At 40.9% G+C, this 1,060,525-nt stretch overlaps 4 protein-coding genes, 1 long non-coding RNA gene, 2 other non-coding genes and 3 pseudogenes across 12 annotated transcripts; 6 read left to right on the forward strand and 4 right to left on the reverse strand.

The window, feature by feature from the left end:
- The first annotated feature begins 98,617 nt into the window (after nt 1-98,617).
- TRNAC-ACA lies at nt 98,618-98,689 on the forward strand. The gene has a single exon. It is a non-coding gene; the product is annotated as a tRNA-Cys (tRNA).
- A 62,913-nt stretch (nt 98,690-161,602) lies between these two features.
- CPNE4 (copine 4) lies at nt 161,603-843,547 on the forward strand. Of its 3 annotated transcripts, none has more exons than XM_027546045.1 (16): nt 161,603-161,755; nt 316,624-316,804; nt 593,128-593,307; nt 649,426-649,497; nt 652,134-652,208; nt 677,562-677,645; nt 680,531-680,620; nt 788,726-788,824; nt 801,061-801,147; nt 805,052-805,111; nt 817,288-817,421; nt 825,111-825,165; nt 828,150-828,201; nt 830,509-830,642; nt 837,886-838,122; nt 842,939-843,547. In XM_027546045.1, exons 1-16 carry the CDS (start codon nt 161,703-161,705, stop codon nt 843,071-843,073), a joined length of 1,728 nt encoding a protein of 575 aa, XP_027401846.1. In that variant the 5' UTR covers nt 161,603-161,702; the 3' UTR covers nt 843,074-843,547. The 3 variants fall into 3 exon arrangements, with proteins under 3 accessions (XP_027401846.1, XP_027401866.1, XP_027401855.1); XM_027546065.1 differs by lacking the exon at nt 161,603-161,755 and adding an exon at nt 164,218-164,569; XM_027546054.1 differs by lacking the exon at nt 161,603-161,755 and adding an exon at nt 182,332-182,581.
- TRNAS-GCU lies at nt 186,022-186,093 on the reverse strand. Its single transcript has one exon. It is a non-coding gene; the product is annotated as a tRNA-Ser (tRNA).
- Nucleotides 361,494-365,533, forward strand: LOC113895209 (annotated as a pseudogene).
- On the reverse strand, nt 764,465-765,033 carry LOC113895203 (annotated as a pseudogene).
- A 38,073-nt stretch (nt 843,548-881,620) lies between the features above and the next one.
- MRPL3 (mitochondrial ribosomal protein L3) lies at nt 881,621-941,347 on the forward strand. The gene is made up of 10 exons (XM_027546102.1): nt 881,621-881,865; nt 883,446-883,630; nt 884,640-884,731; nt 886,626-886,724; nt 905,861-905,960; nt 907,533-907,593; nt 923,964-924,072; nt 926,068-926,145; nt 928,331-928,408; nt 940,809-941,347. The coding sequence occupies exons 1-10, from the start codon at nt 881,774-881,776 to the stop codon at nt 940,959-940,961; spliced, it is 1,047 nt and encodes a 348-aa protein (XP_027401903.1). The 5' UTR covers nt 881,621-881,773; the 3' UTR covers nt 940,962-941,347.
- Nucleotides 900,514-902,474, forward strand: LOC113895220 (S-adenosylmethionine decarboxylase proenzyme-like). 2 transcript variants are annotated; one of them, XM_027546140.1, is made up of 2 exons: nt 900,514-900,731; nt 900,877-902,474. In XM_027546140.1, the coding sequence occupies exons 1-2, from the start codon at nt 900,621-900,623 to the stop codon at nt 901,777-901,779; spliced, it is 1,014 nt and encodes a 337-aa protein (XP_027401941.1). In that variant the 5' UTR covers nt 900,514-900,620; the 3' UTR covers nt 901,780-902,474. The 2 variants fall into 2 exon arrangements, with proteins under 2 accessions (XP_027401941.1, XP_027401931.1); XM_027546130.1 differs by lacking the exon at nt 900,514-900,731 and having other exon boundaries at nt 900,869-902,474.
- LOC113895218 lies at nt 913,076-913,550 on the reverse strand (annotated as a pseudogene).
- Nucleotides 941,348-980,636: 39,289 nt separating the features above from the next.
- Nucleotides 980,637-998,003, forward strand: LOC113895231. Of its 2 annotated transcripts, XR_003511799.1 has the most exons (3): nt 980,637-980,929; nt 997,038-997,256; nt 997,749-998,003. It is a non-coding gene; the product is annotated as an uncharacterized LOC113895231 (long non-coding RNA). The 2 variants fall into 2 exon arrangements; XR_003511798.1 differs by lacking the exon at nt 980,637-980,929 and having other exon boundaries at nt 996,346-997,256.
- A 47,611-nt stretch (nt 998,004-1,045,614) lies between these two features.
- Nucleotides 1,045,615-1,047,202, reverse strand: NUDT16 (nudix hydrolase 16). Of its 2 annotated transcripts, XM_027546176.1 has the most exons (3): nt 1,047,017-1,047,202; nt 1,046,653-1,046,922; nt 1,045,615-1,045,940 (listed from the first exon to the last, which is right to left on the reverse strand). In XM_027546176.1, the coding sequence occupies exons 1-3, from the start codon at nt 1,047,152-1,047,154 to the stop codon at nt 1,045,761-1,045,763; spliced, it is 588 nt and encodes a 195-aa protein (XP_027401977.1). In that variant the 5' UTR covers nt 1,047,155-1,047,202; the 3' UTR covers nt 1,045,615-1,045,760. The 2 variants fall into 2 exon arrangements, with proteins under 2 accessions (XP_027401977.1, XP_027401965.1); XM_027546164.1 differs by having other exon boundaries at nt 1,045,616-1,046,922.
- Nucleotides 1,047,203-1,060,525: the final 13,323 nt, after the last annotated feature.

Genomic DNA, 1,060,525 nt, shown 5'->3' on the forward strand with positions numbered 1-1,060,525 from the left:
TGAGCCAAATTGTAACTTTGGGTGCTTCTGCCTAATATCAGAGGTGGACTGGCTAAGTGGAATACTGTCATGAACAAGAAGAGCTCAGTTTCAAGCAGGGTGGGCTAGGTTTCCCCCTTGAGAGACAGGAGAGCTTGGGAGTAAATCATCCAAAATGTCAAGAGAGTTGTCTGGTTCTCCAGGTTTTAAATTATGAGAGCCATATAGGGAAGGATTTTGGTAAAGGTCTATGAAAGCCTGAACGTAGGGAATCTCACTCCACTTTCCAATCCTGTGATAAGGATCCAGTTGCAGAATGGTGTTATAATTCAGAAATGCATTTCTCCATTCCCCAACTTATAAAAAGGTTAGGAACTGCTACAGTAGAACTGAAGATTTGATAGGGCCCACATGGGGTGTCATTTTATGTGTTTTTATAGGGCTTCCGTTAACCTGGCTAGAAATTGTGCCAGGTTTTCGACTAGTCTTTGAGTTACTTCCCGGAGCTTATCAAAGATGGCTTTATGTCCTGCCTTTTGAAGGCCCACAATGAGGCAAGCAACCATGTGATTACCGGCTGCTTGCCCAGGTCTCCCTGCCTGATAATCCCAGTTGGGATCATCTCCGGGGACAGCCATTGCCCCTATGGGCTTAGTGTCGTCTGTCCTGTGTATCTCATCAGCATGCTCCTGAGAGGCTTGCCATACTCATTCCTTCTCTTCTAGAAGAAGAGTGGAGGAAAGTATAATGTAAAGATCATGCCAGTTTAAATTATAAGACTGGGTAAGATATTTGAATTCTTTTAGATAATTATCAGAATCTGAGGAGAAGGAGCCAAGACGATTTTCAATCTGAGATAGATCGGTGGGGGAGAATAGGATATGAACCCGAACAATGCCTTCTGCTCCAGCTACTTCCCCTAAAGGGAGGAGTAGAGCCGGGAAAGGAGCAAGGTCCTGCAATGAAGTGTTCAGTTTTAAAGTTGTTTGGACCGGTAAGGGGAGGGAATCTAGGGAGGTCGGGGTAAAGTCTTGGGACCCTCGGGGTGGGGTAGAGGGTAGGGCTGAGGTCTCAGAGCTTGCCTCAGGCACAGGCAGGGCAGGGGTGTTGGGAGCTGAGAAGGGGTGGTGGCCTGCACTTGAGAAGGAGGGAGGGAGGAGGGGGCATAAGGTGGAGGTTGTGCACAAAGCCAAAGATCCGAGGGCCGTGGGGATCCTCCTGCCTAGTGGTAGGACTTGGAAACATGACAAGAGAGAGAAAGGATCTGAGGGAATGGGATTTCACTCACCCTTGTAACCCATGGATGAAATGTGGGCCAGTGTGTGGATGTCAGTCCAGCAAGGCAAGTGGAGAATCCTGTCCTGGAGCTCATCTCAGTTTCTCAGCAAGGTGCAAGGGAGGTGACCACTGGAGGTGGGTTAGTGAGAGGAGCCCAACCAGTTGTGATGAATCTTCCCTTCCGGGTTTTGGCACCAGAATGTAAGGGGAGTGCAGAGAAAAATAGAGCAAGCTGGGCAGTCAGGCAAGAAAAGTAAAATTTATTAGAGGGAAATGAGAGGGTGACAGGCCCTTAAAGAGAACCAGCGTCCTCCCATTCTGACGGAGTCCTTCTTATACCCCATCAACAAAAAATTCTCTGAAGGGGATTGTCACGTAGCTGGAGGTCTGGAATCTGGTGGGCTTTCAGCTTTGGTGCCAGTGAGAAAACAGCATGCCATTTGGGCAATTTGGTCAGTCTTACGGATCACTGTGATTTTATTCTTTGTTTCAAAGTCTACATAATGAGCCATCTTATCAATGAGACCCCTGTGGGCCCTATCAAGAGTCTCCTTTTTTAACTCCTCAGTTTAAAAAAAATTCCAGTTCTTAAGGATATACTCCAGAAGTGTTTCTTCTGACTAGGAGAGGGATCCTCCCATGTTGAGTAAACTGCAACTGAGAATAAGACAGCCCTCCTAGAGTGGAATGCAGTGTCCTGGAAACACTTACCGGGAGACTTTAACCTGAAGGTGTTCAGAGTGTCCCCCAAATTCCCTTTGAACCTGATGGGGTTTTAAGCATCCTCTACTCTCCCATTGATTTCTGACCAGACATCTCTGGCCCTCGTGATAGCCTGTGCAGGGCACCCAACCCAGCAAGGCTGGAGGAGGACTTTCCAGAATAGACCTGGTTGCCAGGATTTTCCTGAGGAAAGATTCCTTATCCATAGCGTTTCATCCACAAAATTTTAAATTCAGGCTTCTGGGTAGCAGCCAGCTTGATAGGCTGTCCGTAGCATTGTGGAGGCTACCAAGGCCTAGAGTGAAGGGGTTCCAATAGATATAAAGAGGAATCCTTGGAGAAATTGGGGTTGGGCACCAAGAAAGATGGCATGGTGCTCAAAGTCTGAGGGCTGGGAGGTGGAGAAATTATCATAGAGATTTCTGGGCCTAAAGTGAGGTGAGAGAGTAGATGTCAGAAGAACCCCAAATCCTTTGCCCTATCTTCCTGTCAGCTAAGATAGAATTGGGCACTGAGTTTGACAGTGTCAGGGATGCAGTTTAGGAATGATGACTAAGAAATCATTCTGTAACCAAGAGGGGTTAATTTTAAATTTACACTAAACCTGCTTCAGATATTTCAACTCTTTTTGTTATTATAAACAAACATAGTGGCTTGCCTCAGGGAGATAACCTGAGCCACCCACCTGTGAAGGACTAACACATTCCCCTGTAAGGAAGTGAGACTAACACATTCCTCTGCCTGAGGCTTGCCATTCTAGGGGACGTTTTCAAGGATTGAGTAGTCTTTTTACTTTGTTTTCTCACCTTCCCCCATCTCTGATCCATAAAAGAACTTGACAGCCAGGCCCCGACAAGATGGTTATTTTGAGGTGCTAGACTGCCATCTTCTTGGTCAGCAGACTGCCAAATAAAGCCTCAACCCCTCATCTCTCAGATTCATTGGCCTATCATGTGGCAAGCAGAGCGAGCTTGGACTTGGTAACAATTCCCTAGAAGGGCACAGAGATAAGAAGTGAGAAAGAAACCTTTGAGTTGCATGAGCGAGTGAGAGCAAGAAAAAGACCCCTTGGGCTCCTGCACGGTCAGGAGGATAACATCAGCTGCCATTCAAGCATTATTTGAATCTGCAAGGCCTGGGGAATTCCCCTGCCACCCCCAATGTTGGGGGAAGCTATAATGCTGTGAGCAGACAGAGATTATGCCTTGCGGGCCTTGAAAAGAAAGTGAAAGGGAGAGTGAGAGAAGGCTGGAGCCAAAGTTAGGGCCTCAAGCCACAGCTGGATGAGGCCCACAGTTTACCTTGACTTTCAGAATTCCCAGTTTCAGTACCAGATATGATCAACAGGTGACCTCGGCCTACAATGGCTTGGAGCAGGGCCTGCATTCCCAGAGATTGGGCTGGGTAGTGGTGGTAAAAGCACCAGATCCTAGCCACTAAACTTGTGGTCAGTGACCCTGGCCATTGGCTTTGCAGAAAAGAATTTCCACAAAGACAGAAAGTAGTGAAGCAAGTGAAGTATTTATTAAGAGGGAAAAAGGTACAGTACATGTGGATAGATACACAAGGGAACTCAGGGAGAGAGACAGTCAGGGAGTTGCACCCTTGTGGCAGTTGGAATTACTTTTATGGGATATTTATTCAGAGTTTCCTTTGGCCAATCATCTTCATTTACCAAGTTCAGAGTCCATTGATAGGGCCTCTATGGGGGCTCATGGTAGAAATGGCTCAATATGTTGACCATGCAAGCAAAGAATAAAATCACAGTGATCCATGAGACTGACCAAATTTCCCAAATGACATTGGTTTTCTCACTGGCACCTGCCTTCTCAAGGCTATGAGACCACCAGATACCAGACCTCCAGCTACGTGACCACAGGACTCAACTACAGTCTAAAAATTAACCATCCCTTCAGATAATTTTTCATTGGTGGAGTATAAGAGAGACCCTGTCAGAAAGGGAGGACACTAGTTCTCCTTAAGGGCCAGTCACCCTCTCATTTCCCTCTAATAAATTTCCTTTTTTGCCTGACTGCCCAACTCACTCTCTTTTTCTCTGCACTCGCCTTACATCCATATTTGGCAATCTCAAGACCCCCCATGTGTACGCACACATATCAGCCAAGGTGGATTTCACTGAAATGGTATCTGGGTAGAACATCCCTTAACATAACTCCCCTTCAGCCTTCAAGGAGTCTTTCTGTGCAGGTGTGGTCAGGAGGTCTCCTGACTTTGAGAAGGAGAAATACATGGTATGGGCAGGGCCCAGCCTCCTTTCTTAATTGTCTTTCTATTCTCTTCATGAAGTTTTGGTCAATAGGGAATGAATCTCCAATTGCTTTACCAGTTGGGGAGAGCAGAAGGCATCTGCTGCCTGTCTCAGGCTGTCCTTAGCATGCTCTACCCTGATGACTTCATGCAGTGATGGTGAGACATGAGAACTAGGACCAAGCTTGGGTTAGATGTCTTGGAAAATGAAAGGAAACACTAGAGCTGGGAGAAAGGAAGTTTCACCGGAAACACTGGGACACTGCTTCGTGAATTCCACTTAATCTCCTCTGTTTTCTAACTTTTCTACAAGTATGATGTACCACAGTTAACCTTGAGCAACACAAGGTTTGGGGTGCAAATCCCCAAACAGTTGAAAGTCTGCATATAACTTTATAGTCAGCCCTCAGTAATTGAGGTTTCACACCCACAAATTCAACCATCAGAGGATTGAAGTACTGAATTTATTGAAAGGAATCCTTGTATAAGTGAATCCATGCAGTTCAAACCTATGTTGATCAAGGTTCAACTGTGGTTGTATCATTTGTGATATTGTGATTTATAATAAATATGCATTTGGGTTCTGTCCCAAGCACAGAGCTCCTAAAACCCTTGTAATTTCCTGTAAGGAGGGCAATAAAGGTACCTTTTGTTATGTTAATGAAGTTATATTTGGAACGCCTGTAAAGCAGGCGACTGTTGCCTTGGGAACCAACTCTTTATTAGAGGGTTGGAACTTTTAGTCCCTGTCCTTCCCAACCTTTGGAAAGAGAGAAAGGGTGGAGATTGAGTTCAATCGCCAACAACCAATGATTTGAACATTCATGCCTATGGAATGAAGCATCTGTAAAAACCCAAAAGGAAGGGGTTTGGACAGCTTCCAGTTCAGTGAACCTAAACTCATCCATGTGCTGCTATGCTGGGCCTTAAATTCCTTGGACACAGAGGCCCCTTTGTTCAGGATCTTACAATGTGTATCTGGCTGTTTCGTGTCCTTTAATATCCTGTGTAATAAACTGGTAATCTAATGAGTAAACTAATTTCTTGAGTCCTGTGAACCACTCTAGCAATTAGTCAAACACAAAGAGTGGGTCATGGGGACCTCTGATTTGTAACCAGTTGGTCAGAAACACAGATAACCACCTGGATTTGAGATTGGCATCTGAAGGGGGGGGGCAGTCTTGTGGGACTGAGCCCTTATCTGTGACACCTGATGCTATCTCTGGGTATTTGGTGCCAGAATTGAGTTGAATTATAGGACACCACACTGGTGTTAGAATTGGTTTGTGTGAGGAAAAATAAAAATCCACATATCCTCAGTGTGTATGCCCAGCAGTGGGATTGCTGGATCATAAGGCAGTTCTATTTCCAGTTTTTTAAGGAATCTCCACACTGTTCTCCATAGTGGCTGTACTAGTTTGCATTCCCACCACCAGAGGAAACCAGAAGGGAAAGAGACACGTGTACCCCAATGTTCATCGCAGCACTGTTTATAATAGCCAGGACATGGAAGCAACCTAGATGCCCATCAGCAGATGAATGGATAAGAAAGCTGTGGTACATATACACAATGGAGTATTACTCAGTCATTAAAAAGAATACATTTGAATCAGTTCTAATGAGGTGGATGAAACTGGAGCCTATTATACAGAGTGAAGTAAGCCAGAATGAAAAACACCAATACAGTATACTAATGCATATATATGGAATTTAGAAAGATGGTAACAATAACCCTGTGTACGAGACAGCAAAAGAGACAGTGATGTATAGAACAGTCTTATGGACTCTGTGGGAGAGGTAGAGGGTGGGAAGATTTGGAAGAATGGCATTGAAACATGTAAAATATCATGTATGAAACAAGATGCCAGTCCAGGTTTGATGCACGATACTGGATACTTGGGGCTAGTGCACTGGGACGACCCAGAGGGATGGTATGGGGAGGGAGGAGGGAGGAGGGTTCAGGATGGGGAACACATGTATACCTGTGGTGGATTCATTTTGATATTTGGCAAAACTAATACAATTATGTAAAGTTTAAAAATTAAATAAAATTTAAAAAAAATCCACATATCAGGACTGGTGTTAGAATCATATTATTAAAAATTACCTTACCTTCCCCAACCCCATGTAGGCATTAAATGTATTGAATTTAAGCAAACTGTTTATCATGCATTTATTTCAAATCAGTGAGGTCAAAAGGGTGAAACTGTGTTTCCAGCTTGGCTTATGCTCGAGACTTGGGCACCTACAGAACTTCTCTATCTAAACAACATAAGTGTCACCAAGTCCAAGCTCACTCTGCTTGCTGCACGACAGGCCAATGAATCTGAGAGAGTGAGGTGTTGAGGCAAGGAAGAGACTTTAATCCGGGAGCTGGCAGACTGAGAAGACGGCAGGCTAGCACCTCAAAATAACCACCTTATTTGGGTCTGGGTGCCAGGTTCTTTTATATACCAAAGAGAAAGAAGCAATGAGGAACTAAAATCAAAGACAGAATAGAGTGTGAGAGGCAGTGGGGAAGTAAAGTGAAAGGGTCTTCAGTTTTGTAAAACATCTCCAAGGGAATGACCAATCTTCTGATGGCGTGTGTTAATCTCTTCACAGGTGGGCAGGGACAAACTACCTTTCCATGAGCTGAACAAAGGCACTTCAGTCAAGCAGAGGGGCCGGGTACTTCAGGCAAGTCATTGGAGAAAGAAAGTGTCAGTTGCTCAGTTGTGTCTGACTCTTTGCAAACACACGGACTATAGCCCATCAGACTCCTCTGTCCATGGGATTTCCCAGAAAAGAATACTGAAGTGGGTTGCCATTCACTTCTCCAGGTGATCTTCCCAACCCAGGGATCGAACCTATGTTCCCTGCATTGCAGGCAGATTCTTTACCATCTGAGCTACCACAGCAGCCATTAAGTTTGCTTATAATTAACAAAAACAATGAAAAGCAAGACAAAGAAACAGTTTTCAACATGGAGTCAGTATTGGCTTCCTCCCTGCAACATCAGCACTTACTCAAAGCCAGTGCATCTGAGTTAACTCAAACTTAATTTTTTTCAGTTGATTGAAGTGGAGTTGATTTACAATGTTGTGTAAATTTCTGCTGTATAGCAATGTGGCTCAGTTATACATACATATATATATATATATATATATATATATATATATTCTTTTTCATATTTTTTCCATAATGGTTTACCAAAGGATACTGAATATAGATCCCTGTACTATATAGTATTATCTTGTTATCTATCCATCCTGTATAACAGTTTACATTTGCTAGTCCCAATCTCCCAATCCTTCTCTCCCTCACCAGCTGTCCCCAGTGGCAACCAAAGGTTTAACTCAAACTTTAAAATGTATATGATTCATCTTGAGATCTTGTTACAATGAAGTTCTGGTTCAGTTTATATGGAGTGGGGTCTCAGATTTCTCATTTTTAACAGTTCCCAGGATCCTGATGTTGCTGCTTCAGGGATTGCATTTGAAGAGCCAGGATCTAGGTTTCTTCAAGGTTGAAAATGCTATGATTTTATGGTAGGGGATAGAGAAGGTGTGTCTTTGGCACCATTCATTCATTCAAAACATATTTATTTGCTGCTCATCATGCATCAAGACTTGTGCCAGACATTGGCATTGCAGAGGTGAATGTGGCCCAATTCCATTTATCAAATCACATTCTAGTCAAGGAGACAGATGTGCAAACAAACATTTTTCAGAATCAGTCCGACCCAGATTCCTGAACAGCTATTTCCTTCATTTCTTTAAAATCCCTATCCAGTCTCTGGCTAAGTCTCTTTTATTCATCCATTCTGAGGCCATCTTGAAAGATATAATGTAGGGCAGATTCTGATAGTCATGTTTCTAATGAAAGGATGAACTCACAGAGTTCTTTGTGAGTCTCAGCTCTTTTACAGCTACAAGATCTTGGGCAAAATTCTCAAGGCCTCAATTCTCCTATTGCAAAATGAGAAGTGCTATACCTCATTTCTTTATCATGTGGAATTTTCATGTAGCTTAGAATGAGATAATGGATGTGAATTGTATTTGAAACTGTAAAATGAAATCTAAATGGAAAGAAAATTTCAGCTTATCACATGCACATGAAAAATAATGTTATCTAGCCATAATGATAAAAATATAGATACAAATATTTCAAAAGTGGAACTGCAGTAAGGTTAAGGCCTTAGAACTAGGCTAATGAAATTAGGTGTCATATGTAGGCCATGGCAGTTAAGAACCCATGTACTTTCTGGTCCCTCCCTTCCCCAGTGCAGACACCCCAAAGGCCACACATACAAGATTATCTAACTACACGATAGAAGTAGCCCTGATTTTCAAGTCACCATTTGGAGGAAAACCTCATAGAAGGACCACCTTGATCTTGGGAGTTATTTATTATTATAGAATAGCCTATTTTATCTTAATAGCACAGCTAACTCCTTCAGACTTTCAATGCATTTAGATATACAATTACAAATATATACTGTTTACATTGTGAATTTTTGCCATAAATGTTCTATTACTGTATATACTATAGTACAACTTATTATTGTCACTCAGTAATATACTGGAGACATGTTTTAAGTTGTTTAATACAGCTCTACCTTATTCTTTCGATATAAAATATTCATATTAGATGTGTAGCCTTTCCTACACTGATGGATATTCCATTTTTCACTCTTTTATTTCAATACTGAAATAACCATATTTGTTCCTTGGTGTACATGTGGATGATTCTTTAGAATAGATCCTGAGTTATAGTGCCTGTGTTAATAAATATTAATAGAAAGAAAGAAAGTGAAGACACTCAGTCGTGCCCAGCTTTTTGCGACCCCGTGGACTATAGCCTACCAGGCTCCTCTGTCCATGGGGTTTTCCAGGCAAGAGTACTGGAGTGGGTTGGGTTGCCATTTCCTTCTCCAGAGTATCTTTCCTACCCAGGGATCAAACCCAGGTCTCCCGCATTGTAAGCAAGATGCTTTAAATACTGCCAAATTGCTCTTCAAATTAACTGCTTTTGTATAAAGTATTTGTATACTTTTTTTTTTTGCTTTTGCATTTCGTATATACTGAATTTTAGACCCATCAGCAGTATGTGAGAGTGTTCAAATTCCCCACACCTTCCTCTTACTTCTTAAGTAAGAATATCTAAAAATCATTGTTTATCTGTTACTGCATAACAAACCACCCTCAAACTTAGTAGAAACAATAGTCATTTTTATTATTTCTCATGACTCTAGCTTTACTGGGTTCCATTGGGCAGTTCTCCTGCTGAGTATGTCGTAGGCAGAGGCTGCAGTTTTCTGAGGGCTCAGCTGCCCTGGAATGTCTGAGAAGATTCATTCTTGTGGTCGCCATTGTGTATTCTCCATGTAGCTTAGACATCTGATATTAATAGAAAAGCAGCTGGATTTCTGGAAAGGAAGCAGAAGCTGCCAGTTCTCTTAAGGTCTGGGTTCTGAAGTTCCAAGCATCATTTCCCTCACATTGGTCAAAGCACCCATGGGCCAGCCTAGGTTCAAGAGCAAAAGAACTCAGAAATCATTGGTAGCTCTCTTTAATGACTATTTACACAGGAATTGTACTATCAAAACTATATTTGTATCTTTGAGTTTGAACCAAGGTGAAGAAAGCCTATCTTCAAAACTTCCAATAAGCTAGTGGAGTTTAAAGGGTTGGTTTCTTGATTAAGAAGTAAATATGCTTTGTGCTATCAAGTTAGAGAACTATGAATTTTGCTAGGAATTCTCTCAGCTTGAAGGTCAGTCAGTCATTTGACCAGTGACTGTAATTCAAGGTGTGAACAAGCTGTAATTTTTTTACCCTTTCACACTAAGTGTACCAGTAGAAAATAAAATGAAGGTACAGGTTCAGGTTCATTTCCAGGTATGTATAATGTGCTTGGGAGCTTTAAGGTTAGATATGATGGGAAGCATTCAAAATAAGTGATTCAAACATGTGCAAGATCTGCATCATTCAGAGTGACAGCTCATTAATTAATCTCCTACTCTAGAGATGGGGTAGGAGGTGAGATAGATGAAGGGGTTGTGTTGGGAGGGGTGAGAAGCACCACTCAGAGCCTCCTTTAACAGAGAACTCACTCACTGCCCAGCAGGAAGGATAATGTTTGACTAACAGCTTCCAGCTGTAAGCACTTTCACAGACTGCCTACACTTTCAAGCCAAGGGCATACCATTTTGGGAACAGTCCCCAGTCAATGACTGACTGAAGACTTGGTAGTGGGAGTCTTGCTATCCTGAGAGCAGTCCCTAGCTAATAACTAAGCAAGACATGTGGTATAAGAACTAGCCATTGTCAACCAGTGTAGGACTCCTCCAGCGGACAATTTCTACCACACCCCAAACTCCTCATTGGGCTAGCAGACATTTTGCCAATTCAGGATCACAGTGTTAGCTCTCTCAGGGCCTGCTGGGATTGTGTGTCCAATTATGGATCAACTAGTGATGCCAAAGAGACAAGATAGAAAGCTGGCAACTCCAATTTATTTACTTATTTAATATGGTGAATTTTATTATTTAATTAATTAGTTTGGTTGTGTTGGATCTTAGTTGTGGCATGTAGGATCTCTCTGCAGCATGTGGGGTCTTAGTTCCTTAACCAGAGACTGAACCCATGTCCCTTGCATTACCTGCCAGAATCCTCTGTCCATGGAATTCTCCAGACAAGAATACTGGAATGGGGTGCCAATTCCTTCTCTAGAGTATCTTCACAATCCAGGAATTAAACCCAGGTCTTCTGCACTGTAGAGAGATTCTTTACTGTCTGGACCACTAGGGAAGGCCCTGGAAAGAACATAAAGAACATCAAAATCTCATTCTTCCAACGAGCAAAGATGCAGACACTCCTACCTCATCCACTGCTTCAAGAAACTCCACAGCTAAGATTTCTTCAGTTTTATTTATCTATCATTTTTTGTATCAGGGATATCAAAATAGGGGTATCAGTTTGTAGCAAAACAAACACTAAAATTCAGTCACTTCAAGCAACAGCATGTTTTTTTGCTCACAAATCTATGGGCTGGCTGGTGTTTCAGCAGGGCTTAGGGATGCATCTGTCCTCAGCTATCGGGCGGGTGCTCACGTGTCTGGCTATTAGCTGATTTGGGGCTGATCTAGGATGTCCTTATCTGGGAGAGCTGAGCTCTGCTCCTCTGGATGGGCTCTTGTCCTCTAGCAGGCTGCTGCTGCTACTGCTCTAAGTCACTTCAGTCGTGTCTGACTCTGTGTGACCCCATGGACGGCAGCCCACCAGGCTCCCCCGTCCCTGGGATTCTCCAGGCAAGAACACTGGAGTGGGTTGCCATTTCCTTCTCCAATGCAGGAAAGTGAAAAGTCAAAGTGAAATCGCTCAGTCGTGTCCGACTCTTAGCGACCCCATGGACTGCAGCCTACCAGGCTCCTCCGTCCATGGGATTTTCCAGGCAAGAGTACTGGAGTGGGGTGCCATTGCCTTCTCCACTTTAGCAGGCTAGCCCAGCTCATTCATATGATGGTGACAGCATTCTAAGAAAATGAAAAGAAGTGTGGAAAGCTTCTTGACCTGGACTTGGAACTTGAAAAACATTAAAACAGACCAGATCCAAGGGGTGAGAAAATAAACTCCTTTTTTTTTTTTTTTTCAGTTGAAGGATAATTGCTTTACAGAATTTTGTTGTTTTCTGTCAAACCTCAACATGAATTAGCCATAAGTATACATATATTCCCTCCCTTTAGAACCTCCCTCCCACCCCCCACCCCACCCCACCCCACCCCTCTAGATTGATACAGAGCCCCTGTTTGAGTTTGCTGAGCCATACAGAAAATTCCCATTGGCTATCTATTTTACATATGGTAATGAAAGTTTCCATGTTACTCTTTCCATACATCTCATCCTCTCCTCCTCTCTCCCCATGTCCATAAGTCTATTTTATATGTCTGTTTCTCCATTGCTGCCCTGAAAATAAATTCTTCAGTACCATTTTTCTAGATCCTATATATAGGCATTAGAATACAATATTTATCTTTCTTTCTGACTCATTTCACTCTGTATAATAGGTTCTAGGTTCATCCACCTCATCAGAACTGACTCAAATTCATTCCTTTTTATGGCTGAGTAATAATCCATTGTGTATATGTACCACAACTTCTTTATCCATTCATCTGTCAATGGACATCTAGGTTGATTCCATGTTCTATCTATTGTAAATAGTGCTGCAATGAACATTGGGATACATGTGTCTCTTTCAATTTTGGTTTCCTCAAGGTATATCCCTAGGAGTGGTATTGCTGGGTCATATGGTGGTTTTATTCCTAGTTTTTAAAGGAATCTCCATACCATCTTCCATAGTGGCTGTATCAATTTACACTCCTACCAACAGTGCAAGAGTATTCCCTTTTCTCCACACCCTCTCCACCTTGCTTATAGTTTCCTTTGCTGTGCAAAAGCTTTTAAGTTTAATCAGGTCCCACTTGTTGACTTTTGTTTTTGTTACTCTAGGAGGTGGATCATAGAGGATCTTGCTTTGATTTATGTCATTGAGTGTTCTATGTTTTCCTCTAATAGTTTTATAGTTTCTGGTCTTATATTTATGTCTTTTATCCATTTTGAGTTTGTCTTTGTGTATGGTGTTAGGAAGTGTTCTAATTTCATTCTTTTACATGTAACAGTCCAGTTTTCTCAGCACCATTTATTGAAGAGACTGTCTTTTCCACATTGTGTATTCTTGCCTCCTTTGTCAAAAATAAGGTACCCATAGGTTCACGGGCTTATTTCTGGGCTTTCTATCTTGTTCCATTGGTCTATATTTCTGTTTTTTTTTTTTTTTTTCCCCCACTACCATACTGTCTTGATGACTGTAGCTTTGTAGTATAATCAAAGTCAGGAAGGTTGATTTCCCCAGCTCCATTCTTCTTTCTCAAGATTGCTTTGGCTATTCAGGGTCTTTTGTATTTCCATATGAATTGTGAAATTTTTTGCTCTAGTTCTGTAAAAAATGCCATTGGTAATTTGATAGGGGTTGCATTGAATCTGTAGATTGCATTTGGTTGTATAATCATTTTCACAATATTGATTCTTCCTACCCAGGAACATGGAATATCTCTCCATCTGTTTATGTCACCTTTGATTTCTTTCATTAGTGTCTTATAATTTTCTGTGTACAGTTCTTTTTCCTCCTTAGGTAAGTTTATTCCTAGGTATTTACTTCTTTGTGTTGCAATGGTGAATGGGATTGATTCCTTAATTTCTCTTTCTGATTTTTCATTGTTAGTACATAGAATGCAGGTGATTTCTGTGTATTGATTTTGTATCCTGCAACTTTGCTAAATTCACTGATTAGCTCTAGTAATTTTCTGATAAAATGGACAACAGTGGATGAGATTGTTGGATGGCATCAGTGACTCTATGGACATGAGTTTGAGTAATTTCTAGGAGTTTATGATGGACAGGGAAGCCTGATGTACTGCAGTCCATGGGGTCACAAAGAGTCGGACACCACTGAGTGACTGAAATGAACTGAACTGAACTGACCTTTAGGGTTTTCTATGTACAGTATCATGTCATCTGCAAACAGTGAGAGCTTTACTTCTTCTTTTCCCATATATATTCCTTTTATTTCTTTTTCTTCTCTGATTGCTGTAGAAAAGACTTCCAGAATGATATTGAATAATAGTGGTGAAAGTGGACACCCTTGTCTTATTCCTGATCTCAGGGGGGGAATGCTTTCACTTTTTCATCATTGAGAATAATGTTTGCTGCAGGCTTATCATATATGGCCTTTACTATGTTGAGGTAGGTTCCTTCTGTGCCCATTTCCTGAAAAGTTTTAATCACAAATGGGTGCTCAATTTTGTCAAAGGCTTTTTCTGCATCTATTGAGATTATCATATGGTTTTTATCTTTCAATTTGTTAATATAGTGTATCACATTGATTGATTTGCATATATTGAAGAATCCTTTCATTCCTGGAATAAACTTAACTTGATCATGGTGTATGAGCTTTTTGATATGCTGCTGAATTCTGTTGCTAAAATTTTGCTGAGGATTTTTGTATCAGTGATGTTGGCCTGTAGCTTTCTTTCCTTGTGTTGTCTTTGTCTGATTTTGGTATCAGGGTGATGGTGGCCTTGTAGAATGAGTTTAAAAGTGTTCTGAACTTTTTAAAAAGAGTTTTAGGATAGGCATTAGCTCTTTTCTAAATGTTTGACAGAATTCTCCTGTGAAGCCATCTGGTCCTGGCCTTTTGTTTTTCAGGAGATTTTTTTTTTTTAATCACAGTTTCATTTTCAGTGCTTGTAATTGGGTTGTTCATGATTTCTATTTCTTCCTGGTTCAGTCTTGGAAGATTGAACTTTTCTAAGAATCTGTCCATTTCTTCCAGTTTATCCGTTTTATTGCCATATAGTTGTTCATAATAGTCTCTGTAATACTTTATATTCTTCATCATCTATTGTAACCTTTCCTTTTTCTGATTTTGTTGATTTGATTCTTCTCTCTTTTTTCTTGATGAGTCTGGCTAAAGGCTTGTCAATTTTGTTTATTTTCTCATAGAACCAGCTTTTAGTTTTATTAATCTTTACTATTGTTTTTTTCATTTCTTTTTCATTTATTTCTGCTTGGATATTTATGATTTCTTTCCTTCTACTAATTTTGGGGTGTTTTCGTTCTTCTTTTTCCATTTGTTTTAGGTGTAAAGTTAGATTGTCTATTCGGTGTTTTTCTTGTTTCTTGAGGTAGGATTGTATTGCTATAAACTCCCCTCTTAGAACTGCTTTTGCTGCATCCCATAGGTTTTGAGTTGTCATGTTTTCATTGTCATTTGTTTCTAGAAATTTTTTGATTTCCCTTTTGATTTCTTCAGTAACCTGTTGGTTATTAATAAATGTGTTGTTTAGTCACCATGTGTCTTTTTGCTAGCAGTTTTTTTTCTTGTAATTGATATCTAGTCTCATAGTGTTGTAGTCAGAGAAGATGCTTGATAGAGTTTCAATTTTCTTAAATTTACTGAGGCTTGATTTGTTGCCCAAGATGTGGTTTATCCTGGAGAATGTTCCATGTGCACTTGAGAAGGTGTATGCTGCATTTGGATGAAGTGTCCTGAAGATATCAATGAGATCCATCTCATCTAATGTATCATTTAAGACTTGTGTTTCCTTACTAATTTTTTGTTTTGACTATCTGTCTATTGGTGTGAATGGGGTGTTAAATTCTCCTACTATTATTGTGTTATTGTCAATTTCTCCTTTTATGTCTATTAGTGTTTGTCTTATGTATTGAGGTGCTCCTATATTGGGTGCATAGATATTTACAATTGTTATATCTTCCTCTTGGATTGATCCCTTGATCATTATATAGTGTCCTTCCTTATCTCTTGTAATCTTTATTTTAAGGTCTATTTTGTCTGATATGAAGATTGCTACTCTAGCTTTATTTTGCTTCCCATTTCCATCTCTCACTTTCAGTCTATATGTGTGTTTACATCTGAAGTGGGTTTCTTGTAGACAGCATATATGTGGGTCTTGTTTTTGTATCCGTTCAGCCAGTCTGTGTCTTTTGGTTGGAGCATTTAATCCATTTACATTTAAAGTAATTATTGATATATATGTTCCTATTGCCATTTTCTTAATTGTTTCAGGTTGATTTTGTAGATCTTTTTTTCTTCTCTTGTATTTCTTGACTTTATAAGTACATTTAACATTTTTGTAAAGCTGATTTGGTGGTAATGAATTCTCTTAACTTTTGTTTGTCTGAAAAGCTTTTTATTTCTCCATCAATTTTGAATTGGTGGGTACTGTAATCTTGGTTGTAGATTTTTCTCTTTTAATACTTTAAATATATCTTGCATCTCCTTCTGGACTGCAGAGTTTCTGCCAAAAAAGCAGCTGTTAAGCAATGGAGTTTCCCTTGTATGTTACGTATTGCTTCTTCCTTGCTGCTTTTAATAGTCTTTCTTTGTGTTTAGTCTTTGTTAGTTTGATTAGTATATGTCTTGGCGTGTTTCTCCTTGGGTTTATCCTGTATTGGACTCTTTGTGCCTCTTGGACTTGATTGACTATTTCGTTTTCCATGTTGGGGAAATTTTCAACTATAATCTCTTAAAAAATTTTCTCATACCCTTTCTTTTCCTCTTCTTCTTCTGGGACCCCAATAATTCTAATGTTGTTGCATTTGATATTGTCCCAGAAGTCTCTGAGACTATCATCAGTACTTTTCATTCTTTTTACTTTATTCTGCTTTTCAGAAGTTATTTCCACCATTTAATCTTCCAGCTCACTGATCCATTCTTCTGCTTCAGATATTCTGCTATTGATTCCTTGTAGAGTATTTTTCAGTTCAGTAATTGTGTTGTTTTTCTTTGTATGTTTATTTTTTTTTAAGTTTAATTTTTTTTTATTCAATTTTAATTTAAAAAAAATTATACATGTGTTCCCCATCCTGAACCCTTAATTCGACTAGGTCTTTGTTAAATGATTCTTACATTTCTCCATTTTGTTTTCAAGGTTTTTGATCATCTTTACTATCATTATTCTGAATTTTTTTTTCAGGTAGTTTGCCTATTTCATCTTCATTTATTTGGACTTCTGTGTTTCTACTTTGTTCCTTCATTTATGTAGTATTTCTCTGCCTTTTCATTATTTTTTTTTTTAACTTATTGTGTTTGAGGTCTCCTTTTCCCAGGGTTCAGGGTTGAATTATTTCTTTCTTTTGGTTTTTTCCCTCCTAAGGTTGGTCCAGTGGTTTGTGTAAGCTTAGTATAGGGTGAGATTTGTGCTGAGTTTTTGTTTGTCTGTTTTTCCTCTCATGGGCAAGACTGAGTGAAGTGGTAATCCTGTCTGCTGATGATTAGGTTTGTATTTTTTTTGTTGTTGTTGTTTTTTGTTTAGAAGGCATCCTGCGCAAGGTGCTGCTGGTGGTTGGGTGATGCTGGGTCTTGTGTTCAAATGGTTTCCTTTGTTTGAATTATCACTATTTGATACTCCCTAGGGTTAGTTCTCTAGTTGTCTAGGTTATGGAGTCAGTGCTCCCACTCCGAGGTTCACAGCTTCATCTTTTTCCAAAGACTATGAAGAGGAATTTCACCTGAAATGAAAGGGCCTTTACTTGAGTTCCAAAAGCCAGTGCACAAGAACACAATGGAGATTTTTGATTCAGTGGAAACTCAGTATTCCCTGACACATGGACAGGCCTCCTTGGATTGCCTAAACTCCACTTCTTGATGAAAAGAGCTGCAAAGCCATGATGCAAAAGATGCAGGCAGATACAGAGAAATGTGAAGAATTATGGACAATTCTGAACAAAGAAAGTGTACGACAGGAATTAAAATACACCTTACATTTTCCCCCAAATATGGTCTTTTATTATAAAATAATAATTACACTTTACCTGCATCCTCCCTTTATTTATAACTGTTTCAGCTTCTACTACCTTCTTTCCCTTGATACATCATTTACCGGTACATCACAGGTGAGAAAGTCTCAGAAGTTGAAGAGAATTCAGAGGAGATAAATTCTTTACTTAATAAACAAAAAAAGACACAGAAGCTGGATTTACTGTGTGTGGGAGGAGCTGTTAGATAAATCAATGAAAGGGAAAAAGACATGAAATTACCTCTGCAAAATGAGAAGGTATGGCTGGATCATTCTTTACATGCTGTCAGAATGGTCTATGTTGATTCACTCTACTATTTCCTTTTTTTCCACAGAAATTTCCCCCAAATAAGAGAAAAGGGTAGTCAGAGGAGTGGGGTCTAAAAGCCACTCATGTTATAAAACAAAATAGATGTGAGAAATAGCAACCTAGAGTTAGAGAGAGCAAAAGAGAAAAACAGCATTTATTGAGTTCCTTAGATCTGCTAGACTTAGAACTCTGCATCTGCTGGTGTATTTTACCTTTCCCACAATCTATGTAACCAGGTAGTAGCAACCCTATTGTACAGGTGAAGAAATGGAGACTCAGGAATATTAAGAAATATGTTCCAAATCTCAGCTAGTTAGTGGTAACTCTGCTGCTATTTATTTATTGGAGGGTGAGGAATTGCATGGAACTCTACAACAGAGTTTTGCAGGTGCTGATGGGGGAGAAGTTGCCAAGTTCTGTGGTAATGATTGTGAGCTTCTTGAAGACTTGACCTGTATCACCTTCACCTTCATATCCCAGTGCTCAGCACAGTTCCTGGAGGCATTCAAATGAAGTGAAAGTCATTCAGTCATGTCTGTGTCTTTGCGACCCCATGGACTATACAGGCCATGGAATTCTCCAGGACAGAATACTGGAGTGGGTAGCCTTTCCCATGTAAGGGGATCTTCCCAACCCAGAGACTAAACCCAGGTCTCCCACATTGCAGGCGGATTCTTTACCAGCTGAGCCACAAGGGAAGCCCTCCTGGAGGCATAACCGTGTATTATTCTGCAGATAATAATGAGGGCTCCATTGATGTGTAATGGTTAGAGCACAATTGAAGTGCTGAGGAATAGACATGAATTTGAGGCATAGTGGAGATCATAGGAAGATAGAGGTGAAATCCAGAGCCAGGAGTCCACAGCTGCAAGATGGAGACCAAGCATAGGTGAGGAGGGAAGCTATTAGAGCCTAGCTTTCTCCACCCAACAGAATCAGATATCAGAACCACCTGGATTTGCTAGAGCCAGTACCAAAGCTTCTCTCATGGCACAAGTAAAGGAAACACTTGGATCTTTAGCTTTGAAACAGTTGGGGGAAATAGTAATAATGGAAAAGAGAAGATTCTAAGACTGGAATGAAGTATAGAGAATTGAGAAAAACTTCAGGCTGCTTCTGTGGGTCATGAGGGAATCCTGCCTTATCATATACTGACAGGCACTGTGCACTAACCAGTTACTGCAGCAGGGATGGAACAAGTGTCCACAGACTTCAGACATGGGTTTAATCTATATGTCTTATTTTTAAATTGAGCAACCAGTAGGTACACAATTGAAGACTTTCTTCTAAAAATAATGGAAAGCATAAAAATACCCTGGAAAAACTGTAAGATCCAAAGTTTTTCTAGTGGATGATTTACCAGTGTGATTCCAGTTACTGTGATAACAAACAAGCCCAAGACTCAATGGCATAAAGTAACTGTCTTCTCATATTCACAGATTTTGTGCGTCAGGAATCCAGACAGAGCACAGCATTCTCTGATGCTCCTTCAGGTCTGGGTCCTCAGATTCAAACACTAAGGTCTCTCGATAGCTTGGGGGGCTGGAATTACCTGGTAGTGGAGGGGTCTTCACTCACATGATTGACAGTCAGTTCTGAATGTTGGCTGGGACCTCAACTGGGCTCTCAGCTTAACAATTACAGATGGCCCATCTGTATGTGGTTTATCTTGAGCTTCTTTAAACATGGCACCTAGATTCCAAGAGAAGTGTCCCAAGAGAGTATGGTAGATGCGAATGGCATTTTCATGGTGTAGCCTCAGAAGATGCATCATTCATCCTGCCCTATTTTTAAAGAAATCAGTAAGATCTTCCAAAGTTTAAGAGAGGGGACACAGACTTCATCACTCCCTGGAGAAGTTTTGAGGCACATTGTAGGAAGGGCATGAAGCATAAGGGAGAGTGTTGTGGTCATTTTTGGAAAACACAGTCTTTCATAAATGCATATTCCCTTTTGATGATTTAATGGCAGTACTTGTCATAACTGGTACCATTGCTGGTACTAGACTCTTAATACATCAATACCACCCTGTACATGAGGAAAGCTTCTGGCAGAACTCATCCTAAAAGAACATCCTGGGTTGGAAATCAAGTGGCCAGAATTCCAGATCCAACTCTGCCACAACTAGTTGGACCTCAGCCCCTCATCTGTAAAGTTCAAGAGATCTAAGGAATTAAGAACTCTGTTCTTATTAGGGAAAGAAACTTGTTCCCTGGGCATTAAGTTGGATTCTCAGACCTCCCCTTACTCTAGCCCTAGAGATATGGCCCACCTCCCTGCCCCTCACCTGTTTGGCTGTCTGTACCCTGGAACCACGACTGTAAGCTGGCTCCTCTGGGGTTACCCTCTTGGAAATCTGGAATTCTCGGTTGGAATTCCTAAGACAAGATAGGTGGTGCTGGACACTGAGATAAGAAGTCATGTGGAACCATTAGACATTTCCCACCATAGGCCACTGAAACACAGAATATTGCTTTGCAGAAAGGCAGGAGTAAGGCCTTTGCGGAGGCAGAGTAAGAGGAGGGAGTTGGAGAGGGACAAGCTGGGTGAGTAACACTGTGGTTTTATGGTCCCTGGTTTCAGTCTCTCATTAGATCTAATTGCTTTATCTACTTTAGTTGAAAGAAATCCCTGTAGTTTCTAGGAAATTACCCATTTTCTTGAGAAGTACATTAAATCATTCTATTCTTTTGAACAAACCCTGCCTGAACAAGATGCATATTCAAACTTCAGTGTAATGAATTTGATAGTATAACCCAGATGAGACCTGTCCATTTCAGACACTCCTCCTGCCCAGCTCTCAACATTCATAGCTTGGTGCCCATATTGTAAAATCTTGAGTGAGTATCACCCTGCAGTTTACTATTGAGTGAGGATATAGAACAGAGAAGAACATTTGTAGGTATCAGTCCTGGAACAGACCTTGGAGACAGTAGAGACCAAGTCTCTTATACTGGAGGGAACCAAGTGCACAGAGGTGAAGGGACTTGCCCAGGGTTGTGGATTATTATCAGTGGAGCTCGCATGAAAAGCATATCTGATTGTTATTTCAGCACATGTCTGACTTTAAATCAGCCAGAACTACCTAGAAGAGAGATAGCAAATGATTGAACAATCAAACAATTCTGCATCATTTTTCTCTGCTCCTCTATTCTCCCGGGAGTCAGGCTATATAGGAAAATCTTTACTGCTCACAATGACAGATTTTGGTTATTGCCGTGATGCAGGGCAGTGAGGGTAGAGGGGAATAAATGAGGCTTATAAAGGGGTCAAATTAAATTTGTGCAAGTCCGGCATGTCTTTTGAAAACTCTAGTGACACAATTGAGGCTATAATAAGTCTAAACATTAAAAACTTGTTTACCTCCCGGTGGGGGAGGGAAATAGATACGTCATCATCTCAAGCCACTTCTTGTTCCATGACTCTCATTATGTTGTATCAAAAAGACAAAGGTACTTCTTTAAAAATTTTTTTTCTGGGATTGCTGGATCATAAGGCAGTTCTATTTCCAGTTTTTTTTAAGGAATCTCCACACTGTTCTCCATAGTGGCTGTACTAGTTTGCATTCCCACCAACAGTGTAAGAGAGTTCCCTTTTCTCCACACCCTCTCCAGCATTTATTGCTTGTAGACTTTTGGATTGCTGGTGCACTGGGACGACCCAGAGGGAGGGTAGGGGAGGGAGGAGGGAGGTGGGTTCAGGATGGGGAACGCGGGTATACCTGTGGCGGATTCATTTGATATTTGGCAAAACTAATACAATATTGTAAAGTTTAAAAATAAAATAAAATTAAAAAATTTTTTTTTCTGGATTATTTTCAGTTCAGCTCAGTTCAGTCGCTCAGGCATGTCCGACTCTTTGCGACCCCATGAATCGCAGCACGCCAGGCTTCCCAGTCCATCACCAACTCCCGGAGTTCACTCAGACTCACGTCCATTGAGTCAGTGATGCCATCCAGCCATCTCATCCTCTGTCGTCCCCTTCTCTTCCTGCCCCCAATCCCTCCCAGCATCAGAGTCTTTTCCAATGAGTCAACTCTTCGCCTGAGGTGGCCAAAGTACTGGACTTTCAGCTTTAGCATCATTCTTTCCTAAGAAATTCCACAGCTGGTCTCCTTCAGAATGGACTGGTTGGATCTCCTTGCAGTCCAAGGGACTCTCAAGAGTCTTCTCCAACACCACAGTTCAAAAGCATCAATTCTTCGGCGCTCAGCTTTCTTCACAGTCCAACTCTCACATCCATACATGACCACAGGAAAAACAATAACCTTGACTAGATGGACCTTTGTTGGCAAAGTGATGTCTCTGCTTTTGAATATGCTATCTAGGTTGGTCATAACTTTTCTTCCAAGGAGTAAGCATCTTTTAATTTCATGGCTTCAATCACCATCTTCAGTGATTTTGGAGCCCAGAAAAATAAAGTCAGGCACTGTTTCCACTGTTTCCCCATCTATTTCCCATGAAGTGATGGGACCAGATGTCATGATCTCAGTTTTCTAAACATTGAACTTTAAGCCAACTTTTTCACTCTCCTTTTTCAATTTCATCAAGAGGCTTTTTAGTTCCTCTTCACTTTCTGCCATAAGGGTAGTGTCATCTGCATATCTGAGGTTATAGATATTTCTCCCAGCAATCTTGATTCTAGCTTGTGCTTCATCCAGTCCAGCATTTCTCATGATGTACTCTGCACAGAAGTTAAATAAGCATGGTGACAATATACAGCCTTGAGGTACTCCTTTCCCTATTTGGAACTAGTCTGTTGTTTGTTCCATGTCCAGTTATAACTGTTGCTTCCTGACCTGCATATAGATTTCTCAGGAGGCAGGTCAGATGGTCTGGTATTTCCATCGCTTGAAGAATTTCCCACAGTTTTTGGTGATCCACACAGTCAAAGGCTTTGCCATAGTCAATAAAGCAGAAGTAGGTGTTTTTCTGGAACTCTCTTGCTTTTTCGATAATCCAATGGACGTTGGAAATTCGATCTCTGGTTCCTCTGCCTTTTCTAAAACCAGCTTGAACATCTGAAGTTCATGGTTCATGTATTGTTGAAGTGTGGCTTGGAAAATTTTGGGCATTACTTTACTAGTGTATGAGATAAGTGCAGGTGTGGTAGTTTGAGCATTCTTTGGCATTGCCTTTCTTAGGGATTGGAACGAAAACTGATTTTTTCCAGTCCTGTGGCCACTGCTGAGTTTTCCAAATTGGCTGGCATATTGAGTGCAGCACTTTCACAGCATCATCTTTCAGGATTTGAAATAGCTCAACTGGAATTCAATCCCTTCCACGAGCTTTGTTTGTAGTGATGCTTCCTAATGCCCTCTTGACTTTGCACTCCAGGATGTCTGGTTCTAGGTGAGTGATCATACCATTGTGATTATCTGGGTCATGAAGATCTTTTTTGTATAGTTCTTCTGTGTATTCCTGCCACCTCTTCTTAATATTTTCTGTTAAGTCCATACCATTTCTGTCCTTTATTGGGCTGATCTTTGCATGAAATGTTCCCTTGGTATCTCTAATTTTCTTGAAGAGATCTCCAGTCTTTCCCATTCTATTGTTTTCCTCTATTTCTTTTGCAGTGATCGCTGAGGAAGGCTTTCTTATTTCTCCTTGCTATTCTCTGGAACTCTGCATTCAAATGAGTATATCGTTCCTTTTCTTTTTGTTTGTCTTTTCATAGATATTTGTAAGGCCTCCTCAGACAACCATTTTTCTTTTTTGCATTTTTTTTGGTTGGAGATGGCCTTGATCCCTGGCTCTTGTACAGTATCACAAACCTCCATCCATAGTTCATCAGGCACTCTGTCTATCAGATCTAATCCTTTGAATCTATTTCTCACTCCCCCTGTATAATCATTAGGGATTTGATTTAGGGAGTGGCATCTGCACGCTGGAGTGACTCTGAGGAGATACTCCACATCCAAGGTCAGAGAAACCCAGCAAGACGGTAAGAGGGGCAAATTTGCATTTAGAATCAAACTCCATTCCCACCATGGACGCTCAAGAGGGCTCAAACAAACCTTGTTTGCACCAGGACCCAGAGACCCCACAGAGACTGAGACAGAACTGTGTTTGAGTGTCTCCTATGGAGGTAGGGGTCAGCAGTGGACTGCCACAGGCGCATGGGCTCTGGGTGCAGCAGACTTGGGTATGGCATAAGCCCTCTTGGGGGAGATCACCATAAACCCATCATAGAGCTGCCAGAACTTCCACAGGACTAGGATATAGACACCTGGAGGGCACAAACATAACCTTGTATGCATCAGGACCCAGGAGAAAGGAGCAGTGACCCCACAGGAGATTGACCCAGACCTGCCCGGGAGTGTTCAGGAGTCTCCAGCAGAGGTGTAGGTTGGTGGTGGCCTGCTGCAGGGTTGCAGGGCAGTGAGTGTAGCAGTACTTGCATGGGATCTTTTGAAAGAGTCACAGTTGTCTTCATTATCTCCACCATAGTTTCAGTTCAGTTCAGTCACTCAGTCGTGTCTGACTCTTTGTGACCCCATGAATTGCAGCACGCCAGGCCTCCCTGTCCATCACCAACTCCCGGAGTTCACTCAGACTCACGTCCATTGAGTCAGTGATGCCATCCAGCCATCTCATCCTCTGTCATCCCCTTCTCCTCCTGCCCCCAATCCCTCCCAGCATCAGAGTCTTTTCCAATGAGTCAACTCTTCGCATGAGGTCGCCTAAGTACTGGAGTTTCAGCTTTAGCGTTATTCTTTCCTAAGAAAACCTAGGGCTGATCTCCTTCAGAAAGGACTGGTTGGATTCCTTGCAGTCCAAGGGACTCTCAAGAGTCTGCTCCAACACCACAGGTCAAAGGAATCAATTCTTTGGTGCTCAGCTTTCTTCACAGTCCAACTCTCACATCCATACATGACCACTGGAAAAACCATAGCTTTGACTAGATGGACCATTGTTGGCAAAGTAGTGTCTCTGCTTTTGAATATGCTATCTAGGTCGGTCGTAATTTTTCTTCCAAGGAGTAAGCGTCTTTTAATTTCATGGCTGCAGTCACCATCTGCAGTGATTTTGGAGCCCCCCAAAGTAAAATCTGACACTGTTTCCACTGTTTCCCCATCTATTTCCCTTGAAGTGATGGAACCAGATGCCATGATCTTAGTTTTCTGAATGTTGAGCTTTAAGCCAACTTTTTCACTCTCCTCTTTGACTTTTATCAAGAGGCTTTTTAGTTCTTCTTCACTTTCTGCCATAAGGCTGGTGTCATCTGCATATCTGAGATTATTGATATTGGCAATCTTGATTCCAACTTGTGCTTCTTCCAGCCCAGAGTTTCTCATAGTTTGGCCCCAGGTAAATAGCAGGGAGGGAACATAGCTCCACCCATCAACAGAAAATTGGATTAAAGATTTACTGTGCATGGCCCTGCCCACAGAACAAGACCCATTTACCCCTTCAGTCAGTCTCTCCCATCAGGAAGCTTGGAGTTGGTGGTGGCTTATTAATTCTGTGTTTCTTACCAGCACCTCTTGTCATAAAATAACTGACACAGATGGTTGCTATGGTGGTTAGCCAGGGTGGGCGAATTCAATCAGTGTGCTTCCCCTAACAGTTTTAGAAGAGCAATTATTTTTAATTTTAGTAAAGGCTAATTTAAAGAGATGGCAAGAGTGAATGTCGACATTCTAGGAATCAGCAAACTGAAATGGACTGGAATGGGTGAATTTAACTCAGATGACCATTATATCTACTACTGTGGGCAGGAATCCCTCAGAAGAAATGGAGTGGCCATCGTGGTCAACAAAAGAGTCTGAAATGCAGTACTTGGATGCAATCTGAAAAACGACAGAATGATCTCTGTTCGTTTCCAAGGCAAACCATTCAATATCACAGTAATCCAAGTCTATGCCCCAACCAGTAACGCTGAAGAAGCTGAAGTTGAACGGTTCTATGAAGACCTACAAGATCTTTTAGAACTAACATCCAAAAAAAGATGTCCTTTTCATTATAGGGGACTGGAATGCAAAAGTAGGAAGTCAAGAAACACCTGGAGTAACAGGCAAATTTGGCCTTGGAATATGGAATGAAGCAGGGCAAAGACTAATAGAGTTTTGCCAAGAAAATGCACTGGTCATAACAAACACCCTCTTCCAACAACACAAGAGAAGATTCTACACATGGACATCATCAGATGGTCAACACCGAAATCAGATTGATTATATTCTTTGCAGCCAAAGATGGAGAAACTCTGTACAGTCAACAAAAACAAGACTGGGAGCTGACTATGGCTCAGACCATGAACTCCTTATTGCCAAATTCAGACTTCAGTGGAAGAAAGTAGGGAAAACCACTAGACCATTCAGGTATGTCCTAAATCAAATCCCTTATGATTATACAGTGGAAGTGAGAAATAGATTTAAGGGCCTAGGTCTGATAGATAGAGTGCCTGATGAACTATGGAATGAGGTTCATGACATTGTACAGGAGACAGGGATCAAGACCATCCCATAGAAAAGAAATGCAAAAAAGCAAAATGGCTGTCTGGGGAGGCCTTACAAATAGCTGTGAAAAGAAGAGAAGTGAAAAGCAAAGGAGAAAAGGAAAGATATAAACATCTGAATGCAGAGTTCCAAAGAATAGCAAGAAGAGATAAAAAGCCTTCTTCAGTGATCAATGCAAAGAAATAGAGGAAAACAACAGAATGGGAAAGACTAAGGATCTCTTCAAGAAAATCAGAGATACTAAAGGAACATTTCATGCAAAGATGAGCTCGATAAAGGACAGAAATAGTATGGACCTAACAGAAGCAGAAGACATTAAGAAGAGATGACAAGAATACACAGAAGAACTGTACAAAAAAGATCTTCACGACCCAGATAATCACGATGGTGTGATCACTCACCTAGAGCCAGACATCCTGGAATGTGAAGTCAAGTGGGCCTTAGAAAGCATCACTACAAACAAAGCTAGTGGAGGAGATGTAATTCCAGTGGAGCTATTTCAAGTCCTAAAAGATGATGCTGTGAAAGTGGTGCACTCAATATGCCAGCAAATTTGGAAAACTCAGCAGTGGCCACAGGACTGGAAAATGTCAGTTTTCATTCCAGTCCCAAAGAAAGACAATGCCAAAGAATGCTCAAACTACTGCACAATTGCACTCATCTCACATGCTAGTAAAGTAATGCTCAAAATTCTCCAAGCCAGGCTTCAGCAATATGTGAACCGTGAACTTCCTGATGTTCAAGCTGGTTTTAGAAAAGGCAGAGGAACCAGAGATCAAATTGCCAACATCCGCTGGATCATGGAAAAAGCAAGAGAGTTCCAGAAAAATATCTGCTTCTGCTTTATTGACTATGCCAAAGCCTTTGACTGTGTGGATCACAATAAACTGTGGAAAATTCTGAAAGAGATGGGAATACCAGACCACCTGACCTGCCTCTTGAGAAATTTGTATGCAGGTCAGGAAGCAACAGTTAGAACGGGACGTGGGACAACAGACTGGTTCCAAATAGAAAAAGCAGTATGTCAAGGCTGTATATTATCACCCTGTTTATTTAACTTCTATGCAGAGTACATCATGAGAAAGGCTGGACTGGAAGAAACACAAGCTGGAATCGAGATTGCCAGGAGAAATATCAATAACCTCAGATATGCAGATGACACTACCCTTATGGCAGAAGGTGAAGAGGAACTCAAAAGCTTCTTGATGAAAGTGAAAGTGGAGAGTGAAAAAGTTGGCTTAAAGCTCAACATTCAGAAAACGAAGATCATGGCATCCAGTCCCCCACTTCATGGGAAATAGATGGGGAAACAATGGAAACAGTGTCAGACTTTATTTTTCTGGGCTCCAAAATCACTGCAGATGGTGACTGCAGCCATGAAATTAAAAGACACTTATTCCTTGGAAGGAAAGTTATGACCAACCTAGATAGCATATTCAAAAGCAGAGACATTACTTTGCCAACAAAGGTTCGTCTAGTCAAGGCTATGGTTTTTCCTGTGGTCATGTATGGATGTGAGAGTTGGACTGTGAAGAAGGCTGAGCGCCGAAGAATTGATGTTTTTGAACTGTGGTGTTGGAGAAGACTCTTGAGAGTCCCTTGGACTGCAAGGAGATCCAACCAGTCCATTCTGAAGGAGATCAACCCTGGGATTTCTTTGGAAGCAATGATGCTAAAGCTGAAACCCAGTACTTTGGCCACCTCATGCGAAAGAGTCTGATGTAAAAGACTCTGATGTTGGGAGGGATTGGGGGCAGGAGGAGAAGGGGACGACAGAGGATGAGATGGCTGGATGGCATCACTGACTCGATGGACATGAGTCTCAGTGAACTCCGGGATTTGGTGATGGACAGGGAGGCCTGGGGTGCTGTGATTCATGGGGTAGCAAATAGTCAGACAGGACTGAGCAACTGATCTGATCTGAATGTATCAATTATTTCTTTTATGGATCACACTTTTGATATATTATTTAAGACCTCTTTGCCTAATTCACGATAACAAAGTTTTTTTCCTACTTCTTCTTTTAGAATTTTTAGTTATAAGTTTTGTATTTATGAGCAGTGGTTGAGAGGGTGCAGGAGGGTCGAGAGGAGCCACTCCACATTCAAGGTCAGGAGGGGCAGCGGTGAGGAGATAGCCCTCGTCCAAGGTAAGGAGCAGCAGCTGCACTTTGCTTGAGCAGCTGTGAAGAGATAGCCCACGCCCAAGGTAAGAGAAACCCAAGTAAAACGGTAATTGTTGTGAGAGGGCATCAGAAGGCAAACACACTGAAACCATAATCACAGAAAACTAGCCAATCTAATCACATGGACCACAGCCTGGTCTAACTCAGTGAAACTAAGCCATGCCCTGTGGGGCCGGCCAAGGTGGGCAGGTCATGGTGGACAGGTCTGACAGAATGTGGTCCACTGGAGAAGGGAACAGAAAACCACTTCAGTATTCTTGCCTTGAGAACCCCATGAGTAGTATGAAAAGGCAAAATGATAGGATATTGAAAGAGGAACTCCCCAGGTCGGGAGGTAACCAATATGCTACTGGAGATCAGTGGAGAAATAACTCCAGAAAGAATGAAGGGATGGAGCCATAGCAAAAACAATATCCAGTTGTGGATGTGACTGGTGATAGAAGCAAGGTCCGATGCTATAAAAATAAATATTGCATAGGAACCTGAAATGTTAGGTCCATGAATCAAGGCAAATTGGAAGTGGTCAAACAGGAGATGGCAAGAATGAACATCAACATTCTAGGAATCAGCAAACTAAAATGGACTGGAATGGGTGACTTTAACTCAGATGACCATTATATCTACTACTGTGGGCAGGAATCCCTTAGAAGAAATGGAGTAGCCATCATTGTCAACAAAAAAGTCCAAAATGCAGTACTTGGATACAATCTCAAAAACGACAGAATGATCTCTGTTTGTTTCCAAGGCAAATCATTCAATATCACAGTAATTCAAGTCTATGCCTCATCAGTAATGCTGAAGAAGCTGAAGTTGAACGGTTCAATGAAGACCTACAAGACCTTTTAGAACTAACACCCAAAAAAGATGTCTTTTTCATTATAGGGGACTGGAATGCAAAAGTAAGAAGTCAAGAAACACCTGGAATAATAGGCAAATTTGGCCTTGGAGTATGGAATGAAGCAGGGCAAAGGCTAATAGAGTTTTGCCAAAGAATGCACTGGTAATAGCAAACACCCTCTTCCAACAACACAAGAGAAGATTCTACACATGGACATCACCAGATGGTCAACACCGAAATCAGATTGATTATATTCTTTGCAGCCAAAGATGGAGAAGCTCTATACAGTCAGCAAAAACAAGACTGGGAGCTGACTGTGGCTCAGATCATGAACTCCTTATTGCCAAATTCAGACTTAAATTGAAGAAAGTAGGGAAAACCACTAGATCATTCAGGTATGTCTTAAATCAAATCCCTTATGATTATACAGTGGAAGTGAGGAATAGACTTAAGGGACTAGATCTGATAGATAGAGTGCCTGATGAACTATGGAATGAGATTCATGACATTGTACAGGAGACAGGGATCAAGACCATCCCCATAGGAAAGAAATGCAAAAAAGCAAAATGGCTGTCTGGGGAGGCCTTACAAATAGCTGTGAAAAGAAGAGAAGTGAAAAGCAAAGGGGAAAAGGAAAGATATAAACATCTGAATGCAGAGTTCCAAAGAATAGCAAGAAGAGATAAAAAAGCCTTCCTCAGTGATCAAGGCAAAGAAATAGAGGAAAACAACAGAATGGGAAAGATTAGAGGTCTCTTCAAGAAAATTAGAGATACCAAGGGAATATTTCATGCCAAGATGGGCTCGATAAAGGACAGAAATGGTATGGACCTAACTGAAGCAGAAGATATTAAGAAGAGGTGGCAAGAATACACAGAAGAACTGTACAAAAAAGATCTTCACGACCCAGATAATCACGATGGTGTGATCACTCACCTAGAGCCAGACATCCTGGAATGTGAAGTCAAGTGGGCCTTAGAAAGCATCACTACAAACAAAGCTAGTGGAGGAGATGTAATTCCAGTGGAGCTATTTCAAATCCTGAAAAATGATGCTGTGAAAGTGGTGCACTCAATATGCCAGCAAATTTGGAAAACTCAGCAGTGGCCACAGGACTGGAAAAGGTCAGTTTTCATTCCAATCCCAAAGAAAGGCAATGCCAAAGAATGCTCAAACTACCGCACAATTGCACTCATCTCACATGCTAGTAAAGTAATGCTCAAAATTCTTCAAGCCAGGCTTCAGCAATATGTGAACCGTGAACTTCCTGATGTTCAAGCTGGTTTTAGCAAAGTCAGAGGAACCAGAGATCAAATTGCCAGCATCTGCTGGATTATGGAAAAAGCAAGAGAGCTCCAGAAAACATCTACTTCTGCTTAGTGACTATACCAAAGCCTTTGACTGTGTGGATCACAATAAACTGTGGAAAAATCGTCAAGAGATGGGAGTACCAGGCTACCAGACTGGCCTCCTGAGAAACCTATATGCAGGTGAGGAAGCAATAGTTAGAAATGGACATGGATCAATATACTGGATCCAAATAGTAAAAGGAGTAGGTCAAGGCTGTAGATTGTCACCTTGCTTTTTTACCTCATATGCAGAGTACATCATCAGAAACTCTGGGCTGGAAGAAGCACAAGCTGGAATCAAGATTTCTGGGAGAAATATCAGTAACTTCAGATATGCAGATGACACCACCCTTATGGCACAAAGTGAAGAGGAACTAAAAAGCCTCTTGATGAAAGTGAAGGAGGAGAGTGAAAAAGTTGGCTTAAAGCTCATTCAGAAAACTAAGATCATGGCATCTGGTTCCATCACTTCAAGGGAAATAGATGGGGAAAGAGTGGAAACAGTGTCAGAATTTATTTTTCTGGGCTCCAAAATCACTGCAGATGGTGACTGCAGCCATGAAATTAAAAGATGCTTACTCCTTGGAAGAAAAGTTATGACCAACCTAGATAGCACATTCAAAAGCAGAGACATCACTTTGCCAACTAAGGTCCATCTAGTCAAAGTTATGGTTTTCCCAGTGTTCATGTATGGATGTGAGAATTGGACTATAAAGAAAGCTGGGTGGTGAAGAATTGATGCTTTTGAACTGTGGTGTTGGAGAAGACTCTTGAGAATCCCTTGAACTGCAAGGAGATTCAACCAATCCATCCTAAAGGAGATCAGTGCTGGGTGTTCATTGGAAGGACTGACGTTGAAGCTGAAACTCCAGTTCTTTGGTCACCTGATGTGAAGTGCTGACTCATTTGAAAAGACTCTGATGCTGGGAAAGATTGAGGGCAGGAGGAGAAGGGGATGACAGAGGATGAGATGGTTGGATGGTATCACAGATTTGATGGACATGGGTTTTGGTAGACTCCAGGAGTTGGTGATGGACAGGAAGGCCTGGCTTGCTGCTGTTGATGGGGTTGCAAAGAGTTGGACACGACTGAAGAACTGAAACGAACTGAGGTTAGTCATATCCTTCCTTCCAAGGAGTAAGAGTCTTTTAATTTCATGACTGCAGTCACCATCCGCAGTGACTTTGGAGCCCAGAAAAATAAAGTCAGCCATTGTTTCCACTGTTTCCCCATCTGTTTGCCATGAAGTGATGGGTCCAGATGCCATGATCTTAGTTTTCTGAATGTTGAGCTTTAAGCCAACTTTTTCACTCTCCTCTTTCACTTTCAAGAGGCTCTTTAGTTCTTCTTCACTTTCTGTCATAAGGGTGGTGTCATCTGTATATCTGAGTTTATTGATATTTCTCCCGGTAATCTTGATTCCAGCTTGTGCTTCCTCCAGCCCAGCGCTTCTCATGATGTACTCTTCATGTAAGTTAAGTAAGCAGGGTGACAATATACAGCCTTGACGTACTCCTTTTCCTATTTGGAACCAGTCTGTTGTTTCATGTTCAGTTCTAACTGTTGCTTCCTAGCCTGCATATAGGTTTCTCAAGAGGCAGGTCAGGTGGTCTGGTATTCCCATCTCTTGAAGAATTTTCCACACTTTATTGTGATCTGCACAGTCAATGGGTTTGGCATAGTCAATAAAGCAGAACTAGTTTTTTTTCTGGAACTCTCTTGTTTTTTCGATGATCCAAAGATGTTGGCAATTTGACCTCTGGTTCCTCTGCCTTTTCTAAAACCAGCTTGAACATCTGGATGTTCCTGGTTCACGTATTGATGAAGCCTCGCTTGGAGAATGTTGAGCATCACTTTACTAGTGTGTGAGATGAGTGCAATTGTGCAGTAGTTTGAGCATTCTTTGCCATTGCCTTTCTTTGGGATTGGAATGAAAACTGACCTTTTCCAGTCCTGTGGCTACTGCTGGGTTTTCCAAATTTACTGGCATATTGAGCACTTTCACAGCATCATCTTTCAGGATTTGAAATAGCTCAACTGGAATTCCATCACCTCCACTAGCTTTGTTCATAGTGATGCTTTCTAAAGCCCACTTGACTTCACTTTTCAGGATGTCTAACTCTAGGTGAGTGATCACCCCATCGTGATTATCTGGGTCGTGAAGATCTTTTTTGTACAGTTCTTCTGTGTATTCTTGCCATCCCTTCTTAATATCTTCTGCTTCAGTTAGGTCCATATTATTTCTGTCCTTTATCAAGCCCATCTTGGCATGAAATGTTCCCTTGGTATCTCTAATTTTCTTGAAGAGATCTCTAGTCTTTCCCATTCTGTTGGATTCCTCTATTTCTTTACATTGATTGTTGAGGAAGGCTTTCTTATCTCTCCTTGCTATTCTTTGGAACTCTGCATTCAAATGCATATGTCTTTTGTTTTCTCCTTTGCTTTTCACTTCTCTTCTTTTCACAGCTATTTGTAAGCCTCTTCAGACAGCCATTTTGCTTTTTTTGCATTTCTTTTTCTTGGTGATGGTCTTGATTCCTGTCTCCTATACAACGTCAGGAACCTCCGTCCATAGTTCATCAGACACTCTATCTATCACATCTAGTCCCTTAAATGTATTTCTCACTTCCACTGTATAGTGATAAGGGATTTGATTTAGGTCATACCTGAATGGTCTAGTGGTTTTCTCCACTTTGTTCAATATCAGTCTGAATTTGACAATAAGAAGTTCATGATCTGAACCACAGTCAGCTCCCAGTATTTTTTTGCTGACTGTATAGAGCTTCTCCATCTTTGGCTGCAAAGAATATAATCAATCTGATTTCGGTGTTGACCATCTGATGATGTCCATTTGTAGAGTCTTCTCTTGTGTTGTTGGAAGAGGGTGTTTGCTATGACCAGTGCCTTCTCTTGGCAGAACTCTGTTAGCCTTTGCCCTGCTTCTTTCTGTACTCCATGGCCAAATTTGCCTGTTACTCCAGGTGTTTCTTGACTTCCTGCTTTTGCATTCCAGTCCCCTAAAATGAAAAGGACATCTTTTTTGGGTGTTAGTTCTAGAAGGTCTTGTAGGTCTCCATTGAACCGTTCAACTTCAGCTTCTTCAGCGTTATTAGTCAGGGCATAGACTTGTACTACCGTGATATTGAATGGTTTTCCTTGGAAATGAACAGAGATCATTCTGTCTTTTTTGAGATTGCATCAAAGTACTGCATTTCTGACTCTTGTTGACTATGATGGCTACTCCAGCTTTAGCAGTTGTGGTGTATGGGCTTAGTTTATCTTAAGATGGGCATGTGGGATCTTAATTCCTGGCAGGTAATTGAACCCAACTTGCCTATATTGTTAGGTGGATTCTTAAGCACTGGACAGCCAGGGAAATAAGTCTTTTGACACCAAAGGGGGATTTGGCTGCCACATGACAGCATCTATTGTGCTTAATCTCCTTTTCCTATTGCCTTCACCGCCGCCCCCCGCTCCACCCCCATGCTTCTCACCCCACTCTCAAAGATAGTCTTCGAGAGTCAAGATCTCCTTTATTTCTTCTGTATTTTCTATACAGAACCCATTGTCTGGCACATAGCAGGGTTTCAGCAAACCCTTATTAAATGAATCAACAAAAATCTTGAGCCAAAAATAATTTTCTGTAACAAAAAGTACATAGATAGGAGAGAATGACTGAATGTTTATACTGCTTTTTCCAATTTCCACAGGTCTTTCACATTTATCACACCTAAACTTCACCACAACTTGGTGAAGTAGGAAATGATTGTTCTCATTTTCTAGATGAATACAAAGCTCAGAGAAACAGAATGATTTGCCCAGGATCGTGTAGTTAATTAGTGGATTTTGCAAGATATTTTTTGCTTCAGCTTGAAGGGATTGTATTATGTGAACTAAATGTGTCCCAATCTTCTTAACTCCTGAGACCCAGCTCTCATAGTCGTGCTCCAAGAACTAAGTGAACAATCAATGCCTTTCCTTCCTTTAGCTACTCAAAAGGTGCTACAGATGTGTGTTTCCAGTAGCAGCAGGAGTTAAGGGAGATCCACCTTTCTGGACTCTATTGCAACTACTGATGTCAACAGTGGTTTAGGAGGCCTCCTTGGGGATAGAACTAGTCCCTTGTCCTCTTTATGTCACCACACTCTAACTACCAAGGCTAGTAATAAGACAAGATCAGGCTTGAGGCTATTATGAGGAGAGAGATTTGTGAGAGCTCTTCTGAGTTTCTCTTTTTACTTCCATGGTGCTGACCTTTAAAAATCCTGCAGACCATCAGATGGACCTAAAAATAGCCTTTTTTGGCATTGAATAATCTGATTTCCCTTGACAAAGAGGTCATATTCTCCTCTCTTTGATAGCTTCTTTTTGATTAACTAGCCAAATCTGTTGAGGAAAAAGCATTCACTTCTTTGGAGGAATAAAAATGGAGATATTTAGGTAAAGGACATCTTTTTTTTTTTTTTTAATGTTCATAAAAGGTGACTTCCATTTGATCATATAGAACACATAAAGTACAGATCTGTGGGTTAGAATCATAGCAACAGAACTAAACTCTATTTTTTGAGAGCAAATAAGATGTACCGAATATGTCTTTGGTGCTTGCTAAAGAAATTAAAACCTAAAGAGCCCATTAATCAGTACTCTTAAAGCCATCTGTGATGTAATGGGAAACAATAGATTCAGATACAAGTAGATGTTGGTCCATTTACCAGCTCTGCGGTTCTAACCCTTAGTTCCTCAGCTGTAAAGAAGAATAAAAACATATGCCTTATTGAACTATTTCTCAGATAAAATGTAAGTGAAAATTCTCTTCAAAGAGTAAAGAGATTTTTACTATAAAGTACTTTATTTTTTAATATTTATTTAATTTTTGGTTGTGCCATGTGACATGTTTGATTTTGGTTCTCTGATCAGGGATTGAACCCATGACCTCAACAGTGGAAATTTGGAGTCTTAACCATCAGAAAAGTCCCACCAAAGTACTCTATTATTTATAGTATAAGTAATGATGAAAACAGATTTCTAAAGGCTGTATCAATTAGAATTACTGGGTATTAGGTCTCATGGTTAATTGTACACCATGTTTAATCTAATCATGAATTACATAACAAGCCTCTTGGAATAATATATCAATCACTTGGATTCCAGAAAGTCTTTTGATATTATCTGAATCTAAAGAGTCTGAGTAACAAAGTGTGGTTTTCAAAGGATCACTACCCAATAATGGAGCCAAAATTAACTCATTCACTTAAAATATATAATACCATGCTTTTTTTTTTACAAATGTAGACATCCATTTAACCATCACCATAATGAAGATATAGAATATTTCCATTATCTCCTGAAATTCCCTTGTGCCCCTTGATGGTCAGTCTTCTCTTAGATCCCAGGAACCACTGGTATTTTTTGTCAGTAAGAGCAGATTTATATAGAATTTTATATAAACAGAATCACATAATATGTACTATGTCTTTCTTTTATTATAGAGTCTGTGAGTTTCATCCACATTTTGTGTATCAATAGTTTCTCTTTGTTGCAGAGTAATAGTCTTTTGTCAGGATATATCACAATTTGTTTACTCATTCATTTGTTGTTGGTGAAGGTTGTTACCTTTAAAAAAAATTTATTTTAGTAGAAGGATAATTACTTTACAATATTGTGAAGGTTTTTGCCATACATCAACATGAATTGGTCATAGGTATACATGTGTCCCCCCTCATCCTGAACAACCCTCCCATCTCCCTCCCCACCTATCCCTCTAGGTTGTCCCAGAGCTCTGGCTTTGGGTGCTCTGGTTCATGCTTCAAACTCACACTGGTCGTCTGTTTTATATATGGTAATGTATATGTTTCAATGGTGTTCTCTCAAATCATCCCACCCTCTCCTTCTTCCACTGAGTCCAAAAGTCTGTTCTTTATATCTTTGTCTCCTTTGCTGCCTGTATGTAGGACTGTCGGAACCATCATTCTAGATTCCACATGTATGTGTTAATATACAGCATTTATCTTTCTCTTTCTGACTTCAGTCTGTGTAGTAGGCTTTAGGTTCCTCCACCTCATTAGAACTGACTCAAATGCATTCCTTTTTATAGCTAATATTCCATTGTGTGTATGTACCACAATTTCCTTATCAATTCATCTATCAATGGGCATTTAGGTTACTTCCATGTCCTAGCTATTGTAAATTATGCTGCAGTGAACATTGGGGTACATGTGTCTCTTTTGGTTCTGGTTTCCTCAGGGTATATGCCCAGCAGTGGGATTGCTGGGTCATATGGGAGTTCTATTCTCAGTTATTTAAGGAATCTCCACACTGTTCTCCATAGTGGTTGCACCAGTTTGCATTCCCACCAACAGTGTAAGAGGGTTCCCTTTTCTTCACACCCTCTCCGGCATTTATTGTCTGTAGACTTTTCGATGATGGGCATTCTGACCAGTGTGAGATGATACCTAATTGTGATTTTGATTTGCTTTTCTTTAATAATGAGTGATATTGAGCATCTTTTCATGTATTTATTAGCCGTTTTTATGTCTTCTTTGGAGAAATGTCTATTTAGTTATTTTGCCCAGTTTTTGACCGGTTTGTTCATTTTTCTGGTATTGAGCTACAAGAGCTGCTTGTATATTTTAGAGATTAATTCTTTCTTAGTTATTTCATTTGCTATTATTTTCTCCCTTTCTGAGGGCTGTATTTTCATCTTGTTTATAGTTTCTTTCATAGTGCCAAAGCTTTTAAGTTTAACTAGGCCCCATTTGTTGATTTTTGTTTTTATTCCATTACTCTGGGAGGTGGGTCATAGAGGATCTTGCTGTGATTAATCTTATAGAGTGTTCTGCCTATGTTTTCCTCTAAGAGTTTGATAGTTTCTGGCCTTACATTTAGATCCTAAATCCATTTTGAGTTTATTTTTGTGTATTGTGTTAGAAAATGTTCTAATTTCATTCTTTTACAAGTAGTTGACCAGTTTTCCCAATGCCACTTGTTGGAATGACTATCTTTTCTCCATTGTATATTTTTGCCTCCTTTGTCAAGGATAAAGTGTCCATAGGTGCGTGGATTTATCTCTGGACTTTGTTTTGTTCCATTGATCTATATTTCTGTTTTTGTGCCAGTACCATAACGTCTTGATGACTGTAGCTTTGTAGTATAGTCTGAAGTCAGGGAGGTTGATTATTCCAGTTCTATTCTTCTTTCTCAAGATTGCTTTGGCTCTTTGGGGTCTTTTGTGTTTCCATACAAATTGTGAAATAATTTGTTCTAGTTCTGTGAAAAATCCCATTGGTAGTTTGATAGAGATTGCATTGAATCCATAGACTGTTTTGGGTAGTATATTCATTTTCACTATATTGATTCTTCTACCCAAGATCGTGGTATATTTCTCCATCTATTGTGTCATCTTTTGTTTCTTTCATCAGCGTTTTATACCTTTCTGAATACAAGTCTTTTGTCTCTTTAGGTAAATTTATCCCAAGTATCTTATCCTTTTCATTGTGATGGTGAATGGGATTGTTTCCTTAATTTCTCTTTCTGATATTTCATCATTAACATATAGGATTTCAAGGGATTTCTGTGTATTAACTTTATATCCTGTGACTTTACTATATTTATTGATTAGCTCTAGTAATTTTCTGATGGCATCTTTAGGGTTTTCTATGTAGACCATCATGTTATCTGCAAACAGTGAGTTTTGCTTCTTTTTTCCAACCTGGATCATTTTTATTTCTTTTTCTTCTCTGATTGCTATGGCTAGGTCTTCCAGAACTATTTTGAATAGTAGTGGTAAGAATGGGCACCCTTGTCTGGTTCCTGATTTTAGAGGAAATCCTTTCATTTTTTTGCTAATGAGGATAATGTTTGCTGTGGGTTTGTCATATTTGGCTTGTATTATGCTGAAGTAGGTTCCTTCTATGTCTACATTCTTGAGAGGTTTTTTTTTTTTTTAATCATAAATGGGTGTTGAATTTTGTCAATGGTTTCTCTGCCTCTGTTGAAATAATCATATGGTTTTTATCTTTCAATCACATTGATTGTTTTGTGAATATTAAAGGAGAGGTGCTGCTAAACATCCTCCAAGGCACAGGATTATTCCCCAAAGAATGTAACAATTATAAATGTCAATGGTGTCAATACTGGGAAACCCCGATCTACCAATTATCACTACTTATAAATATAGTTTATTTGCATTTTTATTTAATATCTATCTCCTTCACTATACTGAAAAGGATGCTAGCTGATTTATCAATGAACTCTCAGATTATAAAATATGGCATGCCATGTAGAAAGTGCTCACAAAATTTTGTTCAGTGAATAAAATAATTCCAAATGTAATTCACTCACATTTACTCATTTAAAATATTTTTTAGATATCTACTAAGTGTCAAGCACTGGAAAACCAAGATGAATAAACATTAGACCTAGCCTCTATACATCTTTCTTGCTGTATTCATTGTATTTTCTATGCACAGCTAGTAAACTGTGAACTGTCTCTTCCATAATTCTCTCATTTATGCTTCACAAGGACCCTCTGAAATGGGTATACTATTATACCCATCATTTTCCCATAGTTAACACCCAGATAGTTTAGTCGATTTGCCAAATATCACACAGGAAGCACATAGAAAAACCAGAATGCTGCTTTAGTTGCATTGAATTATCAGTAACTCTTTCCAAACTACATCACAGTATTCATTGCTTTTGAATTTACTTCCAACCAAGACTTTGCATTTTTGTTTTATAAGTTTCTTTATTAGCACTAAAATGCAAAAGCCCTGAGAGATAAGAGGTATAGGGTTTATTGAAACTATTTTGTTTTTATTGTTTAAGATTTTTTTTTTTTTTTGATGTGGACCATTTTTTAAAGCCCTTTTTGAATTTCTTACAATATTGCTTAGGTTTTGGTATTTTTGGCCACAAGGCATATGGGATCTTAACTCCATGACCAGGGATCAAACCCACAACCTCTGCACTGGAAGATGAAGTCTTAACAATTGGACTGCCAAGGAAGCCCTGTAACTGTTTTAAACATGAAGGAAAAGGTGTGCAGTAAAGCCAATTGATCTGTTGCAGGACATATGTCCAGTAAGTGGCAGAACCAAAGAGGAAGCGCAATGTTGATGTTTACCAGCCAAAAACCAGAAGGAAAAAACCTGTGATGGAACAAGTTGGCTTTACTGATACTTGTTTCAACAAGGGAGGGCATACACAATAGGGAAAAAGGGACCTTTCTGTATGAGAAGCTTGCTATGGGATTGAGCTTGGATTAGGAGCATTGGAGTAGGCTTCAAGGAAGCATGGCTTTGTTCTGGATTGAGGGCTGTTAGGAGGAAATTTTAGATAGCTGCAGTTGAGTATCCCAAAAACTTAAATTCAGGAGGTGGGAGAAGTGGTGTAGGGATAGAAAGACAGCAGACACTCATTTTAGCCACTATAGTAGGATATCTTTGTGGTTTGCATAGTTCTAGAGAGGTTTTGTTTTGTCTTTGACAAAAATCATTTTGTTGGATGTTAATGTCCTGTGAAATAGTTAACTAGAAAATACCAGGCTTTTCCTGTGAGTGCTGACCAGTTAGCTTGTGGCAGCTGTCAGTAGCTGCTCTTTTTCTTTCTGAAAGTCTTGGTACTTCTAATTCAGTGATTTCACTATGCCACACTACCTGCTTATAAGCAATTTTCTCAATATTGTGTCTAGGTTTACAGGTGTCTGAGAAAGGGCAATGTGAATGGGGCTGGGAGTGGTGTGTTATGATCCCACCACCTCACCGCAGGCCAACAGTATGCCTTTTCCTTTTCTCCCTTTGCTCAACACTCAGCGATGTAAGTCTTGCCTCCTCTCAGTCCAAACTTGATCCCCGGGACTTCCCTGGTGGTCCAGTGGTTAACATTTCGCCTTCCAATGCAAGGGGTGCAGATTGGATCTCTGATCAGGGAGCTAAGATTCCATATGACTTGGGGCCAAAAAACCAAATGTAAGACAGAAGCAATATTGTCACAAATTAAATAAAGACTTTAAACATGGTCCACATCAAAAAACCTTAAACAAACAAACAAACAAACAAAAACAACCTTGCTTCTCTAGAAGATATGAAACTGAAAACTCCTTGGATTGTAAGTAATTGATGACATTCCCAGAGACCCTAGGTGAAAACAAGATACCAAAGTCCTATCTTCTCTAGAGGATTGTGAAATTTTCACCAGTTTATTTTAAGAAGTCTTATTTTCATCAGAAAAGTACCATATGCTCACTAAATGAGGAATAAAAAGAACTGGAAATTCAAAGAGTCACTGAGAATCTCACCACCTGAAGAAAAACACTGTCAATATTTTTGAGCCTTTTGTATCAGAATTTTCTCTATGCATAATATTGTGTGACATATTTGTGATGTGTATTGTTTTGATCCGAATCACTCTAATTTTTGTCTTTTTCTTTTTATTAACTTAGAAAATAAGTTGTAATCAAGATTTTCAATGTTGACTTGATACTCCATCATATGGCCATGCCAAATTTGTCTCACACTTTAATTTGGGGGCATTTGTATCAGTTTCATTTTTTAAAATGCATGGTTGATCTTCAGTATCCATGGAGGATTGACTCTAGGACAAGCCCCCCAAAATCTGCAGATGTTTAAGTCCCTTATATAAAACAATATAGCATTTGCACATACATCCTAACATTACTTTAAATCATCTCTAGATAACTTATACTACCTAATACAATGTGAATGCTGTGTAAATTGTTGCATGCCTGCCAGAATTCAAATTTCACTTTTTGGAACTTTCTGGATTTTTTCCACAAATTTTTGATCAGCTGTTGGTTGAATCCTGAATTCAGATACAGAGGGTTGACTGCGATAAGCAATTCTGTGATAAACACCTCCTGCAAAAATCTTGCTGCATGTCTCTGTTTTGTTAGAATAAATGTTTTTACTGGGGTTGGTAAATTGGAGGATATAAACATTTGGAATACTATTAACATGTATTTTTGAATTTGGACACTTGTATTTTGAGAATGAAAGCCTTGACTACAGAAACGACAATTTTTAGTAGAATTCCAGGTGTTGGGCAGCTTGTGGGTGGGGGGAAAAGTAATGTGAGACATGAGTTTTCCTGAAAAGCACATCATTCGTTCTCTTCCACGTGAGGTTGGTTCAGGTGTTCAGAAGGTCTCTGGAGGAAGTCTAGCAGACCAAGAGGGCAAAGGGGCTGCAGAATTAGAAGGTCAAAGAGAAGAAATCCAAGATTTATCCTGAAAGTAGTGATCTTGCTTTAATTTAGTCCCTCCATTCCCACCCAGGTAGCTCAGCTGGTAAAGAATTGGCCTGCAATCCAGGAGACCCTGGTTTGATTTCTGAGTTGGGAAGATCCCCTGGAGAAGGGACAGGCCATCCATCCCAGTATTCTTGGGTTTCCCTAGTGGCTAAGCTGGTAAAGAATCCTCCTGCAATGAAGGAGACCTGGGTTTGATCCGTGGGTTGGGAAGATCCTGTAGAGAAGGGAATGCTACCCACTCCAGTGTTCTGGCCTGGAGAATTCCATGGACTGTATAGTCTATGCGGTTGCAATGAGTCAGACACAACTGAGTGACTTTCACACATTCACCTCCACCCTGAAGAAGCATTGCTTTGAGCTGCTCACAGAGTTGAGGGCTGCAGCAAGGATCCCAGGCCCTCACCCAAGGCTGTTGAGATGGGAAGAGTGATTGGTATTCATTAGCATTTGCAAAAATGAATCATGGGAGAAGGGAAATACACATTGGCAGTCAGGTCTTAAGCTGCAATTGGTGTTAAGGCCAAAGCTTCCGATTTTCAGCTGCTTCTCATTCAAGATATCTTAATTCCCCCTTATCCTCTGGTGAGGCATTAACTACACAGCCAAGGGAAGCCTGTGAACTCTGGGTGCCAGCAGAAGAGAGCATTAGCTAATTCTTTTCTGGTTGGCAATTCTCATTCTCTCTCTCTCTCTCTTTCTCTATTGACCTTACTATTAAGAATCCTGGAAGCTCTTTGAAAGTCTGATGCTGCTTGGTATAATCTATAGTATCTTAAATGAAAGGTAGAAACCAAGATGATATCGCTTTCAGAAGGACACCTGCAAGGCGGGAAGCTAGCAGGACTTAGCACTTCCCTGGAGCTGTAAGCCAAAGTGCAGGCAGGTTATGTTATCAAACCCAGGTTTGATTACTCATCACTCAAAGCCTTTCAAGAGGACAGGTTGGCTGAAAGTTTGCTTTATTTTGGATTCCAGCAACCACAGTGTTGGGGGCAGGGGACAGACACTTGTCCAAAGGCTGACTCCTTTCTGTCTGGACAATCAGTGGAAAAGAGCTCTTATAGGCTGAGGGAGGGGGCTACATGTAAAAGCAGAATAGTCAGCTCTGACAGTCATCTTGAAATTGGTCACTTGTAGTCTGATAAGTGTCATCTTGATTGTTCTAAGTATAGTTAATCTTCAGTTCCATGGTCAGTTGTTTCCATTTCTTTAAGGCCAATTCTCAGAATTGTGGCAGCTTATGTCATGACTTCCCTCGTGGCTCAGACAGTAAATAATCCATCTGCAATGTGAGAGACCTGGGTTCGATTCCTGGGTTTGGAAGATCCCCCGGAGGTCATGGCAACCCACTCCAGTATTCTTGCCTGGAGAATCTGCATGGACAGAGAAGCCTGGCAGGTTACAGTCCATGGGTTGCAAAAAGTAGGACACAACTGAGCGACTAAGCACAGCATGTCATGGCTGGACTTCCATGGTGGCACACTGGTAAAGAATTTGCCTGCCAATGCAGGAGATGCAAATGATGCAGGTCTGATCCCTGTGTTGGGAAGATACCTTGGAGGAGGAAATGGCCATCCACTCCAATATTCTTGCCTGGAAAATTCCATGGGCAGAGGAGACTGGAGGGTTACAGTCCATGGAGTTGCAAAGAGTCAGACATGACTGGGGGACTGACCACACATATTTGAATATCATGCCTACAGTCTGGTCATCATGCAGTTTACTTCTTCCACCTGGTGGGGGTTTCAATGTCTATAAGACAGCTCACAGAATATGGCTCAGAATGTTATCTATAGCCCTTGAGAAGGAACTGGAAGTCCTTGATTATGCTTAAAGACTAAACTATTATTCTTTGGTGTCCTTTGACTGTTTTCCCTAGCTTCTGCATTTTCTCACTTCTCTGATTAAACTTATTCTTTGTCTAAAATTTCTCCATAGACAAAAGGCAGGCAGAGGACATGAGGGTCAAGGACCATAGAGTCTTGCTCCATTTCAGTTATAGACAAGGGAGGTGGAGGCATGCATTCCCAAGAAAGCAGGGGAAAAATCACTGCTGTGGAATACTGTCACCTGGTAGAAGTGTTAGAGTTGCAATGTGCAAATTAGTTACCAAATGTTATACTTCAAGAAAGAGAAGGAAGGAAGAAAATGAATATTTATCAAGCTTCTATTAATTAATAGGACCCTGATTGGCACTGATCTTGTATTTTCTCATTCATGTCCCAACTTGTTCTATGAAACAGGTGTGTAAATAATATTAAAATTCATCTTTAATGTAAAAAAATAGAGTTTCAGAGACATTTGCTGAATGCTGAGTTCACAGAGCTGATGTGGGTGGGAACAAGGATGCAGAAGTAAGGCTGATGCCATTATAACACATATAGTGTATATAGAAATGCATAAAAATGCATTGAAAGAAATAATATGTAAGTCTTAAAAGTAAAACATTCAGGTGTGCTTTATTTAGTTATAATTTACACACCTTGAAAATCACCCATGGTGGGGGATCACCATTTATAAATCACCATTTATGGTTTAAAATAACCATTCAGAATGGTTTTAGTAAATTTATGAAATTGTGTAACTACCATCACAAGCCTGTTTTTACAATTTCTATCCAGGTGTACTTCTTTTATGCAATAAGGTTATGACTGAAGATATGGGTAGAGAAAAATACTATAATTTCTATTGATTGCCTATATTATCTTTTCTAGATTCTAGAAAATAGGATGTTCACCCAGGGTATAGAGAACCATGACAGCTTCTTAGAGCATACCAAAGCTGGGTGAGATTTCCAGAAAGATAACTCTAAAAATCAATGATGCCCTGTATGACATCATTACAAAATAAACTCTGTAGTGCAAACTAATACTCTCCTAGTATTAGTTAAATAGACATGCAACATTAGCACTTTAAATTACTGGCCTGTTGTTACAAAGTTCTATTTATATTTCACATTAATCTTAAACATTCTAGGATATTAAAGTATGTGGATGTAAAAAGCCTAAATGATCATGACTCAGTCTGTACTGTTTTTTCCTTTCCCCTATGATCTGCTTTGCTGGGTTTTGCTTGGTCATTACTTCCTCTGTGCATCTAGTTCTGACCTTATTTCTCTTCTTCCTAAGTATGGTTTGTATTTCCCTATAAAATCCTGTGATTATTGCTACCATATTATCATATTGCATGCTTTTATCCCTCTACATTTATTCCTTCCCCATTAGACACTAAGATACTTTAAGGCATAGGAACGATTTTTTTTTCCACTTTCAGGAGTAAAAAATTCACTTAGATTTCATTTGATTCTAGCTCACCTCGAGAATTGAAAAGCTACAAGGATCACATATTCCTTTAAATTTTTCTAGAAGGGGTGTCAACGTTAAAAAATAGTCACAACCTAAAAGTTGAGAGTTGTGCTTTACCCAACAGGAATTTTTAAGACTTCAACCTCAGGAGACAGCATCTCAAGTAACTGCCTTGAGGATGTTGGGGGCGGAGTCAGGTTATACCGAAATTGGCAACAAAGGGTAGGTAGTCTGAACATCAAAAGTATTGGGGGGAATTAAAGAAAATCAGATATCCCAAGTTAAAGAATTTAGCACTTTTCTATATACAGGAATATGCAAGAGTCTGGGCTCACTGAAATTATTCCTTTTATATTCATTGCAGCTACTCTGGAGTCAGTATTCTCTGTTTTTCACATCCTGAGTTCCTCAGGGCTCACCATAGGGAGTGGTTACAGCCTGATGGCTGCCAGATTGCAGGTATTCTTCTTCTTTCTAAGTGCACTTAGGACTCAGGAATTCACGTTTGAAGGGCTGGAATTTCTGATAACTGTGATATCCTTATTTACTGATATGGCAGGAAATACTCTTTTTCTCAAGGGCTAGAAAAGACTGAAAAGTATTAGGGCGAAATTCTCTGGTGGTCCAGTGGTTAAGACTTGACACAGAAATGGAGTACTTCCCGCCATATCAGTAAACAAAGGATGTCACAGTCATCAACAATTGCAGCCGCACCCTGTGGGAACTCAGGAAGGAAAGATACCTGCCAGTTAGCAGCCATCAGACTGCAGTCTCTCCCCACAGTGAGCCCTGAGGAAACTCACTGTAGGGAGTGGCTCTTGCCAATCTTTTCATACATAGAAAAGTGCTAAATTCCTTATCTTGAGATATCTGTTTTTCTTTAAAAACAATAACCTTTTGATGTTCAGACTACTCACCATTTGTTGCAAAACTTCTGTATAAACTGGTTCCTCCTCTCACTTTCTCAGAACAGTTTTCTCAGGGTTACTTGAAATGCTGTCTTCTGGGTGTGAAGTCCTAAAAATTCCCACTGAATAAAACATAACTTTCAATTTTTAGGTTTTGAATATTTTTAAAATCCATAGTGCTTTCACTGCCAAGGGTGTGGGTTCAGTCCCTGGTTGGGAAATAAGATCTGGCAAGCCTTGCAGTGAAACAAACAAACAAACAAAACAGCGTCAGGGCCATTGTCATCTAAAGGATGAAAGCCTATTGGAAAAGAATATGAAGTATTCCTAAATTTTCAATGTCATTAAGTGGGACTATATAACAGTTTGGGAATAGGAGTTGTTTAAGAAGATTCCCAGGCCTTCGCATGCAGTTCAGTGGAAAGAATCCACCTGCCAGTGCAGGAGAAGAAAGAGATTGGAGTTTGATCCCTGGGTCAGGAACATCCCCTGGAGGAGGAAATGGCAACCCATTCCAGTGTTCTGGCCTGGAAAATTCCATGCACAGGGAAGCCTGGTGGACCATGGGATCATAAAGAGTTGGACATGACTGAGAGACTGAGGTACAAGAAAATTTCTGGTTATAAAAAAAAAATGTATTTCATAAATTCACATATGGAAAGTAGAATCCCCAAAATTTCCAAATGATTTAGAAATTATTTATCTCACCATCTCCTTAATACTAGAAATCTTGAAACTTTCCTAGAATTAACATTTGACAGAAACTTTAAGCACAGTTCTTGAATTTTCATTTGATTCAATTTTGTGCAACTACAGTCCTCACTTTTAAAAAACATTTAATAGTGTATAATATATTGCCTGAAAAATGACTTTTCAAGTGATATTTGCAAATGTTCTACCACAGAAACATGATTTTCTTTTGGCTATCATATGACTGCATGCTAAATGAATGTCTGGGACTTTATCTTAAACATGAGGTTGAAAGTGAAAGTGAAAGTGAAGTCGCTTAGTCCTGTCCGACTCTTTGGGCCCCCTTGGACTGTAGCCTACCAGGCTCCTCCCTCCATGGATTTCTCCAGGCAAGAATACTGGAGTGGGTTGCCATTTCCTTCTCCAGGGGATCTTCCCAACCCAGGGATCGAGCCCGGGTCACCAGCATTGCAGGCAGACGCTTTAACCTCTGATCCACGAGGGAAGACCTAAACATGAGATTGGATACCAGTAACAGTCGGACATGACCGAGTGACTGAACTGAACTGAACTGAACACTGCAACAAGAACTTCACAAATTGAATAAAACATGAGATTGGATACCAGTAATTATTCAATTTGTGAAGTTCTTGTTGCAGTGTTCAGTTTAGTTCAGTTCAGTCACTCAGTCATCTCCGACTTTTCACTACCACATGGACTACAGCACACCAGGCCTCCCTGTTATCACCAACTCCAGGAGTCTGCTCTAACTCATCTCCATTGAGTCGGTGATGCCATCCAACCATCTCATCCTCTGTTGTCACTTTCTCCTCCTGCCTTTTCCCAGCATCAGGGTCTTTTCCAATGAGTCAGCTCTTCGCATGAGGTGGCCAAAGTATTGGAGTTTCAGCTTCAAAATCTTCTTTAGGATGGACAGGTTGGATCTCCTTGCAATCCAAGGGACTCTCAAGAGTCTTCTCCAACACCACAGTTCAAAAGCATCAATTCTTCCTCACTCAGATTTATTTATGGTCCAATTCTTACATCCGTACATGACTACTGGAAAAACCATAGCCTTCACTAGACAGACCTTTGTTGGCGAAGTAATGTCTCTGCTTTTTAATATGCTGTCTAGGTTGGTTGTATTTTTTACTACCTTGTACGCTCTATACTCTATATGACTGACTCTTCTGCAGATTCATATTTAAACAATTGTTTGCACACCTCAGGGGCTTCCCTGGTGGCTCAGAGGTTAAAGCATCTGCCTGCAATGCAGGAGACCTGGGTTCGATCCCTGGGTCGGGAAGATCCCCTGGAGAAGGAAATGGCAACCCACTCCAGTATTCTTGCCTGGAGAATCCCATGGATGGAGGAGCCTGGTGAGCTACAGTCCATGGGGTTGCAAAGAGTCGGACACGACTGAGTGACCACACTTTCACACACACACACTTGCACACCTCAACAAAATCACTCCCAGTTTTCTTGTGCCTTTTGTTTTGCTCTAGAAAATATTTCTTACTCGTTGAAGCTATTTTTTCTTATTGCTTATTGGCAGCAAGTGTAACTGCTTCTGATTTCTTTATTTGCTTTCTTATTTGCTTGTTTATTAAGAACTAGGGAGTCTTCAGTCTGGATGGTAATTTAGGAGGTTAACTGTCTCCAATTATCTTTCTTAGAACAACCAATTATCTTTTCCTGATTTGGCTATTTCCTGGAATTTTTTCACCTAATTGAGGGATAACTGGGAAGCCACAGCAGAGTCATTGCTAAAAAGGTTTCAACTTTGGTAGGAAAGGTAGAAGGGTGGATTAGCATTGTGTTTTCCTCCCAAGTTACTATCTACCTTTCTCCTCTCTATCTGTGGCAGTCATTTATTTTTATACTAAGCTGGTTCAGATGTAATCACAACCATTATTTGTATTGATCTTTCCTCCTGAAAGCTAAAGATGGAACTGGGTTCTTACTGAACACCTCATGTGGCTTAGAGCTCTTCAGAATCACAGAGGAAGAATTGGAACTGAATGATAGAAACTGTCAACCTTCCCTGGAATCCGGGAGGGTTCATCCAATGATAATGGCAGAATCTTGACAGAAAGAGCCTGAAGATCATTATCAAGCTCAGTGTTTTGCCATTACGCTGTTTGCTATGCAGTATATACTTTATTTGTTTGGACCTCAGATGCATGGAGTTAAGATCAGCATTCTTTTCAGTTCATGGTGCACTATCACTAGAGTTCCCACTTTTTTTTTTTTAACTTAAAGTTTTTTTTGTCTCTGAGTATAAGGCTGAGTGGTAAAGAATTCACCTGCTAATGAAGGAGACTCAGTTTCAATCCCTAGGTTGGAAAGATAGCATAGAGGAGGAAATGCAGCCCATTCCAGTATTCTTGCCTGTAAAATCCCATTGACAGAGAAGACTAGTGGGCTACAGTCCATGGGGTCACAAAAGAGTTGGACATGACTTAGTGAATAAACAACAATAGCAACAATAGTTGATTTACAATGTTGTTAATTCCTGTTATACAGCAAAGTGATTTGATTTTAAAACATACATACAGTCTGTTTTAAATATTCATTTCCATTATGGTTTATCATAGTATATTTTTTTAGTTGGAGGATAATTGCTTTACAATATTGTGTTAGTTTCTGCTGTACAACAATGTGAGTCAGCTATACATATGTATGTATATATATATACCCCCTCCCTCTTGAACGTCCCTCCTATCCCCCCATCCCACCCATCTAGGTCATCACAGAGTACCATGCTGAGCTCCCTATGTTATGCAGCAGCTTCCCACTGGCTATCTTTCCTGCTCTTGTTATATTTTTATTTTCTCTTTTATGCCTTAGCTTCTCTCCCACTCTTTATCTATAGTGTGTTTCTCACTAGGCAGCCTGTTTAATGTGTCAGATGCATATCCTTAAGTTTGTGTGGATTCTTAGTGTCTAAAATGGTAATCACAACCTGAAAGTCAGGAATTCTGAGGACTTAAAGCCCAGGAGACAACATCTCAGGTGACCTTGTTTTCAAGGAGGTGGGTGGAGAGGAACCAGGCTATATGGAAGGGGCCTGGTAATCTGAATTTTTAAAGATTATTATTAATTAAAGAAACCAGATATCTTTTGTTAAGGGATTTAGCACTCTTCTATTTATGGAAAATGCAAACATCTGGGCTCATTGAATTCATTCCTTTCATGGGATTGCAAACATTGGACAGGACTTACTGACTAAACCACCACCACCAAATGCATTTAGCTATTTGGGGCCAAATTCTGCTTCTTGCTTGTTCACACCCTTAATTTCTCATTCACGTTTTATCGTATGGCGGATGGCTGCTTCTTGCACTTTCTCACATCACTCCCCCTACCCCTAACTTCTCAGCACTAAACTGGGAAGTGGCTGATGGCTGCCTGATAGCGCAATATTGTTTTCCTGGGCTCAGAAATTTACATTAGAAAGTCTGGAATCCCTGATGGCTGTGACATTCTTGTTTACAGGTATAGCAGTAAATATTTCATATCATATTAGAAAACATGATGTATGTGTTCTTTGGGGTGGTTTTAAATTGTAACGTTTATTATTTTTTAAAAAATTTGTATTTATTTATTTTTGACTGCACAGGGTCTTAGTCATGGCACATGGGAGCGTCAATCTCTGTTGTGGCATGCTGGATATTTAGTTGCAGCATGTGAGATCTTTTTAGATGTGGCATGCAGACTCTTAGTTTCAGCATGTGGGATCCAGTTCCCTGACCAGGGATCAAATCCAAACCCCCTGCACTAGGAGAGCAGATTCTTAGCCACTGGACCACCTGTAGCCTTCATTTTGATTTTTACTTTGATCACTTGACACTAACTTTCTGAGATTTAGCTATTTTTTAAAATTAATTTATTTATTTTAATTGGAGGTTAATTACTTTATAATACTGTAGTGGTAGATATATTGTTTTATCATGTTGAACATCTAGTTCATTGCTTCTAATTCCAATGGAGTACTCTCCAGTCTACATTTGATTTCTTCATTCCCCTAATGAATAAACCAGGCTGCCTCCAATTTCCTACTTCCACAAAAAGGATTCAAATGAACATCCTTGACTCCTTTTGGACAGAGACAAGGATTTCTTTAGGGAATATGCCTTGGATTGGTGATGCTGTGATTTCAAGGATGCACACACTAATCTTTACTATCTACACCAGATTTATTTCCAAAGTGGCTATACCGAGTCATAATTCCAGTAGCAATGTATCAAGTTTCCCATTTCTGCATGTTCTTGCCAGTGCTTGGTATCACATAATTTTTTTTTTTTTTTTACTTTTACTAATATGATGAACAAAAAGTAGCATCTTATTTTGATTTGCATTTCTCTGATTATTAGTAATATTAGCTTGGGGGTTTCTCTCTCTGTGAACTACCTATTCATATTTTTCTGCTCATTTGTTTTTATTAGTATTTTCATCTTTTATTGCAAACTGTATTTTGTTGGGTATAAATGAGTAATAATGAATCATTTTCCTATTTTACTGTACCTAAAGCTCTGCCTATCTTCATCTACTGACCATGGCTTCCTATCAGTCTTTCTAATCAATGAATTGATATAATTCCAGCTAAAATAAGACATTTATCCATTGATTCATAAGGTTATATGTTAATATAAACAGAGAATTTCCACTAGCCTTTTCAAATGCTTGTGGATAGAACATTGATGACACACCTCTAAGAACTCCTAGAAACCCATCTGGTAATCATGGACCTAACTCCCTAAAAGAATTAAAATTGTCCTAAAACCTAGAGTACTTTTTTCTGAATTTAGCATCTTTAAGGCTGACCACTTGGCTAATCAATGAAATGTTATTGCTCCATAAAGGAAGGTCATTATAAAGCCACAGTGGGTGCTGATAAAGTAAGTGATGCTGTTAAAATTAGATATGTAAGTCCTGGTTTGGGTTTCCTTCAAGAAGCATTTGTTTAATAATATTTATTAAGAAGAATCAGATGTGACGTCTTCCCTCATGTACAATCTAGTTATCATTCAAATTTCCACCTTTGGAGATAACATCTTTTATCCAATGATGCTATATTGTTCAAAATATTGTATTCTTCAGTTCAGTTCAGTCGCTCAGCTGTATCCAACTCTTTGCAACCCCCATGGACTGCAGCACACCAAGCTTCTCTGTCCGTTACCAACTCTGGGAGCTTGCTCAAACTCATGTCCATTGAGTCAGTGATGCCATCCAACCATCACATCTTCTGTCATCCCGTTCTTCTCCTGCCTTCAATCTTTCCCAGCATCAGGGTCCTTTCCAATGAGTCAGTTCTTCACATCAGGTAGCCAAAATATTGGAGATTCAGCTTTCAGCATTAGTCCTTCCAATGGACTGATTTCCTTTAGGATTAACTGGTTTGATCTCCTTGTAGTCCAAGAGATTCTCAAGAGTCTTCTCCAACTCCACAGTTCAAAAGTATCAATTCTTTGATGCTCAGCTTTCTTTAGGGTCCAACTCTCACTTGGTCCAACAGCTTTCTTTATGGTCCAACTCTCACTATTTCCCAGTAGTGGTATTATTCAGTTCAGTTCAGTTCAGTCACTCAGTCGTTTCCGAATCTTTGTGACCCCATGAATCTCAGCACACCAGGCCTCTGTGTCCATCACCAACTCCCGGAGTCTACTCAAACTCACGTCCATTGAGTCAATGATGCCATCCAGCCATCTCATCCTCTGTCATCCTCTTCTCCTCCTGCCCCCAATCCCTCCCAGTAACAGGGTCTTTTCCAGTGAGTCAACTTTTGGCATGAGGTGGCCAAAGTATTGGAGTTTCAGCTTTAGCATCAGTGGTATTCTTACTATTTATAATTATTGAAAAATCCAAGTGATTACCTGCAGCCACCACTGTTTGTAACTGGAAATTCTGAGCTACTCTTCAAGATAGCTGAGTTAACATGCAGCTTTATCATTCTTAGTTGTGAGATGCTGTGCATGGTGTATATGTAACTTGTATGGATTTCACTTTTCTCAGGCAACAGAGATCCCTCACTTACAGGGCTGGTGAGGAAGATAAACAAGATAACTTATAGAGAAAGTCCTAGCACAGTGATGGGTACAAAATTAATGTTTACAAATATTTCTTATATTGGAATCCAAATTTGTGTCAAAATCATAGTGAGCTTCCTAGAGTAGCCTTTATCTAAGTTATGAAATGTACTGAGGCAGAATGTAGGTGAATATCTCAAAGTTTTGTTTTGATGTTCACTTGTATGTTGGTGAAACACCACATTTGCCATCATTTTTTTTGAAGCAGGTCTGTCTGGTTTACTTCCTGACAGTGCCACCTGCTATGGAGTAGCAATAATTCTAAGCTTGGGTTGTTAAATGGAGTGATCTGAGAGTATCCAGAAACCTATCAGGGAGAGGGCTCTCTGCTTCTACCTGAAGTGGGGTCACCTAATACAATATTCTCTAACAATGGCTGATGGAAACTAAAAGCCCAGCTTGGATTTTAGGGGCAGATTTCTGATGAGGCAACTGTAGACTTTTGGAAAATATTTGCCATTGGTAGTTGTCTTATTGAAGTTCTCCTGTTGTCACATTTATCATTTGGATTCTAAGAACACAGTGGAATAGATGCATCTTCCAACTTGTATTCTCATTTTATCCAGCCACATGACCTTGAATGAGTCTAATCTATTTGAGCCCCATTTTTTTTCATTTACAAAAGTTAAAAAGAGATCTCACAGGGCCACTATAAGGATTAAATAAGATAACGCTCGAAAATCCTAAGCACTTTGGCAGGCCTACTGTAGGTCTTTGGAAATTTTACTTGCTTCCTGATTCATTTAGCCACAGAAAAAGTAGGCTGCTCTGTAAGTGGAAAGCCAGTGTGCCCTGGCACCTCGTGTCTTATTCCAAATTGGGCCTCTTTCGCAGATGCCTGCCAGGTGCTCTAAACTCCATTCTTGTTTTGACAGAGGCTGGATTCTGGATTTACAAAGACCATTCTGAGACCTGCTGAGTATAGAAATGAAGCCTCTCCAAGAGCTGCTGAATGTCAGGAAGTAGCACTTCTGCCAAAGACTATCAGTGTGCTCTCTTTTGCCATCACTGCTCTGAGCTCTCGGAGCACCTTTTAAAATTTTAAAACCAATGAACTTCAAGGGCTTGCCAAGACAGGACTCAAGCTTTCTCATTGTAGCTTGAGAGGCATGGTTAGACATAAGGATAAGGTGAGAGGCTCAGGGACGTACTCATGACCTGAGTTGGGGTTCTAATACCATGGGATCAGAGCACATAGTTTTGAGGGAGGAGAGGAAGGTGCTAACTCTCATTAGGTGTGATGGGGAACAGTGGCCTCCTTTACTGATAAAGAGGGCTCTTTCTGCTCAATGTGTCAGGGATCCATTTTCCAAGCTCTAGGATCCACAACAAGGGTGTGACTCCATGGTGAAGAGGAGGAGAGTGAGGCCCATTTCAAGGAATATGGCCCATAAGGCTTCACCAAGTAGTAGAGGTCTTTACTCAGGACTGCAGAAGGCAGGCATTTGTAAACAGACCACAAAACTAGAAGCAAAGAAAGTCAGGAACTCTATACTATTTATAAGTTGTTCTTGCATCTCTTACCTGGCATCCAATGCTTTTCTCTAGCTTTGACCTGGGCTTGCCCTTGGCTCCTCTCATGCACAAGTGTCAGAAGCTAGACATCATCATCATCATTATTATCATTGCAACAACAGTAGCAATAGTGATGATATTTTAAGACCTGGTACAGGTTACATTGTGTATGAGTAGGTCTTACAGCTTGAAGGGATCAGGCAGAATTTTATAACTGGCTTCAATGACATATTTCTGGCTTTTGGCTAGTGTAGTGGTTAGCTATTGCTGTATAACAAACAGCTACAAAAAAATCTCAGTTGTTAATGATAAGTGTTAACTTAGCTTACATGTCTTCTGGTTGGTCAAGGTGTCCTTGCTTTAAGTTGAGGTTCCAGCTGCTGCATGTGCTTTGTTCTAAGGTTCAGGATCAGGAACAGCTACTTCTTAAGGCAGTGGTAGAGGCACAAAACAGAAAATAAGAATACATGTGGCCTCTGAAGGTTGAGCCTTGAAACTGGTGCTCCTGCCTGTGTATAATTGGCTAAAGAAAATAACAAAATCAAGTCCAAAGGCAAAGGTTAGGGAACTGTATGCCATCAATGGAGGCAGGAGGAAATTTGTTTTTTTGAAAGCTCATAGCATAGTCCTTGGATATATGGAAGAATGAAAAATTGGGGCCAGCAATCTCTACCAGGAATTAACAGGAAGACTTTCTATTTTATTAAGTGTAATTCCTATTTATTTACTTAGCAGATTACTTTGTGATTTGTGGTACATTGTGCATTGAGGGCTAATGTTTCCTTCAAGCACATACATGCCAGCCAGAGTAGGATATGAGATATATGTGCTATTTCTCCATTCCAACTAACATTCATGAAGATAAACCAGTAACTGAAAATAAGTGAAGTTCCTAGAGTTTTCTTTTAAAAATGTTTTGTTGCTCATGATTAATATATGTTTCAAAATTCCAAAAAGTGTACACATCATGAGGGCAGTTGTTGTTGTTCAGTTGCTAAGTCATGCAACCCCATGGACTGCAGCATGCAAGTTTTCCCTGTCCTTCACTGTCTCCTGGAGTTTACTCAGATTCGTGTTCATTGAGTCTATAATGTCATCCAACCATCTCATCTTCTGTTGTCCCCTTCTCTTTTTGCCCTAAATCTTTCCTAGCATCAGGGTTTTTCAAATGAGTCAGTTCTTCACATCAGGTGGCCAAAGTATTGGAGCTTCCGCTTCAGCATCAGTGCTTCCAATGAATATTCCAGGTTGATTTCTTTTATGATTGACTGGTTTGATCTTGCAGTCCAAGGGACTCTCAAAAGTCTTCTCCAAGACCACAGTTCAAAAGTATCAATTTCTTGGCACTCAGACTTATTTATGGTCCAACTCTCACATTTATATATGACTTAATAGCTTAAAGAGTTCTTATTAATACAGATTGAGCACAGCAGTGTAACCAGCATGTAGACAAATTAACAAAATCTAATCAGTATCCTGGAAGTCTGCTTTATACCATCTTCCAGTTGATATATCCAAAGAGTAGTCACTATCTAGACTTCTAGCATTATTGGTGAAATTTAGGACTTTATATTCTGAAGGAGATCAGCTCTGGGATTTCTTTGGAAGCAATGATGCTAAAGCTGAAACTCCAGTACTTTGGCCACCTCATGTGAAGAGTTGACTCATTGGAAAAGACTCTGATGCTGGGAGGGATTGGGGGCAGGAGGAGAAGAGGACGACAGAGGATGAGATGGCTGGATGGCATCACCGACTCAATGGACATGAGTCTGAGTGAACTCCGGGAGCTAGTGATGGACAGGGAGGCCTGGCATGCTGCGATTCATGGGGTCGCAAGGAGTCAGACACGACTGAGTGACTGAACTGAACTGAACTGATGAATGGATCATATCATAGCCAGATTCCATCTTTTGAGCCTCCAGCTTCTCCTTTACGTGGCTTTTCATAAGTTCTCCCTTTTCAAGTTTCAAGAGTCCTTAGCTTTCACATCCTTCTTGTTAAAGGATTCTATAGTTCATTGGCACTTAGCTTGGTATACAGTATCAGCAGTGTGGTAGTATTTAAAATTATTTTATTTCTAAATACCTATAGAAGATGTGTCCCCCTGATACAGACATGGTTGGTAATGGTATGAAGACAGGGTCAATTGTTCAGAATATTTATTGATGTTATCTAGTTATTCTAATATTTTTGAGAGAGTTGTGTTAAAGTTTTTGGCTAGAGTGGTTTTTTTGTCTCTTTCTTTAGTTTCATCAATTTTTGTTTAACCCATTTTGAATTTTTATTAGGTGTGTAACATTTATAATTGTTGTATCTTCCTGACTTTGACACCTTTATTATCTTAAAAAATCCCTTTTAGTCTATTAACCTATTTTGAAGATCTGAGATGATCCTAAGGATTCAGAGCCAAGTGTCACACTAGTGTGTCCCTTCCTGAGACCACCCTTACCAGAGAGGGGAACCTTTGTATGTAGGTCAGGTCATGGTCATGGAAGAAAATGGATGACACGATTGAGAGTTTTAGGTGAAGAGAGATTATTGACTGTGTCTTGAGATAAAGCAGACCCTGAAGGATGGGGAAACACCCAGAGACTGGCAACATAGAAGGGCTGTGAACTGCCCAGGCCTAGAAAGGGGAGGGAGGAGACATGGTGACCACAGTCTGTGGAGAGTTGTTGCCCAGCAGGAGCAGATGAGGAAGTAAACATGGCTGGCACTGTGAGGAGGACAAAGGAGTGAGGGAAGGGAATTGGGAATAAATATCCTGTTCTCTCCTTCTCATCTCATGTCAGCCCTTTGCAATGTCCAACCAGCAGCCTGAGGTCAAGGGAGCCTGCGTGATTCAGGCAGCGTTCAGTCTGTGGGACACAAAGGAAGGCAGAGAAGGGTGCAAACTGGTAAGTTGAGGGGAGATAGAGGATAACCAGTGAATGCCTCAACCTGAGGTCCATCAGGGTTCCTACAGTATCCTGGGAGAGATAATGGAGAGCAATGCACTTAGGAGCCCAGATTCTAGAGCCAGACTTCCAACATTCAAACCATGCCTCTATCACTCATCTTGTACTAAAACATACTTGTTCTATCACATCCTTATTCTGTAATACAATGTATAGGATATACATCCTATGCTATAACATACTTGTCCTATACTATAATGTCCTTGTCCTGTCCTATAATGTACTATATCCTATACTGTGATGTCCTTATCCTATACTATCACATACTGTATCCTATTCTATAATGTCTTTATACTGTAATGTATACTATGACATCCTTGTCCTATACTATAATGTACTATATTCTATACTATAATGTCCTTATCCTATACTATAAAATCCTTACCCTATGTTGTAATGTTCTTATCATATACTATCATGTACTATATCCTAATGTCCTTAACTTCTCTTCCCCTCACTTCCACCTCTCCCCTTAAAGGTAACTGTAATAATAGCATGGTGTTTTTACATTTATTGTAAAAACATACAATATATAAAAAACAACTGCCTCACAGGGTTGTTTTGTGGAAATTAAATGAGCAAATGTATGTAAAACACTTAGAAGAGTTCTGGACACATAACACTACAGAGATGATGCTTCCATATTTACAGTCCAATGGCTGGGAAATCTTGCTTGTTTAGAGTCCTTGCCTTGTCCTTGCCTCTGGGTCATAGTATTTTGGTGTGTCAGTAACTTTGAAGCAAGGATAGAGGGGAGCATGGGTTGATAGGATTAAGTGAAGAAGATGCTGGGTGCAGAACAGGGCTCAGTAAATATTCATAGATTAATAAATTGAGTAACCCTGCAAGTCATGTCCACAGTTTGCCTTTTCTACTTATGTCAAAATTATGATATATCAGTCAACACCAGTCACTGTGCATCACCTCTCCAGAATTTCCTTATCATTCTTACTTGCCTTCACTACCTTCCCAGTAAATGGCTCAAATGAAGATGGGCTACATAGCTTCAATATTCCTTAGAAAGTTCCTCTTGTTAATTAGGAATATGTTCATCTGAAAATAAAATATCAGCTGAGAGAAGTTGAAACAAGGGATTTTTCTCAATAAAAAGCAACAAGGAAGTGTTGCAGCTACCAGTCCCAGAGGTGGCCCTGGGGACTCAGGCTCTGTCCCCATCCTGGCTGGGTCAGGCTTCCCTCCCCTTGCTGGTCACCTACTGGTTAAAGATGGTGAAGCGGCTATGTATCTAAGCCTCACAATTACAGGAAGTAAAGTGAATGGTGGTGGGGTATCTTTTTAGCAAGGCTTAGCCCTTTTATCCATGGATGTTAGCCTATATTCAATCAGTTCATTTCAGGTCAGTTGCTCAGTCATGTCTGACTCTTTGTGACCCCATGAATCGCAGCACGCCAGGCCTCCCTGTCCATCACCAACTCCCGGAGTTCACTCAGACTCACGTCCATCGAGTCAGTGATGCCATCCAGCCATTTCATCCTCTGTCGTTCCCTTCTCCCCCTGCCCCCAATCCCTCCCAGCATCAGAGTCTTTTCCAATGAGTCAACTCTTCACATGAGGTGGCCAAAGTACTGGAGTTTCAGCTTTAGCATCATTGCTTCCAAAGAAATCCCAGGGCTGATCTCCTTCAGAATGGACTGGTTGGATCTCCTTGCAGTCCAATGGACTCTCAAGAGTCTTCTCCAACACCACAGTTCAAAAGCATCAATTCTTTGGTGCTCAGCTTTCTTCACAGTCCAACTCTCACATCCATACATGACCACTGGAAAAACAATAGCCTTGACTAGACAGACCAATTAGGCATGTGCAATAGGACTACCACTATCTACAAGGGAGCAAATTGTAGATGGCTACATTACTGCCCTGAACAAATCAGGTTAGCAAGGAAGAAGCAAGTGTGAGCTAAGGGGGAAGATGGTAGGAGTGGGTGATGTGAGGTGGGTATAGCCATTGAATAGATAATTAGTGATGTCTGTGAAGAAAGCTGAGTGCCAAATAATTGAACTGTGGTGTTGGAGAAAACTCTTGAGAGTCCCTTGGACTGCAAGGAGATCCAACCAGTCCATTCTGAAGGAGATCAGCCCTGGGATTTCTTTGGAAGGAAGGATGCTAAAGCTGAAATTCCAGTACTTTGGCCACCTCGTGCGAAGAGTTGACTCATTGGAAAAGACTCTGATGCTGGGACGGATTGGGGGCAAGGGGAGAAGGGGGTGACAGAGGATGAGATGGCTGGATGGCATCACTGACTCGATGGACATGAGTCTGAGTGAACTCCGGGAGTTGGTGATGGACAGGGAGGCCTGGCGTGCTGCGATTCATGGGGTCGCAAAGAGGCGGACACGACTGAGCAACTGAACTGACTGATGCTAAGAATTCACCAATCACATGGTTTTAGCAATGGGTTCTCTGTTCCGCTCACACAAACCCAGAAGACTGCCCTGTTTTATGCTCATACAGACATGAGTAAGGCTGAGTTTGTAACCCAGTAGACAGCTTCAGCAGAAGGTCCTGGAGGAAAGCTAGACTTTCTGTTTCACTTTTATCCATCTTAAAGAATAACTTAAGCGTGAGATAGTCACTCATTTTGCAGTAAATTTCAGAGATAGTAATTGGGGTGTATGCTACATGTGGAAAGTGAAAAAATCAACCCCTCTGTTGTTTCAGTGGAAATCAATAAAGAGAATCACTAGTCTAACAGTTGGAGGGCTTTGATATTTTTAGTAGAAAGCCCCATCAGATAAAGGGACTTCTACTGTATTATTTGCTTGGACTTAGCTTCTGTCTCAAGCATATCATTCTTGAGTTTTTCTCCCTTGCAACAAACCAGCTCACAAACAGACCAATCCTCTCACTGAACCAAGAAGCCAGTGTCACATTAGAGAGATGACGACACCATAATATCATCACCTTGCATTTAAAGTCCCTTGTATTTCATAGCCTTTTCTACGTGAATCACTTTTTTTTTTTTTTTTTAAACAATTACATGGTGAGAGTTCGGGTACAGCCCAAGGAAAAAAATCTCAATTCATTCTCTTTGTAGATAGGCAGACTGAGGCTGTAAGAGAGGAACTTTGTTAAATTCACTGAACTGGCACTTGCCCAACTTCTGACCCTCACCCCACTGAACCAGGAACTTATTTTTGGAACCATTTATGGCACTTATTTATGGAACTTAATTTAAAAAGCCACAAATGCTAGCTGACATTTTGGATGATTTGATGCTCACCTCCTGTGTTATTTTTCTTTTCTCCCTAAATCTCTATTTTTGACTCTGTACATCTTTCTAACTTGAATATATTTGGGATTATTTTCAATTCTCTTCTTGATCTTGAACCTGGGTTCCTACACAGTTTGATATGCCCTTACTCCTTGTGAGCCCAGGCCTCCTTGGGCTCTTACTAGGGGGCAAACCATGCAGGGACCTTTGTACCAACTTGCCTCCTCACCTTTATACTATCTTACAAATCACAGGGCAGTTGTTTGGAATAAAACCATAACCAGAATAATACCACCCTTCAATCTTTAATGATCAATAACAAACACAAGCTTTTCAGATTGGCATTGCATTTTACATTCAGCTTATCTGGAAGTCTGATTCATTCTCTTGCCTTTGCTTGGCAGTGGCCCAAAAAGTTTTCTCCCTTTTCATATTCACCCAATAATTCTCAGGATTTGCATGGATTCTGTTCCCTGTTCTCCATCTCTTTCTTATGTGGAAAACCTGTGTAGCGATTTGAATTCTGCTCACCCATCCTCCTCTGCTAGGAGCCTACCCAACCATGGTTTTAGCAAATTCTTTCTTGCCACCTTGTACCTATTTCCTGTCCTCTATTTTCTTGTCACTGGCAACAATGTTCCTGGTGCTTGGTATCTAATTTTCAATTTCTCCAACATGCATCTTTCAACAGAGAGGTCTTACAGTGTGGTGGGAGACCTAGGAAGGAAAATATTCCCAAATGACAACAGGCATTTGTTGTCTTCATTCTTGATTATATTTCTGCCTGCCAGCTGTACACAATTTCCCTGCTGACTGCAGCTTCCTTAGCCAGGGGCCCTATGCCGTATTTTTGGAGGAGGTTACTCTCAGCATCTCTCTCTCAGTTTTTTTCCACCTGATAAAAATGGATTAACTGGTTGCCAGGGACTCCTCTGGTGGTCCAGTGGTTAAGGAGCTGCCTGCTAATGTAGGGAATGCAGGTTCAATCCCTGGTCCAGGAAGATTCCACATGCGAAAGAGCAACTGAACTGTGTACCACAACTGCCAAGCCTGTGCTCTAGAGCCCATGAGCCACAACTACTGAGCCCATAGACTGCAACTACTGAAGTCCATGTGCCCTAGAATCCATGCTCTGGATTAAGAGAAGCCACCACAATGAGAAGCCAACACACCACAACTAGAGAAAGACCACATACAACAGTGAAGACTTAATACAGCCAAAAAAATAAAAAAAGAACTGGTGGCTGGCTTCCTTGGTCCAGAGCCAGGAAATAGAAAGGCTGAGTTAAAAATTAAAAGATAGGGAACATGTGTATGCCCGTGGCAGATTCATGTTGAAGTGTGGCAGAACCAACACAATATTGTAAAGTAATTAGCCTCCAATTAAAATAAATAAATTTAAATTAATAAAAAAATTAAAATTCACTCAGTTGTGTCTGACTCTTTGCAACCCCATGGACTGTAGCCTGCCAGGCTCTTCTCTCCATGGGGATTCTCCAAGCAAGAATATTTGAGTGGGTTGCCATGCCTTCCTCCAGGGGATCTTCCCAACTCAGGGATCAAACCCAGGTTTCTTGCCTTGCAGGCAGCTTCTTTACCATCTGAGTCACCAGAGAAGCCCAAGAATACTGGAGTGGGTAGCCTATCCCTTCTCCATGGGATCTTCCTGACCTAGGAATTGAACTGGAGTCTCCTGAATTGCAGGCAGATTCTTTACCAGCTGAGCTACCAGGGAAGCCCAGGAAGTAGAAAGGCTGAATTAAAAATTAAAATTCTCTTCAGAACTTGGAAATTAAAATCATCTCATTTGTTTCTTGATGAGTCTGGCTAATGGTTTGTCAATTTTATTTATCCTTTCAAAGAAACAGCTTTTGGCTTTGTTGATTTTTGCTATGATCTCTTTTGTTTCTTTTGCATTTATTTCTGCCCTAATTTTTAAGATTTCTTTCTTTCTACTAACCCTGGGGTTCTTCATTTCTTTCTTTTCTAGTTGCTTTAGGTGTAGAGTTAGGTTATTTATTTGACTTTTTCTTGTTTCTTGAGGTATGCCTGTATTGCTATGAACTTTCCCCTTAGCACTGCTTTTACAGTGTCCCACAGATTTTGGGTTGTTGTGTTTTCATTTTCATTTGTTTCTATGCAAATTTTGATTTCTTTTTTAATTTCTTCTGTGATTTGTTGGTTATTCAGCAGTGTGTTGTTCAGCCTCCATATGTTGGAATTTTTAATAGTTTTTCTCCTGAAATTGATATCTAATCTTACTGCATTCTGGTCAGAAAAGATGCTTGGAATGATTTCTATTTTTTTGAATTTACCAAGGCTAGATTTATGGCCCAGGATGTGATCTATCCTGGAGAAGGTTTCATGTGCGCTTGAGAAAAAGGTGAAACCATTAGCCAGACTCATCAAGAAACAAAGGGAGAAAAATCAAATCAATAAAATTAGAAGTGAAAATGGAGAGACCACAACAGACAACACAGAAATACAAAGGATCATAAGAGACTACTATCAGAAATTATATGCCAATAAAATGGACAACATGGAAGAAATGGACAAATTCTTAGAAAAGTACAACTTTCCAAAACTGGGCCAGGAAGAAATAGAAAATCTTAACAGACCCATCACAAGCACGGAAATTGAAACTGTAATCAGAAATCTTCCAGCAAACAAAAGCCCAGGTCCAGACGGCTTCACAGCTGAATTCTACCAAAAGTTTAGAGAAGAGCTAACACCTATCCTGCTCAAACTCTTCCAGAAAATTGCAGAGGAAGGTAAACTTCCAAACTCATTCTATGAGGTCACCATCACCCTAATACCAAAACCTGACAAAGATGCCACAAAAAAAGAAAACTACAGGCCAATATCACTGATGAACATAGATGCAAAAATCCTTAACAAAATTCTAGCAATCAGAATCCAACAATACATTAAAAAGATCATACACCATGACCAAGTGGGCTTTATCCCAGGGATGCAAGGATTCTTTAATATCCGCAAATCAATCAATGTAATACATCACATTAACAAATTGAAAAATAAAAACCATATGATTATCTCAATAGATGCAGAGAAAGCCTTTGACAAAATTCAACATCCATTTATGATAAAAACTCTCCAGAAAGCAGGAATAGAAGGAACATACCTCAACATAATAAAAGCTATATATGACAAACCCACAGCAAACATTATCCTCAATGGTGAAAAATTGAAAGCATTTCCCCTAAAGTCAGGAACAAGACAAGGGTGCCCACTTTCACCATTACTATTCAACATAGTTTTGGAAGTTTTGGCCACAGCAATCAGAGAAGAAAAAGAAATAAAAGGAATCCAAATTGGAAAAGAAGAAGTAAAACTCTCACTGTTTGCGGATGACGTAATCCTCTACATAGAAAACCCTAAAGACTCCACCAGCAAATTACTAGAACTAGTCAATGAATGGAGAAAGCAATGGCACCCCACTCCAGTACTCTTGCCTGGAAAATCCCATGGATGGAGGAGCCTAGTAGGCTGCAGTCCATGGGGTCACTAAGAGTCAGACACGACTGAGCAACTTCACTTTCACTTTTGACTTTCATGCATTGCAGAAGGAAATGGCAACCCACTCCAGTGTTCTTGCCTGGAGAATCCCAGGGATGGGGGAGCCTGGTGGGCTGCCGTCTATGGGGTCACACAGAGTTGGACACGACTGAAGTGACTTAGCAGTAGCAGCAATCAATGAATATAGTAAAGTTTCAGGATATAAAATCAACACACAGAAATCCCTTGCATTCCTATACACTAATAATGAGAAAATAGAAAGAGAAATTAAGGAAACAATTCCATTCACCATTGCAATGAAAAGAATAAAATACTCAGGAATATATCTACCTAAAGAAACTAAAGACCTATATATAGAAAACTATAAAACACTGATGAAAGAAATCAAAGAGGACACTAATAGATGGAGAAATATACCATGTTCATGGATTGGAAGAATCAATATAGTGAAAATGAGTATACTACCCAAAGCAATTTATAGATTCAATGCAATCCCTATCAAGCTACCAATGGTATTCTTCACAGAGCTAGAACAAATAATTTCACAATTTGTATGGAAATACAAAAAACCTCGAATAGCCAAAGCAATCGAGGAAGAATAATGGAACTGGAGGAATCAACCTGCCTGACTTCAGGCTCTACTACAAAGCCACAGTCATCAAGACAGTATGGTACTGGCACAAAGACAGAAATATAGATCAATGGAACAAAATAGAAAGCCCAGAGATAAATCCACACACCTATGGACACCTTATCTTTGACAAAGGAGGCAAGAATATACAATAGATTAAAGACAATCTCTTTAACAAGTGGTGCTGGGAAAACTGGTCAACCACTAGTAAAAGAATGAAACTAGAACACTTTCTAACACCATACACAAAAATAAACTCAAAATGGATTAAAGATCTAAATGCAAGACCAGAAACTATAAAACTCCTAGAGGAGAACATAGGCAAAACACTCTCCGACATACATCACAGCAGGATCCTCTATGACTCACCTCCCAGAATATTGGAAATAAAAGCAAAAATAAACAAATTGGACTTAATTAAACTTAAAAGCTTCTGCACAACAAAGGAAACTATTAGCAAGGTGAAAAGACAGCTTTCAGAATGGGAGAAAATAATAGCAAATGAAGCAACGGACAAACAACTAATCTCAAAAATATACAAGCAACTCCTACAGCTCAACTCCAGAAAAATAAATGACCCAATCAAAAAAATGGGACAAAGAACTAAACATATATTTCTCCAAAAAAGACATACAGATGGCTAACAACCACATGAAAAGATGCTCAACATCACTCATTATCAGAGAAATGCAAATCAAAACCACCATGAGGTACCATTTCATGCCAGGCAGAATGGCTGCGATCCAAAAGTCTACAAGCTGGAGAGGGTGTGGAGAAAAGGGAACCCTCTTACACTGTTGGTGGGAATGCAAACTAGTACAGCCACTATGGAAAACAGTGTGGATATTCCTTAAAAAACTGGAAATAGAACTGCCATACGACCCAGCAGTCCCACTGCTGGGCATACACACTGAGGAAACCAGAAGGGAAAGAGACACGTGTAGCCCAATGTTCATCACAGCACTGTTTATAATAGCCAAGACATGGAAGCAACCTAGATGTCCATCAGCAGATGAATGGATAAGAAAGCTGTGGTACATATACACAATGGAGTATTACTCAGCCATTAAAAAGAATACATTTGAATCAGTTCTAATGAGGTGGATGAAACTGGAGCCTATTATACAGAGTGAAGTAAGCCAGAAAGAAAAACACCAATACAGTATACTAATGCATATATATGGAATTTAGAAAGATGGTATCAATAACCCTGTATACGAGACAGCAAAAGAGACACTGATGTATAGAACAGCCTTTTGGACTCTCTGGGAGAGGGAGAGGGTGGGATGATTTGGGAGAATGGCATTGAAAACATGTATAATACCATATATGAAATGAGTCACCAGTCCAGGTTCGATGCACAATACTGGATGCTTGGGGCTGGTGCACTGGGAAGACCCAGAGGGATGGTATGGGGAGGGGGGAGGGAGGAGGGAGGAGGGTTCAGGATGGGGAACACGTGTATACCTTTGGCGGATTCATGTTGATATATGCAAAACCAATACAATATTGTAAAGTTAAAAAATAAAATAAAATATAAAAAAAAATCTCAAACTTATAGTGTTTCAAAAGATGAAAAGGCAGCAGTTCTATATCTGATGGTTTATGTGAAGTGCAGCAAAGGAATAGGGGGTCAAAACAATAAGCACGACTAGATATTGGGGAACCTGTTCTATTGCAGCCTTTGTGCTAACTAACTAGTTTTGTGACTTGGAGCAAATCAGTAAACCTTTCTGAGTCTTACAACTGGACTAGTCTGTTTCCAGCTTTAAAATGCTGAAAAAGGAAGGACTCAATGTTTTCATTTCCCTTCAGTGTTAGTCGCTCAGTCATGTCCAACTGTTTGCAACCCCACGGACTTTGGCCCACCAGACTCCTCTGTCCATGGAATTCTTCAGGCAAGAACACTGAAGTAGGTTGCCATTTCCTACTCCATGGGATCTTCCCAACCCAGGGATTGAACCCAAGTCTCCTGCATTGCAGGCAGTTTCTTTACCATCTAAGCCACCAGGGAAATCTCCCTTTAGAGCATCAGCTATTCCTGCTTGTTATCCTCTAAGTTTCATGCTCAAAATGTATTTAGAAGTAGGAGCCAGGGTCTGTGCTTTTTTAATGAAGAGTCTGCTACCATCAGCACCTTTTTCATTTTACACAATAGGCCTATGTCCTCTCTTATTGTGAATCAGTCTGGGACAAGGCAGGAGCTCTCAAATTTGAGTGTGCATCAGAGTTGCTCAGAAACCTAATAAAATATAAATTATGTGTCCCCCTCCCAGAGGTATTTTTTAGAAGGTCTGGGGGCAAGACCTCCAAATTTTCATTTGTGACATATTTCCAGATAATGCTGATACTGATGGAGTGGGGGTCACACTTTCAGAACTTGACACTGAAGTGAGCAGAGGTTTTCCAAACAGATAGGAGTTCAAACCTTGACTCTGTCATTTACTGTTTGTGTAAATTTGGGCAAATTATTTCATTCATCTAAACCTTGGTTTCCTCACAACAGGAGAAAAAATATTTTCTAGGTTGCTGTAATACTATACAGTTGCCATATACTAGGGTCTGGTATTTTCACAAAATTCATTTCCTATTCCCTTGTTCTTTTTCTCCTCCATTTTAAATCTTCCAGGAAAATAATCAAATCACGGATCATTTTTGTAGATAGTGACCATAATTTCACAAGCAGAATGAAAGGAAACAAGCCTCTATTCTAAGAGTCTTCCTAAAGGACATAATTTTAGTGTGTTTGATAAAAACCTTCTTGCACACTCAAGAATATCTTTAATAGGAATCTTCGCATCTGAAACTCTTAAATATTCTTCAGTTATAGCGTTCAGTTCCGTTGCTCGGTCATGTCTGACTCTTTGCGACCCCATGAACCACAGCACGTCAGGCCTTCCTGTCCATCACCAACTCCCGGAGTTTACCCAAACTCATGTCCATTGAGTCAGTGATGCCATCCAACCATTTCAGCCTGTGTCATCCCCTTCTCCTTCTGCCCTCAATCTTTCCCAGCATCAGGGTCTTTTCAAATGAGTCAGCTCTTCCCATCAGGTGGCCAAAGTATTGGAGTTTCAGATTCAACATCAGTCTTTCCAAAGAATATCCAGGACTTATCTCCTTTAAGATGGACTGGTTGGATCTACTTGCATCCAAGGGACTCTCAAGAGTCTTCCCCAACACCACAGTTCAAAAGCATCAATTCTTTGGTGCTCAGCTTTCTTTATAGTCCAACTCTCACATCCATACATCCATACATGACTCATGATGTACTCTGCATATAAGTTAAATAAGCAGGGTGACAATATACAGCTTTGATGTACTCCTTCCTCTATTTGGAACCAGTGTGTTGTTCCATGTCCAGCAGTACTTGTATGCAAGCTCAAAAATGACAGAACAAAATGATCTTGATTGGTTTAAAAGGCAAATCATTCAACAACACAGCAATCCAAGTCTATGCCCAAACACTAATGCTGAAGAAGCTGAAGTTGACCAATTCTATGAAGAACTTCTGGAACTAACATCAGTAAAAGATATCCTTTTCATCCTAGGGAATTGGAAAGCAGAAGTCAAGAGATATCTGGAATAATCAGCTAGTTTGGCCTTGGAGTTTAAAATGAAGCAGGGCAAAAGATAAAAGAATTTTGCTAAGAGAATACACTAGTCATATTAAACACCCTTTTGCAACCACACAAGAGAAGACCTACACATGGACATTATCCAATGGTCAATACACATGGACATTATCCAATGGTCAATACTGAAATCAGATTGATTATATTCTTTGCAGCCGAAGATGGAGAGGCTCTATACAGTTAACAGCAACAACAAAAAACCTGGATCCCACTTTGGCTCAGATCATCAGTTGCTTCCTGCAAAATTCAGGCTTAAATGGAAGAATTTAGGGAAAACCATGAGCCCATTGAATTCAGTTCCTTTCAGTCACTCAGTCGTTTCTGACTCTTTGCGACCCCATGGACTGCAGCACGCCAGGCTTCCCTATACATCATCAACTCCCAGAGTTTGCTCAAACTTATGTTCATTGAATCAGTAATGCCATCCAGCTGTCTGTCCTCTGTTATCCCCTTCTTCTCCCACCTTCAAGCTTTCCCAGGAGCAGGGTCTTTTCCAACAAGTTAGTTCATCGCATCAGGCTAAAGTATTGGAATTTCAGCTTCAGCACCAGACTTTCCAATGAATATTCAGGCTAAAGTATTGGAGTTCCAGCTTCAGCACCAGACCTTCTAATGAATATTCAGGACTGGTTTCCTTTAGGATTGAGTTATTGGATTTCTTTGCAGTCCAAAACATTCTCAAGAATCTTCTCCAACACCACAGTGCAAAAGCATCAATTCTTCAGAGCTCAGCCTGCCTATGGTCTAACTCTCACATCCATACATAACTACTGGAAAAACCATAGCTTTGACTAGATGGACTTTTGTAGGCAAAGTAATGTCTCTGCTTTTTAATATGCTGTCTAGGTTTGTCATAGCTTTTCTTCCAAGGAGCAGATGTCTTTTAATTTCATGGCTCCAGTCACCATGTGCAGTGATGTTGGAGCCCAAGAAAATAAAGTTTGTCACTGTTTCCATGGTTTCTCCACCTATTTGTCATGAAGTGATGGGACCAGATGCCATGATCTTAGTTTCTGAATGTTGAATTTTAAGTCAACTTGTTCACTCTCCTCTTTCACTTTCGTCAAGTGGCTCTTTAGTTCTTCTTCGCTTTCTGCCATAAGGGTGGTGTCATCTGCATATCTAAGGTTGTTGATATTTCTTCCAGCATCTTGGTTCCAGCTTGTGTTTCATCCAGCCTGGCATTTTGCATGATGTACTCTTAATATAAGTTAAGTAAGCAGGGTGACTATGTACATTGTTGACATGCTCCTATCCAAATTTGGAACCAGTCTGTTGTTCCATGTCCAGTTCTAACTGTTACTTCTTCATATGCATACAGATTTCTCAGGAGGCAGATAAAGTGGCCTGGTTCCCATACCTTTAAGAATTTACACAGTATATATAGTCAAAGACTTTGGCATAGTAAATATATCAGAAGTAGTTGTTTTTCTGGGAACTCTTGCTTTTTCTATGATCCAATAGATGTTGGCAATTTTATCTCTGATTCTTCTGCCTTTTCTAAATCCAGCTTGAACATTTGGAAGTTCTCAGTTCACATACTGTTGAAGCCTGGTTGGAGAATTTTGAGCATTACTTTGCTAGTGTGTGAGATGAGTGCAATTGTGCAGTAGTTTGAGCATTCTTTGGCATTGCCTTTCTTTGGGATTGGAATGAATACTGACCTGTTTCAGTCCTGTGGCCATTGCTGAGTTTTCCAAATTTGCTGACATGTTGAGTGCAGCACTTTCACAGCCTCATTGTTAGGATTTGAAATAGCTCAACTGGAATTCCATCACCTTCACTAGCTTTGTTTGTAGTGATGCTTCTTAAGACCCACTTGAATTTGCATTCCAGGATGTCTGGTTATAGGTGAGTGATCACACCATCGTGGTTATCTGGGTCATGAATATCTTTTTTGTTTAGTTCTTCTGTGTATTCTTGCCACCTCTTCTTAATATCTTTTGCTTCTGTTAGGTCCATACCTTTTATGTCCTTTATTGTGCCCATCTTTGCATGAAATATTCTCTTGGTATCTCTAATTTTCTTGAAGAGATCTCTAATCTTTCCCATTCTATTGTTTCCTTCTATTTCTTTGCATTTATCCCTGAGGAAGGCTTTGTTATCTCTCCTTGTTATTCTCTGTAACTCTGCCTTCATTTTTCCTTTTCTCCTTTGCTTTCAGCTTCTCTTCTTTTCTCAGCTATTTGTAAGGCCTCCTCAGACTACCGTTTTGCCTTTTTGCATTACTTTTTCTTGGGGATGGTCTTGCTCATCACCTCCAGTACAATGTCATTAACCTCCCTCCATAGTTCCTAAGGCACTCTGTCTATCAGATCTGATCCTTTGAATCTATTTGTCAGTTCCACTGATTAATTGTAAGGGGATTTAATTTAGATCATACCTGAATGGTCCAGTGGTTTTCCCTGCTTTTTTTTTTTTTTTTTTTAATTTTAAGTCTGATTTTTGCAATAAGGAGTTCATGATCTGAGCCACAGTTAGCTGCTGGTCTTGTTTTTTTCTGACTGTATAGAGCTCTCCATCTTCAGCTACAAAGAATATAATCAATCTAATTTTGGTATTGATCATCTGGTGATGTCCATGTGTAGAGTCATCTCATGTGTTTTGGAAGAGGGTGCTTTCTATGACCAGTATGTTCTCTTGGCAAACTCAGTTAGTCTTTGCCATGCTCCATTTTGTACTCCAAGACCAAACTTGCCTGTTACTGCAGGTATCTCTTGATTCCCTACTTTTTCATTCCAGTACCCTATGATGAAGAGGATATATATATATATGTGTGTGTGTGTGTGTGTGTGTGTGTGTGTGTTAATTCTAGAAGGTCTTTTAAGTTATCATAGAACTGTTCAACTTCAGCTTCTTCGGCATTAATAGTTGGGACATAGAACTGGATTACTTTGATAATGAATGGTTTGCTTTGGAAATGAACAGAGATCATTCTGACATTTTTGAGATTGTACCCACGTACTGCATTTTGGACTCTTTTGTTGACTATGAAGGCTACTCCATTTCTTCTAACAGATTCTTGCCCACAGTATTAGATATAATGGTCATCTGAATTAAATTCACCCATTCTGGTTCATTTTAGTTCACTGATTCCTAAAATGCTAATGTTTGCTCTTGCCATGTCCTGTTTGACCATTTCCAATTTTCCTTGATTCATGGACCTAACATTCCAGGTTCCTATGCAATATATTATTCTTTACAGCATTAGACTTCATTTCCATCACTAGTCACATTCACAACTGGTGGAGAGTTCTGACAAAACGTAGTCCACTGGAGAAGGGAATGGCAAACCTGTTCAGTAATATTGCCTTGAGAACCCCATGAACAGTATGAAAAAGCAAAGAGATATGACACTAAAAGATGAACTCCCCAGGTCAGTAGGCCATTTAAGTATGACCTAAATCAAATGTCTTAAGATTATACAATGCAAGTGATGAATAGATTCAAGGGATTAGATCTGGTAGAGAGAGATGGCCTGAAGAACTATAGACAGGGGCTTATAACATTGTACAGGAGGCAGTGACCAAAACTATCGCAAAGAAAAAGAAACACAAGAAAACAAATTGGTTGTCTGAGGAGGTTTTACAAATACCTGAGGACAAAAGGGAAGTGAAAGGAAAAGGAAAAAGGGAAAGATATGCCCAATTGAATTCAGAGTTCCAGAGAACAACAAGGAGAGATAAGGTCTTTTTCAACTATCAATGCAAAGTAATAGAGGAAAACTATATGATGGGAGAGACTAGAGATTGCTTCAAGAAAATTGGAGCTATCCAGGGAACATTTCATGCAAGGATGGGCACAATAAAGAACAGAAATGGTATGGACCTAACAGAGGCAAAAGAGATTAAAAAGAGGTGGCAAGAATATCCAAAAAAGGTCTTAATGACCCAGATAATCTTAATGGAGTGGTCACTCACCTAGAACCAGACATCCTGGAGTGCAAAGTCAAGTGGGCCTTAGGAAGCATTACTATGAACAAAGCTAGAGGAGGTGATGGAATTCCAGTGGAGCTATTTCAAATCTTAAAAGATGATGCTATAAAAGTACCACACTCAATATGCCAGCAAATTTGGAAAACTCATCAGTGGCCATAGAACTGGAACAGGTCAGTTTTCATTCCAATCCCAAAGAAGGGCAGTGCCAAAGAACATACAGACTACTGGAAAATTGTGCTCATTTCCCATGCTAGTAAGGTTATGCTCAAAATCCTTCAAGCTAGGCTTCTGCTGTTCATGTACTCAGAACTTTCAAATGTTCAAACTGAATTTAGAAAAGGCAGAAGAACAAGAGATAGAATTGCCAACATTTGTTGGATCATAGATAAAAGAAAGGAATTCAAGAATGCTACCTCTGCTTCATTGACTATGAGAAAGTCTTTGTGTGGATCATAACAAACTGTGGGAAATTCTTAAAGAGATGGGAATATCAGACCCCCTTTCCTGTCCCCTGAGAAACCTATGCAGATCAAGAAGCAACAGTTAGAACCTTACATGGAACAACTGACTGGTTCAAAATTGGGAAAGGAGTATGATAAGGCTGTATATTGTCACTCTGCTTATTTAACTTAAATGCAGAATACATCATGTGAAATGCCAGGCTGGATGAAGCACAAGCTGAAATCAAGATTTCTGGGAGATATATCAATAACCTCAGATATGCAGATGATACCATTCTAATGGCAGAAAGCAAGAGGAACTAAACCTTTTGATGAGGGAAAAAAAGAGAGTGAAAAAGTTGGCTTAAAACTCAACATTCAGAAACCTAAGATCATGGCATCTGGTCCCATCACTTCATATAAGTGGAAAAAGTGGAAGTAGTGACAGACTTTATTTTCTTGGAATCCAAGATCACTGCAGATAGTGACTGCAGCCGTGAAATAAAAGACACTTGCTTCTTGGAAGAAAAGCTATGACAAACCTAGACAGCATATTATAAAGCAAAGACTTCGTTTAGATGACAAAGGCTCATGTAGTCAAAGCTATGGTTTTTCCAGTAGTCATGTAAGGATGTGAGAGTTGGACCATAAAGAAGGCTGAACACCAAGGAATTGTTGCATTCAAACTGTGGTCTGGAGAAGACTCCTGAGAGTCCCTTGGACTGCAAAGAGATCAAACTAGTCAATCCTAAAGGAAATCAACCCTGACTATTCATTGGAAGGACTGTTGCTACCTGAAGCTTCAATACTTTGGCCACCTGATGCAAAGAACTGACTCACTGGAAAAGACCCTGATACTGGGAAAGATTGAAGACAAAAAGTGAAGAGGGTGCCAGAGGATGGGATAGTTACATAACATCCCAAACTCAATGGACTTGAGTTTGAGCTCACTCCAGGAGATTGTGGAGGACAGGGAAGCTTGGCCTGCTGTAGTCCATAGGGCCACAAAGAGTCAGACATGGCTGAGACTGAACAGCAAGAAATTTCTGTTCTTTTATTTCACTCTTACAATGAATCATAGTAGGAATCAGCAGGGTTTTCTGAAGTAGGGAAATACAGAAATCCTTAATAAAGAGAATTGAAAAGTGTTCAGATATTACTGGAGGCTTCCCAGGTGGCACTAGTGTTAAAAGAACCCACTTGCCAATGCAGGAGATGTAAGAGACATGGGTTCCATCCCTAGGTCAGAAAGATCCCCTGGAGGAGGGCATGGAAACCTACTCCAATATTCTTGCCTGGAGAATCCCATGGACAGATGAGCCTGGCAGGCTACAGTCCATAGGATCCCACAGAGTTGGACACTACTGAAGTGACTTAGCATGCACACACAGATATTATTACTAGGAGGAAGTTTTCAAATATTTCTTTAATCCAGAGTCACCAAATTAATTATCTGACTTGTTCAGATATGCATCCTTGTTATCATTTGATTCATTAGACAACTTTAACTTACATTTATTTAACTCATATTCACTTTTATTATTTTAAAATCTTGAACCTAGAAAGAGAGAATTGACTCTAACATGGAGATACGTTTTCTCTCATTCGCTTAAAATGCATGTCTTTCTTTCTTTCTTTCTTTTTTTTTCTGTTTTCTTTTCTTCCAGCTTATTTTATTTTACCTTTTAAGATTTTTTTATGTGGACCATTTTTAAAGTCTTTATAGAATTTGTTACAGTATCACTTCTGTGTGTGTTTTTTTTTTTTTTTTGCCTCAAGGCATGTGTGAGCTTAGCTCCTTGACCAGGGATTGAACCCACACCCCCTGCACTGGAAGGCAAAGTCTTAACCACTGGACTGGCAGGTAAGTCCCTCTTTCAACTCATTTTAGAGATATGAAAAAGAACTTAATATTATATTTAATAAAAGTGAAAGTGAAAGTCGCTCAGTAGTGTCTGACTCTTTGCTACCCCATGGACTATACAGTCCATGGAATTCTTTAGGCCAGAATACTGGAGCAGGTAGCCATTCCCTTCTCCAGGGGATCATTCCACTCTAGGGATCAAACCCAGGTCTCCCATATTGCAGATGGATTCTTTACCAGCTGAGCCAGAAGGGAAGCCCAAGAATACTGGAGTGGGTAGTGACAGGTTGCTGCTGGAAGCCACGTGTTATGCTGGGATTCGTGACCTCCAAAGGAGAGGATTTCCATCTGGGGTCAGAAATGAGGTTTGACTACTTGGAGCTTTTTGTGTAGCAAAGTTTTATTAAAAGTAGAATAGAGATAGTGAAAGCTTCTAACATAGACATCAGAAGGGGACAGAAAGAGTGCTCCCTTGATAGTTTTCAGCAAGGTGTTTTATGTCTATTTAGGCTTCCCTGGTGGCTCACAAGGTAAAGCATCTGCCTGCAATGTGGGAGACCTGGGTTCGATCTCTGGGCCAGGAAGATCCCCAGGAGAAGGAAATGGCAACCCACTCTAGTACTCTTGCTGGAAAATTCCATGGACAGAGGAGTCTGGTGGGCTACAGTTCATGGGGTCACAAAGAGTCAGACACGACTGAATGACTTCACTTTATGTCTGTTAGAAAGCTATTAATCAAACAAAAAAGACCTCAAGGCTGAGGGAGTTTCACCAGGCCCCTCTACCATAATATGCATTTTTGAGATAGGATGGCATAAAACAACTGACAGGAATACTGGTTTGTTGAGCCATTATCAGCCCTAGGTTTGAGAAAATAAAAAAAGTTAGTCTTAGGTGGAACCATTTTGAAGAAAGGTAAATTCCAAAGCAAATACATAGTTTTGTTAACATAGTTTAAGAAAAACATTTCCATAAGAAAAACGTATTGGTTAGCTCAAGGCAGAACCAGGTGTTGTTAAAACAAAAGTAAAAGAAGCCTTTTTAAAATTTTGTGTAGAGAAGGAAAAAAACATCCGCCACTTTCAGTTTATTTCCTCCTGCCTCTTGGGGGCCTCTGGCCTTCCTACCTGTTACCCTCTCAGTAGTCTATCCCTTCTCCAGGGGATCTTCTAGACCCATGAATTGAACCAGAGTCTCCTGCATTACAGGCAGATTCTTTACCAGCTGAGCTAAAAATGGCAATACAAGTGTGGTGATGAATGGAAACTGTTGCTCAGTCTTAGGATAAAGAAGATGAAAAGGCAGGGGACAGATGGTGAGTAACTGAAACCTCAGGCCCTGCCTTTAGACACAGCTGCTACACACCTAGAGCAGATCTCTGCCATGTGGAAAGGAATGAACCCATGACCTCCTTACTACCCAATTAATAATAAAATTTAGTTGAGGAATTCGATAAGGGGAGCCGGGTTGGGGTCAGGAGTAACACCACAATCAGCAAATGACATATCTTCCATCTCCTTGTCCCTACTGTGTTTGGTATGCTGGGCACTGGGACCCTGGAACTGCATGTATGTATAAATGGTATACATGGCCCTACCTCATGGAAGATTTCTCTTGAGCATTTTACATGGGATGGTGGGTGGGGGAGAAGCTTCACCTTTGATTTCTTTGGTATAAATGAGGAGGAGCAGAGAATAAATATCTTCATTTAGCCTAGGAGTGGAAGAAGGGGATGGTGCACCAAGGTGGAGGGAAGGGTGGAGGATGCTACTTCACAGAATTAGAATTCACTAGTGGTAACAACCTATGTGAAGACCTCTCCCTTAATACCTGAGATAGCAGAGTGCAACCTTCAGACCCAGTTCAGTTCAGTTCACTTGCTCAATTGTGTCTGAATCTGCAACCCCATGGACTACAGCACACCAGGCTTCCCTGCCCAACTCCCCCCGCCCCCCACACCCAACACCCAGAACTTGCCCAAATGCATGTCCATCAACTCAGTGATGCCATCCAACCATCTTATCCTCTGTCATCCCCTTCTCCTCTGCCTTCAATCTTACCCAGCATCGGGGTCTTTTCCAATGCATCAATTCTTCACATCAGGTGGCCAAAGTATTGGAGTTTCAGCTTCAGCATTGGTCCTTCCAATGAATATTCAGCCCTGGTTTCCATTAGGATTAACTGGTTTGATCTCCTTTCAGTCCAAGGGACTCTCAAGAGTCTTCTCCAACACCACAGTTCAAAAGCATCAAATCTTCAGCACTCAGCTTTCTTTATAGTCCAACTCTCACATTCATACATGACTACTGGAAAAACCATAGCTGTGAGTAGATGGACTTTTTTTGGCAAAGTAATGTCTCTGTTTTTTAGTATGCTGTCTAGGTTTGTCATAGCTTTTCTTCCAAGGAGCAAGTGACTTTTAATTTCACGGCTGCAGTCACCATCTGCAGTGATTTTGGAGCCCAAGAAAATAAAGTCTGTCACTGCTTCCATTGTTTCCCCACCTATTTGCCATGAAGTGATGGGACCGGATGCCATGATCTTCATTTTCTGAACGTTGAGTTTTAAGCCAGCTTTTTCACTCTCCTCCTTCACTTTCATCAAGAAAGTGAAATCTTTGCTTTCTGCCATAAGGGTGGTGTCATCTGCATATCTGAGGGTATTGATATTTCTCCTGGAAATCTTGATTCTGGCTTGTGCTTCATCCAGCCTGGCATTTTGCATGATGTACTCTGCATATAATTTAAGTAAGTAGGGTGACAATATACAGCCTTGATGCACTCCTATCCCAATTTGGAAATAGGCCATTGTTCTGTGTCCGGTTCTAACTGTTGCTTCTTGATATGCATACAGATTTCTCAGGAGGCAGGTAAGGTGGTCTGATATTCCCATCTCTTGAAGAATTTTCCACAGTTTATTGTGATCCGTATAGTCAAAGGCTTTGGCATAGTCAATAAATCGGAAGTAGATGTTTTTCTGGGAACTCTTTTGCATTTTTTTATGATCCAACAGATGTTGGCAATTTGATTTCTGGTTCCTCTGCCATTTGTAAATCAGCTCGAACATCTGGAAGTTTTTGGTTTATGCAATATTGAAACATTGCTTGGAGAATTTTGAACATTAATTTTCTAGCATGTAGATGAATGGAATTGTGTGGTAGCTTGAACATTTTTTGGCATTGCCTTTCTTTGGGATTGGAATGAAAACTGACCTGTTCTGGTTCTGTGGCCACTGCTGAGTTTTCCAAATTTGCTGGCATATTGAGTGCACCACTTTCACAGCATCATCTTTTAGGATTTGAAATAGCTCAACTGGAATTCCATCCCCTCCACTAGCTTTGTTTGTAGTGATGCTTCCTACATCACGTCAAGGCCCACTTACTTTGCATTCGGTGATCACACCATCATGGTTATATGAGTCATGAAGATCTTTTTTGTATAGTTCTTCTGTGTATTCTTGTCACCTCTTCTTAGTATCTTATGCTTCTGTTAGGCCCATACTATTTCTGTCCTTTATTGTGCCGATCTTTGCAAGAAATGGTCCCTTGGTATCTCTAATTTTCTTGAAGAGATCTCTCTCTTTCCCATTCTATTATTTTCCTCTATTTCTTTGCATTGATCTGCGAGGAAGGCTTTCTTAACTCTCCTTGCTGTTCTTTGGAACTCTGCATTCAAATGGGTATATCTTTCCTTTTCTCCTTTGCTTTTCGCTTCTCTTCTTTTCTCAGCTATTTGTAAGGTCTCCTGAAACAACCATTTTGCCTTTTTGCATTACTTTTTCTTGGGGATGGTCTTGCTCATCACCTCTGGTACAATGTCATGAACCTCCATAGTTCTTCACGTACTCTGTCTATCATATCTGATCCCTTGAATCTATTTGTCACTACTGTTGGTTAATTGTAAGGGATTTGATTTAGGTCATACCTGCATGATCTAGTGGTTTTCCCTGTTTTCTTTAGTTTAAGTCTGAACTTTACAATAAGGAGTTCATGATCTGAGCCACAGCCAGTTCCCAGTATTCTTTTTGCTGACTGTGTAGAGTTTCTCTATCTTTGGATACAAAGAATATAATCAATCTGATTTTGGTCTTGACCATCTGATGATGTCCATGTGTAGAGTCTTCTCTTGCGTTGTTGGAAGAGGGTGTTTGCTATGATCAGTGCATTTTCTTGGCAAAACTCTGTTAGCCTTTGCCCTGCTTCATTTTTGACTCCAAGGCCAAACTTGCCTGTTACTCCAGGCATCTCTTGACTTCCTACTTTTGCATTCTAGTTCTCTATGATGAAAATGATATCTTTTTTTAGTGTTAGTTCTAGAAGGTCTCTTAAGTCATCATAGAACTGTTCAACCTCAGCTTCTTCAGCATTAGTCATTGGGGCATAGACTTGGAATACTGTGATATTGAATGGTTTGCCTTGGAAGTGAACAGAGATCATTTTGTCATTTTTGAGATTGTACCCAAGTACGCATTTCAGAAGAAAAGTTATGACAAACCTAGACACCATATTAAAAAGAGGAGACATTACTTTGCTAACAAAGGTCTGTCTAGTCAAAGCTATGATTTTTCCAGTAGTCATGTATGGATGTGAGAGTTTGACCATAAAGAAAACTGAGCACTGGAGAATTGATGCTTTTGAACTGTGGTGTTGGAGAAGACTCTTGAGAGTCCCTTGGACTACTGCAAGGAGATCCAACGAGTCCATCCTAAAGGAAATCAGTCCTGAATATTCATTGGAAGGACTGATGTTGAGTCTGAAATGCCAATACTTTGGCCACCTGATGTGAAGAACTAACTCATTTGAAAAGAAACGATGCTGGGAGATATTGAAGGCAGGAGGAGAAGGGGACGACAGTGGTGATATGGTTGGATGGCATCACCAACTTGACAGACATGAAATTGAGAATCTCTGGGATTTGGTGATGGACAGGGATGCCTGGCGTGCTGGAATCCATAGGTTCACAAAGATTCGGTCACAAATGAGTGATGAACTGACTGACTGACTGCATTTTGGACTCCTTTGTTGATTATGAGGGCTATTCCATTTCTTCTAAGGTATTCTTGCCCACAGTAGTAGATATAATGGTCATCTGAGTTAAGTTCACCTGTTCCTGTCCATTGTAGTCCACTGATTCCTAAAATGTCAATGTTCACTTTTGCCATCTCCTATTTGCCATTTCCAACTTACCTTGATTCATGGACCTAACCTTCCAAGTTCCTATGCAATATTGTTCTTACAGCATTGGACTTTACTTCCACCACCAGTCACATCCTCACTGGGCATTGTTTTCACATTGGCTCTGTCTCCTCATTCTTTCTGGAGTTATTTCTCCACTCATCTCCAGTAGCATATTGGGCACCTGCCACCATGGGGAGTTCATCTTCCAGTGTCATATCTTTTTGCCTTATCACACTGTTCATGGGTTTCTTGAGGAAAGAACACTGAAGTCGTTTGACATTCCCTTCTCCAGTGGACCATGTTTTGTCAGAACTCTCCACCATGACCTGTCTGTCTTGGGTTGCCTTATGCAGCATGGCTCATAGTTTCGTTTAGTTAGACCAGGCTGTGATCCACATGATCAGTTTGGTTAGTTTTTTGTGATTGTGTTTTTCATTCTGTCTTCCCTCTGATGAATAAGGATAAGAGGCTTGTGGAAACTTCCTGATGGGAAAGACTGACGGTGGGGGAATCTGGGTCTTGTTCTGATGGGCAGGGCCATGCTCAGTAAATCTTTAATCCAGTTTTCTGTTGATGGGCAAGGCTGTGTTTCCTCCCTGTTGTTTGGCCTGAGGCCAAACTACGGTAGGTGTAATGGTGGTAATAATGACCTCCTTCAAAATGACTTATGCCCACACTCTTTCATTCAGTGCCTCTGACCCCCCAGCAGGCAACTGTTGGCCCATGCCTCCACTGGAGACTCCTGGACACACCCAGGCAAGTCTGGCTCAGTCTCTTGTGGGGACACTGCTCTTTTCTCAGACTCAATGCTCCCCCACTAATGTGCTAAGAGCCTTTACCAGTAGCTCCTGCCAGCTCACCTGGTGCCACCTTCACCTCACACACATGAGCCAGCAGTGCCCACATGCTTTTGCTCTGCACTTTATGCTCAGCTTGCAGTGCTGTCGTGAAAAGCAGTCCCCGGAATCATTGCTAATCAACTGATTTTGTAAACTTAAAAATAAATTTAGATATCCTAAGCAATAATATCCATGAAATTGTTGCTGAGTCTAATCTCATTCTGCTCACCACATGACAGCCTAATGAATCTGAGAGACGAGGTGTTGAGGCAAAGAATATGACTTTATTTGGAAAGCCAGCTGACCGAGGAGATGGCAGACTAATGTCTCAGAGTAACCATCTTGTTGAGATTTGGAAGCCAGGTTAGCCAGGGAGCCCAGTTAGTGTTCTTTGTTCAGACAAACAGATGATGAGATATTCTGGGTATTCTGGGTATAGTTTTCAGGCAAAGCCATGTTGTTGGATTGAAGTGTAGTGAGGGAAAGAAAGAGTCATGATTAACTCTGGAGTTTATAACTGAATGATGAGAAAAATGCACTTGCCATCAATTGAAATGAAGCAAGTTTGAGAGGTAAAATCAAGAGTATTGGACACATTGAATTTCAGATGCCTATTGAAATCCAAGTGGCTAGACATTAAAATCTAGGAGAAAGCTCTCAACTCAAGATGCACATTTAGAAGTAGCTATTGTATATGTGTTATTAAACCCATGAAACTAGATTAAACTGTCTGATAGAGTGCATAGATAGAGAAGAAGAGATGACCAAGGACTCAGCCCCAAGGAACCTCAACATTAAGAGGTCAGATATAAGAGAAATCAGGAGACTAAGAAGGTGCTGCTGGGGAGATAGAAGTAGGAGCATGTTGTGTCCTTAGACCCAAATAAACAAAATGTAATCAAGAAGGAGGGAGCAAGGAACCATTAAATGCTGTTGATGGATTAAGAAAGATGAGGACTGGACACTGACCATAGGACTCGACCACAGAGGACACCTTCATATGAGCAGTCTTGGTGGAGCAGCCACAGAAAAAGTGAAGTTGGAGGAGTGCATTTAGGTGAAAAAAGAATTTTAGATAGTTTCTATGACCAACACTTTCAAAGGGTTTTGCTGTAAGGAAAGTTAGCTGGAGGGAAAGTGGGAACTAGTGGACAAGATGGTTTTTCATTGAAGTATATAGCTAATTTATAATGTTTTGTTAATTTCTGCTATATAGCAAAGTGATTCAGTTATATTTATATCAAATATATATATATATATTATATTATTTTCCATCATGGTTTATCACAAGATATTGAATATAGTTCCCTGTGCTGTACAGTAGGACCTTGTTTTTTATTCATTCTATATGTAATAGTTTACATCTGCTAATCCCAAACTTCCAATCCATCCCTCTCCCCATCCCCCAACCTTGGCAACCACAAGTTTGTTCTCTATGTGTGAGTCTGTTTCTGTTTTATAGATAAGTTCATTTGTGTCCTATTTTAGATTCCACATATAAATGTCATCATATGGTATTTGTCTTTCTCTTTTGGACTTACTTCACTTATGATAATCTCTAGGCCCATCCAGAGAGCATTTTGTAAGATGGAAGATATAAAGTGTTTGTAAACTGATGTAGGTAATTTCAAAGAGGGTGAAAATTTGCTGATGTAGAGAGAGAATGGGGCTTCCCAGGTGGCACTAATGATAAAGAACGTGCCTGCCAATGCAGGAGACATGTAAGATGTGGGTTTGATCTCTGGGTCAGGAAGATCCCCTGAAGAAGGGCATGGCAACCCACTCCAGTATTCTTGCCTGGAGAATTCCATGGACAGAGAAACCTTGCAGGCTACAGTCCATAGGGTCGCAGAGTCAGGCACGACTGAAGCGACTTAGCACACAAGCATGCAGGAGAAAGCAACTAATTGCTAGGAAAATATCCTTCAATACCAGAGGGATGTCACCAAGTACAGAGAGGAGGGGTTTTAGACGGGAGTGTGGTTAATTCACATGTGAGCAGATGAACAGATAGGAAATGTGGCCTTGGAGATGGTAGATGGGTTGAACCGGTGGTGGGGTTTGCCTAATTTCTATTCTTCCAAACTTCTCCAGGAAGAAGCAAGTGAGAATTGGCTAAAAATAAGAATGTGGGAGGTTTCTTGGGAGTTTGAGGAGAGAAGGTGTGAGAAAGCACTTTGAAAGAGTAGGAAGTGAATGGACTGAAAAAGTAAAGTAAGATCTCTCTCTCCTCCTCCCCACTTCTCTTCCTACTTTCCTCCCTCAATCCCTCCCTTCTTTCCTTCCTTTAATCCAACTTCCTCTTGTGTGTCTATAACACACCAAGCACTGGATATATGTAAATGGAGGCACAAACATTTTTCTCAGTGAATTCTAGAGGAAGACGCAGCCTGTTCCAAGTTGGTATCATAAATGAAATAATCAGGTGTCAGACCCATCCCAAAGTCTTCAAAGCTGTTCCTAGCAAGCAACAAAGGATAGTTAGAAATGGGAGTAAAAATAACAGCTGAGTTTTACAAGAGAGTAGAAATCCAAACTCCAGCAGTGATACTGAGTTTGCCTCCCTCCCACACATAGGTTTCAAATTTCATTTTCAAGGGAGGCTGTTCTCATTAGTCTAGTTGACTAGAAATTTAATTTGGATTATTTCTCAGAGCTAGATGAAAAATATTTTTTATAATATAGCATTTTCAGAATTTATCCAAGCCAAGGAAATCCATCATATGAATCAGCTAAAGATTGTTGGTCAATATATCTTCCTCAAATACCATCAGGATTCTCAACACCTGCTGAGTGCTTGGAGCCTGTAATAGGGATTGGTTCTTGTTGTTCGGTCGCTCAGTCATATCGTACTCTTTGCAACCCCATGGACTCCAGCACGCCAAGCTTCCCTGTCCTTTACCATATCCCAGAGCTTTCTCAAACTCATGTCCACTGAATTGGTGATGCCATCCAACCATCTTGTTCTCTGTCATCCCTTTCTTCTCCTGCCTTTAACCTTTCCCAGCATCAGGGTCCAATAGTGATTGGACATTGTCTTTATTCATAGGGACCCAAGACAGAACAATATAGCATTTGTAGATTGAATCTCAAGTGGGAAGTTAAAACCTTCATGGGAAAACAGAATGGCTAGGCATTTTATTCTAAATAGCTTTTCTCCTTTCTTAAAATTCTAAGGATTAAACAACAATATGAGGTAGGTTGCTTTTAATCTTTCCAGGCACACCATTTTGGCTCACATTTTCATTATGTTGGCCTCTCTGTTGCCTCTTGCATTAAGGTGTTAACGTACATCCAATAATTGAGTGCCCTGAAGGTGGTCAAGATAGTTGAGTGAATCTGGATCCATGGTTCTAACTAGAAATGCATTTTAGAGGTTTGATTAGAAAGTGATTGCATTAATTTTTTTCCACATTTCAATTACAATGTATTTTTCAGTTAAAGTATAGTTGATTTACAATGCTGTGTTAGTTTTAGGTGTACAGAAAAGTGATATATATATATATATTTTTTTTCAGATTCTTTTCCCCTGTGTATTATTACAAGACATTGAGTTTAGTTCCCTGTGTTATACAATAGGTCGTTGTTGGTTATCTATCTTATATATAGTGGTGTGCATATATTAATCCCAAACTCCTAATTTATTTCTCCCTCCCTTTCCCCTGTGGCAACCACAAGTTTGTTTTCTATGTCTGAAGATCTATTCCTGTTTTGTATATAAGTTCACTTGTATCAGTTCAGTTCATCTACATGTAAGTTATATATATATATATAACTATATATATGTACGTTATAGTACATATAACGTACATATATAAAGTACATATATATAATGTATACACACACACACACATATATATAGTTATATATATATAGTTATATATGTGTGTGTGTGTGTGTCTTTCTTTGTATGGCTCACTACACTTAGTATTGTCATCTCTTTTCAATTCAGTTCAGTTCAGTTGCTCAGTTGTGTCCAACTCTGCAACCCCATGGACTGCAGCATGCCAGGCCTCCCTGTCCATAAGCAACTCCTGGAGTTTAGTCAAACTCATGTTCACTGAGTCGGTGATGCCATCCAACCATCTCATCCTCTGTCGTCTCCTTCTCCTCCCACCTTCAATCTTTCCCAGCATCAGGGTATCATCTCTTTAGATCCATCCATTTTGCTGCAAGTGGCATTATTTCATTATTTTTTTAAGACTGAGTAATATTCAGTTGTATATATTTACCATATCTTCTTTATCCATTCATCTGTTAGGGAATATTTAGGTTGCTTTCATGTCTTGTCTATTGTGAATAGTGCTCCTATGAACATTAGGGTTCATGTATCTTCTTTAATTAGAGTTTTCTCTGCATGTATGCCCAGGAGCGGTATTGCAGCATCATCTGGTAGCTCTATTTTTAGTTTTTATATGAACCTCCATACTTGTTTCAATGTTGTCTAGGAAGTGCTTGTGTTTCCAGGGGATTTAATTTTTTATTGTAATGAACTAAGATCATATCTACAACACAGATGGTACCATGGCATCATTGTCCCATTTGCCAGTAAATCATGGAGTGACTTGTGATTGTGTTCACTGTTGAATCTGTACTGAGTTCAACTCTGTGTTCCCCCACATATTTACCACCCTCTGACATGATGTCTTGATTAATTGATATGGGTCCTCTCTAGCTTTGCTATTGGTCACTTGTGGAACTCCCTGGGACAGCCCCCTTGGAGGGACATGTCTCCTTCATTGTGGGTTCATCCAAAGGCTGGATCTGGAACAGATAACATTCCTTCCTGCCCACCCCCAATTACACTGTCCTCAACATATACCTCTCCAAGTAGTATGGGGATGCTGATCTTTATTGAAGAGTTCAGAGAGATAGTATTTAAAACTGTATTTTATTGAAGTTGAGTTGATTTACAATGTTGTGTTAATTTCTGCTGTACAGCAAAGTGATTCAGTTTTATATATGTATTTTTCATATTTTTTTCCATTATGTCTTATCATAGGATATTGAATGTAGTTCCCTGTGCTATACAATAGGGCCCATTCTATATACAATAGTTTGCATATACTAATCCCAAACTCCCAATCATTCCTTCCCCTACTCCCCACCCCATTGGCAAACACAAATCTCTATGTCTGTGAGTCTGTTTATGTTTTGTAGATATGTTCATTTGTGTCATATTTTAAATTCCACATATAAGTGATATCATATGGTATTTGTCTGGTTTGTTTCATTTAGTATGATCAGCTCTAGGTCCACCCATGTTGCTGCAAATGGCATCATTGCATTCTTTTTTTATGGCTGAGTTATATTCCACTGTACCACATCTTCTTCATTCATCTGTTGATGGGTATTTACCTTGTTTCTGTTTTGGTTATTGTTAATAGTCCTGCTACAAACACTAAACACTGGGGGTACATAGATATTTTTAAATTAGAGTTTTCTTAGATATATGCCTGGGAGTGGGATTGCAAGATCATATGGTAGCTCTATTTTTATTAAGGAACTTTCATATTATTTTCCATAGTGGCTGCACCAGTTTACATTCCTACCAACAGTGTAGGAAGCTTCTCTTTTCGGAGAGGAAATGTTAAACTGTAGATTAAATTCAACTTTTGGCAATTTTCAAGGGAGAAACAGGAGAATCAGACCTTTCTAGAGGTTGTCTCACAAAGACCCCTCTGGTTACTAGTCCTGCACTGCCAGGTGCTTGCCTCGCCCTGGCACAATTGATCCCCCCCTTTTTTTTCAACCTCAGGTCTGTGACTTTCTGTCCAACTTGTTGGAAACCTCATTTCTTATATGGTTAGATTTCAGATTCTTGACCTATTCAGTGAACCACTAGGTCTATCATGGAACCATCTTTCTTCAGGACCTTCCTCAAATAGTCCTAGAGTCCCACATTTTGAGGTCTTGACAAGCTCCATCCCCTTCTCTGTAGAGCAACCCCTTTCTTTCAGGGCCTTCAGGGGAATTCTCTCTCTTCTTTCTTCATTCCCCACTGAGACATAGAACATAACTTAAAGGAGTTTGGGCTTTCACCGTGACAGAACTATGTTTCATCATATGCATCATTAGGAACTTCAGCTTTTTGCTCAGTAATCACTCTCTGCGAATTACAGGGAATTAAAAAGAGCTTGTCTACTTTTTTGAAATGGAAATGGGAGAGGAGCTAAAAATTCAGATACAAAAATAAAATAATATTCCGTGAAACAAACAAAATACAAATGGTATAGTTAATAACATTGGTGGAATTAAAAGTAAATACTTTAGCCACGAGCCTCCACACCAAACCAGTTTTTTTTATTTTTAAGATCATCAAGACTAGGACTGGGTCAGTTAAAGCAGAAATCTGATTTTTCATGTGGTTCATCAAATGTGTTACATTAAAGGATTTATCAGGTATGAAAATATAGCATTTACTTTGAATTATAGTACAGATATCTCCCTGAGATGCTGTAAGGTGTCAAGGGCCTTGCAGTTGTGTACCACTGCCTTTCTCATCATAGAGATCTCAGAATTCAATAAACTAATAGCCCAGTTACTATCATTTAAAGCTTATGAAAGTTGTTAAGGCTTCGATATGGCCAATTACATCCTCTAACCCCAACAAAGGCATACACACACCAAAAAAAAAAAAAAAAAACCTGTTAAATGGTCATGTCAGTAGAATACATATCTTTGACCCATTGGGATCATACCAATGGTAGACTGGTTGGGGGTACCTCTAATTTGTTAACATGTATGACCTTAAATTCATAGGAATCCCAGGCTATACCTTCGTATCCATCCCTGTAGATGTGAAAGCCATAAATTAGTACCACAAATCCACTGAGTCCCACACCAATCACTCTCTCTAAGGGTAATATTAGGCATATTTCATAAAGCACCCAGCCTTGTCTCATAATTACCAGCTTGATCATTTTTATGATGATTTAACCCTTTCCAACACAGAGGAGTTTTTAAACTTAAATGACCATAGCCTGGTGTTAATCATGTAGATCCACACCATAATTGTGGGAGTTTTTCTTTTAATAGATGAGAGGCTATTTTTTTTTTTTTTTTAATTGAGACTTAGCTCCTCACTCTGATTGTTTGAATGACCCTAAGAGAAAACTTAACTCTATGGCCAGCATCAGAGCAGGTATTATTAATTGGCCAGGTGAGAGGATCCCATCTAGTAATATCATGAAGATAGAACAGAACTGAACACTCATCTAAAATAAATTCCCTAGAGGGTATCCAATCAGAGCCCTAGAGAACAGAAAGCCACCAAGGTAACCCAGAATACTAGACACAGGTAATTGGCCACAACCAAACAATTGGATTGAGTTTTAAACTAGCATAGAATCATGTCCATGATAGAAAACATTTGATTGATAGGCATTGGTCCAAGGAGTCAACAACACTGTAAATGATCATATGAGTCAGACCAGCATCTTGGGCACTCTGTTTACTTCTGATGTCATCTTCTTCCCATCCTCGTGTAGTGTAATTTCCTCTGTTTGAGCATTGTTTTAAGGTGAGTTTGAGGTCAGTATATGCTGTCTAGGGTTGATCACAGCTTATATTTCAAAGAGCAAGTGTCTTTTAATTTTGTGGATACAGTCACCATCTGCAGTGATTTTGGAGCCAAGAAAATTAAGTCTCTCACTGTTTCCATTGTTTCCCCATCTATTTACCATGAAGTGATGGGACTGGCTGACTTTATTTTGGGGGGCTCGAAAATCACTGCAGATGGTGGTTGCAGCCATGAAATTAAAAGATGAATACTCCATGGAAGGAAACTTATGACCAACATAGACAGCATATTAAAAAGTAGAGACATTACTTTGTCAACAAAGATCCATCTAGTCAAGGCTATAGTTTTTCCAGTAGTCACGTATGGATGTGAGAGTTGGACTATAAAGAAAGCTGAGCACAGAAGAATTGATGCTTTTGAACTGTGGTATTGGAGAAGACTCTTGAGAGTCCCTTGGACTGCAAGGAGATCCAACCAGTCCATCCTAAAGAAGATCAGTCCTGGGTATTCATTGGAAAGACTGATGCTGAAGCTACAACTTCAATATTTTGGCCACCTGATGTGAAGATCTGACTCATCTGAAAAGACCCTGATGTTGGAAAAGATTGAAGGCAGGAGGAGAAGGGGATGACAGAGGATGAGATGATTGGATGGCATCACCGACTCAATGGACATGAGTTTGGGTAAACTCCGGGAGTTGGTGATGGACACGGAAGCCTGGTGTTTTGCGGTTCACGGGGTCTCAAAAAGTCGGACATGACTGACCGACTGAACTGAACTGAACTGAACTGATGGGACCAGATGCATGATCTTAGCTTTTTGAATGTTGATTTAAGCCAGGTTTTCCCCTCTCCTCTTTCACGTTCATCAAGAGACTCCTCAGTTCCTCGTCACTTTCTGCCATAAGGGTGGTGTCATCTGCATATCTGAGGTTATTGATATTTCTCCTGGCAATCTTGATTCCAGATGGTGCTTCATCCATCCTGGCATTTTGCATGATGCACTCTGCATATAAGTTAAATAAGCAGGGTGACAATATATAGCCTTGATGTACTCCTTTCCCTATTTGGAACCAGTCTGTTGTTCCATGTCCAGTTCAGTTGCTTCTTGATGCATATACAGATTTCTCAGGAGGCAGGTAGGGTGGTCTGGTATTTCCATTGCTTGAAGAATTTTCCACAGTTTGTTGTGATCTATATAGTCAAAGGCTCTGGCATAATCAATAAAGCAGAAATAGATGTTTTACTGGAATTCTTTTGCTTTTTTTAATGATACAATGGATGTTAGCATTTGATCTCTGGTTCCTCTGCCTTTCCTAAACCCAGCTTGAACATCTGGAAGTTCTCAGTTCACGTACTGTTGAAGCCTGGTTGGAGAACTTTGAGCATTACTTTGCTAGCGTGTGAGATGAATGCAACTGTGTGGTAGTTTGAACATTCTTTGCGATTGCCTTTCTTTGGGATTGGAGTGAAAACTCACCTTTTCCAGTCCTGTGGCCACTGCTGAGTTTTCCAAATGTGCTGGCATATTGAGTGCACCACTTTCACAACATCATCTTTTAGGATTTGGAATAGCTCAACTGGGATTCCATCCACTAGCTTTGTTCATAGTGATTATATTTGTTCATAAGGCCCACTTGACTTCACATTCCAGGGTGTCTGGTTCTAGGTGAGTGATCACACCGTGGTGATTATCTGGGCCATGAAGATTTTTTTGTATAGTTCTTCTGTGTATTCTTGCCACCTATTCTTAATATCTTCTGCTTCTGTTAGGTCCATATCATCTCTGGCCTTTATTGTGCTAATCTTTGCATGAAAAGTTCCTTTGGTATTTCTAATTTTCTTGAAGAGATCTCTAGTCTTTCCCATTCTATTGTTTTCCTCTATTTCTTTGCATTGATCACTGAGGAAGGTTTTCTTATCTTTTCTTGCTATTCTTTGGAACTCTGCATTCAAGTGGGTATATCTTTCCCTTTATTCTTTGACTTTAAATTCTCTTCTTTTCACAGCTGTTTGTAAGGCCTCCTGATACAACCATTTTGCCTTTTTTGCACTTCTTTTCTTGGGGATGGTCTTGATCACTGCTTCCTGTACAACTTCATGAACCCCCACCCATAGTTCTTCAGGTGCTCTGTGTATCAGATCTAATCCCTTGAATCTATTTGTTACTTCTGCTGGTTAATTGTAAGGGATTTTATTAGGTCATACCTGAATGGTCTAATGGTTTTCCTTACTTTCTTCAATTTAAATCTGAATTTGGCAATAAGAAGTTCATGATCTGAGCGACAGACAGCTCCTGGTATTGTTTTTGCTGACTGTATAGAGCTCCATCTTCGGCTGCAAAGAATATAATCAACCTGATTTCGTTATTGACCATCTTGTGATGTCCATATGTACAGTCTTCTCTTGTGTTTTGGGAAGAGGGTGTTTGCTATGATCAGTGCATTCTCTTGGCAAATTCTGTTAGCCTTTGATCTGCTTCATTGTGCACTCCATGGCCAAACTTGCCTATTACTCCAGGTATCTCTTGACTTCCTACTTTTGCATTCCAATCACCTATGATGAAATGGACATCGTTTAGGTGTTAGTTCTAAAAGATCTTGTAGATCTTCACAGAACCATTCAACTTCAGCTTCTTCAGCATTACTGGTTGGTGCATAGCTTTGGATTACTGTGATATTGAATAGTTTGCCTTGGAAATGAACAGAGATCATTCTGTCATTTTTGAGATTGCACCCAAGTACTGCATTTCAGATTCTTTTGTTGAATATGAAGGCTATTCCATTTCTTCTAAGGGATTCTTGCTCACAGTATAGACATAATGGTCGTCAGAATTAAATTTGCCCGATCCAGACCATTTTAATTCACTGATTCCTAAAATACTGATGTTCATTTTTGCCATCTCCTGGTTGACCATTTCTTATTTACCTTGATTCATGGACCTAACATTCCAGATTCCTATGCAATATTGTTCTTTACAGCATCGGACTTTACTTCCATCACCAGTCACATTCACAGCTGGGTGTTGCTTTCACTTTGACTCCTTCTCTTCATTCTTTTGAAGTTTTTTCTCCACTCTTCTCCAGTAGCATGTTGGGCACCTACTGACTGGGGAGTTCATCTTTCAGTGTCCTTTCTTTTTGCCTTGTCATACTGTTCATGGGTTCTCAAGGCAAGAATGCTGAAGTGGTCTGCCATTCCCTTCTCCAGTGGACCATGTTTTGTCAGAACTCTCCACTATGACCCATCCATATTGGGTGGCTTTACATGGCATGGCTCATAGTTACATTGAGTTAGACTAGGCTGTGGTCCATTTTGACTGTGTGGGTCACAATAAACTGTGGAAAATTCTGAAAGAGATGGGAATACCAGAGCACCTGACCTGCCTCTTGAGAAACCTATATGTAGGTCAGGAAGCAACAGTTAGAACTGGACATGGAACAACAGACTGGTTCCAAATAGGAAAAGGAGTATGTCAAGGCTGTATATTGTCACCCTGCTTATTTAACTTATATGAAGAGTACATCATGAGAAACACTGGGCTGGAAGAAGCACAAGATGGAATCAAGATTGCCAGGAGAAATACCAATAACCTCAGATATGCAGATGATACCACCCTTATGGCAGAAGGTGAAGAGGAACTAAAAAGCCTCTTGATGAAAGTGAAAGAGGAGAGTGAAAAAGTTGGCTTAAAGCTGAACATCCAGAAAACTAAGATCATGGCATCTGGTCCCATCACTTCATGGGAAATAGATGGGGAAACAGTGGAAAGAGTGTCAGACTTTATTTTTTGGGGGGCTCCAAAACCACTGCAGATGGTGACTGCAGCCATGAAATTAAAAGACGCTTACTCCTTGGAAGAAAAGTTATGATCAACCTAGATAGCATATTCAAAAGCAGAGACATTGCTTTGCCAACAAAGGTCCGTCTAATCAAGGCTATGGTTTTTCCAGTGGTCATGTATGGATGTGAGAGTTGGACTGTGAAGAAGGCTGAGTGCCAAAGAATTGATGCTTTTGAACTGTGGTGTTGGAGAAGACTCTTGAGAGTCCCTTGGACTGCAAGGAGATCCAACCAGTCCATTCTGAAGGAGATTAGCCTTGGGATTTCTTTGGAAGGAATGATGCTAAAGCTGAAACTCTAGTACTTTGGCCACCTCATGCAAAGAGTTGACTCATTGGAAAAGACTCTGATGCTGGGAAGGATTGGAGGCAGGAGGAGAAGGGGACGACAGAGGATGAGATGGCTGGATGGCATCACTGACTCGATGGACATGAGTCTGGGTGAACTCTTGGAGTTGGTGATGGACAGGGAGGCCTGGCATGCTGTGATTCATGAGGTCGAAAAGAATTGGACACGACTGAGCGACTGAACTGAACTGTGGTCCATTTTATCAGTTTGATTAGTTTTCTAATCAAGGAGGGAACAGAGCCCCACCCATCATCAAAAATTGGATTAAAGATTTACTGAGAATGGCCCTTCCCATCAGAACAAGACCCAATTTTCCCCACAGTCAGTCTCTACCATCAGGTAGCTTCCAGAAGCCTCTTATCCTTATCCTTCAGAGGGGAAACAGAATGAAAATGCTCGTGTAGGTCATGAAGAACCTCCACCAGAGTTGAGTCTCAACATTAGAGACCATAGCTTATCTGTTTTTGAATGTTTTGCATGGAGAACTGTGTTGGATTCATAGTAGCTGCTCAATAAATGTTTATTGTAAAGAAGAACGGAGTCATTTAGCTTCCACCTGACCCAACCCTCAAGGACAGTTCCAAGTTCATGAAGAGAAGGGACTAAGAAAACTAAGAAGCCTGTGACTTTACAATAAACTTTATAAAGCTGCTGGTGACTGTGGCTACAGCCCCTCATCCCAGCTGGCAGAAATGGCATATATGACACTAGTGGCCTCAGCAAGGTCAGAGTCCATGAAGAAGAAGCCAAAGGAAGCAACAGCTGTTGTGCAAAGCCACTGTGCATTGGATTGGATATAACTCCATTGGTAACAGCAACAACAACAATAATAGTTATTATTGATATAATTATTAATATAACAGTCACAAAATTATACATTAGCTAAATTTACTAGAGAACCACGTGCTGGTGTATGTGCTAAGGAGTTTAGAAAAATAAATCTCTATGATCTCGAAAACCATCAAGCAAGATAGGCACTATTATCATTATATTTTAGATGTCAAAGCTTTGATCAAGAAAGATTAAGTAATTTCACCAATAACACATGTCTACCTCATGCGAAGAGTTGACTCATTGGAAAAGACTCTGATGCTGGGAGGGATTGGGGGCAGGAGGAGAAGGGGTCAACAGAGGATGAGACGGCTGGATGGCACCACTGACTCAATGGACATGAGTCTGAGTGAACTCTGGGAGTTGGTGATGGACAGGGAGGCCTGGCATGCTGCGATTCATGGGGTTGCAAAGAATTGGACACGACTGAGCGACTGGACTGAACTGAACTGATTAAGAGCAGAACTGGTATTTGAACCAAAGTAGATCTGATCCAAAAGTCTGTGCTCATTCCTCTGTATCTTGTGTCCTTCCTAGGAAACTTTCAGTGGCTACTGGGGAATGTCAGATGCCTCCTTGAATAAACTAAGGATTTCCAGCTTTGGAGTGTCAGGGATTCTCAGGGTTGAGATAAGTGAAATAGTTACCAAGTTCTTGACTGATCTGACCTAGAAAACAAAGGTTATATTAAAATACAGAAGATGAGTGAATATCTCACTAAGAAGGAAAACTTTCTTTCTGAGTACTTCAATTTCCTGTACTTCAGTGCTCTGCATCTTGAAGACACATCCCTTTAAAATCTTTACTTGAATGGGATAGCATGCATTGGTTGCTATTTCATTTCATCCCTGGAGCATCTCAAACCATTTCATTACTTATTTGCAAATGGTCATTCAGGAAAGGTTGTATTCACTCTGGGTTTATGAACATGGACCTATTTCCTATTCATTTTTGTTCAAGCACTACTTACGGATTTAATTCCATCATAAGTAACTCATTTTAAGTCAGTTTTTAAAGTATTCATTTTCATCAAAGATTTACATGCAGATGATTTAACAAGTCAAACTGTGATATAAAGTTTGATACAAAAAACAGTAGCACTGCTCCTCTATCCAGATTTCTCTTTTAAGAGGGAGTTTCATGTCATTAGTGAATTCTTTTGATATTTACTGCCATATTTTAAAATAACATTTTCCCATTAGGCATTATCTATTGACTTCTGAACAAGAGGATTTAACTTTCTCTCAATCCCTGTAACCCTAATACTCACACTTCCCATTCTCCTGTCATACTATATTTATAAGTTAGAGCAATACTCAGAGTTTACACTATGCGAATGTAAAGAGTTTACAACTGAGCCATTGAGTTTATGACTCAGTTTACAACTGAGTTATTCTAGTGCTCTAGAATAACTATTTTGCACTGCTTTTTGTTTTCAGTGGTGAAATTGTCTCTTATTTGCTTGCTTTCTATGTACCGTTCCCTAAATTCAGTCCAAATTTCCATAGGCTATCCGATTCACCTCTCAATATATATTCATATATATCAGCATTAATACAATTTCATTTTCTTGAAGAAAATTATCCTCAAGCTGTCTTATTTGCTCCAGTATGGATGGATTGCTTTCTATCCTGGGTAGCAACTGCTTGGGGATTCTGGTGTTGTTTTTCCCTGTTTCCTGAACCCAAATCTTTTTCTTTCTGGTTTATTTTTCTTTCAAATAGCACATATCCCTCAGAAAATACCAAGAAATGTTGCATTAAAAAGTCAACTATAATTTTAGAGATACATATTTGGGTAGTAAATCTATAAAGTAAAACAAAAAAATTTAGGATAATGGTTACCTAGAGGGGAAAGCAGTGGTAGAGATTGGGGAGGTCCAATGAAAGTTTCTAAATATGGTAATGTTCTTCTTTTTTCCAAACCCAGATGGTGGATGTTTCCCACTAAGTTCTTGAACTATGCATTTTTATTTTGTGTGCCACTCTGTATGGATAATATATTTGACCATGTGTGTGTATTGTGTGTGCTCAGTCACTAGGTCGTGTCTGACTCTTTGCGACCCCATGGACTATAGCCCACTAGGATCCTCTGTCCATGGAATTTTTCAGGCAAGAATATTGGAGTGGGTTGCCATTTCCTCTTCCAGGGGATCTTTCAAACCCAGGGATCAAACCTGGGTCTATTGCATCTCCTGAATTGGTCAGCAGATTCTTTACCACTGTGACACCTGGGAAGCCACATATTTGACCATAAAGGGTATTTTAAAAAGGAGTTTAAACCATTGGTTAATCTGTAGTACACCTTCAGGAAATGTTTGCTATTAGTGTACTGTTAAAGCAGCAGTTTTCAACTCGTGGAAATTTCACCACTCTGGGGACATTTAGCAATGTCTAGAGATATTTTGGAGAAGGAAATAGCAACCCACTCCAGTGTTCTTGCCTGGAGAATCCCAGGGACGGAGGAGCCTGTTGGGTGCTGTCTATGGGGTCGCACAGAGTCGGACACGACTGACGCGACTTAGCAGCAGCAGCAGCAGAGATATTTTTGGTTGTTTCAGCTGAGAAGAAGAATGGTGTTACTGAATCTATTGGGTTGAGGCCAGAGATCCTGTTAACATGGTACAGTGTACAGGACAGTTCCCAATAGCAAAGAATTATTTGAACCAAAATGTCCATAAATTATGTTGAGGTTGAGAAACTCTGTTGTAAAGCCTCTCATATCATATGTAACGCCCAGAAGACCTTAATTAATGGTGATCAGCCCCCATCACAAATTATATTCTTTTCTTATATCTGTCTATAGCCTTCTTATGAATTATATCACTGCTTCAATATGATAACAATTCAGGGCTTCTGATTCCTTCAAGATCAAATACTGGATAAACTCTAAATAGATGAGAATAATGAAATGGACATGATTTCCTCTTAAATCACTTAGGTAGGATAATGTTTTATTTGCTAAGAATAAACTCTGCTCTCTAGGGAGTTATCAGATTTACTAGGCACATGCTGCATCTGTCTTTTCTTCTGAATAAACAAGGGTCATCCTCTGTTTTGTTGAAGGCTTTTTCCTGTAAATTCAGTATGCATCATTGCAGGCCTGGCTCCTCAGCCAGTAGTGGCAGAGGGTTCATAGATGTCACTTGCATAATCTTTACTTAAGCACCAGAGATTTAGACCAATGGGTACAAGTCAAGGGACATTGGCACACCTAATGTTTCTTCTCTGGACACAACTAAAGATCTGCAAGGTTACAGTAGCTGACTTTTCCAAGCCATAATGGTCAGATTATTAGATCAAGATAATCACAAATTATAATAATTTTTAAAAACTCACTTAAAAAAGATTACAGATAATCCAAAATTAGTGTGGTAGTGGTATAGGAAAAACCTCAAAAATGGAAGCAAGAGAGGCTTCTGGTTCAAGATGGCAGAGTAGAAGGATGTGCACAAATCTCCTCCTGAGAGAGCACCAAAATTGCAACTAGCTGTTGAACAATCATAGACAGGAGAACAGCAGAACCCACCAAAAATATACTCCAGTCCAAAGACAAATAAAACACTGCAATGATATGGTAGGAGGGGTGCAATCACGATATAATCAAATCCCATACTCCCCAGGTGGATGACCTACAAGCTGGAGAACAATAATACCAAAGAAGTTCCCCCACTGTTGTGAAGGTTCTGAACCCCATGTCAGGCTCCCCAGCCTGGGGATCTGAAAAAGAGACTGGGAATACCCAGGGAATCTGACCTTGAAGGCCAGTGGGATTTAATTATAGGATTTCCACAGTACTGGGGAAAATAGAGACTCCAGTCTTGGAGGGCACAAACAAAACGTTGCATGCACCAAGAGCCAGAGGAAAGGAGCAGTGACCCCCCAGGAGACTGAACCAAAACTAGCTGCTAGTGATGGGAGGGGGTCTCCTGTGGAAGCATGGGTTGGCAGGAGTTTACCATATGGATGGGGGCACTGGCAGTAGCACTCCTGGAAAGTCCTCCTTGGCATAAGCCCTCTTGGAATTCACCATAAATCCTACCATAGAGTCCATAGACCCCAGGGCTGGGTTGCCTTAGGCCAAACAACTAACAGGGAGGGAGTGCAACCCCATCCACCCATTTTAATCCAGATAATTGGATTAAAGCTTTACTGAGCAAGGCTCTGCCCATCAGAGTAAGACCCAGCTTTTCCCATGCTAGTCCCTCCCATCAGGAAGCTTACACAAGCCTTTTAGCTTCCTCCATCAGAGGGCAGATAGAAGAAGCAAGAACCACAATCTCACAACTGTAACAAAAATCACATTACAGAAAGTTAATCAGGATGAAAAAGCAGAAAGTTAGGTCCCAGATAAAGAGACAAGATAAAACCCCAGAAAAACAACTAAATGAAATGGATATAGGCAATCTTCCAGAAAAAGAATAAAAAATAATGATAGAGAAGATGATCCAGGATCTTGGGGAAAGAATGGAGGCAAATATTGAGAAGATGCAAAAAGTGTTTACCAAAAACCTAGAAGAACTAAAGAACAAACAAATAGAGATATATAAAACACTAGAAGGAATCAGTAGCAGAATAATTGAGGCAGAAGAACGAATAAATGACCTGGAGGACACAATGGTGAAAATCACTGCCACAGAACAGAATATAGAAAAAAGAATAAAAGAAATGAAGACAACCTAAGAGACCCCTGGGACAACATTAAAACAAACATTCACATTATAGGGGTCCCAGAAGGAGAAGAAAGAGAAAGTTCCTGAGAAAGCATTTGAAGAGATGATAGTTGAAAACTTCTGTAACATGGGAGAGAAAATAGTCAACCAAGTCCAGGAAGCACAGAGAGTCTCAGGCAGGATAACCCAAGGAGGAACACACTGAGACACATAGTAATCAAACTGACAAAAATTAAAGACAAAGATAAAATATTAAAAGCAGCAAGGGAAAAACAACAAATAACACAGAAGGGAACTCCCATCTGGTTATCAGCTGATTTCTCAACGGAAATTCTACAAACCAGAAGGGAAAGCCACAATATATTTAAAATGATGAAAGTGAAGAACCTACAATCAAGAATACTCTACCCAGTAAGTCTCTCCTTTGGATTTGATGGGGAAATCGAAAGCTTTCCAAACAAGCAAAGTTAAGAGAATTCAGCACCACCAAACCAGCTTTACAGCAAATGCTAAAGGAATTTCTCTAGGCAGGAAACACAAGAGAAGGAAAAGAATTACAGAAAATAAACCCAAAATAATTAAGAATTTGGTAATAGGATCGTATAAAGAAGAACTTGTAACACTCTGGCTTCCTTGGTGGCTCAGAGGGTAAAGCGTCTGCCTACAATGCAGGAGACCCAGGTTCGATCCCTGGGTTGGGAAGATCCCCTGGAGAAGGAAATGGCACCCCACTCCAGTACTCTTGCCTGGAAAATCCCATAGACTGAGAAGCCTGGGTAGGCTACAGTCCATGGGGTCGCAAAGAGTCGGACACGACTGAGTGGCTTCACTTCACTTCACTTCATATAAATCAATAATTACCTTAAATGTAAATGGATTAAATGCACCAACCAAAAGACATAAACTAGCTGGGCAGATTAAAACATGTGCATGTATGCATTTCCACTTATCACATCACTCTGCTTGAACCCCTCAATTGTATGTAATTATTTTATATTGTTAGGTTAATCATGTTCCCATTATGCTTTTCAATCTTAATTATCTTTTCTTTTTTTGTCTGGCTATTGATTGTGAAAACTGATAAACATCTTTTACTATTGTGATTACATGAGAAGACAATGGCAACCTACTCCAGTACTCTTGCCTGGAAAATCCCATGGGTGGAGGAGCCTGGTAGGCTGCAGTCCATGGTGTTGCTAAGAGTCGGACACGACTGAGAGACTTCATTTTCACTTTTCACTTTCATGCATTGGAGAAGGAAATGGCAACCCACTCCAATGTTCTTGCCTGGAGAATCCCAGGGATGGGGGAGCCTGGTGGGCTGCTGTCTATGGGGTCGCACAGAGTTGGACACGACTGAAGTGACTTAGCAGCTGCAGCAGCAGCAACTATTACTCACTTAATACCATTGTATCATGATTGGTCAACAGAAAATTAATGGAATTCTATATCATCAAACTACCACTTCATAGAAACACCTGTAAATCACTTTTTAAAATCCAGATGCATATCAGAATTATCTTGGAGTTTTTTGAAAAATACAAATGCCCAGGTATTTCTCTTTTTCTTTTCTTTTTTTTGTTGAAAAGCTGGCTTGGTGGTGCTGAATTCTATTAGCTTTTGCTTGTCTGTAAAGCTTTTGATTTCTCAAAAAAATCTGAATGAGAGCCTTGCTGGGTAAAGTATTCTTGGTTGTAGGTTCTTTCCCTTTATCGCTTTAAACATATCATGCCACTCTGTTCTGGCCTGCAGAGTTTCCACTGAGAAATCAGTTGATAACCTTATGGAAGTCTCCTTGAATGTTCTTTGTCATTTTCCCCTTGTTGCTTTTAGTTTTTGTCAGTTTGATTACTACATGTCTCAGTGTGCTCTTCCTTGGGTTTATCCTACCTGGGACTCTCCGTGCTTCCTGGACTTGGGTGACCATTTCCTTTTCTACGATAGAGAAACTTTCAGCTATTATCTCTTCAAATAACTGCTCAGGTTATTGCCCAGGTATTTGTCTTTTTCTCCAAAGCTCCAGATACGTTCCTAATGAACAGCCATGTTTAAAAAAACTGTACTATATGATGATCTTTTATTTAGTTTGTCTCACTTTTTCTGTTTCACATTCAGTGCTTCTATTTCAATTAGTTTATGTTTTCCAATTTCTCCATCTATTCTTTTTTTTTTTTTTGCTGTTTTTCTCAAGCCTTTATCAAGTGTAGTAGAAAAGTTTTTGTATGCATATATATAGTATGTATAATATATACATATTTTAGAAAGCATGAATTTTTGCCTAACTAAAAAAATTATGACATTTTGATTCCACTTGTTTGACTTAATATAAATAGAAGGCTACATTTCTAATTTTTAAAAATAGATAAGCAACAAGCTACAAAGGTTTACCGTATAGCACAGGAAACTATAGTCAATATCTTGTAATGACCTATAATGGAAAATAATCTCAAAAACAATGTATGTGTATATGTATAACTGAATCACTTTGCTGTGCACCTGAAACGCTGTAAGTCAACTATACTTCAATAAAATATATATTAAGATAAAAAAGGGAAGAAAGAAGCTGAATCAATATTTATCTATATTTATTTGGTGGAACAATTGTGAGGCAGTGATTAACTTGGGTGTTCTGTATAGTTTTTTTATATGCCTTCATAATAAGTAAAATAGTACATTTGAACCTTGTTAAGTTAAATCCTTTTCTTATGTTATTTCATCCCTTCTCTAAACCACTCTGCCTGAAAAACATAATGCTTTATAAGCTTAGGGATTCCACAAGCTGAACTAGGTATGATTCAACAAGCCACACCCTCAGTTTGGACCAGATTCTGATATCACACCTGTGGTTTTGTGGTTTTCCTTGTGTGCTTAAGACAACAACTTCCGCATGGAGGCTGCCCCTAGATCTGCATCCTTCCTGTTAGAAGCTATCCCTGGATACAAAGTTTAGATAAACATCTACCAACAAGGGATTCTGAATATTTTGATTTGACTCTTTGGTGCCAGGATAGAGGAATGTTCTCTTTCTCTAATATTAGCATTTCACCACAGTTTGAGGCAATTTTTCATGGTACAATTAAAATAACAAAGATCTTGGCTTTGTTGGATCCCAGTTCTGCCATTTACTGACTGCATGGGAACATTCACTTAAACTCTCTATGTCTAAATTTCCTCATCAGTAAAAGGAACAGATATTTTGAACAGCTATGAGAATAGGGAAGGAGGTGTCATGGGCTTTTAGATGGACAATTTTAAGAAGTGATGTGGGAGAGCCAGGGAATTAAAAACATCTCTTAGTAACTAGGGACTAGGAATTATGTTCTGAAGAAAAGCTAAAGACTTAAGATTTAATTTGGGTGACTATAGAGAGAGGAAAAGAGAATATAAAGCATCTTCGTGAATGTCTATATGCCCATCATATATGCTAGGTACATTTACTCATTTTCACCTTGTTTAAATCCTTACAATAGTCCTACAAAGTGAATATTAGCTTGTTCCTTTTCCAGTTGAACCATAGGCTTGCCAGAGACCTGTATATAATATGGCCTTGACTTCAGTGATGAACTGGACCCATCAGGTCCTGTTTCTTGGAAATCAGGAAGCAGAGAGAGAGAAAGGGAGAGAAGGGGAGAAAATGAGAGGGGAAGCAGGAGGGAGAGAAGAGAAGGGAGAGAGGTGGAGAACAAGGAGGGGAAGAATACAGCTCAAGAACTGGAGGACATGTACCCAGTCTACATAGCTGCCAAGGTGCTATCAAATCCTGCAGTTTCAAGTCAAATGTATCCTCACCTAATCCCAAACCTCCTGTATGTATGCAAAGATAAAATCATTTGGGCTGTTCTCTGAGATCCTAGTTAACATTGTAATGTCATAAACACATACACAATCCCCAGCAAGCCTCTCCTGAGTGTTGCTTGTGAGCAAGGCAGCGTGCACAACTGACAAAGGTAGCTATCATGGCCACAGAGATATCCTTGGGTCTCTCCTCAGGGTTTCTCTCTGCATATTTTCTCACTTCTTCACAGCTGGCTCCTAATTTCTGGCTTTGACTGACCAATGAGAATGAATGAATGAATGGGTTTTTCTTTTGAATGGGGGTCTTAATCTCATGGAGCTACACACTGTATCCAGCACCACAGTAGGGAGTTATTAGGACCTGATCAACTCCTCTTCTCATATTGTGTATGGTCTTCTCTGCCTCTTGCCCTTTCTACCAGGTCAGTTTTCCCAAATACTTTAAAAAGCCAAATAAAACAACTGTGTGTGCTTGTAGCCACCACCTGGAGCTTATTCCCACCTCTGCTCCTGACCATTTGATTGTTCCTGGTTTTCTCTAGCCTCTGATATTCATCCTCTGATTTCCCAGTTCATCTCCAACCATGAACTTGTCCTCACTTCTGGTCTTCAGATTGATAGCTCTGTTGTGTTGTTCAGTTGCTAAGTTGTGTCCAACTCTGGGACCCCATGAACAGCAGCATGGCAGACTCCCTTGTCCTTAACCATCTCCCAGAGTTTGCTCAAACTCATGTCCATTGAGTCAGTGATGCCTTCCAACCATCTCATCCTCTGTCATCCCCTTCTCCTCTTGACCTCAATCTTTCCCAGCATCAGGGTCTTTTCCAATGAGTTGGCCCTTCACATCATGTGGCCAAAGTATTGGATCTTCAGCATCTGTCTTTTCAATGAATATTCAGGGTTGATTTCCTTTAGGATTGACAGGTTTGATCTCCTTGCTGTCCAAGGGACTCTCAAGAGTCTTCTTCAGAACCAATTGAAAGCATCAATTTTTAGGTCCTTGGCCTTCTTTATGGTCCAGTTCTCATATCTAAGGTTCTGTAGCAGGATTATCTAGTGTTTAAACCTCGGTAGGCTTTCCCATTCAGAATTTGTTGTAATATAACTACTGTTCATCATCCTGGCTAAAGTACCCTGACTAGCAGTTGTACCATCCCTTGTAAGATGGAGTCCCTTGTAAGATGAAGAGGGGCATGCAGGCATTCTCACAAAGTAAATTTTTCAACATCTGCACTGGTGGGATTTAGTAACCTAGTAGAGTAGCCCGTATGTCTGAAAGGGCTGGGATGGAAGGCAGGGAACAGAATTGAAATGAAATCAGAAACTTGAGGTGAATAGCTAGTGAATTTTTATTGGTCACTGGAGACTTTAACAGGAATCTGTTAAATCTGTTAAAGAGAGAAATCTGGCAAGTTAGAAGTTTATCCTGGTGCCCTGAATAATTCAAGTGTATGACAAGAATCCAGCACTGTTGATAAGCTGATTGATGGCTTCTTTTGGCTATTTATTCTCTTGTTCATCACACATTTATTAAGTATCTGCCATGTTCCTGGAACCCAGTCTAGCAATACATCTTTTCTGCTTCCATGCAATGCTTCAACTACTGGATTTCCAAAAATAAGCATTGTAATCTTGGCCATGTGTTAGACTAAGGTGAGAACAGGAGATCTCCATTTTCACACTGTGCTGTGACTAAGAATTTACTGGGACATTTATGTTTGCTCTCTTTTCCCAACAGCCAGCTGCATGGTGCAATCTGAGCTCTAGTGAAGGAAGCAAAAAGGGCTTTGCTATAGAGTCTGTTTGGAAGGATTGTGTTGCTTGAATGGGACAGTTAGAGCAGGGACTCTAATCTGGGCTTAGTTAGTGAGTGAGCCATTCTCTGCATGTAGAAAACACACAAAAGTCTAGAGAAGAATTTTATATTTTCTATGACCTTAACCTTCTGACACAATTTTGTGTACAAATAAGATTATATGTATAATAGCAAGATATATGCTATTTGTATCAAGTGTTTCCCATTAACATTATGTCTTGAAAACTTTCCCACTTCATTTAATATTTTTAGGATATATATTTTTAAAAATTTATTTCATTGAAGTATTGCATTGGGAGGCAGATTCTTTACCACTAGTGCTACCTGGGGCTTCCCAGGCGTTAAAAAATTTGTCTGTTAATGCAGGAGACACAAGCGAAGTGGATTCAATCCCTGGATTGGGAGAAACCCTGGAGTAGGATATGGCAACCTCTTCCAGTATTCTTGCCTGGAAAATTCCATGGACAGAGGAACCTGACAGCTACAGTCATGGGACTGCAGAGAGTCCAACATGACTGAGCAACTGAGCACGAACTTATTGTTGATTTACAGCACTGTGTTAACGTCTACTCTACAGCAAAGTGATTCGGCTGTATATATTTATATATACACACTTTTTCATATTATTTTTCATTATGGTTTATTGGTATTGAATATAGTTCCCTGTCCTGTAAAGTAGCGCCTCATTGTTTATCCATTCTCTATATGATAGTTTGTATCTGCTAATCTCAGATTCTCAATCCATCCCTCCTCAGGACCCTCCCCCTTAGAAACCACAAGTCTGTTTCTGTTTTGTAGGTAGCTTGATTTGTGTCCTATTTTAGTTTTTGGTCTGTTTTCTTTTACTTATGTGAATTTCTGTCTTATACATTTTGGTTTTTAAAAATTATTTATTTTATTTTTGGCTCCACTTTATTTTGGCTAAAGGTCTTCACTGCTGTGAAAGGAGTCTCTCTAGTTGCAGTGAGCAAAAGTTACTCTCCAGTTGTGCTGCACAGGCTTCTCTCCTTGCAGAGCACAGGCTCTATGGCACACTGGCTTCAGCAGTTACAGCATGCCAGGCTTGGTAGTTGTAGCCCCTGGGCTTTAGTTGTCCTATGGCATGTGGAATCCTCTCATACCAAGGATCTCACCCATGTTTCCTGCACCAGTAGGCAGACTCTTCATCACTGGCCCACTGGGAAGTCCTGTGTCCTATTTTAGATCCTACGTACAAGTGATATCATATGGTATTGGTCTTTCTCTGCCTGACTTACTTCACTTGATATGATCATTTCTAAGTCCATTCATGTTGCTGCAAATGGCATTATTTCATTCTTTTTGTGTCTGAGTCATAGTCCATTGTATATATGTACCACATCTTTATCCATTCCTCTGTCAATGGGCACTTAGGTTGCTTTCATGTCTTGGCTAACACTGGGATGCACATATCTTTTCAAATTATGGTTTTCTCCAGATTTATAACCAGGAGTTGGCTTACAGGACCATATGATAATTTTAGTTTTAGTTTTTTAAGGAACTTCCATACCATTTTCTATAAATGCTGCTACTGTGTAGCTGTGATGGTAAAGAATTTGCTTGCAATGCAGGAGACCCAGGTTCAATCCCTGCATTGAAGGGTCTCCAGGAAGATCCCTTGGAGAAGGAAATGGCAATCCTCTCTTGCCTGGAGAATTTCATGGCAGAGGAGCCTGGTGGGCTACAGTCAGACACAACTAAATGACTAACACCCACATGCACACATAATTTTAATGGCTACATGCATTTCATTATTTGAATGTGTCTTAATTTATTTAACAATATTATTTATTTTTTTTTATCATAAATGGTGCTTTTATGAATGTTCTTTGCCTGCATCTCTAACTACTTTTTTAGGTAGATTCTTAGAAGTGCTGAGTTTAGGAATTTAACTTCTAATGCTTTTGAGGCATACTACAAAAAGTAAGTTTTTTTCAGACCAAAAGTCCCCATATGCATCCCAACAGCAAAGTATAAAAGTGATTGAAAAACCACACTGTCTCCAATATTGTGTATCATTTAAAAAATTCTTCTATGATTGAATTAGTTGTTGAATTATTAATTGGAAGCCAAAAAGAGTAACTTGTTGCATTTGAGGGTTTATTACCCTTTTCTGACTCTTTCCCTGGGAAAGATGAAGCGACTGAGCAGGTATCCGCAGTGTCATCATAACTTTTGTGTTCTGTGATGTGTCTTCATCTTGCTGTCAAGAAATGTTGTAAATGATTCCTGTCCCTCTTCACCTCTCCCCACTCAGAACACTTGTCTCAGTGATATGATGATTTCTCTCTTCTCATTCTGGCTGATAAAGAAGTCAGAATGTTCTTGGAGTATGATATAATTTGAAGCTGCTGATTGGGACCTGGGAAAGAAAAGGTTATCAAGACCTTAGCATTTTGACCCTGCCTTAAAATTTTACTTCAATAACACAGTACTATTTTGGTTTTGTAATACCTAGGGATATTTTAATTTTTACCCACAATTGCCATAAAATCTTTCTTTCCCAAAAGTAATTTAATATATTTAACTTGAAAATTAACTTAAAAAAACCTTTTTAGGAAGAAAAGAAAGTATGATAAAACCAAACAAATAAAGTGGGGTTTCTCAGCTCCCTGAAGATTCGCAAACAGTTCCCTGTTTTGTTCCCTGTTCCCTGACTGTTGGTCAGGAATTTTTCTCTGTGTGGGATATTTTTACACAGCTAAGGATGTGGTGTCTTGTTTGTTTGCATGTTTGCTTTTTCTGAGAACAGTGAGGTAAAGTTGACTAGGATGAGACCAGAGCTAGGATTATCTGCTTAATGGGGTTAGATGGCAGTTTAGGGGACAGAGCTAACTGTGGAAGTTGGAAAAAAATGTAGCCTATGTGTATAAAATAGTACCTAAATAATATGGTAACAAATATTAGATAATATGGCAATTAGTGATACACAAAGTGGGTTTCAACAGGAAATAATGGGAACATCCCAAGTGGTGGGTGCAACACAGTATGAAAGTAGATGGCTGTTGTGATCCAGCCAATGTGGTCAGCATTTCCAGCAAGGCTTTCAGAAGTTTGTATGTGTCCAGACATTATGAATATAGGACTAAACCCTAGTTCCTATCTTCCTGGGAGAGTAACATGGCTGAAAGACCTGCAAAGACTTGGATCCTAGGCAGAAGGCCAGGTAACCAGACTACTGCATAAGATTTTCAACTTATTTAGGAAAGAGGACTTCAAGTTTAAGTACAGAACTGCTTCACAACCCAGATGCAAAGCTGGATGGTGGTGTTGGGCAAGAGCTTATGATAATATGCCTGCCTAGAATTGACTTGGTCCTAGTATAGGCTGGCAATGGATGGCTCTGGGGACCCTGTTTCCAGGGTGAAGCAATTGTGCTGGGATTAAGAGCCAAGCAGGCTTGACTCTAGACTAGGAAGATGGCATGGATAATGCATTTCACGCTAAATGTCCCTGTTTGGCCTCAGCACAATATCTTCTCTTTTGAATGTATAGATGGATTATGAAGGCAGTTTTACATCCGTCCCACTTATCTTCCCTTTTCTCATTTATCTGCTAGAAGTCAATCATCAGCACCCTGTTGAAGAGGAAAAAAGAGAGGCCTGAGAAGAAAGTGCCTTAAATACACCTCACAAATGTCACACTTGTCAGAAGGTAGATGAGGGCTGCAGGGATAGCACATCCATCTTCTCCCACTCGAGTGTTCTTAAAAAAGTGATTCATGGGGCCAGAGCAGTCATCCAGCATAGGACACTTAGCCCTTACCACAACTGTGCAAAGTTAGAAAAGTTTTGTGCAAGCAGAATTTGGGGGAAAATGCTCTGAATTTAAGAGGAACATAGATGCTGTTATTTTTCTCCTCACCTTGGTCAAATCTTCTGTCTATGCTTTAAAGCACCTGCAGTGTCATGCAGGGGATAGAGCATGAACTTGAGGGTCAAATAGACCTTAAATCACCTCTTTTTACTTGAAACTGATCCTCAGTTTCATCAATTATAAACCTTTCTCTTCTTTGCTGTCTTCTAGGATTGTTTTGCATGTCAGTTGGAATAATGCAGGTTGAAATGCTCTGCATAGTCAAAAGTGCTACATAAAAATGACAGCTACTAAGTGAAAAGAACAAATAAAATAATGAGTCATCTGTCCTTCAAGTTGACTTTCCACCTTCCACTTTAACCCTGGTCAGAACTTGGACATAAGTAGGGTAGTGCTCTCAGATCCCAAATCAACAGAGCTCATGTCAGCCTGGAGGACCACACAGGGCCATCTCACACACAGTCCTGTGCCAGGAAGGGAAGAACCAGCTGGAGACCTTCTATCTACTCTCTTTTTATTGGGGGTGATACTCCTGGAAAAGAAAGAAAGCAAGAGATACAATCAAATTTCCTAGTAAAGAAGCTAATGATAGTTTTCCTAGAAAATATGTTCAGTCCTTGTCTATATGATGCTTTTGGAGGGTTTCAAGGATTTTATCCTAAATTTAAATCTTAAGAAAAGATATAGGATCTTATTCTAAACCTATACCTAGGGATTAATAAATTAATAGGTCACAGATCCTTAGGAAATGGGAGGTAAGCTGAGTTCTTCACTGTTCTGTGTAAGTGATATGAACTGTGCACATTGCTCAGAGACTCGTAGGTTAGTCTGGGCCTAAAGTGAGATGGATCAGAAGTTAGTGTCTGAAGTCCCCAGGCCTCTCTTTGCTTTGTCTGAGTCTTGTAGTTACCTATATCTTTGAAATTATTAGAAAAGTTTGATAACTGGGTAAGATTTTGGTTACATGTTGGTATGTTTTGACAATCTGACTTTCATGTAATCTCAAATACCTTCCTTAAAAATGAGCTGAAGCCCTGTAACAGGAATTACCTGTTATTCTCTTCAGAGTGTTTGTATTAATGGGCATTAAGATACGCCATTCAGGTATGACCTAAATCAAAACACATACAATTATATAGTAGAAGTGACAAATAGATTCAAAGGATTAGATCTGATAGACAGAGTCCCTGAAGAACTATGGATGGAGGTTCCTAGCACTGGACATGAGGCAGTGATCAAAACAATTGCTGAGATAAAGAAATTTAAAAAGATTAAAATGGCTGTCTGAAGAGACCTTACAAATAGCTGAGAAACGAAGAGAAGTGAAAGGCAAAGGAGAAAAGAAAAATAAACCCAACTAAATGGAGAGTTACAAGGAATAGAAAGTAGAGAAAAGAAAGCCTTCTGAAGTGAACAATGCAAAGAAACAGAACACAACAGAATGGGAGAGACTAGATATCTCTTCAAGAAAATTAGAATACCAAGGGAACATTTCATGCAAAGGTGGGCACAATAAAGGGCTGAAACAGTATGGACCTAATAGAAGCAGAAGATATTAAGAAGAGGTGGCAAGAATACACAGAGGAATTATACAAAAAAGATCTTCATGGCCCAGATAACCATGATGGTTTTATCACTTACCTAGAGCCAGACACTGTGGAGTGCAAACTCAAGTGGGCCTTAGGAAACATCACTACGAACAAACCTAGTGGAGGGAATGGAATTCCAGTTGAGCTATTGCAAATTCTAAAAGATAATGCTGTGAATGTGCTGCACTCAACATGACAGCAAATTTGGAAAACTCAGCAGTGGCCAGAGGGCTGGAATAGGTCAGTTTTCATCAAGGTAATGCTCAAAATTCTCCAAGATACACTTCAGCAGTACATGAACCAAGAAGTTCCAGATGTATAAGTTGCATTTAGAAAAGGCAGAGGAACCAGAAATCAAATTGCAATCATCTGTTGGATCATTAAAAACGCAAGCAAATTCCAGAAAAACCTCTGCCTCAGCTTCAGTGACTATGCTAAAGCCTTTGACTATGCAGAACACAATAAATTGTGGAAAATTCTAAAAGAGATCGGAATACCAGACCACCTGACCTGCCTCCTGAGAAACCTGTAAGCAGATCAAGAAGCAACAGTTAGAACCAGACATGGAACAATGGACTGGTTCCAAATAGGAAAAGGAGTATGTCAAGGCTGTATATTGTCACCCTGTGTATTTAACTTATATGCAGAATACATCATGTGAAATGCTGGGCTGGATGGAGCACAAGCTGGAATCAAGATTTCCAGGAGAAATATCAATAACCTCAGATATGCACATGACACCACCCTTATGGCAGAAAGCAAAGAGGAACTAAAGAACCTCTTGACAAAAGTGAAAAAGGAGAGGGAAAAAGCTGGCTTAAAACTAAACAATAAAAAAACTGAGATGATGGCATCTGGTCCCATCACTTCATGGCAAATACATGGGGAAACAATGGAAACAATGACAGACTTTATTTTTTGGGCTCCAAAATCACCACAGATGGTGACTGCAGCCACAAAATTAAAAAACACTTGCTCCTTGGAAGAAAAGCTATGACCAACCTAGACAGCATATTAAAAAGGCAGAGATGCACTGGGACGACCCAGATGGATGGTACAAGGAGGGAGGAGGGAGGAGGGTTCAGAATGGGGAACACGTGTATACCTTTGGCGGATGCATGTTGATATATGGCAAAACCAATACAATATTGTAAAGTTAAAAAATAAAATTAAATTAAAAAAATAAATAAAAAGTAGAGATATTACCTTGCCAACAAAGGTTCATATAGTCAAAGCTATGGTTTTTCCAGTAGTCAAGTATGGATATGAGAATTGGACCATAAAGAAGTCTGAACATGGAAGAACTGATGTTTTTGAACTATGGTGCTGGAGAAGACTCTTGAGAATCCCGTGGATTGGCAAGGGGTCAATCATTTGGGGATTGACTCTTTCCCAGTCAATCCTAAAGGAAATAAACCCTGAATATTCTTTGGAAGGAATGATGATGAAGCTAAAGCTCCAATATTTTGGCCACCTAATACAAACAGCAGACTCACTGGAAAAGACCCTGATGCTGGGAAAGATTGAAGGCAGGAGGAAAAGGGGATGACAGAGGACGAGATGGTTGGATGTCATCACCAACTCAATGGACATGAGTTTGAGCAATCTCTGGGAGATGGTGAAGGACAGGGAAGCCTGGCATGCTGTAGTCCACAGGGTCACAAAGAGTCAGACATGATTGAACAACTGAACAACAAAGAGAGGTGCAGCATGTTCATGACTCAGTGACCCAGTAGAAAACTTTGTGTTGAACAAAATCAATACTGATCTGTTTGGTCATCAGTTCATTCAGTTCAGTTCCAATCATCTCATCCTCTGTTGTCCCCTTCTCCTCCCACCTTCGATCTTTCTCACCATCAGGATTTTTTCAAATGAGTCAGTTCTTCGCATGAGGTGGCCAAAGTATTGGAGATTCAGCTTCAGCATCAGTCCTTCCAATGAATATTCAGGACTGGTTTCCTTCAGGATGGACTGGATGGATCTCTTTGCTGTCCAAGGGACTCTCAAGAGTCTTCTCCAACACCATAATTCAAAAGCATCAATTCTTCAGCACCCAGCTTTCTTTATAGTCCAGCTTTAACATTCATACATGATTCATTTCAGTTCAGTTCAGTCGCTCAGTCGTGTCCGACTCTTTGTGACCCTATGAATCGCAGCATGCCAGGCCTCCCTGTCCATCACCAACTCCCAGAGTTCACTCAGACTCACGTCCATCGAGTCAGTGATGCCATCCAGCCATCTCATCCTCTGTCGTCCCCTTTTCCTCCTGCCCCCAATCCCTCCCAGCATCAGAGCCTTTTCCAATGAGTCAACTCTTTGCATGAGGTGGCCAAAGTACTGGAGTTTCAGCTTTAGCATCATTTCTTCCAAAGACACCCAGGGTTGATCTCCTTTAGAATGGACTGGTTGGATCTCCTTGCAGTCCAAGGGACTCTCTAGAATCTTCTCCAACACCACAGTTCAAAAACATCAATTCTTCGGCGCTCAGCCTTCTTCACAGTCCAACTCTCACTTCCATACATGATCACAGGAAAAACCATAGCCTTGACTAGACGAACCTTTGTTAGCAAAGTAATGTCTCTGCTTTTCAATATGCTATCTAGGTTGGTCAGAACTTTCCTTCCAAGGAATAAGTGTCTTTTAATTTCATGGCTGCAATTACCATCTGCAGTGATTTTGGAGCCCCCCAAAAATAAAGTCTGACACTGTTTCCATTGTTTCCCCATCTATTTCCCATGAAGTGATGGGACCAGATGCCATGATCTTCGTTTTCTGAATGTTGAGCTTTAAGCCAACTTTTTCACTCTCCACTTTCACTTTCATCAAGAGGCTTTTGAGTTCCTCTTCACTTTCTGCCATAAGGGTGGTGTCATCTGCGTATCTGAGGTTATTGATATTTCTCCTGGCAATCTCGATTCCAGCTTGTGCTTTTTCCAGCCCAGCATTTCTCATGATGTTCTCTGAATAGGAGTTAAATAAGCAGGGTGACAGTATACTGCCTTGACATACTCCTTTTCCTATTTGGAACCAGTCTGAAGTTCCATGTCCAGTTCTAACTGTTGCTTCCTGACCTGCATATAGGTTTCTCAAGAGGCAGGTCAGGTTGTCTGGTATTCCCATTTTTTTCAGAATTTTCCACAGTTTATCGTGATTCACACAGTCAAAGGTTTTGGCATAGTCAATAAAGCAGATATATATGTTTTTATGGAACTCTCTTGCTTTTTTGATGATCCAGTGGGTGTGGGCAATTTGATCTCTGGTTCCTCTGCCTTTTCTAAAACAAGCTTGAACATCTGGAAGTTCACGGTTCACATATTATTGAAGGCTGCCTTGTAGAATTTTGAGCATTCCTTTCCAGCGTGTGAAATGAGTGCATTTGTGCGGTAGTTTGAGCATTCTTTGGCATTGCCTTTCTTTGGGATTGGAATGAAAACTGACCTTTCCAGTCCTGTGGCCACTGCTGAGTTTTCCAAATGTGCTGGCATATTGAGTGCAACACTTTCACAACATCATCTTTCAGGATTTGAAATAGCTCAACTGGAATTCCATCACCTCCATCATACATGACTACTGGTAAACCAGAGCTTTGACTAGACGGACCTATGTTGGCAAAGTAATGTCTCAGCTTTTTAATAAGCTGTCTAGGTTGGTTATAGTTTTTCTTCCAAGGAGCAAGCATCTTTTTATTTCATGGCCACAGTCACCATCTGCAGTGATTTTGGAGACCCCCCAAAATAAAGTCTGTCACTGTTTACATTGTTTCACCATCTATTTCCCATGAAGTGATGGGGATGGATGCAATCATCTTAGTTTTCTGAATGTTGAGTTTTAAGCCAACTTTTTCACTCTCCTCTTTCACTTTCATCAAGGGACTCTTTAGTTCTTCTTCACTTTCTGCCATAAGGGTGGTGTCATCTGCATATCTGAGGTTATTGATATTTCTCCCGGCAATCTTGATACCAGCTTGTGCTTCATCTAGCCCAGCATTTCTCATGATGTACTCTGCATAGAAGTTAAATAAACAGGGTGACAATATACAGCCTTGACATATTCCTTTCCTGATTTGGAACCAGTCTGTTGTTCCATGTCCAGCTCTAACATGTTGCTTCTTAACCTGCATACAGATTTCTCAGGAGGCAAGTCAGATGGTCTGGTATTCCCATCTCTAAGAATTTCCCACAATTTGTTTTGATCCACACAGTCAAAGACTTTGGCATAGTCAATAAAACAGAATTCAATGTTTTTCTGGGAACTCTCTTGTTTTTTTGATGATCCAACAGATGTTGGCAATTTGATCTCTGGTTCCTCTGCCTTTTCTAAATCCATCTTGAACACCTGGAAGTTCATGGTTCATGTACTTTGCTAGCGTGTGAGATGAGTGCAACTGCATGGTAGTTTGAGCATTGTTTGGCATTGCCTTTCTTTGGGGTTGAAATGAAATTTGGTCATACTGATTTTTTTTCCCCCCTCAGTCTTTCTCTACCTTTGCCTCCTCCCTGACATCTCCCTCCCAGAACCATATTCATCAGGTCCTGATCTGCCTCAGTTTACTATTTTTTCATTGGGCCTCCCCTTCCCAGGTAGTGCTAGTGGTAAAGAACCCACCTACCAGTGTAGGAGACATAAGAGACACAGTTCAATCCCTGGGTTGGGAAGATCCTCTGGAGGAGGACATGGCAGTCCTCCTATGACAACCAACTCTAGTATTCTTGCCTGGAGAATCCCATGGAGAGAGGAACCTCACAGGCCACAGTTCATAGTGTCTCAGAGTCAGACATGACTGAAGCTATTTAGCACTCATTGGGCCTCGTTAGCATTAAAATTAGTAGAGTTCTGCAGCTGTCTTGAGAGAGACTTGAGATGTTTTCTAATCAGTCATCTTCAAATTTCCATCTGTGTCTTTGAAAAGATGTCTTTGAAAAGATGTCTTCCATCTGTGCATTGAATATGCCAGGGGTCCCCAGTCCCCAGGCCATAACCATCATTGCCTGTTAGGAACCAAGCCACACAGCAGAAACTGAGCAATGGACAAGTGAGAGAAGCTTCATCTGTATCTACAACTCCTCCCCATTACTTGCATTGTGCTGTGTGTGGTGTCACTTCAGTTGTGTCCAACTCTTTGAGACACTATGGACTGTAGCCTGCAAGGTTCCTTTGTCCATGAGATTCTCCAGGCAAGCATACTGAGTGGGTTGCCATGCCCTCCTCCAGGGGACCTTCCCAACCTAGGGATCAAAACCACGGGTCCTATGTCTCCTGCACTGGCAAGCAGGTTCTTTACCTCTATGGCCACCTATTGTCTAAAACTGCAAATGACAGTGGCCCTAAAAGTATGTTTGAGACAACTTCAAATCTCCCTAAGTTCTGGGTTAAAGTCAAGGCAGAATATCCTGAGATTGCCACAAATGCACTGAAAAGTCTGCTTCCACTTCCAACATCCTATCTTTGTGAAGCAGGGTTTTCTGCAGTGACAACAAGAAAAATGATATTGAGTGTTACTGCTTTGAGTGCTACTGTCTCCCATCACCCTCAGATGGTAAGATCTAATTGCAGGAAAACAAGCTCAGTGCTCCCATTTATTCTGTGTTATGGTGAGCTGAATACTTTTTTCATTCTCTCTCACAATGTAATTATAATAGAAATAAAGTCTACAATAAACGTAATGTGCTTGAATCATCTTGAAACCACCCCCCATCCCTGGCCCATGGAAAATTTCTTCCATGAAACCAGTCCCTAATGCTAAAAAGGTTGGGGATGGCTGGAATACATGACCCTTGTGTAGATTCTTCATTCTTTTCTTGGAATGGCCACTCAGTGGTCACAGGAACGCAGAGGTTCCTGTCTCCCCCAACTTTCATTACATGGGTTGAGAACTATACAGCTGAAGCTCACACAGAGACAGTTATGGACCCAATAATACACTCTGCACATCCACACTGTTTCCTAATCTTCACAGCTCACATGCAAGCATCAGAATAAAGTTTCACATATTGGTAAAGAATTGCTTTACAGCTTCTCACAGACAAATAGTTAATTTCCTGCTGTACAGGGAGACATGGCCTTCCTAAAATCTTTGACAAATGAACCTGTTCTTCTGTACTGTTCTGCCCCTATGGGTTTGTTCTATTAGAGGTGCCCTTGGTATTTAAAAATCAGTTTGAGAGGTGTTTGAAAGATGTTGCTACATGGGAAGAACAACATCTAATTCTAATTTTTTAAAGTGTGTATTGAAAGCTTTGGAGTCCTTTCTGGGATGACTCTGTGTCCTTTTCATCATTCTTCTTGTGCCTCTTGGAGGGAGGAGCTAGGTAGTTTTGTGAGATAGTAAAAGGATAGAAGGACAGGAAACTTTAAGCCATCAGGTTGTGAAATGAAAAGAACCTCTCTTCCATTTAGTCACTCTGTGGCCTTGGACCCATCCTTTTTCCTCTCTGAGTCACACTTGCCTTATCTATAAAACTGAAATACACATGTACATTGATGGATGGTTGGGAAGGTCAAATGTGATAGTGAATATGAAAGCATTTTGTAAACTACAAAGTGCTACAAAGAACTGTCCTGATTTGGTATTTTGAATAAAAGTTCTTGATTGTTTCTGGGGCTTTCTAAGTTATCTTTATTACCCCTGCTCCCACTCTGATCAGAAGTTCCATAAACATCTAACATGGAAGTGTAGTATGCTCTATCAGGCCCTTGGCAGACCATCTGCTAAATGAATCCTGAGATCTGTCCAAAAGAGGGCAGAAATTCAGTGAACCAAAGTACACATAGATGACTGAGTGTGTACATGCACACACTCACACAGATACACACACACATACACACCCTTCCCCTCAAATCTCATGGGTGTGTACTAAGTTGCTCAGTCATGTCAGATTCTTTGCAAACCAATGGACTATAGCCTGCCAGGATCCTCTGTCCATGGGATTCTCAAGCAAAAATACTGGAGAGGGTTGCCATGCCCTCCTCTAGGGCATTTTCCCAACCCATGGATGGAACTACCTCTCTTGAGCCTCCTACATTGGTAGGTGGGTTCTTTACCACTAGTGCCACCTAGAAAGCACCCCTCCACCCCCTCTGCCCCCACACACAAAAAATCAGAGCTACCATTTCTTCAAGTTATGTAATGAAAATAAAATCAGATTGTTTCTCCCACAGCTATTTATAATGTCAGCTGGAAAGCAGCATTCATGCCTTTTAAGGTGGTGCCTCCATGCCAGATTGGTAATCCACCATGACTGTGAGGTCTGAAGTGGGGGAGAAACAGGATCCTCCCACAGAAAGGGTCACCTTGGGATCAGAAACCAGGGTTAGAACTCAGATTGCAAAGCTCAATTTTCATCCTGGCATTGACTTTCTGGGGACTTATTCCTTACCTCCATTCCCATCTCTGGGGCCTCCTGCTGTTATCTCATGTAGATGGTCTGGAAGAGAGTGAGGAGCTCCAGTGAGCTTCTGGGGTGGAGCCAGAGAGCAGGACAGGCTTGGCATGTCATCTAGGGATAGAGGACATTGGAATCGGGTTACTCATGAGTACAAAGTCATGTCCAGGATATTTTTCATTATCCTAGATCTTTGTGGTTCAAACCAGGTTTGTGCATCTCCGAGTAGCTATATAATCCTTTCACTTTTCACTGGGCAAATCTTCATTCTTTGTCAAAAATAGGACTTAGAAAAACTAGCTGTTGAATTATGGTTTCCCTTCAATGCCGTTCTAGATATTTGGTACAATGGACCTAAACAGATTTGAGTTCAAATCCCACTAACTAGTTCTAAGGCTATGGGCAAGATGGCTATGCTCTCTGCAGGCAGTTTCTTTACTTGTAAAATGTGGATAATAATATTGATAAAATCACATAACTATTGCCTGTTTTGGAGTAGATACTCTCTAAATATAGGTTCTTTTCCAGCCTCCCCTTCCTTCTTCAGGTCTCTTTGTTGGGTCTCTCCAGGAAAACTCCCTCCACCCATAACTGCTCTTTAGATTCAGATTATTTCACACTCATTTGGTTATTTGTCCAATTGTTTTCAAGCTAATGGAGATAAAAAAGAACCTAAGAGGACCTATCACATGGGTCCATTGTAAAGGATAAATAATGTATATTTATGTTATATATAGAACAGTACTGAGCTTGGCAAGTAGTAGGTGGATACAGGCTAGCAAAATGTATTATCTTTCTGATAAGGGAAGAAAAGACAGTCCTTGAGTCCCCTGTCAACCCCATCTTTAATTGTTCCCTTGGTGCCATCTCCATAAGCCAGTAATCCTATTTAAATCAGAAAGTCCTCAAAATATTGTACCTATTCTGAGTGACCTAATACTACAGAAAAATTTCAGGTCAACTAGAGCCTTGTCTCTGTTCTGTGTATCCTGCATACCTTCAATGTTTGGCTTATTGCAATTTGAATTGCTGAGAAGACAAGACACTTCTACCATTCCCAAAGAGTAGACAATGAAATGTTTCAGAAAATTCTGTGCTGGGCTTTTTGTGTTTTACAGGGCTCATATTGTGAGGGTGAGATGGCAGGGTCTGGAAATCCTCCAATTTACAAAGGAAGAAACACTTTAATTTTATCATTTTCTGGTTCTAGCTTCAGATCACAATGCAAAGTCAGATCCACCACCCTCAACACACCTTCAGCAATCTAGGGATGGCACCCGATTCCAAATGATAACTTCTGGATTCCAATTCCGCAGAAGCTCTGCTTTCTTTTGATACTGATATTATTGGGACTCATTTTTTCTAATTTCAAGAGAATAGAATATGTAATAACACTGATCAAGAAAGGTAAAAGATTTCTACCTGGAAATGAATATTTGTGGCATCAGAAACAAGCAGCTATTTTTAGGTATGCATAGAACTGGTCCATTGGAAAACAGAATAAAAAAATGCTTCCCTAAATCTCAGTGTGCAGAGAATGGAAGATGTCATATTAATCAGGAAACAAAAAGAAAAATTGCCATTTTAAACAGCAGAAAAATGAAAGCAGCCAGCTTTTCAGGCTGGGGAGAGTTTTATTTTACATCAAAAGAGGTGGAGAATTAAGATGGAGAATTAAGAATAAATCTTGATTGTTTCTTTGTAGGTGGAATCTGAAGGCTCTTCATCATAGGACATCAACTTAAGGGAGAGGCAGTAAGATGGATGGGTAGCAAGATTGCTCTGAACAATAAACCTAATAAATCTGGAGTGGGGGATTTTGGATTTCTAAGGACCACCCAGGAAGGGATACGATATGCAAAGATGCAAGGAAACTAGAAGAGGTGTGTGTATGTGTGCATGCTCAGTTGTATCTGACTCCTTGCGATCCCATGAACTATCCCATGAGAAATCCCAGGCTCCTCTGTCCATGAAATTTTCCAGACAGGAGAGGGGAGATAGCCAAATGAGGGTTCAGGCAGTCCTAAGTTGGCAGGAAGCCTAAAGGAAGAAACACAGCCAGCAAGAGATTATGAAAGGAAAGGGTGTATTTTGGAGCAAAATGCATGATTTTGCTGATGTACAAGAAGACAGAGCAGTTGCAGGAGGAGGGATGCAGAAGCAGGGCACTGGCTGTAGGATAAGATGACCAAAGGACAGATTAAGCCCTTTGTGAATCCTCGGAAATATCGCAGAGGTGGGGGCAGTGAGAAGGGAAGAGTGTAAGTGTTGGATTTTCTAAAGAAAGTAGGAGAAGCACTTTAGTTTCTGCTGGAAAATTAAAGGACAAAGGAGTCCCTGAAAGCTTGAAGATGCAGGTCCCCCAGAGGCAGCTGATTTGTGTGTATGTAGTGGTGGTGGGGAAATCCTTAGGTAACGCAGTCAACAAATGCTGATACCTTTTATAGACATCATTTGTACTTGAGAGAGCTATTTTGTATAAATCATAAGGCTAAAAACAGAGCCTAAAAGCCTTGTTATGTGGTTCTGGTTCTTGACAGTAAACTATTCCACACTGGCATATTGGAGGTAATCCAGCTGATAGACACAAATAGATCAGATCAGAGGTAAACTCGTTTTGTAGACAAACTTAAGATCCTTTTATAAAAAAGGATCAATTAGATTATGCTTCAATTAAATTATGATAGTCAATTAAGATTGTGTTGTTTTATCCTACAACTGTGCTATAGCTTCTTTGGCAGGTGGTGCTACAGGGTTCAGTTCAGCTCAGTTCAGTTCAGTCACTCAGTCGTGTCCAACTCTTTGCAACCCCATGAATCCCAGCATGCCAGGCCTCCCTGTCCATCACCAACTCCCAGAGTTCACTCAAACTCACATCCATTGAGTTGGTGATGCCATCCAGCCATCTCATCTTCTGTCGTCCCCTTTTCCTCCTGCCCCCAATCCCTCCCAGCATCAGAGTCTTTTCCAATGAGTCAATTCTTCGCATGAGGTGGCCAAAGTACTGGAGTTTCAGCTTTAGCATCATTCCTTCCAAAGAACATCCGGGGCTGATCTCCTTTAGGATGGACTGGTTGGATCTCTTTGCAGTCCAAGGGACTCTCAAGAGTCTTCTCCAACACCACAGTTCAAAAGCATCAATTCTTCGGCGCTCAGCTTTCTTCACAGTCCAACTCTCACATCCATACATGACCACAGGAAAAACCATAGCCTTGACTAGATGGACCTTTGTTGGCAAAGTGATGTCTCTGCTTTTCAATATGCTATCTAGGTTGGTCATAACTTTCCTTCCAAAGAGTAAGTGTCTTTTAATTTCATGGCTGTAGTCACCATCTGCAGTGATTTTGGAGCCCAGAAAAATAAAGTCTGACACTGTTTCCACTGTTTCCCCATCTATTTTCCATGAAGTGATTGGGATGGATGCTATCGTCTTAGTTTTCTGAATGTTGAGCTTTAAGCCAACTTTTTCACTCTCCTCTTTCACTTTCGTCAAGAGGCTTTTTAGTTCCTCTTCACTTTCTGCCATAAGGGTGGTGCCATCTGCATATCTGAGGTTATTGACAGGTGCTTTTTGTGTACCTGGCCTAGGTGGGAGTGGAGAGTTAACACCAGCCTTCACTCATCTTGAGAAGCTGTGCCTCTGTTAGCTAGTGGGCTCCAGAGCCTCGAAGGTAAAAGGCATGATCTCATTGTCATCACTCTTTTTATTTTACTTCCTTTGTGTCTTTTTGTAATTCCTAGAACAATGGTTCTTTGTGCAGTGTACCTTCAGAATATTCTTATTGATGGGCCAAACTTTTAAACTCAACCATTTTGTCCTCTCTGAGGTGACATGCTTCAATTTCCTCAACTTTAAAAAAAAAAGAGAGAGAGACCATAGAATACTATACAAAGTATCTACTTGGCAAGTTCTTGTGCTTTTCTTAAGGAAAATAAAGCAGTCATTTCACAGGAGACTTGGAAAATGAAAGTTTTCAATAAGACCTCATCATATCTATGGTTTGCATGGCCTATCATATTCAGACTTTAGAATTTCATATATTGCAACTTGACCATACCATCTGGAGTACACATCTAAATGGAAAGGGGCCATGCTTATACTCTAAGGCTAGGATAACAAGATTGTATTTTGGTATAATTGTTAGTAAGTGCCCTGACTGAGCAGTGTGTTGTAAAGATGATAGGGCCATATTCAAGCTGACTCAGGACTGGATGGCCACAATGGCACATGGTGGTGCCTACTGTAGATATGAAAGAGTGGGGTATATGCTGTGTGGTATTATGTGGTCCTGCTCTAGGTTCTTTTTATAGTATTGAACACAGTAGGTACTCAATAAAACTTTGCTTTGTTTTGTAAATTAAGACAAAATATATTACTACCAAAGGAATGCTGGAATTCTCACATTACTCAGCTTCTGTCTGTATAGAACAATAAAGTGTACACCTATAACCACATGGTTTATTGTTCAAATGGGTACGTTTTTAAAACAATTTTTAAGCACACTTATTGGGACTGCTGCTGATAAACAAGACATCGGATCACCCTACCTATCTCCTTGAAGTGACTCTGTAGGGTAAATTAATATATTTCTTCTAATCCAAGGGCTAGCAAACTATGACCCATAGGCCAAAAACAACCAACCATCTGGTTTTGTAAATAAAGTTTTATTGGAACTTTGCAATGCCTATGTATTTATGTTTTGTGTCTCTAGCTTCTTTTGCTACAACCGTGTGAGTAGTAATGACGTAGACTGTATGGCCTGCAAAACCAAAAATATTTACTATGTATCTGGCTCTTTATAATAAAAGTGCTGACCCCTCCTAGTCAATGGTGTGCTTGTTGTCAGAAGGATCTATGAGCTGGCTTCTTGGAGAAGAAAATGAATGTACTAGGACTTACTATGTGCTGAGCTTCATGTTACTCACTTCACATATGTGATCTCATTTAATCTCAGATGACATCGAGACATATGCATAATCACCAATGAACTTGAAATTTTCCTGGCTGCCAAGGACAGAAGAAATGAGACTTCCTAGCCAGCAGTGCTCAGAATTTTCTCCTGTAAACCCTCTGACCACCTATGAGGCATTCATAACATTCCATTCAGCAATATGTGAACCGTGAATTTCCTGATGTTCAAGCTGGTTTTAGAAAAGGCAGAGGAACCAGAGATCAAATTGCCAACATCTGCTGGATCATGGAAAAAGCAAGAGAGTTCCAGAAAAACATCTATTTCTGCTTTATTGACTATGCCAAAGCCTTTGACTGTGTGGATCACAAGAAACTGTGGAAAATTCTGAAAGAGATGGGAATACCAGGCCACCTGACCTGCCTCTTGAGAAATCAGTATGCAGGTCAGGAAGCAACAGTTAGAACTGGACATGGAGCAACAGACTGGTTCCAAATAGGAAAAGGAGTACATCAAGGCTGTATATTGTCACCCTGTTTATTTAACTTCTATGCAGAGTACATCATGAGAAACGCTTGACTGGAAGAAACACAAGCTGGAATCAAGATTGCCGGGAGAAATATCAATAACCTCAGATATGCAGATGACACCACCCTTATGGAAGAAAGTAAAGAGGAACTAAAAAGCCTCTTGATGAAGTGAAAGTGGAGAGTGAGAAAGTTGGCTTAAAGCTCAACATTCAGAAAACGAAGATCATGGCATCCGGTCCCATCACTTCACGGGAAATAGATGGGGAAACAGTGGAAACAGTGTCATAATTTTTTGGGGGGGGGCTTGAAAATCACTGCAGATGATGACTACAGCCATGAAATTAAAAGACGCTTACTCCTTGGAAGGAAAGTTATATCCAACCTAGATAGCATATTCAAAAGCAGAGACATCACTTTGCCAACAAAGGTCCATCTAGTCAAGGCTATGGTTTTTCCTGTGGTCATGTATGGATGTGAGAGTTGGACTGTGAAGAAAGCTGAGTGCCGAAGAATTGGTGATTTTGAACTGTGGTGTTGGAGAAGACTCTTGAGGGTCCTTGGACTGCAAGGAGATCCAACCAGTCCATTCTGAAGGAGATCAGCCCTGGGATTTCTTTGGAAGGAATGATGCTAAAGCTGAAACTCCAGTACTTTGGCCACCTCATGTGAAGAGTTGACTCATTGGAAAAGACTCTGATGCTGGGAGGGATTGGGGGCAGGAAGAGAAGGGGACGACAGAGGATGATATGGCTGGATGGCATCACTGACTCGATGGACGTGAGTTTGAGTGAACTCCGGGTGTTGGTGATGGACAGGGAGGCCTGGCATGCTGCGATTCATGGGGTCACAAAGAGTCAGACACGATTGAGCGACTGAACTGAACTGATAGCCAACCCAGCAGCAAATCCTATGGACTCCGCTTTCAAATTTTGTATCTAGAATTTGACCACTTCTCATCTTCACACCCCTGATGCCACAACCCCTATCTGAAGTTTCATGCAGAATCCACTGTCACCTCTCACTTGGATTATGTCAGCTTTCTCCAAGCCTATTCTTAAGCCTACATCTGTTGTTACTGTATTATCTACAGTGATCATTTAACCCAAGTCACTCATATGCTTTGATCCAGTTTCAGATCAGATCAGTCACTCAGTTGTGTCCGACTCTTTGTGACCCCATGAATCGCAGCACGCCAGGCCTCCCTGTCCATCACCAACTCCCAGAGTTCACTCAGATTCACGTCCATCGAGTCAGTGATGCCATCCAGCCATCTCATCCTCTGTCGTCCCCTTCTCTTCCTGCCCCCAATCCCTCCCAGCATCAGAGTCTTTTCCAATGAGTCAACTCTTCACATGAGGTGGCCAAAGTACTGGAGTTCCAGCTTTAGCATCATTCCTTCCAAAGAAATCCCAGGGCTGATCTCCTTTAGAATGGACTGGTTGGATCTCCTTGCAGTCCAAGGGACTCTCAAGAATCTTCTCCAACACCACAGTTCAAAAACATCAATTCTTCGGTGCTCAGCCTTATTCACAGTCCAACTCTCACATCCATACATGACCACAGGAAAAACCATAGCCTTGACTAGACGAACCTTTGTTGGCAAAGTAATGTCTCTGCTTTTCAATATGCTATCTAGGTTGGTCAGAACTTTCCTTCCAAGGAATAAGTGTCTTTTAATTTCATGGCTGCAATTACCATCTGCAGTGATTTTCAAGCCCCCCCCAAAAAATTCTGACACTGTTTCCACTATTTCCCCATCTATTTCCCATGAAGTGATGGGACCGGATGCCATGATCTTCATTTTCTGAATGTTGAGCTTTAAGCCAACTTTTTCACTCTCCACTTTCACTTTCATCAAGAGGCTTTTGAGTTCCTCTTCACCTTCTGCCATAAGGGTGGTGTCATCTGCATATCTGAGGTTATTGGTATTTCTCCCAGCAATCTTGATTCCAGCTTGGGTTTCTTCCAGCCCAGCGTTTCTCATGATGTACTCTGCATAGAAGTTAAATAAACAGGGTGACAATATACAGCCTTGACGTACTCCTTTTCCTATTTGGAACCAGTCTGTTGTCCCGTGTCCAGTTCTAACTGTTGCTTCCTGACCTGCATACAAATTTCTCAAGAGGTAGATCAGGTGGTCTGGTATTCCCATCTCTTTCAGAATTTTCCACAATTTCTTGTGATCCACACAGTCAAAGGCTTTGGCATAGTCAATAAAGCAGAAACAGATGTTTTTCTGGAACTCTCTTGCTTTTTCTATGATCCAGCGTATGTTGGCAATTTGATCTCTGGTTCCTCTGCCTTTTCTAAAACCAGCTTGAACATCAGGAAGCTCACGGTTCATATATTGCTGAAGCGTGGCTTGGAGAATTTTGAGCATTACTTTACTAGCGTGTGAGATGAGTGCAATTGTGCAGTAGTTTGAGCATTCTTTGGCATTGTCTTTCTTTGGGACTGGAATGAAAACTGACCTTTTCCAGTCCTGTGGCCACTGATCCAGTTTACTCCCCTCTTATTCAGAGTAAGAACAAAAATCTTTATAAGGGCTCACCTTCACTGCCCAATATGGTGGACCCATGGAGTTCTTTAAACATATGAAACTTAAATAAAATTAATAATTGAGTTTTTCAGTCATACTAGCCCCATCTCAAATGCTCAGCAGCCACACATGGCTGATGGCTATATTGGACAACACAGGCATGGAACACTTTTATCATCACTGAAAGTTCTTCAGAATGGCACTGGGTCCAGTTCCCTTCTTGTCTCTCATTGCTCTTCCTGCTCCATCTCAGTAACATGCTCTCCTGGCTGTTTCTTTAACATCCATGCCTCAGGGCCTTCAAACACATTTTATAAATCTGTTGTGAATGCTCTACCCCTAAACTATGATATGTCTGGATCACATACAAACTTCAGGTCCTTGTTCAAATAGCACCTTCTCTGACACTCTGTTTAATCTCCAACTCCTTCCCCTCCCCTCTCTTGCATGTCATTCACCACCATCTAATATGTGTGTGTGTGTATATACATCCCCTCCATTTCCAGTCACTTTAATGTGACTTCTAATGAGACAGCTTTAAGAATTTTTGGTTTTGATTGTCTTTTCCTCATGACTTTTCCCAGCTCACAGCAATGAACTCAAAGTGTCTGATGAAAGAAAGAAAGAAAGAATGAATATCCAGCTTAGAAGCCTACCTAACTTTCTCCACATTGTACCACACTGTTTTGTTTTGTTTTTTTCACCCACTAGTCTTGCTTTGTTCTGTAATTGACTGTGGTCCTGTCTTCCGTCCCAGGTGCTTGTCTTCAAGAGTACACAGTCCCTGTCTAATTCTTCTGCCTCCTCCTCCAGTGCTCAGAGTGCCTTCAACCCTGTGTTTGCTGACTCACTGGTGCCCATCAAACTGGGAACCCTTAAGTTATTCTCCAAACTCAAAGCAGTAAGAATATATTAGGGGTTGTCAATATTTCTTCTTCATTGCTGCTTCTAAGAGCTATTTTCCCATTGCCTTGATAAAACTGATCTGCACTAGTGGCATTAGGCAAACGGTGAAGTGTTTCTATTATTTTAATTAATCAAAGTTCCGTATGTACACAAAAGAAAAGATCTAATGAAAGATCATTTTCATGGCAACATGTAATTGTAGTATGCCAGTGGAGGAATATTTGTCCATCAGAAGTTATGCCTTCCTGTCCTTTGACAGGAATTTGGGTCAGATGAAGCTGGATCTTGATTACTGTTACTGTGCAAAGTGGTGACAAATTTTTTACCTGGTTTTATGACACACATGTTCTAGAGAATGAAGTGTGACTGTGTGCTTAGTTGCTCAGTTATGTCCGATCCTTTGTGACCCCATGGACTGTAGCGTGCCAGGCTCCTCTGTCCATGGGGATTCTCCAGGCAAGAATACTGGAGTGAGTTGCCATGCCCTCCTTCAGGGGATCTTCCTGACCTAGGAATCGAACCAAGGTCTCCTATGTTGCAGGTGGATTCTTTACCATCTGAGCCACTTCAATTCAGTTTAGTTCAGTTGCTCAGTCATGTCTGACTCTTTGCGACCCCATGAATCGCAGCACACCAGGCCTCCCTGTCCATCACCAACTCCCGGAGTTCACTCAGACTCACGTCCATCGAGTCAGTGATGCCATCCAGCCATCTCATCCTCTGTTGTCCCCTTCTCCTCCTGCCCCCAATCCCTCCCAGCATCAGAGTCTTTTCCAGTGAGTCAACTCTTTGCATGAGTTGGCCAAAGTACTGGAGTTTCAGCTTTAGCATCATTCTTTCCAAAGAACCCTAAGTGTTAGTAAGTGTTAGTCGCTCAGTCGTGCCTGACTCCTTGAGACCCCATGGACTGCAGCCTACCAGGCTCTTCTGTCCATGAGATTTTCCAGGCAAGGATACTGGAGTGGTTTGTCATTTCCTTCTCCAGGGGATCTTCTCAACCCAGGAATTGAACCCGTGTCTCTAGCACTGCAGGCAGATTCCTTACCGACTGAGCTACTAACACTAGGGAAGCCCAAAGTGTGACTGAGACTAGGATAAATAATGAGCTATTGAGCATACATGCACAAGTAAATTCAGACTCTGGAAAAGTGCTAGCTGTGATTCAAATCCTCAGTTGGACACTTTGGGGCCCTGTGAACTTTTGCATCTTCTAACCTTCGGAGAGACATAAAAATGGCAAAAAGGAGCAAAATAAATGCAGATAGTTTGGGGAAGCCAGACCACCACTGAAATACTTGACTACTGGTTCTGTGAGCAAATTAATTTCTCTGAGCTTCAGATTCTCAGTTAAGATGAGATGCCTTGTGGGGATCAGAGATGAGTGGTCTGGCACAGCCCAGGCACTCAATAAAAATGTTAGTTTTATTTATTGGTAGTTCCAACTCTGTGTGTGTGCTTAGTTGCTCAGTCATGTCTGACTCTTTGTGACTCCATGGACTGTAGCCTGCCAGGCTCTTCTGTTCATGGGGATTCTCCAGGCAAGAATACTGCAGTGGGCTGCCAAGCCCTCTCCAGGGGATCTTCCCATCCAGGAATTGAAATGGAGTCTCCTGCATTGCAGGCAGATTCTTTACCATCTGAGCTACCGGGGAAGTCCGGTTCCAACTCTACTAGTAACTAAGTGTGAGAGTCTGGACAGGCCATGTATTTATTTTTTAAAATGTATTTTATTGAAGTATAGTTGATTGACAATGCTGTGTTAGTTTCTGCTGTACAGCAAAGGGATTCAGTTATATATAAATATACATTTTTTACATTCCATCCCATTATGGTTTATCGTAGGATATTGAATATAATTCCTTGTGTTATATAGTAGGACCTTGTTTTTTTACCCATTCTGTATATAATAGCTTACATTTACTAACCCCAACTTTCCATTCCACCCCAACTTGCCATGCCCCCAACTCCTCTTGGCAACCACAGTCTTTTCTTTATTGGGTAGGTCACTTCAAATGTTCAGTTCAGTTCAGTTCAATTGCTCAGTTCTGTCCAACTCTTTGAAACTCCATGGATTGCAGCATGCCGGGTCTTCATGTCCATCACCAACTCCTGGAGTTTACCCAAACTCATGTCCATTGAGACGATGATGCCATCTAACCATCTCATCCCCCATCATCCACTTTTCCTCCTGCCTTCAATATTTCCCAGCATCAGGGTCTTTCAAAAGAGTCAATTCTTTGTATCAGGTGGCCAAAGTATTGGAGTTTCAGCTTCAACATTAGTCCTTCCAGTGAACACTCAGGACTGATCTCCTTTACAATGGACTGGTTAGATCTCCTTGCAGTCCATGGGACTCTCAAGAGTCTTCTCCAACACCGCAGTTGAAAAGAATCAATCCTTCAGAACTCAACTTTCTTTATAGTCCAACTCTCACATCCATACATGACTACTGGAAAAACCATAACCTTGACTAGATGGACCTTTGTTGGCAAAGTAATGTCTCTGATTTTTAACATGCTATCTAGGTTGGTCATACCTTTCCTTCCAAGGGGTAAGCGTCTTTTAATTTCTTGGTTGCTGTCACCATCGGCAGTGATTTTGGAGCCCCCCAAAACTAAAGTCTCTCACTGTTTCCACTGTTCCCCCATCTCTTTGCCATGAAGTGATGGGATCCGATGCCATGATCTTCGTTTTCTGAATGTTGAGCTTTAAGCCAGCTTTTTCACTCTCCTCTTTCACTTTCATCAAGAGGTTCTTAGTTCACTTTCTTCCATAAGGGTGGTGTCATCTGAGATTATTGATATTTTCCCCAGCAACCTTGATTCCGGTTTTTGCTTCATCCAGTCCAGCATTTCTCATGATGTATTCTGCATAGAAGTTAAATAAGCAGGGTGACAATATACAGCCTTGATGTACTCCTTTTCCTATTTGGAACCAGTCTGTTGTTCCATGTCCAGTTCTAACTATTGCTTCCTGACTTGCATACAGATTTCTCAAGAGGCAGGTCAGGTCATCTGGTCTCCCATCTCTTTCAGAATTTTCCACAGTTTATTGTGATCCACACAGTCAAAGGCTTTGGCATAGTCAATAAAGCAGAAATAGATGCTTTTCTGGAACTCTTTTGCTTTTTTGATGATCCAGCAGATGTTGGTAATTTGATCTCTGGTTCCTCTGCACTTTCTAAATCCAGCTTGAACATCTGGAAGTTCACAGTTCACATATTGCTGAAGCCTGGCTTGGCGAATTTTGAGCATTACTTTGCTAGCAGGTGAGATAAGTGCAGTTGTGCAGTAGTTTAAGCATTCTTTGGCATTGCCTTTCTTTGGGATTGGAATGAAAACTGACTTTTCCAGTCCTGTGGTCACTGCTGAGTTTTCCAAATTTGCTGGCACATTGAATGCACCACTTTCAGAGCATCATCTTTTAGGACTTGAAATAGCTCAACTGGGATTCCACCCCCTCCACTAGCTTTGTTTGTAGTGATGCTTCCTAAGGCCCACTTGACTTCACATTTGACGATATCTGGCTCTAGGTGAGTGATCACACCATCGTGATTATCTGGGTCATGAAGATATTTTTTGCATGGTTCTTCTGTGTATTCTTGCCACCTCTTCTTAATATCTTCTGCTTCTGTTAGGTCCATACCATTTCTGTCTTTTATTGAAGCCATCTTTGCATGGAATGTTCCCTTGGTATCTCTAATTTTCTTTAAGAGATCTTTAGTCTTTCCCATTCTATTGTTTCCCTCTATTTCTTTGCACTGATCACTGAGGATGGCTTTCTTATCTGTATGTGCTGTTCTTTGGAACTCTGCAGTCAAATGGGTGTATCTTTCCTTTTCTCCTTTGCTTTTCACTTCTTTTCTTTTCACAGCTATTTGTAAGGCCTCCTCAGACAGCTGTTTTGCTTTTTTTAATTTCTTTTTCTTGGGTATGGTCTTGATTCCTGTTTCCTGTACAATATCATGAACCTCCATCCATAGTTCATCAGGCACTCTATCAGATCTAGTCCCTTAAATCTATTTCTCACTTCCACTGTATAATCGTAAGGGATTTGATTTAGGTCATATCTGAATGGTCTAGTGGTTTTCCCTACTTTCTTCAATTTAAGCCTGAATTTACCCCACATTCAAGGTAAGAGAAACCCCAATAAGACGGTAGGCACTGAGAGAGGGCATCAGAGGCCAGACAGACTGAAACCACAATCACAGAAAACTAACCAATCTAATCACATGAACCACAGCCTTGTCTACATCAATGAAACTAAGCCATGCCATGTAGGGCCACCTGTGATGGGCCAGTTATGGTGGAGAGTTCTGACAAAATGTGGTCCACTGGAGAAGGGAATGGCAAATCACTTCAGTATTCTTGCCTTGAGAACCCCATGAACAGTATGAAAAGGCAAAAAATAAGACATTGAAAGACTCCTCAGGTCAGTAGGTGCCCAATATGCTACTGGAGATCAGTGGAGAAATAACTCCAGAAAGAATGAAAAGATGGAGCCAAAGCAAAAACAACACCCAGTTGTGGATGTGACTGGTGATAGAAGCAAGGTCCGATGTTGTAAAGAGCAATATTGTATATGAACCTGGAATTCATGGACCTGTTAGGTCCATGAATCAAGGGAAATTGGAACTGGTCAAACAGGAGATGGCAAGAGTGAACATTGACATTTTAGGAATCAGCGAACTGAAATGGACCGGAATGGGTGAACTTAATTCAGATGACCATTATATCTACTACTGTGGCAAGAATCCATTAGAAGAAATGGAGTTTCCCTCATATCAACAAAAGAGTCCCAAATGCAGTTCTTGAATGCTGTCTCAAAAGTGGCAGAATGATCTCTGTTCATTTCCAAGGCAAACCATTCAATATCTTGGTAATCCAAGTCTGTCTTGACCAGTAACACTGAAGAAGCTGAAATTGAACAGTTCTGTGAAGACCTACAAGACCTTTTAGAACTAACACCCCCAAAAGATGTCCTTTTCATTACAGGAGACTAGAATGCAAAAGTAGGAAGTCAAGAAACACATGAAGTAACAGGCAATTTGGCCTTGGAGTACAGAATGAAGCAGGGCAAAGGCTAAAAATTTTGCCAAGAGAATGCACTGGTCATAGCAAACACCCTTTTTTAACAACACAAAAGAAGACTCTACATATGAACATCACCAGATGGCCAACACCGAAATCAGATTGATTATATTCTTTGCAGCCAAAGATGGAGAAGCTCTATACAGTCAGCAAACACAAGACCGGGAGCTGACTGTGGCTCAGATCGTGAGCTTCTTATTGCCAAATTCAGACTTAAATTCAAGAAAGGAGGGAAAACCACTTCAAATGTAGATTTTGCTTTTTCATGCAGAGTTGGACAGTATAGATGCATTTTTTACATCTCTTCTATCCTTAACATTTGAGAATTCAACTGTATTTGCACTCATAACACTGTGTTTTTAACTTAGAGTCCTGTGGGTTTTGCTCATCTTCTGAGTGTTCACGTTATCATTCATGCGATAACTCTTTGCTTTTAATTCCCCAGGATGTGATTCTTGACACCCCAAGCATAGCCCTGAGCTATATGGAGTCAGCCTAAGAGTGAAGTCTCATTCTTGCTTCTCCCCCTCCATGTCACTCCTTAGGTAAGCTAACACCCTTTAGAACTTTGTAGGCTTTCCATCTTATGCGATTGGAGTTTATGTAGGAGTTCCTGGGCTGCCTACATTTTAGATGACTCATCAGATGCTCATTTGGATGGCCACTGAGCATTGTTGTTAGCGTACCCATTTGGATGATGTCTTGCCAACCTAGATTTAAGACAGAAAGCCTAGTGCTCAGCTCAGGATATAGCCAGGCTGTACCTATATACCTAAGGTTATATAACTAGTTAGAGATGGAAAACAGTTCTGGTATCCAGGTCTTCCAATTCCAAACCCAGTGTGTACCTTGATGCGTTGACTGGAAACATCTGGGTATACCATACAGAAACACTATACATCCTTTGATTCATCAAGGTTGGCAGACTTAATAGAAAATGAACTTAGAAGGGAAAAGCTATGAAATGGTGACATTCTCAAGATTTCAAAGACGTGGATTGGGGATTACAGGTTGCATTTACCCAGGCTTCCATTTGTAATTTGTCTGAGGGTAGCAGACCAGAACTTGACCCAGGTGTTAGAAAAGCAGATTAGTAGGAAAAGTCATGGTGAAACTTTTACAATCAAACAAGAATAGGAGGAAGGGTCAACAGGTGAGGCTGGACACACTGCACTGGGTGCTTTGCATTATACTCTCACTTCAGTGGTGGTTATATCATCTGTGTTTCATTCACTGATGGGAAGTTATCCTGAAGTTGAGATATAATTTGGCAACTCATAGAGTTTGAGCAAGCTCCGGGAGTTGGTGATGGACAGGGAAGCCTGGTGTGCTGAAGTTCATGGGGTCGGAAAGAGTCGGACACGACTGAGCAACTGATTTGAACTGAATTGGAAATAGTATATTTTTGCTTCTTTCTCATTTTCAGCTCTGAAACTATGCATAAAAATGTACTCATCAGCCAAGTGGGAGAAGGATTTTCTTTATTTAACAGCTAAATGTATCCAACATTATGTTAGGCATTTGCAAAACATACCTAGAGAGTGGGAATTAAAGTGGGTCAGGGGGAATTTGGGGTCTCAGAACAAGAAGTGAGAAAAACAATGAAGAGTCTTTTGTGACATTGGATCAGGATGAAATTGGAGGTTGTAAAATCTCAAAGGTTATGAGAAGTCTTAATATGAGTTTGTTCAACAAAAACCCTAAGAAATTGGGAGAACCAGTTCTGGAATCCCTAAAGAGAGAAATGATTCCATGCAGGAGACAGCAAACTTATAAGATTTGTAACAAAAGGTAGCAGAGTTGAAAATGCTATTTCTCTGCAAGGGTATAGATATATCCATGGGTGAAAACTTCATTCCAAGTTATTAGTAGAAATGAGGGTTGTTTGAACTAAATTGTTGACTTCATATGGCTGATGTCATTGGATACCATAATGACCTTCAAAACACATTTCTTGGGTTTCCTCTGAGAAATAGAATTCTAAATCAAATAAATTGTGTTTCTGAACTTGAAGTTTATTGTTGTTAATGACCTCACTATTTTGTAAAAATGTTTCATAGATTCAACCTAAGAGATTCAAAGAATATAAAAAGTACAAGTAACTATCATCAACATCAAGTGAACATTATTCTAAAACATCTCTCTCTCTTCTCTTCCCTCTTTATCTCTCCATATATGTTCAAAAAAGAAAAGTGGGTGGTTTAGATGGAAATGACGATTACATTAAGAGATCATACTATATATATGTCATTTTACATAAAATTATTAAATCCCCTTAAATGTAAACTAAAATAATGACTTCCCAAGAGCATCTAGTACCTAAAGGCTCCTACTAAGACAGTGGTCTCTGGACCAGCAGCATCAACTATTGCTGAGAACTTGCTAGAAAGGTAGGTTCTTAGGCATCAACTCAAACCTGCTGAAGTGGAAAATCATGTGGGCCCAGCAAGTTGTATTGTAACAAATCTTCCAGATAACTCTGTGCATAGTAAGATTTCAGACCTGGGCTTCCCTGGTGGTGCAGTGGTAAAGAACTTGCCTGTCAGTGTAGGAGATGTAAGAGACATGGGTTGGATTCCTGGGTTGGGAAGATCCCCTGGAGTAGGAAATGGCAATGCACTCTAGTGTTCTTGCCTGGAAAATTCCGTGGGCCAAGGAACCTGGTGGGTTACAATCCATGGGATTGCAAAGAGTCAGATACAACTGAGCGACTAAACACACACAGAAGATTTGAGACCCACTGTTCTACTAATAAGAAAATAGTTGGTAGAAATGTTGACAGATACAAGTCCTACATGGGTTTTAACTGTGTTCCATGTTTGTGCAACGCTGATTGCTTCTCTATTATGAAAAATGAAAAAAACTTGCACATTTACATCTTCCCCATTTTCCTTTCCCTTATGTCTTAATTTCCTTTAGCTATATGTTGTGTTTAAGTTGTCAAGATCTATAATATTTACTTCTATTTTGTACAGTTCCCATAATTGTTTAAACCTAAATTATGGAAAGAAATTAGTCCCTTTTACTTCAGTTTCTATATTTTTGTATTTCACTTTAACTCTCTGTTGGTTTGTTCTGACCATCTGTGGTTTGTTTTTTGTTGTTTTTTTCCCCCCCTCAAGCTTTCTCAGGCATTATAATCCCTTAACTCCTTCATGGTGAAAGCAATTTTTTGTTTCTTCTATATTTGAAAGACATCTTGACTTTGCAAGATAGTCAGGTTAACATTTCTTGAACTCAGAAACTTGTAGCCATTGATAATTGGCTTCTGTCATTAAATTTTGCTGTGGAGATTTTGATGCCATACTCTATTTTTTCTCCTAATGACTTGCTTTTTTGTCTACTAAATACCTGAAGAATTTTCTTTTAGTCTTAGAGTTCAATAACTTAATGATGATTTCATTAATTCTCTCACAATCATTAATTTTTCCTGGAACATTTTATGTCCTTTCAATCTGTAGATTATTTTCCTAATTTCAAGAAAAATCTCTTCAATAACTTTTAAATGCATTTTTGTCCCACTTACCTGAATTTTCTATTTCTGGAACAATAATATGCCTTTTGGGGGCAATTGGGTTTTTTTCTCCCCTCTTTCTGTTTTCTGCATTTATTACCTTTTTTTCTTATTTATTTAGGTTCTTGGGCTTTGTTTTGTTTTATTTTTGGTGCTGTTTTATTTTTGGAGTTTTGTTTTTTTTCACCCCTCTCTGCATTCCTTGTGATTTCTTCTTTACATGTTAGTAAATGTTTTTAGCTGTGTCTATTATATTCCTTGTTCCATAATGGGTTGTTTTGGTCCTTGTCTTTTTTGCCTGTCTTAACAATCTCAATTTTCATCTCATCCTTTTGTTTTATTATCTTTGGTTTGTGGTCTTATTTTACAGATTTCATTTTCCATAGAAGCCCATAGAAAAATTATAGCATGAAACATTTCCAGAGAACTTCTTCCACCTTAGCTTTAGGAAGAGTTTTGGCATATTCTGTCCTTCTTCTTTCACTTTCACTCCTGCTCCCCTCACTTTCACTCCTGCTGTGCCTTCTCTTAAGGTCACACTTTTCTTTGCATCTTCAGTGCCTGATGTGGACAACCCTACCTAGAGTTTTTATTGGTTCTAACAGTGTGGACATATTTTCCTTGACCCTTTTCTTGCTGTATCTGTGACTTGTTTGTCTTTCTTTTCTGAGCTACTTTGAAGTGTAGCAGCTTGTGAAATCTCCCCATTTTCAAAAATAGCCGGGAGCGGTGGGTGGGATCTTGGAGAGAAAAGCTTGGGTCATGTGCCACTTTCAGAGGATTTGAGTCTTCTCTTCCATCCAAAGCTTTGTAATTGTCCTGTATCAAGCCTCATTGCACTTGGTTGGCTGACTTCTATTCAGTTGCAGGTGAGCAAGGACAAGGATAGTGTCTTTCTTTGGTCTTTTCTCCAAGTCAGTGTTGACCTTACTTAATCAGAGTGATTGTCATATTTCCATTCCCACTCACCATCTTTTCTCAATAGCTTTTTCTTTCCCATAGTTAAAACAAGAAAAAGGACAATGATTAAACTACCCAGATCTAACCATTTCCAACAATAACAGAGACAGCAGAACAAGACAAAAAGTGTGCTCCTAGGGTACAGATAGGGTGCTCTGAGAGGCCTGGATGAAGACTCTCTTCTTTGCTCAAAACTGTGAAGAAGGATCAAATCTCAAACAGACCTTTTTAAATTTAAATTTATTTTATATTAATATATATTATATTATTAGGTTCTTTATTAAACTTAGAGGTGCCCCAAACTGGCTGATTGGATCAACAGTGATTGTTTATTGATATGTTGTATAAATTTGAGGTTGGAGAACATCGGGGTGGGGGTAGGGGGGTAGTGAGGTGGTTAACACTAGTATCCTTGAAATAGCCCCATGTGACATTGTCCATATGCTAGGAAATGCTCTTACTGAAAGTTCCACCAGGAAAAGCTTTCTCCGCCTTTGGGGAATATTCACGTGAAACAGTAAAAATGGCTTGAAATCAAATGGTGTAGTGAAGAAATATGAACTTTGAAGCCAAATAGGCCTAAGTTAAGTCCAAGCTTTATCATACACACTTATGTGACATTTAATCACCATAACTTCAGATTCTTCACCTGTGAATGTGAATAGTGTCCCTTGTCATGTAGACTAATGGAGAGGATTCAATGGGATGGCACAGTCAAAGCACTGGGTCTACATCTGACATGACTCTGTTGCTGAGAAATGTGGTTCATTTTCCCCCTCCCCCACCAATGCCCTCCTCTATCCTTTCTGAGCTGCAGACCCAGCCATCAGGAGATGAGGAGGAATGACTAGTATCCTGACACACATCTTATGTGTCACCGATGCTTTTCTTGCCTTGTATTATCTCACCTAACATAAGGAGTATGAGGTGAAATCAAATCGTGGGCAGGTGGGAAAGTGTTTTGCTTTTTGGCACAAGTGGTTTATTTGGGAGGTGACCCCAGGAAGCAGAAGTAGGGGATAAGCAGTGACTTAGAGGGTCAGAAAGCTGATGAAGATGCATTTATGAAGGGGTCACCAATGTGGCTCACTGGGGCTCGGTTTCAATAAGGGACGCTAAAAGACTATGCAGAAGACACCAAGAGTCATCACACACAAAGACAAAGAAACTATGGTGTTTATTTACAAACTTCCATTCCTCTTTGGTAGAGGGTCACTCTTGAAGTACTGATTTACAGCCAATAGTAAGAATACCCCTAGGCACAAATGCAGAGAGCTCTGTGTATATGAACTGTCTGGAGGTAATCTCAGATGTGGGCAGAGGTATTGTGGATCCACATTAAATGGCTCCAAGCCAGTTTTTGTCTTATGAACATCTCTGGAATTACTCAGCAGTCCCATCTTCACTCTCATCAACATTATCTTTTCCCCCCATCACTGCCACCATCCTAAATAAGCAGTCTCTTGATCTTCAATCAGTTCTCCACCCACCTGGTAGAAGGAGCTTTCTAAGATAGAAATAAAATCATGCTCAGTTCAGTTATGTCGCTCAGTCGTGTCCAGCTGTTTGTGACCCCATGGACTGCAGCACACCAGGCTCCCCTGTCCATCACCAACTCCCAGAGTTTACTCAAACTCACATCCATTGAGTCGATGATGCCATCCAGCCATCTCATCCTCTGTCATCCCCTTTTCCTCCTGCATTCAATCTTTCCCAGCGTTAGGGTCTTTTCAAATAAGTCAGTTCTTCACATCAGGTAGCCAAAGTATTGGAGCTTCAGCATCAGTCCTTCCAATGAACACTCAGGACTGATTTCCTTTAGGATGGACTGGGTGGATCTCCTTGCTGCCCAAGGGACTCTCAAGCGTCTTCTCCAACACCACAATTCAAAAGCATCAATTCTTTGACGCTCAGCTTTCTTTATAGTCCAACTCTCACATCCATACATGACTAATGGAAAAACTATAGCTTTGACTAGATGGACCTTTGTTGGCAAAGAAATATCTCTGTTTTTTAATAAGCTGTCTAGGTTGGTCATAACTTTTCTTCCAAGGAGCAAGCGTTTTTTAATGTCATGGCTGCAGTCACCATCTGCAGTGATTTTGGAGCCCCCAGAAATAAAGTCTCTCACTGTTTCCACTGTTTCCTCATCTATTTGCCATGAAGTGATGGGATCAGATGCCATGATCTTAGTTATCTGAACGTTAAGTTTTAAGCCAACTTTTTCACTCTCCTCTTTCACTTTCATCAAGAGGCTCCTTAGTTCTTCTTTGCTTTCTCCCATAAAGGTTGTGTTATCTGCATATCTGAGGTTATTGCTACTTTTCCCAGCAATCTTGATTCTAGATTGTGCTTCATCCAGCCCAGCATTTCTCATGATGTACTCTGCATCTACGTTAAATAAGCGGGTGACAATATACAACCTTGATGTACTCATTTCCCTATTTGGAATCAGTCTGTTGTTCCATGTTAAGTTCTAACTGTTGCTTTTTAACTTGCATACAGATTCCTCAAGAGGCAGGTCAGATGGTCTGGTATTCCCATCTCTTGAAGAATTTTCCACAGTTTGTTGTGATCCACACAGTCAAAAGCTTTGGCATAGTCAATAAGGCAGAAGCAGATGTTTTTCTGGAACTCTCTTGCTTTTTTGATGATCCAACAGATGTTGGCAATTCGATCTCTGGTTCCTCTGCCTTTTCTAAATCCAGCTTGAACATCTGGAAGTTCACAGTTCATGTACTGTTGAAGCCTGGTTGGAGAATTTTGAGCATTACTTTGCTAGCATGTGAGATAAGTGCAATAGTGCAGTAGTTTGAGCAATCTTTGGCATTGCCTTTCTTTGGGATTGGAATGAAAACACTTTTTCCAGTCCTGTGGCCACTGCTGAATTTTCCAAATTTGCTTGCATACTGAGTGCAGCACTTTCACAGCATCATCTTTTAGGACTTGAAATAGCTCAACTGGGATTCCATCGCCTCCACTAGCTTTGTTCGTAGTGATGCTTCCTAAGGCCCATTTGACTTCACATTCAAGGATATCTGGCTCTAGGTGAGTGATCACAGCATCGTGATTATCTGGGTCATGAAGATCTTTTCTGTGTAGTTCTTCTGTGTATTCTTGCCACCTCTTCTTAATATCTTCTGCTTCTGTCAGGTCCATACCATTTCTGTCCTTTATCGAGCTCATCTTTGCATGAAATGTTCCTTTGGTATCTCTGATTTTCTTGAAGAGATCTCTAGTCTTTCCCATTCTATTGTTTTCTTCTATTTCTTTGCATTGATCACTGAGGAAAGCTTTCTTATCTCTCCTTGCTATCCGTTGGAACTCTGCATTCAAATGGGTGTATCTTTTCTTTCCTCCTTTGCCTTTCGCTTTTCTTCTTTTCATAGCTGTTTGTAAGGCCTCCTCAGACAACCATTTTGCCTTTTTGCATTTCCTTTTCTTGGGGATGGTCTTGATCCCTGCTTCCTGTACAATGTCACAAACTTCCATCCACAGTTCTTCAGGCACTCTATCTATCAGATCTAATCCCTTGAATCTGTTTGTTATTTCCACTGTATAGTTGTAAGGGATTTGATTTAGGTCAAACCTGAATGGTCTAGTGGTTTTCCCTACTTTCTTCAATTTAAGTCTGAATTTGGCAACAAGGCGTTCATGATCTGAGCCACAGTCAGCTCCTGGTCTTGTTTTTGCTCATATAGAGCTTCTCCATCTTTGGCTGCAAAGAATATAATCAATCTGATTTCATTATTGACCATCTGGTGATGTCCATGTGTAGAGTCTTCTTTTATGTTGTTGGAAGAGGGTGTTTGCCATGACCAGTGCATTCTATTGGCAAAACTCTTTTAGCCTTTGCCCTGATTCATTCTGTACTCCAAGGCCAAATTTGTCTGTTACTCCAGGTGTTTCTTGACTTCTTACTTTTGCATTCCAGCCCCCTATAATGAAAAGGACATCTTTTGGGGGTGTTAGTTCTAAAAGGTCTTGTAGGTCTGCATGCTGCTGCTGCTAAGTCGCTTCAGTCGTGTCTGACTCTGTGCGACCCCATAGACGGCAGCCCACCAGGCTTCCCCGTCCCTGGGATTCTCCAGGCAAGAACACTGGAGTGGGTTGCCATTTCCTTCTCCAAGGCATGAAAGTGAAAAGTGAAAGTGAAGTCGTTCAGTCATGTCTGACTGTTTAGCGACCCCATGGACTACAGCCCACCAGGCTCCTCCGTCCATGGGATTCTCCAGGCAAGAGTACTGGAGTGGGGTGCCATTGCCTTCTCCAGTAGGTCTGCATAGAACCATTCAATTTCTGTTTCTTCAGCATTATTGGTTGGGGCATAGACTTGGATTACTGTAATATTGAATGGTTTGCATTGGAAACAAACAGAGATCATTCTGTCGCTTTTGAGATTGCATCCAAGTACTACATTTGGGACTCTTTTGTTGATTATGATGGCTACTCCATTTCTTTTAAGGGATTCTTGCCCACAGTGGTAGATATAATGGTCATCTGAGTTAAATTCACCCATTCCAGTGCATTTTAGTTTGGTGATTCCTAAAATGTCAATGTTCACTTTTCTCATCTCCTGTTTGACCACTTCCAATTTTCCTTGATTCAGGGACCTATCAGTCCAGGTTCCTGTGCAATATTGCTCTTTACAGCATCAGACTTTACTTCCATCACCAGTCACATCCACAACTGGGTGTTGTTTTTGCATTGGCTCCACCTCTTCATTCTTTCTGGAGTTATTTTTTCACTTATTTCCAGTAGCACATTGGGCACCTACCCTTCTGGGGAGTTCATCTTTCAATGTCTTGTTATTTTGCCTTTTCATACTGTTCATAGGGTTCTTGAGGTAAGAATACTGAAGTGGTTTGCCATTCCCTTCTCCAGTGGACCATGTTTTGTCAGAGCTCTACATCATGGCCCATCCATCTTGGGTGGCCCTAACATGCAATGGTTCGTAGTTTCATTGACTTAGACAAGGCTGTGGTCCATGTGAGTAGATTTATTAGTTTTCTGTGATTCTGGTTTTCATCTGTCTGCCCTCTGATGGAAAAGGATAAGTGGCTTATGGAAGCTTCCTGATGGGAGAGTCATGCTAGTCCCCCTTTAAAATTTTTCAATGATCCCTTAAAGTCTGCTCTTGAGTGGCCTTGTAAGATCTTCCATTATCTGACCCTTCCCCCTCTTGATTCTCATTGAACACTTCACCATCTCTTTTTCCAATCTGCAACCCCTCGCTTAAGTTGCCAACATGCCTCTTTCTTTCAACTCTCTCCCCAGCCACTTTTATCTCCAGGTACCCCTTTCTCTGCCTTTTCCTCCTCCCTCATTACCATTTTCCTGACCAACTTGTGCTAATCCTTCAAGTCTAAGTCTCAATCTTACCTCTTAAGAAAATCTTTCCATTTCTTTTTCTTTAGATCATGTTAACTCCTCCTAAACCTGATGCTTCCTTGTAGCCCTGAAGATTCTCTATCATAATCTCACCATGCTTTATTAGATCAATCTGACCATGACCATCACCCCGTACAAGTCTATTTTATTTTCCCCATCTCTCCAGTGACAGGAAAAGGACCTGGTGTATAGAAAGTGCTTATCAAACTATCGCACAATTGCACTCATCTCACACCCTAGTAAAGTAATGCTCAAAGTTCTCCAAGCCAGGCTTCAGCAATATGTGAACCGTGAACTTCCTGATGTTCAAGCTGGTTTTAGAAAAGGCAGAGGAACCAGAGATCAAATTGCCAACATCGGCTGGATCATAGAAAAAGCAAGAGAGTTCCAGAAAAACATGTATTTCTGCTTTGTTGACTATGCCAAAGCCTTTGACTGTGTGGATCACAAGAAACTGTGGAAAATTCTGAAAGAGATGGGAATACCAGACCACCTGATCTGCCTCTTGAGAAATTTGTATGCAGGTCAGGAAGCAACAGTTAGAACTGGACATGGAACAACAGACTGGTTCCAAATACGAAAAGGAGTTCGTCAAGGCTGTATATTGTCACCCTGCTTATTTAACTTCTATGCAGAGTACATCATGAGAAACGCTGGACTGGAAGAAACACAAGCTGGAATCAAGATTGCCAGGAGAAATACCAATAACCTCAGATATGCAGATGACACCACCCTTATGGCAGAAAGTGAAGAGGAACTCAAAAGCCTCTTGATGAAAGTGAAAGTGGAGAGTGAAAAAGTTGGCTTAAAACTCAACATTCAGAAAACGAAGATCATGGCATCTGGTCCCATCACTTCATGGGAAATAGATGGGGAAATAGTGGAAACAGTGTCAGACTTTATTTTTTTGAGCTTGAAAATCACTGCAGATGGTGACTGCAGCCATGAAATTAAAAGACACTTACTCCTTGGAAGGAAAGTTCTGACCAACCTAGATAGCGTATTCAAAAGCAGAGACATTACTTTGCCAACAAAGGTTCGTCTAGTCAAGGCTATGGTTTTTTCCTGTGGTCATGTATGGATGTGAGAGTTGGACTGTGAAGAAGGCTGAGCGCTGAAGAATTGATGCTTTTGAACTGCAGTGTTGGAGAAGACTCTTGAGAGTCCCTTGGACTGCAAGGAGATCCAACCAGTCCATTCTGAAGGAGATCAGCTCTGGGATTTCTTTGGAAGGAATGATGCTAAAGCTGAAACTCCAGTATTTTGGCCACCTCATGCGAAGAGTTGACTCATTGGAAAAGACTCTGATGCTGGGAGGGATTGGGGGCAGGAAGAGAAGGGGACAACAGAGGATGAGATGGCTGGATGGCATCACTGACTCGATGGACGTGAGTCTCAGTGAACTCCGGGAGTTGGTGATGGACAGGGAGGCCTGGCGTGCTGCGATTCATGGGGTTGCAAAGAGTCGGACACGACTGAGTGACTGATCTGATCTGATCTGATCAATACTAAATGAATGAATGATGATTAACACTTGCCTTTGATTCTGTGCTTCTCTATTCTCTGAATTCAAGAAGAAATGAATCATGAATAAATTGCTGTGGTCTTGTGGCAACTCTAAGTAGAGGCTGTGAAAAAGTAGTGTCTGTGCCATCTTTGTTCTCATTTCTGAAAGATGGAAAAATACAAAATAAAGGTCATTTTGAAGACTATAAAAAGTAGAGATATTTTGAGGTGTTGAATCACTTTCTACAAATCTGATGGCCTGAATCACACCATTAAATGACCTGACCAACATCTTTCTTTATCCTGAGTGTGTGCTAGTTGCTCAGTCATATCCAACTCCTTGTGATTCTATGGACTGTAGCCAGGCTACTCTGTCCAAGGGATGGTCCAGGCAAGAATACTGGAGTAGCTTACCATTTCTGCCTCCAGGGGATCTTCCTGACCTAGGAATCATACCTACGTCTCCTGTGTCTCCTGCATTGGCAGATGGATTCTTTACCACTGAGCCACCTGAGAAGCTCCTTTCTTTATCTTACTTGTGCTAATTTTCATTGTAAAACTTAATATTGGCCGGAAGGAGCTGAACAGTAAAAATCTCTGACGTGCGAAATCCAGAAAGGATGTTTTATTTCACTATAGAAAGCATGATGTTTCTGCTTGAGGCAGGGACTTGATTTTAGTTCGAGCCTCATCTGAAAGCTACTCTTTCTGTTCCCAAAGAGCAGAATGTCAAATACTTTTCCACTATTGCAGATAAAGTGAAATACAGAGACTTCCTATAAGAATAACACAGAAATGAGGAGGCAGAAGAAAATGGCGGAGGAGTAAGATGGGGAGATCATCAACCTCCCCACAAATACATCAAAACTTCATCAAGATACAGAGTAACTACTACAGAGAAACCTTTATGAGACAGCAGAAGACCCCAGGTCTCCAGAGGGACAGTCTAAGCTCCCTGGAATGAGGTAGGAGAGAAGATGGAGACATAAAAATGGAAAAGAGGAAGAAATTCTGGATGGAAGCTTGTGCCCTGAGGGAAGCAGGGAGTCACGAAGCAGGAAGAGTTCTGGTGCACTGGGAAGCTCCTTCACAGGGGTCCCCAAAGGGAAGCTGTGAGATCTCAGAAAGCTGGGCAAGGCAGGGACTAAGAGGGCAGAAAACAGAGAAAATTGCACTTCTCAGCCCGTCAACAGCTCTCGGACTGTGGCTCCGACCAGACGGCAGGCTCCGGGAACCAAGAGAAGACCACAGAAGCCCCATGCAGAGGTCGGGCCTGGGGAGGAGTGGGGATGAGAGAGGCGTGGTATTCAAAGCTCTCAAGTGCACATGACCCTTGAGGAGCAGAGGGCAGGCCCAGGTAGCTTAAAGAAGAACACTCAAGATCCAAGAGACAGTGGGCAGGCCACTGAAGATGCAAGGAAAGATTAACACAAGCCCTGTGACAATGGAGGGAAGGCCCAGGGAACTGAGACAAGTACACACAAGCCCTGTGACATAGAAGGTGGGCCCAGCGAGTTGAAACAAGAGCACACAAGCCCTGCAATATAGTGGGTGAGCTCAGGGGCCTGAGGGAAGCCCACACAAGTCTCCACAACACAGAGAACGGGGCTGGGGGGGCTGCCACACAAGCTCCTGCCTAGCAAGTTTGGCTTGCAGTGCACAGCAAGAACAGTTAACAGAAGCACCAGCAAAGATTCCAGAGACTGTATGAGGCTGGTGGCAGTGAAGTTACGCTGAAAGGGCCACTTTGATGAGGCTGCAGATATAGATGTATCTAACATAGCCAAAGCCAAAAGGACTCCCCAGAGATGTACTGAACCCATAGACAGCCCCAAACCTACTACTGGCCACTGCACTGTTCTTCAGAGAGATGAGATCCAGCTCCATCAACTTACAGGCACAAGCTCCCCCAACAAGGAAAACATCACAGGACACTAATCCAACCCCATCCACAAGGGCAGACTCCACAATCAAAAAGAACTATGACCTTAAGATTTTTTTTCTTTCTTGTAAATCACACTGTTTACTCCCCTTACATATTTCGGTGTTCACTTTAGCCTTTTGCAGTGCTGTGGAGTTTTCCTCTTTGCTTTTCTTATTAAAAAACTCTTTTCAAGATTTTTTTTTCATGCCACCCCGTTTGTTGTGTGTGTTTCTGATTTTGTTTTTGATACATTTGACTGCCTTTCTTATAGCTCTTTACTGGCTATGGTTATTCCTGAATATACATAAATCTCTTTCACATATGTCTATCTTTGCTTTTCTAATTTTCCTTTTCTTTCTCTCTCTCTCTCTCTTTTTTTTTTTTTACCCTCTTCCACCCCTTCCTTTTCTCTTTTCTCTCCCTCCTCCTCTTTTTTCTTCACTCTTTCTTTTTTCACCATGTAAGTTATGTTGTTGTGCTCTCTTTGCTATATTCCCCAGTTGGCAATCTGCTCAGGCTCAGATTTCCAGATTGAGTATTAGTTGGTGTCAGGAAGCATTTAACAGGAGGCTTCCTGTGTGCTGTTTTGGATCTGTCAGGAATTCTCTGTTCCTTATTAATTCCTGAATATTCAGGAATTAAGAGGAGAGGCAAGCCTCTCCTGGGGGGCTGAGGAATCCAGGCATTTCATTTGTTAGTTTTTCTATACAGTGATAAGCACCCTCTTCCTTTTTATGAACCATATGGTAAAAGTGATTATTTACAACCCTCTCTCTTTCATATGGATGACCCCATGTTTCCTTGTAAGTTTTGATTTTATCTCTGCTGAAAATAGCTATCTTGTAAGACAGTATAAATACCTACACAATGTTGAATAAAACACCTTTGCTCCATCAGAGCTTTGGTCCCTGTGTCTTGCTTTCTTTTTCTCTCTTTCTCTCTCTCTCAGGCTATTTCTTTGGAGCACAGAGGTCCTCTGTGTTCACTTTCCTGCCTGGGCTTCTAAGACCCTCTCGAGAAGGCGCTCTGCGCCTTCACCCCATCAAGAGGGCACCTGAGGCCTTCGTGAACAGAGCAAGCCCCATGTAGGGGCTTTATTGGCTTTCTGCATAAACCAAGGAATATCAACCTCTTTCTCTCTCTTTACTTTCTTATCAGTCAACTCCGGACCACCAGGTTCCGGTCCTCAACAAGGACCTCAACAAGTTGGCTCTGCTTTTAATTGGTCAATATCACTTTTGGTTTCCCTTGTTCACCAAGTCAATCTCCTGTACTCTTTTCTTTAGAATACTTTGGTTATAACTGTATGTGTGGAAGTGTGTGTATATGTCCCATTATTTCTGCAACTGCCTGCTTGATCTGCTTGATCTCCTCCCACTAGAATACAGGCACAAGTCACCCTTAACAAGAAGTTAATACAAACCACTCAACTAACCTTTCTGTCCAAGGGGGAAAAAAAAAAAAGAAAGAAGGAATACAACCCTAAAGCTTGGGAAAAGGAGACCTCAAGCAGAACAAATTAGAGAAAAGAAGATGAAAAAAAAACAGAAAAACAGCACAAATGAAAAAACAAGTGAGAAAATCACAACACCAAATAAACGAAGAGGAAATAAACAATCTACCTGAAAGAGAATTCAGAATAATGATAGTAAAGCTGCCCTGAAGACTTGAAAATAGAATGGAGAAGATGCAAGAAAAGATTAACACAGTTACTATAATCACCAAGGACATAGAAGAAACAAAGAATAAGCAAACAGAGATGAGTAACACAATTACTTAAATTAAAAATACTCTAGAAGAAACCAAGCCAGGCTTCAACAGTATGTGAACAGTGATTTTCCAGATGTTCAAGCTAGATTTAGAAAAGGAAGAGGAACCAGAGATCAAATTGCCAACATCTGTTGGATCATCAAAAAAGCAAGAGAGTTCCAGAAAAACATCTACTTCTGTCTTATTGACTACACCAAAGCCTTTAACTATGTGGACCACAACAAACTGGAAAATTCTGAAAGAGATGGGAGACCAGACCACCTGACCTGCCTCCTGAGAAATGTGTATGCAAGTCAGGAAGCAACAGAACTGGACATGGAACAACAGACTGATTCCAAATAGGGAAAGGAGTATGTCAAGGCTGTGTATTGTCACCCTGCTTATTTAACTTTTATGCAGAATACATCATGAGAAATGCTGGACTAGATGAAGCACAAACTGGAATCAAGATTGCCAGGGAAAATATCAATAACCTCAGATATGCAAATGACACGACCCTTATGGCAGAAAGTGAAGAACTAAAGAGCCTCTTGATGAAAGTGAAAGAGGAGAGCAAAAAAGTTGGCTTAAAACTTAACATTCAGAAAACTAAAATCATGGCATCTGATCCCATCACTTCATGGCAAATAGATGAGGAAACAGTGGAAACAGTGAGAGACTTTATTTTTAGAGGCTCCAAAATCACTGCAGATGGTGACTGCAGCCATGAAATTTAAAAAGATGCTTACTCCTTGGAAGAAAAGTTATGACCAACCTAGACAGCATATAAAAAGCAGAGACATTTCTTTGCCAACAAAGGTCTATCTAGTCAAGGCTATGGTTTTTCCAGTAGTCATGTATGGATGTGAGAGTTGGACTATAAAGAAAGCTGAGTGCTGAAGAATTGATGTTTTTGGACTGTGGTGTTGGAGAAGACTCTTGAGAGTCCCTTGGACTGCCAGGAGATCCAACCAGTCCATCCTAAAGGAATTCAGTCCTGAATATTCATTGGAAGGACTGATGTTGAAGTTGAAGCTCCAATACTTTAGCCACCTGATGCGAAGAACTGACTCATTTGAAAAAACCCTGATGCTGGGAAAGATTGAAGGCAGGTGGAGAAGGGGACACCAGAGGATGAGATGGCTGGATGGCATCACTGACTCAATGGACACGAGTTTGAATAAACTCCAGGAGTTGACGATGGACAGGGAAGCCTGGCATGCTGCAGTCCATGGGGTCACAAAGAGAAGGACACAAATGAGCAGCTGAACTGAACTGAACTGATAGGGAACCAATAACAGAAATCACTGAGGCAAGAATGGATAAATGAGCTGGAAGGGAGAATGGTGGAAATAACTCCTGAAGAGTAGAATAAGGGAAAAAGAATGAAAAGAATTGAGGATAGCCTCAGAGACCTTTGGGTCAATTTGGACAATATTAAATGCATGAAGATTCAAGTTATAGTGATTCCAGAAGAAGAAAAAAAGAAAGGCGCTGAGAAAATTTTTGAAGAAATTGTAGTTGAAAATTTCCCCAACATGGGAAAGGAAATAGTCAAGTCTAAGAAGCACAGAGTCCCTTACAGGATAAACCCAAGGAGAAACACATCGAGACACATGGTTATCAAGCTGACAGAGATTAAACAGAAACAAAAATATTACAAGCAGCAAAGGAAAGGCAATAAATCACATTTAAGGGAAAACCCATACGATTAACAGACGATCTTTCAGCAGAAACGCTGCAGAGCAGAATTCTGCAGGTCAGAAGGGAATGGCAGGATATGTTTAAAGTGCTGCTGCTAAGTCGCTTCAGTCATGTCCGACTCTGTGCGACCCCATAAACGGAAGCCCACCAGGCTCCCCCATCCCTGGGATTCTCCAGGCAAGAACACTGGAGTGGGTTGCCATTTCCTTCTCCAATTCGTGAAAGTGAAAAGTGAAAGCGAAGTCGCTCAGTCGTGTCCGACTCTTAGCAACCCCATGAACTTCAGCCTACCAGGCTCCTCCATCCATGGGATTTTCCAGGCAAGAGTACTGGAGTGGGGTGCCATTGCCTTCTCCCATACAGCATGATCAAGTCGTTTATTTCAGGGATGCAAGTGTTCTTCAGTATACACAAATCTATCAATATGATACACCATATTAACAAATTTAAAGGTAAAAACCATATGATCCTTTCAATAGATGCAGAAAAAGCCTTCGATGAAATTCAGCATCCATTTATGATAAAAATGCTTCAAAAAGAATGGGCATAGAAGGAACCTACCTCAACATAGTAAAGGCAATTTATGATAAGCCCACAGCAAACATTATTCTCAGTGGCGAAAAACTGAAATCATTCCCTCTAAGATCAGGAACAATAAAAGGGTGTCCTCTCTCACCACTATTATTCAACATAGTTTTGGAAGTCTTAGCTATGGCAATTAGAGAAGAAAAAGAAAGAAGAGGAATCCAGATCACAAAAGAAGAAGTAAAACTCTCACTATTTGCAGATGATATGGTACTATACATAGAAAACCCAAAAGAAACCATCAGAAAATTACTAGAGCTAATCAGTGAATTTAGCAAAGTTGCACAGTACAAGGTCAATACGCAGAAAACACTTACATTCCTAAAATATGCTAAATGAAAAATCAGAAAGAGCAATTAAGGAATCAATCCCATTCACCATTGCAAAAAAAGAATAGAACATCTAGGAATGAGACAAAAAAAAAAAAAAAAAAAAAAAACCCATCTAGGAATGAGACAAAAAACAAAAAACAAAAAAACAAACCCTGTATATAGAAAATTATAAGACACTGATGAAAGAAATCAAAGATGACAAAATAGATGGAGAGACATTCCATGTTCCTGGTAGGAAGAATCAATATTGTGAAAATGACTATACTATCAAATGCAATATATAGATTCAATGCAAGTAAAAGTCACTCAGTCATGTCCAACTCTTTGTGACTCCATGGACTATGGAATACTCCAGGCAAGAATACTGGAGTGGGTAGCCATTTCCTTCTCCAGAGGATCTTCCCAACCCAGGGATTGACCCAGGTCTCCTGCATTGCAGGCAGATTATTTTCCAGCTAAGCCATAAGAGAAGCCCAAGAATACTTGAGTGGGTAGCCTATCCCTTCTCCAGCAGATCTTCCAGCCCAGGAACCAAACCAGGGTCTCTTGCATTGCAGGCAGATTCTTTACCAGCTGAGCTACCATGGAAGTCCCTAGATTCAATGTGATTCCTATCAAATTACCAATGGCATTTTTCACAGAACTAGAACCAAAAAATTCACAATTCATATGGAAACACAAGATACCCTGAATAGCCAAAGCAGTCTTGAGAAAGAAGAGTGGAACTGGAGGAATCAACTTTCCTGACTTCAGACTATGTTACAAAGCTATAGTCATCAAGACAGTATGGTACTGGGACAAAACCAGAAATATAGACCAATGGAAAAGGATAGAAAGCCCAGAGATAAACTCACACACCTATGGGTACCTTATTTTTGACAAAGGAGGCAAGAATATACAATTGGGCAAATATAGCCTCTTCAATCAGTGGTGCTGGGTAAACTGAACAGCTATGTGTAAAAGAATGAAATTAGAACACTTCCTAATGCCATACACAAAGATAAACTTTAAATGGATTAAAGACCTAAATGTAAGACCAGAAACTATAAAGCTCTTAGAGGAAAACATAGGCAGAACATTCGATGACATAAATCAAAGTAAGATCCTGTATGACCCACCTCCTAGAGTAATGGAAATAAAAACAGAAATAAACAAGTGTAACCTAATTAAACTTGAAAGCTTTTACACAGCAAAGGAAACTACAAACAAGGTGAAAAGACAACCCTCAGAATGGGAGAAAAAAATAGCAAAGGAAACAACTGACAAAGGATTGATTTCCAAAATATACAAGCAGCCGTACAACTCAATACCAGAAAAACAACCCAATAAATATGTGGAAAAAAGACCTAAACAGACATTTGTCCAAAGAAGACATACAGATGGCTAACAAATAAATGAAAAGATGGTCAACATCACTAATTATCAGAGATCAGATCAGATCAGATCAGTTGCTGAGTCGTGTCCAACTCTTTGCTACCCCATGAATCGCAGCACGCCAGGCCTCCCTGTCCATCACCAACTCCCGGAGTTCACTCAGACTCACGTCTATCGAGTCAGTGATGCCATCCAGCCATCTCATCCTCTGTCATCCCCTTCTCCCCCTGCCCCCAATCCCTCCCAGCATCAGAGTCTTTTCCAATGAGTCAACTCTTCGCATGAGGTGGCCAAAATACTGGAGTTTCAGCTTTAGCATCATTCCTTCCAAAGAAATCCCAGGGCTGATCTTCTTCAGAATGGACTGGTTGGATCTCCTTGCAGTCCAAGGGACTCTCAAGAGTCTTCTCCAACACCACAGTTCAAAAGCATCAATTCTTCGGTGCTCAGCCTTCTTCACAGTCCAACTCTCACTTCCATACATGACCACAGGAAAAAACCATAGCCTTGACTAGACGAACCTTTGTTGGCAAAGTAATGTCTCTGCTTTTGAATATGCTATCTAGGTTGGTCATAACTTTTCTTCCAAGGAATAAGTGTCTTTTAATTTCATGGCTGAAATCACCATCTTCAGTGATTTTGGAGCCCCCAAAAATAAAGTCTGACACTGTTTCCACTGTTTCCCCATCTATTTCCCATGAAGTGGTGGGACTGGATGCCATGATCTTCGTTTTCTGAATGTTGAGCTTTAAGCCAACTTTTTCACTCTCCACTTTCACTTTCATCAAGAGGCTTTTGAGTTCCTCTTCACTTTCTGCCATAAGGGTGGTGTCATCTGCATATCTGAGGTTATTGATATTTCTCCCGGCAATTTGATTCCAGCTTGTGTTTCTTCCAGTCCAGCGTTTCTCATGATGTACTCTGCATAGAAGTTAAATAAGCAGGGTGACAATATACAGCCTTGACGAACTCCTTTTCGTATTTGGAACCAGTCTGTTGTTCCATGTCCAGTTCTAACTGTTGCTTCCTGACCTGCATGCAAATTTCTCAAGAGGCAGATCAGGTGGTCTGGTATTCCCATCTCTTTCAGAATTTTCCACAGTTTCTTGTGATCCACACAGTCAAAGGCTTTGGCATAGTCAATAAAGCAGAAATAGATGTTTTTCTGGAACTCTCTTGCTTTTTCCATGATCCAGTGGATGTTGGCAATTTGATCTCTGGTTCCTCTGCCTTTTCTAAAACCAGCTTGAACATCAGGAAGTTCACGGTTCACATATTGCTGAAGCCTGGCTTGGAGAATTTTGAGCATTACTTTACTAGCGTGTGAGATGAGCGCAATTGTGCAGTAATTTGAGCATTCTTTGGCATTGTCTTTCTTTGGGACTGGAATGAAAACTGACCTTTTCCAGTCCTGTGGCCACTGCTGAGTTTTCCAAATTTGCTGGCATTTTGAGTGCAGCACTTTCACAGCATCATCTTTCAGGATTTGGAATAGCTCAACTGGAATTCCATCACCTCCACTAGCTTTGTTCATAGTGATGCTTTCTAAGGCCCACTTGACTTCACATTCCAGGATGTCTGGCTCTAGGTCAGTGATCACAGCATCATGATTATCTGGATCGTGAAGATCTTTTTTGTACAGTTCTTCTGTGTATTCTTGCCATCTCTTCTTAATATCTTCTGCTTCTGTTAGGTCCATATCATTTCTGTCCTTTATCAGGCTCATCTTTGCATGAAATGTTCCTTTGGTATCTCTGATTTTCTTGAAGAGATCCCTAGTCTTTCCCATTGTATTGTTTTCCTCTATTTCTTTGCATTGATCGCTGAAGAAGGCTTTCTTATCTCTTCTTGCTATTCTTTGGAACTCTGCATTCAGATGTTTATATCTTTCCTTTTCTCCTTTGCTTTTCGCTTCTCTTCTTTTCACAGCTATTTGTAAGGCCTCCCCAGACAGCCATTTTGCTTTTTTGCATTTCTTTTCTATGGGGATGGTCTTGATCCCTGTCTCCTGTACAATGTCACGAACCTCATTCCATAGTTCATTAGGCACTCTATCTATCAGATCTAGGCCCTTAAATCTATTTCTCACTTCCACTGTATAATCATAAGGGATTTGATTTAGGTCATACCTGAATGGTCTAGTGGTTTTCCCTACTTTCTTCAATTTCAGTCTGAATTTGAAATGCAAATCAAAACTACAATGAGATATCACCTCACACCAGTCAGAATGGCCACCATCAAAAAATCTACAAACAATAAATGCTGAAGAGGGTATGGAGAAAAGGGAACCCTCTTGTATTACTGGTGTATGTAATGTAAGTTGATATAGCCACTATGGAAGATGGTATGGAGTTTCCTTAAAAAAAAAAAAAAAAACTAGGAATAAAACCACCATATGACCCAGCAAACCCACTCCTAGGCATATGCACCTAGGAAACCAAAATTGAAAAAGACACATGTACCCCAGTATAGCACTATTTAAAATAGCTACATCATGGAAGCAACCTAGATGTACATCAACAGATGAATAGATAAAGAAGCTGTGGTACATGTGTACATAAAAGAACACATTTGAGTCAATTCTAATGAAGTGGAAGAAAATAGAGCCTGTTATAAAGAGTGAGTGAAGTCACTTAGTTGTGTCCGACTCTCCGACCCCATGGACTATACAGTCCATGGAATTCTCCAGGCCAGAATACTGAGCCTTTCCCTTCTCCAGAGGATCCTTCCAACCCAGGGATCGAACCCAGGTTTCCTGCACTGCAGGTGGATTCTTTATCAGCTGAGCCACAAGGGAAGCCCAATAATGTACTAACCCCCATTAAATTTTAATAAAGTAGAATTAACCCCCTTAAACAATGTTCTAATGTCATAGTAAGTTGGGAATTGTTGAGGCAAGCCACAAACATCAGGAAGCAAACTAAAGACAGGTGGGCATGAAAGAATTCTGATGGTCATAAGCCAATCAAGTATGTTAAGTAAGTCTATGCAGATACTGAATATAAAAGTTAATATTTGGGAACTCTGGATTTTTCATGTTGTTTAGTCGCTAAGTCATGTCTGACTCTTGTGACTCCTTGGACTGTAGTCCGCCAGGCTCCTCTGTCCATGGGATTTCCCAGGCAAGCCTACTGTAGTGGGTTGCCATTTCCTACTCCAATACAGAGTGAAGTAAGTCAGAAAGAGAAAGATAAATATTGTACACTAATGCATATATATGGAATCTAGAAAAATGGTACTGATGAATTTATTTGCAGGGTAGCAATGGAGAAACAGACATAGAGAACAGATTTATGGACATGGTGGGGAGGGCAGGAGGAAGAGGGTGAGATGTATGGAAAGAGTACCATGGAAACTTACAATACCATATGTAAAATAGACAGCTGATGGGAATTTGCCATATGACTCAGGGAACTCAAACAGGGGCTCTGTAACAACCTAGAAGGGTGGGATGGGGAGGTATGGGAGGGAGATTTGGGGGGGGAGGGGACATGGGTGTACCTATGGATGATTATTGTTGATGTCTGACAGAAAATAGCAAAATTCTGTCAAGCAATTATCCTTGAATTAAAAAATTAATTAATTAAAAAAATGATACAGAAATGAAAAATAAGACCCAAAAGACAGAAGTCATTCCCAAAGCCAGGAACAACCAGCAGCTGGAGCTGGTAGAGCACATTTGAAGAACTGCTTTTTAGAGTTGATGAAGCCTCTGCATTTATTTTTTTTAATTTTTTTAATTTAAATTTATTTATTTTAATTAGAGGTTAATTATTTACAATATTGTATTGGTTTTGCCACACATCAACATGAGCCTCTGCATATAAAATGTTAACTTTGGGTGATTATTCATCAAGAGGCTGTAGAGTTTCTGCCAATCGTGATAAAGGAGCCCTACTTTGAGCACCGTTCAATCACAGAATGATGTTGCGATGGAGCTCACCAGAATTTGTATAATGTGAGACATATTGAGAGCAGATTACACAAAGAATGTATGTCCTGTGAATCATCATGAATTCATTCATGGAAAACAATGTGGTGACCAATGCAGAGTCATTTTTAGTTACAGCCTTTACACATGACTCTTCTTCTTCTTCTTTTTTCTTTTTAGACTTGTTATGAGGATAGATTTTCTTTTTCAAATATGTTTTATTGAAGTATAGTTGATTTACAATGTGGCTTTATTTCTGCTATATAGAAAATTATTCAGTTGTAGGAATTCAGTTCAGTTTAGTTCAGTTGCCCAGTCATGTCCGACTCTGTGGCTCCATGAACCGCAGCACACCAGGCCTCCCTGTCCATCACCGACTCCTGGAGTTTACCCAAACTCGTGTCCATTGAGTTGGTGATGCCATCCAACCACCTCATCCTCTATTGTCCCCTTCTCCTCCTGCCCTCAATCTTTCACAGCATCAGGGTCTTTCCAAATTAGTCAGCTCTTATCAGGTCGCCAAAGGATTGGAGTTTCAGCTTTAGCATCAGTCTTTCCAATGAACACCCAGGACTGATCTCCCTTAGGATGGACTGGTTGGATCTCCTTGCAGTCCAAGGGACTCTCAAGAGTCTTCTCCAACACCGCAGTTCAAAAGCATCAATTCTTTGGCGCTCAGCCTTCTTTATAGTCCAACTCTCACATCCACACATGACCACAGGAAAAACCATAGCCTTGACTAGACGGACCTTTGTTGACAAAGTAATGTCTCTGCTTTTTAACATGTGGTCTAGGTTGGTCATAACTTTCCTTCCAAGGAGTAAGCGTCTTTTAATTTCATGACTGCAATCACCATCTGCAGTGATTTTGGATCTCCCAAAAATAAAGTCAGCCACTATTTCCACTGTTTGCCCATCTATTTGCCATGAAGTGATGGGATCAGATGCCATGATCTTAGTTTTCTGAATGTTGAACTTTATGCCAACTTTTTCACTCTCCTCTCTCACTTTCATCAAGAGCCTCTTTAGTTCTTCACTTTCTGCCATAAGGTGGTGTCATTTGCATATCTGAGGTTATTGATATTTCTCCTGGCAATCTCGATTCCAGCTTGTGTTTCATCCAGCCCAGCGTTTCTCATGATGTACTCTGCATAGAAGTTAAATAAGCAGGGTGACAATATACAGTCTTGACGTACTCCTTTTCTTATTTGGAACCAGTCTGTGGTTCCATGTCCAGTTCTAACTGTTGCTTCCTGACCTGCATGGAGGTTTCTCAAGAGGCAGGGCAGGTGGTCTGCTATTCCCATGTCTTGAAGAATTGTCCACAGTTTCTTGTGATCCACACAGTCAAAGGCTTTGGCATAGTCAAGAAAGCAGAAATAGATGTTTTTCTGGAACTCTCTTGCTTTTTCGATGACCCAGAGGATGTAGGCAATTTGATCTCTGGTTCCTCTGCCTTTTCTAAACCCAGCTTGTACAACTGGAAGTTCTCAGTTCATGTACTGTTGAAGCCTGGCTTGGAGAAGTTTGAGCATTACTTTACTAGAGTGTGAAGTGAGTGAAGTCACTCAGTCGTGTCCAACTCTTTGCAACCCCATGGACTGTACCCCACCAGGCTCCTCTGTCCATGGTATTCTCCAGGCAAGAATACTGGAGTGGGTTGCCATTTCCTTATCCATACTAGAGTGTGAGATGAGTGCAATTGTGTGGTAGTTTGAGCATTCTTTGGCATTGCCTTTCTTTGGGATTGGAATGAAAACTGACATTTTCCAGTCCTGTGGCCACTGCTGCGTTTTCCAAATTTGCTGACATATTGAGTGCCACATTTTCACAGCATCATCTTTCAGGATTTGAAATAGCTCCACTGGAATTCCATCCCCTCCACTAGCTTTGTTCGTAATGATGCTTTCTAAGGCCCACTTGACTTCACATTCCAGGATGTCTGGCTCTAGGTCAGTGATCACACCATAATGATTATCTGGGTCGTGAAGATCTTTTTTGTACATTGTATATACATTCTTTTGTATGTGTATACATATTCTTTTGAATATTCTTTTCCATTATGGTTTATCACAGGATATTGAATATAGTTCTCTGTGCTCTAAAGTAGGACCTTGTTGCTTATCCATTCTCTATATAATAATTTGCATCTGCAAATCCCAAATTCTCAACCCATCTATCCCTTATTGTAACCACCCCCTGCCCTTGGTAACCAGAAGTCTGTACTCTATGTCTGTGAGCACATGAACTCTTTTCTCAGTGTTGGCCACCACTTCCCCACACAACCCACTTATTTTTGGAGTGGAAAGCTTAAGCCATCAGCATTTCACATTATCCTGCTCCCAGCATTGACCCTTTGATGGTTATATGGTCTAAGTGATCCAGCAGAATAGACCTTGAAACTTTTGCTTAGTGTTTCTGGACAAAAGTGGTCCCTTACATCCTTTGAATCTGTAAATGTGTAACCTGAGCAGTTACATAATAGATTGGTTGGTAAAGAATATGCCTGCAATGCAGGAGTCCCTGGTTCAATTCCTGGGTTGGGAAGATCCCCTGGAGAAGGGAATGGCTATATGCTCCAGTATTCTTGGGCTTCCCTTCAGCTGGTAAAGAATCTGCCTGCAATGAGGGAGACCTGGGTTTGATCTCTGGGTTGGGAAGATCTCCTGGAGAAGGGAATGGCTACCCACTCCAGTATTCTAGCCTGGAGAATTCCATGGACTGTGTAGTCCATGGGGTAGCAAAGGATCGGATATGACTGAGTGACTTTCACTTTCACTTCATTTTCTGTCAGAGCAGTAAGACAGCCAGAGTTTCTGGCTAAGAATCATCTGATTATTATCTTGCCTATTCTGTCTTCCAACTACATGAGCCAATCAATTCCTGGCTTTTTATGCTAGCTTGTGTTCCTTTTTCTAATACTTATTGCCAAAAAATATTTCAACTTTGCTTTCTTGTATATTGAGTCTGAAAAACCATGAAAACTCTTTTGAAGCTATATCATACATAAGGAAGAATAACGACATAATTCATATATTCAATGAATATTTACTGAGAGTTTACTACATGCAAAACTCTGTGACAGCTCTAGGCATACAATGGCAAATAAAACAGCATTTTAAGGGATATGAGTAGTTAAACCAGCAAATACAGTACTGAGTGGTAAATGCTGCTGCTGCTGCTGCTGCTGCTAAGTCGCTTCAGTCATGTCCGACTCTGTGTGACCCCATAGACGGCAGCCCACCAGGCTCCTCCGTCCATGGGATTTCCCAGGCAAGAATACTGGAGTGGGTTGTCATTGCCTTCTCTGGTGGTAAATGCTATCATAGGGTAATACAGGCTACTTGTGGGAACATAATGAGACTGTGTTATCTCATTTAAGACATTCAGGGCAAAATTCTCAGCAGAAGGGAAATTTCTTCTAAGACTTAAAAAAAAAAAATGTGTGTGTGTGAGTCTCTGTGTGCGTGTGTGCTCACATTCTTCAAAGGAATTCCCACTCGAGACAATAGCATATGGGAAGAGGGAAGGCTCAGAAATAGGAGCTAAAGGACCTGAAATAAATCCAGTCTAGCTAAAGTGTGTATATCAGGAGCTGGATGAGATCACAGTATGAGACAAGTCAGAAAAGCAGGAAAAACTGGGTCATGTAGGAACTACTTTGCTGTGTTAAGGAGTTCAGACCCTCCTGAGAACAATAGAAAAGGGCTGAAGGGTTTTAAACAGAGGAACATCATGATCTAATTCATTGTCTTGTGGAGCCAAAGAAAGAAGTAATGAACTAGAGGAATGACAAAAATCAAGGCCGGACAATGAAGTTATCAAATTTTGTCACTGACCAGCAGCTGCTTGATATGCGGCTCAGGTATAGCTGCTTCCCCCTCTCAATCTCAGTCTTGCGGGGACCCTGGACCTGCACCACCAGGTAGGGCACTTGCACCTCGGGCACATAGGCCTGCAGCAGTAAGTAGGCTTGTGAGCAGCCTGGCAGTGGACCCAATGAGCTTATGCTCCAGGCTCTCTTTGAGGTCTACAGAAACATCAGAAGTTCTTACTTTTGTGTTGAACTTGTCAAGGTTGGCCTGCCACAGGAGGTTCAGACTCCTGAACAGTGTGGCAGGAGCCACACTTCCCCAAGTTTATCCAAGTTTATTCAAACTTCCAGGGCTGAAGGTGTTAGAGTAGAACCCACACTGCTTCATCAGGGTATATTTATTATCATTGCCTGTCAGGGGCAATTTCCTGGGCTGCTCCAAGTCTGAGGGCATGCGTGGGGCCATAGGCGGGGTAAAGGTGGAGTCTTGGGGCCAGGGCTTGGAGGAAACTTCTCCAATCAAGAATCTGGTTCCTGAAGAATGCTTCCCAGGTTATGCTCCATGTTTCTCAGAATACACTCTTGGCCCAAAAGAGTTAGGGGAATGGGGCTATTAGGCATTAATTAAACTACTTTTATTTATGTTGTGGCAGATGGAAAGTTAGAGGACATGCACAGGAGACAAAAGGAGAAAGGTTTGGAAAGAGACAAGGCACAAAGGAGGGATGAATGGCAGAGCCCCACAGGGAGAGAGAAAAGGAGTGCTGAGTAGTTATTGGCCTTGCTTTTAAGGGAGAAATAAGCCAGTTTGTCAGAAGCAAATCATTTCTCATTGTGAGGTGATTACATTTTTACATCAAGGTTAATGAATTTGTTTCAGACTATGTTCTTGAAGTTAAAAAATAGCTGTCTCTCGCCCTTCTCTCCATTGAATACATCATTCTTTACAAAGGTACATATATGCACCCATGCTGTTCACTAATGGGAGAAAGCTAGGGAAGGAACTCTAGTTTTATCACATTCAAGTAACTGTGACACTTGGTTGTGCTGGTTTTTATTCTTGTTTTCATTCCATGGGCAGGGGTTCAGTAGAGGCCTTGGATTTATTTAGTCCTTGGGTTGACTCCTGACTTTCCCCACTTATTAACTGTGTGGCCTTGGAGACCTTATTCAATCTTTCTATGCCTCAGTTTTCTTTTAACTTAAAAAGAAATTTAACTTAAATTAATTTAACTTAATTTAACTTAAAAAAAAAATCCTCTTATACTTTTGATATATAACGAACTACTTTCAAAACTCAGTGGCTTAAACTATGAAGCATTTATCAGCTCAATCTTTTGCCCAGGCTCAGTTGTTGATGGCATGACTGATTCCTGTGTCTACAGCCAATCAAGGACTGTCTGAGAGCCAGTTTGCTGATCTTGCCCAGGTCGTCTCACATGTCTGGGCTTCAATTGCAGTAGCTCATCTCCACTGATCTGTTAATCACCCTCCAATAGGATGGACCAGACTTTTCCTGGTAACTGAGTGGAAATATGCCAGTCTTTTTAGAAGTCTAGGCTCAGAGCTGGCACCAAACTTCTGCAGCTTTCTCTTGAACACAAGGTCAACTTAGATTTAAAACATTTAAACCTCCCTACTCAATTGGAGGAGTTGTAAAGCCACCTGGCAAGGGATAGATCCATATATATCCACATATTTATTTGCATATATATATATATATATATATATATATATATATGAAGGGGAAGAATAGTGATCATTTTTTGGAATCTCTCACTCTGTTACCCTGCACTGTTGGGAACAATCAATGAGAACACATCTGAAGAGGCCTAGTACAGTGCCTGGTTTTCAGATGCTCTGCTGCTGCTGCTACTGCTGCTAAGTCACTTCAGTCGTGTCTGACTCTGTGCGACCCCATAGACGGCAGCCCACCAGGCTTCCCCGTCCCTGGGATTCTCCAGGCAAGAACACTGGAGTGGGTTGCCATTTCCTTCTCCAAGGCATGAAAGTGAAAAGTGAAAGTGAAGTCGCTCAGTTGTGTCCGACTCTAGCGACCCCATGGACTGCAGCCTACCAGGCTCCTCCGTCCATGGGATTTTCCAGGCAAAAGTACTGGAGTGGGGTGCCATTGCCTTCTCCGTTCAGATGCTCAGGACCTGCTAATATCTCTCTTTCCATAAATACCAACAGCAAGATCAGACACAACGGAGATCACCCTGCTGCATGCTGCTGCCAGAAGAGGTGATAGAAACAAAACAGATAAACTTTTTAGTATAGGCCTCAGCATTACTTATGCCTCTCCCAATAGGCAAGTGTTTTTAAAAAAGATTTTCAAAAGAACAAAATTACAGGCCTCACTTTTAGAAGAAAGAGGCAGTGTGGTCTTTCTCTGGCTCATCTTCCCTTTTCCTCCAAGAACACCCGCAGAATGATAGGATTTCACCTTCTCTTCTCTGGAGGAACAATGTGTTATTTTGGTCTGCCTTTGATCACCAGTGATTCACTTTAAAGGCAGTGCTGCTGGGAAAATGCAGAAAGCAGAGTTGCAATCAGGAAAATGACTATGTACAAATGACATCCTCTGACTTTCTGTCCTTGTTTCACAGGCGTTTTTTTGTTTTTTTTTTTTTTCTGGTCACTTCTTAATTCCTTTGTCCTATGAGAACCAATCAGGCTAGGAGAGTTGGGCTGGTTCCTAATTCTTTGGCCATTCTCATCAATATTCTCTCTGAGTTCTGTGGAGAAACCTGGGAAATGTCTTCCTGTGGAATCTGCCAAGGAGACATTTGACTTGAAGATGCCAAGTAGATAAAGTAAGGTTTTTGCTGACAAAGTAGGCAAAAATGATGCCTTAAGTTAAATAACCATTATTTTCACAAAATTTATCCAGAGCATGAAAATTTTGCAAAGGCTTAACTTCAACTAGTCTAACTTTATCTTAAGGAGACAAGTGGAAAAGTTGTGTATTTTTTTAAAAATAGACTTTTAATTGGGGATAATTTTAGATTTATGGAAAAGTTATAAAGAACAGTACAGAGAATTTCCATACAGTTATCACCCATTTTCCCCTAGTGCTAACAGATCATGTATATTACCATAGGACATTTGTCAAAACTAAGAAATCAACACTGGTGCATTACTATTAGGTAGACTCTAGGCTGTATTTCACCAGTTTTCCCATTACATTCTAGGCAAGTAGCTGTCTCTACAACATAGTGATAGTTGCATACTGACACTCCTTAAACCCAAAGGAATGGAGTCTTCATGTACTTATCACTCTGGAGTGGTGTAGCAGAGCAGACATGATGTTGCTGAAAAGCAGAATCCCAGAACTGAAGATCAATTCAAATATCTTCCTTTTACAACGAGGAAACTGAGAGCCTGACCAAGAGGCCTAATTAAATGCAAACTCAAACTATTTTATATATAGGATGAATAAATAACAAGGTCCTACTATAGCACACAGGAAACTGCAGTCAATATCCTATGATAAACCATAATGGAAAAGTATATGAAAAAAACATAGATGAATCACTTTGCTGTACAGCAGAAACTAACACAACACTGTAAATCAACTAAACTTCAATAAAGTACATTTTAAAAAAGAGAGAAATGGGATAATCTGCTCTGAAACAATAGAAAGATAATTTAGTGTTTTTAAAGTGTCACCCATGGTAAAATATAAAATCCCAGAAAGAAAATGCTCTCTGCCAATGATTTTTAAAAAGCAATGAAGAGCTAAAGGGATTCTGATGCCACCTATTGGTAGACAAAAGAATAGGGCACTCCTTCATGCCTGGGAGATTGTGACTGGTGGATAGGTGCCTGAGGTCTTCATCTTGATACAAGGTTGGAATGTGCGTATCAGTTCTCTATTGACTCTCAGCATCTTAGAAGGACTTTCTTAGAGCATTCCTCTCTGCTTTCCAGTAACACAACCCATTTCAGGCATATATAGAAACACCAGAGGAAGACATATCAGTCAATTCTCAAAATCACCTAAATAGAAAAAAGAACACATTTTATATATATAAATAACCCTAGGGGGAGGAATGCAAGATTCTTTTCTGATCCAAAGTCTCCAAAATAAGTCCTGTTATTTATAGCAGTCTCTTTGACTGGTTGAGGATGTAAAAAAGAAAAGATAAGAAAGAAAGAAAAAATGAAAATAGGAATTCAATTTCAAAACAAAATGCTCACCCTGACTCATTCAGGGAAGAATCCAAGGTTTTCAATACAGGGCACTGATTCTCTGTCTGTTTTTCCCCTTCATCATCTGTCACCCTTAAAAAAATGGGATCAATTGCATTGGTAAGAATCCCCATTTTTTTCATTTCCTGGCTTCATTCCAGTATTGCACTTGTCACACTGATGGGAGGGGTGCCTTTCATACCGGCATAGGACAGTAAGCAAATGCCTCCCCTTCTGTTATCAAACAGACCCAGTGAGAGGATCTGCACAGAACTGGAGGCTCCTTTTGCGGCTTGGGAATGCCAGTGGTGCTGTGACCTTGTGGCTTTCTTTAGATCGTTTTAACTATGTCTGTAGAGCCCAGCAGCTCAGAATCCATGAAGAGGAGAGTTGGAAGGCGGTGAGTGATACAGATCGGGGGTTTTGATGTAACAGTTGTTGAAGGGACTCCAGCGAACTTGTAGTGACTGTGACCTGAGTTCATGAGCTGGTTATAGATCTTCATTTGTAGAGATGGGCTGGACTGTTAGTTTCATGGGTAAGGTGGAAGAGAATTTTGCTTTCTGTGTCTGGCAGAGAGCCTCTTTGAATTTACCTTCAGTGTAATTTTTTTCCTTGAGAAAAATAAAATCCAAATTTCTGGCATAGAGTTGCACGTGTGTTCTGCACACTGGTTTGCAGGCAACAGTTTCTAATTAGGGAGCTGAAGCCTGCTGGCAGAGGAAACCATATTTGTCACAAGTAGTGGCGCTGTGTTCAGTTTGTGTGTTTGTGCCTTTAGCACAGGGACTAACAATGGTTATACTGGACTCTCTCTGTGGTTCTGTCTGTAATTTGCCCTGTGGTTCCTGGGTATGTCATTTTTAGTTGTGCTTTCAGAGCCTGCTTCCATCAACACTATGTTCTCTGGTTTGTGCATTCTGAACACCCAAACCCTGGGCTTTTTGTAAAGATAATAAAATCTATGTGGGCAATTGGTGATGGTCAATAGAGTAGCTTACAGATTGCCTGGAAATAGTACATGATCAACATACCTTAATGCCTTTTCTCTCATCTTAATTCCTTTTCCTATAAGATGCTTGTGCTTAATAAACTCCAAGGCATTTTTGTAAATTTAACAAATGTTTATTGACTATCTGCTAAGTGACAGATATTGTAATGGCATCAGGGTTGTGATCACAAGACAACAAAACAGACTATCACTTGCTTTCATGGGACTTAGATTTCAGAGGACACAACCAACATGCAAGGAAATACATAATCACTTTCCTTTTTCATTCCCTCATTTTTGCAAATTCAATCCAGCTCAACTTCATCTCCAAGGCTACTTCTTTATTAAACTGGAAAGGAATATTTTCTTACTTAGTATTTCCACATTCAGTAAACATATGCTGACTTTGCCTGCACAGCATCTATTCCTCATTTTCTTGTAGTATGACAATGAATTTCCTTTAGGGAACCATCCTGTGTCTCATGCTCAGTTGCTGTGGATCAGGCGGAGCTCCACTTCGGCTCTAGAAGTGCAGCAGAGCGCAGTGAATGCTCCCCAGCTCTGTGGAAGGCCGTAGCATCAAGGGAATCCTGTGAAGCCACAATGATTGACTTGTGCTTAACCACCTGATCCAAGTTTCTCCAATCAAAGTGAATCAAAGGCAATTACTATACAGACAAGCTCCCTAAGTTGTGGCTGAAGGTCTCCAGACCTTAAAAATGGCATACTTGAGAGGTAACCTGGGGGAAGAGAAATATTATATTTTTCTTTCTGAAGTCTCTTCCTCTGCCTCTCAAAGATCTTTCTAATTGGCTCTACAGAACCATGAGTGAGGTACCTGTTCCTCATCCAATTATTTCTTTTCTGGCCTTTGAAATTTAGAACACTGTGGTTGGTAAAAGTCTTTGGCTGATAACCTCTTTAAATGAAGAGAGGTCTTGTTAGACGTGCCTTCAGAAGATGCGGAGGAAGACGCAGCTATGTCCCTGTCTCCCTGTCCACATTGTGTGTAATATCCTCCATGTCATCCCAAATCGGACAGAAACAAATTTTTCTAAACCTTATGGATTCTGAAGTCCAATGTGTAGTTCTGACAATACCTTCTATGCTGAGAGAACGTAACTGTCTAGTTTATCTACAATTGTGGAAACAATCAAGAGCAGCTCACAGTATACACCTGAAGCACTCACTCACTTGCCTGAATTTGACCTTCGTTTGGAGCAGAAAAGTCAATAGTTACACTTTCTTTCTAAAGTGCTTCATAACATGTGGTCATGGTTGACCTCTTAACATAAGATGGCATGTTTATACTTATTTTTAAGCAGTGGTATTCCCCAAGCATTTCTTTATCTTATATTATTTGTAAAGTGGATGTATTCCCGAAGATATTATGAGATGAAAAAGAGCCTCAATGTCCATTCATTTATTCATGCATTTATTTACTAAAAAATAACTACCAGGCTCCTACCATATGCCAAGCAGTCTTGTAGACATAGAGGATTCAGAGATGAGCGATCTCGTCACCGCTTTGGGTGGCAGTTGAGCATCCATCCAAGAAGTTTCCAGGAATGTGTGCAAAGAGTAGCATCACTGCTACCTCTTTCCAGATATTTCCGATTTCCTCTGAAATGAAGAGGAGGTCTCTAGGGTAACTTGACCCCAGGATTCCGAGGTGAGCGACTGGGCCTCTCGTGGAGCTAGGGCTGCAGCTGCCACCAGTGTGACCGCTATCCAGGACTCAACAGCTGTTCAGGATCCGCTCCCGGAGGGCGGGGCAGCGCCCTCGGCTCCCGGCCGCGCCCTCCTCCGAGGCCCCCAGGGGGCGCTCGCTCCCAGGCCTCAGAGCCGGCAGCGCGCGGGCGGTGGGGCCCGCGGGTTTCGTCAGAAGGTGGAAGCTCTCTGCCGAGCCGTAGTTCCCCGCCGCGGGGTCGCGCCCTGCTTCCTCCCTCCCGCTCCGCCCCCCTCCCCAGCGCCCCACCCCTCTCCCGAGGTGAGCGAGGGCCGAGCGGCTCCGCCCCCGCCCCCGGCATGGAGCCCGGGTCCCCGCGCAGCCCGAACTCCCAGCTCGGCGCCTCTTCGATCAGCGGTTGCTGAGCTGCCTAAGAGCCCGAGGGGAGGGCGGCACGACCCCCGGAGCCCGACCGCGTCCCCGCCCCCGGCCGCACCGCAGCTGCGTTCAGGTCGCCCGCCGAAGCCCAGTCCGCCTTCGGGGGCCCGCGCCAGGTAAGTTGGTCGGGACCCTGCACCGCGTACCGGGCTGCGGCCGGAGACCAACTTTTGAGGTGCGGGGCTTCACTCCGAGCCGGCGCTGCTGTCTAGGAAGAGCTGCGCGCAGCGTCTTGGTCCAGGGGAACTTCGGTCCCTCCCCTCGCCCCTCTCCTCCGCCCGGCAGGCTCGGCTGGTGGAGGTTGGGGAGGGGGTACATCTGCTAGTCCAGAGGGAATCGGGACCTGGCGGCGCAGAATCTATCCTCCTGACGGCGGGAAAGCGAGGAGGATGGGGTTGGGGGTTGTGCGGGGTCCCGGGGCTGGATCGCCGCGGTGAGACTCAGCTTCTCAGCCTCCTAACCTCCCCTCCTCCTCCCTACCCGCCTTACGAAAGGGTGCGATAATACTTAATTGTATTTTGGGTTCTCTGGCTTAAAACTCATCCTTGGTCCTCAGCTTCCTTGATTCAGCCACGTCCCTCTGCACTCCCTCCTCTATTAAATAAAGTACCACGGGGAGGGAACTGGGTTGGGACTGAGGGACCTCAGAAGCGCTGGCCGCAGCCCACTAAAGAGGTCGGGACCAAAGCGGTCACAGAAGCCCAAGGACCCTTAGGGTGAAATTGAAGGGTACAGTTAGGAGTTGGTACCTGCGGGGTCAAGTGTGTAATGATCACCGTCGTTTGGGGAGGAGGCTGACGTCTGAAAAGTGCTGTTAGGAAGATCCATTCCTCCCTCGCCTTGAAGGACGAGGGTGGGCTTTAAAGGTTTCAGTTCCCCCACGCTTCCTCCAGGTCCCACTGCTCCTCTAGCGGCCTTGGAAGCCTGACTTCCAGCCTCCGAACTTGCCAGGCTCCCGGAAGAATCCAGGTTGAAGAGATGGTTCCTAGGGGCTCGAGCTTAAAAAGTGTTGCTCCCGGGGTACCGGAGGTGGAGGGAGGAAGGGCGAATGGTAGAGCGGTGGTGTACTGAGGGATAAGTGTCCCGGGAGACTTTAAGAGAGAAATACCCTCCACCCACGCCCCCCTGCAACTGACCCATTGATACCAGAGGATTTTAATGCCTTTTGGAGCTGATGCTTCTGCTTCTTTCCTCCTGTATTCAAAACTATGCAGAACCAGCTCCTCATCCTCTTGCTGCTTTGCCAGGATTTTTAAAGCACTGCTGTGGCTCACTTGGTTTTTGGTTCCCTAACCAGGAGTTTTGAGCTGTCCAAGGTATTTTAAAGTGTTCTCCTGAAACTGATACTAAACCCTATTCTTTTGGAAAAGCTACCTTCACTTCAGAGGAGATGTGCTTTTCTCCCCATTCTTTCTCTTTATTGCCCTCTTAACAATCTCTGTTCTCAAAAAAAAAAAAAAAAAAAAAAACCAAAAAAACCAATCTCTGTTCTCAAGGACCGGTTTTGTGTTTTACTTTTTTGCTTTATGTTAAAACAACCTTCCCCCCTGCGCTTTCCCACTCCCCCCACCCCTGGAAGAAAAAAAAAAAAAAAAAACTTTCCTACAACACAGGTGTTTCAAATCCATGCCATTGTTTTGTACTTCTTGTACACTGGTTGAAAAGACCCTGATGCTGGGAAAGATTGAAGGCGGGAGGAGAAGGAGATGACAGAGGATGAGATGGTTGGATGGCATCACCAACTCAATGGACATGAGTTTGAGTAGGCTCTGGGAGTTGGTATGGACAGGGAAGCCTGGTATGCTGCAGTCCGTGGGGTCACAAAGAGTCGGACATGACTGAGCGACTGAACTGACTGACTGGTTATGCTTCATAACGATCCCCTCAAAAGCCAGAGGCAAACAACTTTGCTTACTTCATTTGATGTTCTTCAAGCTTAGGAAGGTTCTGTTTTTATTACCCAGTAGATAAGACAGAGCTCTGGATGGCTGTGGTTGTGATTGGATAACTTCTGATGTTTTCATTTCCCTTACTAAACTTCTGCTTCTAGGTTAAATTCATTTTATTATCAGTCCATTTTTAAAGAAAGACTGACAAAGTTACTCTAATAGATAGGTCTGAGTTCAGAGCAGATGAAAGGTACCTACATGTAGAGAGGTGGATAAAAATAGGTTTGGCAAGTCCAGCCAGGACACTTGTGTTCATTGTGCATATTAATAAAGGCCAGGATCTCCTCATTTATCTCTGGAGGGAACTTCTGAGGATTTTATAGGACCAAACTCAAACCACATGAAAACTAGGTGATTTCCCTTAAGCATTACATAAAAGGAAGTATCCGTCCATAGTGGGAGTGGCTGTTGAATCCTGGGCTGGTTTTAACTGGTTCAATGAGAAGTTGTTTAGTCACTAAGTTGTGTCTGACTCTTTTGCAATCCCATGGACTTAGCCTACCAGGCTCCTCTGTCCATGGGATTTCCCAGGCAAAAATACTGGAGTGGGTTACCATTTCCTTCTTCAGGGGATCTTCCCAACGCAGGGATTGAAACCTCATCCCTTAAGTCGCCTGCATTGGTAGGTGGCTTCTTTATTACCAAGCCACCAGGAAAACCATCAATCAGAAGAGCTTTCCTATAATGGAACCAAAGGTCTGCTAATGTGTTACCCTGTGAAAAGGTTCACGGACGTCAAACCTATACCATTCCTGTGAGTGCTCATCCTGGCATAATTTATTGGGAGCAGTGAGCTTCCCAGCATAAGACAAGCAGTTTCCTACAGTTTCTGAATATCTCTTTAAAAATAGTTCTCTGAGATTTGTGTGTTTCTTTTTATTGGTTTATTTATTTTTAAATTGAAGGATAATTACTTTACAGAATTTTGTTGGTTTCTGCCAAACATCAACATGAATCAGCCATATGTCCCCACTCTCTTGAACCTCCCTCCCATCACCCTCCCCATCCCACCCCTCTAGGTTGTTACAGACTTCCTGTTTATCTTCAGGTCTCTGGTAGTAGCATGGCATTTTGCTTGAATCACTGATTTGTCTTAAGGAGACCCTGCTTCTGGAAGTTCTGATTTAAAAATGCCTTATCCGACAGGTTTCTTGATCTGCATGTGGGCATCTGATTTTAAAATATTGTACTTTAGTTAGTGGGAAGCAAAGTTGTTATCTGTTTCCAGAGTAGTTTTATGTAGTATTGCAGGAAATAGAGGCTGTATCCTTCTCATTATCCAATGATTGAGTCCACTATCATGACTGAAAACCTTTAGATTCTACTAGCTAGAAGGAATCACAGAGGGGGAAAAATAGGTCAATGGTGAAATCTTTATTCTCATCTATATTGGAATCTTTTGAAACTCAGCTGAAGATATTTATAGAGTTTGCACCATGCATCTTCTCTTTGCAAGTTTTCTGAAATATAATACACTGGACCTTTAACCACCTTTATTCACATAAAGAAAAGATTTTTCCATTTGGAGGTAAACACATTGGTGGTTAGTAGTTAATATTGTGTATAATCAGTGTCCCATACTTTCACAGGGGCCTCAATCCAGAACAAAAATATAAGAGAACTCTGGTGGTACCAGCCTCACTGGTTGAGAGAAAGTCTCTAAACCAGTTTGGAAAGTCACTTCACAAATCTTTGTATTTTTAAATCAGAGATGTGACCAGAGGATCTGTATTTCATGCATTTTGAAAAGGGGCTGAATTTATTCTCTGTATTTACTTTTTCCATTTTTGTCATGTTAATATTTAATAAAAAGCAACAACAACAACAAAACAAAACAAAAAACAAAAGCTTCTTTGGATCCCTGCAGTAACCCAAAGTCATATTTCCTTGGCAACAGTAGCCAGTATATTGGAGTCACAAAATATCTATCAATAAAGAAAAGTTTCAATGCACTTAAAATGTCACATAGTTCAAGACCATCCTGCTGCTGCTGCTAAGTCACTTCAGTCGTGTCCGACTCTGTGTGACCCCATAGATGGCAGCCACCAGGCTCCCCCGTCCCTGGGATTCTCCAGGCAAGAACACTGGAGTGGGTTGCCATTTCCTTCTCCAATGCAAAACCATCCTATAGTGCATTAAAACTGACCTGCCAGTATATGATAATAGAGTTGCCTTTAACTTTGCCTTTCTTCTGATTGAATGTAGATAGTAAAGACAGATTATAGAACTTTTAATTCTTTTTAGCATGTTCTAAAAATTCTAGAATGGTCTTTCTTTTGAGGAAGCATGTTATCAAAATTAAGGGGGCTGGAGTAACATACCCTTTCTTTGAGTGAGAAGTTCTTATGGAGGTTGGTAAAATCAAGCCCAATCAATGGGTCAGGCAAAATGTTATATTTTCTGTGTTATTTGAAATAGACAATATATAGTAGAACCTCAGTTAGCATTAAATTCAACCAATCTGCTAAAACTTGTGACTGCAGAGTAAAAACATAGTAATGCCTACATATACTTTTAGTCTTTTCTGTACTAGAAATCACATTTATGTGGGAGCTTTCTGCTATGAACTACTAAATATATATGACATATAGTATATGTTTTCCCTAAGTTAACAAATGCTGGGAAGTCTTTTCTTTGGAGTTGTAGTCTTGGGAAAGCGAAAGCGTCTTGAGAACCACTAGCTTTTGAACTGAGTAAACAGAGAAGGACTGAAGGCAAGTCGTGAAGAGTGGAAGGTGATAAGGATGACTTATTTGGGAAGGTTTATCCTTGTTCTGTGATTTTGGTGCCCTTGTATGGGTGGAGGAGCCCCTCTAAGCTGGGCTGTGGTGGGCTTATCTCTGAACTGTGAACAACAATTATATCACTTTGACTCTTTGACTGTCAGAACCAGAAGAGAGCTTGGGGATCATCTATTGACTCCAGCTGTTTAATTTGACAGATGTGGGAACTGAGCCTCAGAGAGATGACATGCTCAAGATCAGGGAATTCACTAAGCAACCCTCTTGATTACTAAGCAAGTCTCTTGATTCTGAGAAGAGACTCACATTCCCTGGAGATAATTGCTGTGGTTGTGGCCATGGGTACTGATGATCTTGACCAAGTCCAAGTCGGGGATGATGGTGGGGGAAGGGCTCTCCTACCTTCATTGGCTGTCTTGAGTCTTAATATTTTGCTCTGTCTTGGAGCCAGTGCAATATTTACCCAATAGATGTGATTCAATTTGAACAAAGTCATTGTCTGCAGCCATCCCTGTTAATGTGCATGTTTTGTGAAGAATTGCTCATGCTCAGTCCTAACTGTCTATTTTAAATGTCACAATTGAGTCAATAAAGTAAATAGAGATTTTATGTGTATCCAGTTTAAGAAAATCCACAGGGGAATCCTTTATTCTGTCTTAAATGGAAGATCCATTCAAAAAGAACAAACTTTCTAAAATGTTGCTTTTCCATCTCTGGCTCAGAACATCATATTGCTGACTTTCTTCTGACTTAGAAAACTAGAGCTGCTGCTTCAAACATTAGGAGGAAAATGTAGTACTTAAGGTTAATTCTAGAAGCAACCTTCTCAGGTTTAAGGTGTATTGACTAAAAAAGCTTCCTTCTTCAAGAGATGCTAACCTCTGTAGGGCACTTCCTTGTAGAAGAGGACCAAAATCAGGAGGGCTAGTGCCCAAGGCGAGTGCATCCCCAGACCTGAAGAGGGAGGAAGGAGGAAGGGCTGAGAGATGGCATTAGAGCGGACCGCCGCTAGAGGGCGCCGGAGCACCAGCGGAGCCCTCCTGCAGCTCCCAGGCCGGACCTCCTGGCTGGGAGCTGGGGTTGGAGATGGGGGTGACAGAACCCCAAGGAAATGCCCAGAGGAGAGGGGTTGGTTACGAGCCACCTCTGACTCTCTGGCTCAAACCGCCTTGCTTCACAGAGGAGACAGAGATCTGCTTTCAGTATAGCCTGGTTGGGTCCTAGTGCCTGAATACCTGACACGCTGTCTACAGCCTCACAGCCCTTTGTTTCTCTGGAGGCAGGACTCCAGACCCAGAAATGCCTGACTCGAATCTCGGGCTTGCAGGTTTGCAAGCTGCAGGTCTGCTTGTGGTGGTGAATGTGGAGTGTGTAGAAGTGGTCTTTCAGTGCGCAGGCTGTGCTCATCCCTGAACTTTCTCTTGAAAGTTCTCCCTAAACTTCCTTCTTCCCTTTCCATTTGAGCCTTTTCCTCCTGTCCCCATACCCCTCTCTTCAGCAGAAGGGTCTCACGCATCCATCTGTCGAACAATCGCTGAACACAGCCTTTATGCTCTAGGCTGAGTTAGGTACTGGAATCAGTCAATATGGAGTTCCCCTGGTTTGGAGTTGTGGCTTGAGGGGCAGATGGTGATTATGAGAGAGAGATGAACAACCATGTGGGTTGAAAGAGACTGAGTCATTTGCTTTGTCTCAGAGACCCTGGGAAATGGTCTCTCAAGTTCTTTACACTCATGTTTTTTCACCTCCCTACATTTTAAGGAAACTGTTGTATAGAGGGTAGTTCTGAGGGAGGGAAAAGGGGATGAAATCTCTCTCAGCATGTGCTTTGGTTTATATGTATATTTAACTGTGCTAATAGAAGTTCTTAAGTCCAACCAACTTGTACTACCGCCCTCTATGTGTTGTTTTCATGAATATCATTAAGATAAATGCCTATATAATTGACTTAATTTCACTTAAGCAGAAAAATGATTTTTAAAGGAAAGAGAAATATAACAGCAAAATCCTTACTTCTAAAGGTTGGGTCTGAAACAACCTAAATCAGGGTTCTGTTTTTCAAGTATTACAGATGTGGTCAATACAAATAACAAAAATGAAAAATAACGAGGGCAGGAGAATGGTTGAAAGAAATACTTTATCATTAAAGTGAGAGAACACTGTTTATTAGTAAGCACTGGGGAAAACTGTTTATTAGTAGGCACTGGGGACAGAGGATGCCTGATTTGATGTCTTTGTTTTATTTGTGCAGTTATTTCAATGAGTCACTTGAAGACAATATGGGGAAACAAGGTTTGTGCCGGAGGTGGTGGGGTTTTTTAAATTTAACTTTTATTTTATTTATTTTTGGCTGTGCTTGGCCTTCCGTGCTGCACGAGGGCTTTCTCTAGCTGTGGCAGGTGAGGGCCACTCTAGCTGGGGTGTGCAGTCTTCTCCTGTGGTGGCTCCTCTTGCTGTGGAGCACCGGCTTTCGGTGCACAGGCTTCCGTGGTTGGAGGTCTCGGGCTCTACAGAGTGCAGGCTCAGTAGCTGTGGCGCATGGGCCTAACTGTTCTGCAGCACGTGGAATCGAATCCAGTGTATGGGCAGGTGTGTTCTTAACTATTGACCCCCCAGCGAAGTCTGAGATGGTGTCCATATGAAACCAGGGATGGCCAGCTGGGCCAGGTGAGTTAAGTTTACTTGGCCAGGTAGATAGCAGCGCTCCGGGAAAACCAGGGTTGTCATTCTTCTGCTGGTGCCCTGTAGGTTCTGTGACTTGATTGATTGTGAATTATGTTGGTGGGAAGGCCTGACCAGAGAAAAAGGGTGGAAACAGTTGATTTGGGGAGCAGCTAACAACATTCATCACATTTCATAGCGTGGCTGAGTTTTAAAGAGACAGGAAAACAAACACTTCATACGGAATCAGAGAATGTGAGGGCTGATTATAATCTCATAAAATTAGGAACACCTCTTCCCATTTTCCAGTTGAGGAAACAGAGGCCCAGCAAGATGAAATTCATTATTCAACCTGCACCCATTTCTCCTCCCAACTACGTGCTTCCCAGGAGGCAGAATTCCTCTTGTCTTGCTCACTGCTGAACCCCAAGCAGGGCCAGGCATCTGGCCGCTGCTCCAGAAAGTTTGATCAGTTGCATTAATAATGCTATTTCTTTTTCTCTCACTCTTATTCTGGATCACTAGGCTGTAACATAATTGATAAAGATAAATATTTATTGAGTTTTTTTAAGATAAGGGCTTAGGCTTAGAAGGTAAACAGACTTGGTTCAGATCCTGGTTCTGCCACTCAACAGCTGTTTGGTTTTGGGAAGATTACTAAATCTCTCAAGTTGTATTTCTTCATTTGTAAAAATGAGTATAAAACTGTGTAAGGCAGCAGAGGACCTGGACTGGTCTTTCTCAGTCTTCCATTCCTGCTCTGTTCTTCCTAGAGAAGATTAAAGGGGGATATAATGCTTTTTGAAAAGGAGTTTTAATTTCTTTCAGATAAAACACATTTGCAGAAAAGATTATTCCACTATAGAAATATAAATACCTGCTGCTGCTGCTAAGTTGGTTCAGTTGTGTCCAACTCTGTGCCACCCCGTAGATGGCAGCCCACCAGGCTCCCCCGTCCCTGAGATTCTCCAGGCAAGAACACTGGAGTAGGTTGCCATTTCCTTCTCCAATGCATGCACGTGAAAAGTGAAAGTGAAGTCGCTCAGTCATGTTCAACTCTTAGCGACCCCATGGACTGCAGCCCACCAGGCTCCTCCATCCATTGGATTCTCCAGGTAAGAGTACTGGAGTAGGGTGTCATTGCCTTCTCCATAAATACCTGAAATCACTACAAATACATATTCCATGGGTTAGATATTAGCTCTATTTTATAAATAATTGGACTAATGCCAAAGCACTGGAAATGGGGGAGGAAGAAGACTCAAACCTAGGGTGCCCCCATCCCATTTTCAGGACCAGAGAATTGTTTTTGTTTTTTTGTATCTCCATTTCCATAGGATATTGACTATAGTTCCCTCTTGTATACAGCAGGGCCTTGTTTTTTATCCATTCTATATAATAGTTTGCTTCTGCTAATCCCAAACCCCCAATCCATCTCCCTGACCCCCTCTCCTGTGGCAACCACAAGTCTGTTGTATATGTCTGTGAGTCTGTTTCTATTTGATAGATAAGTTCATTTGTATCATATTTTAGACTCCACATATAAGTGACATCATATAATATTTGCCTTTCTTTGTCTGACTTATTTCACTTGGCCTGATAATCTCCAGATCTGTCCATGTTGCTGCAGATGGCATTCTTTCAGTCTTTTTTATGGCTGAGTAATATTTCATCGTGTATGTATGTAGCACATCTTCTTTATCCGTTCATCTGTTGCTGGACACTTAGGTTACTTCTGCATCCTGGCTATTGTAAACAGTGCTGCAGTAAACATTAGGATGCCTGTATTTTTTTCAAATTATGGTGTTGTTTTTTCCCAGATGAATACCCAGGAGTGGAACTGCTGGATCATATAGCAACTCTATTTTTAGTTTTTTAAGGAAGCTCTGTACTGTTCTCCGTAGTGGCTGCACCAATTTACATTTCTGCAAACAGTGTAGGAGAGTTCAACCAGGGTGTTTTTTTAAGATCCATGTTTCGTGTGGTCTTTGTATCTCATCTGTCCTTCTGTGTCTGAGTCAAGAAGGCCCAAATCCTCCCTTTTCACATCCTCCTGAATGGCTGCTCTCTAGCCCGTTGTGTGGCACTGGTATGCACGAGTGTGCCTGCCACCCCAGGGTACCATGGGCTTCGTCGGGTAGTGGTCGTGGTGTGTGCTGCTTGCTGTGGCCAGAGCGCTTAGAACCTTCTGGTACGTAGGGTGTTCCTTCTATGTGTGCCTGTTTCCTTATCTTACATCCTTGCATCTGAGTCAGGTTCATTAGTAACTGCATTTAATTTCCTCAAAGTAAACTCCACACCCTCGATTACTTGTTAAAAATACTCATATTGCATTTTGATTGCTCGCTTTTTATTATATAATCTAATGTGTGACATTGTACAGATATATTACTGTATGATGTTATAATGTCATGTATTATACTTGGTGAACAATTTATGGGAATTTTTTCAAAAATCATTCTGACTTTGAATCATAGCCCTTACCTAAAATGTGGTCTATTATATTGTGTTCTGAGTGGGTAGGTAGAATCATTAGTGTTTCTGAGTTTGAATTCCAGCTCTGCTTAATCTCTTGAAGGTCAATTTCTACAGATGTAAAATGAGAATAATGTGAGAGCCTATGCCTTGGGGTTGCTGTGAGCCTTAGAAGATATGTGCATCCCAAGATCTGCTCATATTGTGGGCTCATGGAGATTCCTCAGATTGTCAGTTGTTGGCTGATGGCATCCCTCAAAGGTTAGTGTTTAGGAGCAATTACCCTAAAGGCAGTGGTTTGCTGTGTTGTGAGGGAGTTGTGAAAACTAGAAGTGTGTGACGGGACAGTAGAAACTAGCAGTAAAATGTGTGCTCTCACAGCTTCTAACACAATCATTCACCGTCCTTCCGTCCCCCTCACCTCTGTTTCCACACACAAATTTTGTGCCTAGCCACAGAGATGACTCAAGGACTGTGCTAGGGTTTCTCCAAGGTAAAACCGCCTGCTGATTCCAGATTTACTTCAAATGCAAAGTATGTTTAGCACTGGCCCCCAGATACACAGCCAGAATACACAATGAATCACTTTGCCGAACAAGACCTCACATCAGACATTTATTGTATTTATACATCTCCTGTGTGTGTGTGTGGTGGGGGGCGGGGCATGCTCAGTCATGTCTGATTCTTTATGACCCCATGGACTTTAGCCCGCTAGGCTCATCTGTCCATATTTTCCAGGCAAGAATACTGGACATGGGTTGCCATTTTCTTCTCCAGGGATATATCTCCTATTTTCACTCAAAAGATTCTGGGCAGCCAGCAACAGATAGCATATTGGGTACACTGTACTGTCAAATCCACAATGCTACTAGCACAAGCCTTCTTTTTTTAGGGAGACCCCATTCATATTGTAAAACCATGGTTCTCATGCTGGAGAAGGAATCAGGAAATCTCCTGCAGGCCTCTTGTTACAGCACAGGTCTGTGGGCCCCACCATCAGGGTTTCTGATTTGGTGGGTATAGTGTTGCTGCTGCTGCTGCTGCTGCTGCTGCTAAGTCGCTTCAGTCGTGTCCGACTCTGTGCGGCCCCACAGACAGCAGCCCACCAGGCTCCCCTGTCCCTGGGATTCTCCAGGCAAGAACACTGGAGTGGGTTGCCATTTCCTTCTCCACTGCATGAAAGTGAAAAGTGAAAGTGAAGTCGCTCAGTTGTGCCCCACTCCTAGCGACCCCATGGACTGCAGTCTACCAGGCTCCTCCATCCATGGGATTTTCCAGGCAAGAGTTGTGGAGTAGGGTGCCATTGCCTGCTCCAGGGTATCGTGTTAGAGTCAAATAATTTGTGTCTCTGACAATATCCCAGGTGATGCTGATGCTGCTGGTTTGGGAACCACACTTTGAGATCCAGTGCCTTAGATACGCACTTTATTTGGACAATCTGTGAGTTTTCTCTCCTGTGGGGTGTGACTGAGAATAGTGTTGATGATGAGAAAAGGGATCTGACATTTACTGAGCACCTGTGACATTTGCCATATTCCAGGTACCTCAGCAGCACTTTACACATATTATCGTAGTTAAGCCTCACAACTGCCCCACCAATCAATTCATAATTATTTATTGAGACCCTGTCATGTATGTGCAGTGCTAGGTGCTAGGGATATGGAATCAACACCACAGACATAATCAGGGAAACATGCTTGAGCAGATAATTATGAGGGTGATTAGTCTGATCCATAGAAAATGGAAGATCAGACAGTTAAGTAACTGGACTAAGGTTACACAGCTAGTGGGAAACAAAGGAGACAAACTTAAAAATCATTTTACTCAAAAATGTACAATCCCTCCACTAAAGCAGAGGTTCTTAGATTTTTGGTTTCAGGTCACCTTTATACTCTCATAAATTATTAAAGACCTCAAAGATTTTTTTGCTTACTTAGGTTATATCTATCAACATTTACAGTATTAGAATATAAAACAATGTGGTTCATACTTTGAGCACTGCTACACTAAACCAGGCTGCAAATAGTACCATTTTCTTATGCTCTAAACCCTGACTTGTTTTAATGACTTCTGTAAGCCATCAAAGATAAGAAACTTCTCCTAAACTATTTTTTTAAAGCACAAGTCTTTTCTTCTAGTGCTGATGGCTTCCTAAAGACAGGGCTGACCTGCTTTGGAATCACAAATGTGTGTTTGTGAGACTTCCCTGGTGCTCTAGGGGCTAAGACTGCACTCCCCATGCAGGAGGTCAAGGTTCTATCCCTGGTCAGGGAACTAGATCTCACATGCCCCCAACTAAAGATTCTGAGTGCCAAAACTATGACCTGGCACAGCCAAATAAATATTAAATTAAGTAAATAAATGTGTGTGTGTTTATGATAAGGAAAAGCAACAGTTAAATGACCAATTGCAGAACAAAACAAGATGTGGTGGCTTTATTGTTCACCGAAGTGTCCCTATCCCAGCCGGTGGTATTTAAAAAGTTACAGTTCACACAAGTTACTGACATGCATTGCCTTCAGTGTTCCTTGGGGCAAATGCCATGGCCAGAGAAGCACTGTGGGATCACTCTTGCTGTCTCGTTACAGTGAGAGAAATAGATGGAGGACTGGACTCAAGTCTAGCAGTTTGTATGTAATGTTGGCAGCTGAATCATGTTTAATTGTGGGTTAATGACTAAAATACTGCCTTTCTCATCATTTGTATTCATTGTCTAATGAGCATGAGATGGCCTAGTAGATACATTCCCCCTGTGTGTAACGGTCTGTGGTTGTTCAGATACGAATGCTCTGCCTGACTCTGAATGTTTTATGGGCTTCTTAAGTTTTACTGAGTAAAATCACCAAATCAGAGCTGCCATAACTCAATGCAATTCTTGGTGGATGATCAATGAGATCAGATCTCCTTTTATTTTTATAGAAACCAATGAACCGGTGTCAGGGGAGGGGAGCTTCTCCAGCAAGACCTGTGCAGTTATTTAAATGTAGCAGACCCTAGGATCGGAGAAGGCAATGGCACCCCACTCCAGTACTCTTGCCTGGAAAGTCTCATGGACAGAGGAGCCTGGTGGGCTCAGTCCATTGGGTCGCTAAGAGTCGGATACAACTCAGCGACTTCCCTTTCACTTTTCACTTTCCTGCATTGGAGAAGGAAATGGCAACCCACTCCAGTGTTCTTGCCTGGAGAATCCCAGGGACGAGCAAGCCTGGTGGGCTGCCGTCTATGGGGTCACACAGAGTCGGACACGACTCAAGTGACTTAGCAGCAGCAGACCCTAGGATGAGAAGCAGGAAAGAGAAACCTCCAGTCATCTGACTGTGTGGTCTTCTTGACACCAAACATATGGATCAGTGGTTCATGGGGAAACTTTTAAAATGTTTATCCAGGTATTTTGTGTGACACATGCACGTTCCACAGATAAATCGAAGTAAATGAAAAAAATGAGTGATGCTGGATGATCATTCATCATCTTCCTTAAAGGCTGAATTTTGACACCAAGCATCTCTGTTGGTCGACCTGAGGTAACATGGAGTCCTTCACATGGCATTTCTGCAGAGGGCATGTTTTGCCTGGTGACTGTAACATTTTAGAGGAAATATTTTCCTGGAAAGAGGCAATTGTAGGAATATCCAAGGCATGAGGCAAGTTGAATCTCCTTTTCACCATCACATCAAACGGGAGACTGTGTTACATCCCCTGAGGGGCCATCTCCTGTGAATCCTTTTAGCTGAGTTTCTTTTGCTGTTTGTAAATCGTGAGCTTCTTGCCCAGAATTCTGTTTCTGAGTCCAAGGGCTCATGTGAGCAGCTCTCAGTAATGAACCCTGTTGGTTTTGCAGGTTGTTAGGTCCATTTTCTAGAACCCCTATTTTCTTTTTTTTTTTAAATTTTATTTTATTTTTAAACTTTACATAATTGTATTAGTTCTGCCAAATATCAAAATGAATCCGCCACAGGTATACATGTGTTCCCCATCCTGAACCCTCCTCCCTCCTCCCTCCCCATACCATCCCTCTGGGTCTTCCCAGTGCTCTAGCCCCAAGCATCCAGTATCGTGCATCGATCCTGGACTGGCATCTTGTTTCATACATGATATTTTACATGTTTCAATGCCATTCTCCCAAATCTTCCCACCCTCTCCCTCTCCCACAGAGTCTATAAGACTGTTCTATATATCAGTGTCTCTTTTGCTGTCTCGTATACAGGGTTATTGTTACCATCTTTCTAAATTCCATATATATGCGTTAGTATACTGTATTGGTGTTTTTCCTTCTGGCTTACTTCACTCTGTATAATAGGCTCCAGTTTCATCCACCTCATTAGAACTGATTCAAATGGATAAGAAAGCTATGGTCCCTGCTTGGGGAACTAAGATCCTGAAAGCCATATGGCCAAAAAATAAGAAGATAAAAATAAAACAGGCACAACCATGAAAGGTAGCTGGGCCTCTGCTCCTTACCAGCCCTCCCTGTCCAGGGATGGGGCTCAGGGAAAACCAGACCTGCCCACTGACCCTCCATGTCTGCTCTGTGTCTACCTTGCCAACAGTCAGCCTCAGTTTCTGCCCGGCGAACACATGGAATCATGGAAATCCACCTGACATCATGGGAACATTGTCTTCCCTAAGTTGGGGAGAAGACACAGCATTTATTTAGGGAGATGCAGTGTGGTTACTTGGGTTTCCTAGGTGACACTAGTGGTAAAGAACCTGCCTACCAATGCAGGAGACTTAAGAGACTTGGGTTTGATCGCTGGGTCAAGAAGATCCCCTGGAGTAGGAAATGGCACCCCACTCCAGTATTCTTGTTGGGAGAATACCATGGACAGAGGAGCCCTGGTGGGCTACAGTCCATAGGGTTGTAAAGAGTCAGACATGACTGAAGTGACTGAGCACATAGCGTGCAATGTGGTTACTTAGGTGGAAACTTAAAATATTAGAGGAGGTGAACATTTATGCTTTGCACCCTAGTCTGCAAAGTGACAGCTACAGCCTCTTGAATCCTCATCAGTCATGTCCATTCAGCATGAGCCAGAGTTATTAGGCAATGTCAAAAAGCATGACCATCTGATGCTACTGTGTATCGAGTGTCTTATATAGAGAGAAACAAGGAGGGTTAAGAGTTGAGAGCATCCAAATTATGCTTAATGGCTGTTGCGAGTTGCTTTGTGGAGCATTGTTTGTGTTCTGCAGCTCATGGTGTGACCTTGGGTACGTGCCAGATGTCCCAAATCACAGTCCAAAGGGTGGTGAGTGGTAGATGGATGATGTGGTGGGGGATGGAGGGAGGGAGAGGTGATGGCATTAGTCTTCCACTCAGGGGGAAACGTGAGCTGTGCTATGGGGGAGAAAGGCTCATGCTCCATCATGTGATCTGGCAGCAGACTAATGATTCAAAGCTTATGCTGTTCCTTCCTTTAGGACCTGGAGTTCTTATGGTCTCCTTTCCCAAGGAGATAGCCAGAGTTTCCATCTGCTTAGCTCCACAGAGTTGACTGTGGGGTCATCATTTATTCATTCATTCGTTTGGGAGGGTGACAGGCTGCCTCTGCTGATATGTAAGCAGAGCCTCAGCCTTTGCATGTGCATCCAGGCTGCACCTTGGTTTTCCTTTCAGGAATTGCAGCCCTCAGAGCACTGGGTTTCAGCTGAATGGCCCTGCCTCCTCCCATCCCACACTTAATCACGGTGGCAGGTCTGAAGGCTAAGGTCAAGCAGGATGTGAGCAGCCCAGGGCTGAGAAAGGGGAGGCCTGCTCACTTGCTCTTGACTTTCATGTGTAGGAACCTTTGGGAAAAGAAGGGTAGAAAGGACAGGACCAGCATGGAGCACTATGCAGTTTGTGCTGTGTTCTGACTCTGATACCTTTAAGCTCCATGGCTAGGAGGCATATTGCAGCGACAGATTGCCTAGTCCTGCTGGAAAAGCAGAATTTGTTCATTCTAGATTTTTAATTTTTAAGAGCTTGTAGTTCTTAGAACTTCTGAAATTTTTTTAATCTTAGGACTGGAGGTAGAGGGATTGATCTGCTGAAGAGTGGCTAAAGTTGCAGTTCAGGAAATTGCATGATTAGGTCAAGTGAGAAAATTAAAGCACATTCTCTGGGGTCATTAGTTTTATATTGGTTGCTTCTGTTGTTCTGTTTTAAAAAGTAAGTATCTAATTGCAAACTTTCCTTCTTCCTTATATGTGTATCTTCATGTTTCCCGTGAATGTATATTTACCTTTATTTATCAAATTTATTTTTCAGATATATTGTATTACATACTGATGCAATACCATGCCCATTACTTTGAATCAGTTATTTAAGTCCTTCATCTGAAATAAGAGCTATCTGAGTATTTCTGCTACTTAATACTTAGGGCTTAGAAGATTTCATGTGCATTTGAGGCAAAGTCCTACAGTAGAAGAGATGGCATGCTTTCTAAAGCTTGGAAATGAAGGTGCTAATACTCAGCTTCACAAAATTGTACATAATTTAAAACTGTAACACACTTTCTTGCTTGCTTTATTTTTAAATGTTGATCCTGGCACTCAGAATCCCAGAGCTTCTCCTATTTTCTGATTTTACAACTCCTAAGGAACGTGCAAAAGGAAAGGTAATAAAGGACAATCGTTTCAAGATAAAAACATGATTCATAAAGGTGACAGCCATGCCATATGTGAGGAGTGACTAATAGCTGTCGTGTCTGCTAATGGCTTTTTAAAAATAAAATGATAAAGCAGATTTTCCTATTATTTTGTGTTTCAGTGCTTGCTCAAGTACATTGCCCTGATTCTTCTTCATACCCCAGCAGTGCTGTGTTAGAGCTTACTTAACTATTTCACATAGCTCCATGGTTATTCTTCTAGTATATTTTATGTTTCAAGACAATGATGTGGTATGTTAAAACCGTAACCGCCACTTTTTATTTCTGGAGAGTGCAGTTGAATGGATGGAAGGCAAAGCATTTTCAAGGTTTGCTCATTTGGAATTTCATCCAGAGCAGTGATGAACCAGTAGTCATGCGCTTAATGAAGCACAAGCACACATTTCGATGGCCTTCCCTTGCCATCCTCAGCAGATCTGCTGCAGGCCTCATGGGGACAGACAAACAGGCCCAAAGACAGCTGCACTGAGTGAGGGATGGAAGGGGAGGAAAGCTCTTATTTTAAAATCCAGTTGTCTTGCATTTCTCTAATAATGAGTGAGGTTGAGCATCTTTTCATGTGTTTATTAGCCATCAGTATGTCTTCAGCCACTATAGAAGACAGTATGGAGACTCCTTAAAAAACTAGGATTAAATTCAATTGTCATCTTAGCAAAATTGGTTAGTTCTAGGAAATGCGTCTCTGTGAAATTCTGTTGTTTTTGGCAAATAACCGAACCCTTTCCCCTTCACTGATAAGCTCCTTGTATATGTCGGTAGTTTTCCTCTTGTTTGGGTCACAGGTCCCTTGGAGAATCTACTGAAAGCTATAGATTCTCTCACCTAAAAACTGAACACACTTACTTGTACACAAAAGTCTGCATCCAGTTTCAGGAGTTTATAGACCTCCCTGAGGCTGAGACCTTTTTCTTTTCCCATCAAGAACCCCTTCGTTATTTCTGCAGTGGATGTGTTCTTCATGGTAAATGTCTTTGAAAAACTACCTACATTAAACTTGTGACATGGTAGCGTTTCTTTTAGAGGAAAAGGGAGCAGTGGAACTGGGGACATTTAATTACCATAAATAGCTATGCATTGTGTTGTCTGGGGCACAGTCTGCATTGAGCATCTGGCTCCTCAGCTCCTGGGGATGCTTGGAGGAAGCAGGTGCAGGAGGGGTGAGGGCAGTGCCTTGGGGGTTGGCAGCCAGGGAGGCATGGCTGCGTGCCAGTCGTTGTCCTCAGGGCACTCCCTGCCCCCGCTCTGTGAAGTCCAGGGGCCCTGATTCCCTGACGGGCTGCCCAGGAAGCTAGAGAGTTGAATGCGTCATGTGATGCCCTGCCACAAATAAGAGGAGAAGGCCTCCTGCCGCATTTCTGGTGGAGGGCCAGCAGTGCCCAGGCTTTTGCCCAGATATCCTCCAGAGCTCCAAGCCCTGGGTCATGAGACACAGCATTTCTGGGACCTGCTTCCCTAGACCAGGGGTGCTGTGCTCACAGGAGATAGTGGTTGCTTACCAGTGAAGCAAATTGGCCTTGGAAGTGGTTCCCACACATCTTTATGCACGTGCATCAGGCAGCTTGGAACTAGGTGCTGGGTGCCTTATAAGGTCCCAAGAGATATTTTGGAAATAGAGAGGGAAGAAGAATGAACATGGAGGACCTGGAAGCTCAAGGGTAAGATGTGTCCTCCATCCCTCCTGCTTCTTCCTCTATCGTTCTGTCCATCTTTCTTTCCTTCCATTCTTTCATTCTTCTCTCCTCCTTCCCTCTCTTTCTCCCTCTATTTTTCTTTCCCCTCCTCACTTTCTTCCCAGTACTCTTTCTTTCAATCCTTTCTTCCTTTCCGTCCCTGCTTTCAAAAGATGTGTTCAGGCGTCTGCCTGGTGCTGTTGGTTCTCAGCTGGAGTGGAATTTTGGTGCCCTTTCTGAGTCCAGCTCTTCCTACCAGGGAGCATTTTTGTACTGTGTTGCCTTCCCCTGCTCCTTCCTTCATCAATATATTGAACAGCTGCCTTTAGAGAAAAAAAGCTAAAATGATTATGGACTTCACTTTCAGGAAGGAAGATTAAAATCAAATTTAGGAATTGAGGTACAAATATGTGAAAAGCTAAATAATAGTGGAATGATAACATGATGTCTTCAAACAAGAAGGTGAGATGCCAGAAGACAGAATAAGCATTATTGTTAGATGAATGAAACGAGACATGTTTGAGTTAGGAGAATTGAGCAGTTTTTGTGGAATAGGTGGGTTTGGGAAAGGTTTAGAGAGAAGGAGTGTAAACTGGGGTTCCAAATAGGGTTTTCATATTTGGAAAGAAAGAGAATTTTAGTCCAGGAAAGGGGAATGACGTGGGTAAAATCTCAGTGGTGTTGGTCTTTTTCTTTGGTCTCCTACATTTTCAAGGGAAAGTTCCAGTCCAGGGAACCTGTCTTTCTCTCCTGGTCATGGCTATCTTGTCTCCAGTTCTGTATCTTTTCCCACATTTTAAATTTAGCTGTTGACGTGCTCAGGGGAAGCACCTGGTGTGTCTCAGCCCCTGCTCTGATCAGCAGACTGGTCACTTTCTGCTACATGTAAGGAGCTACTTGGAGGGGATATTTAAACTGAAGAGAAGGCATTGAACCATCTTTCCCAGCGTAGTGGTTGAAATTCCAGCAGTAATTTTTTATCAGCTCTCTGGAACCAGAGCACTGCTTTCAGGACTCATGATTTAACATGCGGGAGGTCTCAGAGCACCTGAAGTCAAGGCTTTGGATTGTCATTCTTTATGTGACTTGTCCAGTGTGATTGAGTCCTGTCCAGGAAACACTCCCATTTTTCTTGCACATTTTATGTACATTTAGCCATTGTTCTTGTAAATTTTCATAGTAGATAGGTATTATAAGTTGAAGCCAATCTGTATTATTTTGTTCCAGCATCTTGAGTCCTTGAAGAAATAGTTGATTTTTAAGATGCCTGCTGAGCTTTGTACCTACCCTGGTGTCTGGGTCTTTCCTGGCAGTGACTTGAGTCAAATCTGACTAATATACTGTGGTGACACCTGGACTGTGGAAGTTGAAGATTCTAAGTTTAATCCCTCTGAGTCTCGAATTTCTCTTTGATTGTTCCATTGGATCCTTTCCAAAGCTTAGCCTCTTTGGCAACATTGCCAGGGAGATACAGGGTTGCTGGGATCCTCCTAGGCATGTGGGCTTTTGATATTTGCCCCTAAGTAAAAGAAATAATTCCTTCACCAAATACTTGCTAGTTGTCCAGAATTAAAATTTTCTCATTGGTCCATTACATTTGATTATTGAAAAGTTCACATTCAGGCATCGTATATGTCACATGTTGTGTGTGTGTGTGTTTGTGTGTGTGTGTGAAGAAAGAATTCTTTTTTAAGAATAGTGTGGTGATTCTCAGGATCTAGTTGATCTTCTCTTTCATAATCTGGTTTAAAAGGTTACTTTGGAGCAGAAGGGAAGGGAGATGATGACCCTGGTGGTAAATGTAAGCCTAACTGAAAGCTGTCCTAGAATGCTCTCGTCAGAGGACAATTTTGAAAGTTTTAATTCCGCTCCCCATGTTATGCAAAAGGGAAAACCTAGGTCCAGAAATGTGAAGTGATTTCTACCAATGTGATGCAACAGATTTTAAAGACAAACCGGGATCTGAGTACAGGTTCTCTGACTCTTAGAAATAATTACATGTACAGAATCTGTGCAGCCTGTTATCAAAATATGTAGGAAAAAGAAAGCAATGATAAATAGTTTTCAGCAGAATAAAGGAAACAGTTTTTTTGCCACATTTAATTAGGAGTGATTTAACAAAATGTTTCAGAAAAAATTTTAAATTGGAGGATAAATATTTCTCACGAATACAGAGATCTTTTGCTAGAATATTTAGGGTCTGTTTGAAAAATATTATCGGTTAAAAAAAGCAGTCAGACTTATTGCCCATGACATTCACATAACACCATATAATGACTTTGGAGAGGTGTAGGGTGCTAAGCTAATCAAAAGCTATTCAGTTGCTTGAAAACTATTAAATAACTGTTTTTGTGAAAGAAGCCAAGTACATAGTATATTAAAAGATACTAGAAGTGCAGTCTTCTCATATACCATGGGATGCAGTCAAAACTGTAATTAGACTATATTTCCTGCTCCCGAAGCCAGTGTTAGACAAAAGAAGAGATTAAAATAGTTTATGAATCAAAAATATTTTAAGTAAAAAAGAAAGAAAAAGGAAAGAAAAATCACTTGGGTATTGAGGAAGGGAAAACCAAATGGTCTAATGAACAAAGCTACCATTTGTAGCCCAGCTTGATGGTGCCTCCTCCCACCTCTCCTTCTCAGCTGCCCCTCATTCTCACCCCAGTCTCTGAGAAATGCCTGGCCCCTGTACTCCCCTAGGATCTTGGGAAGGTGTGGAGAGGAGGCAGGGACTGCCCCGGCCATTTTCTCTACTCTGTTGCCTTAGGGAAAGCTCTCGTAGGGTCAGAGAGAGCGCTGTTCCCAGCTGTAGGCACATATCCAGGGCCTGGGAGGTGGTTGAAGAAAGGTCTTCTTTATGAGCTGCAGATAGGCCTTCTTTCAGCTCCTCCAGTAGCAGCTACCCTCTTAGAGCTGAGTTTGGGTGCAGAGCCCTTAAGATAGTCCTGGGTTCCCCACCCAGGAGAGTGTGCAGAGTGAGCTCATGGCAGTCATGAACAGTTTGGCTTAGCTTCAATCCAGATCTCTTCCTTGGCTCTCCTTCTCTCAGAGTCACTACTGTCATCTACCCCAAACATGTGCTGATCACCTGTGTTGTTGCATTGTTAGAAAGCTATGGTATAAATAGAGCAGAAGAGCTCTGGAGCTGGAATACCTGGGTCCATGTCTGGACTCCACACTTAGTAGCGCATGATTTTGGGCAAGTTATGCAATTTCTTTGGGCCTCAGTGCCATTATCTATGAACATGGAATAATAATGATGTGTGAGTGCCTAGTTGCTCAGTTGTATCTGGAGTGCCTAGTTGCTCAGTTGTATCTGACTCTTTGCAACCCTATGGACTTAGCCCGCCAAGCTCCTCTGTCCATGGGATTTGCCAGGCAAGAATACTGGAATAGGTTGCCATTTCCTACCCCAGAAGATCTTCCCTACCCAGGGATCGAACCTGGGTCTCCTGCATCAGCAGGCAGGTTCTTTACCACTGAGTCACCAGGGAAGCCCTGGAATAATAATGATGATAAGTCCCAAGACATGGGTTGTGAGGTTCTTAAATGAGAAGGGAAAAGCACTGTGATAGCACCTGACATGGAAGAGTGGCTCTGTAGATGTTAGTGATGATTATTACTCTAACCTGTATGGATGCTGGGAAAGGGTATGAATACCATCCCTGCCCTGAACAGATTATGCTGTAATCTGGGAAACTGAACATTTTTCGGTCATGAAGAAGGAAGTTGGTCTTGTAAAACTGGTCTAGTGGTGCTGAATTCTCTTAGTTTTCACTTGTCTGTAAAGCTTTTGATTTCTCTGTCAAATTTGAATGAGAGCCTTGATGGGTAGAGTGATCTTGGTTATAGGTTTTTCCCTTTCATCACTTTAAATATATCTTGCCACTCCCTTCTGACCTACAGTTTCTGCTAAAAAATCAGCAGATAATCTTATGGGGTTTCCCTTGTATGTTATTTGTTGCTTCTCCCTTGTTGCTTTTGATATTTTTTCTTTGTATTTAATTTTTGTTAGTTTGATTACTGTGTGTCTTGCTGTGTTCCTCCTTGCATCTATCCTGCCTGGGGCTCCCTGTGCTTCCGTGACTTGGGTGACAGTTTCCTTTTCCATGGTTGGGAAGTTTTTGACTATAATCTCTTCATATATTTTCTCAGACCCTTTCTCTTTTCCTTCTTCTTCTGAGACCTCTAAAATCCAAATGTTGATGTGTTGGAAGTTGCTCTTATGACCTTGTGTGTCTAGCAAAGGATCACTTTTATGTCTGAGGATGGATTGCTGGCCATGCCTGTGTGATCTAGCATGGATGGAGCAGAGGGTCCTTATTTTCCAAAAAGAGCTAAGCCCTCTAATCATGTTACTTTTTCCAGACCTTAGCCTTCTGAGAAATTCTGTCTGGGTTTCATTCACTCTTTAGGAAAAAAAATAAAAAGCACGTGGTTACATAGGAATAACTATGTGTAACTGGCCAAAGAAGTAGGATACACATGAATTCTTAAATATGCTACTATTTTCAAGGCCATCTTTTTGATTGTGCCCCTTTGGTATCCAGGGAAAATGCAGAGGGAAGACCAGTCTGTTTTGTGGAATCTTGTATGAATTTATCAATCTCATAATGCCTAGAAGATGCATCTCTTAGAGCGAAGCCTCCATACTCTAGTAAGTCCCTCCTCTTATTGTGTGATATCAGTCTTTTCAGGGAAGGATTTCACACCATTGCCACTTTGGATACTAACTTCTGTTTGGCTGGTAGTGTCAATTCTTGGTGGCTTTCATGGCTCCTGTCAGTGAACCGGGCTCAGGTTCTGCCCTCTTTATGCCCAGCACCGCCTCAAGCAGAAGTCAGCAAACTAACCAAGGAGCCCAATCTAGTCTACCACCAGTCTTTATACATAAAGCTTTATTGAGATGCAGCCACAGCCATGAATTGACATATTACCTATGACTGCTTTTGTGCTACAAATGCAGCATTAAGTAGTACTTGTGAGATGCCATATGGTCCACAAAACCTAGTAAAAGTCCTGTGCAGCCTTCTGATCCTCGACCTAAAGATTAGATGTAGAGAGAGGGGGAGTCCTCCAAGGCCACCACATAGGGAGGCAGAGATCACAACTGCTCAACTGTAGGGAAATTCAGGACAAGAAAGTATAAGATGAGAGTAAGAAAGTTGCCTGTAGAACCAAGGAGATGAAGTAGAAGCTGAACTGTTTGGATACAGGCTTCTGCTGTGGTATGTAGCAACTTATCAGATTCCACTGGAAGTTGCCCCTGATCATATGTTTTTCTCATCACAGGGGTCACATGAAATCCTCCAGTGAAGGGAAAGGTATTGGGTCTGGGACACAATTCCCTCTCTCCCTACAGCTTTGCTGTGATGGCTCGTTACAGTCTCCAAACAAAACTGCCCTTGGAGATTTGACCTTACATTTCTGTGCTGATTCAGAACTGGGTAATGAGATTCCTGTATTTTCAGCTACCAGAACCCCTCACTCCTTTGAAGGTGCTGTGATACTTCACAAGTATCCCCAAGGAAGCCACACCACTCCAAGTGTCTGCCTTTCCCGTTTCTGTCATTGAAAGGGCCACAAAGAAGACAGAGTATGAAATGCAGTCTTATTGACCCACCAATCTTGCTTTGTAAGGAGAGCAGTGGCTTAGGAGCCACTCATTTTCTGTATATTACTGGCTCCATCTCTACTAAGAGCTTGTCAGTCTGATCTCAGCTCTGTGACAACCCCTTCCCAGAGCTTCTTCACAGGACTGCCAGCCTGGGATCTCTGCTACTTGCTGGCTGTTCACTGTGGCCCAGGACTGCCTCCATCCAGATGGGCACCATTTCCAACTTACACAAGGCACCCTGTGGACTGGCAGCAGTCCTGGGTCCTGTTCCTTCCCCTCTCTGGGCTTCAGTGTTGCCTGCTTGGGGAAACTGAGCTATATGACTTCCAAGGCATCTCTTAACTCTTTGATTCGTAGTCCTTTTGAGGAGTCTGTATGGCTGGCGAAGTTCCCTTCATGCTCTGTGCTGCTTCCCTGCCTGGAGTGCCTTTGAAACCAGCAGGGAAAGCTGTGTGCCAGGAAATCCAAGGGCTTGAGAAGAGAGGGCTCTTGGGTTGCTCTGGAGACTGGATGTGACAGTGTCAAGGCAAATACTGGCTGTGAGTGTCAGACCAAAGGCAGATATGGCTGAGCCTAGACTGATCTTCTCAACGTCAGAGCAGGAGAAAAGCCGGAGCCCCTCTGGCTCCATGTGCAGGGAGAACAGCAACATGTGCGCAAGTATCTTCTCTCCCTGACCAGACCATGGCTGAGTCTGACAGTAGAGATCTGGACACCAGAGTGACCAGATGCCTGGGCTGAGCAAAGGGACAGTCATAGGGAGGAGAACAAGGCACCCTGTGGGTGTGAATACACAGAGGTGAGGCTCACTGAGGCCACAGACCCTCTAGGGAAGAGGCACCTCTGAGCTTCCTTGAGAGCTTGTCAAACACACACTCCAGTTCCCTTAGGTTACTAAAGGTTTGGTATATTTTTCTTAAAAACCTTGTTTTCTTCTGTGTTGTCCCTACTTCGTTGGGTGTTGATAATGATGGGTGTGGACCTGGTGTGAAATGATTTCCTATTATCTCATGTAATTTAAACCTCACATGGCTAGCTGTGGCCAGTTCTTTCTACATTTGGCAGAAGAGACAACCATGGCTCACTGCAGTTAGATAATCTACACCAAGGCCACAGAGCTAGAAAGTTCTGCAGCTGAAATTCTAACCCAGACCTTCCACCCGGATGATATTGCTTTTAAATGCTGTGTCCTTATGCCTGTCCACATTGGCTTGAATGTGGCTAATGGAATTGCTAGTGCAATGAGGTTGCAGGAGCAGGGGGCGCTTTCTTACCTGTGCAGAGTTAACAGAACTCAGGGTTCCTTAACAGCACTGCTGACACTGGGGCAGAGAATTCTTTGGGTGGGGGTACTTCGCTGTGCGTTGTAGGAAGTTTAACAGCATCCCTACTCTCTACCCACTAGGTGCCAGTAGCATCTTCATCTCCACCCACTTGTGGCAACCCAGAATGTCTCTAGATTTTGTAAAATATTCCCTGGGAGACAAAATTGATCTTGCTCCAGTGAGATCACTGACATGTTAATTTAAAAAAAAAAGAAAAAAAATCTCTCGTATGTAATTCTTTTATTGTCTACCGTTTTTCCCCCTTATACACCAAAATTCTCCTCTTCAAGGGCTTGAGCCCTTCTTCCTACTTGGCTGACATCCTGAACTGTGTCACTGGGAACACTTTACCTTGCTGGCATCTTGTCCAGACACTCTCTCTTTGAGCCTAGAGCCTCCTGGGGGAAGTATTAAGAGACAACGAGCTATGAAAACAGTGTGTTCTTCCTTGTGCTAAGCACCTCTGCTCCAGCAGTAAAACGCTTCAGTGGTGCGAACATATGGCATCAACTCAGCCTCTGAAAACCATGCTGGGCATCTAACATGCATGGAGGAAAGGGGACAGGCTGTGTGAGCTCTGGAGGCTTTTGGAAGGGACTCCCCTCTCCCCAGGAGCAGCTGGGTTGGGGTTCCTCAGAGATCTTGATTCCACGCAGGCCAAGGCTTTGCAGGCCTTGAAGCCATTGCATTTTGCTCCTTTAATTAAACTCCCTGCAGCCCTTGACATCTGCCACAGAGAAAGGCCTAGAGCAGAGCAGCCTCGTGGCGCAGTGCCAGCCCTCGCCTTGGCTCCAGGCAGGCGTCTGATAAGTGAGGGGTCAGGGCACACGAGTAGGGACCCACTACTGTGTGCCTTCTGCCCACACAGCCTTCTGAGGGTGGGGTGTCACTTGGAGACTTCTAGGCCAATAAACAGCCTGGGGTATTGGTCTCAGAGCAGGGTGTCTGAGCTGCTTAGCCACCCAGTTTAATAGTCCCAGCTGTAAAAGGTTAGTGAGGTCAGGGGTTTAATGTGCCAGAAAGTGATGCCTGTGAATTTTCATCAACGTGCTTCATCGGGGATGTCATCATGGGATCTGACAATGAGTTTTAAAATAGTCTTTTTTTCAGAACATAAATGTTTGGAGCTAAATAGAATTATCAGGAAAAATCTTTGAAAGCTTAGTCCACAGGGATTATATACATATCCTGAACCTAGGGTGTACATGTGCCCAAACCTTTATGCCCATGTGAACACATGCACTTGTCTCCATGTGAAGGATGAGGGGCTTAAATCCAGATGAGCCTGTTTCACATTCCAAGTCAAGTCAGTTTCTTCATATATCCATGGATGAGTTACTTATGATCTCTGAGCCTGTTTCCTTATCCTTAAAGTAGGAATAATTGTACTGACATCATTGGCACTGTTGTGAAGGTTACCGATAATGTGTTTGAAGTTAACAAAGTGTAGAAGACACTCAATAAATGATGATGTTGTTTCTATCAAAATATCCTGTTGTGAATTGTTAGGGAAAAGATACCAAGTCTAAGGTAGAACTGAATTTCTTAGATTACTCTTCAATACTTAGGTTACTATATCTCATACTTCCTTCATTTCACTCTTGGGACTGAATGTGAGTATATTCAATTTCAAAATGCTCTTTCATTCAATAATAATAAGATGATCTTTCAGGAATTTGAATTACTATCATTTAATACCTCCAAAGGCTCCTGTTTTGTGTTCATTGCTGTGAACCTTTATGAAGCATGTACTGTGTGCCAGACATAGATCCAAAGGCTGGGTATCCAGCAGTTAAAATAAAGCTCCTGCTTGCTGATGGTTTATGTGCTGAGTCTGCTTCAGCCATGCCTCCGGGAAATATGTGCCATCCTATGGCAGAGATAACCACTGTGAACAGACTTCATGTCATGCTCTGTGTTGGATGCTTAGGGGAGAAACATGTAGTGATGAAAAGAAACACTGAAATATGGCAATGTGGTTGGTTTGTTGGGGAACTGACACATGAGCAAGTGATTGAGACAGAAAATGCAAAACCATGACAGGTGTCATGGAAATCTAAGAATTGATTTAGAATAAATTTATGGATGAATAATTCATTAAAGCTGATTAAGGGAAGTTGAGGGCATAGTTCCTGAAACATAGTATGCGAATGTTTGAATGGATGAATTGTTGAATGGAGGGGAGGTCTGCCATGTACAGTTGTGTAGGTTTCATATTGCACTCCACTGTAGGCCATTCAAACTGTGATGATGGTGTTCAGCCTCTGTGCTCATGTGCCAAGAATTTCTCATGTGATCTCAGTCAATCTTCCTAACACTCCACCGTTTAAGTGGTGTTTTCTCCATTCTGCAGGCATGGACTTGGGCACTCAGTGAAGTTGCTACCTGCCCAGGTTCATAAAGGAAGTCAGTAGAAGAGGGGACCCACAATTGGAATCAGACCCCTTTTAACTCCAGAGTTCCTGCTTGGAGAATAGGAGAAAAGAGTAGCTTAAAAGGAAACTTAATGGTTTGGATCTTGTCTTTTAGAACAAAATGTTTGGGTCTCTGAGGTCAAAAAGGAGAAGTAGAGACACTAAAATGATTGCTTTTCCAGGTTTCAGGCTTCACGTCACAAGCTTAGTGAGACCCTTGCTCTGTTTTCTCCACCGTGATCACATCACACTCTAAGTGCTCCATCCTTCTCTCCTTAAGGGAAGCATGGATCCCAGACCCCAGAAAAACCCATGTAGTAGAGGTGGTAAATACACCATTTGTATTATTCACAAAATTAATAATAAAAAAAGATAACAGCACTGGACCAGATGAGTATTATCATGTCCACTGTTATTGTAGTGGACACTCAGCCTCTTGGCCAGGAGATGACATGCAGCTCAGATGTGCTATTTCTTTTATGAGTAAGTTTATCCTCTCTCCATTCCTGAGTCAGCAATAAGCTGGATAATGCACTGCCATGTTGGTGTCCGTCAGGACTGTGAGCTAACAGGACCTTCCCAACACTGGCCCCTGAAGTCTCAGCACTTCATGCTCCTGTGTGATCCTGGAAATTGGCAGGAGCCGGGGGTCGACTGACTGCACCTGATTTCTAGTTGCTCTTAAAAGGCAGTTTATTTCTCATCAGATTCATAATGTATCTGTTCAGTCTAGAGAATTGTAGTTCTTAGGTGAAAGAAAACATTATGGCAGGTTAAGTAGAATTGTAGATAACGGTGAATACAATTTTAAAATTTCAGGAAATGGAGGGTTAGAAGTTGCATGGATTTTGAAGGGGAATGTAGTCTGCCTGCTTTGGAAACATCCTGCTTCGTATACTGTTCTTCTCTTCGAATTCCAGAACCTGTAGGATTCTTAGAGATAATGTACTTACAGTTGTAGACAGGCTGTACCTCTTTTGTTTGGTTATCTTAGAGAAAGAAGGGGAGGGGTGAGGAAGAGAATTATATTTCTGAGTTATGTGCTTATTTCCTTAATTTCTTCCAAGGGTCCTGACAATGAGATATTATTGTCTCAATTTTACTGTTGATGAAACTGAGGTCCTCAGAAGTCCCAAGGCCCAGGGTGTGTGTTCAAGATTTTCGTCTCTGGACTGCTCATGCCCTTTCTGTAGTAATGTTTATTTTTACACTCAGGGAGGGAGTTTTCTTAAATAGGAGGAGGAGCATTTCTGTTTTAACTAATATCTATTCTAGGTAAATAAAAACAACAATAATGGGTATTTAATGAGTAATTGCTATGTTAGACGCTATGCTAGGTGTTGTATTTTTCTGCTGAGGAAGGCACTGTTCTTCTGTATTTGACAAGTGATGGAGCTGATGCTCAGAGGCAAATGATTCCCTAGATTGGGACAGGTGTTAGAAGCGCTCTGTTTTTGTACTCGTTTACTCTTTGTACTTTGCTTCCTTCTCTGAAGCATAGTGGCTTACAGCTCATATGTATGCATAACAGGAATGGAATATTCTTTTTGTGTGTGTGTGTGACTGTATTAGTCAGGATAATACAGGTTGTGCTAACTTGACAAATACCCACAGTGAATTGGTATCTTGTAGCAGCTTTCTAGGGCCCCTATCCCCCATCATCAGTGGTGTAAGATGTGCCTTGACCTTTGGCTCTGCATTTCCACACAAAGCCCTTTCATAGTCACCCCAGTGGGACAGCTGGGTGCTGGGACTGTCCTGCCCTGGTCATTGAAGAGAAATACATCATACTGATCACATCCTATCAAGCTGAAATTAGTTGTATGCCCCTAGACAGCAAAGAAAGTGGAGAGGAGGAATTCTGCCCTCTGCACAGAAGAGGAAAGTTAGATGTAATTGATCTTGAAGATTCTAGTCCCCTGGTACTGATCCTTTGTTTTATTTCTTCTATTGAGTATAGAAAAAGTTAAAGGTAGCAGTTATAATACTATGATATCTCTTCAGAATACTTTCATGGATTTGCAGTTCCATTTGGCAAAGGGTACTAATTTCCATTCCATATGTTTAACCACAGTGACTCATGTCCAACTCTGGCTATTTTAAGTTTTTGTATGTTGGCTATACCAGTAACTGCAATTTTTTTAAAGGATAAGATACTTCTTCTAAACTGTCAAAAATGTTTTAGCTCAGGAAATTGTTCTATTTTCTTGATAATATCTCAAATTATCCCTTAACTGGAGTTCTCAACTTTTTTAAACATCAGTGTAAAAATATTTTCCAACAGATTGTTCAAATCCTTCACAAAATGATGCTAAGTGAACCTAACAAAATATAAAATTGTATATATTATGATTCCAAATTTCTCTGTCTCTCTGATAATTGTTGTCTGTGTCACTGTCTTCTACACACACACACACGTGCACACATACACACATCCACATTGTAAATCAGTACATCAAAATATTGACAGCTGTAGTATCTGAGCCTAATGATTATTTTTATTATCTTTTCCAATCTTTTTGGAATTAAAAAAAAACTTTATACCAAAATATCTCTAAAAATTAACATACTTTTTCTCAGATATGTTATAATCAGAAAAATGCATTTTATATGTAGATATAAACATAGAATGATTATGTATTTCTTGTTATTTTGTCTCACAGAACAGAATTCAATGGTTGCTTATTATAGATTATTCCTTGTTTCCTTTTTCAAGTCATTTAGAACTTGGAGGCAGTGTTGAGAACAGGAAAGGAGAGAGATGCCATTCAGAGATGAAGGGAGTATCATTTGCATCATGAAATCCAGTTTAATTAGGGTCAGCTAGTCCCCACATCCCTCTCCTCTTTTCTTCTTCCTGGATAGTTACTGGTATCTTCTGATGAATGTCATCTTGCAGTTAACATGCTGGTGCCAGTGACTTTCAGCATCTCACCTGCTATGGCTCCTAGGTGTCAGCAGCCTTGTCTTTTCAATTAGGACATATATGGCTCTGTTTATTCAAGTAACTTTGTACTTTCCCAGATTCTAGTGAATTTGGATGGAGAAGAGGGACATTGGTTGAATTTTAGTTTAATCACTTGCCTATTGGGAAACATGGAAAAAAGATGGCATTAGGATGGTTTGTACGAGGCCAGGATAATGCATCTGCTGGGGCCTGATTCCTACTGCCTTGTCACCCTGCTACAGAGCACTGAAGGTGAGCAGCAGGCCTGCCACCCAGGAGCAGAAAGTGAGGATGGCTTCCCTTGAAAGAAGGAGAGAAAGTCAGCCCATGGCTGTCAAGGTCATCCTAATCCTTGCTGTCTGAGTTGTGAGTGGAAGGGGATATGGCCTCCACATGCTTGCTCCCTGGGAACAAATGACTGAGGCAAGGTGCTTGCTGGGATCAGCAGAGGATGAGCTGATTGATGAGGGCTTTCTGAAGAGGCTGATCAGAGTGACAGCTCAGAGTCATCACAAATAGACTGAGAAGTTTTTCTCTGTGACAGATGTGTCCTCTCCTTCATCTTCCCTGACTTATCACCTTAACTGCATGAGTCCCTCAGGCAGCACCTGTGTTGTCATCTGCATGACCTGTGTGGCTGTGTGGCCTTACAGTGTAGTGTGTATACAGCTGCCAGCACTGGGCTGACCAGCAGGGTGTGCTGGCGGTGATGAATTCCATTCAAAACCTAAGAGCTCACTCATGGAACTCAAGGCTCTTGAGCCCCAAAGAGCAGACAGATCATCTGGGGATCTTGAAAAAATGCAGATTCTGTCTCAGTAGGCCTAAAGTGGGGCCTGAGAGTCTGCATTGCAGCAGTTTTTCAGGTGATACTGAGACTGCAGATTGCAGGACCTCACTTTTGAGTTGTCTTCACTGGGGCCATCAGCCTGTTAGGATACTGGCAAAGCTTGGCTTCTTGATACATTCTTCTGTTTGAATTTTATCTGGGACTTTCCTGGTGGTCCAGTAGCTAAGAATCTGCTTTGAAATGCAGGGCATGTGGGTTTGATCCCTGATCAGGGAAATAAGATCCCACATGCCAAAGAGCAGCTAAGCCTGCATGCCCATGTTACACAGGGAGCCTGTGTTACACAGCGAAGACCCTGCATGCCACAACCAAGAGCCAACATAGTCAGATAAATAAATCACATAAATAAATACTTATATAAATAAATTTTTATCGATTGCAAAGGATGACTTTTTTAATGTAGCCTTTGATAGGGAATGGCAACTCAGTCCTGTATTCTTGCCCAGGAAATCCCATGGACAGAGGAATCTGGTGGGATACAGTCCTTGGAGTTGCAAAGAGTCAGACATGACTGAGCGACCAGTACACTCTGATATAAAAATAGATCTTAAAGGGATTGATTCATGATTGAGTTTCTTTTTGGTTGTTTGTTTAGTTGGAAATGGAAGTGCCTAGGTGGGCACTGTGGTCTCATTTTCTGCAAGAGGAGGAGCACATCACCTCATCTAAATGCTGCAACCCTAATTCCCTAAGTTGTAAGCTTCTGGAGAACAAGGGCCAATACTTGTGCAAACTGGTGCTTAATAAAAACTTTCTTATCATATTCTGTGTACACTTTTTGATGTGATCTATCTGGGCAAAAAATAAAAAAGAATAAAAATGATGTAGGCATTTGAGTTACATATGATGAGAAAAATTGAAGCAGTATCTCTGGAATGTCATGCCTTATCTTCCTGCTTAAATCACAGTTCAGCTCCTTACAAAACTCTCATGAAAGTGACAAGTTGGCTACACATTAATGAGAACTTTGGTCCCTGTCACTCACCTTTTCTTTCTGGCTCCCTCTGAGGCTTTCTGATGAGGCATAGGTTTAATTTAATATCCCCCCATCTCTACAGCACTTGGATTTTGGCCATCTCAGACTCTGTTCTAAATGCCATGGTATACTGGTAAGATGACAAATGGGGCAGATAAAGGAAGTTAAGCAAGTAGTTCTGGGAGGCTGTAGCCATAGGGTATGGGCGCCAGAACTGATGATGAGATTGGCAGCCTAATGGGTTTTATTAGCTAGTATCAGTTGTGTCTGCAGTGATCTCATCCCTTCAGAAAGGAGCTCAAGACTCGCTGGGAACAACATAACCTGGTTAAGAAAAATAAAAATGTTTGGAAAGAATCACACATGGGAAAACATTCCATTCAGCAGCAGCTGACTTAGGGAAGTTAGAAAAATGAACTCAGTTGCACATGGGTCGCCATAGTTGACATCCAATGATTTCTTGCACTGAGCAAGAGTTAAATAACCTCCGTGACTTGGGGGACTCAGTGATGTGATCCAAGGATGTGGGTTTTAGCCTTGATGTAGCCCCCACGTCTCTAGATGTCCTCATTTGTGGAGCACACAGAAGGAAGGAGGGTTGAGCCTGTTTTCCATCTACTTTCAGTTCAGTTCAGTTCATTTGTTCAGTCATGTCCGACTCTGCGACCCCATGAATCGCAGCACGTCAGGCCTCCCTGTCCATCACCAACTCCTGGAGTTCACTCAAACTCACGTCCATCGAGTCGGTGATGCCATCCAGCCATCTCATCCTCTGTCGTCCCCTTCTCCTCCTGCCCCAAATCCCTCCCAGCATCAGAGTCTTTTCCAATGAGTCAACTCTTCTCATGAGGTGGCCAAAGTATTGGAGTTTCAGCTTCAGCATCATTCCTTCCAGTGAACACACAGGACTGATCTCCTTTAGAATGGACTGGTTGGATCTCCTTGCAGTCCAAGGGACTCTCAAGAGTCTTCCCAACACGACAGTTCAAAAGCATCAATTCTTTGGCCCTCAGCTTTCTTCACAGTCCAACTCTCACATCCATACATGACTGGAAAAACCATAGCCTTGACTAGATGGACCTTTGTTGGCAAAGTAATGTCTCTGCTTTTGAATATGCTATCTAGGTTGGTCTTAACTTTCCTTCATCCAGGCATAAAGTCTTTTTGGAATTGTTATTTTGCATACAAGTTTTTCAGAATTGTTGCTTTGTATCCATATTCAAAGCATGGATGGAATTTTTTCTAAATGCTGAGAACTACAGGGTGTTCATTGGAAGGACTGATGCTAAAGCTGAAACTCCAGTACTTTGGCCACCTCATGCGAAGAGTTGATTCATTGGAAAAAACTCTGATGCTGGGAGGGATTGGGGGCAGGAGGAGAAGGGGACGACAGAGGATGAGATGGCTGGATGGCATCACCGACTCGATGGACGTGAGTTTGGGTAAACTCTAGGAGTTGGTGATGGACAGGGAGGCCTGGCGTGCTGTGATTCCTGAGGTTGCAAAGAGTTGGACACGACTGAGCGACTGAACTAACTAACTAACAGGGCAGTAGGTATTTCTTATGGTCTAGGCCAGCGGGCTTGGAGTTTCTGATTTTGTCGTATTTGTTGTCTGTGGTCTGTTGAATAAAACAACCACATTGCTGACAGTATCTACTCACCATACTTTGATAAAACTCCCCTCTCTGCCCCTTCATGAAAGTGTCTTATTCTGGTTCTTGTGAATCAAGACTAATCAACATCTTCATCTATTCAAGTTGAGTAATCTTTCGGTTGACTTAGTTAACTGTCTTGCTCTCAAGCCAGCAAAATAAATCATTTGGTATCAGAATTTCATTGAATTTGCTTTGCTTTCTTGATCCGGTTATAATATTTGGAACTTTAGACTTTTTCTCCATGCAACACTTGCATCTACAAAGCGAAGAACAGAGACTTTAATTGTACATTAGAGCATGGTACATGGTCATGATTAGAGCATGCTACATGGTCACCACGAATTCTACTGAGGGTTTGTTTTGAGTGGATTGAGTGTATCTTAACATTTCTGTGCTTTCGTTTTCTCACCTGTCAAATGTAGATTATTGTAGAATATAGCTCATATAGTTTATGACTGTGGGATTAAGTGAGATTATAATGTCTTCCCCACTTTTCCAACATTTGTTCTGTCTACCTAGAATGTTCTTCCTTCCCAAACTCTAATCATCAGCTAACTGTTTTATGTTTTTACTCAAGAATTCCCTTCTTGGACTTCCTTGATAGTCCAATAGTTAAGAATCTGCCTTTCATTGCAGGAGATGTGGGTTCAGTCCCTGGTTGGGAAATTAGGATCCCACATGCCGTGTGGCAACTAAGCCTGTGCTGTAACTACTGAACCCACGAGCCGCAACTAGAGAGAAGCCCAAGCGTGAAAACAAAAGATTCAGCATGCTGCAACTAAGACCGAAGAAGACAAATAAATAAATAAAATCTTAAAGAAAGAATTCCCTTCTCAATGAGTTTGCCTTATCTAAAATGTCACCTGCCCAATAATTCACATCCTCTTTCTCTAAGATAGCATTGTCTTAGATCTTATCACTGCTATTAAACTGGGCATTTTATTTATTTATCTTATTTATTGACTGTCACTCCCTCTCTCTAAACCACCCTGTTTTACTTGTAGCACTTGAGGATAAAGTAAATATGTATAGTGTGTGTGCTAAGTTGATACAGTTGTGTCTGACTCTGCGACCCAATGAACCAATGCCTTGGATCCAATGCCTTGGACTTTCCAGGTGATACTAGCGTCAAAGAACTTGCCTGCCAATGCAGGAGACATAAGATACGCATGTTTGATTCCTAGATTTGGAAGAGTCCCTGGAGGAGGGCATGGCACCCACTTCAGTATTCTTGCCTGGAGAATCCCCATGGACAGAGGAGCCTGGTGGGCTGCAGTCCATGGGGTCGCTAGGAGTCGGACATGACTGAGCAACTTCACTTTCACTTTTCACTTTCATGCATTGGAGAAGGAAATGGCCACCCACTCCAGTGTTCTTGCCTGGAGAATCCCAGGGACGGGGGAGCCTGGTGGGCTGCCATCTGTGGGGTCGCAGAGTTGGACACGACTGAAGTGACTTAGCAGCAGCAGCAGCACAGCATGCATACTATGCTTCAAGCACAGTGTCTACTTAATAAACATCACATTGTGACTGCCTTATTTCTACTGATTGTCTGTGCTCTACAGCTGAATCCAATTTCATCATCTTTCTTTCTGGGTCCACTCAGATGCCCTCCTCTTGCCAGCTGCTTTCTTTAAATCCCATCTTTTATTTTTAAAAAAGAGTTTTTAAAGATTTTTTTTTTTTAATGTGAACCATCTTAAAAGTCTCTATTGAATTTGTTACAATATTATTTCTATTTTATGTTTTGGTTCTTTTTTTTTTTTTTGGCCACCAGGCACTGGGATCTTAGTTCCCTCTGAAGGGATCAAACCCACACCCACACTGGAAAGCAGGAAGTCCCTAAATCCCATTTTTTATGATAGCATTATCTTTTTATCTTCCCTAATTGTGTCAACTATATCTACAGGTTTCTTGTGGGGAATAAATAGCTCATATCTGCCCTATTTGCTTCAGCATAGTTCCTGAGGCATAGTGAGTATTCACTGAATATTGTTGCTGTATCAGTCTGCATTGAGGAAAAGATGTGTGACTACAGAATTTACTGTTTACTAACTAGAAACCATGACACCAGTTGAATGATGGGAAAGAAGTATCATTCAACCAAAAATCACATTGCTGAAATGTTTACTTGTGTGAATGATTTGATTGATACTTGTCTTCATCACATTAGGGTACACCCCACTCCAGTACTCTAGCCTGGAGAATCCCAGGGATGGAGGAGCCTGGTAGGCTGCAGTCCATGGGGTCGCTGAGGGTCGGACATGACTGAGCAACTTCCCTTTCACTTTTCATTTTCATGCATTGGAGAAGGAAATGGCAACCCACTCCAGTGTTCTTGCCTGGAGAATCCCAGGGACGGGCGAGCCTGGTGGGTTGCTGTCTATGGGGTCACACAGAGTCGGACACGACTGAAGCGACTTAGCAGCAGCAGCAGCAGCAGCAGCTGCACTGGCCATCTTCTTGTCTTTCCCAAGCTTTTATTGTAAAAAATTTTAAATATCAGAAAAGTTGAAAGAATTTTACAGTAAATACCTAAGTACCCACCAATTAGATTCTACTGTTAAAAATTTTTGTTTATGTCATGTGTAAAATAGATAGTGGGAAGTTGCTATAAAACACAGGGAGTCTTTAGGGAACATTCTAATAGCAAATGTTACTATGCAGGGAAAAGAAGCCTATCATAAATAAACTACTTTGTCACTCAAAAACAAAACAAAACACAGGGAGCCCAGCCTGGCATTCTGTGATGACCTAGAGGGATGGGAATGGGAGAAGGGAAGGAGGTTTGGGAGGGAAGGGACATATATATAATTATGACTGATGGTCACGTTGTTGTACAGTAGAAACCAATGCAAAATTGCAAAGCAATTTTCCACCAGTTAAAAACAATAAAAAAAATTAGTCTAATTGCATTATCACATTCTTCTGCCTATTAATCAAACATATATTTTGGTGCATTTCAAAGTAAAACGAAGGAACTTCCTGGCAGTCCAGTGGTCATGACTCCACTGTGCGTCCACTTCAGTAGGCACAGGTTTGATCCCTGGTAGGGGAACTAAGATCTGGCATACATGCCTAAATAGCATGGCTAAATAGATAAGTAGATAAGTAAATAAATGAGTAAATAAATAAAATTATTGATAGGAAATTCCCTGGTGGTCCAGTTGTTAGAACTTGTGATTTCACTGCTGAGGGCTCAGGGAACTAAGATCCCACAAGCAGCTAGGGGGAAGAGGGTGGAGGCGGTGGGGAAGTAAACTGACGACATTAGGACATTTCTGCCTAATTGCTCAGCATATATTGAAATGGAGTTGACCATATAAATGGAAATTCATCATGTACTATCTGGTTGCATGAGGCTTGCTCACTAAACACAGTGTTCCTGAGATTTATCCACGTTCTTATAAGCTCATTCCTTTTCACTGCTGAGTTCCATACTTCGTCTTGCCCTAGCTGCTGGATGTTGTGACCTATTTGGGTGCTATCCATGTATGTTTATGTGCAAAGCTATCTTTTACACCTTGGATTTCAAACACCTCAGATGAGATTTCTGGGTCATAGAGCACATTCTTCCTTGTTTGTCCTCAGACATACCAAGCTTTTCCCTACCTTACACCTTGGGCATTCACTGTTTCCTGTGTTTGAAATGCTGTTCTGTGTAGGAAATACTTTTACTCCTTATTCTCATGTAACTGCCTCTGTTGTATCACTTAGATCATAGGCTTCCGTGACAGACATTCTAAAGTAATCATGTAGTCTCTCTTTAGCACATGATGCTTTTATAATTATCTGCATAGTGTTTCTCATCCTCTTTTAATTTTGCTTTCCCCTAATGTAAGGTATGAGATGTTAAAGATGGGATGGTTAGATAGCAACACCAATTCAATGGACATAAATCTGAGCAAACTCTGATGGAGATGGTGAAGGATAGAGGAGCCTGGAGTGCTGTAGTCTATTGGGTTGCAAACAGCATGACTAAGCATGCACACGCTACGTACTATGCCAGTTTGACCACAGAGTAGTCTAAACTATTAAAGCCTAAACTGTCGTTGAGCACTTCAGGTTATAGAATGAGAAAAGTAAAGCTGACAGGCCCTTTCCCTAGCTTACAGTGTTCTTGGTTCAGTTACCCACTTGCATCTGACTCTTTGGGACCCAGTGGACTTTGTGACCCAGGGACCCCATGGTACCATGTACCCCCCAGGTTCCTCTGTCCCTGGAATTCTCCAGGCCAGAATACTGGAGTGAGTTGCCATTTCCTTCTCCAGGGGATCTTCCCAACCCAGGGATGGAAACTCCATCTCTTGTATCTCCTACATTTGCAGGTATATTCTTTACCACTGCACCACCTAAGAAGCTGTAATAGGCACTCAAAAAACATTTCATGAAGAAGTGAATACAGGGATGAAAACACAGTTTTGAGTTGCTGGATCCCATCCACCTTGTTCATTGTTTAATCCTCAGTACCCAGCATGTAGTAAGTGTACCCCATCTATTTGAGGGTAGTTCTATCCTTGGAGGATCATAAACTCCTAAAATGCCACTCTGGAAAAAATATCTTCTTTCATGCCTTGTCATATGAAGGGAGTTAACTCAATTCCTTAAACATGTTCAAAACCTGGGTAAAAATATGTCACAGCTGCAGATTCGAGGTACCTGTCGTCTGCCTCGATATCCGGCGGGATGTTGCTGATGGCAAAGTGGAAAACACATTTATAAGCTGCCTTTAACATATTGGCTCATTAACCTGGTTTTTAATGGTGTTAAAATAGGTTTCTCCAAATTTAGTTACTAATAGTTACCTGATTCAGGGAGTAGGGGTGAAGGAGGAAGGACTTAGGTGCCTAAAGGGCAGTTAGTACAAACGGTGGGGTTGGCAACTGGACTTGGGTTTCTTGTCTTGCTCAGGCATTGTCATCCAGGTTGCCCACAGCCATAGCAATAGGAGATCTTTGAAGTTCGAAGGAAGGAAAAGCCAGCATTTTATGCTCATAGAGTCCTGGGGTGGTGGAGAGGGACAAGAAAGAAAGACTTCCTGGTGACATCTACCTCTAGGTTCTTCCTTTTTCAATTTGGCTGACCTTGTACTATCTGGGAGCAAAGAGCTGGACATGTCTGTCCTGTGAATTGAGGAAGAGTCCTTATATCTTCCAATACTCCACCAAAGAAGTGGAGAACCAGTGGGGACACAGGAGGAAAATCTTCCCAGAATCAGCTTCCTTCTACCTTGGCCACTGTTGTGCATGTGTCCTGAGCATTACTATAGGCAGAGGTATGATTGGAGTTGTGAATAGCCCCCAAAACAGTGCTACCCCCTTATCCCTGGCCCTACCACAGTGCCCAGCAAATAATCTGCTTATGTGGAGATCAGACTCAAGCAACCACCTTCTACTGTGTCTTTCACTATTTACCCTTCTCTCAAGAAGAACTTGGAGAAGGCAATGGCACCCAACTCCAGTACTCTTGCCTGGAAAATCCCATGGATGGAGGAGCCTGGTAGGCTGCAGTCTATGGGGTCGCTAAGAGTCGGACACGACTGAGCAACTTCACTTTCACTTTTCACTTTCCTGCATTGGAGAAGGAAATGGCAACCCACTCCAGTGTTCTTGCCTGGAGAATCCCAGGGGCGGGGGAGCCTGGTGGGCTGCCATCTATGGGGTCGCACAGAGTCGGACACGACTGAAGCGACTTAGCAGCAGCAGCAGCAGGAAGAACTGGATCCAGATATTAAGGCCTTGCTTAGTGTCCAAGTTGAACCAAACCATATCTGTTAAATTCCTCCATTTGAGGGAAAGGAAAATGATAGCATCAACACAGTCTAGGGAAGCTTGATGAGGGATGAGGGGAATCTTCTGTGGACTTCTCTTTCTGTACTAGGCATAACCATGAAATAGCCAAGCACTCATAAAGTTCTTTTTGTTTGTTTGTTTTTTAAATATCAGGCTATGGTAATTCTAAGGAGGTGCCAGATACTCTTAATGTAACATTTTGCAAAGCAGAGTTTTTCTGTAATATGAGTAACCATCCTACATTATATCCTTTAGAACCTTGGACTTTGATCTTTTTAGCTGTACTTGAATAATGTTTGAGTTCAGGGGACAATTTGTGGTAAGGGATTCTGGGAAGATGCAGCCTGAAGGTGTATCCTTCATGTCAGTCCCTCTTGATTCCAAATTATCTGCTTCTCATGGGCCAAGTAGCAGATGGGATTGACACTGGAGGTATTATTGAGGCCATTTTTCCTGGAATTTCTGGATAAGGGAGCAAGCTTAGGACTTTATTACCTTTGGGCCAGATGTTGTTGTTTAGTTGCTAAGTTATGTCTGACTCTTTACAGTGCCATGGACTTTAGCACACCAGGCTCCTCTGTCCTCCACCATGTCCTGGAGTTTGCTCAGATTCATGTCCATTGAGTTGGTGATGCCATCTAACCATCTCATCTTCTGCCATCCCCTTATCCTTTTGTCTTCAGTCTTCCCAGTATCAGAGTCTTTTCCAGTGAGTCTGCTTTTCACATCAGGTGGCCAAAGTATTGGAACTTCAGTTTCAGTATCTGTCGTTCCAATGAGTATTCAGGGTTGATTTCCTTTAAGATTGACTGGTTTGATAGTCTTCTCCAGCATCACAATTCACAAGCATCAATTCTTTGGCACTCAGCCTTCTTTATGGTTCAACTCTCACATCTGTAGATGACTACTGGGGAAACTGACTTTGATTGTCCAGACCTTTGTCAGCAAAGTGATGTGTCTGCTTCTTAATATGCTGTCTAGGTTTGTCATAGCTTTCCTAAAAAGAACATGACTGCAGTCACCATCTGCAGTGATTTGGGAGCCCAAGAAAAAAGGTTCTAGGAAATACAGAGACTGAGAGGCCAGGGGCAAAGAGTGGTTAGAGATGGGCACAGGAGAGATGAAAGGACCTCCATAACGAGGGAGTCCAAGTATAGTCTTTGATGGCAGGCCTGATGGATCTTCCTGGACCCTGAGTAGCTGCCTGGGAGTTAATTGGATGGGATGAAATCCTCAAGTCTAGGAGACAACCAACTCTTGTAGTTCCAGGTGGTCTGGATGTGGAGGCTTCCTGAGGAAGAAGGAATAGAAAATGGAGGGTTACTGACCAGTGCTTCACCAGCCCCCGGGAACTGCTGTAAGTTGCCTGCTATCTTGGGTAACACTGACTTGATTGCTGGAAGGTGGGAGAAGTGTGGGAAGATTCTAAGTCATGATTAGTCAGAGGAAACAGTAGTGCAGCTGGAGGGAGGAGGGCAACAAATGTTGCCTAATGAAATTGAACCACTGGAGATACAAGCTGACCAATGACAATGAGACTAGTAAGAATATTTAGGAAAATTTTTACCAGGTAAAAAAGTCATTGGGATTTAAAAATTATTCTTAAATAAAAAATGCAGTAGTTCAACTGAAAGAGAATAAGTGCTATTAACAAAAAAAAAGTGGCTTGGAAGGTGAATTAGAAAAAATATTTCAAAGCAGAGACCAAGGAGATAAAAATATGAAAGTAAGGAGGGATGCCAAAAGACCCAGAGGACAGTCTGAGATCCTCACTAGGCATTTCAGAAGGTCTGCAAAAGAACAAATGGTAGAGAGACAGTTATTTTTTAAAATGATGAAAAAAAATTCCTTACTTTGAAGAAAAACTTGAGTCTATAAACTGAAGGTCCTCACTGAGTTCTGGACAGGATTAATTATAAAGATATACATCTGGATTTTAAAAATATGGATGTAACTATCAAAAGCTTCCAAACATCAAGAAATTACTGACAAGCTCAGACCAGCGTCAGACTTGTCTTCTCCAACTCTAGAATCTAGAGCATGGTAGAAATAACATCTATGGAAAATCTGTTTTTTTTTTATATCTGATGTTGAACTCTCTGGGAAGAGATGATTACTGGCTTGAGACCACATGATATAGAAACGTTAACTGTTTTATTGAGTCAGAACTTGGAAGACTAGTGGGCACTCCTACTGATACTGTCACTACAGAAAAAGTCTTTTGATTGCATTTTCTGGCAAGACTTACCATTCCTTCCTGGGAAATTTCTTTCCAGTATCACTGAAGACAGTTCTTAAAAATAGAATTATTTGAGAATTCCAGACTGAAAATGGCTCTTCTGTATTATCTGGTACTACTACTACCTTACAGAGACTAGGAAACTAAAAATATCAAATAAGTTAACCAGGGTTTCATAAGGAATGAGTATACAAACAGGATAAGAACATGGATCTGGTTTCCAGTCTAATCAGACTTCCAATTTAGTTGAGGAGAGGAAGTCCTTTACTTCTGTGATCTATTTTACATCCTTTGATGTATTTCTTTCTCAATAAAAGTCTAGCTGTTCTCTCAGTTTCAATAATAGCATATAATCATATGATTACTAACTTGATATTTCTAGGCACGACCTTTTCCTCTGCTTTCAATATCTCAGATTTCCTAAAAGAAGTCTCTCTCTGCGGGACTTACTCATTTTTTCAGATTCAGCAAGCATCAAGTCAGATTCACAATGTCATTTCCAAAATCAGTGTTTTCTTCGTGTTCGTGCTTATGTCATTTATATCACTTACTCTAGGAATTCAGATCACTTTTCATGAAACATTTTCATTGTCATTCTCTTCCTCAGAAATCTCTGCCTTTCTTTGCTGCTTGCAAGATCATGTATAACACCTTGGCTTAGCAGTCAAGTTCCTATCAAATCTCATCATTTTATTGTCACTAATCTATGACCATATCTGTGACCATACTGGACATTCCAACCTAAAGTGAATTTCCCTACCTGAGAAATTTTTTTGCATATTGCATGTAATAAAAGAAGACCTAGCTAGTATTGTACAGCAACTATCAGTTCAGCTCAGTTACGTCTGACTCTTTGCAACCCCATGGACTGCAGCGTGCCAGGCTTCCCTCACCAGCTCCTGGGGCTTGCTCAGACTCATGTCCATTGAGTTGGTGATGCCATCCATCTCATCCTCTGTCATCCCCTTCTCCTCCTGCCTTCAATCTTTCCCAGCCTCAGGGTCTTTTCTCATGAATCAGTTCTTCACATCAGGTGGCCAAAGTATTGGAGCTTCAGCTTCAGCATCAGTCCTTCCAGTGAATATTCAGGCCTGATTTCCTTTAGGATTGACTGGTTGGATCTCCTTGCAGTCCAAGGGACTCTCAAGAGTCTTCTCCAACACCACAGTTCAAAAGCATCAATTTCCTTATGGTCCAACTCTCACATCCTTACATGACTACTGGAAAAACCATAGCGTTGACAAGATGGATCTTTGTCGGCAAAGTAATGTCTCTGCTTTTTTTTAATTGACGTATAGTTGCTGTCAATTAAAAAAAAAAAAGCTCTGGCTCTGTGCTTAAAATCAAAGATTTAGTTCCACTAATCCTGGCTATGGGTCCTTGAAGCTTCAGTTATTTTTATCTATAAAATATGCACATTTTCTGTTCTAGGCCAAATCTTTCATTTTTATAAGACAGAGAATTTTAAGGACTCGATCAAGGTCATGTTGCTTCCAAATAGAGGAAAGCTAAATGAATGTGAGATGCTACATTCTCAGGAGGACTGTTTCTCAGGAGTCCCCTGCCTGCTGCTGCTTGTAGCCTTAAGCATATTCAGCTGTGCACTGGGGATAGCGTGGGCGAGGGGAACAATTTGGGCAGAGTCTGATCTATAAAGTTTGTTTCAGTCTTTAGTATAACAGCAGCTGTTGGAAATGTCTGAAACTTTTATTTCTGAGTGACCTGCCCTTTCCACTGATGGTTAAAAACAGACTTTTAATATGTTGGGAAATATTTTTTCAGGGAGGCAAATTGGAAAATTGGAAAGCATGCTAGAATCCAGAGACCTTGATGTGAAAATGGGTTCCACTGAAACCACAGTGGAGGGAGGGACCCTTAACCATACTGAGTTGAAAGCATTTCTGGTCATAATGCCAGTGACTACACTGATTATGTGCCCCCCTCATCCCATAGGTCTCCCTGTATTATTATTTATGTGTACGAGTTTTTGGTATTACCCAGTCATTCTCATCACCAACATGTAGGTCTCCATCCTTCCTGAGGCAGGTGTTTTGCACATTTAGAATTTCTTGAAATTCTCAAATTTCAAGAATGCTAGTGCAAACCTTCCAGGTTTCCTGAAATTCAGGCTATTCCATTTCTGGACAGAAGCACTTTTCAAAGAGGTGTGGCCATTGCTTCATTATCCCACCTCCTGACAGAAACCAGATTGTGCCTTGTATAGCTGTGACATTGCACTCCCAGGAGGTTGGGGATGCCACAGTCAGTATCAGCTGATGAGGTCTGCTCTCATACATAACCCACCTGACAGATCTGATCAGTTCATGCCTGGGCTCTGCAGACAGGTGCAAGCTGAGCTGAAATGTAATGATTGAAGTGCAAGGGGTGTTAAACAGTCTCCCTGACCGTATGAGGTTTGCTTGTATACTTGTTGTCTTGGGGCTTACTCCCCTCCTCTCCTTATTACCCTCCCCATTTCACTCTGATGTCATTGGGCTTCTCCTTCTAGGTCATCTCTTTCTGCCTTCGCCAGGTGCGCTGATTCCTTTCCCTCCTACTTGTTGACTTTCTCATCTCAAGTCCTCCTGCCTTCCAGCCTGAGTTCATTTTATTTTTAATGGAATTTCTCCTCTGGTTCTCTTCTCTCTCCTCCTACTCTCTGTGTTCTTCCACAGTCCCTAAGCTATAAATAACCCAAGGCATCCAACCTTTTGCTCTCATGGAGAAATGAATAATTAAAACTCCAAAGGAAGACACGTGGATTAAATCAGGCACTTAATTCCTGCAAAACATTTTGTGGTGTCCTGTGCAAATAGATGAGTCATAGTCAATTACTTCCAGAGTGAGAGAAAGCTGAGGTTTGATTTGGTCAACAGCATAATTAAAAAAAATGGAGCATGCTCATGAATGTCAGATGCTGGATGGGAACAATGCTCCTCCCACATTCAACAGCATGAGCCCTGGAGTCCCAACTGTAACACATGTGAAAGTGATAGACTTTACTGACCAGTGATTCATACAATGTTTCTCTGCAATATTTCATTTACATTATCAAATATCACAGATTTGAGTTCTTTCTTATTAAATGTACTTCAGCAACAATTCATTCATTAGCAATACTCTGTTTGGTGAGGTGGAGAATTGAGATTCTCTTAGAGACATTGTTGAGATGATGGCTTATGGGACTATTTAATAGTCAGTGCTCAGAAAGCTCAGGGATGTCTCAGGAATGGGTCCACAAAGGAGGCTGGCAGTTGCCAGGCTGAATGGTTCTCACTGGCTCCCCTCATGGTATAAGTTCTTCTTTAGCTTTCCAGAGACTGCCTGTATTCCTTCCAGAATGGTCTCATTTTATGGTGTCTTCTTTTACCCTGAGACATCTTGCTGATGTTGTCAAAAAAGCACAGGCATCAGGATCCATTATGCCAGGCTCCTGTTCTGCTGCTTTGTAAAGAGACTTTCTGAAGGAAAGTCAACAAGCATTTTCAACCTGGATGAAGTCTACAGAGCCTTTTATGGGCGGCCAGAACCTTGAAAGGGAGCCATCTATCATTCAGAGACCCATGAAGAGAAAAGGCCTGGGTACTGGATTCAGAAGTAAAATACACACACAACTTTAAAGAAAATATTGGTAATTTTACAGAAATATCTCAGACCTGGCTCAACCCAGGAAATAGCCATGTGTTGGAACTCTCAAAAGAACAGGGTGTGTGTGTGTGAATTCTGCTTTGAGAACAAATAAAATAAAAACTGCCTTAGAGGAAATTACTCGGTGAGGTAGGAGGGAAGGAAGAGTGACATCTTAAAAACTGAACAGCAAGGAGGGCAGTAGACTTATATTTTTATTAAATCATTTGGCAGCATGTGCTTTTGTTAAATCCCTTCTTCTCTTTGAACAGTGATTAGCTGCTTTTCTCTACAAATGAGTTTCATTATAGAAAAACATGTTTTCATTTGTTTATCTCCCCTTGCTCATATGCTACTCTTTCAGAGTTTAGGTCCTTTGGAGGAGTAGGTGTTAATCAAGCTAATTACTTCCTTTAGTTTATTCAGACCTTAGAGATGGCTTTAGGGCCCAGTGCACAGGGCTCTCCCAAAGAAACAAACACATCTTTGAAATAATTTGTTTCTTTTATATACACTTTGCTGCTAAATAAGGAGAAAGACTTTGGATGAGGATAAGTTGTTTGGGGAAGGCCTGAAGGTGCAAGTCACGAACACAGTGCTTCTTAAGCTTTAGTGTGTATATGGATTGAACTGCCAGGGCATCTTGTTAACAATGCAGGTTCGAGTTGGGCAGGGCTACTAGATGGTGCCACCGCTGCTGGTCCTGAACCACACTCTGAGAACAAGGAGCTGGCATTTCAAACTGTGATTCCATTACGATTGCAGCTCACAATTATCTTTACTTTTTCTTAGGTAAGTTTATTTTTTATAATACATAACCACAAAACTCACCTTCCTGATACTTTGATGAGTGTTGAATTGAATGTCTCTCTCTCTCTCTCTTTAGTTCCCAAGTCGTGTCTGACTCTTGCGACCCCATGGACTGTAGCCTGCCAGGCTCCTCTGTCCGTGGGATTCTCCAGGCAAGAATACTGGAGTGGGTTGCCATTTCCTTCTCCAGGGGATCTTCCTGACCCAGGAATATAAACCGGGTCCCCTGCAGTGCAGGAAGATTCTTTACCAACTGAGCTATGAATTGAGTGTGTACAGCAATATTAAGCGGAGAAGGCAATGGCAACCCACTCCAGTACTCTTGCCTGGAAAATCCCATGGACAGAGGAGCCTGGTAGGCTGCAGTCCATGGGGTCGCACAGAGTCGAGACATGACTGACATGACTTAGCAGCAGCAGCAGCAACAATATTAAGTCTTCTGATATATTTCCATTTATTTAGGTCTTCTTTGATTTTTCTTGTTAATGTTTTGTGCTATTCAGCATATAATCTGGGGAGGATCTTGCTAGATTTAGATCTTTATCTCAATTTAAAATTCATCTAGATTTAATTTTGTGGTTTTGGTGCCACTGTTAATAGTACTTTTTAAAAATTGTTACTTTTTTAAAGTAACATTTCATTTTACATTTCATGGCTATTATATGGACATGCTGTTGTTTCTTATATGTTGTCTTCGTATCAGCAATTTGCTAATAAGCTCACTGTTAGTACTGATAGATTTTTTGTAGACTTTTGGGATTTCTTACATAGATAGTCATTTTGTCCAAGGACAGAGACAACACTATTTCTTTCTTGCTAAAGCGACTTAGTACTTAGCACATAGCATGCAATCTGTATGCCTTGTTATTTCTCATTTCTGTCATTTTTGCACCAGCAAAGATCGCTAATATGATGTTGAATAGGAGTGTCTTACTGGTTCTTTTAAAGCTAGGAATATTATTTTAAGCAATAATTAAAGCAGAGGCGAAGGGGATGACAGAGGATGAGATGGTTGGATGGCATCACTGACTCAATGGACATGAATTTGAGTAAGCTCTGAGAGTTGGTGATGGACAAGGGAAGCCTGGCGTACTGCAGTCCATGGGGTCGCAAAGAGGCAGACACTTAACTGAACTGAAAGCGGATCTAAGAGTGGTATCTTAAATTGAGGGTTGTTGCCTATTAACATATCTTCAGGCAATTTTTTTCAGTTACTGGAGAAAGAGACTCTTCTCTGTGGGTTAGAAACCTTCCAGGGCTCATCCTCTTCCCGAGTTTTGTTTTTGCTTCTGCTAAACTTGAGATGTCAGTGTTTGCTCAGACACCCTCACTTCACAGACAAAGTTGTGCTAGTGACGGCTGGACCTCTGGCTCACAGTCTCTGAGCTGTGCTGTCTCTTATCATTCCTGCCACAAAAGAGGGGTGTCTTCTGCCAAGGCAATCCACAATTGAATAGCTCTAACTAACAGCACTTCTGACTGTCTTTTGCCTTCTCAAAAGATTGCTGAATGTGAAATAAAAATCACAAGTTTCCTGTGCTCTACTTTTAAAAAGAGCCTGAACCCAGCTAGCCTGTGTCAGTCTACTTAGCTTCCATAGCAAAGGAGACAGCAAATATGTACTCACTTCAGAACTGGAAAATCATCTGTGATGCCTTCACATCAGGGACGTAGAAGAGAGCAGACAGTTTTGTGTGGACCCACCACCTCCTAAATCACAGCTATGCAGTCCTTTATAGTTCTGCAGAGCCATCCCTGGGAACTTCTTCTGGCCCTGCCCTGTGCTTTACCCTTCATCAGCTTTTCAGGCTCTCTGTACTCCTTTTCTATTAATGTCTTTATCAATGAATATCCTGGACAAATAAATTATACTGGGAGCAAAAGGGACACTAGTGATTTTTTGAATCTATTTTTGAACTATAAATTTCCAAATCGATATTTATTATAAGAGATCAAAGAAAATAAAGTCAACTTTTTTCATATTTTCACTTTGTACTGGCATCATGTTGTACAGTCAGGTAACATTTCTGTTACATTTTTTCATTGAATATGTCCTCGAAAAGCTTCCTACAATTGTTATTATATTTGTTGGAGGATTTTAAAGGGGAAAAGAACTTAAGACAACACTTATTCCACATGTATAACATTTTAGTCAGTTCAATCACTCAGTCATGTCTGACTCTTTGCAGTCCCATGGACTGCCCGCACACCAGGCTTCCCTGTCCATCACCAACTCCCAGAGCTTGCTCAAACTCATGTCCATGGAGTTGGTGATGCAAGATGGTGGAGTAGAAGGACATGGGCTCATCATCTCCTGTGAGAACCCCAAAATTAAAACTCACTGCTGAACAGCCATCCGCAGGAGAATGTTGGATCCCACCAAAATAAGATACCCCACATCCAAAGGCAAAGGAGAAGCCCCAGCAAGATGGTAGGAGGGGCAAAATCACATTTAGAATCAAACCCCATACCCACCAGAGATGCCCGGAGGGCTCAAACAAAACCTGGTGTGCACCAGGACCCAGAGACCCCACAGAGACTGAGCCAGACCTGCCTTTGAGTGTTTGAGTGTCTCCTGTGGAGGTACAGGTCAGCAGTAGCCTGCTGCATGGGAAGGGACTCTGGGCGCAGCAGACCTGGGTCACACAGCGTGTGGCCTAAGCCCTCTTGGAGGAGGTCGCCATTGACTCCACTGTAGAGCCACTGAGCAGACGACCCACAAACTGCAGAACAATTATACCAAATAAATTTTCACACTGTTAAGATAAGTTCTAGGACCCACAACAGATTTTCCAACCTGGGGATCTGGCAAAGGGTCTGAGAACCCCCAGGGAATTTGACTTTGGAGGCCAGTGGGACTTGATTACAGAACTTACACAGAACTGGGGAGACAGACTCTTGGAGGGCACAAGTAAAACATTGTGTGCACCAGGACCCAGGAGAAAGGAGCAGTGACCTCAGAAAACACTGACTCAGACTTGCCTGTGGGTGTCCAGGAGTCTCTGATGGTGGGTCAGTGGTGGCCTGCTGCAGGGTTGGGGGCACTAAGTGCGGCAGTGCGTGCATGGGACCTTTTGAAGGAGGTCGCCATTATCTTCATTATTTCCACCATAGTTTGGTCTCAGGTCAAACAAGAGGGAGGGAACACAGCCCTGCCCATCAACAGAAAATTGGATTAAAGATTTACTGAGCATGGCCCCCGCACATTGGAACAAGACCCAGTTTCCCCCACATCCAGTCTTTCCCATCAGGAAGCTTCCATCAGCTTCTTATCCTTATTGTCAGAGGTCAGACAGAATGAAAACCACAATCATAGTAAACTAATCAAACTGATAACATGGACCACAGCCTTGTCTAACTCAGTGGAACTATGAGCCATGTCATGTAGGTCCACCTATGACAGGCGGGTCTTGCTGGAGAGTTCTGACAAAATGTGGTCCCCCAGAGAAGGGAATGGCAAACTACTTCAGCATTCTTGCCTTGAGAACCCCATGAACAGTATAACATTTATTCTCTCTCTATTCAATAATGGCCATTTGGACTTCGTTGCTACAAAATTGGGTAAAACCCCAAACTCACTTCAGCCCTCAAACCAAGAAGTGTTTAGGGAAAAAAAAGAACCTTTCTATGGCATGTACAATCACAATTTAGATACTGAAATTCTTTTTACAAAATAAAACCTATGGACTCTCTTTTCTTTAAGAAACCTGAAATTAGATTTTTTTTTTTCCCCTCTTGGAGATATAGTCATGTAAGTTTCTGGAGGCTTGTATGATAAGCAGAACATGATAAATGATGTGCAGTTTTAAATCTTTGGTATTGTTGTTCAGTCGCTAAGTCATGTCTGACTCCTTATGACCTCATGAACTGCAGCTCTCCAGGCTTCCCTGTTCTTTACTGTCTCCCTGAGTTTACTCAAACTCCTATCCATTGAGTCATGAGTCAGTAATGCCATCCAACCATTTCATCCTCTGTCGCCCCTTCTCCTCTCGCCCTCAATCTTTCCCAGCATCAGGGTCTTTTCCAGTGTGTCAGTTCTTTGCATCAGATGGCCAAAGTATAGGATCTTTAGTATGTGAAGTTGTTATTGAGACCATGAGCATCACAGTTCAACTGGAGAGACTTTGGCTCTGACTTTGACTAAAAATTCTCAAGAATCCAATGTTTGTATTGTTCCCTTTATCCAACAGTCCTTCTCCAGAACCTTCAGTGTCTTCCTACAGCCCCATGCATCACATGTCAGCCTACCTTGCCCAGGATTCTGCACCTTCCTTGCTTAGTCAGATCCTACCTACTGCAGGGCAACAAAATTTCACAACAGACTGCTCCCTGTTTCCCAAACTCTGATTGCAGTTTTGATTCTCAATGCTTTTGACATTGTATTGTCTTAATCTGGACAGGCTTTCTCTGCCTGTTGAAATTTTATTTGTCAACCACCGCTCAGATTTCATTGTCTTTATTATGTCTTTCCTGTTTCCCCAGTAAGAGAAAATGTATAATTCCTCTCCCTTTCACCAAAATTCCTTCTCTCTCTTTGTATCACTAATTTCATTCTGTTTAGGTTATCAACCTAGATAGCATATTCAAAAGCAGAGACATTACTTTGCCAACAAAGGTCCATCTAGTCAAGGCTATGGTTTTTCCTGTGGTCATGTATGGATGTGAGAGTTGCACTGTGAAGAAGGCTGAACACCGAAGAATTGATGCTTTTGAACTGTGGTGTTGGAGAAGACTCTTGAGAGTCCCTTGGACTGCAAGGAGATCCAACCAGTCCATTCTGAAGGAGATCAGCCCTGGGATTTCTTTGGAAGGAATGATGCTAAAGCTGAAACTCCAGTACTTTGGCCACCTCATGTGAAGAGTTGACTCATTGGAAAAGACCCTGATGCTGGGAGGGATTTGGGGCAGGAGGGGAAGGGGACAACAGAGGATGAGATGGCTGGATGGCATCACTGACTCGATGGACATGAGTCTGAGTGAACTCCGGGAGTTGGTGATGGACAGGGAGGCCTGGCGTGCTGCGGTTCATGGGGTCGCAAAGAGTCGGACACGACTGAGCGACTAAACTGAACTGAACTGAGGTTATCTTTTCTTCTTACCGTGTCTGTCTCCTGGAAAATTACATTTCCATGAGATTAGGACTCTTGGTTTATGTGTTCCCAAATTTGCACTGGGTTTTGGTCATTGTTGATGTTCAAGAAGTATTATTAAAACAAGTGTATTTTATTTAAAAAAATTATCTGGGGCACACATTATCTGGGGTACATACATTGATGTATGTATATAACAAAACTATTGCCACAAAGAGTTATTAATGCCTGAGACTCTCTCCAAATGAATTAAACCGGAATATATGGAACAGTAGTTCTCAGTCTTCACTGTAGTCTGGATCCACCTGGGGAACTTTAAAAACCATGGATTCCTGGGTCTCACTCCAGAGATTCTTATGAAAACCCTCAAGGTGATGCTGAAGTACAGCCGTGGTTGAGAACCACTGGTCTAATTGGCATGGGTATTTTTATAGCTCTGTGTGATTCAGATGTACATGTAGGGTTGAGAACCACTGCTAGAAATGAATGTGCCTAAGAATCACTGGTGAAATGTAGTTTTAAAAAAAATATGTGTATTTGTAGCCAAAGCCTCTTGTGATACACTCAAAATGGTTGATGGAAATTCAGTGTTTATGTTCCAGAGGAGCATTTTGTGCCTGAAACAAGCCTGTGTGCTTTTAGGGGCATTTAGTTGACTTACCTTTAGACACCCCAGGAAGCTCTAAACTCCCGTATTTTTATGTTGCATCTGATCTCAATAGCCACCAAAAGTGGATGCACTATAATGAACCCAGGACTGTGGCTTGTCTCCTAGAGGTCATGTTCATCATCGTCTTTGCAAGGTACTTGCTGTCATCCAGGAAGTGGGCTCTGAATGCACATTAAAAATGCATGCTGTATACTTTAAAAATGTACAGCTTTTATTTGTCAAGTATACCTTAATAAAGCTGGAGAAAAAACTGCACAGTTTTACATGTTAAAAAATACATTACTCTGGGAAGTAAATTCAGCACATTGCAAGTCAGAAGAGCACACAATTATGAGCAGTTTCCTAAATGTGTGTCTTCATATACAGTAGTCAACTATTGATTTATGAGAGCTAAAGGGAAGAAGGAAGGGATGCACAAAGAGAAGGATTATTTGGATCCAGTTTTTGAGTTTTGGGGGCTTTATATTCACAGTGAAGTGTAAGTGGACTTGGCATTACAGTGATCCATGGTTATGTGGAAAGAGCTATATTTACATAGGGAAAGAGCTATTGTGACCGTTGGAAAAGAGATGCCGTTGTTGTCAAGCTGTTTTTTAAATTTTGTGGGTTTATTTCTAGGAAAAGTCTTATACTGATAAACTATGTTTACTGGAAAATAATAAATTTGTATGAAATTGGGAGTACTCTGGAAAGCCTTAAAAATATGTAAATAATAAGCATAGTGTTCTCCACCTTTGCAAATGACACCCCCAGTTTTATTAGAGTTGTGCAAATGAAAAGACTCAGACTCATCTTTGACAGCCTCATAGTCATCTTTCATGAAGACCTCCTCGTGTCCTAGATAAGTATCCTTAAACCATCTCTGTCTCTACAGCTGTCACCTTGTCCAAGGTAAAGTTACCTCTCCTCTGGTCTACTAGATTAGGCTTCTCTCCTGCCCCCCTCTAAGGGTCCTCCACACTGGAGTTAGAGTGATCTTTTTAAAAATGCAAATCTGATTATGCCACCCCTCAGCTTAAAACCTTTCAAAGGCTTCCCATTGCTCCTCAGATAAAGACTAGAATCCTTACTGTGGCTCTCAAGCTCTGGCCGCTGCTTGCATCGGTGAACCCATAGCTTAACTGCTGACCATCACTCCTGACTTTCAGCCACACTGGACTTATTTCTGCAAACTCAGTTTTACATTGGTCTTATAGTACTTCTGCCAATTTGGATGAGTGAATATTTAGGATGAGCATTTTCTGGTCTAGTAACTCTGGGGAGGGGAAACAGGCACCTGCTCATAGGAAATGGCAGAGACTCACTATTTTTTTTTTTTTTTTCAGTTAGTGAGTTTTTTTTTTTTAACTTTTTATTTATAATGGAGTATAGCTGATTAATAATGTTGTGATAGTTTCAGGTGGACAGCAAAGGGACTCAGCCATACATCCATATACATGTATCCATTCTCTCCCAAACTGTCCTCCCATCCAGGCTGCCACATAACAGTGAACAAAGTTGCCTGGCTATATAGTAGGACCTTGTTTGTTACCATTTTAAATATAGCAGTGTGTACATGTCAATCCCAAACTCCCTATCACTTCCTCCCATCCTTTTCCCTGGCAATATACATTTGTTCTCTAAGTCTGTGTGTCTTTCCATTTTGTAAATAAGTTCATTTGTATTATGTCTTTTTAGATTACTCACATAAGGGATGTCTATGATATTTCTCCTTCTCTGTCTGACTTTCTTCAGTGAGTGAATTTCTTGTATGCAAAGTGTTGGACTGTGACTTCTTCAAGGATAGTACATGCTGGAAACATGTCCAGGGCCTGTTGTTCATACCAGCTGGGCCCAGCCCTGCATCTGGCACAGATGGGCACTGGGTAAGCATTTGTAGCACATTTACTTTAAGTCACAATGACTCCAGCTGAAAGCCTTAAGACTCAGACAAGCAGCATCAGCATTGCTTGGGAGCTTATTAGATCCAGACTCTCTTAGACTCACCCAGCCTTACTAAAGCAGGTTCTGATTCCCTCCCTAGACTCACTGTTTAATTGTTGAAGTTTAGCATATATACAGTAAAGTATGTAAATTGTACTAAACTTCAGTGCATGACTTAATGTGTTACTTGTGTTACCACTTCTCAGATCAGAGGTAGAACATTCCCAGCACCCAAGAGTATTTCTTTCTTCCTGTTGTTTTGCCAAAAGTTTTCACTTTCATCTCAGGCTCAAAGGATTTGTTAACAAAATAAGCCATTCGTTGTATACAACTAAATAATGCCAGTATTTATCAGAGAATTATCTAGCTTACTTTAAGTATACTAACATTAAAAGAAAATAAAAATAGAGCAGAAGATACATCACCAAATTGGGTTTTGACCAACATCCGACCTTAATCAGCCAAGGGAAATACCATGTCACAGCACATCTATAGTCGAGTCCTAATTGGGAATGGGTCCCAGGCAGCATCTCTGCTCTGTGGGTGAGACTTCAAAGATTGCAATCTGGGGTTCCACTTATAATCCCAAAGATGGGCTCAATAAAGGACAGAAATGGTAGGGACCTAACAAAAGCAGAAGATATTAAGAAGAGGTGGCAAGAATACACAGAAGAACTGTACAAAAAAGATCTTCACAACCCAGATAATCACGATGGGGTGATCACTCATCTAGAGCCAGAAACCTGGAATGTGAAGTCAACTGGGCCTTAGGAAACATCACTACAAACAAAGCTAGTGGAGATGATGGAATTCCAGTAGAGCTATTTCAAGTCCTAAAAGATGATGCTGTGAAAGTTCTGCACTCAATATGCCAGCAATTTTGGAAAACTCAGCAATGGCCACAGGACTGGAAAAGGTCAGTTTTCATTCCAATCCCTAAGAAAGGCAATGCCAAAGAATGTTCAAACTACTGCACAATTGCACGCAACTCACATGCCAGCAAAGTAATGCTCAAAATTCTCCAAGCTGGGCTTCAACAGTATGTGAACCCTGAACTTCCAGATGTTCAAGCTGGTTTTAGAAAAGGCAGAGGAACCAGAGATCAAGTTGCCAACATCCTCTGGATCATCAAAAAAGCAAGCGAGTTCCAGAAAAACATCTGTTCTATTGACTATGCCAAAGCCTTTGATCATGTGGATCACAATAAACTGTGGAAAATTCTGAAAGAGATGGGAATACCAGACCACCTGACCTGCCTCCTGAGAAATTGCTATGCAGGTCAGGAAGCAACAGAACTGGACATGGAACAACAGCCTGGTTCCAAATAGGAAAAGGAGTCAGTCAAGGCTACATATTGTCACTCTGCTTATTTAACTTATATGTAGAGTACATCCCATGAGAAATGCTGGGCTGGAGGAAGCACAAGCTGGAATCGAGATTGCTGGGAGAAATATCAATAACCTCAGATATGCAGATGACACTACCCTTATGGCAGAAAGTGAAGAACTAAAGAGCCTCTTGATAAATGTGAAAGAGGAGACTGAAAAAGTTGGCTTAAAGCTCAACATTCAGAAAACTAAGATCGTGGCATCCAGTCCCATCACTTCATGGCAAATAGATGGGGAAACAGCATAAACAGTGACAGACTTTAGTTTTGGGGCCTCCAAAATCACTGCAGATGGTGACTGCAGCCATGAAATTAAAAGATGCTTACTCTTTGGAAGGAAAGTTATGACCAACCAAGACAGCATATTAAAAAGCAGAGACATTACTTTACCAACAAAGGTCCGTGTAGTCAAGGCTATGGTTTTTCCAGTAGTCATGTATGGATGTGAGTGTTGGACTATAAAGAAAGCTGAGTGCTAAAGAACTGATGCTGAGGCTGAAACTCCAGTACTTTGGTCACCTCATGCACAGAGTTGACTCATTGGAAAAGACCCTGATGCTGGGAGGGATTGGGGGCAGGAGGAGAAGGGGAGGACAGAGGATGAGATGGCTGGATGGCATCGCCGACTCGATGCACATGAGTTTGGGTGAACTCCAGGAGTTGGTGATGGACAGGGAGGCCTGGCGTGCTGCGATTCCTGGGGTCGCAAAGAGTCAGACATGACTGTGCGACTGAACTGAACTGAAAGAATTGATGCTTTTGAACTGTGGTGTTGGAGAAGATTCTTGATAGTCCCTTGGACTGCAAGGAGATCCAACTAGTCTATCCTAAAGGATATTAGTCCTGAGTGTTCATTGGAAGGCCTGATGTTGAAGCTGAAACTCCAATATTTTGGCCACCTGATGAGAAGAACTCACTTATTTGAAAAGCCCCTGATGCTGGGAAAGATTGAAGGTGGGAGGAGAAGTGGATGACAGAAGATGAGATGGTTGGATGGCATCACCGACTCAGTGGACATGAGTTTGAGTAAACTCTGGGAGTTGGTGATGGACAAGGAAGCCTGGCATGCTGCAGTCAGTGGGGTAGCAAAGAGTTGGACATGACTGAGGGACAGAATTGAATTTATAATCCCAGGATGCAAACTGGTATCTATCTGTGAGTGAATTGCAGTTCCAGTTTCCTGTTAATGTTGTTTGTTTTGTTATGTAGAACTTGGAATGTTGTTAAGCCCAGGGCTTGGTTGGCCAGGCCCTCTCCAGAGGCTTAGCAAATTCCAAGATCCACTCCCTATCTCTCTGTTGTGTTTCTTTTCTGACACTCACTGCAGATGTGGCTGACACCCACAGCAGTAGTCAGGGCAGTGTCCAGGTAGGTCAGAAACAAGGTCAGAGGGCTGCTCTGCTCTTTTGTCTCTGAAGCCTGAGCAAAGCCACTTCTATTTAATTTCCCTAACACTAATTTTCAGTCAGTGCTCTCTCAGAAGTAACCACTAGTCTTAACTTCTCTCTTTATTAATTAGCTTATTAGCTTTTCATGTTCTTGAATTTACAGGGTGAACTTTTTCACTTAACATTTTCAGAATCTGCATTTTCACAAAAAACCTAGGTGAGTTGCATTCAGGTTCAAGTTTGAGAAGTATTTCTAGAGAGTTTTAGTTCTTACCCTGGCGGCATATTGATGTCGATAGGTGCCCAGGTACTGCCTTCACTGATGCTGATTTAATTGGCCTTGGGTGATCCCTAGGCAACAATTTTTTATTTTTTTTAAATCCTGAAGGGATTCTAATTTGCAGCAAAATTGAAGACTGCTCGTGTGTGTCCTGTGTCAGCCAGTGCTCCCTGCCTCTCTAGTCCATGCTGGGAAAGAACAGTCATTACCTCTCTGAATGAAACAGATATCACCCAGAGCAGATTTTGTCAGCTTTCTCAGTTTACTGTTTTTCTCATCTCCCATCTTCCCTAGAACCTAAAGAAGTTACACTTAAGCCTTTGACTTGTGTTTTCATCACTCCATGGGAGCAGTGACATGCCAGAGCTGGCTCATACAGGCTTGTGAAAGCAGACTTTGTGCTTCTCTTTCCAAGTGTGCATTGAAAGACATGTTGGCAGCTCAAAATTGGCCATGGTGGGGGTTTATTTACACCACAGAAATGGGCAAACACAACCATTCAGGTTCTGTTTCTTCCCCTGTCTCTTCCTGGAGGGTTGGTTTGCATCACATATTCCCTTAATATAGGCAAAGTACTTTTCAAGTGGTTCCCAGTGTCCACGCATTCTTTCACTTCTGCCAACCCCTAACAAACCACTTGGCGTTTAATTGTATGTTTCAGTAATATTGGCAGTGCATCCACTGCTTTGGGAGTATAAGAAGATGGGCATGATTATCATGTTTCTTCCATCCAGCTCATTTGGAAATCCCTAGATGTATGCTTCCAGGGTCACTACTGTCTGGCCTTATTTAGGCCATCAGTATGTGAATAATGAAGCATAAGTCAGTGAGAACATTCATTACTGTACCTCACTTAAGATTTTTCATTGCATCTAGTGTTCTCTTGGAGTTGTTCAGCATTTGACTTATCTGATTTCTATTGATCATTGAATACCACTGATTACAAAGTGATTCAGGACATGTTGCAGACGTTTTGTAAGTATATCTGTTGGTCAACACCGATAAAAGATTTATGGTTCCTAGTACTTTAAAACAGGTCTTTTAAGTCAGATTTGTGTATTAATTGTGACTTATGCACTCCTAACTAGACGATGGTGGGCCTGTTATAACATTTCTAAGTTTCTCATTCCTTATCTGTAAAATGAATGTAAAAATCCATTGTGGAATTGTTACGAAGATTAATTAAGGTAAAATAGGCAGTGCACTAGGCTTCAAATCTGACACATAGTCAAACTTTATTCATTGTCTTAGGTTGGGTGCCAAGGAATAGACCCCAAGACAAGGATTTGGGTGGAAGTAGTTTGAGATGTGATCTTAGGAAATACAGGTGGGTAAAGGGTGGGAAAGCGAAACAAGCAAGAGCTGGAAACAATAAAGGCTAACATTGTTAAAACACTTTACACTGTTAGCAATTAGAACTTAATCCTACTGGAAAACTCTGAGAAACAATGTAAAACAGTGGTCCCCAACCTTTTTGTCACCAGAGATCTGTTTTGTGGAAGACAACTTTGCCATGGACTAGAGTGGGGGAGATGGTTTCAGGATTATTCAAGCACATTGCATTTATTTTGTACTTTATCTCTATTATTATTATATCAGCTCCATCTCAGATCATTAGGCATTAGATTCTGGAGGATGGTAACCCCTGATGTAGAAGACAGAACTCAGGTTTGTTCCATTAGAAGGTAGAGGAAGCTGTGGTATTAATCCATCAAGTTTGTTTTTCTGATCCATAACTCTGAGAAAGGCAGGATAGTGTAGCCAGAGGAACATTAGTTCATCTCCTAAGGTTTGTTCTAGCTCTGTTATTCACAAATAGTCTCATGGCTTAATTTCATTTTGTATGCACAAACATTACTGCTGGTATTGAATTAAAATCACATTCACACATACACTCACACATGCAGAAAACCCTTGTACAGTTTTACTTTTCTTACTGTAGTGATAGGAAACAGTAGCTATTCAGCTTAATATACTGAAGCATAGATTTGTCTAGAGGCAGTGTGGCTCCATTGTAGTATCACAGGATGAGGAGTTAGGAGGCTTTTGTGGAATCTTGACTCAGTCACTTACTATTTTTGTAGTCTTTAAAAGGAGCAAAATTTCCATGAAACTCTGCTGAAGGGGAAGAATTTACCTGCCAAGTTAATTCTTTGTGGTGAGAAGAACAAGGATAGTGGTTTAAAAAGGGGTTGTCTCATATGCTGTGGTCTATATTGGAGGAGCCAAGTCTCCATCAGTCATCAGAGCAAGGTGCTTCTGGTTGCTTTTGGCAGGATTCTTGAATTCCCTGTAGGGCTTGGGAGTTACCTTGTTATTCTCCCGTATCCACAGCATTGTAGTAATTTGTAGCCTAAAGACATGGTGACTCTCGGGAGACCCTAAGACACCCTGATGTAAATCTGCTGGTTCTGAGGATTCTTTGAGTCTCTTGGCTTCAGTGGAGAGTGTGGCTGCAACAACTTTCTTTAGTTTCTCCTAGAAAACAGTGTTGATATCAGTCTGACATCCTGGAATATTTCCTTGGCTCCTTGGACATGAAGGAGAAGGACAAATACTTACATAACTTTATTCTTCCTTGTTCTAAAATCCCAGGAATGATCATGTTGGACTTGGACAAAAGCTTCTTTGCCCTTAACATGTCCATCAGTTTATGAATTAAGTTCTGTATGCATACAAGGTCTTCGATTACTGAACCGATTGTTACTGTGTAAATATTTAGAGGGTTCCCCCATTGTTCAGTGGTAAAGAATATACCAACTGTTGCAGAAAACACTAGAATGGGAAAGACTAGTGGTCTCTTCAAGAAACTTAGAGATACCAAGGTACCAAGGGAACATTTCATGCACGCATGGGCACAATAAAGGACAGAAACGATATGAACCTAAAAGAACTGGAAGATATTAAGAAAAACATGGTAAGAATATATAGAACTGTACAAAAAAGGTCTTAATGACTCAGATAACCATGATGGTGTGATCACTCACCTATATCCAGACATCCTGGAGTGTGAAGTCAGGTGGAGCTTAGGAAGCATTACTGTGAACAAAGCTAGTGGAGATGAAGGGACTCCAGCTGAGGTATTTCAAATCCTAAAAGGTGATGTTGTTAAAGTGCTGCACTCAATATGCCGGCAAATTTGGAAAACTCAGCAATGGCTACAGGACTGGAAAGGGTCAGTTTTCATTCCAATTCCAAAGAAGGACAGGGCCAAAGAATGTTCAAACTACCTCATAATTGTGCTCATTTCACATGCTAGCAAGATTATGCTCAAAATCCTTCAAGCTAGGCTTCAGTAGTATGTGAACTGAGAATTTCCTCCAGATGTCCAAGCTGGATTTTGAAATGGCAGAGGAACCAGAGATCAAATTGCCAACACCTGCTGGATCATAGAAAAAGCAAGGGAATTCCAGAAAAACATCTATTTCTGTTTCATTAACTGTACTAAAGGCTTTGACTGTGTGGATCATAACAAACTGTGGAAAATTCTTAAAGAGTTGGGAATACCAGACCACCTTACCTGTCTCCTGAGAAAACCCGTATGCAGGTCAAGAAGCAACAGGTAGAATTGGACTTGGAACAACTGACTAGTTCCAGATTGGGAAAGGAGTATGTCAAGGCTGTATATTGTCACCCTGTTTACTTAACTTCTATGTAGAGTACCTCATGTGACATGCCAGGCTGGATGAAGCTCAAGCTGGAATCAAAATTGCAGGGAGAAATATCAGTAACCCCAGGTATGCAGATGATACAACTCTAGTGGCAGAAAGTGAAGAATTAAGAGCCTCTTGATGAAGGTAAAAGAGGATAGCAAAAAAACTGGCTTAAAACTCAACATGCAGAAAACGAAGATCATGACATCTGGTCCTATCACTTCATGGCAAATAGATGGGGAAGAAATGGAAACAGTGACAGACTTTATTTTCTTGGGCTCCAAAATTGCTGTGCATGTTGACTGCAGCCATGAAATTAAAAAACGCTTGCTCCTTGGGAGAAAAGCTATGACAAATCTTAAAGCTTCCCTAATGGCTCAGTGAGTAAAGAATCTGCCTGCAATGGAGGAGACACAAGAGATGCTGGTTTGTTCCCTGGGTCAGGAAGATCTCCTGGAGAAGGAAATGGCAAGCCACGTCAGTATTCTTGCCTGGAAAACCCCATGGACAGAGGAGCCTGGTGGGCTACAGTCCACAGGGTTGCAAAGAGTCAGACATGACTGAGTTACTAAGCACAACACTTACATAAAACGTCTAGAAATGACAAATCTAGACAGTGTATTAAAAAGCAGAGACATTACTTTGCCAACAAAGGTCCAAATAGTCAAAGCTGTGGTTTTTCCAGTTGTCATGTATAGATGTGAGAGTTGGACCGTAAAGAAGGCTGAGTGCCAAAGAACTGATGCTTTCAAACTGTGGTGCTGGAGAAGAATCTTGGGAATCCCTTGGACTGCAAGGAGATCAAACCAGTCAATCCTAAAGGAAATCAACCCTGAATATTCATTGGAAGAACTGATGCTAAAATTGAATCTCCAAGACTTTGGCCACTTGATGTGAAGAATTGCCTCATTGGAAACGACGCTGATGCTGGGAAAGACTGAAGGCAGGAGGAAAAGGGAGCGGCAGAGGATGAAATGTTTGGATGACATCACTGACTCAATGGACATGAGTTTGAGCAAACTCTGGGAGATAGTGAAGGCCAGGGAAGCCTGGCATGCTGTAGTCCATGGAGTCGCAAAGAGTCAGACATGGATGAGCAACTGAACAACAAAATATTTAGATGGAAAACTTTGGAATTGCAAGACTTTACTCCATGTTTTGAACATTAAAAAGGTCCTTTTCTATAAATTAGGTTGTCCAACATAAGTTTTTCTTGCAGCTCCATGTGGGAGCAAGAAACTTGTATTATGTATTTACTTTAAAGATGCAATGTGGCATTCTAGCAATTAAAGAATCTCAATATGATGTAAATGTAAATTAATCTCATCAGATTCTATGTTTTAAACTGCTGTGAAAAACTATATACATTTTAATGATGGACCTACTATTAGGGAAAAAAAACACTTTATTTCAAAAAAATAAATGTAGACAAATATAGAATAAGCTAGAATTAACTAGAGTTGATTCTCAAGTCCCTAAACTTAAGTACTTGAAAATTTAGATATTTATAAATTAGTAGTTTTTAATTGGAAATTCTAATGCTTACCATTATTCAGTATTAATGTGGTTACAGTATTTTTAGTTTCAATTTCTAAAAAATAAATTAGGTTCTTTAGAAAGTAAAAATAATGACACAGATTAAAGATCATAGGAAATAATTATATCATCCTTTTCAAAGGTGGTTTTACTTGTTTAAATCAGCATTATCTATAACTTCAGCATAAGCATACATTTCAGAGTATCAAAAGATAATGTGTGCAGAATATTTCTAGATAGTTTCTTGTATAGTACATGTACAATAGCTTTATTATGAGCCAGTTAGAAGTTTTGTTCAGTATTGCACATCTAAATTAAAATAAATATGGGTCTTTTTTCTATCAATAGAATTTTTTATACATGAGCAAAAGAACAGCTTTTATGAGCAAATACTAATAATAGGCCACCAATGATCCCAACAATGAAGTATACAAATAAAGTGGAAGTTATGATTTTCCTTATGGTTATAAACTCTAATAATGGCAAAGGGGATAAAACAACATTGTTTATAATAATTCAGTATTTAATAATTATATTTGATAAACTGATTATTCCTTTTATGTAACCTCATTTTCTAAATCTATCACTTCAATTCTGTGAGTGGAAGGACCTGCATATTTTACCCAGTATATAGAAATTGTACACTGAATAACTGCAAATTGATTGGACTCTTTTGACTTTTTTAGTAATTTTAAAAATTGAAGTGTAGTTGATTTACAGTGTTATGTTAGTGTCTGGTGTATAGCAAAGTGACTTGGATATATATATATATGTTCTTTTTCAGATTCTTTTCCACTATAAGTTATTATATGATATTAAATGTAGTTCCCTTTGCTATATAGCAGGACTCTGTTGTTTATCTGTTTTATATATAGTAGCTTATATTTGCTAATCCCCAACTCCTCATTTATCCCTTTCTCTGCTTCCATCTTTGGTAATTTTAAATTTGTTTTCTGTGTCTTTCAATCCATTTCTGTTTTGTAAATAAGTCCATTTGTATCATTTGTAAGTCCATTTGTAACCGGAATCTAATGATTCCAGTTTTACATTCCAGTAATACATTTGTCTTTCCCTGACTTCACTTAGTACGATAATCTTTGGGTCCATCTCTGTGGCTGCAAATGGCATTATTTCATTCTTTTTTATGGCTGAGTAATATTCCATTGTGGGCTTCCCAGGTGGCTCAGTGGTAAAGAATCTGCCTGCCTGTGCAAGAGATGCAGGAGACGTGGATTCATTCCCTGGGCTGGGAAGATCCTCTGGAAAAGGGAATGGCAACACAGTAAGTATTCTTGCCTGGAAAATTACATGGACAGAGGAGCTTGGCAGGCTACAGGTCGTAAAGAGTCGACCATGACAGAGCACACACGCTGTGTTCCATTGTACATATGTATATCTTCTTCATCCATTCATCTGTTGTTGGACATTTAGGTTGCATCCATATAGTGCTGCTACACTATTGGGTGTATACATTGGAGTGCATGTATCGTTTCAAATTGAGGTTTTCTCCAGTTCTATGCCCAGAAGCACGATTGTTGGATCATACGGCAACTCTAATTTTTAGTTTTTTAAGGAACCTCCATACTGTTTTCCAGTGGGTGCACCAATTTACATTTCCACCAACAGTGTAGGAAGTTCCCTTTTCTGATTGGACCCTTTTGAATTCTTTTATGTTCACTAACTTATCTCTATGACACTTTATTTGTATCTTTGTGTTTTTTAAATTAATTTATTTTATTTTGACGATAATTACTTTATAATATTATGATGATTTTTGCCATACAACCACATAAACCAGTCATAGGTGTATACACGTGTCCCCTCCGTCCTCAACCCCACTCCTACATCACTCCCCACTCTATCCCTCTGGCTTTGGGTGCCCTTCCTAATGCATCAGATTTTTGGAGTGTTTTTAGTAAATCATGTTATTTATGTAAGACTTCCTAGTTGTTTAAAATAACTAATCTGTTAAAAGAGATCTGAACAGATAAGTCTTAGTGAAAAGAGAATTTACCCCATAGGTTCCATTGGTACATGATGCTTAGGGATATATAGTTAGAAATTTTTAGAGCTTTCAGTGATCAAACAGTGGACATTTTAAAGACCCATTTACAGGAGATGCCTGAAGCTAAATAGCATTGCAGTGGTTTCTACATGGTGGATCAGTGAGGAAGTATTTTCCTCCTTGGGTGATTTATTGTCAAATATGGGTTAACTGGATATTCAGCACAGGATGTCACCTTAATCACAAGTCCTTACTGAGGTGTGAGCTTCTATTCTTATGCTACTCTTCATAGCCCTGAAAGGAGAAGGTGTCCTAGTGGCTAATTATTACTGTATCTTGTTATTACTGCACAACAAAATGGTGTCTTGCTTGAATTAATCATCAGTCCATGTGGTGAAGATTCCTTCCTGGGACTTAGCAACTTATTAAACAGTTGAACTGCAGTTTTGCGGAGAGGGTGGTTATCATCCAGTGTCTGCTGCCATCATGCTCTTGTAAGTAACAGGAGACTGTGGTCTCTATATTCCCCTCTCATAGTGGTTCCTTTGCTTCAAGTCCAGCATCCTTGAATACTGGATAGAATTAGTTCATATTTGATTTTCATCTTTACAAAGACTGTTGAGGAAAGGAACAAAATAAGTTTCAGATGGACAGGGAGGCCTGGCGTGATGCGATTCATGGGGTCGCAAACAGTCGGACATGACTGAGCGACAGATCTGATCTGAAAATATAGTGTTTTTTTTCTTTATTACCTATTAATTTTTAAGTATTGGATGTTTATTCCTTTCAGATATTTAGAAGCCAGTTGCCAAATCTTTCACCAGTCATTACACAACCAGGTCATTTCCTTTGGCACCAACTTGGAAATAATTTCCTCGATCATTTATGCAATTTTCCCTCCTGAACTTCCCTTATTTACTCTTCCTTTTAGATTTTATGCAGCCTGGGACGCTAGATAAAATTCTGACAATCATTTCAGAAGACTACTTAGGGGGACAGATTTCTTATTCCTTTTTGTGCCCTCCGCCTGCACTCTCAAATAAATAAAACCAAAGCCAGAAAACAAAGAACCAAAAAACTTTTTCTTAGTGTCTCAGGCTGCAACTGCCACAAATAGGCTGATATCTTAAAGAAAAAATAGCTTAGGTAAACTCTGAAAGTTTTTGTTGTCAGTGTTGGGTTTTTATTGTTTGCTTGTTTTTATATGAACGATTTTTTTAATTGGAAAAGTAAACCATAATCATAGTATTAAAAAAATAAACCCCATAGCAGTGTATTTCTGTCCCTACTCAGACACCTGACCCCAGACGCTTCTGTTGAAGTGATAGATATGCTAATTTCAACAAATAAGGCCTTCTTACAGGAGAGAAAGATGAGGCAGCTATTTTGTAGCATCTTTAACTACCTGATTGGTTTTATCTTCCCCCAAATCAGTGAATTTCCAAATTCAGTGATTTGTGCCTAAAGACAGGGTGGTGACTCTCCAGAGACAGGAAAACACACTTAATGTAAATCCACTGGTTCTAAGGATTCTTTGAGTCTCTTGGCTTCAGTGGAAAGTGTGACTGCAGTGGCTTTGTTCAGTTTCCTCCTGGAAGACAGTATTGATATCAGTCTGTCTGACATCCTGGAATATTTCCTTGGCTTCTCAGACATAAAGGAGAAAAATCAAGGACAAATGCTTATGTAACTTTATTCTTCCTTGTTCTCAAATCCCAGGAATGATCATGTTGGATTTGGACAGAAGCTTCTTTGCCATCAACATATCCATCACTTCATGAATTAAGTTATATATGCATACAAGATATTGGCTTTCAGTTACTGAACAGCTTGTCACTAGGTAAATACTTAGGTAGAAGACTTTGGAATTGCAAGACTTTACTACATATTTTGAACTTTAAAGAGTCTTCCCCCTGCTCCAAGTTAGGATTACTCGTGATCCTAGAAATACGCCAAGGATTGAATGGTACATGGGAAAGGGGATAGGAGAGAATGAAAGGAAGAGAGAGCATTCCCTTTTTTAAAAAGATTAATAGTGACAGCCTAAGTTTTGTTTTGTTTTAAACTCAACTATATATTTTAGAGGTCTTTCTATATCAACAAGTCTACTTTATCCTTCATCACAACTGCATAGTATGGATAAGTTATAATCTCTTTTGGCTATTCTTTATCAGTTGGCATTTCAGTTATTTCACTCATTCATTCATTTTTGACTGTTAAAGTCATGGTGTAGTGATTGCCCTTATTTGTATACCTCATACCTTGTATAGTCTTGTCAAATAAAATTCTGTGCATGCTACACACAAATGTCGTCATATGCAAATATGGTATAACTGCTTGTATACTCAAGCAGAAGCATTAAGAATGCAGTTCTGCATCACCCTAATTTCTTCACTTTACAAAATATCTTAGGATGGCAGCAGGTACAGAGCCATCTCATTTTTCAGGTTTTCTTGCCTTTCCCTCCATAGATGTAGATGTCAAGGTGTTGTTTCTACAGTGAAGACATTCAGTCCTGCAGAAGTAGCATGAGTAGATGCCCCCTGGATATGAAACGAATGGGCTGAAGAGGTTGGAGCCAGTGGCAGGCATGCTTGTTGTAGTTCAGAAGACTGGGCTCTTGGCCATGGGAGAGACAAAGGGGTAGTGGAGCCCAAGCCCTCGTTCTCTGAGTGGAGGAACTGGACATCCAGGCAGGGTCAATCTCGTGCCAAAGTCACTTATCCAGTGAGGGGCAGAGCCTCCCAGTTCTCCACTCAGGGCTTTTTCTACTACTCATGGAAAACTCCATGTTTGTCTGTTTCTTGTTTGCTGACTCTTCTGTTGTTTATTATTTCTCCTTGTGACCTTGACTGGGTTCTTTTGACTCACTTGAAGGGATATTTAAACACCATCCCACTCAACTTCTAGAACATAGTTAAAATTTGACAGGCAGTTTTGTCTTGTAGAGAGAGTTTTGCCAACTTCTCTAAGGCCCCCATCTCAGTATAATAATAATTATTTCAAAATCATTGCTAAAAAAAAAGTGATATAACTTTGGGAAAGAGGAGGGGAAGGGGAGAGTGAGACAAATTGGGAGATTAAGATTGAGATATACACTACTGTGTGTAAAACAGATTGCTAGTGGGAACCTGCTATAAAGCACAGGGAGCTCAACTTTGTGCTCTGTGATGATCTAGAAGGGTGGGAGGGAGGTCTGAGTGGGAGGGGATATATGTATACATATAGCTAATTTACTTCATTGTACAGCATAAATGAATACAGCATTGTAAAGCAGTTAGATCCCATACAATATGTATCTCTATATGTAATCTTAAAAAATAACTTTGGGGCAAAAATGATGGTTCTCTGTCTTTCTCTCTCTTGCATCCCATTTGAAGATGCTTAGGTGATGGAGAAATAATGGGCAGCCGGGCCTGGTCCTATTGATATAGTATGGGGGAGGGAAAGAAGCAGTGGTGACCTTAATGAACCAGATCGCATCTGCGTGGGCCCTTCTCTCATGGAGATCAGAGAAGAGAAGATGCTGCTTGGTATCCTTTCTCAGCTGAACTCAGCCTCCAGGTGGACAGGCATCTTTCAGAATCATGAGCTGAGAGTACCGTGGAGAAAGGAAGATGGGAAGTCAGGAAATATCCATCGTCATTTGAATGTGCATGTTATAAATATATACACACATGCATTTGCTATATTTATATGTATGCATGCCATGTACATGTATGTATATGTGTGTACAAATGGGGCATATACACATGGCCTGTATATGCACACACATTGATTTTACAGTGTATGGCTGTGAAGGGAAGAAGAAGATAAGGACTCACTCAACCCTCTTCCATGTAGAAAAAAAACAAAAACAACTGTATTAATAAGATTTGAGAACAGAAAGTTCTGACAAAAGCAAGGATGTTTGTCTTTCTAAAGTGAAAGAGCTCCCATAGGACAGATTATCTCCAAATACCCACTTTCTATCACAAGCAGGATTTTAATGACAGCCCTTCTTCTATTTGTTTACATGGGGGCATCTCCACTGACACTGGTTGCCATGGTAACTTGAAGCAACTGATCTGGGCCTGTAGTTTAGGATAATATATTTTGAATAGGCAGGGTAACTAAGGAGCCCAGAGAATGCACATTTGTGGCCTGGCATCTTGCTAATCTGTGCTGAATTCTTAGGGTTAAAAAAAAAAAAAAATCAATGGTATGCTGTGTGAACCAATTTCTTTTGGCAAGATAGGTGCTTGAGACATGTCTGCTTTTCCCAGGTAATTGTTAAATAGATCTGCAGATTAAATTGACCTTAGAAATAAACAGTCACACTCATTCTTCCATGGTGATGATAACTATTTAAAACCTTCCTTCCGAGTTTCTTTGAACAAGATTCCCATGTGGGAGGATGTTGTGGAAGCACTGACTCATGTCCAATTACCTGGGTTTGAATCCCAGCTCTGCCGCTTACTGGCTGGGAGACCTTGAGAAAAGTATTTAAACTTTTGGGTCCTCAGCTTTCTTACCTACTATTGGGAATGATAATAGTCTCTACCATTTGGGGTTGTATTGAAGAAAAATTAATTGATATACAGAAAGCAGTTAGAATTGTGTCTGATCCATACTACATGCTACATAAATGTCAGATATCACTATCACCATCATATTTCTGTTATTATTATCATATTTAATTTTTATTGGGAAGACTTGACTTTTTTTCTCCATCCTACACTTTGATGAACTCAGAGAGAAGAAGAAAGACAATAAGGTTCCTAGAGTGGAGTCTGAGTGGAAGCTTGAAATCTCAGAAATTCTTTTGAGATAACTGAAAATATTCTTGAACACATCTGAGAACCTCCAGCCTTTCTTTCTTCTCTTTTTTTTTTTTTTTTTTGGTTTTAATTTTATTTTATTTTTAAACTTTACATAATTGTATTAGTTTTGCCAAACATCAAAATGAATCCACCACAGGTATACATGTGTTCCCCATCCTGAACCCTCCTCCCTCCTCCCTCCCCATACCATCCCTCTGGGTTGTCCCAGTGCACCAGCCCCAAGCATCCAGTATCGTGCATCGAACCTGGACTGGCAACTCGTTTCTTACATGATATTTTACATGTTACAATGTCATTCTCCCAAATCTTCCCACCCTCTCCCTCTCCCACAGAGTCCATAAGACTGTTCTATACATCAGTGTCTCTTTTGCTGTCTCATACACAGGGTTATTGTTACCATCTTTCTAAATTCCATATATATGCGTTAGAATACTGTATTTATGTTTTTCCTTCTGGCTTACTTCACTCTGTATAATAGGCTCCAGTTTCATCCACCTCATTAGAACTGATTCAAATGTATTCTTTTTAATGGCTGAGTAATACTCCATTGTGTATATGTACCACAGCTTTCTTATCCATTCATCTGCTGATGGACATCTAGGTTGCTTCCATGTCTTGGCTATTATAAACAGTGCTGCGATGAACATTGGGGTACACGTGTCTCTTTCCCTTCTGGTTTCCTCAGTGTGTATGCCCAGCAGTGGGGTTGCTGGATCATAAGGCAGTTCTATTTCCAGTTTTTTAAGGAATCTCCACACTGTTCTCCATAGTGGCTGGACTAGTTTGCATTCCCACCAACAGTGTAAGAGGGTTCCCTTTTCTCCACACCCTCTCCAGCATTTATTATTTGTAGACTTTTGGATCGCAGCCATTCTGACTGGTGTGAAATGGTACCTCATAGTGGTTTTGATTTGCATTTCTCTGATAATGAGTGATGTTGAGCATCTTTTCATGTGTTTGTTAGCCATCTGTATGTCTTTTTTGGAGAAATGTCTATTTAGTTCTTTGGCCCATTTTTTGATTGGGTCGTTTATTTTTCTGGAGTTGAGCTGTAGGAGTTGCTTGTATATTTTTGAGATTAGTTGTTTGTCGGTTGCTTCATTTGCTATTATTTTCTCCCATTCTGAAGGCTGTCTTTTCACCTTGCTAATAGTTTCCTTTGATGTGCAGAAGCTTTTAAGGTTAATTAGGTCCCATTTGTTTATTTTTGCTTTTATTTCCAATATTCTGGGAGGTGGGTCATAGAGGATCCTGCTGTGATGTATGTCGGAGAGTGTTTTGCCTATGTTCTCCTCTAGGAGTTTTATAGTTTCTGGTCTTACGTTTAGATCTTTAATCCATTTTGAGTTTATTTTTGTGTATGGTGTTAGAAAGTGGTCCAGTTTCATTCTTTTACAAGTGGTTGACCAGATTTCCCAGCACCACTTGTTAAAGAGATTGTCTTTAATCCATTGTATATTCTTGCCTCCTTTGTCGAAGATAAGGTGTCCATATGTGCGTGGATTTATCTCTGGGCTTTCTATTTTATTCCATTGATCAATATTTCTGTCTTTGTGCCAGTACCATACTGTCTTGATAACTGTGGCTTTGTAGTAGAGCCTGAAGTCAGGTAGGTTGATTCCTCCAGTTCCATTCTTCTTTCTCAAGATCGCTTTGGCTATTCGAGGTTTTTTGTATTTCCATACAAATTGTGAAATTATTTTTTCTAGCTCTGTGAAGAATACTGTTGGTAGCTTGATAGGGATTGCATTGAATCTATAAATTGCTTTGGGTAGTATACTCATTTTCACTATATTGATTCTTCCAATCCATGAACATGGTATATTTCTCCATCTATTAGTGTCCTCTTTGATTTCTTTCACCAGTGTTTTATAGTTTTCTATATATAGGTCTTTAGTTTCTTTAGGTAGATATATTCCTAAGTATTTTATTCTTTCTGTTGCAATGCCTTTGACAAAATTCAACATCCATTTATGATAAAAACTCTCCAGAAAGCAGGAATAGAAGGAACATACCTCAACATAATAAAAGCTATATATGACAAACCCACTGCAAACATTATCCTCAATGGTGAAAAATTGAAAGCATTTCCTCTAAAGTCAGGAACAAGACAAGGGTGCCCACTTTCACCATTACTATTCAACATAGTTTTGGAAGTTTTGGCCACAGCAATCAGAGCAGAAAAAGAAATAAAAGGAATCCAAATTGGAAAAGAAGAAGTAAAACTCTCACTATTTGCAGATGACATGATCCTCTACATAGAAAACCCTAAAGAGTCCACCAGAAAATTACTAGAAATAATCAATGACTACAGTAAAGTTGCAGGATATAAAATCAACACACAGAAATCCCTTGCATTCCTATACACTAATAATGAGAAAACAGAGAGAGAAATTAAGGAAACAATTCCATTCTTTCTTCTCTTAAACTCAGGTTTTGGTAGCTTTTGAAGTTTTAAAGTAGCCATCATTCCACTAATCAGTTATTAAAGTGTTTTTTCTCCAAGCCACTGAATGCACTGAGATTCTGTACTTGGTCACACTCTGCTACTACAACCAGTTGGAGTTTTTTGAGCCAGGAGATGAGTTAGGGAGTGTTGGTACATGTGAGGGGGAGAAGATGGGACCAAGTTGAGTTATGGACCTTTGTTACTTTCTAATTCCTTTTTTTTTTTTTTTTTTTTACTGTATATGAGAAAGCTGAGTTCAGGGAAAGAAGAGTAAAACTCATTGTGCAATCATTTCTTAGGAATTGTGATCTCATAATGGCAGAGCTGGGATGAGTCCATTGGGAATATTTGCTTTTACACTCTGCAGGTAAAAAATGGAGATGGACCTGCAGGGACAAGCACAACTCTAGCATAGTGGACTTTGGTAAATGAATCCAGATGACCCTCTGGGGCCAAAAGGAAAGCATTTAAACTCATAGGGAATTACTATTTGCTCATTAAAGCTTAATGTTATTACTGGGGTTTTTTGAATCTAATGATATTGTAGGGAATCAGATAAGCAGTCAAGAGGGTGCTTTTTCATGATATAATACATATAATTACAGATGCTTTGTTTGCCCTGGCACTGAGTTGCAGAATTTAATTCCCCTTGCTATCAACTAGACATAGCGTTTTTTTTTTTTACCAGTAAGTCTCAGCAGAAGTAAAGTTCTGGGACTTTTAAAGCTAGATCCTAAGAAGCCTTGCAGATTCTACCTTGGAACACTCTAAGAAATCCAGTTTCCTGAGATGACCATGTTGGACTAGGTCCTGGATTAACATAATCAGATGGATCCCTGTCTTCCAGCCATCCCTACTATAGTTCCAGACATGCAAAGGAAGACATCTTAGACTCACTAGACCAGCCTCTTCACCACATAAGCACTGGTAGATGGCCTCATCTATGCCACTGAGCAGCTGCTGCTGCTGCTGCTAAGTCGCTTCAGTCGTGTCTGACTCTGTGCGGCCCAATAGACGGCAGCCCACCAGGCTCCACTGTCCCTGGGATTCTCCAGGCAAGAACACTGGAGTGGGTTGCCATTTCCTTCTCCAATGCGGGATAGTGAAAAGTGAAAGTGAAGTCGCTCAGTTGTGTCCGATTCTTCTCGGCCCCATGGACTGCAGCCTACCAGGCTCCTCTGTCCATGGGATTTTCCAGGCAAGAGTGCTGGAGTGGGGTGCCATTGCCTTCTCCACCACTGAGCAGAGCCCTTCCCAAATTTCCCACTCATAGAACCAGTGGTATACAATGAAATGGTTGTTGTTTTAACACTAAGTTTTGAGGCAATTTATTAAGCAGTAATAGATATTTAGGAAATGCCCTTACCATTTATGTCCACATTGTTAAAAGGGGCTGGCAATGACCCTCCACCAACCGCTATATACAGAGATACTAACACATACCACTTTAATTTTACAATTCTGTTCTAAGCAATCTACGCAGGTAATTCAGTCTAATGTGAAACTGTTGATTCTGGATGAATTTTGAATTTGGAGAATGGAGAAATCAGTAAAGAGCAGCACCACCAGTTAACCTGTGCAGCCTGGGGACAGTGCTGAGTTGTGTCTGACTCTTTGCAACTCCATGGACTATCAGTCCATGAAATTCTCCAGGCCAGAATACTGGAGTGCATAGCTGTTCCCTTCTCCAGCCCAGGGATCGAACCCAGGTCTCCCACATTGCAGGCAGATTCTTTACCAGCTGAGCCACCATGGAACCCTGGGGACAGTGCAGCTTGGTGAAAGATGCCTGGGGATAGAGCAGCCTGGGGAAGGTGCAACGTGGGGAAAAATGATCATCTGTATTACCTCAAATTGTTTTTAAATAAAAGTCAAAGAAACTATAATATATGCTCCTTCCCCTGATGTTTCATAGAAAATCAAACAAATCTTTTACTCATATCAGAGTGATTACACCAATTTCTAAGGAAAAATGCAGCAAAGAAGTGGCAGGTAATGAGACCTACTCAGAAAAGGAATGAATATTAGTAAACAATGTACTGGTCAGAATATACGGGACTATGCCACTGTAGCAAACTCCAGATCTCAGTAACTGTATACAGGTAAAGCTTTTCTCCTGCTTTTCCATAGGTCCAACTCAGGTTGGTGTGTGGGGTTGTCTCCATTTATTGAAGTTACTCAGAGACACAGAATAACTGGGCTTCACACAGTTTATGCTTCCATCATGTCCTGAGCTTCAGGAAAGGGAAGTGGCAACTCACATATGGTTCTTTAAGCTTAATTTGGACTAAAAGAGAGACCTTCCATTCACACTTCACTGGCCAAAGCAAGTTATGGTGTGTGTGTGTGGGGGGGGGGGTGCATGCTAAATCACTTTAGTCATGTCTGACTCTTTGTGACCCTATGGACTGTAGCCCCCCAGGCTCTTGTTCTTCATGGGATTCTCCAGGCAAGAATACTGGAGTGGGTTGCCATTTCCTCTTGCAGGGGATTTTCCTGACCCAGGGATCTAACCCACATCTCTTGTATCTCTTTCATTGGCAGAAGGGTTCTTTACCACTAGTGCCACCCAGCTTAAAAAGGGCAGAGAGTTCTCCTGGGAGAAAGTAGAATGGGTAACCCTTGGTGAGGAGCACTGGTTATGACAACAAGTGTGTCTTATGGGACCGGTACTCTACCAGGCATGTCTCACTGAATTCTAACAAAACTCCATTTTATAGGTAGAAAACAGGCCTATGGAGTGAAGTAAGCTGTCCCAGGTCACAGCTGATACTTATAAGGAGGGCCTGAGACCCGAGTCCTTGGATCAGATTCCAAAGGGCAGACTCTTTTTGACATGATACTTAACCAAGATTATTCATATTACTGAGGAACAAGAACAGACAAAAGAAAGTGAGGAGAATTTGATAATTATTTGTATTTTGCAGCAACTTTCATCTTAATAAGGCACTTTGCTTCTCCTTTGACCTATGCTGTGAGATACATTGAGATGCTTGGTAAGTTACTGTGTTCAGGGCAGTGTTCTTGGTCTGTGGGCAAAAGAAAGAAATCAGAACACAGTATCCTTGTAGAGTTTATTATACTCTAGTAAAAGGAGACATACTTTAAAAGAATAAGGATTCCTTTTATATACAAATATGTGTGGAACTTACTCAGATATAAATATATATTGTTCCAAGCAGATTTTAGAACAGTGGTTCTTAAGTTTTTTAATGTGCTGAAAGCTATTCTTTTTCCTATAAAAGTATATTTGCATACTTGAACATTTTTCGCAGTTTCTAGGTCTCCACAAATGCATTTTCCTCTAGAAGCTCATCCATTTGCTCAAGACTCCATGATTTAGTCAATTATTCATTGGAAGGACTGATGTTGAAGCTGAAACTCCAATACTTTGGCCACCTGATGCGAAGAGCTGACTCATTTGAAAAGACCCTGATGCTGGGAAAGATTGAAGGCGGGAGGAGAAGGGGATGATAGAGGATGAGATGGTTGGATGACATCACTGACTCAGTAGACATGAGTTTGAGTAAACTCTGGGAGTTGGTGATGGACAGGAAGGCCTGGTGTGCTGCAGTCCATGGAGTCACAAAGAGTCAGAGGTGACTGAGCGACTGAACTGAACTGATACAGTTTTAAGTTTCTACAGCTGTACCTATCCCGTATCAGGTGCTTTCTATCTCTGTGTGTGTATGTGTGTGTGTGTGTATATATATATATATATATTTCTATATCTCTATAAATATATATTTTGAATCAACTGTACAGTTGATGTACAATGATTCAGGTATACAGCAAAGTGAATGAATGGGAAGAGAAGGAAGGAATATTTAGATGTAGTTCTAATATATACTCATCCTTATATGGCTGTCACTCAGAAGTATGGTCTGTATTTTCTCTGGGGCATCTTAGCACATTTTTATTGTTGTTGTTCATGTTCATAGCATGAGAATTGGGTCCCATGAAACTGAGAGAAGATCAATGACTGAATGGAGAATAAAACGATGGATTGATTTTAACTGTCAGAGTAGTTGCTGTTAGGGTTGTTGCTGAAACATGTAACAAATTCTGTGGGAAGAAGATATTTCATCATCTACCCTTGACTGAGCATCCACTAAGCACCAAGCACTTGTTGGGTGGGCACTTAGGAAATAGAAATTAAAGGGAAAATTATGATCTTGAGAGGCCCTTAGTCTAATGGATGAAACAGAAGGAAACAACTACCTACAATGCATTGTGAAAACAGCAGCAGGGACTTGAGTGACTTGGAGTAAATGGTGTTCCTGGATCCGGTTCCCGTGTGTGTGAGTGTGTGAGTGTGTGTGTGTGTGCTTGGCAGGGTCCTTCCTCATACCAACAAGGACATCCTGGTGGTGTCTGATAATTCAATTCAGTTCTGACACTCTCTTCCTGGAGATAGATATGAGAAGATACAAGAATTTGGGCTCATAAAATCTTTGGAAAATAACTATTTTAATGCCTTATTCTGCAAGGTTTTCTCAGAGCACAGAGTATCTCATTCCTGATCTCCACCCTAAATTCCCTCACAAGGTATTGAGGTTCGGTGGCTGCAGTGGCCATTGACTTAGTTCCTGCAGAGGCAGATGGCAGGTGCCAATTTTCAGTTAGCAGGGCCCCTTCAGGGTCATAGACTCAACCATGAAACTATGGGTGGTATTTCATTACCATTTTGTCCCATAGTGCTCAGAATGCTTATTCCCAGGTATGGCAAAGATTTCACTGATAGCCCACCCAATGTGCTATTATTGGACTAGGCCTTATTATCAGTGCCAAAAGACTCTGGACCACCTGTTTTACTAGTCTCTTACGGTCCAGGAAAATATTCCCTCTTGTTACCTCTTCCCATACTTATGGTTATACGAATACAACCATTGATCTCATATGAAGCTATATATCACCATTTTATCAGAGGTACACATTGGTAATGGAAGAAATAATTTTGTAAAATTGGCAAAATAAAAATTAATATAGCTAGCAGTATTCATAAGGTCATAAGTAAGAATTTAAGAACTTCCATTAGGTGCAGCCCAGTATATCCTAGATCATCTGGCTTTGTCTGCTCACTATCAACCCTATGTTTAAGGAAAATTATACATTTATATTGTCCAAAGTTTCCCAGTGCAATTTCTTGTGTTACTAGGCTGATTATTCCTAGTATGGTTTAATTGTCTCCAACATAAGGCAGCCTTCAAATTTAAATAACCATAGTCTGGTATTAACCTCCTGGTTGTAGATCATGGAGCATCTGATCTTCATCCAAAGATAGATTACTGAGTTAAACTTCAGAAACAAACTTAAAGTGTCCTTTTAATAATTCAATTAAACCTGCAGTTCAGTTCAGTCGCTTAGTCATGTCCGACTCTTTGTGACCCCATGGACTGCAGCACACCAGGCCTCCCCGTCCATCACCAACTCCTGGAGTTTACTCAGATTCACGTCCATCAAGTCAGTAATGCCATCTAACCATCTCATCCTCTCTCGTCCCCTTCTCCTCCCACCCTCAGTCTTTCCCAGCATCAGGGTCTTTTCCAGTGAGTCAGCTCTTCGCATCAGGTAGCCAAAGTATTAGAGTTTCAGCTTCAACATCAGTCCTTCCAATGAATATTCGGGATTGATTTCCTTTAGGATGGACTGGTTGGATCTCCTTGCAGTCCAAGGGACTCTCAAGAGTCTTATCCAATACCACAGTTCAAAAGCATCAATTCTTTGATGCTCAGCTTTTTCTATAGTCCCAATTAAACCTTACAACAATGTAACATAACAGCAAGGAACTATCTGAAAAGTGAGTCTTAGTGAATACAGACGTCAGTAAACAGAATTATACTTTGGTGTCCATTGAAACATCTCTTTCTCTCTAAAATTGCTCTCATTTTTATCAAATACAGTCAAATCAAGATTAATTTTTCCATAAATTAACTTTGATTAATTGATAAAGGGCCTACCTGGGCCAGGAAAGCCTCACCAAGGGCTTGTCACAGATTTAGGTAAAGTCCTCCCTTTTTGATGTCTACAGAATACCCTCAGCTTCCTGCGCCTGTTAGGAGGTAGGATTCCTGACTTATCTTAATTGCTAGAAACCTAAGAATTTAGGAAGGATTAGGTAAAGAGAAAACAGAACTGTTTCAACTCTGCTTACAAAGGTATAATTTACCAAGTTGCTATAAGTAATAATTAGTTTGAGAGGAGTTATATTAGTTATATTTGAAAAACAGATTGCTGTTTTTCACTTGCTAGGTTGTGTCCGACATTTTGCAACCACATGCACTGAAGCATGCCAGGCTTCCCTGTCCTTCACTGTCTCCTGGAGTTTGCTCAGACCCATGTCCATTGAGTCAGTGATGCTGTCCAACCGTTTCATTCTCTGTCATCCTCTTCTCTTGCCCTCAGTCTTTCCCAGCATCAGGGTCTTTTTCAATAAGTTGGCTCTTCACATCAGGTGGCCAAACTCTTAGAGCTGCAGCTTCAGTCCTTCCCGTGAATATTTAAGGTTGATTTCCTTTAAGATTGACTGGTTTGATCTCTTTGCTGTCCAAGGGAATCCCAAGAGTCTTTTCCACAGCACACTTCAAAAGCATCAATTCTTCGGCACTCAGCTTTCTTTATGGTTGAACTCTCACATCCATCCATGACTACTGGAAAAACTGACACATGGACCTTTGTTGGCCAAATGATGTCTCCAGTTTTTAAAATGCTGTCTAGATTTGTCGTAGTTTGTCTGACAAGGAGCAAGCATCTTTTAATTTCATGGTTGCAGTCACCATCCAGAGTGATTTTGGAGCCCAGGAGAATAAAGTCTGTCACTGTTTCCATTGTTTCCTGATCTACTTGCCATAAAGTTATGGGACTGGATGCCATGATCTTAGGTTTTTGAATGTTGAGTTTTAAGCCAGCTTTTTCACTTTCCTCTTTCACTTTCATCAAGAAGATCTTTAGTTCCTCTTTGCTTTCTGTCATTACAGTGGTATCACCTGCATATCGCAGGTTGATATTTCTCCCAGCAATCTTGATTCCAGCTTGTGAGACATCCAGCCTGGCATTTCACATGATGTGCTCAGTATAGAAGTTAAATAAGAATGGGACAATATACAGCCTTGACATACTCTTTTCCCAATTTTGAACCAGTCCATTATTCCATGTCCGGATCTAGCTGTTTCTTCTTGATCTGCAGACAAGTTTCTCAGGAGACAGGTAAGGTGGTCTGGTATTCCCATCTCTTTAAGACCTTTCTACAGTTTGTTGTGGTCCACACAGTAAAAGGCTTTAGAGTAGTCAATGAGCAGAGGTAGATTTTTTCATGAATTCCCTAGCTTTTTCTATGATCCAGTTGTATGTTGACAATTTGATCTTTGGTTCTTGTGCCTTTTCAAAATCCAGCTTGTACATCTGGAAGTTTTTGGTTCATGTACTGTTGAAGTCTACCTTGAAGGATTTTGAACATAATCTTGCTAGCAGGTGAAATGACTGCAGTTGTATGGTAATTTGAACATTCTTTGGCATTGCCTGTCTTTGAGATTGGAGTGAACACTGACATTTTCCAGTTCTGTGGCCACTGCCACAGTTTACCAAATTTGCTGGTGTATTGAGTGCAGCACTTTAATAGCATCATCTTTTAGGATTTGAACTAGCTCTTCTGGAATTCCATCACCTCTGCCAGCTTTGTTTGTAGTAATGCTTCCTAAGGCCCACTTGACTTTACACTACACGATGTCTGGCTCTAGCTGAGTGACCAAACCATCGTGGTTATCTGGGTCATTAAGACCTTTTTTGTATAGTTCTTCTGTTTATTTTTGCCCTTGCCTTTATTTCTGTCCTTTATTGTACCCAACTTTGCGTGAAATGTTCCCTTTGTATCTCCAACTTTCTTGAAGAGATCTCTAGTCTTTCCATTCAGTTGTTTTCCTGTTTCTTTACATTGTTCACTTAAGAAGGCTTTCTTATCTCTCCTTGCTATTCTCTGGGACTCTGCATTGAGTTGGATATATCTTTCCCTTTCTCCTTTGCCTTTTGCTTCTTTTCTATTCTCAGCTATTTGTAAGGCCTTTTGAGACAATTACTTTGCCTTCTTAGATTTCCTATTCTTGGGGATGGCTTTGCTCACCACCTCCTATACTATGTTAAGAGCCTCTGTCCTAGTTCTTCATGAACTCTGCCTACCAGATCTAATCCCATGAATCTATTTGTCACCTCTACTGTATAATCATAATGGATTTGATTTCAGTCATACCTGAATGGCTTAGTGGTTTTCCCTACTTTGTTCAATTTAAGCTTGAATCTTGCAATAAGAAGCTTGTCATCTGAGCCATAGTCAGCTCCTGGTCTTGTTTTTGCTAACTGTATAGAGCCTATCCATCTTCAGCTGCAAAGAATATAATGAATCTGATTTTGATATTGACTTTCTGTTGATTTCTCTATGTAGCGTCTTCTCTTGTGTTACTGGAAAAGGGTGTTTGCTATGACCAGTGTATTCTCTTGGCAAAACTCTGTTAACCATTTCCCTGCCTATTTTGTACTCCTAGGCCAAACTTGCCTGTTCCTCCAGGTATCTCTTGACTTCCTACTTTTTTCTTCCAATCCCCTATTATGAAAAGAATATCTTTTTTTGTTGTTAGTTCTAGAAGGTCTTATAGGTCTTCATAGAACCATTCAATGTCAGCTTGCTTGGCATTTGTGATTGGAGTATAGATTTGGGTAAGTGTGATATTGAATGGTTTGCCTTGGAAATGAACTGAGATCATTCTGTTGTTTTTGAGATCTCATCCAAGTACTGCATTTTGGAGTCTTTCGTTAACTATGAGGGCTACTGCATTTCTGTTAGAGGATTCTTGCCTGCAGTAATAGATATAATGCTTATCTGAATTAAATTTGCCCATTTCCATCCATTTTAGTTCACTGATTCCTAAAATGTCGATGTTTAGTCTTGCCATCTCCTGCTTGACCACGTCCAATTCAATTCACTTTGATTCATGCATCTAACATTCTAGGTTCCCATACAAAATTGTTCTTTACAATATTGGACTTTTTTAACCACCAGACACATCTACAACTGAGTGATGTTTCTGCTTTATCCCAGACTCTTCATTCTTAGTGAAGCTGTTTCTTTGCTCTTCCCCAGTACCATTTTGGGATGCCTACTGACCTGGGGGGCTCATCTACTGGTGTCACATCCTTTTGCCTTTTCACTGTATTCGTGGGGTCCACAAGGCAAGAATACTGACGTGGTTTGCATTCCCTTCTCGAGTGGACCACATTTTGTCAGGCCCTGACTAGCAGAGACATGTCCTTCAGCTGCTCCATGTAGCTGGATGACATGCCTGGCACCCTGGTTGTCCTACTGCTGGTCCTCATTGACTGTGTAAACCTTCACTGACCACTGGGTGTCAGTCAACATGCTGCCCAGGGGCCAAGGCAAAGCCCCTGCTGGAGTCAGTGGGAAGGGGATGGGGGAAAGGCTGGACACAAGGTTGGAGGACACCCAGGAGTGGATGGTCCCTGGCTTCACTGCTGCTGCTGGCTGCCCTGGGGCCGATCTACCACCCAAGAGTAGATAAAACTCATAAAAATTATAAACATATTCACTAGTTCACTCCATAACTAATACTTTAGTCACTTTTTATGAAGCCACCAGGTTTTTCTTTCAGTTCAGTCACTCAGTCATGTCCGACTCTTTGCGACCCCATGAATCACAGCACGCCAGGCCTCCCTGTCCATCACCAACTCCTGGAGTTCACTCAAACTCATGTCCATCAAGTCGGTGATGCCATCCAGCCATCTAATCCTCTGTAATCCCCTTCTCCTCCTGCCCCCAATCCCTCCCAGCATAGGGTCTTTTCCAATGAGTCAACTCTTCTCATGAGGTGGCCAAAGTATTGGAGTTTCAGCTTCAGCATCAGTCCTTCCAATGAACACCCAGGACTGATCTCCTTTAGAATGGACTGGTTGGATCTCCTTGCAGTCCAAGGGACTCTCAAGAGTCTTCTCCAGCACTACAGTTCAAAATCACCAATTCTTTGGTGCTCAGCCTTCTTCACAGTCCAACTCTCACATCCATAGATGACCACTGGAGAAACCGTAGTCTTGACTAGATGGACCTTTGTTGGCAAAGTAATGTCTCTGCTTTTGAATATGCTATCTAGGTTGGTCAGAACTTTCCTTCAAAGGAGAAAGCGTCTTTTAATTTCATGGCTGCAATCACTGTCTGAAGTGATTTTAGAGCCCAGAAAAATAAAGTCTGACACTGTTTCAACTGTTTCCCCATCTATTTGCCATGAAGTGATGGGACCAGATGCCATGATCTTCGTTTTCTAAATGTTGAGCTTTAAGCCAACTTTTTCACTCTCCCCTTTTACTTTCATTGAGAAGCTTTTTAGTTGCTCTTCACTTTCTGCCATAAAGGTGGTGTCATCTGCATATCTGAGGTTATTGGTATTTCTCCTGGCAATCTTGATTCCAGCTTGTGCTTCTTCCAGCCCAGCATTTCTCATGATGTACTCTGCCTATAAGTTAAATAAGCAGGGTGACAATATACAGCCTTGATGTACTCCTTTTCCTATTTGGAACCAGTCTGTTGTTCCATGTCCAGTTCTAACTGTTGCTTCCTGACCTGCATATAGGTTTCTCAAGAGGCAGATCAGGTGCTCTGGTATTCCCATCTTTTCAGAATTTTCTTTAAGATTCATTAATTTCTTATCCAGTTTAGCATTATGGTCTGAAAGTCAGAATTTCGTATTTATGCAAAAGTCAAGGGAATTCAGAAAAATGTCTCTGTTTCATTGACTAAAGTCTTTGACTGTATGGATCATGAAAAACTGTGGAAAGCTCTTAAAGAGATGGGAATACTGGACCATCTTACCTTTCTGCTGAGAAACCTGAATGCAGGTCAAGAAGCAACTGTTAGAACCCTGTATGGAACAACTGATTGTTTCAAGATCAAGAAAGGAGTACGACTGAGCTTTCTACTCTCATCCTGTTTGTTTAACCTATACCTTTGAGTACATCATGAGAAATGCCGGTTTGGATGAGTTACAAGATGGAATCAAGATAGTTGGGAGAAACATCAACAACCTCAGATATTTGGATGATACCATTCTGATGGCAGAAAGCAAAGAGGAACCAAAGAGCCTCTTGATGAGGTTGGAGGAGGATAGTGAAAAAGCCAACTTAAGACTAAATATTAAAAAAACTAAGATCATGGCATCCGGCCCCATTCAGTTCAGTTCAGTTCAGTCGCTCAGTCATGTCCGACTCTTTGCAACCACATGAATTGCAGCACGCCAGGCCTCCCTGTCCATCACCAACTCCCAGAATTCACTCAAACTCATGTCCATCGAGTCGGTGATGCCATCCAGCCATCTAATCCTCTGTCGTCCCCTCCTCCTCCTGCCCCCAATCCCTACCTGCATCAGGTCCTTTTCCAGTGAGTCAGCTCTTCGCATGAGGTGGCCAAAGTATTGGAGTTTCAGCTTTAGCATCAGTCCTTCCAAAGAACACCCAGGACTGATCTCCTTTAGGATGGACTGGTTGGATCTCCTTGCAGTCCAAGGGACTCTCAAGAGTCCTTTCCAAAAAAAAAAAAAGAGTCCTTTCCAAAAAAAAAAAAAAAAAAAAAGTCCTTTCCAACACCACAGTTCAAAAGCATCAATTCTTCGGTGCTCAGCTTTCTTCACAGTCCAACTCTCACATCCATACATGACTACTGGAAAAACCATAGCCTTGACTAGACGGACCTTTGTTGGCAAAGTAATATCTCTGCTTTTGAATATGCTATCTAGGTTGGTCATAACTTTCCTTCCAAGGAGTAAGCGTCTTTTAATTTCATGGCTGCAGTCACCATCTGCCCCATTACTGCATGTCAAACAGAAGGGAAAAAGGTAGAAGTAGTGATGGAATTCCACTTCTTAGGCTCCAAAATCACTGGATTTTGGTGACTGTAGCCATGAAATTAAAAGACATTTGCTTCTTGGCAGGAAAGTGATGAAAAACCTAGGTGGTGTGTTGGAAAGCAGAGACATTACTCTGCCGACACAGGTCCATATCATCAAGGCTTTGGTCTTCCCATTGGTCATGCATGGTTGTGAGAGCTGGACCATAAAGAAGGCAGAGTGCCAAAGAATTGATGCCTTTGAATTGTGGTGCTGGAGAAGACTCCTGAAAGTCCCTTGGACAGCAAGGAGCTCAAACCAGTCAATCTTAAGGGAAATCAACCCTGAATATTCACTGGATGGACTGAAGCTGAAGCTCTAGTATTTTGGTCATCTGATGCACATAGATGACTCATTGGAAAAGTCATTGATGCTGGGAAAGATTGATGGCATAAGGAGAAGAGGGCATCAGAGAATGAGATGGCTGGACAACATCACCCATGCAGTGAACATGAACTTGAGCAAAAGCTGGAAGATGGTGAGGGACAGGGAGGCCTGGTGTGCTGCAGTCCATGGGGTCTCAAAGAGTGGGACATGACTGGGCAACTGAACAACAACAATAACCTTTCTATAAATCTTCTTGAAGAGGAAGCATTTTTGCAGAGACATCAGAGTGAAACCATAACTGTCTCTAATGCAGAACACTTAAGAGTACACATTTAAATCTGATTACAATGCAGTTGACAAAGTAACTTGGTTACTGCTATGACATACAACTTTCAGATAAAAAATAGAATTATGACTGACATTTTACCAGGACATATGAGATTTTTAGGAACACCATATAATTTCTAGAATACCTATATTAGTAACATTTATCATACAGTATAACTTAAGATTTATTACTCATTTGACAATATTTCCCATATAATTTAACATACCTAATAAACCTAATTAGCTTAGTATCTCTCTTTGGGATGTTTTAGGGGCCCTTTGAAGTTAGCTAAAGGTCAAAAAGGTTTCATTAGAATTTGATGTAGGAAATTTTTTTGTCAAAAAATATCAAAAGGATTTAGAACGCTGAGTCAGATAGATAGGTCACTGTGAGACAATAGTTATTCACTTAGCCAAAGTGACAATAAAAGATTTCAAAGGCAAATATAGAACAGATCACTTAAAAAGTGAGAAGCTTAAAATCTCTTGTCAAAGGCAGTTTAACATTTTAAGAAAATTTTTAACAGAGAGAAAGCCCACATTCAGTTTTTGTACCAGCTTACTTTTTTTTTTTTTTTCAGAAAAAATAATTTTTACATTAATATTTAAAATTTGTTTTAAATTATGAACATATAATAACACATTTACAGAAGACTTGGAAAATACAGAAGACTTGGAAAAGAGTTGCATATAGTTCCACTATATATTACAATTATTTTTTAAGTAGGTAAATTAAGTTTTCTAGTTGGAATTTCTGGAGAAGACAATGGCACCCCACTCCGGTACTCTTGCCTGGAAAATCCCATGGACGGAGGAGCCTGGTGGGCTGCAGTCCGTGGGGTCGCTAAGAGTTGGATACAACTGAGTGACTTCACTTTCACTTTCATGCATTGGATAAGGGAATGGCAACCCACTCCACTGTTCTTGCCTGGAGAATCCCAGGGACAGGGGAGCCTGGTGGGCTGCCATCTATGGGGTTGCACAGAGTCGGACACAACTGAAGCAACTTAGCAGCAGCAGCAGTTGAAATTTCAGTATCCAACTCTCAAAAATTAATATAATGAATAGAAAAGTAGAAGAATATAGTAGACCTGAAAAGCAGTATGAACCAGTTCAACATGATTAAGATTTAATGCAATTTTCACACAACAGCAGGTTTCAAATTCTATTCAAGTTCCCAGGGACATAAAACATGGTGCAGGAATTTCATGGTCTAAAGGTATTGAAATCATTCAGAATTTGTTCTCTTATCACTGTGGAATTGTGTATTAGAAATCAATATGAAAAGATATTTGAAAATAACCCACATATTTTTAAGTGCAATGTGACATTTACCAAGTGAGATCTTTTACTTAGCCATTGAAAGCCTCAATAAAATTAAAAGACTGAAGAAACACAGAGGGTGATTGCAAAGAAGAAAGCATCTAAATGAGAAATTAGTATCAAAGGTACTTTTAAAATACCTTGTATTTAGATATTTAATGTCCACTTTTAAATGATGCGTGTATCTAAGAGGTCATAACAAGGAAAATTAGAAAATATTTGTAATGGAATAAAAATGAAAAAAGTATTTATCAGAATTTGTTGCATGCTGCTGAAGCTGCTCAATGCAAACAAATACAATGTGAAATCTTAAATAAGGTGTGGAAACAAATAATGGACACTAACAAAAATTTGTGAGATTTGAATAAAATCTGTACTTAATAGTACTGTATCACATGTTAATTTCCAGTTTTTTGGTTTTTTTTTTTACAACATAGTATTTCTTTATAGTCTTAGAATTGGATTAGACGTTTCAAGCCTCATTCAATTTTTTGAAAAAAAAAATCACTAAAATAATAAGCTTACTAGACTTTTAGCAGTAATACTAGATGACAGAATAAATGGAACTATATCAAAGTTTTGAGTGAATGTAAATTAAAAGTCTAGCATTCTATTTATACTTAGTCAAACAGGTGGAACCAAAGTGTCATAAATTTTTTAGCTAAGCAAAGTTTTATAAGTTTTCTAAAGCATATGTATTGTATATTATATATAGGTATACACATACACACACATATGTATCAAAAGTTTGTTTACTACATTTGATAAAGGCTTGGAAAGACTCTTGAGAGTCCCTTGGACTGCAGGGAGATCCAAGCAGTCAATCCTAAAGGAAATCAGTCCTGAATATTCATTGGAAGGACTGATGCTGAAGCTGAAGCTCCAATACTTTGGCCACCTAATGCCAAGAACTGACTTGTGTTTCCTGCCTAGAGAAGTTCCGTCAGAATTTGTTCTAAAGCTGTCACCAACTTACTTTTATAATTCATTTACTCAGTTAACTTCAATCTAAATGTGGCCAGCACTGATCATCCATAAACATTCCATCACTTTCTCTATCCAATTAGTCTGTCCCCCATTCTCTTCTCCATCTAGAAAAAAAAATAGTTACTTACTTTCCTTTCCCTTAATAAAGTATGATTCCATTCCTCGTACCTTCTTTATTTAAAACACATATCCTACTTTCCTACTGTATACTGAAATGTGTCCTTTATTATTTCTGGTAGCTTTAATTACATATTTAAGTTAGACTCCTCAGCTCTTAAAAACTTAATTTCTTGAGAAAATTAAGAAGGAAGCAATTATGAACTGTCTTTTACATTAGTGCTCTATAGATTGGTAAACATAAATACCAATGATAATTTCTAAAAACATTTTTTAAAATAGAGAACTTCTCAGGGTGGCACAGATCATATTTACTAATAGTCCCAAATACTTTTGGTTTCTCTGTTTGGTAATTGATACCTTTAATTTCTGTTGAATATTTCCTAGATCTCATTTAACTTGAAATTTATTCTGGCCAGTTTTATATTTCTGATTATACAAGTGCATTGTTTTAAGCCAATTAAGAAGAGCCTAATTTGGTTATGTTTTTGGTTATACCATACATCTATGACATACACAGATACATACATACATGCACATAGAGTGCATGTCCTCATGCACTCTCATTTCGAAATTTCAGCCCTGAGTCAGGTACAACAACATAAAATCCATCAGTTATAATGGTTTGGATTCACATTGGGCTTCTGGCAGATGGAACAAATCAAGGTCGTTTGTCTAGATGGCTAAACCCTTTTTTACTAATATTTACAGAAAAGACATTTAGGATTTCTACTACTCCTTGACAAGTCAAGTTGTAATACTTTACCCCCTTTTGCAAAATTTGCATTTTAAAAAGATGGCAGAGATAAGGGTCCCTGAGAAGACCAGGTAAGACATTTATATCTCAAAGGTACAGGCAACTATATATGCAAAAAGAAATAGTTTTGGAATTTTCAAGACTTTTTCCTACACCAGTTTTTTCCAAAGTCTAAATAATATTATGGCCACACACTGTCATAATAAAATAATACCTCTTTCTTAGACGTGGGGTCATACCTAGAATCTTCCCAGTCACACAGAATTTGTTCAAGAAGGCTCCACAGTGGAACAGAACCAGAATTTCCCATTTGACAGTGCAGAATGACCATCACAAGTCGCCACACAGAACCCAAAGTGTAAAACACACAGGCATGGCTGTCCTAATTGAAAATTCCCTTCGGTACAAGATTGCAGTCTTTAAAAAAAAAAAAAAATCTCATACAGAAACATAGCTAAGAACTGACAAAGAGGAAATGGAAATATCTTGAACTTCAAAGATTTCATAGGGAGGAAAGGAGGCCAGATTGAAAGAAGGGAAGGGGAGGGAACAAAAGTGGCCTTATGGCTATCTCCTGCCACCTGCAGATGCCCAGGCATTATCGGACTTTTCCTTGGGCTTCCAAGGAGGATTGGAACTTGGTCCTACCAGAAATCAGATTGTCATTTAGTTGTTAAGTCATGTCCAACTCTTTTGCAACCCAATGGACTGTATCTGGGTAGGCTCCTCTGTCCATGGGATTTCCCAGGCAAGAATACTGGAGTGGGTTGCCATTTCCTTCTCCAGGGGATCTTCCTGACCTGGGCACTGAATCCATGTCTCCTGCATTGGCAGCTCAATTCTTTACCATTGAGCCACCAGAGAAGCCCTCAGAAACCAGATACAAGGCCAGACCAGAATTTGAGTTCTCTGCCCACTGAGGGTGATCAGGCTCTAACCCTCAGATCATGCTGAAGCCCTTCAATTGGACTGTTGAATCTAGGACCTGGCAAGAGAAAAAAGGGTAGGATAGGAGAGATTGAAAAGAGGAAAGGAAGAGGAAGGGGGAAAGAGGTCAGTAAAGCCTGTTATTTCTTACCCCATCAGGGTACTCTGCATCAGGAGGAGACCAGGGACAAAAGGTTTCAGTTTTGGCTGCTAGGTCTGGTCCATTGGTGGGTCAGCTGGTCCCCAAGAGTGGTCAGGATGTTAGTTGTGGTGAAAGAGGGGTCCTGCCAGAGTCACCATTTGTTGTAGGAAGGGGACCCCTTCTAGGGCCTGAGAGTGGGCTCTTGTCTCACACTCAGAAATGAATTGTCTGAGGAGACACTTGTGCTAACAAAGCAAAAGACTTTATTGGGAAGGGTGCCCTGGCAGAGAGCAACAGGGTAAGGGAACCCAGGAGAACTGTTCCGCCACGTAGCTTGCAGTCTTGGGTTTTATGGTGATGGGGTTAGTTTCTGGGTTGTCTCTGCCCAATCGTTCTGACTCAGGGTCCTTCCTGGTGGTGCAGATGGCTACACCAAGATGAATTCCAGGGAGGAGGATTCTGGGAGGTTGGTAGGACATATGGACTGGCATCTCCTCTCTCCTTTTGACCTTTCCCACATTCTTCCCGGAGAAGGCAATGGCACCCCACTCCAGTACTCTTGCCTGGAAAATCCCATGGACAGAGGAGCCTGGTAGGCTGCAGTCCATGGTGTTGCTAAGAGTCGGACACAACTGAACGACTTCACTTTCACTTTTCACTTTCGTGCATTGGAGAAGGAAATGGCAACCCACTCCAGTGTTCTTGCCTGGAGAATCCCAGGGGTAGGGAGCCTGGTGGGCTGCCATCTCTGGGGTTGCACAGAGTCGGACACGACTGAAGCGACTTAGCAGCAGCAGCAGTAGCAGCACATTCTTCCAGTTGGTGGTAGCTTTACAATTCCAAACTCCTTACCAGGACCTCCTATTGTAAGATAATTCATACAAGTGGCTACTGTCTTGCCTGCCCACAGCGGGCAGGTTCAGTCAGTGTTTCCTCCAACAACAGGGCTCACTCGCTCTCTTCCCTCACACAGAATATTGCCAGACTCACAATTCTTTTCTTTTCAAGGCTGAGTCATTTAAATGACCTGACTCTTTAGAAGCATCGCATAGTATGACATATTACTTGATTTGTTATGGATTTTGGTATTGAGAAGATATATTTCTTAAAATAAGGGATTAGTCAGTCAAAGATAGTTCTTTTAGATATTTATATCCATAGCTCACTGTCATTGTAATTCAGGGCACTGTATGACATTTAATTTAGGTGGCTTTATATGAGAGTGGGAGGGAAAGGGTAGTAAAGGGGAGCAAAAGGATTTTGCCTTAATTGCATCTGAGAGTGGAAAACATTCTTTATACCTTCCACTGTTATTCAGAGGTTCCATCATGCTTTGGTGTTACAGGCAGTTACACAGGCAAGTTAGACTGAGTGGAGGAGAGACTTTTTAATTGAGAATTTCACTTTTTCCCTTACAGTCCCATGGACAGAAGTCTGCCAGGCTTCTCTGTCCATGGAATTTTTCAGACAAGAATGCTGAAGTGGGTTGCCATTTCCTACGCCAGGGGATCTTTCCGACTCAGGGATCAAACTCATGTCTCTTGTGTCTCCTGTACTGCAGGTTGATTCTTTACTGCTGAGCCATCAAGGAAACATCCCCCTTTCATAGTGGTCCTCTAATGAGAATGTTGTCAACTGAGAAAAAAAAAAAAAAAGGCACAACGTGAGAGTTTGAGTTAGGTTTTATCTGGGGCAAAATGATATACAGCCTGGAAGACAGCATTTCAGATAGTTCTGATAAACTGATAAACTGTTCCAAAGAGATGGAGAGGAAGGTCAGTCTTATATATGATTTTACTGAGGGGGGATACATGTAGTCACACATTTTGGCAAAGACTTGCTGCTAGTCACAAGGAGCAGATGTCTCTGTTAATGATTTTAGTGCTTTTCTCGATATGAGGAGGTGAAGGAATTGTCTGAAGGCCTGTTCTGCCAGTTTTCCTGGAGGACAGAGTGCCTCAGCACATCCTGCAGCCACTCATGATGTGCTCCTTGTAGAGGGAGATGGCAAGTGCCAGTTTGTAGTTAGCAATGTTTAGGAAGCTGGTGGCTGCGCCTTGGTGATTGGTCATCTGTCGTAAAAGGGCAGTGTTTGAGTTTGTGATTTTTCTCTTCTATGGGTTTTGATTAGAAGCAGCCTGCCTTTTCTCTCTTACCCTTCTTGTACCCCTGCTGCCTAGATTTTGAAATATTATACTCATTTCTCTACTGTTTGATGTTTTTGATCTTTGGTGCCCAGGGATGACTGGCTCCTGTGGACCTCTGCACGTGTTAATCCAAATCCCTCCAACCTTTTTTTTTTTTTTTTTGCTATCTTGTTTGTTTTGGTCAGAGAATTGTTACTTGATTCACAGCCTATGACCAGTTTACATCCAGATATCATTTATGGAGCCTTCACTGCTCTAGGTTCTTGCATTTTATCTCATTATATTCATTATAAAACCCACTAGGATTGGGGAATACAGGGTTGCTTATTATTAACTCCATTTTTTTAATACAGAAGAATTGAAGCTTAGGAAGGTACATAGATTGTCAAAGGTCACACAGCTGGTACATAGGAGAGCTAGAATTTCATTCCCGATGACTGACTTCAGAGTCTGGGATAGAGCAGTGGTTCTCAGGCATCATGTGTGTCAGAACCCTGAAGGGCTTGCTAAAAGTAGCGTCCTGGACCCTAGCCTCAGTTTCTTAATCAGCTTGTTAGGGACAGGACCTGGAAATTTGCATTTCTAGTATGACCCTGTGTGATGACCATGCAGCCAGTTTGACACTGGAAACAAAAATGTACAGAGAAAGGATTTCTAGAGTCGGTCTACCTGGATTTAAATACAGACTCCATTACTAATTAAGGGAAAGCACAGTGGAACATCACTTGGTCTCTGAAATACTCATGGCTCATCTAGACCTGCTTCAGAGAGTTATAGTAAGAATGACATGAAATAAAGCACTCCAAATGGTTCACAGAGTGCCTGAGCTATGTGAAGTTTCATATTGTTACCACTCTTAGTGAATTTCTCTGCCAGAACTCTGCAAGTCTTTCTCATGCCTTGAGATACCACGTTTTCTATTCTTGAAGTCCTGTGATTTGCTTAATGCACCCATGTTGTTTTCTGTCAGACTCTGAGGTGTTCTTTATCCCCTTCTTAACAACTACTTCTCCAGGCTCACTTCCGATCCAAAGTACAATGTTGAGAAGCTTCTGCATCCACATGGGTAGCATAAAACTCCCAATCTCAACTTTATCTCCAACTGTTTTCTGCTACCTTCTGACACAGAAGATGCAGTAGAATCATTTGACTTCTGAACTTTTCTTCTAGAATAAGCTTCTGGAAGACAGGTGTGGTGTGCAACAAATCTTTGATCCTCTGCAATGCCTCTCAGTGTTAGCAGGACCCTAACACGTATCTGGTGAGTGAAAAACTAAGTGAGGGAATTGGAAGGCATGAGGTCAGAAAGAGCCTTGCTACCTAGGGTGGATTATTTTCCCATTGTGGGTTTTGGTTTCCTCAATGAAAATCTTGAATTAGAATTTTTAAAAAATATAAATGCATGCCTTTTCTATTACATCTGTACACACCTCAGGTCTAATTATTTCCTATTCAGTAGTTTGATAGTAATGCTGGTAACCAAAGGCTCTATGCATGCTCCTCTTATCTTATTTTACTATAAGTCTCCTTCTTGTATACCTGGTGCTGAACAAAAGGCAGGACTTGTTAGTGACCATTTTGGTGACTTTTCTTTTTCAAAATCCCCGTGATTCAGTTCAAGAAGCTATTATATTTGTCCCAGGATCAGGCGGACAAGCATGGGGACAAAGTTCTCCTTCAGTAAGGTTTGCTTCGTTTCAGTTTAGAAGTTGCCCTAGATGTATTCTGACAGGCCTAAAGTTCTAGTTGGGACGTGTTCTGATGCCAGTTTTAGGTGTCAGCAGTTTCTCCTCAAGTTGCAGTGTTGGGTTATTTTGTATCTTTACTCAGTAAGTAGGACATAGCATTGAATTAGTAGAGAATGCCTTTCTGCAGGAGGAGCTAACACCCCATCCTGGATTAGTGTGGCTTTAAAAAACAGGAATGACTTTTTAAAATCTGTTATAACATGTTTTCTTCCTGATGGCAGAAGTATCATTCATGTTCATGATAAAATATATATGTAACAATTTAATGAAAAATATAGCAAGGTTAAAACTTTGGGATATGTACTATGAGTCTTCTATTCTCTCTCTTCTTTTCCTTTCCCTCTGTCTCTCTCTCCCTTTCTCTTTCTGTCTCTCCCCTTCCCTCCTCCCTCCCTCTCTCTTATTTGCAAATGAAAGTAAAAGAATATATAATTTTTTTTCACCTTTCAACCCATAATATGCTCTCACACTCTCTAAATATTCTTCAAGAATATAGCTTTTGTTGGCTGTATGGTATTCAATTGAGTAGATATGATTCTTTGCTGAAAACAATCTCAATTTTTAATATTTATATTGTTTCCAAAATTATTGGTGTTATAAGAAGTACTGCATTGAACTTCCATCCCTATGTATAAATTTTGTGTATCTTTTTGATAATTTCAGTCAGTAAACTAAAGTGGAATTTTACTGGATCACAGGGCATAAACGTGCTGTGCTGTTCCATAGATTTCAAACTACATTTTTATGCAAGCTATTTTAATACTTAAGATTTTATTGACTGAAGGTGACATAGAAAACCACAGTGAGCCAATATCCGTTAAAGAAATAGTCTTTGTAGTTAAAAATATGCCTCTATTAATTCTATACCTCTCAAGAATAAGAACTACATCAGGCCACTAAAATTTGAACACAAGTTTCATCAAACATCAACTGGTAGTCCCTGTCTTATACATATTTTAGAGAACACAAAAAGAAAGAAAATTGTAGACTTTTTTTAGCTATATTATCTTGATTTAAAGAAAATTTAAAGAAAAGGCTACTATAGATTAATCTCACTTAGGATCATAAATAAATAATTCCTAAATGAAATGCTAGTGCATGAAATCCAGTATTTTTGAAATATATCCTGTCCAAGAAGAATTTATCCTGAGGGTGAAGGATCGGTTGACATCCATCTTTGTATCAGTATATATCAGCATATCAATGTCAGAGATTAAAAGAGAAAAATGTTACCACTGTCTTAGTAGATGTGCTAGATTTTAGTCTGATTATCCTAGGCTGGATCTGCTAGAAAGCAGAGCCTGGGGGGCAGATTACAAAGTTGACACTTTGAGGGGTACAGATCTCAGCAGGGAGAATGAGAAAATAGGTGATGTCTGGCAAGGAAAGTTGTGAAGTAGTTGTACTGTTGCCATATTAGCCACAACTTCCAAAGAGATTACAGACATTCAGGCTTGTGACTTCAGCTTATGGGAATTTACACAAAAAGATTGCAAGAAGGAAGTGCACCCATTGAGCAGATCCATAGAGGAGCAAAGGGAGGGTAAATTTATCTGTCTGACTTCCTCTTGACTTTGTTTTCCATTAGTCATGGTCTATTCCACAGAGACCTGATGCTTTTTTATACCTGTCAAGATGGTGACAACTAAATAAGCCCCATTGTGTGACATTTCATCCAAGTCCAGAAGCAGAGGGCAGATTCAGCTGGTTGGAGGACCAAGAAAGGGAAACAGGTGATACACAAAAACTTTAGATGCAGTGCAGCTTGAAACACTGGATGTAATGTAACACTTATGATAAAAATAAGTAAAACCAAAGGAAAATTTCATCATCAACATGATCAATATATCTATCCAAAAGCTCTTGAAATTTCAGATTTTAAAAGCTTAGAGATAGTTCCATTAAGTCAGATATAAGACAAGGATGCCCACTTTTCTGCTACTATTCTATCTTTAACTGAAGATTCTAGCCTTACCCTTGTGGCTCAGCTGGTAAAGAATCTGCCTGCAATATGGGAGACCTGGGTTCAACCCCTGGGTTGGGACGATCCCCTGGAGAAGGGAAAGGCTACCCGCTCCAGTATCCTGGCATGGAGAATTCTGTGGACTGTATAGTCCATGGGGTTGCAGAGTCAGACACCACTGAGCAACTTTCCCTTTCTAGTCTTACCACTTAAAAAACTGAAGTGAAAACAAAAACAGAGGGCTTCCCTGGTGGTCCAGGGGCTAGGACTCTACCCTCCCAATTCAGGGGGTCTGGGTTTGATTCCTGGTCAGGGTAATAGATCCCACATGTAACTAAGAGTTTGTATGCCACAGCTAGATATCTTGCATACTGCAACTAAGACCCAGCACAGCCAAATAAATAAATATTTTTAAAAACAAACACAGAAAACCCATAACTTAATCACATGATTACAAGGGAGCCTAAAATATGTTATGTTTAGCTGGTGGCCATGTACTTAGCTAAAACAGGTGTGTGTATTGGGGAGAAGGCCTTTTAGCAAAATAAAAATATGGTGAATGGGTGCTGGGACCATAATTAGCACTTTCTGCCCCATCTATGTGGGAAAAATACCAATAGTATCTACAAACAATAATAAAAAATAATAGAGCTCAGTGGTTCCAGATAAAACATTAACAAAAACTTTGGTGGTATGAGAATGTAAATTAGTGCGGTCCTTATGAAAAACAGTGTGAAGATTCCTCAATAAATTACAGTTAAAGCTACCATTTGTTGTTGTCCAGTTACTCAGTCGTGTCTCTTTGCGACCCCATGGACTGCAACACAACAGGCTTTCCTGTCCTTCGCCATCTACTGGAGCTTGCTCAAACTCATGTCCATTAAGTCAGTGATGCCATCCAACCATCCCATCCTTTGTCCCCCCCTTCTCCTCCTGCCTTCAATCTTTCCCAGCATCAGGGTCTTTTCCAATGAGTCAGCTGTTCACATCAGGTGGCCAAAGTACTAGAACTTCAGCTTCAGCATCAATCCTTCCAGTGAATATTCAGGATCGATTTCCTTATCTCCTTGCAGTCCAAGAGACTTTCAAGAATATTCTCTAGCACCACAGTTTGAAGGCATCAATTTTTTGGCACTCAGCATTTTCAATTGTCTAGCTCTCTTATTGGTGCATGACTATTGGAAAAACCATAGCTTTGACTATATGGACCTTTGTCAGCAAAGTAGTGTCTCTGCTTTTTAGTATGTTGTCTGTTTTAATTTCATGGCTGCAGTCACCATCCACAGTGATTTTAGAGTCTAGAAGAATCCAGAAATTCTAATTCTGGATACATTACATATCCAAAGAAAACAAAAATACTGTCTTGAGATATATCTGCTACCCCCATGTTTATTGTATAATTATTTACAGTAACAAAGACATGGAAACACACCATGGTCTGTGTCCATCAGCAGATGAATGGATAAAGAAAATGTAATTGATGACATCCATTGGATAATATAAAAAGCAAGGGAATTCCAGATAAACTTCTATTTCTGCTTCATTGACTATGCTGAAGTCTTTGACTGTGTGGATCACAACAAACTGTAGAAAATTCTTTAAGAGGTGGGAATACCAGACCACTTTACCTGCCTCCTAAGAAACCTGTATGCAGGTCAAGAGGCAACAGTTAGAACCAGACAGAAAACAATGGACTGGTGCAAAATTGGGAAAGGAGTATATTGTCACAAGGCTGTATATTGTCACCCTGCTTATTTAACTTCTATGCAGAGTACATCGGGCGAAATGCCAGGCTGGATAACTCACAGGTTGGAATCAAGGTTGCTGGGAGAAATATCAGCAACCTCACATATGCAGATGATAACACTAATGGTAGAAAGCAAAGAGGAAATAAAAAGGGTCTTAATGAAGGTGGAAGATGAGAGTGAAAAAAACTAAAATGATGGCATTCAATCCCATTACTGCATAGCAAATAAAAGGGTAAAGTGACAGATTTTATTGTCTTGGGTTCCAAAATCACTGCAGATGGTGACCACAGTCATGAAATTAAAACACTGGTTCCTTGGGGAAAAAGCAATGACAAACCTAGATAGTGTATTAAAAAGCAGAGACATCACTTTACCAACAAAAGTTTGGATAGTCAAAGCTATGGTTTTTCCAGTAGTCATGTATGGATATGAGAGTTGGACCATGAAGAACTGAGTGCCAAAGATCTGATATTTTCGAACTGTGGTGCTGGAGAAGATTCTTAAGAGTCCCTTGAACAGCAAGGAGATCAAACCAGTCAATCCTAAAGAAAATCAATCCTGAATATTCATTGGAAAGACTGATGCTGAAGCTCCAATACTTTAGCTACATGATACAAAGAGCTGACTCTGGAAAAGATTGAAGGCAGGAGGGGAAGAGGGCAGCCAGAGGATGAGATGGTTAGATGGCATCATAGACTCAATGAACATGAGTTTGAGCAAACTCCCAAAGAGAGTGAAGGACTGGGAAGCCTAGCCTGTTGCAGTCCATGGGGTCACAAAGAGTCAGACACGACTTACTGACTGAACAATAGCAACTACACACACACACACACACACACACACACACACACACACACACACACACGGACTTCCCTGATAGCTCAGGTGGTAAAGAATCCACCTGCAGTGCAGGAGATCCTGGTTCAATTCCTGTGTTGGAAGATCTGCTGGAGAAGGTGTAGGCTACCCACTCTAGAATTTTGGGGCTTCACTTGTGTCTCAGCTGGTAAAGAAACCACCTGCAATGCAGGAGACCTGGGTTCGATCCCTGGGTTGGGAAGATCCCTTGGAGAAGGGAAAGGCTACCCACTCCAGTATTCTGGCCTGGAGAATTCCATGGACAGTCCATGGGGTCACAAAGAGTCAGACACAACTCATTGACTGAACAACAGCAACAGAATACACACACACACATACATATATATACACACATATATGTATATATAAATAGTGGACTATTATTCAGCCATAAAAAGAAGGAAATCCTGCCATATAAAATAATACAGATGTACCTTGAATTCATTATGCCAAGTGAACAAATAAAGACAAATAACGTAAATCTAAATTAATCTCAGTTATATGTGAAATCTTAAAAAAACAAACTCTTAGAAACAGAGAGCACACTGGTCATTACCAGAGGTTGGGTGTCAGAATCTGGTACTAAGCTGCTAAGAGAGCAGATCTTAAAAGTTCTCATCACAAGAAAAAAAATAACTATGTGAGGTGATGAATATTAACTAAACTTATTGACATGATCATTTGGCAATATATATGTATATCAAATCAGTGTGTTATATGCTTTAAATGAATGCAATGTTTATGTCAATTATATCTCAGTAACACTGGGAGGATTTTCAGTAATAAACCCTACAGCAACAGTAATCAATTAGAAAATGTTATGGGGATATATAAATTATAACAAAAACTACACAGTGACTAGAAATAAATTTAATTCCCAAATGTACAATATTTTTCCAGAGAAAAATCACAAAACATCTCTGAAATACATAAAAAAGATAGTAATAGATATTTTAACAATGTTGTTTCTCCTCAAACTGACCTATAAAATCAATGCAATTCTAATAAATTTTCCAACAATTTTTTTTTAAGTTGGCAAACTTGTTCTAAAATTTCTATGTTGAGATACATATCCAAGGATAACCAATTCAAACCAATCAGCAAACAATAGGAAAATGGGAAATGAGCATCTGGGCAATTCAAAGGGGTTCTCAATCTTATTAGTAATCTGATAAATCTACCTTTAAGCAACCAACCACACATTGCCATTTTATGTGCCCTGGATTGACAGAAGTTAAAAATAGTAACAATACTAAGGGTTGGAAATGATGTGGGGACATTAGATGGGGTGAAACTTATGATGGAAGTGAAAGAGGTACAACCGTTTTGAGCAACAATGTGCTAACACCTAATAAATCTGAAGATGGCTATTGGTTAATATCTAGCCAGATTTGCAAATTTGCGCACTTGCTAAAATGCATTTGTAATCCTCAAATCAGTACCTACAGTGCTTTCACAGTCACTTGTAGATGAAGAGTGGCAGAAGTTTGCATCCCTTCATGTGCACAGTCCCAACTGAGGCCAAACCAGGTGACACTCTGCCTTGAGAAATGGAATATTTTCTTCTATATCAGTAAACAATGGATGTCATAGTCATCAGCAATTACAGCTACTTTGGATAGTGAGCTGGTGAGCCCTGAGGGAACTCAAGATGCTGTGAAAACACAGGATAATGGCCCCAGTTAGCTGAGGTACATATCAAAGGAATGATTTCAGTGAGCACAGACTCTTGCATCTTTCCATACAGAGAAAAGCACTGAATTCCTTAACTTGGGATATCTGATTTTCTTTAATTAACAATAATATTTTGATGTTCAGACTACCTGACCTTTGTTGTAAAACTCCTGTTTAACCTGGCTCCTTCTCCTTGCCTCCTCAGAGCAGTTCTCTCAGGGTCACTTGAGTTGCTGTCTCCTGGGCTTGAAGTCCTAAAAGTCTCCACTGAGTAAAACATAACTCAGCTTTTAGGTTGTGAATATTTTTGAAGTCCACAGCCTTCTTGTTTTGTTTGCAAATGAGTGTCCTTCTAGTCATGGTCATTTTAGTGCCCCACCCCCCCGCCCCGCCCCCACCCCCCCCTTTTTTTTTTGCATTTTGTGGATTTTGTTGGTGATTTCATTTTTAAAATGCCTCCCCCCACTCCTCCCTGCCCCATATATGCTGAAGTGCTGTCTTGTGTTCCTAAATTCAGGAATGCTGCTTGTGTTAAATATACTTTGTTTAGCCATGAGTCACAGTGCTTTGGATTGTTGAGTTCAATGTTAGTGAATCAGTAGCACATATATAAGGTGTCTTGAAACAGAAATACACATAAAACAAGAATTGGTTGACAAAAATATTGTGACCAGAGGTTTGCAGGGATCTAACCCTATGTTTCCTCTAGGAGCACACAATATCTGCTAATTCAGTGTTTGCAGTACTTTATAAAGCACAACTACTGCAAATAACAAGAATCAACTATAAATCACAGAGAAACTCTCATATGTGAATAAAAAGACATAAAGAATGTTCATTATTTTTAATGGTGAAAATGTAGATATGACGCTGGTGTGTTTCATGCAGGGAATGGATGAATGCATTACGATATATCCTTGCAATGAAACACTCTCATGGTGCTAGCATTTTGGCAGAGAGACATACAATAAACAAAATTACTATGTAAAGTATATAATTTGTTAAAAGGTAGTGCATGCTGTGGAGGAAAATTAAGTAGAGAAAAATTTCAAGTCCTGCTTTGAAATTTTAAATAAGGTGGCCAAGGAATGCCTCCCTGCAAAAATGTAAAATAATTAATATTTTATATTCTCTTATTTCATAAGATAGAACTTCTAGAATTTATTAAATAATGATTAGTAATAGCACATATTTTACTCCTGGCTCAGAATCTAGCAAATAATAGGGGATGCATAAATGTACATAATAAATGTCTCTGATGTTTCACCTAAATATGGTTTTGGTTAATGTCCAATACATCCGCATTTCAGCGCTCTAGGAATTTTGCATGTTTTTTGCGTGTTTTATTATTTCAGTTGGAAGAAATGTTGTAGGTTTTCCTGGCTTTCCTCCATTCTGAGCTGGAGTTCCTTGACTGACATTTTAATGTAAGTGAAGCATTGGGCCTGACATAAATTAACACTCAATAAATGTTTTTAAATTGAATTAATGAAGAAACTGAGAGGGGGGAAAGGAATACAATGTTTACCTTGATTTGTAATTTTTAAACAATCACATATTTATTATTATTATATTTTTCAATCATATATTTATTAACTAAGCCTCTTTTTCTCCTTTTGCCACGAGCCCTGCAGATGGTAGGGGTGGGCTTAGCCAAGAGAACTAGTATTTGTTTAGCTGCAAGTATGTTCTAAGTACAGAGTATAGAGTGCAGTCCTTCACATGTAATCATAACAAAACCCTGCAAGGCTGCTATTATTTCTACAGAAACGGAAATAGTTTCAAAGAGATTATACAAATTTCTCAATGTGACACAACCTGAATCATAGCAAACCTGGATATTCCAGCCTAGTTGGTCTAACACCAAAACCTGCTGTTTCCTTCACATAATGGTGCTGGCTCCTAGAAACACATCAGAGTGTTCAGAACTGTCTATATATTTTTGTTTGCTTTTTCCTCCATTGGCATTTTATACTCAGCATTGCCACGCCAAAGCATATCAGCATATAGGGAAACATCACTTCCTGTTTTCAATTTAATAAATACTTAGAGTTCCTACATTGATTATTTTCAATACTTTATAAAAAATATGACCTTCTCAACATGATAAAAGGCATTTATAAAAAACCCACAGCTAACATCATGCTCAATGGTGACAGATTGAAAGTTTTCCCTTTAAGGTGGGGAACAGACTAGGATGCCCGCTTTTACTACTGATATCCAACATTGTACTGGAAGTTGTAGCCAGAGAAATTTTTTAAGAAAATAAAAGGCAATGAAATTGAAATGGAAAAAGTAAAATTATCTCAATTTGCATATGACATGATCCTATATATCTCAAAGAATCTTACAAAAAAAACTTTCAGAGCTAATAAACAAATTTAGCAAAGTTGCAGCATACAAGATCAACATACAAAAACCAGTTGTGTTTTTAAACTCCAGCAATTAACAATCTGAAAAGGAAAATTCAGGAATCAATTTCATGTAATATCCCCCCAAAGAGTGAAATACCCAGGAATGAACTTAGCCAAAGATGCTAAAGACCTGGGTGGTATAAAACATTGCTGAAAGAAATTAAAGAAAACTTATATAAATGGAAAGATATCTGTGTTTATGAATTAGAAGACTTATTCAGATATCAGTACAATTCACAGTAATCTATAGATTCAGTGTGTAATCCCTATCGAAATTTCATTTTTGGCAGAAATGTAAAAGCTGATTTTCAAATTCACTTGGAATTATAATATCCCTCAAATAGCCCAAAAAATCTTGAAAAAGACGAACAGCTTCTTGATTTCAAAATTTACTACAAAGCTTCAGTAGTTAAAAGTATGGCACTGGCACAAAGATAAACTTATGAGCCAGTGGAATAGAATTGAGAGTTCAGATATGATTTCATACCAAATTATGGTATAGTCATGCAATGAAATATTATTTAGTCATAAAAAGGGAGTAAGTACTGATATATGCTGCAAAACAGATGAACCTCCAAAACCTCAAGCTAAGTATAAGAAGCCAGACACAAAATGACAAATATTGTATGATTCCACTAATATGAAATATTTAGAATTGAGAATTTCATAGAGAGATTACAGATTGGTAGTTGCCAGGGGCTGGGGCAAGTTGGGAGTAGGGAGAAACCGTTGAATGAATAAGAGGTTTTGTGAGTGATGGAAATGTCTTGGAACTATATAGAGAAGATGATTTCAAGAAAACTTTAAAGATACTAAATGACACTGAATTATTCTCTTTAAAATGGTTGATTTCATTGAATGTGATTTTCACCCCAGTAAATTACTTTTTTTAAGTCATGACCAATCTCAGAGATTCTAGTAGGTCTGAGATGGGTATCAACTCTGTCTGTTTTGTAAACATAGCACTAGTGATTCAGATGTATACCAAAGGTTGTGAACTTTTGGCCTCCATGCCACCAGTGTCCTGGGATCTTTCACAACATTATCCCCTTATCTCATTCCTGTTCTCATTTAACTCTCCTAGGACCTGACTCTGTGGGTTATATTTGCTATATGTATGCCAGTTTTGGTCCTCCAATAAGAAGTTACCAAGATGGAATTAGACATTGGAGAGATTTATTTGTGGGAAATAACTGCAAAGAATAAAGGAGGAAGAAAACAGATTTGGTGGAAAAGGCTTTCAGAGTGTGATGCAAGTCTGATGCCTGTTCAAGGGGAACCAGAAGGAAGGAGTCTTGAGGAGGAAAAGCCTCAGACTTCAATGCAGCCCTGAGAAATGCTCATCTAGGCAATAAGATCCCCAGAGTAGATTGTCTGTGCTATCAGAGGAGTTCTTCTCAGGATGGAATGGCCCATCTCTTGTACCTGAATTATTGCCTGTCATTGGCCAGGAGCAGCCCTGGGAGATAATGGTCTCAGGGATGGATGCTGCTGAAGATTTGAGTATAAGGCACCTGGAGAATGTCCACCAACCAGCCTTCTTGCAGCAGGTTTTCTTGAAAGATCTGAGTACAACACATCCACCACCACCAATAGCATGATACTGGACAAGTCTCATAATCTCTCTGAACCTTATTTGCAAAATGGAGTTCATGTCATCTCCATCACATGTTTATGTGAAGACAAAATTAGATAAGTAAAAGTACTGGTGAGGTATTTGGAGTGAATATAAGTGATTGACAATTCTTCCTTTTGCCATAATACATGTGAGCCAACTGTGGCTAAGAGAAAAATGACCTTCCTGAAGGTTGCAAAGCTAGTAAGTAGCAGAAGCAACATTAAAACCCAGCTTGACTTCATGTCCTACACATGTTCTATTTAGTAATATAGTTGACCGAGATTTTTACCCCAGTACCTGGAACTGGGATCTACATGAACTTTCTGTAAAGCTGTGGAGATACATCTGCCAGCTCTGGGCGTGCAGTACATACTTTTACTTTATTTCCTCATGTCTTCCTTCCTGTTGGCGCATCACAGAAAAGAGCCAAGCATCTTATGTCATCTTTAAAGAGAGTTTGTCTGTTCCTTTCTTGTTTAGATGCCCTTCATTTGTGTTTATGGACTAATTGTGCTGGCTAGGAATTCTTCTACACATGGAATAGAAGTTCTGAGAATGGACACCTTTGTCTTATTCGTGGTCCGAGAGGAAAAGCTTCCAGCTTTTCATTGTATGGTGATAGCTGTGGGCTTCTTATATGTGGCCTTTATTATGTTGAGGTATGTTTCTTCTGTTTATATTGTTGAGGATTTTTTTATAAAAGGATGTCCGATTTCATCAAATGTGACATGACCATATGATTCTTTGTTTTATGTTGTGGGTGATTGATGAATTCTGAGGCCTGTAGCTCCCAGAGCTGGGTAGTTTGTGATCCAGTCCCTCAGAGACAGCCATAACAGTTGGGGTGCTAGGTATGGACAGGCTCCTTCCAGGCAGAAGCTCGAAACCTGATTTGAGTTGTAGTGAACCAGGAGAGGTAGTGGAAGATGTGCCCATGAGCTGTTTCAGGCTCATGGGAGGATCCCAGTCTCTTCCCGCATTCAGGCTGATTAGAAGCCAGAGCCTCTGGCAGCAGCTGGGAAAGCATGCAGTAAATCCAATCCATGGAGAGACTGGGAGATGAGTATTTTTGCCTTCTCCCTCTGCAGTAAATCTGGAGAGGGTAGCTTCAGGAAGTGCTTATGCAGCTGTTGGAAAACTGGGTGGGTTTTTTCCCCTTTGTTTATAATGTTTCTGTGGGACTCATGAACACTGAGCTCATTGGCTGTCAGAACCAGATGATTTGAGGGTCCATGTCTTGTTTGGAAGCTTCAAAAGTATGGACAATCTCCTTGGACCCTTAGTTTTGCTGTTGAAACTAGGTGGAGAAAGTGTGGTTTCAGGCTCCCAGGAGAATCCAAGTTGGCCCTAAAATTCAGGCTGACTAGAAGCTGAACCTTCAGACAGCAGCTAGGAAAGTATTGTAATCAAATCTCTTTCAAGAAAAAACTGGGACATGGGCATTTTTGTTTGTTCCATGTACACTGAAGCTGGAGGGGATGTCCAAAAGGAGTGCTTGTGTTCTTTGTTTGCTACAGTCCTGTGGGACTTTGAAATTCAAACCTCACTTGCTGTCAGAGCTGGATGATTTTGTCCATCACTCAAGTGACAGCTTTAAAAGTTGGTACACTCCATATGTGGCCCAAACCCTTTGCTTCTCATGGAGAAGCTGTCAGCTTCCTTCTCAACTGTGTGGTATTGTGCTTAGGGCAGAGATCATGGTAAGAACGTGTTTCAGTCTTTCCTACTCATTTCAATGTGGGGATTTTCTCGGTTGCCTGATGCACAGGAGTCACTCAACTTCTTTTTGGATTTTCCTCAGAGGGAAGTGATCCATGTATAGCTGTATATTTAATGCATAGGTAGGAGGAGGCTAAGTCAGGAGCCTTCTAAATCATCATCTTGGTCAGTCCTTAATTTCCATCACCAGAAGCAATTAATAGTGACCAGTAAATATACTGACTCTTTCCCTTCTTTCTGACTTTTCTCTTTTTTTTTTTAAAATTTTATTTTATTTTTAAATTTTACAATATTGTATTAGTTTTGCCAAATAGCGAAATGAATCCGCCACAGGTATACCCGCGTTCCCCATCCTGAACCCTCCTCCCTCCTCCCTCCCCTCCCCTCCCTCTGGGTCGTCCCAGTGCACCAGCCCCAAGCATCCAGTACCGTGCATGGAACCTGGACTGGTGACTCGTTTCATACATGATATTATACATGTTTCAATGCTATTCTCCCAAATCTCCCCACCCTCTCCCTCTCCCATAGAGTCCATAAGACTGATATATACTTCGTTGTCTCTTTTGCTGTCTCGTACACAGGGTTATTGTTACCATCTTTCTAAATTCCATATATATGCGTTAGTATACTGTATTGGTGTTTTTCTTTCTGGCTATATATGACAAACCCACAGCAAACATTATCCTCAATGGTGAAAAATTGAAAGCATTTCCTCTAAAGTCAGGAACAAGACAAGGGTGCCCACTTTCACCATTACTATTCAACATAGTTTTGGAAGTTTTGGCCACAGCAATCAGAGCAGAAAAAGAAATAAAAGGAATCCAAATTGAAAAGAAGAAGTAACACTCTCACTGTTTGCAGATGACATGATCCTTCACATAGAAAACCCTAAAGACTCCACCAGAAAATTACTAGAACTAATCAATGATTATAGTAAAGTTGCAGGATATAAAATCAACACACAGAAATCCCTTGCATTCCTATACACTAATAGTGAGAAAACTGAAAGAGAAATTAAGGAAACAATTCCATTCCATTGCAACGGAAAGAATAAAATACTTAGGAATATATCTACCTAAAGAAACTAAAGACCTATATATAGAAAACTATAAAACACTGGTGAAAGAAATCAAAGAGGACACTAATAGATGGAGAAATATACCATGTTCATGGATTGGAAGAATCAATATAGTGAAAATGAGTATACTACCCAAAGCAATTTATAGATTCAAGGCAATCCCTATCAAGCTACCAACGGTATTCTTCACAGAGCTAGAACAAATAATTTCACAATTCGTATGGAAATACAAAAAACCTCGAATAGCCAAAGCGATCTTGAGAAAGAAGAATGGAACTGGAGGAATCAACCTACCTGACTTCAGGCTCTATTACAAAGCCACAGTTATCAAGACAGTATGGTACTGGCACAGAGACAGAAATATTGATCAATGGAACAAAATAGAAAGCCCAGAGATAAATCCACGCACATATGGACACCTTATCTTTGACAAAGGAGGTAAGAATATACAATGGATTAAAGACAATCTCTTTAACAAGTGGTGCTGGGAAAACTGGTCAACCACTTGTAAAAGAATGAAAGTAGACCACTTTCTAACACCTTACACAAAAATAAACTCAAAATGGATTAAAGATCTAAACATAAGACCAGAAACTATAAAACTCCTAGAGGAGAACATAGGCAAAACACTCTCTGGCATACATCACAGCAGGATCCTCTATGACCCACCTCCCAGAATATTGGAAATAAAAGCAAAAGTAAACAAATGGGACCTAATTAAACTTAAAAGCTTCTGCACAACAAAGGAAGCTATTATCAAGGTGAAAGAACAGCCTTCAGAATGGGAGAAAATAATAGCAAATGAAGCAACTGACAAACAACTAATCTCAAAACTATACAAGCAACTCCTACACCTCAATTCCAGAAAAATAAACCACCCAATCAAAAAATGGGCCAAAGAACTAAATAGACATTTCTCCAAAGAAGACATACAGATGGCTAACACACACATGAAAAGATGCTCAGCATCACTCATTATCAGAGAAATGCATATCGAAACCACTATGAGGTACCATTTCACACCAGTCAGAATGGCTGTGATCCAAAAGTCTACAAGCAGTAAATGCTGGAGAGGGTGTGGAGAAAAGGGAACTCTCGTACACTGTTGGTGGGAATGTAAACTAGTACAGCCACTATGGAGAACAGTGTGGAGATTTCCTTAAAAAACTGGAAATACAACTGCCTAATGATCCAGCAATCCCACTGCTGGGCATACACACTGAGGAAACCAGAAGGGAAAGAGATACGTGTACCCCGATGTTCATCGCAGCACTGTTTATAATAGCCAGGACATGGAAGCAACCTAGATGCCCATCAGCAGATGAATGGATAAGAAAGCTGTGGTACATATACACAACGGAGTATTACTCAGCCATTAAAAAGAATACATTTGAATCAGTTCTAATGAGATGGATAACTGGAACCTATTATACAGACTGACTTTTCTCTTTTATCACTTTATTTTAATCGATAATATTATCTTTCTTATTAACTTTGTACTATTAAATATACCTTCATTTTTCTTAATTGATATATCAGTTTTAAATGATATGTGGCATGCTTTTTTCTGTCAGATGCTCGATAGAGCACACAACACTTTTTTTAAAATTTATTTTTAAAGGCAGCTAACTTTTACTGGCTGGAAGAAGCACAAGCTGGAATCAAGATTGCCGGGGGAAATATCAATAACTTCAGATATGCAGATGACACCACCCTTATGGCAGAAAGTGAAGAGGAACTAAAAAGCCTCTTGATGAAAGTGAAAGTGGACAGTGAAAAAGTTGGCTTAAAGCTCAACATTCAGAAGACGAAGATCATGGCATCTGGTCCCATCACTTCATGGGAAATAGATGGGCAAACAGTGGAAACAGTGTCAGACTAATTTTTTGGGCTCCAAAATCACTGCAGATGGTGACTGAAGCCATGAAATTAAAAGACGCTTACTCCTTGGAAGGAAAGTTATGAGCAACCTAGATAGCATATTCAAAAGCAGAGACATTACTTTGCCAACAAAGGTTCGTCTAGTGAAGGCTGTGGTTTTTCCTGTGGTCATGTATGGATGTGAGAGTTGCACTGTGAAGAAGGCTGAGCGCTGAAGAATGGATGCTTTTGAACTGTGGTGTTGGAGAAGACTCTTGAGAGTCCCTTGGACTGCAAGGAAATCCAACCAGTCCATTCTGAAGGAGATCAGCCCTGGGATTTCTTTGGAAGGAATGATGCTAAAGCTGAAACTCCAGTACTTTGGGCACCTTATACGAAGAGTTGACTCATTGGAAAAGACTCTGATGCTGGGAGGGATTGGGGGCAGGAGGAGAAGGGGATGACAGAAGATGAGATGGCTGGATGGCATCACTGACTCGATGGATGTGAGTCTGAGTGAATTCTGGGAGTTGGTGATGGACAGGGAGGCCTGGCGTACTGCAATTCATGGGGTCACAAAGAGTCGGACACAATTGAGTGACTGAACTGAACTGAACTGAACTTTTACTTATTTATTTAGTTAAGTTTGGCTGAACTAGGTCTGGGCCTTCATTGCAGCTTGCAGACTTTCTCTAGTTGTGGATGGGGGTGGAGGCTTCTCTCTACTTGCAGCATGTAGACTCTGTTGTGCCACAGCATGTGGAATCTTCCCAGACCAAGGATCAAACCTGTGTCCCCTGGTGGATTCTTAACCACGGGACCACCAGGATAGTCCTAGATACCACATTTTCTTTATCTCCTAATTTCTTTCCTCTTTGCTCCCTCATATTTCGGTTATTCACCTAATTTATGTGATCAGGATGTTGATAGACACATTTTGTTTTGGCATCTTAATGCTCACATTTGTTTTTGTCTTAGTTGGAGACTTAAATACCTTCAATGTTCCTTTGCCGTAGTTTCTTCAGTTATTTTGTAATTGGTTTGTCTTCTAGTATTTCCTCAAGAAAATCTCAGAAGTACTACATACCTATAAGTTGCAAAATGTTAGTCAGTGATCTTTATACCTAAAGTATAAGTTCAGTTCAGTTCAGTCACTCAGTCGTGTCCGACTCTTTGCGATCCCATAAATCACAGCACACCAGGCCTCCCCGTCCATCACCAACTCCCGGAGTTCACCCAAACTCATGTGCATTGAGTCGATGATGCCATCCAACCATCTCATCCTCTGTCGTCCCCTTCTCCTGCCCTCAATCTTTCCCAGCATCAGGGTATTTTCAAATGAGTCAGCTCTCCACATCTGGTGGCCAAAGTACTGGAGTTTCAGCTTCAATATCAGTCCTTCCAATGAACACCAGGACTGATCTCCTTTAGGATGGACTGGTTGGATCTCCTTGCAGTCCAAGGACCCTCAAGAGTCTTCTCCAACACCACAGTTCAAAAGCATCAATTCTTTGGCACTCAGGTTTCTTTGTAGTCCAACTCTCACATCCATACATGACTACTGGAAAAACCATAGCCTTGACTAGATGGACCATTGTTGGCAAAGTAATGTCTCTGCTTTTTAATATGCTATCTAGGTTGGTCATAACTTTCCTTCCAAGGAGCAAGTGTCTTTTAATTTCATGGCTGCAATCACCATCCACAGTGATTTTGGAGCCCAGAAAAATAAAGTCAGCCACTGTTTCCCCATCTATTTGCCATGAAGTGATAGGACTGGATGCCATGATCTTAGTTTTCTGAATGTAGAGCTTTAAGCCAACTTTTTCACTTTCTTCTTTCACTTTCATCAAGAGGCTCCTTAATTCTTCTTCACTTTCTGCCATAAGGGTGGTATCATCTGCATATCTGAGATTATTGATATTTCTCCCAGCAATCTTGATTCCAGCTTGTGCTTCCTCCAGCCCAGCATTTCTCATGATGTACTCTGCATATAAGTTAGATAAGCAGGGTGAAAATACACAGCCTTGACGTACTCCTTTCCCTATTTGGAACCAGTCTGTTGTTCCATGTCCAGTTCTAACTGTTGCTTCCTGACCTGCATACAAGTTTCTCAAGAGGCAAGTCAGGTGGTCTGGTATTCCCATCTCTTTCAGAATTTTCCACAGTGTATTGTGATCCACACAAAGGCTTTGGCATAGTCAATAAAGCAGAAATAGATATTTTTCTGGAGCTCTCTTGCTTTTTTGATGAACCAGCAGATGTTGGCAATTTGATGTCTGGTTCCTCTGCCTTTTCTAAAACCAGCTTGAACATCTGGAAGTTCACGGTTCATGTATTGCTGAAGCCTGGCTTGGAGAATTTTGACCATTACTTTACTAGTGTGTGAGATGAGTGCAATTGTGTGGTAGTTTGAGCATTCTTTGGCATTACCTTTCTTTGGGATTGGAATGAAAACTGACCTTTTCCAGTCCTGTGGCGACTGCTGAGTTTTCCAAATTTGCTGGCATATTGTGTGCAGCACTTTCACAGCATCATCTTTTAGAATTTAAAATAGCTCAACTGGAATTCCATCACCTCCACTAGCTTTGTTCGTAGTGATGCTTCCTAAGGCCCACCTGACTTCACATTCCAGAATGCCCAGCTCTAGGTGAGCGGGAGTGATCACACCTTCATGAAACCTAACATGTAGTTTGGCTATATTTGAAATCCTTGGATTATCATTTCATTCTTTCAAAACTGTGCAAGTGCTACTACATTGTATTCAGTGTAGAATTTCTCTGTAGACAAATCTAATGACAGTCTGATCTTCCTCCATGGTTTTATATAGTTGTCCAAATAATTACTTAAAGTGTGATAACTTCACTGGGATATGTCTTTGTTGTTCTTCATTCACTCAGTTGTGTCTGACTCTTTGCACCCCTGTGATCTGCAGCACGCCAGGTCTCCCTGTCCTTCACCATGTCTCGGAGCTTACTCAAAGTCATGTCCATTGAGTCAGTGATGCCATCCAACCATCTCATCCTGTATTGTCCCCTTCTCCTCCTGTCTTCAATCTTTCCCAGCACCAAGGTCTTTTCCAATGAGTTGGCTCTTCATATCAGGTGGCCAATGCACTGCAGCTTCAGCTTCAGCATCAGTCCTTCCAGTGAATATTCAGGGTTGATTTCCTTTAGGATTGACTTGTTTGATCTCCTATGTCCAAGGGACTCACAAAAGTCTTCTCCAGCACCACAGTTCAAAAACATCAATTCTTTGGCTCTCAGCCTTTTTTATTGTCTATGACAATAGACAAATGGATAAAGATTGTATTAATATACAATGGATATTACTCAACTATAAAAATAATGAAATTTTTCATGGCTTTGACTATACAGATTTTTGTAGGCAAAGTAATGTCTCCACTTTTTAATATGTTGTCTAGGTTTGTCACAGCTTAATTTGTGTCATAATCTTTTGTGTACAGTTCTTTTGTCTCCATAGGTAAGTTTATTCCTAGACACTTAATTCTTTTTGTTGCAGTGGTGAATGGGATTGATTCCTTAATTTCTTTTTCTGATTTTCCATTGTTAGTATATAGAATTGCAAGTGATTTCTGAGTATTGATTTTGTTTCCTGCAACTTTGCTAAATTCACAGATTAGCTGTGGTAATTTTCTGATAGTATCTTTAGGGTTTTCTATGTACAGTATCATGTCATCTGCAAACAGTGAGAGCTTTATTTCTTTTCTGATCTGGATTCCTTTTCTTTTCTTTTTAAATTCTCTGATTGTTGTAGCTAGGACTTCCAAAACTATGTTGAATAATAATGGTGAAAGTGGACACCCTTGTCTTGTTCTTGATCTTAGTGGGAATGCATTCAGGTTTTCATCGAGAGTAATGTTTGCTGTGGGCTTATCATATATGACCTGTACTATGTCGAGATAAGTTCCTTCTCTGCCCATTTTTTGAAGAGTTTTCATCATAAATGGGTGCTGAATTTCTTCAAAGGCTTTTTCTGCGTCTATTGAGATTATCATATGGTTTTTATCCTTCAGTTTGTTAATATGCTATATGACATTGTTTCATTTGCGTATATTGAAGAATCCTTGCATCCCTGGAATAAACCCAACTTGAGCATGATGTATGAGCTTTTAAATGTCTTATTGAATTCTGTTTGGTAAAATTGTGTTGAGGATATCTGCATCTATATTCATCAGTGATATTGGCCTGTAGTTTTCTTTTTTTGTGTTGTCTTTGTCTGGTTTGGGTATCAGGGTGATGGTGGCCATGTAGAATGAGTTTGGAACTGTTCCTTCCTCTGCAGTTTTTTGAAAGAGTTTTCAAAGGATAGGCATTAGCTCCTGTCTAAATGTTTGATAGAATTCTTCTGTGAAGCCATCTGGTCCTGGACTTTTGTTTTTTGGGAGAACTTTGATCATAGCTTCAATTTCAGTGCTTGTAATTGGGTTATTTATAATTTCTATTTCTTATGGGTTGAGTCTTGGAGATTGAACCTTTCTAAAATCTGTCTGTTTCTTCCAGGTTATCCATTGTATTGCTATATAGTTGTTCACAATAGTCTCTTATAATCCTTTGTATTTCTTCACTGTCTGTTGTAATCTTTCCTTTCTCATTTCTAATTTTGTTGATTTGATTCTTCTCTCTTTTTTTCTTGATGAGACTAGCTAAAGGGTTGTCAATTTTGTTTATTTTCTCAATGAACCACCTAGTTTTATTAATTTTTACTGCTGTTTCTTTCATTTATTTTTCATTTATTTCTGCTCTGAACTTTTTGATTTCTATCCTTCTGCTAATTTTGGCATTTTTTTGTTTTTCTTTTTCCAGTTGTTTTAGGTGTAAATTTAGGTTATCTATTCGATGTCTCTCTTGTTTCTTGAGGTAAGATTGTATTGCTATAAACTTCCCTCTTAGAACTGCTTTTGCTGCATCCCATAGGTTTTGAGTTGTTGTGTTTTCATTGTCATTTTTTTCTAGGAATTTGTTTATTTCCCTTTTGGTTTCTTTCTTTGGTTTTCCCTTGTGTCTCAGCCTGTAAAGGATTGCCTGTAATGTGGGAGACGTGGGTTCGATCCCTGGGTTGGGAGGATCACCTGGAGAAGAAAAAGGCTACCCACTCCTGTATTCTGGCCTGAAGAATTCTATGGACTGTATAGTCCATGGGGTCACAAAGAGTTGGACACAACTGAGCGACTTTCACTTTCACTTTTGATTTCTTCAGTAACCCGTTCATTATTTAGAAACCTGTTGTTTGATCTTCATGTGTTTGTGTGTTTTTTACAGTTTTTTTTTTTTTCCTCATAATTGATATCTAGTGTCATAACGTTGCAGTCAGAAAAGATACTTGATACGATTTCAATTTCCTTAAATTTACTGAGGTTTGATTTTTGACTCAAGATGTGGTCTATCCTAGAGAATGTTCCATGTGAACTTGAGAAGAGGGTGTATTCTTCTGTATTTGGATGGAGTGTCCTGAAGAGATAAAGGAGAACCATCTCATCTAATGTATCATTTAAGACTTGTGTTTCCTTATTGATTTTCTGTTTTGATGATCTGTCGGTTGGTGTGTGTGGGTGTTAAAGTCTTCTACTATTATTGTGTTATTGTCAGTTTCTCCTTTTATGTCTGTTAGTGTTTGTCTTATGTATTGAGGTGATCCTGTGTTGGGTGCATAGATATTTACAGTTGTTATGTCTTCCTCTTGAATTGATCCCTTGATCATTATGTAGTGTCCTTCCTTATCTCTTGTAATCTTCTTTATTTTAAGGTCTGTTTTGTCTGACATGAGAATTGCTATTCCAGCTTTCTTTTGCTTTCCATTTGCATGGAATATATTTTTCCATCCTCTCACTTTCAGTCTATATGTGTCTTTAGGTCTGAACTGTGTTTCTTGTAGATAGTATATATATGGGTCTTTTTAGCAATTCAGCCAGTCTGTGTATTTTGATTAGAGCATTTAATCCATTTACATTTAAATTAATTATTGATATATATGTTCCTTTTGCCATTTTCTTAATTGCTTGGGGTTTGATTTAGCAGTTTTTTCTTTTCTTGTATTTCCTGACTATATTAAGTCCCTTTAGCATTTATTGTAAAGCTGATTTGGTGGTACTGAATTCTCTTAACTTTTGCTTGTCTGAAAAACTTTTTATTTCTCCATCAATTTTGAATGAGATCCTTGCTGGGTACAGTAGTCTTGGTTGCAGGTTGTTCCCTTTCAGTGCTCTAAGTATATCCTGCCATTCCCTTCTGGCCTGTAGAGTTTCTGCTGAAAGATCAGCTGTTAATCATACTGGGTTTTCCTTGTATGTTACTTATTGCTTCTCCCTTGCTGCTTTTAATATTGTTTCTTTGTGTTTAGTCTTCATTAGTTTGATTACTATGTGTCTTGGTGTGTTTCTCCTTGGGTTTATCATGTGTGGAACTCTTTGTATCTGTTGGACTTGATTGACTATTTCCTTTTCCATGTTGGGGAAATTTTCAACTATGATCTCTTCAAAAATTTTCTCATACCCTTTTTTTTTTTCTCTTCTACTTCTGGGACTGTATAAATCAAATGTTGGTGCATTTGGTATTGTCCCAGATGTCTCTGAAACTGTCCCCAGTTCTTTTCATTCTTTTTACTTTATTCTGTTCTTCAGGAGTTTTTTCCACTATTTTATCTTCCAGCTCACTGATTCGTTCTTCTGCTTCAGATATTCTAGTATTGATTCCTTCTAGTATATTTTTCATTTCAACAATTGTGTTGTTTGTCTCTGTATGTTTTGTCTTTAATTCCTGTAGGTTTTGTTAATTGATTCTTGCATTTTCTCCATTCTCTTTTCAAGCTTTTTGATAATCTTAACTATCATTATTCTGAATTCTTTTCATGTAGTTTGCCTCTTTACTCTTCATTTATTTGGACTTCTGTGTTTCTAGTTTGTTTCTTCTTTTGTGTATTATTTCTCTGTCTTTTCATTAGTTTCTCTTTTTAAGCTTATTGTGTTTGAGGTCTCCTTTTCTGGGCTTCGAGGTTTAATTATTTCTTCCTTTTGGTTTCTGCCCTCCTAAGGTTGGTCCAGTGATTTGTATAAGCTTCCTATAGAGTGAGATTTGTGCTGAGTTTTTTTTCCCCTCTAATGGGCAAGGCTAAGTGAGGTGATAATCCTGTCTGCTGATTATTGGGTTTGTATTTTTATTTTGTTTATTGTTTGGATGATGTGTCCTTCTCAGGGTTCTACTGGTGGTTGGGTAATACGAGGTCTTGTATTCAAGTGGTTTCCTTTGTGGGAGTTCTCACTATTTGATACTCCCTAGGGTTAGTTCTCTGGTAGTCTAGATTCTTGGAGTCAGTGCTTCAGCTCCAACAGCTCAGGGCTGATCTCTGGTCAGGAACGAAGATTCCACAAGTGGTTTGTTATGGCATTAAGTGCGATTAAACCAATACCCAAAAGTGAGAAACCAAAGATGAACCCCAGACAAATGCCAGTTACAAAATCAGGCACATAATAATTTAAAGAATAGAATACAAGTACACACACACACACACACACGCCCATACACACACACCCATAAGCAAAATCAAAACAGTCCAACACAAATAAAGTGGAATAGATTGACCTGGTGAACAAAGGAATCCAAAAATGATATCTACAAGTTAAGAACAAAACTAGCTAAAGTCCAAACTGGAAAGCACAACTAAAGCAAGGTACTAAGTTGTTTATTGGCATGGGATAAAGATTTATAAAGATTTATGTCCATTAAATATTAACTTCAAGGGGAAAAGAACAGTTGGAAAAGCCAACAAACTAATAAATGTGGAAGAATGACATGTTTAAAAAATTAAAAATTCATATTAAAAAAAGGAGACAAGAGAAAAAAAAAGGAAAAAGAAGAAAGGAAAACGCCATAGAACTGCCAAAGCCCAACATAGAGGCAGAGGTTTATAACAACAATAAAATATTTGATTGAAAAAAAGAAAACGGCTCAAAGTTTAATTAGATTTCATAGTACCAACAAAATCAACAACTATGACAGAGGGGAAATAAAAGGGAAAAGAAAAAAAAAGGGGGGGATAAAAACTCTAAAACATACCACATCACAATCCAAACATAACAATATTAAATGTTTTTCCTGAGTCATTGCTGTCAGGGTCCTTTCCCTCGCTGGGAGTCACAGTTACCTCATCTCTCTAAGTTACCCTCCAAAACTGTACTGGTCTCTGGACCTGCTGTGGGGGGCAGCTCAGATTTTAATCTGGTCCTACTCCTGTGTGTTCTTGCCTACAGTGTCTACAGCTATCAGAACTAGTGTATTTTCTTTTGTGGGAGCTCTCAATGTCCTGTTATATATTCTATAGTCACAGAGTCTGCCTATTTGATCGTGTGGATTTAATCTGTAGATTGTACAGCTGGTGGGAAGGTTTTGGGTCTTCTTAGCCACATTGCCCCTAGGTTTCAATTGTGGTTTTATTTCCACCTCTGCATGAGGATCATCCACTGGGATTTGCTCCTGAGGCTGCCCTGGAGGGCTTGGGTATGCCCCAGTGAGGGCCAGGTGTGGAGATGGTACAGCTGCTTGGGTCACAGGGTTTCTGGCAGCAGATATTCAGGGGAGTTGGTGACTAGGGCAGCAGGAAATACAGTGCTCCAGAAGGGTATGGCAACCAGTATTGGCCAATACACTCCAGTATTCTTACCTGGAGAACCCCACTGACAGAGAAGCCTGGCAGGCCATAGTCCTCAGATTCGCAAAGAATTGGACATAACCAAAGCGATCCTATGTGCATAGACGCAAGACTTTTTGCCTGTTGCAGCTCTGCCCCAGTGAGGGTGAGTGTGAAGGTCGTGCAATTGCTTGGGTTATGGGGTTCCTGGCTGTGCCAAGTGTGCAGGGACACGGACTGCCTCAGCCGCAGGAGTTATGGGCCTACCAGAGTGTTTTTTCAAGCCTCTGGTAGCTGGCAATCAGAAGGCCTCTTTGGCCAGTCTTTCTCCATAGCTCCGCCTATTCAGGCACTTAGAGGGCTCCCTTCTCTGCTGCTCAGTGTGTCAGGCACTTTTTAAAGGGGCACCTTGGGTGGGGTCCTACTCTGTAGTTCAGCACATCAGTCACTTAAACAAGCACCCTGGATAGGGTCCTACTCTGTAGTTCAGTGCATCAGGCATTTGATGAGCCAGCCTCTCTATTGTTCAGCTGTGGATCCTGGCATGTGGGGAGTGAGGCTATGGGGTGATGGCTCCACCCACTATGCATGACCTAGCAGTATCTCCTTGCTTCTGTGGCTGCCTGGGTTTCCTTCACAGGCATTTCCCATGACAATCTCCTCCTTCACATCCCCTTGATCCATCTCTCCACAGTCAACAGCAGTCTCACCTTAGGATAGTGCCACACTTCCTTAAACTCCAGCTCCTAGCCACTGCGCCTTCTAGGGGACCTGTGTCCCTGTCTGGGGTACATATGGCTGTGGCATGGACTATCTGATTCTCATTCCATTTAGGTTGCCACAGATCAGCTGTTTCACTCTTAGCCTTAGATGTTTCTCCTCTGACTCAAGACAGTTGCCCTCATGTGGGGCTTGGACCCTTGCTTCAGTTCCCCCACCCACCAAGGGCAGGTCCAACCCTCCTGTTTTTTTCCCCTAGTTCCTTCATCCTACCGAGTTTTGCATGGTTCTATATATTCTTTTCTGCTGGTCAGGTACTCCTGTCCACTCTCAGCTGGTGTTCTGCATGCATTTCTGTGTCTGAGGGTGTAATTCTGATTGTATCCATGAAGAGAGATGTACTTCACGTTCACCTACTCCTCTGCCATCTTGTTCCCTGCCACCTGGCCTTCATTTTAATGTCTCTTTTGCAAATACTCTCATGTTCTTTGACCTTTTCTCTATCATTATGGCTGCTTGATCTCAGCTCAGCTAAACCACTTATGTGTCCACAGAAGAGTTAGGTCAGGTTCTCTTGAGAATATCACACATTGGGAAAAGGTGGTGATTTGTAAATCCATGACCACCATCCCTCAACTGGGCCCTCAATAATGCCAAAATAGCTTGTTTACGTTTTCTTATTGAGGTTTTTCTTCATCATTAAACTAATATTGCATCTCCTCCATGCTCCTATATATCTAAATGCCTTTCCCACAATGTGCATTAAATGACATGTTTCTTTTTTAAATTATTTTTATTGGAGTATAGTTGATTTACAAGTGTTATGTTAATTTCTGCTGTACATCAAAGTGAGTCAGTCATACATAAACACAAACATATGCATAAATCTACTCATTTTTAGATTCTATTCCCATATGTCATTACAGAGTTTTGAGTAGCATCCCCATGTCATACAGTAAATTCTTTTTTTTTTTGGGGGGGGGGCAAGCGTTTTTTAAAGTTAGAGGATAATTGCTTTGCAATGCTGTGTTATTTACAACAATCTGAATCAGTCATTTGAAGGCCAGAGAAGTGATTTCACCAAGGTCACATGGTTATGAGACCCCTTTGTCCACACCATTCACTTTATGTGCGTGCCTGCTTTAGATCAGTTTTCTTTGGAATGTTTTTTTGAGTTGTAAAAAAGTAGAGCAGAAGGAAGATCGGGATGAGATGGGTATGGGAACTTAAACATCTTTGTGGTTAGAGGGAAAGGTTTGAGCTTTGCATCTCTCAGTGTTGAAGGAGACCTCACAAGTCATTAAGCCAAAGTAGTGTGGCGGATCCTATAAACCCAGTGGTATGAAGCTCAGTCAGTCAGTTCAGTCACTTGGTCATGTCCGACTCTTGCAACCGCATGGACTGCAGCATGCCCAGCTTTGCTGTCCATTACCAACTCCTGGATTTTGCTCAAACTCATGTCCATTGAATCAGTGATGCCATCTAACCATCTTATCCTCTGTCATCCCCTTCTCCTCCTGCCCTTAATCATTCCCAGCATCAGGGTCTTTTCTAATGAGGCAGTTCTTCCCATCAGGTGGCAGAAGTATTGGAGCTCCAGTTTTAGCATCAGTCCTTCCAATGAGTATTCAGAACTGATTTCCTTTAGCATGGACTGGTTTGATCTTGCAGTCCAAGGGACTCTCAACAGTCTTCTCCAACACCACAGTTCAAAAGCATCAATTCTTCAGTGCTCAGCTCTCTTTATGGTGCAACTCGCACATCCATACATGACTACTGGAAAAACCATAACTTTGACTATTTGGACCTTTGTCAGCAAAGTAATGTCTCTGCTTTTTAATATGCTGTCTTGGTTTGTCATAGCTTTTCTTCCAAAGAGCAAGCATCTTTTAATTTCATGGCTTCAGTCACCATCCACAGTGATTTTGGAGTCCAGGAAAATAAAGTCTGTCACTGTTTCCATTATTTCCCCATCTATTTGCCATGAAGTGATAGGACTAGATGCCATAATCTTCATTTTTTTAATGTTTAGTTTTAAGCCTGCTTTTTCACTCTTCTCTTTCACTTTCATCAAGAGGCTTTTTAGTTCCTCTTTGCTTTCTGCATAAGGGTGTTGTCATCTGCATATCTGAGGCTATTGCATTTTTCTTATATAACTTTCTTTCCCTGCATTCTAGCTCCTCCGGTTGTCTGTTTATTTTATTATCTCTTGAATTTTCCCTGTATCACACTTACCCTAATTTGAGTGTGACATTTTTTTCCTTGTTAAGGACCCTAACTTATACAAGCTAAATATTAAGATGAAGTCTGTCTCACTAGAAAGTTAATGTCCTTACCTTAGATAAAACAGGAACTGTGTTCTTATTCATTGAGCTGAAGAATGAACTTCATGAACATGCAAACACTCACAGTAGCAAGCAGGCAGAATTTATTCTAAAGAAAAGCACAAAGTTCTCAGCATAGACACTGAGAGCGGGTGAAGTGCCCTGAAAAGGCAGAACTTACAGCAGTTTATATCCTTACTTGTATTGATCTGTACATTTTTGGTGGATGCTTAGCCTTAACATATGTCATTTCTAACCAATGCTTAACTTGACAGTGCTTAACTTGACACCTTTATGGCTTTTTTGACCCTCAGTTTCTAAGTCTCCTCAAACACTGAGTCTCCATCCTGTGACCCTATCTTATGACCTTTGGCCATTTCACAAAGGACCAGATATTGGCTAAAAGTTGATGGTCTGCCTATTGTTTTTCTTTTAATAAGAGGACCAAGAGTTAATGGTTGTCCTGTCCTGGATCTGGTGGTTTTGTGATCTAACAGGCCAAAGAAGCATTCCTCTGAAAGTCAGGAAACTAAAACAAAGGGTATGGCTTTAGGTTAATGAAGTGATAGGTTTATTGAAAAAAAAAGACTGAGGTCTCAGAGTCTTACACTGACTGCCTAGCAATTTCTACCTTACTTCTATCTCTTAATAATACCCATGAAAAAGGGCCAGTACTTTCACGTGACTGTTAAGTGGAGTCCCTGGCAAGGACCTCCATGGTGGTACATGTTAGTTGCTTACTTGCAAATCTTCACAGCTCATTTATAGTAGCACTTGTAGCCAAAAAGACATGCTGTCTATGTGCATGTCATATATGGTTCTCAAGTGATTTCCTAATAAGACACATTGCAATAGTCCTTCCTGTGGAAAGGCTCCCCTGCTCCCAGCATCTTGTCAGGCAGCCAGTGCTGTTAATGCAGATCCATTCCACAGCACTAAGATTTGCATCTAGAAGTGTTCAGTTAAAGATTTAAAAAGCCCTGTCAGGGGAGAGAGTACACACTTGTGACAGAATGGCTAATTTCTTGATGTGCTTTCCAATAAAATAGCTAGGTGGAGAGCATGGAATAAAGAAAGGGTTGACTGTGATAAGTGGGGAGAGAATATGCAGAACAACTCTGTGTAGATAGCAGGTCTGTGCAGGTGTACGGGATGGTGAGGGGGGCTGGGTGGCCAAGGGAACACCTGATGGAGTGGGCAGGAAGACATAGGAGGACTAGAAAACAGATGTGGAACAAAGTGGAATCTCCACCTCCCTTAGAGGTTCTTTTTTTTGCCAGCCCTGAATGATGTCATTATAGATCTCTGGCCAGTCATCTTCCTGGCTTAGAGTTTAATCCTTTCACCTGATCATGAAAGTCACTCTGATTTCCTACTTAATTTCCAGCAGAAGTGGAGTTCGAGGCAGATAGATTATCATAATGAGTCAAAAGGCTAGAGGGCATCTCCATGAAAGAGATCCCAAGAGCAGGAGAGGTTGGCACACTTTCTGAGGGGATGCATCCTTTCTTTAGTTGTTTATCCTTTGAATTAGGTCCAGGGTTATGGGTAGGGACTACCAAGAAACTATGAAGCCTATATAAATGCCATCTCTGTCTCATCCTCTGTAGCCATAGGGAGAAAATGGATGGAATGGAAAGATAGAGGTGATATACAGCAGGTGGAAGGACCATGGAAGGAAAGCAGTGGCTAAACTCAAGCTCTGATAGCAGATTCTGACATCACTACTACTATTACTGCAACTGCTGCTACTAGTACTGCTACTAGTACTCCTACCGCTACTCCTACTGCTACTGCTGATGCTCTTATTACTGTATACCTCCCAGGTTTGCTATGAGAGTTAAAGAAATTAAGTACTTAGCACAATTCCTGGCCCACACTAAGAGCTCACGCTATGTTCAGATCAGTTCAGTTGTCGGTCAGTCATGTCCGACTCTTTGCAACCCCCATGAATTGCAGAATGCCAGGCCTCCTGTCCATCACCAACTCCCGGAGTTCACTCAGACTCACGTCCATCGAGTCAGTGATGCCATCCAGCCATCTCATCCTCTGTCATCCCCTTCTCCTCCTGCCCCCAATCCCTCCCAGCATCAGAGTCTTTTCCAATGAGTCAACTCTTTGCATGAGGTAGCCAAAGTACTGGAGTTTCAGCTTTAGCATCATTCCTTCCAAAGAAATCCCAGGGCTGATCTCCTTCAGAATGGACTGGTTGAATCTCCTTGTAGTCCAAAGGACTCTCAAGAGTCTTCTCTTGAGAAAGCATCAATTCTTCGGTGCTCAGCCTTCTTTACAGTCCAACTCTCACATCCATACATGACCACAGGAAAAACCATAGCCTTGACTAGATGGACCTTTGTTGCAAAGTAATATCTCTGCTTTTCAATATGCTATCTAGGTTGGTCATAACTTTCCTTCCAAGGAGTAAGCGTCTTTTAATTTCATGGCTTCAGTCACCATGTGCAGTGATTTTGGAGCCCAGAAAAATAAAGTCTGACACTGTTTCCACTGTTTCCCCATCTATTTCCCATGAAGTGATGGGACCAGATGCCATGATCTTCGTTTTCTGAATGTTGAGCTTTAAGCCAACCTTTTCACTCTCCACGTTCACTTTCATCAAGAGGCCTTTTAGTTCCTCTTCACTTTCTGCCATAAGGGTGGTGTCATCTGCATATCTAAGGTTATTGATATTTCTCCTGTCAATCTTGATTCCATCTTGTGTTTCTTCCAGTCCAGCATTTCTCATGATGTCCTCTGCATAGAAGTTAAATAAGCAGGATGATAATATACAGCCTTGATGTACTCCTTTTCCTATTTGGAACCAGTCTGTTGTTCCATGTCCAGTTCTAACTGTTGCTTTCTGACCTGCATATAGATTTCTCAAGAGGCAGGTCAGGTGCTCTGGTATTCCCATCTCTTGAATAATTTTCCACAGTTTATTGTGATCCACACAGTCAAAGGCTTTGGAATAGTCAATAAAGCAGAAATAGATGTTTTTTCTGGAACTCTCTTGCTTTTTCCATGATCCAGCGGATGTTGGCAATTTGATCTCTGGTTCCTCTGCCTTTTCTAAAACCAGCTTGGACATCTGGAAGTTCACGGTTCACGTATTGCTGAAGCCTGGCTTGGAGAATTTTGAGCATTACTTTACTAACATGTGAGATGAGTGCAATTGTGCAGTAGTTTGAGCATTCTTTGGCATTGCTTTTCTTTGGGAATTGAATGAAAACTGACCTTTTCCAGTCCTGTGGCCACTGCTGAGTTTTCCAAATGTGCTGCCATATTGAGTGCAGCACTTTCACAGCATCATCTTCCAGGATTTGAAATAGCTCAACTGGAATTCCATCACCTCCACTAGCTTTGTTCATAGTTATACTTTCTAAGGCCCACTTGACTTCACATTCCAGGATGTCTGGCTCTAGATGAGTGATCACACCATCGTGATTATCTTGGTTGTGAGGATCTTTTTTGTAAAGTTCTCCTGTGTATTCTTGCCACCTCTTCTTAATATCTTTTGCTTCTGTTAGGTCCATACCATTTCTGTCCTTTATCAAGCCCATCTTTGCATGAAATGTCCCCTTGGTATCTCTAATTTTCTTAAAGTGATCTCTAGTCTTTCCCATTCTGTTGTTTTCCTCTATTTCTTTGCATTGATCGCTGAGGAAGGCTTTCTTATCTCTTCTTGCTATTCTTTGGAACTCTGCATTCAGATGCTTATATCTTTCCTTTTCTCCTTTGCTTTGTTAGCTATGTTAGCCATCATAATTATTGTTGCTGTTATGCAGAAAGGGAAGGAAGGAGGACTATTAATAATTGATGAGAGGTTGCCAGAAAAACTTTCCCAACTTGAGTTTGGCTGGAACTGGTCCTAGTTGTGTAACTCAGAACCACCTTTTGGATCCCTTTTATTATTTATTCACCCATTCAACAAATATTTCTTGAATGTCTGCAACATGCTAAACATATGAGGGGTTGGCTTTGTGATGTGAAATGTTTATAGTGTCTCATGTAACTCAAGAGTGAAGGAGAACTTGGAGAACAGATTATTACATACAGGAGGGCATGTACTATATTAGGGGTGGAGGATGTTAAGTGTATATGGAAAAGGAAGACAGGAGAAGGGGGTGGGAATTTAAACTGGCTTGGAATAATGTCCAGGTTGGCTTCCCACTGATGCTGACTAACCCCTTAGCTGAAGAAGACTGATACAGGTAGACCTTGTTTTATTAGCCTTTACTTTATTACACCTTGCAGATGGTGTTTTGTTTTTTTTTTTTAACAAATTGAAATTTTATGGCAACCCCATGGCAAGCAAGTCTGTTGGCACCATTTTTCCAACAGCATTTGCTTACTTGAAAGCAAATGTAGCCATAGGGAGAAAATGGATGGAATGGAAAGATAGAGGTGATATACAGTGGGTGGAAAGACCATGGAAGAAAGGCAGTGGCTAAGCTCAAGCTCTGGTAACAGATTCTGTGCCATAGTTTGATAATTCTTGCAATATCTATAACTTTTTTATTATCATTGTACTTGTTATGGTGATCTGCCATCAGGGATATTTTTCATGTTACTATTGTAATTATTTGGGGGCATCACAAACTGTGCCCATATAGAATGATGAAATTAGTAAATGTTCTGTGTGTTCTGAATGTTCTTTCTTCCTGTCCCCGGGTCTCCTTCTTCCCTGAGATGCAACAATACTGAAATTAGACCAATTAACAATTCTAAAATGATGTCTAAGTGTTTAGGTGAAAGGAAGAGTTCATGTCTTTAAATCAAAACCTAGAAATGATTAAGCTTAGTGAGCAATGTTGAAAGCCCAGACAGGCTGAAAGCTAGGACTCTTGCTCTAAACAGTTAGCCAAGCTGTAAATGAATGCAAAGGAAAAGTTCTTGAAGGAAATTAAAAGTACTGCCGCTGTGAACACACCAATGATATAGTGAAAGAACCTTACTGTGGATATGGAAAAAGTCTGAGTGGTCTGAATAGGGGATAAAAACCAGCCATCACATTCCCTTAAACCAAAGCCTGATCTGGAGAAAGGCCCTAACTGTCTTTAAGTCTGTGAAGCCTGAGAAAAGTGAGAAAGCTGCAGAAAACAAGTTTGAAGCTAGCAGAGGTTACTTCATGAGGTTTAAGGAAAGAAGCCATCTCTATGACATCAAAGGGCAAGGCAGAGCAGTGAGTGCTGATGAAGAAGCTGTAGCAGTTATCCAGATGAGCTAAGATCATTATTAAAGGTGGCCACATTAAACAACAGCTTTTCAATGTAGATGAAACAGGCTTCTACTGAAAGTAGATGCCATCTAGGACTTCCATAACTAGAGAGGAGAAATCAATGCCTGACTTCCAAGCTTCAAAGGACAGGCTCACTGTTGTTAGAGGCTGATGCAGCTGGTAAGTAAGATAAAGTCAGTGCTCATTTACCATTCCTAAAATCCTAGGGCCCCTAAGAATTATGCTAAATCTCTTCTGCCTGTGTTCTCTAAATAGAACAACAAAGCCTGGGTGACAGCATATCTGCTTACAATATGGTTTTCTGAATATTTTAAGCCAATTGCTGAGACCTATTGCTAGAAAACAAAAATTCATTTTGAAATATGACTGCTCATTGACAAGGCACCCGTTTAATCAAGAGCTCTGGTGGAGATGTACAGTAAGATTATTGTTGTTTTCTTGCCTATTAACACATCTATTCTCAGGCAATGGATCCAGGAATTGTTTTCACTTTCAAGTCTTCTTATTTAAGATATACATTTCATAAAGCCATAACTGACATAGATAATGATTCTTCTGATGAATATTGGAAAAATAAATTGAAAACCTTCTGAGAAGTGTTCACAAATGTGATTCATGAGAAGAGGTCAAACTATCAACATTATCAGAAATTTGGAAGAAATTTATTCCATCCTCCTGGCTGACTTTGAGGGGTTCAAGACTTCAGTGGAGGAAGTAACTGCAGATGTGGTAGAAATAGCAAGAGAACTAGAATTAAAAGTGGAGCCTGAAGATGGGACTTAGTTACTGTACTTTCAGGATAAAACTTCAATGGATGAAGAGTTGCTACTTATCAATAAAACAGAGAAGGTGGTTTCTTTCTTCTGGTGAAGATGCTGTGAAGATTATTGGAATGACAAAGGGTTTAGAATATTAAACTTAATTGATAAAACAGTGACAAGATTTGAGAGGATTGATTATACTTTTGAAGGAAGTTATGCTGTGGGTAAAATGCTACCAAACAGCATTTCATGCTACAGAGAAATCAGTCCTAAAATTGATGTGGCAACCTTCATTGTCTTAGCTTTAAAAATTGCCACAACCACCTCAACCACCACCCTGATCCGTCAGGAGCCATCAAATCCAAGTTCAGACTCTCCACCAGCAAAGATATTATCATTTGCTGAAGACTCAGATGATGGTTAGCCTTCTTTAACAATAAAGTATTCTTAAGTTAAAATAGGCCCATTGATTTTTATGCATAATGCTATTGCACACTTAATAAACTACAGTATAGTATAAACATAACTTTTATGTGTGCAGGAAACCAAAAACTTCCTGTGACTCACTGTATTATGATATTCACTTTTTTGCAGTGTCTGGAACCAAACCTGCAGTATCTCTGAGGTCTTCCTGTATCTGTGCATTAAGCAATATTGCCATGGTCAAAGTTATTTTACTGATTAATTCAATAAGTGTTTACTGAACACACTTCCCTGAAAGCCATCAAATGAGATGCTTTAAAACTCCATGAGGTCAGAGAATTTATCTCTGTTACTGTCTTCTCAGTCAGTAGTCTGAGAAACTCAGAGATCCAGATAACACCAAAGGTCATTTGAATCTCAGTCCTTCCTAGGAGTCTCTGGTCCCTATGAGCTTGGTGTTTGTAATAAGGTGATATGTGAGTTTCTTTTCTGGCACAAATGAATGTGCAGGGAGTAAATGCAGCTCTTCAACTCAATGGTATCATCCAAACACAGCATGTCTTTCTTTGTGGACACAAGTTGGGGACTGGTGATTGTTGAAGAAAGATGAGTGTCAGAATGTATGACATATTAATCAGGCTGAGCTGAAAAATCTTAATGATTCATAGGCAAAGGGAGTTTCCTTTCTCCTCTGGCTTGATGAGGTTAGAAATCTGAGTGAGTTTCATTGCAGTCATTGTTTGGAAAGTGCTCAGCTCTGCTTCCCCTCAGCTGGTCCTGGGACTAGCCTTCTCCTCTGGACACAGTCCAGAGACTCCTTACACACTGTTAATACCAGAAGCTGGGCTTTGATGCTGAATCAGCCAACTGCTGCTTTTTACTTTAGTTTTCTGTATCTTGATGGCTATGTCAAGAAACATGACTTCTCACGTGACAGCTTTCCCTGGTTTAGGCCTGAGAGGCTCAATATTCTTCCACCTATGCTAATCAGGCCTAGACCAAATGTGGACAGCAGGTAGTCCCTCAAGGATGTTGTCTTAACAAGCATGGTCAGCTACAGTTGTGGAAGGAAATAGGCCCTGTTTCCTTGTGGTGGTCACACTTCAGGCACTCCCAGTTGGACACAGCTCCAAGTCTCGAGGTTGGCTTTGGGACACATGCTGTAAGCAGTCACTGCCAGGGTTCTATTGTCCTCTTGTGCCGGGGTCCAGCCCCGGCTGATCCAGGGTATTCGAAGGAGAGACAGCATCGGCGACCTATTTATTTAAATATTCATCAAAGATATAAAGAGTAATAGAATGAGGATAGCTCAGTGAGAAAATTTAGTGTAGAAAAGAGGCTGAATAATTCAGCCGGAAGGTGAGAGAAAGAACGACATGGGGAGACCAAGCTTCAGTGAACAAGGCCTGCACTTTATTTTCCAAAGTAGTTTTTATACCTTAAGTTATGCATAGAGGATAATGGGGGAAGGGGTAGAGTCATGCAGTAAGCCAGGCTTTCTTCCTGCAAACTTATCATATGCAAAAGTTTAGGTGATTTGCATCATCTTCTGGCCTGGAGGCCTGTTAACATTTTAAGACCCTTTCTTCAGAAAACTTATTTTTCTCTAAAGGTGATTTAGTCAGGCGCCACCCTCCAAAGGCATTAAAGTTGCATTCCTATAGGGCAAAGGTGTGGTGGGCTATAACAAGAAAAAGAATTAACTCAAGGGTCCAAGGTTACAAACATTAAAGCTACTACTTACACCAATTATATTCACTGCCAGAGACACAGCAGGTAAGGGATATGGAGACTTAGCAGCAAACATTGGCCCAACAAGTGAAAAACCCTTCACCAATACAATTTCTAATCAATCTTTTAACTGCTCAAAGGAATCTGTATTTAGACAGTTTGGAACATCTCATGCCTCTCACAGTTGGGAGGCTCTGAGCAATCACATGTGGCCAGAAAAACCTATTCAGGCAGGCTAGAGGACTTCCAAAGGAGTTTGTAGGTTGAAACACTGTCACACCCAGGAACTTTATTAACTGGAGCTATAAGTCAACTCTTTTTTCAGAGAGAGGTAGTGGGGGACAGCCCCCTCTGTAAAGTCAGAGGTGTAGGTGAGAGCACAAAGCAGAAGGTAGGCAGACTCTGGTTTTGGGGATAGATGCTTGAGAATTTCCAGGGGGACTCCTGAGGCTCGATCCCACCTTTGTGTATGCCGAGCCTCCTTCCTCATGACCTTTGCCATGGGCGGAGTTCCTCGCGCTGGCTCCTGGCAGTGATAGAATTCCAGTTGAGCTATTCCAGATTCTGAAAGATGATGCTGTGGAAAATGCTGCACTCAATATGCAATATGCACTCAATATGCAATATGCCGGGAGATGGCTCCCGGCACTCTTGTACCTCTATCTATAACAGATAGGTACCTCTTGTTGCTGAATGGCAGAGGACAATAGTGGGGGCCACCAGCTTGAAAGGCTTTTTCCTTTCAGCTGCTTTAATTATAAAATTCCCTTAGGATTTCATAGTCGAGTAGATTTAAAGCATGAGTTACAAAGGTTTTGTGTTAAATACAATCCCAATTTTATGTGCAAACTATTTTTTTTTGAAAAGCAGACTGTTAAAATTTTGAATTATCTCTGCTTTAATTCACTGATGTGGTATGTATAATTACTACATGCTTATTCTAGATTTTGAACATTGATATAAGAACTCATCTATAGAGTTTGTTTAATGCTTAAAATGTAATACTTATTGTATTTTTGTTATAAAAGTAATATATGCATGTATATTATCTACAATTTAGAAATATCAAAATGTGAAACACTGAAAATTAAAATCATCTGTAATCCTATTACTCTGAAATAAATTAAGATTAGCATTGTAGTGTATTTTCTTCTGTGATTTTACCCAATGCATACATCTAGCATGTTTTTGAATGATTTTTATATATAAAACTTGTATCAGGAATGTAGGCAAAAGAAAATGGAATTGCTTTTCTTACCTCTTGGCAAGATTATCTTTGAATGAATGGTCTTTCAGACATAACCCAGCCACCTGTACTTCCTGCTACAAAGACAAAAGCAGAAAACTATGGTGGGGAGGTGGAATGTGGCGACAGGCAGAGAAAATTGAAACTCTGGTTACTGTCCAAAACAGAGGGTCAACTATCATGCAGAATGTATTTGGAGGACTGTTTTATATAGTAACCAAAGATGATGTGATTGATTGACTCATTCATCCATTCAGCAAACATTGATTGAGCCCTCATTTTGAACCATGTATTGTACTTGGCAATAGGATGAAAATACAAATAGGACCCAGCCTTGACCTCTAACAGCACCCAGCATGAGGTAGGGCAAGATGAATAATTCAGCAGTGACAATGAGATGTCTTTGAGTTGCGAATGTGTAGAAATAAAAGCCATTTGCAGTGGATGGGGAAAGGTACTTGAGGAGTTGGGGCAGGAGAAGGGCTCTGTGTTAACATGATACTAGGTAGTTTGTTCTTAATCTTTAAAGCACCTGGAGCCCACAGAATGATTGTAAAGAGGAGAATTAAATGATCACTTTTGTATTTTGGCTAGACTGTTGGGATCTCTGGGTAGCTCAGTGGTAAATAATCTGCCTGCCAGTGCAGGAGACATGGGTTCAATCCCTGGGTCAGGAAGATCCCCTAGAAGAAGAAATGGCAACCCACTCCAGTATTATTGTCAGGAAAATCCCATGGACAGAGGAACCTGGTGGGCTAAAGTCCATGGGGTTACCAAGAGTCAGACACAACTGAGCATGTGCACATGATGCCTATTGGTAACAAACAAGATTTTGATATTACAAAGATCTATGATCCTCTGAAAAGCAAACAAAACTACTGAAACCCAAGCAAATCAATAAACATGATTCTTCAAACCTCAGTCTGGTCTTCTGTAAAATGGGAATAGTAACTGCCTGTAAGGTGGTTGTGAGAGAAGAGACAATATGGTGGAGAAGAATATAAGCTCACCTCTTCTTATGGAAGTACCAAAATCACAGCTAACTGTTAAACAACCAATGGCAAAAACAAACAAACAAACAAACAAAACTACCCTGGAACCTCCCAAAAGAGATAGCCTACATTCAAAGACAAAGAAGCTGCAACCAAACAGTAAAGAGATGCAATCATGATTAAAATGAATTCCATACACTCCAAGTGTGAGACCCACAACCTGGAAAATAATTATGCCACAGATGTCATCTCACTGGTGTGAAAGTCTTGAGGCCCACCATAGGGTCCCCAGCCTGGGAACCTTGGGTTGGAAGGAGACCCCAGAGAATCAGGCTTGGAAGGCGAGTGAGGTTTAATTGCAAGAATTCCACGGGGCTGGGAGAAGCAGAAACTCTACTCTTGTAGGGTACACACAGGAACTCATGTACACCAGGACACAGGGTAAAAAGTGGTAACCTTGTAAGACTTCAGTTCAGTTCAGCCACTCAGTCATGTCTGACTCTTTGCAACCCCAGAGATTTCAGCATGCCAGGCTTCTCTGTCCATCAACAGTTCCGGGAGCTTGTTTAAACTCATGTCCGTCAAGTTGGTGATGCCATCCAACCATCTCATCCTCTGTTGTTGCCTTCTCCTCCTGCCTTCAATCTTTCCCAGCATCAGGGTCTTATTCAAGGAATCAGTTCTTCACATCAGGTGGCCAAAGTATTGGAGTTTCAGCTTCAGTGTCAGTCCTTCCAATGAATATTCAGGACTGGTTTCCTTTAGAATTGACTTGTTTGATCTCCTTACTGTCCAAGGGACTCTCAAGAGTCTTCTTCAACACCAAAGTTCAAAAGCATCAATTCTTCGGTACTCAGCTTTCTTTATAGGCCAACTCTCACATACATACATGACTACTGGAAAAACCATAGCTTTGACTAGACAGGCCTTTGTCGGCAAAGTAATGCCTCTGCTTTTTAATACACTGTCTAGGTTTGACACAGCTTTTCTTCCAAGGAGCAAGCGTCTTTTAATTTCATGGCTGCAATCACCATCTGCAGTGATTTGGAGCCCCCCAAAATAAAGTCAGCCACTATTTCCCCATCTATTTGCCATGAAGTATGGGGCCTGATGCCATGATCTTAGTTTTCTGAATGTTGAGTTTTAAGCCAACTTTTCACACTCTTCTTTCACTTTCATCAAGAGGCTCTTTAGTCCTTCTTCACTTTCTGCCATAAGGGTGGTGTCATCTGCGTATCTGAGGTTGCTGATATTTCTCCCGACAATCTTGGTTCCAGCTTGTGCTTCATCTGGGCTGGCATTTCTCATGATGTACTCTGCATGTAAGTTAGATAAGCAGGGTGACAATATACAGCCTTGACATACTCCTTTCCCGATTTGGAACCAGTCTGTTGTTCCAAGTCCAGTCCTAACTGTTGCCTTTTGACCTGCATACAGATTTCTCAGGAGGCAGGTAAGTGGTCTGGTATTCCTGTCTCTTTAAGAATTTTCCAGTTTGTTGTGATCCACACAGTCGAAGTCTTTGGCATAGGCAATAAAGCAGAAGTACATGTTTTTCTGGAACTCTCTTGCTTTTTCAGTGATCCAGTGGATGTTGGCAATTTGATCTCTGTTTCCTCTGCCTTTTTAAAATATTGCTTGAACATTTGGAATTTCATAGTTCACATACTGTTGAATCCTGGCCTGGAGAATTTTGAGCATTGTAAGACTTACTTGCTGGTAGTGGAGGGTCTCTGTGGAGGCAGGGGACAGCCGTGGCTCACTGTGGGGACAAGGACAGTAGTGGTGGCCTCAGCATGAGCCCTCCTGGAGACCACTATTTTCTCATCAAGACCTGCCCTCCCCCGCAACAACCTAAAGGCTCCAGTGCTTGAACACTTCAGACAAAAAAACAACAGAGTAGGAACACAGCCTCACCCATCAGAAGACAGGCTCCTTAAAGTCTTCCTCAGCACACAATTGGTTGACAAACACACTCTGACATGGTTCTTCCCATTAGGTGGACAAGACACACCTCCACTCCCCACAGGCAGGTACCAATCCCTCCCACTGGGAAGCCTCTAAAGCCTTTTAGACAGCCTCTTTTACCAGAGGGCAGAGACCAGAAGCAAGAACTGTAACTCAGCTACCTATGGAACAGAAACAGCTACCTATGGAACAGAAACAGTGTTTTTCTAACACAGAAAGTTAAAAAAAATGAGAGAGCAGAGGAATGTGTCCCAGATGAAGAACAAGATAAAGGCAAAGAAAAACAACTAAAAGAAATCGATACTCAGGAGATGTACATTCTACCTGAAAAGAATTCAGAGTAATGATAGTAACGATGACCCAAGATCTTGGTAAAAGAACAGAGGCACAGATTAAGAAGTACAAGAAATGATTAACAAAAACCTAGAAGAACTAAAGAACAAAGAAATAACATTGAACTATGCAATAACTGAAATGAAAAATACACTAGAAGGGATCAACAGCAGGAAAACTGAGGCTGAAGAATGGAGAAGTCACCTGGAAGAGAGAATGGTGGAAATTGCTGCCACAGAGCAGAATAAAGAAAACAATTGAAAGAAACAAAAAAGAATTGAATAAATAATTGAAACAAAGAAAAAATTGAAAATAAATGAAAACAGTCTGAGAGACCTGTGGGACAGCCTTAAACACACCAACATTCATGTTGTAGGGGTCCTAGAAAGAGAACAGAGAAAGGATCTGGGAAAATAATTGAAGAGATAATAACTGAAAATTATACTAACATGGGAAAGGAAATAGTCACCAAACTCCAGGAAGTATAGAGTCCTAGGTAGGATAACTCAAGGAGGAACACACTGAGATAATTAGTAATCAAATTGACAAAAATTAAAGGTGAGGAAAAAATATTAAAACTACAAAGGAAAAACAATATCCATCTAATGTGCAAGAGAACTCCCTTAAGGATTTTAGCTGTTTTCTCAGCAGAAACTCTGCAGACCAGAAAAAAGTGGCATGATACATTTAAAGTGATGGAAAGGAAGAACCTACAACCAAGAATACTGTATCCAGCGAGTCTCTCATTCAAATTCAATGGAGAAGTAAAAAGCTTTACAGACAAGCAAAATCTAAGAGAATTCAGTGCCACCAGACCAGCTTCACAGCAAATGCTAAAGGAACTTCTCTAGGTGGAAAAGAAAAGGCTCAGTCACTCAGTCATGTCTGACTCTTTGCAACCTTATGGATTGTAGCCCACCAGAATCCTCTGTCCATGGGATTCTCCAGGCAAGAATACTGGAATGGGTTGCCCTGCCCTCCCCCAGGGGATCTTCCTGGTCCAGAGATTGAACCAGTATCTTTTGCATTGGCAGGCGGATTCTTTACCACTGAGCCACCTGGGCCCATAATTATATGTATGTTTTAATTGCCATTTTGTTAAATGTGCTCATTTTGTTTTTGTAGGTCTTTTTCCTTCCCTTCCTCTTTTGTTCTCTTTTCATGTCAATTGATGAATAACTTTAATATTGTGTGTGTGTGTGTGTGTGTGTGACTGAGCATGTATGATTGATAATTACTTTAAATGTAAACAGTGTAAATGCTGCAATCAAAGGACACAGACTGGCTGAATAGATACAAAAACAAGACCATCATATATGCTGGCTACAGGAGACCCATTTCAGATCTAGGGATACATATAGACTGAACATGAGGGGATGGAAAAAGTTACTCCATGCAAATAATCAAAAAGAAGCTGGAGTAGCACTACTCATATCAGACAAAACAGACTTTAAAATAGACTGTTGCAGGAGACAAAGAACACTACATAATGATCAAGGGATCAATCCAAGAAGATATAACAATTGTAAATATATATCCTCCAATACTTGCAATACTTTGAAGCTCCAATACGTTGGCCACCTGATGAAGAGCCAACTCAGTGGAAAATACTCTGATGCTGGGAAATATTGAAGGCAGGAGGAGAAGGGGATGATAGAGGAGGAGGTGGTTGGAATTGCATCACCGACTCAAACATGAGTTTGAGCAGACTCCAGGAAGAAGTGAAGGACAGGGAAGCTTGCCATACTGTATGTAGTCCATGGGGTTTCAAAGAGTTGGACACAACTTAGCTACTGAGCAACAATAACAAGTATATATGCACTCAACATAGGAGCGCTTTAATATATAAGCAAACACTAACAGTCATAAAAGAAGAAATCAATAGTAAAACATTTGGGGGACTTTTAACACTCTATTTTCATCAGTGGAGATATCATTCAGGCAGAAAATAAGGAAACACAGGCCTTAAATGACACATTAGACCAGATGGAATTAATTGGTATTTATGAAGCATACCATTCAAAAGCCACAGGATGAACATTCTTGTCAAGTGCACATGGAACATTCTCCAGAATTGACCACATTCTGGGCCACTAAGCAACCCTCAGTAAACTTAAGAAAATTGAAATTATATCAAGCATCATATCAATCATATCCAGCACCACAATACTATTAGAAATAGCATAAGATTAGAAATCAACTACAAGATTAGATTAGAAATCAGCTACAAGGGAAAGCTATAAACAAACACAAACACGTGGAGGCTAAACAATATGCTACTAAACAGCAAATGGATTACTATAGAAGTTGAATAAGAAATGAAAAAATACCTAGTGACAATGAAAACAAAGGCACAATGATCCAAAACTTATGAGATTCAAAGAAAGCAGTTCTAAGAGGAAAGTTTATAGCAGTACAGTCTTACCTCAGGAAACAAGAAAAATCTCAAATAAACAACCTAACCTTACATCTAAAGCAACTAGAGAAAGAAGAACAAACAAAACCCAAAGTTAGTAGAAGGAAAGAAGTAATAAAGATCAGAGCAGAAATAAATGAAACGGAGATGTAGAAAACAAGAGATAAGACCAATGAAATTAAAAACTGGTTTTTTTAAAAGATAAACAAAATTGCCAAGCCTTTAGTGAGATTCATCAAGAAAAAAGAGGGAGAGGACTCAATCAAAATTAGAAATAAAAAAGTTACAACTGACACTGCAAAAATACAAAGAATCATAAGAGACTACTACAAGCAACTTTTTGTCAATAAAATGGGCAAACTAGAAGAAATGGACAAATTAGAAAAGTACAGTTTTTCAAGACTGAATCAGGAAGAGTTAAGAAGCATGAACAGACCAATCACAAGTAGTGAAATTGAAACTGATTTAAAAAAATCTTCTAGTAAAAGAAGTCCAGGATCAGATGACGTCACAGGTGAATTCTGTCAAACATTTAGAAAAGAGCTAACACCTAACCTTCTCAAAGTCTTCCAAAAAGTTGCAGAGGGAGGAACTCTCCCAAGCTCATGCTATGAGGACACTATCACCCTGATACAAAACCAGACAGAGATTTCACACAAAAAAAGAAAATTGAAATCCAATATCTTGATGACCATAGAAGCAAAACCCCTCAAGATTCTAACAAACCAGTTTGACAACACATTAAAAGGATTATGCACCATGATCAGGGGCTTCCCAGGTAGTGCTACTGGTGGAGGAAAAAAAAAAAAAAAAAAACCCACATGCCAATGCAGGAAATGTAAGAGATATGACTTCCATCCCTGGGGAGGATAACCCTCTGGAGGAGGGCATGGCAACCCACTCCAGTATTCTTACCTGGAGAATCCCATAGACAGAGGAGCCTGGTGGGCTACAGTCCATAGTGTTGCGAAGAGTCAGACACGACTGAGTGACTAAGCATGCATGCATGCATGCACACAGTGATCAAGTGGAATTTATCCCAGGGATGCAAGGATTCTTCAGTATACATAAATCAATCGCTGGGATACACTACATTAACAAATGAAGAATAAAAACCATAGTATCATCTCAATAGATGCAGAAAAAGGTTTTGACAAAATTCAGCACACATTTATGAAAAAAAAAAAGACTTTCCAGAAAGTGGGCCTAGAGGGAACATACTTCAACATAATAAAGGCCATAGATGACAAACCTGCACTAAACATTATTCTCAGTGGTGAAAAATGGAAAGCTTTTCCTTTGAGATCAGGAACAAGACATGGATGTCCACTCTCACTAACTTTACTTAACATAGTTTTGGAAGTCCTAGCCATGGCAATTAGAAAAGAAAAAGAAAAGGAATCCAAATTGGAAAAGAAGAAAACTGTCACTCTTTCCAGATGACATGATACTATACATTGAAATCCTAAAGATGCCACCAGAAAGCTCCTAAATCTCATCCGTAAATTTGGTAATGTTCAGTTCAGTTCAGTTGCTCAGTCTTATCCAACTCTTTGTGACTCCATGGACTGCAGCATGCCAAAATTAGCAACAGCAAAAAAAATAAATAAAATAAAAATGAAAAAAATAAAAAGAACAGGTGTGACTACAAAATATTAAAGTACAACTAAACCAAATCCAAACTCTAAAATTTTAGGAAAGGCATTTTGTTGATTTATTAAGTACATTTCACAAAAAAAAAAAAAAAAAAAAAAAAAAACCAAAAATCTCTTACATTCTCATGAGTGATCAGAAAGAGAAATTCAAGAAACAGTCTTGTTTACCATCACATCAAAAAGAATAAAATACCTAGAAATAAACCTATCTAAAGAGACAAGAGCGATCTACTCAGAAAACTATAAGATACTGATGAAAGAAATTAAAGATGACACAAACAGATGGAGAGACATACTATGTTCTTGGATTGGAAGAATCAATATTGTAAAAATGACTATACTACCCAAAGCAATCTACAGAGTCAATGCAATTTCTGTAAAATTACCAATAGTATTTTTCACAGAATTAGAACAAAAGCATTCTACAATTTATATAGAAATACAAAAGAACCTAAATAGCCAAAATAATTTTGAGAAAGAAAAATGGAGCTGGAGGAATCAGGCTCACTGATTTTAGACTACACTACAAAGCTACAGTAATCAAGACAATATGGTACTGGCACAAAAACAAAAATATAGATCAATGGAACAAGATAGCAAACCCAGAGATAAAACCACGCATCTATGGGCACTTTAAGAAGTGGATGGCCACTTTCAGTTTTCCCCATCAACTGTTACAAAGTTAGTGCTCAATGTACCATGGCATCACTGATTCAATGGACATGAACTTGGCAAACTCTGGTTGATGGTGAGAGGCAGGGAGGCCTGGCATGCTGCAGTCCGTGGGGCCACAAGTAGTTGGACACAGATTAGTGACAGAACAACAAATGGGCACTTTGTCTTTGACAAAAGAGGCAAGACTATAAATGGAGAAAAGATAGCCTCTTTAATAGCTAAATATCGAAAAACCAAACAACTCAATTGAAAAATGGGTGGATGATCTAAATAGGCATTTCTCAAAGAAGACAGAGAAGACCAAAAAGTACATGGAAAAAAATGCTCAGCTTTACTAATTATTTTTTGAAAGTTGCTTAGTCGTATCCCGTTTTTTGCGACCCCATGAACTATACATGGTCATGGAATGACCATGGAATTACCCAGACCAGAATACTGGAGTGGACAGCCGTTCCCTTCTCTAGGGCATCTTCCCAACCCAGGGATCAAACCCAAGTCTCCTGCATTGCAGGCAGATTCTTTACCAGCTGAGCCACGAGGGAAGCCCAAGAATACTGGAGTGGGTAGCCTTTCCCTTCTTCAGGGGATCTTCCTGACCCCAGAATCAAACTGGGGTTTTCTGCATTGCAGGCAGATTCTTTACTAGCTGAACTACCAGGGAAGCCCTGGTACTTACTAATTATTAGAGAAATACAAATCTTACTAATTATTAGAGAAATGCAAATCAAAACTACAGTGAGGTAAATCACCTCAACACCAGTCAGAATGGCCATCATCAAAAAAATCACCAATAAATGCTGGAGAGGGATGGAGAAAAAGGAACCCTCCTACAGTGCTTATGGGAAAGTAACTTGGTATAGGCACTGTGTAAAACAGTGTGGAGGTTCCATTAAAAACTAAAAGTAGAGCTACCATATGATGTAGCAGTCTCACTCCTGGGCATATATCCAGAGAAATCTTTAATTTAAAAAGATATATGCACTCTTAATGTTCATGGCAGCACTGTTTGCAATAGCCAGGACATGGAATCAGTCTAAGTGTCCATGACAGAGGAATAGATAAAGTTGATGTGGTATATATCTATAATGGAATATTACTCAGCCATAAAAAATAAAATAATGCCATTTGCAGCAACATGGATGGACCTAGAGATTGTTATATGGAGTTAAATAAGTCAGTTCAGTTCAGTTCAGTCACTCAGTTGTGTCGGACTCTTTGTGACCCCAGGGACTGCAGTACACCAGGCTTCCCTGTCCATCACTAACTCCCGGAGTTTACTCAAACTCATTCCCATTGAGTCGGTGATGCCATCCAACCATCTTATCCTCTGTTGTCCCCTTCTCCTCCTGCCTTCAATCTTGCCCAACATCAGGGTCTTTTCAAAAGAGTCAGCTCTTTGCATAAGGTGGCCAAAGTATTGGAGTATTAGCTTTAGTATCAGTCCTTCCAATGAATATTCAGGACTGATTTCCTTTAGGATGGACTGGTTGGATCTCCTTGCAGTCCAAGGGACTCTCAAGAGAAAGATAAATATTATATAATATCACTGATATGTGAAATCTAGAAAACTTTTAAAAATGAACTTATTTACAAAACAGAAATAGAGTCACAGATTTAGAAAAGAAATAATGGTTACCAACAGGGAACAGGGGGAAGGGATAAATTGGGAGTTTGATATTGACATATACATACTGCTGTATATAAAATAGATAACTAATAAGGACCCCCGTATAGCATGGGGGAACTCTGCTTGATACTCTAATAATATATATGAGAAAATAAAAAAGAATGGATATATATATATATATATATGTATAGCTGATTCACATCGCTGTAAAGCAAAAACCAAATAACATTGTAAATCAACTATACTGCAATCAAATTAAAAAAAAAAACTTATCTGATATTTCCCATTTGCCTGCACATTCCTTGGATTAGTGACCCTGTCCTTTCCTCTTTGTATGTGTCAGTACCCAGCATGGTTCCCAGAACATATTTGAAATGTTAAATAAATATTTTATGGATGAATGAATGAGATATAACTCTCTGGGACTGTCAGGCTTAAGGGACTCGTGTATAATTAGAAACTGCACTGGGATGTTAAGGTTTACAGGGGAGGCCAAATAACATTACAGGCTGAATCCTGTAACTTCAGAGGTAAAAGAATCTGATTGAATCCTGTGATCTAGGACTTTACTTAGATTTTCTGAATCTCAGTTTTCTCATCTATAGAACTGAAATAATACTGAGTTACCCTTCATAACTGTTGAAAGGATTGAATGTGCTGGTGTAACTAGCAGCACTGAGGACAGTGCTGGTCACGCAAATATCCAAGAACAGTTGTGGTTGGTTTCATTGGTACTATTATGGTCGTTCTTGTGGCACTTGTTTGTTTCTATGCTGTGTCTCTGCCTACACGGGAACCTGTAGGTCTTCCTGTGTTCCTAATTCTCCTTAAAGTCAGTGAGGATGGATGTCTTTGGAACTTCCAGCCCCTACACACATGGCCTCTGTCAGGTTTCTTTGTCATCTAATCATGTCTTGCACATGCCTTGTCCAGGTGCTTAAACTTGATCTATTCAGTCAGTATCTCTTCCTGCTGCCAGCAGATGCCTGAAGTTTCTCAGTGCTCATGAGGAAACTGTATTTTTCCTTTTCAGACTCCTCCACTAAATGTAAATTTTTCACATTGTTACACAAAAGCAGCCCCACTTTGTACTTTGGAAATTCATTGGAGAGAGAGGGAGAGAATTAATGTGTGCATGTGTCCACATGTGAATACTGACATGCAGATACCATACCTTCCATATCTGCTCTTGGCTTTCGAAGCATCATGATTTGTACTTACAACAGATATCTGAGACAGATAATGATACTAACCTGCAGAACAGCTTGCCTTTCCAGCAGTCCTCTCTCCATTCCCAGATCACACCCACTTTACATAGTACTTCTACCTCAGGTCTCGTCTCTCATTTATTTTCATCCATTGCTACTCTAGCAAGGCCATAAGCTTATGTTTTGCCATTTTGAAACTTTCTATAGAAAGGTCATTACACATCAAGCATAAAGGTAATGCCACATTAAAAAAAAAAAAAAGTTCTAATTTCTTAAGGAAATTCCATAGTGTTTTTCATAGTGGCTGCATCAGTTTACATTCCTACCAACAGTATAGGAGGATTCCCTTCTCTCCACACCCTCTCAAGCATTTATTGTTTGTGGAGTTTTTGATGATGGCCATTCTGACCAATGTGAGGTGATACCTCATTGTAGTTTTTAGTTGCATTTCTCTAGTAACTAGTTATGTCTAGCATCTTTTCATATGTCTCTTGACCACATATATGTCTTCTTTGGAGAAATGTCTATTCAGGTCTTCTATTCATTTTTTAATTGGGTTGTTTGTTTTGATGATATTAAGCTACGTGTACTGTTTATAAATTTTGGAAATTAATCCATATGATCCTGAAGTCCCACTCATGAGCATATACCTAGAGAAAAAAACATTGTCCTAAAGGATACATGTGCCCCTATGTTCATAGCAGGACTATTTACAATAGCCAAGACATGGAAGCAACCTAAATGTCTATCAAGAGAGGAATGGATAAAGAAGATGTGATACATAAATACAATGGAATATTACACAGCCATTAAAAAGAATTAAATAATGCCATTTACAGAAATACAAAGAGACCTAGGGATTGTCATACTGAATAAAGTAAGTCAGACAGAAAGAGAAATATCATATGATATCACTTTTAGGCAGAATATTAAAAAAAATGAAACGAATGTATTACAAAACAGAAACAGACTGACAGAGAATGAACTTGTGGTTAATGGGGAAGGTTGGGAGAAAGGGATAACTAGGGAGTTTTGGATCAACAGGTACATACTTCTGTGTTCAAAATAGATAACCAACAAGGACCTACTGTATAGCACAGGTATAGCTCAGTATTCTGAAACAACCTAAATGGGAAAAGAATTAAAAAAAATAAATAAATACATGTATATGTATAAGTGAATCACTCTGCTGTATACTTGAAAGTAACACAACATTGTTCATCAACTCCAATATAATATAAAAAGTTTAAAAAAGAAGTTCTAAGGAGAAGCACACTCCAGTATCTCCCATAAGCTGCTACATCCCCAAACTGTGTGGACGGCAGCCACTGTTAATCAACCACACTCTTTCTCCTGCAGTCTGTCTCTGTGCAGCACTGTAAGCATTCACCACTGATCGACTTGCCCTGGAAAATGAGGAAAAACCTATGGACCAAACCAGGACCCATCAAATCCTTATAGTACCTCTGTGTCCAGTCTCACTAAAGAGTGGGAAGTCAATTTCTTTATAAAAGAATCCTGTTTCCATGACTTACTTTGAGGTGAGGTCCTTGACATCACATTCATGTTGGAAGGTTCTTTTGAGCAGCAGCATTCAGGTTTAGTCTTCAGTAGAAACAAAGGAGAAAAAAGAAAGCTGTGAACAGTAGTTTAATACAGTATGTCAAGGACATGTCAGTTATGGTAGCCACCAGCCACAGGTAGCTATTTAATTTTAAAATGAAATAAAATTAAATATTCATTTCCTCAGATGCACTAACCCCAGTTCAGGTACTCATGGCTGCTGTATTGGACAGTGTAGATAAAGAAAATATCCATCATCACATATTTCTGTGGGGCAGTGCAGAACTAGAGGTTGTGTTTTATACCCTACGAGGTAGTATTTTTTATACTTTGTAATCTACTAACCCCCTTCTTCTTTCCCAAAACACACGATACTGCCCTGTGCTAACTAAGCAAAAGCCTATTAATGCTAGGATGTCATTCAAAGAAGAAGCAAGTCTTAAACGAGGTGCAGGAGCAGAACAAGACCCATCAGTAGATCTATTATGATGCTTTTTCAAGGAAATTTGATTCTGGCTTCTTATACTATCTATAGTGTCTTCTGGTGAACATAAAAATAATGTTGTTCCTCTTTGCTTTTAAACTTAGTGACATATATGAGACTAGAAACACACAATCCATTTTGTGAGTCTCCAGCTTCCTGTTAATATGACATTAGTAGAAGAATCCACCCTGTGATTATATTAGAAAGGAAAATAACTGAACAAAAGAAGAGTGAGATTTGATTTTTCTATTGGCTAAATTTAGTTGCCTGAGAAACAGGAGGAAATTATTTCAGTACCAAAATAATAAAACATCATCTAAATTTGCTTTTTCTCTTTTTTTTCAGGAAGCTATAATTGCCTTTGGTGTGGTGGGAAAAGGAAGGGCTGTTAAAAGGAAGAGACAACCATTCATACAATTTCCTTTAACATTTTGTTCATGTTTCCCTTTTAAAACTTTCTGTCAGCCTTTATAATCATCCAGTTAAATTTGTCTATCTAGTTCTCCTAAAACTGGGTGACATTTGAGTGCTATAAAATTAATATGAATGTGATGCAATGGACATAATTGCTTTCTAGAAAAATCTCGTCTTTATGACTCATTGTCAGAGACACAACTGTGAGCCCAGAAGTTCCTAGAACATTGATATATCTGATTCCTCATGTACATTTAACCAAGAAAGCTCTTTTTCAGGAAATAGAATCTCTGCTGGATTTTTTTCTTTTGGTTTCTTGGTTGTCTCAAATTAGAAAGTCAGGAAATTTCTGAAATAATAATTTACTGCACTAGTGTGACTTGACATGGTACATTTCAAGAAAAACATTCAAATCCACATGTTGTCAATTTTGAATCTTATTCGTTAGCACCATGGCCTTTTGAGGTTCATGTGGTTTTATTTCCAGGTTTGCTGGTGTTGTAGCCCCACCATCTCTAACCCATTGATGAAATCAGGAGGTCACTGAGTTCCCAGACCCCTCAACCTCTTGATGATGCTGTTGTTAAAGAGTTCCAAAATGACTTGGGCTGCCTTGAGAGTAAAGGGAGAAAGTAAAGTGAATTTTTCAAGGCTGTTGGAGCAAAAGGTCATTAATGTACACAGTACAACTTAGAGATTTATTAAAATTGGAACAAGTTTGAAGTTTGCCTTTGCATAATCTAGAAGGAAAAGAATTGTTAAGCTAATTAAGAGTATAAATCATTTTATAAGCAATTATCAGAAACGCAGATTGTGGAGTCCATTAGACCCAGGCTTAATTCCTAACTCTGTCACTTAGCAGCTGTGACTTCACCACCATGAGCCTTATTTTTACGTCTACAAAGTGAGGCTGACAATACTTAAGAGATTTTTTCAAGAACCATGTGAAACACTGTGTGGTTTGTTATTAGTGTTAGTGGTTAGGAAAAAAAGCTATTTTTAAAAGAGATTTATAGAACATTATAGGCTTCATGAAAACAAAAAGTATAAATGTTTCCAGCTTTTCTCTCTTTTCAGCTCTCATGGGAAGATTCAGTGTTTATGCAGTGAAAGCAGGAACCAAGGGGGCCTGAGCATGGTTAAAGTTGTGAAAGGAAAGGAACCTAGAGGAAAGATTAGTTTGTAAAGTAAAGAGCTCTCTATGAAGGAAAAATAATAAGGAATCTAAAAGTTTTGAGGACTGAGAGAGAATGGTCCTGGAAGTTGAGGGGATAGCCAGAAAGAGGGAGGAGCATAGCAGTGTGACACTTAGGAAAACCAGATAAGTCAGGAATATTTGAGGAAGTGTTGTGCAGTGTAATTCCCCAGTTGCCACTTTTATTGAGAGTCTTCTTTAAAACATTTATTTTTAATTGAAGTATAGTTGATTTATAATGTTGTCTTAATTTGTACTATATAGTAGATTGATTCCGTTATACATATGTACATTCTTTTTCATATTTTTTCCATTTTGGTTTATCACAGAATATTGAATAGAGTTCCTTGTGCTATGCAGTAGAACCATGTTGTTTATCCATTCTATATGTAATACTTTGCATCTGCTAATTCCAAACTCGCAATCCATCCCTCCCCCAGTGCCCCCTTGGCAACTACAAGTCTGTTCTCTATCTCTGAGTCTGTTTCTCTTTTGCATATAAGTTAATTTGTGTTGTACTTTAGAGTTCACATACAATTGATACATGTGGTATTTTTCTTTCTCTGTCAGACTAATTTAGTATGATAATCTCTAGGTCCACCATGTTGCTGAAAATGGCATTTACTCATTCTTTTTTATGGTTGAGTATTATTCCATTATTGTGTGTGTGTGTGTGTGTGTGTGTGTGTGTGTGTGTGTATCACATCTTCTTCATCCATTTGTCTGCTGCTGGATTTCCACATCTTGACTATTGTTAATGGTGCTGCTATGAACATAAGGATGTATGTATTCTTTGAATTATTGTTTTGTCCAGAAACATGCCAGGAGTGGGATTGCTGGATCATATGGCAGATCTAATTTTTAGTTTTGTGGAGAACCTTCATACTGTTCTGCATAGTGGCTATACCAATTTACATTCCCACCAACAATGTAGTAGTTGTTGTTCATTCACTCAGTCGTGTCCAACTCTTTGCAACCCCATGGATTGCAGCACACCAGGCTTCCCTGTCCTTCACCATCTCCTGGAGCTTGCTCAAACTCATGTCCATTGAGTTGGTGATGGCCATCTAACCATCTCATCCTCTGTCATCCCTTCCTCTTCCTGCCTTCAGTCTTACCCAGGATCAGGATCTTTTCCAGTGAGTCAGCTGTTCACATCAGGTGGCCAGAGTATTGGAGCCTCAGCCTCAGTCCCTCCAATTAATATTCAGGATTTATTTCCTTTAGGATTGACTGGTTTGATCTCCTTGCTATCCAAGGGACTCTCAAGAGTCTTCTCCAACACCACAGTTCAAAAGCATCAATTCTTTGAAACACAGCTTTTTTTATGGTCCAACTCTTACATTCATACCTGACTACTGAAAAAATCATAGCTTTCACACACGGACCTTTGTTGGCCAAATGGTGTCTCTGCTTTTTAATATGCTGTCTAGGTTCGTCATAGCTTTTCTTCCAAGCAGCAAATGTCTTTTAATTTCATGGCTGCAGTTCCCATCTGCAGTGACTTTGGAGCCCAAGAAAATAAAGTCTGTCACTGTTCCCACTGCTTACCCATCTATTTGCCATGAAGTGATGGGACTGGATACCATGATCTTAGTTTTTTGAGTACTGAGTTTTAAGCCGACCTTTTCACTCTCCTCTTTCACTTTCATCAAGAGGCTCCTTAATTCCTCTTTACTTTCTATCATAAAGGTGCTGTCATCTGCATATTTGAGGTTATTGATATTTCTCCCAGCTTGACTCCAGTTTGTCTGCATGCAGCCCAGCATTTCTCATGATGTACTCTGCATATAAGTTAAATAAGCAGGGTGAGAGTATGCAGCCTTGACGTACTGCTTTCCCAATTTGGAACCAGTCCATTGTTCTATATCTGGTTCTGAAGACATTATGAGGATTAATTCATTTAATTTAGTACAGCTCTACAAGTCAGGAGCTATCATTATTTTCATTCCACAGATGTTAAAACTGAGGTACAGAGGAGTCAATTAACTTAGCCAAAGTCATACACAAGGAGTAGCAGAGCTTGTTTTAGCATCAAGTATTCTAATGCTGGACCCATACTCTCGTCCTCTATACCAGAGTTACCCAATTCCCAGGCCATGGACCAGTACCCAGTAACAGTCTGTGGTCTGTTAGGAATCACACCATAAAGCAAGAGGTGAGTAGCACTTTAGAGAGTGAAGCTTCATCTGTATTTACAGCTGCTCCCCATCACTCACATTACTGCCTGAGTTCTGCCTCCTGTCGGATCAGTGGTGCCATTAGATTCTCATAGGAACATAAATTCAAGTGTACTTGAATTATCCTGAAACCATCCCCATCAGGAAAAATTGTCTTTCATGAAACCAGTGCCTGGTACCAAAAAGGTTGGGGACTATTGGCATCTCATACATAAGTGTCTGGTCTTCAGATGAACAACCTCAATGGCAGTTTGCCTTGTTTTATAAATGGTTGGTTTGTACTCAGCAATCTTGCCACTCAAGTGTGGTCCATAGGCAGTGGGATCAGTGACATCTGGGAACAGTCTCAGGCCCCCTACTCCAGACTCTTGAAACAGGAACTATGTCTTAACAAGCTTTCCACGTGACCCATGATCATGCATAGCCTGAGAAGCTGCTCTAGGATATGAATATGTAGTAGATGGGCTGTCTTATTAGTATGCATCATCACGCTTGCTGCCTATGAGTAGAGTTACTGTTAATCTACAAGTAGGTTAAATATGAAATTCAGAAGTTGAGGGAATAATACCTGCTTTCTCCTCAGCTGAGTGAATGATGCCTGGGGCCTTGGATCCACTGCAGCACAGGCACATAGTAGATTCCCCATCATATTTCTTGCACTGCAATGAAAATGTTGTGTGATAGAGACATCCAGCATAGTAGCATTCTGCTGCAACGTTGAAAAAGGCTAGATAATGCCAGGGCAGGCAGAACAGAGATTATGCACTTAATCTTAACACAGCTTTAAGACAAGCTCTGCTCAGCTTGTTCCCCTGTGAACTGGAGCTGATTCTCTTCTCTCTTGGGCTCTTTATTGTCTTGGTGCTGTTTGCAACTCATTCAGAAACTAATTAAGTTTCAGTATCAGTTTGTCCTGTTAAAAGAGTGTATATATGCTGAAGAGGTGTTTTTTTTTTTTTTTTTAAATAAGTTTTCTAAGTGAAAGGACAATTATAATTTGCTTCTAAAATTAGCCAAAAGTCAGCTTTCATCAAAATAATTCTCAGCACACATTAGTCTCTGTAAAACCAGAGTATTGTAAAGAAGGCAACAAATGGATTTACATAGGCCATGGAAAATATATTGATAATCTGGCCGTATTAATCCTGTCCTCTAACAGAGTGTGAAATTACTTGTTTACTCCACTTATCTGGGGCTGGAAGTAGCTGATCACTGGTTGACAGAGCTGTATTTTGTGATCACCTTTCAACCATGAGCTTCAGCTGGGCCAAGGCCAAACAGTCTGACTTCACTGGCCTGCATACCACCTCCAAAATCAAGGTCAGGACTCCTGCTACCTCTGGGCAGCCAGAGGAACTCATGATCTCCAATATGTCCATCTAGGTATGGCTTTCACTTGTGCATGGGTATGTTCTATATCCCATCCCCCGAAAGTGAGGGTCTATAGTGGTTTCATCATCAGTGTAGAAATATTATCAAGGTGAACACTATTAGGGATATAATAAAGTATAAGAAGTAGTCCCTGACCTAAAGTAGACTAACCACTGTGGTCAAATGGACCCTGCTGATACTCTTCCCAGTTTCCTTTTATCAAGGTAGTGCATGTATCCTCCAGTGCCCAGTAGATGTGAGTGTTGGCTGCTAATGGCTCACAGCTGCCCTTCTTCTAGAGACTTGACCCATTGCTCTCACCTCATGGGTGGCTGGAACCAAATCTGAGGGGTTATGGTTCCCCAACTCTAGCATAACTGTAAGCCTGAAGGAGCCAAAGAAAGAACCTGTATTCCCAAAGCACTGTGAGAGCCTTGGAAATGGAGTTGCCCTACAAGACTGGGTCATGTCGGGATTTGGCTCACATTTCTGGTGGCTAGACATCCCACAATCAGAGTGCCATCATGGTTAGATGACAGCTCTTTTCCCACTGTGTTTTCATGTGGCAGAAGGGCCTGGGGAGTTCTGTGGGTCTTTTTTATAAGAGTACTAATGTCATTCATGAGGGTTCCACCCTCTTGAGGCTCCACCTTCTAATCTCATCACCTTCAGGGATTAGGATTTCAACCTTGGAATTTGGGGGTGGGGCACATTCAGTCCATAGCAACAGGAAGCTAGCCAACAGTGGTCTGTTATTCAGTGGAGATCAGTCTCTTAGGTCCCTGAACAAAAGAAGAAGGGGGAAATCAATGAGAAAAGCAGAAATAAATAATGACCTTATACAGCCTTAGACAGTCATAAGTTTTCTTTTCTCCTCCAGTTCAACCATTGTATTGGCACTAGATTGATTTTTCTTGAATGATTATTTCATCATCTATTTTCCAAGCTCTAAATCCTCCAAATCTTTGCCATTGTCTAAAAGAATGATTCATTAAAAAAGTTTTGGATCATATACCCAATTGGTTAAAAGAAAGTCTCTAAACATGTGCCTCCTGTTCATTTTTTATTCACTTATCAACAATTTAAATTTACTACCAACTAAAGGCTATGGTTTTCCCAGTGGTCATGTATGGATGTGAGAGTTGGACTGTGAAGAAAGCTGAGCACCAAAGAATTGATGCTTTTGAACTGTGGTGTTGGAGAAGACTCTTGAGAGTCCCTTGGACTGCAAGGAGATCCAACCAGTCCATCCTAAAGGAGATCAGCCCTGGATATTCTTTGGAAGGAATGATGCTAAAGCTGAAACTCCAGTACTTTGGCTACCTCATGCGAAGAATTGACTCATTGGAAAAGACTCTGATGCTGGGAGGGATTGGGGGCAGGAGGAGAAGGGGACGACAGAGGATGAGATGGCTAGATGGCATCATCGACTCGATGAACGTGAGTCTGAGTGAACTCCGGGAGTTGGTGATGGACAGGGAGGCCTGACGTGCTGCGATTCATGGGGTTGCAAAGAGTTGGACACGACTGAGTGACTGAACTGAACTGAACTGAATGGCTCAGAATACTATAGAATACTACATACACTTAAGGCTTAGGATGTCATTCATGGTTATGGCATGAAAGAAGCTTTCCTAATAGTTTTAAATTATTTTAGACAGCTTTTGGCCTATGTGATCAAATTGTCACATGTTTTACTATCTGCCTTCAAAACATGTGAGAGTTATCAGCTAATCAATGTATATGAATCTCCCAACTACTGATTTGAGAGGCAGCTCTGTGCTCTTAGGTGGAAAGTGTAATACCCAGACTGTGGGCTGAAAAGACAGAATGAATTTAAGGGGTCAAGTAGAAGCTTGAGCCTAGAGTAATAGCAGAAAATCTGAGAAAGTTCCAGTTGGCAGTGGGAGAATGAGTGATTTAATCTTGAGAGCAGTCAAATTACAATAATAATAGCTCTACTTTTGGAGCATCTACTGTATACTTGGGCTTCCCTGATAGCTGACTTGGTAAAGAATCTGCCTGTGATGCAGGAGACCCTTGTTTGATTCCTGGGTTGGAAAGATCTGCTGGAGAAGGGATAGGCTATCCACCCCAGTATTCTTGGGCTTCCCTCATGGCTCAGCTGGCAAAGAATCTGTCTGCAATGGGGGAGACTTGGGTTCGACCCATGGGGTTGGGAAGATCCCCTGGAGAAGGGAAAGACTACCCACTCCAGTGTTCTGGCCTAAAGAATTCCATGAACTACATTCCATGGGGTCACAAAGAGTTGGACACGACTGAGCGACTTTCACTGTATACTTGGCATTGTGCTAATCACTTTACATGTATTATTTAATCTGCCCTTCATATCAGCTTCAAGGTAGGTATCACCACAAGAGAGGTTAAGATCCTGTTCAAGTTTACATAGTGAGTGAAGGAGCCAGGATTTGACCCTGGAAGGAACTATGTGTCTTGACAGTCTTTTTTCCATCACATCCCATAATTGAGATGCAGCCTTAGAGTAGGTGTCCCATTCTATAACCACACTTGTTTTATATAGAAAGGAGTCCTGGATGAAAGGAGCCAGACTGAAAAGGTTCCCATCTTTGTGACATTTTGGAAAAGGCAAAACTGTGGAGACAGTAAAAAGAATCAGTGGTTTCCAGGAGTTAGGAGGTATGAATAAGTAGAGCACAGAGGATTGTTAGGGTGGCGAAACTACTCGGTGTGGTACTATAATGGGTGTACACATTATTATACATTTGTCCAAACTCATGGAACATGCAACCCCAAGAATTAACCCTGATGTGAACTGTGGACTTTGGGTGACTATGGTGTGTCAATGGAGGTTCACTGATTGTAACAAACATCAGTCCGGTTCAGTCGCTCAGTTGTGTCCGACTCTGTGACCCCATGAACCACAGCATGCCAGGCTTCCCTGTCCATCACCAACACCAACATAATGGAGATGAAAAGGTGGCATACAGGATATCCGTGAACCTTCCTCTCAATTTTGCTATAAACCTAAAACAGCTCTAAAAAAAGCAGTGTTTAAGAAAAAGCAGTGGTGGGGGGAGGTATGGAGGGGATGGACATGGCTATAAGTCTATACGGATAGGGCCAGTTAGAAAGAGGTAGCAGTGCCTCCCAGAGATAGAAGAGGCCACTCAGAACTCAGCAGAGCAGTGTGGATCCAAGGAGCCAATTAATGCTTTGTGAAAGCAGAATTCATGAAGGATAAGCTGTTCTTATCAAAAGGTTGATAGTTAAAATTTTTTTTCCAATATTGTCTGATACAAAGCCATCCTCATACTTGTCTATTTTTCCTCTCTGTCCCTTTTTATAAATCAAAGTTCATATATTCTCTGCCTTCTATGTTGCTCTAATAATTGGTCTGCTCACTGTCTGTAAAAATAGAGGAACCATCATTTACTAAGCTGTGCATTTATGATTTATGCATTTTCTACATATGAATAAAATGTATTTAAAAATAGAATGATTCTGTATGGAAGTTGAAATAAGTCAAGGATATTGTCATATTCACTGTTGCTTGGTAGATTCAAACAATTCTTCAGTCAACCATTTTACATATGATAAATAATAGTGTGGGCGAAGAGATAGAAAACTGGCATTCCAGTCTTAGCTCTGCTGTTAGAATAACTGTGTGACATAGTCAAGGTACCCAGTCCCTTCTGAGCTTGGATTTCTTCGTATGTAAAAAGCGAATGTCCCAAATTCCCTATTGATTTTCTTTGGATAGAGGATAGAGCAACTCTCACCCTCAAACTAATCCCATAGCACATATTGAAACAGAATCCCAACTCTTCCCAACTGCAAACTCCCCTTACCTGATATTTTAGAGCAGAAATTGGGAAACATTTCTGATTGGGAGGGCCAGGGAGTAGGTATTTCAGGCTTTGCAGGCCATGCAGCCTCTGTTGAAAGTACTCTGAGCTGCCATCTATTAAGGTATCCGCATATACTATGTAAATGCATGACAAGGCCTGTGTTCCAACAAAACTTAATGTATCAAAGCAGGTGGCAAGACAGATTGGGCACAGAGGCCATAGTTTGCCCATTTCAGTTCTAGGACATAACTTTTTGGGATTCAGTTCAACTTCCCTTCAGCATATATGGGAAAAACCATCTGTTCACAATAATTAAATAAAATAGGGGACTCGAGACTTGGAGGGCTTCCCTGGTAGCTCAGCTGTTAAAGAGTCTGCCTACAATGCAGGAGACCCCAGTTTGATTCCTGGGTCAGGAGCATCTGGAAAAGGGATAGGCTACCTACTCTAGCATTCTTTAGCTTCCCTAATGGCTTAGATGGTAAATAATCTGTCTGCAATGCAGGAGACCTGGGTTTGATCCCTGGATTGGAAAGATCCCCTGGAGGAGGGCATGGCTATCCACTCCAGTATTGTTGCCTGGAGAATCCCCATGGGTAGAGGAGCCTGGCAGGTACAGTTCACGGGGTCACAAGGACTTGGACACGACTGAGCAACTAAGCTCAGCACAGCAAAAAGACTTGGAATGTACAAGGGAGGGAGAGTAGAGAGCCTTATGATGCAGGATTGGGAGAGAAAATTCCAGTGATATCTGCTATGAACGAGAGGCATTGTCACATTGGAAAAATTGGCTTTGGCATGGAGCTAGCTGCTAAGTTTGGAGAGACCACCTGGTGTATGTGTGTATGTGTACAGGTGTGTGTGTGTACAGGTATGTGTGTGCAGGTGTGTGGGTACATGTATGTGTAAGAGGTTACAGTGTACTCAAGACTATTGTAGTACCAGATACCAAGGGGATTCACTGAACATTTGTGAAAAAGGGAAGGAAGAAGGATGGATTATCCTTATTTATAGATGAAGAAATTCCACTGTGGGACTCCAGCGTAGTTTCTCATAAGGAATCTACAGGGAAGCAGAATTTCATAGGAAGGATATTGATTTCACCCTGGAGAGAATCTGTCAACGTCTGTACAGGCCCAGCCCTTCTCAGAAGAGGAGAGTATTGCTGGGCTCAGAGTTGCCTGTAATCCTGAGCTGCGGTCATGCAAAGTGTCAGTGAAAGGTGACCATATGAAGACAGGAAGGGGGGCTGCAGTTATTACTTGTGGCAGCTGTTTCCATGGGTTAGGCTTTATGCTGTCCCTAAATGGTCACAGTCACATTTCTGACATGGCAGCAGGAGCAAGGAAGGGAAATGGACTTATGAAAATGGACTTGTGCATTTGAATCAGGAGATCAGATGCTGAGTCTCTCTTGGACTTGGTTTGCTGAAAACATCTTGGAAAGGAGGCCAGAGTTTGGAGAAGGGAAAATTGTCCTTCTCTGTGCCATCACACAGAAGCTGGATTTGGGGGAAATCTTAACATCTTGGAATGTGGTTAAATTGATGAACTAGCGACTATGTAAAATTTCACACAAGCCATGCTCTTACTAGAGAGCTGATTAAGGTTTTCAGTCTGCTGCACTAATTCATTAATATAATTTCATAGACTAAAATTTTTACTATGCAAATCTATGCAAATCATATAAGAAAATAGTGTTCTTAGCCAAGTGCATTAGCACCTATTTCTTTGGTTTTGTTTGTTTGTTTCACTGGAACTCTGGCCCTGCTAGATAAGTAATATATTCAGTACTCAAAAGTGTGTGTTTAACATTTTCCTGAAGGGTGATTGAGAGATTTTCTCTTTTGACAAATACTGTAGTGATTGGCATGTCTTTTTTCCTCTTTTTCTTGCCTAAAACAGAATGAAGAAGATGAGCAACATTTATGAGTCAGCTGCCAATACACTGGGAATCTTTAACAGCCCCTGCCTGACCAAAGTTGAACTACGTGTGGCATGCAAAGGCATTTCCGACAGAGATGCCCTTTCCAAACCAGACCCCTGTGTCATCCTCAAGATGCAGTCCCACGGGCAGTGGTTCGAGGTAGGCATGTCCAGTGAAATGGAGAGAAGCATGGCAGGAGGAGAGATTCGAAAATGTTTTGGCATTTCCTGTCTTTAGGTGGTTTATATCGGTGAGGCAGAAAATTCTAGAAGTGGATATGATCACATTTCTGCTTGTATCATGATTTTTTAAATTTATTTATATATTTAAATTAAAAATTTTATATTATAGTTGATTAACAATGTTGTGTTAGTTTCAGGTGTAGAGCAAAGTGATTCAGTTATACGTATCTATTCTTTTTCAAATTAGTTTCCCATTTATATTATTACAAAATATTGAGCGGAGGTCCTTGTGCTGTGCAGTAGGTCCTTGGTGATTATCTGTTTTATATATAGCAGTGTGTATATGTTAATCCCTAAATCCCAGTCTATCCCTCCCCTCCATTCTTCCCCCTCTGCTAACCAAAAATTCATTCTCTAAGTCTGTGAGTCTGTTTCTGTTCTATAAATAAGTTCATTTATATAATTTTTTTAGATTCCACATATAAGCACTATCATATGATATTTGTCATTTGGTATCTGAATTTCTTCACTTAGTATATAATCTCTAGGTCCATCCATGTTGCTAAAAATGGCAATATTCCTTTCTTCTTATGGCTGAGTAGTGTTCCACTGTGTATATGTACCGTATCTTCTTTAGCCATTCATCTGTCAATGGACATTTAGGTTGCTTCCATGTCATGATGTTTTAATACTGTGGATATTTTGACATTTACCATTAATTTGTGTGCTGATTGTGGATATAGTATCTCCTGGGGATGGGCAGCAGGGACTGCTTTACTGAGGCCACATCACACACTTATTTTGGGGCAATAAACTTAATATTAGCTAAACTTTATTGGGTGCTTATTAAGTATCAGGCACTGTTCTAAGTGCTTTATGTAAAGCAACTAATTTCATCTGTACAATAATCCTATGAGGAAACAGAAAGATTAAGGATTTGCCCAGGATCATCCAGTTTATAAGTGGAATAGCTAATATTTCCCAGTCAAGCTCCAGGGCCTGAGCTCTTTATTGCTATTTTATACTTAGAGTGCCCATTGGTGTGGCCTTTGGTATTTTGTGTGGCAATACAGCATGTTGAATTCTGCAGTTGGGTTTTGTTGGTTTATTTAAAATTGAAACAAATTGGACAAGGACTGGTTTTTAAGTTTGTGGGGGGCGGGTGCGGTTGATATTTTTTTCTTTGTTCTAGGTACCTGGTTCAGTTCAGTTTAGTCGCTCAGTCATGTCCAACTCTTTGTGACCCCATGGACTGCAGCACGCCAGGCTTCCCTGTCCAGTCCAAGGACTCTCAAGAGTCATCTCCAACACCACAGTTCAAAAGCATCAATTCTTCAGTGCTCAGCTTTCTTTATGGTCTAACTGTCACTTCTATACCTGGCTACTCTTAACAATGTTTTAAAAAGATCTGATCTCAGGTGAAATGTGAGATAGGGAGGAATAGGGGATGCAGCTGTGGAAGAAATTATTATTGTCTCTAAGGGAATGAGATGCCCAGCAGAATTTGGAGGAGGGTTTTGGATCCATGCTGAGTAGAGCAAGTGTACACAAATACCTTGCTTGGATCCCTCAGGACAGACTTCAGTCCTCTTTCTATATGTTTGCATGGAGCTGACCGGTGCTTCTTTTGGGGCCATTGTCTTCACTGAACAGTAAGAAAAAGGTTCAGAAGATCTCATAGGTAGTATGTTTCCTTACTTGTACATATGTGAAAAAAGGTACTTCTGTGAAAGGATAGTTTGATAGAAGTTGGTGATAAAAGTTGGTGAGCTGATGAAATGTAGGTGAGAAGGCAACAACACACAAGGAAATCAATGACAGATGGCAGATTGGGGATCTTCCTTTAACCTCCATCTTATCCAGGGCTTATATTTTAAATATAAAATAGCATTCACAGGAATCTTAATGTGTAATGTCTCTTTTTCCCTTCTAAATATTCTCCCTGACTTTGTTGGTGGACTTCCCTGTCTTTTATTTTTTGTTTAACAAAACTAAGTGGAAAACCTACACTAGGAAAAAGAGACTTGTGGAAAAATAGAGGAAAAGACTTCATCTCCTAAAACTCCCTTTACATCATTTGTTTATTTGTGTATATTTCTTTTCAGTCTTTTCCTTCTGGCATTCATATTCTTACACGATATTTATGATGCACATAAATTTTCTTTTGTGATTTTATTACATAGCAGAATGTTTTTTGCATATTGCTATAATATTCATAATTTTAATTTTAAGCCTGCATTATATCCCATCAAGTAGATTTATTTAATCATTTTCCTATTTTTTTCACTTTTAATTGTTTTCAAAATTACCCTACTTTAAATAATGCTGCAGGATCCGTCTTTGATATAAGGCCTTCCCCTTCCTTTTGGATTAGTTCCTATGAGAGATTCTGTCAGAGTGGAACTAGTGGAACAGGATAGGACACTTTTGGGGCTTTTGATGCATTTGCCAAATTGCTTTTGCAAAGCGTTTTTCTACAGAGTTACTTGAAGTGTGTTTGCACACAGCTACCAGCTTGCAAACATTTTGTTACCAGTGCACAGTGAAATCAGAAAGTTGTGCCACACTGTAAGGTAATTCACTGCTTCTTTCATCTCTAAAGTCTTTTTAAAAATAGTGTCAGCTGAGCTTCCAGCATCCTTAGTGACATGACTGAGTTATATTTTGGAACTTTTGAGAAGCACTTCTCTAATAAATTTTAGTCTTAAGAGTGTACATTTAGGGTATAGTTGGGAAAACAGAGCCCACACAAAGTAACTAATAGAAGAGATTTAATACAAATAACTAGTAAGAAAAACATTGGAAATGTTGAGAAACTAAGTAAGCACTGTGTGAAAACCCAGAGATTAACAATAGGGAGGTGCTGGTTGATTTAGAGTAGAGCAGTGATGTGCTGAAGCTAGCTTATAGAGGTTTGTGAGTCAATTGTTAAATCCAGGAATTTTGCAAGCCTGAGTGTAAGTATTTACACCATGCTGCTGCTGCTGCTGCTGCGTCACTTCAGTCGTGTCCGACTCTGTGCAACCCCACAGACGGCAGCCCACTAGGCTCCTCTGTCCCTGGGATTCTCCAGGCAAGAATACTGGAGTGGGTTGCCATTTCCTTCTCCAATGCATAAAAGTGAAAAGTGAAAGTGAAGTTGTTCAGTCGTGCCCGACTCTTAGCGACCCCATGGACTGCAGCCTACCAGGCTCCTCCATCCATGGGATTTTCCAGGCAAGAGTACTGGAATGGGGTGCCATTGCCTTCTCCGACTTACACCACAGATACTGGCAAACATTTCAAATCAGAACTTTACTTCCTATCAAGAGAACCAGTTGTTGAGCATTTACTGGGGCATACCACTGGGATAGAGGGACAGATGTTAGTACCAGCTGGACCACCCAGCAGAAGCTGGATTTGTGGAAGGAGGGCCTATCTAATGGGAGCCAGAAAGGTAGAGGAGATGCAGGTAGTGCTGGAAACATTGCCAGAAAAGGATATGAGGAAGGAGTGGCATCCCAGGTCTCGCATCTATGTCTTCCAGTGACCACACCCCTGGTGGAAGCTGGTTGCCAAGGTTGCAGGAAGAGTCTGGAACACAGTTGAAAATACCGAGGTAACTGACCAGCCAGGAGAAATATCAATAACCTCAGATATGCAGATGACACCACCCTTATGGCAGAAAGTGAAGAAGAATCTAAAGAGCCTCTTGATGAAAGTGAAAGAGGAGAGTGAAAAAGTTGGCTTAAAGCTCAACATTCAGAAAGCTAAGATCATGGCATCCAGTCCCATCACTTCATGGCAAATAGATGGGAAAACAGTGGAAACAGTGGCAGACTGTTTTTTGGAGCTCCAAAATCACTGCAGATGGTGATTGCAGCCATGAAACAAAAAGACGCTTACTCTTTGGAAGAAAAGTTATGACCAACCTAGACAGCGTATTGAAAAGCAGAGATATTACTTTGCCAACAATGGTCCATCTAGTCAAGGCTATGGTTTTTCCAATGGTCATGTATGGATGTGAGAATTGGACTGTGAAGAAAGCTGAACGCCAAAGAATTGATGCTTTTGAACTGTGGTGTTGGAGAAGACTCTTGAGAGTCCTTTGGACTGCAAGGAGATCCAGCCAGTCCATCCTAAAGGAGATCAGTCCTGGGTGTTCATTGGAAGGACTGATGTTGAAGCTGAAACTCCAATATTTTAACCACCTGATGCGGAGAGCTGACTCATTTGAAAAGACTCTGATGCTGGGAAAGATTGAGGGCAGGAGGAGAAGGGGACAACAGAGGATGAGATGGTTGGATGGCATCACCAACTCAATGGACATCGGTTTGGGTGAACTCCAGGAGTTGGTGATGGACAGGGAGGCCTGGCGTGCTGCAGTTCATGGGATCGCAAAGAGTTAGACACAACTGAGCTGAACTGAACTGACTAGCACATAGACCTTCTGACAACTCTCAGTAAGTGAGAGAATCACACACTCAGTCATGAAGTAGTACATATTTATTTAGTGCTAACACATGCCTTTTAGTGCCAGTTCAGTGCGTGGTCCTGTGCTCAAAGTGAGAAGCACCTGACAATCTATTTAAACCACACACCTACTACCTTCTATGTTTAGTGAAAGCTGGCAAATGTGGACATTGCCCTGGGACATAACTGATGCACATTCTTCTGTATCTGTCCCTTGGAACAAGACTGGATTTACATCTCTGTTCTTCGTGCAGAACTACAGAATTCAGAGAAAGCCTTGTAGAATACAATTCATGCTAGCTGTGCCAGTTCCTGGGTGTCTTTGTTATGTGGAATCTGGTAACTAAGTGAAGAAAAAAAGAAAAAACCTGGGAGGCTGAACTTCTTTGCATAATAAAGAGATTGTTGTGGGTGTCAGGGTGAGAGAGAGAAAAACAAGGTGAACTTCTGTTTTAGAAAATTTTGAAGTTTGGCAAAAGAGACTCCATGGAGATAAGCACTGTCCACCAGAACTTCCTACAGTGATGGGAATGTTCTGCATGTGTACTGGCCAGTACTGGCCAGTTGCTTGTCCCAGGTGGCTCCTGAGCAGTTGAAAGGTGGACTGTATAACTGAGGAATGGAAAAGTTTAATTACTTAAATTTAATTAATTTGAGGGTAAATAAGTAGCTGGTGTGATTTCAGAGTCTCTTTGGGTGATAAAGAATTAGGGTATGTGGGGAGATGAGGAAAGGGAGTTAGTTGACATGTTATATTCATAGGATGTTGTTTTTATAGCTAAAATTCTTTTGGGGAAGATATACCTAGAGATTGACATCTCTTTGTTATTACTTGTGATTGCTGGCCTGTGCTTTTTGTAATAGTATTCCATCCGGAAAAGGCTGTTATTCCCTCATTAACAGCTCAGGTACTACTGCTGTAATTATAACTACCTTCAGATGCCCTGCTCATATATGGTGAGGGGGAGTGCTCTTGCTCTTTAATAGTATGTAGCCTGTTTGCACAGAGTCGGACACGACTGAAGTGACTTAGCAGCAGCAGCAGCAGCCTGTTTGCACGGAGAAGGCAATGGCACCCCACTCCAGTACTCTTGCCTGGAGAATCCCATGGATGGAGGAGCCTGGTAGGCTGCAGTCCATGGGGTCACTGGGAGTCGGACACGACTGAGCAACTTCACTTTCACGCATTGGAGAAGGAAATGGCAACCTACTCCAGTGTTCTTGCCTGGAGAATCCCAGGGACGGGGGAGCCTGTTGGGCTACCATCTCTGGGGTCGCACAGGTGACTTAGCAGCAGCAGCAGCAGCGGCAGCAGTGGCAGCAGCCTGTTTGCAATGGAAGAGAACATTTGATCTCTGAAGTGTATCATAAAAATGTAAGCCTGATTGTCAGACTCAAAAGGACCTACAATCCGATCTTCTGTGTTATTAACCATTGTTGTTGCTGTTCAGTTGCTAAGTTGTGTTGACACTTTGTGACCCCATGTACTGCAGCATGCCAGACTTCTCTGTCCTCCACTGTCTTCCGGAGTTTGCTCAAATTTTTGTCCATTGAGTCAGTGATGCTATCTAATCATCCTATCCTCTGTTAATGGTATTGAGTCAATAAGATTACATAGTAGTTTGCGTCTCTTAAACTCCCTCCCCTATATTACCCTTCCCCACTTCCATCTCCCTGCATGTAACCACTAGTTTATTCTCTGTATCTGTGAGTCTGTTTCTGTTTCGCTATATACATTCCTTTGTTTTATTTTTTAGATTCCACCTGTAAGTGATAACATACAGTATTTGTCTTCCTCTGACTTACTTTGCTAAGCATAATACTCTCTAGGTCCATCCATGTTATTGTAAATGGCAAGATTTCAATTTTGGGGGGAGAGGAGTAATATTTCATTGTATATATATACACCACATCATTTTATCCATGAAGGATATATTGTACAGTACAAGGAGTTATAGCCATTATTTTGTAGTAACTTTAAATAGAATATAATCTATGAAACTACTGAATCACTTTTCTGTAAACCTAAAACTAATATAATATTGTACATCAATTATGCTTCAAAAAATAGTTGAGGATAAATTGTGTCTTTGAAATATTGGGAATCAGTTTTTCTGAAATGTAGAACAGATTGTCACTCTTTGCAGACCAGCAGGGTTTGGAGTGTATGTCTGAGGGCTGAGGAGCTGGAAAGGATGCTTTTTGTTTCTTCTCAGAGTATAAACACGAGATGGTAAAACTTCTGGTAAATCTTTAATGAACATGACTGTAACTCTCAAAAAGGAAGGAAAGGAAAACTTGTAGCTTGGAAATATATTCCCAATGGAGAATTTCAGATCTGTCATTTAATTTCCCTAATTGAATTAATATCCATTTAAAAAATCACCTCTGCTTCTCGACATGTAATTGTGACAGTAAATGGTACAGTTCAGTGTGATGAGGATAATTTAGAACACATTTCGTCTTCCAATGAAGAATGGAAATATTTCCCTCTGTCTTCTAGTGAGTGCTGATATTCACTGACTCCCTGAAATGAAGCTTCTTATGTAAATAGAATAAATTGACACTTCTCAGGGATTTGAAAGGCAAGAGCCCTTGTGAACTGGAGACTTTTATTCAGTTTCCAGGAGCATATCCTCTGTTCCCTGGATGTGCTGGATGTTCTCCATGAAGCAGAGCTATACTCCTGCTACCTTGGCCCTTGGCAGAGATCTTGTAAATAGCATAGTACTTGTCCTCATTGGAAAAAGCCGAATGATTCCCCACACTACTAGAATGTTGTTCCATCACCTCTAATTCCATTTTCCATTTAATTTCTTCATAGGAAGCTCTAAATAATTCTGAAGATGAATTACCCTTGGATAAATTCCATATGAAAACATGTTATGATGAATCACATGCTTTGGTAGATTGTTGGTAATAATTGTTAATAATCAATGTGGTTATATTCAATACATTATCAGTGGATATTAATGCAAGATTACTATTGTTTGTAATAATAAAGTATCCATATAATACTTTACGTTCAGAAAACCCATCTAATTATATTACTTCATTTATTTCTCATAATATCCCTGTAAAAAGGTGACACAGACATTGAAATTAACCCTAGCATGAACTGAGTACTATGAAAAAGACATGGTTTGTGTCCTCGATGACTTCAGGCTCCAGTAGAACGAAGCCCATCTCAGAGACAGAGGCCTTGGAGACTTAGATGGTCATGTGAACTTGACAAAGGGGGCTTAAAACAAGGTCCTAACTTAAACCCCTTCCTTTCCTTGAATGTGTGGAGGATAGTCTATTTCAAGGGTCCCTAGACTACCTTTGTTTGAGGTAGAACTAAAAATCAATCATTCCTCCATCCCTCCACTATTTCCCATCTTCTCTCACCACTCCCCACCTACCCAGATGTAGGGTCTATATGCCACATGACCCAGCATCCCTACTGGCAGCACCAGGAGAAATATGGGTTCGTGGTGGTGGGCTTGCCCACTCCCAGATATGTAGGCTGTGAACTGTTTTCAGAGGTTCTTTCTTGACTGGAGGGCTCATGGAGGAGTGGAACTTGTGGAACACATTTCTTTCATGCTTGGGTAAAGGGTGAGGCAGCATCCTTTTGTGTGTTGAACCAGGAGATAGTCCAAGATAGTAGTTTCACCTATATTGGAGATTTTCAATTTTCTATTGCTCCAAAGTGCTAGAATTTTATGAAAATGTGTCAGGCAATGTGAACATTTAGGTGTAACAAAATAAAGTAATCGTCTCTAATTGTTAATACCAGCCATGTATTCATCATTTTACGTGTTTTCCTTCTAATCCTCACAAGTACTCTGCAATGTAGACTTTATTAACCAGGTGAGAAAACTGAGGCTTGGGCCGAATTAATAAATCACCAGGTTCCAAAGCTAGTCAGTGGTAAAGCTGGAATCTGGTTGACTCTAAAACCCACGTTCTCTCTGTTTTCCCAGAGGTCGAGAATTTAAAGCTAAATACCTCTATTTAATCTCCAGACATGTTTTACCTTCATGGTGTTTTAACAAGTTTTGCACTGGTTGACAAAATTTAAAGATCGGGAGATTTTTCATAAAATTCCAGATCTTTTGTTCCTTTTGTCAGGAAGACTGGCAACATTAATTCTTGTGAAGTTATGGTCAGCAGCTGCCCCCTATCCAGAGTCCGAGTGTGTCCTTGTGCTCACTTGGAGGATGCCTTCTTCTCTCACTGGGATGGCTTGAATGGCCCCCTGGAGGTGTTTGAGTTCAGACCTTACTCCTGCAACTGCTGGGCTGGGCCTCTGAAACATGGCTAACCTCTTAGTTGTGGACTCAGACAAGAGCTGAAAAATGAAAATTAAGTCAAAGCATTCCCTCTGGATATCACAAACAAGCTCCTTTCTTGTAAGATTTTCTGTTCACACTTCACTGACTCTCAGCATTTGAGTAGGTAACACCTAGCATGATGATGATGATGATGATAAAAAACAACAGTTTTCTGCGCTTGTTCACAAAGTTTCCACCGTGGTTTCACATCAAACTGCTATTTGGGAAAACTTTGATGTTGCTTTTCATTTCCCCCTTAACATGTCCTTAAATGAGAATAATTTCTTTTCTTAAAAAAAAAGAAATTAATTTTGGTGATATTAGAAACCTTACCCTGAGCACTGAATAGGAAAGGAAACAAAATGAAATATTAGAAGCAAAAAATATTTCCTTTCTGCCGCTGGTGGTTACATCCCTGTGACCCGGGACTGCATTGCCATGATGCTCACTGCAATTATGATGCTTCTTGGATGAAAGGGAAGATTACTGGATTGTGTAATATGTGACTAAGTAGTTTTTTTAATCATTGAAATCAAGTTGTCAATGTTATGATATCTGAGAGCAGAATGACACAATATGGGAAATTTGAGGCTGCAAATGAGAAAAAAAACCAATTTGAATTGAAACTTTTTTTTACTACTAATTCTCTTGGGGACCTGGAAGGCAGTTTGTCAGCTGGAAGGATAATATCAGGCCTCCTGCAAAGAGGAAAGCACCATGATATGGGTTTCACTGCCTCCTTAGCTCAAACAACTGGCAAGGTAAACTCAGCATTGCTTGCCATGGGTTTTGTAATGTGTCTTGATTTCCTATGTTGAGTGTTTGAAAATGTGATTCTGGGCAGGGAAAGAAGATATCTGTGATTTAGAGCTCTCTGACTCTAGCTCAAACCACCTGCAACATTTCAAAGGAGATATTTTCAACACCTTTTCTGGGTATTCATTTTAATATTTATCTAGTTACTATGATAATCATCTTAAAATTACCTTGCCTTTAAAATTACCTTGCCTTTGTAATTTCAATCAATCTTATCTTTTTATTAACTGTAATGGTGCTTTACTGATGATACCTTAAATATATTGAAAGTTATCGTGCAATGTATAAGGCACTCTTTTTAAGCACTTTACATGTGTCATCCTATGTACATATCAAAACAGCCCTACAAATTGTCCTATGAAGTGTAGTTATTTTATAGAGAGGCATAGAAGAATTAAGCAACTTGCTCAATGGTCACACAAGTTATAAGTGGAGGAGCTGTGACAAATTGAATCCAGACTGTCTGACTGCAGACCCTGCTGCGAGGACCCTTCACTGCCCATCTCTGAGAATAATGCATCTCAGTCATTGGGTGTCTGCTGTGTGCCATGTGCTGGATTTTTACATGCATATTCACAGAGTTCTCACAACAATGTTAGCAGACAGGAACTGATTACCCATTTTACAGGTGAAAAAATGCCACTCACGTCAAGTCTAGTTAGAAGTGGTATTAGGACTTGAACTCAAACCTTCATATCTCCAGTGCCCACGAAGCTTGAGTGACCTTGGAATGCCTCCTAACTCTTCTGAACCTCTCATACCGCCTCATGTCTAAATGGTTGTCATTAGGATTGAAATATTGGCTGACAGGATACTGATAGTGCTGATACTGTAGTCTCTGCAATTAGACCATTTTGGTCATATGTAAACTTACATAGAAGCCTTACCTTCCCTGGCCCTGCATTCTCTCCATCTACAACATGGAGGTAACAATAAAACCTGCTCCATGAATTTACTGTTAATGTAAGGACAGAATGAAATGATGCTTAACAGAGTCCCTGTGGCATAAACGTTAAATGTTACTTTGCTTAAAGAATATAATGTGTGCAAAACTAACATGATGAGTATATTACATAGGATTCCATAAGTAGAAGATGTTATCAGGTAATACCTTACATGAGGTGTGTTTAACATCACCAATAAGTTTTTGTTGGCTGCCTCGTCCAAGTGTTCTTGGTTCCATTCTTTGTGTTAAAATAAGAGAACTTTCAATCAAAAAGTCTGACAGGTCTCTAAGTTTCTCCCAAACCTCTGACTAACCACTTTGATTGATCTGTTTTGGCTCTCCTGGTAAGGAATTATCTAAGCCTCTTCCTCCCCTGCAATCCCTGCATCTTGAAAGAAGATGAATAGTCTTGAAGCAACTTCCTTTTACTTGTCTGTGTTCTCTAATCTGTGGATGCGAATCAGAGAGGCCATTCTGATAACCTTGCCTTTCCATCTTTGCTTCTGTACCAATGTCAGCTAGCACTGTTCAGCAGTCTTAGAAGAGAAGTGACAAGAAAATCCTTCCTTCAGGAAGCTCCAGATGTTCTCAGGGTCAGTTTATAGGCTAATTAAATATTTTATCTCTACTCAAGCTCAGAAATGTTCAACTGCCTGCCTTGGCTAGTCTGTTTTCAAATACTTGATATTTCAAAACCTTCTTCCAATTTGAGAATTCAGTCTTAGATAGTTTCTTCTTGAGTGTGAAGACTACTTCTTATTAAAAGATTACAATTTGAGAACTGTGTATGTAAATAAGAAATTTTTTAACTTTTAATTTTATTTTTAGAAATTTATCTATGTATTTAAATTGGAAGATATTTACTTTACAATACTGTGATGGGTTTTGCTATACATTAGTATGAATCAGCCATAGATATACATGTGTCCCCTACATCCTGAACCTCGCTCCCACCTCCCTCTTCACCCTATCCCTCTAGGTTGTCACAGCGCACTGGCTTTGGGTGCCCTGCTTCATGCATCAAACTTGCACTGGTTATCTGTTTTACATATGGTAATGTATATGTTTCAATGCTATTCTCTCAAATCATCCCACCCTCTTCTCCCACTGAGTCCAAAGTCCGTTCTTCATGTCTGTGTCTCCTTTGCTGCCCTGTATAACTGATTAACAATGTTGTGGTAGTTTCAGGTGGACAACAAAGGGACTCAAGCTTCCTTGGTGGCTCAGACTGTGAAGAATCTGCCTACAATGCAGGAGACCTGGGTTCAATCCCTAGATTAGGAAGATCCCCTGGAGAAGGAAATGGCAACCCACTCCAGTATTCTTGACTGGAGAATTCCATGGACAGAGGAGCCTGGTGGCTGCAGACCATGGGGTCACAAAGAGTCAGACACAACTGAGCCACTAACACTTCCGTACATATACATGTATCCATTTGCCCTCAAAGTCCCCTCCCATCCAGGCTGCAGAGTTCCCTGTGCTATACAGAAGGCCCTTGTTGGTTATCCATTTTAAATACAGCAGTGTATATGTCAATTCCAAACTCCCTTCCCCCCCCATCCTTCCGCCTGGCAACTGTAAGTTCATTCTCTAAGTCTGTGAATCTGTTTCTGTTTTGTACAAAGTTCATTTGTATCATTTTTTTCTAGATTCCAAGTATAAATGAAATCATATGATATCTGTCTTTATCTGACTTACTTAGTATGATAATCTCTGCATCCATCCATGTTGCTGAAAATGGCATCATTTTTTATGGCTGAGTAATATTCCATTATATATATGAATGTATATATATATATATATATATACATACACATATATATACACACACACACACACAAATATCTTCTTTTTTAAAAATTTATTTATTTTAATTGGAGGCTAATTATTTTACAATATTGTGGTAGTTTTTGTCATACATCAACATGAATCAGCTGTGGGTGTACATGTGTCCCCCTAATACTCCATACATAATATTCTGTAATGTCATATTCCATTGTATATACATACCATGTCTTCTTTACCCATTCATTTGTCAATGGGCATTTAGGTTGGAAGCAAGAAAATTTGGTACCTTTTAAACACTCACTTTGAATTCTAGCCTTTTCAGATAACTTCTGAGGAACTGGGATTTGTGGTAGGAGAACCAATATAAGTCTGCCTGTCTTGAAGCTTTTGTTTTCCAGTTTGTTCCAATTACTTCTGTTGTATAACAATCACCCTAAAGTTTAACAGCTTGAAACTACAATTTTTTTAATCTGATGGATTCTGTGACCTTAAACAGGGCCCAGTGGTGCAGGCTTATCTCTGATCCCAAGGGTCCAGGGCCTCAGCTGGGAAAACTAGAGAGGATGGCAGGACTTGGGGCTAGGGTTCAAATCACCTGAAGGCCCTTCAGTCTAGGACTTCCAACTGGAGCGTCTGCATGTGGCCCTCTATGTTTGGTGATCTCAGGACAATAAGTAAAGTGTTTCATGTTTGCTATCCAGTTAAACCATGGACAATGAAGGCTGAGGTCCCTCTTCTGGTTCTTGACACCAGTTTTAAGAATAATGTATAAGAAATAGAGATGCTGACATAGAGAACAAACATATGGTCACCAAAGGAGGAAAAAGGGTGGGATGAGTTGGGAGATTTGGATTGACATGTATACATTGCTATGCATGGGATAGGTAACTAGTGAGATCCTGTTGTATACCACAGGGAACTCTATGGTGACCTAGATGGGTGAGAATCCCAGAGAGGAGGGAATATGTATAAACATATGGCTGTACAGCAGAAACTATCAGAGCACTGTGACAATAAACTGGAAAAAAGAATAATGCATAAATATTACTGCACTAAATATAAAGAAGAAGAAATAAAGGCATAACCCTTCCACGATTTTTTAATAGATTCCCCATATCAATCTATGAAAGTCAGTACTGTTATTTTTACAGCCAGTTTAGAGATGAGAACCCGAGATTCAGAGATCCCATAATTACATTTCCAAGATCATATAGTCTATTTATATGGTACCTGCTCTCCAAAATCTTCTGACTCAAAGTTTGAGATCCTTTAGTTGCATAATAAATCCTCTCCCACTGGTATTCATCATTCAAATCCTGGCCCTTTCTGAGAACCCAGTACATCCATGGCTGTGGGAGCCACTTGAGCCCAAACACAACTCCCTACATCTATTTGCTACTTCATTGTTTTCTTGCCCACTCCCTGCCTGCTGCCTTGAAATTTGCTCAACTACATTTTCCAATCCCAGTAAATATTTTCCACACTGATTTACTGGCAAGAGAACAGTTTATCCCATGGGTCAGCCATGATTCACCTACCATGGTGCACATGAAAGTGGTTCATTTTGTATTCATTTAGCAAACACTTATTGAATTCCTACTATGTGTCAGACACTGTGCTATCCATGGGCTAGAAGAACAGCAGGGAGTAACACACAGCCCCAGTGTTTTGTGCAGGTGAAGAGAATAGAAAGTAAACAATGAATGTATAACCTGTTGTCAGGTAGTGGCCGTAGTGGGAAGCAAAATGAAGCAAGGAAGAGGGTGAAGAATGCTGAGAGCATCAGTTTAAAAATTATGGTTAGGGAAGACTTCCTCTGACTATTAAATTGTGCATGGGTAAAGAGTATTCTAACAGAAGGATGAGCAGAGGCCATGATACAGTGACACATGTTTGCTACACTTTCTAAGACATAGCAGGGAGGCAGGATGGATAAAGAATAGTGGTGTTGGAAGGCAGGGGTGAGAGGAATGTTGTAGGGAGGAAGTGAGGGGCTGGGTCGTATAGAGACTTACAGGCCACAGTAAGGATCCTGGGGGTTCCTGACTTTTATTCCAACATGGAGGGCATGGAAGGCTTGGGGCCTGGGAGTTCAGTTCAGTTCAGTCGATCAATCATCTCCGACTCTTTCCAACCCCATGGACTGTAGTATGCCAGGCTTCTCTGTTCATCACCAACACCTGGAGCTTGCTCAAACTCATGTCCATTGAGTTGGTGAAGCCATCCAACCATCTCATCCTCTGTTGTCCCCTTCTCCTCCTGCCTGCAATATTTCCCAGCATCAGGGGCTTTACCAGTGAGTTGACTCTCTGCATCAGGTGGTCAAAGTATTGGAGCTTCAGCTTAAGCATCAGTCCTTCCAATGGGTATTCAGGACTAATGACCTTTAGGATTGACTGGCTTGATCTGTTTGCTGTCCAAGGGATGCTCAAGAGTCTTCTCCAACACCACAGTTCAAAAACATCAATTCTTCAGCGCTCAGCTTTCTTTACGGTCCAACTCTCATATCCATACATGACTAGTGGAAAAACCATAGCTTTGACTAGATGGACCTTTGTTAGCAAAGTAATGTCTCAGCTTTTTAATATGCTGTCTAGGTTTGTCATAGCTTTTGTTGCAAGGAGCAAATGTCTTTTAAATTTCATGGCTGTAGTCACTATCCACAGTGATTTTGGAGCCCAAGAAAATAAAGTCTGTCACTGTTTCCATTGTTTCCCCATATATTTGCCATGAAATGATGGGACTGGATGCCACGATCTTCGTTTTTAGAATGTTGAGTTTTAAGCCAGGTTTTTAACTCTTCTCTTTCTCTTTCATCAACAGGCTCTTTAGTACCTCTTTGCTTTCTGCCATAAGGGTGGTGTCATCTTCATATTTGAGGTTATTGATATTTCTCCCAGCTATCTTGATTCCAGCTTGTGCTTCATCCAGCCTGGCATTTGCCATGATGTCCTCTGCATATAAGTTAAATAAGCAGGATGACCATATGCAGCTTTACCATACTCTTTTTTCCCAATTTGGAACCAGTCCATTGTTCCATGCCTGGTTCTAACTGTTACTTTTTGACCTGCATACAGATTTCTCAGGAGGCAGGTAAGGTGGTTTGGTATTCCCATTTCTTTTTGAATTTTCCACAGTGTGTAGTGGTCCACACAGTCAAAGGCTTTGGCATAGTCAATGAAAGAAGTAGATGTTTTTCTGAAACTCTCTTGCTTTTTCCATGATCCAAGGATGTTTGGTAGTTTGATCTCTGGTTCCTCTGCCTTTTCTAAATTCAACTTGAACATCTGGAAGTTCTTGGTACACATACTGTTGAAACATAGCTTGGAGAATTTTGAGAATTACTTTGCTAGCATGTGAGATGAGTGCAGTTGTGCAGTAGTTTAAACATTCCTTGCCATTGCCTTTCTTTGGGATTGGAGTGAAAATTGACCTTTTCCAGTCCTATGGCCACTGCTGAGTTTTTCAAATTTGCTGGCATTTGAGTACAGCAGTTTCACAGCATCATCTTTTAGGATTTGAAATAGATCAGCTGGAATTTCATCACATCCACTAGCTTTGTTTGCAGTGATGTTACTTGACTTTGTATTCCAGAATGTCTGTAGATGAGTGATCACACTATCATGGTTATCCAGGTCATTAAGGTCTTTTTCGTACAGTTCTTCTGTGTATTCTTGCCACTTCTTCTTAATATCTTCTGCTTCTGTTAGGTCCATAACATTTCTGTCCTTTATTGAGTACATCTTTGCATGAAATGTTCCCTTGGTATCTCTAATATTCGTGAAGAGAGCTCTAGGTCTTTCCATTATATTGTTTTCCTCTATTTCTTTGCATTGATCACTTAGGAAGACTTTCTTATCTCCACTTGCTATTCTTTTTAACCCTGCATTCAGATGGATATATCTTTCTTTTTCTACTTTGCCTTTCACTTCTCTTCTTTTCTCAGCTATTTGTAATGCATCCTAAGACAACCATTTTTCCTTTTGGCATTTCTTTTTCTTGGGGATGGCTTTGATCACCTACTCCTGTTCAATGTCACTAACCTCTGTCCATAGTTCTTCAGGCACTCTGTCTATCAGATCTAATCCCTTGAATCTATTTGTCACTTCTACTGTATAATCATAAGGGATTTGATTTAGGTCATACCTGAATGGTCTAGTGGTTTTCCCTACTTTCTTCAATTTAAGTTCTGAATTTTGCAATAAGGAGTTCATGATCTGAGACACAGTCAGATCCCCGTCTTGTTTTTGCAGACTGTATAGACATTCTCCATCTTTGGCTGCAAATAATATAATTAATCTGATTTTGTTATTCATCATTTGGTGATGTCCCTGTGTAGAGTCATCTCTTGTGTTGTTGGAAGAGGGTGTTTGCTATCACCAGTGTGTTCTCTGGGCAAAACCTTGTCAGCCTTTGCCCTGCTTCATTTTACACTCCAAGGCCAAACTTGGGCAGGGAAGTGATTGGGATTTTAAGAGATAACACTGTTGTACCAGTGTACAGAGACTACATTTGTCTAAGGGAGAGAGATTATAGTTTGGTAACCGTGGAGATGAGAAGTGGTTGGAAATGATATCTATTTAAAAAATAGAATATACAGTTTGCTGATGGATTGGATGTAGAGTGTGAGAAGAAGAGAGGAATCAAGCATGATTCCAGAGGCCGAAGCACCTAGGTCACTGATGGCAATACTGGGGGAAGGAGGAGTACGAAGATAATCCTATGATGAACATGTTTCTAGTAGTGAGAGGCAGAGTGGTGCATTTACAGTGTGAGTCATGAACATCTACATTCGAATCCCAGCTCTGTTATTTATCTACAGTAAAATCTTACCCAGGGATCTTTCTGACCCAGGGATTCAACCCAGGTCTCTGGCATTTCAGGCAGTTTCTTTACCCTCTGAGCCCATACCCAAATCAGTTAGACCCATTTTCTTATCTAGATAGTGGAGACCCTGATGCTGGGAAATATTGAAGGCAGGAGGAGAAGGGGACGACAGAGGATTGAGATGGCAGAATGGCATCACCAACTCAATGGACATGAGTTTGAGCAAGCTCCAGGAGTTGGTGATGGACAGGGAAGCCTGGCATGCTGCAGCCCATGGGGTCGCAAAGAGTCAGACACGACTGAGCGACTGAACTGGACTGATAGTGGAGACGATAAAAGTACCTACATTGTCAGGTTTTTGGGGGACTAATACATAGCAGTACCTAGCACTTAACTGCCAGCCATCAGTGTCATTATAAACATAAATCTGTTAATACTTAGATTGTTTTCTTAGGGGAAGTGCTGGATCAAAGGACATATACACATATTAAGCCTTTAAAATTATCCAATTCCCTATCTAGAATGATCATATCCATATGTTCCTTACAGCAAACTATGAAATGAAAAGGAGGCAATTCTTTGTTTAAAATATGTTTTAAATATTTAGCATTTAATATATAGGCTCCCCAGACCTGTTGCCCCCTCCTGCCCCAGTCACAGAGGGAGGCTTTCTTTGGTTTGGCATGACTTGAGCTCACATAAGGGATTCTAGTCACACTTCTACCCTTCTCCTTCTGAAAGTATCATTATATTAATACATATTAATTATTAAAATAATATACTATGCCTAATATAATAAAACACTAATATAATTAAACATAACTAATTGATACTACTTTTTATTACCATACAGTGTGGGTTTGCGAGACTGAGAGCCTGAATGAGAGAGATGTGGGTTTTGTGTGCATGTTAGGGCTGGAGACTGAATCCAGTATCTCTAGGTTGTCATCTCTAATTCTGAAAGATCACTGTACTTGATGCTGTGCTTTATTTAAAGAGAGAGAGAGAAATTGATTTAATAACCTGTCACATTATACAACACAAGAAGAAGTTGGGAAGAAAAAGTGCTCTGGTATTCTCAGTGGGAAGAAAAATATTATGACAGTTCCATGGAGAAATCTTTGTACAAAGAAAGCTGGTAGAAATTATGGTGGTGAGCTGAGGATCTTAGTAAAATGTACTGCTTCTGTAGAAAAAGTGTGATGACTATACCAGCGAGCTTTCTTTTATAGAAAACTATTTCCCTCTCTCATTTAAGGGAGTAAGAAAATAGAAACTCTGATTGTTCCTTCTCTTATTCTAATTCCTTAAAATAATTTATCCCAGCATCATTTCCTCTATGGCTTCCTAAAATATTTTATTTACCTGAGGTGGGACAGAATATCAACAAATTATGATAACAATAGGATAGTATTGTAAAATTTAATCAAGAGACTTTAATATCTTAGTGCAATGTTCCACAGCCTTTTTGGCACCAGGGATTGGTTTCACAGAATACATTTTTTTACCATGGACTGGGGAGTAGGGGATGGTTTTAGGGTTCGTGCTTCTATGAGGATCTACTGCCACAGGTGACCTGGCAGAAGGCAAAGTTCGGGTGGTATTGTGAGTGATGGGGAGTGACTGTAAATACAGGTAAAACTTCACTCACAAATGCCCCCTGCTCACAAATGCCTCCTGCTATACGGCCTGGTTCCTAACAGGCCACTAGTCCATGGCCTGGTGGTTGGGGGACCTTTGTCTTGGTGTAAATGCTGGCAGTTGGGAGAACTTAGTTTGTACTTTAGTGAACTGATAAATGTATGGGAATAATACTCTCCAGCCACCAGAAAGACATCTATAGTTGAACAAGCTGGACTTGTTGCTTTTTGCCTCACAAGAACACTGTCCTTGGGGAACTCTGAGGCAGGACTTATAGAACTTGGGCTATTATTCAGTGATTTGTGGAGAATAGACCAAGGCTGAAGCTAAAACTGATAAAGAAGCAGCAGTTAGTCATTTTTAACCAGGATGGGAGATGTTTGGTCATTTTTGTGCTTTGGACAAGGTTTGTGTTTTTGTATGGCTCCAGCATGATAATGAAGTAGTCTAGTTTTTGCCTTGCTCCATCATGGCCTTGTGATATATTGGTGTTCTGTGAAAGAGTTTTGTTTCACAGGACACTGAAACCTAGCTGTAAGTGCCAGGCCAGCTGCTAGCAATACTAAAGTTGATAGCACTGAGATGTCAGGGGATGCTTTCCTCTGGCTCAGAGTGAAACTCAAATGTTAAGCTGTTCTACTTAAAAATCATATTCTTAACAATAGACCAACTTGTTGACTAAGCAAAATGTAAACCATAACAAGTCTTAAAACCAAATAAAATGACCTTTACTTCTCAGCTGTCCTTATTATCCAAAAAATGATAGTTATGATATTCAATGTATATAGATTCTGTAAGTTAATATGACTTCAATTTAACTCCAAATCTCCCATAAATATATTAAAATAACATATAAACACATATATATTTAATATATAAAATATATACATATAAATATATATTTAAATCTCATATATATATGAGATTTTAAAATCCCATAAATATATATATATATATATTTAAATCTCCCTTATATACTTAGAAATGTCTCTTAATAATAGGCTTCCCTGGTGACTCAGATGGTAAAGAATCCGCCTGCAATGTAGGAGACCTGTGTTCAAACCTGGGTCAGGAAGATCTCCTGGAGAAGGAAATGGCAACCCACTCAAGTATTCTTGCCTGGAGAATTCCATGGACAGAGGAGCCTGACAGGCTACAGATCATAGGGTTGCAAAGAGTTAGACATGACTGAGCAATTATCACTCACTCCCTTTTTTTCTCTATCTCTCTGTTTAGAGGGAAAATTCCCAGGAGCTCTTGTGAAAACATTCAAGTTTCTGCTCATCTTTTCTGTAGAAATCTCTTTAAGTAGTATCCTCAGTCCATCGTATAGGACATGCATTTTCATTAGATATCTGGGCAGGATACTTTTTTTTGAAGATGAGATAGAGGGCTTAATTTCTATCACATTTATTAAGCCAGCTCTAGTTAGTTATGTTTGGGGGGAAATTATTTTCCAGAAGGTCCATTTTATAAGCACCATATGGTCACTGACATTCATTCAACAAATGGCTAATGAATACCTGCCATGCGCCATGCACCCTCCTTGCCACTGGATATGAAAATTGGCAATTATGGGTCTGTCTTCATAAAATTCATAGTTCTCAAAGGACAAGAAAATGTGTGACCCAAAATATTCTTTCAAAGCTTGGAGGAGTCACAGGCAAGTATATTCAAATCTAGATTGAGAAGAGGAATGAGGGAGGGTTTTATTAAGAAGATGTGACTTAATTAAATCTTAGGTGATGAGTCTACCAGGTAAATAAAATAAGGAATAACATTGCTTAAAAAGGGAAAAAATTATGCTATGTGCAAAAGATTCACTTCAACAGGAGCATCAAATAACCTCTACAATCACCAAGCCTGGATAATTCTGATAAATGTCTCTTGACAGGACTTTGTGAAAGGACCATCTTCTTGGCTAGAGCTCTTCATAAGCTATACTCCAATAAGAGAATATCTCTCCTATTTTTAAAGACTTTTTAAGGAGTCCACAGTCATCTTGGCAGGTCCACAGCTTTGAGTCATGGAACCTTATTAACACAGATGGTGTTTAACAGCTCTCAGTGTAGGAAGGAAGGGATTTTCCAAGAGGGATCCAAGACCAGTTTTGAGGGTTTAATACTTTGAATAGAGAATAACCTTGATGCAGCCATGAGCTAGGATTTTCCCATGAATATACCACAGGAGACAGGATATGGTAATGTCAGATGAAACAGCTAACTTTTTTTAAATCTTGGGGAACAATGGGTAAGTTTCAGGAAAGACTCATTAATGGAAGTAGATTCCTATTAGTCACAAGATTTCAGCCTTGGTTACATGTACCCTTACTCATGGATTCCCTAGAGTGTTCCATGCTCCCTTCCTTCACTTTACTTAATCATATTTTAAGTTGTCTCTTGGACAATCTCACATGCTCTGTGTAGTTTATGCTCACTGACAAACTCAAACCCTCTGAGTCTGTCTGTGCTTTTTACAAAGACACACACACCCTTATACACATTTAGATCCAATTCATAGTTAACCCTAGTTAAGTGACCTTATTAGCAAATGAAACTGAGTCAAGAAGGAGGCAAGAATATACAATGGATTAAAGACAATCTCTTTAACAAGGAGTGCTGGGAAAACTGGTCAACCACTTGTAAAATAATTAAACTAGAGCACTTACTAACACCATACACAAAAATAAACTCAAAATGGATTAAAGATCTCAACGTAAGACCAGAAACTATAAAACTCCTAGAGGAGAACATAGGCAAAACACTCTCTGACATACATCACAGCAGGATCCTCTATGACCCACCTCCCAGAATACTGGAAATAAAAGTAAAAATAAACAAATGGGACCTAATTAAACTTAAAAGCTTCTGCACAACAAAGGAAACTATTATCAAGGTGAAAAGACAACCTTCAGAATGGGAGAAAATAATAGCAAATGAAGCAACTGACAAACAAGTAATCTCAAAAATATACAAGCAACTCCTACAGCTCAATTCCAGAAAAATAAATGACCCAATCAAAAAATGGGCCAAAGAACTAAATAGACATTTCTCCAAAGAAGACATACAGATGGCTAACAAACACATGAAAAGATGCTCAACATCACTCCTTATCAGAGAAATGCAAATCAAAACCACTATGAGGTACCATTTCACGCCAGTCAGAATGGCTGTGATACAAAAGTCTACAAGCAATAAATGCTGGAGAGGGTGTGGAGAAAAGGGAACTCTCTTACACTGCTGGTGGGAATGCAAACTAGTACAGCCATTATGGAGAACAGTGTGGAGATTCCTTCAAAAACTGGAAATAGAACTGCCTTATGACCCAGCAATCCCACTGCTGGGCATACACACTGAGGAAACCAGAAGGGAAAGAGACACATATACCCCAATGTTCATCGCAGCACTGTTTATAATAGCCAGGACATGGAAGCAACCTAGATGTCAATCAGCAGATGAATGGGTAAGAAAGCCGTGGTACACATACACAATGGAGTATTACTCAGCCATTAAAAAGAATACATTTGAATCAGTTCTAATGATGTGGATGAAACTGGAGCCTATTATACAGAGTGAAGTAAGCCAGAAAGAAAAACACCAACACAGTATACTAACTCATATATATGGAATTTAGAAAGATGGTAACAATACCCCTGTATACAAGACAGCAAAAGAGACACTGATGTATAAAACAGTCTTTTGGACTCTTTGGGAGAGGGAGAGGGTGGGATGATTTGGGAGAATGGCATTGAAATACGTATAATATCATATACGGAATGAGTCACCAGTCCAGGTTCGATGCATGATGCTGGATGCTTGGGGCTGGTGCACTGGGAAGACCCAGAGGGATGGTATGGGGAGGGAGGAGGGAGGAGGGTTCAGGATGGGGAACACAGGTATACCTGTGGCGGATTCATTTCGATATTTGGCAAAACCAATACAATATTGTAAAGTTTAAAAATAAAATTAAAAAAATAATAAATTAAAAAAAAAAAGAAGCAAAAGTTAAAAAAAAAAAAAAAGAAGTGAACAGTAGGAGGCAATCTCAGCTATACTTTTAATGGAATTATCTAGGATAAACAAACAATTTTTTTAGATGTTTTTTCTTCTGGAACTTAGTGAAATGCAACATAAGATCCATAAGGGTGAGATTTTCATCTATCTTACTCATCACTGAATCTCCAGCTCTTAAAATAGTGTCTGATACCTAGCAGGCACTAAACAGATGTTTGAATGTATAATTGAGTGAGGTTTTTTCTTCCTTGTAGAAATTGTTGGTGTTTCATCACTGCTGAACTTGATCATTTAGAAATTCTTCTATAGAGATCATTGAACCTCTTCTAGTTTTAGCATGTTTGTTCTTTTAAAAAAAAATACATATATATGTATATTTTATTGAAGTATAGTTGACTATGTTTCAGGTGCACAGCAAGGTGATTCAGTTGTACAAATACACATATATTATTTTTGAAATTATTTTTCCATCATAGGTTATTATAAGATATTGACTATAGTTCCCTACACTATACAGTAAACCTTTGTTGTTGTTTTTGTATATCTATTTTTTAATTAGTAATCTAGCATTCTATTCATACTAAGTCAAACAAGTTGAATCAAAATGTAATAATATTTTTAGTTAGGCAAAAATCAATGTTTTCTGAAAGATATATATTATATATATATATATAATATATATATATACACAAAAGCTTTTTTTTACTACACTTGATAAAGGCTTGAGAAAAACAAAAAAAAAAGAGAGAGAGAGAGAGATGGATAAATTGGAAAACATAAACTAATGAAATGGGAGCACTGAATATGAAATAGAAAAAGTGAAAACAAACTAGATGAAAGAAAAAGATCAACATATGGTCCAGTAGTTTTTAAACATGAGTGCTTATTAGAAACATATATGGAGCTCTGGAGAAAAAAAGCAATACCTGAGCATTTGTATTTTTCAAAAATAAATTGAGATAATTCTGATATGCATCTGGATTTTAAAAACTGATTACAGGTCTTTCTATTAGATTCTAGTTTTGGTGATATAGAGTTCTGTTATTTTTCTGTTGACTGATCATGATACAATGGTATTAAGTGAGTAACAGTTACATGATCACAATAGTAAAAGATGTTTATCAGTTGTCACAATCAATAGCCAGACAAAAAATAAAAGATAATTATAATTGCAAACCATAATGGGAACATGATTAACTTAACAATATAAAATAATTACAATTTAGGGAGGTCAAGCAGAGTAATGTGGTAAGTGGAAGTGCATACATGCATATGTTTTCATCCACTCAGTCTATGTCTTTTGGTTGTTGCATTTATTCTTTTTACATTTAAGGCAGTTATCAATATGTATGATCCTATTACCATCTTCTTAATTGTTTGGGGTTTATTTTCTGTAGGGCTTTCCCTTCTCTTGTGTTTCCTGCCTAGAGGAGTTCCTTTAGCATTTGTTTTAAAGCTGCTTTGGTGTTGCTGAATTCTCTTAACTTTTGTTGGAAAGCTTTTGATTTCTCTATCAAAGCTGAAGGAGAGTCTTGCAGGGTAGAGTATTCTTGGTTGTAGGTTCTTCTCTTTCATCACTTTAAATACATCATGTCATTCCCTTCTGGCTTGTAGAGTTTCTATAGAGAAATCAGCTGATAGACTGATGGGAGTTCCGTTGTATGTTATTTGTCACTTTTCCCTGGTTGCTTTTAATATTTTATCTCTGTCTTTAATTTTTGTCAGTGTGATTACTATGTGTCTTTGTGTGTTCTTCCTTGGGTTTATCCTTCCTGGGGCTCTCTCTTTCTTGGACCTGGTTGATTATTTCCTTTCCCATGTTAGGGAAGTTTTCAGCTATCATCTCTTTAGATATTTTCTCAGGTCCTTTTTCTCTGTCTTCTCCTTCTGGAACCCCTATAATGTGAATGTTTGTGTGTTTAATGTTGGTCCAGAGGTCTCTTAGGCTGTCTTCATTTCTTTTTTTTTTCTTTTTTCTATATTCTGTACTGTGGCAGTGATTTCCACCATTCTGTCCTCCAGGTTGTTTATTCATTCTGCCTCAGTTATTCTGCTACTGATTCCTTCTAGTGTATTACTCTGGAGAAGGCAATGGCAACCCACTCCAGTACTCTTGCCTGGAAAATCCCATGGACAGAGGAGCCTGGTAGGCTGCAGTCCATGGGGTCGCTAAGAGTCGGACACGATTGAGCGACTTCACTTTCACTTTCCACTTTCATGCATTGGAAGAGGAAATGGCAACCCACTCCAGTGTTCTTGCCTGGAGAATCCCAGGGATGGCGGGACCTGGTGGGCTGCCATCTATGGGGTCGCACAGAGTCGGACACGACTGAAGCGACTTAGCAGCAGCAGTGTATTACTCATCTCTGTTTGTTTGTTCTTTAGTTATTCTAGGTCTTTGGTAAATGGTAAACTTTTCTTGCATGTTCTCAGTCTTTGCCTCCATTCTTTCCCTGAGATCCTGGATCATCTTCACTATCATTATTCTGAGTTCTTTTTCTGGAAGATTGCCTATCTCTACTTCTTTTAGTTGTTTTTCTGGGGTTTTATCTTGTCCCTTCTTCTGGGACATAAATTTCTGCTTTTTCATCATGATTAGGTTTCTGTAATATGGTTTTTGTTTTACCTGCTGTGAGATTGTGATTCTTCTTGGGTCTTCTGTGTAGCTTCTGATGGATGAGGCTAAGAGGCTTGTGTAAGCTTCTTGATGGGAGGGACTGGCAATGGGAAAAACTAGGTCTGGTTGGCAGATCCTTGCTAGTAAAACTTAATCCAATTATCAGCTGATGGGTGGTGTTGCACTCCCCTGAGGCAACTCAACCCTGAAGTCTATGGTGTGGATAATGGTGGACTCCAAGATAACTCCATGGGCCCCCCCATCCCTGTGGTGAGCCGTGCCCTCCCACACCTTCACAGGAAGCCTTCCAACACTAGCAGGTAGTTTTGGTTCAGTCTCCTGTGATGTCACTGTCCTCTCCTCTGGGTCTCTGTGTGCACAAAATTTTGTTTGTGCCCTCTAAGACTGAAGTCTCTGTTTCCCTCAGTCCTCTGGAAGGCCATTAAACAAATCTGCTGACTCTCAAGGCCAGATTCCCTGGGTATTTCCAGTCCCTTTGTCAGATCCCCAGGCTGGGAAGCCTGACTTGGGATTCAGAACCTTCATAAGCAAGAACTTGTTTGGTATTATTGTTCTTGAGTCTGTGGGTCACCCACCTGGTGGTTATGGGATTTAATTTGATCGTGATTATGCCCCACCTACCATCTCACTGTGGCTTCTTTGTCTTTGGACGTGGGGTATCTTTTTTTGGTGGATTCCAGTGTCCTCCTGTCAATGGTTGTTCAGTAGCTAGTTGCAATTTTGGTGCTCTCACAAGAGGATATAAGCAGATGTCCTTCTACTCCATCATCTTGAACTGGAAGCCCAGCATGCTTGTTCTTAATAGAAATATCTTATTTCTTGATAGCATATGAGTTGAGTTTATGCCTTTTTGTTATTTTAATCACATAACTGATGTGAAATTTTGTCAGTTTGCCTTTGTGGAAACATACTCCAATAATTATTTTAGGTAAACTTTTAATTTTACAAGTTTTTGGTGTTCAACTCAAGGTATTTTCAGGAAATTAATCCAATTGTACAACCTAGATTAATAAACAGAACATCAGCACAACCACAGAGCCCCTCTTGTGTCTTCTTCTATTTACTACTTCTTCACCTGTGTCAGGAATAAACATTGTGCTGACATCTAACAGCATTGATAGCTTTTGCCGATCTTTGACTTTTATACAAATTGAGCATGCACTTTGTACTTTTTAATGTTGACCTTCTTTCATTGAGATTATTTATGAGATGTTGTATACCATTCTGTTGTATGGATATGTCCTACTTGATGTATCCATTCAGCTGTTAATAGACATTTGAGTTGTTTCCAGTTTAGGGCTCTTAGGAGTAATTCTGTTATGAACATTCTTTGGGATGATTTTTAATGAGTATATTGATGTGTTGGTTTTGGATAAATACCTAGGAGCATGATTGCTGGATCTTAATGTGAGCAAAAGATGAGCTTTAGTAGATATTTCCAAACAGTCTTTCAGAATGGTTATATAAAAGTCATCCCCATGAGTAGTGTTGGGAGTTCTAATTGCTTCACATCTTCAACCTTTGATATTATTGCCTGTCTTTTTAAGCTTAGCTATTTAGGTAATGTGTAGTCCTAGCCCATTGGGATTTTAATCTGCATGCTCCTGGTGAATAAGAAGATAATCTCTTTCATTTATTTGTTAGGCATAAATATTTTATTTAAAGTTTTTTTTTTTAATTGTATCTCTATTGGGCATATATGTTTCCAACTCCAACAGTCACTCTCTTTTCAACCTATTTTAATTCACTCCCACAGTAGTTATTATTATAGTTATTGTTATAAAACAGTGTATTTCTTAGCTATCACAGTCATTTTTGCCATAACTCTTATTGTGGAACTTCACACTTAAAATTGTTTATATTATTGATTACTATTTATAATATTGATATATCCTTCTATTTACAATGCTATTCCTAAAAAAAAAAATAAGATGCTATTTGTGACTCATAATTGTTATCATCATCCATATTACATCATTAGGCTTTATAGTAAACCACATTACATCTCTGTACCAGCTAAAAATACTTTCTGTTTTGATAAAAAGGAGGCTAGAGGGTTTTGAAGAAATAGGGGTTCATTTTTCTCATAAAAGAAGAAGTTATTTGTGTTGGGTCAGTTACTGTCAGAAGTTGAGATTTTTCTGCATTTTCTTTGTGCTACTCTTAGTTAAATTATTGCATTTTCTTCCCTATAGCTGTTGCCTCTTAGACACAAGTCAGTTGTTGAATTGCCAAATATGATGCCAACATTCCTTACCATTCAGGAAAAATGGTGGTAGGCAGAAGGCTATGCCATCCAGTTTAAAACCCTTTTCTGGTAGGCATAGTTTTGTCCCTAGAACTCTGATCTGCTTGCATATTAGGGATCACTTGATGGTAACGATGTCACTGGTTACTACTAGAAGCAAGGCAAGCTGGGAGATTAGTGGTTTACTTTGTAGCCCTAAAAGCAGAAGGCAAGAGAGAGAGGTGTGGGTTTGGTGTCAAGGAAACAAAATACACGATCTACTGTCAATTATAAGAAAAAAGAAGGCACAAACAGTATGATACAATCAACTCCTCTTTAGCCTTGAAAAATATAGCTCTAGAATGGCTTTTAAAAAGATAGATAATGTCCTTTGCTGATGCTTGTGTACTTTATACCTCGTACTCAGATTTTGATTTAGCGAGTACTTGCCAGGTTGTCCCAAGCTGTTCCTTCTGATTAGTGATGTGCCACACGTGGTTCATTAGACTCTGTCACCTTCTGTCACCTACCACACAGATTAACCTTTAGTAAAATTGATGATAAAACACACACAGACACAATCTCTGTGAAAAGGGGGAAAGACATCTCAAAGCAATAAACAGCTCTCACAAAAAAAAATGAAAGGCTTGCCTTCCATTTGGTTGTAGTTGGGGTTTTGTGTACACTAGATAAATACTATTTGCTTTTGTCTTTTATAGGTAAATATGGGACCTTGTTTGTCTGTGGAAAGTGGATTATTTATTTTTTAAACTGCACTAGTGAGAAAATAAAATGAAAATACCAACCAGAAAAATCCAACAGCCTGTTTTAAAGTTTTTAAAAACTCAGTGAAATTTTTTATGGTAAGAGGCAAAGTGGTTTCAATTTATAAAATTCTTTTCTAGCCTTATTGAGGTATGGTTGACAAATAAAAGTTATCTATATTTATGTTTTACAAGGTAATTTTAAGCTGTGCAATATGAGGATTTAATACATATATATTGTGAAATGATCACCACAATCAAGTTAACTTACACATCCATTACCTCATGTAGACCTTAATGTGTGTGTTTGATGAGAACACTTAAAATATGTTTTAAAATATGCTCTTTTAGCAAATTTCAAGTATACAGTGAAGTATTATTAACTGTGATCACCATGCTGTACATTAGATCCCCGGACATTATTCACCTTATAACTGAAAGTTTGCACCCATTGACCAACATGACCATATTTCCTTATCCTCCACTATTCTATTGGTTCTATGAGTTTGACTTTTTTAGATTCTACATATAAGTGAGATCATACAGCATTTATTTTTCTGTATCTGACTTATTTCACTTAGCATAATATCTCCCAGGCTTATCCATATTGCCATAATAACAGGATTTCCTTCTTTTCTATGACTTTATAAATCCATTGTGTGTGTGAATCCACATATATATGTGTAATGTTAGTTGCTCACTCATGTCTGACTCTTTGTGACCCCATGGACTGTAGCCCACCACCTCCTCTGTCTGTGGAATTCTCAAGGCAAGAATACTGGAGTGCATGGCCATTCCCTTCTCCAGGGGATTTTCCCGACCCAGGTGTCGAACCAAAGTCTCCTGAAGGCAGATTCTTTATGATCTGAGCCACCGCAGAAGCCCATTATGTGTGTGTTTGTGTGTGTGTGTGTGTGTGTGTGTATTCATACGTGTGTATTATCACTTACACACGACTTCCCTGGTGGCTCAGATGGTAAAGCGTCTGTCTACAATGCAGGAGACCTGGGTTCGATCCCTGGGTCGGGAAGATCCTCTGGAGAAGGAAATGGCAACCCACTCCAGTATTCTTGCCTGGAAAATCCCATGGATGGAAGAGCCTGATAGGCTACAGTCTGTGGGGTCGCAAAGAGTCAGACACAACTGAGCGACTTCACCACCTTCACCACCAATCTTCTTTATCCATTCATTCATTTATAGATACTTAAGTTGCTTCCATGTCTTGTATAGTGTAAATAATGCTGGACATGAGTTTGAGTGAACTCTGGGAGTTGGTGATGGACAGCGAGGCCTGGCGTGCTGCAATTCATGGGGTCGCAAAGAGTTGGACACAATTGAATGACTGAACTGAACTGAACTGAAGTAGCTTCCATGTCTTGTATAGTGTAAATAATGCTACAGTGAAAATAGGAGTGCAGATATTTCTTCAAGATACTGACTTCATTTCTTCTGGATGTATACCAGAAGTGGGCTTGCATGACTGTATATAGTAGTTCTATTTTTAATTTTTTGAGAAACCGCCATACTGTTTTCCATAGTGGCTGTACCAATTTACATTCCCACCAATAGTGCATGAGGGTTCTTTTTTCTCCACATCCTTGCCAACACTTAATATTTTCTGTGTTTTTGATAGTAGTCATTCTAACAGGTGTGAGGTGATGTCTCATTGTGGATTTGAATCTGCATTTTCCTGATGATTATATTGAGAACTTTTTTATAAACCTGTTGGCAAATATGTCTTTGGAAAAATATCTGTTCAGGTTCTTTGCTCATTTTTAAAAATCAGGTTATTTGTTTTGTTTGCTATTGAGTTGTATGAATTCCTTAATATAAACATTTTGGATATTAACCTCTTATCCCATATATGGGCTTCCCTGGTGGCTCAGATGGTAAAGCATCTGCCTACAATGTGGGATACCTGGGTTCAAACCCGGGGTTGGGAAGATCTCCTGGAGAAGGAAAGGGCAACCCACTCCAGTACTCTTGTCTGGAAAATCCCATGGATGGAGGAGCCTGGTAGGCTACAGTCCATGGGGTTGCAAAGAGTTGGACACAACTGAGTGACTTCACTTTCACTTTCATCCAATATATGGTTTGCAAATATTTTATCCGATTCCATAGGTTGACTTTTCATTTTGTGGGATAATTCCTTTGTTTTGCATAGCTTTTTAGTTTTATATAGTCTCACTTGTTTATTTTATTTTATTATTTTTTTTTGCCTGCACTTTTCATGTCAAATCTAAAAAAATCATTATCAAGACCAAAGTAAAGATGCTTGCCCCCTATGTTTCTTCCAGAAGCTTTATGACTTCAAGTGTTATATTTAAGTCTTTAACCAATCCAATCCAAGTTAATTTTTGTGTATGGTGGGAGATAAGAGTACAGTATCATTTTCCTCCATCTGGAAATACAGTTTTGTCATCTTATTGAAGAGACTATCCTTTTTCCCTTGTGTATTCTTGACATCCTTGTTAAAAAAATAGTTAACCTTATATATGTGTTTTTGTTTTGTTTTTACATTTGTGCTCTCTATTCTGTTCTTTGGGCTATGAATCTCTTTTTATGACAGTACCAGGATGTTTTCACTATTATAGTTTTGTATCAGAGTTTGAAGTCAGGAAGTGTAATGTCTCCAGCTTTGTTGTTCTTCCTCAAGATTACTTTAGCTATTTAGTCTCTTCTGTGTTTCCACACAAGATTTAGGATTTGTGTGTGTGTGTGAAAAATGCCATTGGGATTTTGATAGGCATTACATTGAATATGTAGATTGTTTTGGATACTTTGGGCATTTTAATGATATTAATTCTTCCAATACATGAACATGAGATTTTTTTCTATTTATTTATATCTTCCTCAATTTCTTTCTTAAATGTCTTACAGTGTTTTTGTTTGTTTGTTTTTAATTTATTTACTTTTTAATTGAAGGATAATTGCTTTACAGAATTTTGTTGTTTCTGTCAAAACTCAACATGAATCAGCCATAGGTATACATATATCCCCTCCCTCTTGAACCTCCCTCCCATTTCCCTCCCCATCCCACCCCTCTAGGTTGATACAGAGCCCCTGTTTGAATTTCCTGAGACATAAAGCAAATTCCCATTGGCTATCTATTTAACGTATGGTTATGTAAGTTTCTGTGTTACTCTTTCCATATATCTCACCCTCTTCCCTCTCTTCATGTCCATAAGTCTGTTGTACGTGCTGATACTCCATTGCTGCCCTGCAAATAAATTCTTCAGTACCATCTTTCTAGATTCTGGATATATGCATTAGTATACAATATTTATCTTTCTTTTTGTGACTTATTTCACTCTGTATAATAGGCTCTAGGTTCATCCACTTCATTAGAACTGACTCAATTGTGTTCCTTTTTATGGCTTAGTAATATTCCATGTGTATATGTACCACAACTTCTTTACCATTCATCTGTTAATGAGCATCTAGGTTGCTTCCATGTTCCAGCTATTGTAAATAGTGCTTCAATGAACAGTAGGATACATGTGTCTTTTTCAATTTTGGTTTTCTCAGGGTATGTGCTGAGGAGTGAGATTGCTGGGTCATATGGTGGATTTATTACTAGTTTTTTTTTTTTTTTTTTTTAAAGAATCTCTATAGTGTCTTTGATAGCAGCTGTATCAATTCGATCCCTGGTGAGTGAAAAAGTTGGCTTAAAGCTCAACATTCAGAAAACGAAGATCATGGCATCTGGTCCCATCACTTCATGGGAAGTGGATGGGGAAACAGTGGAAACAGTGTCCGACTTTATTTTTCTGGGCTCCAAAATCACTGCAGATGGTGATTGCAGCCATGAAATTAAAAGACACTTACTCGCTGGAAGGAAAGTTATGACCAACCTAGATAATATATTGAAAAGCTGAGATATTAGTTTGCCAACAAAGGTCCGTCTAGTCAAGGCTATGTTTTTTCCAGTGGTCATGTATGGATGTGAGAGTTGGACTGTGAAGGAAGCTGAGCGCCGAAGAATTGATGCTTTTGAAGTGTGGTGTTGGAGAAGACTCTTAAGAGTCCCTTGGACTGCAAGGCGATCCAACCAGTCCATCCTAAAGGAGATCAGTCCTGGGTATTCATTGGAGGGACTGACACTGAAGCTGAAACTCCAACATTTTGGCCACCTCATGCAAAGAGTTGACTCATTGGAAAAGACCCTGATACTGGGAGGGATTGGGGGCAGGAGGAGAAGGGGACGACAGAGGATGAGATGGCTGGATGGCATCACTGACTCTATGCACATGAATTTCAGTGAACTCCGGGTGTTAGTGATGGACAGGGAGGCCTGGTGTGCTGTGATTCATGGGGTCGCAAAGAGTCGGACACGACTGATTGACTGAACTGAACTGAAGAACAAAACTAAACTGGAAAACAAAACTAAAGCAAGGTGTCAAGTGGGGAATAAAGCAATGAAAATAAAACTAACAAATACAGTGAGAGGAAAGGAAAGAAAGAATAGATATGCCAGGTTAAATAATGGTAGATAAAGAAGATTTGTATACATTAAAGATTAACTGCAGTGGGAAAAGAACTGTAGGAAAAGCAAAGGAATAAATGTAGAAAAATAATTTTTAGTTTAAAAAATTTTAAACTGAAATTTAAAAAGAGAAAAAGAAGAAGAGGAAGAAAGAGGAAAACGTAACAGAACTGCAGAAGACCAATGTAGAGGCAGAGGTTTATAATAGCAAAAAGTGTGATTGGAAAAAAAAAAAACAACAACAACTCAAAATCTTATTTAGATTTCATAGTGCCAATAAAATCAACAATTACAACAGCAGTGGGAGGGGGAGACAAAGGGAAAAAAAAGAAAAGAAATAAAAAAAATCCCAAAGAATCTACAGAACAAGTCAAAACATAAGAATAATAAATGTTTTTGAGTCACTGCTGTCAGAATCCTTACCCTCACTGGGAGTCATAGTCGACCTCACCCCTCCAGTGTGCCTTCCAACTCTGTGCTGGTCTCTGGACCTGCTGTGGGGGCAACTGAGTCTCTAATCTGTCTCCAGTCCTGTGTGTTCTTGCCTCCAATGTCCACAGCTATCAGAACTAGTGCAGTTTCTTTTGTGGGAGCTCTCAATGTCATTTTATATAGTCCATAGACACAGAGTCTGCCTAGTTGACTGTGTGGATTTAATCTGCAGCTTGTAGAGCTTGTGGGAGGGTTTTTGGTCTTCTTCCTTAGCCACACTGACCCTGCATTTCAATTGTGGTTTTAGCTGCTCTGGAGGACTTGGGTCTGTCCCAGTAAGGGCCACGTGTGGAGGTAGTGCAGCTTCTTGGTTCTCAGGGGTTCTGGAAGCACCAGGTACTCAGGAGAGTTGGCGGCCAAAGCAGCAGGAGATACAGTGCTCCAGAAGGGTATGGCAATCAGTATTGGCAAATACACTCTAGTATTCTTGCCTAGAGAACCCCACTAACAGAGAAGCCTGGAAGGCCATGGTCCACAGGGTTGCAAAGAGTTGGACATGACAGAAGCGATTCCACATGCATAGATGCAAGACATTTTTTTGCCTGTGGCAGCTCTGCCCCAGTGAGGGTTGAGCATGAAAGTGGCGTAGCTGCTTGGGTCAGGCGGACCCTGGTGGTGCCAAGTGTGCAGGGACACGGACTGCCTCAGCTGCAAGAGTTGTGGCCCTACCAAATTCTTTTTATGAGCCTCTGATAGCTGGTCAGGAGGCCTCTTTGGCTAGTCTTTTCCTGTACCTCCACCCATTCAGGCACTTAGAGGGCTCCCTTGCCTGGGGTTCTTCTCTGTTGTTCGGTGCATCAGGCACATAAGGGGCCCCTGGCTGGAGTACCACTCTGTAGATCAGTGTGTCAGGCACTTAAAGGAGCACTCTGGATGAGGTCCTATTCTGTAGTTGGTGCATCACCCACTTAAAGGAGCACACTGGATGGGGTCCTACTGGAGTTCAGTGCTTGATGGGCCAGCCTCTCTGTTGTTCAGCTGCCAATGCTGGTGTGTGGGCAGAGAGAGGCTATGGTGATGCCTCCACCCCCCATGCATGACTTGGCATTATTGCCTTGCTTCTATGGCTTCCTGACTTTTCTCCACAGGCATTTCCCACCATGGTCTCCTCCTTCATATCTCCTTGGTCTGTCTCTCCAAAGTCAACAGCAGCCCTTACCCAGGGATTGCTCCACAATCCCTAGCTCCAGCTCCCAGCCACTACACCTTCTAGGGGACCTGTGCCCCTGTCTGGGGTATATATGGCTGTGGCAAGGACTGTCTGATTCTCATGCCATTTAGGTTGCCACAGATCAGCTGTTTCACTCTCAGCCTTAACTGTTTCTCCTTTGACCCAGACAATTGCCCCGATGTGGGGATTGACCCCTGCTTCAGTTACCCCACCTGCCGGGGGCAAGTCCAGTCCTACTGATACTCTTGTATTTCCCCCTAGTTCCTTCATCCTACCAACTTTTGTGTGGTTCTGTATGTATATTATTTTCTGCTGGTCAGGTACTCCTGTCCACTCTCAGCTGGTGTTCTGCAAGCAATTCTGTGTCTAAAGGTGTATTCCTCATGTATCCATAGAGAGAGATGTAACCCAAATTCACTTACCCCTCTGACATCTGTTCTGTTTTATGTATTTAATTTATAGATCTTTCACCTCCCTGGTTAAATTTTTCCTAAGTAGGGTTAGTAGGAATTGAATATGTGAAAGAGCAAATAGGAGACAATATGGTATCCAAATAATAGAAACTGAAGGAAGCAGCCTTAGCCCTTAGAGCTGGAAGAACAAGGAGGAAAAATGGGCTAAAACCCAGGCACCTGAGGAAGAGATGGTGCCATGTCCCTGAAGGGTGTGATAGGCTGGTTCTGTGAGTGTTAGAGAAACTTAAAGTAGATTCAACAGCTGCCAAGGGAAGTGCCTTTGTTGGAGTGAGAAATGCCTTTGTTGGTGGGGGAAGATTGCTGATGCTCCTGGGGTGTGGGAGCCAGCCCCATCCACTTCTCCATTCTTATCATCACCTCTAAGGTACCCTGCTTGGCACTAACAGGGGTCTGGTTGCCAAAGCAGACAGTGGTTTTCAGAGTTCTCAGCTTTGATATCACAAAGAAATATAGAAGGGTGAGTGAAACTGAGAGACAAGTTTAATAATTGGCAAACCCACCTACCTTCCCCAAGCTGTCAGTCACAGAGTATGAGTGTCTTTAATTATTCCACAAGACAGCTAAGCTCCTATCCTGGCCATAGCTAATACTTAATCAAGTTTCATCCTCATACTATCAGTGGTCCTAGGTAGGTTTCAGGGGTGGATAGAGCAAAATAAGATGGGTCCTGTGAAAATTCATCTGCCCAACAAATATTTATTGCCCTGTTCTAGGTCTTGGAGACATACAAGTAAAAAGACATGGTTCCAGCCATTTGAGATTTCCCAATCTTGTGATTGATAAAGTAACCAGATTATAATATAGTGTGATAAGACCAATGATTTCATTAAAATGAGTACTGTAGAGTCGTGAAAGATGGCATAAGGTAACAAAAATTATTTATTATTTCTCACCTTTTCTGTTGGTAAAGGATTAAGGCAGGGCACCTCAGGGAGAGTTTGTCCCTACTCTACAATGTCTGAAGTCTTTAGTAGAAAATTTGAAGGCTAAGGGCTGAAATCACTTGAAGGTTCATTCACTCATATGTGGGATATGTTGGCTGGGGGCCGAGCTGGGGCTCTGGCTCAGAACATATGTTCTCTTCATACAGTCTGAGCTTCTTCAAAACATGGCATCTGGGTTCCTAAGGCAATTATGCCAAGAGAGAGCCAGGCAGAAGCCACATGCCTTTTATGACCTGGTTTCACCTGCCATGTACTTCCATCACAATATTTTTCTGAGACATGACAAAGGTCTACTTAGGTCAGTGTAGGGGAACCAATTTCCCACCTCTCTTTGGAGAAATGTCAGTGTCATGATATAAGGAAGGGCGTGTGCAGTGGGATATATATCAGTGCAGGCATCTTTGGAAAATGTCATCTGCCACAGTATCTAACTCAATCCATGCTTAGGGTACAAGGTAGTCAGAAAATATTCTTAGAGGGGATGGTATTCCTGATGGATTCTGAAGACCCAGAAAAATTTCATCAATGAAGAAGAGAGGAAGGTTATTTCAGATTAAAAAATAGTCCCAGAGTCTTAAGGTAGATTTGTGTCTAGAAAAGTGCCTATAGTTCATTGTGTTTAATTTTCTTTGAATGCTAGAGTCTCTGTTTACCAAGTCTTTCTCTTTCAGAAGAAAGTCAGGCTGACATGGGAGGAATAGAGTCCGGCATTCTGAAGCTAGTCTGCCCACGCTCGTCCTCCCTTCTCCTCTGTCTGGACACACAGAAAGTGTTGAGATGCTCTGGGTAGTCAGTTTCCTGTTGCCACAGGACTGTATCACAGGGCTGAGTGTGAAATGGTGGGGAAGGAAATGCCTTATATCAGCAACCCTACTCCAAAGCTGCTCACCAGGCTCTCTGCATCATTCTGAAGAATCAAGAATTCTTGATGCTGACACCAAAAATACAGTCTTCTTCTAAAGATCTCTTCAGTCTTTTATTGCTATATCTTATTGCAATCCCCTCAACTCTTCTTTTTAGGAAAAATACCAATTGATCCTTATTTTCTATCTGAGATCACCTCCTGGGAGCATGTCATCCTGTTCTGTCTTAACTCAGCAAAGTTATATAGCCCTTAGCCACCATCAGCTTCTAAGTACCCCTTACAAATATCTTCTTAGTGCTAGTTCTTTCTCTCTTATTCTCCCCACTTTATCCAGTCAAACTCTGCAGTATTTTTTTTTCTCCATTCATTCTTTTATATCTCATTTGCCCTCACTCTAAACTTTTAGAATTTTCTTCTTAGACTTTTAAGGTGGTTTAATAATTGGTCTCCCAACCTGTTATCTTTTCTCACTCTCAGTCATACTCAGAATCACTAAGACCTCTTTGCAGAGGCCATTCAATTTGGTTGATTTTTCCTAGGAGGCATTTATTGAATTGTTCCCAAGCTGGATGCTCCCAAAGGTACCCCACTGCATCCTGTGTGTCTCTAAACATGGCTCAGTGTGATGTCTGCTGCTGAGCTAAATGACTTCTAGATAGAAGCCTTCCTGTTTCTGGCACCATCATTAACTAGCATTCATTCATCAGAACATTTAAGAGAAATTAGTTGGATGAATAATGTGCTCCCACACAAAACTAATGAAACATGAAAGTTAGCAACATTAAATAAAATAAATAAGTACATGCAGCCTTTGTTGGTTAACTGCTCATGCAGAGTTTACCAAACATACCTCTTTTTGACTTCTTGCTGTCCCTTGACCCTCTTACCTACTGCCTTCTTGTCCTTTCTCCTTAGAATTACAACTGTAACCATGCTCAATCATGTCTGACTCTTAGCAACTCCAGCCTCCTCTGTCCATGGGATTTTCCAGGAAAGAATACTGGAATGGGTTGCCATTTCCTCCTCCAGGGGATCTTCCAACCCAGGGGTCAAACCAGCTTCTCCTGCATCTCTTGCATTGACAGGCAGATTCTTTACCACTGAGTCAACTGGGAAGCCCCAGAATTAAGACTACTTGTCTTTAAAGATCACATTGTGTCCTATTCATGCTTGGTTATTAAGAGCTGCAACTCTCATACCATCTACTTAAGCCCAGACTGCCTCTGTTGACAAAGTTTGTTTCTCCTCAAGGATAAGGACCATTTCTTATGTGTCCCTCTAGGCTCTGTAAGTCGGCTCATTGCACTGGAGGCCAAAGTAATGGAGCTTCGGCTTTAGCATCAGTCCTTCTAGTGAAAAGTGAGGATTGATTTTCTTCAGGATTGACTGGTTTGATCTCCCTGCTGTCCAAGGAACCCTCAGGAGTCTTCTCCAGCACCACAGTTCAAAGGCATCAATCTTTGTCACTCAGCTTTTTTTACTGTCCAGCTCTCACATTCATACAGGACTACTGGAAAAACGATAGCTTTGACTATTTGGAGCTTTGTCAGCAAAGTAATGTCTGTGCTTTTTAATATGCAGTCTAGGTTTGTCATTGCATTTCTTCCAAGGAGCAAGCATCTTTTAATTTCATGGCTGTAGTCACCATCCACAGTTATTTTGGAGCCCAAGAAAATAAAAAAGTCTGTCACTGTTTTCATTGTTTTCTCATCTATTTGCCATGAAGTGATGGGGCCTGATGCTGTGATCTCACATTTTTAGATGTTGAGTTTTAAGCCAGCTCCTTCACCTCATCAAGAGACTATTTCCTCTTTCTGCCATAAGGGTGGTGTCATGTGCATATCCGAGGTAACTGACATTTCTTCTGGCAATCTTGATTTCAGCTTGTGATTCATCCAGCCTGGCAGTTCGCATGATGTATTCTGCATATAAGTCAAATAAGCAGGGTGACAATACACAGTCCTCACACATGCCATTCCCAATTCTGAACCAGTCCATTGTTCCATGTTTGGCTCCAACTGCTTCTTCCTTACTTGCACAGGCTTCACAGGAGGCAGGTAAGATGGTCTGGTATTCCCTTTCTTTAAGAAATTTCCACATTTTGTTGTGATCCACACAATCAAAATCTTTAGTGTAGTCAATGAAGAAGTAGATATTTTTCTGGAATCCTGCAGCTTTTTCTATAATGCAATGGATGTTGGCAATTTGATCCCTGATTCCTCTACCTTTTCTAAATCCAGCTTGTATATCTGGAAGTTTTCAGTTCATATACTGCTGAAGCCCAGCCTGAAGGACTCTGAGCATCACCCTGCTAGCATGTGAAATGAGTCCAACTGCACGGAAGTTTGAACATTCTTTGGCATTGGCCTTCTTTGGGACTGAAATGAAAACTGACATTTTCCAGTCCTGTGGCTACTGCTGAATTTTCCAAAATTGCTGGCATATGGAGTGCAACACTTTCACAGCATCATCTTTTAGGATTTGAAATACCTCAGCTAGAATTCTATCACCTCAACTAGCTTTGTTCATAGTGATTCTTCCTAAGGCCCACTTGATTTCACATTCCAGGATGTCTGGCTCGAGGTGAGTGATGAAACCATCGTGGTTATCTGGGTCATTAAGATCTTTTTTTGTGTAGTTCTTCTGTGTGTTTTTGCCACCTCTTTTTAATATCTTCTGCTTCTGTTAGGTCCATACCGTTTCTGTCCTTTACTGTGCCTATCTTTGCATGAAATGTTCCATTGGTATCTCTAATTTTCTTGAAGAGATTGCCAGTCATTCTCATTCTACTATTTTCCTCTATTTCTTTGCATTGTTCAAAAAGGCTTTCTTATCTCTCCTTGCTATTCTTTGGAACTCTACATTCAGACGGGTATATCTTTGCTTTTCCCCTTTGCCTTTTGCTTCTCTTTTCTCATCTATTTGTAAGTTCTCCTCACACAACCATTTTGCCTTTTCTTTTTCTTGGAGATGTTCTTGATCTCTGCCTCATGTAAAATGTTAGGAACTTCTGTCAGTAGTTCTTCAGGCACTCGAAAAGATCTAATTCCTTGAATCTATTTGTTATTTCCACTGTATAATCATATGGGATTTGATTTAGGTCTTGAGAGTCTCTTGGGCTGCAAGGAGATCCTACCAGTTCATCCTAAAGGAGATCAGTCCTGAGTGCTCATTGGAAGGACTGATGTTGATGCTGAAACTCCAATACTTTGGCCACCTGATGCAAAGAGCTGACTCATTTGAAAAGACCCAGATGCTGGGAAAGATTGAGGGCAGGAGAAGAAGGGGATGACAGAGGATGAGATGGTTGGATGGCATCACTGACTCAATGGACATGAATTTGGGTAAACTCCAGGAGTTGGTGATGGACAGGGAGGCCTGGCATGCTGTGGTCCATGGGGTCATAAAGACTTGGACACAACTGAGCAACTGAACTGGACTGAACTGATTGGTCACTTCCACTGTATAACCATATGGGATTTGATTTAGGTCATACCTAGATTGCCTAGTGGTTTTCTCTATATTCTTCAATTTAAGTCTGAATTTTGCAAATCCTAGTAAGAAGTGTTATTTTGCCCATTTTGGGTAAGGTAGCCAAATGGGATCTAGGCTAGTATCTTGTCCTGATGCCACTGAGATGCTCCTAAACAGTCACCCATGCAGTTTATTCTGCTGAGGACAATCTTCTCATCATCCAGATCATCTCCTAGTCATCGTGGGTAGATTTTAGCTTAACTGTCACTTCTTTGAGAAACTTTCCCCAACATGTTCCCGCCAAATTTCAGTTTTCCTTCCTTCTTTGCCAAATTCAGTTCACTCGCTCAGTCATGTCCAACTCTTTGCAATCCCATGAATCACAGCATGCCACGCCTCCCTGTCCATCACCAACTCCCGGAGTTCACCCAAACCCATGTCCATTGAGTCGGGGATGCCATCCAGCCGTCTCATCCTGTGTCATTCCCTTCTCCTCCTGCCTCCAATCCCTCCCAGCATCAGGGTCTTTTCAAATGAGACAGCGCTTTGCATCAGGTGGCCAAAGTATTGGAGTTTCAGCTTCAACATCAGTCCTTCCAGTGAATACCCAGGACTGATCTTTAGGATGAACTGGTTGGATCGCCTTGCAGTCCAAGGGACTCTCAAGAGTCTTCTCCAACACCATAGTTCAAAAGTTTGGCACTCAGCCTTCTTCACAGTCCAACTCTCACATCCATACATGACCACTGGAAAAAACATAGCCTTGACTAGATGGACCTTTGTTGGCAAAGTAATGTCTCTGCTTTTGAATATGCTATCTAGGTTGGTCATAACTTTCCTTCCAAGGAGTAAGTATCTTTTAATTTCATGGCTGCAATCACCATCTGCAGTGATTTTGGAGCCCAGAAAAATAAAGTCAGCCACTGTTTCCACTGTTTCCCCATGTATTTGCCATGAAGTGATGGGACTGGATGCCATGATCTTAGTGTTCTGAATGTTGAGCTTTAAGCCAACTTTTTCACTCTCCTCTTTCACTTTCATCAAGAGACTCTTTAGTTATTCTTCACTTTTTGCCATAAGGGTGATGTTATCTGCATACCTGAGATTATTGATATTTTTCCCAGCAATCTTGATTCCAGCTTGTGCTTCTTCCAGCCCAGCCTTTCTCATGATGTACTCTGCATATAAGTTATGTAGCAATCTTGATTCCAGCTTGTGCTTCCTCGGGACTCCTATATGTACTTTTTTATACTTTTCAGGTTACAGGAAATGCCATATTTTACTGCTTGCCTATTTGTTATATTCACCTTCAAACTTCATAACCCATAAGACAAAGGTCCATATGTATCTTTTAGTATCATATTATCAATATTGGAGTGCCTGGCATACTGCACACTCCTGATAAATATGAATATAAGTATATAGGAATGATTAATAAAATCAAGACCTTTCTTGGGGGTCTTGGAATAATATTCTCTCCCCTTTCCTTCTCCCAACATAGAACTATAGCATCTATATAGTTAGAATTGGGCTATAGAAACAATAAAACCATAATAAAATATATACAATGTCTTGTACAAAGAAACCCAGCAATGTCTTTTATTCATATTTTTGTCTAAAAATATTCCATTACTGTAAAATATAAAATATGCAGCAGTAGAGGATACATGGCCTGCAAGTTTTCCTTAAGTTGAAAACCTGAGCTCCCAGTGGGCTTTGGCATCTCTACTGTTACTTGTGAATAAGCTGCTCCAGCTGCTCTTGGCATCTGAGGTGCCATCTACTTAGTTCTTAGAGAAAAATATGATTACTATGAGAAACACTGGCATTTTACCTAAGGAAAAAAAAAAAAAATAATAGACATGATCCATTCTGGAACTCATTTTTAAAGGATAGTAAGGATGAGTTCTATTCCTTACTTAGATGGTTTGAGAAGAATAAGAGTCCTTCATAGAGGTGGAATCCAACGTCCCCTCAATTTTAGAGAGGTAATTGTCCCCATTAACTTTTCTGGGAGCCCAGTGTTTTTCAAATTCAGGGCAACATGAGCTGCCTCTGAGCTGTTCTGGTCTATGATGAATTCCATTTTAAAGAGTATATTTCAGCTTAAATCTACTAATGGTTGCTTGTATATGTTTAGAGAGAATTAATAAGTTCACTGGGCTTGGGTATCAAAATTTTCCTGTATTCGCTTTCTTGGCCGCCATTCTTGCTAGGGCAAGTTCAGGAGTCTTCAGAGGCGCTAGTATTGGCTGCCGAGGGGGAGATGCGAGAGCAGCCCCCCACCCCACTTCTGTTGCCGCTGCCACCACTTCGGCTACAGGTGCCTCCAACCGGTCGGGTCTCCACTCTGCTGCCAGCCAGGATCCATGACCACATCCGGCCGCCGCCATCTTGTGCCCCCTCCCCCTCCCGCAGACAGAGTTAAAGGGGATTTTGGCACCTCCCCAGACATAGCTGGCTCTCTCCGTCCCGGCTACTGAGGAGGTATAGAAGTGCTGGGGCAGCCGCCACCACCCACCTGCCTGTGCCGGGGAAACCGCCTCTCCCACACCCTCCATCTCCTCCTTCCTCCTCTCCTCTGCACCAATCAACGATGCTGCCGCCGCAGCCACCAGTGCGGAGACTGGAGGGATCTGCTCCCGCTGGAACACGAGCCGGAGGCTGGTGAGGCTGCCGACCTAGAGCGCAAAGAGGCCCTGGGCGCGCCCTCCCTGCCATCGGCGCCATGCCACCTCCATCCGCCCTCTGCTCCTGCAGCAGCCACAGGGCCCCAGAGCACTCTGGCCCCGCACGCGCCTTTAAGCCTAGTCAAGGTCTGAGATGCACAATGCGAAGCCTAGGCCCCAGCTTTTGCACCATGATGCACAGGGTTGTACTTTTTGTACTGAACTGATAGGTGGCCTATAGGTTGCTGCTGCTAAGTCGCTTCAGTCATGTCTGATTCTGTGAGACCCCAGAGACGGCAGCCCACCAGGCTCCCCCGTCCCTGGGATTCTCCAGGCAAGAACACTGGAGTGGGTTGCCATTTCCTACTCCAGGGCATGAAAGTTAAAGTGAAGTCACTCAGTCGTGTCCGACTCCTAGCGACCCCATGGACTGCAGCCCACCAGGCTCCTCCCTCCATGGGATTTTCCAGGCAAGAGTATTGGAGTGGGATGCCATCGCCTTCTTGTTAACTTATATTTAGCTTATATGCAGAGTACATCATGAGAAACACTGGGCTGGATGAAACACAAGCTGGAATCAAGATTGCTGGGAGAAATACCAATAACCTCAGATATGCAGATGACACCACCCTTATGCAGAAAGTGAAGAAGAACTAAAGAGCCTCTTGATGAACATGAAAGAGGAGAGTGAAAAAGTTGGCCTTAAAGCTCAACATTCAAAAAATTAAGATCGTGGCATCTAGTCCCATCATATCATGGCAAGCAGATGGAGAAACAGTGGAAATAGAGACTTTATTTTTGGGGGCTCCAAAATCACTGTAGATGGCGACTGCAGCCATGAAATAAAAAGATGCTTACTCCTTGGAAGAAAAGTTATGACCAACTAGACAGCATATTAAGAAACAGAGACATTGCTTCACCAACAAAGGTCCGTCTAGCCAAGGCTATGTTTTTTCCAGTGGTCATGTATAGATGTGAGAGCTGGGCTATAAAGAAAGCTGAGCACCGAAGAATTGATGCTTTTGAACTATGGTGTTGGAGAAGACTCTTGAGAGTCCTTGGACTACAAGGAGATCCAACCAGTTCATCCTAAAGGAAATCAGTCCTGAATGTTCATCAGAAGGACTGATGTTGAAGCTGAAACTCCAATACTTTGGCCATCTGATGCAAAAAGCTGACTCATTTTTAAAGACCCTAATGCTGGGAAAGATTGAAGGAAGAGGAAAAGGGGACGACAGAGGATGACATCACAAACTCAATGGACATGAGTTTGAGTAAACTCCAGGAATTGGTGATGGACAGGTGACTGACGTGCTGTAGTCTATGGGGTCACAAAAAGTCGGACACGACTGAGCAATTGAACTGAACTGAACTGAACTGATAGGTCTGAGAAGGCAATGGCACCCCGCTCCAGTACTCTTGCCTGGAAAATCCCATGGACGGAGGAGCCTGGGGGGCTGCAGTCCATGGGGTCACTAAGAGTCAGACAGGACTGAGTGACTTCACTTTCACTTTTCACTTTCATGCATTGGAGAAGGAAATGGCAAACCACTCCAGTGTTCTTGCCTGGAGAATCCCAGGGAGGGGGGAGCCTGGTGGGCTGCCGTCTATGGGGTCGCACAGAGTCGGACACGACTAACGTGACTTAGCAGCAGCAGCAGAACTGATAGGTGGCTTAGTGGTTATGCCCTGTACTACCATTTTGAGCATCTGGACTCCGTTCCTACCTTGCTCTTTGGACCACATTGTCAATTCACACGGAAACTATGTTGCAACTTCCTGTCAGCAATCCTGGCATTTTAAGAAATGCCCGGAAAACTGAAAAAAAATACTTAGTGACATTGGGTTGGAATACTGTGAAGAACACTTAGAAGACTTTAAACAGTTTGAACCTAAAGACTTTTATTTGAAAAACACTACATGGGAGGATGTAAGGCTATGAGACCCTTTGCTTACAAAAAAACAGGATTGTTGGACAAAACCTTTTTGCTGCAGTGCTTGCCCATTTTCTTTAAAGTCTTTCTCTGCCTACAAAAGTCATTTCTGGAATGTCCATAGTGAAGACTTTGAAAATAGGATTCTCCTTAGTTGCCCCTACTGTACATTCAATGCAGACGAAAAGACTTTGAAAACACATTAAAATATTCCATGCTCCAAATACCAGCGCAGCAGGTAGCCTCAGCACATTCAAAAATAAAAGCAAAAATGATGGCCTTAAACCTAAGCAGGTTGTCAGTGGAGAGCAAGCTGTACCGAGATCCTCTTTAAGAAGTAGTTAGGAAGCACATCTACAGGAAACATTTTCAGCATGTGGTAGCACTTTACATAGCAAGGGCAGAAGAAAAATCATTCAGTGGTTCAATCCCTTTAGACACAAATGCCAGGAAAGAAAGTAGTATTCACTGCAAGCGATGCCTTTTTATGCCAAAGTCTTGAGGAGCTTTGGTACAACATGTCATTGAAGACCACGAACACACAGGCTTATCAGATCACTGTCATGATTGGCCATACAAGTTTGGTGGTTCCCAGATCCAAACCCTTGATGCTAATTGCTCCCAGACCTCAAGAGAAGAAGGGCATGGGACTCCAATCAAGAATTGGTTCCCTCGCTTCCGGAAAAGTCAGGTCTTTGCCATCACAGCAGATGGTAAATCAACTCCATACCAGAGCCTAACTTAAATTCAATAGGTGTCAACATAATGTCCAGTGTTCACCTGGAGCAGGAAAACTATGGAGTTAAATCTGTAGGCCAGGGCCATGTGTTGGTCAGTCAATGAGACTGGGGCTAGGTGGCAAGACATCTGTTTCCATCCCTCAGTAGTCTCGGTCTGTTAAGCAGTTACTTCCAAGTGGAAATGGAAGATCTTACTGTCTTGGGTCAAAACAGAGGATCCAGGCACCAGCAACATACTCACAACAGTCTCCAAATGCCCGTCTCTCTCTTCAGGCCAGTTAAAGTCTCCTTTCCTCTCCTAGTCACAGGCATCCAGAGTATTAGGTCAGTCCAGCTCCAAGCTGACTGCAGCTGTTACTGGCCCTCCACCACCCAATACTTCCTCAACTCAAGTGGAAAATATGTACGATCTGTAATGAGCTTTTTCCTGACAATGTATATAGTGTGCACTTCGGAAAAGAACATAAAGCTGAAAATCCCAGCAGTAGCCAACTACATTATGAAAATACACAATTTGACTATCAAATGCCTCTACTGTAATCACTATTTGCCCACAGACACTGCTCAACCATATGTTAACTCATGGTCTGTCATGTCCATATTGCTGGTCAACCTTCAATGGTATGGAAAAGATGGTGACACACATGTGGATGGTTCACGTTAATGAAGAGATGGGATCTAAAACAGATTCTACTCTGAGTTTTGATTTGGCATTGCAGCAGGGTAGTCATACTAACATCTATCTCCTTGTAACCACGTATAACCTGAGGGATGCTCCCACTGAATCTGTTGCTTCAGTTCAGGTCAGTCGCTCAGTCATGTCTGACTCTTTGTGACCCCATGAATCACAGCACGCCAGGCCTCCCTGTCCATCACCAACTCCTGGAGTTCACTCAGACTCACATCCATCGAGTCAGTGATGCCATCCAGCTATCTCATCCTCTGTCGTCCCCTTCTCTTCCTGCCCCCCAGTCCCTCCCAGCATCAGAGTCTTTTCCAATGAGTCAACTCTTCGCATGAAGTGGCTGTAATATTGGAGTTTCAGCTTCAGGATCAGTCCTTCCAATCAACACCCAGAACTGATCTCCTTCAGAAAGGACTGGTTGGATCTCCTTGCAGTCCAAGGGACTCTCAAGAGTCTTCTCCAATGCCACAGTTCAAAAGCATCAATTCTTTGGCGCTCAGCCTTCTTCACAGTCCAACCCTCACATCCATACATGACCACAGGAAAAACCATAGCCTTAACTAGACGAACCTTTGTTGGCAAAGTAATGTCTCTGCTTTTGAATATGCTATCTAGGTTAATCATAACTTTCCTTCCAAGGAGTAAGTGTCTTTTAATTTCATGGCTGCAATCACCATCTGCAGTGATTTTGGAGCCCAGAAGAATAAAGTCTGACACTGTTTCCATTGTTTCCCCATCTATTTGCCATGAAGTGATGGGACTGGATGACATGATCTATTGCTTACCATGCCCCCAAATAACCCACCCATCCCTCCAAAGCCATAGCCAAAAGTGCAGGAAAAGGCAGATATCCCTGTTAAAAGTTCACCTCAAGCTTTAGTGCCCTATAAAAAACATGTTGGGAAAACCCTTTGCCCTCTTCACTTTTCAGTCCTAAAAGGACCCATATTTGCACTTGCACATCACTTATGAGAGAGGCACCAATTTATTCAGACGGTTTGTCCAGTGGAGAAAAAGCTCACCTACAAGTGCATCCACTGGCTTGGTGTGTATACCAGCAACATGACACCTTGACTGTCACTCTGCATCTGGTTCACTGCAAGGGTGTTGGAAAGACCCAGAATTCCCAAGACAAGACAAATGCTTAACCAGTCACCAGGCCTGGCACCTGTTATGTGCACTTATGAGCAAATGGAATTTCCTTTGCTGAAGAAGTGAAAATTAGATGAAGATAGCTGTTCATCCAGCTTCTTTAAAGAGAGCCTGAGGAGCCTGTTTTAGCTTTAGACCCTAAGGGTCTTGAATATGATTCCTATGAAGCCAGGAAAATCTTCCTAACAAAATATTTCAACAAACACCTTGTCCCACCAGGAGAGAAATTGAGAAGCTGGCGGCCAGCTTATGGTGGTGGAAGAGTGACATCGCTTTCCATTTTAGTAACAAGAGGAAGAAGTGTGTCTGAGACTGTGAAAAGTACAAGCCTGGTATGTTACTGGGCTTCAACATGAAAGAATTGAAAAAAAAGTTAAGTATGAGATGAATTTTGATGTTGAGTGGCTATTTGAAAATCATGATAAGAAGGATTCCACAGTCAGTGCTAGTAAAACAGCAGACAAAAAGCTCAGTCTTGGGAAGGAAGATGACAGTTCCTCAGACAGTTTTGAAAATTTGGAAAAAAATCCAATGGAAGTGATTGTTCTTTTAAACCTGTTTTCAAAGTTGAGTCTAAAAGCCCTAGTGATAACCCAGATGAACACATACTGAAGGTAATTTCTGAAGATACTTTAGGATCTGAGAAGCTAGACCAAAAGGAGGAGGATCGTTCAAAATATGAAACTATTCATTTTACTGAAGAACCAACCAAACTAATGCATGATGCCTCTGATAGTGAGGTTGGCCAAGATGATGTTGTTGAGTGGAAAGATGGTGCTTCTCCATCTTAGAATGGCCCTGGTTCCCAACAAGTGTCAGACTTTGAAGACAACACATATGACATGAAAACAGGAACCTGGTCCAATGAGTCTTCCCAAAGTGAAGACGCAAGGAACAGTAAGCCAGCTGACAAAAAAAAGGCTCCTATGCAGGGTGACAGAGAGCAGATGAAATGGAATAATAGTTCCTATGGAAAAGTTGAAGGGTTTTGGTCCAAGGACCAGTCACAGTGGAAGAATGCAACTGAAAATGATGAGCACTTGTCCACCCCACAGATTGAGTGGCAGAATAGCACAATTGACAGTGAGGATGGGGAGCAGTTTGACAACATGACTGATGGAATAGCTGAGCTGATGCATGGCAGCTTGATGGGAGTTAAGCTGAGCAGCCAACAGGCTTAAGGGCCAGGTTTTCTGGCATTGGTGACAAATGCTGCATCCTGGAACTCTGATCTCCTTTCAGTTTTGACTGCAAAGCTATGTTCTAACTGGTACTGCCTTTTGAGTGCTGGGTCATCAGGCTGTGGGAACATGTGGTCACTCCAGTCCCAGTGGTTATTTCTAAGTCTATGACACATGATTGGCTGATATTGCTTTAGAATGTTCTGTGACAGACACAGTAACTAAATGTGAAAAACCAATAAGCTGGTGGCTCATAAATGCACACGAGAAAAAGCATAGGTTTGTTTTATCTGCCTTCTCCACATTTCTTTCCCTCTGTTAAACAATGTCTGGTTGGATGTCCTTGAGAAATGTTCTCCTGATTAAAATGGTAGTGTAGGGCCAACACACAAGCTACCAGTCCAATGTGTATAGTAGAGTTTGGGGAAATCAATTTTTTTTTCATGTATTGATTCTGAATAGTTGAAACGTATATTACAGTCTTTTAGACCTATTCAAGTGAGGCTTATGATATTGTTATGGTATACCCATCATAGATTCATGTCTTTTTTTAGTGTTGTTCTTGCCATGTAATAAGCATTGTATCTGGTTGACCTAGCAAAAGCCTGAAACTACACTAGTGTGGACTTAGGGACAGACTTAGTTTTTGCACGCAACCTTGTTCAATCTCATGACAGAGACCAGCCACATAAGACATATATCTGGACTCTCTTGTATTATATAATTTTTCTTGTTCTGAATACACTTGACATTACAGCTGATAAAAACAAAAACTGGTATTTAAGATGTTTTCTGAAATCTTTTAAGCTAAATGTCACATGCAAGTATTGACTTTGCAGCTACTAATTTTGACACCTTTTAGATCTGTGTGGAAATGTGTTGTGTTGAAGCAGCAGACCAATGAGTGCTGCTTTTTGGATATTTAGTTTTATTTTTGTTAAACACCATCCTGGAGTATTCATTTATACCATCTAATATATTGACACACTGTTGTAGTAGTGTGATCTTTATTTCCCTTTGTACAATTTTGTATAATTTTGTGATCTTTATTTCCCTTTGTATTCATTTTAAACATCTAAATAAATTGCTGTATTGTGCTTAAAAAAAAATTGTCCCATATTCATATGTTAGCTCTCTTGAAACTTTTAGCAACTTATTAAATTTGTAAAATAAAGCTGTTAATTCCTATATTTGTATAAGTTAGGAATTATTTGGGCTGCAAGGGAAACAAAAGTATTAGTTATTTATGCAAAACACAAGTTTATTTTGCTCACATATTATCCAGAGTCTGCTAAAGTAAAGTCATGGGGTCATTTGGAATCAAGGCATTTTATCCTGTTGCTTTGCCATATTTCACCTGGAGTGTCTACTTTGGTCCAAGTTGTTGCTTGACTTCTACCAACTGGTCTGCATCTCAGCCAACAGGAAGGAGATGGGGGAAAGAAATTCATGGCCACCAATTTTAAAGGATGTGTTTTGGAAATCATAACACTGCTTTTGCCAGAAGTTAGACAAGTATCACACCTAGCTGTGTGAGGAGATTGGGAAAGGCATTATCATTTCAGATGTGGTCATAGGTTACAACAAAAACCAGGAGCTGAGTCCTCTGAAGACAAAAGAATGGATATGGGGGACAATTAAAAGCCTTTTCCACCACTCCTCACCTTAATATTGTAGAGATTAAGTGATACAAATGCATTTCATAAACTTAAATCCCGTATCCTTGACAGATTTTGTTTTTAAGATACTAGTAGCAGTATTCTTATGGGTGGGAATTCAGAAAACTAAATAGAAGTTAAAAGAATTGCCTTCTTAAAAGGACAATTGCTAGATAAAGTTTTATTCTAAAGGGTGATTGTTGAGATTTGTTTTTGAAACATTCAGTTCAGTTCAGTTCAGTCACTCAATAATGTCCGACTCTTTGCAACCCCATGAACTGCAGCACGCCAGGCCTCCCTGTCCATCACCAACTCCCGGAGTCCACCCAAACTCATGTCCATTGAGTCGGTGATGCCATCTAACCATCTCCTCTGTTGTCCCTTTCTCCTCCTGCCTTCAATCTTTCCCAACATCAGGGTCTTTTCAAATGATGCAGTTCTTCACATCAGGTAGCCAAAGTATTGGAGTTTCAGCTTCAACATCAGTCCTTCCAATGAACACCCAGGACTGATTTCCTTTAGGATGGACTGGTTGGATCTCCTTGCAGTGCAAGGGACTCTCAAGAGTCTTCTCCAACCCCACAGTTCAAAAGCATCAATTCTTCGGCACTCAGCTTTCTTTATAGTCCAACTCTCACATCTATACATGACTACTGGAAAAACCATAGCCTTGACTAGACGGACCTTTGTAGACAAAGTAATGTCTCTGCTTTTTAGTATGCTGTCTGGTTTGGTCATAACTTTCCTTCCAAGCATTATTATAAGGAAAATACTGTTCATTGCGTGCTGCTCTGTCACTTCAGTTGTGTCCGAGTGTTTGCAACCCTATGGACTGTAGTCCGACAGGCTCCTCTATCTGTGGGGTTCTCCAGGCAAGAATACTGGAGTAGGTTACCATGCCCTCCTCAAGAGGATGTTCCTGACTCAGGGATTGAACCCATGTCTTCTGCATCTCCTGCATTGCAGGTTTTACCACTGAGCCCCCAAGGAAGACCTATTGTTCATTACCCATCTACATAAAGGATGGAGGAACTGGGAGATGGATGGTGTTTCGCTTTCATTTTGCAAATGAAGAAATGAAGTCCAGAGAGGGGATGTTATTTTTCCAAGGTTACAGAGCCAGTTAGGGGTAGAGCGAAAATTAAAATTCAAGATCTTTTGAAGAATATTAAATATTTTATCCAATGTACACCCCTACCTTCCCAAAATGACAATTAGCTGTGAAATGAGGGTTGATTAAACTGTCAAGGGAAGTTGCTAGAATTTTCTGAGACTGGCTAAGAGGACCTCTTCAGGCCATCTCAGTTCCAGGCTTTCCCTGGGACTGGAGTTAAAATTCAGAGTAGCTCATTTAACATTGTCTCTTTGTCCTTTTGTTTCTTAGTGGCAGAGTTTATTTTGCACCCCCCCCCCCCCCCCCGCTCCGTGACTACACTGTGGGGGTCCATTTTTTTTCGCTTCTAGAAATTTGTTTGATGTTTTGCTTATGCTTTGATTTCTACATTCTGAATTCAAGGATTCTCAATTTATCAGCTCCCAATGCTTTTTGTCCTTACAGCTTTTCTTACCCACTCCACCAGCAGCCATTCCCCAAGGGCTGTGGGGATGTCAGTTCTTCCTGAGTGTCACAGCACTTTCCCCATCTCTTTCCTAGCATCAGGAAAACCTATTTCTGTCTCAGAATGTGACTTTTAGCTTCTTGTATGAACATAGGCAGCAGACTCTTCCCTCTCTCCCAGTGGCACCAGCCGCCTCTCTCAATTCTCACCTGAATTCCTGAATGTTGCTGACTAGTTGCTGAGGTATCTGTGCTTCATGTTTTATGCTTGATGTTTTGTTTTAATGTTTAGTGGTATCTTGTTCTCATTTTGCCCTTTTCTTTGTATTCTTTTCTTTGCTCTCTCTCATTGAAGATGACTTTGATTCTTTATCCCAGAAATTTGTTTTCTGCTGTGTCAGGACCTGGGTGCCACTCTTCCCCTAATCTACTTTGGCAAACTTAATTAATTCATATAATTTTGTTTTGCTAAGTGGGAAACGGTCACTTTACAAAACAACAATTACTGTATGATACCATGTTATCCAATCTTATTACATGTCACTTGTTTCTCCTTTGAATGTGGATTTTTAAAAATTAATTAATATTTTTATCAAAGGATAATTGCTTTACAGAATTTTGTTGTTTTCTGTCAAAACACAACATGAACCAGCCATAGGCATACATATATCCCCTCCCTTTTGAGCCTCCCTCCCATCTCCTTCCCCATCTCACCCCCCTAGGTTGATACAGAGCCCCTATTTGAGTTTTTTGAGCCATATAGCAAATTCCCATTGGCTGGCTATTTTACATATGGCAATGTAAGTTTCCATGTTACTCTTTCCATACATCTAACCCCCTGCTTCCCTCTCCCCATGTCCATAAATCTATTCTCTATGTCTGTTTCTCCACTGCTGCCCTATGAATAAATTCTTCAGTACCATTTTCCTAGATTTCATATATATGCATTAGAATATGATATTTATCTTTCTCTTTCTGACTTACTTCACTCTGTAAAATAGGTTCTAGGTTCATCCACCTCATTAGAATTGACTCAAAGTTGTTCCTTTTTATGGCTGAGTAATATTCCGTTGTGTATATGTACCACGATTTCTTTATCCATTCATCTGTCGATGGGCATCTAGATTGCTTCCATGTTCTAGCTATTGTATGTTCACCACTATTGTAAATAGTGCTGCAGTTAACAATGGAATACATGTGTCTTTTTCAATTTTGGTTTCCTTGGGGTATATGCCTAAGAGTGGGATTGCTGGGTCATATGATGGTTTTATTCCTAGCTTTTTAAGGAATCTCCATACAGTATGCCATACTGGCTTTATCAATTTACATTTTCACCAACAGTGCACGAGTGTTCCCTTTTCTCCATACCCTCTCCAGCATTTATTGTTTGTAGACTTTTTGATGATGGCCATTCTGACCAGTCTGAGGTGATATCTCACTGTAGTTTTCATTTGCATTTCTCAAATAATGAGCAATGTTGAGCATCTTTTCATATGTTTGTTAGTCATCTGTATGTCTTCTTTGAAGAAATGTCTGTTTAGGTCTTTCCCCCACTTTTTGATTGGGTTCTTTGTTTTTCCGGTATCGAGTTGTATGAGCTGCTTGTATATTTTGTAAATTAATCCTCTGTCCATTGTTTCATTTGCTACTATTTTCTCCCATTTTGAGGGTTGTCTTTTCACCTTGTTTGTAGTTTCCTTTGCTGTGTAAAAGCTTTTAAGTTTAATCAAGTCCCACTTGTTTACTTTTGTTTTTATTTCCATTAATCTAGGAGGTGGGTTATACAGGATCGATTTATCTCGTCAAGTGTTCTGCCTATGTTTTCCTCTAAAGGTTTTATAGTTTCTGGTTTTACATTTAGGTCTTTAGTCCATTTTGAGTTTATCTTTGTGTATGGTGTTAGGAAGTGTTCTAATTTCATTCTTTTAATGTAGCTGTCCATTTTTTCCCAGCACCATTTATTGAAGAGGCTGTCTTTGCCCCATTGTATATTCTTGCCTCCTTTGTTAAAAATAAGATACCCATAGGTGCATAGGTTTATTTCTGGGCTTTCTATCTTGTTCCATTGGTCTATATTTCTGTTTTTGTGCCAACACCATACTATCTTCATGACTGTAGCTTTGTAGTATAATCTGAAGTCAGGAAGGTTGATTCTTCCAGCTCCTTTCTTCTTTCTCAAGACTGCTTTGGCTATTCGGGGTCTTTTGTGTTTCCATATGAATTGTGAAATTTTTGGTTCTAGTGCTGTGAAAAATGCCATTGGTAATTTGATAGGGATTGCATTGAATCTGTAGATTGCATTTGATAGTGTAGTCATTTTCATGATATTGATTCTTCCTACCCAGGAACATGGAATATCTCTCCATCAGTTTATGTCATCTTTGATTTCTTTCATTAGTGTCATAATTTTCTGTGTACAGTTCTTTTGTCTCCTTAGGTAAGGAGACAAAGGAGAGTCCTGGATATTAAATTTTTTTTTTTTTTGAATGGTAATGGAATTGATTCCTTAATTTCTCATTCTGATTTTTCATTGTTAGTATATAGAAATGCAAGTGATTTCTGTGTGTTGACTTTGTGTCCTGCAACTTTGCTAAATTCACTGATTAGCTCTAGTAATTTTCTGCTACTATCTTTAGGATTTCCTATGTAAAGTATCATGTTATCTGCAAACAGTGAGAGCTTTATTTCTTTTCTGATCTGGATTTCTTTTATTTGTTTTTATTCTCTGATTACTGTAGCTAGGACTTCCAAAACTATATTGAATAATAGTGGTGAAAGTGGACACCCTTGTCTTGTTCCCTATCTTAGGGGGAATGCTTTCATTTATTCACCACTGAGAATAATGTTTGCTGTAATCTTATCATATATGGCCTTTACTATGTTGAGGTAGGTTCCTTGTATGCTCATTATTTGAAGAGCTTTCATCATAAATGGGTGCTGAATTTTTTCAAAGGCTTTTTCTGCATCTATTGAGATGATTATATGGTTTTTACCTTTCAATTTGTGAATATGGTATATCACATTGGTTGACTTGCATATATTGAAGAATCCTTGCATCCTGGAATAAACCTGACTTGATCATGGTATATGAGCTTTTTGATGTGTTGCTGAATTCTGGTTCCTAAAATTTTGTTGAGGATTTTTGCATCTATGTTCGTCAGTGATATTGGCCTGTAGTTTTCTTTTTTTGTGTTGTCTTTGTCTGGTTTTGGTTTCAGGGTGATAGTGGCCTCATAGAATCAGTTTGGAAGTGTTCCTTCTTCTGCAATTTTTTAAAAGTTTTAGAAGGATAGGCATTAGCTGTTGTCTAAATGTTTGATAGAATTCTCCTGTGAAGCCATCTGGTCCTGGACTTTTCTTTTTGGGAGATTTTTGATCACAGCTTCAATTTCAGTGCTTGTAATTGGGTTGTTTATAGCTTCTATTTCTTCCTGGCTCAGTCTTGGAAAATCGAACTTCTCTAAGAATCTGTCCATTTCTTCCAGGTTATCCATTTTATTGCCATATAGTTGTTCATAATAGTCTCTTATAATCCTTCATATTCATTTTCTCTTGTAACCTCTCGTTTTTCATTTCTTTTTTTTTAAAAATTTATGTACATTTTTAAAAATTTATATTTATTTATTTTAATTGGAGGCTAATTACTTAACAGTATTGTATTGGTTTTGCCATACATCAACATGAATCCGCTACGGGTATACACGTGTAGCCCATCCTGAACCCCCCTCCCACCTCCCTCCATTTCTAATTTTGTTATTTGGTTCTTTTTTCTTGAGGAGTCTCACTAGAAGTTTGTCGAATGTATCTTCTCAAAGAACCAGGTTTTAGTTTCATTTTTATTAAGAGCTTTTAGCTTTTAGTTTTATTAAAAGGAAAACTCCACAGAACTGCAAAACCCAATGTAGAGGCAGAAGTTTATAAGAACAATAAAAAGTGTGACTGAATATATACATATACATATACACCCATAAGCAAAATCAAAACAGTCCAACAAAAATAAAGTACTGTAGATTAACCTGTTGAACAAAGGAAACCAAAAATTATATCTATCAGAACAAACCTAACTAAAGCACAAAGTGGAAAACAAAACTAAAGCAAGATGGCAATTGGGGAAAACAAAACTAAAGCAAGATGGCAATTGGGGACAGAAATGGGCAATTTCATTAAAGCAATGAAAATAAACTAACAAATATGTTGACAGGAAAGTAGAGAAAGTAAAGAAAGAAAGAATAGACATGCAAAGTTAAATAGAGGTAGATAAAGAAGATTTATATACATTAAAGATTAACTGCAAGGGGAAAAGAACAGTAGGAAAAGCAAACAAAGGAATAAATACAGAAAAAATAATAATAGGTTTAAAATATTAAAAGTTAAAATTTTAAAAAGAGAGAGAGAGAAAAAGGAAAACTCCACAGAACTGCAAAAGCCCAATGTAGAGGTGGGAGTTTATAACCGCAATAAGAAATCTGACTGAGGAAAAAAGAAAAGCACAACAGTAGCAGTGCCAATAAAATCAACAACTACAACAGAGGGGGAAAAATAAAAGAAATTAAAAAACCCAAAAGAATCTACAGAACAAGTCAAAACATACGAATAATAAATGTTTTTCTTGAGTCACTGCTGTCAGAGTCCTTACCCTCGCTAGGAGTCAGAGTCCACCTCACCCCTGTAGGGTGCCTTCCAACACTGCACTGGTCTCTGGACCTGCTGTGAGGGCAACTAAGATGCTAATCTGTTTCTACTCCTGTATGTTCTTGCCTCCAATATCCCCAGCTATCAGAACTAGTGTGTTTTCTTTTGTGGGAGCTCTCAGTGTCCCTTTATATATTCCATAGACACAGAGTCTGCCTAGTTGATCATGTGAATTTAATCTTCAGCTTGTACAGCTGGTGGGAAGGTTTTTGGTCTTTTTCCTTAGCCACACTGCCCCTGGATTTCAATTGTGGTTTTATTTCCACCTCTGCATGTGGGTCATCCTCTGGGGATTGCTCCTGAGGCTGCCCTGGAGGACTTGAGTCTACCCCTGTGAGGGCCAGGTGTGGAAGTGGTGCAGATGCTTGGGTCTCAGGTGTTGTGGCAGCACCAGGTACTCAGCAGAGTTGGTGGCTAGGACAGGAGGAAATATAGTGCTCTAGAAGGGTATGGCAGCCAATATTGGCCAATACACTCCAGTATTCTTGTCTGGAGAACTCCCATCCCTGACAGAGAAGCCTGGCAAGCCATAGTTTACAGGGTGACAGAGAGTCCCGACATGACTGAAGTGACCCTGCACACATAGATGGAAGACTTTTTTTGTCTGTGGCAGCTCTGCTCCAGTGAGAGTTGAGCGTGAAGGTGGCACAGCTGCTCGGCTTGTGGGGACCCTGATGATGCCAAGTGTGCAGAGACACAGACTGCCTCAGCCGCTGGAGTTATGGCCCTATCAAAGTCTTTTTTTTGAGCCTCTTGTAGCTGGTAATCAGAAGGCCTCTTTGGCCAATCTTTCTCCGTAGCTCCTCCATTCATGCACTTCGAGGGGGCCTTGAAGGATGTGAAAGTTTTACCATATAAATTAGGAGGTAAAGGGCATCAAAAAGGGAAGAGTATCCGTAAAAGACACATGGCTTGAAAGGGCATGGCATGATTAAAATAGACAAATGATTTTCTGGCAGGTGGGGAGTCAGGTGATTTGAAACCTGATAGTGGAAGACATTATATAAGTCTTTGAGAATTCATTGGTATTTGTAAGAGTTAAGGTTTTATGATAATTTGAGGACTGAGAAGAAAGCTGAGTGACGAAGAATTGATGCTTTTGAACTGTGGTGCTGGAGAAGACTCTTGCAAGTCCCTTGAACTACAAGGATATCCAGCCAATCCATGGTAAAGGAGACTAGTCCTGGATGTTCATTGGAAGGACTGATGCTAAAGCTGAAACTCCAATACTTTGGCTACCTCATGCAAAGAGCTGACTCATTGGAAAAGACCCTGATGCTGGGAGGGATTGGGGACAGGAGGAGAAGGGGACGATAGAGGATGAGATGGCTGGATTGCATCACTGACTCAATTCACATGAGTTTGGATGAACTCTGGGAGTTGGTGATGGACAGGGAGGCCTGGCGTGCTGTGATTCATGGGGTTGCAGAGTCGGACACGACTGAGCGACTGAACTGAACTGAACTGAACTGAGGACTGATGAAAGACCAACGATTGGTCATGTGAAAGGTAGATTAAGTAGGAAGAATCAGAGATAGGCAAACCAGCAAGGGCTCTTTGTTAGCGTATCCAGGCAATAAGTGATGGGAGTCTAAACTAAGACAGGGACTGTAGGTACAGAGAGGGTGTGATGGATTTCAGAAGTTTGAGTAGAGGAATCAAGAGGGCTTTAATCTATATTGATGTAGATAGTAAGAAACTCAAAGATGACTGAGAATTTTGGCTAATGAGATGCAGTTATGGTAGTCTCAAAAGCCTAAAGAGGGATTAAAAGAGATTTGAAGTCTTGAAGATATCTAGAAAAACAACTTGAAATAGACTTCTAGCACACAAAACCATCCCTGGACAGCAAATGTAGGTTTCTAATGCTAGTAAAGTAATGCTCAAAATTCTCCAAGCCAGGCTTCAGCAGTACGTGAACCATGAACTTCCAGATGTTCAAGCTGGTTTTAGAAAAGGCAGAGGAACCAGAGATCAAATTGCCAACATCCGATGGATCATGGAAAAAGCAAGAGAGTTCCAGAAAAACATCTACTTCTGCTTTATTGACTATGCCAAAGCATTTGACTGTGTAGATCACAGTAAACTGTGGAAGATTCTGAAAGAGATGGGAATACCAGACCACCTGATCTGCCTCTTGAGAAATTTGTATGCAGGTCAGGAAGCAATAGTTAGAACTGGACATGGGACAACAGACTGGTTCCAAATAGGAAAAGGAGTACGTCAAGGCTGTATATTGTCACCCTGCTTATTTAACTTATATGCAGAGTACATCATGAGAAACACTGGGCTGGAAGAAGCACAAGCTGGAATCAAGATTGCCGGGAGAAATATTAATAACCTCAGATATGCAGATGACACCACCCTTATGGCAGAAAGTGAAGAGGAACTAAAAAGCCTGTTGATGAAAGTGAAAGAGGAGAGTGAAAAAGTTGGCTTAAAGCTCAACATTCAGAAAACGAAGATCATGGCATCAGGTCTCATCACTTCATGGGAAATAGATGGAGGAAAAATGGGAACAGTGACAGACTATTTTCTTCAACTCCAGAATCACTGCAGATGTTGACTGCAGCCATGAAATTAAAAGACACTTGTTCCTTGGGAGAAAAGTTATGAAAAAACCTAGAAACTATATTAAAAAGCAGAGACATTACTTTGCTGACAAAGGTCCATCTAGACAAAGCAATGGTTTTTTCCAGTGGTCATGTATGGATGTGAGAGTTGGACTATAAAGAGAGCTGAGCGCTGAAGAATTGGTGCTTTTGAACTGTGGTGTTGGAGAAGACTCTTGTGAGTCCCTTGGACTGCAAGGACATCAAACCAGTCTATCCTAAAAGAAATCAGTCCTGAAGATTCATTGGAAGGACTGGTGTTTAAGCTGAAGCTCCAATACTTTGGCCACCTGATGCGAAGAATTGACTCATTGAAAAAGATACTGATGCTGGGAAAGATTGAAGGCAGGAGGAGAAGGAGACAATAAAGGATGAGATGGTTGGATGGCATTGTCAACCCAATGGACATGAATTTGAGCAAGCTTTGGAAGTTGTTGATCAACAGGGAAGCCTGGCATGCTGCAGTTCATGGGGTCACAAGGAGTTGGACATGACTGAGCAACTGAACTGAACTGAGGAATATATCCATTTTCTCTGGTTATCTGCTTCATCAGTGTATAATTGTTTATAGTAATCTCTTAACAAATGGACAATGAAGAAGGGTAAATGTTGACTGAATTCTGCCAAGAGAATGCATTATTCATAGCAAATACCCTTTTTCAACAACACAAGAGACAGCTTTATACATGGACATAACCAAATGGTCAATACCAAAATCAAATTGATGACATTCTTTGTAGCCAAATATGGAGAAGCTGTATACAGTCAGCAAAAACAAGACCAGACCTTGAGCTGACTATGGCTTAGATCATCAGCTTCTCATAGCAAAATTCAGACATAAACTAAAGAAAACAGGGAAAACAATAGGCCAGCCAGGTATGACTTAAATCCTTATGAATTCACAGTAGAGATAACGAATGGATTCAAGGGACTAGATCTTAACCATTTGCCTGAAGAACTATGGACAGAGGTCTGTAATATTGTACAGGATGCGGTGAACAAAATCATCCCAAAGAAAAAGAATAGCAGGCTATGAGGTACCATTTCACACCAGTCAGAATGGCTGCGATCCAAAAGTCTACAAATAATAAATGCTGGAGAGGGTGTGGAGAAAAGGGAACCCTCTTACACTGTTGATGGGAATGCAAACTAGTACAGCCACTATGGAGAACAGTGTGGAGATTCCTTTAAAAACTGGAAATAGAACTGCCTTATGATCCAGCAATCAAACTGCTGGGCATACACACTGAGGAAACCAGAAGGGAAAGAGACACGTGTACCCCAATGTTCATCGCAGCACTGTTTATAATAGCCAGGACATGGAAGCAACCTAGATGCCCATCAGCAGATGAATGGATAAGAAAGCTGTGGTACATATACACAATGGAGTATTACTCAGCCATTAAAAAGAATACATTTGAATCAGTTCTAATGAGGTGGATGAAACTGGAGCCTATTATACAGAGTGAAGTAAGCCAAAAGGAAAAACACCAATACAGTATACTAATGCATATATATGGAATTTAGAAAGATGGTAACAATAACCCGGTGTACGAGACAGCAAAAGAGACACTGGTGTATAGAACAGTCTTATGGACTCTGTGGGAGAGGGAGAGGGTGGGAAGATTTGGGAGAATGGCATTGAAACATGTATAATATCATGTATGAAATGAGTCACCAGTCCAGGTTCGATGCACGATACTGGATGCTTGGGGCTGGTGCACTGGGACAACCCAGAGGGATGGTATGGGGAGGGAGGAGGGAGGAGGGTTCAGGATGGGGAACACATGTATACCTGTGATGGATTCATTTTGATATTTGGCAAAACTAATACAATATTGTAAAGTTTAAAAATAAAATAAAATTAAAAAAAAGAAAAAGAAAAAGAGTAGCAGTAAGGCAAAGGGTTTTCTGACAAGGCTTTACAAATAGCAGAAGAATGAAGTGAAGCAAAAAGCAAGGGAGAGAGGGATAAATGCATCCAATTAAATGCAGAATTCCAAAAAGTAGCTAGATAAGACAAGAAGACCTTCAATGAACAGTGCTTAATAATACAATAAAACAGTAAAAGGGGAAAGACAAGAGATCTCTTCAGGAAAATTGGAAACATCAAGGGAGCATTCTGCCCAAAGATGGACACAATATAGGATAAAAAATGGTAGAGACCTAGTAGATGCTGAAGAGATCAAGAAGAGATGGAAGGAATACACAGAAGAACAATTTTTTAAAAAGATCTTAATGAACTGGATTTCTATGATGGTGTGGTTAGTCGCCCAGAGCCAGACATTCTGGAGTATGAAGTCAAGTGAAACCTAAGCATCACTGCTGTTAATAAAGCTAGTGGATGTGATGAAATTTCTGCAGAACTATTCAAATCCCTAAAGGAGGATGCCATCAAGGTTTTGCATTCATTATGTAAGCAAATCTGGAAGACCTTGCAGTGGACACAGGACTGGAAAAGTTCAATCCTCATCCCAGTACCCAAGAGGGGTAGTACTAAAGAATGTGCTAACAATCAGGCAGTTGCCCTCATCTCCCATGTTAGTAAGGCCATGCTTAAAATCTTGCATGAGAGACTTCAGCATTATGTGAACCAAGAACTTTCAGATGTCTGAGCTGGGTTGAGAAAAGGAAGAGAAATTAGAAAGCAAATTGCCAACATTCACTGGATTGTAGAGAAAGCAAGGGGATTTCAGAAAAACATCTATCTCTGTTTCATGGATTATGTTGATAACTTTGACTGTGTGGATCCTAACAAACTGTGGAAAGCTATTAAAGAGATGGGAATGCCTGACCATCTTATCTGTCTCCTGAGAAACCTGTATGTGGGTCAAGAAGCAACAGTTAGAACCCAATATGGAATAATTGGTTGGTTCAAGATGGGGAAAAGGTGGAAGTAGTGACAGATTTCCTCTTTCCAGGCTCCAGAATCACCACAGATGGTAACTGCAGCCTTGAAATCAGAAGACAGTTGTTTATTGGCAGGAAAACAATGACAAACCTAGACAGTGTGTTGGAAAGCAGAAACGTTACCCTGCTGACAGAGGTCTGTATAGTTAGGCTATGGTGTTCCTAGTGGTCATATTTGTATGTGAGAGCTGGACCATAAAGAAGGCAGAGTGCCAAAGAATTGATGCTTATGAACTGTGGTGCTGGAGAAGACTCTTGAAAGTCCTTTGGACAGCAAGGATCTCAAACCAGTCAGTCTTAGGGGAGATCAACCCTGAATATTCACTGGTTGAACTGATGCTGAAGCTGAAGCTCCAGTATTTTGGTCATCTGATGTGCACAGATGACTCATTGGATAAGTCCCTGATGCTGGGAAAGATTGATGGCAGAAGGAGAAGAGGGTGTCAGAGAATGAGATGGCTGGATGGCATCACCGATGCAATGAACATGAACTTGGGCAAACTCTGGGAAATGGTGAGGGACAGGAAGGCCTGGTGCACTGCAATCCATGGGGTTGCAAAGAGTTAGACACAACAGGGTGACTGAACAGCAACAACAACGACGACTTTTATGATCATTTGTGTTTCTGTGGTGCCAGATGTAACTCCTCTTTCATTTCTGATTGTATTTATTTGGGCCCTTTTTCCTGATGAGTCTGGTTAAAGGTTTATCTTTTTTTTTTTTTAATCTTTTCAAAAAAAAAGTTTAGTTTCATTGATTTTTTATTGTTTTTTTTTTTTGTCTGTTTCATTTATTTCTACTCTAATATTTATTGATTTCTTATGTGGCTCAGCTGGTAAAGAATCCTCATACAGTGTGGGAGACCTGGGTTCCATCTCTGATTTGGGAAGATCCCCTGGAGAACAGAATGTCTACCCACTCCAGTATTCTGGCCTGGAGAATTCCATGGACTAAATAGTCCATGGGATCGCAAAGAGTTGGACACAACTGGGCAACTTTCACTTTTACTTTACTTTCTACTTTGAGTTTTGTCTGTTTTTCTTCTTCCAAGTTCCTTTAGGTATAAGATTAGATTGTTGAGATTTTTCTTATTATCTGCCTTAGGTATGTGTCACTATAAAATTCCCTCTTAGAACTTGTTTTCCAAACTCCATAGATTTTTAGATCATTATATTTCCATTTTCATTTGTTTCAGTGTATTTTTTGCTTTGCTCTTTGATATCATCAGTGATCATTGGTTATTTAGTAGTATAGTTTTTAGCCTCCATGTATTTGTGGGTTTGGCTCTTTATTTTTCTAATAGTTTACTTCCAGCATCATAGTGTTGAGGTCAGAAAAGATGTTTGAGATGATTTCAGTCTTCTTAATTTTATTGAGACTTGTCTTGTGCCCTACATGTGATCTATCCTGGTGAATATTCCATATGCACTTGAAAAGAACATATATTCTGCTGTTTGTAGATGAATGTTCTCTAAATATTAAATATTAATAACTGTACTTAATAAAAAAAGTATCTTATTTGGCCAGTGTTTTCTTTTTTAATTTATGTCTGCATATTTGTCCATTGATGTAAATGGAGTGTTAAAGTCATCTAGTTTTGTCAGTTCAGTTCAGTTCAGTTCAGTCTCTCAGTCGTGTCTGACTCTTTGCAACCCGATAAACCACAGCACGCCAGGCCTCCCTGTCCATCACCAACTCCCAGAGTCCACTCAAACCCATGTCCATCGAGTCGATGAGGCCATCCAACCATCTCATCCTCCGTTGTACCCTTCTCCTCTGGCCCTCAATATTTCCTAGCGTCAGGGTCTTTTACAATGAGTCAGTTCTTTGCATCAGGTGGTGAAAGTATTGGAGTTTCAGCCTCAACATCAGTTCTTCCAATGAACACCCAGGACTGATCTCTTTTAGGATGGACTGGTAGGATTTCCTTGCAGTCCAAGGGACTCTCAAGAGTCTTCTCAAACACCACAGTTCAAAAGCATCAATTCTTTGGTGCTCACCTTTCTTTATAGTCCAACTCTCACATCCATACATGACCACTGGAAAAACCTTGTCATAGCCTTGACTAGATGAACCTTTGTTGGCAAAGTAATGTCTCTGCTTTTTAATATGCTATCTAGGTTGGTTATAATTTTCCTTCCAAGGAGTAAGTGTCTTTTAATTTCATTGCTGCAATCGCCATCTGCAGTGATTTTAAAGCCCAGAAAAATAAAGTCAGCCTGTATTTCCACTGTTTCCCCATCTATCTGCCATGAAGGGATGGGACCAGATGCCATGATCTTAGTTTTCTGAATGTTGAGCTTTAAGCCAATTTTTTCACTCTCCTCTTTCTCTTTCATCAAGAGGCTCTTTAGTTCTTCTTCATTTTCTGCAATAAGGGTGGTGTCACCTGAGTATCTAAGGTTATTGATATTTCTCCCGGCAATCTTGATTCCAGCTTGTGCTTCCTCCAGCCCAGTGTTTCTCATGATGTACTCTGCAAATAAGTTAGAAAAGCAGGGTGACAGTATACAGGCTTGACATACTCCTTTTCCTATTTGGAACCAGTCAGATTTTCCATGTCCAGTTCTAACTGTTGCTTCCTGACCTGCATACAGATTTGTCAAGAGGCAGGTCAGGTGGTCTGGTATTCCCATCTCATTCAGAATTTTCCACAGTTTGTTGTGATCCACACAGTCAAAGGCTTTGGCATAGTCAATAGAGCAGAAATATATGTTTTTCTGGAACTCTTTTGCTTTTTTGATGATCCATCAGATGTTGGGAATTTGATCTCTAGTACCTCTGCCTTTTCTAAAACCAGCTTGAACATCAGGAAGTTCACGGTTCACGTATTACTGAAGCCTGGCTTGGAGAATTTTAAACATTACTAGCGTGTGATATGAGTGCAATTGTGTGGTAGTTTGAGCATTCTTTGGCATTGCCTTTCTTTGGGATTGGAATGAAAACTGACCTTTTCCAGTCCTGTGGCCACTGCTGAGTTTTCCAAATGTGCTGGCATATTGAGGGCACCACTTTCACAGCGTCATCTTTCAGGATTTGAAATAACTCAACTGGAATTCCATCACCTCCACTAGCTTTGTTCATGGTGATGCTTCCTAAGGCCCACTTGACTTCACATTCCAGGATGTCTGGCTCTAGGTAAGTGATCATACCATCGTGATTATCTGGGTCATGAAGATCTTTTTGGTACCATTCTTCTGTGTATTCTTGCCACGTCTTCTTAATATCATAATAATATCTTTTTCCATTCCCTCACTTTCAGTCTGTTTATATCTCTAGATCTGAAGTGGGTCTGTTGTTGATGGCATATATATATGTGTTGTTGTTTTTTTTTTTAGCCCATTCACTAATCTCTGTTTTTTCTTTTTTGCCAACAGTGATAGTTTTATTTCTTCTTTTCCAATTTGAATTTTTAATTGGAGCATTCAGTCCATTTATATTTAAACTAATTATTGATAAGTATATACTTATTTTAAGTTTTGTTGTTTTCAGGTTGTTTTGTGTTTTTTTCTTTCTTTTTTCCTCCTCTCTCCTTGTTTTCCTCTATTTCCATGATTTTCTGCCTATCTTTAGTGCTATCTTTGGATTTCATTCTCTTTTTTGTGTGTGTCTATTAATGGTATTTGGTTTGCAGTTACCATGAGGTTTATATATAACATTATGTGTGTATATATACATGATTACTTTAAATTGATAGTCTCTTTAGTTCAAATGCATTTTAACAACCATATATATTTACTCCCCTCACCTGTATTTAATGTTTTTGGTCATATTATTTATCTTTTTGTTTTGTATGTCCCTTAACTACTTACTGTGGATATAGGTGTTTTACTACTATTATCTTTTAATCTTCCTACTGGAGAAGGCAATGGCAACTCACTCCAGTACTCTTGCTTGGAAAATCCCATGGATGGAGGAGCCTGGTAGGCTGCAGTCCATGGGGTCGCTACGAGTCGGGCACGACTGAGCAACTTCACTTTCACTTTTCACTTAAATGCATTGGAGAAGGAAATGGCAACCCACTCCAGTGTTCTTGCCTAGAGAATCCCAGGGACGGTGGAGCCTGGTGGGCTGCCGTCTCTGGGGTCTCACAGAGTCAGACATGACTGAAGCGACCTAGCAGGAGCAGCAGCAGCAGCAGCTTTATAAGTGATTGATCCACCACCTTTACTGCTTATTTGCCTTTACCAGTGAGGTTTTTTTTTTTTTTTTTTTTCCATAATTTTCGTATTTCTAATCCTGACTTTCTCTGCTAAGAGAAATTCCTTTAACAATTATTGTAAAGCCTATTTAATGTTGCTTAACCCTTTTTCTTTTTACTTTTCTGTAAAGCTCTTGATAGCCTCTTCAAATCTGAAAAATAACCTTGCTGGGTAGACTATTCTCAGTTGTATGCTTTTTTCCTTTCATTATTTTGAAGATATCATGCCATGCCCTTCTAGCCTGCAAAGTTTCTACTGAAAACTCATGTGATAGCTTTATGGGAGTTTTCTTGTATGTAATTGGGTGCTTTTCTCTTGCCACTTTAAAAATTATCTCTAATATTTGCTATTTTAATTTCAGTGTCTCTTGATGTGGACCTCTTTGGGTTTATCTTGTTTGGGACTCTCTGTAATTCCTGTATCTATATGTCTATTTTCTTTCCCTGTTAAGGGAAATTTTCAGCTATTGTTTCTTTAAATAAATTATCTGTGCCTTCCTTTATTCTCCTTCTTGGATCTCTCTAATGCAGATGGTAATATGCTTGGTATTGTTCTAGAGGTCTCTTAAACTATCCTCATTTAAAAATTCTTTTTTCTGTTCAGCTGGGATGATTTCCACTTCTTTGTCTTCCACTTCACTATTCATTTGCCCATAACATCTAACCTAGTATTGACTCCTTCTGGTCGCACAGAATCAGACACGACTAAAGCAACTTAGCAGCAGCAGCAGCAGCAGTGTAATTTTTAAAATTAATTTATTTTTAATGGAAGGATAATTCCTTTACAGAATTTTGTTGTTTTCTGTCAAACCTCAACATGAATCAGCCATAGGTATACATATGTCCCCTCCCTCTTGAACCTCCCTCCCATCTCCCTGCCCATCCCACCTCTCTAGGTTGATACAGATCCCCTGTTTGAGTTTACTGAGACATACAGCAAATTCCCATTGGCTATTTATTTTACATATGGTAATGTAAGTTTTTATGTTACTCTTTCCATACATCTCACTCTAGTTTTTATTTCCATTATTGTATTCTTCAATACTGTTTGTTTCTTCTTTATATTTTCTTAACTCCTTCTTAAACTTCTTACTGTGTTTATTAGTTGTTCTCCTGAGTTTATTGAACTTCTATGACCATTTCCCTGAAATCTTTATGGGAAGATTGCTTATCTTCTCTTCACTAAGTTCTTCTCCTGGAGTTTTGCCTGTTTTCTCATTTGGAACATATTCCTCTGTCTCCTCATTTTACCTAATTTATCTGTGTTTTTTCCCCCTATGTATAAATAGGTCTGTTATGTTTCCCAAGCTCAGAGAAGTGGCCTTATGTAGGAGAAGTCCTCTGGGGCCCAGCAACACTGCCCTCTGATCACATGGTCTGCATGCACTCAGAGTGCCCTCTAAGGGCACTGCACAGGCTCTTCTGTTGTGACATACCTGATTACTGTGGGTGTATTGGTGAGCAGAGCTGGCATTGGCCTGGTTGACTTCCAGGAGCTGCCTCATGTGTTAGTTGTCAGCCTGCTTTGGGTCATTCATTGCTGGGTCTCTGCAAGGCTGGCTGCTTGTCTCTGGACTCCCAGGTTGGTGCCAGTCCACTACTGAGTGGGGCTGCATCACTGCACTGCTGGCTAAGCAGCCCTATGGGCTGGCACTGATGCTTGCCAACTGGTGCGCAGGTAAGCCTCTGGCTTTAATAGGCTGGGAGGAAGCACTCCAAAATGATGTGTGTCAGCATAGTGTCATGGCAGAATGAACTCGCCAAAATGTCTGCTACTCTATGTCCCCAGGAGCAGTCCCAGTTGACTTTTGCCTTTCTGGGAGGCTCTCCAAGATCAGCAGGTATGTCTGACTCAGGGTCCTTTCCAACTACTGCCTTTGTGCTAGGGACTGGATTATGCCAGATTTTGAATGTACCCTTTGAGTGCAGAGTCGCTATTTTCTTCAGCCCTCTGTCTCTCCCAGAGGAGTGCCCTGCTTCCTTTTAAAGCTAAATGTTCTGGGCACTCTTATACATGGTAAATGACCCTTGGCTTGCATAACCTGATATGGAGCTTGGACCCCTCACTGCTTCAGAAGAACCGCTGTGATCATCCTTTTGTTTGTGAGTCACCCACCCAGAACTGTGAGTTCTGACTGTACTGCATCTCCACCCCTCCTAATCATCTTGTTGTGGTTCCTTCTTTATATTGTCAGTTGTAGAAAATATCCTCTGCTGGTCTCCAGGTCATTCCCATAGATATTTGCTCTGCAAATTGTTATAATTTTGGTGTATCTGTGGGAGGAGGTAAGCTTAGGGTTTTTCTGCTCTGCCATCTAGGCCACATCAATGTCAATATGTTTATGTTTGTACTCAGCAATGACACCAGGAAACTTTTATATTAAATGATACCTGAGCCTTTTCAGGCTGCTATAACAGACTATCATAGACTGGGTGGCTTGAAAATGACAAAAATGTGTTTCTCACAGTCCTGGAAGCTAGGAAGTCCAAGATTAAAGCACCAACAGACTTGGTGTCTGGTGAGGATTAACTTCCTCATTCATAATCAGCTGTCTTCTCTCTTGTATCCCTACTTTGCAGAAGAGACAGGGTAGTTCTTTGGGGGTTCTTTGATAAAGGCACTAATCCCATTCATGAAACCTCCACCCTCATGACCTTCTGAAAGGCAATAATCACTTCTGAAAGGCCTCACCTCTTCAGTTCAGTTCAGTTCAGTCACTCAGTCGTGTCTGACTCTTTACAACCTCATGGACTGTAGCACTCTAGGCCTCCCTGTCCATCACCAGCTCCAAGAACTTCCTCAAACTCATGTCCATTGAGTTGGTGACACAATCCAACCATCTCATCCTCCGTTGTCCCCTTTTCACCTTCAATCTTTCCCAGAATTAAGGTCTTTTCCAGTGAGTCAGTTCTTCACCTTAAGTGGCCAAACTATTGGAGTTTCAGCTTCAGTATTAGTCCTTCCAATGAATATTCAGGACTGATTGCCTTTAGGATTGACTGATTGGATCCCCTTGCAGTTCAAGGGACTCTTGAGAGTCTTCTCCAATATCACAGTTCAAAAGCAGCAATTCTTTGGCTCTTAGCTTTCTTTGTACTCCAACTCTCACTTCCATACATGACTACTGGAAAAACCATAGCTTTGACTAGATGGACTTTTTTTTGGCAAAGTAATATCTCTGCTTTACAGATCTCTGCTTTTATTATGTTGTCTAGATTTGTCATAGGTTTTCTTCCAAGGATAAAGCGTCTTTTAATTTCATGGCTGCAGTCACCATCAGCAGTGATTTTGGAGCCCAAAAATATAAACTCTGTCTCTATTTCCTTTGTTTCCCCATCCACTTACTGTAAAGTGATGGAACTGGATGCCATGATCTTAGCTTTCTGAATGTTGAGTTTTAAGCCAACTTTTTCACTCTCCTCTTTCACTTTCATCAAGAGGTACTTCTTTGCTTTCTGCCATAAGGATGGTGCCATCTGTGTATCTGACGTTATTGATATTTCTCCCAGCAATCTTGATTCCTACTTGTACTTTATCCAGCCCAGCATTGCGCCTGATGAACTCTGCATGTAAGTTAAATAAGCAGGGTGCAATATACAGCCTAATGTACTCCCGTCCCAATTTGGAACCAGTCTGTTGTTCCATATCCAGTTCTAACTGTTGCTTCTTGACCTGCATACAGATTTCTCAAGAGGCAGGTCAGGTGGTCTGGTATTCCCATCTCTTAAAGAATTTTCCACAGTTTGTTGTGATCCACACTGTCAAAGGCTTTGATGTAGTCAATAAAGCAGAAGTAGATGTTTATCTGTAACTGTCTTGTTTTTTTGATGATCCAACAGATGTTGACAATTTTATCTCTGGTTCCTCTGCCTTTTCTAAATCCAGGTTGAACATCTGGGATTTCGTGGTTCACAGGCTCTTGAGGCCTGGCTTGGAGAATTTTGAGCGTTACTTTTCTAGTGTGTGATATGAGTGCAATTGTGTGGTAGTTTGAGCATTCTTTGGCATTGCCTTTCTTTGGGATTGGAATGAAAACGGACCTTTTCCAGTCCTGTGGCCATTGCTGAGTTTTCCAAATTAGCTGGCATATTGAGAGCAGCACTTTCACAGCATCATCTTGGAGGATTTGAAAGAGCTCAATTGGAACTCCATCACCTCCACTAGCTTTGTTTGTAGTGATGTTTCCTAAGGCCCACTTGACTTCACAAACCAGGATGTCTGGCTCTAGGTGAGTGATCACACCATCGTGGTTATCTGAGCCATGAAGATCTTCTTTGTATAGTTCTTCTGCGTAGTTTTGCCACTTATTCTCAATATCTTCTGCTTCTGTTAGTTTCATACCATTTCTAGCCTTTATTTTGCCCATATTTGCATGAAATGCTCCCTTGATATCTCTAATTTTCTTGAAGAGATCTCTAGTGTTTCCCACTCTATTGTTTTCCTCTATTTCTTTGCAGTGATCACAAGGAAGGTTTTCTTATCTCTCCTTGCTATTTTTTGGGCATATCTTTCCTTTTCTCCTTTTGCTTTAGCTTCTCTTTTTTCCTTAGCAATTTGTAAGGCCTCCTCAGACAACCATTTTGCCTTTTTGCATTTCTTTTTCTTGGGGATGGCCTTGATCCCTGCCTCCTGTACAATGTCACAAACCTCCTTCCATAATTCTTCAGGCACTCTGTCTATCAGACCTAATCCCTTGTATTTGTCTCTTCCACTGTATAATCCTAAGGGGTTTGATTTAGGTCAAACATGAGTAGTCTACTGGTTTTCCGTACTTTCTTCAATGAAGTCTAAATTTGGCAAAAAGGAATTCATGATCTGAGCCACAGTCAGCTTCTGGTCTTGTTTTTGCTGACTGTATAGAGCTTCTCCGTGTTCAGCTGCAACGAATATAATCAATCTGATTTCAGTATTCACCATCTGGTGATGTCCATGTGTAGAGTCTTCTCTTGTTGGAAGAGGGTGTTTGCTATGACCAGTGCGTTCTTTTGAAGACACTCTGTTAGCCTTTGCCCTGCTTCATTTTGCACTGGGAGGCCAAATTTTCCTGTTAATCCACGTATCTCTTGACTTCCTACTTTTGCATTCCATATTGGAATGCAAATTTTGCATATTGGGGATTAGGTTTCAATATAAGAATTTGGGGTGGAGGACAGTTATTGAGTTCATAGCAGGCAAATAGAAATTCACAAAGTCAGTGGTAACAGAGGCAGCAGGACATACTGGAGATATAATTCATATACTGAAACTAACTGCTTAGGAAATTGGCATTTGCACTGATGTCCAGAAATCTCTGGGTCTTCCTAGGTGGCTCAGTGGTAAAGAATCTGCCTGCCAATGCTGTAGACATAGGAAATTCAGGTTTGATCCCTGGGTCAGGAAGACCCTGTGTAGTAGGAAATGGTAACCTACTCCAGCATTCTTGCCTGGAAAATCCCATGGACAGAGGAGCCTGGCAGACTACAGTCAAAGAATTGAACGTGACTGAGCGATTGAGCATGCACACTAGTGCATACACTAGTGCAAAATCACACAGTGTTCATCAGTTATTAAAGACATACTCATAAAACAGGTGTTATTCATTCAAAGACAGAGTCACCTTTCACTTTTGAGTATTCTGTGTGCTAAGTACTGTGGTTTATTTTCTTGTTTTGCATTGCTTAACACAGGAAAGATACAAATTATTTTATTCTTTCAGCATCCTCTGTGATATAAGCAATATAACCTCCATTAACAAATGAGGAAACAAAGACTCTTTGTACTTGACTGACTTAGTCACCACAATCTAGATCTTTGATTCACACTGAGGTCAAATTGATGAAAAGTCCTATATGCTTTAAAACATGTCCACACTGTTTCCATTAAATCCTTCATTAAAAAATGTATGCATAACCTAAGTAAAGGGAAGTAAATACAATTTTCAGATTTCTTTATTATCTTAGTGTATCATCCATGCCAGGATCAGGAACTGCTGGGGGATATGCAGACTTTATCTCAACTGTTTCCCGTTGCAGATCCTGCCATTTCTTTTAGAGGTTTATAACAGTCATTTAAACAAGTCTGTCTTTTACTTTTTTGTATCTTAGCCCTCCTCTGCTTATGTTTTGCACAAATAATCCTCAGTTAATATCTAATCAGCTTCCAAATGTTATTATTGTAACTTAGTAACTCTTTTATTTTGTAAAGCTATAGCCTTAGAAACATCTAACTCTAGTGGATTGAGTCTTTATTATGGCCATCTTTATCTCTTCAGAATAACTTCTGAGGCATTCGTTGTCATGCTTTGTTGGGTGATGTGCCAAAATAACTTTATAGACACAAAAGGACTGACTGATAAACAGTTAAAGGCCCAAGTGCCCTAGCTTGTCTAAATAATGACTTGAGTTTGATATAATTATGTGACCATGAGAAATGGAACCCAGGAGAAGGTGATTTGTTTGAAATAAAGGAAAGGAATGAGGAAATAATTGCTGAGTGAGAAAGTATGGGATAACTAGGTCATTCTGTGGATGGATTTGCATTGATGTTTTCTATTTTAGTTTATGCCCTAGGTTCTGGTGGATCAAAATCATTATTTCTTTTAGCAGTACCAGTGTTTTTCTGTGCATCTTTCCCCATCGGACACAAGTTTTGCATTTTGATGTAAGGTTCTTGAGAAATAGAAGAGTTTGGACATCAGCAGACTCACTGAGAGTATTATGAATTGGACAGAGTTCGGTGGATAGCAACACTATGTCCTTTTTGTAATTGCCCAGAGAGTACTGAGTCTCAATTGTGGCTATACACTCAAATCATCTTTAAAAAATACTGATGCCTTATGTTTAACCATTGGAGATTCTAGTTTTATATACCTGGGATATGGCTTTATTGTTGTTATTCAGTCGCTTGGTCGTGTCCAGCTCTTTGCAACCCCATGGACTGTAGCACATCAGGCTTCCCTGTCCTTCACCATCTCCCAAAGTTTGCTAAAACTCATGTCCATTGAGTCAGTGATGCCATCCAAACATATCATCTGTCATCCCCTTCTCCTCCTGCCTTCAGCCTTTCCCAGCATCAGGGTCTTTTCCAGTGAGTCAGTTTTTTGCATCAGGTGGCCAAAGCATTGCAGCTTCAGCTACAGCAGTAGTCCTTCTAATGAATATTCAGGAATTTCCTTTAGGATTTCCTTTAGGACTGACTGGTTTGATCTCCGTGCAGCTGAAGAGACTCTCAAGAGTCTTCTCCAACACCCTCTTGAGTTCTAAACCATCAGTTCTTTGGCACTCAGCTTTCTTTATTGTCCAACTCTCACATCCATACATGACTACTGGAAAAACCATAGCTTTGACTATACGACCTTTGTCAGCCAAGTAACATCTCTGCGTATTAATATGCTATCTAGGTTTGTCATAGCTTTTTTCCCAAGGAGCAAGCATCTTTTAATTTCATGGCTGCAGTCACCATCTGCAGTGATTTTGTAGCCCAAGAAAATAAAGTCTGTCACTGTTTCCATTTTTTCCTCATCTATTTGCCATGAAGTGACGGGACCAGATGCCATGATCTTTGTTTTTTGAATGTTGATTTAAGCCAGCTTTTTCACTGTCCTCTTTCACTTTCATCAAGAGGCTTTTTTGTTCTTCTTCACTTTCTGCCATAAGGGTAGTGTCATCTGCATGTCTGAGGTTATTGATACTTCTCCCAGCAATCTTGATTCCAGCTTGTGCTTCATCCAACCTGGTATTTTGCATGATGTACTCTGCATATAGGGCTTTTCTGGTAGCTCAGTGGAGAAGGAAATGTCAACCCACTCGAGTACTTTTGCCTGGAAAATCCCATGGATGGAGGAGCCTGGTAGGCTGCAGTCCATGGGGTTGCTGAGAGTTGGACACGACTGAGCGACTTCATTTTCACTTTTCATTTTCATGCATTGGAGAAGGAAATGGCAACCCACTCCAGTGTTCTTGCCTGGAGAATCCCAGGGCCAGGGGAGCCTGGTGGGCTGCCGTCTTTGGCATCGCAAAGAGTCGGACACGACTGAAGCTACTTAGCAGCAGCAGCAGTTGGTAGCTCCGCTGGTAAAAGAATCTGCCTGCAATGCAGGAGATCCCCATTTGATTCCTGGGTCAGGAAGATTCCCTGGAGAATGGACAGGCTACCCACTCCGGTATTCTTGTGCTTCCGAAAATTGGTGGCTCAGATGGTAAAGAATCTGCCTGAAATGTGGGAGACCCAGGTTCAAGCCCTGGGTTGGGAAGATCACCTGGAGGAGGTCATGGCAAACCACTCCAGTATTCTTTCCTGGAGAATCCCCATAGTCAGAGAAGCCTGGTGGGCTACAGTCAATGGGTTAACAAAGAGTTGGACACAACTGTGCAACTAAGCACAGCACAGCACTCTGCATATAAGTTAAATAAACAGGGTAACAATATATAACCTTGAAGTACTCTGTTCCCAGTTTGGAACCAGTCCATTGTTCCATGTCCAGTTCTAAGTGTTGCTTCTTAACTTGCACATGGTTTCTCAGGAGGCAGGTAAGGTAGTCTGGTATTCCCAGCTCTTTAAGAATTTCCCACAGTTTGTTGTGATCTACACATTCAAAGGCTTGATGTAGTCAATGAAGCAGAAGTAAGTGTTTTTCTGGAATTTTCTTGCTTTTTCTATGATCCAATGGATGTTGGCAGTTTGATCTCTGGTTCCTCACCGTTTTCTAAATACAGCTTGTGCATCTGGAAGTTCTTGCTGCATATACTGTTGAAGGCTAGCTTGAAGGATTTTGAGCATTAGTTTGCTAGCATATGAAATGTGTGCAGTTGTGTGGTAGTTTGAGCATTCTTTGGCATTGTACACCTTTGAGATTGGAATGAGAACTGAACTTTTCCAGTCCTGTGGCCATTGCTGAGTTTTCCAAATTTGTTGGCACATTGAGGGCAGTACTTTCACAGCATCATCTTTTAGGATTTGAAATAGTTCAGCTGGAATTCTATTGTCTTCACTAGCTTTGTTCATAGTAATGCTTCCTAATGCCCACTTGACTTTGTACTCTAAGATGTCTAGCTCTAGGTGACTGATCACACCATCGTGACTTTGTGGGTCGTGAAGATCTTTTTTGTATAGTTTTTCTGTGTATTCTTGCCACCTCTTCTTAATATCTTCTGCTTCTGTTAGGCCCTTGCTGTTTCTGTCCTTTACTGTGCCCGTCTTTGAATGAAATGTTCCTTTGTTATCTTTAATTTTCTTGATGAGATCTCTAGTCATTCTTGTTCTGTTGTTTTCCTCTATTTCTTTGCATTGTTCACTCATAAAGGCTTTCTTTTCCCTTCTTGCTGCTCTTTGGAACTCTGCATTCAGATGCACATCTTTACTTTTGTCCTTTGCATTTCACTTCTCTTCTTTTCTGAGCTATTTTTAAGGCCTCCTCTGACAACCATTTTGCTTTTTTATTATTGGGTATGGTTTTGATCACTATCTCCTGTACAATGTTATGAACCTCCACCCATAGTTCTTCAGACACTGTGTCTATCAGATCTAATCCCTTGAATCTATTTGTCACTTCCACTGTATAATCATAATGTATTTGATTTAGGTCATACCTGAATAACCTAGTGGTTTTCCCTACTTTATTTAAGTCTGCATTTTGCAATAAGGAGTTCATGATCTGAGCTGCAGTCAGCTTATGGTCTTATTTTTGCCTACTGTATAGAGGTGCTTGTAAATGTAATCTGTCCAGCAGTTTCTAATGTGTTGTGAGAACCACTCAGATAGAGATTGAGAATCACTGAGATCAGTCCTTAATTTGGTGGAAGATAGTATGGGAGAGAAGGAAGAATGGAACTGAAGGAATCAACCTGCCTGACTTCAAATAATACTACAAAGCTAGTCATCAAGACAGTATGGTACTGGCACAAAGACAACAATATAAATAGATCAGTGGAACAAAATAGAAAGCCAGAGATAAATCCATGCACCTATGGACACCTTATCTTTGACAAAGGAGGCAAGAATATACAATGGAGAAAAGACAATCTCTTTAACAAGTGGTACTGAGAAAACTGGTTAACCACCTGTAACAGAATGAAACTAGAACACTTTCTAACAAAAATAAACTCAAAATGGATTAAAGATCTAAATGTAAGACCAGAAACTATAAAACTCCTAGAGGAAAACATAGGTAGAACACTCTCTGACATACATCACAGCAAGATTCTCTATGGCCCACCTCTCAGAGTAATGGAAATAAAAGCAAAAATAAATAAATGGGACAAAACTTTTAAATTTTTGCACAATTAAGGAAACTATAAGCAAGGTGAAAAGGCAGGCCTCAGAATGGGAGAAAATAATAGCAAATGAAACAACTGACAAAGAATCTCCAAAATATACATGCAGCTCAATACCAGAAAAATAAATAACCCAATCAAAAAATGGGCCAAAGAACTAAACAGGCATTTCTTCAAGGAAGACATACATGGGTAATAAACACATGAAAAGATGCTCAATATCACTCATTATCAGAGAAATGCAAGTCAAAACAACAATGAGGTACCACCTCATGCCAGTCAGAATTGCTGCCCTCAAATGTCTACAAACAATAAATGCTGGAGAGAGTGTGGAGAAAACAGAACCCTTTTACACTGTTGGTGGGAATGCAAACTAATACAGCCACTATGGAGAACAGTGTGGAGATTCCTTAAAAAACTGGAAATAGAACTCCCATACGATCCAACAATCCTATGCTGGGCATACACACTGAGGAAACCAGAACTGAAAGAAACACGTGTACCCCAATGTTCATTGCAGCACTGCTTTACAGTAGCCAGGACATGGAAGCAACCTAGATGTCCATCAGCATGTGAATGCATAAGAAGGTTATGGTGTATATACACAATGGAATACTGCTCAGCTATAAAAAAGAGTGTATTTGAGTCAGTTCTAATGAGGTAGATGAAACTGGAGCCTATTATACAGAGTAAAGTAAGTCAGAAAGGAAAACACCAGTATAGTGTATTAACACATATATATGGAATTTATTTTTTTATTCAGCTGTGAATATATATATATATATATATATATATATATATATATATATATATTTCACTCAGTTTCATTTGACTCAAATGTTTAGTCATCATCAGTCTGCTCCGGAGAAGGCAATGGCACCCCACTCCAGTACTCTTGCCTAGAAAATCCCATGGACGGAGGAGCCTAGTAGGCTCCAGTCCATGGGGTCACAAAGAGTCGGACACGACTGAGCGACTTCACTTTCACTTTTCACTTTCATGCACTGGAGAAGGAAATGGCAACCCACTCCAGTGTTCTTGCCTGGAGAATCCCAGGGACAGGGGAGCCTAGTTGGCTGCCATCTCTGGGGTCGCACAGAGTCTGACACGACTGAAGCGACTTAGCAGCAGCAGCAGCAGCAGTCTGCTCAGGATTCACCAGTATTTATTCAGGTCTTATTCCAACTCATTGGAAAGGACTCTGATGATGGGAAAGATTGAAGTTAAAAGGAGAAAGAGGCTAGAGGATAAGATGACTAGATAGCATCACTGACTCAATGGATATGAATTTGAGCAAGCTCTAGGAAATATAGAGTAATAAGCTTTTTGAATTGCCTTTGTTGAAAATCAGTTGAAAGTGTTTGTGTGGGTTCATTTCCAGACTTTCCTCTGCTCTGTTTATTACTTTTCTATCCTTACAACAGTATCAGACTTTCTTGGTTAGTGTATTTTTATAGTATGTCTTGAATTTGGATACTGAGGGTCCTCAAACATTTTTATTTTTCAAGATTGTTTTGGATATTCTAGATCATGTACATTTTAAGAAAAATTTAAGATCAGCTTAACAATGTCTTCAAAAATCTTGGCTTGTATTTTGTTGAGATTGTTTTGAATATTATATCAATCAGGGAATAATTGACATTTAACATGTATATCTTAACATGAGCTGTCATTTTTTAATTTTTTTTTTAATTTCTCCTATAAATTTTAAATAATTTTTACTGTCCAGGTCTATGCATGTTTTGTTCATTTTATTTCTATGTATTTTTATGCTATTCTAAATTATATCTTATTTTCTAATTATTTATTATTAGTAAATGAAAATACAATTGATTTTTGTACATGACTTTGTATCCTGTGAATTTCATAATTTGTTTTATTAGTTTATTTTTTAGATTCCATAGGAATTTCTGAGTACACAATAATATTGTCTAAAGTAATGATCATTCTCCTTTTAATCTCTTTTCTTTTTGTCTAGAACTATGTAGAACTTCTAGTACACTTTTGAATACATGTAAGGAAAGTGGAAATCTCTACTTTTTTCCTAATCTTGGGTAAAAATGGCTGGTAATTCAACATTAAATATGTTAGCCCTAGGTTTTTCATAGGTACCCTTTATCACACTCAGGAAACTCCGATCTATTTCCAGTTTCCTGAGAAGTTTTAATATCAATAGACTTTTGAATTTTTAAGTACATTTTCTGGCTTTCTTGTTCTGATGTTTTTTCTCTTTTGTTCTGTTAATGTGGTGAATTATAATGATTCATTTTCAAATGTTAATGTGATCATGAATCCCACATGATCCATTACCCTTCTTGTATATTGCTGGATTTTATATATTGCTGGATTTTATATATTGCTTATATATTGCTAATATTGCCAGTGGCACAAAATCATCATACTCTCCTATTAGATACAATTCTTGAGAAGGGAATTTATTTCTAATCTGTGAAAGTTTCCATTACTGTATCGTACTCTTAATGACCAACAAGTGCATATAAAATGTTTTATTTTAGGAATAAATGAATTCATAAATAAATAAATATATATGCCTTTGTTCTCCAATGTCTCTTTCAAGAGTAGGCTTTACTTAATAAAAAACTTGGGATGTATAACATCCTTGTACTGTAGCACATGATAAATTAATACCATTGTATATGAGAGTAAGTCCTAAGATTTCTCATCACAAGGAAGAAAATTTTTTTCTATTTCTTTCATGTTCTATGTATGTGAGATGTGGATGTTCACTGTATGTATTGTGGACATATTTTCATGATGTATGTCAGTCCAGTCATTATGCTGTGCACCTTACACTTACACAATGCTTTACCTCAATTATATCTCAATAAAATGGGATCAATAAAGTGGGAAAGAAATAAGAAAGCTCATGCTCAGCACCCTCGCCTTTGGACAGGCCTGAGTGCCTTACACAGGTGTGAACGCTGTAGCTGTCTGTGGTGTGCACAGTCATCCCAGGGGCTCCATTCTCAGCCATGAATGAAGACTCAGACCTGAGTCTATGGTGATCGAGGAGGGTTCTGCTAGGGTCTCAGCCTGGGCTCCAGGAGGACTGCTACCAGGAGAATTTGAGCAATCTACCTCCTGCCCTTGTCTTCATTTCCTCATCTGTGCAGTGAGAAAGGTCTTGGGTCTCTAAGACCTTCTTTGAGTGTCAGATATTCTGTGTCTGAAGGTGGCAGTGAATTACAGGAAGACCAAAAACAGAATTCAGGTCTCCTCAGACTGAGCCACTGTCTCCTCCACTGCAACGCTCTGTCTTCCTCTTCTAATGCTCACTGTTTCATGCTGTCTGTTTTAAGGCTTATACTAAAATTTTTCAGTGCAGGGGATGTTTACTCTTCTCTCTTCCATCACCAGTTCCCAGGAAGTGACTATGTAAAAGTTTTTTATGCCCATTCACTATTAATATGAGGGTAGTCGTCAAACTGTTATTTTTAGCTTAATTGAGGTATACTTGACAAATAAAATTATAAGATATTTACTCACTCCCTTTCTTACTGCCGTGTTAATCCTTCAGTGTCTTTCAGCATTTTTGTATGTATGATTCGTCTGGGGAGTAATGGTCCTATCTATGTTTTATGATTTTCTGGCTCTAATTTTTCCAGCTTGATAAATTTCCTCTGTCCAACTGTTATGCAGCTCATGCTACGCTCATAGAATATTCTTCCAGTCAGCCTTTGGAGTTTCTCACCGAATTTTTTGTTGGGAAGGGATTAAAAATATTAATTTTTAATTGAATGAGAAATATATAAATGCAGTATAATATTAAAAGCCACCCCCTCGTTTCCTGGTCACTTCTCAAGAGGTTATCTGTGTGGTAACTTTTCTTATATATTTACATACATACATTCAGTTCAGTTCAGTCACTCAGTCATGTCCAACTCTCTGCAACCCCATGAATCATACCACGCCAGGCCTCCCTGTCCATCACCAACTCCCAGAGTTCACCCAAACTTATGTCCATCGAGTTGGTGATGCCATCCAGCCACCTCATCCTCTGTCGTCCCCTTCTCCTTCTGCCCCCAATCCCTCCCAGCATCAGGGTCTTTTCCGATGAGTCAACTTTTCTCATGAGGTGGCCAAAGTACTGGAGTTTCAGCTTTAGCATCATTCCTTCCAAAGAAATCCCAGGGCTGATCTCCTTCAGAATGGACTGGTTGGATCTCCTTGCAGTCCAAGGGACTTGTAAGAGTCCCTTCAGCACCACAGTTCAAAAGCATCAATTCTTCATGTATCTAAAAAAGTCTGAAATCATAATACAAACGGCATCTTGCAATGCTCATTTTTCATTACCCTTCCTCATTGTATTGTTTCAGTTTATCAGTATTGTAAACGGTTCTGCAGTGAACCAAGTTCTTAGACACATTGTATTGCACACGGGAGCAGGCAGAGCTGGCAGGAAGCAGTGTTTCTGTGTCACAGAGCTTGTGCATATTTACTTTAATAAATACCATCATAGCAGAGGAATAAGAGCATGGGCCCTGGATCCAGACTACCTAGGTTTGAATCTCTGCTCTGCTTCTTCCTAACTATGCAAATTGGAGGCTGCCCTGAAAAATGGGGATAAGATCTCACAAGATTGTTAAGGGAATTAAATGAGATGATAGATAAAATAGTACCCACTCCAGAGTGTTGTCTGCTACACTTTAGTTCACTAAAGCTGCGGATCATGTCTTACTCATGTTGTATCCTCAGTAAAGCACTATGTTTGCTGCTGCTGCTGCTGCTGCTGCTGCTAAGTCGCTTCAGTCGTGTCCGACTCTGTGCGACCCCAGAGACTGCAGCCCACCAGGCTCCCCCGTCCCTGGGATTCTCCAGGCAAGAACACTGGAGTGGGTTGCCATTTCCTTCTCCAATGCATGAAAGGGAAAAGTGAAAGTGAAGTCGTTTAGTTGTGCCCGACTCCCAGAGACCCCATGGACTGCAGCCTACCAGGCTCCTCTGTCCATGGGATTTTCTAGGCAAAAGTACTGGAGTGGGGTACCATTGCCTTGTTTAGCACATATTAGAAATTCAGAGATCCTATTAATTGTGTTTAACACCAATTTTTTTTTTTTTTTCCACGTAGCCATAGTAGCTCCTTGAATAAGATAGGAGGGGAGTCAGAATAAAAAAGAAAAAAAAATACTTGTTCTGTTACTTGCATATGTCAGGTATCAGGCTGTGTATTCTACATTCTTACCTCATTTAATGCCCCATGAGATCTCATTTTATCAATTAAATAATTGAGCCTCAGAGAGGTTAAATAACTTGTTCAAAGCCATGCAGCTAATGATTTTGAATTCAAATTCAGCATTGTCTACTTTCTGATCTAATGAATATCCTTCCAGAACAAACAGCAGGATGCCTTCAGTTCCTATAGGCACAGTCCCACTGGGGGAAGGTATGGTTTTTGTAGAGGTGTCATAACCCCACACCAAGAACTCTTAGAAAGCATTTTTTTCAAGGCCAAGCCCCATTTTAAGATATAGTTAGCATTAAGTGGTTCATGTATTGCTGAAGCCTGGCTTGGAGAATTTTGAGCATTACTTTACTAGTGTGTGAGATGAGTGCAATTGTGTGGTAGTTTGAGCATTCTTTGGCATTGCCTTTCTTTGGGATTGGAATGAAAACTGACCTTTTCCAGTCCTGTGGCCACTGCTGAGTTTTCCAAATTTGCTGGCATATTGAGTGCAGCACTTTCACAGCATCATCTTTCAGGATTTGGAACAGCTCAACTGGAATTCCATCACCTCCACTAGCTTTGTTCGTAGTGATGCTTTCTAAGGCCCACTTGACTTCACATTCCAGGATGTCTGGCTCTAGGTGAGTAATCACACCATCGTGATTATCTTGGTCATGAAGATCTTTTTTGTACAGTTCTTCTGTGTATTCTTGCCAAATAATCGATGCTTTTGAACTGTGGTGTTGGAGAAGACTCTTGAGAGTCCCTTGTACTGCAACGAGATCCAACCAGTCTATTCTAAAGGATATCAGTCCTGGGTGTTCTTTGGAAGGAATGATGCCAAAGCTGAAACTCCAGTACTTTGGCCACCTCATGCAAAGAGTTGACTCATTGGAAAAGACCCTGATGCTGGGAGGGATTGGGGGCAGAAGGAGAAGGGGATGACAGAAGATGAGATGGCTGGATGGCATCACCAACTTGATGGATATGAGTTTGAGTGAACTCAGGAGTTGGTGATGGACAGGGAGGCCTGGCGTGCTGCAATTCATGGGGTCGTGAAGAGTTGGACACGACTGAGTGACTGAACTGAAGTAAACTGAACACTAAGTGGATGAGAGGAGTTCTAAATCTTAGCCAAAAAGCTAAAAATTGTTTTAAAATTTAGGAAAATGGAAGTGATGAATTGTGCAGACTGCTGCAACCCAAAAAGATACTCTCAGTATTAAGGAGATGCTGGTCATGAATATTGTACTCACAATGAAAGACAGATTTATAGCACCAAACCAAGAACAGGGTACTCCTAGCTTTCAGTGCTACTAGATAGTACTATAAGAGTCTGCTGTAGCTATGATCATTCTGTGGAACAAATGACCACAGAAACTCAGTGGCACAGAGATGAGTAGGGTGTGTCTGTGGGTTGACTGAGAGCCAGATGGTTTGAGCTGGGCTCCTTCACATTCTTTTTGGTTGAAGCAGCTCTGTTCCATGAATTTTTCATCCTCCTCCTGGGAGCAGAGGGATACAAGGGGAATGTTGTATTGTGGTAATGACAAAAGTCCCAAAGAGCAACAAGTCCCAAAGAGGCCCATGCATCACACAAGGCCTCTTAAAGCTGGACTCAGAGCTAGCATACTGTTTCTGCTGCTTCATTCTATGGCCAAAGAAAGTAACATGGACAAACCAAAGTCAATGTGTGGAGAAACATACTCATCACCTTTACAGGGAGGAACTTCGAAATCACTTGGCAAAGTGCATAGATTTGGGCAGGGTGAAAATTGAGACCAGTGATGCAGTTTACCTTGAAGATTAGTCAGATTCCCCTTGTTGCTGTGTAGTTGCTCCTCCGGCCTTGGTTGAGCAGCTAAGACAGAAAGAAGTGGCTGTATCTCATCTGTGTCTTTTCTATTTTTTTTTTTTTTTTTTTTTTGAATCACCACTGTCATTCTACTAGTGATGGAAAATGCCTTCTTCAATTCTCCCTCCCCTGTGGTCACATGGAATGAAGAGTAATTTAAAATGAACAGACTGCTTTAGATTTTTCAGAACACCTGTATCTTATTTTAGAAGCAATTGACGCTCTTGGCCTGGTTTGTACTTGAGCAATTTGGAATGATTAAAGAATTTTATATTTCTTAAGTGCTTCTGTGTTCAGATGAGCCAAATACAGGTTGGATACAAATTTTCTTCAGTGCTATTTTTTTTGAGACATTTTAAATTACTAATCACCTGATAAAGTGGCTAAGATATGAAGTTCCCAGTGTTCCAGTTTGAATTCACAGCAGAACAAATTTAGAAGCCCTCATGGCAAATTCTACTTCATTGGCTTGATATTTTTTCCCCTTTCCCTTTTTATTTTTACCAACAAGAAGTCCTTGCCTGTCTCTGTTTGTCATTTTTGCCCACATGATGTAGGCTTAAAGGAAATCAGCTTAAAAGTATTGGTCTCTTAAATGAGATTATTTTGGGATGGGGACTGGTGGAGTGAGATGAAGTAGGAAAAGAAGAGTAGGGGCATGAATGGGATGGAAGTCACAAACAAGATTAGCCACTGGTAATACTTGCTTAGCAATAGACAAATAACCTAGAGATAAATGGGCATGATGCAAAGGAAACAACAACATCTGAAGTTTTTAAAATGAATCTATTTTCCAAAGAGGGTGAAAGAAAAGAAAGTGAAGTCACTCAGTCGTGTTCAACTCTTTGCAATGCCATGGACTGTAGCCTACCAGGCTCCTCCATCCCTGGGATTTTCCAGGCAAGAGTACTGGAGTGGGTTGCCATTTCCTTCTGCAGGAGATCTTCCTGACCCAGAGATTGAATCCAGGTCTCCTGCATTGTAGGCAGACACTTTACCATCTGAGCCACCAGGGAAGTCAAAGAGGGTGGATTGTACCAAATACTAGTTCAATTTTTTGTGTAATACATTGGGTTTGGAAAGGCAAAAAGTGCGTGTGGAAATGTAACTTGTCAATAGGAGCCTGGAAGAGCAGAACTGATCTGCGTGGAACAAAAATACAAAATTTCCCAAAGCCTTCCACAGAGTATTGTCTTGGGACCAGCATGGGCTACAACCACGAACTTGTCAGAAATGGAGAATCTTGGACCCAAGCTACATTGCACCAAGATCCCCAGATATTTCGTTTTGAAGGTGAACTGCCTTAGAACAGGACTATTTGATTTTACACCTGAGTCTAGGTGGGAAAGACTAGAACCAGCAGATGCAACAAGGCAGGGTGACTAAGTACCTGAGGGAATCTATTGGAATTGGGAGTCTGGGATAAGAGACCACCAAGGTGATGTTAATACAATGAGGATGTTTTAGAACTTAATCTTTTTCCCCTTTAGCATGTGCTTGTGACCTCCACATCAACTAAAAGAAACCTTTGCCTCAAGGTACTGGTATTATTAAAGACACAGGGCAATCAGAGATGGTCAGTATGCAAATTCCAGGTGTCTTGGCAATTCCAAGAATTTCCTAAATTATAGATGGTTCCCATTACATATCAAGACTCTGACTTGTCTGGCTGTAATCATAGCATTTTATTGTAAACTCTGGTGTAGAGAAGATCCAGACTGTAATCTTGAAGAAGGGACCATGTGACAAGAAGTAGACACTAATCCAGGAATCCAGTTTCTCCACTGCATTGGCTTTACTCAGGACCTGAGAAGTAAGAAATCCCAGTTAGGCTGAAGAAGAAGTCAACAGTGAAAGGGCTTCTATCTGCTTTCTCCTTATGACTCTGGGAAGAGATGCGGCTGCGATGCCTCAGGGTGATATATGGTGACTAGAGTAGGATTGATGTGGCATTGTTCAGTGTGGAGTGATAACTTGACACTGTTTCTCCCTCACACCCACCACACTATTCTTAAGACTTGTGATAAAAAGGAAAAGACCAGGTGGTACTTTGCTCAGGACTATGCTCAGTGAAAATATGGTATATAACTGAAGAACACTCTGGCAAGTTCTGGCTAAAGTGACTCTGTGGCCAAGGGCTTGAAGTAGGGCAGGCTAAGCTGGCAATTAAATTGGAGTCATGGTCAGAGCTCAAAAGATTTGCTAAGTCTGTATGAGCTGCTGAGATTGGGAGGAGAACCCAGGCCTCGACCACAGGTGACCTGAACTGTAGAGAGCAGTGTTTACACTGAGGACAGGGGCCACTGCCTAAGTCCTTGGTGAGGTGAGCTGTCCTCAGCCTTGAGTTTATCAAGGACCATGAGGAAGGACAACATAGGACCTGACACCCCTTCCCTTGCTGCCAGGAAGATATGAGCTTCACCTTACTCCAAGAATGGCTTGTAGAAAGGTGGGGTGGTGGTGGTGATGGTGGTGGGGAGATCCTTTAAGAAAAGAGAGAAATACACTTGATGATGTGTATTTTACACTTAAATTGACAAAGTACTTACCTAAAGAAGTTAAAATAACTAGAAAGTTTATTTTAATATATACTTTTAAAATTAGAGATGCCAAGGAAACATTTCATGCAAAGATGGGCATAATAAAGGACAGAAACAGTATGGACCTAACAGAAGCAGAAGATATTAAGAAGAGGTAGCAAGGATACACAGAACTGTACAAAAAAGATCTTCATGACTGCAATACTGTGATCACTCTCCTAGAGCCAGACATCTTGGAGTGTGAAGTCAAGTGGGCCTTAGGAAGCATCACTACGAACAAAGCTAGCAGAGGGTGATGGAATTCCAGCTGAGCTATTTAAAATCCTAAAAGATGATGCTATTAAAATGCTGCACTCAATATGCCAGCAAATTTGGAAAACTCTGTAATGGCCACAGGACTGTAAAAGATTAGGTTTCTTTCCAATCCCAAAGAAAAGCAGTTTAAACTACTGCACAATTGTACTCATTTAACATGCTAGCAAATTAATGCTCAAAACTCTCCATGCTAGGCTTCAAAAGTATGTGAAGTAATAGCTTCCAGATGTTCAAGCTCTATTAAGAGAAGACAGAGGAACCAAAGATTGAATTGCCAACATCTGTTGGAAATTAGAAAAAGCAAGAGCATTCCAGAAAAACATCTATTTCTGCTTCATTGACTATACTAAAGCCTTTTGACTGTGTGGATCACAACAAACTGTGGAAAATTCTTGAAGAGATGGAGATACCAGTCCACCTTACCTGCCTCCTGAGAAATCTGTATGCAGGTCAAGAAGCGACAACTTAGAGCCAGACATGGAACAACGGGCTGGTTCAAAATTGGGAAAGGAATCAATAAAGGCTGTATACTGTTACCTTGTTTATTTAACTTTTATGCACAGTACATCATGTGAAATTCCAGGCTGGATGAAGCACAAGCTAGAATCAAGATTGCCAGAAGAAATATCAATTAAACTCAAATATGCAGATGACACCACCATTATGGCAGAAAGCAAAGAGGAACTAAAGGGCCTCTTGATGAAGGTGAAAAAGGAGAGTGAAGAAGCTGGCTTAAAACTCAACATTCAAAAAACAAATATCATGGCATCCAGTCCCATCACTTTATGGCAAATGGATTGGGGAAACAAAGGAAATAGAGACAGACTTTATCTTCTGGGGCTCCAAAATCATCATAGATGGTGACTGCAGCCATGAAATTAAGATACTTGCTCCTTGGAAGAAAAGCTATGACAAACCTAGTGATAGTGATAGTGAAGTCGCTCAGTCGTGTCCGACTCTTTGCGACCCCATGGACAGTAGCCAACCAAGATCCTCCGTCCATGGGATTTTCCAGGCAAGAATATTGGAGTGGGTTGCCATTTCCTTCTCCAGGGGATCTTCCTGACCCAGGGATCCAACCCAGGTCTCCCACATTGTAGGCAGGCGCTTTACCATCTGAGCCACCAAGGAAGGCCATGACAAACCTAGACAGCATATTAAAAAGCAGAGACACTACTTTGCCAACAAAGGTCCATCTGATGGGAGAGTTGGACAATAAAGAAGGCTGAGTGTCAAAGAACTGGTGCTTTTAAACCTTGGTGTGGGAGAAGACTCTTGTACTGCAAGGAGATCAAACCAGATAATCCTAAAGGAAATCCACCCTGAATATTCATTGGAAGGACTGATGCTGAAGCTCAATACTTTTGCCACCTGATGTGAAGAGCTGATTCATCAGAAAAGGCCCTGATGCTGGGAAAGATTGAAGACAGGAGGAGAAGGGGACAACAGAGGACAAGATGGTTGGATGTCATCACCGACTCAATGGCCATGAGTTTGAGCAAGCTCTGAGGATGGTGAAGGACAGGGAAGCCTGGCATGCTGCAGTCCATAGGGTTGCAAAGAGTCAGAGATGACTGAGCCACTGAACAAAAACAATATTTTAATGTGAAGAGTGTGACTTTTAATTGGTATATGCATATTTTCTTTCAAAATTGAAAAGAAATGATGAGATGAATTAATACAAGATAGAGCAAACTACATTTTTTGAAATCTGACATATTGAGTTAAATCTCCCTGTCCAGTTTCCCTAAAACATAGACACACAAGCACACATACAAACACACACGCATGCAGTGTGCACATTTCTGAGAATTTTTTTAAAAGACACAAAGGGCATCTTTAATTGTTCCACAGTATAGGAAGTTGGAGCTTTCAGTCTTCATGGGCCCTGAGACCCCAAATGATATCCAAGTGACAGTAGATGTCAGGTACTTGAGTATCTTTTGTGCTGATACTTAATACATTATTTAAAATAACTTGTACAGAAGAGTCTGATTTATTAGTAGGTGGTGATATTCCAGTTTACAGATGGGAAACCAGAGGCTCAGAATGGCTGGTTTACAGGTAACTTGCCCAGTGTAATGTGGCCAATAAGTGACCACACTGGGACTCCAACCCAGATTTAACTCCAGAGTTTATGTTTATATCCCGCAGTCTGTTTTTGATACTCTCCCAAATGTATGCTTGCAGCATAACAGCCTTCCCTATTCCTTCTTCCTTCTAGGTTCTGCATTTCTATTTTCTCTCCCTTTGCTTGCTTCGTTTGTAGTTGCATGATGCCTGTTTGTCTCTGGGTGTTAGCACAAGCATTAGCATCTGCTGTCACATGTACTCCCCTGGGCTGAGTCCTGTGTCCTAACTGGACCTTTTCCAGTGGTCCTTATATATGAAGAAGAGACACATGTAACCCAGTGTCCATGCAGGTCTCCCTGGAGACACAAGTGTGGGCGAGCCTCTGTCATGGTTCCTGGTACTGTGGCCTCCCATTTTCATTCTAGAAAATAGCCAGGGTGCCTCAGCCAGGGAGCCACCCTTGTGTTGGCTGACATTGACTTTGGTTGGTTGTGTTCTCTCTAAGTGCTGGGAACTCTGAATGTGTCCTGTACTGTTGCTGTGCTTTACGACAGCAGTGGACTGGCAGGTTCCGCTATTACATGAGAGCTGAAAACTTCCTCCTCTTCTCTCACTGGCTCACTTATTCCCTGGACGTACCTTCCTTGTCCCACTTCTGTTCCCTAGAGTCTCACATAGACTTAATATTTAAGGATTCAGTGATTGAGTAAAATATTGTATGTAGTTATTATCAAGCCTCCCTTGAGTGATGAGACCTGGGATAATTTGAAAACGCTGCTTACTCAGGCTGTAAAATCAGAAGTTTTAAAAGAACAGAAAAATCAAGAGATACCTTCATTTTTGTTTCTCTCATAATGTCTTTATTTTAGGAAGCTGGTCTACAAAGTAGGGGCTTTCCAGGTGGCACTAGTGGTAAAGAACTCACCTGCTGATGTAAGAGATATGGGTTCAGTATCTGGGTCAGGAAGGTTCCCTGAAGTAGGAAATGGCAACCTGCTCCCGTATTCTTGCTGGAAAATTCCATGGACAGAGGAACCTGGCAGGCTACAGTCCATGGGGCCTCAAAGAGTGAGACATGACCAAGTGAGCACTACAAAGCAATCTTGTACCACTGTTTTATAGGGTCTCAGTACTACCTGTATTCTGATTCTTCATGAGTTACCCTTATTTACTATCCATGCTTCTCTCAGATTAGCAATTGATATCTCAATAGATGTCCAAATATATGTCAATATCTTACTTTGCAAAACAGGATGACATGACACTGCCTGAGAACACAGAGGCTATACAGGACATAAAAACAGATTGGCTGAAAGACAGGGGTGAGCTGTGCAAATGAAAATACAATGCTGGTTATCCTCAATATAAATCAGTGAAGGGAGCCAAGAGGCACAAACGTTTTCATATGTCTTGAACTCGTTATTCCATTTTTGGGAATCTTTCCTAAAGGAATAATGAAAGATACAGACGAAAACTGCACTGATTAGATAATATGGGATTTACTAAGTCCTTGAATACTTTATAGAATTTGCCTGTAAAACCATAATGGCCTAGTATGTTTTAAGGGGAAATACTTCATGAACTTTCCAATTTCTTTAATGGTTATTAGACAATTCAATTATTTTTTCTTGTGTCAATCTCAGTACTTAATATTTCTCACCAATAGTCCATTCCATCAAACTTGTCACATTCCTTTAGAGTTTTTTAAGTCTTCTCCATGTCTTTGGTAATAAGATTTCACTAACATTGTATTGTGAAACTTCAAGCATTCAGAATGTTGGAAAGATTTTATAATGAGCACCCAAACACTCACCACCAAGATTCTACCACTAACATTTTACCATGTTTGCTTTATCACACTTCTATCCATCACTCCATCTTTGTAAAATGAATTCCAAAGTAAGTTGCAGACATAGTATTAGGATTTTAACATGAAGAAAAAAATTGTTTTAATCTCTTAGTAGTGTAATAGCCTTAGTATTATTAGTTGACATATCTGAGATTCATGGAAGGAAAGAGATGGTATGTAATATTGAAGACTGTTCACAAAGATGGGAATAGTGCCACCCCAAGGCATTGGGGTGCCAATGCCACCCTGGGACCTAGTTCAGTTCAGTTCAGTTCAGTTGCTCAGTCGTGTCTGACTCTTTGCAATCCCATGAACCGCAGCACGCCAGGCCTCCCTGTCCATCACCAACTCCCAAAGTCCACCCAAACCCATGGCCATTGTGTCAGTGGTGCCATCCAACCATCTCATCCTCTGTTGTCCCCTTCTCCTCCTGCCCTCAATCTTTCCCAGCATCAGGGTCTTTTCAAATGAGTCAGCTCTCCACATCAGGTGGCCAAAGTATTGGAGTTTCATCTTCAACATCAGTCCCTCCAATGAACACCCAGGACTGATCTCCTTTAGGATGGACTGGTTGGATCTCCTTGTAGTCTAAGGGACTCGCAAGAGTCATCTCCAGCACCACAGTTCAAAAGCATCAATTCTTCAGTGCTCAGCCTTCTTTATAGTCCAACTCTCACATCCATACATGACTACTGGAAAAACCATAGCCTTGATTACACAGACCTTTGTTGGCAAAGTAATGTCTCTGCTTTTGAATATGCTGTCTAGGTTGGTCATAACTTTCCTTCCAAGGAGTAAGCATCTTTTAATTTCATGGCTGCAACCACCATCTGCAGTGATTTTGGAGCCCAGAAAAATAAAGTCAGCCACTATTTCCACTGTTTCCCCATCTATTTGCCATGAAGTGATGGGACCAGATGCCATGATCTTAGTGTTCTGAATGTTGAGCTTTAAGCCAACTTTTTCACTCTCCTCTTTCACTTTCATCAAGAGACTCTTTAGTTCTTCACTTTCTGCCATAAGGGTGGTATCATCTGCATATCTGAGGTTATTGATACTTCTCCTGGCAATCTGGGACCTAGTCAGTTCAGTCAGTTCAGTCGCTCAGTCGTGTCCAACTCTTTGCCACCCCATGAATCGCAGCATGCCAGGCCTCCCTGTCCATCACCAACTCCTGGAGTTCACTCAGTCTCACGTCCATCGAGTCAGTGATGCCATCCAGCCATCTCATCATCTGTCGTCCCCTTCTCCGCCTGCCCCCAATCCCTCCCAGCATCAGAGTCTTTTACAATGAGTCAACTCTTCGCATGAGGTGGTCAAAGTACTGGAGTTCCAGCTTTAGCATCATTCCTTCCAAAGAAATCCCAGAGCTGATCTCCTTCAGAATGGACTGGTTGGATCTCCTTGCAGTCCAAGGGACTCTTGGGAGTCTTCTCCAACACCACAGTTCAAAAGCATCAATTCCTTAGCACTCAGCTTTCTTCACAGTCAAACTCTCACATCCATACATGACCACTGGAAAAACCATAGTCTTGACTAGACGGACCTTTGTTGGCAAAGTAATGTCTCTGCTTTTCAATCTGCTATCTATGTTGGTCATAACTTTTCAAGAGGGCACTCACTAGAACTAGGTACAGAACTGTACAGAGGCAGTTTCCCCACAGGGAAAGTGCATGTAGGAGCCTGGAAGACTAGACACCAGCTTCACCTGCCTCTCTCCCTTCAGTCTCCTGCTGGTGCTACCATTGCCCAAACCCAGCCAGAAGCCAGAAAGCAAGGTTAGCCTTTGGAGCAGATATAGGGTGGAGAAGGGAAGAGTCAGGAGTTACATAAATTCTAGGTAGAACATAGCATGTTCAGCAATAACCTGGATTTTGAAAACCTTGGTGTGTGTAGCTCAAGTAGATATATGCATAGTAGTTGTCCAGGAAATGTTAGTTAAATTAATATCAGAGTTGTGAAAAGCTTAATTTATGGTGATAAATCCTGGAAAACCCATCAGCATAGTAGCAGAAAGTCTTCTGTGTGGTAGAGGTGACTCTGAGGGAAGGAGAGTTCAAGATAACCATGAGGTTGATTGATCACACTGTCAGCGTTTTTTGTGTGCGTATCTAGTGGGTCTTCTGCCTCACTGGATGGTCTCAGCCTTGCACATTTGGCCCTCTCCTGACTCACTTAGCTGGCCTGCTGGCTTCACAGCCAAGAAAGTTAATGCCCTTTCTAAAGGAGGTGTTCAAGACATCATGTCTTTGTATCTGGGAGTCTTCTGGAAGGTGCCATCCTAGGTACTGTGGGGATTTCAGGCAGGGAAGGCTACCCGCAAGGAGTGTCTCATCAGTTAATGAGCTATAAGGAGGCATAACTGACATCTTAATTGCAGGTGTCATTGAGACGTGATCCCCGGGTGTGCCCAGGTCATCACTGATTTCTGCTTTATCCTAACACTGTAGGTCACACCAATGACAAAGAGAGAAGAGGCCTCCCACTATAGAGTGTAACAGGTGCTTCACTTTTGTTTGAGCTCCCCACCTGCCATCTCTTTCTGTTATGGGAAATCTCCATCTCAGGAGTTTGGGTTGTGCATGCAGGTGTCCTCATTCCTGTGGAGTCTAAGGCTTAGTTAATTTGCCATGTGGTGCCAGACTTTGACTCAAAAGCTAGTGAAATGAGACACAAAGAGCAAGGAGTTTCTCTCTCTGGTGGCTGTTGTATAGGGGCAGTAGTTTCTTGACCAGAATCAGTTGAAAAGGGAGGTGTTAGTCATATTTCCTGTCTGTTTAGCCTCCAGGTTAGTTTTCAAGCCTTCCCAAAGACACTAGGAACTACCTCAGATCTTTTTAACATAACCTTGTTTCTTCCTTCTTTCTTTCTATATTTCCTTACTTTCTCTCTTTTTTCCTTGCAGTTAAAAACCCTGACTTATACATAAATTTCTGCTTCAGATATTATCATCATATGCCCACAGATACATGTGCACAAACTATGGGCATAATTCCTAAAATAGACTCTTAAATGGCTAATAAACACATAAAAATATTCTATTCTGTTAATCAAATAAATGTGAATATAAAATAAGATACAATTTTACAATTATTGTAATTCCTTAAGTTTTAAAAATGATGAAAATTGTTTTTGAGGGGGCAAGGGGGAGATATTCTAAACTTTTTATTTTTGCTAATGAAAATAGGATCTAATTAATATGTGAACCTTATGTATAAAGAAGGTTGCTCCTCACAGTGGTGGTTATAATAGTAGAAATATTAAAATAGCTTATATGTACAACAATAGGAAAATAATTACATAAATTATCTTCATACAGTTCAATAGTGTTCAGCTATTAACAGTGAAATTTTGAAGCAATATTTAATAATATAGATAATGAAATATCACTTTTAAAAGAAGGATGTAAGGGTAATATGATCCCATAGCTGTCAAAATTATGAAAGAATATGTTATAATATACACAAAATTAAAAAATTCACCAAAGGTACATACTTTTCTCTGAGCTGTGAGCAAATAAGATATTTTATTTTTTCTTTATTCATGTTGATATATTCCAAATAGTCTTCAATAATCAAGTAAAAATTTTAAATCGATGGTTATCATTTTCTCCCTTATCACTTATCTAGTAGCCCATCTGCTACAATTAGCTTCTGTTTCTCCATTTGAATTTTTGATACACTATTTGAAATAGTGGATGTTCTAAACATTTGGGTCTCTAAAGTGGATGTGTAATTTTTATATTTCTATGCTGGCTCCTAACACTCATTGCAACCCCTTGGACAAACCCCGGTATGTGGGATTTGAATGAAATCCCATTGGTCTGGCCTTTTAACACAATTAAAGTGGCCTTGAATTCAGTCTCTACTGATCTATGATTCTATTCCAGCTCTGTCCCAAGTCAGAAAATATCTAGATTTATACTCTGAATATACTGTGTCAGCAATGCATTCAATTGTACTTATTCCTATATGTTCAGGATTGTGAGAAAATTAATCATTAGGAACATTGGTTCTTAGAACTAGTAATACTAGATATAAGGCTTTCCTGGTGACTCAGATGGTAAAGAATCTGCATGCAATGTGGGAGACCTGGGTTTGATCCCTGAGTTGGAAAGATCCCTTGGAGAAGGAAATGGCAACCCACTCTAGTATCTTGCCTGGAGAATTCCAAGGACAGAGGAGCCTGGCAGGCTACTGTCCATGCGGTCGCAAAGAGTCGGAGGTGACTGAGTGACTAACACTTTTTCATTTTCAATACTAGGTATGACTAACAATGAACTAAATGGAATTTGCTTCTCTGTTGGAAGAGAAACAGAGAGGCGAGGGATATATATGTAAAACTCACATTAGACAAAACTGACCCTGAGTGGAAATAGTGGTGATGAACAAAACCAAGTTCAGGCGGGCACCAGGACCAGGGCACAGCCATGAGGGGAAGATGAGATGGATGATTTAGGGTACCAGTGTCCACAAGAAGAATGGCAAGCAGACACTTGAATGAAGAGCCAGTAATGAGATGACATCATGCCTGAGAGCTAGAATCAGGGAAGTGGGTGTTTAACACATTGTGTCTTCCAAAGATGGCTACAAAAATTGGACCCTTCCTCATGTTCTTCCTGTAATAGGACTTTGACATCCTTCCTTTCAAGGTGTGAGATCTGGGTAGACTCATGACTGTAGTGAATTTTGTGCACCTCTGAGGCTGGATTATGTGAGGAAATACAGCTTCTGCCTGGTTTGGAGCAACACTTGCTCTTGAAACCCAGCAGTCATGGTGTGAGGAACTCACACAATCCATGAGCATGTTGAAATGGTTGCTCTACACCACTGTGTTTGGGATATTTGTTACAGAGGATACTAACTGGAATAGGAAGAGGTAAACATAAATGAAATGAGTCACAATCTGGGGATTTGGTGCAGAGTTAAGGTTGGACCCCCCAGGCTAGAATCATGTGGCTAAAGAAGGGTAAAAACAAAGTTATCTAAAATAATAATGACATTTAGCTTGTAGTAACTCTATGCTGCAGTATCACAAAACACAGAAGAAAATCTACAGCACCTCCAAATATGGAGAAAGACTATCACTGTTGGGGTTTCACATGCTTCAAATTTCACAGAACTGAATTGGGAATCTCAATAGTCAGCCTGCCATCTGAAGCCATTCCTCACTGCGGAAGAAGCAGGAAATAACTTTCTTACTTCCTTACTAGGGTCTGAACCGGGCAGAAAACTGAACAGCTTTTTACTGTGTGGGTGACCTCAGGAAACAGCCACTTATTCTGTCCTTGCCGAACCTGCTATATGTATTCCTAGTAAATTCTAATCTGATTCATTACCTTTACCCACCTCCTGAATAAGGCCAAGCCCTTAGACCTCTCTTACTATTGATGCATCTATTCTGAGACAAGTTTTACCTGTCAACAAAAAATGGAGGTAACAGGAAGTGGGTTGTACTAGGGAAGCTTTAGGGTGTGGCAGAGGACTTTTAGAGGTAGACTTCTGACAATAAAACATAGGAACTAAAAGACAAAAAAAGAACTCAGGTAGCTGGACATGAGGGTTAGATTTTTGTTAGTTTATTCCATCAAGAGAGTTGGAAGTTTCTAGCAGCCCCACCCTCTTTAGAAACAAAGACTGGTTGCAAGGAAGACAATTTTTCCACAGACCAAAGACCAGGTTGGGGGATAGTTTTGGAATGACTCAAATGCATTACATTTATCATGCACTTTATTATTATTACATAACTCCACCTCAGATCATCAGGCATTAGATCTTGGAGGTTGGGGACCCTTGCTATAGTCAGTAAGAAGGGAAGATATCAGCTCATTCTAGAGGATCTGTGCTAAACAAATGCCTCTTGGACACTAGAAATTATACTAGATGTTCTTGAAAAATATATATTTAATGCCAAGCACTTCTAAGTAATGTACATGTATTAACTCATAATAACTCCATTAATTAAGTGCATTATTTCCCCCATTTTACATATAGGAAATAGGCACAAAAAGGTTAAACGCCTTGTCCAAAATTGTATGGCTTGTGAAAGTGAAAATCTAGGCAGTCTGGGTCTAATCCCAGTGTTGCTGACCTCTGTTCTATCAGACTTCAAATGCTTGATTTAATTCAATTTAACTTTCCAGAACTGAGAATAGAATCAAGGATGATCAACATTCTGTGTGTTGTGTTGTACTTAGTCAGTCAGTCGTGTCCGACTCTTTGTGACCCTATGGAGTGTAGCCCGCCAGGCTCCTCTGTCCATGGGGATTCTCCAGGCAAGAATACTGGAGTGGGTTGCCATGCCATCCTCCAGGTGGCATCAAACCCAGGTCCCCCACATTGCAGACAGATTCTTTACCATCTGATCCACCAGGGAAGCTCCTATAGGGAATAGTCTATAGTAAACTAAATGGGAAAATAATTTGAAAAAAAAAAAAAAAGTATATGTATAACTGAGTCACTTGGCTGTACACCTGAAACTAACACGACATTGTAAATTAAATATAGTACAATATAAAATAAAAATTTAAACGAAACAGTCTTCAACTCAGTGTAACTAAATTTTTCTCACTAAGCAAAAATGTAAAGCATATAACCATCCAGGAATTTTAAACATATCCTAAGGGGAATCTAAATCAAGCTATTTTCCAATTTCTGCTTCATTAAATACCAAAAGAGAAACCAAACAGCATCTACATGGTCTTTGAACAGGAAAGGTATGGACCAACAATTTGATGGATGCCTAATTATTATTTCATTGATCATTCATTCAATCAACATACTTATTCAGCATCTATTATTGTAAACGGAGTACATGAAAGTAGTAGAAAAATATTCTTAGACATATTTTAACTTCATTGGACCTATGTTCCATCTTTGGGCCCCTTGTCTTCCTGGATTCTTAAAGGTACAGCATGTTTCTCATGACAAAGTTAAGTAGCTTAATGGAATTGTGTTACAGTTAACTTTAGCTTTCAGAAGATTTGACTACGGTTAAGTGGCTGAGCAGTATAACCTTGGAAGGCAGATTGCATGGTAAAGAGGAAAATCTTTTATGCCAGAGAATGCTGTTTGAGTGCTATGTCTGCTACTCAGATGTGACCTCAAAGAAAATAATTATCTCTTTTAAACCTTATTTTCCTCATTGTCAAATGGAGTTAATGTATCATAGAGTTGTGAAAATTAAGTGGGGTAATATATTAGAATGATTGAACCTGGTACCTGGTATAGAATTAATATTCCACATAAGTTGATGATGTTGACAGTTATGATGATGGCCTATTTGTATATGGTGAAGAGTCAGTATTTAAATCAATCTACTAAAGCTTTTCAACAAGTGTTTTTTTTGAGATTTTTTTTTTATTGAAGTGTAGTTTATTTACAATGTTGTGTTAGTTTTAGGTATACAGCAAAGTGATTTATATGAATTCATCAGTGCAGTTCAGTCACTCAGTCATGTCCAACTCTATGACTCCATGAACCGCAGCATGCCAGGCCTCCCTGTCCATCACCAACTCCTGGAGTTCACTCAAACTCATATCCCTCAAGTCGGTAATGCCATCCAGCCATCTCATCCTCTGTCATACTTTCCTCCTCTTGCCCCCAATCCCTCCCAGCATCAGGGTCTTTTCTGATGAGTCAACTCTTCACATGAGGTGGCCAAAGTATTGGAGTTTCAACTTTAGCATCAGTCCTTCCAATGAACACCCAGGACTGATCTCCTTTAGGATGGACTGGTTGGATCTCCTTGCAGTCCAAGGGACTCTCACGAGTCTTCGCCAACACCACAGTTCAAAAGCATCAATTCTTTGGCACTCAGCTTTCTTCACAGTCCAACTCTCAGATCCATACATGACCACTGGAAAAACCATAGCCTTGACTAGACGGACCTTTGTTGGCAAAGTAATATCTCTGCTTTTTAATATGCTGTCTAGGTTGGTCATAACTTTCCTTCCAATGAGTAAGCATCTTTTAATTTCATGGCTGCAGTCACCATCTGCAGTGATTTTGGAGCCCCCTAAAATAAAGTCTGACACTGTATACACTGTTTCCCCATCTATTTGCAATGAAGTGATGGGACCAGATGCCATAATCTTAGTTTTCTGAATGTTGAGCTTTAAGCCAACTTTTCCACTCTCCTCTTTCACTTTTATCAAGAGGCTTTTGAGTTCCTCTTCACTTTCCGCCATAAGGCTGGTGTCATCTGCATATCTGAGGTTATTGATATTTCTCCCGGCAATCTTGATTCCAGCTTGTGCTTCTTCCAGCCCAGCGTTTTTCATGATGTACTCTGCATATAGGTTGAATAAGCAGGGTGACAATATACAACTTTGACATACTCCTTTTCCTGTTTGGAACCAGTCTGTTGTTCCACGTCCAGTTCTAACTGTTGCTTCCTGACCTGCGTACAGGTTTCTCAAGAGGCAGGTCAGGTGGTATGGTATTCCCATCTCTTTTAGAATTTTCCACTGTTTATTGTGATCCACACAGTCAAAGGTTTTGGCATAGTCAATAAAGCAGAAATAGATGTTTTTCTGGAACACTCTTGCTTTTTCGATGATCCAGCAGATGTTGGCAATTTGATCTCTGGTTCCTCTGCCTTTTCTAAAACCAGCTCGAACATCTGGAAATCCATGGTTCATGTACTGCTGAAGCCTGGTTTGGAGAATTTTGAGCATTACTTCACTAGTGTGTCAGATGAGTGCTTCTGTATAGCACAGAGAAATATATATATTCAGTATCTTGTAATTACCTATAAGGAGAAAGAATCTGAAAATGAATTAATTTTCAGATTCTTTCTCCTTATAGGTAATTACAAGATACTGAATATATTTCCCTGTGCTATACAGGAGGTTCCTGTTGGTTATCTATCTTACATATTGTAGTGTGTATCTGTTAATCTCAAACTTCTAATTTATCCCTCCCCCCTTTTCCACTTTGGTAATCATAAGTTTTCTTTCTATGTCTGTGAGTCTATTTCTGTTTTGTACATAAGTTTGTTTCAGTTTTTAAATTCCACATGCAAATGGTATCAAATGATATTTGTTTTTCTTTTCTGACTTACTTCGCTTGTATTATAATTTCTGGGTCCATCTATCTTGCTGCAAATGGCATTATTTCACTATTTTTTATGGCTGAGTAGTATTCCATTGTGTGTATGTGTATATATATATATATATATATATATATATACACACTACATCTTCTTTATCCATTCTTTAATCAATGGACACTTAGGTTGCTTCCCTGCTTTGGCTATTGTAAATAGGCAGCAAGTCTTAAACCCAGTAAAAATGCATAAATGAAATCAAAACATTGACGGAATCTCTTTGTCTTTTTGTTAGCTATTACTCTAAACCATCTTTTAATCTCACCTAATGTTGAAATGTAGTATGAAAGAACTAATAAGGAAAGTGACTTTCCTAAATAACAAAGGTATAAACTGGGAGTAGCAGATTCAATAAAGCTTATAGCTCAGAGTAACCACTTTTCCAACTGTGGTGACTTGTAGGGTATCCAAAATATGTGTTAGTGTCATGTGGAAGCCATTATGAAGAACTTTCAAAAGCAAGTTTGTGGCTAGAAAAAATGCACCACAGATATTATATAAGTTCTCCCCCTACACCCTCTCAATCTTCACTGCTTACTACTCATATCTGTGTCTCTGTCTCTCTTAGTCTCACTCTAGGTTTCTCTAACACAGGCAGTTTTTAATGTCCTCACAGTGCAGCAGGAAACACCTTCAAGTTTATATCCTAATGTCTTATATTCCATGGTTGATAGCTGAGTGCACAGCTGAGGTGATCCCTGAGGAAGCTGGTGTTGAGGCTGGGGCAGCAACTCCTTCCATGGAGGATCTGGGTGGTACATTTCCGACTGCATCACAGTGATAGTGGCTTCTCTGCTAAGTGATGTAATTATTGCTGTCATTCTTTCTGTGCTCATCTGAATACCTTAAGTTATTTTCTCATGTAGGAAAATCTTTGCCTCATTGCAGTGAAAGGAGGGGCCAGTTTATGCTCCTTTGGGAGGCCTCAGTTCAGTTCAGTTCAGTTCAGTCGCTCAGTCGTGTCCGACTCTTTGCGACCCCATGAATTGCAGCATGCCAGGCCTCCCTGTCCATCACAAACTCCCGGAGTTCACTCAGACTCATGTCCATCGAGTCAGTGATGCCATCCAGCCATCTCATCCTCTTTCATCCCCTTCTCCTCCTGCCCCCAATCCCTCCCGGCATCAGTCTTTTCCAATGGGTCAACTCTTCGCATGAGTAACACTATTTAATTCCCCCTGTTGCTAAAGGAGCTCAATGGTTCCTTTTTAGACATTCCAGGCTTACTATGGTTTTTCCAACCATAATTTTTCCAGTAGTCATATATGGATGTGAGAATTGGACCATAAAGAAAGGCAAGCGCCAAAGAATTGATGCTTTTGAGCTGTGGTGCTGGATAAGACTCTTAAGAATCCCTTGGAGACCAAGGAGATCAAACTAGTCAATAATAAAGGAAATCACTCCTGAATATTCATTAGAAGGACTGATGCTGAAGCTGAAGCTCCAATACTTTGGCCACCTGATGCGAAGAGCTGACTCATTGGAAAAGACCCTGATGCTGGGAAAGATTGAAGGCAGGAGGAGAAGGGGATGACAGAGAATGAGATGGTTGGGTGGCATTACTGACTCAATGGACATGAATTTGAGCAAATTCTGGGAAATGGCGAAGGATGGGGAAGCCTGGTGTGCTGCAGTCCATGGGGTTGTGAAGAGTTGGATATGACTGAGCATCTGAACAAGGCTTACTTGATGAGTTGTTTCAGGAACATGAAAGACAGCATTTCTCCTCCTTTGGAGGTGGTGATGGGTTGGAGAAGAACTCTGTTCAGAAGGGAATATGAGTGCAAGGCAGGAGGGAGACAGCAGAAAGGTTGAAAGGAAGCTACCTCACTCCTTGTGAAGTTCCCCCAAAGGAATGAAACAGCAGGTAGCCCTATTCAGATGAATGGTCACATCCAAGCTCCCTGCCCCCCACCCCCACCCCATAGTGTGAATGCCTGTTTGTAAATTACTACTGGACGAACTACTCCAGGTTCATTTCCTATGAAGGTTAGGTCATTAACAGGCCAGAATCTGTGTTCTACAAGCCCACTTTGGGAATGTGGGTACATTCAACTGGTATGATGTAAAATGCCAGATAATAAACTCCCAAAAGGACTCCATGAAGGGTTGCCAAGGACTCTGATTGGTGTCTGTATTCAAGAGCCTTGCCATCTGAGGTTGGCAACAAAACTCGCACACAAATATTTGTCTTGCTGCTTTGAAAGTCCTTTGATTAGGAATCTTACCAGCTAGATATACCACATACTTAGCTGAGCAGAAATTTAAATCAAACTGTAGAATTAAAATCCTGTTGATAAATATTTTGGCTGACTGTTTCATAGTGAGCCTGGCATTAAGCCAACATCTTTGTGGTTCTGTGTCACTCTTACACTTCTGACAGGATTCACTGCAGAGGAAATTGAAATAAAAACTAATAACGATTCAAAAAATTAATGGAATAAAATTGGAAGCCAATTGAGAAAATTACAGAGGAGAACATCAGTTGATTTTGCAAAATCCTTTATGAAAATGTTTCTGCTCAACCTGCAAGATGTGGCTTCTCCTCTGCGAACATCATGACTCCCAGCAAACGCTCCCTCATGAACAATGGATTTAGATATGTACATGATTGTTTCCCCTAAGTAGATAATAATGTGTTTGAGGTTCAGTTCACATCTTGCATGGCCTTGCATCAGTTCACTTCAGTTGCTCAGTCACATCCAACTCTGCGACCCCGTGGACTGCAGTATGCCACGCTTCCTTGTCCATCACCAACTCCTGGAGCTTGCTCAAACTCATGTCTATCAAGTCGGTGATACCATCCAACCATCTCATTTGCCTTGTGTAGTGCCTCACATATTCTAGGTAATTGAACTGTAAAATAATAGGGTTAACAGAAACTCCGAGATGACATAACTCACTCCTCCTTTAAGAGGACAGGGACATTTTGTAAAGTTGGTCCAAAAGTAATTGCAGTTTGCATTGTTGAACTTTGCTGTATGATATTGAAATACATTCTTAAATGTGATCATGTTATACATCATTTTAATGCAAATTTCTAGCTTTATTTTTTTTTCTAAGGACTTATTCAGTTCACTCCTGTCCAACTCTTTGCAACCCCATGGACAGTATGCCAGGCTTCACTGTGCATCACCAACTCCCAAAGCTTGCTCAAGCTTATGTCCATTGAGTCGGTAATGCCATCCAACCATCTCATCCTCTGTCATCCCCTTCTCCTCCCGCCTTCAATCTTTCCTAGTGTCAGGGTCTTTTCCAATGAGTCAGTTCTTGGCATCAGGTGGCCAGAGTATTGGAGCTTCAGCTTCAGCATCAGTCCTTCCAATGAATATTCAGGATTGATTTCCTTTAGGATGGACTGGTTGGATTTCTTTGCAGTCCGAGGGACTCTTGAGAGTCTTCTCCAATGCCACAGTTCAAAAACATTAGTTCTTCAGTACTCAGCTTTTTTTATGGTCCAATTCTAATATCCAAACATGACTATTGGAAAAACCATAGCTTTGACTAGAAAGACCTTTGTTGGCAAATAATAACTCTGCTTTTTAATATACTGTCTAGTTGATCATAACTTTTCTCCCAAGGAACAAGTATCTTTTAATTTCATGGCTGCAGTCACCATCTGCAGTGATTTTGGAGCTCAAGAAAATAAAATCTGTCACTGTTTCCATTGGTTTCCATTGTTTCCCCATCTATTTGCCATGAAGTGATGGGACTGATGTCATGATATTCATTTTTTGAATGTTGAGTTTTAAGCTAGCTTTTTCACTCTCCTGTTTCACATTCATCAAGAGGCTCTTTAGTTCGTCTTTGCTTTCTGCCATAAGGATGGTGTCATCTGGGTACCTGAGGTTATTGATATTTCTCCCAGTAATCTTGATTCCAGCCTGTGCATCATCTAGCACTGCATTTTGCATGATGTACTCTGCATATAAGTTAAATAAGCAGAGTGACAATATACAACCTTGACGTACTCCTTTCCCAATTTGAAACCAGTCCATTGTTCCCTGTTGCTTTTTGACCTGCATACAGATTTCTCACGAGGCAGGTTAGGTGGTCTGGTATTCCCATCTCTTGAGGAATTTTCCATAGTTTGTTGTGATCTTCATAGTCAAAGGCTTTGGCATATCCATAAAGCAGAAGTAGATGTTTTTCTGGAACTCTTGCTTTTTCTCTTGCTCAAACTCATGTCCATCGAGTTGGTGATGCCATCCAACCATGTCATTCTCTGTCTCCCCCTTCTTCTCCTGCCTTCGATTTTTCCCAGCATCAGGGTTTTTTTCCAAGGAGTTAGTTCTTTGCATCAGGTATCTTTTAAATGATCCAGCAGATGTTGGCAATTTGATCTCTGGTTCCTCTGCCTTTTGTAAATCCAGCTTGAACATCTGGAACTTCATAGTTCACATACTGTTAAAGCTTGGTTTGGAGAATTTTGAGCATTACTTTGCTGCATGTGAGATGAGTGCAGTTGTGTATGTAGTTTGAACATTTTTTGGCATTGCCTTTCTTTGAGATTGAAATGAAAACTGACCTTTTCCAGTCCTGTGGCCACTGCTGAGTTTTCCAAATTTGCTGGCATATTGAGTGCAGCACTTTCACAACATCATCTTTTAGTATTTGAAATAGCTCAGCTGGAATTCCATCACCCCCTACTAGCATTGTTCATATTGATGCTTCCTAAGGCCCACTGTACTTTGCATTCCAGAATGTCTGGCTCTAGGTGAGTGATCACACCATCGTGGTTATCTGAGTCATGAAGATCTTTTTTGTTTAGTTCTTCTGTGTATTTTTACCACCTCTTCTTAATATCTTCTGCTTCTGTTAGGTCCAAACTGTTTCTGTCCTTTATTGTGCCCATCTTTGGATGAAATGTTCCCTTGGTATCTCTAACTTTATTGAAGAAATCTCTAGTGTTTCCCATTCTATTGTTTTCCTCTATTTCTTTGCAGTGATCACTGAGGAAAGCTTTCTTATCTTTCATTGCTATTCTTTGGAACTCTGCATTCAGTCGGGTATGTCTTTCCTTTTCTCCTTTGCCTTTAGCTTCTCTTCTTTTCTCAGCTATTTGTAAGGCCTCCCCAGACAATCATTTTGTATTTTTACTTTTATTTTTCTTGGGGATAGTCTTGATTACTGCCTCCTGTACGATGTCGTGAGCCTCTGTCCATAGTTCTTCAGGCACTCTATCATATCTAATCCCTTGAATCTATTTGTCACTTCCACTGTATAATCATAAGGGATTTGATTTATGTCATACCTCAGTGGTCTAGTGGTTTCCCCTGCTTCTGCTAAGTCGCTTCAGTCATGTCCAGCTCTGTGAGACCCCATAGATGGCAGCCCTCTAGGCTCCCCTGTCCCTGGTGTTCTCCAGGCAAGAACACTGGAGAGGGTTGCCATTTCCTTCTCCAATGCATGAAAGTGAAACGTGAAAGTGAAGTCGTGTCCGACTCCCAGCGACCCCCTGGACTGCAGCCCACAAGACTCCTCCATCCATGGGATTTTCCAGGCAAGAGTACTGGAGTGGGCCGCCATTGCCTTCTCCCTACTTTCTTCATTTTATGTCTGAATTTTGCAGTAAGGAGTAATTGCTATTTATTTTGTATTTATTTTAGACTATAGAAATGATATTAGACAAAAAGCAAATTTGGGTGATTTTTTTTTTTTTTTTTTTTTTTTTTGAGTTCAAATGGGTTCTTAAGCAGCAGAGACGACTTGCAACATCAGGAAAGCATCTGGCCCAGGAACTGCTAGCAAGCATACAGTGCAGTGGTGGTTAAAAAGTTTTGCAAAGGAGATGAGATCCTTGAAGATGAGGAGCACAGTAGCTGGCCATCAGACTTCATACTACACTACACAGCTATAGTAATCAAGACAGTATGGTACTGACACAAAAAACAGAAATATAGATCAATGGAACAAGATTGAAAGCCCAGAGATAAACATAAACCCACATACCTTATTTTTGAGAAAGGAGGCAAGAATATGCAATGGAGCAAAGACAGCCTCTTCAATAAATGGTTCTGGGAAAACTGGACTGCTGCTGCTAAGTCGCTTCAGTCATGTCCAACTCTGTGGGACCCCATAGACGGCAACCCACCAGGCTCCACCGTCCCTGGAATCCTCCAGGCAAGAACACTTAAGTGGGTTGCCATTTCCTTCTCCAATGCATGAAAATGAAAAGTGAAAGTGAAGTCGCTCAGTCGTGTCCAACTCTTAGCGACCCCACGGACTGTGGCCTACCAGGCTCCTCCATCCATGGGATTTTCCAGGCAAGAGTACTGGAGTGGGGTGCCATCGCCTTCTCTGGGAAAACTGGACATCTACATGTAAAAGAATGAAATTAGAACACTTCCTAACACCATACACAAAGATAAACTGAAAATGGATTAAAGACCTAAATGTAAGACCAGACACTATAAATCTCTTAGAGGAAAACATAGCCAGAATGCTCGATGACATAAAGCAAGATCCTCTATGACCCACCTCCTATAGTAATAGAAGTAAAAACAAAAATAAAAAAGTGAGACCTAATTAAACATAAAATCTTTTGCACAGAAAAGGAAACTATAAACAAGGTGAGAAGACAACCCTCAGAATGGGAGAAAATAATAACAAATGAAACAACTGACAAAGGGTTAATATAAAAAACGTACAAGCAGCTCATACAAGTCAACACCAGAAAAACAAACAACCCATTCAAAAACAGGGAAAAAGAGCTAAACAGACATTTCTCCAAAGAAGACATACAAATGCTAATAAACACATGAAAAGATGCTTAACGTCACTCATTATTAGAGAAATGCAAATCAAAACTACAATGAGATATCACCTCACACCAGTCAGAATGGCCCTCTTGAAAAAATATACAAAAAATCTAAATGCTGGAAAGGGTGTAGAGAAAAGGGAACCTTCTGGCACTGTTGGTGGGAATGTGAATTGATACATCCACTATGGAGAACAGTATGGAGATTCCTTTAAAAACGGGGAATAAAATCACCATATGACCCACTCCTAGGCATACACCTTGTGGAAAGCAAAACTGAAAAAGACACATGTATCCCAATGTTCATTGTGGCTCTATTCACAATAGTTAGGACAAGGAAGCAACCTAGACATTCATCATTGACAGATGAATCCGTTCATTGACAGATGAATGGATAAAGAAGCTGTGGTACATATATACAATGAAATATCACTCAGGCATCAGTCCTTCCAATGAATATTCAGGATTGATTTCCTTTAGGATTGACTGGTTTGATCTCCTTGCTGTCCAAGGGACTCTCAAGAGCCTTTTCCAGCACCACAGTTCAAAAGCATCAATTGGTTGGTGTTCAGCCAACTCTCACATCCATACGTGACTACTGAAAAAACCACACCTTTGGCTAAATGGACCTTTATTGGCAAAATGATGTGTCTGCTTTTTAATACGCTGTCTAAGCAGCAGCAGCAGCAGCAGGTTTGTCATAGCTTTTCTTCCAAGGAACGAGCCTCTTTTAATTTCATGCTGCAGTCACTGCCCACAGTGATTTTGGAGCCCCCCCCCCCAAAAAAAAATCTGTAACTGTATCCATTTTTCCCCCATCTATTTGCCATGAAGTGATGGGACTAGATGCCATGATCTTAGTTTTTTTAAATGTTGAGTTTTAAGCCAGCTTTTTCTCTCTCCTCTTTCATCTTCATCAAGAAGCTCTTTAGTTCCCCTTCACTTTCTGTCATTAGAGTGCTATCATCTGCACATCTCAGGTTGTTGATATTTCTCCTGGCAATCTTGATTCCAGCTTGTGAGTCTTCCAGCCCAGCATGTCACATGATATAGTCTGCATATAAGTTCAATAAGCAGGATGACAGTAAACAGCCTTAAAACACTACTTTCCGAATTTTGAACCAGTCCATAATTCTACATCTGGTTCTAATTGTTGCTTCTTGACCTACATACAGGTTTCTCCGTAGATAGGGAAGGTGATCTGGTATTCCCATCTCTTTAAGAATTTTCCTCAGTTTGTTTGGATCCACAAAGTCAAAGATTTTAGCATAGTCAATGAAGTGGATGTTTTTCTGGAATTCCCTTTCTTTGTTTATGATCCAGAAGATGTTGGCAAGTTGATCTCTGGTTCTTCTGCCTTTTCTAAATCCAGCTTGAACAACTGGAAGTTCTTGGTTCATGTACTGTTGAAGCCTAGCTTAGGATTTTGAGCATAACCTTGCTAGTATGTGAAGTGAATGAAATTATGCAGTAGTTTGAACATTCTTTTGTATTGTCTTTATTTGGGATTGGAATGAAAACTGACCTTTTCCAGTCCTGTGGCCACTGCTGAGTTTTCCAAATTTGCTGATGTAATGAGTGCAGCACTTCCACAGCATTATCTTTTAGGATTTGAAATAGCTCAACTGGAATTCCATCACCTCCACTAGTTTTGTTCATACTAATGTTTCCTAAGGCCCAATTGGATGTCTGGCTCTAGGTGAGTGATCACACCATCAGGATTATCCAAGTCATTAATAACTTTTTGTACAGTTCTTCTGTGTATTCTTGCCACTTCTTCTTAATCTCTTCTGCTTCTGTTAGGTCCTTGCTGTTTCTATCCTTTATTGTGCTCATAATTGCATAAAATGTTCCCTTGGTATCTTCAATTTTCTTGATGAGCTCTCTAGTCTTTCTCATTCTATTGTTTCCCTCTATTTCTTTGCATTGTTCACGTAAGAAGGCTTCCTTATCTCTCCTTGCTATTCTTTGGAACTCTGCATTCAAATGGGTATATCTTTCTTTTTCTCCTTTGCCTTTCACTTATCTTCTTTTCCTCAGCTATTAATAAGGCCTCCTCAGATAACCATTTTTGCCTTTTTGCATTTCTGTTTTCTTGGGGATGGTTTTGATCACCGTCTCCTCTACAATATTAGGAACCTCTGTCCATAGTTCTTCAGGCACTCTGTCTATCAGATCTAATTCCTTGAATCTATTTGTTACTTTCACTGTACAATCATAAGGCATTTTATTTAGGTCATACCTGAATGAGCTAGTGGTTTTCCCTACTTTCTTCAACTTAAGCCTGAATTTTTCAATAAGGGAAAAAACTATAGTTTTGTCAAAACTATATGTCAAAAACATATAAAAAGACAAAAACGATGGAGAAATTTTATAGTAAATTATTATAAGCAATTCCTAAAGCATTCATATTAAATAATTAGAAAAACATTTAAATATCATTTGAGATTGACCAAAGGATATGAATAAGTTATTCAACGAAGAGGAAATAAAAATTAACACATATAGAAAACAAAGTCAATCTCACTAGTAATGAAAATAAAATAATAGGAGGTTCTCTATCTCGTCAAGGTGGAATAAATACATTTTATCCTACTTCTTGGAGAAGGCAATGGCACCCCACTCCAGTACTCTTGCCTGGAAAATCCCATGGACGGAGGAGCCTGGTAGGCTGCAGTCCATGGGGTCGCTAAGAGTCGGACACGACTGAGCGACTTCACTTTCACTTTTCATTTTCATGCATTGGAGAAGGAAATGGCAACCCACTCCAGTGTTCTTGCCTGGAGAATCCCAGGGACAGGGGAGCCCGTTGGGCTGCCATCTATGGGGTCGCAGAGAGTCGGACACGACTGAAGTGACTTAGCAAACATCCTACTTCTGGTAATTATAACTAAAACCCTGGGCCCACAGAAAGTAATTATCAGAAGATTTTGAAAAAGGTGAAATTAAGAAAGCTAAGGAAGAAGAAAGCTTTATGGTGAATTCCCTGAGCTTAATTTATTTATTTCTCATGTATATCCTTTTCTGGGTGCTAGAATGTCCTGGAACTCAGAATCACCACAGGACACAATAAAAATAAAAAAAAAAAATCAGTTATTCCCAGGAGAAGTCTGCTCCCTCCATCCAGAAGACTGAGAGGAAGAAGCTCTTTGATGACATCCTTTTTACCCTGCTTTGCCCTCTAGCACCTCAGAAGAGGCAGCTCTGGGCAGAGTCCCTTTCTTTACTTATAGTTTAAGAGTCTTGGAGTATAGCCTCCATCAAAGCACTCCTTTTTACTGAACAAATAACAGCAAGGAAGTGGTACCCTCTCCCCATCCTCACACCCTAATCTGGCATTACTGCTGCATATACAGTGGTAGAGTTCCATCCCCTTCATCAAGCAAATGCAGGAGAGGCAGCATCGTGTCTGTTTGCTGCTTCCCCCTAACTAGAGACTGGGGAGATCACTGAGAAGACAAGCGAGAGAAAGAGACCCTTTGCATCTATGTCTATAGCCCCAGGCTCAGCCTGAAGTGGCCTATGCATAAAAGTGACTAAAAATGAACACAGTGAATGCTTTGAGAACTGAATTATGATATAAAACATTACCCAGGTTTTAGGTTGGCCTCTACATAGGACCAGAATTGACATTGCAAAGACTTTAAAATATAATTGGTATTTGAACCACAGATCTCCTGGTCATAGATTCAAAAAGTTTTAACAAATATTTACAAATATGTAAAGGAATAACACATCATGACCAAATGGGTCAAAGTTGTTTCAAAACTCAAAAATGAATTAATGCAAACTGCCATGCAAACTCTAAAGGAAAAAACACATGATCATATTGATTGAGGCATAAATGTCTTTTGAGAAAATTTCACACCCACTCATGCTAAAACCTCCCAGCAAAGTAGAAATAGAAACTTCAACATGATAAAAAAGTATCTACAAAACAACAGTAGCTCACATTGTATTCAATGTAGCAGACTGAATGTTTATCCGTAAGTCTCAGATAAGTGTGTCTACTTTCACCAGTCTTTTCAGCATAAGGGTGTTCCACTCTGAACAATAAAGCAAGCAAAAAAAGAAAAGGAGTTTGGAAAAGAAAAAATAAGATTTCCATTCATCACCAGGGGTTAGGTGAAGAATACTTAGATATACCATCAAAAACAATTTATAATAGAGCTGATAAAGTAGACTTTATCAAAACAAAACAAAACAAAACCACTCTTGCTAGGCTAAAGGCAATGTGAAGAGAATGAAAAGACATTGCACAGACTGGGAGAAAGAATTATAAATCAAATGTCTAACAAAGGACTTGTATCCAAAATATATAAATAATTCTTTGAATTCAACAGTAAAAATTAAGTAACCCAGTTTAAAAATGGATAATATATTTGAATAAAAGCTTCACCACAGATATGCTGATGGAAAACAAGCAAATGAAAAGATTTCAACAGCACTAGATCTTGCTGCTGCTACTGCTGCTAAGTTGCTTCAGTCGCGTCTGACTCTGTGCGACCCCAGAGACAGCAGCCCACCAGGCTCCCCCATCCCTGGGATTCTCCAGGCAAGAACACTGGAGTGGGTTGCCATTTCCTTCTCCAATGCATGAAAGTGAAAAGTGAAAGTGAAGTCGCTCAGTCGTGTCTGACTCTGTGCAACCCCAGAGACAGCAGCCCACCAGGCTCCCCCATTCCTGGGATTCTCCAGGCAAGAGTACTGGAGTGGGTTGCCATTGCCTTCTCCACACTAGACCTTAGTAATATGTAAATTAAAGCCACAATGAGATACCACTACACATCTATTAGAATGGCTGAAGTAACAAAAGGCTTGAAACAGTAGGTGTTTACAGGAGAACAGAGCATCTGGATCTCTCATACATTGCTGGTCAGAATGTAAAATGGTGCCACCATTCTAGGAAACGTCCAGTAGTTTTCTGAGAGTTTACCATATAGAACAAAGATTTGTATTTACACAAACACTTGTACATAAATGTTCATAGCCTAAAACTGGAAGCATCTCAATGTCCTGCACAAAGTGACTAGATAAACTGTTGGATGTTTGTACCATGGAATACTAACTGCAGCACTAAAGAAGGACACACTCCAGGTACGCACAACAACTTGTATGGCTTCAAGAGCATTATCCTGAGGGGAAAAGGCCAATATCAGATGACTATACGGTGTGATTTCACTTTACATAAAAGTAGATGCACTATGACAAGATCTTAGTGATGGTGAATAAATTAGTGATTGCCATTGGGTTATGATAGGGAGGGATTGATTTGAACAGAAAGCTCAATGTTTGTGAGAGGTGATGGAGCAGCTCTGTAATTGTGGCAGTGGTGACACAAATTTACACATGTAATAAAAGTAATAGAACTGTATGCTTCCACTGCAAAATAGCAAAGGGAAAGAGTATGAAAAAAAAAAAAAAAACTGATGAAATACACTTTATACTTGTCACTCAGGTAATATTGTTGTACCAGTGTCAAACTGCTGGTATTGATAACTGCACTAAGGTTATTAGTGGCCACAGGACTGAAAAGGTCAGTTTTCTTTCCAATCCCAAACAAAGGCAATGCCAAAGAATGCTCAAACTATCACACAATTGAACTCATCTAACATGCTAGTAATATAATACTCAAAATTCTCCAAGGCAGGCTTCAGCAATACACGAACCGTGAACTTCCAGATGTTCAAGCTGGTTGTAGAAAGGGCAGAGGAACCAGAGATCAAATTGCCAACATCCACTGGATCATCGAAAAAGCAAGAGAGTTCCAGAAAAAATATCTATTTCTGCTTTATTGACTATGCCAAAGCCTTTGACTGTGTGGATCACAATAAACTGTGGAAAATTCTTAAAGAGATGGGAATACCAGAACACCTGACGTGCCTCTTGAGAAACCTATATGCAGGTCAGGAAGCAACAGCTAGAACTCGACATGGAACAACAGACTGGTTCCAAATCGGGAAAACAGTATGCCAAGACTGTATATTGTCACCCTGCTTATCTAACTTATATGCAGAGTACATCATGAGAAACACTGGGCTGGAAGAAGCACAAGCTGGAATCAAGATTGCCAGGAGAAATATCAATAACCTCAGATATGCAGATGACACCACCCTAATGGCAGAAGATGAAGAACTAAATAGCCTCTTGATGAAAGTGAAAGAGAGAGTGAAAAAGTTGGCTTAAAGCTCAACATTCAAAAAACTAAGATCATGACATCCAGTTCCATCACTTCATGGCAAATAGATGGGGAAACAATGGAAAGAGTGGCAGACTTTACTTTTCTGGGCTCCAAAATCACTGCAGATGGTGACTGCAGCCGTGAATTAAAACACGCTTACTCCTTGGAAGAAAAGTTATGACCAAGCTAAACAGCATATTAAAAAGCAGAGACATTACTTTGCCAATAAACGTCTATCTAGTCAAGGCTATGGTTTTTCCATTGGTCATGTATGGATGTGAGAGTTGGACTATAAAGAAAGCTGAGCACCAAAGAATTGATGCTTTTGAACTACAGTGTTGGAAAAAACTCTTGAGAGTCCCTTGGACTGCAAGGAAATCCAACCAGTCAATCCTAAAGGAAATCAGTCCTGAATATTCATTGGAACGACTGATGTTGAAGCTGAAACTCCAATACTTTGTCCACCTAATACCAAGAACTGACTCATTTGAAAAGACCCTGATGCTGGGAAAGATTGAAGGCGGGAGGAGAAGGGGATGACAGAGGATGAGATGGTTGGATGGCATTACCGACTCAATGGACATGAGTTTGAGTAAACTCCAGGAGTTGGTGATGGACAGGGATGCCTGGCATGCTGCAGTCCATGGGATCGGGAAGAGTTGGCTATGACTGAGCACTTGAACTGAACTGATCCTGAGCTTAAAATAAAGATACTGTGCTACTACACTCTATACAAGTACAAAGTACACAAAAGCATAACCACTTGTAAAGGATGCTGGCATGTGACAAGGTACACCAGACACATGAACTAACTTTATTGCACATGAAAACACATGTTCACATCTTTGAAAGTTCTCCACTTGAAGGTTTGTATATAGAACTTACTCTAAAGTCTTGAAAATATCAATTAAGTCTAACTGTTCTATTGTATCATGTAGGATTTCTGTTGCCTTACTGATTTTCTGTCTCAAAGATTTGTTCATTAATGTGAGTGAGGTGTTAAAATCTCCTACTATTATTGTATTCTTGTCAATTTCTCCCTTTAAATACTAAGAAATACTAATCTGTTTTGTTTGCATTTGTTTTATGTATCTGAGTGATCCTATATTAGGTGTATATATTTTGATGAGTGTAATATCCTCTTCTTGTGTTGATCCTTTTATCAGTATATAGTGTCCTTCTTTATCTTCCTTTATGGTCTTTGTTTTGAAACCTATTTTGTCTGATGTGAGTATTGTGATCCCCACTTTTGTGTCATTTCCATTCTCATGAAGTATATGTCTCCATTCCCTCATTTTCAGTCCATGTGTGTCCTTTGCCCTCCTGTGGGTCTCTAATAGATAACATATTGTAGGCAAAGACCTATATATAGAAAACTATAAAACACTGGTGAAAGAAATCAAAGAGGACACTAATAGATGGAGAAATATACCATGTTCATGGATTGGAAGAATCAATATAGTGAAAATGAGTATACTGCCCAAAGCAATTTATAGATTCAATGCAATCCCTATCAAGCTACCAACGGTATTCTTCACAGAGCTAGAACAAATAATTTCACAATTTGTATGAAAATACAAAAAACCTCGATTAGCCAAAGCTATCTTGAGAAAGAAGAATGGAACTGGAGGAATCAACCTACCTGACTTCAGGCTCTACTACAAAGCCACAGTCATCAAGACAGTATGGTACTGGCACAAAGACAGAAATATAGATCAATGGAACAAAATAGAAAGCCCAGAGATAAATCCATGCACCTATGGACACCTTATCTTTGACAAAGGAGGCAAGAATATACAAAGGAGAAAAGACAATCTCTTTAACAAGTGGTGCTGGGAAAACTGGTCAACAACTTGTAAAAGAATGAAACTAGACCACTTTCTAACACCATACACAAAAATAAACTCAAAATGGATTAAAGATCTCAACGTAAGACCAGAAACTATAAAACTCCTAGAGGAGAACATAGGCAAAACACTCTCTGACATACATCACAGCAGGATCCTCTATGACCCACCTCCAAGAATACTGGAAATAAAAGCAAAAATAAACAAATGGGACCTAATTAAACTTAAAAGCTTCTGCACAACAAAGGAAACTATTATCAAGGTGAAAGGACAGCCTTCAGAATGGGAGAAAATAATAGCAAATGAAGCAACTGACAAACAACTAATCTCAAAACTATACCAGCAACTCCTACAGCTCAATTCCAGAAAAATAAATGACCCAATCAAAAAATGGGCCAAAGAACTAAATAGACATTTCTCCAAAGAAGACATACAGATGGCTAACAAACACATGAAAAGATGCTCAACATCACTCATTATCAGAGAAATGCTAATCAGAACCACTATGAGGTACCATTTCACGCCAGTCAGAATGGCTGCAATCCAAAAGTCTACAAGCAATAAATGCTAGAGAGGGTGTGGAGAAAAGGGAACCCTCTTACACTCTTGGTGGGAATGCAAACTAGTACAGCCACTATGAAGAACAGTGTGGAGATTCCTTAAAAAACTGGAAATACAACTGCCTTATGATCCAGCAATCCCACTGCTGGGCATACACACTGAGGAAACCAGAAGGGAAAGAGACACATGTATCCCAATGTTCATTGCAGCACTGTTTATAATAGCCAGGACATGGAAGCAACCTAGATGCCCATCAGCAGAGGAATGGATAAGAAAGCTGTGGTACATATACACAATGGAGTATTACTCAGCCATTAAAAAGAATACATTTGAATCAGTTCTAATGAGATGGATGAAACTGGAGCCTATAATACAGAGTGAAGTAAACCAGAAAGAAAAACACCAATACAGTATACTAACACATATATATGGAATTTAGAAAAATGGTAACAATAACCCTGTATACGAGACAGCAAAAGAGACACTGATATATAGAACTGTCTTATGGACTCTGTGGGAGAGGGAGAGGGTGAGATGATTTGGGAGAATGGCATTGAAACATGTATACTATCATGTATGAAATGAGTCGCCAGTACAGGTTCGATGCACGATACTGGATGCTTGGGGCTGGTGCACTGGGACGACCCAGAGGGATGGTATGGGGAGGGAGGAGGGAGGAGGGTTCAGGATGGGGAACACATGTATACCTGTGGTGGATTCATTTCGATATTTGGCAAAACCAATACAATATTGTAAATTTTAAAAATAAAATTAAATTAAAAAAAAATCTGATCTCCCACTCTGTGTTTTTTGATTGGAGCATTTAGTCCATGCCATGTAAGGGTAATTATTGATAGATATGTACTTATTGTCATTTTAGGCCTAGTTTTCCCATTGATTTTATATTTCTTCTTTATCCCCCCCCCCTTTTTTTTCCCTTTTGTGGTTTAATGATTTTCTTTGACATTATGCTTTTGTTCTCTCTTTTTTGCTTCTGTGGATCTATTGCATGTTTCTGACTTGTGGTTACCCAATTTTTCAAGTACATTAACCCCTTCCTATATCTAAATTGCCTTAGTCTGATAGACATATAGGTCTATCAGTCTATACACATTCTATACACATTCCCCCAAACACATTCTAGGGGGAAAAATCTATGTTTCTTACTCTCCTCACCTACATTGTATAATTTTGGTATCCTCTTTTACATTTTCATGTTCATTCTTTTGCTGTTCATTAAAAAAAAACTTTAACTTTTTTAATCTGTGTGAAGTAAAAGTTTTTTGGTCATGTCCAACTATTTGAGACCCCATGGACTATATACAGTCCATGGAATTCTCCAGGCCAGAATCCTGGAGTGGGTAGCTTTTCCCTTTTCCAGGGGATCTTCCCAACCCAGGGATCGGACCCAGGTCTCCTGAGTTGCAGGTGGATTCTTTACCAGCTAAGCCACAAGGGAAGCCCAAGAATACTAGAGTGGGTAGCCTATCCCTTCTCCAGGGGATCTTCCTGATCCAGGTATCAAATTGGAGTCTCCTGCATTGCAGGCAGATTCTTTACCAACTGACTTATCAGGAAAGCCCTAATACTTTCCAATTGTGATTTTTCCCTTTCCTATAGATTCTTCTTTTCTATTTATAGGAGAATTTTCAATATTTTCTTTAGGATAGGTTTAGTATTGCTCTGTTTGTTTGTTTGTTTGTTTTAGTTTTTGCTTGTCTGAGAAATTCTTTCTCTCTCTTTCTGTTCTAAATGATGTTCTCTGTCTGTTCTGCTGGTTAGAATATCCCAGGTTGCAAAATTTTCACTTTCAAGACTTTGAAAATATCTTGCTGCTCTCTTCTGGCCTGCAGTGTTTCAGTAGAGAAATCAGCTTATAGCCTTATGGGGGTTCCCTTGTAATTAATTCTTTTGTTCTTTTCTTGTTGCCTTTAGAATCCTCTCTTTATCTTTAACTTTAATCATAGTGTGTCTTGGTGTATGTCTGTTTGGGTATATTTTGTTTGGGACCCTCTGTGCTTCCTGTATTTGGACATGTTTCCTTCTTTAAGTTTGGGAAGTTTTCAGCCAAAATTTCTTCAAATATATTTTCCATTCCCCTTTCTCTTTTTTTCCCTTTCTAGAATCCCTATTATGCATAGATTGGCACACTTTATGTTATTCCATAGGACTTATATTGCTTTTTTTTTTTTTTACTTTCTGTCTCCTGTACTGATTGGGTGATTTCTATTATTCTATTTACCAGATCACTTATTCATTCTTCTGAAGTATTCATTCTTCTATTTATTGCCTTTAGCTCAGCTTTTGTCTCAGCAAGTGAAAAGTGAAAGTGAAGTCACTCAGTTATGTCTGACTCTTTGCAACCCAATGGACTGTAGCCTACTAGGCTTCTCCATCCATGGGATTTTCAAGGCAAGAATACTGGAGTGGGTTGCCATTTCCTTCTACAGGAGATCTTCCTGACCCAGGGATTGAACCCAGGTCTCCTGCATTGCTTTACCATCTGAGCCACGAGGGAAGTCCAGCAAGTGAGTTTTCTAATATTCCTGGTTCCTCTTTATAATTTCTAGTTCCTTTTTAGAGTAATCTGCATTTCTGTTGATGTAGCCTTTCAGTATTTTCATTATCTACTTTTAGAAATCCATGTCATTTGACTCAAGAGATCTGTTTCATTGTGTTTTTTCAGGGGAATTTTCTTGGTCTTTTTTTTTTTTTTGGTTATGCCAGGTCTTAGCTGCAGTATGAGTGATTGTCAGTCTTTGTTGCTGCATGAGGGACCTTTTAGTTGAAGCATGCAGACTCATAGTTGTGGCATGTGGGATCTAGTTCCCTGATCTGGGATCGAACCTGGGCTCCCTGCATTTGGAGTGTGGAGTCTTAGCCACTGGACCACCAGGGAAGTCCCTCTCTTGGTCCTTTAACTGGGAGTAGTTCCTCTACTTCTTCATTTTAATTTTCTTTTCCTTACTTTGAGAGTTTAGGAGAAGCAGTTATCTACTGTGTTCTTGGAGGGCTGTTTATGTGGGAATATCTCTATGTAGCTCATGTGGTTTTAATATTTTTTGTGGAAGGGTTTTATTTTTAGTATGGATGCCTGTTGCCTCTTCCTCAGCGTGTGCTGGTTATTGTCTCCTTGGTAGGGAGTGTGCAGATGTGGTCGTCGGTGTCTGGTCCTGGAGTTCTCAGGAGCAGTGAGCAGCAGTGAGCAGCAGTAAGCAGTGAGCAACAGTTAGCAGCAGTGAGCAGTGCTCACATGCATCCCAGAGAATACAATTAAGGAGGTAGTAGCTTGTGACCACTCCTGAAGCTCAGGATGTGGCAGCAGCAGCTTATAACCACTCCTAGAAGTTGTATAGGTCATGTCCTTCCACCTGACAGCATGCACAGGGAAAAAGGCTGCAGTGGTGGGTCCCAGCCCTCCCCATATGCACCGCTAACAGTGGCCTCTGGCCTCTAAGGTAGTCCAGGCTTCCTCCACATATGCCCTCAGTTGCAGTCATACTAAACTTCAGCTTCTTCAGGCTGTTTCATGCAGCCAACCCCAATTTTCTCCCCTGGGTTTGATCTCTGAAATCTGTGCTTCAGCACCCAGCTCCCACCTGAACCAGCAGATATGTGTCTCAGGCTGGAGAGTGTGGGGTGGTGGCACTGACCATCTGTGCAGGTCTCTCTTCATTCTGGCTGCCACAAAGCAGTTGCTGTGTTCTCCTCTGAGGCTCTGAAGCTCCCACTCTGTCCTTGCTGATCTCCTGCTGGTGAAGGGATGTCCCAGAGTGTAGGAACCTTTCCTCTTTTACAGCTCCTTCCCAAGGGCACAGCTTCCATCCAGATTATTTTCTTATTTTTCTTTTCTCCTACCAAGTCACATGGAGGCTTTCTTGCCTTTTTAGAAGTCTGAGGTCTTCTCCCAGTCTTCAGTAGACATACTTTGTGAATCATTCCATGTGTAGATGTATTTTTGATGTATTTGTGGGAGGAAGTGAGCTTTACGTCCTGCTACTTCTCCATCTTGATCACATTTTATTTTATTTAAAAATAAATTTGTAGTCTTTTGTGAAAAGTGATGTAACTTGATCTTTCTTCCAAATAATTGTCTCAGCATCTTTCTTTATTTAGTAATCCTTTTTCTCTACTAAGAGATGTAATTATTGAATGAATAAACCCTTTTTCCCTCAAAGAAGAATTTCTTTGCCACCCACACCTTCAAGCCCAATAAACTCTTTTTGAATCAAAATAATAAAATATAATCTAACTTCTGTCATAAAAGGTGACATAGAAAGCATCTCCTTGTCTTCTCTTTTCTACTCCCCACATAACAGTCCACATTAAAGAGATAAACAAGTAAATGAGCCAAACAAAGAAATAAGAGGAATTTAAAAGGAGATAATTAAATCTGGCTGTCCTGTGATATTAATAAAGGAAGAAAATACAGAAAGATAAAGATTATTATAAAATCTAAAAAGAATTTAAACCACAGGCTTTCACTGTAGTCTGCATTTTCCTCCTAGCTACTGCCTTTTTAAAAATGAAAAACATGAACATTTATTGCCACCTTTTCAAAATGTGAAATTAAAATTGGTTTTTCATAGAGAAGTAAAACAATTGTATTTTAGTTTGTAGACATTTCTGCTTTTCCTATTTAATTTTTTGAGTTATTCAAATAATTTTAATTGGCCATTTTAATAGTTATATGAATTTAAAAATATATCACCTCCCTCAATGGCCCCTGCTTTTATACAGATGGGGAAAATATACCCAAAATGCGAGTTTCCTCTTGCTGGGATGTATATTACTTGGTAAAGGCAGGAATCATAGTGAAATGTATGGTAAAGAAGAAGAAATGGTGAATGTTCTTGATGAGTCAGTGGTGACCTTTGCAGATTACCTGAGTTCAGTGAATTATTCTTGAGCAAGTCAGCCAAGCCAAGTTTTATATCTTGAATACTCTGAGCCAGCCCTCTTCTGGCAGAGATAACATTTTTAACTGTAAAGGCTGAGAGATCATCTTTGTTCCCCAAACAGACTCACTTGACCTAGCATTTACTGTCACACTCCACTCAAACCACCAAACTATGATAACATATTGACATAAATGTCAATTATACAAAAAAACCATAAGCCCATCAAATAGAACTTTGAGCCCTTGACAGTGAGGATGCAAGCATGGCCTGAACAGGGTTTTAGTCATTGATACTAAACTCCAAGACTCTTTTTTGACCAGAAGAGTTCTTTGTTATTCAGTCAGTAGTGTCCGGTCTTTACAACCCCATGGACTGCAGAACGCCAGGCTTCCTTGTCCTTCACCATCTCCCAGAGCTTGCTCAAACTTATGTCCATCGAGTTGATGCCATTCAACCATCTGTTCTCCATAGTGGCTGTACTAATTTATATTCCCACCAACAGTATAGGAAGGTTCCCTTTTCTCCACACTCTCTCCAGCATTTCAGTTCAGTTCAATTCAGTTGCTCAGTTGTTTCCGTCTCTTTGCAACCCAATGGATTGCAACACGCTGGGCTTCTCTGTCAATCACCAACTCCCGGAGCTCCCTCAAACTCATATCCATCGAGTCGGTGATGCCATCCAACCATCTCATCCTCTGTTGTCCCCTTCTCCTCCTGCTTTCAATCTTTCTCAGCATCAGGATCTTTTCATATGAGTCAGTTATTTGCATCAGGTAGCCAGACTATTGGAGTTTCAGCCTCAGCATGAGTCCTTCCAATGACTATTCCAGACTTATTTCCTTTAGGATGGACTGGATGGATCTCCTTGCTGTCCAAGGGACTCTCAAGAGTCTTCTCCAACACCACAGTTCAAAAGCATCAATTCTTCGGCCCTCAGCTTTCTTTATAGTCCAACTCTCACATCCATACAAGACTACTGGAAAAATCATAGCTTTGACTAGACGAACCTTTGTTGGTAAAGTAATGTCTCTGCTTCTTAATATACTGTCTAGATTGGGCATAGATTTTCCTCCAAGGAGCAAGTGTCTTTTAATTTCATGCCTGCAATCACCACCCAGAGTGATTTTGGAACCCAAGACAATAAAGTCTGTTGCTGTTTCCATTGTTTCCCCATTTATTTGCCATGAAATGAAGGGACTGGATGCCATGATCTTCATTTTATGAATGTTGAGTTTTAAGCCAGCTTTTTCACTCCTCTTTCACTTTCATCAAGAAGCTCTTTAGTTCCTCTTCTCTTTCTGCCATAAAGATGGTGTCATCTGCATATCTGAGATTAATTGATATTTCTCCTGGGAGTCTTGATTTCAGCCTGTGCTTCATCCAGCCCAGCATTTCACATGACGTACTCTGCATATAAGTTAAATAAGCAAGGTGACAATATACAGCCTAGACGTACTCCTTTCCCAGTTTGGAACCAGTCTGTTGTTCCATGTCCAGTTCTAACTGTTGCTTCCTGACCTGCATACAGATTTCTCAGGAGGCAGGTCAGGTGGTCTTGTATTTCCATCTCTTGAAGAATTTTCCACAGTGTATTGTGATCCACACAGTCAAAGGCTTTAGCCTAGTCAATCGAGCAAAAGTGTTTTTCTGGAATTTTCTTGCTTTTTCTATGATCCAATGGATGTTGGCAATTTGATCTCTGGTTCTTCTGCCTTTTATAAATCCAGCTTGAACATCTGGGACTTCTCATACTGTTGAAGCCTAGCTTGGAGAATTTTGAACATTACTTTGCTATGCTAAGTCTCTTCAGTTGTGTCCGACTCTGTGCGACTCCATAGATGGCAGCCCACCAGGCTCCCCCGTCCCTGGGATTCTCCAGGCAAGAACACTGGGGTGGGTTGCCATTTCCTTCTCCAATACATCAAAGTGAAAAGTGAAAGTGAAGTCACTCAGTCGTGTCCGACTCTTAGCGACCCCATGGATTGCAGCCTAATAGGCTCCTCCGTCCATGGGATTTTCCAAGCAAGAGTACTGGAGTGGGGTGCCATTGCCTTATCCGATTACTTTGCTAGCATGTGATAAAGAGTGCAATTGTGTGGTACTTTGAACATTATTTGGTGTTATGCTTCTTCAGGATTGGAATGAAAGCTGACCTTTTCCAGTCCTGTGACCACTGCTGAGTCTTCCAAATTTGCTGGCATATTGAGTGCAGGACTTTAACATCATCATCTTTTAGGATTTGAAATAGCTCAGCTGGAATTCCATCACCTCCACTAGCTTTATACTAATGCTTCCTAAGTCCCACTTGACTTTGCACAGTGCAAGAACTTCTTTGGTATAATTGTTCTCCAGTTTGTGGGTTGTCTGCACGGCTACTTCTATAGTGGGACCAGAAGAGTACCAATATTTAAGAGTGCTTGCTCAGCTGTTTCTCATATTCTACTGTCACATCAGTCTTCAAAATAGTCACTATTGCCCCCATTTCACAAGTGAGGGAAAATGGCTCCAGGTCAAGTTTTCAGAGTTGGTAAGTGATGGACTTGGCATTTAAATCTGTGTTTTGGACTCCAGAGCCAACACTAAACTACTCTAAGGTTCTAGGGACACAGAGATGATTTTAGGGGAAATCTGGATGCAGAATTAAGTAATCCTGAATCACATAGTGAAACAGTTAGCCCTTCTAAATTCTCTTTCTTTTCTTTTGGTGCTGTCAAAAAAGTTTTGTTTTTGTGTTGTACATTTTCATATCTTTTTAACATTTTATGTCCTCCATTTTCAATAAAGAAAGTGAAGATCTCATACCCAAAGTATTGGGCCAACAAAAGTATCTGCTAGAATTTATTTGCTTTCATTATATATATTTTTTTATTTTCCTCTGTATTTATTTGTGTATTATTTTATTTAAATTTTATTTTAAGTATTTATTTAAAATTTTATTTTAAATTTTCCATTTATGGTAGTGATGTAAAGCTTCACTTGTTTGGATAGATATACTTAATTTTTTTAACATGTCAATTTAAAGGAAAATAGTATTTAAATGCAAGTGTGAGTAGTATATGAAAGACTAATTTGTAGAAAACACATATTTTGTTTTAGATATGATGCTATAAATTCTTAGGATAATTTCAGTGCTTGAACAATATGATGTATGCTCTCTTACTCTAGGGCCCACATTCGTCCCAATATGCCATGGACCACTGGATATGAGAAATATCAGTACCAGAACATGATAGCATTTTTCTTGCAGAGTAAAGAAAAACTTACTGTTCTCCATTTTGATAAATTCCTAACAATATTATAATACTAGACAAATTGCATATTTTTTTCTTCCTTTAAAAGCCCTCCTCCACTTCTGGGTACAATAACTTTTACCTGAGATTCTACATGTAATATAAAAATTGGCCTTCAACAATAAATCTAACAGTGTCTCTCAATATATTTTCTAAATTTTCCATAGTGAAGTCAACCTCAAGGAAGGCCTTCATTACTGAAGCATCTAATGCAAAGTTTTCATTTGTTCAACAAATGTTTATTGAGTACATATTGTATGCTAAACATACACTTGGGATATATCAGTGAACAAAATATATAAGAATTTGTAGATCCTGCCTTTGTGAAGATAGGGAAACGAGACAATAGATAACATATATAATAGGTGAGTCTAAAAAATATGGCAAAGACTATGGTGTGAGGATTGGAAAGGGAGCAGGGGTTGGAATTTCACTGGGGGGTCTGAGCAGCCTTTATTGAAAGGGAACATTTGAACAGAGACTTGAAGGAGGAAATACCATTGCAGTTGTAGAGAATAAGTATATCCAGGAATGTTTTAGTAATATTAAGGAGGCCTGAGTCACAATAGTGTGGGATGTAAAGAAGTGGAATGAAAGGAGGTGAAGAATTTGGAAGAAAACAGAGTAACAATGATCCAGCTTATCTCTTAGAAGAATCATGCTGTCAGCTTGGGAATAAGCTGTTGAGCTGTTGAAGAACAAGAATGAAGTCAGGAACCCAGGTAGAATGGTATTGTAGTCATACAGGTGAGACCTTGTGATGACTTGGAATAGGGAAGAGGTGCAGAAAACTAGTTGTTTTCTGGATGTATGCTGAAGGTCAATGGATTTCTCAATGAGTTGGATGTAGAGTGTGAAAGAACTTGTCAACAAGAGGGCAGCACAGAATGGTATATCTGGGAGAGAATCTCTGTAGCAAAGGCATAAATTCAGAGGAGAATATGGTCCTTGAGCAGCCACATTGTAATGAAATTTTATAAGCTCCAAAGAGTGAATTTAAGAGAAGAGACCCATAAAATGCTTAATTTTTGCCTGTAGAGCTGTGTACATCTGAATGATGATCACCACTTCTTGCAAGAATCTTCCAGTGTTAACTTTTGGAGGTGTGTTTGCATGCATGTAGGGTCTTTCCAGTTTCCACCTAAAAAATATCACCTAGTGGCTTGATTGAAATGCAGTACCACATTTTCCTGATGAATAGTCCTGGTGACAGTGATATGTATAAAGTTAATTCAGCAATCAATGACATATATAAATCCAACGATTTTCTCAGTGTCCTTTGTGAAGGGGTGTTGCTTCTGATTTATTCAAGTTTAACATCTTCAACACTTGTCAAGTAATGTCCCATTTGGACTTGTTACTCCTTGGTTTATTGTTTTTTATAGTGTGGTTATAGTATCATTTTATAGAATCATCTGGTTAATGTGCTGGGTATCATTTTTGTCTTTACTACCTCATCAGCTCCATCTAGGATTTGAATGTTAATTTCTTGCTCTTGCAACTTTTCACCTTGCACTGATGAGGCTGGTTTGTGGATAAGAGGGAATAACTAAACTGCACCAGTGAAGTTAAATTTGAGTGACTCAGAAGAAGCACACATTTTATTTGAAAAATACTAACTTCTGGCCATGTGCCAGGCACTGGGATCATAATGATGAAAAGATACATACCATCCCTACCTCAAGGTGGCATATCCCAGGTGAATGATGATAATACCTAGCTTAAAGCAATGACATTGATAGTTGATGAGAGTGGAGATGGATTTGAAAAGTTTGTCATCCATGTATATATTTTAAAAAATATATTTTACATAGATTTTCAAGAAACACACCATTTTTTAATCATTTATTATTACTTTTTTTTTTAACTTTACAATATTGTATTGGTTTTGCCATACATCAACATGAATCTTCCACGGGTGTACACGTGTTCCCCATCCTGAACCCCCCTCCCACCTCCCTCCCCGTACCATCCCTCTGGGTCATCCCAGTGCACCAGCCTCAAGCATTCTGTATCCTGCATCAAACCTGGACTGGTGATTCATTTCTTATATGATATTATACATGGTTCAATGCCATTCTCCCAAATCATCCTGCCCTCTCCCTCTCCCTCTCCCTCTCTCTCTCCCTCTCCCACAGAGTCCAAAAGACTGTTCTATACATCTGTGTCTCTTTTGCTGTCTCACATACAGGGTTATCGTTACCATCTTTCTAAATTCCACATATATGCGTTAGTATGCTGTATTGGTGTTTTACTTTCTGGCTTAGTTCACTCTGTATAATAGGCTCCAGTTTCATCCACCTCATTAGAACTGATTCAAATGTTTTCTTTTTAATGGCTGAGTAATACTCCATTGTGTATATGTACCATGGCTTTCTTACCCATTCATCTACTGATGGACATCTAGGTTGCTTCCATGACCTGGCTATTATAAACAGTGCTGCAATGAACATTGGGGTACATGTGTCTCTTTCAATTCTGGTTTCCTTGGTGTATGTGCCCAGCAGTGGGATTGCTGGGTTGTAAGCCAGTTCTATTTCCAGTTTTTTAAGGAATCTCCACACTGTTCTCCATAGTGGCTGTACTAGTTTGCATTCCCACCAACAGCGTAAGAGGGTTCCCTTTTCTCCACACCCTCTCTTGCATTTATTGCTTGTAGACTTTTGGATTGCAGCCATTCTGACTGGCGTGAAATGGTACCTCATTGTGGTTTTGATTTGCATTTCTCTGATAAGGAGTGATGTTGAGCATCCTTTTATGTGTTTGTTAGCCATCTGTGTGTCTTTGGAGAAATGTCTATTTAGTTCTTTGGCCCATTTTTTGATTGGGTGGTTTATTTTTCTGGAATTGAGGTGTAGGAGTTGCTTGTATATTTTTGAGATTAGTTGTTTGTCAGTTGCTTCATTTGCTATTATTTTCTCCCATTCTGAAGGCTGTCTTTTCACCTTGCTTATAGTTTCCTTTGTTGTGCAGAAGCTTTTAAGTTTAATTAGGTCCCATTTGTTTATTTTTGCTTTTATTTCCAGTATTCTTGGAGGTGGGTCATAGAAGATCCTGCTGTGATTTATGTCGGAGACTGTTTTGCCTATGTTTTCCTCTAGGAGTTTTATAGTTTCTGGTCTTACGTTTAGATCTTTAATTCATTTTGAGTTTATTTTTGTGTATGGTGTTAGAAAGTGGTCTAGTTTCATTCTTTTACAAATGGTTGACCAGTTTTCCCAGCACCACTTGTTAAACATATTGTCTTTTCTCCATTGTATATTCTTGCCTCCTTTGTCAAAGATAAGGTGTCCATAGGTGCATGGATTTATCTCTGGGCTTTCTATTTTGTTCCACTGATCTGTATTTCTGGCTTTGTGCCAGTACCATACTGTCTTGGTGACTGTGGCTTTGTAGTAGAGCCTGAAGTCAGGCAGGTTGATTCCTCCAGTTCCATTCTTCTTTCTCAAGATTGTTTTGGCTATTCGAGGTTTTTTTTTTTTTTTGTATTTCCATACAAATTGTGAAATTATTTGTTCTAGCTCTGTGAAGAATACTGTTGGTAGCTTGATAGGGATTTCATTGAATCTATAGATTGCTTTGGGTAGTATACTCATTTTCACTATATTGATTCTTCCGATCCATGAACATGATATATTTCTCTATCTATTAGTGTCTTCTTTGATTCCTCTCACCAGTGTTTTATAATTTTCTATATATAGGTCTTTAGTTTCTTTAGGTACATATATTCCTAAGTATTTTATTCTTTTCGTTGCAATGGTGAATGGAATTGTTTCTTTCATTTCTCTTTCTATTTTCTTATTATTAGTATATAGGAATGCAAGGGATTTCTGTGTGTTGATTTTATATCCTGCAACTTTACTATATTCATTGATTAGCTCTAGTAACTGGTGGAGTCTTTAGGGTTTTCTATGTAGAGGATCATGTCATCTGCAAACAGTGAGAGACACCATTTTTTAAGATACATAATGCTTACCAAACCTTTCAGCATTCTAATATGTGACCCAGTTTACCAAAAGATTAATCAAGAGTCTGAGAATAAAATGTGTGAAGTCAGTTATCCCCCTATTTGTATTCATCCAAGAAGAAAGATATATACATATAAAGACTTATGTAAGAATGTTCATAACAGCTTTATTTATAATAGCCCAAACTGGAGGAAATCTAAATTTCTTCAATTTGAGAATGAATAAGTAAATTGTAATATATTCCTACAATGGAACACTACACAGCAATTAAAAGAAAAATGCAATGCATACAAGAACGGATAAATCTCATACATTTTTTTTTTTTAATTGAAGGAAAGCAAATGTAAAAGATCTTCCCTGGTGGCTCAGATGGCAAAGAATCTGCCTGCCAATGCAGGAGATCCCAGTTCCAGCCCTGGGTTGGGAAGATCCCCTGGAGACGGAAATGGCAACCCACTCCAGTATTCTTGCCTAGAGAATCCCATGGACAGAGGAGCCTGTCAGGCATACAGTCCAAGGGGTCACAAAGAGTTGAACATGACTGAGAGACTGACACTTTCAAATTTAGAAGAGTACACACTGTATGGTTCTATATATATGAATCAAAAATAAGCAAATAAAAGCTAGGATGATAGAAATCAGTATAGGAAAGAACTTGCTTACATTATGGAAATGTACCATTTTGATTATGGTACTGGTTGCACTAGTATATAAAGTTGCCAAAACCCACTGAACTGTGCTCTTGAAATTTGTGCATTTTAATGCTGGTAAATTATACCTCAGTAAGGAAATACTAGAGATGATGGATGAAATTTGAGGATGAAACAATTAGAAGATTATATCAAGCAAATTTAGGATTCAAGTAATAGTGTTATACTGGCTTGTCCTAGACTGACAGGGTTACCATTACCATATTAATGAACTACTATTTTAACTATGGCACCTCATTTTTTCTCCTTCATTGAAATATGAACTCATTAGTCTCTGATTTATTGTAATGGAGAGTATAATGCATGTCACAAAGTATTTTCTTGGAATTTCATGGCTTCAGCCAAAGGAAACCATACAAGATACCAAGGTTTGTGCTTGTGCCTTGCCTGATCCAGATCAGCCCCATGTTTATTCCTATTGTTTTATCTTATTAACTTCCTGTTTGTTTCTGCTACAAATTCAACCTGAAGAGCTATCCCTTTCCTATACTTCAGCCCCAACTCAACACTCTTCCTTTTGATATAATGAAGTAAGGGTAAAGACTGAAATTAAATACTCTAAGACATGACAGTTATTGTGGCAAAAATGTGAAAATTCACGAGTGGATTTGACTTACTTTTATGTTGCAGTTTTTTATTTATGGCGATGTTTAAACCATAAAATGCTTTATATTTTGCTATGCTATCAGTTGTATCCTATTTGTCCATTGCTGCTATTTTCTACAAATAAAATAAAGCTGGAGGCTATTGCTGTGATGAGCCCACAGATTACTCTATCTTGCCTCACCCTTGAGTATATGCACATTCAAGTCATGTGTGTAGTGAAGCAAGTTTCTGTTACTGGCAAAGCCAAGAAACCTTGAAATAAATAGATCATTTTCACAATGAAAAGTCTGCTTTCTTCCTAGAACACATGTTAGGTAATTCAGTATCTATGGTTGGACATAGAAACAATTGGGAACTGGACTGACTAGGTTTTATGGTATTTTTTTCACATGTCATGCTGAGACATTTTCCTTTTTCCTCCCAAATATGTATCTTTGACACTAAAATTTTAGATGCATCTTTTTTTAATCCCATAAAAATTCCTCAAGATAATTCAAATTCTCCCACTTTGAAAGTGAGGTATGATGTATTTTGTAGCTTCAAATCACATGGAACAATCTTCATAAAAAAAGGAAGATTAAGAGGGGTGGGATGAGCTGGGAGGCAGGTTCAAGAGGGAGGGGGCATATATATACCTGTGGCGGCTAATTCATGTTAATATATGGCAGAAACCAACACAATATTGTAAAGCTATAACTTATTGTAAAGCTACAATAAGTTATATTGTAAACTATCCTCCAATTAAAAATATAAAAAGTAAAGATTTAACAAGTACATCATCAAAATAACCTATAATAACTATATATGACTTTACTAAATAAAACTTAAAAAAAAAAATGAACAGTAAGAAGGAAAAACTCAGGATGCCTACATAGACAAAGAGCTCATTGGATTTTAGTAACTAATAAAAAGACAGTTTTTGTGATAGAGTGTATAGTACATCTGTGTGTTTACATCACAAGGTAGGAGTGGCTGTAAAGACATCAGTGGATGGCCCTGTGGAAGAAAAGCAATGTTTAAGGATGACATTTAGGGAAGGATGTTAGCTTAAAGAATAAGTGATCATAAATTTTTTCACTTACTTCATCTCCCTCAGTCTGAGTGTCCTGGTACAAGGGAGCCCATCCCACGTGGGAGCTGGAAGAACCAAGATACACTGAACCCAAAGATAGATGGGAATCTTCCCTGAGAAATTATTTTTCTCTTCCCAGGTCCATCGTACTGTTTTCCTTTTGTTCTGACCTTTATATTGTAAGAGAATGAATGAAGAGTGGCCTTCATAAAGCCCTGCAGTGGGAAGCCTGCTTAGTGTTAAAAGTCACAGAACAGAGTCAGAACTGTGCACAGTCCCACATTGTCTTAGGCAAATACATCTTTGTCCTCAAGCCCTTTTTGTAATAGGAAAAATAAGGGTTCTCTGAGTTTCCTTCCAGTCCACTCTGACTTTCTGTGATTGTTGCTAGGACCTTTCTCAGGTATGAAATTACCTTAAACCTTTTCTTTTCCAAGCCACCCAACTGTCCTCAGGTGGTTTAGTTTTCATTCTTTAACCATTTGCTTTACCCTAACCCAGAAGATCCCAAGATACACTAGAATACCTTTAGATCATGAAGAGCCTAAACAAACTTTTTGATTACCTACTTATTGTAGGCCCACGTGTGTGCATACACGTGTACACACACAAACACACATACACAGAAGCAATTTTACTTTATCCTCACCCACAATCACTTTAAATAGGCATTATTTACCCTATATTTGCATTGATCCCTGAGGAAGGCTTTCTTATCTCTCCTTGCTATTCTTTGGAACTCTGCATTCAAATGGGTATATCTTTCCTTTTCTCCTTTGCTTTTCTCTTCCCTTCTTTTAACAGCTATTTGTAAGGCCTCCTCAGACAGCCATTTTGCTTTTTTTGCATTTCTTTTTCTTGGGGATGGTCTTGATCCCTGTCTCCTGTACAATGTCACGAACCTCCATCCATAGTTTATCAGGCACTCTATCAGATCTAGTCCCTTAAATCTATTTCTCACTTCCACTGTATAGTCATAAGGGATTTGATTTAGGTCATACCTGAATGAATGGTCTAGCAGTTTTCTCCACTTTCTTCAATTTCAGTCTGAATTTGGCAATAAGGGGTTCATGATCTGAGCCACAGTCAGCTCCCGGTCTTGTTTTTGCTGACTGTATAGACTTCTCCATCTTTGGCTGCAAAGAATATAATCAACCTGATTTCTGTGTTGACCATCTGGTGATGTCCATGTGTAGCGTCTTCTCTTGTCTTGTTGGAAGAGAGTGTTTGCTATGACCAGTGAGTTCTCTTGGCAAAACTCTATTAGCCTTTGCCTTGCTTCATTCTGTACTCCAAGGCCAAATTTGCCTGTTACTCCAGGTGTTTCTTGACTTCCTACTTTTACATTCCAGTCCCCTATAATGAAAAGGACATCTTTTGGGGGTGTTAGTTCTAGAAGGTCGTGTAGATCTTCATGGAACTGTTCAACTTCAGCTTCTTCAGCGTTACTGGTCAGGGCATAGACTTGATTACCATGATATTGAAGGGTTTGCCTTGGAAACGAACAGAGCTCATTCTGTCGTTTTTGAGATTGCATCCAAGTACTGCATTTCGGACTCTCTTGTTGACTATAATGGCTACTCCATTTCTTCTAAGGGATTCCTGCCCACAATAGTAGATATAATAGTCATCTGAGTTAAATTCACCCATTCCAGTCCATCTTAGTTCGCTGATTCCTAGAATGTCAATGTTCACTCTTGCCATCTCGTTTGACTACTTCCAATTTGCCTTGATTCGTGGACATAACATTCCAGGTTCCTACACAATATTGCTCTTTACAGCATTGAACCTTGCTTCTATCATCAGTCCCATCCACTATGGGGTGTTGTTTTTGCTTTGGCTGCATCCCTTCATTCTTCCTGGAGTTATATCTCCACTGATCACCAGTAGTATATCAGGCACCTACCGACCAGGGGAGTTCATCTTTCAGTGTCCTATATTTTTGCCTTTCATACTGTTCATGGGGTTCTCAAGGTGAGAATACTGAAGTGGTTTGCCATTCCCTTCTCCAGTGGAGAATAATAAAGGACAGAAATGGTAGGGACCTAACAGAAGCAGAAGATATTAAGAAGAGGTGGCAAGAATACACAGAAGAACTGTACAAAAAAGATCTTCACAACCCAGATAATCACGATGGTGTAGTTACTCACCTAGAGCCAGACATCCTGGAATGTGAAGTCAAGTGGGCCTTAGGAAGCATCACTACGAGCAAAGCTAGTGGAGGTGATGGCATTCCAGTTGAGCTATTTCAAATCCTGAGAGATGATGCTGTGAAAGTGTTGCATGTAATATGCCAGCAAATTTGGAAAACTCAGCAGTGGCCACACGACTGGAAAAGGTCAGTTTTCATGCCAATCCCAAAGAAAGGCAATGCCAAAGAATGCTCAAACTACCACACAATTGCACTCATCTCACATGCTAGTAAAGTAATGCTTAAAATTCTCCAAGCCAGGCTTCAGCAATACGTGAACCATGAACTTCCAGATGTTCAAGCTGGTTTTAGAAAAGGCAGAGGAACCAGAAATCAAATTGCCAACATCTGCTGGATCATGGAAAAAGCAAGAGTGTTCCAGAAAAACATCTATTTCTGCTTTGTTGACTATGCCAAAGCCTTTGACTGTGTGGATCACAATACACTGTGGAAAATTCTGAAAGAGATGGGAATACTGGACCACCTGACCTGTCTCTTGAGAAACTTGTATGCAGGTCAGGAAGCAACAGTTAGAACTGGACATGGAACAACAGACTGGTTCCAAATAGGGAAAGGAGTATGTCAAGGCTGTATATTGTCACCTTGCTTATCTCACTTATATGCAGAGTACATCATGAGAAACGCTAGGCTGGATGAAGCACAAGCTGGAATCAAGATTGCCAGGAGAAATATCAATAACCTCAGATATGCAGATGACACCAGCCTTATGGCAGAAAGTGAAGAGGAACTAAAGAGCCTCTTGATGAAGGTGAAAGAGGAGAGTGAAAAAGTTGGCTTAAAGCTCAACCTTCAGAAAACTAAGATCATGGCATCTGGTCCCATCACTTCATGGCAAATTGATGGGGACACAGTGGCTGACTTTTTTTTTCTGGGTTCCAAAATCACTGCAGATGGTGAGTGCAGTCCTGAAATTAAAATACACTTACTCCTTGGAAGGAAATTTATGACCAACCTAGACAGCATATTAAAAAGCAGAGACATTACTTTGTCAACAAAGGTCCATCTAGTCAAGGCTATCGTTTTTCCAGTGGTCATGTATGGATGTGAGAGTTGGAATATAAAGAAAGCTCAGCGCCGAAGAATAGATGCTTTTGAACTGTGGTGTTGGAGAAGACTCTTGGGAGTCCCTTGGACTGCAAGGAGATCCAACCAGTCCATCCTAAAGGAGATCAGTCCTGGGTGTTCATTGGAGAACTGATGTTTAAGCTGAAACTCCAATCCTTTGGCCATCTGATGTGAAGAGCTGACTTATTTGAAAAGACCCTGATCCTGGGAAGCATTGAGGGCAGGAGGAGAAGGAGATGACAGAGGATGAGATGGTTGGATGGCATCGCCGACTCAGTGAACATGGGTTTGGGTGAACTCCAGAAGTTGGTGATGGACAGGGAGGCCTGGCGTGCTGCGGTTCATGGGCTTGCAAGAGTCGGACACGACTGAGCTACTGAACTGAATTGAACCCTGTATTAGTGTTGGGGGGATAGAGATGTATAGCAATTAAACAATTTACCCAAAATTTAGCTTATGTAAGTCAGAACTAGACTCCAGGGCTCATTATCTCCCCTCTATTTTGCTTCAGCTCCTGAAATGCTAATTTCACTTATTTATTCATGCAACCAGAATTTGCATCAAACACTTACCTTATTCTTGTCTCTGTACTGGGATTTGGGATGTCCCTAGTGTCTATAAAATATTAATTCAGGCATTTTCTTTCCTTCAGGAGTGAAAATAGTCCAACATATATTCCACCAAAATTTTGTAGAGTTCTCTGTTTTTATCACAAGCATTTATGAGGCCCTTTCTCTTTTATTTTGTCCATTTCTGCCTTCACACAATGCTGATCCAAGACTGGGGCATAGGGTCTGGACCTTGCTTATCATCCACCATGCTAGAAACAGCTGGCCTGTGCTGTCAGTCTCCTGTTGGAGACAGCAATATTGAATGAGATGACCGAGAGTTAACCATGTGTTACAGCCTTTATGAAGCCCAGGGACATTGGCTGGGCCTCTTTCTGGTGACCTGAGTCATAGTCATCAGCCTGGGGAAGGATTTGATGACCACTTTCAATCTAAACCTGCACAGAGTAGATGTATTCTTGTGCTGTGCTAAGTCTCTTCAGTCGTGTCCGACTCCTGTGACCCCATAGATTGTAGCCTGCCAGGCTTCTCTGTCCATGGATTCTTCAGGCAAGAATACTGGAGTGGGTTGCTGTGCCCTCCTCCAGGGGATATCCAGGACCCAAGGATTGAACCTGTGTCTCTTGTGTATCCTTCATTGGCAGGCAAGTTCTTTAGCACTGGCGCTACCTGGAAAGCCATATATATTCTTACTTGCCTTGAACTTTGTGCACTCAATTTATTATATTCAGGACCCATTAGGACATGACCAAGAACCAGCTGACACTGGTTGGGAATGAGTATGTTTCTTCATTCTAATATTCTTCTTCGGATGAAGTTCTACCTTAGAAATGACTACTCACAAAAGTTACCATGGTTTTATTTGTTGATTGGGCCTCCAAGAGTGAAAATTGTTTTGCCAAGTTTTAGCTGCCATTTCTGAAGATTACTCTTAAGCATATGCTATAAGAACCACTCACATGGTTCCTATTTCACAGTATTAATTACATTTGCAGTAATTTGGACAGAACCCTATGGTTCCTGAAACTCCTGGGTTCCTCACTGGGTCTTGCTTCAACTATTCCATTGATGGTGGAAATTCAGGTCACATTCCATGAGAAGAAGACTAAACTTCCAGTTATATGGTCACTTGTATGGCCCCTTCAAGACTTCAAAATTTTGTGCTGCTATGGAGAATTTTCAAGAATATCAGCTTGTCTTACTTCCTACTCCTTAATATGCTGTCCTCTCCAGGACCTTTACCAGAGTTGCTCTGCAAATCCAAGGTGCCCTAGAAATGAGAGCAAGGAAATGTTGCCTCCATTCTCTAGTTATCCCTTCTCTTGTTCTACTCAGGAGGAGAAGGGAACAGACACACCAAAAAAATGGGGAACATTCTCCTTCTGAGAAGGTTCCTATGCTTAATCTGCTTTCACTCAAATAACCTTTTGTTCTTCCCAGTGGGAGATCAAACTGAAACCCAGAGACATTAAAAAAATCCGAGCAGACCCCTGACTGGTATTATTAGCTTCAGCAGTTCTGCCTTTTTCCCCATCATCCCAACTAAAGGATTAGACTGGTCTCATCACACATTAGACTAGGTCCTGTAACATTTGCAAAAGTTATCGTCATCCAGTATCTTTTGACAATATACTCAGGAACCCTTAAAGTAAGCTGCCTCCTAAGAGGCAGTTCTTTTTTTTTAAACTCTGATTTCTACATTTCTTTCTAAGCCACATTTATGTTAAATTCCTATGTTATTGGATAACCAGAAAATTAACAGAATATGTATGATCTGAATAACTGGGTTTGATTTATAGAATCAGAGTCATATTGTTAGCTTGAGCCTTTCTTTTTTTTTAAACTTTAAACTTTTTATTTTGTATTGGTGTATAGCCTATTAACAACTTTGTAATCATTCCAGGCAAACAGTGACGGGACTCAGTCATACACATACATGTATTCATTCTCCCCCAAACCCCCTTCCCATCCAGGCTGGCACATAACATTGAGCAAGTTCCATGTGTTATACAGTAGATCCTTGTTGATTATCCATTTAAAAATATTAATAACATTGTGTCCATGACCTTCCCAAAGTCCCTAACTATCCCTTCCCCCCACCCAATAACCATAATTTTTTCTGTGAGTCTCTTTCTGTTTTGTAAGTAAGCTCATTTGTATTGTTTCTTTTTAGATTCCACTTATAAAGGATATCATACGATATTTCTTCCTCTCTGTCTGACTTACTTCACTTAGTATGACGCTCTCTAGGTCCATTCATGTTGCCACAAATGTCGTTATTTCATTCATTTTAATGGCTGAGTAATATTCCATTGTGTAGATCTACCATATCATTTTTTAATTAATTAATTTTAGTTGAAGGATAGTTAAAATGTTGTGATGGTTTTTGCCATACATCAACATGAATTGGCCACAGGTATACATGTGTCTCCCACCTCCCTCCCCACCCTATCCCTCTGGGTTGCCCCAAAGCAATGGCTTTAGGTGCCCTGCTTCATGCATTGAACTTGCACTGGTCATCTGTTTTACATATGGTAATGTACGTGCTTCAATGCTATTCTCTCAAATCACCTCACTCTCTTCTTCTCACATTGAGTCTAAAAGTCTGTTATTTACATCTGTGTCTCCTTTGCTGCCCTGCATGTAGGATCATTGGTTTTGTCTGTCTAAACTCCATCAGTGCAGTTCAGTTCAGTTGCTCAGTTGTGTCCAACTCTTTGCGACCCCATGAATCGCAGCACACCAGGCCTCCCTGTCCATCACCAACTCCTGGAGTTCACTCAGACTCACGTCCATCGAGTCAGTGATGCCATCCAGCCATCTCATCCTCTGTCGTCCCCTTCTCCTCCTGGCCCCAATCCCTCCCAGCATCAGAGTCTTTTCCAATGAGTCAACTCTTCGCATGAGGTGGCCAAAGTACTGGAGTTTCAGCTTTAGCATCATTCCTTCCAAAGAAATCCCAGGGCTGATCTCCTTCAGAATGGACTGGTTGGATCTCCTTGCAGTCCAAGGGACTCTCAAGAGTCTTCTCCAACACCACAGTTCAAAAGCATCAATTCTTCAGTGCTCAGCCTTCTTCACACTCCAACTCTCACATCCATACGTGACCACTGGAAAAACCATAGCCTTCACTAGACGGACTTTTGTTGGCAAAGTAATGTCTCTGCTTTTCAATATGCTATCTAGGTTAGTCATAACTTTTCTTCCAAGGAATAAGTGTCTTAATTTCATGGCTGCAGTTGCCATCTGCAGTGATTTTGGAGCCCAATAAAATAAAGTCTGACACTGTTTCCACTGTTTCCCCATCTATTTCCCATGAAATGATGGGGCCAGATGCCATGATCTTCATTTTCTGAATGTTGAGCCTTAAGCTAATTTTTTTACTCTCTACTTTCACTTTCATCAAAGGCTTTTATTAGTTCTTCACCTTCTGCCATAAGGGTGTTGTCATCTGCATATCTGAGGTTATTGATATTTCTCCCGGCAATCTTGATTCCAGCTTGTGCTTCTTCCAGCCCAGCGTTTCTCATGATGTACTCTGCATAGAAGTTAAATAAGCAGGGTGACAATATACAGCCTTGACGTACTCCTTTTCCTATTTGGAACCAGTCTGTTGTTCCATGTCCAGTTCTAACTGTTGCTTCCTGACCTGCATACCGATTTCTCAAGAGGCAGGTTAGGTGGTCTGATATTCCCATCTCTTTCCATATATATTCATTAACATGCAGCATTTGTCTCTCTCTTTCTGACTTACTTCATTCTGTAAATAGGCTCCAGCAAAATACTAAAGAGAATTTAAATGTCTTACCCAACTAATCCGCTGTAGGAGTCAGGTTTTCTATCATCCATATTAGTGTTTTTAATTCTCTGAAAGTTCAGCATATTAAAGATTCTTAGTCTTGAGAATAAGGAATCAGACTCTCATTCATTTATTCATTCAATACGATTTTGTTATAGATCCTTTCTGTGCTAGGTGATAAAACAGCTCCAAAGAATCATGAAACAGTTCTTCACAGTCTCATGAAACAGTCTTACAGTCTTGTTGTAAGTTCCAGTATGCACACCAGTGCCTCTGTTTCTTTTTCTCTTTTTTTTTTTCATTTAAATTATTGAAGAGAAGAAATATCTGACTTGCTACCCTTGATATCAGACTGAAAACAAAATATAGATTTGATGTATAGTCTTATTTAAATCCCACAACATGTTCTTGTATTTACATAATATGCAGTATGGCTGATGAACGTAACTTGGTCTTCATGCCTAACCTTTAAGGAGGGTGTGGTTGCAACATGATTTTGCAACTCTGGTCATTTTTGCATTCTAATGAAAGTGCATTTCTAATGAAAGTGCTTCAGTGGTGCTTCAATGTTCACCCTCCATCATTTGCTTTCAGAAAGGTATTTAATTGTCATGCACTCAGTGAAAATGAAAGTCTTGACCCTCTCTTCAGAGCAGGTGATACACTTCAGTTCCAACATATCAACAGGTGATACACTTCAGCTCACCATGGTGGTGTCTGTAGTGATGTGACGAGACAATTTCTGAACTACGGCAGCATCACACTTATGTCTTGCTGTCAGTGTCATAGCAGAAAGCTCACAAGTGCTGTTGTTACAGTCAAATGCTGACTTGCCAGTTATGAACTGTGGGATCTCAAGCAAGTTGCTAACATTTCCAAATGTCCATTCAGTGAATATAACCCGGCATCCTGCAGGGTTGTGATAAGGACAGAATGATACACAAGGCATCTAGCAATGCCTGGCACATAGAAAGCTTTCAATAAATGATAGATTTCTCCCCACTTCTCTTGCATTAAAAAAAAAAAAAAAAAGCTTGAGATGATATGTGAGTTGCCATTTATTTCTGCCTCATTCCTGAGAAGTGGGGAAATTATTTTAGAGACCTCATACTGGACACAAATAATAAGTTGAAGCATATGAAACAGGAATACTTCCCCAATGATCATAAGTGGATGGGTTTTTCTGGGGCTGCAGGAGTGAGGCGATGACCTTGATAGGTGTTACCTTTGTGTGAACAACGTACTTCCTGACTCCATACAACTATGTCTAGACAGGCATTCGGTTCCCTGTGCAGGTGAAAAAGCCAGTTCACTCCCCAAGGAAGACAAGAACATTAACTTGGATGGATGAATAACAAACTCAGCCAAACTCTCCACATGTTAAATTAGTGCATCTTGAATTACGTGGGGATTTGGGAGTAGGGTGGATATTTAAGGAGAAAAGAATAGATCAGTTATTTTCTAACCTTTGTTAGTTCATTCCTTTGGAATATCACCCACTTGTGCTAAGGCTGGAATTACAATCACTGGTCTATGCTGGTCTAAGTATTAGGGCAGTTGGTGTATTTAGCATATAAAAATCCCCTCTTTGGGATTTCAGGACAAAGAACCAAATTCCACATCTTCCTACAAAGGCATAACCAAATACATTTTGTTGTAGCCTGATTAGAGGTTAAAATTTTAAGTAGTTTACTTGCAACCTGAAAAAAAGTTCTATTTCACATAATCAGCTGGTTCGTCAGCTCCATTGGCTTTTACTTTATTTTGAAAATACAATTTCACTGAATTTATAGAATTTGGGAATTAAATGGCTTCTTCTTCCTCAGTTATCAGGAGTATATATAAAATAACAATTTTCCCAGATAGTTGGAATATTTACCAAGTCCTTCTTACTCCTGGAAATATTATTTAACATTACACTTCTCTCAGTAATGAGGGAATAAGCAATCCCTTGAAGAACTACTCAGGGTTGATTTGTCCAGTTTTCCTATTTTCTAAAGGAGTTTATCAGCTATAAATGGAAAACATAAGAATCCCTGGAGAGACGTAGGACTGGGAAGCAGAATCCTGAGATGATTTGGACAGCTTCAGAATACAAAGAAAAAGTTGATTTGCTTCCTGGACATAAGTCTGAGTAAGCAACCTTGCACTAAGTATGGGGATTTGTATTCCAATACCCAGTCACATTCCCCTTTCCAAATATACCCTGGTTTCCTTTTGTGAGGTAAAATCTCCCCAAATTTGTGATGCTTTGGTGGGAGAAAAATTCCATATGTCCACACTTACAGTAGAAACGAAAGGGCTTGTGACCTCTCTCTCCTTACCTGGTATAGCTATGGGACAGCTTAGCAGATGATTTCTCTTCAGACTTCCCATTTTGGGTGAGTGATAAAGGGTGGAAGGAGTACTTGGGAGTCATTCTTCTGTGGCTGCACTAACACCATGGATAGTACGTGTCCAGGCTTCTTGCAATAAGCAGACAGCTGGCTTCCTGATTGCCAGTCCTCAGGGACTGCATAGTTCTGCCAGTTCCACTGACTCCCTAAACTCTTCAGTTCAGTTCAGTTCATTCGCTCAGTCGTGTCCGACTCCTTGCGACCCCATAAATCGCGCCCTAAACTCTTATCATTCTCCAAAGTATTCTTTTGCATAACTTGGCCAAAGCTAGTTTTTATAGCATGCAACCATAACTGATCTAGACCTATGTTCTAAGCTTGTTTCAAAGTATCTTCAGTTCAGTTCAGTTCAGTTCAGTCGCTCTGTCATGTCCGACTCTTTGCACTCCACCTATTAAGGTGGATTATCAGTGGAGAATTCTCAAGTCAAAAGGGGCTCCAGTGGTGCTGTAATCCAATCACCTTCTTCTGCAGTTCTTGGGGGAAGTGGAGGGATGAGGCATTATACTTTACAATGTAATCATTGTAACATAAAGGGAACATTGTGACATAAACATTAAGTGAGTTGGCAAGATACATGTGCCACCATTCTCAATAAACAGGAAGAAAGGGAACCTTTGTTGTTCAGCTGTTAATGGGTTGAGCTGAGGTTGGCCAGGCACATCAGTGGTGTAGCAAGAAGTGCCATTAAAAACCTATCCAATATCATGTCCTTTCACTCTGAACCACTCATCAGAACTACTTCTACTTACTGTCTGCACTTGTTTCTTCACTTTTAAGATGGAGATGAATTTTATATCATGGAGTTATTGAGAAGTTTTAACTGAGTATGAGTTTCAAAGGCCTGGAGCCCAGGATCTAACAAAGTACTAAAATCTATTTTTAAGAACAGATAACCAAAATTGATAAGATGTTAATCATAATGGCATCTTTCTGGACACCAGAATCTCTATTTGTAAAAGAAGTTTTTAAGGACTGTGTAAGCAAAGGAAAGGAAATAAACATGACTTGCAGAGTATGTGTTGGATGAAGAGACAGCACCCAGATCCCCTGTTAAGGGGTTTGTCACCTAGCTGCCAAGAATGCTGTCTTCCCCTTCAGGGACTTAGTTGGCTGCAGAGAACCCCCTCACCCAAGGTCATGTTCTTCCCTGAGCTTCCCATCTCTATTGACTGACTGATGGGTGTGGGATAAATATCTGGCTGTTTCAGCCCACTGTCAGACAGCTGTGTCAGGCCATGTAAGCTCTGGAGTTCTCATGAGGTCAGCCAAGTCCACTGTTGGGGCTCATTGCAGCATCTCCTTCTGTCCTCTCTGCTCCTTTTTCTTTCCTTCTACAGATGTTTTGGCCCCAAGGGCATTCCCTAACACGTCTACTGAAAAGTAAACTCAGAACCTGCTTCATAAGGAACTTAATCTACAAACACCCTTTGTTGGGCATTTTACACAGAATTCTTGCAAGAAACCTTCTGAAACATCTCTTATTTCCCCACTGTAACAGATGAAGGAATTGAAGCTCAGTGAAGTCAGCAGCTTGTCTCAGGAAACACATTATGTGACAAAGCTGGCATCCAAATCTAGTTCAGTTTGGTTATAAGGACTGTGTTTCAAGAAATTATTAATATATCTTTTCTTGGCCTGAAAAAACAGTTTTCTCTCCCAGAGTGAGCAGCTGGGCTCAGTGCTTGGTCAGAATCATTCTGTCCACATAACTGTCTAGGTTGTTTCAGATGAGATTCCCTTTCCTTTTGCCTTTATTCCTTTTCATCCTTCCTTTGTTCCCTGAGTTAATGTCTATTGTTTAGCTTAAAAATAGCAAGTGTCAGTTTCTACACATTTTCAAAAATGTCAACATAATCATTTAAAAATAGGCACTGAAATTTTGTTTTCTCTCTGTTGGCAACCACAGTTGCTATGGAGTTCAAGTAATAGATTGTGATGTTTAACACTGAATTAATTACTACTCCTCACTCGCAGGGAACATCTAATTATATGTATTCATGCCAAGCAGGATTTGATTTTCTTACGGAAATTGTGGTGTGATGTGTGTGTGTGTGTCCTTTTACTCTATAAGATACATGGGGGAAGGGTCTTGGTTTGTGATCTTCTAGAAAAAGACTTCTCTTTCCTCCTTAATTACAGTTTTTCCTGACTAGATCTGACCTGTATTGAGATCATACTTCTCTCTTACACACCTGAGTGAATTTTTGTTTTTGCAAATGGCAGCCTCTTTCTTTTATTTTAAACATCTTGGTGAGGAAAGCATGAAGATTTCCTCTCATTTCATCCCCTAGCCTTCTCCTCTTGGACACATGTTTCATGAGCTGGAGACAGCTATATTATCTCTTAGAATCAGATATACCTGAGTCTGATTTCTGGTTTTGTAACTTAATTGACTTGGAGCCAAATCAGGTCAGGACTGAATTTCAAATCCTTAATTGATGAAATGTGAATGATTTTATCTACCGCTTGGAGCTGTTGCAAAGATTAAATTACATTTTAAGCAAACTTAGCACCATGCTTCTCAAACTTTAATGTGAAAGATGGAGCTCTAGTTAAATTGCAGATTCTGATTCAGCTGGTTAGGTTTGGGGTCCAAAGTCCATTTCTAACTGGCTCCCATTTGATGCTGATACTGCTGGTCTTTGGCTCACACTGTGAGTAGTAAGAATGTCCATGATGCTGGCCACATAGTATGAGGTAAGTGCACTTGTAGCTATTAGTACAAACTCTTAATTTGTTACCCTGTACCTTTTGGACAGAAGAGCACAAAATTCACACCCACCAGCCAAATGGAGAAACAGAGGCATGGGCAAGCAGACTGTCACCAAGAGGATGCCCCTGGGTGTCTCTGCCATGTGTTGCCTTCCCTTGTAAAGATCCTGTTTTTCCCTTATGTGGGCTGTTGCAACTCCTACTGCTACTAATGGGAGTTACCCAGACATGTGGAGGAAAGAACATAAATTCTGTGGCGTTTCTATCTGCTCAGCTAATAAAGCAATTTTGTATTTTGCTGAAGAGAAACCACTTTCTTGACAGTAAGCTGTTGAGAAATTTTTGCTTTCAATTGGCCCATCAGGTGACTAGTTTTTTTTAAATTGAACTCATGGTGTTCACTTGAAACATGATTGTGACTCAAAGGCTTGGGAGACCTAAGTGGTTGAGATTGTGCAACACAGCACTGAGTTTTTTAAGATTAGAAGGCAACCTCTTGCTGAAAAGATCTAGGGATTCTTACAAAACAGGAGTTGGCAACCTTTCAGATGTGGGTAGGTGGTATTTCTTTTATTTATACACTTCATTTAGGGGAGATGGTAAATTGCTTCTTCTTTGAAAGGGTAAGGAAAGGACTTTTCCACCTTCCTTTGTCAATGGTTCAAGGAAATACTTCTCTATTTAATGTCTGCCATGGGCATCGTCATAGTTTCCCACCTCCTGGGCTTCCTGGCTTTTTCCTAGAACTTCTGTGTCTTTCTGGCCTGCCCTTTTGAAGCTTGTATCCCTTGCTGCTCTATCCTTTTGATCCAGGATGGAGCAGCAAAGGTCAGAAAGGAATATATCTGATCCATCCGTGGACCAGGACCAACACATACCTGCCACCTTCCCCTTAGCTGATGGCTCTGCTGACCCCTGCTGGCCTAACCACACGACCCTACCACATGTAAAATAACAGTAATAACCAGAGTCCTCCAGTGGCCATCTGCAGCCAGCGTGGTTTGATTCCACCATGAGCTCTCTGGTCTGCAGTCCTCCTATTCACTCCTCACTTCTCATGTTCCAGCCATGGTCTCCTTGGTGTTCCCTAACTGTGTGAGGTATGTTCCAGCATCAGTGCTGGATTGTTGCCATAGCTGCCCCCTTTGCCTGGAACTCTTTCGCCTGAGTTAACTCTCTCCCCTCCTTCAAGGCATACCTTCTCATTGAAGGCTTGCCTGATTTACTCCTTTAAATTACAAACTGCAAATTAAGGCCATCCCCACTCCACCATTCCTGATCCTGTTACCCTCTTTCCTTTTTCTTTTTTCCATAGGGCTTATAACCTTCTGTTCCTATGCAGTAAACTGCAATTCTAGTAGAAAACACTCCTCATTCTATCTCCCTCTCTCAATGTTATTGATTTGGTTTGAAAATTCATCCCCTCCACTATAGATGGCAAATCTAAGTCTTCAGAAACAGCAGAAATAATTTCTCCTCAAGAAAAGTTCAGGCTTTTGTGTGTCTTGATTTTGGTGGTAGCTACACAGGTGTACAGGAGAAGGCAATGGCAACCCACTCCAGTACTCTTGCCTGGAAAATCCCATGGACAGAGGAGCCTGGTAGGCTGCAGTCCAGGGGGTCACTAAGAGTTGGACACGACTGAACCACTTCACTTTCACTTTTCACTTTCATGCATTGGAGAAGGAAATGGCAACCCACTCCAGTGTTCTTGCCTGGAGAATCCCAGGGACAGGGGAGCCTGGTGGGCTGCCATCTATGGGGTCACACAGAGTCGGACACAACTGAAGAGACTTAGCAGCAGCAGCAGCAGCACACAGGTGTACACATTTGTCAAAACTCATCCAGATACTTTAGTGAAGTTGATTTTTTAAAAAGAAGATGTAACTGTTCCTTTCAGCACGTGGGTTGGGTGTGAGGTGGGCTGATATTATACGGTAGAGGTAGTAGTTGGCATTTAGGAAGGTAAGTTTCTTCCTCAGAAATAGTGTGGACAAAGAAGTCAGTACAAATGTATATCATGTGAATCACTCCCTCTGGCTTGAAATGATAAGAGCAAATATTTGGTGTTTATAGATCTGGATTGTCCCTGCTGACTCTTCTTTTATTTGCAGAGTGACTCTCAGAAACCCAAAGATTAGAAATTTTCAGGTCAGTTTAGTTTTATTATTTTCTAAAGTGAATTGATCCCTGTTGCGTTCCTATAAAGATGGTATGGATTAGAACTCTTCGCTCTGAAAACATATAGTTTTCTCTTGGATAAACAAAAACAGAAACAAACAAAACCTCTTATCTTTTTTGGTTGAAAAACAAGCTGGGAAAAGGTAAATGATTGAACTTTTCTTGTTTTAATACAGGAAACAACCAACAGGAGAACAGCTAGCAAACTCCCAGATGTACACACTCAGGTATCTAAAGATGACCACTCTCCCTCCTCAGCCCAATTTCAGTTTTCAGCTTTTCAAAATGAGTCAGACAAATCTTTGATGTGAGGATGCAAGGAAGTAAAAGAAAGATAAGTGTAAAATCTACCGTCTCTGAAACAGCTGCCATGACAACATGGAAGGTTTGAAAAAAACTGTCAGTACCTGAGTATTGATATTAGTCCTGGACATATTAAAACCTTTGGTTCTAGACTAGAAAAAGAATTAAAGTGCTTACAGAAGTATCTTAGTCAGTCACTGTTAGTCGCTCAGTTGTGTTAGACTCTTTGCGACTACATGGACTATAGCCCACCAGGGGTCCATGCAATTCTCCAGGCAAGAATACTGAAATGGGTTGCCATTTCCTTCTCCAGAGGGTCTTCCCAACCCAGGTATCAAACTCAGGCATCCTGCATTGCAGGCAGGTTCTTTACCCTCTGAGCCACAGAGGTAAGCTCATAGAAATGTCTTCAGTTCAGTTCAATTCAGTCGCTCAGGTGTGTTTGACTCTTTCCGACCCCATGAACTGCAGCATGCCAGGCCTCCCTGTCCATCACCAACTCCCGGAGTCCATCCAAACCCATGTCCACTGAGTCGGTGATGCCATCCAACCATCTCATCCTCTGTCATCCCCTTCTCCTCCGGCTCTCAATCTTTCCCAGCATCAGGGTCTTTTCAAATAAGTCAGTTTTTCGCATCAGGTGCCCAAAGTATTGGAGTTTCAGCTTCAACATCAGTCCTTCCAATGAACACTCAGGACTGATCTCCTTTAGGATGGACTGGTTGGATCTCCTTGCAGTCCAAGGGACTCTCAAGAGTCTTCTCCAACACCATAGTTCAAAAGCATCAATTCTTCAGTGCTCAGCTTTCTTTATAGTCCAACTCTCACATCCATACATGACCAATGGAAAAACCATAGCCTTGCCTAGACAGACCTTTGTTTACAAATGTCTCTGCTTTTTAATATGCTGTCTAGGCTGGTCATAACTTTCCTTCCAAGGAGCAAGCATCTTTTAATTTCATGGCTGCAGTCACCATCTGCAGTGATTTTGGAGCCCAGAAAAATAAAGTCAGCTACTGTTTCCACTGTTTTCCCATCTATTTACCATGAATTTATGGGACCGGATGCCATGATCTTCGTTTTCTGAATGTTGAGCTTTAAGCCAACTTTTTCACTCTCCTCTTTCACTATCATCAAGAGGCTCTTTAGTCCTTCTTCAGTTTCTGCAATAAGGGTGGTGTCATCTGCATATCTGAGGTTATTGATATTTCTCCTGGCAATCTTGATTCCAGCTTGTGCTTCTTCCAGCCCAGTGTTTCTCATGATGTACTCTGCATATAAGTTAGATAAGCAGGGTGACAATATACAGCCTTGACGTACTCCTTTCCTGATTTGGAACCAGTCTGTTTTTCCATGTCCAGTTCTAACTGTTGTTTTCTGACCTGCATATAGATTTCTCAAGAGACAGGTCAGGTGTTCTGGTATTCCCATCTCTTGAAGAATTTTCGACAGTTTATTGTGATCCACACAGTCAAAGCCTTTGGCATAGTCAATAAAGCAGAAATGGATGTTTTTCTGGAACTCTCTTGCTTTTTCGATCATCCAGTGGATGTTGGCAATTTGATCTCTGGTTCCTCTGACTTTTCTAAAACCAGCTTGAACGTCAGGAAGTTCACGGTTCACATATTGCTGAAGCCTGGCTTGGAGAATTTTGAGCATTACTTTACTAGCATGTGAGATGAGTGCAATTATGCGGTAGTTTGAGCATTCTTTGGCATTGCCTTTCTTTGGGATTGGCATGAAAACTGACCTTTTCCGGTCCTGTGGCCACTGCTGAGTTTTCCAAATTTGCTGGCATATTACATGCAACACTTTCACAGCATCATCTCTCAGGATTTGAAATAGACATCTTAAGTAACTCTAATTAATGTAGATACTAGGACTTTTCCCCAAACATTCTGCAAGTATTAAATATATCAGTGGCCCCCAGCCTTTTTGGCAGCAGGGACCATTTTTGTGGAAGACAATTTTTCCTTGACAGGGGTTGGGGAATGGTTTCAGACTGATTCAAGCACGTTACACTGTGTACTTTATGTCTATTATCAGCTCCACCTCAGATCATCTGGCATTAGATCCCAGAGTTTGAGGTGAATGTGCATGCTAAGTCACTTCAGTTGTGTCCGACTCTTTGCGACCCTATGGACTGTAGTGCTCCAGGTTCCTCTGTTCATGGGGATTCTCCACGCAAGAATACTGTAGTAGGTTGCCATGCCCTCCTCCAGGGGATCTTCCCAACCCAGGGATTGAACCTGTGTCTCTTATGTCTCTTGCATTGGCAGGCAGGTTCTTTACCACTAGCACTGCCTGGGACCCCTGGTATATAGGCAGGTTCTGGAATCTTCCCAGAGTGGAATAGAGGGAGGGTTCTTTATAAAGTGCACCAAAATTGAAGTAACAGTATCTTAATGTTCAGTGTTCTTATGAAATTCTAAATAAATAACAGCTATAATAGCACTTTGAAAAAAAGTTAAGAGCTATGCAGATAATAATAAAGAGTAAGCAAGTGATCAGAATCTGGGGAGCCCATATGTAGTGTAATCACCCTTAATCTCATTAAAAATCAATCTTATCCATTCATCTGTTGATGGACAACTAGGTTACTTCCATGCACTAGCTATTTGTAAACAGTGCTGCAGTGAACATTGGGGTACATGTGTCTCTTTCAATTCTGGCTTCCTCAGTGTGTGCCCAGCAGTGGATGTATGGCAAAACCCACCACAATATTGTAAAGTAATTATCCTTCAATTAGAATACATTAATTGATTTTTTTAAAAGAAAAATAATCAATTTTAGTAAATCTCTGTATAAGTTTTCTTTAGAAGCCTCAGTTGCTCTAAACTCTCAGAAGTGTTATCAAGAGGATGGTAGAAGCTTCCTTCCCACCCCCTCAAGTTGAAATCTGACTAGCAGTCAGGAACTTCTTACGTGAATTTAGGGCCCTCCATTTTCATCCTGGATGGTTCCAACCCTCTTCAGTTCTTATCCACTGGATTTTTTTTTTTTCCTGTCTTCACAAGGAAAAAGTATTCAAAGTGCTTCTCTCTCTTTCACTTTATTTATATCATTAGCATTGTCCAATTTCATGATCCCAGAGCCTATTTCCTTATATATCTCTCTAGGATGCCTAGTGATACTTTCTGATTTTCATGCTCAATAATTCTCCCTCTGGTCCTTTACATCTGGTGGATATTTTTAGATTGCTACCCATCCACCTCCACCACCCACTGTTGCTCCCCACTGAGTAAGCTCAGCCAAACTATACATATTTAATTCTTCTAATCTTCCTTTATCCACCAGACCCACCAGTCTCTTAAAATTGTTTCAAACTTTTTGAGACCTCCTCCTGATTGTTGCTGCCCTGTGACCCTGCAGACTGTCTCAGAGATGGTGTTTGAAGGCACATCTCAGTGAATCCTGACTCTGTTAAAAATAAACAGTGGAGACACTGCTTTGGGGAAGCAAGTGCTCTCCTTACTTGCTGCAAGTGATAAATCCTTCTCTAAATAATAATAGTAAACAGTGGAGAAAGGAAGACTTTTATGGCAGTCATTAACAATATTTATCCAGTTCTTTGCCTTCTGAACACGCAGTAGGATTTTACTTCCTGGGCCCTGGTTATTGGTAGAAACTTGTGACCAATTTTGGGAACTGAATTATGAGTAATGAAACACTTCTAGACCAGCAAGACCCTTGAGTACTGTCTTTGTCTCAGGAAAAGTGCCAATGTTCAAGATAGTGATTGCTCAATGCAAACCATTGCATGTAGAATGGATAAATAACAGGTCCTACTGTATATCACAGGGAAGTGTATTCAATAACCTGTGATAAACCATGATGGTAAAGGATATGAAAGAGAATATATTTATGTGCATAAATGAATAATTTTGCTGTAAAGCAGAAATTAATACAACATTGTAAATCAACTGCTGCTGCTGCTGCTAAGTCGCTACAGTCGTGTCCGACTCTGTGCAACGGCATAGACAGCAGCCCACTAGGCTCCCCCGTCCCTGGGATTCTCCAGGCAAGAACACTGGAGTGGGTTGCCATTTCCTTCTCCAATGCATGAAAGTGAAAAGTGAAAGTGAATTCACTCAGTTGTGACCAATTCTTAGCGACCCCATGGACTGTAGCCTACCAGGCTCCTCCGTCCATGGGACTTTGCAGGCAAGAGTACTGGAGTGGAGTGCCATTGCCTTCTCCAGTAAATCAACTATACTTTAATAAAGAAGATAGTGGCTGCTTTGATAGCCTGATTTCTTGAGTTACTGAAGTGAGTTGAGACACCCAACCCCACCCTGCCAAGCTATGCTATCCATTCAACAAGAACAAAGAGTATACTTTTATTGCTTTAAGCCTCTGAGGTGGGAGGGCTATTTGTCACTGTAGAATAACCTAATCTCTGCTGACTAATACAACTCTAACAGATGCCCTGAGTTGCTCCATATATAGAGAGGTCTGTGTCATGCCCAGAAACCTGTTATAGTGCAGCTTTGTTTGTGGATATATCAAATCTCTATTGGATACAGTTAATATCTAGTTGAAGCCTTCACTTAAGACCCTTGCCATTTATCAGTCATAGAGAAATCAGGTCCGAAGAGATGACACAAATGGAACATCTTGTCAAAGACTCAAGATACAAAAAACTTAGTAATCCTCCATATCTTATTGCAAAGCCATCTTGGGTGTAATTAAACACATCACGTCTCAGATCCAGATACTGTGACAGCAGCAGGAATAAGTAAGTTTTCTGGAACTTTTCTTCCCAAAACCTGCAGCTTCATAGCATGGGAATCACTCCCACTTCAGTTGGCAGCTGTTTGATATTTCTGTTTAACAATGGAACTTCTTGATTTAAGAATGGAAACCATGAACTTCTTATTTCCCTGGGAAAAAAATAGGTTAATGTGTTTCTTTCAGACTTAGATTAAATGGAATATTTTAGATAACTGACTAAACACTTTTAAAGGATTCTGATTAATTTGCTATCATTTTGGTTAACCAAAATTTAAATCTGTACATACTTGTGTGTATGCATAGATGCCTATATTATGCACACATATGTATAAATTAATATGAATTGATTTTTAATATTCTCATTGCATCTGCTGTGCTGTTACAACAGTTATTCTCATTTCAGTTTTCTTTTTCATCTTTGTCAACACAGAAACATTTTACATGCTTGAATTATGTTACACGTGGATTATTTGTTATTTTTATTTTACCTGTCTTTTTATGAATTCTTTTCTCTGTTTCTACAGATTTTCTCCCATTTTTATTGGAATAACTACTGTTAGACTGAAATTCCATTGGGTTAAGTAATGTGAAATTATTCTTCAATGGTTGAACATGTTGATTGTTTCCATGTTTGAATTTCAGAGTAAATCTGCTTTCAATATCCTTATGTGCTATTCTTAGTTGCTTAGTCATGTCTGACTCTTTGCGAACCCATGGACTGTAGCCCCCTCCAGGTTCCTCTGTCCATTGGGATTCTCCAGGCAAGAATACTGGAGTGGGTAGTCATTCCCTTCTCCAGGAAGTCTTCTCAACCCAGAGATCAAACCCAGGTCTCCCGCATTGCAGGTGAATTCTTTACCATCTGAGCCACCAGGGAAGCCCCAATATCTTCATACATTTTATTTAAAATCTTTTTTCTTGGCATATATTCCCAGATATTGTCTTACTGAATAAGATATTTATTTTTCTTTGTTTTTCCTCTGACAAGTTCCTATGTATATTTTGAGATCAACTCAAATTGCTCCCTGTTTGTGAAGGGGTCCAGTATTCTTGACTCCCCCAGCAGTACTGTGCCTGTTCTGAAGTACTATCTATTTTGTAGATCTTGAAATGTTTAGTCTGCCAGTCTGCTTTCTTGGCCTCTAGCTTCTCGGCTGCAACTTACTGTCCTGTAGACAATAGTGCTGTCAGCAGTGCTTGGGATACAGTTAGTGCTCAGTGTACATTAGTGGAATGGAACAAACCAAAGGTTGAGCACTCTCCTGGGTACCTAACATTTCCATGTGAGTTCAATATTTATTGCCAAGGCTGTTGATCTAAGGCAGAGAAACTCAGATTCTTTCAGTTTTATTTGAGTAATGGTGAAGTGGGTTTTGGGCTAACTGATAAAATAGCAGCCTCCAATACCTTTGTTTTTGTGCCTAAACCCTGATTGCTACCTTGACTTGACCTGCAACTTACTTTTTTGAGCATTATTTTGCTAGTGTGTGAGATGAGTACAATTATGCGGTTGTTTGAACATTCTTTGGGATTGCCTTACTTTGGAAGTGGAATGAAAACTGACCTGTTCCAGTCCTGTGGCCTCTGCTCAGTTTGCCAAATTTGCTAGCATATTGAGGGAAGCACTTTAACTGCATCATCTTTTAGCATTTGAAATAGCTCAACTGGAATTCCATCACCTCCACTAGGTTTGTTCATAGTTTGTTCCTAAGGCCCATTTGACTTTGAAGTTATTTACTCCTTCTTTATATTAAATTTGCAATTTCTGTAATAATATATCATATAATTATGATTTGTCCACACTCTTATAAGTGAACATTGTGGCTTATGTGTGTTTGTCCGTATTTGGTTACTTGTTTGCACAGGTTCCACTAGTTTCTCATTAACCCTGGTGCACATATTGTCAATCTCATCCAAGTTTTATCACCACACAGTTCCTAGGTATTTACTGAAGCTGTGTGGATGAATGGAGAGTGCATATTTAATCAGATACATAAAACAAATACAAACAAAACAGATTAGTATTTGTTAGTATTTAAAGGGAGAAATTGACAAGAATACAATAATAGTAGGAGATTTTAACACCTCACTCACATTAATGAACAAATCTTTGAGACAGAAAATCAGTAAGGCAAGAGAAATCCTACATGATACAATAAAACAGTTAGACTTAATTGATATTTTCAAGACTTTAGAATAAGGTCTATATACAAACCTTCAAGTGGAGAACTTTCAAAGATGTGAACATGTGTTTGCATGTGCAATAAAGTTAGTTCATGTGTCTGGTGTACCTTGTCACATGCCAGCATCCTTTACAAGTGGTTATGCTTTTGTGTACTTTACTGTACAGTACTTGTATAGAGTGTAGTAGTACAGTATCTTTATTTTAAGCTCAGGATCAGTTCAGTTCAGTTGCTCAGTCATATCCGACTCTTCGCGATCCCATATTAGGTGTATATATTTTGACAAGTGTAATATCCTCTTCTTGTGTTGATCCTTTTATTTCTCACCACAGGGACCTTCCCATGGGAATATCTGGTTGCCTTTATGTTTATTAAGTTGTTTCCCCTATAGCAAGTGACTCAAGGGAGAGCAAGGTGAACACTGACCTGGCCTCAGAAGCCACACATCTATTGATTGTGCAGGCTGGCCCAGTTCAGTGTGGGAGGGAGCTACATAGGAAATGGGAATCACTGGAAACTATCTTGGATATTGGCTATCACAGAATTATTTTCCAACTTTTTTAGCCACATATCTGAAGGAAGGCGTGGACAGACTAGAGCAGACAAGGAAAGTGATTTCTAATTCCATCACATTTTATGATATATCATTAAATAAGAATGGAATTTTTTTCACATGATTTTTCCTTCAAGTTGTTGTTGTTCAGTTGCTAAGCCACATCCAGCTCCTTGGGACCCCATGGACTGCATCACACCAGGCTTCCCTGTCCTTCACTATCTCTTGGAGTTTGCTCAAACTCTTCCATTGAGTTGGTGATACCATCCAACAATCTTATCCTCTGTCACCCCCTTCTCCTCTTGCCCTCAATGTTTCCTGGCATCAGGGTCTTTTCCAGTGAATTAGCTCTTTGCATCAGGTAGCCAAAGTATTGGAGCTTCAGCTTAAGCATCAGTCATTTCAATGAATATTCAAGGTTGATTTCCTTTAGGATTGATTGGTTTGATCTTCTTGCTGTCCAAGGGACACTCCAGAGTCTTCTCCAACACCACAGTTCAAAAGCATAAATTCTTTGGTCCCCAACCTTCTTATAGTCCAACTCTCACATAGGTACCTGACTATTGGAAAAACCATAGCTTTGACTATATGGACCTTTGTTGGCCTTCAACTTAATTATATTCAAATTGCCCGGTCTTTCATGATTGCCTATAGGAGGTGAAGACTAACACATCTGGATGCTACTTCAAGCAACCTTTGCACATTTGTCATAATTAAACTGTTCAAGAGTCCTGTACAGAAGTATGCTTTGTTTCATATCATGGATGACAAAATTGAGAATAAATGAAATGCTCATAATACATACCCAGTCAGTAGTATCATCAGGATTTGAATCCAAAACTACCTGTCTCCAGGTATTCTTTCTACTAAACTGGGATGAAAGATATTTCCTCCTTCTCTAATTTTCTGTCCACTATTGTAAAATTAATTTTCTTGAAATTAAGAAAATGGCAACTGCAAAAATATTTGTTTCTCAAATAACAATGCAGTGGTTATGAAGTTTAGTCTACAAACTGGTGAGTGAGAAATATAACTTGCTTCATTTTCTGTAATAAAATTTAATATTTATGATCATAGTCTCACTAAGCTAATAGGAAGCTTCAGCCTCTGTTTTTTCTGTGACTCCCTGAATCCATCTTGTTCCATCTATATGGTGTCAGAGTTGGGCAAGAAACATGGACCATATGACCCAGAAAGGTCCCTGAGATGTCCTTTGCGACATGGCCTTGAGATCTGGTGATTGTATGAGGTTTCTGTGTCTGGTTTGGGCAAGGGTACTTTTGTTCAAAATGGCACCTCCCCTCACCTATACCCACCATAACCATTGCTCCTCATGGATTTGTGTGCCTCCCTTCTCTCTAACACCTTAAATCACTGGCAGCTTATATTACCAGTTACTGATCTCTAAGCTCTCCCATATCTCTCTCAATTTTCATGGCCTTGTCAGGAATTCATGTTCCCTTGCTCTCCTATTATGCATGCCTTTTTTCTGCTCTTCTCTCTTCCTCCTAACCTTGGGAAATCTCTGGTTGTAAGCAGAACCTTTTCACCTCCTGATTTAAGAATTTTTGTGAAAACTACAAACTTACTCCGTCCTCATCCATTCCCCTGGATAGATGTTAGGTTTTTGAAAACACATCCAGGAAGACTTACAAGTAATTCACTCACCCTTACCCCCACCACATCCTTCAGAGGCAGGGGAACTGGAGTAGACCACCAATGACAAATCAAAGCAAGGAAATGCAACAATAACTTTGCTGTAGTTTGTGGCTTCATAAAGTGTCTAAGAGTCTTTTGATGTTGTTGTTGAACATTTTCCCTGTACCTGGGATTTAATTTAGTTGACCAAGTTGGCTATGTTTTTTTTTTTTTTTTTTTTTAATCCAGGCAGAGGCTGACAACAGTAAAATTACTGTGCTCTGAAGTTAGTACTTTACAGCAAAGTTCATATTTTTAAATTAAATATCATTTAGTTGTGTGTGGAAAGATGGTACCCAGCCAACAGAAAGGATCTCATTAACTTTCAAGGTACTTTTAGGCAGACTCAGATCAGGCAAGTTTCAAGTTCTAGTCAAGACCTGGCTGAATCTGGCCATACAGTATTTAATGTGTAAATCATTAGTAGGATTCTAACTGCCTGTTAATAAAATGTCTGACTTAGGGCAAGGAAAAATGACTCAGAAATTTCCTGATTTCCTATTATTTATCTTCACATCTGGAAAGTTTTATTTTCCATTGAAGGCTGTAATAACATCTCCCACCCTACATGTTTTTCTTTAAATGTGACCTTTCCAGATCCATGAATATTAGAGGTAGAATCTTTGTCCCTTTTTCTTGCACCTAGGCATGTCTTTTTGACTGAGTACCGTTCAACAGATCATAGTGTCAACTTCACAGTAGAAGTGATACTCTGTGACTCCTGAGGCATTAAAGAAGTTACAACTTCTGCCTAGCTGTCTCTCAGAACACTTATTCTTGGTGCCCAGTCACCCTGCTGTGAAGAACCCCAAACCATGTAAAAAGCCCACCTGTAGATTGTACAGCTGGCATGAGCCACCAGCCAGGTGAGTGAAGAATGTTCAAGGTGACTTCATTGCCACTCATAATTGGGCTGCAGCTTCATGAGAGATCCTAGTTGAGAATCGCATAATTGAGCCCAGAACTGTAAGAGAGAATAATAATAAATGATGAATTTTTCCCCTATACTATTACAAACAGGGTTGTTTTTTGTTTTTCTCCCCAGACAGTTACAAGAAACTAGAACAGCACGTTGGCCCAGGGACAAAAACACCCTGAACTAAAGATGTCAAAGTTGGTGGAATCATCTGCTTGTGGTCTCACTGTAGCTCTAGATGCTAATCTTCTTCCGTTCACCTGTTTATCTTGCCATAAATACTTGTAAAGCATGGGCTCTCCCTGTCATATACATCTCTGTAAAATTATTCTTCAGATCAGGTATCCAGAATAATGTATCTCCCTAAGGCACAAGGCAAGTAAGACAATGCATCTCTCTAGGTTTTACTGTGTGATTCATTTATTGATTGAGAATGAGGAATGAGGAAAGAAAACTCACAAATGGGAAACTAGAATTCCGGCTGGACTCATGGTAGATGAATCTGGGAAGTGCCCAGAATTCTGCTCATTTTGGAATCTAGTTTGCTTCTGTTTCCCTTAAGTAATAAACCATCCAAAATATAATGGCTTAAAACAACCACCATTTATTTAACTCAATATGTGGGCAGCAGTGTGTGCCATGCTTAGCTGAGCATTCTGGTCTCAGATGAAATTTCTCATCTGTATGTCTTAAACCACAGTAAGGCTTGGCTAATGGAAAAGATAATGGGAGTGATTGGGCCACATGTTCTCCTACTTTTCTGCAGTATAGCCTAGGATCAGTCACATGGCAGTGGTTTAGCTCCAAGAGAAAGAGCAGAAGCCGGCAAGTGTCTTAAAGCTAGGCTTAGAATTGTCAACAATAGTTCTGTCACATCCCACTGGCTAAAGCAAGTTACAAGGCTAGCTCAGAAGCAGAAGGTGGGGAAATACACTGTACATGTTGTGGAGATGAGTTGAAAAGTCACATTGTAAAGATGTGGGACATGGGGAATGGTTTTATATATATATATATATATATGCTAAGTTGCTTCAGTCATGTCTGACTCTTTGCGACCCCATAGATGGCAGTCCACGAGGCTCCCCTGTCCCTGGGATTCTCCAGGCAAGAACACTGGAGTGGGTTGCCATTTCCTTCTCCAATGCATGAAAGTGAAAAGTGAAAGTGAAGTCGCTCAGTCGTGCCTGACTCTTAGCAACCCCATGGACTGCAGCCTACCAGGCTCCTCCGCCCATGGGATTTTCCAGGCAAGAGTACTGGAGTGGGTTGCCATTGCCTTCTCCATATATATATATATATATATATATATATATATATATATATATATATATTCATTCATTTTGGAATCACTTAGTCCTGGCCTTGATTGACCAGTAGGAAAAACCTTTGTGCTAGTTCTATGGATAAGGCTAAGGAGGGCAGTCTAAGAATGAAAAAGAGTCAGGTGCTGACCATTGATTCTTAAGGCTGTGGTCATACTCAAGAGAGATATACCTCCCTGTTTGAAAGGCATTTTCAAATCACATATTCAGTAGATATTTACAATTTGTGTTTTGATAATACTTTCTCACTCCCTGACATTAACATTTCCCCAACTGCATTTGGATAAATCATGTGGATTCTTCTTAGGGCCAGCAACTGGTTTCCACAGAGGTGTAAATACTGATGATGATAAAATGTGAATGGGTAGGGAAGGCAGAAATGGTAACAGCTCTCAGAACTTGTACATGATGGTTGAATCAAAGAATCTCAAACTGTCAGTGCTCAGAGGAAATTTCCTCTTCAACTTTGTTGGGATAGATTAATTAATAATATTGTGTGTGTATGTGTGTGTGAGGGGCTTCCCAGGTGGTGCTAGTGGTAAAGAATCCACTTGGCAATGCAGGAGACACAAGAGATGTGGCTTCAATCCCTTCAATTTCTATGGCTCCAAGATCCCCTGAAGCAGAGCATGGCAACCCACTCCAGTATTCTTGCCTGGAGAATTCCACAGATAGAAGAGCCTGATGGACTACAGTTCATTGGGTTGCAAAGAGTCAGACATGACTGAAGTGACTGAGCACGCACACGCATGCATGGTGCGTGTGTGAGAGAGAGAGAGACAGAAACAGAGAAATGGAAACACAGATACAGAAAGACAGAGTTTGACTCTAGGTACTGCAAAAGATAAAACAAGGTGAGGAAAAAGAGCTGAAGTGTGTTGTGTCAAGAAGTCTATCTTACAGATGCTCAGGGATGGAGTCAAACCTTAATAAGGACCTGAATTTCTTATTCAGTAAGAAGATAGTTCTTATTTATAGTTGTCCATTCTTTTCACAACCATCATGTGATCACTGCATAATGCTCCAGCAATTAGAAGTACATAATTTACCTAGCCTCTTGATGAAAGTGAAAGAGGAGAGTGAAAAAGTTGGCTTAAAGTTCAACATTCAGAAAACAAAGATCATGGCATCTGGTCCCATCACTTCATGGGAAATAGATGGGAAAACAGTGTCAGACTTTATTTTGGGGGGCTCCAGAATCACTACAGATGGTGACTACAGCCATGAAATTAAAAGACGCTTACTCCTTGGAAGAAAAGTTATGACCACCCTAGATAGCATACTGAAAAGCAGAGACATTACATTGCCTACAAAGGTCTGTCTAGTCAAGGCTATGGTTTTTCCTGTGGTCATGTATGGATGTGAGAGTTGGACTGTGAAGAAAGCTGAGCACCGAAGAATTGATGCTTTTGAACTGTGGTGTTGGAGAAGACTCTTGAGAATCCCTTGGACTGCAAGGAGATCCAACCAGTCCATTCTGAAGGAGATCAGCCCTGGGATTTCTTTGGAAGGAATGAGGCTAAAGCTGAAACTCCAGTACTTTGGCCACCTCATGTGAAGAATTGACTCATTGGAAAAGACTCTGATGCTGGGAGGGATTGGGGGCAGGAGGAGAAGGGGACAACAGAAGATGAGATGGCTGGATGGCATCACCGACTTGATAGACATGAGTTTGAGTGAACTCCAGGAGTTGGTGATGGACAGGGAGGCCTGGCGTGCTGCGATTCATGGGGTCGCAAAGAGTCGGACACGACTGAGCGACTGAACTGAACTGAACTGAAGTTACTTAGCCATTTCCCTGTTGTTAAGTATTTATATTGTGTCTAGTTTCTTATTATAAATAATGTTGCAATAAACATTTCTGAGCAGAGTTATGTTCTCCCAAACTTGTGTATAAGCATCAGGAAATCTGAGAATTGTTCATCTTTATGTCTCTAGTGCCTAGAACAGTGCCTGGCACAGAGTAGGTACCTAACAATATTTTTAAAATATCTTTCCTCACATTTTAAATTCTTCATTTTGAAAAGACTACCAGATGTCTATATCTTCAAAGTGTTCTTATCCAAGTATTTCCTTTAAGGACCAGAACAAATCACATACTCAGTTTTTCTATCACTGAAAAACTTTATAGAAGCAATTATCAGCAAAACTTCCTCAATAGTTTTGCTTTTTGGGGGGGAAGGGGGACTAAATTTATATAGAGCTGAGTGGGCAAAGGATGGGGAGAGACTTCCGGTTCCCTTTCACCTGTCACGTGCCAGGCTCTGTGCTAAGCATGGTGCTGCATCATCATCATCTTCATGACAGCCAAGATGTGGGTGAAGTCATGCCCATTTCCAAACCTTCAGGAGATTATGCAACTTGTCCAATTCCAAGGCCATCCAGCAAGCTAACAGCAGAGCCACATTTGAATTCACATTTGTCTGATTTCAAAGTACTTTTTAATTTTACCTTTCATTACTCCTCTGGAAACCAATTTGGAATTATAAGGTAGAAAATGTTTGAAGTCAACCTTGGAAACTTCTAATTCCAATCCTGTGTTCATCAAAGTTTTCAGACTAAAGACAGGATGCCAAGAGTTGAAGTACTCATTCAGGGATGGTTTTCACTGTGAGTGCTGACCTATTCTGCTGTAGCTCTGTGTTATTATAACCTAGTCTCTGCAAATCATCAGGAGCAAAGCAGCATCATTTTCAGTGTCTATAACGCTGAATATTCTGTCTTGACTGCCTATCTGACTCTTGCCATCTCCTCTAGGGATTCTAGCAATGAGACTCTTTCACTTTCTCTCCAGTCCTGTTGGCTTCTGGCTTAGTTTCTTTGGACTCCTAGCATGGCATGAGCTCAGGGTCACTAGTCAGTGTACCCAGACTAGGTCCTGACACTGAGCATTTACTAAGTACCTATTAGCCCTCCCAAGCCTGAGAAACTCATGAAGTACACTACATTTTATATCCCAGAACTTTTTACACAGTGATGCCCTCTCTGAAGAGTGAGCCAGTGGTCAAGTCCTATGTTTGGTAAGAAGTCATGGCCCAGAGTCCCCCTCATTTCTCCTCTGTTGACATAAAACTCTGGCAGAGAACTGAGCTAATGGAACATCTGGAGTGGATTCCAGATATTGTTTGATGCCTGTTTAAAGACACAAGGCAACTGTTTTGCCTGTAGTGTATAGATTTATCTCTTCTACAGTGATCTAAATGGTTTGGAGTGATTGGACAGGAAGTTATTGTAAAATACAGTTAAGTACAAAAATAAACCTGACCCCATTTCAGTCAGAAAAGTAGCATGAGCTTTTTAGAAAATTCCAGGCACCACCTGCATAATGACTGATTGGCCTGCTGTGGGCATTGCTGATAGAAGCAGGTCACTCCTCCCAGTCCCCAGGACAAACGATAGAGGCTGCCTACAGGTGCCACTGAGGAAATATATGTCCATGACTGTGCTGCAGGGTCTGGATACTGACTCCACTAGATATATAAGCCCCTGATGGCATTTTGAATGAGCCCCTTGGAAGTCATTCTAGATGATTTCTTTCTGGGGTAATATGGTGAGTTCACTCCTATAGTAGCTCTCAATCTCACACTCTCATGGAGACTTCTTCACTTCTCTCATAAAAGATGAAGTAGCTGCCAGTTAGGCTTGTCCACCTTTGTCTTCAGCCTTCTCCGGTTACTGCCAGAGGTAGTTACACAATATAGATCAATCCTGTCACTTATCCCAAGCATTCATCCAATAATATCTCTCATTTGTTCAGAGCTTTATCCTGGAATTAAGGTCGCACACTTAAGCTAACATTGAAAGCCTCCCCAATTGTAACCTCAGTATTTCTTTCCTGTGTTATCTTCACCCAGACCTTCCCATGCCACTCTTGGGAAACTAGTGAGAAGCACGTGGTGGAAGGGCTGAGGCAGAATTGAAAGAGGCCCTCCTTTTATTACCCTTCAAATATTAACACAAGTAATGTCTTGGCTCCATTCTAACGCTGACATTTTAAGTGTCCATAAAATTAAAATATTGGTACATTTAGAATCAAAATCCTAAATATTGTTTCCTTTTCTTTATGCCAGTAATGGATTTATTGAATGTGACAAAACTATCAGGATTTGTGAAAAACTATTTCTTCTGTCATTTTATTGTAAGGCTACAACCCCAAAGCCTTTCCACCACTTATCTACCATAGAACAACTACTGTATACTCGGTAGTTGATATGGATCAGTAGAACATATAGATCCTTAAGATAAATGGACCCTGTCTTCAAGCATCTAACCATGTGATAGTGATAGAGACCTGTAAGCAGAGCTATATTATTAGATGTTGTGAGCTAAAACACTCTTTATGATTACAGAGGGAGCACAAACCCCTGGGGAGGTTAGGGAAGGCTTCTGGAAGGAGACATATGAAATACACAGATATATAATGAACGGTCCATTTGGAGCCTAAGACCTAATGTCTAGAGCTCTAGGATACCAAAGCCCACTCCAGTCCTAAACTTTACGTTTTTTCTACAACAATATAGAGAAGGCAGTAAATCTAGCTGCTGGCACTGGCCATTACTTCACTAACCCTAGGATGACCTGCAGGCCACTGAATTATCATTCCAGGTATGTTTCACCAGTGGTCATACTAGGGGGGGGGCGGATCTAGGCTACCACTGAAAATGGTGATTGTATTTGACTCTTGTGTCAATGCTGGAGCATCATTTGTCGGAACTGAAAGATGGGAGAAAGAGGAGATCATGGAAGAAGATTATTCTAGTTCTTTTCATAACTCAATTTGGAGACTGAGGAGTAACAGCAAAATATTAGAAAAGAAAAAGAAATGAAACAAAACCTAAGAGCAGGTAGAAAATAATGATCTCTTTTCATCATATGTAACAATTCTATGACTCATTCTTGCTTGTAGTAAGGATGCAGTGAGATGGGACTGAATACATCCCTGAAGGCTCTCATGGGAGAATTCTGAGCTCAGTTCAGGACCTTGGATAAGATTATGATGATGGCCTCATTCAATATTGTAGCTCCGCTTCATGCATTGGTCTTAAAGACACTGCATAGAGTTTATACCTTTAATAAGTTTATTTTTACCACAGGAGCAAGTCCTGGCCCAGCTGTCTGTGTCTTTTCTAAATCAATTATGCCCAGTCTCTCATGAGATAATTCTAAAAGTTAAAAATGTATCCACAGTAGTGATCATAACATTTTTTTTTCTTTCAGAGTCAGTTTTCAAAACCCCACAAAGTGAGCAAATACATCTTAAGCTCTTTGGAAATGTCAGAAGAGTTTAGAGAAAAGTGCCTTTAATTGACTGTGGGGCATAACAAGTTCAATTTAAATTCCAAGGTGCAATGGAATTATATCTTACACAATTTTATATTATTTTCTTCTATGTTTTTAGATTAAAAAGTAGAAAAAATAAAAACATCCAAGAATTATTTTTCGTTTGTGAAATTCAAGCTATAATGTTAGTAGTATCAATGCCATATTAACAAAACATTGCCAGTTTTCTACCACCTTGTCAATACTTCACAGTCAATAGCTATAGAAAGTGGGTTAAATACTTTACTTACATTAAGAATGACAGTATTTGTGTCAGCGATGTTCTAAGATAGACAGACTGCAGTGTTCAGACACAGCACATCAATGCCTCTTACAACAAAATTCCCTGAATGAGTCATGTCAAGGCTTGCCTGAAGTGTACCTGTTGAGCAAAACTGCCCACTGAGTGGATATGAGAACTCAGATACTCTGCCACTGAACCAATAATATAATTATGAGAAGAGTGCTCCTCAAAAGCTTCAGTCACAGGCTTCTGCCAAGTAAGATCGGTCTGTGGACATGTACACAATAATTCATTGAATTACTATCAAGGACCTATTTTGTACCACGGCTTATGCAAGATAATAGGAAGATAAGCAGGAATATCACTATATAAGAGAGACACATAAACAGATACTTAGTAAATACTTTAAACAGGTACAGATTAAATAGTCTTTAGAGTGATGTTTAAAGTGACTTCCCTGGTGGCTCAGTGGTCAAGAACCCACCTGCCAATGCAGGACATGTGGGTTCTATGCCTGGATTAGTAAGATCCATGGGAGAAGGAAATGGCAATCCACTCCAGTATTCTTGTCTGGAAATTCCATAGACAGAGTGGCCTGGCAGGCTACAGTCCATGGGATTACAAAAGGGTCAGACATGACTTAGTGACTAAGCAAAAACAACGATGTTAAAGAAATGCATGTGAAGTGTTAGTGTAAGTGTTAATGTAAGTGAAAGTGTTAGTCGCTCAGTCCAGTCTGACTCTGTGATTCCACAGACTGTAGCTTCTGTCGATGCATAGAGTGATATAAAAAATCACATGTAGTAGCATCATCTACCCCGACCTATGAAGGGTGGTTGGAAATCCCTCCTAGAAGAGATGGCCCTTAAGCTGAGTGAGAGATGACAGTTTTCTGAGATGGCTGGGAGTCTGAGGAAGAAGTTTTTCAACATTCCAATCTTCTTTCAACTAGGTATGTGTTTAAGTCTGAATTTTGCAATAAGGAGTTCATGATCTGAACCACAGTCAGCTCTCAATATTGTTTTTACTGATGGTATAGAGCTTCTCCATCTTTGGCTGCAAAAAATATAATGAATCTGACTTCAGTATTGACCATCTGGTGATGTCCATGTGTAGAGTCTTCTCTTATGTTGTTGGAAAAGGGTGTTTGCTATGACCAGTGCATTCTCTTGGCAAAACTCTGTTAGCCTTTGAGCTGCTTCATTTTGTACTTCTAGGCCAAACTTGCCTTTTAGTAGAGATATCTCTCGATTTCCTGCTATTGCATCCCAGTCCCCAATGACAAAAAGGACAACCTTTTTTGATGTTAGTTCCAGAAGGTCTTGTAGGTCTTCATAGACATGTTCAACTTCAGCTTCTTCAGCATTGTGGGCATAGGCTTGCATTACCATGATATTCAATGGTTTGCCTTGGAAACAAACAGAGATCATTCTGTCATTTTTGAGATTGCACCCAAGTACTGCATTTAAGACTTTTTTGTTTACTATGAGGGCTACTCCATTTCTTCTAAGGGATTCTTGCCCACAGTAGTAGATATAATGATCATCTGAATTAAATTCATCAATTCCAATCCATTGTAGTACACTGATTATTAAAATGTTGATGCTCACTCTTGCCATCTCCTCTTTGGCCACTTCTAATTTACCTTGATTCATGAACCTACCATCTAGGTTCCTATGCAATATTCATGTCAATTGAAGAAAGTAGGGAGAAATACTAGGCCATTAAAGAAAGAAAGTCAGTTATCCGGTTGTGTCCAACTCTTTGGGACCCTATGGACTGTAGACCACCAGGCTCCTCTGTTCATGGAATTCTCCAGGCAAGAATACTGGAGTGGGTTGCATTCCCCTGCTCCAGGGGATCTTCCTGACCCAGGGATTGGACCTGGGTTTCCTGCATAGCAGTCAGATTCTTTCCATTTGAGCCACCAGGGAAGCCCAAGCCATTAAGATTTTATGTAAATCAAATCCCTTATGATTATACAGTAGGAATGACAAATAGATTCAAGGGATTAGATCTGATAGACAGAGTGCCTCAAAAACTATGAATAGAGGTCTGTGACACTGTACAAGATGTGGTGGTCAAAACCATCCCCAAGGAAAAAAAAATGCAAAAAGGCAAAATGGTTGTCTCTCTTACAAATAGCTGAGAAAAGAAGAGAAGCTAAAGGCAAAGGAGAAAAGGAAAGATATAACCATCTGAATGCAGAGTTCCAAAGATTAGCAAGGAGGGATAAGAAAACCTTCCTAAGTGAACAATAGCCAAAGAATTGATGCTTTTGAACTATGGTGTTGGAGAAGACTCTTGAGAGTCCCTTGGAATACAAGGCGATCCAACCAGTCCATCCTAAAGGAGATCAGTCCTGGGTGTTCATTGGAAGGACTGATGTTGAAGCTGAAACTCCAATACGTTGGCCATCTGATGCAAAGAGCTGACTCATTTGAAAAGACCCTGATGCTGGGAAAGATTAGGGAACGACAGAGGATGAGATGGTTGGATGGCATCACGGACTCAATGGACATGGGTTTGGGTGAACTCCGGGAGTTGGTGATGGACAGGGAGGCTTGGCGTGCTGTGGTCATGGGGTCGCAAAGAGTCGGACACGATTGAGCAACTTAACTGAACTGAAAGTGAACAATGCAAAGAAATAGAGGAAAACAATAGAATGGGAAAGACTAGAGATCTCGTCAAAAAAATTAGAGATACCAAGGTAATATTTCATGCAGAAATGGGCCCAATAAAAGATAGAAACAATATGGATCTAACAGAAGCAGAAGATATTAAAAAGAGGTGGCAAGAATACACAGAAGAACTATACAAAAAAGATCTTCGTGACCCAGATAACCACAATGGTGTGATCACTCACCTAGAGCCAGACATCCTCAAGTCTGAAATCAAGTGGGCCTCAGAAAGCATCACTAGGAGCAAAGCTAATGGAGGGGATGGAATTCCAACTGATCTATTCCAAATCCTAAAAGATGATGCTGTGAAAGTGCTGCACTTAATATTCCAGCAGATATGGATAACTCAGCAGTGGCCACAGGACTGGAAAAGGTGAGTTTTCATTCCAGTCCATGTCCAACTCTTGTGACCCTATGGATGGTAGCCTGCCACTCTCCTCTGTCCAAGGGAGTCTCCAGGCAAAAATAATGAAGTGGGTTGCCATTTCCTTCTCCAGGGGATCTTCCCAACCCAGGAATCGAACCCAGGTTTCCAGCATTGCAGGCAGATTCTTTGCCAGCTGAGCTACACGGGAAGTCCTTTCCAATCCCAGAGAAGGGCAATGCCAAAGAATGTTCAAACTACTGCACAACTGCACTAATTTCACATGCTAGCAAAGTAATGCTCAAAATTCTCCAAGCCAGGCTTCAACAGTATGAGAACTTACAGATGTTCAAACTGGATTTAGAAAAGGCAGAGGAACCAGAGATCAAATTGTCAATATCCATTGGATCATGGAAAAAAGCAAGAGAGTTCCAGAAAAACATATACTTCTGCTTCATTGACTACTCTAAAGCCTTTGACTGTGTAGTAGTAGTAGTGAAAGTTTCTCAGTCATGTCTGATTCTTTGTGACCCCATGGACTCTATAGTCCATGGAATTTTCCTGGCCAGAATACTGGGGTGGGTAGCCTTTCCCTTCTCCAGCAGATCTTCCCAACCCAGGAATCAAACCCAGGTCTCCCACACTGCAGGCAGATTCTTTACCAGCTGAGCCACAAGGAAAGCCCAAGAATACTGGAACAAGTAGCCTATCCCTTATCCAGCATATCTTCCCAACCCAGGAATCAAACCTGGGTCTCCTGCATTGCAGGGGGATTCTTTACCAACTGAGACTGTGTGGATCACAACAAACTGAAAAATTCTTCAAGAGATGGGAATACCAGACCACCTTACCTGCCTCTTGAGAGATCTATATGCAGGTCAAGAAGCAACAATTAGAACTGGTCATGGAACAACAGACTGGTTCCAAATCAGGAAAGGAGTACGTCAAGGCTGTATATTGTCACCCTGCTTATTTAACTTCTATGCAGAGTACTTCATGAGAAACGGTGGGCTGGAAGAAGCACAAGCTGGAATTTTAAAAGTTGGCTTAGAGCGCAACATTCAAAAAGCTAAGATCATGACATCTGGTCCCATCACTTCATGGTAAATAGATGGGGAAACATTGGAAACAGTGACAGAGTCTAGTTTATTGGGCTCCAAAATCACTGCAGATGGTGTCTGCAGCTATGAAATTAAAAGGCACTTGCTCCTTGCAAGAAAAGCTATGACTAAACTAGACAGCATATTAAAAAGCAGAGACATCAGTTTGCTGATGAAGGTCCATATATCAAAGCTATGGTTTTTCCAGTAGTCATGTATGGATGTGAGAGTTGGACTATAAAGAAGGCTGAATGCCAAAGAATTGATGCTTTTGAACTGTGGTATTGGAGAAGACTCTTGAGAGTCCCTTGGACTGCAAGCAGATCAAACCAGTCAATCCTACAGGAAAGCAGTCCTGAAAATGCATTAGGAGGACTGATGCTAAAGCTGAAGCTCTGATATTTTGACAACCTAATGCAAAGAGTCGACTCAGTAGAACAGTCCATGATACTGGGAAAGAATGAAGGCAGGAGGAGAAGGGGACAACAGAGGATGGTACCTGTGACACAATGGACAGAGTCTGAGCAAACTCTGGGAGATGGTGAAGGCCAGGGAAGTCTGGCATAGTGTAGTTCATGGGGCCACAACGAGTAAGACATGACTGAGTGACTGAACAACATCAAGGTATGTGTTTGGAAGAAAGAAAACAGTCACCTCTTAGTCTCTTTCTCAGCCTGATCAAATGATTTTTACAGCTGAATTAGGACATTTTAAAAGGCACTGTGCTGGGTATATGCTCAGTCATTGTCTGGTTCTTTGTGACCCCAGGAACTCTAGCCTTCCAGGCTGCCCTGTCCATGGAATTTTCCAGGCAATATTACTAGAGTGGTTTGCCATTTCCTATTCCAGGGGATCCTACTGATCCAGGAAGAGAACCTGCATCTCTTGTCTCCTGCATTGGCTGGCAGATTCTTTATAACTGAGCCAGCAAGGAAGCCACTTTAAACATCACACTTAAGCTATTTAATCTGTATCTGTTTGTTTTATTTATTAGTAACTGTTTATGTGTCTCTCTTATATTGTGGTATTCCTGAGGGTGGAAAAGCTGGGCCATGCTTATATTCCTATTGTCTTGCACAAGTCATGGTACAGTTTAGGTACTTGATGGTGATTCAGTGAATTATTGTACATATCCATAGACTAATCTTAATTGGCAGAAGCCTGTGACTGAGGCTTTGAGGAGCACTCTTGTCGTAATTTTATCATTGGTTCAGTGGCAGAGCATCAGAGTTCTCATGTCCACTCAGTGGGAAGTCTTGCTACTTGACATGACTCATTCAGGAAGTTTTGTTTGTAAGAAGCATTGATGTGCTGTGTCTGAACAGGGCAGTTAGTCTATCTCAGAACATCACTGACACAAATACTGCTATTCCTTATGTAAGTAAAATATTTACCCCACTATCTATAGACTCTAAAGATTGGAAGGTATGTAATAGAGCCCCTTTGTTTCCATGTTCCTGTTTCCTACAGAATAAAACAAAAACAAATAATAGGTGTCCTGATAGTTGGACCCCTCTAGTGTGTTCATTTGGAAAGGTTGTAGTGCAATCTAACCTTTCCTACACTTTGGGAGGAATCCCTGTGATAGGATAAACGAATCAGTCTTGATTAGCCACTTGCATGAAGTTAGCTACATCATGGTTCATTCATGCTTGAGATATCATGGGCAGATACACAGTGAGTTGAATGTGTCCTGTGTTATCCTCCTCAGATCCCTCCCTTTGCCAGTTTGGGGATACTTGCTTTGGAAATATTAAATCCAAGAAAGCAGGCCATTGCAAATGATGAGGGGTCTGAAGTATCCTACTTTCAGCCCAACTGTCCTTGACAAATGAGAATGACAAGAAGATGCTGTTGCTGTGGCCAGCATTTCAATCCAGAATTCAGATTTCTGTTGCTTAATAAAACCAGAGCCACTGTGATCTGCAGAGTGTAATCATAGTGTGGAGTGAATGAAACCTAAGTAAACACCTGTCAGAGGCTGGCACTGACCAGTGTCATCTGGTCAGTGAAACCACTCAGACCCCTCTCCAAAGAAAGATCAGTATTCTGGTTGGAGGCACAGAGCTGTTACTTTTTCAAAGAAAGTTAAACTTGCCCAACATCATCAGAGGAAAAGAATATATGTGTATTATTCTAACAACAAAGCAGTGGCTTGAAGAGGAAGACTCCTAAGGTCTACCTCTGAACTGCAATGACACTGATGTTCTTTGAGTGGGAGGTTTCTGTTCATTTGATATTTTCAGCTTTTTGTGCCAGAAACAGAAGCACCTTGGGAGACTTGTGGGTGAATGAATTCTCCCTAGAGAGCAGCAGATGAGGTTAAACCCATGTACTGATGGAGGGTCTGGGGATAAAGGTGGGGAGTAGGAGAGGAAGGGGCAGTTGGATGTGTGGCAATGAACTGACTTAAAGAATAGTTGCTTTCCAGCCTTCCTCCAAAGACTTCAGGAATGAAGCTTGGGAAACATGTCTTTCAGCAGAAAGCTATGGGGTAGTTCATGTTCTTGACCTGAGGGAGCAGGTCCAGAATAGATGAATGTGTCTAAATAGTCAGGGTTGGGACACCTGACTTCATCCAAAATGTGGCAGAAGTTGTCTCACAAAATGGCTTTGATTCAAGTAACCTTGGACAGTGCAAATTTGGGTGCAGAAAATTTGGTACCAGCTTTCCTCTGAGGTTTTCATGATTCCATTAGGAAGAACATCTATATGATTTCTTTGAAAGATGTCATGCTCTTAATCAGTGTAAGTCCTTTTAAGATACTGAAAGTGGTGTATGACAGGTATATCCCTTTATAGCCAAATTGTGCTTGGGCATCTAAGTTGAAGCTCATTCTATTCCTGAGAGCTTTACACCCCAGTCAACTGCATCTCTGAAAAAGTAGCTTCCTAGTGATAATCCTGATGGCATCTCAGGAAGTCTGTGTACCATAGGCAAGGAAACAGGAAGGCAGCCCATGGCAATGAGCTCATGGAAACAGGATACATGAGACAGCAGTCACTGGGGCATGCATACTGGTAAATCCCGATAAAGGACTTTGATCTCATGTACACAGACATGGAGGTTTACAAGTCTGTTGCCCACTTCTCTGTGACTCTCTTCTTTGAAGAGGTGATATTTGAGCAAAGAACTAAATGGTGGCCTGGAACCAGCCAATATCAAAATCTGGGAATAAAGCATTCCAGAGAGAGGAAACAGCTAGTGCAAAGATCCTGGGGCAAGCACAGATTTGGTCCATTCAGAAAGAGATTTGAATCAGTATGCTTGGATTTTAGTGAGTGAGAGAGGCCGTGATGGAAGAAATGGTCAGAGCAGGAGACAGAAATCTTATCATGTTGGACAGTGGTTGTTATCAATCACTGTGTATCAAAAATGTAGTCACTCTACCTGCATTGATTCCCATTTAGGTAGTCTAGGATGGGGCACTGCTGTTTGATTCTTGTTTTCATTGTTGTGGTTGTTCTGCTCTTGTGGTTATTTTATGTCTCCAGGTGATTAAAATCACAGGTGAAAAATCACTAATGAGGAGCCTTATAGGTTCTTCTAAAAGTTTGGATTTTATTTGAGGAACAATTTTTTAAAGTCACGAAGGATTTTAAGCAGCGAAATGACATGATATGATTTCCATATTCAAAATGTCATTCTTGCTCCTGTGTAGAGAATTAATTAAAAGAGGCAAGAATGAGAGAAACTCTTAGAAGTCCATTGCCAATATCTGTGGAACCTTAGTCTATCAGAGGAAGAGTTGGATGGAGAGAGGAAGCATGGAGGTTTGTCCTACACATTTTGTAAGATATATGTGTGCTGATGAATTGGATTTGGGAGTATGAAAAAGATGAATGGCCAACAGATTTTTTAGGAATTCAATGCATTGTGGTGCCATTTACAGAAATAGGACACCCTGAGGAGAAGCACATCTTTTGAAGGATGAGGAGTGGAATAAAAACTTCCATTCCTGGAGTGTTATGTTGAGACTACATCTTGATTCACAATAGGAATTTATGGGAGAGATACAGACTATGCATAGAAAATTGTGAGTTTGTACGGTACATCAAGCTATATGTTGAGATTTCCTTGCAATCGAATGTGGAGAGTGTAGGGGTGTGGTAATGTTTAGGGGATCTAAAGCAAATGGGTGCTTTTTTTGTGTGAATTAAAATTGGGAATAATGGATCTGTGCAGAGAATTCTTGTATTCATATTAAAATATTTCTTGAAGAAATAAAAGAATCTGAAGTGGAAGATGAAACTTAAGAGTTTGTTGTATTTTAAATAAGCCCTGTGTTGGTCAGCTTTTCTCTATAGAAAGAAATGAAACTTATGAGATGACATGAGGGTGGGGGCAGGAATAAACTTTTCAGTGACAACAGCCTTGATTCTAGGGACAATTATCTGAAGATGAATCATTGTGTCCTGTTCCTTATCTGCCCCTCACCCTAGGGTGGTTCTCCTACCAAGTGAGGGGGTACTTTCAGATTCTAGTTCCCTTTAATTCTGCTTCAACTGTCAGTTTCGTGACTATAGTCCAGTATCTTAACAGTGTCTTCAGAAAACCTTAATACCAGTGAAGTGGTTCACCTAATGGTAAAAATAAGTCCTTTTCTTAAAGAAAACAACCGAAATCACTGAGGAATCATGGCTTGGTGATGGCAGACAGCCCTGGAGAGGTGAAACCTGCCTCTAGCATGGCTCCAGAGCACCCAGTGGCTGTGGGGAGTGAGGGGTTTGGTACCTTCCCACACACAGTGAATTACTCCATTACACAAGCACATCAGTACTTTTCCTCCTTTCCCAATCTTGTATGGTCTGTTGATTAGTTGACTTAGAGCAATATTCTTCAGACCCTAGAGGCACATGCTCTAAGGAAACATGAAGATTTTCCAAAGAGTACAAGGGCATAATTATAGATCTTCTAGTTCCATCTGTACTGCTTCCTAAGAATTGAACTGTGTAGGAATTCTCCATTCTCCTACCTTATCAAATAAAGAAACTTGCTCCTGGACTCTGTCTAGTCGCACATTGTCCAGTGGTTTACAAAATCTTCCTAAATGCTAAACAAGGGGCTATTTGAATGTTAGTGTAGATGCTGAGAAAAAGGAGGACAGTCCTGACAAATCTTTCTGCAAGTCAGGTTTTCCAATTCTTTAATTTTACAAAATTGAAGGTGGACTGATTGACTTGTCAGCTGCTGCTGCTGCTGCTGCTAAGTCACTTCAGTTGTGTCCGACTCTGTGCGACTCCATAGACGGCAGCCCATCAGGCTCCCCCGTCCCTGGGATTCTCCAGGCAAGAACACTGGAGTGGGTTGCCATTTCCTTCTCCAATGCATGAAAGTGAAAAGTGAAAGTGAAGTCGCTCAGTCGTGTCCGACTCTTAGCGACCCCATGGACTGCAGCCCACCAGGCTCCTCCGTCCATGGGATTTTCCAGGCAAGAGTATTGGAGTGGGGTGCCGTTGCCTTCTCCGTGTCAGCTGCTAGATCATTAAAAATAATTTTGATGATAAATCACTTTGTGATTTTGAGATACAACTTGAAAGGTGTACAAAAATTAAATGGCACTTCTATTACAAAACTCATTCATGTCTGTTTATTTACAAGAAAAAAGACTTTCAGTTCTAGTTGTTGTTCAGTTGCTAAGTCATATCTGATTCTTTTCAGCATGCCAAGCTTCCCTGCTCTTCACTATATCCTGGAGTTTGCTCAAACTCACTTCCATTGAGTCAGTGAAGCCATCTAGCCATCTCATCCTCTGCTGCCCACTTCTCCTCTTGCCCTCAATCCTTCCCACCATCAGAGTCTTTTCCAGTAACCAGCTCTTTACATCAGGTGATCAAAGTATAGGAGCTTCAGCTTCAGCATCAGTCCTTCCAATGAATATCCAGGGTTGATTTCCTTTCTGATTGACTGGTTTGATCTCCTTGCAGTCCAAGTAACTCTCAAGAGTCTTCTCCAACACCACAGTTTGAAAGCATCAATTCCTCAGTGCTTAGCCTTCTTTATAATCTAATTCTCAAAATCCATACATGACTACTGGAAAAACCATAGCTTTGACTACATGGGCCTTTGTTGGCAAGGTGATGTCTCTGCTTTATAATATGCTGTCTAGGTTTGTCATAGCTATTCTTCCAAGGAGCAAATGTCTTTTAAGGTCATAGCTACAGCCACCATCCATATTGATTTTGGAGCCTAGGGAAATAAAATCTGACACTTTTTTCACATTTTCCCCATTTCTTTGCCATGAAGTGATAGGACCAGATACCATGATCTTCATTTTTTGAATGTTGAATTTTAAGCCAGCTTTTTCACTCTTATTAAAGATACTTCAATAAGATACTTTTTAGTTCTTCTTTACTTTCTGCCATTAAAGTGGTATCATATGCATATCTGAGATTGTTGCTATTTCTCCTGGCAATCTTGATTCCTGCTTGTGATTCATCAAGCCCAGAATTTTGCATGATGCATTGTGCATATAAGTTAAATCAGCAGAGTGACAATATACAGCTTTGAAGTATCCCTTTCCCAATTTTGAAACAGTCCATTGTTCAATGCCCTTGTTACTTCTTGTCCTGCATAAAGGTTTCTCAGGAGGCAGGTATTGTGGTCTGGTATTCTCATCTCACAAAGAATATTCCACAGTTTGTTGTGATCTGCACAGTCAAAGGCTTTAGCATAGTCAATGAAGCAGAAGTAGTTTTTTTGCAATTGTCTTGCTTTTTCTATGATACAGTGTGTGTTGGCATATGCTCAGTTCTAAACATTTATAAAAATAAAAAGGAATGCAATGGAGGTGGAATCTGATTTGTGCTAGAGATTGGTTATATTTATTCTTTTAAATGAAGTAATTATTATTCATCTTACTAAGAAATGCATTTTGAATTATAATTTTAACTAATAATTATTAATCAAAATTTACAATATATTTCATTGTAATGATCAATGCTATATTCATTATTCTCTTATCCTTATCTGTCAGACGGCAGATAGAATGAAAACCATAATCACAGAAAATTAATCAAACTGATCATATGGACCACAGCTTTGTCTAACTCAATGAAACTGTGAGCCATGCCATGTAGGGCCACACGTGGCGCTACATGATGAAGGGTCATGGTGAAGAGTTCTGATAAAATTTGGTCCACTGGAGAAAGGAATGATGAACAACTACAGTATTCTTGCCTTGAGAACCTCATGAACAGTATGAAAAGCAAAAAGATATGATGAACTGAAAGATGAACTCCCCTAGTCAATAGGTGCCCAAAATGCTACGGGAGAAGAGTGGAGAAATAACACCAGAAAGAATGAAGAGACAGAGCAAAAGCAAAAAGAACACCAAGTTGTGGATGTGACTAGTGATAGAAGTAAGTCCAATGCTATTAAGAACAATATTGCATAGGAACCTGAAACGTTAGATCCATGAATCAAGATAAATTAGAAGTGGTCAAACAGGAGATGGCAAGAGTGAACATCAACATTTTAGGAATCAGTGAACTAAAATGGACTGGAAACAGTGAATTTGACTCAGATGACCATTATATCTACTACTATAGGCAAGAATCCCTTCGAAGATGGAGCAGTCCTTATAGTCAACAAAATAGTCTGAAATGCAGTATTTGGGTGCAATCTCAAAAATGACAGAATGATCTCTGTTTGTTTCCAAAGCAAACCATTCAATATCATAGTAATCCAAGTCTATACCCCAACCAGTAATGCTGAATGAGCTGAAGTTGAACATGTCTATGAAGACCTACAAAACCTTCTGGAACTAACATCAAAAAAGGTTGTTCTTTTTATCATTGGAAACTGGGATGCAATAGCAGGAAGTCAAGAGATACTTCTACTAACAGGCAAGTTTGGCCTAGGAGTACAAAATAAAGCAGCTCAAAGGCTAACAGAGTTTTGCCAAGAGAATGCACTGGTCATAGGAAACAGTGTCTTCCAACAAAACAAGAGAAGACTCCACACATGGACATCAACAGATGGTCAAGACAAAAATCAGTTCATTTCAGTTCAGTCACTCTGTCGTATCTGACTCTTTGTGACCCCATGGACTGCAGTATGCCAGGCCTCCCTGTCCATCACCAACTCCCAGAGTTTACCCAAACCCATGTTCATTGAGTCGGTGATGCCATCCAACCATCTCATCCTCTGTCGTCCTCTTCTCCTCCTGCGTTCAATCTTTCCCAGCATCAGGGTCTTTTCAAATGAGTCAGCTTTTCGCATCAGGTGGCCAAAATATTGGAGTTTCACCTTCAACATCAGTCCTTCCAATGAACACTCAGGATCGATCTCCTTTATGATGGACTGGTTGGATCTCCTTATGGTCCAAGGAACTCTCAGAGTCTTCTCCAACACCACAGTTCAAAAGCATGAATTCTTCAACACGCAACTTTCTTTATACTCCAACTCTCACATCCATATGTGACTACTGGAAAACCATAGCCTTGACTAGACTGACCTTTGTTGGCAAAGTAATGCTTTTTAATATGCTGTCTAGGTTGGTCATAACATTCCTTCCAAGGAGCAGGCGTCTTTTAATTTCATGGCTGCAGTTAACATCTGCAGTGATTTTGGAAGCCCGAAAAAGTAAAGTCTGCCACTGTTTCCCCATCTACTTGCCATGAAGTTATGGGACCAGATGCCATGATCTTAGTTTTCTGAATGTTGAGCTTTAAGCCAACTTTTTTACTCTCCTCTTTCACTTTCATCAAGAGGCTCTTTAGTTCCTCTTCACTTTCTGCCATAAGGGTTGTGTCATCTGCATATCTGAGGTTATTGATATTTCTCCAGGCAACCTTGATTCCAGTTTGTGCTTCATCCAGCCCAGTGTTTCTCATGATGTACTCTGCATATAAGTTAAATAAGCAGGGTGACAATATACAACCATGACATACTACTTTTCCTATTGGAACCAATCTGTTCCAAATAGGAACAGTTCACGTCCATGTTGTTCCATGTCCAGTTCTAACTGTTGCCTCTTGACCTGCATACAGATTCCTCAAGAGGCAGGTCAAGTGGTATGGTATTCCCATCTCTTTCAGAATTTTCCACAGTTTATTGTGATCCACACAGTCAAGGGCTTTGGCATAGTCAATAAAACAGAAATAGATGTTTTTCTGGAACTCTCTTGCTTTTTTGATCATCCAGTGGATGTTGGCAATTTGATCTCTGGTTCCTCTGCCTTTTCTAAATCCAGCTTGAATATCTAGAAATTCACAGTTCATGTATTACTGAAGCCTGGCTTGGAGAATTTTGAGCTTTACATTACTAGCGTGTGAGATGAGTGCAATTGTGCAGTAGTTTGAGCATTCTTTGGCATTGCCTTTCTATGAGATTGGAATGAAAACTAATGTTTTCCAGTCCTGTGGCCACTGCTGAGTTTTCCAAATTTGCTGGCATATTTAGGACTTGAAACAGCTCAACTGGAATTCCATCACCTCCACTAGCTTTGTTCATAGTGAGGCTTCCTAAGGCCCACTTGGCTTCACTTTCCAGGATGTCTGGCTCTAGGTGAGTGATCACACCATCGTGATTATCTGGGTTGTGAAGATCTTTTTTGTACGGCTCTTCTATGTATTCTTGCCATCTCTTCTTAATATCTTCTGCTTCTATTAGGCCAATACCATTATTGACCTTTATTGAGCCCATCTTTGGCCAAAATCATATTGGTTATATTCTTTGCCGCCAAAGATGGAGAAGCTCAATACAGTCAGTAAAAACAATATTGGGAGCTGACTATGGCTCAGATCATGAGCACCTTTTTGCAAAATTCAGACTTAAATTGAAGAAAGTATGGAAAGCCACTAGACCATTCAGTTGTGACCTAAATCGAGTCCCTTATTATAGAGATTATACAGAGGAAGTGACAAGTAGATTCAAGGGGTTAGATCTGATGGACAGAGTGCCTGAAGAACTATGAACAGAAGTTCGTGACGTTCTACAGGAGGCAGTGATCAAGACCATCCCCTAGAAAAAGAAATGCAAAAGGCAAAATGGTTGCCTCAAAGCCTTAAAAATATCTGAGAAAAGAAGAGAAGCTAAAGGCAAAGGGGAAAAGGAAGGATATACCCATTTGAATGCAGCATTCCAAAGAATAGCAAGGAGTGATAAGAAAGCCTTCCTAAGTGATGAATCCAAAGAAATAGAGGAAAACAATAGAATGGGAAAGATTAGAGGACTTCTCAAGATAATTAGAGATACCAAGGAAACATTTCATGGAAAGATGGATGCAATAAAGGACAGAAACATTATGGATGTAACAGAAGCAGAAGATATAAGAAGAGGTGGCAGGAATACACAGAAGAACTATACAAAAATGACTGGAAAAGGTCTGGAAAATGTCAGTTTTCATTCACATCCCAAAGAAAGGTAATGCCAAGGAATACTCAAACTACTGCACAATTGCACTCATCTCACACAATAGCAAAGTAATGCTGAAAATTCTCCAAGTCAGGCTGCAACAGTACGTGAACCCTGAACTTCCAGATGTTCAAACTGGATTTAGAAAAGGCAGAGGAACCAGAGATCAAACTGTGAACATCCGTTGGATCATCAAAAAAGCAAGAGAGTTCCAGAAAAACATCTACTTCTGCCTCATTGACTATGCCAAAGCCTTTGACTGTTTGGATCACAATAAACTGTGGAAAATTCTGAAAGAGATGGGAATACCAGACCAACTGATCTGCCTCCTGTCAAATCTGTATGCAGGTCAAGAAAGAAAGAGAAATCGCTCAGGCATGTCTGACTCTTTGCGACCCCGTGGGCTTTAGCCTACCAGACTCCTCCATCCCTGGGATTTTCCAAGCAAGAGTACTGGAGTGGGTTGCCATTTCCTTCTCTAGAGAATCTTCCCAACCCAGGGATCAAACCCAGGTCTCCCACATTGCAGACAGACGCTTTAACATCTGAGCCACCAGGCAAGCACATGCAGGTCAAGAGGCTGCAGTTAGAACTGGATATGGAACAAAAGACTCATTCCAAATAGCTAAGGGAGTACATCAAGGCTGTATATTTTCATCCTGCTTATTTAATTTATATGCATAGTGCATCATGCGAATTGCTGGACTGGACGAAGCACAAGCTGGAATCAAGATTGCTGGTAGAAATATCAATAATCTCAGATACGCAGATGACACTACATCATGGCAGATGACAGAAAGTGAAGAAGAACTAAAGAGCCTCTTGATTAAAGTGAAAGAGGAGAGTAAAAATGTTGGCTTCAATCTCAACATTCAGATAACTATGCTCATGAAATCTGCCCATCATTTCATGGCAGATAGATGGGGAAACAATGGAAGCAGTGAGAAACTTTACTTTTGAGGGTTCCAAAAACACTATAGATGGTGACAGCAACCATGAAATTAAAAGACACTTCCTCCTTGGAGAAAAGCTATGACCAACCTAGACAGCATATTAAAAAGTAGAGACATTACTTTGTCAACAAAGATCCACCTAGTCAAAGCTATGTTTTTTCCAGTAGTCATGTATGGATGTGAGAGTTGGACTATAAAGAAAGTTGAGCGCTGAAGAATTGATGCTTTTGAAGTGTGGTGTTGGTGAAGACCCTTGAGAGTCCCTTGGAGTACAAGGAGATCAAATCAGTCAACCCTAAGGAAAATCAACCCTGAATATTCACTGGAAGGACTGATGCTGAAGCTGAAACTCCAATACGTTGGCCACCTGATGCGAAGAGCTGACTCATTTGAAAAGACCCAGTCCAGGTTCGATGCGCGATACTGGATGCTTGGGGCTGGTGCACTGGGATGACCCAGAGGGATGGTATGGGGAGGGAGGAGGGAGGAGGGTTCAGGATGGGGAACACATGTATGCCTGTGGCGGATTCATTTTGATATTTGGCAAAACTAATACAATTATGTAAAGTTTAAAAATAAAATAAAATTTAAAAGAAAAAAAAAAAAAAAAGACCCTGATGCTGGGAAAGATTGAGGGCAGGAGGAGAAGGGGATGACAGAGGATGAGATGGTTGGATGACATCGCCGACTGGATGAACATGAGTTTGAGCAAGCGTTGGGAGTTGGTGATGGATAGGGAAGCCTGGCATGCTGCAGTCCATGGGGTTGCAAAGATTCAGACATGACTGAGTGACTGAACTGATAATCATAATGATAACTCAATCCAAATTAAAATCTTTAACACTTAGGGTTACAGAAACCTTTTTAAAAATGTACATTTATAGACATATTTTTGCCACAAAAAGGTATTAGAGACCAAGAATAAAATAATTTAACACATAAAATTATATTTCATGAGATAAAATTCTATGAGGAAAATGAAATGGAAAATAAATTTGAAGGGACCTAAGGGACTTTGTAAAATTTAATGAAGAACTTGTCCATGTATTTTTCAATAGATAGTAACATTAAGTCACCATGGCATCAAATTTCTACTCTTGAGAGTTCAAGCAGTTTTAAGATGGCAGTGTATCAAAATACTCTGAATGCTATTTGTTATGAAAGCTGGTGATGAAGTATTTCAGGTGGCAGCTTAGAAGTGTTTTAGTGGATTCACGGCTTTTCAAACTTCTTTTAAGGGGAAATTTAAGCACAAAGATAGAAGATGACTCTCAGAGCATGTGATAGATCTTCATACAGGCTGTTTAGGTTCTTCTGATGCCAAAGACACAACTCTTCATTCAATTTTTTTAAAGTTTTTATTTTATTGGAGTATAGCCAGTAAACAACACTGTGGTAATTTCAGCTGGACAGCAAAGGGACTTAGCCATACATATACATGTATCCATTCTCCCCCAACTCCCCTCCCATCCAGGCTGCCACATGACATTGAGCAGAGTTCTCTATGCTACACAGTATGTCCTTGTTGCTTATCTGTTTTAGATATAGCAGTGTGTACATGTCCATTCTATACTCCCTAACTACCCCTTTCTCCCTACAAATCTTCATTTTAAATGGCCACTCTCAGGTCATCGAGCTTGGTGTTGCAGTCTTAGTTCAGGACAATTTCAAAGTGACCACTGAGGGGATATAGACAGACAGACAATATACATAACATAAAGTTTATCATTTTAACTATCTTCAAATGCACAATTCTGTGATATTAAGTACATTCGCACTGTTGTGTGTCCTTCACCACTATGAAAACATGTGTTTTAAAAAATATTTAGCACCTCAAATCTTTACCATCAGTGAGTTGTATTTTATTGGTGTTTTCTGAGAGAGAATTCAGCATATGAGAAATTTCACCTTAGTTTCTGTATAATTCTGACCGAGAATTTTGTTTGCTCTGTACTGCCATGTAAGTCCCATGTGAGATACCTCCTAGCATTCAGATCTTGGAAAGAATTTCGTTTTAAAAGTATTATCAGTGGCTGGGCTCTTTATTTTATTTTTCTGCATTAAAAAACCTGTAACAATCATGTATTCCTTATGTGGTAAAATATAAAACAAGAAAGAGTTTGAAGGCCTTTTATTGAGGGAAATAAGCTATATGTTCAGCTTTACATGACTAAGGTGGCCCTCTGTGAAGCCCTGAGAGTCCTAGCAGGAATCTGTAAGGATGCATTTCTGCCCAGGATTTGCTCTTTTATCTTACATTAAGTTGTATACCTGATTTGTATGAAAAGTTTGCTTTTTCATTCACTCATTTATTATTCACTCATCAAATACTGATTGGACACCTGTTACATGCCATGTCACCACCATACTGGCACTGGATTACAGTGCCACACTTACAACTTCATGGTTTAAAGTGGGAAAGAGAATTCTAAATGTTACTGGTGGGACTGGTGCTGTTGCTGACGGTATCTAACTGAGCAAGGAAGCAGAGTCAGAGAATGTGTTTCAGAAGGGGTGATGCCATAGTTGAGATTCAGCAGACATAAGGAATCAGCATGGTAGAGAGAAGAAGGACAGGATTTCTAGCCAATCCTTTCCAAAGGATTGGAGCAGCTGGCCTTTCCAAAGAGCTCTCCCCAGGCTTGGCCCATTCTTGACCTGCACTGGAGAGATTTGAACTTCTAAATTAGACTCCTAAGAAAGGTGCCAATTAGGGGCAGGCATGGAGTGACTGGAAAACAAAATCAGCTGTTTTTGTGTAGGGAGTATCCAGACAGGTCCTGTTTGGCCTAAAGAATAAAGAAGTACCCCTGGGGATGTTGGATATTGACTAAGCAGTTTAGTTAATTTTCAGACGTCCTGTGTTCCTAAAACTCTGTGACAGCAAGACATGGGTATTTACTGCTTTGTGAGCAGAAGGGTTAGCATAGCCTTTCACTAAAGGTCAACCCGACCCACGGAGGGGAAGTACAGAACTGCAAGAGCAGGAGAAACAGCCTAGAAATGGCAAATGCATGTCAAAAACGAGGGCAAATTTGTAGTGAACAACCAGTTACCTACAGTGGGCATGGGAAAGTGAACTGGAAGAAAAGCATGTCTGCTCCTCATTCCCTCTCCTGTCTCCTAGTCTCCTCATAGGATTGACAAGGGGAGATGATTAGCAGAGTGGAATAGAGGAAGAAATGGACGTGGGTGAGATACCTATTGTGTGCATCATGATCAGCATCACTTCCTTCTCTGAACTCCTAGACTAGACGGATGAAAAGCCCTTTTGTGCTCCTAGAGTGCCCTGTAAAGACTCCAACCTGATTTACTTAATTCTATTCGGGAAATTTTTTTCTTTCTATACGTCCCTCCTTCTCAAAATCATTACTTTCCCAAAAGCTGCTGGTGCTAAGTTGCTTCAGTCGTGTCCGACTCTGTGTGACCCCATAGACGGCAGCCCACCAGGCTCCCCCGTCCCTGGGATTCTCCAGGCAAGAACACTGGAGTGGGTTGCCATTTCCTTCTCCAATGCGTGAAAGTGAAAAGTGAAAATGAAGTCGCTCAGTCGGGTCCGACCCTCAGCGACCCCATGGACTGCAGCCTATCAGGCTCCTCCATCCATGGGATTTTCCAGGCAAGAGTACTGGAGTGGGGTGCCATTGCCTTCTCAAAATCATTACTTTCCCAAAAGCAGAGGTTATATATTCTGCTATCGTGGATTCCTTAGAAGGACTTGGCACATAGTAGATATTCAGATTCTGGGTTAACTGAATTGCATCTCTTTAATCATGTTTTATACCCAGTGCTTCATTGAATTATTGTGGAAAGCATGGGTTTAGTGTGTACCATGTACCAGGATGGATCTAAGTATTTCTTAACCCATATGCTTCTCCTAAAACCCTGTAAAGTGGACACTCTTATTATCTCCCATTAAATAGGCAGCCACCACATCTCATAAAGGTTAAATAACTTGGCCTGATATCACAGTTAGCAGGTAACCAAACTGGGATTTGAACTGAGGCAGCCTGACTCTTGAGTTTGTGCTTTGAACCAGTTGAACAGTTATTCCCATCCTGGTCTTGTCACATTAATATTGGATATATATTTATAACCAAGTAACCTTGCTTTGTGAAGGAGGAAAGTAAGTCTCATAAAATACATATAAGGGAGTTGACCAAGAGACACAGCTTGTAATTGCCTGGCCTGAGATTCACATTCAAACTTGTACAACTCCAAAGCTATTTCTGTTATACTCCAGAACAATCTGCACACTCTCAGCTCTGGACAGTCATCTCAAGTGTTTTGACTAAAGATGCTGAGAAGGTGAAGGTGTCATTTCTTCAAGAATCTAGAGTGAGTAGCTGAAGATGGGTGGCTGGTGAAAGAGCAGGAGCAGATTTAACTTCCTCTGTTATTAGCTTCCTATTTAAAAGTGTATGTGTGTTGAGTTATCTGAAATGCACAAAGTGTAAAAGTTTTGAAAACAGAGAAAGAAATGAATAAGGAAATCCGTCATTACCATTCCACCCTCCTGACATAATCACTACTAACTTCTATGCATCTAGTATGTATATGTATGTATGTAAATAAATATATTTATAAGTGAATTTAGACTTACAATGTTGTCTGTGACTTTTTTCAACTTAACATTATAACCTAAGCACTTTCTAATTTCATTAAATATTCTTCAATTAGGGGCTTTTTAATAGCTTCACAATAAGTGGATAAATCATTATTTAATCCTAATTCCTCTATTGGTGGATGTTTATCAGTGTTTACATCTTAGATCATTTTACAGAAAAATTTTAAAGTTAGAATAGTTGGATCACAGACTTTTTATGCACACAGAAAATATCCTTAACAAAGGTGATATAAATTTATTTTTCCTCCCAATCTATATGTAAATCTCATCTCCCCAATCTTTGTCTACAGTATTATCTTTTCAAAATTTGTAGTTGGATAGATTAAAAAACATTTTCTTCAGTTTTAAAATTGCAACCGTTTGATTATTATAAAATGGCTAGATGTTTTCTGTATATTTCTTGGTCATTGTATTTCTTCTTTTTGGAAAAGTACTTTCATACCATTTTTTTCCATTAGTATATTTTTATTATCCTAATCACCTTTTCTGAACTCTTATTAAAAAGAAGACTTTATCTGCTACAAATATTTTCCAAATATTTGCTTTAATTTTTTTTCTTTTTTTTGCATCTGGAAGTTTAAAATTATAAAAGCAAACTCTGAATTTGCTTTGTGATTTCTTTCTTTGCTTCTAAAATTTGAAAATATCAAAATCATATGTACCTGCTTTTTTATAATTATATTTATTTATTTTTAATTGATTTATGATTGTGTTACAATATTGGTTTCATTTCTGTCATACATCAACATGAATTAGCCATAGGTGTACATATGTCCCCTCTCTCTTGAACCTTCCTCCCACCTCTCACCCTTTCCCAGCCCATTAGGTTGTTACAAAGCCCCAGGTTGAGTTCTCTGAGTCATACAGAAAATCTCCATTGGCTATCTGTTTTACATATGTTAGTGTATATGCTTCCATGATATTCTCTCCACTCATCTCACCCTCTCCTTCCTCTCCCTCACCCTTTTCCTTAAGTCTGCTCTCTATGTCCGTGTCTTCATTGCTGACATGCAAATAATTTCATCAGCAGCATCTTTCTAGATTCCATATATATATGTTAACATATGGTATTTGTTTTCCTCTTTCTGACTTACTTCGCTCTGTATAAAAGGCTCTAGGTTTATTCACCTCATTATAAATGACTCAAATGTGTTCCTTTTTCTAGCTGTAGTAATATTCCATTATATATATGTACCACAGTTTCTGTATCCATTCATTTGTTGATGGACAGCTAGGTTGCTTTCAAGTCCTAGCTACTGTAAATTGTGCTGCAGTGAATACTGGGGTATATGTGTCTTTTTCAGTTTTGATTTCCTCAGAGCATATGCCTAGATGTGGTATTGCTGGGTCATATGGTGACTTTTCATACATACCTGTTTTCTTACACTGTGGTTTCAGTTTTTATCCATTCAGTTCAGTCACTCAGTCATGTCCAACTCTTTGAGACCCTATGGACTGCAGCATGCCAGGCTTCCCTGTCAATGACCAAACAACATATTAAAACTCATGTCCATGAGTCATGTCATGCTCAAACTCATGTCCATTGAGTCAGTGATGCCGTCCAACCATCTCATCCTCTGTCATCCCCTTCTCCTACCACCTTCAATCTTTCCCAGCATCAGGGTCTTTTCCAATGAGTCAGTTCTTCCCATCAGGTAGCCAAAGTATTGGAGTTTCAGCTTCAGCATCAGTCCTTCCAATGAATATTCAGGACTGTTTTCCTTTAAGATGGACTGGTTTGATCTCCTTTCTGGCCCAGGGACTCTCAAGAGTCTTCTCCAACAGTTCAAACGCATCAATTCTTCAGCACTCAGCTTTCTTTATAGTCCAACTCTCACATCCATACATGACTAGTGGAAAAACCATAGCTTTGACTAGATGGACCTTTGCAGTAAAGTAATGTCTCTGCTTGTTAATATGCTCTTTAGGTTGGTCACAACTTTTCTTCCAAGTAGCAAGCATTTTTTAATTTCATGGCTGCAGTCACTATCTGCAGTGATTTTGGAACCCCCCAAAATAAAGCCTCTTACTGTTTCCATTGTTTCCCCATCTATTTGTCATGAAGTGATGGGACCAGATGCTATGATCTTAATTTTCTAAATGTTGAGTTTTAAACCAACTTTTTCACTCTCCCCTTTCACTTTCATCAAGAGGCTCTTTAGTTCTTCACTTTCTGCCATAAAAGTAGTGTCATCTGCATATCTGAGGTTATTGATATTTCTCCCAGCAACTTTGATTCCAGCTTGTGCTTTATCCAGTCCAGCATTTTGCATAATGTACTTTGCATATAAATTAAATAAGCAGGGTGACAGTATACAGCTTTGACACAACCTTTTCGCCATTTGGAATGAGTCTGTTGTTCCATGTCCAGTTCTAACTGTTGCTTCTTGACCTGCATACAGATTTCTCAGGGGGCAGGTAACACCTATTCCCATCTCTGGTATTCCCATCTCTTGAAGAATTTTCCACAGTTTGTTGTGATCAACACAAAGGCTTTGGCATAGTCAATAAAGCAGTAGTAGATGTTTTTTTGGAACTCTTATTGCTTTTTTGATCATCTATTGGATGTTGGCAATTTGATCTTTGGTTCCTCTGCCTTTTTAAATCCAGTTTGAACATCTGGAAGTTCTGGGTTCACATACTGTTGAAGCCTGGCTTGGAGAATTTTGAGCATTGCTTCGCTAGTATGTGAGATGAGTACAATTGTGTGGTAGTTTGAATGTTTCTTTGGCATTACTTTCTTTGACATTAGAATGAAAACTGACCTTTTCCAGTCCTGTGGCCACTGCTGAGTTTTCCAGATTTGCTGGCATATTGAGTGCAGCACTTTCACAGGATTATCTTTTAGGATTTATTTTTATAGTTAATACTTTGATACATTTGCCATTCATTTTGGTACATTATATGATATAAGTGCCAATTAATCTTATTAATTGTTGAAACAATTGTTCAATAATTATTTGCTGACAAATATCCATGTAGTCAAGGCTACAGTCTTCCCAGTTGTCACGTATGGTTGTGAGAGCTGGACTTTAAAGAAAAGGCAGAATGCCAAAGAATTGATGCCTTCAAACTTTGGTGCTGGAAAAGACTCCTGAGGGTCCCTTGGACAGCAAGGAGATCAAACCAATCAATCTTAAGGGAGATCAATCCTGAATATTCATGGAAGGAATGATGCTGAAGCTGAAGCTCCAGTATTTTGGTCATTTGATGCACCTAGATGACTCATTGGAAAAGTCCCTGATGCTGGGAAAACTTGAGGGCAGAAGGAGAAGAGGGCATCAGAGGATGAGATGGCTGGATGGCATCACTGATGCAATGAACATGAACTTGGGTAAACTCCAGGAAATGGTGAGGGACAGGGAGGCCTGGTGTGCTGCAATCCATGGAATCACAAAGAGTTGGACATGACTGGGTGACTGAATAACAACAATATCAATAATAATCTACTAAGCAATCCTTTTCCCCATGGCTCTTGGTAGAATTCTCCCCTAGTTTTGTACTTAACAACATCCACATCCTCCTCATTATATAAGGGGGCATCCTATGTGTCATGGGATCTTCAGATGCATAATCCCTAGTTTCTGCCCTTTATGAATGTGTAACACTGTGGGGAAGGTCAAGCTATTTACTTAACTCCTGCACAAGACAGAAGGAAGAAGAAGAGTGATCATTTTGGTCAAGGCCTCAAGGTTTTCTTCAGAATATTGATGAAATCTCAGGTCTAGTTTCAACATCCATGCAGAAGTTGTAGAGATTCACCACCCCGACCTCCTTCAAGGAAGCTTGACACTCAGCAATGGGAGGGACGGTCATCAGAGAACCTTAAACTGTCATAGCCTTCAGGGTTGCCTGGGTGCAGAAGAATGCTTACCCAAGAACATGCCCTTTCCAAAGCATCTGGTGCCTAGGTGAGGCCGGTTGTAAACACCAAGCTGTGTGGACTTAATGTAGGATGATCCTGACAGGCAGTATTTGCTCCAGGCCTCCCCACAAATTGGCCAAGACTTTATCATCCCTGCATTGCCATTCATCTACTTCCTCTGCCAAATCTGCCTTTTCCCACCTTCCTCTCACAGGAGTTAATCCTTGATAAACCAACCTCAACATCTGCTTCTAGACTCCCTAACTAGAGATTCTCCCTCCTTCCCCTGAGCATCTCCCTGGGCCTAAGGGGGCTAATCAAGCCTTCCAAGGCACCCACAGGAACTTAATTCTGGAGATCAAGAGGAAACCTTACAAACAACTTCACTGCGCCAGGAAATAAGTGCATCAGCATCAGTTAGCAAGTACTATGAACTTAAAATGTGTGAAGATACAAAAGAGAAGCAGAAGTTCAAGCTGGTAATAACTGATGTGTTCACAGAAGGTGTACAAAGAACCACCTGGCAGTCAGAAACATGTGCTAGTGCTAACTTTTTAGGATCTGATAAAAGAAGCATAGCCTCATTGACTCATATTCACAGAGAGGATATTCTCTTTCCCTGCACAATACAAATATGATTTCTAAATGGGCACTGTGTGATAGAAGTAACATTTACAGGGTGTGCCATGTACAGGCACTGAAATAGGCACTTTCTTTTTTTTTAAATTATTCTTCTATTGAAAGGATAATTGCTTTACAGAATTTTGCTGTTTTCTGTCAAACATCAACATGAATCAGCCATAGGTATACATATATCCCCTCCCTTTTTAACCTCTTGCCCATCTCCTTCCCCATCCCATCCCTCTAGGTTGATACAGAGCCCCTGTCTGAGTTTCCTGAACCATAAAGCAAGTTCTTCTTGGCTATCTATTTCACATATGGTAATGTAAGTTTCCATGTTACTCTTTCCATACATCTCACTCTCTCCTTCCCTCTCCCCATATCCATAAGTCTATTCTTTATGTCTATCTCTTGATTCAGTTCAGTTCACTTCAGTCGCTCAGTCAAGTCCGACTCTTTGAGACCCCATGAATCGCAGCACGCCAGGCCTCCTGTCCATCACCAACTCCCGGAGTTCACTCAAACGCATGTCATTCGAGTCGGTGATGCCATACAGCCATTTCATCCTTTGTTGTCCCTTTTTCCTCCTCCCCCTGATACCAGAATCAGACTATTTTCCAGTGAGTCAACTCTTCGCATGAGGTGGCCAAAGTACTGGAGTTTCAGCTTTAGCATCTGTCCTTCCAAAGAACACCCAAGACTGGTCTCCTTTAGAATGGACTGGTTGGATCTCCTTGCAGTCCAAGGGACTCTCAAGAGTCTTCTCCAACACCACAGTTCAAAAACATCAATTCCTCGGTGCTCAGCTTTATTCACAGTCCAACTCTCACATCCATACATGACTATTGGAAAAACCATAGCCTCGACTAGATGGATCTTTGTTGGCAAAGTAATGTCTCTGCTTTTCCATATGCTATCTAGATTGGTCATAACTTGCCTTCCAAGGAGTAAGTGTCTTTTAATTTCATGGCTGCAGTCACCATCTGCAGTGATTTGGGAGCCCAAAAAAATAAAGTTTGACACTGTTTCCACTGTTTCCCCATCTATTTCCCATGAAGTGATGGGACCAGATGCCATGATCTTCGTTTTCTGAATGTTGAGCTTTAAGCCAACTTTTTCACTCTCCTCTTTCACTTTCATCAAGAGGCTTTTTAGTCCCTCCTCACTTTCTGCCATAAGGGTGGTGTCATCTGCTTATCTGAGGTTATTGATATTTTTCCCGGCAATCTTGATTCCAACTTGTGCTTCTTCCAGCCCAGCGTTTTTCATGATGCATATAAATTAAATAAGCAGGGTCACAATATACAGCCTTGACATACTCCTTTTCCTATTTAGAACCAGTCTATTGTTCCATGTCCAGTTCTAACTGTTGCTTCCTGACCTGCATACAAATTTCTCAAGAGGCAGGTCAGGTGGTCTGGTATACCCATCTCTTTCAGAATTTTCCACAGTTTATTGTGATCCACACAGTCAAAGGCTTTGGCGTAGTCAATAAAGCAGAAATAGATGTTTTTCTGGAACTCTCTTGCTTTTTGATGAGCCAGCAGATGTTGGCAATTTGATCTCTGGTTCCTCTGCCTTTTCTAAAGCCAGCTTGAACATCTGGAAGTTCACAGTTCACATATTGCTGAAGACTGGCTTCGAGAATCTTGAGCATTACTTTACTAGTGTGTGAGATGAGTGCAATTGTGCAGTAGTTTGAGCATTCTTCGGCATTGCCTTTCTTTGGGATTGGCATGAAAACTGACCTTTTCCAGTCCTGTGGCCACTGCTGAGTTTTCCAAATTTGCTGGCATATTGAGTGCAGCACTTTCACAGCATCATCTTCCAGGATTTGAAATAGTTCAACTGAAATCCTATCACCTCCACTAGCTTTGTTCATAGTGATGCTTTCTAATACCCACTTGACTTCACATTCCAGGATGTCTGGCTCTAGGTGAATGATCACTCGTGATTATCTTGGTCATGAAGATCTTTTTTATACAGTTCTTCTGTGTATTCTTGCCACCCCTTCTTAATATCTTCTGCTTCTCTTAGGTCCATACCTTTTCTGTCATTTATCGAGCCCATCTTTGCACAAAATGTTCCCTTGGTATCTCTAATTTTCTTGAAGAGATCTCTAGTCTTTCCCATTCTATTGTTTTACTCTATTTCTTTGCATTGATTGCTGAGGAAGGCTTTCTTATCTCTCCTTGCTATTCTTTGGAACTCTGCATTCAGATGCTTATAGCTTTCCTTTTCTCCTTTACTTTTCGCTTCTCTTCTTTTCACAGCTATTTGTAAGGCCTCCCCAGACAGCCATTTTACTTTTTTGCATTTCTTTTCCATGGGGATGGTCTTGATCCCTGTCTCCTGTACAATGTCATGAACCTCTGTCCATTAGTTCATCAGGCACTCTATCTATCAGATCTAGGCCCTTAAATCTATTTCTCACTTCCACTGTATAATCACAAGGGATTTGATTTAGGTCATACCTGAATGGTCTAGTGGTTTTCCCTACTTATTCTTCAGAACCATTTTTCTAGATTCCGTATATGTGCATTAGAATACAATATTTATCTTTCTCTTTCTGACTCACTTCACTCTGTATAATAGGTTCTAGGTTCATCCATCTCATCAGAATTGACTCAAATCCATTCCTTTTTATGGATGAATAATATTCCATTGTGTATATGTACCACAACTTCTTTATCCATTTATCTGTTGATGGGCATCTAGGTTGCTTCCATGTTCTAGCTATTGTAAATAGTTCTGCAATGAACAATGGGATACATGTGTCTTTTTCAACCCATGTTTCTTCAGGGTGTATGCCTAGGAGTGAGATTGCTGGGTCATATGGTGGTTTTATTCCTAGTTTTTTAAGGAATCCCCATATCGTCTTCCGTATTGGCTGTATCAATTGACATTCCCACCAACAGTGGAAGAGTGTTCCCTTTTTGCCACACCCTTTCCAGCATTTATTGTTCATAGGCTTTTTGATAATGGTCATTTTGACCAGTGTGAGGTGATATCTCAATGTGCTTTTGATTTGCATTTCTCTATTAATGAGCAATGTTGAGCATCTTTTCATATGTTTGTTAGCCATCTGTATGTCTTCTTTGGAGAAATGTCTGTTTAGCTCTTTTTCCTACTTTTTGATTGGGTTGTTTGTTTTCCTGGTATTGAGTTGTATGAGCTGCTTGTATATTTTGGAAATTAATTCTTTGTCAGTTGTTTCATTTGCTATTATTTTCTCCCATTCCGAAGGTTGTCTTTTCACCTTGCTTGTAGTTTATTTTGCTGTGCAAAAGCTTTTAAGTTTATTCAGGTCTCACTTGTTTACTTTTATTTTTATTTCCATTAATCTAGGAGGTGGGTCATAGAGGATCTTGCTTTGATTTATCTCATCGAGTGTTCTGCCTATGTTTTCCTCTAAAAATTTTATAGATTCTGGTCTTACACTTAGGTTTTTAATCCATTTTCAGTTTATCTTTGTGTATGGTATTAGGAAGTGTTCTAATTTCCTTGTTTTACATGTAGCTGTCCAGTTTTCCCAGCACCATTTATTGAAGAGGCTGTCTTTGTCCCTTTGCATATTCTTGCCTCCTTTGTCAAAAATAAGGTGCCCATAGGTGCATGGGTTTATTTCTGGGCTTTTCTATCTTCTTCCATTGGTATATATTTCTGCCTTTGTGCCAGTACTATACTGTCTTGACGACTGTAACTTTGTAGTATAATCTGAAGTCAGGAAGGTTGATTCCTCCAGCTCCATTCTTCTTTCTCAAGACTGCTTTGGCTATTTGAGGTCTTTTGTGCTTCCATATGAATTGTGAAAATTTTTTTCTAGTTCTATGAAAAATGCCATTGGTAATTTGATAGGGAACACATTGAATCTGTAGACTGTGTTTGGCAGTATAGTCATTTTCACAATATTGATTCTTCCTACCCAGGAACATGGGATATCTCTCCATCTGTGTATGTCATCTTTGATTTCTTTCATCAGTGTCTTATAATTTTCTGTGTACAGTTCTTTTGTATCCTTAGGTAAGTTTATTCTTAGATATTTAATTCTTTTTGTTTCAGTGGTGAATGTGATTGATTCCTTAATTTCTCTCTCTGATTTTTCATTGTTAGTATATAGAAATGCAAGTGATTTCTGTGTATTGATTTTGTAACTTTGCTAAATTCACTGATTAGCTCTAGTAATTTTCTGATATTATCTTTAGGGTTTTCTATGTACAGTATCATGTCATCTGCAAATAGTGAGTGCTTTACTTATTCTTTTCTGATCTGGGTTCTTTTTATTTCTTTTTCTTCTCTGGTTGCTGTAGCTAGGACTTCCAGAACTATGTTGAATAATCGTGGTGAAAGTGGACACCCTTGCCTTGTTCATTATCTTAGGGGGAATGCTTTCAGTTTCTCAACATTGTGAATAATGTTTGCTGTAGGCTTATCATATATGGCCTTTAGTATATTGAGGTAGATTCCTTACACAATGGAGTATTACTCAGCCATTAAAAAGAATACATTTGAATTAGTTCTAATGAGGTGGATGAAACTGGAGCCTATTATACAAAGTGAAGTAAGCCAGAAAGAAAAACACCGGGTTTTGAAGAGTTTTAATCATAAATGGGTGCTGAATTTTGTGAAAGACTTTTTTGCATTTATTGAGATGATCATATGGTTTTTATCTTTCAATTTGTTAATATGGAGTATCACATTGATTGATTTGAGTATATTGAAGAATCCTTGCATTCCTGGATAAATCCAACTTGGTCATGGTGTATGAACTTTTTGATGTGTTGCTGAATTCTGGTTGCTAAAATTTTGTTGAAGATTTTTGCATCTATGTTCATCAGTGATATTAGCCTGTAGTTTTCTTTTTTTGTGTTGTCTTTGTCTAGTTTTGTATCAGGGTGATGGTGGCTTAGTAGAATGAGTTTGGAAGTGTTCCTTCCTCTGCAATTTTTTGAAAATTTTAGAAGGATAGGTATTACCTCTTGTCTAAATATTTGATAGAATTCTCCTGGACTTTTGTTTTTGGGGAAAATTTTTTATCATAGCTTCAATTTCAGTGTTTATAACTGGGTTGTTCATAATTTCTAGTTCTTCCTGATTCAGTCTTGGAAGATTGAACTTTTCTAAAAATCTGTCCATTTCTTCCAGGTTATCCATTTTATTGCCATATAGTTGTTCATTATAGTTACATAATTGTTTGTATTTCTGCATTGTCTCTTGTAACCTCTCCTTTTTTATTTCTAATTTTGGTAATGTAATTCTTCTTTCTTTTTTTCTTGATGAGTCTGGCTAAAATTTTGTCAATTTTGTCTTCTCAAAGAACCAGTTTTAGTTTTATTAATCTTTACTATTGTTTCTTTATTTCTTTTTCGTTTATTTCTCCTGGGATCTTATGATTTCTTTCCTTCTACTAATTTTGGGGTTTTTTTGTTCTTTTTCCAGTTGTTTTAGATGTAAACTTAGGCTGTCTATTCAATGGTTACATTGTTTCTTGAGGTAGAATTGTACTGCTATAAGCCTCCCACTTAAAACCGCTTTTGGTGCATCCCATAGGTTTTGAGTTGTCGTGTTTTCATTGTCATTTACTTCTAGAAATGTTTTGATTTTGCTTTTGCTTTCTTCAGTAACGCATTGGTTATTTAGAAGTGTGTCGTTTAATCTCCATGTGTTTGTGTTTCTTACAGTTTTTTTTTTTTTTTTCTTTTAATTGATATCTAGTGTAATAGTGTTGTGGTCGGAGAAGATGTTTGATATGATTTCAATTTTCAGATTTGATTTGTGACCCAAGGTGTGGTCTTTCCTGGAGAATGTGCACTTGAGAAAAAGGTATATTCTTCTGCCTTTGGATGGAATGTCCTGAAGATATCAAGGAGATCCATCTCATCTAATGTATCATTTAAGACTTGTGTTTCCTTATTAATTTTCTGTTTTGATGATATGTCCATTGGTGTGAGTGGGGTGTTAAAGTCTCCTATTATTATTGTGTTACTGTCCATTTCTCCTTTTATGTCTGTTAGTGTTTTATGTATTGTGGTGCTTCTACATTGGGTGCATAGATATTTACAACTGTTATGTCTTCATCTTGGATTGATCCTTGATCATTATGAAGTGTCCTACCTTATCTCTTGTAATCTTCCTTATTTTAAGGTCTATTTTGTCTGATATGAGAATTGCTACTCCAGCTTTCTTTTGCTTCCCATCTTCATGGGATATATTTCTCCATCCTCTCACTTTCAGTCTATATGTGTCTTGAGGTCTGAAGTGGGTTTCTTGTAGACAGCATATATATGGGTCTTGTTTTTGTATATACTCAGCCAGTCTGTGTCTTTTGGTTGGAGCATTTAATCCATTTGCATTTAAAGTAATTATTGATATATATGTTCCTACTGCCATTTTCTTAATGGTTTGGGGTTGATTTTGTAGTTCTTTTTATTCTCTTGTGTTTCTTGACTATATAAGTCCATTTAACATTTGTTGTGAAGCTGGTTTGTTGGTACTAAATTCTCTTAACTTTTGCTTGTCTGGAAAGGTTGCTATTTCTCCATCAATTCTGAATGAGATCCTTACCAGATAGAGTAATCTTAGTTGTAGATATTTCCCTTTCAATATTTTAAATATATCCTGCCATTCCCTTCTGGCCTGAAGAGTTTCTGCTGAAAGATCAGCTGTTAAGCAATGGGGTTTCCCTTGTATGTTACTTGTTGCTTCTCCCTTGCTGCTTTTAATATTCTTTCTTTGTGTTTGGTCTTTGTTAGTTTGATTAGTGTCTTGGCGTGTTTCTCCTTGGATTTATCCTGTATGGGACTCTGTGTTTCTTGGCCTTGATTGACTATTTCCTTTTCCATGTTGGGGAAATTTTCAACTATGATCTTTTCAAAAATTTTCTCATACCCTTTCTTTTTCTGTTCTTCTTCTGGGACCCCTATAATTCGAATGTTGGTATGTATGATATTGTCTAAGAGGTCTCTGAGACTATCCTCAGTTCTTTTCATTCTTTCTACTTTATTCTGCTCTTCAGGAGTTATTTCCACCATTTTATCTTCCAGCTCACTGATTCGTTCTTCTGCTTCAGATATTCTGCTATTGATTCCTTATAGAGTATCTTTCATTTCAGTAATTGTGTTCTTTGTCTCAAGCATGTTTATTCTTTAATTCTTCTAGATATTTGTTCATTGATGCTTACATTTTCTCCATTTTGCTTTCAAGGTTTTTGATCATCTTTATTATAAGTATTCTGATTTCTTTTTCAGGTAGTTTACCTATTTTCTCTTCATTTATTTGGAGTTCTGTGTTTCTAGTTTGTCCCTTCATTTGCATGATATTTCTCTGTCTTTTCATTAATTTTTTTTTGACTTATTCTGTTTGAGGTCTCCTTTTCCCAGGCCTCAAGGTTGAATTCTTTCTTCCTTTTGGTTTCTGCCCTCTAAGTTTGGTCCAGTGGTTTGTGGTGAAGTCAAGTGGGCCTTAGAAAGCATCACTACAAACAAAGCTAGTGGAGGTGATGGAATTCCAGTTGAGCTATTTCAAATCCTGAAAGATGATGCTGTGAAAGTGCTGCACTCAATATGCCAGCAAATTTGGAAAACTCAGCAGTGGCCACAGGACTGGAAAAGGTCAGTTTTCATTCCAATCCCAAAGAAAGGCAATGCCAAAGAATGCTCAAACTACCGCACAATTGCACTCATCTCACACACTAGTAAAGTAATACTCAAAATTCTCGAAGCCAGTCTTCAGCAATACATGAACCATGAACTTCCAGATGTTCAAGCTGGTTTTAGGAAAGGCAGAGGAACCAGAGACCAAATTGCCAACATCCGCTGGATCATGGAAAAAGCAAGAGAGTTCCAAAAAACATCTATTTCTGCTTTATTGACTATGCCAAAGCCTTTGACTGTGTGGATCACAATAAACTGTGGAAAATTCTGAAAGAGATGGATATAGACCACCTGACCTGCCTCTTGAGAAACTTGTATGCAGGTCAGGAAGCAACAGTTAGAACTGGACATGGAACAATAGACTGGTTCTAAATAGGAAAAGGAGTATGTCAAGGCTGTATATTGTGACCCTGCTTATTTAATTTATATGCATCATGAAAAACACTGGGCTGCAAGAAGCACAAGTTGGAATCAAGATTGCCAGGAAAAATATCAATAACCTCAGATATGCAGATGACACCACCACCCTTATGGCAGAAAGTGAAGAGGAACTAAAAAGCCTCTTGATGAAAGTGAAAGAGGAGAGTGAAAAAGTTGGCTTAAAGCTCAACATTCAGAAAACGAAGATCATGGCATCTGGTCCCATCACTTCATGGCAAATAGATGGGGAAACAGTGTCAGACTTTATTTTTTTAGGGCTCCAAAATCACTGCAGATGGTGATTGCAGCCATGAAATTAAAAGACACTTACTCCTTGGAAGGAAAATTATGACCAACCTAGACTGTATACTCAAAAGCAGAGACGTTACTTTGCCAACAAAGGTCCGTCTAGTCAAGGTTATGGTTTTTCCAGTGGTCATGTATGGATGTGAGAGTTGGACTGTGAAGAAGGCTGAGCGCCGAAGAATTGATGCTTTTGAACTGTGGTGTTGGAGAAGACTCCTTAGAATCCCTTGGACTGCAAGGAGATCCAACCAGTCCATCCTAAAGGAGACCAATCCTGGGTATTCACTGGAAGGACTGATGCTGAGACTGAAATTCCAATACTTTGGCCGCCTGATGTGACGAGTTGACTCATTGGAAAAGACCCTGATGCTGAGAGGGATTGGGAGCAGGAGGGGAAGGGGACAACAGAGGATGAGATGGCTGGATGGCATCATTGACTCAATGCACATGGGTTTGGGTGAACTCCAGGAGTTGGTGATGGACAGGGAGGCCCGGCGTGCTGCGATTCATGGGATCTCAAATAGTCAGACACGACTGAGCAACTGAACTGAACTGAGCTTATATGGTGAGGTTTGTGCCCAGTTTTTGTTTGTTTGTTTTTCCTCTGATGGGCAAGGCTGAGTTAGGTGGTAATCCTGTCTCCTGATGATTGTGTTTGTGTTTTTTTTTTTTAATGAAATTTATTTATTTTAATTAGAGGCTAATTACAATATTGTATTGATTTTGCCATACATCAACATGAATCTGCCACAGGTGTACACGCGTTCCGAATCCTGAACCCCCCTCCCACCTCCCTCCCCATACCATCCCTCTGGGTCATCCCAGTGCACCAGCCCCAAGCCTCCTGCACCCCGCATCGAACCTGGACTGGCAATTCATTTCCCATATGATATTGTACATGTTTCAATGCCATTCTCCCAAATAATCTCCCCCCTCCCTCTCCTACAGGGTCCAAAAGACTGTTCCATACATCTTCGTCTCTTTTGCTGTCTCCCATACAGGGTTATCATTACCTTCTTTCTCAGTTCAGTTCAGTTCAGTTCAGTCGCTCAGTCGTGTCCCACTCTTTGCGATCCCATGAATCGCAGCACGCCAGGCCTCCCTGTCCATCACCAACTCCCAGAGTTCACCCAGACTCACGTCCATTGCGTCAGTGATGCCATCCAGCCATCTCATCTTCTGTCATCCCCTTCTGCTCCTGCCCCCAATCCCTCCCAGCATCAGAGTCTTTTCCAATGAGTCAACTCTTCGCATGAGGTGGCCAAAGTACTGGAGTTTCAGCTTTAGCATCATTCCTTCCAAAGAAATCCCAGGGCTGATCTCCTTCAGAATGGACTGGTTGGATCTCCTTGCAGTCCAAGGGACTCTCAAGAGTCTTCTCCAACACCACAGTTCAAAAGCATCAATTCTTTGGCTCTCAGCCTTCTTCACAGTCCAACTCTCACATCCATACATGACCACAGGAAAAGCCATAGCCTTGACTAGACGAACCTTTGTTGGCAAAGTAATGTCTCTGCTTTTGAATATGCTATCTAGGTTGGTCATAACTTTCCTTCCAAGGAGTAAGAGTCTTTTAATTTCATGGCTGCAGTCACCATCTGCAGTGATTTTGGAGCCCAGAAAAATAAAGTCTGACACTGTTTCCACTGTTTCCCCATCTATTTCCCGTGAAGTGGTGGGACCAGATGCCATGATCTTCGTTTTCTGAATGTTGAGCCTTAAGCCAACTTTTTCACTCTCCACTTTCACTTTCATCAAGAGGCTTTTGAGTTCCTCTTCACTTTCTGCCATAAGGGTGGTATCATCTGCATATCTGAGGTTATTGATATTTCTCCCAGCAATCTTGATTTCAGCTTGTGTTTCTTCCAGTCCAGTGTTTCTCATGATGTACTCTGCATATAAGTTAAATAAACAGGGTGACAATATACAGCCTTGATGAACTTCTTTTCCTATTTGGAACCAGTCCGTTGTTCCATGTCCAGTTCTAACTGTTGCTTCCTGATCTGCATAGGGCACTCTTAATAATTCTATTATAAACATTGTTTTATTATAAAATCTAGATTTATTTTTAAAAATTAAGTAAAAACCATAGTATTTTAGAGATCTGTCATTTTAGTGACATAGAATTATTTGTTTATGTAGAGAACACACTGATTTTAGAAAGCTTTCAAATTACTTGGATTTATCATTTCCTTATTAATTAATACTCCAAAAATTTGTATGTACATTTGTGTGGAATCTAGAAGACATACAGATGGCTAACAAACACATGAAAAGATGCTCAACATCACTCATTATCAGAGAAATGCAAATCAAAACCACTATGAGGTACCATTTCACACCAGTCAGAATGGCTGCGATCCAAAAGTCTACAAATAATAAATGCTGGAGAGGGTGTGGAGAAAAGGGAACCCTCTTACACTGTTGGTGGGAATGCAAACTAGTACAGCCACTATGGAGAACAGTGTGGAGATTCCTTAAAAAACTGGAAATAGAACTGCCTTATGATCCAGCAACCCCACTGCTGGGCATACACACTGAGGAAACCAGAAGGGAAAGAGACACGTGTACCCCAATGTTCATCGCAGCACTGTTTATAATAGCCAGGACATGGAAGCAACCTAGATGCCCATCAGCAGATGAATGGATAAGAAAGCCGTGGTACATATACACAATGGAGTATTACTCAGCCATTAAAAAGAATACATTTGAATCAGTTCTAATGAGGTGGATGAAACTGGAGCCTATTATACAGAGTGAAGTAAGCCAGAAGGAAAAACATAAATACAGTATACTAACGCATACATATGGAATTTAGAAAGATGGTAACAATAACCCGGTGTACGAGACAGCAAAAGAGACACTGATGTATAGAACAGTCTTATGGACTCTGTGGGAGAGGGAGAGGGTGGGAAGATTTCGGAGAATGGCAATGACACATGTAAAATATCATGTAGGAAACGAGTTGCCAGTCCAGGTTCGATGCACGATGCTGGATGCTTGGGGCTGGTGCACTGGGATGACCCAGAGGGATGGTATGGGGAGGGAGGAGGGAGGAGGGTTCGGGATGGGGAACACATGTATACCTGTGGCAGATTCATTTTGATATTTGGCAAAACTAATACAATTATGTAAAGTTTAAAAATAAAATAAAATAAAATAAAAAAATTCTACATTTCTAATTCAATAAACTCTAATAACCAACTAAACTGAGTAATGATCTTATTTTTATGTGGTATAAAAATAGAAACATTTTAATATATGTTATCACTTTTAAAAATTAATGATTCTTATTTTAAGAATTTTATTTAATAATTTCTTTGAAGGTCACTTTTATTACTAGACCTTTTCTTCATGCTTGAGATATTATCTACCCAATCTAGCTATGTACATATACACTTATCGGTGAACTATTATGAAAGATAACTCATCTCAATTATTTTTTTCAGGGTACACAGTAACTCTTGGAATTTATTATTTTTATGCCAAATTGTTTTGTTTATTAATTTGGATCTTTCTAAATAAACATGTATGGAATCCTAAGTATTTAGCACTAAATCAGTCACTTGAAACATAAAAAATGAATACAATATTCTGAATGTCAATGAACTCATGATCTTGGGTGGAAAGGTGAAGGGCAAAGAAATTTTGCCATTGTGTGATTCTCATTTAAGGAAGATGTTTTGCCAGTGTAGACAGGGATGCATTTAGATTTGGAGGAAGTTTCTGGAAAAGTCTTTCCAGATTTAGTGATATCAGCTGAATCTTGAAACACAAGCACATGTTAGCAAGAAGCCTCGGGGAGGAGATGACAGTCAAGGAAGGACAGGCATAGAATCTGTATAGAGAAAACATAGCACATCTAGGAGAGATTGAAACTTAAATCCACAAGGCTGGAAAGTCAGGAAAGATAAAAACACTGACAATCTGCATGCCATGAATGCTAAAGAGTTTGGATCTTTCACTGAAACAAAGGTGAGTTTCAAAAAGGATAATACTTCTGAAAATGGTCAGAATAAAAACTACCATTTTTCTGTAGATCTTACAAGGTATTCACTACCAAACTGACAAAATAAGTAAAACTGAAGGCATGTCTCCTCATGAAGAAACTATGACTACTTTAAACAACTTTGGAATCACCTTGTTTATAAACTAATATTTATATTTGGTATAATCATCAGAAAGCACCCCTTTTATATTTTAAAGTAGATTCCACACAAATGTACATACAAATTTTTGGAGTGTTTTTGTTTTGTTTGTTGTTTAGGTGAGGCTTCCTGCACAGGGTGCTATTGGTGGTTGGTTGATGCTGGATTTTGTATTACAGTGGTTTCCTTTGTGTGAGTTCTCACTATTTGATACCCCGTAGGGTAGTTCTCTGGTAGTCTAGATTCCTAGCGACAGTGCTTCTACTCCAAAGGCTCAGGGCTTGGTCTCTCTCATAACCAGCATGTCCTTGGACAATCACTTCCTTTTACTATGCCTCAGTCTCCTTTTCAGCAGCTACAGAGAGTTTGCATGGATAAATTCTGCTAGAAGAGCCTCCAGAGCAGAAAACTCCCGGCCTGAGAAGACAGAGCCCACTTCAGGCCTCTGAACTAGGCACTTTCTAATCTTCACACTGAGCATTATCATCACCCTCAGTTTCTTTAGAAAGTACCTGACCAAAATCATGCATATTGTAAGAGGTGGACTTAACACAGGACCCTGAGATTTGAATATAGTTTTTTTTTCATTTATTTAATTTAAAAAAATTTTTTTAATTGTAGTATAATTGCTTTACAATGTTGGGTTGATTTCTGCTGTACCACAAAGTGAATCAGCTATATGTATACATACATACATATATATAAACATACAGCTATATATGTACATGTATCCCCTCCCTCTTAAGTCTCCCTCCCATGACACTCCAGTCCCACCACTCTAGGTCATCAATGAGCTCCCTGTGCTATATGGCAGCTTCCTAACAGCCATCTATTTTACACATGATAGTGTATATATGTCAGTGCTGCTCTCTCAATTTGTCCCACCCTCTCCTTCCCCCACCGTGTCCACAAGTCTTCTCTACATATGCAGCTCTATTCATGCCTTGCAAATAGGTTCATCAGTACCATTTTTCTAGATTTCACACATACACAGTATTTGCTTTTCTCTTTCTGACTTACTTCACTCTGTATGATGGATTCTAGGGTCATCCACATCTCTAAAAATGACCCAGGTACCTTCTTTTTTATGACTGACTAACATTTCATTCTATATATGTACCACATCTTTATTTTGGAGGATATGCCAAGAAGCAGGCATGAAGGAATTTGGAGAAGGAGTCAGGGAAGAGAAAAAGACAGTAAAGGCTCTTCTAGGATGGGCAGCTCCCCCCACCCCCCCGCCCTGGCTTATATTAAGGACTTTCTGAGAAATTGTGTAGCATGCATCTTAGAACTGTCCCTTCAAAGTGTGGGAGGCCGGTTAAGGTCACTCAGGGGAGTGATAACTCACCACACATCCAGGCTGCCTCCAGATGGGCTCCCACAGCTTCAGATAAAGTCCAGATCCTTTGCTCTCTCTTTCTAGAGAAAATGTCAGCAATGCGTGAAATACTTAGAGACCTATGTTTTTACTCATTATTCCCTAACAAAGGGACCTAGAATCTCTCATACCATCCCCCAGCTGCCACTCTTTCACAATATATCACATTCTTTTTAAAAATATTTTAAATCTAGTTGCCTAATTTCAAAAAACATATATGGCCTTTTTTGAATAAAATTAATCTTTTCCAAATAACTAGGAACAAATGAACTATGTGTATGCATGTATGTGTATATTGTACTTAAATTAGATAAACCAAACTGAAATTATTCAGATATGTTCAAAGTGCATCAAATATTGGGAGCGTGTAGATTAAATTAGTAATAGTTTCAATATAGTTAAAATTATTTATAAGATATGACATGTTTGTTGTTATTGTTGTTTAGTTGCTAAGTCACATCTGACTTTGACACACCATGGATCACAATATGCCAGGCTCCCCTGTCCTTTGCTATCTTCTGGAGCTTGCTCAGATTCATATTCATTGAGTTGGTGATGCTATCCAACCATCTCATCCTCTATTGCTCCTATCTCCTTTTGCCTTCAATCTTTCTCAGCATTAGGGTCTATTCCAATAAGTTGGCTTTTTGTATCAGGTGGCCAAAGTATTGGAGCTTTAACATCAGTCCTTCCAATGAACATTCAGGGTTGATTTCCTTAAGATTGACTGATTTGCTCTCTTTGCTGTCCAAGGGAGTCTCAACAGTCCTCTCCAGCACCACAAATAGAAAGCATCAGTTCTTTGGCAGTCAGCCTTTTTTATAGTCCAATTCTCACATCTGTACCTGACTACTGGAAAAACCGTAGCTTTGACTATATAGACCTTTGTCAGCAAAATAATGTCTCTGTTTTTTAATATGCTATCCAGGTTTGTCATAGTTTTTCTTCCAAAGAGCAAGTGCCTTTTAATTTCCTGGCTGCAATCACCATCTGCAGTGATTTTGGAACCCAAGAAAATAAAATTTGTCACTGCTTCCATTTTTTTCCCCGTTCTATTTGCCATGAAGTTATGGGACCAGATGCCTTGATCTTAGTTTTTTGAATGTTGAGTTTTAAGTCAGCTTTTCCACTCTCCTCTTTTACCCTCATCAAGAGGCTCTTTAGTTCCTCTTCACTTTCTGCTAGTGATGCCATATGCATGTCTGAGGGTGTTGATGTTTTTCTTGGCATCTTGATTCCAGTTTATGCTTCATCCAGACAGGCATTTAGTATGATGTCCTCTGCATATAAGTGAAATAAGCAGGGTGACAACATACAGCCTTGCCATATTCCTTTCCTAATTTTGAACCAGTCTGTTGTTCCATGTCTGGCTCTAACTGTGGCTTCTTGACCCGCATACAAGTTTCTCAGGAGGCAGGTAAGACGGTCTGGTATTCCCAGCTCTTTAAGAATTTTGCAGTTTATTGTGATCCATACAGTCAAAGGCATTAGCGTAGTTAATGAAGCAGAAGTAGATGTTTTTCTGGAATTCCCTTGGTTTTTCTATGATCCAAAGGATATTGTTGGTCTCTGATTCCTCTGTCTTTTCTAAATCCAGCTTGTATATCTGGAAGTTCTCAGTTCATGTATTACTGAGGCCTATGACAAGATGTGTTAGGGACCATTAAATATGTTTGAAAAGAGATGAGATGCTAATAGTATATGAAAATCTTTTGTGTTGGAGGTCTCTTTTCACTAAGATATTCTATTTTATTATGAATTTTAGAAGCTGTTATCTTCAGAGTTGACCAAATTGATACTACTAAGTTTGATCTCCTTGGTTTGATGTACTCATCTGCTTTTAATTTTGAGGATGCTTAACAGCATAATGAATATTCAGGAGAGATCTGATTATTGAAAGGGAGAAATGAAGAATGGCAGAAATAGTTTATTTTTAAGTTGTTTAACCATTTCAAAGTATTTCCATATTATTTAGCTCTTATCCTCATCTACTCAGTCATTTTAATAGACAGTAACTACTGAACCCTCTATGTGCCGGAATCAGTGGCAGGCACTTGGAGGTAAATATTCAAAAAACCTATCTCTACTTCAAGAAACTCTCGTAGCAGGGTTCTGGCATGCATGGTGCGGTCCTTCTGTGTGATGAGGGAATAGACTAAAGAGATGAAACAAGAGAACAGGTTGTTAGTATTTGAAAAGGCTAAAATTTTAATCATGTCTCCAGCTTAAGCAGGAAGCCCAGACTTTTTTTTTTTTTTTTTTAAGATGATACATTTAACAGTTTCACTTGGCATTTAGACCTAGGATGTTAATTTCTGAGCCAGGCCTGACCCACTGGGAAAATAGTAGGAGAACAGAACATGCAAGAATTTCCACTTACTTATCCTCACTTCAAGGAGTGTTTTTCTTTGACTTCACTTGACTTTGCACTCCTGTGCATATCTTAGCTATGTACATTTTAAATTTAATTTTTCAGTCTCTTATTTAGGAGGACCCTGTACTCTGCTGTGCCATGAAGATTCTGAGTGGCCTCTGCATATTTATTGTGCATTGCCTTCTTCATCTTAGATATTCAAATGACTAGGATACACCTTGAAGCTTTAACTCTGATTAACACAAGATGGGGTCCAGTTTGATGATGTCCTCATCCTTATGGAGGGGTCTTCCCTGATGGCTAAGCAGTAAAGAATCTGCCTCAAAGAGTCACAGAGATGCAGGTTTGATCCCTGGGTCAGGAAGATCTGCTGGAGGAGGACATGGCAACCCACTCCAGTATTTTTGCCTGGAGAATCCCACGGACGGAGGAGCCTGGCAGGGTACAGGCCATAGGGTCACAAATAGTCAGACATGACTGAAAGGCAGGCATCTTTATAAAAGGCAGGCCAGACATCTAACAAGTTTTCTGCTCTTTTAGCATATTTGTTCATGAAAATTGTCTGCCTCTAGCCTTATTCAGGCAACTGGTATAAGAACTCAGTGAAATATTCCTTATCTTTGCTGCTTTCTTACAAATTTTGCTTGACTTCTTGGTAAAAGTGGAGTCAAAGTTAGACCAAATTTCATTTTATCTTCACCTTAGTTTACCAGTGGCACGGGACATATTTATTCAGAGGGAATTTTGTCTCCTTCTGTCCCTTACTTCAGAGAAACATTGAGTTGGTTTCACTCATGCAATTGTCAGGGAGTCCCTGAGCAAACTGGTTCTCACCACAGCCAAGATCATGGCCTGTCCTTTTGCAGCCTCCCAACCTCCATTCATCTGTTTGACATCAGTCCAGGTTCACATGCCCCCTCCTGGACCTGATGGCAGGTGTATCTTTTCTCATTTGCTCCTGGGTATTCCTCCCTGGATTTTATATTACCCTCTGGCTCAGTAAGCTCTCCAGCCCAACCTCCCTAGCTCCAAAGAGGGGAGATAAGATGGATGTGGAAGAGCATTACTTGCTCTCCACAGTGTCTGGTCATGCTGGGGATTTTCTCAGCATGCTGTGTCATGGGTGATCTTTCTGATCAATCACCCCTGGGATTTGAACAGGGAGGCCAACTGTGGAGGGAGCAGATATATCTGCCATTTATTGAGGATCTGCCATCCTTTATTCTGTATTCTCTACTCTGCATGCAAACTGCACTTTACATGTACTTCCTGTGTGGCAGTGATTATAATCCCCACTTTTCAGGAAATGAAACTGAGTTTCAAGAATGTTATATGACTTGCCCAATGTCATATCATTTGTAAGTGACAAGACTTGAGCCTTACTCCAAACCCATACTCTGTACAGAACAGGCTACATCTTACCAGATCTGAACTAGACATGTACTTCTGGAAGGAGCGCCTGATGGAGAGTGGGGGCAGTGGGTGTTCAGGAAGTACATTGGGCAAGCAGCTGGCCCCAAGGCAGTGCATCATCCCTAAGGGAAGAATGTAGGAGTATAGGGAGCCTTGTGAGATCTGTCTTTGGTCCCCAGAGATAAGCCTGATGCTTGAGGTCAGCCACACTCTAATCCAGAGGACAAGACAGGACCCTTTGCATGAGGAATGCAGTCACTGGAGAGCAAAAGCCAGTCCTGATGGGAGAACTGGATTTGACAGTTGGGCCAGAGTCTTACAGAACCAGTATGAAGCCCTTTTCTGAAGACAGCTATGAAACTCCGCCAACACATCATCACTAAGTACCAGGCTCAGGGGTGTGTTTTGCCTCCAGACCTGCTCAGGAGAAGGTCTCTGAGTGTTTCCTTCAACTTTGCCCAAGCATAGGTGTCAAATGCTTTCCATTCCACACCCTAGTTCCTTTCCCGTGTGCCAAACCACCACCCTCGGTCTTGGGGGAGGGGGTTTTAAGGTTCCCCTGGAATGTGGGTAAGTGCTGCCCATAAAAGGTGGGACCACCTGGGATTGCATGAAGTCCTGGGGTGCATACTGAGTCCCCAATAATACGCCCTACTCAGGGAGGACAGCCTTTGTGCCTTCTGATGAGCAATGAGCCAGGAGTCTCCTCCTGGGTCCTTCTCAACCTGGGTCTCCAGTGTGATCCATACTCCAGTGAAACAGCCCTCATCTACCCTCTGGGGAGGTCTTCCTGCTCTCCAGTTGTTTCTCCCAATTATTCATAATAAGGTTTCCTTTTGTTATTTGAAATTTCTGGGCTCTTGAAACTAAAATAAAAATCTAGAAATGCTGTCATCTCTGGCCCAAAGTGTTACTTAAAAACTCAAAGGTGAGCACACCTCACATTTTTTTTTTTTCTGTCTTCATTTCTACCATTTCAGATGTACCTGAGAGCAGGGTATGTTCAATGTTCCTCCTGCTTTTTGAGTGCTGGGCGAGGTCAGGTTCAAGTTCTTATCTTACAAAGGAAAGATTAACATGGGTTAATCTAATAATGGCACCTCACCACACAACCTCCCAAGGGAAAAAAAGAAGCACTTCCACGTGAAAGATATATATTTACTGTAAGAAGAGCCCCTCTTTGGGGAAGATTAATGTGTGTATTTTAGAATACATCTTGGACCAGGCAAGTCTGCAAATGAGGTGTGGTCCAATGGCTGTGCTCTGAGGATGGAGGAGCATGGCCTCTCCAGCTGGAAAGTGTAAAAACTCAGCAGCCTCTGACCAGCCTTCCTGTGTCGCAGGGGACAGGTGTATCTGTAACTGATATAAAGCTTGATGAATTACCCTGTCACTCTTTAATTCAATCTGTACACTTGCTTCAATGTACTTCTTAATGTTTAACAGTTCTCCCTAAATCTTTGTGTACCAGGTAGAGGATGAGGAAGGGAGTTGCTTTCTCCCTAAAGATAGGTCCTTAATCAGCTGTCAGCTCCTGATGAATAAAAGGCCATTGTGCAGCAAGATGGGACAAAGCAGTGTGTTAGGCGAGGTGGCCTTGTCCTCAGTGTTTTGTGTAAACTGGGTTGGCTTTTGAAGATACTGATTGCTTCTCGTCTGAGTGCTTTTGTCCACTGCTTTCCCTAAATTGGCATTTCCTTTATCTCGGGGGTTATCTCTCTTGCTTGGCTTCAGTGCCTCAATTTGAAGCTGACTGGAATGGGTTTGTCTGAAATAAAGTTCCCATCATTACACTCTCTCCTCATCCCTGGTGGGTGGCAGTAGTGTGCGGAGGTGAAAAATCTCCAGCCATGATGCTATCAGCCTCCTCCCTCTCCTGTTCTGGCTTCAATTTCTGGAATCCTCCGACTAGGACTTTGAAATGTCCTGAGTCAGTGAAAAGAGTCCCCCAGTTGGAATCCTGGCCTCCCACTTGCTATAAGCGAAAATCAGTAAATGTCAAAATTTCTGAGCCTTGGCCACCTGACTTATGAGAAGGGAAACTGTTTTATTGAAGGAGATTGGAATCACCTACATTGATATCAGGCCCATGACAAATACATGAAGAGGCCGACATCTGATCATCCAAGATGCTTGGTTGGTTTGGGAAGCTTATTGGAAAGCTAGTGAGAAGTTGGGTTTGGACTTACCTGGGCTTCGCAAGTGGTGCAGTGGTAAAGAATCTGCTTGCCTCTTCTCCTGCAGGAGCTATAGGAGATGTGGGTTCGATCCCTTGGTCAGAAACATGCCCTGGCATCGAAAATGACAACCCACTGCAATATTCTTGCCAGCATAATCCCATGGACAGAGGAGCCTGGCAGGCTACAGTCCATGGGGTCACAAAGAATCAGACTGAAACACAACTGAGCAACTGAGCATGCACACACACTTACCTTCTCCTGGATCACATTGTGCATAGAGGCACAATGATGCATGTCCTCCTGTCCTGATGCATGTCCCTCCCTCCTGAGGGAGGACAGTCCAGCCTGTCTGGGCCAGTGCATTTATTTTGCACTTACTTTCATGCTGGCCCACAAAGGCCTCTCTTATCTGCATATTCTGACACTCTCCCAAACACAATGAAGTCATGACATCTGCACTGTTTCCCTCACCTTTTAATTCTGAAGTCTGAGATTTTGGATTGAGGTAAATACAGAAGAAAAAGAAAAAGGTGAGCCCTGAAGTCTCCTTGTTTTCCAGCGGGAAATTTTTTCAATTTTTTCCTCCCGATTTGCTCTCTGACCCTGTGCAAGTTGCCATCAGGAACCCTAGTCCAGAGAAAACAAAATCTGAATAATCAGGGCTTTCAGACATCATGTCCATCTCTCAGTTGAAAACCTAGACAATTCAGGTTCCAGCCTCCCAAAGAAGTGGAAAGGCTCCAATGGCATCTTTAAATTTCTTCCTTTATTTATTTTTGGCTGTGCTGGGTCTTTGTTTCTGTGTGTGGGCTTTTCTAGTTGCAGTGTACTGGCTTCTTTCTTGTGGAACACAGGCTTAGTTGCTCCACAGCATGTGGAATCTTCCCAGACCAGGGATTGAACCCATGCATTGGCAGTCAGATTCTTAACCACTGGACTATCAGGGAAGTCCCTCCAAAATGGTATTTAAACGGATGGGAGAGGTTGTTGGAACACTGCCTCACTCTGCCCCTCCCCCCAACCTGTCTCTTTCTCTAGCGTCCTTTAGACGTATATTGTATATGAACCAAAATTCCATGCCCCTAAAGGTGGTTAATCTTCTGGAACAAAAGAAAATAGTCACCGAAGTCTGTCTCAGGAGGAATCTAAGGTTTTAAAGAACTTATGCTCTGGTTGTTTCCACAGTACAGTCAGATGTTATTGCCTCACAAACTCTTTTCTACAGGACCTGTGGTCATTTCACTCCTCATCAGTACCTTCCCTAACAGGTGAAAAGTACAAGGGAAAAGAAGAAGATGGTGGTTAGAACAGAAAACAAAGTGATTTTAGCTATTTAATAGCTCAGAGGAAGAGAGATCTAGATAAGAAAGAAGATGTTAGACCAATTCAGTTAAGGAGTGATTTCTGAATTGCCTTTGGGTTTCATCTTTCCTTCCTTTCTGCCCCATACCTTATCAGCAAAAATCACTGAAGCAAAATTTAGACCATGATTTTAAGGGTAGTCTTCTTAAGCAGAAGAAAACCATCTGTTTAGAATTACCTTGAAGAAAAAAAAAATAATCTGTCTTCAAAGAGGCTGCATAGAGTGGTGAAATGGTTTTCCATTATTTTTTATCAGGAAAAACTTTTTAAGAACAGTATCTAACTCTGAACTTCTACATGTTAAACAGTGAAGTGGAGGAGGGAGCAGTGGAGATCTCTCCAGTGTAGCTCCTCCCTTGTTCTTGCCAGCACCTCTGAGGCACAAAGTTTGAGCTTTGTACTCAGGCCTGTGTTTAAAAATCTCATTTCTGTCACTCTTCCAGTTAGAATGCTGTTGATTACAAGTAGAATACTCAGTTATTTATTAACTATTATTAATAATTAATGTCCTACAAACCCAGGATCTTTCCTCCTATTCTCTCCTCCAACCAGAGTATGTTGGCTTCACATTCAGGCTGTTTCTGCAGGACTGTAAGTTGCTGGCCATAGCTCAGAAATTATGCCCTCACTCTGCTATGTACATAGGAAGAAAAGAGATTCTTTTGCTGTGCCTCTCTCCTTTTTTTAAGGGTAGAAAACATGTAGCAGAGGTCTTCAACGGACGTTCCTGCTGTATTTTTGGCTGGACTAGATAGAGACTCGCCTCTAGATGAATCACTGATCAGAGAGAATGAGGTTACCATTTTGAGTTTTGACCAGTTGTGCTCCAGCTCAGGGTAAGGGCCCATCTTCTCTGTGGGTCTGTTAGTGGTAGATAAGGCAGCACAGGCAAGGGGTAGCCAGCCTTCAGTCGACGGAGCTCACGGGTGCCCCCAAATACGTTCACAATGAGCCTACAAATCACACGTTCTGAAAAAGAGCAAAATTCCAACAGGAACAGAACGGAAGGACTGTGCTGACATTGACTCGCATGTAGTAAGGTCCAGGGTAGCTCAGCATCCCTCTCCACTGCTCTTACTCCTTTCTTTTGACAGGATGTTACAAAGCAGTTTGTGTTTCACAAATCTTAGTACAAAGACCAGGGACTTCACATTAATAATTTAAGTTTCAAAGGAAAAATTATGACTTCTTGTGCCTGCGACAGTCTAAGTCTGTTAGGGAAGGAGATGCATGTAGTGATTCTGATGCTGTGAGGGAATTCCCTTGCACATGTCTAACATGGTGGTGCTGCCTCATAGCTCACATGCCCTCGTGGAAACTCTCAACAGAGCTTCCAGAACCATACTTTGGCAGCAAGACTCTTTTTTAAAGAGATTTTGTTTTAATTGAAGTAGAGTTGGCTTACAACGTTGTGTTACAGCATTGTGTACAGATTTTTTTAATATAAATTTATTTTAATTGGAGGCTAATTACTTTACAATATTGTATTGGTTTTGCCATACATCAACATGACTCCACCCCGGGTGTACACATGTTCCCCATCCTGAACCCCCTTTCCACCTCCCTCCCCATAGCATCCCCCTGGGTCATCCCAGTGCACCAGCCCCGAGCATCCTGTATCATGCATCGAACCTCTACTGGTGATTTGTTTCATGTATGATATTATACATGTTTCAATGCCATTCTCCCAAATCATCCCACCCTCGCCCTCTCCCACAGAGTACAAAAGATTGTTCTATACATCTGTGTCTCTTTTGCTGTCTCTCATACAGGGTTATCGTTATCATCTTTCTAAATTCCATATATATGTGTGTTAGTATAGTGTATTGGTGTTCAGTTTCTGCTATACAGCAAAGTGATTCAGTCATATATGTGTGTGCTAAGACACTTCAGTCATGTCTAACTCTTTGCAATCCTATGGACTGTAGTCCACCAGGCACCTCTGTCCATGGTATTCTCCAGGCAAGAATACTGGAATGGGTTGCCATGCCCTCCTCTGGGGATCTTTCCAACCCAGGGATTGAACCCACATCCCTTTTGTCTCCTGCATTGACAGGCAGGTTCTTTACCACTGGTGCCACCTGGGAAGTCATGCAAATATATAGTTATTAGATTCTTTTACATTATATATTATTACAGTAACTATTATTTCCATTATAGTTTATTATATAGTGCAGGGAGCTATACTGAATACAGTTCCCTGTGCTATACAATAGGACTTGTCATTTAACCGTTCTGGATATAATAATTCATATCTGCTAATCCCAAACTCCTTATTTATTTCTCCTCCCTTACCCCCTTTGATAATCCTTAGTTTATTCTCTAGGTCTGTGAATCTGTTTCTGTTTTGTAAATAAGTTCATCTGTGTCATATTTTAGATTGTACATATAAGTGATATAATTTGACATTTGTGTTTCTCTTTCTGACTTACTTAGTATGATCATCTCTAGTTGATCCATATTGCTGCATTATCTCATTCTCGTTTATGGCTGAGTGGTGGTCCCTTGTATATATGTACCAGATTTTCTTTATCCATTCATCTCTCAGTGGATACTTAGGTTGTTTACATGTCTTGGCTCTTGTACCCAGTGCTGCTATGAACATAGGGGTGCATCTCTGTTTTCTAATTAGAGTTGTCCAGATATATTCCCAGGAGTGGGAGGGTGGCAAAGCTCTTGAAGTCTCACTCTGTAGTTCCCTCCTAATGCCAATGAGCACTTATATTAACATGTATCACATCTGTTTCTTCATGTAACATACCTTTTTTGGCCACCTGCTCCTCACTGGGCACTGTTCTTAGTGTGAGGTAGGTACAGGCCACTTAGCTTTGTTTGCTCTGTCAATCCCTTCCTCTCTGTCTCAATGAAGATAGTTCTACCAAACCTGTGATGCTGCCTCCCCTTGTGGCCCAACTCCTGTGGTGAGAAGCTTGCTTTGGGACAACAAACATGGTCAATTCCTGGGACACCATGTGGAGATTCCTTTCAGGAGATTCCTTGTGGCCTCTCTCTTCTGTTTTTGTTTTTGTTTTTTGGTCATTTGCTTACTGATTGTGAGGGATGCTAGTGATTGTTCACATTAACTAGTTGAACTTCATGTAGACTCAGAGGCAGGAATGATTGTATCTGAAAACGTGTGTGTTGGAAAAAATAAAAATAAAACCTGATGCTAACCCCAAACTATGCCTCAGGCATCTGAGAAGGAGTCAGGAGCACATGGAACCATTTTCAGATGGTATTGACTTCTTCAGAATGGGGATTTTGAAAACTCAATATGGATTTCAGACCCAATTTCCTTATGTCTGGTATAAATAAATAAATGCCTGATAACTAGGCTATGTCTGTTTGAGGCATTATAAAGTTTATTTATTGTTTCTTCAACAAGTATTTGTTAAACATCTATTATGTGGCATATTTTGCCATAGACACTGAGGGCAACAGCATTAAAGGATTAGAAGTGCTTCTCATTTTCATGGGGCTTACAACTTGGTAGGGGCAAAACTTTAACAGACATATAGAAATAAGGAATTACAATCAAGATGAGTATAATGGTTATCATACATTACACTTAGCCATCACTTTCACCTTTTTATTAAGTATAGTAGATCTACAGTGTTGTGCCAATCTCTACTGCACAGCAAAGAAACTCAGTCACACACAAACACACACACACATACACATACACACACGCATATATATATTCTCTTTCATTATGGTTTATCACAGGATATTGAGTTTAGTTCCATGTGCTACACATTCAGTTCAGTTCAGTCGCTCAGTCGTATCCAACTCTTTGCGACCCCATGAATCGCAGCACACCAGGCCTCCCTGTCCATCACCATCTCCTGGAGTACAGGAGACAGGGATCAAGACCATCCCCATGGAAAAGAAATGCAAAAAAGTAAAATGGCTGTCTGGGTAGGCCTTACAAATAGCTGTGAAAAGAAGAGAAGCGAAAAGCAAAGGAGAAAAGGAAAGCTATAAACATCTGAATGCAGAGTTCCAAAGAATAGCAAGAAGAGATAAGAGAGCCTTCCTCAGCAATCAATGCAAAGAAATAGAAGAAAACAGAATGGGAAAGACTAGAGATCTCTTCAAGAAAATTAGAGATACCAAGGGAACATTTCATGCAAAGGTGGGCTCGATAAAGGACAGAAATGGTATGGACCTAACAGAAGCAGAAGATACTAAGAAGAGGTGGCAAGAATACACAAAAGAACTGTACAAAAAAGATCTTCATGACCCAGATAATCATGATGGTGTGATCACTCATCTAGAGCCAGACATCCTGGAATGTGAAGTCAAGTGGATCTTAGAAAGCATCACTACAAACAAAGCTAGTGGAGGTGATGGAATTCCAGTTGAGCTATTTCAAATCCTGAAAGATGATGCTGTGAAAGTGCTGCACTCAATATGCCAGCAAATGTGGAAAACTCAGCAATGGCCACAGGACTGGAAAAGATCAGTTTTCATGCCAATCCCAAAGAAAGGCAATGCCAAAGAATGCTCAAACTACTGCACAATTGCACTCATCTCACATGCTAGTAAAGTAATGCTCAAAATTCTCCAAGCCAGGCTTCAGCAGTATGTGAACCGTGAACTTTCAGATGGTCAAGCTGGTTTTAGAAAAGTCAGAGGAACCAGAGACCAAATTACCAACATCCACTAGATCATGGAAAAAGCGAGAGAGTTCCAGAAAAACATCTATTTCTGCTTTATTGACTATGCCAAAGCCTTTGACTGTGTGGATCACAATAAACTGGAAAATTCTGAAAGAGATGGGAATACCAGACCACCTGATCTGCCTCTTGAGAAATCTGTATGCAGGTCAGGAAGCAACAGTTAGAACTGGACATGGAACAACAGACTGGTTCCAAATAGGAAAAGGAGTATGTCAAGGCTGTATATTGTCACCCTGCTTATTTAACTTCTATGCAGAGTACATCATGAGAAACGCTGGGTTGGAAGAAACACAAGCTGGAATCAAGATTGCTGGGAGAAATATCAATAACCTCAGATATGCAGATGACACCACCTTTATGGCAGAAAGTGAAGAGGAACTAAAAATCCTCTTGATGAAGGTGAAAGAGGAGAGTGAAAAAGTTGGCTTAAAGCTCAACATTCAGAAAACAAAGATCATGGCATCTGGTCCCATCACTTCATGGCAAATAGATGGGGAAACAGTGGAAACAGTGGCAGACTTTATTTTTGGGGGGCTCCAAAATCACTACAGATGGTGACTGCAGCCATGAAATTAAAAGATGTGTACTCCTTGGAAGAAAAGTTATGACCAACCTAGATAGCATATTGAAAAGCAGAGACATTACTTTGCCAACAAAGGTTCGTCTAATAAAGGCTATGGTTTTCCCAGTGGTCATGTATGGATGTGAGAGTTGGACTGTGAAGAAGGCTGAGTGCTGAAGAATTGATGCTTTTGAACTGTGGTGTTGGAGAAGACTCTTAAGAGTCTTAGACTGTAAGGAGATCCAACCAGTCCATCCTAAAGAAGATCAGTCCTGGGTGTTCATTGGAAGGACTGATGTTGAAGCTGAAACTCCAATATTTGGCCACGTGATGTTAAGAGCTGACTCATTTTAAGAGACCCTGAGGCTGGGAATGATTGAAGGCAAGAGGAGAAGGGGACGATAGAGGATGAGATGGTTGGATGGCATCACTGACTCAATGGACGTGAGTTTGGGTAAACTCGGGGTATTGGTGATGGACAGGGAGGCCTGGCATTCTGCAGTCCTGGTGTCGCAAAGAGTCAGACACAACTGAGCAACTGAACGGAACTGAATAATTAGTAATGTTGAGCATCTTTTCATGTAGTGGCCATCTGTATATTTTCTTTGGAGAAATGTCTATTAAGGTATTCTGCTGCTCTTTCAATTAGGTTGTTTGGTTTTTGCTGTTGTTGAGTTATATGAACTGTTTGTATATTTTCGAGATTAAGCCCCTGTCTCTCACGTCATTTGTAAGTGTCTACTCCCATTCTATATATTCTTTTTTGTTTCCTTCACTGTGCAAAAGCTTTTAAGCTTGATTATGTCTCATTTGTTTATTTTCTATTTCCATTGCCTCAGTAGACTGACCTAAGAAAATATTGGTATGATTTATGTCAGAGAATGTTTTGCCTGTACTCTCTTCAAAAAGTTTTAAGTGTCATATCTTTTTTTAATATAAATTTATTTATTTTAATTGGAGGTTAATTACTTTACAATATTGTATTTGATTTGCCATACATCAACATGAATCTGCCACGGGTGTACACATGTTCCCCATCCTGAACCCCCTCCCACTTCCCTCCCCATACCATCCCTCTGGGTCATCCCAGTGCACCAGCCCCGAGCATCCTGTATCATGCATCGAACCTCTACTGGTGATTTGTTTCACATATGATATTATACATGTTTCAATGCCATTCTCCCAAATCATCCCACCCTCGCCCTCTCCCACAGAGTCCAAAAGACTGTTCTATACATCTGTGTCTCTTTTGCTCTCATACAGGGTTATCGTTACCATCTTTCTAAATTCCATATATATGCATTAGTATACTGTATTGGTGTTTTTCTTTCTGGCTTACATGTCTTATGTTTAAGTCTTTAAGACACTTTGAGTTAATTCTTTTGTATGGTGTGAGGGTGTATTCTGACTTCATTTATTTACATGCAGGTGTCCAACTTTCCCAGCAGCACTTGCTGAAGAGATTGTCTTTTCCTCATTTTATATTCTTGCTCCCTTTGTTGAGGAGTAATTGACCATAGGTGTATGAGCTAGTCATTACTTTTATAAGTAGATTTTCATGTGTTCTGATTTGGCCAATAAAATGAAACATGCAATTTATGAAGGAAAAAAACATGTGATCTCTCCATATTTGCAGCCAGACAAGTCTAGTAAATGTCTTGTGATGGGCGGGAAGGCTTCAGCAATTTAGATTCAGGGGTCCCTTCATGACCTATAACTCAGATAAGTAAGTCAGTGAGGTTTTCCAAGATAAGAACTTTTGGTGGCAGGGGTACAGCTTAAACTGGTTCCAGGGTGGCAGAAATCTCAGGATATCAGCTTTATAAATTGCCCTAGAATTAAATGCCAGCATGTGGTCACAGCACTGGGCAGAGGCCCGCAGCCCTCTTCACTCTTGCCTTTAGAGAATTATCCCATGATTTCCTGGAACTCCTGGAGCCTCAGTTGACTCTTAATAGTAGGATGCATGCAAGACAGTTCAGTGATGCCTGGCTTCCTGGATATCATTTGACCAACAGAAGTAACACCCATCTTTGTCACACCAAATGGTAGATTCATTAGCCAACTTGCCAACTATCTTCTTTCACTGCTCAGATCAGTGCCAAGGAAATATTAGCAAACCACTGCATAAGCAGGTGGCCAACCAAGGATCCCCTTCCTGCTAGCCCTCTCAGTTTCTGAGGAGAGTTCTCCTGCAGGAACTCTGCTCCCCTAACTTTGCAGAGTGAAGCTTTACCTCCCTTGAGGGAGGAGACAGCAGTCACCACACTGGCCCTCCGCCAATAAGAACAAATCCAGCCCTTCTTGGCCCTACCTTCCTTCCTTTCTAATCATAAGCTTAAATTGGAGGCACTGATGTTTATGGGTTTGGTCACCTCAGAGAGGTGTTTGGCTCCCAATTTATCCCACTCTTTAAAATATGAAGTAACTGATGTTTGTGTTCTTAGCTGGAGGTAATTCCAGGGTAATAGGAGAAGCTCCATTTAAAGTTCCTTCACATGTGTAACACACTAACACAAACCTAAAGCCAAAAAACATCTTGTGAATCCACATGATAGCTGGGTCAGTGCTCAGAACACATTTTGTGCTATGAAAATAAACAAACAAAAAAACCTCACATACATTTAGAAATGGAGTATCTGAAATCACTCAAAAGTTCGAGATTCATGCTTTGTTGTTGGAATAAATGAATCATGAACTGATTGAGTATTTTGGGGCCCAAACCAAGATTAATTTATAAGAATAAACCAAATTAGTTTATAAAGAATAAATCAAAGATTATCTTTGGCCCTATTTGGCAAAAAAATATATAGGTAAGGGGAAATAAACAATTTCTGTTCTGTTCAGTCACTCAGTTGTGTCTGACTGTTTGCAACACACAACACATGATCCACTGGAGAAGGGAATGGCAAACCACTTCAGTATTCTTGCCTTGAAAACTCCATAAACAGTATGAAAATAAACAATGTTCATGTCATAATGCAGTTTTAATTATTTGACTTTTACAGAAATCTGTTTAAAAGATAAGGCACACGTTATTCATAGTCCAGTTACTAGAGAAAGGAGAGAACTCCCTCCCATCAGTAGTGGCCAAGGGATGGCCTCCATTGCCATCTGCATCCTAGGACCAGCCAAACTGGTCATTCAGGAAGGAGCAGCAGGAGGAAGAGAGCAGATACCAAGGAAGAAAGAAGCTTCTTAAACAGTCTTGACTCCCCAAAAAGGAGTCATAGCCACTGTGGCTTGGGGAATCTCAGGTTACCATTCCTTTCTGGATGTGATTCACATCTCAACCTCTTACTAATTTATCATAAGGAAAAGTTTGATTGTTTCTTTTTCAGCACAGACCAATCAACTACTGTCAGCCATATCATCTACAAAAGTAAATGTTAGATTTAATATGTACATATTCTTCACACAAGTGTGCATCCTCATTTACAGACAGCCAAGTCCTATGGAACTTCCTTGGTGGTCCAATAGTTAAGACTTCTTCCAATGCAGGGAGTGTGGGTTCATTCCCTGGTTGGAGAGCTAAGATCCCATACACGTGCTTTGGGTCCAAAAATCCAAAACATAAAACAGAAGCAACATTATAATAAATTAAAGACTTTAAAATGTGCTGCCCTTTTTTAAGAAAAGAAGAAGTAAAAGGGAACCTGGCACTTAAGTTTTCTTTACATCTTCCCACAACCCTGAGAGATACCCCCAACCAGCTGTGTTTCTCTGTTTTCACTGTGTAGTAACCTGATTTTAGAGTACCCAAAACCTGTCCCTGAGCTTGCATGATGATACTAATTCCAGAAGAGGGTCACTGAACCAACATCACCTCATCTAACTCTATGGATCCTATTAGCACTGGACGTTTCTGGTGGCTCAGATGTTAGAGAATCCGCCTTCAATGCGGGAGACCTGGATTCAGTCCCTAGGTTGGGAAGATCCACTGTAGGAGGGCATGGTAACCCACCCCAGTATTCTTGCCTGAAAAGTCCCATGGACAGAGGAGCCTGGAAGGCTATAGTCCATGGGATCACAAAGAGTTGGACACTACTTAGAGACTAAGCACAGCACAGTACTGGAAAATTCCATGGGCAACAGAACATAGAAATGTTTACCAGCACCAATGGGTGAACACCGGTTGGGTGAGGTCAAGCTTTGTAGATAGTTGATGGAAATCCACATACTCACACCAGCATATACCTAAATATAATACTATTTTCCCTGGCAGTCCTCAGGGCTAAGAAATATTTGGAATGCCTTTTTGTAGCATAGTCAAGCTATAAAAAACTAGAATTTTCCCTGAATAAGCAAATTGCTTTGAGTGGGGGACAAGTAGCCTTTGTTTCTAGCTGGTCTAGTTTTGGGGCTTGAGTTCCTTTCCAGGAGATTCATTCAGTATTCATGTCCAGTCTGGTTGTATTGCAAGGAAGTGTGGCATTAAATTCATGGATGATAGAAAACAAGGTAAAGTCATCTTCAACAGCAGAAGCAATTCTGTTTTTCCCAGGCCTTTCAACAGCTGATCAGTGGGAGCCATTCCCCATCCTGCTTAAGATGAAGTTGTTCAGCAGACGTCCCTCTGATTAAAGTGGGTTTTGCAGATAGTGTTAGCTAAAGCTCAGCCAGTTCAAGCTCCTAAAAATACTGCAATTTCTCAAAATTGAGAGATTCTATTTGATACCACCACAGCACTGAGAGGAAAGAATAGATCACCATGAAGGGCATTTATGCAAAGGGGAATTTCTGATTCAATTTCTATCCCGATGGATGGGCTCATCCTGGGCTCAGGATATTACATTTATGGTAGGATTTTTTCAAGTCTCTCCTGAACCCAGTTTAGCCTTCCTAGTGGTCTTCATTTCCACCTTTCCTTGCAAAACTAGGAATTGAAACTCGTGGGTTCTGATGGAATCTCTCTTAATGGTCATCCTTAGTGACTGTACAAGCCACGGGAAGTCAGAGTTGGGTTCTAGAACTTGTTATTGTTGTTGTTTAGTCGTGAAGTCATGTCCAACTCTTATGTGATCCCATAGACCATAGCCTGCAGGCTTCTCTGTCCATGGAATTTTCCAGGCAAGAATACTGGAGTGGGTTGCCATTTCCATCTCCAGGAGATCTTCCTGACCAAGGGACCGATCCCTCATCTCCTGTGTCTCCTGTATTGCCAAGTGAATTCTTTACCTCTGAGCCACCAGGGAAGCCCTGGGTTCTAATAGAATAAGTGAGTAGAAGCATCCTCAAGACCAGCCTATGGTTTTCTGCAGAAACACTGAAACTTCCAATACATGCAAACTGGCTTCAGCTTTATAACAATCACAAGTTGTAGCCTCCTCTTACACCAAGCTTTGGAATTCCAGATATCCTGGCCAATAGCTACAGTGAATGGCCTTTCTTTCCCTGTCTTCTCCTAAACCAGACCTGGGAGGACAAATAAAGCAAGATAACAGAAAAGCCTAAGACCTCAAAAGTCCACAAACTGGTTTCCAAATAAAATAATAGGGTGTGGGTTCAGTTTTATAAGGATACAGGCTTGGTTTTTGACTTTCTGGATACAAGCACTCAAAACATATTTCTCCTAATACCTGTGAAATCTGAATGTGGGTGTTTGGGGGTGGGGATTTGGGGAATTGAAAAAAAAAAAAACAACCTTCTAGAAAGTTCACTCCTTGGTAGGCAGATTGGATCTGAGGCTCTTGTTTTGAAGAAATACTCACTGAGGTGGCAGAGGGGAAATTATAACTGTGATTTTTTTTTCCCCCTCTCAAGCCTGACAAAGTATGAATAGCATTCTTTCCTTGCCTAAAGGAGAAAGGGGTCACGGCTACCCCCAGTCCCCATCAGTGCCCCAGCCAAGCTGACTGGACTCTTTGTTTAAAAAAAAAAAAAAAAAAGAGCTACTCACTGGATTCCAATGGGTCCAGCCCTTCATTATTGAGTCCTAATTTTTTTTTTTAAATAATCCAAACTGGTTTTCTTCAACTTTCTTTTAAGGGCCAGCTCTAAATATATGTCTCAGTGTGGTTTGTCACTTTGTCGTTTTTTTTCCCCAAAACTTTAAACTTTTTATTTTGTATTGGGGTATAGCCGATTAACAATGTGGTAGTTTCAGGTGGACAGTAAAGGGACTCAGCCATGTATATACATGTATCCATTTTCTCCCAACCCCTCCTCCTATCCAGGCTGGTACATAATATTGAGCAGAGTTCCATGTGCTATACAATAGGTCCTTGTTGGCTTTCCATTTTAAGTTCAGCAGTGTGTACATGACCTTCTCAAAGTCCTTAACTATCCCTTCCCCCTAGCAATCATACCTTTTCTAAGTCTGTGAGTCTCTTTCTGTTTTGTAAGTTCATTTGTATCATTTCTTTTTAGGTCCCATGTATAAGGGATGTCATACAATATTTCTCCTTTTCTGTCTTACTTACTTCACTCAATATGAACCTCTCTACGTCCATCTGTGTTGCTTCAAATGACATTATTTCATTATTTTTAATGGCTGAGTAATATTCCATTGTATATATGTACCACATCTTCTTTATCCATTCTTCTGTTGATGGACATTTAGGTTGATTACATGTCTTGGCTATTGTAAACAGTGCTGCAATCAACACTGGGGTGTGTATATCCTTCTGGATCATGTTTTTCTCCAGACATATGCCCAGGATTGGGTTTCTCACTTTGGGTTAGAGGTTAATCTACGCTGAGAAGTGATGTAGGTTTTGTGTGTGTGTTTACTAAAAATATGAATACAATACACATGCACACCACACACACATGCACACATCTAACACTTTCCACACTCTGTGCTTTTATTACCCCATAATCAGATGTCTTAGATAAAGTTACAGACCAAAGACAAAGGAAGGAAGGAAGGTGGGAGGGAGGATAGGCTTTTCCCCTTTCTTGCACACATGCTTTTATGTCCAGGTCCATACTCTATTTTAAAGTTTCATTGATTTATTGTTTGTGCAACATGAACAGGCATCCAAATGAATGGAAGAATTCCCTGATGGGATTACTTCAACAGCAGATCAAATGGTGTTCACTTTACTCTTTTCCTGTCCCCATCCCAATGTTGGCATCAATTTATCTGCCCTTTACTGTTGATTCTAGAGAAGCATAGCTTATGTGGGGCACCACTGATGAAATAACTGCTTTTCAGAAAAACAACAAATACATGGAAAAACGTTAAGTGGAGATTGTAAGATGCACAGTGACCACAGAAAATCAGCAAAACTCTGAAAACCATGCATCTTAGAATCAAGGAAGGGACTTTTCTGGTGGCCCAGCAGTTAAGAATCTACCTGCAAATGCAGGGGACAGGAGTTTGATCCCTCATCCAGGAACTAGGATCCCATATGCCACAGGGCAACTAAGCCCGTGCGTCACGACTACTGAAGTCCGTGTGTTCTAGAGCCTGTGCACTGCAGCAAGATAGTAGCCCCTGCTCACCACAGCTAGAGAAAACCTGCCTGCAACAACAAAGACCCAAGGCAGCCAAAATAAATCAATAAGAATCAAGGAATCCTGTGGGTTACCATTTCATTATAGATATGGTTTTGAATCTAGACTTTTTATTATGGTAAGCTTTTTGTAGGGCTGTATCTAGTCTTTATAATTCTAATTTCCATAACGTATGTTATCAAGGGACTATTCTTCTTCCACAGATATTTAAGCCTCCCCACAGTGGGGAGCAGTGCTTGTGCCACCTCAAGGGGTCCATCATTCATATCTCATCTCTACCCTGCCTTCAGAGACTTCAGGTTGCTGGCTTCAAATTGGCCATGATAGGAACTTCTACACCATGGAAATTGGCAGATATGACCAGTTTACTAGCACTCCACTACTCATTTCTAAAACTTTCCCTATTATATGTAATACCATAATGATTGACTAAGCATCCCAACTTTTTCTTATTCTACATCAGGAATAATTCTGCTAAGGGGATAATGATAATTTAGTAGTAATAAATAAATACTAACTTTTCCTGAGTGCTTACCAAACAAGGTACTATGTCAGCTACCTTATTTATCCACCTTAGAATATCCTACATCAAATTAGGAATTATTTGTAAATTTACTTTACAGATGAGAAGACTGAGGCTTTTAGAACCGTTTGGATAACAGTCAAGCAGCTTACCCAGCATTACACAACTAGTGAGTGGCCAGGACAGAGTGCAGGCATTCTGAAGCCAGAGGTCACCCTCCTAATTCACAGTGAGGTCAAAAGGATTCATGAGAGTCTGACTCTGGTCCCCAACAAACAGACTCTCTGAAGCCCAAGCCTGCCAGCTCCCTCCCTACCCCATCACAAGCTCACACAAAGGTTCACACTGTCCTTGGCTGCCCTGAAGATGCTGGTGCCAGATCTGCTTGTTCTCTTCTGTCTTCCTTGCACCATCTGGTTCCAGCACTCTGTGAATTGATTCAGTTTCTCCATTTTCAGGGTTTCTGATGCTTTTTCTCACAGGTCTTCTTCTTTTCGTGCCTTCCAGATACTGTGGCTCATCCTTCTCAGGGCTCTAGGGTTTTCTTCCACCTCAGCAACATCACTGCCACCACCTCACCCATTCCTCTCGCTTCCAGTTTCTCCTCCTGTCCCTTGACCTGAGAGAACCTGAGAGGAGTATGCAAAAGACCCTGAAATCCTGCTGGTTAGGACAGCAGAGTTTGTTAAATTTGCTGCAGTGAAGGACAAGGCCACCTGGACAGTCTTAGGAGTTTATCAGGGAAATGAGAGGATGTTCAAAGGCTTCAGGGTCTGGGCTCCATGATTCAAGATAGGTATTAGGAGGCAAGGAACTAGTCAGGGTTGGGGAGACTTTACAGGCTTTTGGTTTGTGGGCACAGTCAGGGATCACCTAAAAGCACTCCTGATCTGCAGCCAGCCACTGATCTTCATCAATAGGCTCTCCTGTGGTTCATGTTGTCATCTTCTCAATGCAAGCACTTCCCAGAGCACTTAAGCAAGTTGCTTGTGAGTTCCCAGTACTGTGTTTAGCACATAAAAAGGAAATACATTTGCTCCCAGTATTGTTTATCAGAGAGATAAAAGTGATAGTTTAGTTCTTAGGAGGAAGAGGCCCTTTCTGCATCTATGCTTTGTGATCCCAATGGACTGGTAGAAGCCTGATCATGTCCCTGAAGCCTAGACAGGTGACAGGATCTCTAAAGGCCATCTCTCCTACAACCCACGGGCATTCCTGGAGTTAAGTCTAGTCTGTACTTTTTCCGGGTGGGCTTCCTGGCCTTTAGGACACCAGGACTTTGACAGGACGTTTTGGTCAACCACACAGTTTCCTTCAATATGTCTGGTCAATGTCTTCCCTCATACACCCATTGGCAAACTGTGCAAAGAGGGGGCCTAGAAGCCTCTCAGGGTTCTCCTATCAGACACAAATTAAATATTTCAGTTTTGTATTTCTTACTATGTGCATAAAGCAGATTTCTTCTTTTAAATTGTGATCATAAGATAATTTCCACAAGTGGGACCATAGGCTTAACAGGAAATGAACATTTTCATGAATGATTTTCATTGTCAGCTTACTTTCTGTAGAGGTTCATAACAATTTATACTGTGAGCAGCAGTGCATGATTGAATTGTTTTCACCACAATATGGTTGACATTAGGTTTTATGGTTCAAAACATATATCTTATAATTATACTATTATTTCTTGTACTTAAATTTCAATGTGTTTTACTTCTAAGGTGCTTAACATTTAAACACATGGTCTGTATAACAATGATTAGAACTAAGAGAGAAGCAAAAGGAAAATTTCAGAAGCATCTAAAAATGCTGCCCCAAAGAAAGCACTGTCAATAGAGTTGGTTATAAAAGATCTTTCAGCTCAGTTCAGTTCAGTTCAGTTGCTCAGTCGTGTCCAACTCTTTGCAACCCCATGAATCGCAGCACGCCAGGCCTCCCTGTCCATCACCAACTCCCGGAGTTCACTCAGACTCACGTCCATCGAGTCAGTGATGACATCCAGCCATCTCATCCTCTGTTGTCCCCTTCTCCTCCTGCCCCCAATCCCTCCTAGCATCAGAGTCTTTTCCAATGAGTCAACTCTTCGCATGAGGTGGCCAAAGTACTGGAGTTTCAGCTTTAGCATCATTCCTTCCAAAGAAATCCCAGGGCTGATCTCCTTCAGAATGGACTGGTTGGATCTCCTTGCAGTCCAAGGGACTCTCAAGAGTCTTCTCCAACACCACAGTTCAAAAGCATCAATTCTTCGGCGCTCAGCTTTCTTCACAGTCCAACTCTCACATCCATACATGACCACAGGAAAAACCATCGCCTTGACTAGACGGACCTTTGTTGGCAAAGTAATGTTTCTGCTTTTCAATATGCTATCTAGGTTGGTCATAATTTTCCTTCCAAGGAGTAAGCATCTTTTAATTTCATGGCTGCAGTCACCATCTGCAGTGATTTTGGAGCCCAAAAAAACAAAGCCTGACACTGTTTCCACAGGTTTATTTCTTTCTACAAATGCTGTCTTCTTTTTTCTGTGAAAACAAGGTCATACCATTCAACCTATTTTACAACCTGTTTTTTTTTTTTTTCACTAACCTCTGTATTCTAACACTTTTTCATGAAATGGCATGTTGCCCTAACACCAACACTGCCAATGGAACATTATCTCATTGTTGTGAGGCAGTGTAAGTGATGATTAAGAATATGGACCGTAGCGCCCAGTTCAGTTCAGGCACTCAGTCTCAGTCGTTTTCGACTCTTTGTGACCCCATGGACTGCAGCATACCAGACTTCCCTGTCCATCACCAATTCCCAGAGGTTGCTCAACTTCATGTCCATCAGTCGGTGATGCCATCCAACCATCTCATCCTCTGTCTCCCTTGTCCTCCTGCCTTCAATCTTTCCCAGCATCAGAGTCTTTTCCAAGGAGTCAGTTCTTCACATCAAGTGGCCAAAGTGTTGGAGTTTCAGCTTCAACATCAGTTCTTCCAATGAATATTCAGGATTGATTTCATTTAGGGTTGACTGGTTTGATCTTCTTGCAGTCCAAGGGACTCTCAAGAGTCTTCTCCAACACCACAGTTCAAAAGCATCAATTCTTTGGCACTCAGCTTTCTTTATAGTCCAACTCTCATCCATGTCCATCCATACATGACTACTGGAAAAACCATAGCTTTGACTAGATGGACCTTTGTCAGTAAAATAATGTCTCTGCTTTTTAATATGCTGTCTGGTTGGTCATAGCTTTTCTTCCAAGGAGCCTTTTAATTTCAAGGAAATTCTTTCCAAGTAGTATTTTAATTTCACAGCTACAGTCATGATCTGCAGTCATTTTGGAGTCCCCAGAAAGTCTGTCACTGTTTTGCCATGAGGTGATGGAACCGGATGCCATAATCTTAGTTTTTTGAATGTTGAGTTTTAAGCTAGCCTTTTCACTCTCCTCTTTCAGTTTCATCAAAAGACTGTTTAGTTCTGCTTCACTTTCTGCCATAACGATGGTGTCATCTGCATATCTGAGGTTATTGATACTTCTCCCGGAAATCTTGATTCCAGCTTGTGCTTCATCCAGTCTGGCATTTCACATGATGTACTCTGCATGTAAGTTAAATAGGCAGGGTGACAATATACAGCCTTGACATACTCCTTTCCCAATTTGGAACCAGTCCATTGTTCCAGGTCCAGTTCTAACTGTTGCTTCTTGACCTGAATATAGATTTCCCATGAAGCAGGAAGATGGTCTGGTATTCTCATCTCTTGAAGAATTTCCCGCAGTTTGTTGTGATCCACACAGTCAAAGGTTTTGGTGTATCAATAAAGCAAAAGTAGCTGTTTTACTTGAACTCTTTTGCTTTTTCGATGTTCCAACAGATGTTGGAAATTTGATCTCTGATTCCTCTGCATTTTCTAAATCCAGCTTGAAATCTGGGAGTTCATGGTTCATGTACTGTTGAAGCCTGGCTTGGAGAATTTTGAGCATTACTTTGCTAGCGTGTGAGATGAGTGCAGTTGTGTGGTAGTTTGAACATTTTTTGGCATTTCCCTTTTTTTGGAATTGAAATGAAAACTGATCTTTTCCAGTCCTGTGGCCACTGCTGAGTTTTCCAAATTTGATGGCATAATGAGTTCAGCACTTTCATAGCATCATCTTTTAGGATTTGAAATAGCTCAACTGGAATTCCATCACCTCCACTAGCTTTGTTCATAGTGATGCTTCCTAAGGCCCACTTGCGTTCTCATTCCAGAATGTCTGGCTCTAGGTGAGTGATCACACCATCATGTTTATCTGGGTCATAAAGATCTTTTTTGTATAGTTCTATGTATTCTTGCCACCTCTTCTTAATATCTTCTGCTTCTGTCAGATCCCTACCATTTCTGTTCTTTATTGTGTCCATCTTTGTACAAAATGTTCCCTTGGTATCTCTAATATTCTTGAAGAGATGTCTAATCTTTCCCATTCTATTGTTTTCCTCTATTTCTTTGCATTTATCACTGAGGAAGGCTATCTTATCTCTCCTTGCTACTCTTTGGAACTGTGCATTCAAACGTGTATATTTTTCCTTTTCTCCTTTGCCTTTTGCTTCTCTTCTTTTCACAGCTATTTGTAAGGCCTCTGCAGACAACCATTTGGCTTTTTTGTATTTCTTTTTCTTGCGGATGGTCTTGGTCATTGCCTCCTGTATGATGTCACAGACCTTGGTCCATAGTTCTTCAGGCACTCTATCAAATCTAATCCCTTGAATCTATTTGTCACTTCCACTGTATAATTGTCAGGCATTTGATTTGGGTCGTTCCAGAATGGTCTAGTTGTTTTCTGTACTTTATTCAAATTAAGTCTGAATTTTGCAATAAAGAGTTCATGAACTGAGCCACAGTCAGCTCCCAGTCTTGTTCTTGCTAGAGCTTCTCCATCTTTGGCTGAAAATAATACAATCAATCTGAAATCAGTATTGACTATCTGGTGATGTCCTTTTGTACAGTCTTCTCTTGTGTTGTTGGAAGCAGCTCTTTGCTATGACCAGTGTGTTCTCTTGGCAAAACTCTGTTAGGCTTTTGTCCTCTCCATTTTGAACTCAAAGGCCAAATTTCCCTGTTGCTCCAGGTATCTCTTGACTTCCTACTTTTCATTCCAGTCCCCTATGATGAAAAGGACATCTTTTGGGGATATTAGTAGTAAAAGATAGTGCCCAGCTGCTGGATTCAAGTGCCAGGTTAGCCATGTGGAAGCTGTGTAACCATGACTAGGTTATTTATATCCTTGTGACTCAGTTTACTCACTTGTGAAATAGGGATCATGATATTACTGCTTCATAGGGTTGTTTTGGGGAAATTAAATAAGTTAAAACATGCAATACTCAGTCTGACACATTATGTGCTTATTTCCTGGAAACAACATTGGGTATGTAATAAATAATTCACCAAACTATATTATTGGACATTTCAGCTGTTTTGTTTTTTCTTCTGATACAGAAAATGCTCTAATGAATATTTAAGATAAATTCCTGAATATTAAATTGCTTGGTCAAAGAATACATGCCTATTTAAGGTTTTTATTCCATATTGCTAACTTTTCTTGAAAAAGTGTATCTCATAAATAGTATTTTTATTGTTCCATCGCTAAGTCATGTCTGATTCTTTGTGACTCCATGAATTGCAGCATTCCAGGCTTCCCTGTCCTTCAGTATCTCCCTAAGTTTTCTCAAACTCATGTCCATTGAGTCAGTGATACTGTTCAACCATCTCATCCTCTGTCACCCGCTTCTCCTCTTGCCATCAGTCTTTCTCAGCATCGGGGTCTTTTTCTAAGAATTGGCTCTTCACATCAGGTGGCCAAAGAATTGGAGCTTCAGCTTCAGCATCAGTCCTTCTAATAAATATTCAGAGTTGATTTCCTTTAGTATTGATGGGGTTTGATCTCCTTGCTGTCCAAGGGACTCTCAAGAGTCTTCTCCAGCACCACAGTTTGAAAGCATGAATTCTTCAGTGCTCAGCCTTCTTTATGATCCAATTCTCACATCTGTACCTGACTACTATAAAAATCATACCTTTGACTATATGGACCTTTGTATGGACTTGCTTTTTAATATGTTTTCTAGGTTGGTCATACCTTTCCTTCCAAGGAACAAGCATCTTTTAATTTCATGGCTGCAGTTACTGTCTGCATTGATTTTAGAGTCCAAGAAAATAAAATCTGTCACTGTTTCCATTTTTTCCCCATCTATTTGCCATGAAGTGATGGGACCAGATGCCATGATCTTTGTTTTTTGAATGCTGAGTTTTAAGCCAGATTCTTCACGCTCCTCTTTCATCTTCAAAAGGCTCTTTAGTTCCTCTTCACTTTCTGCCATTAAAGTGGTATCATCTGCATATCTGAGGTTGTTGATATCTCTCTCCTATATGAGTAGTATATATAGGAGAGTGCAATTTCTTCCCTGATGTTAGCAACAAGTGTCCTTTATATCCTTTGCCTACCTGAGAAAGGCGAAGTCTGGAAGGTAAACATGAGCTGACTCAAGAGCCAGGAGTGCAATTTCCTGTGGCCTCTCTGTTCTGCCCATCATGATCTCCTCATTAGCTGACCTAGACTCTACCTAAAGCAGGGAACATTCACCCTTTGGGCACCTTTTAAAGTGAGAAATAATAATTTGTAATATTGTAGTTAGGGTTATCATTCAGTCAGTTCAGTTCAGTTGCTCAGTTGTGTCCAACTCTTTGTGACCCCATGAATTGCAGCACACTAGGCCTCCCTGTCCATCACCAACTCCCGGAGTTCACCCAAACTCTTGTCCATCGAGTCGGTGATGTCATCCAGCCATCTCATCCTCTGTCATCCCCTTCTCCTCCTGCCCCCAATCCCTCCCAGCATCAGAATCTTTTCCAATGAGTCAACTCTTCGCATGAGGTGGCCAAAGTATTGGAGTTTCAGCTTTAGCATCAGTCCTTCCAAAGAACACCCAGGACTGGTCTCCTTTAGGGTTATTATTTACTTGAACTAAATTACAATGAGACAACTCCAGAAGCAAGTGGAAGACTTTAAGAAATAACAATGTAATTTATTACAGCTCCATATGCCCACAGAGAGCACTGGGCTGGGCATGCTCATCACAATGGGGACTTCAGAGAGTGGGCTTCAGACCAGCCTCATCTAACAAAGACTGCTTGATGTGGCAGATGTGGTTCGTGTTATCTCAGGTATTAAGTCAGTTGGTAAATCACATTTATCATGAATCCTTATTACTTGTCCAGATTAAAGAGGAAAAATGAATTGCAAAGAGAATCAAACACCAGCTTCTTTATCATAATTAAGTACACATGTACACCGAATTTCTCTGGGGAATATACATTATTGAATTTCAAGGAGATTCTAGATGGTCATGTCCTGGGTTGAAAAGGTAGTTTTATTTTCTGGAAAAAAAAAATTGTGATATATACATTCTTTCTTGCTTTATCTCCTTCACCATCAGAATTTCAGTGGGAATTCTCTAGTCACTTCTGTGTGTGTGACTTTTTTCCTGCCTTGACATGTACAAGTTTATTTGTAATATTGAAAAGATCATGAGCTTTTGCCCACTGTAACTTGGTCAAGGAAAAAAAATAATGTATACCTAAAGTAAGAGGGAAACAGTTGATTTTTTTATGTTATTACCTGAGTTTTCCCACCAAAAAGAATTAAACTGTGTTTATCATATCTTTGTATTTCAAGGAGTGGTTATCTAGTTCTTGTTTACACTTGTTTGGAAATCAGCTCCCTTCGTTTCTGGTTATCCTCTTTGGGTCACATGCCTGATTATTAACTTGTTAATCCATGAGAAAAAAGCTAGAATATGTATGTCACCACACTGTCTTCTTTTGCCTGTGCTGAATCTTCGTTGCATTGTGCAAACTTAGTTGCCTGTGGCATGTGGGATCTTAATTCCCTGACCAGGGATCAAACCCATGATCCCTACATTGGAAGGCAGATTCTCAACTACTGGACCACCAGGGAAGTTCTGATATTGTCCTTCTTAAGCTGCTCTGGAAAGAAGTTTGAAGAGGAGGTTGAAGCTCTTGGACAGCATGAGGTGACTGAATAATCTCCATCCCTGATACATTTCTTCCCCCCAATCATGCAGATAGTGACTGCTTATGAGTGCCTGTCATTTACAGTATTCAGAGCATGTATGACTCACTCTGTTATTCAAGAAACAAAGTTCTAGAAAGTTGTGTGTTTTGACTAAGATCAGAAAAAGATGAGACAAGACTCTAACCAACATACGTTGAACATCAATTACAGACTGCTGCTGCTGCTAAGTCACTTCAGTCATGTCCGACTCTGTGTGACCCCATAGATGGCAGCCCACCAGGCTCTCTCGTCTCTGGGATTCTCCAGGCAAGAACACTGGAGTGGGTTGCCATTTCCTTCTCCAATGCATGAAAGTAAAAAGTGAAAGGGAAGTCACTCAGTCGTGTCTGACTCTTCGCAACGCCATGGACTGCAGCCTACCAGGCTCCTTCATCCATGGGATTTTCCAGGCAAGATTACTGGAGTGGAGTGCCATCGCCTTCTCCGAATTACAGACTAGACATGCTAATATGTGGCAAATGACTTAACCTCAGCCCACAGCAGTGAGATAAGGTTGGAACATATCCTGGCCTGGCAGATGTGAAATGCATCATCCAGGTCCATAAAGACCATAGGTGTTTTAGTTAATTGTAGTTGATCCCCAGGTATATTGCAGAACTTATCAGGGTCTTCAATTTGCTGGTTAGTATTGTGTATCTTTAAGAAGGGTACATAATATTCAGAATTTTCTAACTCTCTTGGCATACCTTCCCCCCTACACACACACACACACACACACACACACACACACACACACACACAGACGTATATATATAACCCACAAACAGGCATAATTTTTAAAAAACAATAAATTTTCAGTTAATGTTCCATAAAGCACATTTGGAAAATACTCTTCACTGTACTGGTGAGATATGAGAGACCCAGAGTGGCTAAGCAACTTTCTCAAGCTCACACAGATTTTGAGGTAGAATTGGCACTTAGTCCCACCAATACAAATCTTAAACTTAAGCTGTTATAACAGTGCTTTAACAATAATCCTCACACAGTGGCCAGAACTTGAACTCTAGCTGATAGTTTCTCCTCTGGTTTCTTTTTTTTTTTTTTCCTACATTTTAATATTACTCAGTATTAATTCTCAACTTCAGTTAAAAAAGCAAGTCATTCCTTGTTTGTCCTAAGCAAAAGATTGTAAGATACTGAACCTTAGATGAGGATGAGATGTGGTAGAGAAGCTTATCAGTCTCTGATGTGACCAGACATTCCGCAGTGATGAAAGACACAGCCTTTGGTGGAGACATGCAGCCCTGATCATACCTGGCTCTGTCACTTGACTGCTGAGCTTTTTAAGTTAATGAGGGCCGTGTCTAAGATGGTTTTGCTCAATAGCATATACCCACTTTTGGCTTACAGACCATTAAGGAATAATAGTTAAGTATGCTGCTGCTGCTGCTGCTGCTGCTGCTAAGTCACTTCAGTCGTGTCCGACTCTGTGCGACCCCATAGACAGCAGCTCACCAGGCTCCCCCGTCCCTGGGATTCTCCAGGCAAGAACACTGGAGTGGCTTGCTATTTCCTTCTCCAATGCATGAAAGTGAAAAGTGAAAGTGAAGTCACTCAGTCATGTCCGACTCTTAGCGACCCCATGGACTGCAGCCTACCAGGCTCCTCTGTCCATGGGATTTTCCAGGGAAGAGTACTGGAGTGGGGTGTCATTGTCTTCTCTGATAGTTAAGCATACATATATAATATATTTTGTGTGTGCTCAGTCATGTCCAATTTTTTGTAACCCCATGGACTGTAGCCTGCCAGTCTCCTCTGTCCATGGAATTTTCCAGGCAAGAATACTAGAGCAAATTGCCATTTCCCTCACCAGGGGGTCTTCCTGATCCAGGAATCAAACCTGCGTGTCCTGCATTTGCAGGCAGATTTTTTACCACTGTGCCACCTAGGAACCAGAGAAGGCAATGGTGGGCTGCCGAATGGGGTTGCACAGAGTCGGACACAACTGAAGCAACTTAGCAGCAGCAGCAGCAGCACCTAGGAACAATAAAATATGACATACATTATATATTGGATTAACCAAAAAGTTCATTTGGGTTTTTCCATAATAGTTATGGAAGCTTCCATATATTTCCCCCCCTCCATTCCAACCCTCTAATGGCCTTGCACATCTCATTAAGCCAAAGTGCTTACAGTGGAGAAGTAAATGGCAATCTACTCCAGTATTCTTGCCAGGAAAATCCCATGGAGAGAGGAGCCTGGCAGGCTATAGTCCATGGGGTCGCAAAGAGTTGGACATGAGTGAGACTGAGCACACACCCATACATACACACAGTTAATGGAAATTAAGGATTTTGAATGTTGAACTAAACTTACAGGTCCTCTTATGATATTCTCTTTCATCTACAATGTTAAATATTGGTTAAAAATAAATTGAATAAATAAAAATATCAAAGAGAAAACAAAAACAAACAAAAATACTTAGTCCTTCCAATGCAGGGGTTGTGGGTTTGATCCCTGGTCAGAGAGCTAAGATCCCATATGGCCCATGGCCAAAAACCAGAACATAATACAGAACCAATGTTGTGATAAAACTCAATAAAGACTTTAAAATGTATTGCATTTATTTTTAAAAGTGTTTACAGTGACCGGCCTGCAGAGTCACACATCTCTCTAACTTGATGCACTTTTGCTTTTCCCTTCATTCAGTCTGCTGCAGCCACAGTGGCCTCATCATTCCTTGAGACCTCCAGGTCTACTCAGGGCCTCTGAAAGTCTGTTCCCTCTGCCTAGAATGCTCTTTCTGAAAGAACTTGCTCCCTAACCCTGCTTGTGCCATTACCCAAAAGTCACCTTTCTTCAGGTTATCAATCACTATGTAGGAAAGAGCCCCCCAAATTAGTGGTGTAAATAACCATGTACAAATGATTGATTCTGCAGAAAATAAGGCAGAACAGAGGAAATTTGTTTCTGAACCCCAAATTCTGGGGCCTCAGCTGGGATGACTTGTATAGATGAAGATAGGAACAGCTTGGGGATGGGTCTCTCTCTCCCTCCACATTTCTTGCTGTGTATAGCCTGGGCTTCCTTTTAGCACGGCACCCCTAAAGTAGTAAAAGTTCTTGCATAGCAGCTCAGAGAAAAATGAGACCAAAGTGGAGGCTGATGGTCATCTTGAGGCTGCTCCAGCAACTAGGCACAGCATAACTTCTACCAAATACTGTTACATTTGGTAACAATTACAAAGACATCGAACATCCCAGATTCTAGAAGAAGGTTGTCAATAGCACCCTTCTTTTAATAAGAGGAACTGCAAAGAATTCTGCCCTATGTAACCTACTACTTACTTCAGGTAAGGCCTTCTCAGTCTACCCTACTTAAAACTGCAATCCCCCTAATGCATTTATTCACCTATTCTTGCTGTATTTTTCTCTATGATGACATAATCATTTCATATATTTTATATCTCACATATTTAGTTTATTGTCTGTAACCCCTACTTGTTTATAAATTCCATATGTCCAGGGATTTTTTTCTGTTGTGTTCACTGTTACAATCTTCATCAACTAGTATAGTGTGTGACACATAGTAAGAACTCTATAAATAGTTATAGAAAGGAAGGAAGGAAGGAAGAAGGAAAGGACGAGGTTGGGGGACGGAGGAGACTAAACCTGGGGTAAATCATGAAATTAAAATACACTTGCTCCTTGGAAGAAAAGCTATGACACATGTACACTGCATATTAAAAAGGAGAGGCATCACTTTGCTTATAAAGTTATGTATAGTCAAAGTTATGGTTTTTCCAGTAGTCATGTATGGATGTGAGAGTTGGACCATAAAGAGGGCTGAGCGCCAAAGAATTGATGCTTTTGAATTGTGGTGCTGGAGAAGACTCTTGAGAGTCCCTTGGACTACAAGGAGATCAAATCAGTCGGTCTTAAAGGAAATCAACCCTGAATTTTCATTGGAGGACTGGTGCTGAAGCTGAACCTCCAATACTTTGGCCACCTAATGCGAACAGCTGACTCATTGGAAAAGATCCTGAGGTTGGGAAAGATTGAGGGCAGGTGGAGAAGGAGACAACAGAGAATGAGAAGGTTGGATAGCATCACTGATTCAATGGACATGAGTTTGAGGAAACTCCGGGAGATAGTGAGGGACAGGAAGACTGGCATGCTGCAGTCCATGAAGTCACAAAGAGCTGGACACGACTGAGTGACTGAACAACAGCAACAAAGGGAGAGCAAGGATTTAATGAAAGGGATAGGAGTGACTTATTTTAAAAACAGGGTCCCTTTTGAAGTGAACAACAAAGTTGCTAGAAAGATCCTTAATAAAATGGACGTGAGGATGAGTCACTGTATGTATTTCACTGAGAATGGAAACCTCATTTGAGTGCTGTCATTTGCTCCCTAATTGACTATAAATAGTATTTCAATCATTTATTTCCACTCAGAAAAAAGCCTACTAATTTGTTCATGTGAGCCTTAAAGCAGTGCTAATGCAGTTTCATCTCCTCCCTGCTAGAGAATCATGGTTTGGTAGGTCTATTTTTTGTTTGTTTGTTTTTGAGAAATGTCCAGAATCCTACCTGCTTCCATTTCTACATCAGTTTTTGCTTCTTCTTCTTCTTCAGACAGTTGACCAAAATTCACTCAAGATTTCATTGTGGGGTGGTGGTGAGAGTCCCAGTGTCCTCAGAGAGGCAAATAGAATGAGAAATCAAGAATACAGAGTTGTAAAGCTACCAGTCCAGCTGAAGCCTTCCATGAGAATCTGGGTGAACTTGGCCCAAGCTTTTCATGGCTGTGGGACCCACACCCTGTCCCCTACCAGTGGATAAACGTTCCCAGAAGCTTACTTCCTTGTGAACTCTGCCTCCATGACCACCAGTTTTCTCCTGTAGTACCAATCTGTCACTCCAGACAATGTGCCCAGGCTTTTTGTGATTTAGTATTCCTTTTTATCAAGTGTTTTGTGACTTTCTTTGGTAATCTGATTAGGAATGAGGCTGGGAAATGATGTGGAATTACTTCATAATCAAAGAGCCCTTTCCTCATTTTTTCTGCTCTACTCTCTTTTCCCTGTCTCCCTCTCCCTTACTGGCTTCTCCCTCTTTGGGGGGGAAAAAAAAAAAACCAAATGCTACCCCAAGTCTCAGGCTAAACTATTTTATCCTCATTCTGGCCCTGAAGGTTCAGATTCTATCCCAAAATGGACTTATTTGGGCACCTACTCAACAAGGAAGGCATATATCTTCCTATGGAAGGCAAATATCTTCTTGGACTAACTGCCAAGAAAATGAAATCATCACCTGAATCTCCTTTTCTTGCCTGAACCAAGTTCAAAATCCCATATGATTTGTTGTCCGGTTGGCCCAGTCACAACCCTAAAACATGTGAATGGACGGGACCCTGACCCTGATCTTGACGTTGGGAATATATATGTGAACTTCCAAAGCTTTGCTTAGCAAATCATCCTCAAGAGCAAAAGGATTTATCCTATCCCATGAAATATGCAAATAAGCATGTACCCTGAACCTCAAGGGTGACACAGTGTTTCAGGAGATGGAAATGGAAAAAAGTGCAGGCTTTCTGCTACATTTGGGGCTAAGATTTAAGCTCTCTAAAGTAGGTAGCTCAGCTGGTAAAGAATTTGCCTGCAATGCAGGAGACCCTGGTTTGATTCCTTGGGAAGATCCTCTGGAGAAGGGATAGGCTACCCACTCCAGTATTCTGGCCTGAAGAATTCCATGGACAGATGAACCTGGCAGGCTACAGTCCGTGGGGTTCCAAAGAGTCAGATACAACTGAGCGACTTTCTCTTTTACTTTCAAAGTGAAATTTAGAAACATGTCACATGGGAACCTGGGTTTGTTTAGTGAAAAGGAACAGACATTTTTTGTGTGTGTATGTATGTGTGTGTGTATTTTAACAATTAACTTTAAGAAAACCAATACAATATTATAAAGTAAAATAAATAAATAAAATTTAAAAAAAAAAAGAAAGAAAAGGGTCAGATTCAAATCTGCAACTTACAGGTAGATATCCTTGAACCAGCTATAAACCCTCCCTGAGCCTCTTTTCTCTCATTTGTATGATAGTAGGGAGGATGCCCACTTTACAGGGATGCTAAGAGGATTAAGTTCTATAAACACACAAAAAGGTCAGAAAAAATGCCAGGCTCATGATTTCCTCCCTTAAGTCAGAAAAAAAAATCCTACAGTTATAATTTATATGGGCTTCATTGTCAGTCATTTCATTCTTGGGTATCATAGTGACAAAGGCATTTTCTGTATAATGAAGGATGTACTATTTCAGAAGTGGCAAAGCTGCTTACGGTCATTCCTATAAAATGTACACTTGACAAAGCCATAATATTGACAACTATCTGCAAGCCACAGCACCTAATCTATATTGGAGTGCAGTCTTTAGAACAACTAGCAATGTGCCTTATAGATTTATTCCTATTTATAGGAGGGATGGTGCTGATTTGAGCTGTTCCTTGCTGCCCAGTGACTTACACTGACTCTGTTTCCCTAACTTGTTCTTTCTTTCTTGCTTGATTCCATCCTCTTTATGCTGTCCCTATTATCTGACTAGAATCCCACTGGTGTCCTAACTTGCTTGGTTTTCTGTTTGAGTTAGACACTTTTCAGCCCTCAATTCTAGGCCTTCAACTCAAGTCTTTGCTATTGAGTTGCTAAATCCCCCAGAACTGTAACTAATGGCCCAGTCCCAAAAGGGACCCCAAAAGGATCTGCCTTCTCCATGAGGTACTCTCTCCTGCCATCTCTTTGTCAAAGGTGAGCTACCAGCTGCCACCCTCTGCTCATTCTTTTCATCCCAAGGACATCATGGATGGATGATAATGGAATTTAACTTTCTAGGAGAAGGGAGTCTGGGATAAGAGGGTATCAGCACAGTAGCATAAGCTCTGCCCTATAATGGTACTTCAGGTTTGGCCCTGGTTAGAGATAGTGCCAGAGTCTGGTGGGCTCCTGTGTGGGTCTGGTGGATGCTGAACGTTTAGAATTTACGAGGTAAAAATTGAAACTTGAGCTAAGAATAAATACCCTTGAGAACAACCTAGTTTTTGTCAGCATCTTACAAAGGAGTACTGAACAGGGTAAATATACAGTTGTTAATTTTATGAGGTCATTTTTACTTTAGCACTAATGAGTATTTGTGTGTCTAATTACCAATATGTATCAACACTTCTTGTGTTTGGCCAAAGAGATATCAAAGTGTTTTGGACACCAAATCTTCTTGGCATTTTTTACCCACTGTCTCTTTATGGCCACCCACAAAGCCCTGGCATAACCGTTGGCACACACTTGTTCTTGGCAGTAGGATGATTATTGGATCAGGAGGACTTAGATGAGTTTACTCACCTTCTTTCAGGATGAAATAGAGAATTTATGGAAGCACGCTGTCAAGATTTCTTTGGGCCGTACCAGGGCTTTTAGAAATTGGTGTTGCTTTTGGAAATTGGTTTTGCAGAATCTCTCAGAAAATGCTTCACAATACTAGCAACGCTGACAGTCTCCAAGATAAGAGTGCCTAATGTAAGGGGACAGATGATCCTAATATGATTTATTTAATAATGATATAATAAGTTGGACATGCAGCCTTTATATTTAACAAATCCCATTACAAAACACACAGAGGAGGTAATCAAACACTAGAATGTGCCAACTCTAAAGACATCTGACACCTGGTTTCTGAATATTGAGAAACTTGTCAAACTTACTGTGTCTCCTAGCAAGGCCGTGCTCAGATTTATGGTGCCTGAAAACCCAATGTAACAGTAATCAATTTGTAATTGTTTTGTATTCTTTTCTCCCTACAGGTTGTAATGGAGACAGGAAATGGAATAGCAATTAACTTTTGGGGATTAATATGAGTAAAGTCCGTGGCAGCACATTTAGCATTAAAAAAGTTCTTTTAACAGATTTATAGAGGAAAGACTTCATTGTATTTTAGTAGTGATCATCCATCCCAGGCCCATTAATGATTTTCATAGCAGTTGCAACCACTTGCCTCCTTCCTTGTGGAGGTTTGAGTTGCCTAGCTTCATCTCTATCATCTTGTAGCAGGGGATTCTCTCACAGCCTTTTTAGTGGCTCAGTAATTTTCTTATGAGTTTCTCTGTTGGTTCAGTGGTAAAGAATCCACCTGCCAATGCAGGAGACACAGGTTCGATGAGTGGGATGGGAAGATGCGCTGGAGAAGGAAATGGCAACCCACTCCAGTATTCTTGCCTGGCAAATCCCATGGACAGAGGAGCCTAGCAGGCTACAGTCTGCAGGTTGCAAAGAGTCCAAAACAACTCAGCGACTAAAAAAGTTTTCTTACAATGTATCTAGGCTGAAAGAAATACCAGTTACATCTATTAAGTAATTAGGTTCAAACAACTAAACAAGGCATTTGAAAAAATAGTAAACATAAATTGAAAGAAAAAATATTCAAAACTGTATTCTTTAGTAATCATAGTTACTTGATAGCAGAATGTATGTGACTTTTGGGCACACATTTTCAGACCTTGAAATGCTATCAGACCACACCACTCTTATTTCTTATTTCACATTTTGGCAACTGCCAAAACACCTAGTTTCACAAGGATATCATGACTTTGAAAGAAATGTAGTAAAGTGATCCAATGTAGAAAATGTAAACTATTTAAAGTTTGCAAGATATCCATCATATATCAGATATCAAATGTCCCTGTACTTCTCTTGAAAATGTATGTTGCTGTGAGTTCACTGTAATACCCTGGGTGCCATGATATACCCAGCTTAGAGCCAGAACACATTGATTCATGTCACAGGAGTGCCTTACTTATTATATAAATTCAACTACAGTAGCCCCCTCTTATCTATGGGACATATGTTCTAAGACCCTCAAGTGGTGGTTTAGTCGCTAAGTCATGTCCAACTTTTGTGACCCCATGGACTGTAGCCCTCCAGACTCCTCTGTCCATGGGATTTTCCAGGCAAGAATATTGGAGTAGGTTGCCATTTCCTTTTATAGAGGATCTTCCCGACCTAGAAATCGAACCTAGGTCTTCTGCATTGCAGGCAGATTCTTTTCTGACTGAGCTACAAGAGAAGTCTGAAACCACAAAGAGTAATGAACCCAGTATATACTGTTTTTTCCTAGTATCTAAATATCTAAAGTGAAATGAAGTCACTCAGTAGTGTCCAACTCTTTGCAACCCCATGGACTGTAGCCCACCAGGCTTCTCTGTCCATGGAATTTTCCAGGCAAGAGTACTGGAGTGGATTGCCATTTCCTTCTCCAGGGGATATTCCTGACCCAGGGATCGAACCTGGGTCTCCCTCATTGCAGGCAGACACTTCCACCAGGAAGCATATATATCTATGGGTAACAGCAGTAACTGATAATAAAATAGAAGTTGTAATACTGTAATCAGTTATGTGAATGTGGTCTCTTTCTCAAAATATCTTATTGTACTATACTCACCCTTCCTCTTGTGATGATGTGAGATGATAAAATGCCTACTTCATGAGCTGAAGTAAGGTGAATGACGTAGGCGTTATAAAATAGCTTTAGGCTGCTACTGAAATTCTGCCAGTGTGTCCCAAGGAGCATCACCTGCTTGGGCGTTTCTGTTTTATAGAGCCATGAGTTAATGGTTGAATGTCAGGAGTAGATGATGTCAATGTGGGGATACCAGGTGGGACAGAACAGTATGGCATGAGCTTTCATCACTCTGCTCAGAACCATATAAAGCAAATTAAAACTGATTGTTTATTTCTGAAATTTTCCATTTAATTTTTTTGGACCACAGTTGATAGTAGGTAAGAAACTGTAGAAAGTAAACCACCATAAGAGGGGACTACTGTGCCCTCCCTTGCTGCTAAAAGCTATTCCTGTGTTCAAAGTTACATATTTTTTTTCACAGTTACATATTTTTAATACAGCATGGTCTACAAATGTAAATCAACTAATTCAACTTACCTCACACAAAGAGTCAGAGTCTGTACCAACATGGGCAGAAAAGTTAATTGTTCTGGATATACTGAAAGTTTATGTCTATATTTTATGGGTAATTTGGGTATTTTTTTAATTTTTAAACTTTAAAAAATTACAGGATACTTATACACACAAATGTATATATAGTTTTATATAAATATAAAAGTGTATATTTATATAAATATACAAATATATCTTTACCTTATAAGAACAATCTCTCTTTTTCTTGTACTTTTTTGCTTGATTTCACCATCATCTTCTTCAATCTTTCAATTTGTATTCTTACTCTAATATAAACAACTTAGATTATAAGCATTTAGATTTTTCTCTTTTTTCATGTAATCTTAAACACTGTCTTGATAAACACACTGATATGGACACTAATCATTGATTTACATGATGGATATATATATATATATATATATATATATGGGTTTCTGTCCTTTTTTATATTCTTGGGGGAGAATGGATACACTTATATGCATGATTGAGTCCCCTCACTGCTTACGCAAAACCATCACAACAGTGTCAATCAGCTACACTCCAATACACAACAATGAGTCCAAAGAAAAAATAATACCTTCCCTCAGACTTGCAAGGCTATAGAGAAGAGCCTGGAATATAAAATAATATGTGAGAAAATACTTTGTAGATTATTGATTAATGGACAAAGAATTTCAGTGTCACAAGATTAGAAGAGTTATAGAGTTGGATTGGTGATGGTTGCCCAACAATGTGACTGTACTTAATATTTCTAAATTATACACCTGAAAATTATTAACAGGGTAAGTTTTATGTTATGTGCATTTACATATACATTGTTTCTTGTGTCTTGCATTTTTAAATAGAAAGTACTAAGTTTGTTGCTATGTTAATTTATTTTTTCAAATGGCTGCATGATATCCCATGGTGTGGATGACAGTGTATCCAGCCATGCTCTTGTTATGAGCAGTCACCATGTTTCCAGTTTATCCAGCCCCCAAACAACTCTACAGTCCATAGTTATGTTCATATTTCTCACATACTCAGTGGTTTCATTTCTAAGGGTTACATTCTCAGGTATAGAATTGCTGTGCTGAAGGACATATTCACATTAATTTTTTTTAATAGATGTTGCTAAATGGCTTTTATTTTTATTTATCTTATTTAGATTTGATTTGTTTCTGCTTTTTAAAGTAGTTTTCAGCCATTCCTCTTTCACTTAGTAGCATCGTTTTCAGCTTCTATAGATCTGAGCACATGGTTTCCTCCATTTAATGTATTGATATAATTAATTACATTAATAAATTTCCTAATGCTTCATTTGTATCACAGGAATAAACTATGTGGTCATAATGTATTTTTGTGTACACACTGGATTCTTTTGCCAATATTTGATTTATAATTTTCACAATATTCCAAATGAGTTTAGCATATACTTTTCTGTTTTTTTTCTATTCCTTATCAAATTGTAGTATGAAATTTGTGCTTGTCCCATAAAATTAATTGGGGAGCTGTCTAGTTTTTTCTATAGCCTGGAAAAGTAAAAGTAGCATTATAATTATTCTATAAAGTTTAGCTCAATCTCAGCTGTGATCCCATCTGGTCCCAGTGCCCTCTTCAATGTTAAATCTCTAATCACCTTCACAAGCTTGTCTATATTTGCTAGTCTATTCAGGTTTTCCATTTGTTCTTAGATAAGTTTGAATAATTTATATTTTGCTTTTCTTTTAATATAAATTTATTTATTTTAATTGGAGGTTAATTACTTTACAATATTGTATTGGTTTTGCCATACATCAACATGAACCTGCCATGGTATTTTGCTATAAAATAATTTCCTCTTGGAAATATTTAATATTAAGTATTGCTTTGGTCTTTTTAATATTCTTTTTCTCTTTTATCTATAATCACACTGCTAGGTGTTGGTCTGTTTTACTTTACATTGTTTTCCAAAGAGCTGTCTCCCAAATTTGTTTATCCTTTCTATTTTTATTGCTTTATTTTCTATTTTGTTGACATAAGCTCCCATTTTCATTAGTTCCTTCCCCTAGTTTCTTCTGATTTATTTTATTCTTCTAGTTCCTCAAGATGAGTAGTACCAAGTTTCTAAGAAATTTTTTTTATTCTTTATTCTTAGTGGTAAAAGCATTTAAGGCTAAATTTTTTCCAAAGAATAAAATTTTCAGAGTCCCATAAGTTTTGATTATTCATTTAGTTCCTTTCTAGAATGTTTGAAATTTCTATTTATTTCCTCTTAACATAAACATATCTATAAATTTTGTTTCTAACTTTCAAAGTAAATAAGATTTTTGGTCACATTTTAGTTCTTTACTTTTATTTTTGTTGGATACATCTCAGAGAATATGTCTATAGAATCTTTACTGTTTACATTTTCTGAATTAATTTTTATTGGAGTATATTTGCTTATAATATTGTGTTAGCTTCTGTTGTAGAACAAAGTGGATCAGCTGTAAGTATACATATATCCTCTCTTTTTTAATTTCCTTCCCATCTAAGTCACCACAGAGCACTGACTAGGGCTCCTGAGCTATACAGTAGGTTCTCACTAGCGATGTGTTTCATACTTAGTATCAATAGTGTATATGTCAATCCCAATTCTCCAATCCATTCCACCTCCCCTTCCCACCTTGGTGTCCATACTCTTGTTCTCTACATCTGAGTCTCGATTTCTGCTTTGCAAATAAGATCATCTATATCATTTTTCTGTATTCCACATATATGTGTTAATATTAATTAATTTGTTTTTATCTTTTTGACTTCACTCTGTATGACAGTCTCTAGGTTTTATCCATGTCTCTACCAATGACCCAATTTTTAAAATTTATTTATTTATTTTAATTGGAGGCTAATTGCTTTACAATATTGTGGTGGTCTTTGCCATGTATCAACATGAATCAGCCATGGATGTACATGTGTCCCACCATCCTGAAACCCCCTCCCACCTCCCTCCCCACCCCATCCCTCTACATTGTTCCAGTGTACCGACTTTGGGTGCCCTGCTTGATGCTTTGAATTTGTACTGTTGATCTATTTTACATATGGTAATATACATGTTTCAACACTATTCTCTCAAATTGTCCCACCCTCTTCTCCCACATAGTCCAAAAGTCTGTTCTTTACATCTGTATCTCATTTCCTGACTAGCATGTAGGGTCATTGTTACTGTCTTTCTAAATTCCGTATATTTGCATTAGTATACTATATTGGTGTTTTTCTTTCTGGTTTACTTCACTCTGCTCCAGTTTCATCTGCCTCATTAGAACTGACTCAAATGTGTTCTTTGTTATAGCTGAGTAATATTCCATTGTGTATATGTACCACAACTTCCTTATCCATTTGTCTGCAAATGGACATCTAGGTTGCTTCCATGTCCTAGCTATTGTGAACAGTGCTACAATGAACATTGGGATACATGTGTCTCTTTCAGTTCTGGCTTCCTTGGTGTGTATGCTCAGCAGTGTGATTACTGGGTCATATGGCAGTTCTATTTCCAGGTTTTTAAGGAATCTCCACACTGTTCTCAGTAGTGGCTGTACATAGTTCGCATTCCCACCAACAGTGTATGAGGGTTCCCTTTTCTCCTCACCCTCTCCAGCATTTACTTTTTGTAGACTTTGATGGCAGCCATTCTGACTGGTCTAAGATGGTACCTCATCATGGTTTTGCAGATGCCCCAATTTTGTTCATTTTTATGGATGAGTAATGTTCCGTTGTATAAATGTACCATTTCTTCTTATTAAATTTCAGTTGATGGATAATTATAAAGCCAATTTGCGTAAATGTTCCATAGAAGTAAAGAAAAATAACCTTCTATTCAGTGAGGATAAGGCATCAGTTCAGTTCAGTTCAGTTGCTCGGTCGTGTCCAACTCTGTGCGACCCCATAGACAGCAGCCCACTAGGCTCCTCTGTCCCTGGGATTCTCTAGGCAAGAATACTGGAGTTGTTTGCCTTTTCCTTCTCCAATGCATGAAAGTGAAAAGTGAAAGTGAAGTCACTCAGTCGTGCCCAACTTTTAGTGACCCCGTGGACTGCAGCCCACCAGGCTCCTCCGTCCATGGGATTTTTCAGGCAAGAGTACTGGAGTGGGGTGCCATTTCCTTCTCTAGAGGATCTTCCTGACCCAGGGATAAAACCCGGGTCTCCCACATTGCAGGCAGAAACTTTACCATCTGAGCCACCAGGGAAGCCCCCATTTCTGCTAAGGTGGAATGAAAAAAACCATCCTTCAGTTTTTCTGATTATAGGTAAAGTTCCTCTCTTTATGGAGCCAAGATTTGCTTTGCTTTGCTTTGTCCTTGGCCTGTTAATTCCTAAAAGCCTGATTACTTGCTGTACAAATACAAAAAACACTCAGCCCAGCCCCCTAAATAACTGCCAGATCAAATAAACTGTGTAGTGAGCTTGCGGAACTGACAAAGGACACTTGTATTTTCTTTCTCTAAGCAGGGCAGGGAAACATCCACTGTAGGGAACCCCAGGGTGTTGCCAATAGCCACTGCTACATAAAGTTTCCTTCCCTCAGAACAGATAGGACAATGAGTAGGACACCTGTATTATAAATTGAAGTCTTGACTTTGAGAGGTATGGTATATAGTTTAATGCTGAAGCCCTAAGGTCTAGCTGAGTGCTGGAAAAATCATATGCACTCATTAAATCTTCATTGAGTTGTGCTTCCATTGCAGGGGGCATGGGTTTGAGCCCTGGTGGGGGAGCTAAGATCCCACATGCTCAATGCAGCTAAAAAACGTCTTCATCGAGTGAATGAGAGTTTACATGGAAATGAATATGAAGTGCTAATCAAAAGCATTGCAAATAAGTAAAACAAGAAAAGAAGCTTTGGGTTGCTAATAGAAGGAAAAAGCAGTCCTCCAGGGAGCCAAAGTTAGGCACTGGAATCACTGGTGTTGCTCCAAGAAGGCAATATATTCTTTTTAAATTTAAATTTATTTATTTTTAGTCGGAGGATAATTCCTTTGCAATATTGTGTTGGTTTCTGCCAAATATATCACCATGAATCAGACATAGATATATGGCTATGATTTTCTCCCTCTTGAACCTCCCTCCCACCCCATCTCACTCCTCTAGGCTGTCACAGAGTACCAGATTTGAGCTCCCTGCATAATACAACAAATTTCCACTGGCTATCTAATTTTATTATGTTTTCTCACCTGTTGAGTAAAGGCCGACATAGAAGATTGTTATCTAGCTTTAAAGAAAGAAGGAGCATTAGGAACTTAGCACAGAGCCCATGATGAACATTCAAAGCAATCCAGCTATTGTTGATTTGGTACTTCTGTATACAGTTGACTCTTGAACAACTTGGGGGCTTGGGGTGCCAACTGCCTCATGCAGCCAAAAATTAACATATAATTTTTGACTAAAACTGAACTACTAATAGCCTACTGTTGACTGGAAGCCTTGTCAATAACATAAACAGTCAATTAACACATATTTTGTATGTTATATGTATTGTCTACTGTATTATTAAAGTAAGCTAGAGAAAATAAAATGTTAAAAATTATAAAGAAGAGAAAATACACTTACCGTACTGTATTAAACTGTAAACTACATCATCTGTTTGCAAAATGAATCATCTATACTAAATGAATTAGTACCTATATCAATATTGTCTTACATAAAATAAAAGACTGTAGCTATTATATGTATTACTACCACTAGGCATCACAAATGAAAAGATGATGTGAAAAAGAAATTTATATTTAGATACAGGTATAACGAATCATTCATTGATAATGGAGAAGCAGTAGAAATATTTCTTCATGGTCATCTAAGAATGAACTGTTATAAAATGACTGTGGCATACAGTCTTACAATCATATTAATAATACAGTATTGGAAACATACTAGTGCATTTTAAAGAAACTTACTACCTATGATGATAGGCTGATATGCAGTTTCTCCAACTATGAGAGAGAGAAAGAGGCATACTGTACAGTAACATAATTCTTTGAAAGCAATGTTATAAAACAGTAAAAAAGACTAGCACATTATTAACTTTATATTCCATACTACTCACCCAGTGCTTATGTAATGATAGGTTATCCACTTCAATACAAGTCTTACACACAATGTTCTACATGATGAACACTTAGGAGATGGTGACGATGATAATACAACAATGCCTACACCATTCTTGCTGTAAGTTATTAGAGTTCACAACAAAACACATACGTACTCCCGGCAGGTAAGTTTATCAACTGCATGACATGGCAATTATTTACTATTCATTTCGTGAAAGTGGATCATCTTTATCACATGTCTGCACACTGAGTGAGCTGAGTGGGAGGAGAAGGCATTGGTCTTGCTGTCTTGCTTCAGTGGCAGAGGTGGAGGTGGCAGACATGCAGACAGGAAGCAGCCTCACTGAGTGTAAACTTACACATCATAGTTTTATATATATATATATATATATATATATATATATATATATATATATATAAACATATCATATAGAGATGCATCATAGTTTCTGACTTTTTTCAATTCAGTTCAGTTCAGTCACTCGGTCACCCAACTCGTTGTGACCCTATGGACTGCAACATGCCAGGCTTCCCTGTCCATTACCAACTCCTGGAGCATGCTCAAACTCATGACCATCGAGTTGGTGATGCCATCCAACCATCTCATTCTCTATCATCCCCTTCTCCTCCTGCCTTCAGTCTTTCCCAGCATCAGGGTCTTTCCCAAGGAGTCAGTTCTTCGCATCAGGTGGCCAAAGTATTGGAGTTTCAGCCTCAGCATGAGTCCTTCCAATGAATTTCATTTAGGACTGATTTCATTTAGGATGGACTGGTTGGATCTCCTTGCACTCCAGGGAACTCTCAAGGGTCTTCTCCAACAGTTCAAAAGCATCAATTCTTCTGTACTCAGCTTTATTTATAGTCCAACTCTCACATCTATACATGACTCCTGGAAAATCCATAGCTTTGACTAGACTGACCTTTGCTGGTAAAGTAATGTCTCTGCTTTTGAATATGCTGTCTAGGTTGTTCATAGATTTTCTTCTAAGGAGAAAATGTCTTTTAATTTCATGGCTGCAGTCACCATCTGCAGTGATTTTTGGAGCCCAAAAGTAGAGTCTGTCACTGTTTCCATTGTTCCCCATCTATTTGCCATGAAGTGATGGGACCAGATGCCATGATCTTTGTTACTTGAAAGTTGAGTTTTAAGTCAATTTTTTCACTCTCCTTTTTCTCTTTCATCAAGAGGCTTTCTAGTTCCTCTTCACATTCTGCCATAAGGGTGGTGTCCTCTGCATATTTCAGGTCATTGATACTTCTCCTGGCAACCTTGATTCCAGCTTGTGCTTTATCCAGGCTGGCATTTCGCATGATGTGTGCTGTATATAAATTAAATAAGCAAGGTGACAATATACAGCCTTGATGAACTCCTTTCCTAGCTTCTAGCTGTTGCTTTTTGACCTGCATACAGATTTCTCAAGAGGCAGGTAAGGTGGTCTGATATTCCCATCTCTTTCAGAATTTTCCACGGTTTGTTGTGATCACACAATCAAAGGATTTATCGTAGTCAATGAAGCAGAAGTAAATGTTTTTCTGGAACTCTCTTGCTTTTTTGATGATCCAATGGATGTTGGCAATTGGATCTCTGGTTCCTCTGCCTTTTCTAAATCCAGAATGAACATCTGAAAGTTCTCAGTTCACATGCTGTTGAAATGTAGCTTGGAGAATTTTGAGCATTACTTTGCTAGCATGTGAGATGAGTGCAGTTGTGCAGCAGTTTGAACATTTTTTGGCATGGACTTTCTTTGGGATTGGAATGAAAACTGACCTTTCCATTCATGTGGCCACTGCTGAGTTTTCCAAATTGGCTGGCATGTTCAGTGCAGCACTTTCACAGCATCATCTTTTAGGATTTGAAACAGCTCAACTGGAGTTCCATCACCTCCACTAGCTTTGCTTATAGTGATGCTTCCTCAGGCCCACTTGACTTCATACTCCAGGATGTCTGACTCTACGTGAGTGATTGCACCATCGTGGTTATCTGGGTCATAAAGATCTTTTTTGTGCAGTTCTTCTGTGTATTCTTGCCACCTCTTCTTAGTATCTTCTGCTTCTGTTAGGTCCATACTATTTCTGTCGTTTATTGTGCCCACCTTTGCATGAAATGTTCCCTTGGTATCTCTAATTTTCTTGAAGAAATCTCTAGTCTTTCCCATTCTATTGTTTTCCTCTATTTCTTTGCATTGATCACCAAAGAAGGCTTTCTTATATCTCCTTACTATTCTTTGGAACTCTGCATTCAGATATTTTTTTCCTTTTATCCTTTGCCTTTTACTTCTTTCCTTCTCAGCTATTTGTGAGACCTCCTCACACAACCATTTTTCCCTTCTTGCATTTCATTGTCTTGGGGATGGTTTTGATCACCACCTCCTTTAGAGCACAGGCTCAGTAGTTGTGGTGCAGGGACTTAGTTATCCCATGACATGTGAAATCTTCCCAGCAGGTGAAGTCTTAATCACTGGACCACCAGGGAAGTCCCTCAGTGATTTTCTTAATGGTGACTGGACACTTATCTGTGGTCTCTTGGTTGGCAGAATTTGCTTCTCCTGTTACGTGGACATTTTTAAAACCAAGCCTCTTTCTAAAATTATCAATCCATCCTTTCCTGGCATTAAATTCTCCAGTTTTAAATTCTTCATCTTCCATTTATTTTAAGTTGCCATATAATGATTTTGCTTTTTTCTCAAATCATATTACAGTCTTAGGTGTACCTTTCTTTTTAAATTTTTACCTGTGTGTTTATTTATTTTTGGCTGTGCTGGATCTTCATTGCTGCACACGAGCTTTCTCTGTAGCACGTGGGGGCTATGCTCCAGTTGTGATGTACAGCCTTCTCATTACAGTGCTTCTCTTTTATTTTTATATTTTGACTGGAGAACAGTTGCTTTACAACGTTGTTAGTGTCTGCTGTACAATGAAGTTAATAAACTGCATGTATGCGTATATCCCTCCCTTTTGGACCTCCGTCCCACCTCCCCCATCCCATGCATCTAGATCATCACAGAGCATCGAGCTCCCTATGCTGTACACCAGCTTCCCACTAGCTATCTGTTTTATACATGGTAGTGTATATATGTCAGTGCTACTCTCCCAATTCAACCCACTCTCTCCTTCCCCCTCTGTGTCCACAAGTCCATTCTCTACATCTGCGTCTCTATTTCTGCCCTGCAAATAGATTCATCAGTACTGTTTTTCTAGATTCTCTATATATGCATCCACATGAATGCTGCCATCAAAAAATTAAATGCTATTTCACAAAAAGTGCAAGATTTTCACAGCTGCTGGTATAGCAGAAGCGATCGCTTCACACATTTCCTTTTCTTTTTTTACAATGGTCCTTACACTGGATTTGGGCTTCCCTTGTGGCTCAGCTGGTAAAGAATCCGCCTGTAATGTGGGAGACCTGGGTTCGATCCCTGGGTTGGGAAGATCCCCTGGAGAAGGAAAAGGCTACCCACTCCAGTATTCTGGCTTGGAAAATTCCATGGACTTATCCATGGGATTGCAAAGAGTCAGACACGAGTGAGCAACTTGCACTTTACCCCGGATTCATTCATCTTGAGAGGTGGTAATCACAGTTGCAGGCCTCAATCTAGGGTACGCATCAAGCAACTCAACTTTTCCTTGTAATGCCATGACTTTCTCTGCTACTTGGGAGCATTGCCAGCATCACCAGTGGCACTTTGTGTGGGTCCCATAGGTGCTAAGGTTCATGGCATTGAACTAATAAACATGATGAAAAATACTCAACAACTGCGAGGGATCACTTTCTACTGCCATGTGCAATTTACTAGAGACAAACTGTTCACAGGGAGATGACTAGCATAACATGGCATCTTAAACAGATACTCAAAAACACTTGAGCTCATCACAATAGCAACAGATGACTACAAATTATTATAGTAGCACAGTATGTACTACAGTTCACTTTCTGCAGATATGATTGAATACTGCATCTTTACATTTGTTTACATTTCTCTCAACTGAGAATGGCACCATGATGGTCTGTAAGTGTGTATGTAAGTTTTGATAAATTTTAACTTTTTAGACTATATTTGTATATGTTTTGTGGTGGTAAGTGGTGAAATAGACTATTATCTACATATATTTTATGCACTAATGACATATGCAACTTTTCCTTATTTTTGCCAATATTTCTAGATAGTGCGGTATGTGAGTTTTTTGAATTGTCACAGATCTTCAAAATATTTTCCAATATATTTATTGAAAAAAAAATCCACATATAAGTGGACCCATGCAGTTCAAACCTGTATTGTTCAAGGGCCAGCTGTAATCATAGGAGTATCTAACCCCATGCTTATAAAATGTAGGCAGGCAATAAATATGAGTCACTGATGATCATTTGAATGATGCTGATGGTGATGAGAGTGTGGCTCCACTCCTGATAGTGCTTGTACCTAGTGAAGGACCCAGCAATGTAAGCTTTTCAGTGTCAACAGAATTAATAACAAATAAGAGGGGTGTCACAGCATCTCTAGGAGATGCCTCTAAAAGAGACTTGTGCTTTGTAAAGAAGCCTTGTATGCTGTATGTATATATGTTTATTTAAAGTTAGAAGAAGTAGACGTTTGAGAATGTGAAAGATAAAAAGAAAGAGATTGATTATTTTTACCTCTTCTAATGTTATCTTGTGACAGTCTTAGAATAACTGTGGTCATAAAGTGATCATAAAGAATCAGTCTGGGGGCTTTCCTGGTGTCTCTTTGGTAAAGAAATCTGCCTGCCAAAGCAAGAAACGGGTTCAATCCCTGGTCCAGGAAGATCCTACATGAGCAACTAAGCCTATGTGTCTCAACTGTTGAGCCTATTCTCTAGAGCCTGGGAACCACAATTATTGAGTCCATGCACTGCAACTACTAAACCCCACATGCCCTAGAGCCCATGCTCTGCCACAAGAGAAGCCACCACAATAAGAAGCCTGAGCACTGTAACGAAGAGTAGCCCCCACTTGTCACAACTAGAGAAAAGCCTGTGCAGCAGCAAAGACCCGGCACAACCAAAAATAAATAAATAAAATTTTAAAATGGTCCTCATTTTAAAACACCTTTATAAAAAATAATAATCAGTCTGCCAAGTGGTTGGCAGTAAATTAAAATATCCATTGAGATTCATGTTAGGATTACCAGTCCTTTTCATTTATCAGAAGCTCTTTCTGTTGTTTACAAGAAAATTAATAGGAATGGGGGGAAATATATATATAATTAAAGAGCCTTTGTGGTATGTGGAGTAGCTTGAATCTTCTAGGGTGATGCCAGAGCAGTCATCATCCACCATAGCCTTGAACATCCCAGTATTCAGCTTACCGCAGGGTAGGCTCAGGACAGACAACCGGGACTCGACTACGAGAATGTACCTCCTACACTCTGGGTATCCGTCCCACCATGTTCTCTCTCAGCCCTGTGTAGGCAGCTTCAAATTTTAAATTAACTAATATATTAAATATATTCAGTCACTAAGTTGTGTCCGACTCTTTGTGTTCCCATGGACTGCAGCAGACCAGTCTCCTCTGTCCTCCACTGCATCCCAGAGTTTGCTCAAATTCACATCCATTGAGTTGGTGATGCTATCTAACCATCTCATCCTCTGCCACTCCCTTCTCCTTTTGCCTTCAATCTTTCCTGGCATCAGCATCTTTTCCAATGAGGTGGCCAAAGTGTTGGAGCTTCAGCTTTCCCATAATATATTGAATCTAATTTCTTGGATTCTAAAAGAAGTCTTTCAGGGACTGAAAAGTAAAGTGAAATATGTGGAAATGGGACAAAAAGAGTGGCGGGGGGGGGGGGGTGGGTACTGATAGTTGAGTCTCAGTGGAAGGAGAACCCGGATTAATGGCTGAACTGACAGACACTCCCCAGAATTGTCACCAGCTGTGGCCTGTGGCTAAACAAACTGTTTGATCTAAATTGAGTGTGGCAAGAAGGCAGGGGACTATGACACGTGTCAGGATCCACCCTAGGCTGAGAAGAAACTCAGCTCTCCTACTGCCTTCTAGTTTCTGAGCTCGAGTTTCATGATGATAACAACTTATGGTAACTGGGGTTTGGCTTCAGGTAGAAGCTCAACACTTTAAAGAGGAGCTCAGAGAGAGAAGCTGATCAAGAGAAACATCAGGCAAGATGAGAGGCAAGGACCACAGAAACTGCAAAACATTGAACACACTCAGTGGTTTATTATGTATCATTAATTTAATAAATACTGAGCAAACAGTTTGTGTTTGGCACTGTGCCTGTGTGGAGCATGTAAGTCAACACATCCTACTTGTGTTGTAACTTCTTTGCCCTTAGAGAAAGTAAAAGATATCTATTTTCTTAACACTTTAGTGCAAAATCCTTCAAGTGTGTTTTGTTGGATATTAATATGTATATTTTGGGAGAAGGGGAAAGGAGAGTTAAGTACACTTGGAAAATTTTAGACAAGTTAACACATTAATTGCTGCAGAATCCCTCAGGAGCCTGTAACATACTACACTATGCATGACGACTTTCTAAGAAAAGGGTACGGTGGACAGTGAAGTGTAAAGTAAAAGTGTTAGTCACTCAGTCATGTCCGACTCCTTTTGATGCCATGGACTGTAGATTGACAGGCTCCTCTGTCCATGGAATTCTTCAGACAGGAATACTGGAGTGGGTTGCCATTCCCTTCTCCAGGGAATCTTCCCAATGCAGGGATCGAACCTATGTCTCCCACATTTCAGGTAGATTCTTTATTATCTGAACCACCAGTATTCTTGCCTGGAGAATTCCATGGGCAGAGGAATCTGGTGGACTACAGTCCATGCGGTCACAAAGAGTCAGACATGACTGAGCGACTAAAACAGTGGACAAGACTTCCAAAATTCTTTTGACCACAGATGCCTTATGTCTAGGAGTTGCTTGTTGAACCCAATGTTGCATAGCATGCTTCTGTGTGGATGCTGCTATAAAACACTGATCAGAGACTTCCCTGATTGTCTAATGGTTCAGACTCTGTGCTTCCACTGAAGGGGCATGGGTTATTTCCCTAGTTGGGTAGTTACAATCTCATATGCTGTGCAGGGATAGGATGCTATTATCCTTATACCTCAGAGAGCAAACAGAATGAAAACTATAATCACAGAAAACTAATCAAACTGGTCGCATGGATCACAGCTTTGTCTAACTCATGAAACTATAAGCCATGATGTGTAGGGCCACACAAGATGAACAGGTCATGGTGGAGAGGTCTGACAAAATGTGGTCCACTGGAGAAGGGAATGGCAAACCACTTCAGTATTCTTGCCTTGAGAACTGCAAGAACAGTATAAAAAGGCAGAAAGATATGACACTGAAAGATGAAATCCGCAGGTCAGTAGGTGCCCAATATGCTACAGGAGAAGAGTGGAGAAATAACACCAGAAAGAATGAAGAGATGGAGCCAAAGGGAAAACAACACCAAGTTGTGGATGTGACTGGTGATGGAAGTAAAGTCCGATGCTGTAAAGAACAATATTGCATAAGAACCTGGAATGTTAGGTCCATTAATCAAGGTAAATTGGAAATATTCAAATGGGAGATGGCAAGAGTGGACATCCACATTTTAGGAATCAGTGAACTAAAATGAACTGGAATCAGTGAATTTAATTCAGAAGACCATTATATCTACTACTGTGGGCAAGAATCCCTTTGAAGAAATGGAACAACCCTCATAGTCAACAAGAGTCCAAAATGCAGTACTTAGGTGCAATCTCAAAAATGACAGAATGATCTCTGTTCGTTTCCAAGGCAAACCATTCAATATCACAGTAATCCAAGTCTATGCCCCAACCAGTAAGCTGAAGAAACTGAGGTTGAATAGTTCTATGAAGACCTACAAGACCTTCTAGAACTAACAACAACAACAAAAAATGTGTCATTTTCATTTTAGGAGACTGGGGTGCAAAAGAAGTCAAGAGATACCTGGAGTAACAGGAAAATTTGGCCTAGGAATACAAAATGAAGTAGGACAAAGGCTAACAGAGTTTTCCCAAGAGAATGCACTGGTCATAGCAAACACCCTCTTCCAACAACACAAGAGAAGTCTCTACACATGGACATCACCAGATGGCCAATACAGAAATCAGATTGATTATATTCTTTGCAGCCAAATATATTGTCAGGAAAAACAAGACCAGGAGATGACTGTGGCTCAGATCATGAACTCCTTATTTCAAAATTCAGACTTAGATTGAAGAAAGTAGGGAAAACCACAAGACCATTCAGTTAGGAGCTAAATCAAATTCCTTACGATTATAAAGTGAAAGTGACAAACAGATTCAAGGAATTAGATCTGATAAACAGAGTGCATGAAGAACTACGGACAGAGGTTTGTGACATTGTACAGGACGCAGTGATCAAGACCATCCCCAATAAAAAGAAATGCAAAAAGGCAAAATGGTTGACTGAGGAAGCCTTACAAATAGCTGATAATAGAAGAGAAGCTAAAGGCAAAGAATAGGAAAGATATACTCATTTGAATGCAGAGTTCCAAACAATAGCAAGGAGAAATAAGAAAGCCTTCCTCAGTGCTCAATGCAAAGAAATAGAGGAAAACAATAGAATGGAAAAGACTAGAGATCTCTTCAAGAAAATTAGAGATACCAAGGGAACATTTCATGCAAAATGGACACAATAAAGGACAGAAACAGTATGAACCTAACAGAAGCAGAGGATATTAAGAAGAGGTGGCAAAAAAATACACAGAAGAGCTATACAAAAAAAACTTCATGACCCAGGTAACCACGATGGTGTGCTCACTCACCTAGAGCCAGACGTCCTAGAATGTGAAGTCAAGTGGGCCTTAGGAAGCATCACTATAAGCAAAGCTAGTAGAGGTGATGAAATTCCAGCTGAGCTATTTCAAAACCTAAAAGATGATGCTGTGAGAGTGTTGCCTTCAATATGCCAGCCAATTTGGAAAATTCAGCAGTGGCCATTCTGCTTCTCTCTTCTTCTTTTCCAGGACTGGAAAAGATCAATTTTCATTCGAATCCCAAAGAAAGTCCATGCCAAAGAATGTTCACGATTGCACTCATCTCACACGCTAGCAAAGTAATGCTCAAAATTCTCCAAGCCAGGCTTCAACAGTATACGAACTATGAACTTCCAGATATCCAATCCAGATTTATAAAAGGCAGACGAACCAGACATCCAATTGCCAACATCCATTGGATCATTTAAAAGCAAAAGAGTTCCAGAAAAATATCTACTTCTGCTTTATTGATATGCCAATGCCTTTGACTGTGTGGATCACAACAAACTGTGGTAAATTTTTCAAGAGATGGGTATACCCAACTACCTTACCTGCCCCCTGAGAAATCTGTATGCAGGTCAAGAAGCAACAGTTAGAACTGGACATGGAACAGCAGAGTGGTTCCAAATAGGGAAAGGAGTACATCAAAGCTGTATATTGTCACCCTGCTTATTTAACTTATATGCAGATTACATCATGCAAAATTCTGGGCTGCACGAAGCACAAGCTGAAATCAAAATAGATGGGAGAAATACCAATAACCTCAGATATGCAGATGACACCACCTTTATGACAGAAAGCAAAGAAGAACTAAAGAGCCTCTTGATGAAAGTGAAAGAGGATAGTGAAAAACCTACTTCAAAACTCAACATTCAAAAAACAAAGATCATGGCATACAGTCCCATCATTTCATGGCAAATAGATGGGGAAACAATGGAAACAGTGACAGACTTTATTTTCTTGTGCTCCACAATCACTGCAGATGTTGACTGCAGCCATGAAATTAAAAGACGCTTTATCTCTGGAAGAAAACCTATGATCAACCTAGACAGTATATTAAAAAGCAGAGACATTATTTTGCCGACAAAGATCCATCTAGTCAAAGCTATGGTTTTTCAAGTAGTCATGAATGCATGTGAGAGTTGGACTATAAGGAAAGCTGAGTGCCAAAGTATTTATTGATGCTTTCGAACTGTGGTTTGGAAAAGACTCTTGAGAGCCCATCGGACTGCAAGGAAATCAAACCAGTCAATCCTAAAGGAAATCAGTCCTGAATATTCATCGGAAGGACTGATCCTAAAGCTGAAACTCCAATACTTTGGCTGTTGCTGCTAAGTCGCTTCAGTCGTGTCCAACTCTGTGCGACCCCAGAGACGGCAGCCCACCAGGCTCTCTCATCCCTGGGATTCTCCAGGCAAGAACACTGGAGTGGGTTGCCATTTCCTTCTCCAATGCATAAAAGTGAAGTCGCTCAGTCATGTCTGACTCTTCACGACCCCATGGACTGCGGCCTACCAGGCTTCTCCATCCATGGGATTTTCCAGGCAAGAGTACTGGAGTGGGGTGCCATTGCCTTCTCCAAATACTTTGGCTACCTGATGCAAAGAACTGACTCCTTGGATAAGACCCTGATGCTGGAAAGATTGAAGGCAGGAGGAGAAGGGGACAAAAGAGAATGAGATTTTTGGATGGCATCACCAACTCAGTGTACATGAATTTGAGCAAGCTTAAGAGTTGTTGATTGTAGGGTAGCATGCTGCAGTCCATGGGATTGGAAAGAATCGGATACAATGAGCGACTGAACTGAACTGATGCTGTGCAGTGCAGCAAAAAAATAAGTTAAATAATAATAAAGCACTGATCATCCCATTTGGGGTAGACAGGATGCCTGACTGGGCACTGCTCTGTTAACCAAGCATCCTAATCTATCTGGCTGGATGGTCACCTCTGAATGGTGCTTGCATTGAGAGGCATCTGGAGTGGTTTAGCCCATTTCCTAAGATTGCATTCCCTGGCATGGCCTGGTTCCATAGTGTTGTCCCTTTTAGGGATCCTGGCTTTTAGAATGTTGTTTCAGATGTTGTGGGATTAGCCCTTATTAACCAAAACTACAAAAAATGGTTGAATATGTCAGTGTTTTTTTTGAACTTTGAAGTTGAAATGCTGTGCCCTGGGTCCCATAAGCATCTGTGTAGCTGTGTAAGCAGTTGTGAAATAAGCAGTTTGGTGTGGGGAGACCAAGTGCTGAACCAGCAGGCAGGGAACCTAGTTTATCCACATGCCCACCTATCAGTCTATAGCTTCAGGAGTTTGAGAATGTTGTTTTAATATCTGTGGGCCTCAGTTTCCTCTGTTACAAGTTGAATCACCAGAGTAGAAGAATGACACACATTTGACACCTGAGCCATCCTGCCCCTCCCACACCTAGGACAGACATTGCTAAGCAACCATCTTCCTTGTAAACACAGAGATGTCCTCAGGCACTTTTACTCTACACTATTCCCACCAACCATTCAGAACCAAGAAGGACGGGAAGTGAAAGTGAAATCCCTCAATCATGACTGACTTTTTGCGACCCCATGGACTGTAGCCTACCATGTTCCTCTGTCCATGGGATTTTCCAGGCAAGAGTACTGGAGTGAGTTGCCATTTCCTTCTCCAGAGGATCTTCCCAACCCAGGGATCGAACCCAGGTCTCCCGAGCTGTAGGCAGACGCTTTCCCGTCTGAGCCACCTATCTCTCATTAGCTGCTGCCATTCTAGGACTGGATGAATGCTAAGATCTGAGATTATTACTATCAACAACATCTACTTTCTGAGAAAAGCCAAGGAGAGGTGAGTGCCCCCAGTGAATGGGGGAGCACTGTGGGGAAGAACCTCAGGCATAGGATCATCGGCTTCTCCCTTATCAATGGCATTCAGAAAAGGTCCATTTGGATCATTTCACAATCTGGGCAGTCAAGAGTTGACTTATAAGCAGAGTGGATGTTGATTATTCTAAAGGAGTCAGGGGAGGAGGAGCTGGAACCTAGAAGGTTGACCCCAAGCAACGGGACCACCCCCACTGCTTCATTCCTGCATGTGGGCACCTGTTGTAAGGATGGGGAGGCAGCCTCTAGAGCCCACCTGCATAGTTGGCTAGTTGGTGCACATGTGGGACTTGGCATGCGTATGCAGCATCCTGCAGATGAGTTTCTTTTCACTATTTCACATCAGTCAATAAGAAAGCTAGTGCTCTCCAGTCTTGGATGACCTTTCCCAAGGTCTCTAGAACTGTGGTAGGGAGATGAGATGATGGGACCATTCTGTTAATAACCAGCATCTGAGTGAAGTGCAAATTTCTTTCCACTTGTGTGGGCTTAACCTATGTTTTCTCATGTGTAAAATAGTGATAGTGGTGCTATAGGGTTGTTGGGAGCACTAATGGGATAATACTCTGAATTGGTTAGAAAAATGCCTGTGGCATATGAAGTGTTCAGCAATGTTCCTTGTGATCTATTACAGAACCCAGTTGAGGAATAGATGTTGAGGCTAAGAGGAAGTTACTACATGAATCATATATTGATCACCAGTTTTCAGACTCTTAAAAGAGCATATAATGCATTCATCGTGAGCCACCAGACTGGACGCAATTTTGCCTGCCCTTGGGATTCTGAAGGTTCTTCCATAAGACATGTTAATGACACACATAGGGATGTGTGTGCAGAGTTAAAGGGATCAGCAAGAGATGCTGAGATGCTCTGGGAGTAGCAATAGTGGGAAGGCACCACTAGGCTTGATAGGCAGGTGGAGATGGCAGTGTTACCAGAACCCAGTGAGAGCTAGGACCTTGCAGGCAGGCTACTAGCAGAGGACTGCGGGATGGGAAGACATAGTCACTGTACAGTTGCAGTGTGGGGCAGGGAGAGGGACAAGAAAAACACACTGACCTCTCTTCCCTCCCCCTTTCTAATCTCCTACTGATGCCTCCCATTGGCTGAAGGAGGCAAGCTGGCAGAGAAATCCTAACAAGGCAATTCATGCAGCCAGTCTCCTGGGGACACAGAGTAGAGCAGAAAATCTGTGGATGCAAAGGAGGCTAATCACCACATTCACTAACTCCTCTCACAAATTGAGAGTGTTCCAGTTAATGGAGTGCGTGGATGGATAAACCTCCAACTAAATCAGCTCACAGTTTAGTTATTTCCTTTAGTCTTCATATCCTGTAGCACGATGAGCAGCAGTCAAGATGGCAGCTCCCAAGAAAGCAAAAATGTGCCAACACACAATCTGACCAGGATGTGGGGATGCTCAGAGTAGATCACATGATACCTTCTGGTCACCATGATCTTGGAGCTGAGCCATAGCACCTGGTAATATAATATTCAGATCAGATCAGATCAGATCAGTCGTTCAGTCGTGTCAGACTCTGCGACCCCATGAATCGCAGCAGCCAGGCCTCCCTATCCATCACCAACTCCCGGAGTTCACTCAGACTCACGTCCACTGAGTCAGTGATGCCATCCAGCCATCTCATCCTCTGTCGTCCCCTTCTCCATCTGCCCCCAATCCCTCCCAGCATCAGAGTATTTTCCATTGAGTCAACTCTTCGCATGAGGTGGCCAAAGTACTGGAGTTTCAGCTTCAGCATCATTCCTTCCAAAGAAATCCCAGGGCTGATCTCCTTCAGAATGGACTGGTTGGATCTCCTTGCAGTACAAGAGACTCTCAAGAGTCTTCTCCAACACCACAGTTCAAAAGCGTCAATTCTTCAGCACTCAGCCTTCTTCACAGTCCAACTCTTACATCCATACATGACCACAGGAAAAACCATAGCCTTGACTAAATGAAACTTTGTTGGCAAAGTAATGTCTCTGCTTTTGAATATGCTATCTAGGTTGGTCATAACTTTCCTTCCAAGGAGAAAGAGTCTTTTAATTTCATGGCTGCAGTCACCATCTGCAGTGATTTTGGAGCCCAGAAAAATAAAGTCTGACACTGTTTCCACTGTTTCCCCATCTATTTCCCATGAAGTGATGGGACCGGATGCCATGATCTTCATTTTCTGAATGTTGAGCTTTAAGCCAACTTTTTCACTCTCCACTTTCACTTTCATCAAGAGGCTTTTTAGTTCCTCTTCACTTTCTGCCATAAGGGTGGTGTCATCTGCATATCTGGGGTTATTGATATTTCTCCCAGCAATCTTGATTCCAGCTTGTGTTTCTTCCAGTCCAGCGTTTCTCATGATGTACTCTGCATTTAAGTTAAACAACCAGGGTGATAATATACAGCCTTGATGTACTCCTTTCCCTATTTGGAACCAGTCTGTTGTCCCATGTCCAGTTCTAACTGTTGCTTCCTGACCTGCATACAAATTTCTCAAGAGGCAGGTCAGGTGGTCTGGTATTCCCATCTCTTTCAGAATTTTCCACAGTTTATTGTGATCCACACAGTCAAAGGCTTTGCCACAGTCAATAAAGCAGAAATAGATGTTTTTCTGGAACTGTCTTGCTTTTTCCATGATCCAGTAGATGTTGGCAATATAGTATTACTAGTTCTCAAACTTAACTGTGCATTGGTTAAGATTTCTAAATTACATAATTACATAATTTAAATTACATAAAAAGTTTAAAGATCACCTTGTGTCTTAGTCTGTTAGGGCTGCTATTACAAAATACCATAGACTGGACGATTTGTAAACAAAAGAAATTTACTTCTTACAGTTCTGGAGGCTGGAAGTCCAAATCAAGGGGTCAGAAGATTTGATGTCTGGTGAGAGCCTGCTTCCTGGTTACTAAACACTGAGGTGTCTTCTTGCCATGTCTTCATGTTGCTGAAGGGGCAAGGGAGCTCTTTGGGGGCTTTTTAAGGGCATTAATCCCATTTGTGAGCATTCCACCGTCATGACTTAATTACCTCCACAAAGCCCTGTTTCCTAATAACATCACACTGGGGCTTATGTTTCAAATAGGAATTTTTGGCCATGAGAACTAAGCCACACACAGTGGGCACTCATATTGGGGAGAGGAACACATGAGGAGGATGCAGAGGTGGATACTTGTGACCCCTGCCAGTGGGGTCTGAGGAGGCCAGCAAAGGAAAAGGAAGACCCAGGAACCCTGCCTGTGGCCCTTGAGACCTCTCTGAAGGTGCCTCTAGGTGATGCTCATTTCATTCATTTCTGAGCTACACTCTTCAATAAGGTGATATGATTCTGCTGTTGACTCTGAGCAGTACAAACCCAGCTGAGACCCGTGCTGAAAGGACTGCCTCACACCAGGTCCTCCAGCAGACTAATCCCATGGGCTGCATAAAGAGAACCCAGCTCACACAAGGGACTCTGTTCCTTGAAAGGAAGATGAAGTGCAGAGCAGAAAGTTAAGTGATATGTGTGTGTTGAGGGTGGGGTGGCGTGGTGTGGGGGTTGGCAATGGATTGACTTTTGTAATTCTAGATTAAATTCATTCAATTTAATCTAGAACATTTGAAGATTTTCTGTGGGGTGGGTGAGGAATGCCTTTTCAGAGATGAATCTTTTTTTTTAATTGGACTATAATTGCTTCACAATGTTGTGTTAGTTTCTACTGTATAGCATTGTGAATCAGGTATGTGTATACAGAGATCCCCTTCCTGTTGAGTCTCCTTCCCACCTCACCCCCATCCCAGCCCTCTAGGTCTCCACAGAGCACCGAGCTGAGCTCCCTGTGCTGTACAGAAGCTTCTTGCTAACTATTTTACACATGGTAGTGTATCCCTGTCGGTGCGACACTCCCAGTTTGTCCCACCTGCTTTCCCCTGCCTCCCATGTCTACAAGTCAGTTCTCTATGCCTGTATCTCTATTCCTGCTCTGCAAATAGGCTCATCTATGCCACAGATTCCATATATATATGTTCATATATATTTGTTTTTCTCTTTCTGACTTACTTCAGTCTGTACAACAGACTCTATGTTCTTTCACATCACTCCAAATGATTCAATGTCATTCCTTTTAGTGACTAATATTCCATTGTATATATGTACTGCATGCACGCATGCTAAGTCGCTTCAGGGGTGTCTGACTCTTTATGACCCTATGGACTGTAGCTGGTGAGGCTCCTCTATCCATGGGATTCTCCAGGCAACAATACTGGAGTGGATTACCATGCTCTCCTCCAGGGGATCTTCCCAACCCAGAGACTGAACCCACATCTCTTGTATCTCCTGCATTGGCATGTGGGTTCTTTACCATTAGCACCATCTTGGAAGCCTGTATATACGTACCACATCGTATTTATCCATTCATCTTTTTTTTTTTTTTTAAGTGTTTTAGCTATTTCAGCTTTATTTGGATTGTGATAAGAACATGAACTCTGAAGTGAGATACATTTGAGTTCTGACACTTATTAGCTGTTTGAATTTATGTAAGTCATTCAGTTCAGTTCAGTCACTCAGTCATGTCTGACTCTTTGTGACCCCATGAATCGCAGCACGCCAGGCCTCCCTGTCCATATCCATTCATCTTTTATTGGACATTTATATTGTTTCTGTTCTCTTGATGTTGTTCAGTCCCTAAGTTGTGTCCAACTCTTTGTGACCCTAAGGACTGCACCATGCCAGGCTTTCCTGTTCTTCCCTGTTTCCTGTAGTTTTCTCTAACTCATGTCCATCGAGTCATTAATGCCGTCTAAGCATCTTATCCTCTGTAACCCCTTTCTTTTGCTACCCTCAATATTTCCTAGCACCAGGATCTTTTCCAATGAGTTGGCTCTTCACATCAGGTGGCCAAAGTAAATGATAATTCAGGATGGATTTCCTTTAGGGTTGACTGGTTTGATCTCCTTACTGTCCAAGGAGACAAGAGTCTCTTCAACACCACAGCTCAAAAGCATCAATTATTTGGCACTCAGCTTCTTTATCATCCAGCTCTCATATCTGTTCTTGACTACTGGAAAAACCATAGCTTTGACTATAAAGAGCTTTTTCAGCCAAGTGATGTCACTGCTTTTTAATATGTTTTCTAGATTTGGCATTGCTCTCCTTCCAAGGAGCAAGCGTCTTTTAATTTCATGGCTACAGTCACTATCCACGATGAGTTTGGAGCCCAAGACAATAAAGTCTGCCACTGTTCCCACTTTTTCTCCTTCTATTTGTGATGAAGTGATGGGACCAGTTGCTATGATTTTCATTTTTTTGAATTGAATTTTAAGCCAACTTTTTCACTCTCCTCTTTCACCCTCATCAAAAGGCTCTTTAGTTCGTCTTAGCTTTCTGCCATTAGTGGTATCATCTGCATATCTGAGGTTGATATTTCTCCTGGAAATCTTGATTCCAGCTTGTGATTCATCCAGCTTGGCCTTCACACAATGTACTCTGCATATAAGTTAAATAAGCACGGTGACAATATACAGCCTTGAAGTACTCCTTTCCCAATTATGAACCAGCCCATTGTTCCATGTCCGTTTCTAGTTGTTATTTCTTGACCTGCATACAGGTTTCTCAGAAGACAGGTAACGTGGTGTGGGATTCCCATCTGTTTAAGAATTTTCCACAGTTGGTTGTGATGCACACAGTCAAAGGCTTTAGCATAGTCAGTGAAGCAGAAGTAGATATATTTCTGGAATTCCCATACTTTCTCTATGATCCAAAGGATATTGGCAATTTGATCTCTGGTTCATCAGCCTTTTCTAAATCCAAGTTGTATATCTGGAATTTCTCGTTTCAAATACTGGTGAAATCTAGCTTGAAGTTTGTTTTTTTTTTTTTTTTTTTGAGTGTTACGTTGCTAGCATGTGAAATGAGTACAATTGTATGGTACTTTGAACATTCTTTGGCATTTCCCTTCTTTGGGATTGAAATGAAAACTGACCTTTTCCAGTCTTGTGGCCACTGCCAAGTTTTCCAAATTTGCTGGCATATTGAGCACAACACTTTAAAAGTATCATTTTTTAGGATTTAAATAGCTCAGATGGAATTTCATCACCTCCACTAGCTTTGTTCACAGTAATGCTTCCAGAGGCCTACTTGACTTCACACTCCACGATATCTGGCTCTAGGTGAGTGACCACACTATCATGGTTATCTGGGTCATTAAGATCCTTTTTTGTACAGTTCTTCTACGTATTCTTGTCACCTCTTCATAATATCTTCTGCTTCTGTTAGGTCCTTGCCATTTCTGTTCTTTATCATGTTCATCTTGCATGAAATGTTCCCATGGTATCTCCAATTTCCTTGAAGAGATCTCTAGTCTTTACCACTCTATTGTTTTCCTCTATTTCTTTGCATTGTTCACCTAAGAAGGCTTTTCTTATCTCACTCTTCTTTGGAACTCTGCATTCAGATGGGTATATCTTCCCTTTTCTCCTGTGCCTTTCACTTCTTTCCTTTTCTCATCTATTTGTAAGGCCTCCTAAGACACTTTGCCTTCTTGCATTTCTTTTTCTTTGGATTAGTTTTGGTCCCTGCCTCCTGTACAATATTCCATCTGTAGTTCTTTAGTGACTTTATCTACCAGATCTAATCCCTTGAATCTATTCCTCACCTCCACTGTATAATCATGAGGATTTGATTTAAGTCATACCAGAATGACCTAGTGATTTTCCCTACTTTCTTCAATTTAATCCTGGATTTTGCAATAAGGAGCTCATGATCTGAGCCACAGCTATTCTAGGTCTTGTTTTTGCTGACTGTATAGAGCTTCTCCATCTTTGCCTGCAAAGAATATAATCAATCTGATTTCAGTATTGACCATCTGGTGATGTCCCTGTGTAGACCACATGGAAGAGGGTGTTTGCTGTGACCAGTGCATTCTCTTGACAAAACTCTGTTAGCCTTTGCCCTGCTTCATTTTGTACTCCAAGGCCATACATGCCTGTTACTCCAGGTATCTATTGACTTCCTACTTTTGCATTCCAATCCTATATGATGAAAAACATCTTTTTTTTTTTTTTGGTGTTAGTTCTAGAAGGTGTTGTAGGTCTTCATAGAACCATTAAACCTCAGCTTCTTTGGCATTAATGGTTGGGGCATAGACTTGGATTATGTGATGTTGAATGGTTTGCCTTGGAAATGAACTGAGATTACTGTCATTTTTGAGACTGCACCCAAGTACTGCATTGTAAACTCCCTTATTGACTATGAAGGCTTCTTCATTTCTTCTAGGGCTTTTTGCCCACAGTAGTAGATACAATGGTCCTGTGAGTTAAACTCACCATTCCCATCCATTTTAGTTCATTCATTCCTAAGATGTTGATGTTCAGTCTTACCATGTCCTCCTTGATCACATCCAGTTTACCTTGATTCATGGACCAAGCACTCGAGGTGCCTATGCAGTATTATTCTTTACAACACCAGATTATACTTTCACCACCAGACACATCCACCACTGAGCATTATTTCTGCTTTGGACCAGCCTCTTCATTCTTCCTGGAGCTATCTCTTCCCTCTTCCCCATAGCATACTGGACACCTACTGACCTAGGGGTCACAGCAATATGACATCTTCTGGTATCATATTTTTTTGCCTTTTCATACTGGGTTCTCAAAGCAAGAGATGAATGGCCAGAGATGCATGGCCATGTTCTGGTATTATAACATTGTAAATATACATGCCCTGGCTATTGTAAATGGTACTGCAGTGAACATTGGAGTACATGTATCCTTTTGAATTATGGTTTTCTGGATCATATGGTTGTTCTATGTTAACTTTTTAAAGGCTCTCCATACTGTTCCCCACAGTTGCTATATCAATTTACATTTCTTGAGATAGGTAGAATGATGTCTATTTTAATAGGACTGCTGTAAGAAACTACCATAGACTGGGTGGCTTAGAAGACAGAAACTTGTTGTCTCACAGTTCTGGAGGCTGGAAGTCCAAGATCAAGGTATAACCAGGTTTTGATCCTTCTGAGGGCATTAGGGAGAATCTGCTCTACATGTCTCTTCTGGCTTCTGGTGGTTTGCTGGCCATCATTGGTGTTTCATAGGTTGTAAGTGTATCACTCCAATCTCTTCCTTCATGTCCAGATAGCATCTCCCTGTATTCATATCTGTATATCTGAATGTCTCTATTTATAGGACACCAGTCATATAAGATCAGGCCTCCTCCCTATTCTAGTATGACTTCATCCTAACTTCTAACTTCAGTAACAACTGTATCTTCAAATAAGATCACATTCTGATGTACTCAGCATATGAACTTTGAGGGACATAATTCAACCCATAATAAATCTTAAGGTAGAAAGAGCATATATTTTTTTAGTTGGACAGACTGAGTTTGATCCTTTCCTTTACCAATGCTTTTCTGATTCAGTTTTATTTTGTCACCTGCAAAATAAGGATGATGCTTTAATAGACTTATTGGTTAAATAATAAATATATAATAATTATTATTATATTTAAATTATTGTATTATAATTATATATTTAAATTAAATTTTAATAATCAATAGATATATAATTATATTATATAATTATAAATAATATAATTTATATTATAATTTTATAATAAATATTTATATTATAATTTTATAATAAAGTAATATAATTTTATATATAATTATATATAAATAAAATATAATTTATATTATCAATTTATAATTATTTTATAATTATATATCTTTATTCCTCTCTTGGCTAGTAAGTCCACACATATGCTTGGTTCTGAGGCCCAAAATCCCTTGGGTAAGTTTATTTATTTATTTGGGGTTGAAAGTGGGTTGGGCAAATAGAAGACACCACTAGCTTTGGATAGTGTTTAGTTCCGGGCACATTGTAGGGTATTTGGCATCCAGTGATGTCACCCCATCATTGTGACAACCCCAGACACCTCTATGCATTCCCATGTGCTCCCTAGAAAAGTGAGTATTGCCCCCACTGAGGACCACATGTGTCCAGGTGCAAGGTCAGTGAAGGAGAAGCAAAGGTTGACAAATACTCAGGCATATTTTGATTCCTAGTGAGCAGGAGCCATCCATGTGGCACGCCACCAGAATGATGTAAGCGCAAAGACATAGAGCAAAAATGGCGTCAGAAAACCCAGGTTCCCACGTGTGACTTCTTACATAACCAGCAAAATGTTAAAGAGTTTAGTCCTGTTCAAGTAGAAAACCCACTACAATGAAAATAAAAGCCATATCTCACCAGCACCAACCTATCTCCCCCTGTTGAGTGATTTTCAAGACCAGTGACTTGTTTCCTGCAGCTGTAGGGAAGCCCACTAACCCCACAGCCAGCACTTGAAAGCATCTAAAGCTGAATAATGCTAATTCCTGTGACTCAGTGACTTATCTAAATATCTAAATTCTATGTGGTTTAATATGTCCCTTTGGAAGTTCCATGGTTTGAAAACTTGTCTGTAATCAATCCTTTATTTTGATCCTAACATTATCCTTTCTTTATTCAGAGAAAGTTAGTTTCTTCTCACCCTCACTAAATAAATATTGAGAAAATATTTAAGGAATATAAGTTTTAAATAATATCTAATTATAAGCCTGCCCTAGGGGTTAGGTTATGTCTCTCTCTGGCACATGATATCACTCTTCTCCAGCCCTGTTATCCTTGGGATAAAGACTTGTACTTCTCCAGGAAACCTTAGACCGTTCAGTGAGACATCAGTTTTGGCTCCTGGCTTTAGTTTTTCCCCCATTAATAGCATCACATTGTTTAGTGCTCACCTCTCAGTCCCCTCACCTCCTTTGCCTCTGTCAGTCCCAGCCCTTGGGGGCCTCAGGGAGCAGATGGCCATTACCTGTGTGGAATTATTTTTGATGACAGACTGAGCTTGTCCCATACACAATTCCCTGGGCAGTATATGGGTCTCCCACTGTATCTCCAATGTGCCAGCGGACAAACTAGAGACACAACTACAGCCTCATTCACTGACTTTCCCCATTAGTTCCATATCCATGTCTGTTGTTTATTTTGTACAAGAGGATTTAGGTGAAAAAGCTTCAAATTTTCATGACTATTTAGCATAAAGATGAAAAATCCTACCTCTCACAAGCTGTATGAAATTGGGAAAGGTATGGGTGTCTCTACCTCTCAGGAAAGGGGATGATAATAGTACCTACATCACAATGTTGTCATAAGGATGAAAAGAGAGTCAGAAGATTTGAACATACACCTCACCAAAAGAGACAGATGGAACATAAGCACATGAAAAGATGCTATTAAAGCCCTCATGAGTTATTAGGAAAACACAAACTAAAACCACAATGTGAGACCACTACACACCAGTTAGAATTTTAGAAGTTAAACATACACCTATTTCACTCCTAGAGAGAAGAAATATAAAGTCCATACAAATGTTTGTACATGAATATTCATGGCAGTTTTATGTGTAACAGTCAAATTGGAAATAGATCATCAGTGAAATATTACTCAGAAATAAAAAAGATGAATCACTGATGCACAATGAATAAATTTCATAATAATTACACTGAATGAGAGAATAAAGACAAAAAGACTACACAGTGTGCAATTAACTTATATGCCATTATAGAGGATACAAACTGATTATGGTAACAGAGAACGGATTGGTAGTTGCTTGGGAACAAAGGCCGGGAGGGGTGAGAGGAAAGTTTTAAGGGGACATGAAGACACTGTAGGGGGTCCTGGGTGCCTTCACTTGTTTGTGGGGATGGTTTCACATATCAAACCTTACTGAATTGCCTACTTTAAGTGGATGTGGTTTATTTTATGTAAATTATACCTCAATAATGCATTTTTTAAAAGTGAGTGCCTGTGACACACCAGGCCTTCCATAAACATTAACTATCATAAACTTTACTGATATACTGAAAAACGTTTTAGATGAAAGTCTTTAAAATAGCACCTCATCAAAATCAATATTCAATGATTGATTCTATCATCATGATATCATAACACAGCTACATTTTTTCTTTCCTTCTAGGGGTGCTTATGAATAAAGATGAATTAAGAAAACAGTCCAGACTTTATGGTCAAAAGGCCTGAGCTCACTGCCCATTCTGTCATCCAGTACTTTTTCCTGATGTCTGACCTTGATTTTACTTTTATATAAAATAATATAAATCTACAGCATATGATTGTTCTAAGAATCAAACGAAAATGGGTGTGAATATGTTCTGCAAACCATAAGCAACACTAGGATATCAGTCATTACAACTGCAGAGGAGAGAAGCAGAGAAGTGTTGACAGTTTTGCAGACTCGGTAACAGAAAGAAAGCAAAATTTTTAAAACTTTGACCAAAAAAAAAAAAAAAAAACACACACATAAGAGCAAGAGCTAGACCCTCCATCTCTTCAATTCTTTTACTCTGATATTCTCACATTCAGATTGCCTAGGACACCTTTAAAATACATATTTCTAGGATCCCCTACTCTTACTGAATCAGAACCCCAAGTGTAGGGATCATGAATCGAGTGTAAGGAAACCTGCCCCCAATGATTCTGATACAACTGGCAGCACCATGCAAAGGGTGGTCCTTTGGAAACAACTGCCTTGACCTTGAGGCCTCTCAATGAGAAACAACAGCTATCCTAGGCTCTCCTGCTCAGGTTAAACCTGACTTCAGTCTCCAGAAAAGATAATGTATCTCCCATAAAGACTAAGAACACCAAATGTTTTGAAACATCACCAAGTATTACAAGCATTTCCCCATCACCATTGTCCTTCTAGTCCTGAGCATCCATACTCAAGAGTCTCACTGGTCCTGAGATCATCCTTGTAATTATCTATGTTGGAAATGCAAATGTGTGTTACTTAACTTCTTCCCAAATCATTCCTTTCCCTCACAAAATGAAGTCATTCAGTATTGCTTTGGATGGTCCATCTGAGGTGTGGCATGATGTTTGTGTGAGATCAGCATTTGAAAATCAAGAAGTAAGAAGAAAAGCAGCAGAACTGATGCACATCAGCCATTTGTGCCCTTTGGGATGGTTAAAGCAGAGAAATAAATACCTGAATTTCCATCTCCTATCTCTTATAATCTAAACCTGTCCAGGACTCTGTTCCTTCAGCCACAAGAAAAGCATCTTTTCTGTATCTTGAGAATCCACTTATAAGTTACTTCTTGGGGATTGTTGTTTCAAAACCCTCTATCAAAAGGCACTACATGAATGCAGTTAAATCCCTTTTCGTATGGTTCATGATTCTATGAATTTTGACCGAATGTTGCAACAATGCCTCTAGGAGTCAGATGGGAGAATTCATTGAAGATTAAGAGCTTGGAAAATGGAGAAAGAACACCCATCTGAATGGGGCAGCCCCCAGTTGGTTTCCATGTACAAATCCAGCCCCAGGTTGCCAGATAATCTCAGTTTCCCCCCCACCCCCCCAAAGGTAGGGCAATAGAAATAGTACTTCTGTTCTATTGGCAAATTAAGGGAAAACTACTTTTTTTTTTCTGTCGCAGCTCAGATTTATTAGGAAAAACAAAGGATAATACACCCTCAAAGAGTGAGGGCAGGCCGACCCCAAAGGAGAGGACTCAATCTGCCTAGGCCTCTTCCTTTTATACATTTGTCTCCTCCCCCCTGAGCCTGCCCTATGCAAATTGGGCTAGCCAAGAAGGGGCAGTGTTTATTTCACCTGAAGTTCTCATTCCCCTCCACGGATTTCCTTCTGTTCCACTTTTGCTGACTTTTTCCTTTCTTTGTCTTTTAGCCACTGCCATTTTGGACACCTTTTCCCTATTCTAACTACCTAACATTCCCCCCTCAAGAGATGGGAGGCCCAATTCTTTGGCAATGGAGTGTCACAGTCTCTCTGGCTACTGCTGAGCTGGGACAGCAAGGGGGCATTGGACCTCCCCTTCTTGCTTCTCCCAAGCCTCAGAGTCCTTATATGATGTCCATCTAAGGATGAATGGTACTTTCTGTGGTCAGGTGTAGTTTTACATATCCTTGTTGAACTGGCACTCTATGTTGTAGCTTGTTGGCCTGGGCAGAGACAAAATGGCTTAGACAATTGATAATACATGGAGCAATCATGGAGAAGGCAATGGCACCCCACTCCAATACTCTTGCCTGGAAAATCCCATGGACGGAGGAGCCTAGAAGGCTGCGGTCCATAGGGTCGCTGAGAGTTGGACACAACTGAGCGACTTCACTTTCACTTTTCACTTTAATGCACTGGATAAGGAAATGGCAACCCATTCCAGTGTTCTTGCCTGGAGAATCTCAGGGACGGGGGAGCCTGGTGGGCTGCCATCTATGGGGTCGCAGAGTCGGACACGACTGAAGCGACTTAGCAGCAGCAGCAGCAGAAGCAATCATAAGCAGCATCAATGTGGTGATAACAGATATTAGTAGGGGCATTCAGTTCAGTTCAGTTCAGTCACTCAGTCGTGTCCGAGACTCTTTGTGACCCCATGAATCGCAGCACGCCAGGCCTCCCTGTCCATCACCAACTCCCAGAATTCACTCAGACTCACATCCATCGAGTCAGTGATGCCATCCAGCTGTCTCACCCTCTGTCATCCCCTTCTCCTCCTGCCCTCAATCCCTCCCAGCATCAGTCTTTTCCAGTGAGTCAACTCTCTGCATGAGGTGGCCAAAGTACTGGAGTTTCAGCTTTAGCATCATTCATTCCAAAGAAATCCCAGAGCTGATCTCCTTCAGAACGGACTGGTTGGATCTCCTTGCAGTCCAAGGGACTCTCAAGAGTCTTCTCCAACACCACAGTTCAAAAGCATTAATTCTTCAGCGCTCAGCTTTCTTCACAGTCCAACTCTCACATCCATACATGACCACTGGAAAAACCATAGCCTTGACTAGACGGACCTTTGTTGGCAAAGTAGTGTCTCTGCTTTTCAGTATGCTATCTAGGTTGGTAGAGGCATTAGCCAACTCCAAATTCCCCCTTTCCTGGAGAAAGATCCCCCAAAGAGAGGTTGTAGCCACCCCAAGAACTCTCAAGCTCATTCTCTGAGATCCTGTAGGATCTGAACGTTTTTCTTGAGGTCTGTGAGACTTTCTTCAACTTGACTGGAAGTATTTACCCAAAAACAACACACCTCATTCAAGGTGGTTCAAGTCCCTCCATTTTCAGGAATCAGGAGATCTATCTCCTGTCTATTTTGGAGTACCACCCCTGCCAAGCTGTGTTGGCTCTTTAGAGCTATCCTGAGAGATCTTATCTCCAGAAACTTAATTTTGGGGGTTTCCATTAGAATGGTGCTCATTTGTAGTTCTGAATAGGTGTCTGAGATCTCCCAGGGGCTCACAGGTGTATTGAGTGTCCTCTTCTGTTTTCTTCCACACTTGACTCATGAATAGTGAATCCAGGAGTTGTGTCCTAGTACCTTGACTACTGTGGGGGTAGAAAGTATTACAGGTAGGGGCCCTTCCATGTGGGCTGGAGTTTAGCCTTTGGGGACCCATCTTTCCAGACTTTAATTAGGACTTGAGTTCCTGGAGCCTATAGTGGTAGCTCTTTAGAATTTTTGGGGTCCTTGTTGATCCCACAAGTGTATATCTTGTTGGAGTTGCCCAATGGCCATACTATAAGACTGGAGGGTCTGTGCCTGTGGATCTAGGAAAAGGTCATTGACATAAACAAAAGGTCTCCTATATACCATCTCATAAGGACTAAGACCAACCTGTTCCTTAGGGGCAACATGCATGCAGAGGAGAGCTATTGGTAAAGCCTCCTTCTATCCCAGGGAGGTCTCCTGGGTTATCTTTTTTATCGCTGATTTTAAGAATTAGTTGCTTCTTTCTACTTTTCCTAAAGACTGAGGCCTCCTGGCACAATGGAAGTAATAAGTAATGCCCAATGCTTTAGAGACCCCTTGGGTGACCTTAGAAGAAAATGGTGTCCTGTTGTCACTTTGTAATGACCTGTGCAGACCAAATCTCAGAATGATTTCATGGAGCAGGTTTTTTGTTTTTTTTTTTTAACACTTCCTCAGTCTGGGCGGGAAAACCTTCAACCCATCCTGTGAATATATCTGTCATAACTAATAGGTAATTTTACCCTTGAGAAACTGACATCTACCAGTCCTCTCCTAAGCAGGTCCCACCCCATTGGATGGGCTGGGCCACCTGTGGTCTTCAAGCTCCTTGGGGGTTGTTTAACTGGCAAGTGGGACAAGAGGAGACCACTTGCCTTATACTCGGTTGGAGGCCTGTTCCTCTAAAGGACCTTTCTAATAATCTTTGGAGGGCCTTCTCCCCTAAATAAGTGGTGGCTTGTAAGGAGTTAACCAGCTTCCACTGGAGGTTCCCACGCAGAAAAAGGAGTCCCTCCTTTTGGAACCACCCCATATGATCTTCTTGAAAGCCCTCACTCTTAGCTTTTTTTTTTTTAATAATTGATGCATTTGAATCAATTCTAATGAGGTGGATGAAACTGGAGCCTATTATACAGAGTGAAGTAAGTCACTCTTAGCTTTAAGAGTCTCACCTTCAGTATATGAAGGAGTTTCTGGCAAATTAGTCTGTGGAACTAAGGTGGCAACCCCTATTAGGTCATTGTTCTGGACTTCTGCTCTCTTAGCTGCCTGGTTGGCTGCTTGGTTCCCTTGTGCCACTTCCACGCTCCCCTTTTGGTGTACTTTACAATGAGAGACTGAAACCTCAGCGGGCAGATAGACTGCCTCCAAGAGCCTAAGGATTTTATCACCAATTTTGATTGGGGACCCTTGGGTGGTCAAGTGGCCTCTTTCTTTTCAAATAGCAGCATATGCATGTAGCACCAGAAAGGCATACTTGGAGTCAGTGTAAATGGCTATTCTTTTTCCTTTTCCCAGATCTAAAGCTCAAGTCAGGGCTATGAGCTCAGCCAACTGGGCTGAAGTACCTGGTGACAAAGGTTTGGCCTCTATGATCTCGAAATTGGAGACTACTGCATATCCAGCCGGAGAAGGCAATGGCACCCCACTCCAGTACTCTTTCCTGGAAAATCCCATGGATGGAGGAGCTTTGTAGGCTGCAGTCCATGGGGTCGCTAAAAGTCAGACATGACTGAGCGACTTCACTTTCACTTTTCACTTTAATGCACTGGATAAGGAAATGGCAACCCACTCCAGTGTTCTTGCCTGGAGAATCTCAGGGACGGGGGAGCCTGGTGGGCTGCCATCTATGGGGTCGCACACAGTCGGACACGACTGAAGCGACTTAGCAGCAGCAGCAGCAGCAGCAGCAGCAGCATATCCAGCTCTTCTTTTCCCATCTAAGACAAAGCTGCTTCCATCAGTGTACCAGATTTCCTCAGGATTAGTCAGAGGATCTTCTGACAATCCCTCTCTGGATTTTGTCCAGTGGTCCAAGGTTTCTTAACTGGAGGTCTTCTGGAATCTGGGACTGAGCCGCGTGAGCTTTCTGCCCAGTTTGTTTTTGCTGTCCCAGTTTCCAGCCTGCTGGGCTTCTTCTTACTTCCACTGCACTGGGTTTTCTACGTGTTCAGCTTCCACTGTGTGAGATTTCGCCAAGTTGGGCTTCTCCTGTGCTTGGCCTCTGCTTCACAGGGGCTGAGCCAACGTTGTTTCAGCCAGGTTAAATCCGAGAAATGGCACCATATATGTTGGAGGAGTGTGTAATTTCCTTGATTCTGTCTCGCCATAGCAAAGATTTGAAATGGCAGGCCAGTGTTACAGCTAGGTTACAGCTTAGCTTTATTAGGAAAAACTCAAGGCACAAGGGCAGGCCAATACCAAAGGAGAGGCTGAAAACTACTTTTAAGTGGAATGAATGAAACACCTCCAAGTCACTATGAACTTATAGGCCTCTGATTTTTACTATTATTCAAAAGTATAATCTCTTAATAACAAAAAAATAAAAGTATACCAATATAATAAATCTTGTACCCACATAATCAGTCAATAACATATACAATCCTGCCTCCCAGAATGAACATTTTAAAGCATATAAATTAAGCTCAAATAGCTGACTCTTCATGGAAAGAGTCAAATAACCATTGGTCTGAGCAGTAGCTTGTCGAATCCTAATCAGCAGTGGATTGAGGTTTGGTTTTCTGTCTCTTGCAGCAGGACGTAAAAGAACCATATTCTCCTTCTCCTCACAACCAGGATCATCCATCCCACCAGAAATAGCACCATCCTTACAGGGTAGCCCTCTCTCACACAGGGCACTGCATAGGAAGAGATGGGGCCAGGGATCAAACCCTGAGATCAAGAGTGTATAAGATTTTTTCTTTGATGGATAACATGTACATGCGTGATATGGTCAAAAATGGCTCCCCTCATTTTATTGAGAAACTCTTCTTGTACTGTAATGAAAGTGGGCAGGTGTTTTTCACAGTTGGTGCTAATGAATGACTCTTGGGGAGTATCCAGTAAACTATCAACTGAAAAAAATTGCACTACAGAAAAGTTGAGAATTATGTTTTATTCAGAGGACATTCTGAGCACTTCAAGCCTGCGAAATAGCATCTCAAATAATTCTGAGAAATTGCCCCCAAGAAGCAAGGTGAGGAGCCAGTATATACAAGAGTTTTTGCAACAAAGACCAGGTGGTGAGAACATTAAAAGATAACTATTAATTAAAGAAAAACAGCTGTCTCAAGCCAATGAAATTTAGCACTTTCCTATGTATGGGAAGATGCAAAAGTCGAGGCTCACTGAAACCACTCCTTTGATATGCACCTCACCTACCTGGGTCCAGAATCCTGCTTCTCTCCATCCTGAGTCCTTTCAGGGTACCCCATGGGGCTGCTGCAGTGGCATGTAAAGAACTGGGCCACACAGCAGGAGGTGAATGGCAGTTAAGTGAGCAAAGCTTCATCTATACTTACCACCACTCTCCATTGCTCACATCCCCCTAGATGGGACTGTCTAATTGCAGGAAAAGAAGCTCAGGGCTCCCACTGATTCTGAATTATAGTGAGCTGTATGTTTATTTCATCATATATCACAATCTAATAATAATAGAAGTAGAATGCACAATAAATGTATCTGAATCATCCCCAAACCCCCTCCCCCTTACCCCGGTCTGTGGAAAAATTTTCTTCCAGGAAACCGGTCCCTAGTGACAGAGTGGGGACCACTGCCCTAACCCTCTAGCCCTCACTGGTTGATGAGGGGACTGAGACAGAGGGTGCCGAGGTCCAGCCCCGGCTAATCCAGGGTATTCGAAGGGGAGACAGCATCGGCGACCTATTCAAATGTTAATGAGAGATATAAAGAGTAATAGAATGAGGATAGCTCAGTGGGAGAATTCAGTGGAGAAAAGAGGCTGAGTAGCTTGGTTTATGCGGAAAATCAATATAACCCGTGACACCAGGTTAGCTCTGACCACGGAGGCTGCAGGCGCCCTCTCAAATAGTGGAAGGTGCCCCACCTTAGACACCTTCTCGAGTGGGTCTTAGAAGCCCAGGCAAATGAATGGTCGCAGAGGACCTCCGCGCTCCAGATGGAGACTTCAGCCAGAATGTGAAAAGAAAGAATGACATGGGGAGACCAAGCTCTGGTGAGCAAGGCCTGTACCTTTATTTTCAACAGGGGCTTTTATACCCTAAGTTACACATAGAGGATAATAGGGGATGCAAAGTCAGCAGTTTTTGATCCTTATCAAAAACCAGGGTTTCTTTCCTGCAAATTTATCGTATACAAATGGTTTAGGTGATTTACATCATCTTCTGGCCAGAAGGCCTATTAACATTTTATGACTCTTGACAAAGACTTATCAACAAAGACTTATTTTCTCTAAGAGTAATTATTTTAAGGTTTGGCTCCATCTTCCGAAGATAAAATTGCATTCCTATAGGGCGGATGTGTAATGGGTTTACAACAAAGGAAAGAATTTATTACCTTAAGGGTCTAAAGTTACTAACACCGAGGCCACTACATATTTTTTCTACATACCAACTATATTAATTAATACACATTCAAGGATACACTACAGGGGATGTGGAAACTTGGCAGCAAGCATTGGCTCATCAATGAAATCTTTTCCTAGTTTTATTCTGACAGTTTCTGACTCTCTGAGAGGCTCTAAGCTATTTGAATATCTTAAGCTTCCTGTGCCTCTGGAGGCTGGGAGACTGTAAACAATCGTATGCATAGCTGTAGGAGTCCGGGTAAACTTGTCAGGCGAGTTAGAGAGCTATCTGAGGGGTTTGTATTTAAACACTCCTAATTGCCCAGGAACTTTATTAATTGGAGCTGTAAGTTAACTCTTTGACAGAGAGAGAGCGAGATGGTGGTAGGGGACAGCCCCCAGTAAAGTCAGAGGTGAGAGCACAAAGCAATAAAGTAGGCAGACTCTGGTTTTTGGGGGGGTAGATGCTCAAGAATATCCAGGGGGACTCCTGAGGCTCGATCCCGCCTTTGCGTATGCCGAGCCTCCTTCCTCATGACCTTTGTCATGAGTGGAATGCCTCACCGGCTCCTGGCAAGAGGGACAGAAACTACTGAGTCAACATGTGTAAGCCCAATAAGAGACACACTGGAGACCACAGGGATTCATATGACACTAACACTAGAATAGGGTGGCTAAAAGGGACATCTATGAGGTTATTTGCCCAACTGTGCCCCTAGGACATCAGGAATTGAGTGCAGATTTTTTTCCTCCCAAGCCAAAACATGCCCTCAGACTTTTTCCTGAGGCTCCAGGTGGCCCCTAATAATCAGTCCATCTTCTTGCCTTACTACTTAACAATACAAGGTGCTCTAAAACCCTTACACATAAAGCTCATATTATTCTGTGATTTTCCTCCTTGAACCATGACTCATTCTCAGAAGGTGTATCCTTAAAGATGTCCAGACTGCTCGCCCTGGTGACTTGGTGGAGGGCACTGACAGTTTGGAAGGAGACAGAGCACCATAGAATGAAGCTTCCTGAAGGATAACGATACAAGGCCCTGATCCCTGATGGGTTTTCTCTTCCTCTGTCCTTCAGGTTGACAGAACAGAGGTGATTCGCACCTGCATCAACCCAGTCTATTCAAAACTGTTCACAGTAGACTTTTACTTCGAGGAGGTGCAACGCCTGCGGTTTGAGGTCCATGACATCAGCAGCACCCACAATGGGCTGAAGGAGGCTGACTTTCTGGGCGGCATGGAGTGCACGCTTGGCCAGGTGGGTCCATGACGCCCTTCCTCCCCTTTAGCCTTCTGAGGGCCTTTCTCCTTCCTTTTTTCCCCTCTCCCCTCATTCAGTCCTTGCTTTCTTTCTCCTGTTGATTTTATTTCCTTTAACATGTAGCATTGTGTGACATGCACTGCCATGTCCATTATATTCAGTGTTACACTTTCATGTGGATGATGGTGCTGATATATCATGTGTTACCTATTTTGCAAAGTTAATCATTTTTGTTTCTGAATTCCTTCATTCTGTCAATCATTTATTTAACAACTATTTATGGAACACCTACTCTGCTCCAGTTGTATGTCTGCTATTGCTTATCCTGATACATCATAATCTTCCATCTCCCAACTCAACTATGGGAACCATTCATTACACAGGGAGTATCGCTCAGTCACAGCTATCCCAAGCCTCTGGTGCCAAAAGCAGCCCAAGAGAAGGCTAAATAGATACATTGTAAATGATAAATGCTTTACTTAATCCTCACAACAATGTTTGGAAATAAACATCCATTTGTGAGAGAGAAACTAAGACTCAGAAGTAATCGACTTGCCAGAGACCCCACACTAACAAGGGCAGAGTTACACCCAAGTGGGCCTTACTCCAAGCCCCATGATTTTGCCTTTGTAACACGTTTCCTTTTTCCCTTCCTTCCTGCTGTACCCAGAACTTGAATAAGTGCTGAAGTGGAATCTAAGTAGAAATAGTCCCTGTGTTGAAGATTAATTGGAGAAGGCTCAGTGTGTGCCCCTCAAACAGAGCCACTCATGATGTTCTCTAAGCTCTCATGAGACAACTCATCCTGGGTTCTACATATGGTTGTGGGCCTGCAGGGAAGGGAGAGCTTTCTGCTGGGGAGAATGACAAAAGGCATTGTGAAGCCAAACTGAAAAAATATGGTCCAGGAGTTGAAGGAGGAGGAGGGATGTCTTCAAGTAAAAAGGCAATGTAAACAAGGCATAGAGGTCAGAGCAAACATGCAGAGGTAAGGGGTGAGAGGACCAGCCACCCTTAATCAAGGTCACAGACTGATTTACTGGGAAACTAGTGTAGCTTAAAATTCAGAGACCTTCACTTATGTGGATCCTTCCAAAGTTCTGTATCATGTTTTTATTTGTAGTGTTGTACTTTTTCCACAAAGAAAGATTACAAATTATATAAGCCTCAAGCCTCACAAAACCTGCATTAATCCCATGTAGAGGTAAGGATATTGTTTAGGGATTAGTAAGAAAGAGTTAAGTTGACTTAAAACAACATTCAGAAAACTAAGATCATGGCATCCAGTCCCATCATTTCATGGCAAATAGATGGCGTAACAATGGAAACAGTGACAGACTTTGTTTTGGCTTCAATATCACTGCAGATGGTGACTTCAGCCATGAGATTAAAAGACACTTGCTCCTTGGAAGAAAAGTTATGACCAACCTAGACACCATATTAAAGAGCAGAGACATTACTTTGCCAACAAATGTCCATCTAGTCAAAGCTATGGTTTTTCCAGTAGTCATGTGTGGATGTGAGAGTTGGACTATAAAGCTACACTCCTCTTCCTGCCTCACTGCTCTACTCCACTGTGGTGCTTCCTTCACCTCCTTTGACTTTCAGTCTCAGAGTCAGTTTTTTGGGAAATCCAAACAAAGATACTCTGCAGCATATGCCAAACTCCTTCCTGATTCCAGAGACTGTAAGCAGTGTTCCCATCTGCTCAGAATGTGCTTCCTTTCCCTGCTCACGCTCATGTTCCCTTCCCAATTTCAGTGGAAATGTCACTTCTTTCTAGGAGCCTTCTCTGAGGTCTTGTCTGCTTGATACCATCCTTTCAATGTTTGCTTCCTCTTCTGTGCTTCTCCCTAAGAATGGCTGTGATTTACTTGTGTAATTATTTGTTTTACATCTTTATCCCCAACTAGTTGTGAGCTGTTTGAAGGCAAAGACAGTGTCACTGGCCCCTGGCACAATGCCTGGCATGAGGTAGAGGCTCAAGGACTGGTTGGACATAGGAAGATAAGCCTTACAAAAGAGGTAATTTTGAGGATCATTCACACAGATCAAATTGTGAAAGTTTTGGATAAACAAGATCTTTTATTCACGTGACTTAGTGGATCTACATTTACTTCTTGGGACAGCATGTAACTTTTATGCATAGGCGGGATGCTCATTGCTAAGTGAGAATCTTAAAATGGTTCTTTTCTATCTGAAAAATGCCATTTTAATCACCTTTTAAGTTTATTTGTTATTTATTTAAGTTTACTTAAGTTTATTTATACATTACAGAATTTCACCTCAAATCCACTATTCATTCATTCATTCATTGCCCACTTTTTGTGCACTGTACCTATCAAGAACTACAAGCTCTTGACTCTTTCCAAAAGTCATGAGAGATATATACAATGATCATTATATAATATATGATGAAGAATATCCCCGGAACCCACCTTCTTGTGGACTTCTCCTCAGGAAGGAATAAGGTGCCCTGCTGTCTAAGCCCTTTGGGGTGAGGCTTCCCATTACTTAAGTGAAAAGCATCAGGGTTGGTATGGAGAAATGGCCAGATGGCCTAGAGTGGAAGGAACAGAGAATCTGAGGGGTTCATTCACGTAATCTTAATCTCTCAAGACAAGAAATACATAGACCTGAGCACTTAAGGTGAATTACCAATATCCCTTCCTAAGTATACTTTGATGCTTTTGAAAGGGCTTTCAAACTGATCATTTCTGGTGGCTTTTTAAAAATTTATGTTTTTTGAAGTATAGTTGAGTTACAATATTGTGTTAATTTCTGCTGTACAGCAAAGTGACTCAGCTGTCCATGTATATACATTATATTCTTTTCCATTATTGTTTGTCACAGGATGTTGAATATAGTTCCCTGTGCTATACAGTAGGACCTTGTTCTTTATCCATCTTATATATGCTAGTTTGCATCTGAGTTGAGAAAACTGAGAATCAGAAAGATTCCACGCCTTGACAGAGCCAAGACCAGAAGTCATGAGCTGTTGATCTTTAATTCAGAGCTCTTTCTTCTGCCATGATTAAGGAAAGGATAATGCAGGCAGTTCTTTGGAAGGAATGATGCTAAAGCTGAAACTCCAGTACTTTGGCCACCTCATGCGAAGAGTTGACTCATTGGAAAAGACTCTGATGCTGGGAGGGATTGGGGGCAGGAGGAGAAGGGGACGACAGAGGATGAGATGGCTGGATGGCATCACCAACTCGATTGACGTGAGTTTGAGTGAACTCTGGGAGATGGCGATGGACAGGGAGGCCTGGCATGCTGCAGTTCATGGGGTCGCAAAGAGTCGGATACGACTGAGCGACTGAACTGAACTGAATGCAGGGAGGTTGCATGTTGTGAGAAATTTTTTTGACAATGTGGCTTAGGAAGAGAAAAAGACATGAGTAGCAAGTCAGCCATGCTTCCTGAGCCATACTACTGCATCCCCCACCCACCCTGGTGATTTGTGGGCCAGACTAGGTATCCTGTATATTTTTAAACAACCACCTTCTCATAATATCAGCTATGTGATTGGTGCTGTTGACCTGGCCCACACTTTGGGATGCCACTGACTGAAATCAATCAGAATGTCTCAATTTTGTGGCAACAGTGATTGCTTCAGAGAAACTATGTAACTCATCAGACATCAGATCAGATCAGATCAGTTGCTCAGTCGTGTCCGACTCTTTGCGACCCCATGAATCACAGCATGCCAGGCCTCCCTCTCCATTGCCAACTCCCGGAGTTCACTCAGACTCACGTCCATCGAGTCTTTTCCAATGAGTCAACTCTTCGCATGAGGTGGCCAAAGTACTGGAGTTTCAGCTTTAGCATCATTCCTTCCAAAGAACACCCAGGGCTGATCTCCTTCAGAATGGACTGGTTGGATCTCCTTGCAGTCCAAGGGACTCTCAAGAGTCTTCTCCAACACCACAGTTCAAAAGCATCAGTTCTTCGGCACTCAGCCTTCTTCACAGTCCAACTCTCACATCCATACATGACCACAGGAAAAACCATAGCCTTGACTAGACGAACCTTTGTTGGCAAAGTAATGTCTCTGCTTTTGAATATGCTATCTAGGTTGGTCAGAACTTTCCTTCCAAGGAGTAAGCATCTTTTAATTTCATGGCTGCAGTCACCATCTGTAGTGATTTTCGAGCCCAGAAAAATAAAGTCTGACACTGTTTCTACTGTTTCCCCATCTATTTCCCATGAAGTGATGGGACCAGATGCCATGATCTTTGTTTTCTGAATGTTGAGCTTTAAGCCAACTTTTTCACTCTCCACTTTCACTTTCATCAAGAGGCTTTTGAGTCACTCTTCACTTTCTGCCATAAGGGTGGTGTCATCTGCATATCTGAGATTATTGATATTTCTCAAGGATAATGAGATGTAAATATATTGGTTAGAGCCTTATAGGAAAGAAAATATAGGGTTGTGAGGTGGAAATGGACCCTGCAAGAGAAAAACGTGGGTGCTATTGGAGGAAAAGAAAGAAACTGAGTGGTGTTCTCTGCACCCTAGATAGAGTCTTGTCTGAAGCCAGCCTGTCCTCAACATTTCAATCATTATCTTCTCTTTGCTGTTTGAACCACTATAGGCTAATTCATTTTGCCATTTACAAAGTGAAGTCTAACATATTTAATTATATGCCACAGAACCCCTTTCCCAGACCATAATGATCTCTTTAAACTCCAAACTCCTATAACCCAACTTCACTTCATTCATGTAAATCATTCTACATTGCACTGAGAAGTTCCTTTTTATCAGTTCATTAAAATAATTTCTCTCTTAATTATCACTTATTGTTATAGTTACCTGGTCCATCCCCAGATTACAAGTTTTTAAAGCCGGGGGCCACAGACCACATTCAGCACTTTTTTGGTTCTAAAGCAATTATATATGCTTTATATATCATGTGCTTAAGTCAAATATATTGATGAGTTAATTTTGAAAATTTCAGATCAGTATGAACTTATACTTTGACATGATAAATTTAACTCTTTTATGTATTCATTTTTTTCAGCAAATATTTAGGAAGGACCCCAGGCATAAAAAGTACTGTGGTAGGTGCTACAGGCACAAAGATGAAAAAGACAGGGGCCCTGCTCCAGAAGAGCTTATAATTAGCTAAGAGATACAGACTAGTAAAGAAATCATCAAAATGCATATTACTAAGTGCTGTGTAATGAGTTGTGTTTCAGGGGCCCTGAGGGAAGGACTTACCTCTGCCTAAAGGCAATTGAGGAGGTCTCATAAGAAAATTGTATCACTCTGGACCTGAGTCTCAAATAGTTAATAGGGATTCACCAGCAGAGAAAAGAAATAAGGACTCTCTGTGCAAAAATGACTGATACACGTCAATGCACAGCAGCATGAGAATGTCAGAGAACTCTGAGTGACTCGGCTTGGTGGGATGGGCAAGTGAGTTGGGAAAAGGATAAAGGAGGCCAGACAGGAGAGGGTGAGCTGAGCTGACCCCATGCTTTCATGAGCCTTCCATTAAAGTTTGGGGAGTTCAGACTGGATGCACAGAAGGCCCTGAGGAGCTTTAAAAAGGGGAGGGCCAAGACTGATTGTGGGTACTGGAAAGATCACTTTGGTATTCCTGTAAATGGTGGATGGGAGAGGACTGACGTGTAGGCAGAGAAACAAGTTAGAAGGCTGTTAAAACAATAAAGAAGAGTTGGGAAGAAAAGTGGTGAAGAAAGTTGAGAAGAGGAGATGCAGAGGGGAATGTGTCTGAGAGCACAATCAACAAGTTTTCGAACCTGGGTGAGAGATGCAGAGTCTTCTGGCATCTGACAAAGGTTACTGGAGGAACGACTTGCTGTCATTGAGGGGAATCAGATTGAGGAATGAGATGGGGGGTAGGATGTGGTGCCAACACCTTAAGTTCAGGATGTCTGTGAAAAGTCCAGAGGAGGTTGCCACTTGTTTTACCACATGGACCTGATGATGACACAGATTTGGGAGCTGACTCCCTACAGATGGTAGTTGGTAGCAGAAAATCAAAATCCTTTTCTATATGTAGAGTTATTTGGATGGTTATTTAGAATGGGGTAAGTAAAACATACATGATTAAAACAAGATTTGATATTGCTGTACTACATAAAGGGGGCTTCCCTCATAGCTCAGTAGGTAAAGAATTTGCCTGCAATGCAGGAGACCTGGGTTAGACTCCTGGGTCAGGAAGATCCCCTGGAGAAGGAAATGGCAACCCACTCCAATATTCTTTCCTGGTGAATCCCATGGACAGAGGAGCCTGGAAGGCTACAGTCCATGGATTCACAAGAGTCAGACATGACTTAGCGACTAAACTAGCACCATGTATAGAGTAACACAACAGACAAATGCATTTGTCATGAGAGCTCTGTGAAGAGGAGGCAGACCTTCTTCACTCTTCACAGTTTGACAGTTTGTTACCTTTTGGTGAGAATGGGAATTTTCTCGCTTTTTCCAAATTGTTCTTCTCTTTAATGTGATCAAGCAAAAAAAAAAAAAAACAATCAACATTTTCCTTCTTTGTAACTTCAGCAGTGAGAGAAGATTCCTTTTCCTTGCACTGCTTAGTTGGGCAGGGAGTGGTGGACATGGGAGATGTAGGAACAGTGTGGTGGGGGCCCAAAGCGCTGTTTCATGATGCTGCACCACGGAGCTGAGTGGACTAGTGTAGGATCCCAGCTCAGCCATGCTCAGTTGTATGTCCAGAGGCAAACTCCTGCAGCCATTTAAACCTCAGTCTCTTCATTTGCACAGTGGAGATTATAATAGTTCTGACCTCAAGAAATAGTGTGAGGATCAAGTGAAAAAATACATATAAGGTGCTAAGCAGTGTTCCTGGCATTCAGGGTCTGAAACCTGTTATTAAGGAGCTACCACTATGGACACTTGTAAGGACCAACATTGTTTCAGGAGTAAATGTGGAAGGGAAAAAAGGTGAAAACGTTATGATAGAACCCATGTCCTGGGCAATTAGTAAAACTGAACTTATAATTTTGCCTTAAGTTTGTTGCATAATTTATATAGTTAAAGATTCAGTGTGTGTAATATTTACTCTTATCAAGCTACTTTAAGTAAAAGATGGTTTCTCTGAAATAATTTGGGACATATGTTCCTGATCGTATCTTTCTCAGCTGAAGCCCAAAACAAAAAGTAAAATGACTTCCCAAAACCCAACCAGAAAGTCACACATTCAGAGCCTCTAAAGTACCTACTCTGTCTGAATTTGTCACATTTCCATTCTGCCATGTGAATCAGCAGGACTCATGGTATTTGGGGAGGGAAAATAGCAGCCCTCAGCATGCTAGAAACTGGCATTGGCCATAACATTGGGTACCAGCAGCGCAAGTGACTTAGCACTGAGTGGTGGTGCCAGATGAAGGTTCATGTCCTCTAAAAGTACTCAAGGCAGAACTGTGTGTTCTCAGCAGATGGATGAAGAGGGCGAATCATAGATGCAGGGTGTTCAGAAGGCTGTGTATGCCTTCTGTGTCAGTGTGGAGACCATCCATGGGTTGCCGTTGGCTGAAAGAAGACCAGAAACTAAACCCCGTTCCTGCTGCGCCCATCAGAGAGCATGCTAGGGAGAAACTCAACCCCTCACAGTCTTGAACAGCAAGCCAACTTTCTTTTTTATTTAACTTTATTTCTTTATTATTTTATACAAATTTATTTTTCTTAATTGAAATATAATTGCTTTAAACATTGTATTGGTTTCTGCCAAACGTCAAGATGAATCAGCCATATGTATACCTATGCCACCTCCTTCTGAACCTGCCTTCCACTTCACTCCCCATCCCACCCCTCTAGGTTGTTACAGAGCCCTGGTTTGAATTCCCTGAGTCATACAGCAAATTCCCATTGGCTATCTATTTTACATATCGTAATGTATATGTTTCCATGTTACTCACACCATTATCCCACCCACTCTTTCCTCCTCCCAACCCTTGTCCATATGTCTGTTCTCATTGTCTGTGCCTCCATTTCTACCATACAAATAGGTTCATCAATACCATCCTTCTAGATTCCCTACATATGCATTAACATACAATATTTGTTTTTCTCTTTCTGACTTACTTCACTCTGTATAAGAGGCTCTAGGTTCATCCACCTCATTAGAACTGACTCTAATGTGTTGCGTTTTATGGCTGAGAAATATTCTACTTTATATATATAAAGTGGAATATTTGCCCCACTGTGTGTGTGTGTGTGTGTGTGTATGTTATATACCACAGCTTCTTTATCCATTCATCTGCTGATGGACATCTATTTTGCCTCCATGTTCTACCATTGTAAATTGTGCTGCAGTGAACATTGGGATACATGTGCCTTTTACAATTTTGGTTTTCTGAGGGTATAAGCCTAGTAGTGAGATCACTGGGTCATATGCTGGTTTTATTCCTAGTTTTTTAAGTAATCTCCATCTGTCTCTCATAGTGGCTGTATCAGTTTACATTCCCACCAACAGTACAAGAGGGTTCCCTTTTCTCCACACCCTCTCCAGCATTTAATGTTTGTAGACTTTTGGTGATGGCCATTCTAACTGGTGTGAGGTGATATCTAAGTGTAGTTTTGATTTGCATTTCTGTAAGAGTGAGCAAAGTTGAGCATCTTTTCATGTGTTTGTTAGCCATCTGTATGTCTTCCTTGAAGAAATGTCTGCTTAGGTCTTTTGCCTGTTTTTTGATTGATTGTTTGTTTGTTTCTCTGGTATTGAGTTGTATGAGCTGCTTGTATATTTTGCAAATTAATCCTTTGTCAGTTGTTTCATTTGCTATCATTTTCTTTTTTTTAATTTATTATTATTATTTTACTTTACAATATTGTATTGGTTTTGCCATACATCAACATGCATCCACCACGGGTGTACACGTGTTCCCCATCCTGAACCCCCATCCCACCTCCTTCCCCATACCATCCCTCTGGGTCATCCCAGTGCACCAGCCCCAAGCTTCCTATATCCTGCATCGAACCTGGACTGGTGATTCGTTTCTTATATGATATTATACATGTTTTAATGCCATTCTCCCAAATCATACCCCCCTCCCTCTCCCACAGAGTTCAAAAGACTGTTCTATTATTTTCTCACATTCTAAGGGCTGTCTCTTTACCTTGTTAACAGTTTCCTTTGCCGTGCAAAAGCTTTTAAGTTTAATTAGGTCCCGCTTGTTTATTTTTGTTTTTATTTCCATTGCTCTAGGAGATTGGTCATAGAGGGTCTTGCTCTGATTTATGTCATAGAGTTTTCTGCCTATGGTTTCCTCTAAGAGTTTTATAGTTTCTGGTCTTACATTTAGGTCTTTAATCCATTTTCAGTTTATCTTTGTATATGGTGTTAGGAAGTGTTCTAATTTCATTCTTTTACATGTGGCTGTCCAGTTTTCCCACCAGCACTTATTGAAGAGACTAAATATCTTTGCCCCACTGTATATTCTTGCCTCCTTTGTCAAAATTAAGGTACCCATAGGTGTGTGGGTTTATCTCTGGGCTAGTTCTATCTTACTCCACTGGTCTATGTTTCTGTTTTTGTGCCATTAACTTACTGTCTTGATGACTGTATATTTGTAGAATAGTCTGAAGTCAGGAAGGTTGATTCCTCCAGGTCCATTCTTCTTTCTCAAGATTGCTTCAGCTCTTTGGAGTCTTATATGCTTCCTTATGAAATGTGAGATTTTTTTGTTCTAGTTCTGTGGGAAATGTCATTGGTAATTTGATAGGGATCACTCTGATTCTGTAGATTGTATTAGGTAGTATGGTCATTTTCACAACATTGATTCTTCCAACCCAGGAACATGGAGTATCTCTCCAATTGGTTATGTTGTCTTTGATTTTTTTCATCAGTGTTTTATAATTTTCTATATACATCTCATTTGTCTCCTTAGGTAGGTTTATTCCTAGGTATTTTATTCTTTTTGTTGCAATGGTAAACGGGATTGATTCCTTAGTTTCTCTTTCTAATTTTTTATTGTTAGTGCATAGGAATGCAAGTGATTTCTGTGTATTGATTTTGTACCCTCAACTGTGCTGAATTTACTGATTACCTCTAGTAATTTTCTGATAATATCTTTAGGGTTGTCTATGTATATTATCATGTATCTACAAACAGTGAGAGTTTTACTTCTTCGTTTCCAATTTGATTTCCTCTTATTTCTTTTTCTTCTCTAACTGTGGTGGCTAGGACTTCCAAAAGTATGTTGAGTAATAGTGGTGAGAGTGGATGCACTTTTCTTCTTCCTGATGTCACGGGGAATGCCTTCAGTTTTTCAACATTGAGAGTAATGTTTGATGTGGTATTATCACATATGACCTGTATTAGTTAAGGTAGGTTCCTTCTAAGCCCATTTTTTTAAAGAGTTTTTATCATAAAAGGGTACTAAATTTTGTCAAATGCTTTTTCTGCATCTATTGAAATGATCATATGGTTTTTATCTTCCAACTCATTAATATGATATATCATATTGATTGATTTGTGTATATTGAAGAAACCTTGAATCCCTGGGATAAACTCAACTTGATCATGGTGTATGATCTTTTTAAATTTTTTTAAATTTTATTTAATTTTTAAACTTTACATAATTGTATTAGTTTTGCCAAATATCAAAATGAATCCACCACAGGTATACATGTGTTCCCCATCCTGAACCCTCCTCCCTCCTCCATCCCCATACCATCCCTCTGGGTCGTCCCAGTGCACTAGCCCCAAGCGTCGAGTATCGTGCATCAAACCTGGACTGGCATCTCGTTTCATACATGATATTTTACATGTTTCAATGCCATTCTCCCAAATCTTCCCACGCTCTCCCTCTCGCACAGAGTCCATAAGACTGTTCTATACATCACTGTCTCTTTTGCTGTCTCGTTCACAGGGTTATTGTTACCATCTTTCTAAATTCCTTATATATGCGTTAGTACACTGTATTGGTGTTTTTCCTTCTGGCTTACTTCACTCTGTATAATAGGTTCCAGTTTCATCCACCTCATTAGAACTGATTCAAATGTATTCTTTTTAATGGCTGAGTAATACTCCATTGTGTATATGTACCACAGCTTTCTTATCCATTCTTCTGCTGATGGGCATCTAGGTTGCTTCCATGTCTTGGCTATTATAAACAGTGCTGCGATGAACATTGGGGTATATGTGTCTCTTTCCCTTCTGGTTTCCTCAGTGTGTATGCCTAGCAGTGGGATTGCTGGATCACAAGGCAGTTCTATTTCCAGTTTTTTAAGGAATCTCCACACTGTTCTCCATAGTGGCTGTACTAGTTTGCATTCCCACCAACAGTGTAAGAGGGTTCCCTTTTCTCCACACCCTCTCCAGCATTTATTATTTGTAGACTTTTGGATCGCAGCCATTCTGACTGGGGTGAAATGGTACCTCATAGTGGTTTTGATTTGCATTTCTCTGACAATGAGTGATGTTGAGCATCTTTTCATGTGTTTGTTAACCATCTGTATGTCTTCTTTGGAGAAATGTCTATTTAGTTCTTTGGCCCATTTTTTGATTGGGTCATTTATTTTTCTGGAGTTGAGCTGTAGGAGTTGCTTGTATATTTTTGAGATTAGTTGTTTGTCTGTTGCTTCATTTGCTATTATTTTCTCCCATTCTGAAGGCTGCCTTTTCACCTTGCTAATAGTTTCCTTTGATGTGCAGAAGCTTTTAAGGTTAATTAGGTCCCATTTGTTTATTTTTGCTTTTATTTCCAATATTCTGGGAGGTGGGTCATAGAGGATCCTGCTGTGATGTATGTCAGAGAGTGTTTTGCCTATGTTCTCCTCTAGGAGTTTTATAGTTTCTGGTCTTACGTTGAGATCTTTAATCCATTTTGAGTTTATTTTTGTGTGTGGTGTTAGAAAGTGGTCTAGTTTCATTCTTTTACAAGTGGTTGACCAGATTTCCCAGCACCACTTGTTAAAGAGATTGTCTTTAATCCATTGTATATTCTTGCCTCCTTTGTCAAAGATAAGGTGTCCATATGTGTGTGGATTTATCTCTGGGCTTTCTATTTTGTTCCATTGATCTATATTTCTGTCTTTGTGCCAGTACCATACTGTCTTGATGACTGTGGCTTTGTAGTAGAGCCTGAAGTCAGGCAGGTTGATTCCTCCAGTTCCATTCTTCTTTCTCAGGATCGCTTTGGCTATTCGAGGTTTTTTGTATTTCCATACGAATTGTGAAATTATTTGTTCTAGCTCTGTGAAGAATACTGTTGGTAGCTTGATAGGGATTGCATTGAATCTATAAATTGCTTTGGGTAGTATACTCATTTTCACTATATTGATTCTTCCAATCCATGAACATGGTATATTTCTCCATCTATTAGTGTCCTCTTTGATTTCTTTCACCAGTGTTTTATAGTTTTCTATATATAGATCTTTAGTTTCTTTAGGTAGATATATTCCCAAGTATTTTATTCTTTCCGTTGCAATGGTGAATGGAATTGTTTCCTTAATTTCTCTTTCTGTTTTCTCATTATTAGTGTATAGGAATGCAAGGGATTTCTGTGTGTTGATTTTATATCCTGCAACTTTACTATAGTCATTGATTAGTTCTAGTAATTTTCTGGTGGAATCTTTAGGGTTTTCTATGTAGAGGATCATGTCATCTGCAAATAGTGAGAGTTTTACTTCTTCTTTTCCAATTTGGATTCCTTTTATTTCTTTTTCTGCTCTGATTGCTGTGGCCAAAACTTCCAAAACTATGTTGAATAGTAATGGTGAAAGTGGGCACCCTTGTCTTGTTCCTGACTTTAGAGGAAATGCTTTCAATTTTTCACCATTGAGGGTAATGTTTGCTGTGGGTTTGTCATATATAGCTTTTATTATGTTGAGGTATGTTCCTTCTATTCCTGCTTTCTGGAGAGTTTTTATCATAAATTGGTGTTGAATTTTGTCAAAGGCTTTCTCTGCATCTATTGAGATAATCATATGGTTTTTATTTTTCAATTTGTTAATGTGGTGAATTACATTGATTGATTTGCGGATATTGAAGAATCCTTGCATGCCTGGGATAAAGCCCACTTGGTCATGGTGTATGATCTTTTTAATGTGTGTTGGATTCTGATTGCTAGAATTTTGTTAAGGATTTTTGCACCTGTGTTCATCAGTGATATTGGCCTGTAGTTTTCTTTTTTTGTGGGATCTTTGTCAGGTTTTGGTATTAGGGTGATGGTGGCCTCATAGAATTAGTTTGGAAGTTTACCTTCCTCTGCAATTTTCTGGAAGAGTTTGAGCAGGATATGTGTTAGCTCTTCTCAAAATTTTCGGTAGAATTCAGCTGTGAAGCTGTCTGGACCTGGGCTTTTGTTTGCTGGAGGATTTTTGATTACAGTTTCAATTTCCGTGCTTGTGATGGGTCTGTTAAGATTTTCTATTTCTTCCTGGTCCAGTTTTGAAAAGTTGTACTTTTCTAAGAATTTGTCCATTTCTTCCCCAATGTCCATTTTATTGGCATATAATTGTTGATAGTAGTCTCTTATGATCCTTTGTATTTCTGTGTTGTCTGTTGTGATCTCTCCATTTTCGTTTCTAATTTAATGATTTGATTTTTCTCCCTTTGTTTCTTGATGAGTCTGGCTAATGGTTTGTCAATTTTATTTATCCTTTCAAAGAACCAGCTTTTGGTTTTGTTGATTTTTGCTACAGTCTCTTTTGTTTCTTTTGCATTTATTTCTGCTCTAATTTTTAAGATTTCTTTCCTCTACTAACCCTGGGGTTCTTCATTTCTTCCTTTTCTAATTGCTTTAGGTGTAGAGTTAGGTCATTTATTTGACTTTTTCCTTGTTTCTTGAGGTGTGCCTGTATTGCTATGAACTTTCCCTTTAGGACTGCTTTTACCATGTCCCACAGGTTTTGGGTTGTTGTGTTTTCATTTTCATTCGTTTCTATGCAAATTTTGATTTCTTTTTTGATTTCTTCTGTGATTTGTTGGTTATTTAGCAGCGTGTTTTTCAGCCTCCATATGTTGGACTTTTTAATAGTTTTTCTCCTGTAACTGAGATCTAATCTTACTGCATTGTGGTCAGAAAAGATGCTTGGAATGATTTCTATTTTTTTGAATTTACCAAGGCTAGCTTTATGGCCCAGGATGTGGTCTATCCTGGAGAAGGTTCCATGTGCACTTGAGAAAAAGGTGAAATTCATTGTTTTGGGATGAAATGTCCTATAGATATCAATTAGGTCTAACTGGTCTATTGTATCATTTAAAGTTTGTGTTTCCTTGTTAATTTTCTGTTTAGTTGATCTATCCATAGGTGTGAGTCGGGTATTAAAGTCTCCCACTATTATTGTGTTATTGTTAATTTCTCCTTTCATACTTGTTAGCATTTGTCTTACATACTGCGGTGCTCCCGTGTTGGGTGCATATATATTTATAATTGTTATATCTTCTTCTTGGATTGATCCTTTGATCATTAAGTAGTGACCTTCTTTGTCTCTTTTCACAGCCTTTGTTTTAAAGTCTATTTTATCTGATATGAGTATTGCTACTCCTGCTTTCTTTTGGTCCCTATTTGCATGGAAAATCTTTTTCCAGCCCTTCACTTTCAGTCTGTATGTGTCCCCTGTTTTGAGGTGGGTCTCTTGTAGACAACATATGTAGGGGTCTTGTTTTTGTATCCATTCAGCCAGTCTTTGTCTTTTGGTTGGGGCATTCAACCCATTTACATTTAAGGTAATTACTGATAAGTATGATCCCGTTGCCATTTACTTTATTGTTTTGGGTTCAAATTTATACACCGTTTTTGTGTTTCCTGTCTAGAGAATATCCTTTAGTATTTGTTGGAGAGCTGGTTTGGTGGTGCAGAATTCTCTCAGCTTTTGCTTGTCTGAAAAGCTTTTGATTTCTCCTTCATACTTGAATGAAATCCTTGCTGGGTACAATAATCTGGGCTGTAGGTTATTTTCTTTCATCATTTTAAGTATGTCTTGCCATTCCCTCCTGGCTTGAAGAGTTTCTATTGAAAGATCAGCTGTTATCCTTATGGGAATTCCCTTGTGTGTTATTTGTTGTTTTTCCCTTGCTGCTTTTAATATTTGTTCTTTGTGTTTGATCTTTGTTAATTTGATTAATATGTGTCTTGGGGTGTTTCTCCTTGGGTTTATCCTGTTTGGGACTCTCTGGGTTTCTTGGACTTGGGTGATTATTTCCTTCCCCATTTTAGGGAAGTTTTCAACTATTATCTCCTCAAGTATTTTCTCATGGTCTTTCTTTTTGTCTTCTTCTTCTGGAACCCCTATGATTCGAACATTGTAGCATTTAATATTGTCCTGGATGTCTCTGAGATTGTCCTCATTTCTTTTAATTCGTTTTTCTTTTATCCTCTCTGATTCATTTATTTCTACCATTCTATCTTCTAATTCACTAATCCTGTCTTCTGCCTCTGTTATTCTACTATTTGTTGCCTCCAGAGTGTTTTTAATTTCATTTATTGCATTATTCATTATATATTGACTCTTTTTTATTTCTTCTAGGTCCTTGTTAAACCTTTCTTGCATCTTCTCAATCCTTGTCTCCAGGCTATTTATCTGTGATTCCATTTTAATTTCAAGATTTTGGATCAATTTCACTATCATTATTCGGAATTCTTTATCAGGTAGATTCCCTATCTCTTCCTCTTTTGTTTGGTTTGGTGGGCATTTATCCTGTTCCTTTATCTGCTGGGTATTCCTCTGTCTCTTCATCTTGTTTAAATTGCTGAGTTTGGGGTGTCCTTTCTGTATTCTGGCAGTCTGTGGAGTTCTCTTTATTGTGGCTTTTCCTCGCTGTGTGTGGGTTTGTACAGGTGGCTTATCAAGGTTTCCTGGTTAGGGAAGCTTGTGTCGGTGTTCTGGTGGGTGGAGCTGTATTTCTTCTCTCTGGAGTGCAATGGAATGTCCAGTAATGAGTTATGAGATGTCTATGGTTTTGGGGTGACTTTGGGCAGCTTGTTTCTTGAAGCTCAGGGCTGTGTTCCTTTGTTGCTGGAGAGTTTGCTTGGTATGTCTTGCCCTGGAACTTGTTGGCCCTTGTGTGGTGCTTGATTTCAGTGTTGGTATGGAGGCGTTTGATGAGCTCCTGTCTATTAATGTTCCTTGGAGTCAGGAGTTCCCTGGGGTCAGGGTTTGGACTTAAGCCTCCTGCTTCCGGTTATTGGTCTTATTTTTACAGTAGTTTCAAAACTTCTCCTTCTATACAGCACCATTGATAAAACATCTACATTAAAGATGAAAAGTTTCTCTACTGTGAGGGTCACTCCACAACTGGACCACTCAGAGATGTTCACGGAGTTATACAGAGAAGAGAAGAAGGAGGAAGGAGACAGAGGTGGCCAGAAGGATGGGTGGAGTGAAAAGGAGGGAGACAGATCCAGCCAGTAATCAGTTCCCTAAGTGTTCTCCACCATCTGGAACACACAGAAACTCACAGAGTTGGGTAGAGTAGAGAGGGGTTAGAGAGGAGACACAGGCGACCTGGTGGAGAAAAAGGAGAGTCCAAAGGGAGGGAGAGCAGTCAAGTCAGTAATCTCGCTCCCTAGTGAAAAATGGGTCCTGAGGATTGGGTTCTTAAAGGTACAAAATTGGTAACAAATACATAAAAGCAAAAATTAAAAATCTAGAGTAGAGTTTGGAATTTCAAAAATACGATGTTAAAGAAAAGAAGAAGGAAAAGAAAGAGAGAAAAAACAAACAAAGAAAAACAAACAAGGTCGTGAAAATTATAAAGAAAATACAGGTACAAAATTGATAACTAATACCAAAAAGCAAAAATTAAAAATCTAGAGTAGAGTTTGGAATTTCAAAAATACAATGTTTAAAAAAAAGGAAGAAGAGACATAAAGAGAGAAAACAAACAAACAAAAACAAACAATGTCGCAAAAATTATAAAGAAAATACAGGTACAAAATTAATATCAAATACCAAAAAGCATAAATTAAAAATCTAGAGTAGAGTTTGGAATTTCAGATATACAATGTTATATAAAAGAAGAAGAGAAAGAAACAGAAAAAAAAAAAAAAGTCACAGAAATTATAAAAAAAACTATAGGTACAAAATTGATAACATATACCAAAAAGCTAAAATTAAAAAACTAGAGTAGAGTTTGGAATTTCAAAAATACAATGTTAAAGAAAAGAAGAAAAAAAGAAAAAAAAAACAAGATCAAGAAATTATAAAATATATATATATGGAGTTTGCTGAAGAAGAAAACAAATAGGGTCTTTTTTTTTTTTTTTTTGCAAAGTAATAGGTTATAAAAGTGAAAATTAAAGGAACAATAGAGGACTTAAAATTTTTTTTTCTAAAAATTAAAAAAAAAAAGAAAGAATGATCATAAAAATAGTAAAAATATATCTAGGACTTTTTCTGGTTTTATTGTGAGTATTGTGGGTTCAGTTCATTTTTGGCTAGTTCCTTGGTCCGACTTATATTTCTCAAGATCTATAGGCCCCTTCCTATGTAGTCCGTAGTGACCACGGGGTTTTAATCTGTTGCCTGTAGCTTCCAAGGCGTTTCCCTCTGTTATAACTTCTTCTGTTTGCTGGTCTGTTCAGTGTCTGGTTACCCCCCTGACACAAAGGGGATGGTGGGGGAAACTTTTTTTTTTTTTAGGCTCACTTGTTCAGTCGCTCTGTGGGGAGGGAGGGAGGGATGCTGCAAACAAATAACACTGGCATGCGCTCGCAGTGCCTCAGCCACACTGGGTCTGCCCCCGCTCACGGTGCGTGTAGCCTCCCTGCCCACACTTCTCGGGTTCTAGGTTGTTCCGCTGGGAACAATCTGAGGCCGGCCCTGGGCTGCATGCACCTCCCAGGTCCAAGCCACTCAGGTTCAGGCACTCGGGTAGTCCTCAGAGGCGCAGACTCAGTTGGGCCTGCATTTTGTGCTCTTCCCAGGTCCAAGCAGCTCAGGTGATGAGGTGTTTGGCGAGCACCAATGCTACGACTTATCGCCTCCCCACCACTCGGTCATCTGGGTGTAAAACTGGCGCACCTTCTCAGGCAAATGTTGACCGTCCAGACCCCCAAGAAGTTTTAGTTAGCAAAGAAGCCTGCTTACAGTTTTATAGATAATGTCTCTCTGGGTCTGCGATTGCCCCCTTCTGGCTCTGGCTGCCTGTCACCGGAGGGGGAAGGTCTGCAGCCGGCTATCTCTGTTCAGTCCTTTGTTCTGTGCGCGGGCCTGGCGGTGTCTTAGGTTGGGGCTGGCTTTTTGCGTGGTAGATATCCCACAGTCTGGTTTGCTAGCCCAAATTATTTCACTCAGATAGTGCTCAGGGTATTCAGGCCAGATTCTTACTCTGAGCGATGCAGCCCGCGCCGCGCCTCCCTGCCCAGCCCCCACTTGCTAATGTTGGATGCAGGCGTCTGCGCAGCTTCTCCGCTGGGGGAGTTACCGTAGGGCTCGCAATCTGCGAGTTTTAATTGTTTATTTATTTTTTCTCCCTGTTATGTTGCCTTCTGTGCTTCCAAAGCTCGGCACAGATTCGGCAGTGAGAAAGTTTCCTGGTGTTTGGAAACATCTTTCTTTTTAAGACTCCCTTCCCGGGACAGAGCTCCGTCCCTCCCTCTTTTGTCTCTTTTTTTGTCTTTTATATTTTTTCCTACCTCCTTTCGAAGAGTTCAGTTGCTTTTCTGGGTGCCTGATGTCCTCTGCCGGCATTCAGTAGTTGTTTTGTGGAATTTACTTGACGTTTAAAGGCTCTTTTGATGAATTTGTGGGGGAGAAAGTGTTCTCCCCTCCGCCATCTTGGCTCCTCCCCCCTGATCTTTTTAATTTGTTGTTGAATTCTGTTTGCTAGAATTTTGTTGAGGAGTTTTGCACCTATATTCATCAGTGATATTGGCCTGTAATTTTCTTTTTTGTGTGTTGTCTCTCTCTGGTTTTGGTATCAGGCTGATGGTAGCCTCACAGAATGAGTTTAGAAGTGTTTCTATCTCTGAAAATTTTTGCAAGAGTTTTAGAAGAACAGAAATTAGCTTTTCTCTAAATGTATGGCAGAACTCATCTTTGAAGCTATCTGGCCCTGGGCTTTTGTTTTTTGGGATTTTTTTTTTTTTAATCACAATTTCAATTTCAGTGCTTGTAGTTGGCTTGTTCATAATTTCTCTTTCTTCCTGGGTCAGTCTTGGAAGCTTGAACTTTTCTAAGAATCTATCTATTTCTTCCAGGTTGTCCATTTTATTGGCATGTAGTTGTTTGTAATAGTCTCTTATGATCCTTTGTATTTCTGCATTGTCTGTTGTAACCTCTCCCTTTTTGCTTATAATTTTGTTGATTTGATTCTTCTCCCTTTTTTCTTGAATGAGTCTTGCTAATGGTTTGTCAATTTTGTTTATCTTCTCAAAGAACCAGTTTTTAGTTTTATTAATCTTTACTATTGTTTTCTTCGTTTCTTTTTCATTTATTTCTGCTCTGATCTTTATGATTTTTTTTCTTCTACTAACTTTAGGGGTTCTTATTCTTCTTTCACTTGTTTTAGGTGTAAAGTTAGTTTGTATGTTTGATGTTTTTCTTGTTTCTTGCAGTAGGGTTGAATCGCTATAAACTTCCCTCTTAGAACTGCTTTTGCTACATCCCATAGGTTTTGAGTTGTTATGTTTTTATTGTCATTTGTTTCTAGGAATTTTTTTTTATTTCCCTTTTGGCTTCTTTAGTAACCTGTTTGTTATTTAGAAAATATATTGTTTAATCTCCATGTGTTTGTGTTTTTTACAGTTTTTTCCCCTGTAATTTATATCTAGTGTCATAGTATTGTGGTTAGAAAATATGCTTCATATGATTTTAATTTTCTTAGATTTTCTGAGGTTTGATTTGTGATATGGTCTATCCTGGAGAATGTTCCATGTGTACTTGAGGAGAAGGCATATTCTTCTGCATTTGGATGGAATGTCCTGAAGATATCAATTAGATCCTTTTGATCTAATGTGCCATTTAAGACTAGTTTTTCCTTGTTAATTTTCTGTTTTGGTGATTTGTCCATTGGTGTAAGTGGGATCTTTAAGTCCACTACCATTATTGTGTTACTGTCAATTTCTCCTTTTATGTCTGTTAGTGTTTATCTTATGCATTGAGGTGCTCCTATGTTGGGTACATAGATAATTACAATTGTTATGTCTTCCTCTTTGATTGATCCCTTGATCATTATGTAATGTCCTTCCTTATCTCTTGTAATATTCTTTAATTTAAGGTCTATTTTGTCTGATATGAGGGTGGCTATTCTGACTTTCTTTTAATTTCCTTTTGCATGAAATGTCTTCTTCCATCCTCTCACTTTCAGTCTGTATGTGTCTGAAGTGGGTCTCATATAGATAGCATATATATGGGTCTTATGTTTGTATCCATTCAGGCAGTCTGTGTCTTTTGGTTGGAGCATTTAAACCATTTACATTTAAAGTAATTATTGATATTTATATTCCTATTGCCATTTTCTTAGTTGTTTAGGGTTTGTTTTTGTAGGTATTTTCCTTATCTTGTATTTCCTGTCCGTTTAAGTCTCTTTAACATCTGTTGTAAAGCAGTTTGGTGGTACTAAATTCGACTTTGTTTGCCTATAAAGTTTTTGATTTCTCCATTAATTTTGAATGAGGTCCTTGCTGGGTAATCTTGGTTGTAGATTTTTTCTGTTCAGTATTTTAAGTATATTCTGTCATTCCCTTCTGGCTTGCGGAATTTCTGCTGAAAGATCCTCTGTTAATCTTATGGGGTTTCCTTTGTATGTTACTTGGTGCTTTTCCCTTGCTGCTTTTAATATTCTTTCTTTGTGTTTAATCTTTGTTAGTTTGATTAGTATGTATCTTGGCATGTTTCTACTTGGATTTATCCTGTATGGGACTCTCTGCACTTCTTGAATTGATTAAGTATTTCCTTTCCCGTGTTGGGAAAATTTTCAACTATAATCACTTCAAAACTTTTCTCAGACCCTTTCTTTTTCTCTTCTTCTTCTGGGACCCATGTAATTTGAATGTTGGTGCATTTAATATTGTCCCAGAGGTCTCTGAGGCTATCCTCAGTTCTTTTCATTCTTTTTCCTTTATTCTGCTCTTCAGCAGTTATTTCCACCATTCTGTCATCTGGCCCATTTATAGATTCTTCTGCCTCATATATTCTGCTATTGATTCCTTCTAGAATATTTTTAATTTCAGTAATTGTATTGTTCATCTCTGTTTATTCTTTATTTCTTCTGAGTCCTTGTTAAATGTGTTAATTGATTCTTGCATTTTCTGCATTCTATTTTTGAGGTTTTGAATCATCTTTACTATCATTATTCTGACTTCTTTTTCAGGTAGTTTGCCTATTTCCTCTTTGTTTATTTGGTCTTGTGTGTTTCTAGCTTGTCCCTTCATTTGCACAATATTTATCTGCCTTTTCTTTTCTTTTTTTATCTTATTGTGTTTGAGCTCTCATTTTCCCAAGCTCCAAGGTTGAATTACTTCTTCCTTTTGGTTTCTGCTCTCGGTTGGTAAGTTTGGCTCAGTGGTTTGTGTAGGCTATGTGCTGGGTGTGACTTATGCTTGCGTTCTGGTGGGAGGAGGCAGTGGGTATTTTCTCCCCCTCTGATGAGCAGGGCTGTGTGAGGTGGTAACCCTGCCTACTGATAATTGATTTGTGTTTTTTTCTTGTTTGTTGTTTAGATGAGGCATCCTGCATTGGGCAGTTGTGTGGTCCCAGTCTTGCATACAGGTGGAGGCCTTTGGGGGAGTTCTCTCTTATTAAAACTCCCTATGTTTAGAAGTTCTTTGTCAGCCTAGGGTTTTGCATCAGAACTCCTACTTCAAAGGCTCAGGACCTGATCCCTGGCTGGGGAACTGAGATTCCACAAGTGATTTGTTATGGCATTAAAGGGGATTAAAACACACAGAGAAAAACAATAAACAAAACAAGAAACAAAAAATGAATCCTAGACAAACGGTAAGTACAAAATCAAGCAAATAATAACAAAAATAATGGAATACACACACACACATATACACACATAAACAAAACCAAAACAGCCCAAAAGAAGAAAGTACAAGAGACTGACCCAGCAAGCAAAGGAAGCTAAAAATGATATCAATCAGTTAAAAACAAAACTAGCTAAAACACACAGGAAAGCAAAACCAAAGCAAGGTACCAACTGGAGGATAAAGCAGCAAAAACAAAACAAGCTAACAAGCATGGTCAGAAAAAGGAAGAAAAGAAAGAATAGAAAATCAAGATTAAACAGAGGTAGATAAAAAAAAGGTTTATATATATTAAAGAATAACTGCAGCAGTAAAAAGCAATAAGAAAAGCAAACAAAAGAATAAATATAAAACATAATAAAATTTAAAAAAAAATTTTTAAGATAAACCCCACAGAATTACAAAAAGCCCATGTAGAGGCAGAAGCAAATAAAGGAGATAAAAATTGTAATTAAAAAAAAATTCTCAGGATGCTTGGGCCTGGTGCACTGGGATGACCCAGAGGGATGGTACAGGGAGGGAGGTGGGAGGGGGGTTCAGGATGGGGAACACGTGTACACCCATGGCGGATTCATGTTGATGTGTGGCAGAACACATATAATTTTGTAAAGTAATAAATAAATAAAAGTGGTTTACAAAGAAAAAAAAAATTCTCAAAAGCTTAAATAGATTTAATAGTACTAACAAAATCAACAACTACAGCAACAGAGGGGAAAAAAGAAAGAAAAAGAAAAAAAATCCAGAAGCAGCTACAGAACAAGTCAAAACATAAGAATAATACTAAAATGTTTTTCTTGGATCTCAGCTGTCAGAGTCCTTTCCCTTGCTGTGAGTCACATTCTACCTCACCTCCCTAGGATGCCATCCAATACTGCACTGGTCTCAGACCTGCTGTGGGGGCAGCTCAGACTCTAATCTGATCTTATTTCTGCATGTTCTTGCCTCCAATGTCCACAGCTGCCAGAGCTAGTGAGTTTTCTTTTGTGGGAATTCTCATTGTCCTTTTACATATTCCATAGACACTCTGCCTAGTTGATCATGTGGATTTAACCTGCAGCTTATATAGCTGGTAGGAAGGTTTGGGGTCCTCTTCCTTAGCCACACTGCCCCTGGGTTTCAATTGTGTTTTTATCTCCACCTTTGTATGAGTCATCCACAGGGGTTTTCTCCTGAAGTTGCCCAGGAGGACTTGGGCCTGCCCCAGTGAGGACCAGGTATGGAAGTGGCACAGCTGCTTGGGTCACAGGAACCCTGACAGCACTAGGTATGCAGGGGAGCTGGCAGCTAGGGCAGCAGGAAATATGACGCTCTTATGGTTTTTTCCTGGTCTTTGGCAGCTGTGTCTCAGTGGGAATCCACTGTGAAGGTGGTGTGATTCCTTGGATCACAGGGACCCTGGCAATACCTGGTACACAGGGATGAGGGCCTCTATTATCACAGAAGATGTGGTGCTATTAGAGTTTTTTTTTTTCTGGCCTCTGACAGCTCTGCCCTAGTGAGGATTGAGTGTGGAGGTGGCACAACTGCTTGGTTCATGGGGACCCTGGTGGTGCCAAGTGTCCAGAGACACTGACTGCCTCAGCCATAGGAGCTATGGCCTTATAGAGTCTCTTTATAGCCTCTGCTAGTTGGCAATCAAAGGGCCTCTTTGACTGGTCCTTCTCTGTTGCTTGGCACATCAGACATTTAAATGGCTACCCTGGCTGGGGTCCTTCTTTATTGCTTGGTGCTTCAGGCACTTAAATGGCCACCTGACTGGTGGTAGTTTAGTCGCTAAGTTGTGTCCAACTCTTGCAATCCAATGGGCTGTAGCCTGTCAGGCTGCTCTGTCCATGCCATTCTCCAGGCAAGAATACTAGACTGGGTTGCCATTTCCTTCTCCAGGGGATCTTCTTGGCCCAGGAATCCAACCCGGTTCTCCTATATTGCAGGCAGATTCTTTAGCAACTGAGCTGTGAGGGAAGCCCGAAAGTGAAACTGTTAGTCATTCAGTTGTGTTTGACTTTTTGTGACCCTGTGGACCCCAGGCTCTTCGGTCCATGGAATTCTTCAGGCAAGAATACTGGAGTGGGTAGCCATTCCCTTCTCCAGGGGATCTTCCCAACCCAGGTCTCCTGTGGTCCTCCACTATTGCTCCATGAATTAGGCACTTAAAGGACCACCCTCTGTGGGGTCTTCTTTATTGTTCAACTGCCAGTGCTGGTGTGGCTATAGTGATGACTCCACCCCCTGCACATGACTCTGTAGTATGGCTTTGCCTCCGTGGCTGCCCGATTTTCCTCCACAGGCATTTCCCACCACAGTCTCCTCCCTCACATCCCCTCGTGCCATCTCCTGGTAGTCAAAAGCAGACCTAGCCCTGGGATTGCTCTTCAATCCCTACATTCCAGGTCCCAGGAACCGCACTTTTTAGGGGACTTGCGTCCCTGTCCAGGGTATGTAGGGCTGTGGCAAGGATTGTCTGTGTGATTATCATTCCATTCAAACTGTCACAGATCAGCTGCTTCACTCTCCAACAGCCTCAAATGCTTCTCCTGTGTCCCAAACAATTACCCTGGCTTGGGGACTGATCCTTACTTCAGTTCCCCCATCCCACTCCTGCCCCAGGTGTAGGTCCTGTCCTGCTCACCCTCCTCTTCTTTTTCCCCTTCTTTCCTTTATTCTACAGAGTTTTTGCATCAGTCTATATATTATTTTCCAGTGGTCAGGTATTCCTGCCCACTCTCAACTTGTGTTCTTCAAGATCTTCTGTGTGTGAAAGTATATTCCTGATATAACCTTGCAGAGAGATGTATTCCATGTCTACCTACCCCTCTGCCATCTTGTTCTCAATTATCCAAGCTGACCTTTAATGTGATGCTTTCATTTTCTGTCACTGCTTATAAACTCATTCATTCATCCCCATATTTCTCCACTCTGTCATCCACCTATATGTGGACAGTGAGTCAGAAATAATAAAAATAATAAACATAGCAGCCAACTTTCTCTGTGGTGGTTTAGTCGCTAAGTCGTGTCTGACTCTTGTGACCCCATGAATTGTAGCCTGCAAGGCTCCTCTGTCCAAGGGATTCTCCAGGCAAGAATACTGGAGTGGATTGCCATGGCCTTCTCCAGGGGATCTTCCTGACCCAGGACCCAGGGATCAGGCAGGCGTCTCATGTTTCCTGCATTGGCGGGTAGGTTCTTTACCACAAGCACTACCTGGGAAGCATTTTTATTTACCAGCCACTGGCCTGGGTACTCACTAGACTTCAACTCATTGATCAGCATCCCTGCAAGGTAGACACTACCATTATCTCTACTTCCATTTGAGGAAGCTGATACAGTAAAGCTTGGTAGGTTCTTCAAAGTCATGTAGCTGCTGAGGGGTCTAGCTAGAATCTGAATACAGATCTCTTTGGGTTCCTAAGGCCCTCAGGATCTTTTGCATTTACCCTAATAGCTTATCACTAACTACTATAAATTATGATGTAGTGGCTATTAATGCAAATTCATATTGGAGTTTACCTTGATGGGTTTTATTTTTTTTAATTGCATTTATTTATTTTAATTAGAAGCTAATTACTTTATAATATTGTATTTGTTTTGCCATACATCAACATGAATCCACCACGGAAGTACACGTGGTCCCAATCCTGAACCCCCCTCCCACCTCTCTCTCCATACCATCCCTCTGGGTCATCCCAGTACACCAGCCCCAAGCTTCCTGTATCCTGCATCGAATCTGGACTGGTGATTCGTTTCTTATATGATATTATACATGTTTCAATGCCATTCTCCCAAATCATCCCCCCCTCCCTCTCCCACAGAGTCCAAAAAACTATTCTATACATCTGTGTCTCTTTTGCTGTCTCCCATACAGGATTATCGTTACCATCTTTCTAAATTCCATATATATGCATTAGTGTAATGTATTGGTGTTTTTCTTTCTGACTTACTTCACTCTGTATAATCAGCTCCAGTTTCATCCACCTCATTAGAACTGATTCAAATGTGTTCTTTTTAATGGCTGAGTAATATTCCATTGTGTATATGTACCACAGCTTTCTTATCCATTCATCTGCTGATGGACATCTAGGTTGTTTCCATGTCCTGGCTATTATAAACAGTGCTGCGATGAACATTGGGGTTCATCTGTCTCTTTCAATTCTGGTTTCCTCGGTGTGTATGCCCAAGCAGTGGGATTGCTGGGTCATATGGCAGTTCTATTTCCAGTTTTTTAAGGAATCTCCACACTGTTCTCCGTAGTGGCTATACAAAATTCTAGCAATGAAAATCCAACAAAACATTAAAAAGATCATATACCATGACCAAGTGGGCTTTATCCCAGGGATTCAAGGATTCTTCAATATCCACAAATCAATCAATGTAATATACCACATTAACAAATTGAAAAATAAAAACCATATGATTATCTCAATAGATGTAGAGAAAGCCTTTGACAAAATTCAACACCAATTTATGATAAAAACTCTCCAGAAAGCAGGAATAGAAGGAACATACCTCAACATAATAAAAGCTATATATGACAAACCCACAGCAAACATTATCCTCAATGGTGAAAAATTGAAAGCATTTCCTCTAAAGTCAGGAACAAGACAAGGGTGCCCACTTTCACCATTACTATTCAACATAGTTTTGGAAGTTTTGGCCACAGCAATCAGAGAAGAAAAAGAAATAAAATGAATCCAAATTGGAAAAGATGTAAAACTCTCACTGTTTGCAGATGACATGATCCTCTACATAGAAAACCCTGAAGACGCCACCAGAAAATTACTAGAGCTAATCAATGAATATAGTAAAGTTTCAGGATATAAAATCAACATACAGAAGTCCCTTGCATTCCTATACAGTAATAATGAGAAAACAGAAAGAGAAATTAAGGAAACAATTCCATTCACCATTGGGTTTTATTTTTTTTAAGTTTGTCTTGTACAAAATTGATAGAAGCAATATAGGAAAATTTTTGGGGTGAAAAATATCTTTTATTATCTCTCCTCAAGATTTGCACACTGAATTCATTTTAAATATAACATGATTTCTTAAATTTTGCCTAATGTGCTATGCATATAAGTTAAATAAGCAGGGTGACAGTATATAGCCATGACGTACTCCTTTCCCAATATGGTACCAAGCTGTCATTCCATATTCAGTTCTAACAGTTGTTTTTTGACCTGCATACAAATTTCTCAGGAGGCAGGTAAGGTGGTTTGGTATTCCCACCTCTTTCAGAATTTTCCACAGTTTGATGTGATCCACACAGTCAAATGCTTTGGCATAGTCAATAAAGCAGAAGTGGATGTTTTCTGGAACTCCCTCGCTTTTTCAATGATCCAACAGATGTTGGCAATTTGATCTCTGGTTCCTCTGCCTTTTCTAAATCCAGCATGAACATCTAGAAGTTCTTGGGTCACATACTGTTGAAGCCTGGCTTGGAGAATCTTGAACATTACTTTCTTAGCGTGTGAGATGAATGCAATTGTGTAGTAATTTGAACATTCTTTGGCATTGCCTTTCTTTGGGATTGGAATGAAAACTGACATTTTCCAGTCCTGTGGCCACTGCTGAATTTTCCAAATTTGCTGGCATATTCAGTGCAGCACATTAACAGTTGAAGCACAAGCTGGAATCAAGATTGCCATGAGAAATATCAATAACCTCAGAAATGCAGATGATACCACCCCTATGGCAGAAAGTGAAGAGGAACTGAATAGCCTCTTGATGAAAGTGAAAGAGGAGAGTGAAGAAGCTGGCTTAAAACTCAACACTCAGAAAACTAAGATCATGGCATCTAGTCCCATCACTTCATGACAAATAGATGGGGAAACAATGGAAACAGTGACAGACTATTTTCTTGGGCTCCAAAATCACTGCAGATGGTGACTGCAGCCATGAAATTAAAAGACACTCGCTTCTTAGAAGAAAAGCTATGACCAACCTAGACAGCATATTAAAAAGCAGAGACATTACTTTGCCGACATAGGTCCCTCTAGTCAAAGCTATGGTTTTTCCAGTTGTCATTTATGGATGTGAGAGTTCAACTATAAAGAAAGCTGAGCACTGAAGAATTGATGCTTTTGAACTGTGGTGTTGGAGAAGACTCTTGAGAGTCCCTTGAACTGCAAGTAGATCCAACCAGTCCATCCTAAAGGAAATCAGTCCTGAATATTCATTGGAAGGACTGATACTGAAACTCCAATACTTTAGCCACCTGATGTGAAGAACTGACCCCTTGGAAAGCACCCTGATGCTGGGGAATATTGAAGGCAGGAGGAGAAGGGATTACAGAGAAGGAGATGGTTGGATGGCATCACCAACTCGATGGACATGAATTTGAGCAAGCTCCAGGAGTTTGGTGATGGACAGGGAAGCCTGGTATGCTGCAGTCCATGGGGTTGCAAAGAGTCGGACACGACTGAACTGACTGACTTTTTAAATAGTGTATTAACCTCACAAAATAATAACCTTACATATTCAGCACCCAGAGGTTGTCCTTCCTGGTCTTTTCACCCTCAACAATGTTGTATAAGCCCATTATCCAACTTCAGTGCTTGCCCTGAATTTCATCTTCACTTTTTTTGCAGGCATTTTCTCTCCTCCATGGCTGGGAGGACAGTTACACTTTGTGGAGTCCTCTCCTCATTGTCCTGTGACTGTTCTTTTGTGTATTTCTCCTCTAAATGTCAGAGAATATATGTTAACACCAAGAACTTCCTGTCATCATAAGTGAGCAGGAAATCTTTAAGCCCTCAAAGGAGTCTGAAACTCTCTGGGGACTCTGACTTTTATTCATGAGAGAAGAATCATGTCCCATCTTCCCACAAAGCAGGGGTTCTCAAACTTGAACTTATCAGAGTCACCTGGAGACTTACTAAAACATGGAGTATGGGACCCACTCTCAGAGTTTCTGATTCAGAAGCTTTAGCAAGAATACAAGTGATTTGCCTTTCTGAGTTCCCAGGTGATGGCGATACTGCTGGTCACACTTTGAGAATCACTGCCCCAGAGTCTTGGGGGAGGAATGCTAACCTGAGGGAATGCTAATCTTGGACAGTACATTTTTTAATAACAAAAGAACTAATATTTGGGGGGCAATTATCTAGAGAAATTAAGGAAAATAAAGAAAACATCTGGAGAGCAGGGAAAAAATTACTTCATAAAGTGTAGTCACCCAAAGAAGCATGCATTTGGCTTTGGGTTTATATTCTCAGTGAGGATCTTGATTTCCAAAGTTTGTTTCTCCTAACCACTCAATGTAGTTGAATGGACCTGTTATCTAGACTATTGGTGCCTCTCCTGACACAAGTGAATGTTAGGATTAGATAAGCCACAGTGACTCCTGAAAGGATTGCAGACCACAAGCTGTCAATGATCTACATGCATTTGGTTTCAGGCTGGGATGGGGTCAATCAGTGCGCACTGTGAAGGTTTGATGGTGCAGAGGGTGCTATGCAAACTCAGTGTAAAGTCCAAAGTGAGATTCCCACAGTTGATTTTTTGCTACATAACATGCAGTATCCTCATGACATAAAACTGATGGCCCAGGGAAGTCAAATTTACACTTTAAGATTGGCAAATCATTTTCCTTCTGCTTCTCTAATTTTGCAGAATTACTGCAAGCAGAAGCCACAATGTCATCAATAATTGTCATTATCTTGGCTCCCATGGACCAGTTGAGGAATCCTGGGAAGCAGTGCTGCTTCCATGCTGACTGTGGGATTCACATAAGGTAATTGTGAGTGAGCACATCTCAGCTCTCCAAGAAGAAGAAAACTAATTCTTGCCTTTTTCTTTGCTATCTTTGTGCAGCAAGTAGTCTTCTTACATTTGGCTACTAGGGAAACCTCTCTGCTTCCTCTAGAGTCTCCTTTTGTACCTTTAAATCTCCTCTATGGTCTCCTAGACTGGCATCATAAGCCCGGGCCTGGATCTTGGTGATCCCACAGGCTTGTGGTGACGTAGTAACCTCATCTGTGGTTGTTGTTCAGTTGCTCAGTCATGTCCAACTCTTTGCCATCCCATGAACTGCAGCATGCCAGGCTTCCCTGTCCTTCACTATCTCCCAGAGTTCACTCAAACTCATATCCATTGAACTGACGGTGCCATCCAACCATCTCATTCTCTGTCGTTCCATTCTCTTCCTGCCTTCAATCTTACCCAGCGTCAAGGTTTTTTCCAATGAGTCAGTTCTTCACATCAGGTGGCCAAAGTGTTGGAGTTTCAGCTGCAGCATCAGTCCTTCCAATGAATATTCAGGACTGATTTCCTTAGGATGGACTGGTTGGATCTCCTTGCTGTCCAAGGGACTTTCAAGAGTCTTCTCCAGCACCACACTTCCAAAGCATCAGTTCCTAAGTGGTCAGTGTTCTTTATGGTCCAACTCTCACATCCATACATGGCTACTGGAAAAGCCATAGCTTTGACTAGACCTCATCTGTAGAGGGAAGGTTTTGTATTGATTAATCTCCAAGTTCCTTCCAGTTCTACTAGTCAATGATTCTCACTCATCTCTTATCTTCCCTTTGTTTCTGAAAGTAAAGCACCCCTCCCTGCATCCTCATCCCTTTGCAGGGTGCTCTCTGCTCACCTTCCCTCAGCTGCTGCTGCTGCTAAATCACTTCAGTCGTGTCCGACTCTGTGCGACCCCATAGACAGCAGCCCACCAGGCTCCCCCGTCCCTGGGACTCTCCAGGCAAGAACACTGGAGTGGGTTGCCATTTCCTTCTCCAATGCATGAAAGTGAAAAGTGAAAGTGAAGTCACTCAGTCATGTCCGACCCTCTAGCGACCCCATGGACTGCAGCCTTCCAGGCTCCTCCGTCCATGGGATTTTCCAGGCAAGAGTACTGGAGTGGGGTGCCAGATCCCCACCCAAATGCTTCTCTTCTCGTCCAAGATTGACCCTTCCAATCATAGACATCATTCAGCCATATATTGTCTCTCCCACCCGAGTGCCCCCCAGGAAAGCAGCTCATGTCTACTTAATTTCAAAGATAACTTTCAAAAGATATATTTAGTGACAATTAAACTGAGTCTGTGTATACAGGCCCTCTCCCACATACATTCACAAGAATATGGCACCTCTCCTATCTCCATATAAGTACAAGAGAGGAGGGCAAGTGACCTGGAACTGAGTGAGAATTCTAAGAACTGACATATTACTGCTGAAAAGAAGCTCTAGGTGTTTGACCTGATCTCAACACATTAAAATAGGCCAGTGCAGGCACTCAAATTTCAGCCTACCTGGTCAGGGTGCCCTGGGCCTGTTTACCCATACAGGGAGCCACAAGTACCAGCTGGGTTTGAAGGCAGCTACTGGGACCAGACCAACCACTTCTGCTTATTTCCAGCTAGCCTTCATTCCAATCACTCTTCCACCCAACGCAGAACTACTGACTGTAAAAACCCACCCTGACCCATCTTTTCGGTATTCACACAGGCTGTCTTCACTATGTAGTCCTGGCCTGTATTCTCAGCAATGTCTGGTCGCACCTTCTCAATTATCAACATTCTGAGCACCTTAAACAAAAGTGTACTAGACTTGTCTCAACTCTTAAGCATGAGGCACTACAACACTATGAACCAAATCCTCAATATGCCAAATGGCCAGTTTGCTGAAGTCAAATAACCAGAAAGTCAATCCACCAAATAATATAGTAGCCCCCAAATTAATTCTCTACCAAATATTTTTATTTAGCAAAAATGATTTTTTGAAATGTATTTGTGTTTCATTGACATTATTTTAAAACTTGAGAAGATTACTGCATTTTTTTTTTAGCTTGGCTGCTTATGAAATTTAGTTACCAGTTACCATAAACTCCTCTGAACATCAAATGTAGCCATCAGAAAACTAACTCTTCTTGGTCTTGTCTCTCAAATGTGTGTATGGGATGGGGGGCAGTGATGTTACTAGCTATTAAAGTCCTAATTTCTTCATAGGCCAAAGGACTAGGACTTGCCATTTTTAAATGACAAGAATGAATATGTGGAGTGTAGGGTTATGAGTGATTTTTAGTGTCACCTCCATAATTTTTTATATTTTCTAAAAAGAATATGTATCACCTCTATAATCAGGAAAAATTACAATGAATATTAGTAAAAACATAGTAATTTTTTAAAAAGCCAAGCCTGCATGATGCCTTGGAAGAATTCATATTCACACAGAAAACTATGACACCTAGTATTGTATAAATTTCAAATTTTGAAGAATTTAAAATGTGTAAAGATGCTTAATAGGGAATTGATCAGAAGTGCTTTTGAATGAGGTATCTGCTGAGTCTGTGCTTTGTGTTTATGTATATTTTTGTTGAAGTATGGTTGATTTACAATGTTATATTAACTTTAGATATATACCACAGGGACTGAGATATCTATCTATAGATATACATAGATAGATAGATAAATATTCTTTTTCAGATTCTTTTCCCTTGTAAGTTATAAAATATCAATCATAGTTCCCCATGCTATTTGTAGATCCTTGTTGGTTATCTATTTTGTATATGTTGTTGTTTGGTTGCAAAGTCATGTCGAACTCTTGCAACACCACAGACTGTAGCCTGCCAGGCTCTTCTGTCCATAGAGTTTCCCAGGCAAGAATACTAGAGTGGGTTACCATTTCCTTCTCTGGGGGATTCCAGGGGATCTTCCCAACCCACAGATCAAACCTTCATCTCCTGCATTGGAGGGGGATTCTTTACCACCGAGCCACCAAGAAAACCCTATTTTATATATGCTGCTGCTGCTAAGTCGCTTCAGTCGTGTCCGACTCTGTGCAACCCCATAGACGGAAGCCCACCAGGCTCCCCCGTCCCTGGGATTCTCCAGGCAAGAACACTGGAGTGGGTTGCCATTTCCTTCTCCGATGCATGAAAGTGAAAAGTGAAAAGGAAGTCGCTCAGTGGTGTCTGACTCTTAGCGACCCCATGGACTACAGCCTACCAGGCTCCTCCGTCCAGGGAATTTTCCAGGCAAGAGTACTGGAGTGGGGTGCCATTGCCTTCTCCGACTTTATATATAGTAATATGTATATGTTGATCTCACCCTCCTAATTGATTTCTCCCACCATAAATTTGTTTTCTAAGTCTGTGAGTCTGTTTTGTAAATAAGTTTATTTGTATCTTTTTTTTTTCCCCCCACATGTAAGTGATGTAATATGGTACTTGTCTTTCTCTTTCAGGCTTACTGTACTTAGTATGGTAATCTCTCAGTCCATCCATATTCCATTTGTATGTATTTTTTAGATACATATATATCACATCTTCTTTATCCATTCCTCTGCTGATGGACATTTAGGTTGCTTCCATGTCGTAGTTATTGTAAACAGTGCTTGCTGTGAACATTCAGTTCAGTTCAGTTGTTCAGTCATTTCCAACTCTTTGCAATGACATGAACTGCAACACACCAGGCCTCCCTGTCCATCATCAACTCCCAGAGTTTGCTCAAATTCATGTCCATTGGATCAGTGATGCCATCCAACCATATCATCCTCTGTCATCCCATTCTCCACCCACCTTCAATCTTTCCCAGCATCAAGGTCTTTTCAAATGAGTCACCTCTTCGCATCAGGTGGCCAAAGTATTGGAGTTTCAGCTTCAACATCAGTCCTTCCAATGAATATTCAGGACTGATTTCGTTTAGGATGGACTAGTTAGATCTCCTTGCAGTCCAAGGGACTCTCAAGAGTCTTCTCCAATATGACAGTTCAAAGGCATCAATTCTTCCATGCTCAACTTTTTTTATAGTCCAACTCTAACATCCATACATGACCACTGGAAAAACCATAGCCTTGACTAGATGGATCTTTGTTGGCAAAGTAATGTCTCAGCTTTTGAATATGCTGTCTAGGTTGGTCATAACTTTCCAAGGAGTAAGCATCTTTTAATTTCATGGCTGCAATCATCATCTGCAATGATTTTGCAGCCCAAAAAAGTAAAGTCTGTCACTGTTTCCACTGTTTCCCCATCTATTTTCCATGAAGTTATGGGACCAGATGCCATGATCTTTGTTTTTTGAATGTTGAGTTTTAAATCAGGTTTTCCACTCTCCTCTTTTATTTTCATCAAGAGGCTCTTTAGTTCTTCTTCATTTTCTGCCATAAGGGTAGTGTCATCTGCATATCTGAGGTTATTAATATTTTTCCTGGAGATCTTGATTCCAGCTTGTGCTTCATCCAGCCCAGTGTTTCTCATGATGTACTCTGCATGTAGGTTAAATAAGCAGGGTGACAATATACAGCCTTGATATTCTCCTTTTCATATTTGGAACCAGTCTGTTGTTCTGTGTCCAGATCTAACTGTTGCTTCCTGAACGCATACAGATTTCTCAAGAGGCAGGTCAGGTGGTCTGATATACCCATCTCTTTCAGAATTTTCCACAGTTTACAGTGATCCACACAGTCAAAGGCTTTGACATAGTCAATAAAGCAGAAATAGACGTTTTTCTGGAACTCTCTTGTTTTCTCAATGATCCAGCAGATGTTGGCAGTTTGATCTCTGATTCCTCTGCCTTTTCTAAAACTAGTTTGAACATCTGGAAGTTCATGATTCACGTATTGCTAATGGCTGGCCTGGAGAATTTTGAGCATTACTTTACTAGTGTGTGAGATGAGTGCAATTGTGCAGTAGTTTGAACGTACTTTGGCATTGCCTTTCTTTGGGATTGGAATGAAACTGACCTTTTCCAGTCATGTGGCCACTGCTGAGTTTTCCAAATTTGCTGGCATATTCAGTGCCACACTTTCACAGCATCATCTTTTAGGATTTGAAATCGCTCAACTGGAATTCCATCACCTCCACTAGCTTTGTTCATAATGATGCTTCCTAAGGCCCACTTGACTTCACATTCCAGGATGTCTGGCTCTAGGTGAGTGATCACACCATCGTGGTTATCTGAGTCATGAAGATCGTTTTTGTACAGTTCTCCTGTGTATTCTTGCCACCTCTCCTTAATATCTTCTGCTTCTGTTAGGTCCATACCATTTCTGTCCTTTATTGAACCCATCTTTGCCTGAAATGTTCCCTTGGTATCTCTAATTTTCTAGAAGAGATATCTAGTCTTTCCCATTCTGTTGTTTTCCTCTATTTCTTTGCACTGATCCCGGAGGAAGGCTTTCTTATCTCTCCTTGCTATTCTTTGGAACTCTGCATTCAAATGGGTATATCTTTCCTTTTCTTCTTTGCTTTTCACTTCTCTTCTTTTCACAGTTATTTGTAAGGCCTCCTCAGACAGCCAGTTTGCTTGGGATGGTCTTGATCGCTGTCTCCTGTACAATGTCATGAACCTCCCTCTATAGTACATCAGGCACTCTGTATCAGATCTAGTCCCTTAAATTTATTTCTCATTTCCACTCTTTAATCATAAGGGATTTGATTTAGGCTATATATGAATGGTCTAGTGGTTTTCTCTACTTTCTTCAATTTAAGTCTGAATTTGGCATTAAGGAGTTCATGATGTGAGCCACAGTAAGCTCCTGGTCTTGTTTTTGCTGACTGAATAAAGCTTCTACAACTTTGGCTGCAAAGAATATAATCAATCTAATTTCAGTGTTGACCATCTGGTGATGTCCATGTGTAGAGTCTTCTCTTGTGTTGTTGGAAGAGGGTGTTTGCTATGACCACTGAGTTCTCTTGGCAAAACTCTGTTAGCATTTGCCCTGCTTCATTCTGTACTCCAAGGCCAAATTTGCCTGTTACTCCAGGTGTTTCTTGACTTCCTACTTTTGCATTCCAGCCCCCTGTAATGAAAAGGACATCTTTTTGGAGTGTTAGTTCTAGAAGATCTTGTAGGTCTTCATAGAACCGTTCAACTTCAGCTTCAGCATTACTGGTCAGGGTATAGACTTGGATTACTGTGATATTGAATGGTTTGCCTCAGAAATGAACAGAGATCATTCTGTCGTTTTTGAGATTGCATCCAAGTACTGCATTTTGGACTCTTTTGTTGACTTATGAGGGAAACTCCATTTTTTATAAAGGATTCTTGCCCATAGTAGTAGATATAATGGTCATCTGAGTTAAATTCACCCATTCCAGTCCATTTTAGTTTGCTGATTCCTAAAATGTCAACATTCACTCTTGCCATCTCCTGTTTGACCACTTCCAATTTGCCTTGATTCATGGACCTAACATTCCAGGTTCCTATGCAATATTGCTTTTTATAGCATCAGACCTTGCTTCCATCACCAGTCACATCCACAACTGGGTATTATTTTTGCTTTGGCTCTGTCTCCTCATTCTTTCTGGAGTTATTTCTCCACTGATCTCCAGTAGCATATTGGGCACCTACCTGACCTGGGGAGTTCATCTTTCAGTGTCCTAACTTTTTGCCTTTTCATGTTGTTCATGGGGTTCTCAAAGCAAGAATACTGAAGTGGTTTGCCATTCCCTACTCCAGTGGACCACATTTTGTCAGAACTCTCCACCATGACCTGTCCATCTTGGGTGGCCCTACACAGCATGGCTTATAGGTTCATTGAGTTAGACAAGGCTGTGGTCCATGTTATTAGATTGGTTAGTTTTCTGTGATTGAACATTGGCATTCCTGAATCTTTTTAGAGTTTTGTCCAGATATACACCCAGGAGTGTGATGGCAGGAATGTATGGTAACTCCATTTTTAGTTTTTTAATGAACCTCTATACTGTTCTCCCAGACAAGGCAATGGCACCCCACTCCAGTACTCTTGCCTGGAAAATCCCATGGACGGAGGAGCCTGGTGGGCTGCAGTCCATGGGGTTGCTAAGAGTCGGACATGAATGAGTGACTTCACTTTCACTTTTCACTTTCATGCATTGGAGAAGGAAATGGCAACCCACTCCAGTGTTCTTGCCTGGAGAATCCCAGAGATGGTGGAGCCTGGTGGGCTGCCGTCTATGGGGTCACACAGAGTTGGACACGACTGAAGCGACTTAGCAGCAGCAGCAGCAGCATACTGTTCTCCATAATGGGTGCACCAAAATACATCTCCACCAACAGTGTAGGAAGGTTCCTTTTTCTGCACACCCACTTCAGCATTTATTATTTGTATACTTTTTGATGATGAGGCTGTCCTTTTTGTTAGGTTTTTGAGAAAATTTTGCAGGTGCTGCAGGTAAAGCCTTGATTCCCACGTCACTGCCCACAGGGAGGAGGTTTTCCTTGGGTAATCCGATTCTGATATGTCATAGTACTGCTTTTGATTACAGAAGAGGCCCAAGAGGACTTGGACCACTAATAATGAAAAAGTTAAGCAAGCTTCATTAGAATTGCAAAGAGGTTCTGACATTCCCCCAAACTCCAGAATCTCCAGTTCAAGCCTAATTTGACAAAGAGAATATTTTATTTTGAATTAAACTAATAAAGTTTATTTGTTTTTTTATTTTAATATAAATTTATTTATTTTAATTAGAGGTTATTACTTTACAATATTGTATTGGTTTTGCCGGAGAAAAAACAATAACTGCTTGGGTTACAAAATCATTCCTAAGTGTCTTGGGTTCAGATTCAAGGGCAAAATGAGGCTAAGTATGAATTCATTAACTTTGTTTTGGATGGAATGTGAGCCTTTGAGGTTCCTCTGTCCTCCTGGGCAGGTCAGGTGAGCCCTCAAGTGAGCTGATTATAGTGCTCACCACTCTTTCCTGGCATCTGCCCACCAGGAGACTGAGGACATCACGTACTCTGAAGCCAGTTTTCAGCAACAAATGAATGGCAATCATTCAGACCTCTCTCCCCATAATGAGACTTGAACCAGGAAAACTAATAGTATGGTGAACTTGCAGACATAGTTCCAGTGGAATCAGAAAAGCTTGAAATGGGGAGGAAGACCAAAGGCTAGCTGGGTTCAGCCAGCATTATGCAGGTGTCAGCCCTCATGCTCCTGGCTTCAGCTTAAGTACTTCCAAGGAGGGGAATTCATTCTTACTGTAAGGTATCCTCATAAGGATATGGTAACATAGACTCCATTTGCCCTAGGCCATCTTGGCTCATACCTATTGTCATGGTTTAATTATTAACACTGCTCTCTTTCATTTTCAAGTGTCCAAATTAGGACAATATATTTTACAGTCCCTTCATGATAATAAATCACTTTCATAGCTGACATTTATCAAGTGCTGATCATATGCCAGGCATTCATGAGCTTGGTGCTGTCAACACCATCATCACAGTTCATCACAGATCATCATCATCATCACCAGACCAAGATCCACACCTCCTGAGTCAGAGTCAAGATGTAATAACAGGCTTCTGGATTCAGAGTCAGAGCCCTAAGCTTTTCCTCTTTTATCTCTAAAATGCACTACCTCTGGACTTCTGTTTTATATACCTAATAATAAAAACATCCATATCCCTCTCCAGATGTCCCCACCACTGACTTTCTCTTAAGTGCTCAGTTGAGGGAGGAGACTGATATCTGAGGGCCTTGTATATCTCAGGTGCTATGTTACCTAATAAATCAAGAACTGGGCTCTGAGAGCTCAACTAATTCATCCACACTCAAGTTGACAGCAAGTTGTGGGACTAAAATTCAAACCCAAGTAGACCTGATATTGATACTTGCCTTCCCAGTATATCATTTTCCCATCCCCATTGCATTCAGTTTCTACAACCCTTTGCAGATTGGAAAAACTGGAGAATAATTCTCCCTAAATGTAAACTGCAGTAACTGCTCAGTGAGGTCAGGAAGAAAGCGACCCTTTCCATATGTTGATAAATTGACTTCTGTATCTTTTTCCCAGCTCAGGAAAACCTATGACATCCATCTGTGAGTGTTTATCTTCATACTCCTGGACCACAGAATCTGAGCAACTTACAGTATTCAGGCCTCACCGTTCCCTGGGCACAGACTTTTGTTCATGTACCAAATATGGATAACAATCAGATAAAAATAGCTGATACATATTCATTTATTCATCCATTCAGTGAATAACACATTCAATGCAAACAACAATAATAAAAAGCTAATATGTATCTATTCACTCATTCAAATAAATATGTATGTATTCATTCATTTACTGAGCCCTTACTATATGCCAGACACTCCTCTAGACCCTGGAGCATCAGCTGTGAATAAAGGGACAAAGCCCTGTTATCATGGAATTTACCTGTTCCTACATAAAATAATAACAGTGACAGTCCTATGAAGGAAAAAATCTTGACAGGGTGAGGAATAAAGAGTGATGGGAAGGGATGGGTGCTAATTTAAATAAGGGTTCTGGGAGGCCCTTTCTGAGCTGAGACCAGAATAAAGTATGGGCATAATCCATGCAGAGAATTGTAGGAAAGCAGTCCAGGCAGAGAGCAAAGTGACCACCCATACATACTGCCCTATGCTGAAAACTGTGCCAACCAGCCATCTGATTTCATTCTAACAGAACCCCTGAGGGAAAAGCGCCGTATTTCCATATTTTCTGCTAAAGACCCGAACCTTGAAGTGACTTGCTTAAATGCAAGCCATTTTCAAGTGGGCAAAGTTAAACCCAGGCCTCCTGACACCCAGATGATGTCCTCACTGTAGCTCCTGGGCACTTCTGTGCCTTTGCCTGTGGGTGACACCTACCAGGCTTTCAACACAAGATTTACAGGATGACCAGGAAGCAACTTCTGTATAGCCTGCATCATCCATCTTATTCTGCATCTGGTTCTGACCTTTTGTTACATATTTTTGATTATAGAAGTGGCCCTGGAGGGCTTGGAGCACTAACAATGGATAAGTTAAGGACCCTCAGGGGCCCGTAAGGATGGGAAGTTTAACTCTCCATGTCCCAGGCTCACCAAGCAAGCCACAGGCAAGCAGGAATCTTTGATCTGGGGCCAGGCCTGGAATAGATGGAGTAGGAAGAACAACACACTGGGAGCCTTCCCTTGTGCCACTCATTCCCTCTGCCCCACAGCCCACCCATTATGCTTTCCCAATGCCCATTGTTATTCACACTGAGATCAACTCAGTGTCTTAAATATCTTTACTCTCTACTTCTTTTTCCAGTCTACTTCCAGGACCCCAGTCCAAGCCAGTCAATGACTATAATCATCTTTTTGTGGAAATTGATTAGATGGGAGAGAAAAGAAGAGGAAGGAGCATTTCCTAAGCATCTCCATGTGACTGATGCTGTAATTTTATTGGTACTCATTATGCACATGATAATAAACCAGTGGAGTGGATAGTATTTTCACCATTTCACAGAAGAGGAAACTGAGGCTTGAGGAGGTCACCCTGCTTGTCCTATACTGGGCTCAGCATTTGGAGCCTCATGTGTGATTCTTTTTAAAATTAATTTATCTTCATTTTTAATTGAAATATAGTTGATTTAGAATATTTTGTTAACTTCAAGTGTATAGCAAAGTGATTCATTATATATCCTTTTTTTCAGATTTTTTCCCTTACAGATTATTATAACATACTGAATATAGTTCCCTGTGCTATACAATAGGACCTTGTTGGTTATCTATTTTATATGTAGTAGTGTGTATATGTTAATCTCAAACTCCTAATTTATCCCTCTCCCCTTTCCTCTTTGATAACCATAAGTTTTTGTGTCTGTAAGTCTATTCCTGTTTTATAAATAAGTTTATTTGTATCATTTTTTTAGATTCCACATATGAGTGGCATCATATATTAGTTGTCTTTCTCTGTCTGACTTCACTTAGTAAGATAATCTCTAGGTCCCTCCATGTTTCTTACTCAACATTATATAGGAAGAGTGAAGCGTGAAGCTAGGGCACAAGTCAAGCGGCTTCTGCAGTGGTTTGAGGGAGAGGGAACACCCCTCTGAGGTTAGCTTCTCCAGGGTGAGGGGTGAGTATGAATTATTGCATACATCTGGCAGTGTTTAGTGCAGGATCAAGTCCAGCCTCTGTCATTTATAGGAGGCAGCAGAGAAGAGATGGACTCTGGCTGTACTGACTGGATTCAAATCTCATCTTCTTTACTTCCTGGCTGTGGAACGTTGAGCAAGTCACCTAACCTCTCTATAGTGGGCTGAATGGTGGCCACCCCCAAAATATGTGTGCATCCTCAACCCCGCAGTCTGTGAATGTGACCTTATTTGGACAAAGAGTCTCTGCAGATCTAGTTAAGTAAGGGTTAGCAAGATGCAGAGGTCATCCTGGGTTATCCATGTGGGATAAGTCCAATGACAAGTGTCCGTACAAAGGAACCACAGAGGAGGGACACAGACAGGAGAAGGCCACAAGAAGGAGGTGGAGTGATGCAGCCACAGGCCAGGGGAGCGCGGCAGGCACCAGACTCTGGAACAGAGACAAGAAATAGAAATCACCTTCAGAGCCCCTGGAGGGAGCATGGCCCCCACAGACAGCTTGATTTCAAACTCTGCCCTTGAAACCATGAGAGAAGATGGTTCTATTTTTTAATGTCAATTTGTGGTAATTTGTTATAGCAGCCCTAGCAAACCAATACACTCTTTATACTTCATTTTCTTATCTGCAAAATGGACGTAATACTTACTTTATAGGGCTGTTATGAGAATTAATCAGTACACTTAAGTCATTTCAGAGCAGTAGCTGGCACACTTAAAGTAAGTGCTCTTCCTGCAGTAGTATTATTATTCTTTGACAGTTGTGTGACTTAATTATCTCTGAGCTTCTGTCTCTTCACCTGTTAACTGGCAATAAAAATACTTGGTCTAATAACCTGAAAGTTGGAATCTGCATCCTTCACTTAAAAGTAGTCCAGGGATTTCTCCCATCCTCCTCTTCCTGTAGACTACTAGTACCAAGTTGCCAGCCTCACTGACAATGAGTCACACCCTGCCAAAGGCGAGGATGGTTGAAAAGGCGAGGATGGTTGACAAGCTGCCTTGTGCCCTTGACCTGACCCAGGGCCCTCCCCTGGGCAGCAGCTGCTTGGAGATGCAGCTCTTCCTCTTTCTCCAGATCGCCATGTGGTATCCCTCAGGTTGGGGTGAGGAGATGGCCTCTGGGCCAGGAGGCAAAGGTGCAGAATACACAGGCAGTCCTTAAATCCTTCTCTGAACATCTCTCCATCCCTTACTAATGAAGTCAGAGAAAGGGTAAAAGCCTGTAATTACACTGGAAGTAATTAGAACATTGCTTAATAGAAAGCCGGAGACAGGAAGCCCAAGCGAGCAGACGACCCATCACGCCTGTCACTTGAAATCATTCCTGCTGGTCTGGTCCTTCAGTAGGTCTCCACTGGGGAGCTGGGGACCAAACTGAGTTTATGTAAAACGTGCGTGCACACATGTGTTGCCATTCTCTCTCCTGAATATCTGAGAAAGCTTCTAAGCTGCTACAACTTTATTCTTAATCCAAGTCTAAATCAGCAGAATGGATTCATTTTAAAACCCTTTTCTAAAAATCCTTTAAATCTGATCATACTGTACTGAAATTCGACATGAAATGTTGATGTGTAATTCTCACTTCTAGCTCAGTGCTTATCACTTTTAATGTACATGCAGGTCACCTGGGGACCTCATCAAAATGCAGATTCTGGCTCAGCAGGTCTGCAGTGGGCCCTGAGAGTCTGCCTTTCTAGCCATGCAGGCTGTGCTGCTGCAGCTGGATAGTAGCCAGCTAGGATGAGGAGGCAATGGCGACCCACTCCAGTACTCTTGCCTGGAAAATCCCCTGGACAGAGGAGCCTGGTGGGCTGCAGTCCATGGGGGTCGCTAAGAGTCGGACACAACTGAGCGACTTCACTTTCACTTTTCACTTTCATGCATTGGAGTAGGAAAAGGCAACCCACTCCAGTGTTCTTGCCTGGAGAATCCCAGGGATGGGGGAGCCTGGTGGGCCGCCATCTATGGGGTCACACAGAACAGACACGACTGAAGCGACTTAGCAGCAGCAGCAGCAGCAGCAGGATGAGGAGGGGAGGACACAAGTGAGGGAGAAGGAATAATTCTCTCTCCTACGGGTGACTCCGCATCCCTCCTATCAGAGCAACCACTCCAAGCTTCTAATGAAGTTCATAAAAATGAATAAAATTTTCCAATTGAGGGGAGAGGGAACAGCATAAGAAAAAACATAGCTCTTTAAAGGCTATTTTAAAATGATCTTTAAAACAGTGGTAAAGTTTCCCTTTACTGGTAGTGTATACAAGATACCAAGCTTCTTAGGCATTATTCTGTGCTCAGATAGGACTGTGCATAAGAAAAAACATAGCTCTTTAAAGGCTATTTCAAAATGATCTTTAAAACAATGGTAAAGTTTCCCTTTACTGGTAGTGCATACAAGATGCCAAGCTTCTCAGGCATTATTCTGTGCTCAGATAGGACTGTGGCTCATCTGGGTCAGTGGTGGAAGCCAGGTGACCAGAAAAGGGAGGGAAAGTGTCAAGACTAGGGTCTTCGGGCATATTTATCTTAGCAGGTCTGATGTCTACCAGGTGAAGTTATATCTGTCTACCAGCAGTCTTGGGAGGGAAAGGAGATGGTAGGGAATTCCCTAAAATCAGTCATCATCAAAGCCATCATCACATCTTTTCCTGGGACTTTGAACCCGGTCATGGGCTAGGTCAGTATTAGTTCCCTGTTACAAATGACCACAAGCTTGGTGGCTTGAAACAACAAATTTATTCTCTCACAATTCTGGGGAAAGAAGTCCAAAATCAGGGTGTGAGTGGGGCCATGCTCCTTCTGAAGGCTTTAGGGGAGAATCCATTCCTTGCCTTGTCCATCATCTTCAAATATTTCTCTGCTCTGTCTTCATATTTCCGTCCTTTCTAAGTGTATGTTATCATATCTCCTTCTGATTCCTTAGATTACATTTAGAGTCCACCCAGATAATCCAGGATTATCTCCACATTTTAAGATTCTTAATTATATCTATAATGACTTTTTTGCCATATAAGGTAATACACACATGTTTCAGTGATTTAGTGTATGGATATCTTTTTGTTTAGTCATGTCTGACTCTTTGTGACACCCTGGACTGTAGCCCACCAGGCTCCTCTCTCCTTGGGATTTTCCAGGCAAGAATACTAGAGTAGGTTGCCATTTCCTCTTCCAGGGGATATTCCAGACCCAGGGATCAAATCCACATCTCCTGCATTGGCAGGCAGATTCTTTACCACTGAGCCACTTGGGAAGCCAATGGATATCTTTAGGGGGTCATTTTTAACCTACCCCAGCCAACATTGCTAAAGTACCTGGTGTCAGTCAGAGGACAACACTGCCAGGAACCTGGTCTCTAGAAATAAAGGAAAAGTCTTCTTTTCTGCCTGATATATTCATCCTGCTCCTCATACTCATACATGGCCTTGGTAGCTACTATTCTGTCTCCTCTTTGACTCCTCAGTTGTCATCCATGAGCCTTCAGGTCAGGAGCGATTTCGTCAGAAGTGCCTCACCTGACCTTCTGGGTCAGGTGAGCCTCCTCTCATGGCACAGCATTGCTTCTCCTTGCAGAGTCGGAATTTGACACGTGTTTTGTGTTGTTACCTCTAGAGAGCAGTGTGTGCCTGCCTTGTGCCATCATGTTATTCTCAATATCCAGCACATGATAGATACTCAATAAATAGGATACTCAGTGAGGAGTAAATCTTGGCCTCAAATCTTATATCTTTGTGTATTAGTCTATTAGAACTGCCATAACAAAATATCACACATTAATGACTTCAACAACTGCAATTTATTTATCATATTTCTGGAGGCTGGAATTCCAAGATCAAGGTGACAGCAGGGTTAATTTGTGGTGAGGCCTCTCCTGCCTTCTCGTGGTCTTCTCATAAACCTTTTTCTCTGTGCATATACGTAGAAAGAGACAGAGAAAGAGACTTCTACTCTATCGTTCTCTTTTATAAGGACACTAGTCCTATTGGATTAGGGCCCCACACTTATGACCTCATTTAACCTCAGTTATTTCCATTATAGGCCCTGTCTCCAAATACATTGTGGGTCAAGGCTTTAAGATTTGAAGCCGGGGGAAGGGACCCAATTAAGTCCATAATGCTCTGTGAACTTAGATAAACACACTAATTTCTCAAAGCCTTGCTTCTCTCATCCCTGTTTCTCTGGGCAAGAGAGAGTTTTGCTCATTGTGCTAAGTTGCTCAGTCATGTCCAACTCTTTGTGACCCCATAGACTGTAACCTGCCAGGCTCCTTTGTCCATGGAGATTCTCCAGCAAGAAGACTGGAGTGGGTTGCCATGTCCTCCTCCAGGGGATCTTCCCAACCCAGGAATCAAACTGGGGTTTCCTGCATTGCAGGATTTAATATTTTGCTCATTGCTGCTGCTAAGTCGCTTCAGTTGTGTCTGACTCTGTGTGACCCCAGAGACAGCAGCCCACCAGGCCCCACCGTCCCTGGGATTCTCCAGGCAAGAACACTGGAGTGGGTTGCCATTTCCTTCTCCAATGCATGAAAGGGAAAAGTGAAAGTGAAGTTGCTCAGTCGTGTCCAACTCTTAGCGACCCCATGGACTGCAGCCTACCAGGACTCCTCTGTCCATGGGATTCTCCAGGCAAGAGTACCAGAGTGAGTTGCCATTAAATGACAGTAAATGAGATCATGTATGTGAAACACTCAACACATTATCTAATACAGAGCAGAATGTCAATAGTGTCTCCCAGAAGCAGACAAGCATTGAAAAAAAGACTATTGGAAAGTAAAAGAAACACTAGAAAGGGAGTGGAGAAGTGGCAGGAAAGGAGGAGGAGTCAATAAAGCAAAGGCTGTGACGTCTAAGGAATCACCACTGGGAGTAACTGGAGCTCCATCCACTGGGGAAACTCAGCTTCTGTGAAGAGCAAACACCACAGAGTTACCCCCATGCCTGGGCAAAAGGAGCTGGGGCATTTCTGTCTGCTCCCAAGGATGTTAATCCTCTCCACTTACAGCTTTCTGAGCTGGTGGGCAGTGGACACAGACTCCAGGGGAACCTGCAGGCAAAGAGATGACAATGTAAGCTGTTGGGAGCCCAGCCAGCCCTGCAAGAGTCCAGCCTGAGGGGACCTGGACCTGTCCCCTTCTGTTGCTGTAGGAGCCATCGTGAATGCTTATACACTGTAGTGATGGGAGTAGTAACTACTACTTTACGGAGCACCAGGGATGCTCCTTGACAAAAGGTTCTGGGGCCAAAAAAGTATAAAATACTCCTACCATGGCTGTACTCAGGGTAATTCAAAACTAGAGCTCTGTTGATGTCCTGCAGTTAAGATGTCAAGCTTTTTTCTAATCCTATGATTTCCAGACTTATCTACAGAAAGACTTTCTCATACAATATTTACTTACCTTTTAAGGAATGAATGTTCTCGGACACATGCTTTGCTGTTGTTATTGTTTAAACACTAAGTTGTGCCTGATTCTTTTGTAACCCCATGAACTGTAGCCTGCCAGGCTCCTCTGTCCATGGGATTTTCCAGTTAAGAATACTGGAGTGGGTTGCCATTTCCTTCTCCAGGGGATCTTCCTGATCCAGGGATTGAACCCATGTATCCAGCATTGGCAGGAAGATTCTTTATTACCTAGGAGTAGTAAAGCCACTGGGGAAGCCAACACATGCTTTGGGCATTCTCAGTTCTGGCTAACAGGTGTGATTGTCCTGTATTGTAAATATGTTCTCATCTGTCCACCTCTGTTGTCTCAGAACAGCACCTAGCACAGAAAAGATGTTCAATAAATGTTTGTTTTGCAATACATTCCTAAAGAAATTTCCAGAAATGATCTGGAGATATTTTCAGTAAAAGGAGCTCATGAAAAACAACTGTCTAGTCCCCAAAATGACTGTTTTGAAAGCCTTTGTATGCAAATCCAGCTGAATATACATGTTAAAATATTGACCAAAATGTTTTTTATTCACCTGGATTTTTTCCATTTATCTAAGTGAAACAGTGGACTTGCCTAGAAAATGAGGGTACCTGCTGTTAGAATACTGTTCACTTCAGAAGGAGAGAAGCATCTCCTCCACAGATTCACGCGTGAATGCAGATCAGAGACTTAACGGTTGTAATGTCCCTCTGATCTCACTTTGCTAATAAGAGTGTTTGCTCCCCCTATACTTCACCTTTCTCAGGATTGCAGCTGCGACCCCACTCTAGGGTGAGAAGAATCAAATGAGAGGACTTCTGACATGTGCATCCCCTTCAGCCCAATGCTAAATACTGCCTATTTATTGGCATCAGTGTCAGCTGGGACAAGGGTGAGTCCTTGTCATTCAAACCCCCTCATCCTCTGACAAGACCAAAGGTTTTTCTTGAGTCTGATACAGTTGCTTCAGTTGCAACAAAGCCTGCGTGAGATGGGGATTGGCCATGAATAGGCTTTTATTCAAAGATCACTGCTCCAGCTGGGTATCCTACTGTTCTAGCCCAAATGCCTAAAATTAAATTAAAAAAAAAAAATGGCAATGCCAATATCAACTCATTGTCAATCATTATTACAATGAGAGATTTGAGACTTTAATTGTTACTCATTTTTTGGAGCTAAGATGGAGGCCTGGAACTGTAAAATAAATTTGTTTGAATACCTGCTTGATTAGCCACTTATGTACTCAAAGGCCCATTTCTTAAGAAGGAATATTTTCTGGGATATTGCTTGTCTTCCTAGCATTCATAAAAGGCAGGAGGTGGTACATGGTAGCATTCTTTTCAGGCCCTACCAATGGAAATGTTAGCATTTCTAAATAAGTTCTCTTCTTCTGTGAGAACTCCAAAACAACAACTCGCTGCTGAACAACCGTCTACTAGAGAATGTTGGATTCCACCAAAAAAAGGTATCCCATGTCCAAGGGCAAAGGAGAAGCCCCAGCATGATGATAGGAAGGGCAAAATCATGTTTAGAATCAAACCCCTTACCCACCAGAGACGCTCAGAGGTCTCTGGTGTGCACCAAGCTTGTGTGCATCAGGAACCAGAGACCCCAAACAGACTGAGCCAGAACTGTGTTTGAGTGTCTCCTACAAAGTTACAGGTCAGCAGTGGCCTGCCACAGGGCAGGGGCTCTAGATGCAGCAGACCTGGATATGGCATAAGCGCTCTTGGAGGACATAGCCATTAATCCCACCAGTTGAGCTGCAGAACTTACACAAGACTGGGGAAACAGACTCTTAAAGGGCACAAACAGAATTTTGTGTGCATCAGGACCCAGGAGAAAGGAGCAGTGACCCCAAAAGAGACAGACCCAGACTTGCCCATGAGTGCCCAGGAGTCTCCAGCAGAGGCACGGGTCGACGGTGTCCTGCTGCAGGGTCAGGGGCACTGAGTTCGGCAGGGCATGTATGGGATATTTTGAAGGAGGTACCTCCATCACAGTTTGGCCTCAGGTCAAACAACAGGGGAGGGAACACAGCCCACCCCATCAATAGAAAATTGGATTTAAGATTTACTGAGCATAGCCCGGCCCATCAGAACAAGACCCAGTTTCCTCCTCAGTCAGTCTCTCCCATCAGGAAGCTGCCTTAAGCCTTGTATCCTTATACATCAGAGGGCAGACAGAATGAAAACCACAATCACAGAAAACTAACAAAACTGATCACATGGGTCAAAGCCTTGTATAACTCAATGAAACTATGAGCCATGCTGTGTAGGGCTATCCAAAATGGACGGGTCATAGTGGACAGTTTTGACAAGACATGGTCCACTGGAGAAGGGAATGGCAAACCACTTCAATATTCTTGCCTTGAGAACCCCATAAACAGCATGAAAAGGCAAAAGTTAGGACACTGAAAGATGAACTCCCCAAGTCAACAGGTGCCCTATGCTATGGGAGATCACTGGAGAAATAACTCCAGAAAGAATGAAAAGACACAGCCAAAGCAAAAACAACACCCAGCTGTGTATGTGACTGGTGATGGAAATAAAGTCTGATGCTGTAAAGAGCAATACCCATAGGAACCTGGATTGTTAGGTCCATGAATCAAGGCAAATTGGAAGTGGTCAAACAGGACATTGCAAGAGTGAACATTGACATTTTAGGAGTCAGTGAAGTAAAATGGACTGGAATCAGCTAATTTAACTCAGATGACCATTATATCTACTATTATGGGGAAGAATCCCGTCAAAGAAATGGAGTAGCCTTCATAGTTAGAGTCAACAAAAGAGTCCGAAATGCAGTACTTGGATGCACTCTCAAAAATGACAGGATGATCTCTGTTCATTTCCAAGGCAAATCATTCAGTAGCACAATAATCCAAGTCTATTCCCCAACCAGTAATGCTGAAGATGCTGAAGTTGAATGAGTCTGTGAAGGCCTACAAGACCTTCTAGAACTAACACCAAAAAAAAAAAAAAAAAATATATATATATATATATATATGTATTTCATTATAGGGAAAGTGAAAGTGAAGTCGCTCAGTCATGTCCGACTCTTTGCAATCCCATGGACTGCAGTTTACCAGGCTTCTCTGTCCATGGGATTTTCCAGGCAAGAATACTGGAGTGGGTTGCCATTTCCTTCTCCAGGGGATCTTCCTGACCCAGGGATTGAACCTAGGTCTCCTGCATTGCAGGAAGACGCTTTACCCTCTGAGCCATTATAGGGAACTGGAATGCAAAAGTAGGAAGTCAAGAGATACCAGAAGTAAAAAGTAAATTTGGCCCTGGAGTACAAAATGAAGCAGGGGAAAGGCTAACAGAGTTTTGCCAAGAGAACACACTGGTCCTAGCCAACACCCTCTTCCAACAATACAAGAGAAGACTCCTAACATGGACATCACCAGATGGTCAACACAGAAATCAGATTGATTATATTCATTGAAGTCAAATTTGGAGAAGCTCTATAAAGTCATCAAAAACAAGACTGGGAGCTGACTGTGACTCAGATCATGAACTCCTTATTACCAAATTCAGACTTAAATTGAAGGAAGTAGGGAAAACCACTAGACTATTCAGGTATGACCTAAATCAAATGCCTTACAACTATACAGTGGAAAGGACAAATAGATTCAAGGGATTAGATCTGATAGACAGAGTACCTTAAGGACTATGGATCAAGGGTCATGGCAGTGTATGGGAGGCAGTGATCAAGACCATCTCTAAGAAAAAGAAAGGCAAAATGGTTATCTGAGGAGGCCTTGCAAATAGACGAGAAAAGAAGAGGAGCTAAAGGCAAAGGAGAAAAGGAAAGATATACCCATTTGAAAGGTGAGTTCCAACGAATAGCAAGGAGAGATAAGAAAGCCTTCCTGAGTGACCAGTGCAAAGAAATAGAGGAAAACAACAGAATGGGAAAGACTAGAGATCTCTTCAAGAAAATTAGAGACACTAAGGGAACACTTCATGCAAAGATGGGCACAATAAAGGACAGAAATGATATGGATCTAACAAGCAGAAGATATTAAGAAGAGGTGGCAAGAATACACAGAAGAACTTCTGACCCAGACCCAAAAAAGATCTTCATGACCCAGATAACCACGATGGTGTGATCACTCACCTAGAGCCAGACATCCTGGAATGCAAAGTTTAGTGGATCTTAGGAAGTATCACTACGAATGAAGCTAGTGGAGGTGATGAAATTCCAGTTGAGCTCTTTCAAATCCTAAAAGATGATGCTGTAAAGGTTCTGCACTCAATACGCCAGCAAATTTGGAAAACTCAGCAGTGGCCACAGGACTGAAAAAGATCAGTTTTCATTCCAGTCCCAAAGAAAGGCAATGCCAAAGAATGTTCAAACTACTACACAATTGCACTTATCTCACAAGCTAGCAAAGTAATGCTCAAAATTCTCCAAGTCAGGTTTCAACAGTACGTGAACTGTGAACTTCCAAACGTTTAAGCTAGATTGAGAAAATGTTGAGGAACCAGAGATCAAATTGCCAACATCCGTTGGATCATTGAAAAAGCAAAAGAGTTCCAGAAAAACATCTACTTCTACTTTATTGAATACACCAAAGCCTTTGACTGTGTGGATCACAACAAACTGTGGAAAATTCTGCAAGAGATGGGAGTACCAGACCACCTGGTCTACCTCCTGAGATATCTGTATGCAGGTCAAGAAGTAACAGTTAGAACTGGACATGGAACAACAGACTGGTTCCAAATTGGAAATGAGTACATCAAGGCTGTAAAATGTCACCCTGCTTATTTAACCTATAGAGTACATCATGGGAAATGCTGGGCTGGATGAAGCACAAGATGGAATCAAGATTTCTGGGAGAAATATCAATAATCTCAGATATGCAGATGACACCACCTTTATGGCAGAAAGCGAAGAAGAACTAAAGAGCCTCTTGATGAAAGTGAAAGAGGAGAATGAAAATGTTGGTTTAAAACTCAACATTCAGAAAACTAAGATCATTGGCATCCAATCCCATCACTTCATGGCAAATAGATGAGGAAACAGTGGAAGCGGTGACAGACTTTATTTTCCTGGGCTCCAAAATCACTGCAGATGGTGACTGCAGCCATGAAATTAAAAGATCCTTACTCCTTCAAAGACAAACTATGACCAACCTAGACAGCATGCTAAAAAGCAGAGACATTACTTTGCCAACAAAGGTCCATCTAGTCAAAGCTATGGTTTTTCCAGTAGTCATTTATGGATGTGAGAGTTGGACTGTAAAGAAAGCTGAGTGCCAAAGAATTGATGCTTTTGAACTGTGGTTTTGGAGAACACTCTTGAGAGTCCTCTGCAAGCAGATCCAACCAGTCAAACCTAAAGGAAATCAGTCCTGAATATTCATTGGAAGGACTGATACTGAAGCTGAAACTCCAACATGTTGTCCACCTGATGTGAAGAAGTGACTCACTGGAATTGACCCTGATGCTGGAAAAGACCGAAGGCAGAAGGAGAAGGAGATGACAGAGAATGAGATGGTTGGATAGCATCACCGACTTGATGGACATGAGTTTGAGTAAACTGTGGGAGTTGGTGATGGACAGGGAAGCCTGGTGTGCTGCGGTCCATGGGGTCGCAAAGAGTCGGACACAACTGAGTGACTGAACTAACTTACTGGCTAAGTAGGAGTGAGAAGAGAGACCTAAGATCATAATTCGTCTTCCTTGAAGAAAGAGATTGTGGATCTTGGAAGACACAATCTGTAAAGGCAATCTACCAACATCTGGTAACACAATGCATGGATCATCTCAGTGCTGAGAGGATTGTTGGGGTCATTGGGAGCTATTGGAATGGGTAACAAATGCAGATGGAACACAATGACACTGAACCAAAATATTTTTTGAAATTTATTTTATCATGTCGTATCTTAGTTGCATCACATGGGTTCTTTGTTGCTTCATGTGGGTTCTTTCGTTGAGGCACACAGATTCTCCAGTTGTGGTGCACGGACTCTGGAGTGCACGGGCTTAGTAGTTGCAGCATCTGAACTTAGTTGCTTCGTGACATGTGAGATCTTAGTTCCCCAACCAGGAATTGAACCTGCATCCCCTACTTTGCAAGGTGGATTATTAACCACTGGACTACAGGGAATTCCTGACCAAAGTATTCCTGAGACCAGATTTATTTGGGAATGGGGCATAATATTGCCTTTCTTTAGACAGACATTGACCTGGCTGCTGCTTATCAATAACTCTTGTTTTGTCATCTATTCATGTGTCTTCCCCTCTACCCCTCTACTTAAACACCCTTGGAGAGAAAGTCTTCCTAATGTCATTTTACTGTTTGTGTTCTGTGCTTTGGTTTATTTCAAGTTAAAAAAAAATAATGTCTACATTATTCTAGGAAATGGTATCTTTTCTACAATGAGTGATAATCTGGGAATGGGGTAAGGGGGATAATGATTTTGCCAATAAGACTAAAAACACTGAAACATTTTTAATGATAGGGTGGGAAAGGTGAGGAGTTTGGGTTCAAAATTAACTATGGGAAGGAAAGCCAATCCTTTATTATCTGAATTTTTTATGTCATTTTATTGATAGCTATACATAAAAAACCTATTTTATTTTATTGGAATATAATTGTTTTACAGTGTTGTATTAGTTTGTGCTGTATAACAAAGTGAATCAGCTATATGTACACATATATTCCTTCCCTCTTGAGCCTCCTTCCCACCCTATCCCCGCATCCCACCCCTCTAGGTCATCACAGAACACTGAGCTGAGCTCTCTGTATTATACAGCAGCTTCCCACTTAGCTATCTATTTTGCACACGATAGTGTATATGTGTGAGTGCTACTCTCTCAGTTCATCCCACTCTCTCCTTCCCACCCTGTGTCCACATGTCCAATCTCTACATCTGTGTCTCTACTCCTAAGCTATGAATAGTTTCATCTGAATCATTATTCTAGGTTCTATATATACGTGTTAATATTTGTTTTTACTCTTTTTTACTTAACTTCACTCCATATGACAGATTCTAGGTCCATCTATATCACTAAAATGACCCAATTTCATTCCTTTTTATGGCTGAGTAATATTCCATTATATATGTATATATATATACATATTTTACATATATATACATATATATACATATATATTTAACATATATATTATACATACACATATATATCCAGCAACAGATGAGTGGATAAAGAAAATATCTTACATATTTACAACGGAAGACCTATGTTCTTAGTCATTATGCCACAGTGAGCTTAACCAAAGCCAGTGTCTTTAGATTACTTCATTCTTAAGGTTTAACTTAATTATTTCTTTACCATCTTCTCCATGCTTACTCACTGAGACTTAGGCACTAACATGAGATCTAGGGCTTAAAAGCAAACACATGTAGTACAAACCCCATTGTGGACATTTTCTGAATCTCTTTTAGGAGTTTCCTTACCAGTTATAATGTAACTGGAGGTCAGTTTCTGGAATCAGACCCAGGTTCAAATCCCAGGTATATCCCCTCTTATCTCTATAACCATAGGAGAGTTACTTAAACTCTGTGTACAGCTTTGCTCCTCTATCAAAAGAAACTAATACTACCAAATTTGTAGGGCTGTAAAGTTAGCAACATAGTGACCCCTAAGACAGAAATCTTACTGAATTTCTCCTTGCCCACAGGGTCTATTCTCTCTTCCCCACTTTATAGCAAAACTTATTGAAAGAATTACCTTCTTATCCATTTCCTTCCTCTTTTCTCTTCATCAACCTACTCCAGTGTATTTTCTGCCTCAAATTTTGTTCTTTGCCTTCCAATTTAATATCCTCTTCGTTGACTCAACTCAATGAAGGGCATTTCTGTCTGATTCAATGATGCCTTTAGGATGCCTCCTACTCTCTCCATATTCAATCCATTTCCAAATTTTGACTATTTTACATTTATCTCATAAATCCAGTCTTTTCTCTCCATCTCCACAGTCACTGTTACCTCTCACCTGGCCTGTTGCCAGAGATTTATAAATGGTTCACCCTCAATTATCCCATTCATCATCCCCACCATGGCCAGTACATCTCTCCTTTGTGACAAGTTACATTTGTTTGACCATTTGGTGTGTTACTTGTGCTTGTGCTAAGTCGCTTCAGTCATGCCCGACTCTGTGACCCCTTGCTCAGTAGTCCACCAGGTTCCTCTGTCCATGAAATTCTATAGGCAAGAACACTAGAGAGGGCTACTGTTGCCTCTTCCAGGGGACCTTCCTGACCCAGGGATCAAACCCCCATCTCTTATGCCTCCTGCATTGCCAGGTTATTTACCACTAGCACCACCTGGGAAGCCCTGATTTATTGCTATCTCCTCTACTGAAAATGTAAGCTCCGTGAAGTCAGAGATTGTATATGACTTTGCTCACCACTCTATTCTTAGGGCATAGCACCAAGTTTGTCATACAAGAGGGGCTAAATAATTATTTTTGGAATGAACAAGGCACTTGCCGCATAATCTGTGTTCTTACATGGGAGCTCCCATTGTTTTCCTTGATGTCATCATCATCATCATCACTAGTGATTTTTTATGGAAACACGCCTTCCTCTTCAGAGGATAGCAAACTGAACATTAGGATAGTTCAATCTGCTTGGCCTAGGGAAGTTCTCTGAGCTTTTTTGCATTGGATATTAGCACACTCCTGATATTGCTCTAACACAGAGACAAAATAAGGATTTCAGAGAATAAGGTTATGCCCCTACTTTTCACAGTGATCTCCTTCCCTATTATGTGTACTTCTACTGATTACTGCATCAAAGATTATCCCAAAACTTGAAATCTTAAAAAAAAAAAAATCATTATCTCACAGTTTTTGTGTGTCAGGAGTTGCAGCAATGGTCCTCTGGACCAGTGTCACTCATAGGCTATTGTCAAGGCACAGTTATCTCAAAGCTCACCTGCGGGGATGACCTATTCTGTGCTTACCGTGGCTGCAGATCAGCTTCTGGTTCTCACTGGCTGTTGAGTGGGGACATCAATTCCTGGTCATGTGGGCTGCTCTTAGAGGGCTGTTCACAACCTAGCAGCCTGCATTCCGAAGAGCAAAGACAGAGAAAGAGAGATGGTGAGCAAGAAAGAAGTCAGGGTGATTTCAGAACCTAATCTTCGAAGTGAAATCCCGTCACTTTTGCGGTATTCTGTTCTTTAGAAGCAAATCACTGGATCCACCCAACACTCAGGAGAGGGAATTACACAAAGGCAAGAACACCAGGAAGCAAGGATCACTGGGGCCATTGCAGATAGAAAGTGCCGCAACAACTGGGGACTTTGTTCTCCCTCCTGAGAGCATGGCTTTCGCTCAAGTCTTTTAAGCTTTGTTTCCTTTAGAAATCATTGGGTACATCTGAGCCTCAATGCCTTGCCATCTTTCCCTTCCAGAAAAGAAAATGAGACGGGGATGGGGTGGGTTCTAATGAGAATAATTCCCAGTGGACTGACGATTTTAGTTGACACCGAATTGTGGAGAGGACCCCAATTACTCCTTTTGGCTTGTTTGAACATCAGTCTCCTGATGACTTACTTTATAGCTTCATAATGAATATATTAAAAATAGAACTCTAGAGGTTATAGATACAGGAGGTATATATTTAGACCTTGAGTTTCTTTCCTCCCTTCACCCCATCCCCCACTCTGCACAGAGGTTTTAGTGCTAATTTGAGATCATTCTGAAACATCATCTTTATTTTAATTTACATATCCAACATGTTTTGTCTAATTTTAATATAAATGTCTCAGCAATGATTAAGCCACCTCCTAAGTGACTAAATTATCTGTAATCCTTCACTCACACAGCTCAGGCTGTAAGAGGAAAGGAGAGAATGACCTGTATTTAGCAGAGGTTTGTAGAAGAACCTTGGAAAATAAGTGGACATTGATGTCGTAATTTAAAGGAGAAGTGTAAATGTAGAATTATATAAGAAAAATACTGAAGTGCATACCTGCAAATATATGACTAGTATCTCCACCTTGTGTTTCCTTCATACAGATTGTTTCCCAGAGAAAGCTGTCCAAATCCTTGTTGAAGCACGGGAACACAGCAGGGAAATCTTCCATCACGGTGAGCCCTCCCTCAGGTGCCCAGATGGAGCCTGCTGGTCCAACCCAGCCTCATGGGAAGCTGACCCTCTGGATGTTAGGGGTTGATCCCATAACTGCTCAGCTATACCGGTTGCCTCTTTTTGTTTTTTTTCCAATCTTTCTCCTTCCTGATAACACAATTTTAACCTTTTCATTGTAGGAAAAAGGATTTGAAAGTGAGGCCATTCACTTCAACTAAGCACTTCTATAATTAAATATAGGTTTTAGCAGGGAACAAAGAAAGAAGTTATTGATCATAGTAAGAATATAGAATTGTCTGGCATTTTCAAATTATCAAAGCTACCTATCCCAGCTTCTCAGTTTCTTGAGAAAAAACATCTAATAGCATTTAGTCCAAGGTTTGGTCTGTTGCCTAATGATCAGAGAGCCTAGCATTTAACTCTTCTTTTTAATATGATAGTTTGGAGCTGCGCTGTTCTATTTGGTAGCCATGTGATTTTTCAACTTAAAATTATTTAAAATTAAATAAAAGCAAATAGTCATTCCTTACACTAGCCACACATATCAAGTGCTCAGTAGATCCATATACTGGACAGTGCAGATTACAGAACATGTCTGTCATTACAGAATGTTCTCTTGGGCAAAACTGGAAGTATTTCTAAATAAAACATGCAATGCTCAAGAAGAACTCCAGGATTTAAAACTTTGGCATCTTGTATTGAAGATCTTGTGAAAGATAAAGTAGTCTAACCATTTAGTTGTGTGGGCAAAAAATAATAGGTTTAAAAAGTGCCAGAAGAATTTGAGTTGCTTGCAAGGCAAATTGTCTTAGGAGGAAAACCTAAGTTCTTTGAACATTCCTTTTTAACTCATAAGTGACTGATTCATTAAAAAAAATTAAGCCAATTTTTAAGGAAGAATTTAAAAATATTTTATTTCTACTGGTCAAAGTTAGGACTGTTCTCACAAGAACTTAGCTGGGTTTGTTGGTTTGGATATTTTAAATGATGCAGTCATATCAGATCTGTTTCTTGACTACCATTTTCAATCATGAACAAATGGTTCAAATGGACTTTGACGATGCCCCTAGTGCTCTAAAAAACTCACACGCAGAGCCCACGGTCCTAGAAAAGACTTGGGATGGTGAACCCAGTTATGAGATCTACCATGGTTCCTTCCCAGGAAAACAAAAGCTCATCTTCCCACCTTTTCTCTAAGAAGTATTGGGAATTTTCTTTCTCTACACAGCCCATAAAAACTCAATCTCCTTCCTAATTTTAAATATTTAAAAACTCCTCTTGATCTTGGATCCTTGGGTCAGAACAATTACTCTGGCTTCTGGAAAACACTTGAAAATATGTGCACATTTTTCTAGGCTTTGCAGATGGAAGTCATAACTTTCATCATCTTTACAAAGATGTCTATAACACAGGATAGTTGAAGGCCATAGTTCAAGTGGAGTATAAGAGGCATTAAAGTACAAAAGAGAATCAAATGAACAACCTAAATATGATGATTCCTGGTTTATCAAGTCATTCTTGAGTTTTCTAGCAAAAATTCAAAAATGACTTGAATTTTGTATGGACCCATGTTCTCTATTCCTTAGGTGCTTACAACTTTGGAGGGATCCTTCCCTATATAGATAGCTCTTTTAGCTTTAATTTTATGCATAAAATAAAAATTTCCAGAGGCTTCCAAAGTGTACTCAAAACAGATGAATGCAACTCATAATGAAAAAGTTTAGCTCAGATAGAATGGAGATAAAACTCAATGTCTTCACATAATAACTTTGACAAGGGTGTCCACAAGGTCAGAGGCATTATGGCCTCTGAATGCATGTGAAGTCTTAACATGACTTAGAAGTAGTTTAACCTATATGCAACTACATTGGTCCCGTATTTTGTTGTTGTCGTTGTTTTTCTCCTTTTCCCATCAATTTCTGCTTCAAGGGTTTAGGAGTCATTATCCAATATTAGGAAGTGAACTTTTTATGAAACAGACTTTTAGATACTATTATCTCTTCATTTATGTCAAAGTTGTTGTCAAGAATTCTCTGTTCTTTGAAGTTAAGGGTTTAGATCCTTGTTCTCTTTCTTCCCTCTCCTCCCTCCTCTTTCTCTCTCCATCTCAAAAAGTCCAGGGACTGTCTTTTTTAAAGCATGACAATTAGAATTTTCTTTGATGACCTTATAACCTTTGGGAGGGCCATACAGACCAGTTTATTTCACAATCCTTTGTGGGTCTGGTAGAAAACAGTGGAGAAATATTGCTGCCTGCTCCTCATTTTTTGGTCACTTCCCAAAGAAGAAAATATATATAATTATTTATGGACGTCCTGTTCAGTGCTGTGTGGCCTTTGAAGGAGAAGCTCTCCCTAATTACTCCTCTAAAACGTCTTCCTCCAGCTTACACCCCATATTTCATGTTCTCATGCTCAGCACCAGTGAGGTCTCCTTATCTTCTGTGGTTTGTTCTAGGGACTTCCTTTGCACACCTGGAGTTGCTGTGCCACATTCACTGGATTGTGGGAAACTCCATGCCAGGTGTCAGTCTTTGTTGATTTTTGGATCAAACACGAGCTAAATTGTTCATGAATCCCTGGGTTGAGTGGTCCAACTGCCACTGCTCTTCCTGATGAATGCTTTTTTCCTTTAGGTGATTGCTGAGGAATTATCTGGTAATGATGACTATGTTGAACTTGCCTTCAATGCACGGAAACTGGATGACAAGGTAAAGTGTTTGGCATCAGCCTTCTTGAAGAAAGTAATAAAGCTAACACACAAAGCTTAATAAGATTTCCCCTCAAAGCTATTTTTTCCCTTTCAACTCACATTATTAAACAGATCAATGATTTCAGAGAGGATGGAAAGTAAGACTTCCCCCTAATTGAGAATCAGTTAATGAGAAGAAGGGAGGACTATAATTAAAACAATTTTATAATTAAGTTTATAATTAATAATTATAATTAATTTAATTTATAATTAAGACAATTTTATTACACTAAGACTTCATTTGTTCCCAAATGCTACAGGTCACATGGCATAGGTGAATGTGATTTAAACCCACTGCTAGGAGCTTTTCAAAGGAAAAAAGAAGATGGGAAAGGGAATAAAAGTAGCATTTTTTAAGCATCATATTTGCAGGCATGGGGTTAAGAGCTTTTCAAGCATGATCACAGTTAATCATTCTTATAGCATCCATGTAACAGGTATTATTAACTCTGTTTTACAGATGAAGTAACAGGTTCAAAGATGAAGTAATTGTCTAAAGTCACTCCATGTGTTAGTCCAAATAATCCAAGAAATAGACACCAAGAAAGAGTTAATGATGCAAGCAGGATTTTATTAGGAGAAATGCCTGTATAGGGAACACAAGAAGGAAATCTAGGAGAGCTGACAGGTCACAATGCAAGTCTGAATATAAGTAAAGAAGAGAGGGAAAGAGGTGGCAGTTTCTGCAACACCACGTAGTCAAAGGAAGATTCTAAAGAAGGTTCTAAGGAAGGAAGTCTAAGGAAGCCAGCAAGTAGTCCTGTGTGTCTCCCATGAGTGCCTTTATAGCCCCTACACACACAGCAATGGCTAGGAGCAGCCCCTGTGCAGCCTGGCCTCGGAATGATGGCAGGACTGGATTTCGGAGTACAACAGCAGTGTTACATTCCCTAAGTGGGAGATCTGCAAAGCACATGACGAAGGATACCCTGCTAGTCGGTGGTGACTCTGAGGACTCAGTCCCAGGTCAGCCTGACTTCCATCTGTACTCTTTTAGTTATATCTCGCAATTTCCATGCAGCCACAGGCCATGTTAGTCTTGTATATACAGAAAAAAATCCTATGGATTCCACCCCTTTAAAAAAATTGTTTCCTATCCAACCATAACATCATATCCACCAGTGCATTTAGGCAATGGCACCCCACTCCAGTACTCTTGCCTGGAAAATCCCATGGACGGAGGAGCCTGGTGGGCTGCAGTTCATGGGGTCGCGAAGAGTTGGAGATGACTGAGCGACTTCACTTTCACTTTTCACTTTCATGCATTGGAGAAGGAAATGGCAACCCACTCCAGTGTTCTTGCCTGGAGAATCCCAGAGACAGAGGAGCCTGGTGGGCTGCCGTCTATGGGGTTGCACAGAGTCGGACACAACTGAAGCGACTTAGCAGCAGCAGCGGCCATTTTCCTAGCATACAACTAAACAGGCGATTTGGGGATGTGGCACTACTTTTTCAAAAAATTGCTTGTAGGTGTTAGAAAAAGGAAAAACTTTTTTCACAGCTCCCCATAGTATTAAGCAGCAGCTCATATCCTGGCATAGTTCATTTTCATACACAAAGAGTATTCAGCCTAATTATGTGTTCATAATTCACTCTCTTATCAGTTCATTTATTCACTCCTTCATCTTTCACTTACCAAACCTTTGTCGTGTGCTTGTCATGCATCTGTTGATGGGAAATGGGCATCCTTGGAGCCAGTCTTATATCCAAAACCTGTAATTCACCATCCAAGTGACACATCAATTTAAACAACAAATGACATAATGATACCAACGCTATAGGAGGATGATACATAATCAGAGTGTCCTGAAAAGGGAATCCATTCTGCCTTGGAATAGTAGGAAAGACTTTGTTCTTAAGAAGAAATCATAGTTGGATTTTTTTATTATCCTGAGTGGATTGTGTGACACTTTCACAAACTGTCACCTTTTGACATTAGCTGAACGAGGTACTGGGAACTACAGAGTGCAATGGTGTCAATGGAGTGTAAGATCTTACCGCTCACTTCCTGTGATTATCAGGATCTTTTTCTCTATCATCTTCAAGTTTCAGAATAATTCACCAGACTCCTTTGTAGTATCTTACCTGGGGACATTTTAAGCCATTGGGTCACAGTGTAGCAGTTTTAAACTACTCACTTCATGGCTTCTCATGATTTCTTTCCACTTAAGTCATGCACCCCAACTGATTTATTTTACAAGCAAGGGGAAATGGGGGTTTGTCAGTTGGCCCATCAGCTCTAAGGTGTATAAGCAGCTTCCCTTCATCCAAATAAGCACTTGCTCACAGAACTGAAAGATCCCCATCCACACCTACCATGGTTCTCAATGGCTGTGCCCACCCTGGACTGTGTAGATTGCTAATTACTGAGACCCCAATGCCCTGGAGCCACAGACCACAGGTCTTCTATAATGAGGTGGGATCTTTCCCAGACTCAGGCACCCAAAGAGGAGTGGGCCCTGTTCAGAACAAAGCAGAAGCCACTGCTCCAGTGTGGACTAGGAGGTGAATGGTCTCAGATGGAGAGAGACTGTAGAGAGGAGGAGCAAGATGATACCATGAAGATCAGCTCACACAAACTCTTCAGGAAGGCTCAGCGAGCCCTGATGATTTTCACCAAGACACTGCTGCTTGGTTATTTATTGTTGCATCACAAACTACCTCAAAACCTGTTGACTTAGATTAACAACTACTTTTTTATATGTCATCATTTTGAGGGTCAGAAATTCAGGCAGGGTTCAACTGGGCAATTCTTCTGTTCCTTATGACGTTGACAGAAGTCACTCAGTTAGGGACTTCCCTTGTGGTCCAGTGGTTAGGAATTCACCTGCCAATGCAGAAGATGTGGGTTCAATCCCTGATCTAAGAAGACTCCACATTCTGTGGGACGACTAAGCCCATGCACCACAATTAAGGCGCCTGCACTCTACAGCCTGTGAACCATACCTACTGAAACCCATGCACCCTAGAGCCCATGCTCCACAACATGATAAGCTACTGCCATGAAAAGTCTGCCCACCATAACTAGAGAGTAGCCCCTGCTTGCTGCAACTAGAGAAGCGTGTGCCCAGCAACGAAGACCTAACACAGTCAAAAATAAATAACTGATAAAATTAAAAAGAGTTCACTCAGTTATACTCAGAGAAGGCAATGGCACTCCATTCCAGTACTCTTGCCTGGAAAATCCCATGGATGGAGGAGCCTGGAAGGCTGCAGTCCATGGGGTCGCTGAGGGTCGGACACGACTGAGCGACTTCACTTTCATGCATTGGAGAAGGAAATGGCAACCCACTCCAGTGTTCTAGCCTGGAGAATCCCAGGGACAGGGGAGCCTGGTGGGCTGCCGTCTATGGGGTCACACAGAGCCGGACACGACTGAAGTGACTTAAGAGCAGTTATACTCAGCTGGTGGAAGAGCTTTGCTCACATGCTTGGCACGTAGGATTGCTAGATGGCTGGGATTCCCCAGGTTGGTCAGTCAGAGTGCCTTCATGGTGGTCTTAGGTTTATCACATTTTCTGTATGGTGGCTAGCTTGAGATATCATTCCAAGAGAAGACAGTGAAAGCTGTGTGGTCTTTCCTTTTTTTAATTTTTTTTTAATTGGAGGATAGTTGCTTTACAATGTTCTGTTAGTTTCAGCTGTACACAGCAGGGGAAGGAGATGGTAGGACAAATTGAGAAAGTAGCACTGACATAAAAACACTGTCATTTGTATGGCCTTTTCTGACCTAGCCTTGAAAGTCATGCATTATCCCTTCTGCTGCTTCTGTTGGTTACAAGTGAGTCATAAGGCTGCCCAGAGTCGAGGGGAGGAAAATGACTCCATGTCTTGGTAGGGGAGTGGCAAAATCATAATGCATAAAAAAACGTGTGGACATTGTAGTGGAAAATGCAACCTGCCACAGTATTTTTGTGACAGAATCAGAATAAGACAGGACAATTATTTCATGTCACAGCTAGTAAAATAGTTCCCAGAGCTTCTCAAGGAAGACCTCCTTCTAGCCTTAGCACCAAATGAGGTTGTCGCTCCCTTCCTGTTAACAGTTAAACTTATATCTCTTAATTGACAAAATAGACCATGACTAAAAGCCACTGAGGTAAACAGCTCTCTTAATTTAAAACATTTTGCTAATTAGTATCACGAGAGCAACTAATTTCTACCTGCATTTGAAAAATTGCAGTATGAATATGCTATATCCAATTCAGAATAGTTATGGACATCTGGGCCCCCAGTCTCCTTGAAGTAATTCTCCAGTTATCCACATACCTCTGGTAGAAAACTCTGGCCTAATACAAATAGCCTTCTTTTACATATGAAAATGTCAAAGTTTAGGGATGTGAAATGACTTACCCAAGACCACAGACACTCACACCCACACTCACGGTCAGTGACAGAGAGAAACCCAATCAGTTTGTCCAACTACAAACTAAATCTTTTGGGGGGGCAGAGACTTAATGAACACAGGTTAGATTGGTCTTGGGCTGTGGAGAACTTGGTTATATTCCCATGTATTTCAGGGAAGAGGGGATCCAGGGAAGAGGAAGATGAGGGTATGTATGCTATTAGGCAGCACTCCTCAAGGTGTGGTCCCAGGTCCCAAGACGCTTTCAGAAGAATGTATGAGGTCAAAACCATTTTCATAGCAATGCTAGGACATTATTTTCTATCATCATTCTCATTCTGTCACATGTGTACAGTGATTTTCCAGAAACTACTGGATGCCTAGTATCCAGTATCACAAGTACTGATGCCTAGTATCACAAGAGATTGAATGCAGCAGCAGGTATGAGAATCCCACTGCCTTCTATTGATCCAGTCATTAAATTGATTTACAAAGTGTAACATAATGGCATTCTTCTGACAATTTTATACATTTAGAAAATATAATTATATTCCATTAAAATGCTATTTTATTATGATATAATGGGTTTATATTTATTATTTTTAAAATGATATGACAAATGAATATTTTAAAAATTTCTCAGCTTTAGCTTATAATGTGGTAAAGTATTGTTAGATATAATCCACATAAGCAAAAGCTCCTTGGTGTCCTCAATAATTTAAGTGTATAAAATGGTCCTAAGACCAAAAAGTTTGAGAACTGCTATTGTGGAGTATATTACTTTTGCAAACCATGAAGACAAGTAAATGCCTCTTTTCTTTTGATAGAAGTAGTTTTAAAAAAAAATTGCAGATCAGAATAATTCGTTTTTTCAGAGCTTATAATTGCTTTACAGTATTGTGTTGGTTTCTTCCATACATCAACATATATCAGCCATAGGTACACACATGTCCTCTCCTTCCTGAATCTCCCTCCCACCTCCCACCCCATCCCATCCCACTTGGTTGTCACAGAGCACCAGATTTGAGCTCCATGGGTCATACAACAAATTTCCACTGACTATCTAATTTTATATATGGTAATGTATATGTTTCAATACTGCTGCTGCTGCTGCTAAGTTGCTTCAGTCGTGTCCGACTCTGTGCGACCCCATAGACGGCAGCCCACCAGGCTCCACCATCCCTGGGATTCTCCAGGCAAGAATACTGGAGTGGGTTGCCATTTCCTTCTCCAATGCATGAAAGTGAAAAGTGAAAGTGAAGTCGCTCAGTCATGTCTGACTCTTAGCGACCCCATGGACTGCAGCCTACCAGGCTCCTCCGTCCATGGGATTTTCCAGGCAAGAGTACTGGAGTGGGGTGCCATTATTTCAATTAATCCTACCCTCCACATCCACATATCTATTCTCTGTATCCGTGTCTCTATTGTTACCCTGCAAATAGTTTCATCAGTAGCATCTTTCTAGATTCTATGTGTGTGTGTGCTTAGTTGTGCCCAACTCTTTGCAGCCCCATGGAATGTAGCTATATATACGTTAATATGCAATATTTCTCTTTCTCTTTCTGACTTACTTCACTCTGTATAACAGGCTCTAAGTTTATCCACCTTATTAGAACTAAATCAAATGCTTTCCTTGTTATGGCTGAGAAATACTCCATTGTATATATGTACCATAATTTTTTTTATCCATTTATCTTTTGATGGGCACCTACTTGTTTCCATGTCCTATCTATTGTAAATAGTACTGCAGTGAACATTAGAGTACATGTATCTTTTTCAATTATGGTTTCCCCACTCTAGTACTCTTGCCTGGAAAATCCCATGGATGGAGGAGCCTGGTGGGCTGCAGTCCATGGGGTCGCTGTGAGTCGGACACGACTGAGCGACTTCACTTTCACTTTTCACTTTCATGCATTGGAGAAGGAAATGGCAACCCACTCCAGTGTTCTAGCCTGGAGAATCCCAGGGACGGGGGAGCCTGGTGGGCTGCCATCTATGGGGTCGCACAGAGTCGGACATGACTGGAGCGATTTAGCAGCAGCAGCAGCAGGGTATATGAACAGTAGTGGGATTGCTGGGTCATATGGTAGTTCTACGCCTAATTTTTTTTTCTAGTATAAATTTATTTATTTTAATTGGAGGCTAATTACAATATTGTATTGGTTTTGCCATACATTGACATGAATCCGCCACGGGTGTACATGTGTTCCCCATCCTGAACCCCCCTCCCACCTCCCTCCCCATACCATCCTTCTGGGTCATCCCAGTCCACCAGCCCCGAGCATTCTGCATCATGCATCAAACCTGGAATGGCAATTCATTTTACATATGATAATATATATATATATGTTTCAATGACATTCTCCCAAATCATCCCACCCTTGCTCTCTCCCACAGATTCCAAAAGACTGTTCTATACATCTGTGTCTCTTTTGCTGTCTTGCGTACAGGGTTATCATTTTTTGAAGGAATCGCCATACTGTTCTCCAAAGTGGCTGTATCTTTTTACATTCTCACCAACAGTGCAAGAGGGTTCTTTTCTCCACACCCTCTCCAGCATTTATTCTTTGTAGATGTTTTAGTGATGGCCAGTTTGACAGGTGTGAGGTGATACTTCATTGTAGTTTTGATTTGCATTTCTCTAATAATGAGTGATGGAGCATCTTTTCATGTGTTTGTTGGTCATCTGTATCTCTTCTTTAGAGAAATGTCTGTTTAGATCTTCCACCTATTTTTTTTTTTTTTTTTGATTGGGTTGTTTGTTTTTCTGGTATTCAGCTGCGTGATCTGCTTGTATATTCTGGAGATTAATCATTTGTCAGTTGTTTCAACTTGCAATTATTTCCTCCCATTCTGAGAGTTGTCTTTTCACCTTGCTTATAGTTTCCATCATTGTGCAAGAGCTTTGAAGTTTAATTAGGTCACATTTCTTTATTTTTGTTTTTATTTTTATTGCAATGACCCAATGAGGTCAGTCGTTGCTGTGATTGATGTATGTTGAAGAGTGTACTGCCTATGTTTTACACTAAGAGCTTTACATTTCTGGCCTTACATTTAAATTTAAGTCTTTAACCTATTTTGAGTTTATTTTGTATAGGGTGTTAGGAAGTGTTCTAGTTTCATTCTTTTGCATGTAGCTGTCCAGTTTTCTCAGAACCACTTATTGAAGAGGCTGTCTTTTCTCCATTGTATATTCTTGCTTCCTTTGTCAAAGATAAGCTGCCCATAGATGTGTGGGTTTATCTTTGAGCTTTCCATTTTGATCCACTGGTCTATATTTCTGTTTCTGTGCCAGTATCATACCATCTTGATGACTGTAGCTTTGTAGTATAGTCTGAGGTCAGGAAGGTTGAGACCTCCAGTTGTATTCTTCTTTCTCAAGATTGCTTTGGCTATTTGGGGTCTTTTTCCATACAAATTGTGAAATTTTTGATTCTAGTTCTGTAAAAAAAAAAATATCATTGGTAGTTTGATAGGGATTGCACTGAATATGTAGATTGCTTTGGGTAGTATAGTCATTATTACAATATTGGTTCTTCCAATCCAAGAATATGGTATATCTCTCCATCTGTTTGTATGATCTTTGATGTCTTTTATCAGTGTCATAGTTTTTTGCATACAGGGCTTTTTTCTCTTTCAGTTCTGTTCAGTTCAGTTTCTCAGTTGTGTCCGACTCTTTGTGACCCCATGGCAGCACGCCAGGCCTCCCTGTCCATCACCAACTCCTGGAGTTCACTCAGACTCACGTCCATTGAGTCAGTGATGCCATCCAGCCATCTCATCCTCTGTTGTCCTCATGCCCCCAATCCCTCCCAGCATCAGGGTCTTTTCCAATGAGTCAACTCTTTGCATGAGGTGGCCAAACTATTGGAGTTTCAGCCTCAGCATCAGTCCTTCCAATGAACACCCAGGACTGATCTCCTTTAGAATGGACTGGTTGGATCTCCTTGCAGTCCAAGGGACTCTCAAGAGTCTTCTCCAACACCACAGTTCAAAAGCATCAATTCTTCAGCACTCAGCCTTCTTCAGAGTCCAACTCTCACATCCATACATGACCACTGGAAAAACCATAGCCTTGACTAGACGGACCTTTGTTGGCAAAGTAATGTCTCTGCTTGTTGGCAAAGTAATGTCTCTGCTTTTGAATATGCTATCTAGGTTGGTCATAACTTTCCTTCCAAGGAGTAAGCGTCTTTTAATTTCATGGCTGCAGTCACCATCTGCAGTGATTTTGGAGCCCAGAAAAATAAAGTCTGACACTGTTTCCACTGTTTCCCCACCTATTTCCCATGAAGTGCTGGGACCAGATGCCATGATCTTCATTTTCTGAATGTTGAGTTTTAAGCCAACTTTTTCACTCTCCTCTTCCACTTTCATCAAGAGGCTTTTTAGTTCCTCTTCATTTTCTGCCATAAGGCTGGTGTCATCTGCATATCTGAGGTTATTGATATTTCTCCTGGCAATCTTGATTCCAGCTTGTGCTTCATCCAGCCCAGTGTTTCTCATGATGTACTCTGCATATAAGTTAAATAAGCAGGGTGACGATATACAGCCTTGATGTACTTCTTTTCCTATTTGGAACCAGTCTGTTGTTCCATGTTCAGTTCTGACTGTTGCTTACTGACTTCCTAAGTATTTTATTCTCTTTGTTACAATGGTCAATGATAATGTTTCCTTAACGTGTATTTCTGAATTTTCATTGTTAGTGTAAAGGAATGCAAGGGATTTCTGTTTATTAATTTTATATCCTGAAACTTTACTATATTCATTGATTGGCTCTAGTAATTTTCTGGTGGAATCTTTAGGGTTTTCTATGTAGGGAATCATGTCATCAGCAAACTGTGTGTGTTTTACTTCTTCTTTTCCAATTCTGATTCCTTTTATTTCTTCTCTGATTTCTGTGGCTAGGACTTCCAAAACTATGTTGAATGATAATAGTGAGACTGGGCACTTTTGTCTTATTTCTGGTCTTAGAAGGAAATGCTTTCAGTTTTTCAGTATTGAGAATAGTGTTTGCTCTGGGTTTGTTGTATATGGCCTTGATTATGTTAAGGTAGGTTCCTTCTATGCCCACTTTCTGGAGAGTTTTTTTCATACATGGGCATTGAATTTTATCAAAAGCTTCTCTGTATGTATTGAAAAGTTCATATGACTTTTATCTTTCAATTTGTTCATATGATATATCACACTGATTGATTTATGTATATTGAAGAATTCTTGCATCTCTGGATAAAACCCGCTTAACCATGGTGTGAAGTCATTCAGTCATGTCCCACTCTATGCGACCCCATGGACTGTAGCCTCTGTCCATACAGAGCTGTAGACTCCTCTGCCCATGGGATTTTCCAGGCAAAAGTACTGGAGTGGGTTGCCATTTCCTTTTAATGCATTGTTGGATTCTGTTTACTAGAGTTTTGTTGAGGATTCTTGCATCTATGTTCATCAATGATATTGGTTCCCTGGTGGCTCAGACAGTAAAGTGTCTGTCTACAATGCAGGAGACCTGGGTTCAATCCCTGGGTCGGGAAGTTCCCTGGAGAAGGAAAAAAAAAAAAAAAAAAAATATATATATATATATATATATATATATATATATATATATATATATATTTGTGGCATATTTCTCTGGTTTTGGTATCACGGTGATACTGGCCTCATAGAATGAGTTTGGGAGTTTTCCTTCCTCTGCAATTTTCTGGAAGAGTTTGAGCAGCATATGTGTTAGCTCTTTCCTAAACTTTTGGTATACTTTGCCTGTGAGGCCATCTGGCCCTTGACTTTTGTTTATTGGAAGAATTTTTTATTACAGTTTCAATTTCAGTGCTTATAATTTGTTCATGTTTTCTATTTCTTCCTGGTTCAGTGTTGGAAGGTTGTACTTTTCTAAGAACTTATCCATTTCTTCCAGGTTATCCATTTTATTGGCATATAGTTGTTCATGATAGTCTCTTATGATCCTTTGTATTTCTGCATTGTCTTTTTTTGTTTCTAATTTTATTGATTTGAGTCTCCTCCTTTTTTCCCTTGATAAGTCTGGCTAGTGGTTTGTCAATTTTGTTTATCTTCTTAAAGAACAAGCTTTTAGTTTTAATCATCTTTGCTATTGTCTTCTTTATTTCATTTTCATTTATTTCTGCTCTGAACTTTACATTTGTTTCATTTCTTTGACGATTTCCATTCTTCTTTTCTAGTTCTTCTTTTTTAAGTGTTTATTTTTTGTCTCTCTTGTTTCTTGAGGTAGGCTTTAATTGCTATAAACTTCCCTGTTAGAACTGCTTTTGCTGAATCTCATAAGGTTTGGGGTGGTTATGTTTTCATTGTCATTTATTTCTAGGTATTTTTTAAAATTTCATTTTTGGTCTCTTCAGTGATCTATTGGTTATTTAGAAGCATGTTGTTTAGCCTCCATGTGTTTTTGTTTTTTACAGTTTTTTGTTTTTTGTTTTTTTACCTGTAGTTGATATCTAGTCTCATACCATTGTGGTCAGATAAGATGCTTGCTACAATTTCAATTTTCTTGAATTTACTGAAGCTTGATTTGTGACCCAAGATGCAATGCATCCTGGAGATGTTCCATGTGCACTTGATAAAAATGTTTATTCTGTTGCTTTGGGATGGAATGTCCTGAAGATATCAATTAGGTCCACCTGGTCTAATGTGTGATTTAAGGCTTGTGTTTCCTTATTAATTTTCTATCAGGATGATCTGTCCATTAGTGTAAGTGGGGTGTTAAAGTCCCTCACTATAATTGTGTTACCATTGATTTCCTCTTTTATGATTGTTAGCATTTGCCTAATGTATTGAGGTGTTCCTATGTTGGGTGCATAATTTATAATTGTTACATCTTCTTTTGGATTGATCCCTTGATCATTATGTATGGCCTTCCTTATGTCTTGTAACAGTTTTTAAAAATCTCAATTTTGTCTGATATGAGAATTGCTACTCCTGCTTTCTTCTGATTCACATTTGCATGGAATATCTTTTTCATCCCCGACTGCCAGGGTCCAGCCCCGGTTGGATCCAGGGATTGCCTCGGGAGGACGGCGTTGGTGAAAAGGATAGATAAAAGGATAAAGAGATAAGGAAAGAATTTTGCAGTTGAGAAAATAGAGGAGAGAAAAGAGGCTGATATTCCTTGGTTTACACAGAAAGCCAATAAAGCCCCAGCATGGGACTTGCTCTGTTCACGTAGGCCACAGGCGCCCTCTCGAATAGCTGAAGGTGCTGTACCTTAGGCACCTTCTCGAGTGGGTCTTAGAAGCCCAGGCAGGAAAGTGAATGCAGAGGGCCCCTGCGCTCCAGGGAATCAGCCTGAAAAGGAAAAGGAAAGAGAAAGAACGACATGGGGAGACCAAGCTTGATGAGCATGGCCCACACTTTATTTTCCAAAGTAGTTTTTATACCTTAAGTTGTGCATAGAGGATAATGGAGGAGGTGGGTAGAGTCATGCAAGGTCAGCAGTCCTTGATCCTTATTGAAGCCAGGCTTTCTTTCTGCAAACTTATCATATACAAAAGCTTTAGGTGATTTACATCATCTTCTGGCCAGGAGGTCTGTTAACATTTTATGACCCTTTCTTCAGAAAACTTATTTTTCTCTAAAGGTGATTATTCTAAAGTTAGGCGCCACCCTCCGAAAGCATTAGATAAAGTTGCATTCCTATAGGGCAAAAGTATGGTGGGTTATAACAAGAAAAGAATTAACTCAAGGGTCCAAAGTTACAAACATTAAAGCTACTACTTACATTTCTATATACCAACTATATTAATCAATACACTCCCAGGGACACAGTAGGTAAGGGATATGGAAACTTGGCAGCAAGCATTGGCTCAACAAAGAAATCCACTACTAGTTCTATTCTAACAATTATAACTCTCTTGAGAAGCTCTGCATTGTTAGAATATCTTAAGCTTCCTATGCCTCTTGTGGTTGGGAGGCTGTGAACAATCACATGCGTAGCTTCAGGAGTCTGAACAAACCTGTCAGGCAAGCTAGAAAGTCATCAGAGGGGTTTGAATTGAAACACTCCTATTATGCCCAGGAGACTTATTAACTAGAGTTTTAAGTTGATTTTCTTACAGAGAAAGGTGGTCGGGGATAGCCCCCCATTAATGTCAGAAGAGTTAGTGAAAGTCATGAAATAGTAAAACAGACAGATTTTGGTTTGGGGGTAGGTGCTCGGGCAGGTCCAGGGGGCCTCTCGAGTCCTGATTTGCCTTTGCATGTCAGGTCCTCTCTGCATGACCTTTGTCATGGGTGGGAACTCCCGTGCTGGCTCCCGGCACCTGACTTTCAGTCTGTATGTGTCCTTAGGTCTGAAGTGGGTCTCTTGTAGGCAGCATAAACACAGACTTTGCTTCTGTATCCATTTATCTAGTCTGTGCCTTTTGGTTGGGGTATATAATCCATTTACATTAAAGTAGTTATTGACATGTGTGTTCCTATTGCCATTTTCTTAATCATTTGGGGTTTGCCTTTTTCTTCTCTTGTGTTTCCTGCTAGAGAAGTTCCTTTAGCATTTGTTCTAAGTCTGGTTTGGTGATGCTGAATTCTCTTAGCTTTTGTTTGTTGATAAAGCTTTTTATTTCACCATCTAATCGGAATTAAATCCTTGCTGGGTAGAATAATCTTGGTTGTAGGTTTTTGTCTTTCACTTTAAATATATTCTGCCACTCACTTTTGGCCTGCAGATTTTCTGTTGAAAAATTCGCTATTAGCCTTATTCCTTTGTATGTTAATTTTTGCTTTTCACTTGTAGCTTCTTAGGTTTATTTTTTGTTAGTTTTATTAATATTGTCTTGGTGTACTTCTCTTTGGGTTTATCCTTTATGGGACTCTTTGGGCTTCCTGGACCTGGTCGCTATTTCCTTTTCCATGTTAAGGAAGTTTTCAACTATAATCTCCTCAAATATTTTCTTATATCCTTTCTTTTTCTCTTCTTCTGGGACCCCTATACTTTGAATGTTGGTACATTTAATATTGTCCCAGAGGTCTCTAAGACTGTCCTCAATTCTTTTCATTCTTTTTTCTTTATCCTGTTCCTTGGCAGCTATTTCTGTCATTCTATCTTTCAGCTCACTTATCCTTTCTGCCTCAGTTACTCTGTTATCAATAGAGCATTTTTAATTTCAGTGAATATGTTTTTCATCACTGTTTATTCTTTATTTCTTCTAGGTCTTTGTTAAATGTTTTAAGTGTCTCTTTCATTTTCTCCATTCTATTTTCAATATTTTGAAAATTCTTTACTATCATTACTCTAAATTCTTTTTCAGATAGGTTGCCTATTTCGTCTTCATTTATTTGGTCTTGTAGTTTTTTCCCTTACTCCTTCATCTGTAACATATTTTTTTGTCATTTCATTTTCCTTTTTGATGAGTGGAACTGTGTTCCTGTCTCACTAGTTGTTTGAGCTGAGGTTTCCAGCAGTGGAGTTTGCAAGCAGTTTGGTAGATCTGGGTCTTGGTGTTGAGATGTGGACCTCTAGGATCCCTCACTCTGATTAATATTCTCTGGGACCTGACATTCTCTATTGTTTCAGCAATTCATACTCAGTGCTCCCACCTCAGGGGCTCAGGCCTGATCTCTGGCCAGTGAACTGGGATCCCACAAGCCATGAGCTGTGGGGGGTGGGGGGGGGACTTTTAAAAAGGGGGGGGAGGCAGAACAGTAACAAAAAATAGCAACCCCTGAAGGGTAAAAATGTATTCCAAGAGTAAAGAGAGAGAAGAAAAAAAGGCGGGGGGTAGGGGGGGAATTATATATATATAAATAAGAGGGGGCAGAATATAAGTAAGAATATAAATAAGAGGGGGCAAAGACTAAAAAGTACTAAAATAAGTTTAGAAAACTAACAGAAATAGTAGAAAAAAATAAATATATGTATGAAACAACTACTGGAGAGTAAAACCAAACTCCACTGGTAAATAGTAAAAATAATAATAAAAACCAAAAGGCAGAACAAACCTTGGCTGTAAAGGGTAGGGCTTAGGTAGGGAATGGCTTAAGAGGTGGCAGTTTTTAGGTGAAAGTGGGAGTCCCGTGAGGGTGAGGTCCTGACTCAGGACCCAAGCCTCCAGAAAAGGCCCTGGATGAGGATGGAGGGAGGCCCAGGCTCCATGCAACTGAGGTGGCCTCTGCATTGCCTTTGGCTTTGAGGAGTAGAAGATAAGGTCCAGGTCCCAGGAGGCTCCCAGGGCTGAGTGGGTGGCGGAACACCAGATGGATTCCCCTTTCCTCCACACCTGTAAAGACCCCTTCCCTGCTGGCCCTACGTGGGCAGTGTGTGCCCTTGATGGTGGCCCTGAAGGACAGAGGGGGCCCCATAGAGCAGAGATGGATCCCCAGAGGGCAGAGGGCTCAACCTGGAAAGCAGAGAGCTCAGCCTGGAAAGCAGAGGGGAGGTCAGAGGGAGAAGGGCCCTAGAGGATGGAGGGGGTGCCCCCCAGAAGGAGGAGGGAACCAGAGGGTTTAAGGGGGTCCCAGATGGTGGAGAGCCAGTTTCAGAAGGCAGTCAGGGCCCTTGGAGGGGTGAGGGACTCACAGAGGACAGGAACCCTGGAGGGAGGAAGAACATGGAGAACAGAGAAGGAATCTGGAAGGTGGAGGCGGGTATCCTTTATGGCTGAGTGCTCAGCCTGGAGGGATGACGGTGCCTGAGAAGGGGGGGGAGGGCCTTGAAGGGTAGAGGGGAGCCCCAGGGGTTTCCCAGAGGGAGGGAGGAAACGGGAAGGTGGAGAGCAGAGGGAGGCCTGGAGAAGTCTTTGGAAGGTGACCTGGGCCCTGGACGGCAGAAGTCGTCCCAAAGGGCAGAGAGAGGTCAGCCTGGGGGCCTTAGGAAGCTTCCCAGGGCCCATGGTCAGGGGACACCAGGCAATCCTCTATTCCTGGAACCCTGCAGGAGCCTCCCCACTCCTCATGTGCAGATGACCCACGGTGTTGGGGATAAGGAGTGGGGCTGGGGAATCCCTGCAGAGCAGGGCACCCCAGAGAACAAAGGGAAGATGGCTCAGTGGGAGAGTAGATAGGGCCACGGAGGGCAGAGGAGCCCCCAGAAGGCAGATACCCCGGCCCCTGGCCCCAGAAGATTCCGTGGGGCCAAGTGCAATGGGTACCCCAGGAGGGTTCCCCACTGGATCCTCCAGCCCTCTCAGGGGTCCCTCACAGTGGAGCAGGCACACTGCTCTGGATGCCCAAAGGCACCTAAACCATTCCCAGCTTGGTGCCCAAACCTCTTCCCCTCCCCCAGCAGCCCTGAACTCCTCCAGTTGGAGTGAAAGGGAAACCCCACGGGCTTCCTCCAACCCTTGAGGATCCCTCCCCCTCCTGGCCGAGCAGGCATGCTGCTCCTGCCAGCCAAGGGCTCCCAAACCGCTTCTAGTGTGCCCAAATGGCCCCTGCACCCAAACTGCTTCCCCTCCCCCAGCAGTGCCTCTATCCTCCCAGGAAGTGAAAGAAAAGCACGTCCCTCCCTCTCCCAGCCAAGCAAGCACACTGCTCCAGGCACCCAAAGGCATCTAAGAAGCTCTTTTCACCCAAATATTCCCCGAGCCCCAACTGCTCCCCCTCCCCCAGCAGCCCCTCTGTCTCTGGTCCTCTGGCCTGGACCTTCCCTCACTCCCCACCTCCTGGTACCTGGTTGCCCCTGGGGCTCCTCCTGGCAGGCTGTCTGCCAGAGATCCCTCACCAGTGCCTGATAAGCCCTTTCAAATGCTGTCCAGATCAGCAGCTATCTACTCAAGACAGAAATCCAGTAGGCTTCATGAGATTCACACATAAAATAAGTGAGGTTTGCAGGAAATAATGGTTTTAGTGTAACGTTAATGTAATTCACTTAGTGGAGAGATGGACTTTTTAACTCCTAAAGCTCCTCATTACATTAGCAGCTAGTTGGTGATTAATCTAACAAGTAGAGATATGAATTGAATTACTTTGGAACATTCAAGCTGACAAAGTGTTCTTTCTTCTGTCTTTCCTGAAAAAGTATTCTTGTTGGTATGTTGAAACTGATTCTTGCACTGGTGTTCTTCACATCTGTAATCATGATCATTATATGCTGTATTTTCTTAATGTTGCTGTGATGCTAGTTTGATGGGGTGCTATATAAGCAGCTAAATGTCTCTAAAGTAGAGGTTGGCAAACTTTTCCTATAAAAGACCAGATGGTGAATAGTTTAGACTTTGCAGATTGTATGGTCTCTGTCCCAACAACGCGTCTTTGCTTTTGCAGTATGAAAACAGCCATGTGCTGTGCTGTGCTTAGTTGCTCAGTCATGACACTACATAAGTCAATGAGCATGACAATGTTCCAATAAAACTTTATTTACAAAACAAGCAGTGGGCTGAATTTGGGCCACATGCCATAGTTTGCTGATCCCTGTTCTATAGCAATGGTAACTCTGTCAGGCTATGCTGTGATTTTGCTATGTTCAAGTATGCCTGCCTGAACGCTAATCCACCCTACATTAGTGATACAAATTATCATTCATGAGCATCTACAATATACCAGGTGTCAGGTGTCAGCCCGCATTACTCCCCAAACATAACCATATTCTTAACAGTGGGTCTCATTACTTCCAGTCTACAGATGAAGCACAGTGAGGCCAAAAAATTTTCCCAAAGTCACAAGGTGAAGAAGTCACAGTGTCTGAATATGACCCCAAATCATTCAGTCTTTTTCCAGCTCCAGTATTCCATTTTCATGATCATTGTCATGGCTATGCACTGCTTCCTTTTCTCTTTCAAACCCCAACTGACATCTCCCTTAACTAAATTCCTTTCATATTGGACTAAAAGAGCAAGGGCATATAGCCTCCAAGTTATTTCACTATTAACATTTCACTATAGCAAAACTTTAGTAAAATGCCTCTATCATTAATTTTCATTGTACTGAACTGTCCTAAAGGCCTTCTTAACACTGATGGTCAAAGCCAAGAAAGCTGAAAATTCCAGATTATGGTCAAGTAACTATACAATTAGATGCAGATTTGTTGTTTTTAACTATGAATCTCTGAGTATACATTTGAGATGCTTTTGAGCTGCTTATAAGTAGTTTTATTTCCAGAAATCAGATGGAAGTACTGCTAAATTCTTAATAGTAATTATGCCTGATATTTGTACAGTGCTTTTCTAAGTGTCCTCATGTATTCTCCAGAGAAGGCAATGGCAACCCACTCCAGTACTCTTGCCTGGAGAATCCCAGGGACGGGGTTGCCGTCTATGGGGTCGCACAGAGTCGGACATGACTGAAGCGACTTCGCAGCAGCAGCAGCATGTATTCTCTCTTTTATTGGTAATAATAAATAGCAGTAATGCTTTCTGAGTGCTGATCATATGCCAGGCACTGGACTTAAAACTTTATGTGCATCACTTCCTCTAATCCTTCTGCATTGCTATGAGGAAAGGCTGATATCCTCTCCAATTAATGGATAAGAAAACTGAGATGTGAAAAAATTAAATATCCTGTCCCAGATCATCCCAATTGTATATGGTGAAATCAGGATTTGAAAGACAGTGCAGTACATATTAGATTTTTAGTTGCTTGAAGGTGAAGATTGTATCTTGATTTATAGTACCTCCTCCTGACAATTCCATGCCAATCTTGAATAGTATCTTAAAAGAATGTGAAATGAAGTTTTAAAAAATTACAATATACTTCTATTAGGAAAAATAAGATACCAAAGTGTATATAGAGTACAAGTATTTTTTATAAGAAAAAAAAATTATGTCTAGATTCTAGAAAAAATAATCAAACTGTTATTGATAGTTGTGGTATTATGGGTGAGTTATGGACCATTTTTTTCTTCTATCTTTTTCATATTTCTATTTATATATATTTTTTTTATTTTTTAAAATAATAACAAAACGTTTAAAATGATCAATAAAAGGAAAAAGAATAATAACTGATAGAGTTCTTCCAGTGTATTAGGGACCAAGAGTCTGTCCCCCCGAAAGAGGGCCCCAAGGACATGCAGAACATGCTAGTGTGTCCACACTAGGAAGTGGGGAGGGGGCTCCAGTTCTTTCACATAAGGGATGAAACACAAATAGACTTGAGGGGTCAATGTCTTGAGCAGATGCATATTTGTGTGTTCCTGCACAGTGAAGCCAAACAAACCAAAACATCAGAGTTTGGAGCAGAGAAAGATTTCTTTCAGGGCCAAACAAGGAGAGACGGATGGCTTATGCTCTGCTGCTGCTGCTGCTAAGTCGCTTCAGTCATGTCCGACTCTGTGCGACCCAGAGACGGCAGCCCACCAGACTTCCCGGTCCCTGGGATTCTCCAGGCAAGAACACTGGAGTGGGTTGCCATTTCCTTCTCCAATGCATGAAAGTGAAAAGTGAAAGTGAAGTCACTCAGTCGTGTCCGACTCTTAGTGACCCCATGGACTGCAGCCCACCAGGCTCCTCCATCCATGGGATTTGCCAGGCAAGAGTACTGGAGTGGTTGCTTATGCTCTAAAGTTTGACAAAACTTTTTTTTTTTTTTGGCCGCACCGCTTAGCTTGTAGAATCTTAGTCCCCTGACCAGGAATTGAACCCGTACCATTGACAGTGAAAACCCAGAGCCCTAACCACTGCACATACTGCGCCACCAGGGAATTTCCTCAGCACAGCATTTTTAACATACCAGGTGAAGGAAGCGAGTCCCAGGGTATGTGATCAGCTCATGCACAATTCTCTGATTGGCTGATGGTGGTGGGATAACAGGAAAGTGTCATAGGGTTTAACATGATCAATCCTTGGGTTCCAGAAGGCCTGGGTGCTATGTGCTGAAGGTCATTGTGTAGTTCACATCTGTTGGGTGGGAGGTTTTCACATCTGGGGAACAACTCAGGACATGTGCATCAAATACTGTTATCTGGGTACTTCAGAGAGGAGCTGAAGCAGAGGATGTGGTGGAAGGGTTTGTCTCAGAAAGGCCGCATAGGATACTGCTCAGTTACACAAAGATGTAGCCATTAGATAAAAGTGTGTCTGGGAGGAGGCAGGAGCTGTTTCTGTGAAGAGACACGGTTTGCAGGGCAGACTTACTGATGAATGCAAGTGTCAATCAGGCACCTTCCAAAATAGAAAGGAAAGGTATTTTCTAGACTCTGTGCATTTGGTCCTGGTTGGGTGGGGAGGACAGCCAAACAGAAGGCAGATATCCCCTCCTCCCTCCTCTTTCTAAAGTATCCTACAAAGTTTTCACTATAGAGCCAATCACATTATTTTCCTGCTCAAAATCCTCCAGTGGCTCCCCACCGCCTCTTAGGTGGATGCAAACACTTGGGATGCACCTGTAAGGTCCTCCACTTCATGCAGCTGCTCCACCAGTATTGCCTCCAATTCTTCCCCTGCACAACCTAAGGCTACAGTGTAATTCAGCTACTTGGTGTGTATTTTCTCTTTTACACCTTCAGTCAGTCTATTCCCTCCCTAGAAACATCCTCCTCACAACTGTGTACTTAATATTCATAACCTAAAAGTTGAGAGTTATGTTTTATTTGGTGGAAATATTTAGGACTTCAAGCCCTGGAGACAGCATCTCAAGTGACCTTGAGAGAACTGCTCTGAGGAGGCAAGGAGAGGAGCCAGGTATATAGAAGTTTTGCCACAAAGGCCAGGTAGTCTTAGCATCGAAAGATTATTGTTAATTAAAGAAAACCAGATATCCCAAGTTAGGGAACTAAACACTTTTCTATGTATGGGAAGATGTAGGAGTCCAGGCTCACTGAAGTAATTTCTTTGATATGCACCTCAGCTATCTGGGACCAGTATCCTGTGTTTTCTCATCCTGAGTTTCCTCCGGGTTCACTGTAGAGAGTGGCTACACTCTGATGGCTACTAGATGGCAGGTGTTCTTACCTTCCTGAGTTCCCTCAGGGTCCACCAGCTCACCATCCCTGGTGGCTGCAATTGCTGATGACTGTGACATCCTTTGTTTTCTTTTTCTCACAATCGTATTTTATAGTCAAAATCCATCAACTTTCCCTCTTCTCTGTTGTTCATTCATTTACACTTAACCCTTGGTTATGTTTATGTGTATACTTAGCACCAAACTAGATAGCACTTTGGAGGGCTGAGAAAAGGTTTTATCCTTCCTTGAATCTTAATATCAAGCACAAGTTTCCATGATCGGTATATTCCTTGAGAGTATTTTTTTTGACCTAAAGACTAATATGGCTTTAGGCTTTATTCTACTTTGCTGCCACCTGGATTTCTGGGGCAGGGAATAACCTGGTGAAATACATAGTAAGAATGTGATTACTAAAGCTGTGTCTCAGATAACCTCCTATTATATACACAGTGTTCATGTCACTCATTCATTCACCTATGTATTCATTCATATATCCAGTAAATACGTGTGCCACTAAAAACTAGATGCTATAGAAAATGCTAGGGAAAAGGTAGAAACATAAAAGAAAATAAAACATAATTCCTCTTTTCTGAAGAGTTTATAATGTATTGGGGTAAAAAGCAAACTTGAAAGATATGCTGCTTCCAGTATTAAAGTGCCTGTTTGTTTTATGTTATTCTGCCACTGAAAACAACTGTAAACATTGAACAAGATATAAGGGACGTCTCTTTGGGAGTCTTTAAAGGCAGTCAAAATTTAGGAGTGGAAAAGCCAGGAGGAAGAGAAATCCATTGAGATGATTCAGATAGTCTACACAGATTTTCCACTCAAGGCAATTCCATAAGGCTGATTCATAAATCCTAGGGAGAAAACAGCTGCTAAAAAATAAACTGAGCAGTGGTTTTGATAGTCTCATGGTGTTGGGGAAGCAAAACTGGAACTCAGTGTTACAGGGACAGCTTGGGTTATTTGTAGAGGCTTCAGAGGAGGGAAGCAGCCCAACAGTTGGAGTGACTTACTCTCTCAGGGCATTCACTAATTAGCAAATAGCAACTTAGAAAGAAACTGAACCAAGAACTGTAGAGCCAAGAGATTATGGCCTAGAGCCTGCTATACACAGTGAAATATGTCAGAAAGAGAAAAACAAATATCATGTTTTTTAAAAAATATAAAAACAAGTAACACATATACATGAAATCTAGAAAAATGGTACAGATGAACCTATTTGCAGGGAAGGATTAGAAACACATAGAGAACAGACCTGTGGACACAGTGTGGGGAAGGAGAGGATGGGATAAACTGAGAGAGCAGCACTGACATACATACACTACCATGGGTAAAACGGCTAGTGGGAAACTGCTTTGTAACACAGGGAGCCCAGCCTGGTGCTTGTGATGACCTAGAGGGGAGGGATGGAGGAGGGGTAGGAGCAAGGCTCAAGAGGGAGGGGATTATATATATACACATACACACACACACATACATATATATAATTATGGCTGATTCACCTTGTTGTATGGCAGAAATCAGCACAACATTGTAAAGCATTATCCTCCAATTTAAATATTTTTTAAGTAAAAGAGAAAAAAAAAAAGAAATAACAGATATAAACAGTCTTCCAGAGACTCTCACCAACAAAAATGAGTATTGACAGCTTTTCAAGGAGAAACATCTGTCATAAACAGTGAGTTTTTGAGTGAGAGTCTTAAAGGACTATACCTAAGGAATAAAGAAATCAGAACTACATCGACTTCTAAAGACTTTCAAAAAAACCAACCTCTATAAACAGCTCAACCTTAATTGGATTCAGGTGACTGCCCCCTTTATAACTGCTTGCTAGAAGCTAAAGTCTCATCTAAAGCCTTTATAACTGTTTTACATTGTATCTAGTATTACATGATGTCTCAGAAAATGAAGATCATGGCATCTGGTCCCATCACTTCATGGGAAATAGATGGAGAAACAGTGGAAACAGTGTCAGACTTTATTTTGGGGGGCTCCAAAATCACTGCAGATGGTGACTGCGGCCATGAAATTAAAAGATGCTTACTCCTTGGAAGAAAAGTTATGACCAACCTAGATAGCATATTCAAAAGCAGAGACATTACTTTGCCAACAAAGGTCCATCTACTCAAGGCTATGGTTTTTCCAGTGGTCATGTATGGATGTGAGAGTTGGACTGTGAAGAAGTCTCAGCGCCGAAGAATTGATGCTTTTGAACTGTGGTGTTGGAGAAGACTCTTGAGAGTCCCTTGGACTGCAAGGAGATCCAACCAGTCCATTCTAAAGGAGATCAGCCCTGGGATTTCTTTGGAAGGAATGATGCTAAAGCTGAAACTCCAGTACTTTGGCCACCTCATGCAAAGAGTTGACTCATTGGAAAAGACTCTGATGCTGGGAGGGATTGGGGGCAGGAGGAGAAGGGGACGACAGAGGATGAGATGGCTGGATGGCATCACTGACTCGATGGACGTGAGTCTCAGTGAACTCCTGGAGGTGGTGATGGACAGGGAGGCCTGGTGTGCTGCGATTCATGGGATCGCAAAGAGTCGGACACGACTGAGTGACTGAACTGAACTGAACCTAACAGAAACAGGTAATATTAAGAAGAGGTGGCAAGAATACACAGAAGAATTGTACAAAAAATATCTTCACGACCCAGATAATCACGATGATGTGATCACTCACGTAGAGCCAGACATCCTGGAATGTGAAGTCAAGTGGGCCTTAAGAAACATCACTATAAACAAAGCTACTGGAGGTGATGGAATTCCAGTTGAGCTATTTCAAATCCTAAAAGATGATGCTGTGAAAGTGCTGCACTCCATATGCCAGAAAATTTGGAAAACTCAGCAGTGGCCACAGGACTGGAAAAGGTCAGTTTTCATTCCAATCCCAAAGAAGGGCAATGCCAAAGAATGCTCAAACTACCGCACAATTGCACTCATCTCACACGCTAGTGAAGTAATGCTCAAAATTCTCCAAGCCAGGCTCCAGATGTTTAAGCTGGATTTAGAAAAGGCAGAGGAACCAGAGATCAAATTGCCAACATCTGCTGGAACATCAAAAAAGCAAGAGATTTCCAGAAAAACATCCACTTCTGCTTTATTGACTATGCCAAAGCCTTTGACTGTGTGGATAACAACAAACTGTGGAAAATTCTGAAAGAGATGGGAATACCAGACCACTTGACCTGCCTCTTGAGAAATCTGTATGCAGGTCAGAAAGTAATGGTTAGAACTGGATATGGAACAGCAGACTGGTTCCAAATTGGGAAAGGATTACATCAAGGCTGTATATTGCCACCCTGCTTATTTAACTTACATGCAGAGTACATCATGAGAAATGCTGGGCTGGATGAAGCACAAGCTGGAATCAAGATTTCTGGGAGAAATATCAATAATCTCAGATATGCAGATGACACCATCCTTATGGCAGAAAGCAAAGAAAAACTAAAGAGCCTCTTTATGAAAGTGAAAAAGGAGAGTAAAAAAGCTGGCTTAAAGCTCAACATTCAAAAAACTAAGATCATGGCATCTGGTCCTATCACTTCATGCAAATAGATGGGGAAACAATGGAAAAGTGAGAGACTTTATTTTTTTGGGCTCCAAAATCGCTGCAGATGGTGATTGCAGCCATGAAATTAAAAGATACTTGCTCCTAGGAAGAAAAGCTATGACCAACCTAGATAGCATATTCAAAAGCAGAGACATTACTTTGCCAACAAATGTCCATATAATCAAAGGTATGGTTTTTCCAGTAGTCATGTATGGATGTGAGAGTTGGACTATAAAGAAAGTTCAGCACTGAAGAATTGATGCTTTTGAACTGTGGTGTTGGAGAAGACTCTAAGAGTCCCTTGGACTGCAAGGAGATCCCACTACTCAATCCTAAAGGAAATCAGCCCTGAATGTTCATTGGAAGGACTGATCTTGAAGCTGAATCTCCAATCCTTTGGCCACCTGATGCAAAGAACTTACTTTTTGGAAAAGACCTTGATGCTGGGAAAGATTGAAGGCAGGAGAAGGGGACGAAAGAGGGTGAGATGGTTGGATGGCATCACCAACTCGATGGACATGAGTTTGAGTAATCTCTGGGAGTTGGTGATGGAAAGAGAAGCCTGGTGTGCTGCAGCCTGTGGGATCACAAAGAGTCAGACACGACTGAGTGGCTGAACTGAACTGTCTAGTATGTAATAAAAATTAACAAGCATAACCAAAGGCAGAACAGATAATAACAGGCCCACAGTGTCTGTAGTCATTGTCAACTTAAAAAATAGTCAAAACCTAAGAGTTGAGAGTTATGTTTTATTTTGTGGGAATTTTTAGGTTTTCAAGCCTGGGAGACAACATCTCACATGACCCTGAGAGATGGAGGGTCTATCCATCTATTTCACGGAGGCAGGCAGGATGGGGAGTCAGGTTTAAAGAAGTCTGCAACAAGGGGCAGGTAGTCTGAACAAAGAAGATTATTGTTAATTAAGGAAAATTATTTCCTTATAATTTATTAAGGAAATATTTCTTTAGATATTTTGAGTTAAGAAATTTAGTGCTTTTCTATGTATAGGAAGATGCAAGAGTCTGGACTTAACTGAAATCATTACTTTAACATGCATCTCAGCTATTGGGCCCAGCACCCTGCAACTTGATTTTTCACATCCTTAGTTCCTCATTCACCATAGGGAGTGGGGGCAACTTGTGGCAGCAGCTTAATGGCTGCCAGATTGGAGGCATTGCTCTTCCTCAGTGCCCTCTGGGCCCAGAAATTAAATTTGGAGGCTCAGAATAGCTGATGACTGTGACATCCGTGTTTACTATGGCGGAAATACTCCGTTTCACACATCAGACACAGGCTTTACAATAACTAGGATGAACCTGTTTAAGACAGCAGATACACTGCTTCTTAGAGACCCGGCATTTGAACTGATCTTTGAAGACTGCTTGGGACTTCAATCAACCAAGTCCTTTCTTCTCAAAGGACTTAGGGGTTGAGATACAGCTCCTTCTAGCCAAAGGTGATGAAGACTAAAGCAAGGAAGGGTCAAATTCAGGGGTATTTTATCCAGGGCTGTAGCAAATGTGTTTGTGCAAGGGGGAGAGAAAAAAACTCATTTTTGCTCATCTATTTTAGGATTTCTTCAGTAAATCTGACCCATTTCTGGAAATTTTTCGAATGAATGATGATGCAACTCAGCAGCTTGTGCACCGAACTGAGGTGAGAAGTGCCATCTTCAGTTTTGCCGTCTCGTTTCCTTAACATGATACACTGACTTTACCTTTTTTAATGTCTGTAGGTCTCCCCCAAGACCTGGGGTCTTCCCAGTCCTCTCTTCATTCTGAATGTGGGTGTTATAAGAGGAGACCCTTTCTCACACATATTCTCCACTATTGACCTTTAATACAGAAAGCCAGCAACTTATTAATAATAAAAATATGAATCCTAGTCAACATTTGATGAGCGTGACGAGGTGCCAAGCAATCTACTGAGTGATTTTACATACATCATTTTATTTACTTCTCACAACTATGCCTTGACATGGCTATTATTACCCCATATTACAAATGAAGAAGCTGAACTTTGAGGAGGTTAATTCACCTTCCAGTTCTCACAGTGAGCAAGAGGTAGAGCTAAGGTTTGAATTGTGTGTGTTTGACCCTGAGCTTTGCTGTAATTTGAGAAGCCAATCAGCCTCCCCAGGGAAGTCCACACACAGTACTGATGTCAGGTCTGCATATAAACAGCTGCCCTGTGTCAGCAGGCACTTGATCTGGCTGCATCTCCTTCTCATACTCCCACCTTCTCTCCACATGTCTGTGAACCTCACCCTTCAGTATCCCACCCACTGCTACCCGTGACCACACACCCACTTAACAACCAACCCTAGACTCCACTTTGTATTTTATTTTCTGTATAAGTTCGTTCAAGAAAGAGACTTGTTGGGGTGAGAAGTGCATTGATAAGGAGGAATGGCTCAGAGCTGAGAGAACTGTTGTGCTTGCAGCATAGCGTAAAGGAAGAAGGAACTGTCATGTCTCCTACAGGAGTATAGCAGGTTCTGTGTTCCCACACCTCACACTGGAAATCCAGTTCCTTTTTCCTGAAGTGGTAGAGTTGCACATAGCATTAGGGGAACATTTCATGTCATATTTAAGGTAAGCAAAAACTGAATAATCTTGGACAGGCTAGTCTGTGAATGTCATTTTGTACATGGTTAGCATTTAATAAAAGAATGAATACATGAATGGAGCTGGATATACATAGTATGTCCACTCCCTGTAATAGCACAGTATGACTCTTTGGACAGTCACAAACTATTCCCTAGGGAATAGTTTCAAATGCAACTTGGATGGTTACCCTGAGTGGCACCTTATCACCACCACCAAGTAGAACTTTTTCCCCATATAAAGATTCCTTTGATGGAACGAAGTTCTTTCAGAAGAAGTAACTGAATGTTGGAGAGAATCAGAAGTGGTACCCATTCACGCCTTTGCCCAACCAGTGCACGGGGACTTGAATGTACAGGGAGAAGGAAGAGGGGTGGCATCATATTAGACTTCTCTCCTGACGGCATCCCTCCTTTCAGTTTTAATGCTGGTAAATTCCCCTGTTCCCAGAGTCTCTAACACTTCCCCATACCCCATTGTGAGGGGCTCCTGGAGTCTCACAAGAAATGTGATTGTAAAGTTTTCCAATGAATCGATCAACATAACATTGCTTTTTCCTCTTTCTTACTCAATAGATATAAAATAACCAGGCAATACTATTCTCCCTGGGTAAGCACATGTGTGCACACACACATACAGATTTTAATTTCTAGTAGAAATTTTGATTTGCTATTGAGTTTTACATAACTGTTGTAGTGAAACATCTTCACTCTTAATATTTCTATAAAGGTGAGAGATTTAACCAAAATAATTTTATCTAACTTTTTTTCTCACTATCACTTTGATCATTCAAGGAATGAGAACAAAAAGCAAAGTCACACAGGAACATTATTTTTCTACTCTTTAATGCACTACAGGAAATTTAATAATGAGCCTACAGTATACTCAATAATTCATCATTATATTAAGGAATTCAGAAGAAGAGGGAATCACTTATAAAATAATTATGTTGGATAGAGAATTAATTTTTTTACAATACTAAGATTTCTGCTAACTAAAAACTTCTTATGAAGGAAATCAATATGACAGAATTCCATTTAACTTCATTTGTATGTCCGCTGGAACAGTGGTTCTCAAATATCATGCATCAGGATCACCTAATGACCCACCTAGGGAGTTTCTGTCAGTATATCTGGTTGGAATCTAGGAATTTGTACTTAAAAAGTTCCTGCAGTTCCAAGAATCACACTTTGGGACCCAGCCCCAGAGCATACAGTACAATCCTAGATATGAGCAAATACTCACACATTCTAAACCAAATTGAATTATTTGAATCATTTGATGGCAGAATAAGACTTGACTCAAATGGACCCTCAGGCAGGATTTAACCAAGTTCATGATTAGTAAACTGCTTTTAAAAGAATTACACTCCATTATAGTCTTAGTTTGTGATCCTGAAATTCTGAAGATCTGCCTTCATGCCTTCCAAGCATACTCCTAGGATTTTTCTTCTGACTTGCAATTTGATCTAACCAAGGTCATGGGTCACCAAAGACCACTCAATTGCAGCAATAGAATTTCCCACCTGTAGACTTTATGTATGCTGACCTCAATAGAAGGGAATTTATGCCATAGCAATGACCTACAGAACAGGGGATCCTTTATCAGAGGCAGAGGCAGCCCATCTCCTTAATCCTACCCTCTTTTGATATAGAAAGGGTCATCTCCAACACCCACATACTGTACAATATTATTGTTATTATTCATAAAACAACACCCAGGCTAGTGATCACAGGAGTTCTGCCCATAATGTTCACTTAGTGAGCACCTTTCAAAGGTTTACTACTGCAAGTTTTCATTAAGGCACCTGTTGCAGACAACTGTCCGTTTCATAAGCTTCTCTAGCTTTCAATGCTTCTCAAGTAGTTTTTATGTTGAAAATGAAAATGTCAAGCATTTCCTCTCCCACCCACCACTCCTTTCTTTTTTCCTCAGGTTGTGATGAATAACTTAAGCCCAGCCTGGAAATCATTCAAAGTATCTGTAAACTCTCTATGCAGTGGAGATCCCGACCGCCGGCTGAAGGTCAGAAATCTGTCTATGTCTAAGAAATGCAGTTTTACATGTTTAATCCTCCTGTTTCTCCTCAAGCGAATGTTGGCAGGCTCAAAATTTTCTGTAGCTTTTACCTAGATCTCTTAGCATCTTGATGAAAAAAAAACAAGGGGTTTCCTTCTGCTAGAGCCTTTGAGGCTCCTGAGATAATAAGAGATAAATCCCAGTTGTGTTAGGTTGAGAAGCAAATCCCATGGCTTCTCAGAGAGAAATGTGGCAATAAGTTCAAGGACTAATTTGGAGTTATTATAAACACAAATACTGTTGTTGTCAGTTATCTACTGCATAAAATACCACTCCAAAATTTAATATTTAAAACTATAACCATTTATTTAGCTTATGATTTTGTGCCTTGGCAAGCTGAGTTCATCTAAGAGGATCTTCTGGAGAAAGGCAATGGCAACCCACTCCAATATTTCTTGCCTAGAAAATCCCATGGACAGAGGAGTCTGGTGGGCTACGGTCTATAGCGTGACAAAGAGTTGGACATGATGTCCAAAGAGTTGGACATGTGACATACACCATGCCACAAGAGGGTCTTCTCTTGGTCTTGGGTGGACTTCCTCATGTACATGCAGTCAGCTGTACCAAGCAGAGTACCTCTCGTCCTGGGGTTTGTCTGGCTATCCTCTGGAATGACCAAGGTGGTAGGGACATTTGTTTCTCATCATTCAACAAGTTAGTTTGGACTGATACACTCAACAACTTTAGGGTCCAAAGGATCCAGGACAGAAGATGCACATGTCTTGAGCCCCAGTCTCGGACTCACATGAGGTCACTTCCTCTGTGTTCTACTGGCCAGTCACATGGCCATCTCAGATTCAGGGATGAAGAAATAAGACATAGACTCTACTTCTTGGTGGAAGGAGCTGCAGAATATGATGGCCACTTTTTTCAATCTACCACACATGTTTTTTGAGTATCATGGGAATGTAGAAGTTGGAAGACAAGATGCGTTATGACAATCAGGATGACCAAAGAGGACAACAGGCTAGTGCCAGAACCAGATTCCCAGAGGTGTTCCTTATGGTCCTTGGTCTGGCTCTCACGCTACCTTGGAAGTCCAGAAGCTCCATGTTGTCAGTGTCCCAGAGGTTATTCTATCAATCAGGATGACTAAGTAGATTCAATAGAGGCCAGAGCCATAAACCAACAGATAAGTTGGTTCCTGTTTAGTGAAAAACATGGCCCTCAAGCAAACTCAACATTCGTTATCAACTTTACCAGGTCATTTTCTCCATGACCTGGATGACCTGGGTTAACTATGGGGAAGACCATTATTAGAGGGTTGTGTGAGAGCCTGAAAACAGAGCCAAAGAAGCTGGATAGTGGAAATGGTTAATGGCTTCAGACTTTAAAAGCCTGGTACACCTACCACCGCAGTGGAATAATAATAAGCAGACTAAACATTCATATTGGGGGCACCAGCTCCCCTGGAAAGTGTTAGATGGGCACTGACAATGCCTATATTTGTAACTTTACACTTTCCTTACTCTTTTTGCCCTGTAAACGTCTTCTAGTGGATATAATTTTTGGATTTGTCAATGTTATCCTTCAGATCAGAATTCTATCTGTTGGTTACTCTCAGACTCTTCATGTGACTTTACATCTTTGCTTAAAAACATTGTTTGGACTTTGTACTATCTATGGACATGCTTACTTCTGTGGTCTGGATGAAGAGTTCAGAATTATCTCTGATATCTCTTGTGGAAGCCTCCTCTTTCACTGCAACTGTCTTTCATGCCAAAATCAAGACTCCTGGTTATTTGGGCCTCAGGTATAAGCTCATGTGCAGGGTGGCCAAGACCTACAGCTTCAGGTCTGAGGTGGGGACTGTCACCTATACTCTGAGCAATCCCATCCCACTCCCAGGAAGAGAAATGGACCCTTTGGGACAAAAATAAGATAATGCCCATATTAACCACAGGTCAACTTAGTCCTGGGGCATTGCTAATTCAATAAAAGGAGATGGTTATCTGTAACTGAGTAAATAACAAATATGTGGAAAAGGAGAACTTTGTGGTTTTTTGAGTGCTCTGCTGTCTGTCTGTAGAGGACAAGTGGGAATAAAAGAGAGACAAGAAGGAAGGAAGGAAGACACAGACAGAGAAAGAGAGGATCGGGATTTCTCAACAGCTGTACCACTGAGATTTGGATTTTTTGGCAGGGGGCAGGGCAGGGGAAGGGGTTGTCTTGTGCATTGTAGGATGTTTGGCAGCATCCAGGCTACGAAACACTAGTAGTAGTACTTTACCCCCATCAGTCATACAGCCCAGAGTATATTCAGACATTACTAAATGTCCCGTGGAGGGTAAAATCGTTTAGAGAATCTCCTACAGGGCTGGTTAAGACAGATTATTGGGCATTACCCACAGGGTTTCTGATTAAGCAGGTCTGGGTTGAGCCTGAGAATTTGCACTCTCCAACTTCCTGGGTGATGCTAATGTTGCTGGTCCTAGACCACACTGAGAACCCTGGCACAGACATTTGCCCCTTCGTTAGAGCCCTTCCTCAACTCAGTGCCCCCACCACTTTCTACCATTCAGTCTCCCCTCTACAATCTTTTCTCTGCCCAGCACTCATGCCCACCCTGCCTTCCCCAAGCCTTCAGGACTTGGCACATGCCCCTCCCTGCTCCTCACTCTTCTACTTTTCTTGGATTATCATCATCTGCTACTTTCCTTCAGATCTCTTCAAAATCCCTCCACTTCCAGAAACCTTCCCTGATGTCTTTAGCTTCCATGGGTGCCCTCCAGTTCTCTGCACCTACCTCAGGGAGACACCTCTCTACTTGTTTAAAACATTTCTGTTTCCATCTCTCTTTCCTGAGCATGTGACTCATTCTTCCTGGTTTGCTCCTGCAGGGTGAGAACCATGTTTCTTTCTGTGCATATGCATGCATCCAGCCCAGTGCTTGGCACAGGGTACACACAGAAGCTGTTTCTAGAGGGAATGGATGGAGAACAGGGAGTTCTACAAGGTTGACAGCACCTGATTGGGCTAGAGGGGATACCCAGGTGTGCTGAGCTCCCTAGGTGACAAACCCAATATCATCACTCACCTGCAGCTTTTTTGAGAGGCAGGAGAGACTTCCTATATTGTTCTTTATTTGTATTCATTATTTTGTCACAAATGCCACTGTGAAATTGTCATAGTGCTGTTCCACTTTAGCTTTCCCTAATATAAAATCGTGCCATATGCCATATTGGAAGGCAGCACCTCCTTGCCACCACAAAATTAAAAAAAAAAAAAATAGAAAGCGAACTTTTAAATTAAAAAAGTTTTAAGCCCTCTGTCCATTTATAGTCTCAGTCTTAGCAAAATTCTAACAATGAGATCTTGGTCCCAAATGAGACTTGATATCTTTAGCTCTCATTTATTCAGGGTCACAGTAACACCAAGTTGAAGTAAAACCAGCGCTTTCTTTTGTTTTATTTTTCCTATTCCTCCTTTGTGGGGAAAAATTTTTAAACAAATAAGTATTTTTCAGAAATTGATTATTTATTTATTTATTATGAAAATTTTTAAACATCCATAAAGGTAGTCAGTTACCTGTTTACAATAACCAAGACATGGATGCAAACTTAATGTCCATCAACAGAGGAATGGATAAAAAAGATGTGTTACATATATACAATGGAATACTACTCAACCTAAAAAAAAAATGAAATAATGCCATCTGTAGCAAATGGAAATGCCTGGAGATTATCATGCTGAGTGAAGTAAGTGAGACAGAGAAAGAGAAATATTGTATGACACCTCTTTTATGCAGAATCTAATAAGAAATTATACAAATGAACTTATTTACAAAACAGAAAGGCTCATAGACTTAGAGAACGAATTTATGGTTGCCAGGTGGGAAGAATAGAGGGTAGGGATAGTTAGGGAGTTTGGAATGGACGTGTACATGGACATGTACACACTATTATATTTAAAATAGATAACCAACAATGACCTACTGTATAGCACCAGGAATTCTAATCAATGTTATGTGGCAGGCTGGATAGGAGGGAAGTTTGAGAGAGATTGGATACATGTATATGTATAGCTAAGTCCCTTTGCTGTCCACCTGAAACTATTACAACATTGTTACTCAATGATATTCCTCTCACCCTCAATCTTTCCCAGCATCAGGGTCTTTCCAATGAGTTGGCTCTTTACATCAGGTGGCCAAAGTATTGGAGCTTCAGCATCAATCTTTCCAATGTATATTCAGTGTTGATTTCCTTTAGGATTGACTGGTTTGATCTCCTTGCAGTCCAAGGGACTCTCAAGAGACTTCCCCAGCACCACAGTTTGAAGGCATCAATTCCTTAGTGCTCAGCCTTCTTTATGGTCCAACTCTCACATCCATACATGACTACTGGAAAAGCCATAGCTCTGACTATACAGAAATTTGGCAGCAAAGTGATGTCTCTGCTTTTTAATACACTGTCTAGGTATGTCATAGCTTTTCTTCCAAGGTGCAAGTATCTTTAATTTCATTGCTGCAGTCACCATCTGCAGTGATTTTAGAGTCCAAGATAATAAAGTCTGTCACTGTTTCCATTGTTTACCTATTTGCCATGAATTGGTGGGGCTGAATACCATGATCTTAGTTTTCTGAATGTTGAGTTTTAGCCAATTTTTTTCACTCTCTTCTTTCACTTTCATCAAGAGGTTCTTTATTTCCTCTTCGTTTTCTGTCATAAAGGTTGTGTCAACTGTGTGTCTGAGGTTATTCATATTTCTCCTGGCAATGTTGATTCCAGCTTGTGACTCATTCAGCCCAGCATTTCACATGAAGTAATCTACAAAGAAGTTAAATAAGCAGGGTGACAACAGCCTTGATATACTCCTTTCCCAATTTTGAGCCAATCTGTTGTTCCATGTCGAGTTCTAACTGTAGCTTCCTGTCCTGCATACAGGTTTCTCAGGAGACAGGTAAGGTGGTCGGGCATTCCCATCTCTTTAAGAATTTTCCAGTTTGTTGTAATCCACATAATCAAAGACATTTGCATAGTCAATAAAGCAGAAGTACATTTTTTTCTGGAATTCTCTTCCTTTATATATGACTGAACAGATGTTGGCAATTTGGTCTTTGGTTCCTCTGCCTTTTCTAAACTCAGCTTGTACAACTGAAAGTTCTCAGTTCATGTACTGTTGAAGCCTGGCTTGAAGGATTTTGAGCATTACCTTGATAGAATGTTAAATGAGTGCAGTTGTGTAGTAGTTTGAACCTCCTTTGGCATTGCCCTTCTTTGGGACTGGAATGAAAACTGACCTTTTTCAGTCCTGTGGCCACTGCTGAGTTTTCCATTGAGGGCAGCACTCTAACAGCATCATTTTTTGGTATTTGAAATACCAAAGCTCAGTTGGAATTCCATCACCTCCACTATCTTTGTGCATAATAATGCTTCCTAAGACCACTTGACTTCACGCTACAGGATGTCTGGCTCTAGGTGAGTGGCCAAACGATCGTGGTTATCTGGGCCGTTAAGAACTTTCTTGTACAGTTTGTCTGTGTATTCTTGCCACCTCTTCTTAATCTCTTCTGCTTCTGTTAGGTCCTTACCATTTCTGTCCTTTATTGTGCCCATCTCTGCATGAAATGTTCCCTTGGTATCTCCAATTTTCTTGAAGAGATCTATAGTCTTTCCCATCCTATTGTTTTCTCTATTTCTTTGCACTGTTCACTTAAGAAGGCCTTATCTCTCCTTGCTATTCTCTGGAACTCTGCATTCAGTTGGGTATATCTTTCCTTTTTTTCTTGGCCTTTTGCTTGTCTTCTTTTGTCAGCTATTTGTAAGGCCTCCTCAGACAACCACTTTGCCTTTTTGCATTTCTTTTTCTTGGGGATGGTTTTGGTCACTGCCTCCTGTACAAACCTCTGTCCATAGTTCTTCAGGCACTCTGTCTATCAGAGCTAATCCCTTGAATCTATTTGTCACTTTTACTCTATAAGGCGTTTGGTTTAGGCCACACCAGAATGACTTAGTGGTTTTCCCTACTTTCTTCAAGTTATGTCTGAATTTTGCAATAAGGGGCTCATGATCTGAGCCACAGTCAACTCCAGGTCTTGTTTTTGCAAACTGTATAGAGCTTCTCCATCTTCGGCTGCAAAGAATATAATCAATCTGATTTGGTATTAACCATCTAGTGATGTTCCTGTGTAGAGTTGTCTCTTGTGTTGTTGGAAGAGGGTCTTTGCTATGACCAGTGCATTCTATTGGCAAAACTCTGTTAGTCTTTGACCCACTTCATTTTGTACTCCAAGGCCAAACTTGCCCATTATTCCATTATTCTCTTGACTTCCTACTTTTGCATTCCAGTTCCCTGTGATGAAAAAGACATCTTCTATTGGTGTTAGTTCTAGAAAGTCTTTCAGGTCATCATAGAACCATTCAGCTTTAGCTTCTTTGGCACTAGTGGTTGGGGCATAGACTTGGATTACTGGGATGTTGAATGTTTTGCTTGGAAATAAACCAAGATCATTCTGTTGCTTTTGAGATTGCACCAAATTAGTGCATTTTTGGACTCTTTTGTTGACTATGAAGGCTGCTCCATTTCTTCCAAAGGATTCTCACCCACGGTAGTAGACATAATGGTCATCTGAATTAAATTCACCCATTCCTGTCCATTTTAATTCACTGATTCCTAAAATGTTGATGTTCACTCTTGTCATATCCTGTTTGACCAAGTTCAGTTCACCTTGATTCATGGACCTAACATTCCAGGTTCCTATGCAATATTGTTCTTTACAGCTTTGAAATTTGCTTTCACCACTAGACACATCCTCAACTGGGGTATCATTTCTGCTTTGGCTCAGCTTCTGCATTCTTTCTGGAGTTATTTTTCTGCTCTTCCCCAGTAGCATATTGGTCACCTACCAACCTGAGGGGCTCATCTTGCAGTGTCATATCTTTTTGCATTTTCATACTGTCCATGAAGTTCTCAAGGCAAGAATGCTGAATTTGGGGTTTGTTCATTGACATGTGAACAAGGTCCAAGCATTACATTTGACTGAAATATCTCCAGTCTCTTTCAGTCTCTCTCACTCTTTTTTATCCTTGCAACTTACTTACTGAAGAAACCAGCCTGTTTTTTTCTCTGTGTACCCTCTAAATAGCTAGCTGGGTTTGATCAGATTCAGGGGTTATTTTGTAGCAAGAATATTTTACAAAGGATGGTGCTCTTTTGTGATCTTAACAGTCACTGAGGCATATTGCCTACATACATGATTTCATTAGAATTTCCAAAATGGTAGTTTTCTAATTCTGTTATTCCTCTTTATTATTTAGAGTTCTTTACAGAAAAACTGTCTGGTTAACAGTTCAAGAACTATTTGGTTCCCTGGGGTGTGATTTGTATAAGCAAGACAGGAAAATGCTTTATTCTTTCTTTTTTAAAAACTATTTTCAGAATAACACATTTCTACTCTAGCATCCTTCATTGGTGACTAATGGGATCCCTCACATTATCAAGAATTCATGATTTTTTAATGTATTCTAGTGTTTCAATCTATTTCAGTTAATATTATTCCTTTGAAATCTTATATCGTTCCATGTTTCATGAGTTAAAACCCCTTCAAATTCTCTCTTGAGTTCTTTTGATGTAAGCTTAGTAGTTTGGATGGGATTGGGGTGGGAGGGAGGTTCAGGAGGGAGGGGACATATGTATACCTATGGCTGATTCATGTTGATATATGACAGAAACCAACACAACATTGAAAGCAATTATCCTCCAATTAAATATATTTTAAATAATAGTTTCCTTGCTTTCTGGTATCAATTTTTTAAATTCAAGAGTTTGAATTTTTTTTCTGTAAGATACATATCTCCTTATGAATGCTCAATCATACTTTAAAGTCTAGAGAGAATTCCTCTCCATGGTTGAAGCTCTAACCCATGGAACTGTTGGGTTCCTTTGTTTAATTTTGCTTTCAGCTTTTAGAATTTAATTTTCAACAAAATTAGTTTTATAATTATATAAAATGCTTACATGATTCTAAAGTCAAAACTACAAAATATATTCAGAAAAGCTTAGCTCCTATTCTGCTTCTTCTAGTTTTTACTCTCTTCCCTTATATGTAATTGCTGTGTAGCGTATTTTAATACCTGATAGAACTAGGTTTTCTTACTTCTGTATTCTTTGTCTTTTAAGGATTTTCTTGAATATTTTCATGTTACTCTTTCCAGTCAGTTCTTTCATTGCATTTATAAGCAACTAGTTATTCAGTCACCTAGTCATGTCCGACTCTTCATGACCCCAGGGACTGCAGCATGCCAGGCCTCTCTGTCCCTCACCATCTCCCAGAGATGTGTTATTCTGAAAATAGCCCAAGTTCATGTCCCATTTGAATCAGTGATGCCATCCAACCATCTCATCCTCTGTCACCGTCTTCTTCTTCTGCCTTCAATCTTTCCCAGCAACAGGGTCTTTTCCAATGAGCCATCTCTTCATATCAGGTGGCCAAAGTGTTGGAACTTCAGCTTCAGCATCAGTCCTCTCAATGAGTATTCAGTGTTGATTTCCTTTAAGATTGACTGGTTTGATCTCCTTGCTGTCCAAGGGACTCTCAAGAGTCTTCTCCAGCACAACAGTTAGAAAGCATCAATTCTTTGGTGCTTTGCCTTCTTTGTGGTCCAGTTCTCACATCCATACAAGACTACTAGAAAGACCATAGCCTTGGCTATATGGACCTTTGTTGGAAAAGTGGCACACTGTCTAGCTTTGAATAGTATTCCTGCCAAGAAGCAATGGTATTCTAATTTAATAACTGCAGTCACAGTGATTTTAGAGCCCAAGAAGAGGAAATCTGTCACTGCTTCCACCTTTCCCCTTCTATTTGCCATGAAGTGATGGGACCAGATGCCATGATCTTATTTTTTTAATATTTAGTTTTAAGCCAACTTTTTCACCCTCATACTTTACCCTCATCAAGAAGTTATTTAGTTCCTCTTCATTTTCTGTCGTTAGAGTGGTATCATCTGCATATCACTGAGGTTATTGTTATTTCTCTTGGCAATCCTGATTTCAACTTATAACTCATCCAGCCCAGCATTTTTCATCATGTGCTCTGTGTATAAGTTAAATAAACATAGTGACAATAAGCAGCTTTGTCATACTCCTTTGTCAATCCTGAACCAGTCAGTTGTTCCATACAGGGTTCTAACAATTGCTTCTTGACCTGCATACAGGTTTCTCAGGAGACAGGTAAGATGGTCTGTTATTCCCATCTCTTTAAGAGTTTTCCACAGTTTGTTATTATCCACACAGTCAAAGGCTTTAGCATAGTCAATGAAACAAAGGTAGATGTTTTTCTGGATTTCCCTTGCTTTCTCTATGATCCAGCAAATGTTGGCAATTTGATCTCTGGTTTCTCTCTTTGAAACCCATCTTGGACATCTGGAAGTTTTGGTTCATGTAATGCTGAAGCCTAGCCTGCAGGATATTGAGTATAAGCTTACTAGCATGCCGTCATCCAGTGGTTTGAACATTCTTTAGTACAGTACTGCCCTTCTTGAGAATTGGAATGAGTATAGACCTTTTTCTGTGGCCACTGCTGGGTTTTCCAGATTTACTGATATAAAGTACCAGAAGGCAAAAACTGATAGTATTTTTATTGAAATTGCAAAGGAAATCTCTTCTAATGCTGTGTTCCCAGCTCAGAACATGACTTTTCTTCCAGTTCATTCAAGTCTCCTTTTGTATTTGCAAGAGCACTTAGTGTCCCTCTTAGACGTTTAGAATATTTAAGTTTATGCCTAGTTTGTGGGTGTCTTTCTTTCTCTTCCATTACTCCTTCAGACTATTGTTTGTAAACATAAAAGCTGTTGAATTATTTTCTCAAATTACTATTTTACTGTTGTACTGTTGTTTATAGTAATTTTCTGTAATTTTTTGGAGTTTTAAAAATATATTTCATCTGGAAATAGTGATAGTTTTGCCCTTACTCACTTACCTAGTGATTCTCCTTATTTATTTGTTTGGACCAGTGCTCCCAACACAGTGTTAAATAATAGTAGAGAATGGAGGGCATACCCATTAGCCTTATCTATCACTATAGTGGAAAAGCCTCGGGTATTTCCCTATTAATTCTGAGAGGTTAATTTTCTAAAGTAATTGTGAAGCTGTCAGAGACTTAGAACTTTCTCAACCATGTCTACTGAGCCTTAAATCATAGAGGATTCTTTCTTGGTAACTCAAGAGATGATGCTGCAACCAGCTGAAATGTCTTCTGAAGTATGTAAAAGACTTTGCACTGCTTCCTGAGTAGATTTAGGGTTACACTTAATATTATCTATTTAACAAAATATTCTAGTAGTCATGTATAGATGTGAGGGTTGGACCACAAAGAAAGCTGAGCACCAAAGAATTGATACTTTTGAACTGTGGTGTTGGAGAAGACTCTTGAGAGTCCCTTGGACTGCAAGGAGATCCAACCAGTCCATCCTAAAGGAAATCAGTCCTGAATATTCATTGGGAAGACTGATGCTGAAACTGAAGCTCCAATACTTTGGCCACCTGATACAAAGAACTGACTCTTGGAAAAGACCCTGATGCCAGGAAAGATTGAAGGCAGGAGAAGAAGGGGACAACAGAGGATAAGATGGTTGGACGGGATCACCAACTTGATGAACATGAGCAAGGTCCAGAAGTCAGTGATGGACAGGGAAGCCTGGAGTGAAGCCCTAAAACTGAACTGATGTATTTAATATCTAATGCTACCTATTTAATGAAATAGGTTTAATAATTGATATTGGTTATTTAATGAAATTCATATTTTATATTAGCTATCCAATGAAATATATTTAACGTTAGCAATTGAATGAAATTATCCATGATTTCTATGGCATATTAGTTCTGTTCAGTTCAGTAATTCATTCATCCCCAGCTTTTTGTGACCCCATGGACTATAGCATGCCAGGGCTCCCTGTCCGTTACCAACTCCCAGAGATTACTCAACTCATGTCCATCGAGTTGGTGATACCATCTAACCATCTCATCCTCTGTCATTCCCTTCTCCTCCCACCTTCAATCTTTCCCAGCATCAGGGTCTTTTCAAATAAGTCAGTTCTTCATATCAGTTGGCCAAAGTATTGGAGTTTAAGCTTCAGCATCAGTCCTTCCAATGAATATTCAGAACTGATTTCTTTTAGGATGGACTGGTTGGATCTCCTTGCAATCCAAGGGACTCTCAAGAGTCTTCTCCAATTCCTTAAAAAAACTGCAAATAGAACTGCCATATACCCAGCAATCCCACTGCTGGGCATACACACCAAGGAAACCAGAATTGAAAGAGACACATGTACCCCAGTGTTCGTCACAGCACTGTTTATAATAGCCAGGACATGGAAGCAACCTAGATGTCCATCAGCAGACGAATGGAAAAGAAAGCTGTGGCACATATACACAATGGAATATTACTCAGCCATTAAAAATAATACATTTTAATCAGTTCTAGTGAGGTGAATGAAACTGGAGCCTATTATACAGAGTTAAGTAAGCCAGAAAGAAAAAACACGAATACAGTATACTAACACATATATATGGAATTTAGAAAGATGGTAACGATAACCCTGTATGCGAGACAGCAAAAGAGACATAGATGTATAGAACAGTCTTTCAGACTCTGTGGGAGAGGGCAAGGGTGGGATGGTTTGGGAGAATGGCATTGAAACATGTATATTATCATATGTGAAACTGGATTGCCAGTCCAGGTTTAATGCATGATACAGGGTGCTTGGGGCTGGTGCACTAGGATGACCCAGAGGGATGGGATGGGGAGGGAGGTGGGAGAAGGGTTCAGGATGGGGAACACATGTACACCCATGGCGGATTCATGTCAATGTATGACAAAACCAATACAATATTGTAAAGTAAATAGCCTCCAAAAAAATTTTTTAAGTAAAAAATAAATAAAAAATAAAACAAAGAAGAGTCTTCTCCAACACCACAGTCCAAAAGCATCAAATCTTTAGCACTCAGCTTTCTTTATAGTCCAACTCTCACATCCATACATGACTACTGGAAAAACCATCAAAATCACTTCATTTACTTCTAACCAAACTTTGAGGTAGATTCCATGTGTTCATTTTACAGATGGAAAAACTGAGGCTCAAAACCCCATGCAATCAAATGCCAAATTTCATGCTTTTTGTTGAATTATACTGCCTCTATTTTGTTGTATTTCATATAAAATAAGTCACCCTTATTTTATAATATCGTTATATCCATATCCCATTACTCTTACCCAACCAAAATGTTTATCATCATTCAAATATTTAATAGAAAGACATGTCTCTATGTAACATAGTTCATAAAGTCTGAGAAGCTATCAACTATTGACTATACCACTAAAGGGAGAAAAAACACTCTCAGTGAAGCTATAACACAGTGCTTTCCTACCAATTTGTGGTTGTTAAAAAAATAAATATGTGTCTCTTTGATCCTGTGAAATATGATATGAATCATTTCCTTTGATTTTATCAACACATTATTAATATCTAGTATATATTTGTTAGGAGACACTGCTGGTATTTAGAACAGATTCTTGCAGAATAGAATCTTAAAGAGGAAGAGAGGGAAAGGGGTCCACCAGCAAGTATTATTAACACCCTAATCGTACCTAACACTGAGGGAAAGACCATGCAGAACAACCCAAATACCATGTAAGCACCCAGAGGCCCTTTCCTGTCCTGTTCTCTGGTGCTCAGAGAACTGTACAGGTAACTTGTAGATTTTCCCCTAGAGAGTTTATCAGGCATCCTCTGAAGATAATTGATAGAAGCTAGTTGCTTTGAAGAGGAGTCTAGGGTGATGAGGACCAGTTGTTTCTATATAAACTTGCCACCCAGCCTTATTAAGCAGAGAGGCCCAGGTTATTAACTGAGGTCATGGTGGGGTGGGCACAAGTAAGACAGAACCAGGAGAAATAAGTAGCAGAAAAGAAAGAGAAGCAGGTCCTCCAAGTTAAAGCAAAGGTGAGAATCTCAGGAAAACATGAGGATTGACAGGAGGCCTGGACACACATCTAAAGCAACCATACAATGGCATCTTCACCCACTGCTCATCTTGCTCTTTCTTCATGCCCTCCCTCTTCTGCAACCATGCCTGGGTGATTTAAAACAGCATGTTCACAAGCTCCCTCTTAACACCTCAAAGTCGGATTCCTGGTCAGTCAGCAGAGTGCTCTGTGGAATCAGAATCCCAGTAGTCCCAGAAGTTTCAGTGTAAAGGTTTCCCTAAGCAGTGCTGGTGCAGGCCATTTGCCAAGCTTACATGGATAAACACTGTTTTTTTACGGAATCTCCAAACCTAGCTGGCTTCCTGGCACTTCTCTTAGGTAGCTCAGTGTTTTTCCTGCCACCTCACTGCAAAGCTCACGTTTGCTCCTCCTCTGTAGGCAATCCTAGCATTTGTCCTTGGCTTCTATCCAGCTGCTCCTGTCCTCTCTTCTCACGTGTGACTAGGCCATCTTTTCCACAGAATCCATGTCTTTGCTTTGGACACTCTGAGCCAGACTGTCACACAGCTGCTCAATGGATTGGACTCCTGGAGTATGCTCCTGGAGTTTGCCCAGAACATTCCCCCCTTATTCCCAACCCCCATGTGACTCCTTACTCCTGGACGCTAAGTGTTGCTGAACCTTTGGATTTTGTTGCCATATTTTTTTCATCCTTAACAAACCCCAGTTCTTACTGCTTGGAAAGGAAGAAACCCCACCCCTGCTGCAACCCCAGGATCTCAATCCTTGGCAGGGGCCCCCAGTTCAGCCCCATCAGATCAGATCAGATCAGTCGCTCAGTTGTGTCTGACTCTTTGCGACCCCATGAATTGCAGCACGCCAGGCCTCCCTGTCCATCACCAACTCCCGGAGTTCACTCAGACTCATGTCCATCGAGTCAGTGATGCCATCCAGCCATCTCATCCTCTGTCATCCCCTTCTCCTCCTGCCCCCAACCCCTCCCAGCATCAGAGTCTTTTTCCAATGAGTCAGCTCTTTGCATGAGGTGGCCAAAGTACTGGAGTTTCAGCTTTAGCATCATTCCTTCCAAAGAAATCCCAGGGCTGATCTCCTTCAGAATGGACTGGTTGGATCTCCTTGCAGTCCAAGGGACTCAAAAGTCTTGTCCAACACCACAGTTCAAAAGCATCAATTCTTCGGTGCTCAGCCTTCTTCACAGTCCAACTCTCACATCCATACATGACCACTGGAAAAACCATAGCCTTGACTAGACGAACCTTTATTGGCAAAGTAATGTCTCTGCTTTTGATTATGCTATCTAGTTTGGTTATAACTTTCCTTCCAAGGAGTAAGCGTCTTTTAATTTCATGGCTGCAGTCACCATCTGCAGTGATTTTGGAGCCCAGAAAGATAAAGTCTGACACTGTTTCCACTGTTTCCCCATCTACGTGCCATGAAGTGATGGGACCGGATGCCATGATCTTCGTTTTTTGAATGTTGAGCTTTAAGCCAACTTTTTCACTCTCCACTTTCACTTTCATCAAGAGGCTTTTGAGTTCCTCTTCACTTTCTGCCATAAGGGTGGTGTCATCTGCATATCTGAGGTTATTGATAGTTCTCCTGGCAATCTTGATTCCAGCTTGTGTTTCTTCCAGTCCAGCGTTTCTCATGATGTACTCTGCATAGAAGTTAAATCAACAGGGTGACAATATACAGCCTTGACGTACTCCTTTCCCTATTTGGAACCAGTCTGTTGTTCCATGTCCAGTTCTAACTGTTGCTTCCTGACCTGCGTACAAATTTCTCAAGAGGCAGATCAGGTGGTCTGGTATTCCCATCTCTTTCAGAATTTTCCACAGTTTTTTGTGATCCACACAGTCAAAGGCTTTGGCATAGTCAATAAAGCAGAAATAGATGTTTTTCTGGAACTCTCATGCTTTTTCCATGATCCAGTGGATGTTGGCAATTTGATCTCTGGTTCCTCTGCCTTTTCTAAAACCAGCTTGAACATCAGGAAGTTCACGGTTCACATATTGCTAAAGCCTGGCTTGGAGAATTTTGAGCATTACTTTACTAGCGTGTGAGATGAGTGCAATTGTGCAGTAGTTTGAGCATTCTTTGGCATTGCCTTTCTTTGGGATTGGAATGAAAACTGATCTTTTCCAGTCCTGTGGGCATGGCTGAGTTTTCCAAATTTGCTGGCATATTGAGTGCAGCACTTTCACAGCATCATCTTTCAGGATTTGGAATCACTCAACTGGAATTCCATCACCTCCACTAGCTTTGTTCGTAGTGATGCTTTCTAAGATCCACTTGACTTCACATTCCAGGATGTCTGGCTCTAGGTCAGTGAATCACACCATCGTGATTATCTGGGTCATGAAGATCTTTTTTGTACAGTTCTTCTGTGTATTCTTGCCATCTCTTCTTAATATCTTCTACTTCTGTTAGGTCCATACCATTTCTGTCCTTTATTGAGCCCATCTTTGCATTAAATGTTCCTTTGGTATCTCTGATTTTCTTGGAGATCTCTAGTCTTTCCCATTCTGTTGTTTTCCTCTATTTCTTTGCATTGATCACTGAGGAAGGCTTTCTTATCTCTTCTTGCTATTCTTTGGAACTCTGCATTCAGATGTTTATATCTTTCCTTTTCTCCTTTGCTTTTCACTTCTCTTCTTTTCACAGCTATTTGTAAGCCCTCCACAGACAGCCATTTTGCTTTTTTGCCTTTCTTTTCCATGGGGATGGTCTTGATCCCTGTCTCCTATACAATGTCATGAACCTCATTCCATAGCTCATCAGGCACTCTGTCTATCAGATCTAGGCCCTTAAATCTATTTCTCACTTCCACTGTACAATCATAAGAGATTTGATTTAGGTCATACCTGAATGGTCTAGTGGTTTTCCTACTTTCTTCAATTTCAGTCTGAATTTGGCAATAAGGAGTTCATGGTCTGAGCCACAGTCACATAGTTGCCCCAAACTCATAGAAGGGGCTTTAATCATTAGAAAACCTATGGCTTACACTAGCATTTCCTGATTCTTGGTAAAAAACAGAGCAAGTTGGAATTGAGAGGTTCATCACTATGTTCAGTGTTGCTGGAAACCCCTCTAGTAAAGAACCTGACATTCCCAGGCAGTTGCGAAGTGAGTTCACTTCCTTCTCTGCCTACGTAATAATAGAAAGGGAAAAACTGGGGGGTGGCTCAGGGTCCCGTGAATCTTTCTCAACATCTGTTAAAATGTAAGTGCTTTCTTGATGGCCTAGAGCTGCTGGTTTTATGCCTGTCGATAGCCTGCTCAACCTAGATGCCCTGCAATTACCAGAGGACTACAGACTCACCAATGTGTCTCTGTATTGGATCAGCCCTGGCTCAAGAATTCTCAGTGCTACTTTAAGTAAATGGCACCTGAGCCCAGCAGGCTGCCCCTACTGAGGTCTGTAATCAATACAGTACTGCAGCAAGAAAAAGCAACAGCTAGCTTAAAGAATGTTCAATCATGCAGGAATAGAGGTTTCTGAATGGGAGAAAAACTACATATTCTCTTAATTTTAATAATATTTTTCATTTTCATTAATATTATTTCCCTTTTTACAGATCAGTAATTAAAAACTCTTTGAGAAAATTGCTTAAGATTACTTAGCAAACTAAGTACAGCCTTAGTTTAAAACCAGGTCTCGCATGCTGTATCATTCTGGTTCTTCACTGTTAAAGGACAGTTAACATCCACCAGCTCCCAGGTACTATGTTGGACACTGCTTAAATTATTTCATTTAACCCTATAATTATCTTAGGTTAAATAATGCTGCAGTAACAAAGAGCCTCCATGCAATATAAGCTTATGTCTTGCTCACATAGCAATTAGAACTAAAACTTGCTAATCAGTGTCTGCCTCTCCTCCGTGCCGTGATTCAGAACCCAGGTTGCTTCTATCTTGTGGCTCCTCCATACTCTGGGCCTCACTGTTCCTTGCACTGACAGGAAGACAGGTAGAAAATGGGGAGAGTGCACTCTGTAGAAGTTTTAGGTGAAAACAGCACTTGGCACTGCTGCCTATATTCCAATGACTAGAGCTCAGTCAAATGGCCACACTGAACTGCAGTAGAGGCTGAGAAATGTGGTCTAGTTGGATTTTGTGTGGTTTTTGATGGCTAGTGAGCTGGCTTTCCCACAGGGTGACACTCTTAATATCCCCGTTTTGCAGATGAGAAAACTGAGGCTTGGAAAAGGGAAATCATTTGACTCAATTCACAGAACTTGCAAGAGACATAACCAGAATCATATCTGTCTGACTCTGTCCAATAAAACTCTCTGTGATGGAATATTCTGTATCTGTGATGATCAAGAAAGTAGCCACTGCCCATATGTGGCCAGAGCAATCCCCTCTCACCCTCTCCTCTCTTTCTCTTCCTATATCTACTCATCCCATCCTGGGAACCCATTCCTTCTTCTTCAAAAAACATCATCCCAGAAGAAAATTTCCCCCTCTTCATGTGTCGAGTGCTCACTGTTCGTAGGATACATTCTCTGCCCAGTCTTCAATGATTCCAAATGGAGAGGAATGGGTGTCCTGAAAATCATGTCAAAAGTAGGCACTTCAATGCAAGGATAATTTTTTCATCATGGGGAATCAAGTCTGATTTCCTTAATACCTAAGAAGAGAGAACACCTTGTCAAAATGCTGTTTTCCTCCCCTAGGAAGCTATACCATCTGGTCTTCCATAAAAAAGGAACCTTGCAAGTTAGTGCTTAATACTTAATGGGTATACATTTTCAGTGGGGAAGATGAAGAAGTCTGGAGATGGATGGTGGTGCTGGGTACACAGCAGTGTGAATGTACTTAGTGTCACAGAGCTGTGCACTTTAAATGGTTAAAAGTAGATTTTATGTTATTTAGCTTTTTCTACAATGAAAAAATGTGTGCAAAAACAGAATCTTCTTTAAAAAAAAAAAAAGAATCTTCTTCCTGCTGATGTGACTTTGAACTTGCTGCTTATGAAACACCTGCTTGGCATTACTGTACTAAAGAGCATTTGAGTGCTGCCCATACCTGGCAAACCGCACCTAGGATGGCTCTTGCTCACACAGTAACCTGGGATGACGGTGTGGCAACTCCTCAGATCCCCACTCCTCCCTTTCCCTCTCAGAAACCTTTGTGAGATGTAGGGGAGGTCCTTCCTTGCAACATTATGAATGAAAAGTGTAGAAGAGTTGGCACAATCTAGCCCAACTATTTTGTGGGGATAATTGTCAATGGTTATGCTCCAATTAACTCAAAAAAGATTTTTGAGGAAATCACCTTTGGAAAATACTTTGAAGTTCTGAACTATGAAAACCAAATAAACACTAATCAGTGCCCTGGTGAGATCTTTCATGTAAAGTAAAGAGGGAGCCCTCTTGTCATCCAAGGTGGACATGTCCCACTAGACAGAACACCTATTTCAATAAATTATAATTTATTGCTCTGATGAGAAGCAATCTCTTCACATTATTTAACCCATCAATTCCTGCATCTTCACTGAAAATTAAGATAGCTAACTAACTCCTGGAAGATGCTTAGGGAGAACTAGGCAGCTGGACCAAGTTGCTGAATGAAGGCAAGGAAGGAATGCATTAAGTATGGGGATGCTCTGTACAGCCTTCAGGCACAATTCAACCCAACGGGGCTCCCTGCTCTGATGAATGATGCTTTGTGCGGGTGACATGGGCATTTCCCTTATGCTGGTTGCTCTTGTTTGCTTGTGTGTTTGTATTTATTTAGGTCACTGTTCATCGCTTATTGTACCACTTTGTTAGCGTTGAAGCTGAAAAAGTTAAGTTGCCTCAAGATCTCAATTTTCGTGTTTGTACTTTCAAAAACGTTTTTAAATGTAGCCTTGTCAATAGGAAAGTTTTCATAAACTGGGTTGACATCCCTAGAGCCCACTGTATTGAGTCCATTTCTGTAGGGCATTCAGCTACTCTCCAACATTTTAAACATTAAAGAGGAATGTAGGTTTAAATAAATAAGTATTGCAATCTGCAGCCATCCTGGGCATTTCTTGTGATGTCTTTTCAATAGAATTTCAAATAAAACATTAACAGAGCTCTCTTTTACAAGGAAGGATAACTTTTATAGAGAGTTATTGAGGCCTAGAGAAATGACCTTTTCACAGGTGCTGAGGGCCCACAGGCCTTCCTTCTCAGGAGCTGAAGGAGGTGTCAATATCTCTTCATGGCCACTGTGCTCATGAAATCCCAGCTGCTAAAAGGTGCTCAGGCTTCTAAAAAAGGGTTGGAGAAGGCTATGATTTTGTCTGTGGGGAGTACATGAAATGATTGTCAGGGGAGGCAGACTGACTGACATCATAAGAAATAAAGTATTTGTCCCCTGGGAGCATGTGAGTTCCTTCCTTCCTGTGACCTTGCAATCATGGCAGAGGTTGCAGATGTCCATCCCAATGAGGAAAATAAAGCTAGAATGATCATCACCCACCTCTACCCAACAAGTTAGAAACAAGTGAGATGCTTTTCGTGTTGCCTAGAGTGGCTGCTCAGCTAAACAGCTCCAGCCGGGCCCCTGTCCACCTGCTGTGGTCTGTCTCTAGCTTCTTTTATTAGACAGCCACTCAGACTTGATGGGTCCTGGAAGAAGTGACCCCTGTTAGAATTAGATGCATACATCAGGAGACCAATATATGAATTTATAAAAAGTTTAATAATTTAACAAAACTATAATCTCCATGCTCCACACAAGGTACTCATTTCCTGATATCTAAACCTTTAAGAAGCAGAGTTGGCCATCAGAACATTGTTTGAAAAATCAAGGCCAGGGCGTATGAGGAGTCTTGAGAGATACTACTGTGGTTAGCAGTGGACACAAAAGCCCCCTTGGAGAGTCTGAGTAATAGAATATTTGCCTTTTAAAATGCAGACAATTTCAAGGCTACACGTACTCATTAAGGCTGATCTCTGGCCCAGAGCCCTGGGCTGAGCTATGGAGAGACTTGTCAAAATATAATTTTCCAAAAGTTAAAAGCATGACTCATTTGACTATCAGTGATCACATATAAAAAATTTTAATCAACTCATTCATTGTTGAGGAAACCAATATGATGATATACTATTTTCTAAGAGGAATAGGGTTTACACAGTCTTTTTATTTAAACATGACTAGACTAAGATTTCTAAACATAAAATTGGTCAGTGTTCCTCACAGCAACAAATCATAAATTTCAAGGTTATCTTTGCTATTATATAGAAATCACTGCATCATATGTAAGTTTAACATATATAACTTTGCAGAGTCTGAGCTCTCAATTAATAAGTAATAAATAGCAAAATCTTGCAATGGTACATTCTTGTAGGAAAATCAATCATCCTTGGGGCTGTTAAACAAAGCTTCAGTATACCTTTGAAAGGACTTGCAGCTGTCACTCTTGATGCATCTCCAGGTTATGGATAATTTTTCTTAATTTCATTGGCTCCCTAGTTCACATTTCTGGAACTTGATATATGCTTGAAATTTCTGTCTGTCCTCCTTCACTCCCTCTCCATCTCTGAATGGCTGTAACATTCTTAACTTTGAGATGTCAGCTCAAAACCCAGCCACTCAGAAATGTCTGAGTGGTTCATACATACATTTGTTCAAGTACTGTCCGTCTCACCACCCTATTCATCTCTCTGATGGCACTTATCATCATCTGTCATCCTCGTGTTTACTTGTTTACATATTTATTGTCTGTCTCCTATCCTGAAATGCATGTACCAAAGTCCAAGGGAAAGGAATTGGCCTAATTCACCTTTATATCCTTAACTCCTAAAGCAGTTCTGAGCATTATAGTTGATGCTTGATAAATATTTGCCTAAAGGATGGATGCAGGCATGCATGGATTAATGCATGAATAGATGGTGTATATGCATGCCCACAGTTACACTAGCAAGATCTTTTTAGAAGCATTCTGCAAGTTTTTGCTCTTAGGTCTACCCTTTTAAGGGTTCCAAGAAAAACACTCCTCTCATCCACTTATTTATTCTTACCCTCACATATATTGACACTATGAACTTCTCATTGCCATCCATCACTTTGACCTGGAACACTTCCTTTTATGTAAGGCAAGTCTAAATGCATTACAGAAGCATTCCCTCCTCATTGTCAGTGTCTCGGAGAACACCCCACTACAGCCTGTTTACCATCATGTCCCTCTCCTGATAGTTTCTCCCTTAAATTTAAGCACATCTTTCCTTCTACCAGGCATGTAGGATTGTGAGAAATAAAGGAAGAGGGCAGTCTGAATGAGGGAGAAACCAACAGGAAAAAACACTCCTTCAGGATGAAGAGCTAGAATGAAAGACACAAAGAGGATAAACTAGATCTTGACCTCAGCTGGCTCTCACGGCATAGCTCTTGGAGGCCAGTGGGGCCAAAATTCCTCTCAGAAAAGAAAGGGAAGGAAAGTAGCCTTGTGAATTTTCCAAATGCCAAGTCTCAGACAATCTTTCAAATAGCAGGGACCAAATCTAGGACTGGGAATGAAAAATTCCAGTTCATCTGTAAGCTGTAAGATTTTCAATGGAAAAAGTCAGAAGACAGAGGTAGGGTGAATGAAATAAGCAGGATTCAATTAAGCCCCCCAGAGTAGGTGAGAAAATAAAGGACCATCTTCTATATTCTGACCCTCAGAACTTTTTCTGTAATTTCATTTTCTGTTTTTTTTAACTTGTATTTCCCTTGGCAATTAAACATCTATCCAAATTTTATTGCTGTTGACCACCCAGCATGCCTGGTTGCACTGTCATTTAAAATATGTTATGACAGCTATCCCACGAAAGAGTAAAATCTCTAAATGGACTTGTCAGGAAGCATTACCTCCAGCTCATCTCCCCTGCAGACCAGCTGGTCCTCTTCATATGCTCTCTTACAATTCACTAACCCCTGCTGCTCCCTATAATGAAACCAACTCTTGGAGGCCAAACCACAACAGACCTTTTTACAGGTCAACATATGATCTGCAGTCCATGGGGTGGCAAAGAGTCAGACACAACTGAGCGACTGCACTGATATGATATGATCTAGAACAGTGTTGTCAAACTTGGGCATGCATCAGAATCTCTTGGAGGGCTTGTTAAAACACACATATCTGGGTTCTAACCCCAGAGTTTCTGACTCAGTCCTACTCAGGGTAGAGCCAGAGAATTTCCATTTCTCACATTTACCATGGGATGCTGATGCTGCTGCTGGTCCAGAGTTCACATTCAGAGAATCACTGACATTGAAGCCGCAGTTCAGAGACAACCTCAACAATGTTTCCTTCAATTCATCATCTCCACCTTAAAATTTCTCAATATCTGCATCCTTTGTTTCCTTCTTGCCAAAACTAGCTTATTCATTCATTCACTCTAGTTCCTCATAATACTCAAAGACCCTTTCATGGCTAGTCATCGATACAAGTATTTTTTAAATTTATTTAAAGTAAAGCTGATTTACAATGTTGTGTTAATTTCTTCTGTGGACCAAAGTGATTCAGTTACACATATACATATATTCTTTTTCATATTCTTTACCATTATGGTTTATCACGGGATGTTGAATATAGTTCTCTGTGCTATAGGACCTTGCTGTTTATCCATTCTACATATAACAGTTTGCATCTACTAATCCCAAACTCACAATCCATCCCTCCACTAGTCCCCTCCCCCTTGGCAACCACAAACCAAATTTGTTCTCTGTGTCTCTGAGTCTGTTTCTGTTGAGTAGAAAAGTTCATATGGTATTTGTATTTCTCTTTCTGACTTACTTCACTTAGTATGATAATCTCTAGTTTCATCCATGTTGCTGCAAATGGCATTATTTCATTCTTTTTTATAGATACATACTGAAATCACCTGGGGACCTTTAAAAAGTATTGATCCCACTTCAGACTAATTACGTAATTTCTGGGTATGAGCCCAAAGCATCAAAAACTTTGAAAAGCTGCCAAAGTGATTCTAATGTCCACCCAAGGTGGAGGACCACTGCTTTAACCAGAGTCCCTGGTTGGTTATTTCTTAAAGGTAATGAGGAGAGAACAGTCTGATACAAGATCTCCCAGGAAGTTTTGTTAAGTCTTTTTTGGTCAACTGGTCTTTAGACTTCTGCTGCCATGTAACTTAAATTTATTATAAAGAACATAAAATATTTACAGGCTTCAAAGCAGGCTTCCTGTGAGAGTAGAGCATCTAAGTCAGGACCTTGAAGATATATAAAAAAGCACAGAAGTTCATTATTAATAGGCCCAATGCTGCAAAATTTTAATGTGTTGAGAAGAGGACCCAGGGGAGGATTAGAGGTGGGCAAACAGAACCCTATGGGTCATGTTAAGGAATTTGGATTTTTATCCTGAGAGCACTGAGAGGCACTGGAGTGTCTATGCAGGAGAGTAACATGATTATATTTGAATTCTTGGGATCAGTACTCTGCCTATTTGTGGAATTTGGATTGATGCAAGAAGGCTTGAAGCAGAACATCTAGTTGGAAGTCACAGCAATCATCAAGGTAAGAGTTACTTTCCAGACAGAGAAGATGAGACTTGGTACCAGATTGGCTGTTGGATGGAGAGACAGGAAGAGGAAGGCCTCAAGCATCAGTCCCTAACTCCTGGCATGGTCAAATGGATGAAAAATGGTATCATTCCTTGAGATCTGACCATCAAAGGAATAGGAGTTTTAAGGTGGGAATGATGAGTTCTGTTTTATACCTGATAAGTTTGAGGTATGTATGGGTCATCCAGTGGCAGTTGGCCCAAGGTTGTCTCAGTTTTAGCACAGAAAGGCCTGCATCCCAAGAAACTACTTTTGTATTGTTATCCTGAGAGCAATGGGAGGCACTGGAGTTTCTATGCACTGGTACCATTTAGCATCTGTGTGACTAAGCCAAGAGTTAGAGACTGATGCTTGAAGCCTTCTTCTTCCTGTTTCTCCATCCACCAGCCAATCTGGTACCAAGTCTCATCATCCCTGTCTGGTTTCATCCCTGGTCTTAGGCAAACCAGGACACTTGGACCTGGCAGATACCTAGGTGAGTTTGACTCTCAGAAGAGAAAGCTGGCTGAATATAAGAGTTGTTAATGAATAGATGGTGTCTGTCTGTGTGTGTGAGCCTGTGTGAAGTACACATGTGCATATGATTAGAAAGAAACATACCAAAATGATGTTAACAATCCATATTACTCAGTGACTGAATAAATAAAGCAATTTTTAAGAATTAAAAAAATATTCTACCTTAAGAATTGCAACAAGGAAAAAGAGAAGATCAGTTTAAAATACACACACAATTTTTAGTATCCATGCCAACACTGTCTATTTGCTTAGTCCTTTTTACTTCCTATTAAAAAAGTAAAATTTGAAGTAATTATTTTTAAAAGTCCCTGAGAGTCTTCCAGGTGATAGGCAAACATGCCTTATTTTTGTATTCAAAATTTATTTTTGTATTCATACCTTATCTTTGTATAATTTTGCATACCTTATACAAAATTAGGAAATAGACTATAAATCAATGTAGCTTATCTTCTTATAAATTCCACTGTCTACTTAGGCTTAGAGAAATCTGGCAATATAGAGTGATTATCTGGTGACACAAACTCACACAAGTAAAAGTACTGTCCCTCTATACTTGTGTTATTTTTCTGAAATGGGTTTGTCTTTACCCCATTTCTGCATTCTTCAGTCTTGACCACAACCTATTCTGAGGACTGAGTGTGCATTTGAAACTGTAGCTACAGCATCTAACTTCTTTACAAAATGTGTGGCCACAGATTTCATCAGTTCAGTTTCAGTTCAGTTGCTCATTCATGTCCGAATCTTTGTGACCCCATGAATTGCAGCGCGCCAGGCCTCCCTGTGTATCACCAACCTCTGGAGTTCACCCAAACTCATGTCCATTGAGTCGGTGATGCCATCCAGCCATCTCATCCTCTGTCGTCCCCTTCTCCTCCTGCCCCCAATCCCTCCCAGCATCAGAGGCTTTTCCAATGAGTCAACTCTTTGCATGAGGTGGCCAAAGTACTGGAGTTTCAGCTTTAGCATCATTCCTTCCAAAGAAATCCCAGGGCTGATCTCCTTCAGAATGGACTGGTTGGATCTCCTTGCAGTCCAAGGGACTCTCAAGAGTCCTGTCCAACACCACAGTTCAAAAGCATCAATTCTTTTGCAGTCAGCTTTCTTCACAGTCCAACTCTCACATCCATACATGACCACTGGAAAAACCATAGCCTTGACTAGATGGACCTTTGTTGGCAAAGTAATGTCTCTGCTTTTGAATATGCTATCTAGGTTGGTCATAACTTTTCTTCCAAGGAGTAAGCGTCTTTTAATTTCATGGCTGCAATCACCATCTGCAGTGATTTTGGAGCCCAGAAAAATAAAGTCTGATACTGTTTCCAATGTTTCCCCATCCACTTCCCATGAAGTGATGGGACCAGGTGCCATGATCTTCGTTTTTTGAATGTTGAGCTTTAAGCCAACCTTTTCACTCTCCTCTTTCACTTTCATCAAGAGGCTCTTTAGCTCCTCTTCACTTTTTGCCATAAGGGTGGTGTCATCTGCATATCTGAGGTTATTAATATTTCTCCTGGCAGTCTTAATTCCAGCTTGTGCTTCTTCCAGCCCAGTGTTTCTCATGATGTACTCTGAATATAAGTTAAATAAGCAGGGTGACAATATACAGGCTTGACGTACTCCTTTTCCTATTTGGAACCAGTCTGTTGTTCCATGTCCAGTTCTAACTGTTGCTTCCTGACCTGCTTATAGGTTTGTCAAGAGGCAGGTCAGGTGGTCTGGTATTCCCATCTCTTTCAGAATTTTCCACAGTTTATTGTGATCCACACAGTCAAAGGCTTTGGCATAGTCAATAAAGCAGAAATAGATGTTTTTATGGAACTCTCTTGCTTTTTCAGTGATCCAGCGGATGTTGGCGATTTGATCTCTGGTTCCTCTGCCTTTTCTAAAACCAGCTTGAACATCTGGAAGTTCATAGTTTCATCAATTGTTCTTTAAAATCAGTGGGCTGGGAATGATGACTAAAATGAGGAGGATGACATGGAGGACACTCCCATGACTTGTCCCGGATCTTGTGGGATCTCATGCAGCAATGCTGTTTGAACCTAGAACTCCTTAGAATTATGGACTAGAACCCCAGGGAGGAGAAAGTACTGGCCCTGGACCACATGGCTCATTAGAAGCCAAATCATGACTTGAACCTGGACTTACAGAAGAGAAAAGAGCATTAAGCCCCTATTGTGTGCCTACTGTATGCCAGGAACCATGCCAGATACTTTCCCATTTTCCATTCCTTCTAATCCACACAACAAAATTTCATGGCTAACAGGGAAATTAAAGCTCAGAGAGTTGAACAAGCCCCTCAAAATTCACAGATCTCTTAAGACCCAAGCCCAGATCTGGTTGATTCCAAAGTCTATCTGATACTTCCTGAAGGTTTCCAGAGGTCCTTCTTTTATATTTCCTGTTTTGAAAATTGAAGGCAGGAGGAGAAGGGGACGATAGAGGATGACATGGTTGGATGACATTACCGACTCAATGGACATGAGTTTGAGTGAGCTCCGGGAGTTGGTGATGGACGGGGAAGCCCGGCATGCTGCAGTCCATGGGGTCGCAAAGAGTCGGACACTACTGAGTGACTGAACTGAACTGAGCTGAACTGATTCTGATGTCTGGGAGAAATGGAAGAACGGTTTCAACTGCTGTCTTCAAAGAAGGAGAAAAAAAAATAGGAGATTTATTTACCCATCATTGTCAATGATTAAAGGATGAGAGAAGAGGAGAAATGCCAAAGACTTTCCTGCAACTTAATATTACCCATCACATTTCAGGTTAAGTGCCCTTGCAGTGAACAGCCAGGAAACAGGAACCTAAAGGGATTTTGTAAGCTTGTTGTAAAATCCCAGAGAGCCCTATAGTATTTTCAGTCTCCTGGGGGGAACCCTGTATATATGTTGGAGAAATCAAGTATAGGCAGAAAGGAGATGCACCTTGAACAGTTCTTTCTTGCTTTTCTTAGTGTAAAATTAGAGATGATAACCTACTTTTTAGGTTTTCTGCCTACTTTGTATGTATTTTGTCTATTTCCAAATGTTTCCCAACATTTTCTCTTCAGGACCTCATCAGGGAGATAGATAGGGATGGAATTATTATTCCCGTTTCTGCACATGAAGAAGCTGAGTCATAGATTAAGTAATTTGCATAGGATATCACAGATAGCAAAAGTGAGAAGAGAAAGTAGGGGAAAGATCTGTTGCTTGAAATCATTTATAATTTTTTATGATGCATTTCTATCAAAAGCACTTTTAATATATACATATTTTATTAATTATACACCTTTACTAATACTAATAACAGTATGTATACTAATAACAGTACTTATACTAATAACAATATGTATACTTCAAATTGTATTCAATGGTAGACTTTTCAAGGCTATGATAAAAATGAGTACAAATGCAAGTGCTAATATTTTCCCCATTGACTCCAGTTGTACACAACCAGAATATGGTGATTGCCACCCTCCAGTATCCATGTCTGTGCGTATTTCCCTCCCCTCAAGTGTGGGCAGGACCTGTGACCTTTTAGCCCGTAAATATATCAAAGGTGGTGGGACATAATTCTTGTGGTTGTGTTACTTTATATGGCAAAGGTGAAAATGTCATTAAGATCCCTAATCAGTTGACATTAATTGCTCAGAAGGGAGATTATCCTGGTGAACCTGATCTAATTATAAGCCCTTTAAAAGAGGGCCTGTGCCTTCCCTGAAATCAGAGACTTCAAGTAGCAGACAACCCATATCTCTGTTTCTGGCTTTCAGGAAACAAACTGCTATGAATTCTACAGCCACAAATTCTCCCTAGTCAAGCACCCAGATGATAATGCAGCCCAGCCCAGACCTAGACCTCAACCTGTGAAAGCCTGAGCAAGTATGCAGCTAAGATGTGTCTGGACTCCTGATCCACGGATATTGTGAGATAGCAAGTGTGTGTTCTAAATCACTGTGTTGTAGTAATTTGTTACACAGTGACATAAAATGAATGCACCAGAGGGTGGTCTCTGTACCCCCTTGTTTTTGTAGAATTTATTTTCTAGTAAAAAATCTGAGCACCAAGCACTAGGCATTCTGCTCAGCACTTTACCTTTAAGATGTCATTTAATCCTCCCTACGTTATGGAGTTAGTATTTTTGTACATAGTTGGGAGTGATAAATCTGAGATCAGTAGGATTAAGCAATCTTCCCCAGGCTACACAGTCAGAAATGAAAGTCAAGGGTCTTGACCCTCAGTTTAGAGCTGAGAATAAAAGCAGTTACTCTCTTCCCTTCTTCTGTTGCATCCAGATGACATTACAGAAGACAATAATGGTAAACTTATTTCCCACGGCTTTGTCTACTCATGAAATGCTGATTATGTGCAACTACTCTAAATACGAAAATTTACACATATCAGACTGCCCTATTCTTGCCCACAATTTGGCTAAGAGAATAACAACAAAATGCTTTTCGCTTAAGGGATCTAGTCCACAACCATCTTTTTTTTTTTTTTTTTTTGCTTTTAAAGTTTCTATTTTATATTGCAATATAGCTGATTAACAATGTGAGTTTCAGGTGAACAGCAAAGGGACTCAGCTATACATATACATGTATCCATTCTCTCCCAAACTCTTCTCCCATCCAGGCTGCCACATTACATTGAGCAGAGTTCTCTGTGCTATATAGTAGGTCCTTGTTGGTTATCCATTTTAAATACAGCAGTGTGTATGTGTTGATCCCAAACTCCCAGCTATCCCTTCCCCCTGTCCTTCTCCCTAGCAACCATAAGTTCATTCTCTAAGTCTGTGAGTCTCACAAACATGTTTTAATACTGTCTCTGGCAGTGTGTTTTCTTTCCACATTTTTCTAGGGCAGAGCTAACAGCTTGTTCTCTTAAGGAGAGAGCTGAAAATTATTTCCTCCTCTGTACCTTTCAGGATGCTGACAGGGCATTTAATGAAGGACTACTCTACAGATGTAAAATGAGAGATGGTTAAGTGTCCAGGAATAACAATAGCAGGAAGCTTTTACCATCCCAGGTCTAAAGGAACAAGGACAGGGGATTATGTTACAAGAGGGTAAAGCTATAGAACCCATCTCCTTTCCCCACACCCAGGAGCTGTAGCAACAAAGGAACACAGGTCCTACCACAACCTCAGCATGGCAGGGAGGGAGCAGAAGTAGATGCCCTGATACTCCTCTCTCCTGATGGTGCTTCCTATTATAGGAAGGGAGTCCACCTTTCACTAGCCTTTCTACTGGATTTCCATTCATGCTATTCACACTGTCCTGAATACATTTATTGTAGCACTGATGCATTGTGTGTGCAAAACTCTTAACTTGCAACAGTGGGTTCTGTATGTACTAGTTACTCATGAGAATGGGTCTGTGTGAGAACCATCTGTCAGGGCCAAAAAATATATTGAGGTGGGGAGTTCAAACCGTTGAATGATTGAGTATCACTGGAGCTTGGAGCTCTTGGGAGCAATTTGACATGACCTCCCTTTTATTCTATTGTGATGTGCTGATAAAGTAGAACAATGTGCCCCGAACACTGCTTACTGCATATCAGCTTTTCACCTGTCAACAGCTATCCTTGCAGCTGCTGTTTCTGCATTTCCATGTTCCAAAACTTGCAAATCCATCACTGATCAACACCAAGAAAATAGAGCAAAGTAGGAACATTCTTTCACTTTCATCAAGAGGCTCTTTAGGTCCTCTTCACTTTCTGCCATAAGGGTAGTGTCATCTGCATATTTGAGATTATTGATATTTATCCCCGGCAATCTTGATTCCAGTTTGTGCATCATCCAGCCCAGCATTTAGCATGATATACTCTGTATATAAGTTAAATAAGCAGGGTGACAATATACAGCCTTGACGTACTCCTTTCCCAATTTGTTTTTTTTTTAATTTATTTATTTTAATTGGAGGCTAATTACTTTACAATATTATAGTAGTTTTTACCATACATTGACTTGAATCAGCCATGGGTGTACATGTTTTCCCCATCCTGAAGCCTCCCCCCATCTCTCTCCCCATCCCATCCCTCTGGGTCATCCCAGTGCACCAGCCCTGAGCACCCTGTCTCATGCATCGAATCTTGACTGGTGATCTGTTTCACATATGATAATATACATGTTTCAATGCTATTCTCTCAAATCATCTCACCCTCGCCTTCTCCCACAGAGTCCAAAAGTCGGTTCTTTACATCTGTGTCTCTTTTGCTGTCTCATATATAGGGTAATCATTACCATCTTTCTAAATTCCATATATATGCATTTGTTTACTATATTGATCTTTTTTCTTTGACTTACCTCACTCTGTATAATAGGCTCCAGTTTCATCCACCTCATTAGAACTGATTCAAATGCATTCTTTTTAATGCCTGAGTAATATTCCATTGTGTATATGTACCACGGCTTTCTTATCCATTCATCTGCTGATGGACATCTAGGTTGCTTCCATGCCCCAGCTATTGTAAACAGTGCTGCGATGAACACTGGGGTACATGTGTCTCTTTCAATTTTGGTTTCCTTGGTGTGTATGCCCAGCAGTGGGATTGCTGGATCATATGGCAGTCTTTTCCCAATTCAGAAGCAGTCTGTTGTTCCATGTCCAGTTCAAACTGTTGCTTCTTGACCTGCAAAAAAGATTTCTCAGGAGGTAGATAAGGCAGTCTGGTATTCTACCTTAAAGCTGGCTTAAAACTCAACATTCAAAAAATGAAGATCATGGCATCCAGTCCCATCCCTTCATGGCAAATAGATGAGGAAACAATGAAAACAGTGACAGACTTTACTTTCTTGGGCTCCAAAATCACTGTAGATGGGGACTGCAGCCCTGACTTTAAAAGACATTTGATTCTTGAAAGAAAAGCTGTGACCAACCTAGACAGCATATTAAAAAGCAGAGATATTACTTTGCTAACAAAGGTCCGTCTAGTCAAAGCTATGGTTTTTCCACTAGTCATGTATGGATGTGAGAGTTGGACTATAAAGAAAGCTGAGTGCCAAAGAATTGATGCTTTTGAACTGTGATGTTGGAGAAGACTCTTGAGAGTCCCTTGGACTGCAAGGAGCTCAAACCAGTCCATCCTAAAGGAAATCAGTCCTAAATATTCATTGGAAGGACTGATGCTGAAACTGAAACTCCAATACTTTGGCCACCTGATGTGAAGAACTGACTCCTCGAAAAAGACTCTGATGCTGGGAAATATTGAAGGCAGGAGGAGAAGGGGACAACAGAGGGTGAGATGGTTGGATGGCATCACCGACTCAATGGACATGAGCTTGAGCAAGCTCTGAGGTTTGGAGATGGACAGGGAAGCCTGGCATGCTGCAGTCCATGGGGTCGCAAAGAATCAGACATGACTGAGCGACTGAAAAGAACTGAAGAAAATTCGTTTCCACATTTGCCCAGCTGGTTACATTGTGTTCTGTTGAGGAAGGACTTTTGCAGAACGTAGTGGCAGGCAAACCACCAGCACTTAGTTCGGGCCCTGCCACCTACTTCCAGGTGATGGGCCTCCTTGGGCATGTCCCAAAGCTTAGCAGCAACTTATCTAAGCTAAGCCTTACTCTCTTCCTCAGTCAAATGGAGATAATTGTCCTTTCCCTTATTCCAGAGGATTCATTCATTCATTCATTTATTCATTCAGCAAATCTTGGATCCCATAGACAATCTTAACAATTCACATAAAAAAAAAAAGAAAAATGTCATCAAGGAGCAAAACCAGGGCTTCCCTGGTGGCTCAGTGCCAAAGAATCTGCCTGCCAATGCAGGAAGTACATATTTGATCCCTGGTCCAGGAAGATCCCATATGCCATGGAGCAACTAAGCCCATGCACCACGACTATTGAGCCTGTGCTCTGGAGCCTGGGAGCTGCAACTACTCAGTGAGGCTACATGCAGCAACTACTGAAGCCTGCACTACTAGAAACTACGAGAGCCCATGTTCTGCAACAAGAGGAGGCACCACCACGAGAAGCCCAGGCACTGCAATGGAGAGTAGCCCCTGTGCACTGCAACTAGAGAAAGGCCTGCACAATCTCAAAGATCCAGTGTTGCCAAAAATAAGCATATAAATAAATAAATAATTTTGAAAAAAGGAGCAAAACCAGAATTTTCAAAACCATCTCAATTCTAAGTATTCAAACTATTTAGTCCTTGAAAGTGATAATCATTTGCTGAATAGCTTTAAATGCAAGCTTCTTAATACATTAAATATGTGATCATTTATTTAATTATATATGTCTCTATTCAAGACCTATAAAGAAGATTTGATATATACATGTATATATATACAAACACAGTGGAATATTACTCATAAATATAATCATAAGGAAGAATGAACCAATACCATTTGCAGCAACATGGATGGACCTAGAGACTGTCATAATAAGTGAAGTAAATCAGATAAAGACAGATATTACTTATAAGTAGAATCTAAAAAAATAATACAAATGAGCTTATATACAAAACAGAACTAGACCCACAGACATAGAAAAGAAACTTAAGGTTATCAAAGGGGAAACTGGGAGTACAGGGATAAATTAGGAGTTTGGCATAACATAAACACACTACTATATATAAAATAGATAACCAGCAAGGACCTGTATAGCACAAGGGAATATACTCAATATTTTGTAATAACCTATAAGGGAAAATACTGAGAAGGCAGTGGCACCCCACTCCAGTACTCTTGCCTGGAAAATCCCATGGATGGAGGCGCCTGGTGGGCTGCAGTCCATGGGGTCGCTAGGAGTCGGACACGACTGAGCATTTTCACTTTCACTTCTCACTTTCATGCATTGGAGAAGGAAATGGCAACCCACTCCAGTGTTCTTGCCTGGAGAATCCCAGGGACGGGGGAGCCTGGTGGGCTGCTGTCTATGCGGTTGCACAGAGTCGGACACGACTGAAGCGACTTAGCAGCAGCAGCAGCATAAGGGAAAATAATCTGAATAAGTGTATATATATGTATATATAAACACGCATATACATATATGTGTATGTATATATGTGTATATATATATATAGCTTCCCTGGTGGCTCAGCTGTAAAGAATTGGCCTGCAGTGCAGAAGATGCAAGAGACGTGGGTTCAGTCCCTGGGTTGCCATTTTCTTACCCACTCCCGCATTCCTGCCTGGAGAATCACATGGACAGAGGAGCCTAGTAGGCTAAGTCCATGAGGTCAAGAAGAGTCGGACAGGACTGAACAGCTAATACACACACACACAGACACACACAAATCACTTTGCTATAAACCTGAAACTAACACAACATTGCAAACCGAAAAAAAAAAAAAAAGCTACTCTTTGTGAAGCACCATGCCAGTTTCTGGAGGTACAGAGTTCAATGTCTCCACCATAAGGAAATTCAAAGTGTGATGAGGAAACTTGATCACAGCATATAAGCAGACAGATATATCTTTAAAGTGCAGAAATACCAGGAAAAGAAAAATCTATAGGACACCCATCCTGGGCTATGAGACATGGAAACTGTAGTCAGATTCGCATTTCTGATAGTTAATCTGACTCCCTGAACTTGAACAAGAAAAAAGCAATTGTGTTTCTGTGGTCCAGGAAAGAGATAGAGGTCCTGCAGTGCAGTGATGTTGAGTGTAAGAGCAAAGTAGTCTTTTGGAGACTACATAGTACATTTTACAGTAAACTATGAGGGCCTTGATATCACATAGGGAAGAAGAGAAAGGGAAGGGGGATTAGTATTCCTCTCTGATTTCTTGCTTGAGTAATCTTATTAATTCCTCTCATCAGCCCTACAGTGTAGGTATTCTTATTAACATTTTACTCAGAGCCTCAATATCAAGTAGCTAGTAAGGTCAGGGCCAAGATTCATACCCACAGCCTGATTGTACTACAAACCCATCCCTCTCCAGGATCTTCATATCAGTCTTTCTATGAAACCCTCTTTTTAGATTCAAAAGTCTGCTCCCTGGATCATTAGATGTGACAAGGGAAAAGAAAGGGTATGGAAGGATTGGAGATTACAGAGGGAAGGAGAAGTGTGGGGCTGCTAACCCGTCTTATCTCTCTTCCATCATCTGCATCCTTTCTCCCACCTCTCTTCTCTACCAGCAAGTACATGATTCTGGGGCCCAGGGCCCTCCTGATAACCTGGTCCTCTCTATAGGAATCAACACAGTCAGTCTCTGCATTGTCCCCTGACAGTAGATTTGATGGGGTTTCTCACAGCATCACCAGGTTTGGGGATATCTAATGTGCTCTAAAGAGAATGGTTTAAGAGATGAGAATCAAGAACCTCTAGTTTGCTGTTTGCTTACCAGCATTCTTAGGCTCCATCCTCACTCCAGTTGTCATGTGCAAGGCAGAATTTTCTTTCTGGCCAAAGCAGTATCTTGACAAGTGGGTGGGAGCTATTTTAGCCTTCAGAGTTTCCTCTGGATCTACACAGCAGTTTTAAAATTTCTGGGGGCAGAGTGGAAAGGCTTTCTTTCTCCACCTTTTCCATGATGCTCTGCTCCCAAAGACTGGGGTCTAGTGGTTCAGATGACAGGATGGTGTCATCCATGGACCAAAGTTCTACATCATCAATGATTTCCAAGGTAGCAAAGATGTTACCTAGCAGTAACAGAGCCCACTTGCTGCTCAACCCTTTTCTTCATCCTGATGTGTCTCATTTTTCTTCTTCAACTTGTCTATTTACTACTGCTCTAAATTGCCAAATAAAATATCAAATAATGCTAACAGCCCAGATTTTAGATGGGTTTCTAATACTGGACACACTGTAGGTGTCCTCAGTAGGACTCATTCTCTGAATTTAGCCTGTGGCATTTGTTGAGCCTTTGGAGACCTGTGAGAGGTTTTTTGAGGAGATTTCCTGAGGACAGAATTCTAACTTGTGAACTCTTTTGCTGTCATAGTAAGTAGGAGAGGAATTTTCCTTGTTTCACAGAATAGGTGGTTTCAAGGAAAGTTAACAATACAATTATCTAAAACATTTAGATTATTTCATTCCATTTTATAATAAGAAATATATTGCTGTGGATGGGGGGAGAAAATACTTTTGCCTAACCCTTAATTCTTGGGGCATTATATGTTTTAAGAGAAATGTAGCCAGAACTATTCAGCATTTTAGCCTGATATGCACCAAAAGATTTTCTTTTATTATCCTTCTATTTGTGTGTAGTTTGTCACTCTTTTTGCAGCAGAGTTTGTGTTCTTAGTCAGTTACAAAGAGTGAAATTCTGACTTCTTTCTGTGCACAGTAACCTCCTATGTTAGAAATTGGATATTCTGCAGCTGTTGAAAAGAGGTCTTTTATGGGCAGCTTCCTGAGTCCTCTCCAAGGTCAAGGTCTGATTTCCACTCACAATTTTGGAACTCTCCTTACTGACTTTGGATTAATAGCTTTCTTGTACTTAAATTGCATCATCTACAAAAGAAAGATGATAGTGTCTGCCCCCCACCCTGTCCCATTTTTTTTCAGTCAGTGAGAAAGTCTGAAAGCACTTGAATCACTCTATGGGACCTATTTCAGAAATGCTTTATTAGCAGCCAGGCCACTCAGACAATTGCCACAAAGGCTCAAATGCTTAGACTTAAATAATGAAAACCCAGCTCATAGCTCACTGTATCCAAACTCTATACTTGAAACTTTGGACTTATTTAATTTATAACCAGGAGAGATACTGGTTATATCATCATTGGCATAAAGTAGTACCTGCTTTATAGAGATGTTGTCAGATTAAAGGAAGAAATGCAGACAACTCATGCAGCATAAAACTCAGGAAACATAAGCTACATCACCTGTATTATATGTTATGATAGACCATTCATTAAGAAGTTTTATTGGCCAGAGGCCAAATAAAATCAAATGTACATATGTTCTCTGAGGTACCAGCCCCTGCCAAAAACAGTGTCAGTATTTCCAAGAAAAAAATCTGGCTAAACCTGAAAGATGTGGTGATACTATCTGTAACTGGTAACCAAGAAGCCATCTGTGTAGATAACTCCAGCTCTTAGTGGTGAAGGCCTCATCACATCTCAAGGTATACACAGTGTTAGTTTGAACATTACATATGGACAGTGGATGGATCAGTCAGTCAGTTCAGTTGTTCAGCCATATCTGACCCATTGCAACCCCATGGACCGCAGCATGCCAGGCCTCCCTGTCCATCACCAACTCCAAGAGTTTATCCAAACTCATGTCCATTGAGTCGGTTATGCCATCCACCAATCTCATCCTCAGTCATCCCCTTCCCTTCCTGCCTTCAATCTTTCCCAGCATCAGGGTCTTTTCAAATGAGTTAGCTCTTCACAAAAGGTGGCCAAAGTATTGGAGTTTCAGCTTCAATATCAGTCTTTCCAATGAACATCCAGGACTGATCTCCTTTAGGATGAACTGGTTGGATCTCCTTGCAGTCCAAGGGACTCTCAAGAGTCTTCTCCAACACCACAGTTTAAAAGCATCAATTCTTCAGTGCTCAGTCCAACTCTCACATCCACACATGACTATTGGAAAAACCATAGCCTTGACTAGACAGACTTTTGTTGGCAAAGTAATATCTCTGCTTTTTAATATGCTGTCTAGGTTGGTCATAACTTTCCTTCTAAGGAGTAAGTGTCTTTTAATTTCATAGCTACAATCATCATCTGCTGTGATTTTGGAGCCCAGAAAAATAAAGTCAGCCACTGTTTCCACTGTTCCCCCTTCTATTTGCCATGAAGTGATGGGACCAGACGCCATGATCTTAGTTTTCTGAATGCTGAGCTTTAAGCCAACTTTTTCACTCTCCTCTTTCACTTTCATCAAGAGGCTCTTTAGTTCTTATTTATTGTGCCATAAGTGTAGTGTCATCTGCATATCTGAGGTTATTCATATTTCACTGGGAATCTTGATTCCAGCTTGTGTTCTTCCAGCCCAGTGTTGCTCATGATGTACTCTGCATATAAGTTAAATAAGCAGGGTGACAATATACAGCCTTGACATACTCCTTTCCCTATTTGGAAACAGTCTGTTGTTCCATGTCCAGTTCAACTGTTGCTTCCTGACCTGTATATAGGTTTCTCAAGAGGCAGGTCAGGTTCTCTGGTATTCCCATCTCTTTCAGAATTTTCCACAGTTTATTGTGATCCACACAGTCAAAGACTTTGGCATAGTCAATAAAGCAGAAATAGATGTTTTTCTGGAACTCTCTTGCTTTTTCAATGATCCAATGGATGTTGGCAATTTGATCTCTAGTTCCTCTGCCTTTGCTAAATCCAGCTTGAACATCTGGAAGTTCATGGGCCACGTACTGTTGAAACCTGGCTTGGAGAATTTAAGCATTACTTTACTGGCGTGTGAGATGAGTACTAAAAAGCCTCTTGATGAAAGTGAAAGTGGAGAGCAGAAATGTTGGCTTAAAGCTCAACATTCAGAAAACAAAGATCATGGTATCTTGTCCCATCACTTCATGGGAAATAGATGTGGAAACAGTGTCAGACTTTACTTTTTTGGGCTCCATATGGTGACTGCAGCCATGAAATTAAAATACGCTTACTCCTTGAAAGGAAAGTTATGACCAACCTAGACAGCATATTCAAAAGCCGAGACATTACTTTGCCAACAAAGGTCCATCTAGTAAAGGCTATGGTCATGTATGGATGTGAGAGTTGGACTGTGAAGAAGGCTGAGCGCCGAAGAATTGATGCTTTTGAACTGTGGTGTTGGAGAAGACTCTTGAGAGTCCCTTGGACTGCAAGGAGATCCAACCAGTCCATTCTAAAGGAGATCAGCCCTGGGATTTCTTTGGAAGGAATGATGCTAAAGCTGAAACTCCAGTACTTTGGCCACCTCATGCGAAGAGTTGATTCATTGGAAAAGACTCTGATGGTGGGAGGGATTGGGGGCAGGAGAAGAAGGGGACGACAGAGGATGAGATGGCTGGATGGCATCACTGACTCGATGGACCTGAGTTTGAGTGAACTCTGGGAGATGGTGATGGACAGGGAGGCCTGGCGTGCTGCGATTCATGGGGTCGCAAAGAGTCGGACGTGACTCAGCAACTGAACTGAACTGAACTGAGATGAGTGCAATTGTGCAGTAGTTTGAACATTCTTTGGCATTGCCTTTCTTTGGGATTGGAATGAAAACTGACCTTTTCCAGTCCTGTGGCCACTGCTGAGTTTTCCAAATTTGCTGGCATTCAGAGCATCATCTTTTAGGATTTGAAATAGCTCAACTGGAATTCCATCACCTCCACTAGTTTTGTTTGTAGTGATGCTTCCTAAGGCCCACTTTACTTCACAATCCAGGATGTCTTGCTCTAGGTGAGTGATCACACCATCGTGATTAACTGGGTCATGAAGATCTTTTTTGTACAGTTCTTCTGTGTATTCTTGCCACCTCTTGTTAATCTCTTCTGCTTCTCTTAGGTCCATACCATTTCTGTCCTTTATTGAGCCTATCTTTGCATGAAATGTTCCCTTTGTATCTCTAATTTTCTTGAAGAGATCTCTAGTCTTTCTCATTCTGTTGTTTTCCTTTATTTCTTTGCACTGATCACTGAAGAAGGCTTTCTTATCTCTTCTTGCTATTCTTTGGAACTCTGCATTCAAATGGTCATGTCTCTCCTTTTCTCCTTTGCTTTTCACTTCTCTTCTTTTAACAGCTATTTGTAAGGCCTCCTCAGACAGCCATTTTGCTTTTTTGCATTTCTTTTCCATGGGGATGGTCTTGATCCCTGTCTCCTGTACAATGTCGTGAACCTTCATCCTTAATTCATCGGTGCTCTGTCTGTCAGATATAGTCCCTTAATTCTATTTCTCACTTCCACTGAATAATCTTAAGGGATTTCATTTAGGTCATACATGAATGGTCTAGTCGTTTTCCCTACTTTTTCAAATTAAGTCTGAATTTGGCAATAAGGAGTTCATGATCTGACCCACAGTCAGCTCCCGGTCTTGTTCTTGCTGACTATATAGAGCTTCTCCATCTTTGGCTGCAAAGAATATAATTAATCTGATTTCAGTGTTGGCCATTTGGTGATGTCCATATGTAGAGTCTTCTCTTGTGTTGTTGGAAAAGAGTGTTTGCTATGACCAGTGCGTTCTCTTGGCATAACTGTATTAGCCTTTGCCCTGCTTCATTCTGTACTCCAAGGCCAAATTTGCCTATTACTCCAGGTATTTCTTGACTTCCTACTTTTGTATTCCAGTCCAGATGAAAAGTACATCTTTTGGGGCTGTTAATTCTAAAAGGTGTTGTAGGTCTTCATAAAACCATTCAACTTCAGCTTCTTCAGTGTTACTAGTCAGGGCATAGACTTGGATTTCCATGATATTGAATGGTTTGCCTTGGAAACTAACAGAAATCATTCTGTCATTTTGAGATTGCATCCAAATACTGCATTTCAGACTCTTTTGTTTACTATGATAGCTACTCCACTTCTTCTAAGGGATTCTTGCCCACAGTAGTAGAAATAATGATCATCTGAGTTAAATTCACCCATTCCAGTCCATTTTAGTTTGCTGATTCCTAAAATGTTGACATTCACTCTTGCCATCCCCCTGTTTGACTACTTCCAATTTCCCTTGATTCATGGACCTAACATTCCAGGTGCCTATGCAATATTGGATGGATAGCAACACAGAAATGTGATTTAAGTCATCAGTGTCCTTTTAGTTGGAGGACTTCCCAAGGTGATTTCAGCCTTCCAATTTTTTCCTGTTTCCTCTTCCAGGCAATGATAGTTTGGTACCTCAAGCATCTCTCTTGGCAATAGATTCCCAGGCCTGGTTCATCAGAGACAAATCATTAGTTCAGCATCACTCTCTGTCTCTTCCCTTATTATCTGAAACTGTTTTTTATTGAGCTGTGGTTGGATTATATAAATCTGGAATAATTTGTCTGCAGTTTCTTTTTTCTGCCATTACTAGAAAGCCTTTTAAACTTTAAATTGTTCCCAACTATTCTTGACCTTTCTTGATTTTGCCTCTCTTCCATTCCTGCTAATTTTATCTAGAGTTCATATCATCCTTAGACCTTAAAACTCCTAAGGCCCAGAGGATTGTATGACTTACTTAAAGTCACAGATTCAATCCACAGGCTGAGTCAAGAAGCAAGAACTCCTAACTCATCATTCTAGAATCATTTTGCTTTCTATATGGATGACCTTTTCTTCCATAAAGATGAATGTAACTCAGAACTACAAACTGGACGTGGGAAATGGCCTAAGCTAAAATTAATGATTAACAAGCATTAGCAAGAAGCTAGTATTTCTCAGAGTGTGATCCTCTAAACAGTAGCATCAGCACCACTGAGTAACTTGTTAGAAATTCAGAATCTCAGGCTCCACCCAAGACTTATGGAAGTAGAAGCCACCAAGGACATCCTCTTCATTGGTAATATAAATATTTAAGGCTTTAAATTTTCACTGAAGGATCACTTTAACCACATGATACAAATTCTGATATTTAGTATCTTCATTGTTTTCTAGTTCCTATTTTCAGTTATCATTATTACTTCTTTTTTCATGAATTAATTTGATTAATAAAATTTATTTAAAAATTAGAATATGAAGATGTAGTTGTGTTTTAAAATCAAGTTTTAACTTAGTAGTAATGAGTAAGACATAAGTATCAGACAGAGGCTTCCAGTTCAAGATAGCAGAGTAGAAGGATGTGTGCTCATCTCCTCCTGTGAGAGCACCAAAGTTGCAATTAGCTGTTGAACAGCCATCCACAGGAGGATCCTATAACCCACCAGAAAAATTTACCCTGCATTCAAAGAAAATAAAGAAGCCACAGCAAGATGGTAGGAGGGGCACAATCATGATAAGATCAAATTCCATACCCACAGGGTGGGTGACCCACAAACTGCAAAGCAATAATACTAAAAAAATTATCCCACTGTTGTAAATGTTCTGAACTGCATGTCAGACTTCCCAGCCTGTGGATTTGACAAAGGGACTGGTAATCATCCCAATACAGGGTATATGACCTGGAAGACCAGCAGGATTTGATTATAGGATTTCATAGGACCAGAGGAAACAAAGACTCCAGTCTTGGAGCGCACAAACAAAATCTTGACAAGACCCAGAGGGAAGGAGCCGTGAGTCCACAGGAAACTGATCCAAAACTATCTGCTAGTGTTAGAGGGTCTCCTGTGGAGCTGTGGGTCAGCAGGGTCTCACCACAGGGATGGGGACACTGGCAGCAGCAGTCCTGGAAGGTCTCACTTGGCATAAGCCCTTTTGGAAGTCACCATTAACAATGTCACAGAGCCTGTAGATTCTAGGGCTGGGTCATTTCAGGGCAAACAACTGAGAGGAAGCACACCCCACCCATCAACAGATAATTGAATTAAAATTTCACTGAGCAAGGCCTTGCCCACCAGAGCAAGACCAAGTTTTTTTCCCACTGCAAGTCCATCCCATCAAGAAGGTTACACAAGCTTCTTAGCCTCCTCCATGAGAAGTCAGACAGAAGAAACAGGAAGAACCACAATCCCATAGCTAGAACAAAGTCACATTAAGTTCAGTTCAATTCAGTCCCTCAGTCTTGTCCGAATCTTTGAGACCCCATGAATTGCAGCACACCAGGCCTCCCTGTCCATCACCATCTCCCAGAGTTCACTCAAACTCAGGTCCATCGAGTCAGTGATAACATCCAGCTATCTCATCCTCTGTCATCCCCTTTTCCTGCTGCCCCCAATCCCTCCCAGCATCAGAGTCTTTTCCAATGAGTCAAATCTTCACATGAGGTGGCCAAAGTACTGGAGTTTCAGCTTTAGCATCATTCCTTCCAAAGAAATCCCAGGGCTGATCTCCTTCAGAATGGACTGCTTGGATCTCCTTGCAGTCCAAGGGACTCTCAAGAGTCTTCTCCAACACCACAGTTCAAAAGCATCTATTCTTCAGAGCTCAGCTTTCTTCACAGTCCAACTCTCACATCCATACATGACCACAGGAAAAACCATAGCCTTGACTAGACGGACCTTTGTTGGCAAAGTAATGTCTCTGCTTTTCAATATGCTATCTAGGTTGGTCATAACTCTTCTTCCAAGAAGTAAGCATCTTTTAATTTCATGGCTGCAATCACCATCTGCAGTGATTTTGGAGCCCAGAAAAATAAAGTCTGACACTGTTTCCACTGTTTCCCCATCTATTTCCCATGAAGTGATGAGACCAGATGCCATGATCTTTGTTTTCTGAATGTTGAGCTTTAAGCCAACTTTTTCACTCTCCACTTTCACTTTCATCAAGAAGCTCTTTAGTTCCTCTTCACTTTCTGCCATAAGGGTGGTATCATCTGCATATCTGACGTTATTGATATTTCTCCCAGCAATCTTGATTCTAGCTTGTGCTTCTTCTAGCCCAGCTTTTCTCATGATGTACTCTGCGTAGAAATTAAATTAGCAGGGTGACAATATACAGCCTTGACATACTCCTTTTCCTATTTGGAACCAGTCTGTTGTTCCATGTCCAGTTCTAACTGTTGCTTCCTGACCTGCATATAGGTTTCTCAAGAGGTAGGTCAGGCACTCTGGTATTCCCATCTCTTTCAGAATTTTCCACAGTTTATTGTGATCCACACAGTCAAAGGCTTTGGCATAGTCAATAAAGCAGAAATAGATATTTTTCTGGAACTCTCTTGCTTTTTGATGAGCCAGCAGATGTTGGCAATTTGATCTCTGGTTCCTCTGCCTTTTCTAAAACCAGCTTGAACATCAGGAAGTTCACAATTCACGTATTGCTGAAGCCTGGCTTGGAGAATTTTGAGCATTACTTTACTAGCATGTGAGATGAGTGCAATTGTGCAGTAGTTTGAGCATTCTTTGGCATTGCCTTTCTTTGGGATTGGAATGAAAACTGATCTTTTCCAGTCCTGTGGCCACTGCTGAGTTTTCCAAATTTGCTGGCATTTTGAGTGCAGCCCTTTCACAGTATCATCTTTCAGGATTTGAAATCGCTCAACTGGAATTCCATCACCTCCACTAGCTTTGTTCGTAGTGATGCTTTCTAAGGCCCACTTGACTTCACAGTCCAGGATGTCTTGCTCTAGGTTAGTGATCATACCATCGTGATTATCTGGGTCATGGAGATCTTTTTTGTACAGTTCTTCTGTGTATTGTTGCCACCTCTTGTTAATCTCTTCTATTTCTCTTAGGTCCATACCATTTCTAACCTTTATTGAGCCCATCTTTGCATGAAATGTTCCCTTGGGATCTCTAATTTTCTTGAAGAGATCTCTAGTCTTTCCCATTCTGTTGTTTTCCTCTATTTCTGTGCATTGATTACTGAGGAAGGCTTTCTTATCTCTTCTTGCTATTCTTTGGAACTCTGCATTCAGATGCTTATATCTTTCCTTTTCTCCTTTGCTTTTCACTTCTCTTCTTTTCATAGCTATTTGTAAGGCCTCTTCAGACAGCCATTTTGCTTTTTTGCATTTCTTTTCCACGGGGATGGTCTTGATCCCTGTCTCCTGTACAGTGTCACGAACCTCAGTCCATAGTTTATTAGGCACTCTATCTATCAGATCTAGTCCCTTAAATCTATTTCTCACTTCCACTGTGTAATCATAAGGGATTTGATTTAGGTCATACCTGAGAAATATCAATAACCTCAGATATGCAGATGACACCACCCTTATGGCAGAAAGTGAAGAGGAACTAAAAAGCCTTTTGACAAAAGTGAAAGAGGACAGTGAAAAAGTTGGCTTAAAGCTCAACATTCAGAAAACGAAGATCATCGCATCTGGTCCCATCACTTCATGGGAAATAGATGGGGAAACAGTGGAAACAGTGTCAGACTTTATCTTTTGGGGCTCCAAAATCACTGCAGATGGTGTCTGAAGCCATGAAATTAAAAGATGCTTACTTCTTGGAAGAAGAGTTATGACCAACCTAGATAGCATATTGAAAAGCAGAGACATTACTTTGCCAACAAAGGTCCGTCTAGTCAAGACTATGGTTTTTCCAGTGGTCATGTATGGATGTGAGAGTTGGACTGTGAAGAAGGCTGAGCACTGAAGAATTGATGCTTTTGAACTGTGGTGTTGGAGAAGACTCTTGAGAGTCCCTTGGACTGCAAGGAGATCCAACCAGTCCATTCTAAAGGAGATCAGCCCTGGGATTTCTTTGGAAGGAATGATGCTAAAGCTGAAACTCCAGTACTTTGGCCACCTCATGTGAAGAGTTGACTCATTGGAAAAGACTCTGATGCTGGGAGGGATTGGGGGCAGCAGGAAAAGGGAATGACAGAGGATGAGATGACCGGATGTCATCACTGACTCGATGGACCTGAGTTTGAGTGAACTCTGGGAGATGGTGGTGGACAGGGAGGCCTGGCATGCTGCAATTCATGGGGTCTCAAAGATTCGGACACGACTGAGCGACTAAACTGAACTGAACTGGACTGAACTGAATGGTCTAGTGGTTTTCCCCACATTCTTCAATTTAAGTCTGAATTTGGCAATAAGGAGTACATGAACTGAGCTTCTCCATCTTTGGCTGCAAAGAATATGATCAATCTGATTTCAGTGTTGACAATCTGGTGATGTCCCTGTGTAGAGTCTTCTCTAAAAGCCACATTACGGAACATTAATCAGGATGAAAAAGCAGAAAGTTATATCCCAGATGAAGGGACCATTTCTCCCCTTTACAAAAGTGGGACGACTTTTTTAGTAATATTGTTCTGCAGTTTTTGGGTCACCTACCCAGTGGGTATGGATTTAATTTTATCATGATTGTGCCACTCCTACCATCTTGCTTCGGCTTCTTCTTTTTCTTTAAAATCCCCCCAGAAAAACAACTAAATGAAGTGGAGATAGGCAACTTTTCACACACAAAAAAAAAAATGAGAATAATGATAGTGAAGATGATTCATGATCTCAGGCAAACAATGAAGAAGATGCAATAAATGTTTACTAAAGGCCTACAAGAACTAGAGAACAAACACAGATGAATAATATACTAGAAGAAATCAATAGCAGAATAACTGAGGCAGAAGAATGGATGAATGACCTGGAGAACAGAATGGTGGAAATCACTGCCACAGAACGGAAAATAGAAAAAAGAATGAAAAGAAATGAAGGCAGCCTAAGAGACCTCTGAGACAACATTAAATGCGCCAACATTTGCATTATAGGGGTCCCGGAAGGAGAAGGAAAAGAGAAAGGATCTGAGAAAATATTTGAAGAGATGATAGCTGAAAACTTCCAGAGTATGGGAAAGGAAATAGTCACCTAAGTCCAGGAAGCACAGAGAGTCTCAGGCAGGATAAACCCAAGGAGGAACATACTAAGACACATAGTAATCAAACTGACAAAAATTAAAAACAGAGATAAGATATTAAAAGCAACAAGGGAAAAATGACAACATACAAGGGAACTCCTATCAGGCTATCAGCTTATTTCTCAGTAGAAACTCTATAAACCAGAAAGGAGTGGTATGATACATTTAAAGTGTTGAAAGGCAAGAATCTACAACCAAGAATATTATATCCAGTAAGACTCTCCTTCAGATCTGATGGAGAGATGAAAAGCTTTCCAGACAAGCAAAAGTTAAGAGAATTCAGCACCACCAAACCATCTTTACAACAAATGCTAACGGAATTTCTCTAAGCAGGAAACACAAAAGAAGGAAAAGCCCTACAGAAAATAAACTCCCCAAAATTAAGAAAATGGGAGTAGGATCATACATATTGATAATTACCTTAAATGTAAATGGATTAAATGCATCAACCAAAAGACATAGACTGGCTGGGTAGATGAAAACATGTGCATGTATGCACTTCCACTTACCACATCACTCTGCTTGACACCCCCCACCCCAAGATGTATGTAATTATTTTCTATTGTTAGGTTAATCATGTTCCCATTATGGCTTGCAACTGTAATTATCTTTTTTTTTTGTCTGGCTATTTATTGTGACAACTGATAAACATCTTTTACTGTTGTGATTATGTAACTATTACTCACTTAATACCATTGTATCATAATTGGTCAAGAGAAAAATAATCACCAAAACTACCATTTAATAGAAAAACCTATAATCACTTTTTAAAATCCAGGTACATATCAGAAGTATCTTGGAATTTTTTGAAAAATACAAATGCCCAGATATTGTTTTTTTCCTCCAAAGCTCCAGATATGTTTCTAATGAGCAGTCACATTTAAAAACAACTGGATTATATGATGATCTTTTACTTTAATCTATTTTATTTCACATTTTCTATTACATATTCACTGCTTTCATTTCATTTAGTTTATGTTTTCCAATATCTCCATTTCTTCTTATTATTTTTTGATGTTCTTTCTCAAACCTTTATCAAGCATAGTAGAAGCTTGTGTGTGTGTATATGCATATATATATATATATATATATATATATATGTATATATATAACTTATCTTAGAAAACTTATGAATTTTTGCCTAACTAAAAAATTTCTGACATTTTGACTTCACTTGTTTGACTTAGTATGAATTGAATGCTAGATTTCTAATTTAAAAAATAGATATACAACAAGCAGCAAAGATTTACTGTATAACTCAGGAAACTATAGTAGATATCTTGTATAACCTGTAATGGAAAATAATCTGAAAAATAATATATGTTTATATGTATAACTGAATGTGTACCTGAAACATTAAGTCAACTATACTTCAATAAAATACAAATATATATTATGAAAAAGTTTTAAAAAAGGCAAAAAGCAAAAGTAAATATTTTAAAGTCACATGGAAAGACATAAGTATAATACAAATAAGTAATAAGACAGAACAAAATCTGTCTTTTACTGATTCTTTGACTTTTTGAGCCAGAGGTCAATTTTCATAAATATTTCATGTGCACTTGAGAAGAGTATGATTCCTCAACATGGAAGGTATTCCTATAGTAGAGTGGGAATGATTGTGGGGAGTTGATAGAATTAGAAAGGGGCAAGCATATGGTTTTAAAATGGTGGCTTGGACCAGGAAGTGAGTAGTGGAAGTGATGAGATGCAATTGAATTATGGATGTATTTTCGAAGTAAAACCAAGCAGAATTTCCTAAAGGACTGAATATGGGAGAGAGAAATCTTGCCTGAGCAACTGAAATGGGTTGGACCATAGGTGGAACAGATTTAGGGTCAAAGACTCATGGAAGGTTCATATTACACACCCAGATGGAGAGGTCGAGGAGACAGAGGAGAGTTCTGAACTGAAGATACAAACTTGAGTATTTTGCACTTGCTGGTGGTTTTTAAAGCCATAAAATTAGCTGAGAATACCTAGGACAATCGGAGAAGGCAATGGCAACCCACTCCAGTACTCTTGCCTGGAAAATCCCATGGACAGAGGGGCCTGGTGGGCTGCAGTCCATGGGGTCACTAGGAGTTGGACACGACTAAGCAACTTCACTTTATTTTTTCACTTTCATGCATTGGAGAAGGAAATGGCAACACATTCCAGTGTTCTTGCCTAGAGAATCCCAGGGACGGGGGAACCTGGTGGGCTGCCGCCTATGGGGTCGCACAGAGTCAGACACGACTGAAGCGACTTAGCAGCAGCAGCAGCAGCACCTAGGACAATGGTTTTCAACTGGGAGTGACTGAGGTGGTTCTAACTGAAATGTAATGATTCCACTACAAGGGATGGGATGCTGCTAAACAGGGCTTCCCAAATGGGGCTAGTGGTAAAGAACCCACTTGCCAAAACAGGAGTCATAAGAAATGCAAGTTCAATCCCTGGATCAGGCAGGTCTCCTGGAAGAGGGCATGGCAACACACTTCAGAATTCTTGTCTGAAGAATCCCATGGACAGAGGAGCCTGGCAGGCTACAGTCCACAGGGTCTCAAAACGTTGGATGCAACTGAAGCGACTTAACTCGCAAGCATGCATGCTGCTAAACATCCTGTAAAAGCACTGGATTGTCTCATTATAACAAGGGATTATCTGGCCCAGGAGACCTAAATTGACATTTCTCCAAAGAAGACATATATATGGCTAATAAACATATGAAAATATGCTCAACATTGCTTATTATTCAGTTCAGTTCAGTTCAGTCGCTCAGTCATGTCCCACTCTTTGCAACCCCATGAATAGCAGCACACCAGGCCTCCCTGTCCATCACCAACTCCCGGAGTTCACTCAGATTCACGTCCATCGAGTCAGTGATGCCATCCAGCCATCTCATCCTCTGTCATCCCCTTCTCCTCCTGCACCCCATCCCTCCCAGCATCAGAGTATTTTCCAATGAGTCAACTCTTCGCATGAGGTGACCAAAGTACTGGAGTTTCAGCTTTAGCATCATTCCCTCCAAAGAAATCCCAGGGCTGATCTCCTTCAGAATGGACTGCTTGGATCTCCTTGCAGTCCAAGGGACTCTCAAGAGTCTTCTCCAACACCATAGTTCAAAAGCATCAATTCTTCGGCGCTCAGCCTTCTTCACAGTCCAACTCTCACATCCATACATGACCACTGGAAAAACCATAGCCTTGACTAGACGGACCTTTGTTGGCAAAGTAATGTCTCTGTTTTTGAATATGCTATCTAGGTTGGTCATAACTTTCCTTCCAAGGAGTAAGCGTCTTTTAATTTCATGGCTGCAATCACCATCTGCAGTGATTTTGGAGCCCAGAAAAATCAAGTCTGACACTGTTTCCACTGTTTCCCCATCTATTTCCCATGAAGTGATGGGACCGGATGCCATGATCTTCGTTTTCTGAATGTTGAGCTTTAAGCCAACTTTTTCACTCTCCACTTTCACTTTCATCAGGGTGACAATATACAGCCTTGACGTACTCCTTTTCCTATTTGGAACCAGTCTGTTGTTCCATATCCAGTTCTAACTGTTGCTTCCTGACCTGCATACAGATTTCTCAAGAGGCAGGTCAGGTGGTCTGGTATTCCTATCTCTTTCAGAGAAATCAAAACTACAAGCATACCGTCTCACACCAGTCAGAATGGCGATCAACAAAAAGTCTACAAATAATAAACGCTGGAGAGGGTGTGGAGAAAAAGCAACCTTCTTGCACTGTTGGTGGGAATGCAAATTGATACAGCCAATATGGAGAAGAGTATGGAGATTCCTTAAAAAAAAAAAAAAAAACAGTACCAAAACTACCATATGATCCAGAAATACTACTACTGGTATATATCTTCAGGAAACCAAAATTGAAAAAGGCACATGTACCGCAATGTTCATTACAGCACTATTTACAATAGCTAGGACATGGAAACAACCGGGATGTCTACTGACAGATGAATGGATAAAGAAGTTGTGGTACGTATACACAATGGAATATTCATGCTCATGCTCAGTCACTTCAGTCGTGTCCGACTCTTTGCAACCCCATGGACTGTAGCCTGCTAGGCTCCTCTCTCCATAGGATTACTCAGCTATAAAAAGGAATGTGTTTGAGTCAGTTCTAATGAGGTAGATGAACCTAGAGCCTATCATACAAAGTGAAGTAAGTTGGAAAGAGAAAAACAAATATTGTATATTAATGCATGCATATGAAGTCTAGAAAGATGGTACTGATGAACCTATTTGCAGGGCAGCAGTGTAGGCGCAGACATAGAGAACAGACTTCGGACACAGAGTGGGGAATGACAAATGGGTGGGACAAATGGAAAAAGTCACATGGAAACCTATACATTATCATATGTAAAATAGATAGTGGCAATTTACTGTATGACTTAGGGAGCTCAAACTGTGGCTCTGACAATCTAGAGGAGTGAGATGGGGTGAGAGGTGAGAGGGAGGTTCAAGAAGGAGGGGACATATGTATACCTGTGGCTGATTCATACTGATGCATGGCAGAAACTAATACAATATTGTAAAGCAATTATCTTTCAATTAAAATTTTTTTAATTTTAAAAAACAAATAAATAAAATTGAGTTATTAATTTTTAAAAAAGGAATTGTCTGGCCCAGATGTCAATACTCCCAAGGTTGATAAAACACAACCCTGAGAAATGAGAACATGAGCATAGCTGGAGAAGAGGAGCTACTTACAGACTCAGCTCTGGGGCACTCCTTCCTAGGCATTCAAGATGAGAAACAGTCAAAGAAATAGGAGGGTTTATGTCCATACACTAGAAATCACATCTAGGAAGTCTATTACAGAGTAGAAAGTGATCAGCTATGTCAAATGCTTATGATAGGTCAAGAAAGATGAGGACTGAAAATCAGCCATTGAATTTTTCATCATAGTGTCATTGAAAAGACCCCCACGTTGACAAGAGTAGTTTACCAGAGTGGTGTTAGCAAAAGTTCATTGAGTGACCTTGGGCAACCTACTTAGCCTCTCTAAGTTTTAGTTTTCTCACTCATAAGATGAAGATAATTACCTGTATCACAGAGTTGCATGAGATAATGTAAACAAGGTATGTAAAGCACCAGCTCAGAACTGGCACCTACTCAAGAAATGTAAGATCTCCTTCCACAATTTTTGCATCATTTCCAACTTCTATCCTCCTGCACCCCTACACTCACATACAAACCCACTGCTTCAGTGTTTTATCACACACTATAGTATTATAAGAGGCAGTTCTTGCATTGAAACACACTTTATGAAAGGAACTATATTTCAATTATCTATCATGAATCAAAGAAAAAGGAATGTGTTAATAACTTGAGGTTTTCTGTATAAGGTGATAAAGTGTACTGAGAGAACCAGGTAGTGATTTGAAAATATAGCGAATCACACAGTAATTTCTCATGAATTTAAGAATTCTCTTGTTAAGTTGCATTAGGTATGAAGTCTCAGGTTTTGGAACTGTGCAAGCCTGAAACAGTAACCCCATTTTCTAAGTCTACTTATAGCTTCACACATTTTCCTCACATAAAACTCTTATATTTCAAACTCACAGTCAAAACAAAAAATCCTCAGAGAGATGTCAAAGGATGAAGATTGGGGAATATCTAGAGAGGTGGATATTCACTCTTTAAAATCTTTTACTCGAAACTCTCACTGATATTTTTTTTTTCTCTCTTGGGACTCAGAAAATAATTATATCACTCTAATGACTGCATAATAACTTTACAAAAATAAATTGAATTTCAAGAGGTCAAAGGTAGCTATATTGTGGGAAAAACTATCCAAAAAGAAGTCGTTCTGTATTCAATTCTAATTTTCACAGAGCTAAGGTCCCTGGAAGGTCATCCAAGTAATGAGACTTTGTGCTAACTCCCAGCCCAACACAAACAATAGCTCTCAGCCCAAGTGGCTCCTGACTGCTATAGAAACTCAGAAAACTGAAGAGGAATTCTCCATGATTTGGAAGTTCTAGATACCTGGACTCAGTTCCAAGTGATTCTCAGGCAACCTGATTCTCATATCTGCCTATTCCTCAAAGCAAAGCTTTCAATCATCTCTCTACTTCTGCATCTACTGTATTCCACTGAGTCTCAAGGAGCACACTTTTCTCAAATTCTTGTCTCAGAAATCAGACTATGTCATACAATCAATGGCTTTTTACTGTCACTGTTGGTCTGTCCTGTCCAAAAGAACACTTTCTATGTTGGAATTATCCAAATGCTGCTGGCTATTCTATCTAATATGTACACCATTGGATTTTGAAGTCACTCATGGCTTTTGAACACTTGAAATGTAGCTGGTGCAATTGAATAAGTGAATTTTTAATTTTATTTAATCTTCATTGTTTTGATTTTAAATAGCCACATGGGGCTAGTGGCCACCATATTGGACAACACAAGTCAAGTTGAATTTGTCTAAGTATTTACATTTGTTTTTTCTACACACTGGAGGAATGATGATCTTGAGAGTCTTTTAAATTAAATTCTCTGCTTGAGGCTTTTTTGCACTACTCTGGTGGTACAATTTCAGATCATGGCCCTGAGTAAATACCAGGTTTGGCTTAAATTCTCAGAGGGGATTTTTCTTTTCCTCCATTTAACTACTGCCAGTATTGACATATGTACATTTTCCTGCCATCCCTTCCTGCATGGTGGGCTTATTTTGGTACTTATTTGCTCTTACCCTCAGAGAGTGGCCCTTGAGTTCCAACATGCAGAAATAATTTACTATTGACCCAGCAATCCCACTGCTGGGCATACACACTGAGGAAACCAGAATTGAAAGAGACATGTGTACCCCGATGTTCATCGCAGCGCTGTTTATACTAGCCAGGACATGGAAGCAACCTAGATGTCCATAGGCAGATGAATGGATAAGAAAGCTGTGGTACATATACACAATGGAGTATTACTCAGCCATTAAAAAGAACACATTTGAATCAGTTCTAATGAGGTGGATGAAACTGGGGCCTATTATACAGAGTGAAGTAAGCCAGAAAGAAAAACACCAATACAGTATACTAACACATATATATGGAATTTAGAAAGATGGTAATGATAACCCCATATGCAACACAGCAAAAGAGACACAGATGTATAGAACAGTCTTTTAGACTCTGTGGGAGAGGGAGAGGGCGGGATGATTTGGGAGAATGGCATTGAAACATGTATAATATCATATAAGAAATGAATCACCAGTTCAGGTTCGATGCATGATACAGGATGCTTGGGGCTGGTGCACTGGGATGACCCAGAGGGATGGTACAGGGAGGGAGGTGGGAGGGGGGTTCAGGATGGGGAGCACGTGTACACCTGTGGCAGATTCATATTGATGTATGGCAAAACCAATACAATATTGTAAAGTAATTAACCTCCAATTAAAATAAATAAATTTAATTTAAAAAATAAAATAAAATATCATGGATTTTTTTAGTTTCATATTGAAACCAAAAACAATGATGCTTCTTTCAAACAGTATAACTAAGAATAAATGAAATATAGTAATATAATTTCTGATGGATAGTAGAAGCTTAATAGATATTGAAAGAGAAAAGGCATACAGCAAAGGAAATCATTAACCAAATAAAAAGCAACCTATTAAGTAACAGAAAACATTTGCAAATCATATACCTGAGCAGGGGTTAATATCCAAAATGTATAAAGAACTTACACAACTCAATACCAAAAAATCGAACAATCTCATTTTTAAATGGTCAGAGAATCTGAACAGACATTTTCCCAAAGACACAAATATGGCCAATAGGCACATGAAAAGATGTTCAGCATTACTAATCATCAAGGAAATGGAAATCAAAACAATGATGAGATGTCACTTCACACCTGTTAGAATGGCTGTTATCAAAAAGACAAGCAATAACAAATCTTGTTGAGGATGTAGAGAAAAGGGAATACTTGTGCACCTTTGGTGGGAATGTAAATTGGTGTAGCCACTATGAAGAACAGTATGGAAGTTCCTCAAAAAATTGAGAAAAGAACTACCATATGATCTAGCAATCCCACTTATGGGTACATATCCAAAAAAAATGAAAACATTAATTCAGAAACATGTATGCACCCCCCATTTATAATACCAAGCTATGGAAAAAACCTAAATGTCCAATGGTGTATGAGTGGATAAAGAAGATGTGAGATAGATATACGTGGAATACCATTCAGCCATAACAAAGAAAGAAATCTTGTCATTTGTGACACCATGGATGGACCTTGAGGGCATTGATAGTGATACCGCATTTGGTGAATGGTGCTAGATTTGCGGTATCCAAAGGAGAAAATTCCAAAGATGCAATCTTAGTCACTCGGAGCTTTGTGTAGATTTTATTAAAGTGAAAGTGATAGAAAAAACTTCTGACATAGACATCAGAAGAGGGTAGAAAGAGTACCCGCCTTACTAGTTCAAGCAGAACATTATATACTTTTCAACTGGCTGCTGAGAATAGATTTAAAAAAATCTCAAAGTTGTGAAAGTTTCATCAAATGTATTTTCCCATAACATACATCTTGATCTTAAAAAAAGCATGTCCTTGAGGAAAAGATATTGCTTACAAGGCCTATGTGACTAAGGCAAAAGAATGTGAAAAAGAAAGAATGTTCACCTCCTCCTTAAAGGGACCTTGGACTCCCTATCAACCTGCCTAAGTTAACTCTCTCAGCATTATGCTAAATGAAATAAGTTGGACAGAGAAAGAAAATACCATACGATCTCATTTATATGTGGAATACAGAAACAAAACAAAAACACACAAAAACAAGCTTAAAGATACAGAGAACAGATTGGTGTTTGCCAGTGGTGGGATGGGAGGTAAGCAAAATAGATGAAGAAAATCCAGAAGTGTGAATTTCCAGTTCTAAAATAAATAAGTCATGGGATGTGTGTGTGTGTGTGTGTGTGTGAGAGAGAGAGAGAGAGAGAGAGAGAGAGAGAGGAGCAAGGGAAGATCATATTTGGTCATAGAATTTGTTTCTAAAAGTGATGGTTCTCATTAGAACTGATGGATGAAACTGGAACCTATTATACAGAGTGAAGTAAGCCAGAAAGAAAACACCAATACAGTATACTAACGCATATATATGGAATTTAGAAAGATGGTAACAATAACCCTGTGTACGAGACAGCAAAAGAGACACCGATGTATAGATCAGTCTTATGGACTCTGTGGGAGAGGGAGAGGGTGGGGAGATTTGGGAGAATAGCATTGAAACATGTATAATATCATGTATGAAACGAGTCGCCAGTCCAGGTTCAATGCACGGTACTGGATGCTTGGGGCTGGTGCACTGGGACAACCCAGAGGGAGGGTAGGGGAGGGAGGAAGGAGGAGGGTTCAGGATGGGGAACGCAGGTATACCCGTGGTGGATTCATTTCGATATTTGGCAAAACTAATACAATATTGTAAAGTTTAAAAATAAAATAAAATTTAAAAAAAAAAAAGTGATGGTTCTGTGACCACCTAGTTATTTTAAAGAAGGGAGGTGTTAAGTGCACTGTTAACTTCTGTTTGAATAAAAGAAGAGAGAAATTGGAGAGTGTGTGTGTGTGTGTATATATATATGTGTGTGTGTGTGTGTGTATGTATGTATAATCCTTATAGGGTACAGGGCTTTCCTGGTGGCTCAGATGGTCAAGTGTCTGCCTGCAATGCAGGATACCTGGGTTCAATCCCTGGGTCAGGAAGATCCCCTGGAGAAGGAAATGCAAACCCACTCCAGTACTCTTGCCTGGAAAATTCCATGGACTGAGGAGCCTGGTAGGCTACAGTCCACGGGGTCGCAAAGAGTCAGACACGACTGAGTGACTTCACTTTCTTTTTTTTCTTTCTTATAGGGTACAGGAAAGAGAAAACTTAATACTTAGTGTATCAGTCAAAGTCCTGGCAGGAAAGAGTTGGTACATGATAGGGAGATGAGACAGCATCATCTTGGCCTGGTTTCTTGAACTGAGCTGGAGCCCTGTTTGCACAGGGGAAGACTGAAGCTAAAGACACTGTTTCATGAGATCTTTATGAGCTTCTGTGTGTAAGAAGCACAAATTTGGGACTCATAAGTGCAGGGTGCAAGCACAGGTTCCTCTTTACTTATGCAAAATCCATCTCTCTGGGTACTGGCCTCCAATGTCTTGGAGCTTAGAGAACTTTGAGGGCCACTTTCCTTAATGGGCCTTTCCCTGGTGGCTTAGATGGTAAAGAATCTGCCTGCAGTGCGGGAGAGGAGGTTCAGTCTCTGAGCCAGGAAAATCCCCTAGAGAAGGGCATGGCAATCCACTCCAGTATTCTTGCCTAGAGAATTCCATGGACAGAGGAACCTGGCGGGCTACAGTCCATGGGGTCACAAAGAATCAGACACGACTGAATGACTAACACTTTCACTTTTCCTTCATGGAGGCATCATTCTGGATGCCAATGACAGCTGTAATCACAAGGCAACCCAAAGTGACTAAGGAGGAAGCTGAACAAGAAAGGAAGAAGCATGACATACCCCATGGGGATGTGGCTGGACAGGTTGGTTTCTGTATGTAACTGAAGACTCTCTAAGATACTTGGGGTATGAGGGTGACTATAACTTTATAAATGACCATCATTTATGCTTGAACTCATGTACTCATTGATAGAAAGATTTTTCTGTTGTTGTTGTTTAGTCACTAAATCATGTCTGACTCTTTGCAGCCCCATGGACTATAGTCTGCAAGTCTCCTCTGCCCATGAGATTTCCCAGGCAAGAATACTGAAGTGGGTTGCCATTTTCTTCTCCAGGGTATCTTCTTGACCTAGGGATCAAAAGCACAGCTCCTGCATTGCAGGCAGATTCTTTACCACTGAGCCACCTGGGAAGACCCAGAAAGATTTTAGTTCATAATATTTATATGATCTCACTTCAGTTGAGGAGAGGATGAGAACTGGGATATTCAGATCATGAGAGAAGAAAAATAAAGGAAAAAAATATAGTTAGCTATTCCCAAGGCTGAAACTGAAATTGCGAAGGAAAACGTGTATATCCCTTTTTGTCTGATTCATTCAGATTTTATCCAGAAGATGCAAAAACTGGGAAACCCATTTGAGGATTACTGGAAAGTTGTAAGCCTGTTGGGCCCAAGACATAAGACCAGAATTTTTGCAGAGTCCATTTTTGGCATCTGGGTTGTTTTGCATGAAAGTAACCATCCTCTGTCTCCACTAGGGGCATATCAGACTTTATAGACAGATAGCACCAGCCTTGGGTTAAGACTTGGGTTTGAGTCAATTCTGTCAAAGGTACAGTGAATTCACTTAACTTGCCAACTATGAGATCCTCATCTGAAAATAGGATATGATACACCCCTATGAGACCTCAAAGTTTCTGTAATGTCATCAAATGAGATAATAGAAATTCAGTAATGTCCTATATGAATGTAGGAGGGAAAGAGTATGTTTTAAACAGAGTCCCTCTGTGTAGTTGTTCAATTGCAGAGTTGTGTCCAACTCTTTGCAACCCCATGGATTGAGACACACCAGGCTTCCTTGTCCTTTACCATCTCCTGGTGGTTGCTCAAACTCATTTCCATTGAGTCAGTGATGCCATCCGACCATCTCATCCTCTGTCACCCCTTTCTCCTCCCATCTTCAATCTTTCCCAGCATCAGGGTCTTTTACAGTGAGTCAGCTCTGTGCATCAGGTAGCCAAAGTACTGGAGCTTCAGCTTCAGCATCAGTCCTTTCGATGTATATTCAGGGTTGATTTCCTTTTGGATTGACTGGTTTGATCTCCTCACTGTCCAAGGAACTCTTGAGAATCTTCTCCCATACCATAGTCGAAAAGCATCAATTCTTGGGCTCTCAGCCTTCTTTATGGTTCAACTCTTACATCCATACATGACTATTGGAAAAACCATAGCTTTGACTATATGGACTTTGTCAGCAAAATGATATCTCTGCTTTTTAATGCACTGTCTAGGTTTGTCATAGCTTTTCTTCCAAGGAGCAAGTGTCTTTTAATTTTATGGCTTCAGTCATTGATGGTGAAGTATTATTTCATTGAAGAGAGTAAAAAGCACAAATGATGCTCACCTGAAAAATTACTCCAAATTAAAATCTGTAGTTGTGAGTCCAGCTCTCTCAACTTATTGAATCTACATGTATTTGGGGTTGAATTGAATATACAGTAAGTTCTGTCAGTGATAAAAGAGAATGAAAAGGATATGGAAAGTTAACAGGCTGTCTAAAAACTAGACCTATTTGCTACTCCAGTTGTGGCTCATTACTCTACTATTGGAAAAAAACACTTAAATTTGAGAAAGGACAAAAAGAAGCTCTGGAAAAAGGATCTACTTTGTGTGGTTGGAAAATAAAGCCTTTTGTTTTCCTGTCAAGGGAAGGTTACTTCTCCCAAAGGTATGTTGCTAAAAGTCTCTAGGGATAGCCACAATTCCTAGAACCTGGACACAGATCTCAGTAGCAGCTAGGATAGTATATGTCTCACAGCTAAAAATGAGAAAGCTGGACTTCTCTGGTGGTCCACTTGTTAAGAATCTGCTTGCCAATGCAGGGGATACAGCTTCAATCCCTAGTCCAGGAAGACCCCACATGCCATGGGGCAACTAGGCCCTTGTGCCATAACTACTGAGCCTGTGCCCTTGAACCTGTGCTCCACAAGAGAAGCCTCACAGTGAGAAGCCCACCCACCACAACTAGAGAGTAGAGTCTGCTTGCCACAACTAGAGTAACGCCTGTGCGCAGCAATGAAGACCCAGTGCAGCCAAAATAAACAAGTAAATGATTTTTTTAAAGAGAAAGTCATGTTCCAAGGCCAAATGTAACAAGGGCACATGGGCACAGAGAAGGGAGTCTCGAGAAACTTGATAAATAAGGCAGAACATGATGATCAGAAAGATGTCACAAATTATAATCAGAAAATTCAGATGGATTCATGACAGCACAAAAGCGAAAAACAGTCAGATAATCAGGAATATTTTGGAAAAACACAAGTAGCAGAGAATAGAGCCAGGTCAGATACCCAAAATTAAAGAGAATGGTAAGAAAGGGGAAGGCAAATCGGAGCCAAATGACAGGGCAAGGTAGTGAACAAGTGTCATAGCAAATAGAAAGAAAAGGAATTGTACCCTCTCTACCTTTATCCATAGAACCTAGAGAAGTGCCTAATATATAGTTGACGCCCACTACTAAATGAATGCATAAACCCAGAAGCAGACTTAGGATACTTAAAACTGACTTTTCGAATTCAACCAACTAATAGCCTAAACTGAGAAGCCTAAAGTTTCTCGAACTTTAATGTGCACACATATCACTCAGGGATCTTCCAGGGTGCCTGGGGTAAGTCTGGGGTGGGGCCTAAGCATGACTGTGCCTGTAAATAAAATGCTCCTGATCCATGGACACACCAATTCACCCCATAATTTGAATAATAAGGGCCTTGACTCAACTCAGCAACTTGTATTAGCTTTTTGTTAAGACAGAAATCTATTACAAGAAAGACTGAGAGTGGAAATAAGAAAAGTATTTCCCAGGAGTAAGGAAGTCAAGTTCAGACAAGAATAACAATTCCTGAAGAGAATTATTTGGGGAACTTTCCTGGGGCAGAGGCTGTCAACAGCCCTGTGCCCAGAAAGAGGAGACCATGGTGGTTCAGAATTATATTGATACATGCAGATTTGGAGGAGTGCAGAATTTTTTAAAGGTTTATCCACTGTTCAGTTCAGTTCAGTCACTCAGTTGTGTCTGACTTTTTGCAACCCCATAAACCACAGCAAACCAGGTCTTCCTGTCCATAACCAACTCCTGGAGTCTACCCAAACCCATGTCCATCGAGTTGGTGATGCCATCCAACCATCTCATCCTCTGTCATCTCCTTCTCCTACTGCCCTCAATCTTTCCCAGCATCAGGGTCTATTCAAATGACTCAGCTCTTCACAAAAGGTGGCCAAAGTATTAGAGTTTCAGTTTCAACATCAGTCCCACCAACAAATACCCAGGACTGATCTCCTTTAGGATGGACAGGTTGGATCTCCTTGCAGTCCAAGGGACTCTCAAGAGTCTTCTCCAACACCACAGTTCAAAAGCATCAATTCTTCAGTGCTCAGCTTTCTTTCTACTCCAACTCTCACATACATACATGACCACTGGAAAAACCATAGCCTTGACTAGACAGACATTTGTTGGCAAAGTAATGTCTCTGCTTTTTAATATGCTGTCTAGGTTGGTCATAACTTTCCTTCCAAGGAGTAAGCATCTTTTAATTTCATGGCTGCAGTCACCATCTGTAGTGATTTTGGAGCCCAGAAAAATAAAGTCAGCCATTGTTTCCACTGTTTCCCCATCTATTTGCCATGAAGTGATGGGACCGGATGCCTTGATTTTAGTTTTCTGAATGTTGAGCTTTAAGCCAACTTTTTCACTCTCCTCTTTCACTTTCATCAAGAGGCTCTTTAGTTCTTCTTCACTTTGTGCCATAAGGGTGGTGTCATCTGCATATCTGAGGTTAATGATATTTCTCCCGGCAATCTTGATTCCAGCTTGTGCTTATTCTAGCCCAGCGTTTCTCATGATGTACTCTGCATATAAGTTAAATAAGCAGGGTGACAATATACAGCCTTGACATACTCCTTTCCCTATTTGGAAACAGTCTGTTGTGTCATGTCCAGTTCTAACTGTTGCTTCCTGACCTACATACAGGTTTCTCAAGAGGCAGGTCAGGTGGTCTGGTATTCCCATCTCTTTCAAAATTTTCCACAGTTTATTGTGATCCACACAGTCAAAGGCTTTGGCATAGTCAATAAAGCAGAAATAGATATTTTTCTGGAACTCTCTTGTTTTTTCGATGATCCATTGGATGTTGGCAATTTGATCTCTGGTTCCTCTGCCTTTTCTAAAACCAGCTTGAACATCTGGAAGTTCACAGTTCACATATTGCTGAAGCCTGGCTTGGAGAATTTTGAGCATTACTTTCCTAGCATGTGAAATGAGTGCAATTGTGCTGTAGTTTGAGCATTCTTTGGCATTGCCTTTCTTTATCCACTGTAGTCATTACAATGTTTTAGAACCTGAACAGAAGTCATTTACCCAATGATGGACTTCATTTCAGCATGCCCCACCTATCTTATTGCATAAAAGTAAAAGGTTTATTTTCTTTAGTTTGAGTATATCACTACAATGGAGTTTAGTGACAAAGAAAGCTGATATAAAAATAGAGTTATGTGTGTAGCAAAAGGGTAGAAATGGGAAACTGTAGACACTGCAGACAGAGAATTGTCACATGAACTCTCTAGTCTCCCATTTTCTGCTCCCTCCTTCACCTCATACCTACTGTCTTCTGTGAACTATAGCATGCGATCTGGGTTTAAAGAGAACTTGGAGAGTACCTTCATCTCTAATAGATGACCTTAGATGTGGCTACAAAGCACCAGTCCCAAGCGGTGGTGCAGAATCAACCCCAAATTGACTGCGATGAAATTCTGTGTTCTGCGATCAGCAACTTCAGCACCAGGGACAGAGGCAAATCCCTGTGGACATACAACTCTGATATCAGTATGAGGCTTTCAGACCATCTTGACCCTCTTGCCACTGTGCAGAGGACAGTCACTTCTGACCTGCCCTATCAAGTTCCCACCTTTCCTGCCAATCATGTTCCCATTCTTTATATTACTGTCCCCTGCTATGCTTATGCATACAAAACAACATACTCCTTTTCCCATGGGCAGACTTTGCCATTTTAATTCCAGGAATTAGGCATCCATTTGTCAAACAAGTTTTCCAGGATGCATCACTAGCTCACAGACTGTTTAATACTGATTGTCTACTCTGCTTTGGTGTCTCTGTCTCAGCTATTAGCTGTCAGATGACATCTGCTCATGTATATTGAAATAGGAGATGGTCTTCAAGACTTTTACTTGAGGCACACTTTGTGACAACAATCAATGACATGGTTCATGCACGACAATCTTAAGGTCTTGTGTGGGTACTTAGATATTCTAATTCATTTACAAACTGAGCAAAATCAAGCTGCCACTCTTCTTAGTATAATATAGCATGTGAAATCCCTTTTAGAACAGGGGGTTAACTGCATGCAGCCCCTAACACCAAAATTGGAGTAAAAAAGTTAAGTTAAAGAACGTTGCTGAGAGTGGTGAAACCAGGCAGAAGACAAAAACCAAAATTAGTGCTGATGACTACATATAAGAAACTCTCTGAGTTACAGTCATGAGGCATAGGTCTCAGCTAAAGGACCCACTGATTATAATTAGGAAAGGACACATTAGAATGAGACACCTAGACACAAATGGCCCTGTTTCTAGCAAACACTTAATTTCCTCAGAGTGAGATTTGCAGACTGAAATGGTCAATAGGAAAGACTTTCTGAAGCTGGCCATGAGCACTACAGTTTCAAAGGGATAATGGCCTAGGGGACACCTGAAGTGGCAGCATCAGAAGAAGTAAGAATAGATAGCCATAGGAAAAGTCTTGAGATGGGACACTGTTACTTGTAGTCATACAGAATAAAAGCTCTGGGACTTTCCTGGTTGTCTAGTGGTTATAAATCCACTTTCCAATGCAGAGAACATTGATCCCCAATCCAGCCCCAGAGCAAACTAAGGCTGTGTGTCACAGCTACTGAACCCTGCATGCCTTAGAGCCCATGCTCCACAGCAAGAGAAGCCAGCAAAATGAGAAGCCCATGAACTGCAACTAGAGAAAGCCTGCATGCAGCAACAAAGACCCAGCACAGCCAATATAATAATAATAATAAATTTTTTAAAAAGGAATAAAAACCCCAGTTGAGGGAGGAAATTGGGGCTTTTTGCCCAATGGTGGTTCTAAGTCAGAGTCAACACCATGAACTTTGAACTTGGGGCTTAATCTGACACCCATGTTGGCTTCTCGTAAGGATCCCACTTGGCCTCAAGAGCCTTCCTAGTCAACATGGAAATAATGAACAAAAGCCTGATAGTGTATTATTTTCCTATTTCTTCTGTAACAAAGTACTACAAACTTGGTGGCTTAACACAACACAAACTTATTATTTTACAGTTCTGGAGATCTGAAATCCAAAATGAGTCTCTCTCTAGGCTAAACTAGGTGCTGTCAGAGCTGCATCTCTTATGAAGTCTCAAGGGGAGGATCTGTTTCGTTGCCTTTTTCAGCTTCCGGAGGATGCCTGTACCCCTTGGTTCATGACCTCTTTCCAGCACTCACATCACTTTGACCTCTGCTTCCATCATCACATCTTTTTCTCTGATTCTGACCTTCTTGCCTCCCTCTTATAAGGACCCTTTAGGTTACATTGGTCTTACCAGGATAATCTAGAGTGATCTTCCCATCTCAATATTTTTAACTTCACCACATCTGCAAATTCCCTATTGCCTTATAAAGTAACATATTCACAGGTTCCAGGGGTTAGGGTGTAGACATTTTGAGGAACACTTTGCCTATCTTCACTGAAGATAGTGATATCTTCACTAAAGGCCAAAAAAATTTGCAAATATTAATCTGACCTTCAAGTAGCTGGTAAATCTGGACCCAAGGGCTCAGGGAAAACAACCTGTTGTGCTAAAAGGAAAAGGATTTACCCTGGTACAATTTGGTCAATTTAAAACATTTTAAAACGTACATAATTTCTTGCTCCAAGAAACTCTCTCTTCAAATCATCTCACTGCAATACATCATCATCATTAGTTTCTAAATAAACCAAACAATTACAGTAATTTTTGTGTTCTGAAAACATGGACATGATAGTTGGCTGCTCTTCCAAAACCCTTTTACATTGCTTTCCACCTATGAGTATAATGAAGATCATCTCCAGATGTGCACTGCTGCTGCTGCTAAGTCGTTTCAGTCATGTCCGACTCTGTGCGACCCCATACACAGCAGCTCATCAGGCTCCACTGTCCCTGGGATTCTCCAGGCAAGAACACTGGAGTGGGTTGCCATTTCCTTCTCCAATGCATGAAAGTGGAAAGTCAAAGTGAAGTCACTTAGTCGTTCCCGACTCTTAGCAACCCCATTGACTGGAGCCTACCAGGCTCCTCTGTCCATGGAATTTTCCAGGCAAGAGTACTGGAGTGGGGTGCCATTACCTTCTCCGCCAGATGTGTACACCTGCATGCAACTATGCTCTGGCTGAAGCTCTCTTGAGAGCTCACACTCAGGGCAATGTGGTAGGGACATTCTCTGCTTTTGTTCTGCTCAGAGAAGGATGTAGGTGAGAGACAGGGATTTAGAGCCCACAGAACTCCAGGCAGAAAGTGTTGATGAGGTATTGGAGACTTTGCTTTCTTACAGTCACAGTCCAATCAGACAGTTCTACCTTCTTAATCTCTCTCTGGGCTTCTCTGGTAGCTCACCTAGCAAAGAATCCACCTGCAAGGCAGGAGAGCCAAGTTCTATTCCTGGGTCAGGAAGATTCCCTGGAGAAGGGATAAGCTACCCACCCCAGTATTCTTGGGTTTCCCTGGTGGCTCAGTTGGTAAAGAATCCGCCTGCAATGCAGGAGACCTAGGTTCGATCCCTGGGTTGGGAAGGTTGCCTGGAGGAGGGCATGGTAACCCACTCCAGTATTCTTGCCTGGAGAATCCCCATGGACAGAGGAGCCTGGCAGGCTACAGTCCATGAGGTTGCAAAGAGTTGGATGTGACTGAACAGCTAAGCACAGCACAGCACAATCTCTCTCTATGCCATCCCACTTCCTCTCCAACCTCATGCCACTCGTCAAGGCAATGTGATACATTGTAAGACCTCCCAAATAACCTGATCTTACAAAATGCCTAGGATATATATAAAACATCCCAGAAACTCCACTTAGAAATTCTGATTTTAACTCTTGCAGGGGCCTTGGAATTTGCAAGCAATTCTTATTATCTGGCAAGAATGGGCAAGACACATTTCCACCTTTAGCCAAGAAATCAGGCACATTTTTTTTTTTTTTGAATGTTTCTCAAACTGGTGAACTTGGGAAAGTTACTTAAGCTTCCCAGAACCTGTACAGTAAGGAGTTCACAGGGTATTTGGAGAATTTGATAGGATCATGTGCACATTTCACTGAACACAGAGCCCAGAGTTTAATAATTGTGAATTATCTTCTTTCCCTGCCCTTCATGCCTCTCCTCTCAATGCCTGCCTTATTGTGATTTTCATAGCTGGGAGATGCTGGCTGACTCTGCAAATGTCATAAAATGACAATGAGCAACACTTGGTTAGTTTCTTTGCCAGGAACCTCCCTACCTACCCAGTTATCAACATTATGGTATAATTACATGGGCTTTCAGAGGTTTCCCTGCCATAAAGCTTCCTCTAGTCTCCAAGGAAATGTCCACAAAGATTCCCCTTTCTTCACAGTACCCAAAGAAAGCTAATCTTCCCCTATAGCTATGTCAACCAACTTCATAGCTCCAAGAATTGTCTCCAGGAAGTGCTTGACTTTTATTCTTCAAGAGAAAGAATCATGACAGTTTTACTCCTCAGCAAGCTGAGACTAGGAATGGACCCTAGATAGGGGCACCTGTTGGCTGGAGAGTTTCTTTACCATTCCCAGAGTTTCATGGCTCCATGCATCAGGAATGTATGTCGCATGTCACAGGCCACATGCTGCTGTGATGTATACCTTTAGCACATGCTGTAGAATCAGCTCAGTTTTTAAGTTCCCTCCCCATTTTATTTTTGGCAATTTTAGGCTTGGTATGAATAAGGGAGCAATTTTATTTCTTAGTGGCTCCAAAGAATCTTCAGAGTATATGATGACTGGTGCTCTATTTTATTCTTTTTTTTTTTTTTTTACCACTTATCTCAATTCTCTTTTTATTCTTAAAGTTATAGCAGTGGGTACAGAGTGATGATCACACTCTTATAGTAGTTTATATATCTTAATCCCCTACCCCTATATTGCCCCTCACCCTCTCCCCACTAGTAACCACTGGTTTGTTCTCTGTACCTATGAATCTGCTCCTTTTTTTGTTATATTCACTAGTTTGTTGTATTTTTTTATATTCCACATATAAGTGATATCATACAGTATTTCTCTTTCTCTGATTTACTTCATTTAGCATAATACCCTACAAATCCATGCGTGTTGTTGTAAGTGGCAAAATTTAATTCTTTTTTATAGCTGAGTAAGATTCTATCAGGGCTTCCCAGGTGGTACAGTGGTAAAGAATTTGCCCGCAATGCAGGAGACTCAGGAGATGTGGGTTCAATCCCTGGGTCAGGAAGATCACTTGGAAGAGAAAATGGCAATTCATTCCAGTATTCTTGCCTGGGAAGTCCCATGGACAGAGGAGCCTTGTAGACTACAATCTATAGGGTTGCAAAGTGTGAGACACGACTACGTATGCACATATGTATGTAGGATTCCATTGTATATATGTACCAAATCTTCTTTTCCCATTCATCCCATCTGTTGATGGACACTTGAGTTGCCTCCATACCTTGGCTATTATAAATAATGCTTCTATGAACATTTTCTAATTAGTGTTTTTGTTTTTTCCCATTATATACTCAGGAGTGGAATTGCTTGGCCATTTGGTAGTTCTACTTTTAGTTTTCTGAGAAATTGTTGCCCAAATCACTGTTATCTCTTTCTCTCTGTATTTCCCACTCCTGACACTATAGCAAAGTGTCAAAGTGTGGCCTCTAGGCCAGAAGCATTACCTGAGCACTTGTTAGAAATGCAAATTTGGGCTATACCCCAGATCTGCTGAGTCAGAAATTCTGAGAATGAGGTTCAAAGATCTGCACTTTAAAAGCCCTAGGTGTCAGGATGGGGGGACACATGTATACCTGTGGCCAATTCATGTTGATGTGTGGCAAAAACCATCACAATATTGTAAAGTAATTATTTTCCAATTAAAATAAAGTTTTAGAAAAGCCTTAGGTGATTCACATGCTCTCAGTTTGAGGTTCATCACCCTGTAGCCATTTCCTGTCTATCAGCCATCTCCTGAAAGCACCTTCACAATATATCTTGTTTTTAGTAGCTTGGAATGCCACCAACGTCTCCACAGAATGCTTAGGAATCCTCCCCACCATTCCAACTGATCTCATTTTAATTTGCTTTTCTCCCACCCCATGTACATGGGCCACTATCTCATTCTCCATACCCACCTCCCCAAACTTAAAGACACAAAAAGATAAACTGGAAATCACCTGAGAGATCATCTAAGCCAAATGTGGCAGTGGTGTCTCAGTTGTGAGTTCTGAGCCACTGGTAGTAAGCTACTTAGACTGCCAATGGTATTCTGAGGTCGTGTCCAAGTTCAGTTAGTAAATCTGGCAGGTACTTATGGGTACTATTAAGGTTATAAGGGAAAGTAGCAGCAAAGTGCCCTACATAAGCTTTACCAACGTAGGCTACCCATAGCCCAGGATTTTAGGGGACGAAACTGAGGCCCAGGGAAAGGAAGTGAGTTTGTAAAGTCTCACAGCTAGTGATGGTAGAGATGCTTCTTGAAACCATGAATATACTCTTCTCACAAGACCCATGTTCTTTCCCTTTGCTATCCCTCTATTTCTCCTTTTCTTGACTCTCCATCACATTTGTAGACTTCCTGCTCATCATTACCACAAATGAATCAAGGAAATGGGGGTGGGATGGTGAGAATCAATAGACTGAGCTCCTTTATACTGAGAAGTCTTGAAGAGAGGACAGGTGGAAACCAGTTGCTCCATAAAATGTGCTATGGGGGACTTCCCTGGTGATCCAGTGGTTAAGAATCCACCTGCCAATGCAGGGAACATGGGTTCAATTCCTGATCCAGGAAGATTCCACATGCTGTGGGGCAACTAAGCCTATGTGCAGCAACTAGAAAAAGCCTGCACAGCAGTGGAGACCCAGTGCAGCCAAAAATCCAAAAATAAACAAATAAATAAAAAAATTTTTTAAATGTGCTGTGGGTCTTCCTCATCAGTCTCTTTACTGCATGAAAGTAAACATGCCTTTCTTCCTTTTCTTTCCTTCTTTCTCTTCTCCTTCTTTACTTTCTTTCATCAATAAATTTTTGTTGGGTACATACTGAGTCCAGGCACTTTTATAAGCTCAGAATACAGCATTAATAAAACACCCAAAAAATTCTGCCCTCGTGGTCCTTGAATTCTAGTAAGGAAGATAGAAAACAAATAATTAAGCAGAATATGTGGCATGTCATATGGCCACAAGTCTTATAGAGACAAATTAAACAGGCAAGACAAATAAAAGGAGGAGAGAGAACAGTGTCACTAGGATGGTCAGAGAAGGCCTCAGAGGAGGTGACATGTTAGCACAAACCAGGAGGGAAGGGAGCAGGCCACACTCAACCTGTGAGGAAAATGTGTTAGGACGAGTGAACGCAAGCACCAAGTCCATGAGACAAGCATGTTCCAAACAGCTTTGGGGGGGATAGGAGGAACCATATATGGAGCAGAATGAGCAAGGGGAGAGGTGGTAGACGATATCACTAGGGAATTGCTGGAGGGATGCCTTGTGTAAAGTCCTGTACACCATTGTGGGAACTTGGGACTTTTTCCAGCCCTGTTAGGAAGTCCTTTCTGGGTCTTTTAAGTCCAGCCTTCCTTAATTAGTCTCCATATTTTACCTATAGTTACAACTCCCTTGCCCAACAATTCCTTTCTTCCAAGCTCTCTTTGCTCAGAAAGGTTATTTTCCTCCCCCCATTATGTGGGCAGCCACTTCACAAGCTCATCTGCAATGCTTCCTACCCTTCCACTGGCCACACTGCTTGTTCTTCAAGTTCAAACTTTACTGTCTGCCATGAAACCTTCCCCAGCCTCCCCAAGGTAAAGTCAATGGTCCCTAATCCTGGATTACACACAAGCCCTTGGATGTGAACCACTGTTTATTGCTCGCTCAGCCAGTGGTCACAGGCCAATGATGTCTCCCTCCTTGGGGACAGGGGCCTCTTCTGCTTCTCTTGCCCCAGTAATGGATATCCCATGAACATATAGGGCTTGGTGGGTACTCCAAGTATTTGGGAAATGTCTTTTCTAATGTAGACATACTTGGACACCTAGGAGTTGGACCATAAAGAAGGCTGAGCTCCAAAAATTGATGCCTTTGAACTGTGGTGCTGGAGAAGACTCGAGAGTCTCTTGGACTGTCAAAAGATCAAACCAGTCAATCCTAAATGAAATCAACCTGAATACCCCTTGAAAGGATGATACTGAACTGAAGTTCCAATACTTTGGTTACTTGATGCAAAGAGCCAGCTTACTGAAAAGACCCTGATGCTGGGAGAGATTGAGGGCAGGAGGATAAGGTGGTGACAGAGGATGAGACAGTTGGATGGCATCATCAACTCTATGGACATGAGTCTGAGAAAACTCCAGGAGATACTGAAGGACAGGGAAGTCTGGTGTGCTACAGTCTTCCATGGTGTGATCCATGGGATCACAAAGAGTCAGACATGACTGAGTGAATGAACAATAAGAAATAGAACAGGTTCCTGGAAGTTTAGAACAAAGGAAGAAAATACATTCTGCCATGATTGCACTTTCTCCAAGAATATCCTTGAAATGCTCCAAGAAGTCTCAGATACTACAGTATATACAGGTGGAAAACCAAAGGACCAATATAGTTCTCAGAAGCACATAGGACAGTAAGAGCAGAGACATCTTGACTGCCATCCCTTGCTACATTTTTAGCATTAGCTCTGTCTTCCCCAATCATCTGTGTACTCACCTCCAAGCCCCTTATAGTTACTCAAAGTCTCCCATTATCAATCCCTTCAGAAATTCCCTATAGATCCAGGGTATATTTTTTACCTTATTTTTTTCACCCAACTCCAAGTTGATGTCTCAGTTCTCTTACAGTTTTTGGTGGTAACAAAGCTGCTCATAATTGATAAAATAATGAACCCTAAGATTGTAACAATAGATTATGCTTTCTTATCAGAAGTCTCTGCCATCCAACTTCGCCCCACTTATGGTGGACACTCTGGCTCCTAAGAGATAAATATTTTAGAAGCAGAGGGATCTTTGGGGAGTGCTCATTTGAACCTATCAGACAGGTCTTTTCTGTATTTATGTAAGACCATAAGGCCAAGGGAAGCTTATTCTCCCAAATTACTGTGCAGTTAAATAGCTCAGGACTGTATGAAGCTCAACATTATTCCTTTTGGCCTGTCAGTACACACAGAAAACAAAGACAAAAGAGCCTATTTCTGATTTAAAGAGAAACATATCTGCGGAGGGGGCAGCAGCGCTCAGGATACTTAGTGATAGTGATAGTGTTGGTCTCTCAGTCGCGTTTGACTCTTTGTGACCCCATGAAGTGTCTCCTAAGAAATCTATATGCAGGTCAAGAAGCAACAGTTAGAACTAGACATGGAACAATAGACTGGTTCTAAATTGGGAAAGGAATACATCAAGTCTGTATACTCTCACCCTGCTTATTTAACTTATATGCAGAGTACATCATGGGAAGTGCCAGGCTGGATGAAGCACAAGATGGAATCAAGGTTGCCGGGAGAAATATGAACAACCTTAGATATGCAGATGACACCACCCTTATGACAGAAAGTGAAGAAGAACTAAAGAGCCTCTTGATGAAAGTGAAAGAGGAGAGTGAAAAAGCTGGCTTAAAACTCAACATTCAAAAAACAAAGATCATTGCATCCAGTCCTATTACTTCATGGCAAATAGTTGGGGAAATAGTGGAAACCCACCATGAGAAACCTTATTTTGAGGGGCTCCAAAATCACTGCAGATGGTGATTGCAGCCATGAAATTAAAAGACACTTGCTTCTTGAAATAAAATCTATGACCAACCTAGACAGCATATTAAAAAGCACAGACATTACTTTGCCAACATAGGTCCATCTAATCAAAGATATGGTTTTTCCAGTAGTCATGTATGGATGTGTGAGTTGCACCATAAAGAGAGCTGAGCACTGAAGAATTGATGCTTTTGAACTGTGGTGTTGGAGAAGACTCTTGAGAGTCCCTTGGACTGCAAGGAGATCCAGCCAGTCAATCCTAAAGGAAATCAGTCCTGAATATTCATTTGAAGGATTGATGCTGAAGCTTAAACTCCAATACTTTGTCTGTTGTTCCATGTCCGGTTCTAACTGTTGCTTCTTGACCTGCATACAGATTTCTCAAGAGACACTTCATGGGCTCACAACAAGTCAGACACGACTGAGAGACCAACACCAACACCAACACTATCACTAAGTATCCTGAGCACTGCTGCCCCCTCCCCAAATATGTTTCTCTTTAAATTAGAAATAGGCTCTTTTGTCTTTGTTTTCTGTGCACACTGACAGGCCAAAAGGAATAAGTTTGAGCTTCATACAGTCCAACAAAGAAGTGACTCATTGGAAAAGACCCTGATGCTGGAAAATATTGAAGGCAGGAGGATAAGGGGATGACAGAAGATAAGATGGTTGGATGGCCCCACCAACTCGATGAACATGAGTTTGAGCAAGCTCCGGTGATGGACAGGGAGGCCTGATGAGCTGCAGTCCATGGGGTCACAAAGAGTCAGATACAACTGAGTGATTGAACTGGACTGAAGTGTAGTCCGCCAGGCTCCTCTGTCCATGGAATTCTCAAGGCAAGAATATTGGAGTGGGTTGCCATTCCAACCCAGGAATCAAACCAGGTCTCTCCACATTGCAGGCAGAGTCTTTAACATCTGAGCCACCAGGGAAGCCTGAGACTTGGGTTTGAGTTATCCCAGTCAATGATTTCCTGTCTTTGGGATACTCACTTGATTTCAGTGAGTGTCTGCTTATCTGTAAAATGGATCCTTGGACCAAACACTTTTAAGAAAAGTTATATAGCTTAATATAACTTAATATAACTTTAGGCTGAGATGTCAGCAAGACTTCATTATTATTCTTCCTTGATCCTTCCCCTTTTGCCATACAAGTTTCCCTCATCTGGTAGAATATAGAACTATAAAGAAGCATTCCCTGCCATCTGTAGCCATCTTGACTTGCACCAAGAGCTCTCCTGCAGATTCAGAAAGGCAGGTGGTCCTTACAGAGGGCTTGTTCCCAGGATGAGTATTATCTCCTCCAAAATGCCTTCTCTGACCCCTCTTTCTGAATCAGAACCTTCTTCTGTGTTTTCACAGTATCCTGTCTGCACTTCAACTATAGCAAAAATATTTTCATTGTTGGCATAGTTTCCTGTCTCACCTTTTTCCCCCTCCTCCATTTAGCACCTCACCTCCCTAAATTACACTAAATTATAACCTCCTGGGAAAAGAGATATTCTGCCTTGTCATCTTTGTATCTTCAGCCTTTAACACAGTGTCTGGCACACAGTAGTTGCCTACAAAATGATGAATGAATGAATGAATAAACAAATGGTTTTGGTGGTGATAGGTTAATGCTGGTGTCAAAAAGAAGTCTCTGAAGAAAATGGTCACAGTGATTCAGCCAAGGCTCAGAATGGTTTTGGGAGAAATTTTTAAAGTCACCAGCATTCCAAAGGATCTTATTTATAATCCAGTGGAGACTCTGACTTAATTTGTGGAAAATTCCTATAATTGCAAAGTGTGCAAAGAACTGAAAATACAAAGAAGACACTGTCTTTAATGACAGACCTTTTCAGTAGTCCAGAGAATATGATATGGGGCTTAAGGTGAGGGTTATAATAAAGGCTAGCATTTCTATTTCAAATTTTAGTTTACAAATTGTTTCCAAATATGTTCTCTTTTGGAAAGGCATCTGGACTACACATCAGAAAATCTGGGTTTCAGGAAAGTGGCCTAGCCTTTCTCAGCTTTATCCTCTTCAACTGTAAAATAGAAATTATACCTCTGCCCATCTCAAAGGGTGGTTGAAAGGAGCAAATGAGATATGTGACAGCTATTTAAAAATTTACAAGTGTAGCTGCTGGTGTGGAAGAGTGAGTGTAGGGAGATATTATAAATGACCCCACAATTTAAGTGACTGAATAGATTGTTAAGATGAAGTTTTTACTCCCTCTGAGCTAAGAATAAGTAGAAAAAGACTTTAAAACAATACTATCATGAATAAATTTAGTGATGTTTGCCCTCAGTTTTCTTATCTTTAAATTAGAGAATCCTAAAGCAATGATCCCCAAATAACTATTGAACTACTAAAATTCTGGTGATACTTGAGACAGGCATGGTGAGTAAGCTCCCATTCAATGAATCTAAGAATACCAGAACTCCTCAGAACAGTGCTCAGACCCTGTAAATCTACATTACATGAGTGCAGAGTGAGTATCTGGAACACACTGTCCTCTGACTCATGTTAGAGCTGAGCTTGCTGGCAGCAGTCCTAACCCTCATTATCCCTAGTGGGCCTGGACCAATTGGCCAAAGCCTCACAGAGGCTGGCAGAGCTAATTATTTCTAGATGCAACTCATCAATGCTTTGCACCTTCTTTTGTGTTGAGGGCTGATCTCCTGACTCCCATTCTTCCTTTCTCTTTTATGTACTGTCTGTGCCTTAATTCCTTGCATTTTGATGTGCCTTCAGTTCTGATGAATTCAAAGCTCTGAGGATTTTAATGTCCTCATCCATCAGGTGCAGTGATCTGCAGGGAGAAGAAAGAAATACTATCCCGATTTTGCAACTATGTGCCAAATCTGTCACTAGGGCATTTTTCCATTGGAGTATATGTCAGTTAGGCTACTTTTATTAAAAGGAATTTTGATGGCCTTTAGTTTGGGTGAGTTAGGTAACAATTCCTGAGTAAAAGGAAGAAGATATTAGGGGTTTTGCTCCAGTCTCAGGATTCTGGGAACTGCTAAACCACTAGGTCTCACAGAACTTACTAAAGAGTTCAAGACTCAATAAACCATTCAACATTCAGAGTGGCAAAAGTGACTAGGTCATCTGGTCAGCCTCCTGAGCAAAAGGGGTTCACAAATACCTATTCTCATGCTCTACCATTGTGGCAACTTGTGTAGACAGAAACCCTCAGAAGAGGTATATACAAGAAGCAGATGTTCTGAACCCCAGCCTCCAATATACTGCTGCTGCTAAGTCACTTCAGTCGTGTCCAACTGTATGCGACCTCATAGACGGCAGCCCACCAGGCCCTGCTGTCCCTGGGGTTCTCCAGGCAAGAATACTGGAGTGGGTTGCCATTTTCTTCTCCAATGCATGAAAGTGAAAAGTAAAAGTGAAGTTGCTCAGTCGTGTCCAACTCCTAGCGACCCCATGGACTGCAGCCCACCAGGCTCCTCCGTCCATGGGGTTTTCCAGGCGACAGTACTGCAGTGGGTTGCCACTGCCTTCTCCAGAGCCTCCAGTATAAATCTGACTTAAAAGGCACAAAGATTTTAAGAACTCCTTTATGCACAATTTCATTATTTTTATGCCATGCTACTCTATATTCTTTGGTTAAAGATCATTCAGTTAGTGAAGTTCCCAATATACTGAAATAAATTTATCAAAACTTCAGTTCAGTTCAGTTCAGTTCAGTCCCTCAGTCGTGTCTGACTCTTTGCGACCCCATGAACTGCAGCACACCAGGCCTCCCTGTCCATCACCAACTCCCGGAGTTTACCCAAACTCATGTCCATCGAGTCGGTAATGCCATCCAGCCATCTCATCCTCTGTTGTCCCCTTTTCCTCCTGCCTCCAATCCCTCCCAGCATCAGGGTCTTTTCCAATAAGTCAACTCTTCGCATGAGGTGGCCAAAGTACTGGAGTTTCAGCTTTAGCATCAGTCCTTCCAATGAACACCCAGAACTGATCTCCTTTAGGATGGACTGGTTGGATCTCCTTGCAGTCCAAGGGATTCTCAAGAGTCTTCTCCAACACCACAGTTCAAAAGCATCAATTCTTCAGCACTCGGCTTTTTTCACAGTCCAACTCTCATATACATACATGACCACTGGAAAAAACATAGTCTTAACTAGAAGGACCTTTGTTGGCAAAGTTAGTGGTATGTAACATCTTAGTATCAATCTGTCAGCGTGAAGCACACATGTTAAAGGTTGTGTTTGATTTAACTGGTGGTTTGGCCATGGTGTTATTTTGGCACCCCACTCCAGTACTCTTGCCTGGAAAATCCCATGGATGGAGGAGCCTGGTGGGCTACAGTCCATGGGGTTGCTAAGAGTCGGACACAACTGAGCGACTTCACTTTCACTTTTCACTTTCATGCATTGGAGAAGGAAATAGCAACCCACTCCATTGTTCTTGCCTGGTGGGCTGCCATCTATGGGGTCACACAGAGTCGGACACGACTGAAGCAACTTAGCAGTATCAGCATGACGAACTGAGTGCATTAGCTGTATTCCAGGTGACCTGGGCTTTTTTGGTGACCTGGAGACCTAGTTAAATACTATTTAACTTTGTTGTTTTGAGTTCTCAGCATCCAATTAACAGCAGGAACTTTGGAGTTATAGCCATTTATACATTGAAAATCAATGCAGTTTTATTCCAGAAATCTTACACCATCTGAACAACTTTGAAACAACTGCCTTCAGAAAACATTATTAAAAGATCTAATCATCACAGACATCTTATGGCATTTGATTCTATGTCTTGGATAATGGTGTAAATATGAGGGAAAGATAACTGTATATTTATCTAAAACAGTGGTTTTCAAACTGTGGTCCCAGAACTAGCAGATCAGCATCACCAGAGGACTTGTTAGAAGTACAAATCCTCATGCCTTACCCCAAATATGCTGAATCAGAAAGTTTGTTGATGGGACCCAGAAATCTATGTTTTAACAATCCTTCCAAAAGATTCTTGTGTATACTAACATTTGAGAATGCTGGGCTAAGACTTTTGTCTTAGATCCAGAAGACCCCCAGGAAGACATGAGAACAATGCAATATCCTCATTATGTGGTTAGGATCAAGAGCATGTGTTGTTTCTCTACGTACTTCTGACAGGGGTCAGATTTGGGAAAAAGTCCAAACCAAAGATCAATGTCACCAATGTACGCTGTTTCTCTTTCATATTCTCTGTCCTTCCCTTCTGCTCCAGCAAGTTATCCCCTCATTATTTCTAAGCTCCTTCAGTTTCCTACATAGAATTTCCTCCTCCTTCCTCTTTGTTAACCCAACCTCCATATTTCCTTCAAGTTCTGCTTCAAAAAAGATCTTCAGGATTCTTCCATGTTTCCTCTCAGTTGCATTCATCAAGTATTTATTAAATACACTTACTTTTTTTCCTGGCACACTTTTCAAAGAAAAGACTTTGTCCCTGTTCTCATGTGCAGTGAGAACGCACAACACAACATGCTTCTGTTGTTTTCACTCAGACCTTTCTCCACAGTTCCTAATAAATTTCCGGACGACTTCACTCTGGTTTTAGGTTACTTCCAATATGTGTTTTAGCTTCCCTACTAGAGAGCAAGCTCCTTGAGGGCAGTGACACAGTTTAAAACTCATTTTGTACATTTTGTGTTTCTTGGCAGACTATGGAGAATGTGTTAGGGGATGGTGTTGAGTTGAATGAATGAGGTAATGGTTGAAACAATAGTATATATGTGCACAGAATGGACTTAGTACCTTCATAGTGAATCTCTCTGTCTTTTGTTCATTGGCCCTTTGATTGACTCTTACCCACTTACCTAGGGTATGAAACCAATAAAATCCCAAAGATAACTCACTTGAATGAAAGTGGATTCATGTTTCTCAGATCTGGGCTGCAGAGGGGAGGGGAATCCCAAGAAGTGCCAAGCCAGACATCAGGTCAAATGCCAATTAACAGTTTAAAAAATGTATCTTAAATCTGTATCTTAATTCCACCCTGTGTTTTTGGTTGTGATGATGTTTGGGCTTTGAAGAAAAATTTTGTAGAATCCTGACTCAGGGCCAAAAAGACCAATAGTTCGCCCTTAATTAGTGGAATTACAAAGAACCTACCAAATGAATGATTTGTATAAGACCAGAGAGACACAGAGGAGAATGATGGTCCATTTAGTAGTTATTATGTGTCCAAATCTTTTAAATTCCCTAGATTACATGCCAAGCTGAGTCTTCCAAGAGTACCTGCCTGCAGGTAGCTTACAAATTCTCTTTTGATTCACATGTCAAATCAGTACTTAGCTTTATAGAGCACATACTTGCTTGCCAAGGTAATTGTTTGTGAATATGAATAATAAGATATTAAAAAGTCCACATTTGCCAATTTGTTCACCTCTTCATAGATCAAAGCTCCAGAGAGCATCTTAAAAGCTAACCATTTGAGTAGAACAGGAGAAGACATTTCCTGTGGTTCTCTTAGAAACTCATGCCAGGGAAATCATCATCATCAATACTATATTGATTGGATGTTGGGGCTTGAGTCATCAGGGAGCTCTGAGATTTGGTACCTGACCTAAAATTAGGACTTGTCATGGAAAACACATGACTTTTTGAAAATGAGAGGTGGGAAGAAGATGGATGGGATGGTAATTTCAGTGAATGAAATATTTTTTGCTGGCTCATTATGATTCTTGAGTCTTGTCAAGGTGGTAAAAAAGAAAGCTACTTTCTCTAATAGAACACTCTGGATCACTAAAGTTGTCAGTAGGAGGAAGAATCCCAGAGCAAGAAAAAGCAGCTGAACTATAGGACCTACATTTCCTAGGAGTGTTTATTAATTAGTAGTCTCAAGGTAACCAGCTTCCCACTTAACTCTGACCCAATCATGGCCATACTGTTCTCCTCTGGGTGTTATGTGGTCCAGCTATGACAAAGTCAAGTTATTCAAACCACATGTTGCTAAAGGCAGATAGGAACAAAGAAAATAAACCCAGTGAGTACAAGTAAGTGAAAACGATGTGGTTTACATGATACGGCTCACTCTTCAGGGCTTCTATCCCTGCCCCGATGGGTAAGACAATGACATTCAGGTAGTTTCTTTCCTCCTAGAAACCACCCTACAAACATGCATCCTGACTCATCAGATTTGAAACTGACAATAGGAAACAGGTTTTAATCTTGTATTCCAACTATGAACAATAGACAAGGCCTGCCTGGGATGCTGGATTGAGGAAGAGTCTGAGTGAGTAAAGTATAACGACTGATTGGTGATGTCTGCAATGGGCGAGGATAAGAGGATGGACAGGGAGTAGTAGGGGAATGCTATGTCCGTGCCAGGTATTTGCCATCCTGGCCAAGACCTAAGAAAGAAATACCAAAACAGAGGTATAGAATTCTCTCTCTCTCCTCTCTAAAGACCTGTCTCTTCTTCTATTATTGGTATTTGAAATAATGCCTCCGCATTTCAGAGAAGACTCCACCTAAGCACAGGGTCCAGTTTCTATAGGCAGCCTTGTCAGATTCTTGCATATCAGCCTCAATATTCACACAGGGGGAAAAAAAAAAAAAAAAAAACCTCATTCTGATGGGAGAGGCATATCTTCCCATCAGACATTTTTCTCTCTGGAATGACTCTCAATAACTATCTCAGTCTTTCTTTTGGCCCCACAGGATGTGGAGTTTCTAAGTTACAAGTAACTGTCATAGGCAGAGGGCTAACCCCATGGGGTGACTAAACTTTACAAAACATTCCCTGCATGGGAGGGAAACTCTGGCACAGTCTCCTCTACTCTTGCTCATAGTGAAGTTGTTCCTGATCAGCTCAAAGAGGAGGACAAGTTAAAAAATAGCTCTAGTGAAGGGAAACACAAAATAGCTGCAGTGAGGGGAAACTTGGAGAAGAGTGGAAATTGATTGCTTTAAAGGCAAATGGCAAAAGGAAAACAGTAAAAGCAGAGATTCATGGGCAAAGGAAAAACTCATGACTTGGTGGGGACCTAAAAAGAGGAGCCATTCTAGATAAGGAGGAACTGGCAAATTCTCCATACCAGCCCCCTCCCAAAGATTAAGCTAGATGGCAAGATGATACTGAATATCAAAGTAGAACTACCAGCTTTGACTCTGGATCTGAGGATAAAGTTCCCATCAGAGGTGGCCCCACACCAGCCCAGAGCAACAGTCTAGACAGGGAAGCACTGAAATACCACAAGTCAACCTTCACATTCCACATGTAGCCTGGTAACAAGTGTTTATAAAATATGATTGATCACCATGCATTTGTTATGTCAATCCATCATGGAGTTAAATACGTGTTACCCTTGGGCACTATTATAAATAATGATATGGCAAACACAGCTAGGTTTAATGGTCCTTTGCATTCAGCTATTAAATTGATGACACAGCATCAGTATTGATGAACAGAGATTTTCTCTATCAAGGATAATTTGTATCCCTATGTCTAATGGGCTATCCCCACTCCCATTTTTGCCAAGGCATCATTCACACTGATAAAGGCAATGAATCCATCAACAAAGAAGAAATACATTTTTTAAAAATACATTTTAAAAAAAGAACCCTGATAAATGCTGCTCATGAGGAAACAGAGATTTTTGCATTGCTGACACAGAGATTACAGAAAATGTGAGCTCACCATAAAATTACCAGAACAGAAAAATAAGATGGATTCAGAAGAAAGAATTTGCACCCAAGCACAGCTTCTCCAGAATGTGCTGTCCACCTGCCAAGGACATCCTTCTTTACTACCTATTCTACAAATACACGTCCAAGTTCCTTGACCAAGTAAGTTGTGTGTTATATACTGCATATATGCCCTAATCTTGAAAGTTATTCACAATACAAATTAGCAGGATGTGGAGTAAGAAAAGGCAAAAGGAGTATTGATGCAAATTTTAAGGAAGAACTCACTCTCAGCTTCATGCAAGTGACAAGCCTGTGCTTGTGCTGCCCTAAGAACAACTGCTTCCTTAAATTTTGTGCCCTTGTTGCTTGGTTAGCCTCATGCTTGCATTTCAAAGTCTGCAAAACAGAGAAAACCGTTTAACTTTGATAACCCAAGATTATTTGAGGATTCAGCTCTTTTTCATTGATACCTTATTAACCTCCCATAAAATAGGTCCTCTATGAAATGCACTTTTAAAAGGCTTTGCTACCATATAGATTTTGATTTCTGCTCTTTAAAATAATAAACTTGATGTGGAGAATGGAATTTAGATGGAAACTTGGGTCCATTTACCAAATACCACCAATGAAAATGCGCTATTATGAAAGCCAGAAAAAAAAAAATCTAGTTTCCACTACTTTTTCTGGCTTTTAAAGTAGTTATTGATGACCCTGTTACTAGGACGGCCTTCGCATCAGTGAATGGACTAATTTACACTTCCAGGTAAAGAAATTCTGTGTCATCTCCCCAGAGACAAATAAACCTATTGATCTGTCTGGTGATAGAAATGGAATGAGGAGAAAAAAAAAAAAGGTTCAATTACTTGGGAAATAAGCTTGATAAGATAGGTCAGTGGCCCTGCTTAACACTGTCAAAATCTCAGCTTTCTGCTTGTCCATCTTGCAAATGTGTTTCTGACTTCATCCAGATGAAAAAATAGGGCTTCTTCCTGAATAACTCAGAACCAAGCCCTCCTATGTCTCAGGGAAGTGTTCAACTCAAAAGTCTGTCTATAATAATTACTGCTTAGAAGAGGAAAAATTATTCTCTCTGACCAGGAGAGTTTCACCAGTAGCCACTGCTACTTAGTTCCATTGTTTGACTTTCTTATTTCATCCTGAATCGCCATACTCTTCTCCTTACACTCACGTACTAGGCAGAATTGCTCAGAGAGGCACAGATTGACCAGGAACAGCTGGTGCTATGTAGAAAGGCTAACTGACAGAGGAACCTCATCACAAGGAAGTAAATGAAACTAAAAGCAAAAGTTTTGGATTTCCCTAAGCTTGGTTTCAAAGGTGTTGGAGTAAATCTATACAAGACTTCAGTCAGAAGTTAATTCCTAGATGAGTATTCAGGAGCCACATGAAGGTCATATGTGATGTTGGCCCACAAGAGACCTGGGTGAGAGTGTCCCAAGGTGGAGCCAGAACCTGAAGAGATGAGCATGCATGGGGGCCCAAAGGATAAGTTAGGATGCCCAGAGAGGCCAAAGAAACATTATAAACACAGGGACATAGCACGGCCAGTCTGTGGTGGTGATGAGGCAGGAGAATCCAGAACAATATTTGTGAATCTGACTGGGATGCCTGAGATATTTTATACTGTCTGTGGATAGATTGGTGGTGTTCAGTCGCTAAATCATGTCTAACTCTTTGAAACCCCCTGGACTGCAGCACACCAATCTTCCCTGTCCTTCACCATTTCCCAAAGTTTGCTTAAACTCATGTCCATTGAGTCAGTGATGCCATCCAACCATCTCATCCTCTGTTGCCCCCTTCTCCTGCCCTCAGTCTTTTGCAGCATCAGGGTCTTTTACAGTGAGTTGGCTTTTTGCATCAGATGGCCAAAGTATTGGAGCCTCAGCTTCAGCATCAGTCCTTCCAATGAAGATTCAGGGTTGATTTCCTTTAGGATTGACTGGTTAGATCTTCTTGCTGTCCAAGGGACTCTCAAGAGTCTTCTGCAGCACCACAGTTCAAAAGCATAAATTCTTTGGCACTCAGCCTTCTTTATGGTCCAATTCTCACATCCATGTGTGACTACTGGAGAAACCATAGCTTTGACTATATGGACCTTTGTCAGTAAAGTGATGTCTCTGCTTTCTAATACACTATCTATGTTTGTCATAACTTTCCTTCCAAGGAGAAAGCAACTTTTTATTTCATGACTCCAGTCACTGTCCGCGGTGATTTTGGAGCCCAAGAAAATAAAATCTGCCACTGTTTCCATTTTTAGTTGAATTCAAACTCCCAGAATTGGCTTGGATGTGGCAGCCACAAAACTGTTTTCCATAAATCATTTCTTGGGATTGGTTAGGAACAGCTCCCTTCTCCATGATTTTAGGGTCTAAATTTTGTCCCCTTGTTTTAAAACCTCCAAATTTTGAACACCTATGATGATCCCAAGGGCTTCCCTCATGGCTCAGCTGGTAAAGAATTCGTCTGCAATGTGGGAGCCCTGAGTTTAATTCCTGTGCTGGGAAGATTCCCTGGAGAAAGGAAGGGCTACCCACTCCAGTATTCTGGCCTGGAGAATCCCATGGACTATATAGTCCCTGGAGTCACAAACAGTCGGACACGACTGAGTGACTTTCACTTCACTGTGATGGTTCCAAATGCAATAATTAAACAAGAGAAGTGAGTAAATGAGCTTATGTGGGAAACACACAGTAATGAAGTTGCCTGGCTGAGCCAAGACTCCCTCCTGGCTGTCAGTGAGCCCCATGCTGCCAGCTTGTGGTTTCCAGACTGATTAAGCCATATGAATGGAGTCATCTGTTCTTTTCTGGTTTTCAAGTGCCTTTTCCTCCTCAGGGACCAATAGGAGATTGCCTCCGGGCATTAAATTAGAGCAATCAATAAACCATGAGCAGCATGGCTCATTTAGAAATAGAGACACAGGCATTTTTCTAGAAAAAACAATGATTACCTGTCTTGAGCACAGAGATTCATGGTGTTTATTAGAGGTCAGGAACGTGGGAGTCAACGTTCGACATAGCCAAATACTAAACCACCCCTTGCGCCTGCCGGTGATTGGCATCCAGCTGAATGGTACATTGAATCACTCAGACCAGCAGCTTGCATGTAATAGCAATTTCTTCTTTTTCTTCTTGCTCAACCCCAACCTCTACTTAGAGATTGAGACCCATAGCTGCCACTTCTGTAATACCTCTGTTCCCATGCCATACATTTACTGCAGGCCATCTCTGGACTTCTATCCCCACCCCTTTTATTCTTACTCCACTTAGCAGTCACAGTAATCTCTCTGCACTGCTAGTCTGATTATGTCATTCCCCTATTTAGAATAGTTTACATCTCAGACTTGCCTGCAGCTAAAGAATTCTACAGGATTCTCTGGGATTTGATAAATGCTGAGGTGGATAGACTTCATAAAAATAGTGAAATGGCATCCTGTGTCAATTGTAATGTCTCCAGAAAGTTACAGAAAACACAACAGATAATAAATATCCATTTAATGATGAGTAAAAATGCAGTGTGGTATATGGAAAAGCAGGGGCTCTTTCTCAAGAGACCAGGGTTCAAATCTCAATTTTATCACTTTCTAGCTGAGTGACCTCTGGAAAATTACCTTATGTCACTGGGCTTTAGTTTTCTTCAAAATATTGTTATCAACTCTTGCCTAACAGGTTTGTTATGAGGATTAAATGAGATGTACTTAGAGGACTTGGCCAGTGAGCGCCTGGTGCTTAGAAATAACTCAAACACCAATTGTATTAAAAAAGAGATAAACTAACAGGGCAATAAGCATGTATCCAGCTGCCGTCTGTGGGGTTGCACAGAGTCAGACACAACGCTGAAGCGACTTAGCATAGAGGGTACTTTACAAGGAAATGGGGGAGGTGTAACCTCTGACCTGCAGGACCTACATTGCACAGAGGGCATTTACTCAAGGCTCATCATGCAACTACAATCTGGGCTTTTTGAACAGGGCTAAAGAATCTAACACAGAACATATTGTGGATACTATATCTGACCCTGGAGTCCTAGGATGGCTTTTCTGTCTTGAAACTCTGAGGTTCAAGTTGAGGCTATGGGTTATGTACCTAATCTGAATTCTAAATGAAAGTGGTTTTGTACCAGATCCCACTGATCCTCCAAAATATTTGGAGTGAATTTGAATTAGCATTTGTGAAGTTCTCCAAGGTCCTTAAATAAAAGATCTCATTTGCATGTTGGTGTCATTACTCATTCATTTATCTAACCAACTCTTACTGAGACCCAATGATGTACCCACTTTAATTTTACATTTTTTTTTCTATATGTGATTAATGTCTGCTTTACCACAGGACTGTGAGTTTTTTTTTTTTAATTGGAGTGTAATTTTTTTTTTTTACAATATAGTGTTGGCTGCTACTGTACAATGAAGTGAATCAGCTATATGTATACATATATCCCCTCCCTCTTCACTCTTCCTCCCACTCCCTTCATCCCACTCCTCTAGATCACTACAGAGCACTGAACTGAGCTCCTTGTGTGATACAGCAGCTTCCCACTAGCTCTCTATACACTATCACACGATAGTGTATATAGGTCAATGTTACTCTCTCAATTTGTCCCACCCTCTCCATCCAGCCCTGTGTTCACTCGTCTGTTCTCTATATCTGCGTCTCTATTCCTGTCCTGAAAATAGGTTCATCTGGACCATTTTTCTTCATATATATGATATTTATTTTTCTCTGTCTTTTTTTTTTATTGTTTATTCTCCTGCAAGGCTGTTGCTTCACTGTATAAAAATAGCACCAGCAAACACAGTGTGTTGCAAAATTCAGATAGTAATATTCTTCACTGGACACTATACAACTAACAAACTTTTCTCCACTGGCAGTTATTTCTAGTGGAAAGATAATTTTGACCCAAATCCAAGGATAGCTGTAAGCAAGTTACAAGTCATACAAGGTTTAAGATAACCATGTTATCCTTGAATTACATAATTTTTGTAATTAGTTTTACCAGAGATAATTTCAGGAATTCTGAATATTATAACTGGAGCCTAGCCTAAAAATCACAGGATGCTGTGGAAAAAGATGCAGTGTTTATCTGAAGTCATTAGAAAGTTAAGGGGTATTTTCTTCAGGAAACATTGTTAAAAGTAGTTTCTTTTGCTAAAAGTTGCTTTCTGAATATCTATCTACCACTAATTTAAGACAACTATGCTAGATTAAGTTGTTTCAAAGTAGTTTATTTAGGGGTTCCAGTTTCACTCCTCAATAGATTTTATGTATTTCTCATATGCTTCTTCACTCATTAGTTCATCTAGTTCTGAAGGGTTACTGAATGTCATCTTGATCAGCCAACCATCTTCGTAACAAGACTTGTTGACAAGTCCTGGATTTTCTGCTAGAGCTTTATTAATTTCAGTTACTTCTCCTGATAGAGGAGAATAGAGTTCACTAGCAGCTTTCACACTTTCCAAAGCACCAAACTCCTCTTGTTTGTTCAACTTTGTCCCAACTTCAGGCAGACTACAGTAAACAACATCTCCCAAAGCTTCCTGTGCAAAATTGCTGATTCCCACTGTTCCGACACCATTTTCTGTTGTTACCCACTCGTGTTTTTCTGTCAATTTCCGCACCGACAGCAGAGCAGGGCCGGTGCGCAGCTCCCGGACTGCACCCGCTCGCAGTCCCCAGGGCCGTGGCGAGCAGGGCGCGCTGGGTGCCGAGATGGCGCGCAGGCCGCCGACCGCGGCCCGCACGCTCCACACCGCGCGCAGCGCCATGTTCGCACGGGTGCCTATTTTTCTCTGTCTTACTTCACTCCGTACAACAGACTCTAGATTCATCCGCATCGCTACAAATGATCCAATTTTGTTCCTTTTTATGGCTGAGTAATATTCCATTGAAAAAATGTACCACACTTTTTTTATCCATTCATCTGTTGATGGACATTTAGCATGGTTCCTTCCATGCTAGACTGTGAGCTTTATATAGGTAGAGATCAGTTCATCTATCTGCCCCGTGTGTTGCTCCATGGACTACATCTAGTTCATTTCCTGACACATTGGAAGTAGTCAATAAAGGTTTGATAATGAATGAAAGGAAACCATCAGATAGGAAAAATAAAACCTATTTTTTCACTTTTTCTGCCTCCTATTATAGAATACATCAAACTCATCCAACATAGGTGTCAGGAAATACATAGAGGATGGAGATATAGATAAAAGAGGCAGAGGGACCAAAGAGAGAAAGGAGAGACACTTGCAACTTCAGAATTCCTTGAGGACAGAAGTGCTTCAATAGATGTTCAGAAGAGTATGCATCATACTACAACAGCCCATTGGACTGTCTGGTATTATCAAATATCTGTGCTTTGAGTAGGGGTTATATTCACATTTGCAGTTCACCCAAGGAAGTTTCCTGAGTTCAACTACGCATCAGTCCTCTGATTGAATATCAGCTTCTCAGACAGATATAATACCTGTAAATTCGGTAGAAGTATAGAACAGGTTGAGGCAACACAAAGTAACCAGTCATGGAGTTGGAGCTCCTGACAAAAGCTTGGGGCATAAGTCGCTATCAAAGCTGGCCTCTTCACTCCACCCACACAACTCTAGGGCTTTCAATCTTCCTAAAGACTAGTGAGGTGTGAAGTTAAAATGGTTTGGACAAGCATTGGAGGCCCCTGAAGCTTATCTGAACTAATCGAATCTCCCAAAGTCATACATTTCCAGTGAAAGCATCCAAGGCTGACACACCTCACTATGGAATGCCTCCAGGCTTGGCTGCAGTCCAGAAGAGACGAGATGTATGCACCAGCGAGATAAAGCAGACAGGTGCATCACCCTTCCTCCTGGGCATCTCTCAGTCCAGCTCTCATGAGTGTAATATTTCAGGATTTTTTGCTGCCTATTTAGAGTGGTGCTACACTGAATGACCATTAAGGAATAAGGATGGCCCTTGGATATTGTTTTCCATCTGTGATCAAGTTTCTTATTGATTTGAAGAACACAGAGTGTAAGCCAGAATGTTGTTGTTCAGTCATCAAGTTGTGTCTGACTTCTTGCGACCCCATGGACTGCAGCATGCCAGGCTTCCCTGTCCCTCACCATATCCTGGAGTTTGCCCAAGTTCATGTCCATTAAATCCATGATGCCATCCAACCATCTTATCCTCTGTCATCCTCTTATCTTTCTGCCTTCAATCTCTCCCAGTATCAGGGTCTTTTATAAGGATATAATTGTAATTATTGCCACCATTGTCACAAGCCATGGACTCCTGAATTTTCTGTCCAGTGTTTCTCAATGTGTCCAGAGACTACATACATCCAAACTGACAAGTTGCTTGCTTCTAAATCAAGTTCTTGGGACCCTCCTCCAGAAAACCGAATCAGAATCTCTGAAGGTAAATCCCAGGAATCTGAAAATTAATAAGCTCTCCTTAGACATATCAAAGAGTTGACTCTTGACTGTTGCAGGTCAGGAAGCAAGTTAGAACTGTACATGGAACAACAGACTGGTTTCAAATCAGGAAAGGAGTACATCAAGGCTGTATATTGTCACCCTGCTTATTTAAATTATATGCAGAGTACATCATGCAAAATGCTGGGCTGGATGGAGCACAGGCTAGAATCAAGATTGCCGGGAGAAGTATCAATAACTTCAGATACGCAGATGACATCACCTTTATGGCAGAAAGAAGAAGAACTAAAGAGCCTCTTGATGAAACTGAAAGAAGAGAGTGAAAAAGCTGGCTTAAAGCTCAACATTCAGAAAACTAAGATCATGGTATCCAGTCCCATCACTTCATGGCAAATAGATGGGGAAACAATGGAAACAGTGAAAGACTTTATTTTCTTGGACTCCAAAATCACTGCAGATGATGACTGCCATGAAACAAAAAGACACTTGCTCCTTGGAAGAAAAGCTATGACCAAACTAAATAGCATATTAAAAAGCAGAGACATTACTTTGCCAACACAGGTCCATCTAGTCAAAGCTATGGTTTTTCCAGTAGTCATTTACAGATATGATAGTTGGACTACAAAGAAAGCTGAGCACTGAAGAATTGATGCTTTTGAACTGTAGTGTTGGAGAAGACTCTTGAGAGTCCCTTAGACTGCAAGGAGATCCAACCAGTCCATCCTAAAGGAAGTCAGTCCTGACTATTCATTGGAAGGACTGATGCTGAAGCTGAAACTCCAATACTTTCGCTGCCTGATGCGAAGAACTGACTCCTTGGAAAAGACCCTGATGCTGGGAAAGATTGAAGGCAGGAGGAGAAGGGGACAACAGAGGATGAGGTGGTTGGATGGCATCACCGACTCAATGGACATGAGTTTGAGTAAACTCTGGGAGTTAGTGATTGACAGGGAAGCCTGGCACACTGCAGTCCATGGGGTCACAAAAAGTTGGACATGACTGAGCAACTGAACTGAACTGACTGAGACATATTAAAACCATACACATAAAAATTATATCACTCTTCCTCCAGTGCAAGATAGTCATTCTGACAATGAGGACTGAAACCCAGAGAGATGAAATGACCTGCCCAATATCTCACAGATACTAGCATCACAGGCCACAACAGGACCCACATCCTGGGGCATTCATCATAGCATAGTACAAGGTCCTGCAGAGACGTGCTCTGATAGGCTTGTCCTTTTGCTCGGACACGTAATTTGAGGGGAGAGGAGAGACTCAGTTAGATTGCATTCCTGTTGCATTAAGGCTTGAGTGTAAACAAGAGAAAGAAGAAAGTACCCCTGCATCCTCCAGTGGTCCCTTCAGGTAGATGCTCCCCTGCTCTATCTGTCCCTACCTCATGGAAAGGTCTGATTTTAGTTATTTGTCTTTCTGTGTGGATGAGATCAAGACCCCTCATGCTTCCATATGCTGTTCTCTGGGGGCTCTTTTCTCATTTGCTGTCTGACTTGACTGTCCTTAGTGAAGACTCCCAGACAACCCTTGATGCAACCCTCCAGTTTTGCCATTTCTGCTCTATTTGAACATCCATCTCCTGTGCCACATCATCAGCATCTTGAGAACAGGAGCTAAGTCCCTCATTTCTTTTCCCCATTGCCAGTGTGATTACTAGTCCATGGTAGGTGATAAATAAATAACATGTAAATGTCTAACAAGTCCTCACAACAACCTAGTGAGTGGAGAGGAGTTATCATCCCTACCTTAGAGATGAATAAACTGATGGGGGGCGGAGGGAGACAGCATGAGCTGGGGATGATTACACAGCTGTCCAGGGAAAGAGAGGAGATTTGAATCAAATTCTGAATGACTCCACTAGCAAATTCCTCCCAAGGTCAAGGTATTTCCTCCCTTGGAGGCACTTACGTTTTTAACCAACAACTCTGTAATTTTAGAAAAGGAAGCTGTGCCCCATTTGTGAAAAGGTAGTGAGGCAAATGCAAAATATAAATCAAGAGCATATTTAGAAGAAAAAGCAATGAAGTCAACAGCAGTGGAGTCTGGAACCTGAAGATCAAGACATAAGGAGCAGATTGAGGTACATGGCTCTGACCCAAGTCTGAAGGGAAACTTGTGCTTTGGGCTGCTTCTCCCACGGAGTACCTGAGCTTGGTTTCATGATTAGAGGGAGTCCCACCAGTCTGGACACAAGGCGCTGACAAGGAAGGTGGTGTACCCCCAGGCTGGACACAGCGCACCTCCCCGCTGCCGCTGGACTGCATGTCCCAGACACTCTGTGTTTCCTCTTGAGGTGGAGTCAGCAGGCTGGGCAGGGAAAACAGGTGGTGGATTGGTGGATGACTGTGCACAGACTCATGTAAGGGTCTGCACCTGAGTTAAGACAAGTTGATATATCCAATATTTAGTATGGATTTGAAAATAAAGACTGGTTGTAGACTACATTTTTCTTTGTCTTGCTCCATCAACTAAAGCAGGACCTCTGACCTCCCTTCCCTTTAAAGGTCACCCTTCAACTATTTCTTGAATTTTTCAAGCTTGTTCTTGCATTTGTTCACCCACATGTCATTTCCGCTACCTCTGGCTTGGGCCATGCCCTGTCCCTCTTCCTGTGCATCACCTCCTGCTTCTGCCTCCCCTGAAGCCCACTGAGGGCCCTTCCCCACTCTCACTCTATCAGAAGCGCATGGAAAGTATTAGCCCCCAGATCAAAGGGTGTCATCTTCCGTGGATACCTAAGATTTCAGCAACATTTTCTCTCCACTGCTGCTGCTTCTGCCTTGGTACCTAGGTGCCTGAGTGTGTGGAGACCCAGACTGTGCTCTCTAAGCTGCCAGACCACCCTGCTGTGGCTGCCCTGCCATCCCCCTGCCCTCAGCCCCCAGCAGCACATCCCCTGCATGAAGAACACTGAGCCCTCAGCATCCTCAAATCTGGGCTTCTTAGTGCATCTAACTCCCTCTCTTCTCCTGATCTACATATGACCCTGCTATATTGTGAAAACTGCTCTGTCGGGCTACCTTTTTACTTACAACTCCCTCCCTCAAACTCAGACATGAATCTATTGGGGTTAAACTTATGGAAAATTCTGAACAATGGTCACCAGATTCTGTGCAGCCTTGCCCACTCCTTGAAAATGCAGTTCTTTGTTCCTGGGCCCATCTTGTTGTCTTACTCTCTCTTCCCCTTAGGTCGAGTCCCCAGAAGATACTCAGGCTCTCAGACAGACAGACGTCCACTAGTCCTGCCCACTAGCCCAGCAAAGGTGACTCCCAGAGATGCAGATGGTTGAGGCCCCAGCCCTGCCTGCATTTCTGTGGTTATAGCTACATTATGTTCATTTGAGAGACTCTTTCCTCCATCCAGATGCTGCATGTGTCCATCTCCCAGAGTTAGGCTTCATTCCTGCTCTACTGGGAAGATTTCTGTCTAAACTCCCTATGCAGCCCATCCTGCCAAACTCAGAGATCCAAATCAGAGTGTTCTCAATTACAAATGGAGAAACTACATTTAACTCCCATCCTAGTAGCTGAGTTGATGTTAGAAGGTTACTGCCAAGTCTGAAGTGAGTGAAAACAATCAAGTAATGATAAAATAATCAAAGGAGTGTTCTCATGGACACCCTCACCAAGGTCTGCCTGTCCCCAAGTCACAACCACCAAATAAACAAATAGGTATTTAATACTCTTTTTTTGTAGATGTTTATAGTCCTGTATAAATTATTAAACAAATTTTGTGTTAAGGATTATCATTGAATTTTAACAAAAAAGAAGCCATTCCAAGTACTAAACTATGAATGAAATTCTCCCAAATCCTTAATCATACTATCCTGAAATACAGTTGTGTATATTTGCCTGCTACTGCTGAGTAACTTCAGTTGTGTCCAACTCTGTGTGACCCCATAGATGGCAGCCCACCAGGCTCCCCCTGTCCCTGGGATTCTCCAGGCAAGAACACTGGAGTGGGTTGCCATTTCCTTCTCCAATGCATGAAAGTGAAAAGTGAAAGTGAAGTCGCTCAGTTGTGTCCAACTCTTCGAGACCCCATGGGCTGTAGCCCACCAGGCTCCTCCGCCCATGGGATTCTCCAGGCAAGAGTACTGGAGTAGGGTGCCATTGCCTTCTCTCCTTAAAATGACAGAGCATTGACTGATTTCCAAAAAGCTGAAGTTAGGAAATTGGTCTGGACTAAGTAATATGAGAACACAGTCTGATTCCTACATTACTGATTCTGTTAGCATTTAATTTTGATGGTCTCAATTTAAAATTCTACCTTTAAATGAGCTCAGTAAGGCTCTTACTGGTTTAATTATTCTGGGCAATTTTAGAGTGCTTATTACCAAAGAGAACATTAAGAATGTACATAAGTATACTCTTCCCTGGGAGAGGTCAGATGTCCATGATTTAGTTGGTTATTAAAAAAAGAAAGAAAGAACTTAGAGAAGAGCTAACACCTGTCTTACTCAAACTCTTCCAGAAAATTGCAGAGGAAGGTAAGCTTCCAAACTCATTTTATGAGGTCACCATCACCCTAATACCAAAACCAGACAAAGATGCCACACACAAAAAAAAAAGATAGAAAGAAAGAAAACTATAAGCCAATATCACTGATGAACATAGATGCAAAAATCCTTAACAAAATTCTAGCAAACAGAATCCAACAACATATTAAAATGATCATACATCATGACCAAGTGACATGAAAAGACAGTCTTCAGAATGGGAGAAAATAATAGCAAATGAAGCAACTGACAAACAACTAATCTCAAAAATATACAAGCAACTCCTGCAGCTCAATTCCAGAAAAATAAATGACCCAATCAAAAAAAATGGGCCCAAGAACTAAACAGACATTTCTCCAAAGAAGATATACAGATGGCTAACAAACACATGAAAAGATGCTCAATATCTCTCATTATCAGAGAAACGCAAATCAAAACCACAATGAGGTATCATCTCATGCCAGTCAGAATGGCTGCTATCCAAAAATCTACAAACAATAAATGCTGGAGAGGGTGTGGAGAAAAGGGAACCCTCTTACACTGTTGGTGGAAATGCAAACTAGTACAGCTACTATGGAAAACAGCGTGGAGATTCCTTTAAAAACTGGGAATAGAACTACCATATGACCCAGTAATCCCACTGCTGGGCATACATACTGAGGAAACCAGAAGGGAAAGACACACGTGTACCCCAGTGTTCATCGCAGCACTGTTTATAATAGCCAGGACATGGAAGCAACCTAGATGTCCATCAGCAGATGAATGGATAAGAAAGCTATAGTACATATACACAATGGAATATTACTCAGCCATTAAAAAGAACACATTTGAATCAGTTCTAATGATGTGGATGAAACTGGAACCTATTATACAGAGTGAAGTAAGTCAGAAAGAAAAACACCAGTACAGTATACTAACACATATATATGGAATTTAGAAAGATGGTACCAATAACCCTATATGCGAGACAGCAAAAGAGACACAGATGTATAGAACAGACTTTTGGACTGTGTGGGAGAAGGCGAGGGTGGGATGATCTGAGAGAACAGCATTGAAACATGTATATTATCATACGTGAAACAGATCCCCAGTCCAAGTTCAATGCATGAGACAGGGTGCTCAGGGCTGGTGCACTGGGATGAACCAGAGGGATGGGATGGGGAGGGAGGTAGGAGAGGGGTTCAGGATGGGGAACACATGTACACCCATGGCAGATTCATGTCAATGTATGGCAAAGAGCACTACAATATTTTAAAGTAATTAGCCTCCAATTAAAATAAATTTTTTAAAAAATTAAGAAAGAAATAAAGACAAAAGGAAGAAGAAAAGCCTGCCATTGAAATTGCACCTGGCATGAGTATATTATGAAGCTATGTAGTGTAATGAAAAGGGCCCTGGGTATGGAGAAATAAACCCAGGTCCACAGGCTAATTCAATTCTTGGGAATAAGCCACTTTTAGTTGCTTTATTCGGAGACGGCAATGGCACCCCACTCCAGTACTCTTGCATGGAAAATCCATGGATGGAGGAGCCTGGTGGGCTGCAGTCCATGGGGTCGCTAAGAGTAGGACACAACTGAACGACTTCACTTTCACTTTTCACTTTCATGCATTGGAGAAGGAAATGGCAACCCACTCCAGTGTTCTTGCCTGGAGAATACCAGGGACGGGGGAGCCTGGTGGGCTGCCGTCTATGGGGTCACACAGGGTCGGACACGACTGAAGTGACTTAGCAGCAGCAGCAGTTGCTTTATTGCATTTTAGCAACATCACCTGTGAACACGGACCTGCCATCTCATGATGCTCTTGTGAGGATCACCATGAGAAATTAATAATTGAATTTCAATTGTTCAAGGGGTGTAAAGATACCTTGCAAAAGACAATAAAGGCAGTAGTGTTACATTAATCAGATAATTAGTAATTTTATAACTTTAATATGATCATCTCAGACTTTGGAACAGGAAGTTGCAAAAGGAATAAAGGACTTCCCTGCTGGCCCAGTGGTTAAGAATCCTGGCAATGCAGTGGACACAAGTTTGATGTCTGGTCTGGGAAGATCCCACTTGCCTCAGGGCAAATAAACCTGTGCCACGACTACTGAGCCCACACTCTACAGCCCACATGCCACAACTACCAAAGCCACCACCATACTCTGCCCACCACAACTAGAGAGTAGCCCCCACTCCCCATAACTAAAGAAAGACTGCGCATAACAGCAAAGATTCAGCATAGCCAAAATAAATAACTATTTCAAAACATATTACCTGGTTTAATCATCTATTTTAATAAAAATTAACCGGTTGATTATGATACCTTCCCTTTGCAGTACGGCAACTGGACCGATTTGAGAACTGCCCTCCACTTAACTTAAGGAGAAAGACCTTTTTCATGAACTCATCACAGATTTATCTGAGTTCTTGCTTGTGACCAAGAACTGAGCTAAACTCTGATAGAAAGCTCAATACTCAGAAGTTTCCTTCAAGTCATGGATATAGACCAGTGGTGATCAGGTAGCCAGAGACACGTCAAAGCAGATATAAACAGATTGCACTGGAAGCTTTGGGGATGGTATAATCGAAGAGCCTAGAGAAAGTCAGCCGTGAACCCTACTTTACCTGGACAAATGACAGGTTACAATGTTAAACATATGTAAAATTTTAAAAGCAAGGGAAGAAGAATAGATTCCATTTACTATAAGGACTCTGCAGTGATGAGCTACAGTTATGTAGTTTCATAAACACAGTTTGGATGGCTAGCTCGTCCTGGCCTTCCAGGAAATGAATCACATTCAGATCCCAAGAACTTGGATCTCAAAGCCAGTTGTAGTTTAAACACCAAAATATTCCATAACAGTAGATCATTCCTCTCTCTGTGTCTAAGCTTCCTTATCTGTAAAGTGCAGATGACAATAATAGTGTCCCACTAATGGCGTTACTGTGAAGATTAAGTACCAGAGCTTAGAATAATACCCAGGACAAAGTTAAGGGTTCAATCAGATCAGATCAGATCAGTTTCTCAGTCGTGTCCAACTCTTTGCAACCCCATGAATCTCAGCACACCAGGCCTCCCTGTCCATCACCAGCTCCCGGAGTTCACTCAGACTCACGTCCATCAAGTCAGTGGTGCCATCCAGCCATCTCATCCTCTGTCATCCCCTTCTCCTCCTGCCCCCAATCCCTCCCAGCATCAGAGTCTTTTCCAATGAGTCAACTCTTTGCATGAGGTGGCCAAAGTACTGGAGTTTCAGCTTTAGCATCATTCCTTCCAAAGAAATCCCAGGGCTGATCTCCTTCAGAATGGACTGGTTGGATCTCCTTGCAGTCCAAGGGACTCTCAAGAGTCTTAACCAACACCACAGTTCAAAAGCATCAATTCTTCAGCACTCAGCCTTCTTCAAAGTCCAACTCTCACATCCATACATGACCACAGGAAAAACCATAGCCTTGACTAGACGAACCTTTGTTGGCAAAGTAATGTCTCTGTTTTTGAATATGCTATCTAGGTTGGTCATAACTTTCCTTCCAAGGAGTAAGCGTCTTTTAATTTCATGGCTGCAGTCACCATCTACAGTGATTTTGGAGCCCAGAAAAATAAAGTCTGACACTGTTTCCACTGTTTCCCCATCTATTTCCCATGAAGTGATGGGACCGGATGCCATGATCTTCCATTTTCTGAATGTTGAGCTTTAAGCCAACTTTTTCACTCTCTACTTTCACTTTCATCAAGAGGCTTTTTAGTTCCTCTTCACTTTCTGCCATAAGGGTGGTGTCATCTGCATATCTGAGGTTATTGATATTTCTCCCAGCAATCTTGATTCCAGCTTGTGTTTCTTCCAGTCCAGCGTTTCTCATGATGTACTCTGCATATAAGTTAAATAAACAGGGTGACAATATACAGCCTTGACGAATTCCATCAGTACAAGAAGACCAATTGTCACTGAAAACTCACATGAAGGTATGAATGTCAAGGCAGAAGGTGAGAGAAGGTGCATAGGCCAGGTTAACCAGAGAAACAGAATCAGTGGAAAATAGACATTAATAGATTTATTGCAAGAAACTAACTTATGCTGTTGTGGAGGGCTAGCTGCACAAGTCTGAAATCCCTAGAGCAGCCCCTCAGGAAGATCAGACTGGAACCCTGTAGTGGGACTAAAGTTAAGTTATGATCCCAAGGCAAAATTTCTCCTCCCTCAGGGAAGCCTCATTCTGCTCTTAAGTCTTTCAACTGATTATATCAGACCCACCCAGATTGTCAAGGAAAATCTCTACTTTGAAATTCTTTGACAGCTTTATTTAATTGACATATAAAGAATTATACATATTTAATGCATATAATTTTATTAATTTGAACCTGTGAAACCATCACCAGAATCAAGGTAAAAGACAGATCCTACACATCCCAATGTTTCTTTATGTCCCTTTGGCTTGTTTTGTGATATAAACATGTGATGTGAGATCTACACTCTTAACAAGTTTTGAAGTGCACAGCACTATATTATAAGCTATAGGCACAGTGTTGTACAGCAGGTCTCTAGAGCTAAGTAACTTGAGTGACTAAAACTTTGTACACACTACAAAAGCACCCAATTTCCCCCACACCTCAGCAGCCTCTATTGTATTATCTGCTTCTATGAGTTTGACTGTTATAGATGCCTCATAAAAGTGGAATCAGGCACTGTCATCCATCAGTAACTGGCTTATTTCAGTTAACATAATGTCCATCCATGTTACAAATGGGAAGGTTTTCTTCTTTAAGGCTGAATAATACTCCTTTAAAAAAAATTTAATTACAAAACTATGGTAGCACATTTACAAGAGACTTGGAAAATACAGAAGAAAGTTACATATAGCTCCACTATATAATTATTTTTAAGTAGATAAGATTTTTAGCTGAAGTTTCAATATCAAACTCTCAAAAATTAATAGGATCAATAGACAGAAAAGTAGAAGGACATAGTAGATCTGAAAAGCACTATGACCAGATCAACATAAGATTTATACAATTTTCACACAACAGCAGGATACAAATTCTACTCAAGTTCTTATAGACTATAAACCAGAAGACACTGGAACACATATAGGGACGTAAAACAAGGTGCAAAAATTTCATGGTTTAAAAGTATTGAAATTATACAGAATATGTTCTACTACTGTGGAATTATGTTAGAAATCAATATCAGAAGATATTTGAGAAAAACCCACATATTTTCAAGTGCAATGTGACATTTACCAAGAAAAATCTTTGACTTAGCCATTGAAAGCCTCAATAAATTTAAAAGACTGAAAAGACACAGAGGGTGATTGCAGAGAAGAAAGCGTATAAATGAGGAGCTAATATCAATATTAGAAATTAATATCAAAGATACTTTAAAAAACACCATGCTCATTAGAATCACATCTGGAGCTTTGGGGGAAAAAAAATACCTGGGCACTTGCATTTTTCAAAAAATTCCAAGATAATTCTAATGTGCATCTGGATTTTAAAAAGTGTTTACAGGTTTTTCTATTAAATGATAGTTTTATTGATATAGAAGTCTATTATTTTCTGTTGACCACTCATGATAGTTACAAAATCACAATATTAAAAGATGCTTATCAGTTTTCACAATCAGTAATATGACAAAAAATAAAAGATAATTCCAAGTCATAATGGAAGCATGATTAACCTAACAATATAAAATGGTGGCAGTGTTTAGTTGCTAAGTCATGTCCAACTCTTGTGACACCCTGAACTGCAGCCTGCCAGGCTACTCTGTCCATGGGATTTCCCAGGCAAGGATACTGGAATGGGTTGCCATTTCCTTCTCCAAAAATATAAAATAACTACATACAATTTAGGGGGTTAAGTAGAGTGATATGATAAGTAGAAATGCATACATGTACATGTTTTCATTCACTTAGCCAGCCTAGGTATTTTGGTTGGTGCATTTAATCCATTTACATTTAAGGTAATTATCAATATATATGATCCTATTACTATTTTCTTAATTTATGGGGTTTACTTTTTGTAGGTCATTTCCTTCTCTGTGTTTCCTTCCTAGAGAAGTTCCTTTAGCATTGCTGATAAAGCTGGTTTGGTGGTGCCAAATTCTCTTAACTTTTGCTTATCTGTAAAGCCTTTGATTTCTCTGCCAAATCAGAATGAGAGTCTTGCTGGGTAAAGTATTCTTGGTTGTAGGTTCTTCCCTTTCATCACTTTAAGTATATTATGCTATTCCCTTATGGCTTGTAGAGTTTCTATTGAGAAATCAGCTCATAACCTTATGAGAGTTCCCTTGTATGTTATTTTATCATTTTCCCCATTTTTAATATTTTATCTCTGCCTTTAATTTTGGCAATTTGATTGCTATGTGTCTCGGTGTATTCTTCCTTGGGTTTATCCTGCCTGGGACACTCTGCATTTCCTGGAGTTGACTATTTCCTCTACCGTGTTAGGGAACTTTTCAACAATTATTTCTTCAAATATTTTCTCAGATCTTTTCTCCCTATCTTCTCCTCCTGGGACCCCTATAATGTAGATATTGATGTATTTAATGTTGTCCCAGAGGTCTCTTAGACTGTCGACAGTCTTTTTTCTTTCATTCCTTTTTCTATATTCTGTTTTGCAGCAGTGATTTCTACCATTCTGTGACCTGTCTTCCAGGTCACATATCCATTCTTCTGCCTCAGTTATTCTGCTACTCATTCCTTCCAGTGTATTTTTCATCTGCTTGTTTGTTCTTTGGTTCTTCTAGGTGTTTATAAACACTCCTTGCATCTTCTCTATTCTTTTTCCAAGATCCTGGATCATCTTCACTATCATTATTCTGATTTTCTTTTCTGGAAGGATGCCTATCTTCACTTCGTTTAGTTGTTTTTCTGATGCTTTATCTTGTCCCTTCACCTGGGACATAATCTGCTGCCTTTTCATTTTGGTTAACTTTCTGTGATGTGATTTTTCTTCTGGTAAAAGGAAAATTGTTGTTCTTGCTTCTTCTGTCTGTCCTTTGATGGATGAGGCTAAGGGCCTTGTGTAAGCTTCCTGATGGGAGGAAGTAGCAGTGGGAAAAATTGGGTCTTGCTCTGGTGGGTAGGGCCATGATCAGTAAAACTTCAATCTGATTGTCTGCTGATGGGTGGGGCTTACTCCTTCCTTATTAGTTGTTTTGCCTGAGGTGACCCAACCCTGAGGTCTACATGCTTTATGGTAGGGTTAATGGTGACCTCTGAGAGAGCTCATGCCAAGGGGCACTTCCCAGAGCTGCTGCTGCCAGTGCCCCCATCCCCACAGTGAGCCACTACTGATGCATGCCTCCACAGGAGACTTTACAACACTAGAAGATAGGTCTGGTTTAGTCTCCTGTGGGTTCACTACTCCTTTCCCCTGGGACCTGGTGCACACAAGATTTTGTTTGTGCCCCCCAAAAGTGGAATCTCTGTTTCCCTTGGTCCTTTGAAAGGTCTGTAGTCAAATCCCACTGGCCTTCAAAGTCAAATTCTCTGGAGATTCCTAGTCCCTTTGCCAGATCTCTAGGCTGGGAAGCCTGAGGTGGGACTCAGAACCCTCACAACAGTGGGAGAGCTTTTTTGGTATTATTGTTCTGCAATTTGTAGGTCACCTATTGAGCATGAAGGAATTTGATTTTATTATGATTGCACCCCCTCCTACCATCTCACTGCAGTTTCTCCTTTGTCTTTGGACAAGTGGTATGTCTTTTTGGTGAGTTCCAGCATCCTTCTGTCAATAGTTGTTCAAAAGTTGCAATTTTGGTGCTTTCACAGGAGAAGATGAGTGCACATCCTTCTATTCTGCCATCTTGAGTCAATCTCTAAGGCTGAATAATATTCTATTGTACAGGTATACCACATTTTCATTAGTCATACACCTGGGTTGTTTTCATATCTTAGCTATCATGAATAATGCTGCTAAAGTTAACATGGGAATGAAGGTATCTTCATTTGGGATCTTGACTTCAGTTCTTTGAATGTATACACAAAAATGAGATTGTTGGATCATGTAGTGGTTCTATTTTTAATTTTTTAAGGAACCACCACTGTACTCTTTTCCATGGATGCTGCATTGTTTTATGTCCCCACCAACCATTACAAGGGCTTGAATTTTTCCATATCTTTGTCAACAATTGTTATCTTTTGCATTTTTTAAATAACTGTTATCCTAATAGATATGAGATTGTATCTCACTGTCATTTTGATTTGAATTTCCTAGTAGTTAATGACTATGAGCATATTTTCATCTACCTGTTGGCCATTTGTATATCTTCTTTGGAGAAACATCTGTTCAAGTTCTTTGACAATTTTTAAATCAGGTTATTGGGGAATTTTTTGGTAATGAGTTGTAGGATTTCCTTATATATTTTGGAAATTAATCCCTTATTAGATATACAGTTTGAAAATATCTTCTCCCATTCTGTAGGATACTTTTCACTTTATTTATGGTTTCCTTTGCTATGCAGAAGATTTTTATAATTCCTGTAGGAGTTTGATGTAGTCCCACTTGTCTATTTTTGCTTTTGTTGCTTGTGCTTTTGGTATCATAGCCAAGAAAGCATTGCCTAGGCAAACGTCAAGAATATTTTCCCCTGTGTCTTTTTTCTAGGAGTTTTACAGTTTCAAGTCTCATGGTTAAGCCTTCAACCCATTTTGAGTTGATTTTTATGTATGATGTAAGGTAGGGATTCAATTTCATTTTTTTGGCATGGAGATATTCAATTTTCAAAAAATCACCTGTTGAAGGAACTACATTTTCCCACTGTGTATTCATGACACCTTGTCAAACATCAGCTGACCATACATGCATGGCTATTTCTGGGGTATCTATTCTGTTCCATTGGCCTACAGATCTGTCTTTATGGGAGTACCATGATGTTTTAATTCCTATGGCTTTATAATATATTTTGAAATCAGGAAGTGACATCTTCAGCCTCATTCTTTCTCTCAAGATTGCTTTAGCAATTCTGTGTCGACAAAATTCAAAAACTTTTCATGGTAAAAATGCTCAAAAAATTAGAGATTATTTCAACATAATGTTGAAAGTCCATGTCAGAGCAATTGGACAAGAAAAAGAAATAAAATCCATCTTTGTCACTTTCTATATGTCTAGTCAAGTCTTTAATCTCTCTAAGCCTGTAACCAATGTGGAGCCTACGAAGGTGGAGTAGAAGGACATGTGGAGAAGGCAATGGCACCCCACTCCAGTACTCTTGCCTGGAAAATCCCATGGACGGAGGAGCCTAGTGGGCTGCAGTCCATGGGGTCACTAAGAGTTGGATACGACTAAGTGACTTTACTTTCACTTTTCATTTTCATGCATTGGAGAAGAAAATGGCAACCCATTCCAGTACTCTTGCCTGGAGAATCCCAGGGACGGAGGAGCCTAGTGGGTTGCCATCTATGGGGTCCCACAGAGTCGGACACGACTGAAGCGAGTTAGCAGCAGCAGCAGCAGAACATGCGCTCATCTTCTCCTGTGAGAACTCCAAAATTAAAACTCACTGCTGAACATCCATCGACAGGAGAATGTTGGATCCCACCAAGAAAAAATAACCCATGTCCAAGGGCAAAGGAAAAGCCCCAGCAAGATGGAAGGAGGGGTGAAATCACATTGAAAATCAAACCTCATATGCGCTAGAGAAGCTCAGAGGGGAGGGCTCAAACAAAAGCTTGTGTGCACCAGGACCCAGAGACCCCACAGAGACTGAGCCAGAACTGTGTTTGAGTGTCTCCTGTGGAAGTACAAGTCACCAGTGGCTTGATGCAGTGGCAAGCGCTCTAGGTGTAGGAGACCTGGTCACACACTCTGTGGCATAAGCCCTCTTGGAGGAGGTCACCATTAACTCCACCATATAGCCACCAAGCAGACGGCCCACAAACTGCAAAACAATTATACCAAAGAAATTCTCTCACTGTTAAGAAAATTATAAGACCCACAGCAGATTTCCTAACTTGGAGATCTGGAGAAGGGACTGAGAACCCCTAGGTAATTTGACTTTGGAGGTCAGTGGGATTTGATTACAGAACTTACACAGGAGTGGGGGAAAAGACTCTTGGAGGGCACAAAGAAAACTTTGTGCACACCAGGACCCAGGAGGAAGGAGCAGTGACCCTACAAGAGATTGAGCCAGACTTGCCTGTGAGTGTCCAGGAGTCTCTGGCATGGGACAGCAGGGGTCTGCTGCAGGGTTGGGGCACTGAGTGTGGCAGTGCATGCCCAGGACCTTTTGAAGGAGGTTGTCATTATCTTCATTACTTCCACCATAGTTTGGTCTCAGGTCAAACAACTGGAAGGGAACACAGCCCCACCCATCAACAGAAAATTGGAGTAAAGATTTGCTGAGCATGGTCCTGCCCATCAGAACAAGACTCTTTCCCCTACAGTCAGTCTCTCCCAAAAGGAAGCTCTCCCAACAGGAACAAAATGGTCTCTGTTCATTTCCAAGGCGAGCCATTCAACATCACAGTAATCCAAGTCTATGCCCGTCAGTAATGATGATGGTTCTATGAAGACCTACAAAACATTCTAGAATTAACAACCCAAAAAGGTGTCCATTTCATCATAAAGGACTGGAATGCAAAAGTAGTAAGTCAAGAGATACCTGGAGTAAAAGGCAAATTTGGCCTTGGAATAAAAAATGAAGCAGGGCAAAGCCTAACAGTTTTGCCAAGAGAACACACTGGTCATAGCAACCACCCTCTTCCAACAACACAAGAGAAGACTACACAAGGACCTCACCAGATGGTCAATACTGAAATCAGTTTGATTATATTCTTTGCAGCCAAACATGGAGAAGCTCTATACAGTCAGCAAAAACAAGACCAGGAGCTGACTGTGGCTCAGATCATGAACTCCTTATTGTAAAATTCAGACTTAACTTGAAGGAAGTAGGGAAAACACCTAAATCATTCAGATATGATGTAAATCAAATCCCTTATGATTATACAGTGGAAGTGACAAATAGATTCAAGGAATTATATCTAATAGAGTGCCTGAAGAACTATGGTTGGAGGGTGGTGACATTGTACAGGAGGCAGTGATCAAGACCATCCCCAAGAAAAAGAAATGCAAAAAGCAAAATGGTTGTCTGAGGAGGCCTTACAAATAGCTGAGAAAAGAAGAGAAGGTAAACGCAAAGGAGAAAAGGAAAGATATATCTATCTGAATGCGGAGTTCCAAAGAATAGCAAGGATATATAAGAAAGCCTTCGTAAGTGATCAATGCAAAGAAATAGAGGAAAACAATAGACTTGGAAAGACTAGAGATCTCTTCAAGAAAATTAGAGATACAAAGGGAATATTTCATGCAAAGATGGGCACAATAAAGGACAAAAATGTTATGGACCTAACAGAAGTAGAAGATATTAAGAAGAGATGGCAAGAATACACAGAAGAACTATACAGAAAAGATCATGACCCAGATAACTGCGATGGTGTGATCACTCACCTAGAGCCAGACATCCTGGAATGCAAAGTCAAGTGGACCCTAGGAAGCATCACTACAAAAAAAAGCTAGTGGAGGTGATTGAATTCCAGTTGAGCTATTTCAAGTCCTAAAAGGTGATGCTGGTAAAGTGCTGCACTTAATATGCCAGCAAATTTGGAAAACTCAGCAGTGGCCACAGGACTGGAAAAGGTCAGTTTTCATTCCAATCCCAAGAAAGGTAATGCCAAAGAATGTTCAAACTACTGCACAACTGCACCATCTCACAGGCTAGCAAAGTAATGCTCAAAATTCTCCAAGCTAGGCTTCAACAGTACATGAACTGTGAACTTCCAGATGTTCAAGCTGGTTTTAGAAGAGGCAGAGGCATCAGAGGTCAAATTGCCAACATTCGTTGGATCATCAAAAAAGTTAAGAGAATACCAAAAAACAAATGTTTTATTGATTACACCAAAGCCTTTGACTGTGTAGATCACAGAAAAACTGTGGAAAATTCAAGAGATGGGAATACCAGACCACCTTACCTGCCTCCTGAGAAATCTGTATGCAGGTCAAGAAGCAACAGTTGGAACCAGACATGGAACAACAGACTGGTTCCAAATTGGGAAAGGAGTGAGTCAAGGCTGTATATTGTCACCCTGCTTATTTAACTTATATGCAGAGTACATCATGTGAAATGTCAGACTGGGTGAAGCACAAGCTGGAATCAAGATTGTGGGGAGAAATACCAATAACCTACGCAGATGACACCACCCCTATGGCAGAAAGCAAAGAGGACCTAAAGAGTCTCCTGATGAAAGTTAAAGAGGAGAGTGGGAAAGCTGGCTTAAAACTCAGCATTCAAAAAACTAAGATCATGGCACCCAGTCCCACCACTTCATGGCAAATAGATGGGGAAACAATGGAAACAGAGATTTTATTTTTGGAGGCTCCAAAATCACTGCAGATGGTGAATGCAGCCATGAAATTAAAAGGTGCTTGCTCATTGAAAGAAAAGCTATGACCAACCTAGTCAACATATTAAAAAGTGGAAACATTACTTTGCTGACAAAGGTCCATCTAGTTGAAACTATGGTTTTTCCATGTAGTCATGCATAGATGTGAGAGTTGGACTATAAAGATGGCTGAGCACTGAAGAATTGATCCTTTTGAACTGTGGTGTTGGAGAAAACTCTTGAGAGTCCCTTGGACTGCAAGGAGATCCAACCAGTCCATCCTAAAGGAAATCAGTCCTGAATATTCTTTGGAAGGACTGATGCTGAAGCTGAAACTCCAATACTTTGGCCACTGATGTGAACAACTGACTCCTTGAAAAGACCCTGATCCTGGGAAAGATTGAAGGCAGGAGGAGAAAGGGACAACAGAGAATGAGATGGTTGGATGGCATCACCAACGTGATGCATGTGAATTTGAGCAAGCTCCGGGAGATAGTGACAGACAGGGAAGCCTGGAGTGCTGCAGTCCATGGGGTCACAAAGAGTCAGACATGACTGAGCGACTGAACTGAACTGAACTGAACCCTGTGACTAATATCTGTAAATTATAACAATAATATTGTCACTTCAAGATTATTGTACAGGATTAGAGACCATAAAAACAAATTGCTTGGGTTCATATGAAATGACCAGTTAGAGCAAACTCTGAAGTTTAACTTCTTTTCATTCAAAGATTACCTATTGTTAGCTGTGTAGTCTTAGAAAACTTACTTCACCTATCTGTGCCTTGGTTTCCTCATCTGTAAAATGGGCATAATGATAAATTGTTCTGGGTAATACATGAATCTGGATAAAGTATTCAGAACAGTTTCTGGCACATAGTAAGCACTATATGTGTTGCAATTATTGTAATTTTATATTTTGTGTTCAGCTGGAAATTAGGTAGGTAGGAAACCTGGACTTCATCTCCATCCTGTACTGGATGAACTTGTAGGAGTCACTTCCCTTCTCTTTAATTAATTTCCTTCTCTGTAAACAAGGGCATTGATAAGACCATCTATCAAGCTTAAACATTTTAAGATGATAAACTCCACTGTGAGCTTAAGAACTCGAGAAGGCCTCCTGGCTTGTAGATGGTTTTGAGCTGCTGCTCTCTCACCAGTCTGTCAAGGCTTCCTTATTGATTTACACCAAGAACCCTGCCTCTGTCTCAACTTTTCTGCAGAGCAGTTGATCTGTTTACTCTTCACCAAGATGCATTCCTCTGTCAGCTGCATCAGAGCTGTCATATAAGCCAGCTTCATGGCAGGGAGAGAGAGGAAAATAGTGTTTTTATATTTATGTCTCACTGTGTCTTCCTTCCTCTGGGATCCCTTCTGAAAAGGTTAAAACAGAATTCTGCAACTGCCGTGATGAGAAATGACACTGATTGAAGAAGCAGAGCCTATGTTAGCAGTCGTGCCCGCCCAAGGAGGTGGGGCCTGGAGCCCTGTTGGGCCTGACTCATCCTCCACCCCAGGGTGGTTCTGCCCCTAAAGAGAGCAAACGTCTTGAATGTTATGGCAGCAGGTGGAAGAAGGGTAGTAACTAACAGAAGCATGATGGGAAACCTAAAAGAGGGCAGAGAAGAAGTGATAGTTCTGCTTCAGATTCAGTGACAAACCAAAATTTGCCTATATTCTTTTTTTAATTGGAGTATAATTGCTTTACAATGATGTGTTAGTTTCCGCTGTACAACAAAGTGAAATCAGCCATCATTTCAGTTCAGTCCCTCAGTCGTGTCCGACTCTGCGATCCCATGAATCACAGCACACCAGGCCTCCCCATCCATCACCAACTCCCGGAGTTCATTCAGACTCAGGTCCATCGAGTCAGTGATGCCATCCAGCCATCTCATCCTCTGTCATCCCCTTCTCCTCCTGCCCCCAATCCCTCCCAGCATCAGAGTCTTTTCCAATGAGTCAACTCTTCGCATGAGGTGGCCAAAGTACTGGAGTCTTAGCTTTAGCATCATTCCTTCCAAAGCAATCCCAGGGCTGATCTCCTTCAGAATGGACTGGTTGGATCTCCTTGCAGTCCAAGGGACTCTCAAGAGTCTTCTCCAATACCACAGTTCAAAAGCATCAATTCTTCAGTGCTCAGCCTTCTTCACAGTCCAACTCTCACATCCATACACGACCACAGGAAAAACCATAGCCTTGACTAGATGGACCTTTGTTGGCAAAGTAATGTCTCTGCTTTTTAATATGCTATCTAGGTTGGTCATAACTTTTCTTCCAAGGAGTAAGCGTCTTTTAATTTCATGGCTGCAGTCACCATCTGCAGTGATTTTGGAGCCCAAAAAAATAAAGTCTGACACTGTTTCCACTGTTTCCCCATCTATTTCCCATGAAGTGATGGGACTGGATGCCATGGTCTTAGCTTTCTGAATGTTGAGCTCTAAGCCAACTTTTTCACTCTCCACTTTCACTTTCATCAAGAGGCTTTTTAGTTCCCCTTCACTTTCTGCCATAAGGGTGGTGTCATCTGCATATCTGAGGTTATTGATATTTCTCCCAGCAATCTTGATTCCAGCTTGTGCTTCTTCTAGCCCAGCCTTTCTCATGATGTACTCTGCATATAAGTTAAATAAGCAGGGTGACAATATACAGCCTTGACGTACTCCTTTTCCTATTTGGAACCAGTCTGTTGTTCCATGTCCAGTTCTAACTTGCTTCCTGACATGTATATAGGTTTCTCAAGAGGCAGGTCTGGTTCTCTGGTATTCCCATCTCTTGAAGAATTTTCCACAGTTTATTGTGATCCACACAGTCAAAGGCTTTGGCATAGTCAATAAAGCAGAAATAGATGTTTTTCTGGAACTCTCTTGCTTTTTCCATGATCCAGCGGATGTTGGCAGTTTGATCTCTGGTTCCTCTGCCTTTTCTAAAACTAGCTTGAACATCAGGAAGTTCACGGTTCACGTATTGCTGAAGTCTGGCTTGGAGAATTTTGAGCATTACTTTACTAGCGTGTGAGATGAGTGCAATTGTGTGGTAGTTTGAGCATTCTTTGGCATTGCCTTTCTTTGGGATTGGAATGAAAACTGACCTTTTCCAGTCCTGTGGCCACTGCTGAGTTTTCCAAATTGGCTGGCATATTGAGTGCAGCACTTTCACAGCATCATCTTTCAGGATTTGAAATAGCTCAACTGGAATTCCATCACTTCCACTACCTGGAGAAGGGAATGGCAAACCACTTCAGTATTCTTGCCTTGAGAACCCCATGAACAGTATGAAATCAGCCATAAGTATACATATATCTCCACCCTCTTGCACCTCTGCCCTCCCTATATCCCACCCATCTAGGTCATCACAGAACACAAAGCTGAGGGCCCTGTGCTATATATACAGCAGCTTCCCACTAGCTATCTATTTTACGCATGGTAGTATTTACATATGTCAATCCTACTCTCCTGCTTTTCCTATATTCTAGGGAAGAGTTAAAAAGAAACACAGTAAGACACAAGGGAGTGTAGAAAAGTCTGCTTTCTCTTCTCTTCCTCTTATTGGTTTTGACCCCTTTGCATTTTTATCTGCTTCTCCCCAAAACAGAAGACTGGGTATCTGACCATCAGACTCAGGTATCCCAGGGCTGAGTTCACTTCTGGGCAAAAGAGCCTAAAAAAAAGAGCCCCAGGAACACACTTCTTTCTCTTTCTGTGTCCAAGCTGGACAAGCTTTCCTTTGCTTCTGGCTCCAGGTAATGACTGTGTGAGTGCCAGGGTCAGTGGGCAGGAACTGACAGAGAGAAAAACCCCTGTGGTGAGTAGCTGAAATCAGTGGACAAGTGTTTGACAGTGTGCTGTTCACAGTGTGCTTCCTGAATGATGTTACCCACTGGATGGATGTTGATAAATCCACTGTGACAGAAAATAAATGAGTAGGAATAAGTTTGAAAGAAAAGAAAGAAAGTGAAAGTCACTCAGTCATGTCCAACTCTTTGCAACTTCAAGGACTATACAGTCCATGGAATTCTCCAGGCCAGAATACTGGAGTGAATAGCCTTTCCCTTCCCCAGGAGATCTTCCCAACCCAGGTGTTGAATCCAGGTCTCCTGCATTGCATGCAGATTCTTTACAAGCTGAGCCACAAGGGAAGCCCAGGAATAAGTTTAGGGGGAGATTATGTTTTGTTTGGGGCAATATTTCATTTTAGGTCTGTGCAGTATCCCATAGTCAGAAAATAGGTTTACACACCAAGTTTGCCAGGAAGGACTGACCAGCAGGTTCTTCATCCAAAAAAAAGAAAAAAAACCAGGATGCCCCATGTACCCCAATATTCCAGGGAAAACCTCTGAGGTAAATGTCTCATTTATTCCCTTGATCTTATCTGAGGTCTGGGGTTCCTGATTGTAAATGCCTGGTTTAAGACGTAGAAGTGACATTTGAAGTGCTTGAGACCCTGGTCCAACCTCCTCACTAGAAAATATGGGGCCTCCCTCTTTATCTAAGAGCATGTGACCAAGCAGAGGGGTGGCTACTGATTTAATCTGCATTACTCAGCAAAGTGTTACTTGGGAGCCCAGAAAGTAGCATTAGCACTGTTAGGTGGAGCCCTCTTGTTGGAAGGTCGTGTCTTAACTGTGATGGATGCCTGCTTTTTAACCAATGTAACTCACCTCTCTGTTTTTCACCCATTTTTTGCTTGGGTACAATTAATGATCTCATTTTTTGGCTCTCTTGCCTTCAGAGAAAAAAAGAAAAAGAAAATGTGATTCATATAATCAAATTGTTGCTGCCACTGTGGAAGCTACAGGCATGAACTCAGGCACCTGGTCCCATTTGCAAACCACAGGCTCTGCTGTGGGGAAAGCATTAGAGTTGGAGTCAGGACACATACGTTCAAATCCCAGACTTTTCATTCACTATGTGGTACCTTTGGCAAGTCACTTATTTCCTTTTGGTCTTACTGGCCTTATCTGAAAAATGGGCAAATTATTAGTCACTATTGTAGAACAGGGCTTCTAGGAGATCATGGCAAAAAATGCTAAGTAAAGCCAGTGGAAACCAAAGGCGTACCTCATTCCACAGGCTGCAATCCTAGACTTTTGACCCAGAAAGTTTTCATTGCCTTCAGCTGCTGTGGACACATTCTTAAGTTTAAAAAAAAAATAAATTACTTCTTTTCTGTTGCAGTGCATAGTATGGGACTGGGACTCCAATGGCAAACATGACTTCATTGGAGAATTCACTTCAACCTTCAAGGAGATGAGAGGAGCAATGGAAGGCAAACAGGTACGTGGTGAGCCCTCTGTGGTATTTCTCCCAGATTCGCCTGTCACGATGCCTCGTTAGCACCCAGACAGAGCAGCTAGAGGTGAAATATTAGTGTATAATTAAATGAGGCCAGGAGGGAGCATGGAGGGATCCATAACCCAGGTTCTAGTGCCAACCCAGACTACAGCAATTAGTGCGACTTTGGACAGGACCCTGCCCAGTGTGATACCATTCGTCCACTGGCAAAGTGGAGAAGTCAGATAAGGATGGTTCCGATTTTCTTTAGCTGTGTAGACCTGGACAAGTGACTTAGTCTCTCTGTGTCTCAGCTTTCTCACTTAAAAAAGAATTAAGGTGATAATGGTACCTACCTGTGAAGACTAAATGAGATAATTCATGATTCACACTTGGCAGGGTATCTGGCACTTACAAAACATGTACTATTATTATTATCTAGTAGCAGTACTCTTTCCATCTCTACATTTCCATAACCTGATAGCATTAATTACACATTTAATGCTTTGGACAAATTGATTCCTTCAAGTTTGAATTTTGGGCACCAGATTTTCATTTAGTCTCACCATTTAATTCTTACACTCTTGATATCAAGACATAAATCTGAACACTACCACATACCACAGGGGTGCATAGGGATTTCACTGCATCATGCAGAAGCCTGCCCCTTCTCTGTGTATACTTCAGGCACCTGTACCTTGATAGATACATACATGCATCTATTATTTAGTTGCTGTCATCTGGACCCTGACCATGTAAGTTCTGCTCTAACCTGTTCAGGGTTCACCTGCCCAATTTCAGCTGCAGAACCTGAATCTCTTTGCTTGAGAGCTTTTTCTGGTTGCTGAATCCTGCTCTGCACCTGCCAACAGCAGGCTGAATGTGTCGGGGAAGATGTACATATTTCAGACAGCTGCCCTCAAAAAATAGCTAGTGGTAAGCAGGATATAACACCCCATCTCTATTGCCCTTCAGGCAGCAGAACTCTGAGGTGTGCTCTGAGCACCTGCCCACAGCTGACCAGCAGGGAGTGGCTCTGGCTGACAGTGGAGTCCCTGACTTGATCACACACCCCTTTTTGGCTGCTTCCCTCTCCCAGTCCCCCACTCTTCTACTGTTGTTTCCTAGAAATACCTACTAGATGAATTGTTGTTCTTGTTGTTGTTGTGCAGTTGCTAAGTCATGTGTGACTCTTTGTGACCCCATGGACTGCAGCACACCAGGCTCCTCTGTCTTCCACTGTCTCCTGGAGTTTGCTCAAATTCATGTCTATTGAGTCGGTGATGCTATCTAACCATCTTATATTCTGCCACCACTTTCTCCTTTTGTCTTCTTTCCCAGAATCTTTCCCAGCATCAAGTCTTTTCCAGTGAGTCAGCTCTTCATATCAGGTGGCCAAAGTACTGAAGCTTCAGCTTCAGCAGCAGTCTTTCCTATGAATATTCATGGTTGATTTCCTTCAGGATTGACTCATTTGATCTCCTTGTGGTCCAAGGAACTCTAAGAGTCTTCTCCGGTACCACAAATCAAAAGCATCTATTCTTCAGGGCTCAACTCCTTCTTTATGCTCCAGCTCTCACATCCATTTATGACTACTGGATAAACCATAGTTTTGACTATATTGACCTTTGTTGGCAAAGTGATGTTTCTCCTTTTTAATATACAGTCTAGGTTTCCTTACAAGGAGCAAGTGTCTTTTAATTTCATGGGTACAGTCACCATCCACAGTGATTTTGGAGACCAAAAAAATTAAATCTGTCACTGTATCTACTTTCCCCCTTCTATTTGCCGTGAACTAATGAGACCAGATGCCATGATCTTCATTTTTTGAATGTTGAGTTCTAAACCAGCTTTTTCACTCTCCTGTTTCAGCTTCATCAAAAGGCTCTTTAGTTCTTCTTCACTTTTGGTCACTAGAGTGGTATCATATGCATATCTTAGGTTGTTGATATTTCTCCTGGCAATTTTGATTACAGCTTGTAATTCATCTAGCCCAGCATTTCACATGATGTACTCTGCATCTAAGTGAAATAAGCAGGGTGACAATATACAGCCCTGTCATACTCCCTTCCCAGTTTTGAACCAGTCCATTGTTCCATGTCCAGTTCGAACTGTGCTTCTTGACCCACACACAGGTTTCTCAGGAGACAGGTAAGGTGGTCTGGTTCTCCTATCTCTTTAAGAACTTCCATAGTTTGTTGTGATTCACACAGTCAAAGGCTTTAGTACAGTCAATGAAACAGAAGTAGCTGTTTTTCTGGAACTCCCTTGCTTTCCCCATGCTCCAATGAATGTTGTCAATTTGATCTCTGGTTTCTCTGCTTCTTCAAAACCCAGGTTGTATATCTGGAAATTATCAGTTCACATACTGCTGAAGCCTAGCTTGAAGAATTTTGAGCATAACTTTGTTAGCATGTGAAATCAGCAAAATTTTTGGTAGTTTGAACATTCTTTGGCATTGCCCTTCTTTGGGATTGGAATGAAAACTGACCTTTTCTAGTCCTATAGCCACTGCTGAGTTTTTCCAAATTTGCTGGCATATTGAGTACAACACTTTAACAGCATCATCTTTTAGGATTTTAAATAGCTCAGCTACTTGAATTTAAATCTTTGCTTCAGCATTAGCTTCTGGAAGAACTCAAACCAAGATACCTGCCATCCTTACTCTGGGACCACTAGACCCATAGACCAGAAAAGAGTGATAGCAAAGAGAGACCTTTTCTATAAGAGATAAGACTCTGTGCCTGGTCTGCTCAGAATTACTGCTCAGGGAAAATGTCCCAACTCATTGTTCAAGTCTCTCCTTTCAGATATAAGTCAAGATATAACCAGACTGGATGGACATAAATTAATATCCTTTAGGATCAGAGACTTAATCAGAATCAGACCATTTGTTGAATACCTTTCTTTGGCCTGAGAAGTCAAGCACAGTTCTCCGCATAGCTTCCACAACCCACTCTATATACTGTTGTACACCCAGCATTGCAAGAAATTTGTCAGATAGAGGCCTTTACCCATGAGCAGGCTTCCTGAGTTTCAAGACTATAATTAAAACCAACAGTAAGCTATAAATAAAGTGACTCCCCAGATAACTAGGAACTTATCCAGAGATGTTATTGGTTCTTTGAATGCACAAGACAAGGCCCCTTTGGGTTAATTAATTAATGACAGTTATCCACATCACCCTCTGGAATTTTAAAGAGTTTTACCAAGTTTTGCCTTGTTCTCCTTTCCAAAGAGAAATAAACAAACCAATAAACATGGGAAACATTGCATCTTTAGAATGCTGGGAACATATTAAAAGTAAGATTATAGCATACATCACAACTGAAGCATACTGAAGTCTGATGCTTTAAAACAAACAAGAAAGAGTCTTTAAGTGCCTCTGAGGAAATGATCGTATGTTCTTGTTCAGGTATTAGTCAAGTCGCTCAGTCGTGTCCGACTCTTTGCGACCCCATGGACTGTAGCCTACCAGGCTCCTCCGTTCATGGGATTTTCCAGGCAAGAGTACTGGAGTGGGTTGCCATTTCCTTCATTAAGATGTGTCCAAATCTCTGCAGCCCATGGACTGCAGCATGCCAGGCTTCCCAGTCTTTCACTATCTCCCTGAGTTTGCTCAATTCATGTCCATTTAGTCAGTGATGCCATCAAACCATCTCATCTTCTGTCATTCCCTTTTCCTCTTGACCTCAATCTGTCCCAGTATCAGAGTGTTTTCCAATGAGTTAACTCTGCATCAGGTGGCTAAAGTACTGGAGATTTAGCTTCAGTATCAGTCCTTCAAATGAATATTCAGGGTTGATTTCCCTCAGGATTGACTGGTTTGATCTCTTGCTGCCCAAGGGACTCTCAGAAGTCTTTTCCAACACCACAATTTGAAAGCATCAGTTCTTCAGCACTCAGCCCCTTCTCTATGGTCCAACTCTCACATCTACGTGACTACTGGAAAAACCATAGCTTTGACTATGTGGACCCTGTTGGCAAAGTGATGTCTCTCCTTTTTTAATACGCTGTCTAGGTTTGAACTGTGGTGTTGGAGAAGACTCTTGAGAGTCCCTTGGACTGCAATGAGATGCAACCAGTCAATCTTAAAGGAAATCAGTTCTGAATATTCATTGGAAGGACTGATGCTGAAGCTGAATTGCCAATATTTTGGCCACCTGATGTGAAGAACTGACTCATTGGGAAGGACCCTGATGCTGGAAAAGATTGAAGACGAGAGGAGAAGGGGATGACAGAGGATGAGATAGTTGGATGGCATCATTGACTCAATGGACAGGAGTTTGAGTAGGCGCCAGGAGTTGGTAATGGACAGGGAAGCCTGGCGTGCTGCAGTCCATGGGGTTGCAAAGAGTCAGACATGACTGAGCAACTGAACTGAACTGAACTAGGTTTGTCATATCTTTTCTTCCAAGGAGCAAGCATCATTTAATTTCATGGCTGTAGTCATGGTATGCACTGATTTTGGAGCCTAGGAAAAGGAAATCTGCCAAGGGTTCTACACTTTTCCCCTTCTATTAGCCATGAAGTGATGAATTAGTCTTTTCAATGTTGAGTTTTAAGCCAGCTTTTCACTCTCCTCTCTCACCCTCATCAAGAGGCCCTTTAATTCCTCTTTGCTTTCTGCCATTAGAGTGGTACCATCTGCATATCTGAGGTTGTTGATATTTCTCCTGGGAATCTTGATTCCAGCTTGTGCTTCATCTATCCCAGCATTTTTGCATAATGTACTCTGTATATAAGTTTAATAAGCAGGGTGACAATATACCGCCTTGACATACTCCTTTCCCAATCTGGACCCTAGTACATTGTTCCATGTCCAGTTTGAACTGTTACTTCTTGAACTTCTTGGCCTCCAGTTTCTCAGGAGGCAGGTAAAGGTGGTGTAGTATTTCCATTTCTTGAAGAATTTCCCACAGTTTGTTGTGATTCACACAAAAGCTTTCACCTAGTCAATGAAGCAGGAGTAGATTTTTTCTGTAATTCCCTTTTTCTGTGATCCAATGGATTTTGGCAATTTGATCTCTGGTTCCTTTGCCTTTTCTAAATCCAGCTTGTATATCTGAAAGTTCTCAGTTCATGTAGTGTTAAAGCCTAGCTTGAAGGATTTTGAGCATTATCTTGAGGATGTGAGATGAGCGCAATTATACAGTAGTTGGCATATTCTTTGGCATTGCTTTCTTTAGGATTGGAATGAAAACTGAATTTTTCCAGCCCTGTGGCCATTGCTGAGTTTTCTAAATTTGCTTTCATAATGAATACAGTACTTTAACAGCATCATTTTTTTAGGATTTTAAATAACTCAACTGGAATTCCATCACCTCCACTAGCTTTGTTTGTAGTAATGCTTCCTAAGGCCTACTTGACTTCACACTACAGGATGCCTGGTCCAGGTGAGTTTCCACACTACCGTAGTTATCTAGGTCATTAAGGCCTTTTTTTGTATAGTTCTTCTGTGTATTCTTGCCACCTCTTTTAATCTCTTCTGCTTCTGTTAGTTCCTTGCCATTTCTGTCCTCTATTGTGCCCCATCCTTGCAAGAAATGTTCCCTTGGTATCTCCAATTTGCTTGAAGAGATCACTAGTCTTTCCCATTCTATAATTTTCCTCTGTTTCTTTGCATTATTCACTTAAGAAGTTTTCTGCTGTCTCCTTGCTATTCTCTAGAACTATGCATTCAGTTGGGTATATCTTTCTGTTTCTCCTTTGCCTTTTGTTTCTCTTCTTTTCTCAGCTATTTATAAGGCCTCCTCAGACAACCATTTTTCCTTCTTGGCATTTCTTTTTCTTTGAGATGGTTTTGGTCACCACCTCCTGTACAATGTTATGAAGTGCTGTCCATAGTTCTTCAGGCACTCTGTCTCCCATATCTAATCCCTTGAATCTATTTGTCTCCTCTACCAGAGTAAGACCCAGTTTTCCCCATAGTCAGTGTCTCCCATCAAGAAGCTTGCCTCTTATCCTCATCCATCAGAAGGCAGACAGAATAAGCAAGAACTACAATACCACTGCCTTTGGAATGAAAACAAAAATCACAGAAAGCTAACCAAAATGATCACATGGGTCACAGCCTTGTGTAACTCAATGAAGCTATGAGCCAGGCCATCCAGGGCCACCCAAGATGGACAGGTCATAGTGGAGAATTCTGGCAAAATGTGTTTCACTGGAGAAGGGAATGGCAAATCCCATTAGTGTTTTTGCCTCGAGAAATCCATGAATAGTATGAAAAGGCAAAAATATATGACACCTGAAGATGAGCCCCCACCCCCACATCCCCACCCAGATCAGTAGGTATGCTATGAGGATGAGTGGAGAAATAGCTCCAGGAAGAATGAAAAGGCTGGGCCAAAGCAGAAACAACACTCAGTTGTGGATGTGTCACCACTAGGTCAAAGTAAAATCCAATGCAGTAAAGAATAATGCTGCATGCTAATGCTAAGTCACTTCAGTCGTGTCCGACTCTGTGCAACCCTGTAGACGGCAGCCCACCAGGCTCCCCCGTCCCTGGGATTCTCCAGGCAAGAACACTGGAGTGGGTTGCCATTTCCTTCTCCAATGCATGAAAGTGAAAAGTAAAACTGAAGCCGCTCAGTCATATCTGACTCTTAGCGACCCATAGACTGCAGCCCACCAGGCTCTTTTGTCCATGGGATTTGCCAGGCAAGAGTACTGGAGTGGGGTGCCATTGCCTTCTCCAATGCTGTATAGGCACCTGGAATGTTAGGTCCATGAATTGGATGTGGTCAAGCAGGAGATGGCAAGATTGAACACTGACATCTTAGAACTAAATGAACTAAAATGGATGGGAATGGGTGAGTTTAATTCACATGACCATTATATTGCCTACTGTGGGCAACAATCCTTTAGAAGAAATGGAGTATCCCTCACAGTCAATATACTGTGTGCTTAGTTGCTCAGTCATGTCTGACTTTTTGTTACCCCACGGACTGCAGCCTGCCAGGCTCCTCTGTCCATGGGGATTCTCCAGGCAAGAATACAGGAGTGGGTGGTCATGACCTCCTCCATGGGATCTTCCCAACTCAGGGATCAAACCTAGATCTCCGACATTGCAGGAGGATTCTTTACTATCTGAGCCACCAGGGAAGCCCAAGAATACTGGAGTGAGTAGCCTATCCCTTCTCCAGGTGATCTTCTCAACCCAGGAATTGAATCAGGGTCTCCTGCACCGCAGGCAGATTCTTTACCAACTGAACTACCATGGAAGCCCAATAAGAGAGTCTAAAATACAGTACTTGGGTGCAATCTCAAAAACAACAGAATGATCTCGGGTTTTTTTTCAAGCAAACCATTCAACATCACAGTGATCCAAATCTATACCTCAACAACTGATGCCGAGCTGAAGTTGACAAGTGCTATGAAGACCTACAACACCTTCTAGAACTAACACTCAAAAAAGGTGTCCTTTTCATCATATACCCATGGCGGATTCATGTTGATGTACGGCAAAACCAATACAATATTGTAAAGTAATTAACCTCCAATTAAAATAAATAAATTTATAAAAAAAAAAGAGGGATTGGAATGCAAAAGTAAGAAGTCATGAGATACCCAGATTAACATGCAAATTTTGCCTTGGGGTACAAAATAAAGCAGGGCAAAGGCTAACAGAGTTTTTGTCAAGAGAACAGGCTGATCATAGCATATACACTTTGCCAACAACACTAGATGTGACTCTACAAATGGACATCATCAGATGGTCAATATCAAATTCAGATTGACTATGTTCTTTGCAGCCAAAGGTGGAGAATCTCTATACAGTCAGTGAAAACAAGATCTTGGCACTAAATGTGGCTCAGACCATAAACTACTTATTGCAAAATTCAGGCTTAAATTGAAGAAAGTAGGGGAAACCAGTAGGCCATCCAGATATGACCCAAATCAAATCCCTTATGATTTTACAATGGAGGTGACAAATAGATTCAAGGGATTAGATCTGGTAGACAGAGTGCCTGAAGAACTATGGACAGAAGTTCATAACTGTACAAAAGTCAGTGACCAAAACCATCCCCAAGAAAAAGAAATGCAAAAAGGCAAAGTGGTTGTATGAGGAGGCTTTACAAATACCTGAGGAAAGAAGAAAAGCAAAAAGCAAGGGAGAGAGGGATAGATATACCAAACTGAATTCAGAGTTGCAGAGAATAGCAAGGAGAGATAAGAAGGCCTTCTTAAATGAATAAGAACAAAAATAGGGGGAGATAATAGAATGGGAAAGACTAAAAATCTCTTCAAGAAAATTGGACATATCAAGGGAAATTTTCATGCAGGGGTGGGTATAATAAAGGACAGAAACAGCAAGGACCAAAAGAAGCAGGAGAGATTAAGAAGAGGTGGCAAGAATAAAAAGAACTGTACAATTAAGATCTTAATGACCCAGGAAACCATGATGGTGTGCTCCTTCTTTCTGAGCTGGACATCCTAGAGTATGAAGTCCAGAATACATTACTACAAACAAAGCTACTGGAGGTGATGAAATTCCATCTGAGCTATTTAAAATCCTAAAAGATGATGCTGTTAAGGTGCTGCACTCAATATATCAGCAAATTTGGAAAACTCGCGGTGGCCACCCAGCTGGTAAAGAATCTGCCTGCGATGCAGGAGACCCCAGTTTGATTCCTGGGTCAGAAAATTCCCCTGGAGAAGGGATAGGCTACCCACTCCAGTATTCTCAGGCTTCCCTTGTGGCTCAGCTGGTAAAGAATCCACCTGCAATGTGGGAGACCTGGGTTTGATCCCTGGGTTGGAAAATCCCCTGGAAGAGGGCATGGCAACCCACTCCAGTATTCTTGCCTGGAGAATCCCCATAGACGAAGGAGCCTGGCAGGCTACTGAGCATGGGGTGGTCAAGAGTAGACACGACTGAGGGACTAAGCACAGCAACACAGCACAGCAGTAGTCACAGGACTGGAAAAGGTCAGTTTTCATTCCAATCCCAAAGGGCAGTGCCAAAGTATGTTCAAACTACTGTACAACTGCATTCGTTTCACATGCTAACGAGGTTATGCTCAAAATCCTTCAAGCTAGGCTTCAGAAGTATGTGAACCAAGGTCTTCCAGATGTACGATTTGGGTTTCCAAGAGACAGAGGTACTAGAGATCAATCAAATTGAGAACATTCATTAGATCATAGGGAAAGCAAAGGTGTTCCAGAAAAATACCTACTTCTGCTTCATTGACTACACTAAATCCTTTGACTATGTGAATCACAACAAAATGTGGTAAATTCTTAAAGAGATGGGAGTACCAGACCACCTTACCTGTCTCCTGAGAAACCTGTGTGTGGGTCAAGAAGCAACAGTTTTAACTGGCCATGGAACAATTGACTGGTTCAAAAATGAGAATGGAGTACTTCAAGGCTGTGTATTGTTACCCTACTTCTTTCACTTATTAATATATGCAGAGTACATTATGTGAAATGCTGGACTAGATGAATCACAAGCTGTAATCAAGATTGCCGAAATATCAACAACCTCAGTATGCAGATGATACCATTCTAGTGGCAGAAAGTGAAGAGGAATTAAAGAGCCTCTTGATGAAGGTGAAAGAGGAGGATGAAAAAGCTGGCTTGAAATGCAACATTTCAAAAACTAATATCATGGTATATAGTCCCATCACTTCATGGCAAATACAAGGGGGGAAGTGGAAGCAGTGACAGATTTTCTTTCCTTGGGTTCCAAAATCACTGTGGAGGTTATTGCCGCCATGGAATTAAAAGACCCTTGCTCCTTGTAAGGAAAGCTGTGACAAACCTAGACAGCATATTAAAAGGCAGAGGTATCACTTTGCTGACAAAGGTCAATATAGGTAATGCTTTGGTTTTTCCAGTAGTCATGTGTGGATGTGAGACTTGGACAGTAAAGAAGTGTCTGAGTCCAGAAGAATTGATAGTTTGGAATTTTGGTGCTGAGAAGACCCTTGAGAGTTTCTTGCACTACAAAGAGATCAAACCAGTCAATCCTGAAAAAGGAAATCAACCCTGAATATTCACTGGAAAGACTGATGCTGAAGCTGAAGCTCCAATACTTTGGCCACCTGATGCAAAGAGCAGACTCATTGGAAAATACTCTGATGCTGGGAAACATTGAAGGCAAAAGAGAAAGGGTGGCAGAGGATGAGGTGGTTAGAAAGCATCACCAACTCAATGGACGTGAGTCTATGCAAACTCCAGGACATAGTGGAGGACAGAGGAGCCCAGGGTGCTACAGTCCATGGAGTTGTAAAGTGTCAAACATGACTTAATGACTGAACAACAACAAAACAAAAACTGTAATTATACATTGTGACAAATGCTATTAAAAAACTGAGCCATTTTAGTTATAAAGGTGTAATGTAAAAGAGATCACCTGAAAAAAATGAAATTTAACATGAGGGCCCTTAAAAATGAAATGTCAACCATGTAAAAAGCAAAGAAACAGCATTTCAGGTAGAGGGAACTTTGCAAATTACTGAGTCAGAAAAGAGTTTGGTGTGTTTAAGGATCTGTAAAGAGACCAGTTTATCTGTAGCAGAGAGGGTGAGCGAGCCATGCATGCACATGCATGATCAAGGACAGAGGCAGAGGCCAGGAAAAGAAGGTTCTGATAGCTTGGAGAAAAGAGTTTATATTTTCCAATAAATGTGTTAAGAGCACACTGAAGACTCTCCAATTTAGTAGCCACTACCTATATATACCTATTTCAGTTTTAATAAGTTTTAAGTTAAATTCAATTAAATTTCAGTTCTCTCTCTCTCACTTACACACACACATACACACACATATCAAGTGCTCATGTGGCCAGTGTCTTTCACATTGGTTGGTACAGATGTGGAATCTTCTCATTATTGTAGAAAGTTTTATTGGGCAATGCTATGAGGAGTCTAGGCTGGAGAATGATAAGATTGGAAAATGACATTAATTTTTTTCAAGATTACTCTGGCTACAGTATAGAGAATCAATTGTACAGAGACAAGAGAGTAAGGCAGGGAGATTTTTCAGGAAGCCATAGCTATAGGCAGGACAAGAAGTCAGCAATCTGGGCTGAGTTCCTCTGGGAAACTCCTCTCTGATCCAAACAATGCCAAGAGGACTCACTCCTGCATTTGTGCTTCTGCGGCTGGAGTAGCTGAGATGTTTCTCAGTGTGCTCTTTCGTCCTCTAGGACACCAGCCTAGGCTAATTTCACATGGTGGTGAAAACATCCAATCAGCAAGAGCAGCGCAAGCCCCAGTGCACAGGCACTTGTGAAACCTCTGCTCATATCACTTTTGTTAATGTCCCATAGGTCAAAACAAGTCACCTGACGAAGTTCAGAGTCATCATGCACTGGGAAGAATGGGTCATTATGGACAGTGCTGTATCAGCCTATCCACTAACATCTGCCTCAGAAATTTCTTTGTTTTCAGATACTTCCAGTTGTCAGGGGGTGAAAATTTGTCTTCTGAGTGGAAATCCAAGGATGACTCCTCTAGAACAGTGGGCAGGAGCAATTCGGTGACTCTTGAATGTTTGACTTTGTCAGCAGTCAAAATGCAGTTAGTTTTGTCCCATGAAGTCTTGTGTAGAAAGGTTGAGCTCTGTTCACGCATTAACTCCCATCTGCCTCCTCAGTTCTGATTCTATCCCTCACAGAAGCCCCTCTGGAGACAGTGCCACCATTGTGACATGTATCAATCCGTCATTTTAGTCCTCTGTGAAGTTAAGCAAACTCATTATCCCCATCAGCTTCCTATAACCAGTATTCAACGTTCCTCAGTTTTCCTGCCTCTTAAGTCAATTCCCAGACACTAACACTCAGCATTTGGGTTACTCAGCTATGTGTCCAAGATCTGTCCTTCTCTCTGCTTTTTGATTTGACCCCATTCATAGAAAGCATTTATAAGTGTCAGGTACTATTCTAAATGCATTATAGGGGTTACTCATTCAATCCTCATGGTAACCCTATGAGATAGCTATAATTATGGGCTTCATTTTACAGAGGCAATATGCAAGGCGTGAGGGAATTGAGTCATTTGTCAAAGGTCACACAGCTGGAAAGTGAGGAGCTGGGATTCAAACCAGGCAGATGATGTCAGAGTCTTCCTCTCACCACTTCTCCTTCCTTCCCCTCCAGATGCAAAGAGATCAGCTATAGACTGGGTGTCAGTCCTCAGGACTGCCTGCAATGGCACCCAGGGGCCTCCTCATGAATGACTCCACTTCTTCCTGAGCTGGCAATCATAGTATAACCTTTCTTATTGCAGGTGCAGTGGGAGTGTATCAACCCCAAGTACAAAGCCAAGAAGAAGAATTATAAGAACTCGGGCATTGTGATTTTGAATCAGTGCAAGGTATAAGCATAGCCCCTGTCTTCCAGGAGTATGAAACTAAGGCCGTCTGGGAGGAAGGCCCAGGTGGTCTGCACAGAAAGAGTGTCAAGAAGATATGATCTTTTTAAAATAAAAAAATCAGAAAGTCAAGGTATTAGTGGACATACATTATAAGTTTGGGTGGTTTTGGAGCTGTGGTAGGCCAATGCCTCCATCACCTCAACAAAGACAGTCCTGCCCAAAGATAACAGAGTCCTGGTCACAAGTCAGGGCCTTCTCTTCCCAGGACATCACCAGAGGGAGGTCCCCAGATGGGGATGACCAACATTTCTAAAGCTCCTGAGTGAGTGAGTGAAAGTCGTTGAGTTGAGTCCAGTTCTTCGCGACCCCATGGACTGTACAGTCCATGGAATTCTCCAGGCCTGAATACTGGAGTGGGTAGCCATTCCCTTCTTCAGAGGATCTTCCCAACCCAGGAATCGAACCCAGGTCTCCTGCATTGCAGGCAAGTTCTTCACCAGCTGAGCCACCAGGAAAGCCCAAGGATACTGGAGTGGGTAGTCTATCCCTTCTTCAGGGAATCTTCCTGACCCAGGAATCGAACCAGGGTCTCCTGCATTACAGGCAGATTCTTTACCAGCTGGGCTAAATGGAAGCCCCAACTTCCATGTAATAAGTACTAAGTTTTTAATAAAAAAGATTTTAAATAGAATAGTTAATATTACCAGAACTGTACCAAGACAATGTAATACCACAAAAAGTTATGGAAAATAGCAATAATCTGCCAATAACAGGATTATTCTATTACATTCTAAATTCAAATTTTAATCTTCATTTATGCATATTTCACAAAAGAAAACACTAATATTAAGTTTTAGAGTAAATTTTTACTCTTATTTTTTTGTACTTTTATTCCATACATTAAAGTATTGCCATTTCAAAGTAACATCTACAGCTTCCCAGAAGAACTAGTTTTAATACTGGCAGTCTACCTGTTCAATACACACCTATATAAATCTTTTCTTGTCAGAGATCTCAATATTAAGTACTCTACACCAGGCTTTTTTGTTCTGTGAACTCTGTTTCACTAAAACTTTCGTTCTCCATTTCCCCTTCCGTAACCACAGGCATACTCAGACTTAAAGATTTATCTTTCTTACGTATATTCTGCATGCCACCTCTGTCTCTGGAAGACACTTTCCTTCCTGCTGACACTTTCTAAAGTGTCATTTTTAGGCACTTTCTAAAGCACCTACTCTGTGCTTATCACACAAAGTGATCATCACTAGTACTTACCACTCAGTGTTCTGTATGTGGCACCTCCTCCATGCTGAAGAGATACCATGAAAACAAGACATGGGGGATGAGTAAAGCACCTAAAAATTTCTCCCAGAGGGGCTCTAACTCCACAGAAAATCTCTGGGAATAATTTTGCCACTGGTTGAGTACTTACTTTGGTAAAAAATAACTATAATACGTTCTGTTATTCTTACCACAACTCTGAGATTTCTACTTTCAGATGTGATTGTAACTAGTTCATTGTCACACACATGGTAAGAGCTGAGATTGTAATCTCTGTCTGTCTGACTCCATGATGTGAGACTTCCATGCCATCCAGTTTCTCTCTAAATATATCGGGTTCCTCTTCTCAGAGTTGGCATTCCTGGCTTCCAGGGGCTGTAGGAGCCCATTCTCATATAACAGAAGAGTTGGGGGGAAGACTGATGGGTCTGGCTTAGGTCACAGGCCTATCTCGTGAACTAATTACTGGAACTAGACGATAACAATGCTAACCCCATCTGGGGTCATTGTTTTGATAATGTTTGCCGTATTTTATAATGCTTTGATATCTTGGGGCCTTGCATACTGGAAGGAACTGCCTGTCTTAGGTTTAGCTAATTACTCAAGATAGCAATTAGCGTGCCTATGAGCCCATCTTTGATATGCAGATGGAGCAATCCAGAGCCTGTATCCCTAGCCACCCCCTTTCCTGAGCTCTCACACACCAAGCCAATATTCCCCCTGCAAGCCCAATATCCCCCCAGAGCCAGCTTCAGACAATTAGAGACCATCCCTATTTCCCAGAGCATCCAGAATCACTCATTATTCAGTCCTAAACCTGATTAACTGCTTACCTTGCCTCACTCATTCCTCCCCACAAAAACCACCATAGTGACTTTGTCTGTGCTTTCCCTGTATGCCTCCTACCTCCTGACTAACCCAGTGCTACCCCACGTGGCCCCCTTGTGTGGCAGGACATGCCTTCAGTCCTTTGGGGAGCTGTGAATAATAAACTCTTCTTTCAAAGGCAGTTGTCTCTGGTCATCTTACTTACCTACCTATACAGACCAAATCCTGGTGCATTCAGAACAGTCCTGTGCCCCTAGAAGCAGGAGAAAAGATGATCCAGATGAGTCAGTTCAACCGTCCATCTCTGTAAGGTGACTGTGCATATAACTGTTTCGATCTAAGAGTCTGGTACTCAGAGGACATGGTATTGATAGGGATATAGTAGTAGGTCCACCCACTCCAGTATTCTTTGGCTTCCATGGTGGCTCAGACAGTAAAGAACCTGCCTGCACTGGGGGAGATCTCCCCTGGAGGAGGGCATGGCAACCCACTCCATTATTCTTCCCTGGAGAATCCCCACGGACAGAGGAGCCTGGCGGGCTACAGTCCATGCGGTCACAAAGAGTCAGACATGGCTGAGTGATTAAGTACAACACAGCATCTCAACTATCAGGCAAAGCATCCCCATAAGGAAGCCAGGAGCAGGCACTATTCTGAGGGCCCAGTAAACATCAGCCCTGAGACAAGTCTGCTGATAGATGTGTGCCACCTGGAGGTGGTGCCTGGAAATGCTGCCACAGGGTTTTGTGGGTCAGTCTTTGAGAAGCTGCCCTGAGCTTCAGATGGAATATGAGAAGCAAGGGTCAAAAATCAGCTGATGGTTGTACCAGTAAAATGATCCAGATTGTGAGCTCTATAACTGCAGGTACCATGCCTGTTTCTTTTCTCCCTGTATCCTTAGCATCCAGGGCATGGTGGAGGCTCAATAAATCCTTGTCAAATAACTGCATAGATGAATGTCACCAAGACTCAAGCAGCAGAATCATAATGAAGCAGAAATGAAGACTAGAAATCAGTAAAGAGTGTGAGAACACGGAAGCTAGGGGTGGGGCAGGAAGCAGAATGCCTGTTGACTTCCAGCCTAGAGGTCAAAAGGATGCATTTTGGTCCCACCTCCACCATCTAGGTAGATGATCTTAGCCTCAGTTTCCTCGTGGATTAAATGGACACAATAATAATCATAGCATCACCTTCACAGGCTCGTTCAAAGAATTAAATAAGATCATGTATGTTAAGAGCTTGGCATACAGTTCAGTTCAGTTACTCAGTCGTGTCTGATTCTTTGCGACCCCATGAATTGCAGCAGCGCTCAGTAAATATTAACCCTTGTTCTTCATGGCAAGGGAGGAATCTCACTAGCTGGCAGCTTACAGTGGAGAGTTTCTTGGATAATTGTGACCTTGAAGCTGCTTGTCTTTTTCACTGTGGTGTTAGGAACGTTACCAGAACTGGGACTTAGACACAAGCAGCAAGACTGAAGCTAAGTGTGAGACTTCATGGATTTCAAACCAGTGGTGACCCATGAAAACACAGTACCAGTCTCACCCCAGAGGCAGAGGCTGATTAAAATCATATGTAAACCCAAAAAGAGTGAGAAAGAGGACGATGGTTGCAGCCCTCACAGGCCCATCTGTTTTCTTTCTCTCCTCTAATGAAAGATAATCAGCTGACACCTCTTTTCCCACAGGCCTTTCTCTGCTCTCCCCTCTAGGTCAGCAAACCCCATGCTTAGGCCTTTAATGTGTAAGTACTCGGATCACACTGTTCTAATACAGCTTCCTCTCCTCCTGTGCAGATCCACAAGATGCATTCTTTCTTGGACTACATCATGGGTGGCTGCCAAATCCAGTTTACAGTGAGTTGTTTGTTTGTTCTTACTCAGGGAGCGAGGTTGGAGGGCAGGGCTGGGTGTGGGGCACGAGGACCCACAGTCTGTTCAGACCCTGGGTTGGCTTTGCTCAGGTCTCACTGCTGAAATATCATACAGTAACATCTCTGACCAACCTAAATAGCATATTCAAAAGCAGAGACATTACTTTGCCAACAAAGGTCCGTCTAGTCAAGGCTATGGTTTTTCCAGTGGTCATGTATGGATGTGAGAGTTGAACTGTGAAGAAAGCTGAGCGCTGAAAAATTAATGTTTTTGAACTGTGGTGTTGGAGAAGACTCTTGAGAGTCCTTTGGATTGCAAGGAGATCCAACCAGTCCATCCTAAAGGAGATCAGTCCTGGGTGTTCATTGGAAGGACTGATGCTAAAGCTGAAACTCCAATACTTTGATACTTTGGCCACCTCATGCAAAGAGTTGACTCATTGGAAAAGACTCTGATGCTGGGAGGGATTGGGGGCAGGAGGAGAAGGGGACGACAGAGGATAAGATGGCTGGATGGCATCACCAACTTGATGAACATGAGTTTGAGTGAACTCCGGGAGTTGGTGATGGACAGGGAGGCCTGGCATGCTGCGATTCATGGGTCACAAAGAGTTGGACATGACTGAGCGACTGAACTGAACTGAACTGAACATCTCTTTACAATGAGGTCACACTTCTGTTTTCCCCATGACTATTTTTTCAGCATCCTATCAGGAAATGCATGCCATTCAACCTCAGAGGGTTTGGGGAACCAGTCTATTATGTTTTCCATTCTTTCAGTAACTGCAGGAGGCAGGAGGCAGTGGGTGGGTTGCCAGATTCCACCACTGGGTGAAAAGGGTTGGGGAAGGAGTGAACCGTGCTAAAACATCCCACTGAACCATGGCTGACATCTTGGTTGTGTTCATTTGGACAGAACACAAGCTTACATGTCGAGCCCAATGGTCAGTGCCAAGAGTAAGCCATCTAGATGACTCATCAGGCAATGAAAAAGTGAATTCCAAAAGACTAGAGAACCAGTCTGTCAATGTTGAGAAATAGAATTAATGAGTGGACTAAGGGTCTTCTCCTACATGGAATCTGTAAGCCCATGGGATTTGTACACTCCTAATAATGTATTTGGTGGTGGGCTGGGTCTTTTTTAAGTGTCTGGGTGGGCCAAGATTGTAAATCCACCTGCCCTTGAAAAATTTGCTCTCAGTGGCTTCGTATTCAAAATCCTCCTAGTTTCCAGCAGACATGACCTGCAAAAAGAGAATACCCAGATGACAACAAATAGATCTGTTAAAACCTGTGGGAAAATCATGTGGATGTAAACAAGTTGTGCAGCATCTGTGCCCCATCTTACAGAAGTGTACTTGTGAAACTATTAGCCCTATTTAGCTCCCTAGATGGGCTCAATCATGTGAGGAAGGCAAAGAAAATGGTTTGAGCCCAAGAGAGTCAACTGAACCAATGTGTTCCTGAGACAAAAGGTAGTGAACCCAAAGGATTAGAGGGGGCTTTCGCAAGGGGATGAGATAAGGCCTCTCCCTAGATAGAGGCTGGGCTTTTGCTATAACCTACCTATGTCCTGCCTAAACTTAGGCAATTGTTCATTTGCCACTGAATATTTATGGGAGTTAATTATAGATTATGGTCATTTTTTTAAAGTCTAAGGTTCTCTAAAGGCACACCCATAGAGCACCCCACCCCCATATACACACTGGCATGTTTAGAAGGTAGTAACCATGTGCATTGTGGGCAAACACCCTGACCTCTGTCTGTCCTGGGCACTTGGAGGTGGAGGAGCCAGCAATGTCACAGAGGAGACAGTGTCCCATGATCTTAGGCAAAAGGCTGGTTTCAGGAAACTATTCATAGATTTTCAAGTGAAAGCTCTATCGATTTGGGTCTGTTTTAGGTTCTATAGATCCCATGCTTTTGGACAACTCTTTAGTCAACCTTCAGGGGCTTGCTTTGCCCTTGGAGTTGGGCTGCAAAGAGTCAGCCCCAGTGAAAACTGAAAATTTGAGCCCAGAAGGTTCCAGCTCTACACCCTGGCTCACAGAGGAGAGGGGAGGTCGTGTGGTCCCCCTGACCCAAGGAGATTATTCTTCTGGTGTTGCTCTCCCCTCCTTCTCACTTTTTTAAAAAGTGCTTGAGTAATAAGAAATTACTTGAGTAATAAGAAACCCATTTTTTAAAACTAGTTACTTGCCAATTAGCTTTTTATTTTTTAACTCTATTTATTTTGGCTTCACTGGGTTTTTGTTGCTACATGCATGTGGACTTTCTCTAGTTGCAGCGAGTGGAGGCTACTCTTCATTGCAGTGCACGGGTTTCTCATTGTGGTGGCTTCGGTAGGTGTGGCTAGCAGGCTCTAGAGCATGGGCTTAGTTGCATGTGGAATCTTCCTGGAGCAGGGATCAAACCTGCGTCCCCTGCATTGGCAGGCAGATACTTAACCACTGGATCACCAGATGTCCCATCCTTCTCACTTTTGCTGACCCTCCCCAACTTGAAGGGACCACCTCAGTTGTTATCACCACCACTTCCCCAGCCCCCACTTCTCAGCCTCTCAGCCCTCCAGCATCCTCAGAGGGACCTGCAGGAAGTCCGCAGTGAGTGAGGAGCAAGACCGCTGAAGAGGGAGAGCAGGTGTAGATAAATGCCAAGGAGAGGAGGCCAGACCATAAGCAGTGCCTAGAACAAAATCCTTCCTCCTGGAGGGCTCCAGGCCAGGGATGCAGGAGAAGGTGCTAGGTGTTCTATTTTGAGGTTTCTGTTAAAGAAAACATAACAACCACCTCATTGTCATTTTCCTCTAAAATTAAGTCAATAATTTCTTATTACTCAAGCATTGCCAGCTAATGTAAATGATAAGCTATAATGCAAACTATTGTTAACAATTGATCTGCCTTACTTAATTTGGCCTCGTATTTATTATCTGCCCAGTCATTTCATTGAAGCCATCTGGAAAAATGAAGGGAACTTTGCAGAGGGATGAGAAATGAGAAGAGTGCTTCCTGGTGTGGAGATGGGCAGAACAGAGGAAGTGAGTCCAGGATGACTCAAATGTTTTGTGCCTGAAGACAAAGCATGTTGGCCCCATTCACAGAAATATGGAAATCAAGATTAGCCACCAGACAGAAGAATGAACTTCCCCAAAGATGTGGTGAGGGTGTTTTCAGGTATCCCAGTGAGATGGCATTTATAAATATGGCCCTTGGTTTCAGGAGAGAGGTGGAAGCTGCACATATATAGGTCTGGAGGAGATAGCTAAAGAGAAGAAGACAGAAAGATAGGGGGCCTGGTAACAGAATGTTATGGAAAATATGCATTCAGCAACAGGGAAAAGAGGAGCCAACAGTAAGATAAGATATGCCAGAGGAAAAGGTCCCAGAGGAGGCAGAAACTCAGATGATCAGGAGAAAGTCTTACAGGATCAAGAACAATAATCTCATATGCTAAAGAAAAGATAAGGTGAAGAATGAAAATCAGTGACTGAGCCATGTGATGAGTAAGCACAAGTCGTCTTCAGAAGAGCAACTTCAGCAGAATGAGACCGTAGGCCCAAGTGTTTGGGGTGTAACAGACAGTGAGGACATGAACGCAGTGGGTATATCTACTCGTTCAAGACAGCCGACAGTGAAGGAAAGACAAGAGGCAGAAAGTAGGTGCCAACCTGAGGATGAGAAGAGGGAAATTTTAAGTAATAAAATAAGCAGAAAAGATCCCAGGGAGGGAAGCAGATAAAGGATGCTAAAAAGAGCCCCCATCAGTGATTCTTTCTCTTTTTCGGTCCCATGGACCACTTGAAATCTGACACAAGATCTATATCCTCTCACTGGAAAGTGCACACACTCCACCCCACACACAACTGCAGGATGCCCTTGGGCACCTGTGAGGACAACCTTTGTTCCTCGTGTGAATTCTTGAGTCATAAGGACTCTGGAGCAACAGTCGTGTCGTGGTCTTGTAAGAGCTGGGCAGAGATTGAGGGAGAGAAATTGGGTTCCATGCATTTGGCACATGGCACAGCAGCCAAAAGAAAACCAAATACTAGAATTTCACCTACAAAATCAACAGCTATAGACAGCATAGATGAGGCCAGACTCCATAAGACATCTGGAAAGACAATGGTAGAAGAATTAAATGTTTCTGTTGAAAGTTATTGCCTTTCCAGATGCGAAAAACATTCATTGTAAAATGGATTTTCACGGAATCAGGTTGTAAGCAACACAAACGTCCAACAATAAGATAACGGCTATATAAATCACTGTAGCTCATCTAGGTGGACTGTGGATAAAGCCATTTTAAGTGATAATTATAGTGACTTGTAATCACATGAGGATATGTTAATGTCATTAAGTGAAGAAAAAAGAATATAAAGCAAAGCTACCCTATGATTACAACTATGTTAAATGTCTATATGTGTTATATATATATTTTACATATAAAATTTTAAAATATTTTGTATTTATATATATGTAAAACTAAAAAAGAAAAATATGACTTACTGAACTAGTAGAATCCTGAGTGGTCATTTTTCTCATATTATATTCAGATGACCCTTTTTATTATTTGTAATTTTTTTTAATTAAAAGGGGTATTGCTGGGACTTCCCTGGTGGTCCAGTGGTTGGGACTTTGCCTTCCAATGCAGGGAGTGGGGGATTCAATCCCTGGTCTGGGAGCTTAGATGCCACATGCTTGGTGGCCAGGGAACCAAAGCATAAAACAGAAACAATATTGTTACAAATTCAATAAAGGCTTTAAAAATGGCCCACATCAAAAAAATCTTAAAAAGGGCGAGTATCACTTTTCATTATCTCTGATTTTATTATCTATTTTTTAATAATATGATATAACAAGCTAAATGTGGCTAAGCTTGAAGATTAGCCTTCAAGCCTAAGAAAACATTACCTATTAAAGGTCCTCTCCTGTCATCTTTTCTGACCTTAATACACTTAGGACATCCTATGCCCACACTATGTCTCAGTTTAGTTTTAAATCCTGATTTTAAATGCCAGACTAAATAGTGATGGACTCTTGTGTAGTCCTCTGAGACATGAGACTGAGTCCTGGGTTGAAGAGGAAAATGTTTTGCACATTCCAGGAAGTGAACCAGACAACATCCAGGTTCTTTCTCATCTTGTCTTGGCTCCTATTTCTTTCCTGCTATGGAGTTTTGAGGAGGCAGAAAAGCACAAGAATTATATATGTTATTTAAGAAATGGTCCAGACTGAACAGTATCACCACCTATAAGGCTCGTTGTATAGGCCCAAATTGTATACAAACTTAAAAAGAAGAATGAACAGCTGCCCTATAGCAGATGATATCAAAAAGATTTCAGAGAGATCAGACAGCTAACCAGAGATGGGTTCACAGCAGCTTTCCCCAAAAAAACATCCAGGTGGGTCTTAAAAGGCCCAGTTGTCAGAGGCAGGGAAGGGATCTGAGGCATGGGCTCGGTTCAGGTAAGAAGCTAAAAATATCCAAGGAAGGATAACATCGTTAGCGTCCAGCCTTTTTCGGAAGCAGTTCTTCACACTGGGGACTTGGCAGCATAAAGAAAGTAAGCACTTTGCTCTCATACTTTACAAGATTTTGCAAAACTGCACCATGGCTCTGCTTAATGAACAGCGAGGCCTCCTGGGCAGAAGGGGAAACAAAGGAGGCCTGCTCTGGGGCTGCCCACTGGGAAGATGGGAGTGCAAACCAGAACCACAGGCTTTCCTAAATGCTTCATAGCAGAAGAGGAAAATAGTAGCTCTGCAAGCCAGCCACATTCAGGAAGCCAGGAATCAAGAGCCTCCTCCACAAACTGGCATTTTTCAGTCATTTTCTTGCTTTTATTTCTCAACTTAGTCCCATCTTTCACAGCCTCCCTGTTGCTTTTTAAAATAAACCTAACCTTTCTCTCTGTTCTCTTTGCACTCATGCTAACTTAAGAGCACAGAGAATTGGTGGTAGAAGACCACCTCCTGAAGACAAAATTCTTATCTCCAGCCTCATCAGGGAGATTTTAGGGAACCATCACTTGCCGGGGGCGGGGGGTGGGGTGAATATTTGAGCTGCTTTGTACCTGAGACTGTCTATTTACTGTCAAGTAAAATGATAAAGTGAGACGAGGTATCCGAGAACTATATTGTAAAGTAAAAAAAATAATAATAAAATTTAAAGAAAAGATTTTAATGACCCAGATAACCACGATGGTGTGATCACTCATCTACAGCTAGACATCTTGGAGGAAGTATGAACTCAAGTGGGCCTTAGGAAGCATCACTACAAACAAAGATAGTGGAGCTGATGGAATTCCAGTTGAGCTATTTCAAACCCTAAAAGATCATGCTGTAAAAGTGCTGCACTTATTATGCCAGCAAATTTGGAAAACTCAGCAGTGGCCACAGGACTGGAAAAGATCAGTTTTCATTCCAATCCCAAAGAAAGGCAAAGCCAAAGAATGCTCCAACTACTGCACAATTGCACTCGTCTCACACAGTAGTAAAGTAATACTCAAAATTTTACAAGCTAGGCTTCAAGAGTATGTGAACCGAGAATTTCCAGATGTTCAAGCTGGTTTTGGAAAAGGCAGAGGAACCAGAGATCAAATTGCCAACATCCGCTGGATCATTGAAAAAGCAAGAAAATTCCAGAAAAATATCTACCTCTACTTCATTGACTACACTAAAACCTCTGATTGTGTGGATCACAAAAAACTGTGTAAAATTCTTTGGGAGATGGGAATATCAGGTACCAGGCCACCTTACCTGCCTCCTGAGAAACCTGGATTCAGGTTTCTAACAAGAAGCAACTGTTAGAACCGGACATGGAACAACAGACTGGTTCCAAATTGGGAAAGGAGTACATCAGGGCTGTATATTGTCAACCAGCTTATTTAACTTCCATGCAGAGTACATCATGCAAAATGCTGGGCAGGATGAAGCACAAGCTGGAATCAAGATTCCCAGGAGAAATATGAATAACCTCAGATATTCAGATGACACCACCATTATGGCAGAAAGTGAAGAGGGACAAAAGAGCCTCTTGATGAAAGTGAGAGAGGAGAGTGGAAAAGCTGGCTTAAAACTCAACATTCAAAAACTAAGATCATGGCATCTGGCCCCATCACTTCATGGCAAACAGATGGGGGAAAAAAATGGAAACAATGACAGACTTTATTTTCTTGGACTTCAAAATCACTGCAAGTGTTGACTACAGCCATGAAATTAAAAGATGTTTGCCCCTTAGAAGAAAAGCTATGACCAACCGAGACAGCATGTTAAAAAGCAGAGACATTACTTTGCCGACAAAGGTCTGTCTAGTCAAACTTATGGTTTTTCCAGTAGTCATGTATGGATGTGAGAGTTGTACTACAAAGAAAGCTGGGTGCCGAAGGATTGATGCTTTTGAACTGTGGTGCTGGAGAAAACTCTTGAGAGTCCCTTGGACTGCAAGGAAATCAAACCAGTCAATCCTAAAGGAAATCAGTCCTGAATATTCATTGGACAGACAGATGCTGAAGGTGAAACTCCAATACTTTGGCCACCTGATGTGAAGAGCTGACTCATTAGAAAAGACCCTGATGCTGAGAAAGATTGAAGGCAGGCAGAGAAGGGGACGACAGAGGATAAGATGGTTGGATGGCATCACTGACTCAATGGACATGAGTTTGAGCAAGCTCCAGGAATTGGCAAAGGACAGGGAAGCCTGCCATACTGGAGTCCATGAATTGGACACAACTGAGTGACTGAACAACTACAACAACAAATAATAAAATATTTTTATGAGCAGAGGGAACTATAGAAAGCAGCACATGATAGGGATCATTATTTTATTTCCTTTTTTCATCAGATAATGTTTAGTTTAATACCCTTCCCCAAAGTTTCATCAGCATCTCCTGAGCTTGAAGAGCCTCTGTGGTTGTCATAAATAAGGGGGTCATCCCCACTAAAAGAGTGCAAACCCCAGAGGCCTGCAGAAAAATAAAAAGCAATTTCCATTGGGCATGTTTTTCTCTACAGCACCACCAGGAACAGACAACTCAATACTGCCTACTAACCTTGAACTTCAAGTTACCCCACTTCATAATCTCCTCCATCCCCAAGGAGATCTGGCCACTCCCTTCCCTAACTGGCATCCGCTTCACAATCAGTCAACGAATATCTTATTTCTATTCCATGCTTAATATATTCCATCACAATCCTCTTCTCACCACGATCTCTGCCTCTCCCTTGTTTGTTAAGCATAAGGGAATTATTCCAAGCCTAGGGATGAAGAGTTGATAGAAATGAAAAAATGTAGAGCACTGGGACCAGAGTGAAGAAAGAGAGGAAGGCACCTAGGGTGCAAAATTTAAGGATGCATCACTCGGATCGGGCAAGTGTAGGATCAGCTCAGATGAGTGCCTTCCTGAGTTTATGCCTCTCTTGTCTTACTCTAATCCCAGCCCTATGATTTTTTTCAAAATTTAATATAGTTGTTGCCAAAATTTTTAATGCTCATCCAGATGTTACATGCACTTCTTCCCACACCACAGAGACTCATTCAGGTGATACACCTGGGCTCAGATGCTGCCTTTTGGTGCCTACATGCTTGGAGGATCTCACCTGTGCTTAGCAGGATTAGATGTTCGATTATGTTTCTTGAGTTGCCATTTTTCTTTATGGAGGTTTCCCCCTCTGTTCTTTATATTATCTGATTTATCTGATTTCATTCTCTGGTTTTACATCAGGAGAGCAGCATGTTTTTGTCATCACAAGACACCCTTGACAATCAGGCAATCAACACACGTGGGACAACTGCAGTATTAAAAAACACAGGTAGACTGGAACATCAGTGATTTGCAATATTTGCAATGACACTGATAAATCAGAGCAGAATCAAGTGTGTGTGTGTGTGTGTGTGTTAAGTCGCTTCAGTCATGTCTGGCTCTGTGACTCTATGGACTATAGCCCACCAGGCTCCTCTGTCCTTGGGATATTCCAGGCAAGAATACTGGAGTGAGTTTCCATTTCCTTCTTCAGGTGATCTTCCTGACCCAGGGATCAAACCCACATCTCTTATGTCTCCTGCATTGGCAGGCAGGTTCTTTACCACTAGTGCTACCTGAGAATCAAGTTTATCTCTGCAACATCCTTACAGTCTCTAGAATGTTCTACAGTTCTAAAGTGCTTTCTTTCCACAGTAGGAGAGAAAAAGATGCTTTTCTTCTAGCTTTCCCAGCACTATGTTTACTTTTAAACACTATGTACACCTGTGAGGTGCCATGATCTCTTAAGTGTGTCTTGTCAGGACAGAAGTCAAGTGTGGTGGGTGTGTGTAGAAGCTTAGCAAATCCAGGAGGCCTGAGATGCTTGATTTCTCCAAACCCTGTCTCTTGGGTACCTTTTGAGTATCTTCCTTGGAGAAGTTTTCCAGGGATTATCTGAATGTATCTGGACCTTCGTCTGGTTGGTGCCCCATAGGTGTGACCTAGAATGCTTTTTGATTGCAAAATGCATGTAGACTTGCCACCCTCAACTAACTTTTCACCACAGTTGATGTTATCTTCCTCTCTTTTTTCACTGGCTTGGCTTTCACCTTCAGGATGAAATCTATCTCAGAAGATATTAGATTTCACTGATCCTTTTAGGTCACCCTCAATTACCCATTACTCAGTCACCCATTATCCCACTATTTTTTTTCTTTTTAAAAATTATTTTATGTTCATGTTTTTATTGAAGTATATTTGATTTACAATGTTGTTTTAATTTCTGCTCTATAGTAAAGTAATTCAGTTATACATATATACACATTCTTTTTAAAATACTATTTGCCATTGCAGTTTATCATGGGATGCTGAATACAGTCATCTGCAATATACTGCCGGGGACCAGCCCCGGCTGATCCAGGGTATTCGAAGGAGAGACGGCGTAGGCGAAGATCAGGAAACAATTGCTTAATTAAACATTAATTAAGGATATAAAGAGTAATAGAATGAGGATAGCTCAGTAAAATTCAGTGAAGAAAAGAGGCTGAAATAAGGATAGCTCAGTGAGGAAATTCAGTGGAGAAAAGAGGCTGAATAATTCAGCCAGAAGGTAAGAGAAAGAACGACATGGTGAGACCAAGTTTCGGTGAACAAGGCCCGCACTTTATTTTCCAAAGTAGTTTTTATACCTTAAGTTATGCATAGAGGATAATGGGGGAAGGGGTAGAGTCAGGCAGCAAGCCAGGCTTTCTTCCTGCAAACTTATCATATGCAAAAGCTTAGGTGATTTGCATTATCTTCTGGCCCGGAGGCCTGTGAACATTTTAAGACCTTTTCTTCAGAAAACTTATTTTTCTCTAAAGGTGATTGGTCAGGAGCCACCCTCCAAAAGCATTAGATAAAGTTGCATTCCTACAGAGCAAAGGTGTGGTGGGCTATAACAAGAAAAAGAATTAACTCAAGGGTCCCAGGTTACAAACATTGAGGCAACTGCTTACATTTCTATACACCCATTATATCAATCAATACACCGCCAAGGACACAGCAGGTAAGGGATATGGAGACTTAGCAGCAAACATTGGCCCAACAAGTGAAAATCCCTTCACCAATACAATTTCTAATCAATCTTTTAACTACTCAAAAGAATCTGTGTTTAGACAGTTTAGAACATCTCCTGCCTCTCACAGTTGGGAGGCTCTGAACAATCACATGTGGCCGGAAAAACCTATTCAGGCAGGCTAGAGGATTTCCAAAGGAGTTTGTAGGTTAAACACTGTCACACCCAGGAATTATTAACTGGAGCTGTAAGCTAACTCTTTTTTCAGAGAGGTAGTGGGGGACAGCCCCCCGTAAAGTCAGAGGTGTAGGTGAAAGCACAAAGCAGAAAGTAGGCAGACTCTGGTTTTGGGAGTAGATGCTCGAGAATTTCCAGGGGGACTCCTGAGGCTCGATCCCGCCTTTTCGTGTGCCGAGCCTCCTTCCTCATGACCTTTGTCACGGGCGGAGTACCTCACGCTGGCTACCGGCAGTGATAGAATTCCAGTTGAGCTACTCCAGATCCTGAAAGATGATGCTGTGGAAAGTGCTGCACTCAATATGCAATATGCACTCAATATGCAATATGCCGGCTCCCGGCAATATACAGTGGGACCTTGCTGCTTATCCAGTCTATTATAATAGTTTACAGCTTTTTGTTATTGAGTCATCAAGTTGTGTCCGACTCTTTACAACCCCACAGACTCTAGCCCACCAGACTTCCCTGTCCTTCACTATCTCCCGGAGGTTGCTCAAACTCATGTCCATTGAGTCAGTGATGCCATCCAACCGTCTCATTCTCTGTAGCCCCCTTCTCCTGCCCTCAATCTTCCCCATCATCAGTGTCTTTTCCAATGAGTTGGCTCTTCACATCAGTATTGGAGCTTCAGCATCAGTCCTTCGAGTGAACATTCAGGGTTGACTTCCTTTAGTTTACAGCTGCTCACCCCAAACTCCCACTCCATCCTTCCCCCACACCCTCTCCTCCTTGGTAACCACAAGTCTGTTCTCCATGTCTCTGAGTATGTTTCTGTTTGTACATAAGCTCATCTGGTCATATTTTAGATTTCACATATAAGTGATATCATATTTGTCTTTCTCTTTCTGACTTACTTTTTGCTTAGTATGATAATCTCTAGTTGCGTCCATGTTGCTGCAAATGCATTATTTCATTCTTTTTATGGCTGATTATTATTCCCCTGTATATATGTACCACATCTTCTTTATCCTTTTATCTGTGGATGGACATTTAGGTCGATTCCCTGTCTTAGCTATTGTGAATACCACTGTTATGAACATAGAGGGTGCATGTATCTTTTTGAAATAGAGTTTTGTCTGGATATATGCTCAGGAGGAGGATTGCTAGATCACATGGTAACTCTATTTTTGGTGTTCTGAGGAACTTCCATAAGAACCTCCATACTGTTTTCCATATTGGCTGCACCAATTTACATTCCCACCAAGAGTATAGGAGAGTGCCCTTCTCACCACATCCTCTCCAACATTTGAACAACTAGTTTTTAAAGCTAATGAATTTCTTCTCTAACTCTGATTGTCAGCAGGATGTGTAACATACCATTTTCCCCCTCCCTCAGGCTGCATCGCTGTCAAGGTTAAATGAAATATGTTCACTTTAAATCCACCCACTCTCCTATCTTCTCTTCCAGGTAGCTATAGATTTCACGGCCTCCAACGGGGACCCCAGGAACAGCTGTTCCCTGCACTACATTCACCCCTACCAGCCCAATGAGTACCTGAAGGCCTTGGTGGCAGTGGGAGAGATTTGCCAAGACTATGACAGGTATGAGACTTCCCATCTCTGGTGGTTCTTGTGGCCCCTAGCTGATCCTGGGCAGAATAATGGAAATGAAGTTATGCTGAGACTCATGAGGGGACAAAATAAAGCCTAGCTCTAAATGTGTTATCCTCTTCACCTCTAGAGGAACTGAATTCATGCCAAGCTCACATTGGCCACCAAAAAATCCTTTCTTCTCTTACTTGGCTGGCAGGACCACTGGATAGAGATTTTGGTTTCTCTTTTGTGAAGTTTCATTATGTGCCTTACTACATACAGAAACTTGCAAAGTTGGTTGCATTGACTAGCAGCATAATGTCGCAGAACATCAAGCTCCACTTGAACATCTAAATCAGCATCTGCATTGTAACATGATTCCAAGATGATTCGTGTGCAATTTGAGATTTGAGAAGCACGGGTTAATTGGGCACTATTCTTTCTGATCCTCATACTAACCCTTCTGTCATGGGTGTTGTTTAACAGAAGAGGAAAACTGTGCAGGGAGATGAAGTAGTGTGTGCCCTGACCTACAGCCAAGGGCAGGATTTAAACCCAGAGCCAGCTCCTTCCACAGCATAAGCTCATAATCATGGGATTTCACTGGTCTCAAGAGCTATTGGTAACTTCAGCAGAGGGTGTGCATGTGCCCATGACAGTGTTTATATGTGTTTGTATGTCTGTATAGAAAACACAATTTTGAGATCAAATCAGTATTATACTTATTTTTACTTGATGGCAAACATTGACCTTGCCCACCAAGAGAATTCCTTGTAAGAAGTGATTTACATAAACTACATTGAACTGAATTTATTTTGCCTTTCCAGTATTTCTAGATTGAGGTGAAGTTGTTCACATGTTTGATTAAGAAGGTTCTTTGAAATAGAACCAGGGTAAATATATTGTGGGTAAATCTCAGTTGACAGCCTGATGTGATTGTAAATCAGGACTAGTTGGTAATAAGCAACTTGTGATAATAAGTGACTTGAAAGTTGCTCAGTCATGTCTGACTATTTGCGACCCTATGGACTATACAGTCCATAGAATTCTACAGGCCAGAATACTGGAGTTGGGTAGCCTTTCCCTTTTCCAGGGGATCTTCCCAACCCAGGAATTGAACCTAGGTCTCCCACATTGCAGGCAGATTCTTTCCCAGCTGAGCCACCAGGGAAGCCCAAGCAGTAACTAATTGACCAGGAAAATAAAGTGACTCTGTCCTCCAATTTCAGAGAGATTTCATGAAATGGCCTGATTTCTGTTCTTTCTAGTCTCATAATTGGTGAAAACCATATTAAAAACCTGATACCCAGGCGCTTAGGGAGTGACACAACCTATGACCAGAAGGTGCATGAGTGTCCTTCCCACTGGCGAGTCTCTGGATTCAGATTGGTCATCACCAATAACTCAGATGTGTATGATGCTAGTTGGGGATGAATGCACAGATGCAGTCAAATCAGATAGTGCTAAACATGAGGCCCTTGCCAACACTTCCCCTCCATGTTTGAAACAGAGAGCAGCAATAGCATTTTAAATTACCTTGTTCAAATGATACTGGTACTTAACCTTGAAATATTGTCCGTGAAGGCAACTTGAATCCCAGCTCTTGATTTCTTCAGGCCCCAATTCAGGAAGGATTCTTAGAGAGGCTCAAGTCATAATGGAGATTTCTACCGAGAGGGAAAAAACAGACAGATTGCAATTCCCACTGTTAGAAACGCCTCCAAATATCCCCCAAGATACCACCACAGTAATTTCCTCCTTTCTTTCTCTCTCTCTCTCCACTCCCCCCCAAACACACACACAATGTTAGCTTGTGTCATAATGTGTCCATTTAAGAGAAGAAAAGTGAGAACTTCTTCAGGATTCTTAATAACTTTTAAATATTGAAATGCTCATAAAATAAAGTAGGTCAAAGCACTTAATACAACACAATAGACACTTAGTTGAGTCAGTAAAGTTGGCTTTGACTGACTCTGCAGGCACAAGGCAGCCTAGTAATGAATTCCAAAGAGCAAATTAATGGCTTGGCCAGAAATTAAGATGCCAACACCCAGAGCCCTTGCTGTGTTTCTGCAGCAGATTTATTGGACAGGCTACAGAACTTCTGTTTCCTGATTACCTCAAACTCGAAATGCAGATAAGACAGTCAGAGGGACCCGCACACCTTTTGGAGCTATTATCCCTTTATAATATGAGCCAGACAAAGCCTGCAGAGGATTTTTGTATTTCCTCAAAAGTACAGATAAAAGTAAGAGAGATCACCTTCGGGTTACATAAAGAATCATCTCAGAGGATTCTTTTAAAAAACTGATTCATGTTATATGTGACAAAAACCATCAAAATATTGTAATTATCCTCCAATGAAAATAAATTAATTTTTAAAAAATTTTTAAAGGAAAATACCAAAGCTGTTGGTCCCAACTGGCCAAGAAAATCAGATTTCTTCAACTCACTGGAGCATTCTTATTTTTCATGTAAAGAAAGCACCTCAGCATTGAAATCGGCACACTAATCACTTCATGAAAACTGACAAGTTTCCCTCACTTCTCTGTGTGGGTGGAAAGACAATAGACAGTCAGGACATTGTAAGTAGGGGCTTTGGAATTAATTTATTTTTGCATCAAAGTCAGTGAGGTTGCTGCTCAAAAAGAAACAGTTGAGTAAAAACTGACAGAAGGCTCCCTTTGCCCACCTGCAGCGACCCAGAGGCATTTAACCCCCAGGAACCTTGAAATTCCGCTCAGCCTCTGACAGCTAAGAGTTCTCTTCCTGCCTTGTACATTCACTGCTCACGGGTCATGACGAACTGATCCATGAAGCTGAACAGCTTGAGAGACGCGTGAAGCTCAGAGTTCTCAGGGCTGCCTTGAGGGGAGGCTCAGGTCCTAAGCCTGGCAGGCAGCTCTGCTAGCCCGTTTTCTCTGTGTTTCTGAAAGAGAGACCCCTACCTTCCGTCTCCTCCAACTCCCCAAGTGTGTGCCTCCCAAACGAGCTCATCTTTTCCCAGTCGGTTGTAGCCCTCCCCCAGCTCCTACAGACAACGTGGTCTCTTTAGGCTGCTCAAGGCCAGGGTGGCATCCATTCCTAGGGCTCGGCAGAGATGTGAGTCTCTGACAAGCGTCTCTTCCAAAGACTGCTGTGTAGGGTGCTATGAGGTACAGTTAGAAATGAAACAGGCTGGAATGCAGAGGATTGGGCTAGAAGTCAAAAGTCACATCACAGTGCTGTCTTTATCACTCTACAGACACCAATCCATTGTTCTCTTGGCTCCCCTTTGGAACCATTCAGTTCAGTTCAGTCATGTCTGACTCTTTGCAACCCCATGAATCACAGCACACCAGGCCTCCCTGTCCATCACCAACTCCCGGAGTTCACCCAGACTCACGTCCATCGAGTCAGTGATGCCATCCAGCCATCTCGTCCTCTGTCCCTTTCTCCTCCTGCCCCCAATCCCTCCCAGCATCAGAGTCTTTTCCAATGAGTCAACTCGTCACATGAGGTGGCCAAAGTACTGGAGTTTCAGCTTTAGCATCATTCCTTCCAAAGAAATCCCAGGGCTGATCTCCTTCAGAATGGACTGGTTGGATCTCCTTGGGGTACAAGGGACTCTCAAGAGTCTTCTCCAACACCACAGTTCAAAAGCATCAATTCTTCAGTGCTCAGCTTTCTTCACAGTCCAACTCTCATATCCATACATAACCACTGGAAAAACCATAGCCTTGACTAGACTAACCTTCATTGGCAAAGTAATGTCTCTGCTTTTCAATATGCTATCTAGATTCATCATAACTTTTCTTCCAAGGAGTAAGCGTCTTTTAATTTCATGGCTGCAGTCACCATCTGCAGTCCTAAAACAGTCTGGTGCCTGGGCCTGATCCCCAGATTTAATTAGTCTGGTGCACATCCTGAGGTTAAACTCCTTGGGCCTTGTTTCCTTGACAGCAAATGAAAGATTCAGCTAACTTCCCCTGCAGAGTAGTTGTAAGAATTAGATATAAAAGTTCTGCCTTTTGTACATTCTTAATAAATAATAGAGGCTTATTAAGTGATAGAGGCTTATACTCTTTACTTATATTTAAAACATCAACTGACACAAAAGGGAAAAGAACTATAGTGTCAGACCTAAAAGTCATTTTGGACCAATGACCTGTACAATTTTTGGCTCACATACCCCTAAAAAGAATGTTTAAACATATAACCTTCATACCCTATTATATTGAAATCTAACATTTTCCATCATGAGTTTAAATAGTGACAAAGAATGAAAATTCTAACGTAATGTAAATATGGACATTTAAAAATAAAACTCTTACATAACTCTACTGAATGCATCCAGCAGAACTAAACGCCACTGGATACCTACCATCATCCATTTAAAAACTGCGTGAACAAGTTCATCAGCTTGAGTTGAGAATTCTGTTACTTCTTTTTCATGAAGTCATATTTTCATTCCCTTCTCCCATAGAATTTCATCCCAATGTATCTTTAAAATTTGATTTGAAATTCCTTAATCGATCACTATATCTTTAATTAAAATATGAATATAAATTGTTAAATTTCCAATTTCTAAAATTTCCTATTTCTAAATTTCAAATCTAATGAAAAGATCTGAAGCATTTAAAAATATCTTCTGGTTTAGTTTTTATTATAATCATTATTGTTGCCTACTTGATCACAAATATTTGGGAAATTTCAATAACTGATTATTGCCTATAAAAATCTTTTTTTAATCTTAATGAAACAGATACTCCCCAGTTAGTTTACATATCTGTGGGTAACTGCCCCCTCTGACCAGAATGGAAAAGTCCAGCATCAGTTCTAATTCAATTTTTTGTTTTATCAATGTAAATACTAAGAAAGCTTGTTTTTATAAGTCCATGGTAATGGAGTTTGCCTAGCAGTGTTATGAAGTTCTCTCAATTCAAAGTTTTATATAAAAAATTACATATCTATCATCAAAAGATATTTTTAATGGTCTACCATCTGACATCAGCACTTCCAACAGTTCTTTTAAGCAAAAACTGGCAACTACCTGACTCATGAAAGGATTTGTTTGCTAGCAAGTCATTCTCATCAGGAAATGTCCCTTTGTATTCTGCTTGGAGCTTCCACAAAGGGGAGCAGTGCACACGGCGGCTGAGATTCTGCATGGGTGAGCAGAGGGTAACTGGGAGAGGGGAGGTGTGAATGAGGAGCAGGTACTTCAATCACAGACGTTCCCAGATCAATTTCAGCAAAGACTACATGGAGACGTAAAGGAGCTGAATATTGATTTCCTTTAAAAGCAAAGAGGCTATGCTCTTATATCTATAGAAGGGCTTTGCACCTCCACATAACCCAACTTTAAGACCACCACTTTAGAGAACAGCCTTTATTTAATGTCTAGCTGTTCTAAAATGCGATTTTACTGAATTCATCTCCACTTCCTTATGGACACAGTCTCTCCTTTAATTCATCTCTTGCTTTAGCCCCCTCTACCTTACCTGGGAAGATAAAAATGCATCTCCCATTGGCAGATCATCTGACCAAGGTCTTTTCCTAAGTTCACGACAGCAAGCTCATTGCCACTGAAAACACTGGGCTCTTTGATCATATTTTATACTATTTTATTCCAATAGTAAGAAATAGTGCCTTCAGAAAATTCAATCTGCCTTGAATTTTCCAGATTGGGAGGTTCTACCAGTCTTCTCAGTAGTTTCTAAATGGCCCCTTTATAAGTGCTGGTAGGTCTCATTTTAAGTTCTCTGATGTGTTGGCAAGCCTTCACTTGCCTGTGTGCTCAACTTGTCTTCCCTTTCTCTGTCTAGTTTTATTTTTAATCAGCAAGAGTGAATGTTTAAATCTATTGTTCTTAGGCTTGATTATTTTTTCCTTTATATGCTTATTAGAGCCTGTGTGGTGGTTAACTTCAGAGAATTGACACCCTCATGACTCATTAATTATTCCCCTTGTAGGTGAGACATTTTCCCTACCTTCCTGCTGTTGAAACTCAATTGTGTAACAGTGTCTCGTGCTCAGTAAACTTCAAATCCCCAAGGGTGGCTTGAAGGTATAAAATCTGAAACACTGGTTTGCTGATTAGAAACAGAATACTAGATCTCACCTCTCTTAAACTCATCAAAGAAAATAAAAGGTGTGGAGCTTCCTAATTTTCTCTGCTTTGACTTCTGAACCATCTGAGTTGGAAGAAGCTGGACCCATCCTCCACCCAGAACAGCTTTCTTCCAGACTTAACTAGAAAGTACCTCTAAAAACTCCCTGACATTCCTCACCCTTATCCTAGCTAAGAAAGAATCTCTGAAACAAAGCATTTCAATATTTCCAAGGCCCAGAAGTATTTCAGACCTGTGTCTAATCCTTTATAAGCTTTTATGATTTTCTGTTTATCATCATTAATACCCTAATACCTGCTGCTGCTGCTGCCAAGTCGCTTCAGTCGTATCCAACTCCGTGCGACCCCATAGACAGCAGCCCACCAGGCTCGCCCATCCCTGGGATTCTCCAGGCAAGAACACTGGAGTGGGTTGCCATTTCCTTCTCCAATGTATGAAAGTGAAAAGTCAAAGTGAAGTCGCTCAGTCGTGTCCAACTCTTAGTGACCCCATGGACTGCAGCCTACCAGGCTCCTCCATCCATGGAATTTTCCAGGCAAGAGTACTGGAGTGGATATAAGCAAAGTCCATATCTACATAACAGAGAGGGAAAGGGGGAACTGGTAATTTTCTGACAAATTTAGCCTCTGATTTCAAAGAATTCTGATTTCCCTGAATCTCCCAACCCCTGCCCCAAATTTGGTCAAATTGGGTGTATTTTGGTGAAGGTCTATCAAAGCCATCTTTGGCTACCAGTGACCTCATCTAAATCAGTAGATGGTGATAGGTGACAGTTTGGCTTTGATCCTTTGACTTCTCGGCCTGGGGCTCCCCTTTTGCTTCCAGAGACATTCCAGGGACAGTGAGCCCTTATCTGAATTTCCTCTTCTCTTTGACTGACTCTGCAAGAATTGAGAAACGGAGGAATTGTTCCAAGAACAAATCTCAATTGAGTCTTTAATGGGAGAGCAAATAAAAAGTAGGTGTCCTGAGAAGGACATGCCCTCTTCAAAGAGCAATATTCCTGAAGTCCACTGCAACAATCCCGTGACAGCACAAAATTCACTTAAGAAGTGTCTTGTTTATGGTCTGATCAGGGGCCCAGTTACAGAAAGCACAAGAGGAAACCACATTTAATACTGTACATAATCATTAAGTTTTGATGGTATAATAGAAAATTCATAGGCTTTGGAATTAAACAGTGCTTGCTGGTAAACACCTTAGTTCACTTTCTTAGACTTTTTGAGGCTCAGTTTATTCATCAGTAAAATAGAAATAAAAAGTAAGTGAACCTTCAAATGTTGTATGAAAATTAATTAAGTATAGACATGGCCTAGCATCATATCTGGTATTGTAGTGCCAGTCAATGTTCATTCTTCTCCTTCTCACTTCTCACCTATAGCATAGGAAAGCAGTAAAGTGATGAGCTTTGGGGATTGTTTCTTTATTTCAGTTTTCCACTCTATTGCTGTCCCCTGTTACCACAGGTAATCAAAAAGCATGAGTTAGCATTTGGCATAATGACCTGTTCTAGGGAGGCAATGCAGGTTTATGTTTTTCTTTCTCATTAGATGAAAAAATGCAGCAACTTCTTTTTTAATTTCAGTGACAAAATGTTCCCAGCCTTTGGGTTCGGTGCCAGGATACCCCCAGAGTACACGGTGAGTGGGTGTTTTACTATAAACAAAGGATGGCATGGGTTTCCCTCACAGGAGTCTCACACTTTCAACCTTTAATATAATCATGTAAAGGCCCATAGTCAGAAGTGATCTTCACAACCAGTGAGGTTAGCTCCTTGAGCTGGTGTATAGATGTCACCCATTCTCCTGGGATTCTCGATGGGCTGTCTCAGAGTCAATTCCAAATGAAAACTTCCATTGTTTAGCTTCATATAGACAAGTCAGACACTGTGGAAACACTTGGAAGTTGATCTTCAATGGCTCAGAGCCCATCTATTCAGATCTCCCCTGGAGAAAGACCCTATTGACCATTCTGACAGTGAAAGTCCATGACAGTGAAGTCTACAGACTCCCTCATCCCAAGTTCCTAAGTGCCAGTCTTGTGTGGGAGATACACAGAGATACACAGAAAGAGCTACTTGGGTTCAGAGAATTTGGAGCTGAAAAGCTACTGTAAAAACACTGGAATCCTATTTGACCTTGATGCCAATTTCTCATGACACAAAGAAGGCAAAGACTGTATATGGAGAGATTTGTGCTGCAGTGGGGCTGAGGCACTCTCCCATGGTATACCAGATGGCCCGGGTGGGAGAATCTTGGGGAGTAGCAGGGCTCCCTGTTCTTCAGGAGGCCTCTGAGATCCCAGATAAATACAAGCAATACTGCCCACTTATCAATTTCTCTTTTACTGACCAATCTGAGCTGCACTTCAGGAGGCAGATGCCAACTTTTGCTCCCACCCCACAGCAGTCAGACTGAAGGCCTTTTCATGAAAAAAGGAATCCACCTTCCTTTTCCTGCTGGAGTGAGCAGTGATGGAGTAGCCTGTCTCCATGACCTGTCCTCCTGCTTGTTTGCCTGTGGCCCACACTGTTTTCCCTGCTGGCCATGCTGCAGAATTCCGGAAGCATTTGTTGGAAATGGAGCACATGATGGGGGAAGAATATAGATCAAGTGTTGTCAACTGTTGGCTTATAGGTGTTAATCAGGCCACAAATATATTCTGAGACTTTTTTTTTTTTTTAAGAATTAGACAATTACATGAAAATGTCAGATTTCTGGCTTCTCTGGAAAAACTGAAAGACATGGAAATACTAAAATTAAAAGATCATACATAAAAGAATTAACCAGATCTCAGGATATGCAGTCACCTTCAGATGGGGTATCAGTTCCAGGATGTAGGCAGGTGGGTGCCCACCTTCCTCATAGAACTGCTAAGCCTCTAGCCTGGAATTGAACCTGGACAACCACCAGTCCAGCTGTCCTGAGATGTGTAAGCATATTCCCCAATCCCCCTAGGTCACCTTGGCCCAGTGGGGCTAAGGATAGAGGTGTGCGGCATACCTGGCTCCAGGCCTTCCTGTCCTCATCCCTGACATCTGCCTGGTCCCCCTCCTAAAGCAACTTCTTCTAGCTGTTAGCTAAAGTCCTGATTCCCCTCCTGATCCACTCTGCCTGACAGCTAACTTCTTCCTGCCACCCTACCAGGCATCCCTCATGCATCCTCACTCTATTCCCCCAAAGCCATTCAGACATCCCTTTTCCATGCCTCATCTCCATGCCTCATCTCCCCTCTGCTCCAGACAGGCCCTGATGGTCTTAGCAACTCAGGTGCCCCCAGAGAATTTATAAGGTTACCATGACTTATTTCTTCAGGACAAAATCTCAGTTTGCATTGAAACTGAGTCACAATCACCTCCGTCTTAGTTTGCAGTCTCCAGGGACCTTGCAGCAAGGATTAGGATCCAAGCAGTTTATTTGAGAGGTGGAGAAAGCCTCAGTAGAGAGAGGGCAAATGGGAAGAAGTCAACATAGGGTTTACTAACAAGTCATTACCAGCATGGACAGCCAAAGCCAAATCCTGGGAGACAGTGCAGGGTACACACAGACCCCAAGGGATTAGAGAGCTGGGATACTGATTCACAGCCTCCTGTCAGCCCATGTTGAAGAGCTACTCTCCAGGGACATTACTCTCAGGGGACATTAATTCCCCAACACTTTTTGCCTGTCACCTGGGTAAGTCATGCCAGCTCTGGAAGCCCAAGAAAAACTTAAGGTAAATAAACCAGGTAAGATAACTGACAGTTGATTGAGTTGCCTGGGAGAGCCAAGGGCAAGGGAATGTGGCTAAGGCACCAACAGCATCAGCTCTGACCCCCACTGGGAAAAAAGGGATTTTTACCACAATGACCTATTTTCTTGGCCCCAGAGAGTCAGTGCTTTGGGAAATAGCCTTTGAAATGGAAACCTCAATAAAATTCCATGTGACCCAATAAAAATGTCTAGATGCCAAGACACACCTCTTATTTTATCAAGTTTTAGAAGGAAAAAAATAAGCCACATACTATTTGACCTTGTATTGTACATAGGTCCCACCAGGTAGAGGAATCTGTATTGGAAGTTTCCAAATTATGTTACTTTATTACTTTTCCAAAAGCTAGAGTCTATTTTTGCCTGTATGTATGTGAAAATCCTCCTGCCCAGCAGTTCTATATATTATGTTAGAATGAGTCGTAAATGTCAACAGCTTAGCTGGAGCCTTCGTAAGCATAGCCATCTCGAGCAGACAGCTTGGGTTATTGAGTTATCATTTTTTAATCACTTGGTCCAAATAGAACTCAGCCAAATCTAGCCACTGTTCTGAGGCCACTTCTCTCTTGAAGCTATTTGGAGTTAACATTTTTCTGAAATCTTTCCTTGTATTTTTTTTCATATACCTTATTCTTCCTCCCCTGCCAGCATTTATCTGATTCTAGAAAATCTCCCTGTCACCTCAACTCCACAGGGAACTTAGAATCCACCCTCCATCTCAGAGAGATTCTGTAAAGGCTTAAAATGGTTCCTGCTGCTTGACACAAAATGAATGTAATGAGCGTCTGTTTGCAGACTCTAACCCCAGTGCCTCCTGACTGGATTAATGTTGTCATTCTCCTGTCTTCCTTTTGTAAATTTTAATTGGTGTCCAGGTCTCTCATGACTTCGCCATCAACTTTAATGAAGACAACCCGGAATGTGCAGGTAAATCACGATGTGAAAGGAAGCTGGGGTCCCACAGCCCTTCCCTTCCCCTTTTTCCCATCTTAGTTTCTCTCTCCTGATGCAGTACGTCAGTGATGATTGTCCACAGCAGAGAATTAGGCTCCCTAGACCCAAATAACAAGAGAGCAGAGGTATAAGAGCTGGAAAAGACAGAATGCAGAAGAGGTCTTGAGCTTACAGCAAGAATATCAATCCCAATTCTGGATTCCTCTGGCCAAAAAAAAAAAAAAAAAAAAAACTTGAGGGAAGGGTCACCTGATGGGCAGTGATAAGATAACCCCCTTTCTGTTTTCCAAGTTGTCATCAAGTATTTATTTTTTACAACTTCCTATGTAGTAATAAGAAGAGGGGAAAGTATGGACATCATATGACAATCTTACCATAGTGGTAATGGAGTCATTTCAGTGGTTTTGTGCCAGAAAGAGCTCCTTAAAGACTTTGATCCCTATTCTGTTATTTCCAGCTGGAGATTCTCCAACACATTCCACAAAATAATGATGATGACTATGATGATAAATTGTATCCTAGAATCATTTTTCCTGGTTTCTAAATGATAAATAGAGCCAATCACATCTGTTGCTATGAAAATGGTAAGACATTTTTACAGTGGGCTAGTGGAAATGTTCATGTCTCTCCTCCTTCCTGTCAAGGAGGAACCCAGAACATAGTTAATTCAGATCCTGTGGGGGGTGTCAAGCTTTCTGCAGTTTCTTTCACAAATCTGGCACTAACTGTCCAAGAACATGACATCAGTATCCCCAAGTCTGCACAGAACAACCTCTGAGACCAGATCTCCACTCAGCTCTTATTCCCTTTCATCATCCTTCATGCCAAGTTTATTACAATTTAGGCTTCCCTCATCTGGAACCATGCCTGCTCTTCAACTGTAAGAGTGATTTTCCATCAAAGCAGAGTGAAGGACATATCCCATGTTAACCTGTTTCACATCTTAGAATTTATCTGCCTGGTACCTTTGAAAGCGAATTCAAACTTGCTTATCTTAAGCAAAAATTCACTTAACTTCAAAACCAGGCTGTGTATATTGATTTGGTATCTGTCTTTAGAATGGCAGACTAAAGAGAATGGAACACTTCCAGTCATTTTCATACACATTTTGTTACATATGTGTGTATAAAGTAAAACAGAATACAGCTACATCCAAGATGCCCAAAAGCTGGTTAGAAAGATATGGACAGAAAACAATCATAGGTGGGACTGTGTGAGTCTCTCTGGCCTGAAGGACCAGTGTGCTGTTTTAGGGTAGAGAGGGCTTTAGGAACACAGGCACAGGCATGGAGAGGACCCTTTGAACAAAAATCACTGGTAATGGGACTGTGTCACCGTGGGATCATGTTAGAACCTTCAGTGTGCAGTCAAGACTCAGGCTGGGAGAAGCTGCACAAACAAAGCCCACCTGTCATGATGTTTGGATGGAAGCCCCCTTAAATGGGGGGTGCCCATGGTGATGAGCGTCACTTGTCTGTATTACAGTCCCCAACAGAAAACAGTAACAGTCATTTTCCTCATCCATCACATGTTTGGGGAGCAGCTACTATGTGCCTGACATGCCTTGAGCTTATGAGAGAGGAAGGTGCAATTCCTGCCCACAAAGACTTTAGCCTCTGGAGAGACGGCTGTATGTACACATTATTCACATAGGTGACCTGGGACGGGTGTACTAGAGTCAACAGGGTGGTGCGAAAAGTAGAGAAGTGTTAAAGCCTTGAGCATGGCCCTTACAGCCAGACACACCTATGTGAATCCTGAGTCTGCAACAAACCTCTCTGAGCCTCAGTTTCTTCACCAGTAAAAATGATTGCTTTTGACGTGAACCTTTTAAGAGGATGAGTTCTGACTAAAAGATTTCTCTCTGAGTTTTAAGCTATAGGGTTGCAAAATATCCCCAACATGAATCCCTTATTTTTAAAAGTGTAGAAAAGTTTTGGGAATACATAGGTTTGTAACTGCCATTTTTTTTAACTGGGTCTAGACTATTCTCTTTGTCATAAAAAAGGTTGTTTGTATTCTGTAGGAAACACAATCATTCATTAACAAATTCTTCCCAAGCCAATTTCAAAAATAACTAAAATGCATAAAGAGAATGATTTTAGTGGAATGGAGGCAGAAACACCAGCCCAGATGTGATGTTTTCTTTTTTATCTTAAGAACATAAATGTGCTGTTGATAAGGACTCTTTGAGGAAAGTTAATACTTCGTGTGTGTGTGTTTGAATTTAAACATATTTAGAAGACTATTAGCTATTGATCTTTGCCAATTTTACCTCAGGGATTCAAGGAGTTGTGGAAGCCTATCAGAGCTGCCTTCCCAAACTCCAGCTCTACGGCCCCACCAACATCGCTCCCATCATCCAGAAGGTGGCCAAGTCAGCATCAGAGGAGACCAACACGAAGGAGGCGTCGGTAAGGAGAGGGGTGGTCTGCCTGCTAATGGGTGCCTACCCTTCCTCCCCTGGCCATAGCACCCACCCGACTCTGACAATGAATTTGCATTTTTACCTGCATGAGTTTGAATAAATGATTTAACCTTCCATCCCCAGTCCTCAGTCTCCTCATCTGAAAAATGGGGATAATCATGCCCATCGCTGCTGGAATAACATGAGGTTTAGGGATGACACAACTCAAATGTCTTTAACATTACCAGAACACAAGAGTCACTGAACAAGGGAAGCCTCTATATTCTCCGGAGTGTAAGTCCATGTCACAATGCTCAACTCACCTTCAGTTCCTGGGAAGGAAAAAAAGAAAAAAAAAAAAAAAAAACTGACCAAAACTAAGCTTAACTTCCAGGGTATCCAGGTTACAGATGGAAGTGAAATAAAATGACGGGTTATTCTTCTACCTAGTAGTCAAGTGAAGTAACACACAGCATCATGGGGAAGATGTCATGATGTTTGAGGTCCTTTTGGTGGTTTTCTTAAGAAAAATGCAAACCAAAGCTGAAAGGCCAGAGTTTAGTTTTTTTCCTAATATGTGGTGTGCATGCTGTCACTTCAGTTGTGTCCGACTCTTTGTGACCTCATGAACTGTAGCCTGCCAGACTCTGTGTGTCCATGGGATTCTCGAGGCAACAATATTGGAATGGGTTGCCATGCCCTTCTCCAAGGGATCTTCCTGACCCAGGGATCAAACTTGTGTCTCTTACATCTCCTGCACAGGCAGGCGGGTTCTTTAACACTAGCACCACCTGGGAAGCGCCACCCAATTACATTAGAGTTACATATATTACCATAATATAATAATTTTTCTATGTATCTTTTTTCAATACCATCATTATGTGCCTCTTGAGAAACTTGTATGCAGGTCAGGAAGCAACAGTTAGAACTGGACACGGAACAACAGACTGGTTCCAAATAGGAAAAAGAGTACGTCAAGGCTGTATATTGTCACCCTGCTTATTTAACTTATATGCAGAGTACATCATGAGAAATGTTGGGCTGGATGAAGCACAAGCTGGAATCAAGATTGCCGGGAGAAATATCAATAACCTCAGATATGCAGATGACACCACCCTTATGGCAGAAAGTGAAGAAGAACTAAAGAGCCTCTTGATGAAAGTGAAAGAGGAGAGTGAAAAAGTTGGCTTAAAGCTCAACATTCAGAAAACTAAGATCATGGCATCTGGTCCCATCACTTCATGGGAAATAGATGGGGAAACAGTGGAAACAGTGTCAGACTTTATTTTTCTGAGCTCCAAAATCACTGCAGATGGTGACTGTAGCCATGAAATTAAAAGACATTTACTCCTTAGAAGGAAAGTTATGACCAACCTAGATAGCATATTAAAAAGCAGAGACATTACTTTGGCAACAAAAGTCCATCTAGTCAAGGCTATGGTTTTTCCTGTGGTCATGTATGGATGTGAGAGTTGACCTAGAAAGAAAGCTGAGCACTGAGGAATTGATGCTTTTGAACTGTGGTGTTGGAGGAGACTCTTGAGAGCCCGTTGGACTGCAAGGAGATCCAACCAGTCCATCCTAAAGGAGATCAGTCCTGGGTGTTCATTGATGGGACTGATGTTGAAGCTGAAACTCCAATACTGTGGCCACCTGATGCAAAGAGCTGACTCATTTGAAAAGACCCTGATGCTGGGAAAGATTGAGGGCAGGAGGAGAAGGGGACGACAGAGGATGAGATGGTTGGATGGCATCACTGACTCGATGGACATGGGTTTGGGTGGACCCTGGGAATTGGTGGTGGACAGGGAGGCCTGTCGTGCTGCGGTTCATGGGGTCACAAAGAGTCGGACACAACTGAGCGACTGAACTGAACTGAACTGAAATTTTTTTCAGATTTAGCAGAATATTAATGATGTCTGAAATTTTCTTTATGATTTTATCCTGGATTCCCCAATACTAGATTTGCATAAAGAACATGATATACTGCTGCCTCACCTTCCTATGTGAGCCCATCTTTCCCCCATGCTCTCTGCCTGTGTTCTCAGCATCCCTTATGTTAGGATGGGCTGGATATATTCCCATCTCACAGTGGTGTCTGCTCTGTGCACTGCATCACACACCTCCCAACTATCCAGGAACACTGACCTCGTACTTGCATTCCCTTTCTCTCCTTATCATCTATTTCTCTTTCTACTGAAGACTCATTCCTATTAGCAAATAAAACATGTTGTAATTTCTCTTGTTTAAGTTCAAAGCTCTCCCTTGACACCACTCTACCCTTTAGCTACTGTCCCTTATTTTACTCTTTTTGAGCAAAATTCACTGAAAGAACTGCCCGTACTCACCATCTCCATCTCTCTTTCCTCTGGTGCCTCTACCCACACCATCCAAACCTTGCTCCTGACACCACTCTGAAGACCACACTTGTCAAAATCAATAGCAGCTCCATCTTACCAAACCCAAGAGGCCTTGGAGAAATTCTGAATCCTCACAGATGCAAGGTTTAGGGATAGGGTTGGACAAGATCAGTATTTCATTTATTTTAACCCCTTTAAATTACCAGAACCTCAAATTCTTCAAATAATATCTTTCTTAGAAACCAAACATATAGATTTTAAGAAAACAGACTGTTCTGACTCAATCTGGGCTAAGGGGTGGGGTCCACACTTAAGCTGCTTTATCCTTAAGAGGATCCAAGGCATCTCTAGGGCTCCATGGAGCCCAGTTTGAAAACTGAGTTATCTCAGCCTCTCTAGGGTACCAACACTTACAGGAGTAAAGAGAATCTGACATAGGTGTGCATTCTGTATTAATAGAAACCAGAATGAGGTTTTGGGCATCACCTACTCCTCCAGGGCCAGATGGGTCTACTCTGAAAGGACAGATCAGAAAACAGTACTGAAAGGATCTAATCCATATCTTCTCAAATAACTCATTCTTGTATGCCAGGAACACTGATGCTTTCCCTAGGAGTTTCTGTTATCTTATTAACAGAGTGTGGTCCAGGGCCCCCTTGTTATCACTGATTGCTAAGTGTCCTAACCTTGAACCTTGTAGGCAAGTGGTTTCAGGAAGTCTGGGGCTATAGGATTTTTTTCCCCAGTTTTATGAAACTCTTCTAGAAAGAAAAAATCCCCTTATTATTTAAACAAGACCTCAAGTACATTCAGACTATAATGTTTCACCCATGAGCATTTTCCTACCCTGATTTTGGAAGCAAGTGTTACTGCAAGCTTTATTGGAAATTTCCATCAGGGTTTCGATCCAGCAGTCTGCAGCCTATTACCTTTAGCGAGATTAAACCTGGGAGAATCAGGTCTAGAATCTTGACAGTCTCTTCAGACCACAGCTTCTTAACCCTTTTTGATCCATGGACACCATTAGCAGCTGGTAAAGCCCATGGACCCCCTCCTCAGAATGGCCTTTAAATGCACAGAATAAAATATATGTTATAAAGTAAACCAATTATGTTGAAATGCAGTTAGCTAAATATTTTTAAATGTGACATAGAAGCATCATAAATATAGCAATAAATTTAAATTATGAGAATTAGTGCCTGGCCTAATAATTCGTTATTTCTAAGTAATATTGAATGTAAATGATACACTCTATTGTAACAGGAACATATTCTGTAATTTTATTGGTGACTCAGCCACAGGTACAGTTAAAACCAATTTTATTTGTTGATTATACTCAGAATTGAAAAATGATACATTTTTAGTTAAAGGTAAGTGAAAACAGAACTTTAAGTTACCCCAACTGTGCAGATGGCCTGAAATTATTTCAACAGTCTGCAAGCCCAGGTTAAGAATCCCTGCTCTACCTTTTGAACCTCCCTCCCATCTCCCTCACCATCCCACCTCTCTAGGTTGTTACATATGTATACCTATGGGTGCTTCATCCTGATGTTTGGCAGAAACCAAAAAAATTCTGTAAAGCAATTATACTTCAATTAAAAAATAAATTAAAAAAAAACGAAATCAAGGCAAATGAGAGAGAAGTAAAGAATGAATAAAAATTACTGGAAAGAAAAAAAGAATCCCTGCTCTAAATGAAAAGCCAGCAACATTCTGCAACCTGTTTTTCAGTTAGCTAAGAATGGCTTCTACAGTTTTAAATGGTTGAAAAAAAATCAAAAGGAGAATCATATTTCATGGCACACAAAAGTTATATGACATTAAACTTGTGTCCCTCAGTAAAGTTTTATTGGAACACAGCCATGCACATTCCTATTAAGTAATATCTATCGCTATTTTCTGGAGAAGGCAATGGCAACCCACTCCAGTACTCTTGCCTGGAAAATCCCATGGACGGAGGAGCCTGGTGGGCTGAAGTCCATGGGGTCGCACAGAGTCGGACACAACTGAAGCAACTTAGCATGGCTATTTTCATTCTAACAGGCATAGTTAGGTCATTGCCACAGACACAATTATGGCCCACACAGCCTAAAGTATTTATCATAGCCCCTTTACAGAAAATATTTTCCCAGCACCCGATCTAGACAATGACAACTCTAAATTCCTCAATATGGTGGTGTGATTGTCAGGTTGTTTGCTCCTGGAGGTGTTGTAGGGGACAGGTTAGGGAGATCCATGCCCTGAACCATGAAGATCAGATCAAACAGGAGTTAGGGGAAGGTGAGGAGTGAATGGTAGGGGTGCAGAAGTGTGATTCACTCACAAGGCCACCTGCTCAGGAATCAGGAGGAGGCTCCAACCAGATTTGGTACCTGTTATAGCCTCCAAGGCGCACCCTGCAAAGAGTCATTTATGACTCTGGTATTTCCTACATCACATCCATCCATCCCTAAGCCACCAAGTTGCCTCCTTTGGCCCCTTCTCCCTACACCTCCCTAGCTCCTCCATCACTTTCCCTGATTAAAACCTTCCTTCAAACTCCCAGGCCACTTTCTCTGTGAATGTATAAGACTCCAAAAGCATAGGTATGGATGAAAATTGATAACTCAAATGAATGTAAAAATTGTTCGGTTAGAACTAGGGATGGGTAATTAGCAGACATGGAACAGAATTTGCCTCTATATTAAACTGAAAAGCGTTAAGGACACGTGTCTGTCTTCATCATAGTATGACTTTCTCTTCTCTCCAGTTGTGTTTTGACTGGGTTGTTTTGTTTAAAAATATTTTTTTCAGACTCACAGAGAAAAATGGGAACTCTTTAGCACTACCAGCCCTATATGCAACCTTTTAAGTGTGATTCTCAAAACCAGATGTGTTCAACATGTGATTTCCTATCTAGCCTTTCTCCTTTGAAATGTGGCAACTTGGAGTGGTTTCACCATCTCACATTTATTCCCTGTAGATGAGCATGTTGCAAAGATTACATTAAAAGTTCTTTAGAGTTTGGTGTGAGTAGCATCTCAGTAACCTCATTCCCGAATCCCTTCTCATCCAAGATGCTGTCATGATGCCTCTAATAACTAAGGACAAGGAGGTCCTCCCTGAACTTTCCCTCTTCAGACCCCATAGCCCTTCCCTAGCCCTCCCTGTGCTGATGAGTATGGAGCCTCCTGTCCAGTCTCCGCCTCAGATGAGACTCCCACAAGCCTGTTCAGCCATAATTTAGAGTAGTAAGAGCCTTCACCCCCACCCTTGGAGAAGGGCAGCCATCTGCAGGCCACTCACCAGTCCAGGGCACACAATCTAAAGAAGGAGAGCCCACAATCCTCACCTCTCCTAGGGCTTTAGTGCAGTGCCATCCTCTAGAAATAGAGTGGGAGGTATGTGGAAATGTTTAATTCTCCAGTATTCACAGTTTAAAGCTGAAGAAAAACAGGGAAATTCATTTTAATAACATATTTTATTTAACCCAGCATAACTAAAACCATCATCTTAAGAGGTACTCCATATAAAAATTATTAATAAAGTATTTTAAGTTATTTTTTGTACTAAGTCTTCAAAATCTAGTGTGTTTTATCCTTGCTACTGCTAAGTCACTTCAGTCGTGTCCGACTCTGTGCAACCCCATCAGGCTCCCCCATCCCTGGGATTCTCCAGGCAAGAACACTGGAGTGGGTTGCCATTTCCTTCTCCAATACATGAAAGTGAAGTCGTTCAGTCATGTCTGATTCTTAGCATGGACTGCAGCCTACCAGGCTCCTCTGTCCATGGGATTTTCCAGGCAAGAGTACTGGAGTAGGGTGCCATTGCCTTCTCTGAATTTTATCCTTATATCATCTCAATTTAGATGCTAAATTATCATCAAAAATACTTGATCCTTATATAGATTCAATAAATTGATAATTGAGAAAGTAGATTCCCATATTTTTTTAATTTATGTTTTAATTGAAGGATAATTGCTTTACAGAATTTTGTTGTTTTCTGTCAAACATCAACAAGAATCAGCCGTAGGTATACATATGTCCCCTAGATTCACATATTTATAGTTGTGCAAATATACTTAAAATATTTCCAGTAAATCAATCAGGTACCCATTTTTTTAAGTTAAATTTAAATTTATTTGAATGAGATAAAATTTAAAATTCTGTTTCTCCATTGCTTTCATGGCATTTCAAGGCCTCAGTAGTCACATGGAGCTGGTGGCTAAATTAGGCAGCTCCACTTTAGATTTGCAAATCTCCAAGCTGAAGAGGACCGTATGAATGATCCAGCTCTACCACTCACTTGAGAGCTGAAAAGGGTGAGACCCAGAGGATTCAGGGGGAAATTCCCACCATCTCAGAGAATGAGGCTTTGAAACCAGTCCCCTGACTCCTCTACTATTCTGTCTATACCTCGTGGAGAAGGCAATGGCACTCCACTCCAGTACTCTTGCCTGGAAAATCCCATGGACAGAGGAGCCTGGTAGGCTGCAGTCCATGGGGTTGCTAGGAATCGGACATGACTGAGCGACTTCACTTTCACTTTTCACTTTCATGCACTGCAGAAGGAAATGGCAACCCACTCCAGTGTTCTTGCCTGGAGAATCCCAGGGACGGGGGAGCCTGGTGGGCTGCCATTTCTGGGGTCGCACAGAGTTGGACACGACTGAAGCAACTTAGCAGCAAGGTGATTATCTGGGTTTACTTGCAATTACTGAGCCAGCCTTTAAGTTCCATTCATCTTAAGTCTTTGGTGTTTAGGGCTGTAAACTCAGGCATTCAGGAAAAGTTAGTCATCACTTTTGCTGTGGTCAGTGTGCACTGGAGCCACCTGAGTGTGTAACTGGCTTTGTCCTTGTCTCCCCCACCTCTCTGTCCCCATTGTCTCCCGATGTCTGACCTATGGCAGCAATACTTCATCCTGCTGATCCTGACTGATGGGGTCATCACAGACATGGCTGACACGCGGGAGGCCATCGTCCATGCCTCCCACCTCCCCATGTCAGTCATCATCGTGGGAGTAGGCAACGCAGACTTCAGTGACATGCAGATGCTGGACGGTGATGATGGGATTCTGAGATCACCCAAGGGAGAGCCTGTCCTCCGTGACATCGTCCAGTTCGTGCCCTTCAGGAACTTCAAACACGTACGCATATTTGGGGGGCTTACCTTTGGAAAGCAGAAACCCCCCATTTTCCCACCAGTGTTGGTAGTGAAGCAATGCCAGCCATACCTGCCTGGGCCAGGCCACCTCCCAGCTAGGACATGTAACGCTTGACTCATTGGAGAAAGAAGTATGCCCTGAGTTATGGATGAGGAGTCATGCTAACTATGTAGCCAACCTTTCATTGGAATTTGGCCTTGTCTACATAATTTAGGGTCTTCAGTGTACCCAAGGATGGCATATACAGTTGGACAGATTGTTTCCTGCTCAAGGAAAGTAGAAAGAGGAGCTGTAGTTTCCTGCCCAGCTGAAGTAGAAAGAGGAGCTGAAATGCAGCCTCATTTCTCCTTCTCAAGCCATGTGCCCTGGCAGAGGCCTGTGTTTGCCTTGGCAAAGTATGTTTACAAAATGATAGAATCCTAAATCCTCTATAAATATATAGTAAGCATCATCAAAGATTTATTTAATTCAGTAATGAAAGAACCAGCAAGATGACAAAGTTAGTTTAAAGGATAATATTAAACAGTTGATTGTGATCAGTAGGGAAAAATGCTGAAATCAGTTTGCCAAGGTAGACTCAAAACTGGTTCATGACCAACGGGTTAAAAAAGAAATTTTTTTTTTCTGACTCAACGTGAAGTTTCCCTCTGGGTTGGTGGTGGGCCTAAAGAGCCCTGCTGTGTTATAGAGTCCCCTTCATCCCACGCCCCTTGTGAAAGCTGCCACAAGTGTGGGCAGTTAAGCCTGGGGGAAGGGTACCTCTGCTACTGTAGCCTATCTTCAACTTGCCCAGGGGAGGTTTCAAGCCCCCAAGGTGTCTGCACAGGACAGCAAGGAGGGGCATCTTTGTCAAGTCGGGGTGTGCTGGAGCTGAAGCCCCTACAGTTGTATCCATCAATGAAGCTAGTTGCTCGGGTGATGCCCAAGGTGGGAGAGGGCATTCTTCCAGACTGTAATATCCAGCTGACACAAGTACCACAGGAGTGACCACCACCCACAATATTGCCTGAGTGATGAGGGGTTTAAGAGTTTCCCCAAACCACCCTCTCCCTACCGGCTGCAAACACACACACACACACACACACATGCCTCATTGCCATGTAGGGCTGCCGCTTTCGTTCCAGCCGCTGCTCTCCCTCACACACTTACAGACTGCCTGCTGCGTGCTTGCACTGGGACCACGGTGAGATGAGGAGCCATGGGTCTAACTTCTGGGAATTTACTGGAGAATTGCCCAGTTGGAACACAGGTGTCCACCTAAGTGATCTGTGGGTGGTTGAGGAGGGCTACCCTGTCACTACAAAACTTCAGAGACATGGCCAGAGTTGCGACATGAAGAAGGCAGACCTTGGTGGGGTGGCAGGAGGGGACGAGGGACCTGCAGTAAGGAAGTGCCTAATGGGGCCAGGAAGGGGGTGGGCTGGCTGTCCCTCTGCCCCAGGGTCCTAGCTTCCTGTGGACCACAGAGCAGAGCACCAGGAGCTCAACACGCACCTTATCTTCCTGAATTTCAAATTAGATTCTGAGAACTATTTCATTATCCAAATTAATCTACTCTGAATTCAATATACCATAAATAAAGCACCAGATGAGGTGCTGATATCATTTCATACAGCCAGGAACCTGTGAATTGCCTCTCGTTTTCTGCTCTGCAAAGTAACTCAGACCTTCAGACAGGCAGAAGCTGTGGGCTGTGTGACTCAAGGCAATTTACTTAACCTCTCTGTGTCGCAGACTTTCGTTTGTAAAATGGGGTAAAGGATACACGCTTTGGAAGATTAGAGGAAGGGCCTATATAAAGCTCAGCACGGTGCCTGGTGCTTGTAGGTGGTGAATAAATGCAGCTGTTATTACTGTTGTTGCCAGCTACTTTCATGTTTTTTTCCTTTTCCTAACCTGAGGACTCCAAGCAGTCTTTGCTCACCAGAACCACCAGTACAGATGTGCAAAGGGCAGGAGAATCTTTGGGAGCTGTGCCATCCAACACAGCAGCAAAGGGCCACATGTGGTTATTTAAATTTAAATTCATTAAAATTAAAAAGTGGGTTTTTCGGTCACACTAGCCATATCACAGGGGCTCAGAGACACCATGTGTCTGGTGACTACCACATTGGACAGCATAGATACAGAATACTTTTATCACCCAAGCAAGTTCTATTTGACACACTGGTCAGGAATATTTTTGTCTCAACATAACAGCAACCCCCCATCACAGTGGATCACATGAGTTGTTCTTAACCAAGGATGATTTTTTTCTCCCCAGAAAAAGTTGGCAATGGCTAGAAACATTTTTGATGGCTACTTTCATCCAGTAGGTAGAGGCCAGAAAGGCTTGTAAGCATCCTATGATACAGTGGAATAGTCCCCACATGAAGAATAATCAAACATATCTAGTATAGCAAAATAGAAATTGTGCCAAAATTGATAATGTAAGTACAAATATACTTTTCTTTTCTCATGTAACTAAATGTTAGGGGCTAGTGGCTACTGGCTAGTTTTTTCAATGATTCAATAGTGTCAGTACCACTTAGAGATTCTTTTTGCTATTTCCTCATAATGATAAAATGGTTGCCAAAGCTCTAGAAATTCTATAATGTGATTCTAGAAGGGAAAAGAGATATAGAACTGATGATGTCTGTTGAAGAGCTTTCCAAGAAACAGCCCCGAGGAAACTTCACTTGGGTCTCAAATGATGAAATTGGGTCACACGGCATCCCCACATGCCAGGAAGACTGGGAAATCAAGTCCTTATCTTTCTAGCCTTTGTGTGGGCAACAACCAAAGAGAAAAGAGAGAAAATGACTCTTGTGTTTTCTCCAGTGTACAAGTTGGCCATGATCTAACACACCTGAGCAGTTATTTATCAAATAAAAGAGTGTTAATGGATGCCAATGGCCAACATACTGACATCTTCAAAATGTGAGCAGTCACTTTAGAAGCACAGTATTTTCAGATCGTTTTTGAAATTTTTAAGATCTCTTGCATTTTGAACCACCTAGAATGTTTGAGGTAGAATGAATTCCTATTCTTTCCTTTCCTGTCTCAAAACATCAGGGCTTAGCAAGGTCGAATGGCTGAGTGACAAGGAAGGCAAGAGGTAGAAACCTCATCGCCTGGCGTTTAGGCCAGCCCTCTTTCCTTCAGGATTTTTCCTGAGGGACCTCAAACATTTCACTCTGCCTCAAGTTCTCAACCTCTGCAGTAACTGCTAACAATGAGAATCAGGCAATCTCACTTGCCCAGGGGCTGGGCAGTTAATAGTGAGTGCCAGGGTCAGAGGTCAAGCCCAGCTCTGCAAGAGTCCAGAGTCCATGCAGAATGTCCGCCTCCACCTTCCTCTGCCCCAAGGCTTAGAGTCTATACTGCTGATAGAAGAAAGGCTACAGAAACTAGCGCAGTATTCAATACATTCCATCACTCGGCCACAAGCTCATTTTCCAGCTAAATGCACAGCCAATCCTACATCCCTAATACACACTTCCTTCAGAGCCCCATCAGACGACTCACTGTCCCTAGAATGATCAAATGCCAGTCCTCTCCTTCTCCCTGTTTCAAAACATACCCAACTTAAATGCTATCTCTTCTTGGAAGCCTGCTGTGATCTCTTAGATGACTTACGCTCTTGATTTTCTGTGCTCTAGCTACACAGTGTTTGTGACTCCCTAGGGCAGTGCTTCTCAAATTTCAATATGCATAGGAGTCACCTAGTCATTGGGTTAAAATGCAGATTCTGATACATTAGTTCTGGGATGGGTTTAAGGATCTTAGTTTCTAATAAGTTCACATGTGATGTGATCTGCTGCTCTGTGGTGTGGATCGTGTTCTGCCTCATGGGAGGGTTCATTTCAGCCCCACCAGGCTCCCCTCACATGTGTGTGTGTGTGTGTGTGTGTGTGTGTGTGTGTGTGTTAGTTGCTCAGTTGTGTCTGACTCTTTGTTACCCCATGGACTGTAACCTACCAGACTCCTCTGTCCATGGAATTCTGCAAGCAAGAATACTGGAGTGGGTTGCTATTTCCTCCTCCAGAGGATCTTCCCGAACCCAGGGATCAAACCTGCATCTCCTACATTGCTATCAGATTCTTTAACGTCTAAGCCACCAAAGAGGGAGAAGGCAATGGCAACCCACTCTAGTACTCTTGCCTGGAGAATCCCATGGACAGAGGAGCCTGGTGGGCTACAGTCCATGGGGTCGCGAAGAGTCGGACATGACTGAGCGACTTCCCTTTCACTTTTTACTTTCATGCTTTGGAGAAGGAAATGGCAACCCACTCCAGTGTTCTTGCCTGGAGAATCCCAGGGACAGGGCAACCTGGTGGGCTGCCGTCTATGGGGTCGCACAGAGTCGGACACAACTGCCACGACTTAGCAGCAGCAGCAAGCCACCATGGAAGCCCTCCACACGACTGTAACTTCTCTAATGGCAAGAACCACAGACACTAGGAACACTCCCAGAGTGCCTGGGACATAAATAGGTGTCTGGATTTGAATGTAATTCAAACACAAAACTGCAAGGCAGTTCTTCCTACCATCCAGTGTTCACCCATCCTCAGATGTGAATAGTTCTTATTTTGAGACAGATATGAAAAAACCGTAGTTATGAAATTAAAAGCTCACTTTCCAACAATCTAACAACTCTTGCTTGGAGTAGATGCTGACAAGTACAGAATGAATGATGAATAAATGAATGAGTGAATGAAACCGGCTGTTCAGAGCAGGATTCAAGTGTTTTAGGCTGATTTGGGTCAGATTAGTTCAACCAGGTGCCAGAGTCATGCTGATTTCTTCTTCCCTGCAGGCATCTCCAGCTGCCCTGGCAAAGAGCGTGTTGGCTGAAGTCCCAAACCAAGTCGTGGACTATTACAATGGCAAAGGGATTAAGCCAAAATGTTCATCAGAAATGTATGAATCTTCCCGGACACTGGCTCCATGAACTGTACACACTTTTACTGAGTTCTCAGATACTATTCCTGCTAATATTTAATACTTCTATTACTCCTGTACTTAAAAAGACACACAAATACACATTTAAAAATAGCACGTTTGGTGATTTTTAACTAACTGACAATTTTTTTTGCATGTGTAGCCCTGAGGCCTGGATCTGTTAATCCCTTGTATTGTTAAAGACTTTTTACAAAGAAACACAGATAATTATAACTTACTCTTTACATTACAGCATGTTGCCTTGAAATAAAAAGTTATCTGTATCTGTTTTTTATACAGGTTTGTTGAAATTTTGCTAAATTTCTTATTATCTTTACACTGTAAAGCATTTTGAAACATTTCTTGAATGTTGATAGCCAAAACATATTTGGTTTTATCTGCTACAGGATGAGAGACTTTTTAAAATGGCAGATGCATGGACTGTATTTTGCATGTTTAAAATAAAAAAAAAACAAAAACCATACTGTTTTTGCAGTTGTCATCTATAATTCCTCCCTGCTGGGAATGGTGTCTCCCCTGAAGAAGATGTTTATCCAGCTAGAGGTGATCTTCTTAAAGTGGGGCTGGGGCACCCAGTGCAGCACTTCTTAGACTTCCTTGTGTATACAGTTCACCAGAGGATCTTGTTAAAGTTTAGACTAATGCAATAGGTCTGTGTGAGCTCAAGACGTAAGCAGCTATCACAGAATCCCAGATGATGCCAATTCAGGCCCCATGTTTATGTCAATCCTTAGGTGTGACCTCAAAGAGTCTTCAATAGACCCTTGACAGTGGAGACTTGTCCACAGAAAATGGCCATGTGGTGTGGCTCCCCAGAGAGGTGGCCCACCAGACTGATCTTTATGTTTAGCTTGGGCTTCTTTGTGCTTCTTATCACTCCTGAGAGCAAATTCAATCATCAACACAAATGCTTGGGACTGTTTTGGGTAGAGGTGTTTTGTTTTGATATAAACTGGCCACTCTTGAACCTAAAGAATGAATGTTTCACTTGTATAATCTTCTTACAGAGAAATGGGCAAGCTTTTTGCAAGTATAAAATGCCCTAGGTGGAGCCTACTTTTGTTCACAGATACAGGAAGGTAAATGACAAGGCACAATAGATTTGTTTGTTGTTTGGTAAGGGGGGAAGTATTTAATGTGCAAATCAAGTGCCTTGTATGATTTCCAGTATTATAAATATAGATCTTAACCTTACAAATATATGTTAGCCAAAAGCATATTTGGGAATGATGGTAAATATATGACTGAAAAAAATCATAAATATTGAAAGTGTATTATTTTATGAATAAATTGGGTACTTAACAGAATTTTTTCCAAGAGTTATAGTCCTGTTTCTCATTTTAAGGCCATTTTTGAACAGTGATTTATTTCATGTATGTTAAAAGCAAAGGAGAAAAGGAAAAATATAAGCATCTGAATGCAAAGTTCCAAAGAATAGCAAGAAGAGATAAGAAAGCCTTCTTCAGCGATCAATGCAAAGAAATAGAGGAAAACAACAGAATGGGAAAGACTAGAGATCTCTTCAAGAAAATTAGAGGTACCAAGGGAACATTTCATGAAAAGATGGGCTCAATAAAGGACAGAAATGGTATGGACCTAACAGAAGCAGAAGATATTAAGAAGAGGTGGCAAGAATACACAGAAGAACTGTACAAAAAAGATCTTCACGACCCAGATAATCATGATGGTATGATCACTGACCTAAAGGCAGACATCCTGGAATGTGAAGTCCAGTGGGTCTTAGAAAGCATCACTACGAACAAAGCTAGTGGAGGTGATGGAATTCCAGTGGAGCTATTTCAAATCCTGAAAGATGATGCTGTGAAAGTGCTACACTCAATATGCCAGCAAATTTGGAAAACTCAGCAGTGGCCACAGGACTAGAAAAGGTCAGTTTTCATTCCAATCCCAAAGAAAGGCAATGCCAAAGAATGCTCAAACTACTGCACAATTGCAATCATCTCACATGCTAGTAAAGTAATGCTCAAAATTCTCCAAGCCAGGCTTCAGCAATATGTGAACCGTGAACTTCTTGATGTTCAAGCTGGTTTTAGAAAAAGCAGAGGAACCAGAGATCAAATTGCCAACATCCGCTGGATCATGGAAAAAGCAAGAGAGTTCCAGAAAAACATCTATTTCTGCTTTATTGACTATGCCAAAGCCTTTGACTGTATGGATCACAATAAACTGTAGAAAATTCTGAAAGAGATGGGAATACCAGACCACCTGACCTGCCTCTTAAGAAATCTGTGTGCAGGTCAGGAAGCAACAGTTAGAACTGGACATGGAACAACAGACTGGTTTCAAATAGGAAAAGGAGTGCGTCAAGACTGTATATTGTCACCATGCTTATTTAACTTATATGCAGAGTACATCATGAGAAACGCTGGGCTGGAAGAAGCACAAGCTGGAATCAAGATTGCCGGGAGAAATATCAATAACCTCAGATATGCAGATGACACCACCCTTATGGCAGAAAGTGAAGAGGAACTAAAAAACCTCTTGATGAAGGTGAAAGAGGAGAGTGAAAAAGTTGGCTTAAAGCTCAACATTCAGAAAACGAAGATCATGGCATCCGGTCCCATCACTTCATGGGAAATAGATGGGGAAACAGTGGAAACAGTGTCAGACTTTATTTTTTTTGGCTCCAAAATCACTGCAGATGGTGATTGCAGCCATGAAATTAAAAGACGCTTACTCCTTGGAAGGAAAGTTATGACCAACCTAGATAGCATATTGAAAAGCAGAGACATTACTTTGCCAACAAAGGTCCGTCTAGTCAAGGTATGGTTTTTCCTGTGGTCATGTATGGATGTGAGAGTTGGACTGTGAAGAAGGCTGAGCACTGAAGAATTGATGCTTTTGAACTGTGGTGTTGGAGAAGACTCTTGAGAGTCCCTTGAACTGCAAGGAGATCCAACCAGTCCATTCTGAAGGAGATCAGTCCTGGGATTTCTTTGGAGGGAATGATGCTAAAGCTGAAACTCCAGTACTTTGGCCACCTCGAGTGAAGAGTTGACTCATTGGAAAAGACTCTGATGCTGGGAGGGATTGGGGGCAGGAGGAAAAGGGGACGCCAGAGGATGAGATGGCCGGATGGCATCACTGACTCGATGGACTTGAGTCTGAGTGAACTCCAGGAGTTGGTGATGGACAGGGAGGCCTGGTGTGCTGTGATTCATGGGGTCACAAAGAGTCGGACACGACTGAGCGACTGAACTGAACTGAACTGAACTGACTTGGTCTTATGTTAGGAATAAATCTTTCAACAGTCCCATAGAAACATGTGGATCTTTGTTTATAACAGACAGGGAATTAAAATACTTAGACCCTGTTCATCAGAAATAGTTGATGGTCGTTTCTAACCCAAAACAAGGACATGAGCTTCCATGTCTATGTGCCAGGAACATAGTAAGTAATATGTTTAATGAATAAAAAGCCATTCAATAGACTGATACTTAAAGAATAAATAGAATACTAATCAACTAGGTAAATGCATGAAAGAACAAATGAATGGACTTATTAATATGCCTCATGAGCAACATCAAATCCACTATAGATTTTTTTAAAATTTTAATAAAGTATAATTGATTTACAATTTTGTGTTAGCTTCAGGTGTACAGCAAAGTGATTTAGCTTTTTAGATTCTTTCCCATTATAGAGTATTACAAGATATTGAGTATAGTTCCTCTGTGCTATAGAGTAGGTCCTTGCTCATTATCTATTTTTTATGAAGGAGTGTGTGTGTTCTAGTCCCAGACTCCTAATTTATTTCTCCATTCCTCCCTTCTCCTTTGGTAATCATAAGTTTGCTTTCCATGTCTGTGAGTCTGTTTTTCTGTCTTGTAAATAAGTTCATTTGTATCATTTTTTAGATTCTACATATAAGTGTCTTATGATAGGTCTCTTTGTCTGGCTTACTTCACTTAGTATGATAGTCTCTAGGTTCATCCATGTTGCTGCAAATGGCATTATTTCATTGCATATGTATGTGCCACCTCTTCTTTATCCATTCAACTGTCGATGGACAGGTAGGTTGTTTCCATGACTTGGCTATTGTAAATAGTCCTGCAATGAAATTGTGGTGTATGTATCTTTTTGATTTATGGTTTCTCTGGATACATGCCCAGGAAATGGATTGCTGAATCATATTCAGGAGGTAAAGAATCTGCCTGCAATGCAGGAGACACAGGAGATTCGGGTTCAGTCTCTGGGTCAGGAAGATCCCTGGAGAAGGAAGTGACAACAACTCCAGTATTCTTGCCTGGAGAATTTCATGAACAGAGACCCTAAAGAGCTACAATCCAATGGGTCGCAAAGAGTCAGACATGACTGAGCAACTAAGCACAATGCAGATGATAAATGGTAGCTCTATTATTAGTTTTTTGAGGAACCTCCATACTGTTCTCCGTAGTGGCTGCACCAATTTACATTCCCACCAACAGTGCAGGAGGGTCCCCTTTTATCCTTACCCTCTCCAGCACTTACTCTTTGTGGATTCTTTTGCTGATGTCCATTCTGACTGGTTGAAGTGATAGCTCACTGTAATTTTGATTTGCATTTCTCTAATAATTAGTGATGCTGAATGTCTTTTCATGTACCTGTTGGCCATCTGTATGTCTTCTTTGGAGAAATGTCTATTTAGGTACTTCTGCCAAATCCACTGTAGATTTAACAGGTATGAATTGAGTAACTGTGCCCATCAATCAAAATGAGGCACCAGGTCATTCTCAAATATCTGTTGGAATCCACTGCATTCATGTCAGGATGCCTGGGATCTGGGAGATAGGGTGGTAAGGACAGAGTCCAGGTTTTCTGGCAGAACCTAAGGCAGCTGACTTTCCTTTTCATAGCCAGGCTCGAGCCCAGCTCAAAAGAATAATAAAAATAACAGCTAAGAATCATTGAAGGCCTCTTTTGTGCCAGCCACTATTCTAATTGCTTGTCACATACTGCCTCATTTAATTCTTCCAACAACCCAATGAGGTACATTATATGAGTCTCATTTTTCATTTATTTCATTTATTTATTCATTGAAACTAAAACATACCGAGTTTGGATAACTCATCCAAGGGCACACAACTATCAAAAGGTTTATAACCAAGATTTGAACACAAACACTCTGGCTCTTGAGCACAAACTCATTTTTTAACCCCCATTTCAGCTACTCTCCTGACACCTTACCCATCCACTTGCCATATTCAGCAGCAGATTATTAAGATATTTGAGAAAATGAGTCTTAAAATATAACATTTGCCTCCATTTCAAAAATCCCTGACTCATCTGGTGATTTTATCTTCTCTTCATGGGCTCTTGGCATCTTGTGATATATAACATCTCCCAAGGAGCAGTGGAAGAGTCTCGAGACACACCCAGGTCTTCCCAGCTTCTTGCTACTGAGAAGACCATGTAAATGAGATATTTCAAACACAGATGTTTCCAGGAGCTTAGAAACCATGTGGACAACTGAGGAGGAGCAGGTTTAAAGGGAGGAATGTAAAGAATGGGATGTGGCAAAAATGGAGGGACACTGGAAGGCATGCATGCAGAGGAAGGCTACTCCACCCAACCGCAGGGGCCAGGCAGGATGTGGACCCAGTAAAGCCAGGCCATTCAGTTTTTCAAGACAACTGAAAAATGTGGTATTTCACATAAAAACTGCCAGTTTGTAATTAGAGAAAATTCATTCAAAATTCAACAATTGTCTTACATAGTAAAAGGGCTAAAGTCAAATGAAAAGTACTCTGGTTTTACATTGGCTCTGGAGTGCAAATTTGGAATTATTGAGTTACATCCATGTGAGGCCTCCAACAAGCCTCAGTAGATACCATCCACTCTAAAATTTCTGCTGTTAAGCTGCTGCTAAGTCGCTTCAGTCGTGTCGGACTCTGTGCAACCCCATGACGGCAGCCCATCAGGCTCCACCATCCCTGGGATTTTCCAGGCAAGAACACTGGAGTGGGTTGCCATTTCCTTCTCCAATGCCTGCAAGTGAAAGTGAAGTCGCTCGGTCATGTCCGACTCTTAGGGACCCCATGAACTGCAGCCTACCAGGCTCCTCTGTCCATGGGATTTTCCAGGCAAAAGTACTGGAGTGGGGTGCCATTGCCTTCTCCCGCACCGGCAAATTTCTGAGGACTCCAGAAAGATTTTATTTCTGTGGTTTATGTCTATTAATATGTGCGGTATTTGAAGTTGAAACAGAAATTATAATTAATTTATTAATTAATTTATATCAATAATGAACTCATTATATATTAACATAAAATATGTTTAGAAAAATCTATATTTTCAAAACCAAAAAATGGTCAGTGAGACAAGATGCATTGTATCTCTTGCTTAACAAAAGACCACTGGATTCTTATTTCTGCCTCTGCATTCAACTTGTTGTGAAATGAGGTCTTGGCTAAAGTACAATGAAGCAAATCTAGCCTCATGTGATTTTGTAGTTGGTAACAGGATGAATATTTTTAAGATAATTGTGCTAATTCTTTTTACCACAACAAAACTCAACAAGTTTCTTAAAGGTTAGTTGCAATTTGGAATATGGAAGCATATCAATAAATACCTGTCATTTTCCATGGTTCCTTTACTCATGCATGATTCTGTAACATTGGTCATTTGGAAAATAATGACCTACTCTTATTCACATGCTTCAAATACTTCCACACTTTATTTTACAGTCTAAAAAAAAAAAATCACGTTCTTCTGCTGTGTAATATCACAGTTGATCTCATCAGACAGTCTGAGTATTGAGGATCAGTCAAATTCCAGCAGCAGACACAGGTTTTCCAAAATTCTATTCTTTGCTTGAAAGCTCAAATACTGTCATTGGAAACAAATACTGTCAGTTGTTTTCATTGAAGTAGCAGGCTCACTTCATTCATTTTCAAGAAAATATCTCCTGAATACCCATGTCTGAGTAACTCTCATTTCTGTATCAGTCTTTTGTTAAATAAAAATGATGTTCCATGAGAGAAAAGGCACACGTGCCTTTCTTTGAGGCAGAGGGGCTTTCTGGTGCTTTTATCACCCAGCATATGGAGAAGACATGGATTTAAGGGTCAAGATTTAATTTGTTTTGTTTTGTTCAGTAGCTCAGTCAAGTCTGACTCTGCAACCCCATTGACTGCAGCATGCCAGGCTTCCCTATCCTTCACTGTCTCTCGGAGTTTGCTCAAACTTATGTCCATTTAATAACACTAAGAATTTTTCTGCTCCTTAACAGCATCCTTAAGTGAAACTGCATGTTCTTTCCTTCAAAGTTGTGCTGGCAAAACTGGAATGACCACTGGTAAAGTGATGCTACCTTGACAGGAGCCAAGACACCAGTGGTTTTCCCCACCGATGCTTTTGCACTATTGGTGCAAATACCAACAACATGAAAAAGGCAAATATCATCTTAGTGTTACTGTGAAAATCATCTTCCCTTCACGGACTTTCTGAGAGAGTCTAAGGGACCTTCAGGAATCACAGTTTAAGAAGTGCTTGCTCTAGAGGAATGAATAAAGATGTGGTACATATGCACGCTAGAATACTACTCAGCCGTTAAAGAGAAAGAAATCATGTCATTTGCAGCTACAGGGATGGACCTAGAGATTGCCTCACTGAGTAAAGTAACTTAGAGAGGGAAAAATAGGACATCCCTTACAGGCAGAATCTAAAAAGTGATGATACAAATGAACTTATTTACAAAATAGAAACAGATTCACAGACTTAGAGAATAACCATATGGTTGCCAGGGGGAAGGATAGGGAAAGGGATAGTTAGAGAATTGGGGATGGACATGCGTACACTGTTATATTTTAAATGGAATAACCAACAGAACCAACAGGACTTGGCTATACAGTGTAGCCAGGAAACTGTTCAATGTTATATGGCAGCTTGGATGGGAAGGGAGTTTGAAGGAGAATGAATACATGTCTATGTATGGCTGAGTCCCTTTGCTGTCCACATGAAACGACATTGTTAATTAGTTATATTCTCATATAAAATAAAAACTAAAAAAAAGAAAAAAATAGTCCAGGCAGAATCAGCTGGGTTCTCTCAGCCTCATAAGGCTGAAATCAAGATGTCAGCGGGACTGCATTCCTCACTGAATGCCCAGAGAAAAAAATCTACTTCCTGGCTCATTCAGGTTGAAGTCCCATTTCCTCACTAGCTGTCAGCTGGGAGGTTGGGGTGGGGGGTGAGTGGTCTTTACTCCTAGAGGCCTCTGATCCTTATCTGTTCCCACATGGCCCCTCCAGCATTGCATTGGTGTGTCAAACTCCTCTAAAACATTGACACTCCCTCACTTCTTCTGCAGCATCCCTCTGACTCCAGCAAAAGAAAGTTCTCTGCCTTCAAGGTTCATGTGATCACATTGAACCACCAGATAATCCAGGATTCACTATCTGAAAATCTATAACCTTAATAACATCTGCAAAGTCCCTGATGTCATGGATATAAAATGTTTAAAGCTTCTAAAGAATAAGGCCTGGGCATCTCTGGGGGGCCATTCTGCCTATCCCAGAGGGAATGCAGGATACTGCCAGATGATTCTATAAGGAAACATCAGGTGTTCAAGAACTGAAAAGGCTCCCAGGAAAAAGAAAGAGAATCCAGACAAAGACAAGGAGTGATGGTAAAAATATACATTGATTCCACATTGCTGCCCAGGAGAGCTTCCTCTGAGTCTGTTTAAACATCTTGCTTCAGGCTTTCCATCATTTGTTAAATACCAATCTGTTCTAAGTTTGGGGGTGGGGATGGGCATGCAGAAGGGAATAGTTACGAGTAAAGGAAGCAGAGGAAATACATGATCTCTGTGTCCAGAGGAGCTCCCAACCCAGAACTGCTGATTCTAGGGCTTTGGATCCTGCTAGACATACAGTCAGAGAAGGCGATGGCACCCAACTCCAGTACTCTTGCCTGGAAAATCCCATGAACGGAGGAGCCTGGTAGGCTGCAGTCCATGGGGTCGCGAAGAGTCAGACACGACTGAGCGACTTCACTTTCACTTTTCACTTTCATGCATTGGAGCAGGAAATGGCAACCCACTCCAGTGTTCTTGCCTGAAGAATCCCAGGGATGGGGGAGCCTGGCGGGCTGCGGTCTATAGGGTAGCACAGAGTTGGACATGACTGAAGCGACTTAGCAGCAGTAGCAGCAGGCATAATGTACATGACTAACATTAAGACACACAAGATTTAAGGACTTTCTCATGAAGATCCTCTTAAATATTAAAAGGAGAAGAGTAGTGGAAGGAGAGAGTTGGGGACACGTGTGAGAGGAAACATGAGGCTGACCAACCATTCCCATGATCCTCTTCCTCCCTGCCCCCAGCATGAGACAGACCTTCAAATCAGTTCTGAAAAAAAATTCTACTTTTCATACAAAGATGGGCACAATAAAGGACAGATACAGTAAAGACCTAACAGAAGCAAAAGAAGTTAATAAGAGGTGGCAAGAATACACAGAATTATACAAAACAGGTCTTAATGGCTTGGATAACCATAATGGTGTGGTCACTTACCTAGAGCCAGACATCTTGGAATGTGATGTCAAGTAAGACTTAGGAAGCACTACTAGGAAAAAAGCTAGTGGAGATGATGGGATTCCAGCTGAGCTATTTAAAGACCTAAAAGATCATGCCGTTAAAGTGCTGCGCTCAATATGCCAGCAAATTTGGAAAACTCAACAGTGCCCACAGGACTGGAAAAGGCCAGTTTTCATCCCAGTCCCAAAGAAGGGTAATACTAAAGAATGTTCAAACTACCATACAACACGCTAGCAAGGTTATGCTCAAAATCCTTCAAGCTAGGCTTCATCAATATGTGAACCAGGGAACTTCCAGATGTACAAGCTGGGTGTCGAAGAGGGAGAGGAACCAGAGACCAGACTGTCAATGTTCATTGGATCATAGAGAAAACAAAGAAATTCCAGAAAAACACCTACATCTGCCTCATTGACTACAATAAACCCTTTGTGTGGATCAAAACAAACTGGAATATTCCTAAAGAGATGAGAATACCAGATCACCATACTTGTCTCCTGAGAAACCTATATGCAGGTCAAGAAGCATCAGTTAGAACCGACATGAAACAGGTAACTGTTTCAAAATTAGGAAAGGAGTACGACAAGGCTGTATATTGCCACCATGCTTATTTCATAAATATTCAGAGTATCTTATTCTTGTTCAGTTGCTTAGTCATGTCTGACTCTTTGTGACTCCATGGACTGCAGCACACCAGGACTCCCTGTCCTTCACTCTCTCCCAGAGTTTGATCAAACTCATGTCCACTGAATCAGTGATGCCATCCAACCATCCCACCTGCTGTCATCCCCTTTCTCCTCCTGCCTTCAATCTTTCCCAGCATCAGGGTCTTTTCCAATGACTCAGATCTTCACATGATGTGGCCAAAATATTGGAACTTCACCATCAGTCCTTCCAATGAACACTGAGGGTTAATTTCCTTTATGATGAAGCTTGACCTTCATCTAGCCTGGCATGATGTACTCTGTATATAAGTTGAATAAGCAGCATAACAGTATAAATCCTGATGTACTCCTTTCCCAATTTTGAATCAGTCCTTTGTTCCATGTCTGATACTAACCATTGACTCTTGACATGCATACAGGTTTCTCAAGAGGCAGGTAAGGTGGTCTAGTATTCCCATTTTTTTAAGGATTTTCCACAGTTTGTTGTGATCCACAGTCAAATGCTTTACTGACTGTGGTTCAGATCATGAACGTCTTTTGCCAAATTCAGACTTAAATTGAAGAACGTAGGGGAAACCACTAGACGATTCAGGTATGACCTATATCAAATCCCTTATGATTATACTGTGGAAGTGACAAATAGATTAAAGGGATTAGATCGGAGAGACAGAGTGCCTTAAGAAATATGGACGGAAGTCCATGACGTTGTACAACAGGTAGTGATCAACACTATACCCAAGAAAAAGAAATGCAAAAAGGCAAAATAGTTGTCTGAGGAGACCTTACAAATAGATGAGAAAAGAAGAGAACCTAAAGGCAAAGGAGAAAAGGAAAGATATGCCTCTTGAGAAACCTGTATGCAGGTCAGGAAGCAACAGTTAGAACTGGACATGGAACAACAGACTGCTTCCAAATTGGGAAAGGAGTACTTTAAGGTTCACCCTGCTTATTTAACTTACACGCAGAGTACATTATGAGAAACGCAGGGCTGGATGAAAAACAAGTTGGAATCAAGATTGCTGGGAGAAATATCAATAACCTCAGATATGCAGATGACACCACCCTTATGGCAGAAAGGGAAGAAGAACTAAAGAGCCTCTTGATGAAAGTGAAAGAGGAGAGTGAAAATGTTGACTTAAAGCTCAATATTCAGAAAACGAAGATCATGGCATCTGGTCCCATCACTTCATGGGAAATAGATGGGGAAACAGTGGAAACAGTGGCTGATTTCATTTTTCTGGTCTCCAAAGTCACTGCAGATGGTGATTGCAGCCATGAAACTGAAAGACCCTTGCTCCTTGGAAGGAAAGTTATGACCAACCTAGACAGCATATTAAAAAGCAGAGACATTAAATTTGCCAACAAAGGTCCATCTAGTTAACACTATGGTTTTTCCAGTGGTCATGTATGGATGTGAGAGTTGGACTAGAAAGAAAGTTGAGTGCTGAATAATTGATGCTTTTGAACTATGGTGTTGGAGAAGACTCTTGAGAGTCCCTTGCACTGCAAGGAGATCCAAGCAGTCCATCCTAAAGGAGATAAGTCCTGGGTGTTCATTGGTAGGACTGATAGTAAAGCTGAAACGCCAATACTTTGGCCACCTGATGCGAAGAGCTGACTCATTGGAAAAGACACTGATGCTGGGAAAGATTGAGGGCAAGAGGAGAAGGGGACAATGGAGGATGAGGTGGTTGGATGGCATCATCAACTCAATGGACATGAGTTTGTGAAAGCTCCATTAGTTGGTGATGGACAGGGAAGCCTGGTGTGCAGCTGTCCATGGAGTTGCAAATAGTTGGACACAACTGAGTAACCTAACTGAACTGAATCAATGAAGCAGAAGTAGAATTTTTTCTTGCTTTTTCTATGATCCAATGGATGTTGGTAATTTGATTTCTGGTTCCTCTACCTTTTCTAAATCCAGCTTGTACATCTGAAAACTCTCGGTTCACATACTGTTGAAGCCTAGCTTGAAGGATTTTGAGCATTGCTTTGCTAACATGTGAAATGAGTGCAATTGTGTGGTAGTTGAACTTTCTCTGGCTTTGCCCTCCTTTGGGATTAGAATGACCTTTTCCATTCCTGTGGCCAAAGTTGCTGGCATATTGAGTGTGGCACTTAAACAGCATCATATTTTAGGATTTGAAATAGCTCAGCTGAAATTCCATCACCTCCACTAGCCTTGTTTGGGTATATTCAGAGTACATCATGCGAAATGCCAGGCTGAATGAATCACAAGCTGGAATTAAGATTGCAAGGAGAAATATCAACAACCTCAGATATGCATATAATACCACTCTAAAGGTAGAAAGTGAAGAGAAACTAAAGAGCCTCTTGATGAGGGTTATAGAGGAGAGTGAAAGAGCTCTCTCGAAACTTAACATTAAACAAACAAACAAAAAAAGATCATGGCATTTGGTCCGATCAGTTTACAGCAAATAGAAGGGGGGAAAAGTGGAAGCAGTGACAGGTTTTCTTTTCTCGACTCCAACATCACTGTGGACAGTAACAGCAGCCATGAAATACAAAAATGCTTGCTCCTTGGAAGAAAATTTGTAACAAACCTAAAGAACGTATTAAAGAGCAGTGACATCACATTGCTGACATAGGTCGGGATAGTCAAAGCTACGGCTTTTCCAGTGGTTGGGTATGAATGTGAGAGTTGGACTATATAAAGGCTGAGTGCCAAAGAATTGATGCTTTCGAATTATGGTGCTGGAGAAGATTCTTGAGGTCTCTTGGACTGCAAGGAGATCAAACAAGTTAATCCTATAGGAAATAAACCCCACATATTCATTGGAAGGACTGATGCTGAAACTGAAGCTCTAACACTTTGCAATGCAAAAAACCAACTCATTGGAAAAGACCTGACACTGAGAAAGATTGAAACCAAAAGGAAAAGGGGGTGGCAAAGGATGAGATGGTTAGACAACATCACCAACTCAATAGACATGAATTTAAGCAAATTCTGTGAGATAGTGGAGGACAGAGAGCCTGGCATCCTGCAATCCAAAGGGTTATGAAGAGAATGACACGACTTAGTAATTAAACAACTTTCTAAATGCCTTTGGACTCTGTGCTCTCCTACTGAGCATGGTCCAGTGGAAATACCTAGTGTTTTCCATTCAGAACAACCTGGATCCAAATCCAATCTTTGCTACAGGATTGTAGTTAATGCTCAGTAGTGTCCAACTCTTTGCGATCCCATGGACTGCAGCACACCAGGCTTCCCTCTCCTTTACCATCTCCCTAAACTTGTTTAAACTCATATCCATTGAGTCAGTGATGCTATCCAACCATCTCATCCTCTGTTGTCTTTTTTCTCCTCCTGCCTTCAATCTTTCCCAGCATCAGGGCCATTTCCAATGAGTTGGCCCTTTGCATCAGTTCCGTTCAGTTCAGTCGCTCAGTCATGTCTGATTCTTTGCAACCCCATGAACTGCAGCACACCAGGCCTCCCTGTCCATCACCAACTCCCAGGGTCCACACAAACCCATGTCCATCGAGTCAGTGATGCCATCCAACCATCTCATCCTTTGTCGTTCCCTTCTCCTCCTGCCCCCAATCCCTCCCAGCATCAATGAGTCAGCTCTTCACTTGAGGAGGCCAAAGTATTGGAGTTTCATCTTCAACATCAGTCCTACCAATGAACACCCAGGACTTATCTCCTTTAGGATGGACTGGTTGGATCTCCTTGCAGTGCAAGGGACTCTCAAGAGTCTTCTCCAACACCATAGTTCAAAAGCATCAATTATTCAGCACTCAGCTTTCTTTCTAGTCCAACTCTCACATCCATACATGACCACTAGAAAAACCATAGTGTTGACTAGATGGACCTTTGTTGGCAAACTTAATGTCTCTGCTTTTCAATATGCTGTCTAGGTTGGTCATAACTTTCCTTCCAAGGAGTAAGTGTCTTTTAATTTCATGGCTGCAATCACCATCTGCAGTGATTTTGGAGACCAGAAAAATGAAATCAGCCACTGTTTCCACTGTTTCCCCATCTATTTCCCATGAAGTGATGGGACCAGATGCCATGATCTTCGTTTTCTGAATGTTGAGCTTTAAGCCAACTTTTTCACTCTCCTCTTTCACTTTCATCAAGAGGCTCTTTAGTTCTTCTTCCCTTTCTGCCATAGGGTGGTGTCATCTGCATATCTGAGGTTATTGATATTTCTCCCAGCAATCTTGATTCCAACTTGTGCTTCATCCAGCCCAGCGTTTCTCATGATGTACTCTGCATATAAGTTAAATAAGCATGGTGACAATATACAGCCTTGACATACTCCTTTTCCTCTTTGGAACCAGTCTGTTGTTCCATGTCCAGTTCTAACTGCTGCTTCCTGACCTACATACAGGTTTCTCAAGAGGCCGGTCAGGTGGTCTGGCATTCCCACCTCTTTCAGAATTTTCCACAGTTTATTGTGACCCACACAGTCAAAGGCTTTGTCATAGTCAATAAAGCAGAAATAGATGTTTTTCTGGAACTCTCTTGCTTTTTTGATGATCCAGGGGGTGTTGGCAATTTGATCTCTGGTTCATCTGCCTTTTCTAAAGCCAGCTTGAATATCTGGAAGTTCACGGATCACATATTGCTGAAGCCTGGCTTGGAGAATTTTGAGCATTACTTTGCTATCATGTGAGATGAGTGCAATTGTGCGGTAGTTTGAGCATTCTTTGGCATTGCCTTTCTTTGGGATTGGAATGAAAACTGACCTTTTCCAGTCCTGTGGCCACTGCTGAATTTTCCAAATTGGCTGGCATATTGAGTGTAGCACTTTCACAGCATCATCTTTCAGGATTTGAAATAGCTCAACTGGCATTCCATCACCTCCACTAGCTTTGTTCTTAGTGATGCTTCCTAAGGCTCATTTGACTTCACACTCCAGGATATCTGGCTCTAGGTGAGTGATTACACCATCATGATTATCTGGGTAGTGAAGATCATTTTTGTACAGTTCTGTGTATTCTTGCCAACTCTTAATATCTTCTACTTCTGTTAGGTCCCTACCATTTTTATCCTTTATTGAGCCCTTCTTTGCATGAAATATTTCCTTGGTATCTCTAATTTTCTTGAAGAGATCTCTAGTCTTTCCCATTCTGTTGTTTTCCTCTATTTCTTTGCATTGATCGCTGAGGAAGGCTTTCTTATCTCTCCTTGCTATTCTTTGGTACTCTGCATTCAAATGGGTATATTTTTCCTTTTCTCCTTTGCTTTTCACTTCCCTTCTTTTCATGGCTATTTGTAAGGCCTCCCCAGACAGCCATTTTGCTTTTTTTGCCTTTCTTTTTCTTGGGGATGGTCTTGATTTCTGTCTCCTGTACAATGTCAGGAACCTCCATCCATAGTTCATCAGGCACTCCATCTGTCAGATCTAGTCCCTTAAATCTATTTCTCAGTTCCACTGTATAATCATAAGGGATTTTATTTAGGTCATACCTGAATGGTCTAGTGGTTTTCTCCACTTTCTTCAATTTCAGTCTGAATTTGGTAATAAGGAGTTCATGATCTGAGCCACAGTCAGCTCCAGTCTTGTTTTTGCTCACTGTATACTGCTTCTCCATCTTTGGTTGTGAATAAGACTTCATTTTGGGGGGCTCCCAAATCACTGCAGATGGTGATTGCAGCCATGAAATTAAAAGATCCATACTCCTTGGAATGAAAGTTATGACCAACCTAGACAGCATATTAAAAAGCAGAGACATTACTTTGCCAACAAAGGTCTGTCTAGTCAAGGCTATGGTTTTCCTTGGACTAGAAAGAAAGCTGAGCACTGAAGAATTGAAGCTTTTGAACTGTGGTGTTGGATAAGACTCTTGAGAGTCCCTTGTACTGCAAGGAGATCCAACCAGTCCATCCTAAAGGAGATCAGTCCTGGGTGTTCATTGGTAGGACTAATGCTGAAGCTGAAACTCCAATACTTTGGCCTCCTCAAGTGAAGACCTGACTCATTGATGCTGGGAGGGATTGGGGGCAGGAGGAGAAGGGAACGACAAAGGATGAGATGGTTGGATGGCATCAGTGACCAATGGACATGAGTTTGTGTAAACTCCGGGAGTTGGTGATGGACAGGGAGGTCTGGTGTGCTGCGATTCATGGGGTCGCAAAGAGTTGGACACGACTGAGTGACTAAACTGAACTGAAGTGAATATAATGAATCTGATTTCAGAGTCGACCATCTGATGATGTCCATGTGTAGAGTCTTCTCTTGTGTTGTTGGAAGAGGGTGTTTGCTATGACCAGTGCGTTCTCTTGGCAGAAGTCTATTAAACTTTGCCCTACTTCATTCTGGTAGGTTATTAAGAGCTCTTAAGAGAAAATTCTTGGAAGTAAGACCTGTGGAAGGAGAGAGAAGGAAGTGATCCTGGGCAGAGGAAATGTTGGGTTGCAACAGGTTTATTTGAAGCTGTGATAGTCTTTCCAAGTTACCTTGAGTTGGGGCAAGACAGCCAGGTCTTTATACTCCCTTATAGACCAGCCAGTGATGTGAGCTGCCTCAAGATGAGGGGTGGTTTGGAGTCAAGTCCTTCAACCCTGAAGGGGAGATCTGGGTTGCACAGCACAACACCCATGACACCTGGCCTATGGCAAGTACATAACACATTGTAACACTTGCTATTATAATTGTCAGCATCATTTTTATCCTTCTTTTCATAGTCACTGCCCTGACTTAGTTTAAGTCTTTATCATCTCTTGTCTGGAATATAAAAGAGCCTCCTAACTGCTTTTCCTCATTTACATTGTCTCCCTCAGATCTGTCCTTCGTACCCTTCCAGAGTGATGATTGTAATCTAAGCTTCTCACCACCCTGCTTAAAACCTCCAGTGGCTCCCCACCAACTTCAGAATAAAATAGCTCACTTTAAAGTGACCTTAAACATAGCATGTACCTGACATTTCCATCTGATCTTTGCCCACTTTCCCCACCTACCTCAGTCATCTCACTGCTACCTGACCACCTCTTCACACTCCATTTGTTGAAGCTTCCGCACCCTTCTTTTCACTCAGTTGGCTTCTGCTTATCTGAGTTCTCAGCTCAGGTGACAACTCCTCTCAGAACCCCTCCCAAACCAAGTCGTGGCTAAGTATTCTTCCTACCAGTTCCCTTTTCATTTGGGCATACCTCTGTCAGAACTCTCTCCAGCTAGGACCTGAGTTTCTCCCAGAGAGTGAGCCCTTGGGTCCTAATGTCAGCACAGATACAGTATCAGAGTGTGCAAGGCTAAACCAGTAAGAGGAGGTGCTCTTCTGGTCAGTGACAGACCTCCCACAGTCGTTTGAGAAATGCAGCTGCCAAGCACAAATCAGAGATTGGTGCAATAACCACCACCATCACTACCATGGACACAGTCTCCATGCTTAATTTTCCAAAATATAACCAAGAAGAGAACAGCACTCAGCAAAGCTTTCCTAAATGTTTGAACTGAACAAAGAACATTTTTAATATGATGGAGATACATTTTAAAAGGGAATGCACTGTTTGCTCTAAGAACTCGTGGATTACATGATATGTCATTCATCTAATAACCTGAGGAGAAAAAGAAACAATATAAAATATTTACAAGAATTTCACATTTGCCAATAATAGCACACATTCATTCCCACAATCCCATTCTTCTTTCTTCTTCATAGTCAAAATGCATCTAAGCCTTCTTCATATTGTGATATGCTTCTGCTACTTACAAGTAAACTACTGCTTAGTCGCTTAGTCTTGTCCGATTTTCTTTGGCCCCATGGACTGTAGTTTGCCAGTCTCTTTTGTGCCTGAAATTTTCCAGGCAAGAATACTGAAGTGGATTGCCATTTCCTACTCCTGGGTCTCCTCCCAATGCAGAGATTGAACCCACATTTCTTGAGTTTCCTGCATTGGCAGGCAGATTCTTTACCACTAGTACCACCTGGGAAGCCCTACATGTAAGCAGAACATCAGGAATAAATATTGGGATTTGTAACCGCTTGGGACCTTGACCTTTTGGAGTCTTGAGGGCAGATTATATAATTCTGAAGTTTACCCAGGAACACTGAGGTTTCAAACATGGTTCCAATTTGGTGAAACTTATAGATACCCACTCCAGTGTTCTTGCCTAGAGAATCCCAGGGACGGGGGAGCCTGGTGGGCTGCCATCTATGGGGTCACACAGAGTCGGACATGACTGAAGCGACTTAGTGGCAGCAGCAGCAGCATAGTGATTTCTAATTTTAAAAGCTTAGAGTGGATTCACAAAGGAATACCAGTCTGCCATTTCTTTCCTGCCTGTTTCTGTGACTCCTGAGAACACAAAAGAGTCCTAAAGTTGCAGTCGTGTTGATAGAATGAAAAACATTTCCCCAGACTGTAAACACAGCTTCAAGTTCAGACGGCATGAATAATTTCTCCAGTCTTGCTCAAAATTTTCTAAAAGAAAAATAAAACAGATTCAAGCATACATTGTTTTCTTATAGTATATGGAGTGCTTTTTTCTTTTATATATCTATGTACACATATGCACATGTATTCATTAGCTTTCACTCTGTAAAATTGAAAGCAGAGCTGAAGGTTGGCTGAGTTCCCTCTAATATGAACAGACAGGACTTCCCCCATTATCACCCCATCCTGATGGCCAGATGAGATTTCTAAGAAAGGGATTTCTTTCACAGATGATTAAAAGGCATGGCATACTTCAAAAGAAAGATCTTTTCTTCCCTCTTGCATACTGAATGATTTTTCTAAGTGACATAAAATGCTAAAGAGGACCTTCTGCATACATTAACAATCCACAGGTAAATCTTTGGCCACTGGGCCCCACTGAGACCACAATCCCTGCATTTCAGAAAACTACCAAAGTCAAACTCAGGTGGACTGGAGTGCAGGATATGAAAAATATGTACACCCACAGGGACTGAATTAGGCTGAGAAAATAATTTCATAATCTAAGCTAATTCATTTAGAGTTGAATACAAATCAAATGAATTGGAAGTGATTAAAAATATCATCAAATATAGCCACAGTCCAAAAATTAACATCATGTTCAGTTTAAGTTTCTTTTGTTAGGTAGTTAGAATAGGAAAAAAGGAGTCCAAAATGGCGGTGGATAAAAGACAAAGAAGGGAGAAGCACACAAAAAGTGGAACAAAGGAAGGTCTAAGGACCAGACTGAGAACCTCAGGTGAAAAAAATAGCCATGCTGCTGGCCCAATTTACATACGGCAGGGAGAGGAGAAAAAAACATATAAAAAGAGGAGCCAAAACTGAGCCCCTCTCTTCTTTTTTATTATTATTATAATTTTTTTTTTTTTTTTACTTTACAGTATTGTATTGGTTTTGCCATACATCAACATGCATCCGCCACGGGTGTACACATGTTCCCCATCCTGAACCCCCCTCCCACCTCCCTCTTTTTGGATTGGCCCACCCTCACACCTCAAGGATGTATTTTCCTTTGCTTGCCAAATAAAACTGAGCTGTAACAGAGCTATAACACTGGTCCACCATTTCAAGTTTTTATTGCGGTGAGACAAAACCGAGAAAATTACACACACCCCCGACATATCTGGTGCCATTTCTCAGATTTCACCTGGCTGAAACAACCTCGGCTTGGCTCCTGTAAGGCGGAAGCCAAACATAGAAGAAGCCCAACTCGGTGAAAGCTGATGCAGTGGAAGCTGAATGCAAAGAAAATGCAGTGCATTGGAAGTGGCAGGAAGCCCAGCATGCTGCAAACAGGGACAGTAAAAACAAAACACAGCAGAGGGCTCATGCAGGCTCAGTCTCAGATTTCACAAGACCTCTGTTAAGGTAGGAGGTCCTTGCTCCTATGGCTGGAAGGACATATGGGTAACTAAATCTTAATTCCTTTACAACCTCTTGTTTCTTGTTTCCTTGAACCCCCTGTGAACAGGTGAGCAGCAGTGGGTGCAATTGAAGGACTCTGGCAGGGGCTTCTCCCCAGTGTGTCCTGAAGGCTCCACTCTCTGCTATGACCTAATAGCTGTTGCCCAAGTAGGTGAGGGTTCTTCTGTCCTTAACCTCTTTTGTGCCAAGGATTAGGCCAATGAAAATTGTGGGCACAGGTCAGGCATTAAGCAGATTTTCCAACAAGTTATGAAGGGGATTCCTCAACATGCTTTTCCCACTGCTTTTTCCTCTTGTCCTTCAGCTCCTCTCTCCATCTATTTCACTGCTTACAGAGTATTGGGCAACTCATAATCTTCCCATTTCTGAAAGTTGTGTTTGAAATTGTTTACCTAAGATTGGGACTCAAACCCACATGGCAGAGACTCTGCTATGCTTAGTCACTTAGTCGTATTCAACTGGGACTTAAGCCTGGCCTACACCCAAAGTGCCTGGCTTCAGGACGTATTGAGTTCAGGTTTTTGATGTCTCATTGCAAAAAATTCAGTGAGAGACACAGCGATAGGTAAGAGGTAGATTTGTTTGGATTCAGAGAGAAACACAGTCCACAGAGTATATGCCAGCACAGAGGTTGTATCCGGCGGCCATGAAATGTGGTGTTTCCCTGAGCTGGGTGATTTCATATGCTAATGGGTGGGGGGATCTGTCCAACAGTCGGGGAACCACCCACTCCTTGGTCTTTTGACAGTGCCTTGGAACTATCATGGTGCTTCTGGGTGTGTCATTTAGCTTGCAGATTGAGAAGCAAGGTTTAGTTGAATTTGACTTGTCTGTCATTTTGGACCCATTTGATTTTAATCAGTTTATGTTATGCCCTTGGGCTATCTCATTCTTTCCAAAGTTGTGCCCTGCCCCCTTTGTTCCTGTTTCATGCTCTTTTCCTGAGCCCCGTAGGGGCCCACAGTGTTGCCTCTACAATCTTTTGGAGAGACAACCAGATCATATCTGGCCCTTGGGAGGGAAATACTGTATAATATCCAATCCCTCTAGATATTCAGGCCTTCATCTTCCATGTTTCCTACAACATGTGCAAAAACAGCATCTCTCAGAGAACCTGCTACAGCAGGTGACAGGCACACAATGCCTGCTAGAAGTCCATCTGTTGGTGGCATCCTTCAAGGGCAATTGGGCTTCTGGGGATAGTGTTTGCCACCTTGGGAATTAGCCCTGCAGGCCATTTGGGTCCAAACCCTTACCACCCTTCTCCTAAAGTTACAAACATGCCCCTGGATCAAATCTCCACTCCACTTTTATGGAACATCTGGTCTGTTGTCTCTTATCAATTTGTCCTTAAGTCACTTACTAACGTCTACAACTAGGACCCTGACCCCTTGTAGGCAACATTGCTCCACCCCCTTATTAAAATACTCGTAATGCCCCAACAGGACCAGATAACCCACTTCTTTGTCATTACTTCTGTTATTACCTAGAGGGAGTCTATGACAATGAAATGTTTACCACTGGAAACACCCTAAACTGCTCTTATGGAGGATGAGGGGAAGAAATCAGTGACTTACATTCCTTCAGAGCAATAAGAGGATAAGGCTTATGGTTGTTTAGCCAGGTTCCCAGTTTCAGGGCACAGGCTTGCACTGCTTTACATCATGGTATCTATTCTTATCTGTGGTGGACAAGCCAGCAATGAGGTAAGATTACAGTGCCTTAATCCTATCCAGCACTAGTCACGCTGGAGAGCCTGGGGATGCCCAACTCCAGCCTGGGGTCCCAGGAGGTCGACCTGCCTTGACCTGCCTAGGGATCTGGTGCCTGGAAGGTTGTCACACCTCAGGCTTCTCAGGGATCCACCAGCCCGGGGTCCCAGGAACTCAACCTGCTTCTACCTGCCTAGGATCAGGTCCTCGGGAGGTTGTCATGCCTCAACCTGCTTGGGGATCCACCAGTACAGGGGTCCCAGGAGGTTGACAAGCCTTGACCTGCCGGGGGATTCAATCTCCAGGAGGCTGTCATGCCTCAGCCTGCCTGGGGATCACACCTCAGCCTGCCTGGGGATCTGCACCCTGACCTGAGAACATCCGGCTCTCAGGTTGCAACAGTACTGGTAAGGATAAGCTTCAGAAAGACTCACCCCTAAGAAAGTCCACCCATGGAAATAGAAGGAAGCTTATTAGTCGTGGAACTGACTTCTCAGCAATGACTCAGGAGTCCAATAAGAACCCCATTGCCTTTCTGGAAAGTCTAAAAGAGGCCCTCCAAAAGTTTACTAAACTGGACTTAGACTCTAACAAGGGACAGGTGATTTTGAAGGACAAATTCCTGTCCCAATGTACACCAGACTTCAGGATAAAGTTACAACAGCCACAGCAGCAGGACCCTGCTGCCTCTTAAGATGAGATGGTCCAGACAGCCACCAATACCTTTTATAACAGAATAACAGAGGGAAGCCAATGCCCAGGGAAAGGAGAAAAGCAAAGAGACAAGGCATGCCCAGATGCTGGCCACCCTCCAAAGAAGCCCTATAGTTTCCTTGAAGGACAAAGCATGAGGCAAATGCCTAATCTAGACAGGTGGGACATTGGGCTAAGGAGTGTCCAAACCATGGTAAGTCTCCAAAAATTTGTAGGCTTGCTACAAATGCCATCAATTGGGACATTGGATGGCACTCTTCCCTCAGGACCCAAGAGCCTCAAGGTCAAGCACCAAGCCTTCCCTCACGATGGTTCAACAGAACTGAAGTAGCCCACTCCAGCCAGCCTGCCTGGATAGCCATCATGCGACTGGAGCCAAGGGTGCGACTGGATGCAGCAGGTAGGTCTGAGAATTTCTTGTTTCAGGGACTACCAACTCTGTCCTTACCTCCTGTTCCAGAGCCTTCTCCTCCCAAACCTGTACCAGTTTGGTTGCTACAGGAAAAATAATTAGAAAAAGATTCACCTGAGCACTTTGTTGCTGGGATGGACAAATATTTTCTCACCAATTTCTGGTGGTCCCTGAGGGTCCTACTCCCTTACTGGGAAGAGATTTTTCCCTGCCTTTGAAATCTTGCAGCTATTGCAGTCCTGATAGAAGATGCTTTAAAACTCTCTTTGGGGGGCAAACTAACTATTTTTACCAGCCACCAAACGAAACAACTCTTGAATGAGAGAAGCCATTTATGGATGTCTGATCAAGGGATCCTCAGATATTAAGCAGTGCTGATGAAAAATCCAGGCCTGACAATATCCCCCTGTGAGGTTCTTAACCCAGCTACCCTCCTACCTACCCCTGAGGGCTCGCTCCCCTTTCACTCTTGCCAAGAAACTTTGGACCATTGGACAAAACCCCGAGAGGGGTTGTCAGAAGATCCTCTGACCAGTTCTGAGGGAATTTGGTACACTGGTGGAAGCAGCTTTGTCTTAGATGGAAAAAGAAAAGCTGGATATGCAGTAGTCTCCAATTTTGAGACCATAGAGGCTAAATCTTTGCCACCAGGTACTTCAGCCCAACTGCCTGAGCTCATAAGCCTGACTTGAGCTTTAGAGCTGGGAAAAGGAAAAAGAGTAGCCATTTACACTGAATCCAAATATGCCTTTCTGGTGCTATTTGCACTAGCTGCTATTTGGAAAGAAAGAGGACACTTGACCACCTGAGGGTCCGCAATCAAAAATGATGATCAAATCCTTAGGCTCTTGGAGGCAGTCCATCTGCCTGCTGAGGTATCAGTCTCCCATTGTAAAGGACACCAAAAAGGGAGCATGGAAGTGGCATGAGGGAACCGAGCAGCTGATCAGGCAGCTAAGAGAACAGCATTACAGAACAATGACTTAATAGGGGTTGCCACCTTAGTTTACAGACTAGTTTGCCAAAAACTCCTTCATATACTGAAGGTGAGACTCTTAAAGCTAAGAATGAGGGCTTTCAAGAGGATCATATGGGGTGGTTCCAAAAGGAAGGACTCCTTTTTCTGCCTGGGAACCTCCAGTGGAAGTTGATTAACTCCTTACATGCCACCATTCATTTAGTGGAGAAGGCCCTCCAAAGATTACTAGAAAGGACCTTCAGAGGAACAGGCCTCCAAAAGAATATAAGGCAAGTGGTCTCCTGCTGTCCCATTTGCCAATTAAACAACTCTTAAGGAGCTCGAAGACCCCAGCTGGTCCAGCATGTCCAACAGTGTGGGACCTACTCAGGAGAGGACTGGCAGATGGACTTCACCCAGATGCCAGTTTCCCAAGGGTATAAATATCTACTAGTTATGATAGATACATTCACAGGATGGGTTGAAGACTTTCCCACCCAGACTAAGAAGGCTGAGGAAGTGGTAAAGAAACTGCTCCATGAATTCATTCTGAGATTTGGTCTACCCAGGTCATTACAAAGTAACAATGGGACATCATTTACTTTGAAGGTCACCCAAGGATTCTCTAAATGATTGGGTGTTACTTATTACCTCCATTGTGCCAGGAGGCCTCAGTTTTCAGGAAAAGTAGATAAAGCCAAAGATAACCCAGGAGACCTCCCTGGGATGAAATGAGGCTTTTCCAATAGCTCTCCTCTGCACCTGTCTTGCCTCTAAGGAACAGGTTGGTTTTAGTCCTTATGAGATGCTATGTGGGAGTCCTTTTGTTTATGTCAATGACCTCTTCCTAGATCCAGAGGATCAGAGCCTCCCAGTCTTATACCATGGTCATTGGGCAATCCCAACAGGATATACTCTTGTAGGGTGTCAACCAGGACCCAAAAGATTCTAAAGAACTACCACTATATGCTCCAGGGACTCAAGTCCTAATTAAAGTCGGGAAAGATGGGTCCCCAAAGGCTCAATCTCAGCTCACATGGAAGGGCCCGTACCCTGTAATACTTTCTACCTCCACAGCAGCCAAGGTACCAGGACATGACTCCTGGATTCACTACTCATGAGTCAAGTTGTGGAAGAAAACAGAAGAGGACATTCAATACACCTGTGAGCCCCTGGGATATCTCAGATACCTATTCAGGACTACAAATGAACACCATTATAATGAACACCCCCAAAATTAAGTTTCTGGGGATACGACTTCTCAGAATAGTTCTAAAAAGCCAGTATAGCTTGGTAGGCGTTGTACTCCAAAATAGACAGGAGATAGATCTCCTGACCCCTGAACAAGGAGGGACTTGAGGTATATTGAATAAGACATGTTGTTTCTGGGTAAATACCTCCAGCTAAGTTAAAGAAAGATTCACAGTCCTCAAGAAAATTACTCAGATCTTCAGTTCAGTTCAGTTCAGTTGCTCAGTCGTGTCCGACTCTTTGCGACCCCATGAATTGCAGCACGCCAGGCCTCCCTGTCCATCACCAACTCCCGGAGTTCACTCAAACTCACATCCATCGAGTCGGTGATGCCATCCAGCCATCTCATCCTCTGTCATCCCCTTCTCCTCCTGCCCCCAATCCCTCCCAGCATCAGAGTCTTTTCCAATGAGTCAACTCTTCATATGAGGTGGCCAAAGTACTGGAGTTTCAGCTTTAGCATCATTCCTTCCAAAGAACAGATCTTACAAGATCTCAAATAATGAGCTGGAGAGTTCTCAGGATAGCTACAATCTTTCTTTGTGGGCTCCTTCTCCTAGCAAGGGAGAATTTGGAGTTGGCTAATGCCCCTACTATTCCTTATTATCACCATATTGATGCTGCTTATGATTGCTTCATATATTATCAATTGTCTAACCAGTTTTGTCTCTGCCCAGGTCAACAAGCTACAACATGCAATGCCAGTTCAACAAGGATATATGAAACTATACCCAGCCACAGAAAATATCACTCACCCTTAGATGGACACCATTATAAAGACTCTGAGGCTTGAGAATAGCAAGAGGGGGAGGCCAAATTCCCCTCACCATCCCAGCTCAGCAGGAAGTAGCCAGAGAAACCTCAATGTCCCTACTCCCAAAGGATTGTATCTTCTATCTCTTGAGGGGGGAATGTTAGGTAGTTAGAATAGGAAAAAGGAGTTCAAAATGGTGGTGGATAAAAGACAAAGAAAGGAGAAGCCCACAAAAATGGAACAAAGGAAAGTCCCAGGACTGTAGTGAGAACCTCAGGTGAAACAAACAGCCCTCTTGGCTAGCCCAATCTACATAGGGCAGGCTCAGGGGGAGGAGAAAAAACATATAAAAAGAGGAGCCAAAATTGAGCCCCTCTGTTCTTTTGAGTCAGCCTGCCCTCATGCCTTGAAGATGCATTTTCCATCGCTTGCCAAATAAAACTGAGCTGTAACAAAGCTGTAACACTGGTCTGCTGTTTCAAATTTTGCTGTGGCAAGACAGAACCAAAGAAATTACACACTCCCCCAACACTTTATTTAATAACTTCAGGATCAGAATCAACTTAGCTGAGCTGCCATCCTTCAAGTCTCAATTTATTCTAGAGTAGGCATCCATTCTAGAAAGAGGAGTTATGAAGCTGGTCCAACCCTCTTGAAGAAGGCTGACTTCTGATGGTTATGAGCAAGAGTTTTAGTGTCAGGCCCAAATATGTTTTGTAGCGAATATAAATTTAGTTATCTTCTCTGATCCTCCCATTTCCCATCTGCAAAGTGATGGGAAAATGATACTGTCTCTTAGAGTCGTTGTGAAAACTCCAGGAAATAATATCTTTAAAATATTGATCTCAATGCATGGCGTCTAATAAGCAGTCTCTAAGTAAGTATTTGTGGCATAATGGGCCAGATGTGTAGCCTGAAAGACAAACAGATGGCTAAAAACTTACTCAAGTAAGCACAAAACTATAGCATTTGATGGTCCTTCTCACAGTGGCTGACTCAAGGATAAACATGTGACCTGAGCCAGGCCAAAAACTCCAAACCCAGGACTTAGGCTGGAGCTCCCAGGAGAGAGTAACTGTCCCTTGATGTTGCTGCTCTGTAAGGACATGAACCTGCAGGTGTGGAAGCATCCTCACTACCTCATGGGAATGAGTCCAGTGCAGAAGGAAGAGGTGAAAAGGGAAAAGGAATGACCTCAGCCAGGCTCTGGATTCAAACTTGCCCCCAGAACTCTCAACGACCAAAGCCCTTAGTTATCCTTTCACCTAGTCTAGTTGAAGTTGGAATTCTATTGGTCACAATCAGAGATGGAACTCAGCTTTGGGCAGAGAGGAAAGACAGCAGGGAAGCAGTGGAGGGAGGTGGTGCTACATGGCTATTCCTTCTCTCACTAGCCATGAAGGGAACCCATTCCCCTCACTTCTTTCTGGTTGCTGAACCCTTGCAAGGATGAGAAGTATCTAAATGAATAACAATTACTCATCTATTAATATTTTATTGTAGGTCTTCTGCCTTAGAACTTTGGAGAACAGGCTCTGTCCCTGTAGGATTTCGCATACAGATAGCAGGTGGGATGTGAAACAAAAGAAGTCCTTTCATGTTCATTGAATGAAACAGACGTGTTGTACATTCATCAGGACCTCTTCCTTGTGTGAGATAGAAAAGAAACAGAGGATATACAACTTGTTTCTGGAATGGATCAAATCATGCAAGTTGTCACTGCAGGGAAAGAACAAAAGGAAAGTCTTCCTATCCTCTGCCTACAGGAGCCCACCATGTTCCTTCTTAACATTATATATCTACCACCTCTTAGTATTTCCCTTGGTGTTTATTATTTGATGGCCCATTAAACTTCTCATTTCAGGATTTGGAATAAGATAATTCAGAAATAATGAAGAGATTAAAATCTTTCTCATATCCTTGAAAGCAGGAAGGACATTCTAAATTTGTTAGAAGTTCAAAGAGGAAAACTGAGAGAAGTTTTAGGCAGAATGGCTCCTTGTCCATAGGATAGCCTTTTTTTCCTTCTCAAGAAAAGCCACTCTATTTTGAAGTCCAAGAAAGCATCCATCAAGCCTGGCATCTTTCTGCTGCCTGAGATCTCCAACTTTCCAGTGAAGGAAGCTCACCTCTGTTCATGGAAGGAAGAGCCAAGTTTCAGTGGCAAAGTCAATTTCCCCAAGAGTCAATTTCTGATATATTTTATTTTGTTTGTGACCAAATCCCAAACTCCCTTTTGCAGAAACCTTGCCTATGCAGAATGACATTTTACATTGGTTCCAATCTAGCTGATATTTCATTTTAAAGATCATCCCTCCCCTCTTTTCTACTGGCATAACTTCTGTTTTTGGTCACCTAAAACAGCAAACCCAAGGTCTCAGCAACATATAAACTGGTGAAATAGAACAGGAATTAAAATATCTGGTTTTAAAGCAGACTGGGCTAGGTACATGGCTTTCTTGCGGGCATTTGTCCATGTTTGTCCTGTTGTCAATCTTGGACAATTTATCTAACCTCTCCAGCCACAATACTTTCTCCATAGATTATTGTAGGGATTAAATGAAATAATATTTGCAAAACATTTATCATTACACCCAACACTATATAAGTGATTAAAAAATTACTATGAGCCTTTTCATTACTACTATTAGTATTGCTACCATATAAGTGGTTTGTTTTCCAGAAAACTCATGCTCTCTCATACAAATTACTGTTCCCATAATGACTGATTCTTGGAGAAGGCAATGGCAACCCACTCCAGTACTCTTGCCTGGAAAATCTCATGGGCAGAGGAGCCTGGTAGTCTGCAGTCCATGGGGTCTCGAAGAGTCGGACACGACTGAGCGACTTCACTTTCACTTTTCACTTTCATGCATTGGAGAAGGAAATGGCAACCCACTCCATTGTTCTTGCCTGGAGAATACCAGGGACGGCGGAGCCTGGTGTGCTGCCGTCAGTGGGGTCGCACAGAGTCGGACACGACTGAAGCGACTTAGCAGCAGCAGCAGCAGCAATGACTGATTCATTTGAAGGAAACTTTAAGACAAAGTTTGCTGACCCACATCTAGCATTCTCTGCACTGCTCCTAGACTAGAGACTGTGGATTCCAAGAGTAAATAAAGAAATGGAAGGAAGAGAGAGGAATAGGCTTAGCATACTACACCTTGAGCCCAGGCTCCTTGATGGCAGTGTGATGTTGATGATGATAAAGATGATGATGAATATGGTGGTGATTATAATAAAGATGATAAAGAAAGTGGTGGTGATGGTGATAAGGCCAATAATGATGGTGGTGGTGCTGCTGCTGCTGATAATAAAATGATGATGACTCTGATAATGGTGATGTTTTTAAACAATGAAAACACTATCCTTTCATATGTTGTATTTCTGTAGTACTGAAAGGAGATCAGCAAACATGATGATAAAGGACACTATAGGCAAATCAAGGACAAAGAGATCTAACACCTGTTAGGAATCTTGTATGATTGGATCAAGATGAATTTGTTCATGCAGGAAATATTAATGAGAAAGTTTGAAAAGAATAAGCCAAGATTTTTCATTATTATTGCAGTATCTAACAGAAAGTAAATGTAAATACTATTAATAGTAATAGTAGTTGACTTTTTTCTTTTGGTTATTACTATATGCCAACTACTGTGTTAAGCATTTTGCATGCATCATTTCCCCTGTATTGTTGTCTTGAGAGGGGTTCTTTTCCCCTGATTTTATATATGAGGAAACTCAAAGAAACTAAGTGACTCCTCCAGGTGCATGGAAATAGTAGCAGACACAGGATCTGAAACCAGACTTTCCCACTTGTAAAAAGAAGTCTGCTCCTAGGTATTATATGAGTAGACCAAATCCTTTGCCCCTGATGTTGGTGGAGGAGACAAAAAGAGCATGTTGGTGAGCAAGACAGACTCTTTTCCTTTTGTTGGTCATTTGGTCACCCAAGTTCAGGCCCTTTCACCCAAGCTACTGTTCTGGAGTTGTGTCTACTTCTGTTGGGGTGATGATTCTGACTACTTTTGATCTTTCACATCAGATTCAAGTATTTGTTACTGAGGCATAACTCACATACCTCAAATCCTCCCTTTCAAAGTGTACACCTCAGTGGTTTTTAGTATATTCACAAAGTTGTGCCACCATCACCACTAAAATTTTCAAGTGTTTCTGAAGCTCTTATTATATATATATATACTTTTTCCTTTTTTAATGGGATAGTGAGGTGCCACATGGCTTGCAGGATCTTAGTTCACCAATGAGGAATGGAACCTGCACCCTTGGCAGTGAAAGTATGGAGTCTTAATGACTGAACTGCCAGGGAACTTCCCTGGAGCTCTTATTATAAATGTAAGGTTTCTGGGAGAACTGAGGAAATATATTACCCTGCCTTGAAAGAGTTTGTAATGGCTTGTAAACTTCAGGCTCCTCACTACTTATAATAAAAGAGAACAATATTGTATAAGAATGTAATACATAAAATGCTAAGAGAGACGAATTAACAAGCAGGGCTAGTGATGGAGTCTTCAGTGAGGAGGCAGGCCTTGGAGATGAGGAAAAATTGGAGAAGTGGTGTGAGCAGGAGGGCATCAGTTGCAAGAAACTGTCAGGCTAAACAGCCAAAGTGTTAAACTCTTGCCAAGCTAACTATTTGCCCTACTGAGAGACTAGCTGGGACTGCAATAGGAAATAGAAAAGAGGTGAGATGAAGACCAGAGATATCAGCCAGAGATTGCCTGGCCTATTCGAAGGTAATTTATATAATAGTGACCAGCAGCTCCTTTCAGAAACTAGGGTGTGATGCTCATTGCTTTCAGCAGGATGTATGTTTTGCAGAGCAAAGACAGCATTTGGCTCTTAGTGGAAATTCCTGCTTTAAAAAGCCATTCTGTTCCATTTTGAAATAAAGTGGGAGTGAAAGTCATGCCCCATGATGCTTCATGGTTAACAAAACTGCAAAGGCATTTCTGCCTGGGCATAAAAGATTATTTTAAGCATCATCTCCTGGGCTTCTCAGTTACTAAGAGAATCCTGTCTCAGCTCAGCGGTGCAGACAGGCGAGTTGCCATGACAATCCTGCTAGGCCTGGTTGGAGTCTAAATACCACAGAGGTAGGAAATGCTGTCACTGCCTGACCCCTCAGCAGCTTGACAGTGTCCTCCCTATCCCTGCAACCAGTCACTCCTCCTGGACCCACCTCTGCTGCACAGTCCTTGCCACTAGGAGGCACAGGCGTGCCTGTGGGCATTCAAGGGTCAGTAGCTCAACCTGTTTGATGGTCAGTCTCCTCTTGCATCCCAGACTGTGCTGTTCATGTTGAGTCATATTCAAGTCTTCCTGAATGCTCATAGTCCCTCAAGCCTGGCCTTTGTCGCTCCAAATAGAGGCTGCTGCTGCTGCTGCTAAGTCACTTCAGTTGTGTCCAACTCTGTGCGACCCCATAGACAGCAGCCCCCCAGGCTCCACTGTCCCTGGGATTCTCCAGGCAAGAACACTGGAGTGGGTTGCCATTTCCTTTTCCAATGCATGAAAGTGAAAATTGAAAGTGGAGTCGCTCAGTCATGTCCGACTCTTAGCGACCCCATGGACTGCAGCCTACCAGGCTCCTCCATCCATGGGATTTTCCAGGCAAGAGTACTGGAGTGGGGTGCCATTGCCTTCTCCCCAAATAGAGGAAACACTAGATATTTACGAAGAAGTTGCACTAGGAAGCAGGAGAAAATCTTGAATGAATCTTATTCTCTTTCCAGCCAGATTATGTGTAGCCAGACATAATCTGAAGCTTTTTCACAGAGGACACCTGTCATGGTATTGGTCAATCAACAACTGACCAGCAATTGATCAATCCCTGCAATTGCCTAGATGCCTTTCTACCCTTTCACGTGGGTGCACATAGTGTAAGTGAGCAACAGTGCTTTCTAAAGTTGGCAGTAACCACGTCTTCCATCTCTTGTGCTCTTCAACAATGTGACTCAATGCTCACATTGAGGCATGGATCTATATTCTTCAAATCTGGGCCAGTGTGTGTCTAAAGTGAAATAGTGACGTAATTTCTAAGGTTAGGTCATAAATGGTAACACAGCTTACATCTGGTATTCCTGGGATGCTTGCTCTTGGGATCCAATGCTCATGTTATGAGGAATCCCAAGCAGCCACATGACAAGACCACCTACAGATGCTCCAGAGAACAGCCTAGTAGAGGTCCTGACTGACAGATAACATCAAACACCAGACGTGAAGTGAAGAAACCTTCAAAATACTTCAGCCCCATAGCTGATATCACCCCCCAGTCTTCCATCATCTCAGCAGAGCTCCCAAACATAACGAAGCAGAAACAATTTGTCCTCACTATGCCCTCTCTGAATTCCTGACCAACAGAAAACATGCAAAAAATAAGAGTAATTGTTCTGGGCTAAAAACTTTGTGATGATTTAGAGAAAGGGAAAGACATAACTGAACTGAATGCAGAGTTCCAGAGAATAGTAAGGAGAGATAAGAAGGCCTTTTTCAATGAACAATGCTAAGAAATAGAGTAAAACGATAGAATGGGAAACACTAGTGATCATTTCAAGAAAACTGGAGATATAAGGGAACATTTCCTGCAAAGATGGGCATGTTAAAGGACAGAAATGGTAAAGACCTAAACGAGAAGAAGAGATTAAGAAGAGGTGGCAAGAATACACAGAAGTATACCAAAAAGTCTTTATGATCTGGATAACCATAACTCTGGGAGTTGGTGATGGACAGGGAGGCCTGGAGTGCTGCAGTTCATGGGGTCGCAAAGAGTCGGACATGAATGAGCGACTGAATTGAACTGAACTGAACTGAACCATGATGGTGTGCTCATTCACCTAGAGCCAGAAATCCTGGAGTGTGAAGTCAAGTGGACCTTAGGAATCATTATTATACTCAAAGCCAGTGGAAGTAACAGAATTCCAGCTGAGCTATTTAGAATCATGAAAGACTATAAAACACTGGTGAAAGAAATTAAAGAGGACACTAATAGATGGAGAAATATACCATATTCATGGATTGGAAGAATCAATATAGTGAAAATGAGTATACTACCCAAAGCAATCTATAGATTCAATGCAATCCCTATCAAGCTACCAACGGTATTTTTCACAGAGCTAGAACAAATAATTTCACAATTTGTATGGAAATACTAAAAACATTAAATAGCCAAAGCAATCTTGAGACAGAAGAATGGAACTGGAGGAATCAACCTGCCTGACTTCAGGCTCCATTACAAAGCCACAGTCATCAAAACAGTATGGTACTGGCACAAAGACAGAAATATAGATCAATGGAACAAAATAGAAAGCCCAGAGATAAATCCACGCACCTATGGACACATTATCTTTGACAAAGGAGGCAAGAATATACAATGGAGAAAAGACAATCTCTTTAACAAGTGGTGCTGGGAAAACTGGTCAACCACTTGTAAAAGAATGAAACTAGAACACTTTCTAACACCATACACAAAAATAAACTCAAAATGGATTAAAGATCTAAATGTAAGACCAGGAACTATAAAACTCCTAGAGGAGAACATAGGCAAAACACTCTCCGACATAAATCACAGCAGGATCCTCTATGACCCACCTCCCATAAAATTGGAAATAAAAGGAAAAATAAACAAATGGGACCTAATTAAAATTAAAAGCTTCTCCACAACAAAGGAAACTATAAGCAAGGTGAAAAGACAGCCTTCAGAATGGGAGAAAATAATAGCAAATGAAGCAACTGACAAACAACTAATCTCAAAAATATACAAGCAACTCCTGCAGCTCAATTCCAGAAAAATAAATAACCCAATCAAGAAATGGGCCAAAAACCTAAACAGACATTTCTCCAAAGAAGATATACAGATGGCTGACAAACACATGAAAAGATGCTCAACATCACTCATTATCAGAGAAATGCAAATTAAAACCACAATGAGGTAAGATTTCACACCAGTCAGAATGGCTGCTATCCAAAAGTCTACAAGCAATAAATGCTGGAGAGGGTGTGGAGAAAAGGGAACCCTCCTACACTGTTGGTGGGAATGCAAACTAGTACAGCCACTATGGAGAACAGTGTGGAGATTCCTTTAAAAACTGGAAATAGAACTGCCATATGACCCAGCAATCCCATGTCTGGGCATAAACACTGAACAAACCAGAATTGTATCAGACACATGTACCCCAATGTTCATCACAGCACTGTTTATAACAGCCAGGACATGGAAGCAACCTAGATGTCCATCAACAGACGAATGGATAAGAAAGCTGTGGTACATATACACAATGGAGTATTACTCAGCCATTAAAAAAGAATACATTTGAATCAGTTCTAATGAAGTGGATGAAACTGGAGCCTGTTATACAGAGTGAAGTAAGCCAGAAAGAAAAACACCAATACAGTACACTAACACATATATATGGAATTTAGAAAGATGGTAATGATAACCCTGTATGTGAGACAGCAAAAGAGACACAGATGTATAGAACAGTCTTTTGGACTTCTGTGGGAGACAGCAAGGGTGGGATGACTTCGGAAAATGGCATTGAAACATGTATAATATCATATATGAAATGAATCACCGGTCCAGGTTCAATGCATGATACAGAATGCTCGGGGCTGATGCACTGGGATGACCCAGAGGGATGGTATGGGGAGGGAAGTGGGAGGGGGGTTCAGGATGGGGAACACGTGTACACCCATGGCAGATTCATGTTGATGTATGGCAAAACCAATACAATATTGTAAAGTAATTAGCCTCCAATTAAAATAAATATAGATTTATATTTAAAAAATTAAATAAAATTAATTAATTTTAAAAATAAATAAAATCCTGAAAGATCGTGCTGTGGAAGTGCTTCACTCAATATGCCAGCAAATTTGGAAAACTCAGCAGTGGCCACAGGACTGGAAAAAGTCAGTTTTCATTCCAACCCCAAAGAAGGGTAATGCCAAAGAATGTTCAAACTATCACACAATTGCACTGAATTCACATGAATTCAAATTGCCAACATCCGTTTGGATCACAGAGAAAGCAAGGGAATCTCAGAAAAACACCTACTTCTCTGGCTATGCTAAAGGCTTTGACTATGTGGATCACAACAAACTGGAAAATTCTTAAAGAGATGGGAGTACCAGATCCCTTACTTGTCTCTTAAGAAAACTGTATGCAGGTCAAGAAACAATGGTTAGAACTGGACGTAGAACAACAGACTGGTTCAAAATTGGGAAACATATATGACAAGGCTGAATATTGTCACCCCGATTATTTCACTTCTATGTGAAATGCTGGGTTGGATGAATCACAGCCTGGAATTAAGATTGCCAGGAGAAACATCAACAACCCCAGATACATAGATGGTACCACTCTAATGCAGAAAGGGAAGAGGAACTAAAGAGCCTCTTGAAGGTGAAAGAGGAAAGTGAAAAAGCTGGTTTAAAACTCAAAATTTTTAAAACTAAGTTTATGGCACATGGTCCCATCTCTTCATGGCAAATTGAAGGGGAAAAAGTGGAAGCAGTGACAGATTTTCTTTTCTTGGGCTCCAAAATAACTGTAGACAGTGACTGTAGCCATGAAATTAAAGATGCTTGTTCCTTGGAAAGAAAGCTTGACAAACCTAAACAGTGTATTAAAAAGCAGAGACATCACTTTGCTGACAAAGGTTGGGATAGTCAAAGCTATGGTTTTTCCAGTAGTCATGTACATATGTGAAAGTTGGACCATAAAGAAGAGTAAGCACTGAAGAACTGATGCTTCCGAATTGTGGTGCTGGAGAAGACTCTTGAGAGTCCCTTGGAATGCAAGGGTATCAAACCAGTTAATCCTAAAGGAAAGCAACCCTGTATATCGACTGGAAGGACTGATGCTGAAGCTGAAGCTCCAATACTTTGGCCACCTAATGGTAGAGCCAACTCATTGGAAAAGACCCTGATGCCTGGAAAGATTGAAGGCAAAAGGTGAAGGGGTGGCAGAGGATAAGATGGTTAGATAGCATCACCGACTCAATAGACATGAATTGAAGCAAACTCTGGGAGATAGTGGAGGACAGAGGAGGCTGGCATTAGGTCACGAGGAGTCAGACATGGCTTAGTGACTGAACAACAACAACAAAACACTAAAAGAAGATAACAGGGTTATCTTTTTTTCCAGTGAGAAATAGAAGTCCCAGAGAGGCAAAATGGTAACAGGGTCCCAGGCCCATGGTACTGTGAAGCTGGAGATCAGTGCCCTAGAGAAGCCCTGGCTAGGTCCCTCAAGAATTGGATTGGTTCTTGTCAATTAGAAGTACACTGTAGTGATTAAATTAAGACAATACTTCCCAGACCCAGCTGATTGACCCAGTCAATCAGGAAATATGTGACAGAAGACAGAGCATGTTTTGCTTTGATTCGGTTTAGCAATGGTGTCTGCTAAGGATTTCTTCGTTCAAGGTTGCCATCATGGACTAGGAAAATTCTGGCACTAGGGGCAAAGGTTAGACTGACTGGCTGCCTCCTCAGGCCTCACAGACTGCCCTGTGTGATATGATCACTTATCAATTTTCCTCTCAGCAATATAGGAATTCCAATGCAAGGGTAATAACATACTTGTCTTAGAGAATCAAAGAAACAGAATGGCTGGGAGCACAGGCTCTGTGATCACACTGCTGAGATTTAAACCTTGGCCCTAACTAGTCAGAAGAACTTAAGTCATGTAGTGTCCCTGTGTTTATTTTCTAAACTGTAAAATGGAGATAATTATAGTATTATCCTATGGGGTTATTATAAAGATCAAATGAGGAAATACACCAAAGAGTGAACATGAATTCTGTTAGGAATCAGACTTCAGTGTTTAATTTGTAATGCAATGTCAACACAATACTTCTAACAGATCACACCCAAGGCCACACTCCAGTTACAAAACAGTTCTTTCTTCAAAAAATCTTATCCTCAAAACAGATCTGCTCCCTCACCATCATTATCCCTAGTTTCATGCTGTCCTTCTTACCTCCAACAAAATTACTGTGATGCCCAAATGCTGAACTTTTGCTGAATAGTATCCATTTCAAAAGAAGTCTGTTTCCTTCACGCCACTCAGTGTAAGTCCAAATATTATGACTCATTTGTAGGTGTATGCTCTCTCTTGCTGCAGGAAGCTAATGAGACTTAAATTTATGAATTCAAGTATGCTCCTGGTAGTTTCTGACTGAGATTTCCAGGGCTTCCACAATATTCATCCCATATTATATGCTCAAGAAATGCTAGCCATCGGCACTTGTAGGCAAGTCTTTTTATTTATAGCTGCTTGCATACAGCATACCTCAAGATATGCTTTCTCAGTAAAGGGCTATTCTCAAATAACTGGGAAGCCAGGCTAGCATGAGCAAACAAAGATTTTGAGACCATCCTTTGTTTTCTAATTTTTATCTCTATAGAACAGTCCAAGTAGTTATCAGGAATTGACCATGGCCTGGACTTTTTAAGCCAGCATAGCCATATCTCAGATAAAAGAGGGTCTTGAAATAGCTTAAGTCTTTCTATTTCTGAATTTCTACAAGCACTCATCTGACTAAGAAGGAAACAAAGTAATAGAATGAATACCCAAGATCACACATGGTGATTAGGCTGACTCTGGAACCAAGGACAAGGGTTTATTTGTACCTAACGGAGAAGGCAATGGCACCCCACTCCAGTACTCTTGCCTGGAAAATCCCATGGACAGAGGAGCCTGGTAGGCTGCAGTCCATGGGGTCACAAAGAGTCAGACACGACTGAAGCGACTTAGCAGCAGCAGCAACAGCAAAGTATATTAGGAATAAATGATTGTGCAAAATAATTTAGTAATCGTTTCTCTCTCCAGGAGTTTCTCCTGGTCAGGAACTCATGAGTTTCTTAGCTGGGTGGTTCAGGCTCAGTCTTTCATGATTGCAGTCATTGGAAATGCTGCCTGGAACCAGAGGAATCCCTTCCTAAGTGGTTAATTCCTAGTTGGAAAGATGGTCCCTCTCCACATGGGCCCCTCCACGGGGATGTTTGAGTGCCTGCAGGACCAGACTGCTGGCTTCCCTCATACAGAGCCATCCAAGAGCCCAAGACACACTGGCAATACCTTTTATGATCCACCCCTGGAAAGTCACACCACATCAACTTGGCCATAGTCTACTAGCACATGTCAGTCCCATTTTAGTACCAATTCTTCCATCTGTTTTGGACCCAGCACTGTCTGTATTCCTTCATTTGTAATATAAAAGTAACCACCTTTTTTCAGGGATGTTTTGAACATAACCCAATATAAGAATATCAAGAGCTGCTTAGTACAATGAGGGGCCCACAACAGGCACTACTTAGAAGTGACTTCGCTTCCTTAAGAAGCCTGTCCCTAGTTTGTCTCATTCTCTTAAATTCCAAGAGTCAAGTTCTTTTTCCCATCCATGGAGAGCCAGATCCTACCCACCCCACCCTGCTGCTGCTGCTGCTAAGTCGCTTCAGTAGTGTCCGACTCTGTGCGACCCCATGGACTGCAGCCTACCAGGCTTCTCCGTCCATGGGATTCTCCAGGCAAGAACACTGGAGTTGGTTACCATTTCCTTCTCCAACCACCCCAACCTACTCAGAGCCAAAGTTAGGACTATTCCGAAGGCGGAACTCTAGTTCTTGGAGCCGATCCCAGCACCGGCGCGCTTTGCGAGCGGACCGGAAATGGTTCTGGCAGTTCTTTTTCGTCCGGGAAGGCAGTGAGGGAGGCTGCGGGACAGCTCCGGACGGTTCAGAGGACTGGGATACGGTCGCTGCGGCGCCCTGAAAGCTAAGCCGAGCGGCAGGGCGCCCGAGGGTGAAGGGGCTGCGCTCTCCCGGCCTCACCATGCCTGGTTGGAGGCTGCTGGCTTGGGCCGGCGCCCGGGTGCTGGACCGCGGCACGGGTGGCCTGGGCACTGCCCTGGGCTCGGGAAACAGGTGGGTGCTGGGGAGAGACGAGCGTTGGGGGTGATCCTTGCACTCGCGGCCGCGGGCTGTGGCTAGGCCCGGCCCAGGGTAGGAGGGAGCTCCGTGCAGGCCTGGAGAGTTAAGAATCACTACTCAAAGGACGTGCCCTTTGAAGGGTTGAAGGGATAGGTTTTTTTGTTTTCAAAGCTGATAAGCCGGCGACTAGCAGCAGCAAGAAGTACCAACCGCCATAATATTATCTTCCAATTAGTGAGTGTTTATAATAAATGTTGTTTTAGAAACATTAGGCACCTTGGTTCATGTAGCCTCATGAGAGCTGTTATCATGCGTTTTACAGATACCACCGGAGAAGGCACTGGCACCCCACTCCAGTACTCTTGCCTGGAAAATCCCATGGACGGAGGAGCCTGGTAGGCTGTAGTCCATGGGGTCGCTAGGAGTCGGACACGACTGAGGGACTTCACTTTCACTTTTCACTTTCATGCATTGGAGAAGGAAATGGCAACCCACTCCAGTGTTCTTGCCTGGAGAATCCCAGGGATGGGGGAGCCTGGTGGGCTGCCGTCTATGGGGTCGCACAGAGTCGGACACGACTGAAGCGACTTAGCAGCAGCAGCAGCAGCACAGACACCACCATTATTCCGTCCTATCATTATTCAGTTTTACAGATAAAAGAGTCTTAGAGACAAGCGATTTGCCCAAGGTCACTTAACTAAGAAGTGCAGAATTGAGACTCTAGCCTGGCTGTATCTTCCTGTCTACAAAAAAGATAGACCTCAGAAAGCTTTACTTCTTTCTGACCCTCCTCTCAAGAATTACACACCTCTTTCCTGACCTCTGTCCCCTAAAGTCTTTGTTGTGTGTTCAGCTAGTAGAGGTCAGGTCTTTTATGGATTTTTAGAATTTGCACACTCCATTTTTTTCACCATTCTGAGCCTAGGCCATGTCATTACAGATAAGAGGTGAGTTTATAAGAAAAATAATCAGTAAGCCCACATTCTGTCACCTCTACTGGATGTAAACTGTTACGGTACATGCTCAAATGGGCCTGTGACTTCTCTTGTCTACATAGGACTATGCTATGCTATGCTAAGTCACTTCAGTCGTGTCCAACTCTGCAACCCCATAGACGGCAGCCACCAGGCTCCCCCGTCCCTGGGATTCTCCAGGCAAGAACACTGGAGTGGGTTGCCATCTCCCTCTCCAATGCATGAAAGTGAAAAGTGAAAGTGAAGTCACTCAGTCTCGTCCAACTCTTAGCGATCCCATGGATTGCAGCCTACCAGGCTCCTCCATCCATGGGATTTTCCAGGCAAAAGTACTGGAGTGGGGTGCCATTGCCTTCTCCGCTACATAGGACTACCCTGTTGGAAATCTGTTTATCCCAGAGGAGAAAGGGAGAACTTTTTCTCCAGGATTAACGGTTAAAATATGAGCCCCGTTATTTTCATGAGGAATGTCAGTGAAAAAAAACTGGAACAGGATGCACACCTTTCTCTAAGGCCCTGACTATACTTTCCAGCTGATGTAACCTCCTGTACATTAAATGGGGAACCTTTTGAATTGTACTTTGTTCTCTATTTTTGCAGAACAGACATCTGCGTTTTGGTCAGAAGTCTCCATGGCAAGAGTGGTACTTGGTGGGATGAACATCTTTCTGAAGAGAATGTTTCCTTTGTTAAGCAATTGGTCTCTGATGAAAATAAAGCCCAATTAGCAAGTAAACTCTGTCCTCTGAAAGATGAGCCGTGGCCTATACATCCTTGGGAACCAGGTGGTTATTTTGTGTATGTTGTGTTCTCATTGCCTGATTACTGTCTGACTGGCACATTTAAAGTCATAGTGACTTCTAGATAAATTTGTCATATCTGTTTCATGACATAATGGTGTCTGTTTCATTGTGGTTTGGTTTGCAAGTATATTTCCAGCATCCTAGTCTACTGTTAGTGACTGTCTGATGATCATCAAAACTTCCTTAAGAAACTGCATAGTAGGTGAAAAGAGAATCATTCTGCAAATGTTTTTTTTTTACTTTCTTCAGATAAAAAATAGAAAAGAAAAGCTGGAAGAGTGCAATGAACTAAAATGTATCACTCAGAGATTTGCATTTGAGGTGTTGCACTCAATGCCTGCCAAGCATAAGCCCACAATCAGCTCTTAGTACCAGACAGAGTGCTACATCCATCTTTGGCCAGAGCAAAAAGCATAAGACCTTTCCTGCTGAGGGTGTTGTCTTTGACTGGGGGCTATTGTGGCTGTCAAATTGTTTAATGACTAGACATCTCAGTGGAGCAACTTCATCAATTTATACAACAAACTGAGTGCCATGGTAGATGCTAACATTTTTTAGCCACAAAACCACTTAGATCATCTCTGTAACTTCAGCTAACTTCTTAGAGTTTGAGTAGTAGATATTTCCTGATTAATGAGGTTGGATATGAATTGATAGTAGGAAAGCAAGGCATAAAGGTGGATTCATCATGCTTTCTATTAATTACCACTGTTCTAAATACTAGAATATACCACTTTAACTGTTTTCTTTATTTTGTATAGTTCTCTTATATTTTTTTATTTTACCGAGATTTATCGAGTAATACTATGTCAGGCATGGTTGAAGGCACTTACATCTGAAAGGAACAGTTGTAGTTTACTCTATGGATATATCAGCATGTTTGTTATCTGCCTATTCCTTATATGAAACCAAAATTTAGGAAATCCTATAGTATCAAGTTGACAAATGTTGGAAAAAACTGTGTGAATACTGATTTGTCTTTAATTGCCAGGTTCCTCTAGAGTGGGCCTTGTTGCACTGAAGCTAGGCATGATGCCATTATGGACCAAAGATGGTAAGAAGCATGTGGTCACATTACTTCAGGTGAGAAAGAAATAGAAAATAATAGCAAATCTGTTGTGTGTACTGAGATCTATTTGTACAAACATGTTGCACAATAGACAATATTTGTATCCTGAAACATGTGAAGAAGAGGTAGAATGGAGCATAAATTCTGTGAAAGAGGCTTCTGAGGATGTCAGTGAATGTTCTTACTCATGCCTGAGTGGTGGCTTTCTTGATAGCGGTATTGGGATAACTGGAGCAATAAATTTAAAAAAAAAAAAAAATTGGAACCTAACTTCTTACAGATCTACTAGTTTAACTCACAGTCAGAAAAAAGTCTCAGTCCCATCTTATTTTCATTTATGCAGTTCTTTCAACTCCAAGTTGTAATTTTGATCTCTTTACTAACTCAGAGTATAACACTTACCTGGAAAAGAAGCATTTTGTTGTCTGAAACAAGGTTACTGGTTAAGAATGTAGGGCCTGGAACCTGAATATCTCATATCTCGGTTATACCATTTCCTAGCTGTGTTCTTTGAAGCACTGCCTCATCTGTAAAAGATAGGATTTTATTCTTCAGGAGAAATCACTATGACCTCCCTCAAAGGGTTACTGTGAGGCTTGCACAAGATGATAAATGTCAGGCACTTAAATTTAAAACAGTGTTCAATGTCCAACATTAGCTGTTGCTGCCTTTATCAGTATTATAAAAATCACTGGTAAGTTGAGACCATCATTCTCCAGATTACTTTAAACAGCTCACTTCATCTTTGGAGTTAAGCCTTGGACAAGCGATTAGGCAAGTGATGGAGATTAAAGTGAGAGCCCATACATGGAAGTGCTTCCGGTACTGTCAGGCACAGGTGGCCTGCAAGCCCTTAGTAAGTTTTTACTGACTCTGAATGATCAAGGAAAGAATTATATCAGTAGTTTCTAGAACTCTACAGAACTTTGGGAACTTTCAGGAATGACGGGTGGGATTGTAACTTGGAACAACTACTTCAGGAAATAGCATTAGGGAAAGTTGAGGTAGGTGAACCTGTGGTCTTCCAGTTTCACTCCTAAGTGTTGCTAGAAAACTCAAACAGATGAGTTATAGCAACATTACTCTTAATACTCCAAAAATAGAAATAACTCATGTTTCCATCATGGTAAAATGGATAAAGAAATCATGGCATATTTACATGATAAAGTGCTGGGTGGCAGTGAAAATGCACAGAATGGAGCTGCAAAAAGCAGTGTGGGTGAACCTTACCAATAGAATCTTGAGCAAAAGCAGGAAAATTTGGAGGAGTCTATGTGGTCTGACTCCACTTACATGAAGTTTCAACAGATAGCACTAAACTACAGGATTAAGCAGTGCTTTCAAAGGTAGTAATTATAATGAAAAGTTAGATAAATAATTACCACAGTCTCAAGAGGGATGGTTGTTTATTTGAAGGGCAGTGCCTCTCAAACTTTTCTGTACCTCAGAATCACCTGGGGGGCTCAGAAAACACAGGTTCTGTTTTAGTAGGTTCTGGCAGGGGCCTGAGACCCTGCATTTTCACACAGTTCCCAGGGGATGCTGATGCAGCTTGTCTAGGGACCACACTTTGAGAACCACTGCTCAAAGCGTAAAAAGGACAGGGAGGAATGGGTGTGAGGTGGGGATTGGGAAGAGACACAGAGGTTTGGGGGATTTTTGATGTGGGTAGCGGTTATATGCATATTTTCTTTGTAAATACTCCATTTTGTTGTATATTTTTGTTTTATGCACATTATGTACTGTGGTTAATGGTTTTTTTTAGATTGTGATTGGTTTTAGAGGGATGATGAGATCAGAAACTTTAGAGAATTGTTAACTGTCTTAGGGACTCAGTGTGGCTGGTATGTAATATTAACATGTATTCCAGCACATTGATTTTGTGTGTGTGTTTGTTTTGTTTTTTAGGTACAAGACTGTCATGTCCTAAAATATACTCCGAAGGAAAATCATAATGGAAAAATGGCAGCCCTGACTGTAGGAGGAAAAACTGTGTCACGTTTCCATGTAAGGATGCATTTTCATTCCTAGAATACTGCATTTCATTAGCTTTAGATCTGAATTCTTTGAAATTCTGAATTAAGTTTTGAGGCTATCCCATAGTCATAAACTTGTCCTGGAGGTAAACAGTGGATTTGGGGGAAGACAGTCTGATAGAGGGGCATCCCTGGTGGTAAAGAATCTGCCTGAGATGCAGGAAACCTAGATTTAGTCCCTGGGTTGGGAAGATCCCCTGGAGAAGGGAATGGCAACCCACTCCAGTATTCTTGCCTGGAGAATTCCATAGACAGAGAAGCCAAGGAGAGACAAGAAGGCCTTCTTCGATGAACAGTATATAAAAATAGAGGAAAACAACAGAAGGAGAAAGACTAAAGCTCTCTTCTGGAAAATTGGAAATGCCAAGGGAATATTTAACCCAAAGATGGGCACAATAAAGGACAGAAGTGGTAGAGATCTAGTAGATGCTAAAGAGATCAAGAAGAGATGGAAAGAACACACGGAAGGACTGTACAAAAAATATCTTAATGAACTGAATAACTGGTTCATGTTACCCAGAGCTAGGCATTCTGGAGTGTGAAGTCCAGTGGGCCTTAGGAAGCACTGCTGAGAATAAAGCTAGTGGATGCAATAGAATTCCAGTAGAGCTATTCAAAATTCTAAAAGATGATGCCATCAAAGTGTTGCACTGAATATGTCAGCAAATCTGGAAGACCTAGCAGTGGCCACAGGACTGAAAAAGGTCAGTCCTCACCCCAGTTCCCAAGAAGAGATGGGACTAAAGCATGTTTGGTACTAAACATTTTTAGTACTAAAGTACTAAAGAATATTCTAACCATCCAACATTTCCACTCATCTCCCATGCTAGTAAGGTCATGCTTAAAATCTTGCTTGCTAGGCTTTAGCATTATGCGAACCAAGAACTTCCAGACGTCCAGGCTGGGTTTAGAAAAGGCAGGGGAACCAGAAATCAAATTGCCAACATTTGCTTAATCATAGAGAAAGCAAGGGAATTCCAGAAAAACATCTACTCTGTTTTATTAACTTCACTAAAGCCTTTGACTGTGTGGATCATAACAAACTGTGGAAAGCTCTTAAAGAGATGGGAATACTAGACCACCTTACCTGTCTCCTGAGAAATCTGTATGCAGGTCAGGAGCAACAGTTAGAATCCTGTATGGAACAACTGATTGGCTCAGGACTGAGAAAGGAGTATGACAGTGCTGTCTGCTGTCACCCTGTTTATTTAACTTAAACACCGAGCACACCATGAGAAATGCAGGGCTGAATGAGTTACAAGCTGGAATCAAGACAGGCAGGAGAAACATCAACAACCTCAGATATGCAGATGATACCACTCTAACGGCAGAAAGTGAAAAGGAACTAAAGAGCCTCTTGATGAGGGTGAAGGAGGAGAGTGAAAGATCATGCTTAAACTAAATATTAGGAAAAAAACACACTAATATATTGGCATCAGCCCTACTACTTCATGGTAAATAGAAGGGGGAAAAGTGGAAGTAGTGGCAGATTCCTCTTCTTGGGCTCTAAAATCACTGTGGATGGTGACTGCAGCCATGAAATCAGAAGATGTTTGCTTCTTGGCAGGAAAACTATGACAAATCTAGACAATGTGCTGAAAAGCCAAAACATTACTGTGCTGACAAAGATTAGTATATCAAGGCTATAGTCTTTCCAGTGGTCACATGAGGTTGTGAGAGCTGGACCGTAAAGAAGACAACACCAGAGAATTTATGCCTTCAAACTGTGGTCTGGAGAAGACTCCTGAGAGTCCCTTGGACAGCAAGGAGATCAAACCAGTCAATCTTAAGGGAAATCAACCCTGAATACTCATTGGAAGGACTGATGCTAGAGCTGAAGCAACAGTATTTGACCACCTGATGCAAAGAGCTGACTCATTGGAAAAGACTGATGCTGGGAAAGATTGAAGACAGGAGGGGAAGGGGACAACAGAGGATAAGATGGTTGGATGGCATCACCAATTCAGTGGACATGAGTTTGAGCAAGCTTTGCAAGATGGTGAAGGACAGGGAAGCTTGGTGTGCTGCAATCCATGGGATCACAAAAGAGTCAGACACAACTGAGCGACTGAACAACAACAACAATTCCCAAGTAGAATGCTGAGTTTGTAGTTTAAATGTGAAAACATCTGCACAATTAGTATTTTGGAGTTTTTTTGGATAACTAAAAGCAGAGAATACCTTTTAAGAAATGGTGATGATTTTCACTAATGGCTGCTGAAATATCTTTATGTTTACTAAAACATTGCTTGTCTCTAGATTAATATTTTTTTATTATAAATTGTTTATGAAGTGAGCATGAATGGAAATTAGGAGATAACCTGTGCTATGCAGCTGTCAAAATTAGCAAGTGTTTATCGTTTACCTTTTATTTCCTTGTCATAGTTAATTTTTTATTTAAAAGTTTTAATTTTCTTTTTTTTTTTTGAATTATTTAATTTATTTATTTCTAGCTATGCTGGGTCTTCGCGGCTGTGCAGGCTTTTCTCTAGTTGTGGTGCGCAGGCTTCTCATTGCAGTGGTTTCTCTTGCTGCCGAGCATGGGCCCTGGGGCGCGCGGTCTTTAGTAGTTGTGGCTCCCGGGCTCTGGATTGCAGGCTCAGTAGTTGTGGCCCATGGGCTTAGTTGCTCATTGGCATATGGGATCTTCCTGGATCAGGGATCAAACCCTTGTCTCCTGCATTGGCAGGAGGATTCTTTACCACTGAGCTACCAGGGAAGCCCCATAGTTAACTTTTCAGCACTTGTTACATGCTGATAATATAGGCATAAGTCTTTTACATTTATTAACCAATGAACTTTTTCAGACTCTAATAAGGATAAGTAACCCTCTCAGGGACACCAACTAATAAGAGGTAGACAGTCAGACTCCAAAAGCCTTACTTTCTTAATTGTCTCTTGATATCCACCCTTTGGAAACATACAGGGAAGGCGGACTAATAAATCAGCCATCTCAATACGGTACTATAAATTGCAGCAAGCACACTGGCCAGTTCTGCTTGTGGAAATCTTAGGAGGTTTCACAGGGAGGAGACCAGAAAGAAGGGCGGGTGTTAAAGGTATGCCAGGGGGAGTGGGCTTTACAGAAGCAGACCTGTGGAGGAGAATTGCTGCCTGGGAGAAGGACAGTGTGTCTGGATCTTAAGGTGTGGTGGGGCTGGTGGGAGAGTGTGATAAAGGTGTGAAAGGTGGGGCTGTCAGGATGGAGTTTAGAGTTTCTGAATTCTTTAACCAGAAAGTGAAAGAAAGTGTTAGTTGCTCAAGCTTGTTGACTCTTTGTAACTTCATGGACTGTAGCATGCCAGGCTCCTCTATCCTTCAGGCAAGAATACGGGCGTGGGTTGTGATTCCCTTTTCCAGGGGATCTTCCCAACTCAGGGACAGAACCTGAGTTTCTTGCATTGCAGACAGAGCCATTACTGCTCACTACTTTAACCAGGGCAGTAGTCAGATTAGTCAAAGCTATGGTTTTTCCAGTAGTCATGTATGGATGTGAGAGTTGGACTATAAAGAAAGCTGAGTGCTGAAGAATTGATACTTTTGAACTGTGGTGTTGGAAAAGACTCTTGAGAGTCCCTTGGACTGCAAGGAGATCCAACCAGTCCATCCTAAAGGAAATCAGTCCTGAATATTCATTGGAAGGACTGATGCTGAAGCTGAAACTCCAGTACTTTCGCCACCTGATGTGAAGAACTGACTCATTTGAAAAGACCCTGATGCTGGGAAAGATTGAAGGTGAGAAGAGAAGGGGATGACAGAGGATAAGATGGTTGGATGGCATCACCGACTCAATGGACATGAGTTTGAGTAAACTCCAGGAGTTGGTGACGAACAGGGAGGCCTGGTGTGCTGCAGTCCATGGGGTCGCAAAGGGTCGGACATGACTGAGCGACTGAACTGAACTGTAGTCATATTGTTATCACAGTTAACTAAATTATAAAATCCTCCATGCTGGGAGGACTTTTAAGGGATGAGCCCTCTGGGAGAGTTGATTAAAGTCTTTTGCGCTGGAGCAGTTGCCTTGGGCTTGGGAGAGACAAGCATTATAAAAGACCAGGTGAGGATGAGCTGGTGGGACAGGACCCAGCAGGTCAGTGCTGATGCTGTGACCTGGGACAGAGACAAGAAATGGATTGCTTTGGAGGAAAGATGTAGAGTTTACAGAAAAGGCAGGTGGAACTGTCCTATAGGTAGTGGGGTATGTGTGCTAAGTCACTTCAGTCGTATTCGACTCTTTGTGACCCCATGGACTACAGCCCATCAGGGTCCTCTGTCCATGGGGATTCTCAGGCAAGAATACTGGGAGTGGGTTGTCATGACTCTTCCAGGAAATCTCCCAGACCCAGGAATAGAATCTCTTATGTCTCTTGTATTGGCAGGTGGATTCTTCACCACTAGCGCCACATGGCATATACTGATCAGTAAATTGGCAATGGTTGAAGTCCTATGGTTTAATAGGCCTGTCTCATAAGTATTATAGGACTTATTTTTGCATATTATGGTAGTATGTTTAGCTTATTTTTCATTAAGACTTCATAGTAATATCTGCTACTCTTGACAGTTTATTGACTAATAATTATGTGTTCAGATAAGGTAGTTAAAAGTACAATGTGATATTTTTGGAAACTTTAAAAAAATGTCAAATGTTTGAATTTTTAAGTGTAAATATTTGCCAGACCTCCTGTGAATCATATGAGCAATTCTTTACTTTGCTAGATACCACTGTTTTCTAATTTATTATATTTCTGTGTTTTTGTTAGGACTAGCACTGTCATCTTTATTTCATTACCAGTTTTGTAAATTTCTGGCTCTATAGCCTTCATATTTGTAAATCAGGTGTCATGTTGGGGTAATCCATTCTGCTGTAGCAGATTTGTGAACATTACTTCCTCAGGACTGTGAGACAGTGGGAAATGAGTGGGCATGGCATCAGAAGAGCTGAGTTCTGTTTCTATGGCTGCCATTAGCTCCTTCACTCCACCTTTCAGAACATCCATTTTCTTACCCACCAAAATAAGCAATTGGACTTGATGGTCTCTGTATTCCCTCCCAGTTCTAGAAGTTTCACATTGATTCTCAAATACTTTGGTTTTTAACAAAAAACAAAAGTTCCTCTCCTACTTGCCAGCTCAATTTATTTATTTTCCTTAATGATGAAGACAGTCTTGTTGATAAAATCTTAATAACTAAACTATTAGAGAAATGTTAGTACTTTTATTTCTACTTTTGTACTTGAGACTGGTCTTCATACCTTAAGTTTTATCTCACCAGTGAATGTATAGCACAGCAGGATGCTGATTTGGATGCTGGTTCTTAATACTGTGGTGAATTTTAACGGCATAACTGACATGAATTTTTTAAACTATTCACTACCGTGGTATAGGAAGTGCTTCAGAGGCCCATTTATTCTTCAAGATATTAATTTTCTAGGTCCAGAGGTCATGTATTGCAATATTAAGAAACAAGTTTGTCTTTGAATGACCTTTTGTCAGAATAGGATGTGAAAATGAAGTTCTAGAATTCTTTAGAAGTAAAGCATTTTGGTTCACAAAGAAAGATTTTTGAAATTCAATGTATACAAACTTCAAACTTTCATTTGCACATTGTAACCCTCAGTGAAACTGCAAGTAGATTGATTTTGGAGGGTCTGAGAGAGAGAGAGATCTATGAATATTAAATAGTGTAGCATTTTACAATGATTTGATTGAATCAGTTTTATTTATAGTAAGGCTGGAATGTTATTTTTCTTAATCTGTAAAGAATTTATGCCTCCAAGAAATTAGACTACTTGGCTTTTGCTATTTGTGTACCATATTATAAATAAAAACTGATGTGGTACATAATATTTTTGAACAAGGAAGTTCAAGTGCCTTACAAGTTGATTAAATCAATTCATATTTGGAGCAGAGAAGCATTTTCATTGTGAGAAGGATAATTGAAGAGAACTTTGAAGAGGGAGAAAAAAATGCAACCTTGTAGATGGGATTATCCAAGTGTGACACTGCTGTCAGTCTTTTAAATTGCCTTTTGAAATCATTTATTTGGAAGTTAGGAAAAAACCCCTGTAACACTACTGTTGACTTCAGCTCAGCTTGAACATTTGGTTTTTCTCAGGACAGATGCATGATTAGTTTTATGATATTTTTATTTAAAAGAAAAAAATTATTCAACTTTAGTGAAATTGGAAGATAATCAGGAAGTATGTATTACCTTTGTCCTCCTTATGTCTCAGTCTAGAGTTACTTAGACAAGATGTTTATCTTGTCCATTTTGTATTACTAAAAAAAGCACAAGATTTTTCTCATAAGCCTCCTGGAATACTTAAAAACTGATATTAATAAAATATGTTTTTTAAATTGCCAAGTAGAATATGTGAAGGTCAAATATAAAATTGAAATTCTGTTCTAAAATTCAATAAATTTGAATCTGATCCATCAGGGAAATAATTTTAAGTATCCACGTTTTTAGATGTTTTATTGAAATTAAATTGATCTAAAACACTGTTAGTTACAGGTATGCAACATAGTGATTCAGTATTTCTGTACATTACAAAATGATTCCCATGATCAGTATAGTTACCATCCATGGCCATTCAAACTTACTACAATATTGTTGACTATATTCTCCGTGCTACTATATTCATCCTCAAGACTCATTTATTTTGTAACTGGAAGTTTACCTCTTAACTGCCCTCACTATTTCATTCATCCCCCCAGCCCCTCCCATCTGGCAACCACCTGTTTGTTCTCTATATCTATGAGTCTGCTTCTGTTTTGTTACCTTCCATTCATTTGTTTTTTAGATTCTGCATATAAGTGAAATCATATGGTATTTGTCTTTCTTCATCTGACTTACTTCACTTTGCATAATATCCTCTAGACCCATCCATGTTGTTGCAAATGGCAAGATTGTATTTTTTTCATGGCTGAGTAATATTCCATTTTGTATGTGTTTGTGTGTGTGTGTGTGTACATGTGTGCATGTGTACACAAACATCTTCCTTATCCATTCATCTGTTGACAGACACTTAGGTTGCTTTCATATCTTAGCTATTGTAAATAATGCTGTGGTGAAAATAGACATGCATATATCTTTTCCTATGAGTGTTTTTGTTTTCTTTAGAAGAATACCCAGAAATAGAGTAACTTAAATAATATGGTGTTTCTATTTTTAATTTTTGGGGAACCTCCATGTTGTTTTCCATAGTGGCTGCACCAGTTTATGTTCCCATCAACAGTGCATGCGGGTTCCCTTTTCTCCACATCCTCTACAGAACGTGTTATTTTTTGTCTTTTTGATACTAGCCATTCTGACAGGGGGAGACAATATCTTCTTGTAGTTTTATTTGCAGTTCCCTGAAGAGGAGAGTGAAAAAGTTGGCTTAAAGCTCAACATTCAGAAAACTAAGATCATGGCATCTGGTCCCATCACTTCATGGCAAATAGATGGGTAAACAGTGGAAACAGTGTCAGACTTTATTTTGGGGGGCTCCAAAATCACTGCAGATGGTGATTGCAGCCATGAAATTAAAAGACGCTTACACCGTGGAAGGAAAGTTATGACCAACCTAGATAGTATATTCAAAAGCAGAGATGTTACTTTGCCAACAAAGGTCTGTCTAGTCAAGGCTATGGTTTTTCCAGTGGTCATGTATGGATATGAGAGTTGGACTGTGAAGAAAGCTGAGCGCAGAAGAATTGATGCTTTTGAAGTGTGGTGTTGGAGAAGACTCTTGAGAGTCCCTTGGACTGCAAGGAGATCCAACCAGTCCATCCTAAAGGAGACCAGTCCTGGGTGTTCATTGGAAGGACTGATGCTGAAGCTGAAACTCCAATACTTTGGCCACCTCATGCGAAGAGTTGACTGATTGGAAAAGACCCTGATGCTGGGAAAGATTGAAGGTAGGAGGAGAAGGGGATGACAGAGGATGAGATGGCTGGATGGCATCACCGACTTGATGGACATGAGTTTGGGTAAACTCTGGGAGTTGGTGATGGACAGGGAAACCTGGCATGCTGCGATTCATGAGGTTGCAAAGAGTCGGGTACAACTGAACGACTGAACTAAACTGAACTGAACTGATAAGTAATGTGTACATTTTTTTGTGTGTGTCTTCTCATGTGTCTTTTGGTCATCTGTAGGTCTTTGAAAAAATGACTGTTCATGTCTACTGTTAATTTGTTAAGCAGGTTGTTGGGTTTCTTTTGCTATTGTATAAATTCTTTGAAATTTTGAATGTTGACCCCTTATCAGATTTATCTTTTACAAATATCTTCTCCCATTCAGAGGGTGGTCTTTTTGTCTTGTTAATAGTTTTCTTCACTGTACAAAAACTTTAGTTTGATGTAGTCCCATTTATTATTTTTGTTTTTGTTTCCCTTGCCTGAGGATAAAGATTATGCTACCTATGCTTTCTTGGAGTTTTCTGGTTTCAGCTCTTACGTTTAAGTCTTTCATTCATTTTGAGTTTATTTTTGGATATGATATGAGAAAGTGATCCAGTTTGATTCTTTTACAAGTAGCTGTCCAGTTTTCCCAACACCATTTGTTGAAGAGGCTGTCTTTTCCCCTTTGTATTTTCTCGCCTCTTTTGTCATAGATTAGTTGACCATTTAACTGTGGGCTTATTTCTGGGCTCTCTATCCTGCTCTGTTGATCTATATGTCTGTTTTTGTGCCAGTACTTCATTGCTTTGATTACCATAGCTTTGTATAGAGTTTAAAATCAGGGAGCATGATACCTCCAGCTTTGTTGTTCTTTCTAAAAACCGTTTTGTCTATTCTGGGTTTTTTGTATTTCCATATAAATTTTAGGATTTCTGTTTTGGGTCTGTGAACAGAGCCATAGGTATTTTGATAGAGATTACATTGAATCTTTCCATTGCCTCGGGTTCAGTTCAATTCAGTTCAGTTGCTCAGTTGTGTCGGACTCTTTGCAACCCCTTGGACTGCAGCACACCAGGCCTCCCTGTCCATCACCAACTCCTGGAGTTTACCCAAACTCATGTCCATTGAGTCAGTGATGCCATCCAACCATCTCATCCTCTGTCGTCCCCTTTTCCTCCCACCTTCAATCTTCCTCAGCATCACGGGCTTTTCAAATGAGTCAGTTCTTTGCATCAGGTGGCCAAAGTATTGGAGTTTTAGCTTCAACATCAGTCTTTCCAGTGAACACCCAGGACTGATCTCCTTTAGAATGGACTGGTTGGATCTCCCTGCAGTCAAAGGGAATCGCAAGAGTCTTCTCCAACACCACAGTTCAAAATCATCAATTCTTAAGTGCTCAGCTTTCTTCACAGTCCAACTCACATCCATACATGACCACAGGAAAAACCATAGCCTTGACCAGACGAACCTTTGTTGGCAAAGTAATGTCTCTGCAATTTCATATGCTGTCTAGGTTGGTCATAACTTTCCTTCCAAGGAGTAAGCATCTTTTAATTTCATGGCTGCAATCACCATCTGCAGTGAATTTGGAGCACAGAAAAAAAATCAGCCACTGTTTCCCCATCTATTTGCCATGAAATGATGGGACCAGATTCCATGATCTTAGTTTTCTGAATGTTGGTTGAGCTTTAAGCCAGCTTTTTCACTCTCTTCTTTCACTTTCATCAAGAAGCTCTTTAGTTCGTCTTTACTTTCTACTATAAGGACGGTGTCATCTGCATATCTGAGATTACTGGTATTTCTCCCAGCAATCTTGATTCCAGCTTGTGCTTCATCCAACCCAGCGTTTCTCATGATGTACTCTTCATATAAGTTAGATAAGGAGGGTGACAATATACAGCCTTGACGTACTCCTTTTCCTATTTGGAACCAGTCTGTTGTTCCATGTCCAGCTCTAACTGTTGCTTCCTGACCTCCATGCAGATTTGTCAAGAGGCAAGTCATGTGATCTGGTGTTCCCATCTCTTTCAGAATTTTCCACAGTTTATTGTGATCCATGCAGTCAAAGGCTTTGGCATAGTCAATAAGCAGAGATAGATGTTTTTCTGGAACTCTCTTGCTTTTTCCATGATCCAGCGGATGTTGGCAATTTGATCTCTGGTTCCTCTGCCTTTTCTAAAACCAGCTTGAACATCTGGAAGTTCATGATTCACGTATTGCTGAAGCCTGGCTTGGAGAATTTTGAGCATTACTTTGCTGGCATGTGAGATGAGTGCAATTGTGCGGTACTTTGAGCATTCTTTGGCATTGCCTTTCTTTGGAATCGGAATGAAAACTGACCTTTCCAGTCCTGTGGCCACTGCTGAGTTTTCCACATTTGCTGGCATATTGAGTGCAGCACTTTCACAGCATCATCTTTTAGGATTTGAAATGGCTCAACTGGAATTCCATCACTTCCACTAGCTTTCTTCGTAGTGATGCTTCCTAAGGCCCACTTGACTTCACACTCCAGGATGTCTAGCTCTAGGTGAGTGATCACACCATCGTGATTATCTGGATCGTGAAGATCTTTTTTGTACAGTTTCTGTGTATTCTTCCCACCTCTTAATATCTTCTGCTTCTGTCAGGTCTCTACCATTTCTGTCCTTTATTGAGCCCATCTTTGCATGAAATGTTCCCTTGGCATCTCTAATTTTCTTGAAGAGATCTCTACTGTTTCCTATTCTGTTGTTTTCCTCTATTTCTTTGCATTGATCGCTGAGGAAGGCTTTCTTATCTCTCCTTGCTATTCTTTGGAACTCTGCATTCAGATGCTTGTATCTTTCCTTTTCTCCTTTGCTTTTTGCTTCTCTTCTTTTCACAGCTATTTGTAAGGCCTCCTCAGACAGCCATTTTGCTGTTTTTCAGTTCTTTTTCTTGGGGATGGTCTTGCTTCCTGTCTCCTGTACAATGACATGAACCTCCGTCCATAATTCATCAGGCACTGTGTCTTATCAGATCTAGTCCCTTAAATCTATTTCTCACTTCCACTGTATAATCATAAGGGATTTGATTTAGGTCATACCTGAATGGTCTAGTGCTTTTCCCCACTTTCTTCAATTTAAATCGGAATTTGGCAATAAGGGTTTTATGATCTGAGCCACAATCAGCTCCCAGTCTTGTTTTTGCTGACTGTATAGAGCTTCTCCATCTTTGGCTGCAAAGAATATAATCAGTCTGATTTCGTTGTTGATCATCTGGTGATGTCTATGTATAGAGTCTTCTCTTGTGTTGTTGGAAGAGGGTGTTTGTTATGACCAGTGCATTTTCTTGGCAAAATTCTATTAGCCTTTGCCCTGTTTCATTCTGTATTTAAGGCCAAATTTGCCTGTTACTCCAGGTGTTTCTTGACTTCCTACTTTTGCATTCTAGTCCCCTATAATGAAAAGGACATCTTTTTTGGGTGTTAGTTCTAAAAGGTCTTGTAGGTCTTCATAGAACTATTTAACTTCAGCTTCTTCAGCATTACTGGTTGGGGCATAGACTTGGATTACCATGATATTGAATGATTTGCCTTGGAAACAAACAGAGATCATTCTGTCGTTTTTGAGATTGCATCCAAGTACTGCATTTCGCACTCTTTTGTTGACCATGATGGCTACTCCATTTCTTCTAAGGGATTCCTGCCCATAGTAGTGATCTAATGGTCATCTGAGTTAAATTCACCCATTCCAGTCCATTTTAGTTCGCTGATTCCTAGAATGTGGACGTTCACTCTTGCCATCTCCTGTTTGACCACTTCCAATTTGCCTTAATTTATGGACCTGACATCCAGGTTCCTATGCAATATTGCTCTTTACAGCATCAGACCTTGCTTCTATCACCAGTCACATCCACAACTGGGTGTTGTTTTTGCTTTGGCTCTGTCCCTTCATGCTTTCTGGAGTTCTCCAGTAGCATATTGGGCACCTACCAACCTTTCAGTGTCCTATCTCTTTGCCTTTTCATACTGCTCATGGGATTCTCAAGGCAAGAATTCTGAAGTGGTTTCCCATTCCCTTCTCCAGTGGACCACATTTTGTCAGAACTCTCCACCATTACCCATCGTCTTGGTGGCCCCACATGGCATGGCTTAGTTTCATTGAGTTAGACAAGGCTGTGGTCCATGTAATCAGGTTGGCTAGTTTTCTCTGATTGTGGTTTCAGTCTGCCTACGCTCTGATGCCATCTCTCAGAACCTACTGTCTTACTGGGTTTCTCTTCCCTTGGACGTGGGGTACCTCTTCACAGCTGCTCCAGCAAAGTGCCACCATTGCACCTTACCTTGGATGTGGGGTGTCTCCTCATGGCTGCTGCTCCTGACCTTGGACTTGGGGTCTCTCCTCTCGGCCGGCTGTCCTGACCTTGGACGTGGGGTATCTCCTCTCGGCTGCTCTGGCGCCGCGCAGCGCACCACCGCTCCTGGGGTAGTATGATTATCTTCAACGCATTCTTTCAGTCCATTAGCACAATATACCTTTCCATTTCTTTGTGTCATCAGTGTCTTTTAGTTGTCCAGTATAGATTTATTCCTAGGTTTTTGGGGGTTTTTTGAGTACAATTGCATATGGAATTTTTTTTCTTAATTTCTCTCTCTGTTCATTGTTAGTATGTAGAAAAACAACAGATTTCTGTATATTAATTTTGTTTGCTGCCACTTTTCTGAATTCATTTTTTCTAAAAGTTTTTAAAATTTTTTCCATATATAGTATCATGTCATCTGCAAACAGTGATAGTTTTACTTGTTCCTTTCCTGTCTGGATTCCTTTTATTTCTCTTTCAAGGAGCTATATTTTTAAATGAAAACTTTTATGTTTGCTTTCATAGAAGAATTGAGTATGATTAAAGATGAAAAGCAGGGTCCTTGGTGATGTTGAATATCAGTCTTAGGTTTCAGCATATGGGAAGTGAAACCATAGAGAGTGACAGGAATGAATGTATATTATCACTCTTGGAGGAAAGGACAGCTTCCGAGGGGTCTTTGAGGTAGAAAACAGTCTTCTGTGGACATCCAGAGCATGACTTCTTAGTATTTGTTACATGGTCTCACTGTGGGACTCCAGGGAGATTCTCATATGGGGGAGGTGGGTGGCGTATGGACTGATCCAAAACTAAAGTTCTCTGCCCTCGGGCCAGTGCCACCCAATTTCATGTCACCTAAGAGCAGCCTACTCAGTAAGTTATAAAGGGGCACAGTTCATATTTCCAACTGAAATTAGCAAGTACCTTAAGTTTGCTGGATATTCAAATATATGTTCTTCAGATAAGAGTGGCTGATCACTGGAGCTGGGGCTGGGCATATATTTAACAGAAAGTGTACATAGTGGGAGGAGATTATGGACCAAGAGACTGGGATAGGCAGGCACGGGTAAGCATATATGGAGTACTGTGGCTCATCAGGGCCCTGCAAGTGCTTTGTGTAGGATCAGAGGGGAAGCTGAGGGAGAGGGAATAGCAGGAAGATAAATACTGTTGATTATATTCTCAGGAGAGAGGCTCTTCACATCAGGAAATGTAAAGTGGTACAACTTTTTAGGTAAGTCTTACAGCAATCTATATCAAGAGTGTTAATTTAAAAAGATACTAGGACATTATGTTAAGGAAATAAGTTGTCCATAAAATCTTCTGTTCAGGCTCCCACAGTATGGCCGGCGACATTAGCTAGCGCTCGCTCTACTCTCTCTAACGGGGAAACAGCGGACTACAAGAGACTGAGCTGTATCTGCCTCTATTTCCAACAGACTCACGTTCAACTTTCGCTCACCCACACAACAAAGCCGGGGAAATTTTATTAATCCTTTTTTTAAAAAAAGTTAATATAAAATTATAGCAAAAAAAAAAGGAACCTGAACTTTAGTAACACAGCTGGAACAATCCGCAGCGGCGGCGGCGGCGGCGGCGGGAGAAGAGATTTAATTTAGTTGATTTTCTGTGGTTGTTGGTTGTTCGCTAGTCTCACGGTGATGGAAGCTGCACATTTTTTCGAAGGGACCGAGAAACTGCTGGAGGTTTGGTTCTCCAGGCAGCAACCCGACGCAAACCAAGGATCTGGGGATCTTCGCACCATCCCAAGTGTTTAAGAATTCGCCTTGCAATGCAAAGGACACCGGTTCAATCCCTGGCCTGGGAAGATCCCACATGCCACAGGGCAGCTGAGCCCATGTTCCACAACTACTGAAGCCCACTCACCGTAGAGCCTGTGCCCCGCAACAAGACAAGTCACCACAATCCGAGTGGGACATACTTTTGAAGGATGTGCAATGTTCAATCATAAGTGTGACAAAAACTGACAAGCAGGAAGCTTATGTACTCAGTGAGAGTAGCATGTTTGTCTCCAAGAGACGTTTCATTTTGAAGACATGTGGTACCACCCTCTTGCTGAAAGCACTGGTTCCCCTGTTGAAACTTGCTAGGGATTACAGTGGGTTTGACTCAATTCAAAGCTTCTTTTATTCTCGTAAGAATTTCATGAAGCCTTCTCACCAAGGGTACCCACACCGGAATTTCCAGGAAGAAATAGAGTTCCTTAATGCAATTTTCCCAAATGGAGCAGCATATTGTATGGGACGCATGAATTCTGACTGTTGGTACTTGTATACTTTGGATTTCCCAGAGAGTAGGGTAATCAATCAGCCAGATCAAACCCTGGAAATTCTGATGAGTGAGCTTGACCCAGCAGTTATGGACCAGTTCTACATGAAAGATGGTGTTACTGCAAAGGATGTCACTCGTGAGAGTGGAATTCGTGACCTGATACCAGGTTCTGTCATTGATGCCACAATGTTCAATCCTTGTGGGTATTCAATGAATGGGATGAAATCGGATGGAACTTATTGGACTATTCACATCACTCCAGAACCAGAATTTTCTTATGTTAGCTTTGAAACAAACTTAAGTCAGACCTCCTATGATGACCTGATCAGGAAAGTTGTGGAAGTCTTCAAGCCAGGAAAATTTGTGACCACCCTGTTTGTAAATCAGAGTTCTAAATGTCGCACAGTGCTTTCCTCACCCCAGAAGATTGAAGGTTTTAAACGTCTTGATTGCCAGAGCGCTTTGTTCAATGATTACAATTTTGTTTTTACCAGTTTTGCTAAGAAGCAGCAACAACAGCAGAGTTGATTAAGAAACATGAAGAAAAAACGCAAAAAGAGAACACACATAGAAGAAGGTGGTGGCTGCTTTTTAGATATTGATACCAAGGGCCATGCTTTCCATAACCACCACCTCGTAGTTGCAGAAAGCCCTAGATGTAATGATAGTGTAATCATTTTGAATTGTATGCATTATTATATCAAGGAGTTAGATATCTTGCATGAATGCTCTCTTCTGTGTTTAGGTATCCTATGCCACTCTTGCTGTGAAATTGAAGTGCATGTAGAAAAAACCTTTTACTATACGAAACTTTACAACACTTGTGAAAACAATTCAATTTGGTTTACGCACAGTGTAATATTTCTCCAGGTGTCATCCAAAATTCCCCACAGACAAGGCTTTCGTCCTCATTAGGTGTTGGCCTCAGCCTAGCCATCTGGGACTGTTCTATTAATTGCTGCCAGGATTTTACATCCAGTTACCTCCAGTTTCTAGAACATATTCTCTACTAACGTTATTGAAACCAATTTCTACTTCATACAGATGTTTTTGCAACAGCAATTAAAGTTTTTCTTCCACGAGTGGAGTCCTCTAAGAAAACTATCCCTTCTGTGTATTTATATTTTAACACTGCTTCCTGTACTTGTATTACTTGGATTCCTACTGTTACCATGGTGTCTCCCCTCCCAACCACACCCCCTCAATAAAGCAATACACTGTTACACTGTGGGTTTTATACGAATCTATACCCCAGAGGGGGAAGGCGGGGGTAGACCCTAGGCTTAATTTTCTTTTAAGGTCAATGGAATTTGACATTTTTCATTGCCATGCACTCTTTTGGAATAAACTATTGTTGATTAGCAAAGACGGCGTAGATTGGTACTAGGGAATATTGGTAGAACTGTATGGAAACTGTGCCATTTGGTGTCCCCCATTAAATGAAATGAGCTTCTCATAAAAAAAAAAAAAAAAAAAAAAAAAAAAAAAAATCTTCTGTTCAAGAATATTCACAATAGCTCACACAAAAAAGTGAGAGTGAAGGGAAGAGCAGACAGCAGGACCTACGAGGAGCTGGGGATGGAACAGCCATTAAAGTGTCTGCTCTCTGGAAGCGTACATTTTGGTGCAGTTGGGTGTGAGTCAGAAGCTCTTGTACAGAAAATAAACAACTCAAAAAATATATATTATGACAGATGGAGGGAGGTGCTTTGAAGATTAATAAAGTGAGCTCAGGGCATTGCAAGAGACAGAAAATGGTGCTATCTATTTTACGTAGAATAATTAGGAAAGGTAGGTTGATATTTGGGTGGGAACCTGAATAAAATGGGGGAGCATATCATACCAAAATCTGGCAGAGGCGTGAGGAGAGACATAAGTGAGGGAGGTTAAGAGGTACAGACTTCCAGTTGCAAAATAAATGAGTCATGGGTATGAAATGTACAGTGTGGGGAAGACAGTCAGTAATTATGTAATATCTTTGTATGTGACAGATGGTAACTAGGCTTATCATATTGAATCTTATGTAATGTATAGGAATATTGCATCACTTTGTTTTATACCAGGAACTAACAATGTTATAGGTCAATTATACTTTAACAAATTCATAGAAAAAGTTTTCAGATTTGTGGTTACCAGAGGCAGGTGATAGGGGGAAGGGGAATTGGATGAAGTCAGTCAAAAGGTACAAGCTTTCAGTTATAAGGTAAATAAATACCAGGGTTAAAATGTACAATATGATAAATATAATTAACACTACTGTGCATTACATGTGAAAGCTAATCTTCTAAGAGTTTTCGTCAAAAGGAAAAAATTTGTTTTCCTTTAATTTTTTATCAACATGAGATGATGAATGTTCACTAAACTTATTGTGATCATCATTCTGTCATGTATGTAAGTCAAATCATTATTCTGTACACCTTAAACTTACACAGTATGGTATGTCAGAAATAGAAACAAATGGGCCAAATTTTGATAATTATTGACTCAGAATGTCAGCATTCATGCATATGTTTGAAATTTTCCTTAACAAAAGCATACTCCTAAGTTTAAATAAAGTAAATCTCCTGTCTACAGTGGATATAAGTGGTACAAACTTAAAAAGAACGGACATGTTAAATTTGCATAACATATAGAATTCATATAGAATCCATAATCTACTGGGGGAAGAGATTGAAACCCTGGAAAAGCATAGAAAAGGTTTCCTTCTTGCCCTTTTTTAAAATAGTGAGGCAGACATTTTCCACAGCTATAAATAGGATAGGCAGTTTAAGACTTTGAAGAGGAAAAGGGAAAACAAACCTGGCAGAATTGCCTTCTAGGCAGAGGGCCAGTAGGTGTGGAGGACCTGAGGTTGTTATTAGGTGAGTTCTTGGACTGGTAAGGAGCACATTGTCCCTGAGGCAGGGAAAGTTGGGAGAGTAGGTGGTGTTAGAACCTTGTAAACCATGGTGAGGACTTAGGAATTGATTCTACATAAGATGCACACCTTTGTGGAGATTAATGTAGCTTGAGTTTAGAATGATTGTGTGATTGGAAAATAGACCTGTGAATGGAAAATAGACCAGGGAGTCAGTCAGGATTATGGAAGCTGGAGAACTAATAGGAGGCTACTGAAATAATCCAGACAGTATACAACTGGCTGGGATAGGGGTGAGAAGTGGCTGGCTGGGATAGGGGTGAGAAGTGGCTGATGTGGCCTGTGTGTTTAAATAGAGGCTAGAGGAATGGCTGTTGGATGGACATGAGATGTGCAAAAGAGAGGAATTGTAGGTGACCACAGGATTTTTGGTCTAAACATCAGTACAGAGCTGCTGTTGAGACTCAGAAGAAGAGGCAAGCAGACCTCATAGAGTATGAGTCATGCTGAGTTCAAATTTAAGACGTGTTGAACTTGAGTTGTTCTATGATATCAAAGTGAAATGTTGACTTGGCAGTAGGGCAGAAGAATCTGTAGTTCAGAGTAGAATTTGGGATGGATATTGGAGAAGTGGGTCATTAACTTGTGCAAAAACCAGAGGGTAGTAGCTAGAAGTCAAGTGGAGGCCTTCCAAGAGAGAGTGACTGCCTGTGCCCATTTTTGCTCATGCACTTGCCTGGAAAATCCCATGGATGGAGGAGCCTGGTAGGCTGCAGTCCATGGGGTCGCTAAGAGTTGGGCACGACTGAGCGACTTCACTTTGACTTTTCACTTTCATGCATTGGAGAAGGAAATGGCAACCCACTCCAGTGTTCTTGCCTGGAAAATCCCAGGGATGAAGCCTGGTGGGCTGCCTTCTACGGGGTTAACAGAGTCGGACACGATTGACGCGACTTAGCAGCAGCACCAGTGTGTTTGGTGATTTTAACCAGTATGTTTCACAGGGGCTAGAATCCCCTGGTGAAAGTGGATTTGAGAAAGGGAGGAGTATTTATGGCTGAAGAAAAGTTTTTGTTTTAATATGAGTTATTGTGATTCTTTGTGTGCTGATAGGAAAGTTCCAGTGGAAAGGGGGAAATTATTGATTCAGAAGGTGGTGGGGACAATTTCAGGAGTAAAGCCACTGAACTGGTGAAAGGGCTTAAGAATTAGTACACAGTGGAGGATTTGGCTTTAATGAGAGCATCGACAGTTCATGTGTCATTGTGGTTCCCAGCCCCAGATTCACATCAGAAACATATGGAATGCTGAAAACACACTGCTGCCTGGCTGCCCCTTAGACCAGTGAAGTTACAGGCTCCAAGCTAAGGCCCTGGCACTGGTGTTCTCTGAGAGCTCCCTGTTTGCCGCTTGGCACTTGGAAGAGGGGTGGGAGAATGACAGTGTATAGGGCTGGTGCAGGCAGTTTGATCAGCTTGGTGAAAAAAGCTTGGGGAAGGTCTCTCCGTTTTATTTTTTCGGTGAAGTGAGAAGCAACATTATCAGCTCAAAGCGGGGAAGAGAAGGGAAGAATGTGATGGATGAAACTCTCACCTCCCTTAAATAAGGGGAATGGGGTACTATTTGTTCATTAGGGAAGCAGAGTGCACTCTGATTTGTTTTCTGGGCTGTTAGTAACTTAATTTAGTTTTCTGTGCATTAAATTCACATATTTATTTAATGTATTGTTTTTATGTGCTGCTTTTCTTCTAGAAATCTACATCTATATTGGAATTTTACCAAGAACTTGGATTGCCACCAAAGCAGAAAATTAAAATGTTTAACGTAACAGATAATGCTGTTATTAAGCCAGGTAATCTGAGATCGGGGAGAGGAGGGAGGTAAAAATACCCAAATATGTGATTTGTTTAATGTCAGCCCTTTCAATAAAGCTGATTTCACAATACAAAGTCCCAAACATTTATTTTTAAATATAAAACCGTGTCTGATTTAATCACTAGGGACAAACAGGTCTTTTTCTCTTTTAAGTGGAAGGAACTGTAGAGAACTCTTTGTTTTCCATGAAAGAAGGAGGAACGCTTTTGTTTTTAATGTACAGAGTGTTTCACATTTGGAAAAGCCTCTCCAAATAAGTAAGTGAACTTTTAAAATGTGAAGTTCGCTGTTTGTAGGCTGGTATTTTATTAAGTGAGGAATAGATTCTCACTGCGATAGAATAAGAAAATATAGCCAGAAACAGAGAAGTGACTGACCATGGCACCTTGATGTAAAGATTCTTACTTAAAAATTCCAAAGTATTTTACCTATTCCATGGAATATCAAAAAGTCAAATTTGGCAATATGATTATATTGGTTCACATAGTTAATGGCATTTTGATGTCTTTGAACTTTAGAAAAACTTCCTAATGTCTTGAACTTGAGTTCTTGAGAAGTAGACTGTAGAAGGATGTTTTAAGATTTGATATTTTAATACCTGAACTGAATTTCTTGAGGTAGAATACAGTTGCAGTAGGCCTTGTTAATTGGGGTGATAGAGTCAACCTTGATAAAAGCTAGAATTGAAGGTATTTTTTTAAGAGCAAATTTTTCATCTTTGAGGTAAAGTAAATGGATTTAACTAGTATAAACATGAAGTCTGTGTTAACTTCTGCTATAGCTCAAACTGTATGATACTGGGGTTTTTATGTGGATGAAAAATGGCCAAATATCAATTCAGGTGATTCAGCCGTAGAAATTTGATCATTTTCAATCTCTTTTTTCTTAATTCAAGGTTTTTCTCTGCCCATATAAATCTACATTGGGTCCTACTTAAAGGACCCTATCCTCTGAAACCCTGCAGCACTTTACTCCTTGTTTTAAAACAAATACAAATTAGCTTTTGATTATACTGTCTACTACATTGGTTCCAGTTTTTTTTTTTTTTGAAATCTTACTGAGTGATGTTAATGTTGGTTCCTATTTTTGGATAACTTATCTCCAATAGGAAAAAAAGAAAAGCCATGATATCCTACGTTTTTGAGTCATTCTCTTATTTTTATTTTTCTTATTAGAAATGGAAAATATATCTTAATATATTGTTATTCACAAGAAAAAAACAAAGAATCTCATGTATTTACCAGCAGGAACAGTATTGTCACAGGTTGCCTGTTTCAGCTAGTATCTGTGAAGGTACAAGCAAGTCAGTGGCTGTGGGCTGCTGACCACTCGAGCACCATGTGCCCCATACTTCAGCCCCTGTACTGTCCATTAAAATGCATTTATTGAGCTATTTTATTGTTGATGTTTCTAATCATTAAAATGGCAGAAGAGACTATCCTGACATTTTGAAATCTGGTAGCTAGAAAGCTTCCTATCTAGTTTGTTTAATGAAATTGTTTCTGAGCTAACAAATTTCATATTGATTTTTTGTTTTATTTTCATAAAGGCACTCCTCTTTATGCTGCTCACTTTCGCCCAGGACAATATGTGGATGTCACAGCCAAAACGTAGGTCCACATAACAGGTTTTTTCCTTTTGTTTTCCTTGTATATTAAAAAACAGCAGAGTGAGTGAAAGAAGTGCAGTCTTTCAAAGTCAGTGAATAAAAGATAAGTAATCATTATTCTCATTCATTATTCTAATCTTTAATGTAACTGATGGTACCAGTTTTTAAATTGCACTGAATTAGTTGTGCATGAAGAGTTTACGTTTTAAATTGAGATGTGTGCTTCTTCAGATGGGACTAAGAGAAAGGTTACATTACTCAAGTTCCTTGTGGGGTGGGCCCACATCTATTTGAAGACAAAAGGCTGCGTATATTCTATCGGTAAAAGATACAGGAAGCAGTTAAATTACAGATATCTTGTACTGTAGAGCATTTTTGGAACTGTGTTAAAATCCTATCAGAAACTGGAAGAAGAAAACAGAATCATACCTTAGGCCTCTTCAGTAGCATGACATCATCTTCTTGGCATTGGAAGGGACAAAATATTTTGTCATATGTAAAGAAGAGTTCAGATTTGGTAGAAATGAACACTTAATTGTCACTAACAGAAATGCTGACTTTGAATCATACTTTTAAGTTCAGCACTGACTAGATAACTTGCAGGAAACTTTAGAACTTGTAGAAGTAGTTTTTTAAAAATCAGTTGTGACAACCTAGAGGAGTGGAATGGGAAGGGCAGGGGAGGCTCAAGTGGAAGTGAGTATATGTACACTTCGGCTAATTCAGATTGTGTGGCAGAAACCGACACAACATTGTAAAGCAGTTATCCTCCAGTTAAACATTTTTAAAAATCAGTTGATGTTATCTCACTATGGAATAAAGTCACCAAGCCCTTTTCAGTATCATTTCTTATAATCCATATGATCTAGGCTAAGCTTAACTCCAGATATCAGCTCCCATCCATTCTTTTGTTTGACTTGGCTTGTTTGATCTTAAGTTCCCCTATAGGGATTGAACCCCCAATCCATGGTAGTGAAAGCACCTAGTCCTAACCACTGGACTGCCAGGGAATTCCCAAGTTCTCATTCACTCTTATTTCTTGTTCTGTTAACATTGAGGACAGTTTCACTGCTTTATGTGTCTCAGTTTCCTTTTGCCATTTGACAAGGTATGCAGCCTATGTTCTAGAAATATTCTGACTGAGAACCGTTTGAAAATGAAAATAGCCTCGAGGTGCTCTGGGATAACCTTAGATCACAGTGACTGAACCAGAGCTGCTGCTTGTATCCACGGAAACCAGATAAATCTAGTGTCAGTTTCCTAAATGCAGTCAGATACTTCTTCGCTTCCTCATTATTATTGCCTACTTTCTAATATGGGCCATGGCACACAGGTCCTAGGGACCTTAGGTTTTGATTAGCTATTTAGAAATGGAGGGGGTTTGGCCTGGAGAGGAGAGTAAGGCTTTAAAGAGACTGAACCGTCCTCCTCTTCTCCCTTCCTCCTGATTGTTGTGAATTCATTCCTACTTGCTGGGGCCTCTGAAATTACTGGTCTTATGGTAACGTTTGTCCTGCGTGCCCTTGTGAAGAAGTCAAAATATTGGAGCTATAAAGCTTTGGTTTGGGTAGATAGGGAGACATGTGTTATGAATCAGATGGTTTTACTTTTTAAATTCCTAAATTATTACATATAATAAAATACTTCATGGTAATTTGTTAACTTACAGTTAATAATGTGTGCTTTCCACTACATATTTTGTAGGGTAAATGAGATATTCAAGAAGCCCCACCAAATCAGTTTCCTTTGTTAACAGATGCCTTGTGGCAGTGTTTGTGACTAGCTTGGATTGGAGCCTAGCCTTTTTAGTGTCTGTGTTCAGCAGATGCTTTTATTTCATATGTTGTTGTTGGGTTTCTTTGACGTCTTTTTTTTTTTTTTTTTTTAATTTTTTAATTGAAGGAAAATTGCTTTACCATGTTGTGTTGGTTTCTGCCATACAGCAATGCAAATCAGCCAAAGTTATACATATATTACTTCCCTCTTGAACCTCCCTCCCCTCCCCCCATTCCTTAACTTCTTAGAAGCTGTTTTTAAAACTTCAGCCTTCTTGTGAGAGTGTGTTGGTTTTGTGTTTTAAGAGCATATATCTAGAAGACAAGAGTGTGTATAGCCATATGCATTTCAGCCTCAGGACTAAACAGCTGATGAGAACTGAGAGAGGAAATAGCCTTAGGCTTTAGAGTAGTTGACACACACCTGTGAAGGGGGACCTCCATTTGTTGTGTGGCTGCTGTACCACCTTCTGTTTGACTGTATAATGTGTGCACAGTACTCTAGTGTATGTACCTTTTGGGGGTATTGCTATGCTAAGTCACTTCAGTCGTTTCCGACTCTGTGCGACCCCATAGACGGCAGCCCACAGGCTCCCCCGTCCCTGGGATTCTCCAGGCAAGAACACTGGAGTGGGTTGCCATTTCCTTCTCCAATGCGTGAAAGTAAAAAGTGAAAGTGAAGTCACTCAGTTGTGTCCAACTCTTAGCGACCTCATGGACTGCAGCCTACCAGGCTCCTCCATCCATGGGATTTTCCAGGCAAGAGTACTGGAGTGGGGTGCCATTGCCTTCTCCATTTGGGGTATTACCTGAGATCAAAATGAAACAGACTGATCTTTTGCTAAATGTTGCTGATAACTGTAGTTTTCATAGCTGGCATGTTATTATGGCCTCAGGGTGCTTGTAAGTGCTTTCAAATTTACAGAACTCTGTCCTCCTCATATGGAGACGTTTTGGATCTCTCCTGAGCAGGCTTGCATCTAAGCTACACACAGTCCTGGTGGCAGCTGTCACTGCCATTGACTTTCCCCATATGTGTGTGTACCTGTGTACATGCACGCAAACATGAATCTGCTTGCTTTTCTTTCTCCTCTTTAAATTCTTTTATCTCCTTTCCATGATGCTTCTCACTTTTTGAACAGTTCCCCCAGCTTGGAGTTTTAGTCCTTTACAGCCAGTGAGAATGTTTTTTCTTTGTTGACTATAAATGGAACCGTTATCTTTTAGACATAGGCTCCAAGTTGTGGCAGTCAACTTTGTCCTCCTTTTTTATACTTTGTCCTCCTCTTGCAGCCCTTGTTTTAAAATTTTGAAACTTCTGGGTTCCATCATCTTGATTATTAATGATGTTATAAATGTACACACTGGAGAAAAAGTGTTGCACTGACATAGTTAGGTCAGATGAGGGATAAGGATTCATAGCCTGGAGCATCAGTTCCCACACTTGAGTGGGCTTCAGCATCTCCAAGAAGGCTTGTTAAACAATCTTCTATCTACTACCAGTCTTCAGATTCATTAGATCTGGAAAGTACCTGAGAATTTGCATTTCCAACAAGTTCCCAGGTTGTGTGGATGCTGCTAGTCCAGGGACGACACTGAGAACCACTGGACTGAAGAACAGTCAGAAGCTCATCAGTGAACTCGCTTTTCTGTGCTCCTTTACCCAGCACAGAGTCCCAGTGCCTGCCTTTTCTCAGCTCTTCTCAAATTAGTCCTGAGAAATCTGTATGCAGGTCAAGAAGCAAGTTAGAACCAGACATGGAACAACAGACTGGTTCCAAATTGGGAAAGGAGTATGTCAAGGCTGAATATTGTCACCCTGCTTATTTAACTTATATGCAGAGGACATCATGTGAAATGCTGAGCTGGATGAAGCACAAGCTGTAATCAAGATTGCCAGGAGAAATATCAATAACCTCAGATATGCAGATGACACCACCCTTATGGCAGAAAGTGAAGAAGAACTAAAGAACCTCTTGATAAAAGTGAAAGAGGAGAGGGAAAAAGTTGGCTTAAAACTCAGCATTCAAAAAACGAAGATCATGGCATCCGGTCCCATCATTCCATGGTGATTAGATGGGGAAACAATGGAAACAGTGGCTGACTTTATTTTTGGGAGCAGATGGTGACAGCAGCCATGAAATTAAAAGATGCTTGCTCATTGGAAGAAAAGCTATGACCAACCTAGACAACATATTAAAAAGCAGAGACATTACTTTGCCAACAAAGGTCCATCTAGTCAAAGCTGTGGTTTTTCCAGTAGTCGTGTATCAATGTGAGAGTTGGACCATAAAGAAAGCTAAGCACCAAAGAATTGATGCTTTTGAACTGTGGTGTTGGAGAAGATTCTTGAGAGTCACTTGGATTGCAAGGAGATCCAACCAGTCTGTCCTAAAGGAAATCAGTCCTGAGTATTCATTGGAAGGACTGATGCTGAAGCTGAAGTTCCAATACTTTGGCCACCTGTGTGAAGAACTGACCCACTGAGAAGACCCTGATGCTGGGAAAGATTGAAGGCAGGAGAAGGGGATGACAGAGGATGAGATGGTTGGATGGCATCACTGACTCTATGGACATGTGTTTGAGCAAGCTCCAGGGGATGGTGATGGACAGGGAAGCCTGGTGTGCTGCAGTCCATGGGGTCGGACACGACTGAGCAACTGAACTGAACTCAAATGATAACATATGGACGTCTGTTTTAAAGTATGCAAGTCTAGTCAATCTGATTTCAAATAACATTGCAGTAAAAGTAAGCCTGTGTATTACTCACATTTTAGTTAGCATGAAACTGAAAACTGGTCTCCTTAGTAACTGGCCTCATCATCTCCTTTCCATTAGAGATTAATTTGAGACTTGTTTCTAATTGAAATTTATTTTTCTCATGTTGTAATAATTATATTTAATTGTTAAGTCTACACTTATATTTTGAGTAATTCAAATTTTTTACCATATACTTTCAGTTTTAATTACTGGATTAAATATACGTTAGAAATAACTTAAGAAAAATTTAAAATGGAAAAACAGTAATTTAAGAAAATATGGTGTTAATAGAATCTATCTACTTGAAGAATGAAATTGTCCACAGACATTTTCTTTTAAGTGACCAGTAACCAACACTAGCAACCCCCCTTTTTTTACATTTTTAAAACATTTATTTATTTTTAATTGGAGGATAATTGCTTTACAATATTGTGTTGGTTTCTGCCATTCATCAACGTGAATCAGCCATGGGTATACATACGTCCCTTCCCTCTTGAACCTCTGTCCCACCCCTGTAGGTTGTCACAAAGCCCCGGCTCAAGTTCTCTGCGTCACGCAGCAAACTCCCCCTGGCTGCCTGTTTTACGTATGGTAAATGTATGTGTTTTCAGGCTACTCTCTCCATTTGTCCCACCCTCTCCTTCACCCACTGTGTCCCCAAGTCTGTTCCCTATGTCTGGATCTCCATTGCTGCTCTGCAAATAGCTTCATCAGGACCATCTTTGTACATTCCATATATATGCATTAATATACGATATTTTTCTCTTTCTGACTTACTTCATTCTGCATAATAGGCTCTAGGTTCGTCTGCCTCATTAAAACTGACTCAAATGTGTTCCTTTTTATGGCTGGGAGCCTCTTCTTGAAGACTTCCTTAAATTGTCTTTTCACTATAATTATCTTTAATGTCCAGAGTTTATAATTCAGGGCCTTCTCCCAGACTGAAGTTTATAAATTCTCAGTTGGCTTGTGAGGCTAGTAGGAGTACTTTTTCTTGTCTGATATGGTTTCTGGGAAAACTTCATTCAAGTCCTCAGTGGTCATCTGATCAAGTGTTATTAAGTTCCTCATCTTCTCCAGCTCTTTCTCATATTCCTCAATTCTGATCTTTGAGAGAGACAGAAATTCAGCACAGCTTTTCACATCTTCTTTTTCTTCAGTGTGTACCTGGGCAGTGTATTTATCCTCTGGCATAGGAAACTTCGGGGCATTAACTCCTTCTCAAAGTCATCTTTCAAGCCAGCCTTTGCCACATTGGCCTTGCAAGCCCAGTCAAGGGCAGGTGGTTTCTCAGGCAGGTTAGCCAACCTGGAGGTATGGGTCTCATTCCAGAATTTCAAGGAATTAGCAGTGGCCTTTGGGAGATAATCTCCCTGAAAGCTACCCAGTCAATGGCTTTTAGAGCAAGTTTCCATCCAACCATCTTGAGGACCTTTATTGACCCGGGGCCCACAGTCCACAACAGGCTTCCTGAATTTATAAAATGTTCCTCTTTTAATGATTACATTGGAAAATTTGCTTACATCGAAAAAATATATATATTTACCTGTGCTGTATTTTTAAATCAGAAATAGTTTTTTATCTAGAGAGTCTGAGAATACAAATTCTATTTAGATTATGTGGGAAAGATCCTTAACATCTAATATATAAAACTTTTCTATCAGAATAATTTTTCAGTTTTCATTATTCTATAAACATTAAGTCTCAGTCTTTGAAATGTATCAGTTTTATGTAATTTATTCTAATTAAAGCCTAGCATGTATAATGATGCAATCCCCACACCACCACAACCACCGCTGGGTAGTGGTACTCCCTAGTGTACTAGGGCCCTTTTAAAGGCTATATCCTTGTTCTGTAACGGCGATTATATTCCACTGTAATTTCTAACAGATGATGGGTTTGGAGGTTCAACATTTTTCCCTTTCTTTCTCAGTTTTGAGGAGGAAACATCTCTAGATAATGTAGAAAGAGTCACTAATATAAAGTATGACTGTTGATTCTACCCTTAACATGCAGTGTTTAGTCCATTGTTTTCTGTTGAATTCTAGCAGTGCTTATTTTAACTTTTGCGTTTTTCTTTTTTTATGTTAAAGGAGAACTCTGAAAAGAATGAAAGTAAGATAAACAAAAAGAAAACTGTAAATACACATTCTGCATTATTTAGGAGATAAATGTTAGGTCTCTCTTAGAGAACTTGGAAGACACTGGCGATGGTGATGAGCCCATACTGGTGGGCATGGGACACTTTCCTGCCAGGTGTCTTACTGAACTTTGAATTCATGACAGTGGCATCCCTGAAATAATTGCTCAAATCTCAGATTGAAATCAGAAAACATTTCATTCAGTTACTTAAAAGATTTTTTTCTTTTTGTACATAAGATCATCTGAAAAATCTGTCTATGAGTCTGGGCTAATGAAAACAACCCATATATTTTCAGGCATAATCTTATTACTTAAATAGCAATTTCTGTCATAATCTTATTATTTTTGAAGTTATCAGTGTCATTTAAATTCTCATTACCCTTTGGCTCAAAATAGGAAAAATATGTATGTATGCTCAGTCATGTTCGACTCTTTGTGAGCCAGTGGACTGCAGCCCACCAAGCTCCTCTGCCCATGGGATTTCCCAGGCAAGAATACTGGAATGGGTTGCCATTTCCTTCTCCAGGGGATCTTCCTGACCCAAGAATCGAACCCACATCTCTTGTGTCTCCTGCATTGGCAGGCAGATTCTTTACCACTGAGCCACTGGGAAGCCCAAAGAGAAGCAGCTGCCAGGAGAGACAGACAGGGTACTTACTTTGATAATACCACTGGTAGTAAAAATGAAAGGAGTAGGGAAGAGTTAATTTGGGTTCTTTCATTAAAACATCGAAGTATGTACAGAAATGTTTTCCATCAGAGCCTTCAGGTGATTAAAAAGCTAGGTAGGTTCTTAACAAAGCAGAGACTCTTTGAGCTGTGTGCTCAGTCCTGCATACTGTTCAAAGAAGGGTGCTTCCACACGGTCAGAAGCTCGAGGGAAAACAAGATACATGCTGCCTTCAGGGAACAATTGTTCTCCAGCCCTGCACATTTTAATAAGTTACTTTATTTACTGGTTATTCAAAGCAGTAAAATTTTAAGCATACTAGTGAAAATTTTTCTAAATGAGTAAACTATAGAGGGAAATAGTCTCTGTGAAAAAACTATGTGTTCAGTCAGTCAAAGTGAGGTGGTCTAGGGAGCGTGGTCAAAGCATGGCTCTGCTTCTCCGAAGCTCTGTGACCTAGACAGCTTTCTTAACCTCTCTGTCACCTCATCTTTGCTGTTGTTCAGTTGCTTAGTTATGTCCGACTCTTCGCCACCCCACGGACTGTAGCTCACCAGGCTTCCCTGTCCTTCAGGGTCTCCTGGAGTTTGCTCAAACTCATGTCCATTGAATCAGTGATGCCATCCATCCATCTCATCCTCTGTCTCCCCTTTCTCCTGCCTTCAATCTTTCCCAGCATCAGGGTCCTTTCCAATGAGTTGGCCCTTCGCATCAGGTGGCCAAAGTATTGGAGCTTCAGCATCAGTCCTTCCAGTGAATATTCAGGGTTGATTTCCTTTCGGATTGACTGGTTTGATCTCCTTGCTGTCCACAGGACTCTCAAGAGTCTTCTCTAACATCACAGTTAGAATGCATCAATTCTTCAGCACTCAACCTTCTTTATGGTCCAACTCTCACATCCATACATGACTACTAGAAAAACCATAGCTTTGACTATATGGACCTTTATTGGCAAAGTGATAACTCTCCTGTTTTCATATGTTGTCTAGATTGGTCATAGCTTTCCTTCCAAGCAGCAAGTGTCTTTTAATTTCATGACTGCAGTCACCATTTGTAGTGATTTTGAAGCCCAAGAAAATAAAGTCTCTCACTGTTTCCATTTTCCCCATTGTGTTTGCCATGAAGTGATGGGATTGGATGCCATGATCTTTGTTTTTTGAATATTGGGTTTTAAGCCAGCTTTTTTACTCACCTCTTTGACTTTCATCAAGAGCCTCATCTTTTTTTCTTTTTCTTTTTTTTAATGTAAATTTATTTATTTTAACATGAGACTAATCATACCACCTGCCTCATAGCCTCCTAGTGTTAAGGTTGAATGAAATAATGCACATAAGGCTCTTAGCTCAAGATCTGGGATGTAGTAAATGCTCCAAAGTATTGGCTGCTGTCATTATTACTGTTTTTTCATTTGTTTCAAATTTTTTTTTTGGTTTCAAAATTTTAAAGGAAAAATCTATGTTTTCCTCAATAGGAAATATCTTTTAAAATGAATTAACTACATTGAGTTATTTAGAATTCAATTGTGGTATTTTCTAATACATCAAGTTATGGCCTCTTAAACTGTTTTGTATAGCCAAGTAGTAACCTTACAAAGCACTCTAGGTAATTTTAAGAATACATAATACCTGCCACATCTAGAATTTACAGTGTAATGAGGATGCCCTTGAAATAGCTCCATGCTTCTCTGATATGCTACTTTACTTTTGTTTTACTCTGTTTATCAGGAGGCAGTGTGACCTGGGTTGAAAGCATAACCAGATGCTTTCATTTACCAGGGATTTAACCTTGGGCAAGTGGCTTAACTTCTCTGGATACATTTCATTATCTTTAACATAAAGGTTTAGGATTAAATGGTTTCTAAGTTTCTTCTTTTTTTTTTAATGTGGGTTTTTTTTTTTAATTTTTTATGTAGTTTTTTTTTTTAAATACAGTTGGTTGACAGTGTTCTGTTAGTTTCAGGTGTACAGCAAAGTGATTGAGTTATATATATATATATATATACATCTTTTTTCATATTCTTTTTCATTATGGCTTATCACAGGATACTAAATATAGTTCCCTGTACTATATGGTGGGACTTTGTTGATTATCTGTTGTGTATATAGTAGTTTGTATCTGCTAATCCCGAACTCCTAATTTATCCCTCTCCTACCCTTTTCCCCTTTGGTGACTGTAAGTTTGTGTTCTGTATCTATGAATCTATTTCTGTTTTTTAAATAAGTTCATTTGTATCTTTTTTTTTAGATTCTACATATTTCTAAGTTCCTTTCGGTTATATAAATCTGTTTCCAAAAAATGATCCCTTAATTTTCCAAGTGGCATAATTCACTGTTTTCTATATTAATGAAGTAATTAATGAACTAATACTCAGAAAACTGTTTTGTCTTTTCATGATGTTACAGAATTATTTGAGTTTTCTGTTTTGAGAAGAGCAGACTAGGACAGCAAACATGGTGTCTGGGTTTAATTAGGACAGCCAGAAAATGCTCCCTTCTAGAAAAGGGCCCAAAAGAATCACTGCACATTTGGCTCTTTGTCCTACTGAATGAGGGGCTTCCCTGGTGGCTCAGATGGTAAAGGATCTGCCTGCAATGCAGGAGACGCAGGTTCAATCCCTGTGTCAGGAAGAAGGAATGGCAACCCACTCTAGTCTTCCTGCCTGGAGAATCCCATGGACAGAGGAGCCCGGCAGGATACAGTCCATAGGGTCGCAAAAGAGTCAGACACAACTTAGCAACTTAAACAACAAATATTGTATGATCTAGATTTAATGTCAGAAAGCTGTAAGCAGTGTACACTTAGCAGTCATTTGTTGATAAAAAATATTCACAGACATTGATAGTTTATAGTTTTTAATGATAGTTTATAGCTTTATAGTTTTTTGACAGAAACAGAATACCTCCTGTTCAGGTCATGCTGTCACGAATTCATCCTGGAGAGTAACAACCAAACAGATCTTCCATGCTAGCTTTTACCTTGTGTGTGATGAGATGCAGAGCACCTGAAACATTCCACGATGACTTACTGTGTGCTCAGGAGCTGTTTTACATCTCTGATTGAATAGGGTTAGACAAGAACACTGCATTGGGTAGAAACTGACTTCAGACATTTACAGGGGTCTTCAGTGGCCAGGGCAAAACTTGGTGAAATTCCTTCAAAATTCCTCAGAGAACTCAGAATGGATGGACTTGAGAGTACTCCTCACTTGTAGACCTTACTTTATCCTCGTATACAAGTGTATCCAGAACCATGCAATCAAAGGCAGTTACCCACTAAATAGGGAAATATTTGATGAGTGTGTATTAAATCTTTATATCTGCTGGTAGACATTTAAATGTTTGTCAGAGTGTGACAGAGAAATTAAATTCATAGTAGTAATCTCTGGAGATTTATGGAATACAGTTAGAAACACTAAATTATGCATTCTCTTCTGCAAGGTTCTTAACAGTCAGACCTTCACACCCTTCCTCCCCTTTTCCTAATACAGTCTTCTTATACTTCTATTAAAAAACCCATTATATATAGCATTTGGAAACTATAGGACCAAATCAAGGAAATAATTATTTCTTCCAGACACAGTTAAAGCCAGTAACAGGGTTACTCTGAGTTCTCAAGATAGGGTGCTGCTTTTAGATGCTGCACAATCCCTGTGCTTCATGAACTTAAAGTACAGTGAGGAGAAACAAGGAGAAACAAGGATAGTGAAGTCTAAATTTAAATCGTATCTTTGAGATTTTTTGAAATTTTGTTTTAGAAAGTATGAATGCTGTAAATAAAGTACACTTTTTATGTTTACCTAATTTTCACATATGCTTCACTAGATTTGGACCTTAACATTGTGTTCTTAGCTGATCTGAATTTTCCTTTATTTCATTTATTCTGCTGTCATTAACTAAAAATGGCAGCAAAAAAGGGGTGGGTGAGATTAAAGCATATTATGTATTTCGTATCCCTTTTAGTGAGATGAAGGTTTTATTTTATGTGACCTGTGAAAATCCTATGTTGGAACTGTGCATGGGTATACTAAGTGTATATTCCTTCATTTCCTGCTTTTGTCTTGTTTTTGTTCTCCAGTTGGGTGACAACTGAGAGAAACAAAGGAATAGACACCTGTTCTGCACCCCCACCCCCCACCCCAGAGCAACAGGTGCCTTTTGTTCTCTATGGTCTCAATTCAGCCAGTGATTTGTCATATCATGGGTGTCTTATCCTTTTGTTTAAAGGTTATTTATTGAAGAGACTCCCATTGTACGCAGTATAACAACATGATGTGTTCTAGAACTAGATTGAAAAACAGTCTGTAATTAGCTGACAGTAATTAACACTTTCAGGATACCACTTTGATTTTGTAATCATCTGCTGGTAAAATGAGCTAAATTATCTTCTGAAATTTACCCAGAATGGTTTTTTTCACCAGTGCACACTTGCATGCTCTCTCTGTAAGCAGGAGCTGAATCAGTTTGAGAATTCAGAAGGTACCAACAAACTTTCTACCAAGAATGACCACTGTTAGTATTTTGAAACCATGCTCACTTTAGATTTGGCATTGCCACTCCCTTCCCTTTTTTTCTTTAAAGTGTTATTTGCTGAACAGTATCATAAGTTCAAATAACTTTTTAGGTACTATTCTATTTTTAAATTGCAAAGAATTTATTTTTCAAACACATTCTAAAATTCAGTGTTAAGTTTCTGAAACAAAACTGCAGTGAAATATTTTATTATTTACTTCCTAGATGCTAATCTTGCAAAGTTTATGGTGACTTTCAGTGAATATGGAAATTCATTAAATTCCTACTTTACCTCTTTGATCAAGGATAAGCATTATTTTGAGTTCTTGAGGCCAAAAAGAATTATGTACAGGCATGCCTTGGATATTTTACAGTTCAGTTCCAGACCACTGGAACTGGTAAAGCAAGTCAAACAAATTTTTTCATTTCCTAGTGCATGTAGGAGAAGGCAATGGCACCCCACTCCAGTACTCTTGCCTGGAAAATCCCATGGACGGAGGAGTCTGGTAGGCTGCAGTCCATGAGGTCGCTACGAGTTGGACACAGCTGAGCGACTTCACTTTCACTTTTCACTTTCATGCATTGGAGAAGAAAATGGCAACCCACTCCAGTGTTCTTGCCTGGAGAATCCCAGAGACGAGGGAGCCTGGTGCACTGCCATCTGTGGGGTCGCACGGAGTCGGACACGACTGCAGCAACTTAGCAGCAGCAGTGCATGTAGACGGAGAAGGCACTGACAACCCACTCCAGTACTCTTGCCTGGAAAATCCCATGGATGGAGGAGCCTGGTAGGCTGCAGTCCATGGGGTCTCACAGAGTCAGACACGACTGATCGACTTCACTTTCACTTTTCACTTTCATGCATTGGAGAAGGAAATGGCAACCCACTCCAGTGTTTCTTGCCTGGAGAATCCCAGGGACAGGGGAGCTTGGTCAGCTGCCGTCTATGGGGTTGCACAGAGTCAGACATGACTGAAGCGACTTAGCAACAGCAGCAGTGCATGTAGAAGTTATGTTTACACTGTATTATAGTCTGTTAAGTGTGCAATAGCATTATGTCTAAAAAAAACAATTTATGTGCCTTAATTTAAAAATACTTCTGGCTTAAAAGAAACTGTCATCTGATTACACAGGGTTGCCACAAACCTTTCCAATTGTAAAATCCACAGCATATGTGGAGCACAATAAAACAAGGTATGCTGGTCAGTGTATACCATAAGTGATGTGTTAGTTGATTAATGTGAAAAAAAACTATTTAAATTATTCATATACAAATAGCTTTGACCTGTGATTTGATAATATTTAGCTGTTATATCCTATACATATTCATATTGTTTTTATGTTGATATTATCTTGATTTGTCTAAAACAAGTCATCTTAGTCAGGTGGGCTTATTTACTTCAATCCATTAATCTCTGATGATTATTTATTCAGTGATGGCTTTGTTAAATTAAGGAAACATAACATTAAAAAATGTTGACATATTAATATCTAATGAAAGGTAGAGAAATTGTTTTTATCTTCAGTTCAGTTGCTCAGTCGTGTCCGACTCTTGCGACCCCATGAATTGCAGCACGCCAGGCCTCCCTGTCCATCACCAACTCCCGGAGTTCACTCAGACTCACATCCATCGAGTCAGTGATGCCATCCAGCCATCTCATCCTCTGTCATCCCCTTCTCCTCCTGCCCCCAATCCCTCCCAGCATCAGAGTCTTTTCCAATGAGTCAACTCTTCACATAAGGTGGCCAAAGTACTGGAGTTTCAGCTTTAGCATCATTCCTTCCAAAGAAATCCCAGGGCTGATCCCCTTCAGAATGGACTGGTTGGATCTCCTTGCAGTCCAAGGGACTCTCAAGAGTCTTCTCCAACACCACAGTTCAAAAGCATCAATTCTTTGGTGCTCAGCCTTCTTCACAGTCCAACTCTCACATCCATACATGACCACAGGAAAAACCATAGCCTTGACTAGCCGGACCTTTGTTGGCAAAGTAATGTCTTTGCTTTTGAATACTCTATCTAGGTTGGACATAACTTTTCTTCCAAGGAGTAAGCGTCTTTTAATTTAATGGCTGCAGTCACTATCTGCAGTGATTTTGGAGCCCAAAAAGATAAAGTCTGACACTGTTTCCACTGTTTCCCTATCTATTTGCCATGAAGTGATGGGACCGGATGCTATGACCTTCGTTTTCTGAATGTTGAGCTTTAAGCCAACTTTTTCAACTCTCCTCTTTCACTTTCATCAAGAGGCTTTTTAGTTCCTCTTCACTTTCTGCCATAAGGGTGGTATCATCTGCATATCTGAGGTTATTGATATTTCTCCCGGCAATCTTCATTTCAGCTTGTGTTTCTTCCAGTCCAGCGTTTCTCATGATGTACTCTGCATATAAGTTAAATAAGCAGGGTGACAATATACAGCCTTGATGTACTCCTTTCCCTATTTGGAACCAGTCTGTTGTTCCATGTCCAGTTCTAACTGTTGCTTCCTGACCTGCATACAGATTTCTCAAGAGGCAGGTCAGGTGGTCTGGTATTCCCATCTCTTTCAGAATTTCCCACAGTTTATTGTGATCCACACAATATGCCTGAAAGAGTCTTAAAACTCATTCTAGGCATTTCTTTGTACCAATCGTCTGCATATATTTGACAATCAGAGACAAACTTTAATACTGTTTGAACCTTAGTATTGTTTCTGTTTACAATGCATAATGTTTCTCTAGTTAGCAGAATTTGAAAATAGAATGGTTTTGTTTAAAAATTGAAATATTAGACTTTTAAGAAATTGTTCGTGTCTGATTTTATTTTTCCATTGGCTTTTTTTTTTAATTTTTATTTTTTTATATATATATAATTTTAATTTTATTTTATTTTTAAACTTTACAATATTGTATTAATTTTGCCAAATATCGAAATGAATCCACCACAGGTATACCTGTGTTCCCCATCCTGAACCCTCCTCCTTCCTCCCTCCCCATACCCTCCCTCTGGGTTGTCCCAGTGCACCAGCCCCAAGCATCCAGTATCGTGCATCGAACCTGGACTGGCAACTCGTTTCACACATGATATTATACATGTTTAAATGCCATTCTCCCAAATCTCTCAACCCTCTCCCTCTCCCACAGAGTCCATAAGACTGATCTATACATCAGTGTCTCTTTTGCTGTCTCGTACACAGGGTTATTGTTACCATCTTTGTAAATTCCATATATAGGCGTTAGTATACTGTATTGGTGTTTTTCTTTCTGGCTTACTTCACTCTGTATAATAGGCTCCAGTTTCATCCACCTCATTAGAACTGATTCAAATGTATTCTTTTTAATGGCTGAGTAATACTCCATTGTGTATATGTACCACAGCTTTCTTATCCATTCATCTGCTGATGGGCATCTAGGTTGCTTCCATGTCCTGGCTATTATAAACAGTGCTGCGATGAACATTGGGGTACACGTGTCTCTTTCCCTTCTGGTTTCCTCAGTGTGTGTGCCCAGCAGTGGGAATCCTGGATCATAAGGCAGTTCTATTTCCAGTTTTTTAAGGAATCTCCACACTGTTCTCCATAGTGGCTTCTGATTCAGACCTTGAAACCAAGATCCAACTTCTCATCTTGCTGAGCATTTAGGGCATTATTAATATTTTATTTCATGTTATATTGTATATACCTGCCTAGAGTTTTAAAACACAATAGCCTGAAACAATAAGCATTTATTACCTCACAGTTTCTGTGATCATGACTCCCAGTACAGCTTAGCTGGGTGCCTCTGGCTCAGAGTCTCTCACGAAGCTGCAGCCGACTCATCACTCAAGACTGCAGTCATCTCCGAGTTCAACTTGGGGATAATTGCCTACAAGCTCATTAATGTGGCCACTGGTGAGCAACAGGCCCACAGTTGTTGGCTACAGAGGTCTTTGCTGCATGACTCTCAATAGGATAGCTTATGTTATGGCACCTGGCTTCTTTCAGAGCTGAGAGCACAGGGATGAAGCCAGTCTCTTTGTAATGTGGAGTCAGAGGTGATGTTTATCACTTCTGCCATAGTTTATTGCTTAGAGGTGAGTTGCTGGTCTACACAGACTCAAGGGATGGTGATTCATCATACAGGGGCATGCATGCTGGGGGGTAGGGGATTTTTGTTTGTTTGTTTTGCTTTTTTAACTTTTATTGGAGTACAGTTGCTTTATAGGAGGTGGGGAGCTTAATGATTGCCTGCGGCATCTCTTGCAAGTACCTTGAACTTCTAAAATGTCCCACTTTTACTGTGTCGTTACATAGGATTAGGATGATAGAACTTCTGCTTAACTTGCTGTTGTCTTACGATCTTTATATAGAATGAGACTCCAGGAAGTGGTGCAATCAGGAGAAAGATAAAGGCATGTTCATTTGCAGTTTTACTTATATGGCCTTTTCTAGTTATTTAGATAAGGAACTTCGCTGAAACTCTAAAATACTATCAAAGTATGCAGTTGGGGATATTTTACCTCTCTTCATTATGTAAATTGTAACCGATTTATCTTGCTCAGTATTGGTAAAGGTTTTCAAGGTGTCATGAAAAGATGGGGATTTAAAGGCCAGCCGGCTACTCATGGTCAAACAAAAACCCACAGGAGGCCTGGAGCTATTTCAACTGGTGTAAGTATAAGTTAGCGATCCTCTTTTTAGTGGTGAAGATTCAGCTTTTGTGCATATGGTGCTTTGGTCTGTCTTTAGGATCAGGTCACATAATTTGAATCTTATTTCAGTTGGGTGCTAGTAAAAGTCACACTTCTATGGGTTCTGGCCTTTTTTACTTTCCAAAGCCAGACGTGAATTATCTGGTTATATCCTGTGTACTTACAGCCAATGTTCTCAGTACTGTCTGCCTACTTTCTTTCCCATCTCTGCCTCCCATGCTAAACTCTGAAGTCCACTAAAGTGATCAGGGATCAGAGTGCCCTTCCATCTGGCTTCACTGGTTCCTTAACAGATTTGTTTCTGCCTTAAAAGAGACCATTGGTAAAAGTTGTCAAGGACAATATAATGATAAAGGGGAAAGTAGTAGAGAAAGAAATGAGAAATAGACAGTAGGGGCATAGGAAGGAGAGAAGGAGTTTTCTACTACTAATTCAGCCCTAGTGAACACCTCTCCCAAAGGTATAGCCTGAAGAACCTAGGGGAATGTTACTCTTTGGAGCATCAGAGGATGCAAGGTTAATTCTAAAGCTTGATAATGTATTCTACTTCTTATAAGAGAGATACAGTTGAAAAACACTCTTGAGTTAATTTCTCACCTAGCAGATTGTGCTGTCAAGCTGTTTAATTTTTTCCACTCTCTTGGCAAGGATGTTCTCTCATCCATTGCTAATGGAAATATAAAAGATTGTATTCTTTATGGGGGGAAATGTGGTGATATCTAACAAACTACCCACGTATTTGCTTTTGACACAGCAATCCTACTTCTCAGAGTTAACCCTAAAGATATTCTCCCCAAAATATAAAGATGCATTTGTACAAAATTAGTCATTGTAACATTATTTGTTATTTATAGCCATAAATGTCCATAGCTGGGAGTCGGGATGAACTCATCTGAACTCCCAGGTATAGTGGAATACTATGCAGCTGAAAAACAAACAGCAAGGTCGTTGTGAAACAATGACGTGATTTCCAGGATATAACAAATGCACACGTTACCTGCTTATTTTTGCAAAAAGAAGGATGAAAAAGATAAACCAGAAACTAATAAGATTGATTGCCTACTAAGGATGAGTTAGAATAGCGTTGAAGAGCTCAATAGTGGCAGGAGTGACACTGAAGATACACTTTTTTATTACACTTTTTACTTTGGAACCATGTTAATGTTTTACATATTCAAAGTAAAATAAAAACAGGGGTGGAGGGATCCATAAGGAAATATAAGAAAATAAACCTATTTCAGATGAGTAACAGACCCTCACTAAAATGGAGGTCTAGAGTGGACTAACTCAAGTAACTTGTGAACACAGTTGTTGGCTGTATACCCAGAATCTAAACTTAAAATGTTCTGTGTGCAACTATTGAGTTCTAATTATGTTTTTTGAAGTAGTGTTAATTAGCCATTCTGAGATAATTTTCTGTGAACTGTAGGATTGACCAGATGAATAAATATAATGATAATGGAAGCCAAGTTTCTCACTGTTAGAGATAACTGAGTCTGTCCTTCAGTCACTCTGCAGAAAGATAGTAACATCAGAAGCAGGGGTGGGAGAGTAGGACCATTCCAGCTGCCGTGGATGGATGGAGTTCAAGTCAGTTATTACAGAAGATTGGTGAGAACAGGCCAGGCAGTCCACATTTTTTCTTTGAAAGATATTGAGATGTGTTTGTATGTCCTTCTAAACACCTCATTTGCTGCTCTCTTGTTACTGAAGTTTTCTCCTAAAGGTGTTCTCCATCTGTGCTTTTATTGTTCTAATCTAATTTAGAAAGGGAATTTTCTAGGGGTAAATGTGACTAAGTCCATGTTTAGTTTTTTACTGGGGCCTAGCAAAATGGGGGGAGGGTGTGGAATATTTTTATGACTTATTTCTTATTTGCATTTTGGTTAGATTGTTACTGTTGGAAATTGAGAGGCACTACTTGAAAAGTGCTAATTTGGGTTCTCTTCTTTAGGATGTTGCCAGAGTCTGGCCTGGAACTAAAATGCCTGGACAGTTGGGGAATGTGGATAGGACAGCATTTGGACTAAAAGTAAGTTTCTGGAGCGACTCTTTTTAGGAATAAATTAATGCCTAAATGCAAATGCAACAGTATATATATTTAACGTGTCAGTGTATGGTTTTACAATTATTGAGGGGTGGGGCTATATGAGCTGTGTGTGTATGTGTGTGTGTGTGTGCATGTGTTGGAGTTGCTATCATATGTATACATTTAACATCCAAGCCTTGGAAAATGCACTCATTAAAAAGAAAAAGTTAATTATATATTATTTGACTTGAAAGATTTCCACAAGGTGTATGTGAAAAAATAAATATTCAGAACATTATGTGTAATACTCTTATAATAAGCATAAGCTCCCTACATACATGTTGCCACACCATGTAAACACAGAGTAGATGGTTATATACCAGATTATTTTTTATTAAATGTCAAATGTGTGGGTGGATGTGGGTGAGGAAAAGAAGAGAGGGAGACAATAGAGACAATCAAAATAGGAAAAAAAGTACTAAAAAAGCATTGTGTTATACATCCATTGTGAAATAATTATATATTTAAAAGAGGGGAGTTAAATTCACTCTCTTTGAACTTGAGGAATATATGTAATATCTAAGTGAAAATGAGTTGTAGATATTAGGTGGCATATAATTATATTTTTATTAAAACAACTAATCTGTGTATATGTGTGAAACACATAGAAAGTACATGAAGAAAATAAGCCATTCAAAAGAACCACCTCAGAAGATAATCATTGGTAACATTTTGGTGCACATTCTTTCATTCTTATTCTAGATATATATTATTTATAAATTTTAATCAGCAGAAGTTTTTTAAATTTTATATAATTAAAAATAATAAATTTTTTAATTTATATAATTATTTTTCCTCTTCTATTACTTTTATATGTGCCAGTTCAGTTCAGTCTCTCAGTCGTGTCCAACTCTTTATGACCCCATGAACTGCAGCATGCCAGGCTTCCCTGTCCATCACCAACTCCCAGAGCTTACTCAAACTTATGTCTATCGAGTTGGTGATGCCATCCAACCATCTCATCCTCTGTCATCCCCTTCTCTTCCCACCTTCATCTTTCCCAGCATCAGGGTCTTTTCCAATGAATCAGTTCTTCACATCAGGTGGCCAAAATATTGGAGTTTCAGCTTCAGCATCAGTCCTTCCAATGAGTATTCAGGACTGATTTCCTGTAAGATTGACTGATTTGATCTCCTTGCAGTCCAAGGGACTCTCAAGAGTCTTCTCCAACACCACAGTTCAAAAGCATCAATTCTTCGGCACTCAGCTTTCTTTATAATCCAACTCTCAGATCCATACATAACTACTAGAAAAACTGTAGCTTTGACTAAATGGACCTTTGTCGACAAATCTGCTTTTTAACATGCTGTCTAGGTTCGTCGTAGCTTTTCTTCCAAGGAGCAAGCATCTTTTAATTTCATGGCTGCAGTCACCATCTGCAGTGATTTTGGAGCCCAGGGAAATAGTCTTTCACTATTTCCATTGTTTCCCCATCTATTTACCATAAAGTGATTGGACCGGATGCCATGATCTTCATTTTCTGAATGTTGAGTTTTAAGTCAACTTTTTCACTCTTCTCTTTACACAGACATCTATTTGTATCTACTGTGTGTATTTTCTTTTCATGTGTGCATATGTGTGACAGGAGAGATTTCAGTTTCCCTAATATTTAACATTTACCCATGAGGTGTAGGTGAAACTGGATTTTCCCCCAAACCTTTTCTCAGTACTATTTCTTGACCATTCTCACTTGTATAAATGTTTTCCCCACATTTGTTTGAAGGCCTGTTTGAAGGCCATCTGCTTAGCACACTTTTTAAAAAAATTAGACCCAGAGAGATGATGGCTTCCCAGTTTCTAGTTGCAAGCTCATATTAACTAAAAATAAACTTGAATTTCCACTTGTTACTCTTAATGGTGCCAGCAGAATATTGAGATATCCTAGTAGTCTTGATTTTTCAGTCACATTTATACTTAAAATGAGAGTTTTCTACCACTTACATGAGACATGTGTTGTAGTATTACAACACAAGTCATCCATAGGATTTGAAATTTTTATTCTCATCCAATATTTTGAGTTGCTAACATGATTATGACTCCAGGCTACTTATAGCCTCAGCTTTTGTATTAATGTAAGTGTATTCTCATTACTTTCAACTCTTAAAGTTTGATTTTATTTCTACTTTAGGTATGGCGAATAAACACAAAACACAATATAATCTATGTCAATGGTTCTGTACCTGGACACAGAAATTGCTTAGTAAAGGTATGTGTAACGGTCTTTATTTTCTCTTGTTCAGAGATGTGGATGTGTGCCATGAGTTCTCTTCTCACCCATATGTGACTTGAAAATAAGTTGCTGTTTCCCCACGTGTTCTTTGCTAATTTTTCTACTTATGTAGGAGCACCTGAGTGACAAAATTGCATAAAATAACCTATAGGTTATGTCTCTAAAACCATAAGCCCACACAAAGGGTAGGTCTAAGAGGCTCTTTAGAAATACAAAAAGGTTATTAGCAAAACTACTTATTAAAAATAACAATATATCTCCATCCTTCCAAAAACTTTTTCATTTTTAAAGAGTACTTTGACATGGGAACTGGAATTATGTGAGGTGAAAGTTAAATGAGAGTCAACAGGAAAGGTGGTTTGAAGTGAACATTTTGAGAGATTTATTATTATTACTAGCATTGCTCTGTCTTTTCCTTGAAAATGCATTTTTGTGTTCAAACATGAAGATAAGAAAACATGTTGTATGAGATAGACTTGAAAAAAATTCTTAAGCTCTTAGAGACATTTTTTCCCATCAAATAAAAACAAAATAAATATTCAACCTGGGATTTAAGTCAACATAATACAAAATGAGAGATAACTTTTGAATTTTGAATTGTCCATTCTGAAAAGTGAACTTGTAGTAGAAGTGTATCAGCAGCTCCCAGAAATAGGCTCTTCATTATTCTAACAAGAACAACAGAATAGGCTGAAACTTAAATCCTAGATTTTTCCAGTCAGGTCAAGTAGGTTGCATTACTAGCATAAGGTACCAAATTTGTTTCAGTCTTCAGTTCAGTTCAGTGGCTCAGTCGTGTCCGATTCTTTGCGAGCCCATGAATCGCAGCACACCAGGCCTCCCTGTCCATCAACGACTCCCAGAGTTTACTCAGACTTACGTCCATCAAGTCAGTGATGCCATCCAGCCATCTCATCCTCTGTCATCCCCTTCTCCTGCCCCCAATCCCTCCCACCATCAGACTTTTCCAATGAGTCAACTCTTCACATAAGGTGGCCAAAGTACTGGAGTTTCAGCTTTAGCATCATTCCTTCCAAAGAAATCCCAGGGCTGATCTCCTTCAGAATGCACCGGTTGGATCTCCTTGCAGTCCAAGGGACTCTCAAGAGTCTTCTCCAACACCACAGTTCAGAAGCATCAATTCTTTGGCGCTCAGCTTTCTTCACAGTCCAAGTCTCACATCCATACATGACTACTGGAAAAACCATAGCCTTGAGTAGACGGACCTTTGTTGGCAAAGTAATGTCTCTGCTTTTGAATATGCTGTCTAGGTTGGTTATAACTTTTCTTCCAAGGAGTAAGCGTCTTTTAATTTCATGGCTTCAGTCACCATCAGTCTTACAGTAATTAAAATTCACTTTCTGACTTACCTGCTGGCTCAGGTGGTAAAGAATCCACCTGCAATGCAGGCGCCCTGGGTTCGATCCCTGGGTTGGAAAGATCCCTGGAGGAGGGCATGGTAACCCACTCCAGAATTCTTGCCTAGAGAATCCCATGGACGGAGGAGCCTGGTAGGCTGCAGTCCATACGGTCACAAAGAGTTGGGCATGACTAAGTGACTAACACTTTCACTTTTCTGGAACTCTTCACTTCTTTGATTGAATTCTCATTTTTTTTTAAGGGAAAAAAATACATTTGATTAATTATTGCAAGATTTGGGCAGGTTTTTGTTTTTTGTTTTGTTTTGGTTTTGGTTTTCAGGTTTTTAGGTTTAGGTGTTTCCAAGCTCCAGGTCACCCAAGTCATACTGGTACTGGAAGCCAGCAGATTATCACTGTGCTTCTCCTAACATTTTGGCCTCAGAATTCAATGCATTCCTTTCTCCAGATTTTGTTACATCATTTTAAATCACAACCTAATAAAAGAGAAAAAAAGGAAAATGACCATTTTTTCATAATAAATTATACTAGATAGCAGATGACATTTTAAACATTGCCAAATCCTCCTTTTCTCTCCATTTGCTGTATACAATTCTAGGCTAGCTTCCAGCTAAGAACTGCTCAGGTTTACCTCACTGTTGTCCTTGACACCAACAGGGATGAATAGGTCAACTACCTTGAAATACCATATGTACAGGGTTCAGATCTGGTTGTTATAAACAGTTTACAATCAACAACACTTACTATTTAGATTTTCCATCCACTTCAACAAAGATTGCTTCCAAAAACTCAATCCACTTAATGACTGGTGGCTTGCTATCACTGAAGATGTTCAGAAAGTACACTGAGGGCAATTCCAAAAGAGGAGTCCAAATACATTTTGAGAAACTGTACCATCAGAGAAATGTCTGGCCACTTTGAAGTGTTAACACACTAGTAAATATATTTCCAACAAAGATTTTGATAAAAGAACTCATCTTGAGAAAAGTCTTTGAAATACACTATCCTTTAACTGTCTTTATATTAAAGTGTGGGTTTAGGGGAGTGTTTTGTGGGTTTGTGCTTTAAATGTCAGAAGTTTGGTAAATCTTCTGAAACTATTCACCCCACTTTGTCCATTCTTCCCAGTGATTCCATAGCAGGTGAATAAGCCCCTTGTCCTTGGGGCTCTAGGCTCTTCTTGCTGGACAGGCAGCCGCATCAATTCACTCACTCCACGGGAGCTTTTGGCTCCATCAGAATACAGAGTACTAGGCTGCCAATAACTTTTTTTTTTTTTCATTCTAAAGTTAGTGTCTTAGGGATAATAAAACCTGTTTAATCAATGTAAGCTTTTTGTTGTTGGAATTCACTAAATGTATTAAGAGAACCTAAAGAACTGTTTTCTACAACATAATGTACTTACTATGCATGTGTACTTGTCCCTATATCCTGATTTATAATGTGAGTTTATTTTCAGTTTTGCCTGTTTCGTGTGTGTGTTCTACCTCCAGCTTTCCTAAAAAGGATTTGAACTGGTTTGCCAATATACGTAAATATAAAAGAATGAAAGAGAGAGTCCTGAAGGCAGGGAAATAATAAAGCCAGTGGTAAGATTCAGTACACAAAAACATGTACCAGCAACTTTGGCAAAAGATAGTGGAGTAGAGGGACCTTGAGTTCACCTCTTATGAGCATACCAAAATCACAACTAACTGCTAACCAACCATCAATTTAAAAAAAAAAAAAAAGACTGGAACCTCCCAAAAAAGATACTCGACATCCAATGGTATAAAGAAGAAACCACAATGAGATGGTAGAGTGTGCACTTGTGATATAATCAAATCCTCTACCACCTGGCTACCCACAACCTGGAGAATGAGTATATCACAGAAGTTCTCCCACAGGAGTGAGTTCTGAACCTCCCCAGGCCTGACATCAGAAAGGAGCTCCCAGAGCATTTGGCTTTGAAGGCCAGCAGAGCTTGATAGCAGGAGCTCCACAGGACTGGGGGAAGCAGAGACCTTACTCTTGAAGAGAACATGCAAAATCTCATGTGCACCTGAAACCATGGCAAAAGCAGTCATTTCATAGGAGCCTGGGTCAGACCTACCTTGTGGTCTTGGAGGATTTCCTAGAAGTTGTCAAGCAGCTGGGTTCAACATGGGGATGTAAAAACCCGTGGCAGATATATTAGGGAGTATTCATCATGAACTATCATTGGAGGCTGATGTCTTGCTTGGGTCATTGGTACAAAGACCTGGCCCCACCCAACAGCTTGTAGGCTCCAGTGCTAGGACACCTGGAGGCCAAGCAACCAAGTGGGCAAAGACACAGCAGCATCCATCAACAGACAGGCTGCCTAAAGACTTCCTGAGCCCATAGCCACCTTTGGACATACCTCTTGATACAAGCCTACCCACCAGAGGGCCAAGAACCAGTTCTACCTATCAGTGAGCAGTCACCAACCGCTCTCCCTTCAAGAAGCCTGCACAAGCTTATAGAGCAGCCCCATCCAGCAGGGGACAGATACCAGAAACAAGAAAACTAAATCACACAGCCTGTGGAACTGAGTCTGCAAACAGATCAGATCGTCCGCTGGGGGCAACTGGTTCCTGAGCCTTTGATGATGAGCTAGGAGTGTACTGCTGGGATACACAGGACATCCCATATAGAGGGCCACTTCTCCAAGATTGAGAAACCTAACTAACGTACCACACACAAAGAAATACAAGTAGAAATTTAGACAGAATGAGGCAACAGAGGAGTATGTTTCAGATGGAGGAACAAGATAAAACCCCAGAAGAATAACTAAGTGAAATGAAGTTTAGGCATTGTATTCAAGGAGTTCAAAGTAACGATTAAAAGATTATCCAAGAACTTAGAAAAAGAATGGATATGCAGAGCAAGTAGTTAGAAGTTTTTAACAGCCAGAAAATAAGCAAACAGAGATGAATAATGAGGACAATTGAAGAGACCTTTGGGCTAACATCAGAAACACTAACATTCTTATTATAGGGATCACAGAAGAGAGAAAGGGCATGAGAAAATATTTGAAGAGGTAATAGCTGAAATTTTCCGTAACTTGGGAAAGGAAACAATTACCCAAGTCCAGGAAGTGAAGAAGGCAATGGCAACCCACTCCACTACTCCTGCGTGGCAAAACCCATGGACAGAGGAGCCTGGTAAGCTGCAGTCCATGGGGTCGCTAGGAGTCAGACACGACTGAGCAACTTCACTTTCACTTTTCACTTTCATGCATTGGAGAAGGAAACGGCAACCCACTCCAGTGTTCTTGCTTGGAGAGTCCCGGGGATGGGGGAGCCTGGTGGGCTGCTGTCTCTGGGGTCTCACAGACTCCGACACGACTGAAGCGACTTAGCAGCAGCAGTAGCAGCAGGAGGTGAAGAAAGTCTCATATAGGACTAAGCCAAAGAGGGACACACCAGGACACATAAGAATCAAATTGACAATAATTAAAGATATAGAAAATATTAACAGCTACTAGGGAAAAACTATAACATACAAGTGAACTCCCATAAGACTGTCTGCTGATTTTTGAACAGAAATTCTGCAGGCCAGAAAAGAATGGCATGATACATTTAAAGTGATGAAAAAATCTATGAACAAGGATACCCAGCAAGACTCATTCAGATTTGATGGAGAACTCAGAAGCTTTACAGACAAGCAAAAGATAAAGATTTCAACATCACCAAACCAGCTTTATAGCAGATACTAAAGGAAGTTCTCTAAGCAGAAAAGAAAAGGCCACAATTAGAAACAAGAAAACTATGAAATGGAAGAGCTCACTGATAAACAGTGAGCAGACATACAGTAAAGGTAGGAAATCATCCATGCGTACTAGTTGGGGGGTTAAAAGACAAAAGTAGTAAAATCATCTGTATCCACAATACACAGTTAAGGTATACATAAAACAATTAGATGTAAAATATGAAATCAAAAAACAGTAATCACGGGAGAAGGGTACTAATGTGGGGTATATAAAATGCAATTGAAATGACAAAATCAGCAACTTAATCCTGTGTATATAGCTGATGTATCAAAACCTCATGGCAATCACAAACCAAAAATATATATATATATACACAGATAGCTTTACCATCTGAGCTGTAGGACTTCTCCATAGTTCAGATGGTAAGAATCTGCCTGCAATGCAGGAGACCTGGGTTCAATCTCTGCATCAGGAAAATCCCCTGGAGGAGGAAATGGCAACCCACTCCAGTATTCTTGCCTGGACAATTCCATGGACAGAGGAGCCTGGCAGGCTACAGTCCATGGAGTTGCAAAAGAGTTGGACACAGCTAAGTGACTAACACATACACAAAAGTAAAAGGAACCCAAACATAACACTAAAGGTAATCATCAAATCATAAGATACAGAGAACAAAAGAAAGTGGTGTGGGGGAGACCTACAGAAGTCCACAACAGTTAACAAAATGACAATAACATATATTGATAATTACCTTAAATGCAAGAGTACATCATGAGAAATGCTGGACTGGATGAAGCACAAGCTGGAATCAGGATTGCTGGGAGAAATATCAATAACCTCAGATATGCAGATGACACCACACTTACAGCAAAAAGTGAAGAACTAAAGAGCTTCTTGATGAAAGTGAAAGAGGAGAGTGAAAAAGTTGGCTTAAAACTCAACATTCAGAAAACTAAGATCGTGGCATCTGGTCCCATCACTTCATGGCAAATAGATGGGGAACCAAGGGAAACAGTGACAGACTTTATTTTGGGGGGCTTCAAAATCACTGCAGATAGTAACTGCAGCCATGAAATTAAAAGACACTTGCTCCTTGGAAGAAAAGCTATGACCAACCTAGACAACATATTAAAAGGCAGAGACATTACTTTGCCAAGAAAGGTCTGTCTAGTCAAAGCTATGGTTTTTCCAATAGTCATGTATGGATGTGAGAATTGGACCATAAAGAAAGCTGAGTGCCGAAGAATTGATGCTTTTGAACTGTGGTGTTGGAGAAGACTCTTGAGAGTCCCTTGGACTTCTAGGAGATCCAACCAGTCCATCCTAAAGGAAATCAGTCCTGAATATTCATTGGAAAGACTGATGCTAAAAGCTGAAACTCCAATACTTTAGTCACCTGATGCGAAGAGACCCTGATGCTGGGAAAGATTGAAGGTGAGAGGAGAAGGGGATGACACAGGATGAAATGGTTGGATGATATCACCGACTCAATGGACATGAGTTTGAGTAAGCCCCGGGAGTTGGTGATGGACAGGGATGCCTGGCGTGCTGCAGTCCATGGGGTCGCAAAGAGTTAGACACAACTAAGTGACTGAATTGAACTGAAGGGGATTAATTGCCCCAATCAGAAGGCATAGACTGGCTAAATGAATACAGAAACTAAACTTGTATATGTGTTGTCTAGAGGAGACCCACTTCAGTTCTAGAGACATGCAAACTGAAAGCAGTAGGATGGAAAAAGGCATTCCATGCAAATGGAATTAAAAGGAAAGCTGAAGTAGCAATATTCATATCACACCACTTTTAAAAATAAAGAAATGTTTAAAGAGACAAGGAAATTACATAATGATCAAGGAAAGAAGATGTAACAATTGTGAGTGTATACACACCCAACATAGGAGCACCGCAACAAGTAAGACAGATATTAATAGACATAAAAGTGGAAATTGACAGTAATACTAGTGGGGAACTTAAATGCCCTCTTTGGACAGATCATCCAGACAGAAAAATCACTAAGGAAACACAGGCCTTAAATGACACATTAGACCAGATGGAAATATACGTTTCAAGGGCACATGTACCATTCTTCAGGTTTGGTCGTGTGTTGGGTCACAAAGCAAGCCTTGGTAAATTTAAGAAAACTGAAATTGCATCAGGCATCTTTTCTTATCACAGTGCTATGAGATTAGAAAGCAACCAGGGAATTCTCTAGTGATCCAGTGGTTAGGACTCAGCACTTTGTCTGCTGAGGATGTGGATTCATTCTTTGGCCCTGGAACTGATATACCACAAGCTGTTTGGTGCAGACAGTGAAAAAGAAAGCAACCACAAGAAAAAAATCAAAAACATAACATGTGAAAGCTAAACAATATGCTACTAAACAACCAATGGATCACTGAAGAAATAAAAAAATACCTAGAGAAAAATGAAAATGAAATCATGATGACTGAAAACATATCGAACAAAAGCAGTTCTAAGAAGGAAGTCTGTAGCAGTACAAACTTGCCTTAGGAAATAAGAAAATATCAACATAGCTTTATACCTAAAGCAACTAGAGAAAGAAAAACGATTGAAATCCACAGTTAGTAGAAAATAAGAAATCATGAAGATCAGAGCAGAAATAAATAGACACTAAAAAAAAAAAAATGTAGAAAAGATCAATGAAACTAAAAGCTGATTCTTTAAAAAGATAAACAAAGTTGATAAACTTTTAGCTAGATTCATTATGGGGAAAAAAAGGAGAGGACCCAAATCAGAAATGAAAAAGCAGAAGTTAAAGCCTATACCACAGAAATACAAAAGATCATAAGAGGCTGCTACAAGCAAGTATTACAGAAGGAAATGGCAACCCACTCGAGTATTCTGGCCTGGAGAATCCCATGGACGGGGAGCCTGGTGTGCATCCATGGGGTCGCAAGAATTGGACACAACTTAGCGACTAAACCACCACCACAAGCAAGTATATAACCATAAAATGGACAACCTGGAAGAAATGGACAAATTCTTAAGAAGATGCAGTCTCCCAAGACTAAGCAAGGAAGAAACAGAAAATATGAACAGACCAATTACCAGTACTGAAATTGAAGCAGTAATTTAAAAACTTAACAGACAAAAGTCCAGGACCAGATAACGTCACAGAAAAATTGTATCAAACATTTAAAGAAGAGTTAACACCTATCCTTCTGAAGCAGTTTCAGAAAATAACAGAGGAATGAGCACTTCTGAACTCATTCTGTGAAGCTACCATCACCCTGGGTTTCCCAGGTGGTGCTAGCAGTAGAGAACCCACCTGCCAATGCAGGAGACGTGAGACTCAGGTTCAGTCCCTGGGTTGGGAAGATCCCCTGGAGAAGGGCATGGCAACCCACTCCAGTATTCTTGACTGGAGAATTCCATAGACAGAGGAGCCTGGCAGGCTACAAGTCCATAGGGTCACACAGAGTCAGACACGAGTGAAGCAACTTAGCACACATGCACCATCACCCAGATACCAAAATCAAAGATAATTACAAAAAAAGAAAATTACAGGCCAACATCATTGATGATCATAGATGCAAAACTCCCCAATAAAATAAAATTAAAAAAATCTAGCCAGCTGAATCCAAAAATACATTAAAAGGATCATACATCACAATCAATTGGGATTTATCCCAAGGATGTAATGATTTTTCAGTATCTGCAAGTCAATTAATATTATACAGCACATTAACAAGTTGAAGAATAGAAACAATATGGTCATCTCAATACATGCAGGAAAAGCTTTTGATAAAATTCAACATCCATTTACGGTAAAACTCTCCAGAAAGCAGCCATTGAGGGTACCTGCCTCAACATAATAAAGGCCATATATGACAAACCCACAGCTAGCATCATAATCAACAGCAAAAAGCTGAAAGCGTTTCCTCTAAGATCAGGCAGAAGACAAATACCCACTCTTGCCACTTCTATTCAACATAGTTTTGGAACTTCTGGCCACAGCAATCAGAAGAAAAACAATCCAGACTGCAAAAGAAGTAGTAAAATTATCACTGTTTGCAGATGAAATGAGACTGTACATAGAAAATCCTGAAGATGCTATCAGAAAACTACTAGATCTCATCAATGAATTTACTAAAATTGCAGGATACAAAATTAATACACAGAAGTCTGTTGTACTTCTTTACACTAACAATAAAAATCAGATGATAAAATTATGGAAATAATCCCATTTACCATCACATCAAAAAGAATAAAATATTTAGGAACAAATCTACTAAAGGAGGCAAAATACCTATAATCAGAAAACTGAGATACTGATGAAGAAAATTGAAGACACAAACAGATGAAAAGATATACCGTGTTCTTGGATTGGAGGTATCAACATTATTAAAATGATCATACTGTCCAAGGCAATCTATAAACTCAGTGTATTCACTATGAAATTTACAATGACATTTTGCATAGAACTAGGTAAGAAATTTTAAATTTGTATGGAAACACAAAATCCAGGATAGGCAAATTCAATCTTGAGAAAGAAGTGCAGAGCTGAAGGAATCAGGTTCCCTGACTTTATACTACAAAGTTACAGTAATCCAAACAGTTTGGTACTGGCACACAGACAGACATATAAATCAATGGAATAGAATGGAAAGCCCCAAAATAAAGCCACACACCTATGGTCAGCTAACCTACATAAAAAAGGCAATGATATACAATGGAGAAAGATAGTCTTTTCAATAAGTAGTGCTGGTAAAATTGGACAACTGCATGTACAAGATCAGAACATTCTCTAACACCATTTACAGAAATGAATTGGATTAAAGATCTAAAAATAATGTGGGATGCTATAAACTTCTACAGGAAGACGGGCAGAACACTCTGACATAAATCACAGCAATATCTTTTTTGATCCATCGCATAGAGTAATGGAAACACAAAAATTAACAAATGGAACCTAATGAAACTTAAAAGCTTTTCACAACAAAGGAAACCATAAACAAAGTGGAAAAACAACCTGGAGAATGGGAGAAAATATTTGCAAATGATGCTACCAACAGAGATTAATTTCCAAAATATATAAACAGCTCATACAGCTCAACTTCAAAAAAACAAACAACCCAATCAAATAACAGGCAAAAGATCTAAGCAGGCATTTCTCCAAAGAAGACATACAGATAGCTAAAAGGCATATGAAAAAAAAAAAAAAAAGCTCAACCTCGCTAATTAGTAGGAAAATACAAATCAAAACTACAGTGAGGAAGTCACCTCATACCAGTCAGAATGACCATCATTAAAATGTCTATCAGTAATAAATGCTGGAGTTGGTATGGAGATGAGGGAACCCTCCTACACTGTTGGTGGGAATGTAAATTGGTGCAGCTACTATAGGAAACAGTATGGAAATTCCTTAAACTAAAAATTTGAGTTACCATATAGCCCAGCAGTCTGACTCCTGGATGTATAACCAGAGAAAATGATAATTCAAAGGGGTACATGTTTGCCATTGTTCATCACAACCCTATTCACAGTAGCCAAGACATGGAAATAACCTAAATGTACATCGGAAGAGATATAAAGAATCCATGGTACATTTATACAGTGGAAAATTGTGTGTGTGGGTGTGGGTGGGTGCACTCACTCAGTCATGTCCAACTAACTCTGTGCAACCCCATGGACTATAACCCACCAGGCTCCTCTGTCCATGGAGTTTTCCAGGCAAGAAAAGTGGAGTGAGTTGCCATTTCCTACTCCAGGGGATCTTCCCAATCCTGGGATCGAGTCTGTGTCTCCTGCATTGACGGGATTCTTTACTACTGCATCACCTGGGAAGCCCATGGTGGAATATTACTCAGCTATAAAAAGAAAATGCCGTTTTGCAGCAACATGGATGAACCTAGAGATTACCATACTAAGTCAAACAAAGAGAAATATCATATGTCACTTGTATGTGGCCTCTAAAAAAAATGATATAAATGAACTTATTTACAAAAGCAGAGGTAGACTCACAAACATAGAACACAAACTTGTGGTTACCAAAGGGGAAAAGAATAGGAGAGGGATAAATTAGTAGTTTGGAATTAGCAGATGCAGACTACTAAAGATCAAAATAGATAACCAACAAGGACTTACTGTATGGCAAAGGGAAGTATACTCAATATCTTGCAGTAAATTACCACAGAAAGTTTTGTTGTTCTCTTTATTGTGTATTTGCTTGGGTTTTCTTTTATAAATTCTGAGACAGTTTCATTGGTAAGAATATCTTTTTTTCCCAAGTTAAAGTTGAACCCAGATTAGTGAATTGGAAAAAAAATTAAAACAAGTATTTCCTTTTAGGCAACTGACTGATAATTTCTAACAATTTTAATGAGAGAAATGAATATAGATGTTTTCTTGTACTTTGCTATTCCTAGCAGCTGTGTACTAACGTCAACCAAATTACTCATTTCTTATTGCCAAAATGTCTTATTTTAATGTGTGTATAATTAACATGTAATTTTTTTTTATCTCTGAATGGAGGTTGTGGAATGAGTCAGAAGCTTTAAAGAATCCAATAATATTTTCCAAAAATATAACAACATTTTAGATCATATCAATATCTATGTTATTCCTCAGTTTATGAATTCACACATGTAATTAAAATATTTTTAGAATATAAAGATTAGTTAATAGAGCTAATTTAGAGACTCTGGGGTTATTATTGTTTTTTGTTAAATACTACTCTATCCTTAGCTACTCAGAGAGAACACTACTTGTTAAATATATGCTAATTTCCTTAATATAACTTGTTATTTGGGGTTATGTGTTAGAATTAAGACTAACAAAAGTACTAGATAAATTTTATTTTCTTTGAGCTCAAAAAATTCTGTGGTAGAATATAGAATAATAACATTGGGTTGGCAAAAATGTTGGTTCAGTTCAGTTTTTTTCCATAAGATGGTTCTAATAGCATTTGTGTGCATTTGTGCTCAGTCACTTCCATTGTGTCCAATTCTGCAATCCTATGGACTGTAGCCCACCAGGCTCCTCTATCCATGGGATTCTCATATGGTAGTTGATTAACTTGAGGAAGTCTATGTTTCTGTCATTGGCTTAGTTAAGTTTATTGGTATAAATATATATACACATATATATAAAGTAAGAGGAACTCAGTGTATAACAGCTATATTTTTCACATTAGAAAATGTAGAAACTAAAAACAGAAAAAATAAACAAAATGCGAGAACAGATATTCTAGGATTATGAATAAGTAAACCAGACTATCTTTAAATAACTTATTAATAAGATCTTTGCTTCCCCCACCCCCCAGATCAAAGATTCTGTACTGCCTGCATATAAGGATTTCTGTAAAAATCTACCATTTCCAACATATTTCCCTGATGAGGACGAAAAGGAGCTACCAGAAGATTTGTATGATGAAGAAGTGTGTCAGCCTGGAGCACCTTCTATTACATTTGTTTGACTTCACTGGACATGAGAGAACCCCACATATACTATGAATTCTGATGAGCCAGAACAGTAATATAACCAGGAATTATGGAGTTTTTTCCTTAGTTAAAACATACCACATAACCACATGGTTCTCTTTTACCATGTATTTCTCAAATTATCTTAAGTGTTTATAAATTTAATTTCTACTAAAGATTTGTCTGTCTTTGTGAAAGGGTGGTTGTGGAACGGTGTCAAGTCATATGGAGACTAAATAACTTATCTAGATTAAAGAAAAAACCATTTCTTGAGACTCAAAAACAGAGGAATTCAGATCTTTATCTAAATTATAGAAATGTTGATGTTATAGTTAAAGGCCTGACACATAATAAAATCACAAATTATGGGTCTTATATATTACACTTGTGTTAGGAGGTATAGTTATCTTTTAGCTTGATTTCTCAACTGTAACTCTTTTTTTTTTTTTTTTTTTGGCTGTGTCTCACAGCATACAGTGGTTAAGACTCTGCACTGAATCACCAGGGAAGTCTTGTAATCATTTTTCCTTGATGCCTTCCAAAAGGGATTTGAAACAACCTGGATGTGCATTCAACAAACTTATTAACCACCTGTTACTCAAAATGTTAATAATAGCTCCTGGGTTTCTCTTCATTGTATGAAATGAAAATATTTACTAATGGCTACTTGTGACAGATAATTAAGCCTAACAATGTTAGTATCATGCTCACGTTCAGTTGTTCAGTCATGTCAGTCTCTTTGCAATTTCATGGACTGTAGCCTGCCAGGCTCCTCTGCCTATGGAATTTTCCAGGCAAGGATACTGGAGTGGGTTACCATTTCCTGTTCCAGAGGATATTCCCAACCCAGAGATAAAACCCCAGTCTCTTGCATCTCCTGCATTGGCAAGCAGATTCTTTACCTCTGAGCCATGCTCTAGGCCAGTGTAAGTATAAGCAAGACTTACTTAACTATTGGATTTCCTCTGGACTAAATTCCTGAGGATACACAGAATTTTAACTTTTTAAACTTCAGGTGTCTTCTAAGACTTGATTCACATAGCCACCCAAGAGACTCACTAACCACAGTGTTACACCTTTTAATAACAAATTCACTAGTTATCAGGAAATCACACAAAGACCTACCAGTATTTTTGGGTCCGCATTGCATTTCTCATTCTTAATTTTAAATCCAGCTGAAGCCACATCCCTCTTAAAGTTTTCATTTATACTTCATCTCATTTTGTTATCGATTTGTGGTAGTTGACAGATCCATGTGTTAAAATAGTAAAGTAAGGAGAAAGCATGAAGGATTATATAAATTAGTATAAGTGGGGGTTGAGAAGGAATGGTGCCAATATAATACAGTTGAGCAGGCTGTGGTCTCAGTTGAGCAGAGGTGTTATATGGCTCTTAGCTTCCTGGATAGCAAAGTAAAACAAATAACATTGATTTGTTTCATGTTTCTCTTTAATTACGAGGTCCTCAAGAGGAGTAATTTTAAACTGCAGTAAATCTTGTTTAACACGTTATTTTTTATTAAAAATAATTTATCAAACTAGAAATTTCTAAACTTGTTTAAAATAAACATATTCAAGGGTAAAATATTAGACACATTGTTGTCAGAGATCAAGTAAGACTATCCTTCACTACTTCTAGACAACAGTGGTTTTGGAGATCTTAGCCAATGCAGTAAAACAAGAAAGAATAGTGATACAGATACAGGGAAATGAGAATAAATCTCATTTGTAAGAAATATGATCTACTTAGAAGATTTAAGACAGTCAACTGATAAGCTGTCAGGACAAATGAAGACAGTTCTGGTGACTAAGTACAGCATCAGTATACAAACATGGACAGAGGAGCCTAGTGGGGTACAGTCCATGGGTTGCAAGGAGTCAGACATGACTGAGGGACTAACACGCTTTATACCAACATATAATAGCAGTATTAGGAAGTTCTGTGGTATGGAAGTGAATACTATCCACAGCAGCAATTTTTTAAAAACTTACTGAGGAAAGAAGCCTAACGTATTCTGAGGCCTTACTGGAGAACTAAAAATGTAATTGAAGAACATGAAAGAAAACCATGATGGTCCTCTCTATTATTTAAGTTATGAATGAGGAGATGTAATATTGTAAAGAATTTAGCCTAATCCTATTTTTAAAATCTCAATATGACTTACCATAGAATTGTTCAAACTGATTGTAAAAATGGAATTAATGCATAAATGTAAGAATAACCAAAACTTAAAATGGTACCCATTCGTTAGGTTTGCCCCATTGTTTATTTAGGGATTATTTATACCTGTTTAATTTTGAAATTCAGAATATTGTGTACATCAGTTCACTCCTTTAATTAACTGCATTTGACCAAAAGATTTTAGTAAACTTATAGATGTGTCAAGGTTGCTGATGAAATGATGGGAAGTAGTTGTTAACCTACAAGACAGATGAACAGTTATTGCTGGAGAACATAAAATCTCGTTTCTGAGTAAGGTATTTGCTGAGGTTTGTATCAGGAGTCCCCAACCTCCTCTGAATGAAAAACTGTTTAATTTCCCAGAAGCCATTGATGGGGGAAATCATTACTCAGGAAGGATGCTTTATGCAGTGCAGGAAACGAATCATATCATCTGAAAGTAACCAGATGACAGAAGAAGGGCAGGATGTGTGGCCTTTTGAAGAAGTCAGGAAATCCTCTACACCAGAGAACCTGCCCCACACCCATTATCATCTTTGACCAGAGTTTATGTTACCCAGTCCAACCCAGCAAACCAGGAGATGAGTTGTTGGGGCAAGGAAAGCCAGCAGACGAATAAGATGGTGGGCTCATGTCCCAAAAAAAGCAATGTTGCCTAAATCAGGATTCAAGTTTCTTTTATACTAAAAGGGTAGGGAGTAAAGTCAAACACCCCCCTGGTTCTGATCAGACTCTTGAGAGGATGTTTTAATTTCTTCCTGCAGTCATTCACAGGTGGGCCTGGTCAGGGTGTTTCCTCTGAGCTAAAAAGAGGTATTTTAGCTTAATGCTCATTACTTGCGAGGCAGGGTTCCCAGAGATGGGCCATTATGTATAATTTAACCTTATAGGCAGCATCCCTTTAGTGATTAACTTATAACAGAAAACAAAGTTTCTTACCCATTAAAATTTCCTACAGTCAGTGTCCATTCCGGTGAGAAAAGGGACAAAGACAGTTGTGGCTCTTTCCTGCTGAACAGGGCAATGAATATTCTTTAGAATCTTTAGTAGTAAAATTGTCTTTCCTTTATTATCTACAACTATTTAGTCCTGTGGTCATATATGGATGTGAGATTTGGACTGTGAAGAAGGCTGAGCACTGAAGAATTGATGCTTTTGAACTGTGATGTTGGAGAAGACTCTTGAGAGTCCCTTGGACTGCAAGGAGATCCAACCAGTCCATTCTGAAGGAGATCAGCCCTGGGATTTCTTTGGAAGGAATGATGCTAAAGCTGAAACTCCAGTACTTTGGCCACCTCAAGCGAAGAGTTGACTCATTGGAAAAGACTCTGATGCTGGGAGGGATTGGGGGCAGGAGGAGAAGGGGACGACAGAGGATGAGATGGCTGGATGGCATCACTGACTCGATGGATGTAAGTCTCAGTGAACTCCGGGAGTTGGTGATGGACAGGGAGGCCTGGCGTGCTGCGATTCATGGGGTCGCAAAGAGTTGGACACGACTGAGTGACTGATCTGATCTGATTTAGACCTGATGGAAACTCTTAGCTCTTTGTTTCTAATATGTAATTGAACATAGGATCGGGCATAGGGATGGACTTGGGTTCTAGTTCTTAATACATATATACTAAATACCTATGCTATAGAATAAAATACATTGACTCCTCTCCAGCCATAATGAAATTACCATTTACTTCAGTTGTGTACGCAGACCTGTTGGAGGCAAATTCATGAGGAATGTTTAGTATAATGTGCAAAGTTTTAATATAATTGTCAACTTCTAGGTCTTTCAGAGCATTTATAGATTTATCCCATCTAGGTGGATGCCTAGAAAAAACAACCATACAGTATTTCAAAGGGACTTAATTTAATCCTATTTCTGAGAGCAACTGATCTGGAGCAAGCCTTGTTGTCATTGTTCAGTCGCTAAGTCATGTCTGACTCTTTGCGACCCCATGGACTGCAGCATGCCAGGTTTATCTGTCCTCCACTATCTCCCAGAGTCTGCTCAAATGCATATCCATTGAATCAGTGATGCTATCTAAACATCTTATCTTCTGTCGCTCCCCACCCCACACCCGTCTTCTCCTGCCCTTAATCTTTCACAGCATCAAGGTCTTTTCTAATGAGTTAACTGTTCACATCAGGTGCCCAGAGTTTTGGCACTTCACCTTTAGCAACAGTCCTTCCAATGAATATTCAGGGTTGATATCCTTTAGGATTGGCTGGTTTGATCTCCTTGCAGTCCAAGGAACTCTCAAGAGTTTTCTCTAGCACCACAATTTGAAAGCATAAATTCTTCAGCATTCAACCTTATTTATGGACCAATTCTCACATCTGTACATGATTACTAGGGAAACCATAGCATTGACTATATGGAACTTTGTCAGCAAAGTGATGTCTCTGCTTTTTAATATTTAATCTAGGTTTCTATAGCGATCCTTCCAAGGAAAAAATGTCTGAATATCATGGCTACAATCAATGTCCGCAATGATTTTGGAGCCCAAAAAAGTAAAATCTATCACTACTTACACTTTTTCCCTTGTATTTGCCAGGAAGTAATGGGAACAGATGTTATGATCTTAGTTTTTTTGTTTCTTTATTTTAATTGGAGGCTAATTGCTTTACAGTATTGTGGCTTTTTTTTGCCATTCATCAACATGAATCAGCCATGGGTGTACATGTGTCCTCCCATTCCTGAGACCCCCACTCGCCTCCCTCCCCACCCCATCCCTCTGGGTTGTCCCAGAGCACCAGCTTTGAGTGCCCTATTCATGCAACAATTTTCACTGGTCATCTATTTTATATACAGTAATATACATGTCTCAATACTCTTCTCAAATCATCCCACCCTCATCTTTTCCCACAGAGTCCAAAAGTCTGTTCTTTACATCTATGTCTCTTTTGCTGTCTTGCATATAGGGTCATCACCATCTTTCCAAATTCCATATATATGTGTTAATATACTATATTGATGTTTCTGTTTCTGATTTACTTCACTCTGTATAATAAGCTCCAGTTTCATTCACTGCATTAGAACTGAGTTCAAATGTGTTTTTTTTAATAGCTGAATAATATTCCATTATGTATATGTACCACTACTTCCTTATCCATTCATGTGCTGATGGGCATCTAGGTTGCTTCCATGTCCTAGCTATTGTAAACAGTGCTGCAATGAACATTGGGGTACATGTGTCTCTTTCAGTTCTGGCTTCCTCAGTGAGTATGCCCAGCAGTGGGATTGCTGGGTCTTATGGCAGTTCTGTTTCCAGTTTTTCAAGGAATCTCCACACTGTTCTCCATAGTGGCTATACTAGTTTTCATTCCCACCAGCAGTGTAAGAGGGTTTCCTTTTCTCCACACCCTCTCCAGCATTTATTGTTTGTTGACTTTTTGATGCCAGCCATTCTGACTGACATGAGATGATACCTCATTGTGGTTTTGATTTGCATTTCTCTGATGAGTGATGTTGAGCATCTTCTCATGTGTTTGTTAGCCATCTGTATATCTCTTTGGAGAAATGTCTGTTTAGTTCTTTGGCCCACTTTTTGATTGAGTAGTTTATTTTTCTGGTATTGAGCTGCATGAGCTGTTTGTGTATTTTGGAGATTAATTCTTTGTCAGTTGTTTCATTTGCTATTATTTTCTCCCATTCTGAAGGCTGCCTTTCACGTTGCTTACAGTTTACTTTGTTGTGCAAAAAAGTTTAATTAGGTTCCACTTGTTTATTTTTGTTTTTATTTCCATTACTCTGGAAAGTGAGTCATAGAGGATTTTGCTGTGATTTATGTCAGAGAGTGTTCTGCCTATGTTTTCCTCTAAGAATTTTATAGTTTCTGGTCTTACATTTAGATCTTTAATCCATTTTGAGTTTATTTGTATGTATAATGTTAGAAAGTGTTCTAGTTTCATTGTTTTACAGGTAGTTGACCAGGTTTCCCAGCACCACTTGTTAAAGAGATTGACTTTTCTCCATTGTATATTTTTGCCTCCTTTGTTAAAGATAAGGCATCCATAGGTACTTTCCATTTTGTTCCATTGATCTATATTTCTGTCTTTGTGCCTGTACCATATCGTCTTGATGACTGTAGCTTTGTGGTATAGTCTGAAGTCAGGAAGGTTGATTCCTCCAGTTCCATTCTTCTTTCTCAAGATTGATTTTGCTATTCAAAGTTTTTTGTGTTTCCATACAAATTGTGAAATTATTTGTTCAAGTTCTGTGAAAAATGCCGTTGGTAGCTTGGTAGGGATTGCATTGAATCTATAGATTGCTTTGAGTAGTAAACTCATTTTCACTATATTGATTCTTCCAATCCACAAACATGATATATTTCTCCATCTATTTGTGTCATCTTTGATTTCTTTCATCAATGTTTTATAGTTTTCTACATGTAGGTTTTCTACATGTAGGTCATTTCTTTAGGTAAAATTTATTCCTAAGTGTTTTATTCTTTTTGTTGCAATGGTGAATGGCATTGTTTCCTTAATTTCTTTCTGTTTTTTCATTGATAGTGGATAGAAATGCAAAGGATTTCTGTGTATTAATTTTATATCCTGCAACTTTACTATATTCATTGATTAGCTCTAGTGATTTTCTGGTGCTTTAGGGTTTTCTATGTAGAGGATCAGGTTATCTGCAAACAGTGAGAGTTTTACTTCTTTTCCAATCTGGATTCCTTTTATTTCTTTCTTTTCTCTTATTGCTGTGGCTAGGACTTCCAAAACTATGTTGGATAGTATGGTGAGAGTGGACACCCTTGTCTTTTTCCTGATTTTAGAGGAAATGCTTTCAGTTTTTCACCATTGAAGATAATGTTTGCTGTGGGTTTGTCATATATGGCTTCTATTATGTTGTGGTATGTTCCTTCTTTGCCTGCTTTCTGGAGAGTTTTTATCATAAATGGATGTTGAATTTTGTCAAAGGCTTTCTCTGCATCTATTGAGATAATCATATGGTTTTTATCTTTCAATTTGTTAAATGGGGTATCACATTGATTGATTTGCAAATATTGAAGAATCCTTACATTCCTGGGATAACGTCCACTTGGTCATGATGTACGTATGATCTTTTTAATGTGTTGTTGGATTCTATTTGCTAGAATTTTGTTACAAATTTTTACATGTATGTTTATCCGTGATATTGGCCTGTAGTTTTCTTGTTTTGTGGCATCTTTATCTGGCTTTGATATCAGGGTGATGGCGGCCTCATAGAATGAGTTTGGAAGTTTGCCTTCCTCTGCAATTTCCTGGAATAGTTTGAGTAAGATATGTGTTAGCTTCTCTCTAAATTTTTCGTAGAATTCACCTGTGACGCCATCTAGTTCTGGGCTTTTGTTTGTTGGAAGATTTTTTACTCAGTTTTGATTTCTATCCTTGAGATGAGTCTGTTAAGATTTTCTACTTTTCCTGGTTCAGTTCTGGAAGTGGACTTTGTCCATTTCTTCCAAATTGTCCATTTTTTTGGCATATAATTGCTCATAGTGGTCTCTTATGATCTTTTGATTTCTGTGTTGTTGTGATTTCTCCATTTTCATTTCTAATATTATTGATTTGATTCTTCTCCCCCACCTCCTTTTATTTTTTTGATGAGTCTGGCTAATGGTTTGTCTATATTATTTATCTTGTCAAAGAACCAGCTTTTAGTTTTTGCTATAGTCTCTTTCATTTCTTTTCATTTATTGCTGTTCTTATTTTTATGATTTCATTCCTTCTACTAACTTTGGGGTTTTTCTTTTTTTTCTTTTTCTAGTTGCATTAGGTGTAAAGTTCGGTTGTTTATTTGATGTTTCTCTTTTTTCTTGAGGTAGGCTTCTATTGCTCTGAACTTTGTATTGCTCTTAGTATTGCTATCACTGAATTTCATAGGTTTCAGATTGTTGTGTTTCCATTTTCATTTGTTTCTATGCATATTTCCATTTCCTTTTGATTTCTTCCATGATCTGTTGATTATTCAGAAGCATGTTGTTTAGTCTCTATATGTTTGTGTTTTTAATCATTTTTTTTTCCCCTGTGCTGCTGCTGCTAAGTCGCTTCAGTCGTGTCTGACTCTGCAACCCCATAGACGGCAGCCCACCAGGCTCCCCCGTCCCTGGGATTCTCCAGGCAAGAACACTGGAGTAGGTTGCCATTTCCTTCTCCAATGCTTGAAAGTGAAAAGTGAAAGTGAAGTCGCTCAGTCGTGTCCGACTCTTTGCGACCTTATGGACTGCAGCCTACCAGACTCCTCCACCCATGGGATTTTCCAGGCAAAAGTACTGGAGTGGGTTACTATTGCCTTCTCCTGTAGTTGACATCTAATCTTACTGCATTGTGACCAGAGAAGATTCTTGAAATGATTTCAGTTTTTTTAAAGTCACTAAGGCTAGATTTATAGCCCAGAATGTGATCATCATTCTTACCTGCTTCTTCACAGAATAGCCACCATAAAACCATAAATATCTATTGATCACCTCTAACCTTTAACAGGATGCCTTTTTGCCTTGGCCTCCACCAACAGGACTGATTTTGGGTTGAGGCTTTTGGTGATTATAGGAACAAAGTGGAATCGTCTGTTTCTTTCTTCCATTTGACATCAATAAAACTTTTAAACATCACAAAATTGATTCAGCTGTAAGTAGAGAAGCATTAGCAAACAAAATGAAACAAAGAACTCAGAGGACAGACAACCCTCAAGTTTGGTTTTGGGGTTTTACATATGCAGTGACTTTGGAGACCATAAATGATATAATTAACATAGCAAGGTTAGCAGAGCATGGTGCACAGGATTCCAAGATAACCCTACCTTAACCCATCGTGGAGATCCTAACAGGTACTCTGGCCACATATTTTTACAATAAAATATCATCTTCTCACTCACAGGTTAATTTTTGTAATCAGAAATTAAGATCACTTATCCAAAGTCCACCTGAGAGGACTTTCTCTAAGGAATAGTTGAAATATTCCTCTTTTTTAAGACAGAAATTCAAAACAAAACACAAATGGCACATACAAATACTAGCATTCAAAGAAGCAAATGAACCAGTTCACAAATCGAGTAGAAGTCTAACAACTCTTTCCTTCCTCCAAAATGTACTCCAAACAAAGGTATTTTACCTTAATGCTTATTTCCTGGGAGGCAGGGTTCCCAAAGATGGGCCGTTATGTAAAATATAAACTTGTAGGCAACATGCCTTTGGTGATTAACTCATAGTCAAATACAAAGGTTCTTCCCCACTACACCTACAGATGGACTGTGTGTCTGCATTTGAATTTGAAGGAGAAATTTCTGATCGCCTCTTTGGATCACAAATGTGAGCCCTGCCACTTATAGCCAAACAGGGAACAGAACATCCACTCCACCCCACTCCCCACCACCAGCACCTTGTACAGGTACCTATCTTTGAAGAGATCAGGCCCCATTCCTGCAGAATATTTCAGTTGCCTAGAAGTGACATGAGTTCTACTGAGCCAGATGGTAGAGGAGGATACCATCTCCACCCTTATGGGATAAAAAAGCCCAAGTCTGCCTGGTCCAACAGACACTAAGCAAAACACATGTAATCTGCTAAGAAACTTGGGTCGCAATTTCCAGTTCCAGCTTTTTTCATCCAGTAGTCAACTTGAGGAAAACAGAACTTTGCCTGCTATAGATAAGCAGTACATGGTCTGGACACGGGCCATTCACTTGCCTTTCTGTTTGGAGCCCATGCAGTAACAGTGGCCAACTCTTGAGCTGTGTTAGCTTCTGGGTAAGTGGGAAGACATGGAGTTCAAGTGAGCTTGAACTTGATCTACTGTTTTAGATTTTATCTTGAAATGGGGGAACTTTCTGTAGCCAAACTTCTTTCAGATTAGACATTTCTTCCTTAGTTGGTACTAGCTATTAGTTATAAAATTGGTAAATACTGGACCTTCTATAAATTCTGAAAGGCTCAGGAAGGCCAGTTGGTCAAAACATACCTGCTTTAGAATTATTCACAATAGCCAAGATAAGAAAAACTAAATGTCCATTGACAGAGGAATAGATAAAGAAGATAGAGAATACTGTTGAGCCATAAAAAAGAATGAAATAATGCCATTTGCAGCAACATGGATGCAACTGAAGCCATGAAATTAAAAGACGCTCACTCCTTGGAAGAAAAGCTATGACAAACCTAGACAGCATATTAAAAAAAACAGGGACATTACCAACAAAGCTCTGTGTAGTCAAAGCTTTGGTATTTGCAGTAGTTATGTATGGATGTGAGAGTTGGACCATAAAGAAAGCTGAGCACTAAAGAATTGATGCTTTTGAACTGTGGTGTTGGAGAAGACTCTTGAGAGTCCCCTGGACTGCAAGGAGATCAAACCAGCCAATCCTAAAGGAAATCAATCCTGAATATTCATTGAAAGGACTGATGCTGACACGGAAACTCCCCACCTGATGCGCAGAACTGACTCATTGGAAAAGACCCTGATGCTGGGAAAGATTGAAGGCAGGACAAGGGGATGACAGAGAGTGAGATGGTTGGATGGCATCACCAACTCAATGGACATGAGTTTGAGCAAGCTCTGGGAGATAGTGAAGTACAGGGTAGTCGGGTGTGCTGCAGTCCATGAGGTCACAAAGAGTTGGACACGACTGAGTGACTGAACTGAACTGGATGCAACTAGAGATTATAATACTAAGCAAAATAAGAAAGAGAAAGACAAATACCATACAATATCACTTATGTGTGGAATCTAAAATATGACACAAAATAACTTACAAAACAGGAAGAGACATAGAAAACAGACTTGTGGTTGCCAAGGGGGAGGAGAGGCAGGGGAGGGATGGATTGGGAGTTGGGATTAGCAGATGCAAACTATTGTATATAGAATGCATAGACAACAAGGTCCTATATAGCACAAGGAACAATATCCTGTGATAAACAATAGTGGAGAAGAGTATGAAGTGAAGTCACTCAGTCGTATCCGACTCTTTGCAACCCCATGGACTGTAGCCTACCAGGCTCCTCTGTCCATGGGATTTTCCAGGCAAGAGTACTGGAGTGGGTTGCCATTTCCTTCTCCAGGGGATCTTCCCTACCCAGGGATCGAACCCAGGTCTCCTGCATTGTAGGCAGATGCTTTACTGTCTGAGCCATCAGGGAAGTCCACCAGGAGAAGAGTATATATACCAGAATTATGTTTCTGTACTGAAGAAATTAACAGAACATTGTAAATCAGCTATATTTCAATAAAAAAAAATTTTTTAATGCCCATAAGTGTGAGTTTTGGCTGAAAGTCACTACTTTGGAAGTCTCCTTCCCACACTCTTGCAGGAAGTATGGCAGGAGAATGGGCTTATGGTGATCTGGTTTCTATAATTTATTTCATAATGAAGCACTTTTGTGATGAGGTGGGGAACATTACTGATACTGGTGTTGCTGAACTGCTATCCCTAAAGCAGGTAAACATGTTCAGACCAAAGTAGGTCTTGTGCTGTGAAGCCCCCTTAGACATCTTTAGTTGGGAGCTTTGTACTCACATGTCACTTGTTGGCGACCTATCTTCTGGACAGGAACTAGTTCTTCACAGAAGAGTTTACTTGACTAATGATGAATGAAGTTTCCCCTGCTTTCAGAGATTTTCTGTGAAAGAAGTTGACTCCTCTGTAATGTGAGACCGTTCCCCTTCAGCTTCCAGTGTTACTGCTGTATCTGCTATAGAGCCAGATCTGCCAGTTTCCGATCATAACTCCTGAGGACTAATGGGAACGAGTCCCCCAAAACAACAGTGATCCCTCAAAGCATATGGTACAAGACAGCCACTATACACATCCCGCCTCTAGCAACTGCCCAGGCCCCCTGAAGTGAGAGGACCCAACAGAAGTGTCATCATCCCTTTTGGAAAACAGCCAAAGTCCTAGTTGTGCATGGTTGCCAGCCTCCACCCCATCATTTGCTTTCCTGCTTTTAAATTTTGCTTTCAAAGAACTTACAGCAGTCCCTGTCATGCATTGTTTTTCATTCTTTTTAGATTAATGAGGTAGCCTGCTCAAGTTAGATGAGCCAAATTAATCTCAATGAATGCAACTCATAATACCATTAAAGTAAATAAATGACTTTAATTCCACTTGCCTGGCGTGGGAGTTGCCTAATTGTTCTTTCTTGACATTTGACAGAAAGAGTGAAAGTGACAGTTGTGATCTTGCTTCTCCTAAAACAGATTTTTTATGAACATCAAGTATATGTCAAGACATTTAGAAAGTTTGTTATTTTTAAAGAAAAAGGATAAGATGTCCATCAAGTTCTGCCACTGCATTGAGTTTGCTTTATTTGAGAAGGAACTAAACACTGCATCACAAAAGTCCCGACAAAAATGCATGGCTGACTGTATTAATCCACTCATCAGAATGAGTAATAATAATTGATTTTCTTGGGTATCCAACAAAGATGTCCTTATTTAAAATAGTATGTTGAGATGATGAAGCAAAGATGGCATCAGAACTGTTGGTTGACTGTCCATTTTTATCTGTTAATTGCAAAAACATTGAACGTGATGTTTCACCTCATAAAGGAGTACTGGGAATTGTAAGGAGGGGGCCCCTCCCCTCCTCCAACAGAGAGTTTTACCGATAACCGCCAATAACCCGCCAGCCTGACGCTAAAATGTCATCTTAAGAGAACTGAGTTATAGTATGCACAGAGGACGTGGATATGTAGGAAAACATGAGTCAAAGCAGAGAAAGTTGGCAAAGGACAACTGATGAAAAGGAAGTACTAAGGAAAAGATCTATAAAAACTGTAGACTGTCTAACTGTGAAACTAGAACAAGCAGCATCTCCGCCCTGTGTACATGGTTCCTTTTCTCTAGTCACTAACCATAAGGATGCCCTTACCATGGGAATAATACTGTGATTTAATGAACCAAAGTTCTTTGTTAAATGCCACTTCCTAGGACTTCCCTGGTCATTCAGTGATTAAGAATCCACCTTCCAGTGCCAAGGACACAGGTTCGATCCCTGATCAGGGAGCTAAGATCCCACATGTTATGGGGCAGCTAAGCCCCTGCGCCACAACTAGAGAGCCTGTGTGATGCAATGAAACCCTATGCAGCCAAATAAATAAATACATAGTTTTTAAATACCATTTCTCACAAAAAGAGAGGTTCAAGGATCTGGTCCCCAGGAGCCATCAAGATGTGTTTTTATGATGAGGTTCATCCAAACTATGTCAAACACAAATGCCTGACACAGTGCTTGTCAATGTTGGCTGCACCTTAGAACCACACAGGGAGCTTCTAAAACCCTAGCCCAGTGTCCTCAGAATCTCTGGGGCTGGTTGCCAGATGCCAGTGTTTCTTGTCTTAGGTAATACAATGCACAGTGGAGATTCAGAAGCCCTAGCACGATGCACAGAGAGGCAAGTCATGTAGGACACCTCTGCCAGTTATTGGGGAACCTCCCTAGAGCAAGTCATGTTGGAGAAAATTTTATTAAAATGTAATAATAGGGACTTACCTGGTGGTCCAGTGGCTAAGATTCCATTCTCCCAATGCAGAGGAACCGGGTTTGACCCCTGGTCAGAGAACTAGAGTCCACACTGCAACTAAAGATCCAGTGTGCCACAAGGAAGACCCAGTGCAGGCAAATAAATAAATCGTTTTTAATAAAAGAATAAAATGTAGTAATAGTAACATGTGTATGTACACAGTACTACTTTATATTATAAAGTGTTTTTATGTCCTTGTGAGAGTGCCCCCCAGGAAAATGCTTAAAACTATACACATGTTAGATGTAGTCAGCCTGGGACTTCCCCAGGGGTCCAGTGGTTAAGATTCTGTGCTTCCACTGCAGGGAACAAGGGGTCAGTCACTGGCCAGGAAACTAAGCTCTCACATGCCTCACAGCCAAAAAATAAATAAGATGTAATCAGCCTGTTTGATCACTGAGGAATGAAGGGCCTGGGACGAGGTCAGGTCTCAGCAAACAAGTGGTGACAGACCTTATACCAAAATCGGGCCCCTGACTTTCCTGTGACAACCTGAGAGTCAGGATTCTCCTGACTCCTGACTCTTTTAGTCAGATCTCCCTAAAAAACTGACACATTTGGGTTCCTCTATTATGAGCTGTGACTTAGCCTCATATGCAAACATGTATTAAAAATTGCTCTAAGTTGCCTTTGGAGAAGGAAATGGCAACCCACTCCATGTTCTTGCCTGGAGAATCTCAGGGACGGGGGAGCCTGGTGGGCTGCCATCTATGGGGTTGCACAGAGTCGGACACTACTGAAGCGACTTAGCAGCAGCAGCAAGTTGCCTTAGAAATATGTTGCTTCAGTATCTCCATGGTAAGGTCATGAGTGAAACAAGCTCAATTTTAGCTCATCTGAAGTTTTCAAAGTTTTGTTACTGTTTTTGTAATATTTGCAATTGTATTTTCACTTGTCCTGCACTTGCAGCAAGTATCAGAGGTTCAGGAAAAACTACTGAGAGGAAAAATGGAAACAGAGAACTTTATGAACTTAAGTTTCTTTGGATGCAAATTGGAATAGATGTGGAAGTGGAAGGTTTTGGGTGGGATGAAACTGACTGACTGATTAGTGAGTCCCTCTCTCAGGCCTCATCAGGGCTTCTCTCCCTCAGACTTAAAGGTAATAACCACATGGCAGTTACGGAACTCACCAATGTCAGGTGTTTTTCACACAGCCTCTCATTTAATCCTCAACCACCCTGCGAGTCCGTTGTTACCACCTCTACTTATAGATGAGGATTTGTGACTCAGAGACGATGTGCCATCTCCAAATCAAATATCCAGTGAATGGCCACACTGGGCTGAGAGCCGAAGGCCTCTCACCTGGGGACTCCTGGTCCTGCATTCTGGGCAGGGCCCCAGCTTTGTAATCATTCTGGTGGAAAAGCCTTCTCTTCAGCTGTGGAGAGAGGGAGTCCCTGTCCCCTGGCCACACCTATTGACATAGTTTAAACAACTTTCCTGGAATGAGGTTTCTCCTAAGTCTGCAGAAGAAAAGGTGGGTGTCATGTCTCTTAAATTTACCACTTCTCACCTCTTCTCCCATCACTTGAAATGGGAAGAGAGTGGAAAGACTGGTTCACAAGAGCCAGGCCTGATGAGAACTGTGTGGGAGCGAGTGTTGGAAGAAGGCCTTGAGTGTGGGATCACCTACCACTAGACTGTAGCTCTGGTTGACACCACTCATATTTACAACTGAGCTTTCATGCCAGGGCTACCTGAGCTTCCCATCTTCAAAGAGCGAGAGGGCTGAATATGCATCTGAGGGGTCAGATGCAGATGGTGGTGAATACGTGGTGATGTAACACTCCATGTCACAAGTCAAAATAGTTACAATACCCTCTTGATCAACTCCAAAATTACTGTTTTCACCTGAGCAAAGGTCTTAATTAATCCTGACTAACAGATATTGATTAGACCTGCAAAATAGCTTCAGGTAGTAAAACTTTGTAAAACCCTGAAGTTCCAGAATACCAGTGGTCATACCAGCTAAAACTGCTGAACCAACTTCTTTAAAAATGAGCATTGATTCAAAATCTCATTGAATAGAGAACACTTGCAGCTTTTTAAGAGTGTCATCCCAATTTTCTCTCCATCTAATGAGGAAGGGTAGGACACTGGGCAGGACAGATAGGCGCTCTTGGCCTCTGTGCCTTTTCATGGCTGGGTGGCCTATGAAGAATGTATGGATTAGTCAATCCTAGAAACGCTGGACTGGAAGAAACACAAGCTGGAATCAAGATTGCCAGGAGAAATATCAATAACCTCAGATATGCAGATGACATCACCCTTATGGCAGAAAGTGAAGAGGAACTCAAAGCTTCTTGATGAAAGTGAAAGTGGAGAGTGAAAAAGTTGGCTTAAAGCTCAACATTCAGAAAACGAAGATCATGGCATCCGGTCCCATCACTTCATGGGAAATAGATGGGGAAACAGTGGAAACAGTGTCAGACTTTATTTTTCTGGGCTCCAAAATCACTGTCGATGGTGACTGCAGCCATGAAATTAAAAGACGCTTACTCCTTGGAAGAAAAGTTATGACCAACCTAGATAGCATATTCAAAAGCAGAGACATTACTTTGCCAACAAAGGTTCGTCTAGTCAAGGCTATGGTTTTCCCGGTGGTCATGTATGGATGTGAGAGTTGGACTGTGAAGAAGGCTGAGCGCCAAAGAATTGATGCTTTTGAACTGTGGTGTTGGAGAAGACTCTTGAGAGTCCCTTGGACTGCAAGGAGATCCAACCAGTCCATTCTGAAGGAGATCAGCCCTGGGATTTCTTTGGAAAGAATGATGCTAAAGCTGAAACTCCAGTACTTTGGCCCCCTCATGCGAAGAGTTGACTCATTGGAAAAGAGTCTGATGCTGGGAGGGATTGGGGGCAGGAGGAGAAGGGGACGACAGAGGATGAGATTGCTGGATGGCATCACTGACTCGATGGACATGAGTCTGAGTGAACTCCGGGAGTTGGTGATGGACAGGGAGGCCTGGCATGCTGTGATTCATGGGGTCGCAAAGAGTCGGACACGACTGAGCGACTGATCTGATCTGATCTGATCTGATTTATGGAATAAGTTAGGTTGACATAATTATGAGGCACAGAAGGTCAAAATCAGGCCAACTTTGAGGAATCATCTAGTGACCCTTCTATTTCACTATCAGTCAGAAAAGTGTCCTAAAAGGACCTTGACACTCCTGGCATGGATCCTACAATTTTCTTTTTAACCTTTCTTTCTTTATTTTATTTTTGACTGCTTCAGGTCTTAGTTGCAGTGCTCATGCTTAGTTGTCCTGAGACATGTGGGATCATAGTTCCCCAACCAGGAATGGAACCCATGTCCCTTATACTGAAGGTTTATTGTTAACCACTAGGCCACCAGGTAAGTCCCCCCACCATTTCCTTTTTTTACAAAATATTTATTTATGGCTTCCCTGAGGCTTCATTGTTGCAAGCAGGGTTTCCCTAGTTGCAGCAAACAGCAGTTACTCTCTAGTTGCGGTATGAAGATTTCTCATTGTGGTGGCTTCTCTCATTGCAGAGCACAGGTTCTAGAGAGTGTGGGTTTCAGGAGTTGTGGTGCATGGGCTTAGTTGACCCTCAGCATATGGGATCCTCCCAGAATAGGGATAGAACCCATGTCCTCTGCATTGGCGGACAGACTCTTAACCACTGGACCACCAGGGAAGGTCCATCATTTCTTTTCTGCTTGTCTCTGTGTGTAAGTATTTGTCTGACAATGGTGAGGGGAGTGGTCTTCTTTGTTACCTCCTAAGCTCCTGGTGTGTTGATTCTACCTTGAGATACAGGTATTTCTTATTCTCATTGAAATTAGAGAGAAGTCCAAAGAACCCACTGACTGAATAAATAAAAATTAGGAAAAAAATCAATGTAGGTCAATCATCCAGTTGGATTTTGTTGTTGTTATTCAGTCACTCAGTCCTGTCTGACTCTTTGTCAGGCTTCCCTGTCCTTAACTATCTCCAGGAGTTGGCTCAAATTCATGTCCTTTGAGTCAGTGATGTCATCCAACCATCACATCTTCTGTCGCTTCCTTCTCCTCTTGCCCTCAATTTTTCCCAGCATCAGCATCTTTTCTAATGAGTCGACTCTTCCCTTTTGGTGACCAAAGTATTGGTGCTTTAGTTTCAACATCAGTCCTTCCAATGAATATTCAAGGATGATTTCCTTTAAGATTAATTGATTGGATCTCCTTACATTCCAAGGGACTCTCAAGAGTCTTCTCCAGCACCACAATTCAAAAGCATCAATTTTTCAGTGCCCAGCCTTCTGTATGGTCCAACTCCCACATCCATACATGATTACTGAAAAAAACCTTTTTGACTACACAGACCTTTGTCAGCAAAGTAATGCTGCTGCTTTTTAATACATTGTCTAGGTCTGTCATCGGAGAAGGCAATGGCACCCCACTCCAGTACTCTTGCCTGGAAAATCCCATGGGCAGAGGAGCCTGGTAGGCTGCAGTCCATGGGGTCGCTAAGAGTCGGACACGACTGAGCGACTTCACTTTCACTTTTCACTTTCATGCATTGGAGAAGGAAATGGCAACCCACTCCAGTACTCTTGCCTGGAGAATCTCAGGGATGGGGGAGCCTGGTGGGCTGCCATCTATGGGGTCGCACAGAGTCCGACACGACTGAAGTGACTTAGCAGCAGCAGCGGCAGGTCTGTCATAGCTTTCCCTCCAAAGAACAAGTGTCTTTTAATTTCATGGTTGCAGTCACAGTCCACAGTGATTTTGGAGCCCAAGAAAATAAAATTTGACGCTGCTTCCACTTTTTATCCTTCTATTTGTCATGAAGTAATGGGACTGGATGCCATGATCTTAGTTTTTTCTGAGTTTTAAGCCAGCTTTTTCACTTTCCTCTTTCATCTTCATCAAGAGGCTCTTTAGTTCCTCTTCACTTTCTGCCATTAGATTGGTATCATCTATATATCTGAGGTTATTGATATTTTTCCTTGCAATCTTGATTCCAGCTTGTGATTCATTCAGCCCAGCATTTCACATGATGTACTCTCCATAGAAGTGCAATAAGCAGGGTGACAATATCCAGTCTTGTCATACTCCTTTCCCAACTTTGAACCAGTCAATTGTTCCATGTCTAGTTCTAACTGTTGCTTCTTGATCTGCATATAGGTTTCTTAGGAGACAGGTAAGGTGATCTAGTATTTCCATCCCTTTAAGAAAAAATTTTTCACAGTTTGTTGTGATACACACAGTCAAAGTGTTTAGATAGTCCATGAAGCAGAAGTAGATGCTTTTCTGGAATTCCCTTGCTTTCTCTATGATCCAACAAATGTTGGCAATTTGATCTCTGGTTCCTCTGCCTTTTCTAAATCCAGCTTGTACATAAGAAGTTCTTGGTTCACATACTACTGAAGCCTAGCTTGAAGGATTCTGAACATAACCTTGCTAGCATGTGAAAATAACACAATTGTACAGTAGTTGGAACATTCATTGACATTGCCCTTCTTTGGGATTGAAATGAAAACTAACCTTTTCCAGTTCTGTGGCCACTTTTGAATTTTCCAAATTTGCTGACATATTGACTGCAGCACTTTAACCGCATCAACTTTTAGGATTTTAAATAGCTCAGCTAGGATTCTATCATCTCCATTAGCTTTATTCATAGTAATTTTTACTAAGGTCCATTTGACTTCACATTTCAGGATGTCTGGCTCTAGGTGAGTGATCACACCATCGTGGTTATCTGGGTCATGAAGATCTTTTTATATAGTTCTTCTGTGTATTCTTGCCACCTCTTCTTAATTTCTTCCGCTTCTGTTAAGTCCTTATCATTTCTGTCCTTTATTGTGCCCATCCTTGCATGAAATACTCCCTTGATATCTCCAATTTTCTTGAAGAGATCACTAGTCTTTCCTATTCTGTTGTTTTCCTCTATTTCTTTGCATTGTTCACTTCAGATGACTTGTTTATCTCTCCTTGCTATTCTCTGGAACTCTGCATTCAGATGGACATATCTTTCCTTTTCTCCCGTACCTTTTGCTTCTCTTCTTTCCTCAGCTATCTGGAAAGCCTCCTCAGACAATTACTTTGCCATTTTGCATTTATTTTTCTTTGAGATGATTTTGGTCACTGACTCGTGTACAATGTTATGAACCTCTGTCCATAGTTTTTCAGGCCCTCTGTCTACCAAATCCAATACCTTGAATCTGTGCATCACCTCCACTGTATAATCATAAGTGATTTGATTTAGTCATAACTGAATAGCCTAGTGGTTTTCCCTACTATCTTCGATTTAAGCCTGATTTTTGTAACAAGGTGCTCACGATCAGTTTCAGACTGTTTTAACAGACAATATAGAGCTTGTCCATCTTTGGATGCAAAGAACATAATTAATCTGATTTTGGTATTGAGCATCTATTGATGTCCATGTGTAGAGTCGTCTCTTGGGTTGTTGGAAAAGGATGTTTGTTATGACCAGCGTGCTCATTTGACAAAACTGTTAGACTTTGTCCTGCTTCATTTTGTACTCCAAGGCCAAACTTGCCTGTTATCTCTTGACTTCGTACTTTTGCATTCCAATCCACTATGATGAAAAGAACATCTTTTTTTGGTGTTAGTTCTAGAAGGTGTTATAGGTCTTCATAGATTCAGTCAACTTCAATTTCTTCAGCATCAGTTGTTTGGGCATTGACTTGGATTACTGTGATTTTGAATGATTTGCCTTGGAAAGAAACAGATCATTCTGTCATTTTTGAGGTTGCATCCAACTACTGCATTTTGGACTCTTTTGTTGACTCTTAGGGCTACTCCATTTCTTCAAGGGATTCTTGCCCACAGTAGTAGATATAATGGTCATCTGAATTAAATTCACCCATTCCCATCCATTTTAGTTTACTGATTCCTAAGATGTTGATGTTCACTCTTGCCATCTCCTGTTTGACCACGTAAGAGGACACAAAATAAAAGGGGTAACTATATTTAAAAAATAGACTGTAGTATAAAATATTTTATTACAAAAAATTTTTAAAGGAAAAAAAACACTTCATGATCCCACCGTGTAGCATTACTAAGACTGTTAACATCTTCTAGAACTTCTGTGCCTATATATGTGTACATTTGTGTAATATATAAGATTATACTGTGAATGCTGTTTCATAGTATTTTATCAGTAGATAATTCATCTTTCAGTGTCCTAAGGTTTGAGGGCTTTTGTTTTTTCAGTTGGAAATAGTCCTATGATGGGCATCCTTATAGCTGAACCTTTGTGGACATCATTAATTGTTCTTAAGTAAATTACTGAAAGGGAAATGACTGAATCAAAGATGTGGAATATCAAATTCCCCCTCAGGAAGACTGTACCAAGTTACATGTGCTCAAAATCTCCTCTATTAAAGACAAGAGTAACTGGTACCTTAGGCAACAACATGGATGGGCCTGGAGATTATCATATTAAGTGAAATAAGCTTCCCTGATAGCTCAGTTGGTAAAGAATCTGCCTGCAATGTAGGAGATCTCAGTTTGATTCCTCGGTCGGGAAGATCCACTGAAGAAGGGATAGACTACCCACCTGAGTATTCTTGGGCTTCCCTTGTGGCTCAGCTGGTAAAGAATCTGCATGCAGTGTGGCAGACCTGGGCTCGATCCCTGGGTTGGGACTATCCCCTGGAGAAGGGAAAGGCTACCCACTCCAGTGTTCTGGCCTGGAGAGTTCCATGGATTGTATGTACAGTCAACGGGGTCACAAAGAGTCAGACACGACTGAGCGACTTTCGCTTTTCAAGTCAAACAGAGGAAGACAAATACCATAGGATATCATTTGTACATGGAATCTAAAATTTGATGCAAATGAACTTATCGTCAAAATAAAAACAGACTCACAGACATATAGAACAGACTTGTGGTTGTTAGGGTGGCTGGGAGATGAATTGGGAGTTAGGAGTTAACAGATGCAAACTGTTATGTATAGAATGGATAAATATCAAGGTCCTACTGTTATAGGCAGAGTACATCATGAGAAACGCTGGGCTGGAAGAAGCACAAGCTGGAATCAAGATTGCCGGGAGAAATATCAATAACCTCAGATATGCAGATAATACCACCCTTATGGCAGAAAGTGAAGAGGAACTTAAAAGCCTCTTCATGAAGGTGAAGGAGGAGAGTGAAAAAGTTGGCTTAAAACTCAACATTCAGAAAACGAAGATCATGGCATCTGGTCCCGTCACTTCATGGGAAATAGACGGGAAAACAGTAGAAATGGTGTCAGACTTTTTTTGGGGGGGGGGGGGGGCGGGGGGAAAGCTCCAAAATCACTGCAGATGGTGATTGCAACCATGAAATTAAAAGACGCTTATTCCTTGGGAGGAAAGTTATGACCAACCTAGACAGCATATTGAGAAGCAAGACGTTGCTTTGCCAACAAAGGTCTTTCTAGTCAAGGCTATGGTTTTTCCAGTGGTCATGTATGGATGTGAGAGATGGACTGTGAAAAAAGCTGAGTGCCGAAGAATTGATGCTTTTGAACTGTGGTGTTGGAGAAGACTCTTGAGAGTCCCTTGGACTGCAAGGAGATCCAACGAGTCCATTCTGAAGGACATCAGTCCTGGGTGTTCTTTGGAAGGACTGATGCTGAAGCTCAAGCTCCAATACTTTGGCCACCTCATGCGAAGAGTTGACTCATTAGAAAAGACTCTGATGCTCGGAGGGATTGGGGGCAGGAGGAGAAGGGGACGACAGAGGATGAGATGGCTGGATGGCATCACCGACTCGATGGACGTGAGTCTGAGTGAACTCTGGGAGTTGGTGATGGACAGGGAGGCCTGACGTGCTGCGATTCATGGGGTTGCAAAGAGTCGGACACGACTAAGTGACTGAACTGAACTGATCTGTATATCCAACTTTGTTGTTTGTATTGTTTGTTTACATTTAATTGAGAAAAACAAAGTGTCCGTCCCCCCCCCCCCCACTATGGATTGCTTATTAGTTAAAAGGGGAAAATGCTAACTATACAGTAATTACCAGGTGATCGAAATTAATAGTACCACTGAGGGCCAAATGAATATTGTGAAACCAGATATAATACATTGAGACAAAATGTCACTTCTGCCATATCCCAGCTAGAATGTTTAATTTGAATTTAATCATTTAGGAATGTCAGGCAATTCCCCCAAAGGAAAAAGAGACTGAATGCTTTCAAAACATGTCAAGTGCATTAAAACAAAAAAGACTGGGTATAGATACCAGGTTAAAAGTGATTAGAGACATGACAACCAAATGTAATACCTGATCCTAAACTAGTTCCTGTATAGGAAGGGGAAGATGTGGGAAGAGTTCAAGAGAGAATATTACTGGGGCAATTGGTAAAACTGGAACATGAGCTTTATTTTTTGTTTTATTTTCGTATAGTCGGCTGAGGCCGACCGCGCAGGAAGCGCCTCCAAGAGGAGCTACCCAACGCCCGAGGTCAGGGGCGGCGGCCGAGAAGAGCAACCCCATGTCCGAAGAGCGGTGGCTGCGCGGGCACAGGAGGGCCAATAGACCTACTCCACGTTCAAGGTCAGGAGGGGTGACTCGAGCTTGAAGGAGCAGCCATGAAGAGATACCCCACAACCAAGGTAAGAGATACCCCACGACCAAGTAAGATGGTAAGTGTTGGGAGAGGGCATCAGAGGGCAGGCTCACTGAAACCATAATCACAGGAAACTAGCCAATCTAATCATACAGACCACAGCCTTGTCTAACTCAATGAAACTAAGCCCTGCCGTATAGGGCCACCCAAGATGGACAGGTCATGGTGGAGAGGTCAGACAGAATGTGGTCAGCTGGAGAAGGGAATGGCAAACCATTTCAGTATTCTTGCCTTGAGAACCCATGAACAGTATGAAAAGGCAAAATGATAGGATACTGAAAGAGGAATTCCCCAGGTTGGTAAGTGCCCATTATGCCACTGGAGATCAGTGGAGAAATAACTCCAGAAAGAATGAAGGGATGGACCCAAACAAAAATAATACCCAGTTGTGGGTGTGACTGGTTTTAGAAGCAAGATTCAATGCTGTAAAAGCAATATTGCATAGGAACCTGGAACGTTAGGTCCATGAATCAAGGCAAATTGGAAGTAGTCAAACAGGAGATGGCAAGAGTGAACATCCACATTCTAGGAATCAGCTAACTAAAATGGACTGGAATGGGTGAATGTAACTCAGATGATCATTATATCTACTACTGTGGGCAAGAAAACCTAGAAGAAATGGAGTAGCCATCATGGTCAACAAAAGAGACCGAAATGCAGTACTTGGATGCAGTCTCAAAAATGACAGAATGATCTCTGTTCGTTTCCAAGGCAAACCATTCAATATCACAGTAATCCAAGTCTATGCCCCAACCAGTAATGCTGAAGAAGCTGAAGTTGAACGGTTCTATGAAGACCTACAAGACCTTTTAGAACTAACACCCAAAAAAGATGTCCTTTTCGTTATAGGGCACTGGAATGCAAAAGTAGGAAGTCAAGAAACACCTGGAGTAACAGGCAAATTTGGCCTTGGAGTACAGAATGCAGCAGGGCAAAGGTTAATAGAGTATTGCCAAGAGAACGCACTGGTCATAGCAAACACCCTCTTCCAACAACACAAGAGAAGACTCTACACATGGACATCACCAGATGGTCAACACTGAAATCAGATTGATTATATTCTTTGCAGCCAAAGATGGAGAAGCTCTATACAGTCAGCAAAAATAAGACCGGGAGCTGACTGTGGCACAGATCATGAACTCCTTATTGCCAAATTCAGACTTAAATTGAAGAAAGTGGGGAAAACCATAGACCATTCAGGTATGACCTAAATCAATTCCCTTATGATTATACAGTGGAAGTGAGAAATAGATTTAAGGGACTAGATCTGATAGACAGAGTGTCTGATGAACTGTGGGTGGAGGTTCGTGACATTGTACAGGAGACAGGGATCAAGACCATCCCTGTGGAAAAGAAAGCAAAAAAGCAAAATTCTGTCTAAGGAGGCCTTACAAATAGCTGTGAAAAGAAGAGAAGCAAAAAGCAAAGGAGAAAAGGAAAGACATAAGCATCTGAATGCAGAGTTCCAAAGAATAGCAAGGAGAGAGAAGAAAGCCTTCCTCAGCGATCAATGCAAAGAAATAGAGGAAAACAACAGAGTGGGAAAGACTAGAAATCTCTTCAAGAAAATTAGAGATACCAAGGGAATATTTCATGCAAAGATGGGCACGATAAAGGACAGAAATGATATGGACCTAACAGAAGCAGAAGATATTAAGAAGAGGTGGCAAGAATACACAGAAGAACTGTACAAAAAAGATCTTCACCACCCAGATAATCACGATGGTGTTATCACTCACCTAGAGCCAGACATCCTGGAATGTGAAGTCAAGTGGGCCTTAGAAAGCATCACTACGAACAAAGCTAGTGGAGATGATGGAGTTCCAGTTGAGCTATTTCAAATCCTAAAAGATGATGCTGTGAAAGTGCTTCACTCAATATGGCAGCAAATTTGGAAAACTCAGCAGTGGCCACAAAAAAGGTCAGTTTTCATTCCAATACCAAAGAAAGGCAATGCCAAAGAATTCTCATACTACCGCACAATTGTACTCATCTCACACGCTAGTAAAGTAATGCTCAAAATTCTCCAAGCCAGACTTCAGCACTACGTGAACTGTGAACTTCCAGATGTCCAACCTGGTTTTAGAAAAGGCAGAGGAACCAGACATCAAATTGCCAACATCCGCTGGATCATGGAAAAAGCAAGAGAGTTCCAGAAAAACATCTATTTCTGCTTTATTGACTATGCCAAAGCCTTTGACTGTGTGGATCACAATAAACTGTGGAAAATTCTGAAAGAGATTGGGAATACTAGACCACCTGACCTGCATCTTGAGAAACCTATATGCAGGTCAGGAAGCAACAGTTAGAACAGGACATGGAACAACAGACTGGTTCCAAATAGGAAAAGGAGTATGTCAAGGCTGTATATTGTCACCCTGCGTATTTAACTTCTATGCAGAGTACATCATGAGAAACGCTGGGCTGGAAGAAGCACAAGCTGGAATCAAGATTGCCGGGAGAAATATCAATAACCTCAGATATGCAGATGACATCACCCTTATGGCAGAAAGTGAAGAGGAACTAAAAAGCCTCTTGATGAAAGTGAAAGTGGAGAGTGGAAAAGTTGGCTTAAAACTCAACATTCAGAAAACAAAGATCATGGCATCTGGTCCCATCACTTCATGGCAAACGGTTGAGGAAACAGTGTCAGACTTTATTTTTGGGGGCTCCAAAATCACTGCAGATGGTGACTGCAGCCATGAAATTAAAAGGCGCTTGCCCCTTGGAGGAAAAGCTATGACCAACCTAGATAGCTTATTAAAAAGCATACACATTACTTTGCCCATAAAGGTCCGTCTAGTCAAAGCTATGGTTTTTCCAATAGTCATGTATGAATGTGAGAGTTGGACTGTAAAGAAAGCTGAGCGCCGAAGAATGGATGCTTTTGAACTGTGGTGTTGGAGAAGACTTTTGAGAGTCTCTTGGACTGCAAGGAGATCCAACCAGTCCATCCTAAAGAAGATCAGTCCTGGGTGTTCATTGGAAGGACTGATGCTAAAGCTGAAACTCCAATACTTTGGCCACCTGATGTGAAGAAGTGACTCATTTGAGAAGACGTTGATTCTGGGAAAGACTGAAGGCGGGAGAAAGGAATGACAGAATGAGATGGTTGGATGGCATCACCAACTCAATGGACCTGAGTTTGAGTAAATTCCAGAAGTTGGTGATGGACAGGGAGGCCTGGCGTGCTGCAGTCCATGGGGTCGCAAAGGGTCGGACATGACTGAGCGACTGAACTGAACACCTGTAAAGCACTGACTTTCCAGAAATGTGTTTTGTATCTCTATTTATTCAGAAAAGTACCTTTGTTTACTTATTGAGCACCTATGATTCATCAACATCATGCTTGGCTCTGGGGAATCCAGCAGGAAACCAGATAGAGGATGTTTCTGTGCCCCACCCCCTGACCCCCAGAGCTGATTTTCTCAGGCCTGAGGGGCAGGGTCTTGTCACCTGCCTTACCCAGGGTCAGCCACTGCTCTTCTGCTCTAGCTTGCACCCTTGTGATGGTCAGGCCCTGGTAGCTTCCTTGCAGCATCAATATTTTATTATTTGATTTTCTCCTGTATTGTATGAATTTGGGAAGCATATATTTATTCCAGAGGCTTTCTTTTCTTTTACTAAGACAGCTATAACATGGGGAAAAGAAAATACAATATATTCAAGGTCATGAAAATAGAAACTGTTGTCATTTTTAAAACATCACAGCAAACGTGATGGAATTTCAATGTAAATTATTTAGCGTCCATGCAAGAATCCCTCCAAAGATAACCCCACTTTTAAAGTAGGTCAGACTCTGGGCTGTGTCTCTAGAGTGTACCTAACTGAAATTCAACTATGTTTAGTGCTCTTGCATTTAAATGATTTTGACATGAAATTTTAATTAGTCTTCAAAAAGCATTGTATGCCTGCTGCTGGGAGATGGGGAATTTGGTAACCCTGCCTTTTTTGTTTCTCCTGGATGTTACACCAACAGAGCCAATGTAATGAAAGATGGGGTTTTCTTGCCCTTCGTGCCTGGTCGATTGTGTAAGGTGAAAAAGAGAAAAGTTGCACTTAACATCTGGGAGCTGGCTTAGTGCTCTCTCCTGGGCTGTGGTCCTCTGGCCATCAACATCAGATGAGGCCATTCAATCCAAGAGCCCTTTGCCTCATCCCATGTGCCATCCTCTACCCCCAGCTCATCTGGGACTTAGAATATCTCTTCTTTTAATTTGGGCCACTCTAGAGGCTTCTTCTTTCAAACTCCACAATCACCGGCCTTTTTCCCAAAGGCACCCCAGTGTTAATAAAAAAAAATTTCTGCTCAAGCCACAGTCATAAAGCATCTAGTGGTAATGCCCATATATGGAAGTAGGAAGGCATTCTTTCTTATAGAGTGTGGTAGACTGAAAATGGGCCCCCAAAGATATATCTGTTCTAATCCTTGGAAGCTGTGAAAGTTACCTTATCTGGCAAAGCAGAACTTTGAGAAGTGATGAAGTTGAGGATTTTGAGATGGGGAGATTGTTCTGGATAATGGGAGTGAACCCTAAATGCAATCCCATGTGTCCTCCCAGGAAGGAGGCAGAGAGAAGACAGGCAGAAGAGAAGCAGAGTGAGGATGGAGGGAGGGATTACAGGAGTGCAGCCACACAACAAGGAAGACCCACAGCCCCCAGAGGTTGGAAGAGGCAGGAAAGGATTCTCACCTGGAGGCCCCAGAGGAAGCCCAGCAGGCTGACGGCTTAATATAAGCTTCTGCCCCCTAAACTGGAGAGAATATATTGCTCTCTGAGCCACCGAGATTGTGATGATTTGTCACAGCCACCCTAGGAAACCAGTGCAGGGAGGTCCCACCTCCCCATCTCCTGCCTCAGCTGTGGCTTCCTCTAGAGGCAGCCCCAACTCTGTCAGCAAGCTGGGGAGCAGCCTGTCTGGAGCAGAGAATGGGCATCAGACACAAAAAGACAAAGAAATGTGTGCAGAGCAGCACAGGGATTCCAGCAGAAGTGTTTGTTCTGTTCTTGACCTCTCCCTAGGCAATGAGGGTTTCTACCCAACAAGAGGCAGAAAGTCTATTACTTCAGATGAACCACAAGCTCTCAGCTACAAATCAGCTTCTTTTGGGGCGGGGCGGGGGGGGGAGGTGGAAAACATTTTTGGAATAGAAAAAGTTTAAGGGAATGCCTTCAGGGAGGTGACCTTTCTTGAAATGTCACGGCCCATGCAAACTCCCAGTGTTCAGTTTGGAAAATGAAGAGCTCCGTGGTAGGAGAGAAAGGCACAGGATAAGCTCATGCTAATGAGGGCTGTTGGTTTAAAATAAGCTGGAAGCACCAGTGGCTGAAACTGTTTGCAGAAAACTGCCTTCTTTCCTTAGTTCACCTAAACGCAGTGTTGTCCAGCAGGAGCTAAGGAACCAAAAACTTTCAATGAATAAAAATGTTTCTAGCTTTTCAGACTACCCCTTCCCAGGCTAGTGTGAATGGCAAAAAATAATCCCTTTGGGGGATTGTGAGCTATGCTTGCCCAAAAGGAATCTCAGATCTCTTAAACCAATGCTTCTTTCTCTTAATAGTTACTTTTCAAGATTAAAATGTATAAGCATCTTACAGAAAATTTGTAAAATAGGGAATAGAAGGGGGAAAAAATCACACACCCATCTCTCTAATGCACCTATCCACTGATGGAATTCCAGAGTATTTCCCTCTTTCACAGCATTGTTCTTTGATTTTAGAAAACTATAATCAGAGAGGACTAGATTCTCAAATTCTGAGGGCTTGCACCTGACCACTCACTCTGAGACAGTTACCTGTCACCTCTCCCTGTTTTTATGTTCCTTGTAGCCCACGTCATCTTTTGCAACACTCACCTGCAGTCTAATCACAGACACTGTAGGGAAAAGGGACAATGAGAAGGAGATTGAAAGCTGGTATAGACTGCCAAAGCAAAATTAAGCTCAATTTGGATAAATGGTGTTCATTAGTAATGTTAAATCCAAGTGGCAAAAGTGAAAACACGGACTTTATACAGTTGATTCTCATTGTTCATGGATTTGTGAATTCGCCTACACACCAAACTTCCTCTGTAACCTGACAATCCATACTCATAGCCCTATGGTCATTTACAGACACACAGGAAGGAGTGAAAACCTTGAGACTCTGCCACATGTTCCCAGCTGAGGTCACACAAAGTGACACACCTCCTTACTTCAGTCTGTCCTGTAAACAAGGGTCTTTGTGGCATCTACTTAGTACTATACGTGTACATGTTTGCACTGTGTGTTGGTGGTTTTGCTATTTTCTGAGCCTAGTGCTGAAGTGCTGTCTAGGATCCCAAATGCAGAAGGCGGTAATGAAGCTTACAGAGAAAAGGCACGTGCTAGGTGAGCTTCATCCCAGAATAATTTCTAGTGCTGTTAGGCATGAGTTCAACCCTTACGAACCAACCAAATATATTAAAAGGTGTCTTTAAACAGAAACACACAGTAAACAAAGTATGTATCAATTGATTGACAAAAGCACTATGACTAGAAGCCAAGGACTCTAATCCTGTACTTCCACCAGCGGTGGGTGGAGGGTGGGGGGTGGTTCCAGGTTCATGAATCCAGTGTCCATGGCAGCTTTATGGAACATCAGGACCACGAATAGCAAGATTCAATTAGACACCTTTTTTAAAATGGTTTTCCTTAAAAAAAGAAAAAAAGAAAAAAACTAAAAATATGTCCCACTCCTGGGCATATATCTGGTAAAAATTCTAATTTGAAATATACATGTATCCTTATGTTCATAACAGCACTCTTTACAATAGCCAGGACACAGAAACTGCCTAAATGTCCATTGACAGATGAATGGACAAAGAAGATATGGTACATATGTACAATGGAATATTATTCAGCCATAAAAAATGAAATAGTGCTATTTGCAGCAGCATGGATGGACCTAGGGATTATGATACTAAGTGAGGTAGGTCAGACAAAGTACCATGTGATATCACTCATATGTAGAATCTAAAATATGACACAAATGAACTTATTTATGAAATGGAGTCACAGACAGGGAAAGTAGACCAGGGTGGGGGCTGGAAAGCTTGCAAGTTTGGAGGTAGCAGATGCGAACTACTATATATAGGATGGATAAACAGCAAGTTCCTGTAGTACATGTGAATGAATATGTTAGTCACTCAATCATGTCTGACTCTTTGCGACTCCATGGGCTGTAACCTACCAGACTCCTTTGTCCATGGGATTTCCCAAGCAAGAATACTGGAGTGGGTTGCCATTTCCTTCTCCAGGTAATCTGCCTGACCCAGGGATCGAACTCAGGTCTCCTGCATTGCAGATGAACTCTTTACCATCTGAGCTACCAGGAAAGTTGTACATACAGGGAACTATATGCAATGTTGTTGTTCAGCCTCTAAGTCATGTCTGACACTTTGAGACCTCATGGACTATAGCACACCGGACTTCCGTATCCTTCACTATCTCTCGAAGTTTGCTCAAACCCATGTCCATTGAGTTGGTGATGCCATCCTCATTCTCCCTTCTCCTCCTGCTTTCAATCTTTCTCAGCATCGTGGTCTTTCCAGTGAGATGGCTCTTCATACCAGGTGGCTGAAGTGCTGGAGCTTCAGCTTCAGCATCAGTCCTTCCAATGAATATTCAAGTTGATTTCCCTTAGCATTGACTGGTTTGATCTCCTTGCAGTCCAAGGGACTCTCAAGTCTTCTCCAGCACTGCAGTTCAAAAACATCAATTTTGTGGGCTCAGCCTTCTTTATGGTCCAACTCTCACATCCATACATGACAACTGGAAAAACCATAGCTTTGACTATATGGACCTTTGTTGGCAAAGTGATGTCCCTGCTTTTGAATATGCTGTCTAGGTTTGTAACAGCTTTCCTTGCAAAGAGCAAGCATCTTTTAATTTCATGGCAGCAATGATTTTGGAGCCCAAGGAAATAAATTCTGTCACTATTTCCACATTTTCCCCTTCTATTTGCCATGAAATGATGGGACTGAATACCACGATCTTAGTTTCTTGAACACTGAATTTTAAGCCAGCTTTTTCACTCTCTTTCACCTTTATAAAGAGGCTCTTTAGTTCCTCTTCACTTTCTGCCATTAGGGTGGTATCATCTGCATATCTGAGGTTGTTGATATTTCTCCTGGCAATCTTGAATCCAGCTTGTTCACCCTGCCAAGCACTTCACATGATGTACTCTCAGTTCAGTTCAGTTGCTCAGTTGTGTCCAACTCTTTGCAGCCTCATGGACTGCAGCATGCCAGGCTTCCCTGTCCTTCACGAATTCCCAAAGTTTGTACAAACTTATGTCCATCGAGTTGGTGATGTCATCCAACAATCTCATCCTCTGTCATGCCCTTCTCCTCCTGCCTTCAATCTTTCCCATCATAAGGGTCTTTCCCAACGAGTCAGTTCTTTGCATCAGGTGGCCAAAGTACTGGAGTTTCAGCTTCAGCATCAGTCCTTCCAATGATTACTCAGGACTGATTTCCAGTAAGATTGACTGGTTTGATCTCCTTGCAGTCCAAAGGACTCTCAAGAGTCTTCTCCAACACCACAATTCAAAAGCACCTATGCTTTGGCCTTCAGCCTTCTTTATGGTCCAACTCTCACATCCATACATGACTACTGGAAAAACTGTAATTTGACTAGACGGACCTTTGTTAGTAAAGTAATCTCTCTGCTTTTTAATATGCTGTCTAGATTTGTCATAGCTTTTCTTCCAAGGAGCAAGCGTCTTTTAATTTCATGGCTGGAGTCACCATCTGCAGTGATTTTGGAGCCTCCAAAAAATAAAGTCTGTCACTGTTCCCATTGTTTCCCCATCTATTTGCCATGAAGTGATAGGATGTACTCTGAATATGTTCAATAAGGAAGGTGGCAATATATAGCCTTGATGTACTCCTTTCCTGATTTTGAACCAGTCCATTGTTTCATTTCCAGTTCTAACTGTTGCTTCTTGTCTTGCATACGGGTTTCTCAGGAGGCAGGTAAGGTGATCTGGCATTTCCATCTCTTTAAGAATTTTCCACAGGTTTTTGTGTGTCTGTGTGTGTGTGTGTGTGTGTGTGTGTGATCCACACACTCAAAGGCTTCAGTGTAGTCAATGAAGTAGAAGTAGATGTTTTTCTGGAATTCCCTTGCATTCTCTATGATCCAATGAGTGTTGGCTTTTTGACTTCTGGTTTCTCTGCCTCTTCAAAATCCAGCTTGTACATTTGGAATTTCTCAGTTCACATGCTGCTGAGGCCTAGCTTGAAGGATTCTGAGCAAAACATTTTTAGCGTATGGAATGAGCACAATTGTGTGGTAGTTGGAACATTCGTTGTCATTGCCTTTCTTTGGGATTGGAATGAAAACTGACCTTTTCCAGTCCTGTGATCACTGCTGAGTTTTCCAAATTTGCTGGCATATTGTGTGCAGCACTTTCACAGCATCATCTTTTAGGATTTGACATAGTTCAGCTGAAATTCCATCACCTCCACTAGCTTTGTTCATTGTAATTCTTCCTAAGGTCCACTTTCCCAAGTTCCACTTGACTTCACATTCCAGGATGTCTGGCTCTAGGTGAGTGATTGCACCATCGTGATTATCTGGGTCCTGAAGATCTTTTTTGTACAGTTCTGTGTATTCTTGTCACCTCTTCTTAATCTTTTCTGCTTCTATTAGGTCCTTACTATTTCTTTTATCATGCCCATCCTTGTGTGAAATATTCCCTTGATATCTCCAATTTTCTTGAAAGATCTCTAGTCTTTCCTGTTCTGTTGATTTCCTCTATTCCTTTGCATTGTTAATTTATGAAGGTCTCCTTATCTCTCCTTGCTATTCTCTGGAGACCTGTGTTTGGTTGGATATATCTTTCTCTTTCTCCCTTGCCTTTCACTTCTCTCCTTTCCTCAGTTATTTGTAAAGCCTTCTCAGACAACCACTTTGCCTTCTTGCATTTCCTTTCCTTTGGGATGGTTTTGGTCATTGCTTCTTGTACAATGTTACAAACCTCTGTCCATAGTTCTTTAGGCCCTCTGTCTACCAGATCTAATCCTTTGAATCTATTCATCACCTCCACTGTAACATCATAAGGGATTTGATTTAGGTTGTACCTGAATGGCCTAGTGGTTTTCCCCACTTTCTTCAATTTAAGCTCCAATTTTGTAATAAGGAGCTCATGATCTGAGCCACAGTCAGCTCCAGGTCTTATTTTTGTTGACAGTATAAAGCTTTTCTGTCTTGGCTGCAAAGCTGGGGGTGCTCATCTTCTGGTGTCATATCTTTTTGCCTTTTCATACTGTTCATGGAGTTCTTACAACAAGAATACTGGAGGGGGTTGCCATTTCCATTTCCAAGGGACCACAATTTGTCAGAACTCTTACTATGACCTGTCCATCTTAGGTGACCCTGCACAACTTCATTGAGTTACACAAGCCCCTTCTCCATGACAAGGCTGAGATCCATGAAGGAAGATTATACATAGCATGTGTATATACCACATTTTTTGCATTGATTCATCTGTCCAAATATACCTGGATTGTTTCTACCTTTTATTTATTGTGAACAATTCTGTTATGAATAAAGAAGTGAAGTCACTCAGTCGTGTCCAACTCTTTGTGACCCTGTGGACTGTAGCCCACCAGGCTCCTCCGTCCATGGGATTCTCCAGGCAAGAATACCGGAGTGGGTTGCCATTTCCTTCTCCAGGAGATCTTCCTGACCCAAGGATCAAACCCAGATCTCCCACATTGCAGGCAGACACTTTAACCTTTGAGCCACCAGGGAAGCCTGTGTTCAGATCCCTCTTTCCATTATTCTGGGTCTATACCTAGAAGTGGAATTACTTGATCATTTGGCAATTCTATGTTTACTTTTTTTTGACAAAGCTGCTAGTAATGCTTTTAAGATAGCCCTTCAAAATCACCTCTATCAGGGGATGAATATTTTATCTCTCCCTGCTTCCTCTACTTTCTCTCTGAATGTGGATGTGATGACTGGAGCTTCAGCAACTGTCCTAGAATTGAAGGCACTTTGAGAATGGGGACTAGGCACTAAAAAACAAAGAGGAAAGTTTCCCTGGTCACATCATGAAGTGTACTATAGAGATGGTGATGGCCAGGTATCCTTCATGTGAGAGAAAAATCCAATCCCTCATTTGTCTTGTGAGGTTAGAGTGATCTCTGATACTTAGCCAATACTGGTCCTGACACACCTCCCTTAGTACTGACCTCCATCCTGGGGTAACCTTGGTTGGAAACCCTGATTTGCATCTGCTAGCCCTGAACTCCTAATCCTTCCCTCCCCCACCACTCCTCCCCCTTGGCATCCACGAATCAGTGAACATTGTGATTCTTTTATGTTCCACAAATAAACGATATCATGATATTTGTCTTTGTCTTTATGACTTACTTCACTTAGCAGGATAATCTCTTGGTCCATCCATGTTGCTACAAATGGCATTATTTCATTCATTTTATGGCTGAGTAGAAGGAAATGGCAACCCACTCCAATGTTCTTGCCTGGAGAATCCCAGGGACGGGGGAGCCTGGTAGGCTGCCGTCTATGGGGTTGCACAGGGTCGGACACGACTGGAGCGACTTAGCAGCAGCAGCAGCAGTATTCCATTATATATATATATATATATATATATATATATATATATATCACATCTTCCTTATCCATTCATCCGTTGATGGGCATTTAGCTTGTTTCCACATCTTGGCTATTGTGAACAGTGCTGCTATGAACATAAGCATGCATGTATCTTTTGAATTATGGTTTTGTCTGGGTATATGCCCAGGAGTGAGATTTAGATGCGTTCCTGTTACTTTAAATTTTGTGCTGCGTTGCCTGTGCTTAGTCACACTGCTCTGCTCCTTTTGTAAAAGAATGTTGTCTCTAGCCTGAAATAGAGAGGAGAGCCTATTCTCAGGGCTCTGACCTTTAAGAGTCAGAAGTAAAAGTTGCAAAAAAAAGAATAACATTTGTTGGAGGTTTACAGGAACATCATGACCTGAGGAACGTGATATAAGAACAAAGCATTCCAACACCAAAATTTAGTAACAACTAATCAGGTCCCTCCCTTTCCTTGCCTTAAGAAATACTTTGTTGAAACCCTACAGGAAGTCCTGGGTTTGAGGGGCAAAGCTACCTTCTCCTTGCATGGCCCTTCAACACACCATTTGCACTTTGTGGTTTTTAGACAGTGACTATATAGATTAACTAGGCAAATGCATGTAGAGGGTCTGGCAAAAGGAAGGGCATAGGCTAATAACATTATAACTCTTCCTTTGGCAAAAGCCTCCTGTCCATTCAACTTCACACAGTGATTCACATAAAAGAGCTCCTTAACAAGGGCACATGAAGCAACAAACACTAGGATTTATGTGTATTTTCCCGTTTAATCTTCCTGGGAAACTTACAAGGTGGTTGCCATTAATATCTCCATTTTACAGATGCGAAACTTGAGGTTCAGAGAGATTGAGTAACTTGCTCAAGGTCACAAAGCCCATAAGTCGTGCAGCCAAGATTCAAATCTGGGACTGTCTGTGTTCAGAGCATGAAATAATAAGAAATACACATACTTGTCTCTGCTTCAAGATTCTAACACAGAGTTCCTAAAATCCTTGTAGATAGGGTGGCTGGGAGAATCTTTAGTTCTAATATTTAGTCTTTTTGACCCTTGTTCCTGATACTGAGTTTCTAAATCCCCTGGAATTTCCTGAAAGGTAAGAACATCTTTTGTTTAAATAAGGTGACTCTATATGGGCTCTTGGATGAGGGCTGATCACAGGGAAGACCAAGCCATGATTAGAAGCTTGGAACTTTCAGCCCCTCTCTTCATTCTCCAAAGAGGGGAGAGGGACTGGAATCAGAGTTCCTAATTGATCATGGCTATGTGATCTTCAGTTCAGTTCAGTCTTCTACCCCCATAACCAGAGCCTGCCCACTTTACTACTTTGTGCTCTCACCTACACCTCTGACTTTACGGGGGGCTGTCCCCCACCACCTTTTTCGGAGAAGGAGTTGACTTAGAGCTCCAGTTAATAAAAACTCCTGGGTGTGACAAGAGTGTTTTAACCTACAAACTCCTCTGAAGGTTCTGTGGCCTGCCTGACAGGCTTGTCCGGCCACATGTGATTGCTCACAGCCTTCCAACCGTGAGAGGCACGAGATGCTTTAAACCTTCTAAAAACAGGTTCCTTAGAAAAGTTAGAAAACTATTAGTATAAGTATAATGGGCTGATTAGAAATTGTATTGGTGAAGGGTTTTTCATTTGTTGAGCCAATGTTTGTTGCTAAGTCTCCACATCCCCTGCCCTTACACACGTTAATGAGTATATAGAAGAAATAAGTATTAACCTTTGATATTAATCACGTTAGACCTTAGGCTAAGTAAATTCTTTCCTTAACTAAAACCCACTACACCCTCACCCTATAGGAATGTAACTTTATTTGGGTGGCGTCTGTTTTAAGAATAATCACCCTTGGAGAAAAAAGTGTTCTGACCACTGTCGCAAGGAGAGGGTCGTAAATTGTCAGCAGGCCCCCATGGCCAGAAGATGATGTAACACCCCTAAGACCTCTGTATACATTTGTATGAAGCACCTGACTTTGATAAAAGTCAGGACTGCTGACCCCACGTGACTTTTGCATAACATCTCAGTGTATAAAAGTAGCCATGGAAAATAAAGATTTGGGATCAGTTCCTCGAAAGACTGGTATCCCCATGTCTCTCTCTCTCTCTCACTCTGGCTGAGTCTCCATCTGGAGCGCGGAACCCACCATGCTTACTAATTATGCCTGGGCTTCTAAGATCCGACCGGGGAGGCCTCCGTGTCTCCTCTCCTTCGGGAGAACGGAAGGACGCCTGTGGCCTACGTAAGTGGTGCAAACTTCTTGTCTTGAAGTTTTATTGGTCTCCCGCGTAAACCAAGCCACTCAGCCTCTTTTCTCCACTGAATTTTCCTACTGAGCTATCCTTATTCTATTACTCTTTATATCTTTAATTAATATCTAATTGAAGCTATTGTATCCTGACCCTCGCCGACGCCGTCCCCGTTTCGAATATCCTGGATCAGCCAGGGCTGGACCCCGGCAACAAAGGAAGCCAAGATTTTGGACTTGACACATCCAGGTGGTGCTAGATCAGACTGATTGGAAACTGGCTGGGTGCCTCCAGCTCAGTGTCTGCTGCTTCTGCAATGGCAGAGCCTAGACGTTCTCTGAACAGGTCCCTTCAAGAATCCTAAATGGAAAGAGAGATAGTGCCCCACCCCAAGTTACCTGAGAGAGAGAGTGCATGTGTGTATATACGTGTGTGTGTCTGTGTGTGCGTGCATGTTATGTGTGTGTATGTGTAGGGGCAAGGAGGATTCTCTGGGACTGGAGTTGACCCTGCCTTCCCCTCCCCTTGGGCTAAAGCTTCAAGAGCTGAGGAGGCGGAACTGCAGAGAGAGGGCTGCTGAGGGCTGAAGGTAATCACGCCTATGAGTGGGCCCTGCCAGGACCTAACATTTTCCCTTCTCCAGCCACAGTAAAAATAAATGCTCCTGCCATTAATAGGACTAGGCCTTGCCTCCCAATGAACACCTCTGCAGAGGAGCCACCTGGAGGGACAAATACACAGGGACTTATCAGCTATCCACCTGCCAGACCACTTCTCTTAAAGGCCCTGTGGGAAGCCCTCACATACCACCCAGAAGAGAACCTGCTGAGTTCTGTGTGGCAGAAAGTAGGCAGGTAAGGGGACAGAGGGCTTCCCTGGTGGCTCAGACAGTAAAGCTTCTGCCTGCAATCCCTGACCCTCTCCTGGCCACCCCCCTCATCAAACCAGATAGCCCTGTTCCACCTGCCTCTTCCCCCAACACATACAGTGACACGGAGAGGCAAGAAAGAAAAGCAGCTGTGGCAGAGCCCATGCCACTTCCACAGCACACACAAAGCTAATCCCACCTGGATCCTGTCTTCCCAGGGTAGGAGGCAGCAGCCTGGAGCAGGAAGACTAGATAGCCTGGGGTGCACACCCAGCCCAGCACCTGTGAGATGGGAGGCATTGTGAAAGCAGCAACCCCTGATGCCTGTTTCCTCACCAGTAGAAATAGTGGTTGTGTGAGTTCAGAATATCTCACCTCAAAACATGCCATTTGGGCATATTGATAATTCTGAATTAAAGGTACTTGAGAGGCAGCCAGTAAAAGACACTCTGAATCTTCCACGTGAAATGTACCCTCCCAGTGCCGGGAAGGGAGAAGGCACCCTCATCACCATAAGTAGGGAATACAGGGCCCAGTAGTCTGTATGAACAAACCTATTACTTCTTCACCAGTTCACTGCCCCAAGCCCAAACCCCTTGTCTTGTCAATTCTTCACAAATATATTATTTCTTTGTCTATAATGTACAAAAGCCTCCTGCTTTGGTCACTTCTTTGAGCCTCATATTTTTATGGGACTCCTACACATAGTAAATTAAATTTCTTTTCCCCCACTCTCAGTCTGTCTTATGTCAATTTAATTGTTAGACCTGCCAAATGATCTAGAAAGAAGAAGGGAAGTTTCCCTCCCACTCAATCCTGTGCCCACAGTGGGGCTCTAAGGATAAGATTGTGAACATGATATGCTTAGAGCAGAACTGGTGCTCAGCAGATAGCAGTTTATATTTTCTCTGGAAAACCCAAAGTCCTCCTCACCACTTACTCTTTCCCCCAAGTCAACTTGAAAAGGCAATAGAGGGTCATCACATGACTTGAAGGAAAGTCAGTATTTGCAAGCATACACCATGAATTGCACAGGTTGTTGTTCAGTCACTCAGTCATGTCCTATTCTTTACAACCCCATGGACTGCAGCATCCCAAGCTTCCCTGTCCTTCACTATCTCCCAGAGTTTGCTCAAACGCATGTCCATTATTGAGTCGGTGATGCCATCCGACCATCTCGTCTTGTCATCCCCTTCTCCTCCTGCCTTCAATCTTTCCCAGCATCAAAGACTTTTCTAATGAGTTGGCTCTTCGCATTAGGTGGCCAAAGTATTGGAGCTTCCATTTCAGCATTAGCCCCTTCCAATGAATATTCAGGATTGATTTCTTTTAGGATTGACTGGTTTGATCTCCTTGCAGTCCAAGAGTCTTCTCTAACACCACAATTCAAAAGCATCTATGCTTCGGCCCTCAGCCTTCTTAGTGGTCCGAATCTCACATCCAAACATGACTACTGGAAAAACCATAGCTTTGACTAGACGGACCTTTGTTGGTAAAGTAATGTCTCTGCTTGTTAATACACTGTCTAGGTTTGTCATAGCTTTTCTTCCAAGGAGCAAGCATCTTTTAATTTCATGGCTGCAGTCACCATCTGCAGTGATTTTGGAGCCCAAGAAAATAAAATCTGTCACTGTTTCCATTTTTTTCCATCTATTTGCCATGAAGTAATGGGACTGGATGCCATGATCTTAGTTTCTGAATGTTGAGTTTTAAGTAGAGGCTGTGGACCTTCCTAACAAAACAGCTTCCTAACAAAACAGTGGTGTGTGGGATGGGATCAAGAAGCCGATTCTCCTGTTGCAGGGAAGAAAGTGCATCCAAGTCCCTGGGACAGGCCACCAAGTGTAGATTTTTGGCTTTTTGCAGGAAAGAATTTGAGAGCAAGCCATAGTAAAGTGAAAGATTTATTCATGGAGATGCACACTTCATAAAGTGTGGGCCATCTTAGAAGGTAAGAGGCACTAAGGTATGGGGCTGTCAGTTTTTATAGGGGTGGATAATTTTATAGATTGAAGAGTGGGAGGATTACTCCAGCTATTCTAAGGAGGGGGTGGGGATTTCCAGGAATTGTGCCACCACCCACAGTTTTACCTTTATAGTCATGGCATCTATAGATGTGTCATTTAGAGTGCTGATGTGTTACAACAAGTATGTGCTGAGGCTCAGGGTCAAAGGCAAGTTGATTCATCAACCATCTTGGACTTATTTGATTATAATCAGTTTATGTCCCTCTTAAACCAGAGGTTTAAACCCTCTTGCAACAACATGAGAAGACTCTACACATGGACATGACAGGATAGTAAATACCAAAATCAGATTGATTATATTCTTTGCAGCCAAAAATGGAGAAGCTATATACAGTTAGCAAAAACAAGACTGGGAGCTGACTGTGGCTCAGATCATAAACCCCTTATTGCCAAATCCAGACTTAAATTGAAGAAAATAGGCAAAACCACTAGACCATTCAGGTATGACCTAAATAAAATCCCTTATGATTATACCATGGAGGTGACAAATAGATTCAAGGGGTTAGATCTGATGGACAGAGTGCCTGATGAACTATGGATGGAGGTTCATGCCATTGTACAAGAGGCAGTGATCAAGACCATCCCCAAGAAAAAGAAATGCAAAAAGGCAAAATGGTAGTCTGAGGAGGCCTTACATATAGCTGAGAAAAGAAGAGAAGCTAAAGGCAAAGGAGAAAAGGAAAGATATACCCATTTGAATGCAGAGTTCCAAAGAACAGCAAGGAGAGGTAAGAAAGCCTTCCTCAGTGATCAGTGCAAAGAAATAGAAGAAAATAATAGAATGGGAAAGACTAGAGATCTCTTCAAGAAAATCAGAGATACCAAGGGAACATTTCATGCAAAGATGGGCACAATGAAAGACAGAAACTGTATGGACCTAACAGAAGCAGAAGATATTAAGAAGAGGTAGCAAGAATACACAGAAGAACTTTACAAAAAAAATCTTCACGACCCAGATAACCACAATGGTGTGATCACTCACCTAGAGCCAGACATCCTGGAATGTGAAGTCAAATGGGCCTTAGGAAGCATCATGACATGCTAGTGGAGCTTAGCATCCACAAATCTAGTGGAAGTGATGGAATTCCAGTTGAGCGATTTCAAGTCCTAAAAGATGATGCTGTGAAAGTGGTGCACTCAATATGCCAGAAAATTTGCAAAACTCAACAGTGGCCACAGGACTGGAAAAGGTCAGTTTTCATTCCAATCCCAAAGAAAGGCAATGCCAAAGAATGCTCAAACTACCGCACAATTGCACTCATCTCACATGTAGTAAAGTAATGCTCAAAATTCTCCAAGCCAGGCTTCAGCAATACGTGAACTGTGAACTTGCAGATGTTTAAGCTGGTTTTAGAAAAGGCAGAGGAACAAGAGATCAAATTGCCAACATCCGTTGGATCATCGAAAAAGCAAGAGAGTTTTAGAAAAACATACAATTCTGCTTTATTGACTACACCAAAGCCTTTGACTGTGTGGATCACAACAAACTGTGGAAAATTCTGAAAGAGATGGGAATACCAGACCACCTGACCTGCCTCCTGAGACATCTGTATGCAGGTCAAAAGGCAATAGTTAGAACTGGACATGGAGCAACAGACTGGTTCCAAATAGGAAAAGGAGTATGTCAAGGCTGTATGTTGTCACCCTGCTTATTTAACTTATATGCATCATGTGAAATGCCGGGCTGGATGAAACACAAGCTGGAATCAAGATTTCTGGGAGAAATATCAATAACCCCAGATATGCAGATGACACCACCCTTATGGCAGAAAGTGAAGAACTAAAGAGCCTCTTGATGAAAGTGAAAGAGGAGAGTGAAAAAGTTAGCTTAAAGCTCAATATTCAGAAAACTAAGATCATGGCATCCAGTCCCATCACTTCATGGCAAATAGATGAGGAAACAATGGAAACAGTGAGAGACTTTATTTTGGGGGGTTCCAAATCACTGCAGATGGTGACTGCAGCCATGAAATTAAAAGATGCTTACTCCCTGGAAGGAAAGTTATGACCAATCTAGACATCATATTAAAAAGCAGAGACATTACTTTGCCAACAAAGGTCCATCTAGTCAAAGCTATGGTTTTTCCAGTAATCATATATGGATGTGAGAGTTGGACTATCAAGAAAGCTAAGTGTTGAAGAATGGATGCTTTTGAACTGTGGTGTTGAAGAAGACTCTTGTGAGTCCCTTGGACTGCAAGGAGATTTAACTAGTCAGTCCTGGGGGAAATCAGTCCTGAATATTCATTGGAAAGACTGATGTTGAAGCTGAAACTCTAATACTTTGGCCACTTGATGAGAAGAACTGACTCATTGGAAAGACCCTGATTCTGGGAAAGATTGAAGGTAAGAAGAGAAGGGGACGACAGAGGATTAAAACGTTGGGTGGCATCATCAACTCAATGGACATGAGTTTCAGTAAGCTCCAGTAGTTGGTGATGGACAGGGAAGCCTGGCATGCTGCAGTCCATGGGGTCGCAAAGAGTTGGACATGACTGAGTGACTGAACTGAACTGAGTTCATGTCCTGTCCTTGGGCCATGTTATTCTTTTAGAGGTTGTGCCACGTCCCCTTCATGTCAGACTCCCAACCCCAACCTGTGGCCCTTGATTTTCCCAGAGAGAAAAGCTGAAAATGACAAAGGGTTTGCTCAGGATTATGTATGAAGCCTAGAGCAGAGCCCATCTCTGCTCCCAGTCTCTTGACCTTCTGGAGGGAAATCAAGAGAGAATGAAATGGGGTGCAAACCTCTGGTCTCATTGAGCTGGTCTCATTGTCTTACAATAACTGGGAGTGGGAGCAGGCAAAAGGCTCCAGTTTCTTCCTTGAACCAGAGTTTCCTATAAAACAAAAGCCTTACCCTGCTGGCTAAGGGGCAGCAGAGCTTACTGCCTCCAGGGCACAAAGATCCATATATCCATATATATGGAGGACGGATGGAAGGAAAATTCTACTGCAGCTTAAAGGGCAGAAACCTGTCTAGGGGGAAGGGAGCTGCTGCACTGTGAAAACACTCAACCAGCCCTCTGGAGAGACTCTTGTGAATAAAAGCTGAGCCCTCTCCCCACTCTACCCACCTGTCAACTGCAAACTGGCACTTGCCAAGGGCATTTGCCATCTGCCTCTGCAGGGACCGAATCTTGTGCTGCTGCAACTGTTGACCTACAACACACCCTGAAGAGAGTTCATGTGGAGAACAAGAATGAGGCACTTTGTGCTCCAGGAAAACTGGTGGAACTGTTGCAGGAAAGGGGACCCCTTCTAGGGCCCAAGAGTGGACTCAGAAATGAATTGTCTGAGGAGACACATAAGCTGACAAAGCAAGAGATTTTATTGGAAAGGGCGCCCAGGCAGAGAGCAGTAGGGTAAGGGAACCTAGGAGGACTGCTCTGCCATATGACTTGCAGTCTCGGGTTTTACGTTAATGGGATTAGTTTTCCAGGTTGTCTTTGGCCAATCACTCTGACTCAGAGTCCTTTCTTGTGTTGCATGCATTGCTCAGCCTAGATGGATGCCATCAAAAGGGATTCTGGGAGGTAGTCGTACACGTGGTGTCTATTTTTTACTTTTTCTGAACTCTTCCGATTAGTGGTAGCTTATTAGCTACCTTGTTCCTCACTAAGACCTCTTGTCATCCTAGTAACTCATATGCATCCAACACTCATGCAAATGGTTACTATGGTGCCTAGCCAGGGTGGGTAATTTCACTCAGTGTGTTTCCCCTAACAGAAAAAGCCTTAGATACTTAGATATTTTCAGGAACTGATTTTATGAGTCCAGGCCTTGTATCTCCTCATATCTAGAAAAGCACTAAATCTCTTTATGAGTACATCAGCTCCTTATGTGGCTCAGCTGGTAAATAATCTGCCTGCAATGCAGGAGACCTGGGTTTGATCCCTGGGTTAGGAAAATCCCCTGGAAAAGGGAAAGGCTACCCACTCCAGTATTCTGGCCTGGAGAATTCCATGGACTCTATAGCCATGGGGTCGCAAAGTGTCAGACATGACTGAGCAACTTTCACTTACTTACTTTTGTTAGATAAGTGCTTGATCACAAGAATTTCTTCACCACAATCACATCTATTGACCTTCCCTCTCTACCATTTTGTTGCAATTTTGAAACCATTTACCACAGATTGGGAATTGCACCCATGTGCTGCTACTCAAATCCAGCCAAAACCCTGCTTGGAACTTGAACCCATGTGGCTGGGACTCAAACCCAGCTGAAACCCTGCTTGGGACTTGAACCCATTTGGCTGGGTCTCAAACTCAGCCAAAACCCATGGTACCTGGTCTCAGGATCTAAGGAAGCTCAAGTTCTTGCTGTCTCATCACAGAAAGAATTCAGTGAGAGACAAAGTGATAGGTAAGAAGTGGATTTATTCAGATTCAGAGAGAAGCACACTCCACAGAGTGTGGGCTATTGCAGAGGGTGAGTGCAGACATGAAATGTGGCCTGGTTAGTTTTTATAGGCTGGGTAATTTCATATGCTAGGGAGTGGGAGGATTATTCCAACTATTTTGGGGAAGGGGTGGAGATTTCCAGAATTTGGGCCACTCCCCAATCCTTGGTCTTTTGACGGTGCCTTGGAACTAAGATCATGGTATCTAGTCCCATCACTTCATGGGAAATAGATGGGGAAACAGTGGAAACAGTGTCAGACTTTATTTTGGGGGGCTCCAAAATCACTGTAGATGGTTATTGCAGCCATGAAATTAAAAGACACTTACTGCTTGAAAGGAAAGTTATGACCAATCTAGACAGCATATTCAAAAGCAGAGACATTACTTTGCCAACAAAGGTCTGTCTAGTCAAGGCTACGGTTTTTCCTGTGGTCATGTATGGATATGAGACTTTGACTGTGAAGAAAGCTGAGCGCTGAAGAATTGATGCTTTTGAACTGTGTTGTTGGAGAAGACTCTTGAGAGTCCCTTGGACTGCAAGGAGATCCAACCAGTCCATTCTAAATGAGATCAGTCCTGGGTGTTCTTTGGAAGGAATGATGCTGAAGCTGAAACTCCAGTACTTTGGCCACCTCATGCAAAGAGCTGACTCATTGGAAAAGACTCTGATGCTGGGAGGGATTGGGGGCAGGAGGAGAAGGGGATGACAGAGGACAAGGTGGCTGGATGGCATCACCAACTTGATGGACATGAGTTTGAGTGAATTCTGGGAGTTGGTGATGGACAGGGAGGCCTGGTGTGCTGCAATTCATAGGGTTGCAAAGAGTTGGACACGACTGAGCGACTGAACTGACTGACTGACTGACTGGAACTGTCATGGCAACTCTGGGTGTGTCATTTCACTTGCTGATTGAGGATCAAGGTCTAGTCTTGTCTGCCATCTTGGTCCCATTTGATTCTAATCAGTTTATGTTGTCTCCTTCAGCTATGTCATTCTTTCAAAAGTTGTGCCCTTCCCCTTTCCCTCCTGTTACAATTTCTCAGAGCTATCTTAGGTGCTATCTTCTGGGCTACAGTCCTCATTTTGCCCCAAATAAAACTTAACTCACAACTCTCATATTGTGCGTTTTTTTCAGTTGACACCACCACCAATGGGCTTCCCTGATAGCTGGTAAAGAATCTGCCTGCAATGCAGGAGACCTGGGTTGAATCCCTGGGTTGGGAAGATCCCCTGGAGAAGGGAAAGGCTACCCACTCCAGTATTCTGGCCAGGAGAATTCCATGGACTGAGTAGTCAATGGAGTCACAAAGAGTCAGACACGACTGAACAATTTTCACTTTCACTTTCACCACCACCCCACCCCAACCTCTGTGGCCTCAAGAGCCAGCATGTCCTTGCCAGTTATATGAATAATACACCTTAGAAATGCTGCCCCAGTCAAGACTTTGGTTAACAACTGATTTTGACCTCATAAGAAATACTACGCTAAACCATTCAGCCAATCTGGTCCCAAATTTTTCACCCATGGGAGTTAAAACCAGCCAGGACCCTGTGGAGCCCTCTCTGCTACAAATCCTTTCTGTTTACCCAGTTTCACTGCCAAAATCTTGGCTCTCTGTGCATCAGTGACAAACAGAAATATGAAGACAGAGTTCTGAAGGAGAAAGAAAGACTGTTTTTATTACTTTTCCAGGCAAAGGGGGAACATAGTACCTTGAGAAATGTGCCCCTCCATCCCTGGTGAGTAGGGGATAGTTATATAGTTAAGCAGGAGTACGTGATAAGAATCAAGGCAGGAATAGTCCTCTATTCTTTCTTCTGCAGTTGCAAAAGGGTGGGGTTGCTGACAAGTTAGGGTGTGCACAGGATCCTAGGTTTCAACCCTGAATATTCATTGGAAGGACTGATGCTGAAACTCCAATACTTTAGTCACCTGATGTGAACAGTCAACTCATTGGGAAAGACCCTGGTGCTGGGAAAGATTGAAGATAGGAGGAGAAAGGGACAACAGAGGATGAGATGGTTGGATGGCATCACTGACTCAATGGGCATGAGTTTGAGGAAACTCTGGGAAATACTGAAGGACAGGGACACCTTGCATGCTTCAGTCCACAGAGTCGCAAAAAGTCAGACACGACGGAGCAACTGAATAACAGAAAGGATCCTAGGTGGTCTATCCCCTAATCTTGATGAGCCTCTGCCTCAGTTGGTTTTGTTGCTGCCCCTTCCTTGATTGATAACTGTTCTGCCCTTTGGAACACAGAGAAGGTCATGGAGGCTGGAGTTCTCCATGCTTATGAGGAATGCGGGACAAAAAAGCTTCTGAGCCCTGGAGTCCCACAGGGCCCTGCTCAGCATCAATTTCTTGTTTGTAGAAAATAGGTTCATTCAGCTTCCTTGACCTTCCCTGAATTCCAAAAGACAGGCTAAAACAGGAAAGTCATGACCAACCTAGAGAGCATATTAAAAAACAGAGACATTACTTTGCCTACAATGGTCCATCTAGTCAAGGCTATGGTTTTTCCAGTAATCATGTATGGATGTGAGAGCTTTACCATAAAGAAAGCTGAGCGCCAAAGAATTGATGCTTTTGAACTGCAGTGTTGGAGAAGACTCTTGAGAGTCCCTTGGACTGCAAGGAGATCCAGCCAGTCTATCCTAAAGGAAATCAGTCCTGAATATTCTTTTGAAGGACTGATGTTGAAACTCCAATACTTTGGCCACCTGATGCGAAGAACTGACTCATTTGAAAAGACCCTGATGCTCGGAAAGATTGAAGGTGGGAGAAGGGGACGACAGAGGATGAGATGGTTGGATGGCATCACCAGCTCAATGGGCATGAGTTTGAGTAAGCTCTGGGAGTTGGTGATGAACAGGGAGGCCTGGCATGCTGCAGTCCATGGGGTCACAAAGAGTCTGAGTGACTGAACTGACTGAACTGAAAACAGTTGCTGATCAGGGAAAGGAGGAGATACAAAAACTAGGGTGGAGCAGTAAAAAAATAATAGTGCAGCTTTGGGGCAAAATCTTGGTTCCTCCTTGCTGCTGCTAAGTCACGTCAGTCATGTCTGACTCTGTGCGACCCCATAGATGGCAGCCCACCAGGCTCCCGTCCCTGGGATTCTCCAGGCAACAGTACTGGTGTGGGTTGCCATTTTCTTCTCCAGTCCATGAAAGTGAAAAGTGAAAGTGAAGTCGCTCAGTCGAGTCCGACTCTTTGTGACCCCATGGACTATAGCCTATAAGGCTCCTCCGTCCAGGGTTCCTCCTTGAGGGATATACATAATTGTATCTTTCAGTTCTTCTACAGAATTAAAGCCCCCACCCAGGTAGAGGATGGTAACTTTAGACTCAGCACAAGATTCCTGGAGAACCACCTATTACCTTACCACCAACCAATCAAACATTCTGCAACTCTCACCACAGATTTGCCTATGAAATCTTTTTCCCAAAAACTATCTAGGAGTTTGTGGTTTTTGAGCATGAGTCACCTGTCTCCTTGCATAGCTCTGCAATAACCCTTTCTCTGTTCCAAACTCAAACGTTTCCATGTTCTGGTTTGGTTCTGTACACTGTGAGGCATCATAAATTATTACTTGCTTTAGGTTACTTCCCTGGTGGCTCAGACAATAAAGCGTCTGTCTACAATGCAGGAGACCTGGGTTTGATCCCTGGGTTAGGAAGATCCCCTGGAGAAGGGAATGGCAATCTACTGCAGGACTATTGCCTGGAAAATCCCATGGACAGAGGAGCCTGGTAGGCTATAGCCCATGGGGTCTCAAAGAGTCATACACAACTGAGCGACTTCACTTTCTTTCACTTTCTTTCTTTAGGTCACTAAGTATTGGGAAGATATGTTTAGCAGTAATATAAAACCAATAAATGATTTTATACATCAAAAGTCCAAGTAAAATTTCACTTGAAGAACTCTGTTGCATAAAAGAAAACAATACCAAACAAAGAAACTTTACAAAGTATTCATGTAACCCAACTTCCTTTTCTTAAATTTATTTATTTTTTAATTGAAGGATAATTACTTTACAGAATTATGTTGTTTTCTGTCAAACCTCAACATGAATCTGCCTTAGATATACATATATCCTCTCCCTCTTGAACCTCCCTCCCATCTCCCTCCCCATCCCACCCCTCTAGGTTGATACAGAGCCCCGGTTTGAGTTTCCTGAGACATACAGCATATTCCCGTTGGCTATCTATTTTACATATGGTACTGTAAGTTTCCATGTTTATTCTTTCCATACATCTCACCCTTTCCTCCCTTCTCCCCATGTCCATAAGTCTGTTCTCTATGTCTCTTTCTCCACTGCTGCCCTGCAAATAAATTCTTCGGTACCATCTTTGTAGATTCCATATATATGCATTCAGATCAGATCAGATCAGTCGCTCAGTCATGTCCGACTCTTTGTGACCCCATGAATCGCAGCACGCCAGGCCTGCCTGTCCATCACCAACTCCCGGAGTTCACTCAGACTCACGTCCATCGAGTCAGTGGTGCCATCCAGCCATCTCATCCTCTGTCGTCCCCTTCTCCTCCTGCCTCAGTATATGATATTTATCTTTCTCGTCTGCTTACTTCACTCTGTATAATAGGCTCTAGGTTCATCCACCTCATTGGAACTGACTCAAATGCTTTCCTTTTTATGTCTGAGTAATATTCCATTGTGTATATGTACCACAACTCCTTTATCCATTCATCTGTCGATAGACATCTACATGTAACACAACTTTCTTAATTCATTAATTAGAAATAGAGCCAAGAAAGATCAAAATATGGTGACATACTGTCGACTAAAAAAATATTAGTCACAATCTATAAATAGAGTGTTATTTTATTTGGTGCAAATTTTAAGAACTCTCAGCCCAGGAGGCAGCATCTCAGTAGCTCTGAGAAAACTTCTCTGAGGAGGCAGGAGAGGGAGTTAGGCCATTCAGAAGTTTACAACAAATGGTTTAGGCAGTCTGAACATCAAACATTATTATTAAATAGTAAGGAAAACCAGATATCAAGCTAAGAAACTTAATATCCTTCTATGTATGGAAAGCTTCAACATTCTTTGGCATTGCCTTTCTTTTGGACTGGAATGAAAACTGACTTTTTCCAGTCCTGTGACCACCACTGAGTTTTCCAAATTTGCTGGCATATTGAGTGCAGCACTTTAACAGCGTCATCTTTTAGGATTTGAAATAGCTCAGCTGGATTCCGTCACCTCTACTAGTTTTGTTCATAGAGATGCTTCCTAAGGTCCACTTGACTTTGTGCTCCAGGATGTCTGGCTCTAGGCGAGTGATCACACCGAGAACTTCCAGATGTTCAAGCTGGATTTAGAAAAGGCAGAGGAACCAGAGATCAAATTGCTAACATCCATTAGATCATCGAAAAAGCAAGAAAATTCCAGAAAAGCATCTACCTTTGCTTCATGGACTACACTAAAGCCTTTGACTGTGTGGAGATCACAAAAAACTGTGGAAAATTCTTAAAGAGACAGGAATACCATACCACCTTACCTGCCTCCTGCAAAACCTGTATGCAGGTCAAGGAGCAACAGTTAGAAATGGACATGGAACAACCAGACATGGAACAACAGACTGGTTCAAAATTGGGAAAGGAGTACATAAAGGCTGTATATTGTTACCCTGCTTATTTAACTTCTATGCAGAGTATATCATGTGAAATGCCAGGCTAGATGAAGCACAAACTGGAATCAAGATTGCCAGGAGAAATATCAATAACCTCAGATATGTAGATGACACCACCCCTATGGCAGAAAGCAAAGGAGAACTAAAGAGCCTCTTGATAAAAGTGCAAGAAGAGAGTGAAAAAGCTGGCTTAAAACTCAACATTTAAAAAACGAAGATCTGGTCCCATCACTTCCTGACAAACAGATGCGGAAACAATGGAAACAGTGATGGACTTTATTTTGGGGGCTCAAAAATCACTGCAGATGGTGACTCCAGGCATGGAATTGAAATACACTTGCTCCTGGGAAGAAAAGCTATGACAAACCTAGACAGCATATTAAAAATCAGAGACATTACTTTATTGACAAAGGTCCATCTAGTCAAAGCTATGGTTTTTCCAGTAGTCATGTATGGATGTGAGAGTTGGACCATAAAGAAGGCTGAGCACCAGAGGGTTGATGCTTTTGAACTGTGGTGTTGGAGCAGACTCTTGAGAGTCACTTGAACTGCAAGGAGATCCAACCAGTCAATCATAAAAGAAATCAATCCTGGATATTCATTGGAAGGATTAATCCTGAAGTGGAAGCTTCGATACTTTGGCCACCTAATCCAAAGAGCCGACTCATTAGAAAAGTCCTTGATGCTGGGAAAGATTGAAGGCAGGAGGAGAAAGGGACGACAGGACGAGATGGTTGGATGGCATCACTGACTGAATAGACATAAGTTTAAGCAAGCTCCGGGAGGTGGTGAAGGACAGGGAAGCCTGGCTTGCTACAGTCCATGGGATCACAAAGAGTAGGACAAGACTGAGTCACTGAATGACAAAGATGTATGGGAAGATGCAAGCCTCTGGGCTTACTAAATTCATTCCTTTCATATGCATCTCAGTTATCTGGGCCAAATCCTATTTCTTGATTGTTTATGGGCTTCCCTGGTGGCTCAGATGGTAAAGAACCTGCCTGCAATGCAGGAGAGCTGGGTTTCATCCCTGGGTTGGGAAGATGCCCTGGAGAAAGGAAGGGCTATTCTTGCCTGGAGAATTCCATGGGCATAAGAGCCTGGCATACTAAAGTCCGTGGAGTTGCAAAGAGTGGGACACGACTGAACAACTAAAAAGTCATTGTTCACTGTAAAGGGTGGCAGCTGTGGCAGATGGCTGCTTCTTGCATCCCCCTGTGTCCCTCAGCAATCACCGTAGAAGTGGCAGCAGCTGCTGGATCACAAGTATTGTGTTCCCTTTTGGGGGCCAGAAATCACTGATGACTGTGACATTTCTTGCCCACTGATATGGCAGGAAATATTTTGTTTCACATAATCAAGTCAAGGCACAGACAAACCAGCAAAGGATTTCCATGACTACTTTATTCCATCCCATTCAACAAGATCAGATATTGGGGAACAAGGTACTCAGAGTTTTGTTGAGGGAGAATACTGATTTATCCAACCTGGTTGAGAAGACAGGTATCAAGATGTATCTTCATGATAGAAGATTAGATAAGTCTGGTCTTCAGTTTAAAACAGGAGGGAAGAGGGCCGGGCACAAACTTTAAAAGAATGACAAACCTCAAGGACACACATAAACTAATTAGAACCAAATGGGTCCAAGACAGACAAGTCAATTTCCACTAGACCTTGAACCTCCATATACGCTCATCATAACACATCAGCAGACTGACACACCATCAGATGCCGCGACAGTTCTGAGGCAAAGTACAAAGGTCAGAAATGGGTGGTTATCCAATTCCTGGAAATCTCCACCCCAAAATAATTGAAATAATCCTCCCACGTGTTGTTGTTGTTGTTCAGTCACGCAGTCATGTCTCACTCTTTGGGACCCCACGGACTACAGCATGCCGGGTTTTCCTGTCCTTCACCATTTCCCGGAGTTTGCTCCAACTCATGTCCATTGAGTCAGCGATGGCATCCAACCATCTCATCCCACTTTTTACTGAGTCCAAGCTCACTCTGCTCGCTGCACGACAGGCCAATGAATCCCAGAGATGAGGTGCTGAGACGAGGGAAATGCCTTTATTCGGAAAGCCAGGTGACTGAGAAGATGGCAGGCTGCTGCTAAGTCGCTTCAGTCATATCCAACTCTGTGCAACCCCATAGACGGTAGCCCACCAAGCTCCCCTGTCCCTGGGATTCTCCAGGCAAGAACACTGGAGTGGGTTGCCATTTCATGCATTCTCCAATGCATGAAAGTGAAAAGTGAAAGTCAAGTTGCTCAGTCGTGTCTGACTCCTAGCGACCCCATGGACTGCAGCCTACCAGGTCCTCCGTCCATGGGATTTTCCAGGCAAGAGTACTGGAGTGGGGTGCCATTGCCGGCAGGCTAGCACCTCAAAATAACCATCTTATTGAGGTTTGGATGCCAAGTTCTTTTATAAATCATAAAAAAACAATGAGGAACTAAAGTCAAAATGCAGAATAGAGAGGGAGAAGCAGTGGGAAAGTAAAGTCAAAGGGTCTTCAGTCTTGCAAAACATCTGCAAGGGAATGGCAAGCCTTTGAAAGGGATGTCTTGGGTGTGTGTGCTTAGTCACTCAGCCGTGTCCAACTCTTTGAACCCCATGGACTGTAGCCTGCCAGGCTCCTCTGTCCATGGGATTCTCCAACGAAGAATACCAGAGTGGAATGCCATTTCCTTCTCTGAAGGGGTGTGTTAATTTCTTCTATTCACGGGGGGCAGAGACAAACTAAAAGAACTTTAGTTTACAGTCAAGCAGAGGGGCAGTGTCTTCCAGGCAAGCCATTAAGTACGATTACAATCTGTCTGTGGAGTGTCTCTCTCTTCAGTCACTAAAGAAAGTGAAAGCTCAGTCATGTCCGACTCTTTGCGACCTCATGGACTGTAGCCTACCAGGCTACTCCATCCATGGGATTTTCCAGGCAACAATACTGGAGTGGGTTGCCATTTCCTTCTCCAGGAGATCTTCCCAACTGAAGGGACTGAACCCGGATCTCCTGCATTGTAGGCAGACGCTTTACCGTCTGAGCCACCAGGGAAGATAGTCACTAAGTCATGTCTAATTCTTGTGACCACATGGACTGTAGCCTGCCAGGCTCCTTTGTCCATGGGATTCTCCACGCAAGCATACTGGAGTGGGTTGCCACTTCCTTCTCCAGGGGATCTTCCCAATCCAGAAATCAAACCCAGGCCTCCTGCACTGCAGGCAGATTCTTTACCAACTGAGCTATGAGGGAAGCATAAATCCACTTTTTACCTGACACTTTATCTCTCACTGAATTCTTTCTGTGAAGAGACACAAAGCACCTCAGTTCAGTTCAGTTCAGTCACTCAGTTTTGTCCAACTCTTTGTGACCCCATGGGCTGCAGCACGCCAGGCCTCCCTGTCCATCACCAATTCCCAGAGATAACTCAGACCCATGTCCATCGACATGATGATGCCATCCAACCATCTCATCTTCTGTTGTCACCTTCTCCTCCCACCTTCAATCTTTCCCAGCATCAGGGGCTTTGCAAATGCGTCAGCTCTTTGCATCAGGTGGAGTTTCAGCTTCAACATTAGTCTTTCCAATGAATACTCAGGACTGATTTCCTTTAGGATGGACTGGTTGGATCTCCTTGCAGTCCAAGGGACTCTCGAGAGTCTTCTCCAACACCACAGTTCAAAGCATCAATTCTTCAACACTCAGCTTTCTTTATAGTTCAACTCTCATATCCATACATGACCACTGGAAAAACCATAGCCTTGACTAGATGGACCTTTGTTGGCAAAGTAATGTCTCTGCTTTTTAATATGCTGTCTAAGTTGGTCATAACTTTCCCTCTAAGGAGTAAGAGTCTTTTAATTTCATGGCTGCAATCACCATCTGCAGTGATTTTGGAGCCCCAAAAATAAAATGTGCCGCTGTTTCCACTGTATCCCCTTCTATTTGCCATGAAGTGATGGGACCAGATGCCATGATCTTTGTTTTCTGAATGTTGTGCTTTAAGCCAACTTTTTCACTCTCCACTTTCACTTTCATCAAGAGGCTCTTTAGTTCTTCACTTTCTGCCATAAGGGTGGTGTCATCTGCATATCTGAGGTTATTGATATTTCTCCCGGCAATCTTGATTCCAGCTTGTGTTTCTTCCAGTCCAGCATTTCTCATGATGTACTCTGCATATAAGTTAAATAAGCAGGGTGACAAAATACAGCTTTGACATACTCCTTTTCCTATTTGGGACCAGTCTGTTGTTCCATGTCCAGTTCTAACTGTTGCTTCCTGACCTGCATACAGATTTCTTAAGAGGCAGGTCAGGTGACCTGGTATTCCCATCTCTTTCAGAATTTTCAGAATCACAGTTTATTGTGATCCACACAGTCAAATGCTTTGGCATAGTCAATAAAGCAGAAATAGATGTTTTTCTGGAACTCTTTTGCTTTTTTGATGATCCAGCAGATGTTGGCAATTTGATCTCTGGTTCCTCTGCCTTTTCTAAAACCAGCTTGAACATCTGGAAGTTCACATTTCACGTATTGTTGAAGCCTGACTTGGAGAATTTTGAGCATTACTTTGCTAGCATGTGAGATGAGTGCAATTGTGTGGCAGTTTGAGCATTCTTTGGCATTGCCTTTCTTTGGGATTGGAATGAAAACTGACCTTTTCCAGTCCTGTGGCCACTGCTGAGTTTTCCAAATTTGCTGGCATACTGAGTGCAGCACTTTCAGAGCATCATCTTTTAGGATTTGAAATAGCTCAACTGGAATTCCATCACCTCCACTAATTTTGTTCATAGTGATGCTTCCTAAGGCTCACTTGACTTTACATTCCAGGATGTCTGGTTCTAGGTGAGTGATCACACCATTGTGATTATCTGGGTCGTGAAGATCTTTTTTGCATAGCTCTTCTGTGTATTCTTGCCACCTCTTCTTAATATCTTCTGTTTCTGTTGGGTCCATACCTTTTCTGTCCTTTATTAAGCCCATCTTTGCATGAAATGTCCCCTTGTTATCTCTAATATTCTTGAAGAGGTCTCTAGTCTTTCCCATTCTATTGTTTTCCTCTATTTCTTTTCACAAAGCACCTGCTGCTGCTGCTAAGTCACTTCAGTCATGTCCAACTCTGTGCGACCCCAGAGACAGCAGCCCACCATGCTCCCCCGTCCCTGGGATTCTCCAGGCAAGAACACTGGAGTGGGTTGCCATTTCCTTCTCCAATACATGAAAGTGAAAAGTGAAAGTCAAGTCGCTCAGTCGTGTCCGACTCCTAGCGACCCCATGGACTGCAGCCTACCAGGCTCCTCCATCCATGGGATTTGCCAGGCAAGCGTACTGGAGTGGGTTGCCATTGCTTTCTCTGTCACAAGGCACCTGAGCCTCAGTTAAATCCAGACACCAGGCAAGTGATTCAAATTAAAAGAGCATGAGTTCAAGTTTCAAGCTGGGCTTTGGCCTGGTTCAAGTCCCACCTGAGTTATACAGTTCCAATACCAAGAGTTGAAGTAAATGGTAAGAGGTTACTGTTTATTACTATCCTGAATGTAAGGCATGATGAGTGGAATTTTAAGAGTCTTTATTTAAAAAAAATTTTTTTATAAACAAATGTAAAACTCATCAATCCATTAACTAAAAGCTTTGCTGCCCCAAACATGGCAATTTCTCAAACATGAAATCAGTGATTGCAACGTAAATAAAGCAATCAGAGTGATGAAAATAGAAAGCTTCCAGCAAAATCAACTTCTGAGAACTGCTGCCAAAGGGAGAATAACAAGCATTTTCAAGCTAAAATTTGGGCTGAAAATGAGCTGTGAATAAGCTGCAAATGATCACCTCTCTCTGAAACCCCGTGGTTAATTATGCTATTTCACAGCAAGGTATGTACAGATACATCCCAGATAAAAGAAATAAATGTACATTCAGAGAGAATTCAAACCACAATTCCTTTGATGGTGTATCACTCATTTGTTTTTCTCGAGCACAGACCAGGTTGCAAATATACACTGACTTCCTTCAGTAGAAGTTGTGAAATTGCTGGAAAATGGCTGAGGATCTTTGACCTGTCTCTTCAAAGGACCAGTTCCCAAGTCTCTCCTTTCAACACTCCCTGCTCGCTGCTATTTAAGCTACCACCTGGAAGCATATTCAGCATGTGGGACCAGCCCTAAAACTTGCTGGAGTTCTTGTTTCTTCCTTGGTCTGTGTGAGTAGCAAAGACATGTAAGATACTACACGTGCAGGTTCTGGGGGCTGCTGCACAGCTCTACATGGAAGCTCTATTCTCTGTACTCAAAATATGACTTATGATTTAATTTTCATTTAAACACATCTATTCACAATCCTAGGCAGAGAGAATAGAACTTTTTAAACAATTAAAATGAGCATAGTAGCTCATGTTGAAGTGAAGCAGGATCCTGTGGTTCTCCTGGATACAAATCCTTTCTGTGCCCCCTGTTTCTTTTTGTAGGGAATAGGTTTAATTCAGCCTCCTTGACTTTCTCTGAGTTTCAAACAGGGAAGACAGCAGATGCAGAAGAAAAGGAGGAGTAGTAAGAAAAGTTTAAAAATAGTGTGACCTTGGGGTAGAGTCCTGGTTCCTCCTCAAGGGGTATACATAACAATATCTTTGAGCAGAATTAAAACCCCCACCAAAATGGAAGATGCTAACCACTTGGTGACATATTCTTTATTCCAGAGACAAGGCCACCATTCAGTAACCTTGAGAACCATTAAACCCGTCACAAGACCACATGATGCCAGATGATTGAAGGAATGAAGGCCCTGCATGCACCCTGATCCTTATCAGCACCTCTGCCTCTTGACTACAAGACTCCTCACAATCCACTTATTCCACCCCCGGTTGGGACATACAGTTTTAAGGGCATTAGCCTGCTGCAGCCCCCTTTGCCTGGCAAAGCAATAAAACTATTCGTTTCTATGTCATCCAAAACTGTGTCTTTGAGATTCAATTTGGTGCTGGTTGCACAGAGGCCAGGTTTCTGCATCACACATGGACTAAAAATATTCCAGCAGTTTCTTAATGTGTCTCCTTTGCCCAATCTTAAGCTCCAGTCCACACCATGGAGCCAGATTAAGCTTTCCATTGTCCAGCTCAGGCTATATGACCCCCATGTTTAAAACTCTTCAATAGTTGCCTCCTCTTGATGCAAGAAGGTTCAAAAGCATTAGCTTGGTATCCCAGGCCTCTTACAATCATACCCCAACCTCTCTAGATCTATCCTTGACTTCAGGTAGACAGTAGGTACCTAATGTTTGGTAACAAATGGATGGTTAAACTCATTAATATCATTTACCTGAATAGAATGGCTTACTTTCTGCTGTTAAGAGTAAAAGCTGTTGTCCCTTTCCCTTATTGAGTATCCCACTTAAAGTGTTTCTCATTTGGCTTTCCCCAGGAGTAGAGCCCAAGACAGGGATTCAGGGATCATATTTTGAGAAATGATCTGAGAAAAACTCCAGCAAAGCAGTAAGAGAGCAGTGTGACAGAGGGTATGTGATGAAGCCAGTTCCCATGGTAATAACTGTGGATCCAAACAGAACCCCACACCCCATCCCCCAAAGTACAAAGGCCTCTCCATGTTTATAGAAAAGCTGAAGTTTCCCATGCCTCTTTAAGTCACAAAAGAGCAGGTTCAACCAGCTAATAATTAGGACGATAGAGTCACAGACTCAGGGTCTGATGAATATTCCTGTATTGTCTTACAGATCCTGTAACCTGCCACCAGAGGGGAAAAGCTAACTGCATGATGACCAGACTGTAGCTATAACTTAAGCTGCTCCATCTTGAGAAGTACAGAATCCATGGCTAGTACAATTCCAAGAACTAGCCTTAGGAGAGTGGGGTTAACACTATTACTCATAATAATCTATATCTTTGTGGGCAAAGTAGCCCACAAAATAATGTAGCCTCTTCTGCCTGTATATGTAAGTGGGCAGCTGTCAGCAAAAAGATGCTGCAGGTGGTAGCTCAGCTGGTAAAGAATTCAGTTGCAGTGCAGGAAACCCCGGTTCAATTCCTGGGTTAGGAAGATCCACTGGAGAAGAGATAGGATACACACTCCAGTATTCTTGGGCTTCCCTGGTGGCTCAGCTGGTAAAGAATCTGCCTGCAATGCGGGAGACCTGGGTTCGATCCCCGGGTTGAGAAGATGCCCTGAAGAAGGGAAAGACTACTCACTCCAGTATTCTTGTCTGGAGAATTTCATGGACTTTACAGTTCATGGGGTTGCAAAGAATAGGCTTTCACTTTCACATTGACATCTTCCAGTCTAAGAATATGACAATCTGTGTCAGCATGAAGTTTCAGAAAACAGACTTTCACCCATTTTCCCATAGAAACAAAATGATGTTCTGAAAAGTGGGGATTTGTAAGCACCTTTTGGCAGAAAAAAAAAACTCTGTAGGAAAGAGTTCTCTGCAGGAGGCCCCTTTTCTCTTCACTAATCTTAAATCAGACACCCCCCCATCTACTCATCTCTGGCTCTAGCATACTTTTCAAATATTTTGTTCACTCAATATTTTGCCTAACTTATTGGCTCTTTCTGTAGATCAAAAAAGTAGAAAGAATAAGGAATTAACAAATGACCAGATCTCTTCCTCAGCTTCCCTGTCAATATTCTCACGAAGAAACTGAGTGAAATAACATCTGAAGAAAGATCAGGAGACATCAATAAGCCTGCACACAGTGGGGGATGGTGATGTCTCTCCCTCCATCTCAATGAGTAACTGAGATTACTTCCTAGTTTCCCTTTAAAAGCTTTCATGGCTGAGCAGAATCTTCAGAGATGGTTTTGGGAGACCCTGTGTCCACCATCTCCCCAGATAGCCAGGTTTCTGATTAAAGGTAACTTTCCTCCCTACCATCATCTGTGAGTATTGATTTTGTAAAGAGCAAGGAGCAAGAGAATCTGTGGGATCAGATTCCATAACAACTGGAGATCGCTTCTACTGGGTGTCCTGAGGAATAGAAGACTGCCTTCAGAGCCAACCAAGAGGTGAGAACACGGTGGGTATTTATTGACTAATTCCCCATCTGTTACTTGAGTTGAGTGTTGCTTCTGTGGACATTGTCTCCTGACACTTGCAGCCACTCTGCACATGGCTCTCTCCTCCAGACTGAAATGCTTAAGCAAAGTCACAAACCTTCCCAGTAAGCAGCCTTTAGGGCACCAAAAGCTGCAGTCCTGCAGAAATTCTGAACCAAGTGACTCAATGATTTCCTACAGATTAAGACAGGCTCCTCTCTCTTAACATTGCTCTTTCAGAAGAAAAAAATTTTTTTCTGATTAGATTCTAGCACTATTGAGTTCTATTGCAGTCCTAGATTCAGGCGATATGGCTTTGGAATATATTGAAGAGTCTCAGGAGTCTGGACTCATCAGTGTTTGGTGATACAGGCAGTTAGATATCTGCAGTTTTTTTTAAGATTGTATTATGTGTCAATTACAAGCAAAATGAGATTGGTTGGGACTCCTGCTTGCCTTCATGTCATTACTTCTCTGTGTATTTAATGCGCTCCCTTTGGGTGTTTATTTAGCATTGCAGGCTACAGTGTGGGGAAGCAGAGGGGAGGGGAGGGAGGAGGCCAAATGCTGGAAACCTGAATCATCTTCATTAAAAGATACTCTGCATGTAAATGAGGAAAGAAAGTGGAGAGGTTCATGTCTCTCTGCAGTAGATACTTGAAAACCAATCACAAACAGGTCACTGTACATCTCTGAGATGGAAGAGGACCAGATCAAACGTGGTTTTGGGAACACATTGAGTCACAAGAAATTTCAGGTGGTGATAAAATTTAACTACAGTTGTCTCCAACACAGGTGGAACAAGGCTTGTAACCAAGCAGGAACCTTCAGGGCCTTCCCTGAACACACCCCTTTGCCACATCCTGTGCCATAGCTCTTTTCCAAAGTACCCAGATAACAGTATCTCATGCATATATCCTGAGTTTTTCAGATCCTAGAAACCGCCACCAAAAGTGTTGCAGGAAGGGAATCTCCTTCCCAGGGCCAAAAGTAGGCTCTTATCTAACACTCAGAAATGAATTGTCCAAGGAGACATACATGCTGACAAAGTAGCCCTTTATTGGGAAGGGGCTCCCGAGCAGAAAGCAGTAGGGTAAAAGAACCCAGGAGAGCTGCTCTGCTGCGTGGCTTGAAGTCTTGGGTTTTATGGTGATGGGATTAGTTTCTGGGTTGTCTTTGGCCAATCATTATGACACAAGGTCCTTCCTGGTGATACATACATTGCTTGGCCAAGATCGATGTCAATGAGAGGGATTCTGAGAGGTGGAAGGGCACATGGCATCTCCTGCTGACCTTTCCCAAACTCTTCTGATTGGTGGTGGCTTGTTAGTTCCATGTTCCTTACCAGGACCTCTTGTTATAAAATAATTCACACAAATGATTACTATCGTACCTGGTCAGAGTGGGAGGCTTCAGTCAGTGTGCTTCCCCCAACAAAAGGAAAAAATTAGTGGGGACTTCCCTGATGGTCCAGTGGCCAAGATTCTGTGCTCCCAATGCAGGAGATCTGGCTTTGATCCCTGGTCAGAGAACCAGATTTCACATGCCACCACTAAAAGATCCCACATGTCACAACTTAGACCTAGTACAGCCAAATAAATAAAATCAATAAAAATAAACATTAATGGAGGCCCCAGACCTACTGGTACCTACAGATTGATGATGTTAACTGCTCTGTTATCTCAAAATCAACCAATCAAAGAATCAAGCAGGAGCTGATCACACACCCTAGAACCACCCTCTCTCACTTGGCCTTGAAAAGGTCTTGCTGAAACCCTTCAGGGAGTTTGGGGTTTTGGGGGACATGAGTCACACATCCTTGTGTGGCCCTGCAATAAACCTTGTTCTGTTCAAACCTCTGATGTTTTGGTTTGTTTGGCCTCACTGAGCATTAGGCACACGGACTTGTGTTTGGAAGAGACTAACTCCCCATTCAGTTGGGGGTTTATACTTGGAGAAGTGCTGTAATCTGTAGATTTATTACCCCCAAACTGAGCTCACCTCTTGGTGAGTGTTGAGCCAAAAGACAGCCAAGCCAAAGAGCAGAAGAAAGAAGGACTTATTACTTGTAGCAAATAAAGAGATCACCACAAATCTTTCCCAAAGTAGTGTCACCCTGAACAGCAAACTTGGGGAAGTTTTAAGCTAAAAGTATTTGCATATTCATGAAGGGCTTTAATGGGTGGGGCGGCAGCCAAGAGGAGCTACCCCACTTTCAAGGTAAGGAACACCTGCTGCACTTTGCTGGAGCAGCTGTGAAGAGATACCCCACGTCCAAGGTAAGAGAAACCCAAGTAAGACAGTAGGCGCTGAGAGAGGGTATCAGAGGGTAGACAGATTGAAACCACAATCACAGACAACAACCCAGCCTGATCACATGGACCACAGCCTTCTCTAACTCAATGAAACTGAGCCATGCCGTGTTGAGCCACCCAAGACAGACGGCTCATGGTGGAGAGGTCTGACAGATGTGTTCCACTGGAGAAGGGAATGGCAAACCACTTCAGTATTCTTGCCTCAAGAACCCCATGAACAGTATGAAAAGGCAAAAAGATAAGGCACTGAAAGATGAACTCCCCAGGTCAGTAGGTGCCCAATATGCTACTGGAGATCAGTGAAAATATAACTCCAGAAAGAATGAAGGGATGGAGCCAAAGCAAAAACAACACCCAGTAATGGATGGGACAGGTGATAGAAGCAAGAGTTGATGCTGCAAAGAGCAATATTGCACAGGAACCTGGAATGTTAGGTCCATGAATCAAGGCAAATTGGAAGCAGTCAAACAGGAGATGGCAAGAGTGAACATCAACATTTGAGGAACCAGCGAACTAAGATGGACTGAAATCGGTGAATTTAACTCAGATGACCATTATATCTACTACTGCGGGCAGGAATCCTTAGAAGAAATGGAGTAGCCATCATAGTCAACAAAAGAGTCCGAAATGCAGTAGTTGGATGCAATCTCAAAATCAACAGAATGATCTCTGTTCGTTTCCAAGGCAAACCGTACAATATCACAGTAATCCAAGTCCATGACAAGTAATGCCGAAGAAACAGAAGTTGAACAGTTCTGTGAAGACCTACAAGACCTTTTAGAACTAACACCCAAAAAAGACGTCCTTTTCATTATAGGGGACTGGAATGCAAAAATAAGGAGTCAAGAAACACCTGAAGTAGAAGGCAAATTTGGCTTTGGAGTACATAATGAAGCAGGGCAAAGGCTAACAGAGTTCTGCCAAGAGAATGCACTGGTCATAGCAAACACCCTCTTCCAACAACACAAGAGAAGACTCTACACATGGACATCACCAGATGGTCAACACCGAAATCAGATTGATTATATCCTTTGCAGCCAAAGATAAAGAAGCTCTATACAGTCGGCAAAAACGAGACCAGGAACGGACTGTGGCTCAGATCATGAACTCCTTATTGCCAAATTCAGACTTAAATTGAAGAAAGTGGGGAAAACCACTAGACTATTCAGGTATGACCTAAATCAAATCCCTTATGACTATACAGTGGAAGTCAGAAATAGATTTAAGGGACTAGATCTGATAGACAGAGTGCTTGATGAAATATGGATGGAGGTTCACAACATTGTACAGGAGACAGGAATCAAGACCATCCCCAAGAAAAAGAAATGCAAAAAAGGAAAATGGCTGTCTGAGGAGGCCTTACAAATAGCTGAGAAAAGAAGAGAAGCAAAAAGCAAGGGAGAAAAGGAAAGATATACCCACTTGAATGCAGAGTTCCAAAGAATAGCAAGAAGAGATAAGAAAGCCTTCTTCAGAAATCAATGCCAAGAAATAGAGGAAAACAATAGAATGGGAATGACTAGAGATCTCCTCCAGAAAATTAGAGATACCAAGGGAATATTTCATGCAAAGATGGACTCAATAAAGGACACAAATGGTATGGACCTGACAGAAGCAGAAGATATTAAGAAGAGGTGGCAAGAATACACAGAAGAACTGTACAAAAAAGATCTTCATGACCCAAATAATCACGATGGTGTGATCACTCACCTAGAGCCAGACATCCTGGAATGTTAAGTCAGGTGGGCCTTAGGAAGCATCACTACAAAGAAAGCTAGTGGAGGTGATGGAATTCCAGTTGAGCTATTTTAAACCCTAAAAAATAATGCTGTGAAAGTGCTGCACTCACTATATCAGCAAATTTGGAAAACCCAGCAGTGGCCACAGGACTGGAAAAGGTCAGTTTTCATTCCAATCCCAAAGAAAGGCAATGCCAAAGAATGCTCAAACTACCACACAATTGCACTCATTTCACACGCTAGTAAAGTAATGCTCAAAATTCTCCAAGCCAAGCTTTAGCAATACATGAACCGTGAACTTCCAGATTTTCAAGTTGGTTTTAGAAAAGGCAGAGGAACCAGAGATCAAATAGCCAACAACTGCTGGGTCATTGAAAAAGCAAGAGAGTTCCAGAAAAACATCTATTTCTGCTTTATTGACTATGCCAAAGCCTTTGACTGTGTGGATCACAACAAACTGTGGAAAATTCTGCAAGAGATGGGAATACCAGACCCCCTGACATGCCTCTTGAGAAACCTGTATACAGGTCAGGAAGCAACAGTTAGAACTGGACATGAAACAACAGACTGGTTCAAAATAGGAAAAGGAGTAAGTCAAGGCTGTATATTGTTACCCTGCTTATTTAACTTATATGCAGAGTATATCATGAGAAATGCTGGGCTGGAGAAAGCACACGCTAGAATCAAGATTTCTGGGAGAAATATCAATAACCCCAGATATGCAGATGACACCACCCTTATGGCAGAAAGTGAAGAAGAACTAAAGAGCCTCTTGATGAAAGTGAAAGACAAGAGTGAAAAAGTTGGCTTAAAGCTCAGCATCCAGAAAACGAAGATCATGGCATCCGGTCCCATCACTTCATGGCAAATAGATGGGAAACAGTGGAAACAGTGGCTCATTTTATTTTTCTGGGCTCCAAAATCACTGTGGATGGTGATTGCAGCAATGAAATTTAAAGACGTTTGCTCCTTGGAAGGAAAGTTATAACCAACCTAGACGGCATATTAAAATGCAGAGACATTACTTTGCCAACAAATGTCCATCTAGTCAAGGCTATGGTTTTTCCAGTGGTCATGTATGGATATGAGAGTTGAACTATAAAGAAAGCTGAGTGTTGAAGAATTGATGCTTTGAACTGTGGTGTTGGAGAAGACTCTTGAGAGTCCCTTGGACTGCAAGGAGATCCAACCAGTTCATCCTAAAAAAGATCATACCTGGGTGTTCATTGGAAAGACTGATGCTGAAGCTGAAACTCCAATATTTTGGCCACCTGATGTGGAGAGCTGACTCATTTGAAAAGTCCCTGATGCTGGGAAAGATTGAGGGCAGGAGGAGAACAGGACGACAGAGGATGAGATGGTTGGATGGCATCACAGACACGATGGACATGGGTTTGGGTGGACTCTGGGAGTTGATGATGGACAGGGAAGCCTGGCATGCTGTGGTTCTTGGGGCTTGCAAAGAGTCAGACACGACTGAGGGACTGAACTGAACTGAACAGAAGGGGTTTGGGTGGTGTACGCACATTCATGAAGAGGCTGGGGCAGAAACGAATCAGCACAGAATTGGGGCAAAAGTCAACAGAGTCTAAGCATTAATTGATTACAGTCAGGAGTGTCAGGAAAGGTCAATGTCATCATCCCTTAGGTCCAGTTGATCTGGGTGGTTGAGCTTCAGACAAATTTTTATCTTTGAAACAGAACTGGGAAACTTTACACCTAATTTATTTTCTTTGCTATTGTTACTCCTCTTGCCTGATAACAGTCTTTGTTTTTTTGCTCCCTTCAGATCACTAATTACTGAAATCTGTTCAGGGGAAGCATTGAAGTCAGGTCAGATCCCAAAATGGCTTGGATACCAAAATGGCTTGTGTTATATCAAGAAAGTAATGTTTGGTTCCCCTTCCTCGGGATCCCCTATCCTATCTGCTTACAGATTTACACACCGAGCTGCTCATCCTTCACCATTTTCCTCTGCCTCTGACCCCTTTCAAGCATCCTTTTTACCTCTCTGGGTTCTAGTGTTCTTAGAGGCTTCTTCAGATTTGCAGTGATACTCAAGAACAGTAGTTCTCAAACTTGTTGCCGCTGCTGCTGCTAAGTCGCTTCAGTCATGTCCGACTTTGTGTGACCCCATAGACGGCAGCCCACCAGGCTCCGCCATCCCTGGGATTCTCCAGGCAAGAATACTGGAGTGGGTTGCCATTTCCTTCTCCAGGGCATCTTTCCAACTCAGGAATTGAACCCAGGTCTCCTGCATTGCAGGCAAATTCTTCACTGACTAAGCTGTGAGGGAAGCCCTTCAATTCCAATACATTTCTCCAAAACTGAACTCTTGATCCAGCTTTCAGCATCTCAGAAAGTGGTGATGGAGAGGAACAAACTGAATGTGAAAGGGTTTTAGTCCCTGGCCAAGAGTGCAAAAAAGTTCTCACATCATTACTGGAATTTTTCATGGCCAAGGAGTGATAGGATTAGGACAGTCCTTCTGTTAAATCCCATTAGAATGCAAATTTCCCAGAGAAAGATAGCATCACCTCAATCTGTATCAAGCCTTACCACCTTTGTGTGACTAATTTGACCAAAACCTGACCAAAGGTATGTGCAGGGGAACATGCTCAGGGCAAGAGTTCCCAGTCCAAGGGACCACCCAGCCTGGCAGATAAAGTGAATGAGTGATGCCAGTCCTCTTGCAGAGGATAAACCGCAACCTGTGCTATTGCTTTGTTAACAAGGTCATGCTGCTTCTCCAGCCCAGCCCCTCCCTCACACATGACAGTACTGCTACAGCTTACAGTTTTCTAAGATGGATTTAAGTGTGAGAACACTCATTTTTAAACATTGGGACTAATTCATACTAAATGAAAAAAAAAAAAACCCTCCAAGGCAGGGGGTGGGAGAGAAGAAAAGGAAAAACGAGGTCAATCCTTGCAGTAATCTTGAAACTTCTAGACTAGTATGTTTAGACATTAATCCATTCTTAACATTAGTCCTATTAGGGTAAGTGAGAGTTTCCCCATTTTGCAGATGAGAAAACTGAGCCTCCCAGGGCATGGAATTTGCTCCCAATTAGGATTTCTTTGGAAGGAATGATGCTAAAGCTGAAACTTCAGTACTTTGGCCACCTCATGCGAAGAGTTGACTCATTGGAAAAGACTCTGATGCTGGGAGGGATTGGGGGCAGGAGGAGAAGGGGACGACAAAGGATGAGATGGCTGGATGGCATCACTGACTCGATGGACGTGAATCTGAGTGAACTCTGGGAGTTGGTAATGGACAGGGAGGCCTGGCATGCTGCAGTTCATGGGGTCACAAAGAGTCGGACACGACTGAGCAACTGAACTGAACTGAGCTGAATTGAGTCTAAGATCTTGGGCCTGAGTTTCTTTATCTGTAAAATGAGGAAGAGGAGGTTTCTGAACCCCCTAAAGTTGAATGTGAAGGTCTGAACAAGTTAACGTGTGTGTATTTTTCTCAGAAAAGGATGCAAAAGCTTCGTCATATTCTCAAAAGGGTCCCTGACCCAAACAGCTTGAGCATCACCATCCCAGGGAGGATAAGGATGAGAAATTTACAGAAGAAGGTTGTTAGATGTCCAATAAACATGAAAAACCACTCAATTTAACTGCAGTCAGGGAAATGCATGTGAAAGGGGTTTATTTCAAAGATAAGCCAAGTGGATCCAAGGACTTGAGGTGGTGAAGCAAAGGTGCAAATGGGTCATTCAGTCAGTTATGGCTGCTTTGATGGCTGCGCCTCTTCTGCTTGGCATCTGTGGTCACCCAAGCACTAATCCCACCAACAAGTGCCCACTGGCTGCATGTTTTCTGTGCACAGCCTTCAAGGAACAATTATAAAGCTCAGTGTATCAGGATATAATTCAAGGCCAATTCTAGCTGTTTGAAAATATTTTCTATCTTTTGATTCATTTTGAAACATCCTACCTCCTCTCTATAGCAAAAGGATTTTCAGTGATAACTATGAAATGAAACTGATGATGATAATGATCAGAAGGGAAATGCAGAATGTTTCTATTCTAAGAGTAAATGTTTCTGTTGTTAAATTGCATGTGCATAATTATGTTAGTAAATAAATTTTAAACTAAAGAAGGATTATATTACAAAAGATAAAAGATAATATTTTAAAATACATTGGTGCAATTTTTCAAAAAGAAAAAATTACCTACTCCATCTCAATGATGAAATAACATTATAGTTCTTGTGCTTAAACCCTAACTTTTGAAAATGTCAATGAGTTGGTCAAAATTTGCATCTTCATGTTAAATAGAATATCCAGATTTGTCTACCAATCTCTTCACTTACAGTTCACAGAAGACAGTTTTTATTAACTTTTTTAAAAGATTTTTTGATGTGAACCTTTGGTAAAGCCTTTATTGAATTTGTTACAACATTGCTCTGGTTTATTTATGTTTTGGTTTTTTGGCGCCTACACATGTGGGGTCTTAGCACCCGACCAAGGATCAAACCCACACTTACTGCACTACGAGGTAAAGTCTTAACCACTGGACTGCCACGGAAGTCCCAGGTTTATTCATTTTAATTCTGAAAGTTTTCTTTCAGCTGAAGTAAGTTATTCAAATCATTAAGAAAAGTCTTCAAGATAAATTTGACTGATTCATAAAAACCTTAATTTACAATGAATTTCAGAAACTGCAGCATTCTCCACATCTTTATGTCTTCAGGATTGTTCTCAGTGGTTTTCATATGTCTCTGTAGCTGAAACATTTCCCTTGAGTTTCACTAGAAGATTCATCATAAGTGAGAGAGCTTATTCTTAGGTAGATTAATAAAAAGACCAGATTCCTTGAGGAGGAGAAAGGGGCAAACATTTTTTTCCCTACATTCCTTCATCTTAATCGCCCAAGACTGTTTTTCTTAAGCTCTGAGTTATGGCAACAATCTATTTTGCCTAAAATTAACTTTCTTTAAGCCCAGAGCCAATGATAACACAGCAAAACAACACATCTTGCTCAAGAATATGTTTTTCCTTAAGCTCTGTACTAATAATTTTACAATAACAGTGTATCTTGCTCAAGGATATGTTTCCCCTTCTTAATAAAAACCTTCTGACTAATCCTGTTATGTTAAGATGTGTGTTGTGGGAGTGGGTCTGGTAAGACCTTTACAAACTTGAGATATTCATTTGATCTATTGTTTGTAACCAATTGAAAAAGTGGACTTCCTTGGCAGCTGAGTTGGTAAAGAATCAGCCTGCAATGTGGGAGACCTGGGTTCAATCCCTGGGTTGGGAAGATCCCCTGGAGAAGAGAACAGCTATCTACTCCAGTGTTCTGCCCTGGAGAATTCCATGGACTGTATAGATCATGGGATCGCAAAGAGTCCTACATGACTGATCAGCTTTCACACAATTGGAAAAGTATATAAAGCCCCACCCAAACTTGTGAGAGGGCACTCTCTGCCCCCTTTTGATGTCTGTGTCAGAAGCTTTCTCTGTCCCTTTTTCACTGTAATAAAACTTTTGCCACAAAAAGCTCTGAGTGACTGAAGCTATGTCTTTGGTCCTAAAGCAAAATTCTCTCCTTTGAAGATCAGGAATCCAATACCATTCACCATAAGCTATCAATAAATTTCTATTGTGTGTGTGCATGTGTGCTAAATCACTTCAGTCAGGTCCAACTCTTTGCGACCCTATGGACTGTAGCCAGCCAGGCTCCTTTGTCCATGGGATTTCCCAGGCAAGAATATTGGAGTGAGTTGCCGTGCCCTCCTCCAAGGGATCTTCCTGACTCAAGGATTGAAACTGCGTCTCTTAGGTCTCCTGCATTGTCAGGCAGGTTCTTTACCTCTAGCACCACCGGGAAAGCCCACGTTTCTATTACATTTAGTAAGATCTCTGAATATTTTCCTCTTATACTGAATTTAGAGAAAATGACTAAAGAGCAAGCACTGACATTATCTGATCCATTTCTTTAGAATGAGTGTCTTGTTGCTGGTAAAAATGATCCAGGTGTTCAAAAAATGTCCTTCTGATTTCTTTTGGCAACAGAAGACCAGCACTTTCATCATGTTTCCTGACATTCTTCTTCAAAATTTGACTCTATTTTCTATGGATTGTCTATTTCCTTACTTGCATTGTTGTTGCATTGTTCCTAGCCTTCTGCACAGTTTCTGTGCCCTGACCCTTGAAGAACAATGTTAAAGCTTGGTGCTTCAGAATATGTGATTCAAGCCTCATTATATTTGAAAAAATTGTTGTGTGCTCTTCAACTTCCATTGGATCATTGAAAAAGCAAGTGAGTTCCAGAAAAATATCTACATCTGCTTTATTGACTACACCAAAACTTTTGACTGTGTGGATCACAACAAACTGTGGGAAATTCTTAAAAAGATGGGAATACCAGACCACCTTACCTGCCTCCTGAGAAATCTGTATGCAGATCAAGAAGCAACAGTTAGAACTGGACATGGAACAACAGACTGGTTCCAAATCGGGAAAGGAGTACGTCAAGGCTATATATTGTCACCCTGCACATTATATGAAATGCCGGGCTGGATGAAACACAATTTGGAATCAAGATTTCTGGGAGAAATATAAATATCCTCAGATATGCAGACGACACCACCCTTGTGGCAGAAAGTGAAGGGGAACTAAAGAGCCTCTTGATGAAAGTGAAAGAGGAAAGTGAAAAAGTTGGCTTAAAAGGCTAACAAACACACGAAAAGATGCTCAACATCACTCATTATCAGAGAAATGCAAATCAAAAACCACTATGAGGTACCATTTCACGCCAGTCAGAATGGCTGCGATCCAAAAGTCCACAAGCAATAAATGCTGGAGAGGGTGTGGAGAAGAGGGAACCCTCTTACACTGTTGGTGGGAGTGCAAACTAGTACAGCCACTATGGAGAACAGTGTGGAGATTCCTTAAAAAACTGGAAATAGAACTGCCTTATGATCCAGCAATCCCACTGCTGGGCATACACACCAAGGAAACCAGTATTGAAAGAGACACGTGTACCCCAATGTTCATCGCAGCACTGTTTATAATAGCCAGGACATGGAAGCAACCTAGATGTGCATCAGCAGATGAATGGATAAGAAAGCTGTGGTACATATACACAATGGAGTATTACTCAGCCATTAAAAAGAATACATTTGAAAAATAAATAAATAAAAAGAATACATTTGAATCAGTTCTAATGAGGTGGATGAAACTGGAGCCTATTATACAGAGTAAAGTAAGCCAGAAAGAAAAACACCAATACAGTATACTAACGCATATATATGGAATTTAGAAAGATGGTAACAATAACCATGTATACAAGACAGCAAAAGAGACACTGATGTATAGAACAGTCTTTTGGACTCTGTGGGAGAGGGAGAGGGTGGGATGATTTGGGAGAATGGCATTGAAATACGTAAAATATCATATATGGAATGAGTCACCAGTCCAAGTTCAATGTACAATACTGGATGCTTGGGGCTGGTGCACTGGGACAACCCAGAGGGATGGTATGGGGAGGGAGGAGGGAGGAGGGTTCAGGATGGGGAACACATGTATACCTGTGGCGGATTCATTTCGATATTTGGCAAAACCAATACAATATTGTAAAGTTTAAAAATAAAATAAAATTTAAAAAAATAAATAAAGTTATCATTGTAAAAAAAAAAAAATCAACATTCAGAAAACAAAGATCATGGCATCCAGTCCCATCACTTCATGGCAAATAGATGGGGAAACAATGGAAACAGTGAAAGACTATTTTCTTAGGCTCCAAAATCACTGAAGATGGTGACTGTAGCCATGAAATTAAAAGACACTTGCTCCTTGGAAGAAAAACTATGACCAACCTAGACAGCATATTAAAAAGCAGAGACATTACTTTGCCAACAAAGGTCCATCTAGTCAAAACTATGGTCTCTCCAGTAGTCATGTATGGATGTGAAAGTTGGACTATAAAGAAAGCTGGGTGCTGAAGAACTGATGCTTTTGAACTGTGGTGTTGGAGAAGACTCTTGAGAGTCCCTTGAACTGCAAGGAGTCAAGGAGTGAATCCTAAAGGAAATCAGTTCTGAATATTCATTGGAAGGACTGATGTTGAAGCTGAAACTCCAATACTTTGGCCACCAGATGCAAAGAACTGACTCATTGGAAAGGGCCCTGATACTGGGAAAGATTGAAGGTGGGAGGAGAAGGGGATGACAGAGGATGAGATGGTTGGATGGTATCACTAACTCAATGGACATGAGTTTGAGTAAACTCTGGGAGTTGGTGATGGACAGGGAAGCCTTGTGTGCTGCAGTTCATGGGGTCACAAAGAGTCAGACACAACTGAGCAACTGAACCAAACTGAACTCTTCAATGTGTGGTACCACAGGGGCTGAAGGCACAAGCCACACCTGAATTGCACTAAGATTATTGAGAATCATCATAATTCACTTTTGAAACAAATATGTGTGACTGGATTCATGTGCATTTGAGGCCAATTGTGTAGCTGGGATGTGATGCTTACATGTATTATTAAAACTCAACAGTACCCACAGCAATAGTTTAGAATGCAGGCCAACGAAAGATTTTTAACATTTATTTTATTGAAGTGTTGATTTACAATGCTGTGTTAATTTCCACTATACTGCAAAGTGGTCCAGTTATAAATATAAGTTCTTTCATTTTCTTTTCCATTATGATTTATCACAGGATATTGAATATAGTTCCCTGTGCCATACAGTAGAACTTAGTTGTTTATTCACTCTATATGTAATAGTTTACATCTGCTAATCCCAAACTCCCAATCCCTCATTTCCCCAACAAACTCCCCCTTGGCAACCACAGTCTGTTCTCTATGTCTGAGAGTCTGTTTCTGTTTTGTACATAAATTCATTGTGTCATATTTTACATTTCACAAATAACTGATGTGGTATTTGATATGGTATTTGTCTTCCTCTTTCTGACTTACTTCACTTGGCATGATCATCTCTAGGGCCATTCATCTGCTGTAAATGACATTATTTCCATCTTTTTATGGCTGAGTAGTATTCCATCATATATATGTACCACGTCTTTTTTTTGGCTATGCTGGGTCATTGTTGCAGTGTGTGGTTTTCTTCAGTTGTGGAGCACAGGCTGCAGAATATGTGGGCTCAGTAGTTGTGTCAGATGGGCTTGGTTGCCCGGTGGCATGTGGGATCTTAGTTACCTGACCAGGAATGGAACCTGGGTCCCCTGCATTGGAAGGCAGATTCTCAATCACTGGACCACCAGGGGAGTCCCAGCACCACATCTTCTTTATCCATTCATCTGTCCATGGACACTTAGGTTGTTTCCATATCTCGGTTATTATGAATTGTGCTGCTATGAACATAGGGGTACATTTATCTTTTTGAATTATAATTTTTTATGGATATATGTCCAGGAGTGGGGTTGCTGGAGCATATTGCAACTCTACTATTACTTTTTTGAGAAACCTCCATACTGTTTTGCATAGTGGCTGCACCAGTTTATGTTCCCACCAACAGCAACAAAAGATTTTTGAGAGAGGAGTACATTAGCAATAACATTGTTATAATGGCCTACATGTGGTGATCGCTAAAAGCAGACTGACCTTGTTTTCAATCTTTCATTGCCTGTACCTTGGCAACTACTCTCACAGGAGTCAGTTTGCCACTGTTGAGAGACACCACTTTTAATCATAATTCTAAAAAAAGTCCAGAATGTGATAGTGAAAGGGTAACAGGCAGGAAGGCCAGTGGTCTTGAAACAGAGGAAATAGGCTGCAAGGATCAGACATTTTTATCTCTCCCTTAATTGGCAGGAGGAAACAAACTACAGGTGTCAGATTTTTTTTCCTTCTCCATACAAAATTAAAAGGAGGTTTCTCTATGGAAATGTTTTTCTTAAGCTATGTTAATGAAACTCTGTCTTTGCTTTGGAATTTGCCTTTCTTCAAAGTGGTTCCACCGAAGACTAACTTTTTTTTTTTTTTTTTTTGCATATCTCGGGTTAATAATAGCTCAACAAATTAGTATTCATATGAATTGTTTTATGGCTGGAGGATGAAATACTCATGCCATCCTGTCTCAAAAATGCTTATTATGGGAGAGGTGCCTGGTGAAACTCCGACAGCCTTGAGGTATCTCTCTTATCTGATTAATAGCTTTCTAACAGAAATAAAACAGCTTGCTAAAACTAGCTGGGAGGTGGGGGGAAAGGATTCTCCATCTCCATTCTGATGTCTATGTCAGAAGCTTTCTCTGTCCCTTATCACTTTAATAAAACTCTGCTACACAAAAGCAGAAAGGGTGAATTTAACTCAGATGACCATTATATCTACTACTGTGGGCAGGAATCCCTTAGAAGAAATGGAATAGCCATCATAGTCAACAAAAGAGTCCAAAATGCAGTACTTGGATGCAATCTCAAAAACAACAGAATAATCTCTGTTCATTTCCAAGGCAAACCATTCAGTATCACAGTAATCCAAGTCTATGCCCTGACCAGTAACATTGAAGAAACTGAAGTTGAATGGTTCTATGAAGATCTACAAGACCTTTTAGAACTAGCACCCAAAAAAGATGTTCTTTTCATTATAGGGGGCTGGAATGCAAAAGTAGGAAGTCAAGAAACACCTGGAATAATAGGCAAATTTGGCCTTGCAGGAGTACAGAATGAAGCAGGGCAAAGGCTAATAGAGTTTTGCCAAGAGAACACACTGGTCATAGCAAATACCCTCTTCCAACAACACAAGAGAAGACACATGGATATCATCAGATGGCCAACACTGAAATCAGACTGACTATATTCTTTGCAGCCAAAGATGGAGAAGCTCTGTACAGTCAGCAAAAACAAGACCCAGGCTGACTGTGGCTCAGATCATGAACTCCTTATTGCCAAATTCAGACTTAAACTGAAGAAAGTGGGGAAAACCACTAAACCATTTAGGTATGACCTAAATCAAATTCCTTATGATTATACAGTGGAAGTAGGTAATAGATTTAAGGGACTACATCTGTTAGACAGAGTGTCTGATGAACTATGGACAGAGGATGTGACACTGTACAGGAGACGGGGATCAAGAGCATCCTCAAGAAACAGAAATGCAAAAAACCAAAATGGCTGTCTGAGGAGGCCTTACAAATAGCTGAGAAAAGACAAGAAGCCAAAGCAAAGGAGAAAAGGAAAGATATACCCATTTGAATGCAGAGTTCCAAAGAATAGCAAGGAGAGATAAGAAAGCCTTTCTCAGCAATCAATGTAAAGAAATAGAGGGAAACAAAAGAATGGGAAAGCCTAGAGATCTCTTTAAGAAAATTAGAGATACCAAGGGGACGTTTTATGCAAATATATGCTCAATAGGGGACAGAAATGGTATGGACCTAACAGAAGCAGAAGATATTAAGAAGAGGTGGCAAGAACACACAGAACTGTACCAAAAAGATCTTCACACCCAGTTAATCACGATAGTGTGATCACTCACCTAGAGCCAGACATCCTGGAATGTGAAGTCAAGTGGGCCTTAGGAAGCATCACTATGAACAAAGCTAGTGGAGGTGATGGAATTCCAATTGAGCTATTTCAAATCCTAAAAGATGATGCTCTGAAAGTGCTGCACTCAGTATGCCAGCAAATTTGGAAAACTCAGCAGTGGCCACAGGACTGGAAAAGGTCAGTTTTCATTCCAATTCCAAAGAAAGGCAATGCCAAAGAATGCTCAAACTACCACACAATTGCACTCATCTCACACACTCGTAAAGTAAGGCTCAAAATTCTCCAAGCCAGGCTTCAGCAATATGTGAACCATGAACTTCCAGATGTTCAAGCTGGTTTTAGAAAAGGCAGAGGAACCAGAGATCAAATTGCCAACATCCACTGGATCATTGAAAAAGCAAGGGAGTTCCAGAAAAATATCTATTTATGCTTTATTGACTATACCAAAGTCTTTGACTGTGTGGGTCGCAATAAACTGTGGAAAATTCTTCAAGAGATGGGAATACCAGACCACCTGACCTGCCTCTTGAGAAACCTGTATGCAAGTCAGGAGGCAACAGTTAGAACTGGACATGGAACAACAGACTTGTTCTAAATAAGAAAAGGAGTATGTGAAGGCTGTATACTGTCACCCTGCCTATTTAACTTATATGCAGAGTACATCATGAGAAACACTGGGCTGGATGAAACACAAGCTGGAATCAGGATTGCCAGGAGAAATATCAATAACTTCAGATATGCAGATGACACCACCCTTATGGCAGAAAGTGAAGAAGAACTAAAGAGACTTTTGATGAAAGTGAAAGAGGAGAGTGAAAATGTTGGCTTAAAGCTCAACATTCAGAAAACGAAGATCATGGCATCCAGTCCCATCACTTCATGGAAAATAGATGGGGAAAGAGTGGAAACTGTGGCTGACTTTATTTTTCTGGGCTCCAAAGTCACTGCAGATGGTGATTGCAACCATGAAATGAAATTAAAAGATGCTTGCTCCTTGGAAGGAAAGTTATGACCAACCTAGACAGCATATTAAAAAGCAGAGACATTACTTTGCCAACAAAGGTTCGTCTGGTCAAGGCTATGGTTTTTCCAGTGGCCATGTATGGATGTGAGAGTTGGACTATAAAGAAAGCTGAGTGCAGAAGAATTGATGCTTTTGAACTTTGGTATTGGTTAAGACTCTTGAGAGTCCCTTGGACTGCAAGGAGATCCAACCAGTCCATCCTAAAGGAGATCATACCTGGGTGTTCATTGGAAAGACTGATGTTGAAGCTGAAACTCCAATATTTTGGCCACCTGATACCAAGAGCTGACTCATTTGAAAAGACCCTGATGCTGAGAAAGATTGAGGGCAGGAGGAGAAGGGGACGACAGAGGATGAGATGGTTGAACGGCATCACCAACTCTATGGTCATGGGTTTAGGTTGGCTCTGGGAATTGGTGATGGACAGGGAGTCCTGGCATGCTGCAGTTCATGGGGTTGCAAAGAGTCAGATACGACTGAGCGAGTGAACTGAACTGATGAAAAAGCTCTTGAGTCAGCAAGCCTGGCACCTGGTCCTGAAGCTAAATCTTCTTCTTTGGAGATCACGAATCTGACACTGTTCACTGTAAGCTGTCAATAGCACCTAATGCTGGGTCAGAATGTGCAGTGTCTGGGGACAGTGGGGGAAGGCAGAATATACTCACTCATTACTGGAGAAAGTGGGGGTCAGTCTCACCTTTGGGCTGGAATCTGGTAATATCTATGAAATGCTTTTAAATCCAATCACCCAACCCCTGTGAAAGATGCTGAAGGCACCTCAAAATTTGTCTTATACATGAACAGTGAAATTCCACAAGGCTGCAAACAAGAATAAGTTAGATCTGGATTGGCTGACTCAGAAGTATTTCCACAATGTTTTATTAACAGAAGAAAAGCAAGTGTTTACCAACAATAAACCTTTCTACATGTGATATGAAACTTCCCATGAGGGTAAGAGCACAGGGGAAGGCCCAGAAGGGCTCTTACACACCCAGCTTATCCCAGTGAGAGAGGGGAGAGGTCAAAGCTAGAAAAAATGAGCTATAGACAAGAGAATAACCAAAACAGCATATAAAACATTCCTTTTATATAAAATTACATGTATTTGTTCACTGTCCCAGAGAACTGTGGGGAAAAAAGGCCAAGTTACTCAGGGCTACCAATTAGAACTTTCTGTGATGATGAAAACATTTTCTATCTGTGCTTTGTCATCCAAACCAGTAGCCGGGAGATGCATGTGGCTACTGAGCCTGTGAAATGTGCTAAGTGCGACCAAGGAACCAACTCTTTAATTTATCTAATTTTAATTAAATTTAAGAAGCTAATACATTTACAGACAATGATTTACCATCAACAGTACAGTTGCTTTTTAAAGAAAGTTATTTTCAGTTGTGCTGGGCCCTTGTCGCTGCATGAGGGCTTTCAATAGTGTGCAGGATTCTCATTGTGGTGGCTTCTTTCGTGGAACACGGGCTCCAGGGCACAAGGGCTTCAGTAGTTGTGGCATTTAGGTTCATTGCCCCACAGCATGTGGAATCTTCCTGGACCAGCAATCAAACCTGTGCCCCCTGCATTGGCAGGCAGGTTCTTAACCATTGGACCACCAGGGAAGTCCTATTTTCTTTTTTCTACTCTTCTATAGTGTTTGAATGATTCTATGATGAAACTATTATGTAATCAATAAAATAAATAAATAAAATTAAAAGCCTGTAGAGAAACAGTATGTGTGGTAATTAAGAGTTCAGGTTTTGAGCCACACAGTTCAGTTCAGTCGCTCAGTCATGTCCGACTCTTTGCGACCCCATGAATTGCAGCACGCCAGGCCTCCCTGTCCATCACCAATTCCCGTAGTTCACTCAGACTCACGTCCATCGAGTCAGTGATGCCATCCAGCCATCTCATCCACTGTCGTCCCCTTCTCCTCCTGCCCCCAATCCCTCCCAGCATCAGAGTCTTTTCCAATGAGTCAACTCTTTGCATGAGGGGGCCAAAGTACTGGAGTTTCAGCTTTAGCATCAGTCCTTCCAAAGAAATCCCAGGGCTGATCTCCTTCAGAATGGACTGGTTGGATCTCCTTGCAGTCCAAGGGACTCTCAAAAGTCGTCTCCAACACCACACTTCAAAAGCATCAATTCTTCGGCACTCAGCCTTCTTCACAGTCCAACTCTCACATCCATACATGACCACTGGAAAAACCATAGCCTTGACTAGATGGACCTTTGTTGGCAAAGTAATGTCTCTGCTTTTGAATATGCTATCTAGGTTGGTCATAACTTTCCTTCCAAGGAGCAACCGTCTTTTAATTTCATGGCTGCAGTCACTATCTGCACTGATTTTGGAGCCCCCAAAAATAAAGTCTGACACTGTTTCCCCATCTATTTCCCATGAAGTGGTGGGACCAGATGCCATGATCTTTGAATGTTGAGTTTTAAGCCAACTTTTCCACTCTCCACTTTCACTTTCATCAAGAGGCTTTTTAGTTCCTCTTCACTTTCTGCCATAAGGGTGGTGTCATCTGCATAGCTGAGGTGATTGATATTTCTCCTGGCAATCTTGATTCCAGCTTGTGTTTCTTCCAGTCCAGCATTTCTCATGATTTACTCTGCATATAAGTTAAATAAACAGGGTGACAATATACAGCCTTGACGTACTCCTTTTCCTATTTGGAACCAGTCTGTTGTTTGTTCCGTGTCCAGTTCTAACTGTTGCTTCCTGACCTGCATATAGGTTTCTCAAGAGGCAGGTCAGGTGGTCTGGTATTCCCATCTCTTTCAGAATTTTCCACAGTTTCTTGTGATCCGCACAGTCAAAGGCTTGGTATAGTCAATAAGGCAGAAACAGATGTTTTTCTGAAACTCTCTTGCTTTTTCGATGATCCAGCAGATGTTGGCAATTTGATCTCTGGTTCCTCTGCCTTTTCTAAAACCAACTTGAACATCTGGAAGTTCATGATTCACATATTGCTGAAGCCTGGCTTGGAGAATTTTGAGCATTACTTTACTAGCATGTGAGATGAGTGCAATTGTGCAGTAGTTTGAGCATTCTTTGGCATTGCCTTTCTTTGGAATTGGAATGAAACTGACCTTTTCCAGTCCTGTGGCCACTGCGAGGGTGCAGGAGGGCCTAGAGGAGCTATTCCAAGTTCAAGGTCAGGAGGGGCGGCGGTGAGGAGATACCCCTTGTCCAAGGTAAGGAGCAGTGGCTGCACTTTGCTGGAGCAGCCGTGAAGAGATATCCCACGTCCAAGGTAAGAGAAACCCAAGTAAGACTGTAGGTGTTGCAAGAGGGCGTCAGAAGGCAGACACACTGAAACCATACTCACAGAAAACTAGTCAATCTAATCACACTAGGACCACAGCCTTGTCTAACTCAATGAAACTAAGCCATGCCCGTGGGGCCACCCAAGAGGGGCGGGTCATGGTGGAGAGGTCTGACAGAATGTGGTCCACTGGAGAAGGGAATGGCAAACCACTTCAGTATTCTTGCCTTGAGAACCCCATGAACAGTGTAGAGACACACAGCCTGGTTCAAATCCTAGCCTTGTGACTTCATTGCTTATCATTTGGGGAAAATTTTTAGCCTCAAATTACTTTCTCTGCTATGCCTTAGTGTCCTCACCAGTAAAAGGGGCGTAATCATAGTACGTACCTCATGGGATTATTGTGAGGATGAAGTGAGTCTGCACATGAGGAGGTCTTAAGACCAACTCCTGGTACGTGATGTTTGTTAAGTATTTACAAATGTAAGTATTCAGTTCAGTTCAGTTGCTTAGTCATGTCCAACTCTTTGAGACCTCTGGGACTGCAGCATGCCAGGCTTCCCTGTCCATCACCAACTCCCGGAGCTTGCTCAAACTCGTGTCCATCAAGTCGGTGATGCCATCCAACCATCTCATCCTCTGTCATCCCCTTCTCCTCCTGCCTTCAAGCTTTCCCAGTATCGGGGTCTTTTCCAGTGAGTCAGTTCTTCACATCAGTATTACCCAGGGTTTAGTTGCAAGTGGTAGGAGACTCCGGCTAAAGGATGTACTACTTGGATACTTGTTGGCTTGCAAAAATGTTGAGATGTCTGGTGGACCAGGTGTCAAGCCCAGGAACTGATCCCTCACTGCTGTTCTGATACCAACCTAAGTTGTCAGGGGCCATTGCTTCCCTTTATAACCAAAAGTAGGGTCCTGCTGCTTGCTGTTAAAGAGGCCTGAGAGAGCAATATTGATGGAAAGGGAAGTTTGCTTTATTTGGATGCTGGCAATGTGGGGGAGGGAGAGCAGTGCCTGTCCAAAGGCTGACCACCTTCCTTCGCCCCTGACAGTCAGTGGACAAGAACTTTTCTAGGCTTAGGCTGGGGGCTACGGGCAGAAAGAGCACAGTCAGTTCTAACTGTCATCTTGAAATTGGTCATCAGTGGTCTGACCAGCAACACCTTGATTGTTTTAGATACAGTTAATCTTAAGTTCCAAGGTAAGTTTGTTCCCATTTTCTCAAGGCCAGTACTCAGAATAGTGGCAGCGTATGTAATGGCTTCAGTCTGGTCATCATATAGTTAATTTCTTCTACCTTGGAGTTTCAGTGTCTATAAAGCAGCTCACAGGATATGGCTCAGAATCCATAGAAAAACAATTACCAACCTAGACAGCATATTAAAAAGCAGAGAGATTACTTTACCAACAAAGATCCATATAGTCAAAGTTATGGTTTTCCAGTAGTTATGTATGGATGTGAGAGTTGCACTATAAAGAAAGCTGAGTGCTGAAGAACTGATGTTTTTGAACTGTGGTACTGGAGAAGTCTCTTGAGAGTCCCTTGGACTGTGAGGAGATTAAACCAGTCAATCCTAAAGGAAATCAGTCCTGAATATTCATTGGAAGGACTGATGCTGAAGCTCCAATACTTTGGCCATGAGATGTGAAGAACTAACTCCTTGGAAAAGACTCTGATGTTGGGAAAGATTGCAGGTAGGAGAAGGGGATGACAGAGGATGAGATGGTTAAATGGCATCACTGACTCGATGGACATGAGTCTGAGCAAGCTCCGGGAGTTGGTGACGGATGGGGAAGCCTGGTGTGCTGCAGTCCATGAGGTCACAAAGAGTCGGACACTACTGAACAACTGAACTGAACTGAACTGATAATCTATAGCCCTTGAGAAAGAATTAAAGGTCCTTGATTGTGCTTAGTTATTATTTTGTCTTCCTTTGTTTTTGCATGTTCTCACTTCTCTGGTTAAACTTTTTCTTTGGCTGAAGTCTTTCCACAGGTATAAGGCAGGCAGAGGACATAGAGGGGTGAGGGGAAGAGCATAGGGCCCTGCTCTGTTTCAGCTTTGGTTCCCAAGGGAAAGTCCTGTCGAGTGCATCAGGTTGACACAGCCTAGATCATGAGTCTGGGCCAGAGCCCTGGCTGAAGGGAGTCTGTACTAGCAAGTCCCCTATCTTGTTAATTCAGCTTCTGTCAGGGAGGTGGCTCTATGATGGGAGTGGAAGGGTGCATACTAGTTGCTTCAGTTGTGTCTGACTCTTTGTGACCTTGTGGACTGTAGCCCACCTTTCTGTAGCCCACCTGACCGTAGTCCAGCCCTCCTCTGTCCATGGGATTCTCTAGGCAAGAATACTGGAGTGCATAGCCAAGCCCTTCTCAAGCGGATCTTCCTGACCAGGGAATGAACCCACATCTCTTGTGTCTCCTGTATTGGTAGGTGGATTCTTCACCATTAGCACTATCTGGGGGAAGCCCTTTCAGAAGTGAGACAATATTCCAGTAGGTGAAAACTACTTCTCACCATGTTTGTGCTGCACCGTCTACACAAAAAGCCACCCAGATGGGACACTCCGAATGTGGGTTCAAGGACACAGAAAGCCCTGAGTGGTGAGTGTTCCAGGGCATTGGAAACAGGGGCTCAGCTGTCCACAATCATACAATAACACTTTATGAGGAGCTACTACTTCTAGCTGTGTGAACTTGGGCTCACCCCTATACCTTGGCTTGTCTCAGTTTCCTCATCTATAGAATGAGGGTCTTGTTAATATAATGTTCTTCTATTATCATGAAGTTGTTAGCAGATTGCATGGTCATATCCAAAGCACTTAGAGCAGTGCTTAGCCATACATCAAGTTCTATACAAGTGTTTTGACAGGTAAATAAAAATTTCATTGGACTGGCTCCTTTCTCAAGATATTTAAAAAATTTTGTTCCCAATAAAAAAGACTGCCCTTACTTACTGCTCTCACCAGAATTCACAGAGCAAGTTTTATACTGGTAAGTACTAGGACAGGATTCCTACTTCCCCTTTACCATTGGCATTTTTTTCCTCTCTTTACACATGGTGGGTTGAAGAATTTACATAATAGATCCTGCTGGTTATCCTAAGCAAGGTCACCCATGTTAGCAAGAGAAAGATGTATTTGGTTTAGACTTGTGATAGGCCTGAATAATGGCCTTCAAAAGATGTCCCATGGTAATTCCCAGAACCTGGGGATTCACCAGAACCTGGTGAATATGTTACTTTATATATATATAATAAGGTAGGTGTGATTAAGTTAAGGACCTTGAGATGGGAAGATTATCCTGGATTATCCTGGTGGGCCAGTATAATCATCAGAATCTTTATAAGAGGCAGGCGGGTGGTCAGAGAGGAGGGAAGATGCTACAGTGCTGACTTTGAAGATTAAAGGAGGGACTGTGAGTCAAAGAATGGAGGCCGCCCGTAGAAGCTGGTAAATGCAAAAAAACAGAGTCTCCTTTAAGCCTCCAGAAGGAATGCAGCCTTGATTTAGACTTCTGACCTCTGGAACTATAAGATGGTAAATTTGTGTTGCTTCAAGTCACTAACTTCACACTAATTAGTTACAATATGAACCATAAAAGAATACAACGCTCTGTATACCGAAGACTTTCTCCAGATGATCCATGAAAGTTCAGATGACTTGTCCTTGCAGAAGATGCTCAGAATGAACCAAGAACAACAGGGTGTTTTTTTTGTTTGTTTGTTTGTTCTTTGTTTTTTTGTTCTTTTTAAAGAAAGGTTTGGCATCATCCTCTGGACTCTGCTTTGTGACCAACTAAGAACAAGATCATTTGCCATGTGGTCATAAATTGCACCTGTAGATGTTTCCAAACATAGCAAATCCTCTCCTTAGAACATAATTGAAAAGTTCCCATTTTTCTCTTGTGCCATTCCTTCTATTGTTTTTGTTGACTTGTTACCTAAATCTTTTGTTTACATTTTTACATATTTATATAATAGTACTGACAACTACCCTGTATCACAAACCTTCTGTGTATCAGACACTGACCAAAGCAGAACAAGCATGCATTCACTCATTTAATCTCCACAATAACCTATGGAAGAAGACACTGCAGTTATGCCCAGTTTACAGATGAGGAAACCAAGGCACATAAAGAATAAGCAACTTTTCCAAAGTGAAGTAGCTTCATAGTAAGTCATGCTTCAAAACCAGGTCATGAGCCTAACTGCTCATAATTATAAAGTTCCTCAGGGCCAAGACCCAATGTTATTCTTGTTTTAACCTCCCTCGCTCCCATCCACCACACCTAGCACATTTATTGAGCTCCTGTCACTGCTAGCACTGCGGCAGACACTTGCACATCGTCTGTACTATAGTCTCAAGTGCCTTATCCAAGGCCCTACAAATACTAAAGCGGAAGAGCTTTCCAAGCCTCCAAGATGAATTACAGATATGCGCGCCCTGGAGTTGGGGCCAGAAATCTGACTGGAGCCTTAGCTCTCCCACTTTTTACAACAATGAAACTTGTGCCAATCTCTTCACCACCATTGTCTCTGCCACTTCACTTCTAAAATGGGGGTGATCAAACCTACTTTGTAGGCATTTCAATTTCCTCCTGGATGGGGGTGGTGGCACATCAAAGCTGGGAGACAGACCTGGCTCCCCTCACAGCAGCAGCAGGTGTCTGAGGCTTCTTGATGGAGCAGAGCTCTGGAGGGTACTCTACCCTTTCCCAGTGAAGCCCAGTTCCTGTCTTCCTTCCTGGCCTTCTCCAAGAGGAGTTACCATCCATCTGGAAATGTTGATTACTTCCTTCCAGGGAGCAGCACCACATCACCTACCCCAGCTCCCATACCATTCATTAGGAGCAAATACAGTTTCTCCCTCCATCCACTCCTCAATCAGGGTCTTGTTGCCACAGGCATCAGCAGCGCCTTAGAAACCCTCACTGTCACGTGTGAATGGGGGACCGCAGGCTAACATGCTACCTGATCCTTTCCTTCACCATGGTTCCAGACATCTATCCAGGCATTGAAGGAAATTTGAAGATGAAAGGGCTATAGGACCTTTATGTGTGAGATGAGGGAACAGGTCCCAGTCCCTGGGAAATAGACATGCCACGAGTTTCACTACTTCTCTGACCGAAAGATAAGGGAGAAATGAGGCAGCCCAGAGCAACCTCTAACCTCGACTCTAGGAACCAGAATGGATTCTAAGCCACCACCCAAATTATTCAAAACATAATTCAGGAGAGATCAGCCAAGAGAGTAGAAAGAACTGAGCTTACCTCCTCTCATGAGTACACCAAAATCACAATTATCTACCGGACATCAATGAAAAAGATCAGAACTTACCAGAGAAGACTTTCTACAGGAAAGCACAAGGAAAGAACCACAACAAGATAGGGAGGGGGGTGGGGGTACACTCAAGACACCGTCAAGTCCTGTACCCCCAGGTGCGGGATCCACAAGCAAGAATAAATGTAGTGTGTAGGTTATTCCACAGGAAGGAGAGTTCTGAGCTCTCCCCAGCCCAGGGGTTCTGCAGCGTGAAGACCAGCCCCCAGTTGTTGTCATTCGCTCAGTCGTGTCCAACTCTTTGCAGCTCCGTGGACTGCAGCACACCAGGCCTCCCTGTCCTTCACCATCTCCCAGGTTTAACTTCAGCAGCCCCAAAAGCCTGGGTTGAATAGAGACAGCACTCTTAAAGGGTATACCTGAAACAAACACAACATTGTAAGTTTACTTCAGTTTTTTTTAAACGGGTTAAAAAAAAAAAAATTTGACACATTTCACAGTACCTAAGCTTCACTTAAAAAAAAAAAAAAATGTTGAACTTCTACCTAATACTACTATGTGGTCTGAACCCTTTAGGGTAGAGTATGCTGGCATCTGCACATTACTTCTAATTATATCACAAAATACGATGAAATGATGGCTGGATAAAGGGAAGGATAGATGACTGCAAATGTAATAGAACAAGTACAGGAAAATCTTAGTAGTAAAATCTAGATAGCAGGTATTTGGCTACCTTCTGTACAATTCTTTAAGTTTTTATTTATGTTTGAAACTTCTTATAACAAAATGTTAGAGAAAACGTGGGCAATTTATATAAATAGTTGACTGTACTCAGGGTAGAGTAGTCATATATGGATGTGAGAGTTGTACTATAAAGAAAGTTGAGAACCAAAGAATTGATGCTTTTGAACTGTGGTGTTGGAGGAGACTCTTGAGTGTCCTTGGACTACAAGGAGATCAAACCAGTCCATCCTAAAGGAAATCAATCCTGAATATTCATTGGAAGGACTGATGCTGAAGCTGAAACTCCAATACTTTGGCCACCTGATGTGAAGAACTGATGCATTGGAAAAGACCCTGATGCTGGGAAAGATTGAAGGCAGGAGGAGAAGGGGATGAAAGAGGATGAGATGGTTGGATGGCATCACCAACTCAATGGTGATGAGTTTGAGTAAACTCTGGGAGTTGGTGATGGACAGGGAAGTCTGGCATGCTGCAGTCCCTGGGGTCGCAAAGAGTAGAACACAACTGAGCGACTGAACTGAACTGAGGGTAGGGACACTTGTGCATTTATAGATGCTAATGAATTCTAAAGCAGTAAAGCGTCTAAGAGATTTACTCCAGTTACCTCATTTAACAGATGAGGAAACAGAGGCTCAGAGTTAAGTGACTTTCCCTGGGTCACACAGCTAGCTGGTGGCAGGGGAGGCCTTAAACTGTCGAACTGAAAACCCTCTTGATTCTATCATTAGGAAAATGTTTTGCCTCAAATTGAAGCATTGTTATCAAATGCATTTTAGAATCTCAGAGTTTTATTTTGTACTTCTGCAAATGATAATCTTTGTTATCTACTGAAGCAAAAAACACTATTTTTTAAAGTTTGTAGACTCTAGAGGTAAAAAAAAGGGAATGAAATAGTACTTTATTTTAAGCAGTTTAATTAAAGTTTTTAGCTACTTATCTATTTATTGCTTTATTATAAAGTGCTTCTGCAATGCCTAAATGCTTTGGCAGAGCATAGAGAAATGCAAATATTAATTGCTGTTATCATAACCACTTCACAAAGCAGTAAGTACTTAGACCTTCACCTCTACTTCCTAGGAGCAAAAGTTTCACACCAAACATTCCTCAAATATAAGCAACTTCAGAGTAAAATATTCATATGAATCACCAAGAGCTATTATTAATCCTTTTTCAGAGTGTCTGAGTCATTACCTAAAAGATTTCCCTTGGGTTTAATGTGAGGAGAAAATAAAGGGTTCAAATGTAATACTTTTCTTCTGCCTTAAAAAGTACTGGTCCTGGGCCCTGTTTCCTGGCCTGCTCTCCCCCTTACTCCTTCTGAGACAGGAGGTGCTCAGAGGCAAACCGACTGCTCCGTGAAATGAGACGTGTGTCCAGGCCTTTTCCTATTTCTGCCAAGGTAGTATATTGACCACCTTTCTGTCTCCCTGCACCCAGATGTGCCCTAGAAAAGCCATACAAGCAGATGGAATCGTGGATCTGAAAAAACTATTAAAAACACCTCCAAAGTGTGAGATGCCCCTGGGGAGAAGGCAGGTGTGTTGCAGGGAGACAGCGGGAGGGCAGAGCAGATGGATGGCAAGGGTGGAGGAAAGATTCAATTCTCTTCCCTCTCCACGGCCTGACCTTGAGTGGGTCAGAATGGCCTCTGGCTACAGAAACCTGCAGCATCAGCACAGGAAGCCAGGGTTGTCAGGGAGTATGAAAGTACCACAGAAGCCCTGCTGGGGTGAGGGGCTGATAAAAAACAGGACTGACAGCTGATATTTAGCATTCACTCACTCACCTCTCCCCCTTCAAGCTTCCCAGGATGAGGGATTCTAGCCTAGGAGAACCCTGATCACAGGAAGTACCTGGCAGTGTGGGCACCAAAGTCATAGTTTACAGAGTTCTGTGGGTCCAGAGCAGTCTTCCAGGGGGCTCATCCCTTTCCCTGTCATTACACTCCCCTGGAGAAATCTGACTCTTCTTCAAAACTAAATAGAGTAGCTTAAAACAGTAACATGAATTCCTTGGGCAAAATAACCATGCATCTAAAGATGACAAAGAGAACAAGAGACGTTGATTAGAACTCATGGGGCAAAACTTAAATAAGCACAATAAATATTCTCTACAGGGCTGGAGGTTGGGAAAGAGGTGAGAATGTTGGCCAAAGGGACAAACTTCCAGTTACAAGATGAATAAGGTTCAAGGTATCACCTGATGACTAGAGTTAACAACACTGGGTTGTGTACTTGAAAGTTGTTATGAGATCTTAAATGTTCTCACAACAACAGCAACAGAAATGGTGGTTGTGGGAGGTGAAGGAGAAGTGAGCTAAGTGATTAGGAAAAACCAAGTCCTAACCAGGTCGTCTGAGCATCAACAGCTAAAGCCAACCACTGATGAACTTCCCAATGGCACAAGCCAATAAAATCCTGTATGTGTGTGTGTGTGTGTGTGTATGCACACATGGGCACATATGATAGACAGCTTACAGACAAGGACCTAAGAGGGGATGGGACGGGGTAGGATCAGACATCACTAACCTTGCTTTTAGTTCTGCCACTTTGTGATGCAATGAACAGAGCAATTTCACAAAGAGCGCCTTTCTGAAGGTGTTACTTTAACTAATAACTCCCTGGCTAAAGCCTCTTTTCTTCTTGTCCATTCTTGATTTGGCAGTCTCCACGATCTCTTTGGAATATAGTCATATACACTTTGATTCTATTTATGTAAAGCTCTAGAAAATAAAAACTAATCTCCACTGACAGAATGCAGATCAGCAGTTGTCTGGGACTAGAAGCATTTAAAAAAGGGACAGAGCATTTAAAAGGAGGCAGGAGAAAATGCTTGGGGTGATGGACATGTTCCCTCTCCTGTTGGTGTTTATGGTTTCAACAGAATATATGTATGTAGAAACTCACCCAAATGGATACTTAAATATGTATAGTTTATTATGTGTCAGTTGTATCACAATATAACTGTTAAAAAGAAAAGGAAATAAAAACATATTGACAAAACAAAAAGCAAATTGGATAATGTCACCCTATTTAACACTCTGCAGCGGTTTCCCAGTCCTCTCAGTGCAAAACCCAGTCTATAATGGGATTTGGAAGGCCATCCTGATCTGGCCCTGTTGATCTCAATGCAACTCTTACCATGTCCAACTTCTCATAGGGTCCCAGATATCCTCAATTTCTCCCAATTCCTGGCTCCACTCCAATCACGTGCCATACTCTGCTTCTTGGAACATCCCACTTGCACCCAATCCTGCACATGCACCTGTATTTACCCAATACCTGCTTTAGGCTCCTGCCCAGACTTTCCCTCCTATGCACCTCCTATGTACTCCTGCCCAGCTTCTCCTTACCCCCGTGACTGTGAGGCACCCCTCTGACGTACCACGTTGTACACAGAACTTCCCACAGCTCAGCGCCTATACTCCATCATCTAAGTGCCTTTTTACTTCTCTGAAGCCCCTCACCATCCTGTGAGGTATTCTAAAGATCTGTCTTATATATCATAGCTCTGGTGCCCTGAACACTGTCCAGAATATCATGTGCTTGTTGAATAATTTGATAAATAAATCAGCAGGTCATAGACAGTCCAAGAGTATATCTTAACTACTAAACTTAGAGGAGGGACTTCCCTGGTAGTTGAGTGGTTAAGAATCTACCTTCCAATATATAGAACACAGGTTCAGTCACTGGTCAGGGAACTAAGATCCCGCATGTTGTGTGGCAACTAAGCCTATGTGCCACAACTAGAGAAGCCTGTGTGCTGCAGCGAAGACATAGCACAGCCAAAATAAATAAACAATAAACTTGGAGGAGACTCAGGCCAACCTTCAGAAAGGGCAAGAGGCAGGGTAGCACCGTGGTAAGAGCTCGGGACCCAGTGTTAGGTAGACTTGGGTTCAGATATCAGTTCTGCCACCCTGTAGTGTAACCATGTGGATATTCCAAAACATCTCCGTGCCTCAGTCTCTTCCTCTGTTAAATGGAGATGGTGACATCTATCTCATTGGGTGGTTTAGAGGAGTAAAGGAGATCATCTGCATAACTTGAGGTCCAAATGTTAACTACAATTAAGCAAAATAATATCATAGTGAAAGGTTGTTGCTGAAACACGAAAAGATGCAGGCATTCTTGGCCTCCAGAGGAGAAGAATTCAATCTGGGGCCAGAGACAAGGCTTGATCGCTCAGAGCTTTTGTGTAATAAAGTTTTATTAAAGTGTAAAGGAGATAGAGAAAGCTTCTGACATAGGCATCAGAAGGGGGCAGAAAGAGTACCCCCCTGCTAGTCTTCAGATGGATGTTATATAGTCACTAGCAGTTTTTTAATGAAAGAAAGGAATGTCTTAAAACTCAGAATGGCACCAGGCCCCTCATTCATAAACTGTATTTTGGGATAATCTTGGCGCCAGACGAGTCATCCCAGGCCATAAAATGATTGACTTTAATCTTGTAGAAGGGCAGATTACCATACACATAGTTTCATTTACATAGATTAGGGGAACAATGTCTAAGTATAACACAATGGTTTGTTAAGTAAGTTCTGAGCCATTAGGCAGAACCGACTTGAAGACAGAGTCTGGGTAAATGCATAGTACATTAATATAGCTTAAGACAAACATTTCCATAAGAAAGATGCATTGGTTGACTCAAGATTTGAGAATAGTTAACTTCAAGTAGAAACAGGTGTCATTATGGCAACACAGTATTTTAAGAGAAACCTCCTTTTTAAATTTGTATAGAGAAGGGGAAAAAAATATATCACTAGTTTGTTTCCTCCTGCTGCTTAAGAGGGAGAAGGCGATGGCATCCCACTCCAGTACTCTTGCCTGGAAAATCCCATGGACGGAGGAGCCTGGTAGGCTGCAGTCCATGGGGTCGCAAAGAGTTGGACACGACTGAGCGACTTCACTTTCACTTTTCACTTTCATGCATTGGAGAAGGAAATGGCAACCCACTCCAGTGTTCTTGCCTGGAGAATCCCAGGGACAAGAGAGCCTGGTGGGCTGCCATCTATGGGGTCACACACAGTCAGACACGACTGAAGTGATTAGCAGCAGCAGCCGCTTAAGAGAGAAATAAAAAATGTCTAACACTTGCAGCCTATTTCCTCCGTTTGGAGACCCCTGGCCTTCCTGCCTGTCACTCCCTCATTAGTCCTTAAGAGAAAAAGGAACTACACCAATAGAAGTCAGTCAAATAAATGTCTCTGCTATCACCAAATGAGGTAGCCAGTTCAAAGTTAAGTAGGATCATAGCAGTCCAACATTTCCCTCTGACCAGTTTGTGCCTGAAAACCCATCTCAACCAACTTCTTACCTGAAAATCTCTGGGCCAGGACCTGCTTCCCTGGAAACTGGACCCACAGCATTAAGTCCAAACACCCATATCTTGAAGCACCAGTCCCTCCAGTGCCCCTATACCCATGTGCCACTGGGCAAGCAGCCAATTCAGGGCCAATGTCTCCTCTGAAGCCAAAACAATGGGACAGCTGAGTAACCTGGATCAGAAGACTAAACAAATATCCACTTCCCTTATGAATCTGAAATGCTGATCATATTTCAGGGCAAATAGCTTTTGGGAAAGAGGCCCTGAGTTTATTGAATTCCTTATTGAAATTTCCTTATTGAAAGGAAAAAGGATTTCTAGAGTGAAAATCTGGGAGAGCAGGACCCAGACAACTGAGCTTATTTTTGATAAAATGCAGGCTCCTATAGGGAGGACTTCTGTCTGTAGTGTTCACCTCTATAGCATCTGGCTTATGGGAGGTGCTCAGTCAGTATCTAGTCAATGAATAGAGTTTGACAGGGCAGGGAAGGAGACAAAGCTAAAAAGAAAATAAAAAATCTGTAACTTAATTCAAGTCCTAGAGAAAGATTGAGACAGTGGAGCTCGGCGTGTCCAATACTGAGCTGTTTCCTTGCCTGTGAAATGGGATTCATACTTAATACAGCGACTCTGCAGATGAAGTAAAATGATTCCAATTAAGTGCTTGTACACAGTAGACACAATTCCCTGTTCATAAGTGGACACACTGAATACACACACACACACACACACATACACACTCACACCATCTCCAGAGACTCGAGGGTGACTGTTTTAATTCTGTATTTCCAGAGGAAGGAGGGTGGTGCTTTGTTCATTGCAACATATTGGCATTAAGGATGGTGAGAATCAGTGCAAAATGTTCTGGCCAAGTAGAGCCTGTGAAATAAACTTGAAAGGCTATGCCAGCTCATTAATTTGAATCCTAACCATATTACTGATTTTATAGTCACTTAAGCAAATAAATGTTTCGAGACACACTTTGGAGAACAGCCTAATTTGTGAGAATTTTTTTTTTAATTGGCCATTTGAGATGTTGCCACTGAGGCTTGACTACTCTGCTCTGACTTAGAGCAAAATGCTTGTTCCAGACAAAGGACAGGTCATTTCACTCTTTCCACTCAAGCATTCTAAACAAGGAAAGCTAAGACACAAGATTAGCTGCAGCCTCTAGTTTTCATAGTAAATAAACTACAAAATTCATTTCTGACTCCAGTCTCTAATTGAATATGGGACAGAATTGGGAAAGCTGCCAGAGAGCCAATGGTTTTATTGTAATTGTAATTTTATGTAATTCTTCAATTACAAGGAACTGTTTGAAATCAGGCAGAACAATACAAGTTTCCTTCGTATCCCCTTTCCACTTCGACTGACAGAAATAATTATATACTTATTCAGGGAAAATGTTCTGTCTGCCATGGTACCATTACTGGTTGTTTGGACATTTGTGATTTTCTTGTTGTTTGGACATTTGTGATTTTCTTTCCTCCCTCATTGAATAGCAGTCATGAGATGTGAATAGAACTGACCCTCACTTAAGCCTATTCACCTGGGCACAGTCACTGAGGCCTCCCAAGCCGAAGTTCATGGTCATCCTGATAGCTTACGGTGAACGGTGTTGGATTATTGATCTCCAAAGAAGAAGATTTAGCTTCAGGACCAGGGGCCAGGCTTGATCACTCAAGAGCTTTTGTGTAGCAGAGTTTTGTTAAAATGTAAAAAGTGACAAAAAAAGCTTCTGACATAGACATCAGAAGGATAGAGAGTGCCCCATGCTAGTTTTAGCAAGCTGTTTTATGTCTGTTAGAAAGTTATTAATCAGATAAGAGAGACACCTCAAGGCTGATGGAGATTCACCAGGCACCTCTCCCACAATATGCATTTTTGATATTTGACAGGATGGCACGAGATGTGTCATCACATAGCCGTACAACAATTGATATGAATACTGGTTTGTTGGGCTATTATTAGCCCAAGGCTTGAGAAAAGAAAGTTAGTCTTAGGTGGAACCATTTTGAAGAAAGGCAAATTCCAAAGCAAATATATAGTTTCATTAACATAGCTTAAGAAAAACATTTCCATAGAGAAACCTCCTTTTAATTTTGTATGGAGAAGGAAAAAAAAAATCTGACACCTGTAGTTTGTTTCCTCTTGCCGCTTAAGGGAGAGATAAAAATGTCTGATGCTTGCAGCCTATTTCCTCCTTTTGGAGACCCTGGCCTTCCTGCCTGTTACCCTCTCAATCCTTTGACCACAGGGGTTGGGCAGGGCTGATCAATCATGGCAAAGCTCAGAACTCTTGCTTTGGATACAAATAAGGGGAACCAACCTTGAGATGCAGCCCTCACTAGAGTAGTACAGAGTAGAGAGAGAAAGAGAATAAAACTAAGTCACTGAGACTTTGGATCAACTATTCCTGAAATCTATATACTTCTCAGATTTCCAGATATATGAGCTAATATGGTTTAAATTGGAGTTTCTGTTACAACCCAAAACTTCATAAATAATAGATGCTCATCAGCAGATGAAAATATATCAGATCAGATCAGATCAGTCACTCAGTCGTGTCCGACTCTTTGCAACCCCATGAATCGCAGCACGCCAGGCCTCCCTGTCCATCACCAACTCCCAGAGTTCACTCAGACTCACGTCCATCGAGTCTGTGATGCCATCCAGCCATCTCATCCTCTGTCATCCCCTTCTCCTCCTGCCCCCAATCCCCCCCAGCATCAGAGTTTTTTCCAATGAGTCAACTCTTCGCATGAGGTGGCCAACGTACTGGAGTTTCAGCTTTAGCATCAGTCCTTCCAAAGAAATCCCAGGGCTGATCTCCTTCAGAATGGACTGGTTGGATCTCCTTGCAGTCCAAGGGACTCTCAAGAGTCTTCTCCAACACCACAGTTCAAAAACATCAGTTCTACGGCACTCAGCCTTCTTCACAGTCCAACTCTCACGTCCATACATGACCACTGGGAAAACCATAGCCTTGACTAGATGGACCTTTGTTGACAAAGTAATGTCTCTGCTTTTCAATATGCTATCTAGCTTGGTCATAACTTTCCTTCCAAGGAGTAAGCGTCTTTTAATTTCATGGCTGCAGTCACCATCTGCAGTGATTTTGGAGCCCAAAAAAATAAAGTCTGACACTGTTTCCACTGTTTCCCCATCTATTTCCCATGAAGTGATGGGACCGGATGCCATGATCTTCGTTTTCTGAATGTTGAGCTTTAAGCCAACTTTTTCACTCTCCACTTTCACTTTCATCAAGAGGCTTTTTAGTTCCTCTTCACTTTCTGCCATAAGGGTGGTGTCATCTGCATATCTGAGGTTATTGATATTTCTCCTGGCAATCTTGATTCCAGCTTGTGTCTCTTCCAGTCCAGCGTTTCTCATGATGTACTCTGCATAGAAGTTAAATAAGCAAGGTGACAATATACAGCCTTGACGAACTCCTTTTCCTATTTGGAACCAGTCTGTTGGTCCATGTCCAGTTCTAACTGTTGCTTCCTGACCTGCATACAAATTTCTCAAGAGGCAGATCAGGTGGTCTGGTATTCCCATCTCTTTCAGAATTTTCCACAGTTTATTGTGATCCATACAGTCAAAGGCTTTGGCATAGTCAATAAAGCAGAAATAGATGTTTTTCTGGAACTCTCTTGCTTTTTCCATGATCCAGCAGATGTTGGCAATTTGATCTCTGGTTCCTCTGCCTTTTCTAAAATCAGCTTGAACATTAGGAAGTTCACGGTTCACATATTGCTGAAGCCTGGCTTGGAGAATTTTGAGCATTACTTTACTAGCATGTGAGATGAGTGCAATTGTGCAGTAGCTTGAGCATTCTTTGGCATTGCTTTTCTTTGGGATTGGAATGAAAATGTATATGCATTTCCAAAACTATATTTGACTTCCTGCATTTCATCCCAGCCCCAAATTCCTTGGAGTGCATAATCAAGGTAGACAATTTTACTTATGCCAAATGATTTTTCTTCACATCTGAAGTAGACTATGTACCCTAATTTTGCAGCTTGTTTGTAAGTAAGCACTGCACATTTTGACTGCCTCTGATTAGTAAAAGCTCAGAAAGTCATGCAAAACCTGAATTAGATCTGGAAACTGCCTGGTTGGTTCAGTATCAATGAGGCAATCAGTCAGGCAAAGCACCTTAACATCCATTAGCCAATGAGTGGGTCAGCAGAAACACAGGAAGTGCCCATAGCCTCTGTGAGCCAGCCTCAAAAGGCTTCTCATCTTTGCTGTTGGATGAAGTTTAGCAGCAGATTTATCTGCCCCTTTCTACCTGACCATCTTGTTTGGTTTCACGTGGTTAGTAAGCAGCATTAATTACAATCTCCCTGAATTAAAGCTACGAAGTAGGTTTGCTGCTTCTCATAAGAAACTCAGAATCATTCAGGTGCCCAGATATGAATAAAATAAATATGAAGGCAGGAACAAGTGGATAATTCTAGTAACTTTTAAAAGTCTGTTCTTACAAAGCCCAGAATGTTCTAGCTGGAAAGGATAAGATGGCAGACCACAAGCTGAGCTAGGAGGTTTTCAGCCATATCAAATCATACCTAATAATCTATCATTCAGCTTTGTTTATCTGTTAAAATGTATGGAAGTAATACTTTCTATAAATAACTTAGATCTTAGTGTAATTATGATTACCTATAATGAATGCACTTGGAGACCTATCCTGCAGTCTGGAAAATTGCCACCCAGCTGTCATACTGCAGACCTGAAACAATGATTTGTGAGTTTAATTCCCTGAAAGTAATATTATGAAACTGAAGCAATATTCACCAGTGTTGTCTTTAAAAGTTCCATGCAGCCAGTACACAAAGATGTTTATTCTGATACTGGACACTGTTTTAAAAAAAAAATATTCTATACTTTTTGAAGAGCATAAAGCCCTTCCTATCACTTGATAGGGGGAAGGGAATCTGAGGCATATCCCTAGGGACCACTAAAACCTTATCACATAACAATCAGTAAGGCTGGTCTTGAGTTCCAAACCTCAGTGTAATACTAGTTTAGCTCATCTCAGAGAGTACCTATATTTGAAGACTAGCAAGTGTGATATTGCCATGGTAATAAGTTGCTAGGATACTTCCCAGCAGCCATCTAAGCTGACTTTGTTAAACTGTATCACGTAGATTAAGAACTAAGATATGGTTTTATGAGGCTTTCCTGATAGTTCAGGCAGTAAAGAATCTGCCTGAAATGCAGGAGACCCAGGTTCAATCCCTGGGTCAGGAAGACTCCCTGGAGAAGGGGATGGCAACCCACTCCAGTATTCTTGCCTGGAGAATTCCATGCACAGAGCCTGGTGGGCTACACTCCATGGGGTCACAAAGAGTTGGACACGACTGAGCGATTAACAGACAGACAAAGTGACTTAAATATTCCTAAAACTTCTGTAGAGTGTCCAACTCTTTTGAATAATTTTTCATCTTGTGGCCATGGGTATTCCTGTTTTTCTACAAAACATCAATCTCTGTGCATTGAGAGCAATGTTTCTGAAGAGTTCTCCGCCTGAGTTTCTGGGATTTCCTCCAGGCTGCTGACATTTATCCCACAACTTTTCAGGCCACATGTAGCAGGTGACAACCATATCAAAGCCACTGCCTGATATCAGTTGTAAGACCCATCCTGACTTCAGAGAGTTTAACGTAAGTCTTAGAATAATGGAAGCAAGGGGAAATCAGACTTCTATCCTCTGCAGACAATCACTGCTGCAAAACTTACCAGGGAACAGTCCAGGAACTGAACTTGTCTCCTCCGCCTTTTTGACATGGCACCACCCCATGTGCCTCTCTGGAGATGTCGAAGCCAGTGGCCCCCAATCTTTTTGGCACTAGGAACTGGTTTCATGGAAGACAATTTTTCCATGGACCGGGATGAAGGTGAGGAGATAGCTTTAGGATGATTCAAGAGCATTACACTTATTATGTACTTTATTTCTAATATTACAATAATGAAATAAACATATTAATACAACTCACCATAATGCAGAATAAGGGGGAGTCATGAGCTTGTTTTCCAGCAACTAGACTGTCACATCTGGGGATGATGGGAGAATGATGAGGAGGGGCTATAAAAACAGATGAATCGTGGCTCGCTGACCCCCTGCTCACTTTCTGCTATGCAGCACAGCTCTTAACAGGCCACAAAACAGTACCGTGGTCTCTGGCCTGGGGGGTGGGGACCCCTGGCCTAAGCTGTGACTGGCTTTTCCTGGCAGTCTCATTCCTATCATGCCCACCCCAGAGGAAGAAGAATGAGCTTCAGAACTGGCACCACAGCAGTTGGTATCAGAGTTCCCAGAGTTCTAGGATCAAGATCTCTGATTTCAATCCTGTCAAATTCACACCTGTATCCCTCTGAAGAATTCCTGGAGCTGCATGCTGAGTAGGGTAGGCCTACAAGGAGAGTTCTCACACCTAATATCCTCTTTTTATAATCAACACTTCTAGACACCAAAGATGGCTGCAAAGCTATCTGCCCCACGTGGTCTTCTAGGGATTGGTCGCTCTCTTATCCAGAGACAGAGTCAGCCTCCCCACCACTCAAATCTATGTGAGTTTTGTCTTATTTGTGACAAGTAGAACATGGCAGAAATGAAGTTGACTTTTGAGGCTAATTCAGACAAGGCTGTGTGGCTTCCATTTGGCTTGCTAGAGTCCTGATGGCCAGGTAAGCAATCCAACCACCCTGAGGTGACCACAGAGGAGCACAAGACAGTTACCATAGAAAAAGCCTGAGACTATGTGGGGAGAGAGAGGCCTGGCCAGCCCCCAGCTGCTCAAATTCAGACTAGAATTGACTCTAGCCATGAAAGACAAAGCAACTGCTGTTCCTCTAAGCCACTGCATTTGGGGGTGATTTGTTATATGACTGTAGCAAATGGAACCACCCTTTGGGAATGGAGTGTCATTGCCACAGGGGAGTGACTGGCTTAGAGCCATTGAAGCCTCCACATGACCACCATAGTTGCCAACTATGGTGCCAAAGTTCTGTCTAGTCAAAGCTATGGTTTTCCCAGTAGTCATGTTTGGATGTGAGAGTTGGACTATAAAGAAAGCTGAGCACTGATGAATTGATGCTTTTGAACTCTGGTATTGGAGAAGACTCTTGAGAGTCCCTTGGACTGCAAGGAGATCAAACCAGTCCATCCTAAAGGAAATCAGTCCTGAATATTCATTGGAAAGACTGATGCTGAAGCTGAAACTCCTATACTTAGGCCACCTGATGCAAAGAACTGACTCATTGGAAAATACCCTGATGCTCGGAAAGATTGAAGGTGGGAGAAGGGGACGACAGAGGATGAGATGGCTGGATGGCATCACCAACTCAATGGACATTAGTTTGAACAAGCTCCAGGAGTTGATGATGGACAGGGAAGCCTGGCATGCTGCAGTTCATGGGGTTGCAAAGAGTTGGACACGACTGAGCGACCGAACTGAGCTGAACTGAACTGATGCCCACCAAGAACAGTGACATCAGGGAAAGACTTGGAGCTCACTGACCTCTATTTTCAGCCACTTCTTGCTCACAGAGCTTCAGTGACCCTCTCCATCCCTTCTTCTCTTCATTCCTAAGTCCCAGGATGGAAAATTTAGATCACTTGTCATCTATTGCATAAAAAGGGAATAATTTGAGCTAGCTCTAGAAGCTTAAAAAGGTCAAACGGATGACAGCTAATTCCCTATGTAATTAAACCCTGGCCTTCACTTTGGGCTCCACCATCCTGGGATTGGGGGCTTCAGGGGTATGAGGTGGTGACAGGCCCTGCCTGGCTTCCACCACTAAAATAGCAAGTGTCCAGACAGCAACGCAAGGCAGGACCAGGTCTCTTGGGATCTGAATCTTACGCAACTTGGGGAATGTTCTTTAGGTGAAAAAAGAAACCAAAATTATAAAAAGGAAACCAAAGGAGATATTGATATAGGATGTAAAAGCACAACCAATTATAACTTTAAAAAGCTAAAAAATATCACAAACATGACAAAAATCCAGGAAAAAAAATTATGAGTTAATTCCCTGACTTGCTTTTATAGTATTCTTTCCTACTTATAGGAGAGTGGATATCCCTTTATTCCATTTTACACTATCATTTTCTACACAGTGTAAGGTAGATTCACCTAGTCCAGAAGATCAGGACTAGAGACTGCTTCCATTAGGAAGTGACATTAAAAATAAGAAAGGATTGGAGTTAGTGAGGCAACATGTGCAGGTGGGAGGCGGGGCTGGGGCTGGGGTGGGGGGTGGAGGGGTGGGAAAGGGCATGGCCCGGGGAAGGGGGTGAGTGTCCCACTGCAAGAAGCCTGAGGTGGAAATGGCTTTCTCAGCTCTGGTGGGTCAGAGGATGAGAAACGAGAGAGGAGGTGATCAAAATGCAGGGGAAATACCTCCATGGAACATTATGCAGCCATTAAACGGGATTCTGTGGGGTCTATGCAGCAACATGGAGCAAAGCCTTGGTGGAAAATTACAGGCATGAATTTCTACACGAAAGTATAGCCACGTGAAGAATTATGGAATCTCACCAACAAGGTTCCTAGTGAAACAAAGAGTAAGTTTGAGTCCTTAGTCCTTTTTCCCACCTGTGGGTGGCGTGGACTCTTTGTGCTGACCCCTCCCTCAGGAGTCTGCTGCGTCCCCTCCTCCAGCCACTGCGGAGGCCAAGGAGCCAGGCCTCCGGTCAGGGGCGCAGTCCAGGAGCCGCCAGGGAGGGGCCAGGTGAGCACGTGACTTTCTCATTTGGGGCTGAAGAACTTCCTCCCCCCTCAGCTCAGCAAGTGGACCCAGCATTCTTCCTGGGATGGGTCGTGTGCCCACCCTCAATCCTTTCTTTGTTTCTTTAGACTTATTTGGGTCCCGTTTCTGTAAACTCACAAGAAAAAAAAGCAGTTTCGCTCTTACTACTTTAACTGGTCACTTTATAAACAAAATACATACACAATGTAGAAGGTTCAGGCAACATGAAAATCCATAAAGAAGGAAGGTTCAGAGGGTTGCTCTGTCATTTATTCCAGTTTTATCACGTTGTGCTCAGAGAACGTGATGTGTACTCGGTCATTTCAGAGGTGGTACAGACTGGAGAGGATTTACTGAGGTTTTCTAAGGCCCAATGGCCTGATCTCCTTCAGAATGGACTGCTTGGATCTCCTTGCAGTCCAAGGGACTCTCAAGAGTCTTCTCCAACACCACAGTTCAAAAGCATCAATTCTTCCATGCTCAGCCTTCTTCACAGTCCAACTCTCACATCCATACATGACCACTGGAAAAACCATAGCCTTGACTAGACAGACCTTTCTTGGCAAAGTAATGTCTGTGCTTTTGAATATGTTATCTAGGTTGGTCATAACTTTCCTTCCAAGGAGTAAGCGTCTTTTAATTTCATGGCTGCAGTCACCATCTGCAGTGATTTTGGAGCCCCAAAAAATAAAGTCTGGGATTTCTTTGGAAGGAATGATGCTAAAGCTGAAACTCCAGTACTTTGGCCACCTCATACGAAGAGTTGACTCATTGGAAAAGACTCTGATGCTGGGAGGGGTTGGGGGCAGGAGGAGAAGGGGACAACAGAGGATGAGATGGCTGGATGGCATCACTGACTCGATGGACATGAGTCTGAGTGAACTCCAGGAATTGGTGATGGACAGGGAAGCCTGGCGTGCTGCGATTCATGGGGTCGCAAAGAGTCGGACACGACTGAGTGACTAAACTGAACTGAACTGAACTGAATCAATGAGTAATTTGGTAAATGTTTAAAGGTAAATTCTCTCCTTCAGTCAACAGAGTTCAGGATTTCTCTTTTAGGCAAAGTATATTATTCTGTTGGACTTTGTGTCAAAGTTTTTTATCTGGAATATGGAGATAACATAATAGTGTCTCTATCTGATGTGGCTGGGCTAAGTTACATATGTTAATACATGAAAAGAGCTGAGAATAGTGTCCGCAACACAGTAAGTGCTTACACAGTAAGCATGCTTAATTGTTGCCATCATGGTCATTATTTTTATATCCTAGATTCTGTACTTAAATGGAATTTTGTCTGCCAAGGATTAAAGAACTGGGTTTGTGGCTTCCCAACCTTTTTCTGTTGATTTCTCCTGGTATTTTCCATAGATTTGCTGTATACAATCTGAACTTCATGTGATCATAGTGGATAAACTCTTAATTAAAGAATCCTTGAGTAATTTTAAGCTGATAGAAATCTAGTCCCTTAAACCCTTTCCTCCATGCTGCCAGCTGTTTGTGTCTTACCCCATCTTTCCTCTTAGTCCATGTTTTCCTCAAATTTCCTGAGCAAAACTGCTTCTGTGGGTTGGAATCAGTTTTCTAGAGCAGGCTCTTTATCATTTACCGCTGGTGTTCCTGTCCCTTTATGAATAGATGCATGTTATCTCCTGTTTCCTTCAGTGAATTGGAGGTGATTTTTCTACTCCTTTGCCCTCAAACAAGCACAGGTTCACCATTCTGCTCTCCCCTCCCTGTAAACCCCAACTCTGCCTACATCCTTACCTGGAACGAGTCCTGGACAACTGGAGGTTGTGAACTGATCAATCCATCCTTCCGCAGCCAGAAAAGCCTGAGAGTCCAGGGGTGTGGGTAAGTTGCCCTCCCTGGAGTTTTTCCAAAGGCTGTTTGTTTTTTTTTTTTTCCTTTTACTGAAAACCCCACCAAAGTCATCTGCCTGTGGAGGGTAACAGGACCTGGTGGGGAGCAGGGGTGAGAAGCCCACAAGACAGCCTCCTTTCTCTGCTTTTAGGCCTCTGCCAGGCTGCCTTTACCTGGAGGGAATCTGAACTTCCCCTTTCCTTCCTCCTTCAGAGTCAGAAAGTGGGGGATGGGGGGGTGGGGAGGGGACGAGGCCACGTGGTTTCTCTTCCTGGGAGTTTTCTGTGGCCTTCGGGCCACGGTGGATGTTTCTCTATGCCATGTCCTTCCTCCTCAGAAGTGAACGTGTTTTAGGTATAATCCCCCACCTCCTGCTCTCTGTCCATCTCTAAGGCAGGTCAAAGTCCAGCGTTCATTAGTTGGGCTCAAATTCTGCTGCCATTCACTAATTTCATCACAGTTTCTCTAGTTTTTTTTTCTCCTGTTCATTTTTCCATGTGGAGGAAAGTGTTTTGGGGAAAAAAGTACCTTGTGCAATAAACTAAAGTCACAGGCACCTCTTCCCACACCTGCATGTCTGCCCTGGTCTGGTTCACTCAGAAGCCTTTGGGCTGAGCAACCAGGAAGGTGGTGGGCACTCTCCTCAAACATTTCTGATCAAAGCAGCAGCTCTACCAGAAATTCGATCACATCATGTTTCTGCAAATGATTCAAATTTAGGTCTCAACACATCCAAAATGACCTTGATTCCACCCCCTCCAAAAGCTCATGTGATTCCCTTTCAGTTCTGCCGGGCTTTTCCTTCATCCATAATTTGAACCGTACAGTCAAAGCTATAACTTTTCCAGTGTCATGTACAGATGTGAAAGTTGGGCCATAAAGAAGTATATGTGCTTAGTCATTCAGTCTTGTCTGACTCTTTCAACCCCATAGACTGCCAGGCTCCTCTGTCCATGTGGATCCTCCAGGTAAAAATACTGGAGTGGGTTGCCATGCCCTCCTCCAGGGGATCTTCCCAACCCAATGATCGAACCCAGGTCTCCTGCATTGCAGGTGAATTCTTTACCATCTGAGCCATCAGGAAAGCCCAGGAATATTGGAGTGGGTAGCCTATTCCTTCTCCAGGGGATCTCCCAACTCAGGAATCAAACCGGGGTCTCCTGCATTGCAGGTGGAGTCTTTGGCTGACTGCCAAAGAACTGATGCTTTGGAACTGTGGTGCTGGATGACTGTTGAGAGTTCTTTGGACAGCAAGGTCAAACCAGTCAATCCTAAAGGAAATCAACCTTGAATATTCATTGGAAGGACTGATGCTGAAGCTGGCTTCAATACTTTGGCCACCTGATGTGAAGAGCTGACTCATTGGAAAAGACCCTGATGCTGGGAAAGATTAAGGTGGTGACAGAGGATAAGATGGTTGAATGGAATCACTGACTCAAAGGACATGAGTTTTGAGCAAACTCAGAAAGATAGTGAAGGACAGGGAAGCCTGATATGCTGCAGTTCATGAGGTTGCAGAGTCAGACATGACTTGGTGACTGAACAATAACTTGAACAACTTAAGACACCAACTGAAAAGTCACCCCTGAGTCCTCTCTCCGTCCTCCAGCCAGCCCATCAAGGGCTTGTCAATGCTGCTGCCATCTCTCAAGCATCCCCACTTCTCCACCTCCTCTGCCATCCAGGCCCAGATCAGCACCACTTCCCACATCCCTCCTACCCTCTCCAGGCCTCGTTCCACACTCCTCACCCCTGACCATGGCCTGTGGGCCTCTGCACGTCTGGTTCCTGCTTTACTTTCCCTTGCTTACTTTATTTCTTTATTTTTTAAGTATTTATTTGGCTGTGTCAGTTCTTAGCTGCAGCATGTGGGATCTTTCATTGTGGCACTTCGGCTTAGCTTGCATGCAGCATGTGGTATCTTCCTGGACCAGGGATCGAACTTGAGTCTCCTGCATTGACAGGTGATTCCCAACCACTGGACCACCAGGGAGGCCCCTCCCCTTGCTTACTTTAATTATACTGGTCCTTTCAATTCCCCAGACCATGCTCTGGTAAAGCAGGCTGCAAATTCTTGGCATCATCCCCTGCCACCCTCAATTGAGAAGTGGAGTCTCATTTCCTACCTTTGTTTTAGGATAATTTGCCCAGATTCCTCCTCAGGGCTTTAATATCCAGAATCCTCTCCCCACACTCCTCTCTGGCTCCATTCTTCAACCTAAACGCTCTTCAGAGGCCCTTCCAGACCACCTCAACTAAAAGTGAAAATAACAAGGCGGAACCTGCAGCTGTCCTTTATTTCCTTCTTAATGTTGTTCAGTTGCCCAGTGGTGTCAGACTCTTTGTGACCCCATGGACTGCAGCACACCAGGCCTCCCTGTCCCTCACCATCTCCCAAAGTTTGCCCAATTTCATGTCTATTGCATCAGTGATGCCATCCAGCCATCTCATCCTCTGATGCCCTCTTCTTCTGCCCTCAATCTTTCCCAGCATCAGGGACATTTCCAATGAGACAGCTGTGTGCATCAGATGACCAAAAGACTGGAGCTTCAGCTTCAGCATCAGTTCTGAGTATTCAGGGTTGAGTTCCCTTAAGATTGACTGGTTTGATACAGACATATAGACATAAATAAAACAAGCAAATAAGCATCATAATTTACTGTATCTTCTTCTCTAGAGCAGGGGTTGGCAAACTGTGGCCCACACCTTTTTAAATGATTTTACTGGAACAGTCACACCCATTGTCCATTGCTACTTCTGCCATGGCAGTTACACAGTTGCTACAAATGCCATGTGTCCTACCCAGCCTCAGATACCTACCATTTGGCTCTTTAAATATCCTGGCTGCACAGAGAGTAAAATCTGTAGCTCTTTCATCCTTAGATCAACAGTACCTAATACAGTTAATTGGTTAAAGGGACTGAAGAGCTTTGAAGCCTGGCTATAAGCCCTTCTTTACTAGGGGGCTCTTTGTGGTGCAGCAGGGCACGGCAAGATCCCTTCACTGTCCTGAGTCTAAGAGGTCCCAAATGGAAACCCTGGAGGAGATGCACCAGAACCCAGGAGTCTTAAGTCCAAGGTCAGTCCAAGGAGGCCAAACCCTTTCCTCATCCCTTCTGCTCAGTTTCAGAAGAGGACAGGGGGTAGGTTAGGGCCCTCTACCAGCTTTCAGGGAATATTGCTCTGACCAACCCCTTAGGCAAGGAAGAGACCATACTTTCAGGGGAAAAATAGGTCCCTCTGCTTCTCTGCTTTCTCTACCAAGTATGGGCTGGGCTAGACTTTGGGAACAGCCATGTAGGAATGTAGAGAAAGACTCTTCCTGGTTCAGAAGCTCCTCCCCAGCAAGGAAGTGAGTATGCTGATATGCCACTTCCTGCTTAAACTGGACATCACAAGGGATGGGGGGAGGCATAAGCTTATGTGTGTCCTTAGTTGCTCAGCTGTGTCCGACGCTTTGTGACCCCACGGACTGTAGCCCACCAGGCTCCTCTGTCCACGGGGGTTCTCCAGCCAAGAATCCTAGAGTGGGTTGCCATGCCCTCCTCCAGGGGGTCTTACCAACCCAAGGATAGAACCCAGGTCTCCCGCATTGCAGGTGGACTTTTTACTGTCTGAGCCACCAGGGAAGCGTGTGCACAAATATAAAGAAAAGAGGCAGGCTCTGAGAATCTGTCAGGCCCCCAGGATGAGCTGCAGATTTTTGCCACTGATGCCATGAGTCACCACAGGGTCCTCTGCTCAGAACACATTACATACTCTTTTAATCTGTTATCATCTATCAAGCCCAGGCCCAGAAGAGAAAACATTCCCTTTTTCCTCCCTGCCTCCCCAGTACAAAGGCCCTGATCTCAGGCAGGTTTCATGGGTCCATGGAGGGCTGCCTCTAGGGAGGAGTTGAAATCTTAAGGCGTGCAAAAGAGCCAGGTTCCAGCAGTCCCAGGTTCTGGACGGCTTCCAGCAGCTGTTCCCGTGCATTTCCAATAAAGGTATTCTCCAGGAAGGCAGGCAGGCCTCCCACACCATCCCGCAGGGTATACAGGGGCACCCGCACCAGGCCCAGCACCTGGGAAAGGAAAGAGACAGGAGACTCTGGAAATTCAGGGAGCTTATCCTAGCCAGATCTTTCTAGATCAGAGGTCTAACCCCTTATCAGTTCAACATAATGAGGCCTGAGCATGCACACCTCTGGGGACGTAGAGGGCACAGGTCTTTGCAGACAAATAACCCAGGTTGTGTTATACATCTCACAAATGCCAACCCTTCCCACACCACCTTAGTGGCTCCCATCTCCAAAACGCACACTACACCAGTTTCTCAAAATTTGGTACCCAAGGCAGCCACATTAGCACTATTTAGGAACTTTTGAAAAATTCAAATTCTCATGTCTTTCTCCCCTCCCCAGCTGAGCAATTATGGGAGTGGGGTCGGTAATCACTGTTTTAATAAGCCTCTTAGATGATCCTGACTAGCATACCCAATCTATCCCTCTCTCCCCTAGCCCAAGTGCCAAAGTTTTCCAAAAAACATCAGGCAAGAAAAAAATAGGGCCTAAAGTGCCAAGTCTGCCATTATAAAGTGGTAGCAGAAGAGTGATTTGGGTGGCTGAGTTTTAGAAAGACAATGCAGAGGCCTGTAAAGAGGAGAGAGAGCAAGATCTTTGCAGGGAGGCCAGGTTGGCTGTAATTAATCACCCAGACACCAACTACACGAGGAAACAGCTGGGACAGGCCTTCCGGGGCTGGAGGAGGCGGGGTGGGGTCCTGGGCTGGCCCCACCTCCAGCCCGTGGTCTCGGGCGCGAGGCGCGCCCATCTCCACCGCAGTCAGCTGCTCCAGGGTCAGGAGCTTAGTGTAGAAGTGCGCCACCACGCGCGGCCGGGACCCAGCGTGGGAGCTGCGGTAGTCAGCGCGCTCCACACGAAAGGCGCCCGCAGCCTCGCCCAGCTCCTCGCCCAACTCGCGATTCAGCCCGTCCTCCAAGCTGCCGTCGCGCAAGTCCACGAAGCCGCCAGGGAAGCCCAGGCGCCCATCAAAGCGCATCTGCATCTGTGGAAAAGGGAAGCTGGGATGGCCGGGGACGCCCAAGGCGGCCTGGCCGCGGGGCGGGGTCGGGCGGTGGCCGGGAGCGCCCCCTCCTCACCAGCACGGCGTAGCGTAGCGGAATGCGGCCAAAGAGCAGCCCTGGGTCCGGTGCGTAGAGCAGCGCGTGGCACGCGTGCCGCCAGCCCGGCCCCAGATGCAGGGCTTCCGACAGCTCAAGCCTACGCATACCGGCCATGGCCTGCCTTCCCCAGCTCTGCGGCGCGGAAGGCCCAGATAGGCAGCCGTGGGCCACCAGAACCAATCTCTGCAGGGCCCGGGGCGGGGCGCGGTGGTACGGACCAATCCCTGCAGGGCCCTGCGGCCAGGGCCAATCCCTGCGGGGCTCGGGCGGGACGCGGCAGCGGCCGCAGCCAATCAGAGCGGGACCTGTGGGACACCTGGAAAGTGGCCCTGGGCCGGGGCGGGTGCTGCAGGAGTGGCGGGATTCTGGACGCGGAAGGACTCCCGTGATAGTGCTGCAGTCACAGTCTAGCTTAAGGGTACTTCACCAGTGTTGGGATTGCTGAGTCGTGCGCAGAGGTTTTCTGCCTGCGTAGAGTTTATCTAATTAGGGACAGGGATGCGTCCTGGGAGCCACACCTGGTTAGTCTAGATGGTTCCCCGGGCCTGCGGTGGAAGGGAATAGAGCAGAATTGGCTCAGAGCCTCGACCTATCCTGTACAGTGGGGACAGAGATGGGTTTAAGAGCCATCCTGAGGGTGGTACTGCAGGGACTTAATAGCTGATTGAGTGGGTGGGGAGGGATACTTTGCCAGCGTGATGGCAGGGTTTCCGGCCTGGATGGATGGCGCTGTCACTTTCTGGGATGGGTATTATAGGATGTGGTGTGGGGGTGTAGTTCTGGTCAGGGCTTGGGGGTGGCGGTAAGTGGTGGATAGAATGGACAAGACCCCGAGATTTTCCCAGAAAGGGCTGTGTTTGAAACCCCTGTGGGCGCAGGAAGGAGAGAGAGCAAGAGTCATAGGTAGAAGTGTCCAAGGCTTTCTAGGCTCAGACCACTGAAGGAAGGAAGGTGGGGAACAGCCCACCCCCAGAACTGGAGGCTCCTCAGCGCCTGATGCTGAGTGAGGAACAGGGGTTCAGGATCCCTCATCCTAAACCTCTACACCTTTTTTCAGGCTCTGCATTCTATGTAGGTTCTCTCTTCATCAGCAGTCGGTATTTATTATACAAAGGATAGGAGGAGTCAGCTTCTAGAGAGGCTGGGCTTGGAGTCACAGCCTGTAAATGACAGCATGTGGTAAGAAAAAGCCCAAGAACCTTCCCAGACACAGGCTGGCTTTAACAAAAGTCAGTCAACTCTCTCTGTTAAGTAGAGCGAATACCAGCCTATTAGGCTTCCTGAAAGCCTTTGACTGTGTGGATCACAATAAACTATGGAAAATTCTGAAAGAGATAGGAATACCAGACCACCTGACCTGCCTCTTGAGAAACCTATATGCAGGTCAGGAAGCAACAGTTAGAACTGGACATGGAACAATAGACTGGTTCCAAATAGGAAAAGGAGTATGTCAAGGCTGTATGTTGTCACCCTGCTTATTTAACTTCTATGCAGAGTACATCATGAGAAACACTGGACTGGAAGAAACACAAGCTGGAATCAAGATTGCTGGGAAAAATATCAATAACCTCAGATATGCAGATGACACCACCCTTATGGTAGAAAGTGAAGAGGAACTCAAAAGCCTCTTGATGAAAGTGAAAGTGGAGAGTGAAAAAGTTGGCTTAAAGCTCAACATTCAGAAAATGAAGATCATGGCATCCGATCCCATCACTTCATGGGAAATAGATGGGGAAACAGCGGAAACAGTGTCAGACTTTATTTTGGGGGGCTCCAAAATCACTGCAGGTGGTGACTGCAGCCATGAAATTAAAAGACGCTTACTCCTTGGAAGGAAAGTTATGTCCAACCTAGATAGCGTATTCAAAAGCAGAGACATTACTTTGCCAACAAAGTTCCGTCTAGTCAAGGCTATGGTTTTTCCAGTGGTCATGTATGGATGTGAGAGTTGGACTGTGAAGAAGGCTGAACACCGAAGAATTAATGCTTTTCAACTGTGGTGTTGGAGAAGACTCTTGAGAGTCCCTTGGACTGCAAGGAGATCCAACCAGTCCATTCTGAAGGAGATCAGCCCTGGGATTTCTTTGGAAGGAATGATGCTAAAGCTGAAACTCCAGTACTTTGGCCACCTGATGCGAAGAGTTGACTCATTGGAAAAGACTCTGATGCTGGGGGGGATTGGGGGCAGGAGGAGAAGGGGATGACAGAGGATGAGATGGCTAGATGGCATCACTGACTCAATGGACGTGAGTCTGAGTGAACTCCGGGAGTTGGTGATGGACAGGGAGGCCTGGCGTGCTGCGATTCATGGGGTCGCAAAGAGTCGAACATGACTGAGTGACTGAACTGACTGAAATGAGGTGGCTCAGCGGTAAAGAATCTGCCTGCCAATGCAGGGGACACAAGAGATGCAGGTTTGACCCCTGGGTGGGGAAGATCCCATGGAGGAGGGCATGGTAACCCATGCCAGTATTCTTGCCAGGATAATCCCATGGACAGAGGAGCCTGGGAGACTGAAGTCCATGGGGTTGCAAAGAGCCTAATACTGAGCAGGTAGGCACATACCAACCTATTGGGGATATTAAGAGACTTAGAGCACTCAGAACAGTGCTAGGCACAGCGAATGTAGCCATCTTTGGAGTTCAGGGTGGGCCAGAGAGCTGTGTAAAGGCTGGCACTTGGAGCTCACCAGGCCTCAGCATGGGGTAGGTTGGGGTAGGGGTTGGGGGTGGAGTGAGGGATCATCTTTCCTAGCTTAGTCTTCTTAATAAATGGCAGAGATGGCATCTACTGACAGAGGCAATTGAATCAAAGTGATGAAACTGTATGTGTGATATAAGTCATTCCCCTCTTAGAGTTCTAGAAAATTTAAGAAATTTCCAGGGGTCTAGAAATTGCCAAGGTTAAACAATTAAACTTTGCAAAAAGCTAATAAAAACTGCCAATTCCAGAATGTAAATTGGTGTAGCCACTGAGGAAAACAGTACGATGTTTTCTCAAAAAACTGAAAATAGAGCTGCCATATGACCCAACAATTCCACTCCTGGGTATATATCCAAAAACAAGACAAAGACAAACAAACACTTATTGAAATTGAAAAAGATACATGCACTCCAGTGTTCGTGGAAGCATTATTTACAATTGTCGACCAACCAGAATGTCCACTGACAGACAAATGGATAAAGAAGATGTGGTATAAATACAATGGGATACTACTCAGCCATAAAAAAGAATGACTTGGAGGGTGTTGTGTTAAGTGAAATGAGTCAGACAGAGACAAATGCTGTATGATACCACATATATAGAATCTAAAAAAAATACCATAAACTAGTGAATAGAACAAAAAAGAGGCAGACTCACCAATTTAAGAGAACAAACTGGTGGTTACCAGTGGGGAGAGGGAAAAGGGAGTGGCAATATAGGGGCAGGGGACTATGAGGTACAAATATTAGGCATAAAGTAAACTACAAGTGTATATTGTACAACATGGAGAATATAGCAAACATTTTATAATAACTAAATGGAGTATAACCTTTAAAACTTAAGAATCACTATATTGTATACCTATAATTTATATAATATTACATGTCAACTATACCTCAACAACAAAAATATAATAAAAGAAAAAACCCTGCTAATTCCAAGGTTCCATCCCAGACAAAGGGATTCAGAATCTCTGGAAGTGGCACTGAGGCGTAAGTGGATTTCTTTTTTTTTTAACTATTTGTTTATTTTTGGCTGTGCTGGGTCTTCACTGCTGCATTTGGGCTTTCTTTGGTTGCGGTGAGTGGGGACCACTCTGGCGGTGGTTTCTCTCGCTGCAGTGCACAGGCTCCAGAGCACGGGCTAGTAGTTGGGACACACGTGCTCAGTTGCCCCACGGCATGTAGGATCTTCCCGGACCAGGGGTTGAACCACGTCCCCAGCACTGGCAGGCGGACTCTTGACCACTGGACCACCAGGAAAGTCCCATAAGTGGTTTTTATATGCATTTGAGGTGACTCTGATAAGGAACCAGGGCCGAGAACTGTGCCCTAAACTTAACCCTTACCCTTAACACTCTAAAGGTTACTTGGTTTCTCTCTAGAAGGGCTTCCTTGAGGATTTAGGGTCGATCATGCCTTTTTCCAGGGCTTCGAGAGATTGTATCCTCTAATGGCTGCTTGAAAGAGACTTTTAATTCAGCTATTTCTATGGCAACGTGAACAACTATGAAACCAAGACAATAGCTCTACAAGAAAATGACTGGAGACCAGAGCTTTTCCAGGATGGATGAATATGGAAGCCATCAAGACCCTCCGGCCTGGCCTGCCTTTCCAAACTGCTCTCTGCCTTTGCTGGGGGAGCCCCAGCCTCTGCCCCAACCTCTCCTTTTCCACCTCCTGAGGCGGATTGCCCAGCAGCTGGGGCTAAAGGTCAAGAGCTGAGCCACTAGCCTCCAAATATGCTCCCAGTTCAAGAGCAAAAATAGCTCAGTGTTCAGCCTCAGAGACTGCTTAGGGAACTTATTCATGATTTTTAAGTAAATGAGAAGAGAGCTCTACCTCAGGCAGCCAAATAGTTGATGATGTTGTTGTTCAGTTGCCCAGCTGTGTCTGACTCTTTGCATGGACTGCAGCATGTCAGGCTTCTCTGTCCTTCACTATCTCCCAGAGTTTGCTCAGACTCATGTCCACGAAGTTGGTGATGGCCATCCAACCATCTCAACCTCTGTCATCCCCTTTTCCTCCTGCCTTCAATCTTTCCCAGCATCAGGGTCTTTTCTAATGAGTCAGCTCTTCCCATCAGGTGGTCACAGTATTGGAGCTTCAGTTTCAGCATCAGTCCTTCCAATGAATATTCAGGACTGATTTCCTTTAGGATTGACTGACTAGATCTCCTTGCAGTCCAAGGGATTCTCAACAGTTTTCTCCAATCCCACAGTTAAAAAGCAATCAATTCTTCAGTGCTTAGCCTTCTTTATGGTCTCACATTGGTACATGACTACTGGAAAAACCAGGTTTTTCTTTCTATAGAGGTTCCAGTTATTCAGAGAAGAAAGATGAAGTCAATCAAAACTTTGCTGTTTTTTACACTTTAAAGAATTAAGAGAGCCTAAGAAATGATCATCAATGGCTGCCAGCATCATTAAAATGATGGAAAAATGTCCCACCTATGAAATATTCTTGCCCAAAAACTGAATTTGAATCTAGTTATCATATTATAAGAAAAAAAAATATTTTTCAAATATCAGGAAGAAGTTAGGGTGATCCAGGTAGTAGTGGATTAGAGTTGGAGACATCAGTTAAGAATTTGTTTAGATATTGAGGGTTATATACAGAAACATTTTTGGATAAGTGTATATTCAAGGGACATTTAGTATACATACAAATATCCTTGCTTTGTCAGCTGGGAGGGCCTAAATGAAGTGATTCCCTGGGAGCAACAAGCACACCCAGTGCCCAGATCTTGATTTGTTACCATTTCCCAGTAAAAGGAACCAGGACTCCTTGGAGAAACACTGATTCAAGCACTGGGCCAGGAAATATACACAGTGGATAGATAATGAGCTCAGAGCATCTTGTGACACCAGAAAGTTAGGAAGTACACTGAAAATTCATCAATCAATCAATAATGGGGGGGGGGGTGCGGAACATACTGATGGGAGTTTGTCAAAGCGGCAGGGACACAGGAGCCAACTGAAAGAACTCCCTACAGCCAAAGTTGAAACATTCTGGGCAAGAAAATAAAGCTCTATTGGGTTATAACCCAAAGATGAAATAAATCTCCACAGGTCTACACTGATATAAATTATGAAAAAGTACATAAATAGAAAAGAAACAAGTCTACTCAGTAGTTAAAATAATTTATATAGAGGCTCTGCCCCTAAGGGGTAAGTAAAACTGCCACTCCTCCAGTGTGGGCTATGAGCACAGGGGACCTAACAGAATGGGGTAGGGCGGGGGCTCTGTAACTGGGGAAACCTGACACTGTTACCTCTGCACCTCGGCCAGGTGATCCAGAGCAGCATCAACAGTGGCATGTCTTGTGGGTGCCATGCACTCGTGTTATGATGGTGATTATAGGGGTGACTGCGTGAACTATCTGGGATCTCTGTACTGTCTTCACATTTTTTCTGTAAATCTAAACTTCTAAAAATAAAGTTTAGGTTTTTTTTTTTTTTTAATTCAGGATGATGCAATCTAGACTGAAGGAAACTTTACAAAAGAAATGAGCTAGTTTCTTCAGTAAATTAATTACAAGGGAAGAGGAGATGGGGGCAGAATCCATACATTAAAAGAGATTGAGGAGACATATCTAGTGAAGGGATTATTTAGATCCTAATCTGAAGAAACAAAGACTGTGGGGGAGATGTGAATGCTGAGTGGATATTTGATCTATAGGAATTATTGATCATGTTGTAAGTGTAGTTGGATAAGGAAATGGCAACCCACTCCACTATTTTTGCCTGGAGAATTCCATGGACACAGGAACCTGGTGGGCTACAGTCCCTGGGGTCACAAAGAGTCAGACACAACTGAGCGACTAACACTTTTAAGTGTAATAGTAGTGTGGCTTTCTACAAAAAAAGATTCTTTTAGAGATACATGCTGAAATATTTATGAATGATAAAAAAATTAACCAGCGAGGGAGTAATGGTGAGACTATAAATAAAATCAAGATTGGCCACAAATTGATCATTTCTGAAGCTAAGGGATAGTTACCTAACAAAGGCATACTATATTATTCTCTTTATATATAGTTTGATGTTTTTTATAGTAAAAAGTTAAAAAGCTCTTTGACTTCTCGTGAAGTTAAAGGTAAAGGTTATAATTTACATTTGAATAAAGCTTTGCATTTCACAAAACGCTTTCACAGAGAAGATCTCTTTTGGTCCAGGAGATGGGGGGAGAGAGGTGAGAGTTTGGTTTTACTTTTTAGGCAAAAGAAGACTGCAAGCATCCCCCATTTGTCAGAAAATTTTACACCATCCCATTTAAGCCTCATAAAAGTTGCCAGGTGTTTCAAATGCAGAACCAAGATTAAGAACCGCTGATTTTGAAGACTATAGGATGGGAGGAGGGAGGGAAAGGAGGTACCACCTGCAGAGAGCTGCCAGCAGGAGCCCACTGAGGTTTATCCATCAGTACTTAGTGAAAGGGCTAGATGCTGCTGTTATTATTAATTTTTAGGCATTCACATACCTGCAGTTACATCCAGCAGCCTTCAAGGAGGTGGCATTCTACAGAAGCCGGCTCTCTTCTTGATTATTTGCAGGCACAGCATCAAAAATATCCACAGCTGTGTTGTCTGGAGCTCATCAGGTGGGTCCATTTCAGTTAAAGGACAGAATTTTTCAGATACTTCCAGGTTCATACCTGGACCTCTCCCCGCTGAATACCCTACAAATGCCTCAAATCCAGCATACCCAGATACCCCCACCTCTGTGAATGCCTGTCCAGCCCGCCTTCTGGAAACCTAGGAGCCTCCCTGACATCCTGCTCCTTTGCCCACCCCAGGCAGCCCTCACTCCTCAGCTCCCTCTCCTGGTCTCCACCCTCGATGCCCAGACTCATCACATGATGATCAGGCTTCATCTTTGCACCTGGATCGGCCTAATATTGCTTTATCTCAGACGTTTTCAAACCTGCCCTCCACACAGTCTCAAGTTACAGCTCAAAGCCATGTCTTCCTCAGGGGCTGTGCACTTCTAGGGATTCAGCTAAGTAAACTCAACAGCTCATGTGTGGAATTCTGTGGTGCCTAGTGGTTAGGGTTCTGGCCATTCACTGCCGTGGCCAGGGTTCAGTCCCTGCTTGGAGAGCTGAGATCCCGCAAGCTGTGTGACATGGCCAAAAATAGAGTAGTGTTTAGGAACCTAGTTCCCTGGTGGAGCAGAGGTTAAGATTCTGTGCTTCCAATGAAGGGGGCATGGGTTTGATCAGGTCAGGGAACTAAGATCCCACATGCCATGCTGTATGGTCAAAAAAAAAAAAAACTAAAAAAAAAAACAGCTCACATGTGAACTTTGCCTTCTGTATTAGTGATCTGTTGCTGAAATGTACTGTAAAAGGTAGTGACTTAACAATAAACACATCTCATGGTGGCTGATGATCAGGAATTACAGAATGGCTCGCTAGATGGTTCTGGCTCAGAGTTTCTCATGCTGTTTTAGTTCAGCAATCAGCACGGGCTGCATCAGATGAAGGCTTGACTAGGGCAGAAGAATTTGTTTCCCAGGTGGCTCACTGTATGACTGGAAGTTAGAGCTGGTAGCAGAAGTCTCAGTTTCATGCCACATAGATCTTGCCATGGGGTTGCTCGAGTGCCCTCATGACACAGCGGCTGGCTTCTTTCAGAGTGAGGCACCCAAGGGAAAGCAACATGGGATCCATATCTTTTATGACTAGTGTCAGAAGTCATACATGACTTCTACAGGATCCTCCTGACCACAAGGTGATGCCACATGATAGGGAGCTGCACAGACAGAGCAGGATACCTACCAGAGGTGGGGGACCACTGGAGGTGTCTTGGAGACCAGCCACACACCTTCCTCTCAAACCTGCCATGGTCACCCTCACACTCGATGAACTAGTAGCACAAAAAGATGGCATGTTCTTCATGCCTGTAAGATCTTTGTCTCCTTCTTGCCTGAATTTTCCCCCAGCTTTCAGTTCAGTTCAATTCAGTCACTCAGTTGTGTCCCCAGCTTTATTGAGGTATAATTGACCGAGAAAAACTGTATATATTTGAGGGGTACAACATGATGATTTGATATATTTGCTAGACATATACATCGTGAAATTACCACAATCAGGCTAATTAATGTATGTTATCACCTCACATAGTTACTATTTTGTGTGTGTGTGTATGTGGTGAGAACATTTAAGATTTATTTCTTGGCAAATTGTAAGTCTACAATAATACAGTATTATTAACTACAGTCCTTATGTACATAAAATCTCTAGAACTTATTCACTGCATATAACTGAAACATCGTGCCCTTTAACCAACTATCCCTGTAAGTTTCCTGCTCCTGAGTGATAATACAGCCGGAACAGTTCTGTGGCCAAACTCAGAGTCTGGGGGTAGGAAAATACCCCCTCCTATGACAGTGGGAAGAACTAAGAAGTTAAAAAGCAGTCAAGGGTCCAGGGAGGGGTGAACTGGAGCCAAAAATTCAATCTTTAAGAGCAGGAAAAAGCGTAATATTTTGGGACGAAAAAACTCTAGTTGCTGAATGATTGTCTCCCAACTAAACTTATAAATCTGCTTTGCAAATACTCTATTAGCATTAAGCTTTGTTTTCTGTGTAAATCTTAATGGCTCCAGGAGAATCCCCATTGACAGAGGAGCCTGGTGGGCTGCAGTCCATGGAATCACAAAGAGTTGGACACCACTGAGCAACTGAGCACAGCACAGCACTCCTAATGAGTATTTACAGATGTATTATTTCATAAGATATATTTGTTGGACTAAATTTCTGAATTTCCTTCTGAAGTTGGGGGAGAGCTGAGTATACTGAGGGCACTGGGGATGCAGCTCATGTAGGTTCCTGCATGTGAAGTGTGTTGAGACCTGGGCAGGACGTGGAGCTGGTCCTTGGCATCACTCAAAGGCCTTCCAGAGGTGCTTGCTTCACAGCCTCTCAGCTCTCAACTGACTGTAAGCAAATTCCTAGTCAAAGAGCTGGCTGAAAATGGCTGGCTGAAAAGTGTTGACTTTTGGGGTGTGTTTGGATGTCAGTACTAGAATCTTAACCACCTAAGGAGGCCTTCAGGGATGAATCTCCAATGATGGGGGATCAGGCAGCCTAATAATAAAATTAATAATTTCTCCTCCAAAGTCGAGAGCATCTTAACAGCATATAAAGCATGTGCACACGAGCCCCATGAGCAATTCCCCATGATTCAACATGCGACATTATCTTGCTTATTTTTTATGGCAATCTTCAGGCAAAGGCAGGAATGGCCACAGTACGTGGTGAGAGTGGGTCCAGAATCCTAGTCATCAGGGTGGTGGTTGGTGGTTTAGTTGCTAAGTCGTGTCTGACTCTTTGCGACCCCATGGACTGCAGCCTTCCAGGCTCCTCTGCCTCTGGGATTCTTCAGCCAAGAATACTGGAGTGGGTTGCTATTTCCTTCTCCAGGGGATCTTTCCAACCCATGAATCGAACCCAGGTCTCCTGCATTGTAGGCAGATTCTTTACCAACTGAGCTATGAGGGAAATCATCTGGGAGCAAGTTCAACTGTTTTCCTTATGCAAACAAAGATCACTATCTTTTTATGTGGACCATTTTAAAAGTCTGTTGAATTTGTTGCAGTACTGTTTCTGTTTCATGTTTTTTTTGCCACAAGGCATGTGTGATCTTAGTTCCCCAACCAAGGATTGAACTTGCACCCCCTGTATTGGAAGGCAGATTCTTAACCACTAGACTGCCAGGGAAGTCCCAGGAAGATCATTTTAAAATACTCTTTGCTGTGTGGCCACTCCTGTCCCTCTCCCCTCCCCTCTCTCTGTCTCTGCCTCTCTCTCACCCTTTCTTCTTCTCTTCCATTTTTCACTTTTCCTCCTTTATCATGTTGGTGGCCCTTCCCTTCTGACACAGTAGTTAAGGCACATGAGTTGCCCCACCATCGTGAAAGAGGAGTGGAGTATCTCCCCTCCTTGAGCTGCTGTCTATTTGTCTGCTTCCTTTATCCTGAGCCCAAAAAATGGACTGAGAGCTTTCCCTTTGGCCCCAGCCCCAAATACATTAAATAATTAATTCCCATCACTCTCCTTTGTGTGCCTTATTTCTATATCACCCAGAATAGCTGGTGGCATTTCCCCTGCATAAAGAGAAAGCAGAGAGGTCAGTTGGCATTTCTGAAATATATATGTATTTTACAAGGCCACGCAGTAGCAGGGCTTCTTTATTCCTTCATTCCTGTGACTGATTCATAACAAGCAGCTTCCTAGCTCTCCAATTGCTCAGCCAATTTCCACTTACCATCTTGCAATCTGGTCAGTGATTAATGCCCACCTGAGTATGGCTGAGGGACAAAGCATTTTCCCAATGGTAAAATCCAAAAGGAATTTTCTAGTCATTTTAAGTCTGTGCTGCCGCTCCCAGTAAACCAGTTGGAAAATAAACAAAGTGAGCTTCTTTTATAAGATGTGGAGCTCTGATCCAAGATGGTATTTCTTCCTATCTTTCCTTTCTGTGATGGCTGATACAGGGTACAGCATAAATCCTGGTGATAACATGTTTTCCTTCTGGACCTGTCTTCCTAGACATTGTAGGGGACAAGAATAGGCCACCTCCAAATATGCCACTTTGGCATAAGGATTATTTTGAGCTGAAAGTAATTAAGAAACAGCAGATGCAGGAAGAGCTCTGTTAAAAGCATCATTTCCCATGAGAAAAGCACCCTCCCTGCACTGGGGAAAGGATAACATTTTTATCACTGGAGATGGGGCACCGGTGCCGAGACAGATCTGTGCAGACTCCTAACTCACCCCTTATCTGCCACCAGTTCCATGTGTCTCCTTGTCACGGCTCCACAATTCACCCCCCTTGGAGCTCAAGTCTCTTTTCCCTCTGTTTTGTCACATCTCCACATATTGATCCCTGCTCTTTCATCAAAATGGTGTTTAAGTTGTCAGGCCTGTTTCTTTGGCAGTCACTTCTTTCTAAAAAGCACCCCCCCACACACACACATATGTCATGTAAAAACATTAAATCAAATAAAATGTGTATCCTTTTTCTTGTGCTGTCTGTGGTCACTTTACTTTGAAGACTCCAGCTACAGAACCTAAGAGGGTAAGTTCAATTCAGTCACTCAGTCGTGCCCAAGTCTTTGTGACCCCATGGACCACAGTACACCAGGCCTCCCTGTCCATCACCAACTCCCGGAGTTTACCCAAACTCATGTCCATTGAGTCCGTGGTGCCATCCAACCATCTCATCCTCTGTCGTCCCCTTCTCCACCCACCCTCAATCTTTCCCAGCATCAGGGTCTTTTCAAATGAGTCAGCTCTTCACATCAGATGGCCAAAGTATTGGAGTTTCAGTTTTACCATCAATCCTTCCAATGAACACTCAGGGCTGATCTCCCTTAGGATGGACTGGTTGGATCTCCTTGCAGTCCAAGGGACTCTCAACAGTCTTCTCCAACACCACAGTTCAAAAGCATCAATTCTTCGGCGCTCAGCTTTCTTTATGGTCCTACTCTCACATCCATACATGACCACTGGAAAAACCATACCTTGACGAGATGGACCTTTGTTGACAAAGTTATGTCTCTGCTTTTTAATATGCTGTCTAGGTTGGTCATAACTTTCCTTCCAAGGAGTAAGTGTCTTTTAATTTCATGGCTACAGTCATCATCTGCAGTGATTTTAGAGCCCCCCAAAATAAAGTCAGCCACTGTTTCCACTGTTTGCCCATCATACTGTTCATGGGGTTCTCAATGCAAGAATACTGAAGTGGTTTGCCATTCCCTTCTCCAGTGGACCACATTTTGTCAGAACTCTCCACCATGACCCATCTGTCTTGGGTGGCCCTACATGGCATGGTTTAGTTTCATTGAGTTAGACAAGGCTGTGGTCTGTGTGATCAGATTGGCTAGGTTTCTGTGATTGTGGTCTCAGTCTGTCTGCCCTCTGATGCCCTTTCTCAGTGCCTACTGTCTTACTGGGGTTTCTCTTACCTTAGACGTGGGGTATCTCTTCACGGCTGCTCCAGCAAAGCACAGCCATTGCTCCTGACCTTGGCCGTGGGGTATCTCCTGTCAGCCACTCCAGCGCCATGCAGCCACCACTAGCCGCTCCATCTGGTTAGAGGGTAAAGGCAGTCTTTTCCCTCCTCCAGTGCCGAGGACCAGCCCCAGCTGATCCAGGGTATTCGAAGGGGAGACGGCGTCGGCGACCTATTCAAATGGTAATTAGAGATATAAAGAGTAATAGAATGAGGATAGCTCAGTAGGAAAATTCAGTGGAGAAAAGAGGCTGAGTAGCTTGGTTTACGCGGAAAATCAATATAACCCGTGACACCAGGTTAGCTCCGACCACGGAGGCCGCAGGCGCCCTCTCGAATAGCGGAAGGTGCCCCACCTTAGACACCTTCTCGAGTGGGTCTTAGAAGCCCAGGCAAATAAGTGGTCGCAGAGGATATCCACGCTCCAGATGGAGACTTCAGCCAGAAGTTAAAGGAAAGAATGACATGGGGAGACCAAGCATTGGTGAGCAAGGCCCATAGCTTTATTTTTAACAGGGGCTTTTATACCCTAAGTTACACATAGAGGATAATAGGGGATGCAAAGTCAGCAGTCTTTGGTTCTTATCAAAAACCAGGGTTTCTTTCCTGCAAATTTATCGTATACAAATGGTTTAGGTGATTTACATCATCTTCTGGCCAGAAGGCCTACTAACATTTTATGACTCTTGACAAGGACGTATCAACAAAGACTTATTTTCTCTAAGAGTAATTATTTTAAGGTTTGGTGCCATCTTCCAAAGAT

Source organism: Bos indicus x Bos taurus, chromosome 1 (assembly GCF_003369695.1).
Source record: "Bos indicus x Bos taurus breed Angus x Brahman F1 hybrid chromosome 1, Bos_hybrid_MaternalHap_v2.0, whole genome shotgun sequence".
NCBI lineage: Eukaryota > Metazoa > Chordata > Mammalia > Artiodactyla > Bovidae > Bos > Bos indicus x Bos taurus.

What these genes read in the sequence shown, in the direction of transcription:
- MRPL3 (XM_027546102.1), top strand. Translation starts at nt 881,774, where the DNA reads ATGCCTGGTTGGAGGCTGCTGGCTTGGGCCGGCGCCCGGGTGCTGGAC. An exon ending in GCCCTGGGCTCGGGAAACAG is followed by an intron (nt 881,866 to 883,445) that starts GTGGGTGCTGGG and finishes CTATTTTTGCAG; the next exon opens with AACAGACATCTGCGTTTTGG. An exon ending in CTGGAGCTATTTCAACTGGT is followed by an intron (nt 924,073 to 926,067) that starts GTAAGTATAAGT and finishes TCTCTTCTTTAG; the next exon opens with GATGTTGCCAGAGTCTGGCC.
- NUDT16 (XM_027546164.1), bottom strand. Translation starts at nt 1,047,154, where the DNA reads ATGGCCGGTATGCGTAGGCTTGAGCTGTCGGAAGCCCTGCATCTGGGG. An exon ending in CGCTACGCTACGCCGTGCTG is followed by an intron (nt 1,046,923 to 1,047,016) that starts GTGAGGAGGGGG and finishes CCTTTTCCACAG; the next exon opens with ATGCAGATGCGCTTTGATGG.
- CPNE4 (XM_027546045.1), top strand. Translation starts at nt 161,703, where the DNA reads ATGTCTGTAGAGCCCAGCAGCTCAGAATCCATGAAGAGGAGAGTTGGA. An exon ending in TGGAGTGCACGCTTGGCCAG is followed by an intron (nt 593,308 to 649,425) that starts GTGGGTCCATGA and finishes TCCTTCATACAG; the next exon opens with ATTGTTTCCCAGAGAAAGCT. An exon ending in AGCTTGTGCACCGAACTGAG is followed by an intron (nt 677,646 to 680,530) that starts GTGAGAAGTGCC and finishes TTTTTTCCTCAG; the next exon opens with GTTGTGATGAATAACTTAAG.
- LOC113895220 (XM_027546140.1), top strand. Translation starts at nt 900,621, where the DNA reads ATGGAAGCTGCACATTTTTTCGAAGGGACCGAGAAACTGCTGGAGGTT. An exon ending in ATCTTCGCACCATCCCAAGT is followed by an intron (nt 900,732 to 900,876) that starts GTTTAAGAATTC and finishes CAACAAGACAAG; the next exon opens with TCACCACAATCCGAGTGGGA.